Source organism: Taudactylus pleione, unplaced genomic scaffold (assembly GCF_031769625.1).
Source record: "Taudactylus pleione unplaced genomic scaffold, aTauple2 ptg000556l, whole genome shotgun sequence".
Taxonomy (NCBI): domain Eukaryota; kingdom Metazoa; phylum Chordata; class Amphibia; order Anura; family Myobatrachidae; genus Taudactylus; species Taudactylus pleione.
In genome coordinates this window covers 4,691,023-5,844,455 of record NW_028284958.1, presented here as the reverse complement: position 1 = coordinate 5,844,455, position 1,153,433 = coordinate 4,691,023, and the positions used below count along the sequence as shown (strand labels likewise).

Sequence of the window (1,153,433 nt, the reverse complement as noted above, 5' to 3'; positions counted from 1 at the left end):
AATAAATAGAACATACATGAAAACATGGCCATGCAGATATGAGTACAATGAATAAATAGGACATACATGAAAACATGCACACGCAGTTAGGGACACAAAGATAAACATGAAAACCACAGTCCCAAAAACTTTCTTTCCGCGATCTGCATGCGAAAGCATGCCAGCAAGCGGGGCGTCCGCCGTTGCAGGTCGTACCACCTGCGCTCCAGCTGGCCGATCTGGCGGCGTGAGCCGAAGGAACACAGGTGGAACGCTTCTCTCTATTTGTGATGGGTGGAGGCTGGCTGGTGATCCGCCTATCCATCACCTCGGTTAACACCAGCAGCTCGCGCCTGGTGAATGCCGAGGCTCTCATGATGGCAATGGTGTATTTGTTAAAAATCATTTTTAATAAAGACACGAAAATAAATTTGATTGGCTAATGTATTTGGGTAATTAACAGGACCAATTCTATTGGTTAGTGTATGAGTTATGTGTTCGACAGGGCCAGAAATCTATTGAGAGTTATGATAGGCTTGATGCAGTGACATGCGTAAGCAAATTTAAATAATGAAATGAACCCAGGAAAATATGCGTGGTTAAAAACAAATAAAACAAATGTTTAATTGGCTCTAACATGTATTTTGACAAAGAAAAGCGAATGTTTAAGCCGTACGTATTCTGCGGGTAAACACAAACACGGACAAGATTAAAGTTTATTGCATTGTCAAAAAAAAAAAAAAAGAACCAATTAAGCTAATTGATATATTGATTGGCATGATACGATTGAGGGAGGTAGGCAGAATAAAGGAGCAGGTAATCGGAATCTGACAGTCCCACTTCCGGTTTGTACTTGTGCGTGCGTTCCCTTCAAGCCACTTTGGGGATGTTTGCTCGCTATTTGGCACGCTCGTTAGTTAGAGGAGGGGTCGGTAGAGTTTGGGGAGGATGTTTAGCTGCGTTCGAAAATATGAGCGAGTGCTTGAATTTACATATGTTTGTACGTACGCCGAACGTACGAACGGCCACTTGCGTCCGGGTCTGAATGAGGGCCTAAGTTACTAAAAATAAAATGTGAAAAAATACCTGGGAAAGCCCTGTGATAATAACGACACCTGGTGGCGTTATCCAGGGTCTCGCCCAATTACCGGACTCCTGCTCCGCTCTAACGTGCTGAGCAGAGCCCGGAGCTGGCCCCAGGAATCAGCTGTGTGGTCTAAACATGCCACACGCTGATTCACTGTAAAAAAAAAAGTAAAACAAAACCAAATTTACCTGAGTCCAGGGACCGGAGTTTGGGGCTCTGGTGATGTCCTTCCTCCAGTCAGCTGGTCTCCCATGCTGCACTTGGGCCCGGTCGTCACCCTACTGGGTCCCAGTGCAGTATGGGATGTCAGCTGACCGGAGCGGCAGGGGACATCACCGGAGGCCTGATAACAGCAGGTAAGTATAATTAAGGGAGGGTGGGTCGCGGGGGGTCCACGATCGCGTGGGTGGGGCTTAGCTATGGGGGAGGGGCTTGGCGACAGGGGGAGGGTAGCGGCAGCCGGTCGGCGCATGCGCGACGCACTTGTCACAGTATTTTTTGTGAAAATACCATGATAAAACGCCAGAGGGGATTCGTAGTGACAGAGCTTTCTCGCAAGCTCTATCCCTGCAAGGGATTTGTAGTACATCCCTGTTATATTGCCTGAATTCGCAATGCGAATTCAGTCGGTAATATCACACTACAATCTGCATTACAAATGCGGATTGTAGTAAATAGAGCCCAAAATCTTAATTCAACAATTCAACATAATGTGAATACATGAGAGGTGTGAATACATCCATAAAGCTATCTTATCTTAGGCCCTGATTCAGCAAGAAAGGCTCGCAAGCAGCTTTGCAATTGCATCCTTGCAATAATGCAAATGCAGCAGAAGGTGTATGACACCCCCTGCTGCATTTGCGATCCCAGCACTGTGACAGAGGTCGCAGTGCTGGGATCACCATCGCGACCATTAGTGGTCGAAGGTCACAATGGTGGCCGGTGCCAGGCGGCTGGCCAGCTGAGTAAGCCTCAGCTTACTCAGGCTGGCCGGCTTGCGAGCCCAGGATATTGCATTTCCAGGAAAGGTGCCTGACCCCGCCCCCGCACCTCCCCTTAAATGCCACTACCTGTCAATCATGCAGAGGCATTCATGGGCAGAATGGGTCCTGCACATGCGCAGATTCACAATGATGACACTGCTGAATTAGGCCCTTAGTCACTCTCTGACATCACTATTCATTATCTATTAGATCAGAGGTTCCCAAATGCTGCCATTACAGTCCAGGTTTTGCGGATAGCTATGTTTGACCAAAAGTGACTTAATTAGTACGTCAGTCAATATTATTTAACCATCTGGGCTCAAGTATGGATAATCTTAATACCTGGACTGTAATGGTGGAGTTTGGGAACTTCTGTTTTAGATAATATATCCTGGAAATGTAAGGATATAAGTAAAGATGTGTGCCACCCCCCGTGTTTTGGTTTGGGTTCTAATTCATCATCTTGTTTTGGTTTTACCAAAACCACACTCACATGTTTTAGTTTTGTATCTTTATTTATTTTTTTTAAAAAAAGGTAAAAAACAGCTAAAATCACATAATTTGGTCCTGTTTTTGTTTATTTACCTCAGTAACATTAATTTTTCAGTCATTTCCAGTCACCTCTTTAATTCTATACATACCCCTCCATATGTCTGTAATTGCCACCGTCATATGTTTTGTGTGTTCCTTATAGTGCCCTCTCATCTGCATGTTCTTTTCTGAACTCCCTCTCTCTCTTCATCCATATGTTCATTATGGAGTTCCATATACCCCTCCCTCTGTGATTATACTTACCCCTATACCCCCAACCCCATCTGTATTTTCTTTCATTTGTTCAATGTGCTCTGGACTCCTCACAACACACTCCCTCCACATCTGTAATCACAATAATGTACCCTCCCTTGTGTGTAATCACGATAAAATGCCATCCATTGTAGTACCAGCCCCCCTCATTTGTATGTTCATTACTGAGCTCAAATGCCCTCCTCCCCCACCCCCAATGTTATTTTGTATTCACTCCATACTTGCCTACCCTCCCAATTCAGTTGGGAGCCTCATGAGCGGCAGTGACGTGATTTGCGCTGAATCGTGTCAACATGGCCCCGCCCCCCAATCCCAGGCTGCATGTTCTCTGTGCTGTCCCCAATCCCAGGCTGCATGTTCTCTGTGCTCTCCCCAATCCCAGGCTGCATGTTCTCTATACCCCTCCATCCCCCAATACCAGGCTCTATGTTCTCTGTGCTCCCCCTAATCCCAGCCTGCATGTTCTCTGTGCTCCTCACTACATTGGCTCACGCCTTAATCTGTATGTTTTACTTACCAAAGTAAGTCTTCCATCTTCTCCCTGCTCTCTCCTCGGTCCTGAGCTCATTTGTCACACTTCACAGTCATCATCGAGTCATCATTGAGTCATCAGGTGTGATAGCTGTGGTGCACCTAATGCTATGGAGGACATAACTAGGCTCCATGGCTAGGCTCGGCGGCACCTTTTTCAGTAGGAAGCCGCTGGGGAGCATGACAGATGGCAATCCGCCGCTCTTCAGTAGCAGTATGTGGGGATCTTACGCAGCGCTGAGGCCTCCCCAGGATCATGTGGGCCAGGTCCGACCCTGAAACCAAGCCCCTGACTGGTGCCCCCACCGGGTTTTCACCCAGGGCACATGCCTCACTCTTATTACACCATTCCCCATCTCTCTCGGCACTGCGCCCGCTGCTGACAGGTCCCCCTTGTGGTTTCTATTACCTCTGCCTGTCGAATCCAATCAGTGGCCGCTATTTTAAAAGGCCACTGGTTGGTGAAGAGATTGACATTCTCAGCCAACCAGCGGCCTGTTACCATGGTAGCGGCCGCTGATTGGATCCGACAGATAAAAGTGACAGAAACCAAAAAACTGAGATCCGACGCAGAGAAGAGGACGTTTTGGCTTGTTTTCAGATCCAAACCTGACGGGAAGACCCGATCCGGGACTCTGGTCCACTCGGAACCCCTAAATTCGGGTGAATTCAGTTTCCAGCTCATATCTAGATAATAGTAGTTACCAAACACTTCCATGTATCTTTATTCCATATATACATGTCACAGAATTCCAAGGTGACAGTAGGAGTGTACTGTATTGTTCCTTTTAGTTTTATGACAATTTTTTAAATTTTTAGTAGCGATAAATTAACATTGCATCATTTACATTACTATTGTGTTAAATTATGTCTATTTTGTATGTGATAAAGTAAAGCTGTCGATCTGTATCATAAAAGAAGTTTCAGATGCATAATGCTGGATGGAGAATGGGCTGGTACAGGATTTGTTCTGTATGTATTTAGTTGTAGTTTCACAATCCTTGGAGTTAATCAGGCATACGATACAGTATTCACTAACATTTAATTCCAGTGACAGAAAAAACAAATACATTATAATGCATTGTTTTGTGAACAAGATGCCCTGTCGCACCATTTTTAAATTACATTTAATAAAGTTTTTGAAAGCACCACTCTAGTGCCTGAGGTGGTTCCATTCTCATTTCTTATATGAACTAAGAGAAACATTTGCATATTATTTAAAAACACAAATATTGTAACTGTCTGCTGCCTCTGGTTTCCTTACATGGGAATTCAGCATGTATATTTTGTGTATTGATCAAAATTTTGAAACTGGTAATCTGGCAGCCAACATTTATAGTGTAGTAATGTTATTTATCTGGTGCAAGCTGCTCCAACCAGCATCTCTTGTGAAACTTCCAGTGATATGATAATGTCATGTTCAATTACTTTACCTCTCAGTGTAATGTACCTTTTTTTTTAATCCTTATTTACGCCGTGGAGCTTTTGTTGTGACAAGATCTTTGTAATTTTCATATGACTTGCGGAAGGAGACTTTGCCTTCGGACTGAGGGCCTGATTCATTACGGATCTCTATTGTGATTACGCACGCAGATGGCCAATTGTTGCGTTCAGCGCATGCGTATGCATTGCGGTGTACATGCGTAATTGTTTTATTACATAGTCAACTGAGTATGGGAAGAGCTCTGTCTCATTAAAAGTGTGGGATCAGATACAACTTTGAGCTAGTGAAAAAAATCTAGCCTTTTTTGTCTCAATTTGTTTTATTTTATATTACTTTATTGCTCTGACTATTATAATTGTCTGACAATTACAATAGACTGACAGTTACAATTACAACTGTCAGTTACTTGCAGTTCTCCACATTTCAGCTGAATGATTTTTTCTACAATTGACTGACAGTTGCCTCCACTCAGTATGGTAGATAACTCAGCACAGAATGATGATTTAAGGTGCATACACACACAACGATTTTGTTACCAACGATTTTCTGTCAGATTTTTTAAAGTGTAATGAACAATTTTTTGAACTACAAATGATTTTTGTAACTTCCTTAATGAAAATGGTTCAGTTGGTCAGTCAGAATGAACTACAAACTACAAACGGGAACGCGCATGAACGATAATTATAACTCAGAAACTGAACGTTTTTTTCAACGATTGAATGATAACGACGTCGTTATAGTTAAATTGTTCAAAAAAATCATTGTGTGTATGCACCTTAAGCGATAAATGGGGAATATTTACCAAAGCTTGGAAAGAGATAAAATACCAATTACTGCAATCAGCCCCTAACTGTAAAAAGCTGCAAACACACATAACAATTTAGTAAATGAACGATTTTAGTAAACAATTTTCGTTAATTTTTTCAAGGGAAAAATGAACGAAAATCGTTTACTAAAATCGTTCATTTACTAAAGAACGATTTTTTTGAACTGCAAACGATTTTTGCATATTCCTTTACTGAAAATCGTTGAGTTGGTCAGTCTGACTGAACTACAAACGTGAACGCGCATGAACGATAACCGTTCATCTTCTTAACTCAGATAGTGAACGATTTTTTCAACGATTGAACGATAAATGATATAGTTATCGATAATCGTTCAAAAAATCGTTGAGTGTGTATGCACCTTTATTGTTCAAACATATTAGCCCGTAAAATGACAGTTAGGAGCTGATTGGTTGATACTTTATCTCTCTCCACTTTATCTCTATCCAAGCTTTGATAAATCTCCCCCAAAGAATATTGTGGTATGTACTGTGAAAAAAAATTGTGGTTAAACATATTGTCCTCACCACATCCAAGGGCCGGATTCAATTAGCGACCAAAAGCCGAGATCGGCGATAAGTGCAATGTTTTCACCTCATTCGGCTGTTACTTACACAATGCGCGCTCCTGATTTTCGCCCTGTTCAATTGCAAAACAGGCGAAAACGCATATGTGCGAATGCAGAGAATAGCGAAACTAGTGAAAAGGACAGGTTTCTTTGTGGAAAACAGTCTGTCTGTACCTCTATATTTGCTAAAATATTGAAAAATGATATAAAGCAATGTCGTTTGTGAAAAATAATTGCTGTAGTTAAATTGGGGGTACATGTAAATGGGCACTAGTATATTTTTGTGTCTGTAAAGTTCAGATTAAAAAAAAAAATACACCTGCTCCAGCCTCCTGCAATCCAAAAAACACCTGTCCTATCCATACAGCACCCCAAAATACCTGTCCTAGCACTTTAGCCACATTTTCAAAGACTTTTTACATTTTCGCCCCATTATTTTATCTTATATTTTATATTTATTTTTTTGCCTAATTAGGCCCTGATTCAGCCCCACTCGCGAGCGGCTGTCCGCTCGCAAGTGGGTCGATGTTCTGCACAGAGCATGCGCACGACGGAGGGAGCTCCGTCGTGCGCATGCGCCAGACGCGACGAGCGAAGGAAAGTCCTTCGCTCGTTGTGTCTGATCAAAGGGGGCGTGCTGTCGATGTTGATTGACAGCACGCCCCCTTTGGTGGGCGTGCCGGGGGCGTGCCTCCCTGACGGGGGCTTTCCCACGGGAACGCCTCCCGTCAGAAGCCGGCCCACTGACATCACTAGTGATGTCAGTGGGAGTGATTTTGGCTCTGATAGAGCCAAAATCACTCCGGAGCTTGCGGTTGAAAACCTCAACCGCAGGCTCCAGCTCGCAGTTTCGATGGTCGCGGCCATCAAACTGCATGCTCGTATAGGCTGTGGGTGGTGACCCACAGCTATACGAGCGTCCAGGAGGACGCTCCATTTTTTAGGAGGGCGGCCCTCATTCAGAGCGTGCGCTCTGCTCAGAGCGTACGGCTCTGAATGAGGGCCTTAGTCATTAGAGGGGTGTCCACAGGGTTCTGAACCAAGGCCCTGATTCAGAGCTGGACGCTCTGACAGAGCGCTCGCTCTGAATCAGGGTTTTTTTTTTTTTTGGAGCGGCCTCCTGGCCACTCGTATAGCTGTGGGTGACCACCCACAGCTATTGCGAGCGGCCAGGATGGTGGTCGCGATGGTCAAGACCATCGCGACCATCGGGCTTGCCACGAGACCCTTGTAGTAGGGTCTCATGGCTGCAAGCCCCAGAGAGCTTCTGGCTCTAATAGAACGCCTCCGTTTGTGAAGCCACCCCCACACCATGCCTCCAAAAGGGTGCGAGCTGTCGATCAACATCAACAGCCGCCCCCTTTTGGTGCGAAACCCGGAGCGACGGAGCGTCCGTCGCTAGCCGGGTCTCGCGCATGCGCCTGTCGGAGCCGGCTCCGGTGTGCACATGCGCAGTGGCCTAACATCGACCCGCTCGCGAGCGGGTCTGAATCAGGCCCCAAGTCCCCACATTTTTAGCCCAAAATAAGAATTTTGGACATCTTTTTTTCCTGCCTCCTGTTTTTGCCTATGGAGTTTTCGACCAGGTGAAAACGTCTTTAATTTAATTGAATAGGGCGATACTTCAGAGAGTGTTGAAAACCGCGTATGATCGCGGCATTTCGTCTCTAATTGAATCCGGCCCTGTGCGTTATAATTTGAGTATAATATCCCTTTCACACATAGAGCAAAAACCCAGGTTTTGCTGTATGTGAATGGGTCACCGACCCTGCTCTTTCAGGGTTGGCCTGAGACCCGGGAATTTGCCGGGTTGATAGACTCGGCAATTTCCCAGATCTTATATCAGAAAGGGGTATAAGAAGGTTCTTTCTCTGTGCCAGTGAGATTGTGGGTATCACAAACATGGCAAAAAGCATACCTATTTCACTTTTAGGCGTGGAACCTCACAGATAACCGTATTTTCTGTTATATTGAATGGATAAAATACTAAGAAATCAGTGTATAGACAAAGAAGAAAAAAATAGGGGGGAATGTAATAGCCTTAGATTTTGTAAAATTAGTCACTACGGATTGCTATTGAGATCGCAGCTTTGAATACGCACGCAGTTCAACTGAGATAGGGTCTGATTCATTACCGTTCGTAACTGCGATTACGCACACAATCAGCTGAATGTTGCGCTCTGTGCATGCGTTTGCATCGCAGTGCACACGCGCAAACCAGCGACTGCGTTTGGGACTGCGATCGCAGTGACTATGCAGACCCATCGCAGAGTGATTGACAGGAAGTGTCATTTGTGGGTGGTGACGGGGGTGGTTGGTGAAACGCAGGCATGCCAGGGTGTTCGAACGTCGTTGCATGGGCATGCATAAATTATCCACTACGATGCCGTACACAGCCTGAGGACTCATAGCATGCGATGAAGTTAGCAATTCCTGAGTAAGGTCAGAGCTTGTGCTAGTGTGAGCGAGACTGCGATGGTACTCGATTGTCCCGATGGTTTCGCAGTCTTGCTAAGCATAATGGATGTGGGCGTCCTTGTATAGTGCTGCGATGGCATAGCGATCGCAAAAGATTAACATACTATTGCAGTTGAACTGCGTGCATAATCGCTATTGCAATCGCAGTTGCGATCGGTAGTGAATCAGGCCCATAGTATGCTAATCCATTCTCTAACAGGGATTTCCTCTGCTTGTTTTGCTCCTGGATATCATGAGTCGTTTTCAGAAAACATATTCACAAGAAGCTGATAACCTGATTATATGTTACAGCCCCAAAGAACGCAGGGCCTGATACATTACGGATTGCTATTGCGATCGTAATTGTGATTACAAACGCAGGTCCATTGCGAAAATATGCTTAAAGACTGCTATCACAAAGCTATTATGGAGAAGCCAGTATAGAGACGCCCACTAATGCTTTCGCACATCCGTAATACTTTGCAATCCTGCGTATACATCGGTAACATCGGCCCCTCACGCACAATTACAACAGGTCTGACCTTACTCAGAAATTGCTAACCTTGTCGAAAGTAGTGAGTACTTAGGCTGCATATGCCATTCCAGTGGCTAATTTATGCACTTTCCTGTAACGTTGTTCACACGTACTGACAAGCCTGCGTTTCACCAACCACCCCACGTCAACACCCCAAACGCTCACTTACTGTCAATCAGTCTGCGATGGGTCTGCATAGTCTCTGTGATCGCAGTACAATCACAGTGGAGCCTTCGCACACATATACTGCAATGCATACGCATACTCAGTACGCAACAATTGTCCATCTGCGCACATAATCGCAATAGCGATCCGTAATGAATCAGGCCCTCAGTCCGAAGGCAAAGTCTCCTTCTGCAAGTCATATGAAAATTACAAAGATCTTGTCACAACAAAAGCTCCACGGCGTAAATAAGGATAAAAAAAAAAAGGTACATTACACTGAGAGGTAAAGTAATTGAACATGACATTATCATATCACTGGAAGAGATGCTGGTTGGAGCAGCTTGCACCAAATAAATAACATTACTACACTATAAATGTTGGCTGCCAGATTACCAGTTTCAAAATTTTGATCAATACACAAAATATACATGCTGAATTCCCATGTAAGGAAACCAGAGGCAGCAAACAGTTACAATATTTGTGTGTTTAAATAATATGCAAATGTTTCTCTTAGTTCATATAAGAAATGAGAATGGAACCACCTCAGGCACTAGAGTGGTGCTTTTAAAAACGTTATTAAATGTAAATTAAAAGTAAACTGGTATGACAGGGCACCTTGTTCACAAAACAATGTATTATAATTTATAATGGGTTTGTTGTTTTTTTCTGTCACTGGAATTAAATGCTATTGAATACTGTATCTTAAACTGCAAACAAAACCTAGTCTAAAGGTGCATACACACGGTGCCATGTAGGCAACGATACGATCTCGTTAACGATTTCCCTTGAACTCCTGAACACTCCCAGACAAACGATATTGTGCAAAAATATTGAACTATTGTACAAACGATCAACCGATATAGATGGGTCGTCAACGACTGCAAATCGTTAACGATATATCGTTTGACAGCAAATATCCTCACAATGCATCTACTGGAATTTAAATAAAGGGCAGACTTAACTAGGGGGTATATAAAGCAGGTGCCATTTTAAGTCTGTGCACTACTGCTGCATGACTAGTGAGGCTTGGTGTATACCTGCTGAACGCTGTACATTGCTGTTGTGCTCTGCTTTGTTTTGCCTGGCTCAACAAAGTGTGTTTCTTCTGCATTCTATCCTGCATTCTGTGGTGATTGATTCCTATCGCTATTCACTTCTGCTAGTCTATGCTCGTGTGAAGCTGAGAGAGATCAGGGAAGGAGGAAGATGAGGTCCTGCTGGATGAAGGAGTGGCTGATGAGAAGGGACACTTGGTCCCATATGCCGCTGCTGATGGAGATTAGGGAGAACAACCCAGATGATTATCGCAACTTCCTGCGTATGGATGATGTCACCTTCCAGGAGTTGGTGCGTCTGGTGACCCCCTATATCTGGAGGCAGAATACTAATATGTGAAGTTCCCTCCCTGCTGAGGAGAGGCTGGTGGCTACCCTGAGGTTCCTGGCTACAGGAAGGTCACTTCAAGACCTGAAGTTTGGGGCCCTCATCTCCCCCCAGGCTTTGGGGAACATCATTCCTTAAACCTGCAAAGCCATTGTGAACGTGCTGAAGTACCAGCATTGAACAGTAAGTAAAAACACAAAACAGTTTTTTTGTGCTAAAATGATGTTTTTTTTTACACACAATTTACTAATTCTTCAACCAACATGGCTGTATTTTTAAAATGACGCAACCAACATGGCTGCTTGATTTTACAGTATAAGTGAAGCATTGCAGCATCTGGCGGCTTCAATAATGGATATGGAACGTCAGTGCCCTGACTCTTTATTGATTATTATGGAGGATTTTAATAAGGTAAATTTGAGCCGGGAATTACCTAAGTATAGGCAGTATATTAGGTGCCCAACGAGGGACACTAATATGTTAGATCACTGTTACACTATTTTAAAGGATGCCTATCGGTCTATTCCTCGTGCTGCTCTTGGTTTTTCGGACCACTGTGTGGTTCAACTGTTACCAGGACAGTTTCTAGGGTTTGAGGCTCCCAGTGCGAGCAGTCAAAATGCGCCCCCCCCCTCGAAGCAGTAATATTGTGGAGTGGGCGTGGCCTCATCATGAGGGGGTGTGGTATCACAGTAAGGGAGTGTGATCTCGAAAGACCACAGAATGTCAGCCACTGTGACTACTGAGCCCAGGGGTGTCTAACCTGTCAGAGGCAAAGTGCTGAAATATATATGTAGCTAAACAAAAGTCAGACAGCATGCGCGCGCCGCAGGTGCGTGCTCAAAAAATGGGGTGTGGCCTAGCTGTCACAAGCCCACGCCGAATTTCTGTGTGCATGCCTTTGGTGTGACATTTGCAGAAGTATGACCTTGCATCACACTCGTTTTTAGTGCATTGGGAGCGAATCAAGCACATTGAAAATACAAGCCGGATCCACATATAATACACTGCAACAAACCACTTCCACATAATATATTGGAAAAGCCAGAGGCACATAAACTACGTTTTAAAACCACATCCACCGCAAATACATTATTAAATCCAGAACCACATAAAACACATTGAAAAAACAAGATTCACATAATACACACTTCATTCCAGCCCCCTCCCTTGCCATTCCATCCCGACAGGTCTTAGGCTTCCCCCCCACTGGCTCTCAGGCAAAAGTGCCCATTATGCAGTGCCCCGTGTAGTTGACCCCATATGCAGTGTCCCCTGTATTTATGCCCCTTATGCAGTGCCCACAGTGGTAGTGCAACTTATGCAGAGCCCACAGTAGTGGTGCCCTTTATGCAGTGCACCCAGTAGTAGTGCCCCCAGGAGTGGTGCCCCCTATGCCATGCCACCATTAGTAGTGCCCCCTGTAGTCATGCCCCCATCAGTAATGCCCCCAATAGTAATGGTCCCTGCTGTAGTGCCCCAGTAGTAGTGTCCCCAGTTGTATTGCCCGAAATATTAATGCCCCCTGTATTAGTGCCCCCAATAGTAATGCTCCCTTTGTAGTAGTGCCCAAAGTAGTAAAGCCCCAAGTAGTAGTTCCCCCAGTAGTAGTGCCCCTGGGCCCTGAGTAATGCCCCCAGTAGTGGCACCTCCTAAGCAATGCCCCCAGTAGAAGTGCCCCCCGAGTAACGTCCCCAGTAGTAGTGCCCTGGTGCCCCCAGTAGTGGTGTCTCCCCTAGCAGAAGTGCCCCCAGCGTATTGTCCCGGCTGCCTGCACATAAAAAAAACCCCACTAATACTTACCTTCAGCCCCGCTCCAGCGTCCACTCCGCTCGGCTGCTCCTTTGCACTATGGGAAAGACGTCATGACGTCCTCCCATAGTGCACACTGGGGGAGCCGGGAGCCGGAAACCGGAGGCTCCGTCTCTCCGGCTGCTCTGCCGGGCGCCCACTGGTAACTGAATCTCAGCGGGCGCCCGGCAGTTAACAGGCTGTTTCTGCTGGGCGGCGCGCCCCGTGCGATTGCACGGGGCGCCTGCCCCTAGAAGCGGCCCTGACTTTTACAAACGTACAGGTAGAAATTTAGATCAGTTAAGCCTGTAGTCAAGACAGTGAGGAAATGGACTCAGGAAGCGAAGGGTAATCTTCAAGCATGCTTTGATTGTACTGATTGGGGCGTGTTTGAAGCCGCAACTGATGATTTAGATGATTTAACAGACACTGTAACATCGTATATCAGGTTTTGCGAGGATTTGTGTATTCCAAATAAGACCTTTCACATGTTTAATAACGATAAACCTTGGTTTACTGGTAAACTCAGGCAGCTTCATCGTGCCAAAGAGGAGGCTTACAGAGGAGGGGATAGAGTCCTGTACAATCAGGCCAGGAACACTCTGACTAGGGAGATCAGGGTGGCAAAAAGGCATTTTGCAGAAAAGCTGAAAGTACAATTTTTAGCTAATGATCCTGTGTCGATGTGGAGAGGCCTGCAAGATATTACTAATTACAAGAAGTCATCTCCTAATTCTGCTATGAGTCAGGATTTGATAGAGGAATTAAATAATTTTTACTGTAGGTTTGAAAAGTGGGATTTGATGCCTGTCTTTATTCCTGATCGAGATCAAATAGGTGGGTCCTTTGGTATTCCTCCGTCACTGAGCACAGGTAGTTCACCTGTTCTGAGGGTGGAGGAGATTGAAGTGGCTAAACAGTTCAGAAGGCTGAGGACCAGGGAAGCACCATCTAGCCTGAAGATTTGTGCTGAACAGTTGGCCCCTGTTTTTACAGGGATTTTTAACGCATCTTTGGAACTGTGTGTAGTTCCATCTGTGTTTAAGTGTGCTACAATTATTCCAGTGCCTAAGAAATCCCCTGTCAAGAGTCTTAATGATTATAGACCAGTCGCTTTGACTTCTGTGGTCATGAAAGTATTTGAGCGATTAGTTTTCAATTATATAAAGGATATTGTAGGCCCCTCTTGGACCCTATGCAGTTTGCCTATAGGGCAAATAGGTCGGTGGAGGATGCAGTCAATTTAGGGCTGCATTTTATCCTGCAACATCTTGACTTGCCGGGAACATATACTAGGGTCTTATTTGTTGACTTCATTTCAGCATTCAACACAATTATTCCAGGAAAAGTTTACCCAAAGCTGGTTGGTTTGGGGATTCCTGGTTCGATATGTTGCTGGATTATTAATTTCTTAGAGAATAGGAAGCAACAGGTGAGGTGGGGTGGGCTTACATCTGGTGGTCAAATAATTAGTACAGGGGCCCCTCAAAGATGTGTTCTTTCACCACTGCTTTTTTCATTATACACAAACGATTGAACTTCTAGTGAGCCTTCTGTGCGATTATTGAAATTTGCAGACGACACTACCATCATAGGTCTTATTAAGGAGGGTGATGAGTCCGCTTATAGGGGAGTGGTCGAACGTCTGGCCAACTGGTGTGGGGAGAATAACTTGGAGTTAAATCCACAGAAAACGGTGGAAATGATAGTGGATTTCAGGAGGCGGCCGACTGAAATGTCTCCTGTTGTTATTAATGATACGGTGGTGGCTGTGGTTGAGTCCGTTAGGTTCTTGGGGTCAGTGATTTCACAGGATCTAAAGTGGGGAACAAATGTGGACTCCATCATAGGGAAGACTCAGAAGAGGCTGTATTTTTTGCGCCAGCTTAGGAAGTTTAATCTGCCACAAAAACTGTTAGTTCTTTTTTATTCGACAATAATTCAGTCTGTTCTTTCTACATCAATTATTGTCTGGTACAGTTCTATTACAGAGCGGGAGAAGAACAGACTGCAGAGGGTGGTTAGGGCGGTGGAAAGAATCATTGGTATTGATCTCCCGCCCCTTCAAGATCTATACTTAGCCAGGATTAGTAGGTGAGCTGGTAATATTGTGGCAGACGATGCTCATCCAGGTTGCCACTTGTTTCAAAAGTTACCCTCAGGTACGTGGTATAGGTCACAACGGACGAGAACTTCCTGACATCTGAACAGTTTTTTTCCGCAGGCTGTTAAGGTGTTAAATAATTGAGGTGGGGGGGCTGTTGTTGTGGCATGATTGATTGTTTTTTGTTGTTGTGTGTTCCAAGGGATGTGTTAACCCGGATCTAATTCCTTGTATATTTATGTATGTATGTATGTATACTTGGCCAAATAAAGCTGAATTGAATTGAATAAAAATGTGCTACTTAAAAATAACAATATTAAAATGCACTATCAACAAGTTTTATCTGTCCCAATAGCTATGCCACTCTATGATATATGGTGGGTCTGATGCCGAATTGAATAGGCCAAGAAACACATGGCGCAAGTCCAGATTGTGGTTCCCGGCTTCCAACAATCTGCCCTTATGCCCGCCATGTGTTTAGTGACCATAGCCAATCGGCGTCATTACCATCATATACCATAGAGTAGCTATTGGGAGAGATATAACTTATTGATACTTCAGGTAACAATATTAGTAAAAAATTTTTTTAATAAATTATCCATTTCTGGAATAATATGTGGGAACATACAAGTAAAACTGCATTATCAACAAGTTTTATCTGTCCCAATAACTATGCCACTCTATGATATATGGTGGGTCTGACGCCGAATTAAATAGGCCAAGAAACACATGGCGCAAGTCCAGATTGTGGTCCCAGCTTCCAACAAACTGCCCTTATGCCATGTGTTTAGTGACCGTGTCCATTCAGCATCTATACTATTGGGAGAAATAAAATTTGTTGATAATTTTGGATAGAAAATATAACTTTTGTGTATTTTTAAGAAAAATTGAGGTGGCTCCTCCTCTGTCTCCAACATGGCTCGGTATATGGCCTCCTATGATGTGGGAGAGTTTGTGGCTTGGAGAGTAAGGTATGTGGCCTGGGGAGCAGGGCATATGGCTTGAGGTGCAGGGTATGTGGCTTGCGGAGCAGGATATGTGGCTTGGGGAGCAGGGAAGTAGGGTAGGACCCATCAATTTAGTGGGCTGTTAGGTGACTGGGAGGTTATACTGTGATGGGGAGGAACCAATCACTTGTAGTGACTGGGCAGTTGCCTGGGCCAGAGGCTCATCAGTAAGCCGTTTGTTCAGGGTTAGCTTTTTTAATTTCCCCCATATAACAGTCTCGTTCAATTTGGATCTGCTCATCATGGTCCATCATTCGAATCGAAATGCCTATATGGGTGGCTAAATGATCAAAATGATCTGGTGGTTTTTGTAGCCCCTGTTCCAGCTGCTGTAGTAAAGATGAGTGTGTGGGGTAGCTTGGTGCCTTGCGGAATATCTCCTTTTTGATGGCTGTATGGTCGATTCTCTTTCACTTTCGGTCACAGCAGGCATTTCGGGGGTTGGGCTGAGGTCGAGGACTGTTAGAAGACTGTTGGAGGGGAGAAAAAAAAATGTATTAATATCATGGTATAATATTTTTTTATTTTAGTTCCCATCAACGTGGGGGAATGGAAAGCCATCGCTGATGAATTTGAGAGGTGTTGGAATTTTACAAACTGCAGGGGAGTCATTGATGGAAAGCATATCCACATAACTCCACCTGCAAATAGCGGCTCTTATTACAACAATTATAAGGGCTTTTTCAGTATTGTTCTGATGTCAGTGGTGAATGCCAACTACGAGTTCATCTTTGTTGATGTTGGTAAAAATGTCCATGCTTCAGATGATGGGTCTTTGAAAAAAACACTTTTCTACAAGAGGCTCACCTCCAAAACCCTAAAATTGCTGACCATGGAGGAAACGAAACACAGGCTCAATTTTGTATTTGTTGCTGACGAGGTGTTCGCACTAAATTAACACTTAATGATGCTATACGCGCAAAGGGGCCTGACCAAAGAGAAGCACATATATAATTACAGGCTTTCCAGGGCACGGCGTATTGTGGAGAACACATTGGCATCCTGTGCAACCGATTCAGAATCTTCCACACAGCCATCAATCTACACGTGGACAAAGTTGATTGGGTCATCTTGGCATGCTGTGTCATACACAACTTCCTCCGGTGCAATACCTCCCAACAAAGGACATCAGGCGCAGCTATGCTAGATGACCCAGACCAGCCAGAGGAAATAGTCCAGTTGCCCTCTGTGTCAGCAAATGGAGTTCGGGAAACGACAGGGACTGTGTGGGCTAAAGAGGTCAGGTAGAAATACCTGGCCTATTTTACTGGAGTGGAGGCAGTGTTATGGCAGGAGGACTGCCTACAATGAACAACTGGGGACCGCTAAATAGACTTTATTACATTAAAAACATTTGTCATGGTGGGTATGCACTGTGTCTGTGCTTACCACATCCAACGAAGACTGTTCACACACTTCTTCAGTGTCCTCTCCTGGCACGTTCTCCACTAACAGACATCAGGATGGTCTTTCTGGTTCATGGTCGTGCATAAACCAGAGCAGGTCGTAGTACCATAGGGATGTTTTGTACACGTCCTCTGCCCCTGCTCCAGAAGCCCATAAGTCCTGCATCTTTTTGTACTCCTTTACGTACACTGTGCGGGCATTCTGTATCTTCACCTTCACTCATTTAGGGCACGCTTCCTTGTGGAATGGCTTGCTACTAGCTCGTCATAGGTAGCCGCCTTTTTTTTGTTGTTGCTATAGTCGCAGGACTTATACATACATTCGCAGTCATGATAGATTTCGAAGAAGCCGATTAGAAACTCCCGCTCTCTTTCATTTGACATATTTCTGCAAAAAATACGGAAAAGTATTAATAGAAACACTTGTTATTAAAATGTTTTATTGTTTTTACCATTTTAATGTTTTTAGATTTTGAAATGTTTACCTGTTTATGGTTTTTATGTTTTTTTGATCCGTTAATAATAAATTATTTGTGTTGAACTTTTTGTATTGAATTTTAAAATTTAAGGTAGATGTAAGCAGTGGGATAATATAACATTGGTGGGCAGTCGATTTGGTTGTGCAGTGGAATATATTGGCACTTTGTATAAAAAAACAATGCTTTGTATCAGTGGTGGGCTGGGCCGGGGGGCAGGGTGCCATGTGCCCCCCGGGCCGCAGCGTCATGCGGGCCGCGGGCCGGTGCAGTCTGTGTCACTGTGACACAGACTGCACCGCGTGTGTAGCGCTGACAGCGCTACACAGCACAAACACACAGACGCCGGAGCCGGCAGCTGTGTGTTTGCTGTAATCAGCAGCCGCTGAGAGTCTGTCAGACTCTCATCGGCTGCCGCTGCTCCCACTGCGGGAGCCATCTTCCCGCTCCCGCAGTGGGTAATGGGAGAGCCGTCGTCATGACGACGTCTCTCCCATAAGCGGCCAGAGGAGCCGGTGGAAGCGTCGGGACCAGGGCCCTCATTCAGAGCCGTACGCTCTGAGCAGAGCGCATGCTCTGAATGAGGGCCGCCCTCCATAATTATGGAGCGTCCTCCTGGACGCTCGTATAGCTGTGGGTCACCACCCACAGCCTATACGAGCGTGCAGTTTGATGGCCGCGATGGTCTTGACCATCGCGACCATCGCCACTGCGAGCTGGAGCCTGCGGTTGAGTTTTTCAACCGCAAGGCCCGGAGTGATTTTGGCTCTATCAGAGCCAAAATCACTCCCACTGACATCACTAGTGATGTCAGTGGGCCGGCTTCTGATGGTAGGCGTTCCCTTGGGAACGCCCCCGTCAGGGAGGCACGCCCACCAAAGGGGGCGTGCTGTCAATCAACATCGACAGCACGCCCCCTTTGATCAGACACAACGAGCGAAGGAAAGTCCTTCGCTAGTCGCATCTGGCGCATGCGCACGACGGAGCTCCCGCCGTCGTGCGCATGCACAGAGCACAACAACGACCCACTTGCGAGCGGACAGCCACTTGCGCGTGGGTCTGAATCAGGCCCCAGGATCGGGCACCCTGGCTACACGCTACTCCTCTGCCAGGGCCGCCTGCATGCATTTGCCCCCCAGGCTAAAAGTTGCCAGCCAGCCCCTGCTTTGTATACACACATAAACAAGCCAAATCAGCCAAGACGATGCACACTGCAGTCTTCTGTCTCCCTCGTCATCATCGGCTGGTACAAAATGGTGGAGGGGAGTGGCCAGGAAAAGTGATCACAAATTGTTCGCCGTCCAGTAATTCGTTCATCGTGCATACACATGAACGGTGTGTGCAAAAATCGTGAAAGATATGTCTTGATCTTTCTGCATGTTGAACAGATCACAGACAATGACCAGCGGGAATGCATATCGGCATAGTTATCGTGCCTAGACACTGCACTTTTTAAACGATTTGTCGTTCCAATTTGTTGAATGGCAATATCATTTAAAAAAATCACACCTTGTTTATGCACCTTAAGAATCATACGTACCTGTGATTTGTTTTACATAATTTCAGACCTTTCACTACACAGAAAAACCAAGTCATGTGTCCCAGGAAGTTAGTTGCTATGGGTCAGGGGTGTTCCTAGAGAGGAGGGGGTCCGCGTGCAGTCTCCGACATGGGCCCCCTCCTCTCTGGTCGGAGGACGGCAGTGCACTGAGCTGTGCGCGGCCAGCACCGGAGTTATAGACTCTGGGCAGTAGAGTACGCCCAGAGTCTATAGAGTATGCGCTGGTCACTGGGAAAATGGGCGCAACAGCCATTTTCCAGTCATTTTTACATTGCCAGACCCCCGCCCCGACGTGGGACTCCGGAGAGGTAATTAATACTATAGGTGCAGGGTATGCCATGTGGGGCCCCCCTGGACCCAGGGGCCCATGTGCCCCGCACACCCTGCACCCATTATAGATAAGCCCCTGCTATGGGTATAGTTTTACCGAGACCAGCTTCTTACTAGGCCTTGGAAATACTTACATTGTCTTGGAACAAAAATATTATGAGCTTCATTTACCGATGAGTTTCTCCTGCAATGCTATTTAATGTTACCACTTGCCATGTTTTCTTTTTTTTTTTAACTTGTATTCATGAATGACGTTTGCCGTTCTTATCATCCAAACAGCGCTGATGAATGAAGCTTTTTTTCTGAAATCAGCGCATGTTCCAGCACTGGGCACTGCTTACCATGTCCTGTAGACCCGAGCTCACTCCTCCCGCTTGTCACAAGCCGCTGTACTGCCAATGATGTGTGGGGTGAACACCGGGCAAGCATTCACTGAAGTCTTCTCCTTCCTCCTTTTAGGATCTGCGGTTGCAGCATATTGTTTGCAGTTCTAGCCTTAGTTACTACTGAGGCTCTGCACTAATTACTGCCTGTCTGTGTGCAGTATCAGGTGCCACTGATTAATTCTCCTGTCTGTCAACAGCCCAGCTGCTCTATAGTCTGTCATTAGGGAGACTTGCTCTGGTTGGGCCCTGTTTCTGATAAAATCTAGCCAGCCCTTCACTCCATGCCGGTGATAGCGTCTATTGTGTTCCAGTGGCATCTAGTCTCTTGTTGATCTGTCTAAGTTCCAGAGTCCAGTCCTGCTGTGTTTCCTCACTACCATTTGATCCATCCAGGCGGCTCAGTCTGCATACCATCTACTGTTGCCGCTTGTGTCATCTTGGCGGCACGGCGTTCATTCTAGCATTTAGGGTACGCTACCTAGTGTACCAGCGCCAGTGTCAACTCTGTGACATAGGCCGCACTTTAGCGTCCGAAGTGTGCAAATCCCAGTATCCAGGGTATGCTGTTCTGTGTACTGCCACCAGTGTCATCCCGGTGGCACTTGGCGCACCCTAACCTCATACTACCAAGATCACCAGCTCTCAAGGCTGCTACACAGCCCAAGGGCTGCATCACGGCCCAAAGGCCCCATCCTGCCAAGATCACCAGCCCTCAAGTCACTGCTATCCCATTGACTATCCATTATTGGAAATTACTGGTGGTTGCATAATCATGATTAATAGGAGGAATATTTTGGACTATTAAGTCTATCCACAAAATATACTAAATGAGACATTGTTTTTGGAATCTTGTGTATCTGGATAATTCCCTCACATGTGATAGGAGAAAATCAATTACAATTCTGGGAAATTTTCATTATCCCAAGAAAATAGCATACCATTACTAACTGATACATAGGGCCTGATTCAGACCCGCTCAGAAGCGGGTTGATGGCCGGGCAGTGTGCGTGCACGAGCTCCATCCGGCATTACATTGGTCGGGTGGCGCATGCCGGGAAATACAAACCGAGCCGTAGCGTGGAGAGTGAACGCTGCCACGGAAGTCCGGAATCTGTTGCCGAGTGCTTTAGCTCACCTGAGGTACTATCCAGGCTATCATCTAAAGCCTTATATCATGGGGAGGTGTGAGCCGGGACTGAGTATGAGTGAGAGGTCCCCGCCGGCAAGGCAGTTGGAACCTGGTAATTAATAGTACATAGGACATTTGTACTAGAAGGACTTACATTGTCCGTCATTTGTAGCAAGTCACTGCTATCCCATTGACTATCCATTATTGGAAATTACTGGTGGTTGCACAATCAGGATTAATAGGAGGAATAATTTCGACTATTAAGTCTATCCAGAAAATACACTAAACGAGACATTGTTTTTGGATCTTGTGTATCTGGATAATTCCCTCACACGTGATAGGAGAACATCAATTACAATTCTGGGAAATTTTCATTATCCCAAGAAAATAGCATACCATTGCTAACTGATACATAGTTTTATGGTGTTTTGAATAACTTGTGACTGTTTACTACAGTGTTATTATTGATTTTTATCTGATTGCTATTTTTAGTATATTGTATTTTGCATGTGTGTTGCATTGGCCAATGATGTAGTTTGTTTATAGAATGTATATTATCATTTTTAACAATTAAAACACATTTATATTTTTCTGACATAGCCGATTCAGTAGTATATTGATTTACAGGTGTCACACAGCGCTGTTATTTCTTTTCTTTTTGTTCTTTTACACGGCCTAAGGGCTGCATCACGGCCCAAAGGCTGCATCCTGCCAAGATCACCGGCTCTCAAGGCTGCTACACAGCCCAAAGGCTGCCATGGCCCAAAGGCCGCATCCTGCCAAGATCACCAGCTCTCAAGGCTGCTACACAGCCCCGAAGGCTGCATCTTAGCCCAAAGGCTGAATCCTGCCAAGATCACCAGCCCTCAAGGCTGCTACACGGCCTAAGGGCTGCATCACGGCCCAAAGGCTGCATCCTGCCAAGATCACCAGCTCTCAAGGCTGCTACACAGCCCAAAGGCTGCATCTCAGCCCAAAGCCCGCATCCTGCCAAGATCACCAGCTCTCAAGGCTGCTACACAGCCCCAAAGGCTGCATCTTAGCCCAAAGGCTGAATCCTGCCAAGATCACCAGCCCTCAAGGCTGCTACACGGCCTAAGGGCTGCATCATGGCCCAAAGGCCACATCCAGCTAAGACTACCAGCCCTCAAGGCTGCTACACAACTCCGGGACTATTTGCATTCCTGCCTTCAAGACTGTGCTGGACTAGGCTCCTAGGTAATTGTCCCTACCTAACATAACACCGCTACACAGAGACTGCAGCCGCCGGCAACATTTTCCTTGGTCCCTTCTTCCCACTCGATGTCAGCGGCAGTGCTATAGTGATGGAGGAGGATGGTGCCAAAAGCTTTATTGAAATCCAGCCAGTGCCGGCAATGCAGGGAGGGGGGAAAGGGAGCCGTGCTGGTAGTGTCACAGTCACCGCGGGGGCTCATCGTGACTGAGCCCGAGCACCGGGAGGGTAATACAGGGTCCGTTTCCTCCTGGACAAGTTACAGACACTGGCTGATGGGCCTTCCAGCAACACCCATCGGCAGCTTCTGACTTCTGTTGTTCATGGCCCCCGGGATCGCAGCACTGGTGAGCGCAATTGTACAGATGCTGGAAACTGAAGAGTTGAAATTAAAACAACGAGTGGCAATTTACAAATACCGCTCGTTGGTAAGTATCAGCTTCCTGTTGTTTCTAATGAAGATAAGAAAACTTGATAGCGCTGCATTAGAACAGCTCTATAATGCTAAATGGCTGCAGTTCTAAATAACATTCGCAACAAGTTTAAACAAGCTAAAACTATATTATGCATTACTAACACGAGCGCTATAAACAAATGTTGTTTTAAATCTGCTTCTTTGCCCCTGCATACTATTGAAATTAACTGCATTTAATTTGCATATAGTGCATACTAATGGGACAAATATTGTTTTTACCAATTGGTTTACTTGTGATGAATTACTGTTAAAAGTTGTGAATTAAAAGTTGTACTAAAAGTGGCTCCATCTGCAAAATATCTAACCAGAGCCACCCCTGGGAAAGGGGGCATGGCCTAATAACAGGAGGCGTGCTCACGTCTCCTTAGAGAATGAAAAACTTTTTTGCAGAGCTGCGAAGGGTGGGCGCTGTGAGCTCCTAAGCCCGGGGGGCATGATCAGTGTGATCGCTCCCCCCACGGACAGAGGAGACTGCTGAGGCTCTGCAGCAGCTAGCAGTCTCCCATTGCAGCCTAGCACACAGCAGCATGTGCTGGGCTGCTGACAGGTAAGAGGGAGGGGGGGCAGCATCGGACCCGGGCCCCTGCCGAGCCCCTCCAACAAGCCCCCCCCCATCTCGGCGCCCCTGGACCTACCTTTCAATTTAGATTTACCTATTGTTTTACAGTATGAATCAGACAAAAAGGTGCAAAAATAATGTCAGCAGATTTTTGTGCATTCCTTTATCTACAATTATACTCACTTGGATGAATGTCTATAAAATGTAGATTTCACTTAACACAACTAGGTTAAAAAATAGATATCATAGATATAAATTATTAATTTGTATCCAAATAAAAACATATTCAGTAAAACAAAGTAAAAGTGCCAAGATCTAAAAATCAAACAGAATCTACTTTGAGCTCCTTTGTGTTATGAAGGCTGTTTGCATTTCTTTCCTATAGGTGGTAGTATTGGCACAATCAGCAAAATTGGTTTGGAAGCTGCAGTAGTACCTGGAGTTTATAGAATGAATAGTTAAAAAATTAGGCAAAGGCAAGATATTTTTGAGTGGAACTCACAGCGACACAATCCTGACCCTGGCCTCTACAGACAAATAATAAACCCATTGTAGTGATTTATACAGTGGTGGCACAAATAATGACATACCTTATTAGGTACACTCAGAATCCATTGTCTGGTTCTAAAGTGACATTATTTCTCATGAGATAAAGTTAAATAGAATTTAGCACATTCTAATTATGATGATCTGATCCACAACAGCTTACCTTTCTCCCTTCCTCTTATTACCATGAGATACTAGTAAGTTAAAGATATTAAAGGTATTTGACACCCTGAACAAGTAAAACGTTATGATCTGACTTTAAAGTTGCTATGACAGTTTCCTCTGTATATTTAAGCTGGGTACAAACTGGAGCGTTATCGGGCCGATATGTTGTTGTTTCTGGCCGAATTGGAATTATATATCGGCTGGTTTGTTAAGTGTGTGTGGCCAATCTGTGCGCTCTTACGGTCGTTAGTGATACTGTATCTTCCAGTCTGCCATGCTGCACGGCCCATCGGACAATATCGCATGGAGCGCCGTGCAAAGTAATGAAGGACAGAACAAGGGATCGTTCTGTCCTTCATTACATAGTTCAGATATGTACGGCGGATACGATATAATTAAAGAGAACTAATTAAATATATCATGATTAACAATACAATATCAAACAACAAAGCAGAAGGTGAGAGGCTCCCTGGAGCTTACAATCTAAGGGTGATGTAGGAAATAAGGCATAAGGTAAAAGGACTGGTTTTGTACAATGGACAGAGTAAATAAGTTTAAAGGGTCATTTAAGAAATGTGATTAGAGCACAGGTTCTTAAACTCGGGTCCCCAAGACCCCAAACAGTGCATGTTTTCCAGGTCTCCTCACATAATTACAAGTGAAACATTTAGCTTCACTCTTTTAAAATGTGTCAGTGAGTAATGAATACACCTGTGCACCTGCTAGGTGATCTGAAAAACCTGAACTGTTTGGGGTCTTGAGGACCGAGTTTGAGAACCACTGGATAAGAGCTTCTGAAAAGAAGCACACAACTTTAAAGGCCAGGGCTTTATATAATATAATTAGGTAAGGCAGTGCTTTCTAGAGTGTAGGTGCAGCAGAAGTCTTGGGGGTGGCAGTTATAGTAAGGGAGGGTGATGATCATAAGACATGGTCAGACAGACTAGAAGCACTGGCACGGAGGTAAAGAGAGATAAGAATACATATGTTGTAGGGTGCAGGATTGTAGAGGTCTCTGTGAATGACATCCAGAATCTTCAATCATACCCTGGAAGAAACAGACGGGTTGGGTACAGGATCCTGACGGCCAGAATGCCAACGGTCAGAATACCAACAGCAGCATCCCGACAGTCAAAATTCAGACAGAATTTGGTAAGTATTTTATTTTTAACCCAAATCTTAACCCTTACCCTTACCCACCCCACCCCACCTGCAGCCTAACCCTAATCGTCCCATCCCACAGCCTAACCCTAAACCTCCCTTGCCGCAGCCTAACACTAAAGGTGCATACACACACGATTTTTTGAACGATTATTGTTAAACGATATCGTTTAACAATAATCGTTTGAAAAAATCGTTCACTTTCAAACGTTGAACGATTATTGTTTATGCGCGTTCACGTTTGTAGTTCAGTCAGACTTGTCAACTGAACAATTTTCATTGTTAATATGCAAAAATCATTTGTAGTTCATAAAAATCGTTCATTACATTTAAATGAACATAGTAAATGAACAACTTTAGTAAACGATTTTAGTTCATTTTTTCAAGGTAGAAAATTGTTTACTAAAATTGTTCATTAACTCAATCGTTGTGTGTGTATGCAGCTTATCCCTCCTCATATCGCCTAACCCTAATACTGACTGCTGGAAACTATCAGGATGCTGCTGTCGGTATTGTGGCCATCGGCATCCGGACTACATTCCAAACAGACTTCTTGTGCAGTTACAGGAATAGAGTGGCAACATTAGAACATACAAATAGCTTAATTGGATACAAACAAACATACCAACTTTCCTGTAATTGGGGAAGGGTTTGGACTGTAGCTCCACATTAGGTGAAACCATTCCAGAAATAGAACTAAAATAATCTTCAGGGGTAAATTCATGATCAACCATTTAAAGCACAGGTTTTCAAACTCGGTCCTCAGGACCCCAAACAGTGCATGTTTTGCAGGTGTCCTTACAGAATCACAAGTGAAATAATTAGCTCCACCTGTGGATGTTTTAAAATGTATCAGTGAGTAATGAGTACACCTGTGCTCCTGCTGGGTAACCTGCAAAATGTGACCTGTGTGGGGTCCTGAGAACCGAGTTTGAGAGCTCTAATTTAGAGGTTTTTTTCATAGTTTTACCAATCAAACACAAGCCTAGGGCTGTCTTAACATCAGTGTGGGCCCTGGGCAAAGCAATGCATTGGGGCCCCTACCCACCTATTCATGGGAAAAAAATTTAAATAGTCAATAAAATTAAACCTTTAGATTTAGTGTACCGCCTGTATAACAATATATAAACATTTTCATTAACTAAGCTGTCACACAGATACAGATGATGGAGGCATTCTCATTCTTATTGCTGCAATAATACCATATCATACTTTGATATGGTATTATATCATATCATAGTATGATATGGTATTATTGCAGCAATAAGACCCGTCATAGTGAGATTTTGTTGGTTTATAATTATAGCGGATTGTGCAGTCATTTGAGTCATACTGCGCAGCTCAGCCGCAGCGCAGTCCTTACCAGTGGCGGGCTGGGCCGGGGGGCAGGGTGCCATGTGCCCCCCAGGCCGCAGCGCCATGCGGGCCGCGGGCAGTCTGTGTCACCATGACACAGCTGCTTCGCGGATGGAGTTTGGTCAGCGCTACACTTCCGCCATCTTCCGGCTCCCTCAGTGGGTAATGGGAGAGACGACATGACATCATGACGTCTCTCCCATAATGCAAAGCGGCCCGGGAGGACGGACGGAGGAGCTGATAGCTGCGGCGGGACCAGGAGCGGGGTTTCAGGTAAGTGTTTTTTTTTTTTATTACGTGTCTCTCTACTGGGGGGGGGGCTACTACTGGGGGCACTACAAGGAGGATTACTACTGGGGGCACTACAAGGGGGATTACTACTGGGGGCATTACAAGGGGGAGGACTACTACTGGGGGCACAACAAGGGGGGGATTACTACTGGGGGCATTACAATGGGGGGACTACTACTGGGGGCACTACAAGGGGGGGCTACTACTGGGGGCACTACAAGGGGGGGACTACTACTGGGGGCATTACAAGGGGGGACTACTACTGGGGGCATTACAAGGGGGGGACTACTACTGGGGGCACTACAAGGGGGAGAGCACTACTGGGGACACTGCAAGGGGGGGGACTACTACTGGGGGCACAACAAGGGGGGCTACTCCTGGGGGAACTACAAGGGGAGATTACTACTGGGGGCACTACAAGGGGAGGACTACTACTGGGGGCACTACAAGCTACAAGGAGGGGGGACTACTACTGGGGGCACTACAAGCTACAAGGGGGGACTACTACTGTGGGCACTGCATAGGGATACTACTGGGGGCACTATATAAGGGGCTCACTACTGGGGGCACAAGGGGCACTGCACAGGGGGGACCACTACTGGGGGCACTGTATAAGGGGCACTGCATAGGAGGATCACTACTAGGGGCACTACTGGTGGCCTGCATAAGGGGGTCCTCTCCTGGGGCACAGGGGGCTGCCCCATATCTTTATTTTTACTTTACATTAATTCCATATGGAACCGCCTCCTCCCTGGAACACTTGAGGGGGGGGCACGTAAGCACGCACGTGCTCCGGGCACCCTGGCTACATGCTGCTCCTCTGCCAGGGCCACCTGCATGCATTTGCCCCCCAGGCTAAAAGCCCCTGGTCCTTACCTTGCGGTGGGGGTGGGTGCACCTGTGGCCGGGTCTGGAGTCGCCGGGACAGAGGCAGTGGCTGGCAGAGTAGTCTCCCGTGGAGGCTGAGACCGGGACGGGTCTTCTTCTGGGTCTGGGATCGAGTCTACGCCGCAGTGGCTGAGCGGCACACACAGCAGCAGCCAGCAGCAGCTCTCAAGGTAAGGCAACACCCATACTGCCTGGCCTGGGCAGAGCTGCTGCTGCTCATCAACCAGTCAGCAGTCGTCTCTCACATGACAGAGTGACTCTGGACCTCATTCAGAGGCTGTCGTTAGATGCAAGCGGTCGCTCTGAATGAGTGCGGCCGCTTGCATCTTGTAGTGCCGCCTCTTGGTCGATCGCTAAGTTGTAGGTTACCACCAACAGCTCTAGCAACCGACCAGGGTGACCATCTTGACCATTGGGGCTTGCGACGAGACCCTAAGGTTGGGTCTCGGCACTCGCATGCCCCAGGGAGCTTCCTGCATTGATTGAGCAGGAAGCTCCCCACTGACATCACTGTTGATGTCAGTGGGGCCGCCCCCAAACGGCAAGCGTTCCTTCGGGAACTCCTCCGTTTGGCCGGCCACGCCCCCTGCCCGCCTCCCAAATGGGGCAAGCTGTAACTCACCATCGACAGCTCGCCCCCTAGCGATGGAGCACTCGTCGCTAGCCGGGTCTCGCGCATGCGCATGTCGGAGCCGGCTCTGACGTGCGCATGCCCAGTGGGGGAACATTGACCCAGTTGCGAGCGCTCAGCGCTTGCGACCGGGTCTGAATGACCCCCTCTGTCTGACTGGTCTGAAGCCAGCGGATGAAGAGGAACTGGGACTGAGGTGAGTATTCGTTACACGGAGGGGGGGAATCGGAACACAGTGCGCCGGCGGCCGGCTTTTAAAATATAAAAATTTACAAACTGGCCGCAGCTACAGGGGGGCTCACTACTGGGGGCACAAGGGGCACTGCACAGGGGGGACCACTACTGGGGGCACTGTATAAGGGGCACTGCATAGGAGGATCACTACTAGGGGCACTACTGGTGGCCTGCATAAGGGGGTCCTCTCCTGGGGCACAGGGGGCTGCCCCATATCTTTATTTTTACTTTACATTAATTCCATATGGAACCGCCTCCTCCCTGGAACACTTGAGGGGGGGGCGCGTAAGCACGCACGTGCTCCGGGCACCCTGGCTACATGCTGCTCCTCTGCCAGGGCCACCTGCATGCATTTGCCCCCCAGGCTAAAAGCCCCTGGTCCTTACCTTGCGGTGGGGGTGGGTGCACCTGTGGCCGGGTCTGGAGTCGCCGGGACAGAGGCAGTGGCTGGCAGAGTAGTCTCCCGTGGAGGCTGAGACCGGGACGGGTCTTCTTCTGGGTCTGGGATCGAGTCTACGCCGCAGTGGCTGAGCAGCACACACAGCAGCAGCCAGCAGCAGCTCTCAAGGTAAGGCAACACCCATACTGCCTGGCCTGGGCAGAGCTGCTGCTGCTCATCAACCAGTCAGCAGTCGTCTCTCACATGACAGAGTGACTCTGGACCTCATTCAGAGGCTGTCGTTAGATGCAAGCGGTCGCTCTGAATGAGTGCGGCCGCTTGCATCTTGTAGTGCCGCCTCTTGGTCGATCGCTAAGTTGTAGGTTACCACCAACAGCTCTAGCAACTGACCAGGGTGACCATCTTGACCATTGGGGCTTGCGACGAGACCCTAAGGTTGGGTCTCGGCACTCGCATGCCCCAGGGAGCTTCCTGCATTGATTGAGCAGGAAGCTCCCCACTGACATCACTGTTGATGTCAGTGGGGCCGCCCCCAAACGGCAAGCGTTCCTTCGGGAACTCCTCCGTTTGGCCGGCCACGCCCCCTGCCCGCCTCCCAAATGGGGCAAGCTGTAACTCACCATCGACAGCTCGCCCCCTAGCGATGGAGCACTCGTCGCTAGCCGGGTCTCGCGCATGCGCATGTCGGAGCCGGCTCTGACGTGCGCATGCCCAGTGGGGGAACATTGACCCGGTTGCGAGCGCTCAGCGCTTGCGACCGGGTCTGAATGACCCCCTCTGTCTGACTGGTCTGAAGCCAGCGGATGAAGAGGAACTGGGACTGAGGTGAGTATTCGTTACACGGAGGGGGGGAATCGGAACACAGTGCGCCGGCGGCCGGCTTTTAAAATATAAAAATTTACAAACTGGCCGCAGCTACAGGGGGGCTGGTTGGCGGGCTCCTAGAAGCTTCTGGCCCTTGGGCAACTGCCCAACAAGCCCAATGGAAGAGACAGCCCTGCACAAGCCACTCTAATTGGATGATTACTTATTAACTTCTTTCATTCTCTCATGAGGGTTTGCTGGGACATGTAGTTCTCCAAAAGTACTTAGGTGAAATTATTATTACTTTTGCACCTGCTGCCTCTACAGTGCCAGGATGCCATTCCAGGTAGTGTGCAAGGCAAATGCAGGTGCCGTGTGGGCAGCAACATTGCCGTCTCTGGGGCCTTGTGCTCTGGGCAACAACACTGCTCGCACATCCCTAGTTACAGCCAGGGGTGTAACTAGGTATTTGAAGGCCCCATAGCTAAAAGTTTGTAAGGACCCTATGTACCACCCAATGGTGAAAAATGTATAATACACATAAGTGTAAGTTTGAAAAGGATGATGGGCCCCTCTCAACTCTGGGCCCCATAGCAGCTGCACCCAGGGCTGCCATCATAAATTTTGAGGCCCAGGAAAGATTAAACAGACAGGGCCCCCCATCATCCTCACCCCACGTCTCCGACATGTTGGACGCAGAGGTCCAAAGAGCATTGGTGATAGCAGGGTTACAGACAACGGTAAATTATTTATTAAACAAAAAATTGTGCTTACCTGCTATCTTTAGGTTCAGTTATGCTGCGTTGAACACGGCCTTGTCTCTGCTTATCGATGGTACTTCTGATCAGCAGACCCTGGCTGTGGGGCTGGGAGTCAATGTCACAGTTGTGGATGGGGAGGAGGTGGGGGCAGGGGAACACATGGGGAGGGGAAGTCAAAAGCACAAATGGGGAATGATAGTTTCAGGCATACATGAGGAGCCTATAGTCTGAGGCATACTTGGGGAGAGGGAGGCAGAGGCACACTTGGGGAGAGGGAGGCAGAGGCACACTTGGGGAGGGATGGCATAGGTACAGATGGGGAGGGGTGGCACAGGCACACTTGGGAAAGGGGTGGCACAGTCACACTTGTGGAGGGGGTGGAACAGGGAAACTGGGGGGGAGGTGGCACAGGCACACTTTGGGAGGGATGGGAATGAGGCATGCTTGGGGAGGGGGATCAGAGGCATACTTTGGGAGTGAGTTCAGATGGACACTTGGGTATGGGATGGCAGAGGCACACTTCTGGAGGGATGGGCATGAGAGACATACTTGGGGAGGAGAATCAGAAGCACACTTGGGGAGTGATGGGGGTAAACGGCACAGTTTGGAGGAATGGGGGCAGAGGCACACATATGAATCTTCAGTGTGCCACTGTGGAAGCAGTGAGTATAGCAGGCAAGGCAGGGATACAGACGGAGCAGGGAGAGGAGGAGAATAAAGGAGGAGGAAAGTGGGAGATGAGGAATAGAAAAGCCAGGAGAGAGATGAGTGCCGTCTCCTAACTGAAGCCTCAGCTCTGCCCTCTTGAGAAGGGGGCCCTGGGAATGCAACTCTCAGGCCCCACCCCGCCCATATTTTTGTAATAGAAAGGGAGACCAGTGAAGGTGCCTCCTCCGGTGAAATGTCCGGAGGGATGTAATTGTGTAAGCAGATGCGCTGCTGTGCTGTCCGCTTACAGAAAATTTACACTAGGGAGCACCATCATGGAACAACAGTAACACTGACAGCGGAGTTCTCCAGGCACATATAGAGATGTAATATAACACCAGCCTGCCGACAAAAGCTCTGCTGGTGCGCTGGTGTTGTATTACATCTCTATGTGCCGGTCAGTGTTACTGTTGTTCCGTGGTGGTGCTCCCTAGTTGTAGGGGAAGTGCATTAGGGGCATGACTGACACTGACAGGAGTCCGCAGCATGTCAATGATCCTGACCGCAAACTGCTTTGTATTTACAGTAGCAGGACAGGTGGAATCAGTAGCACGCTGCGGGCGTCCCTCTGAGGCCGGGCCCGGTACATTTGTGTGATACCCTGTAAAGACCCCCATATTTGTGGACATTTGTATGTTGCCCTGAGCTGGAGAATGTTCTGGAACTGAAGTGAGGAGGTGCACTAGGACCCAGGAAATCTGGCAGAGTGTGCTTCACTAGTGAGCTCAGACTAAAAACTGTAACAAAAAGGGGAGGAGAGAGAAGGACCCTGAAACTGGCTGAGAAAGCACATGTCTGGTGTGTGAGGGGACTGAAAAGTAGGCTGTGAGGAGTGCAGCACCTGGGATTGTTTGCAGGGCTGTGACCAGAAGCCAAGCCGTGGAGTGAAGAAGCTGTACTGCTAGGTCAGAGGACGCAGTGGGCAGCAAGTAGCCGGCAATATGAAGTAAGAGACTCCCAGTGAGACAGAGAGAGAAGGAGCAGGTGCAGTGATCGCAGGCACAGTGATATCCTAAAGTGTACTGTGGCTCCCATTATCTATTATGAAAGACTCAGTAAGGCACAGTGAGTAACAACCCTTACAACACTATAAACTGAACTTTATCCAAGATTTATTTTCCCTCCCTTTGCTACCAAGGGATATTTACCTTAAGAAAGCAAAGCAACCAGCTACCAGTCTATAGTAACCAGTGGTGTGCATTGTATGTGACTTGGGATTCATGCTGTTTAATGAACTGGTCAAAATAACAGCCTGCATAGTACACAGTTAACCTAACTTTACCTCTTTTAACTCAATCCAAGAACAGAACTGTGATATATATATTCTGTTAGCAGACAATCAAGAGAACAGGGTGTTACTCCCTTTGCATACAGTTATGAAGGACAGAACAGTTATACATATATATATTCTACCATCTGGAAATCATTGAAAGCAACGTGACCATTAGTCTGGATACATTTAAGATCTCATCTCAGTGCCACCACCTTGTGGATAATAGTAATACGTTGACATTCCCAGTCCAAAGTGTGGAGAGAACTCTTTTGCTTTCTGCCTGTAGCCATTAAGACTTTGGTGCAATATGTGTTATTGAGGGAGACTACATTAAGGGAAAACAATCTGTTGCAGAACTTCCTGATATTTCCTAATGGTAATACCAGATTGTTAGATTATTTGTGAGATATTAGAGCGTTTATCATCATTGCATTGTTCTTTGTAAAATTGCTATAACTTATTATGAAAGGTTAAACTATACTGTATGTGAAACTGAGTTTACTGTTAACAAAGTCATATTGCTAAACTGTGTATTTATATTGAATTAACATTACAGTGATCTACCATTCAGGCAAAATAAAACATTCTGTCACTGTCCACACGTGTAGTGACTTGTCAGGGGTTTTTGAAGGGTTCCCATCTCTCTGCCTAACCACTACAGAATCCAAGAGCAGCTGCAGGTCAAAGACTATTTGAAAGGCCGGGATTGACGACTTCTGCAGGGAAACAGGTACGACTCACCTACCAACACCCCACCACTAGTGACTTATTACAACTTGGCGTCTATGAACAGGATCGAAGCAGATTTTGCAGGATGTCAGAACCCCAGCCTTCTGTAGCAGCTCCAAATCAAGGAGGAGATCCCAACCAAGGAATTTCGCCCATAGTGAACGCTTCCCCAATCACGATGCCATACTATTTCGGGGGCCCCATGGCTACCAACATATTCCGGAGATACACGCACACCGGGCACGAGTACCTTTAGAGAATTCAAAGACAAGCTACAGTCGATGTTTCGGCTATACCCACTTAGTAATGCACAGAAGGTAGAAATTCTGATTGGACAGCTAAAAGGTCCGGCATTACGAGAAGTTAAGGTGTGGAAGGATGACCAGCGGAAGACGGTCGAAAACATTTTCAAGCGATTAGTAGACATCTTTGATTCGCGGACTATTTCAGAACTGAAAGGCCATCTTTGTGCCAGGAAACAGCAACCCCATGAATCACTGAGGGAGTTTGCTCTAGGTTTGCAAGAGGCACTGCAGGCAATCCAAACCCTAGATCCGCAAGAAGTACAACAAGAAGACGAAACCCTTATTAACTTGTTTATTGAGGGGGCTCGAGGAGAGGCAATACGCACACAACTAAGGATGTGGAAATATGATCACCCAAGGTGTTCATTCTCTGAGTTCAAAGAAACAATGCTAAAGATTCTTGGACTTAATCGAATCATTGACACAGAGTACAGTACATCTGCGGAACAGTTAGAAGATAGAAACTCTGGAGGTGTCAATCAGCACATGAGCCTGGAACCTCTGGTACCTAAGGGAACAGTCACACAGCAGACACAGGGACAGTCTGCTCATGATCCAATCGGGGCCATTAATAACAAAATAACAGAATTGGCACAGAACCTATCCGAGATGGGACGGGAGTTAAGGGAACTTCGACAGGAACAGACGGAGACCAAATGCAAGGATTGGCATCTGGATCGTAGTAGGAGGAACCGGCCATGCTGGGACATCCCACGGGAGTCAGGTCGACGCCCGACAGACCAGTTCGACTCTCAAGGAAGGCCTAAATGACGGCGCTGCAAACAAGGTGGGCATGTGGAACGAAATTGTTCAAATGAAGGTTTAAACGACGAAATCCCAAGGCGAGGGACCGGCCTTCGGGAAGAGCTACGACAATAGGTCCATCGTCACAGGAGTGGTGGCCTCGACATGTTGGCAAGTGCCCCCATCTGAGGATCCGGGTCAACGGTGTTGAGGTGTCGGCTCTCTTGGATACCGGCTCACAGGTGACCACAATACAGCTGACTGAGTTTTTAAAACACTGGGATAAACAGGAGATCGTGACCCCACCAACGACCTGGTTACAACTATTGGCCAGTAATGGGCAGCAGATTACATATAGTGGCTATTGGGAGGCTGATTTGAAGATTGGCAAAGCGGATCTCACAAGACAAGGGTGCCTGGTTACCACAGTGCAGAATGATCATCTGCCTCCAGTGATCCTCGGGATGAATGTCTTAAAGAATTGTCCTGACGAATTGGTAGAGGCTCTTAGGATGGAAATGCGGATAGCAGCCCCTAAGGAACGAAGAACTCTACAGCAAACGGTGCGGCTGCTTGAGGGGCAAAAGAAATTTACGAATGCAAGGGGAGAAGTGGGTAAAGCCAGGATTGCTGATCGCCAGCCTATACTCTTGCAACCCAATTCGGAACACGTAGTTTGGTGCAAAGCCAGAATTGGACCCGGTGGGCGGGACTACGAGGTTATCATTGAATCTTGTGACTCTGATGGACGACATCCATTCGCGGTGGCTAGAACCCTGGCAAGAGTGGAGCAGGGGAAGGTACCAGTCCGTGTATTGAATCCACATAACTACCCAATCAGACTTTTCAGACATTGCCCGGTGGCGAAGATTATTCAAATTGACTTCCAAGATGTGTTCGGAGAGAGTGTGCCGGCAGCTCAACAAAGAACAGTAACTGGACAGCTGACGGTTATGAACGGCGAGGCTCTGTGGTGGAATGAGATAGAGATTGGAGACTCAGACACCCCTGAGGAGAAACGCCAAGGAGCACTCCAGGTAGTGTGGAAGAATGCTGAGGCATTCAGTCAACATCCATCCGACTTCGGGAAAGCTGAAGGCGTCCATCACCACATCCCCACTGGGAGTAACCCCCCAATTAAGGAAAGACACAGACCTCTACCACCGGCCATGTACCAACCTGTGAGGAATATGATCAGTGAGATGAAGGAAGCTGGTGTAATTCGTGAGAGCCACAGCCCATGGGCGGCACCGCTGGTGATTGTCAGGAAAAAGGATGGCAGCCTCCGGTTTTGCATTGATTACAGGAAGCTGAACGCAGTGACACATAAAGATGCCTACCCGCTACCTAGGATTGAGGAGTCATTAACGGCGCTGAAGACAGCTACCTACTTTTCCACTCTGGATCTAACGAGCGGGTACTGGCAAATCCCGATGGCGCTGGAGGATCGGGAGAAGACGGCCTTCACTACCCCAATGGGCCTCTTTGAATTTGACCGGATGCCGTTTGGACTCTGCAATGCACCAGCCACCTTCCAAAGGGTCATGGAGCACTGCCTTGGCCAACACAACTTTGAAATGGTTCTCCTGTACTTGGACAATGTCATAATTTATTCCAGAAGCTATGAAGAGCACTTGAAACACCTAGATGAGGTATTTGTACAACTGACCAAGTGCGGCTTGAAGTTAAAACCATCAAAATGTCATCTGTTAAAGCCCAGGGTACAGTACCTAGGACACATCGTCAGTGCTGAAGGGGTAAAGCCGGATCCAGAAAAAATTCAGGTAGTGCGAGACTGGCCCGTACCTAGAACAGTAAAAGAGGTCCGAAGCTTCCTAGGTTTCGTTGGCTACTACAGACGATTCATTGAGAACTTTGCAAGAGTGGCCGCACCACTGCATGAGCTCCTGCGAGGCAAGTCAGGTCCAGAGAGACGGAGCACTTCCTTGATTGCATGGGCTGAGGAACAACAAAACTCCTTCAAGCAACTGAAGTCATCGCTGATAGAGGCTCCCATTCTGGCTTACCCAGATTATGAGAAGCCTTTCCAAGTCTACACAGATGCCAGCCACCATGGTCTGGGAGCTGTATTGTCACAAGTACAAGATGGACACGAGAGAGTGATAACTTATGCCAGCCGGGGCCTGCGAAAGACCGAGAGAAATAATGAGAATTACAGCACCTTTAAACTTGAACTCCTTGCTCTCGTCTGGGCCATCACAGAGAAATTTAAGAATTCTCTGGCTGTCACACCATTTGTAATTGTCACTGACAACAATCCCCTGGCACATCTCTCCACCGCTCGCCTGGGAGCACTTGAACAGAGGTGGATGTCTCACCTGGCCAATTTCAATTATACTGTTACCTACAGAAGTGGGAATTTGAATGGAAATGCCGACGCCTTATCCCGCCTACCCACTGTGGATGTCTCGGAAGAAGATAGAGATTGGACCGAAGACATTGAGACTCCCTTGTTCAAGACGCCGAGGAGCAAACAAAGTGTCGTCACCTCTGATCCTGTGTATGCCACTGCCAACCCAAAATCTAATAGTCCTCAGCCTGACACATCTGAATCTGATTGGGAACATGTGCAGAGGGAGAGCCCGGTGCTGCAGGAGTTGATGGAATTCATCCAACATGAACGTCGGCTGACCAAGCTGCAGAGGGTGGATGCCGATCCAGAGTTTGTCAAACTGTTAAGACACAGAGACCGTATTAAACTCAAACAGGGACTCATGGTCCGAATAAGCCTTGATCCAGCAACACACCAAAATGTAACCCAAATAGTTGTACCGAGACAACAGGCCAGCTTCCTTCTTACCGCTTATCACAACAAATCTGGACACTTCGGAACCCAAAAGACGGAAGCCCTATTACGGAAAAGATTCTTCTGGATAGGGATGAGGACTGACATTGAGAAATGGTGTCGAGACTGTATAGCCTGCAGCCTTAAAAGGAATCCTGAAACCAGCCAAAGAGACCCACTACATCCAATAAAGAGTCATTGTCCATTGGAGATTGTTGCCTTGGATCATGTCAAACTTGAGCCCAGCCCAAGTGGATTCCAATACGCACTGACCACTACAGCAAATTCCTAGTAGTTGTCCCAGTACGTGATCTGACAGCCAGGACCACAGCGGAGGTCTTTCTAAGGAACTTTGTCCGCCCCTATGGGTACCCTGATCGGATCTTGACAGATCAAGGACCCGCATTCGAGTCACAGCTATTTCATGAACTTTGCTCTTTGTATGGATGCAAGAAGATGAGGATGACCGCCTATCATCCTCAATGCAATGGCTTGTGTGAGAGAGCAAACCAGACTATGATTGGAATGCTAAGAAGTCTTTCAGCCGAGAAGCGCTCTCAGTGGCCTACCATCCTGCCTGAACTTGTGTATCTGTATAATAACACAGAACACTGTTCCACAGGATTCACACCCTTCTACCTCATGTTCGGACAGCATGGCAAGCTGCCCAAGGATCTGGAGTTGGCTCCCGAGCTGGTCGATCCTGTTACCACACAGACTAATTGGGTTCTGGAACATCAGCACCGGATAGTGACTGCCCGAGAGATAGTTGAGAAGAGGATGGAGACTGTGCATCAACGTCAGGAGAGGAATTACAATTCAGATGCCAGAGCGCTGCCCTTACAAATGGGAGACAAAGTCTGGAAGAAGAAAAACCACAGATCAAGCAAGTTGGATGCCATGTGGGAGGATGTCCCTTATACCGTTGTTGGTGTCCCTGTTGATGGCCGATATGCCTACCTAATCCAGAGGAAGAAAGATGGACAACTCAGCATGGTACCACGTGACCAGTTAAAGCGATGCACTGCTGAAGCTTCCCTGATATGGCAGGAGGACTTCCCTATGGCAGAGAGATGGGGAACTTCTGGGGACGTCCCTCTTAATGACCCCATAGAGTTGCTCACATTCATGTGTGGCCCGGTTCCATTGGGTACAGTAGGGAGTACAGCCCCAGAACCTTTAACAGTAAGGTCTATGGAATGCGAAGCTGACCCCCTTCCTGCTCTTGATCAGTTAGAGAGTAATGTATCTGACCTAGAAGTCAGAAGGTCAGAACGAAGCACCAAAGGTATAATGCCTGTAAGATACCGCATTTGAACTATTGTAACCTGTATGTATAATTTGCCTTATGACAAAGTACAGTATCAGATTGTTTCTGGTTATAAATGTGAAAGATTGTTCAGGACTTTTAAGTAGATACAAAGTTGCGTGAGGACACGCATAGTTCTAGCGGGGGAGTGTGTGATACCCTGTAAAGACCCCCATATTTGTGGACATTTGTATGTTGCCCTGAGCTGGAGAATGTTCTGGAACTGAAGTGAGGAGGTGCACTAGGACCCAGGAAATCTGGCAGAGTGTGCTTCACTAGTGAGCTCAGACTAAAAACTGTAACAAAAAGGGGAGGAGAGAGAAGGACCCTGAAACTGGCTGAGAAAGCACATGTCTGGTGTGTGAGGGGACTGAAAAGTAGGCTGTGAGGAGTGCAGCACCTGGGATTGTTTGCAGGGCTGTGACCAGAAGCCAAGCCGTGGAGTGAAGAAGCTGTACTGCTAGGTCAGAGGACGCAGTGGGCAGCAAGTAGCCGGCAATATGAAGTAAGAGACTCCCAGTGAGACAGAGAGAGAAGGAGCAGGTGCAGTGATCGCAGGCACAGTGATATCCTAAAGTGTACTGTGGCTCCCATTATCTATTATGAAAGACTCAGTAAGGCACAGTGAGTAACAACCCTTACAACACTATAAACTGAACTTTATCCAAGATTTATTTTCCCTCCCTTTGCTACCAAGGGATATTTACCTTAAGAAAGCAAAGCAACCAGCTACCAGTCTATAGTAACCAGTGATGTGCATTGTATGTGACTTGGGATTCATGCTGTTTAATGAACTGGTCAAAATAACAGCCTGCATAGTACACAGTTAACCTAACTTTACCTCTTTTAACTCAATCCAAGAACAGAACTGTGATATATATATTCTGTTAGCAGACAATCAAGAGAACAGGGTGTTACTCCCTTTGCATACAGTTATGAAGGACAGAACAGTTATACATATATATATTCTACCATCTGGAAATCATTGAAAGCAACGTGACCATTAGTCTGGATACATTTAAGATCTCATCTCAGTGCCACCACCTTGTGGATAATAGTAATACGTTGACATTCCCAGTCCAAAGTGTGGAGAGAACTCTTTTGCTTTCTGCCTGTAGCCATTAAGACTTTGGTGCAATATGTGTTATTGAGGGAGACTACATTAAGGGAAAACAATCTGTTGCAGAACTTCCTGATATTTTCTAATGGTAATACCAGATTGTTAGATTATTTGTGAGATATTAGAGCGTTTATCATCATTGCATTGTTCTTTGTAAAATTGCTATAACTTATTATGAAAGGTTAAACCAGAGTTGCCTACCCTCCCGATTTTCGCGGGAGTCTCCCGAATACAGGTGGGAGCTCCCGCTACCCCGTAAAGTAGGTTGAATCCCCCGCATTCCCTCTGCCCTGTCTAAAAATCCGGACTGCGCATGGGCGAATCCGGAGGTAAAGGGGGCGGGGCCCGAGCTTAAGACGCAGGGGCGCACTCACCGGGTGCAGGGAGGCAGGAGTGTGGCTGCTGTGAGGTCTCCTGGGCACGCCTTTCCCTGCTCACAGACTGCTGCTGGGAGAGACTGATGCTCCCAGCATTCCCTGGCCAGCCTGTGATGACAGAGGGGGGAGGAGCCGACGCCGGAGGACACTGAAAACAGAGGAGCTGCCTGAGACTGAGTGTTAGAGCTCACTGCAGCTCCTGCCACATGTATAACTCATGTCAGTGCCGTGGGGGAGGGAGGGAGGGAGATCTATTACTGTGTAATTGTATGTGTGTAGTAATGTGATGTATGTGTGTGTGTGTGTAGTAATGTGATGTATGTGTGTGTGTAGTAATGTGATGTATGTGTGTGTAGTAATGTGATGTATGTGTAGTACAGTATGTGTGGGTGTAGTAATGTGATGTATGTGTGGGTGTAGCAATGTGATGTGTGTAGTAATGTGATGTATGTGTAGTACAGTATGTGTGGGTGTAGTAATGTGATGTATGTGTAGCAATGTGATGTGTGTGTGTGTGTGTGTAGTAATGTGATGTATGTGTAGTACAGTATGTGTGGGTGTAGTAATGTGATGTATGTGTGGGTGTAGCAATGTGATGTGTGTAGTAATGTGATGTATGTGTGTGTAGTAATGTGATGTATGTGTAGTACAGTATGTGTGGATGTAGTAATGTGATGTGTGTGTGTGTAGTACAGTATGTGTGGGTGTAGTAATGTGATGTGTGTGTAGTAATGTGATGTATGTATGTATGTGTAGTAATGTGATGTATGTGTGGGTGTAGTAATGTCATGTATGTGTGTGTAGTAATGTGATGTATGTGTAGTAATGTGATGTGTGTGTGTGTGTGTAGTAATGTGATGTATGTGTGTGTACTAATGTGATGTGTGTGTGTGTGTAGTAATGTGATGTATGTGTGTGCGTGTAGTAATGTGATGTATGTGTGTGTACTAATGTGATGTATGTGTGTGTGTAGTAATGTGATGTAATTGTGTGTGTGTGTGTGTGGAGGTGAAATCTTCATATGATGTGTGTGAGACACTGTGTGTGTGTGTGAATCTATTCATGGGATGTGCTGAGACTGTCTGTGTGTGACTGTGTATGAGACTGTGTGTGTGACTGTGTGTATGAATCTATTCATGGGATGTGTGTGAAACTTTCTGTGTGTGTGTGAATCTATTCATATAAATGAATGTGTGCGTCTGGGGGGGAATCTATTAATGTCAATATGGCAGGCTAGAGATGTATTAATGTCAGTGGGGGAGCTAGGGCGTCAGCTTATAGGAATATATACGCCCATAGGTGGAGTTAGACACGCCCTTTGGGTGGAGCAGACCACGCCCCCACAAAGGCGCGTCGCATTCTGCAGCCATCTACAATCTCCCTCAAAGTCATTTTCAAAAGTAGGCAAGTATGGGTTAAACTATACTGTATGTGAAACTGAGTTTACTGTTAACAAAGTCATATTGCTAAACTGTGTATTTATATTGAATTAACATTACAGTGATCTACCATTCAGGCAAAATAAAACATTCTGTCACTGTCCACAGGTGTAGTGACTTGTCAGGGGTTTTTGAAGGGTTCCCATCTCTCTGCCTAACCACTACAGAATCCAAGAGCAGCAGCAGGTCAAAGACTATTTGAAAGGCCGGGATTGACGACTTCTGCAGGGAAACAGGTACGACTCACCTACCAACACCCCACCACTAGTGACTTATTACATTAGTACAGGCTGTACCCTCCTTATTGGCGGCTCTGGCTGCACCGCATGCACCGAAGATAGTTACGCTCATGGTTACAGCCCTGCAACAGCTTCTCTCGTTTACAGAAGACTGGTGCAGTGCGATTGTGCATATAGTTCATACTTGCCGACTTTTAGCTCCCTCCTTCCAGGAGAGAACTGTGGGGCTTCCACGGCGGGGGCGTGTTGTGGCAAAAGGGGGCGTGGCGCAGCAATGGCGCATCATTGGGGATGGAGCATGGGGTGTGACAGCGCAATCGCGTCATCATGGCTCCGCCACCTCTTCACAATGCCGAGATTAACGGCATGGTGAAGCAGGGGGTGGGGCCACGATGACGTGATTCAGTATGAATCGCGTCACTGGGGGGGCGGTTGGGTTGCCGGGAGGCTTCCCTGCTTTTCCGGGGGGCCGGGTGCGGCACCCAATTTTTGGGAGGCTCCCAGCCGGATCGGGAGGGTAGGCAAGCATGATATACTGTAGTTGCATTAGCATTCCATTCTCAATCCATTCACATTCATTTCCCAGTGGCCGGCCGGATTTTCAAAATCAGGTCCAAAAATGTAGAACCACTTACCATAATTATAAACTCCTTATTTTCATTGACTAATTTTGCATGTCCTTTTTATTAAAAAATGTATAGATTGCACCGCACTAGTGGTAAATGTGAGTAGCTGCTCTATAAAAATATTAAAACAGAGTGTTTGTATATAAGATGTATATGATAAATATACCATATGTGTACAACAATATGCAATACCATAAAAATATTAAAACAATGGCCCTCATTCAGAGCCGTACGCTCTGAGCAGAGCGCCGGGCTCCATTTTCATGGAGCGTCCTCCTGGACGCTCGTATAGCTGTGGGTCACCACCCACAGGCTATACGAGCGTGCATTGTGATGGTCGCGATGGTCGAGACCATCGCGACCATCGAATTTGCGAGCCGGAGCCTGCGGTTGAGGTTTTCAACTGCAAGCTCCGGAGTGATTTTGGCTCTATCAGAGCCAAAATCACTCCCACTGACATCACTAGTGATGTCAGTGGGCCGGCTTCTGTCGGGAGGCGTTCCCGTGGGAACGCCCCCGTCAGGGAGGCACGCCCCCGGCACGCCCACCAAAGGGGGCATGCTGTCAATCAACATTGACAGCACGCCCCCTTTGATCGGACACAACGAGCGAAGGACTTTCCTTCGCTCGTCGCGTCTGGCACATGCGCACGACGGAGCTCCCTCCGTCGTGCGCATGCTCAGTCCATAACATCGACCCACTTGCGAGCGGACAGCCGCTCGCGAGTGGGTCTGAATCAGGCCCAATGTTTTACCAATGTGCAATACCATAAACATTGTTTTAATATTTTTATGGTATTGCATATTGTTTACACACATGGCATATTTATATTTTATGTCCTCTGGATTGAAATGGTGTAAAAGAGAAGATTGAGATCTAACAGGTTGTATAGGATTGCCAAACCTATATAAAGTCCTTGGGTCATGGTTCTAGCAGTACTTGTGCTTGAAAAATAATAAAATTAAGGGGCCTATTCATCATCACTTATTGGGCCATTCATCACGCTTACCTTCCTCTGGCAAAATGGCCCGAAAACATTATATTATATATCTTCAGATGGCGAATGCTCCCGATACCCACTCCTTCCCTATGGAAAGGAGTCCCGGGTCGTGAAGAGGCATCCTTTCGGATCCTTCCACCCCTGTCCGGCTCCTTCCACCGGACGTTGAAGCTCTTGTGCACATGTGTGACCTGTAGGTCGCGCATGCGCACTCCCGTCACTGCTCCGAAAGGAGCAGTGAAAAAATTCACTGCTCCTCCGCGGATTCCGGGGCTATTCATCATTGCTCTGGTGCGGTGACAGCTGTTGCAAAATCTGTTGTCCCCGCGAGCTGCTTCACTGCTCCTTTTTCGGAGCAGTGAATCTTTTCACTGCTCCTTTCGGAGCTGTGACGGGAGTGCGCATGCATGATCTACAGGTCACACGTGCACAAGAGTCTCGACGTCCGGCGGAAGGAGCCGGACAGGGGAGGAGGGATCCTTGCATCCTTCCCATAGTGAAGGAGTGGGTATAGGGAGCATTCACCATCTGAAGATATATAATACAATATTTTCTGAGTTTAATGAATTGGCTCCATACTAGTGTATGGGGACAGCGGGCCATTCCACCAGAGGAAAGTAAGCAGGAGATATCTGTGAATACATTTGTTTATTTTTGCTTTTACAATTAAATGTATCAACTCTAATGGCATGCTTGCTTACCCTCCCGGAAACACCGGGAGGCACCCAAAAATCGGGTGGCGCGCCCACTTATACAATCTGGTCCGTGGGGAACCAATGACGCGATACATGCTGAATCACGTTATCGTGGCCCTGCCCCTTCTGTACAATTCCAGCATTGTGTAATGGAGTAGATGGCGCGATCATGCAGTCACGCCCACTGCTCCATCCCAAGCATGCAGCCCGGCCCCCGATGCGTCGATCTGGCTGCCTTCTCCCAAATCATCTATTCTGGAGTTAATGTAAGGACAGCACCAGGGGCATAACAATAGTATGTAATGGGTATTATGGTGTGGCATAATGTGTAATGGGTATTATGGTGTGTGGCATAATGTGTAATGGGCATTATGGTGTGTGGCATATTGTGTAATGGGCATTACAGTTTGTGGAATAATGTGTAATGGTCATTATAGAGTGTGGCATTTTGTGTAATGGGCATTACGATGTGTGGCATAATGTGTACTGGGCATTAAGGTGTGTGGCATAATGTGCATGCGCACAAGAGCCCCGGTATCCAGCGGAAGGTGCCGGACAGTGGCGGAGGATTCCAAAAGGAAAGGAGCGGGTAGCAGGATTTGATCACCATTTGAAGATGGCGAATACTCCAGCAATCAAGCTCCGAAAACTGCTAAACTTCCTGTCGGTACCTAGAGGTCAGGCTGCAGATGCCGTTTCAGGGGCTTGACTATGCACACCCATGTAACGGCTTTCAAACTCACTGACATGCCTGTGTTCGCTCGACCACCCCCATAAATGGTACTTCCTGTCAATCACTCTGCGATAGGTTTGCGTACACACTGCAATCTCATTCCCGATTGCAGTGGCTAGTTTGCGCACGCACACTGTGATGCATACGCATGCACAGATCACGAAAATTGGCCGACTGCATGTGTCTTAGCACTTGATCTTTGCTGAAGCAGGCCCTCAATTCTCACAGCACTGAGGTCATGGGTTCAATTCCCATCATGGCCTTTACTGTGTGGAGTTTGTATATTCTCCCTGTGCTTGCATGGGTTTCCTCCGGTTACTCCGGTTTCCTCCCACACTCCAAAAATTTATTGGTAGGTTAATTGGCTCCCAACAATAAGTAACCCTAGTGTGTATGTGTGATAGGGAAAATAAATTGTAAGCTCCTCTGGGGCAGGGACTGATGTGAATGGCCAAATATTCTCTGTAAAGCGCTGCGGAATATGTGTGCGCTATATAAATAACTGGTAATAATTAATAAATAAATAAATCTGCAGTGCATGTAATGGATGATTCTCCAGGCATGTCCGCCTGAGTTGGAGCATATAATATCATCAATTATTTTAAATATTTAATGCCTTATACTGTATATCATAATTTGAAATCTATGTTGCTACTGCTGATAAATATGTGCATTACTAATTTCACGTAATCTGCATCTGTTGCAAAAAATCTAACAGTATGTATTATCAAACAAAATTGTGACTCAAGGGGGTAAATTTACTAAAGTGCGGGTTTTTAGAAGTGGAGATGTTGCCCATAGCAACCAATAATATTCTACTTAACATTTATCTAGCACCTTCTAGAATCTGATTGGTTGCTATGGGCAACATCTCCACTTCTAAATACTCTCACTTTAGTAAATTTACCCCAAGATGTACGTAGTTAAAGATATGACTCTACATTTAATTGTTCACAATGATAAAATCAAAGTATTCTTTAAATGTTTTAATTATTTAGTATATGTCAGTTTAATGCTGAGTCTTGCCTGTACTGAGTGCACCTCTGGCTGTTTTCTATGCTCTTTTGAACTTGTTTTATCTTCGTTATTGATAGCCACTAATTAATTAAACATAACACATAGTATGGACTATATTATGATTAGACTTTGCTGAGGCCATGTTTAGATTGTTTTTTATTTTATAGAGGTATTATAAAATGGACCAAGCTATAATAAAACCTATCAAAATGTGAAGACAAAATTGAGCTGGAAAATATATTTATGGTCCTGATTGACTATTATAAAACATTACACCTTAAAAAGGGATGGGTACAGGATGCCGGCACTCAGGATCCTGGCGGTCAGAATCCCAACGTTGGCAGCCCAACAGTGTTAAAATACTGACAACAGCCGATAAGTACCCTAACACAACCCCTACTCCTAACCCTAAATCTAACCCTACCTCCCCGCACCCAAGCCCCCCCTAGTACCTAAGCCTAACCTCCCCCCCCTAGTGCCTAACCCTAACCCCCCCCTAGTGCCTAACCCTCTCCCTAGGCCCACTACTTACCGTTGGGGTGCCAGTGGTGCCGAAATTCTGATCAGCATATCAACTACCTCCCCTTAAAAATACCTCTGATAGCTTAATGGCCTGGCTTTAATTGTACTGTAACTAACTTTTAGTGTAACAAATATGCTGTGATGTAAATTCACTTACTGTATGTATGTCTCACTTACTGTGCATACACCTCATTACCATAGTTCCAGGAATTCTCATTTTCTACTAATGTGAAAATGTGTGCAGTACTTTAAATTATAAATATGATGCACTAAGTATTGAACACTATTTGCATCAGGACTCTTTGTTCAGTGCCAGTTTTAATCAATTCCACCTAGTGGGACTATGCAGCAAGTCTGTTTTGCGGAGCGATCCTGTGACTTTTAGCACTGCGCATGCTCTGTAGCTGGGCGTGCACATGTACAGGTGATTTTGAGTCATACACATCACCACTTGCAGTTGAATGGGTGTAACTGTGTAAAAAAGGAGCTTAAAGTTTAACAAGAGTGTACCAAGGGAGTAAACAGCATGCGGACTACGCTAAGTTGGGTGTACGCAGAGTTCTTCATGATTTTATATGGATCTCTTGCACCAGGTATATGACTGTGGAATAAAGCATCCAGATAGGGGTTGTACAGTTGTATAGACGCATACCACTTGGCGTAGTGGTGAATATATTCTTTTAATTCCATGTACGCAGTGAGAGTGTAATTATGGCCAAATTGCGAGCAACTCTGAATCGACCCCACTGTGTTTATATGTGGCAGATTCAGTGATTAGTAGTGCCGCCTCACTGCACTGACGTCATAGATTCATGCTGCCATGGAGGAATTTGATCCGACCTGTCTCGTGGACAGGTGGAACAGCTGGTAAGCACAAGGATAGAGGATCTAGGGAGACAAGATCCGGTAAAGGATCAAGAAAATAGGTTGTGCCATCAGTGGGAAGACTGCAAGCCACTCTGGTGAAATAAATCTTGCACTGATGTCTGGAGAGCAGAGGTAATTGGCTTAGGCAGAAGTGCTCCCTGATGGCAAAAGTGCTGCAAGGGTGAAGGGAGGTATGGACAGGGCCGGTGCTAGGTATCTCAGCACCCAGCACCGTCCCGTGCTCCCGCCGCCCCTTCCCTCACTGCGCCATGCCCCAGAGCATAAAATAATAACAAAAGCAGGTGGGTGGTGGGCAGGGATCTACTGCAGTCGGACCCCGGACCCCCTGTGCTGCCGCACGCATGGAGTGTGCCTGAAGCCGGCCCTGGTTATGTAGGCTTCTGCTATAAAGATGGGTCTGTACAACTGTACTAAGAGGTACGTCCGGTAAGGAGTCAGATGTTTTCATGGACTTCTTGACTGCAGACAATTAATAGCTGATTAGCCCCTATTGTCTCTGTAAACAAAACAGAGCTGTGCTGGAAGAAAACTGAACCGTGAGAGAAAACTGTACAGAGAAAATTACTGCTGAAACTAAATTGAGGTGTGGATTAAAGACAGTAAAGAGGTCAGCTGTGTCTGCAGTAGATAGACACCAGATGTTAGACAGTCAAATGGTCGACTGGGACAAAAGGTCAACACACTAAACGTCGACATGTAAGAAGGCTGTCTGGGTCAAAAAGTTGACAGGGTCAAAATGTTGATACAAAAATGGACTACATACTTTTTTTGTTTTTTAGCCCTAATCTTCACCCTAACCCTCCCCTTGGTGCCTAACTCTAAACCTCACTCCTGGTGCCTAACCCTAACTGTCGGGGTAAGTGCCTAACCCTAGCCCACCGGTAAGTGCCTAACCTTAAAAAAATATATATAAAAAAGCAGGTGTCGACCATTTTCATGTTGACCTTTTAATCATGTCAACCATTTGTCCCATTTGACCTATTTACTGTCTATTGACACCCATATGTAAAAGGGTGAGAGTTTAGAAAATGTAAGAGTTTAGCAGTAAAACTCTCACACTAATACATTGATCGAGTTGTATTTTCAAAATAGGAAACATATGGATGAGTTTAAATCTTGAGAGTTTTTTGAGTCTGAAAAACATGCAAGTTTTCCTGTTCTGTGACTTTATTACAATTGCTGAGTTTAAAAATGTAAACTCTCACCCTATTACATTTGGCCCCTGGTGTCTGTCTAGACATTGTCAACCTTCTTACTGTCTATCTATGATCCGGAATCCACAAAATGGAGCTGTGCTACATTGAGATACCAGTTGAAGATACCAAAGATAAACTGCAGAGGAATGCCTGGGACTTGTAGTGCTACTGAGTTGCAGCATTAGAGTTCATCTACTCTATTGCTTGCGGGACCAAATTCCTGGTCTTTAGCTCCGATCTGGTGTGAGATAAACATAATATTTCCTTCAAGTATCTGTGTCTGGAGTAGTGATGATCGGGTCTGGTTCCCTGAGAACTGAACCCACCTGAACTTTCAGATCCGAGTCCGGCTTGGGTATTCCCACCTGACTCAGATCTCAAGCGAGGCAAAAAGTCATCATCCCACTGTGTCAGATTCTCGCGGGTTTTGGATTGTATAAAAGTCCATCCAGCCCTATGATCTCCGCCATTTGCTTGCTGAGTCTCAGGCTGTCAGGGCTGTGCTTCATCCAAGAGCGGCTGCTGTGTCCATTCATGCCAGGGCTGCTGTGTCCATCCAAGGGCTGCTGTGGGCATGCTGTGTCCATCCAGGGGTTGCTGTGTCCATCAAGGGCAGGGGCTTCTGTGTCTGTACAGGGTCTGTTGTGTCCATCCAGGCTGCTGTGTCCATCCAGGGGTTGATGTGTCCATGTAGGGCAGGGGCTGCTGTGTCCATCCAGGGGTTTCTGTGTCCAACCAGGGGTTCTCTGTCCATCCACGGGTGCCCAGTGTATAGAAAAAAGCTAATAAATAACATAATTAATAAAAAAATTACAAATTGTATATTTTTTTGTGCTCTACCCCAGTGTACTATATTTATTATTATTTTTTATTACTGTGACACTGCCTGTCAGACCGCAGTGTAATATTCATACATGTATTGTTTGTGACACTGTAAGTGGTAGCGCAGTGTATAACAAATATTGTCACACTGTAAGTGGAAAACGCAGTGTATTCATAAAAAATATTGTCACACTGTAAGTGGAAAAAGCAGTGTATTCCTAAATAATATTGTCACACTGTAAATGGAAAACGCAGTGTATTCGTAAAAAATATTGTCACACTGTTAGTGGAAACGCAGTGTATTTGTAAAACATATTGTGACACTGTAAGTGGAAAACGCAGTATATTCGTAAAATATATGTTAGTGGAAATGCAGTGCATTCGTAAAAAATATTTTCACACTGTTGTGGAAAACACAATGTATTCATAAAAAATATTGTCACACTGTTAGTGGAAAATACAGTGTATTCGTAAAAAATATTGTCACACTGTTGTTCTTTTCTTATTCATAAAAAAATCTTGTGACACTGTAAGTGGAAACTTCACCATATTACAATTTAATAATACAAAGTTAGCAATTAAAAAATGCAACTTTTCACTTCTTTCCTCAATAATGAATAAATGATTAGTCTACATGCCGACTACAAGACCACAACAAAGTGCTAAATAACGTGCATAATATATTAAACATAATGACATCACAAATGCCTCAGCTGAGATTCACATAAACATATTTTCAAAAGGTTAAAAATAGAGGAAATGGTTTAAAAAATGGAATAAAGCAGCTAAAACTGCATTCTCTGATTATAGTGTCCCTACTCCCTACCCATGGCCCATCTACCTGAATTTCAGCAAGTCAGAGGGGAACACTCCATGCAACCGTATTCCAGAGTGCAGATGCTCCTTCTGTAGCCCAGGTCAGAAGATGTGTAGTGGGTGTGGTGATATGGACTAAAATGGAGCTCACATCCACTAAAGTGGACAATGAATCCTCAATCTAACAGGGAGCGCAGCTGTAATTTATATACAACACAGGATGGGATGATGATATAGGCTTGGGTGCTGGTATAATCTGGGGTTATGTATACATCATCTTCACACAATATTAATTTGTCCCCGCTGGAATCCACCATTACAGGTGCCTCTGTAATTTTTGCATGTAATTGACAGTAAAGGTCTTTTTCGTAGAATTTGTAGTTCATTTTGATGGACATCATCTTTTTGGGGAAGTACTGTAGTCTCATAGGCTGATCACTGACAAGGTTCCTGGCTGTGCTGAAAACACACTGGAAGGTGGGCAGCTCAAGTAAAGCAAAGCCAGTATGTGCAAGGGCCTGCAAATTGCCTTTTGTTCCTGCCAGTAGTGAAACGGACTGTCTGACATGCCTATTTGGATGCTATTATTAAAATAGTCCTCAACCATTCTTTGAATGGTGACTATAACAGATGGAGTCACGGTAGAGGTCTCATTGTAGGCAATTCTTTTAAACCCACCCAGATGTCAAAACTTGTTTGTGTTGACTCATCTACATCACCAGTGGGTCTTTTTTGGGACAGTTTCATTTTTTCCTGGCAGCTGCACTTGCTGGAGGAGCCATCGTTGCATCACAAGCTGGATGAGCTGACAATTTCCTTACCAATAGCTCTTTGCATCTTTTCAGATCTGTGTCCGCTGGGAAGAAAGACACAATGTATGACTTAAACCTAGGTTCCAGCACAGTCACCAAAATGTACTGATCCAATTGTAAGATCCTAACAACCCATGGATCCTGGTGAAGTGAATAAAGGACTTGATCTACAAGTCCGACATGCTTAGCAAAATAGTTTCGTTTCAGCTCCTTCTTCAATTTATCAAGCTGCTTTTTCAACAGTCTAATTAGAGGAATTACCTTACTCAAGCTGGCAGGGTCTGAACTCACTTCACAGGTGACTACTACGAAGGATTTCTGTACTTTGCACTACACAGAAAGAATTTTTCACTGAGCTTGAGTAAGGTACATCCCCCCTCCTCTTCCTATGTCATAGTTCATTGTGTAGCTTTGGATGGCTTTTTGCTGTTCCTCCATCCGCTGAAGCATATAAAAGGTGGGGTTCAACCTTGTAACTACCTCTTGCTTCAGCTGGTGACAGGGCAAATTCAACATTTCTTGCAGGTGCTGCAATCTTCTACATGCACCTGCTGAATGGAAAAAATGTCCAGAAATTTTGCGGGCCACAGAGAGCATCTCCTGCAAGGCCCTGTCATTTTTTTTATTTTGTTTTACTCCACCAAGTTGATTGTGTGAGCAAAACATGGGACATGTTGGTATTCATCCTGCTGTAATGCTCTCATAATATTGCTGGTGTTATCACAAATCCCAAGGAGAGTCCAAGTAGTGTAAGCTATTTTGCAATGACTTCCCTGAGTTTTTCTAAGAGGTTGTCAGCAATATGCCTCTTAGTGAAATTGGTAATACACAGAGTAGCCTGCCTTTGAATGAGCTGCTGTTTCTTAGATGCTGCTGCTGTTGGTGGCGCTGAAGGCAATACACCCACCCAGTGGGCTGTTACAGTCATGTAATCTCGCATTTGTCCTGTTCTACTTGCCCACATATCAGTGGTTAAGTGAAAAGTGGGTACAATGGCATATTAGAGGACACTAATTAAGTTATTTTTAATGTCCCTGTACAGGCTGGGCATTGCTTTTTTAGTGTAGTGGAACCTAGATGGAATTTGGTAGCAGGGACACAGGACCTCAATTAACTGCCTAAAACAACCCACTGCACTAATGGCAGATATCGGATGCACATCTAATACCAGATTAGATGTTATTGCATCAGTGATCCACTGTGCAACTGGGTGACTGCTGTCATACTTGCTAACCCTTGCAAAGGATTGGTTAACAGTCAATTTGTTTTTAGAACTACAACTAGTAGTCTTCCTGGTCCCCTTCAGGGATGAAGATCCACTCCTAGCAGCAGCATCAGCAGGCATAGCACTCATGGATTCTCCTGAGGAATCCAGGATAGGGAAGTACTGAGTTAGCCTTATCAAATTGGATGCAAGACACTTTCCGATCATGTTTGAGGATATTGTTGATGAAGGTGTTGGTGGTGAAGATGCCAGGTGCTTGGATCTAGCAGAGAGAAGGGAGTGAGCTGACGCCGAACTGCTTGTAGTTACTTTTTTAGCTGAAGTTTCTGACTTTTGCAAACACTTTTGATGGATGCGCTGTAGATGATGTAACAGGGAGGAGGTTCTTAGATGGTTAGGGTCCCTACCTCTACTTATTCTGGTATGACAATGGGTATAGATGGCATGACAATTGTCCGGATTTTGGTAGAAATGATTCCACAAATCAAAGGTGGATGTTTTTGTTTTATGCCCAGGCATGACAATGGGCTTTTCCTTATCATGGGCAACAACTGTTTCCACTGGGGCCTGGAGATCTTCATCAACAACATCCTCATCATCAGCATCTTTATTAACGTTTGCTACACAAATATCCTCCTCATCTTGGTGCACTTCCACAGAAGCATCCTCAATTTCTATGTCAGTGTTATGATGGCCAATGTATACTCCATGAAAAAGTCTAGAACCAGGCTAACAAGATCTTCTGCCAATAACAACTGCCCGTCGCTCTCTAGAACTGGGATACATTCACCGGTACTTAGGCGGCCGCCTGGACTTATAGTTCGAGGTAGTAGCAATTCACATGGAGGAGCAAAAGGATTCAATGGTGAGAGCAACAGTAGGAATGGAGTATGGTTGTAAGAGTAGAAAAGGTGGCCTGAGGCCCGTACTGAAGAGTTTGACAATTAATTTGGCTTTGAGAGCCATTGTTGTGGCTTGGAACTGATGCTGAAGAGTTTGACAACTGATTTGGCTGTGGGAGCCGATGTTGTGGCTTGGGCAGTGAACCAGGTACAATGTCCTGATAATTAGTACACATATTTGAGTACTGGTTTGTGTACAAGTTAGTGTACAAATTAGCATCCAAAGTCCTGATGGACAGTACATAGATTTGAGTGCAAGTTTGTGTACTGGTTTGTGTACAAATTAGCATCCAAAGTCCTGACGGACAATACATAGGTTTGAGTGCAAGTTTGTGTAAGGTTAGTGTACATAGTAGTATCAACAATTCTGATGGAATATACATAGGTTTGAGTACAAGTTTGTGTACAGGTTGGTACCAATTAGCATCCAAAGTCCTGATGGACAATACATAAGTTAAAGTATCAGTTTATGTACAAGTTGTACAAGTTTGTGCACAAGTTAGTGTACAACTTTGTGTACAAATTAGCATCCACTGACCTGCCGAGAATGCCAATTCGGCTTGAAGGGCCAGTGCAGCTAGGAAGCCACAGGTGGGATAAGGAAGCCGTAGCACATTATGGGAGTTGATAGTGCGGCTAGGGAGCCGTAAGAGAGGCCACAAGAGCTGGAGGCAGCTGGGAGACAGAACCATGGAGACTGAGTGCCTGATTCAGACCCGCTCATGAGTGCTTGCAAGCGGGTCGATGGTGCCCTAGTGCGCATGCGCACGACGGAGTGAGCTCTGTCGTGCGCATGCGCGAGACCCACATAGCGACTGCCAGCCGTCGCTATGGGTCTTGCACCAAAGGGGGCGTGCTGTCGATGGTGAGTGACAGCACGCCCCCTTCGGTGGGCGTGCGGGGGGCGTTGCTGCCCAGACGGAGGCGTTCCCATGGGAATGCCTACCGTCTGGGTCCGGCCCCACTGACATCACTAGTGATGTCAGTGGGAGTACTTTTGGCTCTGATAGAGCCAAAAGCACTCCTGGGCTTGCTGCAGTGAGACCCTACCGCAGGGTCTCGTCGCAAGCCCGATGGTCACCCACAGCTATGCGAGTGGCCAGGAGGCCGCTCCAATTTTAGGTAGGAGGGCCCTGATTCAGAGCGAGCGCTCTTGTCAGAGCGACCGGCTCTGAATCAGGCCCTGAGATCCTTCCAGGATACTACTCGTTGCTGCTGGGCCAAGTGAACCCACAGGAATGCTATTGTCGGTGAGGCGGCAACAGTCCAGTGTTTACAAATAGGAATATGGACCAATCATGCTGCACTGAGGATGATACATCACTCCCTGAGACATGCTGATCGCCTAGCAACAGCAGAAGCTGGAGTAAACCTGTCTTGACTGGGTAATCTGCTCGGAGACAAGTCATGACCGCAACTTGTAACAGTGTGAATGTTGACTTGTGCTGCTCATCCCCACATTTGCAGAGGACGCACAAGTTGTGGAAGGAGACTCCTCTTTGAGTACAGTTTTGGTAAGGTCAGTCTCACACATGGCACCAGCCCACACACTTAGGGGCTGATTCAGACCCACTCGCTAGATGCGGCCGCTCACTCCCATGGTATGGAAATTCAGCTAAGTGATGTCAATGCAGCTACTCGCAGGGCAAGTCATAAGCACGCCCACTATGTCTTGGCGAGCGATCACTTTGTGCTTACAGACGCCCACCAGCCTGTCTTTAGCCACCCATTTGCGTACGTCACCTCGAGGAGGTATATACAACCATTGGTACATTGGGTTCCATCAGATCTGACCGCAGCGCTTGCGGTTGACTGTACCCTACCACAAGCACTGCGATCACTTCAGTGTATTATTCAACCAGGTGATGGGTACTATGACGTTGCCTGTTAATTATGCATGCCCCAGAAATGGCATTGAAACACTCTGGCACGCCTGCATCCGCACCTCCACTCCCCCATTACTACTGGCCTGCCCCTGTTAACACCCACAAACGGCCTCTCCTGTCACTCATTCCACTTGGCTGTCTTTGCAGGGCGAGCAAGCACATTCCGATCGGTGGTACTACTATGCGCACGTGTACTGCGAACTACACACATGCGCACATTAGCAAACATCTGCCACGAGCGGCCGCTTGCTAGTCAGCGGGTCTGAATCGGGCCCTTATCTCACCTCAGGGATTTGTGACATTTCTGAGTGCACAGATGGTTCCTGTGCCTTAACAATTTGAATTTTTTGAAAATGTCTACAGGGAGAAGGGCTTACATCATCATAAGAGGCAAAACCACCAGTCATAAATAAAGGCCAAGGCTTTAGCCCAGTGTTGGCTAACCTTGACACTCCAGCTGTTATGGAACTACATAACCCAGCATGCACTGCTACAGTTTTGCTATTAGGGCATGCTAAAACTGTGGCAGGGCATGCTGGGATATATAGTTCCACAACAGCTGGAGTGTCAAGGTTAGCCAACACTGCCTTAGCCTTTCCTTGCCACTTAGTGTGGTGAAAGGCATATTGCCAATTTTATATCTTTCTGCAGCTAACTTTCCCATTGATGTTTTTTTCTTTACCACTGTAAAATATTGGTTCTTTGATTTTAGATACCCTGACTTAAGCCCTATATGCCCTTGGGCATTGGCTTTAGTAGATGATGTAGACGGACTAGTATCATCAAGACTGGTGGCTCTGGCAGCAGCTCCAGCACTAGTATGTGATTCCTGCTCTCCTCTCAACTGATTGTTCTCCATATCAACAAACATGAATGAAGTGGGGTACAGCACCCACGTCACTTTGTACCAATTTCAAATATTACATTGCGGTATCAATGACCTACAGTGTCACAATATTTTTTGTGAATAAGAAAAGAATAACACACTGCACTACCACTTAGTGTCACGATATTTTTTATGAACAAAACACTGTGCTACCACTTAGTGTCACAAGATTTTTTTATGAGTAAAACACTGCGCTACCATTTACAGTGTCACAAGATTTTTTTTATGAATAAGAAAAGAATAACACACTGTGCTATCACTTACAGTGTCACAATATTTTTTATGAGTAAAACACTGCGCTACTACTTACATTGTCACAATATTTTTCATGAATACACTGTGCTACCACTTACAGTGTCAAAATATGTGTTGAATATTACACTGCGTTTCCACTTACAGTGTTTCAATAATTTTTAGGAATACACTGCGCTATCCCTTACACTGTCACACTACAGGGCATATGTATCAAAGCTTGATGTGAGATAAAATAGTGACATATATATCACCAACCAATCAGCTCCAAACTATAATTTCTTAAACACAGCCTGCAAAATGTAAGTTAGAAGCTGATTGGTTAATGATATATATCTCACAATTTTATCTCACATCAAGCTTTGATACATATGCCCCTCTGTGTTGAATATTACACTGCATTTCCACTTACAGTGTCTCAATAATTTTTATGGTATTCGGTATGAAATGCCGGCTGCTGCATGGCCGGCAGTTCGATCCCCGGCAGCGGCAGCCCGACAAAAGAGAAGAGCCCGGCAGCGCAAGCCCGACAGCGCTGGAAATCCTGATTGTCCCTAAGGTAAGTACTTACTAACCTAACCATCCCCCCTAACCCTAACCTCCCCCCAAGTGCCTAACCCTAACCTCCCCCCTCTAAGTGCCTAACCCTAAACCCCCCTACCCCGCTGCCTAAACCTAAGTCCCCCGGGGGGGGGTGCCTAACCCTAAGTCCCCCCCGGGGGTGTCTAACCCTTCCTTCCCCTAGAGTTACCCTAACCCTCCCGGGGGGGGTGCCTAACCCTAAGTCCCCCCCAGGTGCCCTAAACCTAACCCTCCCCCCCGTGGCTGGATGGACACAGCATCCCCTGGATGGACAGCAGCTCCAGGATGGACACTGCAGCCACTGCCTCTGGATGAACACAGCAGCCCCTGTCCTGGATGGACACAGCAGCACCTGGATGGACACAGCACCCCTGGACAGAAAGAGCACCCCTGGAAAGACAGCCGGAGTGAAATGGCACCGATGACCGGTATCCAAAACCCACAAGAATCCGACATCAAGATGATGATGTTTTGCCTCGTTTTGGGATCTGAGTCTGGTGGGAAACTGGGATCCCGGCCCAGATCGCAAAGTTCGGGTGGGTCCGGTTCTCTGAGAACCGGACCCGCTCAGCTCTAGTTTACTTTAAACTAAGTATAGTAAATTGAGACAACTTAGAAATTGTCTTTTTCTTAGTTTTTCTTAGTAATCGCCAATGAGGTGCTGCAGCAGTAAAGATAAAAAAAACCCCATCTAACTATTGGAAGAGTTTTTGCCCATTTCCTATTTGCCCACTACTGTATTGATAACCACTATGTTTAAATTTCTACTGTATATTCCATTTTGTGCTGCGATCTCCTGTCATATGTATGATGATCATTATTTTCATACAGTGACCTGAATTATATCTATGGCGCTTAATCATCAACACTAAATGGCCCAGTAACCACGTGGAAGCGCTAGTTTCCACATATTTTAGTGAAATTCATCAACAGGGGTCCGGTAGGAACACCTTATATTCAGCAAACTCCAAAAACTGAAAGTTTTCGGAGTTTGCTTCCGAGAACAGGCGCCATCTTCCGAGCATTTCGGAGCAGCTGTCCCCGCACAGGATAATGATGAATTGTTTAGGTGTCAAGTTTTCCCTGCTGCAAGTAGCATACTTAAGTGGTTTCCCTCGAAGTGAGATGTTAACATAATCATGGGGGGCCATATGGCCTCCGATGATGAACCAGACCCTAAGTTCTTCATCCCTCCCTTTATTAAATCTAATTGATTATTATATTTATAAAGGTTGTCACATTATGTCATTTTACTGTGTGTATGGGGCTAGCCTCTATGCTACAGCCTGAGGTGGATAAAGCTCATGGAGTCATTGCAAAAGGAGAAGGAAAATCCACTGGAGCTGTCTTCTCATCTAACTTATCAGTGCCCACTACAACACCCACCCGGGATACCACAGTTTTACAGAGGCTTATTTACTAAAAGCCACTTCTCTGCGTGTTTAGCCTAGAAATTTAAATGGGCAATGATTTTAATAGCAAAACATGTGGCATTTTGCTATTAAAAGCATTGTCCCCGGATAATGCGCCTCGCCCGTTCTTCCCATGCTATGCCCCTGCATACACAACAGGGGGGGCAGAGGCACACATGTGGAAAGAGATAGAGGCACACTCTGAAGGGGAGCAGAGGACTTCATGGGTAGATAGACAGAGGCACGCATGGGGAGGGTAGTAACAGACCCACAACAGGGACACAGAGCTTGAGACACAACTGAGGTGTAACTGATAAGGAGGGGGAAATTGAGAGTGCAGAGGAAAAAGAACTGGACTATCATTGGGGGTGGAGGATAGAGAGAATAGGAGAGGGGGAGAGGAAAGAGAGCTGGGGTGGGTAGGAGTGGATAAATAACCAGAAACAGACAGAACTTAAAAGGAATGAGAAGATGAGTCGAGAGAGGGGGCCAGAGGAATGAAAAGTGGACTAACAGTGGGGAGGGAAAGTAAGAGAATAACGATTCTTTGAACTCGCAGCGAGTTCATAACATAATTATCACAATGATAATTACAGTATGCAATGATGAATAGGCCCCTCAGAGAGGAAAACAAATTGCCTTTGGTGGGAGAGGAGAAAGAACAGGAAGGAGAAAGAACCAAAAGGGGAGACAGGGAGGAAAGTGTAGTTACATTTAACTACTATGAAAAACATGGAAAAGCTGGAAGAAACGTACGAGGGAAAGAGTTTACAAGGACACCGGAAGGGGGGAAAGAATACCTGGGTCTAGGTTCCCAGGTAGCTGAGGAAGCATAGCCATGCCCCCAAGATGTTGCCGCAATCCCCTCAACCGGCCAGGCAAGCTATAAAAAAGGGTTCGGTATTACTAAGGGTGCGTGGCCATACCACCCACATGCTTGTCCATGCCCCCTAGTACTGGGGCCCAATAGATTACCCGATGGTGCTGGGATTGTGTATGTGGGAGAGAGGGAAGATAGATTGTGCAAATAGCTATGCTGCCTTATTATAATAGGATAAGGGGGGCGAATTTGCAGGACCCATCACTTGCAAAATATGTCCCTGCACAAACAACGCAATTAAAATCCTGCATAGAAGTATTGTGGGTAGAGAAATATGCATGTCGCTTTTTATCCAATGTCTACCTATACATTTGTCACTGTAGTATAAAAAGCAAGCAGATATGAAGAGCTGCAATTCCAATTTGTAAATAAAATCTAGTCATGAGTAACAGAGTAACCTAATTGGTAGTCTAAAGTTTGTTTTTGCTGTGCAAATCTCTGTGGAAAAGGGGCACTGGTAGATGTGCCATCGCCCTATGAAGATAAGACTAACATGAAAGTCAATAAAATAAAAAATTGCCTGGCTTCACCTTTTGCTAACTTGACTCATCTCCAGAAAAGAATCTACAAAAATGTTTTCATTTAATATGGGGAGAAAGTCTTCTCTCTTCTTCTTGCTGCTAGAAACTCCACTTTCAACATGCTCATTTTTACATTGATAAAAAGCTCTTTCAAGTCTCTTCTTCATATCCAGCCCTTCTCCCCCCAGTCTAAAAAGAGGAGAGGTGGGGTAAAAAAAGCCACTGTACAGTAGACGGGTCATCTGAGAGGCTGGGGCTCATGTTGTAAACTAAAAAGCTAGTGGATTAATCTTGACGAAATAGTAAAGGCAAAGACTATTGCTGTTTCTGTATTACTTTACAGCCTTTCTCTCTCTTTTCTGTAGCTAATGGTGTTGTGCGTTAAACTGCCAATGATTACGGTGGAATTATGTTGATGTCCTCGATGTTCTACATTTCTTGGAGAGAGAAGAGAAATTGCAGGAGCGTGATATTATATTATGTATGTGAAACATGCTAGAGTGTGATGTTGCATATAAATATCTTATACAGGTGCAGTAATCCTGCTGCAACAACAGTGCAGGATAAACAGTAGGAAATCAAAAATATACATACTACAACAGTATCACAAATAAGCTTTACATGAATAAATAAACTGAGTAATGAAGAGAAAATAATCGCAGGAAAGCAAATAGTAAAATAAAAAGAATTTTGATTCAGCATTAGACAGTTTAAATGTCAGGCTGCAATTAAATTGTCTCTAAATTGGTGCAGAATACCAACGAGGAAGCCTTGCAAGTGTAACTGTGTGCAGTGATTAGGGGGTCCGGATACAAACTGGAGCCAGAGTCATGCTGGAGCACCTAGAGCCAGGGCCAGATTAACAATGGGGAGAATGGAATGCCAGCTCCAGGCCTCCACACAAAAATAGGTCCATCATAATGGCAGCATGATGATGACCAGCTGCTCAGCTGGCCACTCAGTCGGCCATAAATCTTAAGTATTCAAATTGTTTTTCTAGTTTTTTCACAAAATAACGAAATAGTTCTATTTGGGTTTTTTGTATTTAAGGAGACAGTGGGGTTTATAGTTTAGGGGGTATACACAACCACGTGGCTCTGGCCACACCCACACAGCACTGGTCACAGCTCCTCCCATTCTCAGTATAGGCCTTTTAGAGCATTAAGATATAAGAAGGGCCTAGCTCCTCTTGTCTGGAGCTATTAAGAGGGCACAGATAGAGTATGCAGTGCCTGGAGCTATAACAAGTAGCCAAAGTGGAATGCTTACTTCTTGGTACTTATAAGAGTACACAAATACAGTCATCAGTGCCCACTGACTTGCCCTATTTGAAGGGACTAGATACAATCAGGAATGGCTAGTGCCTGGAGCTAGTAGATGGGCCCAGAAACAAGCAGCAGTTATACAGTATGCTTGCTAGTAGGGATTTATTATTCAGTCTGTGGCACAGTCTTGCATTTTACAGAATTATTAAAACTCTGCTTTATAATTTTATTGAAATAACATTTCAGTATAACAATTTAACTCTAACTGTTAATATATCACTTTACGGCAATCTTTACATGTGGACATTTCCCCACCTAAGTTTAGCCTCCACTCGGACCAACAAGTATTCACTCCCTAGTACTTCTGGTCACAGCTGTCATGGATGGTTGAGGATTTGGACCTGGAGTGGAGTCAGGAGCGGATTTAAGAACAGACTTCTGATATTAGGACACTGGCTTCAGTGGAGTACTGCTCATGACGGAAATGTACCCAGGAAGGCACATGGATACCGACAATAGGCAACTGGATAGCTGGAGGGGACACTGACGTCTTGGAGCTTAGCAGGGGTTCCAACTGGAAGCGAAAGCCAAGAGCAGCGCTGCTGATACACAGGGGTATAACGAAGATTGCTGGAGGGTGGAGCGAGCAGAGTTGTAACAGCAAGCTTGGACTGGGAACACAGCAAAGGAGCACAGAGAACTAGCACCCATCAAGATATGGGAATAGCATTGCACTGGCAAATCAGCCCTTAAATACCCGGAGGAAGTGCATGATGGTTACTAGTACACCCGATATGCTCTGCCTGGATTGGTTGGAATGTGTCACATGATGAAATGAACACAGAAAAAAAAGAGATTTGCCCCCCAGCACACTGCAGCAAAAACAATACTTAAATCCTACATGATAATAGCGATTCAGAGGTATTAGTTACATACATTTGCAAATATATGAATAAGTGCCAGGCCAATCGTCAAGGCTCCTCTATACTGGCGTCCCTAGCATTAAGGGGTTCATGTCCGAGAAGCAAGGCACCCCAAAAAAATTCCAACCAAGGGCCATCCCCAGGGCATCACACGAAAAAGGGAAAAAGGTGATAGTGAAGTATAAAGAAAAGATGTGTAAGTATAAATCAATAAGTGTTAATGAAATGAGAAAGAATTAAAATGACACAAATAATATACAAACAAATAGAGAAGTGATAAAGGTATTCTATGTGAATTAAGTGGTGATGCCATGAGAAAGGCCCAGTCAGAACCCCCCGGGGGCCCCACTCCCAAACGCTCACCCCAAAATAATTATTGCTACATAATGGTAGCACCCACCCTGGGTCATATAATTACAATTGATGTACTGCATGATAACAGTACATATAAAAGCTGAGAGCTAACTTACCTTGGAGGTACCCCAAAAAACCTCCACATGGCACTATAAGCATCAGCACATCCTCCTAATGCTGACTGCCTTCATGCCTCTCCAAATTTCTGAAATCTGAACCCCCCCGAGCCCCCCCGATACGAGGCTGATCAGAGTAAGGCTCGACTTTTCCCGCCTGACTCGGATCTGAAATTGAGGCAAAACGTCATCATCCCGCCTTCCGGGTCTCGCGGGTTTTGGATCCTATATAAGGTACCCGCGTCGGCGCCATTTTCTCACTCGGCTGTGGACAGTGAAGAGGGAGGGTGGGAGTTAGGGCTGGCTGGGCTGTGTAGTGTAGTGTTGTGCTGTGCTGCGCTGTGCTGCTGTTGTCCATAGGGGCTGTGTCCACTACTTCAAAGTCCATAGGGGCTGGCTGGACTGTGTTGTGCAGTCAGTTGTCCATAGGGGCTGTGTCCACTCCAAAGTCCTGTGCAGTGTCCCAGTCCTAAAGGGGTGCTGTATTGTTGTCCAGGGGGTGCTCTGTCTGTCAGGGGTGCTCCCCCCAAGTGCTAAAAAAAATTAATATTTTTTCTGTGTTTGTGAATTGTGTGCACTGTGGCTGCACGTGCATCAACAAAGGAGCAGCGCCAAGCGTGCGCCTGTGTCATAAGTAAAGGGCCGGCTGGCTTGTCCGTTAAAGGGTGCTGTAACCCCCAAAGTACACTCCAAACAAAAAAAATATATATTTTCTGTTTGTGAATTGAGTGCGCAATAGCCGCACGTGCATCAACAAAGTAGTGCCAAGCGTGCGCCTGTGTCATAAGTAAAGGGCCAGCTGGCTTGACCGTTAAAGGGTGCTGTAACCCCCCAAAGTACACTCTAAACCAAATAAAAAAATATTTTCTGTGTTTGTGAATTGTGTGCGCAGTAGCCGCACGTGCATCAACAAAGTAGTGCCAAGCTTGCGCCTGTGTCATAAGTAAAGGGCCAGCTGGCTTGACCGTTAAAGGGTGCTGTAACCCCGAAAGTACACTCCAAACAAAATAAAAAAATATTTTCTGTGTTTGTGAATTGTGTGCACTGTGGCTGCACGTGTATCAAGAAAGGAGCAGCGCCAAGCATGCGCCTGTGTCCCATAAGTAAAGAGCCGGCTGGCTCATTTCTTAAAGGGTGGTGTAACCTACAAAGTGCACTACTCTCCAGCAAAAATAAAAAAATATTTTCTGTGTTTGTGTGCGCCTTAGCCGCATGTATATATCAAAACAATATAACATAAATGGAGGACCAAACTTTCTCCGATAAAAATAAAATAGGGAAAGATCAAGAACCACTTCCTCCTAGTGCTGAAGCTGCTGCCACTAGTCATGACATAGAAGATAACATGCCATCAACGTCGTCTGCCAAGGCTGATGCCCAATGTCATAGTAGAGGCCACATACAATCCCAAATGACAAAGTTTAGGAAAATGACCTTAAAAAAAACATTTAAATCATCTGAAGAGAAACGTAAACTTGCCAATATGCCATTTATGACACGGAGTGGCAAGGAACGGCTAAGGTCTTTCCCTATTACTAGTGTGTGTCATAGTAGTATGACTAGTATGTTCATGACTAGTGGTTCAGCTTCACATGACGATGGAAGCCCTCCTCCCGCTAAAAAAATCAAACGAGTTAAGTTGGCAAAAGCACAGCAAAGAACTGTGCGTTCTAAGAAGATATCGCAAATCCCCAAGGAGAGTCCAAGTGTGGTGGCGGTTGCGATGCCTGACCTTCCCAGCACTGGGCGGGAAGAGGTGGCTCTTTCCACCATTTGCACGCCCCCTGCAAGTGCTGAAAGGAGCACCCACAGTCCACTTGCTAATATGCAAATTGAAGATGTCACTGTTGAAATACAACAGGATGAGGATAGTGGTGTAGCTGGCGCTGAGGAGGAAGTTGGCGAGGAGGATTCTGACGGGGGAGACAGTTGTTGTCCGTGGGATGAAAAAGCCCATCACGGTCATGCCTGGGCAGAAGACCAAACATTCCACCTCTTTGGTCTGGTGAAATAAGTAGGGGTAGGGATGTTAACCACCTGGGAACATCCTCCCTTATACGTCACCTGCAGCGCATTCATAAAAAGTTACTGTCAAGTTCAGAAACTTTGGGTAAGACTGTAAGCAGTCCAGCGACACCTAAATCCCTTTTTCCTGTTTTATCCAAGGAATCGGTGGATGAGGAGGATGAGGACAACATCTTGCCTCTGTAGAGCCAGTTTGTGCAGGGACACATTAATTGCCAGCTTGTTTTGTGGGGGCCCAAACGAACCAATCATTTCAGCCACAGTCATGTGGCAGACCCTGGCGCTGAAATGATTGGTTTGTTAAAATGTGCATGTCCTATTTATACAACCATAAGGGTGGGTGGGAGGGCCCAAGGACAATTCCATTTTGCACCTCTTTTTTTCTTTGCAGTATGTACTGTGTGGGGCCTAGTTTTTCAAACTGCCATCCTGTCTGCCACTGCAGTATCACGTCTAGATGGGCCACGTGTTTGTGCCGCCCACTCGTGTCGCTTAGCATAGTCATCCAGCTACCTCGGTGCAACCTTTTGGCCGTAAAAACAATATTGTGAGGTGTTCAGAATAGACTAGAAATGAGTGGAAATGAAGGTTATTGAGGTTAATAATTGAATAGGAGCATAAAAACCCCCAAATTCTGTGATTTTAGCTGTTTTTATGCTTTTTTTCCAAAAAATACAGATCCAAAACACAAAACCCAGAACCCAAAACACGGAAGGGTGGTTTTGGCAAAACCAATCCAGATCCAAAACACGAAGAAAGATCCAGATCCAAAACCAAAACACAAAACACGAAAAGTGGCCGGTGCACAATATATAGATAGATAATATGGCAAGGGGCTTGTGCTCCCAGAAACAATGGTCGCTTTGACATGTGATCCATCACAGTAAAGAACTATTTGCTGTGGAAGTCCCCGAATGTCGCTATTTTTTGCCATATTAATTCTGATTCTCAAAGGGCACCGAAGCACAGAATTTCATTTAGACAGAGTGCCGGTCTATTTGTTTGTCCTATATATATATGTATGTATGTGTATATATATATATATATATATATATATATATATATATATACACAGTATATACATATACAAAAATATTTACGGTTTCTCATCTCCCATTAAAGCTTCTTAGATGATCTGAATTTTCACAAAACCTACTGAATTTCTACCACTGAAACTTAAAAAGGCAATGAAATTCTGATAATTATGACTGATGCCTTACTGGACATGTTCCTTGCGCAATACTGATATGGTATGCCATATGGTTAACTACAGATTCAGCTCTCTCACAGAGCAAGATTGCTGTCACTCACAAAATGGTGGAGCTGCTAGTTTACACAATTGTGTGCTCATTGGAAAACACACATGCAGTCTATTTCATGCAGTAGCAGAAATTCAGTAGGTTTTGTGAAAATTCAGATCATGTATAGGAAGCCTTAATGGGACATGTGAAACCATAAGGTTTTTTGTCTATGGAATTTCATTGCTTTTTATTTATTAGCTCTCAGGGTTTAGAGGAGTAAACCATGCCACCTGCAAAGGGAGAAGGGCAACACAATTGTACACCTGCAGGTGGAAGAGGGACCGGCACACAGGAGGTGGTTTGGGAGGTGCAGAGTGAGAGACGGCTGCAAGGGCGGGCTGTAGGCATGTGGGGTAGCAGCTGCAGTGGGGGTGCGGAGCAGTGGCAGCAGCAGGGCAGTGCACAGGGGCATCACCGGTACTGGGCATGCACCTGAGAAAATAAATCAATAAGTTACAGATGCATGGACACATCAGTGAGATCCATGTAAGCATCTATGCTAAAAATTAAATGTGTAAAATAAAAAATATTTTCCCCCCCCCAAAGCACAACCACCAGTCCTAGTTGTCAAAATATAGGGGACAAAAGACATAGGGGTCCCCTGTATTTAGAACAACCAGCACTGGGCTCTGATCCGGTCCTGGTACTGAAAATACACGGGGAATAAATGAGTAGGGTCCTGCTGTATTATCCAGAACCAGCACCTGACTTTTTCTAGTGTGGGGCTAATGCCACAGCCAGGGGAACCCTTTCACCGGGCCCCTTAGCCGATGCATTAACCCTGACTGCTAGTCAACCCAGGCTGGGGGTCCCTGGGGAGCTGGAGACCCCCCAATAAAGGGGTTCCCCTCTCCAGGGCACCCCAGGCCTAGGCTGATAGCCCAGGGCTATTCCCAGCACCCCAGGGCGGTGGGTGCCAGATTGATTATGTATAAGTGTAAATACTGTCCTTTGCATGCTGGTACTTGGAAAACCACAAGTAACAGCATGCAGGGCATTAGGGCCTACTGGAACCTGTAGTCCACCTATAAAGAAAATATTAAAATAAACACACACTTTAATATTGTAATATTTTATTTTACTACCTCTTCACCTGGGAGCAGCGGCCTTTAAGCTCTTGTGCGTGGCCGCCGCCACCACCCCAGGGTTTCGGTGTCTTCATCTGGCGAGCACCAACCCGCCAGGGCTTCGGTGTCTTCGCCCAGGGGACAGCTCTTTTTGCATCTAAAAAACTGCAATTCTCTATTAGAGAATTCCAGAAGGGGGGGCATGATGTTTAAGGGGATACACCTCAAAAGCTATTGGAGCTACTGAGCTGAAATTTGTCACGGACAGGTAGAACTGTCGCTCGGTGCTGCATGCCAAATTTCAGGGCAAATGAGGATTTGGGAGTAATCTAAAATTCCAACTGTCACTTTTTTCTGACATTATTAATTAGGACCACTATTCTGCTGTTCTATATGGGTTTTTATTTGGGAAGGCATAACTCAGGGTAGAGGGTGAATTTAGACTTGGGATTTGTTTTATTAGGTAGCTATTGTGCCAGGGTATGTGCTTTTGGGGTTCAGGTAAATTAGAAAGTTACAGTTTTTAAACTATTACCTCAAGAATGCGCCATTGAATAGATAGGAAATTTCAACTTGTTGCGCAGCCGCAGTAGGAGCCTCCACCACTCACTGTGGCATCACTTGGTTGCTCAAAGATGGCCATTGTTTGCGGACTTTAGCGGTGGTGGGCTCAGGGGAAAGAAGCAGCCATTAGCTGCAGCGGGACCCGAGAGAAAGGCGCGGGGGGTAGCGGGCATTAGCTTTGGCCAGATCCTGGGGACGGTAGCGGGCCTTAGCGGTGGCAGTGCGGTTGGTGGTGGGGCAGGCGTTAGGACCCGGGGGAGGTAGTAGCACACAGATGCAGGCTCGGATCTGTGATACCTGCTTCTGTGTTTAAAAAAAAAATTAAAAATGGCATGGCCCCGCCTCCCAAAAAGCAACCAGCACTGGGCTTTGGAGACCCAGTACTGGTTGCGCTAAATGCTGTGGACAAATTACGTTGGGGTCTCTTGTATTAAGCACAACCAGCACCAGGCTTTTCAGAACCAGTCCTGGTTGCCAAAATATGGGAGACAAATGATGTAGGGGTCCCCCGTATTCAGCGCAATCAGCACTGGGCTCTGAGCTGGCCCTGGTTCTGGAAATACAGGGGGAAAAATACATAGGGTCCCCCTGTATTTACCAGAACCAGCACCGAACTCTTTCTAGCGGGGAAGGTGATTCCACAGCCAGGGGTGCCCTTTCACTGGGCCCCCAAGACCGCTAGTCAGCCCAGGCTGGGGATCCCTGGGGAGCTGGGGACCCCCCGATAAAGGGGTCCCCCTCTTCAGGGAACCCCAGGCCCAGGCTGATAGCCCGGAGCTATCTCTGGCACCTCTGGAGCGGTGGGTGCTGGGTTGATTGTGTAAAGTTTGGTAAAGAGTTAAAATACTTGCTTTTGCTGTAGAACTACAGTTCCCAGCAAGCCTTCCCTGCATGCTGGTACTTGGAGAACCACAAGTATCAGCATGCAGGGCATTATGGGCCTGCTGGTACCTGTAGTTCCACAGCAAAAGCAATATTAATAACCAGAGAATGCACACACCGTAGAAAAGTAAAATTAATTAAGATACATGCACACACACATGTACTCACGCATGCACACACTATCTCACATACTCGCCTAGTATCCCTGTAGCCTATCTGTCCTCTTCTCCAAGTAGATAATCCTATGGATTAACTGTAATAAAAATTCCATACTCACCTCCTCCTATGCGTGGATCTGTCCTCTTCAGACAATCCAGGGTCTTGGAAAAAAAACAACGAAATACCCGGACCCACGTACATTAGTATTGTCCTCTAAGGACACACTACTACCCGAATGACAGCTCCGCCCGGGATTTCAGTTCAAAAATCCCAGTGCGGAGCACTCATTGGCAGAGAACGGCATTGACTTCAATGGTGAGAACCGAGCATGCGCTTTTCAAAAATGGCGCCTCAGGGCCATTTTTTAAATTCAAAGATGGTTGCCGTGAGCCAATCACGGCTCGCGACGTCATCGCCCTGCCCCCTCGGCTGGCTTATATACAGCCAGCGAGAGGCGCCATCCACTCAGTCCATCAGCCAGGGAGCTGGAGAGAAGACCAGCTGAAGCAAGAAGACGCCGCGGAAGCCCTGGATGGGCGGCAGCCATGCAAAAGAGCTTAAAGGCCGCTGCCCTCCAGGTGAAGACACTGTAGAAGTCCTGGGGTGAAGGTGCAGCAAAAAAAAAAATACTTAAAGAAAATTGTCTTTTTTATTTATTTTAATATTTATTTTGTAGGGGTACTATAGGTACCAGCAGGCCCTTAATTCCCTGCCTGCTGGTACTTGTGGTTCTCCAACTGCCAGTATGCCTGCTGGGACCTGTAGTACTACTGCAAAAGACAATTTTTATATTTTCATATGCACCACGCAACACAATCAACCCAGCACCAACCACCCAGGGGTGTTGGGGATAGCCCCGGGCTATCAGCCTGGGTCTGGGGTGCCCTGGAGAGGGGGACTCAGCTCCCCAGGTGTCCCTGGCCTGGGCTAACTAGTGGTCTGGTGTAATGCTTTGGCTGTGGAGCCCGGTGAAAGGGCTCCCCTGGCTATGGCATCACTCCCCCACTAGAAAGGGTCCGGTGCTGGTTCTGGTAAATACAGGGGGACCCTACACATTTTTTCCCCCTGTATTTTCAGAACCAGGGCCAGCTCAGAGCCCAGTGCTGGTTGCGCTGAATACGGGGGACCCCTGCAACATTTGTTCCCCATAGTTTGGCAACCAGGGCTGGTTCTGACTAGCCCGGTGCTGGTTGTGCTTAAGTACAGGGGACCCCTATGTCATTTTTCCCCTGTATTTAAACACAACCAGGACTGGCTGTAAAAGCCCAGTGCTGGTTGTGCTTTGGGGGAGGGGGGGGGGCTTTTTTATTTTACACATTCAATTTTTAACATAGATGCATAGAAGGATCTTACTGCTGCGTTCATGCATCTGTGACTAATTGATTTTATTTTCTCAGGTGCATGCGCACTACCAGTGAGCCCTCTGTCGATCGCTGATGCCCCCTTTGCACTGCACCACTGCCACTGCTCTGCACCACTGCTGCTGCCGCTACCCCGCATGCCTACAGCCTGCCCCTGCAGCCATCTTCTACTCTGCACCTCCCAAACCACCTCCTGTGTGGTGTCCCCTCTTCCACCTGCGTTAGTGTACCATTTTGTTGCCCTTCTCCCCTGCAGGTGTCCCGGTTTGCTCATCGAAACCCTGATAGTTAATACATTTTTAAAAAGCTATGAAATTCCATAGACATGGTTTCACATGTCCCATTAAGGCTGCTTAGACATGATCTGAAAATTCACAAAACCTATAGAATTTCTGCCACTCAAACTCCAAAAAGCAATGAAATTACGATCATTAGGGCTGATGCCTTAATGTATGTGTTCCTTGCGTAATACAAATATGATATGCCATGACACCCTGTGGTTAACTGCAGATTCAGCACTCTCACAGAGTAAGATTGCTGTCACTCACAAAATGGTGGAGCTGCTAATTCACAGAATTGTATCCTCATTGGAATATACACATGCAGTCTATGCAACTGAGGTCTGAGCAGAATATAGAGCTGCGCAGATAAGATAAGAGTATGGTGGATGGGGGGGAGAACACAAAGATTTGTGGATGGGGCAGACAGAAAGGCATGCAGAGGGGAAAATTAAGCAGTACAGCTGGGGGTGACCCAAAGTGATGCAGATGGGTTGAAAACAGTGGTGCACATGGAGGGGAGACAGAGTGGCATGGTTTGGGGGAACAACAAAACATGAATGGGGAATACAGAGTAGCATGGATGCGGGAAGATAGAGCAGCGCAGATGGGTAAAGACAGATTGGTGTGGATGTGGAATACAGACTAGCACAATGGGAGAACACACAACAATAGGGTTTGGGGAAGACAGAGTGGTGCAGGTGGAAGGGGAAAGACAGAGTGCCACGGTTGGGGGGACAGAGTGGTAAAGATGGAGGAAGAAAGAGTGGCAGAGACAAGAGGAAGACAGAGTGATGTGGCTGGGGGCAAGGTAGTGCTGCAGATGGAAGGAAACAGTGGCACGGATGCAGGAAGACAGGGTGGTGCACATGAGGAAAGACATATTTGTGTGGATGAGGGCATGTAGACTAGCACAGTTGGGAGAACACACAGCTGTAGGGATTGGGGAAGTTATAGCAGTTTGGAGGCGAAGTTAGTATACATGCATAGACAGAGTATGATAGTTTTAGAAGTTACGAAGCTGAATGTGTATAATAAATGAGATGGATGTATTGCGTTAGACGGATGTTGTAACCCAGTGGGATTATTGTGGTGACTGAATGGAAAGATTGTGGGCACTGAATGAGATGTGTGTGCCACATAACTGCTCAGACCTCAGTTGCATAGACTGCATGTGTGTATTCCAGTGAAGATACAATTCTGTGAATTAGCAGCTCCACCATTTTGTGAGTGACAGCAATCTCACCACAAGGTGTCATGGCATACCATATCTGTATTTCGCAAGGAACACGTCCATTAAGACGTCAGCCTTAATGATCGTAATTTCATTGCTTATTGGAGTTTGAGTGACAGAAATTCAATAGGTTTTTTTTTAATTTTCAGATCATGTCTAAGCAGCCTTAATGGGACATGTGAAACAGTAAGGTTTTTTGTCTATGGAATATTAATATATATATATATATATATATATATATATATACTGTATATATATATATATATATATATATATATATATATATTAGTGGGCATTGATCCACTATACTCACCACTCCTAAATCTGGGGTGCATGTAATATGTGACCACATAATTTAAACACCTAATCACACATTTACTTACACATGCTTTTTGACATTGTTCTAAAAAATTATGTCAAAAATTATCTCTTAGTAAATGTATGATTTAGACCCTGAAATACAAAATCAACCAAACATTGACCAAAATCGACCTTCAGTAAATATGCCCGCAAGTCCTTTGAGTTAGGTGGTAGTTTTAATATTTCTTGAAATTTTGCTGTGAGAAATTTGTATTTCTCTCTCTTTGTCAGTGAGGCAGTGATGTGCTGCTTTTCTGTAAGCAGTGTCTCTGTGAGAGTTGTTATTGTTTACACTTGTGGAGTGATGCAGCTGTGGCCTTGTGATGTGCTTGTTTGTTGGCGAATATCTTCCACAGTTCTCAAGGTAAAGCTGCCAAATCTTACATAGTTATTTAGTATAAAAAGTAAGCTATTAGACCTCATAGCGACAACACAACAATGCGAATAAGCGACAAATTTTATATGTAAAATTAATTGGTCTGTTTGTTTGGCTGTCCGGTTATGCATTCGGACACCCCTACACTGATTGGGATGAAACCAATGTGAGGTGGTCCAGTTGGATCCTGGCCAGGTTCTAGGAGGGTTAGGGTCCCGGTCGGACCTCCCGTTGGTGTACACTGGGCAGAACTTTGACCCGGGGAGCCTGCTCTGGGCCTTCCACTGGATGGATTAATAACTTGAAGATGTAAACCCGGGCAACGCCGGGTACTTCAGCTGAAATATATATATATATATATATATATATATATAGATCAGATCCACAATGGCGGCACTAAACAGCACCCCTGCCTCTGGTCTGTTTTGTTCTTATGCTGAATGCCACCCTTGTAGAATTATATGATTATTCTCACCCATACTGTGAGTAATTGGCACTGGACTATTTACTGTACATTATTAGGAAGAGTGCCACTGAGTTTTCTATTGTGTTTATATATATATATATATATATTACACAGTGATATTTTTCAGCAGGAACAAGCGGGAACTCGGTTCCTGAATCTCTTATTAACTATGACGTAATGTCCTGGGCTACAATGTATTTTCCATAAGATACGTTTTTTTAAAGCCTTGTTTTCTAAATTATATATATATATATATATATATATATATATATATATATATATGCGTGTATATATACAGTATATATATATTTTTTTTGTTTTTGTATTTCTATAGCTTCAATCCCAATAGCTCCACCTACAGTTCCTGAACCTATATCTATCTATTCAGAGATGCACATAATGATGTTCACATAGCTGAGCAATTTTTAGCTACTGTTCATGCATGAAAACTCCAAACATTTTCAATGCACATGTATCCGCATGACCGTAAATGGGGCATTGCCTCACAGAGTATAGGCATGGCCCAATGACACACCCTTGGTTTCACCACACTGGGGGCAGTGTGGAGAGTCCGGGCTGCTCCCAAAGACTCCCCCCTCACTACTGCCTTCTCAGTGACTGGGAGCCGGGCACTGCACACAGTGCAGTGGCTACCTCTTGGTCACTGAGGAGGAGCTGGCATTTTGGTGTCACGGCTTTGAAGGGTGCCACCCGGTGTGGTAGGTCCCCTTCCGCATCTCTCTAGTGGCACCACTGGTATGTGGCATCACTAGGCGGTGAATGGGAGGTGCCTAGTAATGCATGCAAAAATGGTCCATCTCGTGATCGTGTTATGGCAGTGTCACTGAATCTGTTTGCATAGATAGAATCTCAGCTACTCACATCACGGCACCGCCATTCATGTCACTGTGGGGGTGTGCCCAGCACTTTCCAAAATGCTGGGCTTCCCCCAGGTTCCCCCAACACTGTGAATAGATGCCATGTGCATATATTCTCCTGCTGCTTACCGGCTGATCTGCTATGCAGGGATGCAGTGTGTGCTTCTCGACACAGCCAGCCATCGGATGGGCATCGTAAAGCTGCATCTGATGGCTGGCAACCATCGAATTCCCGCTATTCGATGGAAAAATTACTTCCATTGAATCGGAAACAACGATAGTTGATAACCATCGGCTTCCAATGTCCATCTCTAAGTTTTGTCTTGACTTTCCTGTTCCTTTGTCCCTGAGGTTTTGCTGTTTGCTCCTGCTGCTGGATTCTGTGGATGTTTTCAGTCTGTCCTCCAGCTCCTGGACCCAGCCTGCCGTTTTAGTCTTTTGTATCCTGTCTGTATTGTTTGTCCTGTATGTGTTACTATAGCTACGAGTCTTCCAGACACATCCTCACTCGGCTATTAACAACTATGCACTACTGAGATCAAGTCCAGGTGGCATCTGAGTACTTGTGAAGAGTGTGTTTCTGGGAAAAGAGGCTGTTATTGGTGAAAAACTTCTGGCACCATAGTTCTGCATAGAGGTTATAAGTCAAGCTCATTTATCAACAAAACAATTCTTATGATAATTACCGTTCACTATCCCTAACGTTTTTAGCGCTAATCTACTTTTTTTCACAGCTATTTATTAAACCTTTACTACCCGGCTAGCAAAAACGGTTATTTAGGAGGTGTAATGGTTTATTTGCTTCATTATCACTCCTGACGAATCAGGGGCTTTGTGGGTGTGGCCCTGCTGTGTACCGGGGGAGGAGGAATACAGGAGCATTGAGAGGGGGACAGAGTAACCACTTCTGCCTGGCTGTGACTGGGGCTGCCTGGAGGGTTCCCAGCTGACAGCCAGCACCACGTTCATGGCTGCCGAGGTGACAGGATGGTGCTGATGAAAGAACCAGACCCTCCAACATGACCCGTTCCATTAGGTACAAAATGCTCTGCTCTTGGACTTTCCTCTTAATTTATGATTGCAGCCACCTGTAGTGAAACACCTGTCTCATCAATTACCTAGTTCAATACAGATGACTGCAAGCAGTGGCGGTTCTAGGGGTGGGCTAACAGGGCCGTCGCCCGGGGTGCAGGCCCCTAGAGGGCGCCACTGAGTCCCCAGAAGGTAAAAAAAAAAAATCCCATAATAAAAATATATTTGTTATCAGCGGGCACCTGGCTCCCTCCCTGCAAGGGCAGCCGAAGCTCACTCCAGAGCTCCGGCTCTAGCAGAGAGCACTATGGGAGGGAAGTCTTGACGTCTCTCCCATATATCCGTGGTGGAGCCGTGGTTGGACTGGATGGCAGCGGACGCAGGAGCAGGGCCTAAGGTAAGTATTGTGTTTGTATTTTTTATTTTTCAGAAGGGAGGCATGGGGGCATTACTACTAGGGGCATGTCTATAAGGGGGCATTACTACTGGGGGCATGTCTATAAGGGGGCATTACTACAGGGGGCATTACTACTGGGGGCATGTCTATAAGGGGCATTACTACTGGGGGCATGTCTATAGGAGGCATTACTACTGGGAGCATGTCTATACAGGGGCATTACTACTGGGGGCATGTCTATAAGGGGGCATTACTACTGGGGGCATGTCTATACAGGGGCATTACTACTGGGGGCATGTCTATAAGGGGGCATTACTACTGGGGGCATGTCTATAAGAGGCATTACTACTGGGGGCATGTCTATAGGGGGGCATTACTACTGGGAGCATGTCTATAAGGGGGCATTACTACTGGGGGCATGTCTATAAGGGGACATTACTACTGGGGCATGTCTATAAGGGGGCATTACTACTGGGGACATGTCTATAAGGGGGCATTCCTACTGGGGGCACTACTATAGGGGGCACTAATGGGGGCATTCCAACTTTGGGCACTATAGCGGGCATTCCTATTGTGGGCACTACTATAGGGGGCAATATTACTGGGGCACTACTAATGTGGGCACTACTAAAGGGGGCATTACTACTGTGGGCATTGTATTAGGGGCACTACTACTCAGTACTGTGGGCCTTGTGTATAAGGGGCACTAATTTGGGCATTGTGTAAAAGGGGCACCACTATGTTTCATAACATGAATAAGGGACTAATGTGTGGCGTAATTTGAATTGGGGATACTGTATTATAAAGGGAATTACTGCATGTGGCATAATGTGCTATACAGGGCATTACTGCATGTGGCATAATGTGTTATACAGGGCATTACTGCATGTGGCCTATTGTGTTATAAAAGCCATTACTGCATGTGGCATAATGTGTTATACAGGGCATTACTGCGTATGGCATAATATGTTATAAATGCCATTACTGCATGTGGCATAATGTGTTTTATACAGGGCATTACTGCATGTGGCATAATGTGTTATAAAGGTCATTACTGTGTGTGGCATAATGTGCTATACAGGGCATTACTGTGTGTGGCATAATGTGTTAAAAAGGCCATTACTGCGTGTGGCATAATTTGTTTATAAAGGGCATTACTGCATGTGGCATAATGTATTTATAAAAGGCATTACTGTGTAAGGCGCATTACTGCACATGGCAATTATACCGCCACGAGGGGAGAGCTTGGGGGAAGCCCAGCACCTTCATAAGTGCTGGGCATGCTCCACAGTGTGATGAATTGGGGGTGTTCCGCAAGGACACGCCACCTTTCCGGAAGCGCGTGTGCTTTCAGCGCGTGCAGAAGAACGTCATCTACAAAAAGTTGTTATTTGTTTTTTTTGGGGGGGTAGGGGGGGCGCAACTGTGAACTTTCGTCCTGAGCTCCACAATGTCTAGAACCGGCCCTGACTGCAATCATACATTAGGTAGTACACCCCGCTTTCTCAGCTGTACAGCGCCATAGTAGCCTCAAAGCACGCTAGGTGTTGTAATCTGCGGCTGTCAACTCAGGGTTAATCTTAACAATAACAAATGAGAGGCTGTATGCTGTCAAGCCGTGCTGGATCTGATAGGAACAGTGCCTCTGAGCTGTGTGATAACGCAGCTCTCCTGCAGAGGCTTTACATACAAACAGCTAAAAACGATTAGATAATTAGGAACATAGAATTGCTAGAATATATAAGCTTTTATTTAGTAATACAATCCTAACCTGCCGTGCATCAGGGGGATGCAGCACTGAACAACTTCCTGCTTCCATTGGTTGCCCCGACAACAGGGAACATGCAAAGAATTATGGGAGTTAATTTATTCACTGTACTGTTTGTCCGGAGACCATCGCTGAACAGCGCTGTTGTAACAATTGATTGACAAGGTGAGTTTATAATAGCGCAGCGAATGGTTATACCAAAATACTGCACATTAATAAATACAGTGTCTAATATGTTTTACATTGCACATGTAATTCATTACTAAAATATCATTACTACATCATTGTAATCATGATAAATAGCAATGAGAGCTTATCCCATTCGCTACCTGCACTAAACTCCATTTCACCTGTTGATAAATGAGCCTGTGAGAGTGAGGTACATAACAGTAATATAGTACGGACATGTTATGTACAGTCAGGTCCATAAATATTGGGACATTGACAGAATTTTCATATTTTGTCCTCTATTCACCACCACAATGGCTTTGAAATGAAACAAACAAGATGTGATTTAACTGCAGACTATCAGATTTAATTTGAGGGTAATTACATCCAAATCAGGTGAACGGTGTAGGAATTACAACAGTTTCTATATGTGCCTCCCACTTTTTAAGGGGCCAAAAGTAATGGGACAAACTAAACAATCCTAAATCTAACTTTCACTTTTTAATACTTTGTTGCAAATCCTTTGCAGGCAATTACAGCCTGAAGTCTGGAACACATAGACATCACCAGACGCTGGGTTTCATCCCTGGTGATGCTCTGCCAGGCCTCTACTGCAAATGTCTTCAGTTCCTGCTTGTTCTTGGGGCATTTTCCCTTCAGTTTTGTCTTCATCAAGTGAAATCCATGCTCAATAGGATTCAGGTCAGGGGATTGACTTGGCCATTGCATAACATTCCACTTTTTAGCCTTAAAAAACTCCATGGTTGCTTTTGCAGTATGCTTCGGGTCATTGTCCATCTGCACTGTGAAGCTCTGTCCAATGAGTTCTGAAGCATTTGACTGAATATGAGCATATAATATTGCCCGAAACACTTCAGAATTCATTCTGCTGCTTTTGTCAGCAGTCACATCATCAATAAATACAAGGGAACCAGTTCCATTGGCAGCCATACATGCCCACGCCTTGACACTACCACCACCATGCTTCACTGATGAGGTGGTATGTTTTGGATCATGAGCAGTTCCTTTCCTTCTCTTGTCTTCCCATCACTCTGGTACAAGTTGATCTTTGTCTCATCTGTCCATAGGATGTTGTTCCAGAACTGTAATGGCTTTTTTAGATGTTGTTTGGCAAACTCTAATCTGGTCTTCCTGTTTTTGTGGCTCACCAATGGTTTGCATCTTGTGGTGAACCCTCTATATTCACCCTTGTGAAGTCTTCTCTTGATTGTTGACTTTGACACATATACATCTACCTCCTGGAGAGTGTTCTTGATTTGGCCAACTGTTGTGAAGGGGTTTTTCTTCACCAGGGAAATAATTTTTTTGTCATCCACCACAGTTGTTTTCCGTGGTCTTCCGGGTGTTTTGGTGTTGCTGAGCTCTCCTGTGCGTTCTTTCTTTTTAAGAATGTTCCAAACAGTTGATTTGGCCACACCTAATGTTTTTGCTATCTCTCTGATGGGTTTGTTTTGATTTTTCAGCCTAATGATGGCTTGCTTCACTGATAGTGACAGCTCTTTGGATCTCATATTGAGAGTTGACAGCAACTGATTCCAAATGCAAATGTCACACCTAGAATCAACTCCAGACCTTTTACCTGCTTAATTGATAATGAAATAACGAGGGAATAGCCCGCACCTGTCCATGAAATAGCTTTTGAGTTGATAGTCCCATTACTTTTGGCCCCTTAAAAAGTGGGAGGCACATATTGAAACTGTTGTAATTCCTACACCATTCACCCGATTTGGATCTAATTACCCTCAAATTAAATCTGAAAGTCTGCAGTTAAAGCACATCTTGTTTGTTTCATTTCAAAACCATTGTGGTGGTGAATAGAGGCCAAAATCTGAAAATTCTGTCAATGTCCCAATATTTATGGACCTGACTGTATATATGTAGGGTAGTGTTAGTATGGGAGCGAAGGCCTTAGGTACTACAACCCACTCACAGCCAGGTCGCCACCATCAACTCTCACTGTGGACACAACAGACCCGCCGCCCAATCAGCTGTCACTGCACTATCACCGGACACCCCCGTATTGATGAACATGGGGGTGTGCTGTGAGGCCATGTTCCTTCCCCTTAAGGGAGGCGCATGTATAATATCCCTATATTTAAAGAGAGGGTAGCGATGCTCTCTCTGGCACAGGGCACCAAAATGTCGAGTTACGACTGATTATTACCACTGCCAGCCAGTACCACCCAGTAGGTGAGCTTCACACAACTTCTCCGATCACATTTTTCCATAAATCGGGTTGAAATTAGTTTTCATATCAATGTGATAAGCAGCTTTAGAATATCTACGTCATCACCCCCCTTCCCTTCATAAACCCCCTCCCTTTTATCTATTGTAATATATGTTCCTAGTTGTGTGACATCTCTAATGGGAACAAGCCTGGTTTCCTGGTGTGGAAGGAATTAGTATGGGCAGATAGCTCTATGGCAGAATGCAGACATGTATATGAAACAATTTTACACAATGTGATGTCACACCGAACAGTTGCAGCAGCAAACAATGAGTGCATTCAATGTACTTTATATAACATGAAGAAGGTTATTCCACTGCATTGGCATCTGTGCTCTTGTTTTGGAAACATATAATCCGTTATATGAGGCCACAATAATTTGCAGATACATTTATTACTTCACCTGTATTATCTATTGCCCAGTCAGAGGATTAATATCTAGGCTGTTAGAAGTCCTGCAATTGGATTATTTCTCTTATCTTCTGAAATAATATCTTTAATAATAAATGAGTATTGTTTCTTGCCCTTATATCATATAAATGAGCAATGAATGCAGGAAAACAGGCAATAAGTGATAAAATAAAAAAAAGAGTGGAAATTATTGGAGCAAATTTAATTGCTAACTCTAAAAGCCCATAAATGGGTGTTCTAACCAAACTACTTTTTAAATAAGCAATAATAATAATTTTGGAAAATTACATTTAAGTGAACATTACAATGTATTTCATTAGACAATTGTGTGTACTAGTTATTTATTTGGTTGTTTTTACAGAGTGCAGTGTCTGCTTTCTGCATCTAGATGTCACAGTTGCAGTTACTATCTATAGAAAGCAGCTGGCTGATGGCTAGCTAGAACTCTCCATACATAACAGCGGCAGCAATAATATCTGTGTGGCCTTGGTAATTATGCTGAGATAGGACTTTCTGCATTATTACCACTAATTTAACTAATTAGGCTATTTATTAAGACTCTAATGTTGACATTATGTCAGTATTAACATGTTAAATGTCGGCATATGGTACATATCAACATCCTCCTGAATGTCAACATTCAGACCATGTCTACTTTATGCTGTCAACATTCTGAATGTTAATATAATGTACCACACCCCCTAGGAAGAGTGTAGAAAAAGTGAGTGTATGAGTGTATATGTGTCATCGTATACTGATCTCATACTGTGCCTGGTTATTAGTTGTAATTTTATGTGTTAATTATTATGCCATATTTTTCTATCATGCTTAAAAACTAAAATTGCCTCCCTGAGATTGTCAGGTACTACTACTACTAGGTGGAACATTTATCAGACTTATTATTATTATTATTATTATTATTATTATTAATAAAGTATTATTATTACCAATAATAAAAGTGCTACAATCACTTAACAGTAAATCAGGGAAACAATACTGTGCATAATGTTATAGGCCCATACACTGGGACTTTAGCACATCTGTCAGCTCTTCTCTACAAGTTGTTTAGCCCAGGTACCTCTTAGGTTTCAGCAGACACACCGACCTACACAAAGACCTAGAAGCTCCCCAAAGGACGGGAAATGACAGCTTCCTCCTCTCAGCGGCGTCAATCCAGCATAAATCATAATCCCCAGTCAGTACCATCTTGAACTCCACCCATCTTGCTGTGTACTGATCAATTTATCAGTTATAATTATGGCTTAATCACAAGTTAAAAAACCAAAATAATATGAGCTATTTGGTCCTGTGAAGCATGGCCGAATCTGGGCATACGAGCCCTAGACACTTGCCAAGGGTGACCTAGCTGCAGGGGGCGAGCTGGGCTTTTGGGCTCAGTATCTAGGAGCAGCCGGCCACCTTACAGAAGCAGCAGTAATGCGTTCCATGTGCAAAACCGAACTGCTAAACTAACTTAAAAAATGGTGCTCAAATCAAACCTTCCATATCCCTTGAATACTCCATAAGTCCATTCATTGTAATTCAGGGCCTGATACAGCGCTCGCAAGCGGGTCGATGGTCCCCGACTGCAGATGCGCGAGAACTGTACTGCAGCGGGTCTCGCTACAAGACGGGGTGGCTGTTGATGTTGATTGACAGCTCGCCCCGTTTTGTTGACGGGGAGGGGGGGTGGCTGCATAAACGCCTGCTGTTTGTGGGTGGCCCTACTGACATCACTCGTGATGTCAGTATTGGACTTCCTGCTCTATTAGAGCAGGAAGTCCACTCGGGCTTGCGAAAGCTGAGACCCTACCACAGGGTCTCCTCGCAAGCCCGATGGTCGCGAAAATAGCGACCATCGCCAGGCTGCTAGTAAAAGCTGTGGGTGGTCACCCACAGCTTAGCGAGTGGCCTGGAGGCCGAAAAAGAAAAATCCCTGCCCTGATTCAGAGCGAGCGCTCGCAAACAGCGAATCAGAATCAGGCCCTCAGCCCCGAAAGGCATAGTATATGTAAAGCTCTTGAAACTGCTTTATAAACCTTTATGTTAAAGGGACGATGTCCCTAAACTTCAGAGGGATCCTCTGAGAGTTAATCAGGGTAACAATATCCCTAACACAAGTGCTGCATGCAGCTAGTGCTTCTCTGCTAGGGATTAGTGATGCCACAATGGAGATGGGAGGAGGCGCTGCAGGGACTGCAGAGTTGGGGCCTATATGTATGCCACCTTCCCATATGTCCACAGTAAGGAGCTGTGCTGTGGAGTCACTACCTGTGAGTGTGCTCTCCCTGCACACCCTAATAAGTGGGCCTTTGTAGGAGTGCCTAGTGTTTCAGTATCATACTTGAAATCTAAGAGGTCCAATTTTAAAGCAAAGTCCACAAAGTAGTGAGCTCCTATGCCGCACATATGGAAGCCCCTAAATCCCACCTCTATGAGTAGTGACAACAAGATGTAGGTGGGACTCCGGCGCTCGTAATTTTTCACAATATAGTCCCCACAAATCACTTATCTTCTATCCAAATGAGATGTTCTTCAATCAGCATTCACATGTAAAAGTTGAAAAATAAAATAACAATGTCATAATATCTTCTAAGTAGAATGGATATGCAGTACCCGGTGAATATCAGAAACAGTGAAAAGTGTAATCCCACATAAAGGTACCCAAACCACCTTTCACCGCCTAAAATGCAGGCTAACACAAGGAAACTGGAGTAATCATTCCTTTGAGTCATATGCTAACAGAATGTTAGACTGGAATCAGCATATAACAAACTCTGTACACCCCTTGCGATTCTACCAAGAGAAGTACAGAGATTTTTGTGGAATGGTGACAGGAATAACCATGAATGACACAGACAGACTGACACGCAATAGTTGTATAATGGGTAAGCAAGCCTGTTGTACCTTTTACATAATCAGCAACCAGAACTAGAGCACCCCTAGCATTAGTGCTAACAGGTGTGTGTGGCCAAGGAGGTGAAATATAATGTTCATCGATGATTTCAAAAGAATGAAGCAAGTTCACTTCATCAAAGCAAAGAGTGAAGTAATAAATAAAATTGCAGACAACAAGAGATCATTAGGAGCTCAAACTGGTCAGAAGTTACAAGTATTGATATCTGATAATAGTGTAGAATATGAAAATAGGAGTATTACAACCTTTCAAGGGAAGTATGGCATTAAGCATTAACTAACACTTGCATACATGCCAGAACAGAACGTTGTGGGTGACTGTGCCAATTGCACAGTTGTGGAAAGAGCAAGGTCTATGTTGCATGGTGCCAGGCTGGAAAAATGCTTTTGGGAGAGGCAGTATCTACAGCAGTTTACCTACAGATTTGTGCACCCACAGTTATTATTATTATTACCATTTATTTATATAGCGCACACATATTCTGCAGCGCTTTACAGAGAATATTTGGCCATTCACATCAGTCCCTGCCCCAGTGGAGCTTACAATCTATATTCCCTACCACATGCTCACACATTAGGGTTAATTATTGTTGAAAGCCAATTAACCTACCAGTTTATTTTTGGAGTGTGGGAGTTAACCGGAGCACCCGGAGGAAACCCACGCAAGCACAGAGAGAATATACTAACTCCACACAGGGCCGTAGTGGGAACTGAACCTATGACCTCAGTGCTGTGAGGCAGTAATGCTAACCATTACACCATCTGTGCTACCCACAGTTGCAGTACAGAGCAAAACACCATTAGAGGCGTGGTCTGAAAGTAAAGCAATGTGTCAATCATCTCAGAGTATTTAGATGCAAAGCACATGCTCACATACCTAAAGAGAAAAGATGAGAAAAGACGCAAGCTGGATCCCCAATCAGTGGAGTCTACCATGCTTGGATATTGTCAAGAGAGTAAGGTATACATACTTTAGGACGTCATAAACAGATATCCACACTCAAAGTACTTTGTACATTCAAAGACTGATCATTGTCTCTACCACAAGCACATAGAGCAAAAATTGTTCATCATTGTAGTATATGTGGATGATCTGTAACTTGCAGGCCAAAAGCAGCACATAACAAATGACAAGCAGCTGTTAGAATAGAAATTTAATCTGAAAGACCTAGGACCTCCACATCACCTGTTAGGCATAACAATTTCATAAAGCCTAGAGACAGGAACAATCTCTATTAATCAACAGACATATATTGAAGCAATACTTCAGAAGTATAAAATGTCAGGTGCAAAACCAATGTGTACCCCCATTGGTACGAGAACTAAACTAACCAAAGCCATGTCACCCACAAGTGAAGCAGAGTTAGAGGACATGGGAGATGTACTTTATCAAAGCACTATTGGAAGTGTAATGTATGCCAGTGTAGCAACTTGTACATAAATCAAACATGCTGTGAGCTGGATGAGCCAATTTGTTATTAACTCAGAGAAGCAACAGTGGACAGTAGTTACAAGAATAATCAAACACTTGAAAGGTTCATCTTCCTTAAAGCTAAAATTTCAAAATCTGGAAATTCCACATTGATGCCAAATGGTGATCAGATGAAGATGACTGTTGTCCCTACATGGGGTATCTTTTTGTGTTAGCAGGCACAGCCATCAGCTGGACAAGTAGAAAGTAACCCACTGTAGCCCTATCCACCACTGAGGTGGAATACATGGCAGTTACAGAAGCAGGTATGGAAGCACTATTCCTAAAGGAGCTTTGTATGAATTGACTCTATTGGATCAAGATGAGACTATCAATGTGGAATGTGACAACAAAGGTGCAGTTGACCTGTACTACAGCACCAAGCACCACTGACAGTCCAAGCACTTTGCTATTAGACACCACTTCATCTGTGAGCTAGTGGAGAGTGCAGCTTACTTTAATTGTTACTTTTGTAGCAAGTGAAAATAATCTTGCGGGTATGCTTACAAAGGTACTAATGTCACAGTTACTAACCAAGTTCATAGGGAAATGTGGACTGAAAAGTACTTGACATGTGGATGTTTCATTGTTTATTTCTTTGATGGACAACCCTTGTTTTCGGTTACAGAAGATTTAGCTAAAGCCTACTCAATAAGGTAAAATGTATTTTATATAACCGGAGACAGTCTGTAGCGAAGGGGGTGCTAGAGCGCACTTCAGCACTATCTCCTGTCCTGCAATGACACCAAGATGACCACTGGGACATGTTACTGTGCATGTGCAACCCCCGTGCCCTTGCACCATCATAGAGTGTGTGATGAGTACTGCACAGATGTGCAGAACATGTTCCTCTGCAGTGTGAGTATACATATACTGCTTACTTTGTGTATTACCGCTGACACCACTGTTACATCTGTTCCTTAATAAACCTGTAAGCCTGGTTAAGGACAAACTGTCTGGCCTAAACTCCATTTCACAATTCTGCTGGTTCCTATTGTTAACCTCACAGTGTCTATATACCAATCGTACATATCAACAGCAATTGAGTGCTTGAAAGTTTACTGTGCTGGAAAGTTTTCCTTAGCTGGTTGAAATACTTTCTCACTGACAGGACACAGAGAACAGTGCCACTATCATGTGGTGTTCCACAAGGTTCTATCCTATCACCCATGCTTTTTACAGTATGCATGCTTCCAGTGCTTTAAATAATCAGATGTTATTGTCACGGCCAGGGTATTTCAGCATGGCGCTAGGCGGGTGTTACCTGTGAGGTCGTTGTGGCGCGGGCTGTCTGGTGGCGGAGCTGGTGTCTGGCGGGGGGCTTTGGCTGTGCGCGTTGTTGTGCGGCCCTGTTGTCACTCTGAGCTGGTGAGGCCTGGCGGTGTCTCCGTTCCGTTTGGCATGGGCGCCGCCATCTTGCCTTCTGGCCATGTGATGCGGCTGGCCAATCCTGGTGAGTCACATGTTCCCTCCGGCCAGTAACAGCACGGCATGGGGTTTTTAGGAAGGGTCAGTGCCTTCCTTCTTTGCCAGTGCAACGTGTATCTCAGCCTAGCTGAGAGGGAGTTCTCTGTGCTTTCCTGTTCCTGTGAATTCGCTGTCTGCCAGTCTGCCTGTCAGCTCCTAGCTTCCACTGGACTACCCCGCTTCCTCCATCACCCTTGCCCATACCTGAGTGCCTGAGCCTGCTGACATCCTGCGCTTCAGTTCACTACTTATATACCTGGCTTGTTTATTTTCAGCTCACTACAAACCTGGCTTGATTATTTTCAGTTTCACTACCTGCACACCTGGACAGCTTTAATTGTATCTACTTGGATATTAACCCTTTACTCCCACCACAGAACTCTTGTGCACATTATATATTCCTGGACTTTTATTTACTGCCATTATCTGTCTACTCAAGCAGTTATTAAAAATTCTAGTTTCATTTTTAAATCTGCTTCTGTGATCACTCCTGCTACCACCCCGGGTCCACAAACAACCCAGAACATCACAGTTTGCACTGGCCACATGGAGCCGGCCACGGATCAGGAGTCAGGAGTGGATTTGTTCAGGTGCATTTCTGGTCGTTTCGAAAATCTGGAAAACATGCAGCATCAGATGGCTCAATTTCTGCAAGAGATGTCCAAGCGACAGGATAGTTTGCAAACTTCCTTTTCTACCCCTGGAGTACCAGCATCTACATCCGCTTTAGCGTCTGGGAATACAGGAGGCAGATCATCTCCCCGCTTACATCTTCCTTTACCAAGTAAATTTGATGGCAGCCCTATACTCTGCCGAGGATTCCTAAATCAGTGTGACATACATTTTACCCTGCAGCCTGACAACTTTCTAACTGCAAGAACTAAAGTGGCTTATATAGTCTCTCTGTTATCCGGCCAGGCCTTGGAATGGGCTTCCCCACTCTGGGAGCGCTCAGATCCGCTGCTGGATAATTACGCAGGCTTTGTGTCATCCTTCACGAGGATTTTCGATGAACCTGGGCGTACTGTATCAGCATCATCAAACATCATGACACTGAGACAAGGGGTCCGTCCTGTCAGTCAATATGCCGTGCAATTTAAAATTTTAGCATCAGAGCTCAAATGGAATGAGGAAGCCCTCACCTCGACCTTCTGGCATGGGTTGTCAGACCGTCTAAAGGATGATCTAGTCACTCAAGAGCTTCCTATTAATCTGAACGACATGATTTCGTTGTGTATCAAAGTTGACCTACGCTTCAGGGAACGTCAGGCTGAAAAAAACAGAACTGACCGGCAAAGGTCATTTACCCCCTCCATTTCTACCCTTCCCATTCCTTCCCTTACTGAAGAGGAGCCTATGCAGGTGAATCATACACACCTCTCTAAAGAAGAACGTCAGAGAAGAATGCAAAAGAACCTCTGTCTGTACTGCGGAGAGTCCGGTCACCTGCTGATCTCCTGCCCCCGTAAACCGGGAAATGCCAAATCCTAACTGACCCTGGAGACATCAAGTTAGGAGTTATGAACCCGTCTCCAAAGATTAAAGATTTCACGATTACCCTAGCCTTGGATCTTAAACCCAAACCTGTCTTTGCTACTGCTCTACTCGACTCGGGAGCAGCCGGAAATTTCATAACGTCTAGTTTCATAGATAAATTTCAGATTCCTTGCTTGTCTCTCAACCATGCCATCTCTCTGACCTCTATAGACGGATGCCCTCTAACTAACGGGATAGTCACCAAAGAGACTCAACCAGTATTGGTCCGAATTGGGGCACTTCATTCTGAGTCCCTAAAATTCCTGGTGATATCAGAGGCCTCTCAAGAAATTGTTCTTGGTCTACCCTGGTTACGTCAACATAATCCCAGGATTGATTGGAGTTCTATGCAGATTCTGTCATGGGGTATGGACTGTCAGAAATCCTGTCTTCCAAAAATTCGACCTGTGAGAAAGACAGTTCCATTAGTTTCTTCTGCCATTCCCAAAGAATATCAGATGTTCGCCGACGTTTTCTCTGAACAACAAGCAAATATCTTACCCCCTCATAGGGAATGGGACTGTCCAATTGAATTGATACCTGATAAGATACCACCTCGCGGTCGTACCTATCCGCTGTCCTTGCCTGAGACTCAAGCCATTACCGAATACATAAGGGACAAACTGGCAAAGGGGTTCATTCGCCCCTCTACTTCACCTGCCGGAGCTGGGTTTTTCTTCGTTGGCAAGAAGGACGGTGGTCTAAGACCATGTATCGATTATCGAGGCCTTAATGACATTACCGTAAAGAATCGATACTCTCTTCCCCTGATTACTGAGTTGTTTGATAGGGTCAAGGGCTCTGTCATTTTTTCGAAATTAGATCTAAGAGGGGCTTACAACCTCATTCGTATCCGAGCTGGCGATGAATGGAAGACCGCTTTTAATACCAGAGATGGACATTTCGAGTATTTAGTAATGCCTTTTGGATTGTGTAACGCCCCTGCTGTCTTTCAAAGTTTCGTTAATGAGATTTTCCGGGATCTGTTATATGTTTCTGTTGTTGTCTATCTGGATGACATACTGATTTTTTCACCCTCTGTGGCTAAACATCAAGAACATGTTAAAGAAGTTCTGACCCGTTTGAGAGAAAACCACCTTTACTGCAAACTGGAGAAATGCGTCTTTGGAGTGCCCAGTGTACCTTTTCTCGGCTATGTAATATCTGGCTCCAGTTTAGAAATGGACCCCAAGAAGATACAGGCAATTCTGGATTGGACCCGACCTCAGACACTGAAGGCCATCCAGAGATTGTTGGGCTTCGCAAATTATTATAGACGCTTCATTAAGGGATTTTCTACACTGTTGGCTCCCATTACAGCCTTGACCCGCAAAGGTGCTAATCCTGCCCAATGGTCACCTGAGGCAGAGTCTGCCTTTCATCTTCTAAAACAGGCCTTTATCTCAGCACCAGTTCTTTGACAACCCGATCTGGACAGGCCTTTTTTGTTGGAGGTAGACGCATCATCTGAAGCTGTGGGAGCAGTCTTGTCTCAACGTTATGAGGACAACCGAGTCCATCCGTGTGGGTTCTTTTCTAAAAAATTCTCTCCTGCCGAAAGGAACTACGCCATAGGTGAGCAAGAACTACTAGCTGTAAAGTTGGCGTTGAAGGAATGGAGATATTTGCTAGAAGGCGCCAAGTTTCTATTTACTGTATTTACGGACCATAGAAATCTCCTATTTCTCAAAAACCTCCATTGTGTGAGTCCTCGTTTGGCCCGCTGGGCAATATTCTTTGCCAGGTTTCAGTTCACCCTGACCTTCCGGTCTGGAGCACTTAATCAGAAGGCTGATGCCCTATCGAGATCTCTCCTCTGTGATGATCAATCTGAAAATCAAAGCAATACCCCTGTCTTGGAATCAAGAGTTTTCGCCGCATTACAACTTCAGCCTCCTTCGGGAAAATCATTTGTGGCCCCGGAATTAAGGAAGCAGCTTCTCACTTGGGCACATTCCTCTCGCTTCGCAGGGCACTCAGGCACTCGGAAGACCTTGGAGTTCCTGAGAAGACACTATTGGTGGCCTTCTATGAAGGCAGATGTAATGGAGTTTATCTCTTCTTGCTCCTCCTGTGCCCAGCATAAATCATCACGACAAGCTCCAGCTGGGGAATTGCTTCCATTACCTACCCCATCACGTCCATGGACGCATCTCTCCATCGATTTCGTCACAGACCTGCCAGTCTCTCAAGGTTTCAACACTATCTGGGTTGTAATAGACCGATTTTCTAAGATGGTCCACTATATACCGTTGAAGAAGTTACCTTCTGCCCCTGACCTGGCACAGTTGTTTGTCCAACACATATTTCGTCTACATGGCCTTCCTGCTGAAATTGTCTCTGACCGTGGTGTGCAGTTTACTGCAAAATTCTGGAGGGCTTTGTGTTCTGTTCTTCAAGTGAAGTTAAACTTTTCCACGGCCTACCATCCGCAAAGCAACGGCTCCACCGAGAGAGTTAATCAAGATCTAGAGACTTTCTTAAGAATTTTTATGTCATCTTCCCAGGACAATTGGGCTGCCTTGCTGCCGTGGGCTGAGTTTGCACATAATGCTTCCTACCACTCGTCAACTAACCAAACGCCATTTCAGGTTGTATATGGCCTTCATCCTCGTGTTCCCGAATTCCGAAGCCTGCCTGTTTTCGATGTTCCGGCCGTGGAGGACACGGTGCGGAATTTTGCTGCCATCTGGACTCAAGTACGGTCTGATTTGTTGAAGGCATCCTCTCGCTATAAGACCCAGGCCGATAAGAAGCGGAGAATAGTCCCACGCATGCAAGTAGGGAACCAGGTCTGGTTGTCTACTCGGAACCTTCTTCTAAAAGTTCCATCTATGAAATTCGCACCCCACTTCATTGGTCCCTTCACCATAACAGAAGTCATTAATCCAGTGGCCTACCGTTTACAGTTACCCCATTCCTAAAAATTCCCAATTCCTTCCATGTTTCCTTATTAAAGCCCCTAGTCCTGAATAAGTTCCATAATGCTCTACCTGCTTCTCCTCGAGTCCAGACGGAGAGAGGAGTTGAGTTTGAAGTCGCCCAGATCTTGGACTCTCGTCTGCGCAGAGGTCATCTTCAGTATTTGTTGGACTGGAAAGGTTACGGTCCAGAGGAACGTTGCTGGACTGATGCTCGTGATGTCCACGCTCCCACGCTCATCAGGAGATTCCATTCTGCCCATCCGGAGAAGCCTGGTGAGTGTCCTGAGGCCACCCCAAAAGGGGGGTACTGTCACGGCCAGGGTATTTCAGCATGGCGCTAGGTGGGTGTTACCTGTGAGGTCGTTGTGGTGCGGGCTGTCTGGTGGCGGAGCTGGTGTCTGGTGGGGGGCTTCGGCTGCGCACGTTGTTGTGCGGCCCTGTTGTCACTCTGCGCTGGTGAGGCCTGGCGGTGTCTCCATTCCGTTTGGCATGGGCGCCGCCATCTTACCTTCTGGCCATGTGATGCGGCTGGCCAATCCTGGTGAGTCACATGTTCCCTCCGGCCAGTAACAGCACGGCATGGGGTATTTAGGAAGGGTCAGTGCCTTCCTTCTTTGCCAGTGCAACGTGTATCTCAGCCTAGCTGAGAGGGAGTTCTCTGTGCTTTCCTGTTCCTGTGAATTTGCTGTCTGCCAGTCTGCCTGTCAGCTCCTAGCTTCCACTGGACTATCCCGCTTCCTCCATCACCCTTGCCCATACCTGAGTGCCTGAGCCTGCTGACATCCTGCGCTTCAGTTCACTACTTATATACCTGGCTTGTTTATTTTCAGCTCACTACAAACCTGGCTTGATTATTTTCAGTTTCACTACCTGCACACCTGGACAGCTTTAATTGTATCTACTTGGACATTAACCCTTTACTCCCACCACAGAACTCTTGTGCACATTATATATTCCTGGACTTTTATTTACTGCCATTATCTGTCTACTCAAGCACTTATTAAAAATTCTAGTTTTATTTTTAAATCTGCTTCTGTGATCACTCCTGCTACCACCCCGGGTCCACAAACAACCCAGAACATCACAGTTATGGCCTGGTCTACCACTGCTATGCAGATGATACACAGCTGTACTTTCCTTTTGCTCCAAGTACTGAGAACCCCATATGAATCCTAAATGGCTGTCTAACCAAGTTCCAGGAGCGGATCAGTGCCAGTTGGCTGTGACTGAATCCTGATAAAACAGATATTATTATGATAGAAGATCACCATCAATGGATAAGAATACAGCTTAGCCAACCAACTGGACTTACCGTTGGGGGTTCAGAATTGCAAAACATGTATAGAATCTTGGTGTTGTCCTGGATAGTGGCTTGACACTTAAACATTAGATATCAACACAATGAAATCCTCATTCTTTCATCTGAGGAACATAGCCAGAAACAAGCACTAATTCCCACAGAAGATCAGCCTAAAGTCATATATGCATTTGTATTCTCCTGCTTAGACTTCCGAATACTTGCCTATTTCTCTGGAACCTGCAGGAGGCTCCCCACTCCCCCGCAAAAGTAGGCACTTCTCCCACATCCCGCCCACTTCCTAGTGAAGTGGGCAGAATGGGGAGGGAACAGGGCTTAATTATGCGATTCTATAAGAATTGCGTCATTTGGCCCTGTCACCTATTTAAATGTGCGCAATTCATTGTGAGTGGACAAGGCCAAATGATGCGAATAGTCCGGCCACGCCCCCATCACTGCCCACCTGCATCTCCTCTCCGGTTTGTCCTGGAGAACACATTTCGAAGGTAGTGGGTACAAAATGCAGCTGCTAGACTGTTAACTAACTAGCCCAGACCTGGCCAACCTGTGGTTCTCCAGCTGTTGTGAAACTATAAGTCCCAGAATGCCCTGCTACAGATTTGCTATTAGGGAATGCTAAACAAGTTGCAGGACATGCTGGGACTTGTAGTTTCACAACAGCTGTAACGCCACGGTTGGCCAGGTCTGAACTAGCATCTTTCCTGCAGCATAACACGCATTCTCTACTCCCTTCACTGGCTGCCTGTAAAATGTAGATATGAGCAGCTCAGTTTCTCAGAAAACCAAACATATTTGAACATAAGGGTTCAGAGTAGATCTTAGTCCCAGCACTAATCTTCCTGCCAAGTTCAGATCTCGGAATGAAGCAACATAATTTTCTTTTTGGATTGCATATACTGTAAGGGGTAAATTTACTAAGAATCATGTTGGTGCAATATTGTTCCTTTTTTAAACACGATTAAGAATGATCAATATCGAAAGATTTAAAAAAAAAAAAAAATTGGGTATTACCAAGCTCCCAATTGCGTCAGGATCGTGTTTTCCGATTTTGTAGAGAGTTGTAGTAGGTAGATGCAGTGGGTAGGAAGGGTGACTGCAGGTGTTTTTGTCACTGTGTATTAGAGATGAGCGGTTCGGATTCTGAGGAATCCGAACCACTTCGAACAGGTGGAATCCTAGTCCACCAGAACGCAGGTTCGGGTGTTCCCGTCTGACTCGAATTCCACCTCGAGGCCGAACGTCACCCGGCCGGTGTCGGATTCTCACAAGACCTCGCGAGACTCGGGTGACTTTCTGCCCCTATAAAAATCGCGGCGCCCGAGACTCTGCGCCATTTCACAGAGAGAGTCAGACAGGGCAGAGGACGCACTTAGTGTTAGACAGTGTAGTAGTATTTCTGGCCGCTGGTCTCCCACTGCTCCGTGACTGGGGCACCCGGGCTATATAAAAGCTCCGTGACTGGGCATAACTCTGTGACTTTACTGGGCATAAACCCACAGTGTGTATACAAGCTCCTTGGCATAAGCCCACTTTACTGGGCATAAGACCACTGTGTGTGCTCCCACTGCTCTGTGACTGGGCTATATAAAAGCTCAGTGACTGGGCATATAACTGTGACTTTTCAGGGCATAAGCCCACAATGTGTATACAAGCTCCATGACTGGGCATAAGCCCACAGTGTGTATACAAGATCCGTGACCTTACTGGGCATAAGCCCACTGTGTGTATACAATAAGCCCACTGTGTGTATACAAGCTCCGTGACTGGGAATAAGCCCACAGTGTTTATACAAGCTCTGTGACCTTACTGGGCATAAGCCCACTGTGTGTATACAAGCTCAGTGAAAGGGTATAAGCCCACTGTGTGTATTGAAGCTCAATGACCTTACTGGGCATAAACCCACAGTGTGTATACAAGCTCCATGACCTTACTGGGCATAAGCCCACTGTGTGTATACAAGCTCCGTGACTGGGCTTTAGCCTACAATGTGTATACAAGCTCCGTGACTGGGCATAAGCCCACAGAGTGTATACAAGCTCCATGACTGGGTGTTAGCCCACTGTGTGTATACAATAAACCCACTGTGTGTATACAAGCTCCATGACTGGGCATTAGCCTACAGTGTGTATACAAGCTCCATGACTGGGCATTAGCCCACAGCATGTATACAAGCTCTGTGACTGGGCATAAGCCCACAGTGTGTATACAAGCTCCGTGACCTTACTGGGCATAAGCCCACTGTGTGTATACAAGTTCCATGACTGGGCATTAGCCCACTGTGTGTATACAAGCTCCGTGACCTTACTGGGCATAAGCCCACTGAGTGTATACAAGCTCAGTGAAAGGGCATAAGCCCACTGTGTGTATACAGTCTCCATGACTGGGCATAAGCCCACAGTATGTATACAAGCCTTGGGACCTTACTGTGCATAAGCCCACTTTGTGTATACAAGCTCAGTGAAAGGGCATAAGCCCACTGTGTGTATACAAGCTCTGTGACCTTACTGGGCATAAGCCCACTGTGTGTATACAAGCTCCTTGACTGGGCATCAGCCCACTGTGTATATACAATAAGCCCACTGTGTATATACAAGCTCCATGACTTGGCATAAGCCCACAGTGTGTATACAAGCTCTGTGACTTTACTAGGCATAAGCCCACTGAGTATATACAAGCTCCGTGACTGGGCATAAGCCCACAGTGTGTATACAAGCTCCGTGACTGGGCATTAGCCCACTGTGTGTATACAAGCTCAGTGAAAGGGCATAAACCCACTGTGTATACAAGCTCCGGGACCTTACTAGGTATAAGCCCACTGTGTGTATTTAAGCTCCGTGACTGGGCATTAGCCTAAAAGAATTGCCCAATACCAGTGACACCTCTAGTGTAACTCCATCTAATACGATTACCATCCAAAGAATGGTGGAGGATTATTTTCAGGACACCGTACAAGTAGTCATGCCAATGAGTCCCTTTGAATATTGGAAGAAAAAAAAGGCAATTTGGAGACCCTTGTATAAACTGGCTTTGCATTCCTTAAGCTGCCCACCCTCCAGTGTGTACTCTGAGAGAATTTTCAGTACAGCCGGGAACCTTGTGAGTGAATGACGTAGGAGGCTACTTCCACAAAATTTAGAAAAAATTATGTTCATTAAAATGAACTGGAAATTTCACGATGAAAACCTTTCCCGCCAATCACGTCACAGTACAGATACTTCTGTAATGCGGATTCCAGCGGGGATGAATTAATATTGTGTGAGGAATTGGATGATGTACACACTGATGAGGGTGAGGATGGCAATGATGGCGACATCTTGCCACTGTAGACCTGTTGCCTTTAGCCGATTTGGTAGATTTTTTTGTGGGGGCCCAAACAAACCAAGCACTTCAGCCACAAAGTGGCAGTCCCTGTCGCTGAAATGCTTGGTTTGTTAAAGTGTGCATGTCCTTTTTAATATCCAACATAAGGGTGGGTGGGAGGGCCCAAGGACAATTCCACCTTGCACAACCTTTCATTCCTGCCACTGCTGTATGGCAATGTTTCATAGATGTGCTTTAAACTGTGGTGTCAGTGCCACTGTGCCGCTGCTCTGAATCTTAGTAACCAGTCAGCTCACTGCAACCTTTGGCCAATAATGGTGAAAACTATAATTTAAGCTGTGAGGTGGTCTAAATTGACTGTAAATGACTGGAAATTAATGTTATTGAGGTTAATAACACTCAAGGAAGAAAAAAAAGTCCAATTTATGTGATTTTAGCTTTTGTTGACAATTTTTTTAAACAATCCTAATCCAAAGCCAGTCACCGCAGTTTGGCAAATCCAAATCCAAATCCAAAGCCGGACGATGAATTAGAACCCGGCAAAAATGGTCCGGTGCACATCCCTACTGTGTATGTGTGTTTGTTTGTCAAATACACACTGCAAACTGCAAACAAATAGGCTACTGTGTGTGGTGCTGCAAAAAATTAGATTAGCATAGTTGACGTCATTTGTCTACACTACCAACTTCCATATAGATTCCATTGTACCAGAAAAGCAATTCCTCATTTGTACCATAACATTAAAAAAAAGTTATTATTAGACTAGAAAATGCCATTGTACTGACTAACCACTTAACCACAGATATGTGGATAAGTGGTACTGGTCAATCTAAAGATTACATGACTGTGACAGCCCACTGGGTGGGTGTATCAACTTCAGCAGTATCAAACACACATCACCTGCTCATTCACAGGCAGACACACTCTCTGTATCAGTGGCTTTACTAAGAGGCATACTAGTGTCAATCTGTTGGAAAAACTTAGGCATGTGATAGCATAATGGCTTGCCCCACTGAGACTCTCTTCAGGGATTTTCATAACACAAGGAGCTAGTGTGGAGAAAGTAACATTGTACAAGCTTTACAACTGGGTGATTTTCAACACGTTCCATGTTTTGTTCGTAAAATTTCTGGACATTTTTGGCATTCAGCTACAAGAACATTTCCATTTGCCATGCCACCAACTGAAGCAAGAGGTAGTAATCAGATGGAATTCCACCCTTTATATGCTTCAGTGATTGGAAGAACAGCAATAAGCTATCCAAATGTGCTCATCGAGCCATGACATAGTGAGAGGGGGTTATTATACCTTAATACAGCACAGTGGAGAATACTTTCCTTTTTATGTAAGCTACTGAAACAAGTTGAAATTGTAACCAATGAAGTGAGTTCAGACACTGCCAGTCTGTCTGGTCATACCCTTAATTAAACTACTGGAATAGAAGGAGGATATGAAATTACGCTATTATGCTAAGTATGTTGGACTTGTAGATCATGTTCTTTACTACAGTAGCTTTGCCAGGACCAAAGGGTTTGCAACATCTTGCAATTGGATCACTACACTTTGGCAACCATGTTTGATGCTTGGTTTAAGTCATACAAATGTCTGTTTTTTCAGCTCACACTGATATTAAGAGTTGCAAAGAGCTCCTTGCAAGTTAGTTGTCAACTCAAGTTGCACACGACATGACAACATCTCCTGCTTCAGTTTCTCCTGCAAATGTTGCTGCCAGGAAAAAACTGACCTTTTGAATGAGACACACTGGTGATGATGATGATGAGTCAATTCAGTACACCAGAGTGAAACATTATGACATCTGGTCAGGCTTAAAAGAATTGCCCATAATTATTGACACCTCTACCATGACTCAATCTGATACAGTTAGCATCAATAAGATGGTGGTGGAATATTTTATTGGCAATGTACAAATTAGCATCTCACACAGGGCCTGATTCAGACCCGCTCGCGAGTGCTGAGCGCTCGCATGCGGGTCGATGTTGGCCAAGTGCGCATGCACATGATGGGGGTGGCTCCGTCGTGCGCATTGCGCGAGACCAGAATAACGACGGCCAAGCCATCATTATGGGTCTCGCACTAAAGGGGGCGTGCTTTTGATGATTGACAGCACGCCCCCTTTGGTGGGCATGCTGGGGGCGTGGCTGCCCAGACGGAGGCATTCCCATGGGAATGCCTACTGTCTGGGGCCAGCCCCACTGACATCACTAGTGATGTCAGTGGGAGTGATTTTGGCTCTGATAAAGCCAAAATCAATCCTGGGCTTGCGGCAGCGAGACCCTACCGCAGGGTCTCGTCGCAAGCCCGATGGTCTTGACCATCGCAACCATCATTTTGGCCACTCGCTATAGCTGTGGGTGGTCACCCACAGCTATGCGAGCGGCCAGGAGGCCGCTCTTAAATTCAAAGGGATGACCCTGATTCAGAGTGAGTGCTCTGTCAGAGCGTCCGGCTCTGAATCAGGGCCACAGTCCCTTTGAATACTGTGATGAAAAAAAGGCAATTTGGAGTCCCATGTATAAACTAGCTGCCCACCCAACAGTGTGTACTCCAGTTTGTACTCAATAAGAATGTTTAGCACAGTCACAACCTTGTGAGCAATCAGCATAGGAGGCTACTTCCAAAAAATTTGGAAAAACTGATGTTCTTACAAATGAGCATCATATACTGTGAGGAAGACATTTGCCACCAATTACAACAAAGTACAGAGATGGCTGTAACAATGGTTTCTAGTAGGGATGAACTAATATTGTGTGATGATTATATTATAACTGATGAAGGTGATGATGAGGATGATGACATCTTCCAACTGTGACGATGATTAACTACACTGTTAGTCACCTTAAGCCCATTGGTAGCTTGATTTGTGGGGGCTCAAACAAACCAAAAAAACTTTAGTCCCTGTCGCTAAAGTGCTTACTTTTTTAAACTAGGCATGTCCATTTTAATATACAACAAATGCATTGGAGGTCCCCAAGAACATTTCCGTCATGCACCACATTTCATTTTGGGCTTTTCCAAGATTATGTGTGCTTGACAGGTACTGTACATTACTGTACTTTATTGCGGCGTTCATGTTCTTTTTATCCTTTTTGTCGTAAGGCAAGCTCATGGAAGGCAGAAACCTCCCGAGGAGCAGAAGGGCAAGCTTCTCATCCAGGCTTATAGACCTTGTTTCCTGCAGCTACTCCACAGATTTAAAGTAGTATAATCAAATCATATAATTAATAAATATCAACTACGGCTAAGCATTTACTCTGTCTTGAATCTCTTGTATTGTCCTAATGTAATTTGCTGTTTCCGCTTTAAAAATCTCATTGGGATTTTGAAGCTTAGTTTACATTAGTTGTTTCCATATATCTGATATTATTATAGATATATTAGTACTGTAATCAATCATTCAATCAATCAATCAGTCAATCCTTTACTTGATTTCCACTAAATACTCCACCTCCATTTACCTGTTCTAGCCTTGTGCCTCTGATCTAGTTCTTGATTGATGAAAATATTATATTGGATCCTATTTTTTATTAAACTGCCATCCTTTCTGCCACTGCAGTGTCACTCTGTTTCAAAGATGTACTAAATTCTCTTAAACTGGCATGCATTTGTGCCACTGTTCTGTTGCTTAGTTTAGCCGGCCTGCTTACCAAACCTTTCGGCCAATATTGGTGCAAGCAATATTGTGAAGCTCCTTGTTGTAAATTGGTCAGTTTTGCTTTATTGGTAGTAGTTTGTTGAAGGTCATTGAAAGCCTTTGCGAAGGCTTTCAGACATAATGGAAACAATTTCAATATGGGAGCCTGCTTTTCCAGAAAAGGTTTTGTCTAAGTCAGAGAGTCTTTTCTTAATGACATTAGAATTAGCCCCAAATTCAGTGAATCAGCTGAGTGTGTTCTTAGGTGCATTTAAAAACCCAGCTTACACTACATCATAGATAGGGGTATTGGTTTCTGTCACCATCAAATATCTATCAACTGGATTAATGGTTAAAGTACTGGATTTGCTTCAGGAATGGTAGCTCCAACTGGTGCAGCATCAGTTACAGCTTGTAAAGTGTTAGCCACCTCTAGATTATCAATTCAGAGTTTCATACCTGAGAGTTGTTCTTGCAGCTTTTGTATTGCCTGGATTAGCGCTGCTTCTGTATTCAGAGCCGAAACCCCTGCAAAGTCCAATATGGGGCTAGGTTATTTTGACAGGTGAACTTGGTTTAAAACTCCTAAAAGGTATTTCAGTAAAAGACTCTAATGGCAAAGGCCAACAAGGATATAGCATTAAAGAGCGAACAACCAATATGAAGTGACTGAGGTATGTAAAATATTAATGTCCAGTAGAATTGATTTATTTAGCATTTTTTAAACAATTACTAATCAAGCACAATTATTAAGACAGATATTATATTATATTTAAGTGAATGAGTAGTTATTTAAGTTTTGAGAATGACACAGGCATTGGTTTTCACAAAGTTTGCTGCTTCAGTGTTTTTAGACCTTTTTGTCAGATGTTACTATGATATACTGAAGTAAAATTACAAGCATTTCATAAGTGTCAAAGGGCTCTATTTATTAACATTATTTTTACTAAAATAAAGTGAAAAAGGGTGTTTTCACACCCTTTTCACATTATTTTAGTTTCACCTGTAGTTATTACAGGGCAATTGGAGTAGAATTAGTAAAATTCTACTCCAACTCCTAAGTATCACTTATTTTTAGTAAAGCAGATCGCATTTCCCATAATTGTAATGGGAAATGTGATCCGACCACAGTTACTAAAAATAAATTGTAAAAAAAAACCGGGGGAAGCCCTTGATAATAACGCCACCTGGAGGTGGCGTTATCCAGGGTCTCCCCCAGTTACCGGGCTCCCACTCTGCTCTAACGGGGAGAGCAGAGGCGGGAGCCGGGTACCAGTAATCAGCTATGTGGTCTAAGCAGACCGCAAGCTGATTGCTGTAAAAAAAAGAAAAAAAAAATGTAACATTTTTTTTTTTACTTACCTGAATCCAGGGACCGGTGATCGGGCCTCCGGTGATGGCTCCTCTCCGGTCAGCTGGTCTCCCATAGTACACTGGGGCCCGGTCATCAGGTGATCGGGAAGCCCGGAGAAGATCACCGGAGGCCAGGAGGATGCAGGTAAGTGCAATGAAGGGAGGGGGGGTCGCGGGGGTCCGCGATCGCGGGGCTTAGCGCCGGGGGCGGGGCTTAGCGTCGGTGGGGGGGGTAGTAGCGGTGGTCGGTCGGCGCATGCGCGGGCTCTTAGTCGCGGTATTTTTTCCGAAAATACCGCGACTAGAGTGCGGATGGGATCCGCAGGGACAGAGTTTTATCGCAAGCTCTGTCCCTGCAAGGGATTTACCCTGTGATAATAATGCCACCTGGAGGTCATCAGGTGATTGGGTCACAGTGCAGTATGGGATATCACCTGACCGGACGGATGGAGGACATCACCGGATGCCCGGATCATGCAGGTAAGTGCTATTAAGGGAGGGGGGGTCGTGCCCACTTCACTAGGAAGTTTCTGTCATTAGGCCCCACCCTTGCCGTTGCAAACTGCAGCGAATTGTGCAAGCGCTAGGAGGGGGCGTGGCTAAATGTGTTTTCAATTTCAATCAATCATTTAGCCCCTCCCCCTTAATACGGAGCCACAATTCATGGCAATTATCTCCCAATCCTGCTCACTTCACTAGGCAGTGGCTGGATGCGGGAGATCCAGACACACTTCCGGGGGTGTGGGGGGCTCACCGAAAATTCGGGAGCCTCCTGCAACTTTGGTGGAGTAGGTAAGTATGTCTGCTCCATCTCCGCTGTCTGCTGGTGTTACTGTGAGTATAGCTGTACAATCTGAGCACAGTATTTAACCCAAACTCCTGGCTGTCTTTTTTTAACCTAAGGGGGCGTGGCCACACCTCCCGCAATTAGGTCATGCCCCCTTTTTTACCAGGGCCCGGCGCAGCTCTTGGCGGGCCTGCTTGTAACACATGGTAGCAGAATATTAATTGTTGCTGCTGGTTGTGAAAGTGTGTGTGGTTATGTGAGGCAATAGCATTGTAGAAATTGTAAAACAGAGCTGCCAGCAACCATAACTGTTTTCTAACATTTATATTAAGTGAATTTCCTTTCTCTTCTGTCCTAGACACTGCCACTTTCCTGCTGCCTGAGTGTCACTGTGGTTATCTGACAGCTTGGGGTAGCTGTATGTTGCATCATTTGTTCCCCAGGACATTTGTTCCCCATGTTCAGCAACAGCTGCTGTCATATAGGAGCTCACAAACAGTGGAACAGAGATGTCAACACCAATGACAGTTGAACTCACTGAGTTCAGCAGCTGAACTGAGATGTCATTATAGTGCCTCTTCTAAACAGCCCAGTTCTTGTTTTGATGACTCTTCCTGCCAATGTCAAGTCATTCCCCAGGGCTATCATACATTTATAACTGTTTTATAATAGTGAAATGAGGCATGGCACAGTAGAGCAGGCAGTGTATGTCCCTGGGGCTGGTAGGCTAGGCCATGCAGGGTAGGGATGGCCATCGGTGGGGTGCCCACCGATGATTACCATTGATGGTCCCATCAGGGATTTCCATTGATGGCACACAAACCATCTATGGTTTGCACCCCCTCAATGGCCACCACTGCTGGGGGATGCTGGGCCACGAGCCAATAAAAAATGGGGGCGAAGCTTAGTGACCACTGGGTGTGGGGCTAAGCTCCATCCTGTAAAGAGAAAAAAAAATCATCGGCTCCCAGTCATCCATCGATGGCAGAGAACCATTGGATCTCTGCCATCGAAGGCAAAACTAGTTGACATCGGCCAGTCACCATAGATGTTTTGAAAACATCCAAAATGCAGGGTATGTCGTTGGGGCAGCAGGGGGTAAGGGTAGTGGTTAGAGTTTATGTGACTGTCCCTGGGGGAGGCACTGTGTCTAGGGCAAGGAAGGGTGGTGAGTATACATCATGGGATGGAGGGAGGGTGATTAGTGTTTAACATGTCACCTCCCCCACACACTGGCAGTGGCTAATAATAAAACAAGGGAGCAGCAGCGCCTACACTATGCTGCTACTCCTGGCTAATGGCAGTGTATAGATCCCCTTCAGTAGATGTACCTGGAAGTGACGTGGAGTGAGGGCAGAAGTGCGGTTCCATGCCCTTATAGGCCACCAAAAAAGAAATTTGTTCGCTCGCCACACTTCTGGCATGGTGGCTTGCTGCATATGTGACAAGAGCAGAGAATGGTTTCAGTCAAGAAAACTATGGATTTCTTTGTGTGGAGTAAGGAAAAGCTACACTTAGGTGGACGAGTCAGACAAAATATATTTTCTTTGTGTGTTTTGATTTGTGCAGTGTACATATGCATAATAAAACAGCAATCCACCTAGAATTTGAGAAATATGCTGGTGATTTTTGACATAGTGTCAGAATGTTCGATTAGTGTGGCATTTTCACAGTACACTTTCCCTGTATTGGTTTGCCAGTATGAGAAGCTGGATAAACAGTATGGGTAACTTACTTTTGGTAGTATTACCCACAGATTTAGAAGATGGAGAACTGGCTGGTGCAAATCTTACGCATATCCTGCATTGTTTGTACTGTTAATTACTGTTTTCTTGTGTGCTCATTTGTTTATGTACATTGTAAGGCGCTGCGGAACCCTTGTGGAACCATATAAATAAAGGATAATAATAATAATAATATACTCCTAATATCATGAAGAGTGATCAGATGAATTGCAATTAATTGCAAAGTCCCTCTTTGCTATGACAATGAACTTAGGGCCTGATTCAGAGCCGAACGCTCTGACCAGAGCGCTCGCTCTGAATCAGTGCCCTCCTACCTGAAAATGGAGCGGCCTCCTGGCCGCTCGCATAGCTGTGGGTGACCACCCACAGCTTATGCGAGCGGCCAAAAAGATGGTCGCGATGGTCAAGACCATCGCGACCATCGGGCTTGCGACGAGACCCTGCGGTAGGGTCTCGCTGCCGCAAGCCCAGGATTAATTTTGGCTCTATCAGAGCCAAAATCACTCCCACTGACATCATTACTGATGTCAGTGGGGCCGGCTTCAGACGGTAGGCGTTCCCATGGGAACGCCTCCGTCTGGCAGCCACGCCCCCGGCACGCCCACCAAAGAGGGCGTGCTGTCACCCACCATCGACAGCACGCCCCCTTTGGTGCGAGACCCCGAGCGACGTATTCCTCGTCGCTCGCCGGGTCTCGCACATGCGCACGGCGGAGCTCCCTCCGTCATGCGCATGCGCACAACATCGACCCGCTTGCGAGCATCCTTTGCTTGCGAGTGGGTCTGAATGACCCCCTTAATCCCAAAAACAACATTTTGACTGCATTTCAGCCCTGCCACAAAAGAACCAGTTGACATCATGTCAGTGATTCTCTCATTAACACAGGTGAGAGTGTTGACGAGGATAAGGCTGGAGATCACTCTGTCATGCTGATTGAGTTACAATAACAGACTGGAAGCTTTAAAAGGAGGGTGGAGCTTGAAATCATTGCTCTTTCTCTGCTAACCATGGTTACCTACAAGGAAATACATGCAGTCATCATTGCTTTGCACAAAAAGGGCTTCACAGGCAAGGATATTGCTGCTAGTAAGATTGCACCTCAATCAACCATTTATCGGATCATCAAGAACTTCAAGGAGAGAGGTTCAATAGTTGTGAAGAGGGCTTCAGGGTGCCCAACAACGTCCAGCAAACACCAGGACCATCTCCTAAAGTTGATTCAGCTGTGGGATCAGGACACCACCAGTGCAGAGCTTGCTCAAGAATGGCAACAGGCAGGTGTGAGTGCATCTTCACGCACAGTGAGATGAAGACTTTTGGAGGTGTCAAGAAGGGCAGCAAAGAAGCCACTTCTCTCCAGGAAAAACATCAGGGACAGACTGATATTCTGCAAAAGGTACAGGGATTGGATTGCTGAGGACTGGGGTAAAGTTATTTTCTCTGATGAATCCCCTTTCAGATTGTTTGGGGCATCTGGAAAAACGCTTGTCCGTAGAAGGAAAGGTGAGCTCTACCATCAGTTCTGTGTCATGCCAACAGTAAAGCAATCTGAGACCATTCATTTGTGGGGTTGCTTCTCAGCCATGGAGTGGGCTCACTCACAATTTTGCCCAAGAACACAGCCATGAATAAAGAATGGTATCAAAACATCCTCCAAGAGCAACTTCTTCCAAACATCCAAGAATAGTTTGGTGATGAACAATGCCTTTTCCAGGATGATGGAGCACCTTGCCATAAGGCAAAAGTGATAACTAAGTGGCTCGGGGAACAAAACATCAAAATCCATGGTCCATGGCCAGGAAACTCCCAAGACTTTAATCCCATTGACAACTTGTGGTTAATCCTCAAGAGGTGGGTGGACAAACAAAAACCCACAAATTCTGACAAACTCCAAGCATTGATTAAGCAAGAATGGGCGGCCATCAGTCATTATGTGGCCCAGAAGTTGATTGACAACATGCCAGGGTGAATTGAAGAGGTCTTGAAAAAGAATGGTCATCACTGCAAATATTGACTCTTTGCATAAACAATGTAATTGTCAATAAAAGCCTTTGGGCTCTATTTACTACAATCCGCATATTGAATGCGGATTGTAGTGTGATATTACCAAGTGAATTCGCATTGCGAATTCAGGCAATATCACAGGGATTTACTACAAATCCCTTGCAGGGACAGAGCTTGCGATAAAGCTCTGTCCCTGCGAATCCCATCCGCACACTAGTCACGGTATTTTCGCAAATAATACCGCGACAAAGTGCCCGCGCAAGCGCCAACCGGCCGCCGCTGCTACCCCGTGCTAAGCCCCGCCCCCCAGCGCTAAGCCCCGCCCCCGCACTTGCGTACCCCCCCTCCCTTAATAGCACTTACCTGCATGATCCGGGCATCCGGTGATGTCCTCCATCCGTCCGGTCAGGTGATATCCCATACTGCACTGTGACCCAATCACCTGATGACCTCCAGGTGGCGTTATTATCACAGGGTAAATCCCTTGCAGGGACATAGCTTGCGATAAAACTCTGTCCCTGCGGATCCCATCCGCACTCTAGTCGCGGTATTTTCGGAAAAAATACCGCGACTAAGAGCCCGCGCATGCGCCGACCGACCACCGCTACTACCCCCCCACTGATGCTAAGCCCCGCCCCCGGCACTAAGCCCCGCGATCGCGGACCCCCGCGACCCCCCCTCCCTTCATTGCACTTACCTGCATCCTCCTGGCCTCCGGTGATCTTCTCCGGGCTTCCCGATCACCTGATGACCGGGCCCCAGTGTACTATGGGAGACCAGCTGACCGGAGAGGAGCCATCACCGGAGGCCCGATCACCGGTCCCTGGATTCAGGTAAGTAAAAAAAAAAATGTTACATTTTTTTTTTCTTTTTTTTACAGCAATCAGCTTGCGGTCTGCTTAGACCACATAGCTGATTACTGGTACCGGCTCCCGCCTCTGCTCTCCCCGTTAGAGCAGAGTGGGAGCCCGGTAACTGGGGGAGACCCTGGATAACGCCACCTCCAGGTGGCGTTATTATCAAGGGCTTCCCCCGGTTTTTTTTTACAATTTATTTTTAGTAACTGTGGTCGGATCACATTTCCCATTACAATTATGGGAAATGCGATCTGCTTTACTAAAAATAAGTGATACTTAGGAGTTGGAGTAGAATTTTACTAATTCTACTCCAATTGCCCTGTAATAACTACAGGTGAAACTAAAATAATGTGAAAAGGGTGTGAAAACACCCTTTTTCACTTTATTTTAGTAAAAATAATGTTAATAAATAGAGCACTGCTGATTCTTCAGTACAGTAGCATCATGGAGACAGCGCAGTAGCAAGCCGGGCCCGGTTAAACTGTACCCGCTCCCCCCCTCTATATGTGTAATATTACAGCACTTCATAAATAAAGGATATTAATAATTAGAGATGTGTGCCGAGCCCTGTGTTTTGGTTTTGGATCTGGATTAACTTTTATGTTTTGGTTGCGGGTTTTGCAAATCCACCCTCACATGTTTTGGTCTTGGATCTGTTTTTTTTTTCTTTTTTGTTAATGATAAAAACAACTAAAATCACATAATTTGGGCCTGTTTTTGTTCATACAGTATTATTATTCTTAATAACAATCATTTCTAGTCATTTCCCATTAATTTTTACTACCTCACAGCTCACAATATTGTTTTCACTACTTTTCACCAATATAGGACAAAGGCTGCAGCGAGCTGGCTGGCTAATGTAAGCGACAAAGCAGTGGCACAAATGCACAATTTAAAAAAATATATATATATAGGACAGCTATGAAACATTACCACGCAGCAGTAATAGACAGGATGGCAGTTTAATAAACTATAAAAATTTCAGTAATCAATGCCCCAAATAGTGCAACATGCAAAGAAAAGAGGTGCAACATGGAACTGTCCTTGGGATATGTTGGATATTAAAACGGACATGCACAGTTTAACAAACCATACACTTCAACGACAAGGACTGACGCTTTTGTGGCTAAAGTCCTTGGTTTGTTTGGGCCCCCACAAAACAATTTTTTGGAATGACTACCTTCTATCATTAAGGAGGGGGTTGATGATGAGTGTATTGGTGGTGGAGATTGCATGTGCTGGTCCAAACTGCTGGTAGCTGATACTGGACTGCTTGTTGTTAATTTACAAATTATTATAATTTTGTTAAACAAATTGCATGAACTTGCTGCAAATGACGTAATAGGGAGGAGGTGCCTAGACGGTTCAGATGCCTTTACAAATGTTGTCAGGATTTGGGTTAAAATAATTACACACCCAAGGTTGGCTTTTCTGGTTTATTCCCTGGCTTATTCCCAGGCTTATTCCCAGGCATGACAATGGCTTTCTTCTTATCATGAGCAAGAACTTCTGCCACTGGTGACTGATTTACACAAACAACATCCTCATCTTCAACATTAGCGTCAGGCCACAAATATTCCCCTCATCCTCCTGTAGCATTTCCTCCACACTACCATCCTCTATTTCTATTATTACACCATCTAATACTAGCACAGCTGTCATGGTGCCAGTGATCCGCTGTGCAACTGAGTGACAGTTGTCATACTTGCATCCTCTATGAAGGGATTGTTTAACAGTCAATTGTTTTTTTTTTGTATCAATATTTTTTATTGAGACAAAGGTTTAAACTACTACTAGTAGTAGTCTTCTTGGTCCCCTTCTGGGATGAAGATCCACCCCTAGCAGCAGCAACAGGCCTTGCACTCAAGGATCTTCTGAGGATTCCAGGATATGGGAGAACTCACTTAGGAGCTCATTCAGACCTGTTTGCAAGCGGCCGCTCGCTCGTACGTGGCCGATGTTAAGCGACCGCGCATGAGCACGCTTCATTATGCGCATGCACGAACTACTCGGAGCGATCGTAATCTGCTCGCTCGCCAAGCAAAGACAGCCCAGTGTAATGAGTGACAGGAGAGGCCGTTTGTGGGTGGTAACAGGGGCAGGACGCTAATAACGGGGGAGTGGAGGTGCGAACACAGGCGTGCCTGAGTGTTTCAATGCCGTTTTAGAGGCATGCATAATTATCAGCCAGCGTCATAGTACACGTCACCTGCCTTTTTTACACTGAAGTCCTCGCAGTGCTTGCGGTAGGGTAAAGGCACCCTCAAGCACTGCGATCGCTTCCGATTGTCCTCGATGTACCAATGTTTAAAAATACTTCCTGGAGATGACGTGAGCTAGTGGGCGTCTCTACATAAGCTAAAGGGCGTCTATAGACACAAAGTGATTGCTCGCCAAAACAAAGTGGGCATGCTTATGCCTTTCCGAGTGAGCACCTGCCATGCTGTGACTTAGCCGAATTTGCATAAGCTGGGAGCGAGCGATCGCATCTAGATAGTGGTTCTGAATCAGGTCCTTAGCCTTATCAAATTGTATGCAGGACTACTTCCAATCATGATTGAGGATATTGATGATGAAGGTGGTGGAGTTTGCAGGTGCATGGATCTAGCAGAAAGAAGGGAGCTAGCTGACGCTGGACTGCTTGCTTTTAGCAAAAGATTCTGTTTTTGTGAAAAACTTTTGATGCATGCACTGCAAATTCAGTTACAGGGAGGAGGTTCCTAGATGGTTAAAGTCTACCTCTACTTACTGTGGCATTACAAATGATGCAGATGGTTAAACAATTGTCTGGATTTGGGTAAAAATAATTGGGTAAAAATAATTCCACACATGAGGTGGATTTTTTTGTCTTATGCCCATGTATGACAATGGACTTCTTCTTATCACAGGCAAGAACTGCTTACACTGGTGCCTCACTTACACAAAGAACATCCTCATCATCAACATCCTCATTAGCTCCTGTGTCAGCTACACTAATATCCCCATCATCCTGTTGCACTTCTACCATAGTGCCCTCAATGTCAATGTCAGCAACTTCTTGTGCTCATCCTCACATTGACAGAGGGTGCAGAAATGGAGGAAAGAGGCCTATTTATGAATTCAGAAAGGTCAGGCTTACACATAGCACTCATGGACACACTTCTTTACACACACAAATTTACTAAGGCAAGAGTTTTTAGAAGTGGAGATGTGGCCCATAGCATCCAATCAGATTCTACTTAACATTTAACTAGCACCTTCTAGAAGATAATAGCTAGAATCTGATTGGTTGCTATGGGCAACATCTCCACTTCTAAATACTCTCACTTTAGTAAATTTGCCCCTTAGACTCTCCTTAGGGATTTGTGACATTTCAATTTCTGAACACATAGTTTGTTTTACTGCCTTAGTGGTTTTAATTTTTTTGACACCTCTTCTAGACTTGGAATGAAAAGGTCTTGCATCATAATGAGAGGCAGAAAAAAATTCCTCACTGACAGTCCTTGCCACTGCACTGTGGTGAATGGCATGTTGGCAATTTTAAGTTTGTCTACACTAAACATTCCCTTTATTAGAGGTATTTTTTTATTTACCACTGTAAAATATTGTTTTTTTTTTAAATTTTAGATGCCCTGACTGAAAGCCTCTATAGCCTTGAGTATCGGCTTTAGTAGATGACTTTGAAGCGGTATCATCTTGATGACTGGTGGTGGCAGCAGTTGCAGTGCTAGTGCTTAGTTGCTGCTCCTGCTGTTCTGTTGATTGATTGTCAGGTTCCATATCGATGCCTGAATTTTTTTTCTCCAAAAATATTATTTTGTTTTTACAACAAAAAAACATGGCCACTGACTGCGACACACTGTATGGTGGCCCTTGACCTACTGCCTGTTAACGACTGTTATATATCACAGACACAGTATCACGGCCTCAAATTTTTTTTTATCACAAACAAAACAATATCTTTTTTTATGTTTACAAAAAAAAACAGTGCCCACTGACTGCGACGCACTGCGCGATGGCCCTTGTTCTACTGACCATTAGTGACTGTTTTACCGCACAGACAAAACAATATCTATTTTTATTTAAAACGTGCCCACCGACTGCAACACACTGCTCGGTGGCCCTTGACAGACTGAGCGTTAGTGACTGTTATTTCTTGCATAGTATCACGGCCTCAATTTTTTTTATCACAAAGAAAACAATATTTTTTTTTACAATTGATAAAACTTGCCCACCGACTGTGACACACTGCGCAGTGGCCCTTGACCTATTGACCGTTACTGACTCTTATATCTCACAGGGACAGTATCACAGCCTAAATTTTTTTTATCACAACAAAACAATATCTACTTTTTTTTTTTGCAAATAAAATAAAAACGTGCCCACCGACTATGACACACTGCGCCTTAGCTCTTGATCTACTGACTGTTAGTGACTGATGGGGTGCAGTTTATAGAGCAACTAAATGCCGGTCTATATCCCGACACGAGAAGCCCGTTGGGGGACTTCAGATAGGTGTCAAAATACCGAGGTCTATCTGAATCTCGATGCCGGAACGCCGAAAGACGACAACCCGAATTAGGTAAATCCGGGGCATCCTTAGCGTTAGCCGCAGGGAGGCAGGATTAGGTTTAGGGAGTGTAGCGGGGTTAGGGTTAGGTTTTGGGGAGGAAGATTAGGGTTAGGCACCCCTAGGGGGGAGGGTTAGGCACCCCCGGGGGTAGGTTAGGGTTAGGCACCCCCTGGGAGGGTTAGGTTTAGGGTGCGGGAATGGGGGGTTAGTTTTATACACCGCCGGGGAGACTTAGGGTTAGGCACCACCCTGGGAGTTTAAGGGTTGGCACCCCTAAGGGAGGGACAGGGTTGGGGAGGGGAGGGGATGGTTAGGGTATACTAGCTGACGTCGGGATCTGCTGCTGTCGGGCTTCTCGTGTCGGGATTTGAAGCGGCGGCTAAACAGCTGCCGGTATTACAAACTGATTCCGTGACTGATATATCAGACACAATATCAAGCCCTGATATTACAGCACCAAACGTTTTTTTTTTAGTCCACACAAAGCAATTAATTATTGAATGAATGATGTTCTTGCACTATAGAAAACAAACAAACAATGATTTGCTAACTGCCATATCCATAAAACTAGCTCGGCAAGTATTACCTAGGGGACTGTCACTGTAGGTGGCACTGCCTATCAAAGCCAGTGGGGCCTATACATCAACACTAAAATAAAGTTTTTAAGTATATTTTCCTTAATTACCGTTATTTTAGTATTCATGAAGACACTTAACTTAGGAGATATCACTGATATCTCCTGGTTAAGTCCCCCTGCGTTTATTTCCACACTCCCCATACATTAGTATGGGGATATGGAAATTATGTTTTTCATCGAATTACGAAAATTATGTATTTTCGGAATTTGATGGAGTTACTATCCGCCACTGTGAGGTAGCGTATAGCAGGTGACACTTACCTTTGCCAGCGCGGGCAGGTCCTCCTCCACTCTCTCCAGTGCTCCCTGGTCTCTCCTCTGGCTCCGGTGGCTGCTCTGACACGGGTTCTCCAGACAGAACACAGTAAAGTTTAGAAAAAAAACAAAAAAAAGTTTCACTGTGTTCTGCCTGCAGAAGAGTGTCAGAACAGCAGACGGAGCTGGAGGCGGCAGCAGCTGGCAGGTAACTCGGGGAAGGGTGGGGAGGTGAGCACAGGGGGGCGGACACACAGAATTACTGCAGCTGTAGGCAGTTCTGCGCATGCGCTGCGGTAAGATAGAGCAAGCAGGGAAAACAATTTCCTGAAAAGCTGTCATCACAAAAATGACAGCTTTTCGGAATAGATACTTATGGAGAGGAGGAATGATGAATTCCTCCGGTAATTAGATAGAACTCCATGCGAGTTCTAAACCTAATTACCTCCAGAGAAATTTTAGTTATGATGAATAGGCCCCAGTGTCACTAAACCTGACTCTCACTGTCACTAGGTTAGCTAAGCTAACTAACTAACCTATCCTAGCTCCTTCGCCTCCTGAGATCCTGTGACAAATGGCGCTGAATCACTGCGGGAGGGACTTATATCGGATCCAAAACACGTGAGACCCAACGCCAGGAAAATGGCGTTGTGCCTTGTTTTCTGATCTGAAAATGGCGCAGAAATCCTAAGTTCAGGTAAGTTCAGGTAAGTTCGGGTGGGTTCGGTTTCCAGGAAACTGAACCCTCTCATCTCTAATAATAATAATAATAGGGACTCCAAGATAACGTCCCTACATGTAAGAAGGCCACAAACCTATCTTATAGTAGTAGATTAAAGTCTGGCACTCTGCTGATATCTGTTTAGTTACAGTTCTTGCTCTTCCATGCTGGTGTGAACCACAGTGTGGCACATGCACGTAAAGTAGGTGACCCAGGATTGATATGCCATATTTTACATCTGTTCCTGAACAGTATTACCATGTTTGCCCTATGTCAGGCATATAATGTTGGCAAGGTTAAGATAATACAAAAAGCAACACAACTCCCCTCTTGGGGATCATTACAAAAAAGGTAGATTTTATTCAGCTGCAATATTGAATATATATACTGCATGTAATTGCTCCGACTTACTCTGGTGGGGTTGAAGTCTACCCATGTGCAAGAAGGTAAATTCACTGTCAATATAAAGTTGCTTAAGAAATTAATAGTTCAAAATAGAGATGTGCGTTTTGGTTCTCCAGAAATTAGAGTCCACCCAAATTTCTTGAATCCAGACAGACCCGAATCGCGGTTCTGATCTCCTGAGAAGTTCCGGACAGATCCGTGTTGCGGTTCTGATCTTAATCCAAATTTCGTGTTTTGGATTGCAAAAATGACTTGATTTTAGCTGTTATTAAAAACTTTTTAGATATTTTTTTTAAAAACCCAAATCAAAACACTTGAGGGTGGTTTTGCAAAACCAAAACCAAATCCAGATCCAAAACTAAAACACGGGGGTCAGCGCACATTTTTAGTTAAACACTGATAATAGTGCTGCTGAAGTAAAGAAGCTGGAATTAACCCTTTAATCATAGCAACGGAAGGAGTTAAAACTGTACAGCATATCCTGATTTCCCTAAATTGATGCTCTTTGTAAATATTGCTGTTTTCTAGATGAGCTAAATCTTTCCACTAATTAAGACATAAGCAGTGTGAGCAGTCTGACTGCTGCCTGGATTTATGACCGTTACCTCTATAACATTTTATCCTGCCAGCGCTAATGGTATTGTATTGGTAATAATTTTTACATTATAACAAAATACGGCTGCAAACATTCCTTATGTGCAGGGTAATAAATTTGTAGGAGGGACAAAGGCAATATAAATTCACAATGGCAGGTGAAACTGATGCAAAACTGTGTTGCTAAAAGATTTTATGACTTCTATGTTACGTCCAGCCCTATACTTTTATAGGTACATCACCCAAAATTCTGGAGGAAATATGACAGGACACTTCTATCAAGAATAAATGACCCTTCAAACTTTGATGTTAATAGCAGATATATATCTCCTACCAAGCCCAGACCACTACAGTTTTTATAGCTCTAGCTTCGTACACAATTTTATGCTGAAAGGCAATATTAAAATTCCCATCAATTACCTTTTATTCCTTGCTTCTCTCCTTTAATTTCTTCAACAGTCTTTCTATACCCCCTCGCACATTTTCTTGTTCGCTTTCTGACACTTTGGCCGAGAGATGTGGAGTCTGAGGACGGAATCACTTTGGCGTATCAAGTCTAACCGATTCCCAGTTCGAATTTTCCTGCAGTTTGGAACTTCGCAATCTAAAAACCAAACTCGGGTTTTGGATTGTATGCTAACAGATCAAAATGACAAAAATATAGGTGTTTTTTAATTTTTTTTTTTTTTTTTAAATACAGATCTAAAACCAAAACACATGAGGGTGGTTTTGCAAAACCATAATGAAAACACGAAGATGCAGCCGGATTCAAATCTAAAACATGGGGGTTGGCACACATCTCTACTTGGCCTTCTATGGGTGCTTGGGTCAACTTCTACATGTTCTGGCCATTGGCTCCTGATGTTACTGTTTATACTCAGTGTTGTATTAAATGCAAACACTCTGGGACAGTGCCGTAACTAGGGCGGGTCGAGCAGGGCACATACCCTGGGCGCCATGGTAGGCCCAGCAGAGAGGGGCACGGCTGGCCAGGGCAGTGTACCCTACAGCCCACCACAGACTCGCCATTGCGCTGCCAAACAAGACCCCCGGTGGCATGGGTGCACCTCCTACCTTGCTGCCGGGAGCATGACAGCAGCTACACGTGACATCACGCTTCCTGTCCTGCCGAACAGAAGAGCCCTGGCACCTGCCTGTCCTCACCATCTGCACCTCATCCAGACCAGGGGAGGGAGGAAGTAAAGAGAGAAAGAAGGGAGGGAGGACATAAAGAGACACAGACACAGAATGAAGGGCTGCACAGATAGACACAGAATGATGGGTGGGAGGCTGATTGACACAGAGTAAAGGGAGGAGGAGACGGAGAGATACAGAGTGAAGGGGGGAGACTGAGAGACATAGAGTGAAGGGGGATGATGAGAGACGCAGGTAGAATATGATGGTGTGGCAGACAGATGCAGGGGGAGATGATGGTGTGGCAGAGAGATGCAGGCAGGAGTTGATGGTGTACTGAGAGATGACGCAGGGGGTACATGATGGTTTGGCTGAGAGATGCAGGAGGGAGATGATGGTGTGCTGAGAGATGACTCAGGGAGGAGATGATGGTGTGGCTGAGGGATGATTCGGAGGAGATGATGGTGTGGCTGAGAGATGACACAGGGATAAGATGATGGTGTGACTGAGAGATGATGCAGGGAGCAGATGATGGTGGGCTGAGAGTTGACTCAGGGTGGAGATAATATTGTGGCTGAGAGGCGCAGGGGGAGATGATGGTGTGGCTGAGATGACGCAGTGGGGAGATGATGGTGTGCAGAGAGATGATGTAGGGTGGAGATGATGGTGTGGCTAAGACACTATGCAGAGAGGAGATGATGGTGTGATGCATGGGCAGCGGTGGATGGCAGCCACCCAGTTCACTATTCAATGACTGACCCCCATCCCGCTGCCGCGATCCTCTGATCGGGCAGCTGCACAACGCTCCAGCTTAGTGACGGTGCCCCCCCCCCGCCGTCATTCAATAGTCAAACCACCCTCCCCCAGGCCTCTGCTAACCCGTCCCGCTGCCACGATCGTAGCTTAGCTCCCCCAGCTGCACAGCTTCTGCTCAAGTGCGGAGCCCTGGGTCATCAGTCAACACTGACCGTCCCACCTCCATCCCCTCCGCAGCCCATCTCTAGCCTCCTACACAGGCAGCAGTCAGCAGACACAAACCGGAAGTTTCCGGCTCCACTACGTGCATTGTGCCCTCCTTCCCTCAGCCTCCGTCGCCCGCCGTCAACCCCTCTTATTCTTTGGGCCGTCCCGTCCTGTCCCCTGGGGCTGCGGGAGATGATGAAGTGGACCACTCAGGGGAGTGGGGTGTGTGCAGCTGTGCATGGGATGGAGAGGAGCAGGACACGGATGGCAGGGGCTTTCCCAACACACTCTGGCTGTGTGAGGCTGATGTCAGCGCTGAGAGAACGATGCCGGTGAGCTGAGGTGACCCTGGAGTGGAGGTGATTCTTGTTCAATTTCTTTCACTCCTATCCAGTCCACTTCCCACCACTACTCTCATCCTGCCCCCTGTTTTCCACTATTACTCCTATCCAGCCCGCTTATTCCCACCACTACTCTCATCCTGCCCCCTGTTTTCCACTATTACTCCTATCCTGCCCCTGCTTTCCACTATTACTCCTATCCTGCCCCATGCTTTCCACTATTACTCCTATCCTGCCCCTGCTTTCCACTATTACTCCTATCCTGCCCCCTGCTTTCCACTATTACTCCTATCCTGCCCCTGCTTTCCACTATTACTCCTATCCTGCCCCTGCTTTCCACTATTACTCCTATCCTGCCCCTGCTTTCCACTATTACTCCTATCCTGCCCCATGCTTTCAACTATTACTCCTATCCTGCCCCTGCTTTTCACTATTACTCCTAACCTGCCCCCTGCTTTCCACTATTACTCCTATCCTGCCCCTGCTTTCCACTATTACTCCTATCCTGCCCCCTGCTTTCCACTATTACTCCTATCCTGCCCCTGCTTTCCACTATTACTCCTATCCTGCCCCTGCTTTCCACTATTACTCCTATCCTGCCCCCTGTTCTGTACTACTACTACTACTCCCAGTCTGCCCCACACTATTATTACTCCAAGCCTGCACCTGCTCTGCCATTACTACTACTCCCATCCTGCCCTCAGATCCACACTACTATTACTCCCATTCAACCCCCTGTTTCCCACTGCTACTATTCTCATCCTGCCCCATGTGTCCCACTGCTATTACTACTCCCATCCTGATTTCCGCTACTGCTACTCCCATCCCGACCCCAGCGGTGGTGGAGTTTATGAAGTTTATGCTCCAGGTGCTAGTTCTGGTGGCGACATACAGTACACTGCGCACCCTATTTTTTTTTTCTCGCGGAGGACAATGGTCCTCATTCAGACTCGCTTGCAAGCGCTGAGCACTCGCAACCGGTTCGATGTTTAGGCCTGCGCATGCGCAGTGGCCGCACTGCGCGTGCGCAATCCCCGGAGTGAGAGAGGAACTCTCTTGCTCCGGAGCTCACTACAAAAGGGCCGGCTGTCGATGTTGATTGACAGCTCGGCCCGTTTTGTAGGCGGTACGGGGAGGTGGTTTCACAAACGGCGGCAATCCTTAAGGAATGCCTGCCATTTTGTGGGCGGCTGCACTGACATCAGCAGTGATGTCAGTGGGGAGCTTCCTGCTCGATCAGAGCAGGAAGCTCCCTGGGGCTTGCGGCTGCCGAGACCCAACCTTAGGGTTTCGTCGCAAGCCCCGATGGTCGCGATGGTCTTGACCATCGGGACCATCAACCTGGTCGGTCGCTAAAGCTGTGGGTAGTAACCCACAGCTTAGCTAGCGACCAGGAGGCCACACTTAAAAATAGAAGCGGCTGCTCTCATTCAGAACGAGCGCTCGCTTTTTGCGAGCGCCTCTGAATGAGGGACAATGTGTTTTAATATATTTTCTGCAGTGGCAAATGTGTTTTTCTTCCTGGAGAGGACCAATGTGTTTGTATTTTTACCTGTGGGGGCCAATGTATTTGTTTTCTGTAGAAGCGAATGTATTTGTTATTTTCTTTTTGGGGTAGGTGTGTTTTATTTTTTTCTTGTTGAAGCTAATGTGTTTTTATTTTTTTCATGTGGGGGCAAATGTATTTTATTCTTTCCTGTGGAGGCTAATGTGTTTTTTTTCCTGTCGGGTGTTTATTTTCCTGTGGGGACCAATGTGTTTTAGTTTTTCCTGTAAGGGATCAATGTGTTTTGTTTTTTTCTTGTGCATTGTTTTTCATCTGCACATGTGTCTGTTGCAGTGCAGATTCAGATGTATGCACCAAGTAGTGTATTAGAAATGTGTTGGTTGTTCCTGGGCGGTTACAGGGGGTTTGCTATAGAGACGCTGAATTGCTCACATTGGAGGCCATACTTACATGGATGATCTGCAGCTAGTATAGTTCCAGTGGTGCGACCGATGGTGTTGTCTAAAGTCTTAGGGGTCTATTCACTAATCATTGGAGAGAGATAAATGGAGAAAGATAAGTCTCAGCCAATCAGCTCCTAACTCATTTTTCAAACACAGCCTGTAACATGACAGTTAGGAGCTGATTGGCTGGGACGCTTTCTCCATTTTATCTCTTTCCATGGATTAGTGAATAGAGCCCTTAGACAATGAAATTGGGCTTCTCAGTCCTTACATTGTTTGGACTGTACACCTGGGAATGACTTTGTAGCGGTATTAGCTTAAAGTCACAGACTGCGGCAAAGACGCAAGGATGGCTTCAACTATGTGCAACTCAGAATCAGGCCCTATGAGAAGGGATCCCGCCCCCTCGACAGACCCCACCCCCATTAGGGCTGCTTCCATAAATTTCCCGGCTGGTTTTCCGTCCCAATTCGCCCCTGCGCATGGGGGAGATGATAGTGTCGCTGAGAGATGCATGGAGGAGATGATGGTATGGCTGAGAGATGCATGGGGGAGATGATGGTGTGGCTGAGAGATACAGGGGGCAGGAACTGACACAGAGTGCATGAGTCTGGTTGATCCACTGTTGTATGATGATGACCTTGGTAATATTCCTACACAAACAGGAATCTTCTGGACCATGATATCTACTATGAATAGTGAATACCTACTGAAGATGCCATCTGCCCAGGGAGGATAAATTTCTTGAGAGGTTACCCATTGTGGGTAACCACCATATAGGTAAGGTGCATGTGGAATGGAAAGGACTGTTCCCAGAGTGACGAAAAACAGTTGCGTGTCATGCTGACATGCCCAGTTTTCGGTAGCCACGCACCATGTAGCATGTAGTCACACCTATTTTTGGCACATGCACCTTCGGCACGCACACATTGGGTGGGGGTTGCGCAATTTTTCATCTTGCCCTGGGCGCCAAAGACCCTAGTTATGCCTCTGCTCTGGGAGTGACGAACAGCAATGATAACCTTTATCCTTCACCTACATGCAATAGAGGCAGTCGTTTTGTAGTATCAACCGATATTAGACTATTTCATAAGGAACTTGTAACATTGCTGAGACAGAATGTACAAAACAACAAGTTTAAATTAACAAGGAGTGTAGGCACAGGCATTTCTGTTTTATTTCATTAATTTTGATTTCTGATTGTCCTATTCAATCATTCATCATAGCACCTACAGGTAAACAGTAATTTGTGTGACATTTACATATAATATTATTATTGAATCATCCAAGTTATGCTAGCCATCCAAACAGAAGTTGTCACAAGCAGTGGTAGCAATGATCGGATCAGCAGCTTAGATAAAAACATTCAATAAACCAAAAATATATATTTCTTTTTTTCTTTTGTCTTATTTGTTTGAGCCTCATGTCAATACAGAATACCATATAAAATCTGTATACATTTACAATACGAAGGATTACATAAAGAGCAAAATGTTTGTTAAACAAATGGCTCATCATTTGCATAATCTTATATGAACATGAACCATTTCATCATAACATTATTCTGACCGAATTATCTTGGGTCCAGTTATTACTAGAGATTAGAGATATGCGCCGACCCGAGTCGTTTTGGTTTTGGATCTGGATTTTTCTTTAAAAAATCATAAAAACAGCTAAAACCACATAATTTGGGCCTGTTTTTGTTCCTACGGTATTATTAACCTTAATAACAATGATTTTCAGGCATTTCTAGACATTTTTAACCACCTCACAGCTCACAATATTGATTTCACTGTTTTTCACCAATATAGGCCAAAGGCTGTAGCGAGCTGGCTGGCTAAAGTAAGCAACAGAGCAGCGGGACAAGCGCACGGCAGTTTAAAGAGATATCAGACATCTATGAAACATTGCCACACAGCAGTGGCAGACAGGATGGCAGTTTAATAAACTATATTAATGTCAGTCGGCAATACCCCAAATTGTGCCAAATGTAAAGGAAATAGGTGCAAGATGGAATCGTCCCTCCCACCCACTCTTATGTGGGATATTAAAAAGGACATGCACAGTTTAACAAACCAAGCACTTTAGCGACTAGGACTGACACTTTCGTGGCTGAACTCTTTGGTTTATTTGGGCCCCACAAAACATTTTATGGAAGGACTACCTTCAATTATTAAGGAGGAGGTTGATGATGAGGGTGTTGGTGGTGGAGATTGCATGTTATAGTCCAAACTGCTGGTAGCTGATACTGGACTGCTTGTTATTAATTTACAAATTATAATTTTGTTAAACAAATTTCATGAACTTGCTGCAAATGACGTAACAGGGAGGAGGTGCCTAGATGGTTAACGTCCCTTCCTCTGCTATCTTTGGCTTTACAAATGGAACAGATGCCTTCACAACTGTTGTCAGAATTTAGATAAAAATAATTCCACACCCGACATTGCTTTTCTGGCTTTCTTTTTATCATTAGCAAGAAGTGCTGCCACTGGTGGCTGATTTACGCAAACCACATCCTTATCATCAACATCCACATTAGTGTCAGATAGGACATAAATTTCCCCCTCATCCTCCTTTTGCACTTCCTCCACACTATCATCCTAATTTTTTATCATTTCACCATCTAATACTAGCACAGCTGTCATGGCGTCAGTGATCCTCTGTGAAACTGGGTAACAGCTGTTTTACTTACTTCCTCTATCAAAGGACTGTTTAATAGTCAATTGTTTTTTTTTTAAATCACTTCCGATCACGAATGAGGATTTAGGTGATGATGCAGGTGTTGGTGTTGGAGATTTAAGGCGCTTGGATCCCACAGAGAGGGAGCAGGTAGGTGACACTGGACTTGTTACGTTTTGAGTTTGGAACTTGGCGACATACACTTTGATATTTTATGAAAGCGCTCCAAGTGACATAACAAGGAGGAGGTTCCTAGGTGGTTTAGGTCCCTCCCTCTACTCACTCTTGCATGGCAACGGGCACATATGGCTTGACAACTGTTGTCCGGATCGGGATGGAAATAATTCCACACGTGAGAAGTAGATTTTTTTGTCTTTTGTTCCGGCATGACAACAATGGGTTTGGTTTTCACAAACCATGGGCAACAGTTGTCAGGACATCCTTGGCATCAACATCCTCATCACCAACACCAACATCTTCATCATCAACATCCTCATCATCCTTAGTGCCTTCATCCACCAAAATATCCTCCTCCTTCATGTGCAATTCCACAGAAGCATCCTCAATGACTATGTGTGCAAGATGTTGACTGCTGTTCCCCACATTTACAGAGGGCACACAAATGTTGGATCCTCCAGTACACTAGTATTTAGGTCAGGCTCACACATGACAACCGTGGCCCCACTGGCACTCTCTTCGGGGATTTGTGATTTCGATTTCTCAGGGCACACAGTTGGTTTTTCCGGAGCTGTCTTAACAACTTTCACATTTTTAATTGGACTACCACCACTACTACTACAAGCAGAAGGGCTATCAGAATCAGCAGTCTTCTTCATAAAGTAAGTAGGCCAAGGCCTTATCCTTTCCTTGCCACTTTGTGCGTGAAAACAAGTGTTGTTTGTGTGAAAGAAATAAATTAGTATAAAAAAAATTGCATGGTGTGTTTTTACATACAGTGTAAGTGACGGTAAAAAAACAAAACCAGGTGGCGCTTATTACACTAATATATAACGCAAGTGCAAATGTATAAAACATTTAATAGTAAAAAATGCATACATATATATATATAGCTCCCAGGAGTAAAGCAATAAGAAATACAATATAACAATAATCAATAAAAAGTAGCAATTTAAGCACAATGTAATGCTTAATGCTCAGCAATAGAGATCACTCAATAGAGACAGAGATCACTCAATAAACGAATAGCAGCTTCTACATGTATCAGTCATTCAAATTCATATATTCAATAATAGGCACTCCATTTGCAAATCCACTTCTATAAAATTTGACACTGACAGTCTCTCCATATTTGTGGGGAATCAGTATGATATACCACCGCATGGCCGGTGATTCATATCCCTACAGCTGAAGCCCGGCAGATATAAAGGTAAGTATAAACTAACCTATCCCCCCTAACCCTAACTCTCCCTTAGGGGTGCCTAACCCTAACCTCCCCCCAAGTGCCTAACCCTAACCCCCCTCTAAGTGCCTGAACCTAACCCCCCTTCTCCGCTGCCTAATCCTAAATCTTCCGGGGGGATGCCTAACCCTAACCTCCACCAGGGGGTGCTTAACCCTAACCCCCCCTTCCCCTAGCCTAACCCTAACCCTCCCGGGGGGCTGCCTAACCCTAAGCCCCCCCTGGAGCCCCTAACCAAACCCTCCCCCCCCGCAGCCGTCCTCGCCCGGTGCCCAGCTTACCTTCATTCGGGATTCCAGGTGCTGGGCTCCCGGCAAAGGTAAAATGACAGGCATCAGGATTTCGACACCTGTCATTAGACCCTTGCCGAGATTAGAAAGTCGGAATGCTGACAGTCAGGATTTAAACTGCATACCATTTGTGGTGAGTGAATCACAGATAATATACAGTTCACCAGTGTAAAATGAGTAGCGTTTCTTACCACAGCAGTGCTCAGGTTGAAAGTCCCATGGTGGCGATGATAAATTTCATAGGCAGCCTGCGGGGGATGTAGTTAGCAGACTGGTGGCCAGGATGCTGCCAGTCTAAATCCCGACGGGGGAAGCCTGACAAAGGATTTAAGATAAGCATCAAGATACCAATGCCTATCTTAATCCCAATGCTGTAATCCAGAAGGACGCCATCCCGAGCTAGGTAAGTCCGGGGCGTCTTAGCTCTTAGCCGTTAGGGGAGTGTGTTAGGTTTAGACAGCGTAGTGTGGTTAGGGTTAGGTTTTGGGGTAGGTTTTGTGTCTCTGCACAGCAGGGTGGCTTTCTCAAGAAGTGGAAGTGTAGGTTAATAAACCCACTCATGGATCAGTCAATAGAAGAGAAGGAGCAGCAACCCAGTACTAGTGCGGTGGCTGCTGCCAGTCATGATAGTACTTCAATAGTACTTCAATATTTACTAAAGTGTAAAGAAGGTTTAAGAAAGGGCACTTGAAATCTAAACAGTATGTCACAATGTTAAAGAAAAAAAACATCATTTCTTACAATAAAGGGAAAATTTACTGCTGAAAAATGTAATACTGACAACATGCCTTATACCACACTCAGTGGTAAGGAAAGGTTCAGACCATGGCCTTTGTTTGCAAGTGGTGGTCCTACTGCTGCTGTTTCATGCCCTAGAATGCTTATTGCAGAACCCGGGGCCAAACCTGATACAATCAGGCATCTTCTGTAACCTCATAGGCAAAACACCTTCTCGAGTCTAAAGGTGTCACCTTTCAAACAGGCAAATCAGGACACAATAAGAACACTAAGGGCCAAATGTAATAGGGTGAGAGTTTAGAAAATGGGAGAGTTTAGCAGTAAACTCTCATACTTTATAAACTTGGCCAATGTAATAGAGTCCGAGAACATTAGACTAAAAAAATTCTCACAATTTAAACTCTCATCCAGATGTTTTCCCATTTTGAAGATTAAAATTGACCAATATACTAAACTCTCACCTATTTAAATTCTCACCCTATTAAGTTTGGCCTTAAGCCTGAAGAAAAAACTGTGGGTCTGATTCAGAGCCGAATCAGGGCCCTCCTCCATGAAAATGGAGCGTCCTCCAGGACGCTCGCATAGCTGTGGGTGACTACCCACAGCTTATGCGAGCGTCCATGATGATGGTCGTGATGGTCAAGACCATCGCGACCATCGGGCTTGCGACGGAGACCCTGTGGTAGGGTCTCGCTGCCGCAAGCCCTGGAGTGATTTTGGCTCTATCAGAGCCAAAGTCACTCCCACTGACATCACTAATGATGTCAGTGGGGCCGGCTTCAGACGGTAGGCGTTCCCATGGGAACGCCTCCGTCTGGCAGCCACGCCCCCCGGCACGTCCACCAAAGGGGGCATGCTGTCAATCAACATCGACAGCACGCCCCCTTTGGTGCGAGACCCGGAGTGACGGAGACGCTATCCGGGTCTCGCGCATGTGCACGACGGAGCTCCCTCCGTCGTGCACATGCGCAGTGGGGCAACATTGACCCGCTTGCGAGCATCCTGCGCTCGCGAGCGGGTCTGAATGACTCCCTGTGTTTTCCCAAACTTCACAGATTCCTGAGGAGAGTCTAATGGTGTCCACAAGTGCTACATGTGAGTCTGACATTTCTGAAACTTTAATTGTAAAGAAGCCTCCATCCACCATTTCTGAACCCTGTGCAAATGTGAGGATGAGTAGCAGTAAAAGTAAAGATGGTGACAGAAATTGCGGATGCTTCTGTGTAAGTGTAAATGGATGGATATTTGTGTATCTGACACTAATGAGGATGCTGATGATGAAAGAAGAACGGTATGCATTCGGCATCCTGGCAGTATGGATGCCGACGCTTACCTTACCGGAGCCAGAATACCGACGCCGGTTGAAATCCCGGCGCCGGCATCTCGACCACTGGGATGCTGAAGGTAAGTAGCGGGGTGATGGGGAGGGTTATGTTTAGGTTTAAGGGTTAGGCACTAGGGGGAGGTAAGGAACTAAGGGGGTAGGGTTAGGTTTAGGTTGCGGGGAGGGGTAGGTTAGGTTTAGGCACTGGGGGGGGGGGGGGTTAGGTTCAGGTACCAGGGAGGGAGGATTAGGGTAGGGAGAGGGACAGGGTTAGCATACTGACCACTAAGTGTCGGTATGTTAACCCTGTCGGGTTACAGGCACTGGATTCTGACTGCCTGGATCCCGTCTGTCAGTATTACATACTGATTACGATTGAACATGTACCATGTTTTGCACACACTATAAACCTGGTGGTTCAGCATTTAAAAAAAAAATGACAAATGTGTGCAGGACATATGATTTATCCAATAGATTTATATATACTCAAGTTATTTCCTTATTTCAAATGGCTGCAGCCTCTTTGATAAATAAAGCAGCATGTTAGCTTTACATTTAAAGCACTGATTGCAACTTTCCACATAGCATCCTCTGGATATTTATGCCCCCTTTCACTGCTGTGGCCGTCAAATCCAGCACAATTTAATTCACAGTAATTCAACTTTGTATTTATATGTTTTCAAATAATAGCTTGAATTCAGTGGAATGATTCACAATGTGCCCTTTGGCCCATTTCCTAATTTCTACATATCAGCTTCCATTCAGGATAGAACAAAAAGGTCATAATTAATACTGAATTCATGTCGTGATAGCTTATCTTTCTGTGCCTTTATTAAAGCCTTTTTTTGTACCTTTAAGACACATTAGCACACAATGTTTGTCAACAGCATTGGTCTGCCAGCAAAGTTTGTGACTCATATAATAAAATAACATTTTCCCCTTATTCAATAAAGACTAAGGGCCTGATTCAGACCCGGACGGTAAGCTGCGAGCAAACGCTATGGCCAATAGTCGTCCCTCTGCGCATGCGTATGCGTCGATATGCACATGAGCGAGACACTCACTGCGCTCGGGAATTGTGCGCTCGTAGTACACAGACTGGGCGCTACTTTTGAGTGCCGTTTGTGGATGGTAACAGGGGAAGGTGCTTGTGAACGGGGGAGTGGTGCTGTGAACGCAGGTGTGTCAGGGCATCAAAACTGCGTTTTATGGGTGTGCATAATTAGCATGGAAGCATCATTGTACACGTCACTTGATTGTATTTCAGCCTGCAGTGTTTGCAGTGCTTGCGGTGGGGTAGGGTCAACCTCAAGGGCTGCGAGCAGCTCCGATGGCTCTCGATGTTACTGAATAATCATACACTTCCTGGAGATGACATGTGCTAAGAAAGAAAAGTGGGCGTCTTTAGACCGGCGTGCGCTTACTCTGCCATCGCTCTCTAAGCCATAGAGGGCATCCTTATACCTTTCCGTGCGATTGCGGAATTTGCATACCCTGCCCCTGATGGCAGCGAAAAAGCGCTGCTTTGCGTCCGGGCCTGAATCGCCCCCTAACTTCATCAATGAAAATATATTGAAGTTTGCAAGGGCTGTGCATGTGGTGATGATTCTAAAGCAATTTCCAAAGACAACTGAACTTTTTATAGTGCCTTAAAAAAATTAATTTTAGATGACTACAGGGTCTATAACTTATTCTTTAATTTCTACGAAAGTAAGTGAAAATTACAATTTTCACCTGCTTTTGTAGAAATTAAGTACTGGGGCCAGTTTTTATAAAGGTAATACAGGGGATATCATGGATATCTCCTGCTTACCTTTCAGTCCCAATCAAGCCCGGCCTCCATATACAATAGTATGGGGACCTAAATTCATCAAGCTCTGAAAAACTAAATTTTCTCAGCTTGACAGTGGGAACCTATGTCATCTTCAGATGGCATTTGTTCCCGGACCCTGGTTCCTTCTTACAGGAAGTAGGTCCATGTTGTGAAACGGGATCCTTTTGGATCCCTCTACGACAGTTAGGTTCTGTCTGCTGGCCATTGGGAGCTTTGTGCACATGTGCGAACCCCAGTTCACGGATGCACGCAATCGCTGCTGATTCAGATTCGGCAGTGCTAAGTTCCACTGCTACAAAAGTAGCAGTGATAGGGATCGACTCACAGCGAGCTAGATACTAAAGTAGCACTGTTGAACTTAATGAAAAGGCCCCTGCATCTCAAAAACTTGACTGAACATTCTACAAAGCATTAAGTTGAAATTTCTGGGCAGGAGCAGAGAGCATTTTTTTTCCAAATATTGGCAGATTTTATGTTACATGTAGATTAGCTGCAGCTGCGGTTGTGATCACAACTGAATGACCTATGACTCAATGTCCTAGTTATAAAACTTCTTTTAATGAAGTGTATGAACGAGAGTGGATCCAAAAGTCGGTGTCCCGACCATGAATAACAGAGAAATTTAAGTTCAAATAGCATTTATTTCTCAACATAGTCTCCATTTACTTCAATACACTTCTCCCCTCAATGCTCCAACCTCTTGATTCCGTTCAGGAAAAAGTCAGGTGATTAGTACTCAAACCAGTCCTGTACCGCAGACATGACATCATCATCAGATGCAAAGGTCTTCGTTCATTGAGCGTCATCTTCATTTGCAGATATTTAGTGACGGCTCGAATATCAGTTTTCTCCATTTTTCAACTTTTAGTGATATTGTTCCGTTTATTATTCAATATCTGGAAAATAAAATAAGAATTGTGCTGTAATTTTCCAGTGTTCTACTAAGACCTCTAGTACATACATACAGAAAATCAATACGGGGCGACATCTACTACTAAGTCAGGACACAGACTTTGGATCCACCCTCGTATGTCTGCAATCCAATGCACATGGTATATATTTTACATAAAAGATATAGCAGCTACGGCTGTCACAGAAAAGAAGAATATAATAGTAAAATGAAATGTCACTATTTACCTGCAAAAATAAGGTATGATTTAAGAGTAAGTTTACTTTCATTTACATAACCTTGGAAATGATGTGTGATGTAACATATTCTCATAATAATGGTTTAGAAAAAAAGTGCTTTTTTTACCCCTAAAAAGAAAGTATTGTGTTTTCACCCCGGCAGATGAACAAAATGGTTCCTCCATATGTCTGGGTATTATATTTTCAGCATAACTAGTTTCTAGGAACTTGACAGCTGCTTTTGAATTATTCAAACATTAAGTTCTGATCATTCACAGACTAAGGGCCTGAAACACATGCAGTAACGGTTAAACATTCAGCTGTCATACTTGGAAATATCCTGTATGATGATACAAGTTGAATCAGGGTAAGAATGAGCTGAAATTTTAAAGAGCTCTCAACTTGTCTTAGATTACACTCTCTCAATACTTAAATCCAAATGAATGAATGTGTCAACATTTTTAACATGTTGACCTAAATGCATGTTTACATATTGATTGATGACCTAATGACCATGGGCCTGATTCAGCAAGGAACGCAGTTGCTTACACGCACGAAATCGGCCGATTGTTGCGTTCTGCGCATGCATCACAGTGTGCGAACCAGCCACTGGGATCGGGACTGCGATCGCAGTGACTACGCAGACCCATCGCAGAGTGATTGACAGGAAGTTACGCTTGTGGGTGGTGACGGGGGGGGTGGTCGGCCAAACGCAAGCGAGCCAGTGCGTTTCACCGGCGCTGCAGGGGCGTGCATAAATTAGCTACTGTGATGATATAAGCAGCCTGAAGCCTCATAGCGTGCGCTGATGTAAGCAATTCCTGAGTAAGGTGTGACCGCGCTTAACTGTGCGTGAGGCTTCGATGGTACTCAATTTTACCGATGTTTTTGCAGTCTTGCTAACCTTTACGGATGTGCGTGTAGGTGACGTGGGCGTCCTTATATAGTGGTGCGGCGGCATTGTGATCGCTATGGATTAGCAATAGCATACTATGGCAGTTGAACTGCGTGCGTACGCTGTATTGCGATCCGTAGTGAATCAGGGCTCATGTCGATATTCTTATTGTGTACAAGCCATACCACACCCAGTATATAATACCCATTGCATTTTGCTGTGCATTAACAAAGAAACAGAACAAAATGATACGTGCTCTGTACAGCTTCCACAGGCTCTTTCCTATTCCATGCATGTATCTGACATTCTTTATGACATTTTCCACAGAGTTGGATGATTGGACATCAGGGGGTACTTGGTTGACATCAACTGGATATTCAAGGGGCCACACTGCATATCCATGAGTGTCTGGTTCTGAGTCCCCGGAACTGGGGCCGCAGGGCAGGACTGGCTTACACTAGAATGAATGAAACTAGGAGAGTGAGTGATACTTCTCCTCATTCAGTATCACCTATATGAAATATAGGAGAAAAGAGTAAATCTAGGTTTAACTAAGGGGTCAATCCATTTAGCATTTAGGTGCGAGTAGCGAGTTTGTTTCACTCACAGACTTCGCATGAGTGCGCGCACCCGAGAATTCTCCAATCCAATTAAAATTGCCTATTTGCAGAACACACAGCAGAGGTTTGCTAATTGACTGCCAAATGTGATGTGATAGAAGTGCATGAAAAAGTGGGGTGATCATCCTGGACCCCCCAAAATTAATAATTTAGTTAGCAGGACCGTATAGAAGGCTGTTTGTGGGCATTAGGAAAGTACTGAAGGTTCTTAAATGGTGTCAAATGGCTGATTTGTAAAAAATGCAAAAAAATTACAAAAAGCAAACTATTTTAAAAATGCAAAAGAATTTAAGAAAAATTTTGATTTTGGGGTACTTTGAGGGCACTTTGAAAAATTGTAAAAAAAACCAAAATATTTTTCAATTAAAATAATATTGTAATTAAATTTGCAGTGCCTAAACTAACAAAAAGGTTGATTTTGGTGTAATTTGAGGTCAATTTTTTTAGCCCCAAAAATGATGAACTAATTAAGCTAATTGGAAACTTCCAATTGCCTAATTAATCATTAGGGGAGTGTGTGTCTAAGGGGTTCAGCACAGTGTCCCGACATTTTAACTTGCAAATAAAAATGTTCCTTCCCTCAGGGAGGTGCGAATGGGAAAATGCGAAGAGAAAATAACAACTCGCACCTGACACCTCACAATTCGCCCCTAATTGGAATGACCCCTAAGTATGCTACCTGGCTGTGATAGCTATACTTGAACAACCTAGTACAAATGAGTGTATATGAGTACAGGATGGATCAGTCCATAACACACTAGAACATCTGTGTCTACATTGGCAACTAGAACAACTTGACAGTCCAGAACAAATTATGGGCCTGATTCAGCAAGGATCGCTATTCTGCTTATACGCACGCAATGCAGTTGCTAATATCAGCGGTGATATGTAAATGTTTGCATTGACATTGCGATCGCAGCCTAACATAAGGATGCCCACTTCGTCTCACTCACATCCCTATGTTTTGGAAACACAGAAAAACAATCGGTAACATTGAGAAACCTCGGACCCATACGCGCAGTTAAGGCAGGTCAGACCTCACTAACCTAATTCCCTCCCCTAATCCTAACCCTCTCTTGATATTAAAATGAACCTCTATATACCCCTGCCTGTACCTTCTAAAACCCTTCCTATAAACCTCTAAGGATGACGCTAATTTGCGTACGCAGTCATACCATAAATAAAGACTTAGACATGGAATCTGTGGTTCCAAAGCACAAGTGATATTCAGGTAAAAGTTCAGACAGTTACACGCAATTGATCAAGACACAATTTAGGCGCAAAAGGAAATTATACAGACCCCAAGTACAGTATACATACGCAGGCGCTTCCGGACCCGGAGATAGGCATCAGCAAGAGACCCCTAGTCATACAGCATTCAGCATGAAGACTGAGAACCAGCATTCGTGCACTCATATTTATACCCCCCCAGAATAAACAGGACAATAGGGAAGTCTGTTGCTGATATAACTGGTTCCCAGGGGAGAAGCATCTGTTACAGCACATTTAACAGGCTGGTTCAAACAGACTCTCCCTGCCTCTAACAGCTGGGGATCTTCCTCTTCATGCCCCCTGCAACATCCTAACAGCTGTTCCTAAAATATACATTTTGTTGCTTGTAGGCTCTGCGATCCATAACTCGAGAATGCATGATGCGATCTCCTCACCGATAACACCGGAATACTGTAAAAAGAATACGCATCAGTACAACTCCAAACATTACTTGTTTAGCATGTATAATACCTTAGTTATCAAATATCTTTATTTCTCAGCATTTAACTAACTGAACCAACTTAAATCATACACTTTAGAGCTTATTGAACCTTATGTGTGAATATGTAATGTGTGAGTATTCGGGGTTTGATATAAAGACGCTAATTATTAATGAGTGAGATTTAAGTGCATAATTTCTCATACACAAAGTGAACATCCAGCAGTGTGGATTGCTGAGGGTTGTAGTTCCACATGCCCTCTGTCAGCTGGCCCCCACCTGTCCTGTGCTCAAAGGAAAAAACCTCTTTTGTTCTCCAAGACTCTTGTGTGAAATGCAAATGTATTACCACCTCAAGCTGTGAAGTTTGGGGCCATCCTGTCTAGGATTCAGACAAATCCAATTGTGTAGATCAATGCCTGGATTATATTACAATTGCCACAACTATACTTTGTCTGCATACAGGGATTCCCAATTTATATGTAGAACACTCACAGTTTCTGGTGCATTGTCTATTCTATTTAGATTATCAAAAACATTGCCATCTGTTCTTAGCTCCTGAGTTGTAACTTGAATTGATGCTGGTCACAAAATGGCGTCTTGCAGATTCTTGTTTCTAAAATGGAGTCTAGCTGCCATTTGCAAGATGGCGTCGCGCACGCTTCAATTTTAAACTGAACTTGTCTCAGCCAATTATTCAGCTTCGACACCTCCTTAGGGGTACCTAACCTTCCCCCCAGTACCTAACCCTAATCCTCCCTCTAAGTGCCTAAACCTAACCCCCCCTACCCCGCCGCCTAAACCTAAGTCCCCCGGGGGGGGTGCCTAACCCTAAGCCCCCCTGGGGGTGCCTAACCCTAACACTGCCTCCCCCTTGCCTAACCCTAACCTCCCGGGGGAGTACCTAACCCTAAGCCCCCCCGAGAGCTCTAAACCTAACCCTCCCCCCCGCGGCTGTCCGCGCTCGGCGCCCAGCATCACTTCGATTGGGATGTCGGGCGCCGGTCTCCCGGCATTGGTAAAATGACAGGCGTCTAGATGTAGACGCCTGTCATTTAACCCTCGCCGGGATAAAACAGTCGGGAAGCCGGCTGTCGGGATTAGGTCCGCCGGCTTCCCGACTGCATACCCACTCAGGGATTGCTCACTTCAGCTCACGCTATTAGGTCTCAGGCTGCGTATGGTATTGCAGTGGCTAATTTAAGCACAGCCCTCCAACGCTGTCCCAACGCACTGGCACGCCTGCGTTCACCTGACCACCCCCCCCATCACCACCCTCAAACGGCACTTACTGTCTATCACTCTGCGATGGGTCTGCATGGTCACTGCAATTGCAGTCCCGATCTCAGTGGCTGGTTCGCACATGCACACTGCAATGCATACTCATGCACAGTAGACAACAATCGGCCTATTGCGTGCATATAAGCAACTGTGATCCTTGCTGAATCAGGCCCTATATGTGGTGAATAAGATTGCATGCAGGAGGCTAGGTCTAGCAGACTGCAATGATGCACAGATCTTGCTGCAGGAGGCAGACAGCACACTAGTGTAGGAAGCTCTGATTACAACAGGTAATCAGATGGTAACTCAGGCTGAATCCACTAAAATGGGAGCCCTAAGGTAATACAACAGAGAGAACTGGTACAGATGCTGGAGCTCAGGAACTAGGAACCACTTCTGTCACAGGGAACCTGACGATTGGTTGTACTGGCATTGGACAGGTTGCAGAGAGCAATTTAAATAGGGAGCTCTAGCACAGGATTGGATCATACTTGCCTACCCTCCCGATTTGGTCGTGAGCCTCCCGAAAATCGGGTGCCGCTTCCGACCTCCCAGGAAGGCAGGCAATCCTCCCGGCCCCGGCGATGTGTCCGCACCCCCCCGCACTTTTAAGTACAAACCTAGGCAGCAGGGGGGCCGGTGACGCAATTTGCGCTGAATCGCCATTAATCATTGTGAAGAGGGGGCGGAGCCACGATGACATGATAGTGCTGTCACATCCCCATGCTCCGCCCCCAATGCCACGTCATGTGCCTGGCCCCGCCCCCTTTGTCCACGTCACGCCCCCAGCCCTGTAAGCCTGACAGCTCCCTCCAGGAAGGAGGCAGCTAAATGTCGGCAAGCATGGATTGGATCATACTTGCCTATTCTCCCGGGACTGCTGGGAGCCTCCCGAAAATCAGGTGCTGCTCCCGGCACCCCACAAGAGTAGGCAAGTTCCCCGGCATGGCCGCCGGCACCCCGCAACTTCCACTTGCCCACATGTGAAAGTGGGTGGTTCGGGGAGGCGATTACATGATTTGTGCTGAATCGCATCATCGTAGCCCTTCCCCCTGCTTTACAATGCATTATAAAGGGGGTCCCACGATGACGCGATCGTGCCAGCATGCCCCCGCTCTGCCCACTTAAGCCGCCCCCACCCTCCCGGCTGCCCTGACCTTGCAGCTCCCTCCCGGAGGGGGCTTCTAGAATGTCAGCAAGTAGGGATTTGGATGTTAACGTCATGTGCAGCATATGGATGCTGTGAATGGCTAAGGCTGGGTACACACTTGCACGATATGGCATGCGATTAGGTGCCAGTCGTGTAGTGTGTACGGGCAACCTTGTCAGTGACGTGCGCCGAGTTTAATGGCTGGGGAGGCACACATGTATAAAAACAGAGGACCTGATTCAGCACGGATCGCAAGATTGCACACGCACGCACCTAGCCGCTGCAAAATTATGCAAATGACTGCTATCACAGTACGATCGCAGCACTATAGCAACTGTATAAAGCCTCCCACTTCCCATTACTTACATCCACAATACCTTTGCAAGTCTGCATAAACATCGGTAACATCGAGTAACATCGGACCCATACGCACAGTTATGGTTGAGCTGACCTCACTCACAAACTGCTAAACTTACTGTCGGTATCTAGAGCTCAGGCTGCGTATGCGTTCAAACGCACTTGTACGCTTGCCTTTCTCTGAGCACACCTCCATCACCACCCACAAATGGTACTTCATGTCAATCACTCTGCGATGGGTCTTCTACATAGCCACTGCGATCGCAGTCACGATCGCAGTGAAGCGTTCGTGCACGCGCACTGCGGCTTTGATGCATGTGCAGTGCGTAACAATCGCATCTGCCATCCTTGCTGAATCAGGCCCGCAGTTTTTATATCAAAACTCTGGAGAATGACAGGGAGTATGATAGGGGAGTGAGTATGGCAGTGGAGGCTTTGCCTCTCCTGCCTACCATGACTGCACAATACTGCTCCTTGTTTTATAACATTTAGGGTGTCCAACCAACCGTTATCAGGGATATTTCTCATCCCTAAAGACAGGTGGATGTAAACCCCAAATGTTAGAATAAATAAATATATATACAGTATATGTGACGCTGCTGGCCATACCGCAGTGTATCTATATAAGCTCTGTGACGCTGCAGGCTGTACCCCAGTGTATCTATATAAGCTCTGTGACACTGCAGGCTGTACCCCAGTGTATGTTTCCGTAACCCAGTATATCCATATAAGCACTGTGATGCTGCAGGTCATACCCCAGTGTATCCGTATAAACACTGTGCGTTTGTGCCGCTGCTCTGATGCTTACTTTTTTAATTTTGTTTCATACTGTATTTATTTCAACTAAAATCGCAAATAGGTATACTTGCCATTTTTCAACCTTGATTTGTAAATAACAACCTGGTGAGCTTGGCATTTTTTGATCATAACAGCCGTGTTTGGTCATCTGTAACTCAGCACCAAATGGAGAGGCTATTTTGTGATGGTATGTGGAGATATTCTCCCTCCTCCACTCCCAGCCTTCCCATACATAATCCCAGAAGCACAATGATAAGAAATGTTTAGTACCAGACTTTTAAATCCCTTTGCCCCCTTCCTGTTCAGAACTTCCGTTTTGTGTACTGCCACATTAATAGTTCATTCACCCATTCAAGAATTGAAATGGGCAGGTGTGACACCGGCATCACTCCCGTTGGTGGGAGGGTCCAAGGATAATTCCATCTTGCACCTTTTTTCTGTGCATTATGCGCTGTTTGGGGCATTGCTGACTGTCTTTTTGTGTAGATGACAAACATTATTGTTATAGTTTATTAAACCGCCATCCTGTCTGCCACTGCAGTGCCATTCTCTTTCCTAGATGTGCCATGTTGGTAATTGAACTGCCACAGCTGCTGAAATATTCGACATGCGGTTGCTGAATGCTAAAAATGGGCAGAAATTTTTATGGCCACAGACAGCATCTCCTGCATGCCCCTTTCATTTTTATTAAAAAAATGTGGAACCACCAAAGAGCTCAACTGTGTCAAGGACTGATATGAATGATTTAAATATTTTCTGTAAATGCCTCCCCTCCTCACTCATAAATTTTCTTTGGAATCCAAAACTTAAATTAAATGTACTACGAATCTATCACTTCCTTTCCTTGCCTTCACCTAACATACATACCCCAACTCCCTTAGGCCTCATGATTAATGAAAACATTTGTTTCCTGATGTGCCACGTTGAGAGTTGACAGCCTCTGAAATCTTCAACATGTGGTTGATGAATGCCAAAAAGTCCAGAAATGTTTATGGAAACAGATAACATCTCCTGCATGCCCCTTTAATTTTAAAAGATATTGTGAACCACCAAGTTTATTTTGTGTGCAAAACATGAGACATATTGTTCACCCATGCTCTCCCCTCCTCCCTCATAAATTTGCTTCGAAATAATGATATTAAATTTACTATGAATCAACCCTTCCTTTCCCTGCCTTCAGCTACATACTGTACATACTCCAGGTCCCTCAGGCCTCTTGATTAATGAAAACACTTGTTTCCTGATGTGCCATGTTGGAAGTCAAACTGCCACAGCCGCTGAAATATTCTACATGCGGTTGATGAGTCCAAAAAATGTCCTGAAATTGTTATGGCCACAAACGGCATCTCATGTATTCCCCTTTCATTTTTTTTTACAATTCTGAACCACCAAGTTGATTAAGTGAGCAAAACATGGTAGATTTTCAAATTTACCCAGTTTTTTCATTACCCCCACAGCTCCAAACTGTTGCCCCAGGACCCTGGTGAATTGATAGGGTGTTATAAATAATGGTTCAACTCAAGAAACGCCTGCCTCCTTGGTATGTAGGTCACTCTAAGAGGAATAACTGGATAATGTAGATGTTGGGAGTCATGCAAGAGACCAGAAATATGAGCAGCACCACAGAGCATCTTCCTGCCAGTATGTGTGCAATAAAGTGCAAATACGTTTAGTACAAAAATTAGTTGTGTAAATTGGTCACATACATACACATACATACATGCAGGAGATGCTGTCTGTGCCCATAAACATATCTGGACATTTTTGGCATTCAGCAACCACATGTCAAAGATTGCAGCAGCAGTGGCAGTCCAACTTCTAACATGGCACATCAGGAAACAAATGGTTTTATTATTCAAGAGGCCTGAGGGAGTTGAAGTATGTATGTAGTTAAAGGCAGGGAAAGAAAGATTTCAATAGTAGTAAATGTAATAAAATGTTTTGATTCCAAAGCAAATTTATGAGGGAGGATGGGAGGGAAGGAGGGGAGGCATTTACAAAAAATATTTTACTCATTCACATCAGTCCTGGCCCCAGAAGAATCCTTGAGCACTATGCCTGCTGCTGCTGGGAGTGGATTTTCATCCCAGAAGGGGACCAGGAAGACTACTAGTAGTACTTTAAAAAACAACTGACTGTTAAACAATCCTTTGCAAAGATTCCACTTCACTAGAAAAGCAATTCCTAGACTGTACAGGGCCATTAAAAAAACTTAATTAGTGGCCTCCAAAATGCCATTGTGCCCACTGTCCACTTAACCACAGTTATGTGGACAAGGTGAACAGAGCAAACACAAGATTTAAGGTTTATGTTTTACGTCGTGTCTTTCTTGTAAATTCTTGAGCGCTATGCCTGCTGCTGCTGCTGGGAGTGGATCTTCATCCCAGAAGGGATGAAGACATTGTGTCTTTCTTCCCAATGGACACAGATCTGAAGAGATGCAAAGAGCTGTTGGTAAGCAAATTGTCAGCTCAAGTGGCACGTGATGCAGTGGTGGCTTCTCCTTCAGTTTCTCCAGCAAGTGCATCTGCTGAGAAAAAGCTAAACTTTCCCAAAAAAACCCACTGGTGATGCAGATGAGTCAACACAACCAAGTTTTTTTTATCTTGTGCTTTTATCAGGCTTTTCCTTATCATGAGCAACAACTGTTTAATCCACTGGTGCCTAATTTACACAAACAACATCCTCATCAACAACATCCTTATTAGCATCAGCTACACAAATATCCTGCTCATCCTGGTGCACTTCCACATAAGCATCCTCGATTTCTATGTCAGTATGTTCACTTGTACTTACACCATCATAAGAGGCAGAACCAACCGTCATAAATAAAGGCCTTAGCCTTTCCTTGCCACTTCATGTGGTGAAACTGGTATATTGCCAATTTTATGTCTTTCTGCAGCTAACTTTCCCTTAGATGTTTTCTTCCTTACCACTGTAAAAGATTGGTTCTTGATTTTAGATGCCCTGACCTAAGCCCTGTATACCCTTGTACATCGGCTTTAGTAGATGATATAGATGGACTAGTATCGTCATGACTGGTGGCACTGGCAGCAGCTCCAGCACTAGTATATGGTTCCTGCTCTTCTCTCAAGCCTCAACTGATCGTTCTCCATATCAACAAACATGAATGAAGTGGGATACAGCACACATGTCAATTTGTACCAATTTTAAATATTACACTACGGTATCAATGACCTACAGTGTCACAAGATTTTTTTCTGAATAAGAAAAGAATAACACACTATGCTACCACTTACAGTGTCACAAGATTAATTATTTATGAATAAGAATATAAGAATAACACACTGTGCTAACACTTACTCTTACACTGTGCTAACACTTACACTGTGCTAACACTTACACTTTACAAGATTTTTTATGAATAAGAAAAGAATAACACACTGCGCTGCCACTTACAGTGTCACAAGATTATTTATGAATAAGTATAACACAGTGCGCTACCACTTACAGTGTCACAAGATTAATTATTTATGAATAAGAATAACACACTGCGCTACAACTTACAGTATCACAAGATTAATTATTTATGAATAAGAATAACACACTGCGCTACCACTTACAGTGTCATCACAAGATTATTTATGAATAAGAATAACACACTGCGCTGCCACTTACGGTGATGTCATTATGTTTTACATATAATGCATGTTATTTAGCACTATTTGTGGTCTTGTTATCAGCGTGTAGACTAATCATTTATTCACGATTGAGGAAAGAAGTGAAAAGTTGAATATTAGACTGCGCTACCACTTACAGTGTCACAAGATTAATTATTTATGAATAAGAATAACACACTGCGCTACAACTTAGTGTCACAAGATTTTTTATGAATGTCACAATTTGTGGATGATAAACTGTGGTCTGGCCGGCAGTGTCATCAAACAATAATAGCGCAGCTAAGTTGCTAAAGCACACACACAAAAAAAAAGCACTTTTATTTTTTTGGACACTAGGGAAGAGCACCCCTGAATGAGGCAGGAGTCCCCTTGCTGAACAACACAGACAGCACCCCTTTTTATGGACAACAAATCACCCCTTCCGAGTGTGGACAGACCACCTGCAGAGTCACAAATACGTGGATGATAAACTGCGGCAGTGTCACCGAACAATAATAGCGCAGCTAAGTTGCTAATGTACGCACACACACAAAAAAAGTACTTTTATTTTTTTTTACACTGGGAAAAAGCACCCCTAACTGCCAGACAACACAGCACCCCTTTATAGACTGCAGCCCTAGCCTGATGGACAGGACAACAACACAGCAGCAGCCACAGTTAATTGAGAGGACAAGTGACACAGCAGCTGCAGCACCCACTGAAGGAAGCCCCCCTTTATATACTGCAGCCTAAGCTCATTTATGGACAACATAGCAGCAGCCTTCAGCCCAAGACCCCGACAGGACACACACAATGAGTGACAGACAGTGACTAACTACGTCTGCTAGCTTCTCTTTCTGCAGCTGGAGTGTAAATGGCGCCGATCGCGGGGACCTTTATATAATCCAAAACCCGACAATCCGACAGCAGGAGGATGACGCATTTTGCCTTGTTTTCGGATCCGAGTCAGGTGGGAAAACCCGAGCCTGGTTCGGTTCTCCCCTCGGATCTGGAAGTTTGGGTGGATCCGGTTCTCAGAGAACCGGACCGGACCCGCTCATCTGTAGTGGAAAGTGACACAGTAAGAATGGTGGAGCCCATCCCACCACTATGCCGAAAGAGGATAGCTCAGCCTAAAAATGAGACTCAACATGATAACGTGCAGCTGACAAACCAAGTGCTGATAGCAGCACATAATGTTCTACAAAAGCCCCCTGATGAGTGTGATGCATTGGGAACAACAATGGCCTTTAAAATGCGCCACGTGACAGAAGATCAACATGTCCATGCAGAGCACATTATTTTTGATATATTGAGGAAAGGGTTAGCTGGCTAATTGACGGAACACACCAACCTCCCAGGCCTGAGCATACATTTTTGCCACTGCCGCCTCAGCCCCAACCACCTCCCCCCAAACACATGATACAGTCACACCACACCTATGGTGGAGAGACCACCACTACAGTGCGGGCCTCTACTCCCATACATACAGGTATTTACAGTGGTATGCTATATGGTTCACAGGACGACAAATATGTTAAGTCCGAATTCCATCACTTTTAAAAGTGAATTATTTATAAAGTGGAAAGACATACAGCACTCACCAATCAGCTGCAAAGGATGATGAATCACAAAATGCGAGGGAGTGGACCAGTGGAGAAGTTGCCCCTCAATCCGCTTCTACTCTATCATCTGCATGTACATTCTGCAAAATGCTAGGTAGAAGCTATTTGGTTGCTATGGGCAACTTCTCTACTGTCCCATTTCTCTGCTCTAGGCACTGCTTGATACATCAACCAGTGATTTGCAATAGCTGATTGGTGAGTGCTTTATCTCTCTCCACTTTATATGTCTGACCACAAGTTATTTGAATAGCCCCCTAATGTTTTATTACAAATACTTGTATGTTTATACAATGTTGGACATAATGGCCCTCATTCAGAGGCGGCCGCAAGAAGCGAGCGCTCTCTCTGAATGAGGGCGGCCGCTTCACGTTTCAAGTCCGGCCTCCTGGTCGCTAGCTAAGCTTTAGCGACCGACCAGGTTGATGGTCGCGATGGTCAGGACCATCGCGACCATTGGGGGCTTGCAACTAGACCCTAAGGTTGGGTCTCGGCAACCGCAAGCCCCAGGGAGCTTCCTGCTCTGATCGAGCTGGAAGCTCCCCACTGACATCACTGCTGATGTCAGTTCGGCAGCCCACAAAATGGCAATCGTTCCATCAGGAACGCCTCCGTTTGTGTAGCCACCCCCAGCCCCGCCTACAAAATGGGGCGAGCTGTCGATCAACATCGACAGCCGACCCTTTTGTAGTGAGCTCCGGAGCGAGAGAATTTCGGTCTCGCTCTGGGGCTTGCGCAACTGCAGTGCGGCCGCAGCGCATGCGCAAGGCCTTAACATCGACCCAGTTGCGAGCGCTCAGTGCTTGCGACTGAGTCTGAATGAGGGACAATGGCCCTCATTCAGAGCCACTCGCAAACAGCAGTACGCTCGTTGCGTTCCGATGTTGAATAACCGCGCATGCGTCGGTGTAACAGTGCGCATGTGCGTACGGCAGATTGCGAGCTTTTTTGGTCTCGTTCATCAAATAGCGTACAGGAAGTGACCTGTCAAATGTGATTGACAGAACAGGGCGTTTTTGGGTGTTGACGGGGGTGGAGATGGAAAAACGCAGGCGTGGTGAGGCGTTTTTGGGGCGTACATACATTAGCAAATGCGAGCGTAAAATGTGTTCGGACCGACTCATACGTCACTGGATGATCTTCTTTCCCTTCAAAATGCTCGCACAGCTTAGGGTCTGGATTACTCGACCACATTGGCGATGGCCTTCTCCTCCGTCCCGGGACTCCTCGATGTTGTTGCGATTAATCGCGGGAGGGCTGAAAAGCAATTAGTGTTGGATTGAAAACCGGCTTGGTATGTGTTTGGAAATCAGTTTTTTGGGATAGCACAAAATCGTACGCAGGTGGAAATCAGAGCTGCTAATGTCAGGATGACACAATCAATTTGCGTACATTTGTGAGGGTTTATTTTGCCCTCAATTTGGTGGTTAGGGCCTATTGTAACAATAATGTCATCATGTTTTAATTTTCGCACCATTTTATTTTTGCCTCTTGAATTTGCCTCGTTATATGATTTTTTAAACGTTCCTTAAAGAGCCCTTTTTTTTTTTTTTTTTTCTAGTTTTTGCCTTTAGGTCCAGGATTCAATTTAACCCATTTGTACAATAATTTCACAATCCAATGTCAGATTTTTTGTTTCAATTTATTGCTCAAACAAAATAAAAAAAAATTAAAAATTTGGGATCATCTTTTTTTGCCAAAGATATGTCCCAAAATCAAACAAATTGGCCCAACATAACTGTTGACATAAACATACAAAAAAATTTAAAAACATTTCACAAGAAAGGAGAGGGAAGTTTTGACCAGAAAGGAATATGAGCCAAGCACAGAAGGATTGTGGGAAAAGTCACCATTGCTGTCATCGTTTTTTCACCCGTTTTGGATGGGGGAGGGAGGGCGCCAGACCGGGTCCGGGATGTCATCGGGCTGGCCTGTCCAGAGGCGATATTTGAAGTCGCCCCATCTGTGGGAAAAAATGGAAGCCATTATCCTTTTGTTTCAAATGGTGTTTGTTTTTAGGGGGGGCAAGTGTTTACTTACCGCCGTTTGACATCCTGGGCTAGACGGACATAATCACCCACCCTATTGACAGCAACGGCTTCCTCTTCCCACATTCTCCCCTTCTGGCTTAGACTCATATTCCTGTCTGCCTGTGGCAGGATGTCCACACACTTCTGTATCAAAACCTCCATCTCCTTTCTTGTGAAATGTGGCTGCCTTTTTTTTTTTGGCAGCTTTGGCCGGAATACTGGGCCCGGCAGCCTCTTCCATGTCATCCTCCTCACCTATTTGTGTAAATATTCAGATTTCTCAAAATCACAACTTGCCCAATCTTATGTTTCAAATAAATCATTGATACAAAATGCATGAAAGACTTACCGCCTGACTCTTGGGCATTGTTTCCCTGGTCTGTCGCCATGTCTGAGGTCCAATCCAGAAATACACCAGAATTTTAATGTGTTTTCGTGACGTATTTATACATGCGTCCTTATTTTGCGGCCGCATCATTGATTGTGCGTTCCTATGATCCCTCCTTAATTTGTGCGGGAAACGAAACACTATTTATGGCTTGGTGTGTCTCGAGTCGAGGTTGCGTTTTTGGATTGTTGGAGGATACCTTGGCTGGAGTTTATTGTTTGCGTATAAAGGAGTTGGCGGTTGGAGATTATTTTGTTTGGTAGATTTGCGTTTTTATTTTCCGTTCTCTTTTTTGTTTTTTATTTTTTTTACCTCGTTTCTTGATTTGGTAAGTTTTGTGAAGTCTAACTTTTGATCAATTGTTGTTTCATTGTGTTTCTTCATTTTTGTAAATTTTGGATCAATAATTTCATATATTTTAGCTTTTGATTAATTTCGGACCCAAAGACCTTTTGATTTGGACTCTTATATATTTGCTCTTGGTAAGTCCATTTTTTATCTTGTATTTGTGAACTAATTAGCGCATTTTTCACAGTTTGTATAGTGACTTGTATTTGCGAACTAATTAGCGCATTTTTACTACTTACTATTGTGACTTGTATTTGCGAACTAATTAGCGCATTTTTACTACTTACTATTGTGACTTGTATTTGCGAACTAATTAGCGCATTTTTACTACTTACTATTGTGACTTGTATTTGCGAACTAATTAGTGCATTTTTAATACTTACTATTGTGACTTGTATTTGCGAACTAATTAGCGCATTTTTAATACTTACTATTGTGACTTGTATTTGCGAACTAATTAGCGCATTTTGAATACTTACTATTGTGACTTGTATTTGCGAACTAATTTGCGCATTTTTAAATGCTTATTAATAATTTTTTTTTTTTTGAGGTTGCCCTTTCGCTTTTTGGGCAAACATTTCAACCCATTTTGATGTACTGTGTGCAATGTCGTTTTGCTCTTTTGCCAAATGTGTGTTTCGCATATTTTAAGTTTGGTCTATCACAAAATTTAGAAAAAAAATGCACAGAGTGAAATTTTTCAAATAATTTTTGTGTTTAATTTCAGTTTGGACGTATCATGACAATACCCCCGGCATGTAAGCAGCAATGGATGGTATCATCAAGCTAAGTTGTTTTGAATTTTCTTTTGGGGTGGGTCCAAAGCCTTACATTACAATCTTGCCATTTCAGGTTGATCTAGGGCGGATTGTTCTGGCCATGCTCCCGGAAGCCGACCAACCTCAATCTCGTCCCAGGCGTAGGCATCGTAGGCGTGCAAGGCCCCAGATATTTCGAACACGTGTCACCCTTTTTGGAATGCCCGATGATGAGGTTTTAAGACGCTACCGTCTTCCTCCCAAAATCATCATAGACACTCTCTCATTAATAGAGAGTGATCTGGAGCGGCAAATTGACAGTCCTACAGCAATACCACCACTTACGCAATTTATGGCGGTGTTACATTTCTGTGCCTCAGGATCGTTTCAAACAACGGTGGGAATAGTGGCGGGCATCTCACAATCCTCCTTTTCCCGGATCCTGAGGGCAGTGATGGAGGCACTTTTCAAGCACCTCCATCATTTTATTCAAATGCCTTTGGATATGGGTGCCCTTAGTGTGGCCAAGGCCAATTTTTACCAAATATCTGGCTTCCCACACATCATAGGGGTTGTGGATGGTACTCACATACCACTTCAGCCTCCAGCACGGCTGGAGGCCATATTTCGAAACAGGAAACACTATCACTCCCTGAATGTAATGGTGGTATGTGATGCCTCCCTCTAGATCCTGTCCCTGAATGCAAAATTACCAGGAAGTGCACATGACTCCTTCGTCATCCGGCAATCAGGGATATGGCACAAATTAAACAACCTACAAGCTGGTGATGCGTGGCTTCTGGGTAAGTGGAGACCTTTAGTACATAACAATGTTAAGCTTGATACACAGTGATCCTGATGTTGTCTATTCTTTTTCACAGGAGACAGTGGATACCCTTGCATGCCCTGGCTGCTCACTCCTTACTTGGCTCCCACACCAGGTCCACAAAGTGAGTTTAATACCGCACTTACAGCCACCAGGCAAGTGGTGGAGTGCTGTATCGGCCTCTTAAAAGGCCGATTCAGATGCCTCCACCGCTCTGGTGGCGAGCTCATGTATTTGCCGGATATGGTTTCGAAAATTGTGGTCCTGTGTGGGATCTTTCACAACATCGCCATAAGGAGTGGTGTTCCAATGCAGCCAGAGGATGCCTTACCTGAGGATGGCCCCCCCGAGGTTGGTCGGAGGTCAGTATGTGGGGGGGCCATACGCGATGATGTGGTGGCCCGATATTTTAGGTAATTATTGATCAAACAACAGTGTGTATACCCAATGTGTTACGGTTTTTTAAAGTTCATCTTTTTTTATATTAATTCTTGCACCATCTTCTGTTTGTTTGCATAATCTTTGGCACTCCCATGATGACTACTTCCTGCTACCCTTCAAAAACCTTTCTGTGGAATATATTCTGACACCAATATTGCAACGCCATATTTGTGAAATCATGTGGGCATGGACCTTCGTCAACCAGTTCTTGATTTGTTGTGTGTTTGTTTATTGTTTTTGGTATGTGGAGTTTTTCTGATTATCACTGTGTGTTTTGTTTGTGAGTGACCACTTTGTATTTTGATTTCTGTTGTGAATAAATATTTGGAGAGTGTAATTTGTTTCCTTTTTGGGCACGTTAGAAGCAAGTGTAAACAAAATCCCAAACGTTAATTTTACCTAAGGGGTAACCCAGTAATGAAGCAAGTGGAGCTAAAATGTAATATGTTTTCGGGGTACTAACCAACACAACAAGGAATCGTGTACAATCAGTTGCCTTCGTAAGATTGTCCTAAGCAGTTTGGCCACCAAATAGGAACCTGAAAAATGGTGTAAACTATCATGTTGACCACCACAAAAAAGGAAAATGACATTGGTACTGGGAGGTGTTTCTTCTGCCTGTTTGCATTCAAAATACAACACACAATCTGTAGTGAGTTTCTGGGGCAAACCTTGCTTGAAGAGTCTACTTATGTCAGTGTAAAGAATCTTGGATTTACTCCAAACGCATGAGACAGAGCTTGATTTTAAACATATTTATTAAGAAACAATTAAAAAAAAAAAAAAAAAAAATTAATGCCGAAGGAGGACCAACAGATGGTCAAGGGCCTGCATTAGCCCGGTGACCTGCTCCCGCATACGGCCCACACAATTCTCAATCTGTTCCCGACGCCTCTGTTCCTCTGTGGGTGACAAAAGTTTGGGGATTAATAAATCGATAATGAAGCAACATTGTCAAAAAACAAAAAACAAGCAAACACAAACTTACAAGCTTGTGGGCCAAAAATACATTACACGGATAAAACCCAGAAGCCCAAAATGTCGTATGCCAAAAATACAAGGGCCCTCAAAAAAGGCACACAGGTGTGATATGTGTATGGTGACATCAGCAGGAACAGGTAAAGACAACCCCCAAAAATACCCTAAGGCGAAAAAAAAAAAAAAAAAATGGGGACGACACATGATTACATACAAACAGTTTGTGGTGTCCAAAATAAACTTTAAAAACATACCGTTCTCCAAAACGAGAGAGCCAGAAGCCACTCCCTGGACCACCTCGGAGGTGGCTACATTCCCCAACCCGAGGGGCATGGTGTTTTCGCCATCCTGGGAGGGGGTATTTGGAGGAGAGACGGATGGAGGAGAGGGGGAATTGGGCTGGAGGGGAAGTAGGGCAGAAATTTCGGCCACAGGGTCTGGGGAGGAGGGGGGAATAGAGGAATTGGGGGTTGGAGAGAGGGGCCGGGACCGGCATCTTGTGTGGCGATGCCGCCGTAGTGTTTGCTGTGCCCCTAAAAAATGACCAAAAAATTGTTAGTTTCAACAGGAAACCAAAAAAAAAAAAAAAATATAGGACAGACATGAAAACATGCACATGCAGATATGACTACAATGACTCAATAGGACAGACATGAAAACATGCACATGCAGATATGACTACAATGACTCAATAGGACAGACATGAAAACATGCACATGCAGATATGACTACAATGACTCAATAGGACAGACATGAAAACATGCACATGCACTTATGACTACAATGACTCAATAGGACAGACATGAAAACATGCACATGCAGATATGACTACAATGACTCAATAGGACAGACATGAAAACATGCACATGCAGATATGACTACAATGACTCAATAGGACAGACATGAAAACATGCACATGCAGATATGACTACAATGACTCAATAGGACAGACATGAAAACATGCACATGCAGATATGACTACAATGACTATAGGACAGACATGAAAACATGCACACGCAGTTAGGGCCCACAAGATAAACTTGAAAACCACAGTCCAGAACACTTACTTTCCGCAATCTGCATGCGAAAGCATGCCAGCAAGCGGGGCGTCCGCCGGTGCAGGTCCGACCACCTGCGCTCCAGCTGGTCAATATGTCGGCGTGAGCCGAAGGAGCGCAGGCATCGACGTACCTCCGCATATGCGGAACGCTTGCGCCCGTTGGAGATGGGTGGAGGCTGACTGGTGATCCTCCTGTCCATCACCTCCGTCAGCACCAGCAGTTCGCGCCTGGTGAATGCGGCGGATCTCATGATGGCAATGGTGTTTTTTTTACAAAATATTTTTAATAAAGCACCACAAAAAAATTTGATTGGCTAATGTATTTGGGAAATTAACAGGACAAATTCTATTGGTTAGTGTATGAGTCATGTGTTCGACAGGGCCACAAATCTCTTGAGAGTTATGATTGGCTTGATGCAGTGACATGCGTAAGCAAATTTAAATAAAGAAATTAACCACAGAAAAATTGTGGGGAGACAAACAAATAGAACAATTGTTTAATTGGGGCTAACATGTCTTTGGAACAATAAAAGCGAAGGTTTCAGCCGTACGTATTCTGCGAGCAAATACAAACACGGACAAGATTAAAGTTTATTGCATTGTGTTGAAAAAAAAAAAACAATTAAGCTAATTGATACATTGATTGGCATGATACGATTGAGGGAGGTAGGCCGAAAAAACGAGCAGGTAATCGGAATCTGACAGTCCCACTTCCGGTTTGTACTTGTGCGTGCGTTCCCTTCAAGCCATTTCGGGGATGTACGCTCGCTATTTGGCACACTCGTTAGTCAGAGGAGGGGTCGCCTGAGTTTGGGGCGGATTTTTAGCTGCGTAGGAAAAAACGAGCGAGTGCTTGAATTTAAATATTTTTTTACGTACGGCGAACGTGCGTACGCCCACTTGCGAGTGGGTCTGAATGAGGGCCAATGTCCTTTATGTAAAATATTTGCAGGTCTCATGGATGATGATCCCCAAAGCTTGTGGAGAGATGAGAGATCCAAACTTCAGAACAGCCATGGATCTGCCAGTAGCCAGGAAGCATAGGGTTACCCCCAGTCTCTCCACAGCAGGGATGGCCCTCCAGAACTTGGTGCCTCGCTTCTCAATGTATGGGGCCACCACCAAGCAACTCCTGGAAGGTGTCATCATCCATCCGCATAAAGTTCCTGTAGTCATCAGGATTGTTTTCATGAATCTCAGAGAGCAAGAGCATGTGAGACATGGAGTCTCTCTGCAGCAGCCATTCCTTGGTCCAGCAGGCCCTCTCTGCTCTCCTCCTCTTGCGAGTCTTCTGGGTATCAGGGAGTGATGCCACAATGACAGCATAGGCAGCCACAGTTTGAAAGCAATAACTATCCATACTTTCAGAGCAAAGAAGCACTTTGTAGAGCAAGGCAAAACAAAGTAGAGCAGTAAGCTATGTAGAGCGTTCAGCAGGATAACCTAGGCTTAGCTAATACAGAAGCAATACTGCACAGAGAAAATGGCGTTTTACAGCACAGCCCACTGTACACTGTGCAGCCCATTATTCAAATTTTCCTAAGGATGGTTGTTCTAGTGTGTACAGGGACAACAATAAATCATATATGATCAAACGATACAATATATAGTTCGATCTTTTGTGATATTGGACATTGTGTGCGCTCAATATTGGATGTTCTTGCCTCAAGGGAAATTGGATATAAAATCGGTCCAATTAAAGTCATTCAGGTGTGTACCCACCTTAAAACTACTCAGCTGACTATAGGCAAGATGCCGCTGAACTGCAGCTACAGACGTAACTAGCCAGCAGACATACACCAACCAGTAAATCAGCAGCGCTGAGTAGGGTAAAAGGGTCTAAGTACTCGATTTGTGACAATAAGTAGCTCAGTGGAGCAGATGTACAAGTGACCAGGCTCCCAGTCATATAAAGCTGCTTGGTATATGCTAAAGACCAGTGGTGATTCAAAATTGGTTGCTATGCTCACAAACTTTTCTGCACCCAAAATTAAAGGGACAATTGAATATGCCCCATAGATTTCAGTGTATCTTAAGCTTGCAGGTCTTATTGTCTGCAGAGGTGGAAAAGGGTGAGCAGGCACTAGTGAGCACAGTACCAATGTGTCCACATAAGTTTGGTATGTATCTTAAGGCCCCCATACATCAGCAATTGATTGCAGCAATTCTGCAATCGATTGAAAAAGGGAAAGATTTTTATACACAATCGATTGCAAATTGCAGAATTGCTGCAATCAATTGCTGATGTATGGGGGCCTTTAGAGAGGTGACCTCCTGAAAGGGATGGGTATGAGATGCTAGCGCTCAGGATCCCAGCAGTCATAATACTGATGCCGGCATCCCGGTAAGTACACCTATCCTAACTCCTATCCCACCTCCTCAAGCAGCCTAAACCTAACCACCCCCCCTAGTACCAAAAATGATCCCTCACTCCCCACAGCCTAACCCAAACACCCCCCCTAACCGCTTACCCTAACTCTAACCTCACTACTTACCTTCGGGATTCCGGTGGCCGGGATGCCAGCGCCGGTATTCTGATAAGTGGAATCCCCACGGTTGACATTCTGACCGCATCCTCTCTTGAAACTTGAAAGTATCCCCAGATATGGGTCTTAAGAGATGTATCTTTTGTGGATACTAGAAGACTGGTGAAAGGATACATAATGATGATTGGCTGCTGCCAATTGTCCCCTGCAGATGATAGTACTTCGTTCAGTTGTGTTGCTGCTATATAATATCAAGTTGTTGTATCTATTTGGATTTCTTCATTGCCAGCTTCAATTGGACTACTGCAGAGAAGAATCTTCCCTTTGGATTTAGAATGTGGTATAGGAAAGATGTGGAGTGTTTGTCGTTCATTAGACACTATTCTCTCTTAAGTATATTATTATTATTATCCTATACTTACCGCAAGGGGTCTGCAGCACCTTACAAAGTACAGAAACAGAAACAGTATGAACAATGGGCCTGATTCAGCATTGCATCCAAGTGCAAAGCTGAATGCAGATTCCCGATTATCGGGAATCTGCACGTGCAGAATGGGTCCTGTATGATCACACGCAGACCCTTCTATGCCTTTGCCTGATTAACAGGTAGAGGCACTTACAGGGCGGTGTGGGGGAGGGGACGGCTAATGTTCACGGAAACAGGGGCGCATTGACTCTGTTTTCTGGGAGTTGCAAGGCCAGGGACTGCATCTACAGACGCAGCTTCCTGGCCTCGCAAGCTGGCCAGCTTGAGTAAGTCTCAGCTTACTCAGCTGGCCGACGGGCCGGTGCCATCCGGTCGTAATGGCGATTCAAGCCTGCGACCTTGGTCACAGTGCTGCGATCACAAATGCAGCAGAGGGTCTTATACACCTCATGCTGCATTTGCATATTAGCAAGGATGGAATTGCAAAGCTGCCTGCATGCAGCTTTGCAATTCCGTCCGAAGATGAGTCACCCCCAATATGTGTATATGACACATCATTACCCTCTACTGTGAATAAATAAGAGTTATGTGACTTTTGCATCTACAGTATAAGTAATTTTCTCATCTTGAAACTCTACTCTCTAATTTTTATTCTTGCCAAAGAAATATTGTATTTTGAGCATTGTGTAATTTAACATAAACATGTAAGGAATGGGTATGAAATCCCAACAAACGGAGATCCCAACGGAGGGTGGTAAGTACCCTATCCCCCCCCTCTCGTCCCCTAACCCTCCCTTGGTGGTGCCTAATCCTAACCTCCCCTGGGGGTGCCTAACCCTAACCTCCCCAGGGGGCACCTAACCCTAACCACCCCCTGGTGGTGCCTAACTCTCCCTTCCTGCACCCTTAACCTAACCACCCCGGGGAGGGGGGGGGCCTAACCCTAACCTCCCCCCGGTGGTGCCTAAATCTAACCTCCCCTTCCCCGGGGAAATGGACAATACTTACCCATCCGGATGATCGGGATGGCGGTGGTTCGGGATGCCAATGCCTGTACCCTGTTCTCATTGCAGGATTTTGAAAGGGGGGTTTCCAAATCGTTGGTTACCGAACCAATGAAAAAACATTTAGCCACAAATATTTATATATATATATATATATATTAGGGGTGAGCGGGTTCGGATTTCTGAAATCCGAACCGCCCCGAGCCCCCCGATCCAAGGCCGATCCGAGTCAGGCTCGACTTTTCCCGCCTGGCTCGGATCTGAAATCGAGGCAAAATGTCATCATCCCGCCTTCCGGGTCTCGCGGGTTTTGGATTCTATATAAGGTACCCGCGTCTGCGACATTTTCTTATTTGGCTGTGGACAGTGAAGAGGGAGGGTGGGTGTTAGGGCTGGCTGGACTGTGTAGTGTAGTGTAGTGCAGTGTAGTGTTGCGCTGTGCTGTGCTGCTGTTGTCCATAGGGGCTGTGTCCACTCCTCTAAAGTCCATAGAGGCTGGCTGTGTTGTGCTGTGCTGCTGTTGTCCATAGGGGCTGTGTCCACTCCTCCAAAGTCCATAGGGGCTGGCTGTGTTGTGCTGTGCTGCTGTTGTCCATAGGGGCTGTGTCCACTCCTCCAAAGTCTATAAGGGCTGGCTGGACTGTGTTGTGCAGTCAGTTGTCCATAGGGGCTGTGCCCACTCCAAAGTCCTGTGCAGTGTCCCAGTCCTAAAGGGGTGCTGTAGTGTTGTCCAGGGGGTGCTCTGTCCATCAGGGGTGCTCCCCCCAAGTGCAAAAAAATAAATATTTTTTCTGTGTTTGTGAATTGTGTGCGCAGTAGCCACACGTGCATCAGCAAAGTAGCGCCAAGTGTGCTCCTGTGTCATAAGTAAAGGGCCAGCTGACTTGACCATTAAAGGGTGCTGTAACCCCCAAAGTGCACTCCAAACAAAATAAAAAGATATTTTCTGTGTTTGTGAATTGTGTGCTCTGTGGCTGCACGTGCATCAACAAATGAGCAGCGCCAAGCATGCGCCTGTGTCCCATAAGTAAAGGGCCGGCTGGCTTGTCCGTTAAAGGGTGCTGTAACCCCCAAAGTGCACTCCAAACAAAATAAAATAATATTTTCTGTGTTTGTGAATTGTGTGCACTGTGGCTGCACGTGCATCAACAAAGGAGCAGCGCCAAGCGTGCGTCTGTCTGTTAAAGGGTGGTGTAACCCCCAAAGTGCACTCCAACAAAAATAAAACATTTTCTTCCGTGTTTGTGAATTTTCTGCACTGTACGTGCATCCTCAAAGCAGCAGCGACAAGCGTGCGTCTGTCTGTTAAAGGGTGGTGTAACCCCCAAAGTGGGCTCCAACCAAAATAAAATAATCTTTTTTTCTGTGTTTGTGTGTGAAATGTATGCGCAGTAGCCACACCTGCATCCTCAAAGCAGCAGCACCAAGCGTGAATCTGTCTGTTAAAGGGTGGTGTAACCCCCAAAGTGGGCTCCAACCAAAATAAAATAATCTTTTTTTCTGTTTGTGTGTGAAATGTATGCGCAGTAGCTGCACCTGCATCCTCAAAGCAGCAGCGACAAGCGTACGTCTGTCTGTTAAAGGATGGTGTAACCCTCAAAGTTTGCTCCACAAAGAATAAAAAATTCTTTTTTTTTCTGTCTTTGTGAATTGTGTGGGCTGTAGCCGCGCCTGCATCCTCAGAGCAGCAGCGACAAGCGTGCGTCTGTCTGTTAAAGGGTGGTGTAACCCTCAAAGTGCGCTCCACACAGAATAAAAAATTCTTCTTTTTCCTATCTTTGTGAATTGTGTGGGCTATAGCTGCATCTGCATCCTCAAAGCAGCAGCGACAAGCGTGCATCTGTCTGTTAAAGGGTGGTGTAACCCCCAAGTGCACTCCAACAAAAATAAAACATTTTCTTCTGTGTTTGTGAATTGTCTGCACTGTACGTGCATCCTCAAAGCAGCAGCGACAAGCGTGCGTCTGTCTGTTAAAGGGTGGTGTAACCCTCAAAGTGCGCTCCACAATTAATTAAAAATTCTTCTTTTTTCTATCTTTGTGAAGCGTGCGCCTGTGTCCCATAATTAAAGAGCTGGCAGGCTCATTTCTTAAAGGCTGGTGTAACCCACAAAGTGCACTAGTCTCCAACAAAAATAAAAAAATATTTTCTGTGTTTGTGTGCGCCTTAGCCGCACGTATATATCAATATAACATAAATGGAGGACCAAACTTTCTCCGATAAAAGTAAAATAGGGAAAGATCAAGAACCACTTCCTCCTAGTGCTGAAGCTGCTGCCACTAGTCATGACATAGACGATAACATGCCATCAACGTCGTCTGCCAGGGCCGATGCCCAATGTCATAGTAGAGGGAACATACAATCCCAAATGACAAAGGGCCTGATTCAGAGCCGGACGCTCTGAATCAGGGCCCTCCTCCATGAAAATGGAGCGTCCTCCAGGACGCTCGTATAGCTGTGGGTGACCACCCACAGCTATAGCGAGCGTCCATGATGAGGGTCACGATGGTCAAAGACCATCGCGACCATCGGGCTTGCGACGAGACCCTGCGGTAGGGTCTCGCTGCCGCAAGCCAAGGAGTGATTTTGGCTCTTTCAGAGCCAAAGTCACTCCCACTGACATCATTACTGATGTCAATGGGGCCGGACTCAGACGGTAGGCGTTCCCATGGGAACGCCTCCGTCTGGCCGCCACACCCCCGGCACGCCCACCAAAGGGGGCGTGCTGTCAGTCACCATCGACAGCACGCCCCCTTTGGTGCGAGACCCCGAGTGACATATTTCTCATCGCTCGCCGGGTCTCGTGCATGCGCACAACGGAGCTCCCTCCATCGTGCGCATGCACAGTCTAACAACATCGACCCGCTAGCGAGCGAACTTTGCTCGCGAGCGGGTCTGAATGACCCCCAAAGTTCAGGAAAATGACCTTAAAAAATTTTTTTTAATCATCTGAGGAGAAACGTAAACTTGCCAATATGCCATTTACGACACAGAGTGGCAAGGAACGGCTAAGGTCTTTCCCTATGTTCATGACTAGTGGTTCAGCTTCACATGACGATGGAAGCCCTGCTCCCGCAAAAAAAAATCAAACGAGTTAAGCTGGCAAAAGCACAGCGAAGAACTGTGCTTTCTAAGAAGATATCACAAATCCCCAAGGAGAGTCCAAGTGTGGTGGCGGTTGCGATGCCTGACCTTCCCAGAACTGGACAGGAAGAGGTGGCTCTTTCCACCATTTGCATGCCCCCTGCAAGTGCTGAAAGGAGCACCCACAGTCCACTTGCTGATATGCAAATTGAAGATGTCACTGTTGAAGTACAACAGGATGAAGATACTGGTGTAGCTGGTGCTGAGGAGGAAGTTGGCGAGGAGGATTCTGATGGTGATGTAGTTTGTTTAAATCAGGCTCCAGGGGAGACAGTTGTTGTCCGTGGGATGAAAAAATCCATCACGGTCATGCCTGGGCAGAAGACCAAACATTCCACCTCTTTGGTCTGGCAATATTTCTATCCAAATCCGGACTAAAACTGTACCATATGTAAAGGTGAAATAAGTAGAGGTAGGGACGTTAACCACCTAGGAAAATCCTCCCTTATATGGCACCTGCAGCGCGTTCATAAAAAGTTACTGTCAAGTTCAGAAACTTTGGCTAAGACCGTAAGCAGTCCCGGGACACCTAAATCCCATTGTCCTGTTGTATCCAAGCACCTGCAAACCACACCGTCAACTCCCTCCTCATCAATTTCCTCCTTAGTCAGGATCGGAAGTAGTCCTGCAGGCCATGTCACTGGCATGACTGACTCTCCTATCCCGGATTCCTCCGGAGGATCCTGCATTGCTACGCCTACTGCTGCCGTTGCTGCTGGGAGTCATTCATCATCCCAGAGAGGAAGTAGGAACACCACTACTTTTACTAAACAATTGACCCTCCAACAGTCCTTAGCGAGGAGGATGAAGTACGACAGCAGTCATCCTGAAGCAAAACGTATAACTGAGGCCTTGACTGCTATGTTGGTGTTAGACGTGTGTCCGGTATCCGCCATTAGTGCAGTGGGATTTACACAATTGATGGAGGTAGTGTGTCCCTGGTTCCAAATCCCATCTAGATTCCACTTCACTAGGCAGGCGATACCGAGACTGTACAAAAACGTCAGAAAAAGTGTCCTCAGTGTCCTGAAAAATGCGGTTGTACCCAATGTCCACTTAACCACGGACATGTGGACAAGTGGAACAGGGCAGACTAAGGACTATATGACTGTGACAGCCCACTGGGTAGATGTATCACCTTGCGCAGCAACAACAGCAACGTCACCAGTAGCAGCATCTCAGAAATGCCAGCTTGTTCCAAGGCAGGCTACTCTGTGTATCACCGGTTTCAGTAAGAGGCACACCGCTGACAACCTCTTAGAGAAACTGAGGGAAATCATCGCCCAGTGGCTTACCCAACTTAGACTCTCCTGGGGATTTGTGATATCTGACAACGCCACCAATATTGTGCGGGCATTACATCTGGGCAAATTCCAGCACGTCCCATGTTTTGCTCACACAATAAACTTGGTGGTGCAGAATTTTCTGAAAAGCGACAGGGGCGTGCAGGAGACGCTTTGGGTGGCCCGAATAATTTCTGGCCACTTTCGCCATTCAGCGACTACGTGCTGAAGACTGGAGTGCCAGCAAACACTCTTGAACCTGCCCCGCCATCACCTGAAGCAAGAGGTTGTGTCACTGTGGAACTCAACCCTCTATATGTTTCAGAGGATGGAGGAGCAGCAAAAGGCCATTCAAGCCTATACATCCACCTATGACATAGGCAAAGGAGGGGGTATGCGCCTGACTCAAGCGCAGTGGAGAATGATTTCCATGTTGTGCAAGGTTCTCCAGCCCTTCGAACTTGCCTCACATGAAGTCAGTTCAGACACTGCTTGAGTCAGGTCATTCCCCTCATCAGGCTTTTGCAGAAGCAGCTGGAGAAAGTGAAGGAGGAGCTAAGACGGAGCGATTCCGCTCGGCATGTGGGACTTGTGGATGAAGCCCTTCATTCGCTTTGCCAGGATTCCAGGGTGGTTAATCTGTTGAAATCAGACCACTACATTTTGGCCACCGTGCTCGATCCTAGGTTGAAAGCCTATGTGGTGTCTCTCTTTCTGGCCGACACAAGCCTGCACAGGTGCAAAGACCTGCTGGTGAAAACACTGTCAGCTGAAGCAGAACGTGACACGTCAACAGCTCCTTCTTCATTTTCTCCAGCAACCGGGGCTGCCAGGAAAAAACTTAGGTATCCTAAGCAACCCGCTGGCGGTGATGCAGGGCAGGCAGGACCAAGTTTGGACATCTGGTCTGGACTGAAGGACCTGGCAACAATTTCTGACATGTCTACTGTCACTGCATATATAATACTGTCACCATTGACAGAATTGTGGAGGATTACATCGGTGACAGCATCCAAGTAGGCATGTCAAACAGTCCGTACCTGTACTGGCAGGAAAAAGAGGCAATTTGGAGGCCCCTGTACAAACTGGCTCTATTTTACCTGAGTTGCCCCCCCTCCAGTGTCTACTCCGAAAGAGTGTTTAGTGCAGCCGGGAACCTTGTCAGCGAAAGGCGTAGGAGGATGCTTCCACAAAATGTGGAGAAGATGATGTTCATAAAAATGAATGATCAACTCTTCCAGGGAGACCAGCCTCCAGAACGTACAGAGGGACCTGTGGTTGTGGATTCCAGCGGGGACGAATTAATACTCTGTGAGGATGAGGATGTACACAACACTGAAGAGGGTGAGGAATCGGTGGATGAGGAGGATGAGGATGACATCTTGCCTCCGTAGAGCCAGTTTGTGCAGGGACAGATTAATTGCCAGCTTGTTTTGTGGGGGCAAAAACGAACCAATCATTTCAGCCACAGTCATGTGACAGACCCTGGCGCTGAAATGATTGGTTTGTTAAAGTGTGCATATCCTGTTTATACGACATAAGGGGGGGTGGGAGGACCCAAGGACAATTCCATCTTGCACCTCTTTTTTTTCTTTGCATTATGTACTGTTTGGGGCCTAGTTTTCCAAACTGCCATCCTGTCTGCCACTGCAGTGTCACTCCTAGATGGGCCACGTATTTGTGCCGCCCACTCGCATCTCTTAGCATAGTCATCCAGCTACCTCGGTGCAACCTTTTGGACATAAAAACACTATTGTGAGGTGTGAGGTGTTCAGAATAGACTGGAAATGAGTGGAAATTAAGGTTATTGAGGTTAATAATAGCATAGGAGCAGAAAAACCTACAAATTCTGTGATTTTAGCTGTTTTTATGCTTTTTTTCAAAAAAATACAGATCCAACACACAACACCCAGAACCCAAAACACGGAAGGGTGGTTTTGGCAAAACCAATCCAGATCCAAAACACGAAGAAAGATCCAGATCCAACACCAAAACACAAAACACGAAAAGTGGCCGGTGCACACCCCTACTTAAGATACATCTAATCGTATGGTCGTTTGTACAATCATTCCTTTTCTGGTTTGACCTAATTTATTTATATCTGCTGCATAAGTCCCATTGAGTGCCCTCTCTCTGTTTTCTACTTATTTAACCCATGGTTGACTGTGGCACCAGGGCTGCTGATATTTTGTAGGGGAGTGCCGGACTATTATTCTTACATATATATATACATATATAAACATCTTACACAGGATTTAGGAACACTACAGTAAAATATACCACTCAGCCTTTGACGGGGTACACACACGCTGACTGACACAGACACACACACACACACACACACACCTCTATCACTAAAAACATGAATGCAGCGGGCTAATAAATACAGCCAGCATGATTTATTAAAGACCCCCCTCCCCCAGTGCCCCTTATACAGTGCCCCCAGTAGTGTTCCCCTATGCAGTGCCCCCAGTAGTGCCCCTTATACAGTGCCCCCAGTAGTGCCTCTTATGCAGTACCCCCAGTAGTGCCCCATATACAGAGCCGAAATGTAGTGCTCCCAGTAGTGGTCCCCCCTATGCAGAGCCCCCAGTAGTGCCTCTTATACAGTGCCCTCAGTAGTGCCCCTTATACAGTGCCCTCAGTAGTGCCCCTTATACAGTGCCCCAGTAGTGGTCCCCCCTATGCAGTGCTCCCAGAAGTGGTCCCCCCTATGCAGTGCTCCCAGTAATGCCCTTATACAGTGCCCTCAGTAGTGCCCCTTATACAGTGCCCTAGTAGTGTTCCACCCTATGCAGTGCTCCCAGAAGTGCCCTTTATACAGTGCCCCCAGTAGTGGTCCCCCTATGCAGTGCCCCTTATACAGTGCCCCAGTAGTGGTTCCCCTATGCAATGCACCCAGTAGTGGTCCCCCCTATGCAGTGCCCTCAGTAGTGCCGCTTATACAGTGCCCCAGTAGTTGTCCTCCCTTTGCAGTGCTCCCAGCAGTGCCCTTTATACAGTGCCCCCAGTAGTTTCCCCCCATGCAGTGCCCCTTATACGGTGCCCCTTATACAGTGCCCCAGTAGTGGTTCCCCCTATGCAGTGCTCTCTATGCAGTGCTCCCAGTAGTGTCCTTATACAGTGCCCTCAGTAGTGCCCCTTATACAGTGCTCCCAGTAGTGCCCTTTATACAGTGCCCCCAGTAGTGATGCCCCTATGCAGTGCCCTTTATACAGTGCCCCCAGTAGTGCCCTTTACACAGTGCCCCCAGTAGTGCCCTTTATGCAGTGCCCCCAGTAGTGGTCCAACCTTTGCAGTACCCCTTATACAGTGCCCCCAGTAGTGCCCTTATACAGTGCCCCCAGTAGTGGTCCCCCCTATGCAGTGCCCCTTATACAGTGCCTCCAGTAGTGCCCTTTATACAGTGCCCCAGTAGTGGTCCCACCTATGCAGTGCCCCCAGTAGTGCCTCTTATACAGTGCCTCCAGTAGTGGTTCCCCTATGCAGTGCCCCCAGTAGTGCCCCTTATATAGTGCCCCCAGTAGTAGCCCCCCTGTGCACTGCCCACAGTAGTAGTCCACCTATGCAGTGCCCCCAGTAGTGCCCCTTATACAGTGCCCCCAGTAGTGCCCCTTTTACAGTGGCCTCAGTAGTGGTCCACCCTATGCAGTGCCCCTTACATATAAAAAACAAGACACACACAATATACTTACCTGAATCCCCGCTCCTGTGCCCTCCACCATCTGCTTCTCTGTCCTCCCGCTCGGCACTAAGGGAGAGATGTCATGACGTCTCTCCCATCACCCACTGTGGGAGCCGGAAGGCAGAACTCATGAGTGAGCTCCAGCCCGGCTCCCTCCGTGGGTGCAGCAGCCAATGAGAGTCTGTCTGACTCTCATTGGATGCTAAAACAAACACACTGCCGCCTGGTAGTACGAGTATACCACCCGGCGCTGGCGGTGGTGTTTGTAACTGTGTAGTGCGGACCGCACTCACTGAGGTCCGCACTACACTTACCACACTAATTGGCGGGTAAGGGGGGTACTCGGGTACTCGGAACGCTCCCTGCGTGCGTATATGATATTGGCGTCGGCATTATGCTGGGCGGTGGGATTACGGCATCGGTATATCGACGGCCGACATCTTGTCCACCGGCAATATAATTACATCAGAAATGTAAGTCTGCAAATTTTGAAATGGAAATTGTATGTTTATTCTGGATGCAAAATGCATCAAACACTAAGGGCTCTATTTACTACAATCCGCATATTGAATGCAGATTGTAGTGTGATAATATCGACTGAATTCGCATTGCGAATTCAGGCAATATCACAGGGATTTACTACAAATCCCTTGCAGGGACAGAGATGCGATAAAGCTCTGTCCCTGCGAATCCCATCCGCACACTAGTCACGGTATTTTCGCAAATAATACCTTGACAAAGTGCCCGCGCAAGCGCCAACCGGCCGCCGCTGCTACCCCCGTGCTAAGCCCCGCCCCCCAGCGCTAAGCTCCGCCCCCGCACTTGCGTACCCCCCACCGACCCCCCCCCTCCCTTAATAGCACTTACCTGCATGATCCGGGCCTCCGGTGATGTCCTCCATCCGTCCGGTCAGGTGATATCCCATACTGCACTGTGACCCAATCACCTGATGACCTCCAGGTGGCGTTATTATCACAGGGTATTCCCCGATATTTTTTTACAATTTATTTTTAGTAACTTTGGCCAGATCACATTTCCCATTACAATTATGGGAAATGCGATCTGATTACTAAAAATAAGTGATACTTAGGGGTTGGAGTAGAATTTTACGAATTCTACTCCAATTGCCCTGTAATAACTGTAGGTGATACTAAAATAATGTGAAAAGGGTGTGAAAACACCCTTTTTCACTTTATTTTAGTAAAAATAATATTAATAAATAGAGCCCTAAATGAGACACTAAGGCTCACATACAGACATGGCAATGCCAAAATAATTTAAGGTCAAAGTAGAATTATAATCAGAATCTGATATAATGTATCTCTTCCAGCCAGCATGCTTGTTGTTCCTTTTTAATTTGGTAGAAGGATAACTCCATAAAACACGCACAGATGCAGACCTATTAGTTGTGGCATTTTTAGAGGGCAGAGTAACCTTCATTTTATTTTGATTTAATATCATACATATACATGTAGTAGATGTGTACTTGTGTTTGAGTGGAGATTTGTCAATTTACTGGCATTATTTTATCTGATTCCTAATGATTTTAGATGTCCCCTCAAACGAGTTCATAAGTGATAGCTAAGGAGCACATTCTGCAAAGTGTATTGAAAATGATCCTGTTACTTTGCAACTTGTCCTTGTCTTTTTAGCACATTGTGATCCAACTTCATCCAGCACATTTTGTGTTGCCAGAATGTTTGGCGCATGATTGGAGGGCTGTCCGATGACAAATTAACTCTTAATTTAGCATAGAACTAGTCCCTACAGGTCAAATACAAGAACATTTACAGCCATGTAAATAGTTAATATGGCAGAAAATGTGCTGAATTCTTTTAATACCATTAAAATCTCTAGTGTACAGAACTACACACACAGAAAAATCTTTTCATCACCATTGCTAATTGGCTGACTCTACAGAAGGCGACAAATTGGCAACCATATATTTTACAATATTTATTTAAAATCACATTTCAGCCTGCTCTGCAATAGAAAGTGTACAAGTATCAATTATTTTCTGACTAATGAACTCCCAATGTGTTACTCCAATTACATTTGTACCTGTTATATCTAGCAATGACTGATGATTGAGAGCTGCTTCCCACACAGATAGAAGTGAAAATGTCCAGATATCACACCCTACATGTTGTGCAACCTTACTGTTTCACACCTACATGTGAAGGCTGTTCGTCTACTGTAATACATGCTGAAAGTTAGGTTATTTGACAAAAATACAGTAGTCACAGCTAAAACTGAATTCTACATACAGTATACTGTAATATGTTCTTTGTGGTTATTCAACTTAAAAAAAGATACTGCTGTTGTTGGTCAACGACTACAGATGATGCCTTATTAAAGTACATTTGACACAGAAAACCTTTTGCAAATGTCTCCTAGAATATAGCACAGGTTCTTAGCTAGGCCATGTAGATCCATGCAATAATTCTGCATCTGTAATATTATTATCTAGCAACCATAGACTAGTAGAGCATGTTGAATGTTAAGGTCAAAGTAGGTTCCTAAAGTTGAATCCTACATAGAGAGCCAGAAAATACAATTTGCCTGCCTATTTGTAATTATGTATAATCTGTAATGTATTCTTACTACAGTGACCTGTAAGGTCACACCCCAGAGGGAATGGTTATCAATTAGAGATTGAAGTTAGGGATTAAGAGCCATGGCACATGGATTGTCAAAAAGTCTGCAGTCTTCGCTAGAGAAAACTGCTATGTCATAAAGGTATGGATTTCTCTTATACTGCTGCTTGAAAGTAAATGGGAATCAATGTTTCCATGTCACATGGGACAGCTTCAGAGCACATCAACTGTGACAATGCAGCTTGCAGGTAGAATGCTTTAGCACTTGGTAAAATAAATGGTGTCAAGAGGATTAGTGTGGATTTGTCATGACAGTGATGTATAGAGTAAAGTCACTGCATAAGGGCATGATGCAGAAGAAAGCTCGGAACCTACATTAGTCTTTCCTTAAATATGGCAGCAGACTACCTCATTGGAGAGTGATTTTCTTTGTACAGAGTTTGGGTTCCGAATTCTGTTTTTCGACACCTTCAACTCCGACATGCCCTACTGTACATTAACAATTTGTTTCTCAACAGCCTGTTGTTGTTACTGATCACATTAAAACTTTGTTGTGTACACCAGAGTGGGGGGGCAGAGTCAAGGGGGATGGGAATGGACTGATTTCTAAGGTCTACTCCTACCTACTTACTGAGGGTTTTAATACTGCACTTGAGTTGCTTAAGCTCAAATGAGAGGAGGATGTTGGTCCTTTGGAGAACACGTAGAGGGCTTTGATGTTGGGTAGTCCCCTGACAACCACTTCTGTGGTACGGTGTCAGCAGATTCAATTTTATATCCTTCATAGAGTATACCTCACCGCTCAGGTTTTAAGTAAGTTTTGGGACTGGAACCTTGGTTATTTGCCCTAAGTCTTCTGAAACACAGGGCTTATTTTGGTATATTTTGTGGGAATGTCCAGTTGTGGGTTCATTTTGGGAAAAGGTTACATAATGTATAACTAGAACACGGGTAACACCTCTATACTGTCGCCTAAAATGTGTATTTTTGTGTTACAGATGTGTTCTTGTGGGATGCAATCGGGAAGCCGGCTGACATTAAACCGACAGCCGGCTTCCCGACTGTCATCCAGGCGAGGGTGAAATGCCCGGCGTCTAGATGTAAACACCGCTCATTTCACCGACGCTGAGAGACCGGCGCCTAGCATCCCAATCAAAGGGATGCCGAGCGCTGCGAGCGGACAGCCACGGGGGGAGGGTTAGGTTTAGCGCACCCAGGGGGGGGGACTTAGAGTTAGACACCCCCCCGGGAGGGTTAGGGTTAGGCTAGGGGGAGGGAGGCTTAGGGTTAGGCACCCCCGGGGGGGACTTAGGGTTAGGCACCCCCCCGGGAGACTCAGGTTTAGGCAGCAGGGGGGTTAGGGTTAGGCACTTACAGGGGGGATTAGGGTTAGGCACTTGGGGGGGAGGTTAGCATTAGGCACCCCTAAGGAGGGTTAGGTTAGTCTATACTAACCTTACAACGTTCGGTATTTCTAGCGCTGTCGGGCTCACGCTGCCAGGATCTGTTCCAGTGTCGGGCTGCCGCTGCTGGCGGTATTTCATACCGATTCCGTTCTTGCTAATCTCGCCCCAGTATGCCTATGCCATGCAGTGCAATATGCCTGGCATTAAGGAGTTAACAGGTCCTGTACAACTCTTCCAGTGTCTGGCATCTATTTTTCCAAAAATGCATCTGAGTTTGTCACAGAACTTGGCATGGAAAAAGCCACGGCCACTGCATCGTAGCACTTTACATGCTGATTCAGAGACTCAGTCACACATAAATATAGAATTGTATATCAAATTTATCAGCACAGTCTCCTGATGCGTCTTAGTCACATTGCATTGTAACTTAGATGTATTTTCGGAAGACAAAAATACAACAAAGATGCCCAGTGCTAGCAGCGTCTCACAGGACAAGGCATGCTGAGAGGGACTGTTTGGCGTGATTGCAGCAAAGATGAGTAAGGACACATTTGTAGGTCTCAACAGGGCTGCCATCAGGAAGTGTGGGACCCGGGTCTAACAAAAATAGGCAGGGCCCCCCCCACTCAAGCCCCCCTTCCCCCACTGGCTGGGAGAAAGCAGCCCCCTAGCCAGTTCCACTCCCCACATCTGCAAAACTGACAGTGACGTGCTGCAATAATAGAAGATTAATTAGACACTTACCTGTTTTGGCTGCAGCCTCCGGCTCCTCTGTCCTCACACAGCGGCTTCATTCTCATTAGGCAGGGCAGTGCTGGTGACATCATGACGTCACGCTGCGCTGACTCAAGTTGCGGCAGGTAGGAGTCTCAGCGAGGCGGAGAGGGAGTGCGGCAGCTATGTGAGAAGTGACTCACTATGGGTCACTTCTAATGTGTGGCGTCGGGCGATAGTCGTGGGCGGCTCGCTCTTAGGAGCGGGCCCTCGGCCGGGCCTGTCACTCTCTATAGAGGTAGCGGGCACCGGCGGTAATAGGAGCGGGCAATTACACTTCTATTGTGTGGCAGTAGAGGGTAGTAGCGGGCGGGCCCCCTTAGTGTCCGGGCCCGGGACTCCAGACCCGGCAGTCCCCCCCTGATGGTGGCCCTGGGTCTCAATGATAGAATTAATTATATGATTGGTCAGTATATATTTAATGCCCTGTGCTTGGCCATGGTTTGTATAGCCTGTACATGGATGGCCTCTGGAGGTCTTACTTTTCTGAATGGTGTCAGCTGATAAAGGATGTATTGGGGCACAAACCATATTTTTACACTAAACGTAATTGTATGCTGAAATATGACCAACATATGGGGCTTATGGTATTGGTGCCGGGGGAGATGCTTCTTCTGCTCTGGGTGGCACCTGGCAAGACAGACATTTAATGGTTGGTGTTATCTTTTATATTTAATTCATTGTTCTGTTTGTTTATTTATCTGTCCGGTTATGAATTTGGACACCTCTTCACCGATTGGGATGAAACCAATGCGAAGTGGTCCAGTTGCATCCAGGCCAGGCTTTTGGGGGGTTAGGGTCCCGGTCAGACCTTTCATTGGTGTACGCTGGGCAGAACTATGACCTGGGGGAGTCTGTTCTGAGCCTTCCACTGGATGGATTGGACGAAAACTTCACAGAGTGGTACACATTCTATCCCAGAAGACATACTAGGGGACTCAGGTTCAGGTTGGACCTTCCATTGGTGTACGCTGTACAAAACTTTGACCCGGGGACGCTGGGCAGAGCCAGTTCTGTGCCTTCCACTGGATGGATTTGGATAAAAACTTCACAGAAGAGTGGCAGTTGGTCTGGGATGCCCAAAAGAGTGGTTTGGGTCCCGGGCAGACCTCCCGGCTGTCCAGGCAACACTTTGGCCCAGGTAGCCTGTTATGGGCCTTCCACTGGATGGATTTGGACGACATCACATAATAAAACTTATTGACTTGAAGATTTAAACCCGGGCAACGCCGGGTACTTCAGCTAGTTATTTATGTAATTATATGTTTGCAATTCTGAAATGGAATTAGACTTGTTTACTTGCTATTCTTGAATCAATGACAGCATTTACTATGCTTATGTTGTATGCTGTAGCATTGTGTTATTTTCTACAGTTTATGTTGTGGAACATGACTGTGTGATGCTCAATATTGTATGTGTACAGTCCTAAATTATTTATGGTGAAGGGTACACATTTATATGTGTTCTTGTATAGTTTTTAAGGAAATGGTGGGCGCTAGGTGGGTAAAGTCGTTATATTTTTGAAGAACCCATAAAACAAACTTGATTTATAAAACATGGCAGTGTATAGGTTAGATTTGGGTAGTATTACCACTAAATCATCTTTGTGCATTTAACTTAAAATGTTTGTACATTTGGTAGAATTTGCCGTTTTCTCAGTCATACAAGAACCACATTGTAGACTGAATTGACCATTGTCTCATCTCGATTCATAGACTCTAAATTAGGGGTGTGCACCGGCCACTTTTCGTGTTTTGTGTTTTGGTTTTGGATCTGGATCTTTCTTCGTGTTTTGGATCTGGATTGGTTTTGCCAAAACCACCCTTCCGTGTTTTGGGTTCTGGGTTTTGTGTTTTGGATCTGTATTTTTTTGAAAAAAAAGCATAAAAACAGCTAAAATCACAGAATTTGTAGGTTTTTCTGCTCCTATGCTATTATTAACCTCAATAACCTTAATTTCCACTCATTTCCAGTCTATTCTGAACACCTCACACCTCACAATAGTGTTTTTATGTCCAAAAGGTTGCACCGAGGTAGCTGGATGACTATGCTAAGCGACACGAGTGGGCGGCACAAACAAGTGACCCATCTAGGCGTGATACTGCAGTGGCAGACAGGATGGCAGTTTGAAAAACTAGGCCCCAAACTGTACATAATGCAAAGAAAAAAAAGAGGTGCAAGATGGAATTGTCCTTGGGCCCTCCCACCCACTCTTATGTTGTATAAACAGGACATGCACACTTTAACAAACCAATCATTTCAGTGCCAGGGTCTGCCACACGACTGTGGCTGAAATGATTGGTTCGTTTGGGCCCCCACAAAACAAGCTGGCAATTAATCTGTCCCTGCACAAACTGGCTCTACGGAGGCAAGATGTCATCCTCATCCTCCTCATCCACCGATTCCTCACCCTCTTCAGTGTGTACATCCTCATCCTCACAAAGTATTAACTCGTCCCCACTTGAATCCACCACCACAGGTCCCTCTGTACGTTCTGGAGGCTGGTCTCCCTGGAAGAGCTGATAATTCATTTTGATGAACATCATCTTCTCCACATTCTGTGGAAGCAACCTCCTACGCCTTTCGCTGACAAGGTTCCCGGCTGCACTAAACACTCTTTCGGAGTAGACACTGGAGGGGGGGCAACTCAGGTAAAATAGAGCCAGTTTGTACAGGGGCCTCCAAATTGCCTCTTTTTCCTGCCAGTACAGGTATGGACTGTCTGACATGCCTACTTGGATGCTGTCACCGATGTAATCCTCCACCATTCTGTTAATGGTGACAGTATCATATGCAGTGAAAGTAGACATGTCAGAAATTGTTGCCAGGTCCTTCAGTCCGGACCACATGTCCAAACTTGGTCCTGCCTGCCCTGCATCACTGCCAGCGGGTTGCTTAGGATACCTAAGTTTTTTCCTGGCAGCCCCAGTTGCGGGAGAAAATGAAGAAGGAGCTGTTGACGTGTCACGTTCCGCTTCAGCTGACAGTATGTTCACCAGCAGGTCTTTGCACCTCTGCAGGCTTGTGTCAGCCAGAAAGAGAGACACCACATAGGCTTTAAACCTAGGATCGAGCACGGTGGCCAAAATGTAGTGGTCTGATTTCAACAGATTGACCACCCTGGAATCCTGGCAAAGCGAATGAAGGGCTTCATCCACAAGTCCCACATGCCTAGCGGAATCGCTCTGTCTTAGCTCCTCCTTCACTTTCTCCAGCTGCTTCTGCAAAAGCCTGATGAGGGGAATGACCTGACTCAAGCTGGCAGTGTCTGAACTGACGTCACGTGTGGCAAGTTCGAAGGGCTGGAGAACCTTGCACAACACGGAAATCATTCTCCACTGCGCTTGAGTCAGGTGCATACCCCCTCCTTTGCCTATGTCATAGGTGGATGTATAGGCTTGAATGGCCTTTTGCTGCTCCTCCATCCTCTGAAGCATATAGAGGGTTGAGTTCCACCGCGTCACAACCTCTTGCTTCAGGTGATGCGGGGCAGGTTCAAGAGTGTTTGCTGGCGCTCCAGTCTTCGGCACGCAGTCGCTGAATGGCGAAAGTGGGCAGAAATTTTTCGGGCCACCCAAAGCGTCTCCTGCACGCCCCTGTCGCTTTTCAGAAAATTCTGCACCACCAAGTTTATTGTGTGAGCAAAACAAGGGACGTGCTGGAATTTGCCCAGATGTAATGCCCGCACAATATTGGTGGCGTTGTCAGATATCACAAATCCCCAGGAGAGTATAAGTGGGGTAAGCCACTGGGTGATGATTTCCCTCAGTTTCTCTAAGAGGTTGTCTGTGGTGTGCCTCTTACTGAAACCGGTGATACACAGCGTAGCCTGCCTTGGAACGAGCTGGCGTTTCTGAGATACTGCGACTGGTGATGCTGCTGCTGTTGCTGCGTAAGGTGATACATCTACCCAGTGGGCTGTCACAGTCATATAGTCCTTAGTCTGCCCTGTTCCACTTGTCCACATGTCCGTGGTTAAGTGGACATTGGGTACAATGGCATTTTTCAGGACACTGAGGACACTTTTTCTGACGTTTCTGTACAGTCTCGGTATCGCCTGCCTAGTGAAGTGGAATCTAGATGGGATTTGGAACCGGGGACACACTACCTCCATCAATTGTCTAAATCCCACTGCACTAATGGCGGATACCAGATGCACGTCTAACACCAACATAGCAGTCAAGGCCTCAGTTATACGTTTTGCTTCAGGATGACTGCTGTCGTACTTCATCCTCCTCGCTAAGGACTGTCGGAGGGTCAATTGTTTAGTAAAAGTAGTGGTGTTCCTACTTCCTCTCTGGGATGATGAACGACTCCCAGCAGCAGCAACAGCAGCAGCGGCAGCAGGAGGCGTAGCAATGCAGGATCCTCCGGAGGAATCCGGGATAGGAGAGTCAGTCATGCCAGTGACATGGCCTGCAGGACTACTTCTGATCCTGACTAAGGAGGAAATTGACGAGGAGGGAGTTGACGGTGTGGTTTGCAGGCACTTGGATACAACAGGACAACGGGATTTAGGTGTCCCTGGACTGCTTACGGTCTTAGCCAAAGTTTCTGAACTTGACAGTAACTTATTATGAACGCGCTGCAGGTGCCGTATAAGGGAGGATGTTCCTAGGTGGTTAACGTCCCTACCCCTACTTATTCCACCTTTACATAAGGTACATATGGCAAGACAGTTGTTGTCCGGATTTGGATAGAAATATTGCCAGACCAAAGAGGTGGAATGTTTGGTCTTCTGCCCAGGCATGACCGTGATGGGCTTTTTCATCCCACGGACAACAACTGTCTCCCCCGGAGCCTGATTTAAACAAACCACATCACCATCAGAATCCTCCTCGCCAACTTCCTCCTCAGCGCCAGCTACACCAGTATCCTCATCCTGTTGTACTTCAACAGTCACATCTTCAATTTGCATATCAGCAAGTGGACTGTGGGTGCTCCTTTCAGCACTTGCAGGGGGTGTGCAAATGGTGGAAAGAGCCACCTCTTCCCGTCCAGTGCTGGGAAGGTCAGGCATCGCAACCACCACCACACTTGGAATCTCCTTGGGGATTTGTGATATCTTCTTAGAAAGCACAGTTCTTCGCTGTGCTTTTGCCAGCTTAACTCTTTTGATTTTTTTAGTGGGAGGAGGGCTTCCATCGTCATGTGAAGCTGAACCACTAGTCATGAACATACTAGGGATCGACCTTAGCCGTTCCTTGCCACTCCATGTCGTAAATGGCATATTGGCAAGTTTACGTTTCTCTTCAGCTGATTTAAATGTTTTTTTCAAGGTCATTTTCCTGAACTTTGTCATTTGGGATTGTATGTGCCCTCTATTATGACATTGGGCATCGGCCTTGGCAGACGACGTTGATGGCATGTTATCGTCTATGTCATGACTAATGGCAGCAGCTTCAGTACTAGGAGGAAGTGGTTCTTGATCTTTCTCTATTTTACTTTTATCGGAGAAAGTTTGGTCCTCCATTTATGTTATATCGATTTGATATATACGTGCGGCTAAACACAGAAAATATTTTATTATTTTTGATGGAGAGTAGTGCACTTTGTGGGTTACACCAGCCTTTAAGAAATGAGCCAGCCGGCTCTTTACTTATGGGACACAGGCGCACGCTTGGCGATGCTCCTTTGTTGATGCACGTGCGGCTACTGCGCACACAATTCACAAACACAGAAAATATATATTTTTTTGGTTTGGAGTGTACTTTGGGGGTTACAGCACCCTTTAACGGTCAAGCCAGCCGGCCCTTTACTTATGACACAGGCGCACGCTTGGCACTACTTTGTTGATGCACGTGCGGCTACTGCGCACACAATTCACAAACACAGAAAATATATATTTTTTTGGATTGGACTGGAGTGTACTTTGGGGGTTACAGCACCCTTTAACGGTCAAGCCAGCCGGCCCTTTACTTATGACACAGGCGCACGCTTGGCACTACTTTGTTGATGCACGTGCGGCTACTGCGCACACAATTCACAAACACAGGAAATAATTTTTTTTTGGTTTGGACTGGAGTGTACTTTGGGGGTTACAGCACCCTTTAACGGTCAAGCCAGCCGGCCCTTTACTTATGACACAGGCGCACGCTTGGCACTACTTTGTTGATGCACGTGCGGCTACTGCGCACACAATTCACAAACACAGAAAATATATATTTTTTTGGTTTGGACTGGAGTGTACTTTGGGGGTTACAGCACCCTTTAACGGTCAAGCCAGCCAGCCCTTTACTTATGACACAGGCGCACGCTTGGCACTACTTTGTTGATGCACGTGCGGCTACTGCGAACACAATTCACAAACACAGAAAAAAATTTTTTTTTGGGTTTGGACTGGAGTGTACTTTGGGGGTTACAGCACCCTTTAACGGTCAAGCCAGCTGGCCCTTTACTTATGACACAGGCGCACGCTTGGCACTACTTTGTTGATGCACGTGCGGCTACTGCGCACACAATTCACAAACACAGAAAATAATTTTTTTTTTGGTTTGGACTGGAGTGTACTTTGGGGGTTACAGCACCCTTTAACGGTCAAGCCAGCTGGCCCTTTACTTATGACACAGGCGCACGCTTGGCACTACTTTGTTGATGCACGTGCGGCTACTGCGCACACAATTCACAAACACACAAAAAATATTATTTTTTTAGCACTTGGGGGGAGCACCCCTGATGGACAGAGCACCCCCTGGACAACACTACAGCACCCCTTTAGGACTGGGACACTGCACAGGACTTTGGAGTGGACACAGCCCCTATGGAGAACTGACTGCACAACACAGTCCAGCCAGCCCCTATGGACTTTGAAGTAGTGGACAACAACAGCACAGCGCAGCACAGCACAGCACAACACTACTCTGCACTACACTACACTACACTACACAGCCCAGCCAGCCCTAACTCCCACCCTCCCTCTTCACTGTCCACAGCCGAGTGAGAAAATGGCGCCGACGCGGGTACCTTATATAGGTTCCAAAACCCGCGAGACTCGGAAGGCGGGATGATGTCGTTTTGCCTCGATTTCAGATCCGAGTCAGGCGGGAAAAGTCGAGCCTGACTCGGATCTGCCTCGGATCGGGGGGGTTCGGATTTCAGAAATCCGAACCCGCTCACCCCTACTCTAAATGAAGCTATATGCATATATACAGATGCAGTACTCCATGGCATTCTATAGATGTACAAAACAAAGCAGAACTAACTAAGTAATTCCTCCCTTTGGATCTGTCCTGCAACATAGAACTGTTTTGGCTATCATAGCAGCACACTGCTTCTTTGACGCTACTAAAATGGCAATTACACTAATATAATAGTATTTTTTATTTTATTTTATTAAGGGGAAGTATGATGACATTACAATTTTTTGTAAATGGAAGCAAGGGGTGTCATTTAGAGTTGGACACAAGTCTGTTCATTTGCATAAAATATACATTTTTGTACTGAGCATCTCAAAATTATATATGAATATGTCCATATTTAGTTTTTGTGTATCCCCAGAAGTAGAATTGGGGAGGAAAGGGGCAGACACGCAGGTGCGGATCCAGAAATAAATGACAGGTGTGTGTGTGGGATATGGGATCGTGAGTGAGGGGATGTTGCAACAAGCTTGCTGTGTATTTAGGAGGCCCGTTGCATTCCTGGGTGAATCATTTTGTTTTCATATCAACATATTATGTATGTGGATGCACTACGTAAATCAGTAGCTGTGGAAAAATGCAATTGCAGTTGCAAAAATATGGTAATGCTTCCAAAGCTTACTCGAGCATAGGGACACCCACTGCTGCCTACTCATATCTGTTCAATGACGTGCAACAGCGTAAACATCGGTACCATCGATAAACTTTTGGCAGAATATAAGTCAAGTCTGACCAGCCTCAGGCTCAAACACTGCAGCTTTCCTGACAAGCAGAGAGCTCTCATGCTGGGAAGGAGATCGCAATGACAAATTTATGCACACCCATGCCTGCATTTTTTCTAATCAACCCCAAATGCTGACTACCTGTCACTCACATTTAAAGTGGTTCCAAGCTTAATAACAGTGCAATCGCTGCACGTGCGCAGTGTGGCATTTGCACATGCGCAATAGCAAATAATCACTTGATAGCAAAAATATTGGCATTGCGTCCGCTTCTGAATCAGGCCCACTGTCCATTATTCAGTATCTAACTTCCAAAATTACAGGGTGCTATTTATAGTGGACTAAAATTGATCACCCACATAACTAGAGATGAGCGGGTCCGGTTCCCTGAGAACCGGACCCACCTGAATTTCGGGGATTCGGAGCGATCCGAGCACAGCTCGGATCTCCCTGCCTGCCCCGGATCCCTGGCCCGAGGCAAAACCTTGCGACCCCTCTGTTGAGTCGCAAGGTTTTGTTTTCAGTGGTCTCAACGCTGATTGGCTGAGAGAGCCGTCTCAGTTCTGGCGGTTCTCAGCCAATCAGCGTTAAGCCCATTGAAAACACTACAAAGGAGGAAAAAAAGATGGCGCCCGCCATCCCCCGCCGCCTGACACCACCAGCACCCCCTGTTGCCGACACTGCCGGCACCCCCACTGGCAGCATTCCCCCGCTGCCGACGCCACTGCTGCTGACACTCCTGCACTGCTGCCCAACGTACTGAGGACACCGTCAGCTACCCCCACACTGCCGACTCTCCCACAGTGAGGATACCACCAGCACCCCTGCACTGCCGACACAGTCAGCAAACCTGCACTGAGGACATCGCTGGCACCCCCACTGGCAGCATCACCCGCTGCCGACACTACTGCTGCTGATACTCCTGCACTGCTGCTCAACGTACTGAGGACACCGTCAGCTACCCCCACATTGCTGACTCTCCCACAGTGAGGATACCACCAGCACCCCTGCACTGCCGACACAGTCAGCAAACCTGCACTGAGGACACCGCTGGCACCCCCGCTCTGCCAACACCGCCGGCACCCTGCATTGAGAACACCCCTGCACTGCTGACACAGTCAGCAAACCTCCACTGAAGACATCGCTGGCACCCCCGCTCTGCCCACACCGCCGACCCCTGCATTGAGAACTCCCCTGCACTGCCAACACAGTCAACAAACCTGCAATGAGGACAGTGCTGGCACCCCCGCACTGCCGACACAGCCAGCAAACCTGCACTAAAGACACCGCTGGCACCCCCGCACTGCTGACACAGCCAGCAAACCTTCACTAAAGACACTGCTGGCACCCCCGCACTGCCGACACAGCCAGCAAGCCTGCACTAAAGACACCGCTGGCACCCCCGCACTGCTGACACAGCCAGAAAACCTGCACTAACACACCGCTGCACCCCCGCATTGCCGACACAGCCTGCAAACCTACACTAAAGACACCGCTGGCACCCCTGCACTGCCGACATCACCGGTACCCTTCACTGAGGACGCTGCCAGCACCGCAGCACTGCCATTCCATGTACTGAGGACACCGTCAGCAACCCCGCTTTGCTGACACTGCTGTCACAGTAAGTGCACTATTGGTGTATCCAACCCACACTGTATAACACACTGTGGACCTCATTCAGAGTCGGTCGTAAGCGGCCGCTCGGTCGTACGCCTAACGACCGAGAAACTGAAAAAGGAAGCAATCGCACAGCCAGTCGGTCGCAACCAAAGTGACGCCCATACGTGAACAATGCACCTCCTCTAGCTAACAAGTGATAGCAACTAGCGATCGAGTCAATCGTTGTCAGTCGCTGTATGTTAATTTTCTTCTGATTGTTGCAGCCGCTTGTGTTGTGTTGATGCCCACATGTCATGTTTCCATGCTCTATCGATCAGCTTGTTACTAGCTTGTTGACAATTATTTCATTACTGTTCTAAAGTGTTGTTGTTTTTTTTTAATTTTCTTTATTTTTGCATGCTGCCACATACATAAAAATGTAATATATATATATTCTTGAAAAAAATAAATAAAAAAATATTGAACAAACTACTGAAATTGTGTCTGATTTAATAATGAAAAAAATACATGGCTAATCAAGGTATTGAAAAAGCAGAGGATATGAAAAGACTGGTGCAGGCCAAATAATGCAAATTACACCAAAAATTTAAAAGAAACGCATAGAAAAAGCCATCCCCATGAAATGTATTTATTCTTATTATTCGCTAATGCAAACGCAGCTGAATCAGTTACAAGCCAATTAGCAGTGTTATTAGCTTCAACAAACGATTATTAGCTGCTTGCATTGTGTGGCTCAAAATAGAAACATCACTCCTAACATCACTAACATTCGATAGTATCCATTGTACTCTAGGGCTTGCGGGAGCAGATACCCAACCTCAAGCTGTACGATCAGCCAGGCCTCGAAACTGCTCGCAGAGTGACATTTTACTACTTCCGGCCTTCTATGTCGGTCATAGCAGGTAATTTATGTACGCCCCTAAGATGCCCTCAAAACGCTGAGACACGCCTGCGTTTTCAGACCACCACCCTCGTCAACACCCACAAATGGCCTTTCATGTCAATCAACTCTGGGAAGCCACTTCCTGCTCCTAAGCCGTACGATCTACAGCATTTTGGATCGCAAAGCCTCGTACGCACATGCGCACAATTAACCGTGCACATGCGTGGTTTGGAAACATCGGATGCGTACGACCGAGTGGCCGTTTACGACCGACTCTGAATGAGGTCCTGTATCTGTTTTGGAAATTAGAAACTGAACTGCCACATGTTAGTGCCGCCCACTGTGTCACTTAGCTTAGTCAGCCAGCTAGCTGGATGCAACCTTTTGGCCTTAACTAGATTAAGCAAATAATATTGTGAGGTGGTCAAAATTGATTGGAAATTACTGGAAATAAATGTTATTGAGGTTAATTATACTGTAGGAACAAAAACAGGCCCATTTTATGTGATTTTAGCTGCTTTTATGATTTCTTAAGAAATATCCAGATCCAAAACCAAAACACGAACACAAAACACCAAGGAAAAAAATCCAAAACCAGATTCAGATCCAAAACCAGGGGAGATCCAGATCCAAAACAAAAAAAAAAAAAACAAAACACGAGGGTCGGCGCACATCTCTACATATAACACATTATGCTAAGACCACACCTAGAAGTGACATATGGAGCTGTTTCTTGGCTAAGCTTCAGTGTACTGCTCTTCCTCCCCCAAAGACCTGCTTCCCAAAACTATTTTAAAATAAAAATAATAACTTTTGCCTGCTCAAGCTGCAGTCCAGATGCACTGATGTCACATGCCGCATGCTGGCCCTGATTCAGAGCCGGACGCACTGACAGAGAGCTCGCTCTGAATCAGGGCCGGTCTTATTTTTTTTAGAACGGCCTCCTGACCACCCACAGCTATAGCGAGTGGCCAGAAAGACGGTCGCGACGATCAAGACCATCGCGATCATCGGGCTTGCGTCGAGACCCTTGTGGTAGGGTCTCGTGGCCGCAAGCCCCTGAGAGATTTCGGTTCTAACAGAGCCGAAATCTCTCCCACTGACATCACTCGTGATGTCAGTGGGGCCGCCTCCAAACGGAGGCGTTCATATGGGAACACTTCCGTTTGGGCAGCCACTCCCCCGGCCCGCCCACCAAAGGGGGCGAGCTGTCACCCACCATCGACCCGGTTGCGAGCGCTCAGCACTTGCGACCGGGTCTGAATCAGGCCCGATGTCCAGTTAGGGTTAGGTGAACGGAGAGGGGGAGCATTAGGACAGGTGTCGGCATCCTAACCCTGTCAGGATACCGGCATTGGGATTCTGACCGCCGGAATCCCGAGCGCCGGCATCCCGTACTGATCCCGCCCAGGCTCCACTGTACTATCCTGGGACAAACTCAGAATTTCTAGGTGGGGGGTTTCAAATACTATACATTTATAAAGCAAAGCAAAATGAACTTGTCACAATAGCCTGCACTAGACACATATTCAAAGGCACTGTGAAATGCATATATACCTACACATTACATAAAGGAGTCAATTCAATTATTGGTGATGGCATCAAAGTGCCGGATAAATGGTCTGCACATCATGCCCATCAACATCATGTTTCCTTTGCACCTGATAGAACAAAATAATGAAGACATGAAAATCTTCGCCAGATTTTCCATGTCCCTTTGCCCCCCGCCTTTGCTTAAAATGTCCCTCTTAACATACTCATCTGCCCACCAGCTTTGCCCCCCCTGTCCACTAACTTTCCTTCACATGCCCCTCTGCCCACTAGCTTTTCCCCTACATGCCCCTCTGCTCACCAACACTTCGCTTAACTGTACATCTGCCATCCAGGATTGCCCTCACATGCCCCTTTGCCCATAATCTTTTCGACCATATGTCTCCCTTTGTCCATCAAGATTTTTATCACACATCCACACTGCCCACCTGCTTTCTACTCAAATGTTCATTATATGCTTGATTGTCCTTCCCTTGATGCCATTCTGCCCACCAGCTTTTTCACATTTCCCTGCCTATCAACTTTTCCCTCAGTGCTTTCCTGCCTTATTCCACAGTATTCCAGCAACAACTTACAGCGATTCCCTGTGAGTAGATCCTCAGTAATCCCAAGCATACAGGGACGATCAGCAGCAGTCCAAATCTATCAGCTAATCAACAATAGGGATGGCCATTGACCATTGACGGTTTTGCAGCAATAACCCCCCCAAAAAAAGGCATTGAGGGAGATTTAGTAATGTAGTTTTAATTTTACAGATGAAATTCAGCACAGCAATACATGTGATTACTGGATATTAGACATATGTAAGTGCACTGTTTTTATTGCATGCACCCATCTAACTTTAAATGAAGCACAGAGTTGCAATGGCCAATGCCCCCTCATCAAATCCTTCTGTATCCTATGCCACTTCCAAAAGGGCAAACTGCGCAAATACATAATTGGCAACACTTAAATTAGTGTCCAGCAGTGGAGCATGCAGAGGGGGGTTGTGAGTACCCAGAAATACCCCCTGATGGACCAATTTCTTTTTATTAATTTCCAGAGGCATATATTTAAAACCTGAGACTGTTGCAATTATGCAACTAAAACCATTGTTTACATTTGTCACCAGATGTACAGTATGACCAGCACCTGATCCAATAACAAGCAAACAATACAACCATCAAGCTAGAGGAGCACAGATGTGTTCAGAGCATACTTGCCTACACACCTGGAACCTGCGAGAGCCTCACGATTTCCATTTTCCCGTCATTTGCGCATGCTAGTACAGGGAAAATAAACGCCGCGCCCATTTTCCCGGTGACCTGTGCATACTCTATAGACTCTGGGTGCACTCTAGTGCCCAGAATCTATAACTCCAACTCAGTGCGCAGCCGGCCACCGGACAGAGAGGAGGGGGTCCGTGTCGGAGACTGCACACAGGTCCCCTCCTCTCTAGAAACGCCCTGTACAGTATGATCCCAAATCTAAAATTACACTGCAGCAGGACATGGAGCAATGATACAATTTAAAGGGCTCTATTTATCAACATTATTTTTACTAAAATAAAGTGAAAAAGGGTGTTTTCACACCCTTTTCACATTATTTTAGTATCACATATAGTTATTACAGGGCAATTGGAGTAGAATTCGTAAAATTCTACTCCAACCCCTAAGTATCACTTATTTTTAGTAAAGCAGATCGCATTTCTCATAATTGTAATGGTAAATGTGATCTGACCATAGTTACTAAAAATAAATGTGAAAAAAATATCGGGGGAAGCCTTGTGATAATAACGCCACCTGAAGGTGGCGTTATCCAGGGTCTCCCCCGGTTACCGGCCTCCTGCCCTGCTCTAACAGGGAGAGCAGAGCCGGGAGTCGGTCCCTGTAATCAGCTGTGTGGTCTAAACAGACCGCAAGCTGATTACTGTAAAAAAAAAGAAAAAAAAATAGTAAAAAAAAAATTACTTACCTGACTCCAGGGACCGGTGATCGGGCCTCCGGTGATGACTCCCCTCCGGTCAGCTGGTCTCCCACAGTGCACTGCTGCCCGGTCATCAGGTGATCGGGCCCCAGTGCAGTATGGGAGATCACCTGACCGGAGAAATGGAGAACATCACCGGAGGCCTGGAGCATGTAGGTAAGTGTAAGTAAGGGAGGGGGGGTCGGGGGGGCCATGATCGCGGGGGGCAGGGCTTAGCGCCAGGGGTGGGGCTTAGCGCCGGAGGGGGGTAGCTGCGGCGAACGGTTGGCGCATGCACGTGCACTTAATCATGGTATTTTTTGCGAAAATACCGTGATAAGGCTCCGAAGGGGATTAGCAGGGACAGAGCTTTATCGCAAGCTCTGTCCCTGCAAGGGATTTGTAGTAAATCCCTGTGATATTGCCAGAATTCGCAATGCGAATTCACTCGGTAATATCACACTACAATCTGCATTACCAATGCGGATTGTAGTAAATAGAGCCCAAAGTGAGGATGAGGGAAAATATAGTCTTCCCAGCTGTCTGGTACCTGAAAATGTGAATGAAATACATTTGCTTTTGGAGAAGGAGGAAGTAAAAATAGCCAATTAAATGTTATGTAGCTGATGTAGACTTGGTAGTAAAATGGGAGTTAATTACTTTAAAATAGAGTTCATGCATAAATTATGTATTTGCGCATATATGTACAGCCATACACATCTCCAGATACTTACGCCTCCACATTAGCAGCATATACAATCATCATCATCCTCAGCGACACACTTGCACCTGCTAAAGGCAATATATTCCTCCTAACAACCATATATGCAAATAATTACTGTTCTGCCTAAGCCACATTGTCATGAACAAGCAATTACTTTTCCTATGTGAGAATGCCACTTCCCACCTCCATGTAGCCTGTGTGGATCTGATACACTACAAATCGCTATTGCGATGGCAGCTGCGATTTCGCTGCTGGTCTGCTGCCAATATATGCTAATGACTGCAATCGCAAAGCTAGTATAGAGGCATGCAAAGCCAGCATGATGACGCCCACTAACGCTTTCGCACATCCGTGATACCTTACAATCCTGCGTATACATCGGTAACATCGGCCCATCACGCACAATTACATCAGGTCTGACCTTACTCAGAAATTGATAACCTCGTTACACGCAGTGATTACACAAGCTGCGTATGCCGTCACAGTGGCTAATATTTGCAAGCCCAAGTAACAGCTTTCAAACGGACAGGCACACCTTTGTTTTTCCGACCACTCCCCTGTCACCTCCCCCAGATGCCGACCTGATATCACTACCTCTGAGATAGCTTTGTATCTGCGTAGGCAGTCACAGGGCGATTACAATGCTAACTCACGCACGCATACTGCAATACATACGCATGCGCAGTACGCAACAATCGACATCTGCGTACGCTATCGCAATAGCGATACATGCTGAATCAAGCCCTCTGATCGTTAATATACATAAAATGAAGTGGTAACAGTGCATTGGCACATTGTATCCAACATTTATTTGATTTATGGATACTGGGGCTGATTCACAGATGGACGCTATATGGATTTTTACACAAATGGGCTTTTTTTTTTACTGGGCATGCGCCGGAGTGCAGTGGGCATGTCCAGCAATGGTTCTGTGGCTTCGGTCGCATTGCCCTTGATGCTGCTCCCTTGGCCATTTGGGAGCGGGGCAGGGTCGTGGACTGGGAGTGTTTGACAAAATGGGGGAGTGCCAGTCCCATTTTGTAGCCATACCAAAACCAGTGTCTGTTGTTTCCAATGCAGATTTACTGGTCTCTGCAGCAGAGTTCCTTAGGGTTATTCAGATGGGCAATGTCTGCCTCATTGGTGATCTAATGCTGGGATGCAGCAGCGGATCACAGAAGCCAGCAGGAGATGTTTAATTTCACAAAACGCGCACAACTGCTGTGCACAAAGACGCAGCGGCTGGGTGAATATCGTCCATCTCTGAATCAGCCTCACTGTCAAGGTCTTTTGCTATAACCATTTAGAATTTCATGTACAGTATATATGCAATGCTGTCTATCAGAAAGTGTTGGCACATAAGGCAGATTTGTACCTTGCATCTATCTTTTAAAGTCCAAAGTTACTCAGAATTGAGACCAAAATGTTGATTGCATTATAGAATTCACCAACTATTGGCATATTTCCAAAGTTGTTTAATTTATCTTTGATGTGAAGAATCTTTTCTGCTTCAATCTGTTTGTGACATTGAGTACTGCGGGGAAACCAATCCCTGGATCCTTTCACTTGGACAGCTGTTGCTTGAGTTACATGCAGGGTTGTTTTAATGTCCAAGGGAGCCTGTGTACTGTGGACCCCTCATCTGAGCAGCGGCTCCCCTCACACCTCTGATGAAATCGCCAGGTGCGAAGAAACGCATTAGAAAGTTCTGTGGCATCCATTGGTACATGCTCCCGTTACATTAATAGAGAGCTCCTGTATATTTGTAGCCGCAACACGCTGTAGTGTCACGTGGCTCTCCGTGAAACGGACACTCCCCGCCAGCTTCATTTGTCCTCAGACTGCAGTCTAATACAACTATCGGGACGTAACTTCCTACCTAAGACAGCTTGCTTGCCGCAGTTACAACCGGCCGTTGTGATCCGTGTGCAGACGCTATTGGGACATTGGCCAGTACCGCCAATTCAGAGTTCCCGGCGCCGGCTCTAATTTTATAAAAGTGTCTACTAACTGAAGCCATCCACGGGATGGACCGGCGAATGAGTCATAAAACAATCTACACATCAGCCACACAGAAATCTTTCTGAACATTTTTTAATTGCTTGACCACCATTAACAGCATACAAGTGGTTTCACTATCGGAGATTGCATTAGTATCGCCTTAAGGAATTACTATCTAAAGATTTGCAGGTGCCAAATCTTTATATTTGACTAGCTAGGACCGAAACGTCGGAGCTTTACTATGATGCTGTAAAAATTTTTTTAAAAAGATGAAATAAAAACTCATTTTAGAAGACTGGTGAGTGCACCCCCTTTGTTAATTTTCTATATATATATATATATATATATATATATATATATATATATATATACAGTCAGGTGCATAAATATTGGGACATTGACAGAATTTTCATATTTTGGCCTCTATTCACCACCACAATGGCTTTGAAATGAAACAAACAAGATCTGCTTTAACTGCAGACTTTCAGATTTAATTTGAGGGTAATTACATCCAAATCAGGTGAACGGTGTAGGAATTACAACGGTTTCTATATGTGCCTCCCACTTTTTAAGGGGCCAAAAGTAATGGGACAAACTAAACAATCCTAAATCTAACTTTCACTTTTTAATACTTTGTTGCATTAGAGAGCAAAGGCTCTGGCACAGCAGTAGAGTCTTTGCTGTTACTGCGCATCGCCATTTTCCTTGTCACTGGTAATATGGTATTGCGGAGGAGGGACACGATTGCAGGAGCAAGGTAAGTATACCTTGGGTGCAGAGTGTGTGGTGTGAAGCCCCCCTGGACCCAGGGACCCGTGTTCACCGCACACCCTGCAGCCATACACCTATGGGTACAAGCATCCTCATTTAGCAAAACTTTGACATTTAAATTGTTGGTGCCCTTTTGGCTGATGAGTTTTTTTGGTTAAGCAATCAGACCTTGAGTGCCACATCCCAGCTTTATATCAACAGAATGGCATACACCTGTCTGATGGATGTGGACACCAATGAGTTTTATTATACCAGCTGTATGTAGCGGAGAGAACTTTGTGTTGAATAGGAGAGACCACCTCTTTGTGGTTTCACGGACAAAACTTTGTGGTTTTTGTTCTGGAACAAAACACAACTCTGAATGTGCACTTGTGACAAATGGGTATCAGGAGAACGAGATTGTTTGTCTTCGTGGAAGCATCTTCTTCCTTTTTGTTGACCACTTGGACTTAACGGTGGGTGTTATTGTGCTTGGGCATGAAATGTGTGAACCCGTAACGAGGCTTTGCCTTGTATAACCTCTCCTTATTACTTTTCAATGCAATAAAGGCGGAGTTTATTTTGCACATTCTGTTTTGTGCATTTGCTGATGTGTTGATTATTTTTGTCTAGGGTATAGGTTATATCTGCAGTCATGTAAAATACTGTGATAAGGAGAAAGCAAAAAGGTATCTCACATAATAAACAGGAAGCTACAGTACTGCCACTGACCCAGGAAAACAGAGGTCACAAGCTCTTTGGCATCAGAGTTTCCTTCTTGGATGAGAATGAGGAAAATGCTACAAAGCAACAACTAATATTGATGGAGTGACCTGGTCAGTGGCATACAGTTTCACCAGGGGCTTCATATTACATGTTTTTGTTTTCCCAATAAACACTTGGGAACTCAATATAGAATACTGGCTTCATTTAAACTCCAGGCATTTGGGAAATAGCTGAGCAAGGTTGGCAGGCATCTGGGTCATGCAGGTGAACAAGTGCAGCAGGTGGAACATTGCAGCCTATTCTTCACTTTGTCATTATCCTTGTTTAATTATTAAATGTTGATACTAATACACACATTCATATATGCCAGAAGTTAGATAACTAAAACCATTGTCTAATATTTTAATGACCTTTTCTTGACCTAATCGGTGTTTTACTCCATCAGGTGTAAATTATAGAGAAAATATAAATGTTTTTCACATACTGATTATGTTTTATTTTACAATGCACACAAATTAAATACAATGAATGACTTAAAACAAAAGTTAAAGATGGTCCTGCCCAAATGAACTTACAATCTAACAGGTATGGGGAACACTGGATACATAATGTAATTGGAGTAATAATTGTAGCTGCTGGTGTGGAAGTGTGTGTAGTTATTGTAAGGCAGGATCGATATCAGATGCCCCAATCAGGCAGTCACTGGTAATTAGTATTTCTGTGCAGTTACAGTAGCAGTAGTGCGGCACTGTTGGAATGAGGAAAGACTGTGTGAGGAGACACAAAATGTTATCCAGTCTCTGTAGAAACCTTAAAAAAGCTGGGAGTATGGGAGTCATTCAGACCCGCTCGCGAGCGCAGGACGCTCGCAAGCGGGTCGATGTTCCCCCACTGCGCATGCGCACGACAGAGGGAGCTCCGTCGTGCGCATGCGCGAGACCCGGCGAGCGACGGGCTCTCCATCGCTCCGGGTCTCGCACCAAAGGGGGCGTGCTGTCGATGTGGATTGACAGCATGCCCCCTTTGGTGCGCGTGCCGGGGGCGTGCCTGCCAGACGGAGGCGTTCCCATGGGAACGCCTACCGTCTGAAGCCGGCCCCACTGATAGAGCCAAAATCACTCCAGGGCTAGCGGCAGTGAGACCCTATCGCAGGGTCTCCGTCGCAAGCCCGATGGTCGTGATGGTCAAGACCATCGCGACCATCATTATGGACGCTCGCATATGTTGTGGGTGGTCACCCACAGCTATGCGAGCGGCCAGGAGGCCGTTCCATTTTCATGGAGGAGGGCCCTGATTCAGAGCGAGCGCTCTAGTCAGAGCGTTCGGCTCTGAATCAGGCCCTATATTTACTAAAGTGCGAGTTTTTAGAATTGTCCATAGCAACCAATCAGATTCTACTTAACATTCATCTAGCACCTTCTAGAAGATAATAGCTAGAGTCTGACTGGATGCTATGGGCAACGTCTCCACTTACAAAAAACAGCACTTTAGTAAATATACCCCCTAGTGTCTGTCAACCATGACTGTCCTTCACCATTTATCTAAACTGAACCTCTGTCTTCTGTAGGTTCTATAGAAGGCTTTTACTTTTGTGCCGCACGGTTACTAGCATGGGGTAGATATGGGTCTGGTGGTTTTTTTTTATAATCACTGCTGGAACAGTGCCAGGACACTTGTTCTCCATGTTCTCCATGTTCATCGTCAGCTGCTGCTACCTAGGAGGCCGCAGAGATCACAGGGAAAGAACAGAGATGACAACAGTAATGACAGTTGAACTCACTGGGTGCAGCAGCTGAACTGAAATAGTATTCAGTAGATCTTCTAAACAGCTTGGTCCTTGGTGTGATTGCTCCGCAGTACTGCTCTGTCATTTGCCACTGTCTCTGCACATTTTTTAACTGTTCTATATTTGTGGGAAGTCAGAGAGTTGATCTACAATCTAACCAGCTCTTACTGCCAACTACATGCCACAACAAATTACTTGTTTAGAAATAGGAAACAATTTTGTCTCAATTTATTTCCTAAAATGTTTTAATAACTCCATGGGATGTAAGGAGAGCGATTGCTGAAGTCACCGATTTTCTCTCTTTTGTTCGGGAGTTTTGTAATAGTCAGAAAACCATGAATTACAAACACCAGTAGCTCTAAAGGTGCATACACACGTAAAGATTATCTGTCCAACCATCCAACCAGTTGATTGGTTGGAATGAAAATCTGGTAAGGTATGAAAGCAAATGACAATCAGCAATTTGCTCCCAAATGCTGTAAAATAGACAAAAACTGTTGTTTGTACAAATTGTTTAGATCAAACATTTAACAAACTTGTCTGACGACCATTTTCATCTGTTTTCTGGCATTTAGGAGCAACTTGCTGATCATCATTTACTCCCATACCTTACCAGATTTTCATTCCAACCAATCAACTAGTTGGATGGTTGGACAGAAAATCTTTACGTGTGTATGCAGCTTCAGTCTCCATCGATTCTCAATATTTGCAGGTTCTGAATGCAATTTTCTGAGTTCACAAATTGCCAACAAACATGATGGGAAATAATGCACTGCAGTTAGAGCTAGAGTATCTGTTCAGCCAGAACATGATAACAGAGCCAATTCACAATATATACTTAAATGTCACTAATTAACACTTAATTAAGGGACCCAATTAAAAAAAATATTTATAGGGAACAATTATTTAAATAATTTATTATTGGAGGTTTGTTAACAACAATTTGAAATATAATAAAATTTTTACCATGTACCATAATATTTAATAAATATTAAGGACCCAACATTATTTATAAATTAAATAACAGAGTCAAAAATATATTTGTGTTAAATGGGGCCATATTAATGAATTCATTAATGCTGGTCCCCAAATTATTTTGTACACTTGTGGCTCTACGAGTGTCAGCATTCACATGTTCCATCATTAATTATTTAATATGACCCCCATTAACTTAAAAATATTTTGTTCATGTAATTAAAATAGTATTTATTTTGTAAGTATTAATAACTTCCACAATAATAAATTCATTATTAATTGTGCCCCATAGATATATTTATTAGATGTTTGGGCTCTTTAATAAAGTCATAACTACAGATGTGTCTTCAAACACTGTGACTTTGGTTGCACCAAATAGGCTTCTTTGTCTCGATATGTAGAACTTGTGACAAAGTAGTGGGTTGGCACGCTAAGAAACGAGAGTGTCCACGCCATACAGCACACAGCTCAACCACTAGGTGGCCAGTTTTCTGCTGATGAAAATGAGATGACTGTATACAATAGCAGTGGATGGAAATGGCACTACAGTATAGTAAACCGTGTCCGATGGCCAATCCTGTACGGACAGTCGCAGATGTGAACATTCAGTAAACAAGATTAATAATGTGCCCAAGTGCATGAAAACAGTACTGTATTGCAAAACCCTGGATAATAAATGGGTAAACAAGGGTGTCTGTAGGGAGTCTTTATTTAATATAATATATTTCTGTATGGGGTGTGTCTACTGTCATTTTTTGATATTTTTTTGTACAATAGGTGCAAGCAGGCCCTTAATGCCTGGGCTCGGTTTTACAAGTGCCATCCTGCTAGTAGTTCACCTGTAAAAAAACAAACAATACTATTATTTAAAAATAACATTACCTCTGTATCCACCACCACTAGGGGTACAGAGAAGATCCGTAGTGCTAGTTGCACTAGGGCTGGTTGGACCCAGGAGGGAGTTCCAGCAGGTTTTTTTAAATGCGGGCCCCTCTCTTCTGGGGGAACCAGCCCTGATGCCAGTACCTCTGGTGGTGATGGTTATGGAGGTAATTTAATTTTTGTACTCCCTTTAAGCTCAACCAAGACTAGAATGTTATATTTATATAAATTGTTGCACAACATTTGAGAAGGAAACAAAAACATTGGTTATTTGACGCATGCGCCCAGGGCTGGATTAACCATTAAGTAAATTAAGCACATGGTTAGGGCATCATGGGAAGGGGGGCACCACAGAAATTTTCCATTGTCGGATTTACCATGGACAATATTGTACAAAACTACAAATGGTGCAGCGGAACCAAATTCCACAAAAAAAGGGCTATATACAATAATAAAAATAATAATAAACTAGTAATAATAGAGGTTATTGATATACATTAATTTTGGGAATACAACAAAATTAGAATCTGGTAACTGGTAAACTGCCACATGGTCCACCGAGGCTCACACAAGCACTCTTGTCTTGGTCATGTTGGCTGTCTCGTTCAGTCGTCCACTGAGAGTCAATGCACATTGTTTGGAGGTTTTTAAAGGCCTTGGTGACTTTTCTTTGGCATTATTTAGGGAGCAAAATATATATGGAGGCACCAAAATCTTTTAAGTGCTTAGGGCTTACGTTGTGACTGACTATGCAAGGCTGTGTCCAGGCATGGTGTACATACACAGCAGGCTTCCTGCAAAACGCGTGCTTATAACAAATATAATGCCCCATATAACATCCATAACTCTCATAACAGTAAGTTTACTATCTTCTAATTGTGTTGAGGGGTTGCAGAAGCTCTATACTACTCGTCAGTCACATGCAGGCCATTTCCAGGGGTCTTTTAGTGCTGGCTAGGAGAGATGTCATTATTTAGAAAATAAAGTGATGAAGATGTGTACATTATAGAGCTGTTTCAAAGATGGAGAGGTTAGGTGGTCTGATAAAATATAAGGAAGTTGTGTGCGTGGGGGGTGGAATTAAAGTGGATGGTTGTGGGAATGTTGGAGAAAATTAGACACAGTGAGTAAGACCATTACATTTAGATTAAGTCCATATGGTGTCACCGCATTTGCACGGTATAAGGGTACAGTAGACGTTCCACATGGAAACATTTAAGAATACAAATGTAACATATTATATATTTTTGAGATGAGCAGTCCAGATTCCAAGGAACCCGAACCGCTCTGAACATCGGGAATCCGAGCTTACCCGAGCCGCGGCTCGGGTATTCCCGCCGGACTCGGATCCCCAGCCAAGGCCGAACGTCAAATTCCCAGAGTTGGATTCTCGCTGGACTTGGACTCTATATAAAGCGCCGTGACCGCGGCTCAGCGCCTTTTCACTGCACGCTGCTGTATGCTGTGTGTACTCTGCTGTGTTCGAGGCTGTGTTAAACTTCAGGCGGGCTGTGTATAGGAGGCATGCTACTGTTTGCTGCGCTGTCTCGGCATATAACATTTAACAACTGTGCTGCTGTGTCCAGAGTCTCACAAGGGGCTGTGCTGTAGCCAGTGTGTGTATAGGGGACACTCTGCTGTTTGCTGCGCTGACTCTGCATATATTATTATTTATATATTATTATTTAATAATATATATTAATTTACAACTGTGCTGCTGTGTCCAGAGTCTCACATCGGCTGTGCTGTAGCCAGTGTGTGTATAGGGGACACTCTGCTGTTTGCTGTGCTGACTCTGCATATATTATTATTTAATAATATATATTAATTTACAACTGTGCTATTTTGTCCAGAGTCTCACAAGGGGCTGTGCTGTAGCCAGTGTGTATAGGGGGCACACTGCTGTATGCTGCACTGACTCTGCTATATATTATTATTATTAATAGTGCTGTATGGCCATTTTTTGTAATAAATCCAAATCCAAAACCAGTCACGGCGGTTTGGCAAATCCAAATCCAAGCCAGGCGACGAATCAGAGCCAAATCCGAATGCAAAACCAGCAAAAATGGTCCGGTGCACATCTCTAATATATTTGCAAACCTATCTCACTGGTATTAGAACTGGAGAAGGGGTTATTATTGTGCTGCCTTTGAAGGGTATCGATACCTCTTAATCTACAGTCAGGTCCATAAATATTGGGACATTGACAGAATTTTCAGATTTTGGCCTCTATTCACCACCACAATGGTTTTGAGATGAAACAAGCAAGATGTGCTTTAACTGCAGACTTTCAGATTTAATTTGAGGGTAATTACATCCAAATCGGGTGAACGGTGTAGGAATTACAACAGTTTCAATATGTGCCTCCCACTTTTTAAGGGGCCAAAAGTAATGGGACTATCAACTCAAAAGCTATTTCATGGACAGGTGTGGGCTATTCCCTCGTTATTTCATTATCAATTAAGCAGGTAAAAGGTCTGGAGTTGATTCTAGGTGTGACATTTGCATTTGGAATCAGTTGCTGTCAACTCTCAATATGAGATCCAAAGAGCTGTCACTATCAGTGAAGCAAGCCATCATTAGGCTGAAAAATCAAAACAAACCCATCAGAGAGATAGCAAAAATATTAGGTGTGGCCAAATCAACTGTTTGGAACATTCTTAAAAAGAAAGAATGCACCGGAGAGCTCAGCAACACCAAAAGACCCAGAAGACCACGGAAAACAACTGTGGTGGATGACAAATGAATTATTTCCCTGGTGAAGAAAAACCCCTTCACAACAGTTGGCCAAATCAAGAACACTCTCCAGGAGGTAGATGTACATGTGTCAAAGTCAACAATCAAGAGAAGACTTCACAAGAGTGAATATAGAGGGTTCACCACAAGATGCAAACCATTGGTGAGCCACAAAAACAGGAAGACCAGATTAGAGTTTGCCAAACAACATCTAAAAAAGCCATTACAGTTCTGGAGCAACATCCTATGTACAGATGAGACAAAGATCAACTTGTACCAGAGTGATGGGAAGAGAAGAGAAGGAAAGGAACTGCTCATGATCCAAAACATACCACCTCATCAGTGAAGCATGGTGGTGGTAGTGTCATGGCGTGGGCATGTATGGCTGCCAATGGAACTGGTTCCCTTGTATTTATTCATGATGTGACTGCTGACAAAAGCAGCAGAATGAATTCTGAAGTGTTTCGGGCAATATTATATGCTCATATCCAGTAAAATGCTTCAGAACTCATTGGACAGCGTTTCACAGTGCAGATGAACAATGACCCGAAGCATACTGCAAAAGCAGCCAAAGAGTTTTTTAAGGCTAAAAAGTGGAATGTTATGCAATGGCCAAGTCAATTCCCTGACCTGAATCCGATTCAGCATGCATTTCACTTGATGAAGACAAAACTGAAAAGGGAAAATGCCCCAAGAACAAGCAGGAACTGAAGACATTTGTAGTAGAGGCCTGGCAGAGCATCACCAGGGATGAAACCCAGCGTCTGGTGATGTCTATGTGTTCCAGACTTCAGGCTGTAATTGCCTGCAAAGGATTTGCAACAAAGTATTAAAAAGTGAAAGTTAGATTTAGGATTGTTTAGTTTGTCCCATTACTTTTGGCCCCTTAAAAAGTGGGAGGCACATATAGAAACCGTTGTAATTCCTACACCGTTCATCTGATTTGGATGTAATTACCCTCAAATTAAATCTGAAAGTCTGCAGTTAAATCACATCTTGTTTGTTTCATTTCAAAGCCATTGTGGTGGTGAATAGAGGACAAAATATGAAAATTCTGTCAATGTCCCAATATTTATGGACCTGACTGTATATACCCTAAATGTCGCTGTTTAGCACTACAAGTAGCATAAGAAATAATTGCTTTCCAGACTTATATTGTGGTTCCAAAGCACAAAAGTTCTTAGTGCAATAAAAGAAAGTTACACGCTTTCATCTAGCACAATTAGCGCAAAAGACAATTAAATACAAAAGGTACAAGCCGATACATATGCGTGCGCACTGGTCCCAGTAAACAGTCGTCTCTCCAGAAGCTTGTGGTCATCCAAGAAGAATGGCTGTATACTATAACCCAGAGGTTCCCAACCTCGGTCCTCAAGGCACACTAACAGTCCTGGTTTTAGTGATTTACATGCTTGTGCACAGATGGTTAAATCAAAATATCTGAGGTACTAATTAAGACACCTGTGTTTAAGTGGGGCCATCCTTAAAACCTGGACTGTTAGTGTGCCTTGAGGACCGTGGTTGGGAACCTCTGCTATAACCAGTAAGCAGGCTATATACTTTACAGAACAAAGAAACTAGTTAACAGGTTTCCATTGGGTCTTGCTCCTGGACATTTTGGTACGGTCATTGGACAGTTCATACACCATCACTGGGGGTATGTCCCAGGTCCTCAGATGTTGCTTTGTGTGGTTTTCCTGCTGAAGAACTGGTTTAAACTAGTCAAAAGACACTACATACAGCTTTACATTCTAACCACTAATTTGTATGGTTCATAACTTGCAGATGCATGTTACGATCTCTTTGTCGATAGAACCGGAAATCTGCAAATAAACAGTGTTTTAGAATGGTACCAAACATGATATGTCTACTAGCTTATGTACCTTTTGTATCGTATACATTACATTTCACAACATAAGTATTCGGTAATAAAACCTCTAAAGTTAAGCTTAATGCTTGGGAACCTTTTTGTAAGAAATGTAATTTGTAAGTGTGAGTATATTGTGTAGTTTCGCTAGTTTGCGTTGTGCGTATATGTGTGGGTGCGTGCACACTCAAGGATGCATGCGCACGCTAAGGTGCATCATGGATTGCACCGACATAAATCAGGTGAGCGGACGACCAAATCGTCAGATAACAATTGTATTGCGATCATATGCAATTATTCAACTTTGACAAAAGATTGTGCAGTAGTATAGTATGGTGAACCACTGGTACATTTATGTAATTGTTATAGTTGATTAATAATTCTGCTTTCATAGATACTTGCCTAAGTATGCAATTTATGCCCACCTAAGAGTACCGGGTAGTGTGGACTTGATGCAGGCATTTCTCTTATTTAAATATTTAAATCTGGAGTGATTATTATTAATTGGCCCAGGCAAAAGAGCTAACCCAGACCCTGTATCATCATGGCCCTTTCTATCTCAGAGGTGTTGCTGATGTGACTGTTGCATAAGTGCTTAGCCTCGCTAAACTTCATCAGTGCAGTGCATCCACCTGAGGCTTACTCAACACTTGTTGGGATATGAATAGCAGGTTCTTCTACCAGGGGACAGCTCAAGAAAAACATTGTAACTGGCAGAAGTGACCCGTTGGGCTCAAATACATATAACCCCCCATAATTAAGCATGAGGGTGAGTAATTGACAACAATTATTGAACATAAAAATAATCATCATAGTTGAAACTGCAGGTTGGGGTGGACAGGTTGGTGATTCATACCTCTCAATGTACAGTTGGTGAACCCTTCTCACATACCAAGGTGGGGCCAGAATCTTCCCAATAGAGAGGAAATATCTATGCTTAAATATGAGTGGGGCTGAATGGAAATATAAGTATAATTGAGAGAATGTAATGTTAGGAAGGGGGATAGTTAGAATAGTGGGTTTTATTAGGGGGGGTTAATGCTTTTAATACAGTTAATTTAGATGAAGGGATTCTTTTGAAAATAAGGGTTAATGAATAGGAATAGAATTGATGCTGTTAATTAATAATGGGGATGAGGGAGTTAATGATTGTAAATCTGTTAATTATGTTGAATTGGGTTGTTGCCCAAGGAGTTAATGATTTTTGAAGAGGGGTTAATTAATGCTGAAGGGATGATATTGGGTGGTGGTTACAAAAATGCTATCACATGGTTGTCAGTAGGATATTCTCTGTACTGCACTGGGGCCACTAGACTGTGTAGTGAATGTATTATATGCTGTTAACTAGAGTGGTATATTAATTGTAAAGTGGTCACTAAGATAATCTCTGTATTGTATAGTGGACACTAAGATTCTCCCTGTATTGTATATTAGTCACTCAGTGCTATCTGTATTGTATACCAAGTCACCAGGATGCTCTCTATAATGTATATCAGTGAGTAAGATGCTCTCTGTATTGTATAGTGGTCACTAGTATGCTCTGTATTGTATGTGGTCACTAAGATGCTCTCTGTATTGTATATTGAACTATGGAATGCTCTATGTATTATATATAAATCCCTAAAATGCCTGCTGTTGTGACTCACAAACATCAAAATTGGTGGTAGGAGCACCTACCCTTTATAACAGCTGTGTTGGTTTTAAGATCCCCACATCAGGTTTTTCTCTGATTGTCCTGTACCAGAACAAACTCAGAGGTCCAGTGTTGGTTATTCTTTTGGGGGGAGACCACATGCCTGTTTTTTATTCATTTTTTTATTTTAACCTTCATTTTAAAGATGTGAAGGTCCGGATTTCTGAAATCCAAACACACCTGAATTTAGGTGTTCCGGGTAAAACCGGGTCAAGGTTCAGATTCAGCTTTGTGACACAGTTCAAACCGATTCCCAGTTCAGATCTGTTGCTGGTTCAGAACACGGATTTATAAATTATTTGGATTCTGACATTTTAGCTGTTTTTATTGATTTTTATAAATTTGTATCCGAATCCAAAACCAAAATAATTGAGGGTGGTTTTGCAAGCCAAAGCCAAAATGCAAAGCTGAATCCAGATCCAAAACCAAAACACTGGGGCAGAGGTGTAGCATGATTGTAAAAGAACGTAGAAAGAACCTGGATATGTTAGAGGAGGAAATTAATGTACTGAAATCACTTATAAGCCCCTTTTCTGATCTTGAAGATTATAAAGAACTAGAAAACGCTGTTACATTTACAATAAAAAGAGCTGAAAAGAATATGGTTGCCAAAAAGATCAATAAATTCAATAGGGATAAAGCAGAGAATAGGCATGATTCAGAATTCTGATCAAATAGATTACAGTATTTGGAAGTTTAGGATCAACACAAAATTTGACCTGTAGTCCAGAGATAAATTTTAATACCCATAAAGGAACTCTGGATAAACAAGCAAAATTCTCTTGCCCCCAGAGTTTCCCAAGAGATTTTCTTAAGAGTAGCAGACTTAAGAAAAAACATTTCAAAAGAGAAAATCCACAAAAATAATTAAGAAAATTCCACAAAGATCCAGTAATTATTATGAGAAGAGCCATCATAATGCTCACAATGCCTCTAGAGGACTCTCCCCATATATAAACTATCTCCCAATTGGGCAGGAAGAGCCCGCTTCCCCTTTAGGAGAGAGCTCCTATTCTAACTAGAGGAATCAACAGACATTTGATAATCATTATCGTAAGGATTTCAATAGGAGACAGGAAAATTCACATAAGGAGTATCCTGAACATTTCAGTTATAAAAATTGGTTTTCCCCTTTGGATAGGAGAAACTCATCTTTTTTAGAGGAGAGCCCATATCAAAACTGGGGCACGTGATTCAAATATGGAGATTTAAGGGAAATAGGGGGGGGGAAACATAAAATCCAGAAAATGGGCAACAAAAAAAAAGAAAAGAAAGAGAAAAAAAGAAGGCTAAATTTAAAACTGTGCACTTAATTGATATGGTTAAATCCCCAGAAGACACCTCAATTTCTCAGGAATTAGCAAAGTTCACACATTCTATTAAAGGATGATATATCCCTCCTTGAGAAGGGCTTGAAATATGCCCCAAATAATGCTAAAAATCCCTTTAATGTTTTTATAGATGTACAGTACATATGGAAATTGACCATAAACAAAATGACCAACTCAATAGTACAATTTTGGAAGAGACGTCTGTCACTCCATTTTGTCCCAAATCAGTATTCTATCCGCAACATGTAAAAGGTCCTTTTTTGGATACTTTTTGTTCTCTGGTTCTTGAGGATATGGAAAAACTTAATATAAAGGAAAGAGAGAAAAGCCCTAAAAGATCTGAAAGACAATAAGGATATCATTGTGATGCCAAGGAGGAGGGTGGTTGTCCTCCTAAACATTACCGATAATGAGGCAGAAATTTATAGACAGTTGAATGACACCCAAACATATAAAAAGTTGAGGAGTGATCCCACTAACTCTACTCTGTTGAAACATAAAAACTTAATAGATAAATATTTGAAAATGGGTACCCTGACACAAAAAGAGGAACTATTCCTTGTAAATGAACAACTGGTGACTCCGGTAATCTATGTACTACCAAAAGTTCATAAAAGCCCTACCAATCCACCCGGGAGACCAGTCATCTCCGGAGTGGATTCCATATCTTCAAATTTGTCTCAATATATTGATTAACACCTGCAACCTTTAGTGGCTCTCAATAAATCCCATCTTAAGAACACAAAATAATTTTTTAAATCTTTGGAGGATTTTGAATGGGGTGAGAACTTTATTATGGTAAATTCAGACGTTAGCTCGTTGTATATCATCATTAATCATGATGCAGGTATTGAGGCTGTTAAATATTTTTTGGAATGGTCTGATGTGCCCAAAAATTTACAGAATTTTCTGTTGGAATGTATCACCTTCATCCTTTATAACAACTTCTTCCTGTTTAAGAATGAGTTCTTCTTACAGAGGACAGGTACTGTGATGGGTGCCAAGTTCGCGCCGAGCTATGCCAATCTCTTTATGGGCAAGTGGGAGGAGGAGGCCATTTGGGGATGTGGCGAACTCGGTGCGGGCTTGGTATCCTATTGCAGGTACATAGATGACATATTCTTCATTTGGAAAGGGGGCAGACCGAGTTTTTTAGAAATTTTGTGAACATCTCCATAATAACACCAAAAATATTGTCCTAACTTTTGAGACCAGTGATGAGAGTTTACATTTTTTGGACATAACAGTATACAGTATATGAAGGATAGATCTGTCCAAACAATAAATGATACAAAGCTGACAGATTCAGGCTCATATATAAGTAGAACTACAGTAGTTGCCATCATAATAACTGGCTGGATGCGATACCGGTGGGCCAGCTAATGAGATTAAAAAGAAATTGTTCGGAACTACAAGTATTTCTTTCTCAAGCAGACAATATGACCAATAGATTAAGAGCATGTGGCTATGATGAACCAAATATTAGTAAAGCCCTATGTAAGGTCAAGAATCTTTATCATAAAGAACTTTTGAGTACTGATATTAATAACAACAAAAAAGTATCAGATCTTAAGGAAGACAAATTTCAATGGGCATTTATTACAGATTATTCAGATCAACATAAAGATGTAGAAAAAATATTTCAAAAACATTGGAGCCTTCTTAAAAGGGACCCTTTGTTAGGGTCACATATTCCTGATAAGTCAGTCTGCATATATAGGAAAGTGCAAAACCTGTCAAAATGAGTTAATAGCGCCCTCTTACCATCTAAGGGGCCTACTACAATTGTTTCAAAAGGATTTAATAGATTTGGGTTTTGCCAAGGATGCAGATGTATTAAAAGTGAAGGCAGCCACAAAGTCAAGAATATTCAGATTAATGATAAAGATTTCCAAATTAAAGACTTTGTGACTTGCCAGAGTAAAAAATTTATTTATGCAATTAAATGTCAGTGCAATTAATTCTACATTGGGCGGACATCCAGGCCACTGAAAATAAGGGTGGCTGAGCACCTGCGAAATGTGAGGAACGGTCTGGAAACTCATACCCTTTCCTCCCATTTAAAGATGTGCATGGATGCTCGCCCAATGAGTGGGCTTTTACAGTCTCAAAATTGTGAGGACCAGTTTAAGCTCTAAAGACATAGCCACTGCTTTAGCAAAAGCTGAAATGAACTTAATATACACTTTGAAAACCATGATACCCACAGGATTAAACAAGGATTTCGAGCTCAACTGTTTTTGTGAGATTTCAGTGTTTGGTTTAGTGAAATTTTTTTCATCTGCCTGTTTTAGTTTGTTTTGTGAATATATTTTATACTTTATTCTGTAGTTAATCTCCATATATTTTCAGTTGCTAGTGTATTATCTATGGATTTCTTTCTTTGGAGAATTTTGGACTATGATATGAAGATTTAAGGATCTGCCTCTAAACGATCGGAAAATAAAAAGAACAGAAATATACCACCAACAAATTGGATTTCACTTTCCTGACACCTCTCAATGTCAAGATCAGTGGAAAGGAGAAGAAAATGCCATTTATTTCTATCCAATCTTGTGTAATATTGTTAATGTGTTTGTATGTTGTTTCTAACACTACTATCAAGCATTGTAACATTGGTTACCATGACTACCCTTGAGTTCATAATTAGAACTCCACTGGTAACCTTGACTGGCGTAACGTAACTTCCCGGTTGGGCTTATGTGGTTAGCATTGGTATGCCGCAACACTCGTTACTGCCTGAGGTGCCACTCATCAAAGAAGACCAGTACTATCAGGCTACAGGACTGTTATTTCCGTCAAGCTGTTTGTGGACGACACTTGGTCGTCGTGCTATGCACTTCTGGCAGGCTGTTTGCGGACAACACATGGGTGCCGCACCGCGCATTTCCATCCGGGACATCCACCACATATGGACAATGCCCCTAAAGAATCTGCTACCTGGGAGTGATCCATGGCAGGCAGATCACAGCCCACAGGTAGGAGGTGTTTTACCTACCATCATTGGGTCGTGGATTTTGATTGATAGGTCATCTGGATTGGCCCAATTTGGGCTACACGATGTTAGGAGATTTTTGGGTATAAATTGGAGTTTCACTCACAATTTCCTTGTGTATCTACAAATGCTCCCTTTTGAGCCGAAACGAACATTGACTTTGAGGAAATTGTGATTTTATTCAGTGCTTGAGGTATGTCTTGCTGGAACTTTAAACTGTTTTGGAATCATAGACTTTCTACCTTAAAAACTGGAACTTATATTTTTTTATATATAATTTTTTCATCATTTGTCTACATCCATGCTTTTTATACTTTTTATATTTTGCATGGCACATCACAGTGCCATCTTATTTTATTGACCGGGATTGAATTTATGACTTGCTACATCCCATGTTTTTACCCTGGATTTTGTGTACATTAAAATAAATACCTTTTTTTATGTGTACCATTCTGCTGTGCGATTAAGTGATATACTATCTGGTATGGACTACATACTGAATCAAAGTGATATAACCCCTTTGGGCTAAAAGAAACTCTGACACATAGAGGTGGATTGTCCTCAGAATAAGTTGTGGTATGCCATTTCCACATCAAAAAGATACCTTTATGAGAGTCTACCTTCATTTTGACAAGTGAGCTATGGTACGCATAATGCATATCTAGTTTTTCTGAACAACACACTGGGTGAATTTGGTGCTTAAAGATACCTTTCAAGGAACTACTTTCCATTCCTTTCTGTAAGTGGGGTACACACTTTCAGGTTGTGGGGGTGTTTTTTCATCAAACACACCTTTTTTTCCCCTATCAATAGTGATATAGGCTTTTGCCATATTGGAAATTTATTTTTTACATGTCATATTTCGTCTAATGGGGAGAGAACAGACGCAGGTGCTATGTGTGTAGTCTGAGGGCCTGATTCAGAGATAGATGCTGTTGTGTCTGCTCTTGTGTCTGTTGCCGAAGTCGCGGCTGCGATACTATGTAAATGCTGGTATCAACCTTAGCTTGGTGTAATAGCCTGTGTCTGGCTGTGCATGAACTGATACGCTGAAATACAGATGGTGATTCTTTACACACCACCATCGGTGCACCATTGCACACACCATTGACACTTGCACCAGTCAGGGCCGGATTAAGGCTTGTGGGGGCCCCAGGACAACTAAGTTGAGGGGGCCCCCACAATCCACATGGAATCTTTCCTCCTCCTCCTCCACCCTAGCCACACAGTGCCTACTGCTCCAACCCCGGTGGCCAGGGGAAAATGCACAATTTTATCTGGGTTTTCTCGCATATATATATATATATATATATATATGTATATTTATATACAGTATATATATATATATATATATATTAGGGGTGAGCAGTTTCGGATTTCTGAAATCCGAACCCCCCCGAGCCCCCCCGATCCGAGTCCGATCCGAGTCAGGTTCGACTTTTCCCGCCTGACTCAGATCTGAAATCGAGGCAAAACATCATCATCCCGCCTTCCGAGTCTCGCGGGTTTTGGAACCTATATAAGGTACCAGCGTCGGCGCCATTTTCTCACTCGGCTGTGGACAGTGAAGAGGGAGGGTGGGAGTTAGGGCTGGCTGGGCTGTGTAGTGTAGTGTAGTGCAGAGTAGTGTTGTGCTGTGCTGTGCTGTGCTGCGCTGTGCTGCTGTTGTCCACTACTTCAAAGTCCATAGGGGCTGGCTGTGTTGTGCTGTGCTGCTGTTGTCCATAGGGGCTGTGTCCACTCCTCCAAAGTCCATAGGGCCTGGCTGTGTTGTGCTGTGCTGCTGTTGTCCATGCTAGCTGTGTCCACTCCTCCAAAGTCCATAGGGGCTGGCTGGACTGTGTTGTGCAGTCAGTTGTCCATAGGGGCTGTGTCCACTCCAAAGTCCTGTGCAGTGTCCCAGTCCTAAAGGGGTGCTGTGGTTTTGTCCAGGGGGTGCTCTGTCCATCAGTTTGTGAATTGTGTGCGCAGTAGCCGCACGTGCATCAACAAAGTAGTGCCAAGCGTGCACCTGTGTCATAAGTAAAGGGCCGGCTGGCTTGACCGTTAAAGGGTGCTGTAACCCCCAAAGTACACTCCAGTCCAAACCAAAAAAAAAATTATTTTCTGTGTTTGTGAATTGTGTGCGCAGTAGCCGCACGTGCATCAACAAAGTAGTGCCAAGCGTGCGCCTGTGTCATAAGTAAAGGGCCGGCTGGCTTGACCGTTAAAGGGTGCTGTAACCCCCAAAGTACACTCCAGTCCAAACCAAAAAAATATATATTTTCTGTGTTTGTGAATTGTGTGCGCAGTAGCCGCACGTGCATCAACAAAGTAGTGCCAAGCATGCGCCTGTGTCATAAGTAAAGGGCCGGCTGGCTTGACCGTTAAAGAGTGCCGTAACCCCCAAAGTACACTCCAGTCCAAACCAAAAAAAAAAATATTTTCTGTGTTTGTGAATTGTGTGCGCAGTAGCCGCACGTGCATCAACAAAGTAGTGCCAAGCGTGCGCCTGTGTCATAAGTAACGGGCCGGCTGGCTTGACCGTTAAAGGGTGCTGTAACCCCCAAAGTACACTCCAGTCCAAACCAAAAAAATATATATTTTCTGTGTTTGTGAATTGTGTGCGCAGTAGCCGCACGTGCATCAACAAAGGAGCAGCGCCAAGCGTGCGCCTGTGTCCCATAAGTAAAGAGCCGGCTGGCTCATTTCTTAAAGGCTGGTGTAACCCACAAAGTGCACTACTCTCCAGCAAAAATAAAGAAATATTTTCTGTGTTTAGCCGCACGTATATATCAAATCGATATAACATAAATGGAGGACCAAACTTTCTCCGATAAAAATAAAATAGAGAAAGATTAAGAACCACTTCCTCCTAGTGCTGAAGCTGCTGCCACTAGTCATGACATAGACGATAACATGCCATCAACGTCGTCTGCCAAGGCCGATGCCCAATGTCATAATAGAGGGCACATACAATCCCAAATGACAAAGTTCAGGAAAATGACCTTGAAAAAAACATTTAAATCAGCTGAAGAGAAACGTAAACTGCCGCTGCTGCTGTTGCTGCTGCTGGGAGTCGTTCATCATCCCAGAGAGGAAGTAGGAACACCACTACTTTTACTAAACAATTGACCCTCCAACAGTCCTTAGCGAGGAGGATGAAGTACGACAGCAGTCATCCTGAAGCAAAACGTATAACTGAGGCCTTGACTGCTATGTTGGTGTTAGACATGCGTCCGGTATCCGCCATTAGTGCAGTGGGATTTAGACAATTGATGGAGGTAGTGTGTCCCCGGTTCCAAATCCCGTCTAGATTCCTCTTCACTAGGCAGGCGATACCGAGGCTGTACAGAAACGTCAGAAAAAGTGTCCTCAGTGTCCTGAAAAATGCCGTTGTACCCAATGTCCACTTAACCACGGACATGTGGACAAGTGGAACAGGGCAGACTAAGGACTATATGACTGTGACAGCCCACTGGGTAGATGTATCACCTTACGCAGCAACAGCAGCAGCGTCACCAGTCGCAGCATCTCAGAAACGCCAGCTCGTTCCAAGGCAGGCTACGCTGTGTATCACCGGTTTCAGTAAGAGGCACACCGCCGACAACCTCTTAGAGAAACTGAGGGAAATCATCGCCCAGTGGCTTACCCCACTTAGACTCTCCTGGGGATTTGTGATATCTGACAACGCCACCAATATTGTGCGGGCATTACATCTGGGCAAATTCCAGCACGTCCCATGTTTTGCTCACACAATAAACTTGGTGGTGCAGAATTTTCTGAAAAGCGACAGGGGCGTGCAGGAGACGCTTTGGGTGGCCCGAAAAATTTCTGCCCACTTTCGCCATTCAGCGACTGCGTGCCGAAGACTGGAGCGCCAGCAAACACTCTTGAACCTGCCCCGCCATCACCTGAAGCAAGAGGTTGTGACGCGGTGGAACTCAACCCTCAATATGCTTCAGAGGATGGAGGAGCAGCAAAAGGCCATACAAGCCTATACATCCACCTATGACATAGGCAAAGGAGGGGGTATGCACCTGACTCAAGTGCAGTGGAGAATGATTTCTGTGTTGTGCAAGGTTCTCCAGCCCTTCGAACTTGCCACACGTGAAGTCAGTTCAGACACTGCCAGCTTGAGTCAGGTCATTCCCCTCATCAGGCTTTTGCAGAAGCAGCTGGAGAAAGTGAAGGAGGAGCTAAGACAGAGCGATTCCGCTCGGCATGTGGGACTTATGGATGAAGCCCTTCATTCGCTTTGCCAGGATTCCAGGGTGGTCAATCTGTTGAAATCAGACCACTACATTTTGGCCACCGTGCTCGATCCTAGGTTTAAAGCCTATGTGGTGTCTCTCTTTCTGGCTGACACAAGCCTGCAGAGGTGCAAAGACCTGCTGGTGAACACACTGTCAGCTGAAGCGGAACGTGACACGTCAACAGCTCCTTCTTCATTTTCTCCTGCAACTGGGGCTGCCAGGAAAAAACTTAGGTATCCTAAGCAACCCGCTGGCGGTGATGCAGGGCAGGCAGGACCAAGTTTGGACATCTGGTCCGGACTGAAGGACCTGGCAACAATTTCTGACATGTCTACTGTCACTGCATATGATACTGTCACCATTGACAGAATGGTGGAGGATTACATCGGTGACAGCATCCAAGTAGGCATGTCAGACAGTCCATACCTGTACTGGCAGGAAAAAGAGGCAATTTGGAGGCCCCTGTACAAACTGGCTCTATTTTACCTGAGTTGCCCCCCCTCCAGTGTCTACTCCGAAAGAGTGTTTAGTGCAGCCGGGAACCTTGTCAGCGAAAGGCGTAGGAGGTTGCTTCCACAGAATGTGGAGAAGATGATGTTCATCAAAATGAATTATCAGCTCTTCCAGGGAGACCAGCCTCCAGAACGTACAGAGGGACCTGTGGTGGTGGATTCAAGTGGGGACGAGTTAATACTTTGTGAGGATGAGGATGTACACACTGAAGAGGGTGAGGAATCGGTGGATGAGGAGGATGAGGATGACATCTTGCCTCCGTAGAGCCAGTTTGTGCAGGGACAGATTAATTGCCAGCTTGTTTTGTGGGGGCCCAAACGAACCAATCATTTCAGCCACAGTTGTGTGGCAGACCCTGGCGCTGAAATGATTGGTTTGTTAAAGTGTGCATGTCCTGTTTATACAACATAAGGGTGGGTGGGAGGGCCCAAGGACAATTCCATCTTGCACCTCTTTTTTTTCTTTGCATTATGTACAGTTTGGGGCCTAGTTTTTCAAACTGCCATCCTGTCTGCCACTGCAGTATCACGCCTAGATGGGTCACGTGTTTGTGCCGCCCACTCGTGTCGCTTAGCATAGTCATCCAGCTACCTCGGTGCAACCTTTTGGACATAAAAACACTATTGTGAGGTGTCAGGTGTTCAGAATAGACTGGAAATGAGTGGAAATTAAGGTTATTGAGGTTAATAATAGCATAGGAGCAGAAACACCTACAAATTCTGTGATTTTAGCTGTTTTTATGCTTTTTTTCAAAAAAATACAGATCCAAAACACAAAACCCAGAACCCAAAACACGGAAGGGTGGTTTTGGCAAAACCAATCCAGATCCAAAACACGAAGAAAGATCCAGATCCAAAACCAAAACACAAAACACGAAAAGTGGCCGGTGCACACCCCTAATATATATATATTTCCAAAAGATATTCAGGTGGCACTCAGAGTGAATGTGCAAAAAATAACACAGAGCCTCCGCTCGTCAGCGTTTCAATTCTATTGCTGAATTTTCGTCAGGACATAGAAAACAAACAACATGTAAATAGTAATATAACCTACACCACTTACCCCAACTAATAGACTGGAAATGAGTGGAAATTAAGGTTATTGAGGTTAATAATAGCATAGGAGCAGAAACACCTACAAATTCTGTGATTTTAGCTGTTTTTATGCTTTTTTTCAAAAAAATACAGATCCAAAACACAAAACCCAGAACCCAAAACACGGAAGGGTGGTTTTGGCAAAACCAATCCAGATCCAAAACACGAAGAAAGATCCAGATCCAAAACCAAAACACAAAACACGAAAAGTGGCCGGTGCACACCCCTAATATATATATATTTCCAAAAGATATTCAGGTGGCACTCAGAGTGAATGTGCAAAAAATAACACAGAGCCTCCGCTCGTCAGCGTTTCAATTCTATTGCTGAATTTTCGTCAGGACATAGAAAACAAACAACATGTAAATAGTAATATAACCTGCACCACTTACCCCAACTAGGCAACTAGCCTAATATTCTGATGTCAGTTAGCCACGATGGGGCTCCGGGATGGCACTGGTGTCAGCCGGCTGGAGGCTTGTCTGCACTCTGGGTAATGAGTCTTCCGAGGATAATGTCAGTTAGCCGTGACGGGGCACGGGGATGGCGCTGGTGGGAGTCAGCGGGATGGTCATTGTCACTTGGGGGTAAGTGGTGTAGGGTATATTACTATGTACATGTTGTTTGTTTTCTATGTCCTGACGAAAAATCTGCAATAGAATTGAAACGTTGATGTACAGAGGCTCTGTGTTATATTTTTGCATATTCACTTTGAGTGCCACTTGAATATCTTTTTATAATTATTGTATGTTATAAGGAAGGCACCAGAAATCTTTGACATTTTGGAAGTGGTATTAGTGCCGAGTGTGAATATTTGTATATATGTATACAATATATAAAAACACCTTATGGTTTCATATGTCTCATTAAGGGATCTTAGACATGATCTGAAATTTCACAAAACTTACTGAATTTCTGCCGCTCAATCTTAAAAATGCAATGTAATTCCAATCATTAAGGCTGACACATTAATGGACGCGTTCCTTGCGCAATACAGATATGGTATGCCATCACACCCTGTGGTTAACTGCAGATTCAGCACTCTCAAAGAATGAGATTGTTGTCGCTCACAAAATGGTGGAGCGGCTAATACTCAGAATTGTGTGCTCATTGGAATACACACACATACTATAACTATACATACATACTTACACTTTTGATTCAGCAGCTGCAGGTTGCTAATGGGGGCAGCCACCTTGCATCATTAGGCCCCCCCACTTCACAACATAATGCAGCTATTTGCAGTGAAATTGAGGGTGGGGCTTGCCATGGTTGCTCCACCCCCATTCTAGCCAGGCAGCTGTAGGAGTAAATAATTTTGTATGGGGAGGTTTCTAGGTATTCAGAAACTCCCCTGCAAGCACTAGTGGCCTGGAGCTGATTACTTACCTGACTTGAGTCCCAACAGAGGTGCTCCCTAGTCCCATCAGCGTCACGGACGTGATGCGTCACATGTCACTGATGAGGGGACTCGGGAGCCACTCTGTGATGTATGCAGCAGCACTGACTGCTGCATACAGTCAATATGCCAACTGCGGTCAGCATATTGACTGCATCCCTGTAAGCAATATAAATACAGCGATACATACATATATTGCTATACATTTATATGTGGTATGTACAGATGTGTCCTCATACATTGTGGCTCAAGTCGCGCTTGTCTTGGAGCTCCAGGTCCCATGTGACTCAGCCACGGTGAGTATCTTTTTCATTCAAAATGTGTGTCATACACTGACCACTGGGACTTGCGGCACTTGTGCATTTGTGTGCGACTGAGTCTGAATCTATGTAAAAAGGGGTCTGATACAAGCAGCAATGGCTTTTCCTAATGCCATGTTGCGTTGTGCTTCATCTGCGACTTTGTACATGTGTTGCTCCAACTCCTGTGCAATTAAAGTTGCAGTCTAGAACATCTGGTACACTGTGAGTGGTTTCTCCTGTTTCTGTGATGCAACTAAGACACAAAATTTAAAGAAAAATACAGAACCAGGTAGTGTCCTGGTGAATATGGAATATGTAACACAAAAAATATAGCAGCGCTTGACGTATTCAGTCAATAGGAAAAAGTACATTTTGTATCCAAGAGATGTTCCAGAGTGATTGTAACAGTCTCTAGTATTATTGGTGTGGTCGTGTAGATTAACCTCACGCAAATGTCACAGAAGTAATGGTACCAGACCAAATAGATTGTCACAGGTAGATCACCTTGATCCGTCACACACCAAACCACCAGTGCACAAATTGATAATTTTTCACATCCCGGTAGGAAATATGCTGCTGATTAAATACCTGTAAGATCCCTGGTGAGATCACCGAGTGGAGCGGATGGCAGGGAGGCCCCGGGGTGCTGTGCGTTTTGGTGTAGCCAATCCTTGCTGTGGGGGACAGTCTCTCACGCTGGGAGACTCCGTCTTCTCCCGATCTCCGTGAGCTAGCTGCAGCTGTAACCTCCGGTGATGCCCCAGTAGTGTTTCTCACTGTACAACGGAGCCGGGTATGGAGTGGTGAACGGCAGCTGCAGTCTGCAGGACACCTCTCCGGAATCAGCTCTGTATTGTGTAGTATGCGCCATTGCACGGGCAGCAGCTTCCCCACTCCAGCTGCTCTGTGTATCCTTTACACAGATGGTGTGCGCAATGTCCACTGTTTGCTGAGGATCAAGGTCCACCAAATGATCCCAGGTTAAGGTGATATCTGGAACGAGTGGACCGCTTGCAAGTGTCTCATATACAGCAAATATCTCATATACAGCCCATACAGTGACTCGCCTACATCTGGTACACTGTGAGTGGTTTCTCCTGTGTCTGTGATGCAACTAAGACACAAAATTTAAAGAAAAATACAGAACGCCATTCGTCTTGGAGCGCCTCAGTCGCGCCGGGCGTCTAGCGCCGTATAGAACAAAGATTCTCTGTCTATAAGGACACCTCTGTATAAATATACATACAAAGATCCTATATTAAGTGGATCCCTTTAAAGAGTTTACAAAGCTTATGTACAGTATATGCTAGATTGTGTTGATGTAAGCAGCACAAATGTGCCACAAGCAGAGCTTATCTTTCTGCATACTGCAGTACTTCCAGAGTAGCTAAGTAATCAAAAAACACTTTCTCTTTATAGCTGCAGAGGAAAATCATTTGGAGTCACACTCCAGCCTTTCACTCTATGCTATAGTATCTTGCTTGGGAAGGTGCCATAGAAAACAAGACCAAGGAAAGTTCACTTGAGGAAATCTTCAGGGAAACAAGAAAACCTGACTGGTCTGGAAATGTGAAATTTAAACAAGGCTGCAAGATTTATGGTTCACTATGTGCCAAATTTTGTTTGGCAGAGGTAAAGATTTATACTAAGTCCATCACATAATACCTGGGTATAAGATGCAATTTGATAGAAGCAGTTTATCCATCTTATGCTAATAAAAAGAGACTAATTAACTTCTGATAGCAATGTTATGTAATAGGAAACAGTTATGTAGAATAGCTATTTGGCTGTAAAAATATAGCAGGAGGTCAAGCAATGGACCTCTGCTGGCTGAAGTTAGAGCAATGTGACTTATCTTTGGCATGCTGTATCTGCAGATATAATGTCATCTGGCGTTCCACCAAACAGTGACCGGGCATTGAGTCCCCTACGTCTGAGGTTCGTATTTTGTTTGAAAATAGAGGAGGCACAATTTCCATTAGCATTGAGTTACAGACAGACTGGAGATAGATGGAAGAGGGATTACTGGTCTGTAATACAACCTGAGTTTGCAGTTTCCACGCTGCAAGATTCTATTAAGAATCAGAACTGAATCAGCCTTAAAAGTACATAGCTGAATGTGTTATTTATTTATTCACAGTTTAAAAAAAATCAATAAGGTGGCAATCATTTGTATGTACTGTATTTGTTTTATTATTATACTTGTTTCTGTTTTATACACTTAGGGCTCTATTTACTACAATCCGCATATTGAATGCGGATTGTAGTGTCATATTACCGAGTGAATTTGCATTGCGAATTCAGGCAATATCACAGGGATTTACTATAAATCCCTTGCAGGGACAAAGCTTGCGATAAAGCTCTGTCCCTGCGGATCCCATCCGCACTCTAGTCGCGGTATTTTCGGAAAAAATACAGCGACTAAGAGCCCGCGCATGCGCCGACCCACCGTCACTGCTACCCCCCCACCGATGCTAAGCCCCACCCCCCGCGATCGTGGACCCCTGCGACACCCCCCTCCCTTCATTACACTTACCTGCATCCTCCTGGCCTCCGGTGCTCTTCTCCGGGCTTCCCGATCAGGTGATCTCCCATACTGCACTGGGGCCCGATCACCTGATGACCGGGCAGCAGTGCACTGTGGGAGACCAGCTGACCGGAGAGGAGCCATCATCGGAGGCCCGATCACCGGTCCCTAGATTCAGGTAAGGAAAAAAAAAATATTGAAATTTTTTTTTCTTTTTTTTACAGCAATCAGCTTGCGGTCTGTTTAGACCACACAGCTGATTACTGGTACCGGCTCCCGCCTCTGGGAGTGGGAGCCTGGTAACGTAACGCTTCCAGGTGGCGTTATTATCACAGGGTTTCCCCCGGTATTTTTTTACAATTTATTTTTAGTAACTATGGTCGGATCACATTTCCCATTACAATTATGGGAAATGCGATCTGCTTTACTAAAAATAAGTGATAATTAGGGGTTGGAGTAGAATTTTACTAATTCTACTCCAATTGCCCTGTAATAACTACAGGGGAAACTAAAATAATGTGAAAAGGGTGTGAAAACACACTTTTTCACTTTATTTTAGTAAAAATAATGTTAATAAATAGAGCCCTTAGGGACTGATTCAGAGTTGGTTGCAAAAAAATAACATATTTCTAACCAAATGCTGAGATGCTGAAATATCAGCAATATATATGCCTGGTTTACGCATATACTGTATACTAAAGCCCATGTTAATTGCCATTTGTTTTACTTGCAAAATACTCATTTGCTATTAGGTATCAATAACATGTATTTTAAAAAAAAACCTCTCTGTCTCTTGTACGGAGAAAAAAAAATTCTGAATTATGCTTACAAAACCATTATATTCGGCAGATCAGTTTGATTAGTGTATTCACAGCACCATTTTTGATGCATTTGCACTTGATGCCAACCAAGCACAAATAATACAGTTCTCTCAGGCATTTACACATCCCACCCCGATTTGCCTGTGTCTGTAATTGAGTGAACACATCCTTACTATACTTGGCCTACATTAAAGTGAGGTACCCATCTTAAGGTGATGACATGGATGGTGTAGAGTGAGTGCAAGTTAGGAGTTTCCTCTCTGATAGAGCAACCTTTTGGCTTCTTTGTTCAGTTGCCACCTCCAACTCAGAACACTCCCCAGCAGAGAGGCAAGGGTTCTTCCCCCAGACACAGTAAAGGCACAACCATGCCTTGTGCTAGCATGCACAAGAACTTAGGGTCTCATTTATCAACAGGTTTAATCACTCACAATGAGTGATAAAACTCGGGTATGATAAATGGTGTTCAAGCCAATCAGCTCCCAACTGTCATTTTTCAAACAGATTACAGCTGGGAGCTGATTGGCTGGAGCATTATTATCATACGCAACAAGTTCTATTACTTGTTGTGAATGATAAAGCTTGTTGATAAATGAGGCCCTGATATTTAATTTAACTGTCCCCAGATGAGAACTGGAATGGGGCAGCAAGATGGTTGTAAAAAACGAAATTATATTTCCAAGTACATTAAGGGCCTGATTCAGAGCCGGACGCAATCAGCCGTTCGCCCGCAGTAGGTACGTCCGTCCAAATGTCAAACCAAGCGCTCACATGTGTGTTCGTTCGTAGCGAGTCTTCCGCCCCATATTTCCACAACCCCTCCTCTAGCTAACGAGCATCCGAAATAATGAGCGCACTACTCGTTTTTGGATGAAGTGTTCGCTTACACAAGTACGACCGGAAGTAGGCCTGTCATTTGTCGATTGCCTTGTTTCTCCTTCGTCAAACATCCGTGAATCGATTGGTGCCAATCATTACCTTAATTTACTTAATTGTTGGTCGAAAGTTTTCAATCTTGTTTCTTTTTTGAATGTCAATAAACTTTATTGTTTGTTTTGTGTTCATTTTGGTCCGTAGAATCCATCTGCTTTTAACGGAAAACTTGTTTTTTTTCAATCCAAAGGCTGTTTGTTTGATTTTTTAATAGCTTTTATTTTGGTTTATAATTTAGAAATTGTTTTATTTCCGGCTTGTTGCTAACACATCCAAATGCAGCAAGAAAATCATAAGTCACAATATATTTTTAGGGGTTGTTCACATGACTCACACATTAACCAATAGAATTATTCATGCTATTTATGAAAGTACATTAGCCAATCAAAATTTAGGGGTCCCTGTAATAAAACTGATTTGTGTAAAAAAAAACCCATTGCCATCATGAGAGCCAGTGCTTTTACACGGCGTGAGCTGCTGGTGCTCACTGAAGTGCTGGATCGCCGAATTACTGACATGCCGTCCCCCGTTACCAACCAACGCAAGCGCCGGGCGTACGCGGAGGTGCGGCGCAGGCTGCGGGCCTTGGGATTTTGGAGGACCATCGGCCAATTAGAGCGCCGGTGATCGGATTTACGCAGCCGGTCCCCACACCTGCTTGCGCATCTTCGGATGAGGATCCGTAGGCGTAAGTGGATATTTGAATGTTTATATATCTATGACAATCTGTTGTTACTTTTTGTCTTTGCTAATGTACATTTGCATTAATGCGTGTGCATGTGTGCAGTATGCATTTTTTTGGGGCTAAATGAGACCTTGTTAATGTTGTTTTTTTTAATTAATATTTTTTTTTGGGTTAATGTTTTACATTTTAAATGTTTTTGGTATACATATTTGCTAATATTACAAACTATACATCATTTAGGTCAGGAGCGAATCCATGGACGGAGACGGAGGCCTGCCTGACCCCTCTCCCCAACTCCCACCATCTCCTCCCCTGCCCACTCCTCCCAAATTTCTCCACCCTCCCCTGACCTGGACATCCCTATTTACCCTCCCTCTCCTGCTCCCCAAATCCAAATAACCCCTCCCTCCCCTGTCCTACCCATCCACATTCCCACACCCTCCCCTGATGCACCCACTCCTGATTCCAACCCCTCCCCTTTATCCCCCCCGGACATTTCCTCACCTTCTTCGGCCATCCACTGGCCCACTTCTTCAGAGGAAGAGGATCTGGGCCAACCTGGCCCTGAACCTGCAGCTATTTTGTATTTCATGTTTGCAATTATTGTGTTAAAATGTGCCCTATATGCATGCACTGTGGTATCCCTGCTTACAATCTAAGGGCAGTCCATTTTTTTTTTTTTGGGTTAAAGTTTTTTTCTTTTTTTCTTTTGGGTGCTAATTTTTGAAAAATTTGGGCCAAAATGTAATCTTTAATTTTTTTATTTTAAATCTTTTTTTTTTTTTTAAAGTTTTTTGGAGTTTGTTTTCCTAAATTTTGGCCAAATGTATTCATGTTTCATAACAAAATAAACTTTACAATAACCACATTTGCCAGAGCCAAATACAAGTTTCATTGTGCTTTTGTAAATTTCTACACTAAAATCAATATACAAATTGTGTAAGGATTATTTAAGATCCCAAAGTAATTGTTCAAACCACTATTCTCATGTTCATGTTTTGTTAAGTTTTTTTGTGCCAATTGGTAATTTAGGCAAATTCATGTTACCACTATATTTTAGCACAAAAATTAGCATGGTATGTGAACTTTTGTTAAGTGTAAATCATACTGTTTTTATTTTACATTTTATTTTAAAAATTCACATTTAATTAAAACACATATTTGTCTTTCAACAGACCCAAGGAGGCGGGATCAGGTGATTTTGGGCCATATAATGGCGATGAGGGGCCATTTGGTGCAGCTGCTGGTCTCAATGGACCATTTAATTGTTTTTTTGCAAAATAAATTTTTTATGTTATTTTATTTTGTTAATAAAAGCTGTTTATTTAAGCAAATCTCATTTATTGACTCAAACATTAGCTCACAAGGTCAATCAATGTGTTTTTTTTATTTTAAACATTTGGGTTTATGGAATTTGCATATGAAAATGCAAACAATGTGGCAGACTAAATTTTTGGAGTAAGTATTCTTTAAAAATGTAACTTTAAAAAACAAAGAGTGGTTTCCAAGACTTTAAAGACATATTTTGACATTCAACTAATTGGGACAATTGACATTAACTCCATAATGTTTTGCTAAAATACCCTTATGTAATTATTTAATTTATTCAAAATTATCCATGCAACTCCCAAAATAGGAAAATAAAAACAAAAAAAGTAGGGGGGCAAACTATGCAAACATGTTGTTGATTTTTATTTTGTTTTAAAAATGTATAAAAAATAAAACGTAAAAAAAAACCACTTGGAAATTAAGTTAAAAGGTACTGTCCATTTGCTTGTTTTTCATGTTAAAAAAAACGAATAAATATAAAATTTGTTTATTATACAATATCTCACAATAAAAAACAAATACATATTTGAACAAAAAAATCAAGAACTGGTTGAAGATGGTGCATGCCACATGTTGTCCAAAATCAGGTAAGAAACACATTTGTCCAGGTGTAAAGGTCATTTGTGAGTCATTAATGTCATAGGCGATCAATTTTAGGAAGTAAGAAGGTTGTTGTTTGGATTTTGCAAAAAAAAAAAAAGAAAAAAAAAAGGTTAAAATTCGAAACATAGGATAGTAAACACACATAATTTTCATTCTTCACAATGTCAACAAATGTAAAACAAAGGAAATTCAAATACCTGAAAAAGCGGGTAACTACCTCATCATGTATGGCCCCCCCTGACACTCTCCTCTGACCAACCTCGGGGGGCCATCCTCAGGCAAGGCATCCTCTGGCTGCATTGGGACACCACTCCTTATGGCGATGTTGTGAAATATCCCACACAGGACCACAATTTTGGAAACCATAGCCGGCAAATACATGAGGTCGCCACCAGAGCGGTGGAGGCATCGAAATCGGCCTTTTAAAAGGCCAATACAATGCTCCACCACCAGCCTGGTGGCAGTAAGTGTGGAATTATATTGACTTTGTGGCCCTGGTGTAGGAACCAAATAAGGAGTGAGCAGCCAGGGCGTGCAAGGGTAACCACTGTCTCCTGTGAAAATAAAAAAACATTCAGTACCATTTCTAAGTCAACAGTGTTTGCTTTAAAAAATAGGGGTACCACTTACCCAGAAGCCATGCATCACCAGCTTGTAGGTTGTTTAATTTGTGCCAAAGCCTTGATTGCCGGATGACAAATGAATCATGTGCACTTCCTGGAAATTTGGCATTCAGGGACAGGATCTGGAGGGAGTCATCACATACCACCATTACATTCATTGAATGGAAATGTTTGCGGTTCCTAAATATTGCCTCCAGCGCTGCTGGAGGCTGAAGTGGTATGTGAGTGCTGTCCACAACCCCTATGATGTGTGGGAAGCCTGCAATTTCGAAAAATTTCTGCTTCACCACATTAAGGGAACCCATATCCAATGGCATATTAATAAAATGATGGAGGTGCTTAAAGAGTGCATCCATTACCGCCCTCAGGATCCTTGAAAAGGAGGATTGGGAAATGCCAGCAACGACCCCAACTGTGGTCTGGAAGGATCCTGAGGTGCAAAAATCTAACACCGACATTAACTGCGTAAGTGGTGGTATTGCTGTTGGATTGTTAAGTTGCCTTTCAAGATCACTCTCTATTAATGAAAGAGTGTCTAGGATGATTTGGGATGGTAGGCAATAACGCCGTAAAACCACATCATCAGACATTCCAAAAAGGGTGACACATGTTCTAAATATCTGGGGCCTTGCACACCTACGATGACTACGCCTAGGAGGATGTTCAGGTTGGTCGGGGTTGTGGACCATCGCCACTATAATTCGCCCAACATCAATCTGAAATGTTAGACAATGTAGTTATTTTTACAGCATTTAAAAATGAGAAAATATACTTATCTTTTTTACACATTAAGAAGAATCTTACAGGGTTAGGCAGTGACATCTTGAAGTAAACCTACGAATTAGATTTACCATAAAAAGAATGTTAAAATTAACACAAACTAAAGACAGGCTAAGGCAAAAATATAAAGAATGCATGCACTACACAGATGATGTTGTTATTGTATGTTTTTATTTGAAAATTCCAATGTACGATAACGCCACAGACAGGAGATGTGCAAAATATATGCAATAGAGGATACCAAATACCGCTAAATGGTACGCTAATGCCACAGACAGGAGATGTGCAAAATATACGCAATAGAGGATACAAAATACCGCTAAATGGCACGCTAACGCCACAGACAGGAGATGTGCAAAATATACGCAATACATTTCGCATTTTTGATTGCCAAATAATCATTTGGCCCCCCCAAAAAAAAAAAATAAGCATAGTGTGACCCCTTAAAAAAACCTGATAAATTTTTCAAATAAACAGGGTCTAATGTTTGTCAAGAAACACTTAACGCACAAAGACGATCCCCAAAATATAAATGCAGTCCACAAGACGAAAGGAGAGAGAGAAAAAAAAAAAAACTAAAATTAAAAAAAAAAAAAGTGTTAACATAAAAAAAAAAAAAAAAAAACAAGTTTAAATCGAACCAAAAAGTGACCCACCAAACTTACCTCAACACAAAAAAAAGGCTTAGTAAAAAAATGCAAAAATGCGAAAAAAAAAAAACAATCGACAACTCGCACCAAATCCAAACAACTACTTCACCTATCACAACCAACAACCACTTCAATCAACCCACCCCAAAACAAGGCCACAAAAAAGCCTTAAATAGACCTAACTTTCCCGCTCAAATCAATGACGCACAATAGATGCACCCGTATAATGCACACGCATCTATAAAAATGTCACGAGAGTCCACAATGGGTCTGCTGAATTCAAGGGTTAAATCATGTCCACTGAACAACAGCAAAGCCAAAATCCAGGACCACACAGTAAGTAGCTCCAAATTTAAAGTTACCACACAAAAAAAAAATATATATATATTATTTATTTCTTTTTTTTGTAAGGTGTTGAGACTGACAATGAGGAGGCTGCGGGGCCTAGTACCCAGGCCAGGGCCAAACGAAAAAAGGCAGCCACAATTCACAAGAAAGGAGATAGAGGCTTTGGTGCAAAAGTGCATGGATAACCTGGCACAGGCACACCGAAATATGGGTGTAACCCAGAGATGGAAACTGTGGGAGGAAATAGCCAGTGCTGTCAATGGGGTTGGTGATTTTGTCTGTTCAACCAAAGAGGTCAAACGCCGGTACGTAAATGCTGTAACCTATTTCCAAAAATCTAAAAACTTAGTTAAAAAACTAAACATACATTTTTAAACAACAGATGGAGTGACTTCAAATATCGGCTAAAACAAAAACTGTCTGATAAGGCTAGGCATGCAGGGGGGACAGATGGTGGGCCAACCCCTGTGTCATTGGAGTTAACAGATTTGCAGAAAGAGGAGGTGTTTGGCGTGTCCAACATGGACACAGACATGCCAGACTTTGCCGCTCCACATGTTGCTGGAGGTAATTTAGTTATAAATGATAGAACAACTTGTTTAAATACAAAGACAAATGTACTAATATTTTTATGATCTCTCTTTTTCACACAGGTACAGAAGAGGACGAGTCTGCTCCAGAACTGAGGTTTGGCCCAATAGATCTGCTGGCTCCGCAGAGGAGGAAGCAGTATTTCCGGCTGGGGACCCTGTGGCGGACAGTCCAGGGCCTTCCCCCTTGCAGGCAGTGGCCCTTCTCACAGATCTCGTGATAAAACGGATAAAAACACAGAGATTTTGATGAGGATGGACGCCAATCTGCTACGGGTGGTGGATGCCCTGGAGGCAAACGCTGCGGCCAATGTCAGAATAGCTAATGCCCTGGAGCAGCTCGTCTGCCTGCGCATGTTGGAGCCGGCCTCCCTTCCTGCTGGAACATCAGAGCCCTCCACCTCTGGCGCAACATCGGCCATCCCTCCAAATGTGCCTAGCCCTATGCCTAGCCCAGAGGAAACACCAGCTACCTCTGCCCAGGCACGCCGTACAACCAGACAGACAAAGTCATGCTCCCTCCAACATCAACCCAAGCGGGGGAGAAGGCGTTGACAGCACTGGCTAATTTCCCCAAATTCCATCTCTGTGTTTGCCCCATATTTTTGCTACACCAAACCTCCCTCTCCTTTCTTGTGAAATTTTTTTTTTATTACATTAATTTATTTTTGGGATGTAAAAAAATAATAATATTTGGCTGAAAACAAGCCACATTTCTAACAAAATGTGAACATTTAATTTTTTAAAAATAAAAATCCCTTCAAAAAAAAAATGTGTGTCAAAATCATTAGCAAATGGCTAAAAGGGACTGGAACAAACATACTTAAATATATAACAAAGGTCATATACTTAAAAAAATGTTTAAATCCAAAAAACATAAGTTAACAGGTAGGTAAACAATAACACAAGCAAAGCAATTAGTAGCTGATTGTCTTTCTGTATTGTAACCAAAATGTAACAAAAAATTTTACAGGCAAAAAAATGTGTTGGGCTTTTTAAAAACAAAATAAATCTGACAACAACATGCGTACGGAATATAGCAAAAAAAATCAAGCATTTTTACCTTTATTTAAACATTTATATTGTGATTGCTTTGATTACAAAACACAAACAAATAGGAACACAACATGCGTTCCAAATTTAGCTAATAAATCATGGCCATTGAAAATCACCTTCTCGCAAGTGATCCAATTATTAGTTGATTGGTCTTGTGCCTTGTTAAGGAGAATAGCAAAACATTGATTCGCTAAGGGAGCTACGAAGAGACCATCATCTTTGCGAGAGCCAGTACCCTACCACAAGCTGAACGAGCAGTCATAATGGAAACTGGATCACACAGTGACGTATCCAAAATAGCGTCCAAATTGGACGTTCACACAAGATAATACATGTACGCCCAAAAAACAGCTTGCCACGCCTGCGTTTTCTCATCTCCACCCCCGTTACCACCCATAAACGGAACATTCTGTCAATCAAATGACATAGGTCACTTCCTGTTCGCTGTGTATACGAGCGAACAAAAAATGACCGTAATGATCCGGGCGCACATACGCAATGAGAACCGGACGCATGCGTGGTTTAAAACAATCGAATGCGTACGAGCGAACGGCTGATTGCGTCCGTCTCTGAATCAGGCCCTAAGTTCACAATAAATGAAATGCAGTATCATAGTTACTGGTAGCTTTTATCATTAACACATTATCATTCTAAAACTACAGAAAGTTTATTTAAGAATAATTATATATACAAACTGAGATTCTCAGCTCCTAACTCAACATAAACAATGCCCCACACCTACAATCCTCTCTATCCTCTCGCGTAGATCAGCTAACTGCTTGAGAAAGCTTCAACAGAAATACTATGATAAAGCGGACAAAGCAGACTGTGGGCCTGATTCAGACCCGGTCGCAAGCGCTGAGCGCTCGCAACCGGGTCGATGGTGGCCCAGAGCACATGCGCACGACGGAGCCGGCTCCATCGTGCGCATGCACGAGACCCGATAGCGACGCCCCCTTTGGTGGGCGGGCCGGGGGGGTGGCTGCCCAGACGGAGGCGTTCCCATGTGAATGCCTCCGTTTGGGGGCAGCCCCACTGACATCACAAGTGATGTCAGTGGGAGAGATTTCGGCTCTGTTAGAGCCGAAATCTCTCTGGGGCTTGCGGCAACGAGACCCTACCACAAGGGTCTCGTCGCAAGCCCGATGGTTGCGATGGTCTTGACCATCTTCCTGGCCACTCGCCCACAGCTATGCGATCGGCCAGGAGGCCGTTCTGAAAAAAAAAAAGACCGGCCTTGATTCAGAGCGAGCGCTCTCTCAGAGCATCCGGCTCTGAATCAGGGCCTCTGTTCTAGCAAGTAAGCTTAGACAAAAACAGGTGTCCGGTCTAATTAATAAAATTAGGCTACGGCAGTCATGGACGACCACTTACAGCCCCGAGAAGATAGTGTCTGAGTTTCAAGCCTACCATAGAAATCTGTATAATTTGTCCACTTCTTCACCCCATCGGGAATCCAAAGATGTCCCCTCCTTATCTGCCTACTTTTCCGATAACTTGTTACCTGTTACAAGCCGCCGCATTATGACTGCTGTGCGAGTCGAACGCCGGTTGAACCTCCTGTCCAGCATTCTGGAATTACTCTGGATTGGCTCCTGCATCTATATCCTGCTGGTGTGAATACTGCTCTGATGGCGGTGATAGAGTTTTCGTGTTTCCGGTTCTGGCTTTGTCTCCTGTCACCCAGTTGAGCTCAGTGCGTAACTACTGCCCCCGCAGCCCCCGCGGTGGCTTGGAGGCACCGTGTAGCTTGGGGGCAACGGGGGCAGTGGTTACACAACAGCAACTGTGAGCGCTGGCCTCTGAAGTGATCGGAGGCTAAGGAAGCCTCCGATCACTTCAGAGGCCAGCGGTCCCAGTAATGCAGTGCGGATGACAGCGAGCAGAGTAAGGTAAGTACAAGGTGGGGAGGGAGAGGCCACAGCAACAGGGGGCACCACTTGAGCAGCTCAACTACAGCGGGCACTACTACAAGGGGTACAACTACAGGGGGCACTACTAAAAGGGGCACAACTTCAGAGGGCACTACTAGAAGGGGCACAACTACAGGGGACACTACTAGAAGGGGCACAACTACAGGGGGCACTACTAGAAGGGGCACTATTAGAAAGGGCAGAACTACAGGGGGCACTACTAAAAGGGGCACAACTACAAGGGGCACTACCAAAAGGGGCACAACTACAGGGGGGCACTACTAGAATGGGCACAACTACAGGGGGCACTACTTGAAGGGGCACAACTACAGGGGGCACTGCATATGGGCACAACTACAGGGGGCACTACTTTAATGGGCACAATTACAGGGGGCCCTGCATAATGGGCACTACTACAGGGGGCATTGCATAAGGAGCACTTTTACAGGGGGCATTGCATAAGGGGCACTATTACAGGGGGCATTGCATAGGGGGCACTAGTATAGGGGGCATTGCATTTTGGGGCACAGCTACAGAGGGCACTGTATAAGGGGCACTAACTTGATACACGCAGTTTACAGGTTATAAACTATGTTCCCAATAATCTGGCTCTACACGGACATAAAAACTGTGCAACCTGTCTTGAGCTGAGGTGACAGACTGGCAGGAGCAGAGAGGAGGGTTGGTGAAGTAGATCTGTCAGGGTGGGATGTAATGGGCATTACTGTGTGGCATAATGTGTATTTGGCATTACTGTGTGCACAATGTGCAATTAGGGGCATTACTGTGTGGCATAATGTGTAAGATGCATTACTGTGTGGCATTATGTGTTGTATGTGGCATACTGTGTGGCATAATGTGTTGCATGTGGCATTACAGTGTGGCATAATGTGAAATAGGGGCATTACAGCATGGCATAAATTTGTTATAAGGGCATTACTGTATGTCATTATGTTTTATACATGGCATTATTGTGTGGCATGTGTAAAGGGCATTGCTGTGTGGCATAATGTGTTGTAAGGGGCATTCCGGTGTGGCACACTGTGTTATAAGTGACATTACTTAGTGTGTCATAATGTGTAAGGCACATTTCGTGTATCATGTAACCACACACTTTAAATGTCATCTTTGGGTGTGTTTGATCTTTGGGCGGGGGGGAAGGGGGCGCCTGAAACTTTTTTGGCATGGGAGAGCAAAACTTATAGTTATGCCACTGGTCGAGCTCCAGTGTTCCTGCTATCTGTATTGTTTTTCTGCCATTTGTGTCATCCAGGCGGCACGGTTTGCATATCATCTACCTGCAAATCTGTCCTCTGCCATTCGTGTCATTCAGGCGGCACGGACAGTACTCTGTGTCCAGAGTACTCACCACAGTGTCAGCTGCTTGTTTCAACCCGGCGGCACAGGCTGCACTACAGCTTCAGCTGCTTGTGTCAACCTGACGGGACAGGCCGCACTACAGCGTCAGCTGCTTGTGTCAACTCGGCGGCACAGTCCGCACTACAGCATCAGCTGCTTGTGTTACTCGGCGGCACAGGCCACACTCCAGCGATTTCTGTGCACAATCCTGCTTGACATCACCAGTATCTTCATCACAGAACTGCCCTTCTGAGGCCGCATCTTGCCAAGTTATACCAGCCCTCAAGGCTGCTGCACGGCCCACAGGCCACTTCATAGTCTACATCATACCGGCCACAGCTAGCCAAGGCATACCAGCCCTCAAGGCTGCTGCATGGCCCACAGGCCGCTTCATATTCTACATCATACCTGCCACAGCTAGCCAAAGCATTCCAGCCCTCAAGGCTGCTGCACAGCCCAAAGGCCCCTTTATACTCTACGGCCAGCAGGCCCATTTAGCCAAGTTATTTCCAGCTCTCATGGCTGCTGAATTCCAGTCCTGAAGGCTGTTGCAGGACTATACTCTAAAGAGTCACGCATGTGCTTTAACATTATCACCGGCCAAACATATATATTTTCTTAGGGTATAGCTGATCCTCTGTTTTGGAGCCTGGTCAAAACCCTGCTCAAAATCTGACTGCACAGATCCAGGTTCTAATGCAGAAAGTTCAGGTACTTTCCCTCCGGGTTAAAGAAACTCGAGGCACTACAGCTCCCACTGTAGTAGAACCTAGAAGTTAAATCTGCCTGATTGGTTCTCAAATTTCAAAGAGAGCTGCAAGCTCTACTTTAGGTTCCGACCCAGGTCCTCGGGTTCTGAAACTCAACTAGTAGGGATAATTATCTCTTTATTACAGGGTGACCCACAAACCTGGGCATTTGGTTTTCCCTCAACTAGCCCTACACTACTGACGGTTGAATCATTCTTTGCCATATTGGACCTCCTAGCAAAGGTTAGTCTCAGGTCCCTGAAACAGAAGAACAAAGCCGCTGAGGACTACTGTACAGAGTTCTGGAAATGGGCCGTCGATTCCGGCTGCAATGACCCCGCCTTGAGAAGTCAGTTTTGTTGCAGACTGTCAGAGGAGATTAAGGATATCTTAGTCCAGTATTTCAATCCAGGGAAGAAAGGGGGGAAAAAGGAAAACCACTGCACTAACAAATATAGTTACAAAAATTTACCCCGTAATAAATACTTTGATCAAAAGATCCTGTATAGTAAGTGGGGGTGCTGCCACTCACAGTATGGAGAGCTATATATATATATATATAATCCGAGGACAGGAATGGAAAGAAAGAAGAATTGTACAATGTGGCGCACAAATAAAGAAATATTGATTGATTAAAACAAACTTTTAATGTTATTGAATAAAAATAAGGACACCTTGTTCAGTGAAATATTAAAAACAATAGTCTATTACAGAAATGGTGAAATATAAGAAAGAAAAGTGAAAATAAAATATGGCTGACACGTCCAATTCAGTGGCCCAGCTTTGCCCACTGAAATCGGGAAAAGGCAAGGTCTAGATGAGCTAGGGGAGTCTTTGCAGTGGTTTATCTAGATGACATCCTCATCTATTCGCAGTCCATGGATGAACACTGTAGGCATGTGAGGCAGGTCTTATAAAGGAGGTTACTGGAGAATAACTTGTATGCCAGTTATACCAGCCCTCAAGGCTGCTGCATGGCCCCCAGGCCACTTCATATTCTACGGCCCACCAGCCACAGCTAGCCAAGGCATACCAGCCCTCAAGGCTGCTGCACGGCTCACAGGCCACTTCATATTCTACGGCCCACCAGCCACAGCTAGCCACGGCATACCATCCCTCAAGGTTGCTGCACGGCCCACAGGCCACTTCATATTCTACGGCCCACGGTCCACAGCTAGCCAAGGCATTCCAGCTCTCAAGGCTGCTGCACAGCCCAAAGGCCGCTTCATATTCTATGGCCCTCAGGCCCATCTAGCCAAGTTATTTCCAGCTCTCAAAGCTGCTTCACGGCCGCATTCAGCCAAGAATTCCAGCCCCCAAGGCTGTTGCAGGACTATACTCTAAAGAATCATGCACGTGCCTTAACACTACCCTCTCTTAACGAGCAGCAGCTGTTGGAGTTGAACGTGTTATATTATGAAGAGAAGATCCTCATAGATTAAAGGACTCAAAACATCTGCGGCACCTGGCCCAGATGGGTTCACGCCTCAATACTATAAGAAATTTTCTTCTGTCTTCTCACCCTTTTTAAAAACCTTTTTCAACGAACTGTTAGATGGCGCATCTTTTGATCCGTTGACCTTCTTGGCCAGCATAGTTGTGATACCAAAACCAGATCGTGACTTGGAATCATTTACTAATTATAGACCCATATCTCTACTGAATGTAGATATCAAAATGTAAGCAAGCTTTTTGGCAATTAAAATGAACTTATTACCGAGGTTATTATATTTATTTCAGACATTACCTATCCGTATACCTACCTATGTTTTTAAACATCTACAACACATTACAGCACAATTCATTTGGTCCAAAAAGTGACCAAGATTGAGATGCAAGGTGATGCAGAGACACACCTCTGATGGTGGCTTGGGGGTCCCAAATTGTAATTCTTATTATTTTGCTGCTCGATTAGCACAACGCATATTATGGTACGGTCCCAAATCTGAGAGGGTGTGGGTAATGATAGAAACTTACGATCTTAAGCTGCACTTCATCTCTTTGCTATTATGGCTTCCTAGAACGGCCCATCCTGGGGCTATCCTGCATCACCCTGTAATTTCTCATTCTCTGGATGTTTGGGATGCAAACAACTGCCAATATAATGTTCCCCCACATCCAGCTCTCTAATTCCACTGCTTTATAACCCTCTTTTTCATCCGGGCTGTCACTCATCTGTCTTAACGTACTGTAAGAACAATAGAATTACATTGTTAAATGATTTTGTTCAGAACTTTTCCATCCCCACATTTTCGGATATCCAGACCAAATTTTCAATTCCCCATAAAAAAATTTTCCAATGCTTACAAATACAGCACTTTCATTCAATGATAGCATCGCAACTTAACCACAGGTCTCTAACCACATTGGAGGGCTTAGCCCTTCACAAGACAGCTCCTAAATGACTTATTTCCACATTATACAACTTACTTTTGCCAGGGCCAGATTAACAATGGGGCGGATGGAGCTACAGCTCCAGGCCTCCACATAAAAATAGGCCCATCATCATGACAGCATGATGTTGACTGGCCATCTGCTGTCCACACGGTCAGCCATAAATCATAAGTAGTAAAATTATATTTCCAGTTACCTCACAAAATGAAGCTTTTTTTTTTTTTCTTTTACATATTTAGGGAGACATTGGGCATGATAGTGTAGGGTGTGTATACTCCCACATGGCACTGGCCACACCCACGCACCAATGGTCACACCTCTGCTTCTCATAATAGGCCCTTGATCATTTTCAGCTCCAGGCCCATGTGGCCCTCAATCCGGCCCTGACTTTTGCCCTCACCACCGAACGGCAGAGATTCCCATGAGAGGACCTGAGAGACTAACTTGGGGGAAACCTTAGACAATGGCGACTGGACTCATATCTACTGTAACTTGGTCAAAAGCTCAATATGTATTTGCGTAAAAGAAAATGTATACAAGTTATTTTTTAGATGGTATTACGTTCCTACTCACCTTAACAAAATACACCCTGAGATCTCCCATTCTCCCCTTTGTGTTGGCGATGTAACATGACCGATGGAACGTTCCTATATATCTGGTGGAGTTGTTCGAAATTAGTCCCCCTATGGAAGGAATTGGGAACCCTGATCAGCACTCAGGTCCCTCTAAGCCCTAAATAGTTTCCTCTCCCTACAGGTATCCCTGGGACATCTCATTAGAATAAATTATTTACTCACATGGTTCTGGAGGCCAGATGATTCATAGCTTCAGCATGGAAGACATCTGGAGCTCCTACTATGGGTCTGATCATAGCTAAAATATGGCATATCCACTCCACGGAATACATTACAAGCTTACTGAATACTGAAGGGTTCCTCTACAAAGTTTGTCAAGGTTTGGGAACCTTGGACCTCCTATTTACAGGTTCCCCCTACATTTAGTTGACCACTTTTTGGTGTGGTTCTTTGATATATAATCCCTGTCTCTAGACTGCTGAACCATTTTGCTGTTGTTCTGTCCACTCGTGTTTTCCTCTCACCCCCCCTCTTTCTTTTCCATTTTATTGCCCTTCTTCTCTCCTCTCTTTTTCTTTCATATCTTACTCTCTTTTTAATATAAGGAAAAATAGATGAGACCGTTTTCTGTATACTTGATGCGTCTTTACCATTGTTCATTGATTCTCTTATGCTACAGTGTAGACGATTTCTACATTTACTTATCTCTGCAATATGGAATGTCTAGTCTGCTAGACCTCTGCGTAGGTCAACGTTGTATTGTCTCTCATCTTTCTAATAAAATATGTTTAAAAAAAAAAGAATTCTTTACACAAAAAACACAAAACCTGGATTTCACATAAACCTAACATAATATGCATTCTGCTAGCACTCTACAAATGTCCCTTTAAGTAATGGAGGGTGCTTTACCCCAAATACCAAAGTTCACAACATTATGAAATCCGATAAAGACTCTCTAAGTGACTTGAATGCTGGTAATTCAGGTACACCAGAGCCTTCATGTGCACGATGGGGCCATTATAGTGTATACACAACTAGCAGTCAGATAGCAACGTTGCAGCACTGATATGTATATAAAAGTATCAGGCATGTCTGTTCTACAACAACAGATGCTTATGGACATGTAAATGTTTTTTTTTCACCAATGTAGTATACTGAGTTAGGATGCTACTTCCACTCCAAATGGTAACTACAGCTCTCACTTCAGCCTGACTCTCTGAGTGGAACCACAAGTCTCAGCCTGTCTGCAGTCTCTCCCTCTCAGCTGCTTATCTCTTTGAGGTATATGTATCAAGCCTTGGAGAGAGGTAAAGTGGAGAGAGCTAAACCAATCAGCTTCTAACTGTCACTTTACAGACACTGGGGGAGATGAATGAAACGCCGCAGTGATATCAGCACACGTTATGTGCACTGATACCGTACTGTATTACTGGGCGGTAAATGGCAGAGGCGCTAAGCACCCCTGTCATTATCGGCGCTGCTAGCTACAAGATACAAGCAGTGCCAATGTGCTGGGCAATGTATGAATGGTCAGTTCACCTGACCGTTCCGCCAGCTGCGGCTATCGATTTCGACAGCTGGAGCTGGCGTTGCTCTATCCCCACAGCAGGGACAGCGCTGTACCTGCTCTGGTGGCTGCCGTAGAGCTGCACGCAGGGTCTCGCGATGTTTGCGAGTTCCCACATGTTCAGTGGAGCCGGCCGGGAGTAAGACACAACGCATCAGCACTAGGCTGATGCGCTGTGAGCTCTAGCTGGGATCGTTGGAGGGGGAGTTTTCACTCCTCCACTCTGGCTGATGAAATGTTAACATCTCATCTGTAGTGTTCCTTGCTTCGCCTCGGTAAAGAAGCGAAGCAGGAAGCGTTATAGCGGCACCCTCAGTGCCTCTAGAATACATCTCCCTCTGTGGGCTTTATTACTCAACAAGTTTTATCATTCACAATGAGTGAAAAAACTCATTTCATATGATAATGGTGCTCCAGCCAATCAGCTCCCAACTGTCATCTGTTTGAAAAATGACAGTTGAGAGCTGATTGGCTTGAGCACCATTTATCATACTCGTTGTGAACTTGTGAATGATAAAACTCGTTGATAAATGAGGCCCTGTGTTTGAAAAATTACAGGAGCTGATTGGTTTTTACTTTAGCTCATCTACTTTATCTCTCTCCAATGCTTGATACATCTCCTCCTTTATCTGTCTCACACTACTCAATGGCATAATCCACCTCTCGTCTCTCCACAACTCTGTCACTCTTCCACCTGTTCTTTTTTTTTTTCTAATCAACTTTGTCTATAATAGCACTGGCCTCTATGACCTTTTCTAAAATGGCCTAATTTCAGTAGGATTTCAGTGGTCACAAAATAGCTATTGCATGTAAAGTAAAAGTTTGTGATGGTAGCATATTATCTGTGGGTGGAGCAGGTCTTTAAACAATACCGTGCAACTGCAGGGTATCATGAAATCATAATCGTCTCACCTATCCAGAAACTAGCAGGTATAAGTAGCAGAGTTATGCAAATTAACATGAGTGCATATGTGTGCTCCCACTGTTATGGGCATGAGCAGAGCTATAGCATGTTACTCATAACTGTCTTTGTACTTGGTTTCACTTCCAGTTATGTACCTGTATCTATAAAGGGTGCAAGCTGTGCAGGGCACAGAGGCCCCTGAGTCAAGAGGGGCCTGCACCTCACATCCTGCTCTGGTGATTTCTTCAAAAATATGGAGCTGGTGCATTATTTCTAAGGAAACCAATAGAAATATGGGGCTGGCACCGTATTTCCAAAGTAAATACCACAGACTGCTTCAGAGTTTTTGTTATCTTCTGCACACGTGCCAGCGCCATATTTTTAAGGAGGAGGGGGCCAGCAGAAATTAGTACACCGACCCACTCATGTCTCAAAATTCCCCTGGTTAGGCACTTATGTATATGATACCAAAACAGTATATAGAATAGAGGGACGAATTGCATTTCATATGCACGTAGGAAATTAAATCCCAATTCTGTGTGACTGCCCCTGTACTGGCAAGGGTTACAATTGTTTATGAGGTGTTTGGTAGGTGGAACTCAGGGGAGGTCAGCCTGTAGATGTGGTTTAAGGGAGGGTTCTCATGGCCATTTTATGTTTCTAGTGTAGTGGACATTGTGATTTCAACATCGTAATTTCTCACCCACCTTCCCTTGGGTTGCTTGTTGATGTTGGCTTTATCCATGGCGGGAAAGAATGGTAGCAGTCACTATTTGTCTTTAGATCTTGAGGTGCTCTCCCCACCAATATAAGGGTTAGGCTGATTCTACCCTACTGGGGTCACCGGCACCATCGGTCCATGGAGGCCTTGTGGTTGTGTCATTGGTATGGGAGATGGATACCTTGAGTGGTTGTGATGGGTTGGCAGTTTGCCTCCCATCTAGGCCTATGTGGAGTTGGTGCAGATGGTGATCTTGCATAGTGGGGCTGTTCTTTCTTCGCCACCATACTTTATCTATCCTTTTCTTCCTCTTGCCCAATGCTTTAGTTAGTTAGTTATTTAATTATTTAATTCTAAAATAAAGCTGTCCTTTCTTTTCCCCATATATATGCCTCCGTGTCATTATTTTATTATAGATAATGTTTAAGTTGTTTACCTTGCACTGGTTTTATTGGTACACTCTGATTTTTTTTTATAGATTATGTAAATAAAATCCCTGACCATGTATTATGCACATCAGTAGATAGTGCTGTGTACAACTAGACAATACACGGACATATAACTAATACAGGTCTTCCAAGTAAGTACACAACCAGGATTCGCACTTTAGGATTAATGGTTCTCAGGTCATTCAAAATAAATTATAAATAGTGTTGATGTGCAGTGTGACTTCATTGGCATTTAAAAGAAAGCTGTTTTTAATACGGGCTGAGCTGACTATAAGAGGGGATTGCTGAGACTGACCCTTGAGGATATAGCTACCTCAACATATTTCGCAGACTATAGACCCTTGAATACCTCTCCGTATATTCCTTAATATAAAATTGTGACACTATTGGCCATGATCTTGATATACATAGTCATAACTCTAACACAGCGACTAATCTATAATGGGTGCAAGTGTGCGACGCACTTGGGCACCTTGGTCCAGGGGCCCACACCGCACACCCTGCACCCATATTGTTAAATACTTATCTCTCCGGAGTCCCACATTGGCAGCTCTGAACAAATCCTCAGGAAAGTGGTGCGGAATACATTTTTCCAGCGATTTGCACATGCACAGTAGAAAACTTGCTGGGAAAATGTCCGTCATTTTCTCAGAGACCTGTGTAGGTGCACTTGCAGTAGACTCTGGCACAGAACCAGAGTCTACGCTGTGTGCCGCCGGCTAGAGAGGAAGGAGGCTGGGCGGACAATGCACACGGACATCCTCCTCTCTTAATATGCCCTATCCCATTCCCAAACATACTGCAACTATTGTTCAAAATCAAGATTGTTGGAGATATGCACTATTGTCTTTATTAACATAATATGACAACATTGCTCTCCTAATAATAATGTTTAATATTTTTACCTTTGCACATGGTTATCAGTTTAATATAAACAAAAGAGACAGTATGGGTCGATACTATTAGCTATGAGTCCCCTCACGGTTTGAGTAAATGCGTCTATATGCCACACTTACGGTACCTATGGACTCACTGATTTCAGTTTACTACATAGAAAAAGTTGCGAGTCCGGGGTGAGATTTGACCATGAGGGGAACTAGTTGCGGAAGCTTCGCCAGAGTTTCCACGCCGTTGCAATGGCAACTTGACCCCTTGCACCTAATAGAATTGACCCCTAGGTCTTATATTTAGGACAATTTTATTAACCTTTTATATTATGTCATTTCTAAGAACAAAGAAAAACATTTCTTAAATAATAATAAGAAAAAATATATATGGAGATAGGCAACTGGCTAAGAGATAGAAAGCAGAGAGTTATAAATGAAACAGCTCGAATAAAAGCCTTTCATCTCTACATATTAGTGGGGCGTATCAGGGTTCAGTATTAGATCTTCTAAAAGGTCTATGATGTCAGATATTTGCATTTGCACACAACACTAAATGCTGTAAGGTTATAACAGTAACTAATAGCAGAACATAAAATCAGTACAGGAATACAGTACTTTGCTAAATGATGTGCTGGTCAGGAAAATGGCTGGTTTGGTGTAGAAATATGTAAGGTTTTAGGTAATTGTTATAGTAGTGTTATCTACATATTAAATGGTAAACATTTGGGGACAACAGAGATGGAAAATGACTTAAGTGTTCCAGGTACAATAAGCTGCATTGTAGCACTCAGTGTAAGGCAGCTGCTGCAAGAGCTAACTTCATCCTTAGATGCATAGAGTATAGAGTGTACAGTAGATGTAATTTCCCCAAGATATAAATGACTGTAATATGGGGTACAGGTTTGTCTATAAAAAAGGCATAGAAAAATTTAAAAGGGTTCAGAAACACACTGGGCCTTATTACTTTGCGAAAAGGAGCTTTAAATATGACCTAATTAATGTCTACAAATACAGTATATTCAAGGACCTCATCTCCTTGGCAGTCATGAGTTTTTTTACATTTAGGACTGGTGAGGGGATAAGTGGTCATCCACTCCGACAGGAGAGCTGACATGTCATTACCAACATGGAAAGGGATTTTTCATTGAGAGGATAATTAGGGTACAGGATTCATGACAGAGGGATACAGAAATGGTACTATTATTTAAATGAGTAGTGGAAACGGAATTGGTATGACATACCGCCGGAACTAATCCTGGTGGATGATATACTGACGCCGGAAGTCCGTCAGATGAAGATCCTGACGACGCCTGGTAAGTATCCTAACCCTCCTCTCTCACCCCCTAACCTTAACCCTCTCTTAAGGGTGCCTAGCCCTAACCTCCCCCCTAGTGCCTAACCCTTCCCTCCCCCCAGGGGTGCCTAAACCTAACCCCCCCTCCCCGCTCTCTAAACCTAACTCTCCCGGGGGGGTGCCTATCCCTAACCTTTCCCCGTGGGTGCCAGACCCTAACCCCCCCTTCCCCTAGCCTAAAACTAACCCTTTTGGGGGGGTGCCTAACCATAAATCCCCCTGAGAGTCCCTAAAGCTAACCCCCCGCGGCTAACAGGTCCCGACGCCCGGCTTACCTATGTTCTGTATGCCGGGCGTCGGTATTTCGGCGTGGGGCTGATGATAGGTGTCTGTATTTAGATGCCTATCATTAGTCCCATGCCAGGATTTTCGACCGCCGGCTTCCTGACTACATCCCGTGGAAATGTATTCACATGGAATGCTATCAAAAGCTGTCTATAATGAGCAAATTAAGGAGTTATTGTTCTAAGAAATCAGTCTTTTTGCTATATAAATTATGTGGCCTGGACATATATACAGTATGGGTCTGGGCATATTTTTTCCCTTGTGAAGCCTCTGGTTTTTAGTTTTTGTTTTCCTCTGGATCAACACATCTAGAATTTATAAAAGATTTGTCTCACTAATTATGTCCCTATGTGTATCTTACAGGATCTCTGTTGCTAGAATTTATGTCTGTAATACTGCAAAATAAATCCTCAGGCACTATCACTGGCAGGAGTGAAACATTATTGAATGTACTTTTAGGGGTGCTCTGAAAAAGGTGAGAATATCTCATTATAGTCAAGAAATCTTCCTACTTCAATATACTGCAGATAATGTATGTTTTGCATAGAGCACAATTAACCTTTACCAGGCAAATATTCTTTCCAAAAATGTCCCCAAAATTGTATATTTTTAAAAAATTATCAAATAATGTACATAAGAGCTATTTAAACCGATTAAGTATAATTGTATGAACAAATATGTAGATTTGTTAATAGATTTTACTGAATAAGGGTTAAGTACTGTAGCTTTTATTCGAAAGATTTCATAATTTAAAAAAATAAATAATTTTGGGGATATTTTTTTAAGAAAAAGATTTATATATTTAGAAAAAAACTTTACGGATATATCTTATATATAAAATGTATTGGTCTACTTGTTTGTCCGGTTATGTATTCAGATACACCTGCACCGATGGGATGAAACCAATGTGAGGTGGTCCAGTTGGATTCTGGCCAGGTCTTAGGGCAGTTAGAGGCCCAGTCGGACCTCCCGTTGGTGTACGCTGGGCAGAATTTTGACCTGGGGAGCCTGTTATGGGCCTTCCACTGGATGGATTTGGATGAAAATGTCACAGGAGTGGCATTTGGTCTGGGATGTTTAATGAAGTGGCTGGGGTCCCGGTCTGACCTCACGGTGGAGTGCACCAGACAGAACTTTGACCCAGGGAGCATGTTCTGAGCCTTCCAGTGGATGGATTTGGATGAAAACTTCACAGAGTGGCAACATTGGATCCCAGAACACATACTAGGGCAGAGGTTCCCAAATGCAGTCCTCAAAGCTCCCCAACAGTTCAGGTTTTAGAGATATGCATGGTTGAGCACAGGTGACTTCATTAATACCTCAGTCAATTTGATTTAACCACCTGTATGTACTCAACCATGGATTTCTCTAAAACCTGAACTGTTGGGGAGCCTTGAGGACTGCATTTGAGAACCTCTGTTCGGACCTCCTGTTGGTGTATGCTGGGCAGAACTTTGACCCAGGGAGTCTGTTCTGGGCCTTCCCCTGGGTTGGTTACTTCACAGAGGGGTGGTAATTGCTCTGGGATGCCTAATGGATGGTTTGGGTCTCAGTTGGACCTTCCACTGGATGGATTTGGATGACGTCATATAATAAAACCTAATGACTTGAAGATTTAAACCTGGGCATCACCAGGTACTTATGCTAGTTATATATATATATATATATATATATATATATATATACATGTGTGTGTGTGTATTACAACAACAGGTATGACAGGCGCTTAATCTCCAAATTTGTGTATTTAAATCAGTGAGTGTACTAAGCAGCTCACCACATTCAGACACAATGTCCTTGCACCAGAGTCAACTGAAAATAAGGGACCGCTGCTCCTTTTATGTATAAAGAAATCCTGGACCCCACAGGACATGCAGAATTTTATATTGCTAAACCCGCCTTGCCTGTACACCAAGTGGCTATCTGACATGTAAATACCATTCATCAGTGTCACTTAGGCCAGCCCTCTGACGAAGTCTTGTGATGAAACGCGTTAGATTGTGGCGTAGTGATGCAGTTCATTTCCATCCAGTGATGTTCCCGGCTCCTGTGATCCATGTTGGTCCCGGCACACTGTACCCTTCCGTGGAATCCAGCGGCGTGGGTTGTGTTGCCTGTCGGTATCCCAGAGGACGAGTGGTGCATTGCCTGGTTGGTTTATATTACTCCATGTTGTAACCAGTCCATCCCATTTTTAACATTGGTACAAGTACATGCTATGTGAAGCCTGATTGGATTCTTTACCATGTTTTAATAAAACATACTTTTATGCACTATGAAGCACCCCCATATTTTTTTTCTTTTCATATATATATAAAATTACTTTGTACTTATAGGGCACTACAAGTGTTCCGCAGCACTGTACAGAGAGCAAAACAGTCAATTCAGGGTAAAACAGTACAGTAAATAGCACTATAAATCTCGACAAAGCCACTGATGCAATGTGTGCAAGTGAAAAGTACAGCGTCATCTGAAACCTGTAGCTGTCAGCATGGATGCAAATGACAGGTCTAGATTGTCTGAAAAAAACAAAAGCAGATGATTGGGGCCCAGGGGCAGAGATTCCAATGAGGATGTGTAGTAGGTGATGAGAACAGGGGGAGGAAAGGCCCTGCTCATGGAGTTTACAGTCTAAAGGAAAGGGGGAGACAAACAGAAGACATAAGGAGTGAGCCAGTGTAAGGGGAGTTAAGAGGTAGACTGCGTGGTGACATGGTCAAGTTGTGGACTGATATGCTTTTATGAACAGTTGGGCTTTATATATATATATATATATATATACGAGTATATATGTATATTTTAAAAGAATAAAGTGATTGACAAATAGGCGACCAGTCTGCTACAAAGTTCTAGTGCGTATAAAAATAAATATAAATAAGAATGAGGTGGTTTTCAAAAAAATAAAAAATAAAAATATATATATATATATATATATATAAAGTGTGACAGTGATAGTATATAAATATATATTTATTCTATAACAATGAAGAACATGGCAAAAAATCACATGATAAAAGAAATACATTAATATATAATATAGAAGTTGAGGAAATAAATAAATACAATTGATAAAAATATGTAAAGACAAGTGATGGATAAAAGGAGGATATCAGCTTATCTGAATAAAAAGGAGTCAAAGTTCATGGGCTAAGAGTCTGCTACCCCCAACGCATTTCGCCCAGAGACTTCTTCACCTTGCGTTGGGTGTAGCAGCCTCTTAGCCCATGAACTTTGACTCCTTTTTATTCAGATAAGCTGATATACCTAAGGCTGACGCCCTTTATTTTTTAGGGCAAAAGTTGCTCAAACTTGTTTTAGAGGATTGATTTACTCTGCTATATTGATAGATCAATCACTGTGTACTGTAGGCGCCGTATCCACATATTGTTTTTCATATATATATATATATATATATATATATATATATACACACAGTATATATGATTGCAAATTCCCGGCACTCACATATCACATAGAGATGTGGAATCTTATTACACAGGCAGTACAAATGGTGGCACTTGTGTGTCTTCTTAATGTTGATTATAAGCGTATGCCCATCTATTCCTGTTTCAGATGCAACTTGTCCGGATTTGTCTTTCCATGAAATAGATCATTTAGTTTCATGAACGGGGAGGGGGGGGGCGACGACAATGAGATCTTGCGTAACCTCCCTGTCTTATGAGAATATCATGGGAGTGTCGTGAGCATGTAATGTGTATGGGGAGGGGAAGCCTGTTTCTGACTCATCTCTTTCACCTACTGTAGCATGGGGCTGGTGCAAGTGCAGATACTAATGAGGGCGGCTGCGACAGCTGGTGTAAAATCAGTGGGCGGCATGGCTTTCCACTTGCACATGCACAAACTCCCGCATTAGTTGAATGGATACTCGCATTAGCATAAGCATAAGGCAGTAAATCAGGCTTTCACAGCTGCCCACATCTACAGCCATTTTGTGTGTGACTCATATTCAGCTTCATCGTCTCTACCAGTGTAAAACACAAATAATATAATGCGGCCAAAAAAACTGTTGCTTTTAACATGATTACCATTTTTCAATTTCGGGGTTAAATATCCCGGCATGAGACCGGCATTATTAAACATTAGCTGATGATGTTGTCTTTAGCCTACAAAGACGGTATTCAATTAGTTTTGCAACGGCGAGAAAGTTTCGCCTGTCGGAATTTTTGCCTGCATCACGTGTTTTGGACATGGAAACTTATCGTGTTACAGACTTACTTACAGACTGTTCCCTGTATTCAATTACAAAGCAGGCGAAAACGGCAAGCGGTGAATGCCAGAATTGGGGAAATTAATCTAAACCCCCAAAAAGATGCATTATAACATTGGGGATCAATGTAATAGTGTTCCAATAGCCCTAATAAAACTATTTGGGGTACTGAAGTTGTTTTAAAACTTTGTTATTAGCATCCTTGTAAAAGTGGTGAAAAATGGCATTAAGTAGCATTTTTTGGTGAAAATAAGTAGTTCTGACAAATTTGGGGTGCTTGAAAATGGGTGCTAGCATAATTTTCTGTCTCTAAAGTGAAGTTTTAAAAACCGTGAAAAACGCACCTGTTCCATGCACCTGCAATCCTTAAACACCTGACCCATTCTTGCAGACCCCTAAGAAGGCTATTTCGCTAGTTTTTATGCTCGTCCCCCCACTTTGTACTTTTTCGCCCCCAAAATGAAAGTACTTTTTTGTGGTGTTCTTTTGTTTTTTCCCCAGATTTTTTGACACTGTTGTCCTTTGGGAGGTCTGTCCCAAGGGTTCTGAGTGGTTTCCCCACTTTTGCACCTCAAAATAAAAATATTGCACTTCTTTTCTTCTGCTATTCTTAGGCGAATCTTTTTCCCATATTACATTGCACTAACTTTCCGCGTAGGCAAAAATCGTCTGGAATTGAATTTGGAGATTAGTTCTGACAACGTGAAAGGCCCCGATTCGCGATACTTTTCCAAGGTAAATGGCTTTTTGCTTCTAATTGAAGACGGCCCAAAGTCAGAAACCACATACCTGACTGAATACAGCTGGAGATATCATCAAGTGAAACAAAATTGCTCTTTTAGAAAAACAGTGGCTCCACTCTCAGATATATTAAATTAATAAAATACAGACAAAATTATTACCTTAGGTCCTGAATCAGAGCTATACACTATGCCAATGTTCATGTAGTCGAGCGATTATCGGCTGTTTGAGCATGTGTCTGAGTCGCACTGTGCATGTGTCAAGGTACTTTACCATAGTCGCTCGCAGCGATTTTTCATTCGCACTGTGATTAACAGTTAAAGGTCGTTTGGGAGAGGTAATGGAGAGTGGCGGCAAATGATGCAGGCGTGTCTTGGTCCTGTCTGTGGTCCCGTACGCAGATATAGTGGTTCCGACGTCTTAGTTCAGATGGCCATTCTGCGCGACCATAGAGCTTCTCAGATGGATGATTATTTCAGGATCTGCGATGGTGACTGTGTATTCGTATGGAGTCACTTGACTTTGCAATGGGCGTCTCAATACATATCCTGGAGGCAGCGACATTTGCATATTTTCGCACATCAGCTACATACGGGATTGTAGCTACGATTGCATTATCATACATCTCTGAAACAGGCCCTTATTATTTTTTTTATTGCTGTACTATGTGTATATTAAACAATAAAAAAGCTGAAGACTTAATTATAGCTATTGCTTTCATGATAGTGTCACTTAAATACAAAAATTTGGAACCCATATACTTATTTGACAAAAAAATATACATGATTTGGCAATTGTTTTTTCCATTGTTGTATCTGCTTTAAAATATATATTTTTTTATTTTCAGACATCACCAAATTATAACCTAAATATAGAAATGGCAGCTTATAAAGGATTACAGTTATCACACCTATAGATCGAGGGTGACTTACTCTGATTGAAGATCTGACAGCTTCTAGAAAGGTATTCAATAGATGGTATCTGCAATGCTTGACCTAAAGTGGTATCTGAAAGGTGCAGCAACAGAGAAAATCAAAGTTAAAACCAAAATTACTTACTGTTGATGGTGCAAAAATTGACTGACCTTTACATTTAAAAATAGAAATTAGATAAAAAGAAATTGTGCTAACAAAAAAGAAAGAAAACAAACAGTAAAAAAAACACACTGATCCATTGTTTTGTTTTTTTCCAGACGAGTCATCTACTTATTAACGGATGAAAGTGAGTAAATGTCCTTTCAACATGTGCTGTTAGTATGGTGGACTGATCAAGAACATAGTTACTGCAAGAAATGTTTTGTAGGATAAGAGTCTCCGTATTCTATACTGTATTTATGTAAGATGTAAAAAATGGACAGAAACTATGAATTTATGGATAGTAAGAAAAAAGTAAGAAAATAATAAAGTTTTTCATTTATAAATAATAATAACAACAGCAGCACATACAGAGGAGAGTCATAAAGGAGAGGAATGACCCATATTAATTAATAAATGATGGAAACACCAATCATATTGCACACTTGTAGCACTACAAGTGCCAGAATGCATATGTTTATTAAAATAATATTATTTCATCATTTAATTAATATTGGTCCCTGAATATTTATTTTGTATTATATTGTTTAAGTAATAAAAATAATATTTTAATTCAATTATTTAGTATTAAATTTCCCCCAACAATAAATTAAATAAATGATTGTGTCCCCATAAATATATTAATTAATTGTTTTGCCTCCTTAATCATTATTTATTGCCACTATAATAATCATATGTTGAACTTGATTATGGCTCCTTGTTAGGTTCTGGCTGAACAGATAGATCCAACTGTATGCACTATCAGCAATATCGCCAGTCAGAGGCACCTTTATTTTTTGGCAATTTTTTTTTTGTGTGTGTGCTTTTGCAGATGGTTTGTGCAATCCCAGCTTATGACATCCAATGATTTTTATTCAGACTGACAAATATCGGATGTCAAATTACTGTATGGCAAGTTGTGTTTAAAAATTATGATTTTTCAATGATTTTCCGGCGACTTTGACTCTAATGCTGGGTCACACTTGCCGATGTGTACCCAGCCCGATCTTGGCAGCGATGGGACCCGGCATCTGCAAGGGCATACACACTTGGCAATGAGGGCAGCGACAGAGCGATGGTGGAGGCCATGCTGCATTCGGCTGCATGGCCCTAACTAACGACATGCGGGATAGTGACATAGCGAGTACACCAGGGGCATTTTAAGAGAGGAGGGTGCCCATGTGCAGCCCCCATTTGGGCCCCCTCCTCTCTGTCAATGCAATGAGCGCAGTAGATTCTGGCATCATGCCAGAATCTACTGCGCATGTGTGGGTCTCCGGGAAAATGGCTACCGCAACGGAGCAGCACATCAGAATCTGCAGAGAAGTAAGAATTATTAACTATGGGTGCAGGGTGTGTGGTGTGGGCCCCCCTGGACCCAGGTGCCCATGTGCACCACACACCTTGTGTGCCTATGGGGTACACACTAGACGATGTGCCCGATATATCGGTCTGATCCGCCAGATTGGATGACATATTGTCTACTATGTACACAGCATAACACATCTGGACAACCTGGCCCAACAAATTGCACTATATGAAAGCTCCCCTACGTCTTGGTAATAGGGCATCTATTAATTTTACTGTAGTAAACCATATATATAACAAATAGTATATGAAGATAAAAGCATCTTTTGTCCAGTTTTGTTTATTATTGTAATAAATGCTCTAAAAATATAATAAGCTACAATATGGGCGTTTTCGATGGATCATAATGACCAATCGTATAAAAAAGTGGTGTTTTCATACACGATTACGATACCGAGGCGCGTCTTCGGCGTCATGTATCTTCATCATAGATCAAATGATTTTGCACAAAGTTTTGACCGATCATGTATGATGTGACACACATCGTTTGCACTTTTGCTGATGTACGATGTATGATGTCTCTTGCCATTCCTCTCCTCCATTGGAGGAGGGGATGCATAATGTGGTTATTTGCTAAATACGATATATCTTAAACTATTTGCTATTGCTTAAGATTAGGGGTGAGCGGGTTCGGATTTCTAAAATCCGAACCCCCCCGAGCCCCCCCGATCCGAGTCCGATCCGAGTCAGGCTCGACTTTTCCCGCCTGACTCGGATCTGAAATCGAGGCAAAACGTCATCATCCCGCCTTCCGAGTCTCGCGGGTTTTGGATCCTATATAAGGTACCCGCGTCGGCGCCATTTTCTCACTCGGCTGTGGACAGTGAAGAGGGAGGGTGGGAGTTAGGGCTGTGTAGTGTAGTGTAGTGTAGTGCTGCTGTTGTCCACTACTTCAAAGTCCATAGGGGCTGGCTGTGTTGTGCTGTGCTGCTGTTGTTAATAGGGGCTGTGTCCACTACTTCAAAGTCCATAGGGGCTGGCTGGACTGTGTTGTGCAGTCAGTTCTCCATAGGGGCTGTGTCCACTCCAAAGTCCTGTGCAGTGTCCCAGTCCTAAAGGAGAGCTGTAGTGTTGTCCAGGGGGTGCTCTGTCCATCAGGGGCGCTCCCCCCAAGTGCTAAAAAAATAATATATTTTCTGTGTTTGTGAATTGTGTGCGCAGTAGCCGCACGTGCATCAACAAAGTAGTGCCAAGCGTGCGCCTGTGTCATAAGTAAAGGGCCGGCTGGCTTGACCGTTAAAGGGTGCTGTAACCCCCGAAAGTACACTCCAGTCCAAACCAAAAAAAAATTATTTTCTGTGTTTGTGAATTGTGTGCGCAGTAGCCGCACGTGCATCAACAAAGTAGTGCCAAGCGTGCGCCTGTGTCATAAGTAAAGGGCCGGCTGGCTTGACCGTTAAGGGTGCTGTAACCCCCGAAAGTACACTCCAGTCCAAACCAAAAAAAAAATTATTTTCTGTGTTTGTGAATTGTGTGCGCAGTAGCCGCACGTGCATCAACAAAGTAGTGCCAAGCGTGCGCCTGTGTCATAAGTAAAGGGCCGGCTGGCTTGACCGTTAAGGGTGCTGTAACCCCCGAAAGTACACTCCAGTCCAAACCAAAAAAAAAATTATTTTCTGTGTTTGTGAATTATGTGCGCAGTAGCCGCACGTGCATCAACAAAGTAGTGCCAAGCGTGCGCCTGTGTCATAAGTAAAGGGCCGGCTGGCTTGACCGTTAAGGGTGCTGTAACCCCCGAAAGTACACTCCAGTCCAAACCAAAAAAAAAATTATTTTCTGTGTTTGTGAATTGTGTGCGCAGTAGCCGCACGTGCATCAACAAAGTAGTGCCAAGCGTGCGCCTGTGTCATAAGTAAAGGGCCGGCTGGCTTGACCATTAAGGGTGCTGTAACCCCCGAAAGTACACTCCAGTCCAAACCAAAAAAAAAATTATTTTCTGTGTTTGTGAATTGTGTGCGCAGTAGCCGCACGTGCATCAACAAAGTAGTGCCAAGCGTGCGCCTGTGTCATAAGTAAAGGGCCGGCTGGCTTGACCGTTAAGGGTGCTGTAACCCCCGAAAGTACACTCCAGTCCAAACCAAAAAAAAAATTATTTTCTGTGTTTGTGAATTGTGTGCGCAGTAGCCGCACGTGCATCAACAAAGTAGAGCCAAGCGTGCGCCTGTGTCATAAGTAAAGGGCCGGATGGCTTGACCGTTAAAGGGTGCTGTAACCCCCGAAAGTACACTCCAGTCCAAACCAAAAAAAAATTATTTTCTGTGTTTGTGAATTGTGTGCGCTGTAGCCGCACGTGCATCAACAAAGTAGTGCCAAGCGTGCGCCTGTGTCATAAGTAAAGGGCCGGCTGGCTTGACCGTTAAGGGTGCTGTAACCCCCGAAAGTACACTCCAGTCCAAACCAAAAAAAAATTATTTTCTGTGTTTGTGAATTGTGTGCGCAGTAGCCGCACGTGCATCAACAAAGTAGTGCCAAGAGTGCGCCTGTGTCATAAGTAAAGGGCTGGCTGGCTTGACCGTTAAAGGGTGCTGTAACCCACAAAGTACACTCCAGTCCAAACCAAAAAAAAAATTATTTTCTGTGTTTGTGAATTGTGTGCGCAGTAGCCGCACGTGCATCAACAAAGTAGTGCCAAGCGTGCGCCTGTGTCATAAGTAAAGGGCCGGCTGGCTTGACCGTTAAAGGGTGCTGTAACCCCCAAAGTACACTCCAGTCCAAACCAAAAAAAATATTATTTTCTGTGTTTGTGAATTGTGTGCGCAGTAGCCGCACGTGCATCAACAAAGTAGTGCCAAGCGTGCGCCTGTGTCATAAGTAAAGGGCCGGCTGGCTTGACCGTTAAAGGGTGCTGTAACCCCCAAAGTACACTCCAGTCCAAACCAAAAAAAAATATTATTTTCTGTGTTTGTGAATTGTGTGCGCAGTAGCCGCACGTGCATCAACAAAGTAGTGCCAAGCGTGCGCCTGTGTCATAAGTAAAGGGCCGGCTGGCTTGACCGTTAAAGGGTGCTGTAACCCCCAAAGTACACTCCAGTCCAATCCAAAAAAAAAATTATTTTCTGTGTTTGTGAATTGTGTGCGCAGTAGCCGCACGTGCATCAACAAAGTAGTGCCAAGCGTGCGCCTGTGTCATAAGTAAAGGGCCGGCTGGCTTGACCGTTAAAGGGTGCTGTAACCCCCAAAGTACACTCCAGTCCAAACCAAAAAAAAAATTATTTTCTGTGTTTGTGAATTGTGTGCGCAGTAGCCGCACGTGCATCAACAAAGTAGTGCCAAGCGTGCGCCTGTGTCATAAGTAAAGGGCCGGCTGGCTTGACCGTTAAAGGGTGCTGTAACCCCCGAAAGTACACTCCAGTCCAAACCAAAAAAAAATTATTTTCTGTGTTTGTGAATTGTGTGCGCAGTAGCCGCACGTGCATCAACAAAGTAGTGCCAAGCGTGCGCCTGTGTCATAAGTAAAGGGCCGGCTGGCTTGACCGTTAAAGGGTGCTGTAACCCCCAAAGTACACTCCAGTCCAAACCAAAAAAAATATTATTTTCTGTGTTTGTGAATTGTGTGCGCAGTAGCCGCACGTGCATCAACAAAGTAGTGCCAAGCGTGCGCCTGTGTCATAAGTAAAGGGCCGGCTGGCTTGACCGTTAAAGGGTGCTGTAACCCACAAAGTACACTCCAGTCCAAACCAAAAAAAAATTATTTTCTGTGTTTGTGAATTGTGTGCGCAGTAGCCGCACGTGCATCAACAAAGTAGTGCCAAGCGTGCGCCTGTGTCATAAGTAAAGGGCCGGATGGCTTGACCGTTAAAGGGTGCTGTAACCCCCGAAAGTACACTCCAGTCCAAACCAAAAAAAAATTATTTTCTGTGTTTGTGAATTGTGTGCGCAGTAGCCGCACGTGCATCAACAAAGTAGTGCCAAGCGTGCGCCTGTGTCATAAGTAAAGGGCCGGCTGGCTTGACCGTTAAGGGTGCTGTAACCCCCGAAAGTACACTCCAGTCCAAACCAAAAAAAAATTATTTTCTGTGTTTGTGAATTGTGTGCGCAGTAGCCGCACGTGCATCAACAAAGTAGTGCCAAGAGTGCGCCTGTGTCATAAGTAAAGGGCCGGCTGGCTTGACCGTTAAAGGGTGCTGTAACCCACAAAGTACACTCCAGTCCAAACCAAAAAAAAATTATTTTCTGTGTTTAGCCGCACGTATATATCAAATCGATATAACATAAATGGAGGACCAAACTTTCTCCGATAAAAATAAAATAGAGAAAGATCAAGAACCACTTCCTCCTAGTGCTGAAGCTGCTGCCACTAGTCATGACATAGACGATAACATGCCATCAACGTCGTCTGCCAAGGCCGATGCCCAATGTCATAGTAGAGGGCACATACAATCCCAAATGGCAAAGTTCAGGAAAATGACCTTGAAAAAGACATTTAAATCAGCTGAAGAGAAACGTAAACTTGCCAATATGCCATTTACGACACGGAGTGGCAAGGAACGGCTAAGGTCGATCCCTAGTATGTTCATGACTAGTGGTTCAGCTTCACATGACGATGGAAGCCCTCCTCCCACTAAAAAAATCAAAAGAGTTAAGCTGGCAAAAGCACAGCGAAGAACTGTGCTTTCTAAGAAGATATCACAAATCCCCAAGGAGAGTCCAAGTGTGGTGGTGGTTGCGATGCCTGACCTTCCCAGCACTGGACGTGAAGAGGTGGCTCTTTCCACCATTTGCACGCCCCCTGCAAGTGCTGAAAGGAGCACCCACAGTCCACTTGCTGATATGCAAATTGAAGATGTCACTGTTGAAGTACAACAGGATGAGGATACTGGTGTAGCTGGCGCTGAGGAGGAAGTTGGCGAGGAGGATTCTGATGGTGATGTGGTTTGTTTAAATCAGGCTCCGGGGGAGACAGTTGTTGTCCGTGGGATGAAAAAGCCCATCACGGTCATGCCTGGGCAGAAGACCAAACATTCCACCTCTTTGGTCTGGCAATATTTCTATCCAAATCTGGACAACAACTGTCTTGCCATATGTACCATATGTAAAGGTGAAATAAGTAGGGGTAGGGACGTCAACCACCTAGGAACATCCTCCCTTATACGGCACCTGCAGCGCGTTCATAAAAAGTTACTGTCAAGTTCAGAAACTTTGGCTAAGACCGTAAGCAGTCCAGGGACACCTAAATCCCGTTGTCCTGTTGTATCCAAGCGCCTGCAAACCACACCGTCAACTCCCTCCTCGTCAATTTCCTCCTTAGTCAGGATCGGAAGTAGTCCTGCAGGCCATGTCACTGGCATGACTGACTCTCCTATCCGGGATTCCTCTGGAGGATCCTGCATTGCTACGCCTACTGCTGCCGCTGCTGCTGTTGCTGCTGCTGGGAGTCGTTCATCATCCCAGAGAGGAAGTAGGAACACCACTACTTTTACTAAACAATTGACCCTCCAACAGTCCTTAGCGAGGAGGATGAAGTACGACAGCAGTCATCCTGAAGCAAAACGTATAACTGAGGCCTTGACTGCTATGTTGGTGTTAGACGTGCGTCCGGTATCCGCCATTAGTGCAGTGGGATTTAGACAATTGATGGAGGTAGTGTGTCCCCGGTTCCAAATCCCGTCTAGATTCCACTTCACTAGGCAGGCGATACCGAGACTGTACAGAAACGTCAGAAAAAGTGTCCTCAGTGTCCTGAAAAATGCCGTTGTACACAATGTCCACTTAACCACGGACATGTGGACAAGTGGAACAGGGCAGACTAAGGACTATATGACTGTGACAGCCCACTGGGTAGATGTATCACCTTACGCAGCAACAGCAGCAGCGTCACCAGTAGCAGCATCTCAGAAACGCCAGCTCGTTACAAGGCAGGCTACGCTGTGTATCACCGGTTTCAGTAAGAGGCACACCGCCGACAACCTCTTAGAGAAACTGAGGGAAATCATCGCCCAGTGGCTTACCCCACTTAGACTCTCCTGGGGATTTGTGATATCTGACAACGCCACCAATATTGTGCGGGCATTACATCTGGGCAAATTCCAGCACGTCCCATGTTTTGCTCACACAATAAACTTGGTGGTGCAGAATTTTCTGAAAAGCGACAGGGGCGTGCAGGAGACGCTTTGGGTGGCCCGAAAAATTTCTGGCCACTTTCGCCATTCAGCGACTGCGTGCCGAAGACTGGAGCGCCAGCAAACACTCTTGAACCTGCCCCGCCATCACCTGAAGCAAGAGGTTGTGACGCGGTGGAACTCAACCCTCTATATGCTTCAGAGGATGGAGGAGCAGCAAAAGGCCATACAAGCCTATACATCCACCTATGACTTAGGCAAAGGAGGGGGTATGCACCTGACTCAAGCGCAGTGGAGAATGATTTCCGTGTTGTGCAAGGTTCTCCAGCCCTTCGAACTTGCCACACGTGAAGTCAGTTCAGACACAGCCAGCTTGAGTCAGGTCATTCCCCTCATCAGGCTTTTGCAGAAGCAGCTGGAGAAAGTGAAGGAGGAGCTAAGACGGAGCGATTCCGCTCGGCATGTGGGACTTGTGGATGAAGCCCTTCATTCGCTTTGCCAGGATTCCAGGGTGGTCAATCTGTTGAAATCAGACCACTACATTTTGGCCACCGTGCTTGATCCTAGGTTTAAAGCCTATGTGGTGTCTCTCTTTCTGGCCGACACAAGCCTGCAGAGGTGCAAAGACCTGCTGGTGAACACACTGTCAGCTGAAGCGGAACGTGACACGTCAACGGCTCCTTCTTCATTTTCTCCCGCAACTGGGGCTGCCAGGAAAAAACTTAGGTATCCTAAGCAACCCGCTGGCGGTGATGCAGGGCAGGCAGGACCAAGTTTGGACATCTGGTCCGGACTGAAGGACCTGGCAACAATTTCTGACATGTCTACTGTCACTGCATATGATACTGTCACCATTGACAGAATGGTGGAGGATTACATCGGTGACAGCATCCAAGTAGGCATGTCAGACAGTCCATACCTGTACTGGCAGGAAAAAGAGGCAATTTGGAGGCCCCTGTACAAGCTGGCTCTATTTTACCTGAGTTGCCCCCCCTCCAGTGTGTACTCCGAAAGAGTGTTTAGTGCAGCCGGGAACCTTGTCAGCGAAAGGCGTAGGAGGTTGCTTCCACAGAATGTGGAGAAGATGATGTTCATCAAAATGAATTATCAGCTCTTCCAGGCAGACCAGCCTCCAGAAGGTACAGAGGGACCTGTGGTGGTGGATTCAAGTGGGGACGAGTTAATACTTTGTGAGGATGAGGATGTACACACTGAAGAGGGTGAGGAATCGGTGGATGAGGAGGATGAGGATGACATCTTGCCTCCGTAGAGCCAGTTTGTGCAGGGACACATTAATTGCCAGCTTGTTTTGTGGGGGCCCAAACGAACCAATCATTTCAGCCACAGTTGTGTGGCAGACCCTGGCGCTGAAATGATTGATTTGTTACAGTGTGCATGTCCTGTTTATACAACATAAGGGTGGGTGGGAGGGCCCAAGGACAATTCCATCTTGCACTTCTTTTTTTTCTTTGCATTATGTACAGTTTGGGGCCTAGTTTTTCTAACTGCCATCCTGTCTGCCACTGCAGTGTCACTCCTAGATGGGTCACGTGTTTGTGCCGCCCACTCGTGTCGCTTAGCATAGTCATCCAGCTACCTCGGTGCAACCTTTTGGACATGAAAACACTATTGTGAGGTGTGAGGTGTTCAGAATAGACTGGAAATGAGTGGAAATTAAGGTTATTGAGGTTAATAATAGCATAGGAGCAGAGAAACCAACAAATTCTGTGATTTTAGCTGTTTTTATGCTTTTTAAAAAAAAAATACAGATCCAAAACACAAAACCCAGAACCCAAAACACGGAAGGGTGGTTTTGGCAAAACCAATCCAGATCCAAAACACGAAGAAAGATCCAGATCCAAAACCAAAACACAAAACACGAAAAGTGGCCGGTGCACACCCCTACTTAAGATACATCTAATCGTATGGTCGTTTGTACAATCATTCCTTTTCTTTACACAAATTGTACAGAATGTCAAGGGAAGAATTTTCAAGGGAAATGGTATGCAAGATTGGATCTTATACAAATCGCACTGTGTATGGCGGCCTTAAGACTTTGGGAATGAAGTTCCTTAACTGTGTACTGTACATATGGTTAAAAAATGAATGGGTATATTTATCAACATTATTTTTCCTACATTATTTTAGTTTCACTTAAATTTGCTAAAAGGTAATTGTAAGAGAATTCGCAAAATGCTCCTCCAAGCCCTAATTATTGCATATTTTTTTTACTAAGCAGATCCCATTTCCCATATTTGTAATGGGAAATGCGATTTGTTTAAAATAACTAAATTTGAATTGTGAAAAAATAATGGGGGAAGATTTGTGATAATAATGCCACCTGGAGATGGTGTTATAAGGGCTCTCCCCCGTTTCACCGACTCCTGCTCTGCTCGGACAGGCAGGCGCCTGCGATCAGCCTTGTGTGTCTAAATAGACCACAAGATGATCACCCAGGGACTTTTGATCGGTAATCCATTAAGCTCCTCTGTGATGCCGGTCAGCTGATTGCCGGGCTCCTGCTCTGTGACCGTAGCATATGATGTGTGCTATAAACCGGCATATCAGTTTACAGTACACATCAGTTGACCGGAGTCACAGAGTAGGAGTCTGGTGATCAGCTGGCCAGAGTCACAGAGGAGCTCTCCGGATAATCGCTCACCGAGGTAAGTGCAAGCGGAAAGACAGGGGATGCGGGTAGTGGTAGCCGGTAGAGGCGCATAAGCAGGCACATTATCAGGGTATTTTTTGCGAAAATTACCCTGAGAACTGTGCAGAGAGGATTCACAAGGACAGCTTTTTCACATCCTCTGTACCCTACATACGATATTTGATACATCCTTGTGATGTATGCAAATATCGCAATGCAAATTTAGGCAATATTACCACATCCCATCTGCATCTGAGATGTGGATTGTGATAAATATGCCCCTAAGTGTGAGTGGTTTCTGTTATAGATAGGAGGAGCAGTATTTGCCATCATGTGGGTGTGGTTAATTTTGCTATGTGACCTCCTGTCTTTTCCACTTACCAGACTAGGGGCCTGATTCAGAGTTGTATGCTATGCCGATGTTTTTTGCGAATGGAGCGATGTTTTGTCACTTCACATGCGTCTGAGTTGCAGTACCGTAGTCACACGCTGCGAGTCTTTATTTGCAGTGTGATTGACAGGCAGGGAGCGTTTGGGGAGGCTACAGGGAGGCTACGGAGAGTGTTGGCTAAAAACACAGGAGATCCCGTAAGCAGGAAATAGGGCTCCGGCGTCTGAGTGACCATAGACTCACTCTATGAGTGGATGTTTGCATGATCTGCGTTCGATGCTGCTTATGTGTATGCACTGCAGTTGTGGATGGCTGTTCCATTAGCACATACCGACTTCGTGAGAATGCTTTCCGGGAGCAGCCCTCCTGCAGGCCAGTTCGGGGGGCAAGGCCGGACTGGTGACGTAATTAATTACGTAAATTGTGCCATTTAGCCCTGCCCCCTCCTCGCGGACCCACAAATTCCCCAATTAGTCTCCCCATCCTGCCCACTTCACTAGGTAGTGGGCAGTATACGGGATATTTGCCTACAATTCCGGGGGTGCGGGGGGTCATCTGAAACATCAGGAGCCTCCCGCGACTTCCAGGAGTGTAGGCAAATATGCATTAGCAAATTTTTGCAGATCATCAGCTGAAACAAAATTGCAGCTACGGCAGCAATAGCGGCCAACTCTTATGCCCTAAGTGACAGAAAGATGTCTGTACACTTATAGGCACTATATTATAGCCTACTTACTGCTTTTCTGTGCACTCCTGCATAGTTGCTGGAGGGGAAATACAGGTGCAGCATGAAGAACACCACAAATTGTATGAATATGGCCCTGCCCTCAGGCACAATGGTGTGGATCGCGGCATCATGCAGATGGGGTGGGGGCAATGATAAAGTGCTTTCATGAGAATGGACATGACCTGTCATATCCATTATACTAGAAAGTAGTAGGGATGTAGGAGGATTATCTGTTCTCTCAGGAGTCCAGGGAACTTGACAAAATTCAAACAAGCCTCCTGAACAGTCCTGGAGAATTGGCAACTATACTTTTTCCAGATATTCAATGATGCTACTCTGTGAACTAACTGCACTTTATGCTTCTGGATTATTGGTTGGATTGTACATATGAAATTAAGTTTCCAAAGGGCAGAGTGGGACTATGTGAGTCATTTCTTGAATAGCTACTGTATATAGAATATTTCTTTTTTTGGCATTGCTAGCAGATGAAAGTGGAAGTGCACATGTAGTAGATGGGTCTTGGACAAGCATGGATTTAGAGGGCATCAGTAAATGCTACAGTTTATATATAACCTTAGCCCATATGTTTTTGATGTATTTAAACAGTCTGGTCAAATGTATAGAGCACATGTCATCAGGTGTCTAAATAGAGAAAATAAATGTGCTTGGTGGATCTATCTGTAGCCTACATACCTCTTCCTAGATATATTGGCATTCATAGAGGACACACAGGACCTATATTTACTGCATGTGTCTATATGGGGTAAAGACATTGGGTCTCATTCAAAGATATCAGTAAATCAGGTAGAATGTGCAGTTCTGCAACTTTAAAAAAAAACATGTTAGGTTAAAGGTGGGTGGGCAAATGTAAAATATTTGGACAGATTTAGATTTGTTGTGGTTGTTGTAGTTGCATTGCCTGGGCGTATCAGAGTTGCAGCCGATGGTTGTCTCTTTACAAATCCAGGTAGCTGTGACATTAGCATATCTATTTCATTTTGCTGCATAGAAAGACATAGCGGCAACCAGTGGTGGGCTGGGCCAGGGGGCAGGGTGCCATGTGCCCCCCCGGGCCGCAGCGCAATTTGCGCCGCGGGCCGCCGGCAGCGGGCAGTCTGTGTCTCTGTGACACAGGCTGCACCGTGCGTGTAGCGCTGACCGGATGGAGGGCCTGATTCAGAGGTGCTCGCAAAAAGCGAAGGCTCACTCTGAATCTCTCTGTCAAGACCATCGCAACAATCGGCTTGCGACGAGACCCTTACGGTAGGGTCTCATGGCCGCAAGCCCCAGAGAGCTTCTGGCTCTAATAGAGCCGGAAGCTCTCTCACTAACATCACTGGTGATGTCAGTGGGGCCGCCCACAAACGGCAGGCGTTCGCTTGAGAACGCCTCCGTTTCTGAAGCCACCACCCGGCCACGCCTACAAAACGGGGCGAGCTGTCGATCAACATCGACAGCCGCCCCTTTTGTAGTGAGCCACGGAGCGAGTGCTTTTTGCGCTTGCTCTGGGGCTCGCGCACGGGCAGTGCACACGTCGCACGTGCACACCGGGCCACCATCGACCCGCTTGCGAGTGCTATGGAGTTCAGTCAGCCCGGAGTTCAGTCAGCGCTACACTGACTAACACACAGCCGCCGGCTCCGGCAGCTGTGTGTTTGTTTTGTTCAGCAGGCAATGAGAGTCTGACAGACTCTCATTAGCTGCTGCTGCGCCCACTGCAGGAGCTGCTCCATCTTCCGGCTCCTGCAGTGGGTAATGGGAGAGGCATCATGATGTCATGACGTCTCTCCATTAATGCAGAGCGGCCCGGCCCGGGAGGACAGATGGAGGAGCGGATGGTGGCGGCGGGAGCGGGGATTCAGGTACGTTTTTTATTTTTATTTTTTATTACATGTGTGTATTGAGGGGGGGCTGGCACTACAAGGGGGAGACCACTACTGGGGGCACTACAAAGGGGGGGACTACTACTACTGGGGGCACTACAAGGGGGGGACTACTACTACTGGGGGCACTACTACTGCGGTCGCACCCCCTGCACCCTCCATCTGCCGGGCGCCCGCTGAGTGTGTTACCAGCGGGCGCCCGGCTCCTATTCAAACCCCCGGTGGCAGCTGGAGGATGGAGCTCCCTCCGTCTTCCGGGTCCCACAGGGCACTATGGGAGTGACATCATGATGTCACTCCCATAGTGCCGAGGAGCGGAAGCTGGGGTATGGACGGCAGCAACACTGGAGTGGGCATAAAGGTAAGTGTTTTTTTTGTGTGTGTTTGTGTGCGCGCGGGGGGGAGCAACTACAGGGGGCTAACTACTGGGGGCAACTACAGGTGGCTCACTACTGGGGGCAACTACAGTGGGCAACTACAGCGGGCTCACTACTGGGGGCTCACTACTGGGGGCAACTACAGGGGGCTCACTACTGGGGGCAACTACTGGGGGCAACTACATGGGGCTCACTACAGGGGGCTCACTAGAGGGGGCTCACTACAGGAGGCAACTACGGGGGGCAACCACAGGGGGCTCACTACTGGGGCAACTACAGGGGGCTCACTACTGGGGGGAACTACTGGGGACTCACTACTGGGGGCAACTACAAGTGGCAACTACTGGGTGCAACTACAGGGGGCACTGCTAAAATGGGCACTACAGGGGGCACTACTAGAAGGGGCACAACTACAGGGGGCACTACTTGAAGGGGCACAACTACAAGGGGCACTGCATATGGGCACAACTACAGGGGACATTACTTTAATGGGCACAATTACAGGGGGCCCTGCGTAATGGGCACTACTACAGGGGGCATTGCATAAGGGGCACTATTACAGGGGGCATTGAATAAGGGGCACTAGTATAGGGGGCATTGCATTTTGGGGCACAACTACATTGGGCACTGTATAAGGGGCACTAACTTGATACACACAGTTTACAGGTTATAAACTATGTTCCCAATAATCTGGTTCTATACGGACATAAAACTGTGCAGAGAGGAGGGTTGGTGAAGTAGATCTGTCAGGGTGGGATGTAATGGACATTACTGTTTGGCATAATGTGTATTTGGCATTACTGTGTGCACAATGTGCTATTAGGGGCATTACTGTGTGGCATAATGTGTAAGGGGCATTACTGTGTGGCATAATGTGTTGTATGTGACATTACTATGTGGCATTACAGTGTGGCATAATGTGAAATAGGGGCATTACAGCATGGTATAAATTTGTTATAAGGGCTTTACTGTATGTCATTATGTGTTATATGTGGCATTATTGTGTGGCATGTATAAGGGGCATTGCTGTGTGGCATAATGTGTTGTAAGGGGCACTCCAGTATGGCATAATGTGTTGTAAGAGGCATTCCGGTGTGGCACACTGTGTTATAAGTGGCATTACTTAGTGTGTCATAATGTGTAAGGCACGTTGCGTATCATGTAACCACACACCTTAAACATAGTCTTTGGGTGTGTTTGATCTTTGGGCGGGGAAGGGGGGTGCCTGAAACTTTTTTGGCATGGGGGAGCAAAATTTATTGTTACGCCACTGCCTCTCAGTCTCTATCTCTCCTGTCTCACTGTCTCTTTCTCACCATTCCTCCCCCATGTTATTATTTTTATTATCAATAGTGCCTAGTCCGCGGCAAGGGTCCATCTTCTTCAAGTTGCTGTGACAATCAGACTGTCATCAAGTAGGTGCGCGTGTGCCCTCATGTGCATGCCCGGTTATAAACCAGTGGTGCACATGCCCGCTTAGATTAATGGTTGTTGTTTTGAAGGTGGCAGCAGTAAAGCAAAGCAAGTTATCAACATGCAACAATATGCATCTTCCTAGCATAGGCAGGGGGCAGAGAGTGTGAAGATTTTTTCAGTTCTTTAAATTTCAGTGGCATACTAATGCCTGCACACATTACGGCCTAACATAATGACATGGTTCTATCTGCACTTGATTTTATTATAAAGGTATCTTACAACTTTTTTTTATATTGGTGATTCAGAACAAAAGGAAGGGGCTGTGCTCACACATCACTGGGGCATATCCATTACTTTCAACATGTTGGCCCATATCTCTCCCCTAAGTGCGCCCTTGGCAGGTGCCAGTGGACCCCATTCACAGCAGCAGTAAATGGGACATACCTCTCATCCAACAAAGCTATCCACTTGGGGACAGATTCATCAAAGTGAGACTGTTCTGTCTAAGGGGCCTATTCATCACCGAAGGCTGTATGGCCTCCGATGATAAAGTATTGAACTTGCTGCGGGGGAAACGTGACACCGGTGCAATTCCTCCTTGCTCTGGTGAGGCGACAATTGCTCTGAAAAGCAGTTGTCCCCTTGGTTAGTATTGCAGCTACTTCTGTATCTACCTTACTTATCTGGTCCCTGTTGTCCCGGCCACGCGTGCGCAAAGCCACTGGGGAGGTATTGAGGAGGCGGTGGAGGGATCCGTTCGGATCCCTCTTTGCATCCCCAGCAATTCTTCCCATAGGAAGGAGGAGGGATCCGAGAACAAGCGCCGTCTGAAGATGGCGCTTGTTTTCAGCAGTTTAGGCAGTTTTTGGAGTTTGCTGAATACCAAGGGGGTCCTATCGGACCCCTGATGAAGAATGGCCCGGTAACGTAAATATGTGGAAACTAGCTTTTCTGCATGGTTACCGTGCCATTTATTGTTTGATGAATAGGCCCCTGTATCTGAACAGTTAGGAGGTATGGAATTAGGAGGAACCAAGCTCTTACTTACCTCTAAATCGCAGTGTGACAATAAATCTGCACAGCATTTGTTTGCTACATGCAAAATCAGGCAGTACTTTCCATGTGTGTAAAAATAAGAGATGAACATTGCAATTCCGATTTGGATCCAAGACGGCTCGGGTTTTCCCGCCTGACTCGGATCCAAAAACGAGGCAAAACGTCATCCCCCCGCTGTCGGATACTCGCGGGTTTTGGATTCTATTAAGGTCCTGGTGACCGGCACCATTTTCACTCCGACTATAGAGTGTGCAGAGCAGACGTGCTCTGTCTGTGTTGCTGTTGTTCAAGGGTGCAGTGTTGTCGGGTTGGGGGTCTGTGCTGCTGTTGTCCAAGAGTGCAGTGTTGTTGGGCTGGGGATGCAGTACATAAAGGGGGCTGCAGTACATAAAGGGGTGCTGCAGTACATAGAAGTGCCCCCATTAGTAATGCCCCCTGTAGTAGTATCCCCTGTAGTAGTGCCAATAGCAATACTCTTTGTAGTAATGCCCCCAGTAGTAGTGCCCCCAATAGTAATGCCCCCAATTAAATGCCCCCAGTAGTAGTGCCTCAAGTAAATGCCCCCAGTAGTAGTGCCCCTGAGTGAATGCCCCCCCATAGAAGTGCCCCCAGAAGTTATGCCCCAAATATGGAAGCCGCTTACACAAAATAAAAAAAAACAATACTTACCTTAAGCCCCGCTCCCGTGTCCGCCCGGCTGGACGCTCCTTGGAACTATGGTGCACTGCGGGAGCCGGAAGCCGGAGCTCAGAGGTGAGCTCCAGCCTCTGGCTAGCGCTGCGAAGAAGGGAGCTGGGCGCCCGCTGGTAGCAAAATCTCAGCGGGCACCCAGCAAATGGAGCCTCCCTGCAGCGCCAGGCTAAGGTGGGTCAGAGGAGGCAAAACAGAGGCAGCTCAGGCACCATAGCAGTCACATCCCTTACACCCAATGTAGTTACACCACTGTTTGCATGCATGTTAGCAAAAAGTGGGGTCCTTTTCAGAATCAATGGAATGGGGTTATAGGCGAAGACAATGTAAACAAATCAAGGCTGCAGGTGTACTTCAAGGTCCAGTCTTCACCCAGGCAAAGCTAGTTTAAAATGATGCAGGGGTCTTAAAGGACACTTATCAACCCCTGCATCTGGATCTGCTGGGGCTAGTACGTCCACGTATTCTCATGTTCACAGAATAGAGAGAGCTCCATGGGCTTTTCCACTTTTTCAGCACATTTGGCGGGACTATCCTGTGGGTTGACTTTGTTTGTGGAGCATGAGGAATTTTCTTCCTCTTCCTCAGAGCCAGATTAAGGTCTGTGGGGGCCACTGGGCAACAAACTTTAAAATTATTAAAGTGGTATATTGGCGATGTTATAAAAATGAATAATGTATCAATTAGCATTGCGATTGATTTCAATCCCATAAGAAATATGATATAGGGCTCTATTCATTAACATTATTTTTACTAAAATAAAGTGAAAAAGGGTGTTTTCACACCCTTTTCACATTATTTTAGTTTCACCTAAAGTTACTACAGGGCAATTGGAGTAGAATTCATAAAATTCTACTCCAACACCTAAGTATCACTTATTTTTAGTAATCAGATCGCATTTCCCATAATTGGAATGGGAAATGTGATCCGACCAAAGTTACTAAAAATAAATTTTGAAAAAATACCGGGGAAAACCCTGTTATAATAACGTCACCTGGAGGTGGCGTTATCCAGGGTCTCCCCCAGTTACCGGACTCCTGCTCCTCTATAACGAGCAGAGCCCGGAGCCGGCCCCAGTGATCAACTGTGTGGTCTAAACAGACCACACGCTGATACACTGTAAAAAAAAGTAAAAGAAAAACAAACTTACCTGACTCCAGGGACCGGTGATTGGGGCTCCGTTGATGTCCTCCCTCCGGTAAGCTGGCTTCCCATGCTGCACTGCGGCCCGGTCATCACCTGACAGGGTCCCAGTGCAGTATGGGATGTCAGCTGACCAGAGGACATGGAGGACATCACTGGAGCCCAGATCATGCAGGCAAGTTTAATTAAGGGAGGGGGTCATGGGGGGTGGAGCTTGGCAACGACGGCAGGGCTTAGCACCGGGGGGGTAGCAGCGGCGGCTGGCCGGCGCATGCGCGGGGCACTTGTCATGGTATTTTTTTGCGAAAATACCGTGACTAGTGTGCGGAGGGGATTTGCATGGACGGAGCTTTCTTGCAAGCTCTGTCCCTGCAAGGGATTTGTAGTAAATCCCTGTGATATTGCCTGCATTCGCAATGCGAATTCAATCACTAATATCACACTACAATCTGCATTACCAATGCGGATTGTAGTAAATAGAGCCCACAGTGTTTTTCAAAATCACAATACAAATAGCACTTTACAAGGTATGTAGTTACCATCCCGGCGATCAAGATGCTGGCACTCAGAATACCGGTGCCAGAATCCCGACAGCAGTAGGAATCCCGGTGGCATAATTCCGACCACCGGCATCTCGACGGTAACTATTAGGGTTAGGGGGAGTAATAGGTTTAGTGTCAGGGGTTAGGGTTAGGCACTTGGGGGAGGGTTAGCATTAGGCTGCGGGGGAAGGGTTAGGCTGTGGGGGGGTTAGGGTTAGGCTGCTGGTTTATTTTATTACTTTTCAGGCCAGACATTTTCCTGCGGTTGAGAATGGCATTTCAGATGCCCTGTCAAGGTTTAATTGGGTTAAATTTCAGTTGGCACCTTAAGTTGCACTGGTTGGTGACAACTGTACTCCTTATGTTTGGTGTATCGTAATACTTGTACTGTATATCTGTGTGCAAATGACTCTCTGAATCTGTATACGAAGTGCTATAATGCAGCGGCCACGGCTTTTTTCCACGCCAAGTTCTATCGTGCTTTGTACAATATACAGACTGAGGGCCTGATTCAGCAGTGGACGCAATGCCGATATTTATGCAGATCGAGTGATTATTTGCCATTTCACATGAGTGTACATCGCACTGTTCACTCAGCACCATTGCTTTGCAATTATGTAATCACAGAGGATCCATTAGCAAAGAGAGTGTCATGTGGTCAGCGTTTGCGGAAGGTAATTGGTGGTGGTTAGGTAAACGCAGGCATGTCTGACCATTTGAACACTGGGCCTGATTCAGAGCCGTTCGCTATTTGTGGTCGTTCGTTTAAAAACAAGGGGTGGCTATTCAAATGATCCGTACGCACATTGCAGTCTGTTCACACCTCTAAGTCCGAACGAGCGAGCAAAACATACGCTCGTTTATTTGTTAAAAACGCCCCCTGGCCGCTCGCATCCTACGTCATGTCCGCTATTTATTAGATTAATCGAGTACATCGACCAGCGTATGAACTGCTCGCTATTCTTGTGGTTGGTGTTTGCTACCACAAATTTGCGAGCAGTTCTGGCTATAAAATAACCCAGTGACGTGGACAATGACGCTGCTGTTTTAAATATACACACCCATAAAACGCCCGTTTTGACCTTTAAGCACGCCTGCGTTCGGATCTTCACTCCCCATTTTCAAGCACCTTCCCCTGTTACCACCCACATACGCCTCATTCTGTCACTCAAAATAGCAGACACTCGCAATATAGTGTACAAACGATTTTCGGCCGCACTGACTGGTTCGCGCATGCGTACTAAAAAGCGTACGCATGCGCAGATGTGCAAACATCGCTCGGAACGAGCGTACTGCCGCTAACGAGCGGCTCTGAATGAGGGCCACTGTTTCATAGGTGTCGGGATTCTGGCGCTGGCATTCTGATTGCAGAAATCCCAGCGGTCGGGATATTGACTGCATACTGTCATCCACAGAACCTGTGTAATACACGTGTTGCTTAGTAAAGGGCCGATCTGGCAACCTGTATCTGTAGTTGATTCGATTCAAGAATGTGCATCTGTATAGGCCTGATGGTGCACATCTAATGGATGAGGGATATTTTTGTTGTTAGAAGATATTTATAGGGATATTTCGGAGTTAGTTTAGCATTGGTATGGTGGATGTGCTACAGAATTAGGGGCCTTGCTGTTTGCGGTAAGAACGGTTTTAGTTGAATTGCTATTTTGTTTAGTGAGTGTGCTCTCCTTATCCGATGATTATGTCCCTTCAGGACATTTGACACTGCCCGTCTGGGTGTGTCTAATATAGGATAGTTATACACCAACAAATGAGTTTTATATGCATGAATGTTTCAAGTTTAATGCTGTCTGTTCTTGTTGTCTGCTACCATACTAACTTTAATAAATAAACATAGTCTAAGTATATCAAATAAAATTGTATCTAATTTGAAGCCATATTTATAAATTAAGCTGTCTATATTGTATATTAATGTTAACACTGCATAATCCAGATATACAAGTGTTCCATATCAAATTAATCAGCACAGTCTCCTGATGGTCCTAGTCACATCGCATTGTGACTAAAACGCATTTTTGACAAAAAAGACGCCTAACGCTAGCAGAGGGACCCGGCGGCTCACTCACACTGGCCATGCTGCTCTGCGTTGTGTATTGAGGATAGATGTAGGATGACGCATATGTAACTCAAAGCACATATAGCTATATCAGGAGGTTTTCTTAGTCTCTGGATAGCAGTGACAAATATCAGATAACTTTGGTTACTGAGGTTCACATCTAGTGCCAGCATTATTTTCAGTTACTGTTGCTGATTAGATTTCTGGTGAGGTGAGCACTGAATCTATCAGAACATAGATGTGTGTCCTTAAATAATTCACACTTATCTCTTTTGATCTTGAGTCCATGTTCACGTAGTCTTGAACCCTCTGTAGATTGTTTAAGTAATCTATATCATCGATGCCAGTTACTACAATTATTAGATTGAGAAAACATTGGTTGTTGGGAATGCCTCATAGTACTTGATCCATTGGCCTTTTCCAAATTGCAGCAGCTGAAGCAATTCTATAAACAGGAGGATTCTGGATTACCCTCGTATATGGCCCTTCACTATGTTATATTGTGTAAAAATTCAAGTTTCACATTTATAACTAGTAATGAGAATGATGTTGTTAGGTGTTAGTATACATATTTGCATTCCTAAAGTACTATAGAAACATTGCTATGTTTTGAGTTAAACATTTACAGGGGTATTCAATATGGGAGCGAAAACATCGTTTTTGCGTTAATATCGGAGGTATGATGTCATTATCGCAGGTTTTACTTTTACACCGTATTCAATTTCAAAGACTTATCGCAGTTTTGAAAAGTCTTTGATAAAAAACGGGGATAACTTTTCACCATTGAATAGGTGTTGAAAAAAAGTGCAGAATTGGGGTTTAGGGGTGCAGGCTTAAAAAAAATAGCCTGCACCCCTGGGAATGACATTTAAAAAAGAACTGTGTCAAAAAAAGTTTAAAAAAAATATAGGGACACCCCAAAAAATTAATTAAAAAATTGGGGTGAAAAAAAAAAATTGGGAAAAAATTGTCTAACAATAGGGAAATAGGTTCAGGGCTATTCTGCAAGTATGCGGCAGGTGTTTTGAAGAATAGAATTATAGCGGCAGGTGCACAAATGCAGAATTTTTTAAAATTTACTTTAGGGACTTAAAAATATGCTAGTACCCATTTTCATGTACCCCAAATTTGATGGGACCACTTAAAAAAACGAAAAAAATAACCTAAGTGAACTTCTTCAATGTTGGGGAAAAAACACCTGTTGCGGCTATATAAATCCCCGACTTTCAATTAAAGGCTAAAACGGGGTTCCCATAGTGTTCCCCCATGCTTTTACAACTTTAGGGGGGGTCTTACAATTTTTTTAAGGAAAAATTCGTAACTTTACGCAAATCCAACTTCGGAGTTTCCCGTTTTCGTTAATTTTATATTGAATACGGGGATAAGCGGGAGCGTGCCCGATACTTTAACGCAGGTAAAAACTCCGATATGAAACGTTAACTTCGACAGTGAAGTTAACGTTTCATATTGAATACCCCTCATAGACCCACAGCTAAAAATACATGTCCAAATTTGGTTGCTAAAAAATTTAAACATTAGAATGAACTACTTTTTGGAGCTAATATACTGTATGTGCCTGATGAATAACTGAAGTGATCCATCGGAAAATGATTTGTTTAGACGCTTTCCAACCGCTCTTCTAATCATCATATAAAACAAACACATTATCTGCCTTCCTAATAACTGAGGTTCTACCCAGTCTACCTCATTATAAAGGACCCTTCGTCTACTGATGTGGTACAACTTCTTAAAGGGGGAATAATAATTTTTTCATTTAGGTGTAAACTAGATACCACATTTGGTTTAAAGAGGGCATAGTATATTTAGTAGATAAAGAGCTTCCAGTTCTGAAACTCTCTAAACAAAAAGCTATTGTCAACAGGAAGACAGTCTTCCGCGCGAGTAGTTTAATATTTCAGTCTATAAAGTCTCAAATGAAGGATGTTGGAAAGCTGTGAGGACCAGAATCGGTATGATACAGCGCCAGCCCGACGTGGAAGGAAATCCCGGTCGGCCGAAAGGTAAGTATATCCTAACCTAATCTACCCCCTAAGCCTAACCCTCCTTTAGGGTGCCTAACCCTAACCTCCCCCCCTGTACCTAACCCTAATCCACCCTCTAAGTGCCTAAACCTAACCCCCCCTTTACCCGGCATCTAAACCTAAGTCCCCTGGGGGATCCCCTAACCCTAAGTTCCACCCGGGGGTGGCTAACCCTAACCCTCCCTCTCCCTAGCCTAAACCTAACCTCCGGGGGGGGTTCCTAATCCTAAATCCCCCCCGAAACCCTAAATCTAATCCTCCCCCCTGCGGCTGTTCGTGCTCGGCCGGTCTCCCGACGTAGGTTAATTAACCCTCGCCGGGATTCTGTAGTGGAGATGCTGGCGGTTGGCATAGCGATCGCCGGCATCATAAACGCATACCGTGAGGACCAAACTAAGGTCACATAGAGCTACAGTATAGGAGGAACAAAAATAGACTTTGTAATACTCCTTGTAAAAAGCTTTCTACCTTCAGTCTGGTTGCCAGTTTTCTTAGAAAACAAAATGGACAGGACCAAGTTATGTGGCTTTAAAAATATAGAGATCCTTTTCAGGTAATCTCTAAAGTGCAGGTTTATAGAAGTGGGGGTGTTGCCCATAGCAACCAATCAGATTCTACTTGTCATTTATCTAACACCTTCTAGAAGATAATAGCTAGAATCTGATTGGTTGCTATGGGCAACACCTCCACTTCTATAAACCCACATTTTAGCAAATATACCACCAATGCTGCAGTTGCTGCAAATTTGTAGTCAGTGGTTGTGCGAAAATATGCAAATGCCGCAGCCACCAGGATTTGTATTGAGACTCCCACCGGCGGCTCTGCAAATCCAAGCGATTGCATGCAAAGATGCATCATAAGACACAGATAAGTCTATTATCGAAGGTCTGAGTAACCCTATGGATACTTACAATGGATAGCGGAACTGAGACACAAGAGCTATATTAACTGCGTATGGGATTGCAATCGCAGTCTGAGCCCTGCCCCAAAAATTGTTGTGGCATGTCTGCATTTGAACCGCCACTCCCCCATTATCTCCCACAAATGATCCCTGACTGCCAATCACACTGCAGCCAAATCCTCGCTGGTTAGGAAACTTGTAGCATACACAGTGCACCTCACACGCATGCACAAACCCCCGATAATCACTCAACTACGTAAACATTGGCATTGCCTCCATCTCTGAGTCAGGCCCTGAGTCTCAAACCGCCATCCAGACCTTCCTGCAAAAAGTCAATAGGTATGAAAACATCCCCTTGGTCCAAGTAATCTGACCTCCAACTCTATAGTATCTTCTAGCAGATACAGGTTTCCAAGCATTTAGTGTGGCCTCAATGACTGTCTGAGAGGTCATTAATTATAAGAATCAGTGCTTCAATAGCCATGCTGCTAAAGCCGATTGAACAATATCCTGAAGAAGAAGGGAATCTCAACCTAGAAGTACTCATCATAAAGTAAGTACCAGGAGGTACTGACTGCCATCTTTTTGAAATCTGACTACCACAACCTCATTGGAATATATTGTGTTCCTAGAGTGACCCAAGCACTTTTGATCTTTTTGAGGACGGCATATTGGAGAGGAAAGATAAACTAGCTTCCGATTCCATGGAACTTGCACAGTGTGAACTAAAGATGCCTAATGTTTGGGGGGCAACAAAGATTCTATTATGTCAACATCTGGCTGATATTATTTTTGAATAATCACATCATGCCTGGGTGCATTTGTATGGCCTAACATCTTAGAAGATCATGTTATTTTATTAGAGCATTCTACAATACTCATATTTAGAACTTTGATGGAAAGTTGTGATTCCTCCTGGAACCATAGTACCTATACGCAAAACTATATAGTTACATTCACTAATGGTAAAAACTTGCAAGGCTGTTATAATTGTCTAGTGCCAAGTTGTGAAGGTTGCCAAATCTTAGCCACTAGATAAAGGTGTCACAACCAGGGCTGTGTGGCCAGGACAGGGTCCCTCTGGCGGGGGCGCAGGCATCTGGAAGTCAGCACTGCATACTTCAATGTCACACAGACCCAGAGTTCTGAATGCAGGTGTCAGTTTGGGTCACTTTAGGCAGTGCTGCAGCACTACATGGGAGTCGCCATCTTGGATTTCATCAAGTGACTTATTTCAGCCAATCCAGCCAGAGCATTATCAGGAGTCCTAGCAACCATGCACTTCTTTTGGTATTTAAGGGCTGCTGAGCAGTCCTTTCTTTGCCAGTGCAACGTTAATCCCAGTGCAAGCTGGGTACTAGTTCTATGTGCTCCCTTGCTGTTACCTGTATCTAGCTACTATCCACAGACTCTGCTTTCTCCAGACTCCAGCTACTCTTGTCAGACCTCTGTAAAACAGCAGTGCTTCTCCAGGCTACCACCCCTAGGGGGACTCCTGCTGACATCCGAACAGCCTGCACTTCTCCCCAGTCAGCCAGTTACCAGTCGGCCATACACAGCATATCTGTCGGGTTTACCTCCATCTGGGCTACCACCTGCCAGCAGGCCACTCATGAATCATACCCCTCTGAAACCTGCATCCTTCCAGTACCAGTAATCTGCCATTAAGACCTCTCCTAGCTCCACTCCGAGTCCAAGTCCGAATTCTCCTGTGACAAAAGGGACTGATGCACCTGAGGAACACAGATAATCCAACTGGACAGACAATTGCTATTTGAAACGTCGTCAAGTGAATGCATACATATTGATCTGACATTCACATGAAATTGAGGAGATACCTTATTAGTCTCTATAGATCTGGAATCTTGATCCTTTTCAGTAATGCTTTCTGAGGAGTAGTAGTAACAGTGGTATTAATAGTAGTCCCATAAATACCATTCATTTGGATGGAGCAAGGTTGGACTTCTGGTAATTTATTAGTCATCAGTGTGTCTATGCTGTCACCTGTAAGTATGACTGGAGAAGCAAAAACAATTATCTTTTGAATAACAAATAAGATACCATTTTTACTCCCCTGAGATGGGCAGCCATCATTGCATTTAGCCAGGCCAAATGTAAGATCATGCCGCTGCTAGAGAAGATTCTTAACTGTGAATTTTAATAGATTTTGATGTCCTTCCCAGAATGGGACATGAAGACATGGGTCTTTAATATGTTCCATGCTTCTTATTACTGATTTTAACAACTCTATCATAACCAAAACACACTGAAATAGAATTCCAAACCCTTTGGATTCACCTTTCTTGAGTAGATTAAGGAGAGTAGAGCTCTAGAGTCCCAATCTTTTTCTCTTGAGAGGGAATTTCATGGGTGTATACTGTAGCCAATCTCCTTTATTATTCTCAACAAATCATCCAAAGTAGAGCTGGGGAAGAGAAACTTATGGGTGTGCCAAGATCATGTCATGCCAATTGTTTATTATCGGGTTTAGAAGGTGGTCGCTTGACTGACCAAGCTTGTTTCCTTTTATGTTGTCACCAAACGTGATAAATAATTTTGTCCTATTGTATGGGAGCCTCACAACTAAAATGAGAAATGAAGGGTTTGACAACTTAGGCCTCTAGGCCTGCCAACATTCAATGGGAGAATTAACTTTTTCTTCCCATGGTCTAACTGATGATCTAGTCTAACTCAGCCCAAAATAAATAGAACATTATTTTCAAAAGGATGCTTGTCCTTTTAGATTTTGTGTCTACTTCCCAAGATCTGAGCAAGATAGTATGATATGCAGCAACCTAATGCCAAAATATTAGCCTCAATCAGGCCAGCATAATGGACAGCATCGCTCAGATATTCAAATGCCTCTCTGATGTGGTCTGTCAAGGTAAGAAACTCAGACTCAGACTATTAAGTTTGTTATCCCTCAGGAATGTGTTCAGATCACTGTATGTCAATGGGTTGAGTACGGGATCCCTGCGGTCACAATACCGACAGCAACATCCTGACAATCAGAATCCTGATGCCTAAAGCTAAGTAGTCTAACATAACCCCAAACCCTCCCCCTAACCATAACCCACCTTTCCTGCAGCCTAACCCTCACCTCCTGCAGCCTAACTCTACCCCGCAGTCTAACCCTAACCCTCCCTTCCCCGCAGCCTAACCCCTACCCTCCCCCTTGTGCCTAACCCTAAACTTATCCCTCTCCTAACACTACTTCTTACTGTGAGGATGCAGGATATGACTACATCCCATGCCAACTTATTTACCCAGGCGAAAGGCAAAATTGGTCTAAGAGCAGGCCATGTTACTACAGAAATGTAATTAAAAAAAGCTTAACACTTCCTTTACAGTATTATCATTACTGTGGGTTAATAGAGGGAACGAGGTACAGTGTTCCACAATGGACTGGAATGTGGTCTCGATGTACTTGATTCTTGACTGTGTGGTTGGTGATGTCAATGTGAATAAATGAGTGAGGTGAAAATGTGTTGAAAATAAAAGTTTATTGTCAAATACACATGATAAACACAGTGCTGCCAATTGATAGAAACTTCAGGTGTATTTTTTCAGAGAGAACTCTTTATCCCACTTGTATTTCTGGAATGGGTGGGCTTTTCGAGAGTTCAGGTAATTATTTCAGGGCACACCTTGTACAGTATGCAATGTTTATAGCACATTTTTCTATACTCCATTAATATGCCCGGTGTGGTGCGACCTGTGATCCCTCCGGCCTCACTAGGTGAATTTCTGTAACAGACTGTGTTTTAAAGGCCAGCAGATGATCTCATGCACAGGGTATTTGACAGTGACAGCATCCCATAATGGTAGTGATGTTTCCAGTAAGATTGTCACTCTTCGATTGTCCAGGGAAGATTGCTGACTGTTGCAGGCCCTGTTACCCTGTGTTCAGGGCCGGCAACAAAGTTATGGGGTCCAGTACATCCATTCTTTTAGGATGAACATTACTGTCCCTGAGCCTTTTCCTTCTAATCCTTCCAGTTGTGGATAATCTCTAGCCACTTCACCCCAGTTCTCTTCAGCCTAACCCCCTTGTGTCTCTCCAGCTCCCTTCTGCCTCTCCAGCTCTAACCTCTTCTGTCTCTTCATCCCGAGATCCCTTCTGTCTCCACAAGCCCCACAGTGTCCCTCCAGCCCCCAGTGTCCCTCCAACCCCAAGTGTCTCTCGAGCCCCCAGTGTCCCTTCAGCCCCACAGTATCTTTCCAGCCCCCACAGTGCCCTTTTAACACCCACAGTGTCTCTCCATCCCCCACAGTGTCCCTCAGCTCCCGAAGTTTCTATCCAGCCCCCACAGTGTCCCTCCAGCCCCCACATTGTCCATCCAACTTCTGTGTCCCTCCAACCCCCACAGTGTCTCAAAAGCCCTCACAGTGTCTCAACAACTCCACAGTGTTCCTTCAGCCTCCACAGTGTCCTTTTAGTCCCCACAGTATCCCCTCAGCCCCCGTAGTGTCTCTCCAGCCCCACAGTGTCCCTCCAGCAACCACAGGGTCTCTACAGCGTCCACACTTATCTTGTTCTATGTCTTCTGGCTGCCCGCCATGGCTCCTCTGCTCAGTCACTTAGTGGTGCAACGCGCTTTATTTCATGAAATCATGCTGCGCCACAACAACCAAAGAAAATTTTATTGCATCAGCCAGGTTTGCTGCTGTGTGGATACTTTTCCCACTTGCTGGTGTGTCTTCAATGCATTTTGGTGGCAATGCCTTTATTAAGTATTCTCATTAGGTAAAAGATAAAGAACCTGTAGCATGTACAGAATTAAAAATTTCCTGCAAAATTTCTTCTCTGAGTAAATCCTTCAACTGAGAAAAAGAGAAATAAATGGTCAATTTATTTTTCCTTAATTAAAGAAACATCCATGAGGCCTGTCACCAGCACAGAGGGAGGTCATCTGCCCATCACATCACTGTTGAGCTTACTTGTAAATTCAATCAATTTAGATCAGATTATTCTCAAACATTGTGCAAATTATGTTGATGGCAGTTGTTATCTGGTGACACTTTTTCCTGTTGTTTGTTATTGGTTTTCTGGAAAATAAGCTAACTCATGCAATATAACTATTGTTTTTACCATGGCTCAAACATGTCTGACAAAATTAAAAACTGGGTAATTTGCTATAGCCACAGCATATTATATCCATCTCAGAACTAATGCTTTGACATTTTCATATTCACAAAATTAAGAAAAAACTTACAATATTTTTTATTATCCTAATTCAGCTTTTATGAACATGTTTTGAGCTCCTCAGTCAGACTGAAGTATTGATCTCTGCTATACTGCTAACCCATAACCAGATCATATTTGAAGAAATAAACTTTTAAGAGTGGTCGTAAAGGAGAGACAGGCGATATAAACCTTGGTCTCTCCCCCAGGAAAAAGCACAGTACATAAATCAGAAGATACTATTATCTGCTCTATCCCCTAGTTATTGTTATACACCATACCACCTTCTCTATATACTGTACATGTATATTGTCAACTGTCAATGTATACTTTGTTGTGGTACAGTGCTCTCCCAATATGTACATGAAGACAGTCAATACATTTGAAGCAATAATATTACTAAATGCAATAACAGATGTATTTTGTAAAGTTTTATTTTTGTTTACATTTTGGGATTAAAAGATGCCCATATATGTTACTGCAGATAGAGTTTGAAACATAGGCTGGTGACTTCCTGACTAAGAGACAGAGACATACAGAGTTCAAACACAATCTCCACTGTATAAACAATCCTGGCCATCTCTAACACCAGTCAGTATACATGACTTCTACCCTACAAATAGTAAAGGCCAACTTCATCCATAGGTGCACAGATTAATTGTACCAGTTCTAAAGGACATAAAGGATACTGTAAACCAGTGTTTCCCAAACTGCGTGCCATGGCAACCAAGAGTTCCATGGGGCACATACAGGTGTGCCATGGGTTGGTGTTCCAAGACCAAATTAAATCATCTATAGTCAATGTGATGGGCAAAACCAGTGCTGGTTGCCAAAGATATATTGACTGACAGAAGCACAACCCTGTCCATCACCACACAACTGAACCTAAAGATAACAGGTAGACTTCTGGGACTTCTGGTTTCGGCATCATGCTGTGAGCAGCCCCTCCGCTCAGCTCCAGAGTAGCACCGGCCACATAACCTTTTCAAGGCTGTTATTCAGCCTCCACGCATGGATACATTTCTGGCTTTGGGAACACCCGCAAAATCGCTACCGCCAAGGCAGAAGAGTCATGCAGAATCCAATATGGCACCCGGCACTGAAATGGCAGCAGCGTCCCCATCTGCTAAGAAGGCTGCTGCTGCACTGGAGAACACAGATATACCTCAGGTGCATCGGCCCCCCCAGACTCTCCTATTACATACAGTGATGTTGTAGATTCTATCAAAACTACTATGGGCTGCTATTGTCTCAAGCAGTAGCTGTCATCACCTCCCAGTTACAACACCTCATAACATCGGGTTACTGAAACAGAATTCAGGATAGGAGGTATTTTCCATGACATGGCAGACTTATAAAGCACGGTCAGAATGCTTGAAAAACAGAACTACCAGATTTGGAATAAGCATAATATTGAAAATAGATCCTGCAGGAATAATATCAGACTTGTTGGACTCCCTGAATCCATCAAAGGTCCTGCACTGGTACAATTTTTCAAAACCACCCTGCTTTCGCTCTTAGGCATTGAGGAGGAATGTAGAGATCTAGCAATTGAGAGGGTCTACAGAGCAGGACCTGCTTCACGATCCCCCAATGCCCACCTTAGGGTCACACTTTTCTGATGCTTAAATTACTTGCACAAGATAGTCTTCTAGATGGCTTCAAGGAAGCAATGTTCCGTCACATAAGAGGATAAATGACTCTTTATATTCCTTGACTTTTCTCTGGAGTTCACCCGGGTGCACAAAGCCTTTTCCCCTATCTGCTTGAAGCTAGTCAAGGATAAAATAAAGTTTGCCTTGATTTTAAGTATTTTACATCCCCAGAAAATGCTTCAGCCTACCTACAGGAAGAATTTCAAACAAACTCTCCTTATATCTCTGATCCACCCCCTCCACAGTCATGACATCATCTTGGACCATGGGGCAATACTCTTTTTACGAGATGTCTTCCCCTGGTCTATATTTAATAATTGTGCAATGTACACTTGATCACTCCAAGATTAGATGTTCACTCTTCCTGGCAAATGTTTCCTAAGTGGTTATGTATTTTAGTTTACAAGTTTCAACAATAATAATTATGCTGATGTTATGTTTCTCTCTATTCTCAGTTTGAAAGATTCCTACCTGCTAATTATACACTGGGCTATGTCCAGGAGGGGTTGGGTATGGGATGCCGGCTGTCAGTATCCCGGCTGTCAGAATCCTGCACCGGCACCCAGACAGGGCTAGCTTACCAACATTTTTTGTTCGGTATGCTAACCTTCTCCCTACCCTAACCCCAATCCTCCTTCTTTGGTGCCTAACCCTAACTTTCCCCCCTAGTACCTGAACCTAACCTCCCCCTCCCAGCACCCCAAACCTAACCCTCCCCCTTTAGTGCCTAACCCTAACCCTAGTGCCTAACCCTAACCCCTAAACCTAACCCTCCCCCCACACCACTACTTACATTCGGTATCCCGGTGGTCAGGATGCCAGCATCAGTATTGTGAGAGGAATCATGATTCCTGTGCCAGTAATATCAGGGCTGGGATACTGACTGTATCAAGTGATCAAAGGTACCCTAAAATATTTTACCTAATACTAATGTTGCCTATAAGCTTAACCAGCTCTGACCTTTCTAACTTTAATTGTGTGATATTATGATTCCTATGGCAAAACAAAAGACCTAGAATCTCCCTGACCAAACTTCAAACCACCCACAACAAAGGAGGTGTGGGGCCCCAAAATTTTCATACTTACTCTATGTCAGTATTTTTAAGATATATTAATGTCTTGCTCTTGAACACTTCTTCCTATGCTAACAATATTCTGGACTTGACTTGACCCTTACTCTCCAGACACTCTCCTAGATACTAAGATTGTAGACATCCCCCCTACCCTGCTATCCTGGGATATATATTATGCCTGTTTATCCATTAACAGAAAACTACACAGAGTCTCTCTTAGTTCTCCTAACATTCCCCTAAGGGAAGCTCCTGAAACACATTGGCACATGGTGACAGGATCATCTAACTAGTTGGAATTGCTTAAAGGAGACCCCCTGAAAAGGATCCGTGTGAGAGGTTATCCAGAAGCCTCCACCTTTAAAAACTACAGGCCCTTTTGAAAGGGACTTCTGGTAATTCTCCAGTGAATACTATAAGGGATATTTTATCAGTATTCTTTTTGTTTATGATAAGTGTATATACAAGTGATTATATTGTATATAAGGTGTGTTCTGGAAGATACACTAACCCTCATCTTTTAATTTGTCTTGTTGAAATGTGTAATAAATTTGTTTTTGAACCATATTACACTATATCTGGATAATTATATTTTCCATATATCAACAGAAAACATCATCTATTGAGATTTGACACCTGTCACAAAGATCTACACATGAAAATTACTGGGAAGTATTACAATTTATATATATTTTTTTAATTGAGCACCGTGCACACATGAGTTGTCATAACTGTTTATGTATATATTTGTTCTAGTATCTTAGGGTGATACTATTTTGACAACATATTTGCAGCAATAGAGTGCTAGGCGCCAGTTATTACTACTCACTATTTATATTACATATTATGCCTGTTTATCCATTAACAGATAACTACACAGAGTCTCTCTTAGTTCTCCTAACAGTCCCCTAAGGGGTAACCCATCTTTCCCCCCTCCTTATGTAATTCCTTTTTTTGTGCTGCTGAAGGGATAAAGGACTATCCAACACCTCCTAAGTTTTTGACCCTGTAGGCCAACTTCTCTCATTCCTAGATCTCCAACAAATTTACCAACTCCCTAGACAGCAATATTTTTATGTACCTTCAGGTTCGACATATATCTCCTCTCTTGACACAAACACATGCACATTCTTGTCTTGGGATCCTATATGCTCTCTCCTCAGATTGCTCAATACAATTCCTTAACATACTATTTATACTCTCAACTGTGCCCGATTATACTACCAAGCCATGGCAAGGGCAGTTTCAGTCAAGGCTATCTGATATACTGGAGTTGTCCCCTACGTCTGACCTTACTAAACACTATGACACCATCTTGAAAAAGCTATGGTTGGCTTCCTTAGAAGAGGTACACTTTAGAACTATCCATAGAGTGTACTTTTCGCAGTCACATGGCCCCAGAAGAGTCTGGTGTATGTCTGAAATGCCACCACACATCTGCTAGATTCCTACACTGTATGTGGAAATGTAAAAAAAATTGAGAATTCTGGTACAAACTGCTAGATTTTATCAATACCACTCTTTTCCTCCATCTTGCTCCTGACCCACTAGCTTGTCTTTGCTTCAACTTTAAGAATTGGAACTTAGGCCTAGATAAGGACATATTACTACTCTATAATGCTAGTAACTGTCACTAAAAGATTGATTCTGGTTCACTGGACCACCAAGTCATCACCATCCCTCAATGAAGATAAACAAAAACTATTACAACTCCTCTATTTCGACAGATTATCTACTTTTTATGACATCAAAAAAGGTGTTGAAATTTTATAAAAAGTGGGGTTGATACATAAATACCCTGGATAACATAACACAAAGCCGAATCATGAACATATGTAAAACAACTGATTGATATCTACTTCGTAATTTGGAACCAGGCTCTTGAATGCCTTTGAGATCCTACATCGGGATTACCTAACTCTCAGTCTTAACTTATTTCCGGTGTTTAGCACCTTCTGGAGTTATTGCTGCCTAACTCATCAAAAACCCCCTCCCCTAATCCTAGAAGCAGAGGGTGACAGGGAGAGAGTGGATGACTAGGGAGACAGTGGATGTCAGGGAACCCTTAAGTTGTCACCTTTTGGCTCTGCAGTAGCCACAGGAACTCTGCAGCATACATTTCAGTCCTGGCCAGTAAGCAGGGTCTGGTGCCTGCAGCTTGTGATGACTCTGTTCCATTTTGCCAGTAAAAGCAATTCCTTCACCATTCTGCAACTGCATATAGAAAATTGCTGCACCTGCAAGAACAGTTCAACTTGCCATGCCACTATCTGAAGCAAGAGGTAGTAACAAGGTGGAATTCCACTCTTGATATGCTTCAGTGAGTGGAGGAACAGCAACAAGTCATCCAAACCTACACAATAAGCCATGATATAGGGAGAGGGGGGGACTGTACCTTAGTCCAGTGCAGTGGAGAATACTTTCTGTGTTGTGCAAGGTGCTGAATCCATTAGAAGTTTTCACCTGTGAAGTGAGTTCAGACACTGCCAACTTGGGTCAGGTGATTGCCCTAATTAGACTTTTGGAAAAGCAGCTCAAGAACAAGAAGATGAAACAAAGCGATTCTCTTAAGTATGTTAGACTTGTAAATCAAGTCCTTTATTTGTTTTGCCAGGATCCAAGGGTTGTCAACATCTGGAATTTGGATCACTACATTTTGTCTACCCTGCTTGATCCTAGATTTAAGTCATATGTTATGTATTTCTCTTCAGCTGACACAGATCTTAAGAAATGCAAGAGCTCATGGTGAGAAATTTGTCAGCTCAAGTGGCACATGACATGTTGATGTCCCCACCTACAGTTTCTGCAGCAACTGCTGTTGCCAGGAAAAAAAGAGCTTTCACAAGAGAACCACTGGTGATGCAGATGAGTCAACACAACATTTTTATATCTGGTCAGGTCTAAAAGACTTGCCCAAAATTAGTGACCTCTACCATAACTCAATCTGATGCAGTTACCATCCATAGAATGGTGGATGATTATTTTAGAAAAAATTTGGAGGCCCTCGTACAAACTGGCTTTGCTTTACTTAAGCTGCCCATCCTCCAGTGTGTACTCGGGAAGAGTTTTCAGCACAGGCAGGAACCTTGTCAGCAATTGGTGTAGGAGGCTACTTCCTCAAAATGGGAAAAATATGATGTTTATCACACTGAACTATAAGTTCCACGAGGAAGACCTTTATTGCCAATTACATCAAAGTACAGAGACTGCACCAGGTTTTTCTTTCCAAGCAGAAAAGATGGATTCCAATGAGGAAGAGTTATTATTGTGTGAAGATGATGTAAACACTGATGAGGGTGAGGAGGAAGGTGACAATGATGACATCTTGCCATTGTAGAGATCATTAACAGCACTGTTAGCTGCCTTAAGCTGATTATTAACAAAAACATCATTAGCTGCCTTAAGCCCGTTGGTAGGTTGTTTTGTGGAGGCCTAAACAAACCAACCACTTCAGCCACATAAGTAGCAGTCCCTATTGCTGGAGTGCTTGGTTTGTTGAACTGTACATATCCTTTTTAATATACACTACAACATAAAGGTGGGTGGGAGGACCCAAGGACAATTCAATCTTGCACCTCTTTTTTTTACATTAAGCAGAGTTTGGGGCATTAGTGACTGTCTTTTTGCACAGACGACAAACATTTTTATAGTTTATTAAACTGCCATCCTGTCTGCCACTGCGATGTGGCAATGTTTTATAGATGTCCTATATTCTTATAAATTTCTGTGCATTTGTGCCACTGCTCTGTCGTTTAGTTTAGCTAGCCAGCTCACTGTAGCCTTTGGCCTATATTGGTGAAAACAATATTGTGAGCTGTGAGGTGGTCAGTATTGACTGGAAATGACTGAAAAGTAATGTTATTGAGGTTAACAATACTGTAGGAACAATAAAAGTCCAAATTATGTGATTTTAGTTGTTTCTATCGTTACAAAAAAAAAAAAAGAGACGAGATCCAAAAATAAAACATGACGAAGAATTAAAAACCAAAACCAAAACACAGGAGTCGGCACATATCTCTATTATATAGTTAGTATAGTATGCTTACTACATGGTTGTAATATGTATACTGTAGTGGGTAGATTTTCAAATGTTTAATTCACTGTTGGTTATTGAGTCAAATGATTGTAAAATGTCATGGAGACCTTGATGAACGCTATAATTTGCAGGGAATTTGAATCGGGCTATCAAAAGAAACAGCCATAATTTACAGAACAACTGAGGCACTTGCATTCCTAATAGAACACTGATCATCAGAGGACATGAGGTATTAATGGACTATGATTGTGCTTCCATTTTTCACAGACAAAACACTACACATATTTTTTTGTACAGATCTCTTATACAGTATATTTGACATTGAAACTCTTTACTTTGAGAAACCCTTTGCTCATCTGGGCTCTGAATTACAGATATGCCAAGAAAAAGACAAAAAATTTTTTTTAAAACATATTGCATTCATTGAAGTAAATTATAGTAATTTAAAGAATCCTAAAGGATTGGAATGGACATATTTTTAGAAACTTCTCACTATAAGTTCCAATTAAAGTGAAAAAAAAACCGGACCGACAGTGTAAGCATGCTGTAATGTTCTGTTTCTTTACATACCTCATAAAATGTATTTTTGTTGGAAATACTATGTGTCACAGTTGAGTGGATTGTAGTCAAATCTCAATCATCAAACTGGATCAGAACCAGGGGCGGATCTAGACTCTTGCTTTAAGGGGGCGGTGTGTGTGTATATATGCAGTGGTGGCAAGGATGTGCTTGCTACCGCGTCGGCAATCCATCCATCATCATGGATCCCAATGGGGGCCCAGGGAGTGAGGTACGCGTCGCCAGGGGCACCGAGAGGGGGGGGGAGTGGGTACAAATTACCCGGGCTTGCTGCAGGGGCCCGGCACCGCTCCCCCTCCCTCTCAAATCACAGCAGCCCAGCACTTGCTTCTGTGTGCTGGGCTGCACTGGGAGACTGCTCATGGCTGCTAAAGCAGCAGCCAGAGCTGTCTCCTATGCCTATGGGGGGAGCGATCATGCTGATCGTGCCCCACATTGGCTGTGTGCCAGGCTATGGGGCACACAGCGTCCCCCCTCAGCAGCGCGCAGGCGTGGCCACTCCTCCCGCAATTAGGCCACAACCCTATCAAATGGGTGGCTCTCGTCGGCCCTGCGTGTTGTCTGGATCCTCAGACTCCTCAATAATCTGGTTTTAGTCACCTGTAGGAGGGGGACCTTGTGTGTCATATCAGGGCCGAGCTATACCAAGTAGAGCCCAGGACGAAAATTCCTTTTGGTGCCCCACTTGAAAGGACAAAAAAAAATCAATACTGTATTTGTGGGTACTAAATAAAAACTCACCTTACCTATATGGTGGTTTCTCGGCAATGGGGAACCTCTGAAGAAATTTATCCTCCGTGGGCAGACAATGTCCTCAATCAGTAGTCACTATACAGGTTGAAGATCACATGGTCCGGAAGATGCCTGTTTGTGTAGGAATATAACCAATGTCATCATCGTAGAAAACAGAAGTTCAACCAGAGATGTGCCCCCTGTGTCCCTTCCAGCCCCCTGCCCTGTGTTCCTTCCAGCTTGCACCCCTCTATGTCCCCTCCAGTCCCATCATTCCAGCCCTCAGTCCTCTGTGTGCCCTCAGCCCCCCATCGTTCTAGCCTCCAGCCACTTGTCATTCCAGCCTTCAGCCCTGTGTCCCCTCCAGCCCCATCATTCCATCCTTCAGCCCTCTGTGTCCCCTCCAGCCCCTCATCATTCCAGCCTTCAGCCCTCTGTGTCCTGTCCAGCCACCTGTCATTGCTGCCTCCTGTCCCCTACAGCCCCTCATCATTCCAGCCTTCAGCCCTCTGTGTCCCCTCCAGCCACCTGTCATTCCAGGCTCCTGTCCCCTCATCATTCCAGCCTTCAGTCCTGTGTGTCCTCTCCAGCCCCCTGTTATTCAGCTTTCAGCCCTCTGTGTCCCCTCCAGCCACCTGTCATTTCAGCCTCCAGCCCCACAACATTCCAGCCTCCTGTCATTCTGTCTCCCCTCCAGGCCCCTGTTATGGATACCTCTTAGTCGCTATTTAGCGCTGCAAGTTGGTTAAGAAATAATTGCTTTCTAGTCCAATCGTGTGGTTCCAAAGCACAAAAAGATATTTATGTAAATGGGATAACACGATGTAAGATTTAACAATTAGAGTAAAAAACAATGAAAATAGTACAGCCAGATACATACGCGTGCGCACTGGTCCCAGTATACAGTCATCAATCCAGACGTCTGCGGATGCAAGAAGATACCGGTACACTGAGGTCAGCACACAGCTTATATACCTCACAGGTTTCAGAGTTAATAAAGAGACAAATTGACAGGTTCTTATTGGTTCTTACTTCTGGTCAATCTGGTCATTGGTCAGTTCATACGGTGTCATCAGGGGTATGGCTCAATCCTCCAAAGGTCACATTGTGTAGCTTCCCACCGAACAACTGGTTAATACTGGCTACAACACTGCATACTAGTAATAACATTCTATTCAATAACTCCCTATCATCCATAACTAACAGACGCATGATGCAACTCCTTTGCCGATAGATACGGATGTCTGCAAATAAACAGGGATTTAGTATGATACCAAACATGACATGTTCATTGTATTCTGAACCTTAGATATCGTCTAAGTACATATTACATCATAATTATTAGCTAACAAATACCCTTAATAACTCTGGTTATTAACTATAACGTGTGGGAACCATTCTATATGTATGCGTTCGCATATGTTCGTCTGTATATTGAAATAGCAACTATGTGTCTGTATGTATGTGCATACGCATATGAGCGTCTACGTGTACGTATGTGAATATACATATACGAACGTCTATGTGTATGTATGTATATATATATATATATATATATAAATATATATATATATGTGTGAGTTATGTGCGTCAGTGTATGTGTTTTGTGGATTCGCATTTGTGCGCATTGGATTGCACCGACACAAAGTAGCGTCCTAGTAACACGTCATCCGATCATAGATGACTATATTGTCAGATAATAATTGTACAACGATCATAACCAATTATTTGACTTTGACACTGTCTCCCCTCCAGGCCCCTGTCATCCTGTCTCCCCTCCAGGCCCCTCTCATTCCAGCCTCCAGCCCTGAGTAACCTCAACAACCAACCAGCTCCCCGGCCCCCTCCAACTTACCTTCATTTCGGTATCTGGACTGATCCTTTTTCTTTGAGTTCGGCTTTCTGCTGCTCCAACCACGGCAGCCAGTGTAGTGTGCGCTACCTGCTCCTCAGGCTCTTCCTCTTCCTGAGCACTTCTCCCTGTAAAGATCCGTGGATCAAGGGGGCGTGGCCTAATTGCGGGTCCCTGGCCATGCCAGGGAATTTTTTTTTTTCAGTTTTGTTACGGGGGGGGGGGGGGTGATCGCCCGCATCGCCCCCCTGGATCCGCCACTGATCAGCATGGGCAGGAACAGAGACACAGAATCAAACAAACCCCAGGTTTTCAGCAGGAACCACTACATAAAGGTTTGGGCTTCATTGCTGGTTGATTCAGATGTCATGGCCCTCTGCTCTGCCCTTAGGTTTGACAAACTGGTACCAAGCTGAAGGAAAGAATCCAGCCGGGACTGGCACAAGAATTGTTCAGATCCTGCGCATGCGCCAATCGGTCACTATCGCAGTTGTATGTAAACCATTGTGTTTGCATACAATAGTGAATCAGGGGGTGTCGGGGATGCTGCCTATGACAACCAATAGGAATAATTACAGACAAAAAAAGGACAAAAAGTTGTCCTGGAGTGGCGCACGGATTAAATTATAACTCTTATTATGTTTCCTATAAAACATCTATCTGAGCAAATTAGAGAAATATTTGCTTAAGAGACAAAAACAGAAATTTGTGAGAACCAGTGTGAATCGAGTAAAATAGTTGTGATTAAAACAAAAGTGTCCCACAGTGTGTTTAATTGTATTCTATTTCTTTCAGATGTATAACAGGTTATTATTATAATAAAAATTGGAAAGTAGAAATTCCTAGAAGAATAAATAATTTTTGTATCAGTTTCAAATCACAGAACAATCTGTATTTTTCAGGGTCAAAAATATGTGCATTACTGAGACGTCTGAATTAGAGATCTTAACCCAATAGTCTGAATTTGGCCATATAAATCATTTTGCTCTACATATTTAATAGATGGGCAAATCAAGTCATTCACTACACATACTGTAGATCCAAATACATGCATACATGTAGTTATAAAGATGTGCCTGTCATATTTTGTCATAAAATTTATTGGGCTCCCAATACTTAATGGATAGGCTAATATAATTATTCACTACACATAGACCCTAGATGTATCACAAATAATTTCCTTGTATTGGGGATCAAATATATGTTCACAGTTTCATTTATTCATACAAAATCTTCTAGAGCAGGTTTGATTAGGCTAGAACAGATTTGGATTGGGCGCCCTATTGTCAGTGTGCTCTGCAACTATAACTCACACAAGAATGCATCCACTCCTATACAGTGCAGGGCAGCAGCGGGAGAAGGCGGAAGGAGGCCGGTGTCGAGAGGAGTGAAGAGGATGAAGACAACAGGTCTATTTACTAAGCCTTGGATGGAGATAAACTGAAAGGAGATAAAGTTCCAACCAACCAACTCCTAATTGTCATTTTTCAATAAATTGGCTGGTACTTTATCTCTGTTCACTTTATCTCCATCCAAGGCTTAAATAGACCCCAAAAAATGTTACCTAACACTGTGGGACAATGACTGTGGCAGCAGGGAGTTACAGGGGTACAGCAATGCCACTTTCCCTCTTGAACGCCCCACACCCACCTTTGGCACCTACAACACTACTCGAGGCAGTTCTCTTCTAAAAAGTGCACGAGCTAAATGCGCATTCTCAGGAAAGCTCCTCTCTTTGCTGTTTTAGGAGCAGAGGTAGACTACAGCAACATCATTTGTCCCCTACTGTACCTAGTTTTACTATGGGGTCTAGCAAGTAATTATCCCACCACTTTCTGCAGTGAAATCACTATAAATCACTATAGGGGAGATGTAGAAAACTGTCAATAAAGATAAAGAGCAGATGTTGCCAAACAGCTTCTATTTGTTTTTCTAGCAAGGTCTACAATAAAATGGAGAACATTTGAAACAAATTGTAATATTAAATGCAGTAAAAGATTTTATCCGATTTTCCTTACGTAATGTGTTAAGGGCATTTGAGGTGGCCAGACTGGGAGGCAGTGCCGTGAATAGCTATGGGCGACTATAGCTGCAACACAGGGTGCAAAGGCTCTGTGGGCGACACCTTGCACAGTATATGCAGTCGATCATGCGTCTGAGGATGCCATGTCAGCGCTGCACTTAAAGGAGCTGCCAGTCACACCCCGTCTACACGACGTAATGACGTCATGAGCGCGACATCATCCCCGGGGGCGGGGCCGGCACAATGCGCAATTGTGTCCTGCTATGGCTTTGTTGGAAGGGGTTTACCCAAGTTAATCCCTGATGAAAACAATTATCTTTTCGTGACCTGTAAACTTCAAGCAACACTTGGGAGGAGGCACCATGTTGGAACTTAGAGGTTAGGAAGAGACCCCCATACCAAATAGATTTGAATGACACCCTGGAGGTCAAGACTCACAGTGTTATGTTGGAGATGTAGAAGTTGTTAGAACAACATTTTAAAAAGCACTGGTGTGTTCAGCAAGATTTGAATGTGGGACCTAGTGCACTGTGAACCTACTTGCTGGAAGCTGCACCTGCATGATTTGTGACTGATGTCTGTTATTGGCTCAAATTGTTTTGGACCTCTCTCTGCCTGATCCTGTGATTGAACATAGCGTGTCTTCTGATTATCCTCTTGTCTGCTGCCTGCACTGAACCCAGACTCAGGGGTTTAGTGAAGGTGGTTCCAGTGGAGCATGAGCTCCGGGCGCCAAAATGGACAGAGGGCGCCATCCAGGGTTTCCGAATTCATGTGGCACTGCACATTATGACACCGTTATTCATGTGGCACTGCACCATCAGCTTCTGAGCAACGAAACTGCCGTCAGGCTGTCTGTTGATTAGGGTGACCTGCAGCTTTCACCTGGTGCCAGCATATTGTCTACGCAGATCCGATGAGTATATTCTGCTTCTATGCACTTTAATGTGTGACCCAAATGATTGTCTGGATACTGGTGATTTTTGACATGCACTTTATATAAACTATCTTTTTTGCATTACATCTGGGGTGCTGGTCTCTCCATGTTTGGACATTACTATGCAATTATTCATATCTATGCACCCAGCCTAAAAAATTATTTTATTGAGTGTGCAGTACTTCGTGTTTTATATATATATATATATATATATTATCTATCTCTATCTATACAGCAGTCTTGTGCCCTTGGATACAGTCTGACACAGTCTTCCCTTTCGTCTTTGATTGTATGTATGTATGTATATATATATATATATATATATATATGTGTCCTCCTGAGCCAGAACAGCACACACTCCAAATGTAGACAGTGGGAGTGCACAGCACATATCATGTTACTGTGTAGGGCAAAAAACGAGCTAGCACATCCTTTAAAGTGAAGAAATATTTAATCCATCACAATTCAAGATAAGCATCCTCCAAAAAATTTAGCATATTCGTGAAAGAAAGGTCAGGGCATAGGGGTGACTGGACACAAAAAAATGTAGCATATAACGACACTGACAACATCCATATGATACTTATCGCAAGTCAAACCCCAGCGTGTAAGCCCGACAGCTATTTCGGTGTTTACTAAGACACCTTCATCATGGGCAGCAAACAGCATCCCCAACAAACACACATAAATACCTGCATACTAATTGGCCAAACGCACACACCTGCATCAAAAACCGAAAGCGGGCTAGTAAAACCCGGAAGTAGCCTCATCAATGCCAGAAGTGTGACGCTCCGAAAACCGCTATAAGCAAACTGAAGTGGACAATAATGGTGCTTGTTCCGAAAACCGGAACTCGTCACCGGTTGTCAGGGCAACCAACAATAACAGGCTAATGCAAGCGGTAGTGGCGCTCAGGGACCAGAGCTAGCCACCCGCATAAACAGCCTATAATAAAACAGGTGCCACAACATAGCGGCATAGCAGCATAGCTTACAAAAAAGGGGGGGCAAAAGCAGCAACTTATAAAGTCACCGTGAGTAACCATGGCAACCAATAACACAGCGGGGGTAACATCTCTGAATAAACAGAGCTGGTCAACCCATTGCTATATTAGTTCATAAAAACATACTTGGCTCATTTGATATTCAGAGGTGTGTGTCAAAGGTCAATATATGCAGGTATAATCAACAAAAATAGCACATCGAAAAACGTGGTACAAATAGAGAAGATATTCAGCATAGGATACATAAAAAATGAATAAAGGAGAAACACAGGAGAAACAAAATCCCAATTCAGGTATATCGACCCCTATAGATGGAAATAGAATCTTTTACAAAAAACAACCCAAAGTCAATGCTTCATTAAGTCCGTTAGGAGCTATAGAATTCAAACGGTCAATCCAGATACATTCACGCTGTAAGAGCAGCCTATTGCGGTCTCCATCTCTTCTCAGGGGGGGAACGTGATCAATAGGGAGAAAACAAAACTCTCTCATATTGTGTTTAGAGGAAGCATAATGTCTAGCAACGGGAGGCGTATTAGAATCTACCTGGGACATGGCTTTTTTGATAGAAGAGCGATGAGAGCAATTCTCTCTTTAAGGTGTCTAATAGTCTTGCCCACATAGAGCAGATGACAGGGGCACATAATAACGTAGATCACATAGCGGCTGTCACAATCCAAATGGAATCTGATGTCATATTTAAGCTTCGTAATAGAGTTTACAAAAAACGTTCCAATGTTAAGAAGTTGGCAATTGACACAACCCTGACATCTAAAGACCCCATTTTTCGGCTGGAGCCACGTGCTTTTATTCTTTAGGTTAGGGCCAAGATCTGGCTTGGCAACAATAACCTTAATATTGCTACTCCGTTTATAGCAAAAAAGGGGTGTTTTTTGACAAAATTCTCCAATATTCTCGTCGGACCGAAGGATATGCCAATGTCTATTAACAGCCTCACGAATATGCCTGGATGCAACAGAAAAAGTAGAAGTAAACACCATACGCTCTGAAGCTTGATTGCGGTCTTGCTTCTCAAGGGCTTGTGTCTGAGTTGGATTGAGACAGTATGTAATCGCCTCCTGAATCTCATCTGTAGGATAGCCTCTATTGATGAATTTATTACCCATATCTTGTAGTGCCTCTGGTAATTCCGTCACTTCAGACGTGATACGCACAATCCGTAATAGCTGAGATAAAGGAAGTCCTTTTTTAAGGGGCTTAGGATGAAAGCTACTTGCTTCCAACAGCGTATTCTTATCGGTTGATTTCCTAAATAACTTAGTAGTCAACACTGTACCATGTTTGTATATACAGACATCTAGATAATTGATAGTTGTTTCACTGTAGGACAAGGTAAATCTAATAGAGGTGTTCAAGGTGTTGAGTTCATCAATAAATTGGGTGAGTGCATCCACCCCCCCAGTCCACACCATAAATAGGTCATCTATGTAGCGTACATAAAAATGTATAAACCAATATGGCACCTGCCTAAGCTAACTTTTCATGTACGAAGAACAACATATTATGGGGAACGCTAACTTTTGTCGGTTTATACATTTTTATGTATGCTACATAGATGCACTACTACAAGGGCATTACTATGGGGTATTACTACTGTATATGTGCACTACTACAGGGGCATTACTATGTACAGTACGTATATATGTATATGTATATATATATATATATTAGGGTGAGCGGGTTCGGTTTTACTCGGTTTTACTCGGTTCTTATCGCCACTTTACCGCAATTTCAGCTCGATTTCATTCGCTACCCAAAACACGTGTTCGGCGATAGCCAATAAAAAGATCCGAGTAAAACCGAGTAAAACCGAACCCGCTCACCCCTAATATATATATATATATATATATATATATATATATATATCTGTAGGGGTAGGGGGCACCAATCAAAATTTTGCCTAGGGCACCAAATTGGCTAGGGCCGGCTCTGGGTATACCGCCTATCAATATACCGGTGCAAGAACCCCGAAAGTAAGTATCCGGGAATAGTGGGAGTTTTGGGATTAGGGTTAGGCACCAGGGGCAGGGTTAGGTTTATGGGGCTGGGTTTAGGTACTAGGGGGAGGGTTAAGCAAAAAGGGGGGATGGTTAGGTTTAAGGTGTGGGTGAGGTAGGTTATGGTACTTACATTATCTTGTCGTGATTTTAACTGTCAAGATGCCGCTGTCAGTACTCTGACCATCGCCATCCCGACCGATGGGATCCCATACCCAACCTTAGATAAATGTGGTTAAACTCCTGCATAAATACAGCTTCTTATTCAAAATGACAATATCTGGTGCCTGTGCCAGCTTTACTGCCCTATTCATGCCAAAAACCTTGTTGGGCAAGGCCAATAGCATGTGGGTCATCTGTAAGTGATCCCCCTCTGTGGATTCCAAGTGTCAAATTTGTTGCCCAAGGCTAGTTAACCCTTGCACATCTACAGCTACTTATTCATATATAGAAAATCTGGTGCCTGTGCCCACTTTACCAACCTATTTAATGCTCAAAAGCTTGTTGGGCAAGGCCAATTGCATGTGGGTCATATGTAAGTGACCCCGCTCTGTGTATTCCAAGTGTCAAATTTGTTGCCCAAGGCTCTTTAACCCTTGCACAACTACAGCTACTTATTCAAATATAGAAAATCTGGTGCCTCTGCCCACTTTACCACCCTATTTCATGCCAAAAAGCTTGTTAGGAAAGGCCAATTGTACGTGGGTCATATGTAAGTGACCCCCCTCTGTGGATTGCAAGTGTCAAATTTGTTGCCCAAGGCTCTTTAACCCTTGCACAACTACAGCTACTTATTCAAATGTATTAATTGATACCTGTGCCCACTTTAATGCCCTATTTTAATGCCCAAAACCTTGTTGGGCAAGGCCACTTGCATGTCGGTCATATGAAAGTGATCCCCCTCTGTGGATTCCAAGTGTCAAATTTGTTGCCCAAGGCTCTTTAACCCTTGCACAACTACAGCTACTTATTCAAATATTGAAAATCTGGTCTCTGTGCCCACTTTGCCACCATATTTCATGCCAAAAAGCTTGTTGGGCAAGACCAGTTGCAAGTGGGTCATATGTAAGTGACCCCCCTCTGTGGATTCCAAGTGTCAAATTTGTTGCCCAAGGCTCTTTAACCCTTGCACAACTACAGCTACTTTTTCAAATTTATTAATTGGTGCCTGTGCCCACTTTAATGCCCTATTTCATGCCAAAACCTTGTTGGGCAAGGCCAATAGCATGTGGGTCATCTGTAAGTGATCCCCCTCTGTGGATTCCAAGTGTCAAATTTGTTGCCCAAGGCTAGTTAACCCTTGCACATCTACAGCTACTTATTCATATATAGAAAATCTGGTGCCTGTGCCCACTTTACCAACCTATATAATGCTCAAAAGCTTGTTGGGCAAGGCCAATTGCATGTGGGTCATATGTAAGTGACCCCGCTCTGTGTATTCCAAGTGTCAAATTTGTTGCCCAAGGCTCTTTAACCCTTGCACAACTACAGCTACTTATTCAAATATAGAAAATCTGGTGCCTCTGCCCACTTTACCACCCTATTTCATGCCAAAAAGCTTGTTGGGCAAGGCCAATTGTACGTGGGTCATATGTAAGTGACCCCCCTCTGTGGATTGCAAGTGTCAAATTTGTTGCCCAAGGCTCTTTAACCCTTGCACAACTACAGCTACTTATTCAAATGTATTAATTGATACCTGTGCCCACTTTAATGCCCTATTTTAATGCCTAAAACCTTGTTGGGCAAGGCCACTTGCATGTCGGTCATATGAAAGTGATCCCCCTCTGTGGATTCCAAGTGTCAAATTTGTTGCCCAAGGCTCTTTAACCCTTGCACAACTACAGCTACTTATTCAAATATTGAAATTCTGGTGCCTGTGCCCACTTTGCCACCATATTTCATACCAAAAAGCTTGTTGGGTAAGACCAGTTGCAAGTGGGACATATGTAAGTGACCCCCCCCTCTGTGGATTCCAAGTGTCAAATTTGTTGCCCAAGGCTAGTTAACCCTTGCACAAATACAGCTACTTATTCAAATATAGAAAATCTGATCCCTGTGCCCACGTTACCAACCTATTTCATGACCAAAAGCTTGTTGGGCAAGACCAATTGCATGTGGGTCATATGTAAGTGACCCCCCTCTGTAGATTCCAAGTGTCAAATTTGTTGCCCAAGGCTAGTTAACCCTTGCACAACTACAGCTACTTATTCAAATATAGAAAATCTGGTCCCCACTTTACCACCCTATTTCATGCCCAAAAGCTTTGTGGGCCAGGCAAAGTACAATTGAAATTTGTGTAATAGATACCATATTTTGTTTATTCAATGTAAGCTTAATGATTCTATTTGATAAAAATGTTTTAATATAACATGTTCTGAATAAGAAGCTGGAAACTGAATAAGAAGCTGGAGCTCGAATAAGAAGCTGGAAACTGAATAAGAAGCTAACTTCAGCCTCGTTAAATAATAGTGCTTAATAAATGAATTATTCTTTGTATAGTAATAAAAATTACATAAGGGGCAGAAAGTCTTTAAAGAACCTTAACAATAACTTAATGAGCAGTAGGGTAAAAACTGACACAAATAGATGTATCTTATATTGAAATGACTGTTTGCAATTGTTAAATATGCATTATGTGCAGTAATGTGTGAGACGATTTACAGTTTGCCTCTGTTTAAGTGCTCTTCATCACCATTAGTATTTAAACTTGAGTCTATAAGAATGTGCTTGCCTGTATGGTTTAATGTATGCTATTTCTCTGACAGTGTGTGACAACAGTCCTTATTTAATTGGCCATGTGATATTACCATGTACACAGTGACTACGAGGAAGTCAAATATTCACTTACACTTCTCCTCTGTTGTAGAAAGTGACGAGCCAGCAGTTGTCCAGTACAACATTCCAGACTGATATTGGTAGTCATGGGATTAATAAATATTGTCCCCTGAATTGTTTATATAGCCTTATTGAGGTTTTCTAAAAGTGTCTCCTGTCTGTGTGCTTTGAAACAAGGGATTATATATGGAATACATAGTTATGTGCTGAGCTGCTCACTGGAACGCAGATTAAAGCCTGTCACGCTGATGCCGGCTGTACACTACATACTGTAAATGCAAAAATACATAAGAGGGAGGAATCAATCACCCCACCCGAACTGTATGTGGAAAAGCACTGGTGTATAATAAAAGCTGTGTGTGTATAATATATACAGTCAGGTCCATAAATATTGAGACATTGACAGAATTTTCATATTTTTACCTCTATTCACCACCACATTGGCTTTGAAATGAAACAAACAAGATGTGCTTTACCTGCAGACTTTCAGATTTAATTTGAGGGTAATTACATCCAAATCAGGTGAACGGTGTAGGAATCACAACGGTTTCTATATGTGCCTCCCGCTTTTTAAGAGGCCAAAAGTAATGGGACTATCAACTCAAAAGCTATTTCATGGACAGGTGTGGGCTATTCCCTTGTTAGTTCATTATCAATTAAGCAGGTAAAATGTCTGGAGTTGATTCTAGGTGTGACATTTGCATTTGGAATCAGTTGCTGTCGACTCTCAATATGAGATCCAAAGAGCTGTCACTATCAGTGAAGCAAGCCATCATTAGGCTGAAAAATCAAAACAAACCCATCAGAGAGATAGCAAAAACATTAGCTGTGGCTAAATCAACTATTTGGAACATTCTTAAAAAGAAAGAATGCACCGGAGAGCTCAGCAACACCAAAAGACCCGGAAGATCACGGAAAACAACTGTGGTGGATGACAGAAGAATTATTTCCCTGGTGAAAAAAAACCCCTTCACAACAGTTGGCCAAATCAAGAACACTCTCCAGAAGGTAGGTGTATATGTGTCAAAGTCAACAATCAAGAGAAGACTTCACAAGAGTGAATATAGAGGGTTCACCACAAGATGGAAACCATTGGTGAGCCACAAAAACAGGAAGACCAGATTAGATTTTGTCAAACAACATCTAAAAAAGCCATTACAGTTCTGGAACAACATCCTATGGACAGATGAGACAAAGATCAACTTGTACCAGAGTGATGGGAAGAGAAGAGTATGGAGAAGGAAAGGAACTGCTCATGATCCAAAACATACCACCTCATCAGTGAAGCATGGTGGTGGTAGTGTCATGGCGTGGGCATGTATGGCTGCCAATGGAACTGGTTCCCTTGTATTTATTGATGATGTGACTGCTGACAAAAGCAGCAGAATGAATTCTAAGTGTTTCGGGCAATATTATATGCTCATATTCAGTCAAATGCTTCAGAACTCATTGGACGGCGCTTCACAGTGCAGATGGACAATGACACGAAGCATACTGCAAAAGCAACCAAAGAGTTTTTTAAGGCTAAAAAGTGGAATGTTATGCAATGGCCAAGTCAATCCCCTGACCTGAATCCGATTAAGCATGCATTTCACTTGATGAAGACAAAACTGAAGGGAAAATGCCCCAGGAACAAGCAGGAACTGAAGACATTTGCAGTAGAGGCCTGGCAGAGCATCACCAGGGATGAAACCCAGCATCTGTTGATGTCTATGCATTCCAGACTTCAGGCTGGAGGGAGCAGGACCACCTGACAAAGAAAACCAATAAGACATAAGTAATCAGGTAACATTATCTATGTAAACAATTGGCAGACACATCAAAGTAGATACAGTATGATCAAATATGGTTATAACACAATACAATTATCAAACAAATCCTACAGAGACTTAAATATATACAGTGCCCCATTATGAAATATCACTTAAGAGATAAACACAAATGCTTGCTAATGCAGAAAGAACAATAACAGAATCAGATCTCACAAATAATAATTCCAAAATTTGTGACAATGCAAATGTTTCTAACAAAATCAGACTCCATAACCAAAGGGACATAATAAACATATATATATATTATATATATATACATATATATATATATATATATATATATATATACAGCCATGGCCAAAAGTTTTGAAAATGACACAAGTATTGGTTTTCACAAAGTCTGCTGCTTCATTTTTTATTATGCCAATTTGCATATACTCCAGAATGTCATGAAGAGTGATCAGATGAGTTGCAATTAATTGCAAAGTCCCTCTTTGCCATGGCAATGAACTTAGGGCCTGATTCTGACCCGCTCGCGAGCGCTGAGCGCTCGCCAGCGGGTCGATGGTGCCCAAGTGCGCATGCGCACGACGGAGGCGGCTCCGTCGTGCGCATGCGCGAGACCCGAATATGGGTCTCGCACCAAAGGGGGCGTGCTATCGATGTTGATTGACAGCACGCACCCTTTGGTGGGTGTGCCGGGGGCGTGGCTGCCCAGACGGAGGTGTTCCCATGGGAACGCCTACGGTCTGGGGCTGGCCCCACTGACATCACTAGTGATGTCAGTGGGAGTGCTTTTGGCTCTGATAGAGCCAAAAGCACTCCTGGGCTTGTGGCAGTGAGACCCTACCACAGGGTCTCGTCGCAAGCCTGATGGTCACGATGGTCTTGACCATCGCGACCATCATTTTGCCCGCTCACTATAGCTGTGGGTGGTCACCCACAGCTATGCGAGCGGCCAGGAGGCCGCTCCAAAAAGGAACAGGGACGGCCCTGATTCAGAGCGAGCACTCTGTCAGAGCGTCCGGCTCTGAATCAGGGCCCTAATCCCAAAAACAACATTTCCACTGCATTTCAGCCCTGCCACAAAAGGACCAGCTGACATCATGTCAGTGATTCTCTTGTTAACACAGGTGAGAGTGTTGACGAGGACAAGGCTGGAGATCACTCTGTCATGCTGATTGAGATAGATTAACAGACTGGAAGCTTTGAAAGGAGGGTGGAGCTTGAAATCATTGTTCTTCCTCTGTTAACCATGGTTACCTGCAAGGAAACACGTCCAGTTATCATTGCTTTGCACAAAAAGGGCTTCACAGGCTAGTAAGATTGCACCTAAATGAACCATTTATTGGATCATCAAGAACTACAAGGAGAGAGGTTCAATAGTTGTGAAGAGGGCTTTAGGGCACCCAATTATGTCCATCAAGCACCAAGACCGTCTAATAAATGTGATTCAGCTGCGGGATCAGGGCACCACCAGTGCAGAGCTTGCTCACAAATTGCAGCAGGCAGGTGTGAGTGTATATTCACGCACAGTGAGGTGAAGACTTTTGGAGGATGGCCTAGTGTCAAGAAGGGCAGCAACGTAGCCACTTCTCTCCAGAAAAAACATAAGAGACAGACTGATATTCTGCAAAAGGTACATAAAGGTGATATTCTGCAAAAGGTACAGGACTGCTGAGGACTGCGGTAAAGTTATTTTCTCAGAAGAATCCCATTCAGATTGTTTGGGGCATCTGTAAAAACGCTTGTCTGGAGAAGGAAAGGTGAGCGCTACCATCAGTCCTGTGTCATGCCAACAGTTAAGCATTCTGAGACCATTCATGTGTGGGGTAGCTTCTCAGCCAAGGGAGTGGGCTCACTCACAATTTTGCCTAATAACACAGCCATGAATAAAGAATGGTACCAAAACATTCTCCAAGAGCAACTTCTCCCAACCATCCAAGAACAGTTTGGTGATGAACAATGCCTTTTGCAGCATGATGGAGCACCTTGCCATAAGGCAAAAGTGATTACTAAGTGGCTCGGGGAATAAAACTTGAACATTTTGGGTCAATGGCCAGGAAACTCTCCAGACCTTAATCCCATTGAGAACTTGTGATCAATCCTCAAGAGGGGGGTGGACAAACAAAAACCACACAAATTCTGCCAAACTTCAAGCATTGATTGGGCAAGAATGGGTGGCCATCAGTCAGTATGTGGCCCATAAGTTGATTGACAGCATGCCAGGGCAAATTGCAGAGGTCTTGAAAAAGAAGGTTCAACACTGCAAATATTGACTCCTTGCATAAACTTAATGTAATTGTCAATAAAAGCCTTTGACACTTATGAAATGCTTGTAATTTAATTCAGTATACCATAGTAACATCTGACAAAAAGGTGTAAAAACACTGAAGCAGCAAACTTTGTGAAATCTAATACTGTACTTGTGTCATTCTCAAAAATAGAAAAACTATAGACCTAAGGAAATCAAGCCAAACTCACTTCTTATAGAAAAAAAATGTGTCTGCGCAGGTGTAAACACACTAAGGATTCCCAAAAGCTGTTAAAAGTAAACAATTTATTAAGCCCTCTATGCCTTGAGGCGTTAGATCCTTACACAGATGTTATTGTCTTAATTGACTTTAATGAAGACACGGACAACTGAAGTGGAATCAAAATTGAACAAATATTTATTAAATACACATCTCTTTGGTGGCGAATGAAAAGCATTGCTTTTGGAGCTCTAGCCCACGAATAAACTATAAATGAGGCTACCTGAAGGCCTCTGACGCAACCTGAGTTACGATAGGCTACACCCCCTTTCATTTGGCTTAGTACTACTAAGCCCCACCTCTAGGAAGAAGCCCAGGTCCCCCCCTTAAGGGCAGAAACAACTTGCCCTGGGAAAGGCAGGCGCCCCGCAACTACCACTTGCGCCCTGTTGGGCCGCTGAGAAGCTATGCTTTTCCGCCAACGCTAGGTCTAAAAGAACCGCAGCACGCCACCAAAACTACAATTCCACCCCAAATGCGGAGAAAAGGCTATGCAAAAACAGAGTCATGCCCGCTTCATTAAGGTGCACCCCGTCAGAACGAAACAAACTGGGGTCATCATATTTGACATAAGGGTGTTTAATGACAGAACCCCCTCTTGCTGTAACGAAGTTACCAACTGAAGCATTGACTTTCTTCCTCATCTGGTCTAAGACCGCTGCGCTGTAAGGGCATCGCCACACTTGACGTTGGGTGATGTCAGACCATATTATTCTAATGGGACCCCACCGAGACTGCACCTCTTCTAAATCAGCTTTAATACGAAGTATAAGGCTGATACCTGTCCCTCTCCCCAGATCGTTGCCACCGGCATGCAAAACCAAGCACCCGGGTGTCCCCCATTTTGCAATGGACTCAGTGACAAGTGGAATGATTCCCTCCCATCTAAGCCCCCTGACACCTAACCACCTAACCTCCCGACCGCCCAATAGACCTGATGCCCTGGTGGATAAATGAGATTGCCCCGCCCAGTAAATGAAGGAATGCCCGATAAACCAAATAGGCGAGCCGTCTTGAGATGTATCTGTAATCAGATCAATCCCAAAACAGTTAATGCTAATCCATTAACAAGGACATACAGGCCAATACAACAATTTCAAACAAACAACACCAATATGAAACAAAATTGGGCAGCCGAGGGAAGGGGGGGAGGAAAGGAGGGGTAGCGCGATAATGAGGAAAGGAGCAGGCGACCCAGGCAAAGGTAAAACCATCTAAAAAAATCCTCGGGGATATAAATTCTTTGTCATTTCTTTGTGTGTTTTTTTTTTATATTTCTTTCTTTATTCATTCATTTTATTTTTGTTTCATTTCTTTCTTTATTCATTCATTTATTTTTCATTTCTTTCTTTCTTTCCCCCGAGGTAAAAAAAATTACTTTCGGCCAAATCCCTTCACACCCCCACAATGGTGACGAGTAAAAATCTGGGTCAACCCCGCAGGGAGCGCATTCCTAGCTGCTGGTGTTAGGCCGGATGTACCGCTTGTAAGCGGATGATTTCCAGCGGCCAAGCGAGTGAATGCTGCTAACTGACATGCCCTCCTCCGCAGCGCAAGTGGCCGCCCCTATCCTGAAAGAATGAGTGCCGTACGCAGACGTATCCAATTTTAAGGCCAGTAAACAACGCTTAAATACAGCTGAAAATTGGAATTTTGTGAGGGAAGAGACATTAGCGTGCGCCAGCCAGTGTGAACAGCCGTCGGGGTGTAAACTGGCAAACTTAACTGCCAACAAAACGGGGCACGCTGCTGACTGAGGCTGCTCCTTGAGGGTGATCCATCGTCCCCGGCCAAACTGATCGTTTTTTGAGCGGTGAATTTTGCACAACAGGGAATCTGCCTTAAGAACTACATTCTCCGCTAACATTCCAGAATCCAACGATCCTTTGGATGACGCAACTAGCTCGTAAATTCTAAAGGCCCCGTAAAAAGCCATTGAAAAAGCAACCTGGAACAGGCTGCCTCGTGTCGGTCCGCAGCTACCGTCGGGACTATTTCAACTAGCGAATGCAACAACGAAAGGTCAATGGGCCGCCTCCTATCCTCCTTGGGCTTGTCGCAACGAGCCAATCCTTTCATGGCTTTAGAAACTAAAAAGGATTTAGTTGGATCTGCTTTGCCATATAATTTTGAAAAATAAGCAATCCCAGCTAGGGCCATGCTAGTGGATGGCCTGGATCTGCCTCCTTCGTAACAGCCCCAAACAAAAGCGCTAAGACATTGCTCTTCTGTCTTACCTGAAGCAACCTCTGACCCGAGGAAGTGCTCCCAATCCCTCCAGGCCGCAAGGTATGCGTGACGCGTAGACGGCGCTAAAGCCATGGTCGCCAGTCCTTCTATGCCGGCTCGACAATCTGCCACACAGAAGGAGGAGAAATTAAACCTCGCAAACTCGCATTCGGAGCTAAGCCCCTAAACCTCAACCACTGGAAATGTGACAATGCATCTGCTATACAGTTGTCAGTCCCATGGGATGTGGCACGCCCTAAAACCAATATTCGCCTCTAAACAACGGAGGACCAAATGCCTGACTAAGCGCAAAGCAGGCATGAAAGACGACTTTTGGTTATTAATGGCTTGCACAACCCCCAAATTGTCGCACCAGAACACAATGTTTCTGATTACTCAATTTGTGGGTCCAGAGCTCAACGGCAACAATTATTGGAAAAAGCTCCAATAGAAGCATATTAGCCGTCAAACCCGAGGCATGCCAAGCCTCCGGCCAAGGCTCGGCGCACCAATCGCCATCAAAATAAGCGCCAAAACCGAATGCCCCAGACACATCTGTGAACAGCTGGAGACACTTGCTATCGACGGGCAGGGAGGGCCAAATCCTAACTCCATTGAACTTGTCCAAGAACGACAACCACAAAGTCAGATCGTCCTTGATTTCCCTAGGCAGACGCAATTTGTAATGGGGTAAAGATATACCCGAAGTGGCCCTCTCCAGCTTCCTGCATGACTGGAACCCGTCTGAATGCACCATTGAAGAAAAGTACTAAACTTCTTGAAGAACGTGCAAGAGACTGCGCAGCCCATAGGCAAACAGCGATACACAAAATAAGAACCGTCGAACTTAAAACCCAGCAGCCGGAAAGATTCGGGGTGTAATGGCAACAAACGGAAGGCCGACTCGATATCCACCTTCGCCAATAGTGCCCCGAGCCCAAAACTTCTAACTAGCCGTAGTGCATCATCAAAAGATTGGTAACTCACGCTACAACTGTTAGGCTCGATGGCATCATTAACAGACCGGCCGACAGGGTACGACAAGTGTTGTATGAGCCTGAACTTACCCGTGACCTTTTTGGGGACTACACCCAGTGGCGATACGCACAAATTGGGAATGGGAGGTTCAGAAAAAGGACCGACCATGCGACCCAATCTCAGCTCTGCACCCACTTTTGCTCTGACCACATCGGGGTACATTCTGGCCGAGCGCAGGTTGCAAGAAGCTACAGCTGTAACAGGTGCTACAACCGGGATGCGAAAACCGAATGAAAAACCGTGAAATAAAAACTCAGCGGATGCCCTATCCGGGTAAAAACGTAACCATCTGCTCAACGCTGGCAAACGAATCGGGGACGGAGCTAAATACAGACTACTTTGCATTGTCGCCGCGAGGGGTGCTTGAAGACCCGACTGTCTTGGTGCAATCTTTGGCAGAGTGGTTTCCGCTGCAGCTAGTACAGAAGTGACGAAAACGACACTTCGTACCCCTGTCGCATTGAGCACTGTTAAAGGCAAAGCATTTCCCTTTAACGAAAGAAATGGCCTGCGATTTGCTTGTGACCGGATTCTTACGCTTTGGGGCGCTGTCACCCGCAAATTTTCGTTGCTGCGTAACGTCGAGCCATACTTCGACGTCCTTGAAACCCAAAGCCATGGTTTTTTTACCGTCCTGCTTCCTACGAAAATCTTCATCATAGGAACGCCAGGTGGTACCGCGGGCCTTAACCTGCATGCCATGAATGAGATGAATGTACCTAAGTACATTCATGTGCTCCACCGGCCTTGTCTCTAGGTAACAAGCACTGAAAACCAGCATGCCAGTCATCCAATTGTCATAAGAACGGTACACTTCCTCGCCCATTCCCCCCGCGGCTTTAGCTAACGCTAAGCCTTGCCTGCCTAACTCTGTAATTGTAAAGATGTCTACATAGCGACCTTTGTTAATCTTCTCCTTAATACACTTCCTAACACCTCTAGTGATAGCCGTATTGGAGCAATGTACTAAATCGGCCTCCGAAGCTGCAGAGGCTGCTGGCGCCCTGGCTGGCTTAACCCCTACTCCTGCGTCCTTTCCTTTAAAATGCCGCTCTAGCATGCGCATGAGCTTGCGCGGCCTCTTAGGCGAACCCGAGGCAGAACTAGAATCGCTGGTGTTTGAGCTGTCACTGCCAGGTACAATATCATCAGAACCCTCCTCACCAACGCCGGCAACCGCGGTCGTAGTTCTTCCGTCTTTATCTGTTGCTGGCATCTGTAGGGTCTGCGGGGTCCCGAGAGTGTTCTCCACTCTGTTCTCCGGATTTTCGGAAGGGGCTGTAAAAGAAAGAGGAGCAGCAGTATCAACAAGCCCAACACTGTGTGTCATATTAGCAACAGGAACTGTCCCTACAGATTGTGGTTGTTCAATCATAGTTAACGACCCGCCCTCTGAAGCAGGGTGTAGGCCGACGAGAGGGGGTTGGTTAGAACTTGGCGGCGTAGTAGACCCCCAACCTGGAGGAGCCCAATAGGGGTAAGGACCCATCGCAGCAGACCCTTGCGCCAAAGGCTGGTAAACTGTGGGCCAATAAGGAAACATTGTGTGTTGCGGTGCGTGCAAAAAGGAGGCTGGCATGGGTGCATGCATCCATGGGGATGTGACCTGCGAAGTGTGCGGAACACCCGACCCACTAAGGCCAGGGTGGGCCCCAACACCTACTGCGGGTGAAAATGCGGGAGCATTAGGGACGAAAGCCAGGTGTGCGATTGTGGCAGTTGCAGCTGGCGCGAAGCTAGTATTAGAATAACTGACCTGTGAAAGTGCAGGAGCCGGCACCGTGGCCAGACCAGGAAGAGCAGGGAAAATGTGCACCTGCATGGGGGGCTGCGAATCAGGGGTAAGGGGGCAGCGAGTCATGGGAGCTGCCCTCCTGTGGCCTGAGCTGTGGGGGGGCCTTATAGGGGACAGCCGCCAGGCAGTCTCCCTCATCATCTGTGGAGACTGCCTGGTGTGAGGGGGGGGGGTCTGCGTGGGGGGAACCGGTGCCTGAACCTGGGCGCCTGAAATAGGAGCTGGAGGGGGGGCACAGCCCGCTGTACGATGTGCCGAGGACCAGCGTGGCTGAGGCGGGGTCATGTGACCCACGAGCCGGGAGAGCAGGGGCGGGCTGGCCGGGAGTATGTGAAGCGCCCGGCAGCAAGCGCGGATGCGTGGCTGGCAGGGGGAGGGAGAGGGAGCCGGCAAGCCGCATGCGCCGGTGCCGCTGGAGGCGCCCGGTGCGGGGGCACGCGGCTGTCGCCGCGGGCGGAGGCATGGGCAAAGGGGGGTCGGGAGCCCGCGCTGTACAAAACGGGTACGCGGGAAGGAGGGGGGGGGACGGGCGGGGGGGGGTGATGAGAGGGGGTGAGAAAGTTCAGCCAGGACAGAGGGGGGGGGGCGGAATGCCTGGGAAAAGACATGGTGAGGGATGGAAAGAATAAAAGAATTGACAGGGAAGAAAGTGGTGAAAAAGGAAGTGATAGCAGGAAGATTGTAGTGTTGAGTGTCAGGGATGAATAAAGGAATATAAAGAATTAAATTAATGAGAGTCTGAAAAACAAGATGGCCGACAGAGATAGATGATGAATGCACTTAACTTTCAATTTGCAAGTCACAAAGAGGAAGTAAACCCTGCTTCCCCCTTTTTAAGTATGTGAGCTAAGGCCCTCCCCACCAAAACTGTGATAGGCTGTTTTAACCAGCCTAGACCTGTCAATCATAAGGCAGATTGACATGAAAAAAATACCAAATGAGCTTCTTTAAGCCCCATATACAGAGTCTTATGTAGCATCAGGCATATGCTGCCTTCAGCTAGCTTTCTCACAGTATCAATTCATCAAAAAATTCAATAAAAAGATACATTTAGAACACACTTAATAACATTCAGTAAAAATGTAGTAGTAGAAATATTCAGCCTATAATAGCAGCCTCATGTGCACATATAAATAGAGTAGTAAAAAACAGCCAATAGTCAGAATTGTATCAGAGATTAAGGACCTTATTCAGAGTCAGTCGCGAGCGCCGATGCACTCGTAACCGACTCGATGATTTGGTCTGCGCACGTGCAGCGGCTGCACTGCGCGTGCGCAAGCCCCTGAGCAACAGAGAAACTCTGTCGCTCCGGAGCTTGCTACCAAAGGGGCGGCTGTCGATGTTGATCGACAGCTGCCCCCGTTTTGTAGGCAGGCCCGGGGGGGTGGTTTCCAAAATGGAGGTGTTCCTTTACGAAGGCCTACCGTTTTGTTGGCGGCCGCACTGACATCATCAGTGATGTCAGTGGGGAGCTTCCTGCTCCATCAGAGCAGAAAGCTCCCTGGGGCTTACGAGTGCCCAGACCCAACCTTAGGGTCTGGTCGTAAGCCCCGATGGTCGCGATGGTGATCACCATCGCGACCATCAAGCTGGTCGGTCATTAAGCTGTGGGTGGTAACCCACAGCTTAATGATCGACAAGGAGGCGACCGCTTGCATCTAACAACTGCCTCTGAATGAGGTCCTAAGTCCTTATTGAAAAATACAATCACTAGTCCACTGTGTGGGATATAAAGCATATAGGGTTTGTTGACCATGTAATTGCGTGCTGCTGTGCAGCGTTGTTACCGTATATCAGCATGCTGCTCGTTTGCGTAACCCAGGTCCTCTCCAGTGGCTGCTGGCCAGGTCTCACCCCAAATACACTCTCCATTCAGCCACTTCAGACCTTTGAGAGGTAGTGTTGGTTTTTACCTGGCCGCATTCAGCTCCGTTTCCTGGGTAAGGGCAATCTGTGTTTGTTGATCACAGGTCCGCTTGATGACACAGCCGCTAGGTCCCACTCTGCTTATTTCTCCCACAGTTCAAACATAGGTCTCACATCTCTCCATATTATGTGGGTTATTTCCTTTAAAATTAAGGTAGTTACCACTCTGAGGTCCTGATTCAGACCCACCCGCTAAGATGCATACTCTCACTGTTGCCGATGGTATGCATTGTGTGCATGTGCATACCTTAGTGAAAGTTCACAATGCGTTCGCTCGCTGAACATAGACAGCCCAGCAGAGTGAGTGACAGGGGAAGCCATTTGTAGGTGGTAACAGGGGCTGGCCATTAAAAACGGGGGAGTGGAGGTGCAAACGCAGGCGTGCCCGAGCATTTCAATGGTATTTGATAGGTGTGCATAATTAAAAGACAGCATCATAGTACACGTCACCTGGCTTGTTTTTACACTGAAGTACTCGCAGTGCTTGCAGCAGGGTATGGTCAACCTCAAGCGCTGCAATAGCATCCGATGTACCGATGGTTGCATACACTTCCTGGACATGACGTGCACAAGTGGGCATCTTAAGACAGGCTGGTGGGTTTCTGCATACACTATGTGATTGCTCTCTAAGAAATAATGGGCGTGCTAATGCATCGCTGTGTGGTAGCACTGTCTATGCAATTTGCATACACATCGTGCGAGCGATCGCATCTAGCGAGCATCTCTGAATCAGGCCCTGAGTCCACAGCTGGATAAAGTGCAGAATGAAGTATTTAAAATTTGAGGCTGCAATAAAAGTTTAAGGCTGCAAATATGCAGTCTATATTAGACTCCCTTAACATGTTTCTCCCCTCTCACAGGGGTTTTATCAAAAGGCAGTAGTCAAACCCAATTCTTCATTTAATCCCCAAGGGGATAACATCTCAAGACGAATGATCCATCTGCATTTTGCTTTCAGAAGTAATTGGCCACAATCCCCCCCCTCTTTTAGGAAGTGCTATATGATTAATAATGCGATATCTAAGAGAGATCAGTCTATGTCGAGCCTCCACAAGGTGTCTGGCCATTGGTTGATCGCTCTTTCCTAATTGTAATGTGGTCCTGATGGACAACCTGTGAGCCGCCATTCTCTCCTTGAATGCTCTTTCCATTTTTTCCACGTAATGTAGGCCACAGTGGGAACTGATAAGGAAAATGACATATTTTAGCAGATCTTATATCATTTCCTGATACAGTATATGGGTGAAAGAAAGAGTCTCCAGTAATCATAAAACTGCACGTAGTGCAACATGTGCACTTATAACACCCATTGCATAGCGGATTCAAACAAGAAGAATAATTCTGCTTAGAGATGGATGCAGAAGTAATATCTGTTTACATAACATAATCCTTAATGTTGCATCCAAGCTTGTAGGCCGGCATTAGGCATGTGGCTGCAAGTTGGCTCAATTGCGCATCAGCCTGGATGATAGGTCAATAAGATTTGCTGATCTGATTAATTTTAGAACTACAGGAAATATATGAATTGACCCATATGAAGCTATCATTAGGTTCTTTCTGTGAAGACTATGCATGTGTAGACCACTCCCCATTGGAGATATATGCTAACCATCAGGTTAACGTACATCTCTGAACCAGGTCCAGTTTCTCTGATTGGCTGTACTACTGTGAAAGTGTCGGATTGGCTACGCTGTGCATCTGGATCCGGACTAGGTGTTGTAGCTGGAAAGTGATCTGTGAGGCTTGGATGGAAACTGGGAGATCAATTATAACATGCAGTCAAGGGAGATCAATCTTCTACATGCAGTCAAGAGATTAGAGAGACATCTGAATAATGAAGAACTGTGTCAATAGCTATCTGGGGATATGGATATACAGACAAGACAGTTCTAGGTTTGCAAACTCTGGAGACTCAGGACCTGTGATGCACCGAATCAGATCAGGATTATCGATCTGGTGGAACTAGTGAGTCTCCGAGATAGAATCGATGTGGATGCTGTCACTGGGATTGAACCAGTTAATACAGGAACCAGCAATTGTGCAGACACTGGGGTGGAACCAGCTATACAAGATTCGGCAATTGTGCAAACACTGGGATGAAACCAGCTAATACAGGAATCGCCAATAGTGCAGACACTGGGATGGAACCATCTACAGTAATACAGGATCCGGCAATTGTGCAGACACTGGGATGGATTAGCTATACAAGATCCAGCAATTGTGCAGGGACTGGGATGGAACCAGCTAATACAGGAACCTGTAATTTTGCAGATACTGGGATGGAACCAGCTACAGTAATACAAGATCCGGCAATTGTGCAGATACTGGGATGGAACCAGCACATACAGGGACTGGCATTTATGCAGACACTGGGATGGAACCAGATATACATGATCAAGCAATTGTGCAGACACTGGGATGAAACCAGCTAATACAATATCCGACAGTTGTACAGACACTGGGTTGGAACCAGCTACTACAGAAACCAGCAATTGTGCAGACACTGCGATGGAACCAGCTATACAAGATCCGACAATTGTGCAAACACTGGGAAGGAACCAGCTAATACAAGACTCCGCTGTTGTGCAGACACTGGGATGGAACCAGCTAATACAGGAACAGGCAAATTTACAGACACAGGGATTGCACCAGCGATACAGGATTCGATGCTGCTGACACCTTGGAAAAAGTCCCATTGTTTCTGTGATGAAACGCGTTAGCCGAGATACTTGAATGCACGGAGGTACTATTTAATTGACCGCTGCCCATCTGAACATACATCTGCGATAATTACAGGACGGCTACATTTACATTGGTGGATTGTTCTCTCCAGCGTGTTAGTCTGGGACCACGATCTGTGCAACCAGGGGGCCCCCACTTGCACTTGGTTTGACTGAACCTTCTATTTATTCATCTGGTTCTCCTAAGGACGAGCAGCCTGTACCTATCCAATTATTGAAGTCAGCAAGTTGCTTCATTGCCGGCTATTAAAAGGAGGTTCGCAAACAGAAACCATCACTGTTGCCTGTGCACCACACAGGGACTACCTCATTAGCGCGATCAGCCCTGGATACCTTTCAATAGAAGTTTGTGAGTATCAATATTCATGGGCACATGAGACATTGTTTCAGTCTGTTTCATATCGGTATCATCAGACACACACAGAGTCTCTATGATTACTCACTTCTGATTTACTTTACATGTGGCCGGGAAAACTCAATTGTCCAGATTTGTTTAAAATAAAAGTTTATTCACCTGCCTTCAGTGGAACGGGGATATAATTACAAAGTTTGAATATCCTTTTTTACCAATGTGAAGTCTGGATATATGCTACACCATCGAAATCTATATGATAACTGCATGGACCTCCTTGTGTGAATTCTATTTATGGCTAAGTGTTTACATCATCAAATATAATATATTTTGCTGGACTTTCATTCGACCATCTAGGCTAGGTGCTAGGTGTTATTTTTATAACGCCATGCATAATACATTGATGCATTTATATATACCCCTTTTATCAACTGTTATTCATATCTTTTATTTTCATTTATTCTTGTATGGTATTGATTTCCATCTCATATATATATGTTGTGGTCTTATGTTTTACCTTTGAATTTTATTTGTTATTTAATTGCTATATTAGTTTTTTATGTTTTAGGATATAATAAACTGTAATTTATTTAAATTTATTCAGGATTGTCATATTGTCTTAATTAATAATCGTTAAGTAGCCCATGGGTAGCTCGACTCTTCTATTGATTTTTGCTTTATATAGTGAAAACGGACACAGAGTTTGCTGTTTGTCTGGCTGCCACCCTGGCTACATATCTAAATATCTGGTTATTTATACATTGACACTCTTTGAGGTATAGTGCGTGAGAGTCCTTGGCTAAGAGTTCGATGCTGTGGTTTTCACTGGGATGGCACCAGCGATACAGGAGCCAGGAAGCACTTGACTAGGACACTGTGCTGGAAGTCTGTTGACTGAAAGTAACTGTGGAAACATATACAAGCTTGCAGCAGGTTATGAGATAACAAAGCACTGGCAGATGGGGAGTGTCCTAGAAGCTCCCTATATGCCCCTGGCTGTCCAGGGATTGGCGAGAGTGTCATGTGATTGCAGCCTTGCTTCTGGTTGGTGTTTAGTTAATCACCTGATCCAGTCTGTCACAGCTACGCCCATCTCTGATATTGGAGGGTACTCAGGCATGGAGCACACTGTGGACCTGCAGAGAAAATGGCATGCACTAAAGGACTGTAAACAGTACAGTACATCCACATGATCTCTACAGTTCAGGTCCAGCCTACCAGGTGGACTGGAAACTCTGCTGTAATCAATCTGCAGATCTCATAGACAGAGATGCTCTCAGGTGCATAATCAGTCTAGAAGGGAATCCAGCAATTAGAAATACAGACATATGCTGCAGCTTGTATGCTGAACAGATCTCTCAGGCAAATTTGGATATCCTAACATGCAGGACAGGTGGCAGAGGTAAGTCACAGGACAAACTAGTAGAATATGATGGAAATAAGTCAGAATCATGACAGTATCCCTCCCTTCATGGGTGGACTCCGGACACCCATATTGAAACTTGACGTAGAATTTTCAAACAAAATAAATGCAGAAGTGAAATCCATACAAACTCAGGAACATACTCTCAAATGGAAATCCTCAAAAGTCTTCCTACAGTAGCTTTCATATCCAGAAGAACCAGTGGACCATTTACCATCCCTGTAAATGGAATTTTCTTAATTTAGAAAGTCCATAGAGTCAACAGTATAAGGTATAAGGATGCTCTCCTGGAACTGAGGAAGAACAAAGAGGTTTTGTGTTATCCATGAAAATTCAGTTGATATCTTGTATGATAACATGGACCCTCCTTCTGGCTCATTGGAAATTCTTGAGGAAATACACATCTAGGAAGGATAGGACCCCCCAAGCAGAATTTTGGGTCATCAATAAACTCACTGTCAGAATCAGAAACCAAGGGACTGATTCAGACCCGGACACTAAGCCACAATCGCTCGCTGCCAAAAGGGGCCGGGTATGCAAATTCTGCAATCGCACTGTGTGGCGTAAGGACGCCCTCTATGTCTTAGAGAGTGATGGCAGTGAGCGGACACAGGTGTATAAAGACGCTAACTTTCCTTTCCTAACACACGTCATCTCCAGGAAGTGTATGATTAATCGGTAACATCGAGAGCCATCGGAGCTGCACGCAGCGCTTGAGGTAGACCCTACCCCACCGCAAGCACTGCGATCAGAGCTGACTGAAATACAACCAGGTGACGTGTACAATGACTCCTCCATGCTAATTATGCACGCCCTTTAAACACCATTTTGACACCCAGACATGCCTGCGTTCGCACCACCACTCCCCCATTCACAAGCACCTTCCCCTGTTACCACCCACAAACGGCACTATCTGTCACTCAAGGTAGCGCTCAGTCTTTGTGCTATGAGTGCATGATTCCCGATCGCAGTGACTGGCTCGCGCACATGCACTGTGGTGCATATGTCATGAACCTGTCTAGTTTTCACCTTTTGCCTGTATACTTACCCCTGCCAACTGTCTCCATGGATTTGTATGTGCTCTGATCATGCTGCTGCAGCACCTCTCCCTGCTTTCTTTCCACAGTGATTATTTCACCTGGGTCCTTTCCCGTCTGTAAACACTGCTAGCTCTGATTGGAATCGCAGGTGTGGTTCTGATTCTCAGTGCTGCAGAGATGAGTACTCCCTCTGCATGTTGTGCCTTCCACCACTCAGAATGCTACTGCCAGACCACCTGTCCATATCCACCGATTGCAGCCAGACCCAGGGTATATACATCCAACCCTTGATAGCATTCTGGGCCTGAACATCTCGTTACTTCCGTGGTGTATGGTTAGTGCTGTTTCTGTATACAATGTATCCCTGACTCCTGCTGACAGCAAACCCTGGCGCATCCAGAAAACCTGTTACAGCTATACCAGGCAATCCAGTAAACCTGCTGGCAGCAACCCCCCGCTGCATCCAGAAAACCTGCTACAGGTATACCTAGCAACCCAGTAAACCTGCTGAAAGCAACCCCTGGTGCATCCCGAAAACCTGCTACAGCAATACCTGGCATCCAGACGCCCTGTTACAGCAATACCTGGCCTGTGCTCTGCTGCTAGCCCTACTCCTGGTTGGTCCCTGGCACCCTGTAAACCTGCATCGTGTCACCCTGCCTTGCTTCCTGCTGTGGATCAACTCCTGCTCCTTTTACCTACCTACTCCCTCCCTGAACTTAAAATTCCCAGACCTACCAGTTCCTTCCTGAACCCAATCCAGCCTGCACCTGAGTTCCAGCCTTTGTCACAGCATTTCTGGATTACCCTGTTTAGCCCTCAAAATCCCAAACCTACCCATTCCTTCCTGAACCTGTTATTCCCAATTACCCAATCCAGCCTGCACCTGAGTTCCAGCCTTTGTCACAGCATTTCCGGATTACCCTGTTTAGCCCTCGTCTCAGCATTACCTGATTTCCCTTCAGCCATTGTCATGTTATTCCAGTCCAGAGTCAAGTAACAAGTTCTTCAGTTAAATCCACGTTATTCCAGACCAGAGTCAAGTTCCAAGTTCTTCAGTTCAATCCATGTTATTCCAGTCCAGAGTCAAGTTTAAAGTTCATCAGTTCAATCCACGTTATTCCAGTCCAGAGTCAAGTTCCAAGTTCACCAGTTCAACTCAACAAGTCTTCCTGCCGGTCCCAGTCCGGTTTCTCCAAGTTCCTGTCATTCATCATCAAAGGCAGTTCTCACTGCTACATAAATCTTGCAATAGAGCTATCTACGTCATCTGTGGTTCCAGTCATGACAGTCTCCGTTGAATCCCACTCATCACCTGAGACAGGTAACTCACAAACACCATTTGTGACAGCATACGCATGTGCACAATGCGAACAATCGGCAGCTACGAGCGAACGCTTCTTAGTGTCCGGGCCTGAATCAGGCCCCAAGTTCAAAGTGAGCATGGGAAGCTTTTCTTTAGTGGAAACAGAGTCTATGTCAGATAGCACATCCATAGAATTGGAGTATCCTAAGGAATCAGAGGTGGGGTTAAGGGAAACATAGCCAACCTTTAAATCAATGGACTGGTGTCCTTGAACTGTTTCCAGAGTATTTCTACTCTTGAAAGCTCGAAAGTTCCTGATTGATTCCTGGTTGATTCATCAAGGCTTGATCTTGCTCAGAAAGTTATGCATCTGAGAACTGAGCATTGGACAAATATTCAAAAGGTTGAGTGGATGACAAACCCAGAGTATCAGTACTTTCAGAAGAGCTGCTGATAGATGGAGACAAAGTAGTGTATGCAACTCTCAAATGCAAGGTCTGAGACCCTTGCATTGAGTTTATGATGTTTCCGTTCTTGACAGCTTGGAAGTCTTGGATACCTTGATCTAGTTGAGTCTGGACTTGCTCAGTCAGTGAAGCCGCACAGGGCTTAGCAAGACTGTACTAATGCTAATAACTAAAGGCACTTGAATTATCCTTGGAAGGGTTAGATGAAGTTCTCCCTGGAATTAACTGATGATGCTTGGACGTAGGCACAGAACTAGAAACTTTCTCAGAAAATATGTTTTTAAAAGAATATGGTTTCAAAGTCTTTGGACTAAATTTTTTAATTACAGCACCACTGAAGGATCTGGAGTATAGGATCACCAGACTCGATGAGTGGATTAGCCAATTTTAAAACTGTACATCTGAAGTACAGGAAAAGGTGTCTAACAATATTGGCAGGAGTAATAACGGACGATAAGTTAGACTCCATGATAGTGAGGTATTGATTCACCAATGCATGGTATTGTGCCAGGTCTCCATCGAAGTAAACAAATGATTAAGCATTGGATAAGTTCTGTGAGGTTGAATATTGTAATTCATACTCAAGAACAGAAACGGAATTAACTTGAGCAATTTCTGAATGGTGAGAAGATGCCATGTCTGAAGCTGAAGGGTTGAATTCCCCAATTGGAGCTGTCAGAACAATTTGTTAAAAGAGTTAAAACAGAACCCCTTCCTGGGGCGACAGACTGGAGTCTTTACTGGGACAAACAGGATCTGGGCTGGAACCGGGATAGTTCAGATGGCCCATCTTTGATCTGTACCATGTTGATTGTCATAATAGTGGCACTCTCAGGAAGTGGCTGACAGGAGGCCATGTTCTCATCTGTAGGACTGGAAACCCTCTCTGGGGATAAGGCACTGGAGGCCCCCTATGGGATTGGCAACTCAGACACCCCTTCTGGAGCTAGAGACTCAGGTGCCTCTCCTTGAGCTAGAACATTGAATACTCTTTCTGAGGTCAAAACATCGGATGCCTCCCCAGAGGCTGGCAAATCAGATGTTCCTCTAGGGGGCAGCAGAATCAGATGCTCCTAGTGGGGCGATGGAATCATATGCCCCTCCTGGGGCTGCAGAACCAGACGCCTCTTCTTGGGCTGCAGGAATAGATGTCCCATCTGGGACTACAGAATCTGATGTCTCTCTTGTGAAAAGTGACTTGAACATATTTGTTTGATTCACAAACTTGAAATAGGGACTTCTTGTCACAGGACCCCAATCATAAACTCGTAATTCTTTTTTAACTTCTTGATACCCCAATCAAGATTAGTGGAAACTTATACAACAGATAACTTTTGTTATGACATTGTGATGCTGAAACTTGTCACCATTTCTTGGCTTGCAGGGAGAACAATATCTAATTAGATGATTAGAACTTCCGACAATAGAAGCATAGGTACAGCTGCCTGCAGTGTTGGCGTTCAACTTCTGCGAGTCTTCCGCCTCTCAGCCAATGACCGTTCACCACCATTGAATTCAATGGTGGGAACCAAGAAAGTTACCTTTGCGGTTCTCACCATTGAAGTTAATGGTGGTAACCGCTCATTGGTTGAGAGGCGGAAGGGTCGCCTCTCTCAGCCAATAAGAGCACAGCACTGGGATTTCTTTAATGAAATCCTGCGGCGAATAACTCATTCAGGTAGTACTGTCCTTAGAGGATAGTACTGTATTCGTGGTCCGGGATGTTTAATTTTTTTTTGCCAAATTTCTTGCATTACAGGTACCCTATGGATTATCTACTTGGAGAAGTGGACGTGATTGGCTTCAGGGATACATAGGTGAGTATGTGAGATAGTGTGTGTGAGTGTGAGTGTACATGTGTGTGTGCATGTATGTTTTCATAAACTTGTACTGTCATGGTGCATGTGTTCTGTGGTTCTTCAAATATTTATGTTGCTGTGGAACTACAGGTACCAGCGGGCCCGTAAAGCCCCGCATGCTGGTATTTGTGGTTCTCCTAGTACCAGCATGTGGGGGAGGCTTGCTGGGACCTGTAGTGCCACAGCAAAAGACAATATTTTTACTACTATCAAATTCACCACACTATGGGCCTGATTCAGAGCCGCTCGTAAGTGGCCGCTCGTTCGCTCCGAGCGATGTTTGCCCAACTGCGCATGAGTATGGATCGTTATACGCATGCGCGAACCAGTCAGTGCGGTCGAAATTCATGTGCTCGCAAAATAGCGAATGCCTGATAATTTGAGTGACAGAAAGAGGCGTATGTGGGTGGTAACAGGGGAAGGTGCTTGAAAACGGGGAGTGGAGATCCGATCGCATGCGTGCTTAAAGGTCAAAACGGGTGTTTTATGGGTGTGCATAATTAAAACAGCAGCATCATTGACCACGTCACTGGGTTATTTTATAGCCAGAACTGGTCGCAAAATTGTGGTAGCAAAAACCAACCACAAGATTAGCGAGCAGCTCATACCCTGGTCGATGTACTCGATTAATCTAATAAATAGCGGACATGACGTAGGATGCGAGCGGCCAGGGGGCGTGGTTTCCCAAAAAACGACCGCAAGTTTTGTTCGCTCGTTCAGACCTAGAGGCGTGAACAGACCGCAAAGAGCGAACGGTTCATTTGAATAGCCACCCTTATTTTCTGGACGAGCGAGCGCTAATTGCGTCCGGCTCTGAATCAGGCCCTATATACTATCAACCCAGCACCTGCCACTCCAGGAGTTCCGGGGAGAGCCTTGGGCGATCAACCTAGGCCTGGGGTGCCCTGGAGAGGGTGACCCCATTATTGGGGGATCCTCAGATCCCCAGAGATCCCAGGCCTGGGCTGGCTAGCAGTCAGGGATAATGCTTTGGCCAGGGGGCCCGGTGAAAGGGTTCTCCTGGCTGTGGCATTACCCCCCCACTAGAAACAGTTCGGTGCTGGTTCTGGAAATTACAGGGAAACCCTACATGTTTTTTTCCCTGTATTTCCAGAACCAGGACCGGGTCAGAGCCCAGTGCTGGTTGCTCTTAAAACAGGGGACCCCTACATCATTTGGCCCCTGTATTTTAGCAAACAGGGCTGATTCTCAATAGCCTGCTGCTGTTTGTGCTTAATAAAGGGGACCCCTACATCATTTGTCCCCTGTATTTAGCACAACTGGTACTGGGGCTCCAAAGCACGGTGCTGGTTGTTCTTTTGGGGAGGGGGCCAAGCCGTTTTCACTTATTTATTAAACAGGGTTACATATTTTAAACACAGAAGCACAGACAGATCTCACAGATCCCGTCCGTGCATCTCTGTTGGGCAGAATTGAGCTGTCAGTGATAGTTTATGTATGCTGAGATGTGAAACTCAAATGGAAATAGGTGGTCTATATGACATTTCTATTTGCAGTTCGTAATGGCATCTTTTGCTGCCGATTTGCACTTTTTTAGGCCATTCTCACAATACAAATCTTTAGTAAATTTCCAAGTTCTATTGATTTCTATTGCAAAAGGCTGCTGAGTTGCATCGATGGTCTATTTGTCCGAAAACATATTATTGTCCGATTTCAGGTGTTCTTGGACGATATTTAGACATCGAATGGAGCAAAGTTGGCAGAGTTTAGCCTTTAGTAAATTCCAAATATGCATTTAGCTGCCGATTTTGCCCCATTCGATGTCATTAGTAAATTTACCCCTAAAGGTCACAGCATTTGTGTTTGTGGAATAAGATGGATTCTAGTGTTGCCATTTGTCTTCTTCCACTGAAAAGTTTAATTTTGTGGTGTTCTGAAAGTTTTTCTGGTCACTGAGTGAGAGATAAAGGGGAGAATTTATGAAGCAGCAGTTTCCCGGCGGGTTGCAGGTATATATTTAAAACGGCACCCGGAGTTAGTGTAAAGCACGCCAGGCTTTACACTCACTCCGGGTGCCGTTTTAAATACTGTATGTACCAGCAACCTGCCGGGAAGCAGCAGCTTACAGAAGCCGTTGCTTTGTAAATTCTCCCCAAAGAGTGTTATAATATTATAGGATAAAAGCATAAAATAACTTGGGCAGGGTTAAAATCATGTTGAGATTTGAACTTATTTTGCACACTTATTCTCTTTCTGTCATGTACAAGGAAAACAATTATTTTTAATTCAGCTTTAATGTAATTAAAGATAATTGGATGTTGCTAGGAGACTTAACTGAGCACTTGAAAGTTGCTACAATACATACAAAATAATGTCTTGATGCATATGCCCTCTGCTGTCCTGACAGAGCTGTTTTGTTATGTGGCTTCATGTCACCTTTTGGTCTGTGTTTGCCAATGATTATTGCAGCTGTTCCTCAGTGAACCTCTGAAATTCCACAAGCTTAAGGATTTGATATTATTTACTTTACCAAACGTGACAGCTGAATCTCATATGGTTTGAGGTTAAAGAGAGGGTTGCTTAATTTACTCAATGAGTGATGAGCGGGGCCGCCTGTTACGAGCTATGATACATGCTTACGTAAAAGAAATGTAAATAAAATGCGTACATACAGTATGTGTTTCATATTATCATGGACTTGTTTTCAGGCAACAGAGATACCAGATCTCAGATACATGTATTGATGTATATCATTTTGGCACCAGCAGTAATAATGTTAGGTTAATTAATATTAATCACATAAAACAGACCATATATAACCTAAACATATGTACAGAGAAATATTTAAAAAAAATAAAGGTATCTGAAAATGTTCCTAAAAATAATACAATTTTATTACAACAATTTCCCATTTTTAATGGGAATTTTTTTTTTCAATTCTTTCGAGTAATAGACACTTTCTATACTCAGGATAAAGGGCCTGATTCAGAGCCGTTCGCTATTTGTGGTCGTTCGTTCAAAAACAAGGGGTGGCTATTCAAATGATCCGTACGCACATTGCAGTCTGTTCACACCTCTAAGTCTGAACGAGCGAGCAAAACATACGCTCGTTTATTTGTTAAAAACGCCCCCTGGCCGCTCGCACCATACGTCATGTCCGCTATTTATTAGATTAATCGAGTACATCGACCAGCGTATGAACTGCTCGCTATTCTTGTGGTTGGTTTTTGCTACCACAAATTTGCGAGCAGTTCTGGCTATAAAATAACCCAGTGACGTGGTCAATGACGCTGCTGTATTAATTATGCACACCCATAATACGCCCGTTTTGACCTTTAAGCACGCCTGCGTTCGGATCTCCACTCCCCATTTTCAAGCACCTTCCCCTGTTACCACCCACATACGCCTCATTCTGTCACTCAAAATAGCAGGCACTCGCTATATAGCATACAAACGATTTTTGGCCGCACTGACTGGTTCGCGCATGCGTACTAAAAACCGTACGCATGCGCAGATGTGCAAACATCGCTCGGAACGAGCGTACTGCCGCTAACGAGTGGCTCTGAATTAGGGCCAATGTTTTTACAGTTTTAAATGGAAAGCTTATTCAGTTTTTAATTTAAAATGACTGTATTACATGTACAGTATTGCATGCACCATACAACAGTGACAGATATATTTGCACTTGGCACACACACGCTCCAAGCTGTCAGGGAGAGATCCAATGATCCCTCTTTCTGGCGATACTGTAGTCTATAGGTTACGGTAACTAATGACATCTGAAGGTGGTGTTAGTTTTATTGAACAAACTCTGATAAGCTTGTTTTTCAGAACTTCACAAATTGGTGAAACCTGCAGTCTCCTCTGAAAACCATGGCTGTGGTACATACCTGATTATAGGTGGCATCTCTAATATCTCCTGCATTGAAGAGAAATCAGAGTAGTCAAAGCCAATTTGAGTCAGGCAACAGGTAATGAAAACAGTATAGAGTAGGGGTGAGCGGGTTCGGATTTCTGAAATCCGAACACCCCCGAGCCCCCCCGATCCGAGGCCGATCCGAGTCAGGCTCGACTTTTCCCGCCTGACTCGGATCTGAAATCGAGGCAAAACGTCATCATCCCGCCTTCCGGGTCTCGCGGGTTTTGGATCCTATATAAGGTACCCGCGTCGGCGCCATTTTCTCACTCGGCTGTGGACAGTGAAGAGGGAGGGTGGGAGTTAGGGCTGGCTGGGCTGTGTAGTGTAGTGTAGTGCAGAGTAGTGTTGTGCTGTGCTGTGCTGCGCTGTGCTGCTGTTGTCCATAGGGGCTGTGTCCACTACTTCAAAGTCCATAGGGGCTGGCTGTGTTGTGCTGTGCTGCTGTTATTAATAGGGGCTGTGTCCACTACTTCAAAGTCCATAGGGGCTGGCTGGACTGTGTTGTGCAGTCAGTTCTCCATAGGGGCTGTGTCCACTCCAAAGTCCTGTGCAGTGTCCCAGTCCTAAAGGGGTGCTGTAGTGTTGTCCAGGGGTTGCTCTGTCCGTCAGGGGTGCTCCCCCAAAGTGCTAAAAAAAATTTTTTTTCTGTGTTTGTGAATTGTGTGCGCAGTAGCCGCACGTGCATCAACAAAGTAGTGCCAAGCGTGCGCCTGTGTCATAAGTAAAGGGCCGGCTGGCTTGACCGTTAAAGGGTGCTGTAACCCCCAAAGTACACTCCAGTCCAAACCAAATAAAAAAATATTTTCTGTGTTTGTGAATTGTGTGCGCAGTAGCCGCACGTGCATCAACAAAGTAGTGCCAAGCGTGCGCCTGTGTCATAATTAAAGGGCCGGCTGGCTTGAACGTTAAAGGGTGCTGTAACCCCAAAAGTACACTCCAGTCCAAACCAAATAAAAAAATATTTTCTGTGCTTGTGAATTGTGTGCGCAGTAGCTGCACGTGCATCAACAAAGTAGTGCCAAGCGTGCGCCTGTGTCATAAGTAAAGGGCCGGCTGGCTTGACCATTAAAGGGTGCTGTAACCCCCAAAGTACACTCCAAACCAAATAAAAAAATATTTTCTGTGTTTGTGAATTGTGTGCGCAGTAGCCGCACGTGCATCAACAAAGTAGTGCCAAGCGTGCGCCTGTGTCATAAGTAAAGGGCTGGCTGGCTTGAACGTTAAAGGGTGCTGTAACCCCCAAAGTACACTCCAAACCAAATAAAAAAATATTTTCTGTGTTTGCGAATTGTGTGCACTGTGGCTGCACGTGCATCAACAAAGGAGCAGCGCCAAGCGTGCGCCTGTGTCCCATAAGTAAAGAGCCGGCTGGCTCATTTCTTAAAGGGTGGTGTAACCCACAAAGTGCACTACTCTCCAGCAAAAATAAAAAAATATTTTCTGTGTTTGTGTGCGCCTTAGCCGCACGTATATATCAATATAACATAAATGGAGGACCAAACTTTCTCCGATAAAAATAAAATAGGGAAAGATCAAGAACCACTTCCTCCTAGTGCTTTTGCTGCTGCTGGGAGTTGTTCATCATCCCAGAGAGGAAGTAGGAACACCACTACTTTTACTAAACAATTGACCCTCCAACAGTCCATAGCGATGAGGATGAAGTACGACAGCAGTCATCCTGAAGCAAAACGTATAACTGAGGCCTTGACTGCTATGTTGGTGTTAGACGTGCGTCCGGTATCCGCCATTAGTGCAGTGGGATTTAGACAATTGATGGAGGTAGTGTGTCCCCGGTTCCAAATCTCATCTAGATTCCACCTGCATCCTTAAAGCAGCAGCGACAAGCGTGCATCTGTCTGTTAAAGGGTGGTGCAACCCTCAAAGTGCGCTCCACAAACAATAAAAAAATTCTTATTTTTTTTCTGTCTTTGTGAAATGTGTGGGCTGTAGCCGCACCTGCATCCTTAAAGCAGCAGCGACAAGCATGTGTCTGTCTGTTAAAGGGTGGTGTAACCCTCAAAGTGCGCTCCACAAACAATAAAAAAATTCTTATTTTTTTTTCTGTCTTTGTGAAATGTGTGGGCTGTAGCCGCACCTGCATCCTTAAAGCAGAAGTGACAAGCGTGCGTCTGTCTGTTAAAGGGTGGTGTAACCCTCAAAGTGCGCTCCACAAACAATAAAAAAAATCTTATTTTTTTTTTCTGTCTTCGTGAAATGTGTGGGCTGTAGCCGCACCTGCATCCTTAAAGCAGCAGCGACAAGCGTGCGTCTGTCTGTTAAAGGGTGGTGTAACCCTCAAAGTGCGCTCCACAAACAATAAAAAATTTCTTATTTTTTTTTCTGTCTTTGTGAATTGTGTGGGCTGTAGCCGCACTTGCATCCTCAAAGCAGCAGCGACAAGCGTGCGTCTGTCTGTTAAAGGGTGGTGTAACCCTCAAAGTGCTCCAAAAAATAAAAAACTATTTTTTTTATGTGTTTGTGACTTGTGTGCGATGTAGCCGCACGTGCATCCTTAAAGCAGCAGCAACAAGCGTGCGTCTGTCTGTTAAAGGATTACATCGGTGACAGCATCCAAGTAGGCATGTCAGACAGTCCGTACCTGTACTGGCAGGAAAAAGAAGCAATTTGGAGGTCCCTGTACAAACTGGCTCTATTTCATCTGAGTTGCCCCCCCTCCAGTGTGTACTCCGAAAGAGTGTTTAGTGCAGCCGGGAACCTTGTCAGCGAAAGGTGTAGGAGGTTGCTTCCACAAAATGTGGAGAAGATAATGTTCATAAAATGAATTATCAACTCTTCCAGGGAGACCAGCCTCCAGAACGTACAGAGGGACCTGTGGTTGTGGATTCCAGCAGGGACGAATTAATACTCTGTGAGGATGAGGATGTACACAACACTGAAGTGGGTGAGGAATCGGTGGATGAGGAGGATGAGGACGACATCTTGCCTCCGTAGAGCCAGTTTGTGCAGGGACAGATTAATTGCCAGCTTGTTTTGTGGGGGGCCCAAACGAACCAATCATTTCAGCCACAGTCGTGTGGCAGACCCTGGTGCTGAAATGTTTGGTTTGTTAAAGTGTGCATGTCCTGTTTATACAACATAAGGGTGGGTGGGAGGGCCCAAGGACAATTCCATCTTGCACCTCTTTTTTTTCTTTGAATTATGTACTGTTTGGGGCCTAGTTTTTCAAACTGCCTGCCACTGCAGTGTCACTCCTAGATGGACCACGTGTTTGTGCCGCCCACTCGTATCTCTTAGCATAGTCATCCAGCTACCGCGGTGCAACCTTTTGGATATAAAAACACTATTGTGATGTGTGAGGTGTTCAGAATAGACTGGAAATGAGTGTAAATTAAGGTTATTGAGGTTAATAATAGCATAGGAGCAGAAAAACACACAAATTCTGTGATTTTAGCTGTTTTTATGCTTTTTTAAAAAAAAATACAGATCCAAAACACAAAACCCAGAACCCAAAACACGGAAGGGTGGTTTTGGCAAAACCAATCCAGATCCAAAACACGAAGAAAGATCCAGATCCAAAACCAAAACACAAAACACGAAAAGTGGCCGGTGCACACCCCTAGTATAGAGATGTGTCCTCATACACCAAGCCTCAAAACACCATGCGGTGCGAGATGCCCAGCAAAAGTGAGCTGTGCCAATCGGTGTAGCGTAGCAACTTTTTCTTTAAATTTGCATGTTATTTGCAGTGAACCACCGCTCAGACGCTGGGCTGCGACTTTGCACAGGAATTAGTTTTAAATATGTACAAAGTTGTAGATAAAGCACAACAGACCTTGTGAAAAATCGCGCCCACTGCATCATAACACTTCGTATACAGGATCAGACTCACTGGCACACAGATGTGCAAGTGTCACATTAAAGTAATCAGTGCGGTCTCGTTAAGCAGTTTTGTCGCATCTGATTGTTTAATCATTGCGGCAAAGACAAACACTCAAATGAAAAAGACACTTGGCACAAGTCGAGTCACATAGGACTTGGCGCTCCGAGAAAGGCTGTTTGGCGCAACTACGATAATAGTGTATGAGGACACATCTGTAAATAGCAGGCTTAACACAATCTCAAAGCAGTATATCCTGAACTGTTAATATGACAGTGCTGCTATTTAAAGCACATCCCTCCAATGGGAGAGGAGTGGACAATTCTAATCAAGATCACAACTGCAGAATCTAACAGACAGGCAGCGCAATAAACAGCACAATAGACAGCACAAGAGACAGCACAGGAGGCAGCACAGGAGGCAGCACAAGAGGCAGCACTGGAGGCAGCACAGGAAGCAGCACAAGAGGTAGCACAGGAAGCAGCACAGGAGGCAGCACTGGAGGCAGCACAAGAGACAGCACAGGAGGCAGCACAATAGACAGCACAAGAAACAGCACAGGAGACAGCACAAGAGGCAGCACAGGAGGCAGCACAGGAAGTAGCACAGGAAGCAGCACAAGAGGTAGCACAGGAAGCAGCACAGGAGGCAGCACAGGAGGCTCTAATAAAAGCTACTTTGCTAAATTCTCAAGAAATTCACTAAAGCAATTTCATTAATTTAAGGTATTTCCACTTAAGGAAATCAGAAAGATGAGTGAGAGTTCAAAGCACAATGCATTTATTTGGGCGAATAATTGGTAAAACTACAAGTACCAGAAAGCCCTTGCAGCCAGAGTTCTCTGGAACATATAGCAATTTTGAGTGATTCCAAAATCACAGTTTTCTTGATTGTTTCCTAGAATCAGACATATCTAGTATGAATTACATGTGGGTGTCTACAGTTCAAAAATTTTCTTTGAAATGCAAGCGCCTAGTCATCTTACTGTGTGAAATCTTACCATTCTCGCACTTATTAGGTTCTCATCTGTTCATTATATTAAATTAAAATGTAAAATGTATAAATATGATTGTTAAATTGCTTATGTCTGTCAATTATGTAAAATGTTTCTTTTTGTGAATGTCCAGCTTTTGGGTGTTTGGGGGGTCTTACACAGAACAAAAATCCATTTAATCTAATTACAAGTTCAACTGTCCTTGAAAAACACAAAGGAATTAGCAACATCTGCAATAAGCTATACGTCTTAATAACTTTAATTAACAGGAGAATTAATAGGGTCATAAATCCAGAAGTCCTTTCTTCACAAAGGTCAGATTGGAATAGCTGTCCCTGCTGGTAACTCTACCTGCATAGCAACAATCACAAATGCCAGTATACAGGCAAAAGAGGGCGGGGCGTATCACAATTTTCATGCAAAAAGATACATATCGGCCTATGCCAGATTGTAATGACCACAGTTCAGATTATGCAACATTGTAGAGCTACAATTCACACTACACCATATTGCAGTGCCTTCAGTTTATATTATGCCACACTGTATTGCCCTCTTCCTCCATTTCATACTATGCCACATTGTAGTGGCCCCAGTTCACACTATGTCCCATTGTAGTGCTCTCCAGTTTACTCTATGCCACATTGTAGTGCCCAGTTCACACTATGTGACATTGTTGTGCCTCCACACTATGCCACATTGTAGTTCCCAGTTCACACTACAGTATGTGACATTGTTGTGCCTCCTGTTCACACTGTGCCACATTGTTGTGTCTCCAGTTCACACTATGTGACATTGTTGTGCCTCCACACTATGCCACATTGTAGTAGATCCAGTTCACACCATGCCATATTGTATTGCCCCTAATCAGGGGCGCAGAGAGGGGGGAGAGGGTACTAATTATCTGGGCTCAGGAATTATGGAAGGGCCCATTGGGGTCTGGGTCTGTCACCTGCTCCCCTCCCTTACCTGATCAGCAGCAGCAGCAGTCTCCTCTTGATGTGTTGGGAGAAAGTGATTGCGTCCCTAATGGATTTGCCCCTGTTTGAGGGGCACGTGGTCCCCCCTATCGAGCACGCTACACCACATTACACAGAGCAAAGATCAATTTAAATTACAAGTTCAACTGGAAAATGAATAGGGTCATAAACCCAGAAGTCTTCTCTTCGCGAGTGGCATCACTTATTGGAAAAGCTGTCCCTTCTGGTTAGTATACCTGTATATTTGCAATCACAGATGCTGGTATGCAGGAAAAAAGAGGGTGTATCGTAATTTTCATACAAACATTGATACATCCCATCCTATGACAGACTGTTATGGTCACAGTTCACGTTATGCATTATTGTAGAGCCCCCAGTTCACACTATGCCACATTGTATTTCCCCCTGTTCACACTATACCACATTGTAATGTCCACCAGTTCACACTATGCCCCATTGTATTGCCCCAGATTCACATCTGCCACATTGTAGTTGATCCCAGTTCACACTATTACTAGTTTTCAATTTGAGGCGCAAAGTCCGGATCCGCGATACTTTTTTGCCGATGACGTCATTTTCACCTGTTTTGCTTTTACCCCGTATTCAATTTGAAAGACTTTCCGCCTAGGCGGAAAGTTAATGCAATGTAGAAGGCAAAAAAGTTTCGCCTATGAATAGCAGGTGGAAAAAAGTGCAGAATTGGGGTTTTGGGGTGCAACATTGCGTGAACCCCCCTGCAGCCTTCAGACAGTTCTCCAAAGGTAAACTGTGTAAAAAAAAATATGAAAAAACACTTAAGAACACCCCAAAAATCACTTTCATTTTGGGGGCGAAAAAAAAAATGTTGGGGGACAAAGTTAAAAACCAGCGAACTTGACTCTGGGGGGTCCCCAAGTATGCCCCAAGTGTTTTTTTTATTGCAGGTGCTTGCGGCAGGTGTATTTTTCACGATTTTGTCAACTTCACTTTAGCAACTTTTAAATATGCTGGCCCCCATTTTCAAGTACTGCAAAGTTGCTGGGATAACTTATTTTCAGGAAAAAATACTCCTGAATACTATTCTGGATCACGTATAGAAAAACGCTATTTTGCAGCTATTGAGCCCGTTTGAAAACACCAAGTACCTTCAGCAAGCCAAATTGGGGGGTACCATAGTGAACTCCCATGTCAGTGCATCTTTTGTGGGGTGTCAGACTAATTTCCACAAATCTGACAATACTTTCCGCCTGTTCAAGTTTTGCCGGGTCCCGTTTTCGCGTACTTTCAAATTGAATACGGGGTAAAGCAGGCACGCGCGCGATACTTTTCCGCCTACAAAACAGGCGAAGTAGGCGAAAAGTCTGGAACGCGAAAAAGTATCGCGGCTCGGCTCAAATTGAATACGGCTCTATGTTGCAGTGCCCCCAGTTCACATTATGTCACATCATAATGCTCTAGTTCACACTATGTCACATTGTAGTGCCCCCAGCTAACACTAGTTCACTTTGCCACATGGTAGTATTCCCAGTCCACAATATGGCACATGATAGTGCCCCAAGTTCACACTATGCGAGATTGTATTGCCCCCAGTTTACACTATGTCACATTGTAGTGACCCAATTTACACTATGCCACATTGTAGCACCCCAGTCTACACAATGCCAGATGGCGATACTACCAGTTCACACTATATAACATTGTAGTGCCCTCAGTTCACATTACAACAACACATTGTAGTGCCACAAGTTCACACTATTCCACATTTTAGTGTACCCATGTCACATGGTAGTACACCCAGTTCACATGTTGAGGTGCCTCTAGTTAACATTATGCCCCACAACATTGAATATACTGTACTGTTATCAGGGCTGCCAACAGAAATTGTGGGGCCCGGTGCTGACAAAGTAGACAGGGCCCGGGGGGGGGGGCCCCCCGGGGGGGAGGGAGGGGATGGAGATATATATATAGATATACATATGTATAAATAAATAAGCCGCATCCACATAAAATATGTTGAAGAAGCTAGACCCACATAAAAAAAGCCAGGAAAGTCTGACTGGACAGGGGGGGGGGGTGGGGGTTATAGGCTCAGGGCTGAGAGGGGGCAGGACAATGACGGCTGGCAGGACTAGGGGGGAGACGCACAGGGCCAGGGTTGCTGTCTGGACTGGGGAGTGAGGCATGGCAGGGAATGCTGCCTAGACTAAGAGAGGGACAGGGAAGGCTGGCTGAACTAGCTGGGGAGGCTCAGGGCAGAGAGGGGAAGACAGGGTAGCCCATCAGCCTCATTCTCACTCCATCACCAGCGTGTCTCTGCCTCATTTTCCCTCCATCCCCAGCGTGTCTGCCTCTCCCTCTCCCCCCCCCCTGCCAGCATGTGTGTCAGCCCCTATCATCCCCAGCATGTGTTTCAGCCTCTTTCTCTCTCCCCCCCCCCCCCAAACCACCACTTACTTACCTTATTTGCACCTTCCTCTTCGGCTCCTCTCGATCCCTTCCAGCAGCCCGGCCCCTTGTTATGACACAGCGCGCGTGACGTCATGACGTCACGCGCGCTGTGTCATAACCAGGGGCCGGACCGGGTGTCTGTCTTGTAGGAGCCGGAGCGGCCAAAGCGTGCTCGCTCTGGCTCCAACCATTTCATTAATGGGGAGTCAGGACCAGGTTGGCGGACAGCGGCTTTAGTTCCGCCCCTGACTCTATAGCTGCCGGTGCAGCACCGCAGCCAGCCGGGCCCCCCTCTGTGTCTGCTCTCTCCGGGCCCGGGACTCAAGGCCCGGCAGTCCCCCCCTGATGGCGGCCCTGACTGTTATTGTGGTGAGTAGTGAATTCAATACACTTTATTGAATAAATGGAAGGTTGAATGTCTGCCAAACAACGTGAAGTGGGTGCAGGGGAGTTGGGTTCCCTACGCTTCCAGTACTTGTATCAATGGTTCCTCTGCACCTACTATAGATATGCACCTGTTTCTATGGAAAAATCCTTTTATCAGCTGAGTTGTAAAAAGTTATTGCCTTAACGTACTTGCTGAGTTAATAAGAGTTGATTTATAAAATCAGTGGATTCAGTTAAACATTTATCAGCCACTGTATACATGGAAATGTTTATTAACTAATACATTCGACAGGGCTTATTTGTCCCCTGATAGGGGTCATTACTCACTTTTCAACTCCATCCTAAACTCTATTCTTGACTTTGCTGCCCCAGTGTCACTCTCAGAATCTGTCAGTCTGAACCCCAACCCTGGCACTCTAAACTCACATGTTATAGTATCTTCAGAAATACAGTAGTCCCACACAGCCAAACATTACTGGAAGAAATCACTGCCTCCTCTTCAAATTCATTCTCTCTTCCTATAGCTCAGTCCTATCTTATGCTAAATAGTTTTACTTCAGATCTTTAATTTCATTCCAGTCTTCTAACTAACATCATCTCTTTGCTATTGTCAACCACCTCCTCTGCCCCCACCCTCCTTCCATTCCCTATTCCCTTTCTGCACTAGCTTTGCTACCCACTTTGCTACCAAGATCAAACGATTCCTTCCTGCCTCCCCCTCTCCTATCATCACCAAACTCCTGGTCGTCCCACTCTGTCTTCTTCTCCACCACTGTGAATAAAGTCTGCATCCTCCTCTCTTCGGGCCTGATTTGGAGTCATACATAATCTGCATGAAATGCCGATGTTCACATAGTTGAGCGATTATTTACAATTGCACACGCGCAAAAATTTCTGGAAACCCCAATGATGCATACGTTCCACAAAGCTGCTGTTGCAATCGAGGTAGATGGTATCAGAAAGGTGGTGGAAAAGTGATTGGCATTTCTGGGTGGTGACTGGCTGGTGGGAAGTAGTGTACTCATTTAGTGGGTGTATTATGGGAGCGTCGTGGGCGTGTGAATGCAAGTAGCCATGTTCACAGATGCACAGCTGCAAGCATAGGAGGCCATAGTCAGATGGTCAAACTGCACCTGCCATAGGGCTGATGCAATTTAATGGCTTCAAATCTCCCTCCGACTACAGGTCAATCTCCTCACCCTCTCTTATAAAGTTCTAAACCTCTCCTCCGTCCATTACATCTCCAAACTCATCTCTGCCCTTTCTGCTCCTCTTCTGACCAACACCTCAACACTCTGTTCACTTCTTCTCATGCCCTCCTACAAATTATCTCCTGCAGCGTTCCTATAAACCTCACTCCCGCACCCTTTAAGACTTTCTACCAGTGTCTTCAACTTTAGACACACCCTAAAACATAACTTTTTATTATTCTAAATTTTCTCCAATCACATGCTCCACCTTTTCATCTTGTCTCCTACCCAGTGCACCCTACAGCTGTTCATCCTTTCGGGATTTCTGAGTTTCCATGCCCCAAATGCCATTGCTTATTGGTAGATCTGTATCATTGCTTATGGGCATGCACAATGATTAGACGTAGTTTGCTCCTGAGGTCTTGGTGAATTATGTACTATTTTCTTCTGATTAGACTATTTTGGGAATTTTGCCATAAGGCACCAAGATATCTAAAGGTGATAGGAAATTGCCACAAATATGGCATTTTTGAACATCAGCCTAAAACAATTGCCATCCTTAATTGCAAACTGTAAAACATGCAGAGTAAATGCAGATTATCCTGCTGAATCCCCCCCCTCCAAAAAAAAAAAAAATAGTGGCTGTTACAGATGAGATAGCTGAAAGTGTCTAGAATACTACTGATACCTGGGTCAATGCAAAGTATCATTAGCCCCATCTTGATTTACCTGCCTGTTGGGTACCGGGGCAAAAACAATAACTATGATTAGACGTTTCTGGATCTGGCTTGGAAGTTTACTAATGAAGATTTGGTGTATTATGTACTGAATAGGCTATTTTAGTTAGGTTTCTGCAAGGCACCAGCGTGTCTACATATGATAGGAAATTGTTGTTGGCTATTTTGGCAAGATCATGTAAAAGTGTCCTGCAGGTGTAAAATCAGAGCATCCCCTATTATTTGAGTTATTTGGTAAGTATAAATGCAATTGCACTACAGAAAGACCTGGATCCAAAATTATTAGTAAAATTATGGCCCAAAAATTAATAATATAAATTATGAGGGCAAATATATTAAATAAAAATAATAAAAGGGCCACATATATTAATCTAAAATGTAAAAGGGTCAGATACATTGTTTTTATATATAAAAATATTATTAAATGGGCACAGATAATCGCTTGTTTCATTATGAGGCACAAATAATTTTTTTTTTTACCCTGGTACATTCCATGCAGGGGTACCAGGAAGGGGCCAATGCTAAGTGGCATTGGCCTGGGTATCCCTAAAGCTTGTTTCATTATGGGGCACAAATAACAAATGTATTCATTTAGGGGGAACACAGTTTCTTTTTACCCTGGTACCTTACAGGTGGGGGTACTAGAAAGGGGGCAATGGACCTGATTCAGAGATGGACTTTAGGGCCTTATTCAGACACGGTAGCTAGATGCGTACGCTCACACTGAGCGAATGCAAATTTTCCAATTTGACATCATGGGATGCGATTGCTCGCCAAGGCATAAGCACACCCACTTTGGCTGTGCGAGCGATCGCTCTGCATATGCAGATACCCCTTAGCGTATGTAGAGACGCCCACTGGCACACGTCATCTCCAGGAAGTGTATGAAAACATTGGTACATCGAGGACCATCAGATGCGAACGCAGTGCTTGTGGTTGCCTTACCCTACCGCAAGCTCTGCGAGCATTTCAGTGTAAAAAAAAGCCAAGTGACGTGTACTATGACGCTGCCTGTTAATTATGCTTGCCTCTGAAATGGCGTTGAAACACTTAGGCACGCCTGCGTTCGCATCTCCAACCCCACGTTTTTACTGGACTGCCCCTGTTACCACACACAAACGGCCTCTCCTGTCACTCATTACACTGGGCTGTCTTTGCAGGGTGAGCGAGCGGTATGCAATCGCAGTGAGTAGTTCGCGCATGCGCAGAACAAAGCGTGTGCGCATGCACGTACGCAGAACATCGGGCCGTTTACGAGCACACGCATATAGCGAACGGGTCTGAATCAGGCCCTTAATGCGATCACAGCTGTGAATTTTTACGCAACCCAGCTGCGAAAATATGCTAATAGTTACAAAGCTTACCTGAGCATAGAGACGCCCACCGCTGCCTTCTCATATGCGTACGATGTCGCTTACCTGTGTGAATATCGGTAACATTGACGTGTAACACCCTTGGTGATTACCAATACCATACATTTCATATATTTACAACCAAAAAGGATTAATTATTTATAGTTATTAAATAATACATATATAATGTCTGTGAAATTATGAATATATAGCTGTTTTTGAAAAAATGTGCAAAGTAGTTTATTCTAATATATTTACATGTATCTTTGGGGGAATTTATGATGTTTATGGGCATGCTATTGTGTTTCATTATATACAGGGGTTAAAGTTGGCCGGAACGGGGCGGAACTGCGTTCCGTCAGTTGGAATTGGAGGCGGAACCAGTTCTGCCTCTGTCCACCCACCTTCCCTGGCCTAAGATATGCTGCGGGCCAGTTCTTATATAGATTGCACCTTAAGCTGGTATACAGTACACTACTGGCATGAAGCAGTAAGCGGGCTATGTGTTCCAGGACGGCACCAGCCTCATGCTACGACCTGCCATTATGTTACACACACCCAGCTCTAGCTATCTCCGGGTCCCTTAATTCCTCTTTCTCCGTGTTCCTGGCTCAGCTCCTCTTCCCGCAGTCCCTGCCTGTGCGAGCTGAGCAGGGACGCAGATTTTTTTTCGAAGTGTTTTATTTTATATTAACATTCTTACAAGTCGTGGTGCCCCGGCCAGTGCTGGGCGACGTCAGGGTAAAGACACTGAAGGGGATTTATCCACTTCCGCCAGCACTGATCGAGAGCCGGCCTGGTCTCATCACTGTTCAATAGAGACGGAGCAGGCGAGAGGCCCCGCCTCCTGACTCATTGTCAATCCGTGCCTCCTAGTGGAGGCACTGATTGGACTGGCTGTGGGGGAAATAACCCTAACCTTCCCCAGGGGGTGCCTAATCCCCCTCCCCCTAGCCTAACCCTAACTCTTCCAAGGGGGTGTCTAACCCTAAGTCCCCCCCGGAAGCCCCTAACCTAACCCTTTCCCCTGCGGCTGTCTGCACCCACCGCCTGGCTTACCTTCGTTCGGTATGCTGGGAGTCGGGCTCCCGGCGTAGGGATAATGATATGCGTTGGGATTTCGATGCCTATCATTAGACCCCTGCCGGGATTAGACAGTCAGGAAGCCGGCGGTCAGCATTTTGACCGTCAGCTTCCTGACTGCATCCCCTCTCGTTCTATACCTCAGTCTCCCCCCTGCTCTGCTGTATGGATGTATGTGTGACTATATACAGTATAGGTGTATGGTTCACAATTACACTTGAAGGGGAGGGGCTAGGGGTGTGGCATCTGCCAGGTAGTCAGGAAGAGGAGTGGTTAGGGCTGTGTCACCCATGGGGGGGATAGGGGGGTAGGGCAGATAGGGGGATGAGATCCACCACCTCTTTAGGACCACTTTATATAAGTATATAGACACTAACATTTATGATGTGTAATGCTTGTATCCAATCCCTCCAACATGACCCCTTCCATCTGGTATTAAATGCTCTGCTCCTGGACTTCCTTCTTAATTGATGATTGCAGTCACCTGTCTCATCTATTAACACAGGTGGCTGCAGTCATTAATTAGGTGGGAAGCCCAGGAACAGAGCTTTTTGTACCCGGTGGAAGGGGTCATGTTGGAGGGTAGTGTATCTACGATTTGAAGTCAAGAGTATATATGTCTAATGTATGTACATAAGAATGTATATGGTACTTCTTTCTTTGGTGTGGATGTGCCTCAGTGTATGGGATGCACATACACTATAGAAGAAGGGGGTGGAGTGATACAGCTGGTATTAATTGGTTCCTGTGAGAGAAAGAGGGTCCAGTCCAGAAGGGATAGAACAGCTATCAGCACATCTGACAAGGCAGTCTGCTGACCCTTCCCTAGCCTGTTCCCCTGTGTCCCGGGCAGTAGATGAATGGTGATGTACTGCCGAGCGCAGGGGGTAGAGCCGGAGTGCGAACCCCAGCTGGAGCTGTGGAGGCTGGTGGGCAGCGGTACTCACCCTGCCCTGCTGGAGAGCTGATAGCGGAAATGGTGTCCAGAAGCAGGGTCGGAGGTGCCCACGGTATCAGTGGGGGTCCTGTAGGTGATCCCTAGGGTAGCGGGGGAGGAGCTCCTGTGAGGCTGAAGCTGGCAAGCGGCAACAATGTTGCCAGATGGCCAGAGCTAGGAGAGGCAGCTACATTATACAGCCGGCATAAGTGCCCTGTGGCCATTATAGAGAAAGGAACCAAGCACTCTGGTGTGTTGTTGGTACTGGCATTAGCAGCACTCTGCAAGCAGTGAGTATAAACTCATGCTGCATTCAGTTAGACATTCACCGCAGTACCAGAGGATAAAGTACTTGCCTACAGACAACTTTATGTGTGGTCGTTATTTTGGACAGGCCACCTGCTAGTGTCCAAAGTCTCAACAGTAATAAGTTACAGCCAGGGGGGCATTATAAGAGAGGAGGGGGCCCCCTCCACTCTCTGGCAGTCCTGCCGTAAAGTAGACCACAGCACACTGCCCACCTCACCATACCTTGCTTGGTGACACTGGCACTTTGAAATATCCACCGGCCGTGAGCAAACGTCAGCTTAATGGCTGTGGGTCCTCGAACCGTAATTGGCTCATGGCCAGAGTAAAATTTAAACATGCAGCTGCTTGGTGACTAGTGTTGGGACAGTGACAGTACCAGCGCTGGACAGGTGCCGAAGTGAAGTGCCGGTATGACATACCATTTAATTCCGGCACACTTCAAGCACTGGTGCAGGGTGTGTGGTGTGGGCCTCTCTGGTCCCAGGGCCCGTGTGACCTGCACATCCTGCACCCATTATAGATATGCCCCTGATTACAGCCCGGTCATTACTCTACCTGAGGAGAGATACGGGGGAGCAGACATTAAGGATGCAGTGATTAGAACAATTGCACAGCTCCACAGATGTTAGTCAACAAATAGAGGTAAACCAGAGGCTAATACACTGTTGTTACTGAAGCTATCTTCTCTATGGGAAAATACTGGGGAAGTGCTAGTAACACTTTCTGTACTACAAGCTATGTTATTTTCTCTCTATAAATAAACCATTTAGAGTAAATAGCCATCACAGTAAACTTCAGCCACAGTTTGGGTCATAATCAGAACTATTTAACTGAGGAGTTAAAGTATTGGGAGCTGGGATTATAAACTATTTGACATCTCAAGTAATTTGAGTCCCATGTTTGCTACTAATAGTAATAACACAACTGTTATATGTTATATGAATTGGTTGAAATAATGCTACTTTGTGGTAAGGAGACAGTGTTTCAATATGTTACCAAGAATATTGTTATTTGTATTCTACTTACTCAACAGGAAACACCTAGAGGTGTTATATTCTGCCTCGCCGCACCCAGGCACCATGCATATCGTTGACAAGCAATGATACCTGGGGGTATATTTACTAAAGTGAGAGTTTTTACAAGTGGAGATGTTGCCCATTGCAACCAATCAGATTCTACTTAACATTTAACTAGCACCTTCTAGAAGATAATAGCTAAAATCTGATTGGTTGCTATGGGCAACATCGCCACTTCTAAACACTCTCACTTTAGTAAATTTACCCCCTAGTGTCAGTTTAAGGCACTAGGTTAAGTGGTTCCCCCACAGGACTACTTACAGCATTAACAGGGAACTATGGCCCTCATTCAGAGCCGCTCGTTAGCGGCAGTACGCTCGTTCCGAGCGATGTTCGCACATCTGCGCATGCGTACGGTTTTTAGTATGCATGCGCGAACCAGTCAGTGCGGCCGAAAATCGTTTGTACGCTATATAGCGAGTGCCTGCTATTTTGAGTGACAGAATGAGGCGTATGTGGGTGGTAACAGGGGAAGGTGCTTGAAAATGGGGAGTGGAGATCCGAACGCAGGCGTGCTTAAAGGTCAAAACGGGCGTTTTATGGGTGTGCATATTTAAAACAGCAGCGTCATTGACCACGTCACTGGGTTATTTTAGAGCCAGAACTGCTCGCAAATTTGTGGTAGCAAACACCAACCACAAGAATAGCGAGCAGTTCATACGCTGGTCGATGTACTCGATTAATCTAATAAATAGCGGACATGACGTAGGATGCGAGCGGCCAGGGGGCGTTTTTAACAAATAAACGAGCGTATGTTTTGCTCGCTCGTTCAGACTTAGAGGCGTGAACAGACTGCAATGTGCGTACGGATCATTTGAATAGCCACCCCTTGTTTTTAAACGAACGACCGCAAATAGCGAACGGCTCTGAATGAGGGCCTATGTCCATATATTTTAATAAGAGATAGAGGTAATTTTAACAGACTTTAAGAACTGTACTTCTATTTAGTTAATTGTGATCTACACTACTCCGTTAATATTATATTTGAGTATACTTACATTAAATGCGCTTTTAATGGTTAAATACTGTACTATTACTTTGTTCATATCTCTGTATACTAGTGATGTTAGGTCTTATAAACTTACAGCATATAGAGAAAAACTTAACTTGTATATATGTGCTGTGTAATTACTTACCTGAACCCTATGGATGAAAGTGGAACAGGTGGTTTGCATTTTACACTTTAATATTCTTTATCACATTACATGTTTTAAATAGCTCGCTATCAAAACTTAGAAATTAGTTACAGTATAACAGTCAAGTGGGTTTTCCCAAGTAGGCCCATACCTACAACAGATACTTGGGTGGAGGCACTGATAACAGTATGTGTATCACTTAACAGGAGGTTAAGGGTGGGTACACCCAGACACTGAAGTGAATGGTAACCTAGGGACCCTAGTGGTAGAAGGGGGTGTTACAGACACACATCAAGCGGCCATCTTGCCCTTGCGGAAGGCCTGACCAGCCACAGACTAGGTAGCTCTCCTAACAGGCAGAGGGCTGTCATGCTGTGTAAGAGTTCCCTAGGGCTAATTTATGCATGCCCATGTAACGGCATTTAAATGGTCAGACACGACTGTGTATTATCAACCACCCTCCATTACCTCCCTTCAAACACTGACAACCTTTCACTCATTTTGCGATGGATTCGTCTGTGTGTCCGTAATCACAATGTGATCACTGCGCACATATGCAGTGCAGCTTATATGCATCCGCGATGGCAATCGCTCGATCTGCGAGTGTAATCGCTATTGCTTCCATCTCTGAATCAGGCCCAATGTTAAGTGGCATTGACCCGGGTATTCCTAAATCCACCCCTAGAATGGCTGGATTTCAAATCCATTGCAGCACATACCTAGCAATTAGCATTTTAAGCCTCCATAGAAGTTTTTAAAGTTTGGGAGAGCTTCATTAACCCTTTACATGCTTCTGCTAAGGATCAGATATGCAAGTCTATTCGAGCCACCATCTGGTATGAGACTCCAGTTTACTGTATATGCCAAATCCGCCAGTCTTCTCATAAATTGCCAGTTCTTTAGTATATGATCCTACTGGTTTCCGCATGACTTTGACTTATAAATCTGATTCTTTTAATTACATGTTTTGTACATTCAGTGATACTTTTGTGAAGCATATTGTCGTCTCTTGTTTTGATGGCATTTGTCTGCATAGATTTGTTTCATGTTGTTTATATCTGGAATGCTGACCATTTTTGATTGTTATTGTACTGTCATTTATATTACCACTGTTCTTTTTATTTGCTACAATAAAGGAACATTTTTAAAAAACAACAACATAAAAACATCAGTTTTTGAAATGAAAAGTAAAGGGTATGTGCTACTATTTCAGGATTATATTTGTGGAAGATAAAGTACAAAGCAATTTATTTAATTCAACATTTCAGTCATTGGAATGACTTTGTCAAAGTCCATGTGCCCAACACACAGACATTGAGTAAACCTTTGAACCTGTTTGGCAGTTCAAAAGTCATGCAGAGCTCTACTCAGCAATGTACAATATGTGAAAAGGTGCACTGCAAAGTGACAAGTAATTCCCTGCTTTGAACTTCTAAAGTTCTCTTCTAATTTCCACTTACGGAAATGTAACTGTACACTTGTGACCATTCATACCCCCTTGTCAGCATTACTGTTCATTTTCAGCAGTGTACTCCATGACCTTCAACCTGTGCTAGGAGTGATAAAGGTTATGCCTGAGTATCTGCCTTTGCTGGTGGTGGTTTTGATAAATGTTGTAAGCACACAGAGAACTCTGTGGGAGTCAGGAGCTTCGTTTGTAAGAAGACCCCAGTAATGTTATGAGTTTCCTTCTTCAAATTTACTACGCAAGGAAAATGTATATTCTTCTAAAGACAGTGGTTTGAATTACAGGTTATATGTAGAAGGATCTATAGAAGGATCTTTGGCAGATGACTATAGTTAAACATTGGTCTTATTCTGCCCAAGGAAAGTCTGCATTTTAAGATGTGTTAGAAGGATAAAGCTCCTGCACTACCTCCTACCTAGTACCATGCAAAATAAACTAAATTGTCAGTCACTGGGACCTGCCTAAGCTCAGTCAGAAAGGCCTGACCTCTGACATGTGCTACTGCACATGTGCGTCTTTCCTCCCTGGCGTTCTATGAGAAAGGTGGACCAGGGAGACTCACCAGTGACATACAGATCCTATATCTGCATACTGCTGTTACACCTGTGACAACCCCTGTGTCCTATGCTACTTGTTGTTCTACCTGATTCAATAAATCTAAAAACTGGTTAAGCTGTACCACGTTTGGGCTAACCGCAACCAGCACCAACACATGTTCCTTGGCCAAGTATATTATATCCTGGCATAGCAATCTGTCTGGAGGACTACTGTACTCCGCTCACAATTCAAACTCCGCTGACAGGTTATAGGCTCAGGCCCTGATTCAGAGCTGGATGCTCTGACAGAGCGCTCGCTCTGAATCAGGGCCGTCCTTCTTAATTTTTAGAGCGGCCTCCTGGCCGCTCGTATAGCTGTGGGTGACCACCCACAGCTATAGCGAGCGGCCAGGAAGATGGTCACGATAGTCAAGACCATTGCGACCATCGGGCTTGCGACGAGACCCTTGTGGTAGGGTCTCGTTGCCGCAAGCCCTGGAGTGCTTTCGGCTCTATCAGAACCGAGAGCACTCTCACTGACATCACTTGTGATGTCAGTGGGGCCAGCCCCAGACGGGAGGAGTTCCCATCGGAACGCCTCCGTCTGGGCAGCGACGCCCCCGGCACGCCCACCAAAGGGGGCGTGCTGTCACTCACCATCGACAGCATGCCCCCTTTGGTAGGAAACCCGGAGTGACGGATTGCCCGTTGCTATCCGGGTCTCGCGCATGTGCACGACGGGGCCGGTTCCGTCGTGCGCATGCACACTGGGCCAACATCGACCCGCTTGCGAGCGCTCAGCGCTCGCGAGCAGGTCTGAATCAGGCCCTCAGTTCCCAGATCTCCAGCATTGTGTTAATTCTATACTCTGCCAATACTGTAGGTTATGTGGTCAGAGTGTTCTCACAGGTTACTCTGCTAATAGCGTCAGGGCCCAGCACCTACGTGCTGACAGATACCATTACCCCCAGCACCCATGTGGTAACAGATACCGTCATACCCAGACATCTATTAAACAACTCTCTAACCACCTGGCTAATGCAAGGCCATCACTGTGCATGAATCCGACTGTCAAAAGTCCAGATATCCTTGGTGTGGAACATTCCAATATCAAGATCAGTAAAGCAACAGACAACACAGAATGAGAGGATCTGAGTGAGTACAGACATACCTTTACTTACCTGTATGATAGAAAAGTTCAGGGATCAGCATGAGTTTTGAGAAGCTGGTAGGTGCTGAAACTTATGCTACAGTACATGAAAGTTGGAGATGCAGGTAAAGCAGGAGAGGTTATGGAAGGTCACTGGCAATGCTGTAATAAGCCAAATCCTGAAGATATAGATAGAGCTATGGAGACGTTTGTTTAGAGGTGGAATCATATGTTTATTCCATTATCCACTGAAAAGCTACAGCATTTTATATGTGGATAACTCTGCAAAAGGCTTATGGAGATAGAGGCTTAATGAGGAAAATTAACCTGAAGCACACATTGTATCCAGTAAGGCTTAGTACATGTAAGAACATGAATGAATACAGTACATAGACAACATGTCATCCATCTCTCAACAATTGACTTAATTTGTCATCATAATAAATGATGAAGCGGTTGCTATGTGGATGCTGCAAAATCTTACGTAAGAGTATGTTTTCTTGATATCAGCTTTAGAGTCAAGTACGATGAAGCTGACCACAGAGACTGTACATGCTAAATTATTGCAGTTTCAAGAGTGCAAACTTGCAGAAATAAATACTGAGAATACTGTCTTACTGTGTAAAGGTTGAAAGCACAAAAAGCATAATATAAGATGTTTCAAGTGTCAAGTTGGGACACCATGCCTCAGAATGCAGATCAAAAGTAACAAGTGGCACCCCATTATTTAAGAGTGAGAGTGGGAATGAGTCAGGCTTAAATGTCACAGATAGCCACCGTAAGGACTGCTGGTACATAGCCTAAGTAGCCACAAGACATTTCAATTGTAATGAAAGTTGTTTCAAGTCATTAAAGCAATGTGAGTCAATCAATGTCTGGAGATATAGGAGGTAAGGTCCTAAATGCCACTAATGTTGGGACAATTATACTATGCTCAAAAGTTGGAGGTAATGCAGTTGTTACTGACATGGAAGACATACTATTTGTGCCTTACCGAGGAACTAATCTAATTGCCATAAGTGTTCTTGAAAGGATAGGATACACAGTCCTGTTTGCAAAGGGTTAGTGCATTGTTTGCAACCAAACATTGACTGTGATTCCTGCAGCAACCGGGTCCCTACAATTATATACCCTAGACATTGCAGAGTGCCGCTTAATGATCACTGAGGAAACCAACCAATCAATGGAACTGCGGCAAAGGCAGCTAGGATACCTAAGTTATGACAGTGTGCAGATGTTTTACAGTGGTATGGTAACTGAGATGTCAGTGGTCAGTCCTGTAAAACCAGCATGTGAGAGCTGTGTGAAGGGCAAGCAAACACGTTGCATCTCTGCTATTTTCACATCCAGAGCACAAGTTAGTTCATAATGATTTTTGTGGACCAATGGAACGTAAATGCATGAGTGGCATGTGTATTTTCATGACACTCATCAATGAAACTACATGATGACACGTGTTTATTTCCTAAGAAACAAAACTGAAGTTACAAAGATCAAAGTGTACAAGAATTTTGTTGAAAACTAAACAGGCCAGAAGCTGAAAGTTCTAAGATCTGACATTGGTGGAGAATACGAGAATAGAGAACTAACCAAGTACCTGAAAGAAAATGACCTACAGTATCAGCTAACTATTGCCTATACAACAGAACTAAATGGCATCAGTGAAAGCTCAAATAGAACAATAGTTAAGAGAATTCGAGCTATGCTAAATGATGCAAATCTTGACAAGATATGTTTGACCAAAGCAGTAAGAGCATTTTTTTATCTAGGGAATTGACCACTGACGGTGGCAGTCAGGGAAATTACACCATTGGAGGCGTGGACTCGTAGAGAGTCAAATAACAGTCATCTATCGCTCACTTACCTTAGGAGGAGGTGCATCATGCTAGGATACTGTAATCAGAGCATGCTAGGATACTGTATGGGACCCTAACAACAGGAAGCTTATACTAACACAGGATATTGTGTTTTACGAGGCTTCTTCAGTTAGTGCTAACAGTAGTATTGTACAGAGACAGAGACCTGCTTTAGCCAGTGCAGTTTATTTACAGTATCTAGTGAAATGTTGGCCAAAGGTCAGATTTTTTTCCATGCTCAGAGACTTTTCTTGCAGGAATGTGGACTGGAAAATATTTGAATTGTTGATGATTTATTTGTTGAATGTTCTTCGGTAACCCTTCATATTTTTAATTGCAATAGAGGCAGCAAATATTGTGTGAGGCTCATGTTATGTTCTGTGATGGAAGGCAGTCTTGAGTGACGGGGGTGTTGAAAGTAGTGTGGCTGACTTGGCGGTCAATAGGAATTGCTGGAGCTCAACCAGACAGACCCATCCTCTGACATGCGCTGCTGCATACGTGCTGCATCTCAGAGCTTCTTCTCTTTCTCGCATTCCAGGAAAATGGATGGGCCCAGGTGACTCACCAGTTACAGAGCAATACAGAGCCCATACTAAGCACTGCAAGTGCGCTGTATTACCACAGCTATAGTAGCATCAGTGTTACCACCAGGGTGTTCACTGCTACTATGCCCATTACATTACTATGCCCAACAACACCCTTATCTCCAGGCTGCTCATATATACAGTATATATATGCATACTGCTGTTACACCTGTGACATCCCTGTGTCTTAGGCTGCAGCACTTGTTATTCTACCTGATTTAATACATCTAAAACTGGAAAGCTGTACCACTTAATGAACTAACCGCCACCAGCACCTGTGTTTTATGTTCAACACATGGGTGTAACTACCATAGGTGCAAGGTATGCAGCTGCAGGATCGGTATGAATTCAAATCCCGACGCCGGAAGACCGGCAGCAGTGAAGATCACGACAGGTAATTAAGGTAAGTATAACTAACCCTTTTACCCCTCCCTAACCCTAACCCTCCCTTAGGGGTGGCTAACCCTAACCTCCGCCCCTAGTGCCTAACCCTAACCCCCCCGTAAGTACCTAAACCTAACACCCCCATCCTCGAAGCCTAAACCTAACCCTACCGGGGGGGGTGCCTAACCCTAACCTCCCCCCGCGGGTACCTAACTCTAACCCCCCCTTCCCCTAGCCTAACCCTAACCCTCTTCTAGGGGTGCCTAACCCTAAGTTCCCCCCGGGAGCCCCTAACCTAACCCCCCCTCCATGGTTGTCCGCGTTGGTCTCCAGCCGTAGGGATACTGATAGGCATCAGGATTTTGACCAACGCTTCCTGACTGCATCCCGCAGCTGCTATGCGGTGGCCCAGAGCTTAGAGAGGCCCAGCTTTCTTGTCAAAGTTACATGTTTTATATACATTTTCACCATTGGGTAGTACATATGGGACTTTACAAACTTTTGCTATGGGGCCTTCAAATAACTAGTTATGCCCCTGATTCAACACCACATGTACCTTGGCCAAGTATATTGTATTCTGGCATAGGAATCTGTCTGGAGGATTACTGTACCCAGCACGTACGCTTGCAATTCATACGCCACTGAGAGGTTATAGGTTCAGTGCACACATAATAAGCATTGTGTTAATTCTATACTCTGCCAATATGTTATGGGACCAGAGTGTTGTCACAGATTACTCTTCTAATAATATGATTATTTCTTAAAATGCACTTTAGTCTTTTAGTCATCTAAGTAGTTGCACATACCTGAGGAATGGCTTTAAATGATAGGTGCAGAAAAAAAAAATAATACTAATAAAAAAAAAATATATATATATATATATATTAGGGATGAGCGGGTTCGGATTTCTGAAATCCGAACCCCCCCGATCCGAGGCCAATCCGAGTCAGGCTCGACTTTTCCCGCCTGACTCGGATCTGAAATCAAGGCAAAACGTCATCACCCCGCCTTCCGGGTCTCGCGGGTTTTGGATTCTATATAAGGTACCCGCATCGGCGCCATTTTCTCACTCGGCTGTGGACAGTGAAGAGGGAGGGTGGGAGTTAGGGCTGGATGGGCTGTGTAGTGTAGTGTAGTGCAGTATAGTGTTGTGCTGTGCTGTGCTGCTGTTGTCCATAGGGGCTGTGTCCACTCCTCCAAAGTCCATAGGGGCTGGCTGGACTGTGTTGTGCAGTCAGTTGTCCATAGGGGCTGTGTCCACTCCAAAGTCCTGTGCAGTGTCCCAGTCCTAAAGGGGTGCTGTAGTGTTGTCCAGGGGGTGCTCCCCCCAAGTGTAAAAAGATAAAAAAAAATTCTGTTTGTGAATTGTGTGCGCAGTAGCCGCACGTGCATCAACAAAGTAGTGCCAAGCGTGCGCCTGTGTCATAAGTAAAGGGCCGGCTGGCTTGACCGTTAAAGGGTGCTGTAACCCCCAAAGGGCACTCCAAACAAAATAAAAAAATATTTTCTGTGTTTGTGAATTGTGTGCACTGTGGCTGCACGTGCATCAACAAAGGAGCAGCGCCAAGCGTGCACCTGTGTCCCATAAGTAAAGGGCCGGCTGGATTGTCCGTTAAAGGGTGCTGTTACCCCCAAAGGGTACTCCAAACAAAATAAAAATATTTATTTTTTTGTTTGTGAATTGTGTGCGCAGTAGCCGTACGTGCATCAACAAAGTAGCGCCAAGCGTGCACCTGTGTCATAGGTAAAAGGCCGGCTGGCTTGACCATTAAAGGGTGCTGTAACCCCCAAAGGGCACTGAAAAAAATCAAAAAATATATATTTTTGTGTTTGTGAATTGTGTGCGCAGTAGCCGCACGTGCATCAACAAAGTAGTGCCAAGCGTGCGCCTGTGTCATAGGTAAAGGGCCGGCTGGCTTGACCGTTAAAGGGTGCTGTAACCCCCAAAGTGCACTCCAAACAAAATAAAAAAATATTTTCTGTGTTTGTGAATTGTGTGCACTGTGGCTGCACGTACATCAACAAAGGAGCAGCGCCAAGCGTGCGCCTGTGTCCCATAAGTAAAGGGCCGGCTGGCTTGTCCATTAAAGGGTGCTGCAACCCCCAAAGGGCACTCCAAACAAAATAAAAAAATATATTTTTTGTGTTTGTGAATTGTGTGTGCAGTAGCCGCACATGCATCAACAAAGTAGCGCCAAGCGTGCGCCTGTGTCATAGGTGAAGGGCCGACTGGCTTGACCGTTAAAGGGTGCTGTTACCCCCAAAGTGCACTCCAAACAAAATAGAAAAATATTTTTTTTTGTGTTTGTGAATTGTGTGCGCAGTAGCCGCACGTACATCAACAAAGTAGCGCCAAGCGTGCGTCTGTGTCATAGGTGAAGGGCCGGCTGGCTTGACCGTTAAAAGGTGCTGTAACCCCCAAAGTGCACTCCAAAAAAAATTAAAAATCCTTTTTTTGTGTTTGTGAATTGTGTGAGCAGTAGCCGCACGTGCATCAACAAAGCAGCACCAAGTGTGCGCCTGTGTCAGAGGTAAAGGGCCGGCTGGCTTGACCGTTAAAGGGTGCTGTAACCCCCAAAGTGCACTCCAAACAAAATAAAAATATATTTTCTGTGTTTGTGAATTGTGTGCACTGTGGCTGCACGTGCATCAACAAAGGAGCAGCGCCAAGCGTGCGCCTGTGTCCCATAAGTAAAGGGCCGGCTGGATTGCCCGTTAAAGGATGCTGTAACCCCCAAAGGGTACTCCAAACAAAATAAAAATATTTATTTTTTTGTGTTTGTGAATTGTGTGCGCAGTAGCCGCACGTGCATCAACAAAGTAGCGCCAAGCGTGCACCTGTATCATAGGTAAAAGGCCGGCTAGCTTGACCATTAAAGGGTGCTGTAACCCACAAAGGGCACTGAAAAAATCAAAAAATATATTTTTTTGTGTTTGTGAATTGTGTGCGTAGTAGCCGCACGTGCATCAACAAAGTAGTGCCAAGCGTGCGCCTGTGTCATAGGTGAAGGGCCGGCTGGCTTGACCGTTAAAGGGTGCTGTTACCCCCAAAGTGCACTCCAAACAAAATAGAAATTTTTTTTTTTTGTGTTTGTGAATTGTGTGCGCAGTAGCCGCACGTACATCAACAAAGTAGCGCCAAGCGTGCACCTGTGTCATAGGTGAAGGGCCGGCTGGCTTGACCGTTAAAGGGAGCTGTAACCCCCAAAGTGCACTCCAAAAAAAATAAAAAAATCAATTTTTTTGTGTTTGTGAATTGTGTGCGCAGTAGCCGCACATGCATCAACAAAGCAGCGCCAAGCGTGCGCCTGTGTCATAGGTAAAGGGCCGGCTGGCTTGACCGTTAAAGGGTGCTGTAACCCCCAAAGTGCACTCCAAACAAAATATAAAAATCTATTTTTTTGTGTTTGTGAATTGTGTGCGCAGTAGCCGCACGTGCATCAACAAAGCAGCGCCAAGCGTGCGCCTGTGTCATAGGTAAAGGGCCGGTTGGCTTGACTGTTTAAAGGGTGCTGTAACCCCCAAAGTGCACTCCAAACAAAATAAAAAAATATTTTCTGTGTTTGTGAATTGTGTGCACTGTGGCTGCACGTGCATCAACAAAGGAGCAGCGCCAAGCGTGCGCCTGTGTCCCATAAGTAAAGGGCTGGCTGAATTGTCCGTTAAAGGGTGCTGTAACCCCCAAAGGGCACTCCAAACAAAATAAAAAAAATATTTTCTGTGTTTGTGAATTGTGTGCACTGTGGCTGCACGTGCATCAACAAAGGAGCAGCGCCAAACGTGTGTCTGTCTGTTAAAGGGTGGTGTAGCCCCAAAGTGCACTCCAACAAAAATAAAACATTTTCTTCTGTGTTTGTGAATTGTCTGCACTGTATGTGCATCCTCAAAGCAGCAGCGCCAAGCGTGCGTCTGTCTGTTAAAGGGTGGTGTAACCCCCAAAGTGCGCTCCACAAAGAATAAAAAATTCTAAGGTTCAGCTTCAAATGATGATGGAAGCCCTCCTCCCGCTAAAAAAATCAAATGAGTTAAGCTGGCAAAAGCACAGCGAAGAACTGTGCGTTCTAAGATGATATCACAAATCCCCAAGGAGAGTCCAAGAGTGGTGGCGGTTGCGATGCCTGACCTTCCCAGCACTGGACGGGAAGAGGTGGCTCCACCATTTGCACGCCCCCTGCAAGTGCTGAAAGGAGCACCCACAGTCCACTTGCTGATATGCAAATTGAAGATGTCACTGTTGAAGTACAACAGGATGAGGATACTGGTTTAGCTGGCGCTGAGGAGGAAGTTGGCGAGGAGGATTCTGATGGTGATGTGGTTTGTTTAAATCAGGCTCCGGGGGAGACAGTTGTTGTCCGTGGGATGAAAAAGCCCATCGCGGTCATACCTGGGCAGAAGACCAAACATTCCACCTCTTTGGTCTGGCAATATTTCTATCCAAATCCGGACAACAACTGTCTTGCCATATGTACCATATGTAAAGGTGAAATAAGTAGGGGTAGGGACGTTAACCACCTAGGAACATCCTCCCGTATACGTCACCTGCAGCGCGTTCATAAAAAGTTACTGTCAAGTTCAGAAACTTTGGCTAAGACCGTAAGCAGTCCAGGGACACCTAAATCCCGTTGTCCTGTTGTATCCAAGCGCCTGCAAACCACACTAACTCCCTCCTCGTCAATTTCCTCCTTAGTCAGGATCGGAAGTAGCCATGTCACTGGCATGACTGACTCTCCTATCCGGGATTCCTCCAGAGGATCCTGCATTGCTACGCCTACTGCTGCCGCTGCTGCTGCTGTGAGTCGTTCATCATCCCAGAGAGGAAGTAGGAACACCAACGCTTTTGCTAAACAATTGACCCTCCAACAGTCCTTAGCGAGGAGGATTAAGTACGACAGCAGTCATCCTGAAGCAAAATGTATAACTGAGGCTTTGACTGCTATCTTGGTGTTAGACGTGCGTCCGGTATCCGCCATTAGTGCAGTGGGATTTAGACAATTGATGGAGGTAGTGTGTCCCAGGTTCCAAATCCCGTCTAGATTCCACTTCACTAGGCAGGCGATACCGAGACTTTACAGAAACATCAGAAAAAGTGTCCTCAGTGTCCTGAAAAATGCGGTTGTACCCAATGTCCACTTAACCACGGACATGTGGACAAGTGGAACAGGGCAGACTAAGGACTATATGACTGTGACAGCCCACTGGGTAGATGTATCACCTTTCACAGCAACAACAGCAGCGTCACCAGTAGCAGCATCTCAGAAACGCCAGCTCGTTCCAAGGCAGGCTACGCTGTGTATCACCGGTTTCAGTAAGAGGCACACTGCCGACAACCTCTTAGAGAAACTGAGGTAAATCATCACCCAGTGGCTTACCCCACTTAGACTCTCCTGGGGATTTGTGATATCTGACAATGCCACCAATATTGTGCGGGCATTACATCTGGGCAAATTCCAGCACGTCCCATGTTTTGCTCACACAATAAACTTGGTGGTGCAGAATTTTCTGAAAAGCAACAGGGGCGTGCAGGAGACGCTTTGGGTGGCCAGAAAAATTCTGGCCACTTTCACCATTCAGCGACTGCATGTTGAAGACTGGAGCGCCAGCAAACACTCTTGAACCTGCCCTGCCATCACCTGAAGCAAGAGGTTGTGATGCAGTGGAACTCAACCCTCTATATGCTTCAGAGGATGGAGGAGCAGCAAAAGGTCATTCAAGCCTATACATCCACCTATGACATAGGCAAAGGAGGGTATATGCACCTGACTCAAGCGCAGTGGAGAATGATTTCCGTGTTGTGCAAGGTTCTCCAGCCCTTCGAACTTGCCACACGTGAAGTCAGTTCAGACACTGCCAGCTTGAGTCAGGTCATTCCCCTCATCAGGCTTTTGCAGAAGCAGCTGGAGAAAGTGAGGGAGGAGCTAAGACGGAGCAATTCCGCTCGGCATGTGGGACTTGTGGATGAAGACCTTCATTCGCTTTGCCAGGATTCCAGGGTGGTCAATCTGTTGAAATCAGACCACTACATTTTGGCCACCATGCTCGATCCTAGGTTTAAAGCCTATGTGGTGTCTCTCTTTCCGGCCGATACAAGCCTGCAGAGGTGCAAAGACCTGCTGTTAAAAACACTGTCAGCTGAAGCGGAACGTGACACGTCAACAGCTCCTTCTTCATTTTCTCCCGCAACTGGGGCTGCCAGGAAAAAACTTAGGTATCCTAAGCAACCCGCTGGCAGTGATGCAGGGCAGGCAGGACCAAGTTTGGACATCTGGTCCGGACTGAAGGACCTGGCAACAATTTCTGACATGTCTACTGTCACTGCATATGATACTGTCACCATTGACAGAATGGTGGAGGATTACATCGGTGACAGCATCCAAGTAGGCATGTCATACAGTCCGTACCTGTACTGGCAGGAAAAAGAGGCAATTTGGAGGCCCTTGTACAAACTGGCTCTATTTTACCTGAGTTGCCCCCCCTCCAGTGTGTATTCCGAAAGAGTGTTTAGTGCAGCCGGGAACCTTGTCAGCGAAAGGCGTAGGAGGTTGCTTCCACAAAATGTGGAGAAGATGCTGTTCATAAAAATTAATTATCAACTCTTCCAGGGAGACCAGCCTCCAGAACGTACAGAGGGACCTGTGGTGGTGGATTCCAGCAGGGACGAGTTAATACTCTGTGAGGATGAGGATGTACACAACACTGAAGAGGCTGAGGAATCGGTGGATGAGGAGGATGAGGACGACATCTTGCCTCCGTAGAGCCAGTTTGTGCAGGGACAGATTAATTGCCAGCTTGCTTTGTGGGGGCCCAAACGAACCAATGATATCAGCCACAGTTGTGTGGCAGACCCTGGCGCTGAAATGATTGGTTTGTTAAAGTGTGCATGTCCTGTTTATACAACATAAGGGTGGGTGGGAGGGCCCAAGGACAATTCCATCTTGCACCTCTTTTTTTTCTTTGCATTATGTACTGTTTGGGGCTTAGTTTTTCAAACTGCCATCCTGTCTGCCACTGCAGTGTCACTCCTAGATGGGCCATGTGTTTGTGCCGCCCACTCGTATCTCTTAGCATAGTCATCCAGCTACCTCGGTGCAACCTTTTGGACATAAAAACACTATTGTGAGGTGTTCAGGATAGACTGGAAATGAGTGGAAATTAAGGTTATTGAGGTTAATAATAGCATAGGACCAGAAAAGCCCACAAAATCTGTGATTTTAGCTGTTTTTTTGCTTTTTAAAAAAAAAATACAGATCCAAAACACAAAACCCAGAACCCAAAACACGGAAGGGTGGTTTTGGCAAAACCAATCCAGATCTAAAACACGAAGAAAGATCCAGATCCACAATCAAAAACACGAAAAAGTGGTCGGTGCACACCCCTAATATATATATATATATATATATATATATATATATATATATATACAAACAAATATATATATATATATATATATGTGTGTGTGTGTATATATATATATGTATATATATATATATATATATATATAACATTTTCTATCTGTCTACCTATATTTATATTGTATTTTGTTAAAGTCAGCAGCTTTGCTACTCCACATTTCTTTGGTGTACGCTCTTCTTGGAGAAAAGCAAAGCTGGGGCCTCTTGTGTGTATGCCTTAGTCCAGAGCATCCACATTGAAGCCCATTTCAGTTTTTTTGAGAGCAGAGGAAATTCATGAGGGTGACATGGCATTGTCAGAATCCTCTCTGCTTGGGTCACAAAGTCTGCAGCCAATGGCAGTTGAGCTGGAGAGTATTTATGGGCTGGCCTGGGCTCCCCAGCTCTGCATATAGTAAAATACTTTAATTTTTGGTTGCAGTCAATGTGCAGTCTGCACTACTGTTCTAGGGACCTCATTCAGAGGTGCTCGCAAGATGCGATCGGTCGCTTGCAAAAAGGAGCCGGTTATGCAAATCAAGTGAGGACGCCCTCTATGTCTTAGTGAGCGATGGCAGTTAGTGTACGCTGGACTATAAAACCTCCCACCTGTCACTCGCAGCACGCGTCATCTCCGGGAAGTGTCTGATTAATCGTGAACATCGAGGGCCATCGGAGCTGCTCGCAGCACTTGGGTTTGACCAAACCAACCCCAAGCACTGCGAGCAGTTCAAGCTAAAAAAACAACCAAGTCACGTGTGCAATGACGCTACTTTGCTAATTATGCACACCCACTAAATGCCGTTCTGACGGTCAGACACGCCTGAGTTTGCACAACAGCTCCCCCGTTCACAAGCACCTTTCCCTGTTACCACCCACAAATGGCGCAATCTGTCACTCAAAGTAGTGTCCTGTCTGTACTACGAGCGCTCGATTGTACATCGCAGATGCCAGTTTGGGAATGCGCACTATGACTTAGATGCATGCGCAGACGGGCTAAAATCGCTCCTAGCGAGCGATCGTGCCCTAGCGAGAGACTCTGAAAGAGGTCCTAGGTCCAATATACTGTAATTATTAGGGATGTGCTCTGGACCATTTTTGCTGGATTTGGTTCTAATTCTTTGTCCGGCTTTGGATTTGCCAAACTGCGGTGACTGGCTTTGGATTTTTTACAAAAATTGTCAAAAAAAGCTAAAATTAAATAAATTGGGCTTTATTTTCTTCCTAGAGTATTAAAAACCTCAATAACATTAATTTCCAGTCATTTCCAGTCAATTTAGACCACCTCACAGCTTATGATATTGTTTTCACCATTATTGGCCAAAGGTTGCATTGAGCTGACTGGTTACCAAGCGTCAGAGCAGCGGCGCTGCGGTACAGACACCACAGTTTAAAAAACATCTATGAATCATTTCCATACAGCAGTGGAAGAAATGAAAGGTAGTGCACGATGGAATTTTCCTTGGGCTCTCCCACCCACCCTTATGTTTAATATTAAAAAAGACATGCACACTTTAACAAACCAAGCACTTCAGTGACAGGTACTGACACTTTGTGGCTGAAGTGCTTGGTCTGTTTGGGCCCCCACAAAAAAAGTTACATCAGCTAAAGTCAACAGCTCTACAGTGGCAAGATGTCACCATCATTGCCATCCTCGCCCTCATGAGTGTGTACATCACCCGATTCCTCACACAATATTAATTCATCCCCGCTGGAATCCGCCATTACAGAAGTATCTGTACTGTGACGTGATTGGCGGGAAAGGTTTTCCTCATGAAATTTCCAGTTCATTTTAATGAACATCATATTTTCTACATTTCGTGGAAATAGCCTCACAAGGGTCCGGCTGTACTGAAAACTCTCTCCGAGTACACACTGGAGGGTGGACAGCTTAAGTAATGCAAAGCCAGTTTGTACAAGGGTCTCCAAATTGAGCTGGTGTTGTTTGTTAGATATTGCTTCTGCTGCTGCTGAAGACAATTCACCCACTCGGTGGGCTGTCACAGTCATGCAATCTTTAGTTTGCCCACTATTGTGGTTAAGTGGACAGTGGGTACAATAGCATTTTGCAGGCCAATAATTAAGTTCTGTTTAACGTCATGGTACAGCCGAGGAATGGCTTTTCGGGTAAAATGAAACCGAGATGGAATTTGGTACCTCGGACATAGGACCTCATTTAACTGTGTAAATCCCACTGCATTAATTGTGGATATTGGACGCAGATCTAATACTAGCATAGCCGTCATGGCGTCAGTGATCCGCTGTGCGACAGGGTGAGAGCTGTCATATTTGCTTCCCCTTGCAAGAGATTCTTTAACAGTCAATTGTTTTTTTGTTTAACTACTAATAGTAGTTTTCTTGGTCCACTTCTGGGATGAAGATCCACACCCAGCAGCAGCAGCAGGCCTAGCACTCAAAGATTCAATTTCTTCTGAGGTGTCCTCGAAAGTGGAGGAGTCACCATGACTTAGCATTAACAAATTGGATGCTGGACTACCACTGATCATTCCTGAGGATATTGAGGATAAAGGTGTTGGCGGTAGAGATTGCAGGTTCTGGGATTTAGTAGAGAGAAGGCATCTAGCTAATACTAGACTGCTTGTTGTTATTTTTTAGCAGCAGTTTCTGATGTTATCAAACTCTTGTCATGAGCTTGCTGTAGATGACGTAATAGCGTGGAGGTTCCTAGATGTTTAATGTCCCTACCTCTACTAACTGTGGTCCCACAAAGGCTACAAATGGCTTTACAAATTTTGTCAGGGTTTTGGTAAAAATAATTCCACACAAAAGATGTTGATTTGTTGGTTCTATGCCTATGCATGGCAATGGCCTTCTTATCTTGGCCAAGAGCTGCTTCCACTGGTGCCTGACTTATACAAACAAAATCCTCATCCTCAATATCCTCATTAGTGCCAACATCAGCTGCACATATATTCCCCTCATCCTCTTGCAATTCCACGGTGGCATCCTCAATTTCTATGTCCTCTGCAAAACTGCTCATCCCCACAACTACAGATGGAACAGAGGGCCTGATTCAGAGCTGCTCATAAGCGGCCGCTCGTTCGCTCCGAGCGATGTTCGCACAACTGCGCATGCATATGGGTCGTAATGCGCATGCGCCAACCAGTCATTGCGGTCGGAAATCGAGCGTTCGCAAAACAGCAAGTGCCCGCTAATTTGAGTGACAGGATGAGGCGTTTGTGGGTGGTAACAGGGGAAGGTGCTTGAAAACGGGGAGTGGTGATCCGAACGCAGGCGTGCCAAACGGTCAAAACGGGCGTTTTAAGGGTGTGCATAATTAACAAAGCAGTGTCATCGACCATGTCACTTGGTTGTTTCTTAGCCTGAACTGTTCGCATGATTGCGGTAGGAAAATCCAACCACAAGCACTGCGAGCATTTCGATGTACTCGATTAATCTAATAAATAGCGGAGATGACGTATGATGCGAACGGCCAAGGGGCGTCTTTACAAAATAGCGAGCGCATGTTTCGTTCGCTCGCTCAGACATAGAGGCGTCAACAGACCGCAAAGAGCGAGCGCTCAATTTAAATAGCCGGCCCCTTTTTCTGAACGAGCGAGCGCAAATAGCGTCCGGCTCTGAATCAGGCCCAGAAACTGTGGAGGATGGCTTCTCTGAAATGTCAGGCTTACAAATAGCAATACCACTTGTGGACCGCCTTAGACTCTCCTCAGGGATTTCTGACATTTGTGTTTCTGAAAACACAGTTTGATCTACTGCCTTAGTAGTTTTAAATTTTTTATACTTCTTCTATAGTCAGATTGAAAAGGTCTTTCTTTGTCATGAGAGGCACAAGATGCCTCACTGACAGTTGCAGAACCACCACTCAGAAATAAAGGCCAAGGCCTGAGCCTTTCCTTGCCACTACGTGTGGTGAATGGTAAGTTGACAATTTTCAGTTTTTCTGCACTAGCCTTTAGAGGGTTTTTTTGTCTTTACCCCTGTGAAATCGAGATTTTTTTATTTCAGATACTATTTAAAGCCTCTGCACCCTTGAGCATCAGCTTTAGATGATAGTGATGGACTTCCAGCAGCTGCAGTGCTAGCATTTGCTTGCTGCTTCTGCTCTCCTCTCATTTCGTTGTTGTGATCCATATTAATGAAATCACTAAATTGTACAAAAACTACTTATGCTGGGCATACACGGCCAGATAAAATGTCTGTCAGACCGACAGACATTTTATCTGGTAGCCTCCCAGCTGCAGATGTCGCCGGCATACACTGTGAGATTTCTCTCACAGTGTATCAGCCCGACATTCGTGCTCCGCCCCCGGGGGAGGAGACATTTCCCTGTTCCTTCCGGAAATGTCTGTCGGCCGCAGCTGGGCATACACTGCCCGATGCGGCCGGCAGTTTACCGGGAAATATCGCATTGGAGGGGCATGCTGGACAATCCGGCATGCCCGACCGAGCAATATTTAACCCTCGGTCGCCCCCCCACATGCTACAATTATTGGGGCGATCCGCCGATATCAGGCGGATCGCCCCGATAATTGTAGCGTGTATGGCCAGCCTTAGTAATAGTATGATGTATTTATTTATAATATTTATTTGTTACCACTCACTATGAACTGGAGTCACAGAGCTTGTATACACAGTGGGTTTATGCCTAGTAAAGTCACAGAGCTTGCATACACAGTGGGGTTATGCCCAGTCACGGAGCTTGCATTCACAGAGGGCTTATGCCCAGTCACAGAGCTTGTATACACAGTGGGCTTATGCCCAGTCATGGAGCTTGTATACACAGTGGGCTTATGCCCAGTGATGGAGCTTGTATACACAGTGGGATTATGCCCAATAAAGTCACAGAGCTTGTATACACAGTGGGCTTATTACCAGTCATGGAGCTTGTATACACACAGTAGGCTTATGCCCAGTCACAGAGCTTGTATACACAATTGCTTATGCCCAGTAAAGTCACAGAGCTTGTATACACAGTGGGCTTATGCCCAGTCACGGAGCTTGTATACACAGTGGGCGGCTTATGCCCAGAAAAGCCATGGAGCTTGTATACATAGTGGGTTTATGCCCAGTCACGGAGCTTGTATACACAGTGGGTTTATGCCTAGTAAAGTCACAGAGCTTGCATACACAGTGAGCTTATGCCCAGTCACGGAGCTTGCATTCACAGTGGTATTATGCCCAGTCACAGAGCTTGTATACACAGTGGGCTTATGCCCAGTGATGGAGCATGTATACACAGTGGAATTATGCCCAGTAAAGTCACGGAGCTTGTATACACAGTGGGCTTATGCCCAGTCATGGAGCTTGTATATACACAGTGGGCTTATGCCCAGTCATGGAGCTTGTATACACAGTGGGCTTATCTCCAGTCACGGAGCTTGTATACACAGTGGGCTTATGCCCAGTAAAGTCACGGAGCTTGTATACACAGTGGGCTTATGCCAGTCATGGAGTTGTATACATAGTGGGCTTATGCCCAGTAAAGTCACTGAGCTTGTATACACAATGGGCTTATGCCCAGTCATGGAGCTTACATATACACAGTGGGCTTTTGCCCAGTCACGGAGCTTGTATACACAGTGGGCTTATGCCCAGTAAAGTCATGGAGCTTGTATACACAGTGGGTTTATGCCCAGTCACGGAGCTTGTATACACAGTGGGCTTATGCCCAGTAAAGTCACGGAGCTTGTATACACAGTGGGCTTATGCCCAGTCACGGAGCTTGTATACACGGTGGGTTTATGCTCAGTCACGGAGCTTGTGTACACAGTGGGCTTATTCCCAGTCACGGAGCTTGTATACACAGTGGGCTTTTGCCCAGTCATGGAGCTTGCATACATAGTGGGCTTATGCCCAGTAAAGTCATGGAGCTTGTATACACAGTGGGCTTATGCCCAGTCACGGAGCTTGTATACACGGTGGGTTTATGCTCAGTCACGGAGCTTGTGTACACAGTGGGCTTATTCCCAGTCACGGAGCTTGTATACACAGTGGGCTTATGCCCAGTCACGGAGCTTGTATATACACAGTGGGCTTATGCCCAGTCACAGAGCTTTTATACATGTGTGCTTATGCCCAGTCATGGAGCTTGTATACACACTGGCCTTATGCCCTGTCACGGAGCTTGTTTACACAGTTGGCGTATGCCCAGTAAAGTCACAGAGTTTGTATACATAGTGGGCTTATGCCCAGTCACAGCGCTTGTATACACACAGTGGGCTTGTGTCCAGTAAAGTGGGCTTATGCCCAGTCACGGAGCTTGTATACACAGTGAGCTTATGCCCAGTCACGGAGCTTGTATACACAGTGCACTTAAGCCCAGTCACAGAGCTTGTATACACACTACACAGTGGGCTTATGCCCAGTAAAGTGAAGTCATGAAGGTTATATACACGGGAGGTCTAATGACCTCGACAAAAATGTCCAGCGGCAAGAAGTTGTAGTAAGTAACTCGTCCTCTCTCAGCAGAGTTACGAAATGGCGGCGAGTCCCGGATGCTGCGCCTTTTATAGAGGCCGAACGTCACCCGAGTCTCGCGACAATCCGATATTGGCTGTGTGATGTTCGGCCTCAAGGTGGAATCCGAGTTAGGCAGGAACACACGGACTTGCGTTCAGATGGACTCAGATTCCACCTGTTCGGAGCGGTTCAGATTCCACAGAAACCGAACCGCTGATCTCTAGTAATTTATGGGCCAAGAAGTAAATAAAGGAAAAGGCTGCATATCTAAATGTGTCTCAGTACAGCTCAAAACAAAGAACAGCACCCACTAATATACTAGGCTTAGGCTATCATATAGCCTATTTCTGTCTTTGGCGCAGCTGGCCTGAGTGCCCACATTGAGCACACTGTGCAATACCTGGGCATGCAAGCAGGTGCACTTATGACATGCAGAATTATGTATGATAATATCACCCATTCGCAGTGCACTGTATTATACTTTTTACTTTTAAGTTGCTGTGTGGAAACTTTTGTAAGGTCTTATAGCAGTAATTAATTAATATGCCTTACATTATTATTTTAATATTTACAGTATTACAGTGATCTTACATATTAAAGCAAACATATATAGTATGTGGGCTAGGTATACAGGCAGCCCCCTGATTTTAAATGTTTAATAACCTTATGATTTTTGTATAATGCTAAGTAAACTTCAAGGCAAATAATAGTGATTGTATGACGAGATAAACTATTACTTCACTGCATTGATACCAGTCTGCCAGCTGTACACACTGGACCAGGATCATAAATAAATATATAAATAAATATCATTATCATAAATGCAAGTGAAAATAGGTTTGATGAGATTTTATACAGAATACCTTCTGTGTGACTCCTAACTTTTAAGCTGAATACACACACAACGACTTGATTTGTAGTAAACGATTTTCGTTCATTTTTCCAAGGGAAAAATGAACAAAAATCGTTTACTAGAATCATTCATTTACTAAATGTAATGAACGATTTTTTTGAACTACAAATGATTTTTGCATATTCCTTTACTGAGTTGGTCAGTCTGACTGCACTACAAACTACAAACGTGGAGGCGCATGAACGGTAATCGTTCATCGTTTTAACTCAGAAAGTGAACGATTTTTTCAACGATCGAACGATAAATGATATCGTTATCGAAAATCGTTCAAAAAAGGTGTGTATGCACCTTAAGCAGCAGAGAATTCACAACAGAAATACATTTTTGCAATCACACCACAGCTTCCTTATTGAGTTGATTATAGAGTTGATTGAAATTAATGTTTTGCTATTTCAAGGTAAAAGTACACAAAATATAGTGAAAGTTATGATGTTATTACCAAGAGCTTTTATTGCTCACAATCCTGTATTTTTATTTTTTTTACTTATACAGCTATATGTTTCTGCAAATACAGTTTGTTGTTATTTCAGGATTTTAGTTAGTTATTTTCTTTACCCTGGTTTGTCCCTTTTGGTGATCAATGTCCAGTATGTGAAACACAGTGTCTGGTTTCATGTGGACAAGAAAGCCGGTGTGAAATCCCGTCCACCACTCTTGTCTTCCCAAGATATTTGTACAGTACACACAGGCTGCCAGTGTCCGTCATTTTCTTCCCCTCTCACAGTCACCAGCCTGTTTTGTTTGCTGACTTGTAGTTCCTGGCTGCCTCCCCTTTTTCCCAAAAAGGAGTTCTGTCCCTTACCACTCATGTATCTCTAGCAATGATGAGACCCTGCTTAATCTCTGAGATTCTTTATATAGGAAATGAATGTAATTCACGGTGGCAAGCTGGCCTTTATTTCACACAGCTGAGGTCTAGGGTTGCACCGCTTGCCTGTACATGTGTGAATTGATCTGCCCTTGGGACAGAGACCATCAGGGACTTGGCAGAGACGGGTTAAGCATTGTGTCTGCTGGTTGTCTGTTTGCCCACAGAGTGAGCTAGACATAGCTGGCATTGGCACGGACATGGCATCTGAAGGGTCTAGTGGTTTGCAAGTTCTTCTCTCTACTCTACAGGTAAGAAATGTTTTGTAGATATGTGAATGTACTGTAGCTGTAGAAGTGGCTGGTTAACCCTTTACATGTGAAAAAAAATGATTGCAAGCTCTGTGGGTTAACTGTTCTATGTAGTTTTTGAAGACACCTTTTATATTCATGTTAGGATCATTATATTGTTTAGTAGTTAAAAACTGAAGGTGAATGCAAACCCGTTTTTGCCACTTTATTTTGCACTACAGCCTAACAAACAAATACAATGCTCACGTCTTTCATTCATAACTTTTTAGAACTTTTTGTAAAGCGTGACATCAATTGTGACTCAAAGTTAAGAAGTATAGGCTTTAGAGACATTTCAGCATCCGGAGAAAGCAGGTTTGTGCCAGGTGTATTGAATCTTCTATACCTCCTCCCTGCACACTTCCTAGTTCCCATGTGACTACCTGTAAAACTTGTGTTTGAACTAGAGCAGTGGTACTGACCATGTTCTAACATCTTATAGGGCCTGACTTGCTTCGCTGCGTCTTTTGCTGCAGCCGCGTCTGAGTCTTTATAATAATGTGATGCCCGATGATCTTCCTACTCAGACGCAGCGACACTAATCCATCTTGTGCGCACCATCAGTCGAAACGTGGAAATTTGCACCAGCCCTGACAGGTGTAATTTCTCTGTCTGAACATGGCATCCTGTGACAGTGCTGCTGCGACTTTATTGACATTTATTGACAATACAGAAAAATGTAAAGAAAGCAGAGCACGGTATATATTTTACAGCATAGAACCTGTTTTTGCATCACACATGAATACTTTTCCATCATATTTTCCATCACTTCATTGTGCTTGTGTTACCCCTGAAAATGGAACGCACTTGACTTGTAGAAGTGAAGCAGTTTCCTCAAAACTAATCCTATCGTAACATTTGCTCCCACCACTGATTTAAACTTTTCTGGTTTTATCCCAATATTGTGTTTGTTAGATACTTTACAGAATCGTCCAATAGGTAAATGACTAAGATATCATGGTTAAATCGGTTTACAACATATGCAGATTCTGAGGAAGTATATTCTGTTCCATGGCAGGAATAGGTAGTGGATAATGTCACATTTCAAAGTGATGTAAACAGCCAGTAAGTCCCAAATGGCTTTTACGCTGCTTCATCAATTTGTGAGTTATCCTCATTTCCTCTAGAAAAATAACTTGTTACTGGCGAAACTCGCTGAAACTTATCAGTGCATTGCTGATATCAGCGGTATCCACTTGTGTGTATAGTATGTATGTATGGACTGTCGGGATTCCGTCCGTCAACTTCCCGACTGCTTCCCGTATGTATATACTAGATAAAAGAGTTGAACACCTGTGTTTCGATAGCCTTAGGGTTTATTTTACCCTACAACAACTATGCCCATCAGTTTGAAACAAAGACAGTTGTTTGCACAGTATGAGAGCATCTACATTACCAGGTGTGTTTTGCCATTACTGATAGCAATGCATTCCATTATGTAACACTCAGAATGAGTCATGTGACACAAGTGACATAACTCCAGATATAAGTTAGATTTTATTGAAAGCCATATAAACACGGACATATTGTATAGCAAATTTTCAACTGAATAATTTATTTACTACATTAACAAACTCCTAAACGTTACCTGGTTTTGGCAAGACTACACAGTACATCAGTCATCTGTGTCCCCCATTCTAAGGTTCACGACTTGTAGATGTCACATATCTGAATTAAGAATTAAACTAAATGCAGTGTTGATAGTAGTTTATTTAAGATTCATCTAAATAAAATAGTACTGGCACTGATCTTTGTCCTCCAATTCTAGCATATAGTTGTATTATCACACCAGTTCCTTCCTGACATATAGATAATATGAATATCTTCTTATAATAGTCACTCAAGTACAATCACTGACTCAAGAAACAGGCACATTTTGGAATGTAAAAGTATCCCCACAAACATTTTTTTTTCTCATGATAAGATCACATTCATAACTGTCACTAATATAAGCGGAATACAAATTATATTTTAAAAATATAATTTTTCATGTCTTCAAATTTTAATCACTCAGTATTTGTAAACAATTCCATCACTTTGTGATTAGGCAGAATGCCTGATATACCTGACTGAGATGACTGTCTGTGTCTTGAAAAATTCTTAAATGACTATAGTATTTTGGAAAGATCTTAAAATTCATAGAAAATGCTATGTGTGTGTTTTATTTGTATAGCATAGTATACCATATTATGCAGTGCTGTCTATACTCTAAGCTATTAAGCATAAAGTATAGACGGCACTGCATAATAGGGTATACTATTTTATACAAATAAACACAAAAAAAGAAAAAGAAAAAACACAGCAGTCATTATAGATAAAAGAGAAATAAGTATATAATTCAAAAATCATTTCATGGTTTCCTCATAACCTATTGTGCTTCATTTTTTCCAGTGCCAAATCTATAGTGAACAATTTGTACACACTCATATTTGAATCTGATACGGTCAGGTGCATAAATATTGGGACATTGACAGAATTTTCATATTTTGGCCTCTAGTCACCACCACAGTGGCTTTGAAATGAAACAAACACGATGTGCTTTAACTGCAGACTTTCACATTTAATTTGAGGGTAATTACATCAAAATCATTTGAACGGTGTAGGAATTACAACGGTTTCTATATGTGCCTCCTACTTTTTAAGGGGCCAAAAGTAATGTATATTGAGCATGTGCAGAAAAGAGATTGTTGCATACTGATTGTTCAAAGATTGTTTTTAAGTACTGTGTGCATAAAATGAACAAACTTGGATTAACATAATTCTGATTACACTGTATCACATCAGTTGTGTCATGTGTCACACATGTAGACATGTGTCACACATGAAATGTATACACTCCTCCGTGCTAAATTATATAAAGCTTGTCATTTATTGGTGTTTAATTATCATTTCACTGTCTGCCGCCAGTGAGGACAGGTGATTTGAACGCCCCACAAAAAGTAAAAGATGATATACACATCGCTGAATGGTTATATCATCTACCATCAACACTGTGCATATAATCATTTACACATGTACTATTAATTGTATGATGTGATGTAATCTGATATGATCGCTTGGGAGAATAAATTGTGTGGTTATTTATTGCAACTGGATCTTTGCTAATCCTTATTTGCAAGTTTTTTTCAATATTATTTTGAAAAATGTCCTTTCCTCAATCGCACAACTGGAACTAACAAAATACAGGTTGAGTCTCCCATATCCAAAATGCTTGGGACCAGGGGTACTGTATTTTGGATAATGGAATATTCCGTATTTTGGAATAATTGCATACCATAATGAAATATCTTGGGAATAGGACCCAAATATACACACAGAATGCATTTATGTGTTATATACACCTTATACACAGCCTGCAAGTATTTTATACAATATATTCAATAATTTTGTGGCTCAAGCAAAGTTTGTGTACAGAAATTAAATTCATTTATGTTTCATATATACCTTTTACACACAGCCTGAAGGTTATTTTATACAATATTTTTAATACTTTTTTGTCTTAGACAAAGTTTGTGTACATTGAACCATCAAAAATCAAAGGTTTCATTATCTCAGTCATGCCAAAAAAATTCCGTATTTCGGAATATTCCGTATTTCGGAATATTTGGATATGGGAGACTCAACCTGTACTGTACATTCCATTATAATTTGCAGATTTCAAGTTCCTTTGGAAGGTTCTGCCTGTGATTGAACTGAACCTATGACCTCAGTGCCTTCTCACTGGCCTCTAGGCTATTGGAGCAGGTGCTGTGATATCTCTCTCTCTGATGTCTTGCTTTGTGTTTTGTTAGTTACCCATTCTGTGTTTTTTTTTTTTATGTCCTAGCAAGCCCAGCTGTAGTGAGCTCCTACCAACCTGCAGAATTATATAACGCTGTTTGTATGCTGAAAACTTCTGGATCATTTTGAGGCTGGCATTCCCATTTTTACTTTTTCAGCATGGACAGTGGCAAGGGAGGGTGTTTAGCGATGATGAAATGGAAGCAGTGGGAGGGAGCAGCCTGTGGCCTCCCAAATGCAGTAATGCTCATGTAGGTGCAGCTTCTAGCTACAGTGAATGGCCTCTTCCTCCTCACAGTCGCGGCAGGTCCTGCTTCCTTCATAGTGGCTGCAGCTCTTGATGACAAATCTGAACAGTTGATCATTATAGGGAGGAAGAGATATAATTGAGAGGAAAAAGACCTGAGGGTGCGCTGTGTCTGCCTGCCTGTTTGTCTGTCTAATCTATCTATCTATCTCTCAATGCTAGAATACTCCCTGCTAGCCACAACTAAACGGACACAACTATCCAACCCCTCTACAGAAATAGCAAACATTCAGCGCTTTACATCTAAGGCTGCAACTATTAGATGTGGGATACGCACCCAATTAATCTGACAGGTATATTTTCTGCACACATAGAAGTGTGAATTTATGATTAGTACTCGTCTCTCTTTCATGATTATGCTATCCAGCAGCATTGTATCAATGTAAGTATGTGGGCTAACTAACAATATGTTGGCGTATGGGATTTGTAGTACATCATTTATTTTTATTATTATTGATATACTTGTCACTGTTGTCCAGGAGATTATTATCCACTGATTACTGATGTGAAATATATGCATACTTTTTGTACCGTAATAAGAGGTTTACTAACTCATTCCCTACAAATTATTAATTAACATCTTAATTGCAGATGCTTCCCCTGTCATCAGTCAGCCCTCTAGTAACCAACTGTTGACCCGAACTAAGCACACATCACAACTGATTCGGCATTTAAATTACGTAGCTTATTTGATAACAATTAGGTTGCATACAGCAAGACCTCCCTCGGACTGGTGCACGCTTTTGTGTAAAAATATTGGAAAATTACAACAATAATTAGCCTTCGGCTTTTAAGACTAGGCTGGCAGTGAAAAAATCCCCCCCAATTTTTCACTAAACAGCACTAAAACAACACTAGAAACTTCACTAAACAGCGCTAGTAACCAAATGGCATTGACGGTGGTTTTAAAATAATTGTCAAAACTGATGCTGAGCAAATACTGTATTTTCAGACACTAACGGACCTAATCATCAAAACATAATGATCACATGTGATCATTATGGTTTGAACTCGCTGCGAGTTCAAACACAGTTTTGGAGGCATTCATCATGCCTCCTGCCCTAAACTATCACTACTGAAAAATCGCTGTTTCTACGAAGCAGTATTTCGGAAGTGACTTTTCTCCTGCACGGTCAATTTTCACTGCCTGTCTTCAGGCTGGCTGCGGACTACTGTGCCCCCCCCCATGGGTGCTTTTGTGAAAAAATAAGTGATGATTAATAGGCCCCTATTGTAGTTGTGGTAATTTACCGTGTGCTAATTGAGCCCCGAAGGCAGCCTGCAGGTTGCACTTAACAGGGATTTTTTTTCAGGTCTAGTCAGACATAAAAAGAAATCCCTGATAAATAGGTTGTTAACGGGTGAAGAGACCCTGTTGACGCATCGGTCCGTGAGTTAGCATGGATCCTATGTATTAATGTCTATTAACACGTTGTAACGCCTGTTAACACATTAATTTAATGGATGTTAAAAAGTGTCTTGGGCGATAAAGGTTTTGGTCGACAAAGGGGCTTTAATTGAATAGCCCCGAGTGTTAAAGCCCACCTTTTTCACACCTGTTAAACTAACGGGTCTTATTAAATTCCCCCCTAAAGCGCTGGTGATGCACCAGTCTGTCACTTTTCAAACAGATGACAGTTGGGAGATGATTGGCTGGAGCACCATTATCATAAGCAACGAGTTTTAACACTTATTGCGTATGATAAAACTCGTTGATAAATGAGGCCCCATGAAGATCTGTCTGGTTGACAGTGCACCCTGTTTGAGATTTTAATCTAAGGATATCCGACTATTCTCTTGTCTTTGGGCCAGATTCAGAGATGTATCTACGAATTTGTACACAACGGCTGTGCAAAAATATGCAAACAGGATTCCTATTGAGGCGCCCCCATCAGTGACTTCATAATCCAAGCGCCAACGTACAAAGATGCAGCTTGGCCGCAGATCATTAGATTATCAGACATCTGAGAAACCCTATGGTCGTGCACAGTGGTCGAAGTGGGAATTTTGAAAAGGGGGTATAGAAATTTATTGAGTGTGCGCGCCTATGCCGCGTGGGAAAAAGGGTGTGGCCACATGCCATGAGGGGCGTGACTATGTGTTATGAGGGGTGTGCCATGCATCCATCTCTCACCCTTTGCACCTCTCACTACTTCCTTACCCAATCAAGCATGATGAGAGTAATCTACAGTATCCTAACGAGGACTGGTAGACCCAGAGCTACAGAAAGGAAGATCCAGGAATGCAAAACAGTGCAGGTTATAATCATATACCTGCTCTACCTTCAGCAGGAGAATGAGACTGGTCAGAAGAGCTTACAATCTAGCCTTGTGAGGGTAAGCTACAGAGACATCAGTGGGACTAGTAGATAAAGAGCTGGGGAAAGAGAGATGCAATAATATAAACAGTGCTGAGGGGAGTTATACAATTTAGCTTTACCCTCAGCAATGCATGTGCCACACTGCACTGGAAAATTAGGTTTTTAAGCTGCATATCCACTACGCGACTAGGGAAATACAGTGCGATGACATCGTAATCGTACCGTCATTCCCCTTCCCCTGTAGTGCCTACACTGATTGGTCGTTCAGTGTAGGCACCCTCCCTCATCCCTGAACATGCCCAATCTGTCTTTATCGGCAGACTGACCGGCATGTTCAGCCGATGTTTGAAGTCGGAAATGACAGGCGGGAGCGCATAATGCTGGTCGTTTCCGACAATATAGTGCACGATTAATGAGCGATTGCAAACGCTCATTAATATTGCGTAGTGGATACGCGGCTTTAGGAGCTTGCACTCTAGTTTGATGATTTGCTAAAGGTGCCTACACACATGGCGATATTTTACCCGATCTGGCCGATTCTGACACATTAGAACGACAGATCGTGTAAAATATGCCCAAATTGTGAGTCCCCAATCACGATGCGATGCACGTCCCCGCAGGTCACACATCGCATCTTCAGATCTGCCGTGCTGTAGGGCAGATCTGACAATCTCAAGTCACGATGCACTGGATAGTTTAGGAGGCACGATAAATCATGTGTCAAATTGGCAGCTTTTTCAGACCAAATCGTGCCCACGACTGTCGGGGAGCTCCCGGGGAGAGTTCAGGGGAAAATCGTACACATCGTGGGATTGTGAGCACATCGCTATGTGTGTAGGCACCTTAAGAGTGAGATACAGAGTCATTAAGGGAGACTGACAGACACAGAGCTGGAGAAAGGTAATGTAAATAGAGATGGGAAAAGTGTTAATCACGTGTTAGCTATACCCTCAATTGAGAATCCAACTGAGCTGAAGAGCTTGCAATTTAGCTTAATGAGAACAAGTTATCAGACCATAGGGGCACTGTTACATCCAGAGTTGGGGGGAGAGGAGATCAGAAATGAAAAACAGGAAAGGAGTATAATAATTACACATCATGTATATCCTCAGCAGGAGAATGAGAGTGTGAGGTGCCTGGGAGAAGTTACCTGGAGCTCTCTTGGAGGAATACGCATAGTCTCCGCTGTTAGACGCCCCGGGATGTGGCATGGCTCCTGGTCCGTCAACCACCTGTAGGTTGTGGTCCAGACAGAGCTGGATTAAGATGGGGCAAGTAACCCCAATCCCCTCTCTCACAAAGGGCCCCCCTGGACCTGTTTTCTGATACCACAATCAAGCAGCTGCTTAGCTGCCATCATCGGGACAGTCACAGCACTGCTGCACTGCAGTCAGTGTGCTGCTGAACTTTACTCTATGTGAGGAAGTTTTCATTCTCTCCCCTCCTGTTCAAGACTCCGCCGCATTTCCTATGTGAAGCCCCGCCCCTTTCATTCATGAAGCTCTACCATATGTCTGGAGTTTTTTTCTACAAGTCTCCAGTGTCCACCCAGCCCCAGTCAGTGTGAGGAATTCGCGGAGCTTTGGAGGGAGGGGGAGATCAGCATGCACACAAGGCTGTGCTGTCACTGGGGCAAGCAAAAAAGAAAAACAGTCTCAACAGGTGCCACAGTGCCTGCCTGCACTTTCACTCATGTCGGACTGTCTGTCAGAGAGGGACCACGGAGCCTCTCCAGTAACTCTGGCTGCTGCAGGTGCATGAAGGCAGGGAGGAGGAGGTGCCCGGCCCCTAGCTGCTCTGGGAGGAGGGAGGGAAGTATGCTGCTGCCGCCTGGCCCATAGACAGTGTCAGGGTAGCGGACGGAGGCCACTCTATCTGCACTCAGCTCAGCCGCTCATGGAATTTACCAAAAAAAAAATGTTCAGTGGCAGTGCTTGAAGTGCCGGTATACCATACCATTGCATACCGGCTCACTTCGAGCACTGGTCGTGCAGAATGGTCCCCGGGATCGCAGTTGCAGGCAGAGATGGTCACAACTAGAGATGAGCGGTTCGGATTCTGTGGAATCCGAACAGCTCCGAACACTGGGGATCCGAGTCCACCCGAACCCTGTTCGGGTGTTCACCGCCTGACTCGGATCCCCGTTCGGGGCCGAACGGCGGCCGCCTGATGTCGGATTCTCACTAGAGAATCCGACATCAGGTCTCCTCGCGTGTAGGGCAGAGCGCAGTGATAGCGCTCTGCCCTACACAGACACAGACACACAGCCGCCAGCGGCAGCTGTGTGTTTGTTACAGCAGCCAATGAGAGTCACACAGACTCTCATTGGCTGCTGCACGGAGGGAGCCGGCTGGAGCTCACACTGAAGCTTCGTCTTCCGGCTCCCTCCTCAGTGTGTGACAGAGCGGACGGCGCGGGAGCGGGGATACAGGTAAGTTTTTATTTTTTAATTTATGCAAGGGCCGGGGGCGCTACTGGGGGGGGTCTGCACTACTGGGGGAGGTCTGCTACTGGGGGGGCTATACTACTGGGGGGGCCATACTACAGAGGGGCCTTCTACTGGGGGGGGCTATACTACTGGGGGGGTCTGCACTACTGGGGGGGTCTGCTACTGGGGGGGGCTATACTACTGGGGGGGCCATACTACAGAGGGGCCTGCTACTGGGGGGGCTATACTACTGGGGGGGGCATACTACTGGGGGGTCTGCACTACTGGGGGGGTCTGCTACTGGGGGGGGCTATACTACTGGGGGGGCCATACTACAGAGGGGCCTGCTACTGGGGGGGGCTATACTACTGGGGGGGGTCTGCACTACTGGGGGGGTCTGCTACTGGGGGGGGCTATACTACTGGGGGGGCCATACTACAGAGGGGCCTGCTACTGGGGGGGCTATACTACTGGGGGGGGTCTGCTACTGGGGGGGCCATACTACTGAGGGGCCTGCTACTGGGGGGGCTATACTACTGGGGGGGCTTACTACTACTGGGGGGGGGCTGCTACTGGGGCAGCCTACTACAGGGGGGGCCATACTACAGGGGGGGCTACTACTGGGGCAGCCTACTACTGGGGGGGGCCTGCTACTGGGGGGGCCATACTACTGGGGGGGCCATACTACTGGGGGGGCATACTACTGGGTGGCATGCTAATGGGGGGCATACTACTGGGGGGGCCTGCTAATGGGGGGCATACTACTGGGTGGCATGCTAATGGGGGGCATACTACTGGGGGGGCCTGCTAATGGGGGGCATACTACTGGGGGGCATTCTACTGGGGGCACTGCATAGTGGACCCTACTACTAAGGGGACTGCATAGGGGGCACCACTGCTGGGGGACATTGTGTAAGGGACACCGCTACTGTGGGCATTGTGTAAAAGGGTCACTACTGTGGGCATTGTGTAAAAGGGGCACTACTGTGTGTCGTAACATAAATAAGAGACACTACTTTATGGTGTAATGTGAATCAGGCCCTATGTGCGGTGTAATGCTAATAAGATTGTGCACTGTGACTCCTAGGGCCGTAGCCCACTTTGTAAACAAGTACTGTGACTCTGCTGGCGGTACCCCACTGGGTGGGTGCACTACTTTTCATTTCTGCCACTGCTGTGTGGCAATGTGTCATAGATGTGCTTTATACTGTGGTGTCTGTGTCGTTGTGCCGCTGCTTTGTCGCTTAGTAACCAGTCAGCTCACTGCAACCTTTGGCCAATAATGTTGAAAACAATATTATAAGCTGTGATATGGTCTAAATTGACTGGAAATTAATGTTATTGAGGTTAATAATACTCTAGGAAGAAAAAAAAGACCAATTTATGTGATTTTAGCTTTTTTTGTCAATTTTTGTAAAAAAATCCAAATCCAAATCCAAATCCAGTCACCGCAGTTTGGCAAATCCAAATCCAAATCCAAAGCCGGACGACGAATTAGAACCAAATCCAAATCCGGCAAAAATGGTCCGGCGCACATCCCTAGTCACAACACACCGGTATAGAGTCCATCTCTGAATCAGGCCCTTAATTCTTACTCCTACTTGCTATATTTATCTTTTAAGTATATGTATAATCTCAAAACTTACCTTTCCTGCCCATTTATGTGGTCCTCTCTTTGTTACTGATCACTGATGATTATTATGCAGGGAGAAAAAGCTTCCACTTACACATATTGAGCCTGACTCTGAGTGGAACATAACTCCGTATGCTGTCACAAATGTGAGGAAACTGTGCATGCACAGTATAAGAAAGTTATGCATTTTGCATATCTCCGTGTGATTTTGAGTCAGACAGACCTTGGACGATTCTTTCTGTCTGTGTAATGGGCATTTGTACGCAGCAACTGGCCTGCAACGTTGCAGCCACACCCTAGAGGTCCATCTCATGGGAGTGTAGCTAGAATTATGTGCTATTCTCAGGTGTGCATTCAGCAAAGGGACGCCTGTTTCTCATGAATCTCTTGCTGGGGCAGATGCCAGTGCCCATATTAATGATGACAGTTGTTGCTGTGGACTGAAAAACAGTGGGCGGTGCAGCTTTCCACTTGAAGCCGTACCGATACTTGCATTACTATAATAAAAGTTAGTAAATATGCTTTCCGTGTGACTCAGAATTAGGCAAATAATGGGGAATGCCTCTCTAAATGCACATTTTCTAATATTACCAACATGTTTAAATGAAAAATAAATTATTATCTGACATTTATATATCAAGGTTTTTGTATTACTGAATTGAACAATATACAATAAATAGTGGAAGTGTTATCTAAATATATCTTCCATGCTCTCTTTCCATCTTTTGGAGCAGGTTGTCATGTTAGGGAGAGGGAATTCTCTAACTGAAGAATCGGAGAGTGACTGACATCTAGGCAGACTTGTAATACTTAAGTTCAATGTTTATTTGTTTATCTACCAGCCATCTAGCTTTGTGATGGCAATCGACCATCAGTGGTTAACATCTATCTGCCATCAGTGGTTCACCACCAATGGTCAATGGGTTTGCTACAGATATATTTAATAATGCTCCACAATCGATAGTCTTTTCACAGTTAGGGCCGTGGACACAGAGCTTGACCCACCCCCATTGGCTGACTAAGCCCTGCCCCCAATGCTGACTGGCCTGCACACCGTCGAGCTCCTTAAGTGGCCATCGATGGGCGCAAACAGTCAATGGTTCACCATCGATGATTTCATGCCATCAATGGTAATCTGACCATTGATGGTTAACCCACCGACAGCCATCTACAAGTACCAATACACTGAAACCTATGGAAGAACACAGCTAATTACTCAGATGTAGTAAAGTGGGAAAGAGTAAAAGGAAATGTCCTAGTTAAATAATGTATGAGGGCTGATTGAAAAGTAATGAAGTAATGAGACTGATTGTTTTATTAAGAATCAGATGACTCCACAGGATCTGACCATTTTTCTTTTTCAAAGTAGCGCCTTCACATTCAATACAACTTTTGCAGCGTTTCAAGAACGATTCAAGGACGTGCAGTAGACGGTTTTGTGACATCACTTTTAGCGTTGCAGCTGTGGCATTTTTTATTTCATCATCTGTTGAGAACGTCTTTCTGCGCAGTTGTTTTTTCAGGGTTGGGAATGCCCAGAAATCACAGGGCGCTAAGTCCGGGCTATATGAAGGGTGTTCCAGTGCTTTCAAATTATTTTCAGTCAGTGCTGCCAAAAACCTCTGTTTATGTGTTCTTTTCTTCCTCATGGCTCCACACAAATGGGTTTTCAGGACGTTTGCATAGTAGTAGGATCATACCGTGCGCATCAAAGAACAGCAGAAGCATGACTTTACACACCAAAGAAATCACACAGAATTTTTAGGCCGAAGGGCTAATTCGCATGTTTCCATACACTGGACTGTTTGGATTCCGGATCATAATGACTAATCCATGATTCGTCACACATCACAATCGTTGTCAGAAAATCGGGTTTCCTCTCTGACATTCGAACGGTGTTCTTGCACGATTCAACTCGTCATCGCATCTACCCCATACTTGCCTACCCTCCCAATTCGGCTGGGAACCTCACGAAAATCGGGTGCCGCTCCCGCCCCCCCGGAAAGGCAGGCAAGCCTCCCGGCAGCCGAGACCGACTTTGCCCCACCCGCGGTAATAAGAGAATCCCCCGCAGCAGGGAGGAACGGTGACGAGTCATTTTGGCCCCGGGCCCTGCTTCACAATGACGGTAATTTCGGCATTGTGTAGCGGGGGCGGGACCAAAATTATGCGTGACCACGCCCTGAGTTGATTTTAATGTTGCTTTAAATTGACTCAAAATCCACTGTGTAATGTACTGCCAAAATCTCTAATTTACTAACATTCGAATTTGAAATCAATTTCAAAATCGAATGTGAATCGATGCGAGTTGATTTTGGCAGGTGTAAATGCATTTGGTTTTGAACTTTCAGTTTAAAACCAAATGGAAATATGTAGAACCTGAAATCGACTTTAAAAACATGTAAAAAAAGCGTGCACAGGTCGCTAAGATCTGTGCATGCTTCTTATGCTTAAAATAGTCTAAACTTTAAAAAACAAAGTACATAACCAGCCCTGGACATTTTAGACTGCTCTGGTCATGGAAAATCAGGAGAACAACCGGCTTGTGGTTCCCAATAATTTCCATTAACCATCACCAGGCTGAACCACAGCAGGAGGATACCCAGCATAGGGTTCTCCTGCCAAACCATTAAACCATCCTCAAACTTGCAAGTCCAGGGCTGGCAATAGCGAAAAAATAAGGAGTCCCCCCTCCCGAGCATTTTACAGCCCTAGGCTGAAAGCTCAGGGCTCTTCCGTGCAACCCTGGTGGGGTTCCAATGAAATATAATATTACTTCTTCTAAGCCATTACCCCTGCATCTAGCACCACCAGGGTTAATTCTCAGGAGGGGGAACCCCTTTTTTTTGTGGTGGTTGCCACTTTCCGAGGTACATATTGTTCGTCAGAGTATAGCCTCCCATGTGAGTGATGAAGCATCTGAGTTTGCAACCACTATCAGTGACACGTCTGTGACACTCCCATATCACGCCCAGAAGACGGACTATCTTCGTGCATCCAACTTCTTCTCACCTCTCAGTCAGTACCCAGGAATGTCCAATACATTTTCAAGACATTTCTGAGACCATGCGCCTCAATGGCAACTGTGACTCTGTGTACATGGACTCTGGATGCATCGCAGTGCTTCTTACAGGCATGTGCAGTAGAAAAAAATTGCTAAACTGCGTCCATCATCAGCAGTGCATCCGACTCAGAATCAGGCCCTCTCTGCGTCTAGACTAAAAAACACAGCTCTGCTCTTGCAAATACGACTGCTCTTAGAAGTCCCTCGCACAGCAGGGACCATACGGCTAGGCATAGCTAATAGTTTCCGCAAACAACAAAAATGATCAGACTGTCGCTGGTAAGCTAATTATGATTAACAAAAAAAATATATTTAAATTATTAGCACAACACCACCTTGTTCCATAGCTAATAGTTTGCTACCATTGTTTGGTGGCAGGGACGCACTGGGGTTGTTGAGCAGCCCCGGTAGTCCCTCTGCACGAGCGTCGTAGGTGTGCACATGCCCTAAATGGGACATGGCCTAGCCTCAAAAGGGACGTGGTCTCATCTTAAAGCGATGTGGCCTCGCCTCACAGGGCATACCTCGCGGAACGCCCCCGTCTTTCAGTATCCCGGCCGAGCAGTGTGACTGGAGGCATAGCTGGTTGGCAAGGGTTTGATGCCGGACTGGCCCATCTGGCCATCGGCCCTTCTGGAATTTGCCAGAAGTGCCAGATGGGCAGTCCGGCACTGGTTGATGGTTTTGCCAACTGTGGCGGAGATGCCATGGTATTTCTTGCAAAAGCAAGTGTGTTCATCAATGATAGGTTTTCATCCAATTCATCAAAGGGTAAAGATTTGTCGGGTCTCACTAAGGATTGCTTCCCCATGGAAAGCATGGAGAAGCCTATTTAACAAGGATTAAGGAAGTACATTTCCTACCATAATACTTATTTGGATAACAGAAGAAAATTTATAAAAAAATGCTTTATTATTTTAAATATTTTATTATTTTTTCATTTGGCAATAGTTTATAATATTTTGAAACATTTTTTATTAGTATTATAGATCCATTTTTAATAGGGATGTGCGCCAACCCCTGTGTTTTGGTTTTGGATCTGGATCTCCCCTGGTTTTAGATCTGGATTGGTGTTGCCAAAACCTCCCTTCCGTGTTTTGTTCGTGTTTTGGTTTTGGATCTGGATTTTTTCTTAAAAAATAAAAAACACAGCTAAAATCACAGAAAATTTGCCTTTTTTTGTTCCTACAGTATTAATAACCTCAATAACATTTATTTCCAGTCATTTCCAATCAATTTTGACCACCTCACAATATTATTTTTTTCATCTAGTTAAGGCCAAAAGGTTGCATCCAGCTAGCTGGCTGACTAAGCTAAATGACACAGTGGGCGGCACTAACGTGGCAGTTCAGCTTCCAATTTCCAATACAGATACAGTGTGTTATACAGTGTGGGTTGGATACACCAATAGTGCACTTACTGTGACAACAGTGTTGGCTGAGCGGGATTGCTGACGGTGTCCTCAGTACATGGAATGGCAGTGCTGCGGTGCTGGTAGAGTCCTCAGTGCAGGGTATCGGTGGTGTCAGCAGAGCGGGGGTGCCAGCGGTGTCTTCAGTGTAGGTTTGCTGGCTGTGTCAGCAGTGCAGGGGTTGCTGACGGTGTCCTCAGTACATGGAATGGCAGTGCTGCGGTGCTGGCAGTGTCCTCAGTGAAGGGTACCAGCGATGTCGGCAGTGCCAATGGTGTCTTTAGTGTAGGTTTGCTGGCTGTGTTGGCAGTGCGGGGGTTGCTGACGGTGTCCTCAGTACATGGAACGGCAGTGCTGCTGTGCTGGCAGTGTCCTCAGTGAAGGGTACCGGCGATGTCAGCAGTGCCAGTGGTGTTTTTAGTGCAGGTTTGCTGACTGTGTCAGCAGTGCAGGGTGCCGGCGGTGTCGGCAGAGCAGGGGTGCCAGCAGTCTCCTCAGTGCAAGTTTGCTGACTGTCAGCAGTGCAGGGGTGTTTTCAATGCAGGGTGCCGGTGGAGTGGCAGAGCGGGGGTGCCTGCGGTGTCCTCAGTCCATGTGTGCTGACATTGTCGGCAGTGCAGGGGTGCTGGTGGTGCCCTCAGTGTGGGAGTGCCAGCAGTGTCGGCAGTGTGGGGGTCGCTGACGGTGTCCTCAGCACGTGGGGCAGCAGTGCAGGGGTGCCAGCAGTGTTGACAGCTGTGATGTTGGCAGCGGGGGATGCTGACAGTGGGGGTGCCGGCGGTGTCAGGCAGCAGGGGATGGCAGGCTCCATCTTCATTTGCTTCCTGACTGTGTGCAATTGTGCATTTTAAATGGGTTTAACGCTGATTGGCTGAGAGCCGTGAGAGATGGCTCTCTCAGCCAATCAGCGTTAAGCCCGCTCAATACAAAACCTTGCGACCCGGCAGCGGGATCACGAGGTTGGCTCGGACTGCACCGGATCTCTGAAATTCGGGTGGGTTCGGATCTCTGAGATCCGAACCCGCTCATCTCTAATTTTTTACTTTATTTATTATTTGTTTTACTAATAAAGCCCAAGTTAGCATTTTCAATTCCAATGGCACAATTAGAAGTGCAGGGTCTTGGCAGTTCTTTACCAAGATTTTATTTTAGTATATGGGAAAGATTTCTGGACTGCACACCCTGAATATATATATAATGGGAGGTGCTACCTGATGAAACTAATTGCAGGCACAAAAACAGTGCCAAGATTTTATTGTTGCAGACCCTCAACTGTCTCAATTGTGGCCAGTCCCGCCTTTCGGCCACTATCCCGCCATCCAAACTGTTAGCAGCAATTTGTGCGAGGGGTATTCTCTCACCACAGCAGCTCAGGGAACCCTGGGCACGCCCCCAGAATGACGGTAAATGCAGACATAAAGTGAGCCCATTCCCCCATGATGGCCCGGTGAATAATGGCCACGCCTACATGAGTCACGATTACACCCCTTTTCGGCACATGTAAATGCCCCGACTACAAGCATCAACAGTTGGGGGAGGTATGCTGTTGGCACTGGTGATGTCATGTCCTGCCTTTGAATACCACCAGTACCAAGTTTGACTGTGGCAGTAAACCTGTCAAACTGTAATGTAGGTGTCCTAAGGTGAGCTCAGGGCGGACAGAAACCTCCCATGGAGCAGAAGAACTAAAACTTGAATGCTGTTTGTAGCGTGCATACAGTGTATCCAAAGTAGTGTGACAGGACACCAGCGTTTACACTACATTAGATGTGAGGAAATATTCTGCATGTAGACAGCATTAATAGCATCAATAGGCAAAATGTACACAAGCTGTTGATGAGGGCAAACATGCCTCTGACACAGATCTTATGCCTCTGATACAGATCTCATGTCAGAACCAATGTAATGATAGTTGGCAGCTTGATGTTTGTCAGCAGTAAAATAGGTATGCTTTGCCAGTTCATACTGTAATATTCACACTATTTCTGAATATTTATAGCTTCCCAGAAGATGGATAACTTAATGCTGACATGTAGATGAAACTGAGCTATTCAGCTTACACCCATCCCTCCAATTAATAGAATGGCGAGAATCTGGTATATGAATAATTCTGTGCCCCATGTTTCTACAACATTGTTTATTTCTAAGAAAATGGCTTAAAATGTCACATCTATTATTGAATCTGAAAAAGAGGGACATAAAGGGCACATGATAAAATAGCTCCTGCAACCTGTGCTGATATCACCAGGGCACGAGAGCAGCAGTGCTTTTGTTTGCACTTGATGAAACTGTCTATCACTTGAATTATTCAACTACACTTTTCAGTTTATGGAGCTACTTTTCTGTTACAGTAGTAATTCTAGTGTGTTTTATGCAGAGAGTTATTTACAAGCCTTAGCCACCAGGCAATGTACAGTATATGTGCCCAAGTCTGTAAAAAGGTGATAAAGTTTCTGTCGGTTGATTTAACTTTTGCACTGTTCTTAAATGTCCCTGTGGTCTTGTAAAATATTTGGAATGCTGTGGGCCTAGTGAAATTAGATCTGACTTCATGCTGTTAGCAGCCTGGGCATTTTATCTATATCTCCTGTATTCAAAGACTAAAAATTTGCCAATATTTAGTAGTTCACCATCACCTTATTAAGTTATTACTAGTTATCACCATTTTTCTTAAAATAGTCTTTAATGTATTTAGCTTTTTTTTTTAATTAGCCCAAGGGATGTAGATAATTCCTGTCATTTCTCTCAGCATAGCACCCATGTGCTCTATGATCCTATAGATTGCTTGTTGCAGCATCAGGAGAATAGGTGAGTTGGATTTATGGCAATGTAATCAATAACATTATGTTCTGCACAGAGCTGGACTACATCTTACTGTCCAGAGGCCCATTATATGCCAGTATACCTGCTGCAAAGATATAGGGACTGATTCAGAGTTGGGAATAGAGTAAGATAGAGCCAGTAACTGTGTATCTGCGTATGGAGCAGCTGCAGGACCTGCCCCAGTCACACACTGACAGCATGGAAACAGGTAAGAACTGGACAAGGGGGGAGGCAGAGACGTATGGAGAATGGGGGCTTAGGGGTTGGTGACACTACTAATAGGATTGGGACAGAGAAATCTTAATCTCTTTGAACATTTAAATTTGCCCCACCTGCAGTGCAGCATGGTCTTACCAAGAAGCACAGTTACTTGCTCTTTCTAACGCTATTCCCAACTTTGAATCAGACTCATGGTCTGCCGGAATGGGAGAGGAAACGGAAGTTGTTGGTCTGTTTTGCTGGCTTTGGGCGTCTCTATAATAGCTTTGCAATTGCAGTCATTAGCATATTTTGGCAGCAGACCTGTGTGCGTAATTGCAGCTGCGATCGCAATAGCGATCCGTAATGAATCAGGCCCACTGTTTGCAAGGTCTTATAGCTCCACTCAAGCCTATGGGCTGGGATGTCCGAAGGGCAGAATGTGGTCAAAACTCTGATAAACTCCCATTGCCTATAGAAGCCTATAGGCTGCTTTACACAGACTTCCCTGAGAGGGATCTGAAGGCTGACAGCTGTGCATACTGGGCCTGATTCAGACCCACTCGTGAGCGGATCGATGGTGTGCTCTGCGCATGTGCAGCGGCCGCAAGCCCCGGAGCAAGAGAGAAATTCTCTCGCTCCGTGGCTCACTACAAAAGGGGCGGCTGTCGATGTTGATCGACAGCTCTCCCCATTTTGTAGGCGTGGCAGGGGGTGGTTTCACAAATGGAGGCGTTCCCAAGTGAACGCCTGCTGTTTGTGGGCGGCCCCACTGACATCACCAGTGATCTATTAGAACCAGAAGCTCTCTGGGGCTTGCGGCCATGAGACTCTACCACAAGGGTCTCGTCGTAAGCCCGATGGCAGTGATGGTCTTGACCATCGCGACCGTCATCCTGGCCGCTTGCAATAGCTGTGGGTGGTCGCCCACAGTCCATCTCTGAATCAGGGCCACAGTACATAGTATGACTCCCAGGTCATAAATCTGGAGGTCCTCACAATGAGAAATGTCAGCTCTTATCAGAAGAGCTGTCCTTTGTGTTTATATTAGCAATTATTCATGCATTAATAAGTGCTGCTATGCATGTGTTAAGTAGCAGGATGTATTGCATGCAATATGCAATGCATGATACATGTCTTCTTTCTAGCAATGGTGGTCAACCACAGGTCAGCTCAGGGAAACCCCTATATTGTGTTGGTATGGTGGTCAATGTTCCCTCCACTCTCAAATAACTAAGGTACACAGCCAAAAAATGAATTACCTAGTAGGGTAGATGTATTTTATTAAAATATAAAATTAGAAATAGATTAATTGAGACAAATATTCATCAAATAAATAATAATAATAATATTATTATTATTATTATTATTATTATTATTATTATTATTATCCTTTATTTCTATTGCACCACAACGGTTCCTCAGTGCTTTACAAAGTTCAGTGGCAGTTATAAGGGTATTAGGGGTCAATTCTATTATGTGCAAAGGGTGCAAGTTGCCTAATGGTGCGTACACACTGGGCGATCAGGAAAGACAGTAAGATTAGGACATCATAATCGTACCGTCGTTCCTGATCTCCTGAACTGTCTGCACTGACCGATCAGTCGTTGAACATGCCAATCTGTCGTTATCGGCAGATTGGCCTGCATGTTGACGATGGATAATGTCGGAAATGACCAGCGGGAGCGCACATCACTGGTAGTTCTGAAATAAAAGTGCACGATTTGTGCACGATTAGTGAGCAATGGCACGATTACGATGTCGTAAACGTGCAATCGCTCAGTAATATCGTCCAGTGTGTACGTACCATAACTCTCCAGCACCACTTTACTCTAATGCTGTCTCCTTGTTCTCTCACACTCTTTACCAACTGCCTTTAACTGTCATTTTTAAACTATAGTAACTGTCTGTAATTTTCTCTGTACTGTATCTCTCAGTGGCTTCCTCTACACTTCCAGTCACTTCACCCCTGCTTGTGTCTCTCCTCCTGTTGACTCTCCCTCCTACTGCCCTCCCTCCAACTGTCGTTTATTATCCGTTATTCCGAGCTACCGCAATGCATCCTGGAGCGTGTAGTTTCAGGCAGCTTCGGCTTCCTGAAGCCTCAGTAGCCGCAATGGGCACCAGTTAAAGTGATAACTCACTTTAATGTGGGGTATCACATCTTAAAATATAATTAATCACACACAAGAGAACTGTAGCTAGAACAAGAGGAGTCACATAACAAAAACCAATAGACTCGGGAGGAGGGGATTTCGATATGTTAGCCAGGACGAACAGAAGGAAGTTATCAGAGTTATTATCAACAACACTGGTTATATGATCCATCCGGTAAGTAAACCAAATTGTATCTGATACAGTATAAAAGTTAAGCTGGGTACACACTAGATGTTATGTTGTCGGATCCCGCGGATCGGAGCGACATATTGGGTACATCGTCTAGTGTGTACCCATGATATGCACTCTTCAGGTCGTTATCAACATACCCCTTCGGCTGCATCTGCAGGTTCCTCCCCCTGTCGGAACCTGGCATCGGTAAGTTTGTATGCATTTGCTGCATGCCAGGTCCCGTTGCCTGCGACGCCGGGCTGGGTACACATCGTCTGATGTGTACCTAGCTTAAATGATGGTGTACCGTATGTTATCTCCATTCTATCAACTGAGACTTTAAGATCAGATACTGGGAAGATTTACGTGAGAATATCTATTCTAAGTTGATATTTTAGAAGGCAGTGGGCTGTGTATTGTCAAACTTTGATTCTTTAAGTGATATTTGGTTTAGAAATGTAAATTAATATTCCTTTCATACACAGAAAGGGACAATGGGCCTGATTCAGTACAAATCGCAGCTGCGATTGCAATAGCGATTACGCACACAGTTTCACCGCAATTATATGCTAATCCTCGGTGATCGCTATGCAGTCTCAGCATAACATAAGGACACCCACCTTACCTTACACACATCCGTAATACTTAGCAAGACTGCAAAACCATCGGTAGCATCGAGTACAATCGCAGCCTCACGCACACTAAGCTCTGACCTTATTCAGGAATTGTCTCACGCGGTAAGTTCACAAGCCGCGTATGGCATCGCAATGGTTAATTTATGCACGCCCCTGCAACAGCGTTCAAAGGCACTGGCACACCTGCGTTTCTCCTCGACCACCCCCCCTCCATCACTACCCCCAAACGGTGCTTCCTGTCAATCACTCTGTGATGGGTCTGCGTAACCACTGCGATCACAGTCCCGATCACGGTGGAGTGTTCGCGCACTGCGATGCATACGCATGCGCAGAACGCAACAATCAGCCCATTGCATGCGTAATCGCAGTTGCGATTCTTGCTGAATCAGGCCCTATATTAAAAACCAAGTGCTGGTTCCAGCAGCAGAGTATGAGTGGCTGGACAGATATGAGTGAATAAATCCAGTAAACTTATCTAGAATGACCAGAAAGTAAAGAATATTGGTAGACTTAGAATGGGAAGTCCAACTATTTCAAATCAGAGGTCAACTAGGTTTCATATAGAAATGTGACATCCCTTTATTTCAGGACATATGAATTACACATGTTCTGTGGCTGGCTGACTTCCCGCTCCATTTCACCTGGTTTTAATCTGCTACAGATCCTCCCGAAGTAAAGGAATGATATAGCAAGCCTAATTATATATATATTATTTTTGTATTGTAGAGTAGTAACCAAAACTCTCTGGGCAGTGCTTGGGGAATGGAGATGGCAGAGGTAGAGTACAACAAGGAAAAGTATATGGAGAAGATGTGATGTGGGTTTGACTTATTTTTATTGAAGTGTGTTTGGTAATATTTTGGGTACCAGTAGACAGAGCAGATGAAAACGTGTCAAGTTAGAGAGATGTGTGTAGGGTGTCTTCCAACCTCTCTCAGTATTACAAATTTGTAAGACCAACTTGTGGAAGGTCAACCAAGGACAAGGATATTTAGGGCTATATTCAATATGTGTCAAAAAGTCTGTTATCAGCAGGGCCGGATTTAGGTCTATGGGGGCCCCTGGGCAACAAACATGTGGGGGCCCCTATTATGTGCCCTTTATGCAGTGCACCCAGTAGTAGTGCCCCCAGGAGTGTTGCCCCTTATGCAGTGCCCCCTATGCAATGCCCCCTGTAGTTATACCCCCAGTAGTAGTGTTCCCAATAGTAATGCCCCCTGTATAAATACCCCCAGTAGTAATACCCCTGTAGTTGTGCCCCCAGTAGTCATGCCCCCTGTGTGTGCCCAATAGTAATGCCCTCAGTAGTAATACCCCTGCAGTTGTGCCCCCTGTGGTAGTGGCACCATTAGCAATGCCCCCTGTGGTAGTGGCACCAGTAGCAATGCCCCCCCCCGAGTAATGTCCCCTGTAGTAATGTCCCCCCCGGGTAATGTCCCCTGTAGTAATGTCCCCCCCGGGTAATGTCCCCTGTAGTAATGTCCCCCTCGAGTAATGCCCCCAGTAGTAATGCCCCCCCCAAGTAATGCCCCCAGTAGTAATGCCCCCCCCGAGTAATGCCCCCAGTAGTAATGTCCCCCCCGAGTAATGCCCCCTGTAGTAATGCCGCCAGTAGTAATGCCCCCCCGAGTAATGCCCCCCTGAGTAATGCCCCCCCGAGTAATCCCCCCGAGTAATGCCCCCCCTGAGTAATGTCCCCCCCAGCAGTGGAAAAGCCGCTTGTGCTAAAGAGAAAAAAAAAATCATACTTACCTTAAGCCCCGCTCCCGCTGCCTTCTGATACACTCGGCTGGTGCTGCTCCTCTGCACTATGTGAGAGACGCATGACGTCTCTCCCATAGGTCACTGCCTGAGCCAGAAGCCGGAGCTCACGAGTGAGCTCTAGTCTCCGGCTCTGGCTGCCGCTGCGGGGAGGGAGCCTGGCGCCCGCTGATTACAATCTCAGTGGGCGCCTGGTGTCTCTGTGCGGCACCGGGGTTAGGTGTCCGGAGGAGGCGGAACTGGTTCCGTCTCCTCCGGTTCACTTTAACCCCAATGGCTCGGTGTGGGGGCCCAGGGACGATCGCCCCTGTCACCCCCCCTTTAATCCGGCCCTGGTTATCAGTGATAATTTATCGCCGATGATGTCATTTTCACTAGTTTCATTTATCCCCATATTCAATTACAAAGACTTTTTGCAGGGGATAAGTTTTCACCACTGTTTAGGTGGCGAAAAAAGTGCAGAATTGTGGTTTTGGGGTGCAGACTTTAAAAAAGTAGCCTGCTCCCTTTATAATGTCCCCCAAAGGTTTTGTATGTAGACATTTTTTTTAAAATGTCCTCTGGTCACACCAAAAAATGTACTTTTATTTTGGGGGTGAAAAAAAAAAAATGGGGGACAAACTTCTAAAGTAGAGAAATTGATTCCTGAGGGGTTCCCAAGTATGCGGCAGGTGTTTTCTAGAATGCGGGTGGTAGCGGCAGTCGCATTTATGAAGAATTTAAAAAAATGACTTTAGGAACTTAAAAATATGCTTACTCCCATTTTCATGTACCCCAAATTTGATAGGCATATTTTTACCAAATAAAAAAAACCAAAGCGCTATTCTTCACTAGTTCTTCACAGGCACATTTATGCACCTGCCGCGGCTATTTAAAGACCTGACTACCTTCAGCAGGCCAAATCGGGGGTACCCATAGTGATCCCCCATGTCATAACATCTTTTGGGGGGGTTACAGCATGATTTCCCCAAAAACTGACAGGACTTTTCGATACTTACCTTTCCGCCGGGTTCCATTTTCGCCAGATCCTAATTGAATACGGGGATAAGCGGGCACGCGCCCGATACTTTATCCCAGGAAAAACCTCAGATGATGGTGAAAAGTCCAACCTCTGACTTTTCGCCTCTAATTGAATATGGCCCTTAGTGTGTGAAAAACAGTGCTCCTGTATTACAGGGGAACACCAATCAGTAGTATGATAAACTGTAGAGTCTTCCATAAGTTAGGGTCAGCATAGGGAAAAGGGGGACAGAGCAGCGCTCTAACCATAAATATCAATAGTATGGACTTTGGGCCTGATCCACTACTGATCGCAACTGCAAATGCAATAGCGATTACGCAACGGCAAAAGTATGCTAATCCATTCAGTTTGCTATGCCTTCGCAGCACAACATAAGGACGCCCAATTTACCTTACACACATCAGTAACATTTAGCAAAACTGCGAAACCATTGGTACGATCGAGTACCGTTGCAGCCTCATGCACACTTGCACAAGCTCTGATCTTACTCAAAAATTGCAGTTGCTAATTTATGCACGCCCCTGTAACAGCGGTCAAATGCACTGGCACATTTTGTCGACCACCCCCCTGTCACGACCCACAAATAGCACTTCCTGTCAATCACTCTGCAATGGGTCTGCGTGGTCACTGCGATCGCAGTTCCGATCGCAGTAGCCGGCCCGTGCACATGCTCCGCGATGTATGCGCAGTACACAACAATCGACCTATTGCGTGCGTAATCACAGTTGCAATCGGTAATGAATCAGGCCCTTTGTGAAGAAATCTATTTGAAATAGTTATATAATGAAGTGTTCAAAGCAAAGGAAAATAGACGATAGGTATAAGTTAAACGTGTAAGAGGTTTGTGCAATAGACTATATACTGTATATTACATGTTTTTCTTGTTTGCCTAGCTACATGCTAATCCTTTCATTACCACCGCTATCAGAGTTATGTTGCCGGTTGTCCTCAGAAATTCTACAAGGCATCCACAGACTCTGGGCTAAATGTAATAGGGTGAGAGTTTAGAAAATGTGAGAGTTTAGCAGCAAACTCTCACATTGGTTGAGTTTTATCTTCAAAATGGGAAAACATCTGAATGAGATTTTAAATCGTGAGAGCTTTTTAAGTCTAAAAAAACATGCAAGTTCGCTCTGTTACTTTGTTTTTGGACTTTATTACATTGGCAAAGTTTAAAAAGTGTCAGAAACTCTCACTTTTCTAAACTCTCACCCTATTACATTTGGCCCTCTGTGTTCAGAAAATGAGATTATTCCTGATAGGGGTGTGCACCGGCCATTTTTCGTGTTTTGTGTTTTGGTTATGGATCTGGATCTTTCTTCGTGTTTTGGATCTGGATTGGTTTTGCCAAAACCACCCTTCCGTGTTTTGGGTTCTGGGTTTTGTGTTTTGGACCTGTATTTTTTTTAAAAAAAGCATAAAAACAGCTAAAATCACAGAATTTGTGGGTTTTTCTGCTCCTATGCTATAATTAACCTCAATAACGTTAATTTCCACTTATTTCCAGTCTATTCTGAACACCTCACTCCTCACAATAGTGTTTTTATGTCCAAAAGGTTGCACCGAGGTAGCTGGATGACTATGCTAAGCGACACGAGTGGGCGGCACAAACACATGGCCCATCTAGGAGTGACACTGTAGTGGCAGACAGGATGGCAGTTTGAAAAACTAGGCCCCAAACAGTACATAATGCAAAGAAAAAAAAGAGGTGCAAGATGGAATTGTCCTTGGGCCCTCCCACCCACCCTTATGTTGTATAAACAGGACATGCACACTTTAACAAACCAAACATTTCAGCACCAGGGTCTGCCACACGACTGTGGCTGAAATGATTGGTTCGTTTGGGCCCCCACAAAACAAGCTGGCAATTAATCTGTCCCTGCACAAACTGGCTCTACGGAGGCAAGATGTCGTCCTCATCCTCCTCATCCACCGATTCCTCAGCCTCTTCAGTGTTGTGTACATCCTCATCCTCACAGAGTATTAATTCGTCCCCGCTGGAATCCACCACCACAGGTCCCTCTGTACGTTCTGGAGGCTGGTCTCCTTGGAAGAGTTGATAATTCATTTTTATGAACATCATCTTCTCCACATTTTGTGGAAGCAACCTCCTACGCCTTTCGCTGACAAGGTTCCCGGCTGCACTAAACACTCTTTCGGAGTACACACTGGAGGGGGGGCAACTCAGATAAAATAGAGCCAGTTTGTACAGGGGCCTCTAAATTGCCTCTTTTTCCTGCCAGTACAGGTACGGACTGTCTGACATGCCTACTTGGATGCTGTCACCGATGTAATCCTTTAACAGACAGACACACGCTTGTCGCTGCTGCTTTGAGGATGCAGGTGCGGCTACAGCCCACACAATTCACAAAGACAGAAAAAAAAGAAGAATTTTTAATTTTGTTTGGAGTGCACTTTGGGGGTTACAGCACCCTTTAACGGACAAGCCAGCCGGCCCTTTACTTATGACACAGGCGCACGCAGTCGCTGAATGGCGAAAGTGGGCAGAAATTTTTCGGGCCACCCAAAGCGTCTCCTGCACGCCCCTGTCGCTTTACAGAAAATTCTGCACCACCAAATTTATTGTGTGAGCAAAACATGGGACGTGCTGGAATTTGCCCAGATGTAATGCCCGCACAATTGGTAGCGTTGTCAGATATCACAAATCCCCAGGAGAGTCTAAGTGGGGTAAGCCACTGGGCGATGATTTCCCTCAGTTTCTCTAAGAGGTTGTCGTACACAGCGTAGCCTGCCTTGTAACGAGCTGGCGTTTCTGAGATGCTGCTACTGGTGACGCTGCTGTTGTTGCTGCGTAAGGTGATACATCTACCCAGTGGGCTGTTACAGTCATATAGTCCTTAGTCTGCCCTGTTCCACTTGTCCACATGTCCGTGGTTAAGTGGACAATGGGTACAACCGCATTTTTCAAGACACTGAGGACACTTTTTCTGACGTTTCTGTACAGTCTCGGTATCGCCTGCCTAGTGAAGTGGAATCTAGACGGGATTTGGAACCGGGGACACACTACCTCCATCAATTGTCTAAATCCCACTGCACTAATGGCGGATACCGGACGCACGTCTAACACCAACATAGCAGTCAAGGCCTCAGTTATACGTTTTGCTTCAGGATGACTGCTGTCGTACTTCATCCTCCTCGCTAAGGACTGTTGGAGGGTCAATTGTTTAGTAAAAGTAGTGGTGTTCCTACTTCCTCTCTGGGATGATGAACAACTCCCAGCAGCAGCAGTAGGCGTAGCAATGCAGGATCCTCCGGAGGAATCCCGGATAGAAGAGTCAGTCATGCCAGTGACATGGCTACTTCCGATCCTGACTAAGGAGGAAATTGACGAGGAGGGAGTTGACGGTGTGGTTTGCAGGCGCTTGGATACAACAGGACAATGGAATTTAGGTGTCCCTGGACTGCTTACGGTCTTAGCCAAAGTTTCTGAACTTGACAGTAACTTTTTATGAACGCGCTGCAGGTGCCGTATAAGGTAGGATGTTCCTAGGTGGTTAACGTCCCTACCCCTACTTATTTCACCTTTACATATGGTACATATGGCAAGACAGTTGTTGTCCGGATTTGGATAGAAATATTGCCAGACCAAAGAGGTGGATGTTTGGTCTTCTGCCCAGGCATGACCGTGATGGGCTTTTTCATCCCACGGACAACAACTGTCCCCCCCGGAGCCTGATTTAAACAAACCACATCACCATCAGAATCTTCCTCGTCAACTTCCTCCTCAGCGCCAGCTACACCAGTATCCTCATCCTGTTGTACATCAACAGTGACATCTTCAATTTGCATATCAGCAAGTGGACTGTGGGTGCTCCTTTCAGCACTTGCATGGGGCGTGCAAATGGTGGAAAGAGCCACCTCTTCCCGTCCAGTGCTGGGGAGGTCAGGCATCGCAACCGGCACCACACTTGGACTCTCCTTGGGGATTTGTGATATCTTCTTAGAACGCACAGTTCTTCGCTGTGCTTTTGCTAGCTTAACTCGTTTGATTTTTTTAGTGGGAGGAGGGCTTTCATCGTCATGTGAAGCTGAAGCACTAGTCATGAACATAGGGAAAGACCTTAGCCGTTCCTTGCCACTCTGTGTCGTAAATGGCATATTGGAAAGTTTACGTTTCTCCTCAGATGATTTAAATGTTTTTTTTAAGGTCATTTTCCTGAACTTTGTCATTTGGGATTGTATGTGCCCTCTCCTATGACATTGGGCATCGGCCTTGGCAGACTACGTTGATGGCATGTTATCGTCTATGTCATGACTAGTGGCAGCAGCTTCAGCACTAGGAGGAAGTGATTCTTGATCTTTCCCTATTTTATTTTTATCGGAGAAAGTTTGGTCCTCCATTTATGTTATATTGATATATACGTGCGGCTAAGGCACACACAAACACAGAAAATAATTTTTTATTTTTGTTGGAGACTAGTGCACTTTGTGGGTTACACCATCCTTTAAGAAATGAGCCAGCCGGCTCTTTACTTATGGGACACAGGCGCACACTTGGCGCTGCTCCTTTGTTGATGCACGTGCAGCTACAGTGCACGCAATTGACAAAGACAGAAAAAAAAGAATTTTTTATTTTTTGTGGAGTTACACCACCCTTTAACACACAGATGCACGCTTGGCGCTGCTGCTTTGAGGATGCACGTATAGTGCACACAATTCACAAACACGGAAAATATTTTTTTATTTTGTTTGGGGTGCACTTTGGGAGTTACACCACCCTTTAACAGATGAGCCAGCCGGCCCTTTACTTATGACACAGGCGCACACTTGGCGCTACTTTGTTGATGCACGTGCGGCTACTACGCACACAATTCACAAACACAAAAAAAATATTTTTACATTTTTATTGGAGTGCACTTTTGGGGTTACAGCACCCCTTAATTGACAAGCCAGCCGGTCCTTTACTTATGGGACACAGGCGCACGCTTGGCGCTGCTCCTTTGTTGATGCACGTGCAGCCACAGTGCACACAATTCACAAACACAGAAAATAATTTAATATTTTGTTTGGAGTGCACTTTGGGGGTTACACCACCCTTTAACAGACGAGCCAGCTGGCCCTTTACTTATGACACAGGCGCACGCTTGGCGCTACTTTGTTGATGCACGTGCGGCTACTGTGCACACAATTCACAAACACAAAAAAATATTTTTTTTTTATTTTTTTTGGGGTGCACTTTGGGGGTTACAGCACCCTTTAACGGACAAGCAAGCCGGCCCTTTACTTATGGGACACAGGCGCACGCGTGGCACTGCTCCTTTGTTGATGCACGTGCAGCCACAGTGCACACAATTCACAAACACAGAAAATTATTTTTTATTTTGTTTGGAGTGCACTTTGGGGGTTACACCACCCTTTAACAGATGAGCCAGTCTGCCCTTTACTTATGACACAGGCGCATGCTTGGCGCTACTTTGTTGATGCACGTGCGGCTACTGTGCACACAATTCACAAACACAAAAAAATATATATATTTTTTTTTTTTGGAGTGCACTTTGGGGGTTACAGCACCCTTTAATGGACAAGCCAGCCGGCCCTTTACTTATGGGACACAGGCGCACGCTTGGCGCTGCTCCTTTGTTGTTGCACGTGCAGTCACAGTGCACACAATTCACAAACACAGAAAATATTTTTTTATTTTGTTTGGAGTGCACTTTGGGGGTTACAGCACCCTTTAACGGACGAGCCAGCCGGCCCTTTACTTTTGACACAGGCGCACGCTTGGCACTACTTTGTTGATGCACGTGCGGCTACTGCGCACACAGGGCCTGATTCAGAGCCGGACGCTATTTGCGCTCGCTCATTCAGAAAAAGGGGCCGGATATTTAAATTGAGCGCTCGCTCTTTGACACCTCTATGTCTGAGAGAGTGAACGAAACATGCGCTCGCTATTTTGTAAAGACGCCCTTGGCCGCTCGCATCATACGTCATCTCCGCTATTTATTAGATTAATCGAGTACATCGAAAGGTGTCTGAACTGCTCGCAGTGCTTGTGGTTGGATTTTCCTACCGCAATCATGCGAACAGTTCAGGCTAAGAAACAACCAAGTGACGTGGTCGATGACGCTGCTTTGTTAATTATGCACACCCTTAAAACACCCGTTTTGACCATCTGGCACGCCTGCGTTCGGATCACCACTCCCCATTTTCAAGCACCTTCCCCTGTTACCACCCACAAACGCCTCATCCTGTCACTCAAATTAACAGGCACTCGCTATTTTGCGAGCGCTCGATTTCCAACCGCAATGACTGGTTGGCACATGCGCATTACGACCCATACGCATGCGCAGTTGTGCGAACATCGCTTGGAGCGAACGAGCAGCTGCTTACGAGCGGCTCTGAATCAGGCCCACAATTCACAAACACAGAAAAAATATTTATTTTTTTTGCACTTGGGGGGAGCACCCCTGATGGACAGAGCACCCCCTGGACAACACTACAGCACCCCTTTAGGATTGGGACACTGCACAGGACTTTGGAGTGGACACAGCCCCTATGGACAACTGACTGCACAAACAGTCCAGCCAGCCCCTATGGACTTTGGAGGAGTGGACACAGCCCCTATGGACAACAGCAGCACAGCACAACACAGCCAACCCCTATGGACTTTGGAGGAGTGGACACAGCCCCTGTGGACAACAGCAGCACAGCACAGCACAGCACAACACTACACTGCACTACACTACACTGCACTACACAGCCCAGCCAGCCCTAACTCCCACCCTCCCTCTTCACTGTCCACAGCCAAGTGAGAAAATGGCGCCGACGCAGGTACCTTATATAGAATCCAAAACCCACTAGACCCGGAAGGCGGGATGACGACGTTTTGCCTCGATTTCAGATCCGAGTCAGGCGGGAAAAGTCGAGCCTGACTCGGAATCGGCCTCGGATCGGGGGGGCTCGGGGTGGTTCGGATTTCAGAAATCCGAACCCGCTCACCCCTAATTCCTGATAACATGGGGACAATGACCTCTGTGATTGCACTGCTCCACGCATCACAATAAGTTCTCAAGTTACAAGGAAGCATTGCATGGTTAAATACTATAGTTAAAAAAAACCACACATTTCTATCAAGCTTTTCATTCGGAAATCTAATTTTATTGAACCAAAAGAAGGCAAGCACACCCATTGTCTTTCAAAAAAGTAATTTGGGTTTATGAATATTTTTAATTGCCTTTTTGTCTGTATTTAGGTCATAACTCTATGTGATGCATCTGAGACATTAGAAAAGGGATGGGTATGTAATGTCGGCAATCAATATGTGTACAGTGACTAGGTTGACAAGACATTGCCGGCACTGGGATCCCGACATGGGTCTAATGCTACTAAGAACATATTAACTGTGTGAGTGTAAAACGTTATGTGCTAGTAAGTAGCATGTTTCATAATACCTGCATGGTGAAAATGCTGTAAGTAGCATTAGACCTGTGTCGGGATCACGGTGCCCACCTTGTCATGTTGTCATAGTCACTGTGGACATAATGAGTGTCGACATGCTGACCACATATCATTATAAAATGAGAAGGGATTCTGCATGGCTTTTTCTTGGTTAAATATATAGTTACAAGCAGTGGTGGATTTCACATAGGGGCAGCAGGGCTGCAGCCCCCCCCCCAGTAAAATTTATAACCTCAATGAGCCAGGGCAGTCCGTGACTACACTGACTGCACTGTGACTGGCAGTGGAATACCTACCTGCCACTCACACACAGGAAATGCAATCCCAGAGGGAGGTGTTTTCTCCCCTTGGGACTGCCGGTCCGGGCTGCAATTTAGCAGAGAAAGGCATTCAGTGAACATGGGGGCTGATTCTGAGTCACAAACAAAGGGGCTGTAGTTACAGTATGGGCAGCTACAGAAGCCAGATTTACTACCTTCTACTAATGCGAGAATCCATGCAGCTAATGCGGATTTCGTGCATGTGAAAACGGGAACCTGTGCCACCCATTGATTTTATGGCGGCAGCTGCAACTGTCATCATTAGTACCTGCAAGAGATACATCAGTGACAAGTTTATATAACTCTTATGCACAAACTCAGAATCATACAGAGCTTTTGACACACGCCCACAACACTTATACAGGTCAGACGGGGCTACATGCAATCGCTTTGCCACCGCCTAGTTCCCTCCCCAAAACACCCAAAGACAGATCTTGCCAAGTTCCATCCAAGTCAGAATAGGATATAGGCAAAACTGCATGAATATACTTCTGCGCTGAATGCAAAAACTCAACAGATGCATCCTTGCTAAAAGATCCACCTGACTAAGAATGGGCCCATGATGCCTGGCAATTATAGTGTTAATTATTCAATACTGTACAACTAGAGGACTTTTCAAACACTAGATTCAGCATAGAGAAAGTGGGATGATCATTTGCGTAATAAGATACAACAATTTCTGAGACAATTCCTAAGACCTCATACAGTACTACCCTGGGGATAATGTGACACCTGGCGCTTGTGACACAACTGCTACAGTATTTATCTAACTAAGGGGTCTATTTACTAAGCAGTGTTAGGAGACAGAGTGAAAAGTGATAAGAAAGTGATAAGGTGCCAGCCAATCAGCTCCCAACTATCATCTCACAGGCTGTGTTTGAAAAATGACAGTTGGGAGCTGATTGGCTGGCACCTTATCACTTTCTTATCACTTTTCACTCTGTCTCCTAACACTGCTTAGTAAATAGACCCCTAAGCATCTTTAACTTTGATACATTTTCAAGCAATCTTGTTTCAACAATGGTCGCCAGGAAGGGATTTTAAGGTCAAACCGTTTAACATAAAATTTTTCTTAGCAGTCACAATATGTTACTCTTCAGAAATGTTGTTTGTTGTGTAGGCAGGGTATCAGGACTACAGATAGGCAATTAAAAGGCAATGTTTAGATAGACACCAGGTGTTAGACAATCAATAGATTGTCAGGGACCATTTACCCCGACGGTTACGGTTAGGCACTTACCTCAAAGTTTAGGGTTAGGCACCAGGAGGGAGAGTTAGGAACTTACTGAAGTGTTAGGGTTAGGCACCAGGAGGGAGAGTTAGGAACTTACTGGAGTGTTAGGGTTAGGAACTTACTGGAGTGTTAGGGTTAGGCACTAGAAAGGCCTGTTAGGGTCAGGCACCTACACTGACGGTTAAAGCTAAGCCGCATACACACTAGATGATTTTTATGAATGATATGGACGATAACAATATCATTCAACGATATATCATTGATATTGTTCAGTGTGTATGTAGTGAAAGACCTACTATGCGCGCTCCAGCAGGTCGTTAACGATGTCTGTTGTCGCCCATACATGCAGGTCAATCTGACGATATCATCAAGAATTACCTGTTCAGAGATGTGGCAGGGTGACTTCACTGAAATAGACATCTTTCAGTGTGTACACCCAATATCATTTGTCCTGCACTACAGAAAGTTCAAAGGAAATCTTTCACCAATATCGTTCATACAGCACATTGTCTAGTGTGTATGAACCTTTAGACACCAGGAGGGAGGGTTAGGGTTAGGGTGAAGATTAGGATTAGAAAACAAAAAAACATGTGTCAACCACTTGTGTGTCAACCTTTTGACCCAGTCGACCATTTGTACCTGTCAACCTTCTTCCATGTCAACCTTTAGTGTGTCGACATTTTGTCCCTGTTGACCTATTGCTAGTCTAACATCTGGTGTCTATTTAGACATTGTTGAACTTTTAACTGTCTATCTTTTATACCACAATCTGTAGAAAGTTAATTTGTGTTGGTAGAATGGCAAAAGTATGATGCAGTGTTCTATTCGCGCAATTGTAGACCTCTATGTGCCCCTTGATTGTGAGCTTACATAACTCTGCCGTGCTTAAAATATGATGTAATAGCAGTATGTCTGAATAGCAGATTTTTTTTTTTCTGTACTCTTAGGATCTGTGATTCACAGAGGCACCAGAGTCTCTTAAGATTATCTGTGAACAGACAAACACTCTTTAGCCAGAGTCTTTAAAACATGGTTTGACTCATAGATTCTCAATGTGCACCTGTTTACTGTTTAAGTCTCTATGAATTCCCAACAGCAGAATCAATTTGTTTTCATTGGCTGGAGTCCAATACAGAGATACTCATTTCATGGGTAGATTGGCTTGCGGAGGCGGTTGTGATCTGTTTTGTTGTCCTGTGTGCCTCCTTCAATTTAACTGCAATTCTGCAGTATGACACAACTATTTTTTTCAAACTCGCCACTAAAAGTAATGACTAATTTGAATTTCCTAAAAGCCTGATCACATATTACATCTTACCGCCAAGCCTCTGCCCTTTACTGTATATTAATAAATATATTTTGTTATGCTGCTTCCGCATGTATTCTACATGTGTGCTTTGAATACCAGATTTACATAACTGGAACCTGCAGGTTCACAATTCTTAGCATCCTAAATCCCACCCAATTAATTAGCCAGGACTCTTGTCAGTCCTGTGGCAAACCGAAATAGAATAACACTACACTGAACAACTTCGGATAACTCTTGCTAATCATTTCAAATTCTTCATAGTCAGTTAACACAACAGTAACCAAAATCATTCTGAAAATGCTTTATCCACTCCAGAGGGTAAATTTACTAAAGTTCAATTTGGGATTCATTTTTATGAAACTCTTAAATTAACTGAAATCGAATTGAAATCGAACTGCAAAATCCCTTAGCAAATCTTAAATTTACTAGGATTCTATTTTGCATTCGACTTTCAAATCAAATTCGATTTGGTTTTAAGTTAAGAAGGGATTTGATGTTCGACTTTGCATGTTCATGTACAAATCGAACACCAAATCCCACTCCAAATTGAACTTCAAATCCCCAAATGAAAAGACCTGCTTCATGCTTTCATTTTTAGCATGAGCAGGTCTCATTGACACAAATGCATGCATACATCAGTGAGATGCATGCATGTATCTTAGTGTAAAAAGCTTGTTAAGTGTTCATTTAAAAAAAAAAATATGACGTGGGCTCCCCCCCTAAAAGCACAACCAGCCCGGGACTTTTCATAGCCAGTCCTGGTTGTGTACTTAGCACAACCAGCACCAGGCTCTGAGCCGGTTCTGGAAATACAGTGGAAAAAAAAGTGTAGGGTTCCCCTGTAATTTCCATAACCAGCAGCGGACTGTTTCTAGCGGAGGGGTAATGCCACAGCCAGGGAAACCCTATCACTGGGTTCCCCAGCCAAAGCAATACCCCTGACCGCTAGTCAGCCCAGGCTGGGGAGTTGGGCACCCCCCCAATAAAGGGGTCTAGGCTGATAGCCCGGGGCTATCCCCAGCAGCCCTGGGCGGTGGTGCTGGGTTGATTGTGTAAAATGTGTGTAAAAATATAAGTGTAAATATTGTCTTAAACATTAGAACTGCACACACATTGACTTCAATAGTGGGAGCCTTTCATTGGCTGAGATAGGCGGGTGCTGACCTGTCTCAGCCAATGAACGCTCAGACACAGCCCTACAAAGGGAAAAGCCGAGTCTGAGCTCTTCATTCGGGATGTAACAACCATCGTGGTTGCTACCTGTTGCGTGGCTCGGGTTTACTAATTTTTTTATTTTACAAAGACCTAGGATGTCTACGGGGAGAAGTGGACCAGTCCAGGTAATGTAGGTGAGTATGTGTGAGTGTGTATGTATGTATTAAAACTACTGTCATGGTGTGTGTATATTGTGTTTATTTAAACATTTCTTTACAGGTGAACTACAGGTACCAGCGGGCCCTTAATGCCCCGCATGCTGGTACTTGTGGTTCTCCAAGTACCAGCATGCGGGGGAGGCTTGCTGGTACCTGCAGTTCTACTCATAAAGACAATGCTTACACTTATGTTTTTTTACACTACACTTACACTATCAACCCAGCCCCTATAGCCCACGGGTGGTTGGGATAGCCCCAGCCTCAGCCTAGGCCTGGGGTGCCCTGGAGAGGTGGACCCATTTATTGGGGGGTCCCCAACTCTCCAGAGATCCCCAGCCTGGGCTGACTAGTGGTCATTAGTAATGTTTCGGCTTGGGAACCCAGTGATAGGGTTTCCCTGGCTGTGAAATTATCTCCCCACTAGAAACAGTCTGGCGCTGGTTATGGAAATTTCAGGGGAATCCTACGCATTTTTTCCCCTGTAATTCCAGAACCAGGACCGGATTAGAGCCCGGTGCTGGTTGTGCTAAGTACAGGGGAACCCTACACAATTTTTTCCCTGTACTTACACAACCATGACTGGCTATGCAAAGTTCGGGGCTGGTTGTTTATTTAGGGGGGGAACCCACATCATTTTGTTTTAAACATTACCTCTTTACAAGCTTTTTACAGTAAGATACATGCATGCATCTCCCTGATGTATGCATGTATCTGTGTCACAACGAACTGCTCATGCTGAAAATGAAAGCATGAAGCAGTTCAATTCATTTAGGGCTTTGAAGTTCATTTTGGAGTGGGATTTGCTGTTTGATTTGGACATGAACATGCAAAATCAAACAGCAAATCCCTTCTTAAACTGAAACAAGATCGAATACGAGTTGAAAATCGAAAGCAAAATCCATTCTTAGTATATTTGAGATTTTTCTAAGGGATTTTGCTGATCAAGTTCAATTCGATCTCAGAAGATTTCAGTGATTCATAAAAATGAATCTCTAATCGAACTTTAGTAAATTTACCCCTGGTTCTGGTTGCCCTAAGTACAGGGGAAACCTACGCATTATTTCCCCTGTATTTCCCCAACCAGGACTGGCTATGAAAAGTCCGGGGCTGGTTGTGCTTTTAGGGTGGGACCCCATGTAATTTTTTTTTAAAAAAGTTAACACTTAACAAGCTCTCTACACTAAGATACATGCATGCATGTCACTGATGTATGCATGCATCTCTGTCAAATAGAACTACTCTTGCTAAAATCGAAAGCATGAAGCACTTCAATTCATTTGGAGTTTGTTTTACTTTCGATTTGCAAATCGAATGTTAGTAAATTAAGGCATCCTATAATCTTCTATGGGAAAACATCGATGTTTTGCGGAAATTTGATTTGACGCAAAATTAATTTTGACATTCGATTTGGGCTTTAGTAAATTTCCTCTTAGAAAATCTAAACAAAATTGAATAGAAAATCGAACAGAATCCAAATTCGAACCTTTGTAAATATACCCCCAGATGTATTTCGGACCATGTCATCGGAGCAATTTGATACTTTTTTTTAACCTGTACTGTACATCACTTAAAATATATTTATTTTAAATTTGAAGTCATTAAAGTATAACTGATATACCTTTTGTTTTACAAATTGCATCATCTAAAAAAAAAGTAAGCATTTTATATATATATATATATATTATACAGTAAGCATTATATATACAGTATGTGTATATATATTAAGGATGTGTGCTGGACCATTTTTGCTGGATTTAGCTTTGGCTCTGATTCATCGTCCGGCTTTGGATTTGTATTTGGCAAACCTCCGTGATTGGTTTTGGATTTGGATTTTTTACAATAATGTACACAAAAAAGCTAAAATCACACAATGTGGGCTTTTTTTGTTCCTAGAGTATTATTAACCTCAATAACATTAATTTCCAGTCATTTACAGTCAATTTAGACCACCTCACAGCTCACAATATTGTTTTCACCATTATTGGCCAAAGGCTGCAGTAAGCTGGCTGGTTACTAAGCGTCAGAGCAGCGGCACAGACACCACAGTTTAAAGCACATCTATGAAAAATTGCCACACAGCGGTGGCAGAAATGAAGGGTAGTGCAAGATGGAATTGTCCTTGGGCCCTTCCACCCACCCAGTGGGGTACGGCCAGCAGTCACAGTACTTGTATACATGGGCTACAGCCAACAGAGTCACAGTACTTGTATACACAATGGGCTATGGGCCAAGGAGTCACAGTGCTTGTATACACAATGGGCTATGGCCAAAGGAGTCACAGTGCTTGTATACACAGTGGGGTACAGCCAACAGAGTCACAGTGCTTGTATACACAGTGGGCTACAGCCTGCAGAGTCACAGTGCTTGTATACAGTACACAGTGGGGTACAGCACAAATAAACAGATTTTTTTAACTTTTATAAATTTTTTGTACTTTCTGAAACCTTTTTTAACTTTTCTTGTGTTAACTTGACACAGTATATTTGTGCTATGAACACGCAGTGGGCTACAGCCCAAGGAGTCACAGTGCTTGTATACCCAGTGGGCTACGGCCAAGAGAGTCACAGTACTTGTATATGCAGTGGGCTATGACTCAAGGTGTCACAGTGCTTTTATACACAGTGGGGTACAGCTAACAGAGTCACAGTGCTTGTATACACAGTGGGGTACGGCCCAAGGAGTCACAACACTTGTATACGCAGTGGGGTACAGCCACGGTGCTTGTATACAGTGGGCTTCGGCCAAGAGAGTCACAGTACTTGTATACGCAGTGGGGTACGGCCCAGGGTGTCACAGTGCTTGCATACACAGTGGGGTACAGCCAACAGAGTCACAGTGCTTATATACATAGTGGGGTACAGCCCAAGGAGTCACAGTACTTGTAAAACAGTGGGGTACAGCTCAAGGAGTCACGGTGCTTGTATACATAGTGGGCTATGGCCAAGAGAGTCACAGTACTTGTATATGCAGTGAGCTACGGCCCAAGGTGTCACAGTGCTTGTACAGCCAACAGAGTCACAGTGCTTGTATACACAGTGGGGTATGACCCAAGGAGTCACAGTACTTGTATACACAGTGGGGTACAGCTCAAGGAGTCACAGTACTTGTATACACAGTGGGGTACAGCTCAAGGAGTCACGGTGCATGTATACACAGTGGGGTACAGCACCAAAAAAAAGTTTTATTTTCCTCTTTAAACTTGTAACTTTCTTGAAAGTTTTTTTAACTTGTTTTTTGTACAGTCACTTGTGAGTCTGACACAGCCACTTTAATCAGCAAAGTATAGCGCAGCATACATCAGTGTAGAGTGTGCCCCCTATGCACAGTCACTTTACCAGCACAGCCACTTGTGAGTCTGACACAGCCACTTTAATTAGCAGAGTATAGCGCAGCATACATCAGTGTAGAGTGTGCCCTCTATACACAGTAACTTTGCCAACACAGCCACTTGTGAGTCTGGACACAGCCACTTTAATCAGCAGAGTATATCGCAGCATACATCAGCGTGCAGTGTGCCCTCTGTACACAGTAACTTTGCCAACACAGCCACTTGTGAGCAGTGGTGTAACTAGGGTATTTGGAGCCCAGGGCAAATGTGAAAAGGGAGCCCCCCCCCCCCCCCATGTGCGCTCGCAACAAAAAATGGGCGTGGTCACTTAAAAATGGGGCGTGTCAACATGCACACCCCTTTATTTTCAAACTGAACATTCCTATCCATATGCACCTTAACCCCAGTAGAACCCCTTATACAGTACCCCCAGTATGCAGTTGTGGTCCCTCTCATGCAGGCCCATAGTAGTGCCCCTTATACAGTATCCCCAGTAGTGGTCCCTCTTATACAGCCCCCAATTAGTTCCCCTTACTCAGTACCCCCAGTAGTGGCCCCCCCAAATGCAGTGCCCCACGTAGTGTTCCCCCTTATGCAGTGCCCCCAGTAGCAGTCCCCACAATGCAGTGCGCCCAGTAGCGGTATCCCCTTATGCAGTGCCCTTTATATGGTGCCCCCAGTAGTAGTCCCCCCCCTATGCAGTGCCCTTTTATATAGTGCCCCCAGCAGTAGTCCCCCCCCTGCAGTTTTCCCAGTAGTGGTCCCCTTATGCAGGCACCCTGTAGTGATCCCCCCTATCTAGTGCCCCCTGTAGTGGTCCCCGCAGTGCCCCTAGCAGTAAGCCCCTTATATAGTGCCCCCAGCAGTAGTGTACCCCCCTCCCATGCAGTGCCCCCAGTAGTGGTCCCCCTGATGCAGGCTCCCAGTAGTGACCCCCCCCTATCCAGTGGTCCCTGTAGTGGCCCTTCCTATTATTGCCCCCAGTAGTGGTCCCCCGAGTGCAGTGCCTCTAATAATAGGCCCCTTTTAGAGTGCCCCCAGTGGTAGTCCCCCCCCCAAGTAGTAGTCCCCAGTAGAGTAGCCCCCCCCAGTAGAGGTCCTCCCAATGGCACCCCCAGCTCCCCCAGTAGAGGTCCCCCCAGTAGTAGCCAACCCCTCCCCCGTTGTGCAGATAGGTTAAAAAATAAATAAATATATATAAAAATATTCTTACCTGATTCCACGCTGCTCCTGCTCCTGTCCGCGATGCCGCTCCCGCCCGCCAGTCCGCCCGGGCTGGCACGCTCAGCATTATGGGACTGACGTCATGACGTCAGTCCCATTACCCACTGCAGGAGCCGGACGGAAGTCTGGCTCTTGCAGTGGGTGCTGCAGCAGTCAATGAGAGTCTATCTGACTCTCATTGGCTGCTGTTTAACACACGCATCGCCGCCAGCGCTGGCGGCGATGCGTGTATTATGCACAGCCTGAGCTAGCGCTATTGGGCAAGCACTCAGGGGGAGGGAACGGGCTCAGGCGTGCGCACAGGACCGGCGCTGGAAGCCTAGCGCCGGACCTGTGCAAATGTGTAGCGCTGACCGCACTCATTGCGGTCGGCGCTACACTGGCTATCTAGGGCGGACGGGCCGGTACCGTGGCCGGCGGCGCCCCCCCCGCGCCGCCGGTCCAACGGCGCCCAGGGCATGAACCCCGCTCGCCCTGCCCTAGTTACGCCACTGCTTGTGAGTCTCGGGACACAGCCACTTAATTAGCAGAGTATAGCGCAGCATACATCAGCATGCAGTCAATGCCCCTTATACAGTCACTTTACCAGCACAGCCAGTGAGTACCAGCAGAGCAGTACGCAGCGTACAAGAGCGTGTGAGTGAAATGGCGCCGAGTCCCGGTTGCTGCATCTTATGTAGAAACCAACTCAGCGATCGCGCGCAGGGGGAGGGTTTGTGTAGTGCCGGCCAGTCAGCTCCTGTACAGGCACCTTGTCACTGTATTTTTTTACGAAAAATACAGTGATAAGGCTGCGGAGGGGAGTCGCAGGGACAGAGCTTTATCGCAAGCTCTGTCCCTGCAAGGGATTTGTAATAAATCCCTGTGATATTGCCTGAATTCACAATGCGAATTCAGTCAGTAATATCACACTACAATCTGCATTTTAATGTGGATTGTAGTAAATAGAGCCCTGGGATGCAGTCAGGAAGCCGACGGTCGAAATGCCGACCGCCGGCTTCCCGACTGTCGAATCCCGGCAGGGTACTAATGACAGGCGTCGAAATCCCGATGACCGTCATTAGACCTACACCGGGAGCCTGATGCCTGGCATACTGAACGAAGGTAAACCAGGCGGCGGGCGCGGACAGCGTCGGGGAAGGGGGGGGTTTAGGTGTCAGGGCTCCTGGGGGGACTTCTGGTTAAGCATCCCCTCCCGGGAGGGTTAGGATTAGGTTAGTGGAAGGGGGGGTTAGAGTTAGGCACCCCTGGGGGGAGGTTAGGGTTAGGCACCCCCCCGGAGACTTAGGTTTAGGCTGCGGGGACTGGGGGGTTAGGTTTAGGCACTTAGGAAGGGTAAGGGGGGGGGGCAGGGTTAGTAGTACTTACCGAAAACCCCTGTCGGGATCTTCACCCCTGCCGGGCTTCCCGCGTTGTGATTTGAACCTACCGATTCCAGCGCCCTAAAAGTAAGTTTAGTGTACCTATAGGTAACTTTGCCAGTTTACAGTATAGATCAACACATGGCCAGCTTTGATGTAAAGGACTTTAACAAGCACCCAAATATACAGTAGTCAGCAACATTAAATCCATATGTGTCAGATTCAGGCCACAACCCTTACATGTTTCATCACACCTGAACTTTGACAACATGGCACCTAAAACACTGTATCACACAGAGCACAAGTCACAGACATTAATGATATACAGCCAACAGTTTACAGCATGTGAAGCTGCTTACTGCTGCTCCATTATGTCATTGTTACACTGGGAGAGCGGCATTTGGCTATGATGTCACAGCCAAGCGCCATATTTCCTGTCCCAGGAGGAGAGGATGCTGCCCTACCTCCTGTCTGCTAAATTAAGTAGTGTGGGTTGGGGAGCAACATAAATAGGGGAGTGTTGTTTCTGATGGGATGGCACCACCTAGTGGATCTCTGGATCTATTCCGGCCCTGAGGACAAGAAAGCAAGCAAATTTTAAACATTCGTGTATTATGGAGCCTATTTATCAAATAACACTGTAGTATATATATTGCCACAATGGTGCTTCTGATAATGCCATCTCAGTATGGTATTATCAGAACAAAACCATTGTGCAGTACTGTCTAAATAATGTTTATTTCATTATTAAAATACAGTTTAATATAATAATTTATGCATAAATCCAACATTATATACATATATAAAAGTTCTATATTATACATGTGAATGTGTGTTCACATTTGGGGGTCTATGTACTAAGGGCCTGATTCAGAGCCGCACGCAAAAAGCGTGCGCTCGCTCTGAATCAGGGTAGCCGCTTTTTTTTTTTAAATCTGGCCTCCTGGCTGCTAGTAACAGCTTTTGCGAGCGACCAGGTGATGGTCACGATGGTCGCGACCAACGGGCTTGCGACGAGCCCCTTGTGGTAGGGTCTCGTTCCTGCAAGCGCCAGTGAGCTTTCGGCTCTAATAGAGCCGGAATCTCACCCACTGACATCGGGAACGCCTCCGTTTGGCAAACCACCACCCTCGACCCGCCTACCAAATGGGACGAACTGGATGCGAGCGCCGGAGTGAGTTCTCACTCGCTCCTGGGCTCGCGCACGCGCAGTGCGCACACCGCACATGCACATTGCACAGCCATCGACCCGTTGCGAGCGCATAGCGCTTGTGAGCGGGTCTGAATTAGGCCCTAAGTCTTGGAGAGAGATAAAGTGGATAGAGAGAAAATACTAACCAATCAGCTCCTAACTGTTATTTTTCAAACACGGTGCCTGATTTAGGCCCTCATTCAGAGCCGTACGCTCTGAGCAGAGCGCACGCTCTGAATGAGGGCCGCCCTCCATAAAAATGGAGCCTCCTCCTGGACGCTCGTATAGCCGTGGGTCACCACCCACAGCCTATACGAGCGTGCAGTTTGATGGCCGCGATGGTCGTGACCATCGCGTCCATTGATACTGCGAGTCGGAGCCTGCGGTTGAGGTTTTCAACCGCAAGGCCCGGAGTGATTTTGGCTCTATCAGAGCCAAAATCACTCCCACTGACATCACTAGTGATGTCAGTGGGCTGGCTTCTGACGGTAGGCGTTCCCTTGGGAATGCCCCCGTCAGGGAGGCATGCCCCCGGCACGCCCACCAAAGGGGGCGTGCTGTCAGTCAACATCGACAGCACGCCCCCTTTGATCAGACACAACGAGTGAAGGACTTTCCTTTGCTCGTCGCGTCTGGCGCATGCGCACGACGGAGCTCCCTCCGTCGTGCGCATGCTCAGTGCAGACCATCGACCCACTTGCGAGCGGACAGCCGCTTGCGAGTGGGTCTGAATCAGGGCCTTAGACTTGGGAATAGAGGGCCTGATTCAGAGCCGGACGCTCTGAATCAGGGAGTTATTTTTATTTTTTTTTGGAGCGGCCTCCTGGCCGTTCGCATAGCTGTGGATTACCACCCACAGCTATAATCGAGCGGCCAGGTTGATGGTCGCGATGGTCAAGACCATCGCGACCATCGGGCTTGCGACGAGACCTTTGTGGTAAGGTCTCGTGGACGCAAGCCCCAGAGAGCTTTCGGCTCTAACAGAGCCGGAAGCTCTCCCACTGACATCACTGATGATATCAGTGGGGCCACCCCCAAACGGCAAGCGTTCTGTTGGGAACACCTCCATTTGGCCGGCCACCCTCCCGGCCCGCCCACCAAACGGGGCGAGCTGTCACTCACCATCGAGCACCTGTCGCTAGCCGGGTCGAGCGCATGTGCACGACAGAGCCGGCTCCGACGTGCGCATGCCCAGTGGGCAAACATCGACCCGGTTGCGAGAGCTCAGTGCTTGCGCCCGGGTCTGAATCAGGCCCAGAGAGAATGATCTCTCTCAACTGATCATCTTGGTGAAAACATGCTGCACTGCAGGTGGGGCAGATTTAAAATGTGCAGAGATTTAGATTTGGGAGGAGTGTTTCCAAACTGACATCTAAATTGTAGAGTAATAATAAAGCTGTGCAGTATTTGTGGGCTAGTATTTTGCGAGCGCCTCTGAATGAGGGCCAGACTCCTTAGTCCAGTATTAGCAGCAGTGACTGTTCAGTATGGGCAATAGCATTGTTGTATTGGTGCATATATGAAATCCACATTTCTCTTATAAAAAAGTATCATTGTCTACACTCAAAACACCTTATTTTATACTGTAAAAATCACCAGTACAATTATGAAGCAGAAAATAAAAGGGTGCATAAAGCAGTTATGAGAATGGGAATGCCTCAATCCTGGTCTTTGATCCCACCCCCTGGAAGTGACAGTGATAATAATACAAGTATAATTGATAAGAATACAGAAGCAAATGTAATTAAATATCATCTAAACACTCTAATCCACTGATGGGTATTAGATGGCCCTAGGGCCGCTTGCAGTTCTCCAAACCTTCACATTTTTTCTTTGTTGTCACTCAGTTATGTTTGTTGCAGTAAGAAATGTTTGCTTAATATACTTGCTGACATGTTTCTACAGCTAGATATCGCTTTATTTGATTAAATATTATATGTTTGGGACATTTTATTTATATGGATATGCTTGTATAGTTAGCTATTACTTGGAGGTAATATATTGACTTTTCTATTCTCCATATGCGCTAGGAAGATTACCTGGATATTCACAATATAATTGAATACCAAAGTGGTCCTTTTGGGAATAACCACTTGGGTATAAGGAACATTATACTCGTTCAAGCTGCCAATACCCTATATATAGGATTATATTTTATTGTTATGTACAGAATGCTGCTAATTTATATATTTTTTTAAGCTGTCATGTTTTATGTTATGTATTGAATACATTGTCATCTGATATATAGAAGTAGTGGTTACATTTGTCTTTAATTTGGACAGTGCATATAAGAGTCCAAAGAGGTACATGTTGTACTATTTATGCTGGTTTTTTTTAGACAGTTTATGGTATGAATAAATATAATTGATTGAACTTGCACTCCAGCGCAGAAATTCATTTTTCCTTTTTAGGCATTATGTTATACTTAGTAATGGCGGTGCTACCTTCTGGCTTAAATATACATATGGGCACAAGAAAAAAAGGAGTCATTTTAGGAAAGTGCCCTTCGATCTCCTCTGCTAGTATAAATACATTTATTTAAAAACTGTTTTTATTGGTATGCTTTAAAATTATGGGTATCAGATATAAATAATACACTCATGTAACAAATAAATAAATAATATAATAATAGTATTTTTCAGTTGTAGATCCTATATTTTTCCATCAAATGTGTCTGCTCTGTACTAATTTATATTACTCGTTCCCGTCTTTTGTGATCTATCTAAAATATACAATCCACACTTTAATGTGTTTGCTTCACAAATTTAATGCTGGTATGTATAAGTAGGGAGACCTGATCCTACTAACTTTAGAAGAGGACATGCTATTTGTTTATATATATATATATATATATATATATATATATATATACATATATACATATATATATATATATATACGTTATATATATATATAATATATATATCAGGTAGAAAAAAGAGCCGCACTCACTTCCAAATGAGTTAGTGGGTGCCTGGTCAACTAATTAGATATATCTATGATCTCTAAATCTTAGAGACATACCAGCATTCCATCATGTTGCAAAAAACATAATAACTTTTAATGTGCCTTTATATAAAAAAGCCAGATAAGAATCAATGAACAGCTGAAGTAATGAAACACATATACTTAACGTCAGACAGAGTACCACAGATTCAAAGCCGTGCGCCTGAGCATACTGAGAGGCAACGCTGTACCCCGACAGCTGTTCCCGAAATCCCGTTTTCAAGAGCAGCTGTTCATTGATTCTTATCTGTCTTTTCTATATAAAGGCACATTAAAAGTTATTATGTTTTTTGCAACATGATGGAGTGCTGATCTGTCTCTAAGATTTAGAGATCATAGATATATATATATATATATGTAATGTCCAGGCCTGCCAAAAGCCGCGTCAGGCATGGGTAACAGGGGGCGTGGCCTAATAGCGGGAGGCGTGGCCACGCCCCCTTCGGAAAAAACAATATCAGCCCGGTGCAAAGCCAGGGGGGGCGCAATCAGTGTGATCGCTCCCCCCACAGGCATAGGAGACTGCTGTGGCTGCTGCTCAGAAGCCACGAGCAGTCTCCACTGCAGCTCAGCACACGCTGTATGCTGGGCTGCTGTGAGGGAGGGGGGGGCGGCGTCTGACCCGGGCCCCTGCCAGGCCCCTCAGGAGGCTCGGGCCCGGGTAATCTGTACCCGCTCCCCCCCCTCTCGGTGCCCCTGATGTCCTATTCATCTGCAAACTGATTAGTGTCAGGATTTGATGTGAATGGTTCTTTGACCCTGTGCGTGGGTCGTGTGGGTTTGGACTAGAGGAGTTTGAAAAGCTGGATGGCTTGATATAGTTCCTTAGCATCAATAGGAAACTACCAGCTGGTACCACGAAGGAGGTATAATGAAGGGAACTAAAACGAGCACCAGGGAGCTGACGAAGAACCAGAGCAGGGACGTGGAGTCTTACCCCACCGGTGGTCTTCATCAGGGAATCCCGCAAGGGAATTTGTGCCGTTCACGGCCCCCTTATTTTGTCACCTGGGCTAGCACTAGACAGGTAACTGATGACTGTGAAATATTATACTTGAATCGATGACTATAGGATATCGGACTTCAACCGATGACTGTGGGATATCGGACTTGCACTGATGACTGTGAAATATCAGATTTGAACCAATGACTGTGAAATATCGGACTTGAACCGATGACTGTGGGATATTAGACTTGTACTGAAGACTGTGGAACTTCAGACTTGCACCGATGACTGGGGAATATCGGAACTGCATCGATGACTGCGGAATATCGGACTTGCACCGATGACAGGAATTTCTGACTTGCACCGATGACTGAGGAATATAGGACTTGCACCGATGACTGAGGAATAACGGGCTTGCATACATTTCTGAGGAATATCAGACTTGCACCAATGACTGAGTAATATCGGATTTGCACCGATGACTGAAGAATATCGGACTAGCACCGATGATTGAGTATTATCAGACTTGCACCAATGATTGAGGATTATCGGACTTGCACCGATGATTGAGGATTATCGGATTTGCACTGATGATTGAGAATTATCGGACTAGCACGGAGGACTGTGGCTAAGGAACCAATGGCCTGACTCAGAAAGGAATGCAGATGCTAATAAGCACGCAATCAGTCGATGTTTGTGCTCTGCGCATGCATATGCATCGCACTGCGCGTGCGTGAACTAGCAATTGCTATGGGAACTGTGGGCCTGATTCAGAGACAGACGCTAATGCGACCGCAACTGCATCTCCGTATGCAACACAGTTGCAAAAGTATGCTAATGTTAGGAAAGATCACCCAAGCATAAAGACGCCTACTATGGCCTTCTCACCTGCGTACAACTACGCATACCTACTTAAACATCGGTACCATAGAAGTTCATCGGCGGCCATTTTACCCTTGTGGAAGGCCTGACCTGACGCAGGCCAGGGAGCTATTCTGCCATGCAGAGCTGGTATTGCCATTGTAGTGGCTAATTTATGCACGCCCACGTAATGGTGTTCAAACGGCCAGGCAAGCCTGCGTTTCTCTAACCACCCCGTCTCCACCCTCAAACGTTCACTTCCTGTCAATCAATCTGCAATGGGCCTCCGTGGTCTGTGTGAATGCACAGCGAACGCACTGCTGCCTTTGAGCACGCCCCCTGCGATGCATGCGCAATGGCAAATAATCGCTCGATCTGCGTGCGATTTGCAGTTGTGTTCATCTCTGAATCAGGCCCTATGATTGCTGAGGATACGCAGACCCAGAGCACAGTGATTGACAGGAAGTGCCATTTGTGGGTGGTGCAGGGTTGCCTACCCTCCCGATTTGGGCGGGAGCCTCCCGATAATCGGGTGCAGCTCCCGCCCCCCCGGAAAGGCAGGCAAGACTCCCGGCGGCCGCCGATCCCCCCGATATCCCCCACAATGTACTCCTAACCCCCGCTGCGAGGGCAATTGTATTATCGGCATTGTGTAGCGAGGGCGGGGCCAAAATGACGCGATCGCGTGACCCTGCCCCCGTGACGCCTACAAATGTCATGCACCCGTCTGGACATGCCCCCTTTTTCGGCCACGCCCAGCGGTGCCCTGCCGATCTGGCTGCTCCCTCCCGGAAGGAGCAGCCAGAAAGTCGGTAACTATGGGGTGGTGACAGGGGAGTGGTCGGGTGAACGCAGATGTGCCAGTGTGTTTCAACACCATTGCAGGGGCATGCATAAATGAACCACTGCGTGGCTATAAGTAGCCAAAGCACTTATAGCGTGCGTGACTGGTAGCAATTTCTGAGTAAGGTCAGGGCTTGTGCAAGTGTGCATATGGGTCCGATGGTACTCGATGTTACCGATTGTTTCGCTATATTCCCCTAGTATATGGATGTGAGTAAGGGGAAGTGGGCGTCCTCATGTTAAGATGCGATCGCAATGTAAATGCAATCATTTAAATAGCACCGCTGATATTAACAACTGCGGTGCATGCGTATAAGCAGAATAGCGATCCATAGTGAATCAGGCCACAAATCAGAGTTAACACCAGAGGAATCGCTAACAGATTCAGGGCAGCAATCAGGATTCGCTGGAACCGTCTAGGAGTATAAGGAAGCACAGATACAAAGCTCAAACGCAGAGCTGCTGCCATGGATTGGCTGTGAGTGTCAGCTGAGTACCTGGCTGGCTAGGATTGGCCTAAATCTGATCACATGACAGGGGGCAAGATGGCGCCGTCCATGTTGCAGGCCCGGCGTGAACAATGCCATGAGGGATGCCAGTACTGCACCCCAAATCCTGCTCAGTGTACACATGTGCAGCGTTCACGGAACTCACGGAATCCGTAGTAGAGACCACCTTAGCACACGAGTCACGCGTCCCCTGACCGCCAGAGCATGCCGGCGTCTGAACAGCAGCCGAACAGGTAAGAAACAGGGCTTGGTTTTTTTGAACATTACCTGGAGTCGTGACAATTAGTTTGTGATTACTGGCTAGTTTAGTATTATATCTTAAATAAACTACTCAAATAAATAACCCACAGGGGAAATATTAAATATTAGGAGAAAAACATATACCGGATGAAAACACAACACTAACTATCAGATCAGGGACCAGCAGAGGGGATCCTATTCTCTTACATGCCGTTGCCTGCACTGCAGGTCGGAGGAGACTAGGAGATCGTAGTCCCGGATAGCCAGGTCCTGACGACTTCGCAATGGATCTGTCAGGCGCCAAGACTGATGCCTAATTGATATCACTGCTGCTCGGTAACACCATCTGAGGGGTTTATATCAAAATAGCAAGTAGAGCAGCTCTGCAAATTTGGTGTCATCCCCTTGGATGGTGTCACCCGGTGTGGCCCACACCCCCATAGTGATGCTACTGGTCTTTGTTAATGTCACCACCACTAGAGGGGATAACTCCAATCTGCTTTTGACCTGGCAGAAAAGTACTGAAGGAAAATGTTCTTATCCATGAGCTATTCTATTATTACCACAGGTGGATTATTAATAATAAATCCATATAAACGTGAAATTACTGGATAACGGCGCTCAGTGCAGCCCAACATTTAAAATGAACAAGTCCAGTTATACTGAAATGTCCATTATATGATGTCCAACGGTGGATATCAAATCTGCCTTTCAGATGTCAGGATTATGATGATTAGGAGAAAAAAATCATTCTACTGTGGGGTGGAAGAGTCGTTCACTGTGAGTTGAATAGGTTATCATTGCAGTGTGTAGCTACTACTAAAATAGCTCTCAAAGCAGTACAAACAATTATGCATACTGCTCCACGGCTCAGACTCTGGTAGACATTACTGATGCATCAATAGATTTGAGTTTCTCACAGTAGATGCACTTTAATGTTCGCAAGTAGGGCAGAGTTAGACATAATTCTTTCCTCTTAAGCACAGATGTTTCAACTTCTTAGTGAAATATTAACGCCCAGGCGACAAAAGATAGCAACAATGCTCTGGAACTGTGCAAGCACATAAGTTGGTTCCGTACAACCAGCCCTTTACATAGGGAGGGGGACCCTATGCTTGGAACCTGTTACGGAAGCAGAGTGTGCTGTATGGGGCTTCCTTGGACTCAGAGGCCATGTGCACTTCACACCCTGCACCCATTATAGTGACACACAAGCTTCTTAGGTCTCATTTGGGGTTGGGTACTGGATACCGGCACTCAGGATGCCGGCACTCGGGATCCCGGCAGTCAGAATTCCGACACCAGCATCCCGACAGGGTTAGGTTACCAACATCCTGACGGACAGTAATCTAACCCTCCCACTCTCCCTACCCCTAACCCTGCCTCCCCGCTGCCTAAACCTTACCTTCCCCCTAGTGCCTAAACCTAACTCCCCCGACACACTAAACCTAATCCCCCCCCCCCTCCTAACCTTAACCCTCCCCCTAACCCCAGTACTTACTGCCGGGCAGGAGCATATTTATAATGGATGCAGGGTGTGCGGTGCACACGGGCCCGCACCGCACACATTGCACCCATATTATACTTACCTCTCAGTACTCCCACATCGGTGCCGGTGTCAGTGCTGTAAAAACGCCTGGAAAATGGCCGTCGCAGCTATTTTCCCGGTGACCTGCACATGCGCTATAGACTCTGGGCACACTCTAATGCCCAGAGTCTATAAGTGCAGCGCTGCGCTCAATGCGCTGCCGGCCACGGAACTGAGAGGAGGGTGCCCATGACGTAGACTGCACACGGGCCCCCTCCTCTCTTGAAATGCCCCTGCTGCCGGGATTCTGACAGATATCAGGATTCCGGCGCCAGCATTCTAAGGGCTGGCATCCTGTATTATGTAGGCATTATGACCGGATCCTCTCAGTATTAACAAGGAATTTTATTTAGCATAGAGTGATTCAACATAACAATAAGAATACACAGTAAAAATCTGTGTAATGTAAGTTATCCACTGACAGAATTCAAATGATAGTTAAGTGAGTATTATATTAATATATATTAATCCTCTGAATCTAAATACAGCACAGTTACATATTTTTATATGCTGCATACACTTTGTGACTGTAATCTAAATAGACTGGATTAGACAATACATTTAACAATGGAAGTGGTCACATATAACCAACTACAGCTAAAACACAAAAAGCATTTTGCCATGTGCTATAAGGTCATTACAGACAACACTACTGCACATCGTGACCTCGCGCTCACAGAGATTTATGGTGTGTATCACAGGAAGTAGAAAATTGGAACCTCAAGCAAAACTGTTCAGTGCAACACTGCAAACTGAGTAATAATTCTTACTGCACTGAATGTAATTTGCAGATGTTTCATTTTGTTTGGTATTATTAATATTGCCACCTGCTACTTCTATTTTTTTTCCCTTAGAGATGAGCACTAAAATATATGTTTTTCTTTGGTAGATGGAGATGATAATTCCTTGATTTTTTTTTTTTCCTTTACAGTATTGTCTCTGGGCCTGATTCACTACGGAACGCAACTGCGAATGCAATAGCGATTACACAAGCTAATTCATTGTGATCGCAATGCTGCCTCTGCACTACACAGGGACGCCCACCTTACCTTATACACATCCGGAATGTTTAGCAAGACTGCAAAACCATTGGTACAATCGAGTACCATCGCAGCCTCACGCACACTTGCACAATCCCTGACCTTACTCAAAAATTGCTAACTTCCACGCACGCTATGAGGCCTCAGGCTGAGTACGACATTGCAGTGGATAATTTATGCATGCCCCTGCAACCTCGTTCAAACTTACTGGCACGCCTACGTTTCCCTGACCACCCCTCCGTTGCTACCCACACATGGCACTTCCTGTCAATCACTCTGCGCAGTCCCTTCGATCTCAGGGGGTCATTCAGACCCACTAGCGAGCAAAGGATGCTCGCAAGCGGGTCGATGACGTGCGCATGCGCGAGACCCGGCGAGCGACGAGGAATACGTCGCTCAGGGTCTTGCACAAAAGGGGGCGTGCTGTCGATGGTGAGTGACAGCACGCCCCCTTTGGTGGACGTACCAGGAGCGTGGCTGCCAGACGGAGGCGTTCCCATGGGAACGCCTACCGTCTGAAGCCGGCCCCACTGACATCAGTAATGATGTCAGTGGGAGTGATTTTGGCTCTGATAGAGCCAAAATCACTCCTGGGCTTGCGGCAGCGAGACCCTACCGCAGGGTCTCGTCGCAAGCCCTATGGTCGCGATGGTCTTGACCATCGCAACCATCTTTTTGGCCACTCGCATATGCTGTGGGTGGTCACCCACAGCTATGCGAGCGGCTAGGAGGCCGCTCCATTTTCAGGTAGGAGGGCACTGATTCAGAGCGAGCTCTCTGGTCAGAGCGTTCAGCTCTGAATCAGGCCCTCAGTCCCGATCACAGTGGCTGGTTCGTGCACTGCGATGCATATGCATGCGCAGAACCCAACAATTGGCCGATTGCGTGTGTATTAGCAACTTTGGCCCTCATTCAGAGCCGCTCGTTAGCGGCAGTACGCTCGTTCCGAGCGATGTTTGCACATCTGCGCATGCGTACGGTTTTTAGTACGCATGCGCGAACCAGTCAGTGCGGCCAAAAATCGTTGGTACGCAATATAGCGAGTGCCTGCTATTTTGAATGACAGAATGAGGCGTATGTGGGTGGTAACAGGGGAAGGTGCTTGAAAATGGGGAGTGGAGATCCGAACGCAGGCGTGCTTAAAGGTCAAAACGGGCGTTTTATGGGTGTGTATATTTAAAACAGCAGCGTCATTGTTCACGTCACTGGGTTATTTTATAGCCAGAACTGCTCGCAAATTTGTGGTAGCAAACACCAACCACAAGAATAGCGAGCAGTTCATACGCTGGTCGATGTACTCGATTAATCTAATAAATAGCGGACATGACGTATGGTGCGAGCGGCCAGGGGGCGTTTTTAACAAATAAACGAGCGTATGTTTTGCTCGCTCGTTCAGACTTAGAGGTGTGAACAGACTACAATGTGCGTACGGATCATTTGAATAGCCACCCCTTGTTTTTAAACGAACGACCGCAAATAGCGAACGGCTCTGAATGAGGGCCCTTGTTCCTTACCGAATCTGGAGCTCTGTACTTGTTGGGTCACCATCGCTTCATTCATCAATTCTATGGCCTCATATAAGGGCCTATTTATCATCCATAATGGGCCCGTTACAAATGTGGAAACACTAGTTTTAGCATGTTTTATGTAACAGGTTAATTCATTATTATTAGGGGCATAATATTCAGCAAACTTTGAAAACTGAAACTCAAAAACTGAAAGTTTTTGAAGTTTGCTTCCAAGAATCAGCGCCACCTGCAGCGGTTCATCTGAGCTCAGCTGATCAGAAGTGGCTTCCACTGCACAGGGAAGCAGATACAGTAATGCATCTAATTATATAACCGCTTTTACACCTGTCATTACCTAGCAAGCAGCCAATCAACAAAATGAGGGCTGAACTATACAGTTTATATTCTGCTTTCTTCCAGTAATTGCTACAGCAGGCTAAGTGATAATCACAATCAACAAAGCATAACTTGATGGTTCCAATGTCACCTTCCATAGTCTAATTTATGATGCTGCCTGAAGTTTCAGTTCTATTTATTTATGTATTATTTAATTATGAACAGTTTCTTATATAGTGCAGCATATTCCATTGTGCTTTACAATTGGAAACATTAATAGAAAAAAACAGGGTAATAACAGACAGATATATAGGTAGGAAGGCCCTGCTTGCAAGCTTACAATCTAAAGTTCATTTGTAAATGTACTGATACACTTCAAGTTACAAATGACTTCTCATACTCTTCTACCAACAGTAATAAGGAATATAATACTTTGGTACTTGTGTACTTTATGGACTCATTGCAGAGAGAACCCAATGAATGTTTTAAATGGTACTTGTGTACTCTATGTACACAAGTACCAAAAGTTGTCCCCACCTAAAGAAGAAAGTTGTCCCCTCACACGCACGTTGCGCTCGCCAACGCTTCGGGTTCGGTGGCTTACCACAAGGTTATATTCCCCCTCTATGCCCATTTGGATGGTAGGGAATGACGCTGGACACTGGCTGATGACGTCATGGTCCTCACTCATTATTGCTATCAACCATGGTAATGTCTAAATCCCCTTCATGGAGAGGACACTGACATCATCAGCCAGTGTCCAACGTAATTCCCAGTGTCTAGCGTCATTTCCTACCATCCAAGAGGGCACAGAGGGGGAATATAACCTTGTAGCAAGCGTAGTGAGCCATTGAGCCCGAAGCGTGGCGAGCGCAGCGAGGTGGGGACAACTTTCGGTACTTGTGTACGTAAAGTACACAAGTACCATTTAAAACATTTATTGGGTTCTCTCTACAATCAGTCCGTAAAGTACACAAGTACCAATACTTTTAATTTATTGTTACTTTATATTAAATTAATAGACATGAACAAAAATAAATAAATTAATAAACTTTTGTATACCTCCTAAAATACTAATGTCATTTGATAATTGGATTCCTGAAGAGGATAAACTGGCATAGTGCTTAGGCACAACTTGCACCATGGTATAAATTAGGGCATATTTCTCTAAAATACAGCATACAAAGATGGTGCTTTTATGGTCCAAAAAAGAAATGTACAAAAGCAGCACGTATCACAAGAGTGTAAGTTGTAGGATATGGCTCAGCGCTGACTAGATACAAAAAAACCATATAACATCCATATGAAATCTCAAAACTAGCCTCAAGACATATACTCAATGTGTTTTGTCATCAAGTAATATAATTGTAGGTAGAGATGAGCGGTTCGGATTCCTTGTAATCCGAACATGCCCCAAACTTCCGGGATCCGAGGCGATCCGAGCGACAGCGCGGATCTCCTCTCAGCCGATCAGCACTTTCCCATAGATTTCAATGGGGCAAATGGTCGCAAGATGGTGGCTCCCACCGCACCAAGGACACCACCACCCGCAGTGCCGACACCACCGCACCCGAGCACTGCTGACACCGTCTGCACTACCGCACTCTGGGTCTGATTCAGAGCCGAACGCTATTTGTGGACGGTCGTTCCAAAAAGGGGCCGGCTATTTAAATTGAGCGCTCGCTCACTGCGGTTTGTTGACGCCTCTATGTCTGAGCGAGCAAATGAAAAATGTGGTCGCTATTTTGTAAAGACGCCCCTTTGCCGTTCGCATCACACATCATCTCCGGTATTTATTAGATTAATCAGGTACATCGAAAGGCATCTGAACTGCTCGCAGTGCTTGTGGTAGGATTTACTTCCCGCTATCACTGCGAGCAGTTCAGGCTAAAAGACAACCAAGTGACGTGGTTGATGATGCTCCTTTACTAATTATGCACTCCCATTAAACGCCCTTTTTACCGTTAGGCACGCCTGCGTTCGGATCTCCACTCCCCCGTTTTCAAGCACCTTCCCCTGTTACCACCCACAAACAGTACATTCTGTCAATCAAATCAGCAGCCCCTCGCTGTTTTGCAAGAGCTTGATTTCCGACCGCAATGACTGGTTTGTGCATGCGCATTAAGACCCATACGCATGCGCAGTTGTGCGAACATCGCTCAGAGCGAACGAGCGGCCGCTTACGAGCGGCTCTGAATCAGGCCCTCAGAACAATGCCAGGAGTCCAGCACTGCAGAAACTGCTGGCATCCCCGCACTGAGAACACTGCCGGCACTCCGCAACTTTTTACACCGCCAGCACTCCGCACTGAGGACACAGCAGCCATCCCCAAACTGCCGCAACCGACAACACTCCCACACTGAGGACATCGCCGCTACCTCCACATGGCCCACACCACTGCCACCGCCAGAACTCCTGCACTAAAGGACACCGCCGCCACCCTCACACAGCCTGCATCCCTGCACTGCCGACACCACCGGCACTCCCGCACTGTGGACACCACTGTCACCCCCTCGGCTGACACCACTGGCACCCCCGCACTCCCGACAACACCGGCACCCTCTGTCACAGTAAGTGCACCATTGGTGTATCCAACCTGCACTTTATCCAACCTGCACTGTAACCCACACTGTATCCGACCCGCGCTGTATCCAGTCCACACTGTGTCTGACCAACACTGTATCCGACCTGTACCGTATCCGACCCGCACCGTATCTGACCCATGCTGTATCCGATCCACAATATATCCGCCCCGCACTGTATCCGCCCCGCACTGTATCCGACCCACACTGTATCTGACCAACACTGTATCTGACCTGTACTGTATCCGACCTGTACCGTATCCAACCCGCACCGTATCTGACCCATGCTGTATCCGATCCACAATATATCCGCCCCGCACTGTATCCGCCCCGCACTGTATCCAACCCACACTGTATCTAACCCACACTGTATCCCACACTGTATCCAATACACACTGTATCCCACACTGAATGCAACCTGAACTGTATCCAACCTGCACTGTATCCCGCACTGTATCCAACCTGCATTGTATCCAACCGGCACGTACGGAATGCTGTTTTTATGGTTGGGGAGATTTTTGGGGAACTGCTCGACAAAAAGGCTGACTGATTACATTACTATTTTGCTACATTTTTTAAACAGAAAATAACTGTTGTGTATTTGTGCCGCTGCTCTGTTTCTTTGTTTCGCCAGCCAGCCTTTGGACTATATTGGTGAACAATATTGTGAGCTGTGAGGTGGTCAAAATTGAGCGGAATTGACCGGAAATTAATGTTATTGAGGTTAATAATACTGTAGGAATAAAAAAAGCCAAAATTATGTGATTTTAATAGTTTTTAACAAACAGGCAAAAATTATGCAATTTTAGCTTTTTTTGTAAATTTTTGGAAAAAATTCAAAACCAAAACCATATAGTGTTTTGGCAAAGCTAAAAACAGACAATGAATTAGAACTAAAACCAGCAAAAATGGTCCGGCGCACATCTCTAATTGTAGGTTATTATTATTGTCACTGATCTGCCAGGCGCCATAGTGCTCTGCAGTGTCGGACAGTGCGGTAAACAGACCAAACATAACAGGGACATAAAAGGTAGACTTAATAAATGCAGATTGAAAACAATGAGTAGTGATTGCTGTGGTTATGACAGAGCAATCCAGTTGGAAAAGTGCAGCACTGAGAGAATAGGGGGTACATTTACTAAAGTGAGAGTTTTTAGAAGTGGAAATGTTGCCCATAGCAACCAATCAGATTCTAGCTATTATCTTGTAGAAGGTTCTAGTTAAATGTTAAGAAGAATCTGATTGGTTGCTATGGGCAACATCTCCACTTCTAAAATCTCTCACTTTAGTAAATTTACCCCTAGGAGAGGACCAGTGTGAGTAGTATAGTTGATAATAACATAAAGTCTAATAAAATACGGGTTTTCAAAGAACATTTATATTTTTTAAGCATGAGAGTCTGATGATTTGTGGTAGGGAATTCCATAGTAATGTATTGTCTTGGGGGAGATTTTGCAGTGGTGTTGGTGACAAAGGGGGCTAATGGGAAATCAGCCCCTTGATTTCAGTGGCACATACAGCAGTAACGGTATATCAGTTTCAGGAGAGGAAATAGTAAGTAATACATAAGCATGTTTATCCACTAGGAAGACATCGTTGCCGTACACACACTATTTAATAATAAGACTACAAAATGCATTTAATAAAAAATATAGGATGTGATACAATCACCAGCAGTTCATAATTCAAGTGCCTTTGAGAAGTGGAAATAGACGTTACTCAAGAGGAGGGAGTATACGAATATTGGTGAAGGCTGATAGCAGAAAATGCACATTGTCACACTTAAATTAATACTGATTAGACGGTTCAGGAAGTCTCTGCTACTTGGATATTAAACAAGGCAATACCTTTCTGAGAGTTATATATCTTCTATCTGTTCACTTACTTGTTTGTTTGTGTATTTAATTTTATGTTGTTATTTTATGCTTATTATAGACTAATTCTAAGCATTGCCATGCAACTCATTTGCAATAGCTGATGAGAATTTAAATATTCTTGAACAGGACCAAAACATTGATGTGTCACTTACTAGCTGCAAATAAAATAGTATTACAGTTAAAGATTATCGTTTTCTATAGTCATGCTACAGTGCCCATTTGCATATTGTATTCATTCTCTTTGTATATCATACACCATACCCATAAATTGTACTTTATGGTCATAACATAAATTGTACTTTAAACTTTCTTATATACAGTAAATAAACAAAATAAATAGTTCCCTGTAATAATTTTCTTAGGGTATATAGCACGGAATCGTTATGAATGACCGCCGGACATATGATTATGTTCGGCGGTTCAAACCCTGACGCCGGAAGACCAGCAGCAATGAAGATCCCGACAGGTAATGAAGGTAAGTATAACTAACCCTATCCCCCCCTAAACCTAACCATCCCTTAGGGGTGCCTAACCCTAACCTCCCCCCCTAGTGCCTAACCCTAACCCCCCCGTAAGTGCCTAAACCTAACCCCCCACCCCCACAGCCTAAACCTAACCCTCCCGGGGGGGGATTGCCTAACCCTAACCTCCCCCAGGGGGTGCCTAACCCTAACCCCCACTTCCCCTTCTCTGACCCTAACCCTCCTTTAGTGCAAAATAGATCCAAATTAACCTCAACATTTAAACTAATTTGCATGGACAGCTCCTTTCCTGTATTAATCATGGAAGAAAAAGCTGCACTATAAGCACAGCCATTTTTTATTTCACACACTTTGTATATTTGCAGCTGGAGCACGATTACTAATATTCTTTTTTATCCATTATATAAATAATTTACCATTTTAGAAAAATATGCAACATTATTATAAATTATTACTTTTCTTAAGTGTTCCACATAGAGAATAAGATTTAGTCAACTGAATAAATAAGTGTGAACCTGGGGAATTTTCACTGACTTAGCCGGATCCTTGACAGATAAGTAATACCTAACATTGTACAGTGAGATCTTGGAAGTTACATGATCCTCATCAGCTGTGTATACTTCTCTGAATGGATTAGATGTTACTTGGACAAGTTGTGAAAGTTTCTACTCTGCATCTTTAAATAGAATCTTCTTCTAGACTTTCTTCCTTTTTCTGCACTACACAGCTGTGTCCTTTTAATACCTGCAAACAGTTTAGCCTTTACTCCATTTCCATAGGGCCAGTGTACTAGGTGACAGCGTAAAAAATACTACAGAAGCTAGATAAACGATAGATAAACCCAAAAATGTATTCTAGGAATGGAAGAAGTAAAGTATCTTGGATACACCATTGGCAGAGGTTTGATATAGCCCCAACTTAATAAAATTGAGGCAATACAAAATTGGCCACGACCCCTAAATAAGAAGCAGGTGAGAGCATTCTTGGGAATCACAGGGCATTATAGGAGATTTATACCCAATGTTGCCACCATTGCAGTCCCACTGACAGACCTTACCAAAGGCAAACAGAAAGTTATGGTTACATGGAGTCCTGAAGAAGAAAAAGCTATTCAGGAGTTAAAACACCTTGTGTACCCAACCAGTTCTTATGACACTTGACTATAACAGGGAATTTGTTGTGCAAACGAATACATCGGATGTACATGAGAGAAACTATGCTACGTTGAGAAAGAAGCATTGGCAATAACGTGGGCCTTAGAAACTCTCAGGTGCTACTTGCTGGGAAGGAAATTCAGGTTGATCACTGATCATGCCCCTTTGAAATGGATGTTTGAGAATAAAGGGAGCAATGGAAGTATAACAAAGTGGTTCTTGGCATTGCAAAACTTTAAATTCTCAGTAGAACACAGGCCAGGAAACCAACATGCAAATGCAGACGTTTTGTTTTGTGTGTTTTGTTTGGGGGCTGCAATTGTTCCGCCCCACAGGTCAAAATAAAGGGGGGGATATGTGATAGAAACACTGGTAAAGTGGTTAATGGCAGATATGTTCATCCTAGGTTTTTGGCCCATGTGTTTTAAACCCCCTGGAAAAGTCTGTTCCGCTAAACAGATTAGAGTGTTGGTTTTTGGTGTGGACGTGAGAGTGAAGGGAGGGCTCCATCCACAAAGGTCGCTTTGGCCTTTTCCAGATTTCAACATGAGAGCAGGCTGAATAGTACCTGCAGCTGTGGGAGGCTCAGGGTCTCATTTACCTGGGGAGAACAGACAGTGAGGTTTGTTCAGAGACACTGTGATGTATATGTAAGTGCTGTGCATATGCCTATGTTTGTGGTGAAGGCAGTAGTCCCTGCCCTTTGAGAGAGGGAGTTATTAGTGTAGTTAGTGCCCAGACGGGCCAGCTTGCACGAAAAGCCTGGACGTGTGCTGTTTCCCGGCTTCTGTGTGTAAGGAGGTGTCCAACTACCCCGATCTTATTACATATCATATAAATGTCTAATAATAATATAAATAATAATCATTTTATTTATATAGCTCTTTCCTCCAATAGTACTCAATGCACTTTACAATTATCACGATCATAATAAACAGGTTTACAGAACCCATGAGCATGAGGCAGCCAGTTTGGGTCATCACTTCGAAGGATTATTGATCCTACCCACGAAGATACCAGGCATGCAAGCCATTTTAGGCACACTAAACAAGTAACACTGGTGGAATAGGTGGGGTTGCTAAAATGTTCTTTTACTCAGGGACACATATTAATGACAAAAGATATGTGGCTGATTAAAACCAGGTGAAATGCAGACTTGAAGTCAGCCAGCCACGGAACCAGTATAACGGAACCAGTGTAACTGATGCAGTAAGTGTTCATGATTAAAGAGATATTATAGCAAGTCTAGAAATAAACAATGCCTCTACAGAAAGACAATGAATATTAAAGCAAGATACACAATCCTTACAAAAATTTTCAGATGCATGCATTGTTCATCCTACCTAGGAGAACATCATGTGAGGGAGGCATCTTGAGCGCACAACTTAGGTTACATTGGAGGGAATTCAATTGTTGTCTGCACACCCATTCTTAATGGGCAACAGAGCAATTAAATTGTTGCTCCAAATGGGTGCAATTACCACAGGCACCCACATTTCTGATTTAACCCTCCTGAGGTGTTGAGCAGAAATATGTGAAAAGTCAAACCAAAAGGCATTTTTCGCATTGTGCCCATTAGTTTAGATACGTTAAGCAGCATTGCATGGCTAAAACCAGTGCTTTTGGGTACACGATAATTAATGGGCATCGAAAACAATTGAATTGCTCTATCAGACGGCCATTAATTATCAAAGCCCTAAAAGGCAATTGAATGTGCCCCCATTGTGTGAGATAAGCAAAACATAAATAAGATACACAACAGTACAATGGAAAGGAACAAAAAGTATCCACTGAGTGAATATTATTTATTATTATTTATAATTTGTTTATTATCAGTTATTTATATAGCGCACACATATTCCGCAGCGCTTTACAGAGAATATTTGGCCATTCACATCAGTCCGTGCCCCAGTGGAGCTTACACTCTATATTCCCCACCACATGCTCACACACATACACACTAGGGTTGTAGAGTGTGGGAGAAAACCGGAGTACCCGGAGGAAACCCACGCAAGCACAGGGAGAATATACAAACTCCACACAGTTAGAGCCATGGTGGGGATTGAACCCATGACCTCATTGCTGTGAGGCAGTAACGCTAACCATTACACCGTCTGTGCTGCCCACATGTTGCTAATACTGCATATGAAAGTACAAAGCGAGGCAGCCATCTGGGTTGCAATACATAGGTTACAGAGGGAAGAATTAGCATTTCTAAGAAGTGTAATTTACAGTGGGGAATCATGGTGTATGCTACCGTTCCTAACATTGGTGAAGATTCCCCCAAACTAGAGGTGTTCCTACTGTAGGTAAGCAGGTGCACTTCTAGTAGAGCTGTACAGTTCGGTTCTCCAGAAATCCTAATCCACCCAAATTTCATGAAACCGGATAAATCCAAGTCACGATTTTAATCTTCCAGATGTTCAGAATTTGGATTTTAATCTGAATTTCAGGTTTTGGATTGCAAAAATTATATGATTTTAACTGTTTTTAAAAACTTTTTAGCATTTAAAAAAAAAAAATCCAGATCCAAAACCAAACCCAAAACACTTGAGGGTGATTTTGCAAAGCCAAAACCAAAACATGAAGACAAATCCAGATCCAAAACATGGGGGTCAACGCAAATCTCTAAATTCTAGTTTGCAGAATTGTAAGATTATGTTACTCAGCAAACCAGAAAACATCCCTTAAATACTCCATATAAATTGAAATGTTTTGGACTGTTCAAAATAACTAAGGCCTGATTCATAGTTGTACGGTATTGCACTATCGAAGCGCTAATAATGGTGCAGCAAGCAAGAAGTAAAATAATTCAGCAATGACATCAGCAGCTACCGATGCAGCGGCAGCATGCATGCTTAAGCTTCAAAATGTAATGCTTAATCTTCTCATTATATCAGTCACCTTGTATAGCATAGCTCATTACAATATTCATATGTATACAATGTCACTAGGTAATCGATTCTCCTGATCTACGTCTCTGAGAATTTACAGTGACAGTTCCCTTTTTCCAATGGTTGGCACAATTCCTGGCATCTTCCTATAGATCACATATTGGATAATGGACCACTGCAATGTCCTGGTTATCAACTCATAAGTAAACGTCACCATAATGGTTCCATCCATGATGTTGTCTACTTAACCTTTGCCCACAGATGGTTTGCTATTATCTCAACACGCAATCTCAGGAAGCATCTGAGTGTCTGCAGATTACACTCAGCAAGAAATCAGCCATTTTTAGTATAACTGAAAATATACTTTATTTACTCTGTATTTATTCTTGGAATGAAATAAGATCTTTTATACAGGTGCTACTTCTATTCTACCTATTCTATTCTAAAATTGTTTTATTAATTAAGAAATGCTTTATAGATAAACATCATAAGTCTGCTTCTATCTGTAACTATACATACAATCTGGTTAACAAAGTTTTATGTAAGCCTTAGACTGTGAACAAGTTATGTAAGAAATGTGAGGACTGACATTTGGCCATTTTGTAAAATTTAAAACACATTTATTTTCTATAATGTATATTTTCTATAATGTATATATTTTCTATATGCAACCTTCTAACCACTTATTTCTAATCTAAATATGTATATTCCATTTATGCAAAACTATTTCTAATAGATGAATTTCTGTTATGATCATTGCATGGTTATAATATTAATTTACCTCTCACAAATGCGTTTTCTTGTTTAAATAAGGGGAATGATATTTTATCTTTGACAGCAGAGCTGCAGGGAAGCGGTTGTGCAATACCATATTGTTCATATGCAAATATAGCAGGAGGCATCTGGTGCAAATAGAAGCATCCAGACCACATCGCAGTTCAGAGTAATGCGTCCTAAGATGGTTGCGAAACGCCTGTGTTCTATGCTACCTCTCCCCGTTACCTCCTCCAAACGCTCCCCGACTATCAATCACACTGCCAATATATGGTCTTTGCAATCGACTACGGTAATGTACCTTGACACATGCCCAGATTGCTGTTTATCGCTCAACTGTGAAAATAGCGTACAGTTCTGAATCAGGTTTTGGGGGCCCTATTCAGACACGCTCGCTAGATGCGTTCACTCACAGCCAAGTACCATCGGAAGCGTACGCAGCACTTGCGGCTGACCATACTCTACCGCAAGCGCTCCGAGTGCTTCAGTGTGTAATTCAGCCATGTGACGTGTACTATGATGCTCCGTCTTAATTATGCACGCCTCTGAAATGGTGTTAAGATGCACAGACAAGCCGGCGTTCACACCACCACACCCCCGTTTCCATCGACCAACCCCTGTCACCAACCACAAACTGCTCGTCCTGTCACTCATTCTAGCGAGGTGTCTGTGTACAAGGGGAGATCGCTTCGCGATCACATCAACTGGTTCGCGCATGTGAACTGCGACTTATACACATGCACAGATTGCAAACATCGGCAGGCTACGAGCAAATGCATCCTAGCGAGTGGGGCTGAATCGGGCCCTAACTTCAATTATGCAAATAAAAGAATAACTCTTTCCAAGCACAAAATCATATAAAATTCCAGCAATAGAAGCTGAAATGGCATAGTTTTTTTATCGCTGCTGTAACAAGGAATTTGTATTTTGTAACCTTCTGCTGATCACTCTCATAACCACAAGAGCTACGCTGTCACTGTGTGTCATTTTATGTATTTTTGAACAGGAATATAAAATTGATTACTGTACATTCAAAAAAGGAAACACTGAAAAAACAGGTTCCGGACTATAGACAGTAATTAGATAGACAATGTCTAGGTAGACACCAGATGTTAGACAGTCAATAGTTAGACAGGGACAAAAGGTCAACAGGGAAAAAAGTCAGACACACTAAAGTTCGCCATGTTAAAAGGTCGACAGGTACAAAAGGTCGACATGGTCAAAAGTTCGGCATGAAAATTGTCGACACAAAAATGGTCAACCCATTTCTTTTGTTGTTGGTTAGGGTTAGGCATTTACTGGAGGTTTAGGCACTTACCCCGTAGGTTAGGGTTAGGCACTTACCCAGATGGTTAGGGTTAGGCACCAGGAGGGAGGGTTAGGGTAGGGCACCAAGGGGAGGGTTTAGGGTTTAGGGCTAAACATTTTTTAAAACAAATTGTCGACAATTTTGGTGTCGACTGTTTTCATGTCAAACTTTTGACCCTGTCGACCTTTTGTACGTGTCTGACCTTCTTACATGTCGAACTTTAGTGTGTCTGACTTTTGTCCCTGTCGACCTTTTGTCCCTGTCTAACTATTGACTGTCTAACATCTGGTTTCTATCTAGACATTGTCTATCTAATTACTGTCTATCTCTTATACCACACCCTGAAAAAACATTTAATCATAAGAAACTGACAAGGTAAAGAGACACATATTAAAAAAAGTAAATGTATTGTGTCTATTTTCTTGTCATTACAGAACTCGAGCGAAAAAGATGTAACCCTGAATATCCTGAGTGTATTAAGTGAATTGCTGTCTGCTGGTAAGTGACCATATGACATTAGTATGTATTTTATTGCAGGAGATGTACCTAAACTAATAGTGGTGTAAAAATACAGTACTTGCAATGTGAAGTGACTGTACTAACCATACTATAGATAATGACACCAATATATTGTGCTTTTGTTGTCCATTCTAAACCAAGCAAGGAGCTCTGAGTGGCTTAAAACAGGAAGACATAAAATTGGCATTTCAAATTAATTACAAGCAATTGGTTCAAAGCTGCAATCAGCTATAATCAGGGGCGGTCTCACGACACAGCAGGCTGTGACACTGTGCCAGAGTCTACTGTGCATGCACAGGTTTCCCACGCCTTGTTCCTGGTGACTTCTCTATTATGCATGCACCAATCTCGTTGCACGTTGTAGACATGTAGAATTGGAGGCTATTCGAGGTTGTCCATACGCAGACATCTGCCTTATTTCAGATGCATCTTTTACACCAATGATATGGCTGGTGCCAATGGATGCTGATAGTGATGGCAGCTGTTCTCAGCATCTATTCTCAAGCACAGAATGTGTCTGTATACTAGGGTCACTTTAGCTGCCCATGCACATATAATATGTTGGCTGCTCAATTTAGCAAAATAAACTAAATTTACTAAATATTGTACAGAATTAGCAAGGGAGAGTTTCCGTATACATATGTGGAAAAGGGGCAGGCCAAAATGACACTATTAAAATAAGTGCATCATATTAGCCCCACCCCCTCCCCAGACACTGGTGAATAGGGATGGGACATTGAGAGAAAACATCTGTAATAAAATTGAACTCATGGCTCCAGTGGAATGAGTCAATAATGATAGGCATTGTGTCCCTAAGTATAATGACTGACACAGTGGATGGAGTAGGAATAGAACAAAGAATTGCTCATAGCAACCAATCAGCTTGTAGCTATCATTTATCTGGCTTAATCTCTGAAATGTCAGTTAGAAGCTCATTGGTTGCAATCGGCAACATCTCCACTTTATCTAGTTTGAATGTTTGATACAGTAGATCTCCCCCCAAATCTTTCATCCTCGTGTTACTCTCATGTTGCCAGTCACTCCATTCTTACCTTCAGTAATTGGCTGATGACTGTAGCGAGTGGGGGGGGGGGGCTGGGAGGACTGGGAGATGAACTGTTAAGACCAGGAGGCAAGATGAAACCTTGTCTTGCTCATTTCTAAGATGATATCTGAGGTTCTACATTAACATCATGGGAGTAGTGACCCAGCACACTGTGATGGATCCAGGAGGGGAAATCTCTCTCCATAACACACACATCTTCTTCAAAGGCACTTTGGGCACCCTCAATATCCCTCTCCTCCCTAGTGCCTCATCTCCTCCCAAAAGCCAAGCTTTCAGCTGGTTCTACTGCCTCACTCACTGTATATTGTGCCAGACTGTCAGTTAGTGAGGAGGCTAAGATGGCTGAGAACTTGGCTCCAGGGAGTAAATAATAGCACCCCCCTCTCTCGTGGATCCGCCACTGCCTGCATATAGACATCTCCAATTAGACCTGTGCAGTTGGCAACTCCTATGTGTGGTCAGATTCCTTGATCGATTACAGTTTTCTTAAAATATGTCCAGCCAATGTTAATTAGATGACTCCAACAGTGCCACAATTTCAAACTGTTCATTCACTGAATGAGATTCTTTCACCACATCTGATGAAGGAAAATTATAATAAACTTTCTGTCGGCTAATATCAGCCCATATTTATAAACAAGAGCAAATTATAGTAACTTATCTAAAATAATGACTCAGACATACTGTACAGTATCAGGAGGGAAAAAGGTCAGCTTTTATTTAAAAAAGGGATAAAGGTAGGTATGGTGGTGAAAGAAAGAATAGCCCTACAATGCAGCAAAAACTGTCTGCTTAACAAATTGACTTAAAAATGAGGGCCAACTGCCAGCCCATAACAAGCAATAATGACTGCCCAGATGGGGGCGGAATGCCAGCCCAACACTATTTAGTTAAGGCAGTGGTTCTCAAACTTGATTCTTAGAATCCCAAACAGTTCATGTTTTCCAGGTCACCTGTGGATCTTTAAAATGTGACAGTTGGTAATACTCCTATGCAGCTGCTATGTGACCTTTAAAATGTGAACTGCTTGGGACCGAGTTTGAGAGTCACTGACTTAAGGTACCCAATTTCCCTTCCATTCCAATGACACTGGACTGGTGGTGCCGCTGGCCCCAGTAGAGTAGAATCAGCCTAACCAATGTATTAATGAGAAGAGCACCTCAAGACTTACATCAAGACAGCCACTGTTATCATTCTTTCCCAACAACGAGGTTCTGTTAAGGAAGGAGCTAACAACACCCACACCACTGAGACTCTTCGGTCCAATCACCAAATTCACCCTTTTACAGGAAAAGTTAATGGCCACATTACACCTACTGCATCATTACACCTACCGAGGAATAATATTAGACCACAACACTCTTCAAGAAGGCCACCTCTCCACCACCTGCTTCAAAACTCTGTCCATAGACAATATCCAGCCTAGAGAAATACAGGACATGAGATCATTACCATCCAAATGGATATTCAAAAAGAGGGGAAATCCAAAGGAGAAACAATGCAAAATCAACCAGTACAGGAGACCAACCAGCCCAAAAAACAAAAGAATGGCCCATAACCCATATACATTTTTAATCTCTGGAATCGTATCGTAAACTGAAGAACCCTCAAAATAAGATACATGGATGGCGGATAAGCTCACATTAAGCTATCAATAAGATAAGAATCAATAATACAACCCAATTTGCAACTTTTGTCGCACCTTTTCACAAAGAACATCTAGAAACTCATAAGCAGAGTATAACTCCAAGCATTCTCATGTGCACCTCTCCCTCAATAGGAAGAGGGTAAACCTTAGTAAAGCCATCCCTCAGAAATATAGCATCCTGCCGATATGGACATATCCTAAGCGTCAGAGACAAGGCTCAGCTGGTGTCTTGACTGGCTGGGGGCATACTACTCCCTCTGGCAAAATGTCATCAGTCTCTACTCCTTAGACCTTCCACAGTGGATACAGAGATCCTGAAAACAACACCGGTTCCCAAACGCACATAGCCCGGTATTATAGGCAAAACATTTACTCTGCCCAGGCGCAAGGGACCTGGGCAGAGGTCCCTCTGGCCCTGATTCAGAGCCGGTCGCTCTGACAGAGCGCTCGCTATGAATCAGGGCCAGTCTTTTTTTTTTTAAGAATGGCCTCCTGGCCGCTCGCATAGCTGTGGGTGACCACCCACAGCTATAGCGAGCGGCCATGATGATGGTCGCGATGGTCAAGACCATTGCGACCATCGGGCTTGCGACAAGACCCTTGTGGTAGGGTCTCGTGGGCGCAAGCCCCAGAGAGCTTTCGGCTCTAACAGAGCCGAAAGCTCTCCCACTGACATCACTTGTGATGTCAGTGGGGCCGCCCCCAGACGGTAGGCATTCTCATGGGAACGCCTCCGTCTGGGCAGCCACCCACCCCGGCCCGCCCACCAAAGGGGGCGTGCTGTCATTCAACATTGACAGCACGCCCCCTTTGGTGCAATACCCGGAGCGACGGAATGCCCGTCACTATCCGGGTCTCGCGCATGCGCACGACGGAGCCGGCTCCGTCGTGCGCATGCACTCTGGGCCACCATCGACCCGATTGCGAGTGCACAGCGCTTGCGACCGGGTCTGAATCAGGCCCTCTGTGCATTAGCCTCATGAACCATCTTCTGGGGTTGAGTCATATGCAACCAGAATTAGGCATCCTTGCAGCCAAAGTCCATTATGACAATACCATAATGCTACCTACAAAATTCCATGTCATAGTCCCTACTTTAAAAACCATAACTTCCCCTGTGTGGATTGAACATAATATACCTTCCTATGCAGCAGTACCTCTCAGCAACAACAAGAACCAGCCATAAAAGGGGAATGGTATTATAAAACTAAATGGACACCATTGACAAACCCACTGGTCCCTGGGAAACATACCACCAAGCAATAAGACTATAGAAAAATATTAACCCCTTGTTCCTAAATGTGCTTAGTCTAAAGGTTTAAAATCAGCAAGGCACATTTAAATGTCTTCTTTCTCTCGGGATAACTATAAATCCTGCTCCTGTTTTTCTCTCTTACAGGAACTCACCGCAGGATTCACTACATGATCTCCAAGGGTGGTAGTGAGGCCCTGCTTCAAACCCTGGTAAATTTTGCAAGAACAGATTCCCTTGACTACAGCCTCCTTTTACCCCTTCTGCGTTTGATGGTCAAGGTAGGCCAGAGAGGTACTGTATCTGAGGGATTCCCCACTTTTGTAATTGGAAGCCATATTTTGTAGCCTCCAGAGAAATTTGGAAAAGGAGACAAGGATTTTCTAAGAAAGATACTGTGCTATTTAACCACTTAACTGACTAATGTTCAAAAACTGCTCAGAAATCGTAATTTTTTTTTATTATTGAACTAGGTCAAGAACATTTATTTAAAATTTATCCAACTTGATTTTTTTTAAAAAGTATTTTTTCCTGAAACACATCACAGTAATATCGATTTAAAAATAAAAATAAAATATATAATAAATAAAAAATAACCGGCGATATTTTGGCATATAGGGCCTGATTCAGAGCCGGACGCTATTTGCGCTCGCTCGTTCAGAAAAAAGGGGTGGCTATTCAAATGAACCGTTCGCTCTTTGCGGTCTGTTCACGCCTCTGTGTCTGAAGGAGTGAACAAAACTTGCGGTTGTTTTTTGGGAAACTAAGCCCCCTGGCCGCTCGCATCCTACGTCATGTCCGCTATTTATTAGATTAATTGAGTACATCGACCAGCGTATGAACTGCCCGCTTTTCTTGTGGTTGGTTTTTCCTACCGCAATCATGCGAGCAGTTCTGACTATGAAATAACTCAGTGACGTGGTCAATGACGCTGCTGTAATAAGTATGCACACCCATAAAACGCCCGTTTTGACCTTTAAGCGCGTCTGCGTTCTGATCTCCACTCTCCGTTTTCAAGCACCTTCCCCTGTTACCACCCACATACGCCTCCTCCTGTCACTCAAAATAGCAGGCATTCGCTATTTAGCGAACAAACGATTTTCGGCCGCACTGACTGGTTCGCGCATGCGTATTATGATCCGTACGCATGCGCAGTTGTGCAAACATCGCTCGGAACGAACGATCGGCCGCTTACGTACGGCTCTGAATCAGGCCCATAGATCATTGAAACATTGCAACTTTACATTTCTTACTTACAGTACATATTCACTGGAGGCTGAGGGCTGCTTGGATTACACACTGATAGATATATGAATGGGCAATATATCCATGGTGCATCTGCTGGTGTGTACAGCGGATATATCTGTGAGCGACGTCGTTCACAAACATGTCCAACCTGCTGTGCAGCTCAGCAGATAGCAGATAAAGATATATCTTGCACATTTAAATGCCCACCCAGTTGTGAGGTCAGAGCTAACAGCGCAGGCATATCGCCAGAACGATTGGCAAGTGTGTATACATTTCCCAGTCATTAGATAGGTTGGCAGGCTATTGTGTACCCAGCTTTACATCTGAAAAAGAAACGGAGAGAGGAGGAGAAAAAGATGGAGGGTGTTGAATAGAGAGAGGAGGAAAAAGAGAGACATAGCAAGCCCAGGCAACACCTCTTTTTACGAGCTATCTCTTCCCCATCTGTTTCCTTTTTCCCTCTGACACACTTTTCTCTCCACTCCACAGCTACCCAGCAACACCCAATCTCCGGTGCCCAGCATATATCTGTAAATGTTATTAGATACCACCAGATGTCTCATATGCCAACAATAACAAATCATGTGCCTATTTCACACACGTTTACCCAGCATCTTCATGTACCACACAGGTGACAAACCTATGCTGCCTTTAGTGCTCAAGTAGTCTAGCCATTTGTAGTGTCCAGCATATGCCTGCAGTGGTCATCACATCACAGCAGGGGCCATAAGCCATTAACCAAGACTGCTGTTTTCATTAAGTAGTAAGTGGGCTTTGTATGGAAACAGCACTTACTATTAGTGTCTACTAGCACTTCAAGGCAGATCATTGTAGAATCACTGAACTTCAATCTGTCCTGGAGTGACATTAGGTAAGGGATATCATTCTAGCTTGGCTGTCAGAACCCTATGTCAGCTGAGCTCCTGTCTCTCCAGGCTGTAACTGAGGTCCTACTACAGGCACTGCTCTCCTGTGCACACGCATGCGCCAGCATACAGTAGTAACGTGATTTTTATCAGCACCTGATCTAATTATGTGGGTATGGAATTCTATCTCTATCTATCTATCTATCTATCTATCTATCTATCTATCTATCTATCTATCTATCTATCTATCTATCTATCTATCTATCTATCCTTACCATTACATGAAATATGAACGGTAACCATTGTATAAAATACAATTTATTTATTTTTGTATTCTTTTGTAGATGGACATTTTGGAGAAAAAGCACACAAATTGGAAGCTACTGATGTTACATTGAGTTTAATAAGAAAAAATTTGACAACCTCTGATAATCTGACGCCTTGTCTCTGTGCTATCCAAGTGTATGCTTCCAATGGTGTGTATCTCTCAAGGTGCTCTAAAACATTATTAACTCAACTCTGGGAATATGAATATATACAGTACTTTACATGACAGCTGATATTGTGTGCAACACATGGGGTCATCTGTAATAACCTGTAAGATACAGGCATGGATAGGGTCATAGAGAGCCGGCCCGGGCCCCATTACTATACGAGGGCGTGGCCTAATCGCAGGAGGTGTTGTCACACCCCATGTAGATAAAAAAAACACTAGGCACTGTGAACCCCTCAGCCCAGTGCAAATCCACGGGGGGTGATCAGTGTTATCACTCCCCCCACTGGCATAGGAGAGGAGAGTGCTGCTGCTCAACAGCAGCAGTCTCCCACTGCAGCTCAGCACACAGCAGCGTGTGCTGGGCTGCTGACGGGTAAGAGAGGAGGGGGACCGTCGGACCGCTTGGTCCCTCCAACAAGCCTGGGCCCATGTATTTAGCACCCACACCCCCCTCTCAGCACCCTTGGGTATGGGTGCGATTCAGGTGAGTTAGCCTGTATTATTAAAGCAGCAATAATTTGAAAGCCAAAACTAGGAAACTAGGTTGGTTTTGTTAAATAAATTATTGCCACTCAAGAAATGATGGGCTAACACACTGGTGCCCTTCTCTGTTTGGAGACTATTTATTGAGGAATATTTATATGATATCCCCCGAAAATATCCAGTTTGAAGGGTACCCCCGACTATTAAGTATCTCCTGAATGTCTGATGCGATCCTTTGTTTTTGAACACAAAAGCAGCCCTCATATATGGAGGCTATCTATTGTAATTGCGAAATGTAATAATTTTCATATTCCAGAGCTTGGCCATGATAGCTAACACTATCTTCTGACAGCGTTAGCTATTATATCCTATAGGTTATACTCCACAGAGTTTACCAAGAAAGGGATGTGTAGGATCGGCACTCTCTGCTCACAAGTGCGTGGTCAGCCAACCACACATGTGCAGAATGGTGCTGGGGTCCTGAAGGATAAGTGATTGCATTAGCGATCACTTCATTTCTAACACATCACAGAGGTTTATGTGTATTTTAATACATTGGGGCAATCCTTAATTTCTTATTGCCCCGATAAGCTGAAACCCATACATTAATAAATATTCCCCTTAATCACGGTGATAGGGTGTTATTGTATTTATGCAAATTATCTTGGCAGCTCTAGGGTTAATCAAGCAATAGTGAAGACATGTTTACCAGTTATTTATATATGGCCAACATATTCCATTATGCTTTACAATTGAGGTCATGGACAACCTCCGCAACACCCATCTTGTTCTACTTGTACATAAATGCTTTATTCCGAAAAAACACTGTCTATGCTTCTGAAAGGAAAGTATGCTAAAGACACTGGCACCGTTTAAATAATATATAATAATAATCCATGAAACATATTATTATTATTTGTTTTTATTTTGCGGTCTATTTATCTATATTAAATAATATAGAACAACATTACACAATTTCTCACTCAGTGGTATTAGAAAAGTGATGAATGATTTTAGCAGCGAAGCCTCGTGTGCACAAACAATTTGCATTTGCAAATGGGTCAGCTGGATTATTTAAAGAATGATCAGTGGTGTGTGTCAGCTGCTTGTGTCTTCACTATTGCCTATGATGATGGCTTATGGCACATGGATCTCATTTAAAAGGGGCAATAGTCTAGCCCAGCTTCCCTAATTGTTTTCTGCCTTTTGCTTTTGTTAGAATAAGCTTATACTACACTTCCAAATGTTACCATCAGCAAAATTATTTGGCAGACACCTGACAGGCCTGAGGAGATGATGAGATATCGGTATCTCTGCATTAATGAACTGTGACGTTTAAAGAGCAACTGAAACAGACTCTGGAGCGCTTCCAAATCAAAACAGATGAAGGGGAATTTATAGTAGGTCTGACGGTAGTGAGAAAGTTTAAAAGTAGAAATGGCATCATCAGCAGTGTATAGTCCTCAGCTCTTAGTTAGCAGTTCATTATTTAGTTGTGTTGAGATGTAGAAATATTTTTGGCTTGTTCCTAAATTTGTAACAAGCACAAAGATATATGGACTTTTGTAGGCACTCAAGGACCTTCAAAGTTGACTTAAGTGTAAGTTATGGATTTAATTCCATTCAACATACCTGACCTCGTGCACTTCTTTTCCCAATGCCCCTCCTGACAAACAGTAAAGCTGCATACACACACGATTTTGTTACCAACGATTTTATGGACGATTTTCTGTCAGATTATCTGTCAGATTTTTAAGTGTAGTGAACAATTTTTTTGAACTACAAACGATTTTTGCATATTCCCTTAATGAAAATCGTTGAGTTGACAAGTCTGACTGAACTACAAACTACAAACGTGAATGCGCATGAACGATAATCGTTCATCGTTTGACTCCGAAAGTGAACGATTTTTTCAAATGATTATCGTTCAAAAATCGTTCTGTGTGTATGCAGCTTAAATGGTTAAATGATAGCTTAATCTATCACTTTACTGCTGGATTCGGACACGCTTGTGCAAGCATAAGCTACGGGAAAAGAAAATGATATTGTAGCATATTGGCTGCAATGGCTAATGCCAGGTCTAGAGATGACATTAGGCACCAGGGATCAAGCTCCAAAAATAATAAAGACAAGGACTCCTGCATTACTTATTTCAACACTTGTCTCCTGCTTTCATACAAATTGCAGAGATACTACAATCCTAATGAATAGATGTTTCCGTGTCAGCAAACTGGCTAAAAACCTTCATACTGTAAATCTGACTTTTTATTGAAAGAGCAATATGACATGCAGTAGGACATGCAGTAGGATTAACCCAAGATACATACTTCAGTTTTACTAAGACAATATTGAGATAGAGATGACTAAATACTATTAATGATACTCTGGACAAGATAAACTCTGCAAGACAACATAGTAAAAATTAAAAATGCATTTTTTGGTGGTTTAGAAACCACTACTTATTGGATGTTATATTCAGACCAAAACCACAGGATTTACTACATCACCATTCATGATTATTTTATTGATTATATATTGTGATAGAGGTTCATAACGATCGAATTCTTAAAGCGCTGTGTTTCTGCTGCTTTGTATATATCCAGATTTTTCCACCCGAAAGGTGCAGAAAAGTCAAAATTTGTATTCTGACACAATGGGCTCAATTCAATAAGCCGCAAAGGGGGTGAGTTGCTGTAGCAACAGCATTGAAATGCGGGGAACATAACCAGAATTTGCCCCCCTAGCGGCCTGATCTCACCCCGGACTCACACATTTTTGTACTCAGCCCTATGGGGCTGCAAACAAAAGTCTGCGAGTTTGGTGGTACCATAAGTGCTGCATACAGCCGCATTTACTTGCACCATGAGTAACTCGCACCTAATTGGATTGAGCCCATTGGGCCAGATGTATGAAGCTGTGGAAAGTGATAAAGTGGAGAGTGATAAACGACCAACCAATCTGCTCCCACCTGTCATTTTTCAAACACAGCCTGTAACATGACAGTTGTGAGCTGATTGGTTGGTCGTTTATCACTCTGCACTTTATCACTTTCCAGAGCTTCATACATCTGCCCCATTGTGTCTACAGAAGGAATAATCTTAAATCCTAACTCTGTAAATTCCTGTTTAGAAAGGTGTTATTTCTATGCCAAACACTCAGAGATGAGCAGTCTATGAAAAATGCACTTATCAATACCATCATCTTTTGGTTGGTACTAATACAAAAGTTTACTCCGGAAAGAATAAGATTTGTCATTATTCTATATTCACTGAAGTGTGTGCCCTAAGGAGTTGAATGTGCCTTTTTCTATCAAATGTCGCAGATTTAGTAAATTCCTGCAGATTTTGATACGTTTATTTTTGTTTACAGTCCCAATCGGAGAGATGCTGGGTATAAATGGCGCCATTGAGCTACTATTTAAGGTCATTTCTCCTTACACCCGAAGACACACACGTACAATCAAGTAAGTGTTTGATTCAATTTCATTTCTCATTATTCTCATTTAAATACTTTATTATGTTTAAGATAAACAATTCCTATCAGATTTTAGATGGATATGGGGTTTGTGAGGATACCAGATTTATGAGTGCCCACTTGTCTGCCTATAGGTCAGACTAGCCTTTGCAAAGGCAAATGTTTATAGTGACATATTACCATGGAACCTTTACAGTGTTGGCCTGGAGTATGGAGTGCGTAAAAATATACGCTCCTGGGGTCTCCAGATACACAGAGGGCTCTCCTGCTGTGAGCAAGGATGCAGTGGTTAATTTATGCATGCCCAGAAAACAGTGTATAAAAGATCCGACACGCCTGCGTTTTTCTAACCCCCCTCATTACCTGTGCCAAACGCTGACTACCTGTCACTCACTTTGCGAGTGAATCCACTGCGTGAACCCAATTCAATCGCTGCACATGTGCCGTGCAGCTTATACGCATGGGCAATGGCAAATTGTTCAATCTGTGTAAATATTGGCATTGCAACCACATCTGAATCAGGCCCTGAATGCAGAGCTACAATGCCATTCCAATTACTGTTAAAACTTTATTTTGTACTCTACCGTATGGGCTTGGGTTTACATTTAACATTATCTATCAGAGTTAGATTTTGCTTTCTACATTTGCCATAAGCATTGAAAAAATTTTTTTTTCTTCAATAGCCACCAGGAACTGGCATCTCATTCTACACTAGGACCTAGCAATGTAGAATGCCATTTGTATTACCCACTCTGAAGCCTGTTTTAATACTAGCTAATCGATACTGGCCAGCAGGATAACAAATTACTTTTGAAACTAGAATTTATAGCGTCTAAGGGCCTGAACTTGGGGATAGAGTAATAAAGAGCAAGTAACTGTGCATCTTGGCAGGGGCGTATCTATAATGGGTGCAGGGTGTGCAGTGCACACGGGCCCCTGGGTCCAGGGGGGTCCGCACCGCTCAGCCTGCACCAATATTATCTAACACTTACCTCTCCGAGGTCCCACGTCGAGTCTCTCAGTGCTGCCAAAGAAAAAGGCTGGAAAATGTCCACTGCGGAAATTCTTCCGGTGTTTTGCGCATGCGCTGTGAGGAAATCGCTGGGAAATTGGCGCCCAGAGTCTACTGATTCTGTGGTGACCGGCCAGCTGCATCAGTCGGCTCCCGGGGTGAGAGAGGAGGGGGCCCTTGATAGGGGATGCACCCGGGCCCCCTCCTCTCTAAAGACGCCCCTGCATCTTGGTAAAACCATGTTGCACTGCAGTGGGGCAGATTTAAAATGTGCAGAGAGAGTTAAATTTGGGAGGCTGTGTCCAAACTGACATCTACATTGCAGTGTAAAAATAAAGCTGTGCAGTATTTGTGGGCTACATGCAAGAGCAGCCAGTATTTACCCTACATGCAAACAACATGTATGTATTTGCACCCCTTGCATTGCAACATGGTTTGTGCAGGTGCGCATTTACTTGCTCTATCTTACTCTATTCCCAAATCTGAATCATTTCTCATCACATAACTGCTTATGCTACATACTAATTTGAATGCAAAATGTTTGTTTTTTAATATAAGAACAAGGTGTTTTAAAGGATAATGATAGTGCCAGTTTGCACACCAACTCTATATTCAAAATATATAAAGCAATATTTTGTTGAGCTCCCAGGGTGTTATAACTGGAAGTGTTATCTCTTCCATGACACCCAAAGTCTAGCTGAGCTTTTTCTAAGCATTAAAGCAGTGGTTCTCAAACTCGGTCCTCAGGACCACACACAGTTCACGTTTTCCAGGTCACCCAGCAGGTGCACAGGTGTATTCATTACTCACTGACATGTTTTAAAAGATCCACAAGTGCAGCTAATTATTTCACTGGTAATTATGTGAGGAGACCTGTAAAACATGCACTGTTTGGGGTCCTGAGGACCGAGTATGAGAACCTGTGCATTAAAGGACCAAATTTTGACCAACGTGAAGGTGCTGTTATCTACGGTCATTAGTAGGGACTTTGGCTCATTTCAACTGCAAAATTTGGTACAGGTTAATCAAAGTGTTTTAAACACAACATCTGAAATAAGCTAGAGATGTGCGCAGAGCCCCATGTTTTTTTTGTTTTTGTCATGTTTTGGTTTTGGTAAAACCACCCTCAAGTGTTTTGGTTCCTTTTCGGATTTGGTTCTGGATTTCTTTAAAAATGTATAAAAACAGCTAAAGTCATGCACTTTGGACTTGTTTTTGTTCCTATAGTATTATTATCAAAAATAACATTCAACTCCAGTCATTTCTAGTCAATGACTTGCAGCACCTGAAATCACGAGGGAGGGACTTAAATGCAATCCAAAACACGTGAGATCATTTTTTTTATCTGAGTTCCGATCTTGGCAAAAAGACCCGAGTTGGGACTTGGTTCTACTCAGAACCCCAAAGTGATTTAACCTGGCACTCAGTTCAACTCGAAACCCCAAAGTTCGAGTTTGTTCAGTTTTCAGCAAAACCAAAACGTTCATCTCTAAAATAAACACGGTGCCAGTGTTGTATACTAAAAGCTATTTAACTTTGTAAAGTCAACCAAACAAGCAGCAGTGGGAGAAATCAGTGTAACTTGAAATCATTAGTTATTTGTTCACTGCAGTACCATGATCCCTAAAGAAGTCTGATCATTCAGATGAAACGCGAAGGATAAGAGCACTTATCACAAACTCAGCATGGTTAGCATAGCCCAGTGCCAGTGAACAAACAGCTAATCTGACCTCTCAATGGGGGAGATGTATCATCAGCGAAAATGCGGTAAAACCCCTGAAAATGCAGTTTTCGGGGGTTTTACCGCATTCCCCATATGTATTAAGCAGGAGAATGCTGCTTCGCGTTGCTAGGTAATGCCACCTTCAGGTGGCGTTACCCAATAGAAGACTATGGGCTTCTTACCATGACACTCGGGGCTTGGGGATCCCTCCCATGAGCCCCCGCGGCCCGCGGCCTTCTGCGCATGCGCAGAAGGACTTCTGGGTGTTAAACCTGGAAGTCCCTCTGCTCAGCAGCATCGCAAAGGACAGCTCTCATCGAGAGAGCTGTTTTTTGCGATATTCTTGGTACATACCGCGGTAATTAACCGCGGTATGTACGCGAAGTCGGGGGGGATGTAAAGCATCGGCGATGTCGCCGATGATACTTCTCCCCCAATGTATTAAAAGAGCAATGTGTTACTGCTATTAGTTCACCTTCTTGAAATTTCAATTAGAAAAATCTTTTTTGGTGATTGGGTTAAATCTTATTTGACATGTTAGAAGGAGAAAAAGATTTAGTGGTATTATCTGTAATAGGAGTGAAAAAAAACCAAGTTATAATTTGTGCTGGTAATGGAAAAAAAATTGTGATATTGATGTTGGAATGTGACAAGTGCAAATGTGGAAAAATGGGCTCAGTGCAGGAGTGAGAAAATCCTTAGCAGGAAAGGGGTTAAACTATAAATGCAGCTTTAATGAACAGTATTTTGGTGGGAAAATAGTAGAAAGGAAATTAGTGAAGCAAGTGGTCCACATTTATGAACCTTTACATTTGAACTGTATTATTATTAAAACAGCACATTAACATCTCTTACATTCTTTCACCTTTGTGTTGATATACAGTAGTGTGTTTATAATGATAGCAATGTCTCCACTGAGATGCGTAATGGTACTTTCTCTGTTACTCTCGTTGGCAACCACATTGAGAAAGCAGAACAGTGATGACTTGTATATTGACAAATGCCTTGATAAAGAGGAAGTGAGCTGATAAAATAAGCACACTTATGAAAGTGCTAAAGGGCAGCTCTTCCTGATATCCAAACACATAGAAAGGAATATGGAGTATTTTAACTTTTATATTTTCTGCGTACTTTCTGGATGATGACCCTCACAGACTGGGAATATGCTTTAAATGTAAAATAACCACTAGAAAAAAAATATTATAGCTAATCCCATAATTCTGTTTTTATACTAATGATTATTGTCAGGCATTCGGATTTATCATTTACTAAGTTTCTATGGTAATTAATCAATAGATTACCCACTGATGCTTTATTTTTCTGCTGTGGCTATTGGAAAGAAAAGCCTGATTCACATGTTTGGTTCATCGCACAAACCTTCTATTAATACAATACATTGTCCAGGTCCTGATAAGTGTTTCGATGTATCTCAGCCACAGTTCAGCATTATGTTTGGAATGACAGACACTTGAATAAGAATGCAATAAACAAACTTGCTATGGAGGACAACATGCTATCACTGGTAATTAATATAAAGGACAAAAAGTGAATGATGGGAGACATCAGAACATTTTTATTACAGTCATTAAGTGTAGACATATCTGTAATGATGCATATCTCTGCAATACAGATTTATAGTCACACTTGGGTTATGATTGTCAGAGACCAATTAAACTAGCAGTATGTGCTTTAGACTGTGGGAGGAAACAGGATCATACAGAAGAAACCCGCATGCAAACATACTGTATACACACAAACTCTACACAGACAGTGCCTTGGTTAAGGAAGGAACCCATGACCCCAGTGCTGTGAGGCGTTCAAATGTATATTCCTGCATTCCGTAGAGCTCTGTTGATAAGTTATGGACAGAGGACCTTATTCAGAGTCTCTCGCAAGCGCTGTACACTCGCAAGCGGCCCGATGGTTTGCGAACGCACATGTACGTACTACTCTGTGCGAGCGCAGCCCGCTTGCTCGCCCAGCAAAGACAGCCCAGTGAAATGAGTGACAGGAGAGGCCGTTTGTGGGTGGTAACAGGTTCAGGACACTAATAACGGGGGCGTGGAGGTGCGAACGCAGGTGTGCCTGAGTGTTTCAATGCCGTATTTAAGGCATACATAATTAACAGGCAGCATCATAGTACACGTCACATGCTTGTTTTTTACACTGAAGTCATCATAGTGCTTGCGGCAGGGTAAGGCAACAACAAGCGCTGTGATCACTACTGATGGTGCTCGATGTACCAATGTTTTAATACACTTCCTGGAGATGACGTGTGCAAGTAGGCGTCTCAACATAGGCTAAGGGGTGTCAGCATACACAGAGCGATCACTTGCACAGCCAAAGTGGGTGTGCTTATGCCTTGGCGAGCGATCGCTTCCCATGGCGTCACTTTGAAAGATTTGCATACTCTGGATGCAGTGAGCGGCCGCTTGCGAGAGACTCTGAATGAGGTCCAGAATGTAGTATTTGTCTTTTCCCTGCTTGCTTTACTGTGAGGGAAAAACAAGATGAACCACAAACAAACATATGGCTTTCGGTTACAGCAGGCATCAGATGCGACCAGTCAGAAACACCCACTGGGCTGACAATCTCAGGGGGACCTTACAGACCCTCTGCACCCTTGTATCCTCCCACAGTGTCTGCCGTGCAGTCGATCGGGCAGCCCTGGTGGCACCCACTACCTGGCGGCTGCAGAGAGCAGCAGCCACTGTGGAAGTGTAAAGTTGCAATGTTGCAATGTTCTGGTTATCAATATACTGTATTAATAGTCTGTGTTTTCTCAAAAAAAATCAATATGATAGTTATATATTATAAAACCATGTTGAATAAGTATTAAATAGATGTTCTTGACATATTTCAGTCATAAAAAAAATCAACAATTTTTGAGTGTTTTTTGGAAAAATATTAGCCAGGTCAGTGGTTAAAATGGGAACAGGCCACAGTGTCCCGGATGGGGATGTAGTCAACTTACCAATGGCCAGTATGCCAGCCATCGGAATCCCGACGTCGAAAGCCCAACTGGGGATTAAAGATTGGCATTGAAATCCTCTGCCTTTTTCAGAAAGCCTCAATGTGAGGAGAAACGCATTAAAGATACAGAAGGAGTTTGTCATAGATTTACTCACTGCACCTGAGACTTAGGACCTCATTCAGAGTCGGTCGAAGCGGCCGCACGGTCGTACGCCACCGAAGTTTGCTGTACTGAGCATGCGTAAAGTTCGCAATGCGCGTGCGCAAACTAGCCGCTATGATCAGAAATTTCTCTCTCCTTGAGCACAGCCAGATCGGTAGTTTTAGTGACAGATTGAGGCGTTTGTGGGTGGTAACAGGGGAAGGTGCTTGAAAACGGGGGAGTGGAGATCCGAACTCAGGCGTGCCTAATTATGCGAACGGCGTTTTGTGGGAGTGCATACGGTTTATGGGAGTGCATAATTAACAAAGTAGTGTCATGGCACATGTGACATGGGAGGTTTTTACACTGACATGATTGTAGAGCTTAACAGAGGGTATTGTCAACCTTAAGCTCTACAACCAGTTCCGATGGTTCCTGATGGTCTCGATTAATCCTTATATGCCTGGAGATGACGTGCAATGCGTATGAGAAGGGGGCATATTTTTTTTAATTTTGGCCGCTTCCTCCCCTTGGTTGGCCAGCTACCGATCCGAACTTAGGGACGCAACTTGAGAGGGAATCATTTGCATATCCGGCCCCTTTTCCCATATGACCGTGCGGCCGCTTCGACCGACTCTGAATGAGGTCCTTAATCTCTTTCTCACTGCACCTTGGATCTAAACCATAGAAAGTGTGGACAATCCAATTGAGGGTGAGAATAATGGTGCCAAACTTGGGATTCTGCTGCCCTGCTTGCCCCTCACCTGACTACACTGATTATGGAAGCTGTTACCAGAGTGTGCATGCCGCTATAATCGAGAGTGAGTATCTGGTCGCTGTACCAAGAACACTGTTGCTCCGCTGCAAATTATTACGAGTACGGACCCTGCTCTCATTACCTTGTTGGAGACGCTGGGCAATTGCTGGAACACGCTGGATCTCCTAACAGAGAGCCGCACAGTTTGTTTGGGGCACACGAATGATCTGGACATTTCAGCTTACTCACATATACAGCATAACTAGTGAGGAGCTGGATCACTCTCTACAATATGCTGATCCAGGACTGTGAGGATACAAAATTCACCCAGGATATTCTATAAAAGGATTTTTGGAAGTGTGTCACTAGAACTTTAACACAGTAACGTAACAGCCCTACTGCAACACTGTCTGCTACATTTTAGATCATTGTGGCTATATAAACATCAACTTCCAATTATTTGAAACAACACAGGCACCAATTTGACACATTAGTGTCGTTTGTTTAGTATCGTGTGGAATCAGGATATATGCTATTCTCTAGGTCCTTTTGAGACCTTTTTTATTGTTTAGATATTTGATATGTACATGTGAATGTCTTTTTTAGGATATGTGTAATTTTGTATTTTTATTATTGTGATATTGTGATTGTGATTAAAATAGGATAATAATCCTTATACTGCTTTGTGTATGATAAGCGCCACATCATACCAATTTTTGTTCTGCTTTGATTGAGAGAAGACTGGCAAAGTTTCTCGTGTAGGTGTGCAGCTTTGTGACACTCTTTGCAATACACCACTGTTAGCGCCGGGTCCTAAATTATTGCTTGTTGTTGAAATCCCAACGCCTATCTTTAGCCCGAAGCCGAAATCCTGACAGCTGGCCAACCGAACGAAGGTAATCGGGGACCAATTAGGTGATAGCCACGAGGGTGGAGGGTAAGGTTTAGGCACCCCTGGGGGTACTTAGGGTTAGGCACCCCCCGGGGAGGGTTAGGTTTAGGGTGCGGGAAGGGGAAGTTAGGGTTAGGCACTAGGGGGGGAGGTTAGGGTTAGGCACCACTAAGGGAGGGTTAGGGTGGGGAGAGGGGTAGGGTTAATATACTTACGACCCTCTGTCGGGATTTTCAGCTTTTAGCATGCCGCTGTTGGGATATGAACTGGCGGCTACTCAGCCGCTGGTATTTCATACCCAACCCCCCGGATGATATTGGTTATGTTTGGGACTACCGAGTGGATTAAGAAGCCACTGCTGTCTCTGCAATGAGGGAGGTAACAACTGAAACCTGTTATTTTCAAGTGCTAAACAGATGATCCCAAAATAATAAAAATTATTTTTTCGCCATAGGAATAAGATTTCATCAAGAAGCTAATGTTTTATAACCGGTTGATGACGCAAAACATGTATTGATAGCAGTGCTGTATAAATAAAATATATTTGTGATTATTTTATGTAACAGAAGGTGTTCAAATTGCTACAGAAATAATAATTCACTTTATATTAATTGCTTTTTTGTACTGTAAAGGGGCCTATCCATTAGCAGATAAAATTGAACGATGAACGATATATCGTTCAGTCATTCAGTTTATCTGTCATGGATAGGCCCTGAACGATGACAGATGTGCACTCCCGCGGCCGATAAATTGTGTCTTTCGTCTCTCCAACATGTTGGTCAATTATCGCATATCGCTGCCAGATATTAGAAATATCTGTCAGTTTATAAGCGGTGAACAACGAATGATATTTTTTATGAAAATTAATAGAAACATTTATAAAAATCCATTCCCTGAATGATGTCATGCAATATCGTTCGTCGTTTGCAAAAATGTACATGACAGATATCTGTCACCGCAGCCCCAGGAATTTTCAAGAGATAAATCTTTTGTCTTTCATCGTAGAGAAAGATCTGCTAATGGATAGGCCCCTTAACTCTTCAATAATTAATAAAACAACAATAGTATTATATAGTAGGAACGACACCTCTAGGCTTAGCAGATTCTACTTTTTGATATACAGTGTAGTTTACAAAGTGCAGACACGCACAACTTCTTTATATCTGCAAGAGCGCCTACTTGTCATATGGTGCTTTTGAGATGTAAGTAAATCTCAATCTATATCGAGCTTCCTGGCCTTACAGATACTGTACATGTAAAATGCACATGGAGAAAGAGCGAAATATCACATTAAAGTCCAACGTACCATACTAACACTTTGGCACTAACCTCTATATTGATGTAAGCTTTTTAAATTTCCTCCTGAAATATTGCTCAGTTTAACTTTACTCATGTTTTAAATGAATCATGAGATTGCCTGGGCATCGGGTCTGTCATCGTTACATGTCATGTTGTGTGTTTGAAAGGATTTTTGTTATTGTTTCCTCCATTACAGTTCTTTTTAGACAAGAAAAATGTTATGTCAAATGATCCTTTTTATCCCTTTATCTCATTTTAATAATATTGTCCCTCAAAATAAAATCTAGCTGTTGCATTTGTTTTGCAAAATACACTTATGCACTTAGGAGCCTATTCATTACAGATTGACGCACAATAATTATATATCCAACTCACTGCTAGTTGTGGTGGTGGATAAGTAAACTACCAGAGTAATTCAATATTGATCCGGTGCAGAGATCACTGCTCCGAATAGCAGCCATCCCTGCAATACTTATCACAGAGGATTCCGCTGCTAATTAGTAGCATCAGAATTTTACATTGCCAGCACTGACCCAGCAGTGTTTGTGTGCATATGTGACCAGAGATAAAACATGCGCAGTACTGTAGGCAGGGCTATTTTCAGAAAAAATAGGTTCAGGAACTGTGGGTGGAGCTACTGGGGGTGGAATTATAGAAAAACAATTATATTTATATATTTATATAGCTAAATATATATTATATATACATACTGTATATATAGTATTTTGAAAAGAAGGCACTCAAAAGTGACTTTATAATAAAACTTATCTTATGGAAAATACATTTTGGCTCAGGACGTTACATCATAGTTAATGAGAGGTTCAGGAACCGAGGACCTGATTCAGATCCACTCGCTAGGATGCGTTCGCTCCTAGCTGGCCGAAGTTCGTATTGTGCGCATGCGTACGCATTGCAGTGTGCATGCGCGATCCACAGCGACAGATCGGGAAGCGTTCGCTCGCTGCGCATAGACAGCCCAGCAGAGTGAGTGACAGGAGAGGCCGTTTGTGGGTAGTGAAAGGGGCTGGCCACTATAAAAGGGGGAGTGGAGAAGCGAACGAAGGTGTGCCTGAGTGTCTCAATGCCATTTCAAAGGCGTGCATAAAATATAGGCAGCATCATAGTACACGTCACCTGGCTGGTTTTTACACTGAAGTGCTCGCAGTGCTTGCGGAAGGGTATGGTCACCCTCAAGCGCTGGGATCGCATCTGATGTACCGATGGTTGCATACACTTCCTGGAGATGACGTGCGCAAGTGGGCATCTTAAGACAGGCTGGTGGGCATCTGCATACACTGAGCGATCGAACGCTAAGACATAGTGGGTGTGCTAATGCCTTGCCGTGCGATCGCCTGCCTGCCAATATTTGCATACGCTGGGTGCGAGCGTATGCTTCTAGCGAGCGGATGTGAATCCAATTCCTCCATGTTCCTGCTAAAAAAGATAGCACTGACTGTAGGGGACGCAGGGCCAGAGGAGGCGAAAGGATCGGATTGGATCCCTCTTCGTAACCCAGACTTCCATACCATATGAAGGAGAGATGCTCTAGGTACCAACACCATATGAGAATGGAGTAGATTCTGCAGGCTACTCTGAAAAATGTAAGTTTTGGCTGTTTTCTGAATAGAGAAGCAGCCACAACAGGTCCCTAATAAAGAATAGGCCCATTACTAAAAACATGCGGACACTAGCTCCTAAGTCCATATACAGCAAGGAATGGTCCTGAACCACCACTGTCCCTCCATCAGATGGTATAAACTTTTTCTCCAATACAGACACAATCATCTTTGTCCATAAATTCATGCAAGGTTTCTGGAGGAGCTTTTTGGAGGAGGAGTTCGAGGGATTAAAAAGTTAATTGATCATGGATATAAACAAGATCATTACAACAAAAAGGATGAATTATAGAGAGCACAGGAAAAAAACACAAGGAGGGTAGTCAAGACATGGGGACTAAATTGGAGAGATTGAAAGCACTAGGCAGATTTGAAGTTTTGGGATGAGAAGAAGAGTGAAAGCAGATAGTTGGGATTGTACTTGGCCTTGGGTTGGGTGAGATGTTGCTGGCAGTCTTGTGCGTGTGAGGTTTGTCTCTGCTTATATAGGTTGGTGAATGAAGTGGATGCAGTGAGCATAACATTTATGGGTTCAGACAATTAAGGAAGGAAGGGTGCTGGAAAGAGAAGTGTAGATTGGTAGATCATTAACACCCTTTTCAGCCTGATCACCTTTTCTCTAGGTAGCTTACAACAACAATCCATGGTGTAGATTGCAATATCCAAATAGGACAGCCTAGTGGAAGCCCTTCATTTTTTTCTCTGGGAATTTGGCATGCTAAACTGCTAGAACAAACCGCATAAGACATGAGATCCAAACATTACCGGGATTCAGGGACCTCACCATCATGGAAATCCACCAGATAATGAGTCACCCCCTATTTGCCATTACAGACATGATACACCAATGCAGTAAAGTACAAAGAGTTCAAATAAACTGTAAGTCAGGAGACACTATCTGAACAGCCATATATCAATGTACAGTAGTAGCTGTCAACTAAAACTCCATAAACCAAAATTAAATGGTTATTTAATGGCAGAAGACCAACTCCAAATAAATCTTACCCAGCATAGTGCCCCACCCATGCACCTTCACTAAAAGCAAAGCCTCAATAAATGACTGGTCTATGGCCCTCATTCAGACCCACTCGCAAGCGGGCGCACGTACGTTAGGCGTACGTACAAAAATATTTAAATTCAATGGCTCGCTCGTATTTTCGTTCGCATCTAAAATTCCTCCCTAAACTCTGACGACCCCTCCTCTAACTAACGAGCGTACGAAATAGCGAGCGTACATCCCCGAAATGGCTTGAAAGGAACGCACGCACACGTATAAACAGGAAGTGGCCTTGGCAGATGTCGATTACCTGCTCCTTTATTCTGCCTACCTCCATCAATCGTATCATGCCAATCAATGTATCAATTAGCTTAATTGTTTTTTTTTTTTCAACACAATGCAAGAAACTTTACTCTTGTCCGTGTTTGTGTTTACCCGCAGAATACGTACGGATGAAACATTCGCTTTTATTGTTCAAAAAACATGTGAACCACAATTAAACAATTGTACTATTGCTGTGGATCCCCGCATATTTCCCTGGGTTCATTTCTTTATTTAAATTTGCTTACGCATGTCACTGCATCAAGCCTATCCTAACTCTCCAGAGATTTCTGGCCCTGTCGAACACATGACTCATACACTAACCAATAAAATTGCTCCTGTTAATTTCCAAAATACATTAGCCAATCAGAAAATTTTTACACACTTTATCAAAAATGATTTTTTAGAAAAACACCATTGCCATCATGAGAGCCTCCGCATTCACCAGGCGTGAGCTGCTGGTGCTTACGGAGGTCATGGATCGCCGGATCACCAGCCAGCCTCAACCCATGACCAACCGGCAGAAGCGCTCCGCGTATGCGGAGGTACGGTCCCGCCTGCGGTCCTTCGGCTCACGCCGCAACATCGGGCAGCTGGAGCGCAGGTGGTCCGACCTGCAACGGCGAACGCCCCGCTTGCTGGCATGCTTTCGCATGCAGATCCTGGCAAGTAAGTGTTATGTATTGTGGTTTTAATGTTTGTGTTTGTGGGGCAAACTGCGTGTGCATGTTTTCCTGTCTGTTCTATTTATTATTTGTACTCATATCTGCGTCTGTATGTTTTCCTGTCTGTTCTATTTATTATTTGTACTCATATCTGCGTCTGCATGTTTTCCTGTCTGTTCTATGTATTATTGGTACTCATATCTGCGTCTGCATGTTTCCCCTCTATTTCTGATTTTTTAATTCTACTGCTATTTTTTTTTTTTTTTTTGTTTGGTTGCCCGGATTTGTCCATAAACTAAACGCAATTTCTTTGACATATTTTAGGGGGACAGCCAAGACTCCGCCGTCAACGTCCTTCCAGATGGCGTTCCCGCCCACTCTCCCCAACCCCCAGCCAACACTCCACCCCAAATCTTTCCCCTATTCCCCACTCCTCCCCATCCTTCCCAGACCCTCTCCCGGAAATGTCGGGCCTCCTTCCCCTCCGTCCCACTTCCCCCTCTCCTCCACCCACCCCTCTTCCAATTACCCCCTCCCCGGAGTCCAGCATAACTCCGCCCCATTCTTTGGGGAATGACGGATCCTCCGAGGAGGATCATGGAGGTTTGGCCGGAGCTCCCGATTTGTCTCCCGGTATGTTTTTTAAATTTTTTTTTTAAAGCACAAACTGTTTGTATGTAATCATGTGTCGTGCCTTTCTTCGTGTTTTTGTGGCTTGACTTTTGTTGATTGTGAAGGTTTGCCTTTACCTCTTCCTGGTGATTTAAGCATACACATATCATACCTGTGGGAATTTGTACCTAGGCCTTGTATTTTTGCCAGCCCACCCTTTTTATTTCTGTTTTTGGGTTTAGGAGTGATTTGGTTTTTTTTTTATATTTTTCTGTGGATTCCCTATTGTTGTATTAACCCACACACTTTTCTCACCCACAGAGGAACAGAGGCGTCGGCAAGAGGTGGCGGATGTTGTGGGGCACATGCGCCAACATGTAATCGGCCTTCTGGTGGCCCTCGACCGGCTGTCTGGCCTCCTTCGGCATTAGATTTTTTTTTTTGGTTCTATTTTCCAAATAAATTTATTAAGACAAATATACGTTGTGGCTCATTTTTAAAAACCAAAACCAAGATAGTTTAGCCTGACATAAGTAGACTGTTCCTGCAAGGATTTCCCTTTTTTAAAAGTTAGATTGTGTTTTGTCTTTGTATGTCAAACAGACACCAGAAACACATAACAGTAACAATGTCATTTCCCTTTTTGGGTGTAGTGTCAATTACAGATTTCTACATTTTCCAGGTTCCTACTTGGTGCGCAAGCTGCTTAGGCCAATCTTACAAATCCCAAGGTTGGGCCAGGCTTCCTTTTGGTGTGGATTGGGAAGCTGAAAACATATTTCAGTTTTGCTCAACTGGCGTCAGTACTGGTTTACCCCTTAGTCAAATGTAACTTGTGTTAACCTGGTTACACTTGCTGTTAACGTCCCAAAAAAGGAAGACCATTTCACTCTTCAAACATTTATTCACAACATAACAGAGAAAACAAAGTGGTCACTCCCAAAAAAAATACACAGTGATAAATTCAAATACAACACATACCAAGAAATAATTAAATAAAAACACAAAATCAAGAACTGGTTGACGAAGGACCATGCCAACATGATTCCACAAACTTGGCGTTGCGATATGGGTTCCAGAATATATGCCCAAAAGGACCAGATCCAGGTTTGGTAAGGGTAGCAGGAAGTAGTGAGCGTTGGAGTGCCAAAGATTATGTGAACAAACAGAAGATGGTGAGAAAAATAAAAATAAATTAGATGTTCGCCAAAAAACACAAACACATTAGGTATAAACACTGGAGTTTTGTTCAAACTTACCTAAAAAATCTGGCCACCACATCATCGCGTATGGCCCCCCCACATACTGACCTTCGACCAACCTCGGGGGGGCCATCCTCAGGTAAGGCATCCTCTGGCTGCATTGGGACACCACTCCTTATGGCAATGTTGTGAAATATCCCACACAGGACCACAATTTTCGACACCATATCCGGCACATACATGAGCTCGCCACCAGAGCGGTGGAGGCATCTGAATCGGCCTTTTAAAAGGCCGATACAGCGCTCCACCACTTGCCTGGTGGCTGTAAGTGCGGAATTATACGCACTTTGTGGCCCTGGTGTGGGAGCCAAATAAGGAGTGAGCAGCCAGGACATGCAAGGGTATCCACTGTCTCCTGTGAACAAAAATAGACCACATCAGGAACACTGTGTATCAAGCTTAACATTGTTATGTACTAAAGGTCTCCACTTACCCAGAAGCCACGCATCACCAGCTTGTAGGTTGGTTAATTTCTGCCATATCCCTGATTGCCGGATGACGAAGGAGTCATGAGCACTTCCGGGTAATTTAGCATTCAGGGACAGGATCTGGAGGGAGGCATCACATACCACCATTACATTCAGGGAGTGATAGTGTTTACGGTTTCTAAATATTGCCTCCAGCCGTGCTGGAGGCTGAAGTGGTATGTGAGTACCATCCACAACCCCTATGATGTGTGGGAAGCCAGCTATTTGGTAAAAATTGGCCTTGGCCACACTAAGGGCACCCATATCCAAAGGCATTTTAATAAAATGATGGAGGTGCTTGAAAAGTGCCTCCATCACTGCCCTCAGGATCCTGGAAAAGGAGGATTGGGAGATGCCCGCCACTATTCCCACCGTTGTTTGAAACGATCCTGAGGCACAGAAATGTAACACCGCCATAAATTGCGTCAGTGGTGGTATTGCTGTTGGACTGTCAATTTGCCGCTCAAGATCACTTTCTATTAATGAGAGAGTGTCTATGATGATTTTGGGAGGTAGACGGTAGCGTCTTAAAACCTCATCATCGGGCATTCCAAAAAGGGTGACACGTGTTCGAAATATCTGGGGCCTTGCATGCCTACGATGCCTACGCCTGGGACGAGTTTGAGGTTGGTCGTCTTCCGGGAGCAGGGCCAGAACAATTCGCCCCAGATCTACCTGAAATTCAAAGTTTACAATGTAAGGCTTTTGACCCACCCCAAAAGTAAGAAAAAACAACTTAGCTTTCTGATACCATCCATAGCTGCTTACATGCCGGGGTATTGTCATGATACGTATAAACTGTAAAAAAGCCAACAATGAGACTTCAAAAATTTAGAGGGTGTTTTTTTTGTTTAAAAATTGTTGCAAGCCAACACAGAAAATAGCGGAAAAAAACATTTGGCCATCGATGAAAACGACATTGCACACCGTACGTCAAATAGGGTTCAAATGGACCCAAAAAATGGAAAAGGGAAAAGCAAAACTGGATTATATGATGAATAAGCCGTCAAAAATGCGGTAATTAATTCGCAAATGCAAGTCACTACACCAACAGTCAAAAATGCGGTAATTAATTCGCAAATGCAAGTCGCTACACCAACAGTCAAAAATGCGGTAATTAATTCGCAAATGCAAGTCACTACACCAACAGTCAAAAATGCGGTAATTAATTCGCAAATGCAAGTCGCTACACCAACAGTCAAAAATGCGGTAATTAATTCGCAAATGCAAGTCACTACACCAACAGTCAAAAATGCGGTAATTAATTCGCAAATGCAAGTCGCTACACCAACAGTCAAAAATGCGGTAATTAATTCGCAAATGCAAGTCACTACACCAACAGTCAAAAATGCGGTAATTAATTCGCAAATGCAAGACAAAAAATGGACTTACCCAACTCGAATATATAAGATTTCCACAAAAAACTTCTTTGGGTCCGAAAACCAAAAAAAACTAAAAAAGATTAAATGAGTGTTAAACAAATTAACGAACCACAAAACAGAAGAATACACCAATTGGCCACAAATTTGAATGCACAAAACTTACCAAATCAGGAAAGGATGTGGAAAAAATGAAAAAAATGCGAACGGAAAAACCAAAGAAATGTAGCAAAAACAAACAAAAAACCAACTCTGCCAAATCCTCCAACCGCAAACAACCAAATCCAAACCACTTAACCGACAACACTCCAACAACCCCACCTCGACTCCACACACACCAAGCCATAAATAGTGTTTATTTTCCCGCACAAATTAAGGATGAATCATAGGGACGCACAATCAATGATGCGGCCGCAAACTAAGGACGCATGTATAAATACGTCACGAAATCACATAGAATTTCTGGATGATTTCATGCTGGAAGCAGAGACATGGCTTCAAACCAGGGAAACAATGGTCAAAATTGCGGCAGTAAGGCCTTCATGCATTTTGTGTCAATGATTCTTTTAAAACATAATATTGTGCAAGTTGTGAAGTGGCTAAATCTGCATATTTACCCAAATAGGTGAGGAGGATGACATGGAAGAGACTGCTGGCCCCAGTCAACCCGCCAAAGCTGGCAAAAAAAAAAGGCAGCCACATTTCACAAGCAAGGAGATGGAGGTTTTGATCCAGAAGTGCGTTGACATCCTGCCCCAGGCAGCCAGGAATATGAGCCAAAGCCAGAAGTGGAGAATGTGGGAGGAGGTCGCCGTTGCTGTCAATAGGGTGGGTGATTATGTCCGTCTAGCCCGGGATGTCAAACGGCGGTAAGTAAACACTTTCCCATCCTATAAACAAACCCCATTGTAAAAAAAAGGATAATGGTTCCAAATTCATTCCACAGATGGGCAGACTTCAAATATCGTCTCAAACAAAAACTTAGAAGAGATGGCACAGGGGTGTGTGCAGGCTGTGGAGGTGTTTGGCGTGTCCAACATGGATACGGACATGCCAGACTTTGCGGCTCCTCATGTTGGCCAAGGTAAGTCTTGTGATGTCACCAACTCAGAAATGCTATTGTGCCAATATGTAGATTCTAATGTGAGACTTTTCTCCAAATTCCTAACAGAGACAGAGGCGGATGAGTCTGCTCCAGAGGGGAGCCTTGGGCGCAGAATTTCTGCTGGCTCTGCAGGGGAGGAACCAGTACATCCGGCTGAGGACCCTGCAGAAGCCAGTCCAGGGCGTGCCCCCTCGCAGGCAGTGGGCCTCCTCACAGAACTCAATTTTAAATCGGATTTCCATACGGAGATTCTGCAGAGGATGGACGCCAGTCTGATACGGGTGGCTGAGGCCCTGGAGCAAAATGCTGCGGCCAACGTGACCATTGGTCAGGCCCTGGCGGAAAATACCAGGGCCAACATCCGCATCGCCGATGCCCTGGAGCAGCTCGTTCGCCAGCACATGGTGGAGCCAACCTCCCTTCCTGCCGGAACATCCGGATCCTCCACCTCTGGCACAACATCAGCCAATCCTCCAAATGTGCCTAGCCCTGTGCCTAGTCCAGAGGCCACAACATCTGCCTCTGGACAGGCCAGCCCGATGGCATCCCGGACCCGGTCTGGCGCCCACCCTCACCCAGCCAAACGGGCGAGAAAACGGTGACAGCAATGGCGACTTTTCCCACACTCCTTCTGTGCTTGGCTCATATTCCTTTCTGGTCAAAACTTCCCTCTCCTTTCTTGTGAAATGTTTTTAAATTTTGTATTTACGCTTATGTTAGTAGTTATGTTATATTTTTTTTTGGATCAAATATCTTGGCCACAAAAAAAGGCAATACAATATTAGGCCAATTTGTTTGTGTGTAAACAATAAATTAAAAACAAAACACTGACATTGTATTGTGACATTATTGTACAAATGGGTTACATTTAATCCTGGCCTTAAAGGCAAAAACTGACCCTCTTTAAAAAAAAAAAAGGCCTCTTTAAGGAACGTTTAAAAAATCACATAGCGATGCAAATTCCACAGTAAACCAAAAAGAAGGGGAGCTAATTAAAAGATGATGACATTATTGTTACAATAGGCCATAACCACCAAATTGTGGCCAAAATAAAACCCCAAAAATGTACGCTAATTGATTGTGTAATCATGACATTAGCAGCTCTGATTTCCACCTGCGTACGCTTTTGTGCTATCCCAATAAACTGCTTTCCAAACACATACCAAGCCGGATTTCAATCCAACACTAATTACTTTACTGACCAGCCGCGATTAATCGCTGCACCATCGTGGAGTCCCGGGATGGAGGAGAAGGCCATCGCCAATGTGGTCGAGTAATCCTGACCCTAAGCTGTGCGAGCATTTTGAAGGGAAAGCGGATGTTTCAGTGACGTATGAGACGGTCCGAACACATTTGACGTTCGCATCTGCTAATGTATGTACGCCCCAAAAACGCCTCGCCACGCCTGCGTTTTTTCATCTCCACCCCCGTCAACACCCAAAAACGCCCTGTTCTGTCAATCACATTTGACATGTCACTTCCTGTACGCTATTTTAGGAACGAGAGAAAAAAAGCTCGCAATCTGCCGTACGCACATGCGCAGTGTAACACCGACGCATGCGCGGTTAGTCAACATCGGAACGCAACGAGCGTACTGTTGTTAACGTGCGGCTCTGAATGAGGGCCTATGACTCTGCAAAGACTCTCTAGTATGGCCAAAATTACAGAAGGTAGATCTGGGTGGGATAAATGCTGGATCAGATGGAATTCCCCAGGCTCTTTTTTAAGAATCACAGCCACCTGAGATAACTCCAAGTACACGATAAGAGGCTCTGCAAAAGTCCTGCACATCCACCCAGATAAACCTCTTTCTGCACCGTATACCTCATTACCCATGCATGTCTCTAGCAGACTTCAAATTCCATGGAACACTCATATCCAGGGACCTCTAAACTTTCCACAAACCCTGAATGTAAAAAAACTGCTTTAACTCTATTTGAGTACCATGGCAGCCACTTGGCCATGGTGCCTACTTAGGGCCTGTCTCAACCAAAGGTTTACTAGTAGGCTGAGAACTAAGGAAGAGGCTGCAGGTTTTTGCTGCGTGTATGCTTACTCTGCGCAAGCAGACATGCTGAAAGGGGCACTATAAGCCTTTCATACACTGCCCATTATTATTATCACTTGCACCGGGACTTCCACAGTGTAGGAGGGCACCCTGCTTCTGACACTGGTTCCTGAAAATGTCTTGATGTGGAGGTGTGGCTCTATGACCTTCAGCTATACCTCCTCATCTTTATAACCAAAATCAATGAAAATGCCTTGATATAAAGGTGTGCTCTGTGACCTCCAGCTACACTTCTACATCTTTATAACCAAAATCAATGACAGAGCAATCATTTTTTATTACTCATCACAAACCCTCCACTTATCAAAACCCGGTACTTATTAATATTAAGGTGTTTCATTATGTTCAGGGCCTCCCTGGGGCAGGTCTCTAGGTAGCATGCAGCTAAGATATACTGTACATGCCACTTAGCCAGTTGTCATAGACTTAAAGACATTTTCCCCCATATCCACCTTGGCAATAACAGCAGACCAAGACTTCTTAGCTACATCAGTGATGGCAAATATGTCTACATACAGAGGTGGCCAGTGAATAGCCTAATCCGCACTTGCATCCTCAAACCTCTCTGGGTGGCCATATTGGGATACTGCTCCACCTTAGCTAACCCACTCAAATGACCAAACACACCCCTACTTCCACTCCTGCTCCTCCTAGACTATTTAGCTGAAATGGGCCCACAACTCTGGGGACATCTCGCTTTTGTAACAAACCACATAAAATTTGCACAAGAATTGACATGCTCACCCGACTCGGAGACTTCCCTTGAATACTAAGAATCCTCCATATACTCAGAAATGGCTGGGAAATGCTCTCTGATTTCACATCACCTGACAAGGTGGAATCTAATCTGCAACAGAAATAGGGTTAGCACTGGCACTAATATAGGTAAACACTTGGCATAAAAAGACCCTACCTGCCCCACACCCATAAGGAAACCACTGCTAGAAACTCCATTTCCCCAGAAGCACCATCCCCAGCGCCTCACCAGTCACCCAGTAGTGAAAGTAGCTCATGGGCCCCAAAATTGACACAGAATGCAAAGATGGGCAAAAGGTGGTTGGCTCCTGAGCAGTGCAACCATTGCAGGATAGAATGCCCCAAAAGTACAGTAGAAATTACAATGCAAAAAAGAGCACCAGATCCACAGATGCAGGTGCCCAGGTCTAAGGGATGTAGAACAGAGCCATAACTAGATTTTTTGGTGCCCTGTGCCAGAGAGCGCATTGGTGCCCTCCCCCCATTTTTAAATAGGGACATAAGATAGTACACCTGAAAGTGCACCATGGGGAAGGGCCAGGGAAGAGACAGGGATACTCCTGGGCAGCTAGGAGATGCTGGGGATAAAAGAAGAAGATGCTACAAGTGAGAATGATAATAAACAGGAAAATTTACAGGCCCAAACAGCGCCCCCTGCCCTGCGGTGCCCTGTGCCATGGCACAGGTCGCACTACCCTAGTTATGGCCCTGATGTACGATGCAGAAACCAGGACAAGGCCAGATGTTCCAGGGTTATCCATACCTGGAAGCAAGAGAAAAGCCATTATACTGGCAGCGAAGCCTATCAGCCTTTGGGCACCAACCCAGAGAGAGGCCACTAAGTTTAAGAAATAAGACTAATATATAATTGCATCTGAAGATGGTGAATGCTCCCGCACTCAAGCTCCGCAAACATTGTATTTTCGGAGCTTGATGGATTCTGTCCCCATACTAGTATATGGGGACAGCGGGCCAATCCGCTAGAGGAAGGAAAGCATGAGATGTCTTTGATATCTCCTGCTTTACCTTTGTGATGAATGGCCCAATAACTTCACTTCTACAATTGCAGGTGAAAATTTTAATTTTCACCTGCTTTTGTAGAAATGAAGTGATGATGAATAGGCCCAAAAATTAGGTTATGTGGGGAGATTTTTTTAAATAAAATTACTGTAGAGTTTTTTTTCACAGTTTCTGTTTATTTATTTATTTATTTATTTATTTATTTATTTTAGCATCTGCCATACAGGTCCCAGCAAACTCTGAGTGCTAGGGCATGATGGTGCCTGTAGTTCTACAACAATGTTTTTCTTATTTAAAAATATATTTTTGAACACTAGCACTCTGCAAGTGACAGTGAAAGTGACAGTGAGTTGTGGGTTGCTGTGAAGGATATTTTTCTGCAATATGTGTTTTGCAATGAGAGTATTTCTCTGCAATATGTGTGAAATTAATCTCCAAGTTGCAAATAATATGGGTAGTATACCAGGCGAATTATCAGACACCGCTGATGGCAGTGTGCCCAAGTCACACATGTAGTCCTATTCTCAAGAGAGATTGCACTTTAATTAAATTAAGTGCATCGTGTGCTCCTCTAATTCTAGGGGTTATTTTGTGAATAAGACAGACAATGACTTGGAGTGCTGACCACTCTGGCACCATGCCTGGGAGTCTAATTTTCAATGAATGCCTTCATTACAGCAGGCGCCAGCAATTATCGTTGTATTATACATTGCTAATGCCTCTATGAAGCAAATGGTTAAATAAAGCCCCAGTCCCTCTAGGTATCCAGGTCTGTGTTTATGCAGAAACCATGGTAACATGACCTCAAGAACAAGGATGTAGTATTGTAGAAATAAATGAGATTTGGCCGACCTTTTTATTATATCATGCTTATATCACAGTGCTTATCACTCATCTACTTTAATTCAGTTTTCTCAGACATTGTATTTTATCTAGCTCAATGTTCATTGGATTAGCGATAAAAATTGATATGTTTGCACATCCATTCTTGCCGTACAATAGATTTGAAAAGCTTAGCAAGATGTACTGCCATTAAGCTTCTGTGCCGATGCGTATTTCATTTCGGTGCGTTGTTTAGTATATAAAATCCTCAAGCATGACGTACAGGTTTGTTGTGTCTTGGACAGAGATAACTGAATAGTTTTAAACAAAGCTGAACTGTTACAAATTTAACTGATCCAAAATAATAGAAAATCAATTACATCTTCCTTTACATAACATGCTGTTTTTGTGTTTATTTTCTACAGCCACGTCCTTACATTAGTGTATCAAGATTGTTTAAATTGCAGAGGAGCTGATCCGAAAGGGGCATTTTTGGGAATGTGCTTTAGTTGCTGGGTTGCAGCAGATTCTGGTCCTGGTTCAGTGTTAAAGTTTGCACAGTTGAGCATTTTTTTGCTACTGATCATACGCGAAAAGTCTGAGATACCCATATGGCGCATGAGTAATACTGAGTGTACACAGAGGGCCTGAATTCAGAGATGTACTGTATGCTAACCCAATGGTTAGCAACTTAGCGTACATCTCTGATGTTAAGGGTTCTGCGCAAAATGGGTCCTGTGATCTCACAGACCCCCGCCCCCCAAGTTGCAGCATGATTGACCCATGTTTTGGCATCAGGGCCGGCTCCAGGGTTCGGAACACCCTGTGCCGGCCTTCGAGAAGGCGCCCTTACCTTCGCAGGCGGCTTCGCCACGTGCGACCGAATTTGGGGGCATGGCCTAATTACCATAGGCCATGCCCCCTGTGTGATGTTATTTGGAGGTATGCTCGCATGGCACGCCTCCAAATAACGTCAGGCTGGGGGTAAAGCCCAGCACTCCGTCACTGGCTGGGCTTCCCCCAGCCCTCTCCCGTCAGTGAATGGTTGCCGAGCGCATGCGCGCGGCATCCATTCACACTTCGGGGGCACTCCCCTCCCCAACCTCGGCGGCCATTTTTCCAGTGTTCTGAGCAGCAGTGACACCCGACGCGAGACTTCGGACAGGTAAGTTTAAAAAAAATATGGGTGCAGTGTGTGCGGTGCGGGGCCCCCTGGACCCATTATAGATACGCCACTGGAGTACACCCTAAAAATAGACTTTAAAAACATGTCTAAAAAGTTTATAATTGGCAAAAAAATTAAAAGAAAAAAAAATGGCGTGACATCCCCCCCAAATCCATAATCAGCTCTGGACCTTTTAGCCTGTTCTGGTCATGGAAAATCAGGGGAAAAACCAGCATGGGATTCCCCTATTTTCCATTAACCAGCACCAGGTTGAACCAGGCAGGCCTGTAACGCCACAGCAGGAGGACACACAAGCTGCATGAATTGAGGCCGGAAGTTCCAGTCTTACTTGGTGTCACTAGGTATATAATCAGGAAGCAGCTTGAGTTCCATTGTGGTACACAAGCATTGTGCCTTCTGTCCAAGAATGTTATGTGCATGTGCTGGTATCTTGGATGATGGCACATGTACGAGGGCTGTTTAGATTAGAGATGAGCAGTTCAATTTCGACTCTATTCTTTATTCTTTTTGCCAAATTAGGGCAAGTTCGGATTTATTTTATTGACTATACAAAAACACGTAAGTGCCGGATAGCCAGTAAGATCAAGTTTTTGAAATCCGAACATAACTGAGTAAAACTGCTTATCTCTAATTTAAATATATCAAGTGCTGGATGTATTCCAGCTTGGAACGCCATAGTGACCCCCTCCATTATAATTACAGTTAATCTCCCAGGAGAATAGAGTTTTAAAAAGACATTTGTAATATGTGCATTTACTGTATATCTTTTTGCCATGGCTTAATGGTAATTTTTGGTGACTTATATATACAGGAGTGCATTAAACCGCTTCCTATCATTGATTAACTGGGCAACACCAAGACTTTATAATTGTTTTATATTTTACCTTAAATTACATTATAAATAAAATTAAATATAATTTTATTTAAATTACATTATAAATAAAATTAAATATAATAAATTCCTTTCAATAAATACTCGTAGGTTTGGGTACTGCACTATATATGTGTAAAAAAGAAATATATAATTATAAGACTGTGTAAGTGATCCCCGCCCAAAACATGGTCATGGCTGAAAGCGAGGAGGAGAAATGGTGATCTAGCAAGCCACCATGTAACACCCCGAGGAGGTGGAGGACTGGAACACTGCCATCATCCGGTTTCACTGTGGGAGGCATAGGCATGCGCAGATGCCGCACAGGGGGTGCAGCTTCGGCACTTCCCCCTCCGCCAGTTATTGGACAACCCCGCACCCCCCTCCGGGACATACACTTCTCACTTGGGCTCACGTGGCCGTCCAGGTGAGTAATCTATGTCCCGTTGGGAGGTGTGGATGGGGTTGTCCATGACCCGCCAGAGGGAGAAGTGCCGAAGCAGCACCCCCTGTGCCGGCATCTGCGAACGCCTATGGTGGCAGGACGGTTATCAGGTTACCATCTACAGTCACTTTAGATATGCATTTACCTTTGTAATTATCTGGTATGCAGAGATCTTATCTTTATGGTGGATTTTTGTTATATTGTGTATATGTTCAAATAATATTATTTGGGTTGGGTATGGGATGCCAGCACTCGGGATCCCGGCGGTCAGAATCCCCACGCAGGCATGCCGACAGGGATAGGATACCAACACTTGTCAGTCAGTTTACTAACCCACCCCCTCTCCCTCTCACCACCTCTTTTAAGTATTTTACATCCCCAGAAGTTGCTTCAGCCTACCGACAGGAAGAATTTCAAACAAACTCTCCTGATTTCTCTGATCCACCCCCTCCACAGTCATGACGTCATCTTGGACCATGGGGCAATACTCTTTTTACAAGATGTCTTCCCCTGGTCTATGTTTAATAATTGTGCGATGTACACTTGATCGCCCCAAGATTAGATGTCCACTCTTCCTGGCTGTATCTGGCAGAAGTTTCCTAAGTGGTTGTTTATTTTAGTTTACAATTTTCAACAATAATAATTATGCTGATGTTATGTTTCTCTCTATTCTCGGTTTGAAAGATTCCTACCTGCAAATTATACACTGGGCTATGTCCTGAGGGGTTGGGTATGGGATGCTGGCTGTCAGTATCCCGGCTGTCAGAATCCCGACACCGGCACCCCGAGAAGGCTAGGTTACCGACACTTGTTGTTCGGTATGCTATCCCTCTCCCTACCCTAACCCTCCCTCTTTGGTGCCTAACCCTAACCTTCCCCCCTAGTGTCTAAACCTAAACTCCCCCTCCCCGCACCCTAACCCTCCCCCCTTAGTGCCTAATACTAACCATCCCCCTAGTTCCTAAGCCCTACCCTAACTCCCCCTAACCCCAGTTCTTACCATCAAGATGCCGACACTGGGATTCTGACTGGTGTCAGGATTCCGGTACCGGCATTATAAGCGCTGGCATCAGGATTCTGGCATTTCTGTATTTTGACCAGATCCCTTTTAAGTAAATACAGTTTTACACTATGAAAGGCTTTTATAACATTTGTTCGGAGGTGCTGAGTTAATTCCAGTTGGAGGTGCAGAGCCAACAAGTCAATGCCTGGTACCTGACAATTATTTAAGGATCTGATATTTTAATGAACAAGACAGTTCAATGCAAGTAGGATTTAACAGCCATCCCTACCTCCTATCTCTGTGGTGGTTCTACGCATGCTGTATTTACTATTTGAAGTGCTTGGAAGATAAGCGATAATAATCGCATAAACATCTGAGAGAGGCGATTGAACATTATCCCAATTGGGAGGCACTTATACTACTAATATTTTGGTTTTATTTGTTTTGATAAGTGGACTGGTAATATCACTTGTGATGTGAGCTTCTCCTTCTTTAGTATTGATGAGTGGGACTTGAGCGAGCAGAAAAAAAAAATAATTTGGTAGAATCTCAACCACGACCATTGGTGTCTCCACTTTTAATAACTGGAGGTTAAGGTGTTTTCAGAGTTTTTAGGCCCCACTACATTCAGAATACTGAGGCACCCAGTATATTCCTCACCACCATGCCTCTGAAGGGGGCATGGCAACACCCCTGGTGGTGTCTCTTTTGCATTCCCAGACCTTGTTACTGTACCTCCGTCCATTTTTGGTGCTCCTCGGTGTGCGGAGGCCAAGGACCCTGATTGATTCAGTTGAAGGACTATGGATGTATGTACTTTAATTTTTAACAATAATAAAATGTACCCATTACAATATCAGTACAATAAAACTCTTTAACCATTTGAAATTTTGGAAAGTATGCCATGCCGATTTAAGTATTTTATCAACCTTAGGTCAAACAGTTGTCACTTTTTTCTCTGATGAATCCTCTTCTGATCTAGAAGGCAGAGAAACTTAAATGTGATGACTTCAAAGGGTCTACTCAATATATTGCACTTACTTTTTTTCTCTGACATGGTTTTCTTTAGACGGATGTGTTAAATGCCTGTGATGTGTCACCTTCTATTCACAAGCGAGATTCAGACAGACATTGTATATTTAGAAGGGTAGAAAATATTGGCAAACTGATGATCTTTTTTTCTTTCTCTATCTTAGGGCAGCTATTGGAGCACTTGCAGCTCTACTGAAATCAAGTAAGTTTATTTTTGTGTGGTTTGGATATTGTTTTACCAAATCAGTTTAAACCAAGTCCAATACTACTGTAAATCTACTGTAATAATAGATAGATATACTTGGAAAGCTTACAAGTAGCTGGATTTATCATGTACCATGCTGGTATGTCAATGAAACTTGAGGACCACCATCAGGCAATAAATGGGAAGATATTTAAAATATCACTGAAATATCATTCTTATTTTATGATGGCTATTTTTGTATTAATAAATTAACTTATGAAATACATTTTGAAACCTGAAATGCTGTGAGACCCAGCCCTTCACACAGAAATTAAATGGGGTCCAGCAAGTCTCTTAGGATGTGATGCAAAGTTGATTGGAATTTGGCATATCCTAAAAAAGCAGCATGTAAAAATAGCATGCGTGCACTGCAGCTGGGCACCAGTAGAAGATGTTCCCAGTTGATACATGGCATTAGTCACAAACAATTAAGCCCACGTTTTTCAGCAATTCTTTTTACATTTTAGAAATATGCATTCGCTATTAGGCATCAAAACCCCTCTAATATAGCAGAATCAAATCTCCTTCTTGTGTATGAATTGTATTTACTTCTTGCTAAATGCGCACACAAAAGGATAATAAGGAATAAAAGAAAGCACCAATCAGTGTCAGTGGCACAATTACAAACAGCTAATCACAAGCAGTTTGCTAGTGCCTACGCCCGACATCCAGGTGCAAGCAGATGTACAGTAAGTGCCAGGAACAGGCATGTCTGCATTATTATTGTTATCCTTTCTTTGTAAAGCACTACAAATGGTATCCAGTCACATGGACGACAGTGACCATATGTGACGTTCATAATGTCAACACTAGAATGAAGACATGATGATTGCAATCATGTCGACATCTCATGCTGGGATGTGTAGTTCTACAACAGCCACTTATTGCCCATCCCTACGTCTAGTGCCACTATATACCACTTCAACTATGGCTGCTCCTAGTGTGTAGTTAAAGTAAATATTGTGCAAAAATAAAATAAGATCTTTATTTGCCAACAAAATTAAAGTCCACTACTAACAGTTACTTTTTATTTTAGCAGGTTGCTGAAACCTTTTGTCTTCTTTTTCAATGAGGGGGTGCTGTGTTTGTTCCAGGCACTCACCACTGTATAAAGTTTAGCACTACGTTAACCAGGTTCTCCAATTAAATTAAAATGTTCCTTACTCCATCTGTTTCTCAAAACCCTGTTTATGTACAGTATTATGCTCAATGTCCCTTACCCATTATGTCATATGTACAGTATTATGCTCAATGGGCCTGATTCAGACCCACTCGCGAGCGGCTGTCCGCTCGCAAGTGGGTCGATGTTATGGACTGAGCATGCGCACGACGGAGGGAGCTCCGTCGTGCGCATGCGCCAGACGCGACGAGCGAAGGAAAGTCCTTCGCTCGTTGTGTCCGATCTAAGGGGGCGTGCTGTCAGAAGCCGGCCCACTGACATCACTAGTGATGTCAGTGGGAGTGATTTTGGCTCTGATAGAGCCAAAATCACTCCGGAGCTTGCGGTTGAAAACCTCAACCGCAGGCTCCGGCTCGCAATTTCGATGGTCGCGATGGTCTCGACCATCGCGGCCATCACAATGCACGCTCGTATAGCCTGTGGGTGGTGACCCACAGCTATACAAGCGTCCAGGAGGACGCTCCATGAAAATGGAGCCCGGCCCTCATTCAGAGCGTGCGCTCTGCTCAGAGCGTACGGCTCTGAATGAGGGCCAATGTCCCTTACCTATTATATCATATGTACAATATTATGCTCAATTTCTTCCTACGCTTGAATTCCTTTTGGTTTTTTGTAATATCTATATGTTCAGTAGACTTCCCCAATATACAATGCTCTGGACCTTATGAATTAATAATAATAATAATAATAATAATAATACCTATAAATGTCATTTTTATTTGTGTTTTGCAAAGAATACCTTTTAAAATAATGCATGGTCTACATCAAAAGACTTATCAGGACATACAGTATGTAGCGAATTGCAGTGTAATGTGCCAGTAATGTAAGAGAGCTGTTTTCAGCGTCTATACAATATCCTATCAGCACTGGAAATGGCTAAAATCATAGCCTATTCCACTTGTGCTCCAGGCAGTCCTGCTCTTCCCGGTGCTGGTGGCCCCCTACCTCTGCGTGACATCATGCACTTAGGGGCGGAGCCAGCACAGGATAGGTTGTTACAGTGCTGCTAATAATAAATGTCATCTTCTGTTGAATTGTATCCTCCTGTATCTTGTTAAAACCTTTGATAAATATGTGTGTGTGTGTGCGTGTGTGTGTTTCTAGGTAATTACAACGTGCACCTGGTCAAGTGCTGTTTCTTTTTTGCTTTCATTTTTACGCCAGAAGAAAGACTAAACCTGCTGTTTTTTTATAGAGGATTTCTTTTACTTAAAGGCTGACAAATGTCCCCATACGTCTGATGAGGGATAAACCCTGAGGTAGAGCTAGCATATTTTACTAGGTGAGACCTATAGGGAATAGTTAGTGACTAATGGGTGTTCTTGGCCAATCAGATTATGATGGGGAAAGGAGATTAGACCTCTGGATTCTTGATAAGATTAGAGCACAGTGTCTGAGGCCTCTTTTATATGAAGCAAGCATATCATTCTGCTTTCCTGATTTAGATTTTCTTGCTACAGTATGTTTTGCTCTTAGTATGTTGTTAGTATATACTCGCCTTCTGAGAAGGTCTTGGTTGATATCCCCATGCCCCCCACCTATTCCACTTTTGACAGGACAGTCCCACTATACCGTCATTCCACCTGATGCCCATAGTGTCTCATGAGGGGGTGCATTCTCTTACCTGCTTAGCAGAGCAGCAGGTGAATAGTTGTCATGCGCATACGCACTGCATCTACACAGTATGGGGAGAGCCTGGGTGCAGTCTAGCAGCTTGAGGAGAACTGGGCAAGCCCCCAGAGTGACTGTAATGGAGTTGTGACATGAGGTCCCCTTGCTGCAAGGCCATACCCCTGCAAAATGTTGCCAGGATGGGTCTTTGTTGTTAGACATGATATGAAAGAGTATGGGAAAACATTGGGCTATGCACCAAAGTCAGGATGCGGCCACCTTCCATTTTTTTAAGTCTGCAGGGTTGCAGGGACTGATACTGATCTTCTCATCCCCTCTTTCCAGCCACCATTTCTTGTATACCTTCTATTTATACTGTTATCAATGAATGGTGGGCAATTTTAAATAGCAAATTATATATCATGTTGTGATTTTTACATGGTTACAAGTGACCGACATAGGTATCACAGATGGCATCTACAGTTAAGGTGTTTATCTAGCTTAGTCCGGTTTCCAATTGGCCCCGATCATTTTTCTCACAAAAAATATGGGCTGTTATTGCGATTTTTGCCCGATGGTTATTATTGGGCTATCCAATTAGAGCCTGTTTTTTTCGTGAGACAAATGTCCCGTTTTCGTGAGCAAACACACAGGGTCCATGAAACCTATCTGTTTTTGCAATCGTCGACACGAAAACAGGGCTGTTTATGGATTTTGTTTAGCCTGTGTGTTTGCTTCCAACATAGCATGAACCCCAGTAATATAAATTAGTGATTGAAGTCTGTACACAGTATTTGCCTAAAGAGCTCTGTAAGATATATGGAAGTGTTCAATGATAATTTATAAACACTTACCCATGGAAGTGGTTGGTCCAATGATGCCATTTGCAGTGAACCGCAAAATTGAGGCCCGGTCTCCTTTGCTCAACAGCACAAATTGCATTATTGAGCAGCAGAGGATAGCCATGAAGACACAATGTGCAGTGCCACGCCTTCCACATCTCCCAACTGGATTTTCTATAGATGAAAACTAAGTATGATCTGGAGGAGCCTTGGTTGAACACTAATGGGCAGATATGAAATCAAGAGGATGGCCTGACTTTGGGTGATGAAATTTGTATCAACTTGCCTGCTCTCTCACAAGTCTGCTTGGTCTCCCCCTCATTTGGCAATCTCTTAGAGATTCCAGGCAAGTATTATATAGAATCATAGAGAACAGAACAGACATCCAAGCTAGCGTTTTAGTTGTTATTGAACCAAAAGTTCCAGCATGCCCTGATATTTTGCCTAAGCATGTTTTAAAGATGAAAAAAGATGACTTAAAATCAAAATATAGGCAATGAAAAATAATGACACTTTGTAGGCTCAAATCAGTAATGTGTGTTGGCAGTATAGTTTTTTTTAATCCTTATATATACTTTAATGAATACATGATGTCAACTTTGATAGCGAGAAACTGATTATTAAAAACATGATTATGTCCTTAACCTGCCACAGTACCAGCTGTTTACAACTGCTGGGTAACCTCCTGGCTTTAAATCAGTGCCTTGGATTTTATAATGAAATCACTGACTGCGACAATACCGCATGTAATATGTATGAGTGCGCTCACTGATTGTGATCAACGTCCCGCAGTATTTTGTATTATTTATTATTATAACATTTCATGTTAATTAAAGACAAAACACAAAGAATTTACAAATGATTTCTAATGTACAAAGGGATGCAGTTTATATCCCGGCTGCCAGGATGCCAGAACTCAGAATCCCAACAACAGTCAGAATCCCGGCGCCAGCATACCGACCACTGCTATCCCGATGATTAGGGGGAGGGTTAGGGTCAGGCACTAGGGGGAGGGTTAGGCTGGGTGGGGAGGGCTAGGTTTAAGCTGCTTGGGAAGGGTTAGGCTGTGGGGAGAGAGGGTTAGGGGTAAGAGTATGGGAAGGGTAGTATACAGAGCCAAAACTTGACTTTTTGATGCCCTGTGCCAGAAAGAGCATTGGCGCTTCCCTCATTTTTCAAAGGGACATAATGCACCCAAAAAAGGCCAGGGAAGATATAGGAGAGGCCAGGAGATACTGGGGATGAAATAAGAGGAAGCTACAAGCAAAAATGAATAATAAACAGAAATCTGACAGGCCCAAACAGCACCCCCTGACCTGTGGTGCCCTGTGCGATGGCACCGGCCACACTACCCTAGCTACGGCCCTGGTAGTATACTTACCTGCTTCTGCCGGGATTGTAACCCAGTCGGGATGCTGGCGTTGGGTTCCTGAGCGCCAGCATCCTGTACCCAACCTTGTACAAATAGTACAGTATCTATTTTCTACCATTTGGAAAACAGAATACACATTACTTTTGTTCTTATACAATAACCTAGCTTTGCTTTTAGATTTACAATTTTAAGACATGGGATTTCTAAAAAGGATAAAAAATAGTAATTTTCCAAAATTGAAAAACTGCAATAATGCAGCAGAAATTAGGTTATGTGCTTAATATTGAGAAAATGGGCCTGTTATATAACTTATATGTAGGGACTGATTAGAGGATTGAGTGGGTCATGGGATAACTATAAGTGGAAGGGGGCACTTTTATACCTCAATTTATGACATGCAAGGATAGATGTTGTATTGTATATTGAGGGATTTCAATTAGCTTATTGTTATCCATGAGGATGACAGTTAGGGGCATCTATACAACAGAAATTCTCTATGTGACTGCATATTATTAGTTTGTAAATGGTCATTCTGAGTGGGAATAAAAGGCAAATAATTATTCCCAGAATAACCTGAGATACTGTAAGACTGTGCAGGTCTCCATCTATTGCAAAATGCTATGTACTGTAGCATTAGTTCCATGTTAAAATATAGCAAGTATGAGAGTGAGTGCAATAGCATAAAAAGCTTTTTGGTTTCATTTCTAATTGATTACTTTTTCCTATAGTGACCATTATAATGTATTTATTTTTTCAGTCTGTAAATGTACTGTCCTTTTCCCAGCAGTGCAATTATTCCTTTAATGTCCCTATTTAGTCTCTTTTTCATCTAAAACCTATTGATTTCTATATTTTTTTCCTATCCTTGTATATGATTGATGAATGAAAACATATTTTCCTGCTTATTGATGAGTAATTTTTAAAAACTTCGCTTTGTCCTGTATTCAAGGTTAGTTGTGGAATGGAAAGCCAACAAGGCTCATTCACATCTATCCACAATGCAGATTTCAGCCTTTAATGCCTGTAATGGTTTCTTGTGGGCTCATTCCTGCCACTACATACTAAGATTTTATAGTAGGGTTTAACATTTTTGAAGGAAACTGGATCTATATTTCATGCATTAATGTGCACAGCAGATGAAATTGTGAACAAGTGCAAGCTGTAAGGATGTGGCCTGGGATCGGCTGCTACTCACCTCTGCGCCGGCGTCTTTGGGCTTAGGTGTTCACAGTGCACTCAGGGCCTGATTCAGAGCCGGACGCTCTTGAAGAGCACTCGCTCTGAATCAGGGCGTTTTTGTTGTTGTTGTTGTGCCCTCCTGGCCGCTCGCTAAGCTGTGGGTGACCACCACAGCTTTTGCGAGCGGCCAGGTGATGGTGACCATCGCGACCATCGGGACTTGCGACGAGACCCTTGTTGGGTCTCGTCCACAAGGGTCTCGTCCGTCGCAAGCCCCAGAGAGCAGGAAACTCTCCACTGACATCACTGGTGATGTCAGTGGTGCCTCCCACAAATGGCAGGCGTTCCTTTGGGAACGCCTCCGTTTGTGTAGCCAGCCCCCTGCCCGCCTCCAAAATGGGGCAAGCTGTCAATCAAAATCGAGAAATTTTGGTGCGAGACCCGTAGTGATGGAGCGCCCATCGCTGGCTGGACCATTGCGTCCATCGGGCTTGCGACGTGACCCTTGTGGTAGAGTCTCGTTGCCGCAAGCCCTAGAGTGCTTTCGACTCAAACAGAGCCGAAAGCATTCCCACTGACATCACTCGTGATGTCAGTGGGGCCGGCCCCAGACGGTAGGCGTTCCCATGGGAATGCCTCCATCTGGGCAACCACGCCCCCGGCCCGCCCACCAAAGGAGGCGTGCTGTCACTCAACATCGACAGCACGCCCCCTTTGGTACGAGACCCAGAGCGACGGTTTGCCCGTCGCTATCTGGGTATCGCGCATGTGCACGACGGAGGTGGCTCCGTCGTGTACATGCGCACTGGGCCACCATCGACCCGCTTGCGAGTGCTCAGTGCTCGCGAGCAGGTCTGAATCAGGCCCTGAGCCCGAGTCTGCCCTGCTAAACTTCTGAGGTCATAAAAAGTGGGAGGTGACTGCTCCACAGACACCAATCAGCTCATTTTAGGCATGACCCGGGTCAGATAACCCGTGTCGCGCCATTTACACTGCACCATTACCCACTTGGGCTTTTTTTTGTTCCTAGAGTTTTATTAACCTCAATAACATTAATTTCCAGTAATTTACAGTCAATTTAGACCACCTCACAGCTCACAAAATTGTTTTCACCATTATTGGCCAAAGGCTGCAGTGAGCTGGCTGGTTACTAAGCGACAGAGCAGCGGCACAGACAATGCAGTTTAAAGCACATCTATGAAACATTGTCACTCACTGTGGTGTCACAGTACTTGTGTGTTTTGGACACACAGAGGGCTAAGGCCCAAGGAGTCACAGTGCTTGTCTACACAGAGGGCTATGGCCCAAGGAGTGACAGTGCTTGTACACACAATGTGCTACGGCCCAAGGAGTCACAGTGCTTATATACACAGTGGGCTACTGCCTGCAGAGTCACAGTACTTGTATATGCAGTGGGCTATGGCCCGAGGAGTCACAGTGCTTGTATACACAATGGGCTATGGCCCAAGGAGTCACAGTAATTGTATACACAGTGGGCTACAGCCAACAGAGTCAACAGTGCTTGTATACACAGTGGGGTATGGTCCAAGGAGTCACAGTGCTTGTATACACAGTGGTGTACAGCCCAAGTAGTAGCATACATCAGTGTGCAGTGTGCCCTCTATACAGTCACTTTACCAGGACAGCCACTTGTGAGTCTCTGGACACAGCCACTTAATCAGCAGAGTATAACGCAGCATACATCAGCGTGCAGTGTGCCCCTTATACAGTCACTTTACCAGCACAGCCATTAAGTATCAGCAGAGCAGTGCGCAGCTCTCGTGAGAATCCGACATCAGGAAGATGACGTTTGGCCTCGAAGTGGGATCCGAGTGAGGTGGGAACACCTGAGCTGCAGCTCAGGTGGTCTCAGATCCCCGCTGTTCGGAGTGGTTCGGACTCCACAGAATCCGAACCGCTCATCCCTAGTTTAAAGATATATTTACTAAGCGCTGCCAAAAGTCCAAAATTTTAAACGTTAATGCTTTTAATAGCAAAGCACCTTAGAGCATTGTCCTTTTAAATTTCGGACTTAGGGGCATATGTATCAAAGCTTGATGTGAGATAAAATTGTGAAATATATATCACCAACCAATCAGTTCCAAACTATCATTTCTTAAACACAGCCTGCAAGATGTAAGTTAGAAGCTGATTAGTTGGTGATACAGTATATATCTCACAATCTTATCTCACTTCAAGCTTTGATACATATGCCCCTTAAACACACAAGAAAGTGGCGGCTTGCAAACAAACCCCCTGGAACAAGTGTAATTACAGTAATTGCAAACTGGAGTGGAAGATGTGGATCAGTGAGAGAGGAAGATCACAGTTGTGAACACTGAAAAAAATTGAGATATCAACACAAAAAAATCCACATGCTGACTATGGAATGACAGTACGATCACGACATCTTAATCATATCGTTGTTCCCCTTCCCCTGCAGTGCCTACGCTGAACAATCAGTCGTTCAGTGTAGGCACCCTCCATCATCCCCGAACATGGACAATCTGTCATTATCGGCAGATTGACCAGCATGTTTAGGCGATGATTAATGTCGGAAACGACCAGCGGACATTTGCGTGCCCGATTTGTGCCCGATTAATGAGCGATTGAACGATAACGATGTCAATATCATTCAATCGCTCTGTTTAATCAGGTAGTGGATACCCGCCTTTACTCTCCTAAAAAGAGAGCTATACAGTGTTCTGGGACTGTCCTGATAATTGTCTCAGCTTCAACCAATATAATGATCAACCTTTTACTCACACATGCGCCTATTTATCAATATTATTTTTACTAAATAAAATGTGAAAAAAGGTGTTTTCACACCCTTTACACATTATACTTAGAATGAAAAATGTGATCTGCCTGAGATTTACTAACAATAAATTGTAAAAAAATAGTGGGAAAGCCCTGTGATAAAAATGCCATCTTCAGATGGTGTTATCAGGGCTTTCCCCCCGGTCCCCCGACCCCTGCTCTGCACTGGTAGAGCAGAGTCGGGAGCCGACCCCGTGATCAGCTTTGTGGTCTAAATACCACAAGCTGATCACTGGAAAAAAATTGTTAAAAAAAAAAAACACCGACCGGAGATTGGTGCCCCGGGGAGGTCCTCTGGGGCTCCGGTCAGCTGGTTTCTTTACTCCTGCACTGTGACCCGGGTCAGCTGCTGCAGAGAACAGTTGACCGGGGTCACAGTGCAGGATCTGGGAGATCAGCTGACCGGAGCTCCAGAGAGAGGACCTCACCAGAACACTGATCACAAGAGTAAGCATTATATCAAGTATTTTATTTTAGGAGCAATGATATTTTCTCTGTGGGGGAGCAATGTTATTTCCTCTGTGGGGGAGCAATGTTGTTTTCTCTGTGGGGGAGCAATATTATTTCCTCTGTGGGAGAGCCACGTTATTTCCTCTGTGGGGGAGCAATGTGCTTTTTTTCTGTGGGGGAGCAACGTTATTTTTTCTGTGTGGGAGCAATGTGCTTTTTTTCTGTGGGGGAGCAACGTTATTTCCTCTGTGGGGGAGCAATGTGCTTTTTTCTGTGGGGGAGCAATGTTATTTCCTCTGTGGGGGAGCAATGTGCTTTTTTCTGTGGGGGAGCAATGTCATATCCTTTGTGGGGGAGCAATGTTATTTTCTCTGTGGGGGAGCAATATGTGTTTTGTTTCCTGTGGGGACTGGGGGGGGATGGACTGATGTTGTGTCTTGGAACAGGAAACAGGAAAACAGCAGTTAGTTTTGCTGTCCCTAATCCTATGGTCGTGTTAATATCATTTATTCATAAGGTAGTCTTTTTATTTGAGGCCATTACTGTGAGACCACTTCCCTTACGAAGAGGTTACGCCCCAATCCATAGGCTATCTTGGCAACATAAAAAACACTGATGTTAGACTTGTCTCTAAAAGAGCTGTAATGTGAATGACAGCTTCAAAAAGCTCTTAGTTTACAAACACAGTGGTTTTATTCTAATTAGTCACAGCGAGAGAAAATAAATTCTAATTGCTTAAAATCTGTGTGAACTTTAGAATCAGAGTGGCTTTCTAACTTCCAGTCTGTCAAAACTACTGCTGGTAGCAGCTTTTTTCTGTGGGACCCAGTCCGAATTTTGCCTTTTCAGCCTAAGATCTGAGTGATAGCTCTGGGTGACACATATTGGGGGTGGTGGTGGGAGTTTACAGGCTTTTTTTCATTTAATATTATTTATTTATATTTATTTTTTCTATACTACAGTAGGTACCAGTCCAGATAGCTGTGAGTAAAGCTATCTTGCCAGTCACATGCACCTTATTGTTTTGCAATTTTCTGACACATTTTCAACCATTTTTACTTTTGTACCTTAATACATCCGGCAACTTACCTTCAATATTGTAAAAAAATCGGGACGGGAACTTGTTGCGAGGCAGTTTTCTGGGGATGTCAAAACTATTCACACTATTATATACAGCAGAGGCGTCTTAAGCCCCCTCCTCTCTCCCCAGTGGCTGGCAGCTGACTAACACAGCTGGCCGGCCACTGCAGCATCAGTAGACTCTGGGCACTGGCCGCCATTTTCCCGGCAATTTCCTCACTGCGTCTGCGTAAAATGCCGTAAAAATGGCAGCGGTGGCCATTTTCCAGAGTTTTGTGCAGTGCTGAGACCCCCAACGCTGGACCTCGGAGAGGTAAGTTTTATATAATATAGGTGCAAGGTCCCCCCCTGGACCTAGGGGCTCGTGTGCACCGCACACCCTGCACCCATTTTAGATATGCCCCTGATATACAGTGATTTGCAAATCACCAGAATTGCAATAATTTAGCGAAATCAGAGGCTATTACACCTTGGCCATGAGCTGCCGCTAGAGCTGTGTCCCAATGCCAGTCCCCAGAAATTATTAATCATGCATGTTTTACAGATATCCACAGTGGCACAAGTGAAATAATTAGCACCACCTGTGTATCTTTTAAAATGCATCATCCAATGATAACATTTGTAAACCTGTGTATCTACAAGGGCACAGGTTCTCAGATTCAATCCCCAGGACACCAAACAGTGCATGTTTTACAGGTTTACTATCCTATAACATAACATAACCCCTCACATGAAGTACAGATTGCTCTGCTCCTTGACTTCCACCCAATGTATTGGGCTGAGCTAGTTAATTGATGAGAAGAGTGTTTCGCCTCAGGTGGCTGTAATCATCAGTTAAGAAAGAAGTCCAGGAGCAGAGCATTATGTACCTAATGGGAGGGGTCATGTTGGAGGGTTTGTACTATACGTTTCCATTATAAAGAACCCCATGGCTCTACAGTTAAGTTAATGTTTTACTTTACCATCAAAACAGAGCACGTGGAATGGTGTTTACCATAATGTTTAGTAGGTCTATCATTAGGAGAACATCCTAGCAAAATGATTGAAAACAGGCCTGAAGTGGAAAGGTTAATGCAAACATCTGCACCATGTATTGTAAATGTACTAATTTGCAAATAACGTTGTAATGAAAACATACCCAATGCATAAATCTTATGCCATGAGAGTAAATGCAGTCCGTTACGCAATATGTTTTGCTATTATATAGGTCCTGCCATTATAATTAAAGCTATATAATAATTCATTCATATGTTGCCTTTACCTCTTGTTAACTGATATCAAAAGCTCATCATACCTGTAATTTCCAACAGTGAAACACTCTAATAATACAGAATTGTGTCGGAAGATAAAGCACTTTCGGTGAAACCTCACAAATCATAAGCATCATTGTCAGTATGGTTCCCTCAAAAAGGGCATGAGTGTCTGAGATAATTATTTATAAAAGTGTATTTAAGATAGACTATGTCACAAACTGGGGAACTTGGAGTTGTGTACCCGAACTGGGGAGTTAGTCAGAGACACCGGGATCAGTAGGTGATTTGAAACTGGAGGGTTTAATATAATTTCTGCTCATACCGTAGCAATGAAGAAGACTGAGCTAAGATTAATTAGTAGAGTCCACTGAGCAGAGCTAATGCAACTTGAAGATGCTAAACAAGACTGTAGGAAAAAAGTCTCTAAATGGTCACTGAACTTGGAGAAGGGACTGTAGACTTGGAACTTAAACGAACTTGAACTTGATCTCTGGGCTGGAGTATCATGGATTGAACTTGAAATACTTGGAATTGACTCCAGACTGGAGTAACGTGGATTGCACTTCAAATACTTGAAATTGACTTCGGACTGGAGTAACGTGGATTGAACTTGATATACTTGGAATTGACTCCGGACTGGATTAACGTGGATTGAACTTGAAATACTTGGAATTGACTCCGGACTGGAGTAACGTGGATTGAACTTGAAATACTTGAAATTGACTCCGGACTGGAGTAACGTGGATTGAACTTGAAATACTTGAAATTGACTCCAGACTGAAGTAACGTGGATTGAACTTGAAAAACTAGGAATTGACTCCAGACTGGAGTAACGTGGATTGAACTTGTTATGCTGGGAAGCGCAGGTTTCACACCAGGAGCTGAGGAACATAGGTCATGCAGCGGTAACGAACATTATTGTACTGGCAACCAGCATGTGTTACAGGAAGGTCTTTTATAGCACCAGGCTGAAGTGGATTGGCTGAGGCAACTTGGGACTGCTGCTGACTGGAGGCCCGAGTGTCACCTGACCTGGCCGAAGATGGCTGTGCCCAGGACCCGGAGAGCTTGAATACTGGCGCGCTACACGAGCATGGATCTGCGGCAGAGGGACACAGGCAACAGCAAGGATGCTGCAGACGATCCTCCAGCGGAGGCCCCACACTGTGGTCACCCACAGCTTAGCGAGCGGCCTGGAGGCCAGTTTTTTTATAAAAGCAGCCTCCCTGATTCAGAGCGAGCGCTCAATTTTTGCGAGCGGCTCTGAATCAGGGCCATAGTGCCTGATTCACATTACACCATAAAGTAGTGTCTCTTATTTATGTTACGACACACAGTAGTGTCTCTTTTACACAATGCCCACAGTAGTGCCCCTTTTACACAATGTCCACTTTAGTAAGCCTTATACACAAAGCCCACAGTAGTAATGCTCCTTATACAATGCCCACAGTAGTAGTACTGCTTATACAATGCCCACAGCAATAATGTCCCTTACACAATGCCCCCAGCAGTGGTGTCTCTTACACAATTCCCCCAGTAGTGGTGTCCCCTATGCAGTGCCCTCAGTAGTAGTGCCCCCTATGCAATGCCCCCAGTAGTAATGCCTCCAGTGGTAGTGCCCCTAGTAGTATGCCCCATTAGCAGTGCCCCAGTAGTATGCACCCATTAATAGTGCCCCCAATAGTAATGCCCCATTAGTAGTGCCCCCAGTAGAATGCCCCCAGTAGAATGCCACCATTAGAAGTGCCCTGAGTAGTTGTGCCCCAAGTAGTTGTACCCCCATTAGAAGTGCCCCCAGTAGAATGCCCCCAGTAGAATGCCACCATTAGAAGTGCCCTGAGTAGTTGTGCCCCGAGTAGTTGTACCCCCATTAGAAGTGCCCCGAGTAGTTGTTCCCCCAGTAGTATGTCCCCAGTAGTGTGTCTCTAGTAGCATACCACCATTAGATGTTCCCCCAGTAGTTTTGCCCCCAGTAATATTCCCCCGGTAGCGCCCCCTTACAGACACACACAAAGAAAAAGAAAAAACAACTTACCTGAATCCCCGATCCTGCCATGACCGCTGCCATCCGCTCTTCTCTGCACTATGGGAGAGACATCATGGACGTCTCTCCCATCACCCGCAGCAGGGGGAGCCGGAAGTCGGAGCTCATGAGTGAGCGCCAGCTGGCTCCCTCAGAGCACGCAGCAGCCAATGAGAGTCTGTGTGACTCTCATTGGCTGCTATAACAAATACACAGCCGCCGCTTGTTACTGTAGGGACGTCAGATCCTCTTGTGAGGATCTGACGTCAGGAGGCCGCCGTTTGGCCTCGAAGGGGGATCCGAATTGGGCGGGGAATACCCGAACAGCGTGAATGCGAACCACTCATCCCTAATAAATTATCCACTGCTGTGCCATACGCAGCTTCAGTACTCATAGCGTACGACGAGGTTAGCAATTCCTGAGTAAGGTCAGAGCTTGTGCAAGTGTGCGTGAGGCTGCGATGGTACTTGATGTTACCGATGGTTTCACAGTCTTGCTAAGGATTATGAATGTGTGTAAGGTAAAGTGCTGCAACAGCATTGCAGTGGATTAGCATACTATCGTTGTGAGACCGTGTTCGTAACCGGTATTGCTATCGCATTTGTGATCCGTGATGAATCAGGCACCTGGTCCATATGATACAGTATGCATGGTATTCATACATTTGTGATGAAGGAGCTACTGTAACTTAAATTATAGATAATTATTTCTTACATTCATGGCCTCAATCGCCTGATGGGCATAGCCCAGTGACCCTTACATACTGTAAGTGATGCATAAAATATATGATGGCAATCTGACGGGTGTGGTATAAGAGATAGACAGTAATTAGTTGCTGTCACCAGATGTTAGACAGTCAATAGTTAGATAAGGAAAAAAGTTAGACACAAACAAAAGTCAGACACATTAAAGTTAGACATGTAAAAAGGTCAACAGGATCAAAAGTTCGACATGAAAATGGTCAGCACAAAAAATGGCCGACAATAATTTTTTTTGCTTTTTAGCCCTAATCTTCACCCTAACCCGAACCCTCCCCTTGGTTCCTAAACATAACCCTCCCTCCTAGTGGCTAACCCTAACCGTCTGGGTAAGTGCCTAACCCTAACCGTGGGGTAAGTGCCTAACCCTAACCCTCCAGTAAGTGCCTAACCCTAAAAAAAATAAAAAATGGGTCGACCATTTTTGTGTCGATCTTTTTCATGTCGAACTTTTGACCCTGTCGATCTTTAGTACCTGTCGAACTTTTTACAACTTTAGTGTGTCTGACTTTTATCCTTCTCTAACTATTAACTGTCTAACATCTGGTGTCTATCTAGACATTGTCTATCTAATTACTGTCTGTCTATATTCCGGAACCCAATCTGACAGTAATGTGTCCAACTCCATACACTATTTGGAGATGACACTAAGGGCCTGTTTCAGAGTTGTACGCAAGGCCGATGCTTTGCGTACAACTCCGATGGTGGCCAAATTGCGCATGCGCAGGATTTGTACTGCGCATGTGCCGATCAGTGTCTGCGAGATCGCTTGCAGTGTCCCCTACGCCGCAGCATTATTGACTTGCTGTGGCTGTTTGCGGATTTGGTGGCGATGATGAGCGTTTTACAAAATATGGGCGTGCCACCTTACGATTTGTAGGCATGCCAACTGCCATGTCCAGGTTCTGTGTCTTCCGACGTAGACCTCTTGGCCTGGGAGAGCAATTTCCGGCAGGCGTTCTGAGTAAGCTTAGACTTACTCAGATGGCCGATGGCTGCCTGATGGTGATCTGCAATGCTGGCAATTAGTGTATTTTGCTTTTATATGCCTCCTGTGGCATTACCATATTGTCGCATCACTGCTGCATCCAAAGTCGCTGCAGCGATGCAAACATCTCTCACTCTGAATTAGGCCCTAAGCTTTGTAGAAAGAGGAGGACAGGAGATCAATAGAAGGGCTAGGAAATATATATGAAATTGGACAAAGAAATGATAATTGTTTAATGTAGAGAGATGCAAGAAATGTGTTTAGGTCATTGTAACATGGGAGGCAACTGTGGAAATCTGAGATATAAAAGTATTGAACCTTTTTCAATAAGGAAAGCTGAAGGGGACAGCATTTGGGAGCCAGTATGTTCTAGATAGGGATGGACATCAAAAGGGCAGTATTGAATGTTTCCTGAGTTTTCTACATTATATAAATCCTGTTGATGATATGTAACCATCATTCAGGAACCATGTGCCGAGGAGACCCATGGGCGTCTAGGATGGTTTATTGCTAATAATAATTGGGTTGCTTAGCTGCAGTAGCTGAGCGAAACCTACATTTCATTGTGAGACAGTTAAGCTATGTAGCATGATGTGTGCCAGACAGCCTCCAATGAACTGGCTAAGCGCTCTCTAGCAGCCTATCAGAGCAGGGGGAAAAAACACTCCACTGCATCACAATATTGCAAAGCTGCCAGCGAATGGAATTTCCATATCCATCAGACTGAAACCATTGGTGGTTTAGAAAGATCAATCACCTATGGTCATCTCTAATTGTGGATTAGTGTTTTGTTATTTTCCTTTGCCCATTTGCAGTCACTATGTAAATAAATAAAATGACTGTTTTCATACATGAATAAGAAACAGAAAGTAACTGTATATGCAATTTTCATGACAACGATATTTTTAAATGACACTGTCTTTCTAGTCATTATTTACTAGGACCCAAGGAACAGAACAACCAAACTAAACCTCACTTGTTTCCATGCAAATGATTTCATTATTAAATGGCCTGAACCAATCTAACCATACAAAAGAGAGAATACATGCCAAATCAATTTAATCTCTGTGTTTGTATCGCTTGCTTGCAGCCTTTACAAATCATCCCAATTCATGCACTTACTGTGTTAGAGAGACGAAGGAAAAACCAAAGAGACAGACAAGAAGACCCAGGAGAAATAAAGGACACACTGATAGAAAGTGTTGGCATTAATAGACGTGTTTAGATACATTTAGTTTCAATTTGATCTATTGTCCCGGGCAGAGCAGTGTACAGGCTGAGTTACTTACTGCTCCCTCCTATGGCAGGTCCAGGTGTTGCAGTTTCCAATATGAGCGACGTTGTACGTATGTTGGTGATATAGTAATTTTACTTAAGGTACAATATGTCAAAAGCTGGTGTTTGTAGTGTACGGTCCAAGTAACTTTTTAAACAGACTTCCACGCAATATATTAATATTTATGAACATTAAATTCTCCCATATGTAATTCCAATATCTTAGAATATAAATAAATTAACACATCTGTAGTGAGAATGACTAAATTGAATACGCAAATCCTTTTTAACTTGACAAACTTTTTGCTTGAGGCAGTGAAAAATACAAGATGAAAATATATGAAATACATGTCTTAGTAAATATCACACATGCCAGACACCTCTCAGGAGTTAGAAGATCTCTGGATTGCCAGCTATTCTAAAACTAGCCATGGATGCCTATCTTACCCCTGTTGTACAGTCCGAAAGATTTTAAATTGTATGAGGTATAGTATATGTCACACCATATACAGTATAGTAATTTTTTTCAGACTGAACCAGTATCCAGTTTCAGCGCCATAACTCGCGTTCCTGACAAAGACCATGCCCATCTGTGTGATGTCACATGGATGGGGTGGGGCCACAATCGCCGCTGATTACAGCAATGCCGGGATGCTGTAAGGGCCGCAGTGTGCATGCCTGAATCATCCTAGGTGGCACTGCTGCAGAAATTCTGGCTGCACGGTACCATTCTAGGCACCCTGCTAGCCATATGTAGAGGCCATTGATGAGCAGCGGTGCCACCCACAGACCTCTGCACTGTGTAAGGCTGCACCACTTGCACACCCCTAGTTACGGACCTGTCCTGTTTATCAATTTACTAGGAACTAGTCACTAAGGTCTGAAGAGTCTATAGGGTCTATGTACTAAGCCTTGGGGAGGTTTATCTCTGTCCACTCTATCTCTCTCCAAGGCTTAGTACAATCCCAAAAGTGTTTTTTTTTTATAACAGACGACAGTATATGTCATGTTAAGGAAATATATAAAAGGATGCTCTTATAAACTGATAAAGTTAAAGATTGGCAATGTGAATATAAAAAACCCAGCCAAAAACAATTTTCCTTGATTTCTGGGGTTTGTTTTTCTTTTTTCATTATGTTGTCTCTACAGGAGGGTGCCATTATGTGACAGGAGATCTTAGGCCAATAATTCACAACATGAGTTATATGACCCCTGTAAGGTTCAACTTAAGGTGCTTACACACTAGAAGATATTTTGCACGATTCGCCCGATTTTGACGCATTGGAACAACAAATCATGTAAAATATGTACAAACCGTGAGAGTCCACTCATAATAACTATGGCGATGCTTGTACCCACGGGTTGTCCGTCGTATCTTTAGATCTTGCCTACAGCAGGCAAGATCTGCCAATCTCGTAAAAGATGCACGGGAATCGTTAAGGACACATGATAGATCATCATTTAAGTAATTTTTTATCTTAAATTTTCATTTTTCAACAGCAAATCATATAAAACTAAAAAAAGCACATTAAATAACACTAGCTTTGCAACATTTTACTTTTAAGAGTGGTATAAGATTTGTGATCAATTTGACAAAAAAAAGAAGTATTTGACCAATTATTACGTAAACTTAAGGTGCATATCGACTTCCTTACTGTGAAACGAAAGCACGATTATGACATTGTAATCATGCTGTAGTTTCACAGTCTGTGATGTGTCTACACTGAATGTTCAGTGTATCAAAAATAACCAGCGATGCGTGTGCCCGCAGGTCGTTTTTGATATCTACATGCTACATGCCCGTTGATGTCAAGTTCAGCATGTACGGGGATAAGGGATGTGCCTAAGCTGAATGACTGAACGTTCAGTGTAGGTACATCACAGACTGTGAAACGACAGCATGATTACAATGTCGTAATCGTGCTATCGTTTCACAGTCGGGAAGTGGATACGCACCTTTACTAACTATACAGAGCAAAGCACCAATAAGCAAACAACTAACTCACAGTACCAGAAGAAACAACCATAGGTTCTTATCACTTTATTATAAGGAGTCTTAATTGGTCAGGTAAAAATTAAGGAAGTGCGCCGACCCCCGTGTTTTGGTTTTGGGTCTGTATCTAATTCGTGTTTCGGAACTCGACTTGGTTTTGCCAAAAACGCCCATGCGTGTTTTGGTTTTGGTTCTGTATTTTTTTCAAAACTTGTTAAAAACTATTAAAATCACATAATTTTGGCTTTTTTGTTCCTACAGTATTATTAACCTCAATAACATTAATTTCTGCTCATTTACAGTCAATTTTGACCACCTCACAGCTTTACAATATTGTTTTCATCCAGTTTAGGCCCATAATTTGCTCCAAGCTAGCTAGTTGACTAAGCTTAGTTGCACCAGTGGGCGGCACAACCATGTGGCAGTTGAACTTCCAACACAGCACATAAGGAAACATTTGTTTTCATTAATGAAGAGGCCTGAGGGAGATGGAGTATATATGCAGTTGAAAGCAGGGAAAGAAAGGGTTGATTCATAATAAATTTAATTTCAGTTTTTGATTCCAAAGCAAATTTATGAGGGAGGAGGGGAGAGCATGGGTGAACAATAGTACCCATGTTTTGCCCACAAAATCAACTTGGTGGTTCAGAATATTTTTTTAAATTAGAGGGGCATGCAGGAGATGCTGTGTGTGGCCACAAACATTTTTGGACATTTTCAGCATTCAGCAACCGCATGTCAAAGATTGCAGCAGCTGTGGCAGTTCAACTTCCAACATGGTACATCTGAAAACAAATGTTTTTATTATTCAAGAGACATAAGGGAGTTGGAGTATGTATGTAGTTGAAGACAGGGAAAAGAAGCGTTGATTTGTAGTAAATTTAATTAAATTATTTGATTCCGAAGCAAATTTATGAGGGAGGAGGGGAGGTTAGGAGGAGAGGCATTTACAAAAAATATTTAATTCATCCACATCAATCCTTGCCCTAGAAAAATCCTTGAGTGCTACACCTGCTGCTGCTGGGAGTGGATCTTAATCCCAGAAGGGGACCAGGAAGACTACTAGTAGTAGTTTAAAACACAATTGACTGTTAATCCTTTGCAAGGGGAAAAAGTATAACAGCAGTCAGCCAGCTGCACAGTGGATCACTGATGCCATAACATCTATGCTGGTATTAGATGTGCATCCAATATCCATCAATAATGCAGTGGGTTTTAGACAGTTAATTGAGGTCCTGTGTCACCATTACTAAATCCCATCTAGACTCCACCTCATTAGAAAAGCAATTCCCAGACTGTACAGAGTGACGTTAAAAAAAACTTAATTAATGAACTCCAAAATGCTATTGTACTCACTGTCCTCTTAACCACAGATATGTGGACAAGCGGTACAGAGCAAATGCAAGATTACATGACTGTAATAGTCCACTGGGTGGGTGTATTGCCTTCAGTGGCACCAACAGCAGCATCTAAGAAGCAGCAGCTCATTCAGAGGCAGGCTACTCTGTGTATCATTGGTTTCACTAAGAGGCAAACCGCTGACAACATTTTAGAAAAACTCAGAGAAGTCATTGCAAAATGGCTTATCCCGCTTGGACTCTCCTCAGGATTTGTGATTTTTGACAATGCCACCAATATTCTGAGAGCATTACAGCTGGGTGAATTCCAACACATCTAATTGTTTTGCTCATGCAATCAACTTGATGGTACAATTTTTTTTTTTAAATTACAGGGCCATGCAGGAGATGCTCTCTGTGGCCGGAAAAATCTCTGGACATTTTCGCCATTCAGCAGGCGCATGTAGAAGATTACAGCACCTGCAAGAAATGTTTAAATTGCCCTGCCACCAGCTGAAGCAAGAGGTAGTTACAAGGTGGAACTCCACCCTTTATATGCTTTTGCAGATGGAGGTACAGCAAAAAGTAATCCAAAGCTACACAGCGAACTATGACATAATAAGAAGAGGGGGAATGTACCTTACTCATCCTCAGTGGAAAATTATTTCCATGTTGTGGAAAGTGCTGAAACCCTTCAGAGTGGTCACCTGTGAAGTGAGTTCAGACACTGCCAGCTTGAGCTAGGTAATTCCCCTAATTAGTCTGTTGGAAAAGCAGCTTCAGTAACTGAAGGAGGAGCTGAAATGAAGCGATTCCGCTTAGTATGTCGGAATTGTAGATCAGGTCCATTATTCGTTTTGCCAGGATCTAAGGGTTGTATTGATCTGATAATCAGATTAATAACTTTTGGTGACCATGCTGGATCCTAGGTATAAGTCATTTCTTCCCAACGGATACAAATCTGAAGAGATGCAAAGAGCTTTTGGTAAGAAAATTGTCAGCTCAAGTGGTACGTGATGCAGCGATGGCTTCTCCTTCAGTTTCTCCAGAAAGTGCATCTGCTGAGAAAAACTAAACTTTCCCAAAAGACTCACTGGTGATGCACATTAGTCAACACAACCAAATCTTGACATCTGGTTGGGTCTAATAGAATTGTCTACAATTAATGAGACATCTACCGTGACTCCATTTGATACGGTAACCATTCAAAGAATGGTTGAGGACTATTTTAATGATCATCCAAATAGACATGTCAGACAACAATGGTTACTGTAACTTTTACTTAAAATTGCCATTTCACTAAGGACACTTATACTTTACTATGACACCTGTACATACTGGACATTTTAAAAGATATATTCAAAAGAGTACCACTCCCAACAGTCTCTGCCATAGTCACTGACAGTAAAGGTGAATACGCACGTAACGATTTTTTGAACGATTTAACTATAACGACGTCGTTATCGTTAGGGGTGTGCACCGGCCACTTTTCGTGTTTTGGTTTTGGATCTGTATCTTTCTTCGTGTTTTGGATCTGGATTGGTTTTGCCAAAACCACCCTTCCGTGTTTTGGGTTCTGGGTTTTGTGTTTTGGATCTGTATTTTTTGGAAAAAAAGCATAAAAACAGCTAAAATCACAGAATTTGTGGGTTTTTCTGCTCCTATGCTATTATTAACCTCAATAACCTTAATTTCCACTCATTTCCAGTCTATTCTGAACACCTCACACCTCACAATAGTGTTTTTATGTCCAAAAGGTTGCATCAAGGTAGCTGGATGACTATGCTAAGAGATACGAGTGGGCGGCACAAACACGTGGTCCATCTAGGAGTGGCACTGCAGTGGCAGACAGGATGGCAGTTTGAAAAACTAGGCCCCAAACTATACATAATGCAAAGAAAAAAAAGAGGTGCAAGATGGAATTGTCCTTGGGCCCTCCCACCCACCCTTATGTTGTATAAACAGGACATGCACACTTTAACAAACCAAACATTTCAGCACCAGGGTCTGCCACACGACTGTGGCTGAATTGATTGGTTCGTTTGGGCCCCCACAAAACAAGCTGGCAATTAATCTGTCCGTGCACAAACTGGCTCTACGGAGGCAAGAAGTCATCCTCATCCTACTCATCCACCGATTCCTCACCCTCTTCAGTGTTGTGTACATCCTCATCCTCACAGAGTATTAATTCGTCCCCGCTGGAATCCACAACCACAGGTCCCTCTGTACGTTCTGGAGGCTAGTCTCCCTGGAAGAGTTGATAATTCATTTTATGAACATCATCTCCACATTTTGTGGAAGCAACCTCCTACGCCTTTCGCTGACAAGGTTCCCGGCTGCACTAAACACTCTTTCGGAGTACACACTGGAGGGGGGGCAACTCAGGTAAAATAGAGCCAGTTTGTACAGGGACCTCCAAATTGCTTCTTTTTCCTGCCAGTACAGGTACGGACTGTCTGACATGCCTACTTGGATGCTGTCACCGATGTAATCCTTTAACAGACAGACGCACGCTTGTCGCTGCTGCTTTGAGGATGCAAGTGCGGCTACAGCCCACACAATTCACAAAGACAGAAAAAAGAAGAATATTTTTATTGTTTGTGTAGCACATTTTGAGGATGTCACCACCATTTAACAGACAGACGCACGCTTGTCGCTGCTGCTTTGAGGATGCAAGTGCAGCTACAGCCCACACAATTCACAAAGACAGAAAAAAGAAGAATATTTTTATTGTTTGTGTAGCACACTTTGAGGGTGTCACCACCCTTTAACAGACAGACGCACGCTTGTCGCTGCTGCTTTGAGGATGCAAGTGCGGCTACATCGCACACAAGTCACAAACACATTAAAAAAATAGTTTTTTATTTTTTGGAGCACTTTGAGAGTTACACCACCCTTTAACAGACAGACGCACGCTTGTTGCTGCTGCTTTGAGGATGCAAGTGCGGCTACAGCCCACACAATTCACAAAGACAGAAAAAAAAAGAACAATATTTTTATTGTCTGTGTAGCACACTTTGAGGGTGTCACCACACTTTAACAGACAGACGCACGCTTGTCGCTGCTGCTTTGAGGATGTAAGTGCGGCTACAGCCCACACAATTCACAAAGACAGAAAAAAAATGAACAATATTTTTATTGTTTGTGTAGCACACTTTGAGGGTGTCACCACCCTTTAACAGACAGACGCACGCTTGTCACTGCTGCTTTGAGGATGCCAGTGCGGCTACAGCCCACACAATTCACAAAGACAGAAAAAAAAGAACAATATTTTTATTGTTTGTGCAGCACACTTTGAGGGTGTCACCACCCTTTAACAGACAGACGCACACTTGTCGCTGCTGCTTTAAGGATGCAGGTGCGGCTACAGCCCACACATTTCACAAAGACAGAAAAAAAAAGAACAATATTTTTATTGCTTGTGTAGCACACTTTGAGGGTGTCACCACCCTTTAACAGACAGACGCACGCTTGTCGCTGCTGCTTTGAGGATGCAAGTGCGGCTACAGCCCACACAATTCACAAAGACAGAAAAAAAAAGAACAATATTTTTATTGTTTGTGTAGCACACTTTGAGGGTGTCACCACCCTTTAACAGACAGACGCACGCTTGTCGCTGCTGCTTTAAGGATGCAGGTGCGGCTACAGCCCACACATTTCACAAAGACAGAAAAAAAAAGAACAATATTTTTATTGTTTGTGTAGCACACTTTGAGGGTGTCACCAGCCTTTAACAGATAGACGCACGCTTGTCGCTGCTGCTTTGAGGATGCAAGTGCGGCTACAGCCCACACAATTCACAAAGACAGAAAAAAAATGAACAATATTTTTATTGTTTGTGTAGCACACTTTGAGGGTGTCACCACCCTTTAACAGACAGACGCACGCTTGTCGCTGCTGCTTTGAGGATGCCAGTGCAGCTACAGCCCACACAATTCACAAAGACAGAAAAAAAAGAACAATATTTTTATTGTTTGTGTAGCACACTTTGAGGGTGTCACCACCCTTTAACAGACAGACGCACGCTTCTCGCTGCTGCTTTAAGGATGCAGGTGCGGCTACAGCCCACACATTTCACAAAGACAGAAAAAAAAAGAACAATATTTTTATTGTTTGTGTAGCACACTTTGAGGGTGTCACCACCCTTTAACAGACAGACGCACGCTTGTCGCTGCTGCTTTGAGGATGCCAGTGCGGCTACAGCCCACACAATTCACAAAGACAGAAAAAAAATGAACAATATTTTTATTGTTTGTGTAGCACACTTTGAGGGTGTCACCACCCTTTAACAGACAGACGCACACTTGTCGCTGCTGCTTTGAGGATGCCAGTGCGGCTACAGCCCACACAATTCACAACGACAGAAAAAAAGAACAATATTTTTATTGTTTGTGTAGCACACTTTGAGGGTGTCACCACCCTTTAACAGACAGACGCACGCTTGTCGCTGCTGCTTTAAGGATGCAGGTGCGGCTACAGCCCACACATTTCACAAAGACAGAAAAAAAAGAACAATATTTTTATTGTTTGTGTAGCACACTTTGAGGGTGTCACCACCCTTTAACAGACAGACGCACGCTTATCGCTGCTGCTTTGATGATGCAAGTGCGGCTACAACCCACACAATTCACAAAGACAGAAAAAAAATTAACAATATTTTTATTGTTTGTGTAGCACACTTTGAGGGTGTCACCAGCCTTTAACAGACAGACGCACGCTTGTCGCTGCTGCTTTAAGGATGCAGGTGCGGCTACAGCCCACACATTTCACAAAGACAGAAAAAAAAAGAACAATATTTTTATTGTTTGTGTAGCACACTTTGAGGGTGTCACCACCCTTTAACAGACAGACGCACGCTTGTCGCTGCTGCTTTGAGGATGCAAGTGCGGCTACAGCCCACACAATTCACAAAGACAGAAAAAAAAAGAACAATATTTTTATTGTTTGTGTAGCACACTTTGAGGGTGTCACCACCCTTTAACAGACAGACGCACGCTTGTCGCTGCTGCTTTGAGGATGCCAGTGCGGCTACAGCCCACACAATTCACAAAGACAGAAAAAAAAGAACAATATTTTTATTGTTTGTGTAGCACACTTTGAGGGTGTCACCAGCCTTTAACAGACAGACGCACGCTTGTCGCTGCTGCTTTAAGGATGCAGGTGCGGCTACAGCCCACACATTTCACAAAGACAGAAAAAAAAAGAACAATATTTTTATTGTTTGTGTAGCACACTTTGAGGGTGTCACCACCCTTTAACAGACAGACACACGCTTGTCGCTGCTGCTTTAAGGATGCAGGTGCGGCTACAGCCCACACATTTCACAAAGACAGAGAAAAAAGAACAATATTTTTATTGTTTGTGTAGTACACTTTGAGGGTGTCACCAGCCTTTAACAGACAGACGCACGCTTGTCACTGCTGCTTTAAGGATGCAGGTGCGGCTACAGCCCACACATTTCACAAAGACAGAAAAAAAAAGAACAATATTTTTATTGTTTGTATAGCACACTTTGAGGGTGTCACCACCCTTTAACAGACAGACGCACGCTTGTCGCTGCTGCTTTGAGGATGCAGGTGGAATCTAGACGGGATTTGGAACCGGGGACACACTACCTCCATCAATTGTCTAAATCCCACTGCACTAATGGCGGATACCGGACGCACGTCAAACACCAACATAGCAGTCAAGGCCTCAGTTATACGTTTTGCTTCAGGATGACTGCTGTCGTACTTCATCCTCTTCGCTAGGGACTGTTAGAGGGTCAATTGTTTAGTAAAAGAAGTGATGTTCCTACTTCCTCTCTGGGATGATGAACAACTCCCAGCAGCAGCAACAGCACTAGGAGGAAGTGGTTCTTGATCTTTCCCTATTTTATTTTTTATCGGAGAAAGTTTGGTCCTCCATTTATGTTATATTGATATATACGTGCGGCTAAAGCGCACACAAACACTGAAAATATTTTTTTATTTTTGCTGGAGAGAAGTGCACTTTGTGGGTTACACCACCCTTTAAGAAATGAGCCAGCTGGCTCTTTACTTATGGGACACAGGCGCACGCTTGGCGCTGCTCCTTTTTTGATGCACGTGCAGCCACAGTGCACACAATTCACAAACACAGAAAATAATTTTTTTTTGGTTTGGACTGGAGTGTACTTTGGGGGTTACAGCACCCTTTAACGGTCAAGCCAGCCGGCCCTTTACTTATGACACAGGCGCACGCTTGGCACTACTTTGTTGATGCACGTGCGGCTACTGCGTACACAATTCACAAACACAGAAAATATATATTTTTTTGGTTTGGACTGGAGTGTACTTTGGGGGTTACAGCACCCTTTAACGGTCAAGCCAGCCGGCCCTTTACTTATGACACAGGCGCACGCTTGGGACTACTTTGTTGATGCACGTGCGGCTACTGCGCACACAATTCACAAACACAGAAAATAATTTTTTTTTTGGTTTGGACTGGAGTGTACTTTGGGGGTTACAGCACCCTTTAACGGTCAAGCCAGCCGGCCCTTTACTTATGACACAGGCGCACGCTTGGCACTACTTTGTTGATGCACGTGCGGCTACTGCGCACACAATTCACAAACACAGAAAATAATTTTTTTTTTTGGTTTGGACTGGAGTGTACTTTGGGGGTTACAGCACCCTTTAACGGTCAAGCCAGCTGGCCCTTTACTTATGACACAGGCGCACGCTTGGCACTACTTTGTTGATGCACGTGCGGCTACTGCGCACACAATTCACAAACACAGAAAATAATTTTTTTTTTGGTTTGGACTGGAGTGTACTTTGGGGGTTACAGCACCCTTTAACGGTCAAGCCAGCCGGCCCTTTACTTATGACACAGGCGAACGCTTGGCACTACTTTGTTGATGCACCTGCGGCTACTGCGCACACAATTCACAAACACACAAAAAATATAATTTTTTTAGCACTTGGGGGGAGCACCCCTGATGGACAGAGCACTCCCTGGACAACACTACAGCACCCCTTTAGGACTGGGACACTGCACAGGACTTTGGAGTGGACACAGCCCCTATGGAGAATTGACTGCTCAACACAGTCCAGCCAGCCCCTATGGACTTTGAAGTAGTGGACACAGCCCCTATTAACAACAGCAGCACAGCACAACACAGCCAGCCCCTATGGACTTTGAAGTAGTGGACAACAGCAGCACAGCGCAGCACAGCACAGCACAACACTACTCTGCACTACACAGCCCAGCCAGCCCTAACTCCCACTCTCCCTCTTCACTGTCCACAGCCGAGTGAGAAAATGGCGCCGACGCAGGTACCTTATATAGGATCCAAAACCCGCGAGACTCGGAAGGCGGGATGATGACGTTTTGCCTCGATTTCAGATCCGAGTCAGGCGGGAAAAGTCGAGCCTGACTCGGATCGGCCTCGGATCGGGGGGGCTCGGGGGCGTTCGGATTTCAGAAATCCGAACCCGCTCACCCCTAGTAATCGTTCAATCGTTCAAAAAATCGTTCAGTTTCTGAGTTATAACGATGAACGAAAATTGTTCAAGCACGCTCCAGTTTGTAGTTTGTAGTTCATTTCAGATTGTCCAACATAATGATTTTCATTAAGGGAAGGGACATTTTTCGTTCATCGTTGTAAAAATCGTTTATTACACTTCAAAAAATCATTCACTTTTTCAAGGGAAAATCTGACAGAAAATCTGACAGAAAATCTGACAAATAATCTGACAGAAAATTGTTGGCTACAAAATCGTTACGTGTATATTCACCTTAAGACTGTAGGGCAGGGAGATGTAGGTCTATATAACAGACAATTTACAGGTCGAAAACAATATTTTAAAGACTGTAAAATGAAATTGTTTTATTCCTTGTTCAGCCACATGGTGATGCTGTTATTTTAGATATACAATGTTTTCTTGTCCAATTCTTTATGTTTGCAGAATCATTTGTTTATCGTTGTGTTATGTTAATCTAATTTCATTATGTTGTGTTACTCTATATTTTCTGTGCTTTTCAGCACTAACAGTTTGTATGGCTTTAACAAAATTAGCTAAATGGATCTCTGAGGCATTTCTTCAAAGTCAGTTCTTTTCTTTATATTAAAATAAGAATTGATATAGTACAAGCACATTTTCAATGTAACACTGTGAAAAGGATGAACTACTGTACACAACATTGAAATAAATTTTATTTCCCTAACTTCAACAATTAAGAAACCTTTTACTTTTCGTGTATAGATAATTGTAATGACAGATTATGAAATGTCTGACAGTGTGTTAGCAAAACACATCATTATGATTCAATATGCTTACTATATTAATCTACATCAGTGTGTGCTGTAGAGGAAAGCACACTGCATGCTATATACTTATATAAATACTGTATATATGGGTTCGGTATGACTTACCGCCGGCCACACATATATATGTGTCAACAAGAGGATAAGAGGGGGTGCCACATAGTGCATAACACTATATATTAAGAAACAGTGGTGCAGATAATCAGATAGTATGATCTCCACAAGTGGCAAAACAGCTACTACCACATCCGCCCCAGGGCAACACCATACCAAGCCGTCACCTGCTGGAGACAGGCCACGCCGGGCCGGAGTACCTGAGACCAGAAAGCGCACCTGTCTGTATTTTATTGTGTATATATATATATATATATATATATATATCATCTGTTATTGTGGCACCAGGTACATACTGTAATATCACTCTTCTTTCCACTATTGGCGGCCACACTTGGGACAATCCCACAGCTTCAGAGCATATAGGGTCAGAATAACAATCAAATCCGACAAAAGACATTGTTAACCAATTTTATGAGTTCACTACCAGCATTCACTGGGTCCTGGTACTATAGTTTGAAGACAACTGCATTTCCAAATGATAGTGGTCATCTCTTATTTTTCCAAAATACCTAATGCTTCCATTGATTAAATTTAGTCTTTATCAGGCATTAATTATTATAATTTATTTATAAACTACCACAGAGGTCCACAGAGCTGTATAATGGGAAGTAGAATATAGAATAAAGACAAATACTAGAGTGGGGAAAGGAACAAGTTGGAGGTACAGTAAGCAGCATGAGACAATCTTGAGCACTATGACATAATTGCAACGTACAGTGTGTATGGTGTAGTAAGGGGTAACGTAATGTCAAGGCAGAGGGTAGCCAAAAAGGGTGCGTGAGTGGACAGAATAGGAATAGGCAAGACTACACGACTATAAATCTTAGGCTTGTTTGATATTGCATATTTTTACTGGAGATGTGCAGGTTTGGTTCCCAGAGAACCAACAACAGCTGAATTTAGGGGTTCCGAGTATAATCTAATCTGAGTTCGGAATCACTTTGGGGTACTGAGTCCCAGTTGGGATCTTCCCGCGGTACAGAGCTCAGATTTAAATACTGAACTCGGATTTTCGATTGCATGTAAAGAAGTAAAAATTAAATAAAATTAGCTGTTTTTTTTATTTAGTTAAAAAACAAAACAAATCCAGTACCAAAAGATGTGAGGGTGGTTTTGCAAAACTAAAACACAAAGATGAATCCGGACCCAAAATCAAAACACGGGGATGGGCGCACATCTCTAATTTTTACATTATCTACAGGATTTAGCAAAAATGCTGGGGCCGTGGGGACCTCAGGACCCACCACCCGCATACCCTTAGTTATGGCCCTGAATGACCTATAGACACTCAGATAATCACATTGTCCACGGCAGCACCTTATTCAGGATATGAGCATGCTGATCTTGTTAAAAAGCATTGACCAGTCCAACTGTGTGATTGTTTTCGTGAGGGCAAGGCTGTATGAGACAGAGGTAAGGAGGTGCATTAAAGGAAGCAGAAGCCGCAGACTGAAAGATACTGTTGATAATAGAAAAAACAGGTCCCTCAACAATACAGTCTGTTCATATGAGACTCTAGGGCGATTCAGTTGTTTAGCCGGCGGCTATTTTTTAAGGCGCCCGACAGAGCAATTCATTTGACGCTCTGTCGAGCGCGATAGCTGCTGGTGCCAGCATTTCTGCTCACACCCTCAGGCAAAAGTGTGCAAGGAACCCGTGGTTAGGGCCCCCTAACTGCAGTTACAGAGCCCTAACCAGGACTTTAGATGGGTTCAGCCATTTTACATGGCTAAACCCCTCTAATAGTGCGTGGAGAGGGTGATAATTAAAGAGCGCCCAGAACAATTGAATTGCAAATCTGAGCACTCAAGAATTATTGCCACTCATGCAACAAAAGAATTGCCCCCTCTGAGCAAATTGATGCCATAGGATTGCAGTGTCAATCACACCTTTGTTTGAACCAAAGTAAATGCATCCAACTTTATTCTAAGTGCCTGTCATCCAAGTACAATTTCACTTTTCCTGTCTGCTTGGTGACATTTTAAGAATCCGTCCTAAATTGTTTAGAATGAGTTAGGGTTTGTTGTTAAAATACATACGTTACATCCAGTGGCTCTATTGGAGACTTCACTGCCTTAGAGCTCTGCAGGTAACATACATAGTGGGACTAGTAATGTGTTTCTGGAGACTGTATATGGATGTGGGCTAGCATGTGTACTATTGTTGGAGAGTCACGTATTTACAGATATAACGATTTGCACCAAACCTCTGGGGGGATAAAACTGATTCTCCCTTTTTTTATATATGGATTTTTTCTCAAACACATTTTCCGTTGTTTTACTTTTTTTTGTTTGTTCATTTTATTATAATAGAATCAAACTTGTAAAAACATTTTTTTATCCTAACCTTTTACCCTTTCCAGGAAAATATGACACTGTTATTGTATTTTCTTCATTTTTTTCATTCCTAAATAGTAGCTGCTAAATCCAAAGGTCATTTTTCAATCCTCATTTTACTTGACCTTTCTACCTTACTTGACACAGTAAATCACTGTGTACTTTTTCTGTGCAAGGACCTCAATCCTATTAATGCACCCTTTGCGCCCATTATGTATTGTTCTTGTCTCTTTATAATGTGTGGTGCCTATATATATATATATATATATATATATATTATATATATATATATATATAAATATATATATGAATTTTGATTAAAAAAGGACAACATGTACTGCTTGTAAAACAATTCTGGGCAGCAACAAAACAGATGTCGGAGCTGATAGAACAGGAAGCAGGTGTACACCATCTCTCCACCTTGTTATCTACTTTTCCTGTCCTGCTGAACTGCCAGTGATGGTACTGGCTCCTATTATCACAAATCTATAAGTGCATGGCTATCTTACCACATGGGATGTTGAACTGAATAGAAGGGTTAAGTAGGAGAACATCATATCATGACAGCAGCAAATGGAAGCCGGTTTCTCCTATTTTGTACCTTGAAACAAAACACAGAATATAATTTGCAGAGCCATGCTATGCTGTTGTCAGCCTACCGATTGTACAATACATCAGTCAGCTGTTTCTCATCAACGTGTGTCTCTTGTGTTGTCTTAATTTATACACACTAGTTATTGACTCTTGTAGAGAGGCCTGTATAAATTTTCAAGAAAGAAAATCAATGTCTGTATTATAGTCATAGGAGAAATGACAGGTCACAGAGCAAAAATGGATGGATGAGCATGTTTTCCAGCCAGGGGCTTTCTGTACATAACTGGAAGATGCCTCTGTTCTCTGCTGCTACAGCCAGCACTACAGATGAGCATTCTTATTGGTAATTGAAGAAAGTGCAGCATTAATTAAATGCAATGGCACTTAAGGTCCTGATGTATGGCAAAAGAAGACACTTATCTTGAATCAGGCAGTGCTTGAAAACTTCATTACTGCTAATATATACATAAATACACATAACATACACAGAAACATATGCCACAGTTACCAGTGCTTGTGAAATATGGAAGACACCAGTGTGATTGTGGATTGCTATGGCAACAATTCTTCTTGAATTGGACATTTATATGTGACTGATGCTGTAAATGTGAGTTAGTTCATTTGTTTCTACTTTACTTAATCTTTTATTGTTATAGAGGTTCATTATTTGTAAGTGGATTTTAAAAAGGAAATAGATTAAATGTGTACTGTTTATCATTATAGTAGGTCCTTTGCAGGAACTGAATGAATAAACCTATATATTGTATATAGGAAACTACATAGAGCAGTGGTTCACAAACTGGGTGCTGTGGTACAATCGGGTGCCGCGAGGCACTTGCAGGGGTGCCACAGGTTGGAGGTCCATATCAAAATCAAATTTATGGTCAATGTGATTGGCAGCCTCTAGCACCGGTTTTGCCTATTATAAAATATCTGGACAAACAGAAGTGCCACCCTGTCCACCAGCACAAAACTGGAGAAGCAATAATTGACTTAATGTAAAAATCTTTGTTAAATATTTCAATAAAAATGGGGTCCATAAAATAAATGCTGATATTCTAGGGCACCGTGATTCAAGAAAGTTTGGGGACCACTGACAAAAAGTGTTAAGGTGCCCTATATATTTCAGTACTAATAATTTGAGGTTGGTGGCTGGTTTTAAAATGAAGGGACTCAAATAGAGTTGGATGAAAGTCTTTTTTAGTGGTAATACGTCCAGATGTATACTTTGCTTATCAGTCACTTATTTCTCATTATACCTGCAAATGTATAATGGGGGCAAAAGGGACGGCAAGTCTAGGCCAACTACAGTAAGAGTGTGTTTATGTAAAGACATCTTAAGTGGACACATATTCAGATGCTCTCAAACAGCAGCACTAACTAGATAATTCTGTTTGACTAATAGTGAATTGACCCTTCCTGTTGGTAGTAGTTCATTAGGATCATGGCAGTATTAAAGTGACGCTCTTCAGGAGCTTAAATCCAAATCAGGTGCCAGAGGTGAAATAGATGGTAGTGCCTCAGACCCATCCCCCCAGTGGTTCCGGCTTGCACATGTGCCGACATCCATCGGAGCATGCACAGTAACACAGCTATGGTGAGCAAAGGAGGAAGTAATGTGATTACACATTACTTCTCAGTGGTCTGTGGGAAGGGTTCCGTTAGGATAGGCTGCCGGCGACTTACCAATTGTACATTTGGGCGAATAAAGATTCCTTATTGCCTCAATTTGCTAGATAAGAAATCTATATTTTTAGAGGCTGGCCGTAAATGATAATAAATTGAGCCCTAAGAGTTTTATTTTAATAATTAGTGCACCTCCATAAAACAACTACTACTTACATGATTCCTTTGGAGTAACGTCTAGTACTCCTGTATCAGTGTCCTGCACAGCAGGATAGTTGTCAGTGTTCAACTTTGTGGATGCAACAGGCAGCTGATCCTGCTGGGGGACTGCAAAGGGCTGCCTAACAACGGCAGCAGTGACTGCAGCATATCACTTATGAAATATGCAAAGAAATGTGCGTTGCTCAGCAGGACCTTGGTTGTCTGCCACTGCTCCTTCCTCCGTCCTTGGTGCCCCTCTGACAGCTGGTTCCTGGTGGCCAATGTATCTATTGCCTCCGGGACTTACACCACTGGCGCCGGTCTCTTTGCATTACTTTTCTAATTTGTCAATTCCATTTGATGTACCTTAGAAAAGATAATTGCCTTTGGATTTTTAAAGGGGAGAACAATAGATGTTTGTATTCCATTTAACATAATTTAATTTGTGTTTCTATTTAATAACATTTTCTCTTGTGTACAGTATATCACACTGAAAAGCCTCATCCACTGCATTATACCTGTGCTGTCATTGGTATAATAATACTCACTTGCTGCGCCTGACTATAATGCTACTGGAAGCATCTGGAGACGTGTCCAACTTAACATAGGTATAGAAATATGCTTTTTCTAATGAACCTCAAAAGTTAATTAACAAAGAACACTGATAGAGTGGCAGTTGGGGATCAGGTAAATAATATCTTCTGACCACCTAATGATCTTAGTATTTTTGCCTTAATGTCTGGCTTTATATTTGTGTGATGCATCCATTTCACTGGAAATAACCTTTTGTATTACTTTCTCTGCATAAGCAATTTATTTTACCTTTGGGGAGGGGGGGAATTATAGGATTTAGTGTTTGGTACTGTAATAAATATACAAAGCTTCTCACGTATCCCAGAGAAGACATGATCATTCATTCATGAACTACTATGCATTCAACACGAAGAGGCCAAAAGAAGGTTATTATTCCTCTCCACGAAGACCACCAGGGACATTTATGACAGACAATCTCAAGAAACTCATCGCAATTCCTATGACACTCACTTATCAAAGAAAAAAGATCAGTTGGACTATGCTTCTCCTATAAATACAGCCAATGATCTGGTAGTTATTTCTGTAGTCTGTTTCTTATGCTTATAAAATGGACTCTGTGTTTAATTTGCTGAGATAATTGCTTCATTTTATGTACTTTAAAAATAAATGCAAATAATTAAAATGTTAAATACATTGTTTAATAGCAGATTATTGCATAATTTACCCATGACTTATCTATATACAGATGTGTTCTCTTGTATCTTTGCCGCTGATGTGGAAAATCACACAATGGATGGCATGAGTCGTATGCCTGCAACCGGGTATGCACGCTGCTTTTGCACCCACGATCCATAGGATTGCCTGGTACGAACACTGCCGCTGCCTGGCGTACCATGGTGCACGCATGCGCGATAAATCCCATGGTGCAATGCATGCGCACATTTGCTGTCAAATCCGCAAAGATAGACGAGGACACATCTGTAGTCACAAATCTTATGGTTAGGGTTTAGGTTAGCATTAGGGTGACTTGCCAACATTTCAGCATGTCAACTCTTGTGCATGTCGACATGCACTCTTCCGACATGGAGTACCTATCAACGGTGTGGAGTCTAGGTTATGACTGTCACATTCAGGGGCGACTTAAGAGAGGAGGGGGCCCGTGTGTATTCCCTGTCCGAGGCACCCTCCTCTCTCCCCGGCGGCCGGCAGCCGACTGCTGCGGCTGACCGGCCACCGCAGCATTAGTAGACTCTGGGCACTATAGAGTGTGGCCGCAATTTTCCTGGCGATTTCCTCACTGCGTATGCGCAAAACACTGGAAAAATGCAGCGGCGGCCATTTTCTGGCGTTTTAAGCAGTGTTGAGACCCCCGACGCAGGACCTCGGAGAGGTAAGTTTTAGATAATATGGGTGCAGGGTGTGCGATACAGGCCCCCCTGGACATGGGCGCCAGTGTGCACCGCACATCCTGCACCCATCATAGATACGCCCCTGGTCACATTATGAATGTGGACAACTCAAAACATACCCTATATTTGATATCAGTCTTCAAATGAAGTGTTTCTCTGGGTGTCTTCACCTGTGAAATGGATGTTGATAGCACAACCTATCGCCAATTAGATCATTAGATAGTTCACATCACCCCAGAGTATTTCATGATATCAGTGCGCTGTTCTTGTGGGAGGCAGTGGTGTGCTCAGCCATGTATTATAATATTGAGGACATGGCTGCATGTGATTGAAGTAGTGTCATATTGTGAGGAGGGGAATGAAGGCAAGCAGAAAACAAGTGTGGCCCTATTTGCTACAATCTGCATTTAAAATGAGGTTGTAGTGTGATATTTCCGACTAAATTCACATTGCGAATTTAGGAAATATCACAGGAATTTATCAAAAGTCCCTTGCAATAAAGCTCTGTCCCTGCGAATCCCACCGCAACCGCAAGCTCCCCCCTCACGATGCCCCTCCCCCCCGGCTTAGCTTACACTTACCTCCGGTGATCGCTGCTCCGGTGATGTCCTCTGGGGCTCTGGTCAGCTGGTCTCCCAGCTCCTGCTCTGTGACCCCGGTCAGCTGTTCTATACAGCAGCTGACCAAGGTCACAGTACAGGAGCCAGGGAGACCAGCTGACTGGAGCCCCAGAGGACAGCACTAGTTAGACCACACACTAGTTAGACCACACAGCTGATCACTGGGACCTGGCTCCCGTCTCTGCTCTGCATGAAAGAGCAGAGCAGGAGTCGGGGAACTGGGGGAAACCCTGGATAATGTCAACTCCAGGTGGCGTTCTTATCACAGAGCTTCCCCTGGTATTTTTTTACATTTTATTTTTAGTAAATCTGGCCAAATCACATTATTACAGTTATGGAAAATGCGATCTGCTTACTAAAAATATGTGATAGTTAGGGTTTGGAGTCAAATTTTACAAATTCTACTCCAATTTGCTCTTTAGTAAATTTATGTGACACTAAAATAATGTAAAAAGGTTGTGAAAACACCCTTTTTCATTTATTTTAGTAAACAAAATGTTAATAAATAAGCCCCTAAATGTGCTTATAAAGAGGCCTAAACTCCCTTTGGCCAGATCTATGTCTTATTGAACCACATGTACATAGCATAGATACATGTGTGTCTTCATCTAATAGATTCAATCCTATGTTACAGTTTTGATGACTGCATACACAGTCACATGCATTCATCATATTAATTTAACAGCCTTCACAGTTGTCATCTGTACAATCCTGACCACATGTTATTGAATTGACTGTTTAACCTTGTACTGTCTTATTGATTTGCCCTCTGCACGGCACTGCTGACCACTTGTGTCACCCTATGAATAAAGTTTAATAATAATCTTTATGAGTCCATATACGCTGCAATATATGGCCAGTTATAGATCTGTCCTCATACACTGTGACTTCTGTCGCCAAACAGCCCGACTCGTTCCGTGCGACTCGGCCGGGCCAAGTATTTTTGCTCAAAAACTGTGTGTCTTTCTCGCACAAATAAAACAACTGGAAGCGATAAAATTCATTTGCTAGATTACACTGATCATTTTGATGTGCAACATTTGTGCATCTGTGTGCGAATAAGTCTAAATCTGTATACGAAGTGCAACGATGCAGTGGCCGTGGCACCTTTAGTACACTGTGAGTGGCTTTTTTCTACGTCTACGATGTGCATAAAACCCATAATTTGAAGAAAAAGTCGCTACGCTACACTGCTCGGAGTTGCTCAGTTACGCAGGGCGTCTTGCGTCATATGGTGTATTAAGGATAGGTATATGAAGACACATGTGTATATCTTAGAACTATCTAATTGATCTTCAAATTACACCTTAAGACTTAAGGGGCCCTTACATCTGCATCTGATTGCTGTAGTTCCCTGTTCTGCCAACCGTGGGATCGGGAAATCGGGATATTCAACATGTTGAAAACTGGTTGGAATCGAGGATTTTTCACATGTTGAATATCTCCAATCCATCAACAGATCCCCTATCAACGATGGCCGTCGATCTGCGGATTTCGTCGGATCAGCAGACTCATAGATGTATGGGCCCCTTCAGTGGAAGCAACATGTCCTGTCATTTATCCTGGAAGGTTACAGTCTCAATGTACAGATTAGGGGTGTGCACCGGCCACTTTTCGTGTTTTGGATCTGGATCTTTCTTCGTGTTTTGGATCTGGATTGGTTTTGCCAAAACCACCCTTCGAGTTTTGGGTTCTGGGTTTTGTGTTTTGGATCTGTATTTTTTTTAAAAAAAAGCATAAAAACAGCTAAAATCACAGAATTTGTGGGTTTTTCTGCTCCTATGCAATTATTAACCTCAATAAGCTTAATTTCCACTAATTTCCAGTCTATTCTGAACACCTCACACCTCACAATAGTGTTTATATGTCCAAAAGGTTGCACCGAGGTAGCTGGATGACTATGCTAAGCGATATGAGTTGGGCGGCACAAACACGTGGCCCATCTAGGAGTGACACTGCAGTGGCAGACAGGATGGCAGTTTGAAAAACTAGGCCCCAAACAGTACATAATGCAAAGAAAAAAAAGAGGTGCAAGATGGAATTGTCCTTGGGCCCTCCCACCCACCCTTATGTTGTATAAACAGGACATGCACACTTTAACAAACCAATCATATCAGCGCCAGGGTCTGCCACACGACTGTGGCTAAAATGATTGGTTCGTTTGGGCCCCCACAAAAAAAGCTGGCAATTAATCTGTCCCTGCACAAACTGGCTCTACGGAGGCAAGATGTCGTCCTCATCCTACTCAACCACCGATTCCTCATCCTCTTCAGTGTTGTGTACATCCTCATCCTCACAGAGTATTAATTCATCCCCACTGGAATCCACCACCACAGGTCCCTCTGTACGTTCTGGAGGCTGGTCTCCCTGGAAGAGTTGATAATTCATTTTTATGAACATCATCTTCTCCACATTTTGTGGAAGCAACCTCCTACGCCTTTTGCTGACAAGGTTCCCGGCTGCACTAAACACTCTTTCGGAGTACACACTGGAGGGGGGGGCAACTCAGGTAAAATAGAGCCAGTTTGTAAAGGGGCCTACAAATTGCCTCTTTTGCCTGCCAGTACAGGTACGGACTGTCTGACATGCCTACTTGGATGCTGTCACCGATGTAATCCTCCACCATTCTGTCAATGGTGACAGTATCATATGCAGTGACAGTAGACATGTCAGAAATTGTTGCCAGGTCCTTCAGTCCGGACCAGATGTCCAAACTTGGTCCTGCCTGCCCTGCATCACCGCCAGCGGGTTGCTTAGGATACCTAAGTTTTTTCCTGGCAGCCCCAGTTGCGGGAGAAAATGAAGAAGGAGCTGTTGACGTGTCACGTTCCACTTCAGCTGACAGTGTTTTTACCAGCAGGTCTTTGCACTTCTGCAGGCTTGTGTCGGCCGGAAAGAGAGACACCACATAGGCTTTAAACCTAGGATCGAGCATGGTGGCCAAAATGTAGTAGTCTGATTTCAACAGATTAACCACCCTGGAATCCTGGCAAATTTTTTGGGCCACCCAAAGCATCTCCTGCACGCCCCTGTCGCTTTTCAGAAAATTCTGCACCACCAAGTTTATTGTGTGAGCAAAACATGAGACATGCTGGAATTTGCCCAGATGTAATGCCCGCACAATATTGGTGGCCTTGTCAGATATCACAAATCCCCAGGAGAGTCTAAGTGGGGCAAGCCACTGGGCGATGATTTCCCTCAGTTTCTTTAAGAGGTTGTCGGCGGTGTACCTCTTACTGAAACCGGTGATACACAGCGTAGCCTGCCTTGGAACGAGCTGGCGTTTCTGAGATGCTGCTACTGGTGACGCTGCTGTTGTTGCTGCGTAAGGTGATACATCTACCCAGTGGGCTGTCACAGTCATATAGTCCTTAGTCTGCCCTGTTCCACTTGTCCACATGTCCATGGTTAAGTGGACATTGGGTACAACCGCATTTTTCAGGACACTGAGGACACTTTTTCTGACGTTTCTGTACAGTCTCAGTATCGCCTGCCTAGTGAAGTGGAATCTAGATGGGATTTGGAACCAGGGACACACTACCTCCATCAATTGTCTAAATCCCACTGCACTAATGGCGGATACCGGATGCACGTCTAACACCAACATAGAAGTCAAGGCCTCAGTTATACGTTTTGCTTCAGGATGACTGCTGTCGTACTTCATCCTCCCCGCTAAGGACTGTTGGAGGGTCAATTGTTTAGTAAAAGTAGTGGTGTTCCTACTTCCTCTCTGGGATGATGAATGACTCCCAGCAGCAACAGCAGCAGCGGCAGCAGTAGGCGTAGCAATGCAGGATCCTCCGGAGGAATCCCGGAAAGGAGAGTCAGTCATGCCAGTGACATGGCCTGCAGGACTACTTCCAATCCTGACTAAGGTGGAAGTTGACGAGGAGGGAGTTGACGGTGTGGTTTGCAGGCGCTTGGATACAACAGGACAAAGGGATTTAGGTGCCCCTGGACTGCTTACGGTCTTAGCCAAAGTTTCTGAACTTGACAGTAACTTTTTATGAATGCGCTGCAGGTGACGTATAAGGGAGGATGTTCCTAGGTGGTTAACGTCCCTACCCCTACTTATTTCACCTTTACATGTGGTACATATGGCAAGACAGTTGTCCGGATTTGGATAGAAATATTGCCAGACCAAAGAGGTGGATCTTCTGCCCAGGCATGACCGTGATGGGCTTTTTCATCCCACGGACAACAACTGTCTCCCCCGGAGCCTGATTTAAACAAACCACATCACCATCAGAATCCTCCTCGCCAACTTCCTCCTCAGCGCCAGCTACACCAGTATCCTCATCCTGTTGTACTTCAACAGTGACATCTTCAATTTGCATACCAGCAAGTGGATTGTGGGTGATCCTTTCAGCACTTGCAGAGGGCGTGCAAATGGTGGAAAGAGCCACCTCTTCCCATCCAGTGCTGGGAAGGTCAGGCATCGCAACCGCCACCACACTTGGACTCTCCTTGGGGATTTGTGATATCCTCTTAGAATGCACAGTTCTTCGCTGTGCTTTTGCCAGCTTAACTCGTTTGATTATTTTAGCGGGATAAGGGCTTCCATCGTCATGTGAAGCTGAACCACTAGTCATGAACATAGGGATAGACCTTAGCCGTTCCTTTCCACTCCGTGTCGTAAATGGCATATTGGCAAGTTTACTCTTCTCCTCAGACGATTTAAAAAAAAATTTAAGGTCATTTTCCTGAACTTTGTCATTTGGGATTGTATATGCCCTCTACTATGACATTGGGCCTTGGCAGACAATGTTGATGGCATGTTATCGTCTATGTCATGACTAGTGGCAGCAGCTTCAGCACTAGGAGGAAGTGGTTCTTGATCTTTCCCTATTTTATTTTTATCGGAGAAAGTTTGGTCCTCCATTTATGTTATATTGATATATATGTGCTGTATAGTTGGAGACTAGTGCACTTTGTGGGTTACACCACCCTTTCAGAAATGAGCCAGCCGGCTCTTTACTTATGGGACACAGGCGCACGCTTGGTGCTGCTCCTTTGTTGATGCACGTGCAGCTGCAGTGCACAAAATTCACAAAGAGAGAAAAAAAAAGAAGAATTTTTATTTTTTGTGGTGCGCACTTTGAGTGTTACACCACCCTTTAACAGACAGACCCACGCTTGGCGCTGCTGCTTTGAGGATGCACGTACAGTGCAGACAATTCACAAACACAGAAGAAAATATTTTATTTTTGTTGGAGTGAACTTTGGGGGTTACACCACCCTTTAACAGACAGACCCACACTTGGCGCTGCTGCTTTGAGGATGCACGTACAGTGCAGACAATTCACAAACACAGAAAATATTTTTTTATTTTGTTTGGAGTGCACTTTGGGGGTTACACCACCCTTTAAGAGATGAGCCAGCCGGCCCTTTACTTATGGGACACAGGCGCACGCTTGGTGCTGCTCCTTTGTTGATGCACGTGCAGCCACAGTGCACACAATTCACAAACACAGAAAATTATTTTTTATTTTGTTTGGAGTGCACTTTGGGGGTTACAGCACCCTTTAATGGTCAAGCCAGCAGGCCCTTTACGTATGACACAGACGCACGCTTGGCGCTACTTTGTTGATAACCGTGGGGCCACAGTGCACACAATTCACAAACACAGAAAATAATTTTTTATTTTGTTTGGAGTGCACTTTGGAGGTTACAGTACACTTTATCGGTCAAGCCAGCTGGCCGTTTACGTATGACACAGGTGCACGCTTGGCACTACTTTGTTGATGCACGTGCGGCTACTGTGCACACAATTCACAAACACAGAAAAAAAAAATATTATTTGGAGTGCACTTTGGGGGTTACAGCACCCTTTAATGGACGAGCCAGCCGACCCTTTACTTATGACACAGGCGCACGTTTGGCGCTGCTTTGTTGATGCACGTGCGGCTACTGCGCACACAATTCACAAACACAGAAAAAATATATATTTTTATTTTATTTGGAGTGCACTTTGGGGGTTACAGCACCCTTTAACGGACAAGCCAGCCGGCCCTTTACTTATGGGACACAGGCGCACGCTTGGCGCTGCTCCTTTGTTGATGCACGTGCAGCCACAGTGCACACAATTCACAAACACAGAAAATAATTTTTTATTTTGTTTGGAGTGCACTTTGGGGGTTACAGCACCCTTTAATGGTCAAGCCAGCAGGCCCTTTACGTATGACACAGACGCACGCTTGGCGCTACTTTGTTGATAACCGTGCAGCCACAGTGCACACAATTCACAAACACAGAAAATAATTTTTTATTTTGTTTGGAGTGCACTTTGGAGGTTACAGTACACTTTATTGGTCAAGCCAGCTGGCCGTTTACGTATGACACAGGCGCACGCTTGGCGCTACTTTGTTGATGCACGTGCAGCTACTGTGCACACAATTCACAAACACAGAAAAAAAAAATATTATTTGGAGTGCACTTTGGGTGTTACAGCACCCTTTAATGGACGAGCCAGCCGACCCTTTACTTATGACACAGGCACATGTTTGGCGCTGCTTTGTTGATGCACGTGCGGCTACTGCGCACACAATTCACAAACACAGAAAAAATATATATTTTTATTTTATTTGGAGTGCACTTTGGGGGTTACAGCACCCTTTAACGGACAAGCCAGCCGGCCCTTTACTTATGGGACACAGGCGCACGCTTGGCCATGCTCCTTTGTTGATGCACGTGCAGCCACAGTGCACACAATTCACAAACACAGATAATAATTTTTTATTTTGTTTGGAGTGCACTTTGGGGGTTACAGCACCCTTTATCGGTCAAGCCAGCCGGCCCTTTACGTATGACACAGGCGCACGCTTGGCGCTACTTTGTTGATGCACGTGCGGCTACTGTGCACACAATTCACAAACACAGAAAAAATATATATTTTTATTTTATTTGGAGTGCACTTTGGGGGTTACAGCACCCTTTAACGGACAAGCCAGCCGGTCCTTTACTTATGGGACAGAGGCGCACGCTTGGCGCTGCTCCTTTGTTGATGCATGTGCAGCCACAGTGCACACAATTCACAAACACAGAAAATATTTTTTATTTTGTTTGGAGTGCACTTTGGGGGTTACAGCACCCTTTAACGGTCAAGCCAGCCGGCCCTTTACGTATGACACAGGCGCACGCTTGGCACTACTTTGTTGATAACCGTGCGGCCAGAGTGAACACAATTCACAAAGACAGAAAATAATTTTTTTTTCGTTTGGAGTGTACTTTGGGGGTTACAGCACCCTTTAACGGATGAGCCAGCCAGCCCTTTACTTATGACACAGGCACACGCTTGGCGCTACTTTGTTGATGCACGTGCGGCTACTGCGCACACAATTCACAAACACAGAAAAAATATATATTTTTTTGCACTTGGGGGGAGTACCCCTGATGGACAGAGCACCCCCTGGACAACACTACAGCACCCCTTTAGGACTGGGACACTGCACAGGACTTTGGAGTGAACACAGCCCCTATGGACAACTGACTGCACAACACAGTCCAGCCAGCCCCTATGGACTTTGGAGGAGTGGACACAGCCCCTATGGCAACAGCAGCACAGCACAACACAGCCAGCCCCTATGGACTTTGGAGGAGTGGACACAGCCCCTATGGACAACAGCAGCACAGCACAACACAGCCAGCCCCTAAGGACTTTGGAGGAGTGGACACATACCACTTCAGCCTCCAGCACGGCTGGAGGCCATATTTCGAAACAGGAAACACTATCACTCCCTGAATGTAATGGTGGTATGTGATGCCTCCCTCCAGATCCTGTCCCTGAATGCAAAATTACCAGGAAGTGCACATGACTCCTTCGTCATCCGGCAATCAGGGATATGGCACAAATTAACCAACCTACAAGCTGGTGATGCGTGGCTTCTGGGTAAGTGTAGACCTTTAGTACATAACAATGTTAAGCTTGATACACAGTGATCCTGATGTTGTCTATTCTTTTTCACAGGAGACAGTGGATACCCTTGCATGCCCTGGCTGCTCACTCCTTATTTGGCTCCCACACCAGGTCCACAAAGTGAGTTTAATACCGCACTTACAGCCACCAGGCAAGTGGTGGAGCGCTGTATCGGCCTTTTAAAAGGTCGATTCAGATGCCTCCACCGCTCTGGTGGCGAGCTCATGTATTTGCCCGATATGGTTTCGAAAAGTGTGGTCCTGTGTGGGATCTTTCACAACATCGCCATAAGGAGTGGTGTTCCAATGCAGCCAGAGGATGCCTTACCTGAGGATGGCCCCCCCGAGGTTGGTCGGAGGTTAGTATGTGGGGGGGCCATACGCGATGATGTGGTGGCCCGATATTTTAGGTAATTATTGACCAAACAACAGTGTGTATACCCAATGTGTTACGGTTTTTTAGCGTTCATCTTTTTGGATATTAATTCTTGCACCATCTTCTGTTTGTTTGCATAATCTTTGGCACTCCCACGATGACTACTTCCTGCTACCCTTCAAAAACCTTTATGTGGAAACTTCGGGAATATATTCTTACACCAATATTGCAACGCCATATTTTTGAAATCATGTGGGCATGGACCTTCGTCAACCAGTTCTTGATTTGCTGTGTGTTTGTTTCGTGTTTTTGGTATGTGGTGTATTTCTGATTATCACTGTGTGTTTTGTTTGTGAGTTACCACTTTGTATTTTGATTTCTGTTGTGAATAAATATTTGGAGAGTGTAATTTGTTTCCTTTTTGGGCACGTTAGAAGCAAGTGTAAACAAACTCCCAAACGTTAATTTTACCTAAGGGGTAACCCAGTAATGAAGCAAGTGGAGCTAAAATGTAATATGTTTTCGGGGTACTAACCAACACAACAAGGAATCCTGTACAATCAGTTGCCTTCGTAAGATTGTCCTAAGCAGTTTGGCCACCAAATAGGAACCTGAAAAATGGTGTAAACTATCATGTTGACCACCACAAAAAAGGAAAATGACATTGGTACTGGGAGGTGTTTCTTGTGCCTGTTTGCATTCAAAATACAACACACAATCTGTAGTGAGATTCTGTGGCAATCCTTGCTTGAAGAGTCTACTTATGTCAGTGTAAAGAATCTTGGATTTACTCCAAACGCATGAGACAGAGCTTGATTTAAAACTGATTTATTATGAAACAATTCGAAAATAAAATAAAAAAAAAACTAATTCCTAAGGAGGACCAACAGATGGTCAAGGCCCTGCATAAGCCCGGTGACCTGCTCCAGCATACGGCACACACAATTCAATATCTCTTCCCGACGCCTCTGTTCCTCTGTGGGTGACAAAAGTTTGGGGATTAATAAATCGATAATGAAGCAACATTCTAAAAAAACACAAAACAAGCAAACCAAAACTTACAAGCTTGTGGGCCAAAAAAACATTACATGGATAAAACCCAGCACCCCAAAATGTCGTAGGCCAAAAATACAAGGGCCCTAAAAAAAGGCACACAGGTGTGATATGTGTATGGTAACATCAGCAGGAACAGGTAAAGACAACCCCCAAAAATACCCTAAGGCGACAGAAAGGCAAAAAAAATGGGGACGACACATGATTACATACAAACAGTTTGTGGTGTCCAAAATAAAATTTAAAAACATACCGTTCTCAAAAACGACAGAGCCAGAAGCCACTCCCTGGACCACCTCGGAGGTGGCTACATTCCCCAAACCTAGGGGCAAGGTGTTTGAGGAATCCTGGGAGGGGGTATTTGGAGGAGGGACGGATGGAGGAGAGGGGGAATTGGGCTGGAGGGGAAGTAGGCCTGAAATTTCGGCCACAGGGTCTGGGGAGGAGGGGGTAATAGACGAATTGGGGGTTGGAGAGAGGGGCCGGGACCGGCATCTTGTCTGGCGATGCCGCCGTAGTGTTTGCTGTGCCCCAAAAAATGAAAAAAATATTGTGGTTAGTTTCAACAGGAATCCAAAAAAAATAAAAAAATAAAAAAAAATGACTCAATAGGACAGACATGAAAACATGCACATGCAGATATGACTACAATGACTCAATAGGACAGACATGAAAACATGCACATGCAGATATGACTACAATGACTATAGGACAGACATGAAAACATGCACATGCAGATATGACTACAATGACTCAATAGGACAGACATGAAAACATGCACATGCAGATATGACTACAATGACTCAATAGGACAGACATGAAAACATGCACATGCAGATATGACTACAATGACTCAATAGGACAGACATGAAAACATGCACACGCAGTTAGGGCCCACAAGATAAACTTGAAAACCACAGTCCAGAACACTTACTTTCCGCAATCTGCATGTGAAAGCATGCCAGCAAGCGGGGCGTCCGCCGGTGCAGGTCCGACCACCTGCGCTCCAGCTGGCCAATATGACGGCGTGAGCCGAAGGAGCGCAGGCGTCGACGTACCTCCGCATATGCGGAACGCTTGCGCCTATTGGAGATGGGTGGAGGCTGACTGGTGATCCGCCTGTCCATCACCTCCGTCAGCACCAGCAGTTCGCGCCTGGTGAATGCGGCGGATCTCATGATGGCAATGGTGTTTTTTTGGCAAAATATTTTTAATAAAGCACACCAAAAAATTTTGATTGGCTAATGTATTTGGGAAATTAACAGGACAAATTCTATTGGTTAGTGTATGAGTCATGTGTTCGACAGGGCCACAAATCTCTTGAGAGTTATGATAGGCTTGATGCATTGACATGCGTAAGCAAATTTAAATAAAGAAATGAACCACAGAAAAATTGTGGGGAGACAAACAAATAGAACAATTGTTTAATTGGGGCTAACATGTCTTTTGAACAATAAAAGCGAAGGTTTCAGCCGTACGTATTCTGCAAGCAAATACAAACACGGACAAGATTAAAGTTTATTGCATTGTGTTGAAAAAAAAACAACAATTAAGCTAATTGATACATTGATTGCCATGATACGATTGAGGGAGGTAGGCAGAAAAAACGAGCAGGTAATCGGAATCTGACAGTCCCACTTCCGGTTTGTACTTGTTCGTGCGTTCCCTTCAAGCCATTTCGGGGATGTACGCTCGCTATTTGGCACGCTCGTTAGTTAGAGGAGGGGTCGCCTGAGTTTGGGGCGGATTTTTAGCTGCGTACGAAAATACGAGCGAGTGCTTGAATTTAAATATTTTTTTACGTACGCCGAACGTGCGTACGCCCACTTGCGAGTGGGTCTGAATCAGGGCCCTTGTTTTTATTTGTTTATTATTCCCTAACTCGCTTGCCCAATGAAAGATTTCATAAAGGCTGGGTGGTTGTGTGATTACGGCTAGTTTTTGTGCCTTCTACCTTCAATAATTTATTTTAGGATATTTTAACAGGAAAGTATGGAGAGATGCATATATCATTTCCCACACATACTCAGTGCCACATGTCAGCATATGCTGTCAACTTATAAATAAGTAACAACAATAAGTGATAAGATTGGAAGCTGCCGCAATAACTCAGGAATTACAAATGGGCTTCATACATTTTAAATGAAATGACCTCAAATTGTCACATTTTCAACCAGCGATTTCTGCGCCTTTATAGTAACACTACAAATTGTCCAAAAGTTTTCACGGAGTGAAAAAAAAAAGTTTACATATTTTCTGAAATATTCAATGCCCTGATGTAAAAAACAAAAAGAGAATAATGATCTAATGTTTTATAAACAAAAGACTAATTCCACATATTCTAAAAAGAAATATTTACAAATCATTCATTTTTCTGTTTCCATTTGGTTGAAGAACATTTAAACTTAATATCTTTCATCCAGAATCACTGTCTTGCATTATTTCCGAAAAAGCAAAAAACTGACCTCCTGCCAAAAATGTTGATATACATATATCCTGATTGTGATTTGGGAGCAAATCAAAAATAAGTAAGTACAGTAACTTTGCACCTGGAGAAATATGTTTCACTGCAAGGGGGGCAAATGCATTCATTATTTTTGCATGCAGGGTAAATACAGAATGCTCTTGGATGCAGCTTACAAATGCAGGGTAGCTTTATTTTTACACTGCACTTTGGATTTGAGGGCCTGATTCAGAGCCGCTCCCAGCGATGTTCGCACATCTGCGCATGCGTATGGGTCGTAATGCGCATGCGCCAACCAGTCATTGCGGTCAGAAATCATGCGCTCGCAAAACAGTGAGGGCCTGCTAATTTGAGTGACAGAATGAGGCGTTTGTGGGTGGTAACAGGGGAAGGTGCTTGAAAACGGGGAGTGGAGATCCGAACGCAGGCGTGCCAAAAGGTCAAAACGGGCGTATAATGGCAGTGCATAATTAGTAAGGGAGCGTCATCGACCACGTCACTTGGTTGTCTTTTAGCCTGAACTGCTCGCAGTGATTGCGGGGAAGTAAAACCTTCCACAAGCACTGTGAGCAGTTCAGACGCCTTTCGATGTACTCGATTAATCAAATAAATAGCGGAGATGACGTATGATGCGAACGGCCAGGGGGCGTCTTTACAAAATAGCGAGCGCATGTTTCGTTCGCCCGCTCAGACATAGAGGCGTCAACAGACTGCAAAGAGCGAGCGCTCAATTTAAATAGCCGGCCCCTTTTTCTGAACGACCGTTCGCAAATAGCGTCCGGCTCTGAATCAGGCCCTGAATTTGAACATGACCCTTCCAAATCTAAATCTCTTTGCACATTTTAATCTTCTCCACTTGCATTCAGGGTGCCAAGTGGGGGGAAGAAGGGTTGTGTCTTAATTAACCAGACGATTTAGCTTGTGTGAGCCGTTTTCATAGCAAACTTGCACTGGGAAATACAGCTGCAATCCAATTCCAAACTCACATTTGTTTTCAGAGGAAAATCTGATTTTTTTGTGCGCACCCCCATGACGGTATGATATGGTAGGAAGAATCCTAAGTTTAAGATAAAATTTACAAAACTTAGTGCAGAACCCCTTAGACAGCCCCCCTAGTCACTAATTAGGCATTTAGAAGTATCCAATTAGTTTAATTGTCCCAATAAGTACATGTCATTTTAGGGTGTTTAAAAAAATGGCCTCAATTTATCCTCAAATCAACTTTTTCACTAGTTTAGGCACCCCAAATTTAATAACATTATTTTTAAAAATGTAAAATAATTGCTTTTTTACCATATTTCTACATCACTTTTTTTCTAGTTTTTTTTTGCATTTTTAATTGTTTGAGATTAAACAAAAAAGTTAGCTTTTTATCATTTTCCTTTTTTTTTAAAAAAAATGCACAAATCAGCCAACTGACACATTTAAAAACCTCCAGTACTTCTTTATACCCACTAACAGTCTTCTGTATGATTCTGCTAACAAAATTGTCCCTTTTTTGGGGGTCCAGGATGGTTTCCCCACTTTTTCATTGCCTTCTCCCAAGATGAATGCTCTAGAAAATTTGCACACCCTCCCTGCAAGTAGCGCGATTTGTAATTTCTAATTGGATTGATATTGCTATAGGGCCTGATTCAGCAAGGAACGCAGTTGCTTATACTCACTCAATCGGTCGATTGTCGCATACTGTGCATGAGTATGCGCGAGCTGGCTACTGCGATCGGGACTGCGATCACAGAGGATACGCAGACCCATGGCAGGGTGATTGACAGGAAGTTCCGTTTGTGGGTGGTGACGGGGGGGTGGTCGAGCGAACGCAGGCATGCCAGTGTGTTGGAACGGCGTTGCATGGGCGTGCATAAATTAGCCACTGCAATACAATAAGCAGCCTGAGGTCTCATAGCGTGCGCTGAAGTAAGCAATTCCTGAGTGAGGTCTGACCTGCCTAACTGTGCATATGGGTCCGATGCTACTCGATGTTACCAATTATTTCACTATGTTGGGCAAGTATACAGATGTGAGTATGGGGAAGTGGGCGTCCTTATGTTAGGCTGCGATCGCAATGCGAATGCAAACATTTACATATCACTGCTGATATTAGCAACTGCGTTGCGTGCGTATAAGCAGAATAGCGATCCATAGAGAATCAGGCCCATAGTGTGGTATTTATGACATATACAAACATGACAGCCCTTCAGCTAAAAAAGGTTACATAAAATAGCATTTCTACATACTGTATTACATTGGAGCAGTTTATGTGGCTGTTCTTCACTGTGCAGCTGGAAGTCCTAGTAGAGATGCTGGATGAGTAGAGCTGAAAACAGCTAAATAAGGATGGAGAGATGTGAGGAGTGTAAGGGGCTTGTTTGGAAGTCTCAGAGCAGCGGGAAGAAGGAAATAATTGCTGTGATTGGGAGTATTTGCTGTGATTGGGAGTATTGTACAATATACTGTATGGAAAAGGAGCCTCGCCATGATGGCAATGCCGTCCACTAGAGTACTCTGGTATTGTCCTGCAACTTTGAGTTGCTTTATGTGTGAAATTCTCAAATTACGTCACATTTTTTTGTTACAGCAAGTTTATAAATCTGCCCTTTTGTTTTGTTTTTTAAACGGTCTTATATTTTATCTTTTTCTGGTATTTGGAATATGAATCCTGTATCTGTACTATAGTTTATAAGTAACTGGTGGGGGCATGTTTTCTCCAACTGCCTGAGATCATAGCTGCTGATGGAGCAGTAACGGGTGACTCTCGAAAGCAATTTGAATTCTTTATTTCCCGAGGAACAGCGCTACCCTATTACATTTAATAATAATTTGTCTCTTTAAGTATCCATCTTATCTATAATGGCTGGATGCAACATACATGGGCATAGACATATTATGACTGATTGAAAAACAAGAACTAAACTCTAATCACTGACTATGAATGGCTTATTAGGAACTAATTAGTGAACGGTAGAATCTCTGCTACAGATGCACAATAAATCACCAAAGTATTTGTGTGTGTGTGTACAGCCATGGCCAAAAGTTTTGAGAACAAGATTTGGTTTTCACAAAGTTTGCTGCTTCAGTGTATTTAGACCTTTTTGTCAGATGTTACTATGGTATACTGAAGTAAAATTACAAGCATTTCAACAGTCCACCTTAGGAGAAAAAAATTCAATGCACCCCAACTGTAAACTGTTTAAGACCCCTTCAATCTTTTGAAGTGACGAGTCCTGAGTTGCTGCAGGAATTTCATTGGGAGACTGAACAGTTGCAGAAATTGTTGAATAGTACTAATTTGTTAGTTTTAAAAATATTTTGGGAGATTACCAGTCTTTGAAAATACTCCATCCTTCCCATTAGAAACTAAAAAGGTGACAGACTCTGGGCCTGATTCAGAGCCAGATGCTCTGAACGAGCGCCCGCTCTGAATCAGGGCGTTGTTTGTTTGTTTTTGGAGCGTCCTCCTGGACGCTCGCATAGCTGTGGGTTATCACCCACAGCTTATGCGAGCGTCCATGATGATGGTCGCGATGGTCAAGACCATCGCGACCATCGGGCTTGCGACGAGGCCCTGCGGTAGGGTCTTGGTGACCGCAAGCCCTGGAGTGATTTTTGGCTCTATCAGAGCCAAAATCACTCCCACTGACATCACCAGTGATGTCAGTGGGGCCGGACCCAGACGGTAGGCGTTCCCATGGGAACGCCTCCGTCTGGCAGCCACGCCCCGGCACGCCCACCAAAGGGGGCGTGCTGTCAATCAACATCGACAGCACGCCCCCTTTGGTGCGAGACCTGGAGCGACGGCTTCCCCGTCGCTCCCCGGGTCTCGCGCATGCGCACGACGGAGCTCCTTCCATCATGCGCATGCGCACTAGGGCACCATCGACCCGCTTGCGAGCGCTCATGAGCGGGTCTGAATCAAGCCCTCTGTTCCCCTTACTTCTGCAATGCCATCCTCTGTGCAGAAGGAAGGAGGACATTGGAGTTACTTAATTACGACCCAGGCTCTCTGAAGCCGAGCAGCAGCGGCATACAAAAAAATCGCCTCTGTTTATATTGTGGGAGTGCTGACTGGTATTGGACATTGATATTGGAGACTGTTCCTAGTCCAGAAAAGTTGACCAGCCTCAAATCAGCAACTCGCCTAGTAAGCTTCTAAATGCCGCAGACTCCGTTACTCCCAACAAAGGTGCAGAGGTTCCCCAAAAGGAGCCAGTTATTTATAATTGGGGTCCTGTTACTAGAGGATTCAATCTCAAATAGGGGAATCAGGTTAATAATTCTCTCTTCATAACAGCAAGGGTTCAGTTTTTTCTTTTGCATTAAAAACTTCAGATATCGAAATTTATGTCTTCACCTCGACTGTGGTTTCAGAAAGTATGACCAATGTCCAGACCCCAGCAGTCATCCAAACTCCGACCAATACTTGGGTCCCAGAAGGGGTTACTCGATAAGCCTGTTGTCCAGACCCCAGGGGAGTCCAAGGTACAAACCTCAGAAGTGTCCAATGTACCAATCTCAGGAGGAGATTCCGGTGTACCAACCTCAGGAGAGGTATCCAAAGTACCGACCCCAGGAAGGGAGTTTGATGTACCGATCTCGAAAGAAGTGTCCGATGTACCGACCTAAGAAGAGGTGGCTAATGTACTAACCCCAGGAGGTGAGTTTGATGTACTGACCTCAGGAAAGGTGTCAAATGTACCGATCCAAGGTGGGAAGTTCGATGTACCGACTTCGGAAGAGGTGTCCAGTGTACTGACCTCAGAAGAGGTGGCCGATGTATCGACCCCAGGAAGGGAGTTCAATGTACCCACCTTGGGAGAGGTGTCTGATGTACTTACCCCAGCTAGGGATCCTAGCATGCCTGACCAGAATTATCTTTAATGGGAAATCAGAACAATTTCAGGCTCTAATGTGCCAGTGCCAGGAGCTTTATCCACCTTTTTCTCAAGCTGAACAAATTATTTTCTTGCTTTTAGCATTTAGAGGGGAAGCTAAGAAATGGGCTGAGCCCTTCATTAGATCCAATGACACTATTATTTATAATCTAGATTCTTTCATCTTTGCTGTCTTTAGGAGGTTTGATTGCTGAGCCTTCTGGAAGTCCTGCCTTGGCAGCAAAACAACCATCTAAAGCTAAACCTACTAAGACCTTAAGGAACCAGCATGCCAGCAAGTCTCGACCTCCTCAAGATTGTTGTATCTCTTTGTCTTCACTGGAGACTCAAACTACATATATCACCTCTGGATGCATGTCATTATCTTTTCCTCAGAATGGATCTCATGTGCACTTGGGTTTGGTGAAACCATCAGCTTTCCAATCGGTGAAGCATACCATTCCCATTAAAAAAGTTAAGGTTCTGCCTGTAGATGTAGACTAGTTCTGACAATGACTCAGCATCAGATGAAACACTCCTGAGGGAACTTCCCATGGACGATAGAAACATCTTTATGATCCCCATTGTTAAGCCTATATATGTGCAAAAAAAGAAGAGACGTCATCGGAGACATTGATCATCGTTTGTTCATGCCAAGATTTTATTTTGCTCCCCTCAGATCCTTTGGGGTGTCCGGAGTCCACCCTCAAGGGGGGGTACTGTTATGATCCGCGGCAGAGTATCATCTTGGTGAAAGGTCCCAGCCGTATTAGGCGACTGGGACACTGCATCATGCCTTGATTCCAGTTCTGGCTCTTGCAGGTAGCTGGAACTCTGGACCTCATTCAGAGGTGCTAGCAAAATGCGAGCGCTCGGTCTGAATGAGGGCGGCCACATCTATTTTTTGACCTGGCCTCCTGGCCGCTTGCTAGGCTGTGGGTGACCACCCACAGCTTTAGCGAGCGGCCAGGTTGATGGTCGCGATGGTCAAGACCATCACGACCATCAGGGTTTCGGCGAGACCCTTGTGGTAGGGTCTCGTCTTCCACAAGCCCCAGAGAGCTTCCGGCTCTAATAGAGCCGGAAGCTCTCCCACTGACATCACTGGTGATGTCAGTGGGGCCGCCCACAAATGGCAGGTGTTCATTTGGGAATGCTTCCATTTGTGAAGCCACCCGCCTGCCACGCCTACAAAACGAGGTGAGCTGTCGATGTCCATTGACAGCCGCCCCTTTTGTAGTGAGCCCCGGAGTGAGAGAATATCGCTCTCGCTCTGGGGCTTACACATGCGCGTGTGCAGAGTCCGACATCGACCTGCTTGCGAGCGCTCAAGCGCTTGCGAGCGGGTCTGAATGAGACTCTGTGTCTGTGTGCAGCTCATTGCTCCATTCCTGCAGGTCAGTTTGTGTGCAGAGATCAGCTGCGTACGATCCTGTGATTAGGGAGGCTTTCTACAAAGATTGCGCTGAAGGTCCCTGCTTCCGATAAATTACAACCAGCCCTATACTTCCTGCTGGTGATATTGTCTGACTTCCAGAGTATGTGTTTTTCCTGTGCTCAGAAGCCTGATTTCTAGCTGGTCTCCCCTTGTTCTGCAGTTCTTACATGCTGAGAGTATTTCTCCTGTGTCCTGTGCCTGTCTGCCTGATCAGAAGTCGAGTCATCTGCTGTAGGTCCATCTGCTCACGTCCTTGCTGGTGGGACTTCTCTGAGCAGTGACTTCTGTAGCCACAGCCTACCTCTCCGCAGCCTGTAGAATTTCCATACCACAGTCCTGCCACATCAGTCTGTGTCCAGCCGATTCAAGCCAGCAGTGTTCTCTACCTTGCTGCCCCCAGCCTGTGTTCCAGCCATGACTGTCTGCTCAGTCAGTGGTTTGTCATACCCAGGCCCTCTGGGCCGCACCTCGACCCCCAAGGCCACACTGTGTTGTTCTTGTTGCACCTCGGCCCTCAAGGCCGCACTGTGTTGTTCTTGTCATATCTCAGCCCTCAAGGCCGCACCGTGTTGTTCTTGTAGCACCTCGGCCCTCAAGGCCGCACTGTGTTGTTCCTGTCACACCTCGGCCCTCAACACCACATCGTGTTGTTCCTGTCGTACTTCGGCCCTCAAGGCCCCACCTTGGCCCTCGAGGCCACACCATTTTGTTCCTGTTGCACCTAGGCCCTTAAGGCGGCACCTCGGCCCTCAAGGCCATTTTGTTCTTGACGCATCTTGGCCTGCAAGGCTGCACCTTAAACCTAGTCTGTTACTTCAGCCAGAGGCACAGCCTCATTATACTGCATTATTTGTTAGTCCTCTTGTTAACTGTAACGCGGCCCTGCCGCATCGGTTATCTTGCCTGTCTAGTCCTTGCCTGTAAATTCTGCAGTATCACTGTCCAGGTCACTCCTGCTTCACAGCTTGTATTCATTGTCTTGCTGCTCCTTGCCTGGCGACCTAGCTACACAAAGGCCCCTAGACGTATCTGAGATCATCACTATCTGTTGTTGCTTGTGCATCTTTCTGTACTAGTAATCATCTGCCTGCAGCCTCACTCCAGCTAGTCCCAGTAGTAGAAGGACTGCCACTCCTCAGTTCTGCCTTGTTTGTAGTAAGCACTCCTGTGGTTTCTCATCAGTTGTGTAGGCCTCTACTGCTGGAGAGATAAATCTAGGCTGCCACCTAATGTTAGTACCTGTGTGTGTATAAATCACTAAGGCTCTAGAGGTCTTACACGACTGTGCAAGAACCATTGCAGTGCATTATGGTGGACAACACTGGGATGCTGTCTATTCGGCATGGCAGTCACTGGGATGCTGTCTGTGCAGTATGATTATCACTGGGATGCTGTATATGCAGTGTGGTGGATACTGTGATGCTGTCTGTGTAGTATGGTTGATACTGTCTGTGCAGTACTGCAGACACTAGGGGGTACATTTACTAAGAATCGAGTCTGATCGAGTTTTTTTTTTTAAACTCGATTTGCATCTGCGAAACTCGAGTGACATTCCCGATTTTAAACTCGCAAATTTACTATGAAGTGAGTTTAGCTGACAGTGAGTTGGCCATTGGTGAAGCAGATCGAGATTTCGCCCCCGAGTAGCAAGTTTAGATGAGATAACTCACCCGAGATTGCAGTGTTTTCTCTCTGCAAAACTCTCCCGAGCAAGCAGCCTGCACATATCAGTGAGATATGTAAAGGCTGCTTGTTTGTTGTACCTGTAAAAAATGGGTTAAATGTCCCCAAAAAATGACGTAGGTTCCCCTCCGAAAAGCATAACCAGCCCTGGACTGCTCAGCCAGTCCTGGTTCCTAAAATTATGGGGAACAAAATGAGTAGGGTTCCCCCGTAAGTTGGGAACCAGCACCTGGCTGCATTGCCAGTGCTGATTTTAAATATAGGGGGGAAAAATGCGTAGGGGTGCCCCTATATTTAAAACCAGCAACGGACGAAAACCGACCGGGATGTAATGCCACAGCCAGGAGACCCTATCTCCAGGGCCACAGCATTAACACCCCAAGCCGGTCAGCCGAAGCCGGGGATCTCAGGGGAGATGGGACCCCCCCCCAAGAAGGAGTCCCCCCTCTCCCAAAACCCCAGGCTTATGCTGAAGGCCGGGGCTCTTCCCCGCACCCCTGGAGTGGTAGGTACAGGGGTAATAATGTGTAAAATAGTTCTAAACTATTGTAGTTTACAAAGGCAGGCATGCTGGCACCTGTAGTTTCACTGTAAATTACAATAGTTTAGAACTATTTTACACATTATTACCCCCATACCCACCGCTCCAGGGATGCTGGGAAGAGCCCCGGGCTTCAGTGTAATCTTGAGGTTTTGGGAGAGGGTGGACCCCTACTTGGGGGGTCCCCACCTCCCCTGAGATCCCCAGCTTGGGCTGACCTGCTTTGGGCGTTAATGCTTTGGCCCTGGAGACCCGGTGATAGGGTCTCCTGGCTGTGGCATTCCACCCTTGTTGGTTTTGGTCCATTTTAAATATAGGGGACCCCTATGCATTTTTCACCCTATATTTAAAATCAGCACTGGCCCTGCAGCCAGGTGCTGGTTCCTAAATTACGGGGGAACCCTACTCATTTTGTTCCCCGTAATTTTAAGAACCAGGACTGGCTGAGCTGTCTGGGGCTGGTTATGCTTTTGGGGCGGCGCCCTATGTCATTTTTACTTTAAGAAACACACTTTAAATTAAGTACACATGTGCAGAAACATACACAAATCACACTGATCTGTGTATGTTTCTGCAAAACTCGCAGCTCAGGAGGCGGAGTGTTTGAAACTTCAATTTATCAGGGAGTTTGCTCCAATCTCCCCCGAGATTCCCAAGTTGCATTTTTTTCATGAAAAGTACTTCAGAGTTTGGCCGATGGTGAGTTGATTTGAGTTTGCAATCTCACCCAAGTTTTTCAGTGAAAATTGAGAACTCTCCTAAACTCACCCGAGTTTGTCTTTAGTAAATTTTCAAGATGAAAAACATGCCTAAACTCACCCGAGATTGTCCTCTTGACCAAACTCGAATGTTAGTAAATTTACCCCTAGAATGCTGTTTGTTATGGCCATTACTGGGATGCTGTTTGTATTGTATGACAATCACTGAGTTGCTTTATGACAGTCATTGGTATGCTGACTGTCCTGTATGGCAGTTGATGGGATGATGTCTGTATTGTCACTGCTATGCTATCTGTATTTTAGGATGGTCACTATGTTAGCTATATAGCGTTGTGAAGATCAGTATGTCACACCTGGTGGTTGTGTGATAGGGCCAGAGGTGCCTTTTTCTAAGGCACCAATTTTCTTTTATCTCTTTTGCTACAATATCCTTTTAGGGTAGAAGCCCCTATCTAAAGAAGGCAGCATTAGGTGTGTGCACCAGGACAGGGCGGTCAGGTACTATATTCTATAATGGATCGACACAACTGTCTTCCAGCAAATCAACGGGCTGCCAAAGGCCTGTACCCTCAGGGGAGCAAGGACAGTATTGTGCAGCTTTGCCTAGGATGCTTGGAAGCCTTGCACTAGTCCTGTTTCTCTTAGAAATGGGACCATGTTCCCATTGTACGGTGCTTTGTAATAAGTAGCCATTTTATAAAGACAGGACGATAATAATGATGTACAGAAGCTTCTAGTTGAAATTAGAGATGAGCGGGTTCGGATTAGTTGGGATTTCCATGCCGAGTTCGGATTTTTCCCGGCAAAAAATGGGACTCAGAAAGAGGTAAAACATAATTTTTCATGGACAAACATCATCATTCCTGGACTTCTGTCCAGGAATAATGATGTTTGTCCATGAAAGATGACGTTTTGCCTCTTTCTGAGTCCTGTTTTTGCTGGGAAAAATCCGAACTAATCTGAACCCACTCATCTCTAGTTGAAATAACTGCATATGTGACTAGAATTTTATCACGCAAAACATACAGTAAAATAACATTTCTAAAAATATTTTTCCAATTGTTTTTCTAGAATCAAATGTCAGGAGAGCTGTGAACAGAGGTTACGTGGGTGCCCTATTGCAGTTATATCAAGACTGGCACAGCAGTGATTCTACCAACAATTATGTCTCTATTCGTAGAGGTCTACTGCAGTGCCTTAAACATATCACTAACCTACGTTCTGGAAGAGAAGCCTTCCTACAAGCCAGGGGAATGGAAATACTATACACTACAGCACAGGTAACTAGAAATGACTATAGAGAATCTACAGTTACAGTAGGCTGCTCAAAATATTTTCATTTTCAAACATTGACCTTTTCACTCTCCAGGGCTTTTAGCCCTGTGTCACTGTAGTCACTGTCACCGTTTCCAGTTTTCATTTTCCATTATGTTTGCAATTTTCATTACTTGCTTTATATCACTGGACATAAAAAGCAAATATTTAGATTAAATATAGTAGGCCTTCCTTAAGATTCATCACATATTTTTCTTGTTTACCTTCTTTATATAGTGCAATATAGACAGATATTATTACTGAGCTGCTATGATAGCATATTGTGCCAAGATCCCAATCTGTATGGTTACATTTTCTTGCAGTACTATGTTAAAAAATAATCTATTGATAAAATAAAAGTTGTTGAGGATATTGCTTGAACATAATCATACCAGCAAACAGTTAGAATGAAAGATTATTCTAAACTGCATTGTCTATAATAACTTCATGATTGGCTAAAAGAATCTTGGGACAAATTTTAATTTTAACCAAAAAGTTCACATAAATTATCATTTCTTATCGCTGCATAGCTCACTGATAAGGAATGATTTTATTAGCTATTTATTAAAATGTTCAAGCTGGGACAATACCTCTAATAAGAGACCATTCCAGCAAAGAGCAATTAGTATTGTGTTAATTTGCGTTATAACTTTGTTGCTGGGTCAGGACTCAACTTGTCTACTGGGCATGTTCGGTGATCAGGTCTAGCATGTGTAAGTACTGTATAGGCTGCTGGGGAGGAGTCTGAAGTTTCCTTTCCACGAAAAATTTGAATATCTAGCCTATAGTCTACAATAGATATTAGTAATCGGGGCAAATTGAGCATGGTAAATTGGCAAATTTCACAGTCCACATAGAAAGCTATGGGGATTGCTTATGTAAACAACAGAAAACAAACCTTGGCACTACCTGAAAGGCAGCATAAAAATACCTCAAACCAAGTCACCAAAACTTGCACAAAATAAACCACACATAAAAATAAGGTAATACATTCTTGTGCCAATCCTGTTTCAGCAGTGATATCTGTATCTATGAGTCCATGTTGAATTTAGAAGGTGGATAGAAAACACCTCTTTTTGGGATAAAGGTCCGCAAACAAACAATTAAAGGGATAATGTTAGAAATATTATTAAATCCTACTTCACACCTCGTGTGGCAGAAATGGAAATAGCGAAAATGCAAACGAGTTTTAGGTGGTATAAATCACCAAAGATGGAAATCCACAGGTGTCAGAAGAACACACATATCTGCTTACGGGCGTATGTTTTGCCACGTATGCAGCAAAGATGCAAGAGGACACATCTGTACATGGACACCATGCTATTGGGCTCCCAAGGGTACATGTGTAGTGTAACATGGTGTAATGCAGAGCGTGATTACCTGCAAAAAACAGGCGCCATCTTGTCAGTGTATATATAAAGTTATTCAAAACACAAGACTTGTATATAAGGAGGGACCAGGAACAATAAAGTTTTAACTGGTCACCTGGCCAAGAGCTCTAAAGTCATCCATAAATCACTTAAAGGGATCAAAATTTTTGTGTCTTATCTCTGGTAAAAGAAAATTGGAGAACAAATGACCATAACCTCCGATTAGCTCAAAGGGAAATGCAATGCATCTATGATCTTACTACTTTAAGACCTGCTGGTCTAAACCATGATTTTGAGGTAAAATGCTTTTTTATAATGAATGTTGATTATCTTTACCATTTTACAAATATTTATTTATATACATGTAATTCTGTACTGCATAAATAATTACATATGCTTTGTTTTGTTTATATATATATATATATATATATACACACACATATATATATATGCATTACATTATTTGTACATTCAGTATTGCATATGTATGTTTTTTTTAACAGATGTAATATATTGGATATGTCAAAATGGAAGCTGGTTGCTCCTTTATTCAGGTTCATTTTCCCCCCACGCGGTTTGTTTATTATTTAGTTTCCATAGTTACTTTCATATAGTCTAGTTTATATGGACGACTGTATCACCCCACCCCTACTTCCGGTTTGCTACGTCCGGTCTTCTGGTTAATAAACTCTAGATGCATTATGTATCACTCCACCTTGAAAAAGACACCTTCAGTGTCGAAGCATGTCAGGGGAGTGACAAGGGGACTGCAATACCTACCTTTTCCAGTGGGCCCAGAACAATTCCAGCCATAGAAGTTCCCGGGTTCCATCTCTTTTTGCTGGTGTGGGCCGCCTACTGGCTCTTGCAGTTAAGTGCCAAAGGTCAGGCATTGCTGGCACCTGTAGTCCCACTGTAAAAAACAGTAGTATACATTTATTATGTTTATGATGATTATTACCACTGCACCCACTGACCAGGTGTGCAGGGAAGAGCCATGGGCTGCAGCCCAGGCCTGGGGTTCTCAGGAAAGAGAGGGCCCCTTTATTGGGGGGACCCCTCCTCCCCTTGGATCCCTGGCCTGGGTTGACTAGTTTGGGGAGTTAATGCTTTGGCCGGGGGACCCGGTGAAAGGGTCCCCAGGCTGTAGCATTACACACCAACTAGTTTGAGCCCGGTGCTGGCATTAAAAATATGGGGAACTCACACAATTTTATCCTGTACTTTTAAAACCATGACCGGCTCACAGATCCCAGTGCTGGTTTATGAAATACGGGGGACCCCTACACATTTTGTCTGCCGTATTTTTAGAACTAGGACTGGCTCACAGAGCCCAGAGCTGGTTATGTTTTTTTGGGGGGAACCCCATGTTTTATTGCTTAATTTAACACTATGAGGTGTATTCAATATGAAATGTTAACTTCACTGTCGAAGTTAACGTTTCATATCGGAGTTTTTACCTGCGTTAAAGTATCGGGCGCGCTCCCGCTTATCCCCGTATTCAATATAAAATTAACGAAAACGGGAAACTCCGAAGTTGGATTTGCGTAAAGTTACGAATTTTTCCTTAAAAAAATTGTAAGACCCCCCTAAAGTTGTAAAAACATGGGGGAACACTATGGGAACCCCCGTTTTAGCCTTTAATTGAAAGTCGGGGATTTAAATAGCCGCAGCAGGTGTTTTTTTCCCAATATTGAAGAAGTGTTGCAGAAGAGCACTTAGGTTATTTTTTTCGTTTTTTTAAGTGGTCCCATCAAATTTCGGGTACATGAAAATGGGTACTAGCATATTTTTAAGTCCCTAAAGTACATTTTAAAAAATTCTGCATTTGTGCACCTGCCGCTATAATTCTATTCTTCAAAACATCTGCCGCATACTTGCAGAATAGCCCTGAACCTATTTCCCTATTGTTATACAATTTTTTCCCAATTTTTAAATTAATTTTTTGGGGTGCCCCTATTTTTTTTTTAAACTTTTTTTGACACAGTTCTTTTTTAAATGTCATTCCCAGCGGTGCAGGCTATTTTTTTTAAGCCTGCACCCCTAAACTCCAAATCTGCACTTTTTTTCGACACCTATTCAATGGTGAAAAGTTATCCCCGTTTTTTATCAAAGACTTTTCAAAACTGCGATAAGTCTTTGAAATTGAATACGGTGTAAAAGTAAAACCTGCGATAATGACGTCATACCTCCGATATTAACGCAAAAACAATGTTTTCGCTCCCATATTGAATACCCCTGTATATTTAACACTTTATTTGATTAATTAGAGGCAGAAGCATACACAGATCACACTGATCTGCACAGTTTTCTGCAAGACACGCTGCTCAGGAGGTAGTCTATTTAAAATGTCTATTTTCAACCGAGTTTGCTTAGATTACACCAGTGATTATAATTACGATTCTTGGTAAATTCCCATGTTGTAGTCTTGTCGATGGAAAAAAGTACATGTGAATTGGGCAGATGGTGTACTCTTTTCTATTTGTGTTTACAGGTGCATTTTAACCTTGGCTTCTGCCATGTTCACCTCCCAAAATATGGAAACACACCCGTGTTTGCCTTAGTGAATCTGCATGTTGGAAAAAAATGGCAAATATGTCCGTATTTGCAAAATCGGACAAACACAGATCTTAGTAAACTTACCCCAAAATGTGCAAAGAGATTTAGATTTGGGAGTGGTGTGTCCAAAATGAAATCTAAATTGCGGTGTAAAAATAAAGCTGTCCATCATATGTGGGCTACATGCAAAAGCAGCCAGTATTTACCCGACATGCAAACAAATGTATATATTGAACTCCTTGCATTGCAACATCGTTTGTCCAGGTACACAGTTAATTGAATCAGGCCCTTAGCTAAAAAACGCAGGATCAGTCCACAAAGCGGGCTTGCATGCACTGGGGGTGTAACTAAAACTTTGTGGGCGCCATAGCAACACTTTTAAGGGGCCATTCACATTTTGCCACAGGGCCCTAAAATTCCACTGGCAGATAGGTAGAATTAAAGGGCTAGGGCACCGGCTGCACAGCCCTGCAGGAAGTCTGGGCTGCAACTGCAGCTTTCTGACATGCAACCCCTCTACCCTCCATGCTAATTTGATGTGGCTGACTGCCGGGGATCAGTGTTTTAACACTGAAGCAGGCTTTTGGATCAGGGATTTAACACTGAAGCAGGCTTTGCAGCCACCAAAGTTTGGAGATTGTGTTGGACAGGGGGGGAGGATGCCACCCTGGCCCATGACCCCTTCTGAGCACCCTCACACCGGGTGCAGGGACTCTGGCTAGGGTAAGGGACTCTCTCCCCCAGACTCACAAGCTCCACCAGCTACTTCTCTGCTGGCAGGAATGTTCCTCCTCTATTCTGACTCTTCCAATTCCGGTGTTGCGCAGCCGACAGCAGGAAGCATATGTTCTTTGCATGCCAATGCCCTCCGATGGCCTGCGTAATCATCGTATTAGTCGGGCCGGCCCTGAACTAGCCAGGCACCAAAAAAGTAAAAACAAAAAAATTGGCAGGGTGCAGGGGGTTGCTTGCTGGGCCGGCGGGCCCCCTGAGCCATGTGAGCCCCATAGCAAGCGCCCCCCTTACACCCTCTATAGTTACGCCACTGCATGCAACTCTAAATTAGACCCAAGACTGTCAAGCAGGACTAAATGTCCATCCCTGACATACACAGGGATAGCCGGACAGTGGCACAAGTTTAGTTGAGAGAATTGGGACACCAAATTAAGTGTGTCCTAGGTTATCACAGGGGTGACCAAAGATCCGTCAAAACCCCCCAGAAAATCATCATCATGTACAGTGAAGTTCATCAACAGCATGAGGGTTTATATGCCTGATTCCACATCTCCTCTGTTATATGGTTTTAGTGCATGTGTTCGCCATATTTTGTATTGCCGACTGCATTATCTGTTTTCTCTCTAGGAATGTCTGCAGTGCAAAAACCTGGACTCTTTAGTCAGTGCAGCGATCCAGGTTTTGAGAAAGTGCTGTCCAAAGTGTACCCTGCCGCTGTCCTGCATATATAGTTCCTATACATACATTGTGCCAGGAACAAGCAAACCAGTAACAGCAAGAAAAACCTACTCACAAGAAGGTTTGTAGATAACCGTCTAACACACACTCAAACAAAAAACTGTTTTTAATTATGTATTCAAATATCGCATTGTGATTATGGGTGAATTAATCTCATAAATATGTCCCCAAGTATTCATAATGATTGTGTCTAACCATTAAAATTAGCACCAATATACGATGCCTATAGGAATCCTGAACTGGGCAATTTCATGATTATTGGATTTACCATATTCACTTAGTAATTCAGAGCATCCATCTAGATATTATTATTGCCTGTTTTGGAGGTGTGATTTGTTATACAATATAATATAATATTGTAGAATAGAATAGAATAACACAGATAACTGATAGAGGACAGATGTATTAAGCCTTGGAGAGAGATAAAATACCAACCAATCAGCTCCTGTCATTTTTCAAACGCAGCCTGTAAAGTGACAGGAGCTGATTGGTTAGCACTTTATCTCTTTCCACTTTATCTCTCTCCAAGACTTAGTACATACATCCCCCTATGTATTTTATTCACTTACACATGTTTCATAATTTACACATTCTCTGTCACTTTATATTTTGCTGGCCTATTTTTTCAGGAATGTATTAAATGTTATGTTTTAATTGATTATATGGGTCACTAGAGAATCGTTGTTATCTACTCTACCTAATGCTTTATCCAATCATAAAGCAATAAGTCCTGCACTGCCCCTTATCTGCCTGTTGCTGTCCTGCCCCTATGCTCTATCGCTCCCCATGTTTGCACGCCCTCCTGCTAGGTTAGAGTCAGTCCCATCGTCCTAGCAGTGGAAGCCATTGGGGTGCACTCCCCAACTACCACTGCACATGCATGTAGGAGACTGCACAGTTCTTACCGCATTATTGCACGTAGGAGACTGCACAGTCCTTACCGCATTATTATATAGATTAACTAGTGTCCCCTTTAAAATATTGCCCGCTTATAATAAAATACATAAAATATTTACATAAAAGCTACATTTACCAAATTAAAGAAGCTTAAACACACCACTTTTGCATCTGTTATTTTTCACTTTAAAATTGAATCACGGCGCCCTAGAGTATCAGTATATATTTTTTCATGAGACCCCTAAGTCAAAAGTTTCTTATTGAGAAACTCAGAACAAAATGTTAAATTAAGTAAATTGTGCTTACCTGTAACCTTTAGGCATACTTACCTACTCTCCAGGAAGTTGTGGAAGGCTCCCGATTTTGTGCGTAGCCCAACAACCCCGAAAGAATGTCCGGATCTGCCGCATCCTGCCCACTTCCAAGTGAAGTGGGCAGAATGGGGGAGATAAAAATGGGAATTGTGGGTCCATGTGGAGGAGGCAGGGTAAATGAATTTGCATAATTTATCCTCACCCCCTCCCCACAGACCCGCGGAGCGGGGCCTAATGATATCAGAGCCTGACTCCGCCCCCCAAAGCAGTCAGCTGCATCCTCTCTCCAAACTTCTCCCGAACAAAGAGTAAGACGTATGCCCTTAGATCACCCTCAGGTCAGTTATGTTACAGGGTTCTGCTTCTGTTTCACACACTGGTTTTACCTGTCATGTACCATAAATAATTTTATTTTGTCCTGGACCTCCGAGCCGTGCCATCCCTGCAAATGCCCTGCGGCACCCCCGGGTGTCACAGCACCTAGTGGTTTGGGAACCACTGAATTAAGTAATGATTAAGGGACATATTAAGAGAGGAGGGGGCCCATGTGCATTTCCCATCCGGGATACCCCCTCCTCTCTCTCCGGCGGCCAGGAGCGGACTGACCGCAGCAGTAGACTCTGGGGACTAGTCTCTGCCCAGAGTTTACTGCGCATGCACGGCGGCCATTTTTCAGGCGTTTTGTGCAGAGCTGCGACACCCGATGCAGGACTTCGGAGAGGTTAGTATTAGAAAATATGAGTGCAGTGTGGGCCCCTCTGGACTGTGTGCACCGCACACCTTAATCACACATTATATTTACACCCCTGAATTATATATTATCAGCTGCAGGTCAATCCACAGTCAGTCAATCAGTAGCATCATCGCGTATATGTACCAGCCTTTCAGCAGCCACAAGAGAAGTGTCTCCTGACTGGTGAATCTATATCCATTTGTAAATCAGACATATATTCTTAAACATGCCATTATCACACGTGTCTTATGCTTGCAGCCTACTCTACCCAGTACAAGCACCTCTCCAGTTGTAAAGATAATCTTGATAGGGACGTAGGTTTAGTTTATACAGTATATCCAACTCCAAATAAGTGTATATGTGTTACGAAACACGATTTTTAAAGACTAAGGGCTAGATTTAATAAGCAGCAGCTTTTGGAAGCTGCGACCCTGGATTTTTAAATGCCAATATTATTAATTGCAAAACATTTTTTATTTAAATTTCATGGTCAAAGTCAACATTTACAGTAGTAAATCTAGCCCCAAATATTGTTTCCAACCTGTCACAATTTATCTGTTACAGATGAATCTGAGGATGAAGATGATATAGACTCAAATCTTGTAAATGATGACATCAAGGATGAAGTATGTAATTTACAATTTTTTCTAATGTACATTAATTCAATTAGTTGTCATGGAATACATACAAATTCTGAAAAATTCTAGCACACTTTATTTTCTATGTATTGGGTTTATAGGGGAGAATGTAATAGTTTTCTGGCGAGTGGTAAAGCAATGTATGTAATAGAGACTGATTGGCTGAAAAATCACCATCATGAAATGTTGCAAGTCGTCGTTGCAATTTTTTTTAAAGCTAGAAATACAAGTCATTGGATATAAATGTGTAGCGAAAACACAGGAAACATGCCAAAAAAAATGGTTTTGTCCCTCACCCCACCCTCATCTAAAAATAACAGTTATAATATTGCACCTTCAGGTGCCAGAACAGTTATAATTAAAATGTTGCTCATTATAAAATTATTAATATTTTCTAGTGCCCACATAATAATACTAATAACTAGTAAAGGAGCTCAGCATATGCTGTCTCAGCTCATTGACTGCCCACTGCTCTGTCCTGCTCCCTCTCAATCTTCTGCTCTGCCCCCCGCTTTGCCCTGCCCCGTCCGCTCTCTGCTTGCAGCTCCATCTTGCTCCACCACCACACAATCCTGTCCCGCCCCCTGTCTGTTTGGTGCTCTGTCCTGCACTGCCCCTTCTCTGCATGTTGCTGTCCTGCCCCACATTCCACTGTATCCCACCCCCTCACCGACACACTCCATCCCTCCCCCATGCTTACACATCCTCCTCCTCCATTGCTAGGTTAGAGTCAATCCCATGTTCCTAGCAGTGGAAGCCATTGTGGTGCTCTCCCCGACTCCCACTGTGCATGCATGTAGGAGACTGTACAGACCTTAGTGCATTATTATATAGATGAACTATCATACAGATTAAAAATGTCTGTTTCCTAATTCCTGGTTTGATCTGACTAAAGGCCCCCATACATCAGCGATTGATTGCAGCAATCGTGCAATTTGCAATCGATTGTGTATAAAAGATTTTTATACACAATCGATTGCAAATTGCATGATTGCTGCAATCAATTGCTGATGTATGGGGGCCTTTAGTCCAATGGAAACTATTAATAGTCAGACAAAAATCAGATACTCGGGATCCAATGCTGAATAGCAAGGGAAAGGGATACTTTTTTTTCTTACATTTTTTTCAATAAACATGCTGCTGGTTGTTTTGGTTTTCACCCTCCAAATCGCTGGGTATCACATCTGGCAATGTGGAAGGCATAATTGCTGCTGATTTACAGAGACTTAGAAGATGCCAGAAAATATGAGGTCATTACTGTCCAAAGAATCCCTCTCCGGTAAGATATACAAAAGAGTAGCCCAATGGCTACTATGGACTAATACCATCTGTAGATTAGGTTAGCTACTGGGGCCTTTGTCTTGACAAAGGTTCCCAAGAGAGCCGAAACGCGGTGACCTTGAAGAAGTGTACTACTTTTTTTTTACTGATACAGAGGTATGTCACTGGGCATTTGCACTTTAACTTAGAAAAATTGGATTTCTATAAGTTTCTTGGCTGCCTCTTGGAATCCTTTTATTGTATTTTTTCTGTATTTTTTTTATATATTTTTTGTATTTTAAACATATATAACTGTTAGCATACCAGTTTTGGAGTTATTTTATACTTATGTGGTCATATATGAGTAAATTATCTTTGTGGATCTACATCTTTGGACTGCTATGGTTTTTTTTGAGATCATACGGAGTGGTGACTAATAAGAATCTATAGAGAGAAAGAAACCCTGATGGGCAGATCCAACTCCGTGTTAACTGTGAATTCGGTACACTGTTTTGGTCAATATAAAGAAACCTTTATATGATTTGTACTGTTTACCTTAGAGTGAGTGAATGGTACGCAGCACTTCTTACCTTTCAGACACACACCGGGTGAAAGATCATCTGTTTAAAGAAACCTTTATAGGAGGCTTTGTGGTGTTTTCCTTGTGAGTAGGGTACGCTCTGTATCTTGCACGAATCATCTTCTAGAGTGTGGATATTTGTCTTTTCTTGTCATCGTATTGAAAGTACACAACAGTGACACAACATATGTTTCTCTCTTTAATGCCTATATTATTACATGGAGAGAAACGTTTGTGAAGCTGGATGAGGAATCTACCAAAAATAAATCTATGAGGATAGATACGAATACGATCCTAATTGAAAAGGGATGTCTGGTTGAACATATGTTATACGTATATACACCTGTACCAAGCGCCTGTTTGTGTATCTCCTTTGTTGTTATTTATAATAATAAAAGTAACTTAAGCACTTGACAAAAGACATTAACACGGACTATTGTAAATGCATTATTATTGCATTGTAAATTCTACTAGATCTCTCTGCAAACTACTGTACCTTTTTAGCTTTTATCATTCTATCCATGCACGTGATAAATGTATGTACAATAATATGCAATATTTAAAAAGATTATCCCAAGCGCAGAGCACATAAAAGAACAAAGACCAGCAGCTGTTGTCAGGTGGCTGCTACCGCCTTAATAACAAGAAGACTAAAATAAATATACACAGCAGCGCTGGGTCTAGTCTGTTATTTCTATATACACTGACATGTACATTTAATAGAATATATGAGACCATGAAAAAAAGAGATAGTATATGTGTGTATAAAAAAACATATAAGTTTAATAAAAAAACCAAAACAATAAATCAATTAAAGTTATGAACACGAAAAGAAATATCAGAAAAATAATATATATATATATATATATATATATATATATATACAAAAATTGGATACATCAAAACAAATCAATCATACCCAATAAATACACATTGTATCATAAATAAAAAACATAATAAAAGAAAGACCTTAGTGGAGACAAGTTACCAGCATAGTCTAATACCTCTTGTTATTTTACTAAATGTTCTTTTTGTTATAATTCAGTGATTAAAGGAGTTGACACTTCTCTATAGATATTGCCAACAAAAAAAGTCTGGCATTGGTAAAAAATGTCTCTGACCTCCCGTTGTTGGAAACGGGGAGGTAGGAACGCAAAATCCTCCACAATATGAGTACAGCAGCATGTTGATAGTGATAGTTAGATAACCTACAGCAGATTGTTCCGTACAGCCAAGGTACCACTCACCCGCTGGATACGCTGAGAGGCACTCTCTTCTCCTCTTTTTGTGTATATATATATATATATATATATATATATATAGCATAGAACAAACGGACGGCACTCCATAGACTGGTGTAGATGAATAAAAAGGTCCTTTAATAAGCCGACGTTTCGGGGTTCCCCCCTTCGTCCGGGACAGCAGTACAAGTAAAACATACAGACATGACAAACATATAAAGCCATAAAATCAATCCATAATCGACTCACCTGTGGGACGCCAGCATCCGACCTCCCGGACCCGCGAACGGGAACTCCGACGCTAGGTCCGTGACGTCATCAACCAGCGCGATTATGGATTGATTTTATGGCTTTATATGTTTGTCATGTCTGTATGTTTTACTTGTACTGCTGTCCCTGACAAAGGGGGGAACCCCGAAACGTCGGCTTATTAAAGGACCTTTTTATTCATCTACACCAGTCTATGGAGTGCCGTCCGTTTGTTCTATGCTAAATGGAGGGAGCGTGATGCACCTTTGGAAAGGCACCCTAGCAGGTATCACTATCCCCACGATATGAGTGCCGGGTTTTCTGGATTTTATATATATATATATATATATATATATATATATGTTTTTTCTTATATTTCTTTTCATGGTCATAACTTTAATTGATTTATTGTTTGTTTTTTACTAAATTGATGTGTTTTTTACACACATATACTATCTCTTTTTTTCATGGTCTCTCATATATTCTTTTAAATGTACATGTCAGAGTATATAGAAATAATAGACTAGGACCCAGCGCTGCTGTGTACATTTATTATAATATGCAGTATATTTGTGCAACAGACATTCCACCTCATGTAATATTTCTTTCATATCACCATGACTATATTGTATTACTGAAGGAACATTGGGCATGATTTAATTAAATGTGATGGCCGTGATTTGCCTTTCTAGAAATCGCTAGTGTTTACTTTTACCCCATAGAGCTGCACAGGAAAACTAGCGATGTTGTAGGTACCGTATATGGCAGATATGTGTGCAGCCAAGCATCTCCGCGATGCTCAGCGGCACATGCCAACTCATTAAGTTACTCTCATTGATTGGAATGTATACATAGGTTACATACTGTGTACACTGTTTTGTCTAGTAATATATGTAATTGATTATATATAACTCATACTGTACATACTTTCGACTATCTTTATGCACACAAATGGATGACAATAACCGATTATGAACTTTACTGACATTTTCTTCCCCAACCCTTACGACTGTGCACTTTTACAGCACTATACCTAGTTTTTTCAACAGCAGTTTTTTGCCTTATTATCTAGGATGATGATTTGGAAACAGATCTGAAGAAATTAAAGTCAAGACCTAAACCTGATCGAGAAGTTGAGGAATTTCAGCAGTACAAAGCATTTTGTTCAGAGCTTTTTGAAGATAAGGTAAGATACAGTATTTGATACAAGTGGTTGGCAATAAACTGTAATGATTTACTGTTAAGATTTCAGTACTTTACTCTTTACCTGTCTAATACCGGTTATATATTCCAATAGAGCAGGTTTTCTCTACCTCTTTGTCTCATGTTCACCATGTAAATGTCTGTACATCTATACCAAGTAGTACTTAATGCAGATTCCCAAACGCCACCATTACATTCCAGGTTGTAAGGATGGGATGTATTTAAAAGACCGACGGCCGGGAAGCCGTCTGTCAAAATGCTGGCGTCTAAATCCCGACTTGGGACTAAAGACAGATGTCGAAATGCTGATGCCTGTCTAGATCCCAAAGCCAGAATTTCGACAGACAGCTTCCCGAACGAAGGTAAGCTGGTCACTGTTAGCTTGTATCCGCGGGGGGAGGAGGGTTAAGTTTAGGCACCCCTGGGGTGATTTAGAGTTAGGCACCCCCTGGGGAGGGTTATGTTTAGGCTAGGGGGAGGAGGGGTTATGGTTAGGCACCCCTGGGGGGAGGTTAGGGTTAGACACCCCCCGAGGAGGTTTAGGGTGCGGGGAGGGGGGTTAGGGTTAGGCACCACCAAGTGAGGGTTCTGGATCGCTAATGATCGGGCTTCCGAAACTGGGATTTCACCCCCATTCAGCCGACGGGACTTCATACCCATTCCGTAAGGATACCCATGCTTAAGTAAAGATGGTTAAATCAAATTGACTGAGGTACTAATTAAGTCATCTGTGCTCAAGAATGGATATCCTTAAAACGTGGACTGTAATGGCGGAGTTTGGGCACCTCATACCTAATGTATTTAAATATTTATAAAAAACTTCTTTAACTATTATTTTGGCATTGGATTTATTAACATTTCTTTGAAATTATACAGTTTAATAAGTTTACTTTAACAGATGGAAATACTTCTTTGTTGCACAATTGTTTATTGTTGGAGATGTTGATATGACACCTTTGTACATTTTGGAGTGATGTAATTGCTCAGCATGCATCTACCTCTTACTCAGTTTTCATCAAGGCTAGCACAGTATCTCAGTCTGTATCAGGGCAATTCCATTAAAAGCTATTCTAGCAATGTGCCATTGGAACATTGTGGGAAAACTCATAATGGCGGAATATTGGGTGCCTAATATTTCTCATTTTACCTCGTGCCCCAATAGGGGTGTGCACTAAAATGAGTGATATTGGGATACTGTATAAGTTTGCTGTGTGTAGCTGCACATTGATTTACAACATTTGATTTATTTGAATTGTTCCCTTTGAGTTAAAGTGTAGAAAAAGGTCTTTCCAAATCTGATATTGGAAACCAATACGTGTCAGGTGACACAGGTGTAATGGTACCAAACATATCACAGATCTTAATATAATGGTTGACAGTCCTATCTCAAAAGAATTCAGTTCTTTATTTATTAACCTTCTCCATCTCATACAGTTACAATAAATACATTGATTCACACAAAAGCTGACACTGCCTTGCCTTGGGGATGATTGTCATTTTGTCTCTATATTTTTACCTTGTCCTCCACAGAACCTTACCCAGGATCTTCATTACCCACTTCACTTTTCCCTGATTCCTACAACTAGACACAGTTGTATAACACAGCTCATTGTATACTTCATGGTAGCACTCAGGGCTTCACCATGACTATTCTCAAAGCAGAGTAAATTAAGTGTCTTTCCAACATGCCCACAAGTGCGCTCAATGTCTCTGCAGTTCTGCATGGCTCTTGCTTGTCTGCCATTTTGAAATTAACCAGCATATTAGACAACTTCAGCCTATCCAGACTTGGGTCAGCATAATTCAAGTAGAACACTAGACAAGCTCAAGGCTTTAACTTGAACTCAACTCAAACAATAGTTTATACCCGAATAGACTTGTTAGAATTAGAGAACAGTTAGCAGCATCCACACATTGAGTAGGTGAGGGGTCATTATTAATCTTCTGATTCCATCATTCACCTATGATTAGACACCAATGATGGTACTCCTAGGTCATATAAATCCTATAAGCTTCTATATGATAGGGCAAAGCAGTAGTAGTCATGCCAAATAATAAGTTCAGCAGTAGAAGTAATGGTCAATAATATGTAAAGTAGTAGTAGTATTTAGAGCTCTTTTCACTATGAAAAATGGTACAAGTAATCACCTGCTGAAGGTCCTATAGCCAGGTAATTGTCACCTTGCTCTATAGACTAGCTACAAAGGAGGAATCTGTTGATATGTAAGAGGGGTGCTGTAGGTGTTGTTGCCTGCTGCCTTGCAGGTGTAGTCCCATGGCTTACCTTACGTGGCACCCCTTCACCTACAGGTTGTTAGGTGACTGACAGTCTTAGGGGCATATTCAATTAGCCACGGGGTTTACCCCGCAGCTAATTGATGCGCTTGACGGGATTCAATTAGCGGGGATTCCACGCGCAGGTGTCCCTGAGACCCCGCGCGCGAGTCCCCGCTGTTTGATTTTACCTCGCACCTCATGTAGGTGCGAGGTAAAATCAGCGTGAGGCCGCCCTATTCGGCCTCGCGCGAGCAATATTAACACACTGATTCCGCAGTTCTCGCGGAATCAGTGTGTTCTCGCGTGGAAGTCCTGTTTTTTGGACGCGGGGAAAAAGCTATTCTATTGAATAGCTTTACCCCGCGCCGTGGGACTTTCACCCATCAATTACTCGCGGGAGAGGTCCTGCGGGTAATTGAATATGCCCCTTAGTATGCTGTCTGGTTGCAAATAAACAATCCTCCTCAAGCTGTACCTACACACCCTGCCAAATTGAGAACCATCCTACGAGTTTGAATTTGGGTTTAAGTGAAGATCATCACCGGCACTTTTGGCCTCAGATCTCGATTTTCACCTATGGGTACTCACACACCAGGTGAAAACTCGACCTTGCACTGGAGTGCAAGGTCCACTGTATGCCCTGAAGGAAGATATTCATAAAGGAACAGACAGACAAAGAGGTTCTCACCAATGTTGCTCTTTGACTTAGTCCCAGTCGATCCCACACAGGTCCCTGTAGAGAAGAGAACAATACGCCGTGCAGGGGTCTATCCTAATCTAAAAGTGTGTCACTCTTTTGTACTGATTAAATCTACACAAACAACGACCCCAACTTATTGGCATGACAAGCTACAGTATGTATGTGGTGTAACAAATCCTTTGAAGTTCAACAAATAGCAGCAGTGCTAAATAAATTTACTCTGGACGGCACAACAATACACTAAGCATAACAAGGACAGTTATACTATACAAAAGCAACCCCAGATGAACAACATAAGCACTGTCTCTTTCAACCTGCCTATCTAGAGCTGGCCAGCTCCTTTTTTAGCGGATGGAGAAATACACCAGTAGGTAGGACCCTGAAAGCCCTCCATGGAGGCAGTGATACTGGCTAAGTGTGGGAAACACAAGGGATGTAACCAGAGGGTGGGAGATGCATAGCTACAGTATGTCACACCTCTGATATTTATTCCCTGTAATTCTCTTTTTTTAAAAGTGCCTGTTACCTAGGTTTACAAGATGGACTCTGTTTATCTTAGAATAACCTGGGCATAACTCCCGGCTTTTATCAATGCCCATGGGCTTTGTGTCCGTCTACTGATTGTTAACAATGACCTGGACCTAATGCCTGGAGTCACTTTATCTCAATGTAGCCTCAGGCCTCTAGGCCTGCCTACTTAGGGGCTTAAGTGAACTGGGCCTAGTGCCCAGCTCACTGACAACCCTGGATTCTAAATATCAATTTGGGCCCAGTGCCCACATCTATGCCCATGGGCCTCCTAGCTATGTTACTTTTAGTGACCTGGGCCTAGCACCCAGGTCACTCACACGTAGCTGGGGCACTATTGAACTACAGGGCCTAGTGCCCTCTACAGAGCCGAGCCTAGTGCCCGCCTAATTCCCCACATGCCTAGTGCTTGACTGTGCCCATGGGCTTAATGCCCAACTGCCCTGGTGGTCTAGGGGAGCTACAAGTATGTGGTGGTGGCCCAGGGCCACCTACCCATAGTATCATTGGAAGAGGCTGCAGTGGGGTGCTTCGTTAAGCTCTTTTGCATCCACTGCAGTCCTCTATGGTCCTAACCTAAAGCTTTGCCTCCAGCTGACTGCGCAATCCTCAAGGCTCAGCTGCCACCCTCCCATCTACAATGGCCGCGCCTGCAATCCACTTGCTTGACCCCACCATCTTCTGACCTCTTCCGCGACCGCTGGAGCTCTTCCAGGGAGGTCCGTCCTCTTTACTCGCCGACGATGACTGAGCTCTCCCGCCCAGCAGAATCAAACATAAGATGCTGCTGGTGGGCAGAGCTATGACGAGACAAGACCCGATTGGCTTGCCGCAAACGATTCCTATTGACTGCCTGTTTGCGAACCGTGATTGGCTTGCGGGTGGATCCAAGCCTGCCCAAATGCTGGACCGGCACTGGGACTCTCACTGCAACCATGCTTCCACCACTGGGAGGGACCGGGCGGCTCCAGCACAAGGCACACGCCGTGCCCTCACCTCCGGCGCTGAGATCAGACACCCGATCCCAGTCCGTCTCGCACAGCAAGGGGTCTAGGGTGTCATTCCACAGATACAAGGCCTGATTCAAAGTTGTACAGCATTGCACAGCCGCAGGGAAGTGGCTGTGCGCTACCGTACAACTCATATGCAAATGCCGCAGGAGACGTTTGGTGTAAATATATGCCTCCTTTCTGCATTGCAGATCTGAGTGTTGCATCCTAAGATGCAGCTTCTGATCTTCTGCAAGACTATTGGAAATCTGAGTAACCCACAGGCTACATAGATTGTCCCTTGCAGCTCCGTAGTCGAGGCCAGGAAGTCTGCGTCAGTAGATGCAGACCCTGGCCTCTGCACTTTTAAAATAGGGGCGATATGCCCCCTTTTTTCTGTAACGGAGGAGGCCTTGCTCACTCCCCACCCCCAATTGGCCGCAGCCTGACAATCATTTGGGGGAACTGCAAGTGATGTCGCAGAGGGAGACCTGCACATGCACAGTACAGATCTTGCGCATGCATAGGTCTTTTATAATTGGAATAATACACAATTCATAGGGTTTACGTACTACTCAGAAAACACCAGCAATGATGGTAGAAGATCTTGCTATTTCAGGAAAGAAAAGGTGTTTGTAGTCAGTGCCTGATTCAGACCCAGTCGCAAAGCTGCGTTCGCATGCAGCCATTGGCAGACAAAGTATGCAAATCCCGCAATCGCTAGCAAGACATTAGCATGCCCACTATGTCTTGCCGTGCGACCACGGTATGTATTTAGATGCCCACCAGCCTGACATAATACGTCCATTTTCCCTTAGTAACATACGTCATCTCCAGGAAGTGTATTAAACAATCAGTAACAACAGCTGACATCGGACCCATACGCAGCACTTGTGGCTGACCATACCCTACCGCATGCACTGTGAGTGCTGCTGTGTTTAATTCAGCCATGTGACATGTAAGCTGACGATATGTCTTACTTATGCATGGCGTTCAGACACACAGACACGCCTCCGTTCACACCACCACACCCCTGTTACCATCGACCACCTCCTGTCACCACCCAGAAACGGCACATCCCGTCACTCATGCTTGCGGAGCATCTGTGTACAGGTTGCGAACGCTTCCCAATCACATGGACTAGTTCATGCATGCGCACTGCATCTTGTACATATGCACAAATTGCAAACATCGGCAGGCTGCGTGCGAATGCAGCCTTGCGACCAGGTCTGAATCAGGCCTTCAGTGTCATTGTGTGCTATCAGACAAAAAATCACTGATAATAATGTTTAGACGTACTGTACAACCACAGCAGTAGGGATAACCAGTAATATTTTCAGTGACAATCATGCCTACTAATTAGCACCATCATTAGTAGTAGTGCTCACCAATATGACAGCGTCCAGCCCTTAGTAATAGTAATGGTCATTAAAATGTCATAAATATTTGTAGTGTCCATTAATATGCCACCAATGGCCAATAAGCAGCTTGTGATTACACAATGTTGTGCCAAGTGAGATAAACACCATGCAGCCAGCATTACTACACACTCGTCCCACTGCTCTGTTGAGTGGAGAAAGAAAACAAAAAATATATATATATTTTTTAGTGTTCATACCAGGGCCACAAGGCAGAACAGGTAGTTAGATAGACCAGTTGCCAATACTCACACTTAATAATCTATCTCTTTGCCTGTTGTACCATACTCTTCTGCCACCATCCATGGTAATTAAAGGGCCACAGTTCCCCAAACGCTCTAACACAATTGTGCAGGCTCGGTGACACAAACTACCACGCAGTTAGCTGGCCTCCCTCTGCTTGGAACAGATAATAAAAAAAGTATGACCTTAGTGATCTAATAGCTTCCTCAAAGACTGGGTTCTGCAGCGTATATGAAATAGATTAATAACACAACACATAGTCTGGCCGGGAGAAATGAGAGGAAATGGAGGACATACAGGGACAGGCTTCAACTTAGAAATTGATCCCCCAGTCTGAACCTATAGCAAAGGGTGCCATACCATTTATCTGCTGATCACCCCACCCCATGGATGATGTCACCCAAGTTTCTAAAGACTGGCTGGCAAGCTAAATCCGGGACCATCTTAGAACTGCCCATGTAATTTTTACCTTACTTACAAATAATTGTGCATAACTTCCCCTGTGTAAAGATTAATGCATGCACAATTACTGTACGTATTTTAATTAATAAAATTTGGGGAATAGTGTATACAGTAATTTCTATTATTTAAGCTCTGATATGAGTTCATACCTGACTGCAATGTGATGTGGGATTTGTTAGATACCTTATTTCTCAGAAACCCTAACCTGCGTATTGACTTCAGATATTTTTATATGATTTTGGAAGATCCTGGTGGTTATTGAAATATTAATTTTATGTCAAAAACAAATCACATATTGTTTGTTTTTCATCTGATTTGATATATTATGTGTAGTCACATCTGCTGCCTAGACTGCTAAAGGCTTGTCACCTCCTGTGCTTGGTGCCAGCTTTCCTAAGTAATCCATATGTGCTTCCAGGCAATAGGCCTGGTTTACGAATTCCTGCCACACCAACCTTATCTCCCAAGTGGAATTATAATTCTAATGACAAACCTTCTATTGGCTTACAAAAGGCTTTCCTATACCTGTCCTCTATGACTTTTAAAACTAGAGTATTTTTACCTATATGCAGCACTCTGCACATCTCAAGATGTGTTCACTTCTGCGTGGGAGCATATGCGCCTGGTACACTTCTAGCCAGGGCCGTAACAAGGGGTGTGCAGCTGCACAGAGTGAAGGGCTCTGTGAGTGGCACCGCTGCTCACCCACAGTCCCTTCATCTGGCTAGCAGGGTGCCTGTAATGGCACCCTGCTGCCAGAATCTATGCAGCAGTGCCACCTGGAGCATCCTTAGGATGCTTCAGGTATGCCTAGCACTGCCCTTACAACACCGGGCATCGCTGTGTATACCGGCAGCAGCAGCCCCGCCCCATCCGTGTGACACCATACAACCTGGTAACTGTAGTTACGGTGCTGCTACTAGCCATCCTCATCAGTGTGCATTGCAGATGCCCTATACTTGTTGCTAACAGGCATATATTTTCTTACTTGTAGGTCAGCATGGCCAACATTTCTGTGAATGTACCCACATTGAATTTTGCCTATGTGAGAATGCCCTGTCACACCCCAGCTCTGTTTCTTCAGGGGTTCTGTGCCCAAATTGTGAACAACTCTGCATAGCCACATATGCTCCTTGTCTAAGCATGCACAGTGCAGATTCATTATGCTAATGGACATACACTCAACCTCTGCATCATCCCCAGTGTGTATTTAACCTCATATAGAACTCTTTTTGGTGTTTTCAGTTGTGGCATAACCAAGTAAGTATCTGAGCATTTAACATTTCTCCAGGAGAGGGTGGAGGCCCATGTTAGCTAAAAAACACCTTTCTATAGAATTATGAAATTGAATTATCCATTGTAATCCATGAGCTGTGTTATAGCTCTCAGATCAGCAATTAAATCACGACACTGCTTGGCTCTACTGGAATTATTTTAGATTATTACATGTCATCAGTTGATAATTTATTATCATACCTCCTAACACTGGAGGGCTTGGCTGCTGCACACTAGGGGTATCGGTGCAGAACAATAGGGTGTGTTGCTGCACCTCAAGTGGGCATGAACATGCCCTCGGTGGGTGTTGTTAAAGCAAAATCCCATTTTTTTTGCCCCATGCTCTGAAGATGCTTGCCTTCACAGCATGCGGCAGTGCAACACCTCCAAACCCCCCTGTAAATTGTTCATCTGGATTCTAGAACCAAGGGACAGTAACAAAAATCAGGACTGTCTTGTCCAAACCAGGACATTGTAAAAATGCATACTTTATTTAAACTAATTGTAATGAAGTAAGCCAGCATACATTGTGTCCTTATTATGTGTCTTGTTTCAACTGGCTGATTGGGAACCCTAAGTTATGGCTTCCTGTAAGTTTATTATGGTCAAATGTCTTAATCTAAATTGTCATGGGCATACCTTACTAGATGCATGGGTTGCTGATATCCAACACTGGCAGAGGCCACATCCATCTCTTCAGCCCTCTCCTGTCTATCAAATGGAACCTGGGGACAAATTCCTTCCAGGTCACTCACCAGCTTTTCCCTGCATCTGCCTTACCCTCTTTTCTGACTGCCATTTTATACCCCCCTGTATAGCAGTGAAAACATTTTGCACGGATCTGTCCACTTGGATTCAGTTTTATTCTGCTGTTCTAGACTGCTAGCCTTGTTCTGTATCTCTTTCCTTCCTTATTCAGTCACTCATTAAAGAACCTGCATGGGTATGATGAATGCCGTAGCATCTTTAATGTAAAAGATGTTTTTCTTAGTAGATTATTCTTGTGGCATTGAATAATGTGCTTGTACAAATCATTTATTATTGCGATCTTTACCTTTCACAATACTTGTTCTGAAATATTCTTACTTTCTCTCAGACTAGTAGAGCAAACCTAAATTATGAGACTCCGCATGACACATCATCCTTACAGCCCTAATCAAAACTCCAAAATACATTGTTTATATCAGCATGTAATGTATACTGTAGGGCTAAAGTTTTTTTTTTTTGCTTAGAATTTTTTTTTTGTATGCTTCATAAATTAATATGATTGTGATAAATATTATATGTACTCATCTTTGCTGTTTTGATTGATGAAATGTGGGATGGATTCTTCTGTCAGCTGTTCATTGATGTATGTTTGTGTCTATCGATTTCTCTGTCTATTTGGTTCATTAATTATCCTATTTCTATTAAACTAACCATTTATCTACCAACCGCTTCATCTCTAGAATATATACTGGATTTCCTTTTCAGACTTGTTATGCTTTATATTTTTGCACAGTGTGTAGAGTTGTGTGTTTTTCCAACTTTATCAACAAAGTTTGTTTACTGAGCAAAAACAGTCCATGTTAGACTATCATGACGGAAGGCTGCAGACACGGGTTATATATATATATATATATATATATATATATATATGGTGTTTGTCTGTGTGTTATGGCATAGTATGTCTTAAAAATCTTTAATTTAAAGAAAAAAGTATGCTATATATGATATGCTTTTAGTAGGTCATTAAGCAAATTTCCTACAATTTCACTTTGTTGACTTCTTAAAGGACAAGGAATCTGAGATGGAAGAAGTACTGAATACAACAGAAACTATATCCAGCGCTTACACATATAACATTCCGTCCAGTGAAAGAATTACTGAAGATTGCTGTGGAACAGTGGACCGATCTGCAGACACGTTATTCCCTAATTCGGCACACAATAAAATAAACAGCAATTCCAGCAGAACTTCCTTCTCGGGTGAAGCATCTTTAAACAAACAAGATCAAATGATCAAAGAAAGTAACCAGCTCAAAGAGCTATCAAAGTCATGCTCCTCCAGTATGATCCACGGAGAACGCAGCTACGTTCCAAGTAGATGTGTCCAGTCTTTCAAGCTCAAGAAGAGGGACAGTGTTGATGAATCTGAAAGTCACAAGGTTGTGAACCAACTTTTAGAACAGCACAAAGGAAATATACCTTTTCATGATCCTCATATTTACATGGCTATCGCAGGAAAAACCAAATCTGTTCCAGATTATAGAGTTTTGGCATTTCCAGACTTTTGGGGTCACTGCTCACCCTCATTCTCCCAAAAGCTTTTGGAAAAGAAATTTGGATCACAGAGGTGATACCATTTTACCTCTATTTATTTATTGTTTCTTATTTTAGGCTGGTATTTCTCATAGGAACTAATATTCATCAAACTGTCTTAGCTGTATTTCAGATGTCTTTGTTTCTTTTCATTAACATTTAGGTAGAGAGGATTCCAGACACCATTTCTTAGTATTGCCTTTTAAACAGATGATAGTATTTGAATAGGTCATTCAAAAAAAATGCTCATTTCCTATTATATATATCCATTTGCTTGAGGAACGAGGAAGCCTTGTTTCAAAGGACTTGTTTTGGTAATTCTCAAAACATTTTTTTTTAATGTATACTAATGTTATTGAGATGCTGTTTTATTTTTATTTAAGATGTCCATATTTTAATTGGGTTAAGTTACCAATATAATACTTTTGCGGCGGAAACAAACTGGTTACATCTGTAATTTTTCGCACCAAGCGTCAGAGGCCATCTGAGGTGAATATCTGCATCAGGACGATTCAGATTAAGACATATATTAGCCAGAGCCAGTGTTCCTACCTGTAACTTCTGGGGTCTGCTACTCTGCTCTCTGTCGGTCTGTGCTGCCTGCTTGTGTGCATGTGTGGAATCACAATCCTGTATGTGCACACAAAGTGACAAGCAGCCCATTCTTCTAGGGACTGCATCAATTGTATCCCTTAGAAGCCATATACGGCTGCCATTATAGGAGGGGAGTGGCTTCCCATTTGAACGCTCTCTCTGCTAATTGCGATCAGGACTGGCAGCATACTTACCTACTCTTGTTTTTTCGGGTATTGCTGGAAGAGTGGGTACTCCTCCTAGTGAAGTGGGCAGAATGGGAAGAATAATACTGGGAACCTACAGTCTGTGAAGAGGGGATGGGGCCTGGTGAGGCTGTTCTATGCGTCATATCACCACACCCCCTACTCAAATATGTTCAAGTTCACTGAATTTTGCCATAAGAGTATGGGACATAATTATGTGAATAGCCCAGGCCTGTCCCCGTCACCACCCACCTGCATCTCCTCTCCGGACTCTTCCAGGAGAGGAAACTACAAAGTTGCCGAGTATGCTGGCAGTCCCAGGGGTAGAAAATACCTCCCCCTGGGACTGCCTGTCCATCTGTGATTAGGAGGCAGCACTTCCAATGATAAGTCACTGCCACTGCTAGTCAGTCCCTGCGGGTGGTGGATTTTACTGGGGGACTGCAGCCACTATGTAAAATCTGCCACTGGTCAGATCTACACTTGCAGTGTAACTGGACGGCAGATGGAACCTTACACAAGTGGATGTATAGGGACGCTGCGATCTGAATCAGGACCTCTATGTCTAAGTACAAAAATAATTACCAATTGTGCTACATTAATTCTGCTCTAAAGTACAGGTAGCTAAGTAATCAAGCAAAGAGCTTTTGCTTGATTGTTACTCTCAGGTAATGGAAATGTTTAAGGGACAGCAGTCAGCAGGAAGTCATGGTGCTCTCATCCATTTTTTACATTTATTAGCATATATAGAACGATCAGGGCCGGATTTGTCTCTAGGCAACCTAGGCGCTCGTCTAGGGCCTGTGGAAGGGCCCCTTTGCCCTAAAAAATCCGGCCGATCAAAGCACTCCAAGAGGAGCACTGCGCGAGTACCGCGTGATGTAATGACGTCACGCGGTCCCACCCAGACTCCCAGAGAGTGTGTGTGTGTCTGGCCTGCGCATTACAGAAGGCAACGTCACCTGGACTGCTTCCGCGGCCCGCCGACCAGTCCCAGCTGCTCCGGCTACCTCCAGCAGCGTCCTTCCCAACGGGATGTTTGGCCACACTGACAGGCCCTCCGCCCACCAGCAGCATCAATCAGTGGCAGCACCCCGCAAGGCGGCAGATCAGAGGGACTGCAAGGAGGATCTCAGGCCAGGAACTGCTAAGCACAGCAGCCAGGAAGGTAGGGAATTATCCAGTCGGCAATGAGCTGCAAGAAACTAAAAACTATGCATATATCACAGGAGGTGTCACTTGGGCAAGATACACATATTCATATCATATACACACTATATATATATATATATATATATATATATACATATATATATATATATATATATATATGTATATATAGTGTATATGATATGTGCATCTTGCCCTAGTGACACCTACTGTGATATATGCACACGGTTTTCACAATGTCACTAGATGATATATATATATACACACAGTACATGTGTGTGCGTGTGTGTATGTATATATATAATATATACTGTGTGTATATATATTAGGGGTGTGCACCGGACACTTTTCGTGTTTTGTGTTTTGGTTTTGGATCTGGATCTTTCTTCGTGTTTTGGATCTGGATTGGTTTTGCCAAAACCACCCTTCCGTGTTTTGGGTTCTGGGTTTTGTGTTTTGGATCTGGATTTTTTCTTAAAAAATAAAAAAAAAACGCTAAAATCACATAAATGGGCCTTTTTTTGTTCCTACGCTATTAATAACCCCAATAACATTAATTTCCACTCATTTCCACTCTATTCTGAACACCTCACACCTCACAATATTGTTTTTAGGCCAAAAGGTTGTACCGAGGAAGCTGGATGACTATGCTAAGCGACACAAGGGGGCGGCACAAACACGTGGCCCATCTAGGAGTGGCACTGCAGTGGCAGACAGGAAGCCAATCAGCGTTATGGTGCCCATTTGCATGTAGCACGAACCCGGGAGATCCGTGCTACATGCATCTGTGTGATTGGCACAGAGCAATGACAGGTCCGTGAGACCCGTCTGTGCTGCTGTGGTAAAAAAAAAAAAAAAAAACCTGTGTAAAAAAAGAAAAAAATGGCGTGCACCCCCCCAAAAAAGAGCAACCAGCCCCGGGCATTAGTAACCCAGTGCTGGGTGTGCTTAAATACAGGGGACAAACGACGTAGGGGTCCCCTGTACTTAAGCACAACCAGCACCGGGCTAGTCAGAACCAGCGCTGGTTGCCAAAATACGGGGGACAAACGACGTAGGGGTCCCCTGTATTCTGCGCAACCAGCTCTGGGCTCTGATCCGGTCCTGGTTCTGGAAATATAGGGGACAAAAAATGAGTAGGGTTCCCCTGTATGTTCCAGAACCAGCACTGGACTTTTTCTAGCGGGGGGCTGATGCCACAGCCAGGGGAGCCCTTTCACCGGGCCCCCCAGCCGCAGCATCAACCCTGACCGCTAGTCAGCCCAGGCCGGGGATCCCTGGAGAGCTGGGGACCCCCCCAATAAAGGGGTCACCCTCTCCAGGGCACCCCAGGCCCAGGCTGATAGCCCGGGGCTATCCCCGCCACCCCTGGTGGCGGTGGGTGGCGGGTTGATTGTGTGGTGTGGTGTAAATAAAGAATATCAAACATTGTCTTTACAAGTAGAACTGCAAGTCCCAGCTAGCCTGCCCCGCATGCTGGTACTTGGAGAACCACAAGTACCAGCATGCAGGGCATTAAGGGCCCACTAGTACCTGTAGTTCACCTGTAAAAAAAATGTTTAAAAAAACACAGGACACACACACCGTGACAGTATAAGTTTATTAAACATACATACACACACACACATGTACACATACTCACCTATGTAACCTGTAGCATCGGTCCACTTGTCCGGTAAAGTATCCCTAGGGGACCTGTGAAAAAAAACATACTCACCATCTCCTATGCGAGGTTCTGTCCTCTTCGTTCCAAAGTAGGCATCCCCGGACTTGGCAAAAAAAAAAAACGAAAACGCGATCCACGAACTTAGTACCGTTCTATAGAACGGTACTTCCCGAATGAGAGCTTAGCGGCGGGGTATCACCATGGAAACCCCGCTGCTAAGCGTTCATTGGCTGAGAGAGGCCATCTCCCGTCTCTCAGCCAATGAACGGCTCCCTCCATTGTAGTCAATGCTGGGAGCCGCAAGGTTATTAAAGTTTACCCTGCGGTTCCCACCATTGACTACAATGGAGGGAGCCGTTCATTGGCTGAGAGACGGGAGATGACCTCTCTCAGCCAATGAACGCTTAGCAGCGGGGTTTCCATGGTGATACCCCGCCGCTAAGCTCTCATTTGGGAAGTACCGTTCTATAGAACGGTACTAAGTTCGTGGATCGCGTTTTCGTTTTTTTTTTTTTGCCAAGTCCGGGGATGCCTACTTTGGAACGAAGAGGACAGAACCTCGCATAGGAGATGGTGAGTATGTTTTTTTTCACAGGTCCCCTATGGATACTTTACCGGACAAGTGGACCGATGCTACAGGGTTACATAGGTGAGTATGTGTACATGTGTGTGTGTGTGTGTGTGTGTGTATGTATGTTTAATAAACTTATACTGTCACGGTGTGTGTGTCCTGTGTTTTTTTTAAACATTTTTTTACAGGTGAACTACAGGTACTAGTGGGCCCTTAATGCCCTGCATGCTGGTACTTGTGGTTCTCCAAGTACCAGCATGCGGGGCAGGCTTGCTGGGACTTGCAGTTCTACTTGTAAAGACAATGTTTGATATTCTTTATTTACACCACACCACACAATCAACCCGCCACCCACCGCCACCAGGGGTGGCGGGGATAGCCCCGGGCTATCAGCCTGGGCCTGGGGTGCCCTGGAGAGGGTGACCCCTTTATTGGGGGGGTCCCCAGCTCTCCAGGGATCCCCGGCCTGGGCTGACTAGCGGTCAGGGCTGATGCTGCGGCTGGGGGGCCCGGTGAAAGGGCTCCCCTGGCTGTGGCATCAGCCCCCCGCTAGAAAAAGTCCAGTGCTGGTTCTGGAACATACAGGGGAACCCTACTCATTTTTTTCCCCTGTATTTCCAGAACCAGGACCGGATCAGAGCCCAGAGCTGGTTGCGCAGAATACGGGGGACCCCTACGTCGTTTGTCCCCCGTATTTTGGCAACCAGCTCTGGTTCTGACTAGCCCGGTGCTGGTTGTGTTTAAGTACAGGGGACCCCTATGTCGTTTGTCCCCTGTATTTAAGCACACCCAGCACTGGGTCACTAATGCCCGGGGCTGGTTGCTCTTTTTTTGGGGGGGGGGCACGCCATTTTTTTCTCTTTTTACACAGGTTTTTTTTTTTTTATTTACCACAGCAGCACAGACGGGTCTCACGGACCCGTTAGTGCTCTGTGTCAATGACACAGATGCAAGTAGCACGGATCTCCTGGTCCGTGCGTGCATCTGTGTCATTGAAATACACAGCAGCACAGACGGGTCTCACTGACCCATCTGTGCTCTGTGTCACTGTCAATCACACAGATGCATGTAGCACGGATCTCACGAGTCCGTGCTACATGCAAATGAGCACCATAATGCTGATTGGCTGAGAGCCGTGACAGACGGCTCTGTCAGCCAATCAGCACTTTGCCCATTAAAGGCAAAGGCATTTTTTTTTAAATGGCCGCTCGAGGCAAAACCTCGAGATCCGACAGCAGATCTCGAGGTTTTGCCTCGGGAGAGGGATCCGGGGCAGACAGGGAGATCCGAGCTTGGGCTCGGATCGCCCCGGATCCCCGAAGTTCGGGTGGGTTCGGTTCTCAGGGAACCGAACCCGCTCATCCCTAATATATATATATATATATATATATATATATACTGTGTGTATGTGTGTATATATATATATATATATATATAATACAATATATATATACTATATATATATATATATATATATACTGTATATATATATATATGTATATAAACATACATACATAAAACCAGTGTGGAACTAGAGAGTGGTGGGCCCAGGTGAAAGAATATGTTTGGGCCCCCCCCATGTGTGTATCCTGATGAAAGGGATGTAACCCCGACACGTTGACAATATCAATGTTTCGGGGTTACATCCCATCACCTTTCTCCGTTCCCAGGCACCATTACCTTCCTCTGCATCCAGCCCCATCACCTTCCTATGCCCATAGCCTCCCTCATCTTCCTCTGCCCCTTCACCTTCCTCTGCTTCCAGCCCCTGTCACCTTCTGCGTCCAGTCCCCATCACCATCCTATGCCCCCAGCCCTCTTCATCTTCCTCCATCACCAGGAACCATCACCTTCCTCTGCCCCTAGCCTCCCTCATCTTTATCTGCCCGTTCACCTTCCTCTGCTTCCAACCCCTGTCACCTTCTGTGTCCAGCACCCATCACCTTCCTATGCCCCCAGCCCTCTTCATCTTCCTCCATCACCAGGAACCATCACCTTCCTCTGCCCCTAACCTCCCTCATCTTTATCTGCCCCTTCACCTTCCTCTGCTTCCAGCCCCTGTCACCTTCTGCGTCCAGCACCCATCACCTTCCTATGCCCCCAGCCCTCTTCATCTTCCTCCATCACCACGAACCATCACCTTCCTCTGCTTCCAGCTCCTGTCACCTTCTGCCCCCTTCACCTTCCTCTGCTTCCAGCCCCTGTCACCTTCTGCCCCATCACTTTCCTCTACCCCTAGCCTCCCCCTCTGCCCCTTTCACCTTCCTCTGCTTACTGCCCCTGTCACTTTCTGCCCCAACCCCCATCACCTTCCTCTGGCCCAGCCTCCTTCAGTTTCTTCTGCCCCCTTCACCTTCCTCTACATCCAGCCCCTGTTACCACTTCACACCCCACCCGCTTCTCCCTCCCTGCCTTGTTTTTTCACCACTTCACACTGCCGGGGCCCACCTGCTCCTACCGCCACTCCCTCCAGTCATGTATAGTATATGTAATAAATCACAATTCAGGATGCCTCAAAGAAATCTCCGGCAAAGTGCTAATTAGCGCTGCAGATCGCAGTCCCCATTATTATCAATGGGGACTATGATCTGACACCCTATGTACTAAACTCCCAAAATTTAAGCTTTTCAGAGTTTAGTCCTAGTAGTTTACACCATCAGATGGAGGCTCTAGGGGCAGGAGATCTTTAGATCTCTTCCCCGCAGTCCCCAGCCGGCTTTGGAATCTGACGCTGTGTGTATACCCAGTGCCAGCTTCTCCGGGAGAAGTCTTTCACTTTTGTGAAAGACTTCTGCAATTTGCCGCGGATACAACTTGCAGGGACAGCAGTTACCGCAACTACTGTCCCTGCATGTTCCCCTTTGTACATAGTGGAAATATTCTCATTAAAAAGATTTAAGAAGTTGAATATAAGGAGGAAAAACCCCAAAACATTTGTAAGGGGCATGAATCAGGAACTCGCATATAGTGATATGGTTTGTTTGAGGGAGGGGGGCCCCAAACTGGTTTCTTGCCTAGGGCCCCACGAGGTCTAAATCCGGCTCTGAAGACGATACTACTAATCCACTTATAAAAATAAAACAATAAAAGTTAGTACAGAGTGTGCAGATTTACCCTTCCAATCCTGTCCTGACCATTGATTACGGGGGGGGGGGGTTAGGATAAAATATTTTTAAAAGCCCATTCTTACCTGTAAATGAAGAAAATAAACAAAAACACCACAAAGTGTCACTGTGCAGAAGGTGCTGGATCTTTCTCAATGATTTGTGATTAGTTGCTGCAATAAAGGGAAGGGAGGTTTACATTTGCACCACCTACTGTAGATACCAGGGTTGGGATGGAAGATTTAAAGTGATGTAAAGTATTAATTAATAGTAAATTAGGGGTCTATTTATTTGGCATATGACCCCCTGATGCTGAAGTGTCCACCTCGCTGTAGGGGATACTTATCACCGGAGCAATTCAGCATTGTTCCGGTGCAGGGACAGCTGATCCAATAAGCAGCTGTCCCTACGATCAGAAACACTTCTACTTCTGTAGCAGCTTTACTTAGCTGTGCCATCTACAGCTTGTGTGCGTGTGACCTGAGGACACACATGGGCGAAGCCGCTGGGGAGGCAGCGGAGGTATCCACATGAATCCCTCTTCATATCCCCGGCAACAAGCGTCATTACGTTTTCAGAGCTTGCTGAATATCAGGAGGGCCTATCGGACCCCTGATGATGAATGGTCTGTTACCTTAAATATGCATAAACAAGCTTAGTGATGATGATTGGACCCTTGAGATGAGCAAAAATTTTAAAACTGTTCAGCAAAGTTTTCTCCTCATTCTGCATTTGGGTGCAGAATTCTCCATGCAATTTGGGGCAGATTTAGCATTGCAAGTGCGATGCTGAATGCAGATTCCAGATTATTGGGAATCTGAGCATGCACAGGACCCATTCTGTGAATGTGCAGAACAGGTGCTGCGTGATTGAACGCAGCCCCTGCATTTAAGGGGCGGTGCAGGGGCTGGGACAGCCAGCATTCCCATTTTCCGAGAGTGGCAAGGCCGGTTGCTGCGTCCACGAACACAGTTTCCTGGCCTCGCAAGCCTGTCAGCCTGCGTAAGGTGAGGCTTACTCAGCTGGTCGGCGGCCCGGTGCCATCCACCATCGTGACCGATGGTCATGATTGTGATCCCAGTCTGCGACCTTGATCACACACCTCCTGCTGTATTTGCATATTAGCAAGGACGGAGTTGCAAAACTGCTTGCGTGCAATGTGCAATTCCGTCCTAAGCTGAAACACCCCCTTTGTCCTTAAATGTCTTGTGCAGAATTTCCTATAGGTTTTGTTTCAATGTGGAAATTTTAAATAAAGTGCAGAATTGTTAAGCAAAAACAAAACTTGGACATTGCATGTCCGGAACATCACATTGCATCTGTAAAACTGCCTGTCCTGCTGCAAACTCTGATTTATGCTAAATTCCACTGCAATTTTGTTCATCTTTCAACCAATTTGTTTTTCTTTAGATTGGAAGTATTAAACGACTTTTCCACTTTCAGATTTTCATTTATTGGCTTTTACATGTCCTCTAGCAGCATTCACTAATACATTACTTTTTATTATAAGCCTTCATTCTGTTCCTTTTAGTCATGCTTTATAATACCAAGCAATTGGGTTATTTAATTTTTTTTATTTGCTCTTGAGATATGACACAATTATACAATTGTACAATGGTACAATTGTATCTAATTCAGAAACCACAGCTGTCATATCCCACAGCAATGAAAATACATAACCATGCTTGATGATAAAAAGACATCACTGAAAAGTATGTGAGTAACAAAGCAAGATGAAGTAAACTAGTTGTTAAAAGATGCAAGAGGACAATATAAATTCAATCATCTGAAAGTGAACAAATCCTTTAAGATTAAGATAAAATTTTACTGAACACAACAAATTGCTACTATTGCTGTCTCTCCGGCCAGCCCCCTTCTTTCTCCCCAGCCAGCCCCCTTCCATCTCTCCAACTAGCCTCTTTCTGTCTCTCAACTAGCCTCCTTCTGTCTCCCCAGCCAGCATCCTTCTGTCTCCCCAGCCAGCACCCTTCTGTCTCCCCAGCCAGCTCCTTCTGCCTCCCCAGACAGCTCCCTTCTGTCTCCCCAGCCAGCACAACTTCTGTCTCTCCAGCCAGCACAACTTCAGTCTCTTCAAACAGCCTCCTTCTGTCTCTTCAGCCATTCCCCTTCTGTCTCTCCAGCTAGCCTCCACAGATAGCCCCCTGTAGCCCAGAAACACTTACCTCGTCTTCTCTTGGTGGCTGCTCAATAAAAATCTTTATTGTACCATATAGCCGCCATCAAGCGACAGTGGCTGCCTGAACCCCAAAGATAGATCCCGCTATATACACTGCCTTTATCTGTGCCCCTCTGACAGCTGGTGCCCAGAGACAAATGCTTCCATTGCCTCTGAGAGTTCTGCCACTGATAAAAGGTGCCTAAGAACTTTTCTGATATCACAATTTGTCTAATTGTAGTGAGAAGTGCTTGGCTGCTTTCTCCCACCCACAAAAACTGTATGGGATTGGTATGAGTGGTGTCTGCAACTTACCGCTCATTGTGGAGGTCCAAACCTTGCCAGGTGATCCTGGCATCCATCAGCATCGCCGAACGGTAATGTTCCAGCTGGTAGTTGGCATCCAAGACATTACCAACAATGCAGTGCTTCAGCTACATCTCCTGGTCCGGCTCTATGCTTCCAACGCTCTCCGTCTCTACCCTCCTACTCTCAACTCCCTCCCCCCGCTCTCTGCCCTCCTCCCTCCTGCTCTTTGCCCCTCCCTCTCACATATTCTCTTTATTCGTTGGCATCTGGGGATGAGAAATAAAAATGCTGCCTGTTAATAACACTACAGCTCTCTGGACCTCATTCAGAGCCACTCGCAAAAAGCGAGCGCTCGCTCTGAATGAGAGCGGGCACCTTTTTTTTTTTGGTCGGCCACGCCACGCGTGTGCAAGCCCCGGAGTGAGTGAGAAATTCACTTGCTATGGGGCTCGCTACAAACGGGGCGGCTGTCGATGTTGATCGACAGCTCACCCCGTTTTGTAGGTGGGGAGGGGGGGTGGCTGGACAAACGGAGGCGTTCCTGAAGGAACGCCTGCCATGTGTGAGCGGCCCTTCTGACATCACTCGTCAGTAGTCAGTAGTACCACAAGGGTCTCGTCACCCACAGCTTTTGCGAGCGGCCATGTGATGGTCGCGATGGTCGCGACCATCGGCTTGCGATGAGACCCTTGTGGTAGTGTCTCATCTGCCGCAAGCCCCAGTGAACTTCCTGTTCTAATAAAGAAGGAAGCTCACTACTGACATCACGAGTGAGGTCAGTAGGGCCGCCCACAAACGGCAGGCGTTCCTTCAGGAACGCCTCCGTTTGTCTAGCCACCCCCCCTCCCCGCCTACAAAATGGGGCGAGCTGACGATCAACATCAACAGCCGCCCCATTTGTAGCAAGCCCTGGAGCGAGTGAATTTCTCACTCCGGGGCTTGCGCACGCGTGGCGCATGCGCAGCACCCCACCATCGTCCCGCTTGCAAGCGCATAGCACTTGCGAGCGGGTCTGAATGAGGGCCTCTGTATGGCAAGGTGGTGTTAAATGCCAGCAGCAATTAGCTAAATAGAGCTGCGAACGGCTATGAGAAGGGCCGCTATGTATTTTCTTGTTAAAAAATACTGTAAATTTGAGCATTTTGGGAGTATTTATCAAAGCTCGGAGAGAGATAAAATTGTGAGAGATAAAGTACTAACCAATCAGCTTTCAATTTACATTTTGCAGGCTGTGTTTAAAAAATGATAGTTAGGAGATGATTTTTACAGTCTTATCTCTCTCCCGGCTTTGATAAATACCCCCCTTTGAGATAAAAATAAATAATACCTTCTCAGGATGGCATTACAGGTACTTACATGCTCATCAACAATCACACCTTTCTGTAGTTCTGTACTGCATATGTGCAACCACTTTGACCCGTTGATGCGCACAACATACTGAGGAAGAATGAAAGTTGGGATTTGTGGTCAGTGGTAAAACTGTGTCACCAAAGAGGTGTTTTTTTGCACTACCTCTCCCAGTACAACATTATTCCTGGCTGCGGTAAGCGACAATGCAGAATGTTAAATACCAGTGCACAGGAGGTCAGTGATACATAGACAACATAAAATAAGATATAAAATAATTAACACTACTGCACGCGGATCAATTGGTTCCCATGTGATATTGCACTTCCGCAGCTCTTTGTTAACAGTAATGCAGTTAGCCCATCTTATATTTTAAACAACTCAAGTCACAATGAGGTTTACTAAGCAGTGTTAGGAGACAGAGTGAAAAGTGATAAGGTGCCATCCAATCAGCTCCTAGCTGCCATTTCACAGGATGTGTTTGAAAAATGACAGTTGGGAGCTGATTGACTGGCACCTTATCACTTTTCACTCTGTCTCCTAACACTGCTTAGTAAATAGACCCCAATTTGTGTATTGAAACTTATTTGTAGAATTTGTCTTTATCTATCATGTCAACCTTCCTGTAACATCTGTACTTGCAGCGTAATTTCAGAGTCTGCAGTGCTCTCTGCTTTACACTTTAATTCATCATATTTGGTTTAGCAGAGGCCGTAATGAAAAGTGCATTATGTTGTCACAAAGCGGGCTGCCTAAGCTGTTAAACCTGCTTGAAAAGAACATAAATCCAAGATCGTTATCTTAAAAAAGAACCAATATGTTTTCCAACGTAAATGTTTATAAAATTTATATTAACTGTATTTTCCTAAAGATCTGTCTTAATATCACGTCAGTGCACCTCTGCCAACTTAAAAATGTAAAACCAAACGGGTGGACATTATCAGTGATGGACAAAAATACACCCATTTTTTTACTCTTTTTTTTTTTTTTTTGTTCAAATTCTTTATTTTATCCTGCTATATATAGCATAATACTCATATGCATATGTAAATCCATGAATTCTCACTTTGCCAGTAATGGTAATTACTGCTATCATAATTGTAGCATGGCACATTCTGATTTATGCCACACACATTCTGCTTTCCAGTGGAATCTCATAACACAGCAGCACTGAGTTGCCAGTACTGTATATTAACATTTGAATGGAATTTATAGTATGAAGTTATACAATTATCACTGAGTTGCATAAAGAGGGCCTCTGTGGTAATTACTGAACATCATTAATTACTATCTATTATTATTATTATTATTTCTTACCCTATGTAGACTGATGTTCTAGGTATTTTAGGTAATAGATATGTTTGTTTTTTATATGTCTACCTATTTCCTGTGCTACTTTATATATATATATATATATATATATATATATATATATTTTTTTTTTTTGTTTACTACTTTACCTTGATTTTTATAATCACTTCTGTAATGTTTAAGATAAGTAATGTTTAAACTCTACGTTATGTTTTTGATATCCCTTACCTCTCATCAAAGCAGACCTGCCGTATAATGGTGGGTACCGATCGATCCTATGGCTGTGGCTTTGTGGTTAGTGTCATTACCACCGGACTGCTCATTTATCCAAGCAGCATGTGAACCTGCTTGTACACACTGTGAGTCAGTCAGGAGATCAGGAAAAGTGTCAGAATCTTGACACCACACTCAAAGTGGGTCAAGCGATAAGTAGCAATAGCTATAAATGTACTGGGGACATAGCAGATCAAGGCCAAAGCACAGGTATGAGGCAGAGGTGGGTGAGTGTGGAGGAAGGCGGTGTAAAAAATATAAAAACAAATGAAAATGAACTAATGACAATAATTACAATCTTTTTATGTATCATTTTGTCTCTTTGACAATATATACTGTATATGTATGTATGTCTCATTGTGTCAGTGTTTGTTTCTTGAGCGTGGTATTTTGATTTGAGCTTGTTTTCTGCTTTCTTAAGTATAATGTGTGTATTGTAGGGAATAAAGGACCTGATTAAGACCCGCTCGCTAGGATGCGTTCGCTGGTATCTGGCCGATTGTCGCTTTCTGCACATGCATATGCATCTCAGTTCGCGTGCGTGAACCAGTGTGAGAGATCGGGAAGCGTTCGCTCACTGCGCATAGACTGCCCAGCAGAGTGAGTGACAGGAGAAGCCATTTGTGGGTGGTGACAGGGGCTGACTGCTTGAAATGGGGGAGTGGACATGCGAACACAGGTGTGCCTGAGCGTCTCAACGCCGGTCCAGAGCCATGTATAATTAAGAGGCAGAATCATTGTACATGTCACCAGGTTGTATTTCATACTGAAGTGATCGCAGTGCTTGCGGTAGGGTATAGTCAACGTCAATTGCTGCGTTCGCTTCCGATGGTACCCGATGTACTGATGCTTGCATACACTTCCTAGAGATGAAGTACGCTAGTGGGCGTCTTTAGACAGGCTGGTGGGCATCTGCATATACAAAGCGATCGCATGCCAAGACATAGTGGGCGTGCTTATGCCTTGCCGCGCGATCGCCTGCCGTGCCATCACTTAGCCAAATTTGCATACGCTGGGTGCGAGCGAACGCATCTAGCTAGTGGGTCTGAATGAGCTCCAAAGTACCCTGCAATTTATTTAAAGATACTTGGCCTAAGGACTTGTATGGCAATTGGCTTCCTCTGTGACTGCTAATAGGCTTATACATTCCTGTAAGGGGAGCATTATTCCATATAGTATTATTTTTATTTTATATGAAATGAACACTATTGAGAGTTATATGTTTAGTTTTCTTATGTATTTATGGCCCAGAGAGCAGAAGTGCTGTTAATCCAGATCTTCCTTTTCACATTTGGATGAATAAAAAGAATATCTAAACTGCGCAACTAAAAATAGCAGCTTTACATCATCTACTGATCTGCAGGCATCTTATAATGAACCCAGACCAGCACCAGGAGCATGCGTCAGGTTTACCCAGACACAGTTATACACACAACCTGGTCATTAGAGCAAGAAAAAAATTGGAACATTTATATAATCGTCCCTCTTGTGTATTAATAAAATTATCAAAACATGTACTCATATGCACATAAATCATATAATGTAGCCATGATCAATGAAGAAAGCGTTGGCATGGGAGAGCGCACCGCACACTGCCTCCTGTTCCCGGGCTCCAATGACAAAGGTGGCGTACTGATGTTAGTGCAAACCCTGGACCAAATGCACTAATGTTCATGTGCAGCTACTTTGTGCTTTCTCTATACATAAATATCTATAACACACTGCTTATCCCTGCTACATATACCATTAACTCTGCACATACCAGTTCCTTGTGTGTACTGCTTTGTTCTTGTTGGTTAATAAACCATCCATCTGGTTAAGATTTCTTTGTGCGGATGAACCTCTGCCAATCGAAAGAACTTTTTACTTTTATCTTCAGATCTCATTCTGCAAACAGCCAATCAGAAGCATCTAGCTATTGCTGGCAAGCGTCATAATCATCATGTGTATTAGCACCGGCCAGCAGGCAACCATCAGCGCTACAACTAATGAAAGGCAAATATCTCCCTCCCTGCTGGTCTTTCTCAGTTTAAAATTATGCACACATACCCTTAATGTACTTGGACTGCGTTTGCACAACCCTTCCCTACCCCGCTCCATCTCTTCATTTGTTAGCAATTCTAAGTATAAGATATGCATACAGACCTAGATGTATACTTTGTTTTCACTGGACATGTGCAATACAAATTGGCATTTGTTACACTAAGTAAATGGGTATATACCAACTCAGCTTCAGCACCCATCACCGCAATAAACTGGTTGGGAAGCAGGTCACTTTTTTATTCTTCCTTGGAGATCAGAGTCATTTATAGATATGAAGACAACTCCCAGAATCTCATTGGTGGTTAATAGCCCTATAAAGGGTAAAGAAGGCAACTCAAAAATGCTACATATATTAATATATTCATTCCTGATTCATTTAGACAAATGTAAGGCGGTGGCACAAATATTAGTATTAGTGATTCTTTATATTTTAGAAATGTTATGCCTATTAAACAGACATATTTTTATCTTATAATCTTCTCATGTAATTAATAATAACTAACATCTTATAAGTAAAGACATTTTATAATAGTGACTTGTCTGGTAAATGTCCCATTATCCCAGTGGCACATGTGTGTAATATTTTGGCTGCTGGAATTGCAAAATACACTGTAAATCACATACTGTAAGAGACATCAATTGTATCTGGAATACCAATTCTTTATATTGCATTTCTAGGGACAAAATCTTTCAAGATATCCAACGGTATTTGAAGCCCAGTGATCTTCTTAACCAAGTTGTGTTTGACCTGGACAACCCGAGGTAATACCAAGTACTAACTAGGTTCTAAATAATGTGTTTGACTTTGGCTAAATATAATGTATATTTGTGTTTACATAGTGCTCTGTGGACATAAGTAACATTAATGGATCAAAGCTAAGGAGAATATTTGGATTTGTGACTTATCTCTTGGTGGAGGGTTAACTAGAAAACTAAAATGTCCAAGTATAAATAGTCCCAAAAGCTGCCAATATAGAGGGTACTTGGTTGTGCGTTACTCTCTTTAAAGTTACCTGTGTGGTAGGAAGATGAATGTGATGGGACTGTGCCAGTTATATAGATAATTATATACATAAGTGATATTAGTACCTGTCCTATACACGAATAATGTATTAGAGGAGTGTATGCAAATAATAACTTTTATAGTGGCATATTTTTTAATATATACTGTATGTCTCTGATAATAAGGATTCCTTTTCACCGCAACTCGCGGCAATAAGGAATTCTTTTTCGCTTGAATATATTATTACTGTGTCACCGGGACCTAGAAGAGCTTCAACCAGCTGTGCATGAGCCAACGCCCGATAACGCATGTAAGAGTGGGTGGGGAGGCTCCCAATAAATTCTGCAATTGTAGCCCATAGACTACAACGGGCTAGCAACAGCGTTAGTTGCCGGTGCCAAGGCCCTGAATGCAATGTAAACCCAACAGCCTATGAGCCCCCCGTAGAAACCATGCTTCTGCTGTCGGAAATGCAGATATCAGAGATGATAAAAAAATTAATAGAAACAATTTGATGGTAAAGTGCAATGTAGCCAAAACTACAAAAATAAATCGTGCATACTATAATTTGGATGACTGTATGGGATTCTACTAATCCACAACACAGATAGTGACATTGGGTGAGTAGTGGGCTAGATACTGTATGTGGAAAGACCATATAGACCTAAAACAGCATATATGAAGTCACGGCATGTCTTATTTCTTGTTGTCCTGGAGAACACCAGTAGTGAGGGGGTAAAGGGTGAAGGTTTGGGGCTGTGCAGAAATATAGTCTGGAAGAACAAAAGTACAAAGCTGGTCCTGCTAGTTGGAGATATGTAGGCAATGCAGGCAGCTCTGGTGATAGGCATTTCTGAGTTGGGATCTCCCCCCTGTAGTAATACTAGTGGACAATTACTTGTTGCAGACTGCAAGTTTTTTATATAAATGTATTGTTCAAGGCTGTCCGATATATTCATATGAGATACGCATTAGTTTTATCCAGCCAGCTTCAGAGATGTACACTAATGCAATCGTAGCTGCAATCTCATACGTAGCAAATATATGCAAATGTCGCAGATGCCGGCATATGTATTGAGACGTCCATCGGGGCCATCGCAAATCCAAGCAAGTGCATTACAAATACGCAGCCACCGTCCCAGATCATTTGATAATTGACCATCTCAGGAGCACTATTGTCGTTCGGAATGGCCGCCTGAACTTAGATGTCAGAACCACTATATCTGTGTACGGGATCGCAGACTCAGGCTATGACACGCCCTGAAATGACTGGCACCCACAAATGACCCCTAACCGTCAATCACTTTGCAAACGATTAGTCCCTGCAACCAACTACGGTAATGTACCTTGACGCATGTGAGTCAGGCGCATACGCATATGGCCGATAATCGCTCAACTGCGTGAACATTGGGATAGTGTACATATCGGAATCAGTTCCTGCGTGAGTAAAAGGGTGTTCAAGGATAAAATTTCCATATTTTTGATTTTTTTATATAGATGGTTGGGTGAGTATTGTATACTATTTAGATACACTAGTTGTATCCAGAGGATAAGATGTTTAGGGAGTTGTATCAAACCTCCTAAAGAGGACAAGTGTAAAAGTTCCCCATAGCTTTTAGCTATCAATTATCAAGTACAAGATGATAGCTGAAGGCTGACTGGTTGCTATGGCAGAAGATTAGATACATCTTGCCCTACTTGTGAAGTTATCGGAGAAAAGATAGAAGGGACAGTAACTTAATGGAAATAGATGAATAATAAGTTTGTGGAAGAAATCTGAGAGGTTGAAGAGTTAGGATGAGACACAGAGTGAGATACAGGGCAGAATAGGGTTGGAGATGGTAAGAATTGAAGGACTTACCGTATATATGCAGTGGTAAAGCCGAGAGCTTGCTCAAGTTGGAGGAATGCTGTTTGTTCTTTGGTTATCATTGAAGTAATGGAGATTATTATATTATTAGAAGGCCTAACTAAAATGAGTACTCTGCGATCTGTGAATGGATTGATTATCTACATTAGTGTTCTGTTAATTTTTCAGTGTTGCAGAAGGTTCTGAACAGATGAACTGTCTGAAGTTCTTTTCCAAGTTTGAATCTGGAAATCTCAGAAAAGTCATACAAGTGCGTGAGTAAGTAAATAAACTAAAGATAGAAATGATAATGCCATATATCGGTAAGCCTGCTCAAAGCTAACTTTTAACTTCTTCATGACTGGAGGCAGTTTTCACCTTAGTTATGGTAAATTTTTTGTTTTTTTTGTGCCTCTTTTCCTTTATCTGGCTTTATTAGTCTAATAAAATTTTAAGAGATTTCATCTGGTAGCATATTCATTGAAATATCTTTTTGTGTTATCTAAATAAGATATCACAAAACATATACATGTTTCTGAAGTTCCTCTTATAGTAACTTTGTGCAAGTAACACAACCAAAAGATTGACAATATATTATTGTCTCCTTCGTCTGAGTATACCTGTTTTTGTGTGTTTGATGTAGTTATAGTTACTATTTTCCTTCACTAGGGAAAATCTTGAGAAGTTATCGGAAACACCAATACTTTAAGGGCCTAATTCAGAGGTGGACACAGTAAAGTAGCAGCTGCAACTTATATGGCAGATTTTACTGTGTCAATATGGCAATGCAGTGGCCGATGGGCACCCTATTGAGACGCCCACAATCCGCAGTGTGAATCTGCCGATGTGCGCACAAAGACGCATCTATCAGCCACACCATCCGACATTGCACCTGCCACCGTTATCAGTGGAACTGCATCTTTTGACACACCTGCTGCCAAAGGCCACCATCTGGTCAATGCCCGGGAATGCCCAGCGGAAGTGCATGGTAACCATTAGAACTTATGCAAGGAAGTAAAATATCAGGCGCTTGCATTCCTGGGCGGTGACTGGACCCAGAGGCGTCACCAGGTCTGGTGATACCCGGTGCATACTCTGGATATCCCCCACGTGCCAGAGGCATGCCTGGATGAAATAGGGTGTGACCTAAATAAAGGTGTGTGGTCTCCTGGGGGATCCCAATTACATCACTCCGGGGTCAGCCCAGCATCACCGGAGATGATCGGCTTCCCCCGTAAACTGGACAGTCTGCACTGTCGGCTCCTCTTCTATGACAGGAACCGGGTGCGGCAGGAGAATGTCACACTGTAGCACTCGGCTACTGTCACTTCAGGGGAGCCGGCATTTGGTATCACCCCTTGCGAGGTTGACACCTGGGTGCGGCCTGCACCCCCTCATGACACCACTGACAGGACCCATAAACATTCTGCACCTGCCATAGGCCCTAAGTCTGAATCAGGGCCTAAGTCCCCCATATACTGTATGTAGCACCAATAGACACAATGCAAGCAAAGCACTACAGCTATAACCTGTGTAGTGTATGGTCCCTTCTCAGGTCCTATATTTTCTATAGCACTATCATTTGGCACAGTGCAATATAAAGAATTTTATTCAGGTACATCAGCTATTAGAGTAACTTGTAGCCTGCATCTATGTTGAATATATTACAGGTTTCTCCACAATGATGCAATAAGACATATCACTATGAAAATTGATTCTGCTTTTAAATTAAACTTAATATCTTGTATCTGTATCTGTCACAGGTTTGAATATGACTTGATCATGAATGCGGATGTAAATACTGACCAACATCACCAGTGGTTCTACTTTGAAGTTAGCGCAATGAAAGCAAATGTTTCTTACTGCTTCAATGTCATAAACTGTGAAAAGGTGAACAGTCAATTTAATTATGGTAAGCCTCTATTGGAACATAATATTTCCTATGCGGATGGTGTATATAGTTCAAGACGAAGGCCATATACTGTAGACTTGATCATATGTATGGGGCTAGTTTGAGGGTGAGAGATGGTTAGTAGAATAGATATAGTTGTTTTTTTTGGAATCCTTAGTATGATAGGTTTTATCTCAGGTACAGTATCCAGCCTAAAGGCAAGTAGAAGGAGTGGGAGCTGAAAGATTATTTAGCGGCTATTTTTCCTGCAATTTTTCTAGCACTTCCCACATTAACTTTGATCACTTGTGCTATGTATTTGTTTCTTATGTTTCTGTTACATGTTGTTTGCTCTAACTTTTGCTTTCCAGAGGAGCTGCAGCTCAGCGGTAAAGCATTGCTTGTTAACGGCCACTAGGGTACAAGTGGTAGTTGTGGGGCACATTCTATTTCACGGGGGTGAGTTGTCTCTGTCCTTGAAGGCGGAAATGAGCTTCATTCTAGTGCTTTGGAATAGTGATACCAGTCTTCTACTCGCCACAACTAGCTGAAACTCTGGTATCTATTCAGACTCCTAGGAGCTGTGTAACAATGAAGGCCTGTTGTTGCCTAGCAGACTCCCTGCTCAATTGAAACTTGGATTTGACTTTCTGCCCTCTCTTAATGTTGCTTTGAATCTATTATCCATGCCATATTCAGAAGGGGTGAGAGATGTCAAATTGCAGAGAGAACCCGCTGAGCTCTATACTGTAATAGCTGCTGGGAGCCTAAACTGCACCAAATTGCAGAGACAGTAGATTTGTGAAGCACTACCTAACAATTCACTGACCACACAAAGCCTCAATAGAGAATCTGGAAATTTAATATACAATAAGTTTGTCACTTTAATGCTTAATTTACACCCAAATTTTAAAATTTCATTTTCGGTGGAATTCATTTAAATTATACAAGGAAGGTTCACCACCAAGATGGTTCTAATGGTCTGGAACAGGAGTTCCTGTCTCCTTCAGTAAAAAATAAACAAAAAACAGCAACTGTTATTTAAGGGTTGAAACAAGACAAATATTTGCAGTTTAACTCGTTGGATTCTCCTTATACACTTTTTGTTTATCCTACCCTTTCAATTAAAAAATAATTAACTAATTAAAAGCAATTGTTGAGTGGGGTATGAGCATACAAACAAATTACATATGAGGCAATATTTCCTGACGAGACTCAAAAGAAAAACAACTCGTCACTGTCCTGACCTATTTTTAATGCAAAAACAATGTTCTTCCTTTCAATTAATTAGACTAATAGACAAAGTACATTTTGTGTTTACTGAAATTTGTAGGCTTATGATCGGGTCTAATTATTCTAATTAGTAGTGATATGTATTATTATTATTATTATTATTAGTGATATATATTAGTAGAATATGAGTAAAAAGTTACACTCCCTTGAGAAATAGCATTTTAGCAGAAAACTAACAAATATTTCAGAAAAAGCCATGTTATTAGAAGAAGAGATTCATGAGGAATCTTTCATTTACTTGACTGTGCAGCAGATTGGATTTCTAGTTTATTATATCTTGAGTATCTTTTAGGAGATTTGCACTTTATTTTATGTTTAAGCAACATATACGAGGTTATAGAGTCTGAATATTAAGTACTGGACATTAGAAGTGGAACTAGAATAGTAAGCTATGCATGCACGTTATGTAACCTTTGTTTCTTCAGCTGTTGTGGAACTACAAATCATGCCTCCCTACTTTGCCCCCCATTTTCCCACAGATTCATGGCGTCAATACCCCAATTATCTGTATAAAATATAGAAATGTTTTTAAATGGTGTAACAAAATGACGTATAAAAAATATTAGTAAAACATTGTAAAGATGTCAGTAGTAAACCGACATCATCTACCAGTTCAAACTTTCAATACACTGCCACTTAGCAAAACCAATATCCCTTAGCTCCATGCATTTATTTGTTACTAATGCATCTCTTTGCTATAGATATCCCCTCTTGTTACTTATTATGTATGCTAAAAATAGCATACAACTGTTTGTGTATAGCTTTAAATATTAAATGTAATTAATCGGAGACAAATTGAGATACATACAGCATATACAGAGACTGATATCGATTGTGCTTCGTGTTCGTATAGGTATGCAGCCTGTTATATATTCAGTGAAGGATGCACTCCATGGAAAGACCTATTGGACGAGAACTGGTTCCAATATCTGTTATTACAAGTAAGTCTGTATTTGTATGTATAATTGATTGATAGCCTATTTGTGTTCTTCATGTTTTGATAAATATATAGATATGTGCTACTAGTTAGAGCTAGGACAATAACCAGCAGATGCACAGTACTTATGCTGGGCATACAATCTACAATTATCTGTCAGATATCTGTCCAATCTGGGAATGAAAATCTGGTAATGTATGGGAGCCAATGACAATGAACTATTTGCTCACAAACACTGGGAAACAAGACAAAAATGGTTGTTCAGACAAACTGGTTAAATCAAATGAATTTAACCAATTTGAACAATTGTTTTCCAATGTTTAATACATATGGTCGATTGTCATCTGCTCCCATATATTACCAGGTTTTCATCCCAACCAGCCAGATTGGACAGATATCTGACAGATAATTGCATAGTGTATGCCCAGCATTAATCATTAGACGGCAAACTTGAAATCAAGGCATACTGCACTAATTATGTTTACATATTTATGGTAACTTTTACCATTCAGTATTTTTACTGTGACTCCAAACCACTTTACGTTGCCTATAGTCCTCTCTAGTATTTATTTGTTCCTCTTTAGCTAATTATATGTCTAGTTTCTACCTGGGACTATACCAATGCATAACAAATGTTCAAGGGAAGGGGTTATGTGGCCCTCAAACAGGGTAACAGTCCAATGTTATTACATGGCTGGTGATTTTAACAAGTTTCCAGTTTATACTGTGTGTTTGTAACTTCTGTCTACTGTAACAATGTTTCTGGATGAATAAAGGTGTCTCTGAAACCAATAGTCTCTAAAGTGAGAGTTTTTAGAAGTGGGCATGTTGCCCATAGCAACCAATTAGCTTATAGCTATTATTTTCTAGAAGGTGCTAGTTAAATGTTAAGTAGAATCTGATTGGGTACTATGGGCAACATCTCAATTTCTAAAAACTCTCACTTTAGTAAATATACCCCTTAGAGAAATTAAAATAAGGTTCAGCAGGTGAGAAAAGGGTGAAATGAAAATGTTTTGAATAAGAGAGAACATCCCTATAAGCAAAGATAATACAGAGGCAACAGAGAGCAAAGAAAGAGCTGTCAGAGGGTGCATAAAGACGTGACAATAGCGAAAAATTTGTGATAGCTAGTTAGGACTATTTATTTATTTATTATATTGTACTGAGAAATAAAACATAATATATGTGTTTATATTTGTTGTATCTTATCGAGTAATATAAGATAATTTATTGAAATGTATTGAAATGTATACTTGTTTTACCTATATTGAGTAATATAGAATAAAGTACAGCAGTATATAGTGATTTCACCTTTGCTAATATATTTTAATCATATTTTAGACACCAGGGTACAGTAAGTATATAAAGGATACACTAAAGCGAGAATCAGACAGTGAAAAGCTGTTAAAAAGTGAGAAAAGATCTACAGTTAGGAAGATATAGTTAAACAGATAAATAAAGAATATTGTGAAATATGTTGGCGGCGAATGTACTAAGCATAGCATCCGCGATGAGGTACATCCTGCCACTTATCGGGTACATACCGGCATTAATTATGTACAGTACTTAGAAATTTGATTAAAGTTGCAAAGGACAGCTCTCCCAATAAGAGCCGACCTTTGCAATACGTAGATGCTAGAGAGACTTCAGGGTTTATTACCCAGAAGTCCCTCTGCGCATGCGTAGAACGGTGTGGGCCACCACGGGGGACACTGGGAGGAGTCCATTTAGATCCCTCTCAGAAGAAACCCGATAAGAAGGACATAGAATTCTATTGGGTAACACCATCTAAAGATGGCGTTACCTACCAAGTCCAAGCTCCAGAATGTATTGCATTCCCCAGCTGGCTACATATGAAAATGTGGCCAAAATTTGACATTCTTATTTTTTGCTGCCTATTCATGCTTAGTACATCCCGCCCTATGTGCTTAGAGAGTGAGCAATGTAAGGGAATAAAACAGAATGGGCCTCATTCAGACTTGGATGAAATTGCATCTACTGTAAGTGCAAAGGTAAAAATGAGTGTTCAGTACATTGTAATCCTACTATTAAATCTCCTGTGCAGCTGTTATACTGTGTTTTCATAACTGGATGTTTCTTAGACGTGTTCGGAGATGTAGAAGCGGCTAGCAGGCTCCATCATCATCTGTTCACAACTTGCACCAGGGTTTGAATACCCTCAAGTCATATCCCTCCAAGCAGGTGTATTTGTGCCTTTTAGGGAGCCATCTAGGGCACATTTTGGCTTTGCATACTCTTATTGTACTTTTGCCGCATATACACACTACCTCCAACCCCCACCCCAGAGTTGTAAGTGCAACTTGCCATGGAAAAAATATGGAAAAGAAACAAGAACAAGCTGCAGCCAAAAAAGGCTGTAACTTGTATTTACATACAGCTCTATATGAGGTCCAATGACGATTGAGTCCATTAGGGTCAGGTAGGCTAACAACATACAAAAAGTATGGTATAAGACCAACCCTTCTGATGGGGTTAGGTATGGGATGCCGACGCTCGGGATCCCGGCGGTCAGATTCCAGATGCCGGCATTCTGACCAGGTTAGAATGTCGACGCCCCAGGTAAGTAAGCCTAACCTAACCCCTAACCCTACCCCCCCAGTGCCTAAACCTAAGTTCCCCCTCTAGTGCCTAAACCTAACCCTCCCTCCCCGCAGCCAAAACCTATCCCCCCTGCAGCCCCAAACCCCCCCTAGTGCCTGACCCTAACCCCTTGCCCTAATCCTGCCCCTAACCCCAGTACTTACGTTTGGGATTCTGGCAGTCGGGATTCTGGCTTCGGAATTCTGACCGCCGGAATCCCAGCAGTCGGCATTCTGAACGCATCTCCTTCTGATGGCACAGATGGCATGAACCAGTGCCTTAGGAACAATGCCTAGAGGCGGCACAGGTTAACCTAAAAAGCATTCCTAGAGAGTCATTGGAGCAAATACATTATTGCACCGCAGGCCTAAACTTTATATAAAATACACATTTAGTAAGCCCTGGCTGGGAGAAGAATTTAACAAAGATTTTAGCAAGTTTTCACTGTTTAATGTCAATAATAATAGATCAAAACAAAAAATAACCAACAGCTATTACCCATCCTTCCCTGCATCTTCCCTTTTAAAGTTTATCATTGCCTGGATCTTGTCTTTGTTAGAAGATTTTAGCTCTGTCAGGTGCTTCATAATCCATTGTCAGATGGGATCGATATACAGTAGAGTTTCATATAAATTACACAATTTCTTATAAAATGTAAGGGATCTCTCTTTGAAAATGATAGATTATGGGATAACCTGTCAGGATCATACACCATTGTTAATTTATCGTACTTTTGACATAGTTCCTTTCCATATAAAAAGTTGTCACCCATTGATATAACTGTTGTCTATTTTATCTGCAGAAGAGTCATTCTGCCTATGGTGTCAATAGCGAATAGATGTCACTGTCATAAATCTATATGCTAATCTCAGGCCTTAAAGTTATCAGCCATTTCGTACATGGTTGTTGGGATCACAAGTCAATGTCTGTCACAATACGTTTGACCAGCATTATCTGTGATAGAGGTAATAAATAAATCAACTCCTTGGGGTGACAACTGTCAATAGCTGACACACTATTTTTGTTTATATTGATTTATGGTGCAAGTCACTATTCAAGGTATCATTTTCTTACCTGTAAGAGAACATTTTTTTAAAAAATGTATACAGCCATGAGTATACAGTGATGGAATAGATAGAAGGGTGATGAGTTAGCTGGGAATTAGAAAACAGTTCTCATCTGTATAACACTTCACATTATGAGCACATCATCAATAATACTAAACCATTTGATTGCATATTATTGGAATACCGATTTATCATTCTAGGTGATCAGGCATAACTGCTGTGGGTTGGAAAATAGTTCAGCCCTGAATTAATTGTTGTCCTGGGGGATGTGTAAAGTCATATGGCCTTTAGACTTTGTATAGATTACATGTATACTTGGGTTTCATCTGAAACTAGTAAATGAGGCCAGGATTTTAGTAAATATTCTCTATGTTTATGCCTACCCCAACCTTCCTGCCTTTTGCTGCAGAGTTACGCTAATCTTAGAAGCTGCATCCTATGGGGTCCCTGTAGCAAAGTTCATTACTTTTTTTGTGTAGTCATTGGTGATCCCACCAGGACCAATTGCTACCATGACAGTGATTTCACAATCTGTTCCTAACTTACACCATCTTCTACCTACTCACTATAGTGTGGATTTACAGATCTTCCTCCTCAATCAGTGCTCAGTTCATTTTGAGCTCCAACCTGGGATTTTATATCAGAATGGATTATTGTAGAATATATCCCCTTGTTATCTGGTAAAACTCCCGACTCCCATGTGTTGGAAAAGAATGACATTTTATTATACAGTTTAACTCTTCTACCTTTATCTCATACTACACTACTAGCAGCACAAATATACCAGTCAACAATGGCTACTATACGATTGGTGGCTGATAATGCTCCTGCCAGTAGTGATAATTGTTCTGCCATTAGGTTATGCATTCATTTTCTTCACACCTCTTAGATCACTGATCGGTAGCCTGATACACTTTATGGCACACGTGGGCCACACACTAACCCTAATTTATGTGAATATTTAAAAAGTACATTTTAATCATCAAAGACAGAGGCACCACATCTCCATAAAATACACCACCCATGCCACTCAAACCTTATGCTCACCCCAAAACAACCCTTAAATTCCACACAATGTTTAGAATACCCCATATGCATTATAGCATCCAACTTACCTCAACATTCTTCTCAGATCTCCCACATTCCATAAATTACCCCTCAGACTCCCTACTCACTTATTTAATAAGAGTCAGTTTGAGGGGAAGGCTTGATTGGGCATAATTCATCAAAAAGATCCAATGAGTCATAAAGCAGGAACAACTAGCAGGGTGCAAGTAAATGCTTCTTGGACTGTGTGCAACCCAGAAGCCATGTGAATCCCATCAGTGTCTTAGATTGTAAATTCATTTGGACAGGACCAACTTGACCTTCTGTTTTACATCATTTTACAAAGTTTGTAATATGATAATCTCAATGAACAGTGCAGAATGGTATATTGCTGCTTTTTACATAAAATATAATTATAATATAATAATCTCAGCGGGCTTTCTCTGAATCTGCCTCTCACATCTCAGGCTAGGCACCATAAACAGCGCTCAATATGCAGTTCAAGATCTTAGCCTCAAATATGGACTTGAACATGAGACATCAGTCATCACCATCTGGCACGGTCTTGCTTAAGAACAAGTTGGCATCTTGGAACATCCTGGTCACACTTAATGATTTGATCACTGCGGCCTCCTTGGTGACACAACTTCTGCATACTTGTGAGGCAAGTGTCAAGGCTCTGTGTCCATCAGCAGGCATGATGCCATAGAATATTCCAGATAGACATCTACTACAATCTGTCTGATGACCAAATGGCTGACCAAAAGCCATATTCAGAATGAGAAGAGGAAGGAGCCATGAAAAGCATCTTAAAAAGTGCCCTGTTGGTGTAATATGAGTTGCTGTTTTCTGCTGTACGTGGTATTGCAATAAATGGCAATTAGGTGCATTTTGCACTGTTTCACCATTTCAACTAGATATTAACCATACTGTACTTTAATTTTCAGTGTTTTAATGTAGCTCAGAATGTAAAGGTGTTTGAGTACAGTATGTGAAGAACAAACAAAAACTAATAATGCAACATTTTATTAAAATCACTTCACAATACTAATTGCCACCATTAATAAAAAAACGGACCCTCGTGCCCAGTTTAAAATAAAAATAAATGATTAGAATAAAATGAGCATCAAGTCATCCTTTATTAATCCTCAACCAGCCACACCGCTGGACAGCCTGGTGGGGTTTTCACTAGGACAGGGAGATTATGAACATGGGGTCCACATGCCATAGTGAAAACTCAGGCTAGCCAGTGCAGCGCTGAGGCCTCTGCTTCCATCACTACCAGCCCCACTTAGAAGGCTGGGGCTCTTTCCGACTTAAATGGGATGCTGAAACTAGGATCCCTCTGGTATATTTACTAAAGTGAGAGTTTTAGAAGTGGAGATTTTGCCCATAGCAACCAATCAGATTCTAGCTATTATCTTCTAGAAGGTGCTAGGTAAATGATTACCGTAGCATCTGATTTTTTGCTATGGGCAACAGCTCCACTTCTAAAAACCCTCACTTTAGTAAATATACCCCCTGGAGTGGTAATTTGGCCACTCCTGTGATCCCAGCATAAGTGTCAGGGAATTTAAGATTCTTGAGCACTATATCAAAACTGTAAAAAGAACACATGCACATTTTTAAAATAGACTAATTGAATAGTTAGCGCTATTGAATGGGTAGGTGTATTCTTTTGGGTACAAGGAATAATTTATGAGTAGTTGCTTTTTTTTCACTAATAGGGGCCCATTTATAATTAAATATTTGCAGCATGTTTGCCAAAAACACCCATTTTGGAGGGATATCTGCAAATATTTTAAATCACCCAGATGTATTATGGAGGGACAGCAGCATCCTGATCCCACTGCCCTGCTGCCCCACAGTTGCCCAGCACCGGCCCCCCCTCACCTCAGCCTCCTATGTACCAGCCCGTGCGTCTCCTGGGTCCCCCGCCTCCTTCTCCTCCTATTCTTCTTCCGGATGCAGGGAGGAGGAGGAGGAGCCCGGGACTTCCTGCAGAGGTCACCAGCAGGAAGCTTCCAGGGCTAGGAGGGGGAAGAGACACGCGGAGACCCCCTCACTCTTATCGCAAGACCTGTCCTTTGCGAAACTAATCGCATATATTATTACATATGCGATTAGTATCGGTGTGATGACTGGTGGGATGTTCACCGCAAGGTTAGTACATTCTGGCCTTAATATTGACATGATTTAGTGCTATGATTCTGGAGAAAGATATGGTGTGTACAGTACAGTAAGTGTAATTTCCCTTTATGATGATTCATAGACAATAGCCACATGTTAGCTATGGAAAAATTTGAAATGCAATGTAGGAATGTGATTGGTCGGCACATATTCATAGTTAGGTCCATTCATTCTGCATTATACTTCCTGTTATGGAAGGGTACAGAAGCCAAAGTATCTAGTCTAGTTTCACGGTAAAGGGTAAAGGGTATGTCCAATTTTGGAAAAATCCTTAAAAAAAAAAAAATCTAGTGTCTGCCCCTTAACTGTGTAGTGAGTTCCCTCCCTTAGAACTACTTTATCTGCGCCAAGGCTCCATAATAAATATATAAATATATGCACATACAGTATATTAACCTAAATTATCAGAAGGACAAAGAAATGGTGGCCATCCTCCTTGGAAAGTAACGTGTTGCCTGTGATGTGAGCAGTGGCATGAAAGACACTGGCACATACGTAATACACTTATATCTATCACACACATTTCACTTTGGCATCTGTTAGCTGCTTCGCTAAGCACCTAGCTTATCGGATGCACTCGCAGGAGGGGTTTCTCTTCATGTATACCAACTAAAGTGGACAATTTTAAATGATATTAGGTGAAGCTGTATGAAAACTGTCACTGCGCAATTTCTGATCTTTCTAAATAGAGCCCACGGTGAGTTGCTCTGTGTAGCTATTGGCATCTGTATTTTCTTTTTAGATTATTTTATTTTTTTGTTTCTTTAATGGTTTAACAGTTGCAGTGGCTTAAACCACTCTGGAAGATTACTTTAAAGTAAAATTGCAGCTTTCACACTCCCCACCACAGTTTATTTTCTTCTCTGGTACACTAGACATGATATAATTTGTCAGAAAACTTCTATACTCTTAAAATCGGGAAGGTTAGACAACAGCATAATTGGTGTTGTGTGGAAAATTGGTTTGAAATGTACTAGTGGGTACAATACACCTGTAGTTTAATGCTTATTTGTAAAGTGAATATAATGGCTGGTCGCATATTCAAAGAAAATTGTACTTCTTGACAGATGAATATTCCTTAACAGGTGTCACTATTCACCTTGCAGAGGTTTGAACAAAGACTCCAGATTTTCACTGTACACAGCACCTGACATTTTTAATGACTAAAAATTTTAGCAGAAGCTGTAGTTATGTTTTTACTTTTTGTGAGGCATGTCATGCCACCCAGATAAAACAATATAATAAAAATTGTGACAAAATTCAAATGTATTGGTTGGAAATATTGGCAGATGCCATATTATTTTATATGTGGTCTCGTTATTATGCAATAAAATGCTTCAGGAGTTTTGTTCTAGATAAACTATGGCAAAGGTAGAGACGTCCTGTATTCTAATTTCATTCTGTAAGAGGAGTAGATATAGAGTGTCTCCAGGATTTGGTCCACTTCTATAGGTGATTTAAAATATTTGTTGTAATGTAGCAGATGTTTTACTTTGTCTAACAATTAATTAAACCTCCATCAATAAGATTCTCCTTTGCAAGACTGTTGGAAGTGTCAGTTTATGGTGACCAGAACCTATTAACTTGAAGCAGGTTGGGTAAGCGATTTCGGCACTGATAATGCCAGCAGTCAGAATCCCGGCAGCGGAATCCTGATGGTGGAAATCCTGATGCATGCAGGTGTTTGGTGATGGTTGCAGTGGCGTCACAGGGTGGGTGTGGGGGTTCTGTGCCACACCCGGGTGTCACCTTGCCGAGGAGGACACCAAGGTGCAGATTCCCCCTCAGTGACTGGAGCTGGGTGTCGCACTGTAGTATTAAGTGCATCACTCGGCTCCTGACACTGTGAGGGAGCCGGCACTGCACACAGAGCGGTACGCACCTCCTGCACCCCCGTGGCCCTCCCAGTAAAAAGCGCGGGAGTCGGGACTAAGGGGTTCGGGCCGCGAGGCCATGCCTCTTCCCGCATGGACATGCCCTCTGTCCGTGAGACCACATCCCTTTCTGCACACGGCTACACTGGGAGCACACAGCAACCCTCCCTGCACCAGGTGACATCACGGGGAGGGACACGCCACTGGATGGTTAGTTCACACGTGGTATAGCTTAACTAGGTCTTATGTTAATTAACCCAGGTAGAACAGCAAGTAGTATAAGACACAGGAAATAACAGGTGTACAAATAGTAGTATTGATGCAGCCTGGAGCATTAGGATATCGCTGGGCTTTGTAGTGTTCTGGACATCAGAATGGTAAAAACACCAGCATAGTAGAACTATGCCCCTCGAATGTAGCAGTGGTAATATAGTGTATTTGCGGTACACTGTGGGCTCTGCAGGGCTGGTATATCTGCAGGAATCTCATAGGTATGTCCATTGATAAGGAACACAAGGGAGGAAAGAGGTGTGAACATAGCGTGCATGCACAGTAGCTCATGCTGAAGGTCAGGCCTCCTGCTGATCTGTTGAGCTCCGGCAGGTCCTAGAGACCGCAAGCTCAGTTAACTTATTCACTGAGGATGGAGGCGGCTCAGGAGCACATCTCATCCAACAAAAACAACAGTCCACACTGCAACATGCCTATTACCAACCTTAAATATAAGTATAGTTGAAGAACAGGTTCACCAATTATTGCCCACATCTGGGTATTCATTAGTAAATTGAAATTCAAACTGATTTCATAGATTGTAACCAAAAAAAGTGGGAGTTCCCAAACTTACTCCAAGTAGGGCCTGATGCATATTTGAAAGTAAATTTTGCGTATGTTGCTCCAAAACTGTGTGCATGTGTATATTCGTCTGTGTGCAGAGTTGTACATATCGTGTGATCAGGGACGTCTAGAGATGAGGGGGCCCTTGTGCATCCCCTGTCATGGGCCTCCTACTCTCACCCCAGTGCAGGCTATAGATATGTGACATATGCACGCAGGCTATAGATATATAATGAATGCACGCAGGCAGCTTTGCATTTGCGATCTTTGCAGATATGGTAATGCAGCAGTAGGTATGATGCCTCCTGTGCATTACTTATCCGAGCTGCGTTGTCCAACACAGCATTGCATACTCTGCGGGAACATCAGATGAGGGGGGAAACCAGGAAATCTCATCAACCAACGGAGATCTGGTCTCTTCCCTCTCCCCCCAACGGCGGTGACATGCCTCCGTTTCAGGAAATGGAGGCCATCGCCACCCCCTCCCCCCCACAAATGGCAGCAGACTGTCAATCAATGATAGTCTGCTGCCAGTCTAGGTGCGGGATCACAGACCCATTGTGCACATGCGCAGAATGGGTCAGGCGCCTGCGCAGATTCCCGATCATTGGGAATCTGCGTCCAGCAGTTCACTGCTGAATAAGGCCATCAGTTACAGAGCATGCACTGAGCATGCACATGCTAAACACGCTCCACACACATGCGTACATTCAAATCCACATCATCCCTGCAGTGTGTTATAATAACACAGTGCAGTTACGGGTAAGTGATATATTATGCACTTAACAGTAATTTAGGCAATAACCATATGATGAGGTTGGTGTCAAATTCCACTATATAAGTCTATTTTTTTCAGGCATATCCGAAAATGCGAAAAAAACAATCATAGTGTAAATGAAACAATCATAGTGTAAATGAAACAATCATAGTGTAGAATGTGTGTTAATCAAATACAAGAAAACTATAAATGAAATACTGTAGGTGAAATAGGTTCCATGAAAAACTGGGGGATCACCTTAATTCGTAATGTGGGCCTGATTCAGAGCTGAATGCTCTGACCAGAGCGCTCGCTCTGAATCAGGGCCCTCCTACCTTTTTTTGGAGCATCCTCATGGACGCTCGCGTAGCTGTGGGTTACCACCCACAGCTATAGCGAGCGTCCATGATGATGGTCACGATGGTCTTGACCATCGTGACCATCGGGCTTGCGACGGAGACCCTGCGGTAGGGTCTCGCTGCCGCAAGCCCTGGAGTGATTTTGGCTCTATCAGAGCCAAAATCACTCCCACTGACATCACTACTGATGTGAGTGGGGCCGGCTTGAGACGGTAGGCGTTCCCATGGGAACGCCTCCGTCTGGCAGGCACGCCCCCGGCACGCCCACCAAAGGGGGCGTGCTGTCAATCAACATCGACAGCACGCCCCCCTTGGTGCGAGACCCAGAGTGATGGAGAGCCCGTCGCTCGCCGGGTTTCGCGCATGCGCACGACGGAGCTCCCTCCGTCGTGCGCATGCGCAGTGGGGGAACATCGACCCGCTTGCGAGCGTACTGCCGCTCACGAGTGGGAACCCCCTCTGTTCCTTGTGATGTGTGTTCCCCCTGAGATTCTGTTTTTGGGGGATATAAATAAAATAGAAAACAACATATATTGTACACTATGTAATAAAATCATATTTCAAAGTGGATGTAACAAAGTGGATGCCAGCAACGGCAACTGAACTCGCCCCCCTCATGGACCGTTCCCACCCTGGACTTGTGGATCTTTTAATGCAGCCTTGTAGGGCATCGAACAAAAATCTGTGAGTCCGGAGGCTGGGTATTGTAAGTGCGGCATATAGCCACCTTTACTCTTGGCCGCTACTATGTCGCTCCTAATTGAATTGACCCCATATAGTCAGACACACCACAATGTCTGCTCCATCCCCTGTCAGCAACCAATAGGGCAGGTTACTAAATGAATCAGTAATAATTTAACTTATTAGTCTAAATTATATATGCACAGAGTCAGGTTCAGATCCCACAGGGCCCTAGGCAAAATGCTTGTTTGGGGCACCCCATTAATGTCATGAGAGGGAATACATAGGGCAGTACGATAATCATTATGTATATGTGGAAGTCATGTTCCCAGCACAAGTATGCCGACAATGTTAAAATACGACTTTATTTTAACGGTGTCACTACTATAACTTTATACTTGCTGCTTGTCTAGCATGTTTATAGATATATTAGCAACACTGTTAAAATGCTGTAAGTTGAATTTTATCATTGACTGCATATTGGTGCTGGGAACCTGGTTTCCTTGTATACAGTGTTGACATAATGATTGTCACACTGCCTTATGTATTACCTTGGTCTCTCTTGTCCCCATCTCTGAATTATAGCAGCACCTTTAGTATTTCCATGACCTGTTTGTAGTGAGGAGGAATATTCAGGGATGCTGAGAGGGGAGGGGGGAGTGAGTACTAATTACCCAGGCTTGTTGGGGGGGACCGATGGGGGCCCCAGATCAACTGCATAGGGGGATCATCATCCGACTTTGTCTTGCTGCTGAGGGGCACAAATGCCTCGCTGTGCAACTGACAGCACCCTTTCTGCGCTGCTTTGTAGCGCTGGAAAACTATTTTTACAATTTATTGAGGGGGCGTGATCATGCCTCCCCAGATTTGGTTCACGTCCCCTCAGTACCCGAAATCGTGGGCGTTCTCTGCGGCCCTGGGTATACTCGCCATCAAACCTGGCAGCCCTTTACTACATTTCTTTTTTTCCTTTCCACCCCATCATCTTTCCCATCCCCTCCATCTGCTACTGATCCAAGAGGAGGAGAAGTGTCACTTTAAATTAAACTTCACACAGTTTATTCTGACACAGCTGTGCTCCTTGACCCTCACATTCAGCTCTGCTCCCTGACCCTTGCACCCTGCTTTGCTCCTCACCAGTGGTGGCACCCAGAGGTGGGGCTGCAGCACAGTCCAAATTTCAAATAGGGGAGTCACACAAACTGCCATTTCAAACACTGACAACATAGATGGCTGGGACTCACTATTTTAATTGTGGACTGCGCTGCAGCCCCACCCCTGGAGCCGTCACTGCTCCTGACCATTGTACTCAGCTCTGCTCCCGAACCCTCAAGTCCGGCTCTGCTCCCTGAACCTTGCATCTGACTCTGCTCCACACAGAGCTTTCTCTTGCAGCTGCTCTTTCCTACCTCTCAGCAGCAAGGCCTGGGGGAGTTATAGAAAAAAATGCATACAAAACATGGCTGCTAGTGGCAGACAGGCCCCTTGGGTCCCACTGGGTCCTAGGCAGGAGCTGAACCGACTTGTCAGTAATCCACCTCTGTACAGTATATACAGCATTTTGTTTACTTTTTTTTACTTGGATCAGGCCCCCTGTGTTGCTCCATAATGGTTGAATAGACTATGGCTATAGACTATAGCGGCACCCTTGGGTACATGTCTTGCAGAGTATTTTATGAGGTTGCCAAATGAAAAAATATATGTAGTGCTGTAATGTACAATTAAAATTCTATTGTGTTTCATTTCTAGAAACTTATTTTGTTACCGAGCATCTGAGGCAAAGAAAAGACGACGATATTATACGCTGAGTTTCACTGTGAAGTTCCCGCACTTTGATGACGTCTGTTACCTGGCTTACCATTACCCCTACACTTATTCAGCACTCATGGTAAGACTTAAATAGTCTCCAACCTATATTGTTATCCACATATTTCCTTCAGGTCTCAGGACATTATTTCACCTTATCTCACCTTATCCAGGGTAATCGGTTGGTAGCTTGACCAGAATTAGATTTCAGTTGCTATTGTTTCTTTTATAACGTACTACAGTAAAAATTGTGCTATACCTTAAAACTATGGGCCTGATTCACTACGGATCACAACTGCGTATGCAATTGCGATTACGCGCTCAGTTCAACTGCGATAGTATACTAATCCATTGCTATCGCTATCCCATCGCCGCACTACACAAGGACACCCACTTTACTTAGCACACATCCGTAATGTTTAGCAAGACTGCAAAACCATCGGTACAATCGAGTACCATCGCAGCTTCATGCACACTTGCACAAGCTCTGACTTTACTCAGAAATTGCTAACTTTATCGCATGCTATGAGTCCTCAGACTGCGTACGACATAGCAATGCCTAATTTATACACGCCCCTGCAATGGCGTCCGAACGCATTTCGCAGACCACACGCGTCACCACCCACAAACGGTACTTGCTGTCAGTCACTCTGCGATGGGTCTGCATAGCCACTGCGATCGCTGTCCCTATCGAAGCATTCGCGCATGCGCACTGCGACACATATGCATGCGCAGTGCGTAACAATCAGACGATTGCGTGCGTATTTGCAGTTGCCATCCTTGCTGAATCAGGCCCTATGTAGAAATCAACAAGTCAGTATACGTCTGTGTTTCTATTAGCGGTTCGTTGTTCTCACTTATGATAAGGGCAATAAGCTTGTCAAGCACTGGCATGTATGTAATGCACTAGTCCTACACTTCAATCAAAATGTTGTTCCAAAATGTATGTTCTCCTAAGACTAGTTGTTGCTACATAATTTTAGGTTTTAAGTCATATCTTAGGATGTTAATTACCAAGAAAATATAAATAAAGTAAGTATAATTGAAGGGGGTCAAATTGCTTTAATGTATTGGCTTGTACATGTCCCTAACAAATAAACTTGTCTTTCTGGTTTATTTCCCTGCTTTTCAGTCATGCACTTATATCACCAGTTAGAATTGCTTATTTTTATTACCCTAGGTCACGACATTGCTCTGCTATGCTCTCTCCACTGACTATAATTAAGTCAATAAAGCAGATTTGTTCTGCACTTCAGGGTTAAACATAAACAGCCATACCTCATGATAGGTAATGGATAAAAAGCACAGACATAAGGTAAAATATACAAGAGGGTATGCACTGCACAAAATACAAGTTAAAATGATGTGAAGGTCGAGTCTACTATTAACTTCCTGCACTAATGTGTTTATCTTCGTTAGTCCCACTTACAGCATTTGGAGCAAAGGCACAATCCGCAGAGAGTGTACTACAAGCAGCAGACCCTGTGTAATACTTTGGGTGGAAATCCTTGCCCTATGGTCACAATCACCGGCATGCCGAGGTCAAGGACAGAGAGTTGCAAAGAGGAGTTACGTAAGTGGGAACATACTGCATGGTTTAATGTACTAATAGAATACAATTATTTAATGTATTATTTACATTATTACAGGGTACATGTATAGTGTGCTGTGATAATATTAAGTATTTCAATTATATCAGTCCATTTTACCATTTCAATTAGATGATAAATCTGATATAATAATAATAATAAATAGCAAACACAATAAAAACAGCAATAGATGTAGGAGTACAATCATAAGAATACATTTAGGAACTGCGCATGCATCAAGGTACATTACCGTCGTAGCTCACAGCGTGATTGATAGTCAGGGAGCATTTGGGGCAGGTAATAGGGGGGATAGTGAAGGTAATAGGGGGGGTAGTGAAACGCAGACATGAGACCGTTTTGGAGTCTGCATCTGCAATCCTATACGCAATAAAAATAACTGCGGCATCTCAGTACACATGGCCATTCTGTGCGACTATAGGGGTGCTCCAAAGGCCAATTATGGAAGGATCTGTGTCCTTTGCTACCTCTTTGTACACAGATAATTTGATTTGCAAGACGCCAGTGTGCATCTCAGTACAAATCCCGACGACTGTGACATTCGCATATTTTCGCACAGGTGCTGCGTACAAATACGCATCTACAGTGGTATTAGCGTACATCTCTGAATCAGGCCCACCCCTTCACTGTAATAGGATTACATAAATCAGAACATGAAAAGGAGACATAGGGCCTGATTCAGAGCCGTTCGCTATTTGTGGTCGCTCGTTTAAAAACAAGGGGTGGCTATTCAAATGATCCGTACGCACATTGCAGTCTGTTCACACCTCTAAGTCTGAACGAGCGAGCAAAACATACGCTCGTTTATTTGTTAAAAACGCCCCCTGGCCGCTCGCATCCTACGTCATGTCCGCTATTTATTAGATTAATCGAGTACATCGACCAGCGTATGAACTGCTCGCTATTCTTGTGGTTGGTGTTTGCTACCACAAATTTGCGAGCAGTTCTGGCTATAAAATAACCCAGTGACGTGGTCAATGACGCTGCTGTTTTAAATATGCACACCCATAAAACGCCCGTTTTGACCTTTAAGCACGCCTGCGTTCGGATCTCCACTCCCCATTTTCAAGCACCTTCCCCTGTTACCACCCACATACGCCTCATTCTGTCACTCAAAATAGCAGGCCCTCGCTATATTGCGTACCAACGATTTTCGGCCGCACTGACTGGTTCGCGCATGCGTACTAAAAACCGTACGCATGCGCAGATGTGCAAACATCGCTCGGAACGAGCGTACTGCCGCTAACGAGCGGCTCTGAATGAGGGCCATAATTCAGTTTGTACCCCTTGCTCCTAAACCTATTCTGAGTAGTTTAAATTCCGACAAGCATAGGAAATGCCTTCTGTCTTCCTAATCTTTTCTGTTTCAAAGTCTATTTCTCTTTGGCAAATGCAAACGTGAATTTCTTCACGTTAGCTGACCTTTTTTTTAATTACATCTTTGTTTATGCGTTAACATTTCATTGACTTACCTTCTTTTTCACTTTGTCAAAGCCTTGTGTGCATTTTGCTTGTGTTTACATCCTCCATATGTGCTGCAAAGATTTGTGAAGCTTTGTTCAGTGACATGCAAACACAGTTTGGGTCTGCGTCTTGTCAGACGAAACAGTTTTGACTAACTTGTCAGTACAAATATGTTGCTGGCATTGAGTGCAAAGACAAATGCAGTCTGAGGTGAGATTCCTAGGAGTTTGTGAAGTTCTTATGACTGAAGAACCCTTGTGTACACTGACATGCTTAGCGAGCACTGCTGGCGCTGTAGAATAAAAGCTTGGTATTTTATACAATACATTTGTTTAATAGTGAAATGCATTCCCAATCACAGGTTTATAGTACTGCCTGCAATCATTTAGTACATAAATAGCTGTATTTAAGTAATTGAATTACATATCAACAGATCAAATGCTAGAATTGTGTGTGTGTGTGTGTGTGTGTGTGTATATATTGTTCCATACATAAACATAAATGATACTGCAAAATAGTCACTGTAATGCAATGCCTGAAAACTGTGTCCAAATCAGCATGTTGTCTTAAATTTAGTAACAATCATAATGTATCCATATGTTTCAATACAAGACAGTCAGTGAGTATATTTTGTACAATGTAGCCACATAGCACTTCATATTGGGATTAGGCCCACTTTCTGAGCCTAAAGATGAGTACAATATATATATATATATATATATATATATATATATATATATATATATATATATATATATGTCATGTGATTTAAGGCAGAACACTTAGCAAACTTAAATGCAAAACATAAGGGGCTGGATCCATAAAAAATCTAAGTAAACTCACCCATCAAATATAGATAGAAAGGATTAGCACTCAGAGCATCATGGATTAAATACTTTTCTTGTATTAGCCCATATATATTTTATTATTATTATTTATTTATTTATATGGCGCCACAAGTGTTCCGCAGCGCCTTACAAAGTACATAACCAAAAAAAGTGACTTACAGTACAATACAATACAATGCAGGACAATGACATGGATAATATACATTGATACATTGGTGGCCATAACACTCAAATAAGCAACAGAGCATAAGCAACCAAGTGTTCGGTGTCCTAGTGGTGAGTAAGAAGTAGATGAAAATAAAGTAAGGAGAAGCACAAGAGGGTAGAGGGCCCTGCTCGCAAGAACTTATATTCTCAAGGGGAGGGGCAGACAGACGGGCATGATACAGATGGGGAAGACAGGGAGGAGGGAGCATGTAGTAGCAAGTTAGAATGAGAGATGGAAAGCATTGATGAAGTAGTGGGTCTTGAGAGCCCGTTTGAAGGATTGGAGAGAGGTGGAGAGTCTGATGGGGAGTGGGAGAGAGTTCCAGAGATGGGGAGCTGCACGGGCAAAATCATGGAGGTGGGAGTGGGAGGAAGTAAACAGTTGGCATGAGAGGCGGTGTGCATTTATTGAACGAAGAGGGCAGACAGGAGAGCGAAGGGAGATGAGGTCAGAGATGTAATGGTAGATGAGTGTGTGAGGGCTTTGTAAGCGATATATATATATATATATAGATAGATGGCTGTTTGGACCGGCACTCTGCTGTACTGTCAGCACTGGTGCTCCTGTGCCCTCCGTACACTGATGTAAATAAAGTAAATAAACAGCGGCACTAGGAGACTTGAAAAAAATTAAGTTTTAATGTGGCACAAAGTGTCACATCTCCAACATTTCGGGGCTCGCTGGCCCGTTTGTCAAGGATATCCTTGACAAAGGGGCCAGTGAGCCCCGAAACGTTGGAGATGTGACACTTTGTGCCACTTTAAAACTTAATTTTTTTCAAGTCTCCTAGTGCCGCTGCTTATTTACTTTATATATATATATACATATATATATGTGTGTGTCAAGTAGGACGACACTCCAATAATCAAATTGCAACATCTCTGGTGCCCATCCGTATTAGGACCTACACAGAAGCCCCAACAATATGCTACATGGACGGCGGCACTCAGATCAAAAAATTGCATTCACAAGCAGGTAGGTTTTCTCCAACGTTTTGGAGTGATATTTACTGCTCTCTGAAGATGGAGCAGTAAATATCGCTCCGAAACGTTGGAGAAAACTTGCCTGCTTGTGACTGCAATTTTTTGTTTTTACCTGAGTGCTGCTGTCCATGTTGCATATATATATATATATATTGTGACACAGTCAGATTAGGGGGTCCCTCTCCTGGGTAGGGGACTCCTTCCTTACACACACAGCAGCCAGGAAACAGTACGCCAGACTGGATTCAAGTACAAGCTGGTCGGCGCCAGTCTTTATTGTGCAAAACAGGAACAACAAAAGAAACCATAAACATAAAACCTAGCCCTGGCCGGGCTCTAACTTTACAGGTGGTTCCCTCACTACCATAACCTGGCAGGGCCTAATGCCCTCACCAGTAACAAAGGCACAGCACAACACTCACAGTTAGGTTTCCAAGTGTCTCTGAGCAAACTCCCTGCCTGCTCTCCCAGGTGAGACACTCAGCCCTAAACACACTAGGCTTATATTGGCCACTCTCAGGTGGAAACCCTAACAAGCCTGTTACCAGGCTGCGAGAACCAAAACCTGGAGTGGCCGTGGGTGGAGCCCTCCCTCTCCTCTCACCCACAACCCCCAGGTCCCAAACCGGCTTTTCAAAAAGCCGAAACTCAAGCCTGCTACACTGCAGACTTTCTCCTGGGGGTTTAAAACACATAAGACAGGAATCTGGGACAAATGTACCTGCCACAGACCACTTTACCAGTGATCCTATCACAATATATATATATATATATATACATAAAGGTAAATTTGCACCTCGCAAAACCATACTGCACTGCTGCAGGTGGGGGTGATTTCAAATGTGCAGAGAGATTTAGATGTGGGGGGTGGGGTGTCCAGACTCAAGTCTAGGTTGCAGTGTGAAAAAAAAGCTGTCCAGCATTTGTGGGCTACATACAAATTATACTGCATGAAAAACGAAACAAAATAAATGTATTTGTATCCCTTGTAGTGAAACATGGCTTATTTGAGGGAGAAAGAGAGGGGGATATTAATGCAGATATGATAGAGGACACTCCAATGCGATGAAGATGAAAATATGAGTGTCTGTGTGCTAGTAGAAATAATAGCAGTAAATCAAGTATAGGACAGCAACACTAATTAACATTCATATATGTACTGATAATAATAACTTAGATGTCACCTGTTCAGGCTTGGAAGTAAATGATCCTCGCCCACAAGACACAACTGTGTTAGGCATAGTACAGACCTACAGGCAGCAGGCAAACAGCTCTGGAGAAGGACCCAAACATATATAACTAACCTATAGGCTGCTGCAAGAGTTATTAACATGACCAGTATGGTCACAATATATACAGATGGGCCCAGCTAGTTTGTTGCTCCATATGCCATGTAGCACGCCCTGCATCTCGCACCACACAGTACGCCTTGAGTCGCGCTTTTCAGTATGGATCACAACGGAACGTAGCGTGGTGCTGGAAAAAGTCATAGCATGTAATACAACGTTTTGTCCACCAGGTGTTGCTTTTCCTAAACTACACAGCACATGCGTCAGATTTCTAATGCATTTTCTGTATCACCGCCAGATGATTGGCTGACAGATCCTGTGAAACGCTTCACTATAGTAAAGCATTTTCGGCATGGAATCAGAGCTGTAGAAGAATGTGTAATACAGTACTGTAATGATTTAAAAATGTATATGTGTGAGTCCTGTACTTTAAAAAAAAAATAATTTGTTTATACAGTACTTCTAGTTCAGCCGCCAATTACTGTTCGGACATAAACTACAATACAAACTTTCAGTGAGACGGGATTAATTAATATTCGGGTAACTGCTAGGGTATTGTGTTTACATGTACTAGTATAATACTATACTAGTACATGTAAACACATAACCCCACCATTAGTTAATAATAATTCATCCCGTCTCACTGAAAGCTGTGCGTGTGTCTCATTAATGTATCAGTTATACCATCAGGGCTATAGCTAGGGTGGTGCGGTCGGTGCTTCTGCACAGAGTGCAACATTGCTGAGGGCGGAACACTGACCGCCCACCATCTCATATATAATAGTATCCCAGTGTGTTCTTTAATCCAGCACTGGGCTGGATCACTAGGCTGGACGCCCCTATCATTAGCAGCCATGGCCGCTGTGCTTGGTGCACTCATATTGCAGAGGCTGAGCTGTGACTATGTGCATGTGTGAGCTGCACCATAAGCTAGGGCTGGAGAGATCACTATCAATTAGGCTGTGCAGCGGTGTGGCACAGCCTCTATAGCCAAAGCTGCATGGCCCTTACTTTACTGGTGTGGCCTCCTCCTCGTACTCAGCACTCTGAGCCAGCCAGGAGTAAACAACAAGAGATCACAGCAGCATGCCAGAGACCCCGTGCTCAGCCTCAGCTAGATGGAGTTTGTCTACTTTCACTTCCTGTCTGAGCACTGAGCAGCTGCAGAGAAGGACAAGCCAGCCAGAGCGCAGAACTACAGGAGCAGGACCTGTCCCAGCCACACAAGATACAGGTAAGAGCTGGAGGGGGGAAGACAACTATGGAAAGAGGAGGCTGTTGAGGTTACTGCTACGGGGGGGGGGGGAGCACAGACATGGAGAGAGTGGGCTGATGATACTGCTGGGGGGGGCAGAGACATGTAAATTTGTGTTATATGTGTGGAGGTCTTGTGTTTACATGCATGCCTGTGGGGAGGTCTGAGTTACATGTTTGTGGGAAGGCATATGTGAACCCACTGGAGTTACTAGCTGTTGTGGTTTTTTCCTCTCTGCCCCCCCCAGTCTCTCTCTCCCTCCATTGTATCTCTCTCCCATTTCTCTCATCTCTCTCTCTCTCTCTCTCTGTCCTTCATACATCTTCCTCCTCCGTGTTTCTCTCTCTCTCCCCCCCAAAATGTCTTCCTCATCCATGTCTTTCTCTCCCCTTCATGTCTCTTCCTGCTCCATGTCTCTCTCTCCCCGACATCTGTCTCCCCATTGTCTCTCTCTCCCTGTCTCCCCCTACCCCTACTGTAGAAATCATAGCGACAGCACCCAGGTTCTCCTTCAGTCACAGAAAGGCTCGCTCTCTGCTCAGACTATATATCTTATGCCGGAGTACACACTAGACGATATCTCGTCCGATCCGGTCAGATCGGACGAGCAGTGTGAGAGCAGCACTGTGTGTAGGTGGCAGAAAATCAAGCCTATAGTGGTGAATTAATGGGAGGAATGTTGTGTGTCCCGTGCTGACAGCTGTGTGGCATTAACAGCCCGACAGCTGTGAGTATGTGTGTGTGTGTGTGTGTGTGTATACATATATATATATATATATATATATATATATATATATGTGTGTGTGTGTGTGAAAGGGGGCACCAAAGAACTTTCTTGCACAGAGCACCAAAATGTCTAGCTACGGCTATGTATTCCGTCGTAACAACATGTCAATTACACTACTGTTCTGAGCATTAAAAATATTACAGTATTAAAAAGATTGGTTGTGCGAACATACAACATGCAATACTGTACACTGCATGACTTGATTTGCCGGCTTGTCAGGATTATCCATTCACTTCTATAGTAAGGTATTCAGTAGTACAAATTTCAACAGTGGAGCACTCGCCACCCAGTTGTTTAGCCATGTATTACATGCCTTGGATTATCTTTGTAGAATGCCATGGTGCGCCACAGTACAGCCATCACACAACGTTCCAAGGCGCGATTCAAAGGCCTGAATGTCGCGCTATGAGCAACAAACTAGCTGGGCCCATCTGTACATAGTTTACATATACATGGTGACTTCTGGCATTTTTATGGCAAGAGATGAGTGATATTTACATGATGTAGCTGTAAACTGAAGCATCAGTTTTACTTCTCAGTATCCATCATAGACAAGTTTATTGAGTAGAGCCACAGCAATTATAATGTCATACATTTAGGCAATCTGGCTGTTTTACATCAAAAATTTAATTGTATGTTAAATAAATTAATTGAAGCGATTCATTGCTTATTTAACCACTATGAAAACATGTTTATGCAGCAGCTCCAAGTGTTGGTTTATTCCATTCTTCCAAGTCTTCAGTGTTTTGTAATCAGTAAAACTTTGCAAATCAAACATTGATAAATACAATGGCTTACAGCTCTCTGCTGGAAATCAAGATGTTTGCTTGGAATAGCATATGGAGCGTAGAGGGTACCAGGTAGGGTTGACCTGTCAGCCATTTAAGAATGTGCAACCTGACATTGATAAAATATTTTACCCCCTGCTCCCCCAATTTATTTTATAGCTGGAATTAGTACCAATAAAAAGATAACAATGGGGGTCAGCTGCCAGACCATCACCATCACCATCATCTCAATGTCTAGATGGGGCCAACTGCCAGCCCATCACCAACAGTATCCAAACTCCCCTCCCAATGACACACAGGAAGGCCACCTGAACCCGTTATGCCACTGACCCCAGCAGGGTAGTATCAGTCTAACTCATGTATTGGCAGGGAAAGCGCCACAAGACCTACATCAAAACAGTCACTGCTACCATTTTTCCTGCAAGAAAAGCCGACAACGACCTTAGAAGCAAGATACCTCCCAGCTCAGAAAACAGTAATGTAATATACTAAAACATGCCCACAACACATCTCCAAAGCCTTGATAGGACAAAATAAACTGTATCATAGTAAAAGACAAATCTCTTCATAAAACATTAACCCCTTTTTATTAACTGAGTTCTGAAACTAGCCTAGAGATTTAACGCCCACCAGGCATATTAAATACCCTCCGTCTTCTTCCTTAGTAACACTATTGTCTAGAATGAGTTTGAATCACACATTACTAGGGTCTGTAGGAGTAATTTAGATTAGATAACAATAGGATTTTCCTAATCTGCATATTTATTTATTTATTACCGGGTTTTTTATATAGTGCACCTATATTCTGTAGCGCTTTACAGAGAATAGGTGAACATTCACATCAGTCCCTGCTCAAGTGGAGCTTACAATCTATATTCCCTACCACATGTACACACACACATACTGTACACACTAGGGTTATTTTTTGTTGGAAGCCAATTAACCTACCTGTATATTTTTGGAGTGCGGGAGGAAACCGGTGTACAGGGAGAATATATAAACTCCAAACAGTTAAGGCTGTAGTGGGAACCCACATCCACGGTGCTGTGAGGCAGTAATGCTAACCATTACACTGTATGTGCATTCATAACAGTTTTTTAGACTACATGCAGTGCATAATATGGATAATGCACTTCCATATTAATAAGGAATAAATAAGGGTACTAATTTTGATACTTGACTAAGCTTTAGCTAGGTCCCGGTACTCTGGTGCTGGACCCAAGAACTATTACTTTGCATGGACCTGGCCCTCTCACTAATGTACCATACCTGAGAGGAAAACTCTTTAAGGAGCACTAACCTGCATAGGGAGGACTCTTGGAGCCCCTAGTCTTCCTGTTGCTTATTTTGCCAATTTCTGCAGCATTTAATGGTTACTATAAAATGTATTATAAAGCTGAGAAAATCAGGGTGGATGTGCATACATTTAGCAATAGGGTAGACCTGAGAAGTTACTTGTAGAGGAACCTAGTTTTAGTTTGGTTTCGTTTTGGGTTACAGTAGCATCTATGGAACATCAACTGTGTTACATTCAATGACATTGTCTGAAAAGTGGTTTTATTTTCCCCAAATATATAGAAGAATGTGTCCATAGTATACAGTAACTTTAGTCCAATGCTGGTATCATATCCCTGAGGTAGCTATGTAACCTCTGTCTGAGTTTATCATGTTACCTTAATATTGTAAAAGAACAAAATAATAATTCATAGGATGTATTCAAAATTTATACATCTCTGTTTATTAAATATATTTTGTTTTGATTACTAAGGTAATACTTTCCTGTGCTGCGAAGCTTCAAATATAAAATTCATTGATCAATGAAAAGGGAATTGTTATTGTACAATTATATCTAACTTCACTCACAGATGTTTTTCAAATGATAAGACATGGAAACATATGTACAGTATTTAATACACAAATATGCTTTTTCATTTTTGCTAAATTGCAAAGAAGATTTTTATGCTTTATATATCATATTCAGAGCATTCACACATTGTCATAAGTGGGAAGTTAAAAAAAGGCACCACAGGCTTTCAATGTAGGTTTGAGGTACATTACATGTTACATTAGTTTCTAATTACTCTGCTTCAGTAATACAAAGTCAGGTCAGGTGCTTGAAATTGATTGCAATTAAGTAAAACCTAGTACACACTTAATTCAAAGGAAGCTATAATACTGAATAGGTAAAGCAGCAGGATATAAAACCCCTATTTATTTTCAATATAGAGGGTCAATCCAATTAGGTACGAGTTTGCAATATCAAGTTTGTTTCATGATACTTGTATACATCACATGAATGCAAACATCTGAGAAGTGTGAGATCCAATTAGAAATGGCAATTCGGGATAGTCACGGCGAGGGTGCAAGACTTTTCTACATGGGAGAAGAGGGGAAACCATCGTAAAAGTGACAACTGAGATTACAGGGCAATATAGAAGGCTGTTAGTGGCCATAAGGAAAGTACTGAAGGTTTTAAAAAAGGTGTCAAATGCGTGACTTCGGCACTTTTTATTATGATTAAAAAATTATACTGCACAAGTCATTAAATTAAAGTCTTTCCAAGAGTGGGGTACAGGATAAAGTCTACAGTCGTTTTTCAGTATTTTTATAGATATTTGTGAAAATTCTAAATAAACTCTTTTAACCTTGCATCTGCAAGGTCTAAAATCCCTCTTCTGTTAATACAGCACCTCCACTTACCTGTCCCACATCAATTACACCACCACATACCTGTCCCACATCATTTACACCTCCACATACCTGGCCCACATCATTTACATCTCACCCTGCCTGTCCCACATCATTTACACCTCCACATACCTATATCACATCATTACACCTCCAAATACCTGTCCCATATTATTTACACCTCCACATACCTGTTTCACATCATTTACACCTCCATATACATGTTCCACATAATTTACACCACCACATACCTGTCCCACATCATTTACACTTACACATACCTGTCCCACATCATTTACATCTCCACATATCTGTCCCACATCATTTACACCTCCCCATACCTGTCCCATATCATTTACACCTCCACATACCTGTCCCACATCATTTACACCTCTGCATTCCTGTTCTACATAATTTACACCTCCACATACATGACCCACATCTTTTACACTCCAAATATCTGTCCCACATCATTCACACCTCTGCCTACCTGTTCTACATCATTTACACTTCCACATACCTGTCCCACATCATTTACACCTCCACATACATGACCCACATCTTTTACACTCCACATATATGTCCCATGTCATTTACACCTCTGTATACATGTTCTACATTATTTATCTTGTAGGAATAAATTAGCGAGGGAAAGGGGGGCCCTGACAATTTTGTTAGTCCCAGGTCCCACAATTTCTGATGGCAGCCCTGCCTACACATACCTGTTCTACATCATTTACACCTCCACATACATGACCCACATAATTTACATCTCCACATACCTGTCCCACATCATTTACACCTCTGCATACCTGTTCTACCTTATTTACACTTCCACATATATGACAAACATTATTTACACCTCTGCATACCTGTTCCACATCATTTGCACCTCCACATACTTGTCCTACATCATTTACACCTCCACATATCTGTCCCACATCATTTACACCTCCACATACCTGTCCCACATCATTTACACCTCCGCATACCTGTCCCACATGATTTACACCTCCACATACCTGTCCCACATGATTTACACCTCCACATACCTGTCCCACATCATATACACCTCCACATACCTGTCCCACATCATTTACACCTCCACATACCTGTCCCACATCATTTACACCTCCACATACCTGTCCCACATCATTTACACCTCCGCATACCTGTCCTACATCATTTGCACCTCTGCATACCTGTTCTGCATGATTTAGTCCATTATGGAGCTTTTTAGAGAAATTCATCTGAAAACTGACAAGTCTTTATTGGCTAAAATGTGCTATTTATATCCATCCAAGTACGTGATTAATTATACAGTACATTGGGAGGGATGTACCAGAGGTTCTACGCTGTGTCCCGATATTTTTACTTTCAATTAAAGATTTTCTCTACATTTTCACCTGCTCAAGGGGGTGAGCCGAAAATTTAGAAGAATAGAGTGGCAAAGTAGAGTAGAGGAGGAGGTGGGACTCAAGGTGAGGGGATTGGACCTTGGGCAGGGACAGGAGGGAGTAGAATAGAGTCTAGACAGACAAGGCTTTGGATAGTATGGGGCAGGCAGTCTCAGGTAGGGATGAAAGGGAGTTGGGCATCTTCAGCACATTGCAGGCACTGGCAGCTATTTCTTCAGAGTAGGAACCAGCTACCACTAATTAATCAGCTCCTCTGCATTGCCAGCTCCCCCATATGTCCAGGGCTGGTTTGTAAGTGCTGGGCACCATAGTGTCCTTCTCTTTAGAAATCTTCTGTTCCTGGGAGTCTGGGCTGTGATGTTGTAGCTTTGCACCACCCTACTAGCCTACTACAACCATAGAAGTGCAGATTTAAATATCTAAAGGGGAGGGCAAACAAAATTATTTATTAAAATGTAAAATATGATTACCTCTGAAAATGTGTTAAGGTGCGTACACACAGTACGATTAAAATGCACAATATGAACGATAACGATATCGATCATATCAATATCATTCATATCGTGCATTTTTCGGACGATAAAGATATCGTCCATCGACCATGCATGCAGGCCAACCTGGTTGATATCGACCAGGTTGCTATAGGAACCCACGATCATTGATCGCGGGTCGCTGGCCATCATTGGTGGGTTGGAGGTTTGCTGGATGATTGATATTGATCATCCAGCACACCCTAGAGATTGTTCAGCGATATCATTATGCTGACGGTCGTTCTGTGTGTATGCACCATTACTTGTTTTTTGATTTTGATAAAAATTTGTAGATATGGATAGACAGGGCTGTAGGACGCAGGGCTCTCAGAGCGGCACCTTCGCTGCCCCACGGCACTTGCATCTGGTTAGCATGGTGCCTGGAATAACACCCTGCGCCCTGTAGCGCTGCGGCAGTGCTGATTGGAGCATTCAAAAGAAGCTGCAGGGATGCACCCTTGAGTGTATATAACCACCTGAGTGTCCAAGCAGCTTTACACTTTTTCCTGCCGGCAGCCCTGCTCCAGCACTTTGGGTTGAACAAGATACTAGTCAGAAGTTGCCCAATAATGAGGCCAACTGAGAAATTCATAGATGCGTGTTTCTGGGGCAGTGAAATGTCTAGATTTATACCCCTTTCACACCAAAATCCAACTTGAACTTGGGTCAGTCCCGGATGAGACCCAGGTCAGACCCTGTTTACATTGCGCCTTCGACCCTGGTTATTCCCGGGTAGGTCCTGTTCACATCAAATCCAGGTCTGCCCTACTAAACTTGTAATAGTTGTTTCTTAGTGCTCCATGGCCGCTAATCAGCTCAGTTCAGGTGTGACCCGGGTCAGAAAAGCCGGGTAGGACCGTTCTAACTGCACCGTGATCCGGGTTGTTCCAGTGTCCAACCCGGGTCACTTGAACCAGGTTATTTCTCAGGGACCCTTTCACACTGAGCCACAACCCGGGTTATTTCGGCAGTGTGAAATGGGTATAATAACATGGCCAAAAGATACATTTTCTTCCTGTATTTTACTTTTAACTACCTTGCTAATGTAACAATGTATTTACAAATACATATGTGTAGCCAGGGCCGTAGCTAGGGTAGTGCGGCCGGTGCCATCGCACAGGGCACCACAGGTCAGGGGGCGCTGTTTTGGCCTGTCAAATTTCTGTTTATTATCATTCTTGCTTGTAGCTTCCTCTTATTTCTTCCCCAGCATCTCCTGGCCTCCTCTATCTCTTCCCTGGCCCTTCCCCTTGAAGCCATGGCCCTTTTTTGGGTGCATTATGTCCCTTTGGAAAATTAGGGGGGCGCCAATGCTCTTTCTGGCACAGGGCACCAAAAAGTCTAGTTACGGCTCTGTGTGTAGCATATACCGTAATAGGCTGATTTGTATAATGGAGGAGGAGGAGGAGAAGTACAGGATTTCATGTTTTGCCTCAGACAGCAGGATGGCTAGGCACACCCCTCACAATAATAAGATGCAATCTGAGGCTATTCCTGCATGATAAACCTCCGTCAGTGCATAGCTTAGAAATTAAATGGGCTCATTCACCCATAATGGCTTTTGCACTCAATTAGCAATTTGTTTTATGAGGATTCTGATTTTGAAATATGCTTTCATAAAAAGAAGACTAAAACTGAGAACTCTGGAGAGCACAATATCAAAGAAGGCACTTGTGGTGGATATTGGAAATAATGATCCTGAAGAGAATGTACACAGTTTAATTAAGCACATTGATTAAATCAATATGATTCAACTGCTTAGTGCTGAAATCATCTTAATCTCATTAAAAGTAATTCAGGCCTTGATAATTGATTAATAATGCATTATAGTTTATGAATTATTGACTTCAAGATATTATAATTGTGCCTCTATCTGCATGCCAGCTAATGCTGAATGTTAATTACAAAGACCAGAACTTGTGTTTGAGTAACTTTTCAAAGCCAAACATGACATATTGTGCAGTGAAGGACAAATCCGATTTTGTAAGCGCTTTATCAGGACATTTCAAAGCTCTTCCACTGTTTTATGTTTTTTTTGATGCAAAGGATGGTACAAGCATCTTAACACTCTAATTGTACTAATTGATTTGGAAGGAAGATGCACTTGTGTGAATATTGATCCTAGAGATTTGACTTCAGATAATAAGGCCTTTCAAAGCCATCTTAATAACAAGTTAATTTGCTCTGTGGCTTGCAGCTCAAGATGTGCTCCGACTTTAACAGAGATTATAATTGCGATAGGAACAGTTTCATCTGAAATCACTATGCAAAGGCCATCCTCTTCTTTTAGAATTCTGTATTAACCCCTGCCTGAGAGCCCTTCCATGAATCATGTGATGTTCTGTAGGGTCATTTCAGAGGTGGGGTAGTGTGGGCTCTTTAGTTAGGCCCCCACCATCAGCAAGATATTTTTTTGCCCTTGGCTGGAATTTATTGGTATTGAAATAAGATTTGCTACAATTTTTCTTAACTGAGAACCACAAGTAACGAGGTACAACAACCCCCCTCAAAAAAATCAGGTGCTTGTTTGAATAGAAAAATCACTTTAGAAATAAACAAGTAATAACAATTAATTAACAGCTGCAGTAGCCACCGAGTCTGTGTAAACCCGTATATAAATTCAACAGCTAAAGAAACAACAATAAAGGCAGGGCCGAAACTAGGATATCTGTCACCCGGTGCAAGGCAGCAATTTTGTGCCCCCTCCTTTCCTGTACCTGGAGTTTGACCTTGCTCCTCTATAAGACAGTGCACTACTCAGACGTCCCTGGTATAGTGACTTACATTATTCCACACACCATAATGCCCATTACACATTATGCCACACACTGTAATGCCCACTTACATATTTGCCCGACACCATTTTATACCCCACAGTAAGGATTCTAATTACTTTCAAATTACCTACTTGTTGTCAGGGGTTTTATGCTCATTACCATTTGCATGCTCCTTGCCAGGGGTTACATGCTTGTTACCATGGGGTTTCATGCTTGTTGCCAGGGGGTTTATGCTTGTTGCCAGGGGGTTTATGCTCGTTGCCAGGGGTTACATGCTCGTTGCCAGGAGTTTCATGCTCGTTGCCAGGGGTTACATGCTTGTTGCCAGGGAATTCATGCTCATTGCCAGGGGTTTTATGCTCATTGCCTGGGGTTACATGCTTGTTGCCATGGGGTTTTATGCTTGTTGCCAGGGGTTACATGTTCGTTGCCATAGGGTTTCATGCTCATTACCAGGGGGGTTTATGCACATTGCCAGGGGGTTTATGCTCATTGCCAGGGGATTTCACGGGAGATGATGCAGCTTTCAGCATCTTCTCCCAGCAGCGCCAGCGTTCCCGGTGCTGGGAACGCTGTGTGCATTGCGCTGGCCTAACAGACACTAGAGGTCCAGTAGGACCTCTAGCATCTGTCTCCTCCTAGGCGGCGGCCATTTTTGGATGGCCGTTTCCAGCAGAGTCCATGCGGACGGCTAGTCCGCATGGAATCTGCTGAAAACAGCCATCCAAAAATGGCCGCCGCCAAGGAGGAGACAGACACTAGAGGGCCAGTAAGGACCTCTAGCATTTGTCTCCTCTTTGGCATTGGCCATTTTTGGATGGCCGTTTTCTGAATCTGCAACCCCCAAGCCACCTCGAGTCAGCTTTTTTCACCCCCTACAATCCGGCACCCGGTGCACGTGCACCTCTAGCCCCCCCCCCCCTAGTTGCGGCCCTGATAAAGGCACTGTGCTAGTAATCTCTAGTTAATATTTGGTATGGCAGAAACAGAACACAAGACACAACAATAATATATACAATTATTTTATTTAATCTAAAACCTCTTAAATATTAATGTGCACAGTCCAAATATTAGATGTTGAATACTCAGTCTATATACAAATGATTATTGTATTTCATGTCATGAAAGTATCTGTTTTAAAATCGACTGTATCCTAATAAAAGAACATATATTAGACATAAATAAAGTGCAGGTAAAAACATATACACTACTCGGAGTCCAGAGTTAATCACAATGTGCATTTCAATATCAAAAGTAGCCGTCGTCGTGATAGTCCGACCTGTAAAAGACCGGCAGTGAACTGATGCAAATGTCCACTTATAAAAACAGTGTATCACCCGAGATTGATATTAAGTCAATGAGGCTCCAATAAATAAGGTAAATAATCTCCAGCCGGGTTCCAAGTGTGGTTTTACCGATCATAGGACAGATGAAGTAAAGCACTGTCCAGAATTCAGCATTGCTTGTTTCAGGGTGCAGTCAATTTCTGTTCCTTGGGACTGCCTCTTAAAAATCAATATGTGCTGAGATTTGCAGACACACCTGAAAATGAGCATTGTGGTAATAGTGAATGTCACTAGTTCACATCCAACCTACTAACACTTATGACCTCCAACTTTCTTCATTAAATCGTTTTAGCTTCTACTTCCTAAAATTCTTTTCTGGGCAATTAAGTCTGTGTGCCCGCCCAGAAAAGAGGGACAAGTCTTGTAATCACACCAGCCACCCCTTTTATCATATGGTAGTAATCAGTCTATTTATTATGAGAATAAATATAGAAATATATATCTATATACAGTATAACATCTATCTATCTATCTATCTATCTATCTATCTATCTATCTATCTATCTATCTATCTATCTATCTATCTATCATCTGTGTGTCTGTCTGTCTATCTATTGTAAGAAGAAATATATATCTATAATAACAGTCTATAATATATATAATATATCTATAATAACAGTCTATCTATCAATCTGAAAAAATAAACAGAAACTCAAAAGTAGTCATGTACCAAAAATAAGTAATTATACAGCTAATCTGATAACTGAAGGATTCCAATAGATATATTTTTCTTTAATGGGACATAAAAAGCATAAAACAAAACATAACGCATTACTCTTTTAGTCATAGTAGCTAACAATAATAAGAATCACACTTACTATAGGAATATAATAATTTTGATTATAACCAAAATGTATAACGACCCTTATAATTGTTTTCTACTATGCATAAACAGAATTTTGCTATTTATGCAATTCTCTTAGAGTGGATTGCATAAACACAAAAAAGAAAACTCTTTTAGTTGCAAAAACTGTTCTCTTAAAACAGTTATTCTTTTTGTGCCAATGCCATCCTCTCTTAGGGCCTGATTCACTACCGATTGCAACTGCAATTGCAATAGCGATTACGTACGCAGTTCAACTGCAATAGTATGCTAATTAATTGCGATCGCTATGCTGTCGCAGCACAATATAAGAACGCCCACTTTTCCTTTACACACATCCGTAATGTTTAGAAAGACTGCAAAACCATCGGTACAATCGAGTACCATCTCAGCCTCACGCAGACTAGCACAAGCGCTGACTTTACTCAGGAATTGCTAACTTCATTGCACGCTATGAGTCCTCATGCAGTGTGCAGCATCGCAGTGGATAATATATGCATGCCCATGCAACAGCGTTCAAATGTACTGGCACACCTGTGTTTCCCCGCCCACCCCCCGTCACCACCCACAAACGGTACTTCCTGTCAATCACTCTGCGATTGGTCTACGTGGTCACTGTGATCGCAGTCCCGATCGCAGTGGCCTGTTCACGCACGTGCATTGTGATGCATGCGTATGCGCAGAACTCAACAATCAGCTGATTGTGTGCATAATCGCAGTTGCATTCGGTAGTGAATCACGCCCTTAGACTGCTAAGAGTTAAGTAAAAAAAAAATGAAACTTAATTTCAGGCAGAAAAAGAAATATCTGTCTCCGTGTATAGGGAGATGGATTGCTTGTGTATCTCCTTGTTTTGTTATGTGTCTCATCAGACCAATAAATCTGAGAGCTGGGAGACAGGGGTGACCTAGGTTTGTCTGTCTTTGTTTTCGTTAAATTTCTCCCTGAGGGCCAATGCTTCTGTTAGGTGAGATGATGATACCTTCAATTTGTTATTGCAGTTAATTAGGATATTGGAAAGAAAATATTTAAGGAGTGGACAATAGGGCTTGATTGTAACAATTTAAAAGGTATGAAATTGAAATATACTTACATTTTAAATAATTAATATGTATTCCAGGTAGCTGGTACTCTCACTAATGAGACTACTTATCAAACTGCATCGATAATAAAGGTAACTAATTGCCGTAGATTACTAAAAACTTCACCAGGCAGCTTAGTGATATTGTTCTTTGGCGACAGTGGCTGCCAGCGGTAAGAGTAGTGTTACAGTTCCGCCAGCCATTCGTACATGTATTTGGGCATTGAAAACACATTTGCAGTGAGCTGGAAGCTCAGACTTAGGTCTTAAAATTCTCTATCTATCTATCTATCTATCTATCTATCTATCTATCTATCTATGTTGCCATAATCCTCCTTACAAAGGCATTCCCTTGCTATTGCACTCTGAAAAAGTCAATAAATAGGAGGTGCCTCATCTGAACAGTACACACACTTACCAACTTTACTTTCACTTGTCCAGGAGATGCCCGGAGAGGAGATGCAGCTGACCACTTTGGGGCAGGGCTGGACTCTTTACATAATTTGGCCCTGCCATCTGTTGTGACAAAATGCTGCACACCGCGAGTCTGTTAGGAGGTGGTGGGGCTAATACTGAGCAATTTGCAGAATTTTTGCAGCGCTTTCTCTCTACAGACCCACAATTCTTGGTATTATCTTCCCATCCTTCCAAACTTCACTAGGAAGTGGGTAGTTCCCTTGGATACTACTCTTCCAGGGACCGGAGAACTACCAGAGTCTCCCATAACTTCTGGGAGATAAGGTAAGTATGACAATACATATAAAGGACCTTTCACACATACATTGTGGAGAAAGCCGTTTGACAGTAGAGGTGCTGGAAGTATTTGAGTCAGTTAGGAATTTGATCATACCGCCCTGTCTGGATCACCTCTCTGTTAAAGCAAACTGAACATTTTGAAACTCATTTTTGGTTTGATCACTATGATGTACATTTTGTTTATTAAATTTATCGTAATATACCTATAAATACTGCCTATAAATTTGCTTTCTGCCAAAAATTAACATGGAGGCATTAAGGATGGTTCCATAAAAATATATGATGACCACTAGCTCTGCATTGGGGCAATACTTAAGTCTGTGTTTCCCTTTACACTGCAAAGAATATACTCAAAAGTGTCTCCACCTAGGGTTGCTAAATGTCAAAGATAAAAATCCGGTATAAATTAATTGGGTTGAGTGCGCTGGCGAGATCCCGGCAAGTTCTGCCATATTTTTAAACTGCAATAATTTATGAACCGGGTTGGTTTCACCTTAAAAATACACAGAATGGCAGTTGATCAATCAATTCATTGGTTACAGGTGCTTGTAAGGGAGGGGCTAATCTAGAAAAAAAACAAAATGCAAAATCCCCCAGCACACTGCAAAGGAGCAGCAAATGAGATTCTCAGGCTACTGTACATAATAATAGAAATGCAGAGATCTCCGTTATATATACAGTATTGGCACACATATGGTAAGTAACTAAGGTGTCTCTGTTTTGGCAGTCTTAACGCTGCATGATAAGAGCACCCTCTTTGGGAAATACATTTATATATTTTCTTGTGCTTCATGATAATAGCACATGCAGTTATACATTTCTAAACTGAGAGCTAACTAATATGGAGGCACCCCAAGATCCTCCAAAATGGCACTTTCAAAATATGGCAGAACTCACCGAGATCTCACATACACAGTCGACCCGCCCCCTATCACATAATACTACGCTCCTTGGGTGGCTTCCAGGCTGCCACCATTTTACCTAGGAGCCAGTGAGGCACCTTTTACCACTTTCCACACTTAAAAATAGGATATCTGTGAGTTCCAAAAAATATTTTCGGGACGCCAGGGGCAGCATCTCCAAGTCCGGTACTTTCCTAGAAATTCCGAGACGTATAGCATCCCTATCTCTACCTCTTTTTCTCACTACAATAATCTCACTCTGCAAAAGGAAATTTTGTGTTTGCATCATTCCATAATACTGTATGTGCCTACCACTTACAGTAGTAATGCTCACAAAGTACAGCTCCTCCCTTCTGCCTGTGCAAACTGCTGCTCCTCCGCATACATCGGTATCCGTAAACCTATGCAACTCTGTAAAAAAGGGAGAATATTGGTAAATCTAGGGGCACTACTGAATCGCAAGAAAATGTTAAAACTGTCCGCATCGTCCTGTATAATAAAAATAAAATCGATGATCAAAACATTGGTACAGTACATACACACGTATTTACCATATATGCCAACTTTGAACTAAATCACTCCAAGTGAATCTTGGAGGGGCAATAGGGTAGGAGGTGTGGGCCTCATGGCACCGCAATTGCATCATCATGGCTAAGCACCCCACTGTGCAAAGCCATGATTCACAGCATTGTACGTACAATGGCGTATGTGACCACATTAATGTAATTCAGCGTAAATTATGTCACAAAGCTTTTGGACTAACCACTTCAGTTTAGTGGGCGGTATGCAGGGTGGCATGTGCGAGGCAAGTGTGTGGCTGTCCAACTCTCTTGGGAGTCTGGTAGACTGTAAATTTGTTTTGCTTGATGATGCAGTACACTTTGAATTGTGACCCTGATTCAGAGCCGGACGCTCTGACAGAGCGCTCGCTCTGAATCAGGGCCGTCCCTCCTCCTTTTTGGAGCGGCCTCCTGGCCGCTCGCATAGCTGTGGGTGACCACCCACAGCTATAGCGAGCGGCCAAAATGATGGTCGCGATGGTCAAGATCATCGCGACTATCGGGCTTGCAACGAGACCCTTGTGGTAGGGTCTCACTGCCGCAAGCCCTGGAGTGCTTTTGGCTCAATCAGAGCCAAAAGCACTCCCACTGACATCACTAGTGATGTCAATGGGGCCAGCCCCAGACGGTAGGCGTTCCCGTGGGAACGCCTCCGTCTGGGCAGCCACGCCCCCGGCACGCCCACCAAAGGGGGCGTGCTGTCAATCACCATCGACAGCACGCCCCCTTTGGTGCGAGACCCATAACGACGGCTTGGCCGTCGTTATTCGGGTCTCGCACATGCGTATGACGGAGCCACCTCCGTCGTGCGCATGCGCACTTGGGCAACATCGACCCACTTGCGAGCACTCAGCGCTCGCGAGCGGGTCTGAATCAAGCCTGTGTCAGTATGCCACCAGATTGACTGCTTCATAAGTAATGTGGGTGGCATGCGGAGATTGGAATAACCTCTTGGGAGCACCCAGAATTTGGGAGTCTCCTGGACATTCCAGGAGTGTAGCTAAAGCATGACACATTCCCTGTTAATTTCACCAACAAAAATGAATACACTGCAGTGTAATTTGAATGCCTCACCAAGCACCGAAGTGGGCTTGCAAGAATGAATATAAAATGCATTACGCATAATTTATGAATGAAGATGGAAGTAGGCTGTACAGGGTAACCAATCAGAAGTGTAGACACATTTTATATTTCTAGATTTCTAAATGGTCAGCCAGGGAAGAGGAGTCTGGGAATATTTTGCACTGCTAAGTGACCTCCTCATATATATAGATGAATAAGATTGACAAGCTTAATTGTGCAGGTAGTGTGATGTACCTATACAAATGTAATTGATGGTGCTGCTGCGGAGAGTTTATAATCTTAAGTGAGAGACAAAATGTGGTTCTCAAGTCACACATAACAGAAAAGAAGGCCCCATATGGTGTCTGATCATAACAGATGTGATAAAGCTACTTTAATAGTTTAACTCTATGAATTGTTAAAGGATATGCAACACAAGGCAGCAGCGACGGTAGGATAGATTTCTATCCAGGGTTTTATTGCTAGCTTAAATACATGAATAATAAGTGGAGTGACAAGTCAAGAATTAAACGAGGGAGGAATTGAGTTTGACCATGCAAGATATCTTGTCGCTTGGCATTGATTGTGTCTGCGTTGAGGGAGGGTTGTGAGAGAGTAGCGTGCAGGGAAAACCAAACAGTTAATCTTTATTCCTCGTACTGTCACCTCTCCACTCAGGTTGAACTGCAAACCTCAGTGAGCCATTAGCACAGCCAGGCAATTCCTGATGTGCTGGATGGTTGAGAAGATTAAGACAAGTGTAGCATATTACCTCTGCTTTTCATTTCCTTGGTAGAATCAGATATATAGATGGAAAAATAAAAAGAGGGATGGGAAACCCATGCAGAAGCAGAATGATGAGAATAACAAGGAGTGGAGCTTTAGAAATGTATGCTACATCCCAGTGATAACATGTCCTATAAAACATGTTCATATCAGTACAGCCAGACGCCAGAGGCAAAATGTGCCCATAGCATAGACTTCCGTTTTCTTTGTTGCTGATATGTTATTGTTTTTTTAATCTTTAATTAGATTTTTTTTTTCAATTTTCAATACTTGTATAAATGCATATGTGACATATAACTGTAGTTGTAGTGATCCCATTATGATAGACTGTGCCAAGCAATTAAAGTGTCAAATATATGTGTAAAACATAAACGGAAAAATGAAGCCTATATCCAATGAGGTCATGTCAACTAAACTCAAGGTTCTCATCCAGTCACTCCCACGTCCCAGGAGACAGAACGGGTGGCAGGGACTATAAGCATTAGTGGAGGCTGTGAGCCTGCACCTAAAAATGATACAATCACAATTAAAGTGGAATTCTACTATAAGTTTTGTTACAGGGGTAATTTAAGAGAAGAGGGGGCCCATGTTCAGTCTTCGTGCAGCCACAATCACTCTCGCTGGTGCATGTGCCGTGTAGACTCAGGCACTGTTCCAACGTCTCAAACCAAAAACAAGTAACCAGGCGCTAATAATAAAATGAATAAAGAATTATATAATATACAGTAGTACTGAGATAGTACACATGTACATACACCAATTAGCCATAACATAAAAATCACCTGCCTAATATTGTGTAGGTCCCCTCATGCAGCCAAAACGAGCTCTGACCCTCGTGGCATGAACTTCACAGGACCCCTGAAGGTGTCCTGTGGTATCTGGCCCCAAGACATTAGCAGTAGAAACTTTAAGTCCTGTAAGTTGTGAGTTGGGGCCTCCATGGCATGGATTTGTTTTCTCAGCACATCCTACAGATGCTCGATCGGATTGAGAACTGGGGATTTTGGAGGCCAAGTTAACACTATGAACTCTTTGTCATGTTCCTCAAACCATTTCTGAACAATCTTTGCAGTGTGGCAGGGCACATTATCCGGCTGAAAGGGGCCACTGCCATCGGGGAATACCATTGCCATAAAGGGGTATACTTGGCAACAATGTTTAGGTAGGTGGTACATGTCACAGTAACATCCACATGAAGGGTAGGACCCAAAGTTTCCCAGTAGAACATTGCTCAGAGCACAACACTGCCTCTGCTTTGCCTTCAATGTCTCCTCCTGAACTCCATCTAAACATGGCCTCTCTGACTGTGGCTCTGCATCTGAGAACGCAGCTGCTCTCACTGACACACTCGTGACACTTCTAGAACACGCCCATATGATAGCCTTTTTTTTTTGCTTTCACGCCATGCCACCTCCCAAGAAAATCCATGGGTTTACCTTGCCATTTCTAATGCCAATGGTCCTGTATGCAACACACATGCGTGGTAGAGGTTTCCAGAATATTTTGAGCATGTCCCAAACAGTGTTCTGTGTGCAGAATGGGTCCTACGTCATCATATGTAGTGCCCCCTAAGCCACAGCCTGATTGACAGGCAGTGGGCATTTGGGGAGGGGATGGCACTGACAGTGTTGTGGGAGTGCTAAGGCCAGGGTCTAAGTCTTCCAACGCAGATTTACTGGTCCTGGCAAGGGAGTTTCTGGCGGCAATTCTAAGTAAGATTAGGCTTACTCAGATGGCCGATGGTTGCCCGATGATGATCCCATGCTGCGTCCGTGGACTGTGTCAGAGTCTACTGCGCAAGCGCAGATCTTCGGGAAAATGGCGACACTATTTTTCTAGTGATTTCTGTGGTGTCAGTGGAGAGGTTAGTATAGTCTACGGGCTGCACCCATAATAGATAAGCTCATGATTCCTTATTTATAACCCAACAACAGTACAGAGCAGAATAAATCAACCCCACACACATACACTCACACATACCTCTATTTATATATACATTCTGTGAATTCACAGTACTGTATGCTATTCCACAGAATGGCAATCTAAAAAATGGAAGTGAAAGATTATATTGTTGGAACCAAAATTCAAGTTGCTTAAAGTTTTTTCTTTGCTCACTTATAGCTTTAATCCTTTGACACAATATTATCAGCTGCCTGTTCACTGTCAAACATTGTTCTGTTTTTGAATTTAAAAACAGTTTTAAGGATGTCATTCAAATGTGTTCTATGATTGAATGCATGGCTATAAATAAATGCGGATAAAGCGATGTAACAATTACCTCTTATAACATTTTTCTGATCATGTTTTTCTTACTTAACTCTTTTTTTTCTTTTGTAAAAAGCTATGGTACAGCCTTTGCTGTATGTAACTTTACAGCCGTTAGATCTTTAAAAGCTTCAGCATGCGAGTATTATCTGAAATAATGCCTCTGTTTTAACACAATCACTGTCAGATCCAAAGTCCCATTTCTTTAAATAGAAACTGGCAAGATCACAAGCATGAGTGACCTGGAGAGGACACAAGTCACATCTCAGTCAGTGTAACAGATTAACAACGAGTGACAGAATAACAGTGAGTGAAGTGGTGTCCCTGCACACTCTCTGCCTGGAAAGAACAAGTGTTGCAATGATTCGGCCCCCACCTCCCCAGCGCACAGGGCCGCTTTGCGGCGCTGCAGCAATATTTTTCTTGCATTTTTCTTAAGGGGGTGTGGGCACACCTCCCACAATTAGGCCATGCCCCCTTCACCCGGGCCCGCTGCGGCTCTTGGCTGCCCTGATTATAGATGAGAATGTAAAAAAGAAACACATGGACACATTTTATTTAATGTGTAAATTATCTGTAGACATTCTCATCCCCGTACTCCCAACAGCCTTGTTAAAACAAAAATAGTAATTACAGGAATCTATAACAACAAACTCTGTTACTCCCTCTCAGAGAAACCCTCATCCTCACTCTTTTGTTTTGATCTGATGATCACACACCAAAGCTAAGCGTTTACTGGACGTCTCTGCCTTGGCCATCCAATGGGAGGCATAGAAAAAGTGTCCCCACACTCTGACTGATTACTGTTATTATTATTTATTATTATTCTTTATTTATATGGCGCCACAAGGTGTTTACAGTACCAGGCTTGTTGTAGTTTTAAGTTTTCACTGAAATAACGTGCAATATCAAAGTCAATTGCTTAGACATTCTTCCACCATTGTACCGTACATCACTGCCTTTTTTTAAAATAATTTTGAGGGACCTATTCATGATGTTAATTATCGATGTCATGCACGTGCATAAGAGCCCCGATGTCCGGCGGAAGGAGCTGGGCAGGGGCGGAGGGATTCTAAATGCTCCCTAATTGCAACCCGACACTCCTTAGGGAAGGAGTGGGTTGTGATGGTGAATGCTCCCACACTCAAGATCCGAAAAATCCGGAGCTTGATGAATTCTATCCCCATACTAGTGTATGGGGGACAGCGGGCCATTTCGCCAGAGGAAGGTAAGCAGGAGATATCTGAGTCCACCGCATTTTATGGATGAGGTGGTATGCTTTGGATTATAAGCCATTCCAAGCCTTTTCCATACTTTTCTCTTCCTATTATTCTTAGTTTCATCTGTCCAAATAATGCTGTTCCAGAACTGGGTTGGTATTTTCAGATGTTTTTATTTCCCAATAATGTGCAAAGTCTAATCTGGCCTTTCTATTCTTAAGGCATATGAATGGTTTGCACCTTGTGCTTTCTGTATTTGCTCTTGTGAAGTCTTTTCTTTATGGTAGACGGATAATGATATGCCTACCATCTCAACAGTGTTCTTCACTTGGCTGGATGTTGTGAAGGGGTTTTCCTTTACCATGGAAAGGATCCTGAGATCTTCCACTACTGTTGCCTTCCATGGAAGTTCAAGCTTTTTTGTGTTGCTGAGCTCACCAGTGCGTTCTGTTTTTCTCGGAATGTACCAAGCTGTTGATTTGGCTAGTCCTAAAGTTCTTGCTTAGGAGTGGCAGCCCAAGGGTATTAACATGGTTCAGAATGTCAACATGTTTACAATGTCAACATCTGACATATGAAATGTCAACATTTTGAAGGTGCCAACAGGAGGGTTAGTGTTAGGCTGTGGGAGAAGGTTAGGGTTAGGCTGCGGGTGGGGGAGGTTAGGGATAGGCACTAGAGGGACGGGTAGGGATTAGGGTTAGTGATAGAGGGTAGATTGTAGTCACTACACGGGTGAAGTTACCTGGGGCCATTGCCAAAGAACTGGCTTATATGTGTTTCACATGTTACCTTTTGGTCCGAAGAGTCTGGTCTGACACTACCAGCTCCTGGCTAACGATCTGCAGTACATCGGGCTACTAACTATCTATGCTGGGATGCCAGCACAGACAACCACAATTATCTCACCATTATGACTGGCTGCTTATTATTATCACTTTAATTCTCACACCGAGGACATTAGTACAGGTTGCCTGTGGAAGTACATTTGCTCCACAAGAACTTGTGTATCATGAGTTTGATCTCGTACATGAGAACTGCCAAATAACAAACATTGTTTCAAATTATCTCTATTTTAGAAAGACACTGGGTTCTGTGTTTAATTACTATGTTATTAATTGAGCCTCAGAGTTTACTTCACTCAATTCTAGTACATGTTTAGGCATTTACCTAGTGCAGTGTTTTTCTATACTTTCCATTGGTCCTAAGTAGCCTAATTAGGCTGTTAAAATTGCACTTGAATTGGCACCTGAAAGCTGATGTCACACATTATGCTTCTATAGCCAGTACATACAGCAATCAATGAGCTCAGCCTGTAGATTGTCTGTTGCACTTCCTGGAAGTGGTTTGAGCATTTTACCCCAGATGTAATGAAGACACTGAACACATTTCACATGTACTATGAAGCCCCTGGCCATTGGAACATAGCACACTGTTTGATTAAGTGCAGTAATATTATTTTGTCTCTTCACATAATTAGCATTTTTCTTCTATCCATTTATAATAGTACTGGAGCATAGTGGTGAGGATGTTCTTTGAAATACTCATGACACAATATAGAGAACTGTGTTTTAGTCTATTCTGCAGAAAGGCATTCTTATTTAAGATTTTTCTCTCTTATCCGCCACTGTCACACACAGAGTGTGATGTGAATATACTATAAGCTGGACATCCCATGTGGCTCCAATTCTATCATCAGACATAACTGTTTCTATAGCAACAGGCGTCACATGATGACTTGGAGCAGTTTGTCTTTCTCTAGCCAAATTTAGCATCTTTTATAGACACTGGTACAAAGAATCAAAGACTTTACCATTTACCTTAACTTTGCATCTGTGTGACTTTTCAAGTCAGTCTGATAGCGCGTCCCCAAGAAGAGTACCTGTCTATCAGGCACTTGTAGCACGGAAATTACATGAATGAGTACTGTTTTTTTTATAAGGTTTTATAAAGGTCAGGTGCAAGTAAAAGACACAAAATCAGTGTAGCACTATCACAAGAAGCTCTTTGGTGTATTTTATATTGATTCAAATGAGAGCTATTCACAAAATGAGGTATTGTTAAATTGTCATTTATTTTATTAGAACAAATAATGTATTTGTATTAATATTGTGTTCTGCTTCTGTCTTATGTTGATTGACATTTTATATAACCGCATAAAGTTAATTTAATTAATTTCTATTTTTAAGAACTCTGCCCATTATGCCAACAGAGTAAAAAATAAATATAACACACAATCACAATTTGGATCAACCAAACAGAGCCGCATTATGATTTGTGGGACCCCAGGGCGACTAACGTGTGAGGGCCCCTACCAATAAAATTGTCAAAATGATATGCTGGCAATGCTATTAAAGAAGTATAATGTACAAATACTCCGAGCACTACAAATGTGTTGAACACACTGTAGTGACCCCACTTCACATTATTAAGAATAATCCCCAGTTCACAATACGCCACAGTGCCCCCCATGCTAGTGATGTACTCTGTTCACATTAATTTCACAGTGCCCCCCATGCTGGTCTTGTGGTCAGTTCAAATTATACCACAGTGCCCCCCATGCTAGTGATGTATTCTGGTCACATTATGCCACAGTGCCCCCCATGCTGGTGATGTATCTATATGTGGAGGATCCCCTGGGCCACTGCCCTGACCGTCCTGTTGTTAATCCTATACTGAAACCAACAATAGTAAAAGAAGTTACAATTTATCCAGGGAATGCCCAAATGTAATGGTATTTAGTACAGCACTGTGAGATAGTTATATTTTTCTTTATTATGCACTTTTAAGTCATGGATAAAAAATCCCCCAAATTTCCCACACGTAAAGAACAATGGCAAGGCAGAATGGAAGTGTACTGTACCCTGTGTTGTGTGGTAATATTAGGTATACATTCATATACTGTATACATTGGCCCTCATTCAGATCCACTCGCGAGCGGCTGTCTGCTCGCAAGTGGGTCGATGGTCTGCACTGCGCATGCGCACGACGGAGGGAGCTCCGTCGTGCGCATTGCGCGAGACGCGCCGAGCGAAGGACTTTCCTTCGCTCGGAGTGTCTCATCAAAGGGGGCGTGCTGTCGATGTTGACGGACAGCACGCCCCCTTTGGTGGGCGTGCCGGGGGCGTGCCTGCCAGACGGAGGCATTCCCAAGGGAACGCCTACCATCTGAAGCCGGCCCCACTGACATCACTAGTGATGTCAGTGGGAGTGATTTGGGCTCTGATAGAGCCAAAATCACTCCTGGCCTTGCGGTTGAAAACCTCAACCGCAGGCTGTTGCTCGCAGTGGCGATGGTCGCGATGGTCAAGACCATCGCGACCATCATCCTGCACACTCGTATATGCTGTGGGTGGTGACCCACAGCTATACGAGCGTCCAGGAGGATGCTCCATATTAATGGAGGTGGGCCCTGATTCAGAGCGAGCGCTCTGGTCAGAGTGTCCGACTCTGAATCAGGGCCATTGTCCTGTGCTGCTGGATTTTACACCATTATAAATACCCTCCACTTTATTACTCTACACCTTGTGCAAATTATTACCTACAAAAACCTCCTGCCAGTTTACTCATCTGTGCACTGAATATAACACGATTCACATTACAGTTAATCTATAAGTGACATAATCAGAAGCATTTTCTGTCATCAAACCTATTAAAATATAATAGGCAGAGCCATTGAGAAACCACAGAATGCAGAACAGAATGAGGAGGTGAGAGAGTAGATTAAAGGTCTCCCGTTAACATCATTTTCATTTCTTTAGAAAATAATGAGAATTGCAGAAAATTATATTAGCATACGCATATTAATAGAAATGTTACAGCAAAGCATGCATTACTGCAAATGAACTCCAGCCTTACACACATGGTGCTAGATTCAATGTGTAATTACACTGTGCAATTTATCATATAAAAGGAAAAGCATGAAAAGCATGTACAGAAATACATACTGTAGTTACATCTGCCTAATTTATTAACTAATACAAGGGCAGATATGTAATGCATTCTATTGGGAACCATCTAATTTGTTTTTTTAGAAAAACTGACTATAAACACTTGACCTTGCAGATCCGCTGACACTTGGGTCAATTCACTTACCAGCGGGCTGCCACTGTGGCTTTGGGGTCTAATTACTGAGCCTGGGATGGAGATAAAGTGAACGGAGATAAAGTACCAGCCAATCAGCCTCTAACTGCCATGTCACAGGCTGTGTTTGAAAAATGACAGTTAGGAGCTGGTTAGCTGGTACTTTATTTCAGTCCACTTTTTCTCCATAGTAAATAGACCCCTAAGTGAGATGTGTCTCTGTAGCTAATCTTCTTGCAGGCTGTGGAGGTGCATGCAGAGATCAGCTACTGCAATGGGTTAATAGTAGGGGTGTGCACCGGCCACTTTTCGTGTTTTGTGTTTTGGATCTGGATAATTCTTCGTGTTTTGGATCTGGATTGGTTTTGCCAAAACCACCCTTCCGTGTTTTGGGTTTTGGATCTGTATTTTATTGAAAAAAAAAGCATAAAAACAGCTAAAATCACAGAATTTGTGAGTTTTTCTGCTCCTATGCTATTATTAACCTCAATAACCTTAATTTCCACTCATTTTCAGTCTATTCTGAACACCTCACACCTCACAATAGTGTTTTTATGTCCAAGATGGAATTGTACTTGGGCCCTCCCACCCACCCTTATGTTGTATAAACAGGACATGCACACTTTAGCAAACCAATCATTTCAGCGCCAGGGTCTGCCACACGACTGTGGCTGAAATGATTGGTTTGTTTGGGCCCCCACAAAACAAGCTGGCAATTAATCTGTCCCTGCACAAACTGGCTCTACGGAGGCAAGATGTCATCCTCATCCTCCTCATCCACCGATTCCTCACCCTATTCAGTGTTGTGTACATCCTCATCCTCACAGAGTATTAATTCGTCCCCGCTGGAATCCACCACCACAGGTCACTCTGTACGTTCTGGAGGCTGGTCTCCCTGGAAGAGTTGATAATTCATTTTTATGAACATCATCTTCTCCACATTTTGTGGAAGCAACCTCCTACGCCTTTCGCTGACAATGTTCCCGGCTGCACTAAACACTCTTTCGGAGTACACACTGGAGGGGGGGGCAACTCAGGTAAAATAGAGCCAGTTTGTACAGGGGCCTCCAAATTGCCTCTTTTTCCTGCCAGTACAGGTACGGACTGTCTGACATGCCTACTTGGATGCTGTCACCGATGTAATCCTCCACCATTCTCTCAATGGTGACAGTATCATATGCAGTGACAGTAGACATGTCAGAAATTGTTGCCAGGTCCTTCAGTCCGGACCAGATGTCCAAACTTGGTCCTGCCTGCCCTGCATCACCGCCAGCGGGTTGCTTAGGATACCTAAGTTTTTTCCTGGCAGCCCCAGTTGTGGGAGAAAATGAAGAAGGAGCTGTTGATGTGTCACGTTCTGCTTCAGATGACAGTGTTTTCACCAGCAGGTCTTTGCACCTCTGCAGGCTTGTGTCTGCCGGAAAGAGAGACACCACATAGGCTTTAAACACTTGTCGCTGCTGCTTTGAGGATGCAGGTGCAGCTACAGCCCAGACAATTCACAAAGACAGAAAAAAAAAGAATTTTGTATTTTTTGTGGAACGCAGTTTGGGGGTTGCACCACCCTTTAACAGACAGACGCATGCTTTTTGCTGCTGCTTTGAGGATTCAGGTGCAGTTACAGCCCACACAATTCACAAAGACAGGAAAAAAAAGAAGAATTTTAATTTTTTGTGGAGCGCACTTTGAGGGTTACACCACCCTTTAAACAGACAGACGCTCGCTTATCGCTGCTGCTTTGAGGATGCAGGTACGGCTACAGCCCACACAATTCACAAAGACAGAAAAAAAAAGAATTTTTTTTTTATTTTTTGTGGAGCTCACTTTGAGGGTTACACCACCCTTTAACAGACAGACGCATGCTTGTCACTGCTGCTGTGTTGATGCACGTGCAGCTACTGCGCATACATTTCACACACAAACACAGAAAAAAAAGAATTGTTTATTTTTTGTGGAGTGCACTTTCGGGGTTACACCACCCTTTAACAGACTTATGGGACAACAGGCGCACGCTTGGCGCTGCTTCTTTGTTGATGCACGTGCAGCCACAGTGCACACAGTTCACAAACACAGAAAATAATTTTTTATTTTGTTTGGAGTGCACTTTGGGGGTTACAGCACCCTTCAACGGTCAAGCCAGGCGGCCCTTTACTTATGACACAGGCGCACGCTTGACGCTACTTTGTTGATGAACGTGCGGCTACTGTGCACACAATTCACAAACACAAAAAAATATATTTTTTTATTTTTTTTGGAGCGCACTTTGGGGGTTTCAGCACCCTTTAATGGACAAGCCAGCCGGCCCTTTACTTATGACACAGGCACACGCTTGCCGCTACTTTGTTGATGCACATGCGGCCACAGTGCACACGATTCACAAACACAGAAAATAATTTTTTATTTTGTTTGGAGTGCACTTTGGGGATTACAGCACCCTTTAACGGACAAGCCAGCCGGCCCTTTACTTATGGGACACAGGCGCACGCTTGGCGCTGCTCCTTTGTTGATGCACGTGCAGCCACAGTGCACACAATTCACAAACACAGAAAATAATTTTTTATTTTGTTTGGCGTGCACGTTGGGTGTTGCAGCACCCTTTAACGGTCAAGCCAGCCGGCCCTTTCCTTATGACACAGGCGCACGCTTGGCGCTACTTTGTTGATGCACGTGCGGCTACTGCGCACTCAATTCACAAACACAGAAAAAAAATATAATATTTGGAGTGCACTTTGGGGGTTACAGCACCCTTTAATGGATGAGCAAGCCGGCCCTTTGGTTATTACTAAGGCGCACGCTTGGCGCTACTTTGTTGATGCACGTGCGGCTACTGCGCACACAATTCACAAACACAGAAAAAAAAAAAATTTTTTTGCACTTGGGGGGAGCACCCCTGATGGACAGAGCACCCCTTGGACAACACTACAGCACCCCTTTAGGACTGGGACACTGCACAGGACTTTGGAGTGGACACAGCCCTTATGGACAACTGACTGCACAACACAGTCCAGCCTACCCCTATGGACTTTGGAGGAGTGGACACAGCCCCTATGGACAACAGCAGCTCAACACAGCCAGCCCCTATGGACTTTGGAGGAGTGGACACAGCCCCTATGGACAACAGCAGCACAGCACAACACAGCCAGCCCCTATGGACTTTGGAGGAGTGGACACAGCCCCTATGGACAACAGCAGCACAACACTACACTGCACTACACTACACTACACTACACAGCCCAGTCAGCCCTAACTCCCACCCTCCCTCTTCACTGTCCACAGCCGAGTGAGAAAATGGCGCCGACGTGGGTACCTTATAAAGAATATAAAACCCGCGAGACCCGGAAGGCGGGATGATGACATTTTGCCTCGATTTCAGATCCGAGTCAGGCAGGAAAAGCCGAGCCTGACTCGGATCGGCCTCGAATCGGGGGGGCTCGGGGGGTTCGGATTTCAGAAATTCGAACCCGCTCACCCCTAGTTAATGGGTGCACAAATATTGTCTTTATGTCTGTTTTCAGTGATCTAACTTTAATTTTGTTCAAGGCGTGTGTTTTCATCTGGCGTATCATTGAATGTACTGGGAAATGTCCAATACGGGTTAGTACTGTACAATCTATCATGCTTTCTTCAGGGAATTCATTTTAACTCTATAAAGTTCAAAGGGTCAGCGCAGCAGTTGTTCCTTCTTTAGACGCTATATGAACAATGTATGTACAGCAGGTCTCAGGCTGGGGGATACAGTATGTGTGCAGGATAATCTGCACCATGTATTCAATCATTTGACCTAATAGAATTTTAACTGTGGCTATAATGTCACTCATCCTGGCCAATGAGGAGTAATTCAAATATATGGTTTATTTTACTACAAACCTAGGGCCTGATTCAGAGTTGTACGCTAATGCCGCCAATGCTACTAATGTGTTCGCAGCTGTGATGCGAATATACGCAAATGTTGTAGCCCCCATGAGATGTATTGAGGCACCCACCTGTGCCTTTGAAAATCCAAGCATATGCGTAAAATGTCACAGCGCACATCATCGGTCGCAGATCATTCGATTGTTGCAGTCCTGAGTAAGCCTAAGGTCCCACAGAACAACCGTGAGAACTGGGACGACGGAGCCATATTCCTTGCATACGGGCTCGCAGTCGCAGGCTGTGAGAGACACGTCTGCATTCCTTGCCACCTCTCCCCGTTACCTCTCTCAAATGCTCCCTGACTGTCAATCACACTGTAGGTAAATAGTTGCTGCAAGCGACAACAGTATTGTACCTTGACGCATGCGCAGGGCGACTTAGCTGCATGCACAGGTTGCTGATAATCGCTCAACTGCAAAAACATTGGATGCAATTACTCCTGTGTGTTTCACAACTCTCATCAAACACTGCAGTTCCTAGAATAGTTCACTAGAGGGTAGTGTCTCAATTATTTGCATAGTAAAAGTACATTGTAAGATGACTGCAGACTCATAAACGTCTGCTATCCACAGGCGCCTGATTGGATACTGAAGGGACATACGGTATTGAAAGATTAATCTAGAATAAAGGATAAATAGCATAGTCTTTGGTTGACTAGAAAAAGAATATTAATGTTTATAAACAGATATCAACTCCTGATAGATTTAAATTAGATAATGCCAATTGGCAGGTTTGTAAATATGATAGGAATAAACATTGTATTCTGATGTCAGAAGAGCCAATTATACACTAAAGATGCTTCACTTGTATGTGTGTGAGTCATTGTCAGTGTAAAGCTGTGTGTCGATATATATATATATATATATATATATATATATATATAAAACTAGCTTGTTATAACGTATGGGGCGGAATATTCTAAGCATCACCCACGCAATGCTGTACATTCTGCCATTTATTGGACTAATACCGGTAATAATATCTAGGTATAACCTAGAAAATCGCAAAGGACAGCCCTCCCGGTAAGAGCTGTTCTTTCCGATAGAGCGGGTGTCAGGGAACTTTTTTACCTTTTACTCCAAAATATATTTAGATACGCCGACGTTACCCCCTTGATTTGAAAGGAAGGAAATCATATAGTAGTGCCCCCATAGTTATGCCCCTGTAGTAGTGCCCCCATATAATGCCCCTGTAGTAGTGCCCCCATATAACGCCCCTGTAGTGCCGCTTGTACAGAAAAAAAACACTTACCTTAATCCCCGCTCCTACATCCGCCGCCGTCCTGTCCGCCCGGGTGCTCCTCGGGACTATGGGGGAGACGTCACGACATCTCTCCCATAGTGCGCATGGAGAGAGCCAGAAGCTGTAGTTCAGAAGAGAACTCCAGCCTCCGGCTAACGCTGCGCTACAGGTAAGGAGCCGGACGCCCACTGGTAATAACATCTCAGCGGGCGTCCGGCTTAGAGCCTCCCTGCGGCACAGCCGGGCATGCATATGAATCATTCTTTATTATAGAATGATTCATATGCATGCCCGGCTGTCCATCCATTACCCCCAGGAATTTCATTTTTACCCCATGTGGGGTAATTTACCCCTGTTCTCTGACCACTGTGATAGAGGGACTTCTGGGTTTATGCCCCAGAAGTACCTCTGGCTTCCTCCTGCGCATGAGAAGGATGACGCCGGGCACACTGGAAGGGATTCAATTGGATTCCTCTCAGTGCAGGCAGGCCAGGCGACGGGTGTGCAAAGGGTACCCCTGTCCTGGGCCCGAGGTTCAGAGGGGCCCCGTGGATCAGGGACACTGAATTGGGCCATGGTGCCTAATAGTTAATCATAAACTGAGCAGCCCGGGTCAGCAGCACAGGTGGCAAAATAAAAAAATGATTAAGCCGCCCCAAACCCCCCAGGTATTCACCTGACTTAGTCCAGTCCATCAGTGTGCATACTAATGACGTTGCGAATCTGGAAACTTAAGAGGAGCACACTGACTGCACTGTAGCCGTGCCGGAAGTGATTGCCGCTAGCCACCCAATGACAGCACAGCACTGTCAACTTCAAACTGCAGGCTTGCAGCACCACTTCCCCCTCTACAGTCACCTCCCTCCCTGGCTGGCAGTCCCACGCATGAGCCAGCCCAGAGTGACTGACACTGACTGGGCAGCGTAGCAGCCTGAACCTGTGGTAAGTCAAGTGACAGCTTGCTTTTACTTTAATTTTGTTAATGGGTATATACTGTATGTGTGTGTGTATATATATATATATATATATATATATATACGGTATATGTATATATATATATATATATATATATATATATACAGGTAATTAATCCCAGTACGTTACTCTTCACTATAAATACGATAAAGAACCCCCTGGGACTGGGTGGGTCCCAGGGGGTTCTTTATCGTATTTATAGTGAAGAATGCCGTTCTGGGATTATTTACCTGTATTGTGATCTATATCAGGCACCTTGTAACATTGCAGCTACTTGGAGGAGTGACAGCCACTGTTGGCATCATATATATATATATATATATATATATATATAATATATATATTCAATTCAATTCAGCTTTATTTGGCCAAGTATACATAAATACATAAATATACAAGGAATTGGATCCGGGTTAGCACATCCCTTGAGTTCACAACAATACCAAACAATCATACCACAGCAACAACCCCCCCATTCCCTCAATTATTTAACACCATGATGCCTGTGGAAAAAAACTATGCAGATGTCTAGAGGTTCTCACCTGTTGTGACCTATACCACCTACCCAAGGGCAACATTTGGAACAGATGACAACCAGGATGTGCGTCATCTGCCACAATATTACCAGCTCGCCTACTAATCCTGGCTAAATATAGATCTTTTCTGCAGCCCTAACCACTCTCTGCAGTCTGCTCTTCTCACATATTTATATATACATTGACATCTCTGTACCGGGCCCCAAGATTTCTGTTGCCAGCCCTGAGTGCAAGATGCAAAAAGAAGCCCATAGTTACTGGCGTATTTATAATGGGTGCAGGGTGTGTGCTGCACATGGGCCCGCTCCGCACACCTTGCACCCATATTATACTTACCTCTCCGGAGTCCCACGTCGGCACCGGTGTCAGCGCTGTAGAAACACCTGGAAAATGGCTGCCGCTGCCATTTTCCCATCGTTTTGCGCATGCACAGTACAGGAAAAATGGGCGCAGTGGCCATTTTCCCTGTACTGCACATGCGCAAAACGATAGGAAAATGGCCACCATGCCGATTTTCCTGGGGGCCATTGTCCCTGTACTGCGCATGCGCAAAACGGCAGGAAAATGGCAACCGTGCCTATTTTCCCAGTGCCCAGAGTCCATCAGTGAGGCGCTGGCCCCACTGCGCTCAGTGTGTTGCCGGCCGCCAGACTAAGAGGAGGGGGCCCGTGACGGAGACTGCACATGGGCCCCTTCCTCTCTTTAAACATCCCTGCCCATAGGCTTCTATTGAGTGATGCCATCTAAAGATTGGTGGATGTGTGCCCATGCCCCCTTAGGGGAACAAAACCTGTGCTAGGGAGTGGGGCGCTGTGATCCCCTCAGCCCGGCGCAAAGTGTGATTTCTCCCCTCCACAGGCAGAGGAAACTGCTGCTGCTGCAGTGAGCAGTCTCCCATTGCAGTGCAGCCCAGCACACGCTGCTGTGTGCTTAGCTGCCTGTGAGATAAGAGGGAGGGGGGGTGGCGTCGGAGACTGGGGCCCCACCAGGCCTCTCCAGCAAGCCCGGGCCCTGGTAATTAGTACCTGCTCCCCCCTCCCCTCTCGGCATCCCTGTTCACAGTTCTCCCACATTATAGTTGGACGCAAACCATCGGGTTCCGTTGCGTACAGCTATGAATCAGGCCAACAGACGCTTAATTGCTCACTCCATGCCATACTCAGACAGAGAATCTGCACCTAGCATGGGGCTGATGCAAGTTTCGATGATGTGACCAATAGTTGCATCTAAAGAAGCACAAAGTGGGATGGTTGCGACTACAGACAAACAAAGTGGGGGTTCCATCCCTTGCACAGTTAGATGCACAGTTGGGCAGGGGCTTTTACTAACATTGGCATAAAGCACGACTATAGCAAAAGATGCTAAAGCAGTTGTAGCAGCGTGCGAGTATGAATCAGTATAGTAGTTTGCAAGAAACAAACAATATTACCGAGCATGGGCCGGATTCAAAAACGGGAGCAAATGAGATTACACACGTAATCGAGTGACTGTTTGCCATCACGCATGCGTATAAGCCACACTACGCATGCGCAGTGATCGCACTGCAATTATGGATGCACATAGGAATCCATCGCAGAGTGAGTGACAGGTTGTCAGCGTTTGGGGGTGGTGACCTGCCTGTCCGTTTAAACGCCGTTATATGGGTATGCATAAATTAGCCACTGCAAGTGCATATGCAACTCTCCAAGGGCCTGATTCAGAGCCGGACGCTATTTGCGCTCGCTCGTTCAGAAAATAGGGGTGGCTATTCAAATGAACCGTTCGCTCTTTGCGGTCTGTTCAGAAAAGCTTCCAAGGCTGTGGCAGGTTAGGGTAAGGTGGTTGCCGATGTGCATCGATGTTATAAATATTTACGTTAGTTTGCGTCGTCATAAACAGGTAAGAAGGCAGCAGTGGGCATCTTTATGCTTGGGTGATGTTTGCAAACATTAGCATATTTTCGCTGCTGTGTTGCATACGAAATCACAGCTGCGATCACATTAGCATACGTCTCTGAATCAGGCCCTGTGTTACTACAGTGTATAATTACTACAGTGTATAATTTGGTATAATACCCCAGTGCACATGAACCTTGTTTGCAGTGACGGAACTCCCGGAGACAATGGAGTCATTTGCCGCCAGGCGCCAGCCCTGAAGGGTGCACCTGGCTTTATTGTCACACAGCCGTTCCAGGCACTGCTGAGGAGGAGCTGCATGGAGAAGGAGTGCCACTGATAGGTGCTCTTTCTCCCCGCTCTCCTCCCCCACCCCCCCTGGTGCCAGCGGCTGCCCTAGGACGGAGCTCACTCCTGAGCTCCGGCTTCCGGGTCCCGCAGTGCACTATGGGAGTGATGTCATGACGTCACTCCCATAGTTCCGAGGAGCAAGCGCCGGGATGGACGGAAGCAGGCACTGGAGCATGTGTTGTGTGTGCGCGGGGGGGCTTACTACAGGGGGCACTACAGGGACCTTACTACTGGGGGCATCATATTGGGGCACTACAACTGGGGGCACTACAGGGGCCCTTACTACTGGAGGCACATCAAGGGGCATTGCTACTGGAGGCACTACAAGGGCATTACAACTGGGGACACTACAGGGGACCTTGCTACTGGTGGCACTGCAGGGGGCATTACTATGGGTGGCAGTACTACAGGGGGCATTACTTTAGGGGCATTACTACAGGGGGCATTATTACTACTGGGTGCATTGCATAGGGGGACCACTACTAGGGGCACTGCATAGGGGGACCACTACTGGGGGCACTATATAAGGGGCACTACTGGGGGCACTGCATAGGGGGACCACTACTGAGGGCACTGTATATGGGGCACCGCATTGGGGGACCACTACTGGAGGTACTGTAGAAGGGGCACTACTGGAGGCACTTCATAGGGGGAACACTACTGGGGGCAATGCATAGGGGGACCACTACTGGGGGCACTGCATAGGGGGACCACTACTGGGGGCACTGCATTTGGGGACCACTACTGGAGGTACTGCATAGGGTGACCACTACTGGAGGCACTGCATAGGGGGACCACTACTGGAGGCACTGCATAGGGGGACCATTACCGGGGGGCACTATATAAAAGAAACTGCATAGGGGGCTGACGGCAGCTGGGGCTGGCAAATTTTAATTTGGGGGCACCAACATTTATCTTGCCTCCGGGCACCTGGGATGAAGTTACGCCACTGCTTGTTTGTGATGGTATAAATACAACTGGGCAGTACAGCATAGTGGTTAACAATACTGCCTCACAGTCCTGAGGTCACGAGTTCAACACCTGATCAAGGCAATATTTTTGTGGAGTTTGTATGTGTTTCTGTGACTGGATTTCCACCAGATGCTTCAGTTTTCTCCCACACTCCTAAAACATTATTAGGCTAATCCATTTCTGACAACATGAATCATACTCTGGGCTTGAATAAGAGACGGGCGCAATGCCGATATTTTTGCAGAACTAGCGATTGCTATAGCGCATGTGCGAATGCTGCACTGCGCACGTGCAGTGATTGCATTGCTCTTACTCTCGTGCATAAGAGTCACTTGCAATGTGAGTGACAGGTAGTCATTGTTTGGGGATGGAAACGGGGGGTGGTTAGAAAAACGCAGACGTTTCGGACAGTTTAAATGCCGTTTTATGGACGTGCATAAATTTGCCATGGTTATCTCCTTTGAGGAAGAGAGCTGTCTGTGTGTCAGGAGAGCTGCAGTGTTTGCGGCTGGTCAGACTTGACTTACATGCTGCGTGACGATGTACGTCGATGGTACCGATGTTTACACTGTTGTACAGTACGTCGTTGAATGGATAACAGCAGCAGTGGGCATACCTATGCTCAGCTGAGCTATGGAAGCATTAGTATATTTTTGCAGCTGCGATCCTGTGAATTTGCAGATGCGGAGGGAGCTCCGTCGTGCGCATGCGTGAGACCAGGCGAGCGACGGGCTCTCCATCGCTCCGGGTCTCGCACCAAAGGGGGCGTGCTGTCGATGTTGATTGACAGCACGCCCCCTTTGGTGGGCGTGCCTGCCAGACGGAGGCGTTCCCATGGGAACGCCTACCGTCTGAAGACGGCCCCACTGACATCACTAGTGATGTCAGTGGGAGTGATTTTGGCTCTGATAGAGCCAAAATCACTCCAGGGCTTGCGGCAGCGAGACCCTACCGCAGGGTCTCCGTCGCAAGCCCGATGGTCGCGATGGTCAAGACCATCGCGACCATCATCATGGACGCTCACATATGCTGTGGGTGGTGACCCACAGCTATGCGAGCGGCCAGGAGGCCGCTCCATTTTCATGGAGGAGGGCCCTGATTCAGAGCGAGGGCTCTGGTCAGAGCGTTCGGCTCTGAATCAGGCCCATAGATTGGAAACTCCACTAGGGCAGGTGCTGATGTGAATGACTGAAATATTCTCTATAAAGTGCTGCATAATATGTGTGCGCTCTATGGTAAATATAAGTGCTGTACTCCAAAGGGCAGATATTGATTAACCACACTATACTTTCATAGGAAAGAAGCAGCCGTTGCTGCCCCTACATGACAGGGCCAGTGAGTAGTGGCAAATAAATTTACATTATATCACTTTTTAGTGGTTTAGGTACCACTAAATCGGCCCTGGCACTATTGGTGACTATTGTCCTTGCACAACAGCCCAATATAAACAATGCCATTTACGATTTCACTTTTGTGGTTTAGTCCCTCTTTTAATACAATACAGCAATTTTTAACATTTTCAAATATTGAATCAAAGTAAGATATGTGGATTTTTAAGCTCTATAACAAAGCCTCTAACATGCACCAAACGATACAGACTCACTGCCTCCCTGTCACTAGTCTCTTTATCACTGTTCAATAGTCTGTGAACATCTATCATTTCAAAAGGGAATGAGTTCCAATTATATACTCAAAAAGTAGTTGCTGAGCAACCATAGGTCTGGAAAAAGCCAATGGGATGTGATGCAGGTTACCCTATACTCCCATTATCATCTCTACAGAATCTAAAGAGGAATCGTGAGATGCCGTAAAAGCTGTGTTGAGCCTATCCTGGAGATGATTACCTGCTACTGATTCTGTGCATAACGTAAAAAGGATATAAAGGATGAAAGAGTATCTTTGTAAAACCAGTTACTGTCAAAATAATGGAGACGTTGCGATTTTGGACGTTTTTAAAGGTTGATAACATAATTGCATGCACTTAAAGTTATGTGTTTGTTCACTTGTTAAATGAATTGCACAGAAGCAAGTTGGCTAGATTCTGCATCGGTATGAATATGCACAAAATGTAAGCAGAACATTATTGACAGAACTTCCAGTATTCAGAATATACGTATTATACTTTCTATGGCATCCTGTGTATTTCAGATTTACCCTGTGAGGGAAACAGTAGGCATGTATACAACATGTATATAACTGCTGAAGACCACTGCATACAAACAGCAAGCTATAACCTGCAATATAGCTTATTCCCAATGAATATAATCGCTGTACTAACCTTTGTGTTATAAAATAAATTGTAGGTTTACTAAAGGGGATACTACTTGAAATATATACATAAATCTATGTACAGTAGCAAATGCATTTTGAGTAGGCCTTGTGTCACACACAGAGCAGCAAGGGTTGGTTATGGATTGCTGGCAGTCGGGATGCCGCTGGTCAGAATACCGACAATGACATCCCAACAGTCAGAATCCCAGCTCCCATCAGGAAACAAGGTAAGTCTAACCCTACCCTAACCCTCCCCCCAGGTGCCTAAACCTAACCTTCCCCTAGTGTGTAAGCCTAACCTCCCCCTCCCCGCACCCTAATCCTAACACTACCTCCCCAGTCCCTAAACCTAACCTTCCTCTCCCCGCACCCTAATCCTAACCCTCCCTCCTCTGTGCTTAACCCTCCCCCTAGTGCCTAACCCTAACCCTCCCCTAACTGGCGATACAGGATACCATCAGTCGGGATACTGGTGCCAGGATCCCGATTTTGTCGCCGGTATTTAGACCGCTGGGATGCCGACTACATCCTGAGCAGAAAGAGCAAGGCTTATATCCACCTAGTGAGTCAGGTCAAACCCCTAATTTCAACAAACACGTGTATGATGTTAGAAAGTGGTGCGCTCCTGTACTGTCTAGTCATTGTGCATACACACTGGGCACTAGGACCCAAAGTCTGCAGGGGAGGTCTGTCCTCCAACCTCATGTGCTAAAGCACATGTAACTGCAGCCATCTTAGGGGTCTATTCATAATGAAAATGAAAACTGAATTGTTACTTTTCACTATATATCGCATAGGTTTGGTTAAGTAGCAATTCATGTATACTTACCTTTCCGGCAATGTGATCCGGTATCCAGGGCTCCGGCGGTCCTGTCTTTGGCTGTGGTCCAGGGTGAGTAGCCAGGAGGCAAAGGCAGGTCCTTGCTGCGCATGCGCTGGCGGCTGAGCTCAGGGAAGGCTGAAGGGGATGCTGGGACATCAAGGGGACAGAGCCGGGTGCTGGGCAGAAGACAGGGAGATAAGCAACTTCCCAACCCATTTCACACTGCAGGTCAGAATACGCTATCCTGAGATGGTGAATCTGAGCTTTCCATCCTTTAATGAATCGCACTCACCATACTGATGCGATTCAGCCACGTAGCGAGGGTGTCGCTGGAGAAGTAATGAACTACTCCATGTTAACCTACTCTGTGAACTGCACCAAGCAGTGAAAGCCCTGTTTACTACAAAACAGGACTTTTCTCTGCTCCATGAATAGACCTCTGTGTACTGTGGGATAGATGTACTAAGCCTTTTAGAGTGATAAAGTGAAGAAAGGTAAAGTATTAGCCAATCATCTCCTGACTGCCATGTTACAGGCTGTGTTTGAAAAAATGACAGTTAGGAGTTGGTTGGCTGGTACTTTATCTCTCTCCACTTTATCACTCCCCAAGGCTTAGTACATCAATCTGCCCATGTGTGAAAGTGTCACAGTGGAAGACATCAGTCTTCCACTTAGCTCCAGAGGAACCCCAGTGTATACCCGCATAAAGCTGTTCAAGCATCCCTGCACCACTACCCATTTGCAGCATACACTCAGGGGCGTAGCGAGTGGTGTTTCAGTGGAGCATTAGCTCTGGGCACCAGAGTGGACGGGGGTGCCATCCAGGGTGCCGGAATTCATTGGGTGCTGCTCAGAATGGCGGCCGCCTGTTAGGTTTATCTTACTTTGATTGCTCTATATCCTACATAAGTTACGGATATGAGATCCATTACTACATTTCATGCTCCCTCTAGCTGCCCAGATTGCCTCCCCTCCGACCTCGCCCCTTTTCTGTGATCATCTTCTTTTACCTCCCATTTCCTGTCAGATTGGTTCTATTTACTTCTCTCCTCTTTGATTGCCTTCCCTCTCTACCCTGTGATTGGCTCATTGTCTTTTCCCCTCTTCTTTCTTATTGGCTTCTTTCACCACCCCTCTCTGAGCGGCACTTTGTTCTCCCCTGTCCTCTTTGATCCCCTCCCTCCTTCTCTCCTAATTCAATGTGCTTCAATACACATACAGTAACAGTGACACATCTGAGGTAAACTAGATGAAAACTTCAATTATAAATTATGAGATAAAAAAAATGGCACTGCTTTGCTATTTAAAGTAAGGGGGTGTTCCTAGGCATGACCATAAAGTGTTATTTGAAAATAATGAAAAAAAATATTAGGAGACCTGAAATAATAATAATGGTGGTAGACAGAACATGACATGAATAGTAGAACTCACATTAATATAGGTGCAATGTATGCTTGCTAAGTGGGAGCATAGCTGAGCTGGGAGCTTCCCATAGGTGTCCCCACTCCAGTGAAAGCTGCCTGGGGCAGTAATTGCAATAATAAGCTGTGTACCAGGAGGAAGCAGTGAAAAGTGTGGAAAAGTAAACCAGTGGAGATGTTGCCCATAGCAACTAATCAGCTCCTACCTGTTATTTTATAGACTCTACTTGATAAATGCTACTGTACATCAAAGGTGATTGGTTGCTATGGGCAACTTATTCACTGGTCCACTTCTCTACACTTATCACCACTAGATACATAAACCCCTTAGGGGTCTATTCATATTGTGAAATATTGGGTCCCCGGAAATTAACATACTGACTAGCCGCAAGTGCCGGAGCAATTTCATCTTTGCTCCGACGCAGAGACAGCTGATCCGAAAATCAGCTGTCTCTACGAGCAGCTTGGAGCAGTGAGACAAGTGCGCATGCATAACCTGCAGGTCTCGCATACGCACAAGAACCCCAACATCCGGCGGAAGGAGCCGGGCAGGGGCGGAGGGATCCATAAGTATTCCTGTTTGTGACCCGGGATTTCCTGCACTGTGATATCTTCTGCTTTACTACTTCGTGAATGGCCCGATAACTTTCTACAATTGCAGGTGAAAATGTTCATTTTCACCTGCTTTTGTAGAAATTAAGTGATGATGAATAGAACCCTTAATGTCTGATAGTGCATCACTGAAGCATTCTATGCTTCTGGTTGATACTGCCACTGTTAGCTGTTTTTCTCTTCACTTCAATACTCCCCCACATTCTGGCCATACCCCAGTGGCACAGTTCAGTACAGGAAGGGGTCGGGCTCCATGACACGCACTTGCTCCGGACGCCATAACTCTGCTCAAGTTCTGATCCATTACCAGTGTACATGTAACAGTGAGTACAGCTGTACCTCTTATCTTTCATTAAACAAACATCACTGGTTAAGTAACTGGGCTGTTCATAGACCTGCACTCACATCAGTTACAACATATTATACAAAATGGATTATCCATTCTATACCAACAGATGTTGCCCTTGTCTGAGTTTTCATTTTTTTATGGCATAATTAAGCTTCTTTGGGCAGACAAATTCACTACCATAATCGAAAACACACACTAGTATCAAAGGTGTTACATTATTGTGTTTTTTTTTTTAATTTTCATCAAGATTAAACCAAAAGGACACATTGCACCCTAGGCCAAACTAATTATAACTTTTGTTACAAGTCTGCTATCCTTGTGATATCTGCTATGCACCTGCGCTTTCTTCCCAGTGTGTGTAGCAATTGTTTGCCAAACACAACATTCAGTCGTTCTCCATCTATAGCTCTCTGTGACTTCTTTCTGCTCAGAATGTAAAGAGAACCATGAGGTCATCAGTTGATCATTTCTCCTAAAGTGCCAAAGACTGATATGTTACTCACTAGGGTGGCATATTCCATCATTTATTTTAACAAAGCAACTCTGAACTAACAGACAGAACATATAGCATGCTGAACAGATTTACATAAGCATAACACTGCAATATGCCGTTAATGTAAATCACAAATTGGGAAGTCATACTGTATATTCATTTGAGCATTTATGATTCCCACACAAAAGAAAATCCAGTCATTCTGCTTGCTGAATAATAAGACATGTGTCCAGTTTGTCCTCACATATGACTGGCACACATGGACAGACCTGGTATTTTGCTGAGCAAGTCAAACAATTAAGTCCTGATCAATCCTGACCAGATTTATATATTTTTAATAATGAGTTTACTGAAGGATCAAAGGAGCAAAACAGTGATATTGCATATGATATGCATTCATAACCGTGTTGTGTGATGCTCAGGGATGTTTTACAAAATGAGGAGGCCCTTGTGCAAAATATTTGCATACAATATATTATAAATTTAGATTCCCCATCGAATGAGGTAACACAACACCCACAAATAGGAGGAGTGGTGCAAAAAATGAAAATAGTTACATCCAAGTTCGCATACTGAGGGTCATGTGATCAACCATCCTCGCTTCTTAGCGGTTTTACCTAGGATCAAGAAATTTTATCAGTTCCTATAGACTGTGGTGTACCCCTGTGACATAAGAGACGGGACAGATGTGAATCTCATCCATACATAACAATTTAGAGTACACGAAAGTTACAGGACAATGATTTTGAGGAGAGCAATAATTAGATAAAAGAAAAATACTGGAACTTTATGTGTTATATTTTAGTCAATGAGCAGACATGTTTCATTTCTTGTGTGTAAATTTTATGTGCTTCAAGGTTTTTAGATTTCCCATTTAACAATCAGATACAGTATGAATGAAAATGAATCACTCTGCAAAAAATGATATATAGAGCACTAATAATACCAGCTATGCTGGAGTTAGAATACTACAGTACTGTATATATATACAATTACACTTTTTTTCTGCTTTGTCCTTTGAATTCAATCATCATCAGCAATCACTGCAGAAGCAAAGCACATAACTAAAAACCCTAGGTTTACCTTTTTATATCAGACAAAGGGTTGTGCTGGGGATTGTGAGGACTGCAGTGATTTTTTCAGTTTAATATACTGAACATCCATAATGTGACTTCATTATCAATATGCCCACTTTTCCTCTTTTCAGTATACATAAAGGCTGTTATAGATGAAAAAATCTATTGTAAAACATAAAACACATCAACTTTGCTTTATTACATGTGCAGCTGTTGTCAATTAGGGGTTCTCATGAGCCTCATCCAGGGCTACAGCTGCACTGTCTCATACATTTAACGTGGCGTGTGGCAGCTAAACAGCGTTAAATCACCATTACTACAGTATAAAGGAAGGAAACGGATTAGAATAAACTTGCACCAGCTAAACATAACACAAACAAAACAAAAATCCCAAGTGACTAAAAACTTAGTATGTGAATATAGGGCCAGATTCAGAGATGTATGCAATGCCGATATTTACTATGATTGAGCGATTATTAGCCATTGAGTATACGTGTAAGCTGCACCGCGCACAGTGATTGTTTTGTGATTACGCTCGCACAGAGGATTCAATCGCAAAGTGAGGGACAGATTCAATCGCTCAGTGAGTGGGGTAGGTAACGGGGGGGTGCTTAGAAAAACACAGGCATTTCGGACCATTTAAACACTAGTTTCTGAGCGTTCATAAATTAGCCATTGCATCCTTGATCGCAGCAGGAATACCCTCTGCGTGTCTGGAGACATGCAGACTTACTCAGAAGGCTGATGGCCGCCTGATCTGCGTCTGATGTTTCCGATATTTCCGGTTTTGTGCATGAGTGGCGAATGTGAGATGCTTCCCGTGGGCGTCTGTAAGTACTGGACGGCAAATGAGTCATTAGCATATTTTCGCAGCTATATCCCGTGCGAAATTGCAGCTGCGATTGCATTAGCGTACATCTCTGACTCACTTTCTTTCAATACACAAAATATGTTAATTTTTTTGCTATCTATTAACAAATATTTTGCTGTTTGTTCTTATACCTGTATATATGTAAAATATCTACTATATTTTCTGAATTGACTATTAAATATTATGTTTTAATCATATAGTGCACCATTTACAGACACTTTCTCTAGTATTTTTGGTCAGATTGCAATCATAAAATATTCCAGAAGGTGCTTATTAAACTTCAGACTTCTTAACCGTACTAGTGTACCTGTTTGTTCAAACAATCCTGTTTTGAATATAGCAGTAGGGTCCCCAGTATTTAAATCAGCACTGCTGGCAGATATGTAATTTATGGTTGTCAATCTATAGGTTGGCAGCTGACAATTACTTATTTTGGCCTTAAAGTAGATTTTGAATGTTTATTTTTTGCTGAGTTGAAAAGCGAAAATGATTGGCTGAAAAGTTTTATTTAAAACGTTACTGCACAGAGGGTCTCATTCAGACCCGCTCGCGAGCGCAGGACGCTCGCAAGCGGGTCGATGGTACCCAAATGCGCATGCGCACGACGGAGGGAGCCCCGTCGTGCGCATGCGCGAGACCCGGACAGCGCAGCCAAGCTGTCGCTCCGGGTCTCGCACCAAAGGGGGCGTGCAGTCGATGGTGAGTGACAGCACGCCCCCTGTGGTGGGCGTGCCGGGGGCGTGGCTACCAGATGGAGGCGTTCCCATGGGAACACCTGCCGTCTGGGTCCGGCCCCACTGACATCACTAGTCATCCCACTGACATCACACGTCACTAGTGATGTCAGTGGGAGTGATTTTGGCTCTGATAGAGCCAAAATCACTCCAGGGCTTGCGGCAGCGAGACCCTACCGCAGGGTCTCGTCGCAAGCCCGATGGTCACGATGGTCTTGACCATCGCGACCATCATCATGGACGCTCGCATAAGCTGTGGGTGGTCACCCACAGCTATGCGAGCGTCCAAGAGGCCGCTCCATTTTTAAGTAGGAGGGCCCTGATTCAGAGCGAGCGCTCTGGTCAGAGCGTCCGGCTCTGAATCAGGCCCAGAGTGTGTCCAGACATGTAAGTAAAACGTTACTGCTCAGAGCGGGTCATGCTATGTAAGTAAATGTTACTGCTCAGAGCGGGTCATGCCATGTAAGTAAAACATTACTGCTCAGAGCTGGTCATGCCATGTAAACAAAAGGTTACTGCTCAGAGCAGGTCATGCCATGTAAGTAAAACGTTACTGCTCAGAGAGGGTCATGCCATGTAAGCAAAAGGTTACTGCTCAGAATTTCCTTACATGGCACAACACGCTCTGAGCAGTAACTTTTTGCATAATTTTATGGCAGGACACATATAACTACATGTGCCATGTCAGCAAAAAGTTACTGTTGAGTGTGGCATGCTGCATAAGCAAAAAGTTACTGCTCAGAGCGAGTCATGCCATGTAAGTAAAACGTTACTGCGCAGAGTGTGTCCTGACATGTAAGCAAGACATTACTGCTCAGAGTGGGTCATGCCATGTAACTAAAACGTTACTGCTCAGAGAGGGTCATGCCATGTAAGTAAAAGGTTACTGCTCAGAATTTGCTTACATGGCATGACACGCTCTGAGCAGTAACTTTTTGCATAATTATATTGCAGGACGCATATAACTATATGTGCAATGTCAGCAAAAAGTTACTGTTGAATGTTGCATGCCGTATAAGTAAAAAGTTACTGCACAGACTGTGTCATTCCATGTAAGCAAAAAGATACTGCTCAGAATGTGTCCTTCCATGCAAGCCAAAAGTTCTTCCTGGCAAATCTATGGCCACTAATATCTAGAGGGTTTTTAGTAACTTGGTGACTCCTCCATTCTCTGAAAAAGGGCGATGTGGCCTCATGGCAAGGGGTGTGCCCTCACTGGAAATTCCATGACAGCACCCCCCATTTTCATCCTACTGTTGGTATGCCCAGCACTCCTGGAGCTGCTGGGTATGCCCCAGTCCCTCTCTCCACTGAATAGATGCCATGTGCATGCGCATGGCATCTATTCATGGCCTGCTCTGTTTAGCAGAGCAGCAGGTAAAAGCGCCCCCCACACCCCAGTGCGGGACACTGGCCTGCTGGTTGGACAGTGGGACAGTGCATGAAAAGCGGGACTGTCCCACCAAATACAGGACAGTTGGGAGATATGCCTTGCTTCTTTGGATAACTTGTCTTTCTGTCTTGGCTGCAGATAGCTGTTTTTCTGTCCCATAGGTAGATGTGGCAACGCTATGCTGGTTATTGTGCAGCTCGTACATCAATGTGTCTGAACCTGCGGTTGGACTGCCGTAGTCTTCTTTGTTTGGTCACAGCGAGTGGAAGATCTTCGTATATTTCGTAATGTCATTACCTAAGTGGAGAAATATACAAACATTATATTGTGATCTCAGCCGCTGTATTTATCCAAACGCGGTGACTGCCGCAAAACACAAATTATTTTCTGTATATGTCATTACTCAATAGAATACCGTAAAGTGTCAATGAAATGGCTGGGGGAAGATACTCTACAATGAATTAACAATGCAAAAAAAAAAAAATCTACTTGTGGAAAATGGTGGAATCGATTGCCCAATTCTGGCCAAATTCTGGTGAATTAGTGCAAATACATTTACAAATACAATACAAATACATTTACTGTACTGGAGTTTCACACAATTCTATTGGACTATAGATTATATTATCTGTACTGCAGGGCTTCCCATAGGAATCATGGGTCCCTTGACAAATTTTGATCCTGAGCCCCACTCTCCTTCTACGGGGTGCACCAATGTCAGAAATGCTGTCAAAATGTGATATGTAAATTAATAATAATTAAGGTTACTTGCAGTCATCAAGCCCCAAACTTTATAAATCAGAGCAACTTGTATGAATTAGGGGTAGGCACCGGCCACTTTTCGTGTTTTGGTTTTGGATCTGGATCTTTCTTCGTGATTTGGATCTGGATTGGTTTTGCCACCCTTCTGTGTTTTGGGTTCTGGGTTTTGTGTTTTGGATCTGTATTTTTTTGAAAAAAAGCATAAAAACAGCTAAAATCACAGAACTTGTGGGTTTTTCTGCTCCTATGCTATTATTAACCTCAATAACCTTAATTTCCACTCGTTTCCAGTCCATTCTGAACACCTCACAACTCACAATAGTGTTTTTATGTCCAAAAGGTTGCACCGAGGTAGCTGGATGACTATGCTAAGAGATACGAGTGGGCGGCACAAACACGTGGCCCATCTAGGAGTGACACTGCAGTGGCAGACAGGATGGCAGTTTGAAAAACTAGGCCTCAAACAGTACATAATGCAAAGAAAAAAAGAGGTGCAAGATGGAATTGTCCTTGGGCCCTCCCACACACCCTTATGTTGTATAAACAGGACATGCACACTTTAACAAACCAATCATTTCAGCGCCAGGGTCTGCCACACGTGGCTGTGGCTGAAATGATTGGTTAGTTAGTTTGGGTCCCCACGAAAAAGTTGGCCATTAATCTGTCCCTGCACAAACTGGCTGTACGGAGGTAAGATGTCCTATTCCTCCTCATCCACCGATTCCTCACCCTCTTCAGTGTTGTGTACATCCTCATCCTCACAGAGTATTAACTCATCCACGCTGGAATCCACCACCACAGGTCCCTCTGTACGTTCTGGAGGCTGTTCTCCCTGGAAGAGTTGATAATTAATTTTTTTGAACATCATCTTCTCCACATTTTGTGGAAGCAACCTCCTACGCCTTTCGCTGATAAGGTTCCCGGCTGCACTAAACACTCTTTCAGAGTACACACTGGAGGGGGGGCAACTCAGGTAAAATAGAGCCAGTTTGTACAGGGGCCTCCAAATTGCCTCTTTTTCCTGCAAGTACAGGTACGGACTGTCTGACATGCCTACTTGGATGCTGTCACCGATGTAATCCTCCACCATTCTGTCAATGGTGACAGTATCATATGCAGTGACAATAGACATGTCAGATATTGTTGCCAGGTCCTTCAGTCCGGACCAGATGTCCAAACTTGGTCCTGCCTGCCCTGCATCACCGCCAGCGGGTTGCTAAGGATACCTACGTTTTTTCCTGGCAGCCCCAGTTGCGGGAGAAAATGAAGGAGGAGCTGTTGACGTATCACATTCCGCTTCAGCTGACAGTGTTTTCACCAGCAGGTCTTTGCACCTCTGCAGGCTTGTGTCGGCCGGAAAGAGAGACACCACATAAGCTTTAAACCTAGGATCGAGCACGGTGGCCAAAATGTAGTGGTCTGATTTCAACAGATTGACCACCGTGGAATCCTGGCAAAGTGAATGAAGGGCTTCACACATGCAGAGCGGAATCGCTCCCTCTTAGCGCCTCCACTTTCTCCAGCTGCTTCTGCAAAAGCCTGATCAGGGGAATGACCTGACTCAAGCTGGCAGTGTCTGAACTGACTTCACGTGTGGCAAGTTCGAAGGGCTGGAGAACCTTGCACAACACTGAAATCATTCTCCACTGCGCTTGAGTCAGGTGCATACCCTCTCCTTTGTCTATGTCATAGGTGGATGTATAGGCTTGAATGGCCTTTTGCTGCTCCTCAATCCTCTGAAGCATTTAGAGGGTTGAGTTCCACTGCGTCACAACCTCTTGCTTCAGGTGATGGCAGGTTCAAGAGTGTTTGCTGGCGCTCCAGTCTTCGGCACGCAGTCGCTGAATGGCGAAAGTGGCCAGAAATTTTTCAGGCCACCCAAAGCGTCTCCTGCACGCCCCTGTCGCTTTTCAGAAAATTCTGCACCACCAAGTTTATTGTGTGAGCAAAACATGGGACGTGCTGGAATTTGCCCAGATGTAATGCCCGCACAATATTGGTGGCATTGTCAGATATCACAAATCCCCAGGAGAGTCTAAGTGGGGTAAGCCACTGGGCGATGATTTCCCTCAGTTTCTCTAAGAGGTTGTCGGCGGTGTGCCTCTTACTGAAACCGGTGATACACAGCGTAGCCTGCCTTGGAACGAGCTGGCGTTTCTGAGATGCTGCTACTGGTGACGCTGCTGTTGTTGCTGCGTAAGGTGATACATCTACCCAGTGGGCTGTCACAGTCATATAGTCCTTAGTCTGCCCTGTTCCACTTGTCCACATGTCCGTGGTTAAGTGGACATTGGGTACAACTACATTTTTCAGGACGCTGAGGACACTTTTTCTGACGTTTCTGTACAGACTCGGTATCGCCTGCCTAGTGAAGTGGAATCTAGACGGGATTTGGAACCGGGGACACACTACCTCCATCAATTGTCTAAATCCCACTGCACTAATGGCGGATACCGGACGCACGTCTAACACCAACATAGCAGTCAAGGCCTCAGTTATACGTTTTGCTTCAGGATGACTGCTGTCGTACTTCATCCTCCTCGCTAAGGACTGTTGGAGGGTCAATTGTTTAGTAAAAGTAGTGGTGTTCCTACTTCCTCTCTGGGATGATGAATGACTCCCAGCAGTAACAGCAGCAGCAGCGGCAGCAGTAGGCGTAGCAATGCAGGATCCTCCAGAGGAATCCCGGATAGGAGAGTCAGTCATGCCAGTGACATGGCCTTCAGGACTACTTCCGATCCTGACTAAGGAGGAAATTGACGAGGAGGGAGTTGACGGTGTGATTTGCAGGCGCTTGGATACAACAGGACAACGGGATTTAGGTGACCCTGGACTGTTGACGGTCTTAGCCAAAGTTTCTGAACTTGACAGTAACTTTTTATGAACGCGCTGCAGGTGCCGTATAAGGGAGGATGTTCCTAGGTGGTTAACATCCCTACCCCTACTTATTTCACCTTTACATATGGTACATATGGCAAGACAGTTGTTGTCCGGATTTAGATAGAAATATTGCCAGACCAAAGAGGTGGAATGTTTGGTCTTCTGCCCAGGCATGACCGTGATGGGCTTTTTCATCCCACGGACAACAACTGTCTCCCCCGGAGCCTGATTTAAATAAACCACATCACCATCAGAATCCTCCTCGCCAACTTCCTCCTCAGCGCCAGCTACACCAGTATCCTCATCCTGTTGTACTTCAACAGTGACATCTTCAATTTGCATATCAGCAAGTGGACTGTGGGTGCTCCTTTCAGCACTTGCAAGGGGCGTGCAAATGGTGTAAAGAGCCACCTCTTCCCGTCCAGTGCTGGGAAGTTCAGGCATCGCAACCACCACCACACTTGGACTCTCCTTGGGGATTTGTGATATCTTCTTAGAATGCACAGCTCTTCGCTGTGCTTTTGCCAGTTTAACTCGTTTGATTTTTTTAGCGGGAGGAGGGCTTCCATCGTCATGTGACAAACACAGAAAATATTTTTTTATTTTGTTTGGAGTGCCCTTTGGGGGTACAGCACTCTTTAACGGACAAGCCAGCCGGCCCTTTACTTATAGGACACAGGCGCACGCTTGGCTCTGCTCCTTTGTTGATGCACGTGCAGCCACAGTGCACACAATTCACAAAAACAGAAAATATTTTTTTAATCTGTTTGGAGTGCACATTGGGGGTTACAGCACCCTTTAACGGTCAAGCCAGCTGGCCCTTTACTTATGACACAGGCGCACGCTTGGCACTACTTTGTTGATGCACGTGCGGCTACTGCGCACACAATTCACAAACACAAAAAAAAATATTTTTTTATTTTGTTTGGAGTGCCCTTTGGGTGTTACAGCACCCTTTAATGGACAAGCCAGCCGGCCCTTTACTTATCGGACACAGGCGCACGCTTGGCGCTGCTCCTTTGTTGATGCACGTGCAGCCACAGTGCACACAATTCACAAACACAGAAAATATTTTTTTATTTTGTTTGGAGTGGCCTTTGGGGGTTACAGCACCCTTTAACAGACAAGCCAGCCGGCCCTTTACTTATGGGACACAGGCGCACGCTTGGCGCTGCTCCTTTGTTGATGCACGTGCAGCCACAGTGCACACAATTCACACACAGAAAATATTTTTTTATTTTGTTTGGAGTGCACTTTGGGGTTTACAGCACCCTTTAACTGTCAAGCCAGCCGGCCCTTTACTTATGGGACACAGGCGCACGCTTGGCGCTACTTTGTTGATGCACGTGCGGCTACTGCGCACACAATTCACAAACACAAAAAAATATATTTTTTTATTTTGTTTGGAGTGCACTTTGGGGTTACAGCACCCTTAAACGGTCAAGCCAGCCGGCCCTTTACTTATGACACAGGCACATGCTTGGCACTACTTTGTTGATGCACGTGCAGCTACTGCGCACACAATTCACAAACACAAAAAAATATATTTTTTATTTTGTTTGGAGTGCCCTTTGGGGGTTACAGCACCCTTTAATGGACAAGCCTGCTGGCTCTTTACTTATGGGACACAGGCGCACTCTTGGTGCTGCTCCTTTGTTGATGCACGTGCAGCCACAGTGCACACAATTCACAAACACAGAAATATTATTTTATTTTGTTTGGAGTGCACTTTGGGGGTTACAGCACCCTTTAACGTTCAAGCCAGCTGGCCCTTTACTTATGACACAGGCGCACGCTTGGCACTACTTTGTTGATGCACGTGCGGCTACTGCGCACACAATTCACAAACACAGAAAAAATATATAATTTTTTTGCACTTGGGGGGAGCACCCCTGATGGACAGAGCACCCCCTGGACAACACTACAGCACCCCTTTAGGACTGGGACACTGCACAGGACTTTGGAGTGGACACAGCCCCTATGGACAACTGACTGCACAACACAGTCCAGCCAGCTCCTATGGACTTTGGAGGAGTGGATACAGCCCCTATGGACAACAGCAGCACAGCACAACACAGCCAGCCCCTATGGACTTTGGAGGAGTGGACACAGCCCCTATGGACAACAGCAGCACAGCACAACACAGCCAGCCCCTATGGACTTTGGAGGAGTGGACACAGCCCCTATGAACAACAGCAGCACAGCACAACACAGCCAGCCCCTATGGACTTTGGAGGAGTGGACCCAGCCCCTATGGACAACAGCAGCACAGTGGTGCACAGCACAACACTACACTACACTACACAGCCCAGCCAGCCCTAACTCCCACCCTCGCTCTTCACTGTCCTCAGCCGAGTAAGAAAATGGTGCCGACGCAGGTACCTTATATAGAATCCAAAACCTGTGAGACCCGGAAGGGATGATGACGTTTTGCCTCAATTTCAGATCCGAGTCAGGCAGGAAAAGTCGAGCCTGACTTGGATCGGCCTCGGATCGGGGGGACTCGAGGGGGTTCGGATTTCAGAAGTCCGAACCCGCTCACCCCTAGTATGAATCCTTCTTTCTGCCCACTTCCGCCTATTTTCAAAACAAATTCAGTACTTCTATGTTATGTAGGGTAAACTGACTTACAGCCAAGTACTGACCTTTCTTCCACTTCTATGCATTCTAGAATAAGCAGTGGCGTAACTAAGGGGGGTCGAGCAGGGCGTGCGCCCTGGGCACCAATCGGACCGGCGGCACGGGGGGCGCCGCCGGCCATGGTCCAGGACACCGAGTTCAGTATAGTGCTGTCTCAACGGACCTCGGTCAGCACTACGCACAGTAACAGAATGCCGCCGGCTTGCGGCTGTGTGTTTGTTTTAATTAGCAGTAGGACCGGTGCTAGGCTTCCAGGCACCCAGTGCGATCCTGTGCTGCATGGGTGCGCCCCTTCTCTCCCCCTGAGCGCTTACCCAATAGCGCTAGCGGGAGGGTAGAGGGCAGGCTCAGGCAGGGAGCAGGGCTGCGCTCCAGGCGACGGACCTTCTAGTCCGTGCTGGTGCCCGCCACTGGGGCACTGCATCGGGGGGGGACCACTACTGGGGACTACTACTAAGGAGGGGACTACTACTGGGGGCACTGCTTCGGGGGGGAACATTACTGGGGGCACTGCATTGAGGGGACGACTACTGGGGACTACTACAGGGGGGAACTACTACTGGGGGCACTGCATTGGGGGGACCACTACTGGGGACTACTACTGGGGGCACTGCATCATGGGGGACCACTACTGGGGGGTCTACTACTGGGGGCACTGCATCGAGGGGGACTACTACTGGGTGCACTATATAAAGGGCACTGTATAGGGCGGACTACTACTGGGGGCACTAAATAAGGGGCTTACTACTGGGGCACTGCACATGAAGGACCACTACAGGGGGACACTGAAAATGGGGAACCACTACAGGGGGCACTGCATGGGGGCATAAGTACTGGGGGCCTGCATAAGGGGGACACCTTCTGGGGGCACTGTATAAGGGGCACTACTGGGGACCTGCATAAGGGGGATCACTCCTGGGGGCACTGTATAAGGGGCGCTGCATAAGGGGGATAACTACTGGGGGCCTGCATATAGGGGATCACTACTGGGGCACTGTGTAAGGGGCACTGCAAATACAGGATCACTACTGGGGGCCTTCATAAGGTGGACCACTACTGGGGGCACTGTATAAGGGGACCTAATTGGGGGCTGCATAAGGGGGACCACTACTAGGGGTACTGTATAAGGGGCACTACTGGGGGGCCTGCATAAGAGGGACCACTACTGGGGGGATTGCATGCTGGGGGTACTGTATAAGGGCACTACTAGGGGCATGCATAAGGGGGACCACTACTAGGGGCACTGCATAGGGGGGACTGTATAAGGGGCATTGCATTAAGGTGCATATGGAAATAAATTTTCCCAGTGACAAGAAAGGGGTGTGTGTCATGTAGACACGCCCCATTTTTCAGTGGCCACGCCTCTTGTGACCACGCCCTATTTCACCGCGCACATAAAGGGGGATGGGCTCCATTTTTCAATTGCCCTGGGCTCCAAATACCCTAGTTATGCCACTGAGAATAAGACAAGCTATGTAGCCCTGGTTGCTCCTCTCAACTCCTCTGCACATTCTGAAAGCGTTGTTGCCATGCAGTTTCATTAAAAGACATCTTCAGCCCAGAAGCTGCAGGGAGCAAGACACATGATTGTGTAATAAGTATATCAGCTTTGATACCATAACAGGTTAGATGGGTTGGGGATGCAATTTGTACCTTCCCCCCCACATCCCCCCTAAGGTTGGAGCCCTAGACTGAAGTCTGATAAGCTCCATGATTGATCAGGCTCTAGCTGTTCATCCCCCCTCCTTAGTCCAGCTCTGCACCCAGTGTCCACTGGCCCCTAGCCAGAAGCCTACTGTAGTTTGCTTAATGGATGACCTGGCTCTGGGATGAATGTAGCCAGTACCCGTAAGCGAAACTCTGTCACGTATGGTTTATAGTAAGCAGTCCAGCAGATGGTAATGACGAACAATTTGCTTTAGTTAAATGTATAGTGTTACAATGACTAAGGGGTCTATTTATTATCACTTAATTTCTACAAAAGCAGGTGAAAATAAACAGATATCTCCTGCTTACCTATCACTTCCGAAGTGGCCCGCTGTCCACATACATGAGTATGGGGACCTAAATTCATCAATCTCCGAAAATACAATATTTTTGGAGCTTGACTGCAGGAGCAATCGCCACCTTCAGCTGCTGTTTGCTCCCGCACACGGTGCTTACCCCACTTCTTCCCTATGCGCAGGAGTCACAAGTTGCAAAGACCCCTTCGGATCCCTCCACCCTTGTCCTGCTCCTTCTGCCGGTCACCGGGGTTTTTTGCTATGTTTCACTGCTACAAAAGTAGCAGTGAAAACATATGGGGGGACAGCTAATTTTCGGATCAGCTGTCTCCAGCGTTGGCCACGAGGTAGAATGTTAATTATCGGGGTTTGCCGGTATCCCAATAATTAACATAATGAATAGACCCCTAAGAGTGATAAATTTCATTACAACACTCATGCAGACTATAGGGCCATACATTTATTTCCCTTCATATATAAGCTTACAATACATTTTTATATTAGTGCCACAACTTCTAGTCCTCCAAATTATACATAAGGACCAGTCATGCCTATATTCTTGTCAATGGTCCATCTCTTCTCAGGAGTTTGAATAGTATGAAATATGTAATTTTTCTATATCTAATTAATCAACTGAAGTTTTGACAGTATCCCCCGAGTACCTCCTCTTTAGCAGAATTGGATGCACCAGTAGTGACAAGCCTGTGTGCGCCCTACACATGGTCTAGGGTACTTGCACCTCATTGAGGCGGTCTAATACCAAAGTAGCTATATCCTTACTATAGACATTGACAATCGCCAATTAATGTTTTAGTCCCTGTCCATGCAACTCACACAATAAACTGCCAATCCCGGTAGCATAAGCCACCTCTATCTCCACAACTGAGTAACGTCAACACGCTGGGTTGCACCTCAGTGCAGTATATGCTGCAGAGGTTCCACTTTATATAAATGTTGATCAGGCAGGTGGCCCAACTGTCTTCTGGCTGAGCAGGTCTCCCCTGGCTGCGGGTTTTCAGACGAGTCCCTTCTGTCCTCCCTCATACGGACACCAATGCTGCCCTGATGGCACCTATGTTATTGGCAACTACCTTTTACATTGGAAACACACACATTTAAAATGTATGGATCTTTAACTAAAGTATATTTTGTATTTTCAGAAAACGTAGTTGGTTTTAACTATGGTACATTTTTTTCTTTAAAATGCGATCTTCCAAATGAAGCAAATATATAATTCACTTTCAGTATGCTGACTACATAGATGTTCAAAAAATGTTCAGTATCTAATTACATGTTAATTGATGATCGCTATATTTTGAAAGTGGCTGAATGGTTTTATAATAAGCCCAATTAGTATAATACATTATTATACATTCAGCTATTAGCTGGTTATACATTTAGCTCCAGTAAGTTTCTGGCCCTCTTGAGCAATATTCAATTTACATTCCCTATGAGATATTTACAGCGGGTGCATAGATACACCTGCTTTATCTACTTGCTTTAATCTTTTATAAATTGCAAGCTGTAATGAACAGGATCATACACAGAAGGCCAACAGGGAAGAAAGAGGGTGAAAGTCTAATAGTTTACATTTATTTCCAGTCAGCACACTGAGAAGTGGGTAGGCTTCCTCAAGGCCTGATTTATACAGAATCTATGTAGCTGTTTGTCTGTTTTATATCATGTAATTAGTAAGTCTGAGGAAAGAAAGCAATTATAAGGTCCAGTAGTCCTGCTTTTTTTTTTAACCATACTCATCTGTCTTTTGGAATGTCCAGTACACTCCTAAACTTTGCAAAGTCCCCGGGACTCCCAGGAGATCAGGTCGGCCTCCCTCATCCTACCCACTTCTTAGTGAAATGTGATTTGCTGAGAATTGCATCACCATGGCCCTGCCCCATCTGTGTGATGCTACAGAGGGGTGGGACATAATTACATGATTTGCTCCACCCCTGCCCCACAATAACCACCTTCATCTCCCGTCTCGAAACTTTCCCCCCGGGGCACAGAAAAAAGTAGCTAAGCATACTTTAACCTACTTAAAAATGGGCCAGCACTTCTCTAGCATGAAAACATTACATTTTCCACTTTGCAAAATAGGTCTTCACAAAATAATGTAAGATGGAATCAATTCACAAAAAGTACCAGCCGGACTGTTTTTAGGCCTAGACTGAGCAAGAGGAGAGAAAAGGTGAGGGAGCCGTCAAGCAAGACAACAGCCAATAAGTAATCTGCTATATACTGTAAATATAATTACAACTAGAGGACCAAATGAAACAGACAAGTGACAAGAAACATGTTCCATAAATCAGTATTTTATCGTTACGTAAGTTTTGTTCTGTTATGTATTGCAGGATTAACTTTTAAGTTCTAAGTCTCTGAAAAATTACATTTCGTGGGGATACCCATTAAATCCTCTGTATGTATAATGGGGGTTCTGCAGCAGATATTGGAGATGGAGTCAACTACCTTGGCCAAGCTTGGTAAATCCAATTAAATAGCACCCCCCCCCCTCCTTGCTCCTGACGGAACGCCTGCCATTTTGTGGGCGGCCGCACTGACATCAGCAGTGATGTCAGTGGGGAGCTTCCTGCTCGATCAGAGCAGGAAGCTCCCTGGGGTTTGCGGGTGCCCAGACCCAACCTTAGGGTCTCGTCGCAAGCCCCGATGGTCGCGATGGTCTTGACCATCGCGACCATCACCCTGGTCGGTCGCTAAAGCTGTGGGTGGTAGCCCACAGCTTAGCTAGCGACCAGGAGGCCGCACTTAAAATTACAAGCGACTGCCCTCATTCAGAGCGAGAGGTCACTTCTTGCGACTGCCTCTGAATGAAGGCCTATGTCCCCCCAGCAACTCACCTCCCCATGACACTGCAGCAGCCTCTCACTTCTCCCTGTGCGCAATCAGCAGCCAGCAAGTTTGGACTTGGGGCCGGGCCGCCAGCTAATTACTACTTGTGCACTGGCAGGCAGTGGCAGACATGGACAGACAGTGCCAGAGCAATTTGAAGCTAACACCGGTCGTGAACAAATAGGAGCTCATGGATCAGCAGCCAATCAGGAGCCACCACTGCTGATTGGCTGCCAGTCCATGAGCTCTGATTGGTTTGTGACCGGCAGCGCTGTCACTCCATGACTGCCTGCCAGTGTGCCAACTGTAATCAGCTGGTGGGCCAGCACCAAACCAACATTGCTGACACCTGTGCCCCACTCGATGGCCCTGACTGGACCTGCCCACCTTGTGTGCATGAGTGGGTGCAGGGGGAGCGGCAGGCCACAGAGACAGCTCGGGCACCATAGCAGTCACACCCCTTATAACCATGGTAGTTAAGCCACTGTTTCTAAGTATGTTAGCAAACAGTGGGGTCATTTTCACGATCAATGGAATGGGGTTATAGATGAGGACAATGTAAAAAAATAAAGGCTGCAGTTGTACAGTCTTCAACCCTGGCATTTCCAGGCATCCCATCTAGTATGAAAAACAATTGAAGATCCCTACTCTACTGTAACTAAAATTATTTTAGACATTGGGGTCAATCCAATAGTTTTTGAAGGGTGCGATGTGTTATTGCCATGACGTTAAAACACTGGCAACAGCATCGCATTTCACACCCCTCATGGTCCGCTCCGAGCGTGAACTCGCATAATTTTTCTCTGAGCCATAAGGGGCTATGAGCACTTTTATGCAAAATCAGGCTGCGATGACTCGCCTGAGAGATCATCGCGGGTAATTGGATCGAGCCCATTGTTGAGATCATGGGAAGTACCCCAGACTTCCTATTTGTGGTTAAAATGGCAATAAACGGAAGGGAAATGTCCAAGATATTTAATAGGAACACCAATCATTTTTTATATGAATTCATAATTTTAATTTAATTGTAGTTGTTAAACACATACTTCAAAACAAGTATGAAAATAATTTATTTTTCTACTTTGTGGTAAGTTTTTTCAAAATGATGTGATGTCTTTTTGAACTTTTATTTGATCTTCTTTTTTATACTGTATATATATTTTAAACTTTTACATTCTAAGCATGTAGACTATTGGTTCTCTACCTGTATATTCTCTAATGTTACAATACTGTACAGGTTGAGTCTCTCATATGCAAATATTCCGAAATACGGAATATTCCGAAATACGGAATTTTTTTGTCATGACTAAGATAATGAAACCTTTCATTTTTAATGGTTCAATGTACACAAACTTTGTCTAAAGCACAAATTATTAAACATATTGTATAAAATGACCTTCAGGTGTGTTTAAGGTGTATATGAAACATAAATGAATTTCATTTCTGTACACAAACTTTGTTTGAGCCACAAAATTATTGAATATATTGTATAAAATTACCTGCAGGCTGTGTGTATAAGGTGTATATAACACAAAAATGCATATTGTGTGTGTATTTGGGTCCTTTTCCCAAGATATCTCATTATGATATACAATTATTCCAAAATACGGAATATTCCATTATCCAAAATACCCCTGGTCCCAAGCATTTTGTATATGAGAGACTCAACCTGTATTGCATTAATTAGTTGTATTGTAATTAGTACTCAGAACTTACTTTTTAGAAAATGATATCTTGTATAGCGTTAGTAAACTGGAGTCAGTGTGTGCTCTATGATTGGTAATGCCATCCAGTGTACATCTTGTATGCACTTCTGGAACAACCATGCTTGGGTAAATTCAGCTGTGCAATTTGTCAGAGAGCTGCTCATCTGGTTGCCCATATTTTGGATCTAAATGGACAAATGGCAATACTGAGGTCCTTTACCAAATCAGTCTGGTACTAGACCTAAAGAGAAAGTATGTAAATGGATAAAGAGCAGATTGGAGAATAGAAGACAAAGGGTAGTTATAAGGGGCATAACTAGAGGCTTGGAGGTCCCTGGCAAGCTCTCAAGGTGGGCCTCCTATTTGATTTTTATAAATCCTTAGGTCTACATGTTTTATCATATCCGCACAATTTCTGGATCATGCATATTGGAAATACGTAACAGGGTCGATGTGATTCCCAATCACTAACACGTCACTTCATACCCAGCAGCACCTGAATGTATAATAATCCTGCTCCTGCTAGTAATCACCTACCTCTTTTGAACTTTGCTGTTCGTTCATCATCTCCATCCACAGCAGCAGTGTTGTACATGCCTTGGCTCATCTCCTCCTCACTCAGCCCAGCATGCAATGGCCAGCCAATCACCTCTCTCTGTTCCCATTGCTCGTCCCCAGTGCGTTCCCAGTGGTGGTGGTGGTGGTGGTGGTAGTGGCAGTGGCAGCGCACACTGTTGCATTCTGGCCACTCATAGCAGCAGGTGTGCTGTGGGCGTCAGTGGCAAACACAGGATATCTAGAGGGGGGTTTCCAAATGCTTAATTTTAGAGTGAGTGTGGCCAGTCCATGAAGAGGGCATAATTAGCATTTATCCAGCTTTAATATGCATCATACAAAGTGTATTGTGTTGCATAATTCCAGCATATACAGGACCAGCGATCACAGTAAGCCATTATATGTGGCAGAAGGTCCATCCTGTGTGAGCAGAATGTTTTTTCTCAGATGTGTGCATCATTCCAGAGCATTGGAGCAAGTCTGGGAACCTGGGGGAGCAGCAGAAGAACTTAGCACTACCCTGGACATATATGTACATATCAGTCTCCTTATGTACTGGATAGTGTATTATTAAACAGTATTAATTTTATTAATCCTATTGATGGTCTATAGCAGTGCACCCCTAACAGTGCATGTTTTCCACATCTCCTAGTTGGTGCACAGGTATATTTATTACTGGCTGACACATTGTAAAAGATCCACAGTTGGTGCTAATCATTTCATTTGTGACACTGAGAAGAACATGCAGCACTAGTAACATTCCATTATATTACCATTTCTATTGTGGTCATGGTGTGGGCTGGGGAGGGGGGTTTCCAGGCAGATGGAAACACCCCCTGCGTTTGCCTATGGGCGACGGGGTGTACACTCCCAGGTGAGTTTGGGGACTGCTGCACCACTCCAAGTGTCTTTAGGATGCTTAGAGTCGCTGTACAGCCTGCAGGGTGAGCGGCGGTGGACCCCCTTTACCTTGTGGGCCCCTGGACATTTGCCAATCTAGCCACCCTGTAGTTACGCCACTGGTAGTTCGTTATACATGGATCATATTTACACTGGGATAAATATATTTGTAATGTATTACAGCAGGAATCTTGAATATGGGGTGCAGTTTTGGACACTGCACTGTAATAAGGATGTAGAACTACAGAGACTTCATAGCTTGGCAAACTCATTAATAAAGGACATGGAGGGGTTAAACTATAGAAGGAGGTTAGAATAACAAGGCTTATTTACTGTGAATAAAAGGTTCTTTAGAGGTGACCTACTTTGTATGATTAAATATATTCAAAGTCAATGCAAAAAATGTGTGTAAGGCTATAATTGACAATTGATGTCCTTTGTGTTTTGCCTTTTTCTGGATGCAACGATATGAACTTTATATTCTGTACCTGTGTCTTTTTCCAGCCATACTACAGGTTGAGTCTCCCATATCCAAATATTCCGAAATACGGAATATTCCGAAATACGGAATATTTTTAGCATGACTGAGAAAGTGAAAACTTTTCTTTCTGATGGTTCAATGTATACAAACTTTGTTTAAAGCACAAATTATTAAAAATATAGTATAAAATAACATTCAGGCTGTGTGTATAAGGTGTATACGAAACAAATGAATTTCATGTATGCACACAAACTTTTTTTGATGCACAAAATAATTAAATATATAGTATAAAATGACCTTCAGGCTGTGTGTATAAGGTGTATATAAAAAATAAATACATTCTGTGTTTAGATTTGGGTCCCATTCCCAAGATATATAATTATTTTATGCAAATATTGCAAAATACGGAGTATTCCGATATCCAAAATACCCCTGGTCCCCAGCATTTTGGATATGGGAGACTCAACCTGTACTGTAACTTTACAAACTATTTACAATGTAACTCTGGGGATAAGCAAACCATTCTGTATCTCTAAAACATCCGATCTGCTGTGATCAGGAAGTGCCAGTACAGTCCACCACCCACTGGGCAGATAAATTGAGGGGTTCTTTAGCTTTTATTAATATGGTGAACAAGCAAAAAAGTTTATAATAGTAATTTTGTATTGGAAAGAAAATTATTTAATTATTTGTTATTAGAAATAGAAAGACGACAGCATTCTTTTCTGTATGTGAAATTAGTATTGTACTTGTTGCAGGTGGTCGACAATATATGGTGCTTACAGCTCGGGTACACCCGGGTGAGAGCAATGCCAGCTGGGTGATGAAGGGGACATTGGAATTTCTCACTAGCAGTGACCCTATCGCAGAGATCCTGAGGGAAATGTTCATCTTCAAAATCATCCCAATGCTTAATCCAGATGGTGTCATCAATGGAAAGTAAGGAAACGATCTCTGTCTTTTCATTAGGTAGATTGTTAACAGAGTAGTTTTACAATGGACAGTAATTAGATTATGAATAAATAATGGTAGTACAGCTGTTTACATTGGGGATCATGTGTGTATTTGATATGGGATAATTTATCTCCAGATATTAGAAGGTATTATAAGTCACCTTCTGGTCTAGTCCTTTGGTTCTTTATAAAGTCATGGAAATCTGAGGTAAATTGTGGTTTCTGTAATAACTTGCAGTAGGGGCCATGTTATTTCAATTGATAAAGTGGTGTGAAGGATGAAGTTTTAGTTAGTCTCTATACTTTCCATTGTAATTGTGTTAAGTGTGCACTTCTGCTCTTTATCTCTGTAAGATAAATTAAGTACACCTTCGGTTCATTTTAACAATTTTCCATGATAAAACGTTTTGTTATTAGCAAATCTAGTATGTACTACAATATTGTAATAGAGCCTGTTACTTCAAAACACTGGGCCTGATTCAGACCCGCTCGCGAGCGCACAGCGCTCGCAAGCAGGTTGATGGTCCCCCACTGCACATGCGCACACCGGCCTGCGCATGTGCGAGACCCAGCCAGCGGCGGGCACTCCGTTACTACGGGTCTCACACCAAAAAGGGGCTGCTGTCGATTGTGTCCCGAAGGAACGCCTGCCGTTTGGGGGCGGCCTCAGTAGTGAGCTTCCGGCTGTATTAGAGCCGGAAGCTCACTGGGGCTCGCGAATGACGACACCCTCCCACAAGGGTCTCGTTTCAAGCCCGATGGTCGCGATGGTCGCGACCAACGTGACAATCACCTGGCCGATCGTTAAAGCTGTGGGTGGTCACCCACAGCTTAGCGAGCGGCCAGGAGGCTGGCTCTGAAAAAAAATGTCCGGCTCTGAATCAGGGCCACTGTGCACTGTGGGTAAAAGTGAAATAATGAAAGTAAAATGGCTGCTATTAATTTAATTATTGTTTAGTTTTCTTTTTTAATTCTGTTTAGTCTTCCATACATACTTTTGGTTCCCAGCTTCTGAAAATAAATTATCAACACTGTTAGTGAATAGAGAACACACACCAAAGTGAAAAGCATCTCAATAGCCATGAAATGATGTAAAGTACTTATTGTGGTAAAAAAATTATTGGGCAATTCTGACATCCATACTGACCAATTACAGTATACACTTATTTTGTACATAAATTGACATTTATATTTCTGTTAAGTTAACTAAGTTATTATGTACAAATGTATGTATGTAAAATAGTGATATTTATTTAAGGGCCACTCTACCCCAAACGCAGGTGGAGCTAATGCGAAAAGATTGCTATGTTTGTCTATAAATGTAAATTTATTCTTCACAAAGATTGTTTGTGAAGAATAAATAGCTCATATCATCTATCTATGTAAAGCTGCATCACCACAACCAGCTATATTTTATTATACTGTCAATTAGCTATCTGGGACCCCAGGAAAAACAGCTGTATGCAGTAACCTCTCTAGCTCCAGCCAAGAGAATTGGCAGAATACCAACAAATCTTTTATTTTTGCCACTTTAAAATGGTGGATAGTGAGTGAGAGAACCAATCAAAAGCCACAAATTCTGAATTGCTCTGCTCAGAGCCGTAACTAGACTTTTTGGTGCCCTGTGCCAAAGAGAACATTGGCATTTTTTAAATAGGGACATAATATAGTGCACCTCATGCGGAAGGGCCAGGGAAGAGATAGGGGAGGCCAGGAGATGCTGGGGATAAAAGAAGAGGAAGCTACAAGTAAGAATGATAATAAACAGGAAAATTGACAGGCCCAAACAGCGCCCCCTACCCTGCGGTGCCCTGTGTCATGGCACTGGTCGCACTACCCTAGTTATGGCCCTGGCTCTGCTGCTCACACGCATCCTTCCTGCAGTATTACATAGTCCTGGCTTTTGGCTGAAACTGTAATGCTGGTTACACATTACACGATGTGTGTACCCGGCCGACACATGATGCGGTGAATGACATATAATGTGGTCGTTTGACACTGCTTTATCTGTCAATTGACAGACTGAGCAGCATGCGATGAAAGACCCCATGGGAGCATTCATGGTTGCTCATAGCGGGTACACAATTGCCGATGTGGATGATTTGTCGGCCCTATCCGCCGGATCGGGCGACATATTGTCTAATGTGTATCCACCTTAAGAAACCTGGAAGCCCAAGAAAAACAATTGAGGGGAATCAGAAGGTTAGTTAAATTCAGGTGCAGTTATGTAGTAGAACAATTCTAATTCACCTAGATGAATAAGAATGCAAATTCTGTCACCTTTGTTTCCACACAGTTCCGTGTGATATACAGCAGGAAGCAAGGTATAAATTACAAAGGGAATTTGCTTTTGGGATGACACTGGTTGAACAATGATAGTTTCTCCTGTGCCGAATCCATTAGAAATTCAGCTCCTGTCTTTAATTGATCCCAGTGTAAGAGACAGTTTGATCTTTCAGCTGTACCTTCTGGAAACACAAGCAGCTTGCATCAATTTCTATGTCTTGAATTTAGGCTATTAATTAAACAAGTATAAGACTGCATTTCTATCTCCATAAACATCAATAATAGATGCTGTATAATGATATGAATCTTCTGCCAGAGGAAGACATATTTTAAGTGTTCCTTTCCCAGATGCATCACATTAAAAAAAGATTCTGCAGTGTTAAAAACTTGTGATAGTACTCTGGGTAGTGCTCGAATGTTCCCTACTTCAACACGGGTTTTCTAAAATATATTATTTAAAGTGGATATGTGTTTTCATTTTATGCATGGTTGTAATTATCTGACAAATTTAAAGAGATGAGGAGGTGACAATTCAGTAATCCCATAAGTTTCAGAGAAGGTCTTGTATTACTTGTTCCTGCAAAGCAGAATCACTCTGTGAAACTGTGTAAGTTAGTTTAAAAGTCATTCAGATACGTTTAATTCCAAATTCCTTTATGAAATAGAATATATGAATGTATTTTGGTCATGTTTTCTATGAGAAACTAAACAAATTTACACTAATGTAACATTCTTAATTGTTCTGTATGCTCTCTGTATGATATCCTTCACTGAGGCCCAGCCAGTGGTACTTATTGCATACTTGCCTACATTTTCGCCCTACCCTCCAGGAACAGCAAAAGCTGGACCTGCCAGAGCATCTCATACCAGTATCATCACTGGGCTTGTCTCCCGGGCACTAAGGAGTATCCAGCATTTTGATGTCACCCCCACAGAGGGTGACACCCGACGAGGTCCTCAACCCCCTGCACGCCTCTAGTTACGCCACTGTTACATACTATAAGCTTATGCAGTTATGATTTACTATAGTTGCATTACTATTATTATCCTTTATTTATATGGCACCACAAGGATTCCGCAGTGCCTTACATACATAAACAAAGTACAGAAAAAGTACATAAACAGTTGAACAGAACAAGAAAACAGTGACATACAGTACATGACATTGCAGGACAAGTATATAGTATAGGGATGTGCGCATTTTTGCCGGATTTGGATTTGGTTCTAATTTGTCGTCTGGCTTTGGATTTGGATTTGCCAAACTGCGGTGACTGGATTTGGATTTGGATTTTTTTACAAAAATGTACAAAAAAAGCTAAAATCACATAAATTGGGCTTTTTTTTCTTCCTAGAGTATTATTAACCTCAATAACCTTCATTTCCAGTCATTTACAGTCAATTTAGACCACCTCACAGTTTAAATTATAGTTGTCACCATTATTGGCCAAAGGTTGCAGTGAGCTGACTGGTTACCAAGTGACAAAGCAGCGGCACAGACACCACACTTTAAAGCACATCTATGACACATTGCCACACAGCAGTGGCAGAAATGAAAAGTAGTGCACCCACCCAGTGGGGTATGGCCAGCAGAGTCAGAGTACTTGTTTACAAAGTGGGCTACGGTCCTAGGAGTCACAGTGCACAATCTTATTCACATTACACCGCACGTAGTGCCCCTGATTCACATTACACCATAAAGTAGTGTCTCTTATTTATGTTACGACACACAGTAGTGCCCCTTTTACACAATGCCCACAGTACTGACCCTTTTACACAATGCCCACAGTAGTGACCCTTTTACATAATGCCCACAGTAGTAATGCCCCTTATACAATGCCCACAGTAGTAGTGACACTTATACAATGCCCCGAGCAGTGGTGTCCCTTACACAATGCCCCCAGTAGTGGTACCCCCTATGCAGTCCCCTTAGTATTAGGGGCCCCTATGCAGTGCCCCCAGTAGTAGTATGCCCCCCAGTAGCAATGCCCCCATTAGCAGGCCCCCAGTAGTAGTGCCCCCATTACCATGCCCCCAGTAGTATGCCCCCATTAGCAGTGCCCCCAGTAGTATGCCCCCAGTAGTATGCCCCCCAGTAGTATGCCCCCCGTAGCAGGCCCCCAGTAGTAGTGCCCCCATTAGCATGCCCCCAGTAGTAGTATGCTCCCCAGTAGCAGTGCCCCAGTAGTATGCCCCCCAGTAGCAGTGCCCCCAGTAGCATGCCCCTCGGTAGTATGCCCCCCAGTAATAGTGCCCCCATAAGCATGCCCCCAGTAGTATTGTGCCCCCAGTAGCAGGCCCCCAGTAGTAGTGCCCCCAGTAGCATGCCCCCAGTAGTAGTATGCCCCCAGTAGCAGTGCCCCCAGTAGCAGGCCCCCAGTAGTAGTGCCCCCATTAGCAGGCCCCCAGTAGTAGTATGCCCCCCAGTAGCAGGCCCCCAGTAGTAGTGCCCCCATTAGCAGGCCCCCTTTAGCAGGCCCCCAGTAGTAGTATGCCCCCCAGTAGCAGTGCCCCCATTAGCATGCCCCCAGTAGCGCCCCCTTACAAGCACACATATAAAAAAAAAATTACCTAAATACCGGCAGTCCCTCTATCATAGGGCATCACAAAGGATATCTCTTAATGGGAAAGCTGTCCTTTACGATTTTCATCACATCTCTAGGTACACATTGTGGTAATCAACCTCAATATGTATCCATTGAGAGGCGGGATGTATCGCATCATGGATGCGATGCTTAGTACATCTCTCCCTTTATATTCATTAGGTCTGATACAAATCCACCACAATCACACGTAACGAGTTTCAGTGTAACACACTTTTAAAGTGACAATGAAGGTGAATTTACAGCACATAAATTAGAGGACTTCTTAAGACTGCATGGAGCACCAAAAGACAGTTCCATATGTACCAGAACGAGATGGGATAGCTGATAGGAAGAACAGAACCCTGATTGAGAAAATCATACACATTTTAACTGACTCTGTATTATCTGACAAATACTGGGATGAAGCAGCAAAACAGATTATTCTCCAGAACAGAGAGAAAACATCATATGAACTTTGGAATTGTGAGAAATTTAGTATAAATAACTAAAGTAATTGTTTATATTTCTCAAAGAAAAACTTGTCAAGCTACAAAGCTGAGCAGTGGAGAGGATTCTTTTTGTGTCCAGTAACGATTCCAAAAGTCACAGATTCCTAGTCCCAAGGACAGAGAAGGCAGCTATCATCAGCATTGTGACTTTTGTTGAAGATCAAAGGAGTGATGCAATGGCCTTGCAGTATATGTAGCTACAGAGGAGAAATCCAACCCTAAACAGACCAACAATACATCTTTGCATAGAAAAAAGAATAAAGAATGTCTCTTTGTTGGCGCACAATGAAAATCATATTAAACATAACCTTTATCGTGTATTGAACATAATAAAGGTTATGTTTTAATATGATTTTCATTGTGCGTCAACAAAGAGACATTCTTTATTCTTTTTTCTATGCTTGAATTTATTGATTTCGGCAGCACCCCCAGATGTAGATGCAAAATTATTGCAATTTCAGATCGAAAATACTGGGGACATTCTATTAACGATTACATGTAAGAGCTATTACCTACTAGTGCAGAAGCATTTCCCCTTCCCCAATACCTGTTTAAATACAACAATACATCTTCTAAGCAAATAATTCAGTTTAGTGTAGGGTCAGATGTCATGGTTAAGAGCAAAAACAGAGGACGACTTTCAACATGGCCAAACCACATGTATGAGGTATGGCATGGAGCCATGGCACCCGGAGAAAGTGCATGTCATGGCGCCCCCTCCCTCTTCCTGTACTAAACTGTGCCAGTGGGGGTATATTGAAGCGGCAATATCACGTTGAGGCATAGAATGCTTCGGTGATGAACTATCTAACATTAAGCTTCTTTGGCACTGTTTTAGGTATAACGCATTGGATCAGACTGTTATTTCCTTTGAATCATTGTTAGTAGTCAGTAGAGGAAATTGCATTAGATATTCTGATCATTTAACTTAAATTAACAGAATAAATGTGTAAGAGTCAAATTCCACAGGGCGCACAGCTTATTATTGAAATTACTGCCCCAAGCAGTTTTCACTGGAGTGGGGACACCTATGGGAAGCTCCCAGCTCAGCTATGCTCCCACTTAGCAAATATACATTGCACCTATATTAATGTGAGTACTAATATTCATGTCATGTTCTGTCTACCACCATTATTATTGTTTCAGGTCTCCTAATATTTTTATACATTTCTGGTCATGCCTGGGAACACATCCTTACTTTAAATATCAAAGCAGTGACATTTATTTAATCTCATACCTTATAATTGAAGTTTTATTATAGTTTAAGACTTTAACTCATTTTTATGTCCATTGAATCACAATGAATGTGGAGAAAAGGAGGGAGGGGGTCAAAAAGGACAGGGGAGAGGAAAGTGCAGATCAGAGAGGGGCAGTGAAAGAAACCAAAAAGAGAGGAGATGACAGGGGCAAAGAGCTGATCCCATGGTAGATAGGGGAGGGAATCAAAGAGGAGAGAAGTGAATGAAACCAATCTGACAGGAAGGGGGAGGTGACAGAAGATGATCACAGAGTAGGGAGGGCCAGAGGGGAGGCAATTTGAGCAGTTAGAGGGAGCATGAAATGTAGAAACGGATCTCAGATCTATAACTTTGTAGGAAATAGAGCATTCAAAGTGAGACAAAACTAAAAGGCTGCCGTCATACTATGCTGCGCCCCATGAATTCCAGAACCCTGAAGGGTGCCCCTTGTCCACTCTGGCACCTGGTGTTCATGCTCCACCGGAACAGCCCTTGCTACGCCCCTGTCTCCAAGACAAAGCAAGTACCGTTAGAGTATTTAAATCCACATCCTAGGATGATATATCTTGTCTTTCAGTCAGAGAAGCCAACAGAAGGACAAAAGCAACTGAAGAGGAAATAAGTCCATGAATGGTAACCACACCTGGATACGCACTCAAATGCCAGTAGGGATAAAGACTATTGGCTGAAAATGGAAATTCAGAGTTAAGTTCAACACAGATGGCAACATTGAATGATACAAGTTCAGACTAGTGGACAAGGGATATTCAAAAAAGTATGATGAGACCCTTTGTTCCAGTAGAAAAGCACACTACATTCAACACTTTGATTATAGGGCAGCCACAAAGAAAATGCAAGTGAAATATTTTGATGTTAAAAACAGCCTTCCTTCACAGTGATCTGAGGATATTCACATCAAACAACCACCTGGACTTATGGAGTCTCATAGACCAGGCATAATATGCAAACTCCACAAAAGTGTAAATACAGTATAGTGCTAAACAGGCTGCGAGAGCATGTGGAATATCATAATAAATGAGGTGTTCATAAAGAAGCATAGCAGACCCCTGCATATGTACAGAGACTGACTGACAGATGGCTCTATCTACTCATTTACTATATGTGGACGATCCTATAGTCTGTTTTGAGCAAGACGGGGCTTAAATTGAAACACAACAATCAGGATTTTGAGACAACAAATCTCTAAATCATACTTCATTACCTGGTTATTTATAATGAGATTGGAGATGATGGCAGTTTTCTTTCTAATCAGCAGCATAAAATACAGGAAATCATACAGGATTTTGGGATGCAAGATGGAAATTTAGTAAGCACTTCCATGGAAACTAACTACACATATGACATGAAGAGCCAACATTTTTCACTACCAGATAATCATCACTATAGAAATGCATAAGGGAAATTTCTTATGTAGGATGGTTTCAGAGCCAATCCAAATCAATTGGAATGCAGTGGAAATTGTATACATTATTTAAAGGGAGCCATGACGTTCCAATTATGTAACAAATGCAACCTGACCAGACACATGGAAGCAGATTAACGTGGAGATACTATTGATAGAAAGCCAACCAAGTACCATTCATCTGGTATAACAGTAAGAAATCATCTATAACACTAGAATTAGAATTGCTTGTAGCATTACATGCAAGTCAAGAGCTGATATGGCTAAGACAGCTGTTAGCTGACCTGTTACAGCAGCAGACACATAACTGACACAAATCTTTGCAGGCAGCCAAGTATGTCTTGCACTGGAATTAGACAGAATGGTTTAAGATGAGAACAAAGCACATCAAAGTGAAGTACAGGATCAATTCTTGAGAGATCTACAAGAACAAGATGTTCTTGACTTACAGTACTGTTCAACAAGAGGACATGATTGCAAACATCATTTCAAAGTCTCTATTGTACAGTACATGAGGAAAGACATCTCAAGTTACTAAGGAAAATGGGTTTTGATGGACTAAGTCTCAGATTTTGAGTAGCTAAAGGCAGAGTATACTTGAGAGACTACACTGGAGCGATAGTACTGTAGGTGACTCTAAGTTGTGACAGTGTCAATATTGTAGAACGTGGTTGTAGTGCTTCATCTTCTTATGAAATTGTCAGGATGCGGCCTGAGATCGGGCGTTACTCACCGTGGCGCCGGCTTCCCCTGATCTCCCGGACGGTCAGACGCCAGGGTAAGCGGTGAGTGGCGTGCTGAGTATTTTCCCTAGGGTCGGCTAAGACTTCCATGTGTATGCCATTTGAACGCTCCTTTGCGTTCTCCCCATGGCTGCAGTCATGGGCGCAGCCATGTTTGTCTGTATCACCTGACAGTCTCTCATCCATTGGTAGCCATACCAGTTCTCAACTGACTCTCTCCTCCTATGGACAGCTACCCTAGGGTATAAAGCAAGACTCCAGGAACCAGAAAGTTGCCTGAACAACTCTTCACTATTCCAGTGACTGTTGCTATTGCATCGTTCCAGGCTCCACGCTGTGTAATACTCTAGTGCTTTCCTGCATCTGGATCACTAGTGTTATACTCCAGTGCTTTCCTGCATCTGGATCACCAGTGTTATACTCCAGTGCTTTCCTGCGTCTGGATCACCAGTGTTATACTCCAGTGCTTTTCTGTGTCTGGATCTCCAGTGTTGCACAAACCTGCGTATTGATCACTGGAGATATTCTCAGTACAAACTTGCGTACTGATCACTGGAGATACTTTCAGTACAAACCTCCGTACTGTTCATCAGTGATTCTTTGAGTACAAACCTGCGTACTGATCACTGGAGATATTCTCAGCACAAACCTGCGTACTGATCACCAGAGATACTTTCAGTACAAACCAGCGTACTGTTCATCAGGGATTCTCCTAGTACAAACCTGTGTACTGATTTCTAGCATACCTTCAGTATAACTGCATATGCATTTCTAGAATTCCCACAGTACTGATTGCATATCCTTTTCTAAGTGACTCCTTTCCCATTACTGCATACGTAACTCCAGTGTCTCCTATTGTCTTTAGTCACCCATTCTCCTTGCTAGTCACCGGGTACCTGACCAAAGGGCAGCGACCGGCCTGCTGGGTGCAGCGAGGCCCAAATCCCAATTGGAGGGTCACTGGCGAAGACCACCCATTAAGTTGACTCTGCGCCTTTGGTCAGGTCTCGTCAGCACTTGGTCCTAGCTGATGAGGAAGACTTACATTCATCCTCCTCGTTTGCTGCTCTCTCCACCCCCTGATATCTCGACTACCAATCCTACGGCTGAGGATTCCCAGAGACAAATCATGACAGAAATGTTATAAAGTGTTTACCTGTTCTGGTAAAAGGAAAGTTTATCCTATAATCTTCTCTGCCTGTTGATATAGATTCATAATATAGCTCAGATATTGCATTCACCAATACACTTTAAGCTTAATGACCATTTCCTCTTTAGCTTTCACTGGCATAAAACTGTGATTTCATTCAGCAATTAGACACTTTACTCACTGCCTGGCTATAATGTTTATTAATATACTGTCTTAGTTCATGGAAGACATTTAGCTGCATTAATGGATAGACCGCTTTGTGCAATGGCATATAACCTGCAGCTGTATTGGCATATTGCAAAGCTGTGTTCAGACCTATCATTAGTCATACGCTCACCTACAGTCTGTCATTATTCAATCCCTTAATCCACACTTGCAGCCTGTCATCAGCCAAACATTTCAAATCACACTTATACCTGTAGTTTATCATCAGCGATACCTCAAATCAAACTTATACCTGTAGCCTATCATCAGCCAATCCCTCAAATCACACTTATACCTGTATTTTATCATCAGCCAATCCCTCAAATCACACTTATACCTGTATTTTATCATCAGCCAATCCCCCAAATCACACTTATACCTGTAGCCTATCATCAGCCAATCCCTCAAATCACACTTATACCTGTATTTTATCATCAGCCAATCCCTCAAATTACACTTATACCTGTAGCCTATCATCAGCCAATCCCTCAAATCACACTTATACCTGTAGCCTATCATCAGCCAATCCCTCAAATCACACTTATACAGTGCCTGTATGTTATCATCAGCCAATCCCTCAAATCACACTTATACCTATAGTTTATCATCAGCCAATCCCTCAAATCACACTTATACCTATAGTTTATCATCAGCCAATCCCTCAAATCTTAGTTATATCTAGAGCCTATCATCAGCGATACCTCAAATCACACTTATACCTGCATCTTATCATCAGCCAATCCCTCAAATCACACTTATACAGTACCTGTATGTTATCATCAGCCAATCCCTCAAATCACACTTATACCTGCATCTTATCATCAGCCAATCCCTCAAATCACACTTATACAGTACCTGTATGTTATCATCAGCCAATCCCTCAAATCACACTTATACCTGCATCTTATCAGCCAATCCCTCAAATCACACTTATACCTGTATCTTATCATCAGCCAATCCCTCAAATCACACTTATACCTGTAGCCTATCATCAGCCAATCACTCAAATCACACTTATACAGTACCTGTATGTTATCATCAGCCAATCCCTCAAATCACACTTATACCTGCATCTTATCAGCCAATCCCTCAAATCACACTTATACCTGTATCTTATCATCAGCCAATCCCTCAAATCACACTTATACCTGCATCTTATCATCAGCCAATCCCTCAAATCACACTTATACAGTACCTGTATGTTATCATCAGCCAATCCCTCAAATCACACTTATACCTGCATCTTATCAGCCAATCCCTCAAATCACACTTATACCTGTATCTTATCATCAGCCAATCCCTCAAATCACACTTATACCTGTAGCCTATCATCAGCCAATCACTCAAATCACACTTATACAGTACCTGTATGTTATCATCAGCCAATCCCTCAAATCACACTTATACCTATAGCTTATCATCAGCCAATCCCTCAAATCTTACTTATACTGTACCTGTAGCCTATCATCGGCAAATCCCCCAAATCATACCTATACCTGTAACCTGTCATCAACCAAACCCTCAAATCACATGTATCTGTAGCCTCAATTAATGTTTCCTACCTGCAGCCTGCCATCGGCCACTGCATTACTTCACACTTTATTCCAGAATCCAGTCATTCGCCAATCTCTCAATTCACAATTCATACTTGCAGCCTGTCATCGGCCAATTCTTCACTTTACACATCATACATGTAGACTGTCATCATCCAATCCCTTAATTCACACCTCATAATTGAAGCCTCTAATTTTCCAATTTCATAGATCACACCTACAACATGTCATTGGCCAATTCTTCAATTCACGCATCATACCTGCAGTCTGTCATCAACCGATATTTACTTCATACTGTACCTGCAAATGGTCATCAGCCAATCCCTAACTCCACAAATCAGATCCTGAGCTAGGTGCAAGCACAGGATGTTGGTACGGGAGTTTCCAAATTAGCTGTCGTGGCCTCACTGCATATGTGCCGCTGGAGAGCCCATCTGCTGCCCAATCTGGGACAACATTGTGGATTGTTTTCTTATTCCTCATTATGATTATTTTACACTACTGTTTATTTAGTGCACTCTGTGTTGGGGAGGAAGTAAACCATCAGGACGGACTGTCATTCATCAGGGTGGGCCCAGCAGTAACATGTCTGTGACAGTATTTGCAATAAATCAGATATGCTGTCAACTGCTTGTCTTTGCGGCCACGGACCATTGGTCTTGGTCTCAGCTAATATAAACATTATAATCACTATATCATGAGATTCTGCTCTTTCCCGCTCACTGTGCAGTTCCATCCCAATGGACAGACTGTGCCACAACTTAAGATAACTATATTTTTATTATTAGATATTTGTTAATTCATTTTTTAGGCCCTCCAACAGGTAATGTGCAAGATCAAAGATATCAAAAGACTTTGATGAACACAACAGACTTTCTATTTCACCACAATTGAAATATGTCCATATCTAATTACTGTATGTGTAATCTGTCCTAAGCAAGATATATACGTATGATGCCTGGTTGTCATGAATTTTAACGTGCAACTTTTAAAAAGAAGCCTTTTATATATTAGCATGCAAGTTTTTCTTTATGCAACCTCAATAATTATTTTTAAGCTCGCCCAAGTTACCACATATTAATTTTAGTATTTACTATGTATATTAGCTCACTTACACAAACACAATATTGGCAGACTCATAAAATACAAAAAGAGTCAAGTACAGTATCTAATTAAGCCTTTGCTAAAAGGGAAGAAAATGGGAATATGCTGCTATAGTACATGGGATGGCTTCACACCCAGTGGTAATACTTCACTGCTTTGAGGCATTGCACACACTTGGTTCCCCATATGGACTTTTTAACAATGCTGCATGGTCTGATATATAGCAAACATTATGTTTGTATACCAAAAAAAAAATTAGAAATAAAGCCTAAAAAGCACAAAAGGATGCAAAGATCAGCCAGGGTGGGTACCGGATGCCGACGCAAAGGATGCTGGCGGTCATAATCCCAATACGGCATCCCTTCTGGGTTACATGGCTGACATCCACAGGTAAGTATACTAACACTAACCCTACCACTAAACTTAACCCTCCCTTCCCACAGCCTAATCCTAGCCCTCATCCCCCTGCAGCCTAAACCTAATCTTCCCTCCCCCGCAGCCTAATCATAACCCTCCCCTAGTGCATAGCCCTAACCCCTAAACCTAACCCTCCCTTCCCACAACCTAAACCTAGCCCTCATCCCCCTGCAGCCTAAACCTAATCTTCCCTCCCCCGCAGCCTAACCCTAACCCTCCCCCTAGTGCATAACCCTAACCCCTAAATTTAACCCTCCCTTCCCACAGCCTAAACCTAGCACTCATCCCCCTGCAGCCTAACCCTAATTTTCCCTCCCCCACAGCCTAACACTCCCCCTAGTGCATAACCCTAACCCCTAAACCTAACCCTCCCTTCCCACAGCCTAAACCTAGCCCTCATCCCCCTGCAGCCTAAACCTAATCTTCCCTCCCCCGCAGCCTAACCCTAACCCTCCCCCTAGTGCATAGTCCTAACCCCTAAACCTAACCCTCCCTTCCCACAGCCTAAACCTAGCACTCTTCCCTCTACAGCCTAAACCTAATCTTCCCTCCCCCGCAGCCTAACCCTAACCCTCCTCCTAGTGCATAACCCTAACCCCTAAACCTAACCCTCCCCCTAACCCCAATTCTTACCATCGGGATGCTGGAGACGGGATTCTGGTGTCGGGATTCCAGCACCGGCATTCTGAGCGCCAGCATCCTGACCACTGGGATATGAATTACATCCATACATCCATATGGCTCATCATTCAGTCAAACTCCTCATGTGATTACTCTAACCCATTTTTATGTGTATGTTACTCACACACAGTGGAGTTAAGGGTACCCACACCAGTATATTGCATGGAGCTCTAGGCAAGATAGTGGTGTGGGCTTCTGTCCCTCCTCTAGAATTGGCAGCATTACAGCTTTTCTTTATATTTTATTCAGTAAGTCTGGTCTGGATGTGGGATTTTCTGCGTCTTTATTTTACTCCTTGCACTTGTCTATGCGATCACACTCTGTAGTGACTATAACGCCCTAGGTGTTTGTGTCAACCACACTACTAGAGATCCTCACAACACAGGGATCCCAGCATGCCCAAGGGGAGCTACCAAAGTCTTTCAATCAGGATGAAGAGTAATGAAACTTCTCTTGCAAAAGTAAGGGAGATTGGGGATTTTACAAGTCATTCTGCTGTGAGAAGTCAGATAACGAAAATATATACTTTAGTTACTGGTTTGAAGACTGCTCTAATCTAGAATTGTGCGGTTTGGTATTAGCTCAGATCTTCCCGCCAAGTTCGGATCTCAGAACAAGGCAAAACATCATCTTTCATGGACAAAATGTCATCCTTGTCTGTGAAAGATGACTTTTGTCGCATTCTGAGATGAAACTTGGGGCCTGACTGGACGCTATGCCGAAATTGTCACAGTTTAGCAATAATCATCAGTCTGCACATTTGACTAAATAGCATTGTGCATGCGTCAAGGTACATTACCGTAGTCGTTTGCAGTGATTATTGACTCGCAGTGAGACTGGCAGTCAGAGGGTGTTTGTGGAAGGTAATGGGGAGTGAAGGCAAAGAACGCAGGCATCTCACCACTGTTTTGGGGGTGTGTCACTGCCTGTGTCTGCGATCCCGTATGCAAGAAATATAGCTACGGAGTCTCAGGGTTTGATTCAGACCCGGATGCTAAGCTGCGCTCTCTCGCAGCCAAAAGGGGCAGGGTATGCAAATTCCGCAATCACACTGTCTGGTGTGCATATGCCGTCTATGTCTTAGAGAGTGATGGCAGAGCTAACGTATGCCGGTATAAAGACGCCCACTTTTCTTTCTTTACACACGTCATCTCCAGGAAGTGTGTGATTAATCAGAACCATCGAGAGCTATCGGAGCTGCCCGCAGCCCTTGAGGTCAACCCTACCCCACCACAAGTACTGCGATTACTGTAGACTGAACTACAACCAAGTGACGTGTACAGTGACGCCTCCATGCTAATTATGCACACCAATAAACCGCCGTTTAGACGCCCAGACACGCCTGCATTCGCAGCACCACTCCCCAGTTTACAATCACCTTCCCCTGTTATCACCCACTAACAGGCACTATCTGTCACTCAAAGTAGCACTCAGTCTGTGTACTATGAGCGCACAATTCCCGATCGCGGTGAGTGACTTGCGCATGCGCATATTGACGCATATGCATACGGGTGACTATCAGCCTTAGCGTGCGTTTGCGTCTTAGCGTCCGGGTCAGAATTAGGCCCTCAGTTCCCATGGCCATTGTGCGGGACTATAGGATTTACTCAGGACTGCGACAATCAAATGATATGCGACCGATGCTATGTCTTTGTACGCCAATGCTGCAACTGTTTATGCAGATACTTTGATGTGCAAATCTGCAGGTGGGCGTCTAAATGCATCTCCCGGTGGCTCCGACATTTGTATACAACTCTGAATAAGGCCCTTGATGGGAAGATATGAGCCATAACTGAGCCGTCCATTTCTAATCTACCCTGCTAGGGTAAGAACAATTGAACTTGCCTTGAACGGGCTGCAAAGATTCAGTAACTGAAGAACTGAAAGAAAAGAAAAATATCTCCAAAGGTTTTCATACTGTACATGTCTGATGAAATAAATTAAAGTTTGTTTTTAATATTATCCCTTTAGCTTTCTTCACGCTGCTTAATATTGAACAGTTGTTTCTACCACTGGGGCTAAATAAACAGCAGACTCTACAATAGTGAGGAACATTAAAAAAAATATGAAACGCTAAATATTCCATTTCCTGCTGCCCATCTTCCTATGTTTATATCTCTGTAAGCAACTACAGCCAGAGGATGACACACACAGATGTTAATAAACAGTCACTCCCCACCTAGTGTGCGGGGAACATATGTGCAGTCTGCTGAATTATTTCCCAGCAGTTAGCTACATTATTTATTAGCTATACTTTAAAACAGCCTCTTTAATGAGTTATCAGTTTCATATTTTCACTGTCAATGTTTGCTTGTTGCCAACACAAAATAGTATTTATCCTGACTCTCTTAAACCATCTGTATACTCTGGCATTCCAGAACTCCAAGTTATATTCTTGCCCCTGAGCCCAGTTCTGGCACAGAATACACAGGAAACATCACTCTGCTAGATTGCTTATGGTGCCCATACACATACATATATCCACTTTCACCAAAGTCTTTGTAACAGAAAAGAGAAAATGTCAGGCACACATACAGTACAGTTGCTGCATGTTTATCTAGGACTGGCAGTGTGGCATTGGTCATATGGTGGACAAGGTATACCTGATCCTCACAAGGTACCGCATTCAAATACATTCACTCTATGAAAGTGGGCAGAGGTAGTACAGTGAGAAATGGAAACTTTTCTCTATGCCAATCTGTGTTATGTACAGTATAAGGGACATTTTCCTTTTTATGCAGTTCGTGTAGGTTGTTAGATTGATTAATGATTATTTATAAGTTCCATTTACTTTTAATGGTGCATACACACGTAACAATTTTGTAACCAACGATTATCTGACAGATTATCTGTCAGATTTTCCCTTGAGAAGTGAACAATTTTTTGAAGTTTAATGAACGATTTTTACAATGATGAACGAAAAATGTTCCTTCCCTTAATGAAAATCGTTATATTGGACAGTCTGCAATGAAGTACAAACTACAAACGGGAGCGCGCTGTAACGATTTTTGTTCATTGTTATAACTCAGAAACTGAACGATATTTTAACGATTGAACGATAACGACGTCGTTATAGTTAAATCATTCAAAAAATCGTTACGTGTGTACGCACCTTTTGACAATACATTCCACCATGCTCAAATACACTAAATTCAAGGTTAATATATCAATACTTTATATCTAACTAATTAATGTAATCGGTGTTAATCTAGTATTAATTGCGCTAATTAAGGTTAACAATATTTTATACTGCGTCCAAGCCGTTTGGGACATTATAAATGATGAGTTTCATGTTTTGTTTTTGTTTTGTTTTTTAATTTGCAATGCTTAATTCTCAGTTTGCAGAAGTTCAGCATAGACAGCAATGTATTATTTGGAAAGACTCAATATTTCTCTGTTTAATTATACACACAACAAAATAGATACATTTAATATGTTCATATGAGGGTGTGTATTTTGCCTGGAGCAAAATAATCTGGCACGGATTTCTGTTACAGGGTTGTTGTATACAGAGAAGGGCATTAGGCGTGTAGGGGACATTGCATCGCCAATTTTGAACCAGTCACATAGCTGGTCACAGATTTATTTGCATTCCATTTCCTTACACATACAATTTTTCTGACCACAGAATTGCTTGTGTTTCACTTTAGCGCATACTGTATCTGCTTAGATTGGCTGTGACATAGACCTGTCCAATAGTGCTTATATTATATAGTATCATCTGTCTAATGTGACTGAATTCTTACTTTATTACAGAAATGTATTTTGAAAGCAAAACATTACACACCACAACTAATTTTAGTAAAGATTAGAGAGGCTATTGAACACATTTTTAAAATGGTGAATACATGGAAGAGAAGATAAAGTGGGTGACACTAAAATAATAGCCCTTTTCCACTAACCTCAAAATCCTGGCTTATTGCACGGGTCCAGTCACCCAGGAAGCCAACCCTGCTAGCGAGCAGTGTTATTCCCGGGAAGAACCCGGGTAAGGCTCAGTGTAAATGGGTAACCCGGGTCATCCGACCCAGGACCTGTTTACAGCATGGGAAGAGCCGCGTTCCGGTGCAAGGAGATGATGTCATCTTCAAGCGCTAGCACAGCACCCGTGTGCAGTGTCAACGGCGCAGATCCGGGAATAACCCGGATTGGCACCGCAGTGAAAAAGGGGTCTGTGACGGGTCTGACCCAGTTTGGAACTATGGGCCTGATTCAGAGTTGGGAATACAGCGAGATATCTCTCTCAACTGATCATCTTGGTGATACCATGCTGCACTGCAGGTGGGGCAGATTTAAGATGTGCAGAGAGATTTAGATTTGAGAGGAGTGTTTCCAAACTGACATCTAAATTGTAGAGTAATAATAAAGCTGTGCAGTATTTGTGGGCTACATGTAAAAGCAGCCAGTATTTACCCTACATGTAAAATGTAAATGATGTATTTACACTCCTTGCATTGCAATATGGTTTGTCCAGGTACACAGTTAAGTGCTATCTCTCTCTCTATTCCTAACTCTGAATCAGGCCCTATGTTCCAAATCTCAGGTCAGATCTGGGACTAAAATGAAAAAGTGGTATAAGCTACAGGTTGTCATTGAGTTAGATTATTACAGCACGGCGCATTCACCTAAGCCAGTGTTTTGCAACCACATTACTCAGACACCCCTAAAAGTGCATACACACTTACCAATCATTTAGCCAATGGGTCTGTGCTGAGATCACAACTGGGTGGGCATACAAACTGCTCCCACAGTTGATATGTCAGACACCAGCAGTTCCCTGCAGCCAGTCTATGGGTGGTCGGTGGGTCGCACGTGCACACAGCCAGAAGTGCCAATGTATCTGCAAGATATATCGGCATCCTTTTGCAGAACAGATGCGATAAGGAACATACTGTATCTATCAGTCTGCACCCAACTTGACAGTGGATGTTTCACAGATCTCCTCAGTATCACAATGGAAATAATAAGCTTCCTGTGGATCAATTAAAATGTGTCAGCTAGTAATGAATACACCTGTTCACTAACTAAGAGATCTGAAAAACTTGCACTGTTAGGGAAACACTGATCACAAGGTGCCCATACATCTGCGACTGATTGTCGCAATCCGGCGATGCTATGGGAAATGCCAGCGTTTCCGGGTGGAAACGCCGACCGCCCACCATCAATGTTCAGCGATCTGTCGCAGGATGGCTGTATTTTGACATGTTAAATGTCCACAATTAGACAATCACGATAATTATTTGATCGCGATCGGCAAATCGTGAAAATCCAACATGTTGGATTTCTGCGATCCTGCGATGCCGGGTTGCAGCATCGCGGGATCGCGGCAATCCATCGCAGATGTATGGGGCCCTTAAGCCAACTCTAGTGTGTCCAGGTGTGGGTAAGTTTGGAGTGGGAAAGCCTATGTCAAAATGTAGTCAAGTAAAGCATCTGAGCATTATAAATAGCATAATGAGTGAAGATGTACTCCTGTCAAATAGACAGTAGTGCAGGTAGAATTTCTGTTTTACAGGTATGCAAGAATGGGTGTAACCACACCTCACTCGGGGCACTCGGGGCACATGCAGCTGAGGGCTCTGACTCGCTCTGCGGCACAGCTAATGGTGGTGGTAAGGTAGTCGGGGATTTGGCTTACTGGCTACAAATGTCTTAATGGTACGCTGCACCATTAAGACACGCCTTACTTTCACTATTAGTACTTGCCCAATACTTGCACCCCTTCCATCCTCCCTCTCTATGCACTTCGGTTGTACAAAAAGGTGCAATTTGTATCAAAGAACAGGTGCTTATGCCCTCCTACATGAGCCTGCTTATGTCCATGCCTTACATGCTGTGTTACTCTTACTGATCAAATTTTTCGGTACTTGTGTACTTTACGGACTCATTGCAGAGAGAACCCAAGTGTCCTACACTCATTATTATTATCCATCATGGTAATGTCTAAATTCCCTTCACGGAGAGGACCCTGACGTCAGCACCCAGAGTCCAGCGTCATTCCCTACCATCCAAGTGGACATAGAGGGGGAACATAACCTTGTGGCGAGCGTAGTGAGCCACTGAGCCCAAAGCGTGGTGAGCACAGCGAGCCCGCAAGGGGACAACTTTCTTCTTTAGGTGGGGACAACCCGAGAGGGGACAACGTTCTTCTTTAGGTGGGGACAACTTTCTGTACTTGTGTAAAGTACACAAGTACCATTTAAAACATTCATTTGGTTCTCTCTGCAATGAGTCCGTAAAGTACACAAGTACCAATTTTTCTTAGTTCCACTTATAATAATATTATTATACACAGGACAAGAGCATGTATAAAATTACTCTTAATGCTCGTACACACTGGGAGATCAGGAAAGACAATACGATTATGACATCGTAATCGTACCATCGTTCCTGATCCCCTGTAGTGCCTACAGTACACTGAACGATCAGTCGTTCAGTGTAGGCTCCCTCCTTCATCACTGAACATGGCCAATCTGTCGTTATCGACAGATTGTGCTGCATCTTCAGGCTATCGACAATCCCAGAAATGACCAGCGGGAGCGCGCATCGCTGGTCATTTCCGTCATTATAGTGCACGATTTGTGCACAATTGCTGAGTGATTGCACGATTCCGATGTCGGAATCGTGCAATCGCACACTAATATCGCCCAGTGGATTTCTAGGTGTTATGTAAATAAACCACACAGGAAACTAATACACAAACAAACAAACAAACAGGAACCAGTTCCCGATCCTTCTGAGTTTGTGAAAAGGAACACAGAGAAGGTCAGTCTCGCACTTCCCTATTCCAGGTACACTATATAGTACATGCCCCACTCCAGAAAGTACTGAGTAGATTACTGCTGTGTGTTGGCTTTTATTTATTCATGGAGTATCTTGTTTTAATCAGCAAATACTTAACTCAACACAGGGAGAAGGGGCATTGTGTACCAGTTAGAAGGGGTCATGATAGAGAATATGTACAGTGTTCTAAATGGGCTCTAGACTACCTCCCCACAACCAGCATCTAATGGTTAGATTATATACCATTTGGTTTAAGGTTGCATGTGAACTCTGCTGCAGCATGTTTCCACATTTCCATTAATTTATGCTTTTCCCCATAGAAAGAGCCACAAGTACTGATACTCATGAAACATAAACAGGACATGACATGACAGGCTTTGGCTTAGGAAATACAAACTTCCATAACTCACTCCCTTGATGATCAGTATACCAGCTGTATGGGGCTCCTGTGCTGCTACAGTTGTTTAAGTACCTCTGCTGCTGCACCTGAACCTTCTCGGCTGCAGCACCTGGACTGTCTCTGCTGTGAGGCCAGGTAGGGATGCTGATGGAAGTGCACGGCAAGTAGCTTGGCTACTCTTAGCACCAGGGCAGGGAGCGTGTCGTGACATCAGCGCTGTGCTGCCAGCAGCCCTGGCGGCAGCATGGCAAAAATAGGAAGAGTTTTCACACCACCATGGACTGTGACTTGCTCGGTGGTGCAGTGTGCAGATAATGTTGGTGCCGTGGCAATGAGGTGGTCTGTCAGTGGGACAGTGTTACCTCTGCAGAATGCAAAGTTCATTTACTGTAGCCTATTTGTTATTGAATCTGAGTTGATGAGAAGCAATAGCATTGTTATTACATTATGACCATGACCAAATATATTGTACTTTTGGTAACTGTGCTATATAGTAGGTGTCTGTATTTTTCTTTTGCAAAATTATGTGCAGTTAGCAACGACTCCAAAATGACATTTTGAAATATCAGACAACGTGACCTTCTAGTATAAGAGTACTACAGACTCGGTTTTCTTAATAATAACTGAAAATCTAGGACTTGAATTTTACACAGTGATGTAAAACTTCTACATCTCCTCTTTGGAAAACAACGCTCAATCTAGGAAGCTACATTTTATTTGGTAAGTAAAAAAGAAGAAAGTCTGACAGTAGAACCTACCTGAGCTGAAAGCTTTTTACTTATCAAAGAAAATAAAAAGCCCATTCTATTCCATTGCATTTTCAAAAGAAGTTTATAACAATATTCACTATTCATAAAACTCAAATGGCATTAGAACGAAGGCTATTGTCTTGGGTCATATATCAATATGTTACTGCATATCATAAAGCAGGCAAGTCTGGGTATCCCTGGAGTTCTAAGTGACATTTCCAGTTTTATGCTGCTATTCAGCCTCTCATAAGAATTAAATGCTCTTCTTCTTGGGAATATATCTGCAGATTTATACATGTAGTGTAAAAACAAATGCATAGACCTGGTGTATCTGCAGTGTTGGCCCTTAGTAAAAGGGACAAATTATTTTATTCCAAACTTCACTTACAGTATATCCCTTAACAGAATTGAAAGGTTTGCACTTGAGGTACAGTATGGTAGTATTTTAATTTGTCTTCTTATCTCTTAGCTTTTTAAATGGCTAGAATTAGTGTGAATGAATAGGTCTTTGTCGTGATGAGCTAGACAATGTATGTACTGTAGTTGCATCTGTAACAAAGCCAGATTTATTATTAGGAGCAGTAGAGAATGAGGAGGGGTTCTTTTCATGCACATCACATCACTCAAATTATTTTTAAATACATCAACAAAGAAAAAGTAACAAAATTATGAGAAAAATCAACTTGTGTTAAAGAATTGAGGAGGGCATAGTACCACTGTATTCTTCCCTGTGACTGGTCTGGGAGATCTAGAGAATGTTCTCTGCAATAGATGTATGGTTAGCGGACAGAGCACCAAAGGTCATGTACCCACAGATCCAATCATGTAAAATTGACCCTGCTCATGGGCAATTATCAAGAAACAAAAAATGTATGACACAATATGAAATGTCACAGAAACAATTAAACATGAAGACTGTTGACAAGACAATACACTTAGGCCCTCATTCAGAGCCGTACGCTCTGAGCAGAGCGCACGCTCTGAATGAGGGCCGCCCTCCATAAAAATGGAGCATCCTCCTGGACGCTCGTATAGCTGTGGGTCACCACCCACAGCCTATACGAGCGTGCAGTTTGATGGCCGCGATGGTCATGACCATCGCGACCATCGAAACTGCGAGCCGGAGCCTGCGGTTGAGGTTTTCAACCGCAAGCGTCGGAGTGATTTTGGCTCTATCAGAGCCAAAATCACTCCCACTGACATCACTAGTGATGTCAGTGGGCCGGCTTCTGACGGGAGGCGTTCCCGTGGGAACGCCCCTGTCAGGGAGGCACGCCCCCGGCACGCCCACCAAAGGGGGCGTGCTGTCAATCAACATCGACAGCACGCCCCCTTTGATCAGACACAACGAGCGAAGGACTTTCCTTCGCTCGTCCCGTCTGGTGCATGCGCACGACGGAGCTCCCTCCGTCGTGCGCAAGCTCAGTGCAGAACATCGACCCACTTGCGAGCGGACAGCCGCTCGCGAGTGGGTCTGAATCAGGGTCTTAGTGGATAATACAGTCAGCTGCATAAATATTGGGACATTGACAGAATTTTCATATTTTGGCCTCTATTCACCACCACAATGGCTTTGAAATGAAACAAACAAGATGTGCTTTAACTGCAGACTTTCAGATTTAATTTGAGGGTAATTACATCCAAATCAGGTGAACGGTGTAGGAATTACAACAGTTTCTATATGTGCCTCCCACTTTTTAAGGGGCCAAAAGTAATGGGACTATCAACTCAAAAGCTATTTCATGGACAGGTGTGGGCTATTCCCTTGTTATTTCATTATCAATTAAGCAGGTAAAAGGTCTGGAGTTGATTCTAGGTGTGACATTTGCATTTGGAATCAGTTGCTGTCGACTCTCAATATGAGATCCAAAAAGCTGTCACTATCAGTGAAGCAAGCCATCATTAGGCTGAAAAATCAAAACAATCCCATCAGAGAGATAGCAAAAACATTAGGTGTGGCCAAATCAACTGTTTGGAACATTCTTAAAAAGAAAGAATGCATCGGAAAGGTCAGCAACACCAAAAGACCCGGAAGACCACGGAAAACAACTGTGGTGGATGACAGAAGAATTATTTCCCTGGTGAAGAAAAACCCCTTCACAACAGTTGGCCAAATCAAGAACACTCTCCAGGAGGTAGGTGTATATGTGTCAAAGTCAACAATCAAGAGAAGACTTCACAAGAGTGAATATAGAGGGTTCACCCCAAGATGTAAGCCATTGGTGAGCCTAAAAAACAGGAAGACCAGATTAGAGTTTGCCAAACAACATTTAAAAAAGCCATTACAGTTCTGGAACAACATCCTATGGACAGATGAGACAAAGATCAACTTGTACCAGAGTGATGGGAAGAGAAGAGTATGGCGAAGAAAAGGAACTGCTCATGGTCCAAAACATACCACCTAATCAGTGAAGCATGGTGGTGGTAGTGTCATGGCGTGGGCATGTATGGCTGCCAATCGAACTGGGTCCCTTGTATTTATTGATGATGTGACTGCTGACAAAAGCAGCAGAATGAATTCTGAAGTGTTTCGGGCAATATTATATGCTCATATTCAGTCAAATGCTTCAGAACTCATGGGACGGCATTTAACAGTGCAGATGGACAATGACCCGAAGCATACTGCAAAAGCAACCAAAGAGTTTTTGAAGGCTAAAAAGTGAAATGTTATGCAATGGCCAAGTCAATCCCCTGACCTGAATCCGATTGAGCATGCATTTCACTTGATGAAGACAAAACTGAAGGGAAAATGCCCCAAGAACAAGCAGGAACTGAAGACATTGCAGTAGAGGCCTGGCAGAGCATCACCAGGGATGAAACCCAGTGTCTGGTGATGTCTATGCGTTACAGACTTCAGGCTGTAATTGCCTGCAAAGGATTTGCAACAAAGTATTAAAAAGTGAAAGTTTGATTTAGGATTGTTTAGTTTGTCCCATTACTTTTGGCCCCTTAAAAAGTGGGAGGCACATATAGAAACCGTTTGTAATTCGTACACCATTCACCTGATTTGGATGTAATTACCCTCAAATTAAATCTGAAAGTCTGCAGTTAAAGCACATCTTGTTTGTTTCATTTCAAAGCCATTGTGGTGGTGAATAGAGGCCAAAATATGAAAATTCTGTCAATGTCCCAATATTTATGGACCTGACTGTCTGTATGTATGTATATCTGCATTTAAAAGCCGAATAAATAATATACTAATGATGCAGTATAACAATCGCTGATCAGATATGAGTATGCGGTCCTAGGACAGGAAGAAATATAAATGGTCAGGACAGTGTTTAGATTCACCCTCCACAGAGGATCTATTTAGCTGTTTTACCTGCTTCACACCTTGTAGTGTAAGACAAATTCACTTCCTCACAAACAAATTCAGCTGCATTGCAAGTTCCATCTTGGTTGCATAAATGCACTGTTTCACATACAGGAGTATTACTCTTCACAAGATTGTCAATAATAACTTTCTTTAAGGCTCTGCTTTTCAACGCAAAATTGTGTGACCTGGTCACATTCATATCACTCTGATCACATGGCGACACCATAGTCTCATCCTTGGAAGCCATCAAAATCTTTGTAGGCTTCTGTAGGTCTTGTCCTTTGCCTCACGGGACAAATGATCATCATCTGTATTTGTCAGCTCCACAGCACCAACTTAAGACACAGCTTTATTATCAGGAACTGTAACCCTTTGGGAAGACTTTACTCCTTCAGACATAACAGGAAGCTGAATGTCCCTGCAAGGTATCTCATCCACTTTTGCAACATTGGCCCATATTCAATTTGAGGCAAAAAGTCCAGACTTTTCGCCTGCTGGACTTTTCGCCTCCTTCGCCTGTTTTCCAGGTGAATAAAGTATTGCGCGCGTGCCCGCTATTCCCCGTATTCAATTCCAAAGTAGGCGAAATTGGGAACAGGCGAAACTTGGATCGGCGAAAAAATATGGGAATTTTTGGGAAATAATTGTAGGACCCCCCTGGGGGATCACTATGGGTACCCCCGTTTTTGCCTGCAGAAGAAAGTCGGGTTTTTAAATAGCCGCGGCAGGTGCATAAATGTGGCTTTGAAGAAGGTGATGCAGAAGAGCATTTAGAATTTTTTTTGGGGAAAAATAACTATGCCCATCAAATTTGGTGTACTTGAAAATGGGTGCAAGCATATTTTTAAGTCCCTTTAATGATTTTTTAGAATTCTGCAAAAATGTACCTGTCGCTACTCCTGCAATGAAGAAAACACCTGCCGTATATAAGGGAACCCCTCTGGACTCCATTCCACTAATTTAGAAGTGTGTTCCCTATTTTTTTTTTTTAAACCCCAAAATTTGAATTAATTTTTTGGGGTGCACTTATTTTTATTTTTTTTACTTTTTTTTAACACACATTATTTTTAGGGACCATTCCCAGGGGTGCATGCTATTTTTTTTTAAGCCTGCACCCCTAAACCCCAATTCTGCACTTTTTTTTCGCCTGCTAAAGGCAAGCAAAAATTTATCCCCGTTTTTTTACATTGACTATTCGCACAGGCGAAAAGTCAATGAAATTGAATATGGGGATAATGGAATTAGGCGAAAATTACGTCATCGGCGATAATTTATCGCCAATTCCGACATTTCGCCTCAAATTGAATACGGACCACAGTCTATTAGGAGTTTCCCAACTTTGGTCCTAGCTTGCACATGGGTACAATTAATGAGGACATCTCCATTGTCCCACTGCTGCTAACAGATATTATCCTTTTGGAACATCTTACCTTGTTCAAACAATAAACTGTTGCTGTTCAATATACAAGTCATTTTGCATAATGGAGCGTCCTCCTGGACGCTCGCATAGCTGTGGGTTACCACCCACAGCTTATGCGAGCGTCCATGATGATGGTCGCGATGGGCAAGACCATCGTGACCATCAGGCTTGCGACGAGACCCTGCGGTAGAGTCTCAGTGACCGCAAGCCCTGGAGTGATTTTGGCTCTATCAGAGCCAAAATCACTCCCACTGACATCACTAGTGATGTCAGTGGGGCCGGACCCAGACGGTAGGCGTTCACTCATCGTCGACAGCACGCCCCCTTTTGTGCGAGACCCGGAGCAACAGCTTGGCTGTCGCTATCTGGGTCTGGCGCATGCGCACGACGGAGCTCCCTCCGTCGTGCGCATGCGCACTAGGGCACCATCGACCCACTTGCGAGCGCTCAGCGCTCGTGAGCGGGTCTGAATCAGGCCCTATGTTCATTAAAGAGATCGGACGCCAGTTTGGGCTCAGAATCAAATTCCTGAGTGTTGTCCAACTTCTTTCCTCTTCTGATTTTCTCACTTCCAAATGGCATTTTTCTTTAGATGCAGAGGGCTGTACTTCCAGCTGGGCAATTTTTCTTATGGCACTTTCCAACAGTTCTGAGTTTGCAGAAGACTGCTCTCAATATCTTTATATACAACAAGTCTCAACTTATCTATGGCTATTTCAGATTCTGACACTTTTGGCACTCATTTCCACCTGGAGATTGTGCAACTGGGCCTGTGTACTTTTTTTGAAGCTCTAATTCTCTCCTTGAAACTTCTCAACCATAGCATGTACATGGTAAAATTCTCTCTAAAGCTTTACTTAGTTCTACTGTGTCATGTTGTCTTTCCCCCAGACACACATTTCTTTCAGCCAGACACTCTGAAGTTTATTTGGCAGTAATCAAGTTGGATTGGAGCATCTGTATTATAGTCTACAAACTTGCCTGAAGACAAACAACTTCCTTGTCTTTTGCATCACATTCTTTCTGCAGCATCTGGAGATATTTCTCCCTTTCTCCAGAACATTCACTGAGCTTCTTAAACAGAGAATTTCTTTCTAACTCACACTCTGCCAGTCTTGTTTTTGTGGAGACCGCTAAAAAATATTTGGAGTAGATGTACTAAGCTTTGGAAAGTGATAAATTGGATAGTGATAAACCACCAGCCACTCAGCTTCTAACTGTCATGTTACAGGCTGTGTTTGAAAAATTACAATTAGGAGCTGATTGGTAGTTTATCACTCTCCATTTTATCACTTTCCAGAGCTTAGTACATCTTCCCAAATTTCTTTTAACCTCAAAGTTAAGTTGCCCACTTTTCTTTGTGTGCATGCTGCATCACTCTGATGTCCCTTGACACATTATTTTGATTCTTCCACTTCCATCTGAAGTTCCAAACACTTTTGATGCAGTTCAACAATGTCTTGCTCTTGTTTTGCAAAATGCACCTCATTATCATGCTCTTTTCCCAACAACACTTCATTGTTTGTGAGTAGCACATAATTTTCACACTTTGTAATACATTTTAATGCTTCAGCCTCCTCAAGGTATTCAAACATAACTGCTACAGTAATTGGTGGTCTGTCTCTTTAGGAGCATTAATCTCTAACTGTCTCTTTTCTTCTTCTTGTTTATATGATACTTTTGAAGAGGAAAGTTTGCTCTGTAAGTTCTTTTCAGCTTGCTCATGCAAATTTCTCTCATCAGCCAACTGTTCAATTAAGTCATTTATCTGTCTAGCATAATACATATTCATTTAATTCAAAACATTATGCATAATTTCAAATCCTTCCAGGATGATATAGTCCTCTCCTGGTGCACCTTTCACCATACTCTGACCAGGTGGATGAAATACCGATACTGGAATCCCGATGGTGAAGTATTCCGACAGGGGCCAGTAATTACCCTACCCCTCCCCTCTCCACCCCTAACCCTCCCTTGGTGATGCCTAACCCCAACCTTCCCGGGGGGAGGTGCCTAACACTAACCTCCCCCCAATGGTGACTAATCCTATCCCTCCATTCGCACACCCTATCTCTTTCTGGGGGGTGCTAACCCTTAACCACCCCAGGAGGCTCCTAAACCTAACCCCTGATATGCTGGACGTCGCTATTCTGATGTCTTTGGGATAGCGTCGTCGACATTATGCGGGGCATCAGCATAATGTTGTTGGACAACTCCTCTGATAATTCTTTTAACTGTCATGAATCTTGCAAGGAGCACTCGGTTATGGACAGTTTATAGTGAAATGATGTTCTTTCCACTTCCGGATTATGGCCCCAACATTGCTCACCGGAACATTCAGAAGTTTAGGAATCCTTCTTTAACCAATGCCGTCAATTTGTTTTGCAACAATAAGGTTGCAAAGGTCTTGAGAGAGCTCTTTGCTTTTACCCATCATGAGATGTTTCTTGTGTGACACCTTGGTAATGGGATACCTTTTTATAGGCCATCAGTTGGGACTGAACCAGCTTATATTAATCTGCACTGACAAGGGGCCGGATTGCTTTCTAATTACTGATAGATTTCAGCTGGTGTCTTGGCTTTCCATGCCTTTTTGCCCCTCCATTTTAGAGATACAATAACCCCATTACAAATATATTTACTGAGAAAAATGTTGATGTGTTCAATACTTATTTTACCCGCTGTATATATATATATATATATATATATCGTGGTGACCTGGGGCAATTAGCTCGGTAGAGGGGTCAGTGGTGCAGTGTCAAGGTGCACAATACGGGTCCACACACAGCCTTGTAGGTTAAATGGAACACAATTACTGTCAGCATTCAGGAACAAATAATAAATGACGTAGCCACCATGGCCACAGGTAAAGACACGACCTCCTGGCTTGGCTTGACGTCCACAGAGCCTCATTTGGTCCTCCCTGCCTGCATGCAAATATGGATACCGGCCTCCTGGCCTTTACAGCTTCAAGGCCCACAACTTCACATAAACACGGTCAGAGATTAGTAGTGCTCCCTGTCTGACTGCAGGTCTGTACATGGCCTCCTGGCCCCCACTGGCCTCCAGGCACACTGGAATTTTTGACTGCCACAGTCCCACTTGGACTGTCTCCACAGGCAGCCCGACAGAGAGACAAAGGGTGACACTGCAACATTATACATTATCCAATTAACTATATATTTCCCTGTTTATAATACGTTTTAAGTACAATAACCTAGACTGCAGGTGTATAAATATATTTGAAAAGTTGTAGTACATATTTCTGTGTAAGGTACATTTACTGTACAGGACTAATTAGGTATCATATGCTAGTCACACGACTGTTCCTGCAAGATTTTTTATCAACACATGAAATTATATAAATGTGAAATAAACCAGCAGTGTCATAAATTAAAATAACACTGCTTCCTTTGAAGAAGTACAACAGATAAAATGCATATCAAATGTATATCATGGCAAAATCAATGCAGAGAATATTTGTTGAGTTTATCTTTCTCCGTACTTCATTTTTCTAGACATATAACTCTTAACTTTTGTCAGGAAATCTTTACTTAGTAAAAAATGGTTTAAACTGCTCCATATTAATAATAGTGTTAAGATATGGTATCATAAAAGTTTATTGACTAATTTTCTGCAAGTCGTTTTCTGATTCCATAGCAGATAAATTGAAGATTTAGAAAATGTCAAGCATATTATTAGAGTAAGCTTTTTAGAGAACCAAAGTCTCATTGAAGAAAAGGGAGTGGCAGGACTTTTACGGGCATATTTATCAGTATTATATTTACAAAAATATTGTGCAAATGGGTATTTTCATACCCTTTTCACATTATTTAAAAAAACTGTAAAAAGAAGTCAATTAGAAAACTAAAGGCAATATGATGCAAACAGGACAATGGGTGCAGAAAACTAAAAAAAATAACAAGTCAAATGATTGTGAGATAAAGGAGTTAAATGGGGGACAATAAGGAGAGACAGCAATGGAGAATCCAGGTAAAAACCAGGAGGTTGGGAAACCAAGGTGCAAGTTCAGGAAGGAGCTGAAACAGGCACAGAAAGGTTTACTGATGGATGAAAGGGTTCCAGGCTGGATGAGGGATGTAGGAAAGTGAGTCCTTTCCAGGTGATTGGTCTCTATATATCTGACTGACAGAGAGTCAGCTTCAGGATCACGATTCTGAGAGAGGTTAAGTGGTTCTTTGGAATGATAGTAGGTGTCAGAGCTATCAGTCTGATGGGAGCGTAGTTGACAGCGAGCAGGCCCAGAAAAATTTATGCAGTCGATGGGTGGTGCTTAGTGAACTAGGCCAAGGCCTAGAAAAATTTTGGTGATCTGAGGCAGAAATGGCAGTGATCTGGGCCATACCTGAAGCAGGCCTGATTTCCAAAATGTTTGCTGAGGTACATAGCAGGAATGAAGAGGAAAGAAGGAAACTGAGGGTCCTGGTGGGAGGTAGAACTTTAACGGCAGTAGGCTGGTTCAGCTCTGGAGCGGCAGTGAGTGGTGTTCAAATGAAATTCAATAATACCTGGAATCTGGGGACAAGTGGAAATGTGGTGATTGGTGGAGCAGTGACAATCAACCAGTAGCAAGGCATCGCCTGATAAAATTGAGGAGTACAGATGATGGTAAACTGGACACCAGGGAGAGCTCACAAACATATCTGTTCATGTTGAGACCCAGAAACCGAACTTGTATTGGTCTAAGCTTTTTTACATTAGCATAGAGCTGGGTGGAGCTTGGCCTTGAAAGAGGTGCTGGTTCGTGGGTGGCATGTTCGACACTGGACCAACTGCCTAATCTGACAGTCTGTTGGATTATGTGAGATCCTGACAACTAAAGGATATGGTTAAACCAAAGTTATATTGTGAGATTCATCTTGAAGGTGTCAGTATCACAATTATATACAGTGGTTGAGGAGGGTCTGTATATGTTGGTGTGCAACACTGCCAGTGTTCCTACTGCTTCAAATGTAATACTATCAATTCCATTTACATACATTTTTCATACCAACACTTCTAAATTTCCAATTCAATCACTGGTTCATATGTGATGTTACTTTTTGAATATTTTGGTGAAGTTTCTCCCCATTACAAAGGTTTAGGGCTATCTATCTATCTATCTATCTATCTATCTATCTATCTATCTATCTATCTATCTATCTATCTATCTATCTAGTGAATTGCAAAATATTCTCTGTAAAGCACTGCAGAATATGTGCTCTCTCTCTCTCTCTCTCTCTCTCTCTCTCTCTCTCTCTATATATATATATATATATATATATATATGTAAACATTGACATCTGAATTCTGAATGATACTATCAATGCATTAGAGGTATATATACGTTTGTGTGTTTATAGCCTAGAGAACAGGAAAAATACTTTTGAAGCACTTGAGATCAGCTGTCATCACTGTAATTAAATCTTCAATTGACAGGTGTCTTAGCTATATGGATTTCAGTGAGCAGGACCCACTTGCAGTTCACAATTCATCTTTCAGATACACCATTTACTTCCATCCATGTAATCATGTGTCTAGAATGTCACCTTTCATCCATAAATCTACTCCTTTTTTCTCCAAGTATTCTGAACTCCTTGTAATTTCTAAATGATTTCCCTCCCACTACGTCACAGTTCGGTTAACTTAATGTGAGATATATTTAAAAAAAAAAAAAAAAAAAGGGGAAACTCAGCATTTGAGAAAACTCAAATGAGCTGTAACTTAGAAATTATAGTCTGCAGTATTACAAAAAAAAAATTGATGCATTGGGGCGTTCCAGAAATGGACAGTGACATATGGAGAGGATCCTGTTAGTAGGATTGAGGCTGTTCTGTGATAAATGACACAATCTGTCAAAGAACATCTGTTATCTATCATCTTGGCTGCCTTTTAATACATCCGAAGAACAGTAAAATAAAGAAAAAAAAATTACAACTGCACATGCAGCCAAAAGACAGATCCAAAGATGACCTGTTGCCCTTAAATATCACCGAGGGATGAAACAGTTTGTATTTGCAGAGGCTAATTACAAAAAAGACATCCTGCATAGACCTTTCTCACCTTCCTTTCAGTCTTACAATCGTAGTAATTACAGGTGGCTTCCCATATGACAATAGCGAATAATCAGATGTGAGCCTCACATCAAGTACGGGAAAATTGCCTATGTCGCTTGACATTTAGCATAGACCCCACACACTCGCAGCCAGGAGATGAATCCTATTATACTACATAATTTGACCTTCATGAACAAAAAAACATCCAAAATGTTCTGTAGCATTTAAATGATTCTGCAGCCACATGTCACATACATTCCCAGAAGAAATAAAATAGTGTGGAATAGAAGCTGGGATGAAATATTGACTCCCTCTGTAAATTTTACACCTTCACTTTTCAAAATGTATCCCCTAAATCACTTTCACGCTGACCTGTTCTAACCCATCAATTGATAGTGGAACATTTTGTAAGCTAAAAATCTAACATGTTTAACAAAAGAACATATCAGTGTGTTTCTGGTAAGAAGGAAGTTGGGAAAGAGTTAGATTTATTTGAAGGTCAGAAATATATGTTGTAACAAATATTATTACATCTCAGGGACATATAGTGTCATTTATTTAACCATTACTAAAACTAGCAGAGGGATGTGAAGTGAGACATTAACCCCATTGTTCCCCATGAAAACTATTCAAATCTCCATTTCTGAGAATTCTGTAGTGTGTATGGCATTTGCATCTATACTTGAACCAGCAGATATGTGGGCAAACATGGTGGCATGATCTGCAGGGGTACTAAACTTAGCATTTTCTAATGGAAAGGACTAGATATATTGGGTGTTCTTGAAGGGCAGGACATTAATATCTCAATAAGATTTAACGGGTGGAGAAGGCACCTTTATGACGTTACCCACTGTTTAGTAGAGAGATTGCAGAACATTTTTCTCCCTACACAATAACTTTATTTTCCATGTGCTCAAATAAATAGAAGCCCAGAGCAGGATGTACTAAGCATCGCAATATGGATGTGGTACATCCTGCCACTTACCAGTTACATACCGGCATTAATAATGTCATTATGTAATTAGAATTGCTATTACAAGTGCAAAGGACAAAAAGAGTTGTCTTTTGCGAAAAGGGGACTACTGGGTTAATGACCCAGAAGTTCCTCTGCGCATGTGCCGTATGACGCATGTGCCATGGGGGATGCTGGGAGGGATCTGATTGAATCCCTCTTTAGCACAATGTGAAAAGAAGCCCATAGGCTTCTATTGGGCAATGCCGTTCAAGCTCTCAGAGATCTGAAGTTTTCTGAGTTTTGCCTGCATTTTCCCTTTATTACAGTACATCCTGCCCCCAATGTTGAGCTTTGCTTGCCATGATACATCTTCTGTAAAGACATTTGATGCCCCAAACATATGTTAAAATTCCAATTGTAAAAAAAAAAAATACTATTTATGTTGAGTCACATGTAGTGCTAGATATGTCCAGCTAAAAACTTTTTCTACACCGTTATACATCAGGCATATGAATATGGATTCTTATACCCAACATTGCGCATTTCAAGTACAGAAATAAAGGCATTCAACCAAACAAATGTAATAACCTGACAAAGGTGGTTGTTAACCCCTGAAATGGCCGTTGGGCTGGCTGCTTATGGGATGGCATATATTTGGATGCGATGAGTACATTGTTTACTTCTGATTGATTTTGTGCCTTAAAACTGTGCCAATTATTATGCTGAATGCCTCCCTATTTTCCTGCTATGATGCAGTAAATATTATGATGCATTTCATATGCTTATGCACCTTATGAATGTAACTCTTATAAACTTTTTGTATTTTTGATGTGCAGTATTTGGATGTGCTGGCTCTGCTTTGTATCTGTCTATCTATCTATCTATCTATCTATCTATCTATCTATCTATCTATCTATCTATCAACTTGCCTGTAATTGTACATTTTTCTGAACTTGTCTGTAACTGTCCTATCTGATCACCCCAATACTGTACTATTTCTGTATATGTTTTACCACTCGCATGAATTGCTATAGAAGCCTTGTGACACCTTATAAATAAAAGATAATAATATACTGCAGCCAGAAATTAACCAGAAAGGAGTAGTAATGAATGTGTATCAGTAGATAAACTCCTTCTTCAGTTCTTTATCTGAACCCCAGGTCTCTTTGTGCCTAAAAGGCAGCTGCCTGTACTGTCTAGCCCTATTTGTAATACAGTTCCTTCATGATAACATTGGGTTTCACCTACATGTTAAAGTTGTAAAATGAATTAAGTTTTTTGTCCTTTCTGACATTCAGTGGTGCTTGCCAGGTAACTGAACTCTGTGTTATCTTCCTTGTCAGAATGAACAGTACGGCAAAGTATATATGACTGTACAAAGGTAGAACAATGTCTCTATCTTGACAATTTTTCATTTTATTCATGTGCATAAATAATGTACTTTCACTATGTTTGTTATGACTGGTGAAAAGAATTGTAGGTGAAATATCCCAGAGGAAACTACATTCCACAACCAATGGCCATTTTAGATGACAAACAAATTTACTTCCTATTTCCATATTTCAGTTACATATTTTTGAGCATTTTCTGGCCAATTACGATAGACTGGTTCTGCTGGCACCTCCATAGGCTACAAGCAGAATCAGACAGAACTTATTCCAGCAGCTTCCTCGGCTCTTTGAATCTGGCCCACAGACTGCTTTATTTTAACATAGCTAAATGCTTATTTTATGGCAATACACCGTCCATTTACCATTCAACAAATGTATTACAAAAATTTGTCAAGAAGAAAATAATTTATGAAAATATAAACCATCAGTATGGTGTAACATGCACTGGTGTAGGCAGGGGATCTGCAGGGTGAGTGACTGCTCCCCCTGCTGGATGGTTGATGCCTATCTGCTCTCAGCACACTCGCTGTCTTTTTTTTTTTTACACGTACAATACCTCGGCCAGACGCAGGTGGTGCAGCTAGCAGTACCGCGGGGCATATCATGAATTTGCACTGGGAGTGTCACTCAGCACCATTCATTGGTGAAGACAGGGGAAACATGTTGGGGGAGGGAGGGGGGGGGTCCTGGCTGGGCGTCTACCCTATTGTCAAGTTGAACTGCAACACCATATGACTGACTCACTGCAGGCTGCAGTTTCCAGAGTATGGAGGATCTAGGAGGAATCAGTATGATTAAATAATATGTACAGTAAATGTACAGCATTGCAAGAGTTCTCAAAAGAGAACTTATTTCTGTCTGAAGTTCACTAGGTTATGATACAATACAGTTCAACATAGCTTATGATGTGCGAGGTCTCCCTGAAGGTACTAAAGTTCTCTGCACCTGCCGGTGACTGTTCACCTGTATGCAGAGTTGTACAAATCTTGCAAAGCGTTTGCCCTTATGCTTGGTTTGCTACTATTAATCAGGACTGTTGAGAGCTGAATGGGACCCGGTTACTGAGAGCGTGGACAAACTCGGGAGGTGTGGTCACAATTGCCCCGATATTTGGACATCTGCAAAGAGGGACATCTGTAATCAGTGCCAGCTGATGCCTAGTAATCACTATGATTGTGAAACACTGTACAAGATGCAATAGATACATTGAAAATATGCATATTTACTGTACGCTTCTGTCCAACTCTGCATGACGCGCCGATGTATCAAACCGTCCTCACTGAACTTTGCATACATTACAACCCAGTTCTGTCTCTTCAGTCCTACTGTAACTTTCAAAGCATTTGAACTGCATGCTCTCAGGGCCTGATTCAGACCCGGACGCTATTTGCGGATGGTCATTCCAAAAAAGGGGCCGGCTATTTAAATAGAGCGCTCGCTCTTTGCAGTTTGTTGTTGACGCCTCTATGTCTGAGCGAGCGAACGAAAAATGCGGTTGCTATTTTGTAAAGATGCCCCTTTGCCGTTCACATCACACGTCATCTCCGGTATTTATTAGATTAATCGGGAACATCGAAAGGCATCTGAACTGCTCGCAGTGCTTGTGGTAGGTTTTTCTTACCGCTATCACTGCGAGCAGTTCAGGCTAAAAGACAACCAAGTGACATGGTCGATGATGCTCCTTTACTAATTATGCACTCCCATTAAACGCCCTTTTGACCGTTAGGCACGCCTGCGTTCGGATCTCCACTCCCCCGTTTTCAAGCACCTTCCCCTGTTACCACCCACAAACGGTACATTCTGTCAATCAAAATAGCAGCCCCTCGCTGTTTTGCGAGCGCACGATTTCCGACCACAATGACTGGTTTGCGCATGCGCATTATGTGACCCATACGCATGCGCAGTTGTGCGAACATCGCTCAGAGCAAACGAGCGGCCGCTTACGAGCGGCTCTGAATCAGGCCCTCAGTTCCTTTGTTTTGTTACTTTCAATCTATTGTTTAATCATCCTACAAAGTATTAATTCAACGGAAGCAAAATTAAACAGTAAAATTGGCATGTTTATTGAAAAGTACTGAAAATGTTGCTGATAATTATTAAAAAAAATGTCTTTACCCCCAAAAAGTTTATTGAACATCCTTTCAATATATAAAAACATATGTGCACTAAGCATGTACGCATATAGGACCTCATTCAGAGGCGCTCGCTCTGAATGAGGATGGCTGCTTTTTTTTTTTAAACCCGCCTCCTGGCCGCTCGCCAAGCTGTGGGTGACCACCCACAGCTTTTGCGAGCGGCCTGGTGATGGTTGCGATTATCGCGACCATCGGGCTTGCGACGAGACCCTTGTGGTAGGGTCTCGTCTGCCGCAAGCCCCAGTGAGCTTCCTGCTCAAATATTGCAGGAAGCTCACTACTGACATCACGAGTGAGCAGTGCCCCACCATCGACCCACTTGTGAGCGCATAGCGCTTGCGAGCGGGTCTGAATGAGGGCTCTAGGGCCTGATTCAGCAAGGAACACCCGCTAGCAGACGCACACACCTATCCGCTGCGAGAATATGCTAATCAATGCAGCACAAGATGCAGACGCCCAGCCCTAAATTGAGCTGCCCCTTCTCCCTTTACTCAAAGCCTGCTCAGTATGCAAGATAGCGCAAACATCGGTAACATCGAAAACCATCGGCCACATTTGCATAATAGTGGTTGACCAGGCCTCGCGCAGGATCTAGGCAACTTCCTTTGTGCACGGAGTCCCATCACTGCGTCCGTTGCTTTCGCCCGACCACCCCCCGTCACCACCCACAAATGGCACTTCCTGTCAATCAATATCAGAAGGGGTCACGCTGCGTGTAGTCTGCATACCCTTACCTGATCGCACTGGCTAGTTCGCACATGCACAGTGCGATGCATACGCAGTACACAAATATCGGCCAAGTGTGTGCGTTCTCTCCTTTGCGTTCCTTGCTTAATCAGGCCCATAGTTTCCAAATACAGGTAATCAATATACTGTATATTCCATACTAACCCTGTCCCAATGGAATATTATGTAGTGATAAGTATAAAGGCAATGGAAGAAAGGGCTTTCTCTGCATTGTCATCTATTGACTGCAACTGGTACCCAGGCAATGACCCTAATATTGTGGTGTTAAGATATAAATCTGAACAACAACCTAAATTTAAAGTGCGTTCCATAGAGTACCTTATATCTGAAATATATAACAGAACTAAGGAAAATGATTGTGCGCCATTCATTTCTAAGATAAAGGAAAGCTCAATATGTCCACCTCGTCAAAATCAGTCAGATGTGGAAGGTTAGTGCTCAAGGCTCATTTAGTTAATTAACACCACTGATTGCTTTTAGGAATGTCTGCGCGAGCTGTATCAGTGGTACTTTAGGTTAAGATTAACCCAAAAGGAAAATGATACATTTCAGATTCATTAGTCTGAAGTAAATGGCTATCCCGTGTGACTGCCAGATATGTAAAAAAAGGCATTCTGTTCTGTGACCTCATTAACTTTTTTATGCCTGATCTATATAGATAAAAATCCATAACCATATAGTTTTTTTGCACATAGAGTTATTTAACCAACCATTAATAAAGTATTTTGTGCTATAGTTAAAATTACAATTTTCTTTAATTTTTTTGGAATTATTAGGAGGCTGATGCACAGTTGAATGTAGGTTGCCCATAATTACACCCACATTGCCTGCATGGATAAAAATACAGATACAGGTTGAGTCTCCCATATCCAAATATTCCGAAATACGAAATATTCCGAATACAGAATATTTTTAGCATGACTGAGATAGTGAAACCTTTGATTTTTGATGGTTCATTGTGCACAAACTTTGTTTAAAGCACAAAATTATTATAAATTAAGTATAAAATGACCTATAGGCTGTGTGTATAAGGTGTATATGACACATAAATGAATTTCATGTATGTACACTAACTTTGTTTGAGCCACAAAATTATTGAAAATATTGTGTAAAATTATCTTCAGGCTGTATGTATAAGATGTATATGATGCATAAATGCATTCTGTGTGTATATTTGGGCCCTATTCCTAAGACATTTCATTATTAAATGCAAATATTCCAAAATACGGAATATTCTGATATCCAAAATACCCCTGGTCCCAAGCATTTTGGATATGGGAGACTCAACCTGTATGTGTAACCAGAATCATTATCAGTGAGCACTTGTACCAGTCCGATCCCTCTTGCTGGAGAGCCATTTGCAAACAAGCATCTCTTCACTTAGGATTAACTGTGCTTAACCCGCAGTTGCATCGACATGCCCCTGCTAAATGCTGCCTATGTGCGGATTCCCCAGTATCACCTCTATTCAGCAGCAATTGGAGATGCCGCTTAGTTGCATATGACTGAATTCCCTGTAGATGGGAGCATTCGGCTACAGAGCATGCACAGTATGAAAACACTCATGAGCTTGCAATTAATTCTGCACCTTCCCCTATATCAGTGGTTCCCAAACTTTTTTGAATCACGGCGCCCTACAGTACCAGCATTGTGTTCAAGGCACCCCTAGGCCAAAAGTTTGTTATTGAGAAATTCAGAAAAAAATGTAGTAAAGTGAAATAAATTGTGCTTTCCTGTCATCCTTAGGTTTACTTGTGTGGTGGTGGACATGTTTGAGCTTCTGTTTGTCCACATATATACATTACATTGTCCATAAATAATTTTATTTGGTGCTAGATCACCAATCTGAGGCACCCCTGCAAGTGTCCCAAGGCACCCCAGGATGCTACGGCAAACAGTTTGGGAACCACTACCCTATATCTTTACATTTAAATTAATTTAATGGTTCTTAAAGATGTGTTTTTCTCTAATATGTAAATGTACTATAGCAATGGATGACCCACATGTCATTATGCCTTTTATATTACTTGTTTTAATGTATGTTCCTGTATTGATATCAGTTTGTTTGCTTTACTTCCCTATAAAGTGCTGCAGACTATATTAAATCTTGCAAAGAAAGCATACAAAAAATGTATAGTGCTATAATTACTGTGTTTAATGTTGAAACATATATCTATATATCAAAAGTGTACCCGCAAACCTAATTTTTAGAATGCCATGATTTCTTTAATGAATTAAACCCTACTTGATAAAAAAAGTCCAATTCTCCTCAGTATACTCAGGTCCATCGTCTTCCGTAGACCAATAATTCTCTCAGTGGCATCACTAGCTCCTCTGCTATTTTGGTTTCACCCTCTCGGATGGTGTAACCGAGCAGAGCCACAATGGTGGTCACACTGTGTTGAGGGAAGTCGAGTGCTTCCCAGAAGCTCCCGGAGCACTGGGCAACCCCCTCCCCAGCGTGTCGGAGATGGGGGTGTGACAGTCAAACCCCAAAATGTGACATTAGAGGGCATAGCCTGGTGTGCATGAGGCCCCACCTCCTTTCACTCACACACACTGGGGATAGATGAGTGCTGCATCTCTTGAGTGATGCCTCAGAATTCTCAAAGCGCAAATTCCTGCAGATGGAGATTTTTAGTGGGACTTAATTTTAAATTTATTTATAGCAATTTACAATGAAACTAGAAGCTGCAAAATCTGGAGGACAATATGACTTGAGGAACAGAAGAGTATAACTTTGTTCCAGGCTATGGTCTTCCCAGACATAGTAGCTGGTAGGACAGAGAAATATTTTGGCAATTTCTGGTTTCTAAGAGTTTTAATGAACCTTGGGACAGGATAAAATATTTGTGAATTAACATAGACTAAAACTATCTGTGAACTGTACTGCAAGAGATTTGCTCTTCTTTACCATTTTATGTATCGGGTATATCTGCTCTAGATTTTTTTTAGTTATGTTCAGTAGTAGCAAAATAAAATGAGCTTGAAAACCGTCATTCCCTTACGTCTGGGAGATACTGGAAGGAAAATCCAAGGAGCAAGTCGTCACGTGTTTTGCTCATTTGTAAGGCACTATGGAACTCTTGAGGCGCATAATAATAACATAGCAGGGGAGGGACCATGATTATGTGATGTATGCCATCGCTTAGCAGGAGGAGGATACATGGTTATGTGATACACGTCATCGCAGAATTGGGGTGGTATCACAATGATGAGATTCACATTATCAGACCCAGCCAATGATGCATGATGACGCAAATCTCATTTTCACACAACAGCCTTCCCAATGGCCCCACACAATTCACAAGGAAGAGAAGTGAGATCTGGGAGGCTGATCTATTGTTAAGGAGTCTCCATGTAACCAAGTATGCTATTGCTACATATCAATAAGGTAGATATTTGAATTTTTATCCATATGAAAGTGAGATTGTCAACACTCTTCTTGCATCAAGGTTAAAGGAACCTCATATCATTACTGCTGCTTCTGTCGCTATGAGCCTCTTAAGAACTGATTAAATTATACTATTATGAAACAATTATGGTGTACATTTTCCATAATTACTTATATTATTTCTACAGTTTCTGGTGGAACCATGTTTAACAATTCAGATTTCAGTGAACTACTACATTGAGGCTGAAAGTATTATTACTCCATGTAATTCTTATACTGGTAAGCCAGTTTCTCACATTTATATTATATTTCCCCTCAACACAGGGACAGATGAAATGACCTTTCCTGTGCAGTATGTGGCAAAATTGACGCCCTACTGATCTCATTCTTATTTCAATTTACTGTTCTCTTAATCACTACCTAAACCCCATACTCAAACATTGTTCCCTACAGTCTCAGATATGAAAAATTCGACGTCTTGTTGAGTCCTCTTGTTATTTGCAATTACTAGTGATATATACATGTTCCAAACAAATTCTCATGTAGGCCAGATATTGGTGCAGTGGTTTTTGCAGTTCGTACAATTTGTATAAGGTAAAAAAAAAAAGGAAATATAAAAGCAATAATAAAGGAAATATAAAGCAAAAGTAAAATCTACACACATAAAGCTCCTGATTTACCCCTGGTGAGTATGATAACTGCGTGTTGTGTTATTTTACGTTGTATTTGATATTCTGCTAAGGTCTTGCATATAAAATATTCTAAAATATTGGCTCCGAACATCTGCACCAAAAATAGCTGCCTCTACATTATATACTTATAGAGGTGCTACCAATACTTCAAATGCAGGGCCTGATCCAGCAGTGCACGCTAGTGCACTGCTAAACGCAGATTCCCGATGTTTGGGAATCTGCGCAGGTGCCAGACTCGTTCTGCGCATGTACAGAACGGGTCTGCAAGTCCGCACGCAAACTGGTAGCAGACTGTCAGTGATTGCAAGGTGATAAAAATTGTGCTGAATTTGGCACCTTGTCCATGTCATGTAAAGTAAACACTATAAGGAAGGATATTCATGTATTTGACTGAGCAGCTACAAAACAATCAGCCACATCAACATACATTAACTGAGTTATGTGACAGCACACCAGCTCTCTGACACTGACTGAGCCACAACTGCGATAGAAGGAGGATGATGGAGATAGTATGGTGGGAGTGTGATGGAAGGAGGATGATGGAGGAGAGGATGTGGTGGGGGTGTGAGAGAAGGACGATGATGGAGGAGAGGATGTGGTGGGGGTGTGAGAGAAGGAGGATGATGGAGGAGAGGATGTGGTGGGGGTGTGAGAGAAGGAGGATGATGGAGGAGAGATATGAGGGAAAGTGGATGATGGAGGAGAGGATGTGGTGGGGGTGTGAGAGAAGGAGGATGATGGAGGAGAGGATGTGGTGGGGGTGTGATGGAAGGAGGATGATGGAGGAGAGATATGAGGGAAGGTGGATGATGGAGGAGAGGATGTGGACGGAGTGTGAGGGAAGGAGGAAGACAGTGGAGAGGATATGGTCGGGGTGTGCGGGAAGAAGATTATGAAGGAGAGGATGTGGCTGGGGTACAAGGGAAGGTGGATGATGCAGGAGAGCATGTGGCCACAGTGTGAGGGAAGGAGGATGATGGAGGAGGAGAGGATGTGGCCGGGGTGTGAAGGAAGAGGAGGATTAGTAACTGATCAGCCATTAGGTAGATCAGACTGCAGCCTAGGGCTTAAGTGAGCACCAACCCTCCTTGTTGGGGTATAGCCTGAGCAATCTTGGACAACTTTGACATGTACCCAGCTTCTCAAAGTACTTTCAGCTTCGTTACACTGTGGAATTGGCACGTCAGCGTAGAGGAGCTGTCATCTGGACTGCAAAGAAGATGCAGGGGTCTATTGACTAAGCCTTGGAGAGAGATAAAGTGGATGGATATAAAGTACCAACCAATCAGCTCCTAACTGTCATTTTTCAAACAAAGTGACTGGAGCTGATTGGTTGTATCTCTATTTACTTTGTCTCTCTCCACGGCTTACTACATAGACCCTGCAGAGCGCATAGGATGGAGTTTTATGTTAAGTAGTTAATACTAATAATAATAAGTATGATGCTGCATTGGTTTCAAGAGCTGATGTGTCGAGGTAGATGGGAGTATAGGGGTGGACTTGGGTTGCTGGGCTATAGGATTCATGGTATTGTTATGAGAAGGGACACTTAAGGGTAGATTCTAAAACAGACAAGTGGTGGACAGACAAGTGGTGGTGTTGCCCAAAGCAACCAACCAGATTCTGTTTAGAATTTTCTATTATGCGATAGAGAAATGATAGTTAGGATCTGATTGGTTGCTGTGGGCAACACCTCCACTTTTCATTTTTAGAAGCTTTAGTAAATCTACCCCCTAGCCTCTCACATCAGCATTATGCTAGGTACTTATAGCCGGAGACAATATAACAGTGAAATGAACTTGTCCTCAGACCTCGCCTCCTCCGTAGACTCCAACCCCTATTTAGGGCTGCTTCAGAAATTTCTTGGGCTGGTTTTTAATCCCAATCCGCCCCTGCCTGCTTACCTTTCTCTCCCAGAAAAAGAGAATATCTATGCAGGTGCTTTAAAGATCTTAATTTTAATAAGACAGTTTAATCCTTATTGGTATGCTTTAAAAATATTTTTCATATATATATATATATATATATATATATACATAGACAAGACATCAAAACTATGAAAGATTACATATGGAATTATGTTGTAAACAAAAAAGTGTTGCACAAATGAATATATGTTTTATATTTTAGATTCCTCAAAGTAGCCCCCTTTTGCTTGGATGTCAGCTTTGCACACTTTCAATCAGCTTCATTAGGTAGTCTCCTGGAATGGTTTTCCAACAGTCTTGAAGGAGATCCCAGAGGTGCTGAGCACTTGTTGGCTGCTTTTCCTTCACTCTGCGGTCCAACTCATCCCAAACCAGCTCAATTGGGTTTAGGTCGGGTGATTGTGGAGGCCAGGTCATCTGACGCAGCACTCCATCACTTTCCTTCATGGTCAAGTAGCCCTTACTTAGTCTGGAGGTGTGTTTGGGGTCATTGTCTTGTTGATGATGGTCCCAGTAAGCGCAAACCAGATGGGATGGCATGGCGCTGCAGAATGTTGTGGTTGCCATGCTGGTAAAGTGTGCCTTGAATTTTTAATAAATCACCAACAGTGTCCCCAGCAAAGCACCCCCACACCATCCCACCTCCTCCTCCATGCTTCACAGTGGGAACCACATATTCAGAAACCATCTGCTCACCTTCTCTGCGTCTCACAAAAACACGGCGGTTGGAACCAAAAATCTCAAATTTGGACTCATCAGACCAAAGTACAGATTTCCACTGGTCTAATGTCCATACCTTGTGTTTCTTAGCCCAAGCAATTCTCTTCTTCTTTGTTGTTTATCCTCAGTAGTGGCTTCTTTGCAGCAATACAACCATGAAAGCCTGATTCACGAAGTCTCCTCTGAACAGTTGATGTTGAGATTTGTCTGCTAGTTGAACTCTGTGAAGATGTTATGTGGTCTCTAATCTGAGGTGCTGTTAAGTAGCGGTTTCTGAGGCTGGTAACTCTAAAGGTGCATACACATGTAACGATTTTTGGACGATTTAACTATAACGACGTCATTATTGTTCAATCGTTCAAAAAATCGTTCAGTTTCTGAGTTATAACAATGGCCCTCATTCAGAGCCACTCGCTAGCGGCAGTACGCTCGTTCCGAGCGATGTTCGCACATCTGCGCATGCGTACGGTTTTTAGTACGCATGCGCGAACCAGTCAGTGCGGCTGAAAATCGTTTGTACGCAATATAGCGAGTGCCTGCTATTTTGAGTGACAGAATGAGGCGTATGTGGGTGGTAACAGGGGAAGGTGCTTGAAAACGGGGAGTGGAGATCAGAACGCAGGCGTGCTTAAAGGTCAAAATGGGCGTTTTATGGGTGTGCATAATTAATATAGCAGCGTCATTGACCACGTCACTTGGTTTTCTTTAACTCAGAACTGCTCGCAAAATAGCGGTTGAAAAAACCAACCACAAGAATAGCGAGCAGTTCATATCCTGTTCGATGTACTCGATTAATCTAATAAATAGCGGACATGACGTATGGTGCGAGTGGCCAGGGGGCGTTTTTAACAAATAAACGAGCGTATGTTTTGCTCGCTCGTTCAGACTTAGAGGTGTGAACAGACTGCAATGTGCGAACAGATCATTTGAATAGCCACCCCTTGTTTTTGAACGAACGAACGCAAATAGCGAACGGCTCTGAATGAGGGCCAATGAACGAAAATCGTTCAAGAGTGCTCCTGTTTGTAGTTTGTAGTTCATTTCAGACTGTCCGACATGATGATTTTTCATTATGTGAAGGAACATTTTTCGTTCATCGTTGTAAAAATCATTCATTACACTTCAAAAAATCGTTCACTTGCTGGGTCGCCAGCCATTCAGAGGCCACTCTAGAGCAAGCGGCTGCTGATTGGCTGTGAGCAGCATGAGTTTGAGCCCGGTGCTGGTTTTAAAAATGCGGGGAACTTCACACAATTTTTCCCCAAAATTTCTAAAACCAGGACTAGTTCACAAAGCCCAGTGATAGTTCATAAAATACAGGGGACCCCAACACATTTTGTCCCCCATATTTTTAAAACCAGGACTGGCTCACAGAGCCCCGGGCTGGTTATGCTTTTGAGGGGGAACCTCACCCTGTTTTTTTTTCTGCTTTTTACTTTTTTTTTTACACTATACACACATGCAGCCTGCACGTATCTCACTTATCTCTGCAGGCTGAACGGGGATAAACACAAACGTACACCATCGAAAAACATGATTCAGCAAAACACGATTCTTGGTAAATATGAGTGTTTCACCTTTCAAAAGTCTCCTGTGTTTCAGCGATATTGTGAGTGTTTCAATTGTGATTCTTAGTAAATTTACCACTTAGTCTCTATGTGTTTTTGTATTTAATTTGAATCTAAACAATGCTGTTTTCCAATTAAGGAGAATGTCTCTATACCAGCATCTCTATTTCCTTGTATCTTTTCTCTACAGTAATATTTTCAATAATAACTCAATGGTTATAATATTATATCTGACACTAAGGGATATTGGGATACATACTATCTCTTTCCATTGATCTTAGTGTTTCATTGTGATGGTAAAGAATCTACACTATATTGTATCAAAGCTGCACTTCTTGCAGTCATTGCATACTGGTTTCAAGCCTTTTTAATAATCTCAGAATAGGTATGTTATTGCCTAACAGATAAATTCACTCCTTGCAGGTTCGTGACTCAACTTCCAATTATTTGTCCAATACCACGGATGATTTTGTTCAACACACTGCAGGAGATATATCAGTATGTGCAAGAGTGTGAGGCATGCATACCACTCCTGGGGGTAAATTTACTAAGCATCAGTTTTCAGGGGTAGTGAGACCTCCAGCATATTGCCAAAACATCACCAAAACACGGGATCTGCACACATATCTAATTTATAATGGGATTTTAACCAAACTGACATAAAACCGAAGTAAAACCAATGTTAAACTAATGTAAAACTGACGCATCTATCTTGCCAATCAGAAGAGGAATCATCATACACTTGTAATGAAGGTAATTATTATACAGTGATACATTAATAACTCTTAGGAGAAAAAGGCTATTTTATTAATATATTAGTGGACAAATTATTTATTAATTTTATTAAAAAAGAGCAGTATTTATTAATTATATAAAGGGGCAATATTAAGTAAATGTTAATTGATGTTTAAAAATCTATTTTATGGCTATATAAAAGGTACCCACATCATAAAATAATGAATGCCTTCCCATAATTAAAAACATTATGAAACATCAATTAATAATTAATAAATATTGCCCTTTTGCTGTAATAAATAATTTTGTTCATTTTATAAAATTAAACAATCGTTCTTCCACTAAAATATAAATAAATTAGTATTCCCTATCTCGCCTGTCATAACCGCTTCATTTATTTGGACGACTTTGTTGTTGGTATTTCAGTGGTTTCTAAAGCTGATGCTGTATATTGTTGTTACATGGCGTAAAGATGCCTAGACTATAGACACATGGGCAATTTTTCATAAAGTGAGATCATTTCAGGTTCAATACTCTTAAAGCACTCTGCTCAACTTTATGTATTGCTCTGCACTTTCCTCTTCCCTTCATCTCTATGTTGTACCACCCAGCTGCAATAGACTATTAACCGACTCTTTTTGAAAAACTGCCTGTGCGTCTTTAGTTCAGGTATCTTTACACCATGTACCGACAGTACAGTGTACGGTACGGACAGCCCGTAATGAGTACAATATAATGTCTGTAGCAGTTTCGTCTTGCCACAAAGTGATCATTTCAAGCAGCACCCCTGGAGGAGTGACTGTTTACACTGCCTGACCGTGATTGGCCAGTCTCTGACAGATCACCGTCGCCTGCTATAGCATTGTATTCAGTACTGTAGTTTTCATCCTTGGAGCATTCGCCACCCAGTGGTTAAACTGTGTATTGCATGGCATGTATTCTATTGCACCTTGCAGTACGCCACACCACGCCATAACGCGGATTTACATGCCGCTGCAGGGAAGCTAGAATGCCACTCTATGAGCAAAGTTGTAAGAGGACACATCGGTAGGTTAAAACCTCCAAAGATTAAAAACGAATATACAATTTTCATGTACTGTATTCCAGTAGTTCAAGTTTAGTTATTGTAATCTTCTACAGTGTTCACATGACTCACACTCAATACCCCATACTTGCAGTACCTTGGCACCATCCCACTTCACTCTCTTGCAGTGCAGATGACCACATGAAAGTGATTCCATTACCAACTACATATGCATGGTAATTGTAAATAGGTAGGCATGAGAAAGGTATTCATGGGTAACACCGTAGGGATGACAATCGACTATTGATGATTAGCACCCAGCAGTTGTCCAATGCCATGGCAATGTTTTTCCCATGGTGCAGGGGGCACAGTGCATAGACCTGCCCCCCAATGCATTCTCATATAGCTCCACCCACCTTCACAGAATGACCCTATCGAGTCCTGCCTCCCACTCAGAGCCGCTGTTAACCATTGATGGTTTACTGTCAGTGGTTTCCGCCTATTAATGTAGACCACCAAGGGCATCGCTACAACATCGAGCACAGTGGAGGAGGTGTTACAATTTACATATCACAGTCGGCATAATGAAAAGTGGGTTTGGCCACACAAAGCAGAGCAGAGGGGAGAAGTAGAAAGAGGATGGAAGGTGGTTGCTGTTTGGTGGCTGGTTCTAGGGGTGTGGCCAGCCAACCTCAGTGAACATGAAGCACAGCAATAGCAGGGCCGTACTGGTCTCCTTAAGTAGGCTTTCGTGTCTCACACAGCTCTCAATGCAATTATAAAAGTGGGACTCCGCTCTGAAAAAATGAGAGTCTCAGCAGGATATAAAAAAGAAAACAAAAGAGACCTGGTAATTGGGATAATCAGCACTGCAGAGCCCCCTGTCAGCTAGGGCCCCTTAAAGGTGCAGTGTCTGTACCCCCTTGATGGCGGCCCTGTACTCCACAAACAAGCATATGTTCAACTCTGCATCAGGTCTTAAGTGTTTAAGAATTGAAATAATAAACCACCGGGTAATTTAAGAATGCCTAAATAAGAGATAATGTGATGAAACACTGTAATAGCATACCACTTCTCTACTTCTCCTGGTATCAACTACCACTTCTCTACTTCTCCTGGTATCAACTACCACCTTTGTGGCTTTTCTTGAAAGTGCAGCCTTCATTTTCAGTATTAGAATCAGTTTTATTTTCATCCATTGACTATATTTGCCTTTCCGCCACTGCTGCAGAAATTACTGGGAAAGTATTTTCTACACATGCGCTAGACTAGAGCGATGGGGGAGGGCAAGGTCCCCTCGTCTGCTATAGCATCTTTTCAGGGGAAAAAAAGCTATTCTATTATAATAATGTGTTTATAGTAATAATAACATATTTTTTCATATATTTTAATTAAATGTATCAAAGTATGCAAAACAGAAATGCTCCAGTAATAACCATATTTCTTTATTGTTTCTTTTATGAGTATATTGGGGCTGATTCAGCACAGGGCAGAACTGCAGAACCGCACAGAAGCAGCTTTGCAATTCCATCCTTGTAAATATGCAGTAGCAACAAAAGTTGTCTGACACCCCCTGCTGCATTTGTGATCCCAGCACTGTGACCAACCTCGCAGGCTGAGATAACCTGGTGGATGGTGGGTATGCGCAGATATCCAATGAATCAGCCCCATTGCACTTTCTATAGAACTAGTTCCAAATTCAGCTGCTTGTTTCTTTGCAAGAGAAATAATAATGAGGTCCTTCCAATATAAACAAAATATATTCTGTATAGTAATGTCCTCACTATGCAAAATGCATGCAGTACCAGGTTTTATTTTAGTATTGTCTATTCCAAGTGCTGCCTAAAAGAAGGGAAGTATGAGCACATTTTGCAGCTTAGAATTCAAAATGCCTGTTTGCCATATTGATGTTCTTAAAAGATTGTGACACATTCGCTGTCATGCTTATATATATATATATATATATATATATATATATGAGGAAGTCCAATTAGGACGAAACGCGTTGGGACAGAACTGGTTATCCTGTACTTCCAACAGAGTGGACTCTATTCTGCTTTATACCTAAGATAAGCAATATCCATTTTTATATATTTTTTATTTCTGTTATTGATGTTTGTCTGGATAATAAAATTATTTACGGAGGTCAATCTCCTTGTATGATTCGAGGCTGGCTACCCCTGATATATGAATTAGAAGGTGACTTCGGGGCAGTTTACAGAACAGGAAGAAGCCTTTTGTTATATGCATTACATTTTGCTCTATCTGGTACGCAGAAATTATTACTCGTTTCCACTCTAATGGTCAAAGAAAATACTACACTATATTATGTTTATGGGCTTGGCTTGAGCCCTTTTATTTAAAGGTCCTTGTAAGAGGGTACCCGTCCTTGGATTGATATCCGGAATCTATTGGCAGTTTTGGTTTCCTGACCATAGGAAGTTGACCTGGACATCAGATAAGCTTTATTGAAAGTTATTGTTTGGTACGCACATTACTTATATTGAGCACTATCAGCTGTTTATTTAAATACTACACTATTAGGCGCACGTTTTCTTATTTTTCAGCATATATATATATATATATATATATATATATATATTTATATATGCATATATGTGTGTGTATATATATATATATATATGTACATTTACAGTATATATATATATATATATATATGTGTATATATATATATATATATATATATGTACAGTGTATAGATAGATAGATATATCTGATACAACTTATTTTTTTTTCCTATTGTTACATTGCACAGTTAACAGGGATGTTCTATAAACATAAAGCTCCCTCTGCATCCCTTTAGAGTTTATGACTTACAGTGCCCAAGGCACCATTATCACATCAACCATCAGTCACTATTTATGATGGGTCCTGTCTCGACATTTAACTGTAATGGACAGTAGATTTCAAAATAAGTTTATTTTATCAGCTGCGGCATTAAATTTTCTTTATAACTTTTAACTTTACAGCTTTCTGCACCTTCTGTTATTTATTCCCTTGTGTATTTGTCTTCAGAATGGCAGCAAGATAGGTTATTTATGTGAAATATCATTTTAGGTTTTCATTCATAGTGAACATAATAAATATGTGTGTATATATATATATATATATATATATATATATATTAAAGGAGTGACATAAACACATGTACAAACTCCTATAAACAATGTAATCTAATGAACATACTGCATGTGTTGTAATTATAAATAGTTAAACAGAGGCTGATCTGATTCAGAGGTGGACACTGTGCCAATGTTTGTGCAGTTGGCTAATGTTTTTCGTACTGTGCACGCCTCTGAGTCGCCACGCGCATGCGTCACGATGGTTTACTGACGGCAGTTGCAGTGAGAATTTAGATGCAGGGTGATTAACAGTCAGTGTGAGTTTATTGGAGGTAATGGGAGGGTGGTTTTTCAAATGCTCGCATGTCGTGAGTGTTTAGTGGGCAGGACTCAGCCAGCGACTGTGTCTTTGTATGCAGTATCACTGCCCCCGGTGGCTTAGCTCCGACGGTCATTCTGAGAAGCCATAACATTGCTCAGAGGTTCGATGGTGTGACCACCGATGTGCGACCAGTGGTGTGTCTTTGTACGTAAGCAGTGGATTTACAGACACAGCTGGTGGGCATTTCTATACAAATTACAGTGGCTGTGGCATTAGCACAGGGCCAAACTGGCCATCTGGCACTTCTGGCAAATGTCGGAAGGGCCAATGGTCTGAAACCCTGGCCGTGCATCTCTGCGTCCCGGCGCTGTGCTCGGCCAGGATACTGAGACGGAGGCGTGCTACGATGCCAGGTCCCTGTGACTCGCAGCATGCCCCGCTGAGATTTAACCACTCCCCTGTAAGGTGAGGCAATGTCCCTTTTATGTACGCACACACAGGGAGATGCCAGGGACGAATTTGACACCTAGTACATCCCTGCATTAGCATGAATCCTTAGTACCACTGCATACAAAAATCTAATTAGCATCCTCCTTTGAATCAGGCCCATAGTTCTAAAAAGTTTGAGATAGCTGTTTTTAAACCCTGGTGAATCACTGGCGAAGCTGAACAGAAAATCAAAATTCAAAAGAAAATGTACATTCTAAAAAATATGTCTTGTAATGTTCTGTGCTCTGAACTGCTAGATCCACTGCTAGATCCACTAATTTGTAATTGGATACAACAATATTTGACATAACACAAGGGCCATGCAGAAAAACATTTTAGCTTCACACCACTCTGTTCACCCCCTTATCATACTATTGCAATCAATATTTTAAAAGTAATCTTGAAAGCCAATACACCTGCCTGCTACCAATGTTTGTCATCGTTATCCTTTTCAGTATCATCCACAACACGTGCTCTGTTATCACCATTCAAAATTGTGTCAATAGAATAGGTCACCCAAAAACATAATTTATTGAGTAAATATATAACATTTTTCTCTTGGATAATTGCTCAATGTCATTGTGTTTATGTCAAAACACACAGCTGTAAACTGCATGTGAAAACACCTACAGTATAATGCGGCCCATCCACTAGCAGACCTCAAAACGACTGCACGATTACGACATTGTAATCATGCAGTCGTTTCAAAGTCTGTATGTGCCTTCACTAAACGAGCAGTCGTTCAGTGTAGGAACATCAATCACCTGCAAACATGTTGAACCTGACGTTATCGTCAGGTTGTCCAGCATGTTTGCCCGATGATAGATGTCTAAACGAACAGTTGGAGCGCGCATCGCTGGTCATTTTAGACATTTTTCTGATCAATTTGCAAATGATTTATGAACGATTGGACGTTAGCGATATCGTTATCGTTCAATCGCTCATATTAATCGTCTAGTGGATGAGCACCTTAAAAGCTCATACATCTGATAGACATTCCACGGCTTATATGTATTAAGCATGGTTTGTGAATGCGTTTAGATGCAAGTGGCGTGGCAATTTTCTTATTTATTTTCACTCCAGTGAAGTTTCCCAGCATTTAGAAACCCCTTTGATATAAATAGGCTTTTGAAATAAATAGCTAATAAGAAAAAAAAAACAGGTGTCTAATGACGGCGGGGTCCACTGTGAAAGTTGAAACAGCATCAGTCTGACCATTACAAGGCTGGAGACTCTGGGCATGATGAAGCTAAAGTGGGTGGCAACGGAGCATTTGCACATGAGGGTATCCAGTGGGCATGCTGTCAGAATTGCAGGCTATGTAGAGTTTTGCTTATGCAGAGATCAGATTTCAGACAGATGCACCAAGTGATGGTGCACTGATAGTGATGGCAGCTACTTTCTCAAGCAGATGGAGAGGGATGTTAAGGACACTGTCACATAGGTGAGGTCAATACCAGAGACAAGTGCCAGCGTGACACCTAGTTACGACCCTGTGTAAAATGGATTGCAAAGACAAAATAATTTCCATTTGGATTACAAAGAGAATTGCAAGTGGAAAGAAACTAGTATATTTTTGCTTCCATTTTTACCAATGATATGAGAAGAGGATTAAAGGCAAGAGGAGACCACAGATGTAGAGTTAGATAGAGGAAAGAGTAGGAACAGTGGTTTCAACAGCACAGCAAAAATCTATGAGTCTCTTATCAAACTGTTGCAGATGATTGTGATGTAAAGCATACATATTTCCTAGGACAGATCTCACCTTTGGGAAGAAATGTGCCGTGTACAAGTAACTGTAGAAAAGGTGCCAAAACATAACAACCAATCATTTTTCTAATACTGTTTAGAACATAAAAGCAAACATCTGACTGGATGATCCAGGCAACAGGAGCTATAGAACAATTTTGTAATTGCTCGCCTACATTACCCATTATTCAGTATGTTCCAAGGATGTGTTCACAGAAGAGGATACAGTAAGCCCAGTCACTCTCTTTTGCTGGTTGTCACTCAATTAGTCCTATGAGATTACTGTGAAAATACATTAGGAAACAGTATTTAAATACTGCAAATGGCAAAAGCGAAGCGCTGCCCCAGTCTGTTTAACTACTTGTGTTTGTGTTCCACGTTCTGCAAAGACTCAGTTCTGTATTACGTAATAACAATTTCATTTAATTAAAATAGAGCTGGTGACTTCAAATGAAAAAGGTCTTGTCAAGAAAAAAAAGTTTCATTAAATTGTAGCAAACAGAGAAAGCCATTTCCAGCTTGTTGCTTCATATTTAATATCAGCGATAGATCTCTGCAATAGGTTTTCTTTCACCCTTGACTGAAGCTCACAAAGGCTTGAACTGTTTTGTTTGTATATAGTGTGATAAGATTAGAAAAAAAACAAAAAAAAATATACACAGTATTCACTTTTCACCAAGATCCTATTGTGTTCAAGTCAAGAGTGGTTAACAGATAGTGCTAACTTGGCGAAATATATACAGTATGCAACTTCACCTCAAGTTACTAATGTATTCTTTGGTTATCAAGCAACTGGCAGCCCTATAGTGGTTATGTAATACAACAGAGACAAAAGGATCAGTAGCAAGCTGAAACATGTACAGTGGGCCTGATTCAGAGTAGCAAGCATACCCGATGGTTTACGTACTACTCCGATTGTGAGAGACCATGCACAGGATCTGAACTGCAAATGTGCAGGTCTCCCTCTGCGATATATCTGGCAGTTCACCCAAGCCGCAGCCTTATTGACAGGCTACAGCCATTTGGGGTTGGAGCCAGCCTACATTCCAGAAAACTTCTGCTGTAGACTTCCTGGCCTCGGCTACAGAGCTGCGAGTAGCACTCTGAGTGACCTCAGAGATACAGAAAATGCTGATGGTCTTGCAGAAACTCGGATCTGTGATGCAGTTAGGAGGCGTTTATTTGCACCAGACGCCTCTTGTTGCATTTGCATATGAGTTTTTGTACGATATTGCACAGCCACTTCCCTGTGCCTGTGCAATACTGTACAACTCAGAATCGGGCCCTGTAACAGATGAAAAGAGATATCTCCAGTGCATCAATTAGTTTAACATAATGTTGTGATTCACTGATAAATGGCCAATACTGGTTTGTACAGTAAAAAGTTTAATGAAAAAGTAACCATTAGAAGAACAGTGAACAGTATTACTCATAAATTAGGGAGCATTAATAGAGCATAATGTCCAAAACAGATCTCGGGTCAAAGCTAATTTTATTATTATACTTTATTAGAAATTAGAGATGCGTGCGTGCGGACCCCCGTGTTTTGGTTTTGGCAAAACCACCGTCAAGTGTTCGGATTTGGTTTTAGTTTTGGATTGTTTTAAAATTGCTAAAAATAGCTAAAATCATGTAATTTGGAACTGAGATTTGGTTTTTGAATCTAAGTTCCAAACTTACAGCTGACCCAAGCCAGGGCTCGGTTCTACTCGGAACCCCAAAAGTGATCTGAGTCGGGACTCAATTTGACTCAGAACTCCTAAGTTTGGGTGTATTTGTATTTCAGGAAAAACGGACCACACATCTCAATAAATATATTATATGTAATCTTTACCCACAATAGTTATGTATTACTGTATTTGATAATTTTATTATTTTATTTTTCTTCTTTTAGTCACAGGTGCTCCCTAAATTGTGAAGATTTGAACAGACAGTGGGTCTCACCGAAGTGCCATCTACAACCAACTATTTATCATGTTAAAGGATTGTTATACTACCTAAACAGCATTGGTAAAACACCACTGGTGAGTACCCTTGAAGAAACCTAAACTTCCACATGATTTATTCTGTTTACCAATGTAGGCATTTCAGTTTAAGTTCATTTTTATAGAGAAATAATGCAAAGTCCACATCTGGGAATTCAAAGCATATTACTCAGCACAGATGGAGATACCAGCAGCATAAAGCAGTGAGTTAGCAGATTACGAAGTACATATTATGTAAAGACTGGGATGTACTGAACATGAAAATTTGTCCAAGACTCCAAAAATGCAATTTTCAGTGTTTTGGCCACATTTACAAATGTACCAAGCTCCAGATTGCGATACATTCCGGAGCTTGTACACGGTGGGAACGTTCACTTTAGATGGCGTTACCTAGTAGAAGCTTATGGGCTTCTATTCGCATTTCTTATGGAAGGGCTCCAACTGAATCCCTCCCAGTGTCCCCCACGGTGGTGCACAGCGTTCTGCACATGCGCAGAGGGACTTATGGGTATAAAACCCGGAAGTCCATCTATCCAAGTCTATTGTAAAGGACAGCTCTTATAGGGAGAGATGTCCTTTGCGATTTTAGATGCATTTTTAAGTACATACCGGCAGAATTAACTCTGGTATGTACACGATAAGTGGCGAGATGTACCTCATCGTGCATGCAATGCTTAGTACATCCCGCCTTGGATATTTTTATAACACCAAAAAGGTGAAACTAAATTAGTATTATAAAATTAAACAGAAAGGGCTTAAGTAATAAAATCTTATGTGTCATTTTAGTCTATGGACCTAATAGAGATATCCTAACTAAAATAGCAGCAAAATTAGGATTCCAGTGGCCAAATCTCATTACTGCTAAAACCCACATCATTTGTCCAATGTCAAATGAATCCTGAAGAGATTCAAGAAGATAATGTAACTGGTTGGGTCAACAAAGGAATAAAGATAATCATTTCCTGAATCACCTACAGTAAACAAAGAAAGATATTGATCAATTTATATACTGAAGGTTAAACAGAAAAAGGATAAAAGTAGGAATATAAATTTGCACAAAGCAAATATTAAAATTACCAATTAAAAATTAATTTTTGATAATGTGATTCTAACACTGATAAACTGATAGCAATGGCACTTCCTACACTCTAATTACTAGAAAATGGAGTACAGACAAAAGAAGCCGTCCATACTTATCTACTGTACATAAAAAAGAGAATTATACTCAATTAACATAACAGATAATATGCGGTTGATGGTTCCATACAATGCAAATGAAAAGCACTAAAACAGTTGATGTGGGCTAACGCTAAAGTCCAGGAGACTGGGGTACCCTTTTTATGCTAATGAAACAGAATAACATTTAGAATTCATTATGCTGCGTTTCAAATTTATTAGACACCCTGTTTAGATGGCTTATGTATACCATATGTATTATGCAGCCATCAAATTCACTTGTGTCATTTCAGTACTAGATTTAACTACTTTTTTTCTCTGGAGTAATTTCTGATTTTGTTTACACTATGTTGCCCTACTTTCATGCACTGTGATGCCCTATTTACATGCACCTTGTTACATACTTCCATGCACTTTATTTCAATACTACCAGGCACCTTGTTGCCCTATTTCTATGCATCTTGTTGCCATATTTCCATTTACCTTGTTACCCTACTTCAATTCACCTTGTTGCCCTATTTTTGTGCACCTGTTACTGTTGATAAGGGAGTGTGCTACTGTGCAGACTATTTTGTTCCTCCAAGTAGGTTGCATTCCCTGTTTCAAGATGGCCACCAAAGTTACTACTAAGCATGTGCGGGGCCATCTTTCTTTATTGTGAGAGAGTGACACAGTGGGAGACGACATCTTCCACTTAGCTCTGAGAGACCCAGTGTTTATCCTGCAATTACTGCTGTTCCTGCATCCTACACTGTAACCCGTAAGCTATTAACAGTCACCAGTATGCAAACTGTATCACACCCCTCTCTGCTCAAGCACCATTGTATCACTGTGGCTGTACATCACATATCTTTTAATAAACCACCCTACTAGTTAAGCAACTGGGGTGTCTGTAGTGATAATGCATTCCACTAGTGTTTACATACTGTATCTCTGTCATACCACTGCACTTGTATACACATATTTCCAACATTTACCCTACTTCCATTCTCCTTGTTGCCCTACAACAAAACACCTTGCTGCCCTACTTCTATGCACCTTGCTGCCATACAACAAAACACCTTGCTGCCCTACTTCTATGCACCTTGCTGCCCTACAACAAAACACCTTGCTGCCCTACTTCTATGCACCTTGCTGCTCCACTTCCATTCACCTTATAGTTCAAATCATTTGAGAAAACACCTCTCTAACTCTAATTCATTTTGTGAGGCTGGAGTCTCCTAACAATGGGGCTGATTAAGAGGTGGACACAGAGTACACAGCAGCTGCATCTTTGGTTGAAGCTGCTGTGTGTACATATACTAATGCTACAGGTGGTGTCTTGTGTAGATGCATCCTGCAAGCTTCTGTTATTTGCACTGCATCTATGGATAAAGCATTGAATCATCTGTGAAAACATCTGCCATCTGAGTAACCGATGGCCAGTGTTTTTGCTCTGCCGGGGCCAGAAAATCTGCATTGGCAAACGTAGACACTGGCCTCGGCACACCTACAAAACGGTGACACCAGGGCTGCAACTGGGGGGAGGGGGGGACTAAGGGGGCATGTGCCCTGGGTGCTGGATTGGAGGTGCTGAGGAGAGGCTGCTGAGGGGGTGTCCCAGGTAGCTGGCTGTAAGTGTGGGTTTGGAGCAACGCGCCGAGACTGGCAGGCAGCTGCCCGCCACTGTCATTCTCATGTGGCACTGGCCACAGCCCAACACTATATACACACAATACACATAATATTTTCTACTTTATTTTATAAGTTCACCTGCACCCATGTACAGAATTTTATAGGGTAAGGTTTCTGTTGACCTATAATTATTTTTTCTACATTTGTTTTCAATGACCAAACTAATACCCCTTTTACACCAGAGCAAAAACCTGGGTTTTTGCTGGGTCTACCCGGGTCACAGCTCAGTGTAAAAGGGTCCTTGAAAAATAACCTGGGTCAAGTGACCTGGCAATCCAACCCAGGTAGGTACTAGGGTCGGACCCAGGATGGACCTGGGTAATGGTGCAGTGTAAACGGCGTAACCCGGGTTATTTGACCTGGATCATGCCTAAAATTAGCTGATTGGTAGTTGAGGAGCAGTCACCTCCCACTTTTTATGACCTCACAAGTTTAGCAGTGCAGACCCAGGTTCAGTGTGAACAGGGCTGACCTGAGAATAACCCAGATCGATGGTGCTGTGTAAATGGTGTCTGACCTGGGTTGGAACCATGTCTGAAAATCCAGGTCGGACCCGGGTTTTTGGTGGAAAAGAGGTATCACTAAACAATCTATAATAAATAATACAAAAAGGTCACATAAAAATGACCATTCTGCAAGTTTTGGTGAAGTTTAGGACAGGCTCACTTAGAAGTGAATTGTTTGTTGCCCGATAAAGCAATTTGATTGCATTTTATGAATCTGTTTAGCACTTTACTCCAGTATTTTTCTACTAATACTCCAGTACTAGTCTCCCATAACACATTAATTGAATAAAACATTTCTACTAATACTCCAGTACAAGTGTCCTCTAACACGTTAATTGAATAAAATATACAATAGTTCAGTTTTAGTGTGAGCTAAGAGAAATTGCAAATCCATTGTATGTAATAACTGCCAGAAAAATATTCTAGTGATATCAGCTCAATACTACAGTGCCTATTCTCTGAGCACTTCTGTTCCATGGAAACCTGCTGCACTTGGCCTCAGTCCATGGTAAATTGTCAATAATTTTAAGCTAGTATGAGAAGTATTGATCTTTTTTGCTGCCCGACTTCATTGTATGACAAGACGATGTAACACTGATTTCTTTCCATTCATAAAACATACATTGATTTCCGCTCACCGGCAATACCAAGTGTGTTTTTTATCCTCTGAAGGGAAGAATATATCTTCTAAATTCGGCAGAGATTATACCTGTTGGCTGATAATCATATGGTTTCTGTAACAGTTCAATATTAACAGTTATATAGACAAGGTTCAATAAAGTACACAAAATGTCACCTCCACTTGTATCCTACACATGACAATTCCTAAATACTGAGTTCTGCTAGAGATTATAGCAGTGCCACAGTGCTTGGCTACCATCAGCTATATCAGGATTTCTGTTTGCTTACACTGCACTATATTATCTCAGAAAATGAAATGTTAATTCATCACCATGATTAAAATGATCATGTTTTATATATTGTCTAATACAGTAGTGGATATGATTCTCTTGAGAACTCTATATACACTGAAGTGTCGAAAGTCATGGTATGCACCTACCCTGTGAAATGCAGCAACTCGACTTGGCATCGATTCCGCAAGTGGACGGAAGACCTCTGGAGAGATGTTGACCCATGCCATCAGAATAACTTCCCATAGCTCCCTGATATTTGTAGGTCAGGATCTTGGATGTGAATGGACCTCTCCACCACATCCCATAAATGCTCGATTGGGTTCATGTCGGGTGAACCTGGTGTCCACACCATTCGTCAGAACTCCCCTCAAGCCAATTCTGGACAACTTGGGACCATTCTGCTGGAATATTCCATCGTTGTGGCTATACATGAAGTCTGCAAATGGTCATCAAGCAATGCAACAAAGCAGCTAACGGCCAATGATGTGTTCAGATGGACCAGCGGACCACACCCATGCCACGTGAACACACCCCACACCATTATGGAATCACCACCAGCCTGCACTGTGCCTTGTTGAGAACTGGGGTTCATGGCCTCATGAGCCACACCCGAACCCTACCATCAGCCCGAAACAACTGGAACAATGACTCATTGGACCACTTGTCCAGTCCTCCAGGGTACAATTAGTGATGTCACAAGCCCAGATAACATATTGTCCCTAGTGTTAACAGGGGCACTGTGGTGTGTCTTCTGCTCCTATATTCTATGGAAGCTAAAGAACGCTGCACTGACCTGCTAGATATGTGTCTGGTACTTCTTGCATTGAATGTGGATGTGATTTGAGCCAGAGCCGCTTGTCTGTTACCACTGACAACTCTGGCCAAAATCTGCTTGACCATTAAGCAACTGTGGTCAGCCACTGCGCTGTACATGGTGGGTGGTAATGGCTTCCATGAGGTATGCCAAATACACACGTGACATTGTACATCAATGAATGTTGAATGTCAGCACAACTTCAGAAATGGGATGTCCCATCCTTCGGGCACCAACTATCATGTCCCGTTCAAACTCTGATAAATCAGGTAGCCTGCCCTGTTCAAACTGACTCAAGAGATCGCAGAATACAACTGATACAGGTCTGGGTATTTCCAAGTTGTCACAGCACGATGGCACCACCTACCATCACCTTTACATACTGCTATCCCATGACTTTTGGAACTTCAGTGTATCTCCAGATTCTTGTGAAAGTGATACTAAAGGTTGCTTTATGTTCATGTATTATTTTTTTTCTCCCCTTGTTTTTCTCATTAGTCTCTACCTAATACTTTTTCATCCAATAAAAATCATAAAGGGCAGATGTAAAAATACTGTGGATTGGCTTTTTGGACCGAGAGCTAAAAATTATGAAGTGTATTTGCAAGAGCTGTAAAGGCCTCAAGTTCACCATTTCGAAAATGCCACATTTAGCAGAACTCCCTATTCAGCGCAATCGTACAGCTCATTCATACTTTCTTGAACAGTCCCAGGCACTGGAAGTGGCCGCAACATCGCTTTCTCCCCACGTCCTGCGTTTTTATGTCACATTTTACGTGTTTCGTCACCAATATGGACCAGTCCAGTCCAACTTTTAGCATTTCCAATAATTGACTGTTTATATATAACAATCTTTACTTAATCTAGTTTCTTAAACTAACAAAATACAGGGAATTCTGTAATGTTGCTTCATTTTCTAAAAAAAGAAAAAAAAAATTTAGCTCGTCTACTACTTTCAGTATGTTTAATTTATTTTGTTCCATGATTTTTTAATCTGCAACTGTAAATCACTTTGAGTCCCGTTGGGAGAAAATTTCAATATGAATAAAATTATTATTATTTTTACTAGAGATGAGTGGTTCAGCTCTATTTAGTTCTTTTCACCAAATTAGCGCAAATTTGGTTATATTGGCTTTCTAAAACATCTGAGAGCCGTATAGCCAATATGATATGGTTTTCAGATCCGAACTTAATCTAACTAAAATCGGACCGCTCATCTCTAATTTTTACTTTAGTTAATTGTATTATTATTATTATTATTATTATTATTAGTAGTAGTAGTAGTATTAATAATAATAATAAAAATTCCCTTATACTGAATCCTCTCTGAATGTTTCAGTAATCAATTAATTGTTAAGGGACCTATTCATCATCACTTAATTTTCACAAAAGCAGGAAAATGCACATCACATCAAGAGGGTAAAGCAGGAGATATAACAGATATCTCCTACTTACCTTCCTTTTGCAGAATGGCCCGCTGTCAGAATTCACCAAACTCCAAAAATATAATATTTTCGGAGCTTGACTGCGGGAGCATTCGCCATCTTCAGATGGCGAATGCTTCAGCTCTGGGCTTGCAACCCACTCCTTCCCTGTGGGAAGGAGTTTCGGGTTGCAAAGAGGGATCCTTTAGGATACCTCTGCCCCGTCCGGCTCCTTCCACCGGACGTTGGAGCTCTTGATCGCATGTGTGACTTGTAGCATCAGCTGTCACCGCGCCGGCAGCCGCGGCGAGTTAGAATGTTAATTATCGGGGTCCCCTAAGGCCCTATAAATTGTCAGCTCCCCACCTTTATTGCCCGAATCGTTCACAGGCTTAACAAATCTGTAAGAAAGAAGTGAGGGGTAGGTATATTTTAATAGTAGCAGCTGCATAAAACAATGGCTCATCAAAGAAGACAGAAGGATTCAAATATACCGTTCAATTAAAGATAGGGAATTTTCAGTAAACATCCCATGCTGGAGTATATGGTGGCCCAAGACATCCTCCAACAATGTTCTAGTCCAATATACAATATACTGTATAGCATTTTATAGTAACCACTATATATTACAAAAAATATCTTAGTCACAAATACTGTATGTAATACATAGTGCCTATTAGAGAGCACTCTACAATGCAGATAATATTCTGGTGATCGTTATATGTTTCACACTCAAACATATCTCTGATGACTATGCAATCAAACCCCACATCTCTATCAGTGCCCAGTCTCTCATACATTGACTGCTTCTTTGGGTGATTATGTCACCTCTACCAGCCTGGTAGATTCTTTGCTACCGTTTCTGGGATGATGGGATCTTATCACTTTTTCAATTCATTCATAGTGTGCTGGGGCATCTATTATCTTTTCTAGCTTTGTTAATGATTATTTCTACCTTCGGATAATTTCTGCCTGTCCTTTCTCATCTGCCCTATAGACCCATATTGGCCAGCATGTTTATTGTCTGCTTTCCGAACAAGCCATGTTATTTTTATTTTATATTATGTCTTCCCATTTGTTGATTTGCCTCCTCATTTTTACTGGATACAGGCTCATGTGTAATATTTTAGCTCCTGTAATTCTTATGTCTGTTCGCCCTCTCAAATTTACTTTACCTTCCTCTCAGACCTTTCTCCTGTGTCCCTCAAAACTTAAAAAAAAAATACAATTAGGGCTAAAACCCAAATACCCACCCCTAAAAACTGCTTAGTGTTACAGGTGACAGGCAAGGGTGCAGTAAGGGGGGAGGATACTCTTTCCCCGCTCCCATGCTTGTTGTAGGGGCCTGACTGGGGCCCATGCCAGCAGGGCCTCTGCTAGATTTCTAGGTGTCCTAGGCAAATTTCACCCACCGCCCCTGCTCTCTCCAATTCATGATATATCACACATTAGTGACCCCAATTTATAATATCCAACACAATGTCCCAAATTCAAAATATACTATATAGAAATGTCCCAACTAATGTGCCACACAGCAGATCCTCAAAATCATACTGTGCCTCATAATTCTGCCCCAATTCATAATATGCCACACATCTGTGCCATAAATTAATTATATGCCACACAGCTGTAATTATAGCAGTAATTATGGTACACATCAATGCCTCCAATGCATATTATTATGCCACACATTTCTGCCTTCAGAACATAATATGCCACACATGTGTGCCCCAATATATATGCCACACATTTGTGTCCCCAATTCATAATATGCCACACATCTGTGCCACAAATTAATTATATGCCACACAGCTGTAATTATAGCAGTAATTAATGTACACATCAATGCCTCCAATACAAATTATGCCACACATTTGTGCCCCCAAAACATAATATGCCACACATGTGTGCCCCAATACATAATATGCCACACATTTGTGTCCTCAATACATAATATGCCACCCACTTGTGCACCCAATAAATAATATGCCACACATTTGTTCCCCAATACATAATGCCACACATTTGTGCCCCAATACATAATGCCACACATGTGTGCCCACAATACATATGCCACACAGTTGTACACTAAATGTTTTGTTTAACACATAGCCATGAATTATCCTACACAATGCCCCAATACATGTGCCACACGAGTGCTCCAAATTCTTTATATGCCATATAGCAGTGCCTCCAATATATTTTGCCACACATCTGTTCCCCAATACATATCTATGCCATACATCTGTGCCCCAATATACAATACTGTGCAAAAGTTTTAGGCAGGTGTGAAAAAAATGCTGCAAAGTAAGAATGCTTTTAAAAATAGAAGTGTTAACAGTTTATTTTTATTGATTAACAAAATGCAAAGTGAATGAACAGAAGAGAAATCTAGATCAAAATCAATATTTGATGTGACCACCCTTTGCCTTTAAAACATCATCAATTCTTCTAGGTACACTTGCGCAAAGTCAGAGATTTTGTAGCATTATAGTCAGGTGTATGATGAACCAATCATACCAAACAGGCGATCATCATTTTGATATGTAGGTTGAAATACAGTCATTATCTTAAACAGAAACAGCTATTTAGGAGACTTAAAACTGGGTAAGGAACAGCCAAACTCTACTACAAAGGTAAGGTTGTGGAAGACAGTTTCATGTCACAGGTCATACACTGTTTACAAAACTGAGCACGGTAACAAGACATAAGGTAGTTATACTGCATCATCAAGGTCTCTCCCAGGCAAAGGTTTCAAAGCAGACTGAGGTTTCCAAATGTTCTGTTCAAGCTCTTTTAAAGAAGCACAAATAAACGGACCGTAGATGCAGTGGTCGGCCAAGGAAAGTGCATCAGATAAAAGACACATCATTCTTACTTCCCTTGGAAATTAGAAGATGTCCAGCAGTGCCATCAGCTCAGACCTGGCAGAAACCAGTGGGACTCAGGTAGACCAGGTACTGTTCGGTGAAATCTGGCCAGAAGTGGTCTTCATGGAAGAATTGCGGCCAAAAACCCATACCTTTGATGTGGAAACAAGTCCAAACAACTCAACTATGCATGAAAACATAGGAACTGGGTGCAGAAAAGTGGCAGCAGGTGCTCTGGACTGATGAGTCACAATTTGAAATATTTGACTGTAATAGAAGGCAGTGTGTTCGCCGAAGGGCTGGAGAGCGGTACAATAATCAGTGTCTACAGGCAACAGTAAAGCATGGTGGGAGGTGCCTTGCAAGTTTGGGGCTGCATTTCAGCAAATGGAGTTGGGGATTTGGTCAGGATTAATGGTGTCCTCAATGCTGAGAAATACGGGCAGATACTTATCCATCATGCAATACCATCAGGGAGGTGTCTAATTGGCTCCAAATGTATTCTGTAGCAGAGCAATGATCTCAAACATACAGCCAATGTCATAAAGAACTATCTTCAGCGTAAAGAAGAACAAGGAGTCCTGGAAGTGATGATATGGCTCCCACAGAGCCCTGATCTCAACATCATCGAGTCTGTCTGGGATTACATGAAGAGACAGAAGGTTTTGAGCAAGCCTACATCCAGAGAAAATCTGTGGTTATTCCCCAAGATGTTTGGAACAACCTCACTGCCGAGTTCCTTCAAAAACTGTGTGCAAGTGTACCTAGAAGAATTTATGCTGTTTTGAAGGCAAAGGGTGATCACACCAAATATTGATTTGATTTAGATTTCTCTTCTGTTCATTCACTTTGCATTTTGTTAATTGATAATAATAATAAATTATTAACACTTCTATTGTTGAAAGCATTCTTACTTTGCAGCATTTTTTCCACATCTGCCTAAAACTTTTGCACAGTACTTTATGTCAGCACCCATTAACCCCACCCCACACACACACACTCACTCTGACACCACTCATTAAACCCCATACACACACACTCTCCCTGCCTACCAACAGTCAATAAAACCAATCTCCCCACACACTTACCCTGTCTGCACGCATTAACCTCCCCCCACACACTCACCCTACCAGCACTCATTAATACCCCCTCCCAAACATACACACTGACCCTTTGTGACAAGCTGGCAAATGGAGGACAGGAGATGGCTGGAGGAGAGGGAAGGGGCCAACACCACTGCTGCTGATTCTACCACACTAACAAATGAGAGTGCAGTGCCGGGGGTGGCGGAGTTCCTGCGTCAGCTTTGGTGAACAGTAGTCCTGGACGGGACTGAAAGAGACATCCTTAATTTTTTTTGTGGACTCAGTGATGCCCTCCAGTAGCTGGCGCTCTTAGGTAGCCACCTTAAGCTAACTAATGGTAGCACTGGCCCTGTGCACCGGACCCCTATAACAGGCAGCTGCATAGTGGGAGAGAGAGGACTGACTGCTACTGCTCAGCAGCAGCAGCCCCTCTCCCCAGCCCGGTACATGTTGCTGTGTGCTGGGCTGTGGAGGGTCCCCCCTGGACCTGCACCTGGCTGAGCAGCCCCAAGTGCCCTTTTGTGCAGCTTTGCAGCAGCGCACATAGGGCCTGATTCAGAGCCGGACGCTATTTGCGCTCGCTCGTTCAGAAAAAGGGACCGGCTATTTAAATTGAGCGCTCGCTCTTTGCGGTCTGTTGACGCCTCTATGTCTGAGCGAGTGAACGAAACATGCGCTCGCTATTTTGCAAAGACGCCCCCTGGCCGCTCGCATCCTACGTCATCTCTGCTATTTATTTGATTAATCGAGTACATCGAAAGGCATCTGAACTGCTCGCAGTGCTTGTGGTAGGTTTATCCTACCGCAATCATGCGAACAGTTCAGGCTAAGAAACAACCAAGTGACGTGGTCGATGACACTGCTTTGGTAATTATGCACACCCTTAAAACGCCCGTTTTGACCGTTTGGCACGCCTGCGTTCGGATCACCACTCCCCGTTTTCAAGCACCTTCCCCTGTTACCACCCACAAACGCCTCTTCCTGTCACTCAAATTAGCAGGCACTCGCTATTTTGCGAGCGCTCGATTTCGGACCGCAATGACTGGTTGGCGCATGCGCATTACGACCCATATGCATGCGCAGATGTGCGAACATCGCTCGGAGCGAACGAGCGGCCGCTTACGAGCGGCTCTGAATCAGGCCCATAGTTTTTTCAAATTTTTTTGGTGTGGGGTGTGGCCATGCCTCCCTGATTTGGCCACCAAACCTGTACCCAAGCCCATCACAGCTCTCAACAGCCCTGGCGACTGGACCCTACATCTCAAGAGAAACATCAGATGGTGAACTCCCTATTCCAAATCAGTTATGTGATGTAAAGCACATATTGATCACCCCTATACAATAGCTGAATATTACAGTGCTTACTGTTTTCTGTTACTGCATAATGTTTCTCACATTTTCATTTAAAAGTATGCATCTTTGAAACCTGCTCGCTTAGCTATGGCTGTTTAGAAATTAGCGAGCTTGATGCAGTGTCATATTGACATTTGATTTGTCATTCTGATTTGTAAGAAACTAAACAACTGATTCATAGGCAGGTACACTTTATTATAGAAGAATGTTTGTGTGCTTTCTGCTTTATGGAGAATTACAAACCAGAGCATAACACAGACCACCTTGGCTTCAGCTCTCTCCAGAGCATTAGTACTCTCTCTCTGTTCTGGGGCCAGATTTTCTCTGAAGAAATTCATCAGAAGAAAGAATATATGCACTGCTGGAACGGGGAGCACGTATTAGAAGGAAAATGTAAATGGAGTATAAATAATGGTTCGCTTAGTGGAGAGTTGGATGATCGCATTACAGTTTTCTATAAAGATTGATTAATCATATTTGTTTTTCATTAAGCAAGGCTTGTTAGTTAGTGGTATTTTTAATACAAAGTTAGAGCTGTGTCATTACCTGCCGATTAGGTGAACCCTGAAGCTCTTGCCTGAAGCTAACAAACCTCTGCCTTCAACCAGTAGTATATTAAATGATATCTGGAGGACATAGGAAAAGAAAAAGTCTATAAATGAATAAAAGAGATAAAAGATTAATTTAATTAAAGAGAAAAGAAGGCTGCTTGATATGTTCCAAATGCGCAATTGTTATACACACATAAAAAGCAATATAAACACAGGTTTGAATGGGAAATACACATAAAAAGTAGTTTGTTCAGTATTTAAATGTTATCTTTGTTTGCAGGTTTTCTGTGATTATCATGGCCATTCTCAGAGAAAGAATGTGTTTTTCTATGGATGCAGCATAAAAGAGACCCTGTGGCAAGCTGGTTGTGTAGTGGACTCGTCTGTTCTCTTGGAGGATGTTGGATACAGGGTATGTACGCTATGCTTCAGTCTATATGTGAGTTTTGCTGTCAAATGGGAGAGGACAGGGAGAGAGTAAACTTTATTACTTACCAATGTTACCATATGTTGTGTAAGTCTGCTAGTTGTGCCTTGGACGAGGGGTGGCAAGAGGTGGTGCGTCTAAAGTATATGGGCCATCTCTGGCGTTCGGCTGTGATGATTGGGTGGGGGCAGTGGAGGCTCTCGCTCCATGAGAACTGGATTATGGGCAGGATAGAGTGTTTGCATGGATGAATAGCTTTATATTAGTCTGCACACCCCTTTGTTTTGTATGCAGCCCCATCTCTCTACCTGAATGCGCCAAGATTCTGACTGCCGGCATCAGTGTACCCAACGCCTATGTACAAATGTAAACACTGAATTATAGATTTGAATATTAATGTTCTTTCTTTTTTTTTCTTTTCTTATTCTTTGTTGTAGACCTTACCTAAAGTCCTTGATAAAATTGCTCCAGCATTCTCAATGCCTCACAGCAGCTTTCTAGTGGAAAAGGCCAGAGAATCAACTGCCCGTGTTGTTGTGTGGCATGAAATTGGGGTTTTAAGAAGCTACACAATGGAAAGCACATATTGTGGATTCAATCAAGGGTCATATAAGGTAAAGTGTTACAAATACAACTAACCATTTTGCTGTCTGTGTTAGCAATTAATACGCCATCCATATTATTCCATATACAAGTCATACTGATCATTTATTTTAGTGTACTTTAAACAGCGACACAAATAGATTAAGGCTGGACGGAGCTGTGGAAGGTTATTGGCATTGCAGGGTGCTGTGCTGACCATGATGTACTTATTTAGTTATTGCAATGAAGCAGGATTCCCTTTTTGAAAAACAAAACACAGAGAGATTATTAATATTTAATAGACAAAACAAAAAATGTACATTGTAAATTTTATCCAGCATAAATCCTTGATAATTTTTCCTGTTGCACTGTGTTTACCATAATTTTCACTATTGGGAATTTATATTCTCAAGATTCTGCTAAGGATTTAAACAAGTTTATTTGTTACTGCTGAAAATGATACAGTTAATGAGGTGAGTGGTATGGAGTGCTTACGAGGCCTATGTATCAACCATTTTTTTCATGAAATTATTAGAAACTGCAGTTTCTGCATAATTTTATGAATTGGAACTATGGGCCTGATTTAGAAAAGGACAGAATGGTGATATTTTTGCAGATCGAGCCGCGATTGCTTTGCGATTACGTTCGCACAGAGGATCCATTTGGATTGGTCACAAAAACGCAGGAGTGTCTGACCATTTGAATTAGGGGTGTGCACCGCCCACTTTTCGTGTTTTGTGTTTTGGTTTTGGATCGGGATCTTTCTTCGTGTTTTGGATCTGGATTGGTTTTGCCAAAACCACCCTTCCATGTTCTGGGTTTTGTGTTTTGGATCTGTATTTTTTGGAAAAAAAGCATAAAAACAGCTAAAATCACAGAACGTGTGGGTTTTTCTACTCCAATGCTATTATTAACCTCAATAACCTTAATTTCCACTCATTTCCAGTCTATTCTGAACACCTCACAACAGTGTTTTTATGTCCAAAAGGTGTCCAAAAAGTAATCCAGCACCGAGGTAGCTGGATGACTATACTAAGCAACACGAGTGGGCAGCACAAACACGTGGCCCATCTAGGAGTGACACTGCAGTGGCAGACAGGATGGCAGTGTGAAAAACTAGCCCCAAACAGTACATAATGCAAAGAAAAAAGAGGTGCAAGATGGAATTGTCCTTGGGTCCTCCCTCCCACCCTTATGTTGTATAAACAGGACATGCACACTTTAACAAACCAATCATTTCAGTGCCAGGGTCTGCCACACGACTGTGTGGAAGAGTTGATAATTCATTTTTATGAACATCATCTTCTCCACATTTTGTGGAAGCAACTTCCTACGCCTTTCGCTGACAAGGTTCCCAGCTGCACTAAACACTCTTTCGGAGTACACAATGGAGGGGGGTCAACTCAGGTAAAATAGAGCCAGTTTGTACAGGGGCCACCAAATTGCCTCTTTTTCCTGCCAGTACAGGTATGGACTGTCTGACATGCCTACTTAGATGCTGTCACCGATGTAATCCTCCACCATTCTGTCAGTGGTGACAGTATCATATGCAGTGACAGTAGACATGTCAGAAATTGTTGCCAGGTCCTTCAGTCCGGACCAGATGTCCACCTTGGTCCTGCCTGCCCTGCATCACCACCAGCGGGTTGCTTAGGATACCTAAGTTTTTTCCTGGCAGCCCCAGTTGAGGGAGAAAATGAAGAAGGAGCTGTTGATGTGTCACGTTCCGCTTCTGCTGACAGTGTTTTCACCAGCAGGTCTTTGCACCTCTGCAGGCTTGTGTTGGCTGGAAAGAGAGACACCACATAGGCTTTAAACCTAGGATCGAGCACGGTGGCCAAAATGTAGTGGTCGGATTTCAACAGATTGACCACCCTGGAATCCTGGCAAAGCGAATGAAGGGCTTCATCCACAAGTCCCACATGCCGAGTGGAATTGCTCCGTCTTAGCTCCTCCTTCACTTTCTCCAGCTGCTTCTGCAAAAGCCTGATGAGGGGAATGACATGACTCAAGCTGGCAGTGTCTGAACTGACTTCACGAGTGGCAAGTTCGAAGGACTGGAGAACTTTGCACAACACGGAAATCATTCTCCACTGTGCTTGAGTCAGGTGCATACCCCCTCCTTTGCCTATGTCATAGGTGCATGTATAGGCTTGAATGGCCTTTTGCTGCTCCTCCATCCTCTGAAGCATATAGAGGGTTGAGTTCCACCGCGTCACAACCTCTTGCTTCAGGTGATGGCGGGGCAGGTTCAAGAGTGTTTGCTGGCACTCCAGTCTTCGGCACGCTGTCGCTGAATGGCAAAAGTGGCCAGAAATTTTTCGGGCCACCCAAAGTGTCTCCTGCACGCACATGTCGCTTTTCAGAAAATTCTGCACCACCAAATTCATTGTGTGAGCAAAACATGGGATGTCCTGGAATTTGCCCAGATGTAATGCCCGCACAATATTGGTGGCATTGTCAGATATCCCAAATCCCCAGTAGAATCTAAGTGGGGTAAGCCAAAGGGCGATGATTTCCCTCAGTTTCTCTAAGAGGTTGTCGGCGGTGTGCCTCTTACTGAAACCGGTGATACACAGCGTAGCCTGCCTTGGAACAAGCTGGCGTTTCTGAGATGCTGCTACTGGTGACGCTGCTGTTGTTGCTGCATAAGGTGCTACATCTACCCAGTGGGCTGTCACAGTCATATAGTCCTTAGTCTGCCCTGTTCCACTTGTCCACATGTCCGTGGTTAAGTGGACATTGGGTACAACCACATTTTTCAGGACACTGAGGACACTTTTTCTGACGTTTCTGTACAGTTTCAGTATTGCCTTCCTAGTGAAGTGGAATCTAGACGGGATTTGGAACCGGGGACACACTACCTCCATCAATTGTCTAAATCCCACTGCACTAATGGCGGATACCGGATTTACGTCTAACACCAACATAGCAGTCAAGGCCTCATTTATCCAATTTACTTCAGGATGACTGCTGTCATACTTCATCCTCCTCGCTAAGGACTGTTGGAGGGTCAATTGTTTAATAAAAGTAGTGGTGTTCCTACTTCCTCTCTGGGATGATGAATGACTCCCAGCAGTAACAGCAGCAGCAGCGGCAGCAGTAGGCGTAGCAATGCAGGATCCTCCACATGAATCCCGGATAGGAGAGTCAGTCATGCCAGTGACATGGCCTTCAGGACTACTTCCGATCCTGACTAAGGAGAAAATTGACTAGGAGGGAGTTGACGGTGTGGTTTGCAGGCGCTTGGATACAACCGGACAAAGGGATTTAGGTGTCCCTGGACTGCTTACGGTCTTAGCCAAAGTTTCTGAACTTGAGAGTAACTTTTTATGAACGCGCTGCAGGTGATGTATAAGGGAGGATGTTCCTAGGTGGTTAATGTCCCTACCCCTACTTATTTCACCTTTACATATGGTACATATGGCAAGACAGTTGTTGTCCGGATTTGGATAGAAATATTGCCAGACCAAAGAGGTGGAATGTTTGGTCTTCTGCCCAGGCATGACCGTGATGGGCTTTTTCATCCCACGGACAACAACTGTCTCCCCCGGAGCCTGATTTAAACAAACCACATCACCATCAGAATCCTCCTCGCCAACTTCCTCCTCAGCGCCAGCTACACCAGTATTCTCATCCTGTTGTACTTCAACAGTGACATCTTCAATTTGCATATCAGCAAGTGGACTGTGGGTGCTCCTTTCAGCACTTGCAAAGGGCATACAAATGGTGGAAAGAGCCACCTCTTCCCGTCCAGTGCTGGGAAGGTCAGGCATCGCAACCGCCACCACACTTGGACTCTCCTTGGGGATTTGTGATATCTTCTTAGAACGCACAGTTCTTCGCTGTGCTTTTGCCAGCTTAACTCGTTTGATTTTTTTAGTGGGATGAGGGCTTCCATCGTCATGTGAAGCTGAACCACTAGTCATGAACATAGGGAAAGACCTTATCCGTTCCTTGCCACTCCGTGTCGTAAATGGCATATTGGCAAGTTTACGTTTCTCCTCAGATGATTTAAATGTTTTATTTAAGGTCATTTTCCTGAACTTTGTCATTTGGGATTGTATATGCCCTCTACTGTGACATTGGGCAACGGCCTTGGCAGACGATGTTGATGGCATGTTATTGTCTATGTCATGACTAGTGGCAGCAGCTTCAGCACTAGGAGGAAGTGGTTCTTGATCTTTCCCTATTTTATTTGTATTGGAGAAAGTTTGGTCCTCCATTTATGTTATATTGATATATACGTGCGGCCAAGGCGCACACAAACACAGAAAATAATTTTTTATTTTTGTTGGAGACTAGGGCACTTTGTGGGTTACACCACCCTTTAAGAAATGAGCCAGCCGGCTCTTTACTTATGGGACACAGGCGCATGCTTGGCGCTGCTCCTTTGTTGATGCACGTTCAGCTACAGTGCACACAATTCACAAAGACAGAAAAAGAAGAATTTTTTATTTTTTGTGGAGCGCACTTTGAGGATTACACCACCCTTTAACAGACAGATGCACGCTTGGCGCTGCTGCTTTGAGGATGCACATACAGTACAGACAATTCACAAACACAGAAGAAAATGTTTTTTTTTGTTGGAGTGCACTTTGGGGGTTACACCACCCTTTAAGACACAGACGCACGCTTGGCGCTGCTACTTTGAGGATGCACGTACAGTGCAGACAATACACAAACACAGAAGAAAATGTTTTTTTTGTGTTGGAGTGCACTTTGGGGGTTACACCACTCTTTAAGAGACATATGCACACTTGGCGCTGCTACTTTGAGGATACACTTACAGTGCAGACAATTCACAAACACAGAAGAAAATGTGTTTTTTTTTGTTGGAGTACACTTTGGGGGTTACACCACCCTTTAACAGACAGACGCACGCTTGGCGCTGCTGCTTTGAGGATGCACATACAGTGAAGACAATTCACAAACACAGAAGAAAATGTTTTATTTTTGTTGGCGCGCACTTTGGGGGTTACATCACCCTTTAAGAGACAGACGCATGCTTGGCGCTGCTGCTTTGAGGATGCACGTACAGTGCAGACAATTCACAAACACAGAAGAAAATGTTTATTTTTTGTTGGAGTGCACTTTAGGGGTTACACCACCCTTTAACAGACAGATGCACGCTTGGCGCTGCTGCTTTGAGGATGCACGTACAGTGCAGACAATTCACAAACACAGAAGAAAATGTTTTATTTTTGTTGGAGTGCACTTTGGGGGTTACATCACTCTTTAACAGACAGATGCACGCTTGGCGCTGCTGCTTTGAGGATGCACGTACAGTGCACACAATTCACAAACACAGAAAAAAAAATATTTTTTGGAGTGCACTTTGGGGGTTACAGCACCCTATAACGAACGAGCCAACCGGCCCTTTACTTATGACACAGGCGCACGCTTGGTGCTGCTCCTTTGTTGATGGACGTGCGGCTACTGTGCACACAATTCACAAACACAAAAAAATATATATTTTTATTTTTTTTGGAGTGCACTTTGGGGGTTAAAGCACCATTTAATGGACAAGCCAGCCAGCCCTTTACTTATGGGACACAGGCGCATGCTTGGCGCTACTTTGTTGATGCACGTGCGGCCACATTGCACAGAATTCACAAACAGAGAAAATAATTTTTTATTTCATTTGGAGTGCACTTTGGGGGTTACACCACCCTTTAACAGATGAGCCAGCCGGCCCTTTACTTATGAAACAGGCGCACGCTTGGCGCTACTTTGTTGATGCACGTGCTGCCACAGTACACACAATTCACAAACACAGAAAATATTTTTTTATTTTGTTTGGAGTGCACTTTGCGGGTTACACCACCCTATAACGGATGAGCCAGCCAGCCCTTTACTTATGACACAGGCGCACGCTTTGCGCTGCTCCTTTGTTGATACACATGCAGCCACAGTGCACACAATTCACAAACACAGAAAATAATTTTTTATTTTGTTTGCAGTGCACTTTGGGGGTTACACCACCCTTTAACAGATGAGCCAGCCGGCCCTTTACTTATGACACAGGCGCACGCTTGGCGCTACTTTGTTGATGTACTTGCGGTTACTGCGCACACAATTCACAAACACAAAAAAAAATATTTTTTTCTTTTTTTGGAGTGTACTTTGGGAGTTACAGCACCCTTTAACGGACAAGCCAGCCAGCCCTTTACTTATGGGACACAGGCGCACGCTTGGCGCTGCTCCTTTGTTGATGCACGTACAGCCACAGTGCACACAATTCTCAAACACAGAAAATATTTTTTTATTTTGTTTGGAGTGCACTTTGGGGATTACAGCACCCTTTTGCGGTCAAGCCAGCTGGCCCTTTAGTTATGACACAGGCGCACGCTTGGCGCTACTTTGTTGATGCACGTGCGGCCACAGTGCACACAATTCACAAACATAGAAAATATTTTTTTATTTTGTTTGGAGTGCACTTTGGGGTTTACAGCACCCTTTAATGGACAAGCCAGCCGGCCCTTGATTTATGACACAGGCGCACGCTTGGCGCTACTTTGTTGATGCACGTGCGGCTACTGCGCACACAATTTACAGACACGGAAAAAAATATATATTTTTTTGGAGGTTGGAGTGCACTTTGAGGGAGCACCCCTGATGCACAGATCACCCCCTGGACAACACTACAGCACCCCTCTAGAACTACAGCCTTTATGGGACTCTGCACAACACAGTCCAGCCAGCCCCTATAGACTTTGGAGTGGTCACAGCCCCTATGGACAACTGACTGCACAACACAGCCCAGCCAGCCCCTATGACAGCAGCACAACACAGCCCAGCCAGCCCCTATGGACAACAGCAGCACAACAAAGCCCATTCAGCCCCTATGGACTGAGTGGTCACAGCCCCTATGGACAACAGCAGTACAACACAGCCCAGCCAGCCCTAGCTCCCACCCTCCCTCTTCACTGTCCACAGCCGGAGTGAGAAATGGCGCAGACGCGGGGACCTTTTATAGAATCCAAAACCCGCGAGATCCGGAAGGCAGGATGATGACGTTTTGCCTCGATTTCAGATCCGAGTCATGCGGGAAAAGTCGAGCCTGACTGGGATACGACTCGGATCGGGGGGGCTCGGGGGGGGGTTCGGATTTCAGAGATCCCAACCCGTTCATCCCTAATTTGAATGCCGTTTCATGGACGTGCATAAAAAGCCATCGCAATTGCATTTGTAACATTAGAGCTCCCAGCATGCGAGGAGAGCTGCAGTGTTTGCGACTGGTCTGACCTGCCGCAAGGGCAAGATGGCTGCTCGATGTGCGTCGATGTTACCGATATTTATGCAGGTAAGCGATGTCGTATGCAGATGAGAAGGCAGCAGTGGGCGTCCCTATGCTCAGGTGATCTTTGCAACAATTAGCATATTTTCTCAGCTGCGATCGCATTAGTGTCCATCTCAGAATCAGGCCCTATGTACTAATAGCACAATGCAGGAGATTTCACAGAAATCTCTGGCAGAGTGCTAATTAGCACTGCAGATCGCAGTCCCCATTATTATCAATGGGGACTATGATTTGACTCCATGTACCAAACTCCAAAAAGCAAGGCCCTGTTAGTTTACACCATCTTCAGATAGCGTAAACTACTTTAAGCCCGGCGAGGCTCCCGCTGCATCCGGTCAGCACTGGAAGCTGACACTGTAAGCTGGCGCAGTGTAAGCTTCCTCTAGAGAAAGTCTTTCACAAACATGGAAAACTGTGATAATTTGCCAGGGATATAGTAATTTGTAGAACATTTAGCAGTAAACGGTTGCAGCATACAGTACTTGCCTACTTTTGAAAATGCATTTCAGGGAGATTGTGAATGCAACACCTATGAGTGCCCGTTAAAGTAGACATGGAGTGCTATATCTGTCATAAAAATGGATTTACATCCAGGTTTAAATGAGCCCCAAAGAAGTTAGTGAGATCTACGTGTTGAGGAAAACACATTGATACGTTTCAGAAAATGCATGTAGCCATAGGAATCACTGTGCCTTATAACCAAAGTAGGGAAATGGTACTAATGATCCTATTTGAATGTACATTTCTCTGTTTTTTCTTTTATGTATCAGCTTCATAATGGGGGTAAGGTGCAATCAGGGAGATTGCTAGACTCTTCAGGGGGTCAGGGAGATTGCTACTATTTCAGGGAGTCTCCCTGACAATCAGGGAGAGATGGTAAATATTGGTTGCAGTAACCACTGTCCCTGCGAGTTCCTCATTGCATATAGCAGGGATATTTCATAAAAAATGTATATATCTGCGGTGATATGGATCCGCGGAAGTTAAACGATATTTTAGTATGTAGGCCCCTAAATCCTTTAAAAATTTCCTGAATTACTTTTTCACTCTATAGGGGCATACAGAATACACTTGGGGGTATATTTAATAAAGTGCGGGTTTTTAGAAGTGGAGTATCTTCTAGAAGGTGCTAGAAAAATGATAAGTAGAATCTGATTGGTTGCTATGGGCAACATCTCCAATTCTAAAAACCTGTACTTTAATAAATATACCCTTTGTAGTGTGTGTGTCTAATTATGCCATTTTAGACCTAACTAGCCACAAGGGGCCTGATTCTGAGTACTGCAAAAGAGAGCTAGTAACTACACCTGGACAAACAATGTTGCAATGCAGATATCTTTAAATTAATTTATTTTTTTATTGTTCATTTATTTATTTTTTTGCATGTAGGGACATTACTGACTGATTTTCTATGTGACCCTTACATGCTAAACAGTTCTATTTTGACACAGTAATTTAGATTTGAGTGTGGACACGCCCCACTGAAATCTAATTCTCTCTGCACATTTATATCTGTCCCACCTGCAGTGAAGCATCGTTTTGCCAAGGTGCACAGTCACTTGCTCTTTTTTGCTTTACTCCCAACTCAGAATCAGGCCCAATGTGTCAAAAGTATGGACACAGGAATATCATCAGCTCTGCTCTATATTTGATAAGGAACCATCAGATGCTGACACAGATGTTAGGAGCAATCAGACTACTGCATTTATTTATGTACAGTAAGTTATCACTGTCTAACCACACAAATGTAACTCCTTCAGATCTGTACATTCAGCCTGTTTGGTCCAGTCCTCTACAAAGATTGTATATATTGTCCAAAGGCAGGATTGTATTGTGCTCAGCCAGGAAATTATCTTTATTGAGTCTGTAAAGGCTTTTGAAATAAGGCAATGTCACTGTAAATAGGTTTTCTTATGTCACACAATATAAACCTACTATAAACAATACAAAATATATTTACTGCAAAATGTTATACAAATTGTTCAATCAGTATATGAGGTAATCTGCTGACCAATCAAATCTATCATCATGATTTTAGCCTACACTATTATCAAAGCTTGGAGAGAGATAAAATTGTGAGAGATAAAGTACCAACCAATCAGATTCTAACTTACATTTTCCAGGCTATGCTTGAAAAATCACAATTAAGAGTGGATTGGTTGGTACTTTATCTCATACAATTTTTTCTCTCTCCAATCTCTGATAAATACTTAAGCAATTAAGTCAATGAATATAATACACACAAATCTGTAATTCATTGTTTCATGTAGACTTAAATAAAATATATATATATATATATATATATATATATATATATATATATATATATATATATATATATATATATTCATAGAAAAAAACAATAGTATTGTTTCACAGTGTTGTGTTTTGTTCTGCAATCCTGAATACACAGGCAGTGCATTTATTATTTACATTGTAATGTAGCTGTATTGAAGTAATATGATGGTAGAAAATGTTCCTGATCTCTGACTAGATAGCAGGAGGTACTGTATAGAGAATTCATCAAATTGTGAAAAGATAAATATCACTCCATGCTGTGTTATTGTAGAGTAATTGTACTTTAAATAACAACTTCATCCTATATTGGCATAATCTCTTACTTTAATGCATTGTACACTGAAGTACTGCAGTATTGTATGAATTGGTTTTATGTTCCCTTAGATCTTTTTCTAGAAAATTAAATGGAGTACTGTAATCTGGAATTCATATGAAATGGGTTTTTTTTATTCTGGGGTGCAGGGTAACTCCAATTGTAAAGATGCTCCCTGCTACAGTCACCAGCTCTGCAGATGGCAGTGTACAATGTGGGTGGGTCACCCATGTTTATCTGATGATGTGTTCAGAGCATTGTTCTCCGAGAATTGATGTAATTATAAAAATAGTGGGTTTATTTTTCAAGGAAATAAAATCCCTAAATCTGGTGAAAACAGCCATATTTACAGGATCTAGTTATACTGTAACTCCTATTTTTCAAACTCCATGGAATGATACAGCAATCGCCAGTGGGAAACGATTTACTGTATAGATCTACCTGTACTGTTGGCATTACTCCTATGTTGTCATCTCAGCTTGACGATAGCAGATGCAGTAAAAATAATTCTGATTTATTCTATATATTTTTTTTCTTCCTACAGCTGTGTTTTTTGAAAAAAAAAAATGTTACACTTTTTTTGAAAAATTTTATTTATGTTTTTAATGAATCTGCACCTGGAAGGCTGAGAGTCGTGTGCCATGAGCAGTGCTCTGTTCTGGCCTGCAATGCCGTGACACATGACCAGTAGGAACCCCAACTTCCCAGTAATGCAGCAAAGCTGGGTACACCCTATGCAATGTATTGTACGATATATCGTACACATTCTATAGTGTGTGCACCCAATCTGTTGTTGCCGCCATCGTTAATTGCATCATATAAAGATAAATTGCGCCGTTGTACGTTGGATCATGCCGTGTTTACAGCTTGTGCAATGTATCGTTACATCACATTGCCAGGTCACACCATCGTATGGTATGTACCCAGCTTAACTCTATGCTTACTCGATTATTGCTGGGGAGTAGAGTATCGCCTGATAAATGGCTGTAACTTGTTTTTTTATGTTTTTCATCACCGCGATGGCTATTTATAGATAGAGCCCTAAATCTTTTAGGAGGAATTAAGTTCACATTACTCAGAATACAATGTGATAAACGATATGGGCCAAATGTAATAGGGTGTGAGTTTTAGTTAAAAAGCCAACTCTCACTTTCTCGCATTTTTTGAAGGTGTGAGTTAGTGCCATGACTCTCAAATGTAATAGGCTGCAAACTTTTTAGCTCGAGGCTAGTACACTATGCGAATGTGTGCAAATATCTCCTATGTAATCTCACACCTTTTAATGCGACTAGCATGAAAAGGTAAGAGTTAAACAGAATCCTTCACAGATCAGTGAGATCTGTGAAGGCTTCTGTCGGTTAAAAAAAAAAAAAAGTGACTCTAAAATTTTCATTAAAAAATGATGTGACCCAGAAGCATAACCAGCCCCTGGCTCTCTAGAGCCTGTGCTGTTTTTTTAAAATACAGGGGACAAAATGCATAGGGGTCTGCTGTATTTTAAGAACCAGCACCGGGCTATGTAAAGCCTGTGCTGGTTCTAAAAATACAGAAGACAAAATGTGTAGGGGTCCCCTGTATTTTAAGTACCAGCACAGGGCTTTTCTGAGCCAGTCCTGGTTGTGGAAATACAGGGGACAAAATGAGTAGGAGTCCCCTGTAATTTCCATAACCAGTGGGGGAATAATACCACAGCCAGGGGAACCCTTTCACAGAGTCCCCCGGCCAAAGCATTACCACTGACTGCTAATTAGCCCAGGCTGGGGATCCCTGGGGAATTGGGTAACCCCCCATAAAGGGGTCCCCCTCTCCAGGGCACCCCAGGCCTGGGCTGATAACCCGGGGCTATCCCGAGCACCCATGGCCGGTGGGTGCCGGATTAATAGTATAAATGTGGTGTAAAAATTTGAAGTGAAAATATTGTATTTTGCAATAAAACGACAGGTCCCAGCAAGCCTCCCCTGCATGCTGCTATTTGGAGAACTACAAGTACCAGCATGCAGGGCATTATGAACCAGCACAGGCTTTACTTAGCCTGGTGCTGGTTCTTAAAATACTACATTTTGTCCCCTGTATTTTAAAAACTAGCACAGGCTCTATAGAGTTGGTTATGCTTCTGGGGAGGGGATGCACATTATTATTTTTATTTTTTTTACAAAATGTTTTTATTTTTTTATATGTACACACAGAAACATGCACTTATCTCATGGATATGTGCATGTTTCTGTATTCCTCTGACCTGCTCAGGATAAACTCGCTATCCTGAAGCCGTTCTATTGTTGTTTTTGCGATTTCTCAGGCAGTAATATGCGCGAGTGAAGCACTTGCACTCTATTACATTGCCCAAGTTCTATCTTGAGAATGGGAAAACACCTGGATGCAAGATGCTTTTTTGCTAGTTATAGTAAAGCCCAAAAATTCTGAGTTTTACTATAGCCCTATTACATTTGCGATTGAGTAAAAAATGCGAGTTTAGCACTATTACATTTGACCCATATGTCTCTTCATGTGTATCGACTCTGACATATTACCAGTGCCCGGTTGCTAAATAAGCTTTATATTGAAATTGTTGTATATTTAAAATGACCTTATGCAGCACCATGGTTGTCAGTAACTACTAAATCATTGTACCCCAGACACTTGATGATGATCTCAGTCTCGTTTTAGTGGGGAGGGCACTTTCGTAAGTTGTGACCTTTTATTAGTGCTTAACGGTTGACAAGGATCACTTAGAGGGTAATGCATTATGTATTAGGAGGAATAACTACACATACACTGAGTGCAAATACTTTCTTTAAAGTTACATTTGTGGTTCATCTCGATTGGATTTATTCAATGGTAGCAATCCTATGAAGGACATTGCAGCAATAAAGAAAGTCTAGTCCTCCCTCAGGGACACAAACCAATGGATTTACAATATCTTTAATGGAGACTCGCGTCAATAACCAGCTCTGTCTTGACTTGAACTTGCATTGTTGATGTGTACTTTATTTCTGTAAAAAAAAAAAAAAAAAAGAACTCTAGCTTGAAGTACCAGAGATATTTTTGCTTATTCCCAATTCAAAATAATATTGATTTGGACCTTTAATCTGTAGAACTACTGGCTTTCTCTGTACTGGTTTAGTGTTTCACAGTACGGTGCTGAAGGAAAGTGGCGAGCTTGTCAGTTTTGTGGATGGATCTTGCAATTTTTAGCACTGCATGTGTTCTGTAGCTGAGTGTTTGCACAAATGGGCGATTCTGAGCCATACAGAACATCTCCAGTTGTGGCTGAATGGGTGTAACTGGTTGGTAACATTACATCCACATGTAGGTTAAGTTTAGTGAAGGACAAGTAGATGGAACTGTGGGCTAGGCTGTGTTGTGCATAGGCAGAAATCTTTCTAATTTCAGACACATCTTGGGGCCTAATTCAGAGATGTACGTTCATCTGAGAATGAGTGTACATATGATTGTTAGGGGCCTGCGCAGGACCCGTTCTGTGCATGTGCAGGCCCCTCAAGTTGCAGCATGATTAACATGCTGCAGCATTTGGGGGGCAGAGCAGGGACGTGCCTGGTCGCCATTCCAAGAAATGGGGGCAGGCACGAGGCCAGGGATTCCTGGCCTCTTGTGTGACTAGGCACCGGCCACATTGTGGGAAGCTTCAGATTCCACAGCCTGACCAAAGGAGCAACCACCGATGGTTGCGATGGTGATCCCAGCCTGCAATGTGGTTCACAGTGCTGGGATCACAATTATGTCAAAGAGGTGTCTGACACCTCCTTCTGCATTTGCATCGAAGATGAATGGATTTGCACAGCCACTCTTATGGAGGCTCTGGAAATCCGTCCATCTCTGAATCAGGCCCTAAGAACAGGGGTGGGGAAAATGCACACTGATTATGAAACCAAGCATACGGGTAGGGGAACTGCGGTCACATACTGTAGATGCATACAACTCAGTATATGGGTTAATATCTGCATTTAGTTCCATACACACATTGTGAGTGTCATGGAGTCTGACTTGTGTGTAATGCTGGGTACACACTATACAATATACCGTGAGACCAATCTGCATGACCATTGTATAGTGTGTACCCCCAGTCTGTCATTTTCACCCGTCATTCAATACATCATCCCATTGGATTTTTTGCACATCCAGTGGGACAATGCCACGGACAAGGTTGTGTAGTTACATGAAGCAAGTAACAATATGTTGCGTCATTGTATGACCAATTGTGCAATGTGCACGGTGATACGATATAGCCTTACATCGTCATTCAGGTGTGTACCCAGCTTTACTGTCATTTTATAAAAGTTAATGCTGTGCTCACTTGGGAATGGAGGGAGTAGTGTACAGCGCAGCTGTATCTTGTCTGCTGGTCTTCCTTTGCTAATCTTGCAAATGGGTGGGTGATATAGTGCAGCAAGGGTAATACAGGGCAGTGGTGTCCCTTCCTCATTAGACACCCGGTGCGGGGAATATTGATGGCTGGGTTCGTAGTTTGCGTAGCGTGCTGGGGAGATGGTGGCGGGGCCTCGCGGGAGGGGGGCGTGGCATCATTGTCCGAGTCCCGTTTTTGTCACATCGTGGGTGCTGGCTGCCCCCGGGGACCAGCTTGATGGAAGTGCCAGCTCCCTCACTGTGTCAGGAGCCGAGTGCTGCACGTAATTCTACAGTGCAGCACCAGGCTCCTGTCACTGAGGGGGAGTCTGCACCTTGGTGTCACCTCTCGGCGGGTGACACCCAGGTGCGGCCTGCACCCCCCATGTGACGACACTGATGCAGTGGCTGGTGCTGTGTGTGTGTTGGAGTAGTCTATGTGTACGGATCTGGATAATGTGCGCTTGCTTGGGTACAGGTGTTTATGTGCAGCCTTATGAAGGTGCTGAAATGAAGGCGTTACACTACTCTCATTTTGCCGCTAAATATTTAATTGTGAATGTTTGTTTTGAATTCAGACCCCAAGTGCACCAACACAATTTTCACCAGTGGCAATATTTAATTATAACCTAAAGTCTGCAGTAGCCCATCAAAAAAAGAGAATATGCAATATCCAAAAATCAGAGCTAGGAATGTTTGGGCTATGCCCGGTATTAAATAATCATTCTATTTTGACTCTCTCAGTAATCTTAAAAATTATATATAAACATACAACACCAGGCGCTATTTTAAATTTAAAATAAAAGTTGTTGGTAAATAATGTATAAAGAGTCGCTACCCAATAAATAGTTCTGATATTACTACTTCACAATATACAAATTAATGTACTCCTTTAATAATTACAACTTTAAAGGAGATCAATATACTTATTTATACAGGTGGACATTTGATTGTTCACACACGCTATTATTGATCCATTATGATGAATATGTGAGAATGGCCATTTAGATGCTGATTTATAAATGTTTTTTTATATGTTAATACTGTGTATTTTTAATAAAATATTTTATTGTATTATATGTATCCTTATGTCTATGTGAGCGTACCCTGAGGTGAATAATTTCAGATACCACCTCTTATTAAAATCTTAAAAATTATTGTACCAATTAACATGGAACACAGAAAAACACGCACAAAATTGTACCACTATAGATAAAAAAAATATAGGTTAGATCCAAGTCATTAAATTATAGCTTGCTGATGTCCCTCCCACGTAGGGAAACGTATTCCTGATCCTTCTGTGGTAAAATCCCCTTGTTTTTTCATGGATTAAGTACAGCACAGCAAAGGTTTTATGAATGTTATTATCAGGGCCGGATTAAGGTCTGTTGGGGCCCCTGGGCAACAAACATGGGGGCCCCTATTAAATGTGACAAACTGGGGGTATGCACAATGGAGACCCCAGTAGTAGCCCACAGTGGTAGTGCCCCATATGAAGACCCCACAGTAGTGGTGCCCTTTATGCAGTACACCCAGTAGTAGTGCCCCCTATGCAATGCCCCCAGTAGTAGTGTCCCCAATAGTAATTCCCCCTGTTTAAATACCCCCAGTAGTAATGCCCCCAGTAGTAAAGCCCCCTGTATAAATACCCTCAGTAGTAATACCCCTGTAGTTGTGCCCCCCAGTAGTCATGCCCAATAGTAATGCCCTCAGTAGTAATACCCCTGTAGTTGTGCCCCCTGTAGTAGTACCCTCTGTATAAATGCCCATAGTAGTAATGCCCCTGTATTAGTGCCCCTTTTAGTAATGCTCCCTCTGTATAAATGCCCCTAGTAGTAATGCCCCTGTATTAGGGCCCCTAATAGTAATGCTCCCTCTGTAGTAGTGCCACAGTAGTATTGCCCTGCCTTCAAGAAGTAATGCCCCCTGTAGTAATGCCCCCCCCGGGTAATGACCCCTGTAGTAATGCGCCCCCCCAAGTAATGACCCCTGTAGTAATGCCCTCCCCCGAGTGATTCCCCCAGTAGCAATGCCCTCAGTAGAAAAGCTGCTTGCGCTAAAAAGAAAAAAAAAGTCATACTTACCTTAAGCCCCGCACCCGCTGCCTTCATGACGACTCTCCCATAGTGCATTGCGTGAGCCAGGAGCCGGAGCTCACGAGTGAGCTACAGCCTCCGGCTCTGGCTGCCGCTGCGGGGAGGGAGCCTGGCAAATGGTGTCTCCGTGCGGCGCCGGGGTTAGGTTGGCCGGAGGTGGCGGAACTGGTTCAGTCTCCTCCGGTTCACTTTAACCCCGCCCCTGTCGCACCTTCTTTAATCCGGCCCTGGTTATTACACTTTATTCATCATAAGCAGGTACCACCACTTCATTCAAGCAGATGATAAATTCTGCTTTTAAGGTGTGATTTTTGGGGCAATGCATACAACTGCTTTTGATGTGCATTGCATCTATACCATATTATTCCACCCACTTGCATCTATACAGAAAGTAAGCACATTATTTCATCCATCTGATAGATGTCTTCTGAGAATTTAGTGTTTCCATACTCTCACCTTGACAGTGATTCAGTCAGGGACTTAATATATGATTCGAGATGAACAGCTATTCTTTATAGTAACCATCTGTAAAATAAATGGGCTTTGCAAGTGGGGGCTTTGAGGAAATATTAGATGACACCAAGTTCAAGGGAAGAAACATCTATGCAAGGTAAGCCTTTTAAACTTGCAGAGCCTGATCATTGCAGTTGTAACACTGATGCTTTGCAGTCTGTTGTAGCAATAGGCCATGTTGCCACTTTGCATTTCCTTATTGTGGATTTTTCTGTACCTTAGATTAAGTCAATTTTGAAAAGATCAAGCCTAACAGGGGAAAGGCAGAATAGAAAATCCTACCTGTCAAAACAAAGCAGGGCTTAGATTTCCTTTGTTATCCTCGACTCTGACGGAGATCCTTCTGTTTGAAGAGAGATTTGGGGATGTGTCTGTATTTTAAGCTGTCTAGGTTTGAACCCTAAGTAGTGAGAATTTGCAAAACATACAAGAGCTAAAGCTCTAATTCACCATCATACAGGGATTGGTCTGTGCTAGCTGGAATTTACTAAGCTAGTTTTGGAAACAGATAACAATAAATACAGTATTTCCACAAGATACAAATATACTGATTAGAGAATGTTGCTCTGAAGTACTACAAATTCTACTGTTTATAATACTCGAGGCATATAAAAATGCTGAAAATGATCGATCTATGGATGAAGCACACACATCTATAATTGTTTTTCTCACTCAGACTGATCCTATTGTGAAGTCATTTTTATACAGTACATCATAACTGTGTATACTGTATGTATGTGTAGAACTAGGAAAGTGTTTGATTAGTGGCTGTGGGTTGCAGCAGCTATTTCCTGGAAAACAGTAATTGTGCAAAATTATGTGTATGTAACAAATGTCATTATCGCTAGAACTGCAGAGGAGCTGCCAGGCAGGTGTGATCCGTTAGAATAGTACATTCTGCAATGGTGTGAATGTAGCCTTAGAATAATACATTCAATCAGCAATGGTTTAAGAATGTACCAGTCAGTGGCAGAACTAGAGAGTGGTTGGCCCAGGTACAAGAATATGCTTTGGGTCCCCTTATGTAGTGGTCCCCTTATGTAGTGCCCTCAGTAGTGCCCCCCTATGCAGTGCTCCCAATAGTGCCCCTTATACAGTGCCCCCCCTACATATATATCACACACACACCTCCTGTGGCCGCCGCCGTCAGCTCCTCTGGCCTCCCGCTCTGCACGATGGGTAGAGACATCATGATGTCTCTCCCATCACCCACTCATGAGTGAGCACCAGCCCGGCTCAGTCCGTGGACGCAGCAACCAATGAGAGCATGTCTGACTCTCATTGGCTGCTATAACAAACACACCGCCGCCGGCGCAAGGCACCGGCTGCACCGCCGCTAGTTCCGCCCCTGGTACCAGTCTTAGAATAGAGCACTCAACAATGTTGTGAGGTAGTACTAGCCTTAGAATAGTACATTCAGCAATGTTGAGGAAGTAATAGCCTTAGACTAATACATTCAGCAATGGTGTGAGGTAGTAGCAGCTTAAGAATAGTACATTCAACAATGGTGTGAGGTAGTACTAGCCTTAGAATAGTAAATTCAGCAATGGTGTGAGGTACAGTAATGGTGTGAGGTAGCACTAGCCTTGGAATGATACATACAGCAATGGTGTGAGGTAGGACTAGCCTTGGAATAATACATACAGCAGTGGTGTGAGGTAGAACTAGCCTTGGAATGATACATACAGCAGTGGGGTGAGGCCGTACTAAGCCTTAGAATGGTACATTCAGCAATGGTGTGAGGTAGTACTAGCCTTAGAATAGTAAATTCAGCAATGGTGTGAGGAAGTACTAGCCTTGGACTAATACATTCAGCAATGGTGTGAGGTAGTACCAGCTTAAGAATAGTACATTCAACAATGGTGTGAGGTAGTACTAGCCTTAGAATAGTAAATTCAGCAATGGTGTGAGGTAGGACTAGCCTTGGAATAATACATACAGCAATGGTGTGAGGTAGAACTAGCCTTGGAATGATGCATACAGCAGTGGTGTGAGGCCGTACTAAGCCATAGAATGGTACATTCAGCAATGGTGTTAGGTAGTACTAGCCTTAGAAAAGTAAATTCAGCAATGGTGTGAGGAAGTACTAGCCTTGGACTAATACATTCAGCAATGGTGTGAGGTACAGTAGTACTAGCCTTAGAATCTTACATGCAGCAATGGTGTTAGGTAGTACTAGCCTTAGAATAGTAAATTCAGCAATGGTGTGAGGAAGTACTAGCCTTAGACTAATACATTCAGCAATGGTGTGAGGTACAGTAGTACTAGCCTTGGAATGATACATAGAGCAATGGTGTGAGGTAGTACTAGCCTTGTAATGATACATACAGCAATGGTGTGAGGTAGGACTAGCCTTGGAATGATACGTACAGCAATGGTGTGAGGTAGTACTAGCCTTGGAATGATACATCCAGCAATGGTGTGAGGTAGTACTAGCCTTGGAATGATACGTACAGCAATGGTGTGAGGTAGTACTAGCCTTGGAATGATACGTACAGCAATGGTGTGAGGTAGTACTAGCCTTGGAATGATACATCCAGCAATGGTGTGAGGTAGTACTAGTCTTAGAATACGACATACAGTAACGGTGTGAGGTAGTACTAACCTTAGAATAGTACATACAATAATGGTGTGAGATAGTACTTGCCATGGAATTGTATTTTCAGCAATGGTGTGAGGAAATACTAGCCTTGGAATGGTACATTCAGGAACGGTGTGAGATAGCTTTAGCATTAGAATGATCTGTGTCCTTTCTTGGTTAACCTCCAACTTCTCTAACCACTCTTTCTGCAGGGCCGAAACTAGGATATCTGTCACCCGGTGCAAGGCAGCAATTTTGTGTCCCCCTCCCTTCCCGTACCTGGATTTTGTCCTTGCTCCTCCATAAGGTAGTGCATTACTCAGACGTCCCTGGTTCCATGCTCGTTGCCATGGGGTTCCATGCTCGTTTCCAGGGGGGTTTATGCTAGTTACCAGGGGGGTTTGAAGGGAGAAGATGCAGCTCTCAGCATCCTCTCCCTGCAGCGCCAGCGTTTCCGGCACTTCCGGGAACGCTGTGTGCATTGCGCTCTGCTAACAGACACTAGAGGTCCATTCGAAATAAAAGGAGGCACAACCAATTAAGCAGACTTCTTTATACAGAAAGAGAGCCACTAAACTTTCTAAATCACAATTCAATAAAATAATAAGAGTATACAATATCAGGAGCTAAATAATGTTTAAAAAAAAAAAAAGTATGTTCATCCAACTTCACCTATATACTGTAGCTTCATGCATGTAAGAGAAAAAAACACAACATAATGTCAAATGTATGGTTACTGAACCACCTAGTAAATATAAATATGAAAGGAATGTTGGTAGTAATGTAGCTCTCAAGTAGGATCGATATTATTCAGAAGGCTGGGGCAAAACCATATTAGATGAAATGACAAAACATAACCCCTCAAGATTCAGGATCTCATTCAGAGTCGGTCGTTGCGGCCGCACGGTCGTACACCACCGATGTTCGCTAAACTGCGCCTGCGTAAAATTCGCAATGCGCGTGCGCAAACTAGCTGTTACGATCGGAAATATCTCTCTCCTTCAACTTGACCAGGTCGTTAGTTTGAGTAACACGATAAGGCGTTTGTGGGTGGTAACAGAGGAAGGTGCTTGTGAACGGGGGAGTGGAGATCCGAACGCAGGCGTGCCTGACTATGCAAACGGCGTTTTATGGGAGTGCATAATTAACAAAGTAGTGTCACAGCACACGTGACATGGGAGGTTTTTACACTGACTTGATCGTAGAGCTTAAGAGAGGGTATGGTCAACCTTAAGCTCTACGACCAGTTCCGATGGTTCCCGATGGTCTCGATTAAATCTTATATGCCCGGAGATGACGTGTAATGCGTACGAAAAGGGGGAGTATTTTTTGTCTTACGGCCGTATCCTCCCCTTGGTCGGCCAGCTAACGATCCGTTCTTAAGGACGCAACTTGCGAGTGCATCATTTGCATATCCGGCCCCTTTTCCCTTACGACCGTGCGGCCGCAACGACCGACTCTGAATGAGGTCCTCAATGCTTACAAAATCAATATTTCAAATAAGTCCGTTGCAAGTTCTTTATGTGGTTCTTAACGTCAACCCCTGGATGTTCCAGAACCAATTCCAATGTTCATGAGTAAAAAAACATAAACAAATTCATTGTTTATGCACAAAAGTACAAATGATTTACCGTATATACTCGAGTATAAGCCGAGTTTTTCAGCACATTTTTTGTGCTGAAAAAGCACCCCCTCGGCTTATACTCGAGTCATGCCCGCATGGTACGCTGCTGAGTAGCGTACCATGCGGGCCGCGGTGCAGACTGTGTCACTGTGACACAGCCTGCACCGCGTGTGTAGCGCTGACCGGACGGAGTTCGGTCAGCACTACACACTGCTAAACACACAGCCGCCGGAGCCGGCAGCTATGTGTTTGGTATAATCAGCAGCCGCTGAGAGTCTGTCAGACTCTCAGCGGCTACTGCTGCTCCCACTGCGGGAGCCATCTTCCGGCTCCCGCAGTGGGTAATGGGAGAGACGTCGTCATGACGACATCTCTCCCATTATGCAAAGCGGCGGAGGAGCCTGTAGCAGCGTCGGGACCAGGAGCGGGGTTACAGGTAAGTGTGGTTTTTTTTTTTACATTTCTTTCTACTGGGGGGGCTACTACCGGGGGGTACTACCAGGGGGGGGATATCGCTACTGGGGGCACTACCAGAGGGGGGATTAATAATGGGGGAACTACCAGGGGGGGATGTTGCTACTGGGGGCACTACCAGGGAGGTGGGGAATACTGAGGGCACTACCAGGGGGGATGTTGCTACTGGGGGCACTACCAGGGGGGGTTAATACTGGGGGCACTACCAGGGGGGGATATTGCTACTGGGGGCACTACCAGGGGGGGGGGATTAATACTGGGAGCACTACCAAGGGGGGATGTTGCTACTGGGGGCACTACCAGGGGGGGGTTAATACTGGGGGCACTACCAGGGGGGGATATTGCTACTGGGGGCACTACCAGGGGGGGATTAATACTGGGGGCACTACCAGGGGGGGATATTGCTACTGGGGCACTACCAGGGGGGGTATTACTACTGGGGGCACTACCAGGGGAGATATTACTACTGGGGGCACTACCAGGGGGGGATTACTACTGGGGGCACTACCAGGGGGGGATTACTACTGGGGGCACTACCAGGGGGGGATTACTACTGGGGACAGTACCAGGGGGGGATTACTACCAGTAGCTGCTGCATTTCCCACCCTAGGCTTATACTCGAGTCAATAAGTTTTCCCAGTTTTTCGTGGTAAAATTAGGTACCTCGGCTTATATTCGGGTCGACTTATACTCGAGTATATACGGTATTAGACCAAGAAAGGTCAACCTAGAGTTAAGGCAAATGCAGGGAGGGGAGTTTCCAGTTGCCTAGAAACCACCCTCCCCAGCCCACACCATAACCACAATAGAAATAGTGTTCTGTGTAATACAATTTTAACAGTGCTGCATGTTCTCTTCAGTATCACAAATGAAATAATTAGCACCACATGTGTCAGCCAGTAATGAATACACCTGTGCACCATCTACTGTAGTAAATCTGGAAAACTTGCACTGTTAGGGGTGCAGTGCCATAGACCACAGGTTCTCAAACTCTGTCCTCGTGACCCCACACAGTGCATGTTTTCCAGGTCTCTTCACAGAATTAAAAGTGAAATAATTATAACCACATGTGGATCTTTTAAAATGTTGGTGAGTAATGAGTAAACCTGTGCACCTACTGGGTAACCTGGCAAATGTGACCTGTGTGGGGCCCTGAGGACCGAGTTTGAAAACCACTGATATAGACCATCTATAGGGATAATTAAGGAGGCCAATATGTACATGTATGTCCAGAGCAGTTCTAGGCTCTTCTGCTGCTCCCATAATCTAGAATGGTGCCCACATAAGAAATAAAAACATTCAGCTCAGGCAGGATATCTCTACTACCACATCTAATGGCTTATTGTGCATACACACGGTCAGATTTTTCTTCAGACCTGAACGATAACGATTTTAAAAATCGTTCATATCTGAAGGAAAATCTGACATGTTTATCAGATGAACGATGCGCGTTCCCGCTTGTCAGATGACGATATCTGAAATCTGATGTGTTTGCAGTCAGATTTGGACAATTCCATTCATTTTAATGCAGTCAAAAATCGTTCGTAGTTCAAATGTTGGTCAAATCATTGATCAGATCGTTCAAATCGTTCAATTGTTCATCTGACAAATCTGACCGTGTGTATGCACCTTTTTACTGTTTACTGTGATTGCTGGTCCTATATACAGTATGCTGGAATTATGACATACACTACATTTTGTATGATGCATATTAAATCTGGTTAATTGATAATTATGCCCTTTTCATGGACTGGCCACACTCGCTCTAAAATCAAGCATTTGGAAACCCCCCTCTAGAAATTTTGCGTTTGCTCCTGTAAGATTTCTGGATTACACCAGTTCCATGATACATACTTCAAGCCTTCAAAACTTTCAATCTATAAAGAAAAATGTGTTGCTTACAATTTTATTCTGCATGTAGTCGGTGGAAAAAAGTATTTCTAAAATGCACTGGTACCAACCAGCTCCTATCTGAGGGGATACTTTCTAATGTGGGAGGTTCTACTTTGAGTGAAGATCTTAATTTCCTCACACTGTCCTTTCTCAGCCAGTCCTATTTTCATAGATCAATCCCCGCCCTGCAGCTCACTTCACAAAGGACGTAATCAGGGCCGTAACTAGGGTAGTGCGACCAGTGCCATGGCACAGGGTACCGCAGGGCAGGGAGTGCTGTTCGGGCCTGTCAATTTTCCTGTTTATTATCATTCTCACTTATAGCTTCCTCTTCTTTTATCCCCAGCATCACCTTGCTGCCCCTATCTCTTCCCTGGCCCTACCTCATGAGGCCATGTCCCTTTTTCAGGTGCACTATCTTATGTCCCTATATCAAAAATGTGGGGGGGGGGGCAGCAATGCTTTCTCTGGCATAGGGCACTAAAAAGTCTAGTTACGGCTCTGGTTATAATCATGAGGAGGCCTACTCTCTGCCAGTGCCTGATTCACTGATTAGCTCTTAGCTGTGCCTGTGAGGCTGAAACTGGGGTACAGGAGATGGATCATCTCAGTGTTGAGCTTTACTGATATGGTGAGACAGCCAGCTATATAAGCACTGGAGAGTTAGACCTAGTTGCTTAGCAGGCAATTTCAGGAACATGGAAGACTACTATATAACCTGGGTCTGGGGCCGCCTAAGTCTTTTGGGTCCCATAGCAATGGCACCTTCTGCACCCACTATAGCCATGCCCATGCATACTTCATAACCCATTTTTTTCATGCCCAGGTAACATATTTTCCTTGCAACAAGCCTTCTATTGGGCTATTACAGCTACCTTAAGTTAGCTGCAACAAGAAAGGAAACATACAGTGCTAAGCAAGAGTTCTTATTGAGAAAATGCATTGTTGAGTCATAGGAAATGCAAAGAAAAAAGTTTATTTGATGTGAGCAACTGCAAGAATTCTGCTAGAGCAAATATCGTTGCTGAAACGGACAACATAATTGTAATAGAGTACACCTAGTTACAACATACAGGGCTTGGTTTAGAGTTACAGTATTTGTGACTTGTTCATAAATGTGTTTCAGACTACAGTAGTTTGAATTGCACATATTGTACGCTAGTACAACATTATATCTAGCACATAGCTATGTCTAGCGCAAACATGCACCAATCCTCATCATGAGCTTGGAATCTTGTATCAGACCTACTGTATGTGTGGTGGTGCAAAATACTTTGACTCCTAAAAGACAAAATGAACTTTATGTAGGGATGATAATCGGCCATTAATGGTTGGCAGCCATCTGTGTTTTTTCCATTGATGGTGGAGATCCGATATTTCCCAGTCACTGATGGCAAAGATGCAGCAATAGTTTTTTTTTTTTTTTCCCTTACAATGGAGCATGGTGCTTATGCCCAGCTGCCTTGCCTTACTGTCTCACCGCCTTCATGTGATCCACAGTAACGATGACTATCCATCGATGGTTTTCCATCTATGGTTTCTTGCAATTGATATAAAGTACAGATGACTTTGGTACATTGATGGTAAATCATTGGAAAGCCATCCCTAATTTATGTAATTGATGATATTTTTATTTTTACTAGACAGTACTGCAATTGTTACTGTATCATGTTTATTAATATCCCGCCCAGTGGATTTTTGAAGGTAATGATATTTGTGATCCCTATCATGCAGCGCAAAATTTTCCTTAATGTAATACTATATACATATACAAATAATGGGTTGGGTTCGGGATGCCATCCTAAGGGATCCTGGCGGTCAGAATCCTGACGCTGGTCCATATATAATACATTTTAGTAGCTGTACCTTTCAGACTTTCAGTATTGTTCATATAATACACTAGCACTATATCACAGTAAGTGGTATATTTACTAAAGTTGCTGGTTTTTAGAAGTGGAGATGTTGCCCATAGCAACCACTCAGATTCTACTTAACATTTATCTAGCAACTTCTAATAGGGTTGGGCAATAAGCGGCTCTCCAGCTGTTGTAGAATTATACATCCCAGCATGCCGTGCCACATTTTTTGTTATTTGGGCATGCTAAAACTGTTGCAAAGCATGCTGGGATGTGTAGTTCAACAACAGCTGGAGGGCCACTTATTACCCACCCCTGTAAGATACGAGCTAGAATCTGGTTGCTATGGGCAACATCTTCACTTCTAAAAACCCACCCTTAAGTAAATATACCACTAAAAGTAGTACTCATCTGTGTGAGGCCAGTAATCCTAGCTACGAATAGAATACCACAGTAAAGCAGTAGAACTATATTACAGTACTGTATTTTCTGAAACCTTGAACAGCAGATGAGGCACAGGCAGCACTGTGCTTCCCTACACTGTAGTATTTTCATTTCAGATAGTGACAAAGGCCAGAAACACAGGTGGCATCAGACAGGACTTTGTCTAGACAGCTTGTAACATTTTTAGCTTTGTTTTCATCTGTATCTTGTTTCGAATGAAAGTTTTGACATTTGCCACAGACAGGAGTGTTCATCTGTTAATGAGATGACAACCCCTTGATGCAATATTTGATATACAATACTGTACTATATAATGGCAGTGTAAGGACACTTGCAAGTCAATAAGAAAACAAAAATAGACGTGAACTGATATTCCAAAGCTTAGATTTAACAACATAGGAGCTGATGCTGAGTTTGAACACACACACATCCAAATGCACAAATCTAAAATGCATTTGCTAAAAATAGGCAATCACATGCATATGTAAAGTTGCAAAAATCGCATGATGCAAGCAGTTCTACACCATTATCGTATGTGCCAGTTTTACATCAGGTGTATGTCAGATTACATCCAGGTTTATTAGGATAGAATCTGTGGCGTCATGAGGGGGGTGCGGGCCGCAAAAGTGTGACGCCAAAATTCCGGCTCCTCTGCAGTGACAGGAGCCAAATTCTGCAGTGTGACATCCTCCTGCAGCACTCTGCTCCTGTCATAGAAGAGACGCTGACCGTGCAGACTGCCCAGTCTCCACAAGCAACCCAGCATCTCCGATGATGCTGGGCTGCCCCCATAGTCATGTTATCAGGATCCCCCGGAAGGCTTTATTTAGGCCTCACCCAATTTTTGCCCAGCCATGCAGGGGTATCCAGAGTGCGCACTGGGTGTCACTAGACCCGGTGACGCCCCTGGTTAGAATAACTAACTATTTTTAAAAAACCTCTTGGTTCTGATGGTTTAGCAAGTATTTTGCCAAGTATTTTTTATCTCCCCCATTATGTGTCATCTCTTTCAGGCATTGCCTATTCTGCCCCATGATATACTATGTAATGTGCCTAAAATGGCTGCCTCACCTGGATCCTTTATATGTAAAATTAATAATCCTTGGAATTGATGTCCCAAAATGGCTGTCCCACCTTTGTATTATCTTCATGATTTCTGTATTTTATGCAAATTTAAACCTCTGTTTTATGTTTATGGTATCTGTAAAGTGGCTTGAGTCCTATTGGAGAAAAGTGCTATATAAATGAAATAATAATAATAATAATAATAAATTATTATTATTGGGCTAGAAGTCTCTCTCCTCTATACAAAAATAAAAATCTTGCTGAATTAGTGATCACAAAATCACATAATATGAATGAGGAATGAAGAAAGCACCAAACCGCTTGGTTGTGAATCTGCAATAGACCAATGACTGTCGTCATCATCATTGTGTAATTCTTTTGCACACCCAATTATGGCACTCACAAATGATATGGCATTGATATGCATGGGCCTGATTCTGAGGTATAAGTAAAGCAATATAGGGCAATTACTGTAGCTTTGTATCTGGAACAAACTTTCTCGCAGTGCAAGGGGTGCACATACGGAATCAGTATGATTTACCGCCAGCCACAAATCCCGACAGCGGAAGCCCCATAGTGAAGATCCCAACAGATAAGTATTTTTTATATTTACCAACCTAACCTCCAGACCCCCCCCCCCCTCCTAACCCTCCCTTAGGGATGCCTAACCCTAGCCCCCCTCTAAATGCCTAAACCTAATCCTCCTTCCCCCGCAGTCTAACCCTAAGTCTCCCGGGGGGGTGCCTAACCCTAACCACCCCTTCCCCTAGCCTAACCTCCCAGGGGGAACCTAACCCTAAATCCCCCCCTGGAGCCCTTAACCTAACCCTCAACCCCGCAGCTGTCCGCGCCCGGCTTACCTTCGATCGGCAAACCGGGTGTCAGGCTCCCGGCGTAGGTCTAATGACAGGTGTCGGGATTTTGACGCCTGTCATTAGACACTTGTCGGTGTTTAGACCGTCATCTTCCTCACTGCATAAAGCACATACTGTACAGTCAGTGCTGGATTAAACCCTGTGGAGCCCCCTAGTTAGAAGATAATTTGCGAGGGGTTCCGATATTTCAACTGATAACTTTTTTAATTTTACCAACCAACAATTCTAATAAACTCATTTTATTACACAAAACAAACAGTAACAATTATTAATGTTATTAAACAAAAAATATTAAATATTAACAATTTAAGAAAGCTTTATTGTAATTTTCTTTCAAGATCAAATCAATATTATTTTTATGCTTTGTCACGGTGCCCCTAAAAGGCTTCGGGTCCATAAACCGATTCCTAATCTGCCTTTTTGGTAATCCGGAATTGTGTACAGTACATTTGTTTTTGCATGCAGGGTAAATAGTAAATACTGGCTGCTTTTGCATATACAGTAGCCCACAAACACTGGTCAGCGTTAGTTTTACACAGCAATTGTTTGGACACACCCCCCTAAAAACTTAATCTCTCTGCACATTTTAAATCTGCCCCACCTCCAATGCAGCATGTGTTTTTTTTTTTGTTTGTTTTTTGCTTTACTCCCACCTCAGAATCGGACTCGAAAATGTGCATCTCTATGAGGGCTGGATTTCCCTTATTATACATATCCAATGGTGTACCCACTTACACTAGGAGAGAGGGGCATGGTGGTCTAAGTGTAAAAATGCTACGTATGCTGATAACGCAAATCTAAAATATTGCCTTCTAAAGTTAACACTTTTTTTTTATATACCTAAAAACACGACATAAAAAGGCTGAATCTGGGTCTGGCCGATGTACAGTAGTGTGTGCGACTTTATGCTAATACCGCTACAGGCCCTTCCCTGGTGTACATCCGTGCATCTGCTTGTGCTAGGACTAAAATACTCCTTGGTGCATCTTTAGATGCAAACATCATTCACATCATGGAAACTTGCACCAGCCAAATGCTACAGTAGGTGCAGAATCTCATACCTTTTGGGAGTTGGTGGTGTTATATTATAAGGGATTCCAGCCTCCCTTTCCATTGGAGCAGTTATCTGCATGGGATTCCGGAGACCTGCATTTGACGTAAAAATGCTATTTTGTACCAACCTGCTGGTATGATCTTTCTGGTAGGTGGACTTAACTCACTTGTACTTCTGTCATTATATCATTTTAAAGTTTCATGTTTGTTGCATTTTCTTTGTGCATTAAATAATCTTTTATTTTAAGCGGTAATGCACTAGATTTTATTCTATTATCTATGAATCGTAATGTGTGTGCACATGCCTGGCACCAATATTTGGTGTGCAGAGTGTCTGGGGCAGCACACTGTAGCCTAGAAAGCCGCTTTCTGGAGTGTCCTTTGTCTATTACGGATCAGTAAGGCTTACTTCTGCTGTCATCAATGTACCAAGTGTTGTGTTGGTAAATCATTTTGGTATCTATAATGGGTGTGCAGTGAACATGGGCCCCTGTGTCAAAAGATAAACCAAACTGCAACACCAAGCATTGAGAACAGACCACACAGTGTTGCGGCTCTCCCCCTTTGTAATCTGCTGGCTGTACACTATATGGGTGATGGCTATGTGAGGATGACTAAGGTTATATCAATGACTGCTACTGTGCCAGAGCCTTTGCTATAATCTGCACAAGCGCCATCTTCATGAGAATAATGGAGAGTTGCTGAACTTTAGGCCCTCCGAGGAATTAATATACCTTTGTCATGGCTACTAGGGATCTATTTTTGAATAGGTGGATGGTGCCTCTGTGCTCTTTTATACCTATAATCTCAATAAAGCAGTAACTTTTTACGACCACCATGTGGCCTGCCACGAATAACAGAAAATAATGTATTCAATGGATATATTTGGTTTCAAATTTTAAATTAAACAAACAATAAAACACATGACTATTTTCCCAATGTTAAATATTAAATACGTAAGGGTAAGAAAAATGAGACACTTGATTTATTTACTAGACAATTATGAACAAAACTATTAACCTTTTTGTAATGGGAAGTGTGGAATATATGATCGAAATTGAAACCGTTCTGTTTCTTCCTTTTTGTGTAATAAAATCTCCTTGACAGCTGAAAGCATGTCCTTTGAGTATTACAGTTTATACAATTAGGAAGAAATATGAGTAATAATAAATACTACTAATAGTACATGCCGTGACTGTTGTGTTTTTCACATTAGGTTGTTGAAGGTTATGCTTCTACAGTAATAGCCATTTTCAGGCATGGGCCTGATTCTGAGGTGGGGATAAAGCAACTGTAGGCCTGGACAAACCATGTTGCAATACAAAGTGTGCAAATAAATGTATATTTATTGCATGCAGTATAAATACCTGCTGCTTTTGCATGCAGCCCACAAATACTGGGCAGCTTTATTTTTAAACTGCAGTTTAGATTTAAGTTTGGGCAAGCCCTCTTACATCTTAATCTATCTGGGTATCCAAATAGAAGATCGACAATGTAAAGCTCAACATCAACACCAGATAGTCAACATGCATTAGGTTGACAGGTTCAAATGATCAACACAAATATGGTAAGCCTTTTTAATGTTAGGGTTAGACACTTGGGAGATGGTTAGCATTAGGCTGCTGGAGGGGACAAATAGTGTTTGCACTAGGGGGAGGGTTAGTGTTAGGCTAAGGTTAGGTTTATGCACTAGGGGGAGGGTTAGGGTTGAATTACAAAAATAAAAATGTTGACCACGTGTGTCAACCATATGTGTGTCGACCATTTAAACCTGGCGACCCTTTTACCGACCTTCTGCACAGTGGACCTTTTGTCAGTTGACCTTTTGTCCCTGTAGACCTATTGCATGTTGACCTATTGACTGTCGACCTTTACATTGTCAATCTTTTATAACACGCCTATCTCTCTGCACATTTGAAATCTGCTCCACCAGCAGTGAAGCATGGTTAGCCCAGGTGCACAGTTACTTGCTTTTTTTTTTGCTTTATTCCCAAATCAGAATCAGGCCTATATAGTTAATATTTTGAGAAGTTACCTACCACATTTATTGCTCCCTGTCACCTAAATTAGGGTAGCAGCTTCCCCAGAACACACTCTTCTAAACTATTTGGATCCATGGTTCTATCTGATCCCACAATAGGGGACCCATTGTAAAAATAGCCTGCAAGCTGAGTCCTATGTCTACTCTGCATCTTGATATGGTCATTATGTCTCTTCAAGCTAATGCTGTTTGAGGTACCACATGGTGTTGGTGTTGGGTCATGTAACCTCATCTGCCTGAACAGCTGCAAAGATTAGAGATGTAGATAGGATCAGCCAAAGCTTGGCTTGTGGTTTACTTACTCCTGGAACATTGGTCCCTCCATGGTAGTGATCCAATAGAATCATGGTTCCCAATGGGGAACCCAACCCTATAATTACAGGGTGTAAAGGGAAACATTATTAAAGTGATTTTTTTTTTTTTCTATGAGAAAAGTGTCAATACTAACCTGAGTTCACGCATGGGCGTGAAGAGGGCTGACCTAGGTAGAGAGATCCAAACAGATCCCTCTTCGTAACCTGGATCTCTTCCCCATAGGAAGTAGCAGGTGTATGATTTATTGACTGTTATCATGTCGACAATCATCAGGCCAACATGAGAATGTAGACTAGCTGACCTGTCAACATACTTAGAATGTAAAAATCTGAAAGCTGAATGTATATAAGGTATATAACTAGTGTATGGGGACTGCAGACCATATCAAGCTTGCAAAGATATCAGTGATATACAGTAGTATGCATTACCGGTGCCATGAATAGCCCTGATACAAATTACTTTTCACTTGCATTAAGTGATAATGAATGGCCCCCATACTGTAATTAATAGACTTATTACAGGGGTATTCAATATGGGAGCGAAAACATTGTTTTTCCGTTAATATCGGAGGTATGACGTAATTATCGCAGGTTTTACTTTTACACCGAATTCAATTTCAAAGACTTATCGCAGTTTTGAAAAGTCTTTGATAAAAAACGGGGATAACTTTTTCACCATTGAATAGGTGTCGAAAAAAAGTGCAGAATTGGGGTTTAGGGTTGCAGGCTTAAAACAAATAGCCTGCACCCCTGGGAATGACATTTAAAAAAGAACTGTGTCAAAAAAAGTTTAAAAAAAAAAAATAGGGACACCCCAAAAAATTAATTGAATAATTGGGGTGGAAAAAAAAAATGTGAAAAAAATTGTATAACAATAGGGAAATAGGTTCAGGGCTATTCTGTATGGATGCGGCAGGTGCACAAATGCAGAATTTTTAAAAATTTACTTTAGGGACTTAAAAATATGCTAGTACCCATTTTCATGTACCCCAAATTTGATGGGACCACTTAAAAAAACAAAAAAAATAACCTAAGTGCTCTTCTACAACACTTCTTCAATGTCGGGAAAAAAACACCCGCTACGGCAATTTAAATCCCCGAATTTCAATTAAAGGCTAAAACGGGGGTACCCATAGTGATCCCCCATGTTTTTACAACTTTAGGGGGGTCTTACAATTTTTTTAAGGTAAAATTCGTAACTTTACGCAAATCCAACTTCGGAGTTTCCCGTTTTCGTTAATTTTATATTGAATACGGGGATAAGTGGGAGCGCGCACGATACTTTAACGCAGGTAAAAACTCTGATATGAAACGTTAACTTCGACAGTGAAGTTAACGTTTCATATTGAATACCCCTCATAGTTTGCTAAGGTCTGATATGGGAGTAGCAAGGGACATTAATGAGGGGCAAAAGGTCTTCTAGGATTTATTGAATCTACCAATTGTTTCATGGAATTGGCCAGATTGCGGGATATTTCTTGCTGAGTATGAATTCAGTACATGAGTGTACCTACAGTACATAGAAGAAAAAAACATTTCTTCTGCAGGCAGAGATTGTTTATTATATTATTGGTCAAAATGTGCCTAAGAGTGAGCCGTCCTGTAAAATGCATCTGAAATGTTTAAAAACATTAAGAGTATAGAACAAGCCCAGATCATTAGTAGGTATATTGAGTTCTTATGAGTTGTACCATGCCCCATTTAAAAAAAGTGATCTCCCTAATTTATTGTCACCAACAGTCCAGCCAGTGGTACTAGACTAGATCCTCTGCATAGAGAAGGCTATGCGTAAGCAATAGGTTGTTCTGGTACGTATTTTTGCTGTGGTTCTTTGTGGAATAGAATGTTGGCACTCTGTGTTAACCTGGTTATTGTCCCAGCAGTGCTCCAAGCCACATATATTGATCAAATCAATAATTGTATGCCATGGTACAATAAAGCACAGTTTACCAAGATGTACATTCACCTCCCTTATGTGTGAACAGGTTAAAAATGCTCAAAATAGAATCTGGAGGCTTTAACAAAAAGATGTTGAAACATAATCTACTTTCTATCTGTTAATCATGGCTTTATTAGATCTATGTTTGTAAGCAGTGTGAGCAATTTATAAAGTTGATAGCTTTGCGCTGCCCTTGATTGCATGACTTTCTGTAATCACCAACATTTAAGAGGTTAAACTACTTTAAGAAAACACCATTTTCTCCTTCATTGAGCAATTAGTAATAGCAGCAGCGCACAGATTAATCACCATTTTCACATTTCCCACTCATGTTGACTTTCCTAGTAAGGCACAGTGACATTTCTTGCTGTTTGTTTTTCACTCAATTACCAGATGTTGTATTCCTCCTTCAGAACATGGAATTGGTGCCAATTTCCTGTGACACATCAGCAGCATTAAAAAGGTTAAATCAAAAGAAGTTCTTCCAGACTATGAATTATACCCAGATCCTGTGGCACATGATGTGGGCAGCGTCCATTTGTATACGAATTCTGAACCATTTACTTGTTAACAACGCTATTCAATGACACTGGACCATCCTATTTATGGTTTAATTAAAATATTTTATATAAAAAATACAAAGCATCAATAATTTTTTACATGTGGATTAAAGCAAAGTTTTGCTATCTGAATCCTCCCAGGTCCTCTTATCACAAACCTCATCACCAACTGTCCTTAGGTTCAATGGAGCTGGAACTAGAAAATTCGCTATTTTTCAATTGCCCAGTGGGGAGCTGATGCTGAGTTGAACAATTGCCTATTTGCAGAGAGAATATTGCATATATATATCTTCTTCTTCTGTATATCTAGTTCAGTTCTCACTATGGGCCTGATTCAGCAAGCAAGGATCGCAACTGCGATTACTCACGCAATCAGGCGATTGTTGCATTCTGCGTATGCATCGCAGGGTGCGAACCAGCCACTGTGATCGGACCTGCGCAGACCCATTTCAGAGTGATTGACTGGAAGTACTGTTTGGGGGTTGTTGATGGGGGTTGGTCAGCGAAACCCAGGCGTGCCAATGAGTTTGAACACCGTTGCATACGTGCATGCAGGGGGGTTTCGGAGTATCTAGAACCCCCCCCTGTCCTTTGCTCCATCTACCCCCCCTCCCCCCTCAAGCCGCTGCAGGGAGGCTCCAGTTGCCAGGCACCTGCTGAGATTTTGTTACCGGCAGGCACCTGGCTCCTTCTCCTGAGCTCTGGCTCCCGCAGTGAGCACTATGGGAGAGGTCATGACATCATGACGCCTCTCCCATAAATCTGCGGAGTGGTCGGACCGGACGGCAGCGGACACAGGAGCGGGGCTTAAGGTAAGTATTATGTTTGTATTTTTAATTATTTTTTTTTAGAGGCATAATAGGGGCACTGCATAGGGGACACCATTGCCGGGGTCATTGTGTAAGGGGCACTACTGCTGTGAGCATTGTAGAATGGGCACTACTACTGTGGTCATTGTGTAAAAGAGCACTACTACTGTGGTCATTATGTCAAAGGGGCACTACTACTGTGGTCATTGTGTAAAGGGGCACTACTGTGTGGCATAAATTGCACTGGTAGTTTAAATTTTGTTCGTACATACTGTTACACATTGTGCATAATCAAATTTTATGCCCAGATGCCTTGTTATTTATATTTATTATTTATATTAAAACACTTAAAGTACACAATAAAGTGAATGTTGCAGGCTTATTCTGGTTAGACTTTTTTTGTCATTGGTACTTAATTATTATTTGGAACCCCCCACCCCCTTTCAAAATCCTGAATTTGCGCCACTGCATTGCATGGGCATGCATAAATTATCCACTGCAATGCCATACGCAGCTTGTGTACTCCCTGCATGCGACGATGTTAGCAATTCCTGAGTAAGGTCAAAGATTGTGCAAGTGTGCGTGAGGCTGCGGTGGTACTCGATGTTACTGATGGTGTAGCAGTCTTGTTAAGTATTACAGATGTGTGTAAGGTAAAGTGGGTGTTCTTATGTTGTGCTGCGATGGCATAGCGATCGCAGTGGATTACCATATTATTGCAGTGAGACTGCGTGCGTAATAGCTATTGCAATCGCGTTTGCCATCCTTGCTGAATCTGGCCCTATGTTCTTATATTCTGAGTTTTATAACTGCATAGTAAATGCTCATCTACTATATAAAAGCGAAAATTTGTCCTTCTGTCTTTCTATACAAATCCACAGTTTAACCCTACCTTCTTGTACCCTAACCCTCCCTACCCCACTCCCTAATCCTCCCCATAAGTGCCTAAACATAACCCTCCCCCCTTGATGCCTAAACCTAATCGTTCCCCCCAGGGGCGGATTGTGCCGCCGGGACACCGGGCCGTTTCCCGCTGGGCCGGTCCCTGTGTGGTCATCCTTCAGTCTCCTGCTCTGCACCGCTTGCCGCTGCCGCCATCGGCTCCAATCAGGCAGTGTTTACTGTAGTTAAATAAAAATGGTCGACGGGGGAGCTGCTGCGCATGCCCACCCGCATGTTTATTATTGAAGAGAGCTTTAGCAGGCTTTCCCAGCATTCTCAGCTGTCTGACTATACCAAATTACGCAACAACATTGACTTCTTTCTTGGTACTGTGTCAAAATGATGACTTTGCAAGGACCCTGCTGTACTGTGAGCTGCCAAAATATTACACATGGAATGCTTCTCAAAGTTTTTATGTGCAGAAAACAGGGAGTCGCTATTGGTCATCCTGGTATCAGAGCAACAGAAGCTTTTGGGCGTGTTTACACTGTACATCCAACACATTTTGAATGCTTCTATCTCCGAAGTTTGCTTTACACCATTACAGGTCCTACTTCCTTCGAAGACCTTAGGACTGTTGGGGAAGTTTGTCACACTTTTCCTGAGGCCTGCCTAAGGAGAGGTTTGTTGGAGGATGATGTGTAAACAAACATTCTTAAAATCCCGGGCAACACCAGGTACTCCAGCTAGTCTGCAATAAATGATGATAATGCATTAAAGCTAACATGTTACTGTGGTGATTATAATACATGAATGCCTGTTAAGTCAGTGTACAGTATGATGTGTTTAGACTTTAGATGCACCTGTTCAGCTGCAAAGTGCCCATGGAAGTTGTTAAAAAATGCTGGCTATGTATCTGCCCATACAAAAACCCACCCTTACCCTACAATCCTTGATCCTCACTCAGTCAAGGTAGCCTTGCTAAGCTTAGTGATGTCATGGTTTTCTAGTGAATTGCTAGGCTTAATATTTGTACAAACCACAGAATTGTATCGTCTGTGTAGTTGATAGGTGTGCCTAATATCTGGTCTTTCAACAGATTCAAATCAACTGTGATTGGGGTTGGACCAGATACATCATATGCACTGGTTATGCTCAGAACTCCGATAAATATCCTTTCCTAAATAAATACTGTAGACATTGTATTATTCACTAAGAGAAGAGGGAAAAAAATCAAAGTAACATTGTTGGTTTATACTTCAGTAATAGGCTGATTTAGAGTCTCATGCGAGACAGTGCAGATGCAACCACAGCTCTCATCACTATTAGGTACATTCATGTCAGCCCTATATATGTTGCCAAAGGGCCTAATTCACAGGTGCACTCGGGAGTGATTGGTGCTCTGTCTTCGGTAGCAGCGGATCTGAGGATATATGTAAATGATGCAGGTGTCGTCTTTTTGAAATGAGACAACCATAGCGAGCTTCCCAGATCTGCTGCATGCGTGCAAAGATGCAGCATTGGATAAACATTGGGATAATCAGGCAGACCGTCAAACATCTGAGCAACCCTAATGGTGCGTATGCACTAGCAGATAATGGAATGACCGTATGATTACAACATTGTAATCGTACAGTCATTCCTCATAATGTGCAGTGCCTACACTGAACGATATGTCGCTCATTGCAGGCACCCTCCCTCATCCCTGACCATGCTCAATCTGTCGCTATCGGCAGACTGACCAGCCTTGATGTCAAACGACCAGCGGGAGCGTGCATCGCTGGTCGTGTTCGACATTTTTAAGCCCAATTTGTGAATGATTAATGAGCGATTGAACGATACTTCCCATCAGAAGATGCAGTTACTGGCTTCTGCATGCAATAGTAATGGTGCTGACATGGCCCTATTTTCTTAAACACTCCTCCTCACCCCAAATGGCTGCAGTGTGTCAATCACACTGAGTAAGACCACAGTGTGACCAGAGCAGCAACGCCATCGCAGCACGTGCGCACTGCGGCTCCAGTGCATTTGCAAAAAATAATAGGTCATTTGCGACCAAATCAAAAGAGCGTCCACCTCCTGAATCAGCCCCAGAAATCCATCTGATTCTGAAATCATAGGGATCTTTGCGTATGCACAACTTGGCGTAGCCGGCATTTCCTCATACATGCCCACATACATGCACTTGAAACGCTCAACGTGCATGCGAACACTGAATTGTTATACAATTACGCCCACTCAGCCATACGTTTAGATGCAACTGAGATGTGTGTGACTCAAAACAGTCCATTGATGTGTACACTAGGCAACGGAGCATCTGCAAAAGTGACGTGTTTTTGTGTATGTTGGGAAGAGAAGGAAGACATTGTAATAAAAAAAAAATAATAGAAAAACTTCATTTTTGATTAAGCCCTAATAACATTTCCTCTGCAAGATAGAAAAACAGTCCACTTGTAACCTAACCTTTCCTTTAATGCTGAGCCGGAAGGAGGCAAAGTGAGAGGTATACATAATCTTGTGACTTACAAGAATGTGATTTGTGCGAATATGTTTGTTGACTTTTATCTGTGCTGACATAATTTTTTGTTTCCTTGTATTGCTTGAGAAGAGAAAATTCAAGAATTGTGTCTATAGAAATTGTGTCTAATGAATGTGGAGAATTGGCTTGGCACATGAATGTAAAAACAGATTTAAAACACTTAAAAGGAATATATCATCAAAACACTATTTCAAGTACACATAAATCAATATTAAGCAATGTAAAAGTGTCAGTTTTATTCTATTTAAACGTTATATTCATCTGTAGTCTCCTATTGTATTCATCTACGTATCTATATATTTTGGAAATATTCTATAAAGAGAATAGCTCATGAGTTAAAGGCATTGACTGATGGTGAGAGATTTGCATTTTCTTGCAACCAACTTGGAGCCGTATTCAATTTGAGCCGAGCAGCGTTAAGTTAACAGACTTAACGCCGACTTCGCCTGTCTTGTAGGCGTTAAAGTATCGCACGCATGCACGCTTACCCCGTATTCAATTTGAAAGTACGCATAAACGGCACCTGGCGATTCTGTAACAAGCGGAAAGTACTGTCATTTTTGGGGAGATCAGCCTGTCACCCCCCAAATGATGCTCTGAAATGGGGGTTCACTGTGGTACCCCCTGATTAGGCTTGCTGAGGTTTTTGTGTTTTTAAATGGGCTCAATAGCTGCTAAATAGCGTTTTTCTATACCTGATGCAGAATAGTATTTAGGAGTATTTTTTCTAGAAAATAAGTTATCCCAGCAAATTTGGGGTACTTAAAAATGGGGGTCAGCATATTTAAAGTTGAAAAACAGAACTTGACAAAATCGTGAAAAATCCACCTGCTGCAAACACCTGCAATAAAAAAAACACCTGGGGCATACTTGGGGACCCCCCAGAGTCAAGTTCGCTAGTTTTTAACTTTGTACCCCAACATTTTTTTTTTCAAAGTAAATTTTTGGGGTGTTCTTAAGTTTTATTTTTTTTTTTAGACACAGATTACCTTTGGGGGACTGTCTGAAGGCTGCACGTGGGTTCCCGAAATGTTGCACCCCAAAACCCCAATCCTGCACTTTTTTCCGCCTGCCATTCATAGGCGATACTTTACCGCCTATTACATTGCATTGCCTTTCCGCCTAGGCGAAAAGTCTTTCAAATTGAATACGGGGTAAAACTAAAATAGGCGATAATGACATAATCGGCGGAAACTTAACGCGGATCCGGACTTAACGCTGCAAATTGAATACGGGCCTTGGTGTCGTAGGCATAAACTAGATTGTAAGCTTCACTGGGCATGGAAGATGTGCCTAATAAATTCTGTATGTACAGGAATGCACAGAACTGTATGTTCTAATGAATACAGGGCCTGATTCACTATGGAACGTAACTGCGAATGCAATAGTGATTACGCAAGCAGTTCAACTGCGATTAGTATGCTAATTCATTGCAATGCCATACGTAGCACTACATAAGGACGCCCACCTTGCCTTACACATCCGTAATGTTTAGCAAGACTGCAAACCATCGGTACCATCGCAGCCTCACGCACACTTGCACAAGCCCTGACCTTACTCAGAAATTGCTAACTTCCACACACACTATCAGGCCTCAGGCTGCATAGGCCATTGCAGTGGATGATTTATGCATGTCCATACCATGGCGTTGAAATGCACTGGCACGCCTGCATTCACCCGACCACCACTGTCCTCACCCAGAAAAGGCACTTCCTGTCAATCACTCTGTGATGGGCCTCCGTAGTCACCGCAATCGTAGTCCTGATCGCAATGGCTAGTTCACACATGCGCACTGCAATGCATGCGCAGTACACAACAATCGGCTGATTGCGTGTGTAATTGCAGTTGCGTACGGTGGTGAATCAGGCCCACAGTAATATAGTAGTTGGACATAAACTAAAAATGATACGAGGAGACAATGCAGTGCTTACTGCTTCCTGAGAGGTAGTTACAGTAATCATGCTTTTTGGCAACTGTATCTGTGACCCTGGCAGTCTGAATCATTCTAGATTTTAATCTTGCGGTCGTTCTTTACCAGTAAAATGCCATGTGCTTCAGTCATTAACAATGAGAAGCCCGTGGAAGGCACATGACTAGTCAACAATAGTAGAGATCTGTGGTCCGGTTTTCCAGAAATTCCGAATCCACCCAAATTTCGTGAATCCGGACAGATCCAAGTCGTGGTTCTGATCTTCCCACGGTTAGGAATTCGGATTTGAAATCCGAGTTTTGGATTGCAGAAATTACATTTTTAGATGGTTTTTAAAAACTTTTGATACTTCTTTAAAAAAAAAAAAAAAAAAAACCCAGATCCAATACCAAAACACTTGAGGGTGGTTTTGAAAAACTAAAACACGAAGATGAATCCAGACCCAAAAAACAAATCATCTCTAGTCAATACTGATGTTCATTTTTAATAGAATTAGTATGAATACACACATGATAATGAGAGGTGAAATCTAAAAATTATAGGTGTTTCTTTAAGATAAATCATTATAGAGTGCGCGCCAGGAGCTGAGAAGTGTGGCGTGCAGCGTGAGGACAGCGGGCAGAGACTGCCAAGCTGCAAAGCTCTAGTGTAGTGTGGAGCAGCCGAGCCAGGAGCGCGGACGCCAGGGACCCGCGGAAGATAAACCGGGTCAGGTGAGCCGCGGCAGTGGGAAGTTGGGACCAAGGGCAGCACACCATTAAGGTGCACACCGCAGCAGCAAGAGCCGCCTGTGGAGGTACGCGGCCACAGTGGCGACATGCAATACAGGGTAATCATCCTCCCTGCCCCATATCACAGCAGCAGCCATCATAGGGTAACCCCAAAGCACCCTCATTTCAATTATACTATTTGTAAGAGAAGGTGCTGTCCTATTGCGATTTATAACTTTTCCTGCCAACCACAAGATGGCCGCAGGCCAACAACAACACTTGCTTTGAGTTGCCATGCCTGCAACCACAAGATGGCCACCGATTAACTGCAGTATAGACATACAGCTTCAGGAGTGGAAAAGTTACATAGCCTTGCACCAGAGGTAACTACAGGAGTGGAGTGGTGAGTGGAGGACTGATTGCACCACAGGCAGAGCTGCACTGACACTCAGTATTAGTGGACTTTCTCATGGTTGCTGCTATTTCCTATATGGCTAAAGGACCTCTGTGACGTATCCTCCACGTGACCGCCTCAGGAGGCTGGACCGCTCCTGCGTTACTATCTACTAGGGCATAGAGGGGGAATAAATATGTGTGGCGAGCGTAGCGAGCCACCGTGCCTGAAGCATGGCAAGCACAGTGAGCCCGCGAGGGGACACTTTTGGTCCCCCGTTAGCATCCCTGCCCCTCCCCCTTTCAGGCCGGGTCACGTGGGTGTGACGTCACAGGTCCAACAGCCTTGTATAGTCTAGACCTAACCACTTTCTCATACCTTGTTGCAAATAGCAGAACCTCAGTGTTACTTTCACTTTCATTATATACGAGTTATCTGCTTCACTGACCAAGTTTACTACTATTTACCCTGCATGTTTTCCGGATCACACCAAGACTTTCCTATTTCACAGCACAGTGATTCTTTGATACTTGAAAGCTGGAATACACTACTTAAAGGAGACAATATAGCCCATCAACCTGGGATAGAACTGCGGGACACTTTACAGTAACAGTTGTCTAGGAATATTGAATAACCTTCTGATTGCCTGTGAATTGAATGTGCCTATAGAGAGGAAAGTGGAATTAACATTCAGTGACTGAATTGCTGTACTGCGTACAGGACTTCCATATACACATTGGTGATTCTTCCCTCCCAGATTGAATACTAACAAATGTTACACTAAGTGGGACTAGTACCATGGTCAACTTAAACTGATCTATAAGAGCTACACCAGCTGCAGCAGCGAAGACGGGTAGGAATACAGTGTTTTGTGTTTTTAAGGTCATGTGGACATTGAAATTGTTAGTTAGTTTAGTACTGTCATCATTGCTGAATTGTTTTCTTGTAGTGTGCAACCGTTTGAGATAAACTCAGTATTAAGCATACATTCTTAACTGTGAATAGTAACGTAAAAGTTGTCTTACATTGTACGGTCATACTGCCGAAGTATTATTACACCAATTCGTATGGTGCCATGCAAATACCATTGTTTTTTATGTGTAATCTCATTATTGATGTTTTTCCCACTGATAATGCAATACGAAGGCTGCCTTATTGAGTGAGGTGTGTTATATATGCAAGTGCCCTGCCGACTCTCTAATAAACCTGTGTACACAAAAAAACCACAAGCTGCCTTGTCACCGCTTCATGTGCTTCCATTACTCTCACCTCTCCGTAAGTCGAGTGAAGATTGAACCACAACACACAAGGTAAACTCTTTACTTACCATATAAAGTCAAGGTTACCACAATCTCTCCAATTTTAATGTTGTAAAAAGTGCAGAGGAATTATATTTCTTTACCTTTTCATTTCTCCTATCAGTTTTCTGTGGCCCCCCTTAGGTAACAATGAGGGCCTTGAAGAAACTATATTTATAAAGATGAGAGAAACTTTTTTTTCTCTCATCTTTTGTTCCAGAAAAACTTTATCTCTGGATGGTGCTATGGGGTCTATTCATGTAGATTTGCAATCGTGATATGTTAATTAACACTAGACATTGCTTTTTACAAATGTGATATAACAGCTTTTCACTGCTACCTGTATATGAATAGACCCCTATGTCTGCTCGCTCTGGAGAAAAGCATGGAAGCCACCACTCTCTCCTTGCCTTCTCCCTCAGTGCACTGGGCTAAAAGTATAAGTTTCATTCTTCACATGACGATGGCAAAAAGAGCCCATCAGAGGCCAGATTTCTCCTAATCAGGTCAGGTCCTTTTTGCTTGGTTTGACCTGTCAGCAATATACAGACTGAATTTAGGGGTTCCAAGTTGACCCAAGTTCTGAATCACTTTGGGGTACCGAGTTAGAGTCCCGTTTCGGAATTTGCTGCAATTCGGAACTTGGATTTATAAACTAAACTCCGGTTTTGGATTGCATGCTAACCAGTCAAAATGACATAATTTTAGCTGTTGTGTTTTTTTTTTTTTTTTTAAATACAGAACCAAAACACTTGAGGGTGGTTTTACAAAACAAAAACATGAAGGTGAATCCGAAGCCAAAACTCAAAGCGCACTTTTTACTAAATTATTACTGTACTATTTCACATTGGGCTCTAACTTTGGCCCAATTATTTTGACCCCCACCACAGGTCTGTATATAGATAGTTTAGTTCCCTGGACAGACCAGGTACTCTTCCCCCACCCCCAGTTGTTCCAGTACCTCAAATTATAAATGGATATGTTCAGTATCCCGGCACACGGGATGCCTGCGCTTAGAATACCTGCACAGGCATCCTGAAGGTAAGTAGCGGGTTTAGGGTTCCTAATGCGATGGCTTGTGCAGTAGAGATGTTTCCAGGAACATAGCACGGACGCCATGTTCCCGGAGACCTGCGCCATAGACTCTGGCACATTGAGAAACCAGAAGGAAATTCAGCTATAATAGGCTGATAGCAGCTCTTGGACCCGGGAGAATAGATACCTTTCTTTAGATTGTAAGCTTGCATGCAGGTTCTCTTACCCATTTGTCAGGTTATACCCAGTCATATTTTACTAGGAATCAGTATGAATGACCGCCGGAAATTAGCCTGGCGGTTCAAATCCCGACGCCGGCAGCCCGATGGGTGAAAATCCTGACAGCACAGGTAAGTATACTATCCCTGGTGTGAATAAAGTAAGTGGGCACACACTGTACGCATAGTTATAGCAAACGTGCTTGGGATGCACAATTTTTTTTTTTTTTTAACCCAAGGACCATCTGGTTGGAATTTTAAGAGGAACATGTTGCTGTTTTACTGCATATGGGCATTGTGTAATAATGCATACCTCCTAACATATTGGGGGTGGCAAGAGGGACAGTATGCGCGTGCTGAAGGCGTACGGACAAAAATGGTTCAAACCTTGTGGTAAGGAGCGTGGCCACTTATTTTCATTCCTCTGGGGGCGTGCCCAGCAGTCCCAGAGATGCTGGGCTGCCCCCAGGCAATGCCTCACACTGTGCATGGCGCCAGTCACACGAGAGTCCCCCATCCCAACTTTTCCCCCTTGCTGGGCACTGAGGTCTGCAGGTGGGACGGCAGAGCTATGCCCGATGAGCGGGAGTGTCTTATGTATGATGCTAAAAGCACAGTATTATATTTATTTGGGTATAATAGATTTTCTTTCAAGAACACCCATTTAATAAATAAGATTTAAACCGACAGCACATTTTCAACCAGATACAGAATCCTGAATAGTAGGTGCAAACTGATTTTGAGTGTAAATATGAGTATCAACTGTATTCTCCACATTCATGTATTATATTAATATTAAAGTAATAATAACTTTGAACAAGCTGCACTCATTTATACTGTTATATATAAATTCCACTATATATTTAAATCTCTATTTTCGGTAACAGTTATAATAATTTACAGCGTACTGAGCAATTATATTGAGAAATGTAATTAAGGTCATGGTACAGAACTACTCTTTAATTAGAATCATAAAATCATGACTGATTAGAAACCTTTACTGTTTTGTCTATGAAACATATAATAATAATCCCATAGTAACAATAGACAGGAGTGTGTTTGCGGTTTGGCAAAGCAGCTCTTTGTGAAGAGATAATATTTTAAATGCCATAAAGTATATAAATTGTATAGACATTAACGCGAGTGCTTTAGATATCAAATCCCCTAATAAACAATGTAGTCACCTAATAAAAATGTAGTAGTGTGTGAAATTAATTCCTAGGAAAGCATGCGGAAAATTAGAAATATGTCTAAAATCAGATTGTTTCCAGCTATGTTTGACACATTGTACAAGGGGAATTATTTCATATTTACATAGCGTGCGTTGCATTGTCCTTTCTATAAAATAGCAGCTTTTGGTGAATAAGATGAGATTTAAAGCTTTATTGGAAATCCGTGTTCATTTTGCTTGCAGTTTGTGGAAAATGGCTAAAACTAAAAATGACCATGTACTAATTTAAATATTATATCTCATATGCCACACTACTGTTTGCTGTATGCCACTGTGGAGTCACATTCTGTCTTGATATCTTTATCTCTGTGCCAGCTCTGTTACCCAAAAATACTCCATTGCATGAATTAAACTTGTGTTGAGACCTGGAATGCTGTAATTGGCCACCAGAGAGACAAATAACATGTGTTTAAAGAAGTTTCTCCACTCATGATGAGGCCTAGGTTTACCCCAATTTATCTCACACTAGAATATTAATGTTACTTCCCAGTACTGTGCCACCATTTGCTGTATGCAGCAGGGTGCCAGTCAGAGAGACCATGAAAATTTCCAGGTCCTGGTACTTTTTTGGGGGTGTAGCCAGTAGTGTGGCGGTATGACTTATTACCCCCATTGTGCATGGCCATGTGATCATGACCATGTGGTCTTGATTTCGTGGCAGGCCCTGTATGTGATAGACCCAGCCCAGGTACCTCCATCTTGTCACACCTGGTACCAATTGGGCCAGTATTATAAGAACAGCTGAAAAACCTATAGTTTCAACTTTTTTTAATCTAAAGATATTGGAGATACAGTACCTGTCTGTAATGAAGTGAGGGTGTAATTCTAAAGATAACTTTTCAATAGAGATTTCATGGAATGTCAAGTTAACTTAAAACTGTGCTTTATACATTACTAAAGATTAGAAAAATTTTCAAAACGATTACTCGAAATACTCTGTCTGCGTTTGACCCCAAAATATAGCATGTTTCACTGCGCAGAATTTAGCCTCAATGTTTTTATACTTGCCCATCCACACCAGACAGAAGAATTAATTGACTTTCATTTTGTCTGCTGCATTTATTCTAGAGATGAGCAGTTCCGTTTTGGCTCTGACCTTCCCACCAAGTTCGGATGTCCATGAAAGATGACATTTTGCCTCATTCTGGGATCCGAACTTGGCAGGAACATCCAAGCCAAAATCAGACCGCTCATCTCTAATTTATTCAGTGAAAACAAAATTACACAGTGCGCAGAATGCTGAAAAAAATCAGACCTCAAAGTTTGTATCATTGGGACATCACACCTCAGAAAAGGCCTGTTCCACTGTGAGACTTAACTTGTGCTAAATTTCTCTTATCTCCATATATCACCTTGGGTCTTTTTTAAATGTGTCATTCTGTGATACTGTAGATACTATAAAGTCTTATTTCAATCCATATTTTGGGATTGGACTTTCTGGAAAATGGCTACTTGTCTGAGTGTCACATTTTATTTCTAACCAGCACCTTTTTACTATTGCATACAGCCTTACAAATGTACATTTTGTCATTTTCTAAGTTATGAGACTAGAAAATTTTTTGCTCATCCCTTAGCTATTAATTTATCTGATTTTTATGTGCCCTTAGCAGTGGAAGGATCATAAAAAGTGCAGAAAGAATTACATGACATTTGCAAGTTAAAAATATATCTACCAAAATGAGCTTTTATTTGTAATTTAGTGACATTACAACAGTAATATTGGGGACCATGAGAGAATAAAATGTATCTTTATTTAAATTACTTTCCAGTGGTGGAAACCCTTGCAATGAAAAGCATTATATTGTCAGCTACGCATGAAGTTTAAATAGAAAATATGTCTTAAAAACATTTATCTTCAATTCTACCTGGAGCCATTATACAGAGCTGTTGTGCTTCCCAATCGTTTTTCTATAGATTCCTGGATTATATTTAAAAACTGCTGAAAGTACCTATTCTACATTATTTATATCTGAATGCACTTAAAAGATAGTACCACTTCACACATTCCACCAAATCCAAATGTGTGTTCAACTTCTTGTTGTGTTCAAATATTTCTAGACCCTGACTTGAATAGCTTTAAAGATCTCTGCACCATCACAAGAGATCAGTCTTTATTAGGCTTCTCTTATTTAGCTCACCAAGGGCTCTATTTACTACAATCCGCATATTGAATGCGGATTGTAGTGTGATATTACCGAATGAATTCGCATTGCGATTTCAGGCAATATCACAGGGATTTACTATAAAACCCTTGCAGGGACAGAGCTTGCGATAAAGCTCTGTCCCTGCGGATCCCATCCGCACTCTAGTCGCGGTATTTTTGGAAAAAATACCGCGACTAAGAGCCTGCGCATGCGCCGACCCACCGTCGCTGCTACCCCCACCGATGCTAAGCCCCGCCCCCTGGTGCTAAGCCCCGCCCCCGTGATCGTGGACCCCCCCCAGTGACCCCCCCCTCCCTTCATTACACTTACCTGCATCCTCGTGGCCTCCGGTGATCTTCTCCGGGCTTCCCGATCAGGTGATCTCCCGTACTGCACTGGGGCCCGATCACCTGATGACCGGGCAGCAGTGCACTGTGGGAGACCAGCTGACCGGAGAGGAGCCATCACCGGAGGCCCGATCACCGGTCCCTGGATTCAGGTAAGTAAAAAAAAAAATGTTTCATTTTTTTTTTTCTTTTCTTTACAGCAATCAGCTTGTGGTCTATTTAGACCACATAGCTGATTACTGGTACCGGCTCCCGCCTCTGCTATCCCCGTTAGAGCAGAGTGGGAGCCCGGTAACCGGGGGAGACCCTGGATAACGCCACCTCCAGGTGGCGTTATTATCACAGGGCTTCCCCCGGTATTTTTTTACAATTTATTTTTGATAACTGGTCGGATCACATTTCCCATTACAATTATGGGAAATGCGATCTGCTTTACTAAAAATAAGTGATAATTAGGGGTTGGAGTAGAATTTTACTAATTCTACTCCAATTGCCCTGTAATAACTACAGGTGAAACTAAAATAATGTGAAAAGGGTGTGAAAACATCCTTTTTCACTTTATTTTAGTAAAAATAATGTTAATAAATAGAGCCCTAAATAACACCAGTTCCTAGTTATCACACACATTCTACTAAAGTGAACATGCATTAGCTTTGATATTCGGTGCCTTGGTGCTGTGGTAATATTGGGGCTCATGTTGACTTGAACACGGACGCAGTGGCAGGATTCTTGGAAACAACGGAAGCATTGACCTCTGGACACAAAGTGCTGGAGAAGGGGGCGAAAGTAGTGCAGAGAGTGAGGATAGTCAGAGCGCTAGGACAGCTGCATCTTTACACAGTGCAGATTGTGTAAATGCAGCCTGTGTACATGACCACACATGAAAAATTAAGGAAGCTGCAATTCATCAATCTGCACTGTGAAAATCTACCCTCACACTGCTGGACTTAATTTCTTGCCTCTGAGAGGAGGGGGCCCAGAGACCTTGATGGCAACAATCAATAGCTTGTCACCTATAGTGAAAGGTGACTATAGTGTAGGTTTGATGATTCTATGCCATTGATGGCAGAGACATGGCAATGTTTTTTTTTTCCCCTAGCACAGGGGGCACACCGATTAGCTCAGCCACTGCTGTGTCACTTAGCTCTGCCCCTTTTTCTGATTGCCCAGCTGCCTAGCTCTGCATCCCTGTCACACAATTTAAACCCACCTCCTTGCCTGATTTGCCCCGCCCTCACCGTGTCCCACAGTATAGATGCCATTGATGTAAAAGACTGATGCTATCATCGATGGAAATCATTGATGTAAACCCTCTGATGACCAACCCTACTTGTAACCTATCGGAATGACACTTCTCATGCTTGAATCCATCACGGCAAAGTCAACCTGTTTGATAAGATGCACAGGATTAGAGTATTTTCATTCCACAGCGGGCTCCTCCTAGGACCTGGTTTTTCTTTTTTTCCCATATGGATTTAAAGTCTGAAAGACAGCAGAGGACATGCTTTAATAGGTGGACGACAGGTCCCAGAGGTCCCTGGATGCCAAAGTAAGCTGACGATGTAGTTCTGCAAATGCCAGAGTTAATTTTGCAGAACTGTAGTTGGTCAGCAAATAAACATAATTTCTTATTTTTTAATACATTTTTATTACCTCTGACACATCGCCCAGGGGTGTTTAGGAAGAGCCATAGTTGTTGGTCCCCCCCCATTTTGCCACTATTAAACTAGGCTGTGAGCACGAATGCTAGTTCCACACCATGTTTTATTTTATTTATTCGTTTAAAATGACTGGCATATCTAAGCATGATTATCATCGTGCTTTATGTGAATGTATGCATTCACTCCCATAAGCAGAGCTCCATGGATCACATGCAGTTTTGCCTGTGACTGGTCTGAAATGTTCTCATTTCGAGGACCGCTCTGCATCACCCCCTATGTGCGCTATCAAAAATAGCTGTTCCTTTAGTTTAGGTGCCTACTGCAGCTGAATATTAAGCTGCTAAATGTTTAGGAATGAGCATCACCAGGTAAAGTTAGCGAGAGCCGAAGACCATAACACATGGTCAGGTGTTGGTAATGATACTGATGTATTGGGGGCACAAGATGGTGCAGTTTGTGAGAGATGGTCTGCTGTGTAAATATTCCATATATAGGCAAAGTTGCATCCTTTATAGTACATTTCTGATTTTTTTTTTTCTTATTTAATCCTTTTTTGTCTGCTCCAGTTCAACCCTTGGTAGGCAGTTATAAGGTGCTCTAAGTTCTAATACAGTCAGTCCTGGGGGTAAATTTACTAAGATTCGAGATGTTCCCGATTTGCAATGATATTCATCTCGCTCCAAATCACCTGAATTCGGGTGATTTAATAATTTTTTATCTCTCAAATTTACCAAAAGGTGATTTGAGGCTAAACGAGTTTGCCGATGGTGATGTAGGTCGAGTTTCTCGGGTGATTTTAAAGCCAGCTCGAGTGAGTTATCTCACCCGAGATTGCAGTGATTTCTCTCTGCACAACTCTCCCTAGCAAGCAGCCTGCATATATCAGTGAGATAGGTGTAAGCTGCCTGTGTGGTACCTGTAAAAAAGGGTTAATTGTATTAAAAAAAAAATGACGTAGGGTCCATCCCCCCCCCCCCCCCCCCCAAAAAAAAAAAAAAATACTAACCAGTCCTGGACTTGCCAGCCAGTACTGGTTCTTAAAGTTACCGGGAACAAAATGAGTAGGTTTCCACCGTAATTTAAGAACCAGCACCAGGCTGCAGGGCCAGTCCTGGTTTTAAATATAGGGGGGAATTTTTTGTTGTTGTGGGCCCCCTATGTTTAAAACCAGCACCAGACCCAAAACGGCTGGGGTGTAATGCTACAGCCCGGAGACTCTATTACCAGGTCTCCAGGGCCAAAGTTTTATTACCCCAAGCTGCTCAGGCCAAGCCAGGGACCTCAGGGGAGGTGGGGACCCCCCCCAAGAAGGGGTCCCCTCTCTCCCAAAACCCCAGGCATGGTCTGAAGCCTGGGGCTCTTCACTGCATCCCTGGAGCAGTGGGTACGGTGGTAATAAAGTGTAAAATGGATGGAAACTATTGTATTTTACCATGGAACTACAGGTGCCAGCATGCCTGCCCTTTGGCACTTGTGGAACTACAAGTGCCAGCAGGCGGATGGCACCCGTACTCCAACTGTAAAATAAATAGCTAAATAAAGACATGACACACACACCGTAGTTAGTAAAGATTTATTACGCACAGATGTTTCTGTACTCTTCTCCAAGTAGAATCCGTGTGCATGGCTCTGCAAAAAAGATCGTATACTCATGACATCCTGGCGCTGCTCTCCGTAGCATTCATACTCTTGATAAAATAAAAAAATGAGTTACCTGAAACAAAGCTGAACTTGTGTAAGTATATGCTGTTACATATACTTACACTACGTGAAATGACAGATGATCATGATCATCTGAAATTTCTCACGAGCCACTAGCCAATCAGCGGCCGCTTTACATGTAGAGGCCTCTCATTGGCTGGTACCCACGTGGGAAATGTATTGCTGTTTTATGAGATTTGTTATTAAACTTATAATGGTACTGTGCCATATGGGATTTCTATCATCTTTTCTTTGAGGTATTGCCCTATCCAAGAAGTGGCCATAGTGTGTTAACACACCCAGCATCAAGCATTAGAACCAGAAGAACCCTACTAGTTAAGAATTGGAGACTGTGGAAATAAATATTATAATAGTGACGCCACATTTTTTCCTGACAAGGGGCGCGCCTATCCTGAACGTTCATTCTTATTCAGACTATTTCGGTGTCTTGTGGTCTTCACCATTACTATTCAAGCTGCACCCCGTTGGTTTATTGGCGCAACCAGCACTCGCCTTGTTTTTGTTTAGCTGTTGAGTGAAATTCAACACTTTTTGTAATACCTTCCCTGGATCCTCCCTATGAGCCTGGTGGGGTGTTAAAAAATAAATCCATGGAGTAAGCCATATAATTTATATAAATGTAGTGCGTAGCTTAATGTAGGATTGGGCTTGGGGTATAGCGTTTAGGGGTTTTCTTCCTCACCCCACCTAGCCCAATGTAATCTCAAAAATCCTGATATGTGCTTCCCAGTTTGACCTACATTAGAGTGGATTCCGGTATTAACATTTTAGCTCCTACAGTTTGTACCTTACATGGTGGAAAGGGTCAACTTAATGTTTTCTAGCTTAGTGCTGTTCACCCATTCCTTGCTTTATTGGTGTCTGATAGGTAGATGAAACCTGAGCTCTGCAGGTGGTATTCCATCTCTTTGGCCACACCCCAATTCCCTATCCCTGTCTCTATTTGTTTAATGTCCCCATGAAATATCTTGATTTAAAGCCTTTATTTAAAAACAAAAAATACAAATGTTCTCACCCCCATAAAATAACAAACCTTAAACAAAATGCCTTTAACCAGAGTGAGTGGGGGACATTGTTAAAAAGATTTCTGAAACTTTACTTTTTTTGCCACCTCTGTATGGTTGGTTGAAACTTTAAAAAAATTAGACCAGTGGTTGTCAAACTCGGACCTCAGGACCCCAAACGGGTCACGTTTTCCAGGTCACCCAGAATGTGCACAGGTGTATTTATTACTCACTGACATATTTTAAAAGAGCCACAGGTGGAGCTAATTATTTAACTTGGAATTGTGTGAGGAGACCTAGAAAACATGCACCGTTTGGGGTCCTGAGGACCGAGTTTGAGAACTTGTTAATTAGACCACTCTATATCAACTTTAATGGGAGTGAGGGTCTTGTTTTTTTATTTTACTTAGGATTTTTATTACTGAAGAGAGAATGAGAACTGTATTCACTAAAGATGTGTCTTCATACAGCTATCCTATTTGTGCCATATGGCGCGACCCACAGGAAGCGATTACTGTGCGCTTTTTCCTAAATTTTGCTACTTTTTTTTGTAAAATTTGCATCTTTATACACTAATAGTGTACTAGGCATTTAGCATTTTTTTGTTTTATAGAAATTGGTAAAAACATAGTCACAGATAAACCATATCGATATATAGCACGTGTCACTTGACCTGTCTTTTTTCCTTTTTACACAGACTGCATACAGTACTTTTTTATCAATTTTGCATCCTGTATTGATTATAGTGTACTACAGTAGGTACTTAGCATCAGTATTTTTGTAGCAAAGGAATTGGTGTAAAGTTGCATATTAAGCATAACGATGAATGGCGCTGTTCACTTGCATCGGACATGTCTTTTTCCTTTTTACTGTAGATTTTGTACTTTATCTTTAATTTTTCTACTTTTTACTCCAGTTTTTTCTTTGTTCAATTAGTGTTTTGGTGCAGCTATTTGGAGCAATATTAGGATATTGTATGTGTATGCGGACACATCTGGTGGCTAATATAATGGGATTTCCATAACACAGAAAAATGTAATCTGCTCTAAAGCTGGGTACACACTGCAGCCATATCAGCCCGATATGTAATTTCTGGTCAAATCGGAACATATCGTTCACTGTGTAATCTGCGCTCTCTTCCGGTCGGCCGTGCTGCTCGGCAAACCGGACAATATCACATGTGGCGCCATGCAAGGTAATGAAGGCCAGAACGAGGTATCGTTCCGCCCTACATTACATCATTCTAATGTGTACCACGGGTATATGTCGGCCCGCCAGTTGCCATATCGTCCGGGTACACATCGCTCCAGAATGCACCCGCCTTAAACCATTTACTGTATAGCCAGGTGCTCATGAGGATGGGGGCAAATCCTTACTCCATGATCAAGAGAAGAATCTAACAGGCACTTATTGGGCAGATAATAAAAAAGACCTACAGTACCTCTAATTTTAAATATTCAAATCATAGACCTTATACATATGCCAATCACTGTAACTGGCTGGTACTTGATTCTGAAAGTGAGAAAATTTTTCAGAGAATTTACTGCTTCATATAAACAATATATTGTAGGCAAGGTGATCTGAGGTTAAATTGCCTTGTGGTTTATTTAACATCTACAACCCTTGCTATCTTAAACTGTGCTCCCCCCCCCCTCCCCCTAATCTTAAATCCTGCAGGTGAACTGTAATGAACTTCATACCTTTGCTGCAAAACACTGGTTAATTATTTAAGATTAGGGATATCACTAGAATTTGCCAATTATGCCCCCTGTTGCTTAATTGTCTCCTATTATGCTCAATATAAGCCAAATTAGCTTCAAGCGATTAAATAAATTCACAGTTCACCCATAACATAACATTATTGTAATGATGAGCTGTTAGCTCTACCAGATGCAACCTAATAAAACACTTTAGTCTACAGCCGTCTGTGTTTTACAGCAGCTTCATATTTTACACCTAAATATACCTCCCCTATTTTTTCCCATATTATATTACATCTGCTGGGAGACCGATAGATGTACCGTGTTCTTGACCTGTGTTTGGCCACAAAACACCATTTTCAAAAGACAATCAGGATCACTGATAAACATACTTCGCATGATGTATACCTCTCTAAGGAGTTAATGATGCTCATTACCATAGTAAAAGGCATTATATGTAATCATATGCAAATGGCTACTGAAGTAATCACGCCATTTTATCATCTTGCCTTACGCATTATGAGATGAGCTGCCTTGAGCTTCATTTCGCCATGTGTGGGTCCATTATTTAAATCACAGAGTAGAAGTCTGTGAGTTGTGGTTTTGCGGGGAATAGGATGGATGAGAAGAATCTGCTGTTGATCTGCATACAGTATCTGAAGCCACAGTAATTGAACAATTTTCAAGCCATTAATTTGTGGGGGAAAAAAGGAGACAGAAGAGAAGCTGTAGTGAATGTCCTAGCTGTACACTGACAAACTGCACATTTAGTGCAAATATGGTACAAAACTACATCAGTCATTTATAGCTTGCCTATATTATTGTCCTTTATTATTGACCTTCTTTGTATTGCATAATATTATATCTTACTTGCCAACTCTCCTTGATTGTCAGGTAGACTCTCTGAAATAGTAATAATCTCCCTGACTCCCTGTAGAGTCTAGCAACCTCCCTGATTGCACCTGACCTCCATTATGAAGCTATTGTGTGTGTGTGCGTGTGTATATGTGTGTGTATGTGTGTGTATATGTATGTATGTATGTATGTATGTATATATATATATATGTATGTATATATATATATATATATATATATATATATATATATATACTTATTATTTTAAAATGTGATAATTAGTGTAATTTCACTGCATTGGTTATAAGGCACAAAGATCCCTATGGCTACATGCATTTTCAGAAAAGTATCAGTGTGTTTTCATCAACAAATAGATCTTACTGATTGCTTTTGGGGCTCATTTACATTTAAATGTAAATCAATGTTATGACACGCCTCTCAGATGTAGCAGTACACGTCCACTTTACCGCCGCACTCATAGGTGCTGCTTTCACAAACTCCCTGAAATGGTTTTTCAAACGTAGGCAAGTATGTATTATATCAACATATTTTCTCAACATCCACCATGCCTTAAGCTGATTGCATAAAAAACAGGCACGGCTTAGGTACTGTCACAATAGATTGTAATTTTTATAAAATACACATTATTGGGCCTATTCATCATACATAAAATGGGCCGTTAATCATGCGGAAATGCTAGTTTCCGCATATTTAAGTTACCGGGCCATTCATCATCAGGGGTGTCTGCGAGAACAAGCGCCATCTTCAGATTGAAGAGAATAAATAACGACTATTAAACATCCATTTTCTCTAATTTGAGCAAAATAAATATATTTTTTAATAGAATGTTAATGTTTTATGGAATTATATAGACCTATATTTCTTCACGTTCATTGAATATCCAAACTCTGCCATTACAGTTCAGGTTTTAAAGATATTCATGCATGTTAAAGGCAAAATCAGCTTGGTTTTGCCTTTAACATGCTTGCTGCTTTAAAAATACCACAATACTCAGATGTTTTCTAGCAGCGGCGCCGGCTTGCACTCTATTACATTTAGCCCAAAAGATCAATCTGCTCTTTCTAACTATAAATTTGGGAGAACACCTCTAAAAACAAGTACAATCATAGGACACTTGGATGAGCCACAAGGCACTCCAGGTCTCCCATATTGCCATCACTTATAGATTAGATTTAGAGGATAATGGATAAGATAGATATATATATTTCACACCTTTATGCAGGTAACTACAGCTACCAGATATACTACACTATATATGTGTCTCTCCTTCAATATCGCTGGATCTATATACTAAGCCTTCGAGAGAGATTTAAATGGATGGAGATGAAGTACCATCCAAATGGCTCCTAACTGTCACTTTGCAGGTTGGGTTTGAAAAATGACTGGAGCTGATTGGTTGGAGAGATATAAAGTGGACGGAGATAAATTTCCAAGTCTTAGTACATTGATCCCTAATTTCCATAAAACGGGCTTTGTTTAATTCCCCAAAAAGGTAATGAATAAAGAAAGTGAAGACAACCCAGAAGTGGTCTGAGTTGAGAGTAATGGATATTTAACATGTGGCTGAATTATACCACGGCAGAGAAATACCTCTAGCAACAGATACTGTATAATAAACTGATCTTTGCTCCATGTAAAAATGCATATGATAGCAGGTGAAACGCTGTAACCTTGAAGGTCATAAAAAAAACACATCAAAAACATAATTTAAAGAGCATCTTTTGGAGTACGAGCTGTATTGTTCTTGGGCTCTGTACTGCTGATAAATTAGTGCGCAGTTTCTACAGGTCTCTGATCCACACTCTACTCTGGGGAGCAACAGGTGCAGAAAACAGCTTTGATATACGAGCTTTGAGAGAAGCAAGGAGTTGTTAATACTTTCTGCAGGCAATCATATATAATTCAGGCAGCCGTGCCAGGCATCACGAGTGTTGTTATTTTTTGCAATCCAACATTTCAGATTGAAGTGATAAATATACATTGTGTGAACAATGGTTTAAAATCAGGTGGCCTAATTGTAGGAGATAGGCAGATTATCAATGCATGAATACCCACCTGGGGTTTTATCTCTCGAGGGCCAAGGGATTCATTTAGTCTACTGTAAGCTAGTAAATGCTGCTAACATTTGCATTACCACTGTTTATCTCTCCCCAAGAGTTATCTTCCGCTGATTTAATACCTAACGGTTTTCATGTGAATAGTTTATCGCTCCCTGTTTGATGGCTTCTAATATTCTAAGTATTTAACAGTGTAGAAAGTGAAACTAATTAAATTATACATACAGTACTATCTGTGCGGTTCATATGCTGCCTGATTATACTGCTTATAGCCTGCACAGACAGCGACATATTAAATAAATATAAACTGCAATAATTAATAAAGAGGGGACACAGTGTATGGAATATGTTATGCTAAGATTTTCAAATGGTTAAACTGAACCTAAACTTTTATTGTGACTTTTTTTAACAAATTTACCAAGGAGCAACGCCCCTCCTGCCGAGAGATCTATCAGACTCCAGTGCTAGAGCATGTGGCCAAATTTGTGGAGAAGAATCCCCATTGGGGACATCATCCCACTGTATCCTCCTTACATGCTGTTCTATCTTCTGCAAGCTGCAGGGTCACACCATCTTGGGGGCTTGACAGCAGCTCTGGCCCCTGGACAGGATGTGGCTTGGGTACATTGTACCAGCTCCCCTCCTCTCTCTGCTCCCCTTGTCACCATTGGCTCACTACAGGAGCGAGTAAGATGACCGACATTGTAAGTGTCACAGTAGTAGGAAAAAACTATATCACCACCTTCTCTTACCTCTTTTCCTTTTATAATATTGGTCACAAGAAGAAGCGTAGTAGATTTGTCATCCTGTGCTCTGTCTGCCATTAATTATTGAAAAATGGACGCTGACTGGAGCACTTCTGGTAGTTCAGAGAGGCATGTTGAGTGCCAGAAGATGAGGTGGGGACTTAGGGGTCTATGTACTAAGCCTTGGAGAGAGATAAAGTACCAACCAATCAGCTCCTAGCTATCATTTTACTGGCCGTGTTTGAAAAATACACAAAAAAAACAAGTGCCACAAAGGGGTGTATATCAGTAATTATGATAATAAATAACAAATGTGTATAAAGCTGCCCTCCACCTGGGAGTAAGCCACCACTCCCAATAGGCACCAAAGAACTGCAAAAATGGTGTAGGTGGAATGGCGCTAGAAACACATTACAACATTGAAGCAATGTAATCATAAATCATTTTGTAAAATGCAAGAATTCAATGGCAGTAATACTGATAGAGCAAGGAAAAATATAATATTAAAACATGTACAAGTAAAACAGTGTCTCTGCGACAATATATGAATCTGTAAATAAAAAAGAAATAACCTGTAGCAACTGCAATAATGATAACAAAAAATGGGTATGGCTGTGTGAAGGTCCGTACAAGGAGGGGATAGGCTTCCAGAAGTGAATGGGTGTGAATACCAGTAAACAGCCATAAAAATCAAAAATAAAAATCGGGTACCCTAAAAGTGTAGCTGTGAGTAAGTCAGAGTGGTAAATGGACCGCAGCAATAGTGGCTAATGCTCACCCCTCGGACGTGATGTAGGTTAAGTCCAGAGCTGGATGCGATAGCAGCCTGGAGTGGAGACAGGCTGGTTTGCGGCTGGAAGTGCTGGGGGCTAGATGGCAGTGCAGATGCACACACAGGAGCACTGGAGCTGTGGACTAGACGGTCCAAGGCACAGCGGCGTGTGATCGCCGGCGGGATGTAGCCGGGCTCAGTAGTGAGACCACTCTCTCCAATGGTGGACGACCGGACTCCCAGTGGTCTGTGACTCTCTCCAGAGAGATGTAAACAGCGTGTGGATGGCTCACAGGGCTCGGCCGCAGCTGGTATTCCAGTCCTGTGATGGCTCAAACAGGACTCAAGGTGGAGAGAAATCCGGGCTGTGTGTCAAGCCGCTGGCTAAAAAATGATGAAATGATGGGGTACTGGAGCAGTTGAATAGAGGAAAGTGGTCTCTGAAATCCTTAACACGTTTCACTGCATGTAGCAGCTTCTTCAAAAAGTCAGAAGAAGCTGCTACATGCAGTGAAACGTGTTAAATCATTTTATAAGATGCAGGAAAGTGGTCTCTGTAATCCTTAACACGTTTCACTGCATGTAGCAGCTTCTTCTGACTTTTTGAAGAAGCTGCTACATGCAGTGAAACGTGTTAAGGATTACAGAGACCACTTTCCTGCATCTTATAAAATGATTTATGATTACATTGTTTCAATGTTGTAATGTGTTTCTAGCACCATTCCACCTACACAATTTTTGTGTTTGAAAAATGACAGGAGCTAATTGGTTGTTACATTATCTCCGTCCACTTCATCTTTCTCCAAAGCTTAACACATACTTGCCTACTCACCCGGGAGTCGCGGGAGGCTCCCAATTTTTCGGGTAACCCTCCCCCACACCTGAAAGAGTAGGCAGATCTCCCGCATCCCGCCCACTTCCTAGTGAAGTGGGCAGGATGGGAAAATTTTCAGAGAAATTTGCAGGTTCGTATGGAGGGGCGGGGCTAATTGATGCGAATCATGTCATTTAGCCCCGCCCCTTCCTCACAGACCCGCAAATCGCAGGCTTTTCCTGTACAGCAGGGGTTCCCAACCATGGTCCTCAAGGCACGCTAACAGTCCAGGTTTTAAGGATAGCCATAGTTGAACACAGGTGCCTCAATCAGTACCTTAGTTATTTTGATTTAACCATCTGTGCTTAAACATGGACATCACTAAAACCAGGACTGTTAGTGTGCCTTGAGGACCGAGGTTGGGAATCACTGTTGTAAAGGGTGCAGGGCCTAATGATGGCTATAGTCACGCCCCCCCTCCCAAAAGCTGAGAGCAGCAGCTCCTCTCTGGCTGCTCCTCGAAAGGATTTCCTGAAAAGTCAGCTAGTATGGCTTGATATATAGACCCCCTAATACCTGCTGTCTGAGACCAGGCTCTTCCGTCACCTTGTAAGATGTCACTGTTTTCACCTACAGACATTTGAACTTCTTAGCACCCATAAATATGGTAAGAAATGAAACACATGGTCATTGTGATCTTAAATGACTCTTCACAAAGTGAGTTGTGTGTTCTGAATCGGGACAATTTTACCCATATTAAACCAATGCCTAATAATTTCTTATATAATATTCCTTTGAAATACATTCCCTGAAAAAGTGTCTTAGATATTTTCCCATAATATAGACCACACATATTTAATTGACTATGAAAGGTGCGCTCCCAATCAATAGTTTTCAAGGAACTTCTGTAAAGTGCTGAGTACTTGTTTGTAGGTTCCATATACAAGTGCTGATCTCCTTAGAACAAGACTTCTATTTATTTTGGATGAAGGGTGATACATTTTATTCTAGACCCTGGTTTCATTATGTAGGATAACATGTCGTGGTCCCTACTGACCAGGCTCAGACTTGCCATTATAAAGGAACATCTAAGCCTCTCTAGTATGTAAAATACAAGGAACACATTATAAAATTTCATTTATTGCCTTCTTATATCAGTCATAATGAGGTGGGGCTGCAGCACGGTCCAAAATTCAAATAGGGGAGCCACATCAGCTGCCAGTGATATTTGGCAGCATTTAGGATGACAGTTGGTGTGACTCCCCTATTTGAATTTTGGGCTGCGCTGCAGCCCACTGGTCATAATACAAACAAACACATTACATTTACAGGGCCTGATTCAGACCCGCTCGCGAGCGCTATGTGCTCGTAAGAGGGTCGATGGTGGCCCAGTGCGCATGCGCACGATGGAGCCGGCTCCGTCTTGCGCATGCGTGAGACCCGGATAGCGACGGAGAAACCGTCGCTCCGGGTCTCGTACCAAAGGGGGCGTGCTGTCGATGTTGAGTGACGGCACGCCCCCTTTGGTGGGTGGGCCGGGGGCGTTACTGCCCAGACGGAGGCGTTCCCATGGGAACGCCTACCGTCTGGAGCCGGCCCCACTGACATCACAAGTGATGTCAGTGGGAGTGCTTTCGGCTCTGTTAGAGCCGAAAGCACTCTAGGGCTTGCGGCAACGAGACCCTACCACAAGGGTCTCGTCGCAAGCCCAATGGTTGCGATTTGTCTTGACCATCGCGACCATCTTCCTGGCCGCTCGCTATAGCTGTGGGTGGTAACCCACAGCTATGAGTGTGGCCGGGGGGCCACTCTATAAAAACAGAAGGCCGGCCCTGATTCAGAGCGAGCGCTCTGTCAGAGCGTCCGGCTCTGAATCAGGCCCACAGATTCATTATTTATGATGTAATGTGCTCATAAAGGGAGACACTGCCCTGGTAACTAATTTTACTGGGGGTCCTTACTTACCCTAGTGCTCTAGTTGTCCTGAGAATGTCAAGCCTTCTGCTTTGCTTGTCTTATGGCCTGATTCTGAGATGTATGCTAATGCCACTGCAGCTGTGAATTTATACTTAGCGGGTGTGCGAAAATATGCAAATGTCACAGCCATCTGGATTTGTATTGAGTTGCCCATCAGTGTCTTTGTGTACTGTATACAAAGACGCAGCATCGGTTGCAGATCAGTTGATAATCTGCCTTCTGCGTAACCCCAGGGTCTGAGACACCAGAGCTGCTATTCCTGCATTTTGGATCGCAGTTGCAGGCTGAGACACGCCCCAAAAATGTTTACGACACACCTGCGTTTCAGTCACCATGACAAACTGTTCCTGCCTGTCAATCACTTTGGGCGGAATTCAATTGTTTCCAGCATCCGCACCCGACGGAGCTTTTCAATTATTGCTCCTGTTGGGCTCGATCAGTTGTCGGTGCACCGTTTCAGCTCGCACACCAAGGGGAAATGGGCGTGACCCGTTTGGGAGCTCAAACTGCACTTTTCGTGATCGCGCCCAGCAATTTGGTCGGGGGTAGCCATTTTATGAGGCTAAACCCGACCTCTTTGGGTGCGATCGGCACGATAATCGGCATCAATTGAATACTGTCCCACGATCTCCCATCACTTTAGATGAGAGATTGGGTGTGCTAAAACAATTGAATTCCGCCCTGTGTATAAATCCTCACTGTGAGTGACAACGAAAATAAAAAGTGACTCATAATCACTCAACTGCGTGAATATTGGCATCGCATCGTATCTCCTTCCCTTAGTGTTATATTGTTTTCGATGCTTTTTAGCATTAGACAAGCTCTCCGAATGCAGCATAACCACAGGGACACTTCAGTCATCCATAATTGCAGGTGTGTGTGTGTTATATTATATTGGCAGAACCTCTTGTTGGTCGGTGTCACCGGCGTGTGATGGAGGTCAGCCCACACGTTAAATAGCTTAAACAAAGATTGGTTTACTAACCAGGTAAAACAGCAGGATGTGAGACAACACAGGGTTAATGAAGCATAGTGCAGGAACATGCAGTATGAGACAGATCCAGCAAGCTGTGGGTTAATGCAGGTCCTGTGGAATACACAGTGTGGACAGCGGTGGTAACATAGTGGCTTATAGTGACACTGTCGTAAACACATGTGGCACCAGTTACATGTTTCTGAGGCACAGTCTCCCTCCGGAGACACTCAGACACGTTGTCACTATCCAGAAGATGGAGGAAGATGTACAGTAATGGCATTTATGTGCAGTAGGCAGATTGGATTGGAGGTCACGAATATGCTGTAGCGCACCTCCGTTACTATGGGGGCATAGTAATGGAGCTGCGGCCTACTAGGACACCGATCGCTCTCCTCAACAAAATCTATGTATGATTTATATGTGTATCTATTCTATACTGACTGCATGCTGTCATAATGTGCTCTCTCAAATGATCCTGTCATCAAAGCAAGTTCCACAATAATGTAGATGTGATTTTATCTTTAATATAAGCGTATGTAATTTAAATGAGGAACAAACATACTATTGTATAACTATAAACCAATGGAATAATTTAATATTCATCCACATCATAGGATGTTTTTTGGGAGATATGTCTGTAGAATTTAGGAGATGGTATAAATATAGTAAAATGGTGACTCCAGAGGTGGGGCTGCAGCACAGTCCAAAATTCAATAAGGGAAGTCACACCAAATGCTGCCAAACATCACTAGCCAGGACTCACTGGCAGTTGGTGTGGCTCCCCTATTTAAAATTTGGAATGTGCTGCAGCCCCACCTCTGGAGCCGCCCCATGGTTACAATGGGACTTATTCATTAGCGCAAAAGCCAATGTGCAGAAAAAAAAGCATAATCAAATGGGCTAGCCTAGCAATGTGGAGTGCAACGCAGTGATCCTAGATCTATTTATTATCCAGACAGATTACCAAACAGGATGAAATACACTTGGTCAGAGGACATGTGATCGTAATGTGTTTGCGCAGTTGTTTGGTGCTGGTGGCAGTTAGTCCACACTTGGTACAGCTTAACCAATTCACAGGTTTATTGAACCAGGTAGAGCAACAAATAGCAAAAGACACAGACATATAACTGGTATAACAGCAGTGCAGAAGCAGCCTGGAGCCTATGGGTATTGCTTGGCATCGGATGCCTGGGTGGTAAAAACACAGGGGAATGTTGGCACTATTCACCCTCACTAGAGCCATGGTGGTGTAGTATACTTGCAGCAGCTTTTCAGGCTCTGCACATAGCAAACAGATGAAGAGTCTCAGGATTGCATCTGTCCATGAGAAACGTCAGAGAAAGAAGTGTGCAGATACTGCACATGCAGTAGTGCATGTCAGAGGTTGGATCTCATGCTTACCTGTCTGCTGCATGGATGTAGGCTGTGCCAGAGTACTCCTAATCCATCACCCCTCCTATCCCAAGCTGAAGACTGTCTGTCATCACATAACATAAAGTGAGCATCACACAAATTGACATCTCACCTGTAATGAGAAGCTTAGAGGGCTATGCAAACATAACATTATTCAGCAGCAAAACTAGGACAATTCAAATATGTTCCAGTCTACATTCCTGCAAAAAAACATACTGAACATGGGAAAATCAGACTTGGGGTCAACATTTCAGCAATATTGTTTTCACTGGATATGAAAGATACTCTACTGTAACTCACAGGTTCTTAAACTCTGTCCTCGGGACCCCAAACAGTGCATGTTTTCCAGGTCTCCTCACAGAATCACAAGTGAAATAATTATCACCACCTGTGGATCTTTAAAAATGTCAGTGAGTAATAAATACACCTAGGTGACCTGGACAAAGTGAACTGTGTGGGGACCTGAGGATCGAGTTTGAGAGCCACTGCTCTAACTACAGCATCCACCAACAGCTCCTTGATAAAGTGGTATTTAGCAGTAATGCTCAGTTCCAACAATAAAAAAAGGAACTGCAAGTATTCCTTTTAACTTCTTGGATGCTTGTTTTGAATTTTCAGGACTTATGGTAGACCTTAATTCTTGCCAGTCACTGTTTGGGTTAGGACCACGAATTGTTTGAGTTACACAGCAAACAAGTCCAGCAAACCTCTCACTATACTTTCTTGGAGTTTTCTCCTTGTTGCTCCTCATGGAACTAATGTTCCTCAAATGGTTATTTTACATTTGTTATCTAACTTTCTGACACACTTTAAGCAGCAGGCACATCTAGCAGCACAAGTCTTTGTGGCTGAATGATACTGTGGTTGAACTTAGCTGAAGTAGTCTCATGAAACACAACATCCCATGATGGTATGTACTTTCTGTGTTAGAGTCCCGTAACCTTTGCTCTATTTACAGTATGCTAGCATGATGCACTTGATAGATTTAGAATTAAGTGTGTGCCTTTCTTTCTTTAGGTAAGTGAAAATAAGCTGTACTTCCAAATACAAGTGGGTGAAGGGTGATTGTTTTTTACCAGTCCACGCCTCCAAAGGTGTCTTGTCTTTAACTGCTACTGTAGGTGATTGATTTTTAATGTAAACAGCCGTGTCCTGCTTTGGCTCTAAATCTTTTGTCAAGACTTGAATCATTCAACATAGCTCAAGTTCATTTAATTATTGTCCTATTTGATGCTTCACTAATGCCATTCTGTTCCAGTGTATATGCAATACAGTTAGCTAATGATGTATGCCATTTTCTTTATGATAGACAGCTAGATCTTTATTCTCATATTCTCCGCCATTGTCTTATCTTAGTACTGTCAGTTTCAGACCTGTTAGGTTTTCTACTAGATTCTTGTACACTTTGAACTTACTTGTTACTTTGTTTTGTTTCTTGGGAAATAAACCTACAGTATCCCATCCTTGTAGCATAATCGATGAGTGTCATGTAGTAAAATTTCCCAGTAATTGATCTCTACCTCCATTGGTCCACACATCAGTATGCACTAACTCCAACAGCATTTGTGCTCTGGAAGCAAACTTAGGAAAGTTGCAACATTTGCTTGCCCTTCACACAGCTTTTACATGCTGGTCTTACAGGACTGTCCATTGACATCCCAGTTGCCATACCATTTTGAGGTTTCTGTACATTGTGATAGTCTAGGTGTCCTTACCTTCTGTGCCACAGCTCAGTGATGGTTAGATTCAGCAGCTACCAGTGCACAACACTTCACTGTGTCTAGGGTATATAGTTCTTGGTACTGGGTTGCTGCAGCAATTACAGTCCCTCTTTGGTTGTACACAATGCACCAACCCTTTGCAAACTGGACTATCTATTTCCTCTCAAGAACACAAGGCAATAAGAGCAGTTCCTAGGTTAGGTACAATGTCTATGACTATTTCCTTCCCTTGCATAGACTAATTGTTTTGACCTCTGATTTGAATTGATTCACATGGCTTTAATGATTTGAATAAACTTTCATTACAGTAGTAATGCCATGTGACTCCTGAGACCGTGTACCAACAGTCCTTACGGTGACTATCTTCTACATTTAAGGCTAACTCATTCCCGCTGACACATTTAAGTGATAAGGTGCTACTTGTTGCATTTGAACTGCATTCTGAGGCCTTATGTATGTATTTGTGACATTTGAAATATCTGTACTTAGGGTTTTTGTGCTTTGAACTTTTAGACATTAGAACAGAAATTTCAGCATTCATTTATTTAAGTATGTGCTCTTGAAGCTGCAGGCATGTACAGTCTCTGTGGTAAGCCTCATAGTACTTTGAGGCTAATGCTTATACAAAGAAGTCATATTCATGTGTAAAATTTTGCAGCATCATCATTGCAACCTCCTCATCTATTATGATTCCTCAGTCAATTGCTGAGAGATGGATAATATTCTGTCTATGTATCCATCCTTGTTCTTGCATGCACTAAGCTATGTTGCATATAATGTGCTCTTTAAATTAATTCTTCTCATTAGCCCTTTATCTTTATAAGCCCTCAAATGGCTTTTATCTTTATAAGCCATTTGCAAAGTCACCCACATATTGTGTGCTGTTGCTTATCCATGGATAATGGAACAAACATGTGATTGCACTCCTAGACCAATTGTGCCCATAGCTCTATCTACTTCTTCAGAGTTTGGTTTATCACCAGGAATGCTAGTAACTTTCCATAACTTCTTCAACTGCATCTCCATGGGAAATTTCCTTGTAGCATAGTTTTCTGCAACTGCCAGCATAATAAAAATTCATGCTGATTCCTGTACTCAGATCCTTTTACTCCATGTCGTAGTGCACCATGTGCCTGGGTGGTAAAAACACAGGCAGATGTTACCACTGTGCCCCTTCACTATAGCAGTAGTTAGACTTGCGGTGATGCCAAACGTGAGCAGTAGCACATGTCAGAGGTTGGACCTCCTGCTGAAATCCAGCAGGTCCTGGAGACCGCCAGCTCAGTCACCTGTCTACAGCATGAATGAATGCAGCACCAGAGTGCTCCTCAGCCAACACAAAGAAGGCTTTACAATATGTAAACTAGTAGTCGATACAAGGAGAGTGTCTCTGCACAGGCTTTTAAATTGACATATGTATAGCCAAAATCTCAGGTTATATGGCAAAGGATCATAAGTATCACATCAAAAATGAGAAAATGAATTGCATATATGCCATCAACAAATAAAGTTGGCACTGCTTCCCTAGAGTTAGATTACAATATAGAAAAAGGGAAAGGGAAGAAAACTCTCTTCGTTGAGGGCACAAACTTAATTCATTCTGTTAAAAAAATATATTTTAGTGTAGTATGTAACCAGTATAAAGCACTTAGACAAAAAACCACATATAGACAAATCACAAAACATATATATGAAAAATATCACACTGGATAATTAAATATTTCGATAATCCTCACATATCTTAAATGGTTACACACCTAAAGATTTTCTGTCCAACCATCCAACTAGTTGATTGGTTGGAATGAAAATCTGGTAAAGTATGGGAGTAACTGATGATCAGCAATTTGCTCCTAAATGTAAGAAAACAGATGAAAATGGTAATTCAGACAAGTTTGTTTAATGTTTGATCTAAACCATTTGTTCAAACGGTTTTTGTCCATTTTCCAGCGTTTGGGAGCAAATTACTGATTGTCATTTGCTGTCATACCTTACCAGATTTTCATTCCAACCAATCAACTAGTTGGATGGTTGAACAGAAATCTTTGTGTATTCCTAACCCAAACATGCAATTGTGAGAGGAACTGACTCCCACGTTAATGTTACTGCATGCCTGCGGCAAATAACAGCGGCTGCACATGGAGAAGAAAATGAAGCGTTACCTGATGTTGCTGTGTAGGGAGTGAGAATCACCTGGTAAGTGGGAAACCCGCTGTGCGCACAGCAGGGATCACGAAGCGCCAACCTCATCTTCGATATTGTTTCACCTTACTGGCTCGCTGTTAGTTGCCGCAGGCATGCAACAACATTAACATGGGAGTCAGTTCCTCTCACAATTGCATGCTTGGATTAGGAATACTGTGTACTTTACAGTTTTTTTCATTTACATAGACGTACAGGGTCATCTCAGCTGATTATTAGCAACACCATTGACTGAAATATTTTGACATAACCTACATGTTGTTTACCTGTGAGATGATACGCAGGATGCATTACTGTAGCGCTGCAAATTTTTGTCAGTGTGTCTGCTGAGATAATATGAAATATTCTGCTATACCATCAATTAAGTCATTCCTGTTACCAATAGGGCATTTATTTGGACTTTCCCTTGTTTCTTATTACTGAACAATATATCTTGAGAAACTAGGTGTGATTTACACAATTATATATATATATTAGGGGTGAGCGGATTCGGTTCTACTCTGTTCTGTTCGGATTTAAAAAATGAATCTTATTGGCTATCCAAAACTCGTGACAGCTACTACTTATCTAATTCTTCTCACTGTAATAACTGCCACTGAGGAGGGGAACACATTAAAATCATTTCATGCTTTACAGCACATGAATTAACAGCAGTATCTTACTCTTCGGACTGAGCAGTTCTTTTAAACCATACTTTCTTTTTCCTATTCCCTGACATATATACCACCACATGAAATAGGTCTGCTTTCTTTCCCCAAATGTAATTTACTTCACACGATCTATATATTTTTTCGTCCTCAATGAACATGACGGTGAATCACACTGAGTTTATATCCTCTGGATCTTATTGGATTATCTGAAAGAATTTGACTAAGATATGTGAGGTTTATCCAGATATTTCATTATCCAGTGTGATACTGTATTTTTCATATATGTTTTGTGATTTTTGTCTATACTGTATGTGGTGGTTTGTTAACTAGTTTTATACTAGTTACATACTACATCATTACAATATTGTTTTTTTAACAGATTGATATGTTTGTGCCCCCAACGAAAAGTTTTCTTCCCTTCCCCTTTTTCCAATAAGTATGCTACACATCATCTGACCTTAAGCCGAAAGGGAGAGCAACCCTACTGCACAATCCCACTCAAATAACAGCAGTTTCCTACTCTACAGACATAAAGGGAAGATATGCAGAGTTTGTTGTCAACATAAATAGATATCCAATAACAATAGCCTGCATCAATGCTTTGAATTTTTTTACTGGGTGCATTTCTTACCCTGTTTTTCTTGACATTTTGTTGTGTCCACTTTTCATAGTGGGTGAGTTTAATAGAATTCTACAGTGTAATATGAATACATCTGAGCTCATCAAACTATCAGGCCACAAGCTGATCAGCCTCCTTAAGCCTTATAATTTTTATGACTTGTGACAGGTGCTCTATCTTCTAGCAAGATCCCAGTCACATTATCACATTCCCCACTAATTATTGTTGTGCATAGACAAGATTTTCATTGACCAAGGTATTACTAACTCCCTTTAGGCCCTTGAGATCTCCCTGGCATTGTGACTACTTGGAAAACCTCATAGAGATGGAAGTAGATTCCTTTTTGCCCCCTAGAGGTCAGTGACATTTAAATGATACATGAAAAAGAAAGTAAAGATAAAACAACCATTCATTGATTTTCAAAAATAAAATATCCCAGAATCGCAAAAAATGCTATCAGATGGGAGGCACATAAGGCAATGTTGTAAGTTGTGTGAGTATTGCATAAGCAACAAATTGCTGAGCTGGAAGCCTGCACAGCCAGAGACTTATGACACAAAATCAGCAAGAAATACACCTATAGTAAGTTCTGAGAACACCACCAAGGCTGCGCTGTTGTGATTTCACAGGAAGATGATGACCCATCCTTGTCAGTAATAGGCAGAAATCATTATTAAATATTTTACTTAAATTATTAGCCAAGATAATGGATTCCAGACTGGCTTCAGTAGTCACCTCCCTGGTACACCCAGATCAAGTACAGTTTATTATGGGTATTTAAGATTTTAACTCCTCCCTATAAGAGTCTCTAGGCCAGACGCAGATTTAGATCTCATGGGGCCCTAAGCAAGACACCAATTTGCCCCCTCCCCTTCCCTAAACAACCCATAGTACTATATTTTTGTTCCTGATTTATTTGTGTGTGTGTCTATATGTGCATTTTAGAAACTATCTCTAGTAAATACTGTTCTAGATGTATTCTCCATGTAACATCCTAGAAAATTTCAATTGGGTAAGGAACACAGGCCAAGTTGGTGCTTATAGAGAAGACAACTTATACAGCAGCCCCCCAATCAGCTTTAATCGAGTGATCGGGGTAGTCAGTACTGGTCAAATGCAGAATTCCTCAGGCTGTTAGCCTTCCATGAACCAGGTGGAAAATGCATGTGAAAAAGCAGTATCTACCCAGTCCCTGCTCCTAAGTAATACCTCTTTTCCACCAAAAACCCGGGTCCGACCTGTGTTTTCAGACCTGGTTCCAACCCAGGCCAGACACCATTTATACAGCACCATCGATATGGGTTATTCTCAGGTCAGCTCCGTTCACACTGACCCTGGGTCTGCCCTGCTAAACTTGTGAGGTCATAAAAAGTAGGAGGTGACTGCTCCACAATCACCAATCAACTCATTTTAGGCATGACCCAGGTCGCACAACCCAGGTTGTGCCGTTTACACTGCACCATTACCCAGGTCCATCCTGGGTCTAACCCTGGTAGCTACCTGGGTTGGATTGCAATGTCACTTGACCTGGGTTATTTTCCAGGGACCCTTTTATACTGAGCTGTGACCTGGGTAGACCCAGCAATAACCCAGGTTTTGCTCTGGTGTAAAAAGGGTATAATATATTTGGCCAGCTCTTCCTCCCAGCTCACAAGCTGCCTGGACCTGGTCAGGATGCAGTAAGCTTCAGTTACTACAGCCTGGCCAAAGGGACAACATCCGCAACCGATGGTCACGTTTGTTCCGATTATATCAAAGGCTGCGACCTCGGTCGCAGCACTGGGATCACGCAGATGCACCAAGGAAGTGTGTGACACCTTCTTCTACATTTGCATTTTAGATTGACTGAATTGCACCGCTGCTTGTGTAGGGTTGTGCAATTCTGTCCATCTCTGAATCAGGCCCTCTTAACTGGCAAAACAACTACAGTTCACAAATACCAGTTACAAAAACATTTTGAACAAATTTGCATGCATATTGAAGTAGATTTAAGAGATACTAAAATATCTGTTGGATATTTACACTAGATAATGATTACTTACTGTTGATTAAACAATCATCTGCATACTTTCCTGCGCATGGATACCCCCATCATTTTACGACCATCTGCAGACCTCAAAGTGACAACTTTGCGGTGCATGGATGGGGGGGCACCACCGTCTAGCAGCACTTTTTAGACCTCCCTCCATCCTGTTCCTTATTGACGGAATGGATTGAATGGGAGCCGTGCGAGCAATGTAGGAGGTGAGGACACAGGCTGGGCATAGTACACACAGTCACAGTGCAGCCTGACCTGTATATATTATTGTATGTATAGCAGCGTCACGTGCTGATTCACTAATGCTACATGCAATGCAGCACGTGGCCCTGACTGCCCTCCCCATTCCCTCCGAGCACCTTCTGTCCACGGTGTACCTGGACTGACAGGCAGGCAGTAAGCAAAATTAGAGGGACCGGGAGCACTGTCTTGATTACTGATGGCAGGGCTGTAAGTGTAATGTGTGGGTAGTACGCACTGGCAGCCCTTCCCACACAGAACACAGGCTCCTGCAGAGCACTACATATGTGAAGATCAAAGTGCTTTTTGCAGTGTTCAAAGTGCAGGGGTTGTGGATTGTGGGGTCCTGTTCCCCCCCCCCCCCCGTCACTGTACTTCAGTGTATGCAGCCGCACGCCCTCATCCCCTGCCCCTCATGTCTCATGCACAAAATTTAGTAGACGGAGCAGGCGAACGCTGGAGCCAGCATCTGGCAGCTGTCTAATCACTGACAGCCTGTCGGGAGTATTCAGCTAGCCCATGCTCGGGCATTTTTGGTGGAGCTTGCGGTCCACCATTATTCGCAGTTGGTGGGCCCCTGGCTTCCGCCGAGCCCTAAGAGGCCACTTTAGTTGAATAGTGGTAAATCCGCTACTGCTCTGGGCACTAGATAGATGCCAGAGTATAGGCACCAATACCTTACTCCAGCGTCTTATTTCATTCTGGTTTCTGCAGCTTGTTACTGACCTTGGCTTCGTTCCTGACCTGATATTGTCTAATCCCTGGTACTGTCTTGTCCATTTGGTTCTGACCCAGCTTGTCGACTACGTCTGCCTTCATCATACTCCGCTCCAATCCAGAGTATACCAGCACCTGTACTAGGGAACCAAGTCTGAGGGCCGCGATCTGTGTTTTACACAGCTAAGTTTAAACCTGCTTGCGGGGTCTCCGGTGAATACCACTGGCACGTTAGACTCCACGCCTTACTACTGGGTCTCTTCAATCCCGGAGTACGGCCTAGCATCTACTATCCATCCATGAGTTTGCGACAATTGCAAACAGACACCCTGTCCCATACTGTACAGTATATGGTGGAAGATTGAGTTATTGGTTAGAGCAGGGATGGGGAACCTCAGGCCCCCGAAATTATTTGGTTTTGCCCTCGGAGCACCCTGCAGCCAGAATCTATGCAGCAGTGCCGCCTGGAGCATCCTTAGGACGCTTCAGACAGTCACATGGCTGCTCCTCAGGATGGTCCAGTCTTTGCTGTAATCACCGGCGATTGTGCCCCCGCCCCTGTGTGATACCACATGGAGGAGGCGTGACCCCCCCCCCAGGGGTGGAGAAAAAAGTTCCCCACCCCTGGGTTTAGAGATATAAAACCTTATTCATTCAATAACCGGCAAATTATTTCTCCTTTCCCATTCTGTGCTCTTCTTCCACATTCTGGAAATCATGGGGCCTTTCATACTACATTATTTATAGTATAATATAATCCCTTGCATTGCCAAAATGGGTCTCTCATATCATCCTCCCATGAACCCATATTAACAGCTCCTTTGCAACTTCCTTCCCATTACACCCTATTCTTTTATTTCACATCTAGCGAAAAGCTTCTTAAGCTCACAGTTAATCTAAAGTGTATTTTTTGTGTGAAATGTTATATGTATGACAAACTGTACTAAAATGACCTTTGGCTTTATGCTGCTATGATACTGTATACAAATTACTAATTGGGGCCATGTATGGCATGCTTGCCCCAACTCATTCCCTCCCTTTTATTTTCCATTCCCTGTCTATTATTTCCTCTGTTGACAAAAATAAGACTTAACACTATTTAAAAAAAGTATTACAGTAACTAAAAAAAACAGCAGTCCTAAATTCTTCTGTCTCATGATTTAACACAGTACATGAAAACTGAGCTGTAATAAAGCAGTAGAAGTATAATGAAGCACAGTGGTCCTTGAGTTGGAAGTAGGTAGTACGTGATGTTACATTTTTACTGTTTTCACCTTACTCCCTTCCCATATACAAAACCACAAATGTGCTTCACCCATTTGTTGCCCACTCTCGGAATGGGGTGTGCAGTTTGGAACGCAATGGGTAAATGATTAATTGCACTTGTGCACATTTTTAGCAGGCTGGAAACCAGCCTTTTTAAGTTAACATTTAAAATGACATGATTTGCAAATCATTATTTTCATTTGCATTAATTTTTTCTGTAAATACTGCTGCCTTTGCTGTAAATTCACCTTGAGTGCCTACATGAATTGTGTGTGACATCTGTGGGACAGTAAGATGTAGATACCAACTGACAAGGCCATTAGAAAGGCTTTCACTTGTATATCCCAGCTAAGCAGACACTAAATCCTCCTGTAAAGTGCCTAGAAAGAGCTTATCTCAGCAATGCTGTTGTATGCAAAAAAATCTTAATATTATTGAAAGGGGAGATCATTACCATAAAGAAATGAATATTGTCCGTTATTCTGATATTCCCCTCGCTCATGTCATTCAGCACACCCACACTTGTGTCAGCACATGCTATTGTACAAGAGTGCAACCTACTGTTTGATGAGACCTTCAATTAGGCTTGCTTTCATCTCATTGTAATATAATCTACCCGCAGGAAATTTGCATCTGGCTTTTAAAGTGAGGATTATTCTGTATTTATTCTGCATACTCAAAAATCAACCATCGAGTGGTGCTCCAGCTGTGGACAAATTGTCTGCAACAGTTGGTATCAAGGCATTGTTGTACCACTAGACTCTTTGATTCCTATATAATGCTCAGGCCTGAATTTGTAGAAAGGCCTTTTATGCTCGGGCCTTTGGTTAAAGGGAAGAAGTGGTAATGCTATACACAAGAAGAAGCATTTATCGTTTTCCAATTGAAAACTTTTAACTATGAACTGAGCACAGCGGTATCAAGGGGGTGCAGATAATGTGACTCAGGGACATAGACATTAAATGGAAATCTAGCTTTACTACTGCTAGGAAAAACATTGTCACATATCTGGTCATGCTGGATTGATGTGTGGAGATGATCAAACTGTTACTTCATATTCAAATGTGATTGCACCAAGGATGTTCGATGGACTTGTTTGTGGGGTCATTCATTATTTAGAAAAAAAAAGTTTGCCAATTTTATTAAAACAAAAATTGCACATTGAGCACATTTGATGAATGTGTTACATACACTGGGGACTCGGGGTCTGATTCAGAGATGGACACAATGGCCTCTTACGCCGTACTGTGCACATGCATTACTATTACGCACGCACAGAGTACCCACTCGCAAAGTGAGTGACAGTCAGCATTTGGGGGTGGTAAGAAAAATACAGGTGTGTCTGACCGTTTGAAAGCAGTTTCATGGGCGTGTATAAATTAGGCATTGTGATCGCTTTAGCAGCAAGAGGGTGCACTGCGTGTAAGAAGAGCTGGCGAGCCTGCGGCTGGTCAGGTTTGCGGCAAATGAAGCATGGCTGTCTGCTGTGCATAGATGGTACCGATGTTTATGCTGTTGCACGTCGCTGTATGGATATGAGACGGCAGAAGTGGGCGTCCCTACAGTATGTCCGGCTGTGCTTTGGATGGCATTAACGTATTTTAGCAACTGCGATCTGTGAGTATGCAGGTGCGTATGCATTACCATCCATCTCTGAATCAGCCCCTCAGGCTGTGAATATTACATGTATTTTAAAGGTTTTATTGTCTTTCAAACTTGCAAATGTTAGAGTTTCATGTCACAAACTTTTTTTTTTCTGTAGATTTGACTAACTACTTTAGAGAACCATTTTCATAAAGGTTAGAGAATATTTATTGCGCATGTTTTCTGTGCACTTACTGTGAGAATGGAACATGCGTGGTTTGCTCTGCCTTGCTTATGTTTGCTCCAGTATAAGGGAACTGAAGTACTTAATGCTATAATGTTGCTGAGATACACTATAGGCAGGGCCGGACTGCCCATCTGGCACTTCTAGCAGATGCCAGATGGGCTGGTCTGGTGTTAAACCCTGGCCGAGTAGCTCCATCTCCTGGCGCTCTGCTCAGCCTGGATACTGACAGACGGGAGTGTTCCGTGAGGCCAGGCCCACGTGACTCGCAGCACACCCCGTGAGATGGAGCCACGCCACTCCCAGTCCTTCCCTGACTACAGGTCATACAATATGATTATGCTGACTAATAGAAAATTCTGGCAGCTGTAATTCAGCAAATGCTAAAACATTCGTAGCCAAATATCCCTAATTTGATAGTTCAGCCTGACTATGATTAACCCTTAATGTCAATTCTATTATGATTCGTCCTTGTAAGTTTTTGGTATTTACAAAGTATAATGTTACTGTTACATATACAATGTATAATGTTACTGTTATTAAATATCTTTCAGCTGCACACAGATGTGTCCTCACACATCTAGCCTCAATATGCCGTGCAGCGTGGTATGCCTGGTATGAGTGAGCTGCCAGGTCCCGTGTAACTTTGCTAGCGACTGTACTGATTAATTAGATATGTAACACTTGTACAGTATATCTGTCTGAAACTGAGCCTGTAAATGGAACTTGACGTGGAGAAAAACTGCAGCTGCTGCATCGTAGCACTTTGCATGCTGTTGAGAGACTCTGTCGAAGATATACAAGTGTTGCATACTGTATCAAATTAATCAGCGCAGTCTCCTGCATCCTAGCCGCATCAATTTTATAAACCTTCTGGGCAAGAGAGAGACAAAAAGATGCCCAATGCTAGCAGAGTCTGACGGGACAAGGCGCACTGAGAGGGACTGTTTGGTGCGACTGCAGCAAAGACGAGTGAGGACACATCTGTATGTATCTATATGAAAAATATAACAGCCCACAAAGCAAGTAATGTTACTTCCTAGGGTAAGGTGGGTATAAGAAGGTCCATTCATCTGCATGGTTTACAAGTCCTAAAGTAATTCACATTTAAGAGCTATGTGCCATTATGTAATATATAGTAGTAGCAGCAGATGTCGGTGACACGACCTGCTTTTAATTGGACACATCATTAGGCCCCATTGTGCTCTGCCCCCATTGTGGTAATTGATTAAAGAGGGAAAACGGCCCATGGGAAGGGTGGGGGCGTAGTGCGGGCTGTGCATCGTGGGTAGGAGCAGGCGCTGGTCCCTTCCCGTTCTGCCACTGTCTGGGCCCGGGACTCCAGAGTCTGCAGTCCCCCCCCTCCCCCCCAGATGGCAGCCCTGTCAGCGCCAGATATAGCAGAGAGTTAACGACACAGCTGCAGCAGCAGTAAAAGGGCCATGGTGTGCCCCACAATACAGTAAGACATAATCTAGACATGAACAATAAAATCGGTAACAGATAATGTAAACATGAACAATAAAAATGTTTTAACTTTTATGTATTTTATTGGTTTTGAATAAATATTTTAAGGGCTGAAAAACTTTATTTTGCTACCCCAATAAGACACGGCAGCGCAGTTATTTCCTGCATATATTGTGAAAGATGTAATTAGTGCTGGCAACAGTTGCTGCTAGATAACCTGCAATATTGTGGGTTTTGCCCAAAATTTACTTTGATGTACCATGGCCAGTGATGTAGCTCGGAGGGTGCAGTGGGTTTGACCATTTCTGCTGCTGAAGAAATGTTAGATGTACCTATCAGATGAGTATCGGCCAGTGCTGGATTACCAGGGCCCTCCCACATAGCCAAAGCCTCATTGAGCGCACATGAATGCATCGCTGGTACGCAGTTCAACAGGAGGATCCCCAGTTTGTTTGCTCTTCCCTTTTTCTCTACACAAAAGGGGAGGGTGCACAATGCAGGCTGGGAACCCTCCCCTTCACAGGTGGCATTGTAGTTTTGTAATATTCACCCCTTCTGCCATGCCCGAGAGCAGTTCCCTGTGCTCAGGATCCCTCTGTCTGCTGTCTTTCCTACTACTGAACTAAAGGTAACTTACCTCAGTTACTGTGACACTTAGAGGTGCCACATCCAATTCTTTAAAAAGGGCAAATTAAATTCTACAATCTAATGCTATGTAGGGGAAGGCGGGGCTAGCTGTTACATAGGCAAATTGTTACAATCAATCTAAAACCACGCCCATGTCACGCCGCCGTCGACTGGGAACAAGTTTGAATATGTTAGCTTTGTTTTGCTGAGCACTGACTGTAATGCAGACATATTTATGAAATAAGTACCATGTTCCAAAGTAATATATTTCACCTAGATTTGAAGTCTTATTTTGGCTGGACTGTCAAAGGTATCACAGACCATTAGTGTATTTGTTATCATTGATTTCCGTGCTTCAATTCACGATTATAACAAACTATGGCCTTCGTGGTTATCTGACGTCACTTAGGGCAAGTTTGTTTAACAATATCGGAGGCAAGTTGTTACAAAGAAACTGAGTTCTGAAGACGAGTGTTTCTGTATAATGTGTGCTAAGAGTTACAATCTGTCGAAACCTGGCCAAGAGTGGGTCCAGTGTATTGCATGTAAAGAGTGGGCTCATATTGCTTGTGTAAGTGATGTCTGTCATTCTTATCGGACTATATACCAAACACCGTATATGCCACAGTATATGTGATTTTGTGATAAATGTACAAAGGTTTTCAATTTTTTTTTATTAAGATCTTGCCCCAACCCCATAACAACTTACCCCCACCAGGGGCAGGTTATTTTTGTTCTGAAAAACATATTTTTCATTATTAAGAATAATTATTGGATGTAACTTACACCCAATATAAATAGAAGAAAGAATACTGTTTGTAAATTTGTTTGGTTGTAATTAAAGATTTTTGCGATATTTGAATTTCTGTGCTTTTGTACCAACTAGCCCCGCCTTCCCCTACATGTGTTTTTCTGTGTACTTCTCCTCGGTTTAAAAGATGGTTTCTCAACCTATGTATTTCCTTGTGTATGAACTAACCCCCTCACTGTATCTCACCATTTACGGATCTCTCGCCTGTTTTCCTTATACTCCTTACACATACCTTATTTCTTAAGGCAACCTTCCAACCTTATCTTTGTATATACTCACTCAACTACCTCCTTTATCCCGCGTTTTACAATATTAATATCCACAGCCAGCTCTAGAGCAGCCTTGGGACATAGTAGTGGTCTCTTGTCTGATGACATGTAAGATGTTGAATGGGAAAGGTTTAAATATTACATGTAATATAAATAGAACAAATAATGTAACACACTGATAATATTTTGAGTCATTGGGGGAGATGTAAGAAGCCCTGAAGTGGTATCAGCACACGTTATGTGCGCAGATACTGCTTCTACCCGATGTATGATCGGGAGTATGGCGGTAAATGACAGGGGCGCGATGCACCCCTGTCATTATCAGCGCTACTATCTACAAGATAGCAGCACCTATAGCCTGGGCAAGGTATGAACGGTCACATTGCCTGACCGTTTGGCCGGCTGTATCTATCGACGGCTACAGCCTGGCCCTGCCCTATCCGCACAGCAAGGATAGCACTTTCCCTACTGTTGCAGCTGCCGGCTCCAGGCTGAACACGGGGATCTCTCGATACTTGCGAGATCCCGTGCATGCTCAGTGGAGCCGGCCAGGACTGAGACACATCGCATTACCACTAGGCTGATGCGCTGCGGTCTATAGCAGGTAGCACCGGAGGGGGGAGTTTACGCTCCCCCTCTCCGGCCGATGATATTTTCATACATCTCATCGGTAGTGCTTCCTGCTTCGCCTCGGTAATGCTTTGTGCACTGGATGGTGGTCACTGTGATGGTCTGTTTACTGTAGAACCGTAACTAGACGTTTTTGGTTCCTTGGGCCAGAAAGAGCACTGGCTCCCCCCAAATCCCCCTCCCTCCTTCATTTTTCAAATAGGTGCATCTTATGTCCATCTGAAAAAGGGGTGGGGCCTCATGGGGAAGCGGCATGACTAATCCCATACAATGCTGAAGGGGTACCGATCCCTTTGTACCACTGTTATCCAGATGTCACTGCCAAATACAGTGTGAATCCAATGGCAGCAGTGATAATACAATAATTATGCAGAGGTGATGGGTTTGAGTCTTGGATATGACAGTATTTTGAAATGCATGTGTTAAATGAAGGAGGATGTCACTGGAGGTGCTTGTGGAGGGGTCCAGATGGAGGTGGAGACGGCCAGGGATGAGATGGGGGCAGTCAGGAGATGCCAGAATAAATTGAGAGGGCTACAAATGAGAATTATTATAAACAGAAAATTAAATGGCCCAAACAGCGCCCCCTGCCCTGCAGTGCACTGCGCTATGGCACATGCCACACCACCTAAACACCTGGGCCTTGGGCATTTACTTTTCCATCTTCGCTCCAACTTATATTAAAAGATGGCAATGCCACTGATGAGGTTACTTCATACTAAATGGAAAGAAAGGAAATTGAGATTTTATATTAGTGTGTCTGTTTTACAACACTTAATAAAATATAATCTCTTCACTGAGGTCAGTATACTTATTTTACCCTCTATAGTGGTCATGTTCTTGGCGTTGTATTGTAGCAGCTGCTCTGGCCATTTATATTTTTGTAATAAGCAGGTCAGGTGTTTTGTATTGGTTTTTCTTAGTGAGTTTCTTTAATAAAAAACAAAACCAGTTGAAGTCACCAAAGAGTTTATCTGTATACCTCATACATTGTACTGGCTCATCATCTGCAAACTGTTGCAGAATCATTTAGATGCAAGTGTAGAAGTTATTAATGGTTTCATGGAATTCAGTTAAATTCATGTGCACACATTCTAATACTAGTTTATCTTGAAGATTGATTGTGGTCTATTCATTTGCATATCATCTGCACCTTTCACAGGGTTTGCAAGTTGGAACACAGGAACTAGAGGAAATGGGAGCAAAATTCTGCCTGGGACTTTTAATTCTGCGATCGAAATCCCTTTACAATGCTACTCTGGTTCCCCAGGTGGAGGCACTGATAGAGGCAGAAAGAGAGAGTACTGACAAACCAAGAACAAGGTAAGACTTTTTTTAACCACTATGGTTATTTTTTTTTTTAATAATGTTTAAAATCAGAGGCAAACACAGGGGGGGTTTCAGTCTGCCTGGAAACCCCCTCCCCAGCACACACTAAGACCACAATAGAAATAGTAATATAATAGAATGTTACTAGTGCTGCATGTTCTTCTCAGTATCACAAATGAAATGATTAGCACCAACTGTGGAACTTTTAAAGTTTGTCAGACAGTAATAAATAACTTGTGCACTAACTAGGAGATGTGGAAAACATGCACTGTTAGGGGTGCACTGCCCTAGACCATCAAGCAGGTTAATAATTAACACTGTATAATACACTATCCAATACATAAGAAAACCCGATATGTACATATATGCCCACGGCAGTGCTAAGTTCTTCTGCTGCTCCCCCAGACTCCCGGACTTGCTCCAATGCTCAGGAATGGAGCCCGCATCTAAAATAAAAAACATTCTGCTCAGACAGGATGAACCTACTGCCGCATCTAATGGCTTACTGTGATCGCTGGTCCTGTATATGCTGGAATTATGCAACACAATATACTTTGTATGTAACATATTAAAGCTGGATAAGTACTAATTCTGCCCTCTTCATGGACTGGCCACACTCGCTCTAAAATCAAGCATTTGGAAACCCCCCTCTAGAAATCCTGCGTTTGCCACTGCAAATGGTGTTTTTCTAATACAGTATGCATAGTTTTTCTCAGATGCCTGAAAGCACAGGGCCTATTCATCAAAACACAATCATCACGTGACAATTATGGTTTGAACTCGCTGCGAGTTCAAACACCATTTAGGACGCATTCATCATGCCTCCTGTTCTAAACTATCACCTTCGTAGAAGCAGCAGTTTTTCGGAAGTGAGAAACTTTTCACTGCCTGTCTTCAAGCAGTACGATTCGCCAGCCCTAGCTGGTGTACTCCCCAACTAACAATTTTAGTAAACTATTTTCGTTCATTTTTCCCTTGAAAAAATGAACGAAAATCGTTTACTAAAATCGTTAATTTACAAAATTGCTGTGTGTGTATGCAGCTTTAATTTTTAATCTATATCTTTATTGTCTATTTTTTTATATATGAACAACCGGTTGTTTAATTGAATATATGTGTGTTACCAGTAAATGAGAAGGGAATATGAATAAAAAATCCTTTTCTTAAAAAAATTTTTTTGGGATAAGATGTTTATTCGTATATCAAACCCTATGGTGGATGAAAATAGCGCAATCTCTCAAAAACAAACATTATCTGTGGTAGCTGTACACCAGCCTTAGGGTTGATACACAGATAAATATATGTGTACACAAGCATATATACAGTGATTTTGCTGCTGTGATTATATTTATGTGAACAATATTATGTTTTTAGCTTATAAAAGGAATAGCGCCGGGTTATTTTTGTTTTTTGGTAAATCTATCATTTTGAATGATTGGAGTACCAATAAGCCTGTAATAATGAATTGAGAAATAAATTTGATGCGGTTCCAAATGATTTTGATCCAGACATATATAATACGAGTATGTATAATACGTATGTGTGTGTGTGTGTGTGTGTGTATATATGTATATATATATATATATATATATGTGTGTGTGTGTGTGTGTGTGTGTATATGTGTGTAAAATACACAATGTATACAAGGATCATATTGATGGGGTTGGGAGTTTATCATCAGCTGACTCCTGAATCTTTCTGGTTATCTATGCAATTGAATAAACAGATGTGTCCACTTACACTGTAGCTTCAGTGCGCCAAACAACCCCTGGCAGGTCCTGGGTGACTCTGCTGCGACAAGAATCTTTCTCACTCACAGTGTGCGTCTTATTTGTAGAAATAAACAACTGAAAGTGACAAAACTACTTTGCTAGATTACACTGATCAATTTGCTGTGCATCATTTGTACATATGAGTCAGGCTTGCTTACCCTCCCGATTTGGCCGGGAGCCTCCCGATTTTCGGGTGCCGCACCCGGACCCCCGGAAAGGCAGGCAAGCCTACCGGAACTCTCCGACCCTTCCCACCGAAAAAAACAGAAATACCCGCAGCGGGGGCCCGGTGTAGCAATTCGAGCAGAATTGCATCATCGTGGCCCCGCCCCCTGCTTCACAATGCCAAAAATCATGGCATTGTGAAGAGGGGGCGGAGTCCCAATGACGCGATCGTGCGGCTCCGCCCCCAGTGTGACACAAAATGGCCGCCCCGTCCCCCATGGCCGCCCCCGCCCCCCGCTATTAGCCGACAATCAGCTCCCTCTCGGAAGGCTGGAGCTGATTGTCGGCAAGTATGATCTGAGTGTGAATCTGTATACGCAGTGCTGCAGATGCAGTGGACGCAGCATTTTCTGACCCCAAGTTCAGTTTTGCTTTATCTGCGACTTTGTATGTGTTTAAATCTAATACCTGTGCTGTTAAGTTGCAACCCAGCATCTGTAGTGGTGTTTTACTGCATCTACGGTGCATACAAGATGCAAAACGTACAGAAAAAGGCCGTACACTACACCTCTCAGAGTAGCTCAACCGTGCCGGGCATATCGCGCCATATGGCTTATTGACACTAGGTGTATGAGGTCACATCTGTAAATACAGTACAGGGAATTATAGCTGCTAGATGTGCATATCCCACGCAATTTGGTATTTGAATAATTAACTCTGTATGTAGTAGCACATGGACCTGTATTGCTTATTTCTCCTCCCAGAGTACTATGACCGTTCTAAAAAAAAATAAAAAAAGTGATTGGAAGTGACCGTGCACTATATTTATTAAACTATGCAGTGTGCCCCTGTAAACTAAGAATCATTATTGCGGCAATAAGGATTCTTTTTCTGCTTGAATGTATCAATTTAAATTGCGTGGACACGGGCTCCTGGAGATTAGAAGTAAAGTGATGACAGACGTTAATCACTTCTTCCTATCTATGAACCATCTCCCATCTTCTGCGGGTTTCCAGCTGCGCATATGCAATGTGGCAATAGCTGCGAAGTACTTCAGGATGTCCTGCAGCCCACAGGAGAGGGATCGCAAGATCTTTAGCTGGCAGGGCAGCCCCATAGCAGCAGATGGTGTTAGCCCATTTAGAGATGGTGTTAGCCCATGCAAGCCAGATCCGCAAAGCTTTGCATTGTGGATTTTGTCAAATACCATGCCTATGGAAGCATCTAAGTCGCGCTATGTTTCTGACTGCATATGACGCAAAAAGGATTTGTGTATGAGAACACATCTGTAAATGAGTTTTAAATTATAATGTATCCACTGACTTACTGTTCCATTACTTTCAAGACAGATTTATTTGGATAGGAAAATAAATTTTTCATATCATCAAGAAACGCCTGTCCTGTGTCCCAGGCCACTGACTTGTTTTGAAGCTATAATATGGTCGTCTAACAGACCTACAGATGTGTCCTCATACATCTAGCCTCAATACGCCACACATCGCGACTTGCCTGGCATGAGTAAGCCGCAGGGTCCTATGCTACTCTGCTGGCGTTGAGGTTTTTTTTTTTTTCGCCAGAAATATCTCTGTGCACCTGAGTTTGTATATGAAGCACAGCGGAACTTGGAATGAAAAAAGCTGCGGCCGCTACTTTGTAGCTATTCGTATACAGATTCAGAGACTCCGTAACACTCAGATATACAAATATCGCATGGGACCTGGAGTGTCAAGGGGGCTTTTTAGTGCGACTGCAGCAAAGGGCCATATTCAGTTGCCGGCGAAAAGTCCCGGACTTTTCGCCTGTTGCACTTTCCTCCTACATCACTGGTTTTGGCTTCGGAAAAGCATCTCATGCGGCCACTTTTCTCCCTATTCAATTCCAAGGGATGCGATAACTGGACCAGGCGAAACTGAAACGGGCAAAGTGCTGTCACTTTTGGGGAAATCAGCCTGACACCCCCAAAAAGATGCACTGACATGGGGGATCCTCCCAAATAACCTTGCTGAAACTATTTGGAGTACTTAAATGGTCTCAATAGGTGATTATTTGCATATGGGGTGAAGAATAGCATTTAGCAGTATTTTTTCATCAAAATAACTAGTCCCTGCAAATTTGGGGTACCTGAAAATGGGGGCTAGCATATTTAAAAGTTGCTAAAGTGAAGTTTTAAAAATCATGGAAAATCCACCTGCCGCAAATACCTGGAAAGAAAAAAACATCTGGGGCATACTTGGGGACCCCCCTGGAGTGTATTTCGCTAGTTTTAAAGTTTGCTCCCCAAATTTGCACTTTTTCGCCTCCAAAATGAAAGTACTTTTTTGGGGTGTGCTAAAGGATTTTTTAAACTTTTTTTTTTTTTATGCAGTTTACCTTTGGGGGACTGTACTAACACTGCATGGGGGTTTCTGCAACTTTGCACACAAAACTGCACTTTTTTCCGCCTCCATTCAGAGGCAAACACTGTATGTTTCGGCTATCTGAATGCATTGACTTTTCGCTTAGTCATTGCAATTGAATTGGGTGGAAAGTTTCCGACAGGCGAAATGACGTCATCGTCAGTACGACCCAAATATGTATAAGGACACATCTGTACAGTATAATGTAATGTATAGTACTACAGTATTGCAGGATATGCTTTGCACACAGCATAAGAGAGCAGACCAGCTTCATGGATCTACCCTCTTCCTCAGTGAAGGTGGCAATACATAAACATGTAAAGTACGTCATTGTGTCCTCTCATTTTGCTGCCTATGTTTGCCCCTGAACTCATCTTCAGGAATATTATAGTTCCGATTCTGGCAGCCAAAGGGATGGGAATAGTGCTGTCACATAGATGCTTCAGAATACGGGCAGACATTTGCATAGGAATTCTGATCGCTGGAGGTAACCATAATTGTTACCGCATTACATGGGACTAAGGTGCTGATTCAGACCCGGATGCTAAGCTGCGCTCTCACAAAGCCAAAAGGGGCTGGGTATGCAAATGCTGCGATCGCACTGTCTGGTGGAAGGATGCCCTCTATGCCTTAGAGATAGACAGACAGCAGAGCGAACGCACGCCAGCATAAAGACGCCCACCTTTCTCTCTTGGCACACGTCATCTCCAGGAAGTATGTGATTAATCGGTAACATTGAGAGCCATCGGAGTTGCACACAGCGCTTGAGGTAGACCCTACCTCACCACAAGCACTGCGATCACTGCTGTCTAAAATACAACCAAGTGACGTGTACAATGACGCTTCTTTGCCAATTATGCACACCCCTAAAACACTGTTTAGACGCTCAGACACTCCTGCATTCGCACATCTACTCCCCCGTTCACAAGCACCTTCCCCCTCTTACCACCCACAAACGGCACTGTCTGTCACTCAAATTAGCGTCCAGTCTGTGTACTACAAGAGCACAGTTCCCGAGCGCAGTGAGTAACTCGCGCGTATTGACGCGTGCGCAAACGTGCAATTTTCGGCCATAGCGTTCGTTCGGGGCTTAGCGTCCGGGTTTGAATCGGGCTATAAGGCCCTATATGCGCAATCTATCACCATAACATTTAACATGGTTTCCATTAAGCTTATGTAGACATATGTGTGTGCACTGCAGACAAGTTTTACCAGCCCTTTCTCTGTACTTTTATGGTGTTATATGCCTGTTCATTCATTTCTGATTGTGTAAGCTGGGTACACTCCTATACAATCCTTGGCCTGATTACCTGATATCAGGTGATCGCACCAACGATTGCATAGGTATGTATGCAGGACTGTAGCCAGAACCTTAGCCGATAAATTATTATTATATTTTATTTATAGGGCGCCACAAGTTGTTCGCAGCCCCGTATATACAGTACAAGGTGCACAGAACATTACATTAAAATACAGTAACCAAAATATAAACAGAGAACAAGTAACAATCAGCAACACACTTCTCCATACACGTCATTGCTTATTTTAAACATACTGTATAATTTTTGTCTCTGCAACAGTTCTGCTAAAGTGAAATGTCTCATGTTGGCAATAAATTGGCTTTTCAGCATACTGTATGCCTTCGACATCAGACATTTCTGCTTGTCAGGAGTTATATCTTCTCTTGTCTTCTACCCTCCTGTTTCATGATGGGTCTCCTAAACCTACTACAGGTTTGTTTTTGTTTTGTTTTTCTTTGACTGTGAAAAGATTAAAATTGCACAGTGCTAGCTGGTCAAGTTGTTTAGGATTGATTGTTTCTCTTCTATGATCCAGAAAAATCAATGTTCAGCATGCTTCAGCCAGGTAAAACTGTTATTGGTTATGTGGATAGGACTGAGAAAAATACACAATTTCTCTCTGAGGAGCAAAGAGCTATGTGTATATATTTATCCACTTTTAGACAAAACCTATTGCCTATATAAGAGGAAGCCTCTGCCAGCGATGAGATTCGCTAGGGCCTAACATCAGTCATTGTGGAGGTATTTGTATACGTGTCTCCTATTAATGTTCTCTGACATGCCAATGAGAAATCATTGAAATTATGTATTATTCTTTCAATTGACAATAGATCTTAAATATTTTTTAAATGTCTTTTCTTATTTGTGTGTTTTATTTTTTTAATTCGTGGACCCATAAATCCTATTCTGGGCTTTCAGTTCCACTGTCGATGCGGGAACCAGCAAGCGGGATCATGTGCAGATTACGCTTCACTAGAGCAATATAACGCAAAGTTAAGAGTTTATAACATACTGCTCAATATCACCAAAATTTGATCCATGGGCGCTAGAACAAAGCAAACTTCTTAGTGTGTTGATGTTTGTCACATTAAGAATCTTCCTCCTTGGAGCCCGATATCTTGTTGCTCCAAAAGGGAAAGAAACATAAACCACACATAGGGTAATATAGTCAGGTTCTAAGTGAGCATCAATTTGCTGCTAAATAAAAAGTGAGCATTCCTCCTCAATTGAGAGATGAAATACTCTTAGCAGTGCTTATTTTCCTAAGGTTGGGGAATAGAATCCGGATAGGAGATGGAGGTAGCCAGGGGTGTGGGAAAGAATTGAGGCAGAAAGAAACATTTAAAAAGCAGTTACTAGATAAATGTTAAAGGGGTCATTTTTTATTAATAATAGAAAAATATGCTTGACCAGTGTGCAGCAACATTGTCTCAGAGATTGATTGGCTGCTGGCCCAGAACTGTGATATTCTACTTGCAGCCCTGCCTGCTCAGCTGGCGACCCATCCAGCACCCACAAATAGTGATTTCTTTATTTGTTAACATTCACTTCAATGTTTTTTTGTGGGCTGACTGATAGACTTTGACCCTAGAATGGAAGTGGGTCAATAATAGTGTTGAAAAATATGGGATCTATAGGCTACAACAAAATATGTCCTGTTATATAACAGTAATTTAGCAGCGTTGTTTCCCCTGCACCTAAGCTATTGTTTGAATTAGTACTGAATTCAGGCTTGGGTTTTGTACTATGGTGGTCACTGATGCTCTCTGTATTGTATTGTGGGCACTGATGCTCCCTGTACCTTTTGAATATAACAGGACTAAAAATGGGTTTTTCTTCACCCTACAAATATTCTTTGTTTACAATGTTACGTCTATATTCATGCAAGCCAAGGAGGATTACTATATAGGAAAGTTCTGTTATTTAATTCCAAAGTTGTTTGCGCATATTTCTGGTTAAACATTGAAAGCAACCAGTGCTGGTAGAAAGTTTGGACACCCAAAAGTCACAATGAATTGTTGGATTTGTTATATTATATTAAAATGCCTGCTGATATGCTATTACAGATTGAGATGTTTCTTTTTTTTAACTGTAATGTGTGAATTTATTCCGAATCTTAATTGATTTGATTGTTTGATGGCACCATATTTGCCAGGTTGCCCATCACTGACTTAATGTAGGTAACTATTTATGCAGGTGAGAAAAGCCCATTATTTCACTGGAGATGGGGCTTCTCTCATTTTCTTTCTATTTATGAAAAGTTTCTGATGCTCAACTATTTAGCGCTGCTTATTAGTTGTTTTAGATGGTGTTACCCAATATCTGGTAATGGTGGACCTGCAAAGCCAGAAAGGCTGTGCTTGATCCCTGCAAAGTCAAACTCATGTTCTGTTGCCAATGTAGAAAAAAGCCTTGGGAATAGGATTGGTAAATTGTGCCTTTACGGAGATAAACAGTGATACATATTGTTTGTTAGTGCCTGCCTGGTCTATATAAATAGTCCCCATAGACTATCTGAATATCCAAAGCGGTACATCCAAAACCCCAGTGAACAAAGTTAGTGATTTCTGAAAAATGTACATTTTCTTTGCCCATTATGCCTCTTCCAGGTAATCTCTGCTTCATAAATAGATCTTTTAGGGTTACACTTCAGCTTAGAGTTTGGGTTTATTTGGGGCTTGCTAAAGTTGTCCAAACCCTCACTGACCCCATAATCCTTATGACTTTGTTTGAAAATATGATTTTATTTGCAGATGTAAACATGTGGCATGCTGCAGCAGGAGGTTAGAGGTATTAGTGGGGAATGCAGTGAGGTGGTCAATGTAAAACCTATTCAGAACTGTAAAAATCAATATTATGTCACTAGTGGACAGGGAGAGACATATTTGGAACTTCTGCTTTGTATTTCCCTCTTTCCCCAAGACATATTACAGGTATTTCTATTTTTAGTTTTATTATCAAACCATTTAATACATGCATTTTTCTCATTCCTATTTAAATATCAGATTATTATTTATTTAGATTAACTGTACAACAAATACAGAGAGAATGCTTCCTGGTCTACTAACTTACATGGCCAAATGTAATAGGATGAGAGTTTAGAAAATGTGAGAGTTTAGCAGTAAAAACTCTCTCACTTTTTAAACTCAGCCAATGTAATAGAGAACATGCAAACTCACGTTTTTTTTTAGACTCAAAAATCTCTCACAATTTAAACTGTAGTCCAGATGTTTTCCCATTTTGAAGATATATATACTGCTAAACTCACATTTCTAAATTCTCATCCTGTTACAATTTGGCTCATGGAATCTTACATCTTACAGTGCTTTTTGTTGGGAGGTCTGGTGGTACTCAATGGTAGGCAGTAACATCATCATTGTATGGGATAATTTTTCATTCCTACATATTAGTTACAGAGATAGGAAGACATTTGTCTGTGAATTTGTCTGTGAATGTTTTATATACCACAATTTTATATTTTAGGTTTATTCATGAAAGCTTGGAGAGAGATAACATTGTGAAAGATAAAGTACCAACCAATCCGCTTCTAACTAATTTTTAAAACACGCGAAGATGTACTAAGCCTTGAAAAGTAATAGTGATAAAGTACCAACCAATCAGTTCCTGTCACTTTACAGGCTGTTTGAAAAATGACAGTAGCTGATTGGTTGGTACTTAATCACTCTCCCCTTTATCACTTTTCAAGGCTTAGTACATCTATCCCACAGCCTGTAAAGTGACAGGAGCAGATTGGTTGGTACTTTATCTCTCACAATATTCTCACTCTCCAAGCTTTCATGAATATCCCCCTAGTGGTCTATTAAAGAAGTGCAACTTCATCTTTGGGCATGGGAGGGAATTACATTTTAATATTGTGCAAAAAAGTAGAAATTGAAAATATATAATGTTTCATTCAAAGTCTGACATTTTCTCTAGATGTCTATTAAGTTATATTGCTTTTAATTCTATTTCTGAGTATTCTCCAAAACAGTCACACATTATGAGTTATGCTGACCCCCCCTGCTTAGAAACCTGAAGCATTGCTGGGTGAACTCTGTGTCATCTATAATGACTAATAAGAGTCGGCTCTAGAGCATATGCACTAGTGGAAAGTACTGCATTAGCTTCTCTCTTGTCAGATCAGATATTTAATAGGAACCCTAGTAGCACAAAGCACTCCGTTTAGGATTATCTGATATTATGCATCATCCGCCACAAAACCTATTACAGTTTTGAAGAGGGGAAAAAAACTGAAAAAAAAGGTGCCTTCAACCTTAACATGAATAAAAGAAATCTATTTACCTGGTGTTAAAACATTAATTCTCCGTCCTTTATTTTTACCAAACAGTGGTGAGAAACTTTTGGTATAGCCTTTAAAATGATTGCCACTTTAAAATTAAGCAGAAATCCTGCAGCGGCTGAAGACCGAAACATATTACATTTAGCACGATATATATTGATACCAGAGTACAAATGTCACTATTAAATAGGTCTGCTGGCTGGCCTCTTGTGCAGGTTGTTACAATAATAGCAACCACCCCAAATCGGAGATCTGTCAAATATTTGCATTGGAAAAATAGGAGCAGTGTATTGTTATCTACCTGCAGATTGTTACACACAAGAAAATCTGCACATATTATTATTCCATGGGTTTAGTCAACGTGGATGCTTCTGAGTATGATCAGTTATCCAGGATAACACTGCTTTATTTTCCACTCATGTAGTATTGCATGGTCATGTTTAAGTGCCTTTGCTGTGTGTTGTAGAAATTGATTTGTATGCTACTTCCACATTCAGACAAAGGTAAGTCATCGGTTGTATTTCATCAGTGGATGGTTGTATTTCATCAGGGGATGTGGTATTTTCAAAAGGCATTTGTTGCATGTTGCAAAAATACTTTCTTTGGATTTAAATGTACGCATTTGTAGAATGACATCTGAGTCCAGAATTTAGCATCGGAGAGAGCTATGGGCTATATAAATCTGTAGTTATGATTCTGAGATTGTGGGGACAAAACATGGGAAGAGACATCGAAGGCAGGACTCAAGGCAAATTGGGTGTATGGATCCGGATATATATTGTATAGCGCATTCTGATGTTAGTCCTGTACTGCAGAGTATCCAGATCTTCACATCATTTCCTTTCTCTGTGTAGGTATCTAAAGTTATGAATAGCATCAGTGTGAGAAAATCCTGTGCTTGAGCAACATGGTTGTTCTGCCATTGCTTTATGGAATTTGGAGATGAAGTACTGTTTAAGGTAGCCCAGTTATGTATGGAGGGCTATACCATCTGCCTCTGCATCTACCCCATGCTCACTATAGGTTTATGGGAAAGATGGCTGAGGTTTGTGAAGGCAGAATAGTAAGCAACTTGGCCCATTTATTGGCTTTAAAGAGGGTTTCTGCATATTTGAGGATCAGTTTGAGAACTTGTGTTAGGGAGATTTAAGCTTGTACAGCTAAAACAAAAAAATGTGTTGCTTCTATGATCTCTGTAGTCATACATATGACCTCGCCAACCTTCACACACAAACTCTCAATTTTATTTGGTGAGAGATTATTTCTTAGTTACTTTGTGATTTACAGTATTTATTACATATATAATATAGAACCATTAACTAAGAGGGTCCAAACCATTTGATTATTTCTACAGTACAGTTTAATACGTTTCTGGTTACTCTGGAGCTGATTCATAGTCTCACTCTGCTGCACCTGCTGTAGCGTCTTCTGCCATAGTTGCGCCTGTAACTTAATACTAATGCTAGTACAGTATCAACCCTCTCCTGGTGTACAAACGTCTGTCTGAATGAAGGACTGAGCCTCCCACATTGTGAATCTTTAGATGCACCATCTAAACTTGCACTAGACCCATGTTAGGTGTAGATCCTCAGTCACTTAAATCGCTTTCATTGGAAGCCAAACTCTGACAAAGTTTGCAACCACTTCTGCAACATGCCTGCGACACTCTCATAACACACCCATACCAAGGTACAGCTCCGTGCATCTGAATAGCTACGTAACAGTTGCCACCCAGTAGACTATGCATCTCAATTGCTACCGCAACTCTGTGCATACACACTGTGGGATGCACTCTGCGGCTTTTTAGTGACTCAGATATACAGTCAGGTCCATAAATATTGGGACATTGACAGAATTTTCAGATTTTGGCCTCTATTCACCACCACAATGGTTTTGAAATGAAACAAACAAGATGTGCTTTAACTGCAGACTTTCAGATTTAATTTGAGGGTACTTACATCCAAATCAGTTGAACGGTGTAGGAATTACAATGGTTTCAATATGTGCCTCCCACTTTTTAAGGGGCCAAAAGTAATGGGACTATCAACTCAAAAGCTATTTCATGGACAGGTGTGGGCTATTCCCTCATTATTTCATTATTAATTAAGCAGGTAAAAGGTCTGGAGTTGATTCTAGGTGTGACATTTGCATTTGGAATCAGTTGCTGTCAACTCTCAATATGAGATCCAAAGAGCTGTCACTATCAGTGAAGCAAGCCATCATTAGGCTGAAAAATCAAAACAAACCCATCAGAGAGATAGCAAAAACATTAGGTGTGGCCAAATCAACTGTTTGGAACATTCTTAAAAAGAAAGAACGCACCCGAGAGCTCAGCAACACCAAAAGACCCATAAGACCACGGAAAACAACTGTGGTGGATGACCAAAAGAATTATTTCCCTGGTGAAGAAAAACCCCTTCACAACAGTTGGCCAAATCAAGAACACTCTCCAGGAGGTAGATGTATATGTGTCAAAGTCAACAATCAAGAGAAGATTTCACAAGAGTGAATATAGAGGGTTCACCACAAGATGGAAACCATTGGTGAGCCACAAAAACAGGAAGACCAGATTAGAGTTTGCCAAACAACATCTAAAAAAGCCATTACAGTTCTGGAACAACATCCTATGGACAGATGAGACAAAAATCATCTTGTACCAGAGTGATGGGAAGAGAAGAGTATGGAGAAGGAAAGGAACTGCTCATGATCCAAAACATACCACCTCATCATTGAAGCATGGTGATGGTAGTGTCATGGCGTGGGCATGTATGGCTGCCAATGGAACTTGTTCCCTTGTATTTATTGATGATGTGACTGCTGACAAAAGCAGCAGAATGAATTCTGAAGTGTTTCGGGCAATATTATATGCTCATATTCAGTCAAATGCTTCAGAACTCATTGGACAGCGCTTCACAGTGCCGATGGACAATGACCCGAAGCATACTGCAAAAGCAACCAAAGAGTTTTTTAAGGCTAAAAAGTGGAATGTTATGCAATGGCCAAGTCAATCCCCTGACCTGAATCCGATTGAGCATGCATTTCACTTGATGAAGACAAAACTGAAGGGAAAATGCCCCAAGAACAAGCAGGAATTGAAGACATTTGCAGTAGAGGCCTGGCAGAGCATCACCAGGGATGAAACCCAGCATATGGTGATGTCTATGCGTTCCAGACTTCAGGCTGAAATTGCCTACAAAGGATTTGCAACAAAGTATTAAAAAGTGAAAGTTTAGATTTAGGATTGTTTAGTTTGGCCCCTTAAAAAGTGGGAGGCACATATAGAAACCGTTGTAATGCCTACACCGTTCACCTGATTTGGATGCAATTACCCTCAAATTAAATCTGAAAGTCTGCAGTTAAAGCAGATCTTGTTTGTTTCATTTCAAAGCCATTGTGGTGGTGAATAGAGGCCAAAATATGAAAATTCTGTCAATGTCCCAATATTTATGGACCTGACTGTATGTGCAGCTGAAAAGCACTGACCATTTACATGAATATTGGCATTACTTGCAGCTCAGAATCAGGCCATAAGGCTGCAATGTCATTTTTTGTATAATTATTTTTACAGTACATCACAGGCCCATAACTAGGGTTGTGTGAGCGGTGCAACCACACAGAGTGCAGCGCTCTGTGGGCAGTGCCGTCGATCACCCACGGCTCCCTGCATCTGGCTAACAGGGTGCCAAGAACGGCACCCTGCAGCCAGAATCTCTGCAACCGTGCCATCTTGAGCGTCCTTAGGATGTTTCAGACATTCACACTACTGCCCTTATAGTCCCCCAGAGCATCTCGAGGATGCTTTGGACATTGCTGTAATCACTGGCCATTTCCGCATAATGTCACATGGAAGGGCATGGCCTGCAGCGAGAGCGCTAGTTATGGTGCTGGTACATAACCTTGTGCATTATCATATTTCATAACAATATTTTGCTTTCTTGAATGTTCATTTTGTGCTATGCTTATAATTAGCGCCCCTATGTACCACCGAATGCTACAAAAGGATATAACGCATGTAACTTTGACAACGAAGATGGGCCCCCCTCAGCTCTAGGCCCAATAGCACCTGCACTGCTTGCATCTATGGTAGTTACGCCCATGGTTATCAGTTTAGTTCCATTAGCCTTAAGAAGGAAATTTATATGGTTTCCATATACAGTACACACACATGCGCACATAACTGTATATTGTTTGACGATCTAGAAAAAAAACACAATGAACCAGGCTGCTGAGCTTTGGAATTCTCACCACTGTTTGGATTTTCTGTCTTTGATAGACTGAAGTATTTGATCTCGAATGGATCAATGTTATCAGCCTGTGGCTCTGGAGGTACATAAACCTCTACCTGGCACTCTGGGAAGCATTTCAACCAAACTATTCTTTAAACCCTCTTTTATTCTTCAGGGGTCAAGCACCTCCTGTGCTCTTGTAGTTAGCAGACCCCTAACATTGGCTCCAGAAACTGACCAGTGAAGAGAAAGTGGTATTAAAAAAAATGAGATTTTAGATTCCTGACTCATATTTAAAATGACCCATAAGATGAAAGTATGAACATACTTTGGTGTACTTCATAACGTTGTAGATCTATTCCCAGCACAGATGAATAAAACCTCTTTTATACATACTGTTTAAATAACCTGATTTTACCTATTGAATTGTCTGCAGTTCAGGTTTTACAATTTACTGTATTCGCCTGTCATGCAAAACTCTGCACTTGCATGATGAGAATCGCAACACACAGCCCAGTTTATACCCAGACATAATAAACTCACAATAAAGTTTTGCATGGCCAGAAGAAAGTAACAGATTATACAATATGTAACGGCACCAAAACTGCAAAAACTTTCTTCAACCTCAGACAGGCCCCTGATGATTAAGTATCCACCTCGCTGCAGGGGATACCCAACATCGGAGCAATTCATCATTGCTCTGGTGCGGGGACAGCTGCTCCGAAAAGTATCTGTCGCCGCTATTAGTAGTGCAGCTACTGAAGTAGCTGCATTACTTACCTCTCCCCCATCACCACTTCTATGCCTGCATGACTTGAGGTCACACATGCACACAGCCACCGGGGAGTCAGTGAGGAGGCAGCTGAGGGATCTGCTCTGATCTCTCTATGCATTCTGTGAATCCTTTCCATAGGAAGGAGCAGGGCTACAAGGAAAATCGCCATCTGCAAATTTTGGCCATGGGCCTCGGTACTGAGAGGGTGAGGCATGGCCACTGGACGTGGTGAGGGGATGTGAGAGCGGGAGGCATGGAGGAAATCTCTCCCCATAGGTCCTGGCTGCTGTGGGTGGGGCTATGTGATCTGCGTTTGGTTTCCCTTTAAGTGGGCCCATAAATTAACTATCTTTAGATTTTGTATACATCAGTCTGAACATAGTGACTTTGATATGACAGTTATTGTATACAGAAATTATGTGGCTTATTAATTTACATTGAATTGAACCTACCCATAAATGTATGTGTTAAAAAGTGCATGCAAATCACAAGTAATAAACTTACGCTTACGATGCCAATTGTAATACTACTAACAGAAACCTTCAGTTACCTGAAACATCTACATCAGGGGTGGCCAACTCGCAGCTCACGAGCCACATGCGGCCCCTTTGTTTATAAAATGCGGCTCCCCCGAATGGATCTAGGATCGCTGGTCTCTGAAGCGATCAGACTAAAGAAGCCTCTGATCGCTTCATAGGCCAGCGTTCAAAGTGATGCATTGTGAAGAGCCTGCCCTGCGCACCTGCTGGGTCTAGTTAGATCCAGTCAAAGCGAGTCAGCGGAAGCCAAAGCCAGCATGGTCAGGTAGGTACTGGGATGGGGTCACTGCTTAAGGGGCACTGCTTATCGGGCACAAATGTAGGGGGCACTATTTTAGGTAGCACAAATACAGAGGGCACTGCATAAGGGCCGAAACTACAGGGGGCACTGCATATGGGACACAACTACTGGGGGCACAGCATAATGGGCACTGGTTTTCTCAATGTATTTTATGTGGATGTGTTTTTTAAATGTATTTTTATGTGGATCTGGCTGGTTTCTGTGTATTTTATGTGAACGTGGCTATTTCAATGTTTTCTGTATTGCTCTGGCTTCTTTCAATTCAACAGTGAAAAAATTATATTGGGAAGTTTATGTAAACTGTGTATTTTCAATGTGCTGGGCTCGCCCCCAGCATGACTAAAAACAGAGGTGTGACGCAAGGTCATGGTCCTGCGAATGTCATACCAAATGAGTGCGCACAAAAATGGGGCATGGCCTTGTGGCAGCTAGGTCATGGTTAATTTTTGCTTGCACGCCTTCGGCGCATGCATGCGATCGGCTCTTTAAATTGACCACCTATTTTTTATGCCTCTGACTGGTTGGCCACCCCTGATCTACATGATTCAATACAGCTACAGAAGCAGTCTGAGGTTACCCAGCCATTCTCCCCTTGCTGCCCAGGAGTCCAACATGTTGCTTGGCCTGCTCCCACTCCTGTACTGTGTGCTGGTTCCTGCTTTACAGGTCTGTTCCTTGGAGGCCAGGAGAAGATGATCTGTGTGTGCACAATAAAGAGCTACATCTGTCCTGCACTGGTACAATTAGCAGTTGCAGAGGGAGCCTGCTGCACATAGACTCAAATGAGGTGAGTTAGGGAACTTGATCTGCATGCAACAAAAGACTCCCCAAGTGTGTGCCTTTTGCTGTTATTCAGGGATAAATGGAAGTTATAACCAACTTGTTACTGGGCTTCTGTAGATGATGTAATGAATGACATAAGAGCAGATGCAATTTGCAGTACCTTTTAAACTCTGGCTATGTGATCTCCGTCCACCTCCTGCACTAACACATGGGTGTAACTATAATAGGTGCAAGGTGTGTGATGCACATGGGCCCCTGGGTCCAGGGAGGCACCCATCACACACCTTGCCCCCACTGATGATACTTACCTGTACATCGTCTATCAGTACTGCAGAAATCAACAGGAAAATTGGGTGGGTGCCATTTTCCAAAAGATTTGTGCATAAGCAATAAAGCGGTCACTGGGAAATTGTGCAGGCACCATATTTCCAAAGATCAGAGCATGTGTAGTAGAGTCTGGCACACTACCAGAGTCTACTTGGTGAGAGGAAGGGATGCCTGCACAGAGGCTGCGGATGGGCCCCTTCCTCTCTTAATTTGCTTCGGCACTAACAGTGTGGACTTCAGCTGCTTCCTGCACCAACACTGCCTCTTCCAACTGCTGTGTGGCCTCCAGTGCTGGGCACATCTTGCATATTCAGACAGCTCTGCAAGTTGAGTAAACGCTGTATTTCTAAGGGACTCATTTCGTGCTTGCTATATAGACACAGCTTACATCCAACTCTGTACGAGGCCAAATATTTTAGACATTAAAAAGACGATGGCTACATTGACGTGAAATGCTGAATATTGGTGATGTAGAGTATAAGAACCAGAATCAGAATGCTGGATTCTGTTAGAATCGTTTCAGTAGTTTGTTACATTTCATGTACATATGATGTAACCAAAATGAATGATTCTTGCTATAGTGATGAAAGGTTGAAATCATTAATCTGCATTTCAAAATGCTCCTTTGTCAGGATCCTTCAAAAAAGTTTAATCTTTCACACTAATACATGGAGAGAATTGGTGTTGAGTTCCTTGAGGCATAAAATATTTAATATGGCATTTCAAAAACCAAGATGTAAAATCTTCATTGCGTGTATTGTGAATAAATGCATTAAGGGCCAGTGGTATATCATATTGGGAATGAAAATGATCTCACCAGTATTCAAACCAAAAGTATGTGAATATGCAGCTACAAACCTTGAGGTATGACTGGCCTTCCATTTTTTTGAGTGTTGGATTTATTGACACTGTGAAACAAAGCCTGTACTTTCCATATAGTTTTATAATAAATTATTTTTTCAGCCCATTTAATGGTCCTAAAAACATAATTATACTATATCCATGCCTACTCTCCATCATACTGGACACAATCAGGTCCTTACTTTACATTGGAGCCTTCTTCCGAGCCCCTCACTGGGTTGCCTAAGTTCTCTACCAAACTGCAGACAATTGTATTACATACTGTGTTCGGTATGGGATTCCGGGGTCCAAGATCCCGGTAATCCATATCCCGACAATGGCATCCCAGTATGGTTATGATACCGACAACTGTCTGGTAAGTATCCTAACTCTACCACTAACCCTCCCTCCCCACACCCTAAACCTAACCTCCCCCCCAGTGCCTAAACCTAACCCTCAACCCCCCCCCCAGTGCTTAAACCTAACCCTCCTCCCAGTGCCTAACCCTAGCACTCCTCCTAACCCCACTATTTTTACTGTCGGGATTCCGGTGCCGGCATTCTGAGTTCTGGCATCCCACACACCGGTATTTCAACTGCATCCTGCAGTGCTATATATGGAAAAAAATATTACATTTTCATTGGTACAAATTATAGTTAGGATAGTGTAAGGTTGTATTGATTTATTTTTTCAGCTGGCCACTCACATCACTGGACTTAAATGTAAAATCTCAGAATCACTTTACAGTTTAGCTGTGCTTTGTTCTGTGCTAATGGTACAGCCAATGATAACAAAGAAGGCTGATAGTGTTTAGGTTATTTTGATTGAAACATTTTTGGGCATTGTGGCCATTTTAGATCACACGCTCTCCAGTATATATTAGTGATGGTGGTCATCATGTCCTTTAGGCCCAGGCTGAATGCCTTTGTTGCCATTAGTTAGAATGCACCATTTGTGCCTGACTGCTCCTTTATAGGAAGCATCAGAATCTCTAAGACTTGTTTTAATCACACAATGTCAAATATACACACAAATCATATTTAAAATAGAGGACTAAAGACAAACTCTTGTCTGTGTGCCACTGCACTATTTTATGAATTTGGCAAATGGAAGCTGCTGATTTAGAATAGTATTTAATATCCCAGGGTGCTTTTAAACTTGCTCAGCACTGAAGTGCTTAAGTAAAAACCTTGTGAAATCACTTTGCTCTGTATTTCAGAGAAATCCAACGTGTTTCAGTGAAGTGCAAGGAATTATGCATAAAGCACCAACAACCATCTTCACCATAATATAACTCACTACTACTTTATATTACTGTAATGGGAGACAATGGTCCTGTTTGTGTGATGTACATATTCTGCAACTGCATGATGATCAAGGAAACCCTTCCTCTTCACCCAGTCAATTACATTTTAGCACATTTAACCACAGGGCTGGCACCTCTTACATTTTGTGGATTTGTTTGTTTACACAGTACAATCACAGAGCAAAAGCAGATGTGGTCAGACACCATCCAACAACTTACATCTATGCTATCTGTGCACATTTCTTTATGGGTTGACTTAATTACTCAGCATTCTTTAAACTGTAAAATTTCAAAGAACATTTATTATTGCTATATGAGTAAACCCACAAATATCATTCAGCTGAGATCACACCATGTGAGTAAATAACTACCAGTGTGTTTATATACCTAACTCAAATATGAGAATAGTGTTCATTCTAGCACCTTGCACCTGTCACAGCCCGTGCAGTTCCTCTTTCCTGCCTGGGGTGTCATTCTCTTCTCTGGTGCTTCTAGCACACTCAGCTGATGCAACAAACTGCTGAGATATGGGCCAAAGAGTGCTAGAGCGTTATACTCCAGGCAGGAAAGAGGAACTGCAAAGGCTGTGATAGGTGCAGGGTGCTAGAATAAACACTATGAAAAACTATCCCAAATGAGATATGGGGGGGTATAAATAAATAGGTAACTGAAGTTAACTTTGAAGTATAAAGCAAATCCTTTACACACACACACACACACACACACACACACACACACACACACACACACACACACACACACACTATACTTTAACATTATCAGCTCATGCATGTACAGTGATGTACCAGTCTCACGATAATAATGTATTACAATGCATAAATTATTTTAAGTGCAATATATAGTTTTAAGTAATCAGCACAGGATGTACTTCTACTTTTTTGTACTACTAAATAAATGATCGTTTTATTGACAACTAATAATAAGAAAAGCAGCAACTACAAATTGAATAATTCAAGATCACAGAATATATCAAGCCATGAAGCCAATAGTGAAAGGTGATGTCTGGGGGTGGAATGTTAACAACACACTGTTTGCAAAGTGATGAGCTCTGAGGAAAAATTCAGGGCAGGAGTATTATAAAATATTCAGAATCAACCTCTGCTGAAATCTCTTGTGCATTATATTCTGTCAGAAGCCTTGGCACAGGAGTGACTCATAGCCCCCCATCATTCATTGCCACTTCAGATTATGCTAAAGACATTTGCAAGATGAGCAGGATAAAATGTTACAGTACATAAACACTGCAATCTTGCCTCCTTCAAAACAAATCATTTTACAGCAGTAGAGAGAAAAATGCCACCATATACTTTTTTTTTTTTTTTTTAACTTTTAAAGGCCAAATTGTTGTACATGAAAAAGGAGTTCCTTCCACAGAAGGCACAAACTATGCAATATTTAAAATTTACAAATATAAATACAGCCAAAATTTTTGAGAATGACACAAGTATTGGTTTTTACAAAGTTTGCTGCTTCAGTGTTTTTAGACCTTTTTGTCAGATGTTACTATGGTATACTGAAGTAAAATTACAAGCATTGCATAAGTGTCAAAGGCTTGTATTGACAATTACATTAAGTTTATGCAAAGAGTCAATATTTGCAGTGTTGACTCTTTTTTTTTTTTTTTTTTCTCAAGACCTCTGCAATTTGCCCTGGCATGATGTCAATCAACTTCTGGGCCACTTACTGACTGATGGCTGCCCATTCTTGCCTAATTCATGCTTGGAGTTTGTCAGAATATGTGGGTTTTAGTTTGTCCACCCGCCTCTTGAGGATTTGCCACAAGTTCTCAATGGGATTGTTCTGGAGAGTTTCCTGGCCATGGACCCATAATTTCGATGTTTTGTTCCCCGAGCCACTTAGTTATCACTTTTGCCTCATAGCACGGTGCTCCATCATGCTGGAAAAGGCATTGTTCATCACCAAACTATTCTTAGATTGTTGAGAGAAGTTGCTCTTGGAGGATGTTTTTGTACCATTCTTTATTCATGGCATGTTCTTAAGCAAAATTGTGAGTGAGCCTACTCCCCTGGCTGAGAAGCAACCCCACACATGAATGGTCTCAAGATGCTTTACTGTTGGCATGACACACAACTGATGGTAGCGCTCACCTTTCCTTCTCCGGACAAGCATTTTTCCAGATGCCCCAAACAATCTGAAAGGGGATTCATCAGAGAAAATAACTTTAACCCAGTCCTCAGCAGTCCAATCCCTGTACCTTTTTGAAGAAAATCAGTCTGTCCCTGATGTTTTTCCTGGAGAGAAGTGGCTTCTTTGCTGCCCTTCTTGACACCAGGCCATCCTCCGAAAGTCTTCGTCCTGTTTCCTGCCAACAGTAAAGCATCCTGAGACCATTCATGTGTGGGGTTGCTTCTCAGCCAAGGGAATGGGCTCACTCACAATTTTGCCTAAGAATACAACCATAAATAAAGAATGGTATCAAAACATCCAACTTCCCCCAACCATCCTAGATGAATTTTGTGACTAACAATGCCTTTTCCAGCATGATGGAGCACCTTGCCATAAGGCAAAAGTGATAATGAAGTGTCCCGGGGAACAAAACATCGAAATTTTGGGTCCATGGCCAGGAAACCCCCCAGCCCTTAATCCCATTGAGAACTTGTGGTCAAACCCACAAATTCTGACAAACTCTAAGCATTGTTTAGGCAAGAATGGGCGGCCATCAGTTGGTATGTGGCCCAAAAGTTGATTGCCAGTTGGCCAGGGCGAATTCCAGAATTGCAGAGGCCTTGAAAAAGAAGGGCTAACACTGCAAATATTGACTCCTTGCATAAACTTAATTTACAGCAATTGTGAGTAAAAGCCTTAGACACTTATGAAATGCTTGTGATCTTGCCTCCGTATACCATAGTAACATCTCACAAAAAGGTCTAAAAACACAGAAGCAGCAAACCATGGGAAAACCAGTGCTTGTCATTCTCAAAATTTTTGGCCATGGCTGTACACAATGTGCGGTGAAATAAAGCTAGCTTAGGAGCAGACTAGTGAAGAAGGCACGCTGTCCACCAGCTCTGGTGCTGAAATAATTGCTAGGCACAAACCTATTTTTCATTCAGTGCATGGTCTACAATTCTTAAGTTAAACATCATAAATAAACTGTATAGGTGTCACTACACTCATCTGTTAGGATTCACAGCTATGGAGGTTATGATTTATGGATGTATATGAAAATACTTATGCAAGGGAGAGTACATTGTGTTCTGTTTCATCTTGAATGCACTTACAGCATTATCTGCATTTGACACGCTCTCTAGTGTTTGGGGGATATTTATCAAATCCTTGGAAAGAGAAGCTGATTGGTTGCTGTGGGCAACTTCTCCACTTTATCTAACTCATTTTTCTAGCACAGCCTATAAAATGACAATTAGAAGCTGATTGGTTGGCACTTTCTCTCTCTCCAAGATTTTATAAATCTCCCCCTTAAGCAGGGTACACAGCTAACAGATATATCTGCAGATGATGGTTGCTCAAACAATGAACAGCCATCATCTGGCCATGGGTTCCGCTGGCCAGGGTTGTGTTGCGCCCCCTTCCCGTGGCCTCTGCTGTAAGTATACTGTCAGTGTGTACCCAGCTTTAGTCTTTACTGCTGTACGGAGGTATTGGATATGGATATTGCAGTGAATGATTAAAAAATTTAAATTGAGAAGCGTTCACAGAATTCAGTGCCTTTTGACTATCTTGTTGATCTTCCATTTCAATGTTGATATATTAGACCTCCAAAACTATTATAGCATGATGTTATTCCAAAGTCAGGTGATGGGGAACATGTATGCTATGGTAAGGTGTAAACTACTTCATATAGAGGAACAATGTGTTACTGCATAAGAGTTACTTATTAGCATGGATACATGTGGAACTACGGCACATTTTGTCATGCAATTATACCTGTTTTTATGGTTATATGCGCAGGTTATTATGTCAATATGCTATCTGTTTATTCTGATGGAAGTACATGGCTGGGCAGCTACTGTACACTAATGGGCCAGATTCTGAGACCATATGCAAAAATTAGATTTTGGGGCTGATGCAAGCGAGACCAAAGACACTTGTGTGATATTATTCTGTGCATTCATAGTCTCCTATACAGACATAATTCTGGCACTTGTACCTGCCTGGAGAGATTGGACAGTGGAAGGGGCATTTTTACATAACCTAAGGTTCAGTAGGGTCATGTTTGTGTAAATGAATATACAGCAAGTCAACCAGGTGCACATACCTCTGAGAAAGCTGTATCGTTTGCACTAGATCAGGGGCAGGTGCATATGCATTGATGATGCTTGTGATTGGCTGATTGTGAGGGCTGCACTAAAGCTGTTTGGTGTTTCTTTATTTCTCGGGCAGAAGTTATTCTTTGAGTGTCTTAGCAGTTTTTCTTTTCATACAAGAGATTAAAGGTTGTATGTATCAAGCAGTGAAAAGTGTGGAGAAGTTGCCCATAGCAATCTATCGGCTTTGAAGTAGCAATTATAAAGTACAGTCGATAAAATAATAGGTAGGAGTTGATTGGTTGCGATGTTATATTTGTTTCTCGAAGTTTTAAGTGCCAATGGTGTGTTTTTTTTTTACTTTTTTCTTTCTACCTGTTGCTGGAGACCTGGGGTCAAGTTGTCAGCCATGGCACTGAGGGGGTTAATCCCTTGTACTGCAGCTCAATTTTCATATGAATTATTAGTGCGAAGCGACACATTCTGTAAATGTATATGTAATGTGTTTTTACTGTTTCTTCAAGCGTTACTTGCAGCACTGAACTAAGTTTGGCAACTGTGGTGCTAGGTGAGTCTGCGTTTGGGAATTACAAATATATTAGCCAGGTGCCAGCCGCAACACTGCAGCCAGGAGCGCCTAGTCCCAGGCTACAGTGTAGGCAAATGCTGGAAGCTGGGGCTAACAAATATTTCAGAGGTGGAGGAATGTGTGTGTGTGTGCGCGCGTGTGTGTATATGTTTTAAAATATAAACCAATGCATTTAATGTGCATCGGGCTGTGTTGGCAAAGCCTAGCGGATTGCAGAAGAAAACATTTTAATGTACAGTATTTTAACATGTTATTTTTAATGCACTGTTTGCAGTTGTAGAATTGCACATTAAATGTGTGGACTATACACTTATAGGAATGTATTTCAAAGGTAGTGTTAACTGACAAAGCCTCTGCATACAATGTACTCCAGCGGGGAACTCTGCATTGTTGAGTTTTCTATGAAGGTGTTAAGGAAAGAGGGTCTCATTCAGACCCGGTCGCAAGTGCCGGTGCGCTCACAACCGGGTTGATGGTCCCCACAGAGCATGCGCACGACGGAGCCGGCTCCGTCATGCGCATGCGCGAGACTCTGTTAGTGACGGGCACTCCATTGCTAGCCCTGCTCAGATGCCTGCTTCAGTACTGGTCTGCTTGTCTCATTCCACAATGCACTTGCTAGAGCAGGGGTGGCCAAAACGTCGATTGCAGACACGTGACCAGGCTATCGCGGTGGACGTCTGGGAGCAGCCAGCAGCAGCCAATGAGAGTTAGGCAGATTCTTATTGTGACATGGGAAAAGGCCAAGGCCTGCCCATTCTTGATAGAGAGTGAGTAGGCATCAAGACTTTAGAAAAGACAATGATCCACAGGTATTAGACAGAACATTAAAATATTTTTTTCTTTTGCTGTCATTAAAATGCCATTTACAGGCTGCAGCATTGCTAAATATCCTGCTAAACCCTCATCTGAAAGCTCTGTATGGAAACGAGGGATAGACACGTTTGATGAAAGCAGAATGAATTGTGCCTTTACATTTTTATGGATTTGCAAATGACCTCAGGAACATCCATAAGCAGTAAAAGGATGCGTTTGTTTTCCTTACTGATTAGCTATGCATAATGCATTGTGTCAGTAGGGTGGCAAAGGAAAGTACAACATCAACATTTTGTCAAAGAGTCATTTATTATTTGTAAAAAGCAAATGTCTTGTGTTAATGAATGTATTAGAAGTGAATAGCTTTTATTACAAGACATCTGTTAAAATCATCCACATCAATCATGAAAACATGCGGAGTACAATTGTAAAGTGCAACCAAATGGAGTAATTACTTACAAATGCTGCCGGATACCTACGTGTTTTTAAATCCTTTGATCTGTTAAGATTTATATAGATTTAGTAGTTTTAAGTGTATTTTTTTTTAAATGTTAACTTTTATATTTCTTTTAAGCAGTTTTGTAACTTAAGGCAGGAATGTGAAAGGATTTTAATGCATATTGGCTTCATAAACCCATTGTGGGGCATAACCAGTATTTAATGCTGAAACGGAAAATACACATCACTTCTGTCTTATAGAATCTTATGATTTGTATAGATTGTCTTTATCACTGCTTTCTGTTTGGCAACCAAGATACAGCTGATTGGAAGCATGAAATGCCCGCCCACACAAGAAGATTATAGCTGTTACCAGAAATAACAAAATGGTAAAACATTATTTTGTGCACGATTTGGCTTTAATACCATAATTAAAATATGAATTTTGCCAAGAACGTATCAAGCTGGGTGGTATTATTTCATAAGCTATATCCGGAAGCACTTTAGCAGATAACTAAATGCTAGCTTTTCTCTTTCTATGAAAGATGGCTCATATATCAGTGAGTGATTTACTTGAACAATTATTTGGTGAATAGAATGAGATTGATTTAAAAACTGCTCAAATACAGAAAACTAAAAGAAAAAAACGTACGGTCAACATAATGGAGACTTTTTACAGATAAGTAACATAGCTGCTAGCATGCTATACTGTGCAGTAAAATAATACTACAGGGGTTGCGAAGAAATCCAGTTGTGCTACATTACTATTCTAATGTTGCTACACTTGTTATCACAGATTGGTTTCCCAGTTATATTGTAACCTGTTTGACCCTCCACTTCCATTCTATCCCACTCACCTCTGCTTCCCACCTGTACTCATCCACTCATCTCTGCTGTATCTCTTTGCTGTGCACCCCTGCTCACCTTTACTCCTGACATGGGCTCTACCCCATGACCACACCAGATATAATAAATTAATACCCTGGAATGAAATTGGGTTTGGGCAGCAGGAAGTGGGTGAGAGTACAGTTAAGCAGCAGGCATTGGTGAAACTGGGGCTAGGTTTAAGGGAGGTTATGGTCCAAAACTCTGGCCATGCATAAAGGACAAAAAGACAGACAGACAGACACGCTTTCTCGCCTATTATTATGTAGATAATAGACTTACTAGTATGCAGAGTAAGTTTACAGTAAATCCTAAGTTTTACAATGATTTCAGGCCACGTTATTGCCAATCTCTGATCTTCATATTTTAAAATATTTGACTGAATATTTTGCTGTGCATTACCTACTGTATTTGCCTTTTGCTATGACTAGTTTACACATGGTTAAATGGGATTAATGGGTTAACTCTCCTTTATGCTACATTGTATAAAATTACAACAAATTAAGTAATTCATCATCCTACAGTACATTGAGATACTAGAGGTCCAAAAAGATTTATAAGATTACAAAACAGCATATTTCTACTGAACAGCCACTATACAAATGTTCACTGAACAGAATTAATCATACAAAATTTACAAAGAAGGAGAATATATTAACATCAAGCACCTTATTAATTACTTTTTTTTTCTCTAGATGAACTGAAGAGCTCTTCTATTTAAGGAATTGTTTTGCAAAGACTTCATGCAAAATGATACATTCTAATCTCAGTCCCTGGAATAAATATATAGGATGATATACTTCAATACAAAAATGTATCTTCAGTGTTTAGTTTTATCTACAGTACATAGTCTCAGTTTCTGGGACATTGTCCAGAAATATAGTACTCACGACGGCAACTATGGCAAGTCTTTATTTTTTACAGGTTATGCAAACTGAACATTGGAGTGTTTAGGGGAGAATCATATAGGTGATTGGAAACCCCCAAGCTAAGGTATACTGTCCAATTAGGGGCAGTATTCAATTAGTTTCGCATCCACGATACTTTTTCGCATGCTGGACTTTTTGCCTACATCGCGTATTTTATCTGTGGAAACTTATTGTGCCCCCGCTATTCACTGTATTCAATTCCAAAACACGCGGATATGCAACCTGGCAAATGCAAACCAGGCGAAAAGTACTGTCAGAATTGGGTAAATCCCTGATACCCCCTAAAAGATGTACTAGCTTGGGGTTCAATGTACATGCCCCCAAATAGCCCTAATAAAGCTATTTGGGGTACTTAAGGTGTCAATTTCTTCTAATTAGTGTCTTTGCACTAGTGGTGAAGAATAGCATTAAGCAGTTTTTTTTGGCTAAAATAAGTAGTCCTGTCAAATTTGGGGTACTTCAAAATGGGTGCAAGCATGATTTAAAGCCGCTAAAGTTAAGTTTTTAAAAACTTAAAAAACTCGCCTACATACAGCTGCAATCCAAAGAACACCTCACCCATACTTGCAGACCCCCCCCCCCAAAAGGCTTTTTCGCTAGTTTTTAAGTTTGTACCCCCACTTAGCACTTTTTCCCCTTTTTTCTAAGTCCTTTTTTGGGGTGTTCCCCCTTTTTTTTTTTTTAACAGTTATCCTTTTGGGGGGCAGTCCAAAGGGAGCAGAGTGGTTTTTCCTCCTTTGAACCCCTAAATAGCTATTTTGCACTATTTTTTCGACACCTATTCATAGGCAAATCTTTTTCGTCCATTGCATTGCGTTTTCGTGTATGCGAAAAGCGGATGCAATTGAATACGGTGATACTTTTCCAACAGGCGAAAAGTCACAATTGGTGATACTTTTTTGCTGATTCCGACTTTTCGCGGCTAATTGGATAAGGGCCTTAATGTGTGACAGCTCTTAGAAACAACGATATAAACTGTATATTAAATCTATTTTTAAAAGTATACTAGGTCAAGATTTATATGTACAATGCATTTGACAAAACTATAAGGGTCTGCATGTTTATCCCATCATAGTTTCCATTCTGCCATGCATTAATGTCAGAAGCCCCTAAACTGAAATATCGTATTTGCCCCTGGGTACTGGAGAAGTGCACGGAGCCCCTTGTTTTGCCAAAACCACACTCAAGTGTTTTGGTTCAGATTCTGTTTTGGATTTCTTTAAAAATTTATAAAAACAGCTAAAATCATTTAACTTGGACCTGTTTTTGTTTCTATACAGAGCCGAATTAACAATGGGGCGGGTGGAGCTTCAGCTCCAGGCCCTCCCATAAAAACAGGCCCACAACATCTGTTGTGCTGCTGTACACAGGAATTGTTTTTCCTGCTACAGCAGCCTGCCAGTGGCCGTCTGAAGCCCCGCCCCCTGAACGAGGCCCCGCCCCTATACACGGTTTATATATATATATATATATATAATATATATATAATATAATATATATTAAAAGAGATCAGTAACCTAATGAGCCGGCCCCACCATACATATGCTCCTTCGGGTGGCTGGCCCCTCCCCATGTACCAGCGTCCAACTCTGCAAGAGATCCTCCAACCTAGAAAAAAGCTGCAGCTTCCGGTTGGAGGAGCTGTGCTGTGGATGTCAGGAGGGATGGGAGGAGCTGTGCTGTGCCTGTGGGCATCACTCAGGGGATTCTGCGCTGTATGGAAGTTACAGGAGGCCAGTGGGCGTCGGGACTGGAGCTGCTGCAGTTCTATTAGGTCAGTCACTGTCTCTGCTTGCCGGATCCACACACGCGGGTCAGTGGTACAGCCCCATGACCTGCAATATGCTGTTCCCCAGATCTGTCACCTGCTGGCCCCTAACTGCTCCCTATGTCCCTGACTGCTCCCTATGTCCCTGACTGCTCCCTATGTCCCTGACACACCTCTGACTGCTCCCTATGTCCCTGACATACCTCTGACTGCTCCCTATGTCCCTGACATACCTCTGACTGCTCCCTATGTCCCCGGCAGACCTCTGACTGCTCCCTATGTCCCTGGCACACCTCTAACTGCTCCCTATGTCCCTGGCACACCTCTGACTGCTCCCTATGTCCCTGACGTACCTCTGACTGTTCCCTATGTCTCAGAGGCACTGTCTAACCCAGTGTTTCCCACCATTACTGACCCCCCTCACTGTGCCCATATCACTGCCCCCCCACCCCAACTAGAATCCCCTCAGCCAGTCCAGTCACAGCGATCCCCCCTCATTCAGCCCAGTGTTCCCCCTACCATCCATTTCTCAATGCCTCCTTTCCATCCTGCCCAGTGCCCCCCATCCAGTCCAGTGTCCCTCACCCTCTCTCTGACCCCCCCATCCTAGTGTCTCCCCTCTTCCCTCCCCCAACCAGCCCACTGTCCCATCTAACTACCCCTCAGTAAGAACCCCCCAAGCCAGTCCAGCTTAGTGTACCCCCTCCCACCGCCATCTCACTGCCCCCTTCCCATCCAGCCCAGTGACCCTGTATATTTAACCCTCTGCCTCTCCCCCTCACCCACTACCTTTTACCCTGTTACCCACTGCCTCTCCCTGTCACCATCTCCTCATCACCCACTGATTTCTCTCATTACCCTCTGCCTCTCCCCTATGTCATTATCTCCCTGTCACCCTCTCTCTCCTGTCACCCTATCTCTCTCCTGTCACCTTCTGCCTCTCCAACACATCACCCTCTGTTTCTCCCTATCACCTTCCTGTCACCTTCTCCCTGTCTCCCACTGCCTCTACCCTTCACCCACTGCCTCTCTGTCTCCCACTATCTCTCCCCATCACCTCTGTCTCCTATCACCCTCTCCGTCACCCACTGCCTCCCCCGCACCTTCGCCCTGTCACCCACTGCTTCTCCCCATCACTTTCTTGTTAGCCACTGCCTCTCCCTGACTCCTGTTCCTGTCACCCTCTGCCTCTCCCTGTCACCCTTTCTGTCACCCTCTGCTTCTCCCCGTCACCCTTTTCTGTCACCCTCTGCCTCCCACTATCTATCCCTGTCACCTATCTCTCCCGTCACCCTCTCCCTCTCCCCATAACCCACTGCCTACCTTTGGTATCACTCACTGCCTCCCAGTCACCCTTTCCCAGGCATCACCCACTGCCTCTCCAATGAGGGCGTGGCTCGTGGATATGGCATTCAATTTGAGGCCACGACCCTTGTTGCAAGGTCAGAAGCACAATTCCCCCTGCTCCTTCCCCTGTCAAGTTGCCCCCCGTCATTTTGTTCTGGATCTGCCCCTGCCCACACCCCCACAACACTGGTCACACGCACCATATCACTAGTCACACTTCCGTGGCACTGGTCACGTCGCCTGCATTAGCACACAGTAGGCCCTTCAGAAATATCAGCTCCAGGCCCATGAAGACCTTAATCTGGCACTGTTTCTATAGTATTATTAACAATAATAACTTTAATTTCCAAAATACACGAGATCCAGTTTTTAAATCCGAGTTCCGAAATGCAAAAATACCCAAGTCAGGACTCTAGGTCTGATTCAGCAAGGAATGCACGGATGCAGATGCACGCAATTGGCTGATTGTTGCATACTGTGCATGCATATGCATCGCATTGCACTTGTGCGAACTAGCTACTGCAAAGGGAACTGTGTTTGCAGAGGCTACTCAGACCCAGAGCACAGTGATTGACAGGAAGTGCCATTTGTGGTTGGTGATTGGACAAACGCAGGCGTTATAAGGCGCAGGCGTCCTTATATGGACGGTGTTTTAGGGTTGTGCATATTTAAGCCCTTGCAGCGACGGATGAAGCCTGAGGTCTAGTTGCACACAGGAAGTGGCAGAAATCCTTTGTGAAGTCAGGTCAACCATTATTATGCTAATGTGTTCGATGGTTCTCAATGTTACCAATGTTTCCGCTGTCTTGCGTGGTAGAACAGGACGCGCGTTTAGGGAAGTGGGTGGTATTGTGTAGTGCTAGGCGTCTGCTTATTCTGCATTTATTAGCATATACTCGCAGCGGACGGGTGTGTGCATCTGCATTTGTGTGTTCCTTGCTGAATCAGGCCCTCTGTTCAGCTTGGAACCCCTAAGTTCAGGTGTGTTCTATTTTCTCAAGAACCGAACCACTTATATCTACCAGGTACCAATGATATAGGAGGGCAGATGAGCAAATCCATTTGCCTAGTTATGTGCATTACTGTGGTATGATGATTAATACAAAAAAAACAAACTATATACTGCATATAATCCAGAGCCAGTGGATCCATATTCAGAATATTTTATATCCGAAGCAGCATCCTCAAAAATTTTAAACAAGTGCATATCATATCATAAATTTCTGGATAAGAATGTGCTGGCTCTGGATTGTTGACTTGAATTAACCTTTATGTGCTGATGCACTCCGGAACTTTACATTGCATTTGTGTGCAGTCTGCTAATGTGCAATATATATATGTGAAGTGGTTGGTCAGCTTGACAGGTTATTGCGGTGTTTTGGAACGAACATTCCCTGTATTCAAAGGAATTACAGTTTGAAAAGTGAGTGCAGAGTTTGTATGATACTTTTTATGTAGATGGTGTGGGCACATACCAAGGGCACCCCAGATGGTTGAGTGCTGTGGATTAAGCCTGAGAGATAGAGATATATATATATGTAATAAATATATATAATAAATATATATATATATATATCTGCATAAGAAAGACCCGGCACTCCATAAGTCCCAAACTGCCTTGCTCCAGGTGCCCTCAGTGAGGCGGAGATCACTCCCCTCTGTATAGTCCACAACAGGTACAGCGGCACTCAGGAGACTTCACAACCAACATATATTTATTTCGACGTTTCGGGGTACGGAGACCCCGTCCGTATGTTCCTGAAGACGGGGTCTCCGTACCCCGAAACGTCGAAATAAATACATGTTGGTTGTGAAGTCTCCTGAGTGCCGCTGTACCTGTTGTGGAATATATATATATATATATACATACACACACACACACACACACACACACACACACACACTCAGGTCCATAAATATTGGGACATTGACAGAATTTTCAGATTTTGGCCTCTACTCACCACCACAATGGTTTTGAAATGAAACAAACAAGATGTGCTTTAACTGCAGACTTTCAGATTTAATTTGAGGGTAAATACATCCAAATCAGGTGAACGGTGTAGGAATTACAACAGTTTCAATATGTGCCTCCCACTTTTTAAGGGGCCAAAAGTAATGGGACTATCAACTCAAAAGCTATTTCATGGACAGGTGTGGGCTACTCCCTCGTTATTTCATTATCAATTAAGCAGGTAAAAGGTCTGGAGTTGATTCTAGTTGTGACATTTGCATTTGGAATCAGTTGCTGTCGACTCTCAATATGAGATCCAAAGAGCTGTCACTATCAGTGAAGCAAGCCATCATTAGGTTGAAAAATTAAAACAAACCCATCAGAGAGATAGCAAAAACATTAGGTATGGCCAAATCAACTGTTTGGAACATTCTTAAAAAGAAAGAACGCACGGGAGAGCTCAGCAACACCAAAAGACTCGGAAGACCACGGAAAACAACTGTGGTGGATGACAAAATAATTATTTCCCTAGTGAAGAAAAACCCCTTCACAACAGTTGGCCAAATCAAGAACACTCTCCAGGAGGTAGATGTTTATGTGTCAAAGTCAACAATCAAGAGAAGACTTCACAAGAGTGAATATAGAGGGTTCACCACAAGATGTAAATCATTGGTGAGCCACAAAAACAGGAAGACCAGATTAGAGTTTTCCAAACAACATCTAAAAAAGCCATTACAGTTCTGCAACAACATCCTATGGACAGATGAGACAAAGATCAACTTGTACCAGAGTGATGGGAAGAGAAGAGTATGGAGAAGGAAAGGAACTGCTCATGATCCAAAACATACCACCTCATCAGTGAAGCATGGTGGTGGTAGTGTCATGGCGTGGGCATGTATGGCTGCCAATGGAACTGGTTCCCTTGTATTTATTGATGATGTGACTGCTGACAAAAGCAGCAGAATGAATTCTGAAGTGTTTCGGGCAATATTATATGCTCATATTCAGTCAAATGCTTCAGAACTCATTGGACGACGCTTCACAGTGCAGATGGACAATGACCCGAAGCATACTGCAAAAGCAACCAAAGAGTTTTTTAAGGCTAAAAAGTGGAATGTTATGCAATGGCCAAGTCAATCCCCTGACCTGAATCCGATTGAGCATGCATTTCACATGATGAAGACAAAACTGAAGGGAAAATGCCCCAAGAACAAGCAGGAATTGAAGACATTTGCAGTAGAGGCCTGGCAGAGCATCACCAGGTATGAAACCCAGCGTCTGGTGATGTCTATGCGTTCCAGACTTCAGGCTGCAATTGCCTGCAAAGGATTTGCAACAAAGTATTAAAAAGTGAAAGTTAGATTTAGGATTGTTTGGTTTGTCCCATTACTTTTGGCCCCTTAAAAAGTGGGAGGCACATATAGAAACCGTTGTAATTCCTACACCGTTCACCTGATTTGGATGTAATTACCCTCAAATTAAATCTGAAAGTCTGCAGTTAAAGCACATCTTGTTTGTTTCATTTCAAAGCCATTGTGGTGGTGAATAGAGGCCAAAATATGAAAATTCTGTCAATGTCCCAATATTTATGGACCTGACTGTGTGTATGTGTATATATATGTGTGTATATATATATGTGTATAAGTATATAATATATATATATATATATATATATATATACACACATACATATATATATATATATATATGTATGTATGTGTGTGTGTATATATATATATATATATATATATATTAATTTCACAGTATGTGTGCAAATACTCCTACAAAATAAGCAATATTAAAGTAAGGTAGGGTGTTATACATAACTTTTAGTAAACCTGTATGGAATATGTTGGCAAATTACCTATGCTAGTTGCTATTTGCCATAATCCTAATATTAAGGGCAATGTGCAACGTGATTTGCACTTAATATAGCAGTGCTTTAATTTTCAAGCTCAAGCCCACCAAGAAGCCGTAGCTTGCAAAAGTGTTGTTGAAGCAAAGATCAGCTTTGAGTAGGACTGAGCGTAAAGGTTTTCTGCACCCAAATATATAATGATTACCTTCTGGGAGACTGTTGTCAGCAGCCTTTGAGACACTTTCCTTGGTCTGCTTATCATTTTAAACCGATATTGGCAATTATGCAGGATGCCTTCAAAACAATACAACAATATTTACATCAAATATTATTCCCGGCATCTGCAGAGTACTGTACTGTCCTGAAGAGAATGACTGTCATTCCCATTACAAATGATGATTTTTGTTGGGTGAACCTTCATATATCTTCCTATCTTAGCATTTAAACGATGAGTATTCTTGTGAGGAGATCTGCTAACCAGCACTTTGGGTGAGGTCTTAGTAGTTGAGAATAGTATAATATTATTTTATCAATTTAAATTTAGAGGAACCAAGTTGTTACCTTGAGTAAATAAGAATCTACTACTCTCTATAGGCTTCAGATTGAAATTTTACATTTCTCTTGTTATGACTCATTGAGATAAAAATACTTTCTGAACTATCATGTCCCAGTCATTTTTATGTCATTATGATTTTCTCCGTTCTGTTGTGAGAGAAAAAGCATTTGACCTGCTCAAAGTCTCAAGATGTTCCTGTGCAACACATTGTATGTAAAAAAAAAGCAGAATAGAAAGGAGACTATTTGGCAAAAAGCTGCACTTTTGTCCAATTTGATTACTTCTTAAGTTCCTGTCATTTTTTTATTCCATCCTGTGTATGTTGATGGGCAAGAAATGTGCATCAAGTAGTTTAACTAGGAAGAAGGATTTTATTTTCTATCAATGGAAATCACTATCAGTAATCTTTAATCTTTAAACATCTAGAATGTATTTATTTTTTAGCAAATTTTTTTTAGGAAATTATTCTAGAAGTTAAGTCTGTAGTTACAGTAGATGCAGTTGTCGTGATGGAGATTTTCAGATTATTTTTATTTTCAGATATGTTTACAGCACCTACATTATTATGCAGCACTTTACAGATTATATTAAATCATTTTCAACTGTGGTAGCGCTCAATGTTTTGGGTTCCAGTTTTTTTTATCATCTTTAATTAGAATGCCTATAGTTACAAAATGTTCTTCTAATATTCACTTGAAATGGACATCTATACCTTCTTTCACAATTTAGAAATAATGTTGTGATGTGGTTGATGGCTGCCATTTTGGTCTTTGTTGGCTTGTTTCCTAATTGGGAACCTTGGCCTCTGTATTAGCAGGTTCTCTGCTGCTGCTGAAGTCTCTCCTATTGTCCAATGGTTTTGCTGTCTCTGCTTCCACTCCTTGATCTAACCCTAATTCTCTCTCCCCTGCACTTCACACTCTTTTCCTTACAATATAGCTCTTTTTCACTGTTGCTTTGCTTCACTGCTTATGCTACAGTAAATACCTAAAATTCCTCATTCCTCTCATTGGTCTCTGACTGTCTCTTTTAGCTTAGTATAGCCTAGTTCCTCTTTTCTCAGGCTCTCTCTTTACATGTTAGACACTTCAATTCCCTCTAGCGGTCACCTTTCTTTCCCAGACAGAATTTCCTCTCTTGCTAATGTTTCAAATTGTTCAAATGTTCACTTCTTAAAATATACCTTGTAAGTTGCTGGAGTACTTGCCTCTCTTTTTATTCTTCTACGTTTATTATCTATTTCTCATGTTAGGTATGTTATAGTCCCTCTCTAATTGAGCCTTTCCGCTTTACTCCAATAATTTTCTTTCTACTTTCCATTGTCTTTCTAATTATTTATATTTATCACTATCAATTTATTTTGGTTTCTCTCAGATTTCCTACAGCCAGTTCTCTCTCTCTATTTTCTTTCCATCTACTTACCAACCACTCTTTGTCTCTCTGTAACCCCTCCCATCTTCTCATCGTTCATCACTCTCTCTCTGTAACTTCTCCCATCTTCTCTAATTGCTCATCACTTTCTGTAACCCCTCCTACCTTCTCTAATCGCTCTCTCCTATTTCTCTAATTGCTCATAACTTTCTGTAACCCTTCCTACATTCTCTAATCGCTCATCTCTCTCCCTCTCTAACCTCTACTACCCTCTCTAATTGCTCTTCTCTTCTCTGTATCCCCACCTCCTTTTCTAATCGCTCATCACGCTCTGTAATCTCTCCGATCTTTAATAACTTATCACTCTCTGTAACCCCCTCCTACTGTCTCTAATCACTCATCACTCTCTCTAAACCCTCCTATTTTCTCGAATCGCTCATCACACTCTTTATCTCTGTAACCCCTCTTACCTTCTCTAATCGCTCATCTCCCTCTATAACCCCTTCTACCTTCTCTATTCACTCATCATTCTCTCTCTCTCTCTGTAACCCCTTCTACCTTCTCTAATTGTTCATCTCTCTCCCTCTATAACCCCTACTACCTTCTATAATTTGTCATCTTTCTTTCTCTTCTCTGTAACCACACCTACCTTCTCTAATTGCTCATCATTCTCTCTCACTGTAACCAACACCATTGATTTTTATGTATCATATGCAATTATAGCCTTAACTGCATTAAATATATGTTTGAATACAAATTCAGTGTTTAGACATACCTTTTTTTCATATCCAATCAAAAATGTAACTACCTGGGGGCAAGCACGGGAACTACCCCCCCTTTGACTATATTTAACCATTAAGAGAAAGAGGTTCCTCTTATAGTCCCTGCTGCTACCTCAGGTACATCAGGCGAGTGAGCGCTGACCAACTATATTTTCTCTCACTGTAACCCCTTCTACCTTCTCTAATCACTCTTTTATCCCTCTATAACCTCTCCTACCTTCTCTAATCGCCATCACACACTCTCTTTATCTCTCTGTAATCCCTCATACCTTCTCTGATTGCTCATCTCTCACCCTCTATAATCCCTTCTACCTTCTCTAATCGCTCATCATTCTCACTGTAACCCCTCCTACCTTCTCTAATCGCTCATCACTCTCTCCCTCTATAACCCCTCCCATCTTCTCTATTTGCTCATCATTATCTCTATAATCTCTGCTACCTTCTCTAATCGCTCATCTCTCTCCCTATATTTCCCCTACTACCTTCTCTAATTGCTCATCTTTCTCTCTCACTGTATCCCCTTCTACCTTCTCTAATCGCTCCTCTCTCCTTCTATAACCCCTCCCATCTTCTCTATTTGCTCAGTATCTCTATAATATCTGCTAATCTCTTTCTCTCTCTTTCTCTCTCTCTTTCTCTCTCTCTTTCTCTCTCTCTTTCTCTCTCTCTTTCTCTCTCTCTTTCTCTCTCTCTTTCTCTCTCTCTTTCTCTCTCTCTTTCTCTCTCTCTTTCTCTCTCTCTTTCTCTCTCTCTCTCTCTCTCTCTCTCTTTCTCTCTCTTTCTCTCTCTCTTTCTCTCTCTCTTTCTCTCTCTCTTTCTCTCTCTCTTTCTCTCTCTGACTCTGTCTGACTCTCTCGGTCTCTCTCTCTCTCTCCTCTTTGCTTCAGTTCCACTGTATTTCTGCTGAGGGCCAAAGGAACTAGAGTTGGAGAGCATAGAAACTTTGGGGGCCCCATGACAATTTAGCTATGTGCCAAGAAGTTTCTAATTACAGTACTCATCTGGTCTCAACATCTGTTTAAAATGATCAAAGTAAGAAAGTTGATTTTTGTTCAGATTTCATCAGTTTATAATTTAGCATATTGGAGCCTGAAATCATGATGATAGTATCTATGAAATTTTATAAAGCTGATATAAGACATCACTTCTATATGTTTCTCATCCAAAGTACATCACCTTTGTACATAAAGCATCACCTCCAGGTAGTTTCCATGTTATTTTGAGCTATTCCTAATATCATTCTTATGATGTGCACCAAGGCAGGGAGCAGAGCACTACCCTTGTTAAAAGCACTTCGTCGGCTTTAGAAAACTTTCTCTTTGTTAAAGATCTTGAATATGATCAAAGCCTAATAGCGAGAGAGATATCTTTTACAAAGAGCGTTTAAATCTTTCCAGCGGTTTGCTGTATGCAAGCTAACTTTTGATTAACAAGTCAAACATTTCAATGAGTGTGCATCCTGCAGAGGGGGAAGAAAATAGCAAGCATCAGATTTGCAGGCAATGTATAGATTTGTGCAGGACCCCTCTTGTGTAGGAGGATAGAAATATAACCAGTGTTTGTGTGATAGTCGTCTGTTTTTTTTTTTTTTATACAATATCACATTAGAGATTATGGTAGGAAAGAATATTGTCCATATATAACCTCTGATTACCTCTTTATACAAACATGTCTATTTAATTGGAAGAAAATGCAAATGTGAGTTATTTAAAGCATCTACCTGATAACACTGTACAGAAATGACCTTCTCTCTATTACAGAATATTCCTAAATAAGAAGAACCTTAAAATACTCACGGTTTACAGCTGTAACATACAATATTGCACTTAAGACATACTTAGAACCAAACTTCCAATGACTACATACCTACAGAAATAATAAATACTAAAAATCTGATTGATAAATGTGCTACTCTGTTATCAGACTCTCCATTTTGTTGATTCTGAATCGCACGCTAATTACACGCACCTACCGATCTTCACGACGTTGGCCGATGTTATGTTAAGTACTGTGCATGCATCCCAATTGTTACCGCATGGAGAGACCGAATGAATGTGGATGCAGGGAGTACGGATTTTTTGTGGACATACCAGGGAGGTAATGGAGGTGGTTAGGTAGAGGGGGGGCTTGCTGCTGACCAAAGATGCAAACTGCTCACACACGAGACCATGTTCAGATAGAGAAACTGCATCAGCCATAGTGTGTCCAGTGCTGCATCGATAATGTGCCTAAAGACAGATTTACACAGACTGCAATTGGGCGTCTCCATTTTAAAGGAATCTAGTGCTGCATTAGGATAAGACGCAGCTGTGCCAAAAGACTTATCTGCATCTCTGTGTGGCTCAGAATCGTACCCACGCGTTTTACATTCCGTATCTACCTTTACTATATGGGCCTGATGTAACCAATGCAGACAGTTCCGCAGTTGACCGAGTATCAACACTGTGCATTTGCCAAGGAACATTACCGTAGTCGCTCGCAGCGACTTTTTACATTTGGGAGAAGTAACAGGGAGTGGTGGCAAAATGTTGGAGTGTCATGACCATTTTTGGGGTGTGTCACAACCTGCATCTGCGATTCCATATGCAATAAAATTGGCTCCAGTATCTCAGTTCCCGTGATCATTCTGTGCAACTATATGGTCACTCAGAAGACCGATAATCTAATGTTCTGCGACCAATGCTGTGTGTTTATATGCACTCTTGGATTTGCAAAGCTGCTACGATAGCATTAGTGCATAACTCTGTATCAGACCCTATATTGCCAATAGCTGTATAGTATCTCTATCTGCTATAAATATTTTCAATTAGAGTATTGCTACAGAGGCCACACTTGTCTTGTGTTGACAAAAAGGATGTCAAGTGGTTTGATATTAAACGACACCATATAATATTCCTATAGTAATACGTTATCTATTCCTTGATTAACACTTCTGTTCCTTTAGTGCACAGGTTCTCAAACTCTGTCCTTAGGACCCCAAACAGTGCATGTTTTGCAGGTCTCCTCACAGAATCACAAGTGAAATAATTAGCTTCACCTGTAGATCTTTTAAAACATGTCAGTGAGTAATGACTACACCTGTGCACCTGCTGGTGACCTGGAAAATGTGAGGACTGAGTTTGAGAATCACTGCATTATTGAAATATATAATCTAGATAGTAGAGTCCAACAGTAGACCTTTGCTTATAGCGGGACTGATTCTGATTTGACCTGGAGGCAATGCCAATGTTCACGTAGTTGAGTCATTTTTTTGCCACTGCGCATGCATGAAATATTCTGAAATGTACGGCGCATGGGCTACACAGAGTATATGCACAAATGTGCTATTGCGATCGACCGTATAAGAAACTTTGCAGAGAAGTAATGGGCTATCCTGCGTGGTGACTGGGAGGTGGATAGAAATGCATGCTAAAATGGGCCACATGGAGTGCCGCAGGCATGTGTCGCAGCTGCAGGCATAGGAGGCCATAGTCAGATGGCTAAACTGCACCTGGCATAGAGCTGGTGCAAGTCTTGATGGCACATCGCACCAATTGGTATCACAGTGTGCATGGATGCTAAAAGTAGGCATCTCAGTCTGTGCATATCCATTCATCTGAATGTTGCAAGGTTTGCAGTGGCATTTGCATAAGCTTCCAGATGTGTGACCACCAATAGACCATGTTGTGCTTGTTTTGCCTTTGACTCAGAATCGGGCCCAGTTCTGTATGTGGTTAAGGTGACCAACTGACCCAGTTTGCCTTAGATGGTCCTGATTTTGACGCTCTTAAATCCTGATGTATAGGTAAACCCTACTCAGAACTGTTTTTCTCCAGTTTGTGAAAAGAAATGTGACATCCATTATGTGGCTTTAAAAATAAAAAAATAGAGGCTCATATCAGTTCTGTTTTGGTGTCAAATGGATACTCTAAAATTCCCAGTGCTCCGCAATCTGGCAACAGTGAGCAATTCACAGTTTAATAGATTATCCACAGTTGAACATAAGACCATTGTTATTGTGGGTCCGTGACTGTTAACAGGGAGTCTTTGGGGGCCTACTAGTCAGGACTGGATTGAAGTCTGTCTGTGGGAGCCGCTTTGCAACACACATGTGGGGGCCCCTATAAAATGTAGACAAACTGGGGGCATGCACAATGGGTACCTTATGCAGTGCTCCCAGTAATGTCAGTGCTCACAGTAGTAGTGTCCCATATGCAGAGCCCAGAGTAGTAGTGCCCTCAGGAGTGGTGCCCCTTATGCAGTGCCTATTCAATACCCCCGTTAGTAGTGCCACCTGTAGTCATGTCCCCAGTAGTTATGCCCTCTATTGTAGTGCCCTGAATAGTAATGCCCCCCTTTATAAATGCCCCGAATAGTAATGCCCCCATTAGTAGTGCCCCCCCAGTAGTAATGCCCCATGTGGTAGTGCCACCAATAGTAATGCCCTCTGTAGTGGTGCCCTCTGTATAAATGCCCCCAGTAGTAATGGCCCTGTATTAGTGCCCCCAATAGTAATGCTCCTTCTGTAATGGTGCCCCCTGTAGTAGTGCCCCAGTAGTAATGCACCACACCAAAGTAGTAATGCCCCCTGAGTATTTCCCCAGCAGTAATGCCCTCCAAGCATTGGCCCCCAGTAGAAATGCCCCCCAAGCATTGCCCCCAGTAGTAATGCCCCCCGAGTATTGCCCCCAGTAATAAAGTTGCCTGCGCACAAAAAAAAACCCAACAACTAATACCTACCTTAAACCCCGCTCCCACGTCCACTGCTGCCATCCGGTCCACCCGGCTGATCCTCTGCACTATGGGAGAGACGTCATGACATATCTCTCCATAGTGCACACTGAGCTCCGGCTGCTGCTGAGGGGAGAGAGCCAGGTGCCCCGCTGATTACCAGCGGCCGCCCGGTAAATTGACCCTCTCTGCGGCGCCGGGCTAGGGTTGGCCCGGAGGAGGCAGAACTGGTTCCATCTCCTCCGGCACACTTTAACCTCGATGGGGTGTGGGGGCCCTTTATGTGTGCAGGCCCAGGGATGATTGCCCCTGTGTCGTCCCCCCCGTTAGTCCGGCCCTGCTACTCATCCTTCATTTACAGACGTGGAAAACTTGTGGAACCAAATGATTGGACTAAGAATGAGGTGCTTTAAACTTCTCTAGACTGGGGCCAGCTTGTGTGTGCATCATGTGTAGTGCTATCCTATCAAGTTAACGGGGTGTGTTTGTATTTAAGGCTTTGGCTTGCTCAACCAAAGCTGCTTCTTTTGTTGCTGACTTCATACCCTCCCTCTCTCCCTCTTTTTAGCTCTGTTTTGGTGATTTGTTGCAATGGCTATTTTCTCTTTAAGCTGGAAAGAACTGCAGGCCACCAGTCCCAGTGCAAGTCGTAACTGTTTTCGTTGCACTCACCTTCCAACTTGATTAGTTGGTTGCACCACCCTGATGGGGGCAGCTTCATCACCCTACCCGGGAGGGAAGTCAATAATTAATCTGCCAAATTTTTGTCTGTATCTATTATAGTCATGTTTAAGCATAGTTATGTAAAGTGATGTTCACATATGACACCCTCAGTCGATAGAAGGTTTGTGTGTCTTTTACACAAATTGAAGTAATGTTCTAATACATTGTCTGGGTAATGTAGGAAATTTCATTAAAATCACCTGCCCCCTGACATTACCAAGGCAGAACGCAGTTCCCATAAACTAGTATGGGAATCTACTCATTTTCTAAATCAACAATTTCAGAATTTACACAATTTTATGATTTTGTCAGTGTAGTTAAATGCCATCTCAGGATGGCATAATTAGCCTTGAACTTGTAAATCACTTCAGCTGACAAAGAAAAATTTCAGTGAAAGCAATGCATTGTTGTAAACTTTAACTTGGTTTGGTAAGAATGTGTAACGGGTTGGCCCTATAAAACGGTTACCCTGTACTGTATGTGGTTCAATATACACCCACTCTGTGGGGAATTACATTCTTTTGCAGCGTTACTAAAGGTGCATACACACGTAAAGATTTTCTGTCCAACCATCCATCTAGTTGATTGGTTGGAAAGTGAAAAATTGGTAAGGTATGAAAGCAAATGACAATCAGCAATTTGCTCCCAAATGCCGGAAAATGGACAAAAACTGTTGTTTGAACAAATTGTTTAGATCAACCATTTAACAAAGCTTTTGTCTGACTACCATTTTCATCTGTTTTCTGGCATTTAGGAGCAAATTGTTGATAATCATTTACTCCCATATGTTACCAGATTTTGATTCCAACCAATCCACTAGTTGGATGGACAGAAAATTTTTGTGTGTATGCACCTTAAGTCTCTCAGCATTCACTTCAGAAGTTCTTGAGAACTTTAAGGTTTATAGGATTTAATGGTGTGGTTTAGCTTTCTCCTAAATGTCTTCTGAAATCTATAAACCGAGGTCTAAATTTTTGTCTCATTCCTGGGTAACAAGCAAGATACTTCTGCTCCCTGTGCTGGCCCTGCCACTCCAGCACATGATGATGTAACAGCAGAGGGGACCAAGAAGCTTAGTTTCAGGCATGTGGATGCGTCAGGCTCAAGAAGACAAATACTGGGGCAGTCATAATGCCGCCACCTCGGTCTTGCACCCTGGGCAACAGCTCTATGTTAGGACTTGAAGCAGAGGCTACAAAGCTTGTCAACTTTCAAAAAAAATCATCAATACATTTCAGGGTTGCACATAAAATATGGCAGCAGCATAAATGGGTGGCAGAAAATGTAGCTAGAAAAAAAAAATCTTAAGTGTATCATTTTAATATGGTTTTAATATATTAGATATATTGTTACTGATAATTATTACTACTAATAACACGAGGAGTTGCTGCAGCTGAATGGATCCTGGTAAGGTATGTTGTGCATTTTTGGTAAGGAGAAAGGATTAATGAGTGGAGGTGTGTGTAGGTGGTGGGTGGCGCGTGTTTGTGTTAATGTGTGCAGACAGGCTCACTGTGTGTGGTGGTTCGATTGAGTGCTGACAAGGTTATCCTATGTGTGTGGGTTTAATGAGTGCTGGCAAGGTGAGTGCGTGTGGTATATATTAGTGCACACGTGTGGCATAAATATATGGGCATGGATGTGTGGCATAATGTATTGGAGGTAGAGCTGTATGGCATATAAAGAATTTAGGGCACATGGGCATATGTGCTTGGTGCATTGCTTGGCATAATTCACTACAATCTGGCATACAATAAATTTGGTGCACAGCTGTGTGGCATATGTATTGGGGGCACAAATGTGTGGTATATTATGTATTGGAGGTAATGATGTGTAGCATAATTATGAACTGTATCAGCTGTGTGGCATGTAATGAATTTGTGGCACAGATGTATGGATATTATTAATTGGGTTATGAGTCACAGTATGATTTTGGGGCTCTGCTGTGTGGCATATTATAAATTGGCGTCACTAATGTGTGGCATAGTATGAATTGGAGGGAGCAGGGGTGGTGGGTGAAATTTTGCCTAGGGCGCCCAGACACCTTGCACCAGCCTTGTTCATATATACCATTTTCTTAACATATATGTATGTATGTTTTTTACTGTGGATTATAACATTTACATTGCATTCTACAGCATCCTCCTAATAACTTCATCATTCTTTATTATACTGCCTTTAGCCAGTGTTGCAAGCTCGCATGATAAATTGGGAACATTAATGCATGTATGTTAGAAATATGTTTGTGTACAAGGTGCCATAAACAAATTGATGTAACCTAGTGAAAAACAGGTAAATATGTTTTGTCTTGCTAGAGGCTATAAAATGGTTGGCGGGCTGCCGATGAGAATTATACACTGTAAACATTTAATTTTATTTGCTTATATTTTTATACATAATATTTTTCCTATTATAGGCTTAAAAGTGTGTGATTTCATATTCAATAACATCCTTAATTATATTTACAGAAAAATGAAAATGCAAAAGCACAAAAATAGTCACTTTACGACTGCATGAAGGTATAATTAATGTTCCTCTTGTGTAATATTTGTAAAGAAAGAACATTTGCATATAAATATCTTGGCTCAGACAATTCTGTATATTCAGAATTACTTCTATTGTTCAGACGTGTTTCATCTCCTGAAGATTTCTAATGTCACTGTCACCTTTAAAAGTCATAAAAGGAAACACGATGAGCTTTCTAATACTCCAAAAGCAGTAATGGAGGAACAGAGCTTGTGTTTGTAGAAGAGAATTGTTATCTCGGAGATATATAGAAAAGATTTGCTCCTTGTGACCTTGTATTAGTCCTCAGTGCCAAATTGCATCTTGTAACTTGTACTGTTCTTTATTTAACATGAACACACCTATGTCAGAGCTTTCACAAATATAGCCGGAAACAAATAGCACCAGTTAAACGTTCTTTTTTTTTAATATGATTTAAATCACCATTTGAGGTTTTATGAGCAAAATAAGGTATGGGCACCATGAGAATTAAAGCTTTTATAGAGTCTTTCACTGACATACAGTATAAAGCCTAGCTTAATCAAATATCCATGCTACAGAAGTAATAGTTATTATTTGTTATTTTTGCATTCTTCACTGAGTTATCCATTCATAGCGGGAATATGGATTTTCCATTATTTAAATTTTTAATTTCATGTTCTGCAAATAATTTGAGTTACCTATATTAGAGAAGCAGTCTTTGTCCCTGTAAATGACCTTTTATGTATTCCTGATGATTTCCATTTACTGCACCCATTTCGAATACGGTAAGTGCGCCTTGTAGGATCACAAATGAACAATCTTGTCAGACGAAAAGAAAGGAGAGCAATAAAGTTTTGAATGCCTAGCAGTGCCAACTATTATGATGCTGTTAACCTGGGGCGGAACTTAGTCTGTGCATGCAGTGCCAGATTAAGGTCTTCATGAGCCTGGAGCTGATAATTCTGAAGGGCCTACTGTGTGCTAATGCAGGCGATGTGACCAGTGCCACGGGAGTGTGACTAGTGATATGGTGCGTGTGACCAGTGTTGTGGGGGTGTGGGCAGGGGCAGATCCAGAACAAAATGACGGGGCACCTTGACAGGGGAAGGAGCAGGGGGAATTGTGCTTCTGACCTTGCAACAAGGGTCGTGGCCTCAAATTGAATGCCGTATCCACGAGCCACGCCCTCATTGGAGAGGCAGTGGGTGATGCCTGGGAAAGGGTGACTGGGAGGCAGTGAGTGATACCAAAGGTAGGCAGTGGGTTATGGGGAGAGGGAAAGGGTGACGGGAGAGATAGGTGACAGGGATAGATAGTGGGAGGCAGAGGGTGACAGAAAAGGGTGACGGAGAGAGGCAGAGGGTGACAGAAAGGGTGACGGGGAGAGGCAGAGGGTGACAGGAACAAGAGTCAGGGAGAGGCAGTGGCTAACAAGAAAGTGATGGGGAGAAGCAGTGGGTGACAGGGCGAAGGTGCGGGGGAGGCAGTGGGTGACGGAGAGGGTGATAGGAGACAGGTGATGGGGAGAGATAGTGGGTGACAGGAAAAGGTGATGGGTAGAGGCAGTGGGAGACAGGGAGAAGGTGATAGGGAGAAACAGAGGGTGATGTGTTGGAGAGGCAGAAGGTGACAGGAGAGAGATAGGGTGACAGGGAGATAATGACATAGGGGAGAGGCAGAGATAATGAGAGAAATCAGTGGGTGATGAGGAGATGGTGACAGGGAGAGGCAGTGAGTGACAGGCAGTGGGTAACAGGGTAAAAGGTAGTGGGTGAGGGGGAGAGGCAGAGGGTTAAATATACGGGGTCACTGGGCTGGATGGGAAGGGGGCAGTGAGATGGTGGTGGGAGGGGGTACACTAAGCTTGACTGGCTTGGGGGGTTCTTGCTGAGGGGTAGTTAGATGGGGCAGTGGGCTGGTTGGGGAAGGGAAGGGGGGAGACACTAGGATGGGGGGGTCAGTGAGAGGGTGAGGGACACTGGACTGGATGGGGGGCACTGGGCTGGATGGAAAGGGGGCATTGAGAAAGGGATGGTAGGGGGAACACTGGGCTGAATGAGGGGGGGGATCGCTGTGACTGGACTGGATGAGGGGATTCTAGGTGGGGTGGGGGGCAGTGATATGGGCACAGTGAGGGGGTCAGTAATGGTGGGAAACACTGGGTTAGACAGTGCCTCTGAGACATAGGAAGCAGTGAGAGGTACGTCAGGGACATAGGGAGCAGTCAGAGGTATGTCAGGGACATAGGGAGCAGTCAGAGGTGTGTCAGGGACATAGGGAGCAGTCAGAGGTATGTCAGGGACATAGGGAGCAGTCAGAGGTGTGCCAGGGACATAGGGAGCAGTCAGAGGTGTGCCAGGGTCATAGGGAGCAGTCAGAGGTGTGCCGGGGACATAGGGAGCAGTCAGAGGTGTGCCGGGGACATAGGGAGCAGTCCGAGGTGTGTCGGGGACATAGGGAGCAGTCCGAGGTGTGCCGGGGACATAGGGAGCAGTCCGAGGTGTGCCGGGGACATAGGGAGCAGTCCGAGGTGTGCCGGGGTCATAGGGAGCAGTCCGAGGTGTGCCGGGGACATAGGGAGCAGTCCGAGGTGTGCCGGGGTCATAGGGAGCAGTCCGAGGTGTGCCGGGGACATAGGGAGCAGTCCGAGGTGTGCCGGGGACATAGGGAGCAGTCCGAGGTGTGTCGGGGACATAGGGAGCAGTCAGAGGTGTTTCAGGGACATAGGGAGCAGTTAGGGGCCAGCAGGTGACAGATCTGGGGAACAGCATATTGCAGGTCATGGGGCTGTACCACTGACCCGCATGTGTGGACTCGGCAAGCAGAGACAGTGACTGACCTAATAGAACTGCAGCAGCTCCAGTCCCGACGCCCACCGGCCTCCTGTAACTTCCATACAGTGCGGAATCCCCTGAGTGATGTCCACAGGCACAGCACAGCTCCTCCCATCCCTCCTGACATCCACAGCACAGCTCCTCCCATCCCTCCTGACATCCACAGCACAGCTCCTCCAACCGGAAGCTGCAGCTTTTATCTAGGTTGGAGGATCTCTTGCAGAGTTGGACGCTGGTACATGGGGAGGGGCCAGCCACACGGAGGAGCATATGTATGCTGGGGCCGGCTCATTAGGTTACTGATCTCTTTTAATATATATATAAACACCGTGTATAGGGGTGGGGCCTCGTTCAGGGGGCGGGGCTTCAGACGGCCACTGGCAGGCTGCTGTAGCCGGTAAAACAATTCCTGTATACAGCAGCACAACAGATGCTGTCGGCCTGTTTTTATGGGAGGGCCTAGAGCTGAAGCTCCTCCCGCCCCATTGTTAATCCGGCCCTGTGTGCTTGGGTAGTTGAAAATGTTGGACTTTTTAAGTGCCAAAAACGTCTATGGCAAAACTGCAATCAATTAAAAAAAAAAAAAAAAAAACACAATCTTCTTCATATTTATAATTTTAAGCCTTTTGTATAGTTAATCTTATAGAAAAGTGACAATTCCTCTTTAAGAAAAAAAATTATGGGCAAAATAAGTTTGTAGATTAGAACAAAAGGTTAGTCTTTGGTTTCATGCTGGCATAAAGTAACATTTATTGAATTTGTTATATCTATTTTTGCACTTAATACATTTATATTGCTACTGTGCGCTCATATTGGAGCTGTTTGACATTTATGCTGCCTTTGTACTTTATGCACTTATAGAAATATATTTAGCAATACTTGCAATTATATATTGAGCTTTCAAGCCTAGTATTTGGTTGTGCAATTTGCAATGGAACAGAATGATTGGAGAGTGTATTAATTCAAAAACAATAAAAGATAATAAAATATCCGAATTTAACAGTTCTATACAATCATGAAAAATTATAATCCTAAAATACCAGAAGTAAAATAAATTCTTAAAAATTAGTGCACCAATTTACATGCACTTCTTTTAGGATCCTTTCACAATGGCCACCTTATTGAAAGTAACATACAAGATGAATAGCAGTATAGTTCTTTAGAAAATAACATCACATGGTGTATAAGCTTAAGTAGCAAATGAGTCAGCTTAGATGGTTATGGGACACAAAGTGTCTAGAACAGTGTTTGTCGAACCCTGTCCTCAGAACCCCAAATAGTTCATGTTTTCCAGGTCACCTAGCAGGTGCACAGGTGTATTTATAACTCACGGGCACATTTGTAAGGATCCACAGAGTTATCAACTTATTTCACTTGTGATTCTGTGAGGAAACCTGGAAAACATACTCTGTTTGGGGTTCTGAGGACCGACTTTGAGAACCTGTGGTCTAGAAAATCTATGACTAGATATGTACAGTAACAATGCTTAAAGTGGTCCTAGAAAAGTGGTGGAACTCACCCCCCAGGCACTTTTTTAACAAAGGGACAGCGCGCGCTTTAGATGTGTGTATCGAAAAAGGGGCATGGTTTCAAAATGAAGGGGTGTGGCCTCACAATAGTATTCCCAATTCAAATTACGCCACACAGTAGCACAATCTTATTCACTTTACACCGCACAGTGTTCCTGATTCACCTTACACCACATAGTAGTGTCCCTTATTCATGTTATGACACACAGCAGTGCCCTTTAAACACAATGCCCACAGTAGTGGTGCTACTTATACAAAGCCCACAGCAGTAGTGCCCCTTGCACGTAATGCCCATAGCAGTAGTGCCCCTTATGCCATGCCAACTGTAGTGGTGCCCCTTTTGCAGTGCCCAGTGGTAGTGCTTTTTATGCAGAGCCCACAGTAGTGGTGTCCCCTATGGTAGTGCCCCCCCCTGATAATGCTCCCTGTAGTAATGCCCCCAATATAAATTTCCTCTACAGTAATACCCCTTGTAGAAGTAATGTCCCCTGCAGTAATTGCCCCCAGTATTAGTGCCGCGTACACACACACAAAAAAAAAATTCAATACTTACCTTAAGCCTCACATCTGCATCCACAGCCATTTGACAGGCTGCTGAGCTGCTCCTCTGAACTATGGGAGAGATGTTATGATGTCTGTCCCATAGCACACACTGCACTGCGGGAGCCGGAAGCCAGAGCTCAGGAGTGAACTCCTTCCTCCCGTGTGCACTGTGGGGAAGGATCCGGGCGCCCTCTGGTAACAAAATCTCAGAGGGCACACGGCAAATGGAGACTCCCTCAGATCCGGCCGCCCTCTGGTAACAAAATCTCAGAGGGAACACGGCAAATGGAGCGGGCCGGGCTGAGGTGGGCCGGCGGAGGCGGCACTGGGTACGTCTCCAAATAGAAGTGACAGAACGCAGTTCCGCCCCATTCCAGCCCATTTTAACCCCTGTACAGTAGTATATCCACCCTTTGTTAGTGATACCACATATTTGAGAGATGGCCATGGATGACAGGTTTCTTCCTAGGAACCGTTATGAAGAAACCAGTCAACTTCATGGTGCAGAATTATTACATATATAATATCCTATCTCACTACACTGCATTGCTTCAATCCGTACATGTGAATCTTGCTATTTATGAGAACAGTGATCTGGAGAGGCCCTGGCATTGAGTGATACATGTATTTGTATTTACAATCACTGCTGATAATTATGCAACCTATTTGTGGTAGGCACTTTGATAAATTTATGTATGCCACCTAAATACATGTTTGCTGCTGGTACATATACAACTTGCCTCTTCATGAACACTACTGGTAGAACATGCAACTCATGATCAAAATAATGTGAATAGCTGAATGATTGTATGTATCATCTTTGCAGTAGGACCAGTGTATGTTTATTAACAAACTATAATTCTGAGACGGATGGTTTATATAAACAGTGTGTTTGTTGCGATTGACATTTGTCCGTATACACATTGAGGAATAATATCGCTGTATTTATATTAACAAAATCTTTCAATATTTCACCCTGGTATTTTACTATCACAATCGGTAGGATTGACCCAGTAGTCCCCTTGATAATAGATACCTACGTATCTCTAAACAGCACACGATTACACAGACCATAGGCAAAATACACTTCTGAGACTAACTTTTGGCCTTCTTCTTATACATGTCTGTTATATCAAGGGTCTTTCTTATGAAATATTTAGTTTTTTAATAATCATTAATAAAGGTTCTATTTTATGTACAATAATTTAGGTAGAACTCGTGCCCCAAACCATAAAGAGTACATTTTTCTAAAAATCTACTTAGGGGTATGGGTTCACATGTCCGAAGTGTATTTTCCCTATAGATTGTAAACTTGCGAGCGGGGCCTCTTACCCTTATGTATGTCTTTTATTTATGTATATATGTCTTTTACAACCCAGTATAATGTTAATGTTGATTCAAATTGTAAAGCGCAACGGAGTTTGGTGCGCTATATAAGAAACTGTTAATAAATAAATACATTTACAGCCACATTCTTCAACTAACCACATTTTTGCCAATATGAAGTAAACCAATACAGACCTATTTAAATAGCACTTGTAGCTAGTAGTAGACTAGTACACATCTATATGAATTATGTCAATCAAGTAATGAATAATAATCAGAAAGGGAAAACTATACTAGAGATTAGCAGTTAGGACTCTGAGAAATCCAACATATCTGAAATTAGGGGTATTGAGGATTGACTCTAATCTACATGCCAAAATATGTCCTTGCCACAAGGTGAAATGCCATTTTCCAGAAAACTCGAATCTCGCATGTTTTCGATTTGCATAATCTAATCCCAAAGTGATACAAATTAAATGTAATTTCCCATAATTCCGTGCTTGTAGTTTTTTTTATCACATATAAGGGCTCTGTGAGAATGCTCATTTGCCATTTGGACACTTTAACGTGTGTAGGCAAAGGATCGCTGTTAGCATCAGCAATGCTATTTACAGATGTCCAAGGCCTGTCTGCTCTACAGTGATTTCTGTTCCTCTTCAGAGTCCGAACTCAGAGCCATCAAGCCGAAAATATAGTCAAAACTCAGAAAACTCCAGTTTTCGGCGGTTTGACTGGTTTCCCAGAATGCATGAAGCTCCGTAAAGCAAAACTTTCCAGAGCTTGTACCCCATAGGCAATGCCATTTACATTAAATATATAAGAAAAATTATATATCATTCTTGTTGCAAGGTGGACCAAAATAAATAAGTCATGTAAAACCCCTCTGTCGAAGCAGAAGTGTCTGGCAATTTGTAAATTTGAATTATTTGTCCTTTTAAAAATCAAAGTTGTAAACAATGACAAATCCATTCCATATTGGGCTTTTTATGAGTTTGCTTATGGGATTTTGGAGGTATACAGTTTTTAAAATGACCATCGTCTGCACCGTTATTATAGATTCACGTTTCTTGTTGTAACTGAATGTAAGATTTTTAAAATAATATAAAAAATAAAAATGAAGGTTGTATGATGCTTATGCAATGCTGTCATGAGCCCTGACTGTCAGCACCCTGACCACCCCACCTCAAGGTCCCCTAGAGGAGGGGGTGCTCCATATGCTGACAGCCAATACTCTGTAAAGCTGGGAGGGCAATAATCAAACTTCCATCTGCCACTGAACTACACATCCCAGCATGCCCTGCAATAGTTTTAGCATGAGCAAATGGCAAACTTGTTCCAGGGCATGCTGGTATGTGTAGTTCTAAAACAGCTGGGGGCAGTTTAGTGCCCACCCCTGCTGTAGAGCATTGTCCAAGCAGTATGCAACTTTCAATGTTAAGAAAAGAGGTAGGGATGAGATTGCAAGATGAGGGAGGTCTTCCCACAAGTTTGCAGCATTTTCACTTCAGCAGCAAAGCCAAACATTCTTAATCCTTGATGATGAGGATGACCATGATGAAAACCTGGGGAATGGAATGCAGACCAAAAATAGGAAGGCTTCTTCGAACACCATTTTAATCTTCTTTCTGATCATACCCTGGAGTCTAGACAACCATTTTAAGCTTCTTTCTTGTCAATTTTTTTAAAAAAATGTACCAATGGGTGCTCTTTAGAGGATTTAAAGCAGGGGAAGCCAACCCTGGTCCTCGTGAGTGCATATTTTCCAGGTCTCCTCACAGAATCACAAGTGAAATAATTAGCTTCACCTATGGATCTTTTCAAATGTGTTAGAGAGCAATGAATACACCTGTGCACCAGCTAGGTGATCTGGAAAATGTGAACTTTTGGTAGCTCTCGAGGACCGAGGTTGGCTATCCCTGATTTAAAGTGTCCTATTTCTGATTACTGGCCATTGTGGCTGGGAGGTGCCAAGAAGCTGTGAGTGGGACAGTTGTTAATTTGCCTTGCTGCAGACTATCTGCCACAAATGTTAGGGTCTAATAGTATTTGTTCTACATTAATCTTTGCCACTGCCTTAATTTTTGATTTGTAATATTTTTTTTCCAATCTAAATATATTGGCCCAAAGCTCACTGTATGGCGCTCCTTTCTCACCACAACCACATCATCTGCAGTCAGGGTCTCCTTTTAAAACAAAATAAATTAATCAAATCTATTATTTTTTTTATTTTCATTAATTTAAAAAAATTGGCCCTAAGCTCACTGTATGGTACACCTTTTGCTCACCACAACCACATCATCTACAGAGGCCAGTAAGCTCTGCAGTCAGTCTCCTTTTAAAGCTAAATACATTAATCAAATCTAATCTTTTTTATTTTCATTAATTAAAAAATATTGGACAAAGCTCTACTTATGTCTGTTATAAAAATCTATTTAATATATGGCCCCTACATGTTTTATTTCTATTTCTTCTATCCTACACTTCATTAATAAATGTCTCTTAATTATTATATTCTAATCAAATTGTGTGGATTATGTATCAAGCAGTGAAAATAGTCGAGTAGTAGACCAGAGGCGAAGTTGCAACCAATCCGTTTCTACCGATCATTTTTATACAGTAGTATGTACTTCATAAATGCTACCTCAAAGAAGCTTATTAGCTCAAACTATGGGTGATTACATTGCACATCATCACATACCAGTGAGGCCTCTCTCTATTCTTGCTGCAGTCTTTTTAACATCATAAGTATATACTTTTTAAAAGGAACTGCCCTCTAAATCTGTAACACAAAATGACCTGGCTTCTATTTATTTCTATTGTATTCTATTGGTGTCGTATCTGACATTACACTGCTGTGTGTTTGTGCTGCTGCTCTATCACTAATGTTTAGACAGCCAGCTCCCTGCAGCCTTTGGATAACATTGCTGAAAAATGAAAATATTGAAAGTGTTCAGGTGTTAATTTTTAAAATTGACTGCAGACAACTATAAATGAACACTACATTTATATTAATAGTCATTTAGGAACTTAAAGAAGCTACAAATTACATGACTTGGCCCGTGTTTGACCATTTTTAATTAAAATCAATACCAAAACTCACAAAATCTTTGGGCAAAGCCAAAATCTGAAGTTTTTTTTTTTATTATAAATCAATACCATATACCTTAATATGGGCTTAATAATAATTAAAAAAATATAAAAATAAAGAAACCTCTGTCAATAGCATTAATTATATTATACATAAAAGTTTATAATTTAAACTGGAATATTGTACAGTATACAATAATTTTGTCTCTATAATCACTTAATTCTGATTAAGATTGATTTGTATTACAATCAAATAACAGCCGACAAATGATATCTGATATAATCTTGCAAAACCTTAATATTCTCATCTGAAATACAATATCTAAGTAAAATATAATAGGGACATAAAAATATGTATAATAACCAGGTACCATTATTATCAGAATGATCCAGAGCTTCAGTAGTGTAACAGACATTTATCAGAAACATAATTGTTGTTCAAATCCTCAAAAGGAAATTAGGCTATTTTAGACTAAAGCTGGGTACACACGTAAAGATTTTCTGTCCAGCCAACCAACTAGTTGATTGGTTGGAATGAAAATCTGGTAAGGTATGAAAGCAAATGACAATCAGCAATTTGTTCCCAAACGCCGGAAAATGGAAAAAACTGTTGTGTGAACAAATTGTTTAGATGAAACATTTAACAAACTTGTCTGAACGACCATTTTCATCTGTTTTCTGCAATTTAGGAGCAAATTGCTGATCATCAACTACTCCCATACATTACCAGATGTTCATTCCAACCAATCAACTAGTTGGATGGTTGGACAGAAAATCTTTACGTGTGTATGCAGCATTAGACTACAACAATAATCTAACTTAGAAAAGTTTAACGGTTTCTCATCAAGTATGTACATTGGCAAAATGTATTAACTAGCAATAGGCAAGCTTTGCTATGTGACTAAGGAGCCTATTCATCATACCTTAAAATTCAATGGAGGTAATTAGGTTTAGAACTCGCATGGAGTTCTACCTAATTACAGGAGGAATTCATCATTCATTCTCCCTATAACTATCTATTCCGAAAAGCTGTCATTTTTGCGATGACAGCTTTTCAGGAAATAGTTTTCCCTGTCTACACTAACTTACCGCAGCTGGAATCCATGCTGCGCATGCGCTGTTACATTCATAAACCCAGCGCATGCACAGCACTGCTTACAGCTGCAGTATTTTTGTGTACGCCCCCCCCGCTCACCACCTCCCCCGTCCTGCACTTACCTGCCCGCGCAGCAGCCTCCTGCTGGTCTGACATGTGCTCTCCCAGCAGACCACAGTACAGTATAGGAAAAAAAGTTTTTTTTTTTTTCTAAACTTTATTGTGTTTGGCTGGGAGAACACAGTTGTCTGAGCAACCACCGGAGCCAGAGGAGGGTACAGAATGCCGGAGGGAGCTGCAGGGGACCTCACCAGCTGGAAGCAGGTAAGTCTCACCTGCTATTCGCCACTTCACAGTGGCGGATAGTACCTCCATCAAATTCCGAAAATACATAATTTTCGGAATTTGATGAATACCATAATTTCCACATCCCCATACTAATGTATGGGGAGTGTGGAAATTAACGCAGGGGGACTTAACCAGGAGATATCAGTGATATCTCTTGTGCAAAGTGTGTTCACAATACTAAAATAATGTTAATTAAGGAAAATGTCCTTAAAAATGTTATTTTAGTGTTGATGAATAGGCCCCTAATACACTGATTAATACACGGATTAATACACTGATTAAAATGACTACTGATGTCCAGCAATAAAATATACATAAACTAATTATACTCAAAAACCATACAGGAAACTCATTACATAAAAATACTCATTATAGTAAAATAAAATAATTGCATTAAATTCTAAGTCATGGATTGCCATAATTTATAGCATATTTTATGTGGCACTACAAAGGATAATTGGCGGTTGATGTAGATTTTATGAATGGTAGAGCATACAGTATATTCGCTACCCACAATTCATGAATGAGATTACTGCGCTTGCCTTTGCTTATCTTCAGAAAGTACTATAATGTATTGTTAGGTGTTGATATTCATTTTGGGAAGATGAAAATTGCTCTCTTTCCTCCACGCAACTACTCGGGTGCAATGAGTTTTTGGAACTGATATGACAGGAACAGTCTGTCTCCTGTTGGCAGAATATAGAAACCTTCCTGCACTTTATTTGTTTCATACCTGTGTTGCTGTAGATTGGTTTTCAAACATTATCAGCCTGCAAACTGGCTTATTTAGTGATTTGGATGGTGTTTTGAAACAGACTGGCTGGGCCAAACATATTTTAAATAGGCAAACTGCTGACAGATGCATGGGTTCCACTATTGAATTGCAGTAATAAGCACCCTCACTTCCCTTCCCCATGCACTAAAAGCTTACAATTATGTGTGTCATTTGTCAAAAAATAATATATAGTTAGCAATTGCTCCCTTAAAATACATTTTATACAAAATGCCCCATTAACTTAATTACTGTGAGACATCTTATGCTATTTGCTAATTATAGTATATAATATAGTTCCCTCATGTTTTTAAACATCATTATTGGCCCCATTATATGTTAATAAACTAAAATATTACCTCCAAATAATAATTATTGTTTATGAGCATAATGTTTTCTTATAATATAAATATTACTAATAAAATGCTACATAATTAATGGAAATATATTTTTTGCCTCCAATTTCTGTAGTGTAATGTCACTCTTACATGCAAAACCTAAACTTTATCTGCACAGGAACTTAATTTATCTCAATCTATTTCCCTATTAACATCTGATTCATCTCGTGTGGGGAGGTGCACCAAAGAATAAGTATTGTGACAACAACATAGACAAAAAAGAGCAAGTATCTATAAGAATACTGTTTTCTTTGTAATAAGTTATTATTTTTGTTATATAATTTAAGGTGGCAGTTTTATTGATCACAATTTATATAAATGTGAGTTATTACTGAATGGGCACAGTAGGGTTTGTTTTGTTATCATAGGTTTTCAATACAAATTATTTTAAACTGGCATGCAGATTGTGCTATTTTGACAGCTCCTTCCAAATGGACTCTTGATAAATCAGGTGGTTTGTTTTTATATAGTATTTTGTAAAAATCAGGACAGCGATGATATTGATGACATCTTCTAGCAGGTGGTATTCTGGTATTTTTCAGTGGTTTTGACCTTTAGTAAAAATGCATATCAAGAAGAAAAACCTCTGGCGCTTCCTATAGTGCCCATATACAATAAAAGTATACAGATCAGTAGCAATATATAACAATGAATTTAATGTTATACGTAGTATATATCAATGTATAACATTAAATTCATGGTTCTATATTATTATTATTTTGTTTTTGATATAGCTATCTAAGGAAGGTAAGCGCCTATTCTTTCCTCACAGGCAGGTAGGGCCTATCGCTACCTTCAGCAATCTTCCATTTTCAGTAAAAATGCAGCCTGGAAAACAGAATGGGATTGAAATACCGCTGGCTGTTTAGCCACCGCTTCAAATCCCGACAGCAGATGCCCGACAGGATGAAGATCCCGACTGGGGCAGGTAAATACCCTAACTCTCCCTTAGTGGTGCCTAACTCTAACTCCCCCCACACCCCCTAGTGCAGTGTTGGCTAACCTTGACACTCCAGCTGTTATGGAACTACATAACCCAGCATGCACTGCTACAGTTTTGCTATTAGGGCATGCTAAAACTGTGGCAGGGCATGCTGGGATATATAGTTCCACAACAGCTGGAGTGTCAAGGTTAGCAAACACTGCCCTAGTGCCTAACCCCAACCGGCCCCTCTTACCGCTCCCTAAACCTCCCGGGGGGGCGTCTAACCCTAATCTCTCCCTTGTAGGTTCCTAACCCTAATCACCCCCTCCGGACCCCCCCCCCCCCCCCAAAACCTAACCCCGCTAGACTCCCCAATACTAGCCGGGATTCTGATGCCGGGAGTGATGCCTGTTGTTAAATTTGTCCCATAATCTCAGCAAACCTTTAGGCCCACATACACCCTCTATAAGTAGCTAATCTGTGTATTGCTGCCCAAAATTAAGTGTATCTCTAGCTCGGTACTATAATGAGCAATTTTAAAAGAAATCTCTATTATAATTTCAGTAACATCACTGACCATTCAATCTGCAATCTTTACAGACAGGTCATGCTTTGCCATTTCAACTTTTTCCTTCTTCAGATCTCCTTTACTAAGGCACAATGGGCTAGAATTACTTCACACTAAATTTTAAAAGGCAGTGATATTAAATGCAAAAGCAGTTGTGTTTTGCATATAAATTTATTGGCGTTTTATATTTCTAAGTAAAAGAATTGGCGTCTTACAGAAGCCGCCACTTAGTAAATCTCGACCTGGGAGTCATCATTGTTTTTCTGATGCTGCTGTGTGCCTTCTTTATTTCCTAAAATCTAGCTAAGCATTATATGTAAGCTCACAAGATAATGATCACATTATGTTTGCTTCTTTTTCTCTAGTCCGATAAGTGAGTTAATTCACAACAATGCAGGTATTAGAAAATGACTGCAGCTTGCAAGTACAGTACCTGGTACAGTACATGAGCTCTGGAGTTAGCATAATAAACCTTTTAACTAATAGTAAGATCTTTTTAAATTGATTTATTAGATATAAGTTGTCGTCGGTGGTCCTTACATTGTAGATTGCAGCAATTCACGATATACAGTTAGAACTTTTTTCTGCTGTGTATTCTCCTTCATCTTTAAAATATGCTGTCCTATTGAAATGAATAGGTTTTGTATAAAGGATGTGCTAAGACAGCTGTTAAAAAGCTGCAGCTTGTTCAAAAAATGCTAAATAGAGGTTTGTTATTTTTCCTACACCTGTCACTTTAGTGATTTAACAGATGCTGTAACACTGCTTGGACAGTGACACTATACTGTATAACTCTTCAGGCAAGTTTTATCGCAAGAACGGACATGTCCTTGAACTACAGTATTAAAAAGCTGTATCCTCTATTAGTGGTCCTCGTGCATGAAAAGCTATTGTTATTAATCTCCCTGTAATAATAACTAAATGTTATGAGAATGACGATGATTTGGCGTACAGTGTTGTTGCACTGTGCATGCTCTGGAATAAAGCATAAACTGCGGCAAGTCATTTGATTTCAAGTACATCTCCATTACACTGAAGAGAAGTAACTGGGCTGTAGTGAGGCATTCTTGCATATGAACAGTTCAGGGAGAACATGTTGAAGCATCTGCATGCTATGACAATTGGGCAGAAGCTTAATTACACCTGGCATGTCATTTATACAAAGCATAGGTTTGTGCAAGTGCATCCTTTATGATGATGATGAGCAGGGCCGTAGGGAGGGTGGTGCGGCCAGTGCCTCCGCACCGGACGGAATCCTCCAAGGTCACCAGCCACAAACTGCCTGGCTCCGAAGGTCTGCATGAAAAGACCTCCTGCAGTGCGGCGCTCGCAGAGCAACGCCGATGAAGATCCCCGTCCTCCACCCATCCCTTAGCAGAAAAAGGTATGCGCTCAGGGGGAGGAGGGGGCAGGGGGGGGGGGAGCGAGAGGAGCGGCAGTGCAGCACAGGGTGCACTGCCATCCTGATACGATGCTGATTATGTGCATAAAACCAAGCATATGGATTTGGGGAGGATGCAGAGTAAAAATGCACACTTATTTCTGTGCATGTAATATAGGAGAATCTACACCCATTTGCATCCAACTAGGTATGAGTCCCTTTCTTTATACAAAACTAGCAATAAATTAGGAGTATTTCACTTACATACTATGCAAATAAAATATACTTTTGTAACCAAGAATGATGGCCTCTAACTAATGCAGCTCTAACCCTGGCAGAACTCCGAGAAAGCCAAGGATGTTATTGTCAGGCTACATTACATTACTTCTGCAAGAGATGCTATTCTCAAATTGAGGCATTACACACCAAGGGCCAAATGTAATAGGGTGAGAGTTTAGAAAAGTGAGAGTTTCTGACACTTTTTAAACTGTACCAATTTAATAGAGTCCAAAAACAAAGTAACAGAGCGAACTTGCATGTTTTTTTAGACTTAAAAAACTCTCCCGATTTAAAATCTCATTCAGATGTTTTCCCATTTTGAAGATAAAACTCAACCAATGTGAGAGTTTACTGCTAAACTCTCACATTTTCTAAACTCTCACCCTATTACATTTGGCCCCAAGTGTTTACTGATTTTGTTATTGTCATTAACTCTTATGAAGCATTGCCACCTTTATTCTGTTAAACACGCTTCAAAAGTTTAGTGTATAAACTATTGTTAATTCTCATACAAACTATAAGGATATGTATAATCTTTGTTATGCTTGCTTTGCATTATGCTGGTAACCCTACAGTGTTCCCAAAAGGTTATTTCCTCATTATCACAGAGTAACTACATTTGTTACTGTACTCGTAGGTCCTCTCACTTTTCTATAACATGTCCTGTTTTAATGTATGTGTGTGTCATCTCTGTCAGCTAAATCCAGCTTATTTACAACATATTCCAAGGCTCTACTGAATCATGTGTTTCGGTCTATTTTAGCAGATACCTGGCAAAATCTACATTCTTTGGACAATTCCACTAAGACTTAGGAGTCTATTTACTAAGCAGTGTTAGGAGACAAAGTGATAAGAAAGTGACAAGGTGCCAGCCAATCAGCTCCCAACTGTCATTTTTCAAACACAGCCTGTGAGATGATAGTTGGGAGCTGATTGGCTGGCACCTTATCACTTTCTTATCACTTTTCACTCTGTCTCCTAACACTGCTTAGTAAATAGACCCCTTATTCCAGAATAGGTATTATTTTAGCTGTCACTGTTCAGACATGACAGCAAATGCTATAATTTAGAAAGCTAAAGACTTTCTGAAAGAAGCTATATTCCTTGTTTTTCAGGTATATAATATGAGGTCATGTCAGCTACAATACAATTATAATAAAGAATATAAATTCAGTCTTGTAATGTTTAAAATGTCACCTATCTCCAGGAGCTAGTGGTGAAACTGTTCTGTCCCGTACGTATAGAATCTCTATACTACCGTATATATGAGCAAAGTTGTGATACAGTTTTCAGGATCAGGTTTGTTGTGGAACAGAGCATTTTGCAGAGGTACTAAGCAAAGGTGAACAATATTCAATTTGTGCTTTGTATTTATTATCCCTTGAAATGTCATTCCACAATGTATTTGTAAATGTGCAGTGCGCTGTGGGATAAGGCAGGGATGCCCTCTGCCCCCTTTCCATTGTCATGCTTCATTTACGCAGACAACCTCTTGCAGTCCACATCAGTCTCAACCCAGCTATACATGGATTTCACATTGCAGACAGCTCATACAGTACGAGTTATCCCTCATTGCTGACAATATAATACTCACATTAACCAAACCTAGTTTACAATTGTTCAGTTGTTATATTGCATGTCGCTCCTTTCTACCAGCATCCCAAAATATCCCGGTGTGAATAGAACACTACCTAAAAAGGTCAATGAGCTCTTAAACTATAACTTTAGCTGTGTGTGGGAATCTAAGAGACTTTCATATTTAGGATTATTTTTTTGTACACCCACATATGACTCACTGTATGCCGGTAATTACATACCTTTTCATTACAAAGTTAAGGAATGATTTAAAAATTTGGAGCACTTATAATAGTTTAATGGTTAAATATGATTTTCCTATGATTAGTGGAAGCTCCAGGGGTGGGGTTGCAGCGCGGTCCGAAATTCAAATAGGGGAGCTGCACCCACTGCCAGTGAGTTCCGGCCGGCGATGTTTTGGCAGCGTTTGGAAGGGCAGTTGGTGTGGCTCCACCATCCATCTATTCTGTACATTACTCATTTGCATCCCAACTTCAGGATTCGGTGCAGTGCAGAAGTAGATATTTAAATTTATTTGGACTGATAAAGGCTCACAATTGCAACTTGCTTAATGCAACCTGGATAACCAGCAAGGCTCAGGCTCATTCATTTTGGTTCTAACGGCATGATTCAGAGATGGACACAGTGGTGATGTTTAATCAGTTGAGCGATTATCGGTAATCTGCACATGTGTTTGAGTCGCACTGCGAATGCGTTAAGTTTCATTACCAATGTTACTTGCAGTGAGGATTTATTTGCAAATTGATTTACAGACAGGGTAATGACTCAAATACAGGCGTGCCGTGACAAATGTTTTCCTTGGCGTGTCTCAGCCTGCAACTACGATCCCGTATGCAATGAAAATGGCTCTACCATCTCCGTTCCTGCGGCCATTCTGCGCGATCATAGGTTTACTCAGAAGGCTGATTATTGACTGCTTCTGTGACGGATGCTGCGTCTTTGTATGCAGTCTCTTGGTTTTGCAAAGTCACTCGTGGGCTTCTCACTACAAATCCCAATGGCTGCGACATTTGCATTTTTTGTACAACTGCTGCGTAGAAAGTCGCAGTTGCGGTGGCAGCACAGGCGTACATCTCTGATTTGGGCCCTAAATCCTTTTTCTAGCTGTGCAGTGTGTCAACTTGGTGCAACCTCGTACCACAGCATGGTGCCACAACATGGTGCCACAACATGGTGCCACCTGGTGCCACAACATGGTTTATGACATAGATGGACATTTGAAAGAATTCTTTCTGGTTATTTTCATATTTCTGCATTGTTTTGGCCAATGTCATCCGTGACAATGCAGTTATTTTACTTAATACACTCTTACATCACTGATAATGAAAATATGTACTGTACACTTAAAAATAGCTTAACGTGCTTACATTCCTAACACCACAGGTTCTCAAACTCAGTCCTCAGGACCCCAAGCAGTGCATGTTTTCCAGGTATCCTAACAGAGTCACAAGTGAAATAATTAGCTCCATCAGTGGAACTTTTAAAATGTGTTGGTGAGTAATGAACACACCTGTGCACCTGCTGGATGACCTGGAAAACGTGAACTGTGTGGGGTCCTGAGGACCGAGTTTAAGAACCATTGCATTACACAATTTTTCTTTATAAATTAACTATTTAATGATTTTCAAATATGAAGAGGTACAGCAAAAAGAAAAAGGAGACCATGGGGGAAGGGCTACAATTATCACAAACGTAGCATACAAGAAGATACGGGTATATATTAATGCCCAACCTCTGAAATGGTAAACAGAATGTGGGATAAACAAGAAGCTTTACAAAAAAGTATTAACAGCTCATGTTCCTAGGCAAATGTGAATCAAATACAAATACTGTACTGGCATACTTACACCAATTCTAACTAACCACACAATTACCAAATTTTCCGCCTTGATTTTCCCATTACTAGAAGTCAATTGGTTTAGTACTGTCATTTTCCCACAATTTCCCCAAACAACATTATTGCATATCTTATGTAATAATACTCCATCCTTGGCTCTGAAAGACCTTTTTACAAATGTCCTAGCAAGACTCTTAGAAATGTTGAATGTTTTAAAATTGTCATATAATTATCACGTTGTAGTAAAGTCGAATAAGATAGATAAAACCCAGTGTTGTATTCTAGCTAAGGCTCATCAGTTCATAGGCAGTGACCTGGTAGTGTCTGAGGGGTCCAGGATACTTCACATGGTTATATATTGATAATCAGATAGTTTAGCACTGGTGAGCAGACTTGATGTGAGAACAAGCTAGAACTTAATTGAATATACAATTAGAAGAAATTAAAGATACAAACTAAGAACATTTATGAAAGTATGTTCCTCCACCAATAAGAGACCAGAACTCCCAGGAACAAACCAGTACATGTGATTCCAGCAGTCACTTCTGCTGGATCGATGTGATGAGCTGTAACTATCCTGATAGATGTGTTATTCTCCAGTCACTTCTTGCGGTCAGTGAGATTTAGATTTTTTTTTCCATGGCTGTAATTTTATACTTTGTAATATTTAAATGAATATCAAGCCTATTATTTAGATCTTCAAAATTAGGTTCATCATTATGAGGATTCATCCGTTCATTTAAAGTGTCTATTTTCTTTTCAGTATTAATCAGTGTGGAAGCTCTTTGTTCTATAAGTACATGAATCAGTCCAAAAACACACGGATCTAATATGGTTATTCATTTTTGCATAACAAAGGCCTTTGAGACCATGAGAGGGCTGTTAAAGTAGTCATAAACCACTTGACATGATGTGATTATTAAAATAGTTCTCTACACTACATTAGTTATGAACAAAATTTTCTAAAAGTACTACAGAGTAATAATGGAGTAGTGCTAGAGTACCAATAGACTACTCACAACTACACAGTAACATTTAAAACAAAATGTAAAGAAAAACAAGAGTACATGGGAGGAACTAGTTCAGAGGTCTCTCGTAGCAATAACTAAAGTGAATGAGTCTATAAGCTCTGTGTATATATACACATCTGTAATATATTGTTATAGTGTAATAGTGGTGTGAAAACAAAACTGTATATACTAAAATGCAAACATGAGGAATGAAAACCTTTATTATTTCCACAAACACACCTACAAGTGCATGCTAGCATCGCTGTATAAGATATTGCTCTATAAAAATCAGTCGGCATCTTTTTCAGGAGTGGAATTGCACATTGTAAAAGAAATGGACACGTTGATTGAATGTCCCATATACAGTACTACCACTTTTAGGACACCGTCATCATACATTTCAACTATTGCATTTTTCTGTACATTGTAGTCTGTTTCGCCTAAATTATGTCTGAAATGAATGATAGGAGTGAGGTATTGTCTTCATTACATTTTGTCACTTTTGTATGTTTAAGTAAGGGATGTTTATGAAATCGGTTAAAATGCACCTATAACTAAACACACTATTTTACATCAACTGCAAGGTGAGAAAGTGTCTTGTTAAATTAAGTTTTTAATAAATGCTTACCAGGACCTTCAGAGTATACATAGAATTCAAGTCCATTAGCATCCAGGAAAAACTTGCTAAACTTGGAAATGCCCCTCCCCCTTCCTTCCTTCCTTCCTTCCTTCCTTCCTTTATAAAGTGAATTTTACTTAATCAAACTTGTCATACAGAATGTTGGGCCAGATTCAATTGGCCACAGAGCTTACCATGGGCTTGTAGCTCCAGGCTTTGATACCCAGAGCTATTCAAGTACAAGCCCATTTGTATGTGCGGTAATCCTGTGGCTAACGCTCATTAACCCATAGATTTTTTGTTGTGACCAGAGATATGGATTAACAGACTTACAACGGCTGTGGTAAGTGTAGGAAATCCTACTTACCGTGGATTTCTGTTCACACCTCAGGAGGGTGTGAATAGGAATCTGCAGTAAGTACAGCCTATGGGCTTACCGCAGACTGGAATTGAATAGCTGCGGGTACTTTACCCAGGAGCTACAAGGTGAATGTATCTGGCCCAAAATTTTGTAATTTCTGCTTGATTGTACATAACAAACTGTGCAAGGAAAATACAGGATGTCCTGCCATAAGACAGCCAAATACCTCACAGTCATAGGTGTCCAAATCTATAAACTTTACCTGTAAAAGTAGAAATAAATAAAATATCAAATAGCAAATATGGTGCTTCTATAAATGGCCTGTACTGTGTTTGAAAAATGCCTTAAATCTTTATGCTTCATCTCTCTCTACCTCAATCAAATTTACACCAGCCTGGCATTATACTAATAACTTCCAGCATCAACCATTTCCCTGGCTCCACCCCTCCCAAATGGATGAAGCTTGAAAAGATTCCGTAAGTCCTAAATATTGATGGACTCCTTTCCTTTGTGAATAAAAAAGAAATACTGTACAAAATGTAACAAAATTGTAAGTGTATCAAAACATAACTTAAAACAATGGCAATTATTATGCGAACATTTTTGAATTTGTCCAAAAGTACTGCTCATGGATTGAGGAATAATGCACTACTTACTGTGAAATATACAATAAAACAGAAGCCAACTGAGAGTTCCACAACTTTTTTGAAAGCACTTAACCTGTGTTCTCTAATATCCTATATTATATAGTAGTGGGTGCATTATCTCATCTCTATCACTCTCTGGCGTAGGTGTGTGCTAAAATATATAAATTATAGCAAATTATTATCTTTGCCATTCTCTAATATCACTAGTCACCAATAATGAGGATATATTTTATATTTGTTTATGCAAGTACCAGTGGCACACTCAGGAGTTAGGTACCCGGAACCCCACCCTCCCACGTTCTTCCTGAAAGATCTTTCCTGTCATCCTGGCCCTGAGGGAAATTTGAAGGTAGACATGAGAGTGAACCCTGCAGTAAGGCCATGCACTTACACGTCGGGCACTCACATCTCTTGTCTTCACTGGGGTGCAGGTCTTGTGTCCCACTGATCACCATGTGACACTGTATGCAAAGTGTAAGGGCTGTTTCACACCCGCTGGTTTTCACCGGATGGCGAAAAATGCTGTTTTTTTTTGGCCGAATGTAAAATTTAATTATGCATAGAAACTGGTGGGTACTTTCAGACTGCATGGGCATGGCACAGTCGCCGTGTTACAGCCGGGAATATCCACTGACAAGGATGGCTGCCATGCTGTGTCCATGCCGTCCCTGCAAGTTAGTGAAGCACAAATTCCAATATTGCCTTTCACACACACTGGCTTGTACCCACCCACAAATCGATCTGCTGCTGCGCATTAAAAATGGCTTAAAGCCGTTGCATGTGAAAAGCACTGATTGCCGGGGAAAAAAAACGGCCGGATTTGGGCCGATTTTTTTTTGCCGGCCGGTGTGAAATAGCCCTAATGCTAGGTACACATTTAAAAGGCGCGGCTGACTGGCCATCACGCCGACTGAACAGCTGATTTGGTAAGCTATACACACTTACCAAATGGGAGCTCGATATGTCAGACCAGATATTACAACTGGTTGGGAATTTCATTTTGCCCACCCAGTTGAGATGTCAGTGGCTGTGCTGCAGGGCCGGCCTGATATATCTGTGTACAATGTCATTCAGACTCATCGGATGTACACACCCGCGGGTGTGCTTACGATATATCGTTAGTCATTCAAACAACTTCTATATTACAAAGTATGTTCCCAGCTTTACTTGGGTACACACAGGTGTGCTCTCTGCTGCTGCCTCTCTTGGTGATGAGGAAAAGAAAATGGTGGCATCAAAAGAGAGCGAGAATGAGGAGGCCTTTGCTATCCTGGCAACAGATGAAAGAGGTTGGGGCACCCTTCCCTACTTTTACTTTCTTGTCCTACTCCCCCAAACCTACTGTGAGCCCCCCTGCATGGTCCCCCTGTCTAATGCTGTCCACCAGCCCTGCTCCCTCTGTTCCCCCTCAGCCTTTGTGTACTATGTTTATTTTGCTTTTTCTCCCCTTTGCCTTCTGTCCTGGATTTGGTGTCCTGCTGCAGTCAGCCCTGTGAGTGCTGTGGTGAATGATGGCCAGATTGTCAATTTACTGTCGAAAGTCTAATGGCTGGATACTTAGTAGTAATCAGTTCTACAACAGACAATGAAGGAGATTTATCAAATCTTGGAGAGAGATACCAACCAATCAGCTTCTAACTGTCACATTACAGGCTGTGCTAGAAAAATTACAGAAGCTGATTGGTTAGTACTTCAACTCTCTCCACTTTCTCAAAACTCCCCCAGTAAGAGGAGATCTACCCACCAAGATTACTTCCAAATTTATTTGGCATAGCATGTTGCGACATGTTTATATATGGTATTATATATGCTTATACTCTGTATTATAACTGAGAGCAAAAAATGTCAATAACCAAACCGGTATTGTAGTAGTACTTGCAGAGCCGACATCAGGGGTGGACTGTCTGAACTACTGTCCAGGGCCCGGACACTCCAACAGAAAAGGGGGGTCCCAGCACGCTCCTACCACCTGCCCACCACCACTACAGTGAGTACAAACGAATGGGGCCCCTGGATGACGTTGCTACTTACCAATGCAAATGAATGAGGCCTCAGATGGTCCACCTCCCAACCCACCGCTACTATCTCATCCCCAAAGTGAAAGGAGCCTGCCATGAATGCCCCTTCTGCCAATGAACAATACATTTCATTTCCAGCATGCGTGACGTCATGATGTTAACATGTACCACTTAAGAGAGGAACCGCTGCACCAGCCTGGAACAAAAGAAGGGTAACAGTTATATGCTGCCTGGCTGAGGGAGAAAGGGGCTGGAAGAATACTGTGTGCAGGGCTGGAAAGACGGAGCATGTGTGTGTGTGTTTGTGTGTATATGTAATATATACTATGGTGTGTGTGTGTATATATATATATATATATATATATATATATTCTATATATATTATTAGGGATGTGCAGGCTCGGATTAGTTCGGATTTTTCCCCCCAGAAATCGGGTCTCCGAAAGAGGCAAAACTTCATATTTCATGGACAAACATCATCATTCATGGACAAAAGTCCATGAAAGATGTTTGTCCATGAAAGATGACGTTTCGCTTCTTTCTGAGACCGGAGTTTTGTCGGGAAAATCCAAACTAATCCAAACCTACACATCCCTAAGAAAAAAAATAATACATACACACGTGTGTACCAGGCACATATGCTGATGAGCAGATGCAGTTGTATATGGTTTCCATACTGAGGGCATCCCTGGGTAGTTGTACCTCTGCAATATTAGTTAAATAGTCTTCCCCATACTAAAATATGGAAAACCCCCTCTAGAAATCATGTTTGCCCCTGAGTTTTCATACTGCTCTTGTGTTGTACAGTTGTTTACAGTTTACTGTCCATCAATGTCATTAAAAGCTAGTAAGTAGCTGAGTTAGTGGCCTAAAGAAAATAAAGTTGAAACCAATGATAAACTGACTTTAGTACCTGAAAAACTTCCTCTGTACTATAACACAAGTGCCATTTCAGTCCAGCACTTTGTTAGTTTTTCTCTTTAGATCCAAAATTGAGTGATTAAAGGCTGAAATGTTACTTTGACCTTTTCATTTTGTAAATAGCAGTGAAGGCAAAACCGTCTGGGGAATATCTATTGTGTTAGAACATCTCTAAGGTGCCTGGATGCATCCTCCCTGCTGAAAAGAGACTCAATGTTTCTTGTTTGTAGTACTTTATATTGCTCTCTAAATATAAATTTTCAAAGCAATATGATATATTACAATTAGCATATACAAATTGCAGTTTAAAGACTATAATGTCTTTCAATACCGACTCCAAACAACTGTTGGTCTCTCTTTATATGACTATGAATTGTGCCATTCTCTCACAGAGCAAGGGTTTCAAATAGATCACCAGTTTCTGAAAACAAAATTATGTTTCGCAATGATTTGTAGCTTCAATTAAATTCCCCCTGGAAGGTCTTTATGACACATCCTCTATCATTATTGTCAGTCTAGTGATCAGTCTCCAAAGAGGGATTGTGATTGTCAAAATGTGCCATTGGAAAGGTTACAATCCCTTGTTATGCATTCCGGGAGTTGAGGGGTTAATATATTTGAATCCTGGAACATATTTTAAGCCCCTGTCTAAAAACAAAATGGTGTTTTAATAGGGCTAATGCAATGTATTTTTCAATTGACTGTAACCACAAGATAAAAGTGGATGATTATATTTTAATATATGGGGTATGTTGTTCTAGAAGTGTAAAGCTATAAATTTCCTTTGTATTTGCTCAAGTGTTAGATGAATGTTGATTATTTAAAATGCCCTTCATTTTGCCTGAGGCCCTTTAGAAGCCAACTAGTCATCAGTTGTCATTTCATCTTATATTGTTATAGATCTAGTACCTAGTATTCAACCCACTTTTAAATGATATAGAAAATGAGAAAGTACATTATAATTGGACTAACTTAAAGTGGACTTTGGCAGCCTGTGGCCCTAAAGTCTGTGTGTTGAAATTACACAACAGTTTGAAAGCAATAGATTTCCTACTTCTAAGATAAAGTAACAAGTCTTAAAATGCCCTGGTGACTATAAGGGGTAAATTTACTAAGATTTGAGATGGTCCCGATTTGCAAAGTGATTCATCTCACTGGAACTCTCCAAAACTCGGGTGATTTAATCCCTTTTTTTTATTCCAAATTTACCAACAGGCAATTTGAGGCTAAATAAGTTTGCCGATGGTGAAGCAGAACGAGATATCTCCCGAGTAACTCGTTTTGCAGGTGATTACTCACCCGAAATTGCAGTGTTTTCTCTCTGCAAATCTCTCCCGAGCTAGCAGCCTGCACATATCAGTGAGATATGTGCTTGCTGCTTGTGTGTTAAGACTTGTCGAAAGAGTTAAAAGTTTTTTATTTTAAAAATGACGTGAGGTTACCCCCCCCCCCCCCCCCAGAAGACTAACCAGCCCCGGACTTGCCAGCCAGTCCTGGTTCTTAAAATTACAGGGAACAAAATCTGTAGGGTTCCGCTGTAATTTAAGAACCAGCACCAGGTAGCAGGGAGAGAGCTGGTTTTAAATATACGGAGAAAAAAATTGGCATGAGGTACCTCGTATATTTAAAACCAGCCCTGGACCCTTTCTAACAGGGGACTGATGCCACGGCCAGGGGTGCCTAATATTGTTGTGGATTGTAGGATTAAGTTATCCTAATATTTGTTCAAACTTTCTAGAATAAAATAAGACATTAACTAAAATAAAACTGAAGTATTGTGTGTGTATGTAAGTAAAATAATAGGGCTTTAAATACATGCAGATAAATACTTGCCATTAATTTTCCCAATATTAAAAGTAAGAGAGACTACCATATAAGTTAAAGACACTTAGGCCCTCATTCAGAGCCACTCACTAGCGGCAGTACGCTCGTTCCGAGCGATGTTCGCACATCTGCGCATGCGTACGGATCGTTATACGCATGCGCGAACCAGTCAGTGCGGACGAAATTCATGTGCTCGCAATATAGCGAATGCCTGCTATTTTGAGTGACAGAATGAGGCGTATGTGGGTGGTAACAGGGGAAGGTGCTTGAAAATGGGGAGTGGAGATCCGAACGCAGGCGTGCTTAAAGGTCAAAACGGGCGTTTTATGGGTGTGCATAATTAATACAGCAGCGTCATTGACCACGTCACTGGGTTATTTTATAGCCAGAACTGCTCGCAAGATTGTGGTAGCAAAAACCAACCACAAGAATAGCGAGCAGGTCATACGCTGGTCGATGTACTCGATTAATCTAATAAATAGCGGACATGACGTATGGTGCGTGCGGCCAGGGGGCGTTTTTAACAAATAAACGAGCGTATGTTTTGCTCGCTCATTCAGACTTAGAGGTGTGAACAGACTGCAATTTGCGAACTGATCATTTGAATAGCCACCCCTTGTTTTTGAACGAACGACCGCAAATAGCGAACGGCTCTGAATCAGGCCCTTAAAGCCGTGATCAGCAAAAAGTTTTCGCCGAAGCGTGGTTTTCGCCTGTTTCCGACGTATCGCCCTATTCAATTCCAGGACGTTTTTGCCTAGGTGAAAACTCCATAGGCAAAAGCAGGCGAAAAAGTTTCTGCACCCAAAGACAGGAGAAAAAAAGTGCAAAATCCATATTTTGGGGTAAAAATGTGGAGACTTGGTTCAGAACCCTTTGGACACCCCCTGACTAGGCAAAAAAAAATTGGGGTAAAAATTTAGAAAGAGTTTGAAAATGGGCTTTAAGTATTGGGTCGGGTATTTTGGGGGGCTGTATGGGTGGGACAGGTGTTTTTAGGAATGCAGGGGGCTGCAGCAGCTGTTTTTATAAAACATTTTAAAATGCACTTTATTAACTACTAAATATACTAGTACACATTTAAATGTACCCCCAATTTAAGTACAGCAATTATTTTTCACCAAAGAAATTGATTTATATAATTTTTTCACACTAATGCAAGAGTGCATATAACAGCCTTTTGACTCAATTTAGGGAAACAAAATACTTTTTATCACAGCTATTACTACACTTCTATATCAATTACTAGGGTCACTTATGGTCACTTATGCTGGGCATACACTATACAATTATAAGTCCAATCTGGCTGGTTGAAAATTTGATAATGTATGGGAGCAAATGTCAATCGACCATTTGCTCACAAACACTGGAAAACAGACAAAAATGGTCGTTCAGACAATTTGGTTAAAACACACAACTTTAACCAATTTGAACAATTGTTTTTTTGTCCGTTTTTCAGTATTTAAGACCATATGATTGATTGCCATTTGCTCCCATACACTACCAGGTTTTCATTCCAACCAGCCAGATATCTGACAGATAATTGTACAGTGTATGTCCAGCATTAGGCTTTTTTGGGGTACAGACTGATTTACCCCCCAAAAAAATATTTTTCACTAGTATCGCCATTTGCACGTCTGATTTTTGCCTGTTTTGCAATTGAATAAGGCGAAAAGAATGCGATAACTTCACCTCAAAACAGGGAAATGACTCAAAAAAATCACACTTTTCACCGATTTTTGGTTTTTGACTCTAATTGAATCCGCCCCTAACTCCAGGTGATATTCGTAATTCCGAGTGATTAGCGTCTATAGCTTGGAGCGTTAAAGTGACTCTTTAGTTCTGATGAGTTAAAAATGCAGTCTTATTGCTATCCATTCTTTGTTGTCCCTCTCATTGTGTGATCTCCAACCAAGATCCCCATTAAAATGCAATAAAATACAGTGTGACACAATTTGTATAGGATCGAAACAATGGAGCAACAAGAGCTCTTTACTTATATTACAGTAAGTTCAATTACAGTCTTGGCAAGTACCAAGCGGCAGTGTAAATCAGTGGACCAGTAACACATGCAGATCTTCTGTGCCAGTTGTTACAGTAAATGTTGTCAAGTGTCGTGATGCAATAAGTAGTTCTGAGTCTGTAACAGTGTGGTTTACCCAATAAATATCATCCTGGAATAGGTCTCCAACGATATATAGCATTTGTATAACTCTCTAGGTTATTTGTACCCAATAGCTTTATTTATAAAAAATTGGTCGCACTCGCCAGACTTGTACGAAGCAATAGTGTTTACTCACAGCATGTGCAGGGTCGACGTTTCGGTCCATAACAAGACCTTTCTCAAGGCCAACGCTCAGCGGTCAAAGTCACAACTGACTGCTGAGCATTGGTCTTGAGAAAGTTCTTGCTATGGACCGAAACTTCGACCATGCACATGTACCCTGTTGACATGCTATGTGTAAACACTATTGCTTTGTACAAGTCTGGTGAGTGCGGCCAAGTTTTAATACTATTATTGGGATCCCAGTGGAAGTTCGGATATCTCTGGTTTGTTACACCCCAGGAATAGATGGATATTTGGATTACTGAGAGTGCGGCCCTTTCCACAGAGAGAGAGAGAATATATACACACAATATTCAACTGAAATATAAGATTAATGGATGAGTGTATTTAATGATTTATGCTTAATTATGTATAGCTATAAATCTATATTAAGCCTCTGGGTTATACAATGTGCATTTTATAGATCAGTTTCCTTTCCTCTTTGAAATGATTGCAACATAATCCCCTCCTGTCCAATATATATTCTATTTACTCATTTTCTATAATATTTATTTCAGGGGCTGTTTATTATCAAGTTACTTGTTTTCAATCGCAGACGCAGTTACCATGGCTTTCTATGGGGCTGCAGAAATGCCCTATTCACCAAGCTCTGAAAAGCACAGCATTTAGTCTACAATTTCATATATCTTCGAGCCGGCCTATGTTTGCACATGTGCAGTAAGCATGCTGGGTCTGAACACGGTGGTAAAGTGATATGTAGTATTTTGTTGGTTATGTGCTTCTCGAGTAGAAGTTACTATTTCCAAAACGGCAAAAAAATATTTTTTAGTGGTAGCTTCAGGGTGGCTCTCAAATGTTATTTGCTCAATGTGGTAATACAGCAGGTGCAATGTACTGTAGGTGTCTTGATATTTAAGTTTGAGATGACAGGTTACCATTTAAAACTGTGTGATAATGGTTGGGACTCATGTTAAAGGTACTGTATGTTAAAAGGACAATACAATAAAATGTGGAACTAGTTATTAAATAGTTGTATGATGGAACTGGTTATTAAGTCATACAATTGCTTGTGTGGCTAATGGCCTTAACATGGAGGAGCGCGTTCAAGTACATTCAGTATATTCATACTTGAAATACATTCTCTTCAAGTCATTTATGAATAGCTGAAGCCCAGCATGCCTAGATTCCTGCCAGAGCAGGTTTATGAAGTAAGTTAGCAACGTATGTAGTAAAGGAATAGTAGCTTGCACAGGTATAAAGAAGAATGCTTCACCCATGCATCAGTTAGTGTTTCAGAGCTACAAATTGCAGAATGGCATGACTGATCTGAGATATATACAGCCATGGCCAAAAGTTTGGAGAATGACACAAGTATTGGTTTTCACAGAGTTTGCTGCTTTAGTGTTTTTAGACCTTTTTGTCAGATGTTACTATGGTATAATGAAGTAAAAATACAAGCATTTCATAAGTGCTAAAGGCTTTTATTGACAACTACGTTAAGTTTATGCAAAGAGTCAATATTTGCAGTGTTGACCCTTCTTTTTCAAGACCTCTGCAATTCGATCTGGCATGCTGTCAATCAACTCCTGGGCCACATACTGACTGGTGGCCGGCCATTCTTGCCAAATCAATGCTTGGAGTTTGTCAGAATTTGTGTATTTCTTGTTTGTCCACCCTCCTCTTGAGGATTGACCACAAGTTCTCAATGGGATTAAGGTCTGGGGAGTTTCCTGGCCATGGACCCAAAATTTTGATGTTTTGTTCTCCAAGCCACTTAGTTATCACTTTTGCCTTATGGCAAGATGCTCCATCGTGCTTGAAAAGGAATTGTTCGTCACAAAACTATTCTTTAATGGTTGGGAGAAGTTGCTCTTGGAGGATGTTTTGGTACCATTCTTTATTTATGGTTGTGTTCTTGGGAAAAATTGTGAGCGATCCCACTCCCTCAGCTAGAAGCAACCCCACACATGAATGGTCTCAGGATGCTTTACTGTTGGCATGACACAGGACTGATGTTAGTGCTCACCTTTCCTTCTCCGGACAATCTAAAAGGGAATTCATCAGAGAAAATAACTTTACCCCAGTCCTCAGCAGTCCAATCCCTGTACCTTTTGCAGAATATCAGTCTGTCCCTGATGGTTTTCCTGGAGAGAAGTGGTTTCTTTGCTGCCCTTCTTGACACCAGGCCATCCATGAAAAGTCTTCGCCTCACTGTGCGTGAAGATACACTCACACCTGCCTGCTACCATTCCTGAGCAAGCTCTGCACTGGTGGTACCCCAATCCCACAGCTGAATCATCTGTAGGAGACTGTCCTGGCACTTGCTGGATGTTCTTGGGTGTCCTGAAGCCTTCTTCACAACTATTGAACCTCTCTCCTTGAAGTTCTTGATGATCTGATAAATGGTTGATTTAGGTGCAATCTTATTAGCGGCAATATCCTTGCCTGTGAAGCCCTTTTTGTGCAAAGCAATGATGACTGCATGTGTTTCCTTGCAGGTAACCATGGTTAGCCGAGGAAGAACAATGATTTCAAGCTCCACCCTCCTTTTAATGCTTCCAGTATGATGTTCTAACTCAATCAGCATGACAGAGTGCTCTCCAGCCTTGTCCTCTTTAATACTCTCACCTGTGTTACGAGAGAATCATTGACATGTCAGCTGGTCCTTTTGTGGCAGGGCTGAAATGCAGTGGAAATGGTTTTGGGATTAAGTTCATTGTCATGGCAATACATCTGATCAATCTTCATGACATTCTGGAGTATATGCAAATTGTCAGCATAAAAACTAAAGCAGCAGACTTTGTGGAAACCAATACTTGTCATTCTCAACTTTTGGCCATGGCTGTAGGTGGAGAAGGACATTTTTGGAGTATTCCCTCTTGTGCAGAGAACTACATACTGTAGCCATTTCCACTTCACAATAGTCTTGACATTTGCAGCAATTCAGAGCTGGTAGTCTTTGGCCATTTTCTGCACTGTACTTTCATCTCATTTTGCATGTTGAGCTTACTCACACTCCAAGCTACTGTATATATGTCATTAATGGATTGTGTACAGCGGGGTTGTAGCTAGGGTAGTGCGGCCGGTGCCATCGCACAGGGCACCACAGGTCAGGGGGGCGCTGTTTGGGCCTGTCAAATTTCTGTTTATTATCATTCTTGCTTGTAGCTTCCTCTTCTCTTATCCCCAGCATCTCCTGGTCTCCCCTATCTCTTCCCCATGAGGCCATGGTCCTTTTTTGGGTGCATTACGTCATTTTGAAAAATGAGGGGGGTGCCAATGCTCTTTCTTGGACAGGGCACCAAAATGTCTAGTTACGGCTCTGGTGTACAGTACACAAGAGTGAAACATGCAATAGTCTCAGTTGCCTGTAACATTTATAATTTATTAAGCCATAAATGAGTATTAACCCAGCAGTTTTTACCAGATAAATTAAAAGGTTTTATTTAATAGTAAATATTGCTGCTCACCAGAACACTGTTTTCATATATTTTTTAAGGCTTTGTTACACATTTACTGTATGTAGTGCCTTTGCTTTATCACTTACTATTTGATACAATGATACAATGTGTGTTCCCATGACCTTTCTGGCCAGGTCCCTTTTCCCACTTGTTCCATTCTGTATATTAATTTCATTTCAGTTCAGAAAATTGCATTTGCATCTGGTTCCGTCTGCCAATCTTTAAAGCTGAGAAAGTAATTTTGATGAATGTTATCCTGAACTTTCTCTCTCTTTCTTTCCTTACTTGCCATCCAGAATGTTATCTGGTTGCTCTGTAACATGAAGCACATGGGGATGCTTTGTATGTGTATTACAGTTGAGAAGTGTGCAGGTCTCTCAATAGAAACTACAAAAAAACGCATTTGCTTGTTTAATTAAAAGTGAAACCCTCTGCATTTCAATACAAATAATTTGCCCAAGTTCCGTGAGATAGGAGTTTAAGAATGTAATAATTTAATGCTGCAGCACGATCTCCCCGAACGCTGGAAGTTTACTGGGGTCTGATATCATCCAAATGTGTGGCTGGCAAGGACAGATAAGGCTTTAAATGGAGTTGTTTTTCCTCTTTAACAGATGTCGCAGTCAGCTCATTCTCAATTCCCTGGGAGACTTAACATATTTAAGCAAAGTAAAAATAATTAACTGAAGTTTTTTTCCTAAGTAATATTTCCATGTGCATTTAGCTACTCCCAGCACTGTCCAAGGTACAGAATGGCAATTTTATGCAAATACATCCTGGGGGGAAAATAACTGTGTAACCTGTATAGGAGATTTGCAGGGAGGAATATGTTCTAAACTGAAGAGATAACATCCTAATCTCCAACTCCTACAAACTGGTATGATGGAAAATAAAAATGTCAAGTAGAATAGTAGCAGAACAGCTATTTGGCATATTAATGAGTGCTTATAAGTAGCCCCACATGTTGTTTACCTTAACATAAAATAGATGTTGTATGGAAAAGGACCTCTCACCAGCTTTATATATAGTAAGAGCTCTTTCCTATGAGGTTCCCTTGCCCAGTATGTGAAGAGTAATTCCAAACTGTGTGACATACCTTGTTACTGTGTTATTGCAGCCACAAACCGCACAAAATCATAGATTCAGGGGCACATTCAATTACGTGTGTGATTTTTGCAGTATTTTTTTTTTTTTGTAAATCAACCTGCTCCCCATAAAATTAAATTATTTCTCATTCATTAAGACATTGGCAGGCAATAGATTATTTTAATTATGGGACTTTATAGAGTACAAAGTCTCACGCATGAGACACCTTTTAACCACTTAACTAGCTAATATTTAGCGACTTCGCATTTTGTATCCACCAGATACACACTGGGGGGCTCGAGACTGCTTCATTTACATTACCCTACCATTCTGCTCCTCTCTGCAGCCGTCAAGTGGGGGTCCTGCTGTGCTGATCAATCAGCAGTGATCGGCAGCACAGCAGCCACTAGGGGAAGGGTGCAGGGATGCAGAGGGACCAGGAGGACCCTCTGCCAATTGAGGCTGCTGGAAGATGATCTTCTGGCAGCCGCCCATTGTCTTTTCCAACTGGTAGCATTGTTTGTGACAATGTCGGGTAATGCACAGCCTGGTGTGGTTGCGATCATGCCAGGAAATTCTGTAATTACTAGCAGCATCTGGGCGGGCGGTGTGTGCAGTAGGGAGCGATGCTGGAGGCCGAACCGGGAGACTGTTTTCTGCTGGGCAGGGAGGCTCTCCATGCAGGAGCGGAGGTGTAAGTACACAGGAGATAACAGACAAGCAGATAACTCTCCCTGCAGAGATTGCAGGCAGGGTCATCTGGGACTCTGAGTGGCTGATCCCTGCCAGCTGCAGTCCTTATACCCTGGGCATAGTTGGAGGCAGGGGAGTTGGGCATAAAGGGAGCACATGAGTACTAGGCAGGATGGGTTCAAGAGCCTGGCATAAAAAGGGGCAGGAGAGCCAGGCATGCTGCTAACACAGGAAAGTGCTGCATGCCATGGCCCTGAAGAGTCAGTCTGGCTAACCTCTGCCACCTTCTCCCTGGCACACTGGCATCAGTGGGGATGGGTGCAGTAAGGAGAACAGACAGGACCTGGTGTTGCTGCTGCTTTACTACCTGATTAGTAATTAGAGGGGGGTTTCCAGAGGCTCTGAAGCAAGTCCTGAGAGGTTTAGCGAAGGCTGCGGTAATTCCTATAGGATTTATAGTAGATACATTTTTCCCTGGCAATTGAATAGGAAAAACCTCTTTCAAAATTTGTTTTACTTTTAGATATACGCCTACACAATGATTCTATTTAACACATGTTCTGGGCTGGTAAGCTTGCCAGTTGGATGGACTTTTATTAAGAAAAAATTACATTAAATGTATCTCTTCTATAATAGAGTTCTGCCCAACCCTGGTACTGGTGGACATTAAAGTGAAGGTTTAAGGGGTTTGCACCACATAAAGGGAGTGCCTGTTGCAATCTTATGCATTGTATATATTTAATTAAGTATTTTGCAGTTTTTTTTGTTCATGATTTTTGTGATATTACTTCTAGTTTTACAATGCAACTGTTTCTACTAATATTATTGTTTGGTGCTACTTTCTTTACATTTCAGGACATTTTATTACCCTTTCTGTAACTTTTTATTGTTTGCGGGGATCTGTCACCACTTTTTGCAGCCCATAAATTTTCCATAGTTCTATTTGTCATATTGAAATGTACATGCAAAATTGTTGATGGGCCTGCTGTTTTGAGATCTGATATATAAACAATGTGTATTGGTATGTTTCCTTTTAGTATTTCTTTGCAGTGAGTACAAAAAAGTGAACTCATTTGGGATCTGTTAGGTTTGGCTCTGGTCTGTGCTACATGTGACATCCTTACATCTTGGTAACATGGTTCTTAGGGGCCTATGTACTAAGCCTTGGATGGAGATAAAGTACCAACCAATCAGCTCATAACTGTCTCTTTACAGGCTGCATTTGAAAATGACAGTAAGGAGCTGATTGGCTGGTACTCGGTCGACTTTCTCTCTCCAAGGCTTAGTACATAGACCGACCCCTATATCGCCTTTCACTATCTCTATCCAAGGCTTAGTGCATTGGTTCCTTAATATTTAATATTTAAAAAAAAAAAATGTTTGAAATAATATAAAACGTATTTATTCTCATGATCTCAAACTTTGTCATTGTGAAGATGATAGTAGTTTGGGGTTTGAGCACATGTAAAGATCCTATAGCCTCTGAGATTCTATGAACTTCTCTTCAATCACTGTGAAAAGCAGTGATCAGTATTTAAGGAGACATTACAGCACTATTACCTGTAAATGGCTGTCAGCGTCACCTCAGTTTTCTTTAATAAATATAAGACAATCGGGAAAGGATGACTATCCACGGTCTGCCAGAAATTATTTGTTGACCCAGGTAATCTGATCCCAGAACGTCTGTATCGAACTGTGGTGCACTGTTCTTTTTTGTCACACGGTGACACAAATGTATCCAGCTAATCATTACGCTTCCACAATACAAAACAGAAATATGTCACTTTTGCTTTAGGCGTGGATGCAAGCCAGAAAAACCCAGAACAGCTCTAGTATAACAAATAAAATTCATATGATGGGAATTTTGTGATTTTGAAAGCCCACATGTAACATTAGCTATAAATACATTTCTTATTGCTGAAATGAAAGGTTTCCAGGCTTGTAAATGTCTTGAAGTGAGTTACCGTACTGTTTCAGTTTCTTCCTTATGATCTCATGTCTCTTATAGTATATGCCCTGGAAACATTTTCCATTTAATCTCTCCTAAAATATAGATGATTTTTTCTTGTGTGTTTGGTATTATTTTAGGCTTGCTTACATACCAAGGAATAGTGGACAGGGGGGGGGAATTAAGGGTGGTGGTGTGGGTGGTGGGGATATAATTCTCTGTACAGTTTGCAACCAGAGATTTATCAAAAGCCCATCACTCCAGAATGATGGCTGGGGAAATTGCATCATCCTTATATCTGTCTTGGGAGGAGATACCAGACAGGGATATATTTCTACAAAATTAAGTGTTCTTTCTCTATCTTTTTATTTTCCCTGTAGAAGGCACTAAAGGATTGTGGGATTGATGTTCAAATGATTCATTATTACAGGCTGTTGAAGCAAGTAAAAAAATCAACTTTACCTCTTAGATATTATAGTATACCTACAGTACATATATAGCATATGTGTGCTGGTGTTGCAGTATGTATAGATATTTTGTTAGGCTGCATGATGCAAATGCACCTGTGGGTGTGTAAACGTTTTCATCTCCTGATGGGTGGAGCTTACTCTAGATCTTGCAGGACAATATTTAAATGAGATTTAATTAATGGAGAGGGCACATTGATGGTGAGTCTATGTACTGTGTGTGTGTATAATTAATATATATATATATATATATAAATAGACAAAAAACCTAACGGTTTCACTTGTCCCATTTAAGGCTTCTTAGACATGATCTGAAATTTCACAAAACCTATTGATTTTCTGCCGCTCAAACTTCAAAAAGCAATGAAATTATGATCATTAAGGTTGACACCTTAATGGACGTGTTCCTTGCGTAATACAGATATGATATGCCATGACACCATGTGGTTAACTACTGATTCAGCACTCTCTCAGAGGGCTCTATTTATTAACATTATTTTTACTAAAATAAAGTGAAAAAGGGTGTTTTCACTCCCTTTTCACATTATTTTAGTATCACCTATAGTTATTACAGGGCAATTGGAGTAGAATTCATAAAATTCTACTCCAACCCCTAAGTATCACTTATTTTTAGTAAGCAGATTGCATTTCCCATAATTGGAATGGGAAATGTGATCCAACCAAAGTTACTAAAAATAAATTGTAAAAAAATACCGGATAAAGCCCTGTGATAATGCCACCTGCAGGTGGCGTTATCCAGGGTCTCCCGAGGTTACCGGATTCCTCCTCTGCTCTAAAAGGCAGAGCAGAGCCCGGAGCCGGTCCCAGTGATCAGCTGTGTGGTCTAAACAGACCGCAAACTGATGCACTACAAAAAAAAAAATAGTCAAAAAAAATTCACTTACCTGACTCCAGGGACCGGTGGTCGGGGCTTCGGTGATGACTCCCCTCCGGTCAGCTGGTCTCCCATGCTGCACTGTGGCCCGGTCATCAGGTGATCGGGTCCCAGTGCAGTATGGGATATCGGCTGACCGGAGGCATGGAAGACATCACTGGAGTACCAATGACTGCAGGTAACTGCCATTATGGGAGTGGAGGTTGCAGAGGGGTCCGCGATCACTGGGCCGGGGCTTAGTGTCGGGCTCGGGGCTTAGCATCGGAGGGGTAGCAGTGGTGGCCAGTCGGCGCATGTGCGGGGCACTAGTCACGGTATTTTTTTGCAAAAATATCGTGACTAGAGTGCAGATGGGATTCGCAGGGACAGAGCTTTCTCGCAAGCTCTGTCCCTGCAAGGGATTTGTAGTAAATCCCTGTGATATTGCCTGAATTCGCAATGCAAATTCAGTCGATAATATCACACTACAATCTGCATTACAAATGCAGATTTTAGTAAATAGAGCCAAGAGTGAGATTGCTGTCACTAACAAAATGGTGAAGCTGCTAATTCACAGAATTGTGTGATCATTGGAATACACACATGCAGTCTATGCAACTGAGGTCAAAGCAGAAAATAGAGCTGTGCAGATGGGATAAAAGTGGTGTGGATGGGGGGAGGAGAAACAGCAGCGTGGATCAGAGCCCAGTGCTGGTTGCACTAACTACGGGGTACCCCTACGTTGTTTGTCCCCTGTATTCTGGCAACCAGGACTGGTTATGGTTGGCTTGGATGGTTGTGCTTAATACGGGGGACCCCTACGTCATTTGTCCTCCGTATTTTGCACAACCAGAACTGGGTCCCTAAAAGCCTGGTGCAGGTTGCTCTTTTGGGGGAAGGGGGGCCAGCAATTGTTTGTTTTTTTACACTTTACATTTTTTTTTGCACACTGCATCTGCTGCTGATGCTGGCTACCTCTTCCGGGTCCTACTGCCCGCCACAAAAATCTTATCAAGCCACTGGACAGGGCCAGACTGTGATGAATATTTCCTCAGAGGTTTATGCAGAATTGCAGAATTCAATCTGTAAACATTGCCTCACTGACATTTTACGCAAAAAGCAAAATGGTAGATTTTTCTATGTCCACCATATTTCCTTTTTAATGTGTCTTTCCTTTTCCTAAATAAGCCATAAATTGTTGGATAGTGGGTTTAATTCAATACATACTGAGATCTCCTTTCTCTCAACCACTTACTCCTAATGCCGCTAGGAGGACAACATGGGTTGATGTCCTGGTGTAGCCACAGAAATAATATTTTAGCCACACACGCCATATTTGTAGACACAAATCTTGTAATGCCACCCGCTACAGTAACTGGTATTTACCTTGCAATGTTATAGGAGCAGGGCTACAAACCTTCTGTTCTAGAGCTGCATGCTGAATTATTCAAAAGTAGCCTCATATAGGGGAGGCCTAGTCTCCAAATTATATCATAACTTGGCACAGCAATCAGATATTCTGTAATGATACACTAAGCAATCTTTAATTCCAGTTTGAACGGAATTATTAACTGCTTATTAGTAGGGGTGAGCGGGTTCGGTTTTACTCGGATTTACTCGGATCTTTAAACGGCATTTTATTGGCTATCGCCTATCATGTGTTTTGGGTAGCCAATATAATAAATCCGAATTTGCGGTAAAGTGGCGATAAGAACCGAGTAAATCCGAGTAAAACCGAGCCTGCACATCCCTACTTATTAGTCACTTTATAATCCACTCATTCATCATGAAAATTACTTGCTCCTCACTGAACTATTAACAAGTTTTAAATGATCTCCCAGTAAAATAATTGGCTGTTGAATAGGCAGACATTAAAACAATGCTAAATGCCACAGTCTGTTCACCACTCATCTGTCTTGTAACATTGGTATGCAGCACCACAAAGAGAGAGCAGGAATAATCAATAAAATGGCACAAAAACAATAACAAAAATAATTAAACTGGTTGGAATGATTTAGGTTCACAGCAAAATAAAAGTTTGCTAACTGAATGAGAAAGTGTTATACTGATCCAATGTGAGTAATATGTGACGTGCAGTGAGGTAAAAGGCTGGGGAGGCATCGGCTAGTATCACAGCCAGCTTTGCAGATACATGCAGTATATGAACCTGAGGATTCATGTGTACATTTATACAAAGGTGCAGCAGTATATAGTGCTGGAAATTTGCTGTGTTTTGATCAGGCATGTACGGAAAAGGTAGACAGGGGAGGCAGTGCCTCACCTGCCATACACTTTTTACTCCAGAGTTTTAACTATAAAAATGATTAGAATACTACAAAGAAGATATTTATAAAATTTTCTTTACATTTTTCTTATTTTTATAGTTCAAACTCTGGAGTATACCTAAGTATACATGCCATTAGACTACTAGCATTACTTCATCTAGTCCAGAAGCATGATAATCCATGACTTCTATATGAGTACCAGTCACCCAATCTTGATTGTTTCTCTGATTAAAGTTTGAAAATTATTTCACTGACTGAAATGCTCATCATTGTTTAGATATGGCGGTATACAATGTCAGACAATGACCTAGAACAGTGGTTCTCAAACTCAGTTCTCAGGACCCCACACAGTTCACTTTTTCCAGGTCACCTAGCAGGTGCACAGGTGTACTTATATCTCACTGACACATTTTGAAAGATCCGCAAGTGGAGCTTATTATTTCACTTGTGATTCTGTGAGGAGACCTGGAAAACATGCACTGTTTGGGGTCCTGAGGACTGAGTTTCAGAACCTGTTCCATAGAATTAAATGTGTCCAAAAATCTGGGAGGAATTCACCATTGTAATATACTGAAAATGGCAAAACGTTTTACTGAAACACTAGATAAAGATTAATTTGCATTTAAAAACAAAACAAGTAAACCAATTATCTGGAACCATTTTTATGATACGTGGCTGGACCGAGACAGAGTCATCACATAATGTGCTCCTAAGGTTAATCTTAATAAAGAGACGTTTGTCAAAACTGTTCTGGTTTTTGGTCTTTTTCCAGCCTCTTCATCTTTGGTTGGCTGGATAGATTTCTGGTGGTTTTGCAGCAGTTTGGGTTAAACCACTGGCGCAGACCCTCCAACATGACCCCTTCCACCACCAGGTACAAGGGGCTCTGCTCCTGGACTTTCCTCTTAATTTATGATTGGAGCCACCTGTGCTGAAACACCCTTCTCATCAATTATTTAGTTCAGCACAGGTGCTGCAATTATAAATTAGGTGGGAGTCAAGGAGCAAAGCATTGTTTACCTGGGGTGGAAGGGGTCATGTTGGGAGGGTAGGCTGGCAGTGTGTCCATTTATAAGTGCCATATTTATGTGGCATTTTGAGATTCATCCGCCAAACCACTGCATAGTAAATCCAGACATTTGGCAGTCAAAACTGCTAGCCATGTCCAGTGGTTTCAAACCACCATACAAAACCACTGATTAGAAAGTTTTCTCCCTAGTGTTTATTCAGTGTTCAGTACAGGAGATCTCTGGATAGACAAATTCCCCCCTCCTGTTTTGTAACGGCTGAAAGCCTGTGCAGTTATGCAAAGGCACTATTGTGAATGACTGCAGTCGCTTCTCTCTCAAACAGAGCAACGTTATTAGTGCACTGCTTCAAATCTTTTTTTTTTTCTATCAGTCATGGGCCTATTTTCAAAGGTGGCCCAGACCTGTAGCTCCATTTGCCTTTATGCTAATCCAGCCCTGGTTTTGAAGATTTCTATCCCCGTTACAGGTGGGACAATTACTCACCCAGTCATATAGATATAACTCACCTATTGGGAATTCCAGAAGATTGGAGATGGTAAACACCACAATAAGGTGTATAACCTTTGGATCCTGAATGATGAGATATCCACTCTCGATAATAAATCTATTTCTATCAGCAGTTCACAGCCCTGAAGCTGAACATATGACTCATACCTGGATATGAATATAACTCATTGCTACAAGTTGGATGGTTAATATATTTTATCTAGAGGAATAAAAATAAAAGCTGAATAGGTTTTTTTTTTTTTTTATCCGTGTCAGAAAATGTCAGTATGTTTGCATAGTATTGACAGCTATGCCGATCACAAGAAGCCACAGCTGCCTATATACGGTAAAAGATGCGGTAATGACTACACTGTGTTTCAAACAAGCATGCTACTGACAGTGGCAGAACTTGTAAATGGTGGGTCCAGGTGCAAATATATGCTTTGGGCCTCCACCCTTCTAGGCCCCATGCTGAGTTCATAGTATTGCACACTATAGTCATACTTGCCTACATTTGTAAAAGCATTTCAGGGAGATTGTGAAAGCACCATCCATGAGCGCGATGTGAAAGTGGACATGTACTGCTCCATCTGAGAGGCGCAGCACAACATTGACTTGCATCCAAATGTAAAGAAGCACCAAAGCAGTCAGTAAGATCTACTTGTTGATAAAACAAGGGCTTGCTCATGTATTGTGTCTTACAAGGGTTCCATATAAGTGACCAAGAGAAACCTTATATGAAAATGCATGTAGCCTTGGGATGGCCATCGACCATCAATGTTTTCAAAGTATCGATAGTGACCACCCGATGTTAACTAGTTTTGCTATTGATGGCAGAGAACTAATGGTTCTTCCCCATCAATGGATGAGTGGGAGCAGATGTTTTCTTATCCTTGACAGGGCTGAGCTTAGCTTCACTCCCCTGGTGGCAGCTAAACCCCGCCCCTATTGTTGATTGGCCCTCCGTGCCCCCAGCAGCATTGGCTATCGAGGGGGTGCAATGGCTTACCATAGATGGTTTTTGTGTCCTCGATGGTAATCCCTAATGTAGCCATAGACGACATTGTGCTTTATAACCAATGCAGGGACATGGTATTTATTATACCACTTGAATGTATATATCTGATTGCTTTTTTTTCAGCAAGTGTATAACAACTACATAATGGGGGTATGATGCAATCGGAGAGATTGCTAGACCATACAGGGAGTCATCGAGATTTGCTACTATTTCAGGGAGTCTTCCTGACAATCAAGGAGAGTTGGCATGTAGGACTATAGTGTGCCACGTGACCACCAAACAATACAGACATAATTTCAGTGTCTAATAATAATCTGTGCCCTTTTTAATCAAGAGTGTAAACTCGGTTTGGAAATCACTGATATTAAAGTACATTGATGTCACAATTCTTGATGACCTAAATGGTGAAGTCCAACCCTTTCCAAAAAACTGTCCGTAAAGGTCCTGATTTCTGACTACTTCTGTAAATGACTGTCTCATTTGAATATGGGGTCACCTGCAGTCCTTGATTTTGATACAATATACAGAGCCAGTAACAATGATGGTTGTGTGCCAGGATGAAAGGTTAAATAACTGTATATTTATTTACAGTATTCTAAGGTAGAGATACAGCTGGCTGCTGTAAAGAGTAATAGTAGCGGTGCGCCCGGCAGAGAAGAAACCGTGCACACAGCTACTATTATACATTGCAGCGGGTGGCTGCTGTAGAGGAAAGGCAAATTAGAAGGGGTGATCACGGGTGGAGGCGGCCGGTTCCGCCCACAGGGCTTGCGTGCTCTGTGCGGGCATCCCGGCTGTACCACCCTAGTTATGGCTGTGTTTTGCTGCAGGGCTTATTGCACTCACTGTAAGCATCACTAGGGAAGGGGCTAATTCTACAGTAGCATGGAAAGAATAAAGACCATAAAGTTATCAATGGGGCTGCAGATTTTTCCTTTCTGCAGAAGAACTTGCATTTTATGGATCCTCAGGCGTTGCCAGTAACAACAAGTCATCCTGTACCATCTACCAGCTACACTCTTGTGGAAAGAAATTTGTAGATACATTTCTACAAATGTAAAGAAAAAAACCTTAAACACACACAGTTTAAACATGTAATAACATTATGGTGTTCATCCACTCTCAGGATAAATTTAAAATTTGAAAGAGGCTAAATGAAGAAGAACTGAGATGTTTAATCAGAATGGGTATGGGATGCCGGAGTTCGGGATCCTGGGGTTCAAAATCCCGACGTGGGTTTCCCAACAGGGTTAGGATACAGACACCTGTCTTCTTAAACCTAACCTCCCCCCTAGTACCTAAAGCTAACCTCCCCCTACCCGCCCCCTAAACCCATATAGTGCCTAACCCTGAACCCTAACCCTCCCCCTAATCCCGCTACTTACCTTCGGGATTCCGGTGGTTGGAATGCTGACGCTGGGATTCTGACAGGTGTTGGGACTCCGCCCCCGGCATTCTGACCGCCGGAATCCCATGTTCTGGGATATTGAACGTATCCCGTTTGAACAATATCTGCCCCAAATGGTACATGCAAAATGAGGAGATAAAGAATCATTGCATCTTTTCTTCAGATCACAGTAAGCACACAAGCTGTGCTCTGATCATTTGAATGGACAGAACATTAAAATTCTATACAGTGTATATAGAGTTGCATTAGTGATTTTCATGTTATAAATGTAACTAAAATTATGGTTACATGAAGTTTTATTGCTGCTGTAATATGTACTTACCAATCGTTCAGGCGATATATCTGCCAGTAGATCTATTTGAATATGCCCGGCCACTGGTGATGTCATAGTCAATGACTTCAGCTGCAGACATATTGTGCAGTCAGTGGGTCACCCATACACACAGCCAGATGAGACAATATATCTGCTAGATATGTCCTCATTGGCTGTGCTGCGGGGCTGATCGGATAGATTTTAACAACATCGTTCAGACATATCTGGTTGACACACCCACCGATACACTACAGGCATATCAGGCGATATATCTGTCAGTGTGTATCCTGCTTTAATAAGTTGTAGTGTGTGAGGATAAAACAACCAATCGTCAATTGGATCATGTGAATACTAACAGCAGCACAAAACATATTTACTTAATTTCTGGAACTTTACTCAAAAATAAGTGTAAATGACAAATCTATACTTTGGATCCAATTACCCACACCTCTCTGAGGAGCGTATTTATCAAAAATCACAAAAGTTCCCTGTTAAATGTCAGATCTTATCATTGCTGTTTGTGACTGCAAGAGAAGAAGCTTCAGAGCAATTTATCTTAATGCCAAGTCGGAACATTAAAAAGGAAAATATCCCTGAGACATGGATAGATAATAATCTGTGCTGGTCTGCAATTATTAGACCCCTAAGTCACCTGAGGATCTCTCCTTTGCAGGAAAGCTTTGACCAACCTTTGGATGAAAGGGGGTCACTGTGAGTAATGTGGTGTAGTCAGGGGCGTCAAAAGTTTTTAGGTTGGTGGGGCAATAAAATCTTTCTGATGCCCCCTCCCTCCCTCTTTCCTCTTTACCTGTGCACAGGGCGGGTGCGGAAAGACAATGCATTGGAATAGGCGAAAAAGATTCGCCTATGAAACCTGTTGAAAAAAAGTGCAGAATTGGTGTTTTGGGGTGCAAACATGCGGGAACCACCCAGCACGCTTGGGACAGTCCCCCAAAGGTAAACTGTGTCAAAAAAAGTAAAAAAAAAAAAAAAAAACCCATAACACCCCAAAAAAGGGGGTGAAAAGTACAAAGTTGGGGTGCAAACTTAAAACTAGCGAAATAGACACCAGGGGCATCCCCAAGTATGCCCCAGGTGTTTTTAAGACTGCAGGTGGTTGCGGCAGGTGGATTTTTAAGATTTTTAAAACTTCACTTTAGAAACTTCAAAATATGCTAACACTCATTTTCATGTACCCCAAATTTGCTGGGACTTTTATTTTCTACAAAAAAACCTGCTAAATGCTATTCTTCACCACTTCTGCAAAGATGCTAATTAGCAGCTATTGAGATCATTTAAGTACCCCAAATACCTAAAGTAGGCCTATTCGGGGGTATCTATAGTGATCATCAATGTCAGTGCATCTTTTGGGGAGTGTCAGGCTGCTTTCCCTAAATCTGACAGGACTTTTCGCCAAGTCCGAATTCGACAGGTTCTGTTTTTTGCCGATTTCAAATGGAATACGGGGATAAGCAGGGACGAGCGCGATACTTTTCCGCATCCAAAACCAACGATGACGGCGGAAACTCCGGCATGTGAAAACTCCGGCATGTGAAATTGAATATGCCCTTGGACTTAAAACTGTTTTAAGTGCTACATCTAGCATGTGTGCTGGTGGTTGCTCTCTCCTGGACTAGAGATGGATATATAGCAAGATGTCTCCTCACAGCACTAGTAGTATACGCTAAAATGACAGTACATAATTCATAGTTCATACACAATATAGTACATGGCTGGAAGTGTTCGTATATTCCTAATATTGTAACATTTGCCATGTTGAAAGAAATTCGAACAAGATCCAAACAGGAGTTGGACACCCTGAGAACCCTTCACCTCTGTGCCGAATCACCTATATCCACCCACCACTGCATCAACAACCGGCAAGAAAGAGAAGACCGCCACGAGCTCGCAACGGAACAGGAAGAAGGAATAGGACAGTTAGGTGAGCCCATCCGGGTAAGTATCCTCTGCCTAGGGCAGCGTCCACGGCCCCCGGCCCGGTCAGAGCCCGGACCGTCGGCACCTCCCTCGCTTGCTGGTGCACTCGAGCGCGTCCCCGGCCCTGGTAACAGGGGCAGTGTCTGTGCTTGCGCAGCACAGTGCGCCGCAGCTCAGAGTGATCTCCGCTGCAGGCCCAAGCTAGCTGTCCCCGGATCGCGAGAAGACTCACCCCGGGCAACGGTACATCTTGCTTAGAATATTATTCAAGGTATTCACATTGAGACTAGCGGGACGCCACTAGATCTCTCACATCTAGACTATTGACATCCATATAGACTAACAGTGATATGGTACTGGTGGTTATACTGCACATGTGATTTAGTTATTCATTTTGCTTACAAAACCAATAATTTTTGTTTTTGCTTTTTTTTTTTTCATTCATCGTTTATTGACATTGGCAATCCATGCAAGTTTGGCTGCAGTTTTTTATGCTGACTAATTGAATATTCCAATACCCCAGAAGTGGTTAAGTTGGTAGTGTGGGTACACCAGTACTTTTTTACGTGTGTGTGCACAACAAGACACACTAGTACACTTCTCTCCTGGTATTTTAACAATTAACAATTGTAGATTTTCAATTAAAACCATTTCTCTAACACTATTCTGTCTATTCATATTCATTTACATTTAACACTATACACAATTTAGTATAGAGGTTGTGCGCAGCACCTTGTAAATACTTATATACGATCCAAACATAACCTGAAAGTTAAAAACAATACATCACTTTCCCCTTATAAATTAACATACCAAACAAATACTGTAGGAATAAGCTTTATTGCTGCATACCAACTGCAAATAGAAAAGCAACATTCAATTAGTATTGGAATAAGTGGGAGAGATTTCAATGCATTCAGCCAATCAGAAGCTGCTGCCAATCATCATCATCATCATCATCCGTTTGCAATTTGTATCAGGAATCAAGCACATGGTTGGACGGTGTTATTAGTATAAGTGAGAGACCTTCAGATGATTTCAGTCAATCAGAAGCAGACCCTGATCATCTCCATCATCCGTTCGTATTTTGCACTAGCGGTCAAACATCCGCAAGTGATTCATCGACAAACAACTGCAAATGCATCTTTGTTGGGGTCATAATGGGGTGCAGTTGTTGAGAACATGCGCTTACTGCCAGTGCCAGATTAATGTCCACATGGGCCTGGAGCTGAAATTTATGAAGGGCCTATTGTGTGCCACAGCAGGGGGTGTGACCAGCGCTGCAGCAGTGTGACTAGTGATGTGGGGTTGTGACTAGTGTGGTGTAGTTGTGATTTACATAGGGGTGTGACCTGTGTTGTGGGTGTGTTTTGACTGTATACAGTGCCGTAACTGCAGGTATGTGACCGGTAATGCTGCACAGAGCGCAGGGCTCTGTTTACAGTCCCGTCGCTGCCCCATGGCCTTTGTTACTGGCTAGCAGGGTGCTTGCACCCTGCAGCCAGTATCACTGCTGCAGTACTGCCCAAACAGACACCCTGCAGTCTTTGCAGCCTCCGGATGCTCCGGGAAATGTTGCACTTCCAGGTGCCGGTGGCCCAGGCCCCTCTACGCTACAGCATGACGTCATGCGCTTAAGGGGCAGTCCCGGCACAGGGCGCTCTGGAGCCAGCTGAGTGTGTGTGTTGCACTCTGGAGCCAGCTGATTGTGTGTGTGTGACACTCTGGACGGCTTGTATAAAACACAGACCCATTTAGGTAAGCAATGTTTCAGAACTTTTATTTGTCATTTTGGTAATCCTGACGAAAGAATGAATACAAGTTCTGAGACATTGATTACTTAACTGGATTTTAGTGTGTTTTATACAAGCCGAAGTTCATTATGTTGACATAAGTTAATAAAAAAATGACTGTGTGTTTTTGGTGGGGGAGGGTTAGGCCCTAGGGCAGGGGAACCTTTTTTCTGCCGAGGGCCATTTTATAACATTCGCGGGCCCGGTGCAGGCCACGCTCCCTCCATGTGACATCACATGGGGGCGGGGCCACAATCCCCAGTGATTACAGCAATGCCCGAAGCATCATGAGGATTTTCCGTGGAGCTGTAAGGGCTCCTGGCGGCACTGGTGCATAGATTCTGGCTGCAGGATGCCATTCCAGGCACCCTGGTAGCCAGATGAGGCTAGCAGAAAAAAGTTCAGAGGGCCAGACGAAATGATATTGGGGACCTTATACAGCCCCCGGGCCTGAGGTTCCCCATCCCTGCCCTAGGGGAAAGTTAAGGCTAGGCTGCGGGGGATTAGGATAGGTTAATGCACTGCACAGAGGGTTAGGCACTAGGGGAGGTTACAGTTAGATGGGGAGCGGGGCTAAGGTTAGGCCCTACAGGGAGGGTTAGGGGTAGGGAATAGGGTTAGGCTGTGCAGGGGCGTTAGGCACTAGGGGAAGGTTAGGGTTAGGCTGCAGGGGGAGGAATGGGTTAGGCACTGCAGGGAGGGGTAGGGATTAGGTTTAGGGATGGGGGGAATACTCCCCGGAAGGCAGGAGCAGCAGAGGTCATGACTGCTGGGACCCGGAAGCCGCGCTGGAGCTGCTACAGCCATCAGGAGCATGTTAGTGGGCCAACAGGAATGACATGTCGGCGTTCCATCACTGTCTACATGATGAATGATGGAATGACGAAATGTAATACCACACCCGCTTTAGTCCCCATAAGTGTGCCTCAAGCTCCTGTACCCTATTTACCAGTGTGTGTATGTATGTATGTATGTATATATATATATATATATATATATATATATATATGAGTCAGGTCCATAAATATTGGGACATTGACAGAATTTTCAGATTTTGGCCTCTATTCACCACCATAATGATTTTGAAATGAAACAAACAAGATGTGATTTAACTGCAGACTTTCAGATTTAATTTGAGGGTAATTACATCCAAATCGGGTGAACGGTGTAGAAATTACAACAGTTTCAATATGTGCCTCCCACTTTTTAAGGGGCCAAAAGTAATGAGACTATCAACTCAAAAGCTATTTCATGGACAGGTGTGGGCTATTCCCTCGTTATTTCATTATCAATTAAGCAGGTAAAATGTCTGGAGTTGATTCTAGGTGTGACATTTGCATTTGGAATCAGTTGCTGTCAACTCTTAATATGAGATCCAAAGAGCTGTCACTATCAGTGAAGCAAGCCATCATTAGGCTGAAAAATCAAAACAAACCCATCAGAGAGATAGCAAAAACATTAGGTGTGGCCAAATCAACTGTTTGGAACATTCTTAAAAAGAAAGAACACACCGGAGAGCTCAGCAACACCAAAAGAACCGGAAGACCACGGAAAACAACTGTGGTGGATGACAGAAGAATTATTTCCCTGGTGAAGAAAAACCCCTTCAGAACAGTTGGCCAAATCAAGAACACTCACCAGGAGGTAGATGTATATGTGTCAAAGTCAACAATCAAGAGAAGACTTCACAAGAGTGAATATAGAAGGTTCACCACAAGATGCAAACAATTGGTGAGCCACAAAAACAAGAAGACCAGATTAGAGTTTGCCAAACAACATCTAAAAAAGCCATTACAGTTCTGGAACAACATCCTATGGACAGATGAGACAAAGATCAACTTGTACCAGAGTGATGGGAAGAGAAGAGAAAGAAAGGAACTGGTCATGATCCAAAACATACCACCTCATCAGTGAAGCATGGTGGTGGTAGTAGTGTCATGGCCTGGGCATGTAGGGCTGCCAATGGAACTTGTTCCCTTGTATTTATTGATGATGTGGCTGCTGACAAAAGCAGCAGAATGAATTCTGAAGTGTTTCGGGCAATATTATATGCTCATATTCAGTCAAATGCTTCAGAACTCATTAGACGGCGCTTCACAGTGCAGATGGACAATGACCCGAAGCATACTGCAAAAGCAACCAAAGAGTTTTTTAAGGCTAGAAAGTGGAATGTTATGCAATGGCCAAGTCAATCCCCTGACCTGAATCCGATTGAGGATGCATTTCACTTGATGAAGACAAAACTGAAGGGAAAATGCCCCAAGAACAAGCAGGAACTGAAGACATTTGCAGTAGACGCCTGGCAGAGCATCAGCAGGGATGAAACCCAGCGTCTGGTGATGTCTATGCATTCCAGACTTCAGGCTGTAATTGCCTGCAAAGGATTTGCAACAAAGTATTAAAAAGTGAAAGTTAGATTTAGGATTGTTTAGTTTGTCCCATTACTTTTGGCCCCTTAAAAAGTGGGAGGCACATATAGAAACCGTTGTAATTCCTACACCATTCACCTGATTTGGATGTAATTACCCTCAAATTACATCTGAAAGTCTGCAGTTAAATCACATGTAGTTTGTTTCATTTCAAAATATGAAAATTCTGTCAATGTCCCAATATTTATGGACCTGACTATATATATATAAATATTTATACAAAACATGCATAAATAATACACAGGGGCCAAACTTTACACTGACCTGTGGAATGTTATGGAGCGTACACACGGTCAGATTTGTCAGACTTGTCAGATTTGTCAGATGAACGACTGAACGTTTGAACGATTTGAACGATTTTACCAAAGTTTTGAACGATTTGAACGATTTTTGACTGCATTAAAATGAATGGAATCGTCCAAGTCTGACTGCAAACCCATCAGATGTCAGATATCGTTATCTGACAAACGGGAACGCGCATCGTTGATCGTCCATCGTTCAGGCATGTCAGATATGAACGATTTTCCTTCAGATATGAACGACTGAACGATTTTTAAATCGTTATCGTTCATATCTGAAGGAAAAATCTGATCGTGTGTATGCACCATTACATGCTGGGCTGCAGTGCCTTCCCTCCTGAACTAAGCGATTGGTCTGGTCAGGTGCACAGTCACAGGACACAGCTTTGCAGTAGGATGTACAGGAGGTGGAGCTTAAGGCACATAGGGGCGGAGATTCGTAGGGCAGTGGTGGGCGGTGCTTAGATCAAGCAGCCGAGAGGAGGGGGTGGGAGTGACAATGGGCTCAGCAGCTTCGTGCGGCCAGTAAGTGAATGAGCTGGGAGGTGAGTGAGCTGATCAGTGAGTCAGCTGGGCTGTCGGTGGTGACAGGACAAAAAAAACTTTTTTTTTTTTCCTGTCTGCACTGCAGTCAGTGTATCCTGTGGGCCTATTTCAATGGGAGGCCTGGAGCTGCAGCTCCAACCGCCCCATTGTTAATCCGGCCCTGCTTACTGCACTTAGCCAGGCTTACATGCTCCCTAAGCGTGCTGCACCCAATTCTACATTAGCCCCTAACTGTGCTTTTATGCTAATGCTCATAAACAAAAGCAGAATTAAAAATTGAATTGGATGTATTTTACAGATTTTTTTCCCCCCTCAAAACAATATGTAATCCTCTGACAGTTACAGTAAGAAAACCAATTTATAGATTTATAAAATGAACAATTATTTTCCTTTTGAAAAGTAATATTTATATAGTTTATAGATGAGTGTACTTAAACTGCAGTGTTATGCAAACAATACAGTTAATGAAAAATTAAATCTTCAAATACTAATGAGCTGTTCCCAGATAAAAGGACATGTTGTATCATTAATATAATTAAACTTTTTCATGCCACATTAGGCTGTTAGAATGAAAAAAAATATTATATATATATATATATATATATATATATGTGTGTGTGTGTGTGTGTGTGTGTGTGTGTGTATATATATATATATGTATGTATGTATGTATGTGTATATATATATATATATATATAATGTGTAATTTATATGTCACAACCAGGGTTTCTCGGCATGGTGGTCGGCGAGTGATACCTGTGAGGATGCTATGGCGATGGGCGGCTGGCGGTGGCGCTGCCTGTCACTTTCTGGACATTCTCCCATTTACTCCACTACAGTTATCAAGTCAACTTTAGTGCTATACCTGGACTATTTATTTTGCCATTCCTATGTCTGTTAAGCCACTCATTAAAAGTTCCACATTTACCTTTAAATCTGCTTCAGTGTCATATATATATATATATATATATATATATATATATATTTTATTTATTTATTTTCCTATCTATCCGCCGGTCAAAATCCTGACCCTGGTAGCCCGACAGATCAAAATCCCATCACCGGCTGGTAAATATATTTACTGCCAACCTTTCCCCCCCCCCCTCCACTAACCCTCTCTTGGGGGTGCCTAACCCCCCTTCCCACGCTCTAAACCTAACTCTCCCGGGGGGGTGCCTAACCCTAACCTCCCCCCTGGTGATGCCTAACCCTAATCCCCTCCTTCCCTTAGCCTATACCTAACCCTCCCTGGGGGTTGCCTAAACCTAACCCTCCCCCCGCAGTTAACTGCTCGCGACGCCTGCCTTACCTACATTCTGTATGCCTGGCGTTGGGATTTCGGCGTGGGGGTAATGATAGGCGTAGATATTTAGACACCTATCTTTAGTCACATGCCGGGCGCTCAGTGTCAGGATTCTGGCGGCCGGCATTTCGACCACCGGCATCCTGACTATGGGCCTGATTCAGACCCACTCGCGAGCGGCTGTCCGCTCGCAAGTGGGTCGATGGTCTGCACTGAGCATGCGCACGACGGAGGGAGCTCCGTCGTGCGCATGCGCCAGACACGACGAGCGAAGGACTTTCCTTCGCTCGTTGTGTCCGATCAAAGGGGGCGTGCTGTCAATGTTGATTGACAGCACGCCCCCTTTGGTGGGCGTGCCGGGGGCGTGCCTCCCTGACGGGGGCGTTCCCACGGGAACGCCTCCCGTCAGAAGCCGGCCCACTGACATCACTAGTGATGTCAGTGGGAGTGATTTTGGCTCTGATAGAGCCAAAATCACTCCGGAGCTTGCGGTTGAAAACCTCAATCGCAGGCTCCGGCTCGCAATTTCGATGGTCGCGATGGTCACGACCATCGCGGCCATCAAAATGCACGCTCGTATAGCCTGTGGGTGGTGACCCACAGCTATACGAGCGTCCAGGAGGATGCTCCATGAAAATGGAGCCCGGCCCTCATGCAGAGCGTGCGCTCTGCTCAGAGCGTACGGCTCTGAATGAGGGCCTATATTCCATATATATTTATTTAATACTTCGTACAAAAGCCTTTGTTGGTAATGACAGATTCAAGATGCCTCCTGTATGGAGAAACTAGTCTCATGCATTGCTCAGGTGTGATTTTGGCCCATTCTTCCACACAAACATTCTTCAAATCTTGAAGGTTCCATGGGTATCTTCTATGAACTCTGATCTTTAGTTCTTTCCATAGATTTTCAATTGGATTCAAGTCAGGTGATTGGCTGGGCCATTCTAGCAGCTTTATTTTCTTTCTCTGAAACCTATTGTGTGTGTCCTTGCCAGCTGTGTGTTTGGGATCATTGTCTTGCTGAAATGTCCACCCTTATTCATCTTCAGCATACTGGTAGATGGCAGCAGATTTTTTTTTATCAAGAATGTTTTGGTACATTTTTCCATTCATCCATCCTTCAAATATATTAAGTATGCCAGAACCGCATGCTGAAAAACAGCCCCATGATGTTCCCACCTCCAAACTTCACTGTTGGTATGGTGTTTTTGGGGGTGATGTGCAGTGCCATTTCTCCTCCAAACATGGCATCCAAAGAGTTAAATTTTGGTCTCATCTGACCAGACTACATTCTCCCAGTATTCCACAGGCTTGTCCAAATGTTGTGCAGCAAACTTTAAACAAGCTTCAATATGTTTTTCTTCAGCAATGGAGTCTTGCATGGTGAGCGTGCATACAGGTCATGGCGGTTGAGTGCATTACTTATTGTTTTCTTTGAAACAATTGTATCTGCTAATTCCAGGTCTTCTAAAGCTCTCCACAAGTGGTCCTGTGCTCTTGGACAACTCTTCTGATAATTCTTTTCACTCCAGAAATCTTGCAAGGAGCACCTAGTCATGGCCGGTTTATGGTGAAATTGTGTACTTTCCACTTCCAGATTATGGCCCCAATAGTGCTCACTGGAGCATTCAGAAGTTTAGAAATCCTTCTGTAAACAATGCCATCAGTATGTTTTGCAACAATAAGGTTGTGAAGGACTTGAGAGCTTTTTGCTTTTACCCATCATGAAATGTTTCTTGTGTGACAACTTTGTAATGAGACACCTTTTTATAGGCCAACAGTTGGGACTGAACCAGCTTAGATTAATTTGCACTGGGGACAGGATTGCTTTCTAATTACTGACGGATTTCAGCTGGGGTCTTGGGTTTCCATGCCTTTTTGCACCTCCCTTTCTTCATGTGTTCCATACTTTTTCCCTGTCATTTCACATTATTACTCATAACTTAATTTATGGACATCTATGGTTTGATTTCCTGCTCAAAAAATGCTTGGCTGGGTGCCTGCATAGTTTTACTCACATACATCCACAATCAGGTGATGCAGCACTCCAGGCTCAGACACAACACTGGCATAGAGATGGCAATGTTTCAGTGCACATTTAATCAGGCACTGTCATCAGGCTAAATAAGTACAAGCAACAAAAAAATAGTTCACTTATTTTATTTTTGTGTACAGTACAAGCATGATAACACAAACAGCCTGCTGTGTGAGTCATCTCATCTGGATGAACCATGTCACTATTTTGAGAAAATATGTTGCTTGATCTGTATGATATCCATTTGTAAAATATCGCATACCTCCCAACATTTGGTAGATGTCACCTGGGATATTGTGCGCAAACACCAAAAGTGTGCACACAAAAAAGGGACATGGCCACGTGCCATGTACCCATTTGTGCATCATAATGGGGGCAAAGCCATACATCACACCGCCTTTGAGTCATTAAGAGCATGTCCGGCATTCCTAAGCCTAGCTAATTCATCATGTGCAGTCTTGTGTGCTAGCTGCAGGTACACTGTTACACTTTGAATTTGGAATCACTTAAGCCACTTAAATGATCAACTCCAGTCTGCAAGTACAACCAACAGGTCATGTATTAAGATCAATGTTCAATTGCTTTTGATAGGTCCATAGAGTAGCAAGAACCACAGACACTTTGCTATCCAAGTATGGGCACAATGCCAGATCAGTTAATTGGTTGTTGAAAACCTTTAGCTCATCTGACAGAAGTGGAATACAAAATAACCAAAAGTGAGACTATGGTCCCAGATAACTCCCCATTGGATTAGGTACATGCTTAATTAAGGGTGAGCACTGAGCCTCTCCCAATTCTTCAAGTTATAATAGGCACCATGTGGAAAGTAGCTCCAGGAAGTCTGCTTGAAATTCGAGAAGGGCATCAATTTCTTTGGCAATAAAGGATAGTCCACTTAAGTTTTCTGTCCCATCAGTAAATTAACTTCTGGTTCATCATGGCTGACATCTAACGGAGGATTTCTCTCAAAGCAAGCACAACTTCTCCATGTGACTGGATGTCCTAATAAACCCAACTGAAGACACTGTAGTTAGTTATTTTAGGGGACATGGTGGAGAGTCTAGCAGAACCTAAAGAACCCACCTAGTGATATTTAAAAATATATTAAGAAACGCTTTACTTTACAGTACATACATTCAATTCAATAATGCAAGGTACTGGCTGAGAGTCAAAGGCATAGCCAGAACTTTGTGGGGTTCTTAGCAACATTTTTACCACCCCAGTGCTTCTAGAGGGACATCTCTCTCCACAGCATCTTATGCCCCATAGTAGTGCCATAGTTAACTTTATGCCATATTACAGTGCCTCCAGTTCAGATTATGCCACATTACAGTGCCCCCAGTACATTATAAAATCAACTACATGCAACCCCCTACCATTATAATATCTATTACACACACTACTCAGTGAAAATGGAATATCACCCCATTAGGCAGCCTTATCATACATACGTAGGGTTGGATTGAGTTCTCTGATGTTTACAGAGTTGAGCTATTATCAGTTAACCGTGCATGCATCTAAATCGCAATTCGCTTGCGTCAAGGACCATTACCGTAGTCACTTGTAGAGTCTGTTTTACACAGATGCTTGGATATGCAAAGCCACAGGCAGGCATCTCCATACATCTCCTGGTGGCTGCAATATTTGCATATAATTGCGCAGCAGCTGCATCGGAATCGGTGTACAACTCTGAATCAGACCCATAGTACGATTATATAACAGACTATATCTCATGATCTCTATATTATCTCATCTTATTTGCTGATGGCAATGCTTTGAGTGCTCCATGCCTACAGGGCATTCTGGGCTGCAAAGATTGTAGTTTACAGTGAACGTAAAGACTGGATTCGGGCCAAGGATCAACCAGCTTCTTACTGTTAAGGAAATTTCCTAAAGCAGGAAATTCCACTTTGCATTGAGATCTTTTTAATTGAGGCACAGAGTTATAATCTTGGAGATCCAATACCTGCCCCCCAGCTCAATTCACAAAGGTAATAATAAAGGAAAAGCCTGCTCAGCTGTGCCTGTGAGTATGAAATGGCAGTGTATGAGATGGAACATATACTGTATCTGTGTGGACCTTTACTGAGAGGGACAGACAGAAACTGCCTATGAGCATTGACGAGTTTCCCTTTTCAGGCAGGGCATCGGGCTCTACTCAGTTGCTTAGCGGGCAATTCCTAGAACTTGGTAGACAACCATATGATCTTGGTCTGGGGCCCCCTAAGCCTCTGTGCCCCATGGCAACAGCACCCCTGCACCCACTATAGATACTTCCTTGCAATGACTGGATGCCAGAGGGGCTTAATCTTTACTTTCATTATGCCCAGCAGACTGCTCTCGCCACAAGTTTTCTGGATATGTGTAAAATGTTGATGGTGTTCTATTCAATTGGTGACTGCAGACAGGAGTATGGGAAGTCCGGTCAAGAGACCTGTTTCTTGGTCTGCCCCTCTATTGCCTTGCAGCAAACCTGGAATAAAAAAAACATAATTATTCCCTGTCATCTGGTGTGAAATCTACTGATCTTCCAGGCACATAATGACATTAAAGTAGGTGTATCAGATACTATAGTATAGAAATATATTTACTTTTTTTTAATTTATGCTGTAGTCTATTTTATTGCATTTCTAATCTATTTGGATACATTCAGTAGGTAGAAGAAAACCAGATCTATGTGTAATGTAGACAAACAAAAGTGCCCGAACTCTGTATCACGAAGACTGCATGCGTTAGTAATCATTTGTCTATTGCTGTCAGATATGAACACACCAATTATTTGATGCCAAGAGGGTAACATTCTCACAAGTACGTTTAGAGACTTTAGTTTTATTATATTTTCCAAGCTAGCTACATCCTCATATATCACACTCAATGGATAGTTTGTTCCCTGCGAGGGATAAAGCTTCTTGCAGCTAAAAAAACATTAGCCGCTGTGCTTTAGGACTCATTGTCCACTTAATGTGCATGAGTTTTAACTTTAATAAAACCATTTTCTTTGAGTGCTTTCATTGTCTTGAGTTTTAACAAACCACTTTACTATGCATGTTATTATTGTTGACTTCTCAATTCTTACTTTTTTTTCCAATTTTATTGAATGATAACAAATTCAGTCTTGTCATGCAATAGTAGAATTATTATTAAAGCGTTATCAGAGAATCATCAATCAATATGCTTTGTATTATAGTATGCAATTTCTTTTAAATTATGTATATTTTTTTTTTTAATGACATACTAATCTTTTTTGGGTGTCTTTATTCTAGAACGGTAATTATCATTTTTTATACAAAGTAACATATACTGTGTGTTTATATCAATGTGTGTATATGTGTGTATGTATATATATATATATATATATATATAATTATATTGGTATTTCTTGCAATGCCTACCTACAGAGACCATTTAGAAGCACCTAGGGTAATTTACAAAACATACCATAATTTGGACAAACTGCTCCAAATTACAGAATTGTTATCTATCTATCTAAAGAAGTTTGTTTGAAAGCTGTGGATGATATTCGCCAACAAAGTAAAGCTGCCAAATCTTACATAGTTATGTAGTATAAAAAAAAGTAAGCTATGAAACCACACAGCGACGAGACAATGCGACAGAGTGACAAATCTTATATATACAATTCATTGGTCTGTTTGTTTGTTGGTCCATTCTGTTATGCATTCGGACACCCCTGTACTGATTGGGATGAAACTAATGTGAGGTGGTCCAGTTGGATCCTGGTCAGGTTTTAGGGGGTTTGGGTCCTGATCTGACTTCCCGTTGGTGTACGCTGGGCAGAACTTTGACCTGGGGAGCCTGTTGTGCACCTTCCACTGGATGGATTTGGATGGAAACTTCACAGAGGGGTAGGAATTGGTCCGGGATGCCTAATGGGGTGGTTGGTTCCCAGTCTAACCTCACGGCGGAGTGCGCTGAGCAGAAATGTGACTCAGGGAGCTTGTTATGGGCCTTCGACTGGATGGATTTGGATGCCATCACATAATAAAGGTTTAGAACTTGAAGATACACCCCTGCACCGATTGGGATGAAACCAACAAGAGGTGGTACAGTTGGATCTTGGACAGGTTTTAGGGGAGTTGGGGTTCCCAGTCGGACCTTCTATTGGTGTACGCTGGGCAGAACTTTGCCACGAAGAGCCTGTTCTGAGCCTTCCACTGGATAGAATTGGACTAAAACTTCAGAGAGTGGTAGCATTGGATTGCACATGACCTACAAGTGGGGTTGAGGTCCCTGTCAGTTATTCTAACTGGTAAGGCAACTGGAGTGCCAGAATTGTTTGCTAGTGCTCCATAGAAGTGGACGTGCTAGTACAGTATCTGCTGTTAATTTACCATTGGCTACTCTGAGCAGGCATGGATTAAGGGCCACATAGCCTGACACTGGAAATGATCAAGGGAATATTATGAGGAGAGAAGCAGTTTCCTGTGCTTTGTGGGTGTGTTTGGTACCATGTGGGCGTGTACACTATCAGCCCTAATATCTCTCCATATTAGTAAGAGCAGAAAAATTGCATAATTTGTAAGGAAAATATAAATGCAATTGTAAAATTTTGACATGTCTGATTGTGTATCTATCTGGGCAGCTGGACGACTTCATGCTGTCATGATATGATATATGTGGAGGTCTGGAGCTGTATCCACCACATTGTTAATCTGACCCTGGTTCTGAGCTTTGTTTACAGCAGTGAAAAGGTCAGGTACTTGCGGATAATGTTCCCAGATAGCAGTAGTCCCAGTTTGGAGAACTGTGTCATGATTTTCATTTTTGTCCGTGACCATTTTGGTTGCTTTATCTGTAGATCCCTTTCCTTCTGTTATTATTTCCTGGTACAGCATTACTAGATGTTAGCAGTAACACCTAGGTATAGATATGTAAAACACTAGTGGCATGGGTGTGTTGATGTGCATGCTTGCTAACCTTTAGAGGAAACTTCTCACCGATCTGGGCATCTTCTAGATTTCCTGTGCCACAGCAGAGAGGAAGATGATCCCCAAACCCAATAAATTAGGCTGTTTTTAAAATAACTGTTTTTATTAGGCTGGATCTTCTCGACCAATCAGAAAACTCCTGGGCATGCAATAAAACTTTACACTCTAACTTATTCGATCTGTAAAATATAATTATGCAACACATTAAATATATTACTAAGGTACCAAAACTCAGTAATTGTCACCAAACAATTCTATATCCTATTACCTTGCACTGTAATCTAACTATTGCGTTATTAACACCACAAAGAAATACAACTAAAAAATGCAATTGTAAGTCAATCTTTATACTATATAAAAGCGAAAATTTGTCCTTCTGTCTTTCTATACAAATCCACAGTTTACAAGCCACGATCGTGAAATTTTACATACGAGCGTATTAAAACACGGCGGAGGCAACTAAAAAAATGTGAAATCGAAATTAATTACTGTTCATTTTTAATTAATGAAAAAACACAATTTTTATTTAGTATTCGCCCTATACAGGTCAGGTATGGAATTAGAAAAGAAAAAATAGTAGTTAAGCTAAATCCTTTTGTATCTTCTCTACTAAATCGAAATTAATTACGGTTACTTTTTTATTAATTAAAAAACAAAATTTTTGCATAGCATTCGCCCTCTACAGGTCAGGTACAGAATTACAAAAGGATTTAGCTTATCTACTATTTTTTCTTTTCTATCTTCTCTACTATATACAAGCAAAAATTTGTCCTGTCTTTCTATACAAATCCACAGTTTACAAGCGAAGATCGTGACATTTTACATACGAGCGTATTAAAACACGGCGGAGGCAACTAAAAAATCTTTAAATCGAAATAAAAAATTGTTAATTTTAAATCAATTTAAAACCACAATTTTTTCTGGACGCTCATTGTGGGGCCTCACGGCATATGGGTGTAGGGCAGGGGTTCCCAACCACGGTCCTCAAGGCACACTAACAGTCCAGGTTTTAATGATAGCCATACTTGAACACAAGTGACTTAATTAGTACCTCAGTTATTTTGATTTAACCATCTGTGCTCAATAATGGATATAACTAAAACCAGGACTGTTAGTGTGCCTTGAGGACCGATGTTGGGAATCACTGGTGTAGGGCCTTGGAGCAAGCATTTTGAGTTGTCATGTTTTGTCATGATCTTAATATTTATTATTGAAGAGAGCTTTAGCAGGCTTTGCCAGCATTCTCAGCTCTCTGACTATACCAAATTATACAACAACATTTACTTCTTTCTTCCAACTGTGTCAAAATTCAAAATGATGACTTTGCAAGGACCCTGCTGTACTGTGAGCTGCCAAAATATTACACATGGAATGTTTCTCCCAAAATTTTTCTGCGCAGAAAACAGGTAGTCATTGTAGATGGTCATCCTGGTATCAGAGCAACAGAAGCTCTTGGCCGTGTTTACACTGTACATCCGACACATTTTGAATGCTTCTATCTCCAAAGTTTGCTTTACACCATTCCTTTGAAGACCTTAGGACTGTTGATGGGGAAGTTTGTCACAATTTTCATGAGGCCTGCCTAAGGAGAGGTTGGTTGGAGGATGATGTGTAAACATTCTTAAAATCCTGGGCAACGCCAGGTACTCCAGCTAGTAGTTTAATATAACGTAACCACAGTTTAATCCTGGTAGTCCTATCTGGCCAGGTTATCGTTGGTGCACAAAAAAGATGAATCCAGACTTTTATTATTGTCACAATACTGTGCTGTTTACTAATTTAAGAAAACATTTTTGCCTAATTATTCCTAAATAGCACTGCAAATTGATACAGTAGCTCCTGGGTTAATGATCCTCATCAATCTCTATACTATAGCCATCAGTAGTTGCTTAGTCTCTCTCTGTGTGAATAAGAGTGGACACCTGTTGTTATATTGGATATGTAGCTAAAGTTCTGCATTAGCTATTCAAAGTGTAGTTCTGATCTATGGGCCTGATTCAGCAGCGGACGCAATGCTGATGTATTTGCAGTTCAAGTGATTATTATGCGCGTTAGTCGCAATTGTGATTACGTAAGCAAAGAGGATCCATTTGCAATGTGAGTTTCGTGGTCAGTGTTTGGGGGAGGTAACGGGGTGGTTAAGTAAATGCAGGCGTCTCTGACCATTTCAATGCCGTTTCATGGGTGTCGGGCATTTCAAGAGAGGAGGGGGCCCGTGTGCAGTCTTTGTCCGGAGCACCGCACCGGTAGACTCTGGGCACTAGAGTGTGCCCAGAGTCCATGGCACAGGTCACCTGTAAAATGGTGGCACAGCCATTTTCCTGGTGTTTTCCCTAATACACATGCGCAAAATGCTGGGAAAATGGCTGCAGAGACCATTTTCCAGGCAATTTTGACATCCCTGATACAGGCGCTGATGTGGGACTCTGGCGGCAGAGTGGCAAATATTAAAAATATGGGTGCCCCACACAACCTGCACCCATTATAGAAACACCCCCGCATGGCGTGCATAAATTAGCCATAGTGACCGCATTCACGGTATGAGACCTCTCTGTGTGTCAGGAGAGCTGCAGGGTTTGCGAGTGGTCAGATTTGCCGCATATGAAGCATGGCTGCCTTCTGTGCGTCTATGGTACCGATGTTTACACTGTTGCACGTTAGCATACAGATATGAGAATGCAGCAATGGGTGTCATGTCAATATGCTTGGCAATGCTTTGGAAGGCATTAGCATATTTTAGCAACTGCAATCCGTAAGCTACTGCATTTGTGTCCGCTGCTGAATCAGGCCCTTAGTGTCACCTGTTCTTTGCTTATGTAAATATCCTCTGCTTTAAGATATGGTTCAATATGTTCAGATGCTTGTAATGGGCAAGAAAGCTTATCAGTGTTTCAGGAAATCCTTTCTATGTAGAGGTGATGTCTCAATTTGTCAGTACATTTGTTATGTAAGGTTAGAAGTGCCTGAGGTGTAGAAAGGTGTCAGAATTACTATGGAGACTTCCCAACTTCCTAGAATCAATGCATTGCCAGAGTGTTGTAGGGGAGTATAGTCAGATGTGGGTGGTCCCGATTTCCATCCACTGTTGTCTCTGGTTTGGCAATATTCTGCACTACAAAGAAGCGACTGTGTAGTAGAGTTGATGGTGACCTCTAATCTTAGCTGTACTGTTACTGTACTTGTTTGCTTTCTGAAAGGGGGTCTTTTGGTTAGAGTAATCCAAATGACCTATGGCACATTCAACTGTGTAAGTGGAGATCGCTCACCCAGTGATTGAATCATGTCATTCACATGGGTTAGGGGGCATACTTGCAGATTTTTCTATGAAGATCCAGGTGGGGAGGTTGGGGGTGTGGCACTTAGAAGTGCATCATTGTGGCCCAGGCCTCCACTGTACAATGTCGTGAATCACATCACCAAATGGTGTCATTGAGTCGACAGAGGCTGCTCTGCTCTTTCATGATTCAAGAGAGCTCCACAAAATTGAGGAGTACCCTAGAAATTCAGGAGGTTGGCTATGGTACAAAGACTAGCTGAGGCAGCATGGCTTGCAAATACTACTGGGCCTGACAACTGAGAGACCTTCCAGACTGGGTGTAGTTGACATATGTGCTGCTTCCCCTCTACTTCTGTTTTCATTTTAGCCTCTTAAAATTGATTTCACTGGCATACTGTATATATGTGTCTATGCAGTGGCCATTTCCTTGCATCACATCTAATTCGAGATGAGCGGGTTCGGTTCTCAGAGATCCGAACCTACCACATCCGAGTCAGATCCGAGCCAGGACTCTGATCTCCCTGTCCATTCCAGACGCCAAAATGAATGAAAATGCTATCATTCTGATCCAACGCAGGTTTTGGATTCGAGCGCCAATTTCAAAGTCCCATTGAAATTAAGAGGTCTCTCAGTAAATGGATCCTGATTCCCTGCATTCTCATCCACCGAGAGGATGCTGCTGCGCTGACACAAGGCATGACAGGCACTGATAGAGTACTGTGTACACTGCAGTGCTCATACCATCATCATCCTCACAGACACCACCGGGGGCAGCCTTTGGCCTATGTTGGTGAACAATATTATGAGCTATGAGGTGGTCAAAATTGACTGGAAATGACCAGAAATGAATGTTATTTAAGTTAATAATACTATTGGAGAAAAATAGGCCCAAGTTATGTAATTTTAGCTGTTTTTATCATTTTTGGGGAGAAAATACAGATTCTAAATCAAAACACGCGAGGTCAACTTTGGCAAAACTAATACCAAAATCCGATGACAAATTAGAACCAAAATACGTGGGTCATAGTACATCTCTACATCTAATTAGTGTATTTTACACTACACAGGCTAGCGTAGGTCCCACTCTCAATCAACCCAGTTTAAAATATATTTGTAGCTTTTTTTTAATCAAATGAGTCAACTACTATATTTACTATAGAGAGGACAATTTCCAGGGTGGTTAATGTTCTGTGCAACACCAACTGCTGGTCCTCCCGCACCTCTGAGTATTCCTGGAGCTAGGACCTCTTCCATACACTGGTCCATTAGACAGCTGTGATACAGTAGTATTAGCCACTAATTATGTAATTCCAGCATCAGGTGAGGAATAATTACAGGGAATAGAACAGGTATGACTGACAAAAGGATTGATAGTTTATTTTTGCTTAAAATGTTTTATGTATTATTATAGATGAGTGGGTCCGGTGAGAGAGAACCAGACCCACCCGAAATTCATGTTATGAGCCGAGAACTGAGCACAGCTCGGGAGTTCCCACCTTACTCTGATTCCAAAATGAGGCAAAACATCATCCTCCCACTGTCTGCTTCTCTCGGGTTTTGGATACTATAAAGGTACCTGGTCACCGTGTAGTGAACAGATGTGCTGTTTCCATCCAAGGGTTGCTGTATCTGTCCAGGGCAGGGACTGCTGTATCCATCCAGGGGCTGCTGTGTCCATCCATGGCAGGGGCTGCTGTGTCCATCGAAGGGCTGCTATATCTGCCCAGGGCAGGGACTGCTGTATCCATCCAGGGGCTGCTGTGTCCATGCAGGGGCAGGGGCTGCTGTGTCCATGCAGGGGCAGGGGCTGCTGTGTCCATGCAGGGGCAGGGGCTGCTGTGTCCATGCAGGGGCAGGGGCTGCTGTGTCCATGCAGGGGCAGGGGCTGCTGTGTCCAACCAAGGGTGCTCTGTCCATCCAAAGGTGCCCAGTGTATAAAAAAATAAAAGCTAATTACATAATTAATAAAAAAATATATTTTTTTTTGTGCTGTACCCCAGTGTACTACATTATTTATTTATTTATTTATTTATTTTACTGTGACTCTGCCGGTCAGACCACAGTGTAATATTCATACATGTATTGTTTGTGACACTGTACGTGGTAGCGCAATGTATAATAAATATTGTGACACACTAAGAAGAAAACTCAGTGTATTCATTATAAATATTGTAACACTGTTAGTGGAAACACAGTGTATCCAGAAAAAATATTGTGACACTGTGGTAGCACAGTATCACAAGATATTTTAAAGAATAAGAATAGAATCACACAGTAAGTGGTAGCACAGTGTGTTGTTCTTATTCATAAATCTTGTGAGTGACAGCACAGTGTGTTATTCTTCATAAATAATCTTGACTCTGTAAGTGGTAGCGCAGTGTGTTATTCTTTTCTTATTCATAATTTTTTTTTACACTGTAGGTCATTGCTACCGCAATGTAATATTTAAAATTGGTACAAAATGATGTGTGTGCTGTACCCAACTTCATTCGTGTTTGTTGATATGGAGAATGATCAGTTGAGAGGAGAGCAGGAACCACATACTAGTGCTGGAGCTGCTGCCAGTGCCACCAGTCATGACGATACTAGTCAATCTACATCATCTACTAAAACCGCTGCCCAAGGGCATACAGGGCTTAAGTCAGGGCATCTAAAATAAAGAACCAATATTTTACAGTGCTAAAGAAAAAAACATCAAAGGAAAAGTTAGCTGAAGAAAGACGTAAAATTGACAATCCACCATTACAGGTACCTCTGTAATTTTTGGATGTAATTGGCATAAAATTTGTAGTTTATTTTGATGAACATAATCTTTTCCACACTTTGAGGAAGTAGCCTCCTATGCTGATCTCTCACAAGGTTCCTGGCTGTGCTGAAAACTTTCTGAGTACACACTGGAGGGTGGGCAGCTAAAGTAAAAAAAAGCCAGTTTGTGCAAGGGCCTCCAAATTGCCTTTTTTTCCTGCCAGTAGTCAAACAGACTAACATGCCCATTTGTCATTGGAAGCTATCATTAAAAAATGTAGAATAGTCCTCAACCATTCTTTGAATGGTGACTGTATCAGGTAAAGGTCTCATTAATTGTAGGTTATTCCTTTAGACCTGATCAGATGTCAAAACTTGGTTGTGTTGACTCATCTGCATCACCAGCAGTGGGTATTTTTGGAAAGTTTAGTTTTTTTCTCAGCAGATGCACTTGCTGTAGAAACTGAAGGAGAAGCCAACGCTGCATCACATGCCCCTTGAGCCGACAGTTTGCTTACCAACAGCTCTTTGCATCTCTTCAGATCTGTTTCCATTGGGAAGAATGACACAACATAGGACTTTAACCTTGAATCTTAAATCTTGTGTTTACTCTGTTCAGCTTGTCCACATCTTTGGTTAAGGTAACAGTGGGTACAACAGCATTTTGGAGGCCACTAATTAAGATTTTTTTTAATGTCCCTGTACAGATTGGGAATTGCTTTTCTAGTGAAGTGGAATCTTGATGGGATTTAGTAGCGGGGACACAGGACCTCAAATAAGGGTCTAAAACCCACTGCATTATAGGCAGATATTGGACGCACATCTAATACCAGCATAGATGTTATGGCATCAGTGATCCACTGTGCAACTGGGTGACTGCTGTCATATTTGCTCCCCCTTGCAAAGTATTGTTTAAAAATCAATTGTTTTTTTTTTTTAAAGTACTACTAGTAGTCTTCCTGGTCCCCTTCTGGGATGAAAATCCACTCGCAGCAGCAGACATAGCACTCAAGGATTCTTCTGGGGCAAGGACTTGATGTGAATGATTTAAATATTTTTTGTAAATGCCTCCCATCCCCTCCTCCCTCATAAATTTGCTTCGGAATCAAAAACTGAAATTAAATTTACTAGTAATCAAATCTTCCTGTCCCTGCCTTCAACTACATACATACTCCAACTCCCTCAGGACTCTTGAGTAATAAAAACACGTGTTTCCTGATGTGCCATGTTGGAAGTTGAACTGCCACTGCTGCTGCAATCTTTGACATGCAGTTTCTGAATGCCAAAAATGTCTAGAGCAGACCGCATCTCCTGCATGCTCCTTTAATTTTAAAAAATATTCTGAACCACAAAGTTGACTTTGTGGGCAAAACATGGCAAATATTGTTCACCCATGGTCTCCCCTCCTCCCTCATAAATTTGATTCGGAATCAAAACTTTAATAACATTTACTACCAATCAACCCTTCCTGTCCCTGCCATCAACTACAAAGATACTACATCTTCTTCAGGCCTCTTGATTAATGAAAACATGTTTCCTTATGTGCCATGTTGGAAGTTAAACTGGCACATGTTTGTGCCGCCCACTGCTGCTGCTTAGCTTAGTCAGCCAGATAGCTTAGTGCAAATTTTGGACCTAAACTGGATGAAAACAATATTGTGAGTTGTGATGTGGTCAAATTTGACTGGAAATGAGTGGAAATTAATGTTATTGAGGTCAAGAATACTCTGAAACAAACAAAAGCCCAAATTATGTGATTTTAGCTGTTTTTATGATTTTTGTAGCAAAAATACAGATTTAAAACCAAAACCAAATCCAAAACACACAAGGGCGGTTTTGTCAAAACCAATCCAGATCCAAAACACGAAGGAGATACAGATCCAAACAAAAACACAGGGATTGGCGCACATTTCTAGCTCCACTGTAAATATTTATTATACAGTAACCTGGGGCCAGAATTAGTATTTTTTGTCACTTTATTTGCATTACTTCATTAAACATTGCTTGACCCATTTTCATTACAAAAAAAATTATTCTTACGTGGATTAACTGCAAAATTTACTCTTCTGCTTTTCTTATGATATGCTACATCTTCAAAGGCATGTATAATTAATAAGGGGACTGAGCACAATGAAATCATCCCTTGCGAATAGCTCTGTCGCCTTACTAGTCTATGCACAATATTAGACAGAATTACATTTTTAAATATTTAAAAAATAAAAACACTGATGGGTGAACTGTAACACAAAATGTGAAACTTCTGGTGCTTATCCAGTGGAGAAGTTTGCAAAAAAAAAGGAATTATGCAGGACACTCAAATTATCAAATAAACCTGACATATTTTTACATATTGATACAAGACTAATTAACTGATATGTTTACTGTATGTATAAAGTTTACTGCACACGTGTTTGTGAAACATTGTGTATATAAATTATGGTAAATCCGGTGGCATGTTTAACCAAAATCCAGTGGTTCTCAAACTCTGTCCTCAGGACCCCAAACAGTTCATGTTTTCTAGGTCACGCAGCAGGTGCACAGGTGTATTCATTGATAGGTTAAAAGATCCACAGGTCGAGAAAATTATGTCACTTGTGATTCTGTGAGGAGACCTGGAAAACATGCGCTGTGTGGGGTCAGGAGGTCCGAGTTTGAGAACCTGTGACCTATTCTACTGGTTTAAATGTTAGTACTCATAATCCCTTACCTTGCACACAGTGCCTCCCCTATATGGCACATGGTGCCCCCCTATATGTGCCCCCCTGTATGGTATACAGTGCACCCCCTACCCCATTCCCCCTGAGTACTTGCCCCTTTGTGTGAAGGCCCAGAGCTATCACCCCTGCCTACTTAATCTGTCCCTGACAAAGTTATGTTTTTTCAGAGAATCTTTAAAGAGTAGTGTTCCCAAAGTAGAGAGTTTATTATATTTTCCAGAAGAGTCCTTGTTCTGCATCCTCATATTTAGTAACATACAGATTTTATTTAAGGCTGTTTCTGCAAAGCCAAGACACTGTTAAACAGAGCAATGTGACATTAACCCATTGCATAATAGTACAGATGGGCCCACATACATCTAGCCGCCTTGCACATAAACAGCCCTTCTAGTCGCGCCGTGCCTTGAAAAAGCAGCCACTCGGTGAAACGCGCGTTGTCATTCCACACGCTGCCGCCAGACCTAGCAACATTATGCTATAACAATTTTCATGAGTTGAATACTTAATACTTGAATTCGGCGGTGATATGACATGGTGTTCCAGTGAAAACGCGAACACTAGGGTATACCAATAGAAAAGGGCAGGATAGTCTGATATGGAATAGAGATCGGTTTCTTTTTAGATATATGTCCATTATACCCTATTAAACAACAGAGGAACAATACCAAATGTTGATTTACATTGTTACATGAATAAGGGGATACAACCAGATATTGTTACAAAATGACAGTACATCGTTATTGTAACAACCCATGAGATACCCATACAGAAATGACAAACTGAACTATAAAGAGTCAATCTGAGCTCTAATGTTGAGAACATTGGATATATGTGGCATATAACTGATTTATTTATATATATATATATATATATATGTTAATCCAATGAGCTGCACTCATAGCATCCAGTTCACCATGTGGGGTGCTCTATTTAGAGACAGCAAAGTCCAAAGCATAAGGAAGAGAGAATAGGCACTCACCATTCAGTAGGAGAAATCTTTAATAACTCACATATATTGCATGACGAAATCGACGTTTCCGTCCTACCAGGACCTTTGTCAAGACAGAGACAATCGCCACAAAGCTACCACCAGCAAGACACACAGAACACTATCCCCTCTGCCTGCTGATATAGCCACATCAATTAGTAAGCTCCACCCAGTCAATCAATGCAATGAGTGAACATAAGAAAACTACTGTTACATACACGTCATCAGAACAATGTGGGAATACTTACAACACTATATTTTGAGAAACACCCATACCGCTAGCGCAACATCAGCCGCTAGCGTGTTATTAGTCAACAAACAAATGCATGCACAACAAAGGTATTGAAACCTCCTTTCTAGCGCTGACAATACATTACAATTGCAGATTCCCTCTGGGATTTCTCCCAGGTAAGTCCCCACAGGATGTGTGCGGTTACTTTCAGTATAAATCCCCAGGTTTATACCCAAAAATAAGGGGAAATGGTACATATAGTGAAGTACAATTTATTACATATAAACAAACAGATTTAAAAATAAACATAAGATTTAACACAGGAAAAATGGCATCCAAAAATTTGAGAGAACAGAGTATCCCCAATTGGCTGAAAAGGCTGCAATTACCGGCTGGATGTCTTTTGCAAAGTTCGTAGTAAACACAACCCCGTGTGATGTCCGGAATCTCTCACTGGTTGTCTGCTTTACTCTCCTCTGCCGGATCATGTGCTGCCTGCCTCTGAGCGGTGACTCCGTCTCCTCATACACCAACGCGTTTCTACCCCGTGCTGGGGTCTTTTTCAAGGTGGTAGCGGATGCCTTCATGCTTTCTCATCTCCCTTAAATACTCTATCTAATCATATGGACACGGGCACAGCTGATCCCTAGACAGAGGCCGAACTACATGTCCCATGATCTTTTGCTGTGTCCGGCCAATGAAATGTCTAAAAGGTCCTAGTATATCCGGTATCCTTAGTGATCACGATGTATTTAACTTCCCAAGGGCAGATCCTTGTTGTCTCACTTCCGTTTTCGTTGTCATGGAAATAATAAACAAATAACTCCTCCGTGTTTATTGTGTTTCTTTCAATAACTCAATAGAATTTGTGGATTACACATGGATTCCGCCCTTGGTGGCATATCTTACATATCTTTAATAAATAGAAATAAAATCAATTAATACACTGAATTAAAAAAATACTTCAATGGAAAATAGTTATACCCAAACCGCGTGCAATGAAAAAGTGCAATAGACTAGATTAGAGCAGTGCCACGTTAAATGAACCATTTTACTTCAAAGTCTAGATTTAGCCCCCCAGGTATCAACGTCCCACATCTGAAAATATCCTTCATTTCTGCTTGGGCTAATTGATTGGCCAGATCCCTCCTTCGCCAGTGACCCTTTACATTTTGTAGTCCTATGAATCTTTTAATGGCTGACACATTACTGTTATGACAGGTTTTAAAATGGTTTGACAGAGCATGGGTTTCTAGACCCTTTTTAATATTTCTGAGATGCTCAGCAATGCGTGTCTTCAAGGGTCTGGAGGTTCTCCCAATATAATACAACTTGCAACTACATTCTATTGCATATACTACGCTTTTAGTGTTGCATGTAATAAAGTCTGTTATTTTATAATTGTATTTATTAATTACTGCTTCAATGGTTTTCTTTTGTCCATCTCCCTTTATTTCTCTACAACCTATGCACGATCCACATCTAAAAAAAAACCTTTGCTTTTATTTACTGGGGTATCTACCCGTGGATGAGCACTTCTAACTAAGCTGTTGCCTATGTTGGGTGCTCTCCTATATATACATCTAGGTTTATGTGGTAAATGGGTGCCAATTATTGGATCTTTTTGCAAAATCTCCCAATGTTGTTTATATAGAGACTTCTCTATATTTTTATATTGGCTATTATAAGAAGATACAAATGCCCATTCAAAATTAGTGGATTTGTTTCTTTCTTTGTTATTATTCCTCAACAAATTCTCTCTTGGAACATCTTTTATTTTTTCTAGTGCTTTGCCCACTCCCTTTTCTGAATATCCAGATGCCACAAACTTAGACATCTCCTTGGCCTGAATATCATATACATCCGCCTGTGTGCAGTTGCGTTTCAACCTCCTCAATTGGCCTCCTGGGATTGAATTAAGCCAAATGGAGTGATGGCAACTGTCTGCTCGGATGTAAGCATGGGAAACCGTAGGCTTAGCAAAATTTTTAGTTTGTATGGTATTGTTGAGAATAAAAACAGTAATATCCAAAAAATTAACTGTTGTTTCACTGCTGGAGAAGGTAAACTGTATATTTAATAAATTAGTATTTAAATAATTAAAAAATTAATTTAAAAGAGTACTGTCCCCTTTCCAGATAAAAAAGACATTGTCTATATATCTAGACCAGGACACCAGGTTCGCTCCGTATGGGTTGTGGTCCCAGATAAAATTATTCTCCCACTGTTCCATAAAAATATTCGCATAACTCGGAGTGAACCTTGTGCCCATCGCAGTCCCGACCTTCTGTAGATAAGACGTCTTTAAAAACAATGTAATTATTAGTTAGACATATTTTAAACCTTTTTCCAAAACCTTCATTTAAAATATGCCCCCTCAGTTCCATTGAACAAATTCACAACATTTGTGGAGTTAAATAAATTTTGTAAGAAAATTGACCATTAAAAGGTTCTTTTTAGCTAAAGATGGGAATTTGGATCTGGAAGATAAGAATAGTGAGACCCCTTTCAAACCTAAGTCCATCTTTAATCCTACATATATGAAAGGAAATTTTGTGGACACGTTTTACAATATGGTATATGATGATATCATTAAGATGGAAACAAAAGAAATGAAGCACAATTTAACATATAAGGAACGACAGGCATTAAAATCCTTGAAATTAAATACAGAAATAGTGATAAAACCTGCCGACAAAGGCGGCGGGGTTGTAATTTTAGATAGAGAAATGTATGAAGGAGAAGTTCTAAAACAGCTGGAAGATAGAGGCATATATCATAAATTAAGAACGGACCCCACTACTGGAATCCTAGAAAAACTCAGAGAGATGTTAGATAAATATAATAAAAATGGTGCTATAATGGAAAAAGAACTACTGTTCTTATTTAACCCTCAACCAGTGATTCCGGTCATTTACAGTCAGGTCCATAAATATTGGGACATTGATAGAATTTTCATATTTTGTCCTCTATTCACCACCATAATGGCTTTGAAATGAAACAAACAAGATGTGATTTAACTGCAGACTTTCAGATTTAATTTGAGGGTAATCACATCCAAATCAGGTGAACGGTGTAGGAATTACAACGGTTTCTATATGTGCCTCCCACTTTTTAAGGGGCCAAAAGTAATGGGACAAACTAAACAATCCTAAATCTAACTTTCACTTTTTAATACTTTGTTGCAAATCCTTTGCAGACAATTACAGCCTGAAGTCTGGAACGCATAGACATCACCAGACACTGTGTTTCATCCCTGGTGATGCTCTGCGAGGCCTCTACTGCAAATGTCTTCAGTTCCTGCTTGTTCTTGGGGCATTTTCCCTTCAGTTTTGTCTTCATCAAGTGAAATGCATGCTCAATCGGATTCAGGTCAGGCGATTGACTTGGCCATTACATAACATTCCACTTTTTAGCCTTAAAAAACTCTTTGGTTGCTTTTGCAGTATGCTTCGGGTCATTGTCCATCTGCACTGTGAAGCGCTGTCCAATGAGTTCTGAAGCATTTGACTGAATATGAGCATATAATATTGCCCGAAACACTTCAGAATTCATTCTGCTGCTTTTGTCAGCAGTCACATCATCAATAAATACAAGGGAACCAGTTCCATTGGCAGCCATACATGCCCATGCCATGACACTACCACCACCATGCTTCACTGATGAGGTGGTATGTTTTGGATCATGAGCAGTTCCTTTCCTTCTCTTCTCTTCCCATCACTCTGGTACAAGTTGATCTTTGTCTCATCTGTCAATAGGATGTTGTTCCAGAACTGTAATGGCTTTCTTAGATGTGGTTTGGCAAACTCTAATCTGGTCTTCCTGTTTTTGTGGCTCACCAATGGTTTGCATCTTGTGGTGAACCCTCTGTATACACTCTTGTGAAGTGTTCTCTTGATTGTTGACTTTGACACATATACATCTACCTCCTGGAGAGTGTTCTTGATTTGGCCAACTGTTGTGAAGGGGTTTTTCTTCACCAGGGAAATAATTATTTTGTCATCCACCACAGTTGTTTTCCGTGGTCTTCTGGGTCTTTTGGTGTTGCTGAGCTCTCCGGTGCGTTCTTTCTTTTTAAGAATGTTCCAAACAGTTGATTTGGCTACACCTTATGTTTTTGTTATCTCTCTGATGGGTTTGTTTTGATTTTTCAGCCTAATGATGGCTTTCTTCACTGATAGTGACAGCTCTTTGGATCTCCTATTGAGAGTTGACAGCAACTGATTCCAAATGCAAATGTCACACCTAGAATCAACTCAAGACCTTTTACCTGCTTAATTGATAATGAAATAACGAGGGAATAGCCCACACCTGTCCATGAAATAGCTTTTGAGTTGTTAGTCCCTTTACTTTTGGCCCCTTAAAAAGTGGGAGGCACATATTGAAACTGTTGTAATTCCTACACCGTTCACAAAATTTGGATGTAATTACCCTCAAATTAAATCTGAAAGTCTGCAGTTAAAGCACATCTTGTTTGTTTCATTTCAAAACCATTGTGGTGGTGAATAGAGGCCAAAATCTGAAAATTCTGTCAATGTCCCAATATTTATGGACCTGACTGTATGTATTACCGAAAATACATAAAAACCTGATACATCCACCGGGGAGACCCATTGTCTCTGGAATCGACTCAGTGACAGCTAATCTGTCAGAATACATTGACTATTACCTGCAACCAATAGTTTTAAAAAACAAATCCCATTTAAAGGATACAAAGGATTTTTTAAATCTTTTAACAACATTGACATGGGAAGAAGGTCTGATCATGGTGACAGCTGACGTTCGATCACTGTACACCATCATTGATCATCAGGATGGAATTAATGCCATCACTAAGAGTCTAGAGAACAGTGATATGGATCAGACCTTACAGCATTTCATTGTAGGAGTCCGTTTTATTCTAACTAATAAATACTTTGTTTTTAAAGACATCTTTTATCTACAGAAGGTCGGGACTGCGATGGGCACCAGGTTCGCTCCGAGTTATGCGAATATTTTTATGGGACAGTGGGAGAATAATTTTATCTGGGACCACAACCCATACGGAGCGAACCTGGTGTCCTGGTCTAGATATATAGACGACGTCTTTTTTATCTGGAAAGGGGACAGTACTCTTTTAAATTAATTTTTTAATTATTTAAATACTAATTTATTAAATATACAGTTTACCTTCTCCAGCAGTGAAACAACAGTTAATTTTTTGGATATTACTGTTTTTATTCTCAACAATACCATACAAACTAAAAATTTCGCTAAGCCTACGGATTCCCATGCTTACATCCGAGCAGACAGTTGCCATCACTCCATTTGGCTTAATTCAATCCCAGGAGGCCAATTGAGGAGGTTGAAACGCAACTGCACACAGGCGGATGTATATGATATTCAGGCCAAGGAGATGTATGATAAGTTTGTGGCATCTGGATATTCAGAAAAGGGAGTGGGCAAAGCACTAGAAAAAATAAAAGATGTTCCAAGAGAGAATTTGTTGAAGATTAATAACAAAGAAAGAAACAAATCCACTAATTTTGAATGGGCATTTGTATCTTCTTATAATAGCCAATATAAAAATATAGAGAAGTCTCTATATAAACATTGGGAGATTTTGCAAAAAGATCCAATAATTGGCACCCATTTACCACATAAACCTAGATGTATATATAGGAGAGCACCCAACATAGGCAACTGCTTAGTTAGAAGTGCTCTTCCACGGGTAGATACCCCAGTAAATAAAAGCAAAGGTTTTTTTAGATGTGGATCATGCATAGGTTGTAGAGAAATAAAGGGAGATGGACAAAAGAAAACCATTGAAGCAGTAATTAATAAATACAATTATAAAATAACAGACTTTATTACATGCAACACTAAAAGCGTAGTATATGCAATAGAATGTAGTTGCAAGTTGTATTATATTGGGAGAACTTCCAGACCCTTGAAGACACGCATTGCTGAGCATCTCAGAAATATTAAAAAGGGTCTAGAAACCCATGCTCTGTCAAACCATTTTAAAACCTGTCATAACAGTAATGTGTCAGCCATTAAAAGATTCATAGGACTACAAAATGTAAAGGGTCACTGGCAAAGGAGGGATCTGGCCAATCAATTAGCCCAAGCAGAAATGAAGGATATTTTCAGATGTGGGACGTTGATACCTGGGGGGCTAAATCTAGACTTTGAAGTAAAATGGTTCATTTAACGTGGCACTGCTCTAATCTAGTCTATTGCACTTTTTCATTGCACGCGGTTTGGGTATAACTATTTTCCATTGAAGTATTTTTTTAATTCAGTGTATTAATTGATTTTTTTAATTCAGTGTATTAATTGATTTTATTTCTATTTATTAAAGATATGTAAGATATGCCACCAAGGGCGGAATCCATGTGTAATCCACAAATTCTATTGAGTTATTGAAAGAAACACAATAAACACAGAGGAGTTATTTGTTTATTATTTCCATGACAATGAAAACGGAAGTGAGACAACAAGGATCTGCCCTTGGGAAGTTAAATACATCGTGATCACTAAAGATAGCGGATATACTAGGACCTTTTAGACATTTCATTGGCCGGACACAGCAAAGGATCATGGGACATGTAGTTCGGCCTCTGTCTAGGGATCAGCTGTGCCCGTATCCATATGATTAGATAGAGTATTTAAGGGAGATGAGAAAGCATGAAGGCATCCGCTACCACCTTGAAAAAGACCCCAGCACGGGGTAGAAACGCGTTGGTGTACGAGGAGACGGAGTCACCGCTCAGAGGCAGGCAGCACGTGATCCGGCAGAGGAGAGTAAAGCAGACAACCAGTGAGAGATTCCGGACATCACACGGGGTTGTGTTTACTACGAACTTTGCAAAAGACATCCAGCCGGTAATTGCAGCCTTTTCAGCCAATTGAGGATACTCTGTTCTCTCTCTAATTTTTGGATGGCATTTTTCCTGTGTTTAATCTTATGTTTAATTTTATATCTGTTTGTTTAAAATGTAATAAATTGTACTTCACTATATGTACCATTTCCCCTTATTTTTGGGTATCAACCCGGGGATTTATACTGAAAGTAACCTCACACATCCTGTGGGGACTTACCTGGGAGAAACCCCAGAGGGAACCTGCAATTGTAATGTATTGTCAGCGCTAGAAAGGAGGTTTCAATACCTTTGTTGTGCATGTTATATCTTGGTGAAGGTGTGGGGACACTTTCGTTTTTGATACCACCTACCAGCAGCTGAATAGCGCACACGTCCACATATCTATCTTTGTTGTTTCTAACAAACAAATGCAGTTCGTGCCAGCATCGCGTCAAGACCAGAATTAGCATGCGCTCCACCAAGTGGAACGCACCAGCCCCAGAAGTGACGCGAAAGATCAGCGTCAGCCACATGCCTAAACAGTTGCCAGGATACACGGCATAACAATAAGCTGGTACTGTACTAAATGGCATATCATAAATAGTCACAACTACAAGATGCATAGGGACAATCCCCACATAGGAAACACACTACACGGAAAGAATAAGATCAATCAAATAGATAGATCACATAGATATTTACTAAGTGACGTGGCATAGCAGCAAGCCCATATCAGACTGAACTGTAAATCAAAATTGTTCACTGCTACAGGCCACATTGGGGCAATAACTACAAAAGAGGCAAGCAACACTAAATTCCCAAGATAGAGCTACACAGACAAATCAAGTGGACAGTTGCCAAATAGTGGCAACAACAACCATCGATGTCAAAGCTGAAACCATCGATGAATATTAAACATCACTATATTCAAAAATGAGTAATATTGGTGGCCAGTTGAATGACACATGTACGTATGCAAAGGTTACCACTAACCCAATGTGTGGGGTTAAAAATAAGGTTGACCAGGTTGTCACTAAGGCACTACAGTGTAGATGGATTGATGAAGGAGTAGCGTCATACTTAACGGTACCGCACCCGATATGTCCTATCTTTTACCTATTGCCTAAAATCCATAAGACTCTGGTCGACCCCCCAGGACGTCTGATCATTTCGGCTAGGGGTTCGGTGTTACAACCCTTGGCTCTTTGTACATAGTTTCCTTCAGCCACATGTGATGTGTATGGACAGCTTTTTAAGTGATACTTCTGATTTTATCGATAAAATTTTAGTCCTGAATGATATTACAGATGACATGTGGCTGGCTACTATGGAGGATGTATCGTTCCTGTACACGGTAATTCCCCATCAGGCAGGAATTGATGCTGTGAGAACCACTCTTAACAATGGCATACATGTTGGACCGCCTATTGAGTTTCTATGTGAACTGATTGAACTAGTACTAGGTTGCAACCATTTCTGTTATGGGGGTGATTATTACATTCAATTATCTGGTACGGCGATGGGGTCGAACCTGGCCCCATCCTATGCCAACCTGTACATGCAAGCTTACGAACAGAGAAACATTCTGGGCAAATTTGGGCATAAAATTATTTGTTATAAGCGTTACATTGACGATCTGTTCCTTATTTGGCACTGGACAGATGTAGAGTTTTACGATATGGTTTTGATTCTCCAAGCATTGGATAGTCCCATTCGATTTACTGCTGATATCAATAAGGATTGTATACATTTTTTGGATGTGACTATCACACGTCAGGGTACCAGTTTGAGTTCTACCCTGTACCGGAAACCAACAGACCGTAACACACTTCTCCATGCGTCGAGTCATCATGCGAGCAGACTCAAAGAGTCCCTTCCAATATCTCAGTTTATTCGAGTCTTACGGAATAACACTTCTCAGCAGGCCACTGAGATACAACTAACTGATGTGTACCAGATTCCTAAAAATAGGCTACTCACCTTCAGTTGTTGATCGATGCTTGTTAAAAGCACGACAGAGACATTTAAATATTACAACTAAAAAGGAGATAGATCCCTCACGAATGATTTATCCTGCCACGTATGACTTAGCTGCTTCAACTACCGATAAGGCTATTCGACGACATTGGTCAGTTATCACCACGGATCCAGCATTTAAGAGTATGAGCAAAAGACCCCCTATGATGGCTTACCGCCGTGGTCCCAGTCTGCGTCACTTACTTATGCGGCCGATGAAACAACCCATGGCGCTACAGACGAACTGGCTGTCGACTCGCCGCCCTGGCTGTTATAAATGTGCAGATTGCATTACCTATCATTCAATGACAATGGGGGCGTGTTTTTCTCATCCACACAATGGCAAGAAGATAGCCATTTGCCATCGACTACACTGTCTGTTGGATTTCGTAATATATATTTTGATGTGTCCATGCGGTCTCTACTATGTAGGGATGACCACAAGACCTTTCAGGGACTGCATGGCCAACCATCATTCTACTATTCGGGCTGCCCTACTTACTAATAAGTCCGATACACCAGTGGCCAAACATTTCGTGGCTTGTGGACACACTGCGGCCTCATTAAGATGTATGCTTATTGATCATGTCCCACCACCTGTACATGGTGGTGATAGGGAGCTTCTTCTTAAAAAACATGGGGCAATGTGGATCTTTAAGCTGGATACTGTATCCCCAAAGGGCCTCAATGAATACCATCCGTATAATATCTTCTTGCGGTAATACACATAAGCCGCTTGGGACCGATGCTTTGTGGCGTGCCTTATATGGTATATCAGGATCTCGATTGCTGGAATTTATATTTTTTCTTTTTTTACTTTTTGTACTATTTATATTTGTTTTTATTTTTCTTTGCAATGTCAGCACATGGTTAGTTATTTTTTCATTTTATTTGGATCATTTGGTGATTATTATGTGAGATGTTTTTGTATTTGTGTATCAGTGATAGTCTAATATTTTGCATATTTAGTCCTCTAATGTGCACCTCGGTGCCTGCTTTTATATATTTGGTGTTCACTATGTCGGTTTATCTGTATGTTATGTGTGTTTCCATGTGATTATCCCTTTGTTGCCTGTTGATCTAGCCACCAATATTACTCATTTTTGAATATAGTGATGTTTAATATTCATCGATGGTTTCAGCTTTGACATCGATGGTTGTTGTTGACACTATTTGGCAACTGTCCACTTGATTTGTCTGTGTAGCTCTATCTTGGGAATTTAGTGTTGCTTGCCTCTTTTGTAGTTATTGCCCCAATGTGGCCTGTAGCGGTGAACAATTTTGATTTACAGTTCAGTCTGATATGGGCTTGCTGCTATACCACGTCACTTAGTAAATATCTATGTGATCTATTTATTTGATTGATCTTATTCTTTCCGTGTAGTGTGTTTCCTATGTGGGGATTGTCCCTATGCATCCTGTAGTTGTGACTATTTATGATATGCCATTTAGTACAGTACCGGCTTATTGTTATGCCGTGTATCCTGGCAACTGTTTAGGCGTGTGGCTGGTGCTGACCTGTCACGTCACTTCCGGGGCTGGTGCGTTCCACTTGGTGGAGCGCATGCTAATTCCGGTCTTGACGCGATGCAGGCACGAACTGCATTTGTTTGTTGACTAATAACACGCTAGCGGCTGATGTTGCGCTAGCGGTATGGGTGTTTCTCAAAATATAGTGTTGTAAGTATTCCCACATTGTTCTGATGACATGTATGTAACAGTAGTTTTCTTATGTTCACTCGTTGCGTTGATTGACAGGGTGGAGCTTACTAATTGATGTGGCTATATCAGCAGGCAGAGGGGATAGTGTTCTGTGTGTCTTGTTGGTGGTAGCTTTGTGGCGATTGTCTCTGTCTTGACAAAGGTCCTGGTAGGACTGAAACATCGATTTCGTCATGCAATATATGTGAGTTATTAAAGATTTCTCCTACTGAATGGTGAGTGCCTATTCTGTCTTCTATATATATATATATATATATATATATATACACACAACTTTGTCATATTATGAAATATAATAAACATCTCTGAATTACAATGTTATACCAATGCAGACATAATGTAAAATCACTATCTCATCTACTCTGGATTAATCTATACCCTCTTGTCCTTCAATATCACTCCATAAATTTGATTGTGGAAGTACATATATCAAATTATAATAAGTCCGACAGCAGTAGGAATTAATTTTAAATCTATATAACATTACTATATATCTAACACAATAATAATTTGATGTCTTTTAGTTTAATTTTATAATATTTTTCCTGATATTTGGACAATTATATTTAAGAATAACTAATAAAGATTAATGTTTTATTTAAAGAAAGATTTTGAAGGAGGAGAATTACTGGATCTAATTAGTGCACCTGACATTAAAATCTTGCTTTTTTCTTCTTCTTTTCAAATATTGTTGACGATATTAAAATGAACCTCTATATACCCCTGCCTGTACCTTCTAAAATCCTACCTATAAACCTCTAAGGATGACGCTAATTTGTATTCGCAGTCATACAATAAATAGAGACTCCAGACTCAGAACATGTGGTTCCGAAGCACAAAGTATTATTCAAGTAAAAGTACAGTTAGTTACACGCTATGATCTGTGTACAATTTAGTGCAAAAGAATTATACAGACCCAAGTACAGTATACATACGCAGCGCCTCTGGACCAGATCCCGGCCTTCAGAAAGACAACCTCCGTCAATCAGCATTCAGCAAGAAGACTAAAGACCCAGTGTTTGAGCACACATGTTTATACCTCCCAGAATAGACAGGACAATAGAGAAGTTTCTTGCTTATGCCATTGGTTCCCAGGGGAGAAGCATATGTTACAGTGCATTTAACATGCTGGTTCAAATAGACTCGCCCAGTCTCTAACAACCGAGGGTCTTTTCCCTCCTACCTCCCCATGCTGCATCCTAACAGTTGTTCATAAAATATACATTTTGTTGCTTGTAGTTTCTGCGGTCCATAAGTTGAGAATGCCTGATGCGATCTCCACACCGATAGTACTGGAATTCTGTTGAAAGAGTATGCATCAGTACAAACCCAAACACGGCTGTCTTAACATGTATAAAACCTTAGTTATCAAATATCTTTATTTCACAGCATTTAAACTAACTGAACCAACTTAAATCATATACTTTAGAGCTTATTAAACCTTATGTGTGAATATGTAATGTGTGAGTATTCGGGGTTTGATATAAGGACGCTAGTTAACTTGGGGCAGATGCGTGCGCATAAAGCTAATAAAACAGTGGTTTCATACAAAGTCCTATGCATTCGCTAATATGCGACCAGTTAACAGCGCAATTGTGCGTATTAATGTGTGTATGAGGAAGGGTGCACTTAACTCTCACTAAGTTAACATCTTAGCAGTGTGACATGCTGAGCCAGATAGTTCCACATGCCCACTCTGTCAGCAGTCCCCCCCCACCTGTCCCAGGTTTCAAAAGAAAAACTATTTATTCTCCCAGTCTCTTGTGTGAAATGCAAATAGCCCAGCTACAAGAGACAGACCTAAGATGACACTCTAGTCTTTGAAATGTCATTGCAGGAAGCCTGCTAATGTAAGGTGTGTATTCTAGCCGGACCACCTGGAGTGGGAGCAGACGTTATTCCAGGAAGTTTATCTACACAAGCTAGTTGTCACTTGGCCATTTGCTTTATTCAGCTAATGCAATCAATTTTGGCATACTGTAAAGCCATTTCTGAAATATATATATCCTTTATCATACATAAAGTAATGAAATGGGCTTTTGGTGAATCGCCGTAAACTATGGCGATGGTCACAGATGCATTTGCATGATGCTAATAGTATTATCGCCACATGTACTAAAGTGTGAGTTTATCTAAAATGGCGCTTAGGCGGCCATTTCGCAAAATGGCGTCTTGCAGCCAGTCGCAAGATGGTGTCGCTGCGATTCAATTTTAAACTGATCTTGTCTCAGCCAATAATCCAGTTTCGACATAGTACAGATGGATCCACATACATCTAGCCTCCTTGCACGTAAACAGCCCTTCTAGTCGCGCCGTGCCGTGGTGTGACTCTGTAGCGCCAAGCGTCTTTTTGTGCAACACTTTTACCTTCAGATGAATCTTATTCACACAGCTGTGTGAATAGCACACAAGCAGCTGCTGCTGATTAAAATGATATGCAGCATGCCTATGTTCTGTGTGGAATTGCGGGTGTATCTGCATGCGAAATGCTATGTTTCGCTGTTGCACACACAATATAGGTATGCCACATATTTTAATCAGCAGAAGCTGCTTGTGCATTCTATTTGAACCTCTCTGCAAATGAGATGCATTTAAAGGTAAAAACTTGCACGAAAAGACGCTCAGCACTACAGAGTCAAACTGCGCTCACGCTTTGTGTAACGCAACTTGAAGCGGACGAAGGATAGATGTATGTGAACACCTGTATATATTCATTTGATCACCATAAAACCTACAATTATTGATAAAATGTTATATATATTACATTTCCCTGCGGCTGCTACTCACAGAAGCTGCCAGGTGGGGGGTGCTGCTGAGCTGCCCAATCAGCAGTGATTGGCTGCATGGCAGATGCTGGGAGAAGGTGCAAGGCTACAGAGGGTCCAGAAACAGCAGCTGCCCACTGGGCATTTGTGACTGGTCGCATCAGATGTGACCATGCCAGGCAAGTGGATAAATGAGCATAACTCATATTTCAGGCCAGTGTGTTCCCTATACTGTATTACATTTGTTGTTGTTGATTGTAGCTTTGTTGGCATTGGTGTGCTAATGTGACCTGATGCATAATGTAACGAGAGTTGGTTAGACTGTCCCAGATAGTTACGTTTGAGGCCATTGCTAAGCTCTATTTCTAGGTATAATGAAATCATAGTTGCCTGCTTTTGGGACCTCAGAGGTGAGGGCCAAGTGGAAACTGCAGGTTGCATGGAGACACAACTTGTGACATTGTGGCCTCAACCCCCAACTGAGCATCGCTGCTAATAGTGGGATCAAGCAGTGAGAATCATGATGACATTACAAGTGTCTGCCCCATCCAGTTAACTAGCAAAGTAGATGTGTTCCATGAAGGTGCTCTCCTCTCCCCCAAATTCAAGATATAAGTATGAATTAAAGTAATTTGACTCAAGATAAACTGACTTACTTTTGTAATAATATCGGGGCTGATACTGAGTTGAGAGCAATGCTAAAAAAGCAAGTAACTTTGTATCTGGAACAAACCAATGCAATGGGTGCAAATAAATGTATTTATTTTCTTGCATGCAGGGTAAATACAAACTTGTTTTGTATGTACTGTAGTCCACAAATGATGGACGGCTTTATTTAGCATAGAGTTTGAACTAGGGGTGAGCGGGTTCGGTTTTACTCGGATTTACTCAGATCTTTAAATGGCATTTTATTGGCTATCGCCTATCATGTGTTTTGGATAGCCAATATAATCCGAATTTGCGGTAAAGTGGCGATAAGAACCGAGTAAAACCGAACCCGCTCACCGCTGGTTTGAACACACCTCCCCCAAATCAGAATCTCTCTGCACATCTTGAATCTGCCCAATCTGCAGTGTAGCATGGCTTCTCCAAGATGCAAAGTTACTCTATCTCCCAAACGCAAAATCGGCTCCATTATCTGCATGTTCATAAAATATCCAAAAGGGAAACTAATACATGGGCAGGATGTATCAGTAAAGCAAATGTGGTCAAACCAAAAACTGCTGGACGGTTCTGAGGTTTAATGTACATATGGTTCGTAGTATTAAAATGGTGTGGTCTGCAGACATTTCAAACCCCATAGAACTCTATGGGTATGCAGAAAACTCCGGAAAGCTAATAGGCTTCTTTACACACACACAACCCCCAGAGAGAAACCCAAAGCATCCCGATCTGTCCCTCTGATTATTGCGCATGCATAGGCCATTGAATGAATGAGCCCAGAAGTCAGAACTTTGCACTGGAAAGCTCTTATTGGAAGAGCTGTCCCAGTAGGTAGGTATGCATGTACAGTAGGTAGATATTACTATACTAAATGCTGGCATGATATGGTGGAGGGTGGGATGTATTGCATAACTATGTGATACATGATACATCCCACCCATAATGTTTTGTTTGTCCAACTACTTTCCTGTCTTGTACATTTTTAGTGAAGGTACAGTGCAGTGTCACCATTTACCAAAGGGGCCCATTTATTAAGCTTTTCTTTTCATAAAATTATTTAGATATGACAGTTTCTGCCTAATTTTCTGTATACTCGCTATGTTCTATGGCCAAAACCAGGAGATTTCACAGAAATCTCCTGCAAAAGGCTAATTAACACTGTAGACCACTGCCTCCATTATTATGAATGGGGACTACAGTCCGACCCCTTTGTACTAAACTCCAAAAAGTGTAACTTTTTTGAGTTTGGAGGCATTATGATCCCTCTCCTGCAGCCTCCGTTCGGCTCCAATAACTGACACTGTGCGCACGCGTCTTTTGAAAATATGAGACTCCTCCAATATGCCTGGGATGTAACTTGCAAGTACAGCAATTCTCGCAATCACTGTCATTGCGCGTTACATTTAGTACATAGCAATATATGTTCAGTAAAAAATATGATGATACGTATGATGGTAACCGCGGCACTGCCGAGATAATTAATGCATCGGCTCCATAAGCCACATACACACTACACTATTTTTATGAACGATATGGACAATAACTATATACTGTATGCAGTGAACGACCATAGATGCGCGCTCCCGCAGGTTCGTTAACGATGTATTTTGTCGTCCGTACATGCAGGCCAATCTACCGATATCGTCAAGAATTGCCTGTTCAGAGATATGGCAAGATGTCTTCACTGAAAGATATCTTTTAACGATTTTTTTCAGTGTGTACAGCCAATATAGTTTGTCCTGCAGTACAGAAAGTTCAAGGGAAATCTTTCAGCAATATCGTTCATACAGCTCATAATCTAGTGTGTATGAGCCGTTAGATCTGTACTTTAGAGAACCGCTCAATACTGTTTCCTGTCTATGCCACATTTGCATGCGTTAGATAAGATACTAGATTTGTTTTAGTCCCAGTGTCTAAATCCAAGTCTTTAAGGTTTATAAAATGTAAGCAGTCATAACCTATTAGCAATTAAAGCCATATGGATTTGCTAAGATACAGACCTAGTTATTCAAGCTTCTTATGAAACCAGGAAAAGATCAGCAGTGTATTTTTACTCCATACTTTAAGGCTTCTGTTGGCATTGTATATAGGGATTTTACTAATCCAGACCACTATTTAATTAGAATCCAGTGTTGCAGTGATAAGCATGATGTTCTTGGCTTTAAAACACAACCACACATGGAGAAACTAAGGGGAAAAACATATCACAGTAGCTAAGGAAAAAAAAAATATTTTAAAATAAAATTTAGAGCGTTTTTCAATTAGTTTCGCATTCGCGGAAAAGTTTCGCCTGCCTGACTTTTTGCCGACATTGTATGTTTTTGAACCACATGAAAACGGCAAGCAACGAATTCAGAATAGGCGGAAAGTTGTGTCAGAATTGGGGAAATCAGTCTGAACCCCCCAAAAAGATGCACTAATATTGGGGATCAATGTAGATGTGTTCGAATAGCCCTAATAAAATTGTTTGGTGTACTTAAATTGTATCAATAGCTTCTTATTAGCGTCTTTGCACAAGTGGTGAAGAATGGCATTAAGTAGTATTTTTTGGTGAAAATAAGTAGTCCTGTCAAATTTGGGGTACTTGAAAATGGCTGCTAGCATCTTTTTATGTCTCCAAAGTGATTTTTTTAAAAAGAAACGTGAAAAGCCACCCTCATAAATGCACCTGCAATCCCAAAACACTTGCCCACTCCTTACAGCACCCCAAGAAGTCTATTTTGCTACTTTTTATGCTTCTCCCCCCACTTTGTACTTTTTCGCCCCCAAAATGAAAGTACCTTTTTGGAGTGTTATGTTTTTTCCAGGGATTTTTGGACACTGTTGTCCTTTGGGGGGCTGTCCCAAGGAATTTGACTGGTTTCCCCACGTTCGCACCCCAAAATAAAAATGTAGCACTTATTTTCTCCTGCTATTCTTAGGCGAATCTTTTTAGCCTATTATATTGTGATGACTTTCCGCGTAGGCGAAAAGCACCTGGAATTGAATTTAGAGATAAGTTTCAGACTACGCAAAAAGCTCCGACCGGCGATACTTTTTTGCAGAAAACAGCTTTTCGCCATGGCCCTTAGTCTAAAAGCTTAAATGGAATCTACCTGTTCTCAGAGCACATTGCAATATCCACACAGTCCTTAGTTTTCTAGTCTCTGAATAATGACTTCAGAATAGTAAGCTGAAATCATATATATTTTTATTGTTGCAAACAAACTGAGCTGGGTAAATCCATTCAGCTGAAGACACACTTTGTTTCCCATTTCTCTATACCATTTAACAAAACAATGTTTAATATGTAGGAGGTCTAATCCCTCCATCTGTATCAGATGCCTGAGGTTGCCCAGTTTGCTGGAATGTCAATACCTGGAGTGTTAAAGATAAACAAGACTGAAAATACTTTTCTGCTACAGTTGTCATTGTGCGGCTCTGACAAGGTATCAGTTATGTAGAGCTAGGCTATGGAATAATCAGCAATCAAAATACCTGAACTTTAGAACGCCTGCGTGTCCCCATCAGTGGTTCTTGTGCATTAGAAAGACTTCGCTCTAGATTCTATTTTACATCTGCTACTCTTCTCAACTGCTGCTGTTGACAAAATAATGTAATATCTCCTTTTAGCAAATAAACAAGCTATCTATATGTTGAAACACACTCACTTAACTGGTGTGAATAAATAACATAGTAGACAATAATATGCGTGTCTGTGAATCTGTATATATCATCGCACACCGCAGGTTTCATTTGCACTTTGGAAGGATTACAGTAGATATCTTTTTATCTGAACAATAATTCAATTTACCTCATATGCTGTATATTGGACTGACCCATTACCAGCAATGCATTTCTCATAACAACTTTGATAACATTTATCTTAATGGTTTTTGGAATGAAAAATAGATACTTTGGGTGGTTTCTGACCAAACAAAAGAAACCTTTCTAAGGTCTCTTAGCTTTCAGCTTTATGAAAATAAATCTCTTCATTATATTTAAGTTTAAACTGGTGGTGTTAATATTAACCACTTATCTGGCACTAATGCATAGGACCCTGGGCTTCAGATGGCACAGTTGCATCCAATGCGTTAATGCCGTCCCATTGCGTCATGCTCTGCACATGGGTAGAACGAATTTCCTGCTTCGGACTTCCGACATTGATGTCACGGCCTGTGACCACCTACGTTACTCCTGAAATCGCAACCCCAGAATGCCATGTGAACAGCGCCCCTAAACCAGAAGTACGAGGATGGGAACATAGGCCCTGATTCAGACACAGTCACAAGCGGGTCGATGGCCGGGCAGTGCACACGCGCAAGCTAGAAATCATTTGCAACAAAATGGGGAGGCTGTCGATGTTGACAGACAGCTCGACCAGTTTTGTAGGCGGGGAGGGGGGGGGGTGGTTGGCCAAATGGAGGCATTCCCAAAGGAACGCCTGCCATTTGAAGGCGGCCCTGACTGGTTGAGCTTCCTGCTCTATTAGAGCAGCTCACTGGGGCTTGCGGGAACGAGACCTTACCACAAGGGTCTCGTTGCAAGCCCGATAGTCACGACCATCACCTGGCCGCTCACAAAAGCTGTGGGTGGTCACCCACAGCTTAGCGAGCGGCCAGGAGGCCAGTTTTTTTTTAAAAAGCGGCTCTCCTGATTCAGAGAGAGCGCTCGCATTTTGCGAGCGGCTCTGAGTCAGGCCCATAGTTCCCCTCTGAGCACAAATATGCTGATCTCTGCATGTGAAGAGATCAGCTGCAGCATGGGGGACTGATGACCCATCACCCCAGGCACCAAGCTCCGCTGGGCTCTGCAATAAGGTAAGGAGGCAGGGCTATGTCATAGAGGGAGGAAGGGGTTAATGTTGGGAGCATTTATTGGCACTGGGAAAGGGGATGTAGGGGGGTTATGCCCCACAAGAAAGGTCTTTTTGCCTGAGGGGGGATATATTAAAAATATACTGGACAATTGCATATGCAGTGACAGGGCCAGCTCCAGGGGTTGTAGCACCCTGTCCGGCTCTCTACAGTGCGCCCCAACATCGTGTGCGGCCAAAAATGGGGATGTGGCCTAATTACCACAGGCCACGCCCCCTACTTGACGTTCTTTGGAGTTGTGCCTGCATGGCATGCCTCCAAATACTATCAGGCTTGTGGGAGCCTCACTAGCTGGGCTTCCCCCAGCCCTCTCCCGTCACTGGATGCCACGCACATGCATGCAGCATCCATTTAGATTCCTGCGTCCGGCACCGCCACACAGATGAAGCAGTATTGGTCCCCAACTCTCTGATTTCACCACCGCGGGCTGCTTTGGCCCACGGGTGGAACAGAGGGACATTACTGTCCCGCTGAAATCGGGATGTTGGGGAGGGGTGCGCCCTCTCTGGGTGGCGCCCCTGTTTGAACACCTTTAGAGCTGGCCCTGTACAGTGACTCATGGTGGGGGCACTAATACAATTTCTGACCGTTTTTTAGGGAAAAAACAATAATCCGTACAGTGGTTGACATGGGGGAAATGTATCAAACATTCTAACAAGTGGAGAAGTGCTGATAGCAACTAATCAGATCCTAGCTACTGTACATTCTGTTAAATGAAAGGTAGAAGCTTGTTGCCCACTTTTTAGGAGATTTTATACATTTCCTCCCTAATATCATAGACTTCATTGACCGAATGCAGCAAAGCAAGAAATGTAGTCAAGCCCACGGAATTGCCGCTTTCAGGGGTTTGAGCACATTTCTCATATACATTCAGCCCCGGAAATGCGATATATTCCGGGGCTATGATGCGGTGGACAATGCCATCTTCAGATGGCGTTGCCCAGTAGAAGCCTATGGGCTTTTATTTGCAATGTCCCCCCTGGGAGGGATCGGATTAGAGCCCTCCAAACAACCCCCGCATTTTGCGTCCTTCTGCGCATGCCCAGAAGGATGCCAGAGGGACTTCTGGGTCATAGACCCGGAAGTCCCTCACTCGCAAAGGACAACTCTTACTGCGAGAGCTGTCCTTTGCATTCTCCATCATGTATACAGGCGTCATTAATGCCGGCATGCATCCCAAATGCGATGTGTCATGCATCCCACTCCTAATATAAATTAATATAACCTCCCGACTCTAACTTTTAAACGTACAGTATCAATTGATCTAGATAGCACTTTAGAAAGGGCTAGGTACAAGCTGTAATCATCTTAATAGGGAAGGGCTGTCCACTAATGATGTCTAATGGTATGTATTTATCCTACTACAGCTATGGGAGATAATTCCTTAGTAGAAAGACGAAAAAAAAGCATTAATTTATTGCTAGACTTGGTGACCATAATAATACACAACAAAGTGGTGAACTGGTTCTCAATTCTCCATGGCATTATAATAAAAATACAATTAGAAAGAAAATACATTTGGATCATGTTGTAGAGATGTGCTTGTGTTATGCTCTGTATATAATAAGCATCTGGTCACTAGGTGGCACGTTAACATTGGGCTTATTTATGTTTCACATCAACTGAACAAGAATAAAACCTCCCACTCATACATACTGTATTATTACATGCAAACAGGAAGACAAAAAGGTTTCTCCTCACTGTGTCTCATAATTTCTGCTGTCCCTCTAACCTTTACATTAGATTATCAGATGCTTTCCTCTCTGTCTCCTTGTAAAGAACATGGAAGCACAGCCTAAGCGGTTTTATCACTTTGGGCCATATTCATTTAGTGTCGATGTTTGGTCATGATGTGTGGCTGTGCACATCAGTACTTAGTGTAGTAGCCCAACATTGCAGATTATCCTGTGCATCTCCATGGTGAGAGAGAACAATCTATAATCTTGGTCGCAATGTGCCAGTGAAATGGTCAGAAAGTTGGTATATTGTTGCCATTGCTGCTAATTGAATACCACTCATTGATTTAGTGGGAGCAGTGCACAATGTTATCAGACATGAAGGGCTAGTATGAGGCAATGGGGAAGGTGGAAAAAGGGAGCACACAAAAGTGTCGTGGTTGAATAATAGACATGAAAAGCCAATGGTACAAATATGGTAAAAGGAGGCAAGTAACAGGTATGCAGTCAGGAAACCGGCTGCCTTAATACCGACAGCCGGCTTCCCGGCTGCTTTATCCCGGCGTGGGATAAATGACCAGCGTCTATATCTAGACGCCTGTCATTTACCCGATGCCAGGAGACCGGCGCCCAGCATCCTGATCGAAGGGATGCCGGGCACCACAAGCTGACAGCCGCGGGGGGGAGGGTTAGGTTTAGGGCACCCGGGGGGGACTTGGGGTTAGGCACCCCCTCGGGAGGGTTAGGCTAGGGGAAGGGGGGGTTAGGGTTAGGCACCCCCGGGGGGAGGTTAGGATTAGGCACCCCCCCGGGGGATTTAGGTTTAGGCAGCGGGGAAGGGGGGGGTTAGGGTTAGGCACTTGGGGGGGAGGTCAGGGTTAGGCACCCCTAAGGAGGGTTAGGGGGTTAGGTTAGTTTATACTTACCTTAGGGACGATCAGGATTTCCAGCGCTCTCAGGCTTCTGCTGCCGTGCTCTGCTGATCTGTCGGGCTGCCGCTGCCAGGAATCGAGCTGCCGGCCATGCAGCAGCCAGGAATCCATACCGATTCCAAGTAACATGTAGGCAAGACGAAATTTGAAAAGGTACGAGTCAAAAGTAGAAATGTGCGCCTGACCATTTATGCTGGATTTGGCTCCGATTCATCATCTGATTATGGATTTGCATTTTTTTTTTTTTTCCAAAAATTGACAAACCCTAAAATCACATAATTGGGCTTTTTTTTTCCTAGAGTATTAATATCAATAACATTACTTTGCGTCAGACCACTTTTACGCACACGCTCTTGGGTGCTACAGTGTACTGGGGTGCAGTGCACAGTACAAACTAATATAAAATATATTTTTTTTTTAAAAACTGGCAGCTTGGCTCACACTGCATGGAGTCAGAATGCTTTTACCCACACACTCTGGGGTTCTACAGCATTCTGGGGTGCAGTGTCCAGAACAGTACAAATAGGGGGCTGAACACAGCTTGTGGATAGACAGCACAGCCCCTTACAGATGGACACAGTGACAGCACCACAGCCCCTTAGAGATGAACACAGCCCCAGCAGCACAGCCTCTTAGAGATGGATCTAGCCCCAGCAGCACAGCCCCTTAGAGATGGACACAGCCCAAGTAGAACATCCCCTTAGAGATGGACACAGCCCCACTTGGACACAGAGCAGAGCGTAACATGCAGAAGTGTGACTGGACTGGAGTGAATCCAAAACGCACAATAATCTTATGCTGGGAGGATGATGTTCACCCTCGATCTGACATCCGAGCCTGCCAGGAAACCCAAAGCCAGGACTCTGATATGGCTCTGATTAAGAAGTTCGGAGCTGTCCGGATTGAAGGTAATCTGGACTGCTCATCTCTAGTCAAGAGGTCAAGGAGACAATGGGTGCAGACATAAAAAAGGGGGGTAGTCATGTAGATATGTGCACAAGGCATGAACAATACAATGAGGGCTTGAGAAGCAGCACCAAAATGGGGAAGACAAAAGGAACAGATATTATGCCAACAGACAGAGCATGGGGTGGTAATATGAGGCCAGTCTGAAGCAAAGAAAAGAAAACCTGGTGTGTAGGGGAGAAATGTTCAGATCACATACGGGTAATACTTAAAGAGGAAGACCTGATGCAACCGAATAGACAAGACACAAGTGAGGCAGGCCATAGAATAGACCAAAGACCATTCTATTAGGCAATGGGGGAGTACAGAGTGAGTGATACACAATACTACACAGCACTGGGTTTGAGAAACCACATCGATGTACATTTGAAGAAAAAGGGCTCGGGGCCATGTACAATGTCCTATGTGTTTTTTTGTTTGTATGTGCATACTGTTCATATTTGATTCATATCATTCTTAGATTTGTTGTGGGGCATTTGTTGGTATTGAGGCTGGCTTTATACATGCTACTTACCTGACTCCAAACATTGACATCACAACCTCTTTTAGAAAGCCTCACCTGCCTTAGTAACAAGAGCACCAGGTGCCACAATAACATTACCACTGGCTGGTACTGCCACCAGAGACCATGTAAATGATGCAGCAAGTACTACATACACTGTTACTGGATAACAATTATGTTATGGCGGTAATTTATGAAGCACAAAACAACCAATATGAGTTGCTGTGAGACTTGATTTGTGAAAGTCTACCTAGATGTTTGCAGATGCATAGATGTTCAGATGCTAAGAGTTAGGCTGTGGGAGAACTTCCTAGTAAATTCCAGCGTGGGTGCTCCAGGGCATCAGAATGTGGAAGCAGTGCAGATATTGGATATCAGTTTGAGGAGCTGGAATATTGAAATCAGATCAACTGGTGTACACTGTATGTCCTACTTTTAGTGTCTTACTTTGCCAGGATGTCCAATGTTTTTCTCTACCATTACATTTTAAATTACATTGCTCATTTCTCCTTAACTTAAATTACTGAGGTAATACAATTCATTAGGATAAGGTGGGAAAAAGCTCATTCAACCATTCTACTTTATTTAGGTGATGCAGTCAGGAAGCCGATGATCGAAATGCCGACCGCCAGCTTCATGACTGTCAAATCCCGACAGGGTACTAATGATAGGCTCGAAATCCCAATGCCTGTCATTAGACCTGCGTCAGGAGCCTGACACCCATCATACCGAATGAAGGTAAACTGTGTGCGGACAGCCGCAGGGGGAAGGGTTAGGTTTCAGGGCTCCTGGGGGGACTTAGGGTTAGGCACCCCCCCCGGGATGGTTGGGCTAGGAAAATGGGGGGTTAGGCACCCCCGGGGGGAGGTTAGGGTTAGGCACCCCCCCGGGAGACTTCGGTTTAGGCTGCGGGGAGGGGGGTTAGGTTTAGGCGCTTAGTGGGGGGTTAGGGTTAGGCATGAGGGAGGTTAGGGTTAGGCACCCCTAAGCGTGCGTTAGGGGAGAGGTAGGGTTAGCATCACTTACTTAAATCCGATGTCGGGATCTTCACCCCTGCTGGGCTTCCAGCGTCAGGATTTGAACCGCCGGCCGCATGGTGTCAAAAAGCAGGTATGCAGTAAATTTTATGCCCTGACCAAACTTTAGGTCATATGAGTGTTTGTTTTTGTTTCAGAATTATGGGACACTGTGCTGAAGGGGGAACATTCTGGGGTCACTAAGGCTGTATTTTGTGTTTGAAAATTGGAGCACTAAATTACATGCTGGATGTTAAAAGGAACTGTATTATATACTGTTTAATTGTCTATAGAACATGCGGTACAAATTTTGTTATTTTATTATACTAGTTAAACTGGCCTGTCATATGCCGGGTGTCCGTCGCTGCTCAGCTCTATCCCTCTCTGGATGACCCTATCCCCTCTCTGATGTCCTTCTCCTCTTCCCCATCGCGGCTCTGTCCCGACTCCCAACCTCGACCATACTTACCTTGGTGGCCAGTCCTTCTCTCCTAAGAATGTCCCGTCTCACTTTCAGTGGAAGCCGTTGGGACAGCCTTAAACAATTATTATGTAGGTGTTGAATATTTATTTTAAATGCATGGTTTTCACTGAGCTTTCATGCACTGGTTAGAAGGTTTGCATATCCTCAGGTACTTTCTGCATAGCCTTGTCTCCTTAAACAGTTTTACATACTGCAGAAGCCATAAGGACATGTCTCAAATTGCTGTACTTTCTCTGCGGATTGACTGATTTTTGACACTGGCAGGTTTACAAAACTAGAAAGCGTTGGACAAATTTTCAGTCTAAAAACTTGCCCTGTAAATTACATAAAAAATCTAGCCAATTAGCATCTATACCATTCTGATGAAATGCTCAGTTAAGTAGTAAAAAATAAAGGTGCATTTTCTTGTAGAAAATACTGTGTTGTTTGTGTCTTTGAACTAATGGATTGTTAATGTGTTTATTACACAAGAAATAATCTGCCCATTCATTATAGACCTGTTACACAAATCATGATGAAAACGTCTGCAGGCTGGCAAGAAAGGGAAGCTTAAATCAGCCACTAGCTCATTAAAATGCAATCAATATTCTTTCTTGGGTGACCAAAGGACTTGTGCCTATTTACATTGAAATATCCACCTGCTTAGTACAGTAATTGCAATTCAGAACTCTCTAATGGTGTTTTAACTTAAAGAAATCACTTATGTGTAACCAAAAGATGTTAGCACTTGTGAACATGCACAGAAACCGTAAGATGGGAATTTTGGAGAGGAAAACCCTAACCAGTGGCATATCTATAATGGGTGCAGTGTGTGCGGGGGGCACTGCACCACACACCCTGCACCCATATTATTTTAAACTTGCCTGTCTGTGGTCCCGCAGTGGGTGTCAGCGCTGCTAAGAACACTGGAAAATGGCTGCTGCTGCCATTTTCCGGTGTTCTGCGCATGCGCAGTAGACTCAGGGCACACTCTAGTGCCCGAAGTTTACTAATGCTCCGGTGGCTGGCCAGCCATGTCAGTCGGCTGCTGGTCATCGGGAAGAGAGGAGTGGGCCCCGCATTGGGTAGTGCACACAGGCCCCCTCCTCTCTTACAGGCCCCTGACCCTAACAGTGCATGTTTTACAGATCTCCTCAGTATACAAGTTAAATAATTAGCATTACCTTGTTGATCTTTTAAAAATGTGTCAGCCAGTAATGGAATTATCTGTTCACCCACTATGAGATCTGGAAAATATGCACTGGTGGGGGTCTCTGAGGACTGGAGTTGGGGAGTCAGCCTATCACACAACTTTGGGAAAAATATTCTGGGGCAGCTGGATGAATGAGGGAGAGGCTGTTAATGGAGGCATAGCTGGTGCTGGAACACCAGCTTCTGGGGAAGCTGGATGAATGAGGGAGAGGCTGTTAATGGAGGCATAGCTGATGCTGGAACACCAGCTTCTAGGGCAGCTGGATGAATGAGGGAGAGGCTGGTAATAGAGGCATAGCTGATGGTGGAACACCAGCTTCTGGGACAGCGGAGGGAGAGGGTGGTGCCAAAGGTGTGGCTGCTGCTGGACTTTATCACTGTAATGTCTGAGTGAGGTGAATTTGTTGAGGAGGAGTAACGCTCCTTTATGAAAGTGTAAACTTCCTGCAGTGCATATTAGAGATGTGCAGTTCATCGTTCTGAGTTGAATCGAGTCCTGATACAGATCACTTTGGGACTGAGTATAACCAAGTCCTGGCTCGGGTCTGCTGTAAGTTCGGAAATCTGAATTAAAAACTGAACACTTAGGGGTGGTTTTGCCAAGGCCAAAACAAAAAAACGAGTGTCCGCGCCTATCTCTAGTGCATATGCTACCTGCTTCAAAAGCTTTGCAACTGCACAGGTAATATGCTTAGATATGTATGCCAATAAATGTTGTGCATCTTCCGCTGCAGATTCCTGCCCCAGCAGTGTTAAAACACCAGCCATCCTCAGTAACATTAGGGTTACTCAGATGACCGATGGATCACAGAAGTATTAGTAAATTTTTGCACAGCGGCTGCATCCAAAGACACAGCTACTGTGCCACTGCGTCCTTCTCTGAATCGTGCCCCAAGACCACAAATTGTATATTTAATATGCCTCATCTTTTATCGTATAAGTCTATATTGTTTTTTATTTTTACATGTTACTGGTACACGGTATCAATTGGTTATATCAGTAGTACAGTCTATTCTGGGCAACTATTCTCATACCTTGATTTATATAACTTATTTATGATTCAAGTATTTTCCCTGCTTTTTGTTTATATAATCTATTAGACTTTTTTTTTTAAATAGACTAGAAGAAGTTAGTGATGTGTCTCAAAGCTCCACTGTCTGCTTCACCAGCCCTCAAAACATTATATTAAGTCTACTGAGCTTTATGCTCTACAGCATTATATTGATATTCCATAAATGTCATTTATAGCTGCTCCAGCATTAGCTTTCCATACAACACCAGTGTTCTGTCTTCATGGTTTCATCTTCCTGATAGAACAGATCAAATTGTGTCAGTGGCATACTGTAAGCTTCCAACAGCAATATCACTATTGAATGCATACTGTGCCTTACTACATATCTCGGCAACCTTGTGAACTACATTATTTGGGGTGCTTGTTTAATTTTTTAGCATAGATAAGTAATTATAACCCTTATATACTCATGTGCTACTCAGCAACATTTATCTACAATTTGATGAAAATACCAACTGACACATATTTAATATGCCAGTCCTTTACTGTCCTCCAGGGCGTAACTTGTGGGGCTAGGAGTGGTGTCACTGCCCAGGGAGTAATGCCAAGGGGGCTGGACCATCCGTTGCTGCCCTGGCAGGACTTATACTTGGCTTGCAGGGAGCCTGGAACAGCACCCTGCAGTCTCCAGATCCACTGGAGAGCCGCCCTGTACATCCTTAGAAGGTGCTTGGGAGTTCAGCGTAATGGTCTTGTTTATGGCCTGACCCTCTTCTGTGTGGCAGGGGTGTAGGCTGGCCCAGAGCACATCATAACCCTTCTACTGCTCTGACTACCCCCTGAACAGCACTGTCTTCTCTATCATAGTGCGTAGTGTACATACAACCCTATGCACAAGTAATCCCAAACCTATTTCTTTCAAGGTGATAACTCCTCTTGTTCAAGAAATGTTCACAAAAAATATACTCTTAAACTACCTAGACCTGACCTATGATATTTACTAGAATTTTACTTTGAGTAGTTATACTTCCTATTCTTTTTCATTAAAATCAGCTTTCAGGCGAAAAGATTTGAAATCCTCATAAAATCCTTCATTGATCTTACACAGCTTATGGTGTTCAGCAACAATATGACAGCCCTGCTTTTTATCTTGCTGTCTTATAAATAATTAGCTTGTCTCCTCCTGTTATGTGCAACCTTTTAAAACCCATGAACATAAATTACATTGTACTTTACAACCATCATACCTTAATCATTAATGTGCCTATTTGTCATTGATGGAAGTGGGACATTAATTATAATATAAACTATCATATGTGTGAAATTCTTTTGTGTAGCTATTTATAAAAATTCTCTGCTGGGACAGTGGCTCCGATGTTTCCAGTGGACATTTATTACACATGGTAATCAGTGAAAAATATTGCATAATTGATGAAAGACACGCATAACCAGATTTATAAGGTTTTATGAACAAACAGCAGTTTATTATTAATTCAATAGAATGTTTTACAATACAAGAATCAATACTCAACTTATATGTGCAAGTTCATAAATATGGCCTTCATATCTTAATTCATCTGGGGATCCTTCATACTCACAGATATCCAAGCACAGATGCCTGTCATTCCCTTCAGACGACTTTTAATAAACTTTACTTTCTGCTGACCAAACTATTCTGTGTCCATCTTACACTGACCATTCTTTGCATGTGGCTGCTCACACCATAGACGGTACTACTTCTACCGTTTCTTCTCACTGCACCAAGGTCTCCTAATGTTCTGTTTGACCTAAAAGTTGCCCATTCTCTAAAAATATACATGGACAAACACTGCATGGTAGATTTGCTGCTTGGGAAATGTAGAAATCAAATTATTAACCCTACAATTACACTCGGACAAGAATCCGTCCTAGTGAATATTTAAAAGTAAAATCATAGCTTACGTTTTTATTCAGCTTATATATGCAGCCACCATGCTGCCAGGAAGGGATCCAAAGATCACTCTCTGGTGAACAAAAGGTAGCCTATACTGTAGGTTGCTATGGGTAACTCCATCTTTTAGGAAGTTGATAAATTGGTGAAGGGTGCAGACAACATTGGGAATTATTGGGATTTCACTGCTTAGATGAACATGGGGGTCTATTCAGCATCCCTTCCTTTCTACTAAAACAGGTGAAATTTAACATTTTCACCTACTTTTGTAGCAATTGGCATTCATTCTAAATGTAACGCAGGAGATATCATCACAGATATCTCCTGCTTACCTTTCAGTCCAGATCTGGCCCTTGTCCCCGCAGACTAGTATGGGGACCTAAATTCAACAAGCTCTGAAAACACTACATTTTCGGAGCTAGAATAAGGGAACCTTCACTACCTTCACATGGTGCTGATTACTGGACCCCGGCTCCTTTCCTAACAGGAAGGAGTCCTGAGTTGCAAAGTGGGATTTTTTTGGATCCCTCCATCCCTGTTTGGCTAGGTCACTAGGTGTGTATGCTTGAACCCAGATTAATGCATGCACACTAACACTGCCTAGTCAGATGTGGCAGTGCTAAGTTTCACAGCCACTAAAGTAATGGTAATAGGGATCTTGGGATCAGCTGATCTTTGGATAAGCTGTTTCTGCACCAGAGAAATGTTGAATTGCTCACGTGATTTTGTATCCACCGTTGTTACTGTACTTGCAGTGAGTAGGCTACTTAATTTCACTATGGATCGCTATTGCAATCGAAGCTGTGATTAAGCACGCAGTCGCACTGCGAAAATATGGTAATGATTGCTATTGCAATGCCATTGCAGCCTAACCTAAGGACGCCCACTTCACCCTTACACACATCCGTAATACTTAGCAAGTCTGCAAAACCATTGGAGCCTCACGCATACTTGCACAAGGTCTGACCTTACTCAGATATTGCCAACCTCATCGCACGCAGTGAAAGCCCAAGCTGCGCATGGCATCGCAGTGGCTAATTTATGCACGCACCTGTAACGGTGTTCAAACGCACTGGCACGCCTGATTCAGAGGAGTACACTATGCCGATATTTTTGCAGTAGAGCGATTATCGGTTGCACTGTGCATGCGTACAAGTCCATTACCATAGTCACAAGCAGCAACTTTTTATTTGCAGAGTGATTGACAGTTAATCTCTTAACTGGCTAATATTTATTCTGAAAAACGCTCAGAAAATCTATTTTTTTTATTTATTATTTTTTTTAATATAACGATTGAACTAGGTCAAGAACATCTATTTATAACGTATCCAATTGTATTAATTTAAACATGTAACATTTATATTGTATTTTTTTTGTAGAATATCGGTCATCGATGATCGGACCCTCGTGACTAAGCATTTCCCCAGCAGCTGCTCCTGTGAGCAGCCACCAGGTATACACTGGGAGGCTGAGGCTGTTGAAACTGCATTTCACCAGCGGCTACTCCTCTCTGCAGTCGCCAGGTGGGGGGTTCTGTCGTGCTGACTGGATCTGCAGTGACTGACACTCGGGGAGGGTGCAGGCCTGCAGAGGGACTGGGAGGTTCCTCTGCCATTGGCGTCTGCTGGGAAATTATTTTCCAGCAACTGCCCAGTGTGCGTAACTGAATTGTCGCATTGTTTGTGACCATGTCAGATAGCGCACAGCCTGGTGCAGTTGCAAACGATGCGACCATGCCAGGCAAGTGGTTAAGGGCCGTTTGGGGAAGATAAAGGGGTGTGCTGTCAAAAACAGGCGTGTCGCAACCGCTTTCGAGTCGTGTTACTGCCTGCATCTGCAATCCCATATGCACAAAACGTGACACTGTCAAATCCATTCAGGCGCCCATTCTGCGTGACCATAGGGTTACTCATGTGACTAATTATGAAAGGATCTGCATATGTGGCTGCATATCAGAATGAAGTTGCTTAGTCTGCCATGTGCCTGTGGGTGTATCAACTCAAAGGCCGGCATCTGAGACATTAACATATTTGTGCATATCCTCTGTGCATATCCTCTGTGTACAAGATTGCAGCAGAGACTGCAATAGCATACTTCTCTAAATCCGGCTCTGATTCATTTAATGGATCTATGGGGGTGCTTCAATTCAATGTGATGTTAAATAGCTCAGAGAAGGATTTCCCAGAGCTATTCAGTTGACTGCTCTGTAAACTCCCGACTAGAGGATTTTTGCTCGCACCCTCCAAATGAAGGCGCAGTAATCAGCATCTCCCGACAAAGTGCAGGGCACAGTACGGTCAATTGAATAGTTCTCACTCGCACTGAATTGAATCGCCCCCTATATAATTTTATAATTGATTTATTTAATTTATAAACTTAAACTGTCACAGGGCTTCAAAACCAGTGTAGCTATAATAAACAAAAATATAGTTTATTGTCCCTAGTAAGTTATACATAGTTCACAGTGGGATGGCTAACGAATGTGGCTAGCTAGGTTGTGTGGTCAAGCTCTGTTTGTTGTATCTGTCTAGATCAGTGATTCCCAACCTCGGTCCTCAAGGCACACTAACAGTCCTGGTTTTAGTGATATCCATGATTGTGCACAGATGGTTAAATCAAAATAACTGAGGTACTGATTAAGTCACTTGTGCTCAACTGTGGCTATCCCTAAAATCTGGACTCTTAGTGTGCCTTGAGGACCGTGGTTGGGAACCCCTGGTCTAGTGCAACAGAGAAAGCAAGTATTTGGATATTATCCTTTAGTGCAATTGTTGTGCCTAAATGCAATGTTTGTAGGTAATCTCTAATGTGAGCATATCGGGATGATATGTCAGATTTGCAATTATCGGAGTTCCTTTATCTCATCATTTTCAAAGAAGTGCTTGGATGTACAGCTAATACCATGCTGGAAGACTTTGCTATTTGCCAATTAAAATATGATACAAAAAGAAGCATCTTTGTAAATCATTAAATATGTAAGATTTGTGGCTTTAGATATTTTTATGTTCAGAGCTGTTACTTGGCAACCAGTGAGACTGCTTTCAATAACTACTAAATCAATTCCATCAGGAACCACACATTTGTTAAAGAGCAAACAAACACTGGGTCTATTGGATATTGTAAAGATGGACTTTAACCGGGAGGTGGGGGCAAAGCAGTCAGTGGATTGAAACATTTTAATTTTAGATGAAGTTGTAAGCAGACCTTTTGGATGATAATGTCAGTCAGTCTCAGAATTAATGACCTGATAGGCTTTAATGGAATCTTTCTCATTAGCACAAGCATTATCCTATTAAAACGTTGGAGCCTGGCAGTCAGAGGTAAGCAATGCTAGAATTATTCATAAGCAGAAACCTGACCTATTGTACCGTAAAGGGGGAAAGTAAAGGAATTCCCTGAAAATGCAATATTACAAAATTGTTCATCATATTGCATATTCATGCCCTCCTGTTGTCCAGTATATAATACAATCTCAAGAGTTGAACAGATTGCCACACTCTCCCTTCATGGTCCTGCCACTGATTACCACTAGGATTTGAGCTGGAAAGTTCAGATGTAGGAGCAAGTACTGGAACCAAGAGGGAGATGTATCAAAGCGTGGAGAGAGATAAAGTACAAACCAATCAGCGCCTGTCATTTTTGAATAATGACAGAAGCTGATTGGTTGGTACTTTATCTCTCTCCATGCTTTGATAAATCTCCCCCCAAATTCTCAAAAGTACTGGGGAAGGCCCTTCATGTGACTGAAAAATGACATGCCAAGACTGTTGGAAATGATGTGTGTACAGGTGTTATATATAGCAGAGTTATGTAGGCACACACCAGGAGATGACTCAAACTATGAACAGCCCAGTTAACTTAACCAGTAGGGTTGGTTTATTAGGATATAGTAGGTACAACTGTACTCTCTGCTGTGTACATACTGGTGATGGAGCGGAGTAGGCTTTTATACAGCTCACCAGGTGTATGATGCTTTCGGGTAGTTGTGCAGGGGTGCTGGAACAGCACAATAACAGGTTATAGCCAGGTCTCTTGTTAGGAGCTAACTAGAAGATGTCTATCTCCCATCATGTCACTTTACACAGCAAGATGGCGCTGCACTAAGGCTGGGTACACACGTAAAGATTTTCTGTCCAACCATCCAACTAGTTGATTGGTTGGAATGAAAATCTGGTAACGTATGGGAGTAAATGATGATCAGCAATTTGCTCCTAAATGCCAGAAAGCAGATGAAAATGGTCGTCAGACAAGTTTGTTAAATGTTTGATCTAAACAATTTGTTTAAACTGTTTTTGTCCATTTGCTTTCATACCTTACCAGATTTTCATTCCAGCCAATCAACTAGTTGGTTGGTTGGACAGAAAATCTTTGTGTGTATGCAGCTTAAGTACAGCATTCAACTTTCAACATAGACAAAATTACAGCAGCTCTAACCTGTCACAGAAATTGCAAGTCTCGTTGACAGCAGTGAGTACTCAAGCTGCGTAGGCAATCGCAGTGGCTAATTTATGCATGCCCATGCAATGGGGTTCAAACGAACAGACACGCCTAGGTTTCTGCAACCACTCCCCCATCGCCACCCCCAAACGCTCTGGCCTGTCACTCACTCTGTAATGGATTTCTGTGTGCGTGCGTAATTGCAGTGCGATTGTGGTGCACGCGCAATGCGGTGCGTGCGCAGTATACAACAATTGGCCAAGCTGCGTGCATGGTTGGAATTGCGTATGCTGCTGAATCAGGCCCTTTTGTTTCCTTATGCAGTGGTTCCCAAACTCTGTCCTCAAGGCACCCTAACAGTCCATGTTTTCAGCATATTCATACTTAAGCACAGGTGACTTAATTAGTACATCAGTCAGTTTGTACATATCTATGCACAAGCATGGATATCCTGAAAACCTGAACTGTTCGGGTGCCTTGATGATCGAGTTTGGGAATACCTGACCTAATTAACTCTCCACCATATACCAGCCTCTGCTTATTTATACCAGTCTGTGTGAATCACATTATACCATCCTATGTCCAAATGTTATTCCTGCCAGCGCCCAAGACCTTAATCCATGTTCCTTGTTTAACCATCTATGTCCACATTATCCTGGTTCTACTTTAGACACAGTACCTCCTCGCTTTTACCCCTCTACTCCCTTTATGGAGGTACTTTAAGCTATAATCCTATCAATTATCATGAGAAGCTGACAGGAGGGGGAATATGCTAGTGAAAAGGAGATAGAAATGCCCGTGCTGCTCCCTACCTTTGGAATGCTCTCCCTATCAGACTCTCCACCTCTCTACAAATCTTCAAACGAGCTGTCAAGACCCACTACTTCACCAAGCCCTTCCAGCTCTCATCCTAACCCACCTCATGCTCTTTCCTCTCTATCTACCCCTTCTGTGTCACGCCTGTCTGTCTGCCCCTCCCCTTTAGAATGTAAGCTCTCACGAGCAGGGACCTCTTCCCTCATGTGCTCCTCTTTACATTTTCTTCTACTCTTTACTCCCCATAAGGGCACCTAACACGTGACTGCCAACTCCCGGCTGCTTATTGTGAGTGCTTTAATCGCTATTGCAGCAATGTATATAAATCGTGTCCTTGTCCTGCACTGTAATGTACTGTAAGTTACTTGATTCTTGTTCACTTATTAGTTCTATGTACAAAGCTGCAGAACACTTGTGGTGCCATATAAATAAAGGATAATACTAATAGAAATGCCTGGCTGCTTTTTCAGTTTGTGCTTGGAGGAACAGGCTGTTAAATAACTAGCCTTGCTCCTGCAGATTAACACCCATTCTCTTACCTTTCGATGACTGCCTGTAAGATGGTAAATCTGTTTGGTGATTGGCTTATTGATGGTCAAAGCCCTACGTACCTAGAGTCCAAGGTACCTGAAGCAGCTTCTGATTCCTTACTGCCATTTGGGGATCAGTCATCTATATTTGCAGCTCCGACTCTCTAGAACTCGCTTCCTTGTACAGTTTGCAAGGACTCCACTCTAGTAGTCTTCAAAAACAGACTCCAGACTCACCACATTTCATTAATAGCCCTTTAATTCCTAAAGAGCAAAAAAAAAATACAACCCAAATGCTGAGCTCTTATCTGCACGCTATTAATACTTAAGTGTATTTTGTATCTTGAGTTTTTTTAAAGTGCAAATTGAATGCACTTTTGAAATATATTGGGAGAAGAGTGTTATCTAAATAACATTATTATTATAATTATTATTGTTATTATTATTATCATACAGTACTTGACCAAAACTAGCATTACATTTCACCAAATCCTGAGTCACCCTCCTTGGCCAGAATATATTGACAAGATTGACGAAATTTCAAACCTCTGAAAAAAGGTTTGTTCTGATTATTGATAAATTTTGCTTCAACTTTGCCTATCTCTTGCCAGAATCAGTATAAGATATGAAGATAGTGTTGTACTAATATGAAGTAACAAAACAATAATTGCAATATAATCTCTGTAGACTCTGAAAACCATTAAAATAGAATTATATTTTCTTAAAATGATATACTGTATAGGAAGTGTACATTTAAAAAATGCAAAAACACTGTAATAATCAGTTTAATAATTGCTAAAAAAAAAAAATTTCAACCACAGCGAATATTGTGCTCCAAATTATTCTGCATAATAGTGGTGAAATGCTCACTTAAGCAAATATCCCTTATTTCCTGTAATACCTTGTTAACTTTTTCCCCGAATGTATGAATATGAACACTTAAGGTGCATACACACAACGATTTTTTGAACGATTATTGATAACTATATCGTTCAGTCGTTGAAAAAATCGTTCACTTTCTGAGTTAAAATGATGAACGATTATCGTTCATGCACGTTCACATTTGTAGTTCAGTCAGACTGACCAACTCAATGATTTTCAGTAAGGGAATATGCAAAAATCGTTTGTAGTTCAAAAAAATCGTTCATTACAGTTAGTAAATGAACGATTTCAGTAAACTATTTTCGTTCATTTTTCCCTTGAAAAAAATCGTTTACTAAAATCGTTCATTTACTAAATCATTGTGTGTGTGTGTATGCAGCTTTATCCATTCATCATGGATCTAATTTTAATGATATTTCTCCTTTACTAAGAAACAAATTTAGCATTGAAATACCAACAAAAATAATAGTTTATTTGTTGTGCATGTGTTCCCATTTATTTAAACAATCTACATTGCCATTAGCATCAGATGGGTAAAATGAAATAAGGCCATTAGTCCATAAAGAACATTCCTATTTTGCTTCTCACAGCTGGAGACACTTCACTACTAAAAAATAGTTTATTTTGCAGAATGGAAGCACTACAGGTATAAACTTTAAACTCAGAGCCCTTTCAAATGTGCATAGAAAGTGCATTTTGCATACATCCATTATTTTTACCACATGCATACTTTGCATTGATAGATGTATGAAACCAAAGGTAAGTGTTTTGTTTTATTTTTTTACCCATCATACAATGTAAAATGAGGGATGATTAAGACATGTAAAATACATTTGAAGGATTAAGGACATCCTCTGCTTATGCGAAGTGTAGCTCTCTACAAACACAAATGTCCTTCAGCTACAGTAGTGGACTTGCAAAAAGATAATACTCAGTTGGTTGATGAACTGTGGATGGAGTGATTGTGGATTCATTGGTTGGAGGTGGCTGGGTGGGGATGTTGAGATGGTGATTGCCTTAAGCTAGGTACACACCTGACAAAATAGAGAAAAGACCCACAATTAATTTTTTGCTGAGAGCTGAAACAATCCTATGAACAGCCCATTTCCAATGTACATACTATTTATTTATAGTTCTTATCTGAGTAATAAATATCCTTTAAAAATCATTGAGAATTTTTAAATGCACTATGTCAGTCGATCTCTATACACAATACATCTGTGGCACAATATCGGCTCATTGGGACCGATTAATATCCGGCTGCAGTCCACATGTTTGAAATGATCATCGGCCCTGGGTGCTATATAAACTCTGTGCATTAGTATGTCCAGGTAGCAGATAATTGGTTGCAGACTTTGCTTCCCTGGACTATTAGGATATCTCAAGCTATGTATACTGTGCATATATACATCACGATGTTATCCAAAATATACTGTGAGGTTAATTGGCTTATGACAAAATTGAATTGAATTGTAATGTATGTTTGTTGCCTATTTAATTAGTCTCTTTTTAACTCAATCGGCTTGTTATCGCCCGTTACATCAACGTGTTAATGCATAGATCTGTGAACTTATCACAGATCTATGCATTAAGTGCCTTGTTTGACCCTTTAACTGGCTAGTTATCGGGGCTTTCTTTTCAGGTCTGATCAGAAAAAAAATCTGATAGGCGCAGCCGGGATGCGGTCAATATCCCGACCACAGGGATTCCGGCACTCAGAATGCCGGCGCTGGCTCCCGACACTTGTCAAAATCCCAGCGCCAGCATCCGACCTTCGGAATCCCAAAAATAAGTATCGGGTTTTGGGGGAGGGTTAGGGTTGGACACTAGGTGGGTGGGGTTAGGTTTAGCTTGTGGGGAGGTGGAGGTTAGATTCAGGCCCGAGGGAGGATTAGGAGAGGGGAAGAGTTAGGATACATACAAACAGGTATCAGGATTTTGACCGCCGGGATCCTGAGCGCTGGCATCCTGGTGCAACCTGCCGGCTGCCTTTCGGGCTAATTGAATAGCTCCAGGGGATCAATTAGCATGCGGTAAATTACCGCGGCAAATCGAATTCCCCCTAAACCTTCTATCAGATGAGGTCTCAAGTGTGCAAACCATTAGCACCTAAACAATATTAATAAAGATGCAGTCACAATCTTCTGAAGCACCATCAGGACTTGTACCAGCCCCATATTAGGTGCAGAACCTATGCCAGAGAATGGCCTCCAATATTTGCAATTAGGTGTCTGAGTCTGCAACCTCTTGCGACACGTCTGTGACACTCCCATAACACACCCATCAGATGGAATATCTTTGTACGTCTGTTTAGCCACCTCTCAGTCACTGCACAGGAACACCCAATACATTCCAGAGTCAGCACGGCACAGCCAGTCCTACGACTCTGCAGGGACCATGTGCCGTGCATCTTTTTACTTGATTTAGCCGCATGTGCAGTCACATGATTGCCAATTTATATGGTTCATCACCATTGCCTCCCACTCAGAATCAGCACCTATATATGCAAAGTAGAACCAAATGCTCTATTTACAAGTACAGTATAACTCTATCCTATTTACCACTAGCTACACTCTCTAGTAATTTAGCACTCCCTTGTAGTGTGAGAGACTTTTTCATTTTAAATTATTTCCCAGCATCTTTGCCTGTTAATATAAGACCCATTAATGTGCTTTGATAAACAGTCATCCTACAATTTCTCCAGAAAATCTTAATGATTTCAAAGTCCCTATATCACAGAGTGTCATGGTTCATGATCAAAATGGCAAGATAATAGTCATTTAAAAAGCTCCATCCAACCACACAGATCTCTGGCTCCTACATGAGTTATCTCTTAACGATTTCATGTAAAAAAATGATAAATGACCACAAAAATGCTGACCCAACTAGCTGCCAGTCCAGTGCGCTTGCAGTAATGATATGGCACTTTGGATAAGCGATATTGTTACAGTAAGCTCTGGTCTGCTGCTTTCTGTCTGTTCTTGCACTTACTATTGAAATGATTAATTATATTCAAAGAATTGAAACAGAGTAAAGAAAAAGGTACAGCATACTGTGTTTGAGTGAAGTATATCAGACGACAGCAGCAGTCATGTGATACTGTATACCAAATTCTGAAATTGAATTGAAATTCTGAGGACATTGAGATAATACAGGCTTTACTAACTTTGGCAGCATAATTGCATTTCTTACATATATACAGTAAATCTTTGTAGGTATTGACTTACTGTACTAGAGATTTTTAAATGAATAAACAAATCTAATGTTTAATTATCCAGGTTAAACACAATTGAGGATGCTAATTTATATGTAAACTCACAATACATTTCTATACAGATAATAGAACAAGTAACAATAAGCAGACTCTTATCCTAATATACAGAGAATGCTGGCTGAAAAGAGATAACACTCCCCATTCAATTTGTGTTCTCTGCTTAAGTTTCTTCTACAAAAAATACATACAGTATTTCTAAAGCTTTGACTATATTGATATTATTTGTAGAGATAAGTGGTTTGGTTTCAAGCCGATAGAGTCCCAGTTCGGAATCACATTGGGGTTCCGAGTAGAACAGAGTCCTGACTCTGGTTTTCTCTCAATTCAGAACTCTCATTTAAAACCAGATCTTGCATGTTTTTGATTGCATTTAATCTCGCCCTCGTGATTTCAGGTGCTATGTGGTGGTCAAAATGAATGTTATTGATGTTAATAATACTAAAGTAAAAAAACAGGTCCAAATTAAATTAATTTATCTTTTTTTTTTATACATTTTTAAAGAAAACCAAAACAGAATTTGAACCAAAACACTTGAGGGTGATTGACTTACTGTAGAACCAAAACACAGGAGTCTGCACATATCTCTAATTAATTGTGAGCACAAGGTTATGCGTGAGGTCTGCAAAGCTTAATGGAGGTTAGGGAATGAATATTTCGAGTGTTGCATTTCAAGCTGCTGATATCTGCAAATTCCCTTGTGGTCTGTAAAGGCGGGTATCGACTACAAGATCTAAAAACTACTGCACGATTACGACATTGTAATCGTTCAGTCGTTTGTTAGTCGTGTGATGAGCTTGCACTGAACGAGCAGTCGTTCAGTGCAGGGTCATAAATCATCTGGAAACATGCTGAACCTGACGATATCGTCAGGTTGACCAGCATGTTGGAAAGATGATAGATATCTAAATGATCAGCGGGCACGCGCATCGCTGGTTGTTTTAGACAGTTTTGCAAATGATTTGCAAATGATTAAACGATCAATCATTCATAAAAATCGCTAAGTGGATATCCCCCTTTACAATGGACTACAACTTCTATTTTATGAGTTTCATCACTATTTTTTTTTTAAACAAGGCGGGAATGGGAGAAATCGTGTATTTTCCACCTGGGGTTTATTCCTTATTTAAATAAATAAATACACATATAATAACCCAATTATGAAAATGCAGATAAGTCCAGCATAAGAAAGGTTTAGTATGTGAGTTGTGACAACATTACGTCACACTCCGGCCCTTAATAACCACCTTCTTACCTCTCTGGTGTCTGCCCAGGCTAGCGCTGAGGTCCACTTGTGCTGTGAATCACTCCCGGATAGCACAGAGCTCCACTCATGCTGCACATCTCTCCCGGCTGGTGCTAAGGTCTGTCTGTGCTGCTCCTGCCTGTCCGCTCAGTGTCCTGTCACTGAGCATGGAGATGGCTCTCCGCTGCCCCTTACAGCGTGTCTTCCCAGCTTGATGGCACGCAGGCTGCATGCCCCAGAGTTCCCTCCTAAACCACAGTTGGGGTGCAGCCATGTTTGACTTTGTCACCTGATGCTCTTCCTCTACTCAGAGCGTTGCTCCCAGACCAGCTGATCACATCATCCAATCCCTGGGGATACTCCCATATAAATTCCATTTCCTGACTGGCCTCTGTTGCTGAGCTCACAGGTACTCTAAATCTGTACGGTCCCAGGGCCTGATTCAGCAAGGATCACTGATGCGATCGCGGCTTCAAACGCGCATGCAGGTCTGCTGCAAAAGTATGCTAATAATTGCAAAGCACTCGCATGAACAACATGCAGATACCCACTTCCCCTATCGCACATCCATAATACCTTGTAATCCATCCAAAACATCGGTAACATTGAAGAACAATTATGGCAGGTCAGAACTCTCTTATAAATTGCTAACTTTCCTGTACGCAGTGAGCACTCAAGCTGTACACGTTACGCCCCTGTAACGTGTTCAAATGCACTGGCATGCCTGTGTTTCGTTGACCAATCCCCCCCCCCCGTTACTATCGCCAAATGCTCTCTGTCTGTCACTCACTCTGTGATTGCTCTGCATGGTCTCCGTGATCACAGTGCGGTCGCAGTGAAGAATAAGTGCACTCTGCGAAACATGCGCAGAACGCAATAATCATCCATCTGCATACGCAATTGCAATAGCGATCCTTGCTGAATCAGGCATGCAGTCCATTATATCCAGTTCCTATATCTGGTTAACAAGTCTCCTGTACCATCTTGTACACCAGTCTGGTTTTACCACTGGGACTTGTTCTTACAGCCACCATCTGTTCCAGTTGATACATCCAACTATTGGTCTCATCTGATGCTTCCAACATTGGATTCATATCAATTAAGTTATTTAATTCACCAACATCGGCCCCATCCAATGATGTTCATCAAGTCATCAACATTGGTCTCAAACCATTCAAGTTCATCAATTCTTCAACATCAGATTCAAATCCATGAAGTTCATCAATTCATCAACATCGATCCAGCTCTCAATCCAGTATGATCGGTCCCAATCCAATTCTGCTCATTCATTCAGTATTATACAGTATATCCAGCTCCATTCCAACCTGCTGTTCAATAAAGACATTCTATTCCTGTCCTTGCCTTCAGGAGCATCATCCACTGCCGTATCTCTACCTGCTACCATCAATACATAAGGAAGTCTAAGTTCCAGTTCCTTCACGCCTCTCAAATCTCCTCTTCAGCCTTCTAGGCCTTTTTCAACAGAAACCAAACCTCAAGCGTGACATATTTTGTACTTCTCAGATGATGTGTTTCTATTTAAACTTGATCTAGAGGTTGGTGACTGATGTCATGAATTAAAGCACATCAATTAAATGTACATTTGGGAAACTCATGGCACCCAACCAGTAACAACTTTACTACTAATTAATTACTACTACTACTACATAGTTATAGATACACTGCCAGGTTCTGACATCTGTATGTCCTGTAGAGGAACAGGACAGAAGATCATCAAACCTGCCTAATATACACTACTTGAAGACACCTCAATCTGCCATTGACCTTCTTTTTCCTTTCTGATAACCTCCTCTCACTCCAGGTTCCAAGACTTCTCCTGTGCTTCTCTACTCCTGACCTGGCTGACCATACTCTTCCCCAGTATTCAATCTTTCAAGAGCTTTCTCAAAAACTAGTACTTCACTATAGCATATCCCCAACCTCATACAGTATACTCTCCATGTTCTACCTACTCCAGTCCCATGTCCACTCCAAGTTCCTCTAGCTCAGTGATTCCCAACCTCGGTCCTCAAGGCACACTAACAGTCCTGGTTTTAGTGATATCCATGCTTAAGCAGAGATGGTTAAATCAAAATACCTAAGGTATTTTAAGTCACCTGTGCTCAACTATGGCTATCCTTAAAACCTGGACTGTTAGCGTGCCTTGAGGACCGTGGTTGGGAACCCCTGCTCTAGCTCTTTTTGTCTCACCATTGCCCTTTTCCCTCTATCATGTACAGCAATCTCTTCTGCATTTATTCTGTGTTTATGCACTGTTGCATTTTGTATGATTTATAGCACTAATTTCCTGGCACTGTGCTTGTTTGTATGGTACCTCAAAACACCAATTTATAATAAGGAAACCTCTTCAGCTTGCAAACCATCTGCCCATGAAAAGCTAAACATCTGAGGACCTCATTCATCAACAAGTTTTATCATTGACAACGAGTGACAAAACTTGTTGCATATGATAAGTGGTGCTCAAGCCAATCGGCTCCAAACTGTCATTTTTCAAACAGATGACAGTTGGGAGCTGATTGGCTGGAGCATGAATGATAAAACTTGTTGATAGATGAGGCCTTCAGTGTGTTTCAATATCCATGATACAAATATTATTACAAATCTAAAACAATTGGCAATGTGAAGGTAACTAATGCTAAACTTTACAATTTTTAAAACACATATATAAAAAAATACACAGATGCACCCACACACGTTTTATTAGCGTGAGTCTTTGACTGATACAGATTGCAATGTTAAAATCCAATTAGGATTACTGTGATTTTTTTGTGTGCTATTTTAAAGCTACCTAGGGGATCAAAAATACCCATGGACTCTTTCATTTGTTGTACAATTTGTAGAGGTACATGATTTGTGTCCAGTATAGATAAAAGTCCAAATCTAGTCACCCATGTGTTGAAAATTAATAACTTCACAGACCTGCCAGAAGTTCATAGATGTTATTAAACGTGGAAAGGAATTCAGCATTATCTTCTTTGCAGATAAAACAGCTCTATAGCTTGTGGAAATAAATCCTGGAAGTGTTTTCAGATGATAGCATAGGGACTTATGTTTGCTGGCTCTATTTCAGCCTAGCAAAAGCTAACTATATTTGAAATGGAAGTTACATTTAAATGACTGATAATGCATATCTTAAAGCTTCATAATAGACACAAGAGCTACTGTACAAGCTTGAGGTGTGGGCTTTGCTGTCCGGTTCCTTAACCCCTCAAAGAGAAGTCTCTTGGCCTCGTTGCCTGGAGGCCTGATCTGTTTTCAGGCTTCTGCAGACCTTTCCATGGTATTGAGACCGTGCAGAATGACACTCTACCTTGCTAGACAGATCACTGTGGCTATTCAGTGAGGTGAAGGCTCTGATCCTATACTGATCTCATATCATAGGTGAGCATACAGAAGGCTTACAAGGCAGCTCTAGGCATTGAGCCCCCAAGGCAGCTTTTCAGAGGATCTTAGTCCTGTGAACAGTAGAGGTCCCAGGGCATAAACTCTCATAAAAATGCAGGAATGGACAACATTTTAAAAAGTAAAATAATCCTGACTGTTTTCATGCAAAAAAAGATCTGAAACCCTGATGTAAGCTACCTTAGTACAAATGTTCAGATACATGTGTTCCCATATCATTTAATTAAAAATCATATTGTATATTATAACATTCTACAGATTTTCATATATTCATAAAAGGTTAGGCATACAGCATTCATTGTACAGATATAACTATTAGGGTTCTGTTTATTAAGACCCACCAAACAGAAGAAAATTGTATATAATAGGTTTTGGGGGCAATTATGCATTAGTGCAATTAGTAGCCATCTAATATCTCCTTCAAGCTGTTAGGGCTACCATTAATACCTTGGGCCCTGAAATGGAGGTGGGCGTGGTCAATGTATGATGGTGTGGCCACGCCCTGTTGTGAATACAGTACCAGGGTATACTACTGAAGGGGGCACGGATATACTATCTACTATGTACCCACCATTCGCTGCGCCCCAGCAAACTGCATACACCGTACACTTCTAATTACCTACGTGAGTTAATTGCAAAATAAATGCTGCAAAAATTTATTTAGGCTTTGGATCATTAATAATTTTAGAGAATACAAACATAATGTATTTCATTGGTAACAGCAAATGTTCTTCTCCCAACATCAGTTTGACATCAAAGTGGCTTGTACAACAACTAAAGCAATAACACAGCAATACATTTACTAATACATGCAACGCAAAACATCTTGAATCTCTCAAGTTGTATTTCAGTGATTATGTTTTGGTTTTTAATTACAAGTCTTAGGACCCGGATAATTCTGTTTAGCTTTGCTGTTTTTTAATAAGTTCCCCTTTTCCCACAAAGTCACATACTGCATTGTTAAATTACCATGATGTTTCATTTTGTCATGTCACTGAACATTAACTAGTTCTCCAATATATTTCACATTATATTTTATTATCATTTATGCAAGTTCTGTAAAACTGCATTTTAGATGGTCTCATAAAAATGTTTGTTCAGTGTACTGCCTTTATTTATATGGTTAGAGTAAATAGGTGCAGTCTGCCACTCGCCATTCCTTCCTGCACAGTGGATTGTTGGAGCCCTGAGCATGTACCCAACATTAGATGGCTAGTATTCAACAAATGTAAAAGTGATAATCACGCATCTAATTATTACTTAATATTGCCTATTAATATATCATTGTTATTAAATGTTTCCGTGACCAGATGGTTGAAAGAAATACATACCTCCCAACTATATTCATTTTGGCTGAATAATCCCAATGTGAGGGGACTATCACACCGTTCCATTATTGGTACATTAGTCTCAGTTTGTAGGAGGTTGGGTGGTGTTTCTTCTGCTGTACAGACTGGAGACAAGTGTTTTTGTTCTAAGCATGACCACTAAAGCAGTGGCTAAAACTATTAGAGACTATAATACAACCATGCCCCCAGAATGCCATACGTAATGCCTCTGTGTCCCGATTCCAAATTTTCAAATGTTGGTAGGTATGTAAATTGGTAACTTTTAGTAATTGGCATCACTGCAGCATAAATTGTAAGGTATTAGTTCTGCTTTAATTCTGTTTTTTAGTTTAAAATGGATTCAAGTAGATCCTAGACTCAAAAGTTTCAGTCTCTCAGCTCAATTCACCAGTCTGTAAATGAACTGAGCAGTATACTGAGAGACTGAAAATTTTGAGTCTAGGCTAAAAGCTTACCTTCCTGGTGGATTTAAATCTCCAGTAGAAGTAGATAACCAGTTGCAACAAGACAGACTGGCTGAGAGACTTATTGTTTGATCCTATGCTAATAGCTTACATTATCACCATCCTTAAATTGATTTTCCTGGTGGATATATACTCCCGGTAGAAGTAATAAATGACTTCCTCAGTGGTGTTTGTTAGGGACTGTTTTATGATGAAACACGTTGGGTGACCAGATATCAAGATCCAAAGTGGGCCCTACAGGCTGTCAAAGAGCTTTTCCCTATAAAGGGAGACATTAAGTGTACTAACATCTGTCCCACAATGGTCAATATGTCTATGTAAATGTGAGAATAAGTTTTAAATGTGAGTTTGTTTTTTTAATAAAACTGTGTACTAAAAGGATAGAAAGTTATTAGTTGTATTTGGGTGAACACAGGTTGAATAAGGCCTCTTAGTAGGCCTGACAAGAGGAATATAAAATTCACCATTATCACCTCACAACACTCTATGTATTATACTATATAAAGGGGGAATTGGATCCCATATAGAGTTCCAGTTTAGGTGCTCCCCCCAAAAAACTATTATATATTTGAAATTACAGTTTTCATTTTAAAGGAAATGTGATAACCTGGAACTTCAAATATATATATATATATATAAAATGTCTCATATGTTTATAATGAGTGGGACAGTGGGCTATCTTACTACGTAGCTCAGCTCACATCAGGACGAGCCGCCAGCCGGGGTGCAGGGAGAACAAAGCCTTGAGCATCTCAGCTCTGCTGCTCTCTCTCCTACATACACACAGCACACTGTGAACTGTCAGTCTCGCGTGATGACATCTACTTTCACGAGACTGTACTCCCGATGTGAAGTTCCTCGTCTGCTGCTGTGTCACAGGGAACAGCTGAGGAGGAGACCGCAGACCAGAGCGGTTACTCTGGTTTTTAATAACTGTGGGGTACAGTGTGTGGGGGCCCGGGACAGTTGAACCACCTATAATCCGGCCCCGTTGATCACATTACCTTTATATATCAGGTGTGTCTAGAAAATCCAAACTCGGGATCCCGGATAGTTTTGGGTGCCCAAATCCTGTGTAGTAACAGGATTCTCACTGCCCTGCTGCTGCTGTCACTCAGTGAAGAGGGTGGGTACGGACTTCAGCCATCGGGAAAGAAGTGAGTGACGTGCTGAGTAGTGTATAAATAGCATGCCACCTCCTCCTGCTGCAACTTTTTAACTGGCTAGCTAAAGAGAGAGATGGTTACTGGAGTCTGTAGTAGATAGTAGTATTAGGGAGAGAGTGTAGTAGGAGTGTTGGGGCCCCTGGGACAGATGTATTTGTATTTCTTGTTATTGCAGGCTTGCAACAGCACTTTGAACAGAAGGACTCATCTGGACAAGAGTCCAGGAGTCTGTACTGGAGTTGTAAAAATAAAGAAATTACTGATATTGCCAGGGGGATGCTGGCAGCCTGTGCATTGCATGACCCTAGTATTAAAAAAAAAAAGAAAAGAAAAATCAGCTTGCCACACAAGAATATTACATTTGTGATGAACTGTCTGATTGACAGATTAAAAAATAAAGATAAGAGAGATTATATCTATGTACCTACAGTCTGTATATAAAAAAAATAGAGGTGTGTCTAAAGATGCCCCCTAAATGGCGTTAATTGGGGGCATGCCCGTATGGCATGCCTCCCGTTAGTGTCAGGCTGATGGCGAGCCCAGCACTACATCAGTTTTGGTGGTGGGGGTGCCCAACCTCCCGACTGCCCAGGAGGAACAGCGAGGCAGTGTGTAAAAATCAGGACTGTCCCAATGAAATAGTCAATGACTGGGAGGGGTGCGCCCTCTATGGGTGGCGTCCCTGTTCGACCGCACTGGTCGAACATGCTTCGAGCCGGCCCTGTTTCTCTGCTGCCAGGTATATAGGGAATATATACCGAATACATACCAATGATTCCATAGGCATCCTGCTTTTTTTTATATATATATATATATATACATTATATATATTAGGGGTGTGCACCGGCCACTTTTCGTGTTGTGTTTTGGTTTTGGATCTGGATCCTTCTTCGTGTTTTGGATCTGGATTGGTTTTGCCAAAACCACCCTTCCGTGTTTTGGGTTCTGGGTTTTGTGTTTTGGATCTGTATTTTTTTGAAAAAAAGCATAAAAACAGCTAAAATCACAGAATTTGTAGGTTTTTCTGCTCCTATGCTATTATTAACCTCAATAACATTAATTTCCACTCATTTCCAGTCTATTATGAACACCTCACAATAGTGTTTTTATGTCCAAAAGGTTGCACCGAGGTAGCTGGATGACTATGCTAAGTGACACGAGTGGGCGGCACAAACACGTGACCCATCTAGGCGTGAAACTGCAGTGGCAGACAGGATGGCAGTTTGAAAAACTAGGCCCCAAACTGTACATAATGCAAAGAAAAAAAAGAGGTGCAAGATGGAATTGTCCTTGGGCCCTCCCACCCACCCTTATGTTGTATAAACAGGACATGCACACTTTAACAAACCAATCATTTCAGCGCCAGGGTCTGCCACACAACTGTGGCTGAAATGATTGGTTCGTTTGGGCCCCCACAAAACAAGCTGGCAATTAATCTGTCCCTGCACAAACTGGCTCTACGGAGGCAAGATGTCATCCTCATCCTCCTCATCCACCGATTCCTCACCCTCTTCAGTGTGTACATCCTCAACCTCACAGAGTATTAATTCGTCCCCGCTGGAATCCACAACCACAGGTCCCTCTGTACGTTCTGGAGGCTGGTCTCCCTGGAAGAGTTGATCATTCATTTTATGAACATCATCTTCTCCACATTTTGTGGAAGCAACCTCCTACGCCTTTCGCTGACAAGGTTCCCGGCTGCACTAAACACTCTTTCGGAGTAGACACTGGAGGGGGGGCAACTCAGGTAAAATAGAGCCAGTTTGTACAGGGACCTCCAAATTGCTTCTTTTTCCTGCCAGTACAGGTACGGACTGTCTGACATGCCTACTTGGATGCTGTCACCGATGTAATCCTTTAACAGACAGACGCACGCTTGTCGCTGCTGCTTTGAGGATGCAGGTGGAATCTAGACGGGATTTGGATCTGGGGACACACTACCTCCATCAATTGTCTAAATCCCACTGCACTAATGGCGGATACCGGACGCACGTCTAACACCAACATAGCAGTCAAGGCCTCAGTTATACGTTTTGCTTCAGGATGACTGCTGTCGTACTTCATCCTCATCGCTAGGGACTGTTGGAGGGTCAATTGTTAAGTAAAAGTAGTGATGTTCCTACTTCCTCTCTGGGATGATGAACAACTCCCAGCAGCAGCAACAGCACTAGGAGGAAGTGGTTCTTGATCTTTCCCTATTTTATTTTTATTGGAGAACGTTTGGTCCTCCATTTATGTTATATTGATATATACGTGCGGCTAAAGCGCACACAAACGCAGAAAATATTTTTTTATTTTTGCTGGAGAGTAGTGCACTTTGTGGGTTACACCACCCTTTAAGAAATGAGCCAGCCGGCTCTTTACTTATGGGACACAGGCGCACGCTTGGCGCTGCTCCTTTGTTGATGCACGTGCAGCCACAGTGCACACAAGTCACAAACACAGAAAATATATATTTTTTTGGTTTGGACTGGAGTGTACTTTGGGGGTTACAGCACCCTTTAACGGTCAAGCCAGCCGGCCCTTTACTTATGACACAGGCGCACGCTTGGCACTACTTTGTTGATGCACGTGCGGCTACTGCACACACAATTCACAAACACAGAAAATAATTTTTTTTTGGTTTGGACTGGAGTGTACTTTGGGGGTTACAGCACCCTTTAACGGTCAAGCCAGCCGGCCCTTTACTTATGACACAGGCGCACGCTTGGCACTACTTTGTTGATGCACGTGCGGCTACTGCGCACACAATTCACAAACACACAAAAAATATTATTTTTTTAGCACTTGGGGGGAGCACCCCTGATGGACAGAGCACCCCCTGGACAACACTACAGCACCCCTTTAGGACTGGGACACTGCACAGGACTTTGGAGTGGACACAGCCCCTATGGAGAACTGACTGCACAACACAGTCCAGCCAGCCCCTATGGACTTTGAAGTAGTGGACACAGCCCCTATTAACAACAGCAGCACAACACAGCCAGCCCCTATGGACTTTGAAGTAGTGGACAACAGCAGCACAGCACAACACTACACTACACTACACAGCCCAGCCAGCCCTAACTCCCACCCTCCCTCTTCACTGTCCACAGCCGAGTGAGAAAATGGCGCCGACGCGGGTACCTTATATAGGATCCAAAACCCGCGAGACTCGGAAGGCGGGATGATGACGTTTTGCCTCGATTTCAGATCCGAGTCAGGCGGGAAAAGTCGAGCCTGACTCGGATCGGACTCGGATCGGGGGGGCTCGGGGGGGGGGTTCGGATTTCAGAAATCCGAACCCGCTCACCCCATATATATATATATATATATATATATATATATATATATATGTTGTACTTTCAGCAAATGAAAAAAAGACACCAAAATGTTTTAGAATATTGCAGTTTGAATTGCATCATCAGTCTAGTCGACTGACTTCCAATTTCCAGTGTAGAGATTTGAACTGTTTTACTATTTTTCATTTTGTTTTAATTTTGCTTTATTTTATTTTTTTTTAACCCAATCCCAAAATGTAATCACAGGAACCTGGTATTGTAGCCAGGTAATCCCGAAATTCGAGGATTTGTAACTAATTTTGTGACTGTAATCTCTAGACATTTCCCATTTTTTGCCAGTATTAATTGTAAGTGCAAATGTATGTTTGTTCTTCTCATGCCACAAGTGTGCACTAAATGGTGCCCCGTCATGGAATAATAAACATTACCCCTGTCATAAATAAATTCTAATTGCCTTCATTATAAGTAAACTAGTATTGTCCTGTAATCACATAATTAATTTTGCCCCAATAATTAATAAATTAATATTGGCTCAATTAATTAATGAATATTGTCTCCTTAATAAAATAGGTTCATATTGCCTCCGTAGTAAATAAATGATTATTGCTCCATAAATAATAAGTCAATGTTGACTACCTAATAAAGGCCAATAGCTCAATCAGCGTGCTGTCTCACTGGTCAGAATCAATTATGGCAGTTTGGATTAATGGGTCTATGTACTAAGCATCGTCGCAAGATAAAGTTCCAACTAATCAGCTCCTAACTGTCATTAGCCTGTAATGTGTCAGTTAGGAGCTAATTTCTCTCTCCAAGGCTTAATACATAGACCCCTAAATCGCATGCGGTTTGTGTTTTTTTTTTTTTTTTTTTTTTTAGCCTGCAACCTCTACCTCGTAATAAATTGTAAAGCTATATCCTATTCTTTACATTAGGTGTAAGTGTGCAAAGTTGTTTTTTGAGTGTGCAAAATATTTTTTCATGCACCCAAAGATGTTAAATTGCATAGCGGGAGGAATTTATGTGGGTGAAAAAACGAATATTGAATATGTCCCAATGTGTTGCTCTATGCAGACCACACTCAAAGCTGTTCCCTTGTGAATCTTTACCTGTGTTTTTTTTGATCTGTAATACATTTTATTGTTTTACTCTGTATATTTTCAGCAGTTTTTGTCCCATTTTCATGAGGTGAAACTGAAGGAGAGACTTGAATATGTGAACGACTCCCGAAAGGGAGAAAATTGTTTTTTATTTTTTCCTATTTAACATTCCCTTGCTATATTTAGTTATTGACGGGGCTTTCTGATAAAGGATAGCACATTATAAGTATTATTGGCTGTATTGCTATTGCCATATCAATTTGGGGATAGCAGGGGGATATTACTAAAAGAAACTATTTATTACTAAGATGGGGCTCACATGAGGACTGGTTTCTAAAAACAGTGTGTCCTTTTTCCACTGCCAGCCAGAACATAGACATCCCATATGGCACAAGGGCCCTCATTCAGAGCCGCTCGTTAACAGCAGTACGCTCGTTGCGTTCCGATGTTGTGACACCGCGCATGCGCCGGTGTAACACTGCGCATGTGCGTACGGCAGATTGCGAGTTTTTTTTCACTCGTTCGGCAAATTGCGAACAGGAAGTGACATGTCAAATGTGATTGACAGAACAGGCCGTTTTTGGGCGGTGACGGGGGTGGAGATGGAAAAACGCAGGCGTGGCGAGGCGTTTTTGGGGCGTGCATAAATTAGCTCATGCGAACGTCCAATGTGTTCGTACCAACTCATACGTCACTGGCTGATCCTCTTTCCGTTCAAACTGCTCGCACAGCTTAGGGTCTGGATTACTCGACCACAATGGCGATGGCCTTGTACTTTTGCCCGGGCCTCCACGATGTTTCATCGATTTATCACGGCTTGTCAGATAAACAATCAACTTTGGATTGAAAACCAGCTTGTTTTGTGTTTTTTTTTTTTTTCACTTTGTAATAGCACCAAACCGTACGCAGCTGAAAATCTCGGCTGCTAATTTCTGGATTACACAATCAATGAGCGTTTTTTGGTAGTAATGTATTTTACAATTTGTTTAGTATTTTTGCATTTTGTAACAATATTGTATTTATCTTTGTGTGTATTGTAACCTTTTGCATTGTTTTTTTTTTTTTTTTTTTTTTTTTTACATTTATTCCAAAGTGTTTTTTAAAGAAACATTTTGTTTTAACCCTTGATTTTTTTAAAGTCCCAAACTCCGATTTCGCTTTTCACTTGTGGGCCAGAATTAACTATAAAACAATTGTCAATTAATGTCACAATACAGTTGAGAACAATTTGTAGGTTTTATTTGCCAAACACATTTGTAAACAGATCATGTGCATTGTCATGTACATTTTTGGGGTCCTTGTTACCCACTAATATTGGACACATATTGTTGGATTAACTGATATTTTTGGCGCACAAACGAAAAAAAAATAAAAAAAAACCAGACAGACAAGTTTGACTGTTTTGCCATGTGGGATATGTGTATGGGGAAATCAGCAGTAATATGTAAAAACAAACAGATATATAACACAACTTTTGGCCAAACAAAAAAAGGAAAAGGCACAGACACAGGATTAGATCAACACATTTTAAACAACAAAAAAGGATAAAAGGGAAACATACCGTTCTGAATGACTGCTGGCACAGAAACAAGTCCCTCGTCCTCGGAGGTGGCCAAATTTCCCAAGGAGGTGGGAGGGGTGATGACCGATTCCGGCGATGGGGTGGTCAAGAGAGGGGTGGTTTGAGGGGAGGGGGAATTGGGATGGAGGGGAAGTAGCACAGAGGGATGGGCGACAGGGTCTGGGCAGGCTGGGGAGGAGGCGGAATTTTGGGTATTTTGGGGAGAGGATGTTTGGCTGGGGGTTGGGGAGAGGGGACGAGAGCGCCGTCTTTGACGGCGATGACGCCGTAGTCTTCGCTCTGCCCCTAAATGATGGAGAACAAATTTGAGGTTAGTTTAGAACATCACCTTGTTAAATGCTAATTGTTGAAGACAAAATGAAAACCTGCACATGCAGATATGAGTACAAAGAATAAACAGGCCATACATGAAAACATGCACATGCAGATATGAGTACAAAGAATAAACAGGCCATACATGAAAACATGCACATGCAGATATGAGTACAAAGAATAAACAGGCCATACATGAAAACATGCACATGCAGATATGAGTACAAAGAATAAACAGGCCATACAAGTAAACATGCACACGCAGTTAGGGCCACAAAGATAAACATGAAAAACGAAGTAAAATAAACTTACTTTCCGCTATCTGCATGCGAAAGCATGCCAGCAAGCGGGGCGTCCGCCGTTGAAGGTCGGACCACCTGCGCTCCAGCTGGCCGATCTGGCGGCGTGAGCCAAAGGAACGCAGGCGTCCACGTACCTCCGCATATGCGGAACGCTTTTCACGATTGGTGATGGGGGGAGGCTGGCTGGTGATCCGCCTGTCCATCACCTCTGTTAATACCAGGAGCTCGCGCTTGGTGAATGCAGAGGCTCTCATGATGGCAATGGGGTATTTTTAATAAAACAGTTTTAATAAAGACCAGAAATTAATTTTGATTGGCTAATGTATTTGGGTAATTAACAGGACCAATTCTATTGGTTAGTGTATGAGTCATGTGTTCGACAGGGCCAAAAATCTATTGAGAGTTATGATAGGCTTGATGCAGTGACATGCGTAAGCTAATTTAAATAAAGAAATGAACCCAGTAAAATATGCGTGGGTAAAAAAACAGAAAACAAATTGATAATTGGCTCAAACATATATTTTGACAAATAAAAGCGAATGTTTAAGCCGTACGTATTCTGCAGGTAAACACAAACACGGACAAGAGTAAAATTTATTGCATGTAAAAAAAAAAAAAAAAAAAACACTTGTGACGAGCAATTAAGCTCATTGATATATTGATTGGCATGATACGATTGAGGGAGGTAGGCCGAATAAACGAGCAGGTAATCGGAATCTGACAGGCCCACTTCCGGTTTGTACTTGTGCGTGCGTTCCTTGCAGGCCACATTGGGGATGTACGCTCGCTATTTGGCTCGCTCGTTAGGTAGAGGAGGGGTCAGTAGTCTTTGGGAGGATTTTTGGGTGCGTGCGAAATTACGTGCGAGCGCTTAAATTTACATATTTCGGCACGTACGCCGAACGTACGATCGGTCATTTACGTCCGGCTCTGAATCAGGCCCAAGATACCTGACACGACTGAGATGCAGTTTAAAGTCACTCACAGTGTACCAGAGGCACTAGGCTGCAATTTTGACCACATAGAAATTGGTTCTACAAAGTAGAGGATGAAGCACAACAGAACTTGGCATGTGGAAGAGCCACAGCTGCTCCCATTTACACAGATTCAGACTTATAGGGGTATTCAATATGGAGCAAAAACTCAGTTTCTGCGATGTTTTCACTCGGATGACTTAATTTTCGCCGCTTTTTACTTTTACACCGTATTCAATTTGAAAACTTTTCGCCGGTGTGAAAAGTATATTGCATTCGACCCTGCGAAAAAGTCTCACCAAGGAATGGGTGGCGAAAAAAAGTGCAGAATTGGGGTTTTGGGGTGCAAAATTTCGGAAACCACCCTGCAACCTTCAGACAGTCCCCCAAAAGTAAACTGTCAATTTTTAAAAAAAAAATACCTCAGAAGACCCCAAAAAAGCACTTTCATTTTGGGGGTGAAAAAAAAATGTTGGGGTACAAAGTTAAAATCTAGCGAACTACAATCTAGGGGGGTCCCCAAGTTATGCCCCAGGTGTTTTTTCCATTGCAGGAATTTGCGGCAGGTGGATTTTTCATGTTTTTTAAAACTTCACTTTAGCAACTTTTAAATATGCTCACCCCCATTTTCAAGTACCCCAAATTTGCTGGGACTACTTATTTTCTGCAAAAAATCCTTACCACCTTCCCAAATCCCCAAAATAACAGCTATCAAGCCCGTTTAAAGACACCAAAAACCTTCAGCAGGGTTAATCAGGGGTATCCAGAGTGATCCCCCATGTCAGAGCATCTTTTTGGGGTGTTAGGGTGATTTCCCCAAAAAACAGCGAAGTTTTTCGCTGATTTCACTTTCACCGGGTGCCGTTTTTGATGATTTCATATTGAATACGGGTATAAGCGGGGGTGTGCGCAATACTTTTTCACCGGCAAAAGCTCCGATGTGCTTAGACGGCGAAGTTTACATTTCATATTGTATATCCCTGATACTGTTGATGTACAAATAGATGTATAAATATTGCAAGCCCCAGTGGTCTGTATATGCTAGCAATGCAGTTTTGTCACTTTCAGTTGTGTTATATATGCAAATAAGATGCACACTTTGAGCAAAAAAGACGTTCAGCGGGACCGAGTTGCCTCGGACCTGGCTCAATGAGAGGGTGTATTTGGCGCAACTGAAGCCATGATATAGAAGGACAGAAATGCATGTGCATTTTTAAAGAGCATGTAAACCAGTGAAATTAAAACTTCTGTATAACTGACAAACTATTATAAATTAAATATTACATATTGATACCTAAATAAATATGACCAGCAGTGTTGTGTCTCCCCCCTGTCTTGGTATAAGAAAAAAATAATCATGTGTACACAGTGGTTTAGGGCTTAGCAATCTTGCTTCTTGAATAGGCAAGGTGGGTTGAAGTAGCACAGCTACCTTACATTTAAGTGATTAGCTTATAGTATGTAGGTAATTGACATGCATTGTACATAGGGGTGTAACTAAGGGGTTTGATGCCCAGGAAAGCTGGAATAAACAGTGCCCACGCCTATCAGTGCCACAGGCCTAAGGTCTGATTACCCCTACGGACAATCTGGTGGTCTAGGGAGGGATTAATGGTGGGAGGGCCTACCCGTCCAGTGGTAGAGGCTCCAGTGGGGATCTTCGTTAACTCTTATACTTTCCCACCACTGCAGCACTCTCTGTCCTCAGCAGCATTCTTCTGCCGCTAGTCCTTCCTGGCCAGAAGTGCCACCATCACAGCTCTTCTGTCTTGAGCCCGGTGTCTTCTGGCCTATTCCGTGGCCACTGGAGCTCTTCGCATGATGTCTTCATCCTCCACTCACTGCTGAACCGACTCTTCTGCCCAGTGGTGTCTGACGTCCACTAAATTCAAATGGATGTCACTCTTCAATGGCCACTGGTCCATGAACTGTACCCATCTCATGGCCGGCGCTAAATGTCATCTGCTGCTAGGAACAGTCCGGTGAGATGTGTCCCATCTCACCGCACTGCAGGATTTTGGCACTGGAATCAACACTTAATCCCAGCGCTGGACATTTCCTAGGCCGGCAGTGCCCCCCTCTGCCAGGCCTGTCAGATGGCACCCCCCCTCAATATGCCAATGATGGCTAGCTGATGGTGTTATTTTACCTCTGTGTGAACCCACCAATATGTACTAACTGACATCTGGTGTGGGATGCATGATGCATTGCATTCGAGATGAGATGCATCCCTCCACTCTTCGCATGCATGCCGACGTTAATGGGAGGTGCCAATCGGATCCCTCCCAGGGGGGAATCCGTGAATGAAAGCCCATAGGATTTTCTGGGGTAACACCATCTGAATATGGCATACCCACCTTATTCTGGTGCTTTGAGCATATGAGAAATGCGGTCAAACCACCGAACACTGCATTTTTTTTCTTGCTTTTCTGCATCCCGTCCCTAAATCTTTGGTATTTTCTCTTTTTGTCCTGTTTGTAATCTTTTTGGCAACTGTCTAATAGTGGCATGGTATGACTGTAGTGGTTTGTGATAGAAATGAAAGAAATTTAGAGCCTGATTAAGACCCGGTCGCAAGGCTCCATTCGATGTTTTTGTTCTGCGCATGTGCATAAGATGAAGTGCGCAAACCAGTCATTGCGATCGTGAAGCAATCGCAGTCAGTTTCTCCGACTCCCCGCAAGCATGAGTGACAGGAAGTTCCGTCTATGGGTGGTGACGGGGGATGGTCGGGCAAACGCAGGCGGGTCTGTGCATCTGAACGCCATTTCATGGGCGTGCATACAGTAAGATACATCATCAGCTTACATAGCAGAAGGTGTCATTACACACAGAGGCACTCGCAGTGCCTGCGGCAGGGTCAGGTCGGTCACAATCTGTGCTCATAAGTCCGATGTCAGCAGATGTTACCGATTATTAAGAAAACTTCCTATATATGATGGATGTGACAAGCGAAAAGTGGGCATCTTATTTCAGGCTGGTGGGCGTCTAGTTTCTTACTGCGATCGCACGGCATACATAGTGAGGGTACTAATGTTTTGCTAGCGATTGCCGTATTTTCATACTTTTACTGCAGATGGCTGCGTGCGTCCTTGAATTAGCGAGCGGGTCTGAATCAGGCCCTTTGTTCCATACCTTAACTTTTTAACAAAACGTGCGAGATGTAATAGGGTCCGAGTTTTTTGAATGAGACAAACTCGCACTTTCTCGCACATGTAAAGGTATGAACTGGTCTCAAAACTCACTAAATGTAATAGCCTGTTAACTTCGAGGCAATTACATAATGCGAGTCCCAGTGAGTTTTCTCCTCTGAAAAATCTGAGTTTAATGCGACTAGCATTAAAAGGTTCGAGTTATACTGAAGCCTTCACAAATCAGTAAGATCTGTGAAGACTTCTGTACACAGTAAAAAAAAAAAAAAAAAAAGTTACTAGCATCACCTCCCCACAACCATAAGCAGCCCCGGGCTCTGAAGAACCTGTTCTGGTTCTTAAAATACAGGGAAAAAAATGTGTAGTGGTCCACTGTATTTTAAGAACCAGCACAGGGCTCAGCTGAGTCAGTCCTGGTTGTGGAAATACAGGGGACAAAATGAGTAGTGGTCCCCTGTATTTTCCATAACTTGCCCCAGACTTATTAGTGGGGGAGAAATACAGCATACCCCTGACAGCTAGTCAGCCCAGGCCGGAGATCCCTTGGGAGGTGGGGACCCCCAGAATAAATGACACCCCAGGCCTGAGTTGATAGCCCGGTGCTTTCTCTAACACCCCTGTAGGGGTCCCTTGTATTTCCACAGCCTGGGCCAAATCAGCCCTGTGCTGGTTCTTAAAATGCAGAGGACCCTACACATTTTTTCCCCTGTATTTTATGAACCAGGACTGGGTCAGCATAGCCCTGTGCTGGTTCTTAAAATACAAATGACGCCTACGCATTTATTCCCCTGTATTTTAAGAAAAAGGACAGGAATTCAGAGCCCGGGCTGGTTATTCTTGTGGGAAGGGGATGCATGTTTTTTTTTTGTACTGTTTATTTATTTTCTACACACAAAGATGAATGGATCTGTGCATCTTTCTGTGTTAAGGTGCATACACACTGGGCGATCAGGAAAGACAATACGATTACGACATCGTAATTGTACCGTCATACCTGATCACCTGTAGTGTCTGCACTGAAAGTTCAGTGCAGGCACAGTCCATCATTCCTGAACATGCCAATCTGTCATTATCGGCAGATTGGGCTGCATGTTCAGGTGATGGACAATGTCAGAAACGACCAGCGGGCAAGCACATCGCTGGTCGTTTCTGGAATAAAAGTGCGCGATTACTGAGCAATTGCACGATTATGATGTCATAATCATGCAATCGCTCAGTAATATTGCCCAGTGTGTACGCACCTTGACTCGGACCTGCTTAGGCTAGACTCGCTACCCCGAAGCAGGTCCTTTTTTTTAACAAGTTTTCACACAGTAATAGTGTGCGAGTGAAACACTCGCATTCTGTTACATTGCTCGAGCTCTATGCTTACAATGGCAAAACATCTGGATGCTTGTTTTGCCATTGCGAGTTGCGCAGCATATGAGATGTGCGAGTTTGCATGTTCTCACACCCTATTACATAGGGAGAGTTCTAAAATTGTGCGAGTATAGCTCTATACTCACGCTTTTTCAAACCTCACACCCTATTACCATTTCGCCCCACATCTGTTTTGCCTTAGCAGAATGTTTGACAAGGTGGTATTGCAGCTTTAACAATAATAGAAGCATTTTCCGCTATTCTGTAGTGGTGATGAAGTTTTTCTATGTATTAGCACTTTAATTATATATTGAGCATGTACAGATCGATAGTCATGAAGCAGATCACATTCTCTGTGTCGTCTGTGCTACTATATATCTCTGAATTGAAAAAAGTTTTTAAGGCATGCAGACAGTCGCTACAGTACCTAGGCCATTCAGGTGAAAAACAATCAATATCACTACCAATGTCTCAAAAATAAAGTGGAATACATTGTAAACAAGCTTGTAAATGATCTCAAGAGAATCATAAATGTTGCAGCTTTATCCAGACTTGTGAGAGTGGGTCAAAGGATAGCAACAAATAAACTCTGGGACTCGGAGTAGTATGTGAAGGAAAGACTTACCAGTTAATTACTCTACTCTTTCAGAGCAACTAAAAGACATTTCAAGCAAGAGAAAAGATACAAAATGTCAAAGTGCCACAGCAAGGAGTGAAACAGAATCAGACGACGCTCTGTCTGGATTACAAATATTTTTGTGATTGTAGAACATATTAAATTATGGAAACTGCATTAACATGAGAGTAAATCCACATTACTCTTTTTTTTTTTTTTTTTTTAATTCTAAGAATAGAACAATAGGTAGTGCTATCGTTATAAAAAAAAATAATATAACACATAATACTTATTATTATTATTTTAAGAATAAAAATTATTAAAAAAGTAATGGGGGCAGTTGCTGTGAGCGCCCTTGTACTGAATGCATGGTCCATTTTTCCTAAATGGGCACAATACTTCTAAACGTGTAAACGGCAATTCTTCAGCTTGATAAAGACGCAGCTTAGGGTAAACACACAAATATGTATAGTCTCATTGGTACAATGATTTTTAATTCTACTGTTTACCTTAAAAACACAAGTTAAATGCATAATTTCAATGCCAGGAGACACACAGACTTATGAAATAAATGTTATTGGAAATAAGTGTTTTCTGTATTGTGACAATTGTACCCATGAAACTTGTACTCAAAGTACAGCCTGTGTACAGTGGTGTGTATATATACAGGGTGCAGGCAGTGCTGTGTACACTGGCCCAGGGATGCCCACACCCTGCACCCATGTATTGTACTCCCCTCTCCAGAGTCATGTATCAGCTCCGTAGAAATCACTGGGGAAAATGGCATGCGCACTAGAGAAGTCACCAGGAACATGGCACACATAGACTGCACACGGGCTCCCTTCTCTCTTAACCCCCCCTCCTGACTGTGTACAGTTTTTTTAAATAAATAAAGAATCAACAAGCAAATACTGACAATATTATTGCTTCACATATCACATTCTTTATATCCTTGACAACTCTGCCTTTCCGCCAGCCCTTCCCGGCTCCTAGGGGCTGCGGACAAAGCAGCCCTTTGGAAGCCAGTGATATGCGTATACGCGGCTCCCCGCCGCTAGTGTGCAAGTGCCGGCTAGTAGCTGCAGAGTGTTTTATCTTTTCTCCCCCTCATCTAAAAGGGTGGGAACCGCCGCTAGTTGTGTAGTTTTTTATCTGCTATAAGGACGCAACACCATCAAGAGATGGCATTATGTTTGAAAATAAAATGAGAGATGCTTCTCATTTATAAAGATACCATCCACAGTAACAATACTGGATTAGAACCTCTATATACCCCGCCTATACCTTCTAATATCCTACCTATAAACCTCTAAGGATGACGCTAATTTGCGTACGCAGTCATACAGTAAATAGAGACTCCAGACTCAGAACATGTGGTTCCAAAGCACAAAGTATTATTCAAGTAAAAGTACAGTCAGTTACATGATATTGATCCAGACACAATTCGGCGCAAAGGAATTATACAGACCCAAGTACAGTATACATACCCGCCACATGCAACATCCTAACAGTTGTTCATATTATATACATTTTGTTGCTTGAAGTCTCTGCGGTCCATAAGTTGAGAATGCATGATGCGATCTCCACGCCGACGATACCGGAATACTGTGGAAAGAGTACGCATCAGTACAAAACCAAACACTGCTTACTTAGCATGTATAAAACCTTAGTTACCAAATAATCTTTATTTCACAGCATTTATACTAAATGAACGAACTTAAATGTTTTATACCTTAAAGCTTATGGAACCTTGTACGTGGATATGTAATGTGTGAGTATGCTGGGTTTGATATAACAACGCTAGTTTACTGGGGACAGATACATGCGCATTTTGCTACTAAACAGCCTTTTCATATAGGGTCTTATGCATTCGCTAATATGCGACTAGGTAACAGCGCAATTGTGCGTTTTAATGTGTATATGAGAAATGATGAAAGATGCAATCGCATGGTGCTAATAGTAATATCGCCACCTGTACTTAATTGTGAGTTTATCTAAAATGGCGCTTGGGCGGCCAGTCGCAAGATGGCATCACCGCGATTTAATTTTAAACTGATCTTGTCTCAGCCAATTATCCAGCTTCGACAGTCCACTCTTTGATAGCGAACAACATGCTATTACGATCTGATTTTAAAATTTAATGTAGGCTTACATTTACATATTATTTAGTGTTATTATGGGATGGCACAAGGTGGTTCTTAATCCATCAATAATGTTTCTCTGGGTGGGGACATAAAACTACTACTATACGCACACAGCGGATCTTGGAAGATCATGTGAAAGGTGTGGGGATGCACCAGTCTTATAAAGGCAGTCTTGAAGGGGAATTGAGACTTTACATTATCTAAGGTGTTTTAAAAATAACATTTCAATAATGCATTCTATGTATTTCTAAATATGGTACATTAAATTATGGTATTTCCTAGTTCAGAGTTGTAATGCAGTTCTATATTTACCTCGGCATTCATATTGTCATTTCTGACCACCATCATAGTTTCATTCTTTCATTTTACTCTGTTTTTACACTTTCCACACTTCAACACAATAGGAACACACCGGGACACATATGGAAATCATTATGATGACAATTAGTATAAGGATCAAGAATTTGCCTATGCTGGCGATCACTTCCTGAACCCATTCCCCTAGACCTGAGAACCATTTTACTGGGTTCAGCCATGAAACCCATCCTTCTATCTTTTCCCCTACTTAAGCCACTGAAGCGTTATGGTTCTTACGAAACTCCCATTTTAGCTGCAGAATTTCATCCATCTTTCGGTCTATCACCTCCTTGGGGTCGCTAGTATCATTAGTGACATAGGTGCAACATTTTACTCCAAACTGGGTGGCTAACGTTACGCAGTACCCTCCAGTAACAGCAGTTAAATAATTCAACACTAGCCTGTGTTGCACCAGTTCCTTCTTGTATGCTTGCAATTCTCTCCCTGTATACCTGAATGTGTCATCGTACATCTCGGTGATATTATCTATCAATTTAGCAAGTTCCTGAATATACCTAAAATTTAATGTACCCTGAGCAATCCTGGTGGGATCCAGTGCGACTAAAACTTGAAAGCCAGTTGTCTCACTAATTAACTGAGTGGCTTTATGCACGTCACCAGGTATCATATTTCTTTTGCCTCTGTGTTCATATTGTATGTGAAGATATGGTGACGGTGTGTTTTTATGTATACCAAGCATTTCAACATGTGAGGGTCATAACTTCTGGGACTACTCTTCCCAGGTAACACAAACCTTCTGAACTCAGGGAGAGCCACTTATATGCTTTTCTTCCCCATATAAAATATACATTATCAGGGAGAACATAAGGGATGGTATGCATCATTATCATTAAGCACATTTCTCTTGCAAACAATCCTATTTCTGGGTCTTTCATCTGCTTCATGCAAGTCTCTGGCTGTATTATTTTAGCACAATAACCATCTGGCACCTTACCAATAATTTATTTGTGGAACTCAATGTATACCGGTACCTAAAATGTTTTCCACCAGATTTAATTGAGCGTAACAGATCATGGTTTATGGACTCATTATCAGCTCTTTGTGAGAAGGTCATCGTCTGATTATTCCCCGTCCCTTCCCTACTCCCGGTTTTATTGGAGTTGGTTATGTTTAAACACAAAAGTGATCTATCTATTTGGAATTGATAGAGTTTGAAATGGGGTGGTTTGGATGAGAGGAACTTTCCAATGTTTTCCCTTTCTGTAATTCTAAAATTTCCATGATATTCAGCGGAAATGGCACCAACCCTATGTTATGCTGTCCCTGTGACACGTGTGAACACACCCAGCAATCAGTTTGGTTTAACACTTTGCCTACCATGCTATGATAATCCTCTAAAGGATACCCACCCCAGTACGGGTTATATTTAGGTTGGCACCGTTGGATACAGTTCTCATCAACTAGGGACCCACATAGCTCACAAATACAGGAATCTTCAGACAATAAACCTCCACACTGTCCCTGAGTATCCGGAATGACAGCTCTCTTAACAATAACAGTACTAATATTGGTCAGACACTCCACTGATTAGCATTGCACTCCTCCTGACTCCACTCCATCAGCACTGCCATCAGCTCCCATTTCCTCAATCGGTCACCCATCACAGAAACTGGATATTCCCGAACCGGCCAGGATGGTGAACACTCTAAAAGAGAATATGAAACTGAACACAGCAGGCCCGTCCATTGTCACAACAAGACCTGCAAATTTCTCTCAGTTCAGGTATCTCACTACGAACTTTTCAATCCTCCCGGAACAAGCTCGCGAGCGACAGGTCCACGCTATCAGCCTTGTCTCCGACTTGTTTCTCCACCGGTTGATTGACCTTTTTGCAGTGAGTGGAATGGACCCAGGTATCTCTCTCGGCCACCTTCAAAGATGTAGTACTTGTCAGCAGCACCTGGAACGGACCTTCCCACTGATCAGTCAAACAACCTGAATGCAAGAAATTTCTGATCATAACATATTCTCCTGGTTCAACATCATGACAGTTCGTTTCAGGCATATCATGGGACAATTTAATTTTCTGCTGCTGTTGTTTTAACTGCTTACTCATTGATATAAGATACTTTACAGTTACCTCATTGTTACCCTTCAGGTCTTCCTGTGGACTTGTAATCAAATGAGGTTGTCTGCCGAACAGTATTTCAAATGGGGACAGATTTAGAGGAGATCTAGGAGTGGTCCTTATGCTATGTAGGACCAAAGGTAACGCTTCTGGCCATCCTAGTCCAGTCTCTGCCATGATTTTACTTAACTTATTTTTAATAGTCCCGTTCATCCTCTCTACCTTGGCACTGGCTTGCGGTCAGTAGGGGGTGTTAAGTCAGCTATTAATACCCATCAGCTTACACATATTTTGAAAAACATCACCTGTGAAATGAGTACCACTGTCACTCTTGATGATTTTAGGGATACCGTACCTGCATACAAATTCCTGAACTATTTTCTTGGCAGTAAACGCAGCAATATTAGTGGCCGCTGGGTAGGCCTCAACCCAATTAGAAAATACATCTGTGCACACTAATACATACTTAAGGTTCCTGCAGGGTGGTAATTGGATGAAATCAATTTGTATCACCTGGAAGGGTCCATCAGTTGGTGGAATGTGGGATGGTTCGGTAGGGATCGGTTTCCCTATGTTCTTCCTCAAGCAGGTCAGACAGGACATTGCTATCTTTTCTGCTTGTGAAGAGAAACCTGGTGCACACCAGTATGCTCTCACCAACTTGCACATACCTTGTCTTCCCAGATGAGTCAGACCATGTGCTGCCTCAGCCAGGCTGGGGTAATATGCCTTGGGGGCTACTGGCTTACCTTGTCCGTCCCTCCAGAGCCCGGAGGACTCTTGCCCACATCCCTTGGACTTCCAAATGGATTTTTCCTGAATTGAACACAAATTTTGCATCTCAATTAATTTCAGCATATCAATTGTTTGGAAAGACATAATTTTTCAGTGGGAGAAAACATTTTTAACCCTGCTGCCCATTTTGCAGCTTCATCGGCTCTGTTGTTGCCCAGTGACACCGGATCATCCTCATATGTATGGGCTTTACATTTAATTACTGCCACCGCTTTGGGCAGTTGGATTGCTTCTAAAAGATGTTTTATGTGTCGGGAATGTGCAACTGGTGTGCCTGCTGCTGTCATAAAATTTCTCAGACGCCATAGAGCCCCGAAATCATGCACCACACCGAACGCGTACCTCGAGTCAGTGTAAATGTTAGCAGATTTGCCTGCTGCCAGTTCACATGCTCTAGTTAGTGCTACTAACTCTGTCACCTGGGCTGAGTGAGGAGGACCAAGAGGTTCAGCTTCTATGATGTCTGTCATTTACAACAGCATAACCTGTACATAATTCACCTGTGTCTGTTTGTCTATGACAACTCCCATCTGTATAAAAAGTCACATCCACATTCTCTAAAGGTGTGTCATGTATGTCAGGTCTAGCAGTAAAGGTCTGATTCAGATATGTCATACAATCGTGCGTATCATTATGTCCGCTGAACTCACCTCCCGCCAGCAACTCGTCTCCTTCCACCCTTTGTGCATCATGTTGTACATATGGTAAATACGTTGCTGGATTCAGCATGCTGCAACATTTAACAGTGATGTTTGCGGGTGCGATTAGAGCTAGTTCCCATTTGGTAAACATAGCTGAAGAGACGTGTCTGGTTTGAGCTCAACAGAGCAGATACTTCATGAGGAGTGTAGACAATCATATCATGACCCAGTACTACGTCCTCACTTCTACTCAAACATAGAGCAGTAGCTACTACACTTCTCAAACAAGTGGGGAGTGATCTTGCTACAGTGTCCAATTGGGCACTGTATTATGCTACGGGCCTACTGGCATCACCATGTTTTTGTGTAAGGACACCTGCAGCACAACCATCGGCTTCCATACAATACAAATCAAAAGGTTTTTCATAATCAGGTATTCCCAATGCAGGAGCTTGTCAGACTATCCTTAAGATTAAGAAAAGCCTGCTCTGTTTCCTCTGTGTGTATGACACGATCGGGGTTTGAGGAAGAGACTAATTCCTGTAAAGGCAAGGCCAAAATAGAAAAACATTCTACAGTATCCACACATTCCCAAGAAGGTACGAATTTGCTGTTGATTCTGCGGCAGTGTCATGTTTTGAATGGCCTGGATTCTATAATTTGTTAGATGTCGTAACCCCTGGGTTAGGCAGTGTCCCAAATATTTTACTCTGGATTGACACGACTGTAGTTTGTCTTTAGCCACCTTGTGTCCTGCATGCGAGAGATGAAGTAACAAAAGTTTAGTATCATTCAAACATGACATAAACAAGTCAGAACATAGCAATAAATCGTCCACATATTGAATTAGAACAGATCCATTGGCAGGTTGGAAAGATTGTAAACAGTCGTGCAATGCCTGTGAGAAGATACTGGGGCTGTCTATGAAACCTTGGGGTAACCGTATCCATGTGTATTGTACACCTCTGTATGTAAATGCAAATAGATACTGACAGGGTGAAGAGGCACAGAGAAGAAAGCAGAACAGAGGTCAATGATAGTGAAATGGGTTGCATTTGGTGGGATCTGCATCAGGATGACAGCTGGATTTGGCACTACAGGGAATTGGCTCTCTACTACTTTATTAACACCTCTAAGGTCTTCTACCAGCCTATAACCCCTCCCACCACTCTTCACCGGGAAGATGGGACTGTTGGCTACACTAGCTGTACGAACTAAAATTCCCTGTTGCAATAATCGCTCAATTATTGGAAAAACCCCTAGTTCTACCTCCTGTTTTAGTGGGTACTGGGGAATTTTTGGAGCTTGCCTACCGCTTTTTAAATTTACCATTACAGGGCTTACGTTTGCCATTAATCCAGTGTCCTGTCCATCCTTAGTCCAAAGGGAATCTGGAATTTGGGACAACATTTCATCTACCTGAGATGGATTTTCATTTAAACTTGTAGAGTGATACATTATCCTTTGGGGAGTGTCCAATATATCCCACACCTCGTGTGCAGCTTCCTCTGGGATATCTAAAAATACACCATCAGTGGTGCAATGTATAACACATCCCATCTTACATAACAAGTCTCTACCCAGCAGGTTAGTAGGAGCCGCAGCAGCCAGAAGGAAAGAATTCCTGGTATGCAATGGCCCAATAGTAACCTTCGTGGACTTTGTTAAAGGATAATGTTCCACTTTACCTGTTACACCCATTGTTGGTACTGTCTCGTTGGTCACCTGTAAATTAACGGGAGATTTCATCACTGACCTGGTCGCCCCTGTGTCTACAAGAAAAGGATATTCAGTACCAGCTACATCAACCATCATGACCGGTTCTTCCCTAGTACTTCCCGTTAACCTGACTACAGGTATGACCTGACCCCTAGCATTGGCTACCATTCTCCAATAAAGCATTTACAGCCACAATTGGAGCTGGTGCCTGATGAACATTTGCTGGTCTCTGTGCATATCCCTTATGGGGATATCCAGGTCTTCCCTGATTTGGGGTTCCTACTCTTTTTACTGTACAGTTTCTGCTTAAGTGTCTTGTTTGCTTACAATTAATACATGTCTGTGAATCGGGTAATGTGTGTTGTTGTGAGGTTTGAGCAAAGGGTAAAGGTGGTGGATATGGGTAAGGATAGGGAGGGTAAGGATAGTGTGGGGATATGAGTATGGGACCTGTGGTTGTATTGGGTTAGTGGAATAGAGCTGTGTTTGTTGTTGCATGGGGTTAGTGAGGGCATATAACTGTTCAGGTGTAAGTGTGTGTGTAGATGAAAGTGTGTCTGTTGTGATGTTACTGACATTCCCTCCAGAGCTTGGATACTGACAGCCATTAGTTTTTCGCTCTGGGTCTCTCTCTTTTTTGAGATGTTTTTATCATGTTCTATGGCAGATTCTATGAGGGTATCTATTGTGAGTCCCCTCCAGCCAGGCTGTGAGGTCTGAACCCGAGTCTTTCAATTCTCTTTCAGACCATCCATTAGTACCGTAACTATCATTCCCCGGTGGTGAGTGCTATCTTTAATATCTTCTATCCCAGTGTACTGGGTGATAGCCTGCAGAGCCCGATCGCAATAATCTTCTGCATTTTCACTCTCTTTTTGCTTAATGGTGAAAATTTTATTCCAGTTAACTACTACTGGAAAATATATACCCAATTGAGTTACAATGCGGGAAATGTTACCTTGGTTTACTTGGTCTGTTAAGGGAACGTCACCATCCAATACACAATCCATGATAAATTTTGTCACGTTGGTATTGCGTTGCAGACAGGCCCTTAACACCACATGCCAATCTTTATTAGTGGGCTCATGTGAACTACCCAAAGTTCTCACAAATCTTTGACATTTGGCTAGATCCTTTTTGGGATCGGGGAAATCATTTATGATGGAATTTAGTTCTGCTCTTGTCCAAGGACAATGCATTACCACTTCCCTCGTGGGCACTATACCGTTCGCATCTGCATTTCCATTTGGAACGCTTATTGTCCGAATGGGATGCAGACCGGCAACGCTGCTACCTTTGACCTGGTTACCTGGCTGGGGGTTTAATCTGCTGCTGCTACCTATGGTATGAACAACTTCCTCTATGGGTGCAGAGGGTGTTAGCACTTCCCTTGCTGTTACCGATGGAGATGGCGGCACCACCCGTGATTGTGGTGATGCAGCATCTATCATTTGCACAGCATGGGAAATGGCAGACATTACAATAGGCTCATCATCCACATCATAAACATTTTCTTTATGGTTGCTTAAGAGAGGGTACAAATTGCTTGTTACATTTTTATGGGTATTTTTGGTAACTGTACTTGCACCTCCATCCACATAAGGTGGGGGAGGTGAGCGTGAACTGCTGGCAATATTCTCCACGACGTTATCTTGCCACACGTGCGCGCCATTTTGCGGCTCGCCCGTATTGCAATTTAGCGTCGCGGATGTATTCTCTGGCAATGCACTCGCGACGCTAGTTTGCGTCAGACTGATGTGATCCCGGACATTATCTAAAACATCTTTATCAAAACTACCAATTCTGGGAAATGGTCTAACACTCTTCATCGTCATTTTAAACCATACATCACAATACCTTATTGCATAAGTACCATACTTAGTATGCATAATACGACGAGCCGATCCGAACGGTGCCTCCATTAGCAGCACAGATGCGTCGCCGCGATTTAATTTTAAACTGATCTTGTCTCAGCCAATTATCCAGCTTCGACAACAGCAGCCTCCATTAAAAGCTATGGGGTCTACAGAAACTAGAAAGATAAGTTGAAAGGTGGAGAAGTCACTGATTTTTACATTATATATATATATATATATATATATATTTAAAAAGAGTAAACAAAATTTTGGAGGCAAGTGTTTTTTTTAGTTTACTAAATAGAACCCTTAGTGACTGTAAATCTGCTCTTAGTACACGTTACGTGATATATTAGATTATATGTAGTTTTGAGGCAAATTGGAACATATAGTATCTTTCAGATTGCATACTGTATACACTAAATCGCGCATTCACGTGCGTCGTTCATTACATCTTCACATCTGATTTGCTGCACATCAGATGGGAAGATGTCCGATGTGGTGCACATTGTGTAGTATGTACACTCAGCCAGAAGACAACAAGATATATTGGTCCAGTCTTTCCTTTGAAGACATTACCTGACCTGCCAGTGATTTACACGAGGATTGCATAGTGTGTACAGGAGAAAAGATTAATTGGATACAATGCTCCGACATGATATATTGTGCCATCGTTCTAAAGATTGCAGAGTGTGTACGCTCTATATTGTCTGTTCTGGGAGGGAAACTGGAACGACCATCACCTCTTTTGTATGTCGTTCTGATGTGTACCTAGCCTTGTACCATTTGTGGTTGTTTTAGTGAATTAGCCCATTTTTTGCAGATATTTGCAGAACAATAAAGCAATTCAAAATATGTATGAAATATGAGTAAATTTTGTTGAGCGCAATAACATAAACTGAGGTCATTTTCTTTAAAACATTATTTTGTGACCCTTCTAAGTGAAGGCAACACGATATATAAAATGATTAATGAAATGCGTTCTACTTCAAAATGTATATGTTAAATCTGCAGCATCGTTCCAAAATGTAAAAACCTCTCAAACTACAGTAGAATCACATCTTGCCATACTGTATTTGCCTGATATTTTTGTTTTTCTTGGGGGGGGGGGGAGGGATCTCCCAGGTCCCATTCGAGTAGTCATGACTCCTGCATCCTGAAGTAGGCAGAGGTGTGATGACACAATTCGGTATGAATCACATCATCATGGTCTGTTACATAGTGCTGCGAATCATGGCAATACTGTACAGTATGTCACTAGGGCTGGGCCACAGTAGTGTGATTAATACCCCTCCCCCATAAAATTACTTAATATGCATCTATCTACTATAGAGTTGATGTATCAAGCAATGTAAAGAGAAGTAGATCAGTAGAAAAGATGCCCATAGTACCTAATCAGCTTTGATGTTGCATTTATCAAGTACATTCTACAAAATGATAGGCAAAAGCTGATTGGTTGCCATGAGCAACTTCTCCACTAGTCCACTTCTCCGCTGTTTTCACTGCTTTGATACATCAGCCCCTATACCACCAAGCATTTTGGAAACTCCCTATCAATGTGAACCAGTGCTTCATAACTAATTCCTGATACCTGACTTATTCTTGAAGTGTAATCACTGGGTTGATACCTGCCTGCATTACATTGAAGGGTATACACATGATTGAATACATACACAGAAACGCCCAATAATACAAATGTGTGTAGTAATGTAGGGTAAATTCAGAGTACTTTTTTTTTTTTAGAACACTATGCATGTACTTCACTGGATCTTGCAGCTAGAGTAATTTTTCTAACATCTACAGATGAGCTCTCCATTGAAAGTTTGGGGCCATTTCCCTTTGGCCTCTGTCGTGTTAATGCATTTGCGTGCTACTTCTATTTACTTGTTCAGCGTGCTTCAGGCATGATACAGACTACCAGCAGCACATAAAAATGATAAACTACAGCTAATAATAAAACTCTTCTATGTACAGAGTGATGCAAAGGTGTTAAGGAGCAAATGCTTTCTGTGTATTTATTTCCCAGTACAAAGACTACAATTCTCTGCTTGTCAACACTGGCAATAAATGGCCAGCATAACGGGCAAGTCAGAGAGCCATGAATATAGATCCCACAATAATAATCAGAACATTATCAAACTGGACACAATTCATTTCAGAGGTTCTTTTTTCTTTTTTTACCGTTCCTAATCCACATGATGTGCATTCAATTTCAGTCAATTCTTTTTAGTTAATAATATTTTATAGGACACCTGCTAATTTCAGAGCAATATCGTGGATGTGCGATGTAAGATTGGAGTTGACAGATGCTTTTGCAAATTCAAACAACAAAAGCAATTTACAGTTGATCATTTTAATGGTTAACTATAATTGAAATGTTTTCTAGCTCTCAAAGTCCTAAAACACCTTTGCCTGGGAGATTAAGGGACTTATGTGTCAAAGATTTTTTTTCATAAAAGTATGTAGAAACTGCAGTCTCTGAATAATTTTAAGAACTGTTGCTATGTACTAATAGCACAATGCCTGTAGTACTAATAGCACAATGCCTGTATTATTGCAACCTCTGTCCCTGCAAATTCCCCAATTCCCTTTTGTATATAGAGGGGAAATTTGTATTTAAAAATTTAAATATCCGCAGTGGTATAGAACCTTAATAATTGTGGCAGTTCCGCGGTTACTATTACATATGACCCTCAAACTGAAACCAAACAATGTGGAATATTTACAGAAGTGTCAAAGCAGAGATGTTCTGAGAAGTTCCTTTTGTGTGATCATGACCATACTGTAATTTGCATTCTTATATGCTCCCTCTAAAGCTCGTAATTAAACCCTAGCTACAGTAGTTCATAACTACAAAATGCAACTCAGAAAGCATATGTAAGAATGAATAAATAATGACAGAGTTTATTTTATGGGTTCTTGATCACATTCACCAAAGTTTAGGACTTTGTGAGGTCTAGATGTTTTTAAGTTATGCCTTAATATAAAATATGCAGAAACCGGTGTATATTCTTTTTCACATGACTGTAGCTGCAATATGAAACAAGCATTTGATTGGAAAAACAAATAAGACATTACAGATAATTTCTGAAAATGTAGCAGTGCAGACATGGTGCAAATGAAGCAAGTTAACTTACCTTTTGAGGATACACTGCAGGAGAACTCACAGGGGGAGGTCTGGGGAGTTTGCATAGTGTTGCAAAACTTTGTCATCTCAGCCTTGTCTTCACTCCCCACTGTCCCAAATTGCTTCACCATAACCCCTTCTCAATCAATTCACTGGGGAAGCAGCTAGGGATCGGGAGGGTGGCCTACTTTTACTGGGAGCCGAGTTAACTCACTGAATTCAGCAGTCTTGGACATTATGGGAAAGTACTGTAGGCAAGCTTGAAATTGTTTTTTGAAGGAATATGAATGCGTTTGTGGACAGCACATGGAATTTACATGCTAAATTAACAGCGTCTTATGGCTTGTACATTTTTGTATGTTGCGATAAAAGCAGCAGGGCAGGTCAGGGGCAGTCATATATAATTGCTAGCTAGGTACTGTACATTTGTGTGCATCATTACAAGCACAAAATTAGGGTTTGTTATTTTGTCTTATAGGATGATATATTTAAATGAGATTCAGGTTGGTGACTGTACAGTTATGTTTATATGTGAAAGTACATTTCTAGGTCTGTAATGAGGATAACTGAGCAGCATTTGAGGAGGAAGACAGAAAAGTTTAAATTAGTAAAGGGGTGGTTCCAAAGTAGTAGCTGGCAGCAATTTGCAGTGACTTCGTTGTGAATTATCCTAATTGTCCATCTCAAACATAACAAGGAGAACTCCTTGTTATGTTTGAGATGGACAATTAGGATAATTTGTGCAAAATAAAATGCTCAGTGTCCTTGTAACTGTTGTGGTTTATAAAACACTGCAAGGGTATGCTAAGTGTCAGGTTATCTGACAAATAGTTGCTGTTAGTTTAATTTGCTGTTCTTGTCATTGTTAGAATGTTCTATATTAATGTATACAGTATTTCCCATTTTCTGGTCACTTTAACGCCCTAATGATTACCCTATATTATATGAGACTCTGGTAGTGTAGAATACTTACAATCAGTAAAACACAGCTCTCATTTTAAAGTGTACCTTCTGCATTGGAATTCCTATAGAAAGTAATAAAATATCACATGTTGCAAGAGTGATCTTACAATGCTAAGCTGGGAGAAGTCCTTCTGCACCTCTTGTTATACAAAAAAGTTAAAATAAAAGCAAAACAAGTGCTATTGGTTCCTGAAAAAATGATGTTTAAAAAAGTGAGTCCGATATGTAAAATTAATAGATTTATGAATAAGTAATATAAAAAATAGTGCACACTTAGCAAAACATGAGAAACCAGTAGATTATGAAACATATCACAATATATACCTACACTGTACTGATAAATCTAAAAATATCTTCTATCCACACTAATTCAAGCTAGCTGTAGAACACGTTAATCAATATATATCAATTTGTAAGAGAATATCAAAATACAGTATAGTCACTTAAAAATATTATAAATGTAGATTTTACTGGGACTTGGGGCTAATTAAGCGAGTTCTACAGAGGACGATAATGTCTTAAATGTATCAAAAGTTGTGATTTGCGGCAGGTATCTGTACCCAGATCCTTTGCAAATTACAGATAATTGTTATAGTGTATGCCCAGCATAAAATATAGGATCAGCCCCAGCTGCTATGTAGATGATCGGCCGAGTGGGCAGAAGGTATTTAAAATATTGTGGATAACAGCTTTAGAAGGTCCAAGAGAGTATTCACCTGTCTATCATGCCACTTCTAGGGCCATCCTTTAGGCCCCATTTTTATCCCCTGCGGAAACTGTAGTCCATTCCAGGGGAGCCAACCCCGTGATATTTTTGTCATCCCGGGATTTGGGATTGAAAAAAACCTCAATCACAGTATTGAATTGTCCAAAGATATCCCCCACTGCTTTCCTTCTTCATCTCCTTACACACCTTACCTTCACACAGCTGTGGTCAGAAGGGGCTTCTCTTGTTAGCAGGTGCATTTTCTGGTCCTCTGCCAGGCTCAGCTGCCGTAGAAGAACTGGAGTCCTGTGATGCGCTCGCTCTTAGTCAATGATTGGCTGGGAGCACACCGCACAGTGATGTCACACTGCAGTGCGCTCCCAGCCTTTTGGTGGCTGAGAGCAACTGCACCATGGAAATCCATCTGTTCTATGGGTAGCTGGGAGAGCATGACAGGAACGGATTAGGCGACCAGAACCAAGAGTGTGTTTTAAGTCCCTTAATACCTGGGATTTAATGATTATAATCCTGGGTATTTTTGGAATTCAAAAACATTGGCTTCCCTAGTCTAGTTATTGGGCCATACTGCAGCAGGTTGTGGGCTGTAGTGTGGTTGCCCCTGATTTAAGGCCAGGTACACATCAGAATGATGTTCCTGGCCGATCTGCCAGCCAACTGGCCAACATATTGCACCCTGCATACACACTGCACGATGCAGAAGATATCATAAATGACCTGCGGGAGCGAGCAATTGCCAGTATATGGATATGACAAATTGTGATGTTACTGTTCTAGTGTGTACCCAGCCTAAAAGTTGTAATTGTGTTACTAGCCCTTTGTCAGAGGTCCTGTAAAATACACATGATGAGTAAGCACTATTATGAAGAGGAAAAGCCACATATATTTCAGCCTCAAACTATTAAAACAATCATAGTATTATGGTAGTGGTTTTACCCAATTTGCCCTGTTTTTCTTACACAATACCAATATTTAAAAAAAAAAAGTTATTTACACAACTATGCTACAAAAACCTGTATCAATGATCCAACAATTTAAAATTCATGGATATTAAAATGCTTTAGGTCATGAAGAGAAATTAATATGGAACTCTTGACTCAATTTACATTCAGTGGTAGATTAAATACCCTCCCTCGGGTGTAATAATCTGTCCCAATTTTCTGCTTGCAAAGTAGGGAAGCCATAACTGTATTTGTAACCAAACAAGTATAAATGCATTTGTTACTTTTCAGATGAATTATGAGAACATAAATGGTCCTAGAATGACATGTACTGTATATAACTTCAAGAAGTGGATGGGCTGACCATTTATTTTAAAGAACTATAAAGGGCCAAAGCAGAACTGTAGGCAGCAAATGTATTTAGGGGCAGATTTATCAAAGCTGAGAGAGATAAAGTGGAGAGAAATAAAGCTCCAACCATTCTGCTCCTAAAGCTGCATACACACACGATGTTAGTAACCAACGATTTTAGTGAACAATTTTCGTTCATTTTTTCCCTTGAAAAAGTGAACGAAAATCGTTCACTAAAAATCTTTGGTTACTAAAATAATGAACGATTTTCAAAAACGATGAATGATTTTTTAATCATGCATACAGTGAATGGAAATCGTTTGTCGTTCATTCTGCACAACATGAACGATTTTCTGAACGAAAATCGTTTGTTGGACAGTCAGAATGGACGATGAACTACAAACGTGAACGCGCATGTACGATTATCGTTCAGCTCAAAAAGATGAACAATTTTATAAACGATTTAACGATAATGACGTCGTTCTAGTTAAATCATTAAAAAAATTGTGTGTACGCACCTTAACTGTCAGTTTACAGGTTATGTTAGAAAAATTACAGTTATGAGGTGATTGGTTGGAACTTCTTCTCTCTCCAAGCTTTGATAAATCTCCCCCTTAACATCATCCATAACAAAGAATTTTACATTTTAACTTTACTCCCTTTTTTATAGCGAATTATGTGTATTGATTTTTAAATTATTTAAAAATGCTTTAAACGTGATCATTTAATACAAATACATTAAATAGGTGATACATCCATACAAATTTATCAGTCAGACAAAAAGTTCAGGTAAGCATTTCCTGACCTGTCCTTTCCAATGCATATCTTATTCACTTTTACAGTTTTAATTATGGAGCCCTTTAAATATATGAATACTAATGAACTTTTCACTTTGCAAAACATCTGCCATTTAAGTTTATACTTGAATCTCATCCTCCAGGAAGGTCATAACCCAATACCAGTGCAGGTGGCTTCTAGACTCAAAGTGCTGTTGTCAGACATACAGATTTGCACAGCAGCTGGCAACTGACAATTACAGATGATTCATATAGATTACCTATACTGTACAAGGCTCAAAAAGTTTTGTTGGCATGTCAACTTTTTTCAGAATTGTTTCCGCCAAATTTGTACCTCATTCTGCGTTTGGTAGCAATGTTTTACTTGTTTCACAGTGGAATGTGGCCTTAAGGGTTACCAGGTATCATCAGGACACCACACAGCAGAATGCATTGATTAGGGTCATCCCAGCACTATTCTAGACTGTGAATTGGATTTCCATTAGAAAGTTACATTTTATGCAATTTAGGGTACATTATACTGTACATTGTAGATTTATTTATTCTACTTATGTTCTCCTATGTACACTGCGTCTAACTCAACATTTTGAAGTACAATATTTTCAGGTGTCTTCCTTACGAAATTTCTGCGGACATACTGTACTTATCCACTGTTAAATGAGCCCCTATATTTGTGCCTTGTTCTGAGGAATTTACTGTACAAATCATGCTGCATTACAAGGAGGATTCAAAACAAGTGTGTTCTTCATATATCTGGCAGTAAGCCTAGGCTATATTGGTGTACCTGGCACCTGTTGCTCCCCTGTCCTTGCCTGTGATGGATGGTTTCCTCTTAACAACAATTACTTTAGCAAAAAAATTCCCATAACTGACTTTCCTCCCTAATTACAGTTGAGTTTAGAGCCCTATTCGGATTTATTATTTCCGTGTCCAATTTATAAATAGACTAGAAATAACATTGTTACTGAGGCAATAACCATCCCGGTGGTCTGATTCACATTTACATGAGGAACCCTAAATAACTTGCACAGTGGTACTTATACTGCTGAAATACCTGATAACACAGCATCTCAAGATTTTCTTTTTTTAATATATACATTTTTTTAATCTTTAAATGCTTGGCATCTAGTATTAAACTGTGCTTCTTTTTTCTTTTTAATTAAAATGAGACTGAAGTACAGTGTTTGTGTTTCACAGCTCATGTGCAAATCCAGCAAGTAAGGTCACGCATGCACATAACACAACTACAGCGGTAACTGACAAAGTATCACTCAGCTGTCTCGTCAACATATTTTTTGATAAATGGTGGGGATAAGCTCATATTTTATCGCTGCAATAAGCTGTAGGGGGGCTCGTAATAATAATTTGGTCATGGGCTGAATCAATATTTATGTGATTGCATTTTATCATTTCACTAGGAGCCAGTAACATTACTGAGTCATTACTCCCTTCTGACTTGCTAGGTTGCATTCTCATGAATATTGGTTTAGCAGACAAGATAGCTGCTTCCACTCGGTGAATGCCACAGAACCATTTAAGCAATTGAATTTGTGCAGTAGGAGATTGAGATGGCCAGCTGCGGTGATCCTTATCTATATGTGCTTTATTCAATCCTTTGTGCCATCTCACAAAATAAAGTTGTTTAAGCATACTGAAAGCAAATTGTAAAAGAAAAACACAATAAATGTAAACTTTTTTTTGGATATTTTATTTATATACATACCGTATATGTATTTTGTTACATATTCAGAAAGCATGAGATGATCTAACTGTTACAGAACTGGGGCATTGCAGCATCCTGGGGTCCACTATTTTATTGCTTTTTTCAAAATAATTAAATGGCTTTTTTAGTACGATTCTTGTGTCTGCGGGGGATCAGAGGCTGTATTGGTAATGGATAACTGAAGCACAGCGGTTCTACTGTGTTCTTGTTCCATTGCCTTTAGCATACTGCAGGAGAATAAAAGCTTCAGCCTCAATTTGACGTAAACATATTCACAGTTTGAATTGAGAGAGTAAAAGGAAAAAAAAAAGATTAAGGGGGTCCAGTGCTGAATCTGATTACTTTAATGTTTTGTGTATTCATTGCTGCACTGAATTTGTGTATTGAAGCTTACATACAACCCCTGACATAATTTTTAAGTGAAACTTCTTTTTTCTGAAAAACATGAGGCCGAAACATGTTGTTTAAAACGACTTCTGATGAAATTCGTAAAGAAAGTTCTGAAATGGACGGTGGGAAGTCACATGCAGACAAGACAGCAACAACATGTCTCAACAATTTCTAGGACCCTTTGCTGTTAATGCAACTAGTACGGTGTAGGGCAGTGGTTACAAAACTGGTGCTGTGAAGAAAAAGCTGATACTCAAGGGCGCCGTTTGGGAAACACTGGTGTAGAGCCCTATTCCAGATCTAAATATGTTCACTTAACATAGGCATAAAATTTGCATTGCATTTTAATGACTCCCATTAAAAGTGCATTCATTAATAACTAGCAACATTTCATTCGAAGGAAGCTCCTCCCCTAATTGGAGCTCAGGGGGCCCTTCTAAGTGGTGTCTTTCCTGGCCTTCTCAGTTTCTCTCATATACCCTGCACAAAAGTGTTGGAAGGAAGAATAAATGGGAACACAAGTGAAGCTACAAACAAGATTGTGGGGTCTATTTACTAAACAGTGTTAGGAGACAGAGTGAAAAATTACAGTTAGGAGCGGATTGGCTGGCACCTTATCACTTTTCACTCTGTCTCCTAACACTGCTTAGTAAATAGAACCCTAAGTCTCTTGGCTCTCAACCTCCTCTTCATGACCATTTGGTTTACAATATTAAATTGTCTGCTATGTATTATTGCAGAGCTTCAAGAAATAACCGCTGCATAGAGCAGCACCCAAGCCTATGGGTATAAATTGGATTAACAAATGTTTATTTTGTTAGTCTTATTCCAAAATGGAATAAATTCATTTTTGTCCTCAAAATTCTACACACAATACCCCATAATGACAACGTGTAAAAAGTTTTTTGTTTTTTTTAGCTGTTTGCAAATTTACTAAAAAAAAAAAAACCTAAGAAATCACATGTACATAAGTATTCACAGCCTTTGCTCAATACTTTGTTAATGCACCTTTGGTAGCAATTACAGCCTCAAGTCTTTTTGAATATGATACCACAAGCTTGGCACACCTATCTTTGGGCAGTTTTGCCCATTCCTCTTTGCAGCACCATCATGGGAAGCGTAGGTGCACAGCCATTTTCAGAACTCTCCAGAGATGTTCAATCGGATTCTGGGCTCTGGCTGGGCCCACTCAAGGACATTCACAGAGTTGTCCTGAAGCCGCTCCTTTGATATCTTGGCTGTGTGGTTAGGGTCGTTGTCCTTCTGCAAGATGAACCGTCGCCCCAGTTGAAGGTCAAGAGCGCTCTGGAGCAGGTTTTCATCCAGGATGTCTCTGTACATTGCTGCATTCATCTTTCCCTCTATCCTGACTAGTCTCCCAGTTCCTGCCGCTGAAAAACATCCCTACAGCATGATGCTGCCACCACCATGCTTCACTGTAGGGATGGTATTGGTCTGGTGATGAGCAGTGCCTGGTTTTCTCCAAACATAATACCTGGCATTCATGCCAAAGAGTTCAATCTTTGTCTCCTCAAACCAGAGAAGTTTGTTTCTCATGGTCTGAGTATCCTTCAGGTGCATTTTGGCAAACTCCAGGCAAGCTGCCATGTGCTTTTTACTAAGGAGTAGCTTCCATCTGGCCACTCTACCATACAGGCCTGATTGGGGGATTGCTGCAGAGATGGTTGTCCTTCTGGATGGTTCTCCTCTCTCCACAGAGGAATGCTGTAGTTTTGAAAGAGTGACCATCAGGTTCTTGGTGGACTCCCTGACTAGGGCCCTTCTCCCATGATCGCTCAGTTTAGACGACCGGCCAACTCTAGGAAGAGTCCTGGTGGTTCCGAACTTCTTCCATTTATGGATGATGAAGGCCAATGTACTCATTGGGACCTTCAAAGCAGCAGATTTTTTTTTTTGTACCCTTCCCCAGATTTGTGCCATGAGACAATCCTGTCTCGGAAGTCTACAGACAATTCCTTGGACTTCATGAAGCGTATCCCCTCTGTCTGTTCCGCGGTGGCACTTGTAAGCGCTTCTTCAATTGTGTTTTTATTAACTGCATATTGTAAATAAACAGTTAATTAAGAACTTACCATTGCCACCGGGGAATGGACAGAGGGGAGAGACTCTTCACACTGCAGCAGCTTGCAGTAGAGGGGAGGGAGCAGGGAGTACAAAGCGCAGAAGGAGAAGGGAGGAGGAGCTGAGTGCCGCTGCAGTCACGCTGCTTCACAAGCTGCTGTGTAAATGGCAGCTTGCGAAGCCTTACAGGGCTGTACGTAATCTGAGTATGGTGTACAGTAACACAATTAAATTCCAAAAATACATAATTCTCGGAATTTGATGAATTGTCTAAATTAATGCAGAAGGACTGTAACCAGAAGATATCAGTGATAATTTAAAATTACATAAATAAGTAAAAAGAGGGGTAAAAACGTTAATTTCGAAATAATGAATAGACCACTGAATGTGAATCAGTTTTTGAGTTATATATTTTTATTTTCGAATGCTGTTTTGTAACATTCTGATAACGCCAACATATGTTACAAAATAAATGCAGCCATGGCTATCCCTAAAGGAAGTCATCTTATCTTGTGCTGGTTTAATCTAATTGTGCTCAAGGACACAGCTTGGCAATCTATACCAGATAAAACTGTGTGGGTTAGTCTGACATACACTTCAGAGTAAAGTAGACTACAACTATACATGCATAACTATATTTTGTTTAAAATATCTAAATGGAAAAAAAGTGTTCTTAGTATAGTTCATGATATTTGTTCTGCTCCAAAATATCATGAAAGGACGAGCTCATCTATAGGTTACAATTTCAGTGTTTTTATTATTAACCATCTGAACACACACATCTCCTTGACTTTTTGCTTTCTAAATTGGGCAAAAGTGACAATGTAAGTAGTTAATATTTTCTTATGCTGGGTGCACAGATACTGTATATCTGCAGATCGAGTAATCTGCAGATATATCTGTAGATGATGGTCATTCATACACACTGACGGCCATCATCTTGCAGGCAGCCGTGGGTCCTGCTGTCTGGGGGGTGGGTCGGGGGTGTGTCTGCCTCCTCCCAGCGGCTGCCGCAGCTTGTGTGCAGGTGATCTCCCGTACACACTTGCCGATGGACAGATATTTCTGCAGATATATCTGTCCATCAGCTGTGCAGCACAGCTGACAGGATATGTCTGTGAATGACATTGTTCAAACATATCGCTTGTACACACTGGGGCAACAGATATATTGGCCGATCGTTTCATCGGCCAATATATCGGCCAGTGTGTACCCAGCTTTATTTACTGACCTTATTTACTCAGAGAGAGTTCTCTCCCTGATTTCTCCTTGAACATGCACTCAGGAGCTATGGTGCACTATTAATACTAATACTATTATGTACAGTATAACAAAGCATGTGCTTCTTTTCAGATGATTATTTTATTAATTTCCATAATGATGAAACTGTTTTCTTCCAGTTTTCAGAATAAGTTATAAAAAATAATAATTATACCATATAAAAGGTGCCAATACTGTATACCTTTTTGAGTGCAAACATTAAAAAAAAAACATGGACATGTTAACCATGGAAGATAAACTCACACTTGTTCAACAAGAGCATAATGTATAAACTTAAGTGTAACCTGTGTTTAGTATCTTGTCCAGTAGTCATGCCATAATGTTGTAGTAGGGATGTAATGCTCTATTTGTGCCATAGCTACAAGGAACAGGTCTAGTTCCATCCAGGTCATTTCTGCACCCTGGGCCACCCCCCTTCGTGGGTGGGCACATGGCAATACCTAAGGTCGCCCCTTGTCTTTGTGCCCTGGTTGGTGGCATCGGTTGCACAGCCCCCACAACAGTAAGCACCATGTGCCTTCACTCATATACTGGCTCACTCCAGTGATTTCAATCAACAAGATCAAGCCACCAGGTGCAAAGACCAGCAAACCCCTTTCTCTCCTAACAAGAGGGCAATAAAAGTTTTTTTTTTTCTATGAGGCATAGTGCAAACATAATATGTAATAATTCTGGTCCAATTCACACCCTGATAAACAATGTTTTAAAATTACTAAAACTATTTGTTTCAAAATTTGCAGTGCAACATTTATTATTGAGCTATGCTTGGCTTCAGTGACAAAGACAGCCTATTGTAAATTAGGGAACTCACCAAAGTGATGAGTTCCAATTGTAATCAGATTGGATTAGTGCTATTTAGCCCAATAGATTGTCAGGTATTCACAGGGACTCCTGCAAGGAAATTTGAACTTGCTGTTGACACCCTGCAGGTTGCAACCCACTGGTAACATCCGAACATGATTGGGGTTGGTTTAGACATGACACAGACTGGTGTGCTGATGCTGGAATATCAGCTATATCAGGCAAGGTCTGAGTCTAAAGCATAATCTGGGGACATGAGAGGTGAAAGCAGGTGTAAAGTACAGTCCAAGTTAAGGGCAGGTTGCAGACAGGATAATAAGGTAATGGTCCAAGTTTAGGGCAGGCAGTACACAGGATAATAAGGGCAGACATCAGAGGAAAATTAGGTAATGTGCCAGATTCGGGCCAGACATGATAAGGTCACAGTCCAAGTTCAGGGCAGGTGGGAGACAGAAAAATAGTGCCATGGGCCAAGTTCAGGGCAGATAGAGACAGTAATCAGTAAAAAGGCCAATGAGTGGTCAAAAAAATGTAGGTCATCAACAAGATTCTTTCAGATCAGCATAATGTAAGACGGTATCTCGAATGTTAGCAGACAATATAACCAGCACTCATTGTGCTGGCTTCCTGCCTTAAATATCTACAGCCTTTTGGGGATTAGCTGTGTGCAGGAAGTGGGCATAGAGATAGTACAATGCTGAAAGTTCAAGAATAACTATAAGACTGCTGAACCAACAGCAGAACTGCTGGTCACAACACCTCAAGGTCTTAGGATCAAATATCAAGACAATGCTTTTTATTGCAAAATAATATCACACTAATGTTTCATGAGCAGGAGTTTTTAAGATGCTTTCAGCAAGAAGTAAAAAAATGTGTTTAAAATCATCCTCAGGAATGCTTAACAGTGGGCAAATGTCGCTAGTGGCATAGCACAATTTGGGAGTTCAGTGGAGCAAAAAAAGTGCATGCAATGGACTAGTGGGCTCTGGAAGAAGGTGATATAGTCAGGTTAATCATCCTTCAAAAAACATGTTCTTGATTAACATATGTGTATATGTTTATTGACAACCTAATGAACTCCACAGTCTGAGTGCTTGTTTCCAACAATAAATTATTGTCCTAGTTTTGTAATACTGTAACATGCATTTTCCTTGCATTGTTCAGTCATTTTGTTGGAAGATGAGGTCAATGTTAATTGCTCCTTCAAGATTCATGATCATCTTTACCTCATGTTTAAGCATTTCATTGCTGATGGTGGTGGTGTCTACAAGGATGAAAAGCATTCACAGCATATACGTATTCTCCTTGTGGTATGATGTCATGACCATCTTAGTCACCAGTTCTGAACCCAGTTGAGCATTTGGAGTGTACACGTCGGTCTGACTATATGTTGTGACCGAATGCCCTATTAACTGACCTAGTAATGGTATTTTCATTTTGTCCACTATCTGTATCTACAGTGTAGACCAATTATTTTCTAACACAAGCGCTTCTTCACATAACAGCACATGCCAAATTATACAGTAGATGCAAATAAATAGTACACACTAACATTTTGATAAAAAAAGATATAAAAATATAAGCTAAATTCTTGACGTCAACAATACTTATAGAGGTTGTGGCACGGCCAGATTAACGATGGAGCTACAACTCCAGGCCTCCACATAAAATAGTCCCTCATCATGCTGCCATGATTATGGAAGAGCTGCTTAGTTGGCACACAGTTGGCCATAAATCTTAAGAATTAAAATTTTAATTTCTAGTTTTCTTAAAAAATAATGCATTTTGGGGCTCATAGAGTAGTGTATGTGCACACCCACGTGGCTCTGGTCACATCCACACATCTACTCCCCCTTCAATGTAGGCCCTTAAACTTTTTCAGCTCCAGACCCAAGTGACACTTAATCCAGCCCTGGGTTGTGGTAATGATAGTGGTCAAGAACCCCAAGGAAACATTAATAACCTCTCACAGTAGTGTTAGCCATATTGTAGGTATAACCAATATTTAAACTATCATTTCACTAATTATAATGACATCACTAAGGTACTCTGGGCCTGATTCAGCAAGGAACGCAGGTGCTTATACACACACAATTGGCTGTTGCGTACTGCACATGTGTATGCATCACAGTGCGCCAACCAGCCACTGCGATTGGCAGACCGCAGTGGAAATGCAGACCCAACGCAGAGTGATTGACAGGAAGTGCAGTTTGGGAGTGGTCGGATGAACACAGGCATGCCAGAGCGTTTCAGTAGCGTTGCAAGGGCGTGCATAAATTAGCAACTGCGATACCATACACAGCATGAGGGATCATAGCGTATGCTGAAGTAAGCAATTTCTGAGTAAGGTCTGACCTGCCTTAACTGTCGTATGGGTCCGATGGTATTCGATTGTACCAAACTTTTCAGAGTCTTATTATTAAACATTACGGATGTGTGTGTAGGTAAAGTGGGCATCCTTATGTACAGTAGTGGTGCGGCGGCATTGCGATCACTATGGATTAGCATATATTCGTAGTAAAACTGTGTGCATATGCTATATTGTGATCCGTAGCAGTGGCGTCACAAGGGGGGTGCGGCCGCCGAGGGGTGACACCAAGGTGCAGGTTCCCCCTCAGTGACACGAACCGGGTGTTGCACTGTAGTATTAAGTGCAGCACTTGGTTCCTGTCAGTGAGGGAGCCGGCACCGCACATGCCCGCACCTCCTGCATCCCCCACCGGCACCACCCCATTGATAGATTTTGGTTGCCACGGGCCGGGTTCGGACCGCGGGACCATGCCCCTCGCTCAGTGTCACGCCCCTTCTTTGAAGACCAGGGCTGTGATGCCACGCCCCTCACCTATTGTCTCGCCCCTTCCTGAAGGCCACGCCCCCTTTTCGTCAGGTGCCGCGAGCATGGCATCTCTCCCTGCACCGGGTGTCACCGCGGGGAGAGACGCCACTGATCTATGGTGAATCCGGCCCTCTAACACTAAAAATGACCAATGCTTTAGTTATGTTGCTGGTATTTAATGAATTCATAAGTGGCATTTTCATGAATATTAATTAAAACCACAGAATGGCCAACTCCACCAATGACTAAAAATGTAGCTTTCAGAGACCAATAAAATAAAGATCATTGTTTAACAGTTACATACATTTGCTGGATCTATAGGGCCAACAATGCAATTTATAAGCCCAGAACCAACTATCCTATTCCGACTCAGTCTGTTTGAAATAAGCTAAATGGTTGTCAATCCTCCTTGACAATGAACCCAAAGGAATGTACAAGGGATGGGCAATGACAACTACCCAGTGTCTTTCAAACCAGTTGCGCAAAAAGAGGATAGTAACATTGGGCATGAGATGGTTATGCCATTTGATGGCCTTGGAGGATCCAGAAAATGGAGCGTGGCAGTTTGAAATGGAAACAGCCTATAAATATAATGAAGTCTTAATTTATATCTGTAAATATGAAAACAAAATCCTTTTATAAGTGAAAAGTAAGCCTAAATGTAGAACATGATTGAGAACTATGAAATTGGACATCTTGTATATTAAAAAACAAAGGCTTTGAAAAGTGATTATATAAAAAGAAATAGGAAAAACATATATCTGTACAATCAATTAGGAGTAAATATCACCGTTAAATAGCATGTGTAACCCATGGGTAATGGGCCTCAGCATCTAGACAAGTTGCGGCATATGTTTTATGGGGTGTTAATGTCTACTGCAAATGCCAAGCTAAACTGTTCTGTTGAAGGGAATTTACTTTGTGAACTGGCGTCTAAATTACAACATCAATCCAAGCATATCATGTTGTAGTAATGTGTGTACCAGGAAAATCTGTTTTTAATAAAGTCAACATTTTTATGCTTCTAAGACCAATCAGTCATTCGAAGCATATTTGCCAATTTGTATCTTAAATGAATTGTATCCATGTAGTATTTAATGTTCTAACAGAGATACTGTATAATTATGGGTTATGTAAGAGGAACTTTTACAGTTATAAACTGCTGGGGACAGTTTAAAAAAAAAGTGCCAGGATGCGCTGTGGTGGGAGCTGCCATGGCTGGGTTGCTTCGGCACTCGGGACTCATCTGGGACCAGCCTCATCCTCAAGGTGGCAGCCTCTGCCTTGATGGGCGTGTGAGTCAGACAACCTGCTGATTGGTACTCTGCAGCAGGTCAGCCAGCAGAACTCCGACTCTAAGGGCATCACATCCAGGTTCCAGACAGGCTTGATTGATTTGCTCCGTTAAGTCGAAGTTCTGTCCCCTGGTGTGTATTATACAAAGTAGAAGTGATCGCACTGACATCTGTGTTAGTCTCTACTAGTTGTGTAAAAGGTATATTTTTTTATGCTGGTTCATTGGAATCTAGACATGGAGTGTATTGCTGTGTGTATGTAAGAGATACAAGCACACACAAACTAAAGAATTATTTGCAATCAAATCTCTAACCATCCTAATTTCACATTGTTATATTCCAGCCTTTGCCAAAGCAATAAGGGCTGGGGAAGGGCAGTGCAATATACAGGTGGTGAAATGACTGCACCATCAATGAAAACTAAGAGGGACAATGAAGCAACAGTGATTGTTCCACAAGCTGTGTGCTGCACATGGATGAATAAGTTCTTAGTGACCGTGGTAGTGATGATGGTTAAAAGCTGTACCAGCCAGTGTTAACTTTACCATCGGCCCTAAAATTAGAGCCAACATTCCTAGAGAGCCCAACCTTGCAAAATTCTGACCCTGCTGCTGCTCGTTTTTTTCATTCCTTCAACCTGCCCCCACATGCTGTCCCCAACCCTTCCGTAGGCACACTGCATGGGTCAGGGGCAAATACAAGATTTGCATCTAGGGGTTTCCATATATGTGAATTATAGATAAACTGTATGTAGACAGCTCTGTACCAAATATTTTTGTTTTAAAGAGTTTAGCCAAAGAGAGCACCTGGGTTAGTCAGCTTTAAATAAGAAAGAGAGGGACTATCAGGTTCTGTAAGAAAAACACATTGGTTTATAAGCAGCTAATTAGAATAGAGCTAGGGTGGAGCTTAGTATTTGGTTCCTGTGGACTGGGTGTTTGACGCTGGACGAGTTGGCTGGTCTTATCGTCTGTTGGATTACTGTATGTTAGGTTAGTGAAAATTTTGCCAAAAAAGAGACTGTTTATGTGGAAGTTGCCTGCCATTCACACAAATACAGTAGACTGTTAAATCAGAGTTATATTGTGATTGTTGCCTCGTGTCTATATATATATATATATATATATATATATACATATATATATACATACATACTGTCAGGTGCATAAATATTGGGACATTGACAGAATTTTCATATTTTGGCCTCTATTCTCCACCACAATGGATCTGAAATGAAACAAACAAGATGTGCTTTAATTGCAGGATTGCAGATTTAATTTGAGGGTAATTACATCCAAATTAGGTGAACGGTGTAGGAATTACAACGGTTTCTATATGTGCCTCCCACTTTTTAAGGGGCCAAAAGTAATGGGATTATCAACTCAAAAGCTCTTTCATGGGCAGGTGTGGGCTATTCCCTTGTTATTTCATTATCAATTAAGCAGGTAAAAGGTCTGGAGTTGATTCTAGGTGTGACATTTGCATTTGGTATCAGTTGCTGTCGACTTTCAATATGAGATCCAAAAAGCTGTCACTATCAGTGAAGCAAGCCATCATTAGGCTGCAAAATCAGAACAAATCCATCAGAGAGATAGCAAAAACATTAGGTGTGGCCAAATCAACTGTTTTTGGAACATTCTTAAAAAGAACGCACCGGAGAGCTCAGCAATACCAAAAGACCCGTAAGACAACTGTGGAGGATGACAGAAGAATTATTTCCCTGGTGAAGAAAAACCCGTTCACAACAGTTGGCCAAATAAAGAACACTCTCCAGGAGGTAGGTGTATATGTGTCAAAGTCAACAATCAAGAGAAGACTTCACAAGAGTGAATATAGAGGGTTCACCACAAGATGTAAACCATTGGTGAGCCACAAAAACAGGATGACCAGATTAGAGTTTGCCAAACAACATCTAAAAAAGCCATTACAGTTCTGGAACAACATCCTATGGACAGATGAGACAAAGATCAACTTGTACCAGAGTGATGGGAAGAGAAGAGTATGGAGAAGGAAAGGAACTGCTCATGATCCAAAACATTCCACCTCATCATTGAAGCATGGTGGTGGTAGTGTCATGGCATGGGCATGTATGTCTGCCAATGGAACTGATTCCCTTGTATTTATTGATGATGTGACTGCTGACAAAAGCAGCAGAATGAATTCTGAAGTGTTTCGGGCAATATTATATGCTCATATTTAGTCAAATGCTTCAGAACTCATTGGACGGCGCTTCACAGTGCAGATGGACAATGACCCGAAGCATACTGCAAGAGCAGCCAAAGAGTTTTTTAAGGCTAAAAAGTGGAATGTTCTGCAATGGCCAAGTCAATGCCCTGACCTGAATCCGATTGAGCATGCATTTCACTTGATGAAGACAAAACTGAAGGGAAAATGCCCCAAGAACAAGCAGGAACTGAAGACATTTGCAGTAGAGGCCTCGCAGAGCATCACCAGGGATGAAACCCAGCGTCTGGTGATGTCTATGCGTTCCAGACTTCAGGCTGTAATTGCCTGCAAAGGATTTGCAACAAAGTATTAAAAAGTGAAAGTTAGATTTAGGATTGTTTAGTTTGTCCCATTACTTTTGGCCCCTTAAAAAGTGGGAGGCACATATAGAAATCGTTGTAATTCCTACACCGTTCACCTGATTTGGATGTAATTACCCTCAAATTAAATCTGAAGTCTGCAGTTAAAGCACATCTTGTTTGTTTCATTTCAAAGCCATTGTGGTGGTGAATAGAGGCCAAAATATGAAAATTCTATCAATGTCCCAATATTTATGCACCTGACTGTAATATATACGCCGTGTCTCTGTCTTTTTTGCATGCCGGATCAAGTGCCGCTTACTCTGCATTGTTATATTGTTATATTGTTTATTTGATGAGGGCACCGACTACATTACACCATGTGTTTGGACTAGTACCGAGTATTTGGATATATAATATATTATATATATGTGTGTGTGTGTGCAAACATACTGATGATATACATAGTGACAACATGCTGATGTTATAATACATATTGTAAAATGTTAAGGTAAACTTCATAAGGAGTTCTGTGAACGTAGAATTGTAAAGTTGCTGGGGTATCTTATATTGTTTTCTTATCAATAGTTGGTGGATAATTCCTTTTATTTTAGTTTCCTTATTTGGAACAAAACAAGCTGTTTCTATGATATCATTCTGAAATATAGATGTGTAATGCATTCCATTATGGACCAGTTTAAGAATCATGTGAGAAATGTAACATCACTATTCACCAAATATTGAATTATATTTCAGTTAATATACTATAAATGCCATGTGTGTGATCTCTGACAGCCCTGGCATGTGTAAAACATCCCTATTGATAGTCCACACTGCACTTTCCCTCCAAACGTCTCTCTCTAAAACCCTCTCTTGGCTTCTCCCAGTGGACTGACTCCCCTACTCATAAGGATGGCCACTGCCTTGATCTTATATTCACTACACTATGCTAAGCTTTTGAATTCATTAACACTCCTTTTCCTCTAATAGATCACAACCTAATCATCTGCATTCTCTCTATTAATTTTCAATAACTATTCACCTCTCTGCAACAACTGCTCTCGCCAATTTCTACATTCATTTCTCCTGAGATTGCTGTAACCACACCTTAGCCAAACTCCAGAAATAACTATAAATGTGGCTCCAGCTACTGTACCTTTCACACTCCACTTAGACTTAGGATGTCAAACACGACATTCACAAGAAAAATACAAAAACTCTCAAGTAAAGTAGAACATCAATGGCGTAAATCTCGTAATCTGAGTGACTTCCTCACATATTAGAGTACCTACCACTCCTATCAAAAGGTTCTGGACACTGCCAAACAAATATAAAGTAATTTCAATCTCATCTGTATTCAAGCTTTTAGTATAAAGCAACTTTTTAATATAATTATATTGCTTCTTACCCCTCCCACACCTAACCAACCAACCAACTGTTTACTATAAGTGCAAGATCTTGCAAGGATAAAATTGATAAGATCCAAAATGAAATGGTATGCTCTTGACCTGCTCATTTTTTTCCCTGAACCCTCTGGCACCGGGATGCATAGTAGTCAGAAAACCCAATGCCTGTCATTAGACCTACGCCAGGAGACCGACGCCCGGCATACCGAATGAAGGTAAGCTGGGCGTGGACAGCCACGGGGGGAGGGTTAGGGTTTAGGGCTCCCGAGGAGACTTAGGGTTAGGCACCCCCCCAGGAGGGTTAGGGTTAGTATAGAGGAAGGGGGGCGGTTAGGGTTAGGCACCCCTGGGGGAGGTTAGGGTTTGGCACCCCCCCGGAGATTTAGGATTAGGCTGCGGAGATGGGGGGTTAGGTTTAGGCACTTAGAGGGGGTTAGGCACTTTGGGGGGATGTTAGGGTTAGGCACCCCTAAGGGAGGGTTAGGGGGGAAAATAGGGTTAGTATACTTATTAGCGAACAGGATCTTCACCTCTGCCAGGCTTCTGCTGTCAGGATTTGAACAATGCGGCCGGCGGTATTACCTACTACACCCCTGGCACCTTCTCATTTTCTCCCATATATGAAGATTAAGTATTTATTCTCTTCTGATCGTCCTACTCTACTACCTCTACTCTTGATCTTGTACCTTTGTAAATCAGTTGAGCTCTGTCTCCTCTGCTCATCACAACCTTAACTAAAATCTGTAATTTCTGTCTCGTACTGGTATTTTTCCATCAGTATTCAAGCATGTAGTGATTACTCCTATTTTGAAAAAATACAATACAATTATAACCCTAACTCTCTATCAAATTACCGTCTTATCTCTCCATTCCCAAGACTCTCCAATATTCTTTAGAGACTTGTCTACATCTGCCTCACGCTCTCTTCACTTGCACAACTTTTTAGTCCCACTTCAGTCAAGCTTTTATTCCCAGCACTCCATAGACTGCACAGACTAAGGTGGTGAATGATTTGTCACTGCTAAGACTCTAAAAGCCTTTACTCACTTCTTATTTTTCTAGATCTCTCTGCTGCATTTGACATGGTTAACAACCCTCTTCTCATACATACCATACATTACAAACCCTAAGTCTTCAGGACACAGTCATATACTTAATCTCATCCTATTTATCAAATTGATCTTTCAGTGTTCGTTTCTCTGGATCCACCTCCTCTTCGCTACCTCTATCAGCTGTAGTAGCGCAAGGCTCAGTCCTGGGGTCTCTGCTTTTCTCAATTTATTCCACATTTCTTGACAAACTTAACAGCTCTTTCGGATTTCCATATCTGTAGTGGATGATGCTCGAAACTGTGTTTGCTCGTGTTGCTGAATGTCTTGCTGTCATTTCGTCTTGGATGTCATCTCGACACCTCAAATTTTAATCTTTCCAAAAACCGATTTAATAATATTTCCACTGGCCAATAGTAGTTACCTACCTTACCTTATATTATTAACTGTTAGGTTTGATTATATCTGATACAATCAACCGGGGCCATAACTAAGGGTTTGCGACAGGTGCTGCCTCACAGAGTGCATGTATGAGACAAGCAGGGTGCCTGGAATGGCACCCTGCAGCCAGGATCATTACTGAAGTTCCACCAGGAGAATCCTTGAGATGCTTCAGAGGAACCTTGCAATCTGTGCAGCCATCTAGAGCATCCTCCGGGAGCATCCTCAGCACTGTACTTCCCTAATACAGCTTCTAGTCTGATTTTCCTCGCTAAACGTTCATCTTCTGCTGTTCCACTCTGTCCCTGAATTGGTTACCTGAATTGTACCAAATTAAATAAAAAATACTGCTACTTAGTACTTACACATAAGTTTATTAGCTACAGGAAACTACATCTCTTGTCTTGTCTTAAAATATCTCCCAACTCAAACCCTCCTCTCTGCACAAGATCTGCTTCTCTCATCCACACATTACTTGCTCCCATCCCACTCTTTGGAATGCCCTCTCACGCACAACAAAACTTTTCTCTAGTCTCCAAACCTTCAAGCATTCCCTGAAAGCTCATCTCTTTAGGCAAGCTGATCAAATTCCCAAACCACCAACATAACCTCTGTAAACTATTCTATTACTTACCTCTCTCCTCCATAGTCCACAGATAACATTACATATTTTCTCTTTCTACAATCACACAGCTCACTGCCCCTAATCCAACATTGCTCTGTGACTGAATCATACAGTCCACCAAGGAACCCCTGCAATCTGGCTGGATCAATATGCAATATGTTGCACTTTTCTGTGTGTATCAATGCCTATTTCCCTATAGAATGTAAGCTTGCGAGCAGGGTCCTCTTACCACTTTGTCTATCTGTTATTATCCAGTCTTGTTTTATTGCTGTTCCCAATTGTAAAGGGCAACGTAATATGCTGGCACTATATAAGTAAATGTTAATAAATAAAATGAGTGAACATCATTCCCAAAATGTGGAAAAAACATTTTTGAGAGAAAAAAAGAGATGCAAGTGATTGCAGTAAGAATGACACCACAACATGTTTGATTAGATACAGTCTGGAGGCGCTCAGGGAATTAATTTAAAAAAGTAAAATGTATTAAATGTCCATGCCTTAATTTATCTTCCCTCTTCTCCTATACATTTAAGGGAAACTCAAGAGTGATGTTAGAGGACAGACTGATACAAAAAAAAGAATAATTTATATTACATTCGCAATCTCCTATTAATACTACTGTATAATTGTATATCAATATTAAAATATTCCTGTATTATTATCCTTTATTTATATAGTGCCAATAGGGGTCTGCAGCACCTTACAAAGTACATAGACAGAAACCGAATGAAAAAAGCAACCATAGATGCCTTCTCTCCCGGAATTCCCGAGAGACTCCCGCATCTGTGACCCTTCTCCCATGAAATAGGCAGGGTGGGTGAGTTATGCAGCAGTTTGCTATGAGTTCATCATTATGGCCTGAGCCCTGCGCTGTAATGCCACAATTCATAGTGCCACAACGCTGTCCCTCCTACCTGGTCATTTCCCTCGACGGGTCTCCTAGAAGCCAGATAGTAAATTATAAGTACAGTATACCCTACACACGGTGTTAATGCACTAACAACCAGTGACATATCTAAAAGCATTCATTACCAAATGCTAATGAGGTAGTTATTCCTAGTGAGTCTATATCAAACCACATCTTCTGGAGCAGCAATTCCTTCCTGCCAGACTAATATTGTTCTTTGAAGTATGTGAAGCTACAAAATATCAGAATTTTTTTTTTTTTTTTTTTTTTTATAACAAGTTAAAGAAAACACTTTGGACAATTTTCTCTTCACATAATGTAGATTTCCACCTGTGGATTGGTTGAATGTACTATGAAATAACTCTGTGGAACATACATAGAGTGCTTCATTCTCCTGCTGCTTCATGACAAAATGTTTCTAATCCTAAATACAATTAATTTCACTTTAAAAGAATTTTAATTATGTTTGAACCTTTCAGCATTTTATATTTTTTAAAGCGCAATGAGCACAACAATTTGCTACTAGTGTATTGTATTTTCTTGTGTAGTATCAATTCAGAGCAAAATATCAGCTTTGTTTTACAAAATGCTTAAAGACTTAAATCCATGTAAGCATTATTATGTGTTTAAGGAGATAGACAGCACAAACGATAAATCCATGAAAGCTATTTCTCATGGTTTAAGGCTAATTAAAGCATATGACTGACAGCAGAGATGACACAGTGTTACTGGCAATTTTTCCATTACCCTTGTGCTTAGTTTATGTTGTACTTATGACCTACACACAGTTAAGGCAGCCGTTTCCTGGGCTAAACCAATAATCACGAGAAGGCAGCTTATCAATTCACAAGGATCTGGGGACGTGACTCAGGCGTGAGGCACATGCAAAAAAAAATCAAAAGAAAGGTCTTGTTTTATAGTCATATATCTTATTTATCACAAAGTAATTTAGAGATCTGAACGTTCTATGGTTTTGAATGCCTGGTTCCTGCCAGCTGGATGGTTGTTAGGCAGCAAGTGTTGCACTACTTTGGCCTGTCTGATCATATGAAGCTGTAATGACTAGCTGTCACATAGATGTATGGTGTCCTTTTCAGCGCAGAACATAAATAAATGAGGGGGACTGTGGTATTTCTTTGATCCCTTAATTAGAGCCGTGATGGGATAGATAGCGAACACATTGATGAATTCTTTCTCTCAACTAAAGAATGTTTTAGTTAATGGGACTGTTCTAAATATATAGTTTTACAAATATGCTATAGTACAGTTATACTCAAGATAGTTTTGTTCAGACATACTGTATTTCTCCTAATTGATTTAGTTTTTAGGTGCATTCATTGCTTGCATCTAAACAGTACCATCATAAGAAAGCCTAGACTAGCTGTCTAGCAATGAGGGGAATTCATTTGTTTTTTGTGTAAGTAATGTGTTTTACCGATCAAGCGCGGGTGCTGCGGGCGTCCATTATTTCTGATCTCCCCCTCACAAGGTGGCGAGCAGAAAAGCGCAAAAACTTGGGCTTTTGGGTGCCCAAAATGCAGTTTTAGCAGCGCACCAAATAGTATAGACTGGTTTAACCATTTTAGGCATCTAAACTGAGTGCATTTGGTGCAACAAGCTAGATTAGTAATGGGCGCGCGTGGCACTTGTGCCCATAGGCAAAACAATTGAATAGGTATGTCGGGTATCCATTACTTATATGCGCCAAAAAAACAATTGAATTCCCCCCTTGGACAGTACTCCAAATACTTTGTTGATGTAGGCTACCCCCCCTCCCCTCCAATCAGCCACACAGCCCTGCAATCATTACTTTAGAATTAAGGCACAGCTAATGATTTATTATACTATCCTTAACCCAATACTAGTGTGAGTTGAGTAAAACCAAAGTCAGCAAAGCCAATAAATAGACAAAGCAATAAAGTACAGTATTGCTCATCATTTACAGAACTGAGGAAATATAAACAGTGGCGTAACTTCATCCCGGGTGCCCGGAGGCAAGATAAATGTTGGTGCCACCCCCCAGCACCTATGCCAACCCCAGCAGCCGCCCCCCTATGCAGTTCCCCCAGTAGTGGTCCCCCTGTGCAGTGCCCTCTGTAGAGGTCCCCCTATGTAGTGGCCCCCAGTAATGGTCCCCCTTTGCAGTACCTAAAGTAGTGGTCCCCCTTTGCAGTGCCCCAGTAGTAAGGGCCCCTGTAGTGTCCCAGTAGTAAGCCCCCAGTAATGCCCCCCATAATGCCCCCTGTAGTAAGCCCCCCGTAATGCCCCCTGTAGTAAGCCCCCTGTAATGCCCCCTGTAGAAAGCCCCTGTAATGCCCCCTGTAGTAAACCTTCAGTAATGCACCCTGTAGTAAGCCCCGTAATGCCTCCTGTAGTATGCCTCCTGTAGTGAGCCCCCTGTAGTGAGCCCCCCCGCGAGCGCACACATATACAAAAAAGAAATACCTGAAACCCTGCTCCAGTGCTGCTGCCCTCCGTCCCCGGTGCTCACTCCTCGGAACTATGAGAGTGACGTCATGACGTCACTCCCATAGTGCATTGCGGGACCGGAAGCGGAGCTCAGGAGTGAGCTCCTTTCCTCCGGTTACCGCCGGTGGAAAGAAGGAGCCAGGCGCCCGCTGGTAAAACACTCAGCGGATGCCCGGCAAATAGGCCCGTATTGACGCTGCTGGAAGTGGAGCGCCGATCAGCGGCGCTCCATCTCCGTAGCAGTGTCCAGGAACAGCCCGGGGGAAAATGGAGCTAGGTGCCCGCTTAAGGGCTGGAGGGCGGCGGCAAATGACTCCATTGTCTCTGGGAGTTCCGCCACTGAATATGGATGTTTTTCTTGTTATTAGTTATGTGCTATAATATAGAGTCAAGCAAAGAACTGTTGTGGGGGGAAAAGGGGAAAATACGTAACCCTTATATATTTGACATTGCTGGATTTAAAGAGAAACCCTGTCATACAAAACACAATCTGGCTAGGAGGCATACCACACCTTCAAGATTGGGAAATCTGTACCATTGCTAATACCCCATAGTTGTATATTAAATACTACATATTGGACTGTTGTTCTGTCTGACTGTATCAGAGGCCAACTGTATCTTACTCATTACTTCATGCTTTGCTCATATGCCAAATCTGCTTTACAAATGGGAATTCAATGAGCAGTGATTGGGAAGTAGCAGGAAATATGTTTACTGGTTACCATACTGTATCAATCATGTGGCCATTGGAACATTTCAAGCCATAAACGCAACCTGTCCAAATCCACCTACCCCATGCTTCTGTATCCTGAGGCTTTACTCTTATATAATTAAATGCAGCTCATTTTGGCAGCAGAAATTGGAAGTGTCTACAGTATACTAGTTGGGGGGGTATGTTATAGTTGGGGGGGTATGTTATAGTTGGGGGGGTATGTTAGGCTTAATTTTAAAAGAAAAATAAAGAATACTTCCAAGCCCTGGCTGTATTCTGTGTCATTTTGTGACTATAAAGTTTGTGATCTTCCAAAAAGGATTTTTTATTATTTTAATGGACTGACTCCGCTACTCATCAGGAGGGCCACTGTCTTGATCTTGTATTCACCCAACTATGCTCAGTGTCTGATTTCACTAATCCCTCTCTCTGATCACAACCTTATCACCTGCACACTCTCCTCCATTACATCAATGTCCATGAAATTAACCAAACCTAAAACCCGCAGAAATATTGATGCTATTATCTTTCAACAACTATCTACCTCTCTACAAGAACAACTCTCACCAATTTCTACATTCACTTCTCCTGAGACTGCTGCATCACACCTAAACCAGATTCTAGAAAAAATTCTCGATGAAGTAGCTCCAGCTACCCATCACACACCACGTAGAGTTAGACGTCAACCGTGGCATTCTAACCTAACATGGCATCTACAAAAACTCTCACGTAAAGTTGAACGTCAGTGGCGAAAGTCTCATACTCCAACTGACTTCCTCACATATACGACTATCTACAACTCTTATTGTGCTGCTCTGGACACTGCCAAGCAAACATATTTCCAATCTCTTATCTCTGCTCAAGCCTCTAACCCCAAGCGACTTTTTAATACATTTAAACTGCTTCTTACTCCTCCTTCACCCAAACCACCTGCTACTATCTGTGCTCAAGATTTTGCTTCTTATTTTAGGGACAAGATTGATGAGATCCAAAATGAAATGGTATGCTCTTCTTCAGCTAGTGACCTGCTCAATTCCCTACCTGAATCTTCTGGCACATTCTCTTCATTCGATCTCACAAACAAAGATGAAGTATCTTCCCTCTTCTCATCCTCCTACTCTATTACCTCTACTCTACATCCTTTACCCTCCCAAATCAGTAAAGCTCTGTCTCCTGTGCTTATCCCAACCCTAACTAAAATCTGTAATCTCTCTCTACTGGCAACTTTCCATCATTACTCAAGCATGCAGTGATTACTCCTATTCTGAAAAACAAAACTCTGACCCAACACTCTCTCAAATTACCGTATTATCTCCCAGCTCCCATGCCCCTCTAAGCTACTTGAGAGACTTGTCTACACCCGCCTCACACACTTTCTTAACTCACATAACTTATTGGACCCACTTCAGTCCGGCTTCTGTTCCCAACACTCCACAGAGACAGCACTGACTAAGGTAGTAAATGATCTGGTCACTGCCAAGGCTAAAGGCCATTACTCACTCCTAATTCTTCTAGATCTCTCTGCTGCTTTTGACACTGTTGACCACTCTCTTCTCATACAAACACTACAATCCCTAGGTCTTAAGGACACAGTTCTTTCTTTGTTCTCTTCCTACCTATCTGATCACGTTTTTCTGATTCTGCCTCCTCTTCACTACCTCTATCAGTTGGAGTACCGCAAGGCTCTGTCTTAGGGCCTCTGTTCTCAATCTATACCTCCTCTCTTGGCAAACTAATCAGCTCTTTTGGATTTCAGTACCATCTGTATGCGGATGATACTCAAATTTACCTATCTTCCCCAGATTTATCACTATCTGTACTGCTCCGTGTCACTGAATATCTTTCTGCAGTTTCATCTTGGATGTCATCCCATCACCTGAAACTTAATATTTCTAAAACAGAAATAATTATATTTCCACCAGCCAATAAGTTACCTACCTGATCTCTATCACTGTTGACAACTCGACAATCCACCCTGCGCCACAAGCTCGTTGCCTTGGTGTCATCCTTGACTCTGAACTGTCCTTTGTTCCCCACATTCAATCTGTCTCAAAATCATGGTACATACATCTAAAAAACATATCCAAAATGTGACCATATCGCACACAAGACACTGCAAAAACTTTAATCCATGCACTTATTATTTCCCATATTGACTATTGCAATAACCTCCTTACTGGTCTTCCCCACAACAGGTTATCTCCATTACAATCAATTATGAATACAGCTGGAAGGCTTATCTTTCTTGCCAAACAATGTAAATCTGGATATACGTCACTGTGTAGATTATTGTATTATTGACCCATTGGTATTATAAAGTTTATGACTAAATCCAGACAAAGAGCGCTAATTAAACACTTTATTGCATAATGCATAAAAGACAAGAAATATAAAATATATAAAAAAACACACAATACAAAACAATTGCATACAGACTGGTTCAGTATAATTTTAAGTCACAACAGATAACCCCTGCAGAAGGTGTCTCTGGTGTCCTATATTAAATATGGCACTATTTTAGTGTGATTTCACAATGATCATCAGCCTCCAGACAAGTAATTGATATGGATCACCCGTGGTATCAAGGCTCCTTCGTACATATATATATGCAAGTAATTTACAGTCCTTGCTCCATTTGACCAGGAATGGTCTCCACTCTTGCTTAAACTCAGAGTCACACACTGACGTAATCTCATTAAAAGAGGTACTTAATGCTGATGTATTCAGTTAGCACCAGATAGAAAGGCACTGGTATGTTAAGTACGTTTTAAAAGTCTCTTGAACACGGGTTCATTAGTGGGGACTCGCAGTCCTAATAATAACCACACTGTCCATGCACACAGAGGTGGGAGAATGGTAGAGACTGCTTGTCATAAATTGGTCTCAATAGTAATACATTACCGCCGGCCGGCTTTTGATGGTAGGTGTACTGATCTGTCAGTCACAAAGAAAATGTCCCGGACCTTGCTCCCACAGATGTTCTAGGTCTGCTTGATAGTGTTAATCTTGTGCATGCACTCCCGATGCTGTGGTGAACCGCTCATCAGTCTCAAGGCTGTTCGTTCTTTTAAATGATGAAGAACCAGCTGATGGTGAATAGGGTATCCATTCCTGGTCAAATGGAGCAAGGACTGTAAATTACTTGCATATATATATGTACGAAGGAGCCTTGATACCACGGGTGATCCATATCAATTACTTGTCTGGAGGCTGATGATCATTGTGAAATCACACTAAAATAGTGCCATATTTGATATAGGACACCAGAGACACCTTCTGCAGGGGTTGTCTGTTGTGACTTTTAAAATTATACTGAACCAGTCTGTATGCAATTGTTTTGTATTGTGTGTTTTTTTTATATATTTTATATTTCTTGTCTTTTATGCATTATGCAATAAAGTGTTTAATTAGCGCTCTTTGCCTGGATTTAGTCATAAACTTTATAATACCAATGGGTCAATAATACAATAATCTACATAGTGACGTACATCCAGATTTACATTTTTTGCTGATATAGGTGTGTTTACAGGTACAACCCTTTGAGGAGCAGCTTATCTATAGACATATATTTAGAATTATTCTTTTTATGCGCCTGAATTTTATGTGCATACATAAAATTTTTTTGTTTCTTGCCAAACGTTCATCGTCTGCTGCCCCGCTCTATCAGTCCCTCCATTGGTTGCCGGTTTTCTACCGTATTCAATACAAAATACTCTTACTTACACATAAGGCTATTAACCAAACCACACCAACATACATCTTTTCACTCATTTCAAAATATCTCCCTTCCTCACCTATCCGCTAAGCACAAGATCTGCGTCTCTCATCCCCACGCATTATTTGCTTCCATTCACGGTTACAGGACTTTCTTTGGGCTGCACCCACTCTATGGAATGCCTTACCATGCACAATACGACTTTCCTCTAGTCTCCAATCCATCAAGCGATCCCTGAAAACTCACCTCTTCAGGCAAGCTTATCAGATCCCAGAACCACCCACATAACCATAATAGCCTCCATATGTAATTACATCCCCTTTCACAGTCCACACACAACCTCACACATAGTCTTTCTCTCACATCCTCATGACATTTGGCCGACATTCTGGTGTGAATGGATCATGCAGCCCACCAAGAAACTGTGCATTCTGGCTGGACCAAAATGCAATATGTAGCACCAATCCTTGTGTATCAATGCCTATTTCCCTATAGATTGTAAGCTTGCAAGCAGGGCCTTCCTACCTGTATATCTGTCTGTTATTACCCAGTTTTGTTCTATTAATGTTTACAATTGTAAAGTGCAACGGAATATGCTGCACTATATAAGAAACTGTTAATAAATAAATAAATACTTTTTTTTCTGTTTGTAATCACATTATATCCAGTCTGACTCTCGCCCTCATAGACTGGTATGCTGATGATGACACATGTCTGCAGTGGTCTAAGACACCAGTATTGAATGTCAATATCACATTTACAGAATCATATTTGCAGAGGATAGGACACTACAATGAGTGCTTCACAATGAAACGCTTGTTAAATTGAGTTTTAATTATGTTCTAATCTAATATATAAATACATTTTTGTTTAGTTAACTAAATATGTGTGAGGTTCAATTAAATGAACAGGTCACTGTGTTGTGTTTTAAGTTGCTAAAAAAAACTGTTGAGGACTATTTGCAGTTTTGCATGAAGGAACATTTTTATTTCCATAACACTACAACAAAGTCTTCTTAATCTATCTACCAGTGTCATGCAAGTCACATTTAATTGTCTCTCAGGACTGTATTTACAGTATGACACAAGGTACTGTACATGCCTAAGGAGGCATTGGAGAGAAAATGGCGTTTAACGGTTTCTATCAGGTTTTTTCTTTTTTTGTTTAAATCTTAGATTTTTCCCTTTGGCCAACACGCTGATAAATGATGGTTATTGGGTGGAGCTAGGAGCTCTGCTGGTTACTGAATTTGCTATGTCTAATTGTATGCATATGGTATCCATCAAGACTAGTGTTATGTAGGCATAATGTTGACAATGAAAATGTAGACAGTCATAAGGTCGACACCATAATGTGGAATGTCATAATGTTGACAGGTTTATATTTTGACTCTCAACATTTTGATCATGTCAACCATCTTACCCTGTATATATAGAGAAAACATGGTTGGTATGTACTGGGAGAATTGGCAAAGTATATGGATTTTAGGGGAAATTCAAATCTTTGTGTACACTCTGATTTTACTTTTTAGCAATCTTCACTGACTGAATAGAAATGCACGTCAGCAAGCACAAATGGCACATATATGTTCTGCAGCTGGCCCTCTAAACCACTCTTTCATTTATTACAACTTTTTTCTTCTTCCAATATACTGCTGATTGCATATCTCCCATGTTGTAAGGACTGTCCCTATGCAGATATGGGTGGAGGTACAGAAATATCTGTAGTGTTTCATCACAATGAGGGCATGGTTTGGCAGATTAGGGTTAATTTTGGATGAATTGGGGGTGTGATGTGACTATTTTTAGCTCCATCTCTCTAGCACTATACTGATATGGAGTTAAAAGAACAGGTACCATGGAAATATAAGTACCATACTATAAAAGTATGCTCCCCCATGCAAAACTAACCAGGGTTATCACTGGTGACACCAATGTTATCACTGACAGAAATCCTTATGATATACTGTATGTATAAGACAAAAGTAAACTCATTGGGGAAAAAAAATGTATTTATTTATAAAACTTATTCAGAAAATTATTATATTTTAAGGGCTCCTAGAACAACAATTATTTAGAGAATGCAAACTTGATCAAAAATGTGTCTTCTGCTCTGTAGCTATCTCTAGCTATCTTTTATTCGCATTCTCTCAATTCTCTGATCGTTTTAACCAGCTTTAACCAGTGTTGGACTGTGGTATGAACAGTCCACTGAGGAATACAATGGTAGTGGCCCACAAAATGTGTACCCATTGAAGGGGCGTGGTTAGTCACCAGAGAGGGTGTGGCCAGGTGCCTAATAGGTGTGTCAAGCTACTAAAGTGAGCTAAAGGAGAGATGAGTCACTTCCCCAGTCATTTCACCTGAGCAAGTCTTCTGCCCTGTTACATAATGTTATGCTGTGTCAGTGGTGTCTGTAGTGGGGTACGGAGGGTGACACCATTCGAGGGGCTGCTCTGATAATTTGGTGTCACACCCTTGAATGGTGTCACTGAGCAGCGCTGCCAGTGGCTTATCTGTAATGGGTGCAGTGTGTGCGGGGCACAGGGGGGCCCGTACCGCACAAACTGCACCCATATTATTTGACATACTTGTCCATGGTCCCACGTCGGGTTTCTGCGCTGCTCAAAGCACCGAAAAATGGCCGCGGCGGCCATTTTCCGGTGTTCTGCGCATGCGCAGTAGACTCCGGGCACACTCTGTTGCCCGGAGTCTACTAAGACTTCGGTGGCTGGCTAGCCACGTCAGTCGGCTACCGGGGAGAGAGGAGGGGGCCCCTCACAGGGAGTGCACACAGGCCCCCTCCTCTCTTAAGATGCCCCTGAGCACTGCAGTGATGATTGATAACGCATGCATCATGTGTGCATCATCCACTGTGCTGCGAGAGTCTGAGCGCTGCCCAGCATCTCCCTGAGTGCTGGGCAAGCCCCCTGCATGATGAAAACGAGGGCGTGACACGCAGTCATGCCCACAAAACATCACACATTAGGGGGCATGGCCTCACAGGCATGTGGTATTGTCCTCTTGCGCACTGGGTGTCCCCACCCATAATGACGCCATTGCTGTGTGTAATGCTGTTAGGTGCAAACATCTGTCCTTTTTTTGTGAGATGAGCAATGTGATGCTGGACATACAGTAACTCAGATTTGACCTTGCAGTGGGGGAGATGTACAGTATCAAACATTGGAAAGAGAGAAAGTACCAACAAATCAGCTCCTAACGACATTTAACAGACTGTGCTTGAAAAATGACAATTAGCTGATTGGTTAGTACTTTATCTCTCTCCCAAGGTTTGACACATCTGGAGATGTGATTTGAGTCATCATGAAGAACAGCCAACTGCACTGTAAGAAAAGTATCATTTGTGATATCACCATAGAAATAGTAAATTGTATTTTTATATACTGTAAACACACGGGGCCTGATTCAGAGGTAGCCACAGTTGCATCCTCCACTGCTGCTACTGCATCTTTATGCTAATGCCACAGCCAATGGACTTCCTATTGAGACGCCCACCGGCTACGGCCCTAATCTGTTGCTGTGTGTAAAGACGCACCATTGGAGATTGCACTAGCCGCATCCAGTGGCGGTTCCAGGGGTGTGGCTGCAGCACAGTCCACAATTCAAATAGGGGAGCCACACCAACTGCCAGTGAGTCCCAGCCATCTATGTTTGGCAGCATTTGAAATGGCAGTTGGTGTGTCTTCCCTATTTGAATTTTGGACTACGCTGCAGCCCCACCTCTGGAGCCACCACTGGTAGCCACCGTTGTCGGTTTAGTCGTTCTGTGGCTTAGAGTGGTAACCATTGGGACGCATGCGCACTGCAACTTGGACACGTGCAGACTGAAAACATTGGCCGCTTGAGTGCAGCATCGATACTATGTGCACCTCTGAATCAGGCCCATAGAGAGGGAATCGAAGGTTTTCCCATAGCTGCCTTATTGACAGGAGTATTATTACTCTCTTGTAAACATATAAATCTGCTGGCAGCTCAAAAGCAGAGGACAAATGATCACTTATAAATGTATTACCAGTTATTTATATAGTGCACCCATATTCTGCAGCACTTTACTGAGCATATTTGGCCATTATATATACAGTCTATATATTCCCTACTACATGTGCACACACATACACACTAGTTATTTTTTTGTTGGGGGCTATTTAACCTATCAGTATACTTTTCAATTGTGGGAGGAAACCAGAGAAACCATAGGAAACCCATGCAATACAAACGCCACACACTTAGGGCTGTAGTGGGGGGATGGGTACGGGATACCTGAGCTCGGCATTCTGGTGGTCAGAATTTCAACGCCGGCATCCCGACAGGGTTAGGGTCTCCCCCCTTAGTACTTAACCCTAATCCCGCTACTTACCTTCGGGATTCCGGTGATCAGGATACCGGCGCTGGGATTCTGACAGGTGTCAGGATTCCGGCTACGGCTTTCTGACCGCCAGAATCCCCGCGGTCGGGATACTGACCACAACCCGTAGTGGGCACCGAACCCATGACCTCAGTGCTATGAGACAGTAATACTAACCATGCACTTGCTACATAACTACATTGGCATACTGTAACTACAGGGGTAGCCAGGTAGCAGCCGTGTTGGATCCCCACTCGATGCTACCTGTGTCACTCTGGCTCCTGACTTATATGTCACATTCTCACACTGCTGAATCTGCTTACCTGTTCATTCTATATAATAAGCAGAGTGTCTCAACCACTGTCCTATCACTGCAGTATAATGAAGTCGTCTTCTGGACATCTGAAGTAGTGAATAATATGATGATGGGGGCTGGAAGAGTGAGTGGGACAAGCCGCCACTCCTGTACTGCTGTCTGTAGGTGCGGGCCTAGGCGTGCCTATACATAAATCTGATATTGCTAGTAAACCTTTTATGAGGCAGAGAAATGTGCTAGACACTGATAAATCATTTTCTGATTCCCAGCTGACAAAATAGACGGCCTGTAAATGTGTACAAAACTATATTCTGCTCTTTTCAAAGCAATTTATTTCTACAGTCTTTGTTAAAATATTTGTGAATTGTTTTCAGGGCACAAAATGCATTTCTTTCCAACATACACACATATAGAAATAGTGTGACTGTAATCTCGCAAACACATATTTCAAACCACACAGTGAGTAACTTAATTTTATTTTTCATTGGCTCCTGTGACATTTATTAGATTATTCCGGCTATGAAACAGCTCAACATCCACATTATGTTCCTGGCTAAATTGCTTGTGGCCGTGACTTCTAGGCTTTCAGAATATTCAGCATTTAATTACAAAGTACAGTGAGAATAATCTGCAGATGTATCCTCCAGCACACACAGCACCATTTCCATTTTTCAGAACTGCAGCTATGGCTTGTTGTCAAGCCTGAATATTGATAATGTCACCCTAACCTAAGCAATGACTGTGCTCTATGCATTAGTGACATGACTTTTTATATGTCCACCTGTTTTATTTTGTAGTGTTTTCATATATCATTGTCAGAAAAATAAAGATGCACAGATTTTCCAGCTCTCCTGGAATGTGTGGGAGAGCCCCAAATTCCAAGGGGCCCTCCCAGACTCCCAAAAGAGTGGACGTCTCCCACATGGGGCACGCTTACTGAGTGAAATCAGTGACCGGGATGTCTGATATGATTCCCATTGAATTTACTGGTTGTGGCTCTGTCCCCTGCTTTAATATTCTGCAAATCATGGCTTTGTGCAGAGGAAGGGCAGGGCCACAATGGCGCATTTGCTTCAACACGCCCCCCACAACTCAGACATGGTTATGCATTTTTCTCTTTAATATGAATGCTCTACTTCATGTATGTATGGTGGGTCAATTGACACTTAACAATAAACTTATAAGTGCATCCAAGAGGGGTGGATCTAGATGTCCCTGCCCTAATCTCATAATTTTCCTCTTTCCCATTCTCTATTTGTATTAAAACTAGAACCTAGATCTGTGGAGGCATCCCAAATAAATTACTTACGCTTGCAACAGTCCCTCGCTAACACTCGGAGCATTGTACAGGCATCCTGCATTTTGATTGGTGCATAGTACCAACCATTCAGTGTGGAGACCTCCCACTACTGTGACTGGTGAATGGCTAGCCACTAAACATGTTACTGAGTGTAACCCTAGGGATTTTGGAATATGGGCAGGCTTCAGGGTTGCATGTAATTCCGAATGTGGATAGTTATCACAATTTACTGCAAATTCAGAATGTGTTACTGTTTCGAAATAGGCTGCGCAATCCTATATTATACAATGAGCAAATTCCTTTTAGTAAAAATATCAAATTCTCATTTATTGCCACAATCCCCAATCAATAAGTTACATATAGCAAACAATTCCAAAATGTTTATACAATCTATTAGAAAATGTTTAAAAATAACACATTTTATCAGTTCTATGAATACACATGCAATAAAATTTTAATAATAAAGGATCCTAATAGCACAAGTATGTGCAAACATAATAGATGTAAATACCCTCTTTAATGGATATAATTTCTATTATCATATAGTGCCTGTTTTGGCGATTTGTATAAAGAACTCAGTCTATGAGTAGCCGATAGTTACCACATTCATGCACCATATATGTCCTGCAGCTTATTAGCACTGTATAAGCCTCCGATGGCTAGTTGGAATATCCCCATCTCAAGCTCCGGTTAGTAGTGCACTAGCCAGCAATGGTCCACTGACAATAGAGTATCCTATGCTCTCCGGCTGAAAATGGAGTATGCCTCTCGCTGTATTAACTCCTTGCCCCCGATTCAGAGGCCGGTTCGGGTACTGGATAAAGTCCGTCTGCAGAGACTTATTGCTCCCACTGCAATATATGCCGGCTGGTCTCACCATTATGATGTTTGTAGCTGGTGTAATCTCCAGATCGTGGCTATATGCAGATAGTGGGTCCACAATCCATAGATGGAAATGTTCTTGTATGGGATCCCAAAGTTAGTGATAAAAAGCTCAACGCGTTTCCGTCCTCACAAGCACCTTCACCAGGAGCATAATATGTCGTTTGCAGGAGAAATCTTGAGGAAGGCACAAGGAAAATAGGTAAAAGTGGCCCGGGATCTAGAGCCAGTAGACAAGCACAGAGAATACTTGCAGGCACAACTGGGAATGTGATCTCCTGCAAACTACATATTACGCTCCTGACAAAGGTGCTTGTGAGCACGGAAACATGCTGAGCCTTTTAGCACTAACTTTGGGCAGCTGCAACCAAATTGTTGGATCAAGGATTATACAGGTTGCAAGGCGAGTGCCAGTGCCAGCTACAATTTTTTTCCAAAATGTGTTATTGTCTGCAAATGCAACTTAGAGCAATTCTGAGTCGTACTGTATGCATTTTGATTGCTTCTCACATACGGCTTAATGGGCGTTACCGTGTAGACAGAGATGCGGGCAGATGGAGATAAAAATAATGGAGCGTGATGACATATAAATCTCAAGGCTGGGACAGGTTGTGTGTGACATGTCATTGCTTTGGTTCTTATTTAGGATTGTGGCATGGGGCCACATTTTGCAGCCTCTAGCTGTCTGGTAGGGGGAGATTGGGTTTATAGTGGTTGTTTGGCATGTGATCTCCCGCTTTGTTTCCTGAATTTCCCTATCTCCCATTTTTTTTTTTTTTTGGGGGGGGGGGATGTTGGCGTTGTTGTTGTTGTTCGTTTTTAGTTGTAGATGGGAAAGGTTTAGGGAGTTTTTTTTTCATTAGGTTTGTATGGTAGTGGGCTTGATTCTTTACTAAGAACGTTGCGTGGTTGGAAAGAATGGCAGTCCAGTATCCATTTTGCTGCACTGATGAGGTGCACTCCACTTCAATTCACGGGTTAGGCTAATTTCACCCTACTGGGGTCATGTGCCCATTTGTCCAGGTGGGGTTTGTGTGTGTTATTGGTATGGGAGTTGGGAGACCTTTCACTTCTCTGCCATTGTTGTTAGGGCAATTGGCCCATGCAGATTTTGTTTGAAGTGAGGTTTTTAAGTCAAATGGCTCCACTGATTAGCTAGCCGTTCTTTCTACTGCCACCATACTATCTAATTTGAATCAATAATAAAGCTGACCAATTTCACGCCACTTACAGTATGCCTCATGTCATTATTTATAATTATATATGTTTTTATAATGTTTAGGTTTATATATGCACTATGACTTTGGACAGGAAGCTTTGATAAGCCTCTAGAAAGTTTATACCGATGACGGCTGATCTCACAATCAGAGGGCTGGCTGCGTTACAGTTGTAAAGAGTGAGAGTAGGGTGTTTTTTTAAAAAAAGACCTTCTAATTATGCATTGCCTTCACAAGGGGGGTGCGCCCGCATTGGGTGACACCAAAATAGCAGAGCTGCTCTGCTATTTTGGTGTCACCCCTTGGATGGTGTTACCAAGCAGCGGTGATGGATGACATGCGCATGCTAAGCTTACTGCTGTTTCTTAAATACTGACAGAAGGTCATAGCGCCATTCGTACTTACTAAAGGGGTTATGTCTTGTTGTTTAATGGGGCTACAGGTATCGAAACAACTGTGCAAATAAACCATTACATAAAATAGTCAAGTATACAGCATAGATTAATTACATTTGGGAGAAAAAGTAAATAACGGCTGTCTACATTAAACTACAACAACCAAATTTAGGGGTTCCGAGTCAAGCCGAGTCCAAGTGTGGAATCACTTTGGGGTACCGAGTCGAAGTCCCGGTTCTAAGCTTAGATTTAAAAAGCGAACTGCATTGCAGTGCATGCCAATAGGTAAAAAAAAAAATTGTTTTAGCTGTCTTTATTTATAAATATTTATATATTATTTTATTATTTTTTCTAAATACATATCCAAAGCCAAAACCAAAACATGTGAGGGTGGTTTTGCAAAACCAAAACATGAAGATGAATTTGGATCCAAAACACGGGGGTCAGCACACATCTCTGCATTAAATTACAGTATTCTGGGTATATAGTTTTAAATACTTGTGTATATACTATGTACTAAAATTGTCCTAATTTCTGAGCTTGTATAGTCAGTTGATCTATTCGTGATGTAATGCCCCTGTTCATCTGTCTATATCTGTTTATCTTTGTCTGTCTATTTTCCTTTTTAACTCCTCATGTATGCTTATAGCGTGGTAAGCATTTTTCTTTATTTAGAATTTAGACTTTAGTGTTACGTAATGAGTAAATTAGCTTTTGTAATATATATTTCTCTATTATGGCAGATAAATATGAATTTTTTAGCAGGTCCCTTGATCGATTTAAACTAACCACTTCGGCTGCCAGCCTTCCCCTTGTTGTCCGCACTGCTTGTCAGGTGCAGGGATGTGCAGGAAGACAAAATCCATAATGTTTCTGCCAATTGTACTTGTGATCCCTCTTGCATTGCACTGACCCAGTCACATTGTTAGTATGCAGCTGTCTCCTCCTTGGGAGGCTCTTAAGTTATTTGTGAAGGTCAAAAACTTGTCCGTGAACAGAATGGTTAATTTAGTTCATAAGCTAAACTGTTTCTCTGACTGTTACGCATCCTCATGTTTTTTAACAAGAGAGGCAGCCCAGCATAATGAAATAGATTCTTAAATATTAATCTGACATTGAAGCCTCTTAGATGCACTGAGGCTCACATCAAACTATCTGGAGCAGACAAATACAATAAAACAAAAAGCAGTAGGGATGTTCCTGCAAGTGAATATTATTTCAATACATTTTAATTAAAGATAAATATTCAGTAAAACACATTCCTTTTTGATCTCACTGCTTACTATGTCCATATTGATTACTCTATCTACCAGACAACTGCAAAGGATATGGGAGGTATTTAAGTCTGCAAACTGCACCCTTAAGACTGACTGCCTAACCTTGTGGTTCTTCCAGATAAAATAAGGATGTGACTAAGAAGGGTATCTCAAGGATAACGTATTAGGGTTTAGGTGTGATTTGCTAAGTTTTAATGAAACTGTTTTGTATAATCATAGAATGCACAATATATTGCAGTGCTCTAAGGCTTAAAGGGATTGTCCCCTTACATGGGCGTCAGAATGGGGGGGTTGGGGCAAAGGGGGCACCCTCCCCCAAATTTTAAAGTAATGGCGGTTGCGGACAGTCAGGGGCTGTACTTTATAGCAATAGGCTGCACTACACCTGCACTTCACATCAGAATGATTTTATGTTGCGACGCCCCTGTCCCCTTAATATAACCTGCCTCCAGCTGCATATCTATAATGGGCGCAGGAACATGTACAGTAGATAAGCACATTTCTAGGCAAACCCTGATGTAAATAAAGCCTTACATACACAAAAATGCCACATGTAATAAAGACAGCCATTATATTCCATAACTCAGAGTTTCTCCAACTCAGTCCTCATGAAACCTTAACAGTGCGTCTTTCTAAGAGATCCTCAGGAATAAATAGTACCACCTGTAGAACTATTGTGTTTCTCAATTAACACGCCTGTGCTCCAGCTAGAGACAGCGCTGGCCCAGCCCCCTGAGCGCATGATGTCATGACATCGCACCAAGGAAGCTGGGCCACTTGCAAGGGAAATACAGAACTGACCAGAGCATAGAGGCTGCAAGGTGCATGGCTGGAGCAGTGGTACTGGCTGCAGGGTGCCATTTCAGGCATCCTGCTAGCCAGATGCAGGGGCTGTGGGGCAGAGATGGTACCAACCACTGAGCCCAGTACTCTGTGTGACAGCACTGCACTCACATCCCTAGTTATAGCCCTAGCTAGACTATTTGGATAACATGCACAGTAAGGGTTCCATGAGGACCGGGTGTGGTAAATACTACTTTAACTCATACCTAGCACAGTGCCTGAGTGAAACATTTTGGAGTTTGCTCATGAGAACAAGATAGAGCTTGCTCTTGTAGCTCCGCCCCTTTCTACGGGAAATAGTTCCGGGGATGATCCCTCCACAACCTTCTCACGGACTCCCCGGCGGCTGTGTGCATGTGTGACCTCGGGGCACGCATGTGTAGCCGGGCTGATGGAAACGAGGTAAGTAACACAGCTACTTCTGTAGCTGCGATACTAACCCAGGGGACAGCTGCTTTTTGGAGCAGCTGTCCCTGCACCGGAGCAATGATGAAGTGCTCCAGTGTAAACTATCCCCCGCTGCGAGTTGGATACTTAAGTATCCCTTGCAGCAAGATCAATACTTAATCATTGGAGGCCATATGGCCTCCGATGATGAATAGGCTCTTGAAACTCTTATATGTTCTTCAGGGCCATAGAGAGCGTGGCCTAATTGTGGGAGGTGTGGCCATGCCCCCTTATAAGGCAGAGTGATCAGTCTTCCACTGCAGCCCAGCACACAGCAGTGTGTGCCGAGCTGCTGACAAGTAGGAGGGAGCATAGGCGAAACTGGGGGGTGGTCCGGGGGTGCACAGGACCACCCATTAGCCCAGTTTGCCGAACCGCCGCTGCCCACCCACTGCTGCCCAGGGCAGTGGCCAACAGCCGCCCTGCACCCTCCCACAAACTCTGTCCTCAGGACCCCACACGGTTCACATTTTCCAGATCACCCAGCAGGTGCATTAATTATTGGCTGAAACATTTTAAAAGATCCACAGATGGAGCTAAGTATTTCACTTTTTATTCTGTGAGGAGACCTGGAAAACATGCACTGTTTGGGGTCCTGAGTACCGTGTTTGAGAACCTGTGAACTATTCGATCTAGTGTGGTCATTGGCAACATCATTTCCACCTAATATCGTTGGATACATTTTTTTGCAACATTATTGTTGGATACTTTTTGTTTTACCTTTAAATTGATACTACATAGAGGAAATATCTGTGCAGATTCTTGTTTTTCAATGAAAGAACACCTTATACGATCTCTGAATTATTGTCTGTGTACTGTAATATCTGTTTATATTGAATAGTGGTTTTCAGAGTGCAACAGTTAATTTATTGTGTATATTAAGGTACAATTTGCTCTTTTAAATTATTGTCTAAGAATAAATTTGGTGATTTGTTTTTTTTTTAATTATTGTATAATTGAATTCTCAGCGGCACTCCAATTTTCTCCTTTTTTGTTTTACATTTTTAGTGGGGTGCAGAACCCACTGTGAGAGCTGCCGCTCTGAATTTGGGGCGTCCATAGCTATACATTAGTGCACCTCTATCTTTTGTTCTACCACAATTTAACTGCAGCATTTATTTTGATTACAACCCCAAACATAATTCTATAATGTTACCCTATTTTTCTTGACATTTATGGGGGTACAGGAAAATTTCCCCATTTTAATCTGTACTTTTCGCAGTTAACGGCAAGAATTTTTTGGAGGGGCCAATGCCACATCACATACTGTATTTTACAATAGGATTGTGTGAAAATGGCAGATGCAATAGACACTAAAAGTGACACATTCGGGCAAACAGAGTGCTAAGTTTTTGCATGTGAAAACTTAAAATTTTTGCATCTATTTGGATACGGCCCTAAGACACAATTCTTGCTTGTAGTGGTACAAGAGGATGGTACGTGATGTGCCAGAGGTTGGTACGTCATGTGTGCTGGGCCATCCATATGCACCCTGCATAACTGTTTGTTATACATTTATGGAAATGGTTCTAAGTTTTAACTTAAACATTTTAAACTATTCCTGTTCAGAAGAGACTTTAATGTGTGATGCCTACCTTCTGGATACTGTTGGACAGGATGTAGTCTTTCATAAACACACTTTCACTATTAGGAATCTTCACTTTTTCTTTCTCAATCATTCAAAAACGGAAAATTCTGCTCTTAGAATGAGTGCGACTTGAAAGAGATGATAAATTGCATATAGAATATCAATCACAGAGCAAATGGTGTGCACTTAATAGGACAAAGATCAGATGGTTACACAAGGATAAGATTGGTTCACAGTGACATCTGATCATGATTATGGTCGGTCAAGAGATAAATGTTAAAAGCCTAAACCACGTTATGTTTTTGTTTCAAAATTGAATCTGACAGCTGTCATGTTGAGCGTAAATGTTATACAGTAGGTAGTAGTACAGTATAGGGAACCCAATGAATGATATTTAATAAAAATCTCTTCTGAAGCAGAATTTTAGAAGTGTGCCTGTAGTGCTTGAGCATCAGCTTAAGAAGAATACATGGAAAATAAATAATCTGTAAAGCAGGCTTTAATAAAGAGTGTACATAACAAACTAAGGGACTGATGCAGAAATTAATGTACACCTGTTGGCTAAGCGTAGCCTCTGTGTCTTCACACTGTGCATGCACCAAAATGAAGCACAATAGTGGCAATGCAGAACTTAATGCATTTAGGGCCTGATTCAGAGCCGTTCGCTATTTGTGGTCGTTCGTTCAAAAACAAGGGGTGGCTATTCAAATGATCCGTTCGCAAATTGCAGTCTGTTCCCACCTCTAAGTCTGAACAAGCGAGCAAAACATACGCTCGTTTATTTGATAAAAACGCCCCCTGGCCGCACGCACCATACGTCATGTCCGCTATTTATTAGATTAATCGAGTACATCGTACAGCGTATGAACTGCTCGCTATTCTGTGGTTGGTGTTTTCAACTGCTATTTTGCGAGCAGTTCTGAGTTAAAAAAAACCAAGTGACGTGGTCAATGACGCTGCTGTATTAATTATGCACTCCCTTAAAACGCCCGTTTTGACCTTTAAGCACGCCTGCGTTCGGATCTCCACTCCCCGTTTTCAAGCACCTTCCCCTGTTACCACCCACATATGCCTCATTCTGTCACTCAAAATAGCAGGCCCTCGCTATATTGCGTACCAACGATTTTCGGCCGCACTGACTGGTTCGCGCATGCGTACTAAAAACCGTACGCATGCGCAGATGTGCGAACATCGCTCGGAACGAGCGTACTGCCGCTAGCGAGTGGCTCTGAATGAGGGCCTTAGAGAGCATCTATACTTACAACTGAAGAGAAGGAACTGGCTGTATTCGGGCGTTCTGAGAACTGGATTAAGGAGGGAGCACAGGGGATAAGTGCCCCCATTCTGAGAGCTGGATTAAGGGGGGTAGCACAGAGGGTAAGTGCCCCCAGGCCCCCTCTCTTAGGGGCCCCCCTCTCTCAGAAGCCCCTCCAGCCTTTGATTGCAGCTACAATGTTTAACAAAGAGCTGCGATCTGAAAAAAATTGAGGAGAGGAATGATGGAGACAGGGTCCGAGTAGGGGGCGGGGCTACACTGCCTGAAGTCAGCATGGATGGGAGAACTGAGGGGAGGAGGAGAATCTGCAGAGTTTAAGGTAAGTGGGAGGGAGGACACTATGGTCTGTATGTATATTTGTCACAAGTGTGTGACTCTATGTATGTGTGACTGTGATGGCAGTATGTATGTGTGTGTGACTATATGATGACTGTATGTGTATATGGGGCCCATTTATCAAGGATCACTTTCTGCAACACGATCACGGCATGCCAGTAACGTCCATTATTGATTTGCAAAAAGTGATCCTATCAGCCGGATGTATCATCCAGGATATGCAGGGACACAGGCTCAGAAAGGAGCCCATCTCTGCGATGTCTCCAGAGAGCTGCCGGCCAGTGCAGGGGGTGATGCGTATGCGCAGTCCCGTAGCCGGGGAGGGTGCCGATGGATCTCTCCACCGGCTAATAGTGTACAGCATAGGCTACTGAAGCTACCGCCACCTTCAGATATTGGTAAGTTAGGCAGCATTGCATTCCCCATAGAAACCTATGGGGGATATGGCTGCCAGCGCTAATGGAAGGATCACAGCAGGTATGCGGTCCCTCCTTAATACATCCGGGGGATACTTAGTATTTTACATCAAATATACTCTGATAAATGGGCTCATATGTGTCTGTATATATGTATTAGTATATGTGTGTGACAGTATGTATGCGCACAAGTGTGTGACTGCAAATGTGTTAGAACATATGTATCTGTGTGACTATATACTCATGTATACAAGTGTGGATATGTGTACAGCAGTACGTACAGTATGTAAGTGTGTATAATATATATATATATATATAACAAAATTGTGAAAACTGGTGACATTATTTTAGTTTCACCAAAATGTATTAAAGGGTTTTGGAGCAGTTTTCATGAAAAACTACTCCAAGCCCTTTAAGTCGCATTTGTTTAGTAAGCAGACTGCGATCTGCTTGAAAAGTATTAAAGGAGAACTGTTAAAAAATGCCGGGTGGGAGCACTACTATAACATCGCCATCCAGAGATGGCTTTAAGCAGGGTTCCTCAAGTCTTCTGCTCCGCTCTGAAAGGCAGCAGAGCTGGGAGCTGGCCCCCTGTGATCAGCTTTGTGGTCTATATAGCTGATTATGTGGCGGCGCATGCGCGGATACACTCACTGTACTTTATTGTGAAAAATACAGTGAGAAGCATGCGGTGATGATTCGCGGGCACAGAACTTTCTGTCCCTGCTTGAGAATACATTCTTGTGATTAGGTGAAATAATAACACTTAGAGGTTTATTTACTAAGCAGTGTTAGGAGACAGAGTGATAAGAAAGTGATAACGCTGCTTAGTAACTAGACCCCTTAACTGCATTTGAAATACGGATTTTAGTAAACAGGGGCCCATGGGAGAAGCTTTTTTCTAGCATACAGTCTGAAGGGTGGAGAATGTGGCAGATGGGAAAAAAAATATGAAAACATATCCTTAGGGTCTAAATCAATTTTATAACTTTCACTTTCCAACAGTGGTATTATCCCTTAAGATTTTATTTTTTTTTCTTTAAAGTTTACAGTGCTCCAATGGGGCAGGGTAAGAATGCTTTCAAATTCTTTGTGCGGTGCTGCAAAAAGTAATTGGCACTATATAAATAAATGATGATAATATCTCAGAGCTGATACAGTAGTTTTCAAGTCTCATCCTATACACTTTGTATCATATTCAGCTGCTGTATAGCAGTCAGAAATAAACTATTCTAATAGCCTGCTAAGTTGCTCTTGTAGTTCTCAATATTCCATGTTTTACTGCCAGGAGAAGACCTACTGCTGTTCCCTATAAAATGTTAAATCCACATTATAAATACAGCACAAATCTTTTGAAGGGTTTGAAAGGAAGCTATTCAATTACAGAAGTCATTTGAAAGGAATAGCAAATTGTTCTACTTTATTTATACTTTTGTGTCAAAATTTTGCAGAATGTTCTATGCATTGATTAAATCCATATTTTTAAAGAATATAGTCATAGCCATTATTTCTCATAAGTAGCGTAAAACCGGCAAATTCCATTTGCTAAATTTAAAGGACCACTAAAGTACAAATTTTAGTTAGAATTATAAAGGTAAAATGTATAATTCGATTTAATACACATACTGAAAATAGATCTGCCCTCGTGTATGAACACACAATTGTATACACAGCATACAGTATGTTTTCAAGCAAGTCTGGCAAGAGGTCATTCATTGCCGGCCTGTTTAATTAGAGGAGCACCGCTCTCCTAGGTGTCTATTTATGAAGCAGTGATTATCCCAATATACATTCATGGGGAACCTACAAGGACGGTGAGACTTTGCAAGATCCCCTCCAGGTCAATTCCCAATCAGCTGGCCATGCATTTGCATATTTGAATTGGGCTGCTGGTGAGGGAGAGAAAACTTCTGCATAACAGCAGAATTTTCACCTGAGGCTTCAAGAGGAGTCCTGGATTAATAAATTGCACCAAAATGCTTTTTGTATTGCTGTGATGAGCATTGATACAGGACTTAGCCACTGCCCCACCAATGATAAACAGACCCGTTATATGGCAACCAGATACTTAAATATGTTCTATGTTAACCTTATGCAAGTATAAACTATTCTAAGGCTATTGGGTTCAGAGCTCTAAGGGGGACCCATCTACCATGTCAAAGTTATATGCGTTATATACATTTTTCACCATTTGGTGGTTCATAGGGGCCCTTACAAACTTTTGCTATGGGGCCTTCATATGCCTAGTTACGCTTGTGTGTATATGTGTGTATATATAATTTATATTAATATGTGCGTGTGTTTGCAAGCGTTGCACACTCATACATCGTTTATTTTCATTCAGGGTGCTTGGTCATATAATATGTATAGCTAAGACAATACCAGAGCAAAAAACTGGTAAACCAGCACACCACTTTTATATAAAGAAAAAAGTTTTTGGAGCTTGATTTCATAAATAGGTCATCATAACTAAATTGACCACGTATCAGTTCACATAAAATGCAAAAGTGCCAAAACAGTGCAAATCACTAAAAAAAGTACTTATCCAGTGATCTAGTGGTGTGAACCGACATAGCAGCATAACAAGACATGGCCCGACAGCTGTTTCGGAGCCCTCCGGCACTGTCCTATTGGGGCATAACCATCATACTGAACACACTGCCTATTTCTACCATTGCTAATGAGCCACACCTGGGTCATGTACCAATCATGCACCTGTAGAACTCACCATTTAAGTAAGTATAAACTATTCTAAGGCTATGGGGTCCAGATCTCTAAGGGGGGCCCATCTACCATGTCAGTGTTACATGTTATATACATTTTTCACCATTGGGTGGTACATAGGGGACCTTACAAACTTTTGCTATGTGGCCTTCGAATGCCTAGTTACGCTCGTGTGTGTGTGTGTAAATATATATATATATATATATATATATAAACACTTCAATCAATAGTTGGTCAGCACACCATGGCATATGCAAATTACAGTTCTTTATGTCGTTTAATATGCATGCCCAGCAGCCAGTTCCACAAATGTGCAAAAAATTGCAATAAAGTGCAGTATTCAAAGAGTAGCTTCGTATCACATTGAAAAGCTCATAATACTCATCATTCCACAATACTGGTGGAATGATGAGTATTATGAGCTTTTCTGAACAATTTTTTGTAGTGTGATGGGGTGCATTATTCTGCCGAAAGAGGCTACTCTCATCGGGGAATAAAGTTGTCATGAAGGGGTGTACTTTGTCTGCAAAAAATGTTTAGGTAGTTGATACATGTCAAAGTAACATCCACATGCATTGCTGGACCCAAGGTTTTCCAGGAGAAAATTGCCAAGAGCATCACAATGCTTCTGCCGGCTTGCATCCTGGTGCCATCTCTTCCCCAAGTAAATGACACGCATTCACCTGGCAAGCCACATGGATGTAAAAAGAAAATTCGAATCTTTAGACCCTGCCACCTTCTTTCATTGCTCTATGGTCCATTTCTCATGTGTCATTTGTAGGCATTTTTGGGGTGAACAGGAGCCAGTATGCAGCAAGCTGTGATGCACTGTGTGTTCTGACACCTTTCTATCATGGCCAACGTTAACCTTTTCAGTAATTTGTGCTATATTAGCTCTTCTGTGGGATCGCACCAGACGGCCAGTCTTTACTCTCCACACGCATCAATGAGTCTTGGGTGCCCATGACCATGTTGCTGGTTCACAGGTAATCCTTCCATGGCCACCTTTTGGTAGGTATGAACCACTGCATACTGGGAAAACCCCACAAGATATGACATTTTGAAAATGCTCTGACCCAGTTGTCTAGCCATCACAATTAGGCCCTTGTTAGATCTCACACACTTGCAGCAGCTCTTGTTGGAGGTTGGGCTGGGTAAATGTTATTGGGCCCCCCCTTGGCACAATGCCATGATTTGCAGGTGTATGGAGGGGTGGATTGTGGACCACCAGGGTTGGTTTCAAGGTACTCAGAAACCCACCTGTTTGCGCCACTGAGACCAATAACGTACTTTCCAGATTACAACCTTAGTTTATACTTTACTTTTTTTTGGATAATATAATTCAGCTTAGTAATATACAGCCTTTGATAAACATCAGTATGAAAGTGCTTTTACTGTACTTTAAAGTGTACTTTCTGCCGACACACAGAGGATCTCCTGTATGATATGCACCAAATGCACACTGCCAAAACAAATTGGATTTGTACCAGTGAGCCTTCATAGCCTAACTCCAGCATTCTACCCCTTTCATACCACCCCTTTCAATTAAAAAAGGACTGTTTTTATAACATGGGTCACTTTAGTGTGTGTGAAGCTTGTTATTACTTGCTGTAAACCAGTCAGAAAAAAAATCAAACTAGCTGAACTTGGTGACCAGCTCATTGCCTGTAAGGGAACAGAGCCCTGTATAACAACAGTAAAATAAATAAATATAAAATAAATGGATTACCAACTGAATCCTTATTTTGCCCAAGCACTAAACAGCCTGTTATGGTTTCAACTATAATATGGAGACCACAACCATGGTCTCTAACTAGTATATAGAGAAGATCAGCCATAGGCTTGATAGCACAGGGCTCTTGTCCAGGGCCGGATTAAGACTTGTGAGAGCCCTGGGGCAACTAAATTGTGGGGGCCCCCACCAAGCCACACGGAGCCTACCCCCCTTCCCCTCCACATGAAGCCTACCCCTCCTGATTACTTACCTTCTGGGTCTGTGTTGTGAATGCCATAGGCAAATGCAAGGGGGGGGTTCTGGTTGCCTGGAAACCCCCCTCCCCCAGGTCATAACCACAATAAAAATTGTAATATGATAGAATTTTACTAGTGCTGCATGTTCTTCTCAGTATCAATAATAATAATTGATTAGCACCCCCTGTTGATCTTTTAACATGTGTCAGCCAGTATTGCATACACCCGTGCACCAACTAGGAGATCTGAAAAACATGCACTGTTAGGGGTGCAATGCAGTATAGACCATCAATAGGGTTAATTATTAATACTGTGTAATACACTATTCAGTGCATAAGAAGACCAATATGTATATATATGTCCAGGGCAGTGCTAGGTTCTACTGCTGATCCCCCAGACTCCCGTACTTGCTCCAATGCTCTTGAATGGTGCCCACATCTGAAATAAAAACATTTAGCTCAGGCAGGATGGCCCTACTGCCACATTTTAATGGCTTACTGTGATCGCTGGTCCTGGATATGCTGGAATTATTGCACATTACACTTTGTATGATGCATATTAAAGATGGTTAAGTGCTAATGATGTCCTCTTCATGGACTGGCCAAAATTGCTCTAAAATCAAGCATTTGGAAACCCCCCTCTAAAAATTCTGCGTTTGCCACTGAATGCAGCATCACTGTCAGCGCTGCTTCATAGAGCGCAGAGCGGCTCCTAAAGCCCGACATCAGTGATCAGCGTCACGGACATATGTTACGTGATGCTGATGAGGGGACTCTAGACTCTCTTTGCACTCTATGCAGCAGCGCTGACTGTGATGTTGCATTCAGTACACATACATACACATACATACACACATATACACATACAGTACATACACATATATACATACATACACATATATAAACAATAAAACAGTACACTTACATTTTATGCAGCTGCTGTTCCATTCATTAGGCTCTGCCCCCTCATGGCGAAATCCTGCGATTTGTGGGTCATATGAGGGCGGGGCTTGTCGTATTGGCTCCGCCACCACTCTGGCCACGATAGCAGGGGAAATTGTTCTGTCACTGTCAGCGTGCCAAGCTCTAGTGGTGGGGGCCCCGGGACGACCGCCCCTGTTGCCCTCCCCTTTATCCGGTCCTGTTCTTGTCTCTCAGGGAGTCACAAAATACAAAGGGCCTGTTTCAGAGTTGTATGCTAATGCAGCCATTGCTGCATCTATGTAAGCTGCTGCGATGTAAAAATATGCAAATGTCACAGCCGCCGGGAGATTGAAAGATAATTTACTACAGTAAAGTACCTTTAAGCATGCGCAGTGCGACTCAGATGCATGTGCAAATGGTTGATCGTCTCTCAACTCTGCATAGCGTGCAATTCTGTATGTGTGTATGCAAATGATCATTGAATTAATGCTCAGCTGCCTCTTTCATAATAGTGTAAGTTGTCTTCAAACTACATCAACATCATCTCATAATCAATACACAGATGTATTATTTGTTCATATTGTACTTTACTTGGCCTCTCTTAAGGTCTCTGCAAAGCTTGTTTTTGCTAGATATCATATTTTTACCCAATAGTCAAAGGGGGATAAGGTAATTGGCAAGATTTGGGGCCCTTGCCTACCATGCCAAAAAGTTTAAAAAAAATAAACACACACACACTATACAACACAATATTCAAATACACTTCAATTTAATAATCAACTGTCAAAGCACATATTCACCTCTTTAGTAAGCAGATAAACTATCCCATTGTTATTTCTTGATCCATTGTAGTCCAAATGGGAAAAACAAAAATTCACTACAAAAAGAGTGAGGCCCAACCAGTTCATAATTGGCACGGAAACCGTTGTAATTAGAGTACTAAAGAATCATGTCTTTGTCATTTAGGTTGTTTGTTTATAGTGTGCAGGTGGACCTGTTTTTAAGGGGGTTTTTTTATATTTGCACTAAGATGGACCAAGAAGATTTAGGACTTTAGGTAGAGTTTTGTCTATATATGCATGTATTTGTTACTTCTTCTGTCTTGGCCAGTGATTTTAGGGCCTTCTGTCCATTATACTGGGACCACTAGGGTGGCCAGTGCATGGGTTCCAATCTTGTTAATTACTCTGGCCCCTACAGTTCAGGCTAAAAGTCTGTGGAGGTGGTGGAGCAACACTGTTTTCTTCCCCCTACAAAGCAATAAGCACTGAATTGGCCAGTTGTATAAAGCTTTCAGTTGCATATATGTTTAACAATCTGAAACATTTACCGTTAGAGTATATACTGTTACACCATTCATTGCTTTATCCCCTGAAAAGGTAGATCACTTAAGCTAATATTTCTGTTCCTGGATTTGTTTAATTCAATACACCTCTCGTCTTTGATGCAGACCTGTCTACCCGTAGGCATAATCACCTATGTTATCACCCAACTATAGCCATTGCAATCCAATCTCTGAAATTCAGGTAGCAGACCACTGTTGCCATGACACCACATGGATGATTACCACCTTCAGGTATTCTAATGGTTCAAACGAGAGGTTAAAAAGAATCTTGCTGTTACTTTTTGGGTAAAGGATGCTATTTTTAGAAGGATGTCAATGAATGCACAGTAATGTAAAACAGACATACAGGGTAAAAAAAAAATTGCAGGCAGGAAAGAAATGATAGGGGAGAGAGCAGACAGTGTTACAACTGTCCCATTCTCCACTCTGAGTAGTATAGGTGGGAGCAAGGTAAGCTGTAATAAAGAGTTGTATTTTCAGAAAGCACTTAAAGATTAGAAAGCTGTGTTAAGCTAGCCATACACTTTAATATTATCTTTCCAACCAAATATCCAACTAAATGGACATTAAGACAAACTGGATAAATCAAACGGATCTAACCAACTTGTCTGACCGACATGGCCATGTTGACAATCTTCATGTAGACACAGATGAAATGTGGCATATAGTCCCTGGTGGCTCTGTGGTGACTTACTTTCTCCCGATGACTGTAGTGGCATCTTCTGGGTCCCTGCGGTGACTGTCAGTTCCGGTGCAGTCATTTGACAGCTTCATTCCAGTGAGTACACTGGCCCTAATCCCTAACCCTTCTAGTACCTAACCCAAAGCTCTCCCCTTCCCCCAACCTAACCATAACCCTCCCATCCCACAGCCTAACCCTAATGTTGACATTTTGACAATGCAAGGATTTCACGTGTCATCATTCATGCCTTATTGGCGAGCTAATGTCTGCATACCTTGAATTCAAAGGCATATTTCTAAAAATAATTTAAATATGTAGCCAAATCCGTCCATTAATGCTTCCAAAAATTAGCTTTGCAATGGTTAAGTCATGTGTATAACACAAAATAGCCTTACATGACATTCCACTGCACTGATCTACAGTATTAAGCTTTTACTGTATATTAAAGAACACCTTTCAAAAAACATCCTACAGTCATTAAATTGACAGATTCTCATCCCTTCTAGAATTGTATGAAATTACATTGCTAATACATATTGCATGTGATAATAAGCCTGGATTTCTCACCAGATTTATTGAGACAGTGTTACAGTGTCAGAGCGAATCTTCCAATCTCCATACACTGTGTATATAATCTTTATGCTCTGTACAGCTCTAGCTCAGGATTAGCTTCATGGCTCATCTGTTTAACAGATTACTTACACATTTGTTGTAAAGTCTGAGTCATTCTGATGTTTAATTAAAGTCTGTATTTTCCTTAACTAAACCTTTTTCTATACTGAGCCATTCAACTACTGCAACATCTTAAAAGAACAGATTCCTAAAAATGTACTTCTTTTTAAAATAATATATGTTGTAGCTCTGTCTGCTAAAAAAGAAAATGACAACCCTGTGTTTGGATGATTTTTCTGTATTACAGGAAAATAGTGGCTATTGTCTTGCGATCACCAGACAATAAGTGGCAACACAACTTGAAAGAGAGGAATCCCCTTTTTTAAATTAATTAATTGAAGCTAAGGTGAAGGAATTCAGCCTATCACTAGACTTTAGAATTATTCTTGTAGTGAAGGGGCAGAGTCATTACTAGACATTTTAGTGCCTTGAGCGGGAATGGACACTAGTGCCCACAACCCCCCCCCCCCCCATTTTGGTGGGATTAAATATGCAGGAGGCATGCCTACCCTACTGTGGAGGGTCTTTAAAAGCATAAACTGCTCTCAGGTGCAATTGTAAGAGCCAGCAAAGGCAACAAAGTTCCCACCCACTATGCAGTGGGAGGAGTCAGTAACAGACGGTTACTGTTGATCAGAGGGAATCCCTAGTGGTGAAGTAAGGCCTCTCCGGACAAGTAACCACCCTCTATGCCAAGTCAGTGGACAAACGTGTGATCACCTGGTTGAGCGAGGTCATCCAGTCACAACCACAAACTGCGTACATGCAATACATTTCCATTTACACAAGTGCAAATGTGTAAATGGAAACATCTGATAGAAGCGACCCCCAAACATCTGATAGAAGCGACGATCAGGGGCTGTGCTTTATAGCAATAGGCTGCACAGTGCCTGCACCACACAGAGGAGGAGGCGTAACTCTTTAAGTTAAAGCACCGCACATTACACCTCCTCTTCTGAGCATTGCAGACGCTGTGCAGCCTATTGCTATAAAGCGCAGCCCCTGACCGTCCATCGCTCTGGAAAAGAGGGAGGAGGGAACGGGAACAGGTGCCAAAACGATTTTATGTTGCCCCACCAACATAAAAATTGTTCCAATGCCCCTGCACAAGTGGACCTTGCCCATAAGTAGGAGCATATACCCACTTTCCAGTTTTGGAAATTGCTCTTTTAAACACCCTCTGTGCAACCTTTTTGTGGATTGGTTTTAAAAACACATGATAGAGTAAAAAATTGAAGGGTTGGCTTATTTTATCCCCACTTCATGTGCCTAAGGCTCATATTTATTATAAAATGCAGAAAGCCCCTGATTTTAAGAATTCTTATTGCTGCAAATTGCGGCAATAAAGATTCTTTATTCGCTTGAATGTATTAATATAATAAGATGCTAGGACAGAGGAGTCCAAGAAGAGCTTGGCCTGGTGATCAGGAAGAAGTAAAGTGATCGCATCCGCAAAACAGGAGTACTTTGCACCTTGGCAAAACCATGTTACTCTGCAGGTGGGGCAGATTTAAAATGTGCAGAGAGATTTACAGTTGGGAAGAGGAATTTCCTGATTTTATTCTAAATCTTGGTGTAAAACCAAAACTGCCCAGTATTTCCTTAATATGGGGCTGACTGTGAGTCACCCACAAAGTGGCTGTAGTTGGGGACAGCTGCGGAAGCCAGATATAAAGCTAATGCAAGAACCAAAGGGCTAACGTGGGTGTTTGTGCATCTGCAAGCAGAAGCTGTGCTGCCCATTGCTTTCACACCAGCCAACACAATCATAATCATTAGTATTGGCACTTGCACCAGCTCCATGCTAAGGTGCATGAGATCCATCAGAACAGGCTTCCCTTCCCCATGACACTCCGCCATGACAGGGCATTTTTGTGTGCTTGCAGTATTGCCGACCAGTTGTCACGGAGAGGCATAAACAGGATCTTTACAGGGGGATTTCCACACCCACACATATATACTTTTTCTCTCTCTTTCTCTTGCGCGCATATATATATATATATATATAATGTGTATGTATGTATGTATATATATATATGTACACACGCGTCATACATATACTGTACCTTACACACACACTTATTGCAGCTACTCCAAAGTAAGGATGGGATCTGGCAGGCTGACACCATGTCATTAAGCCCCTCCCACTAGCGACAAAATGCCGTGATTTGCAGGTCAATCGGAAAGGGTCAGAGCCAAATTATGTGATTCTAATGGAATCATGTCATATTTGGAATCATGGAATTCGCCTCCTCCCGATTGACTCTTGACTCTTCCCTGTGTGCGCTAGTGCTTGCTCAGTTCTGTGTGACTCACATACATGCGCAATGCAGCAGCAAAAATATGATAATTTTAGCAAAGATCACCCGAGCATAAAAACGCCCGCTGCTGCCTTCTTACCTGCGTGCGACGACTCATACCTGCGTAAACATCAGTGGCCATCCTGGTCAGACCTGCCGCAGTCTTGGGAGCTCTTCTGACATGCAGAGCTGCGTATGCATTCGCAGTGGCTAATTTCTGCACGCCCATGTAACAGCGTTTTAATGGACAGGCACGGCTGTGTTTTTCTGACCACTCCCCATTACCACCCCCAAACACTGACAACCTGTCAGTCACTTTGGGATGGGATCCACTGTTGTTCTGCAATCGCAGTGCGGCTTATGCACAAAAGCAAATAATCGCTCAATATGCTTGAAAATTGCATTAGCGTATATTTTTGAATCAGACCCTCAACCCCTTTTTGCAAAAGCAGCCCTTATTTTCATTGCAAGCCAGAAAATAAAAGTAATTGCACCCCTTGCATTGAATAACTAATTTTTGGCTCTTTTTTTGATTTGCTGCTAAGTAAATCAGGCTCATGATGCTCTCAATTCTGTTGTATTTTCAGTAAACAGTAAAAAGCTTTTCTTAGACTAAAACATCTATTGAACATCTACTTCCTATGTATTTCTCTACACACTAATGTAGGTGATTGCATTTAAATTCTGCACATACAATTTCATTAACATATATTACATTTGAGTCTGCCTCTAGGGGAGCTGCTCCCTGTGATATGGAAAGCAAGTATCTAATAATTACTTTGCTGGCTTAATAAATATGTCAGGCTTGGATATATAAAATGACATTCACAAAAGCAGTTTTTGCTATGCACTTGAATATCCATCAGTCTGGTTATGCCAGATAGGGTACATACCGGGAAATGACTGTGCAGTGCCTTTTAACGCTTATGTATATGAAATGAACAAGATAATGACACTGTACAAATAGTGTTTCCCTCAATACTACTGAGTACTGTATATTGCATGGGAAGGCAGTCAGGATATCTGGGGAACGTCAATATACCGACGCCCGTCAGAATGCTAATGCCGCCATCCCGAAAAGATCAAGATACTTACCATCAACTTCGGCATGTGGGTTAGGCTGGGGTTGGGGTGGTTAGGTTTAGGGACCTCCCGGGGTGGGATTATGCACCTACCAGGGTGGGTTAGGGTTAGGCTGCGGGCAGGGGGGGTTAGGCACCACTGGGGGGGGGAGGTTAGGGTTAGACACCACCTGGGGAGGGTTAGTTTAGAGTGCAGGAAGTGGGGGGGGTTAGGGTTAGGCACCACTGGGGGAGGTTAGGGTTAGGCACCACCAGGGGAAGGTTATGCACCACCAGAGGAGAGTTAGGGGGGAGAGGGGGAGGCTTTGGCTACTTATGGGCCCCTGTCAGGATCCTGAACATCGGGATGCCGCTGTTGGTCTTCTGACTGCCGGCATCCCGACCGCCAGTCAATCGTATGTATTCCATTCCATGTGTGCTTCCATCACATATGTCCTGTACATTCAGTTCAGTATGACCTCATGCACACAGCCATAAAATAACCACAGAAGGTTAGAATACTATATTTGCAAGCATTAGGATAGACCCTATGTAAACTTGATGACTCAACCATTTTGCTTCAATTTACTGTAAGTCTCAGCTGAGGTTGTTAATTGCAAAGAGGTGACTAAAGAAGGAAACACATTTCACTGATATTATGAATTGAATTGCCATAGATTTTACTCAGTGTAAATAATGCACTTATATTATTAACACTGTACATGTAACAGGTGCATTTTTCAGTAGCTGCTTCTATATTTCAGTGGTTTTTGCTGGGATGTAGTCGGCATCCTGGCATGCGGGACGCTGACTGTCTAAATACTGGTGCCGGAATCCCGACAGCATTGGTATCCCAGCTCCAGTATCCTGACTGCCGGCATCCCGAAGGTATCGGGGGTTAGAGGAGGCTTAGGGTTAGGCACTAAGGGGAGGGTTAGACACTAGGGGAAGGCTTATGGTTAGGCAATAAGGGGGTAGGGTTAGGTTTAGGGTGTGGGAAGGTTAGGTATAAGCACTAGGGGGGGAAGGTTAGGTTTAGGCACCAGGGAGGGAGGGTTAGGGTTAGTAGTACTATACGTACCTACGAGTGTTGGGATTCTGTCTGTTGGGAACAGGGCCGGCGCTATGCTTTGCTGCGCCCAGCTCCATCCTGTGTTGCCGCCCATTCCCTCCTCTGCTCTCTCCCCCTGATCTTACATACTGTCAATAGCACCGGGTGGGAGGGTGGACATTTCTTGTGCCCGCCGGATACAGTGGCGCTCCGAGCGACGGCCCGGCTTACCCGTGCCTAGAGCCGCACCTGGTTGGGATACCACTGTCAGTATTCTGACCGGTGGCATCCCGACGGCCGGAAAACCATACCCAACCCTTTTTTGTTAGTAAATAATAGACACAGTCACACATATTTGGCAGTAAAATCATTAATGTTTTATTGCATTTTTTGGTGTGCCAGAGAAATAGAAGTGAGAAGTGCTGAGCCCATAGTGCCGCAAATCTCATCATGACCACACACCTTTCTCTCTGTCTCTCTCGTATAATATTGAAATCCTCAAACATTTGCTAGCAGCAGTAGAGTCTCTAACCTTTATGGTTGATCGTTGCTGTCGCTGCACCTCCATTCAGTGACATCACCAGTCACATGATCGTGACCAGCATGGGCACAGACACTGCTTCTAGGGGACTTCATCAGCTGCAGATCCTAGAAGCACGGTAATCCTGCCGATGGAACGATGGGGGCGGCTTCACATAGATAGTGTTCTCTGCTAATACCACACTGAACTGGCAGTCCCAGGGGGGGGAGTTTTTGTTCCCATGAGACTGCCAGTCTGGTGTATGGTTAGCAGCTTAAAATGTGAAGCCACTGAGTGCAGTTAACCCCACCTACAAACTGGGGCCAACTTACTGGGGTGAGAGAGGTTCTTTGGGGGTGTGGTATTTTACTGGGGGGACTGCAGCCCCTATGTAAAATCTGCCACTGCTCAGTAGCATTAAATTAAGTGTGACTCCTACCATTTCAATATTACAACTTGTATTACACTTGTATAAGGTCTGGCAGAAGGAGTATAAAAATGACCATTACATGGCATTTCCGTGTGCCATAGCAAAAATAGAGGTGGAACCCACTTGTGGCTTCATTACTCCACTTGTCTCAAATACTGTCAATTTGCAAAGTAGAATATTATCATGGTAACAGCATTAAATAGAATTTCCTAGCTCCTACTGTTATGGAGAATTATTTATTTTAATTGTTTTGTGATATAACAAAAACTGAGACCTTTGATGGCAGAAAAATAGAGCAATACATTTTGTAAAAGTTGCAGGAGAATCGTATACAAAACAATACATTAAAATTATCTGAAGGTGGATGGACACTTCTTTGTAAAAGGAAATAAAATAAGTATTTTTATGTTACCCCTATTTTCAAAGTACAATTTGAAAATAAATGATACATTATAAATGCACTGTATGTTCAAAAAAACACTGGATACATTTATATTTTTTCCTATGAGACATATGAGATGTTTTTGTAGTCTTCACATTATAGTCATATTTTTTATGAGACATTTAAAGAATAACCTAGCTACTTAAACATTTCAGCTTTTTGTGATCTACAGTATTAACAGTTTACAGAATGAAAGACAATAATACCTTTTTCCTTGTATGCTGGAGCAGAATATAAATTTTGCTATGCTGTTAAGTGATTACACAGAATAATTGCCTAATCCCTTTTGCTGTGCTGAAAATAGATTGATATCTGAAACATTTAATCATGTGTGAGTCACTTATTTCTGTTTTATTGTCATTTGCAGTGGCACAGAGACTGACGATGAACCGCCGTGCGAAGAGAAGATTGATTACAATACTGATAGCTGCTCAGATCAGGAAGTATCAGAGTTGGACACCAGTAATGAAGACAGATTTTAGGAGGAAAGAGTTGGATGAAGAAGGCATGGCACAGGCCTCACATAGAAAGGAGGAGGTTTTCACTGCTTAGTGTAATGGCTTCCTGGCTGCTGAATCAAACCAACATGGTTGCTCTCCAACTTCCCCTATATGTGAGCAGGGCTTCAAGCACTCCAGCAAAACACATGTATATTATTTGTTATGACTGAAAATGTTATACATTGTTGGCAGGATCTTATGATGTTATTGGGCTGAAGTTCACACCCACAAACTTTTTCCAACCCCCTGTGCAACAGATAAAAGATACTCTGGTAAAGTTGCCTGCTCTATCTGGAGTCCAGGAGTTCTTCCCTTAATTCAGTACTGTCCTAGATATTCTGGGAGGTTATATCATTATGGCTGCTAATAGGGAGTGTAAATGACATTCTGGTAGTGTGGGGATACATATGGGCTTTGGGCCAACAGCCAAACTACAAGGTCAGTATAATGTACTTAGATTTAGATGGTGTTGAAATACTATTTTGCTTTTCTTGGGATTCTACTTTAGAATCTACTTAGAGGGAGGATAGGGAGTGAGTGGGAGGTAGAAGAAAGGGGAAGGAGACATGTGGTAAATCATTTCTGTCAATAATACAATATTCAGCTATCAGAAATTAGTTGCCACCTGCAAGTTAGGCAATGAAATGAAACACATGACCCTCCAACATGAGCCCTTTCATTAGATACAACATACTCTGCTCCTGGACTTCCCTCTTAATTTATGATTGCAGCCACCGGTGTTGAAACACCTGTCTCATCAATTAACTAGTTCAATACAGGTGTCTGCAATCATAAATTAGATGGGAAGTCCAGGAGCAGAGCATTGTGATGGAAGGTGTCATGTTGGAGGGTCTGACCAAATCTGATTTACGATGTCTAGTGCAGATTTGCACCTTTTGAGCAATGTTTGATAATAACTCTCAGAGCTTCCCACAAAATGTCTTTATGCAAAGATAGAAACCGTATCTTCAGATTTACTTTCCATCACACAGGATAAATAAGGTTGCCCGCATCTATACTGTATGGACTCTACATTAGTCACGGACTTCTCTGGCAGTCCCAGCTATGCTTTACTTATACTAAAGGAATGGGTTCTTATAAACCCTGGCATCAAGGCCTAAACTTAGTAAGATTCTTAAGAACTCCTGCAAATGGAAACCAGGATGGCTTAATAATAACTTCCCAGCTACTTTTGGGAACAATGGAACAAAGAAAGCCCTTTATGGGACATATAATGCAGTTTGCCTGTCCAGTGAACATGATGTTCAACTTCAAACACTTATTTAACTGGTCCATTATTTTACTTCTGTACTCACATTTCCAGCTTAGTGCCACATCTGACATGTCAGGCCTTACTACTCCCTTTCTGCTCTGGCTCCCCAGCTCACTCTACTAATACAGGTTATTTCAAAGATAGCCTGTTCCACGTATGTACAAACCTGCAGTTTTGCATGTGTGTTAGGATTGGCATAATGTATCTCAACATGTGTCCAACTCAAAAAAGCTGCTGTGTGTGTGTCAGGCATAGACGTGTATACTTACTCCTAATAACAGTTGTGACTGGACAGTACATGCTAAGGTCATAAGGTCACATTAACCTATATGTACACAATATAATAATGTCACACAATATTTCATAGACATGAGAGGATAGTTTCTTCACAGTTGCTAATAAATGTTAGTGTTTCATTACACTTTATTAGGAAAATGCAATTTTAACCTCTGCATCTGGCGTTCACCCCCTTTAAAATCCACTGACCATTTTCTTTTCTGCTGTGGCTTAAATGGAAATGGCAAATATGTAATGCGGACTGAGCCTAGTGAATTTAAATAATATAACCATGATGACAATCAGTAGTTCTCAGTCCCACATTTTCCAGGTCACCCAGCAGGTGCAGTCATTACTCTCATTTTAAAAAACCCACAGGTGGGGCTAATTATTTCACCTGTGATTCTGTGGGGAGACCTGGAAAACATGCACTGTTTGGGGCCCGAGGACCAAGTTTGAGAACCTGTGAATTACGGGCTTGATTCAGAGCCGGACGCTATTTGCGATCGCTCGTTCAGAAAAAAGGGGTGGCTATTCAAATGAACCGTTCGCTCTTTGCAGTCTGTTCACGCCTCTAGGTCTGAATGAGCGAACAAAACTTGCGGTCGTTTTTTGGAAAACTACGCCCCCTGGCCGCTCGCATCCTACGTCATGTCCACTATTTATTAGATTAAGCGAGTACATCGACCAGCGTATGAACTGCTCGCTATTTTTGTGGATGGTTTTTCCTACCACAATCTTGCGAGCAGTTCTGACTATAAAATAACCCAGTGACGTGGTCAATGACGCTGCTGTATTAATTATGCACACCCATAAAACGCCCGTTTTGACCTTTAAGCACGCCTGCGTTCTGATCTCCACTCCCCGTTTTCAAACACCTTCCCCTGTTACCACCCACATACGCCTCCTCATGTCACTCAAAATAGCAGGCATTCGCTATTTAGCGAACAAACGATTTTCAGCCGCACTGAGTGGTTCGCGCATGCGTATTACGATCCGTACGCATGCGCAGTTGTGCAAACATCGCTCGGAACGAACGTGCGGCCGCTTACGAGCGGCTCTGAATCAGGCCCTAAGTACACTATCAATTTGAGAGCCAATCAGAAGTGGCTAAATAGTGCTGGTAATGGTTAGCATCATCATCATCACATAACTTTACACCAGCTCTCCTGTCCCCTCTTAGAAGCTGTATTTGAGGACTTTAAATTAAAAAAAAAAATGTTTTCTTAATTTTGGAGTATTTCTGGTTCCAGTAGGATTGCAGTCTCCTGTGACAGCTGCTATTATTCCTGGTGATTTAATAAGAATGTAGTACAAACAGGAGGATAGCAGCACAGATAACAAACCTATTGTTCTTACATACAGTACTGCAATATTTAAATCCCAACAATAACCATCCTTATTTGAAGATCTAAAAGATGCACCAAGGAGCAATAATTCCATCGCTAAACAAATGAAAACCAGAGGTTCCAAAATGGTGTTCCTAAAAGAGAGCATTCACGGGAAATTTTAAATTATTTGTATATGCAGTAAAAAATATAATTGTATTAAGTGTGTATTAAAACATTTTGAACTATCAAGCTTCCATATAATAAATTTATATTCAGATATATTCCACTACGTCTAAAATATATATAAAAAAGCAACATATACAACCAAAAGTGAGAGAAAGTGCTAGTGCAAACCGATGTGTGTGAACACAAATAAAGAAAAGTATTTTAAAGACTAAAAATTTAACTTTCTTTAAATTAGTTGTTGCTTATTAAGGTTATGGGTCTCCCATATATCTTATAAGTTACAAAAGGGTAAATAAAGGGTTAACACATTACCATGCAGTTGCCCTTGTATTACTTGTTTAGTATATTGTCATGTTAACCCAGAGCATACCATAGTACTTTCAGGTTCCAAGTTAAAATATCATTTCTTTACATGCGTGAAGATGATTCGCAATAAAGATATATAAATAGCAGGTTAGTCAGCTAAACAATTATAGCCTTATCCATTCACACCTTTTGATACTGTACATTTCCAGCAGGGGGGTGTGTTAAAGAAATAATTTTAGTGATCCCCATTCTTTTTCATTCACACACATTCAGGTGCTCATATAACTATGGTTACTGATTTTTCTAACATTATATCAGACTATGGGCAGGATGCATCAAGAAGTGCATTGAGGATGCAATGCATCCCGTAATGATCTCATGCATATTGCTGTTTAGATCATATAAGCAAAGGATAGCTCTTCCATGGAGTTATGTACTAAGCCTTGCAGAGTGATAAAGTACCAACCAATCAGCTCCTAACAGTCGCTTTACAGGCTGTGTTTGAAAAATGACAGGAGCTTGTAGGTTGGTATTTTATCTCTCTACTTTTTATCACTCTCCAAGGTTTAGTACATCCCTCCCCCAATAAGAGCTGTCCTCTGCGGCCGTCGGCCAGTGCAGTCAGGAGCTGAGGGGGACCCTGGGGCGATCCTATGGATCCCTCTCGGGGAAGTTTCCCGATAAGAAACCCACAGCCTCCTATTAGGCAACGCCATCTATAGATGGTGTATAAATAGTAATGCAGGTGTCAAACCAGATATCTCATGGTTTTACACTCATCAGAAACTGTTCAATCTCAAGTCTGCATTAGGGGCCTGATTTAGAGAAGCACGCTATTGCTGTTGTTGCTGTGATTTTGTATACAGAGAATATGCAAAAATATTCTATTGTCGCAGAAGCCTGGATTTGTATTTAGATGTTCAGACGCTATCGCAAATCCAAGCAACTCCATACTAATACGCAGACGTATACGCACATACTCCAATAATCGGCCTCCTGAGTAATCCTGTGGTCACGCAGAATGGCCATTTGGACTTAGATGCTGGAGTCATGTTTTATGATACATCATCGTAGACGCAGGCATAGCATAGAGTACTTCTCTGAATCAGGCCCTAGGTGAGGTTTTTCTTTGAGAAAAGATAAAAAAATTAAACAAGCTCCATTGATGCTATATACAGTATAGATGTATGAATAATAAAGTTATGTTTGTTTTAAGATGTGATTGTGGAACTACATATTAAAGAGAAGTATGAGATCCAGCAATCCTGGCATTGGTTAGAGTGGCTTGTGGTGTGTCTGATAATATACTTGAGCTTGTCTGGGTTCACACTTCCACTTTTAATTAGCCCCACAGCCACAAGGCCCTCTTCACTAGGACCCACTGTGGTACTTAGATGGCACTAGTGGCACTACATAAGGCATGTGGCCTGGTATGCTTTGAATGCCAGAACTGCAATTCTTTCTCATCCTAGTCATGGCCAAAATACACTGAAGAGCTGTCCTGATTTTGCAATGTGCAGTTTATTTCAGACCACTTTTATGTTTAATGATTTTTACAGTTCTCTAAATATGAAATAACATGAACACATCACTTGCTTTTGTAATTTATTTTTCCAGTTTGGTTACTGGATGCTTTGCAGGAGTCTTTGAGGGGATGGGAGTATATTTTCAAGAATTTCATTAGGAGCTATACAACTTTTTTAAACTATTTATTTACAGTACTTCAGTTTGTTCTTATGTGAAACAAGTAATATTACATGCACTTTATCATGGTCTGATCGCATCCCATATGTTTGTTTTTCAGAAAAATTGTATAATCATTTCAAGTATAGTTGTAAAAGAATTTTGTAATCATGACTACTAAATATTATTCAACTAAAAGTTTGCTGTGATATTTCAATTGTATGCATTATTAGAGTCTACTCATTACATAAGCCTTGAGAATATAACCTATCAAACTAAAGTGAATCGGAGCCTCAGTGATGTCATTGGTGCTTAGTGATTGATTAGGCTCAGAACTGATTCAGACCAGAAAATGGCTGCATCCATACAATACAATTTCTGTCTCTTCAATAAGTTGTATGACAAAATATGTTCTATTATCTCAGATGTCTGACAGCATCCAGATATGTGCAATTACACTAGTGATGTGAAATGATAAATTATACTGTGTATCAAATGTTATCTTAATAAAGTTTTGTTGACTAATAATTGAAGTGAATGTTTTCATGGATACATATATCAAACTTTAAAACTACTGATTTCCCTTTATTCCTTATATAATAGCTTTTATGCATTTAATTGAATTAGCTATTTTGTCTGAGGGCCTGATTCAGTACGGATCGCAACTGCGATTACAATAGCGATTACGCACGCAGTCTCACTGAGATCATATGCTAATCCTCTGCGATCGCTATGCCGTCGCAGCACGGCTTACCTTACATCCGAAATACTTGGCAAAACTGCAAAACCATCGGTAACATTGAGTACAATCGCACCCTCACGCACACTTGCACAAGGTCTGACCTTACTCAGGAATTGCTAACCTAGTCACACGCAGTGAGTACACAAGCTGCATATGGCATCGCAGTGTATAATTTATTCATGTCCCTGCAATGGTGTACAAACACACTGGCACGCCTGCGTTTTTGCCGACCACCACCCCCAAACGGTACCTCCTGTCAATCACTCTGCAATGTGTCTGCGTAGTCTCTGAGATCGCAGTCCTGATCGCATTTGCTGGTTCACGCACACGCACAATGGTCTGATTGCATGCGTAATCACAGTTGCAATCCTTGCTGAATCAGGCCCTGAGTGTAGAGATGCTAGAAATGTTTCATCCACTCTGTTTCTGCACTTATAACTCCTTCAGATACTAAAGTATACTTTTTAATACTTTTTATTTTTTCCCTTATTTTTACCATTGTTTTGTACTTTTTCACTTTTATTTTTTTTAAACCAAAGCGCTCCTAACAGACTCCTTGAAGCACTAATACGACAAATGCAACACTGATCTAATCGTACAATGGTTACTATAGTGTAGCATAGTGCTGTATTTCTTTGAAAAAATAAGTACACCTTTAAAGTTAGTCATCCCATACCTGTACCATATCGTTTTGTACCTGGTATGCTTCTGAGAATAATAATAAAGATGATAATAATAGTAGTAATAATAATAATAATAATAATAATACTGTAATTATATAATTTCATGTTTTTTGGTGTGCAGATTAGTTTATTTATTTATTTTTTTTACAGGTAATGGATTATAGAACTCAAACCATAATTATGTATGTTTAGAAGTTAGACTCCTAAATCTTTTCTGGCTCTACAGTGCAGGCCCCTATTAAATCCATACTGGCAAGATCTGTCCAGGCCTCAAATACAACAGAGTTAAATTCTGTTTTATGAATGTTTTAATTCACTTCAAGTAAACTGTATGATGACTCATATTCTTTATACACCTGTTGCGTTACTATTTGAATGGAAAAACTATTTTTTTTTTAAATTTTTTGCTTAGTAGCTTTCTCCTTAGAGACCAAGATAAATCATCAAACTACCTGCTGTTCTTCCTCCGAGATAGATGAGACACTCAGAGTTTGAGACAAAAGTGGTCATTCACTAGCTGAAAATGCATAGCCACTAATATATCTGTCTTGGTATTTACAACCAATATTGTTTGCAGTGCACCAATGAATATACTTCTTGCCATAAGAGCCAGCTCAGAGTGTGATGTGGTTGATTGAGCACCCCCAATATTTGTGCTACCACTATACGGGAAGCAGTCGGGAAGCTGACATATACGAAAGCCTGACTGCTGGCTTCCCGACTGTCTAATCCCGGCAAGGTACTAATGACAGGCTTCGAAATCCCGACACCTGTCATTAGACCTACGCCGCAAGCCTGACACCCTGCATACTGATCGAAGGTAAGCCAGGTGCCGGGCGCGGACACCCCCGGGGGGAAGGATTAGGTAAGGGGCTCCAGGGGGGGACTTAGGGTTAGGCTAGGGGAAGGGGGGGTTAGGGTTAGGCACCCTCAAACCGGCACCAAGCAGAGAAAAAAAAAAAACTTCACCAGAAGGACCTTCAGATGTCTGATGATGGGCAGGGTCACAGGCAGTGACAGGATTGATGACTGAAGAGGTTATAGAATGGGTTATAGATGCGTTCTGGTTTATACTGTATAGTGGCATGAGGGAGTCTGATGCCATATAAAGGGGCATGAGGGGGCTCAGCTGGCAAATATGAGCATATATAGATACATTAGGAGGATCTAGGCTGGCATATAAAGGTGTATGAGGGGGCCCTTTATTAGTTGTAAAAAGTGGATTGAAATCTGACAAACAAACTGGCTGTAACTCTATTGCAGTTTTGGCCACACATCCTTGTCACGCCCCCTGCCAGGGAATCTGGCAGCCTAAACTTTTCATGTTCCCTGATGTGGCCCCAGGGAAGGCTTGAGTTTGACATTGCTGATGTAATCTGTTTTCAATAGGTATTCACACAATGAGAATTACATTAATAGAATAGGTCTACTTACATTGAGACAGCAATTGTCGCAGGTAGAGGGCTTCCAGAAAGTGACAATTTAGTTCTGACAAAACATAAAACAGTAGAGTTTGTCACAATAGCAAGCACTATGATTAAACTATTATTAAAATAGCTATTTAGCGATGACAGGTTAGTTAAATGTGGTGTGGGTAGGTTTAATGGAGGAAGACCGGAAAGAGAGGAAGAATATTGACTTGGAGGGGAAGGATGTAAGGGTTTTCAGTCATCCTGCTAAAAGGGTTTGGTTAGTAGTACAAAGTATTTTGCCAATCTCCTTATTGAGGGGTTTGGTGAGGGACTTCATAGTGTGAGAGCCAAGAGTGCCTAGTGCCAGAGAAGTGGTGCGGGGTATAGTGTAAACAAACAGTGTTGGATTTAGAGCTTAAAGTGGTCCTGGGAATTGTTTTTAAAGTGGCCTCACGTAGGCTCTGCCAAAACAAAAGATCAACAAAATAAACCCTAATGCAAATCTAAGCCACCAACCTATGTCTGTCCTCCGAATATAAATATATGCAGCTCCTAGCTTGTCAATACTGTTTTGCCAAATGCACCAAAGAACAAATAAGATCGGTAAAGAGAGATTCACCCAGGGAGTGCAATTAATACATTTATTAAAGTATACAATGTAACAAATAATGAATAATTAAATACAGAGTACAAAATACACATAAATAAGTAAATTCTGTATATCTCCGGTACTATTAATTGATGGAAATGTGTATATATAAAATCATAAGTCCCTTATAATGAATGGTGAATAAAGCTCTCATATCCTTAATTTCACTCCGCTGTTGGAATCAAGAGATTTTTTCTTACTGCCGAAAATTCAAACTCCCCAGTACAAGGTGCAAAGTGCTGTATTGTGAACAAGCTTGTTAATATGTCCTGTAGTATTTGTCGGAAATTAGAGGGAGGGCGCTTGACTTTGCTGTTATTATTGGTGTCTGAACTATGCTCGACCTCCATATTATAGGCTGTCAGTACGGGGAGGGAGAGCAGCGGACCATATGCATAATGGACCCTGCACTATGCTCAGCCTCATGCAGTCTTGTATAATGCCATCAGCCGGAAAGAGGGGAGGGATGATTGAATCCTCTCTTAGCCTCCTCTTGGAAGCTGGCGTCCTCGTATTATGCAGCCACAGCAGTCCCAGTGTGGTAGGTATATCGCTTGGTCTCACAGTGCTTTCAATGACAGATCAAAGTACCAGACGCTGGAATCCTGGAGGCTAGTAGTAATCCGTTTCTCTGTCATTGTTCAAAGGCAGCTTCATCAGAGGGTGTTGGATTTAGAGCTGTAAAGTGGTCCTGGAAATTTGTTTTTAAAGCTGCCTCATGTAAGCACTGCCAAACCAACATTAGGCAGGTCAAACACAAACATTGGCATGGCTAAAAATACATTTTCCTTAGCAGTGTAAATGCAAAAATGACCTCACATTGCCTCTGCCTAACTGTATCCAAAATTTAGATCATCCTAGTGACCGCTATTCAATGTACTCTAGAGAGAATTCTAGAAACTGCAATACATTAAGTCTTGGTAGGAATGAGCTTTAGAACCCTGTCTACCCACTTCATCTTTAATATTGCATCATGCACCCCATTTTTACATCTATTCTTGCATCCCTATTTTACTGCAAACCCCATCTTTACCTAAATCCCTTTATTTATTTCCATGCACCGTCAACTTACGATGAACCTATCTCAACATTCATCGTAATGTTTCTGTACCCCCATCACACAGATCATGAACCCCAGGAAGCGACCAATCTTCTCAATCTAAGCCAAGGACCAGGCTGTGCCTGCGACCAGTGCTGTGACATCAGTGTCAATCTAGCTAGATGAACAGGACCGAGCAGCATGCTCCATAGCAGAATGTGTCAGTGCACAGCTGCACTACAGAAAAATCTCTTTCTGGCAGTAAATCTGCATATCACCCAGACACTGCATTGTATACAATGCTAGAGCAGGGAGCATGAGTTGGGTTACAAGGAGAGTGGAGACAGGTCAGCCGAGGGCTGATACCTGGCACAAAGAAAGAGGTTGGTTGTCTCAGAGGTCAGGCCAGCCATGAGGTATCAGAGACATCGGTGGCTACCTTAAGCCAACAAACCACACAATGTAAAAGTCCCAGTAGTGTTCATTGCCAATCCGCACCAGAGTATAAAGTAGTTATAAATTATATTTGTAATGTACAATATTTCGGGTATCTATCGTCTATCTGCACTGAGAATGTTTAGCCTTTCTGTATTTTTGGAGTTCCTGAAACTCATCTGGGCAGAGAATATAATCAATCATAATGTGAAGAAACCTGCAATTGCGGCTTTTATATCCATCCATACCCTAATTGTTGCTGCAAGGAATATGAGCTGCTGTATAGTAGCTTTTGATATCTGGAATTCCATTTCCACTGTCTTGTAAGTGTCTCAATAACTGACTCTGGGCTGTCTGGCTGATTATACAAACCTCAATATGCCGTGTTATAGGCTCCTAAAGTGCTTTGGAGGAACTTGTTCCTGTAACATTCTGGAAAAACAGCTCATAACGTAATTAATTTATCCCACTTGGATCGGTCTTGGGGTCTGATTCAGGCCCGTTCGCTAGGATGCTTTCGCACGTAACTTGCCGATGTTTGCAATATGCGTATGTCGCAGTGCACGTGCGTGAACCAGTCCATGCGATCACGAAACACTCACACCTTGTACACAGATGCCCTGCTAGTATGAGTGACAGGTCATGCGGCTTGTGGGTGGTGATGGTGGTCGATGGAAACGGGGGTGTGGTGGTGTGAACGCAGGCATGTCTGTGCATCTCAACACCATTTCAGGGGCGTGCATAATTAAGATGCAGCGTTAGCATACACGTTACATGGCTGAATTACACACTGCTGCATTCGCAGTGCTTGGTCAGGTATGGTCAGCCACAAGTGCTGTGTATGGGTCCAATGTTACTGATTGTTCCATACACTTCCAGGAGATGACGTGTTTTACTAAGGGAAAGTGGGCATCTTGTGACAGGTTGGTGGCAAGAACTAGTGGGCGTGCTAATGTATTGCTAGCAATCGCAGGATTTGCATACTTTGGCTGCTGACTGCTGCTTGCAAACACATCCTAGCGAGCGGTTCGGAATCAGGCTCTTATTTCTCTGGTGTTCAAAAAAGGTGGGAAGTTAGAAGTGTATAATTGTGCCTAGTGTTCAGTGAGGCAGATGTTCAAATACTTCAACTTTTTCTGTTTTTTATTTAGACTCTTGATTAGGCCATAATAGAATAGGGATCGATAATAGGGTATGATTTACCGGCGGACGGGATGCCGGCGGTCAGAAGGCCGACAGCAGCATCCCAATGTAGCAAATTCCGACAGGGACCTGTAAGTTGCCTAACCCTCCCCCTCTACTCCATTAACCCTCCCCTGGTGGTCCCGAACTCTAACCTCCCCCTGGTGGTGCCTAAACCTAACCCGCCCTTCCCGCACCTTAAACCTAACCCTCCCCGGGCGATGCTTAACCCTAACCTCCCTCGGTGGGATCATGACCTAATGCTGCCAAACTCTCAGTAACCTTTCTGTCAATCCCATACACTGCATGGAGTTAAGCACAGAGAGGCCCAAGCACACTCCATTCACTATGCACACCTCTCCAGGCGATGCGGTCAAAATGCTGATGGCCGGGAAGCCGTCTGACTAAATCCCAGTGTCTAAATCCCGACGCAGAATCTAGACAGGCGTCGAAATCCCGACGCTGGAATCTAGACAGACTGCTTTCCAAAGGAAGACTGTTAGCACTTAGCCTTTAGGTTTAGGCACCCCCGGGGGGACTTAAGGCCACGATACACGGCACGATATACGTGCCAATCCGATGGATCGGCACAATATAGGTGCTATATTGTGCTGTGTATGGCCACGATATCGTACCTGATATCGTGCTGCGCGCTCCCGCGGGATCATAGATCGCATCCCCAGATCTTCCTGCATGTTCATCTGATCTGGGATGCGATGTACAATCCCATTCAGATGAAGGAGGGGGGAGCCGGCATATCACACGATTGCCAGCAGTGACAGCACGATCCATCTGCCGATGGATCGGCAGTCGCCCTACATGGTGCTTCGCACAGTGTATGGGCACCTTTAGGGTTAGGCACAACCCCGTGAGGGTTAGATTTAGTGTGCGGGGAGGGGAGGTTAGGGTTAGGCACCACCAGGGGGATGTAAGGGTTAAGCACCAGCCGGGGAGGGTTGGGTAGAGGGTGTGGGGAGGGGCGGTTAGGTTTATGCACCCCCAGGGGGAGGTTATGGTTAGGCATCACCGGGGGGAGGTTAGGGTTAGGGGGGGAGAGGGGAGGGATAGGGTACTAACCAGCCCCATTCAGGTACTTGTGGCATCAGTGTATAATCAGACCCTCTCCAGCCATAAGGAGTCATGTCTACTGCACATTTCTGTACATTTATAGGATGTGCATACTGAATAGTGTATTTTATCCAAATAGACCATTGTCAACTTTACATGAGACCCATTAAGTGAAATGCAAGGTACTGTATGTTGGGACCAATAGTTAGCCTTCTAAATTGACCTATACTGTGATTAAAACAGGCAATCATGTTCCTTGCAAAACCCTGAGTAGAGATTGAATTTCCACAACCTGCATATGGTGACATGGGCCTGATTCAGAGATGTACGCTCATGCCACTAATGCTGCAAGTTAGTACACAGCAGCCATGCGGAAATATGCAAATGTTGCAGCCACCAGGACTTGTATTGAGTCACCCACTGGCGGATTCGCAAATCCAAGTGACAGATATGTAGCATCGGTCGCAGATCAGTGGATAATCTGACTTCTGAGTAACTATGTTCTCCCAGAATGTCTGAGATGCCAGAGCCATTTTTACTGCATATGGGATCGCAGTCGCAGGCTGAGACACACACCAAAGACTGTTGCGACTCGCCTGCATTTGAGTTGCCACTCACAAATGGCCCCTGCCTGCCAATCACTTTGTGACTTAATCCTCACTGCGAACGACAATGGTAATGAAACTCATGCACAGTGCAACTCAGACACATGCGCAGATCATGATAATCGTTTTATTGTGTAAACATCTGCATTGCATCCATCTCTGAAACAGGTCCAATATCCAGGGAACAAAGAATTTGAAAGCGATGAACAATTAATAGTAGGGTTATCAGTAGAATAGTTTTATTGTAGCTACAATGTGTGTGGTGAATAAAAGAGTGGATTGTGTGAAGAGATGTGAGGTTAGGGTTAGGCTTTCCCCCGGGAGGGTTAGGGTGCGGGAAGGGGGGTTAGGTTTAGGCACCACTGAGGGGAGGTTAGGGTTAGACACCCCTAAGGGAGAGTTAGGGAGAAGGGAGGGTTACACTACTCACCAGCCGCTGTCGGGATGTCCTTCCTTCGGGCTTCCGGCGTTTGTATAAGAACTGGCAGCTATTCAGCTGTCAGTAATTTATACCGATTCCATGTAAAGAGACTGAGCTTGCGCATATGTACAAATTGGCTCCACAACCCTGTTGTGCACCCCCACATTACAGCTGCAATTACCACAGGTCCTCCAAAGTCTGCAAAACATTGTTACTGGGTGCAAATGAAGAAACTGTACTTGAACCATGCTCTTTGTTATACCCTCCAGGAGATTTTAATTGATAAACCCTTTTGCCTCATCAAGTGGACGTGACAAAGTGTAGAGAACATAAACTACGTCCTGTGCTGCAATGTAAGAGTTTATCTATACTGTACCTATAAAATGTGTTAATCTTATAAATTGTCTGGCTTTGATATACCCCTGACTAGGTCTCCAGTGGGAATAAGAACACGTTGTTTAATATTAGTGACATGATGCACCATTGTAATACTTTTTATTCAATCTTGATTTTCAAATAAACAGTTATAAGACATTCCCCTGTGCTTTATAACACACTGATTGAACAGATCTTGAAAAAAAACAAAAAAAAAAAACCTAGCAGCTGTGAGAGGGGAATCATCTGTGCCTAATCGGAGCTTTAGAAATGTTCTGTGATAACCTCCCTGTGTTTCTCAGCTTGTACCAGGAAGCTTGTCTTGCTGTATCAGACATAATATAACCTGCAAGGCATTAATACTTTTCATTTTGTTTTTTTTTTTTCCCATTTTGCCGCATTTTCCTTCTCTCAGACAGCCTGTAGAGGTCAGAAAAGGTCCTTTCTATTCAAACAAGTTAAATTATTAGCATTCTCTGTAAGCAGTATTAATTAAGATGAGCCACACTTTCCTCCTAGGTACAAAATGTCAGGCTTTAAAACAAAACAGAGTGTTAAACAGCTGTGGCATCCGTCTTGTTTTTTTTTTTTTTTACTTTCTTGTTGTATAGTGGAAACCAGCCCCAGCTTGGTCTCTATGGGAAGGGGGCAGCAAAAAACACACACTCAGAGACTGCCAGCTCCATGATAAAAAGAGCTCTTCTTTCATCCTGGGTTACTTGGCGTAACTAGGAAATGAGACCCCAGGAGTGGTAATTTTACCAACTCAGTGGTTACAGATAAAGGTAAGGGATCCCATAGTATTTCTTTTCATTTTGTATTTATATGAAACAGTTCTTCTATAGAGAGAAGGGTTATTTTGAAAATATTGCATTTGTTTGTTATATTGTAGGTACACATTAGTGGATTGGGCCGATGTATATCGTGCACATCGGTAAATGTGTACCAACTATGTCACTCCTTGTGCGCTCCCACGGGGTCGTTCATTGCATTGACAAATCTGCAGTACATGTTTGTAAATCTGTCAATGTGATGAACGATGCCAGGTAAATGGAGCCTGTGCCCGACATATCGGGGAGTCGGGCGCCGGATCGTGTAAACTGTACCGGCCGCCCGATATTTCGCCATTGCTGGGTGCACACATCGTTGAGTGTGTACCCAGCTTAAGTCATTTATACTTTACGTTTATTAGGTGTAACCCCTGCTCATTTGGTATGGTAGTGAGTCTTTCCTGAATCCTGCCTGATATTGCCCTAAGGCTGGCCCCGTGCCTGCAAGTCAGATTCTTCCTTCTTATAGGATTATTGTTCTCACCGGTTCATCAAGGGAATACTGTGGATCTCCATGTTGCAGAAATAGATCATATTAAGAACATCACAAGAGGTATTAGGTTTAGGAGCATTTGTCTCAGAGAGGTCCTATTATCTTTACACTATAGGCTTTACATCCAGAGGGCATCAAATAAACCTATTTCTCTTTTTTTTTGGTTTTTATGTATACCCACATATTGGGAGAGACCTAATAAGCCTCTGAGAATTTAGAAGCACTAAAGGATCCAGAAGATTACACCTTTATCATATTTCCTTCTGGAAGTGCACTTCATACGAAATACATAAAAACTAAAGAAGCACCTTCATCTGAGCTCCATCTATATCTTTTACATACTATAGTTTGTTTAAGCCGACCAACTGCTTCAAAGTCTTCCCTTCTGGCCAGTCCTACACCTGACAATACTTTGCATTATCACACTAGGGAGTGTCGTATTGTAAAAACCCAACACTTCTGTTCGTGTTTATGCCTGATATTTAAAAGGGCAGTACTTTTACTAGCCGTGTCTTGATAGTAACAGCAAAGCATTATTAAATATCAGGCTTAAACATAAACAGCAATGTTGGGTTTTTCAACATGATACTTCGTAAATAAACTCCAAAGCTGCATACACACACAACGATTTAGTAAATGAACGATTTTAGCAAACGATTTTCGTTAATTTTTTCAAGGAAAGAATTTACTAAAATCATTCATTTACTAACTGTAATGAACGATTTTTTTGAACTACAAACATTAATGCATGTTCCCTTACTGAAAATTGTTGAGTTGGTCAGTCTGACTGAACTACAGTACAAAAACGTGAACGCGCATGAACGATAATCGTTCATCGTTTTAACTCAAAGTGAAAGATTTTTTTTGAACGATAAACGATATCATTAACTATAATCGTTCAAAAAATCGTTGTGTGTGTATGCACCTCCAGAAATTAGGCTAATTAAGCATAATGAAGAGTCTCAATCCACAATCAACCATAAGAAAACAGAGGTTCTGTCAAGTTACATCACATCAGCAAACAATAGGCCAGCTCAGCTTTTCCGTACAGTGGAAAGGCTTTGAAAATCAGCATGTCTGCAGCTTGATGAAACCCTCTCCCAGTCAAGATGCAATGAGTTTGCTAACTTCTTTGCAGATAAAGTACAGTATCCTCCATATGGGTTGGAATCCCCCCCAAACGAGTGCCAAGTTTCCAAGCCTGCCAATGTAAGCCACCTGTCTTCATGTAGTAGCTTTGACTCAATGGATGTGCAAGACATTGCTGAAGTTATCGGAATATAGTGTCCCACTACCTGTGATATGGACTCTGCCTCAACCAAGCTTTTAAAAGGGAGTATGGACATAAATGGACCTGTATTTGCAAAACAAGTTCAATGCTCTTTACAGACAGGCATTTTTACTGCACCACTAAAGGAAGCAATTGTTAGACCTAACTTTAAAAAACCTACTTTAGTTCCCGACTACATGACCAACTACAACCTGGTATAAAACCTTTATTCTCTAGGAATGGTTATCGAGAAAGTGGTGGCAACTCAACTGGAAACTGCGTCTCCCTCCCTAAAACACCGGCCGATGATGTGTTGCTCCCACTGACACAGCTCCATCTTCAACATCAGGTGGTTACCTATACATCTCATGAGGAGTGTAATCCACTGAGGTATTGCCCTCCCAACGCTGCTACTCCGGGACAGAGTACTGGGGCTCGAGATCTGCAAGGTGGTGAGGTTGATTCACGGTGAGGAGGTTGAGCTTGAAAAGCCAGCATTTGGGCTTATTGATCCTTATATTAAATACCTGGATAAATGTACATGTTAATTCACAAAGTAGATCCCCACATTTTAAACCAATTTCTAAAGGCATAGTGGACCTTATATTTGTTCTTCTTGAGGCTATTCTGATCTATTCTATACTAGTTTTTAAATTATCTTTGGCCATATTAAGTGGTTTTATTATATGTAAGGTGTAAAATATATCCTAACAATCATGTTATATTAAATTAATTTGTAACTTTTTATTATAGCGCTCCCTTGTGTGTATTTTTTCTATTGTGTATTTAGTGTTTCCAGAAACTTTTTGGGAGCTGCATTACAGGTAACAATTGGTTATTTTTACATATACATTTTTGCGCCTGATCTAGATATTTGGCTATATCAGTGTTCTAATTTCTCAACTGGAAACCCGCCTGTCAGCCCATGATATTTATGATCCGATCCAGTCAGGATTCGGGAGAAGATATAGCATGGAAACAGACTTGGTACATGTGCTTAATGATCTTCTGATGGAAAGCGACAGAGGTGACTGTTCAATCTTAATCCTTCTGGATCTCTCTGCAGCATTTGATACCATGGACCACGTGATTTTAATGAAGCTCCTGAAAAAATTCTGTGGACTAGATGGCACTGTCCTTAACTGGTCCAAATCATTTTTCCCTGGCAGGTCACAGAAAGTTTCTTCTGGAGTAAATTCTATCACCAGTGCCACCTCCATGTGGTGTCCCACAGCGTTCTATAATATCTCCCATGCTTTTTGCAGTATACATGCTACCACTTGGTAAAATAATCAGACATCATTGCCTAATCTACCACTGCTATGCAGATGATACCCAACTATACCGTCCTTTGCTCCATGAGAACCCAATAACAACCTTAAATGGCTTTCTAGCTGAGCTCCAGAAGTAATGAGTGCCAGTTTTCTGCAGCTGAAATCTGATAAAACAGAGGGCCTGATTCAGACCCAGTCGCAAGCACTGAGCACTCGAAACCGGGTTGATGGTGGCCCAGAGCGCATGTGCACGACGGAGCCGGCTCTGTCATGCGCATGCGCGAGAACTGGATAGCAACAGGCAATCCGTCGCTCCGGGTCTCGCACCAAAGGAGGCATGCTGTCGATGTTGAGTGACAGCACGCCCCCTTTGGTGGGCGGACTGGGGGGGGGTGGCTGCCCAGACGGAGGCGTTCCCATGACAACGCCTACCATCTGGGGGCGGCCCCACTAACATCACAAGTGATGTCAGTGGGAGAGCTTTCAGCTCTGTTAGAGCCAAAAGCTCTCTGGGGCTTGTGGCCACGAGACTCTACCACAAGGGTCTCATCGCAAGCCCGATGGTCGCGATGGTCTTGACCATCGCGACCATCATCCTGGCCGCTCGCATTAGCTGTGGATGGCAACCCACAGCAATGCAGGCGGCCAGGAGGCCGCTCCATTAAAAAAAATAAGATGCCCTGATTCAGAGCGAGTGCTCTGTCAGAGCTTCCGGCTCTGAATCAGGGCCAGAGGTCCTCATGATAGGAGCTCATCATCAAAAGACAAGACTGCAGCACAGCCAACCAACTGGACTTATGCTTGGGGATTCAGAAATACAAAAAATGGAACTTGGGTGGAATCTTGGTGTTGTCCTGGATAGTGGCTTAACTCAACTATCAGCCATCCTCATTCTTTCATCTAAGGAACAAAGCCAGAATCGAGCACTTAATTCCCTCAGAAGGTCTGCCTAAAGTCATACATGCATTTATATCATCACGCCTAGACTACTGCAATTACCTCTACCTGGATCTCCCAGCAAAATAATTGATACAAAATGCAGCTGCCAAGCTATTGACAAACCATCTCCATTCCAGCCACATGACAGCCATTTTCTACTCCCTTCACTGTCATCCTGTAAGAGGGAGAATCTGTTTCAAGATTGGCTTACTGACTTTCAAAGCCCTACATAACCAGGGCCTAAGGTACCTGAAGCAGCTTCTGATTCCTTACTGCCTGGCTCTGTTGATGCAATCTGTAGATGAAGGATTATTAGCAAAACCTAAAATCTCCCTGAATTCAATGGGGGGTCGAGCGTATAGCTTTGCTGCTCCGACTCTATGGAACTCTATGAAACTCACTTTCCCACATAGTTTGAGTGGCCTCCACTCTAGAATCCTTCAAAAACAGACTCAAGACTCATCTCAAGCATTTCATGAATGTCTCTTCACTGTTAAGTTTTAAATGCAGATATAAAGCACTTTGAGTCCTAAATACAAAAACATTATCATTATTATTTCACATAGATTTTAAACATAAGCTATGCTTTTTTTGTATGTTGAGGTCTGTCAGCCCATAAGCTTAAAGAAACATAGCTTCCCCTAAGCATACTGTAGGCTACAAAAAAAGTATAGCTTATTTTTAAGATCTATGTGATCTCTACAAGTGCTGCTCTTCAACATTGCACTACACCAAGGACTATAAGGTCACAACACTGCTTTACACCCCGGATCACCACCATGATTTTGCACTACATTCACTGTGGTAGCAAGCATGGCGACAGGGAAAGGGACATTACTGCAGTCACACCAGAGATCACTACACAATGTATTGAAGTCTGCAAATAAGTCATAAGTGACAGATCTTGCTCCAAAATATGTTTATTCAGAATCTACCCAACAAGCCAGCAAGACAAAGCTGTCAAACTTTATGCAATCTTAGATGATCAAAATAACAAGACTCTTTTCTAATCATCTATTTTTGATATATTTATCAAAGGCACAGTACTTTTTACTCCAAAAAGACTTGTGCAGGAACTATTGATGCAACAGAGAGAGCTACTGTCTATGAAGTTGAGTCCATAAAAGGACAGACATGCCTTCCATTACCAATTGTCTTTGAATGCAACTAGATTGCAGATAATAGTCTGAAAATCTGACACCAGGTACAGCTATTCATCAGGCACACTTGAAATGTATAGCACATCTGATACCAGAACTGGACTCTCAAGCCCAGATAATTCTACTCCAATGGAGAGAGATTTTAAGAGTCAATAAATCTAGAAATTAGATTAATGGCTTATACAATGCACCTTATGTTCAATAGGGCCAGATTAAGGAGGTACTGCAGGAAGGGTTGCCCCATAGCCCCCACACTCAGAGGGCCCCCCAATAAGGATTGGTCTTACCCTGTAATACTGTAGCTGAGAACAGTTGCCCACCTGTTCCTGGATGGGAGCTGCTGTGGCTCTGTATTCTGCATGCACAGTGCATACATTGCAGAGCGGCTCCCAAGTCTCCTCATCAGCATTATGAGATACATCACATCTGTGATACTGATGAAGGGACTTACTTTGGAGCTGCTCTGCATTGTATGCACTGTGACTGTGGATGCAGTACACAGAAGAGCTGGAAAGTTTCAAGTGGAACCTGACATGTCATGGGAGCAGGGTGGGGGGATGTGGGGTGGTAGCACATGGTGGTGGTAGCACATGGTGGCCCTATGGAACATATTAGGTGGAAGTTCTATGAAGCATACAAGGGGGGCATTGAAGGGTGCCAACTTAGTTGCCCCAGGGCCTTCACAAGCATTAATCTGGCCCTGATGCTCACTCTTCTCTGTGATTGCTTTGTTATAAAGGAACTGCTACACTGTCATGCCATAGGCTCTTCTAGTGGCAACCAAATCTGTGACAACAACTAAATTCATCTGGGGTTCACAATATTCCAAAGAACAAAGGTGAATGATCAGTAGTCACTATTAATTGAGGACAAACAATTTTTGGAAGTAATTGAGAATGGGCTAATTAAAAATGACACAAACTGCTGGGTTTAAACTCTTTTATAAACCAAAGACGTCACCTACCGAACAACAGAGAACAAGTACTTGAAATCTTCTCTTCACTTAGATGCAACTATCAAAGAAAACCAGTGATGAGAGATCACATTTTTTCATATACAAAATGTTTTAGAATGGTAATACCAAGAGAGCTCCAATCTTCAAAGATGTTGAAGAATGCTTGCACCTGCCACTATTTTAGAGAATACTACTCAATAAACATGTTATAATAGAGTTATATTCTATTCTAGTTCCAAATTTGAAGGTATCTGCTTAAATGATGTTCTTCTGACAGATCCAGACCTTAACTGCAAACTTCTGGGAGTATTCATCTGCTTTGCAGTAGACTCTATTGCCTTTTCTGTTGACCTTCAACAAATGTGCTATTGTTTCCTTGAGAGGGAAAAAGACAGGAATTTCAGTGACAGTGAACCTTCTAAAGACATTACAGAGTACCACATGAGGGTACAAATGTCTGGCAACAGCCCTTCTGCAGTTGCCATCTATGGACTCAGACATTCAACACAGGAGGGAAGAGTAGAGTATGGATTAGATGTTAAATAACTCATTAAAGATTTCTACATGAATGACTGCTTAAAATCTCTGCCAACAGATGTCAGCAACCAGCTTCCTCAAGAACGTTCAGGAAATCCATATCTGTTCTAAACTCAGGTTTTACAGAATAGCTTCCAACAGCAGAGCTTTCTCTTTGACAATATATCAGTGAAGTATGGGATTTGAATTTGGGAACTGATTCTTCACCAGCTCATTGAAGCTTTTGGCTTTTCTGGTACTTAAAATCAAACTCCTTTATCTTCTGAGTGGACAGTGGAGAACGTTCCTCCACTCAAAGAGGTTACTTACTATTATGACCTCTTAGGATTTGCAGCTCCCTGCACTATACAAGGTAAAAACTTGCCCAGAGACCTAACCTGTGATGTATCTGACTTGGTTATCCCACTCCCACTAGAAAAATGGTGTGTGTGGAAGGACTCACTGTCTGCTTAAACTAACCCTTATATTATACATCTGTGTGACCCTGTACCTTCTGCAAAGGTAGAAGACCAGAAACTGTGCATTTTCTTTGATGATTCATTCAAGGAAATAGCTGTTATCTACCTTAAAACTATGGATTACAAAGACAATGTCACATTGGATTTGTTATAAACAAGGCAAACTTACAGTAGTACCACATCCAAAGCACACCATACCCAGACTAGAACTATGAGATGCAGTAACTTCTGCTGCGTTAGCTTCAAGAAACTCTAAAATTTTAAAAGGGCAGTATTAGGCTACATTTGCAATGAGACTTGATGATTTCATGTTCATATCAACAATTAGGTGCTACAGATCAGAATCTCTACCTATCCAAAACAGTATCACTACTGTGTGTACCTGATGACAATCCTGTAGACCTCCTCTACAAGAGCTGTCACAACCAGTATCCTCAAAGACACTAAATAACATACAGTACCTGCATTCTTATACAAATTTTTGGGTCCATGACAGGGAAACTCCCCAGACCTTAATCCCATTGAGAACTTGTGGTCAAACCTCAAGAGGCGGGTGGACAAACAAAAACCCACACATTCTGACAAACTCCAAGCATTGATTAGTCAAGAATGGCCGGCCATCAGTCAGTATGTGGCCCATAAGTTGATTGACAGCATGCCACGGCGAATTGCAGAGGTCTTGAAAAAGAAGGGTCAACAATGCATATATTGACTCTTGCATAAACTTAATGTAATTGTCAATAAAATCCTTTGACACTTATGAAATGCTTGTAATTTTACTTCAGTATACCATAGTAACATCTGACAAAAAGGTCTAAACACTGAAGCAGCAAACTTTGTGAAAACCAATACTTGTGTCATTCTCAAAACTTTTGTCCATGGCTGTAGAGGTTGGAACCACTGTCAAAATACTAAGCAGCAGAAACACATTGATCCACAAATATCGTCAACCTGTTGTTCAGCATCAAACCTATGCTTGAGAGATTGGCTGCATTACTAACAGAAACTAAATTCCTAGAAAGAGTGTACAAAGAAAACTTGACCAATTCTTCACTGATTTTGATTTGAGATTTGGATGTAGCCTAAAAATAAGGATCTAATAAGAAAAATAATCTAATTCCTGGAAATCTCCACATTGCTTATTTTAGTGTGAAACACTATTACCATCAAGTCAAACATCAGGGATGATTGTTTACTAAAGGGATTCTACGATCAGCAGAGTTTAAGTCAAAGGTATTCCTCTCAGTTTAATTCCTCTTGAATGATCAATTTCCCCCCTCGTTTAAACCTCAGGAAATTTATACAATGCTCCTTTGCTTTTATTTTTGTGGTTAGGCTTGTGGGGGTAGCTGATTATGGTTCTTCTAATCCAATTATACAGGTGTCTTAGGTACCAAAAATAGACCTGAATATAAGTAAATACTATTGGCTATGGACAGCCTACATTTATAAACAGGTTACACTATAGTTTATGTAAGATAAAAACAACAAGACATACAGTATTGGCAGGGGAAAAGGTTCAGCTTTATTTATTTATTTGTTTATAGGAAAATAATGGTCCTACATACAGTGCACCATCTGCTGCAAGCAAGATCAGCTTAAATGGGGACCAGTGGTGGATTTTGCCTAGGGGCAGCAAGGCTGTAGTCCCCCCAGTAAAATTCACCACCTCAGTGCAGTCCCCCCAGTAAAATTTGCCACCTCAATGTAGTCAGTGAAGGCCGTGCCTGTACTGGCTACACTGTGACTGGCAGCGGCTTCCTATTGGAAGCGCCATCTGCCAGTCAGATACACAACAGGCAGTCTTAGGGGGAGGTGTCTCCTCCCCCTGGGACTGCCAGTCCGGGCTGCTATTGCAGAGAGTGGTTTCCAACAGGTAGCCACTTCTCTGTCTTTCCGCAAGCTCTACACAGCTCCTAGGGGCTGCAGACAATGCAGCCCTTTGGAAGACAGTGAAAATGCACATGCATGGCTCCCCACTGCTAGTGCACATGCGCCGGTCCCGGCGCCTGTCACTTCAATTTTGCAGGCACTGGGACACTGCCAGTAGCTATGTTGGCAGTGAGTCCCCCTTGGGGTAAGTCTTCTTGGTGGCCACAGCCCCCCTCCTCTAAATGGGTAGGAGCTGCGCTGATCGGGGACCAGCTTCCAGCCCATAGCAAATAATACATACAAACTAGATGGGGCCAACTGACAGCCCATCACCAAATCAACTGCTAGATGGAGACACACTGCCAACCCATCACTAATCACTCAAAGTATCCAAATTACCTCCCAAAAACACAAATAAGCCCACCTGGATCAGTGTTGCTGCTGACACCAGTAGGGAAGAACCAGCCTAACACATGTATTGGTGGGAAGAGCACCTTAGACCTACAAAAAGAAAACCACTGACTTGAGGTCACCCTTTTAAAGGTTTTTTGAACAGAGAACTTTTAGTAAACTCAAAGACAAAGAAAGTAAGAAATGCCCACTAACAACTTGCCAACAAACGAAACAAAAGTACTACTTACAAACAATGGAGAGGATCAATTTATGACAATTCTTAACTTCATTATCGCTGCGGTTCTTAAACTGCTGCCACTCAGTCCAAGCTACCTGATAAACCCGAAAAGTTGCAGGGACAAGTGCATTTTGGACTAAACCCTCCATGCCGGCAAGATAACCTTCCAAACATAACAGGGGCACAACTCATCAACCAAATTAACATTTGACTATTGGCTCAAGGTCTCAAAACCTATCCCAGAAAACCAGTGATACCATTATCCATGCCTGGTATCTCAAAACAATTTGGGAAAGCATGGCAACTAATGGCCAGAAGAGAGGATGCACACTACCTAATGATCGCATTGACTACACAAAGATTATCACACCAAAAAATAACACCTCTGTCCAGCAATTGCTTGCTCCACAATTCAAGGGCAACTATAATAGAAAAAAGTTTCACCAGCAGGTCTTTGCACCTCTGCAGGCTTGTGTCGGCCGGAAAGAGAGACACCACATAGGCTTTAAACCTAGGATCGAGCACGGTGGCCAAAATGTAGTGGTCTGATTTCAACAGATTGACCACCGTGGAATCCTGGCAAAGCGAATGAAGGGCTTCATCCACAAGTCCCACATGCCGAGCGGAATCGCTCCATCTTAGCTCCTCCTTCACTTTCTCCAGCTTCTTCTGCAAAAGCCTGATGAGGGGAATGACCTGACTCAAGCTGGCAGTGTCTGAACTGACTTCACGTGTGGCAAGTTCGAAGGGCTGGAGAACCTTGCACAACATGGAAATCATTCTCCACTGCGCTTGAGTCAGGTGCATACCCCCTCCTTTGCCTATGTCATAGGTGGATGTATAGGCTTGAATGGCCTTTTGCTGCTCCTCCATCCTCTGAAGCATATAGAGGGTTGAGTTCCACTGCGTCACAACCTCTTGCTTCGGGTGATGGCGGGGCAGGTTCAAGAGTGTTTGCTGGTGCTCCAGTCTTCGGCATGCAGTTGCTGAATGGCGAAAGTGGCCAGAAATTTTTTGGGCCACCCATAGCGTTCCTGCACGCCCCTGTCGCTTTTCAGAAAATTCTGCATCACCAAGTTTATTGTGTGAGCAAAACATGGGACATGCTGGAATTTGCCCAGATGTAATGCCCGCATAATATTGGTGGCATTGTCATATGGTTAAGTGGACATTGGGTACAACCGCATTTTCCAGGACACTGAGGACACTTTTTCTGACGTTTCTGTACAGTCTCGGTATCGCCTGCCTAGTGAAGTGGAATCTAGATGGGATTTGGAACTGGGGACACACTACTTCCATCAATTGTCTAAATCCCACTGCACTAATGGCGGATACTGGATGCACGTTTAACACCAACATAGCAGTCAAGGCCTCTGTTATACGTTTTGCTTCAAAATGACGACTGTCGTACTTCATCCTCGCTAAGGACTGTTGGAGGATCAATTGTTTAGCAAAAGTAGTGGTGTTCCTACTTCCTCTCTGGGATGATGAACGACTCCCAGCTGCAGCAACAGCAGCAGCGGCAGCAGTAGGCGTAGCAATGCAGGATCCTCCGGAGGAATCCCAGATAGCAGAGTCAGTCATGCCAGTTGACGGTGTGGTTTGGAGGTGCTTGGATACAACAGGACAAAGGGATTTAGGTGTCCCTGGACTGCTTATGGTCTTAGCCAAAGTTTCTGAACTTGACAATAACTTTTTATGAATGCGCTGCAGGTGATGTATAAGGGAGGATGTTCCTAGGTGGTTAACGTCCCTACCCCTACTTATTTCACCTTTACATATGGTACATATGGCAAGACAGTTGTTGTCAAGATTTGGATAGAAATATTGCCAGACCAAAGAGGTGGAATGTTTGGTCTTCTACCCAGGCATGACCGTGATGGGCTTAGCCGTTCCTTGCCACTCCGTGTTGTAAATGGCATATTGACAAGTTTACGTTTCTCCTCAGATGATTTAAATGTTTTTTTAAGGTCATTTTCCTGAACTTTGTCATTCGGGATTGTATATGTCCTCTACTATGACATTGGGCATCGGCCTTGGCAGACGACGTTGATGGCATGTTATCGTCTATGTCAGTGTTGGCTAACCTTGACACTCCAGCTGTTATGGAACTACATAACCCAGCATGCACTGCTACAGTTTTGCTATTAGGGCATGCTAAAACTGTGGCAGGGCATACAGGGATATATAGTTCCACAGCAGCTGGAGTGTCAAGGTTAGCCAACATTGGTCTATGTCATGACTAGCGGCAGCAGCTTCAGCACTAGGAGGAAGTGGTTCTTGATCTTTCCCTATTTTATTTTTATTGGAGAAAGTTTGGTCCTCCATTTATGTTATATTGATATATACGTGCGGCTAAGGCGCACACAAGCACAGAAAATATTTTTTTAGTTTTGTTGGAGACTAGTGCACTTTGTGGATTACACCACAGTTTATGAAATGAGCCAGCCAGCTCTTTACTTATGGGTCACAGGCGCACGCTTGTTGATGCACGTGCAGCTACAGTGCACACAATTCACAAAGACAGAAAAAAAAGAAGAATTTTTTATTTTGTTGGAGTGCACTTTGGGGGTTACACCACCCTTTAACAGACAGATGCACGCTTGGCACTGCTGCTTTGAGGATGCACGTACAGTGCAGACAATTCACAAACAGAAGACAATTTTTTATTTGTTGGAGTGCACTTTGGGGGTTACATCACCCTTTAACAGACAGACGCACGCTTGGCGCTGCCGCTTTGAGGATGCACGTACAGTGCAGACAATGCACAAACACAGAAAAAAATATTTGTTTTTTTGGAGTGCACTTTGGGAGTTACAGCACCATTTAACTGATGAGCCAACTGGCCCTTTACTTATGACACAGATGCACGCTTGGCGCTGCTCCTTTGTTGATGGATGTGCGGCTTCAGCGCACACAAGTCACAAACACAGAAAATAACTTTTTATTTTTGTTGGAGTGCACTTTGGGGGTTACACCACCCTTTAAGAGATGAGCCACCTGGCCCTTTACTTATGGGACACAAGCGCACGCTTGGTGCTGCTCCTTTGTTGATGCACTTGCAGCCACAGTGCACACAATTTACAAACACAGAAAATAAACTTTTATTTTGTTTGGAGTGCACGTTGGGGGTTACACCACCCTTTAACAGATGAGCCAGCTGGCCATTTACTTATGACACAGGCGCATGCTTGGCGCTACTTTGTTGATGCACGTGCGGCCACAGTGCACACAATTCACAAACACAGAAAATATTTTTTTATTTTGTTTGGAGTGCACTTTGGGGGTTACAGCACCCTTTAATGGTCAAGCCAGCCGGCCATGACACAGGCGCACACTTGGCGTTACTTTGTTGATGCACGTGTGGCTACTGCGCACACTGGGCCTAATTCAGACCCGCTCGTGAGCGCTGAGCGCTCGCAAGCGGGTCGATGTTGGCCCAGTGCGCATGCGCACGATGGACCCGGCTCCGTCTTGCACATGCGCGAGACCCGGATAGTGACGGGCAAGCCATCGCTATGGGTCTCGCTACAAAGGGTGCGTGCTGTCGATGGTGAGTGACAGCACGCCCCTTTTGGTGGGCGTGCTGGGGGCGTGGCTGGCCAGACTGAGGCTATCCCATGGGAATGCCTACCATCTGGTACCGGCCCCACTGACATCACAAGTGTTACAGCACCCTTTAACGGACAAGCCAGCCGGCCCTTGATTCATGACACAGGCGCACGCTTGGCGCTACTTTGTTGATGCACGTGCGGCTACTGTGCACACAATTCACAAACAGAGAAAAAAAAATTTTTTTGGAGTGCACTTTGGGGGTGCACCCCTGATTCACAGAGCACCCCATGAACAACACTACAGCACCCCTCTAGGACTACAGCCTTTATGGGACACTGCACAACACAGTCCAGCCAGCCCCTATAGACTTTGGAGTGGACACAGCCCTTATTGACAACTGACTGCACAACACAGCCCAGCCAGCCCCTATGACAGCAGCACAACACAGCCCAGTCAGCCCCTATGGACAACAGCAGCACAACACAGCCCAGTCAGCCCCTATGGACTGAGTGGTCACAGCCCCTATGGACAACAGCAGCACAACACAGCCCAGCCAGCCCCTATGGACAACAGCAGCACAACACAGCCCAGTCAGCCCCTATGGACTGAGTGGTCACAGCTCCTATGGACAACAGCAGCACAACACAGCCCAGCCAGCCCTAGTTCCCACCCTCCCTCTTCACTGTCCACAGCTGGAGTGAGAAATGGCGCCGACGCGGGAACCTTTTATAGAATCCAAAACCCGCAAGATCCGGAAGGCGGGATGATGACGTTTTGCCTCGATTTCAGATCCGAGTCAGCTGGGAAAAGTCGAGCCTGACTCGGATACGACTCGGATTGGGGCAGCTCGGGGGGGTTCGGATTTCAGAAATCCAAACCCGCTCACCCGGAATTAGAATCCTATTAAATCGGGACAAAAAGATGCCCCACACAGCTAGATCTTTGCAAAACTCACCAGGAAATCTAACAAAATTGTGAGTCTTATGCACCTGCTCCAACTTACTGCAAAATAATTCTGCCCATGGGTATCACTTGACTTGCAAAATTCAAAAGGCCAAGTGAAGATTGAGCTTGTTGTAAGGCAAACTGACAGCAGCAGTAGACTTTGGGCACTAGATTGTGCCACAAAGCAAAAATCGGGACAATTGGGAGGCATGAGTTTAAATTACGACAGGCATATTAAATACCTTTGGTCTTCCTTCTACTGATTTGCTGGAAGAAAAACTGGTGTCATGTAAGGACATCTTTATTCTAGATACATACTGTACATTAAGAAATAGGCAGATTTGAAGATAATTGCGCCCGCATATTTATTATATTTTTTTACAATTCACTAACTATACATACACAGTACATAAATTTGACAAATGCACTTATTTTTTTTCTCTCTTTGCAAAGACATGCACAATTCAGCTTTTTGGAAGTGCAGCTCTGCAGACCCTTGGTCAGATCCAATTTGTGGGATTACATTACTTACCATCTTCTTGACACTGTAATCCATGACATGCATTAACATGCACAGTCATGTAGCACAACAGCCCAGCAATAGACAAATGACTATAACACAAAAGAGAAAAAGATTGCATTTCTACTGCATAGATCCAGATGCCAGGTGCAGTAAGCAATGTTGTTTTCACTTAGTGTCACACTGAGAAATTATAGCAGAGTGATACACAAATTTAGCTGTTTTACACATTTTATTTAATTATTTGTCTTGATGACTAGAAAAAAATATATAAACTAGGCATTGCTGAGAATTGCTTCTTTAGTATAGCTGAAGAAACATTCCACCAGCATTCTATATTCCATTTTAGCTAATCATTTCTTCTTAATTTCTCAGTGATGTCTCCATTTTTGTCAGTTTTATAGGCCATCTATAGGTTACCTATATTCCAAGAATATGACAGCTGATGTCATCTTTTCCCATATGTGATCTCTTCCATAATGTAACTGTTTTATTAACTATTATGGTAGGCACAAAGATCTTTGTGTACTGTACCTTTATGCGGTTTTGCAAAATCTAGCATTTATACAGCCTGAATAAAAGTCTAATTACAATTAGAGATGTGCGCCAACCCCCGTGTTTTGGTTTTGGACCCAGTTTCTTCTTCGTGTTTTGGTTTTTCAAAACCACCCTCATGTGCTTTGGTTTTATGTATTTTTTTTTTGTTTTTTAAATAGCTAAAATTACGTAATTTTGACCTGTTAGCATGCAATCCAAAACCAGAGTTTGGTTTTTAAATCCAAGTTCTGAACGGTGGGAAGATCCGAACCGGGATTTAGTTCAACTCGGTACCCCAAAGTGATTCCGAACGTGGACTTAGTTCAACTTAGAACCCCTAAATTCGGTTGTTGTCAGTTCTCTGAGAACCAGTCCTGCACATCTTTAATTACAATGTACAATTTGTAACTCAGACAGCATTATTGGGAAAAACAAGCTATAAACCTGGCCCCTCCCTCTTTGCATCATAAATGTCTTATCCATTCTTTAAATTGTATGTTGGTGTGGACCGAAGTTCCTGGACTCATGTGAGCATCTAGAACCAATGTCCTGAAAACATGTGGTGTTCCGTGTAGGTGACAAATACACTTTAACTCTGGTTGATACCCCGATAATGTATTTCTATGGGAACTTAGGGGCTGATTCAGACCTGCTCGCAAGCGCGTAGATGTTTTCTCCTTGTGCATGCGCCGCCTCCGGCGTGCGCATGCGCGAGACCCAGCCAACGACGGGCGCTCCATCGCTACAGGTCTCGCACCAAAACAGGGCAGCTGTCAATTGTAATTGACAGCTCGCCCCGTTTTGGAGGCGGGCAGGGGGGTGGCTGGACAAATGGAGGCGTTCCCTAGCCCTTCCGTTTGTGGGCGGCCCTACTGACATCACTAGTGATGTCAGTAGGTGGACTTCCTGCTCTATTGGAGTAGCAAGTCCATTGGGGCTTGCGATGGATGAGACCCTACCACAAGGGTCTCATCGCAAGCCCGATGGTCATGATGGTCGCGACCATCACCTGGCTGCTCGCAAAAGCTGTGGGTGGTCACCCACAGCTTTACCGAGCGGCCAGGAGGCCAGCATAAAAAAAGAAAACGCCGCCCTGATTCAGCGTGAGCACACTGAAAGACCGTCCTGCTCTGAATCAGGGCCTTAGGGGCTGATTCAGAGCCAGTCGCAATTTGCGGTCGTTCGTTCTGGAAAAAGGGGTGGCTATTCAAATGAACCGTTCGCTCTTTGCGGTCTGTGCACGCCTATAAGTCTGAACGAGCGAGCAAAACTTGCGGTCGTAATTTTGAAAAAGACGCCCCCTGGCCGCCCGCACCATACGTCATGTCCTCTATTTATTAGATTAATCGAGTACATCGAACAGCGTATGAACTGCTCGCTATTCTCGTGGTTGGTTTTTCCTACGACTATATTGCGAGCAGTTCTGACTATAAAACAACCAAGTGACGTGGTTGTTGACGCTGCTTTATTAATTATGCACTCCCTTAAAACGCTCGTTTTGACCTTTAAGCACGCCTGCGTTCTGAATTCCACTCCCCGTTTACAAGCACCTTCCCCTGTTACCACCCACATACGCCTCCTCCTGTCACTCAAAATAGCAGGCATTCGCTATTTAGTGAACAAACGATTTTCGGCCGCACTGACTGGTTCGCGCATGCGTATTACAAATCGTACGCATGCGCAGATGTGCGAACATCGGTCAGAACGAACAAGCGGCCTCTTACGAGCGACTCTGAATCAGGCCCTTAGTGTTTTGAAATACACTTTGGCTGCAGCGTCTGGATTCTAGATTGTAATGTATTGTGATTTCTAGGAAGGTTAAAAATTGCAAGTGCAAATGTCAAAAATAGATTGAGGAGTCTATTAATAAATACTAGATGCTAAATAACAATAGGTTTTGCTGTTTATTACAGAGAAGCAGATACAGTATAAGTAGTTCAGCAATTTACCAATCTGGGCTCCTCCTTGAGCCCTGGTGATAACTCTGATTCTCCTTCACCGATCTAATGAGCACAATAATATGCACATGTGCGGCCACCAGTCATGCATGCGCACAGTAGTTTGACCTGGTGACAGGGTTGTCTTGACAGCAGTGTGGGCCCTGGGCAAAGCAATGCACTGGGGCCCCTACCCACCCATACACGGGAAAAAAATTTAAATGGTCAATAAAATTAAATGCCCATCAGACCTCTCACACATGCAGAGAGACTGGTCTGAAGCCGGCGGATGAAGTGAAGCTGGGACTGAAGTGAGTACTCGTCACCGGGGGGGGGGGGAAATTGGGAGGGGGAGGTTAGATCAGAACACAGTGCATCGGCGGCTGGCTTATAAAAATATCACAAATTTACCAACTGGCCACGGCTGCAGGGGGCAGATTGGCGGGCCCCTACAAGCTTCGGGCCCTTAGGCAACTGCCCAACAAGCCCAATGGAAGAGATGGCCCTGCCTGGTGAGGATTGAGCTAAGGGCCTCATTTATTAACGAGTTTTATCACCAGAACGAGTGATAAATGTCACTGTGTATGATAAATGGTGCTCCAGCCAATCAGCTCCCAACTGTCAACTGTTAGAAAAATGACAGTTGGGAGCTGATTGGCTGGAGCACTATTTATCAAATATAGTGACATTTATCACTCGTTTTGGTGATAAAACTCGTTAATAAATGCGGACACTGCCATAGCAACCGTCTGCTCTTAGCCAAACAGTGCTTCCCCATTCATTGCTATGACAGTGTCTCTGAGTGACTTGTCATTTCTCGCTGGCACTGTATGTACACAATGGGCGGAATTCAATTGTTTTCGCGGCTCGCATCTCCCGTCTAAAGTGACAGGAGATCGCGGGCCGCTATGCAATTGTTCTAGATTTTCGTGCTGATCGCGCCCAAAGTGGTCGGGTTTAGCAGCGTAAAGCAGCTATACCCGACCAAAGTGCTGGGCGCGATCGCGAAAAGTGATGTTTGGGCGCCCAAACATGTCACTTTTCGCACATTTCAGCTCTCATCCCCCAGGGGCTGCGAGCTGAAATGTAGCGCTGGCAGCTGATCGTGCCCGACAGGAGCAAGAATTGAATAGCTCCGTCGGGCGCGATAGGGGCTGGAATCAATTGAATTCCGCCCAATGTGTCCAGTGTGTGCCAGTGAGGTTAGGTGGTAATATTTTTATTTTCTCAAGACCTACAGTATGTCCGGACATGTTTGCACTTGTTGTTCCACAAGTGCCAGCATCCCGGAAGGCTGCATAGGACTTGTAGTCCACCTGAAATAACCAATATTATTAACTAAGGTATTACTATAAACCCTGCGGGGAATAGTCCTGGGATTTCTGACCAGGGCTGGGGCGGGTGTCTACATTTTATTTTGTGGTCCCCACATTCCAAGAAATTCCAGCCCTTGCTGACCAGTTTGGGGCTGGTAAATATAATGGCGGAGGGACCCCACACTGCGTCCACCCTGCTATGGCATTTTCTCCCTGGCTGGTTCAGCTAGTGCTAGTTATTGGTAAATAGGGGGAACACCACACCATGTTTCCAGAACCAGTTCAGACAGAGAGGTCCGGGCTGGTTACTGATTTGGGGGATCTCCAAGCATTATTATATATTATTTAACTCTTTGTTAACTTTTAACCTAATGAAACCTACACAGATCATAGTGATCTGCAGTGCTTCTGTTTTACTGTCATTTGTTAACTTCTATTTGCCATCGGTTTTGAACTGAAAATTCAAACCGATGGATTTTAGAGCTGCAAAAAATGACTGACATCGATAAATTCTAAATACTGTAATTGTATTGTATTTACACAGCTGAAGGCCGTCGATGTTCGTCCGTAACCTTTGATTTTGTTTTAGAACCGAAACTGACAGTTAGTAAAGTTACCCCTTAACCACATACCTGGCACTAACGCATGGGATCATGCGACCACAGCCAACTAGGCTTCAGCTAATACAGTTGCATCCCATGCATCTGTGCTAGCAAACTGTTCCTAGTCTGTAATGGAGGAAATCAGTTCTGCACATGTGTAGAACAAAGCGGGCACTAATACAGTGGGGGCCCATTGGCACTGGGGGTAGGGGGTGGGCTCTACCGCTGCGATGAAATGGGATGAGGGATGATAATTATGGGAATCTTTTGTCACTGGGGGCTATTTCTTCTGGAGGGGGGTGGGAAGTGATTTTACAAAGGGGGCCAAGGGTACGGAGTGGTATATATCTATAATTTTTATGTTTAAATATATATTTCCAAAATACATATTAAACTTTATTACATTAAAAAATAAAATTTTTGTTAGGGGGGGGGGGAGTTGTTAGTTAGGTGGTTAATGTCTCTCTCACAAATAATACACTGGTGCAATTAGAAAACCCAAAAGAAATAGCAAAAAACACAATGCTCAATGTGTTCATGTTAAAACAAGTATACTAATATACAAACAAGTTTGGAATTACACTGTCTCATTTCTATCAATACCTCTAGGTGCAATACCTTTACTCTGTAGCGCATGCAGACAATCGTGGCCAACATGAACCATTCATCCATAATTTCTATTTGCTCCTAATGTTTCTCATCAAGGTCTCATTCCTCATTACGTCAAACTATTCTTAATCATAATAGGCCACCAAAGATGAACATGAGCTCAGATGAATGGAGAGGATATGGGTAAAACTCTTGCCACTCGTGTTTGGGACAAGATCCAGGCAAGCTTCTAAAAAAAACTCCATCTCCATTAAAGTCGCTAAAATGCTTACAACATTTTCAACTATTGGTATCTATTGCCTAAATGTCTACACTCCATTTTCCCAAATACATCACCTCTTTGCTGTACTCTCTGTAGTAATGGGGGTACAGTACCTTGTGCCACAGTTGTTGACAATGCCACAAATAAACCACTCTCTGGTGGGAAATTCACTGCTTAGTTCAGATAATCGCAGCCATCCAGATGTGTAACTCCCTCTCCTATTCATGACTATCTCATCCTATTCCAAGCAGCTCCAACCTGTGCACAAACTGACAACACACATTTTAAGTCCCACTAAATGTCAAATTGTTGCACGCTGGAGGGATCTAAAATCCACCGCTTCATCTATTTCATTAATAGAGTTTGTGATGGATGGAATATATTTCTAGCATTATTCATTACACACAGCAAATTTTACAGTACTCTGAACCCTTGGACCTCTTATTATAAGGCTATTACACCACTCTATGACTAGATACATTTTTCTTTACTCTATTCAACACATACGGATTGACTCCTCACCCTTCCATTTCCCCATCCTTCTCTCTTCTGGATTTTCTATTCTCTGAAAACAGTCAGTTGTGAGAAGGGCAGCTTCTCATCCCAAGGGGCACAACTGACTGTTCTCATTTTGTTCATGGTATTTGTACTGTAGTTCGATGGCTGTTGATACCTTGTTGAATATGCCTCTGAGCCTGATTCAAAGATGCTGATGTTTTCTCAAATGGCCAATGTTTTCACTACTGCACACAGTCGTTTTGTGCATGTGCACGATGGACTTGCGATGGATTTATTTGCAAAGTATGTAGTTGTTAAGGCTCAGTGCTTCTTATATCCATATTCCATTCTGCGCTACCATAGGGTTACTCATAAGTCCGATGGTTCTGTCCAGTACACCAGCAGCAGAACTGCGATGCTGTTGGCAGGCGTCTCAAACAAATCCCAGCAGCTATGACAATATTTTCGCACAGCCGATGCATATGTACAAAGACACAGTTGCAATGGCATTTGTATCCATCTCTGAATCAGACTCTGTTCCATCCTTATTCTCTTCCCCTCACCCATATTTATTTCTTCTGCATCCCCCCTAGCTCTCCCACATACAGTACAGTGCTGTTTGAAAAATGTAATTAACAAAATATAAATAAAATTAAAAACCACATATGGGCCTATTTATCAATTATTACTTACTGGATATCCCCTCAAAACATCAGTTTTCTGGGGATACCTGCAAATAATAGGTATCCCTATTAATGTACAGTGTCTAAAGGGGATCACAGAGCACTGCTATGGAGCTGCTTTCTTGTCAAATTAGATCCGGAATGTGATGCAATCACTTTACTTTTACCCATCACAGGGACTGGCTCCTGTTGAAGGCCTTGTCCCTGCATGTCTGAGATTATCATTGCGGCGGTAGATATTTTCCTATTGCCGCAAATGGCTGTGATAAAAAATTATAACTTTTGGGTCAAAAACCTGATAATTAGTAAATGAGTCCCATAAACTGATAACTAGATGGGAAGTCAGTGAGTAATAATTAGTGTCATCTCCATATACCACTAAAAATACGCTGTAGATAAGTTTTGGCATGAAAAAGGTTCCTCCTAAGGCAATTCAGAATAGTGTTTTCAAATGTTTTATTTATTTGATTAAGGCAGCTTACAGTAGAATGCAATATAATCTATGTCAGTGATGTTCTGCCTCTATGCATTTCATGATCTCCTCAGGTGTACCATGAATCTCCAACTAATAAAGAGTCATGTATAATTAACATTATTAGTTGTTAATCAGAATCCAACATGATTTACATAGGTATACAAATAGAATTCCATTTGAACAAATAAAAGAACACATTTAGCTATCTTACAAACAGTATTAGTATCAATATTAGCAATTAATCACCAATAAAAACATTGATAAAAAACATTGGGCATGATTAAGCAAGCAACGCACAGGAGAGAACTTATGCACTTGGCCAATGATTATGCATCGCACAGCGCATGCGCAACTAGCCAGTGCGGTCGGGTAAGTGTACGCAGACTACACGCAGCGTGCACACAGACCCCTTCCAAAACTGATTGAAAGGAAGTGCCGTTTGTGGGTGGTGATGGGGGGTGGTTGGCGAACGCAGGTGTGCCTGTTCATTGAGACGCCGTTTTAGGGTGTGCATAAATTAGCCACTGCTGTGCCGCACGCAATGACGAGATTCCGTGCACACAGGAAGTTGCCAAGATCCTGCGCGAGGTCTGATCAACCACTATTATACAAATGTGGTCAACGGTTTCTGATGTTTACGCTATCTTGCATACTCATCAGACTTTGACTAAAGGGAGATGGACGGCTTCATATAGGGCTGGGCGTCTACATCTTGCGCTGCTGTCTCCTTGCGTATGCATTGATTAGCATCTTCTCGCAGCGGCCGGGTGCGTGCGTCTGCTAGCGTGTGTTCCTTGCTGAATCAGGCCCATTGTTCAAGTCTGCTAAATGCATATGGCTTATTCGTCCATTGTACATAATAAAATTATGTATGTTTGTATATATATGTAGTCCAATAATTTGTGGAAAGTAAAAATTTAATGCTAACCAATTAAAGGTTTTATATTAAAACAAAACACTAAAAAAATAATATAACCAAATACATTTTTAAAACATTACTTTCCACTGTAAAATTGTTTGGACTGTGCAAATTGGCAATATTAGTTTAAATATCTGAAATATTTTCCTTATCTGTATCTATGTATACTGCTGGTGTGTCTTGTTCTTGAACGTACCACTTTCTTTACAGCTATTAGAAAGAGTTCTATAAAACTAAGGTACAGTACCCCTACATCTGCTCAAACTCTGGAAGATAGACATGGTGGAAAGTTGGAAACTATAGAAGCATTAATACAATGACCAGCCAACTTCCACCTTTAGCATTTCTTACAGTACTTTTTTCATCTTAATTTCTATGTTTTAAGCCTAACTTATATCTTATATTATTCATGTGAGTGAGGGGACATCAGGAACAATGTATTCACACATCAATTGAATAGAGGAAAAATTATGTGACTTTGTAGGGGGAAAACTCCTGAACCCAGTATTACCACAAGTTACCAATAACAGATTGCCAAGGCAGCTGAGTATTGTTGGGAGCAGTAAGGATTAATACACTGCTTCACCAAACCAGTCTTGTGCAAAGTAATGGGTTGGCACGTCATAACACAGATACACAACGTGACTGAAAACTCATATTTGGAAAAATAAAATTTGAACTACAACTTCATTAGGGAACAGGAATGGGATCATAAGGCTGATCCACATATATCATTTGGGTCCCGAACACAAAAAGATTAAAAACCTCTTGTCCTGTCTTCCCACTACCAGTCTATCCAGGATGAGTAAGCCTGAAATGCCACTGTGCATCGCAGTGCGTGTGCTCGAAGACTCCACTGCAATTGGAACTGTGATCACAGTGACTACGCAAAACCCATCACAGAGTGATTGACAGGGAGTGACCGTTTAGTGGGGGTGACGGGGGTGGTTGGCAAAACGCAGGTTAGCAATTCCTGAATAAGTGTGCATGAGGCTCTGATTGTACTCAATGTTCCCGATGGTTTTGCAGACTTGCAAAGTGTTACGGATGTGTGTAAGGTAAAGTGGGTGTCCTTATGTTTGGCTGCGATGGCATTGCAGTTGCAATCATTAGCATATTTCCACAGTGAAGACCGCGTGCGTACTTGCAACTGCTATCGCAATAGTGATCCACTTGAATCAGGCCCTTCATTTGTTAGTCACTTCTCTGCAGGGTACATAATGACTATATATATATATATATATATATATATATATATATATATATACCACCTAAATCAGTGCAACACGGCTGTAACTCAATGTTGTGCACTACCAAATTTGTGTACCATAAATATATATATGTGTTTTTTTTGTGTGTGGACTGCACTCACCAGTCTTCATAAAGTGACGTTTAATTAATTTAGCAGCATAACTAGATTACAGCATCTATGTCTCAATCTTGACAAAGGTCCATGTGTAGGACTGAAACATTGATTTTGTAATATTGTTAAGCTGCTAAAATTAATTAAAAGTCACTTTACGTAGACTGGTGAGTGCACCCTGTGTTTGACTTTTTTGTATTGGTGAGGACTTTCGAATGAACCCCAGCAAGTTCAACATATCAACGTTAGTGTGGACCAATTTGGATCTTCGGTATAATATTCATATATATATATATATATATATATATATATATATATACACCTTAGCCATATAATTTGTCCCCTTATTGTAATTTAGCACTGTTAATGGATGTTGTGATATTGTGCCCTGGTGTGTTGGATTATAAAGCCACGGAGTTGGTGAGTTTGTGGTACTGGTATGATCTAGCCAGACCCATGGATGCATGTAATAAAGTAGCACTGTTGATAATAATACAGAGACATGTTTTGTCTAATCCTGTCTATGATGTATGGGGGATGTGTCCACGATTGATGACACAGCACAAGTTTGTTACCTAGCAACTGGACGGTTGTGGCACAGGAACTGCGGGAGGTCACATGCATCATGATGTATACCCAGGTGACGCAATACAGAGGGCATCACTACCGGCATCGCTGCTACGATAGGATACAGCTGAGTTGTGGTGTTTAGAGGTAAGGTGGTTATATATGAGGCACTTGACACACATGTCTGTTAGACTAACTGGTGACGGAGACGCCGCCAGCTGCATGTAGATGTTGGTAAGTTGATTGCTATGCTGAAGTCTTGATAAAGGTCCTACGGGACTGAAATGTAGACGACGATTACGATGGTGCTTGGACTATATTGCTGACATTAAATGAATAAGCGTACTGCTTTTGGTGAGTGCTTCTGTTTTCCTTCATACACATGGAGAATATCTTGGATTTATATAATGTATGTATATATATATATATATATATATATTACTGTTGCTGAGGTTTAAATCTTGAAGTTAAGTTTTATTATGTGATGTCATACAAATCCATCCAGTGGAAGGCCCGGAACAGGCTCCCTGTGTCAAAGTTATTCCTGGCGGACTCCAACCAATCCATTAGGCATCCTAGTTCTCATCCAATTCCATCCAGCAGAAGGCCCAGAACAGGCTCCCCTGGTCAAAGTTCTGCCCAGCATACACCAACGGGAGGTCCGACCAAGACCTCAACCCACTAGTATGTCTTCTGGGATCCAATGTTACCACTCTGTGAAGTTTTTGTTCAAATACATCGAGTAGAAAGCTCAGTATAAGCTCTCAGGGTTAAAGTTCTACCCAGCGTACACCAACACAAGGTTCGACCGGAATTCTTACCCACCTAAAACCTGGCCAGGATCCAACTGGAGCACCTCTTGTTGGTTTCATCCCAATTGGTGAAGTGGTGTCAACTGGACAGATAAGGAAACAAACAAATAGACCAATGAATTTTATATATAAGATTTGTCGATCTGCCACATTGTTGCTATGTGGTTTAATAGATTACTTTTTTGATACTAAATAGCTACAGTATGTAAGATTTGTCAGCTTTACCTTGAGAGCTGTGGAAGATATTCACCAACAAACAAAGAAACTGATATATATATATATATATATATATATATATATATAGTGTAAATATATGGAATACCAACAGCGGCATCCCGACTGTAAGAATCCTGACAACATTAGGTAAGTACCATAACACTAACCCTTATCCCTACCCCTAACCAACCCTCCCCGATGCCAGAACCTAACCTCCCCCCAGTGCCTAAACTTAACCTTCCCCTCCCTGCACCCTAACCCTCCCCCCCTTAGTTCCTAACTCTCCCCCTAGTGTCTAACTCAAACCCCTAACCATAAAACTAACCCTCCTCCTAACCCTTGATAATTACCTCCAGGATGATGGCGGTTAGGATTCTGGAGCCGGGAGCCAGACTATACTTGGGATTCCAGCTATAGTATTTTGACCATCCCATCAGCCAGGATACTGACTATATAAGGAGGTAGTCAGCATCCCGGTAGATGTCAATGGTCAAAATATAAATGTATTTACAACTAGGTATTTGAAGGCCCCATGGCAAAAGTTTGTAAGGGTCCTCATGTACCACCCAATGGTGAAAAATATATAACACATGTAACTTTGACAAGGAAGGGCCCCCCTAAGCTCTGAGACCACTAGCAGCTGCACCCCTTGCACCTATGGTAGTTACACCTTAAACTGGTGAGTGCACCTTATTTGATTCAATGCACTTGGAGCTGCTATGCTCTCTAAAGGTTGCTATTCCAGCATTTTTGAATACAGTGACGTGAGTGTGGACCTACAAATGATATATATAAATATATGTGTGTATTACATTTATAACTAAGAGGGCATATGGCGTCCTCATTCCGAATTACTGTAAAATAATGAAAAATCAAATATATCTCATCAAGACAATACTTAAGATCAGAGATGTATGCTGGTCCATTTTTGCTGTTTTGGTTCTAATTTGTTGTCCAGTTTTGGTTTTGCAAAAATGCTGTGACTGGTTTTGGTTTTGTATTTTTTCCAAAAATTGTCAAAAAAGCTAAAATCACATAATTTGAGCCTTTTTTGTTTCTGGAGTATTAGTAACCTCAATAACATTCAATTCCAGCCAATTTTGACCACCTCACAATATTGTTTTTGTCCAGTTTAGGCCAATAGGTTGCACCGAGCTAGCAGAGGGGAGGCATTTACAAAGAACATTTACTCATTCACATCAGTCCTTGCCCCAGCTGAACTCTTTTGTGGCCATAAAAATTTTTGGACATTTTTGGCATTAATCAACTGCTTGTAAAAGATTTCATGCAGCTGTAGTAGTTCATCTTCCCTACATGGCACATCTAGGAAACAGCATGGCACTGCAGTGGCAGGCAGAATAGCAGTTTAATAAAATATGACCCCATAGAAAGAACCCAAGAATGTTTACATTAATCAAGAACTAGGTGAGAGGCCCAAGGGAGATGGATTATGTATGTAGTTGAAGACAGGGAACAGCTGATTTGTAGTAAATTTAATTTACGTTTTGGATGCCAAAGCAAATTTATGGGGGAGGAGGGGAGGAATTTTCAGTGAAAATTCACTCATTCACATCAGTCCTTGCCCCAGTTGAGCTCTTAGTGGTTCCGATTTTTTTTTGTTAAATCAAAGGGGCATGCAGGAGATGCTGTCTGTGTCCATAAAAATATCTGGACATTTTTGACATTCATCAACCACATGTAGAAAATTTCAGCAGCTGTGGCAGGTCAACTTCCAACATGGCACATCTAGGAAACAGAATGGCAGCAACTTTTCATTAATGAAGAACTAGATCAGTGGCCTGAGGGAGACAGAGTATGCATGTAGTGGAATGCAGGGAAAGGAAGGATTGATTAATTAGTAAATTTAATTACATTTTTTAAAAGAAAAGAACATTTATGAGGGAGGAAAAGGAGGATCTGACAGGATCCAAGACCCAGCTGGGGTTTTCCCGCCAGGCTCGGATTCAAAATTGAGCCAAAACGTCATCATCCCAGCATTGGATTTGGGTTCCATTTCACACTGGACCAGCGGAAGGAGAGCTCACACTAGACTGCCAGGGCAGAAATTAATTAATGATAACAACCGGGTGAACATGTCCCTTGTTTTGCTCACCCAATATATTTGGTAGAACATATTTTTTTTTAAAATGAAAGGGGCATGCAGGAGATGCTGTCTGTGGCCATAAAAAATTCTGGACATTTTTGGCATTCATCAACTGCATGTAGAAGATTTCAGCAGCTGTGGCAGTTCAATTACCAACATGGTACATCTAGGAAAGAGAATGGCACTGGAGTGGCAGACACAATGGCAGTTTAATAAACTATAACAATATGTTTGTCATCTACACAAAAAGACAGTCAGCAATGCCCCAATCAGTGCATAATGCAAAGAAAAGAGGTGCAAGATGGAATTGTCCTTGGGCCCTTCCATCCACTGTTATGTTAGATATATTAAACAGGAAATGCACTGTTTAACAAACCAATAACTTCAGCGACATGGACTGCTCTTGTGGCTAAAGTGATTGTTTTGTGGGGGCCCAATCAAACCAAGCTACAAATGGACATAAGGCAGCTAACAGTATTGTTAATCCTATCTACAGTTGGAACTGGAAAAGGTAATTCTGCTCATTTGATTCCTCGCCCTCATCAGTGTGTACATCATCCTCATACAATATTAATTCATCCCCGCTGGAATCCCATTACAGGTAACTCTGTATTTTTTTTTACATATATGATGGTAAAGGTCTCCCTCATGGAATTTCCAGTTCATTTTTATGAACATCATCATTTCCACATTTCGAGGAAGTAGCCTCCTATGCTGGTTACCGGCCGTGCTGAAAACTCTTTCTGAGTACACAGTGGAGGGTGAGCAGCTAAGGTAATGCAAAGCCAGTCTGACAAGGGCCTATAAAAAGCCTTTTTGTCTTTCCAGTAGTCAAAGGGACTTTGTGACATGCCTATGTGTATGGTGTCATGAAAATAATCCTCCAACATTCTTTGGATGGTGACCTTATCAGAAGGAGTCAGGGTATGGGTGTAACAAATTTTTGGCAAATCTTTTAGATTGGACCAGATGTCACAAATTGACTCCTCTGCATCACCACTGAGTCTTTTGGGAAAACTGAGTTTTTTCCAGACAGCTGCTAGAGAAACCAGGAGCTCTTTGCATCTCTTAAGATCTGGGTCAGTTGAAAATAAAAACATGACATATGACTTAAACCTATAATCAAGCACAGTCACCAAAATGTAGTTATCCAATTTGAAGATATTGGCAACCCTTGAATCCTGGCAAAGCAAACAAAGGACTTGATCTACAAGTCTGACATACCTAGTGGAATCACTTTTTTTAATCTCCTCCTTCAATTTCTCAGCTGATTTTCCAAAAGCCTAATAAGGGGAATCACTTGACTCAAGCTAGCAGTGTCTAAACTCGGTTCAAAGGTGCTTAATTTGAAGGGTTTGAGCACCTTGCACAAGATGGAAAGCATTCTTCACTGTGCTGTACTAAGGAACAATCCCCCTCCTCTCCCAATGTCCCAATTTGTTGTTCATCCATCTGCTGAAGCATATAAAGGGTGGAATTCCACCTGGTTACCACCTCTTGCTTCAGCAGGACAAATTCAGCTGTTCTTGCAGCTGCTCCAATCTCCTGCATGCTGTGGCTTCTACCAACAAGTTGATTGTGTGAGAAAAAAATGGGATGTGTTGGAATTCATCCAGCTGTAATGCTCTCACAATTTTTGTGGTGTTGTCAGAAGTCACAAATCCTGAGGAGAGTCCAAGTTGGGTAAGCTATGACATACCTTAGTTTTTCTAAGAGGTTGTCAGCAGTATGCCTCTTAATGAAGCTGGTGATACACAGAGTAGCCTGCCTCTGAATGAGCTGGCATTGTTTGTTAGATACTGCTGCTAAAGACTAATCACCCACCCAATGCGCTTTTACAGTCATGTAATCTTTACTTTGCCCACTACCGCTTGTTCACATATATGTGGTTAGGTGGACAGTGGGTATTTTGTAGGCCAATAATTAAGTTTATTTTATAATCCTGGTACAGCCAAGGAATGGCTTTTTGGGTAAAATAGAACTGAGATGGAATTTGGTTCTGGGGATACAAGACCTCAATTAACTGTGTGAAACTTACTGCATTAACGGTGGATATTGGACACAGCTCTAATACTAGCATAGCCGTGATGGCATAAGTAATTTGCTGTGCAACTTGGTGAGTGCTGTCATACTTGCTTCCCCTTGCAAAGGATTGCTTCACAGTCAGTTGTCTTTTTAAAATACTAGTCTTCTTGGTCCCCCTCTGGGATGAAGATCCATCACCAGCAGCAGCAGGCATAGTGCTCAAGGATTCTTCTGAGGAATCCTGGATAGTCATCTAGCTTTAAAAAAATTGGATGTAGGACTACCTCTGATCATTATTGTGGATATTGAGGATGAAGGTATTGGCAGTAAATAATTCAGGTTCTTGGATCTAGTTGAACTTGTCAGAAGGGAGCTAGATGATGTTGGACTACTTGTTGCTTTTTTTTAGCACCAGTTTCTGATGTTTATTTTATTTACTTGCAATTAATTAATATACCATATAGATCTCTCACACTGTGTGCAAATATAAATCAATATACAATAAAAACCCTGGTTGACAGTACCTACTTATGTGACAAGTTTCTTTAAAGGATTACCATTCACCAAGCGGTAAATCAGATGCGAGCACTCATATCAGCCACTGGATCTTCAAATAGGCTTTGGTTTGAGCAGCACAGCATGCCTAACTGGTGAGCATGGGAGACGGAGGATTTGCTGGTGCAGCGTCAACTCAGCTCCAGCAGCTGCCTTGGAGACCTGAGAAGCCAGATCCACCATCAGCTGTATTACAACCTAACTGCAGGTACTTTGGATTCATTTCCTTGTAACATCTCAGCTTGTCCATTCATAACCAGTCTAATTGGATATCAATGTGGAACTTTTAAACTGGATCAAGTATCACCACTATAGCAACATTAACACAATGTTGCTATATAAGTGATGTGTGCACACACAAGAGACTTTTTTATAATTGTCATCATTGTAATGTTTGCATAGTTTTCATTACTTATTTGGAAAATATATATATATTTTTATGTTTTTTATTGTGTATTGATTATATATTTGTATACAGCGTGAGAGACCTATATGCTATATTAATTAATTGCGAGTAAATACAATAATTTACCTTATGATCAACGGAGCCTTGTTTGCTATATCTAATTTTCTGTCATTTCACAATTGATAGATTTTTCACTAGCACAGTCCTTTTAATTTATATTTCTCTGTCAGTTTAGGTAATGGGTATTTACAAATCCCATATTTGAGGAAATGCAGCTTTAATTTACTATATAAAATATACCAACTAATTCTGTATTGGGACTATAGAAAAATAATTGTTGTGGTAGACAAGCGCTAGATCAATAGTTTATTTTTTCACAGTTTCTAATGTTGTCAAAATGTTTTAATAAGTTCATTGCAAATGACGTAACAGGGAGGAGGTTCCTAGATGTTTAACTACCTCTACTTTCTGTGGGTTTACAAACACTACAGATGGCTTGACAATTGTTGTCAGGATTTAGGTAAAAATAATGCAACACATAAGAAGTGCATTTGTTGGTCCTATGCCCAGGCATGACAATGGCTTTCCTCTTATCATGGCCAAGAGCTGCATTCACTGGTGCCTAACTTACACAAACAACATCCTCATCCTCATTATTGCCGACATCAGCTTCACAAATATCCCCCTCATCCTCTTCCACCTCCCTGGTAGCATCCTCAATTTTTATGTCATCAGCAATACTTCTGCTGCTCATGCCCACATTTGCAGAAGTGGTGGAAAGTGGCTTTTCTGTGAGTACAAGAGTATCAGGAAGGTCAGTCTCACACATCATACTCGTGGACACACTTATACTCTCCTCAGGGATTTGTCACATTTCAGTTTCTGAATGCAGTTTGTTCTTCTACCTTAATGATTTTAATTTTTTTTACACCTCTTCTACACTCTGAGTGATAAGGTCTTGCACTGTCATGAAAAGCAGAGGAAGATGCCTCACTGACACTTGCAGAACCACCACTCATTAATAAAGGCCAAGGCCTCTGTGTTTCCTAGCCACTACGTGTGGTGAATGGCATGTTGTCAAGTTTATGTTTTTCTGCACCACACTTTCCCTTTATTCTGTGTTTTTTTCTTTAGCATTGCATATTTTTTTTTATTTCAGATGCCGTGATTAAGACCCTCTATGCACTTGAGCATTGGCTTTAGTAGATGACGTTGAAGATCTAGCGTTGTTGTCATTGCTGGTGGCGTTATCCATTTTTCAATTCGCAGACCACTGCATGGCTTCTATATTCAGCATGTGAACAAAGCACACCAAACAGTACAAACAATACAATTTTTATTATATCACAGCTCTACTCCTGCGTGGACTGGAGCCACAGGGTTTATATATGCACATGAGCAAAACAAAGTGCTCAAAACAGTGCAAGCAATACAATTTTTTTTTAAAATTATTTGATGTTGCAGGTGCAGCTCTATTCAAGCAGGGCTTATATATGCACATGAATGTCTTACTGATGATCACAACACAGCCAATACAGCGGAGTACAGCACAGCATACAGCGGCATGCACCCCCTATACACATTTACTAAACAGCACAGCCACTGGTGACTTTTTATGAGCCTATACAGCAGAGTACAGCACGGTAACATGCACCCCCCTATATACATGTTAACTAAGCAGCACAGCCTATACAGCAGAGTTAAGCGCAGCATACATCAGTGTGCTTGACAAAGAAATGGCACCGAGTGCCATCCATGGCGCCTTATATGGAATACAAAACCCACAAAAATCCAATGCAGTGAGGATGACGTTTTGCCTCGAAGTGGAATCCGAGTCAGGTGGGAAGATCCGAGATGCTGCTCGTATGTACTCTGATTCCCAATGTTCGGGCGGGTTCGGATTCTAAGGAATCCAAGGAATCTCTACCGCTCATCTCTACTTAAGATATATACTCAAAAAGCTTAAGTTTAAAATCAGAGCACAAACACAAAATGTTATGTTTAATATGAGATAATACTGTCACAGTGCTCAGACAGTCAAAATAATAGGAAATATACCAATAAGCTCCAGGGAGCTTTTCTCTTCCATTGAAATGCACAATCTTTTGGGCACAACTTACTATAACTGGGCCATGAAGCTGATTAGGAGAAGCGTCTGTGAAAGGAACAATAAAAAAGTCCAAATGTTGTTGTCAATGGTCAGTGTTAAAAGCAACATATCAGAAACTATTTTTTTTTATCACTTTATTAGTTTATTTCCTTTTAACTAATACAGTTATAAAATTGATTTGTCTTTTATTTAAGGTATTATATTCTGTCCTCTGTCATAGTTATAATTATCTTTTCATCCAGTAATTTGTGACAACCCTTGACTAAATACAGTGACACACTTGGGTGTCAAGGCTGCCTGTTGAGAATCAATGGTTTAGAACGATAAATTGAATATTTTAATCAAAGACAATTTGAAGTACATCTCTGAATGTCAAAAAGCCTTTCAGAAATATATCCCACAAGAATCATCTCTGGCGACTGAACAATTGCGTGATGTGTAAAGCTATCAGACAACTGCAAACTGCCAAGTGACAGCAGTGATATATATATGCAGTTGTGTACAGAAAATGGATGCACACTGTGTTTTCTCAGTCACATTGGATGTGGTCGATTGTATTGCACTGGTCTCACCTCTTTGCAGATTAAACATTTTCACAAATTGGGCATCTGTGGGTCTTCTGCAGCTTTTCGCCTCAGGCACACCATCCATTCCTACTATGACTGCACTCCTCCAAAAGCATTTCCATATACACATAGTGAAATCTTGAAATTAACCTTGGCACGTGGAAAAAATTGTAGAAAAGGAAGATTGCATTCCAAAAACTCTTTACAAGAAACATGACGCATAGAAAATATAATGTATAAAATTACATTTTGGATTGTGCTCACAGGCTGAAACATACGCAAATGAGTTACAGTCAATTAAATAAGATAAATGTGTTGTATACTTTGCTAAAATGAATGTCAATGTAGCTGGCAGCAAACTGTGCATTCAGCAGAACTGTCTACCACTGATATGTATGAATACATAGACAGGCATAGACATGCTTTCAGATACATAAGTAACATACATAACGAGTTTATAGAATATTTCTTTTGGGCGACAAAAATAGAAGTCATCACAGCTGCGAGCAGTGCTAATGTACACTGTGTGGCAGCTGATGATGAGCTGTTTTCTACCTGTACTGGAATATTCCGATGTGGTTGGGAAGTTTGAGCTAGTATACAGTATAATAACTTGTTATACAGCCAATACTAATATATTTATAAATCCTAAAAATCCTATATTTTGACATAAATCATTAGAGATTATTGCATATTATAATGAATGATATGTAATGTGTAAAAATTAGAAGACTAATACCATGTAGTTATTTAATTGGATATTAAAAGTATAATATCCTTATAATTTACAGTAGAGACTACATTATTATTTATTATCAGTAGATTATATACAGTAGCACCAGCATATTACGTTGTGCTTTACAATTGGGAACAAAACAGTATTAAAACAAGAATGTGTAATAACAAGCAAAGTGGTAAGAGGGCCCTGCTCACAAGCTTGCAATCTACAGTGTCTTGTATATAATTGATTACATATAGTACCAATTTCACTATATTCTATTGTTAGTCTAGCAAGAGCATGTACACTGAAATGCCTCATATTTGCTCCTCACATTCTGATCAATATGTTACAATCACTGGGTTCACAAACTAGATTTGTATGTGTAATACAGTATATAGAGGAATAATTCACATTTGTGAAGTGGATAATCAGAAAAAACTAAATGATTTATACCCTACATTAGTGATCTATAGTTTTTGAGTTGAACTTTGAAAAGGTTGATGGTCTCTTTAGCTATAGTGATGTTAGCACTTAGCACCAACAAATTATTATTATTATTTTTTTTTAAATATAGTCATTAGTACCATGGTCATGTAAAACAAGGAAAGATAGGATATTAAAAGTCAATGGAATAAAAGCTCAGAAAAAATATACATTTCAAAATATTATTATATTTTTTATGGAGTTTTGTGGCACTATAATGAAATGCCATTGTCTAGCTAGCTTTTAACATATTCAAGGCTCAATCCAGCTCATTGTATACCAACGACCTTGTTTCTTTTCATTCTATCGAAGGATTTCAGGCACCAGGTACTGCCAAAAAATCTAGTTGCTAATGACTACTAACAGCTTTTACCTCTGAAAAGAACAAGTACTCAGAATATATAGCTATGTCCTTATTGTCCTATTGTTGTACTGACACACTTGAGGATCAGTATTTATTGAGCTGCCATAGAAATAATCAGGATGTTATCACAACATAAAAAATGACCTCGTACAGCTTACAGAGATCTTAATTACTGAAGCATTCACATGTATAGTAGGAGTTGCTGGTAAAAATAAAAAGTTATCTTTTCTGTTGGTAAATAAGTTCAGTGTTACTTTAAAACCTGCTAAAAATATAGTAGGGCACCAAAGTCATTATTTAAATAATATAATTAAGTTTGACAGATCTGAACAAAATTAAGAAAGTAAAAAAAGTAATTTTTAACATTTAATTAATCTAAAGAAGACATTATAGATGTGCGCATTCGCATTGCTGAAATCCGAAAACACCCAAACTTGGGGTTTCCGAGGGGATACGAGTCTCGGCTCAGGTCTTCCTACCAAACTCTGATCTCTTAACAAGGAATAACTTTCCTTTGGATTGCATTTAAGAGTCCCTCCCTCGTGATCAGGTGCCATTTCACACAGGAGAGTATACAGGGAAGATGTGGGCTGTAGGTCATACTTGCCAACTCTCCATGATTGTCAGGGAGACTCCCTGAAATAGCAGCAATCTCTCTGATTGTACTTTACCCCCATTATGTAGCTGTTATATAAAAAAGAAAACAGAGGAATATACATTTAAATGCATTGGTTATAAGGAACAATGATCCCTATGGCTACATGCATTTTCTGAAAAGTTTCAGTGTGTTTTCATTAACAAGTAGTTCTTACTAACTGTTTTGGGACTCATTTACATTTGGATGTAAATCAATTTTATTGCACACCTCTCAGATGTAGCAATACAGGTCCACTTTACCACCACGCTCTCACAGTTTCCCTGAAATGCTTTTTCAAAACAGGGTAAGTATACTGTGGTTGATTATATAAAAATACCTTTAGGGCACCATTAGGACACTATAGTATAGGGAGAGCGACTGCAAGCATCTTTGTATGAGTGTTTGTCAGACACACTAGTGTCGAAACCGAATAATTGGGTAAGACAGAATCTGTTTGGCAATCAGGAAAACCTGCACGACGCCATCTTGTGAATGGCAGCAAGACTCCATTTTAGAAAAGAAAGCTTACACAAGCGCCATTTTGTCAAAAATACATAGTACACAATCCACAGTGCAAAATGTATAAAAGTAGCAATTTTGCTACTCACAACGCAAAGTTGCTAAAAAGTAACACGAACAGCTTTTTAATAATCTTCCCCAACACATACCGACAGTTTTCAGCACACATAAAAATGACTTCCCAACATGATAAAATCTCACAGCACTATTTTGTAAAAAAAATAGATAGTCAGCCTTCCCTCAAACACATGCAGACAGTGTTTAACACATAAACACTAACTTATTAGCATTTGGAATCCTATACAAAGCCCATCCTGGAGAAAATCCCTATACCATAACACGACACAATATACCGTGGTGCTATGAGCATTTTTACATAAGAATATATGAGCTGTGGCAATTGTAATGTAGCCTAGCTATGGAGCTACACAATTGAGTCCATTCCCACAACCAAAACAAGCAGAATAAAGAGTGAGGCTCCGACTGCACTACTTGGAGCCTCCACCTTGTATGAGAACTAAATTCACTGTATAAACACATTTTGCAATTGCAGTTTAAAAACAGCAGAAAAATGTATGTGTGCTTGTGTATATATATATATATATATATATATATATATATATATGTGTGTGTGTGTGCATGTGGCCCGTCATGCATGGACTTACGTGTATAATATCACACACAGACTTATATTTGAAAAGTAGCAAAATTCCCTGCAACTCATACACACAATGTTAAACAGAACACAGTCAGCTTTTTAGTGATCCTTCCCAAAATCATACTGGCATTGCCACACACACACATAGATGCCCTTCCAGCTTAGTGCTGCTCGCTGAGTGCCCCACCGACCCTCAGATGCACAACGCAATTCAGTGCTGTTTCTCCCCGCATACATACGTTTAAAAGCAATGGTCCTGTAACGCAAAAAAGGATAATTATTACTTGGTTTAGTCGCAATGCTAGCATATAAAGAAATGAATGTTTTCTGTAACTATGGCTTAGTAAATCACAATTGGACCGTGTTTGGTGCCGTACTGATCTACTTTGTTCCCACAGCATTCCGGTGGCATCGGTGAGAAGATCAGAACATGCGGCTATGAAATATGAATGTTAGAGAGAATAACTTATTGAAATGTTGTATGCCATAGTTAGATTAGATTTATTATGCAGCGGGAAGGTTAGCACAATCAGGCTGTTAGAGGCTGGGTTGTGTCTTTGCACTGACCTATGAGTTGTACCGTAACGGAAGAAGCAAGAAGAGGAACCAATGAGAACCTGCCAACGTATTCTATTGTATTGCTTATCCCAGTATGGGTATATATGTGAGTGCTCTGAAACAAGGTGCCAGTCTGCGGTGTTCCTGCGGAGGTCTCATTATTGATGCCGGTATCTGGTCCCAGAGCGCACGCATATGTATTGACTGTACCTTATGACCTAATGTTTGTACAATTTATTTTGCGCTCATTGTTAGATCATAGCTTGGTAACATCTGTACTTTTACCTGAATAATAATCTTTAGCGCGTTGGACCGCTATTCAACTGTCTTAGAGTTTTATTAATGGTATTATAAACACAGCGCTAATTAGCGACATCTTGTGGTTTTAGAAGGTATAGGCAGGTTTTGTCTTAGAGGTTCTAGGCAGGTGAATCTTAGAGGTTTATAGGCAGGAATGTACTAAAGGTTTATTTACGATTCAACAGTAGCTAGCAACTGCATACCAGTGCTCTGCAAACACACATTGTGTGGTGCTGCAAATATGCTCTTGTGTATGATTGTTTGATAAAAAGTGAACTTTTTTCACAAGCATATCTATTATCTACCTACACTGCAATATATTATGCTTTAAAGTTGCATTTATCAAGTACAATCTATAAAATGATAGGTAGAAGCCGATTGGTTGCCATGGGAAACTTCTCCACTCTTTTCACTGCTTCATACATCTTCCCTTGTGTGTGTTGATATTCCCATCAACTTTACCCCAAAATAGTTATTGCAAAAATATTGGTGTATAAAAAAATTGCCAGTATTTTATAAATAAATTAAAAAATTAGTTTATTGTGTTTTTGAAACACAGTGTATATGACGTTCTTACTGTTTGAGGTGGTATCCCCATCATCTTTACCCCAAAATAATTATTGCAAAAAAGTAATTTTCTTATTCTGGTATTTACAAAAATTGGCAATCTTTCATAAATGAATAAAAAAATTAGTTTGGTGTGTTTTTGAGATGCAACATATATTACTGTACTTGGTGGGTGTTGTCATGTCCCCTTCAGCTGCACACCAAAAATGAAAACTGCCAAAAAATATATTTTTTTGCTGGTGTAAAAAAAAATCTTGAGTCTTTTAATAAAACTGCATGGTAAAGCTAACAGTCCCTCCTCCTCCTATCCCTATCTCATTGTATGTTCACTTGGTGTGGTGGCAGTTAAGTTCAACTACAGTAGCTTTACTCCTGTACTGGTATAAAAAATAAAACCAATCATTGATCAGTCTATAGAAGAGTAGGAACAACCCAGTACTTGTGCGGCCAATGTTAGTACTTCCTCAACATCTACAAAAGGTGGTCAAGGGGAAAGAAAGTATAAAGGGCACTTAAAATCTAAACAGTACTCCACACACAGTGGCAAGGAAAGGCTCAGACCATGGCCTTTCTTTGCGTATGGTGGTCCTGCTGCTGCTGCTTCATGCACTAGAATGCCTATTGAGAAAGCCACTGCCAAACACAGTCAGGCCTCTTACGTAACCTCACATGCAACACCATCTCACACTGAGTCTAAATATGTCACCTTTAAAACAGGCAAATTAGTGCGCAAAAAGATCACTAAGGCTGAAGAGCCAACTGTTTGTTCTCAAACTTTATAGATCCTTGAGGAGAGTCTAAGAACGTCCAGGATTGCTGGTTTCAGCAGGTGTGCATATTCACCATCCACAGACAGTGGCCCCCAACCCAGGTGACTCTGACTTAATGCATCACTCAGGCTCCCCCTACACCACTTACCTCCACTAAAGACCACACCAGGACTTCAGCTGAGAGATCCCCTGCTTGCCACTGCTTCTGAAGCTGGTCTTCAGTTGCTAGGCATCAGAAAGGAGACTTTCCACCATTCTCCTCTCTTTAGACAGTGGCCATTTGCCTACAAGCCGAGCACACACTGGGAACCAAAAGCCCACTCTGCTGCACTGTTGTGATACTGCCACCCCTCATAGTAAGTAAGCCACTATGACCTATATGTTTAAAGGGGACTATACTATACCTTATATCAGTGGATACTACTGAATCCATGCAATTTATGGGGAAGTGCTGTTTGTCAATTTATCTCTGCTATTTGAACACTGCTTGAACTCTACTGATTGCTGTATTCACTATTATATTGAAAATTCTACTCAAAATGTCACAGAGAAATTGCAAATCCTTTGCTACTCCTAGACCTATCAATCTCCATGCTCAGGAAAAGCTGGTTCCCTCACCCCACACTTACCTACCAATGACTAAGCCTTGGGTATAAATTATGTTCCCCTTTCAGATACAACTCTCTCTACTAAAGACGTTATTTCCATAGTTACCAAAAATATTTTAATCTGAAATGAGATCTGTCCTGGCAGAATTTAGATCTGAACTTGCTGATAGGGAGTCCGGCATTGACACCTTAGAGTTTACAATAGTTGAGATGTCCCAGTACCAAAATGTTATGGAACAGGAGTTTACTGACTTTAAGCCGGAGATTGAGACTTATAAAGATCACTTAGAGGACTTTGAATACTACTGTAACTGATGGAATAACATTCATATCTGCAACATCCCTGAGACAGTGACTGCAGAGGCACTTCCAGTCTACTTAGACACACTGTTTCTACAAGTGGTCCCTGATATTACAACTGATCTACTCTATCTTGATCTTGCACTTCACCCTAAGCAGCTACCAAACCAACTGCCATGTGACATTATCCTTCACTTCTACTACTTCAGAGCCAAGGATCAGATCATGATATCAGTAAGAGGTGTTCCTGCAGTGATCTACTCTTGGTCTCAGCTACAAATAATCCAAGACCTTGCTCAATCCACACTTTAGAAGTGATGAGACCTTATCAATGTCACTTATATTATGCGGAAACATCCTATAAAATACAAATTGGGTTTCCCTTTTTAACTCCTAGTCACCAGAAATGGATTGACCCATGTGATTCAGACACCTAAACAAGGTTATTGTCAGGCTTGTGCTTTTTTGTGGAACCGGGGTCAGGGAAAAGTCTGTATAGGAGTCTGGAGGAGTGTAGGTGAAGTTGGCAGGCCTGAAGAGACCATCCGGCATGAGATATAGACAGAGTCTGGTATGCCTCCCTGACCGAGAATCGAACCTGGGTCTCTGCGTAGAGAATGCTGGATCGTGACCACTAGACCATCAGGGACCTCGGTGCTGGTGATAGAATGATGTATGTAGCAGAGGAGAGTGTGGCAGTAGCTTAACCAGGCTGAATACTGGGCTGGGCTGTGTTGTAGATAAAATAAACAACAGTCTTCTTACTTGATAACTGTACTCTGGAAATACTGGAGTGGCAGGCTTGGCAGGGTATTAACCAGGTAGTACTCGGTTGTTGCTGTAGTACAAGATCTGGCATACTCCGATGGAAGCAGAACCAGAATGCAGACCGAACACCGGAATGGATGTTAGTGGATAATCAGGATTGGAACCAGGAAGCAGGAATGGACTGGAATTACCTGTGTAGTCTGTGGATTGGTTAAACAGGTAAGGGGCAGAATCAGCTGTTCAGGATGTGCGGGGATGTGGAGCAGAACCAGTTATACAGGATATACTGGGATGCAGAGCAGAACCAGCTATACAGGATATGCTGGGATGCGGAGCAGAACCAACTATTTGGTATGTGCTGGGATGCAGAGCAGAACCAGCTATTCATGATGTGCTGGAATGCAGAGCAGAACCAGCTATTCAGGATGTGCTGGGATGCAGAACAGAACCAGCTATACAGATTGTGCTGGGATGCGGAGTCTGTACAGTACTTAGGGACAAGACTGCACAGTCAAGTCACAGGTGAATGTAATACTACAACATAACTCGGATTCCACAGGTTAATTGCACTGGTGTGCTTTCAGGATACTTAGCAACAGAGTGGAAGTGCAGGTGAAACACATAGGGGCATATTGAATTGGGTGCGAGAATTGCAAAAACCCACACCTGCGAGGATTTTCCTGCATGTGCGGGTTTTTTTGCTATCCAATTAAGTGCGTTTTTTTCTATATTCCGTGTCTGGAGGTTTTAATCCTCGCACCACCAGAGCAAGTGTGATTTTTTATAAAATCGCTAATTTTAGGAAAAATCAGTGGGACTTGCTCAGGGACCCCAGCGGCACCCCTCCCAATGACTCACCTTCCAAAGTGCTGTCTTCTGCATCCAGCGTCAGGACCCGGACTCTAGCAGCAGCGTTGAGTATGTAGTGTGTGTGTGTGTGTGTCCAGTGTCAGTGTGGCACCCTGAAATGGGTGCAGGGAGAACTATATCTTCCAGCAGCCAATGCCCCTCCCAGCAGCCCCTGGAGCCTCCCAGCAGCCCCCGGGCCTCCCAGCAGCCCCCTCTCCAGTGAGAAGATAGAGGGGAAGCCACCGGGAGCCGTGGAGACCCCCGGGCAGGTAAGTGCAGAATTTTTTTTCTTACTCAACGCAGGGTTTTCAGAGCTGAAAACCCCGCACCACTTTTTAAAATTGGATACCGCCGGTATCAGGAGTGCACATACCCGCGGTAATCCAAAATTGGGTGCGAGGGGTGTGAGGTTTTTTCCTTGCTAAACCTCACACCCAATTGAATATGCCCCATAGTTGGTCATTAGACTCACAGCGGGCAAACATCCAGTCTCAAGCAATGCTGAACAGTTGCTAGGAGAGATACTAGTAGGGAAACTAGTACAGGATGCAGGATGCTGTACTTCTGCTGCCTAACCCAGTGTAGACTAGGTTAGGCAGCAGAAGTACAGCATGATGACAAAACTGCACTTTACAGGATACTAACTACTTTAGGGAAAGTCAGTGTAGCTTAGGCTCAGTGGGAACTGAGCTTAGACGTTGTATTTGGAGCCTGGAGGATATACCCCTGGGTTAGCTGGGGTAGGCTGAGAGGTATCATGTGATGCAGAAAGCTCATGCTGTCTTACGATTGGCTGTGCTGTGGTCAGATGATTGAGACTTATCACAGCAGTACTCCAAGTCAGGCTCTGATGTGGATTGAGGCCTAGTAGGCCAGGAACTATAAAGCCTATACACTTTGTAGGTGACAGAAGATGTGGGCACAATGCCATGGAAGCAGATCAGCAGGCAGCAGAAGCGGTATGTGACCCAGAAGTAGGGGAATAGGATCGGGCTGTGACAGTTATAAACTGATTCAAACCTTTGGATTTTAAGATTAAATTCCTGAGGCCCTGCAGTGACAAGTTGATGACCAATGCCACAGTCCCTGCACACCAAACTTGGAATGGTCAACAGCGTGATTGCCTTCCTGTTTAAAATCCTGGTGTCTTCAACATAACTATATAATTTCAAATGAACTTGCTGTTATTGTACTAAGTTTCCATGGTTTCAATTATTCTTCATTATCCTGTTACAGTTCATATAGTCACCCTATGTCTCAAGAGGTTGTTAGTGGGTATGCCGGAGGATAGGACGCCAGCAGTCAATATACCGATGGCGGAATCCCATCGCCCAGCAAAATGCTGATGCTGCTTTCCCGAAGGGGATCAGGATACTGGCATCAGCATCTCGACCGCTGGAATCTCGAACAATGTATCCTGGTAAGTATGCACATTTAGCCTGGGGTAAGGGGGGTTTAGGGACCCCTGGGGGGAAATTAGGGTTAGGCACACCCCCTGGGGAGGGTTATGGTTAGGCTGTGGGGAGAGGGGTTAAGGTTAGGCACCACCGGGGGTGGTTAGAGTTAGGCACTTCCCCGGGAGGGTTGCACCAATAAGGGAGGGTTAGGGTTAGGTTATTTACCACCGCCGTTGGGATTCTCCACCTTAGGGCTTGCACTGTCCGGTATTTCATACCCAACCCGTCTCAAGGTTCAGATTTATATTTGATGTTTGATTAAGTTGATTTCATTTTCTGGTTCTTACCGTAGCCTGCACTACCATTGACTGGTTTACCAAGTTGCATAACCCATATCGTTTAAAGATTGCTGCATAAGTGTTTTACATTTTATATCAACTAATTTCCTGTCACTTTATGACTACTGTTCTAATTAGTAGATAAACTGTTATATACCCATAAACTATTTTACACTAACTGATGGTTCGTTATTCATGGGATATTAACTATTTTTCGTTAGTGCAAATGTATTTCTTATGTCTCTGCTGGTATTTGTTTTCCTAAGCAAGTTGTTTCCTATTTTTATAGATATTACACCATTCTGCTTGAGATATGTGAGATAATGCTGCATACACATAGCTCTCATTAACCCTTATTACTTGGTCACCTTCTACTACACTTTTCTTATTTCTACATGCTTACCAACCGGCTCTGCTTAATATTATGCTCTTAAAGTGCCTAAATAAACCCAGCCCTGCTATAGATGAGGGTCACTTCACTCACCTTCATTCTCCCTTATCGATACATCTTACATTATATGATCTCACCTTTGTCACTCAATTGTTAGGACCTATATTACCCACCATGAAACTGAAAATTCTTACCCTTAATGTTAATGGCCTCAATTCCCCTACCAAACGAGCCATGGCTATACAATATTACCCCCGATGCAAACCTGACTTCATCATACTATAGGACATGCATCTTAAGGCTCTACATCCCTGTCCGTTATGTAAGCAGTATCTACAAGTCTTTTATTCTTCTATATCAGCGAAGTGTATGGACACTGCTATCAAGATACATCGAGATCTACCAATTATTAATCAAGATTCCATCTCTGATAAACAAGGCTATTTCATTATCCTATAGTCAGGCCCCAATCATACTAGCCTCCATCTATGCCTCAAATGTGCAGCAGGGATCTCTGTATTCCATCTTTATTAACCGCCTCGCTCAACACCCCTGTTCTTTTACTGTCATAGGGGATGACTTCAATGCCACCTTAAACCCTTCCCCAGATAGATCTCGTACAGTCTCAGCCCTACCTGTTCAAGCTGCTTTCTAAAAACCTTCTCTCACAACTCTCTCTCATAGACCTTTATAATGCATTTAACTATTTTTGTATACAAATAAAGAATGTCCAACCTCAGCTTGAACTGAAATTCAAACTGTAAACAATATTGTTTGTTGTTTTAAGTACATAATTATAAATTAAAAAAAATCGCTAAAATACTTTTGTTAAATAGTATTGAAAAATAAATATATTTTTTTAAATACTAATTTTAACACAAATGCTTATGCCTAACCCTAAAATAAATAAATTTACATTTTTGTTTACAAATGTTAATAATAGATCATCTTTCCCTATATTATTCTCTACCAATATTTGGTTATCAACGCACTGAAGTTATGTTAATAAAAAGTAACTAGCTGGAAGCAATGTACACAATTCATCATTGTTATTCATATGTGGCTTATCTGTTGTACAAAACAAGCATAGTTGCCATACTGTACTGTATGTTTAATTTTCAACATCAACTTTAGATTATAAGTTCTAATAACAGGGCCATGTACCCCAGTTTGCAGTCATTAAGTTGACAATCACAATATCGACAGTAGAATGTCAACAGTTATGATTTCAACATAGTTAAAATGTTGACAAAATAAATGTTGACACCTGGAGAATGTCAATATGGACAGAATGCCCCATCACCTGACCTGGGACATTAGTTCTGCCTCATAACAGTTTATGTAGAGAAAGAAAAGGGGTTGTATCCGCACAGAAAAAGATTTTATATCAGTATATTGGTTACCAACATTGACATAAAAACAGTGGGCCTGATTCAGACCCAGTCGCAAGCGCTAAGCGCTCGCAACCGGGTCGATGGTGGCCCAGAACGCATGCGCATGACGGAGCCGGCTCCATCGTGAGCATGCGCGAGACCCGGATAGCGACGGGCAATCCGTCGCTCCGGTCTCGCACCAAAGGGGGCGTGCTGTTGAAGTTGAGTGACAGCATGCCCCTTTGGTGGGCGGGTCGGGGGGGTGGCTGCCCAGATGGAGGCATTCCCATGAGAACGCCTACCGTTTGGGGATGGCCCCACTGACATCACAAGTGATGTCTGTGGGAGAGCTTTCGGCTCTGTTTGAGCCAAAAGCTCTCTGGGGCTTGCGGCCACGAGACCCTACCACAAGGGTCTCGTCGCAAGCCCAATGGTCACGATGGTCTTGACCATCGTGACCATCATCCTGGCCGCTCGCATTAGCAGTGGTTGGCAAACCACAGCAATGCGAGTGGCCAGGAGGCCTCTCCAAAAAAAAAAAAGACGCCCTGATTCAGAGCGAGCGCTCTGTCAGAGCGTCCGCCTCTGAATCAGGGCCACTGTCCAAAGAAACGGATCTAAGAATAACTTATGTTGGTGGTGCTCCCCAGAGCCAAAATATGTATGTATCAAAGAGAAGAGAGAAAAGTAGGCTCTTTTTGTGGGTCACTCTTATGTATAATTATTGTAGAATTTAAAAATTAACTTTTATTGTAATTCGTTAAAATAAATATCCAAAATGTATATAAAACACAAACAACACAAGTCAAGATTACTATATGTTAAAGTATAATCGTTCTGTGTGTTCTGGGAAATAGATCAAGTTCTAAGGCATGTGGATAGGAGTATAGTGTCTAATACACACTAAGAGGGTTAAATAGACCTAAGATCCTCCTATTGATATTGTAGAGTTTGTTTCCACAAGAACACACTTGTAACACAATATAAAAGCGAAGAGCGAAGATATTGGTGGATAATAGCATAAAACTATTTGTTCTAGGTTTCGTGTATCTCCGATATGCGACCCTATATTGGATACCTGGAGTAAATGTTAGCTCAGCAGTGGTGGGTATCATAAAAGCATATTCTTTATATAGGACATATTCCTGTAGTTATACATACAGGGACAAACCAACATATGGTGACACGATATGATGTATGTCAGACACACTTGTTATCTGTGTGTGTTATGACAGTCATACATTTGTCTGTTATTATATAAAAAGTAATAGAAAATAGCTCCAAATTGTGTCCAAAGTCTGATAATAGTGCTGTATATCACTTCCCATAGGGCAAACAGTTAACCGATAATAATGGATATCATAGAAACATTTTCTCATATAGAGATATCTCATAAATGTATTCCTGTAGATGTGCTTACATGGACAGACAAGCATATAATGGTCGGATATAGTATATCTATATCTCAAATCTATTCAGACAATCATACAATTCTTTGATCCCATATTTGAGAAAGGTGCTAGATAACATAAGAGTATACCCAATGTATTTTTGAAATAAAGCTGTGCATCACCTCCCCCACATTGTATCTGTCAGTGTCTTTTTTTTCCCTTTACATATAAGACAGTATATCTGTGCATACACCCATCATGCAGCTGCTATATAGAAGCTTGTGCAGGGGTATATGTGCACATAGATATAAAGTTGAAGTCGCGCGATCTCTAATCAATATATTTGTTTAGCAATTTTGCATCATGAGAGAAAGCAACAAAATATATATCAAGTGTAGAGGGAAGACATGGAGGTCTGAGTGGGGTGATACAATTACCCTACAGTGTATATCGGAGTAGAGGGAGATGGTCGGCGTGTGCACCAGCCAGATCATAATCATAGAAGTCCTTTTGATGGTGAATGCTTTTTTATAGAGTGCCCCAAATTGATGGGTTCTGAGTTCCTTGGCATGTACCTGCAACTGTATTTGGGCTCGTAACTATTACGTTCATGGCTTTACCTTGATGGGAGCATGATCCTTTCCCCAATACTTTTTTTTAAACATCTTACCAAAGTCATCCTTGGACCTGGAACTGTATCTTTTGAATCACTTAATGCAGAGCTTGGACATTTAGCTATCATCATGGCTCCAAAGAAAATAAAACCCGCCAAAAATGTACCTCCAGTCAGCTTCTTCGTCATTACCAATTCCTCCTATTTTAGCATCTTCACTCTCTTGAAGATGCTAAAATAGCATCTTCAATTCCCATTTCCCATTTCCATTCTGAAGCTCCATCGATGTGACAACCTGACGATATGTCTTCAGATGGTCCGCAAACTTTTGCAGATTATGGGAGACTTTAAACAGGATGTCTCTGCTGACATTATATCAACTTTGACTGACCTTAAATGGGCCATGCAGGACTTGGTGGGGGTCACACTATCCATCTTAAAACTAGCATGGAGGATTTTTTTCTCACAAAGCATCCCAAGCAGAACTTGAGTCGCTTAGAGACAAGATCGCTATTATGGAGGGCAAATCTCACCACAATACTAATAAAATCTGGGGGATCCCTGTATTTGTAAATGCTTCAAGTTTTACTTTGTGGCTGGCATATTTCCCAGACTACTGCCATCTAATCCTGAGTAATCATTTCTCTTGGACCATATCTATTGGCTTGCTAAGCTGCATAATGCCTCTGAGTGCTCTCTGGGACACACCACCATCGGTTGCACTTTTACCATTTAAAGTAACAGATTCTATGAGTTGCCAGATATAGTTCAATGGCAAAGCCTGGCACTAGCTGACCTCCAAGTTTACAGAGAAATTTCACAGGCAACTTTGACAAAGTGTTACTTCTTCTATAATATCACCAAGGTCCTTTGTAACAGTCCTGATTCCTTATTGTGGGACTTTCCAATAAAGTTGTTGGTCTCATATGAAGGTTTGATGGCAGATTCCTTGTGAGGATGTCCCTCAAGACTCCATACCCCATCTCTAGACAGAATTGTCCCAAGTTGTCCACAGCTGACATTGCTTGTTTTTCTCTTCATTCAATTATTTGTTTTATCCCTCCTGTTTCAAGATCAAGGTGACATTTTCCTTTTCAGTAAATGTCCTGTAGACTTTAATTTAAACTATTAGTCTCTTTTATTGTGGCTTATGTCTACCTATTATACAGTCCAGGAATTGAGTTTTTTTGTTCTATTTTAGCTTTGAGGCCTTGTTTAATCTTTATTGCTTCATATTTAATGTTTACAGTGCCTTGTCTTCTGTCATTTACACTGTTTATTGACTAATGTTGCTTTTTTGTGTTTTCTATGCTACATAAATTCTTTGACACCTTTAATTGATTTGCTAAGATAAGATTTGTAACATTTAATTTTTTTTCCCAATTTTATTTTAAATAAGTTGTGGGGGTTAGAACCCGACCCCTCACAAGTCTTGTGTTGCCACATCTCTTAGTGCCCATTATTGACTCTCCCCAGAGGATCATTTTTGTTTCTTCTGTGCTTATCTTTTTCTTGTTTTCCCTTCCCCCCCCTTTTCCCACTGCCTCCCCCTGTGGAGTTACTCTTGTTGCAATTTCACATGTTTGTATTATTTAACATTATGCTAGTTTCTTCCTTTTTGGATGGGTTTGATAGTATTAACAATACCAATTTCCTGGTTTTATGGTTAAGGTCATGTCTCTACTTGCAAAAGGTTTACATTCACCTAAGACATGGAAATTAGCTCTCTGCTTTTTTTTTTCACCAAACATAGGGTGGGCATTGTTGCAGTCCAGTAAACACACTTTGCCTCCTTCCCCCTGCACCTTTTCTAATTTGTAATGCCCACAATGTTACAGACCTGTTGGTCCGATGAAAAATGCTGGGATCATCATCCTGTTCTACACTCGGGTGTCTACCACTTATAGTCGTTATATGATGCTTGATGGCAGACATGACTTTAGCCTCACTGTATACCCTGAATACCAAACAACTGCCTTTACTAAGAAACTTTGCAGGGTAATAATAGTCCTTGATCCTAAAATGGATCAATCTCACTATCTTGTGAGTCACAGTCCTTTCTTCTGACTCTCATTCATTTGGTCAACTATTGTTTGTTTAAGGCCTGTTTGACATTATGCAAGCTCCTTGTCCCACTGTGAGGGATTATATGTACTTTTCTGACATCCAGAAGTTATACTAAACGATAGACTTAGCCGCATTGTCTGACAAATGAATTCAGAAATGCCTTAATTCTCTCCATTTTATGAGTAGACCATGCTCCCCTCTCCTTTCTTTGGGACAATGGGTGTGTATTGGCTCTCTCTTGAGGCTAAGCAGGCTCTGCCTCACGGGGATCAACCCCTCTCCGAATTCCAGCCACGCCGCAGGGCTCAACCCTGTCCTGGAATCTCATCGCCTTACAGGGCTTAACCCTTCTCTGACTTCACTACCCCACAAGGCTCAAGTTTGCTTCATCTCTCACTGCACCGCAGAGCTCAGCCCTGTCCCGGAACTATATTATTCTGCAGGGCCCGCTCTGCTCCGGATTTCCATTACTACAGAGTTCTACCCTGGCAAAGGTCCTCAATGTCATCCTGAGGTGTTAGCCTCATTCTGGACTTGGGGTTCCCTACCACATTAGTTCTTATATGTTAAAGACTGCATATATATATATATATATATATATATTTGGGGATTTTCTCCTATACCTATTATTGCATATGTGAACCTCTGTGTTTGAGACTTTATTTAAGACCGTGTTGATTATAATTCTTTTGTGAATAAATTCTATTTTACTTTTATCCTGTGCTACTGAGTTTCATGGAAAGGTCATTCCTAAGACCACCCCAGTTTAATTGTGCCTAGTAGGCCTGCCTCCCTCCAGGAGTCTCAAGAGTCGGTAGCCGTCACAGATGTTCCTTCCCAAATTGCTGTACTTATCTTAATATATCCCTAGGTTATTGCTTGTCCCATGGTTTCATACATTTTATTTGCTGGTTAAAATTTACATGTGGAAGAAGAGGAGAAACAAACTGACTAGGAAATATTTGATGTTGCCTATATTGTCAGGGAGGGGGATGTCCTTCCCTAACATTGAGTTACAATAACTTGCATGTATTTTAGGTATTAGATTGCCTGTCTCCCTATGATCCTAAACCATTAGTTATATTGGAGGCAGACCTCCATGGATCTTTCCCCATACATGACTTGCTATGACTTCTTAGTGACTGTAGACCAATTTGCAAGAATACCTCAAAATCAATGGTTGCTCTTAGGGCTTGGGATAAATTATCTGATGCCTTAGGGCCACTCCCTCTAAACTTTTCCAATTTGCCTCTCCATTCTTTGGCTGCAATTAAGTTTGACTGAAGGGACTCCTTTTTGCAATGATGCTATATCCCAGTTTGTGAATGTTATAATTTTATTTCCTGAAACTTTTATAAATATCTGCAGGTTAGATACTTGACCCTTCTCTTACCTTGTGCCTTTGGGTCCCCCCACTGCACATCCTGAATCACCTCCCATCAGTCACACACCGAGGTGGTATAACATTTTGGTAGAATCTTCTTATATCTGAGACTATTCCTGAGAGACTTCCCAGAAGTATAAATGTGACCTAGGAGTGCAATGTCTAAATAGATCATCCAGAGATGTATATTAAGATACTTCACATAGTTTATTTAATTCTGGATATACTACTTTAAATTTGACCCTCTCATTTGAGAATTTGTTGGCAGGGCTGTATGACACCTGGGTGATGCCCTCCATGTGTTTTAGCGTTGTCTGTCTTTTCTTCCCTTTTGGAAGGAGATAGAAGACCTTACATTTAAGGTTTTGTCTATATCCCTAGAACTCTTTCTTCTGCCATTGCATTCTTGCAGGTTTACTCATATGGCATCCCCTCATACCAAAAATATGTACTTGGGCATACTGTATTTTGGTAGTGGCTAAGGCCACTGTCACTCTGTTTTGGAAAATAAATATTTCTCTGATATAGGTCAGCATATCTTCTTCTTGGAAACTTTGGATTGTCCTTATGCCACTTCTGCTTCTTCTCCACTTACTAATAAAGCAGTCCCTTCCCCTCTGTGATTTCCTTGAACTACCACTATTACTCTATTCCTGATAGTCTCACCTTTTGGCTACACTCAATCGCTGCCATTCTACATGTTCTCTCACTGAGTAATCCTTTTGAGTTTTGTTTGCACCATTCTTTCACCTTTGGGTTATTATCCATTGTGTACAGAATTTGATGTGCTATATAATGTATATGTTAAGTTCTTCCACTTGGGATCTCTCCCCTCCCTTTTCCCCCTACCTTCTTCCCCATTTTCCAGCTGCATTATTATTGTTATAGTTTGACTGTTTTTTGTATACCACTTTTATAATGAATAAAAACAAATGATAAAAAAACTAAATAAAAACAATGGGTAATAGCTGCAGATCACCTTATAAGAAAGATTACCCCATTTGCATGGATTAACTTTGTATTGTTAGGTAATGGTGGGCTAAATAAGCCTCATGGCACATAAGAATCAAGGCCTTAATTGTTGCAGTCTCAAAGTTTGGCCTCAAAGTTTATGGGGGAGATGTATCAAACCTTGGAGAGAGATAAAGTGGAGAAAGAATCAACCAATCACCGTCTAAATGTCATTTTTCAAACTTGGACTGTAAAATTACAGTTAGGAGCTGTTTGGTTGATACTTTATCTCTGTCCATGGTTTGATACATCTCCCCCTAAATGTGAAAAAAAATATTTTGTAGTTTATAGTCCTTTAAGATTTTGGTGGTATTCTTTAACTTTATTAATTGTCTGTATCTAACGTGTGTTGCTCTATATTTGATCAAAATGTGCACTAAGAAAGTCATGCTTATTCTAAAAGTCACATTCTAAAACCTATATATATTTACAGACAGTAGTTCAACAGCTATTACTGAAATTATTATCTTAGTGTCATCTTGAAGTGTATTGTATTTTCAGTCATAGCAGTGTTACACCTTTGAATACATTTGGAAGATAGAGTGTGCAGACCATCCCCCTTTGAATTGTGTGTACTTTGAAGGAGGTGATTACCTTCATTTTGATGCAGCACCCCATCCATCTATTCATAGGTGTTTTAATGACAGCAGCATGGTTCGTACCAGTATACATGGTGTCTCAGAAGCACAAAGTATGGCAAGTCCCACATTGACCAATCAACTGGCTAATATTTTTTCCAAAAATGTTCCATGTTTTGAGTGATCTATTTATGTAAATAATATCTATTTAAATCTATAATAGTATAATTGTGTTAACAAATATGCAGAATTACTACATACTGAATAGGGGTTAACAGGTATTATTTGCATAAATTGATAATTTAAAAAGTTCTAAATCTTGAAAACTATTTTTTTGGAAAAAATAGTTTCATGCAGTTATAAAAAGGTTATTGTTAAATATTATACACACAGACAGACAAACACTAATATCTAATATATGGAAACGTTAGAATAAGTACCTGCTAGTGTGCTGTGTTTTTTTTATCTGAGTGCTGCCCTTATTTATGGACTCTGGGCCTGATTCAGCATAGGACAATAATTGCAAAACCGCACACAAGTGGCTTTGCAATTCCATCCTGCAAAAATGCAAATGCAGCAGGTGTCTGACACCTACTTGCTGCATCTGCAATCCCTGGGGTAACCATCGCAGCCATCTATCATGATGGTCCTGTCAGCCTGCAGGGCCAGGAAGTCTGCATCAATAGGCGCAGACTCTGGCCTTGCCACTCCCAGAAAAAGGGGTGACACTTTCCGGGGATGCGGCTGTTTCCTCCCCCGTACTGCCCTACAAAAGCCTCTGCCTGTCAATCAGGGCATACGGGGGCTTGCGTGTGATTTTGCAGGACTTGTTCTGCACATATGCAGAATGGGTCCTGTGCATGTGCAGATTCCCGATAATACAATGGTTACAAAAATCACATTGATATATTGTATATAATATAACTATGTACAGATGTACAGATCTTAGCTGCACTTGCTCATGGGCAGGTAAAATTGCTATTTTTAATCCAGCTGAGAAACCAAAAGGGTTATCTGTAAGTCATATTACCCAGGGGCCAGAGAAATGAAATATATTGCATTTTTTCTTCTATCTCCCAATGTGTCTAATTTCAATATATACATATGCATTGTTCTTGGCTTGAATTTATGCAGTTAAGCATTTTTCAGGTCAAGTTTGATTTATTAACTTACTCCATCAAGCTTTGGTAATCATTTTATTAGATTAGAACCAAAAAATCCTGACTACATTAAATACAAAAGTCAACTGAATTGCCACATGTGATAGTTGGGGTACTGTATACATAATATTTCATGTATTGATTACCTTAGCAGACAATTATTTCTTGGCACAATCATCAATACAATGTATTATAAAATAATAATAAAAAATATACAGAAAATACTGTTTATATATTTTTTGCTATAATTATTTTATTACTATTTTATTATAGAAATAACTTTTTATATCTCTTTTATTTGCTATTATATTATTAGTATAACTACTATCTTTTGTTGGTAAAGCCCAAGCCCATAGGTAATCTGGAGTGCTAAATAGTATAGGGACAAAGCAAATATACCCGAGGATAATATATTAGATATTTGGAGCATGATTCTTAATCCTGTTGCCACATATTATATTTTGTGATTTTAAAAAATGCTGCATTACAGTTTACAGTACTATGGGAGATGTTGGTGCTTTATAAAGCTATCATGATAATAATTGTACTTGTGCTTTTCTCTTATTTTTATCAAATCAAAAACATTCTACAGAATATTTCTTAGTATTATTAAAGCACTAAAATACTCTAGTGCTGTACAAGTTTTAAGATGATATAGCAAAAGTTTATTGTATTTCATTTAAAAAATATTTACACTGTACAATACATAACATTTTTCTGCCAAATTTTCAGTGACAAACAAATTCAATATCATTCAAAGACAAGAAAGAGTAGCCAACCTTAGAAAGTAACAAAGAATATGTTACAGAAGACTGCCATTGTAGTGTATCAATTATCATACATGGGCAGCTGCAGAGTTGGCTGTGATATATTACATACAATGTAGCTTAAGTGAAAATCACTGAGTTCAGGAGATATCTTGCATGACAATGTGTCAAAACTTATGTAGATTTCACATTTGACAAATATATAGACAGTGAAAATATAAGTACATAATGATTATTATCTGTCAGTAATTATATTCAGATAATTCAGTATACACCAGACCTCAGCAATAAACTTCATACGCTGTATGTAAATATTTTTGTTACGTCAATGTATATACTCCCATAGATGTATTGTATATAAAGAGTAAAAAAGAAACATTTCAGAAAAGACTCACAGACAAGGCATGTATTACTGCTGTGCATTATTTTGTCACATGGACATTGAATAAGCAATATATGCAATGACTGCATCCCACTCTCATTGGCAAGTGTCTGCACGGGTGACACACATTCAAGCCAACAGCAGAAGCAGATTTCTATATACTTAACCTGTGTGTCACTTGACACTCTCGTTCTCTACTCCTCTACATGCACCAGTAGAAGCAAGATGAAAAAAAGCAGATGTTAGACACACTGTGTGTGAAGAAATATATCCTTGTATAATCTTTATGATATTCTCATTTTCTGGTTGACCATTGTTGTTTGTACCTGTGCAGAGAAACCCCACCCATATTTGCTAAGTGTACAGGAGGGGATAGACGGGGGTGACACAGAGTGGAGAGGCAGTGAGCATGGGGCAGTGGCTTAGGATGTGATGTCCATCCTTGCTACACTGTACAGTTGATAACTAACTAGCATGATCATTAAGTGTAAATGATACCACCTTATAAAGATTCCCTTGTATTCTTTCTCGGAAACTGACTATATTTGACACACCAGGACAGGAGGAGAAACACTAAAGAGGAGATACTAGTAGATACTTCTGCCACACACATGGGCTAGCTTTGTCTCTTGGTCAGTTTGGAAAGCAATGCAAACACTTTGGTAAAATTCACTAGCCTTAATTTGCACTTAAATTTAGGACCAACCTAACAGAGAGACCTTGGAAGTACTAATCTGATGTTATTCTTTGTACATATAGTAAAGCTATCCCTGAATTTTTGTGTGCAATCTGTTTTTATTGAAACAACAGCAATAAATACAGAAAAATTAATTTTCACATCATACAAGTAGGAAACAAGGACAAAACATAAGTGTTTCAGAAAATTCTTACTGATGACCTAAAAGAACAGCTGCTTAACCTAGATCTGTTTTAGAGGGGATGTAAAAATTACATATTTTATATTTGAACATAACAAAAAGAGAAGAAAGAACACAGGTATAGAGGATAAAAAAAAGTAGAAAGGAGGCAGGATTGGGAAGGGGGAAATGTGTATAGCATAATCTAGAGATACCTTGCATCCCTGCCAATTAAACCACATGGTTTTAAAGCTGGAAGAGGCCAGGTTTAAAGAAAACATAAGGTTGTCCATGGACATATAGGGGTCAATACCCTGGAACCACTGAGAGACAGGGAGCTAGATAGGGCCCCTCCAAAAGCAGGGGATAACTTATCTTGCCGTATTCATAAGATGGTGGAGTAGTGACTTCTTAAATTGTGAGATGGACATGTCCATTAAATTTTAAAGCCAAAACTCAGGTCTGTTGGGGAGAGAGAGACCAGTGATCTCTTCTGTGAGTTCGCAAATCAACCACCAGAAGCCACTCAACACCGGGCAGAGCAACCAAATATGAAACAAAGTGTCTGATGCTTGACCACACCTCCAGCAGACATCAGAGAGACTCAGGAACATCTGGAGGAGATGTACCAGACATCTATATCAGCGAGCCAATATCTGATACTGGGCCTTGAGCACCTGTTTCAAGGGGGAACTAGCAAATGTGCATCTAAATACCAGAGTCCACTGGTCCTCTGTTAATTCTCGGGACAACTCCTTGTGCCATGCAGAGACATACTGTAACTCAGCATGGAGTCAGTGAGGCTAGTCAGACAGGCTTGATACAAAGTAGATATCAAATGTCTAGGTGGATTTTGCGAGAGACATAGTGACAAAAAAGGGGTTGGATCCCTCACCCGACCATGCAGGCTGGTAATGAGAAAAAATAGTGTCTAACCTGAAAGTAGAACCAAAACGAATTAGACGGAAAACCAAAGGCACTTTGAAGGTCTGTAAAGGACTGTAACCACATCGCATCCACTAATTGACCCAAAGGTGAAATGCCTTGAAAGGACCAAACAGACTGGGGAGGCAAAGACAGTCCAGGCGGCAATTCTGGATTATGGATAAAGGGTGTGAGCAACGAGGCACATTGATTGAAAAAAGGGAGGTGTTAAGTTTTTTCCAATACTTGAGAGTAGAAGTGGTGAAATGAAGGCATTTTTTTAAGCCATGGAATGGCCTAAAGCAGTGGTTCCCAGACTGTGTGCTGTGACACCCTGGGGTGCCTCAGGGCACTTGCAGGGGTGCCTTGGGTTGGTGGTCCAGTACCAAATAAAATTAATTTTATTCAGTGGTATAGGCAAAATCAGTGCTAATGGCTGCCAATCAAAGAATATGTGGACAAAAAGAAGCGCATGCCTGTCAACCACCACATAACTGAACCTAAGGTTGACATAGAAGCACAATTTACATCATTTAATTTTTTTCTGAATTTCTCATTGAGAAACTTTTGTCTCAGGGGTGCCGTGGAAAAAATGCTGATAATCTAGGGTACCATGATTCAAAAAAGTTTGGGAACCACGGGCCTCAATAAGAGGCCATTGCTTGGTGACCTAGACATCTACATTATTCTAGCCAAGTATGTCTAATGTTAATAACTAAGTAATTTCTGTGCCAACCAGGGTCTTCCATTGCCCCAGAAAAATTTTCCCACCTAGCCCTGCAACTTACTAAAAAAGGAGAGAGGGACTAAAATTGGAAGCGATAGAAATAAAAAGAGAATTTTTGGCAAACTATTATTTTATATGGTATACCTAGCCATTTGGCTGCCTAGCCATTTCTGGAAGTCAGTTTTAAATTTCTGGAAGTCAGTGTTAAATTTAGCTATTAAAGGGGAAAAATTAAGCTGAAAGAGGTTGGAATTGTCATTGGATAAAGTAACATTGAGATACTTAAATTGAGCTGGGTGCCAGTGAAATGGAAATGCCGGCTGAAGCCCCTCCACCACAGGACCAGGTACTGAGATGTTTCACATAATTCATTTTGAAAATGGAAAAATACTCGAAACCGTTAAACTCACAATAAGGGTGGGTAGAGAGATCACTGGGCTGGAAATGGAGGCCAGAAAGTAATCGGCAAACAACGGCAACTTATGTTCAGTATGCCCTACCCAAACGCCTTTGATGTCACAGTTTGCCCGAATGACTCTCGCCAGAGCCTCCATGCAAAGTTTGGGATAGGGAAAGAATTCGAAAGCTCCATTAATAAGCACTCGAGCAGAGAGAGCACAATATAAGGCAAGTATACTATGGAGACAGTTTTGACCCAGGTGCAAGTGCTCTAGAAGGCCCTCCATGAAACATCAATCTAATGCCTTCTCTACATCAGTGGACAGAAGAACCATGTGGGTCTCGACACACCTGTCGAAATGGAAAAGATCAATAATTTTAGTAATATTATCTTTAACCTCTCTGCCAGTGACAAAGCCCACCTGGTCCCCATGAACCAATCCAGGAAGGAAAGGCCCCAGTCGATTTTTGAGAAGTTTGGCGAATAGCTTTAAATCAGTATTCAAGAGGCAGATTGGCCTGTAACTCGAGAACTGGGACTGATCCTTACCATCTTCAGGGATTATAGAAATATGTGCCTCGAGACTCTGAGGGGAGAAAGACAAATTGTCAGAAACTAATTACATGAATAAGTTTTGTAGTAACTCATGGAGAAGCCATTAGACATGGACATTTCCCTGTTGAGGTAGTCAGCAATGGCGGCTCCAACTCCTCAATGGTAAATGGTTGTTCAAGAAAGTTAAAATCTTCCTCAGTAATGCAAGGGAACTCATCAACGGTACTAAGGAAAACCCTTACTGCTTGTGTGAAGGAGGGCTTATCCCTGTATTTTATTTATTTTTTAATGGCAGCTTTTTAATGTTGTGCTTTCTGCTAGTACAAACAAACTAACATATATTGTTTATACCTAATGTGTATATAGACCAATAATAATAATAATAATAATAATAATAATAATAATATTTCATGTTAGTTTGATCCTAATCTTACTAATCTATATTTTTTAATATTTTTATAATTTATCAATCTCCATACTATATTTAACTTTTTTTTTTTTTTTACTATTAAGCTTCTTTTAATATCCCCTTTTCTTCTAAATAGATTCATGAAAATGTATGAGTGGAAATATCCTATTGCTATGCCATTATCTTAGAAGAGCTGATTTGCATCCTTGCTTTATAGCTGGGGGAACTTTACTAATAGACCCTTCTGTCTTTGTCATGGAGTCAGGTTTCTATGCTCCAAATACTTTGCAGCACCCCAAGGTATTAAGGTCCACCAGCATTAAAAAAAATGAAATAAAAAAACTAATTTGATGTGTACAGCATGTACATTATGTCACAAAGGCGACTTACATAGAAGAAAGCTGCTGTCACTTCATAAAACAACAAACAGCCCCCATCATTTATTAAAGTGAATGAAAAGATTGGCTCCCCAGAAGGCTCAGTGCGGAATATGTGCCAAGCTTGCTAAATATTTTAACCCAGAGGTGGCTATACAAGCACAGTACTGTGATATATGGCAGAATGGTAAGCGGGTGTCTATTATTTTTTTTAGGGCAAAATGGTGGAAGCCATACAGTATGTATCAATGTTTGTTTTGCGATTATATGCCATTTTATCACATTTAGATTTTTTTTGCATATGTACAATGAGTATTCACAATTTTATCAATTTTTTTTCAGAATTTTATTGCATTTTTGGAAGTGTTATTTGTCTGCATTTTAATAATGCAGAACAGTTCCGGATCCATAAAAATTAATTGAATTGTGATACTTGTCACATGTATCAAATTCTTACCTCTGATTTTTCTTTGCCTCAGAGGTTCTACATTTATTGGCATGATCTGAATGCGTAATCTAGAACAGGAGTGGGTTTTTTTGTACAGATGTGTAGGTTCAGTTTGGATTCTTAGTTTGGGAAAATCTAAACCGAACAGAGGGCCTGATTCAGACCCGCTCACAACCGGGTCGATGGTGGCCCAGAGCGCATGCGCAAAACCTAGCAGACTCCGTCGTGCCACATGCGCGAGACCCGGATAGCGATGGGCAATCCATCGCTCCGGGTCTCGCACCAAAGGGGGCATGCTGTCGATGTTGAGTGACAGCACGCCCCCTTTGGTGGGCGGGCCGGGGGGGTGGCTGCCCAGACATAGGCGTTCCCATGAGAACGCCTACAGTTTGGGGGTGGCCCCACTGACATCACAAGTGATGTCAGTGGGAGAGCTTTCGGCTCTGTTTGAGCCGAAAGCTCTTTGGGGCTTGTGGACACGAGACCCTACAACAAGGGTCTCGTTGCAAGCCCGATGGTTGCGATGGTCTTGACAACCCACAGCAATGAGTATTAAAATAAACCAAATTATAAGGCCTCATGATAAAGGCACATATACATTTTGTTAAATGTAAGGCCTCCTGATAAAGGCACATACATAAATGCATCCATATTGAGAGCCAGAGATTCAGAGTGAGCGCTCTAAGCAGAGATTCAGAGCGAGCGCACTGTCAGAGAGTCCGGCTCTGAATCAGGGCCAGAGCATGCACATCTCTAGTTTTTGTAACCTTATTCAGTATTGTTAATGTAATTATTAATTTTAACAATTGTAAAATTTGTTAAATATATTTTGTATTAATAAAATGTGCATTTTTTTGTGGCATTTTCAAAATATACATATATTATATACATTAAAAAAATTCAATTACATATTTCCTTCACGATCAGTGTTGGGGAAAGACATTATATATATATATATATATATATATATATAAATATTAGGGGTGTGCATCGGCCACGGTCATGTTTTGGTTTTGGATCTGGATCTTTCTTCGTGTTTTGGATCTGGATTGGTTTTGCCAAAACCACCCTTCGGTGTTTTGGGTTCTGGGTTTTGTGTTTTGGATCTGTATTTTTTTTTAAAAACGCATAAAAACAGCTAAAATCACAGAATGTGTTGATTTTTCTGCTCCTATGCTATTATTAACCTCAAAAACCTTAATTTCCACTCATTTCCAGTCTATTCTGAACACCTCACACCTCACAATAGTGTTTTTATGTCCAAAAGGTTGCACCGAGTTAGATGGATGACTATGCTAAGAGATACGAGTGGGCGGCACAAACACGTGGCCCATCTAGGAGTGACACTGCAGTGGCAGACAGGATGGCAGTTTGAAAAACTAGGCCCCAAACAGTACATAATGCAAAGAAAAAAAAGAGGTGCAAGATGGAATTGTCCTTGGGCCCTCCCACCCATCCTTATGTTGTATAAACAGGGCATGCACACTTTAACAAACCAATCATTTCAGCGCCAGGGTCTGCCACACGACTGTGGCTGAAATGATTGGTTCGTTTGGGCCCCCACAAAACAAGCTGGCAATTAATCTGTCCCTGCACAAACTGGTTCTATGGAGGCAAGATGTTGTCCTCATTCTCCTCATCCACCGATTCCTCACCCTCTTCAGTGTTGTGTACATCCTCATCCTCACAGAGTATTAACTCGTCCCTGCTGGAATCCACAACCACAGGTCCCTCTGTACGTTCTGGAGGCTGGTCTCCCTGGAAGAGTTGATAATTCATTTTTATGAACATCATCTTCTCCACATTTTGTGGAAGCAACCTCCTACGCTTTTCGCTGACAAGGTTCCCGGCTGCACTAAACACTCTTTCGGAGTACACACTGCAGGGGGGGCAACTCAGGTAAAATAGAGCCAGTTTGTACAGGGGCCTCCAAATTGCCTCTTTTTCCTGCCAGTACAGGTACGGACTGTCTGACATGCCTACTTGGATGCTGTCACTGATGTAATCCTTTAACAGACAGACGCACACTTGTCGCTGCTGCTTTGAGGGTGCAAGTGCGGCTACAGCGATGTAATCCTCCACCATTCTGTCAATGGTGACAGTATCATATGCAGCGACAGTAGACATGTCAGAAATTCTTGCCAGGTCCTTCAGTCTGGACCAGATGTCCAACTTGGTCCTGCCTGCCCTGCATCATCACCAGCGGGTTGCTTAGGATACCTAAGTTTTTTCCTGGCAGCCCCACTTGCGGGAGAAAATGAAGAAGGAGCTGTTGACGTGTCATGTTCCGCTTCAGCTGACAGTGTTTTCACCAGCAGGTCTTTGCACCTCTGCAGGCTTGTGTTGGCCAGAAAGAGAGACACCACATAGGCTTTAAACCTAGGATCAAGCACGGTGGCCAAAATGTAGTGGTCTGATTTCAACAGATTGATCACCCTGGAATCCTGGCAAAGTGAATGAAGGGCTTCATCCACAAGTCCCACATGCCGAGCGGAATCACTCCATCTTAGCTCCTCCTTCACTTTCTCCAGCTGCTTCTGAAAAAGCCTGATGAGGGGCATGACCTGACTCAAGCTGGCAGTTTCTGAACTGACTTCACGTGTGGCAAGTTCGAAGGGCTGGAGAACCTTGCACAACACAGAAATCATTCTCTACTGCGCTTGAGTCAGGTGCATACCCCCTCCTTGCCTATGTCATAGGTGGATGTATAGGCTTGAATGGCCTTTTGCTGCTCCTCCATCCTCTGAAGCATATAGAGGGTTGAGTTCCACTGCGTCACAACCTCTTGCTTCAGGTGATGGCGGGGCAGCTTCAAGAGTGTTTGCTGGTGCTCCAGTCTTCGGCACGCAGTCGCTGAATGGCAAAAGTGGACAGAAATTTTTCGGGCCACCCAAAGCGTCTCCTGCACGCCCCTGTCGCTTTTCAGAAAATTGTGCACCACCAAGTTATTGTGTGAGTAAAACATGGGATGTGCTGGAATTTGCCCTGATGTAATGCTCGCACAATATTGGTGGCGTTGTCAAATATTACAAATCCCCAGGAGAGTCTAAGTGGGGTAAGCCACTGGGCGATGATTTCCCACAGTTTCTCTAAGAGGTTGTCGGAGGTGTGCCTCTTACTGAAACCGGTGATACACAGCGTAGCCTGCCTTGGAACGAGCTGTTGTTTCTGAGATGCTGCTACTGGTGACGCTGCTGTTGTTGCTGCATAAGGTGATACATCTACCCAGTGGCCTGTCACAGTCATATAGTCCTTAGTCTTCCCTGTTCCAATTGTCCACATGTCCGTGGTTAAGTGGACATTGGGTACAACCGCATTTTTCAGGACACTGAGGACACTTTTCTGACGTTTCTGTACAGTCTCGGTATCGCCTGCCTAGTGAAGTGGAATCTAGATGGGATTTGGAACCGGGGACACACTACCTCCATCAATTGTCTAAATCCCACTGCACTAATGGCGGATACCGGACACACGTCTAACACCAACATAGCAGTCAAGGCCTCAGTTATACGTTTTGCTTCAGGTTGACTGCCGTTGTACTTCATCCTCCTCGCTAAGGACTGTTGGAGGGTCAATTGTTTAGTAAAAGTAGTGGTGTTCCTACTTCCCCTCTGGGATGATGAACGACTCCCAGCAGCAGCAACAGCAGCAGCGGCAGCAGTAGGCGTAGCAATGCAGGATCCTCTGGAGGAATCCCGGATAGGAGAGTCAGTCATGCCAGTGACATGGCCTGCAGGACTACTTCCGATCCTGGCTAAGGAGGAAATTGACGAGGAGGGAGTTGACGGTGTGGTTTGCAGGCGCTTGGATACAACAGGACAAAGGGATTTAGGTGTCCCTGGACTGCTTACGGTCTTAGCCAAAGTTTCTGAACTTGACAGTAACTTTTTTCATGAATGTGCTGCAGGTGCCGTATAAGGGAGGATGTTCCTAGGTGGTTAACGTCCCTACCCCTACTTATTTCACCTTTACATATGGTACATATGGCAAGACAGTTGTTGTCCAGATTTGGATAGAAATATTGCCAGACCAAAGAGGTGGAATGTTTGGTCTTCTACCCAGGCATCACCGTGATGGGCTTTTTCATCCCACGGACAACAACTGTCTCCCCCAGAGCCTGATTTAAACAAACCACATCACCATCAGAATCCTCCTCGCCAACTTCCTCCTCAGCGCCAGCTACACCAGTATCCTCATCCTGTTGTACTTCAACAGTGACATCTTCAATTTGCATATCAGCAAGTGGACTGTGGGTGCATCTTTCAGCTCTTGCAGAGGGCGTGCAAATGGTGGAAAGAGCCACCTCTTCCCGTCCAATGCTGGGAAGGTCAGGCATCGCAAACGCCACCACACTTGGACTCTCCTTGAGGATTTGTGATATCTTCTTAGAACGCACAGTTCTTCGCTGTGCTTTTGCCAACTTAACTCGTTTGATTTTTTTAGTGGGATGAGGGCTTCCATCGTCATGTGAAGCTGAACCACTAGTCATGAACATAGGGATAGACTTTAGCCGTTCCCTGCCACTCCGTGTCGTAAGTGGCATATTGGCAAATTTACGTTTCTCCTCAGATGATTTAAATGTTTTTTTTAAGGTCATTTTCCTGAACTTTGTCATTTGGGATTGTATGTGCCCTCTACTTTGATATTGGGAATCGGCCTTGGCAGACGACGTTCATGGCATGTTATCGTCTATGTCATGACTAGTGGCAGCAGCTTCAGCACTAGGAGGAAGTGGTTCTTGATCTTTCCCTTTTTTATTTTTATCAGTTTAAGTTTGGTCCTCCATTTATGTTATATTGATATATACGTGCGGCTAAGGCACACACAAACACAGAAAACAATTTTTTATTTTTGTTGGAGACTAGTGCACTTTGTGGGTTACACCACCCTTTAAGAAATGAGCCAGCCGGCCCTTTAATTATGGGACACAGGCGCACGCTTGGCGCTGCTCCTTTGTTGATGCACGTGCAGCCACAGTGCACACAATTCACAAACACAGAAAATATTTTTTTATTTTGTTTGGAGTGCCCTTTGGGGGTTACAGCACCCTTTAACAGACAAGCCAGCCGGCCCTTTACTTATGGGACACAGGCACACGCTTGGCGCTGCTCCTTTGTTGATGCACGTGCAGCCACAGTGCACACAATTCACAAACACAGAAAATATTTTTTTAGTTTGTTTGGAGTGCACTTTGGGGGTTACAGCACCCTTTAACGGTCAAGCCATCCAGCCCTTTACCTATGACACAGGCGCACGCTGGGCGCTACTTTGTTGATGCACGTGCGGCTACTGCGCACACAATTCACAAATACAAAAAAAATATATATATTTTTTTTTTGGAGTGCACTTTGGGGGTTACAGCAATCTTTAAAGGTCAAGCCAGCCTGCCCTTTACCTATGACACAGGCGCATGCTGGGCGCTACTTTGTTGATGCATGTGCGGCTACTGCGCACAGAATTCACAAAAACAAAAAAATATTTTTTTTTATTTTTTTTGGAGTGCACTTTGGGGGTTACAGCACCCTTTTATGGTCAAGCCAGCCGGCCCTTTACCTATGACACAGGCGCACGCTTGGCGCTGCTCCTTTGTTGATGCACGTGTAGCCACAGTGCACACAATTCGCAAACACAGAAAATAATTTTTATTTGGTTTGGAGTGCACTTTGGGGGTTACAGCACCCTTTAACGGTCAAGTCAGCCGGCACTTTACTTATGACACAGGCACATGCTTGGCACTACTTTGTTGATGCACGTGCGGCTACTGCGCACACAATTCACAAACACAGAAAAAATATTTATTTTTTTGCACTTGGGGGGAGCACCCCTGATGGACAGAGCACCCCATGGACAACACTACAGCACCCCTTTAGGACTGGGACGCTGCACAGGACTTTGGAGTGGACACAGCCCCTATGGACAACTGACTGCACAACACAGTGCACCCAGCCCATATGGACTTTGGAGGAGTGGACACAGCCCCTATGGACAACAGCAGCACAGCGCAGCACAACACTACACTGCACTACACTACACTACACAGCCCAGCCAGCCCTAACTCCCACCCTCCCTCTTCACTGTCCACAGCCGATTGAGAAAATGGCGCCTGCGCGGGTACCTTAAATAGAATCCAAAACCCGCTAGACCTGGAAGGTGGGATGATGACGTTTTGCCTTGATTTCAGATCCAAGCCAGGCGGTAAAAGTTGGGCCTGGCTCGGATCAGCCTCAGATCGGGGGAGCTTGGGGGGGTTTGGTTCTAAGAAATCCGAACCCGCTCACCCCTAATATATATATATATATATATATATATATACATACAGTCAGGTGCATAAATATTGGGACATTGACAGAATTTTCTGATTTTGGCCTCTATTCACCACCACAATGGCTTTGAAATGAAACAAACAAGATGTGCTTTAACTGCAGACTTTCAGATTTAATTTGAGGGTAATTACATCCAAATCAGGTGAACAGTGTAGGAATTACAATGGTTTCTATATGTGCCTCCCACTTTTTAAGGGGCCAAAAGTAATGGGACAAACTAAACAATCCTAAATCTAGCTTTCACTTTTTAATACTTTGTTGCAAATCCTTTGCAGGCAATTACAGCCTGAAGTCTGGAATACATAGACATCACCAGATGCTGGGTTTCATCCCTGGTGATGCTTTGCCAAGCCTCTACTGCAAATGTCTTCAGTTCCTGCTTGTTCTTGGGGCATTTTCCCTTCAGTTTTGTCTTCATCAAGTGAAATGCATGCTCAATCGGATTCAGGTCAGGGGATTGACTTGGCCATTGCATAACATTCCACTTTTAGCCTTAAAAAACTCTTTGGTTGCTTTTGCAGTATGCTTCGGGTCATTGTCCATCTGCACTGTGAAGCGCCGTCCAATGAATTCTGAAGCATTTGACTGAATATGAGTATATAATATTGCCCGAAACACTTCAGAATTCATTCTGCTGCTTTTGTCAGCAGTCACATCATCAATAAATACAAGGGAACCAGTTCCTTTGGCAGCCATACATGCCCATGCCATTACATTACCACCACCATGCTTCACTGATGAGGTGGTATGTTTTGGATCATGAGCAGTTCCTTTCCTTTTCTTCTCTTCCCATCACTCTGGTACAAGTTGATCTTTGTCTCATCTGTCCATAGGATGTTGTTCCAGAACTGTAATGGCTTTTTTAGATGTTGTTTGGCAAACTCTAATCTGGTCTTCCTGTTTTTGTGGCTCACCAATGGTTTACATCTTGTTGTGAACCCTCTATATTCACTCTTGTGAAGTCTTCTCTTGATTGTTGACTTTGACACATATACATCTACAGTACCTCCTGGAGAGTGTTTGATTTGGCCAGCTGTTGTGAAGGGATTTTTCTTCACCAGGGAAATAATTCTTTTGTCATCCACCACAGTTGTTTTCCGTGGTCTTCCAGGTCTTTTGGTGTTGCTGAGCTCTCCGGTGCGTTCTTTCTTTTTAAGAATGTTCCAAACAGTTGATTTGGCCACACCTAATGTTTTTGCTATGTCTCTGATGGGTTTGTTTTCATTTTTCAGCCTAATGATGGCTTGCTTCACTGATAGTGACAGCTCTTTGGATCTCATATGGAGAGTCGACAGCAACTGATTTCAAATGCAAATGTCACACCTAGAATGAACTCCAGACCTTTTACCTGCTTAATTGATAATGAAATAACGAGGGAATAGCCCACACCTGTCCATGAAATAGCTTTTGAGTTGATAGTCCCATTACTTTTGGCCCCTTAAAAAGTGGGAGGCACATATTGAAACTGTTGTAATTAATTCACCGTTCACCCGATTTGGATGTAATTACCCTCAAATTAAATCTGAAAGTCTGCAGTTAAAGCACATCTTGTATGTTTCATTTCAAAACCATTGTGGTGGTGAATAGAGGCCAAAATCTGAAAATTCTGTCAATGTCCCAATATTTATGGACCTGACTGTATATAAATTCTGTGTGTGTTTATATATATATATATATCTATGTATATATGCATATATATATATATATATATATGTATATATGCATATATATATATATATATATATATATATATATATGCATAGTAAACATACAGGGAGGCCTGGACACTGCTTAAGCCAATACTGCCAAGCTTATTCACAGTTATGGCATTTGCCTAAAGTCAGATGCAGAAAATATTGGAAAATAAATTGCAAAGGCTAATGTTTATTGTATTTTAATTTAAGCCATGCTCAGCATTGATACATATGGGGAAAAAAAATCACATTTAGAGACACGATAATAGGCGTTAAAAGTGTGAAAATTACAGGTCTCTATCGTGAATAATGATACATAGGCCTTTAAGATAGCTTCAGTAAATTTAAATATATTTATACAGTGCCACAATTATTTCTGCCACATTGAGGCTTACAGTGTATCACTATTACAGCAATTACTAAATGCACATTATGAGTCTGAATCATAGGTGGATGCACATGGCTGTGTCTATAGGTGGTTACCCATCTGTGACTTAGTGTAAATGCCGATACAAAGTTCCTTTTAGTGTACATCTGTACGTACGAAGGTGCAGGGACTGAGACCCCTACTTTCAGCATCCGTACACAATGAAATACCAATTGGTGCATCCTTAGTTGCCACCATCGTTCTCACCATTGAAGCTTGCACCAACCCTTTGGCAGGTGCAGTCATTTCATCTGTGTAAGGCCACCCATATGAGCAATGAGCATCTCTATATGCAACCACTTTCAACAACAGGCCCACAACACTCCTATACATGCCCATAAGATGTACCCTCTCCGTGCGGGAGCCAAGACACCTCCCTGTCACCTTCCAAATTTACACTATATGTTAGGTGCCACTGGAAAAATGTCTACATTTGGAGAAATGTTAAAAACCTTATACTGTATTTCTGTATCTATATTTATGAAGGCAGGAGGTAGAGTTGGAGCTTTGCGTTGATGGACTTACACCAGAACACAATAAAGCTTCTTCAAATTTGGATATTCAGGGAGGAGTAAAGATTTGAAGGCTGGGGAAGATGGCCATGGTAGGGAATTTTACACTGGATAGAAACATGCAAGAAGTCTTATAGGAAGGATTGAGGTGGTTATCGGAGCGATGGCTATGTTCAAGTCAATGGCTGAACTTAGTGGGCATAAAGAATAGTCCTTTGAAATTAGGTTTGAAATGTATGAAGAGTTGGTGCTGTTGAGGGATTTGTAGTTGGATATAGGCAAATGAAACTGGATTCTGGGGGATATAGAGAGCCAGGATAGGTGTGTAAAAATGAATGTGTATATGGCATGAGAAGAAGTGCAGTCTTGCCCTGGTATTTAGATTTGAATAAAGCAGAGTAGATAGTGATTAGAAATGCTGGATAGGAGGAGGTTGTAGTTGTCGAGGTATCTTGGGAAATAAAACCATTAATCCCATATTATACTCATGTACTGTTGTCCTCATGTACTGTTGCTACAGCCGTGCCAAACAGCCACTCTTGTCGCTCCAGGTCCTGTGTGACTCTGAGAGTGCCGGGCATCTGTTTCACCTGAAACGGTGTCTTGGTCGCAATGTGATGTGACTGGGATGCACTAGGAGACTGTGCTGATTAATTTGATATGAATTTGTATACTAAATGCACGGGTACAGTTCTTTTCCACGCCAAGTTCTCTTGTGCTTCATTTACAGATGTACAAATGTTGCATATTAAATGAATAAGGCCCTTCTTCAGAGCCGCTCATAAGCGGCCGCTCGTTCGTTCTGACCGATGTTCGCACATCTGCGCATGCGTACGGATTTTAATACGCATGCGCGAACCAGTCAGTGCTGCCGAAAATCGTTTGTTCGCTATATAGCGAATGCCTGCTATTTTGAGTGACAGAAGGAGGCGTATGTGGGTGGTAACAGGGGAAGGTGCTTGAAAACGGGGGTGTGGAATTCGAACGCAGGCGTGCTTAAAGGTCAAAACGGGCGTTTTATGGGAGTGCATAATTAATATAGCAGCGTCATTGACCACGTCACTTGTTTTTTTTTTACTCAGAACTGCTCGCAAAATAGCGGTTGAAAAAACCAGCCACAAGAATAGCGAGCAGTTCATACGCTGTTCGATGTACTCGATTAATCTAATAAATAGCGGACATGACGTATGGTGCGAGCGGAAAGGGGGCGTATTTTTCAAAATTACAACCGCAAGTTTTGCTCGCTCGTTCAGACTTAGAGGCGTTAACAGACCGCAATTAGCGAACGGTTCATTTGAATAGCCACCCCTTTTTTTAGAACGAACTACCGCAAATAGCGAGCGGCTCTGAATCAGGGCTTAAGTACTGTCTCCTGGTGCGTCATAGTCTCATCACATTGCAGCTAAGACGCATTTCTGGGTGAAAAAGTAGTGAAGAAAATGCCTGGCTCTAGCAGAGTTGCATGGGACCCATCGGCTCACTCGCTCCAGACATCTCGTGCCACGTGGCATATCGAGGCTAGATCTACGAGGAAACACATCTGTAGATGTAGTGATGTTTAATACTTATTGTGCTTTTCTAACATATGCATCCCATTAGGGCCATATAGAGCGGGGATGCCCCTTACAAATATGAAAAAACAGTGCAGTGCCTCATGCTGCACAGGGCGATGCCCTGTTCCCCTCAGCCCGGGGCAGATCCGAGGATGGGGGGGATTAAAGTGATCATTCAGGTAGAGGAGAACGTTACTGCTCAGCAGCAGCAGCCTCCCTGGACCTAATGCAGCCAGTACACGGCAGCATGTGCTGGGCTCAATTTGCTACATGTTAAATGTGTGATCCCATTTTATTCATTTATCATGACACGTAATATATAGCAGAAACGTTTTGAGGAAAGTAACAAGAAGTGAAATCAACAAATAATTAGAAGCTGATTTACCCATGCACTTAGAGCACACAAGCATAATATATATGTACAGTAATGTGAATGGAAATGTGACCTTTTATAAAGAAACCTCACTGTGGTTAATACTGGATTGAGCTTTTTTACAGGATTAAAAACTGTGTGATGATTCAATGATCAAGACTAAAACTAATTTGAAGTTGACATTTCAAGTTATATTATAAGTAGGCGCTCACTAGTAAGCAGACATCCAACACCTGTCGAAAAAATATCATAAGTTTCTCCTGAGAATTAAAGACATGTATCCCATATTTATTGGCAGACTCAAGCATCAGTTTAATGTTTCCAAGTGAACCTTTCCCAGCCAGTTGTTTCATGCACTTGTTGAAGAAAATACCACTAAAATAATGCACTGTCAGTGAACATACCGATCCCTACATACCCTTCATTTACAGTAGTCTGGGTTATATTTCTGGATCAAAATACATGTTGGATATTAAATGCAGCAATACAGTATTCTGGTACATATGGAGTATATTCATTACACTATGCTACATTTTGTGTGTGTATATATATATATATATATATATATATATATATATATATTAATGTATGTATATGTTTATATTATATATTTTTTTCTATGAAGGTCTAGATGGCACTGGGAACATGAAGGGCATACACAAATCATGGTAAGGCTATATGGCTGTTTTGTTTTACTATGGCAGTATTATAGAACTATGAACTTTATACAGACACTGAATTCCATAATGTACAGTAATTACTGCTTTAGAAAGTAGTGTCAAGGGGAACCTACTAAAGGGTAATTTGCAGAGTACGACAAAGTATATTGCTATTTTTTAGTGATTTGCATAAACAGTTTAAATACACTGAATCTAATAAAGGCAAATCATAACCTCCAAAAAAAAATACTGTAAAAATAAATTGCCAGCCAATGTACAATCACTGAAATCACAGATTTTGGCAATGTAACACATAAAGCAAAGATGTCCAGACTGATGGAATTCTCTAAAAGATCCCACTGGTTTCAAACACTAACAATGAGTCCTGAAAACTACTGTAGTCAAATAACTGTGGTCTGGGGCTAATTGCCACTACACCTTATATTCATTGTATTCATGTTATGGTGTGTACCAGGCCAGCTCAGGGCATGTAATGCTGATCCTAATTCAGGGTTTGGGGATGGGCAGCCTTTCCTTTTCCTTACCCCATTTAAAAAAAAAATAAAATATCACCAAACCTGATTTAGGAATAATATATCTATTTACTAGATTAGAGAGTTTATCCACTTTGTTAGTGCGAATCATGGCAGATTTGATGGATTTTAATGTGCTGAACAAAATTATTCTTCACTAGATATCCCATTCCTTAACCCTCTGGGGCTGTAGAGATTATAGAGGAAACTGCTACGGGGTGGGGTGGGGAAGGATTGATGGGAAGGGAGAAAGAGGTTGTAGGTGAGAGAGAGAGAGAGAGAGAGAGACAGAGTGGTGTGAAAAGAAAGAAGTATAGTTGGAAAAGACAAACTATAAATGCTGGGAAGAAAACAGGGAGAGACAGGTGCTAATATAAGTTGGAATGGTAGAATGAGTTACCATATGTAGGGTAACAGTAGTGTACAAATATTATTTGTGGATTTTGGTTTGGAATTTACAGATCTGTTACTTTTGGGCTTTTGGAGTGGTGAGTTATAGTTGATTCCTCAATGCTTTGTGTCTGTGATTTGTCTTATATAGTATTGTCATGGCATCTGTTTTTTTGTATCCAGTGTAACCCAGGCACCTGTAATTTGCTAAATCGGGATACAGTCTTATTTATTTCAGTGGTGTATAAGTGACTCTACCCAAGCTATTCCTACATGAATACTGTAGACAACTATAGCCTGCTTGGGTAATTCCCAATTAACACCCTACTTTTCTTAGTGTTGTGATGATCATGCACAATAAATACTATGTTGATACAGAATATCAGTTCTATATCAGTTTTATAATGATCGACACAAATTTTAAACAAGTTTTTTTTTTGTCAAGAACTCTTCTTTTCAGGAGCACCTTAAAGGATTAATTCAGAGGTGTTATTACTAGTTGGTACAAAGTATATTTATTTTCTCATAACCGAGTTATAAGTATTCACATAACATGCACTTTACAAATTAAAGCTTCACCGATAACCAGCTAACTAACACACTCTATAAGCCCAAAGTTCTCCTGTGGAGAATAGGGCACCTTTGCAAATATCTGGCGGCAAAGTCCTAAAATTAGGTGTTTTTGGGACATGGTACATTGTTTAATTCTCTCTCTAATGGGCATCTCACTCCCGCAATGCCTCTTATATTCCATCTTATCACGTCCCATTTCCAATGGAGATAACATTACTCAAGCACTTATTTGACCCATAGTTAATACAGCTAACTGTGCCATTGCAGCTCATTGGAAGAAAGTAGACCCCCCTCCTCTTCTGCTTTACACAACTCAATTTGACACACTTAACATCTTGAACATATCACTAGCTGTTTACATAATTGCCCACACAAATTTACTGGAATGTGGTCTCCCCTGATTTCTTATCATAAGGCTCATACTTGACCAATTATAGCTCTCCATTAAACGTAGCATCTGCCAACAGTCTTCAATCTTTCTCCACTCCTTCCCTTTACTAACACTTCCCTTCCCCCCCTTCCTTTGTCTATCCTTGCCCCCTCCTTTTTCCTCTCCTCCACCTGTTCAAAATCCTCTGGTATCTCCCATACCATTGTTTAGCTGCATTAGTATTTATTTGTAAGTTTTTTTCAATACTATGTAATCATTATCAGATACAATTTTCATATTATCTCTCTGTTTATTATTGCTTTTTCCTGTAAAACCTCAATAAAATAATTTCTCAGAAAAAAATCTCCCACACTAACCACTAAGGTAATTATGAGGATATTATTCTCTAGATAAAACTCAGTTTTAACTAGGATCTACAGTAATAGCTATTTTGCATTAGTGGGGAGGTTTCTGTTTATTTTCCAGTAACTACCAGAACCTCTAGTATTATAAAACAACTTAATACAACTTAGTTCAACTTATCTTGGGAAATGCCCAGATAAGGACATTATCACTTAACTTTTACTTACATTAACAACAAATTCCCACTCGTAAGAATACTGTAGATTGACTCCAGTTTCACTTTTAAAAATAAATAAGAAGCTGCGCTAATAAAAAGTAGCCATTCTGTCACAAGTGTTATTAAGATGTGATGCAGTTTTATTTTCCTTATTGCATTGTGCATTTTTTATGTTATGTGCATTTTACAGATTAAATATTAATTTGAAGAGTTTCCCAACTGATATATCTTCTGCCATTTCCAATTTTTATTAGCTCAGCTTCTTATTTTTTTTTATTGATGTTTCAATTAGTTTAATTGAGCAGTCACTGGCTCAGTATAAAGTGGCTGCAGCTGTGTTAATATATATAATCAAATCAATCATTCTTTAATAAAAGGATGGGGAACCTCTTGTTCGGAAGCCGTATAAGGCCAGCGGAATCATTTGGTCTGGCCCCCTGAGCTTTTTTCTGCTAGCCTCATCTGGCTAGTAGGGTTATTAGGGTGCCAGAATCTATGCAGCAATGTCAACTGAAGCATACATACTTAGCATGCTTCACACAGTCACACTGCTGCCCTTACAGCTCCCTGGAGCATCCTGAGGATGCCCGAAGCATCTTTAGGATGTTCTGGCCATTGCTATAATCACAGACGATTGTGGCCCTGCCCCTTGTGACATCACATGGAGGGGCATGGCCTGCACTGAGCCCATGAATAATGTTATATATATCAAAATGGCCCTCAACAGAAAAAGTTTTCCCAACCCTGCTTTAATACTAGTTTATGCTACTTTTAGCACCAATGTTTTTTCTATTTCCAGTTTCACTTTTAGTCTAATACCAACTCTCTCCACATAACTTATACCAGCAGGGATTATAACATAAACAATTACATAACTTGTACAGCAATTTTCATAGTGTATAGCACAGGTTCTTAAGCTCAGTCCCCAGGACCCCCAACAGAGCATGTTTTCCAGGTCTCCTCACAGAATCACAAGTGAAATAAATAGCTCCACCAGTGGATCTTTTTAAAATGTGTCAGTGAGTAATGACCACACCTGTGCACATTCTAGTTAACCTGTTAAATGTGACCTGTTTGGGGTCCTGAGGATTGAGTTTAAGAACCACTAGTGTATAGAATGGTGATGCCCTTAAATGAGACATTGAATTTGCAGCAGTGCTGATACCAGTTGTTGCTCCAGTTTTGTATAGAATTGTATATGAGTAAAAGTATACCTTTATTGTTTTATAGCTGTTAAACTATAGACTTGGTTAAGCTGAACAGTTCATGATAAGAAGAAATTTATTTTCTCTCTCTCTCTCTCTCTCTATATATATATATATATATATATATATATATATATATATATAAATATATATGCAGCTTATATAGTTTTTTCAGAATTGGTATGAAATACTGACAGTCAGGATTTTGGCTGTCAGAATCCAATGCCTCTCCCTACCCTTACCCTAACCCTCTTTGATGCCTAACCTAACTTCCCCCTTAGGGCCTATACCTAACTTCCCCCTCCCCGCACCCTAATCCTAACCTTCCCCCTTAGTGCCTAACCCTAACCTTCCCCCCTTAGTGCCTAACCCAAACCCTCCCCCTAGTGCCTAACCCTAGCCCCTAAACCTAACCCTAACCCTCCCCATCACCCCTACTTACCTTTAGGATTCTGACTAGCATCTGTATTCTGGTGCCGATAATGTAAGCATTGGCATCTCAACCGACGGGATGCCGAAAGTATACCAGTCTCTTCAGCCTATTCTAATGGATATAAAGATCTCCTGCACTTTAGTTAACCCGTTTATGCAGACTAGGTTATATACTGAATGTTGGTCTTGGTGTGAACGCTATCTCAGCCAGCAGTGTACAACTGGGTCTTCCTTTTCTGGGGTTATATCCTATTAATGGAACTGCTTGACCATCAATATGGCTGTATTACATTCTACTTTAGCAGTTTAGCAGTTACTATCATAACTTGCTGTAGCTTATAAAGCCTCAGTTAGAGAGGAATTTGAGAAGATATATATAAGTCTATACCTCTTTATGAAATAACTCAGCCATGTACGTAAATGTTTCTGGTGACTTACTGTATATCTGTAGTGCATTGTAATTCTATAGACCTCTCTTGATGACTTTGGCTCCTTCTAAAGCCCTCTTTGGAATCACTCCAGCAGCTCCCCCTACTCCTTTCAGACCACTGTCTCCAGCACTCTCTGCTCCAAACTACTTCTTCCCTCAGTTAAGCTCTCTCTCTGCTTAAAGGGGGCAGAAATATGCTCTACCACCCTACTCAATTTATAACCATCTCCTGTGTAGCAGCTCCTTACTTTCAGTCCCCAGACCCTTGCACTCTAGAGAGCATGGGTTCTGTTTCTCTACATCAGGTACCTAAAGCAGGCTGTCTCTTCTTTTAGTCATTACCTCAGACCAACTGACAACTGTCAGTCATCACAGTCACAGTCTACAGCACTGGCTCTAACTGGTTTTAGGCAGTTTTATGTTTCTAGCAGATACTGTCCCACACCACCAATTATATATAATTATACATATTTAATACATATTTGTGGGACAATAATACAAAATAACAAATGCCAAATACACTATCCTTCTCTATGTTTAACTTGAATAGGAGGTCTTCCTGCATAAAACCAATGGCATTCACTGTGGCTTTATTGGAAACTATTAGTGTCAGGGATCAATGCTCTTCCTCTCATTTTTAGGATTCCTTTTTCTTTTTTTCTTATAACTATATATGTTAACTATTAAACATGTATAATAAATATATAATAATATTTACATATTGATTCTAAACATACAGTTCATATAGTCAAAACATGTTTTACAGTCAGATCTCCTATTTGCTGGGTTAACCCTAAATAGGGGTTACACTCTCCCCCTGGTGATCTGGCATAGCAATGATTTATCAAGTAGCCCCATCAACCATCAAAACATTATTTGAACATTATCAAATTTCTCACTTCCTATTTCCACTCATCCCTCATTCAACTCAATCATTTGGACAGTTGGCAAACTTATGAGGGGTTGGATTGCAGAGTCCTCTTGCCTTTCATTGGCGGTGTTCTTTTGGGCTTTTATTGCATAATCTCTTTTGTCTATTCTCTGTGTGGCTTCTGTTAAATGGTTCCACCTTGGTCTTCAACCCTTGTACTATGCCATTCCTCGACAACTTGACCTTGGATAGGAACTTGGAGATGCTGTGTTAAAGAATATCTAGAATGTACTTCACTTTGACAATCACTTGGAGGATGTTTCTCCTCTAGTGAAACCTCTGATGGTGGCTTGGTTTGTCTGTAGTTTCATCTGGAACAATGTTGATAGAATGATTGAGCATGGCATGTATTCTGATTGGCCCTTGCAGAATTTGATATTTTATCTACACACTCTATTTCATTCAATTGTTTGGCATATATGTCTTCTCCCCAACATCAATTATTTTCTTCTGATAACAACATGAACAATACAGTTGTCCATGGGTAGTGAATTGGCTTCCTCCCACTTGTACTCCACCAGAGTCAGTCACAATTGATGTGTGTACACCATTTACTCCTTCCATTACTTCAAAGACTACTCTTTCTCCATCTTTAACACTATACAAGTGGACAAATAAATCTCTTGCAGCATCATGCCTTTTATTGAACCAATAACCTTTCTTTACATGAAACCACATAGCTGTGCTTGCAATTTTAGGGGAAACATACTGTGTCTCCTCCCTGTTGACTTTTCAAAGTGGATTGTCTCAGCAGGGTAGCAACCACTGCTCCAGTATGTAAACTGTTCTCTGCAATATCTTCTCCCATAGGGGGGCTACTGATATGGTTAAAAAAGAGTGTGATTTATGAAAGTGGTATCATTGTGTGTTTTGTTCTCAGATTCTAGCTGTGACCAACTTTATTTTATCTCATTCAAGTGATTTGACTCTCCTGTCTAATTTTTTCACCTACCCCCAAGAGTCCAGACAGCTTGGCTACTTGGGATTCAGGAGAATGAATCCTGTCTTCCTGCTGTCAGGATCTTTGTACATTTTGTTGCTCCTGCTCTACCCTATTTTGTCTTTTATCACGTGTCTTGGTTTCCATTTTTTTTGTATATACCCCAAAGTTTACATTCAGGCTTCTGGTTTTTTTCATTGATTTTTGTATTGAACAACTATTCTTCTTTAAGCTTCCAGTGCAGTTCATCTAAAACCTCCAACACCTGAATAATATGTTTGTACCATTCTTGTTATGTGTTTAATCACCTCTTCCAGGGTCCATACAGCAACTGAGCTACCTTCTCTCATTGGTTTCTAAAGGGAAGTAGGGAACAGGAAAAACAAGTTCTTCTGCTTATCTACTGGAGCAGCCAAGACTAATTTTCCATGTTTGTAAGAAACATCAGCTATTTGTGTAATTTACTTCTCTAGCTTTAATACACTCAGACCTATATTAGCTTCCACTCATTTTCCTATACTACCTTTCACTTGCTGAATTTGTTTGTTATTATCTTTTGTATACTTTTCAACTGTTGCTGCTACAGCCTATATTTCACTTGATACCTTCTCATCATGATTGAATGCTGTCTTGTCGTGGGGATTGATACTAGGGGGTCAGAGATTTAATTCATTCTTCACCAACATTTTACTCACTATCATCCTGGTTTAGTTTAAATTTAACTTCTTTGCCCTTTGTTCTTTTATTGCTCCCTTGTTTCTCCTTCAGAGTTCTAGCTCCCCCAACTGCTAAAACAAGGGCATTAAGGCCAAACTCTTTTGCTTCTTTACTATAATGGTGGGAGTCAAATAGTCTTACAGAGTCTTGATCCACAAACATCACTGTAATGAATGGCCAATATCACTTGCTAGTAACAGACTCTGAATGTATTTCTTGGTGGTGTCTCTGAATGTAACTGTCATGACCAGGGTTTCTCGGCATGGTGGTCGATGGGTATTACCTGTGAGGTCACTGTGGCAGGGGGTGTCTGGCGGTGGTGCTGGTGTGTGTTTGCAAGGGGCATTGACTGTGCGTGGCTCTGCGCGGGCATGCTGTCACGTTGGGCTGGTGAGGCCTGGCAATGCTTACGTTCTGTTTGGCATGGGCGCCGCCATCTTGCCTCCGGCCATGTGATTTGCTCGCCTGATCCTGGTTTGTCACATGCTCTCTCTGGCCAGTCATGGCACAGCACTTGGTATTTAGGGAGGTTCAGAGCCTCACTTCATTGCCAGTGCAACGTGTGTCTCAGCATAGCTGAGAGAGAGTTCCCTGTGCTCACCACCTGTTACCTGTGAAATGCTACCTGCCTGCCTGCTTGTCTGCTCCAACCTCGCTGGACTACCCTGCATCCTCCATTACCTTCCCCTTGCCTGAGTACCAGAGTCCTGCTGTTCACCCTGCACCTTGCCTCCACTTACACTCTGCTAGATATTTCTTTCTCAGTCTGCATTCTTCATTAATCATTCACCATCTGGACAGTTCCCCTTGTCTGCCACTACCTGGACATTATCTATTAACCATTCACTACCTGGACATTTTCCATTGCCTGTCACTAACTGGACTTTTTCCTATTTGCCTCACTTCTGCTTCCAAGTGAATTTTAGTGCTATACCCAGACTTTCTGTTTTACCACATTCATGTCTGTTAAGCCACTCATTAAAAACTCCACATTTACTTTTATACCTGCTTCAGTGTCTGCTCCTATTACCACCCCAGGTCCACATCAAATCCAGAACCTCACAGTAACCCAGGATCACCTGTAATTTAGAATGGTTACTAGAAATCAGGATATGGTCTTCTTTCTTCCAGTGCTGTTTCAGTGCCCCAACCGAGGGCCAAAACTTGGATTATTGTCACCCAGGGAAAGGCAGTACTTTGGAGCTCTTCCCTCTTCTTCTCCGCAGCAGTTTGTGTCCCCCTTCCTGTATCACTGCTGCAGCCTGTGTTTCTCCCCCCTAAATATCTGCAGCAGCAGCCTGTTTGTGTTACCCCTCCCCCCACCAGCACTTCCCTGGATCTTCTCCTTGCTCTTCCTTAAGTGGCAGTGGCAGGCTCCTCACACTGTTCTTCAGTGTGCGTGCTACCACCTTCCCCAACCAGCCCCCATCACCTTCCTCAGTCAGCACCCAGTCCCCCATAACTTTCCTCAGCCAGCCCCCATCACCTTCCTTAGCCAGCCCCCAGCCCCCATCACCTTCCTTAGCCAGCCCCATTACCTTCCTCAGTCAGCTCTAATTACCTTCCTCAGCCAGCCTCCAGCTCCCATCACCTTCTTCAGCCAGCCCCATCACCTTCATCAGCCTGCCCTCATCACATCCTCAGGCATTCACATTTCTCAGCAAGCCCCCATCACCTTCCTCAGCCAGTCCCCATTACCTTCCTCAGCCAGCCCAGTACCACTGCAGCCAGCCACAGCATGGGCCAGGACAACGTGCAGTGATGTGATCTTCAACGTGACACTGCTGAGTCACTGATTGCATGCAGAAGGAGCAAGGAGTGAAGGGAGGAGGTTTGCTGTTCTCTCCAACTGTGACACTGCGCTCCCAATGGAGTGGCACCCCCATTTGGCCGCACTGGTTGAATGGTCCTGGAGTCGGCCCTGTGGCTCCCTGTTAAATCCAAAACCTGGGGCACGTGTCTCCCCCTAGTTTGGTGGAGGCCCAAGCTGTTCCTCCATGAATACTGTAGATAACTAAAGCCTGCTTGGCAAAGCCCTATTTAACACCCTAATTTTCTTGTGATGATCATGCGCAATAAATACAATGTTTATACAAAATATCAGTTATATAATAATTGACACAAATTAAAGAAAAATGGTTTGTTTATTTTTTTTGGTCAGGAACTCTTCTCAGGCACGCTTTAAATAATGAATTCACAGGTTTTATTACTAGTTGGTACTAAGGGCCTGACTCTGCATGGATTGCTTTTGCAATAGTGTACACAGAAGGCTGATTGTTGTGCACTGTGCATGCGTGTGCACCACAGTGCATGTGTGGGAGTTTGCGATTGCACTGCGATCACTCACACAGAGACAAAGCCATCGCAGATGGTGGAAGGGGACGTCAGCATTTGCGGGCGGTGATGGGTGAGTGGTCAGAGAAATGCAGACGTGCCTGTCCGTTCGAACGCTGTTGCATGGGCATGCATAAATTAGCCACTGTGATGCCATATGCAGCTTGAATACTCACTGCGTGCAATGAAGTTGGCAATTTCTGAGTAAAGTCAGACCTGCTGTAATTGTGCGAGGGGTCGATGTTACACGATGTTCCTGATGTATACGCCAGATAGCAAGGTATTATGGATGTGCAAAAGCGGTAGTGGGGGTGTTTCTATGCTGGCTTTGGGCATCTCTGTACTGGGTTTGCAATTGCAGTCATTAGCATATTTTTGCAGCAGACCTGTGTGCATTATCACAGCTGCGATTGCAATAGCGATCCATAATGAATCAGGCCCAAGTATATTAACTTTCTCCTAAGCAAGTTACAAGTATTCACACAACATTCACTTTACAAAGTTGTACCGATAGCCAGCTAAGTACCAGACTCTATAAGAACAAAGTTCTCCTACACTAACCACTAAGGTGATTATAAGGATATTACTAAATAAAACTCAGTTATAACTAGAATCTAATAGCTATATTGCATTAGTGGGGAGGTTTCATTTAATTTTCCAGGATCACCAGAACCTCTTGTATAGTCAACTTGTCTTGGGAAATGCCCAAATACGGATTTTATTGCTTAACCTTTATTTAAATTAACAACAAATTGCCACTCATGAGAATACTCTAGATTGACTCTTGTTTCCCTTTTTAGTCTAATATCAATTTTTTAGTCTAATTCCAGACCCAACATGTTTCGTCCTGTCAAATGATAAATTCCAAAACATACTGTAGGACGAACGCATTAGGTCTGGTACTGACTGCACATCCCTGATTCCTCCAATGGACAGATGAGCTTTATTGATCTTATATCTTGTACGTGTGTTACCTGCTCTGTTTTTTGACCTGGTATTAAATACTGTGTTTTTAACCATCAATAAGTGTCTGTGTAGGATCTCTATCTGGGACTAACTAATTCCCAATTATGTGATCACAGTACTATGTATGTAACATGTATGGTTTAAACTAGGGGTGAGCGGGTTCGGATTTCTGAAATCCGAACCCCCCCGAGCCCCCCCGATCCGAGTCCGATCCGAGTCAGGCTCGACTTTTCCCGCCTGACTCGGATCTGACATCGAGGCAAAACGTCATCATCCCGCCTTCCGAGTCTCGCGGGTTTTGGATCCTATATAAGGTACCCGCGTCGGCGCCATTTTCTCACTCGGCTGTGGACAGTGAAGAGGGAGGGTGGGAGTTAGTGCTGTGTAGTGTAGTGTAGTGTAGTGCTGCTGTTGTCCACTACTTCAAAGTCCATAGGGGCTGGCTGTGTTGTGCTGTGCTGCTGTTGTTAATAGGGGCTGTGTCCACTACTTCAAAGTCCATAGGGGCTGGCTGGACTGTGTTGTGCAGTCAGTTCCAAAGTCCTGTGCAGTGTCCCAGTCCTAAAGGGGTGCTGTAGTGTTGTCCAGGGGGTGCTCTGTCCATCAGGGGTGCTCCCCCCAAGTGCTAAAAAAATAATATATTTTCTGTGTTTGTGAATTGTGTGCGCAGTAGCCGCACGTGCATCAACAAAGTAGTGCCAAGCGTGCGCCTGTGTCATAAGTAAAGGGCCGGCTGGCTTGACCGTTAAGGGTGCTGTAACCCCCGAAAGTACACTCCAGTCCAAACCAAAAAAAAAATTATTTTCTGTGTTTGTGAATTGTGTGCGCAGTAGCCGCACGTGCATCAACAAAGTAGTGCCAAGCGTGCGCCTGTGTCATAAGTAAAGGGCCGGCTGGCTTGACCGTTAAGGGTGCTGTAACCCCCGAAAGTACACTCCAGTCCAAACCTAAAAAAAAATTATTTTCTGTGTTTGTGAATTGTGTGCGCAGTAGCCGCACGTGCATCAACAAAGTAGTGCCAAGCGTGTGCCTGTGTCATAAGTAAAGGGCCGGCTGGCTTGACCGTTAAAGGGTGCTGTAACCCCCGAAAGTACACTCCAGTCCAAACCAAAAAAAAATTATTTTCTGTGTTTGTGAATTGTGTGCGCAGTAGCCGCACGTGCATCAACAAAGTAGTGCCAAGCGTGCGCCTGTGTCATAAGTAAAGGGCCGGCTGGCTTGACCGTTAAGGGTGCTGTAACCCCCGAAAGTACACTCCAGTCCAAACCTAAAAAAAAATTATTTTCTGTGTTTGTGAATTGTGTGCGCAGTAGCCGCACGTGCATCAACAAAGTAGTGCCAAGAGTGCCCCTGTGTCATAAGTAAAGGGCCGGCTGGCTTGACCGTTAAAGGGTGCTGTAACCCCCGAAAGTACACTCCAGTCCAAACCAAAAAAAAATTATTTTCTGTGTTTGTGAATTGTGTGCGCAGTAGCCGCACGTGCATCAACAAAGTAGTGCCAAGCGTGCGCCTGTGTCATAAGTAAAGGGCCGGCTGGCTTGACCGTTAAAGGGTGCTGTAACCCCTGAAAGTACACTCCAGTCCAAACCAAAAAAAAATTATTTTCTGTGTTTGTGAATTGTGTGCGCAGTAGCCGCACGTGCATCAACAAAGTAGTGTCAAGCGTTCGCCTGTGTCATAAGTAAAGGGCCGGCTGGCTTGACCGTTAAGGGTGCTGTAACCCCCGAAAGTACACTCCAGTCCAAACCAAAAAAAAAATTATTTTCTGTGTTTGTGAATTGTGTGCGCAGTAGCCGCACGTGCATCAACAAAGTAGTGCCAAGCGTGCGCCTGTGTCATAAGTAAAGGGCCGGCTGGCTTGACCGTTAAGGGTGCTGTAACCCCCGAAAGTACACTCCAGTCCAAACCAAAAAAAAAATTATTTTCTGTGTTTGTGAATTGTGTGCGCAGTAGCCGCACGTGCATCAACAAAGTAGTGCCAAGCGTGCGCCTGTGTCATAAGTAAAGGGCCGGCTGGCTTGACCGTTAAGGGTGCTGTAACCCCCGAAAGTACACTCCAGTCCAAACCAAAAAAAAAATTATTTTCTGTGTTTGTGAATTGTGTGCGCAGTAGCCGCACGTGCATCAACAAAGTAGTGCCAAGCGTGCGCCTGTGTCATAAGTAAAGGGCCGGCTGGCTTGACCGTTAAGGGTGCTGTAACCCCCGAAAGTACACTCCAGTCCAAACCTAAAAAAAAATTATTTTCTGTGTTTGTGAATTGTGTGCGCAGTAGCCGCACGTGCATCAACAAAGTAGTGCCAAGCGTGCGCCTGTGTCATAAGTAAAGGGCCGGCTGGCTTGACCGTTAAGGGTGCTGTAACCCCCGAAAGTACACTCCAGTCCAAACCAAAAAAAAAATTATTTTCTGTGTTTGTGAATTGTGTGCGCAGTAGCCGCACGTGCATCAACAAAGTAGTGCCAAGCGTGCGCCTGTGTCATAAGTAAAGGGCCGGCTGGCTTGACCGTTAAGGGTGCTGTAACCCCCGAAAGTACACTCCAGTCCAAACCTAAAAAAAAATTATTTTCTGTGTTTGTGAATTGTGTGCGCAGTAGCCGCACGTGCATCAACAAAGTAGTGCCAAGCGTGCGCCTGTGTCATAAGTAAAGGGCCGGCTGGCTTGACCGTTAAAGGGTGCTGTAACCCCCGAAAGTACACTCCAGTCCAAACCAAAAAAAAATTATTTTCTGTGTTTGTGAATTGTGTGCGCAGTAGCCGCACGTGCATCAACAAAGTAGTGTCAAGCGTTCGCCTGTGTCATAAGTAAAGGGCCGGCTGGCTTGACCGTTAAGGGTGCTGTAACCCCCGAAAGTACACTCCAGTCCAAACCAAAAAAAAAATTATTTTCTGTGTTTGTGAATTGTGTGCGCAGTAGCCGCACGTGCATCAACAAAGTAGTGCCAAGCGTGCGCCTGTGTCATAAGTAAAGGGCCGGCTGGCTTGACCGTTAAGGGTGCTGTAACCCCCGAAAGTACACTCCAGTCCAAACCAAAAAAAAAATTATTTTCTGTGTTTGTGAATTGTGTGCGCAGTAGCCGCACGTGCATCAACAAAGTAGTGCCAAGCGTGCGCCTGTGTCATAAGTAAAGGGCCGGCTGGCTTGACCGTTAAGGGTGCTGTAACCCCCGAAAGTACACTCCAGTCCAAACCAAAAAAAAAATTATTTTCTGTGTTTGTGAATTGTGTGCGCAGTAGCCGCACGTGCATCAACAAAGTAGTGCCAAGCGTGCGCCTGTGTCAAAAGTAAAGGGCCGGCTGGCTTGACCGTTAAGGGTGCTGTAACCCCCGAAAGTACACTCCAGTCCAAACCTAAAAAAAAATTATTTTCTGTGTTTGTGAATTGTGTGCGCAGTAGCCGCACGTGCATCAACAAAGTAGTGCCAAGCGTGCGCCTGTGTCATAAGTAAAGGGCCGGCTGGCTTGACCGTTAAGGGTGCTGTAACCCCCGAAAGTACACTCCAGTCCAAACCAAAAAAAAAATTATTTTCTGTGTTTGTGAATTGTGTGCGCAGTAGCCGCACGTGCATCAACAAAGTAGTGCCAAGCGTGCGCCTGTGTCATAAGTAAAGGGCCGGCTGGCTTGACCGTTAAGGGTGCTGTAACCCCCGAAAGTACACTCCAGTCCAAACCTAAAAAAAAATTATTTTCTGTGTTTGTGAATTGTGTGCGCAGTAGCCGCACGTGCATCAACAAAGTAGTGCCAAGCGTGCGCCTGTGTCATAAGTAAAGGGCCGGCTGGCTTGACCGTTAAAGGGTGCTGTAACCCCCGAAAGTACACTCCAGTCCAAACCAAAAAAAAATTATTTTCTGTGTTTGTGAATTGTGTGCGCAGTAGCCGCACGTGCATCAACAAAGTAGTGCCAAGCGTGCGCCTGTGTCATAAGTAAAGGGCCGGCTGGCTTGACCGTTAAAGGGTGCTGTAACCCCCGAAAGTACACTCCAGTCCAAACCAAAAAAAAATTATTTTCTGTGGTTGTGAATTGTGTGCGCAGTAGCCGCACGTGCATCAACAAAGTAGTGCCAAGCGTGCGCCTGTGTCATAAGTAAAGGGCCGGCTGGCTTGACCGTTAAGGGTGCTGTAACCCCCGAAAGTACACTCCAGTCCAAACCTAAAAAAAAATTATTTTCTGTGTTTGTGAATTGTGTGCGCAGTAGCCGCACGTGCATCAACAAAGTAGTGCCAAGCGTGCGCCTGTGTCATAAGTAAAGGGCCGGCTGGCTTGACCGTTAAAGGGTGCTGTAACCCCCGAAAGTACACTCCAGTCCAAACCAAAAAAAAATTATTTTCTGTGTTTGTGAATTGTGTGCGCAGTAGCCGCACGTGCATCAACAAAGTAGTGCCAAGCGTGCGCCTGTGTCATAAGTAAAGGGCCGGCTGGCTTGACCGTTAAAGGGTGCTGTAACCCCCAAAGTACACTCCAGTCCAAACCAAAAAAAAATTATTTTCTGTGTTTGTGAATTGTGTGCGCAGTAGCCGCACGTGCATCAACAAAGTAGTGCCAAGAGTGCGCCTGTGTCATAAGTAAAGGGCCGGCTGGCTTGACCGTTAAAGGGTGCTGTAACCCACAAAGTACACTCCAGTCCGAACCAAAAAAAAATTTATTTTCTGTGTTTAGCCGCACGTATATATCAAATCGATATAACATAAATGGAGGACCAAACTTTCTCCGATAAAAATAAAATAGAGAAAGATCAAGAACCACTTCCTCCTAGTGCTGAAGCTGCTGCCACTAGTCATGACATAGACGATAACATGCCATCAACGTCGTCTGCCAAGGCCGATGCCCAATGTCATAGTAGAGGGCACATACAATCCCAAATGGCAAAGTTCAGGAAAATGACCTTGAAAAAGACATTTAAATCAGCTGAAGAGAAACGTAAACTTGCCAATATGCCATTTACGACACGGAGTGGCAAGGAACGGCTAAGGTCGATCCCTAGTATGTTCATGACTAGTGGTTCAGCTTCACATGACGATGGAAGCACTCCTCCCACTAAAAAAATCAAAAGAGTTAAGCTGGCAAAAGCACAGCGAAGAACTGTGCTTTCTAAGAAGATATCACAAATCCCCAAAGAGAGTCCAAGTGTGGTGGTGGTTGCGATGCCTGACCTTCCCAGCACTGGACGGGAAGAGGTGGCTCTTTCCACCATTTGCACGCCCCCTGCAAGTGCTGAAAGGAGCACCCACAGTCCACTTGCTGATATGCAAATTGAAGATGTCACTGTTGAAGTACAACAGGATGAGGATACTGGTGTAGCTGGCGCTGAGGAGGAAGTTGGCGAGGAGGATTCTGATGGTGATGTGGTTTGTTTAAATCAGGCTCCGGGGGAGACAGTTGTTGTCCGTGGGATGAAAAAGCCCATCACGGTCATGCCTGGGCAGAAGACCAAACATTCCACCTCTTTGGTCTGGCAATATTTCTATCCAAATCCGGACAACAACTGTCTTGCCATATGTACCATATGTAAAGGTGAAATAAGTAGGGGTAGGGACGTCAACCACCTAGGAACATCCTCCCTTATACGGCACCTGCAGCGCGTTCATAAAAAGTTACTGTCAAGTTCAGAAACTTTGGCTCAGACCGTAAGCAGTCCAGGGACACCTAAATCCCGTTGTCCTGTTGTATCCAAGCGCCTGCAAACCACACCGTCAACTCCCTCCTCGTCAATTTCCTCCTTAGTCAGGATCGGAAGTAGTCCTGCAGGCCATATCACTGGCATGACTGACTCTCCTATCCGGGATTCCTCCGGAGGATCCTGCATTGCTACGCCTACTGCTGCCGCTGCTGCTGTTGCTGCTGCTGCTGGGAGTCGTTCATCATCCCAGAGAGGAAGTAGGAACACCACTACTTTTACTAAACAATTGACCCTCCAACAGTCCTTAGCGAGGAGGATGAAGTACGACAGCAGTCATCCTGAAGCAAAACGTATAACTGAGGCCTTGACTGCTATGTTGGTGTTAGACGTGCGTCCGGTATCCGCCATTAGTGCAGTGGGATTTAGACAATTGATGGAGGTAGTGTGTCCCCGGTTCCAAATCCCGTCTAGATTCCACTTCACTAGGCAGGCGATACCGAGACTGTACAGAAACGTCAGAAAAAGTGTCCTCAGTGTCCTGAAAAATGCCGTTGTACACAATGTCCACTTAACCACGGACATGTGGACAAGTGGAACAGGGCAGACTAAGGACTATATGACTGTGACAGCCCACTGGGTAGATGTATCACCTTACGCAGCAACAGCAGCAGCGTCACCAGTAGCAGCATCTCAGAAACGCCAGCTCGTTACAAGGCAGGCTACGCTGTGTATCACCGGTTTCAGTAAGAGGCACATCGCCGACAACCTCTTAGAGAAACTGAGGGAAATCATCGCCCAGTGGCTTACCCCACTTAGACTCTCCTGGGGATTTGTGATATCTGACAACGCCACCAATATTGTGCGGGCATTACATCTGGGCAAATTCCAGCACGTCCCATGTTTTGCTCACACAATAAACTTGGTGGTGCAGAATTTTCTGAAAAGCGACAGGGGCGTGCAGGAGACGCTTTGGGTGGCCCGAAAAATTTCTGGCCACTTTCGCCATTCAGCGACTGCGTGCCGAAGACTGGAGCGCCAGCAAACACTCTTGAACCTGCCCCGCCATCACCTGAAGCAAGAGGTTGTGACGCGGTGGAACTCAACCCTCTATATGCTTCAGAGGATGGAGGAGCAGCAAAAGGCCATACAAGCCTATACATCCACCTATGACATAGGCAAAGGAGGGGGTATGCACCTGACTCAAGCGCAGTGGAGAATGATTTCCGTGTTGTGCAAGGTTCTTCAGCCCTTCGAACTTGCCACACGTGAAGTCAGTTCAGACACTGCCAGCTTGAGTCAGGTCATTCCCCTCATCAGGCTTTTGCAGAAGCAGCTGGAGAAAGTGAAGGAGGAGCTAAGACGGAGCGATTCCGCTCGGCATGTGGGACTTGTGGATGAAGCCCTTCATTCGCTTTGCCAGGATTCCAGGGTGGTCAATCTGTTGAAATCAGACCACTACATTTTGGCCACCGTGCTCGATCCTAGGTTTAAAGCCTATGTGGTGTCTCTCTTTCCGGCCGACACAAGCCTGCAGAGGTGCAAAGACCTGCTGGTGAACACACTGTCAGCTGAAGCGGAACGTGACACGTCAACGGCTCCTTCTTCATTTTCTCCCGCAACTGGGGCTGCCAGGAAAAAACTTAGGTATCCTAAGCAACCCGCTGGCGGTGATGCAGGGCAGGCAGGACCAAGTTTGGACATCTGGTCCGGACTGAAGGACCTGGCAACAATTTCTGACATGTCTACTGTCACTGCATATGATACTGTCACCATTGACAGAATGGTGGAGGATTACATCGGTGACAGCATCCAAGTAGGCATGTCAGACAGTCCATACCTGTACTGGCAGGAAAAAGAGGCAATTTGGAGGCCCCTGTACAAACTGGCTCTATTTTACCTGAGTTGCCCCCCCTCCAGTGTGTACTCCGAAAGAGTGTTTAGTGCAGCCGGGAACCTTGTCAGCGAAAGGCGTAGGAGGTTGCTTCCACAGAATGTGGAGAAGATGATGTTCATCAAAATGAATTATCAGCTCTTCCAGGGAGACCAGCCTCCAGAAGGTACAGAGGGACCTGTGGTGGTGGATTCAAGTGGGGACGAGTTAATACTTTGTGAGGATGAGGATGTACACACTGAAGAGGGTGAGGAATCGGTGGATGAGGAGGATGAGGATGACATCTTGCCTCCGTAGAGCCAGTTTGTGCAGGGACACATTAATTGCCAGCTTGTTTTGTGGGGGCCCAAACGAACCAATCATTTCAGCCACAGTTGTGTGGCAGACCCTGGCGCTGAAATGATTGATTTGTTAAAGTGTGCATGTCCTGTTTATACAACATAAGGGTAGGTGGGAGGGCCCAAGGACAATTCCATCTTGCACCTCTTTTTTTCTTTGCATTATGTACAGTTTGGGGCCTAGTTTTTCTAACTGCCATCCTGCCTGCCACTGCAGTGTCACTCCTAGATGGGTCACGTGTTTGTGCCGCCCACTCGTGTCGCTTAGCATAGTCATCCAGCTACCTCGGTGCAACCTTTTGGACATAAAAACACTATTGTGAGGTGTGAGGTGTTCAGAATAGACTGGAAATGAGTGGAAATTAAGGTTATTGAGGTTAATAATAGCATAGGAGCAGAAAAACCTACAAATTCTAGGATTTTAGCTGTTTTTATGCTTTTTTTCAAAAAAATACAGATCCAAAACACAAAACCCAGAACCCAAAACACGGAAGGGTGGTTTTGGCAAAACCAATCCAGATCCAAAACACGAAGAAAGATCCAGATCCAAAACCAAAACACAAAACACGAAAAGTGGCCGGTGCACACCCCTAGTTTAAACGGTACACACTATGTTTTATTTTATTTGTTTTGCATTTTCATATCTCCATTACTGTTGGTCATAAGGCTGAAAACATATTGAATGAGATAAGTTGTTTACTCCACCATCCTTTTTGTTTGAACTGTACCTTTTAGGGTGAATTTAATAACCCATCACACTTGCTTGCAAATATATATATATATATATATATATATATATATATATATCATAACACTCGCCTCACACACTTTCTTAACACCCACAACTTATTGGATACACTTCAGTCAGGCTTTCGTTCCCAACACTCCACTGAGACAGCACTGACTAAGGTAGTAAATGATCTGGTCACTGCCAAGGCTAAAGGCCATTATTCACTTTTAATTTTTCTAGATCTCTCTGCTGACTTTGACACTGTTGACCACTCTCTTCTCATACAAACACTACAATCCATAGGCAGGGCCGCAACTATGGGGGGGCTAGAGGTGCATGTGCACCGTATATGCAGCTGCACCCGGCACCAGTGTCCTCCAGCCCAGCGCTGCAGGGAGACTCCAAGTCGGACGCCGCTGAAATGTTATTACCAGCGAGCGCCCGGCTCCTTCTCTGCAGTGCCATACTAGCCGGAGGCTGGAGTTCTCTCCTAAACTCCAGCTTCCGGCTCTCCTCACAGGCACTATGGGAGAGACGTAATGACGTCTCTCCCATAGTTCCGAGGAGCAGCCGGGTGGACCCGACGGCGGCATTCACAGGAGCGGGATTTAAGGTAAGTATTTTTTTTGTATGTGTGTATGTGGCACTAGGGGGCATTAACAGGGGGCACTACAGGGGGACTGCAGTGGCATTACCTACAGGGGCATTACCAGGGGGCTCTACAGGGGCATTACCAGTGGGGTCTACAGGGGCATTACCAGGGGGCACTACAGGGACATCACCAGGGGGCTCTACAGGGGCATTACCAGGGGGCTCTACAGGGGCATTACCAGGGGGCTCTACAGGGGCATTACCAGGGGGCTCTGCAGGGGGACTACAGTGGCTTTACTTAGAGGGGCATTACCAGAGGGCTCTACAGGGGCCTTACCAGGGGGCTCTATAGGGGCATTACCAGGGGGCACTACAGGGACATCACCAGGGGGCTCTACAGGGGCATTACCAGGGGGTTCTACAGGGGCATTAGCAGGGGGCTCTACAGGGGCATCACCAGGGGGCACTACAGGTGGCATTACCAGGAGGCTCTGCAGGGGGACTACAGTGGCATTACTTAGAGGGGCATTACCAGAGGGCTCTACAGGGGCATTACCAGGGGGCTCTATAGGGGCATTACCAGGGGGCACTACAGGTGACATTACCAGAGGCTCTACAGGGGCATTTCTAGGGGGCATTACTATTTGGTCACTACAGGGGCATTACCATATGGGCACTACAGGGGCATTACCATGGGGACATTACCATATGGCCACTAGTACAGTGGCATTACTATAGGTGCACTGCTAAAGGGGGCATTACTATGGGGGCACTGCTGCAGGGGGCATTACTATGGGGGAATTCCTGGGGGGGGCGGTAAATTACTGTCTTGCCCCGGGTGACAAAAACCCTAGTTTCGGCCCTGCCATAGGTCTTCAAAACACAGCCCTTTCTTGGTTCTCATCCTACCTATCTAATCGCTCGTTCACTGTTCACTTTTCTGAATCTACCTCCACTTTGCTACTTCTATCAGTTGGAGTACCACAAGGTTCAGTATTAGGTCCTCTGCTTTTCTCAATATATACCACCTCTTGGCAAACTAATCAGCTCTTTTGGTTTTCAGTATCATCTGTACGCAGACAATACTCAAATTTACCTATCCTCCCCAGATTTGTCACCATATCTGTGCTGGTCCGTGTCACTGAATGTCTCTCTGCCATTTCATCTTGGATGTCATCTCACCACCTCAAGCTTAATATATCCAAAACAGAATTAATTATATTTCCACCGGCCAATAGCAGTTACCAACCAGATATCTCTATTACTGTTGACAACTGGACAATCAACCCCACCCCACAAGCTCGCTGCCTAGGTGTCATCCTTGACTCTGAACTGTCTTTTGTTCCCCACATTCAGGGCCTCATTCAGAGGTGGTCGGAGGATGCAAGCGGTCGCTCAGAAACTGGGCGGCCACTTGCATCCTGACCGCCCGCCTCTGTTGCGGTCATTAGGCTGTGAGTTAACACCCACAGCTCTAACGACTGCTCGGGTGATGGTCGTGATGGTCAGAGACCATCACGACCATCGGGGCTTACGACGAGACCCTAGGGTAGGGTCTCACTTATCGTAAGCCCCAAAGAGCTTCTGGCTCTGTCAGAGCCGGAAGCTGTCCACTGACATCACTAGTGATGTCAGTGGGGCCTCCCCCAAATGGCAGGCATTCCCATGGGAACACCTCCATTTGGGCTGCCACCCCCCGGCCCGCCTTCCAAATGGGGCGAGCTGTCATTCAACATCGACAGCTCACCCCCTTTGGAAAGAGACCCGCTACGACCAGCGCTGTCGGTCGTAGCGGGTCTCACGCATGCGCAAGCACACTGGCAAAACATCGAGGCAGCCGTGCGGTTGTAGACCGTATGGCCGCCTCTGAATAAGGTCCTCAGTCTGTCTCTAAATCCTGTTACATACATCTAAAAATCATAGCCAAAATGTGACCATATCTTACGCAAGACACTGCAAAAACTCTAATACACGCACTCATAATTTCACACATTGACTATTGCAATAGTCTCCTTATTGGTCTTCCCAAAAACAGGCTCTCCCCACTACAATCCATTTTGAATGCAGCTGCGAGGTTCATCTTTCTCACCAAACGTTCAGTGTCTGCTGATCCACTCTGTCAGTCCCTCCATTGGCCGCCGGTCTTCTACCGTATTCAATTTAAAATACTTATACTCACACATAAAGCTATTAACCAAACCACACCAACATACATCTCTTCACTTATCTCAAAATATCTTCCAAACCGACATCTCCGCTCTGTACAAGATCTGCATCTCTCATCCCGACGCATTACTTGTTCCCATGCAAGGTTACTGGACTTTTTTCGGGCTGCACCCACCCTGTGGAATGCCATTCCATGCACAATAACACTTTTCACTAGTTTCCAAACATTCAAGCGTTCTCTAAAACCTCACCTCTTCAGACAAGCTTATCAGATTCCAGGACCGCCCACCTAACCTTTTATAGCTCCCTGTCTAACTCTCTTCTTATAGTAAACACTTATCACATCTTCTCTTTCTTCAATTTAACATCCTCCTAACCTTAGACCAACTTTCCAGTGTGATTGGATTATACAGCCCACCAAGAACATCTGCAATCCGGCTGCATGAATTTGCAATATGTAGTACCTCTCATTGTGTATCAACACCTAATTCCCTATAGATTGTAAGCTTGCGAGCAGGGCCCTCTTACCCTTATGTATGTCATGTATGTATGTATGTCTCTTACAACCCAGTATAATGTTAATGTTGATTCAAATTGTAAAGCGCAACAGAATTTGCTGCGCTATATAAGAAACTGTTAATAAATAAATAATGAAATAATAAAAATGTAGAAGGGCACTTGCAATAGAATATATTATACCAGGGTGCCATCTATCATAATGATACGTGCAGAGAACCCCACACTCAGTGGACTTCAAAATGTCAAGTGTGTCTTATTCCATTTATCGACGTTTCAAGACAACAACAGTCTTTTCATCAGTATATCCTGATGAAAAGACTGTTGTTGTCTTGAAATGTTGATAAATGGAATCTATCACACTTGATGTATATATATATATATAAACACTCGTAGAGAAAACACACACACTTGTATTAGAAATAAATTGCTGGGTGCTGTAGTCCCATAAAGAATTTGCATATAAAAATTGAGCTTCCAGAAGAAGCAAAAAAGTCCAGCACACCACCTGTTACAGTGGATAATACAAATTGTATTTAAAGCACAGCTATAAAATTCAATGGAGCCAGCATGTCACAACATGCTGGCTCCATTAGAGGCTTAATTGTTATATATACCAGTTATGGTTCCATTGACCAGTTGTGTGAAGATTCCCTCCCTATTTAGCTCACACTTGTTTAAAGGTGAGGGTGGGTCTCAAAAAAACATATCCTCTACACTGGCCTTGGCTCACAGATTTATTGGATATATGTTATGTTTCTTACTTTGTTTATGTGAATCAGAACTTTTAAATGTTGAACCTATGTTTTTATTTATTGGCCTTCTGTTGGGTGATTTTCTGGTGGAGGGTATACCCACAGGATTCCTCATGGTCTAATGCCAACAGTTCAAAAGGAGAACACTTTATTTAAATGTTTAGAGGACAGACTTTCACATTCAAGCAACCTGCTAACTCAAACTGCCTTAATTTGATTGCACATAGCGCACTTAGGAATTTTTTATTGTATTGGTTCCTTCTAACAGCGGTTCCTCCTGTAGTGCTGCTTATCTTCTAAGCGTGAAATTTAGTTTTTTTTTTTGTTTATATATATATATATATATATATATATACAGGGCCGAATTGAGGGCCACATGGGCCTGGAGCTGAAAATGAACAAGGGCCTATTATGAGAATCAGAGGAGGTGTGACCAGTGCCATGTGGGTGTGTACATCCCTATACTATCAGCCCCAATGTCTCACTAAATATGTAAAGAAAAAAATGCTTTATTTTGTTAGGTAAATAGATTAGAATTTTACTAATGATTTATGGCTGACTGTGTGGAGAGCTGATGGCCAGTCAACATCATGTTGTCAGGACAATGGGCCTATTTGTATGTGGAGGCCTGGTGCTGTAGCTCCATCCACCCCATTGTTAATCTGGCCCTGTATATATATATATATAGAGTCAGAAATGAAGAAGAGGCGGCACTCGGAGACTTCAGTACTTAAACAAAGAACCCCATGGCACGGGTGTTTATTGTGCGGTCAAGGTTTTAGGGATCAAGTCCCCTTTCTAAGGACAAACAGTTGATTGACTTGATCCCCCAAACGTTGACCGCACAATAAACACCTCTGCCATGGGGTTCTTTGTTTAAGGACTCTGAGTGCCGCCTCTTCTTCATTTCTGACTGTATTGTGGGGGCATTGACCCTCGAGGAGGGCACCGGAGCAAGATCCATCTTTGTAGCACTGGAGTGCCGGGGTTTATCTCCAGACATATATATATATATATATATATATATAAAATCTTAGGATTGCCATTTGATACACAAATCCAATAGAATGTATTCTATTCACTATAAAGATCACCTGCACTTTAGCGAACCACTTTATGCAGGCTGGATTATGCAGCATACTTAATGTTGGTTTTGGCGGCAGCGCTAAATCAGTCTGCAGTGTACAATTAAGACTTCCTTTTCTGGGGGTAAATCATATTAATGGAACTGCATTACATTTAAAATGGCTGTATTATATTCTCATTTAGCAGTTACTATCTTATAACTGGTGGAAAAAATTTGATGTGGCTTAATTCAGTTGGAGAGGAACTTGAGAAGATATATATGTCAATGCCCTTTATGAAATAACTCAGCCATGTATGTAAATGTTCCTGGTAGCTTACTGTATGACTATATTGCACTGTAATTCTACAGACTTCTCCTGAAGGCTTTGGCTCGTCCAAAAGCCCACTTTGGAAGCGCTCCTGCAGCTTTCCCTACTCCTTTCAGACCACTGTCTCCAGCACTCTCTGGTCCAAACTCATTCTCCCCTCAGTTAAGCTCTCTCTCTCTGCTTAAAGGAGGTAGAAATCTGTTCTGATTCCCCTACTCAATTTCCGTCCATCTCCTGTCAGCTGCCAAATTCCTCTATTCTATTGAGCATGGGATCCATCTCTCTACATCACATACCTAACTCAGGCTCCCTGCTCTTTCAGTCATTACCTAGGCCAACTGCCAATCTTTTTTTTTTTGTCAGTCTCCACATGCACAGTCTGCAGCACTGGCCCTAATTGGTTTCAGGCCGCGAAAACTTTGCAGATTCTGGCCCAGACCATAAATTATGTGTAATTATACTTATTTAATAAATATTTGTGGTGTAATAATATATAATAATAAATTTTTCATCTCAATGCCACCTACCACCTACACTATCCCTGTCTACAGTTACACATTTCCATTTATAACTATATTTATGAACTATTTAACATGGATATTAAATGTATAATAATTCCTATATATTGATTCTAAACACACAGTTCATATAGTCATAACATCTATTACAGATCACCCATTTGCTGGGTTAACCCTAAATAGGAGTTACACAAGTATTTTATTTGTGTGTGTTGTTGGTGCCGATGTACAGTACTAAGCTCTGGAAAGTGATAAAATGGAGTGATAAACTACCAACCAATCAGCTCCTAACCTTCATTTTTCCAACACATGACAGTTAGATGCTAAATGGTTGGTAGCTTATCACTTTCCAATTGATCACTTTCCATTGCTTAGTACATCTCCCCCATTTGAGTGTTATTTTTGTGTGTGACTTTAAACATTGAAAAATTAGCACGGTGACGTGCTGCAGCAGATGTTTTTAATTAGCTCTTTTCTGGCAGATTTGCAATATTTGCATTCTGATACATTGAGCAACTTTCAAATCACCAAAAATGCACCAAAGAAAAGTAACAAAGATTCTAAATCGGAGCCTATTTTATCCTATGTAATTTAGAACTTAGAGATACACTAGCGAAGTGAAAGTTTTTCTATAAAGTTATTAGCTCTGCGATATACATTAAGCTAACAATGAGAAAACAAAATTCGTACCGCTCTTTTCCATTTTGGGGATCTATAGTACCAGCTAAACATTCCATCCAAACTGTCTTAAAATTCACCATCTAGCTATGTAAACTAGATAATGCAATTAATTATTCTACAGTTTTAGGGTTGGAAATGACAATAGCTGACAAAAATATCATTGTAATATATATATTGCCATTTAAAAATATAATAAAGTAAGCAATTTTATGTTACTGTAGCTCTTGGCAAAGGTTTCTGAAATGCTTTTATTTCTAATCTACTTCTCATATCGTTTTGTTTGCTATGCTCTGCTGTAGAAAATTTAATTTTCGGTTTTCCTTCTGGCTGTGATATTGAGGCTTGGAGATTTGTTTAGATAAACTTTCAGTCTGAGCTGCTTCTGTTTAATCAGCTGCTTCTCATCTGCACTTTAGAAACCCCTTTATGTGGTTATGTGGACTGAAATAATGTTTAGTCCACAATACCTTTGTAGCTACATTTCTTTTACTTATTAATATTAAATTATCTCACCTCTTATATGCAAGTAATACCTTTACTGTCCTTCACTTGCGGTTTCAGAATCCCAATATTCCACACAACTTCTATATAACATTTACTGTCCCATTCACTACTTTATTATTTCCAGAAGGTAATATTGTGAGTGCATAATGGGTCTTGAGTCTATAATACTGTGTCTATTTATTATAAGTTATAGGTCTTAACCTTAGCACATATAGGGCCGTATTCAATTAGAAGCAAAAAGTCAGTTTCGGTGATATTTTTTCTCCATTGACGTCATTTTCGCCGATTCCACTTTTCCCCGTATTCAATTTGTCAGACTTTTCGCTGGTGCAAAAAGTTTGTGCCTTGTAACCAACGAAAAAGTTTAGTCTATGAATACCCGGTGGAAAAAAGTGAAGAATTGGGGTTTTGGGGTGCAAACTTGTGGCAACCACCCTGCACCCTTTTGGACATGCCCTTGATGCTAACTGCATCAACAAATGCTGAAAAAAAACACAAATGACACCCCAAAAAAGCACTTTGAAAAAGTGGGCAAAAAAAATCAAAGTGGGGGTACAAAATCAAAAACTAGCAAAATAGCCTTTGGGGGGGTCTGCAAGTATGAGGGAGGTGTATTTTTGATTGCAGGTGCTTGCTGAAGGTGTGTTTTTGGTGCTTTTTAACACTTCACTTTACCTAATTAAAAACATGCTTGCACCCATTTTTATGTACCCCAAATTTGATGGGAGTTGTTATTTTCACCAATAAAACCCATCAAAATGCTATTCTTCACCACTTATGCAAAGACACTATTTAGCACCTATTGAGCCCGTTTAAAGACCCCAAATACCCTCAGCAGGGCAATTCAGTGGTACCCATAGTGATCCCCATGTCAGAGCATCTTTTGGGGGATGTCAGGCTGATTTTCTCAAAAATAATAGCCCTTTTCGCTCATTTACTTTTCACCAGGTCCTGTTTTTAAAAATTTGGAATTGAATACGGGTATACGAGCGCTATACTTTTTTACACAAAAAAGCGGCGAATACGGCGAAAAGTCTGGCAATGGACTTTTCGCTCCTAATTGAATATGGGCCATAGTGCCATTTTGGTTGGCCAAATTGTTTAATTGACTAAACTCCTCAGCCATTTTACTTGTGTAATCTGTAGAGTAATGAACCAATTTAGTGCGCAAAACATGGCTGCCTCACCTGGTACTCTGTGCAGAACGAAGAATGCATGGTTCTAATGAACTTGCAAGGATCTTGTCTAGTCTTTTGATCACTCCCATTTTGGGCCATAGATTCCGGGCATCACCTATTCTGCCCATTGTGATCCTATACAGTGCACCTAAAATGACTGCCTAACCAGTATCCTTGTGGTTAGAATGAATAATCCTGCAACTGATGACCCAAAATGGCGACCTTTGTATTATCTCCACGGCCTCTTCTGCTTTTCATGCAAATCCAAACTTTCCTAGTATGTTCATAGTCTCTGCACTGTTTTGAAAATATAAATAACATTATTTTTATTATTATTATTATTAGATCAATTCTGATCCAATTAAATCATATTTCATTGAGTATGGTAGAAAATAGAGGATACCTTTTGGCACATTTTTGGGGCCTGGGGCATTTTAAGAAAGTAGTTGACTTGTGTGAAAGATTAGAGCTTCCCACTTTTCCCCATAAATACTGCATACTTTCCAACATTTTTTTAAAGAAGACACTTAGTCAGCGCTTCTAATTTAGGTGGAAACTGAATTGCTTCTCCAGTTCCAATTAGTGCATAAACCTGGGGAGGAACATCATTGCAGCATATTCAGAGATCGAGAAGTCACCACCGCCAAGTCCATGTAGTGGCCAGCATCTGAAGTCATCACCTGGTGCCATGTTTGCACGAGTAGCCGCTTACCTTAAGAAAGACCTGAGGAGGCACGGAACGCATGGGTGCCAAGTCCTAAGAGTGACTGCTGCCTGACAAACTAAGCCGCTTTGAAGCTGTGACTGACGGGTGACCCATGTCTGTAGCGGGGATAACCAGCCTATACAGTTCATATGCTTCTAAGAACTGTCTGTTTCCAGTTCTTTACATCTGCTGGTAACTGTCACTAACTGTATTCAGCCGCTTCTGGGACTTATATTGCTTTGAATATCTATGTTTTTTTTGCATATCGTTTGTATGTGATATAGGCCCTCATTCAGAGCCGCTCGCTATTTGCGGTTGTTCGTTCTAAAACAAGGGGTGGCTATTAAAATGATAGGCGGTCTGTTCACGCCTCTATGTCTGAACGAGCGAGCAAAACTTGCGGTTGTAATTTTGAAAAATACGCCCCCTTGCCGCTCGCACCATACGTCATGTCCGCTATTTATTAGATTAATCGAGTACATCGAACAGTGTATGAACTGCTCGCTAATCTTGTGGCTGGTTTTTTCAACCGCTATTTTGCGAGCAGTTCTGAGTAAAAAAAAAAACAAGTGACGTGGTCAATGACGCTGCTGTATTAATTATGCACTCCCCTAAAACGCCCGTTTTGACCTTTAAGCACGCCTGCGTTCGAATTCCACACCCCCGTTTTCAAGCACTTTCCCCTGTTACCACCCACATACGCCTCCTTCTGTCACTCAAAATAGCAGGCATTCGCTATATAGGGAACAAACGATTTTCAGCCGCACTGACTGGTTCGCGCATGCGTATTAAAATCCGTACGCATGCGCAGATGTGCGAACATCGGTCAGAACGAACGAGCGGCCGCTTAGGAGCGGCTCTGAATCAGGGCCATAATTTGTAAATGATTTTATAGAGCATGTGTCTAAAGAGATGTTTTGTGTAAATTAAAAACTGTATTATACTATATATATATATTCTCTTATCTATTTTGGGACACTTCCTATAAGAAATACTGGATTGGAGATCCGCCCACCTTACACAATTAAGTTGCTGTGGGAACGGAAGGTTTATGCACTAATTGAAACTGGAGAAGCAATTCAGTTTCCATCTGAATTAGAAGCGCTGGCTAAGTGTCCTTTTCATATTTTCTGTGGTGTATATGGTATTTGGTGGAGGGATACGGCATACCTCTTTGAAAAATACGCATTGCTAACTGCTTTACTTTGCGCACCTAAACTAGACAATTGTATATCAATTTTTAAAGAATAATTGGGGTTCAGTTTATGTGCAGTGAATTGGCACATTTACATAAAGGCTGTGTGGTCATGGTTACATGTGCATGGTCTAGTCATATCATATTGCGAGGTATGCCACATCCCCCGGCAACGTACCCAGAGCTTGGGAAATGTACACTCTATGTAACTACCATATATTAACCTTGATATCCTTTAAGTACTCTGTTATTTCATCAGTGTAATGCCACTGCTACATTAAAACAATTGTGTCTCATTTGGTCAATTTACTAAGCCTTGGAACTAATTGAACAGAGATAAAGTACCAGCCAATCAGCTACTAACTGCCATGTCACATAGATCTGTTGTGGAAATCCACTGGTACTATACTTTGAAACAATTATGCTTAGTTTATATTACTAGTACTAAGGGGTCAATCCTATTAGGTTACAATTGCGAGAAGCGAGTTTGTTTCTTGAAACTCTCAGACTTCGCAGCGAAGCACGCTTTCGAGAATTCTCCAATCCAATAAAAAATGCCTATTCACACTACTCGCAGCAGAGGGGTGCAAACTGACTGCCAAATGAGATTTGAGAGAATATATGAAAATGGGGGAGACCATCCTGGACTCCCCAAAATGGATAATTACGTTAGCAGGACCATATAGAAGGCTGTTTGTACGCATTTGGAAGCTTTAAATGGTGTCAAATGATTTGTGGGTTTTTTTAAATGCAAGAAAATGATAAAAAAAACAAAAACTTTTTTTCGTTTAATCTCTAATTAAACGAAAAATGCAAAAAAAAGAAGGAAAAAGGGTGATTTTGGGGTACTTTGAGGGCACCTTGAAAAATTAAAAAGAATTATAAAAACAATTGTTTTTCAGCTAAAAAAATATTGGAATTATATTTGGGGTGCCTAAACTAACAAAATAGTTGATTTTGGGGTAATTTGAGGACAATTTTTTTACCCCAAAATATAACATGTATTTATTGGACTAATTAAGCTAATTGGAAACTTCCCCTTGGACACCCCCCCCTAATTAGTCATTAGGGGGGGTGTCCAAGGGGTTCAGCACAGTGTCCCAACATTTTAACCTTAAAATGAAAATTTTCCTTTCCATCTTTCTCCCTCAGGGAGGTGCGAGTGGAAAGTTGCGAATTCAGTCTGACTGATTCAGTGCGAGTTGCTAATTGGATTGCAAAATGAATTCGCTATGCAAATTCAAAGGGAAACTGACAACTCGCACCTCGCAGTTCGCATCTAATAGGATTGACCCCTATGTAGCAATACCTTTTTACACTCAGCAGTGATTAATACATGTAAAAAGACAAACACTGAGTTTACATTTTATTATGCTTATTGATAACTGACCTCAGTGATTACTGATATACCTTTTTTTTACTGTCACTAAATTTATTTTCATATGTTTGCCTGTTTTGAAGTTTACTTAAACATAGCCTCTGTACAAATTTTTTGATGCAAGTTTAATAATATCTAACAAATGTTATATTTTGACAAGCTAGTTAACCAGAAGAGTGCATCCATTTCAAGTTGACTGCTGTTTCTCTCCTCCATCATCTGTACCCTGCATTTACCTGCCACATTTTGCCCTTCTTTACAACAGAGAAAAGAAACTGAATGATAGATATTAGAAAAGAGGTGGTTAAAACCTCTAGGATGGGGGTTGTCATGGGTGCTGATTACTGGACTTAGCAGCTTATGGCAGTGCAGGGGTGTGTTTTTGTCTGAGTTTATTTAAAAGACTTGGGCTGTGGGCCAGAGGCTCTTTGTTCCAGTCTTGCCACCATCCCTTTTCATGTTGGTTTGGTGGTTTATCATAGTCCATTTTGCAGATGGAAAGAATGCCAGGCTACCAGTCCGGCTGCAATTATTTAATTTAGGTGCACTCCCTTTGTTGATTGGCAGTTGGCTATATTACCCTAACGGGGGGCAGCATCATCACCCAAATGGGAGAATAATCAAGTGAGAAGGTGGAGTGGATAGCTTTGTTGTATACATGGTTTTTTAGCGGTGTTTGTGCACCTTGGGCAGTATATGCCTGCAATGCATGTTATTGTGTATTGGGCTGATTTTTGCCATCCTTTCTTTGCCATCATACTTTCCCTTATATAAAAATATATATAATTTACTAAATAGCTAACAGTTTTTTCTGCCAAATCTACATCTCAGTGTCTTTATTTATTGTTATTTTATAGTTTTTAAGTGATTTGTGTGCCATGACAAACTACATCCTATAGAAGTTTTAGAACAATTTACGGTTTATTTGATTGATGCCGAGATGTGGTAACCATATGTTATGATACAGCCAATGTTATGCCAAAAGAAAATGATATTATTTTTACCTACATATAATGAAAAACTACAGATGCAGTCCATGTACCCGTATTCTCCACTGTTGGACTGTTTAATGTCTGGGAGTCACTGTAACACATGTGGGGATGCCAGCTTGTCTATAGTGGCTTGAGTAAGCCAACATTCCCACCCCATGGGTACAAAGTGGACCTATGAGCTAAAGGGATGGCGCAGCCTTTGTGACCATGGACCCATATGTAGTGTATACCCTGCACCCATGGTAGATATGCCACTGTGTTCAACCAAGCTGTAGACAGAGCCATGTAAAATGTAGTATTTTAAACCTGGAATGTTTGGAAATGTATAAGTGTGGTTTGGTATCCAAGAGCATGGCCAAATGCAACATGTATGAGAGCCAAAAATGTTACTGAGGAACTATGAGCATTTCTATTTTTTAAAACAGAAAGGACATTGTTATTTTAGACATTGCAATTTTTTTGTTGAATCTTTTTATTGAAAGTTTTTGTATAAGTAACATTCAAATATTACAAGTACATAATGGTATGAACAGAGAACATAGTAGGTGTGAATTGTGCAGTTTTACAAATAACATATTGCAAAAGATCAATAACATTTTCACACCTCAATAGATATAATAACAGGAAAAAATATATAGTGGGGAGAAATATTGACCAAAAGTATATATTTGAAACTCAGCACTCAAAGACCAGCTTTGAAATAATCCCCCATATATAACAATAAAAGTAATCTATCGATTATATAAGAAGACAATGTCTCCATCATTACCAATAGTTTGCAATATTAAAATATACAAATAATGGGGGGTAGACAGGACATATAAATAGGAAAAGATAATTGGTAGGGTGAGAGGGGCATAGGGAACATTAAGATCGAAAGAAATTGTTGTCATAACCCTACGACATCTTCCTAGCATATACAATCAAGGATTTAACTCTCTGCAGCTGTCGGTTAAATCGCCATATCATCACAGACTCAGTAGTAATGAGTGGACTGATAGCCTGGTTTCAGCAAAAGCATTCTACTGGTATATTTAGGTTAGGTGTCTCAATAAGTGCCAACTTGTATTTTCAAATACCTGTAATATTTGTGTTTGAGATTGAGGTTGTAGGTGTTCAATGTATGGGTCCCATCCTTTATAAAATCCCACAACTCCTTTCTCGATATCTGGAAATGAAGCCCTCCTGTCAAAATATAGATTTTTAAGTAGTAAGTGCTGGACTGTTGAAAGAAATGGTGGGGCTTTACTGGTGCATTGAGTTAAAATAACTTTTTGGTCATAGTTAAAATGATGGAAAGTAATGGGACAATAGTCCTGCGATTCGGACCCAGGTCTCAGTTAGCATAGTGAAGACATAGTATCACCAGAGGATCTGGGCTCAGATGTAAATAAAAAATGGCATTAATGAATACCATTATCTTATTCCAGAATCGACGAATCTTCCTACACTCCCAAAAATGATGATAGAAGGAGGCTGAGATATCATGACACTTAAGGCAATGACCTGTTTCACTAGCGACCATCTATTTCCTTTGATGTTGTGAGATATATGCTCTGTTCAGAACTTTATAATGTACTTCTTGGAGCATTGCTGTATGCAAGTATGGTATATCTTTGGACATACTAGGGTGCAAAGATTTCCAGACGTCAGAAGCACCATTCTTTATAAACACATAATTTAACATTCTAGTATGATAAGGACGGGATTTTATCAAAAGTAAAAGCGAGACCAAGGGGTCAGACTTATCTGGTGATAGGTAAGCCTTAGGTAAGCTATAAATATAGTGTTGTAGTTGAAGATACATATAGAAACACTTATTCAAAATATTAAAGCCATTTCTAATGGCTGTGAAGGGTAGTATGTCTCCCCCAGGATCAAATATATCATTTATTAATAGGATTCCTTTCTGTTTCCAGTCAGTGAAGCCTTTATTATCCATAGCAGGGGGAAATAGCGAGTTACCACAAATAGAAATAAATGGAGTAAACCGCCAGTTGCGTTTCAACTTGCGGTTCATCACAATCCAGGCTAGATAAGTATCATTAAATAGAGGATTTAATAATATTTGTTGACGGATTAATTTTCTGGGGGTATGAAGGAGAGCACTCAGGGAGTATGGTTTAAATAATTATTTTTCCACACCAAGGGATGTGTAAATAGATAGGTTTAACAACCAGTCTGAGATAAATCTAAAGGAGACAGATAGGGAAAAAGTTTTGAGATCGGGAACATTCAAACCACCCTCTCTCTGCGAGGCAAGCGAAGCTTAGCCAAAGCAATCCTCGATTTACTTCGGTTCCAAATAAATTTAGTAAATATTTTTTGAAGTGCATGGAGATCTGTTTTGGTAAGGGAGATTGGTAACATTTGCATGGGGTATGCAATTTTAGGAAATATAATACTCTTCAATATGGCAACACGACCCAGCAAAGACAGAGGTAAGGATAACCAATCTGTTAATAATTTTGAAAGAGAATGGAGTAACGGAGAAAAAATTACTGAGTATAGCTTCCCAGGATCAAAGGGGATATATCCCTAAATATTTTAAGCTAGGACTTGCCAAACGAACCTGTGGAAAGATGGGGATTGAAAGAAAATCAGCAGGGGCACCAGAGAGAGGTAAGTATTCCGACTTGGCTACATTCACCTTATAACCTGCGAAGGATCCAAATAGATCTATCAGACACATCACCTCCGGAGCCAAGGAAGCTGGGTCAGACATAAATAGAAGCATATCATCGGCAAATAATGCCACCTTAAGCTCAATTGTACCAACCCGGATTCCCTGGAACACCTTAGAACTACGCAATGCTATGGCAAGCGGTTCAAAGGCAAGGGGAAACAGGAGAGGCGATAATGGACACCCCTGCCTGGTGCCCTTATGTACAGAAAAGGGGTCAGAAATATAACTGTTGCAAACAATCTGCGAGGATGAGTCAGAGTACAGTGAGGTCAAAAGCGCAATAAAGTCAGATTGGAACCCAAATTTATGCAATGTACAACATAAGTGATCCCAGGACACCAGGTTGAAAGCCTTCTCGGTATCGAAAGATAAAATGGTATGTAAATCTGCAGTCTTTAATGACTGTACCCAGTGAGACGCTGCCAGCACCCTGCGTATTTTGGCCGTTGAATGCCATCCCCAGATAAACCCAGTCTGGTCCTCATGAATCAGCCTGGGAAGTATTATTTTCATTCGTTCTGCCAGTATTTTTAATAGAATTTTATAGTCAATATTGAGGAGAGAGATAGGTCTATATGAACTTGAGCACTCCAAGTCTTTGCCTGGTTTAGGAAGAACCTTTAGAATGGCTGTATTAAAGTGGGGAGGCAGGGGTTTAGTATTCAAAATATGGTTATATATAGATGTTAATGTGTCTATAATTTTGGGGGAGAGAAATGTATAATATTCCCCACTATACCCATCAGGGCCCGGGGCTTTACCAGATTTCATAATGTTTTGTACCTCTGTTACAGAAATTGGGGCAGTCAGAGAAGCAGCCAAGTTGGAAGGTAGTTGGGGAGGAGTAATGTTGGACCAAAAAGAGTCACGGTTTGTTTTGTCAGGGGGGAATGCAGAATATAAATTAGCATAAAAGGAGCAAAATTCCTCCACTATTTGTTTGCTAGAGGAAGTATAAGACCCAGAGGGAGTATGCAGCCTGTTAATAAGGGTTGAAGGTCTTGGACCTCTTAAAAGGTTAGATAAGAGATGTCCAATTTTGTTGCCATGTTTATAAAACTGAAACCCTTTATGAGAAGTATACCGATTTCCCATATCTGTCAGAATTGCGTCAAAATGGATTTTACATTCTAAGTACGCTTTTTTATGGGCTGGTGTAGGGGAAGAATTAAATACAGTGAAAGATTCTGTAAGAGAGCGTTGAGCAGATTTAAAGGTCATCAAAAATCTTTTCCTGTTATGGGTGACATACGAAATTATATCCCCTCTGATTTCGGCTTTTGAGGCTTGCCAAAAGAATACAGGGTCATCCTGTTCACATAAAAGATTATCCCATCTGTAGGTCTGCCACGAGGACTCAATCTTATTGCAGAATTTTAAAGAGGGCATCAGGTGGGAAGGGAATCGCCATAGACAAAATGAACCCTTATCTAAATTACCTGCCAGTGTGACCCATACTAGAGCGTGGTCTGATAAACCTATAGGCTCCATATAACTATCAATTGATTTCAGGAAAATGGAGGCAGACATCAAGATATAATCCAGATGGGAAAATGAGCCATGGGCAGTCGACAGACACAAATAATCCTTTTCAGTGGGATGTTTGGCTCTCCACACATCAGTAAGATGCAGCTGTTGCCTTACATATGGTATACCAAATCTAGGGGTGTGAGTCGCCCGATGAGTTGGATATTGACAGTTCACTTCCCTCGAAGCTATCATATTGAAATCTCCACATAAAAATAAATCATTGCATATAGGATATAGCCTAGATAACACAGAATGCAAAAACAGTTTGCCATACTTATTGGAGGCATATACATTACAAATTACATAAGGAATATCATAAATGGAGGTTTCGATAATAACATAACGACCTTCAGGGTCTATCTTAGTCAAAAGAACTGAGACAGGAAGAGAGTGCTTAGCCATCATCACCACTCCTCTGGATTTGGCATTATATGGGGACGACGCCTACACCTTCCACCCCAACATATTAAGTTTAGTCACTTCTGCTGTGACCAAATGTGTCTTCTGTAAACACACCAAATCCAAATGGAGTTTATTTAAGTATAGTAGAATCTTTTTGTGTTTTATCGGGGAGTGGAATCCCCGCACATTCCAAGTACCAAATGTTATCTGTGACATGGCGTTAGACTAAAATAAAATTAGGCAGGCATAGGCCAAGCAACAAACATACAGAGCCTCTTTGTATCTTCCAAAAAGCATCATATGGATACAACAAATAAAAAAAGTACTGCATACGTGGACAAGGGGGGAAATATGAACACAATAGGGAGGAGACATACAGTGGGGTAAGAAAAATACAGCCATTACTAAAAATAATAGCAAATGCGTGTTCTAGTTAGTAGACTGTTTCGCTACTAAAACAAGGGCTTACGGTAGGCACTGGTGTTTAGTGCCAAAAAGACAAACTCCTAACCGGACCCAGCCAAATAAGTGACAACATAATCTTCAGCAACCAACATCCTTAGAACTGTAGAGCAATATAATAAAATATTAAAATTTTTATGCAGAATTCAATGGAGATCAATGCAATTATGAATGGAGTAAATGGCAATGTCAATTAGACATGGTTTGCTCAACCCCCCGAGGAAGAAGCAGGAGAAGAGGGCCTAACATCCTTTTCAGATTCAAATAGCTCTCATATATATGCCTCGGCATCTGCAGCAGTTGTGAAATTTTTATAAGTATCACCGTTATACAACCTTAGACTTGCTGGGAATAAAAGAGCAAAGCGTCGACCATGTTGGATTAAATTCTGGCAGATAGGGGAGAATTCCATCCTGGCCTTGGTGACTTCTGTAGAAAAGTCCTGGAATATAAATAAGCGGTGGCCTTCCCATACTAAATTACGGTGTTTGCGAAATGCTGACCATATGATATCTTTATGAACATAGTTCAGGCATCTAAATATTACAGCTCGAGGTCTTTGGTCAGGGGTGTTCCTCTGTGGGCCCAGACGGTGAGCTCTCTCCACAATAACATCTTGACAATTCTCTGCAACATCCAATAGAGCATAAACGGTATTGGATAGGAAATTAACAAGATCCGTCCCTTTAAGAGACTCTGGTAGTCCCACTACCCTTAAATTGTTGCGACGCAGTCTGTTTTCAAGGTCATCAACTTTAGAGAGTAATTGTTGATGAGACTTATGTAATTAGGCATAATCTGCCTTTATAATGTTGAGCTCATGTAAATTAGTCCCAGATACATTTTCAGTGTCAGAGACTCTTTTGGATAGTTGCTGCATCTGGCCCTTTAAGGCAGACATTGTTTGCTGAAATAGATCTGCCTGTTCCTGAAGCATGGGTGTCATAGCCTCTTTAATGGCTTTAACCACCTCCCCATATGTAACAAAAGAGTCAGCAGTATCTGTAGAAGGTTCAGAGGGGTTCTGTGTAGCAGGCAGTTTGGTTTTGGATACAGACTCTCCCTGTAATGAAATCATGGCCGCCATCTTGGATTCAGAGGGACGCCTGTCAGAGCGATTCCTTTGAGAATTCCCTGGCATTGAAAAGGGAAAATACTTTTCCATGCAGGTGAGGGGGATCAGGGGCATCAGCAGGAACTTCAGGAGACAGATTAGATCAAACAGCTGTGAAATGCCAAAATAGCCGGGTCCGGAGCGGAGCTACAGCCAGGCAGAGCTCACTGCATAGTGGGCGAAGCCGGAAGTCAACATTGCATTTTTACATGGTAAGTGAGTGGTTCATAAATCAAGTGGGCCTGTGTGTGATATATAACCCCTTTATAGACCAAAAGGGCTTGATTTAGAGGTGGACGTAATGACAATTTCAGTTGCAAGTGGCTGATGATTTTAGTGTGTGCATGCGTCAAAGTAACACTGTGCATGTGCTGGGATTGATTTGCAAAATAATAAAGATTAATAACCAACTTAAAGAATGGTCTTACTCTAGGATTTTTCCAAAGATAAATCCACTAAACATCCTAAAATCAACTCCAATGTCATCATGTAGCCAGCCAGTAATAACTTAATTGAGAGATCTCAAGCATTTGTTAACATATACATCTGTTTTTCTTTCTATTATATAATGTATTTTGAGAGTAATGTTATTAAATGTGATATTAAGGAACATAATTAGACTAAGCAAAACTCTTTCTCTTCCAATAACCACATTTGTTATGACACCGCTTCTTGTCCTTAATTCTGTTCCATTAAGTTAAAATAATTGTTCTGTCTGTTCGTATTCTAGTAAATGACATAAACTCTGCATTTTTCATAAACCTGTGCTCATTTTGCATGTGTAATTGCAGGTTGTGTATTGTGGCTTTAATTTCACTTGGGTCTTTTTCTTTATTCACCTAATATATCTGGATGAACAGAAGAAGAGAAAGTGATCCTGACCTATAATTGATGTGCTACTTTGAGAAATCTGCTGTGTTCAGCTAGAAGGGTTTGTATTTGCTATGTAATGACTTCCTGTGGCAGTTTCACAATATCTCATGGGGCTCAATGCTGTTTACATGTCATATGGAAGCTGCATGTAAATTAATTAGAGGGGCTGTAAAGCCATATGTAATTTAATTAAAGGGCTATCTAATAGAGCAAGGCCAGTCAACCTACGATTAAAGTGTTAATATCAGTTATTTGTCTGCCTACTAGATATTATCTACTTGTCATGGGTTTATTTAGAGCTATCATTTGCATGCTACATCTTTCTGTAGTATTATCCTGTATGTTCAAAAGCACACAGTATTATTCTTCCTTTGTGTTGTGTCATCTCCGGATTTTGCCATTTGAAAAATACTAAGTGTAAATAAACAATATTATATCTCCCAACATTTTGTATCTTAAAAATGGGACCCATCTGTACGCCGAAGGTGTGTATGCCCGAAAAGGGGACGTGACCTCATTCCTGCTACAGTAGGTCATGCCCCCTTGAGGATGACGTTTTGGGGGCATGACTGCATGCATGGCCGGTGAAAGGTTTCTTGGCACCCTAGGCATTTCTTCACCATCGGATAGCTACACAAGCCCTTGTACAGTGCCCCCAGTAGTGGCCCCCTTTGCAGTGCTCCCAGTAGTGGTCCCCCTATGCAGAGCCCCTTATATAATACTCCCAGTAGCAGTCCCACCTACACATTGCCCCAGGGAGTGGTCCCCTATGCAGTGCCCCTTATATAATACCCCCAGTAGTAATCCCCCCTTTGCAGTTCCCCTTATATAATGTCCCCAGTAGTAGCCTCCCCCCCAGCAATGCCCCCAGTAGTAATAGTGCCCCCAATAGTAGCCTGCCCCCAGCAGCGCCCCCATGAGTAGCCTCCCCCAGCAGTAGTTGTGCCCCCAGTAGTAGCCTCCCCCCAGCAGTGCCCCAGTAGTGATCACCCCCAGCAGTGCCCCCAGTAGTAGTCATGCAGTGCCCCCAGTAGTAACCTCCCCCAGCAGTAATCCCAGCCAATCACACATGTAAAAAAATTAAAAAACTCCACTTACCTTAACTCCTGCTCCAGCATCCTCTCCTCTGTCCCCCAGGCGGGCATGCTCTGAATGATGGGAGAGACGTCATGACGTCTCTCCCATCACCCACTGCGAGAGCCGGAAAATGGAGCTCATTAGTGAGCTTCAGCCCGGCTCTGGCAGTGGGCGCAGCTGCCGATGAGAGTCTGTCTGACTCTCATCGGCTGCTAAAACAAACACACAGCTGCTGGTGCCGGCGGCTGTGTGTTTGTTCCTGGTAGATAGTGCGGACTGCACTTATGTGCGGTCCACACTACTGCCCTGCAGGGCCGGCACTCTTAGGCAGCTGTCTAAGTTTGCCTAGTGATAGCGCTGGCCCTGACTGCATGTCACCCCCCCATTTTCCCATCATGCTGGGGATGAGCCCAGCACTCTGGCAGCTGTTGGGCTGACCCCAGCCTCCTTCTTTGTGCAGCATCCATCACCTTCACCAACACCACTGCAGCGGCTGTGACAGTGTGGTCTATTCATAAAGGTAATGAAAAATTAAGTGTAACTTTTCACTATATATCGCATCAGTTCAAACTTCTCCACGGTAACCCCGCTGTGTGAATTGCACGAAGCAGAGAAAAGCCCTGTTTTGCACAAAACAGGACTTTTTTCTGCTCTATGAATAGACCAAAGTGTATCCTCCAACCTTCTGACTGCCCAAGGGACACTGAGGCCCATGGGTGGGCCAGCAGGACAGTCCCTGGAAAGAGATATTGTCCTGCTAAAATCAGGTCTTTTGGGAGGTATGCAATATAAAGTTATTTCATGCAACAGATAAGATAAGTGTTTTGTCATTTCTCACCCATCAGAGTCCTTAGGGTCATTTTTGTAGATCATGCATGCAGTGAGCATCTACATGTGCAGTTGCTCTTATTTGTACACTCCTAAACAGATGCCTGTCAAAGTAAACATGTTTGCAGTTTATCTATGCAACTGATGTGACTGTTCAATTTAGTTTCAAAAGTGGAACTCAACATGCACGTTATAATGAGCAAAAACCTCACATATAACTAGGGATGAGCGGGTTCAGATCTCAGAGATCCGAACCCGCCCGAACTACGGGGATCCAGGGCAAAACCGAGTCGGCTCGAGTTTTCCCGCATGACTCGGATCTGAAAACGAGGCAAAATGTCATCATCCTGCTGTTGGATTCTCGCGGGTTTTGGATTCTATAAAGGTCCCGTGATCGCCGCCATTTTTTCATTCCAGCTGTGGAGAGTGAAGAGGGAGGAGCTTGGATCTGTGATCTGTGCTGTTGCTGTTGCACGCTGATGCTGTGCATAGGGGCTGGCTGTTGTCCATATATGGGTTGGCTGTTGTCCTGTCCATAAGGGCTGGCTGGCTGTTGTCCTGTCCATAGGGGCTGGCTGGCTGTTGTCCTGTCCATAAGGGCTGGCTGTTGTCCTGTCCATAGGGGCTGGCTGTTGTCCTGTCCATAGGGTTTGGCTGGCTGTAGTGCTGTGTTGTCCAGGGGGTGCTCTGTCCTTCAGGGGTGCTCTTCACCCACCCCCAGTGTGAAAAAAAAATGTATGTTAGCCACACTTGTCATCAGTGCAGGGGTGCTGTGCTGCTGTCTGTTATGGGGTGGCTGCCTCTTTCAGGGGTTCACCCCAGTGTTAAAAAAAAACCCATTTGTGTGCGTTTTAGCCACACCTGTCATTGGCGGGCTGTGCTGCTGTCTGTCAAGGGGCTGCTGCCAAAAAAATATATAATTGTTTTATGTGCGTGTTAGCCACACCTGTCATCGGCATAGGTGCGCAGGGGTGCTGTCTGTCAAGGGGCTGCTGTCTCTTTCAGGGGTTCAACCCCAGTGTTCAAATAAAAAAACATACATTTTTGTGTGCATGTTAGCCACACTTCATTGGCGTAGGTGTGCAGGGGTGCTGTGCTGCTGTCTGTCAAGGGGCTACTGTCTCTTTCAGGGGTTCACCCCTAATGGTCAAATAAAAAAAATAAACATTTTTTTTTGTGTGTGGTTCTGTGCATAGTGAGTATGGAGGACAATCACATGACCGGAGAAAAGGATCCACATACCAGTCTTGTAGCTGTCGGTAGCAGTCATGATGATGATGCAAGGCCATCAACATCATCTATGAAGGCCGATGTACCAGGGCTTAAGTCAGGCCAAAAAGTCAGGCTAAAAAAATCAACTTTTACCCTGTTAAAGCAAAAAAAATGTAAAGCTAAGTCAGCTTTAGAGAAACAAAAAAATGGCAATATGCCATTCACTACATAAAGTGGTATGGAAAGTTTAAGGCATTGGCCTGTATTTATGATGACTGATGGTTCTAATGATAATTTAAGCCCCTCTGCTTGTAGGAGAGGTACAAAAAAAAATGTAAATTTTTAGGACGAGTAAGACACCGGAACCAACTGTGTGCTTGGAAAAATCACAAATCCCAGAGGAGAGTCCAAGTGTGTCCGCTGTTGCCATGTGTGAGCCTGAACTTTATAGTAATACTGTACTTGAAGAGGACACTCCTTCCACCATTTGTGTGCCTTCTGACATAGAAATCGAGGATGCTTCAGTGAAATTGCACGAGAAGGATGAGGAGGAGATTTATCTAGTTGGCCATAATAACAAGGATGATGAGGATGTTGATAATGATGAGGATGTTGATGGCGAAGATGTTTGTGTAAAAACTGTAAATCAGGCAACAGTTGTTGCCCATGGTGGGAAAAATCCCATTGTTGCCATGCCTGGGCAAAGGACCAAAAAATCCACTTCCATTGTGTGGAATGATTTCCCCGAAATACAGACAACCTTTGCCAAGCCATTTGTAACCATTGCCAAGTAATAGTGAGTAGAGGTAAGGACCTTAACCATCTTGGAACCTCCTCCCTGTTATGTCACTTGCAGCTCATTCATCAAATTGGAAAGGGTATTTCAAATTCCAAAACTTTGGGGACAAAAATCAGAACAACAATCAGTCCAGTGTCACCTAGCTGCTCCCTTCTATCTGGATCCAAGCACCTGCAATCTCCACCACCAACACATGCATCATCATCAACATCCTTATTCCTGATCGGAAGTAATTAAAAAAAAACAATTGACTATTAAACATTCCTTTGATAGAGGACGTAAGTATAATGGCTGTCATCCAGTTTCACAGTGGATCACTGACGCCATGACGGCTGTGCTAGTATTAGATGGTGAAATAATAAAAAATGAGGATGATAGTGTGGAGGAAGTGTGAAATGAGGATGAGGGGGAAATTTATGTCCTATCTGATGCTAATGTGGATGTTGATGATGAGGATGTGGTTTGCATGAATCAGCCACCAGTGGCAGTAGTTCTTGCTCATGATAAAAAGAAATCCAGAAAGCCACGTCTTGGGTGTGGAATTATTTTAATCTTAATTCTGACAACAGTTGTGAAGGCATCTGTTCCATTTGTAAAGCCAAAGTTAGCAGAGGAAGGGACGTTAACCATCTAGGTACCTCCTCCCTGTTATGTCATTTTCAGCGGGTTCATGCAATTTGTTTTACAAAATTATAATTTGTAAATTAATAACAAGCAGTCCAGTATCAGCTACCAGCAGTTTGGACCAGAACATGCAATCTCTACCACTAACACCCTCATCATCAACCTACTCCTTAATAATTGAAGGTAGCCCTTCCAAAAAATGTTAAGCCACGAAAGTGTCAGTCCTAGTGGATAAAGTGCTTGGTTTGTTAAACTGTGTATGTCCTTTTTAATATCCCACATAAGAGTGGGTGAGATGGACAATTCCATCTTGCACCTCTTTTCTTTACATTTTGCACAATTTGGGGGCATTGCGGAATTACATTATTATAGTTTATTAAACTGCCATCCTGTCTGCCACTGCTGTGTGGCAATGTTTAATAGATGTCTTATCTTTTTTTTAAACTGCCGTGCATTTGTTTACTAATAATTTGATTTGGTCCTGTATCACCAACCTGTGGCACCCCTACAAGTGCTCTGATGGACCCCAGGGTGCCACGGCACCCAGTCTGGGAACCACTGGTGTATGGTTTGAAGAGGAAGCATATATTACGAAACTTAATGGGTGTGATCATGTCGCTGCAACCCCTAGGTGGTGATAGGGGTTGGTCGCTGGAAACGTGGAAGTAGTGATGTGAATGCAGGCGTGCCTGAGCATCTTAACGCTGTTTCAGAGGCGTGCATAATTAAGATGCAGTGTCATAGTACACATCACTTGGCTGAATTTTACATTGAAGCGCTCGCAGTGCTTGCGGTAGGTTATGGTCAACCACAAGTGCTGCATATGCATTCGAGGGTACTCGATGTTACCGATGGTTGCATACACTTCCTGGAAATGACATGCATTAGTGGGTGTCTTAAGACAGGCTAGTGGGCATCTAGTTACACACCACGATCACGCACTAAGACATAGTGGGCGTACTAATGCCTTGCCGTGCGATCGCGGGATTTGCATACTCTGGCTGCGTGCGAATGCATCTTGCGAACAGATCTGAATCGAGCCCACAGTCCCACTGAATACTGGGAGGAAATAAGAGGCAATTTGGAGCCCCTTGTACAAACTAGTTATGGTTTATTTAAGATGCCCACCCTCCATTGTGAACTCATTAACAATGAGCCAGGAACCTTATGAGCGATTGGCGTAAGAGGCTACTTCCAAAAATTTGGCAAAGCTAATGATCATCAAAATGATATACAGATTCAAACAGGAAGATCTTTGCCACCAATTATAACAAGCAGTGACTCCATGACAAAGGATTCCATTTGCGATGAGCTAATACTGTGTGATAATAATATTAACAACAACAGTGATGACGGTGAGGATGAGGATGATGACATCTTCTAACTGGGAGGATGATTAACAACATTGTTAGCTTTAAACTTATTGGTACCATGGTTTAAACAAATCACCAAAAGTGGCAGTCCCTTTCACTGAAGTGCTTGGTTTATTAAACTATGCATGTCTTTTTTAATATACAACATAAGAGTGGGTGGGAGGGTCTAAGGACAATTCCATCGTGCACTATTTTTATTATGTGCTTTTCAAAGATTGTGTGTGTTTGACAGGCAGCATATACAGTATTACTGTACTTTACTGTGGGTTTTGGCTCTAAATCAAAATTACAGAGCACAATTCTGACTGCATGAAGACAAGGTTATAAGTCTTTACGTGATTATCACCACTATGCTGCTGTACAATAAATGTGAATAGTGTTGGTGACAGTATCAATATATTTAAACTATTATGGAAAATAAAGAAGTCAGCATATTAGCTCAGCCAAACCGAATTTAAGAAAATACTTTTTTTTATATTCCCCTAATTGATTAATTAATTTGCTTTGGCTCCAGGCAGTGGAGGGAGTCAATTGTTACATTTCTCAAGCACACAGATAGTGCAGCTTCATATAGGCAGAGTGCAGAGCCGGCCCTAGGCATAGGCACGATAAGCAAATGCCTAGGGGCGACTCTGCATGCTAGGGGCATTTTCCATCAAACAGGGCTGAGGGCCGGCTGAGCTCTGCCCCCCGCCGCCGGCAACTGCCGCTAGCCGCTGCTCCCTCCCAGTCCCACCGGCACCTACCTAGAGCTGGGAGAGCCTGCCCCGCCGGCACAGCTAAACCCCCAGCGCGCTGCCGCAATCGGAGCTCTCTGATCGGGCAGCGCAGTGGATGGCCAAGCGGCGACCGGTCATGTGACCGTCATCCGCATCCGCCCGGGCCCTTAGTCAGAATGAGCTTCTGCATAGAAGCTCATTCTGACAGTACAGGCCGTGGGAGGGCATTCTGCGCATGCCAGCCGCTGCCACACCTCCCATGGGCCTTTGCGGAGCAGAGCCGTGAGCAACAACTCATGGCTCCGTCTCCACCTCCATCTTGGCCAAGCCACAGCCCACAGCCACTGTACAACAGCCACTGTAACGGTCGCTGCGCAGGTAAGAAGACTGAGTCTGACTCAGGGTGGGACAAATAATATGAAGCACAGCTGTCAGCTATATATATATATATATGACGGTCACTCATATATATATATATATATATATGTATATATATATATATGAGTATATATATATATATATACATACATATACTTATATATATATACACATATATATACACGTTGTTATAGACCGGCACTCACTGTTACCACTTGGCATCGACCGGGGTGCTTAAGCCAGGAGACAGCAGGCAGAGGCAGGCTGAATCTTCATATGTAAGCACAAGGCAGCACTCCACGGATTTAACACTCAGCATAAAAGAGCCACTTCCAGGCTTGCACGTAGCAACGTTTCAGATTTATTCCAAATCTTTCATCAAGCTATATATGTGTGTGTGTATATATGTGTATGGACATATATATGTTTGCGTGTACACATATGTATGTGTATATATATAACAGTGTATATATATATATATATATATATATATATAAAACAGTGTATATATATATATATATATATATATATATATTATGCAGATAGCCGGCACTCCCAACCTGCTCAATATTAACTTGCGTCCGGTGCCCTCCGTGTTACCTCTCCTAAGCAAGTGAGGGCATATGTACAACGATGAAGACGGCACTCTCGACGACTTAAAAGCAATAAAAAGTTATTTTTTGCATCCACTTATAAATAATATGTTTGGTGGTGGGATTATATGCTAGGGGGCACCAGTCAAAATTTTACCTAGGGCACCAAATTGGCTAGGGCCGGCTCTGGCAGAGTGCCAGTGATGTCTTCATTGGAAGTTGCTGACAAGTGCACTGCCAGAAACAGAAACACCGCACAGACCCCGAAAATAGTGTCTCATATACAAGATTACTACACTACAACTCCCATTGTCCTCTTTAACTACACAATTAATTCTGTAAGACACTATCAATGTTAACTGTTGTTTGTAATAAAGTACTAACCCTATTAGAGATGTGCGCCGCCCCCCGAGTTTTGGTTATGGATCTGTATCTCCTTGTGTTTTGGATCTGGATATGGTTTGACCAAAACTGCCCCTTGTGCGTTTTGGTTTTGGATCTGTATTTATTTTAAAACATTGATAAAATCTGCTAAAATCACATAATTTTTTTGTTTTGTTCCTACAGTATTATTAACCTCAATAATATTCATTTCCACTAGTTTTCAGTCAATTTGGACCACCTCACAGCTTATAATATTGTTTTCATCCAGTTTAGGCCCAAAATTTGCACCAAGGTAGCTGGCTGACTATGCTAAGTGGCAGCAGTGGGTAGCACAAACACGTGGCAGTTCAACTTCTAACATGGCACATCAGGAAACAAATGTTTTTATTACTCAAGAGGCCTGAGGGAGTTGTAGTATATATGTAGTTGAAGGCAGGGACATGAAGGGTTGATTGGTAGTAAGTATGATTTCATTTTTTGATTCCGAAGCAAATTTATGAGGGAGGAGGGGAGGAATTTACAAAAAATAATTTACTCATTTACATCAGTTCTTGTCCCCAGAAGAATCCTTGAGTGCTTTACCTGCTGCTGCTGGGAGTGGATTTTCAACCCAGAAGGGGACCAGGAAGAACACTAATAGTGCTTTAAAAAACAATTGACTGTTAATCCTTTGCAACTTCACTAGAAAAGCATTTCCCAACCCGTACAGGGACATTAAAAAATGAGTGGCCTCCAAAATGTGTTGTTCCCACTGTCCACTTAACCACAGATATGTGAACAAGCTGAACAGAGCAAATGCAAGATTTAAGGTTTAAGTCATAAGTAGCGTACACACTTGCCGATATTAATGAGCGATTGAATGAATATGACATCATAATTGTTCAAACGCTCACTACAGGGGATTAGGAACGACTGTACAATTATGATGTCATAATCGTACTGTCTTCCCTAATTGCCAAGTGTGTACGCTGCTTTACGTTGTGTCTTTCTTAAGAATCCTTGAGCGCTATGCCTGCTGCTGGGAGTGGATTTTCATCCCAGAAGGAATGAAGACGTTGTGTCTTTCTTCCCAACGGACACAGATCTGAAGAGATGCAAAGAGCTGATGGTAAGCAAATTGTCAGCTCAAGTGGCACATAATGCAGTGGTGGCTTCCCCAGTAAGTGCATCTGCCAAGAAAAAACTAAACTTTCCCAAAAAACCTCCACTGGTAATGCAGATGAGTCATTACAACCAAGTTTTTTTGTCTTGTGCCCAGGCATGACAGTGGGCTTTTCCTTATCATTGGCAACATTTGTTTCATCCACTGGTGCATAATTTACACAAACAACATCCTCGTCAACAACATCAATATCCTCATCATCGTCAGCTACACAAATATCCTGCTCATCCTGGTGCACTTTCACAGAAGCATCCTTGATTTCTATGTCAGCATGTTCACTTATGGTTACATCAACATAAGAGGCAGAACCACCAGTCATAAATAAAGGCCAAAGTATTAGCCTTTCCTTGCCACTTAATGTGGTGAAACTGGTATATTGCCAATTTTATGTCATTCTGCAGCTAAGTTTAAATTTGATGTTTTCTTCTTTACCACTGTAAAAGATTGGTTCTTGATTTTAGATGCCTTGACTTAAGCCCTGTATGCCGTTGGGCATCGGATTTAGTAGAATATGTAGATAAACTAGTATCATTATGACTGGTGGCACTTGCAGCAGCTCCAGCACTAGTATGTGGTTTGTGCTCTCCTCTCAAGTCTCAACTGATCGTTCTCCATATCAACAAACATGAATGAAGTGGGGTACAGCACACAATTTGTACCAATTTTAAATATTACACTATGGTATCAATGACCTACAGTGTCACAAGATTTTTTATGAAAAAGAATAACATACTGCGCTACCACTTAGTGTCACAAGATTATTTATGAATAAGAATAACATACTGCGCTACCACTTAGTGTCACAAGATTAATAATTTATGAATAAGAATAACACACTGCGCTACCACTTAGTGTGATAAGATTAAATATTTATGAATAAGAATAACACACTGCGCTGCCACTTACAGTGATGTCATTATGTTTCATATACTGTATAACGCATGTTATTTAGCACTTTGTTGTGGTTTTGTAGACGGCGTGTAGAGTAATCATTTATTCGCAATTGAGAAAAGAAGTGAAAAGTTGAATATTAGACTGTGCTACCACTTACAGTGTTACAAGATTAATTATATATGAATAAGAATAACACACTGCACTACGACTTATAGTGTCACAATACGTGGAATAAATTGCGGTTTAACCGGCAGTGTCACCAAACAATAACAGAGCAGCTAAGTTGCTAATGCACACAAATATATATATAATTTTTTTTTTGTGTATTTATATTATTCATTTAATTTCACTTTTATTTTTTTCAGACTGGGGAAGAGCACCCTTGAATGAGGCAGCAGCTCCTTGATGAACAACACCCCTTTATGATGGAAAACAAAGCACCCCTGCCAAGTACGGACAGACCACCTGCAGATCACAAATACATGGACGATACACTGTGGTCTAGCCAGCAGTGTCACCAAACAATAATAGTGCAGGTAAGTTGCTAAAGCACAAAAAAAAGTACTTTTATTTTTTTTTTGTACACTGGGAAAGAGCACCCCTGAATGAGGCAGCAGCCCCTTGCTGAACAACACAGACAGCACCCCTTCTTTATGGACAACAAAGCACCCCTGCCAAGTGCGGACAGACCACATGCAGTACAGAGTCACAAATACGTGAATGATAAACTGCGGTCTGGCTGGCAGTGTCACCAAACAATAATAGTGCAGCTAAGTTGCTAACGCACAAAGAAAAAAAAACACTTTCATTTTTTTTTAAACTGGGGAAGAGCACCCCTAATTGACAGAGAACCCTGCCTGGACAACACAGCACCCCTTTATGGACTGCAGCCCAAGCCTCTTGATGGACAGGACAACAACAGCAGCCCTTATGTATAATAACACAGAAGCAGTCCCTAGATTGACAGGACAAGTGACACAGCAGCTGCAGCACCCACTGAATCCCCCCTTTATATACTGCAGCCCCAGGCCCTTTATGGACAGCCTTCAGCCCCTGAAACCAACAGGACAAGTTGGTCAACACACTGACACAGACAGTGACAGCAACACATCTGTTCAGTTCAACATCCACACCAGGAGTAAAAATGGCACAGATCACTGGGACCTTTATAGAATCCAAAACACGCAAAAATCCGACAGCTGGAGGATGACGTTTTGCCTCATTTTGAGATCCAAGTCACACGGCAAAACCTGAGCCTAGCTCGGTTCTCACCTCTGATCTGGAAGTTTGGGTGGGTCCGGTTTCTCTGACCAGCCCTACTCATCTCTAGTTTCAAGGATACACTTTGCAGTAGAGCTATACACATAAGAATGATTGCAATAGGCAGACTGGGTAAGTACTGATAATATGTTTTTGTCCATGGTGTAAAAGATTATCACTGCTTGCCTGGTCATAAAGTTGTTATTGTGATACATCCTACCTGCCATCGGAAGTATTAAGAAGTCCCACCCTAAGAGTAATGAGAATCATATTTAAATGTAATTAATATTTAGCACCGTAACAATGCAGACATAAAACTATTAACTGGGATGCAACAGAGTTTTGTTTAATCCTATATCAGTACCAATTTATCTGCAATTAGAACAGTTAAGTTAATGACTTTGAATATTTTTGTGGGATTGCAAAGGAGGTACATGTGGAGCATGGGTAAGGAGCATCAAACATTTACTGTACTTCTGGAAATTTGTGGACAATTTTTGATTGTACATTCTGTTGTCTTATTACTTCCAGACAATTCTTTGGGCCTAGCAGTCATTAGTTTTTTAAATGCTACAGTTTTATAATTTTTATGTTGTTAAAGGATTATATTTGTCACAATCCTTGGGTGGAAAATGTGCTTGCTGGCGATACACTTGGAGTTGGTAATTAGTCGGCATAAAGTCTAATGTATCGGTGGCTTTCACCAGGGACCCCCACAAGTGGATTTTGACTTTGCTGCATCCAATTTGCAGGTCACTGCCTCAGTGTGGGTTTCAACTACGAACTGGTGGTATGAAGGAATGGAGGTAACGTGTAGACAGGTCACTTTGTGAACTAAAGCATGGTCATCAGGAATGGGTAAGAGCAGATGGGTGAATGTGATACCAAGGGATGAGCAGAAGTCAGGTCTAGGACTAGCCAAACTCAATACCAAGATTCACTATAACTTGCATTGGGCACTATGCTGGAGTTAGGAATGCAGCGTAATACTCTGGCACAGAATAATGCACAGAGACTTTCTTTTATAGGTAGAAGAGTTTGAATCTAGTTCCAAACGTGATGTCACATTTGACGTGCCTAGCACTTTAAAGATAGAGTGGTGTCTGCATCCCTACAGGAGCCACAGATACCTGTCATAGATGTCAGGAGCAGAGCCACAGCAGTCAGTGGAGAGGAGATACCAACGGTCCCTGCAGCAGCCGGGAGAAAACCGCTGGCAGTGAGGAGACACTGTGCCGATCAGCTCTCGTCCATAGCACCACAGCCCCTGGGTGACCAGCACCGTCGGACAAGGTAAGTACGACCTGGGCTCCGGGCTCTGTGACAATATTTGTTTTAAGATGTTATTTGAATAGGATGGTTAATTAGACACCAAGAAAATAACACTGGTTAACAAAGATTTTGTCCCACGCAAAAAAAATACCCGTTTCTAATACTTTTTCACGCTGAATTCAAATATGGTATCAAAATGTTTCCATCACCCATAGTTTTTTTGTTCCAGCAAAATCTTTTTATATCATTTGGAACCAAATATTAGCAACCTTAGCTATTTTTGTAGTTTGTTGAATGAATTATAATCAATTCAATTTATAGTTATCGATTATGGGTGTGGTATAATAGATCTACATGAATAAGGTCGTCAACGTCTAGATAGACACCAGATGTTAGACAGACAATAGGTCGACAGGGACAAAAGGTCGACACTTTAAAGGTTGAGATGGAAGAATGTCGACAGGTACAAATGGTCAACAGCGTCAAGATCCTGGCTCCAGAATCCCGGAGTCCAGAATCCCGAAGGTAAGTATCGGGGCTAGGTGAGGGTTAGTTTAAGGTTAGTGTTTAGGCTCTAGGGGGAGGGTTAGGGTTAGGCACTAAGGGGGGAGGGTTAGGTTTAGGGTGCGTGGAGGTGGAGGTTAGGTTTTGGCACTGGGGGAGAGGTTAGGTTCAGGCACTGGGGAGGGAGGGTTAGGGGTAAGGGTTAGTGGTAGTATACTTACCTACAGTGGTTGGGATTCTGACTGTCAGGATGGCGCTGTCAGTATTTTGAACGGTGGCATCCCCACCACCGGGAAACCATACCCAACCCACCTAGAAAGGCACCTTTTTGCCTCAAGAGGCACCTAGCACTCTGCATCCTGCTCTCTGCCCCCTCTTCTGTGATGTCATGATGATACATGTGCAGAGGGCAGTAAAGGCCACATTCTGGGTGCAGAAATGTCCAGCTAGGGCTCTGTTTGACACATGCTAAGAGACAAATAGCCATGACTTATCTAGCTACTGTATGAAGACATTAACTTGAAAGAATGAAGATACAGAATTGAAGGTTGTAGATTGCACAAAAGGATTAATCACATATACAGTATGTTTACACTTGCATTCATTATTATACAACTGAAAGAAAGAATGCCCTTTCAAAACTATAACTACACCATTAAATCTAAAAAATAACTTTCAACTAATGTATTACCAATGTAATATCAATTGGAGGTTCTTGAAATAGATCACTTTGACGGTTTAAGAAAATGTTTACAGTATAAAATGTACTTGTTTGCTTAGTAATATATAATGAGTGTATTGTTGTTGGAATATAACATTTATGATATACTGCACATCTGTGTTTATTAAT

At 43.0% G+C, this 1,153,433-nt stretch overlaps 1 protein-coding gene across 1 annotated transcript; it reads left to right on the top strand.

The window, feature by feature from the left end:
* The first annotated feature begins 340,496 nt into the window (after positions 1-340,496).
* AGBL1 (AGBL carboxypeptidase 1) lies at positions 340,497-1,016,801 on the top strand. The gene is made up of 23 exons (XM_088452839.1): positions 340,497-340,717; positions 405,609-405,672; positions 409,807-409,953; positions 412,118-412,249; positions 416,122-416,215; positions 442,816-442,853; positions 500,912-501,120; positions 506,446-506,617; positions 509,065-509,126; positions 513,541-513,654; positions 523,338-523,897; positions 539,291-539,374; positions 541,654-541,743; positions 543,228-543,376; positions 545,502-545,589; positions 558,748-558,886; positions 560,224-560,377; positions 625,771-625,951; positions 681,406-681,535; positions 694,144-694,275; positions 694,728-694,904; positions 773,976-774,136; positions 1,015,897-1,016,801. Exons 1-23 carry the CDS (start codon positions 340,667-340,669, stop codon positions 1,016,009-1,016,011), a joined length of 3,243 nt encoding a protein of 1,080 aa, XP_088308965.1. The 5' UTR covers positions 340,497-340,666; the 3' UTR covers positions 1,016,012-1,016,801.
* The last annotated feature ends 136,632 nt before the right edge of the window (positions 1,016,802-1,153,433 follow it).

Coding starts and splice junctions, on each gene's coding strand:
- AGBL1 (XM_088452839.1), top strand. CDS start 340,667: ATGGCATCTGAAGGGTCTAGTGGTTTGCAAGTTCTTCTCTCTACTCTA. Junction 509,127..513,540: donor ATGATGACATCAAGGATGAA/GTATGTAATTTA, acceptor CTTATTATCTAG/GATGATGATTTGGAAACAGA. Junction 681,536..694,143: donor GCATTGGTAAAACACCACTG/GTGAGTACCCTT, acceptor CTTTGTTTGCAG/GTTTTCTGTGATTATCATGG.